General features: G+C 39.5%; 1 protein-coding gene, 6 long non-coding RNA genes and 1 pseudogene across 18 annotated transcripts; 1 reads left to right on the forward strand and 7 right to left on the reverse strand.

The window, feature by feature from the left end:
- Positions 1–150,321: 150,321 nt before the first annotated feature.
- Positions 150,322–157,585, reverse strand: LOC144291229 (uncharacterized). The gene is made up of 3 exons (XR_013358551.1): positions 157,241–157,585; positions 155,188–155,295; positions 150,322–150,494 (listed from the first exon to the last, which is right to left on the reverse strand). It is a non-coding gene; the product is annotated as an uncharacterized LOC144291229 (long non-coding RNA).
- A 173,181-nt stretch (positions 157,586–330,766) lies between these two features.
- Positions 330,767–790,374, forward strand: CADPS (calcium dependent secretion activator). Of its 10 annotated transcripts, XM_077858232.1 has the most exons (31): positions 330,768–331,613; positions 433,131–433,244; positions 444,967–445,299; positions 533,072–533,152; positions 551,711–551,944; positions 556,131–556,252; positions 604,618–604,729; positions 611,018–611,157; positions 620,787–620,853; positions 630,704–630,812; positions 637,123–637,335; positions 650,444–650,580; positions 654,309–654,496; positions 670,870–670,971; positions 672,877–672,940; positions 673,356–673,479; positions 675,832–675,900; positions 676,772–676,789; positions 688,207–688,313; positions 693,560–693,580; positions 694,767–694,923; positions 695,725–695,866; positions 703,916–704,062; positions 707,436–707,591; positions 711,522–711,669; positions 719,506–719,580; positions 720,466–720,549; positions 744,152–744,184; positions 751,111–751,218; positions 785,640–785,744; positions 789,147–790,374. In XM_077858232.1, exons 1-31 carry the CDS (start codon positions 331,164–331,166, stop codon positions 789,324–789,326), a joined length of 4,140 nt encoding a protein of 1,379 aa, XP_077714358.1. In that variant the 5' UTR covers positions 330,768–331,163; the 3' UTR covers positions 789,327–790,374. The 10 variants fall into 10 exon arrangements, with proteins under 10 accessions (XP_077714364.1, XP_077714365.1, XP_077714366.1 ...); XM_077858238.1 differs by lacking the exon at positions 703,916–704,062 and having other exon boundaries at positions 330,767–331,613; XM_077858233.1 differs by lacking the exon at positions 693,560–693,580.
- On the reverse strand, positions 509,264–515,674 carry LOC144291230 (uncharacterized). Its single transcript, XR_013358552.1, has 2 exons — positions 515,552–515,674; positions 509,264–509,794 (listed from the first exon to the last, which is right to left on the reverse strand). It is a non-coding gene; the product is annotated as an uncharacterized LOC144291230 (long non-coding RNA).
- Positions 540,575–541,558, reverse strand: LOC144291231 (small ubiquitin-related modifier 1 pseudogene; annotated as a pseudogene).
- Positions 597,294–598,291, reverse strand: LOC144291232 (uncharacterized). Of its 2 annotated transcripts, none has more exons than XR_013358553.1 (2): positions 598,225–598,291; positions 597,294–597,574 (listed from the first exon to the last, which is right to left on the reverse strand). It is a non-coding gene; the product is annotated as an uncharacterized LOC144291232 (long non-coding RNA). The 2 variants fall into 2 exon arrangements; XR_013358554.1 differs by having other exon boundaries at positions 597,294–597,577.
- On the reverse strand, positions 619,896–626,127 carry LOC144289809 (uncharacterized). Its single transcript, XR_013357783.1, has 3 exons — positions 626,030–626,127; positions 621,737–621,914; positions 619,896–620,813 (listed from the first exon to the last, which is right to left on the reverse strand). It is a non-coding gene; the product is annotated as an uncharacterized LOC144289809 (long non-coding RNA).
- Positions 638,579–640,334, reverse strand: LOC144291233 (uncharacterized). Its single transcript, XR_013358555.1, has 3 exons — positions 640,087–640,334; positions 639,349–639,421; positions 638,579–638,883 (listed from the first exon to the last, which is right to left on the reverse strand). It is a non-coding gene; the product is annotated as an uncharacterized LOC144291233 (long non-coding RNA).
- LOC144289810 (uncharacterized) lies at positions 682,433–692,361 on the reverse strand. 2 transcript variants are annotated; one of them, XR_013357784.1, is made up of 3 exons: positions 692,068–692,361; positions 688,633–688,790; positions 682,433–683,083 (listed from the first exon to the last, which is right to left on the reverse strand). It is a non-coding gene; the product is annotated as an uncharacterized LOC144289810 (long non-coding RNA). The 2 variants fall into 2 exon arrangements; XR_013357785.1 differs by lacking the exon at positions 692,068–692,361 and adding an exon at positions 689,695–689,779.
- Positions 790,375–808,469: the final 18,095 nt, after the last annotated feature.

An 808,469-nucleotide genomic window follows, 5' to 3' on the forward strand; every position in this document is an offset into this window, starting at 1 on the left:
CACAGCTCCTTAGAAGCAGCACACTTCCTCTTTATCTTGATAGTTGCTACTATGTCCTGAAGCCATACTATGTGCCAGGCAACTATGCTGGCTAATTATCATCACCCCCATTTTCCAGAGCTTGACACTCAGGTTGAAGAACTTGCCCAGAGTCAAAATCTAGTAAGTTGCAGACTCAGCATTAACAGGTTCTGGGGTCTGATAAATTCTGCAAGGAAAAAAGGAAGGAGATTTTTAACAGGAGCAGTGGCATTTCTTGAAATAGACTTTGCTGGAACTGCTACTTAATAGCTAGCAATGCCAAGACCTGTACATTGCTTTGCCTCTGGGCAGCTAGCTGTCCCTTCAATACTTTGACCAGTTCTGTTTAATCTTTTTTAAAGACTACAAGGATGAATAAGGCAGCCTGGGTTACATGACCCTCCAACAATTTTTCAAACATGGACAAAGAGGCCTTATGAAGAATAGACTAGATTCTTGATTCCCCATCCCATCTTTTGGCCACATTTTCCCCCATGGAAATGGTCCTAGGAGGACTCCTTCCTCTACTTGCTGTTCCTTTAGTTACCCCCACCCCTCCCACACACAGTCTTCTGCTGCCTTCATCTCATCAAATTTAGCTGACTTACTGTGTTTGGAAAGGGGCTTTCCCTCAAGAGGCAGAAAGAAATGGAATGGGATTTGGGAAGAAGGGTTGGAAGGAGAATTACTCTTATGGATGAAGCTCAGTAGTAGTCAAGTTGTTGCAGTTAGATCTGGATGATGGAACCCTTTGAAAATACCACAAGAACACAGGTGTTTAAGGAAAGCAATGCTCTGCAGATAACTGTAAATTGGACAACTTTTTGGAATAGCACCTTGGCTGGATTGTCACACTCCATAGCCAGAGACCTCAGCCATTGAACCCCACACCTCAGAATTCAGTCCAAAGCAAACCTGATAGTCTAGTCTCTCCTTACCCTTATCAGAAGTAGCTTACCATTTTATTTGGGGGTTTAAAACAGGAAGAGTTGTTCTCCTACTACCTGGAGACTAGGCTGCAATGACTGATTTAATGCAGTATCCTCATTTCAAAACCTAAGGTTCATTACAGTTAAGCAACTTGTCCAGGACAACACAGAAAAAGAAACATTTCTGTTCACCTTATGATCTTTGACTAGTATTTAAAAGAGCATTCCAGGGATGCCTGGGTGGCTCAGTGGTTGGGCGCCTGCCTTCCGCTCAGGTCGTCATCCCGGGATCTGCGATCGAGTTCGCATCGGGCTCCCTGCGAGGAGCCTGCTTTTCCCTCTGCCTATGTCTCTGCCTCTCTCTCTCTGTCTGTCTCTCATGAATAAATAAATAAATCTTTTTTTTTAAAAAAAGAAGAGTATTCCAGTTCAATACACGTGATCTATTTAGTATGTAAGCGTTGCAGAAAATTTAAGTGTTCCTGAGAAGCATTTTTCCCTTAAATAGCTAACATTTATTGCACTTAAGCACAATGCCAAGTACAGTGTTAAATTCTGTCTGTAATATGTCACTTAATTTTTACAGTAGCCCTGGGAAGAAGGAGATTGTAGAAATCCCCATTTTATAGAAGAGAAAATAAAAGCTGAGATTTTAAGTAATTTATCAATTGTTAATATATAGTATCTTATCCAAGGTTTTGAATTCCAAAGCTCAAGCAGGCTCTTAACTTCTGTTACATGCCAAGTTACTCCACAGCATTGGAAGTATTTAAAAGGAACCCAGGACCAGACCTCAGAGGGCTTACACTTGCTGCTCCTACCTGTAATGCTGTTTCTCTGATATCCACAAGGTTTAAACATGCACTTACTTCATGTCTCCGCTCAAATGTCACCTTATCAATAGCACATTTCTGACCACTTTGTATAAAATACCCCCCATATACTGATACTTCTTATTCCATTTACTGTCTTATTTTCCTACATAAAATGTATTATCATGTGACATACATGATATTTTGCATTGTATCTATCTTCACTCAGAAATGTAGTCTCAATGAAGTCAGGAGCTTGGTCTTTTCCCTGTAGTCCAGGACCTAGAAGAGTGCTTAGCAGTAAATATTCACAGTAAATATTACAGTAAATATTCACTAAATATTTGTGGAATGAATGAGTGAGTGAATGAATGAATGAATCAAGCAAGCAAGTACATCACATTTTCATCATCATCCCAATATGATATTGTTCACAAAAGCATCTGGGGAACTCCAGGCAGTGTGATTTAAAAGGTATCTGATTTTTTTTTTAAAAATCCAGTTGAATAAAAGAATATTAAATTATCTCAGTGGCTGATATTTAAAGCATACAAGAACATCAACTTTTTCTTCAAGCACTGACAGCTGGCAGAAGAATGCATAAGTCTGCTCTCCTTGTCTGTCCTTGTGCTCCTTCCTCCTTGCATAGCTCTGTATATTTAAGAGTCATTGGGGACACTCAATCTGAGAAATGTAGAAGCAGCATTTCTTTTCCTTTTCATAAGCCAAACACTTATTCCCAGTGGGTAACATTTAGCAATGAAGTGTTTTTTGACTCTAGCACTTATCAGTGTTTCAGAAATATATGGTATAATTAAATTACTCAGAGGTTGTGCTTTAATCAAGAGCAAATTTAATGAATATTCAAGCTGTTCATTGTTAGGAAATGGGAAGAGACTGACGGAATATTTTCATTACAGCCTCAAAAGTCATCCAGAAGAGGGTGCTAATGTTCTTTGTGAAATATGCCATACACACACACACACACACACACACACACACACACATACACACTCTCACACACACACACTCAATAAAGCTTTCTTATGTAATTGATCAGGTAATACTAACTATATGCACTAAATGCTAAGAAGAAAATGTGTAGGAGCACCTGCGTGGCTCAGTTGGTTAAATGTCTGCCTTCAGCTGAGGTCGTGATCCCAGGGTCCTGGAATCAAGCCCTGTGTCGAGCTCCCTGCTCAGCAGAGCATCTGCTTCTCCCTCTCCCTCCCACTGTGCTGTCTCGCTCTCTCTCAAATAAACAAATAAAATCTTAAAAAAAAGAAAATGTGTAAACACAGGCAGTTCAAAAGTCAAAATCATTGCCTACTTATAGCACAAAAGTTTTTAAGATTTAGGATGGTTTATAAAATCTAACTTAGTCCTGCACCTGTTAGTTAACAATTGACAATACCACCACCAAAAAACAGTGTATTTTCTATCACCAGAAATTGCCCAACAGAGTTAATACTGTGATATTTCAGTAAACCGTGAACCTTTATCAAACTAAGAGATGAACAAAAAATATTTTGGCTAAAATTTAATATTATAGGCAATTATATATTTAAAATGAAAATTAACACTTTTCATTTGCTTAGTAGCATATTCTTTAAATGTGTTTCTTTTTCTTTTTTTTTTTTAAAGATTTTATTTATTATTCATGATAGACATAGAGAGAGGGAGGCAGAGACACAGGCAGAGGGAGAAGCAGGCTCCATGCTGGGAGCCCAACCCAGGACTCAATCCCAGGACTCCAGGATCATGCTCTGGACCAAAGGCAGGCGCTAAACCACTGAGCCACCCAGGGATCCCCAAATGCTTTTCTTTTGATGGTAGATAAAGATGGATAGTAGTTATTGCTTAACTATAATTCAAGAAAAATCGTATTCTAGTTTCTGGTTATCTACCCCAGATGAAAACAGAGATTTGACATTAACATCTTTTCTGATTCACTTGGGTCAAAAATAAAATTTCAAAAAGGAGGCAGTTTCTATGAACTAAGTAGTTCTCAAAATTCTTTTCTACTTGTGCTTTAGTGATAGAAGTTGAAGATAGCCAGGGCAAAATCACCTTTCATTTATGTTTAAAATGTGCCCTAATTTTTCTTCCTTATCCTAGGTTTTCTGAGCTACTATCTTTATAATTCAAGCAATGTGTATTTTGATTATTTCTTTGAAGTGGGACAGTCATGTGAACTGTAAATTTTCTGTGGGCAAAATAAATGCAAATAAGAAGAGCTTTCTGTGTCTGCCTAAATGAGTTACTTATAATACAAATAAGAAAAGTCATGCTGAAAGCCAACTAAAGCTATTTTTACATTCCACTAGGCAGAGTAGCTTTGAGAAGACATAGGTATTGCAAAAAGCTCAATAGATGGATGGTCTTAAGTGAAGTTTGCATTTGTAGAGCTTGTCGAGCAGCACTCTATGGAAAGAAGCAATGCCTTTGCATGAAAGAGGAGTCAGTATAGGCATTCCTGTGTAAAGTGCACAAGCCACTTTCACTCCTACGTGGGCTAGCAAGCTGAAGTGGAAGACTCAGACAGATGGAGGAGTTCAAGAACAGAGCAGACACTGAGCAGGCCTCTGATACTTAAAATGTCTGCCCTCATGCTAGAAGGCTTTGCACTGGCTCTCCTGAACTCATCAGCTGGGGGTGAGTTGATCTCTTGCATATTCATTCTCAGATCCATACTTTGCCCTTCTCTGCCTCATCAGCTATATTGAAAGACTCTACATATCCTGTGCTCCCTGGTCTTCTGCTTCTAGATAGCTTTAGCAAATGGGAGGCTCTGGTTGAAGTGTGGAGCGCTAAGGAAGGATAAAAGCCCGGATATCCCCCACTGTTCCTGGCTGTGTTTCAGATGGCAACTTCTGGAGTTGCTGCAATAGTGGGTGGCTCCAGTGCCTAGAGGTTGTCCCTCCCTTCCATGATCTCAGTTCAGACTAGATAGGCCCATCAGGTGACCTTGACTCCTGAACTCTGGTACAGCCATCTCCTGCTTTTCTAACTCCAGCCCTGGGTGGGGGAAGCTGCCTTGCTCTTTCTAAACTCAGGTTTGTTCATAGTGCTCTTTGGTCCATTAGCTGTTCCATCCTTAAGTAAGCAATTCCCTGTATTGGATTTTTGGCTTTGGTTTGAAATACAGAACGGGCTCTTATTTTACTGAAATAAAAGACTATCTTTTGTGCTATAGGAATATTTGGAAAGTAATCACTGTTCCGGTTTAACCTGCATATTTTATTCTGCAGCTTCTTTAAATTAATATGGTTGGGCAGTGAAAAACAAGATTCAGTTAAAAACTATCTTCTCCACCAGTTTCTACCCTACTTGCCACACACAAAATGACCAAATACATAACTCTGAGGAACCTATGAAAATGTGACACATCTGGTGTGGCTATATTTAACACATATTCTGTATTATTCAACTCTTTAAAATGTCTATGGCTTATTAAATGCATCCATCAGAAAAGAAATAAACAACCCCCCAGCTTCACTCTTAATTAAGAGAGCTATGGACAGAATTATGCCTTACCATTTTGAATATATTATTCCATTGTCTTTTGCCCAAAATCTATCTGAAATGGGGATAGCAACAGTGTCTCCCCTGTCAGGTTGCTGTGAACATTAAGAGATACTTGAAACAATGTCGAACCCACATGTGTCACTGAGCAAATATCAGCTATTCTGCTGACTACAAGTCTTTGTCAATCTAGTTGTCCCTCCTTTATGGACTATGTATTTTAATCTGTAGTAGGATTTAGGAATTTTGCTTCTCTTTAATATTCTGCAGTTTTACAACAATGATTCTTTTAGATACAAATTTGTCTTTAGCTCCTTCTTAAATCTTAGGATAGATGACTTTTTTTTTTTTTAATTCTGGGAAATTCTCAGCCATTTTCTTTTATGACATTAGGTCTCTCATATTCATTTAATTTTATCCTAAGAACTTCTATCAGACATATTTTAGACCCTGTCTTCCTATCTTCCCCGTCTCAACTTCTCTTATTATTTCTCTTTTATATATTCTACTAGGTCATTTCCTTAGATCTATATTCCAATATATACATTATTTTTTTCCTGTGTATTTATCTTTTCTGTTTCCTCTTTACCTATCTATACATTTAAAAAATAACCATTTTAAAGTCTCCTTTAGATCATTTTCTATTTCTCATTCTTAATGTATAAATTCTTTTTTTTTGTACCCTCTCATACTGCATCCCAGTAATTCACTTCCTCCCATGGCTTAAATCTTCCACTGGCAGCTCATCTGCAGTAGAGACTTATTTCCATGGCGTCCTGGGTTTGCTGAAATATAGTAATGGCCCTTGGGGTATGTTGGCTTTGCCTCTTCTGAGAGTCTGTGGTTTCATTATTTTGGGGTCAATTTTTATGTTGATTTCTCAATTAGGAGTTTTTGCCCCATACTGCTGGTGTGAATTTGGACCTTCTTATTCACATGATGGTGGGTTTGCATGTTAGGACATTACTTTTTTCTAATCTCAACCCTGGATATGCAACAAGCTTCCTTGATGCTTTCCACAGCTAGCAGGACCCGTGGCTTGCTGTAGGTATTTCAGGTCTACTTCCCTGAATGAATGGGGCTTGTGTCCTAGACTACCTCACTTCTCCTCACTGGTGTCCAAACCTCCAAACCCAGCTGAATATACACCTTGAAATTATGCCTAGAACCTATATCTGCTTCTCACAATACTCTTAACACATTTTAACCTAAGCTCCTTCTCACCTTTTGATCTGAGTTTGCTATAAGCTTCTGGAAATGAGTATATTCTGCTTTGGTTTTAAATTTGCGTATATATTCACATATCTTTTATTTTATTATATAATATTTTATAAATTCAGTTTCTAATTATGGGTGTCCTTTCCTCAGTTTTATTCCCCATATTAACCATGTTGAAGGGAAAGATGCTTAATAATTGTAGAAAGATTCTTGCAAAGAGTATAGTCTATGCAATCTCAGAAACACCTGGAAAGGGGTATAAGTATAATCCATTACCAGAAAGAAAATAATGTGATGCTTAGCTGATCATGAATCCACAGGAGCTCATGGAATGATGCAAAATATTTCTTTTTCCATCAGATTATTTATTCATTTGACATACTTTCTGGCTCGAGGTAACGGAAAACTCAACTATAATTGGCTTAAACAATAGGAAAGATTTATTTTCTTACCTATCCAAAAGCTAAAAGTAGGGCCGTTTCAGGGTTGGCTGAGTGGCTAAATTTCATTTTTTGCTCCTGTTCAAATTTTCAAATCTCTTAGCCTCTCCTAATGGTTATGAAATTACTCTGGCAATTCTAGGCATGTCAACCTTAATATATATCAAGATGTAGGAAAGGGGGAAATAAAATTTATTTCTTCCTTAGGCCTCTCTTTCCGACAGCCAGGAAGAATTTCCAAAAGTCCTAATGGTGTAACCCTCATATATTATTGATTAGAAATGTACCATATGCCCACTCTCAAACCAATCACTGGCAAGGGAAATGGAATTACCAAAAACGGAAAAGATCAAATTAGACTCACTCTGAGATTGGTAATTAGTTCACACTTCCTTGAAATGCAAGGTTACCCAATGACTGAACAGTATGAGTAATCTGTTACCTTGGAAAGCAGGAAAATAGCTGTGTGGCAAAGTCAGGTCACTCAGAGACGGCATTAGGAAAAAATCTGGAGGTCCATTTTCTGGGCTCCTTTACTCTTCTGATTTCCATCCCTCTTTCCTCTTCCACCCGTAGCCCCTGCTAAGGCACAAGTAATCTTGGAGGCTACCATTATTTCTATTTCTCTTTAGTGAGAGTGAAGGTGGATCCTGATAGTTGAGGACCTCCTTGCAGCCTGTGTAAAACCTAGATTTTCAAAAACATCTTCAGACTGAACCATCTCTGGGATAGATAGGGGCTGTATTCATCACTGTCCTGTTTTTAGAAACGTGGTCTTTCAGAAGTCCCATGACATTGTCAAGAGGTGCATGCATAGGCCTCATTGGGTGAGTACAGTATAAAATGTCATGGCATAGTGGAATATTACCACTGCAGGGCAGTTAGTTGGTGATGTGTTGGTATGAATTGAATAGAGTTTCTTCCTGGTACAGATTGGAGTCCCAACTGGCACAGGCTGCATGGTTTGCATTATGAGTAATGAAAATTTTTCATTCACACAAAGGCTGTGTGGGTGATTGACAATGACTCCAAGACACTGTGGGTCATGGACCTTTTAACAATGTTCTTTGCAATGTTCTTTCTCTTGTTTCACGCACTGGGCATATCATGGGTATGGGACATTGCCTTCTTGGAAAAGTGTCCCAGGGTAGGTTATTGGTATTTATCAGTCATGTCCCTTATTTCCCCACCTCCAGACACACCTCTGTGCTCTCTTTATATCCTCCATATAAAAGATTTGTCTCTTCTTTTATTTCCTTCTAGACTGCAGAGGACCATCCAGAGCACAAATCATAAGCCACAAGAAAAGCTATTTCTCTTTTCATGAGTGCAGGGAAAACTGCCTTTAACATTTTCTAGATGTGAGGGAGAACATTTGCTTTTCTTACCAGACTGTAGACTATGGGGGTGACTGCCCTGGTAAAATGGGATGAATGGCAGCCCGGGTGGCTCAGTGGTTTAGTACTGCCTTCAGCCCAGGGTGTGATCCTGGAGACCCCGGATCGAGTCCCGCATCGGGCTCCCTGCATGGAGCCTGCTTCTCCCTCTGCCTGTGTCTCTGCCTGTCTCTGTGTGTGTCTCTGATGAATAAATAAATAAAATCTTTAAAAATAATAAATAATAAATAAATAAAATGGGATGAATGCTTCTGATGCAGGAAAAAAGTGAAGACAAAGAGCTAAGTTTTTTAGATTAAAGTAGATTAAACATTTTTACCTGCTAAATAGATAATTTTTTCTCTTGGGGCAACCAGGTGGCTCAGTCAGTTAAGCAACTGTCTTCGGCTCAAGTCATAATCCCAGGGTCCTGAGATCCAGCCCATGTCAGGCTCTCTACTAGGCTCAGTCTGCTTCTCCCTCTCCCTCTGCTCCTCCCCCTGCTTATGCTCTCGCTCTCTCTCTCTCAAATAAATAAATAAAAATCTTTTTAAAAAATTCTTCTCTTGCCAGTATTGATTGCTTTGTCTGTTGTGAATGTAATATGTCCTATATTTTTTTTAAAAAACTCAAAAAAGGGCAGCCCCGGTGGCCCAGTCGTTTAGCGCCGCCTTCAGCCCAGGGCATGATCCTGGAGTTCAGGGATCGAGTCCCATGTCAGGCTCCCTGAATGGAGCCTGCTTGTCCCTCTGCCTGTGTCTCTGCCTCTCTTTCTCTCTCTCATGAATAAATAAATAAAATTTATTTAAGTTTATTTATTTTATTTGAGTTTAAAAAAAACTCAAAAAAAAAAGAAAATCATGAGAAGTGAGGAGATGAAATATAAAGGGATAAAAGGTATGCAGTAGATCAGAACTTGCCCTATCTCACATATAGCACCAGCCTAATTAAATTGAACTTCCTTAGTCCAATAGGGATATAAAGAAATAAATAAGATTATCAAGGGTCTAAGTCCATTTCATAACCTTTTTCTATCTCCTATAAGACTTTTAAACATTAAACAGCTGCTTGATAATGGTAGAACAGTGTAGGACATCTGTCACACTTCCTCTGTCAAGGAGGAGTAAAAGGATTTTGCTGGAATTTTGAAGGAATAGTGTCAGAGTGTTAAATATGAATGTCAACAAAGACACATTTTGAGTCCACATCTATAAAGAGAGCTGGAAAATAGAGCCACAATTCATACTCAGTGGACCAGAGCCTGCAACTTAACAGCCTAATTACCAGTCATCCCCAAAGGAAGAAGGAATTTGTGGCATATTATTCTTTAGAACAGTACTGCTCAATTTTGGTTTTGATCAAGCCTAAAAATCTTGATGATTCTTTAATTTTTTAAGTTCAAAACAAATGCAATGTCATGATTAAAAACATAACAAAGTAGTGACAATTTTAGAATCTGTTCTTTAAAAATAATACTTTCTCTGAAATATGAATGAACTGAATTACCCTCTACCACACTTCAAAACTCACTGCTATGAAATAGCATCCTCACTTACTAGCTATCTGAAATTATACCTTTAGGGCTCTAATTTGTTTCACTTTAACCTGTATTGAATACAAACAACCTCTAAGAATGTTGAAACATATAAGCTCCATCAGTCATTAAAATTAATTGAATTAAAGTCAAATCTCTTCTTATTTTAAGTCACAGAATTAATTTAATAGCTCTACAAAACCACTGAGGCTTACACCTCTGTTTTACAGCTCCCTTTGTGTTTAACTTAACGCAAAGTCTATCCCGTTTCGTGTTTCTGCATTCCCTGCCACTAGGTTTTCATTCATTTAAAGATCACTCCAAAATTATCCCTCAGTAGATGAAAGGGGATGAGGGGGATGAAGAGACTGGAGGCTGAAGAGAGAAAAAACAAGACTGCTGAGGGGAAAAGCAGGCCCACCCAAACCAGTAAGGCCAATGTTGCCTCTTCTCTATGGCAGGTAGAAACTGACTCAAAGAAAAAAAAAGTTTTTCTTTCTTTCTTTTTTTTTTTTAAATTAGTTGTTTAGACCGAGTTTCTTCTTTAAATCAAAAGAGACTGACTTCTGTCAGGACAAGGTGGCATAGATGAGTTCCTCCTTGCTCCTTCTCACTAGGGGTGAATATAAACCCCAGAAATGATGCAGGGGATAACAGAGGAGAATGCTAAAAGGGTGTAAGAGGTTATTGAAATGGTTTCCTCACAACATAGTGGCAGGTTGTCATCCAATAGGGGAAGATGTCTAGGACCTATCATTTCCCAAATCCTGACCTAACAAAAAAAAGTAGCCAGGAGGCGCATTCTTCCTGCAGATGGAAAAGGAGTCCTGCTGGCAACATGAGGCAAATCCAAGTGCACTGGTAAGGAGGGTCCACTGAGAATCCCATCAAAAATAAGCAGCCTTTTTCTGCGGAGTCTGAGACTTTCCAGCCTTCATGGAGCCACCTGAGACCTGAGGAAATCCTTTCTGTGACCTCAAGCAGCACCAGCAGGAACAAGTGGGAGTTTGAGGAGTACCAAGTAAACCAAGCAGACCAAAAATAACAGCACAGGGCTTTGAAAATGAAATTTCCATAAAACCACAGCCCACAAAAGTAGACTCAGACCTAATTAAACCTGAACAAGTGATTGCCTATTAAAATGAAAGATTTAAATAGGACTTAGAGTCTCCTAACATTATAAACAAAATGTTCACAATCCAATGTGAAATCATGTATCTGTACAAAAAACAAGAAAATCACAACTTGAATGAGAGAAGGCAGTCAACAGATGCCATCATCCACCAACATAAATCAGATACTAGGATTATCTGATAAGGATTTTAAAGCAGCCATCATAAAAATGCTTCAACAATCAGTTATAAATTCACTTGAAACAAATTAAAAAATAGAAAATTTTAGCAGTGTAATAAAATTGATTTTTTTAAAAAATGGAAATTATAGACTTCAAAAATAAAGCACTAATAAATCATTCAATGGATGGGCTCAAAAATAGAATGGGGGTGACAGACAATAGAACTGGTGAACTTGTGGACACAACAATAGAATTCACCCAATCTAAATAAGAAAAAGTAGACTGGAAAACATGAACAGAACATCAGGAACTTGTGAGATAGTAGCAGGGGGGAGAACACCAAACACATATGATGTCACCATATCAACAAGTTAAAGAAATCATGTGATCATATCAACTGATACAGAAAAAGCATTTGGCAAAATCCAACAGCCATTCATGATGAACACTCTCAGCATTTAGGAGTAGAACGGAATTAACTTGATAAAGAACATCTACAAAAAAAAAAATTCCACAGATAACATCGAGTTTAATAATGAAATACTGAATGCTTACCCCCTAATATCAGGAATAAGGCAAGAATATTCACCCTCACTACTCTTACTGAACGTAGTATTAGAAGTCCTAGCCACCAAAGTAAGGCAAGGTAAAGAAATAGAATGTATAAAGGTCAGGAAAGGAAGAAATAAAATGACCTCTATTTGCATATGACAGGATTGTTTAAATAAATAGAAACTATACAAAATCTACAAAAATACTTCTAGAATTCATAAGTGAGTTTAGCAAGCTTTCAGGATATAAGATCATGAACAAATCAACCACATTTTATATACTAACAATTAACATAGATAAATTAAAATTTAAAACAATAGTGCTATTACAGTCACTCCAAATAAAATTAAGTACTTCAAATATGCATTTAACACAACCATGTATGGAATCTATATGCTGAAAATTACAAAATGCTAATGAAAGAAATCAAAGAAGAATTAATGAAATGGAAAGACATACCCTATTCAGGGATTGGGAGACTGAACATAATAAATATGTCAATTTTTTCCATATTGATCTACAGGCATAATGCAATTCCTATCAAAATCCCAGCAAGGTTTTTTGTAGACACAGACAAGTTTACTTAATATTAATATAGAAAGGCATGGTGCCAAGAATAGCTAAAACAATCTTAACCAAAAATAGAGAGAGAGAGAGAGAGAGAGAGAGAGAGAGAGAGATTGGAGACATTACTCTTCCAGTATTAAGAATTACTGTAGAGCTGCAGTAATCAGAACAGTGTTACATTGGCAGAGGGATAGAGGCATAGATCAATGGAACAGAGTGGAGAGTTCAAGTACAAACTCATGCACAAACACCCAACTAATTATTGTCAAAGATCAAAAAGCAATTCAATGAAAGAAAGACGGCCTTTTCAACAAATGGCACCACCAGAACAATTGGATATCTGTAGGCTAAAACATTTTTTAAAAAGAGTACCTCAGATTAATGGGCCTTATAAAAAAATTAACTTAAAATGGAACATGGACTTAATATAGAACGTAAAACTATAACACTTTTTAAAAATATGAAAATCTTCAGTATCTAGGGCTGAACAAAGACTTTACAGTCTTTAACACCAAAAAGCATGATCAATAAAGGGAGAAATCAATGTATTGGACCTCATGAAAAGCTTGTGCTCCATGAAAAAGCCCATGTGAAGAGGATGAAAAGACAAGCTGCACATTGGGAGAAAATATTTGCAGAACACATATCCAACAAAAGACTAGTAGTTAGAATATAATGATCTCTCAATACAAAATGTTAGCAATGGGGATCTCTGGGTGGCTCAATGGTTTAGCGCCTGCCTTTGGCCCAGGGTGTGATCCTGGAGTCCCGGGATCGAGCCCCACATCAGGCTCCCTGCATGGAGCCTGCTTCTCCCTCTGCCTGTGTCTCTGCCTCTCTCTCTCTCATGAATAAATAAATAAAATCTTTAAAAAAATGTCAGAAATGGAGGAGCCCTTACTGGTTGACAAGGTTGAGGAGCAGAGGGGGCATCTAAGGGGAAGACAGAGAGAGGTGGGTATGATTATAAAAGGAAAACATGAAGGATATTTGTGATGTTGGAACTGTTTAGTGTCTTGACTAGTAAACACAGATGAGTTTACTTTGATGAGTATCTACACAGGTGGTAAATTATAAAGAACTTGGTACACACATGTACACATTTGGATATACAAATGATCACAAATAAAACTGAAAAAACCTGAATTAGATCAGTGGATAGTATCAATGTCAATATCCTGGCTCTGATTTTTTTTAAATTTTTATTTATTTATGATAGTCACACAGAGAGAGAGAGAGAGAGAGGCAGAGACATAGGCAGAGGGAGAAGCAGGCTCCATGCACCGGGAGCCTGACGTGGGAATCGATCCCGGGTCTCCAGGATCACGCCCTGGGCCAACGGCAGGCGCCAAACCACTGCGCCACCAGGGATCCCTGATATTTTTTATAGTTCTGCAAACTTCCTCCTTTGAGGGTAACTAAGCAAAGCATACAAGATTGCTCTGTATTATTTCTTACAATTACATGTGAATCTATAATTATTTCAATAAAATTGCATTAAGGAAATAACATCTCAGTATCACATTAATAATTGAAGTTTTTACTACTGCGTTTACTTATCTCCTGTAACATGTACAAAACAGCATCTTTACTAGAAACAACCAGCTTGGCAAGGACAACTGGCTCAGAGCAGAACATACTGTACTCCGTTACCAAGAACTCTGACTACAGGCAAGTCATCATTTGAATAGAGAATGAAAAATACATTTTAGAGTGTAGAAAGTCTACTCCTTTCATCTAATAATTCCACAGAGGGGCAACTCCAGAGTATCCTAGCTGTGTTTTTTAGAGGCAACACTGTTCATTTTCTAAACTAGGGAGAGCCTATCTATACCAGAACGTGATTCATTTTCTTATAACTTGACCCCAAAACATCACAGGCTGGAAGTTCTTGATTTAGTGTGCCTGTTCTGTAGTCTTAAACCTTTCCTTCAGTGGTACCCAAAGATCTAGCTATACAGTCTTTAAGCTTTTGTCAGAAATAAAGTTGACAGTTTGATGGATCTTTGTTTATATTTGTTCTGGGTCTCTTTATCAAGTGTTCCTAAACTTAAAGAAGAAAGGGCCTTTAGGTCAGCCATATGATTGGAAGGGGGAATGGCCATTGGCAACATTTCTGTAGGCTGCTTCTGCATAGCAAAAAACCCAAACATACTTGGAAAAAGTGGTATATGGAGATGGATAGCCTAAATACAGCCTGCAGGACAACTCTTGATGTTCCTGCCATTGATGCCAACTTCAAGGAGCATTATCGTTCAGTTTTATTCATGATAACTAAAAATAAGATGATATGATTATTAAATTTAAGTTGGGAGAAGGTATATTCTATGCAGAGTGAATAGCATGTTTGAAAATGTAGAATCAGGGCTGCCTGGGTGGCTCAGTGATTTAGCACCGACTTCAGCCCAGGGTGTGATCCTGAAGACTGAGGATCCTGCATCGGGCTCCCTGCGTGGAGCCTGCTTCTCCCTCTGCCTGTGTCTCTGCCTCTCTGTCGCTGTCTCTCTCTGTTTCTCATGAATAAATAAATAAAATCTTAAAAAAAGAAAAAAATGTAGAATCAACAGTATATTAGAGATTCAAAGAGTTCCAAATGGAATTTAGTGGTAGCAGTGTTGTCAATATGAGGCAGAGACAAAGAGACTAATGGAAATACCATTGCCCAGGGTTGGGAATGTGGGGTCTGGACCATGATGGGCTTTGTGTGCTGTGCTAAGGATCATGATCCTTATTCTTAAACTGACAGGAAACTGATAGATTATTTACTTTCTATTTGTTTTAAACTTGGGATGATAAAAAGAGAATTTCAATTCAGTTTATATCTCTCCTCCATGCATCTGCGCTCACTGGTGTTTTCTGCCTGAAATGGTTTTGCTTTCCATGCCCACCTGGCGAGCTCCTACTATTCTTTACATCTCGGTTCAAGAGTTCTGTTCCTTAAGCTTTCCTTGGGTTTTCCAGGCAAAGTTAGGGATTCTCTTCTTTACTGTCTCACGATACTGTCCTACCTATGGTCTATTTTTAATATCCTTACGCTTTCCTTTTATATTTTCTATGGTTTCCTCCTTCTGATTTTCTAATTTACCATTTCATTTTTCTTCAAATTTATCTTGCCATTTATCTCATTATTTACTTCAGTTATATTTTTTATACTTAGATTTCCAGTTGGTATCTCTTATTGGTTTCTTGTTCTTGCTTCATGTTCCTACTATGTCGTCCCATGTCTCCTGGAGGGTCTTTGGCATGGTTATTTCAGATTTTTGGATCATTTGTTTCAATAAATCTGCTTTCAGTGTTAAAAAAAATTGCATCCTGGCTAGACACTAGATTAACGATAATGCCTACACTCCTACCACACCTCTCAGGGAGCTAGAACACCTGTTTTCAAATTCCAGTGGGCTTAAAAATTAGCTGGGTTCTCTGTTAAACCATGCAGATTCCTGGGCTCCACTCTCAAGGAGCCTGGTTTAGTTGGTCCTGAATGGGTTCTGGAAAGCTGTGTGTGTTTAACCACTTAATTCTGATACCCCAGGCCATTGGATTATACTTTGAGAAGGACTGTAAGTGATTGCAATGTAAACAAAATTCTTTTTACTCCTGTCTTGTGACAGAAGATCTGAATGCACTTTCAGATGGAATTAACAATGTAGGTTCTAGTCTCCACTAGAGGGTAGTGTATAAAAACTTTGAGTTTTGAACAAAATTTGTGTAAATTGTGTGATTTTTTAAAAAAAGAATCAGAGGATTTAAAACATTTTTAATATGGATTTTTTTCACATGAAATGTTAAAAGATATTATTTGGAAAAGTGATTTATTCTTTCTTTGTTTTTCTCTGGTTTAATCAGACGACTTGCTCAGATTAAAATATTTCCTCATTGCTAACATACTGTTATTCTGTGTGTCATTATAGGACATTAGCAATAAGGGAGCCCACCTTCTGTATTTTACAATTGAAGGACAGAATGCCCAGGAGGAAACCAGTTCTAGATCTCTATACTTAGTAGCAGAGTTGAGACTAGATCCCAGGTGGCCTATCAATTCAACACCATTTCCTATAAACCATCTTACAAAAAAAAAAAAAAAAGATAATTTGGGAGGTGCTGAGAGTGGAAAAGGAATACTACATTATCACATTTTAGTTCCTTTATAGTTCCAATAAAAAACAAAATCAGAAATACTCATTTGAAACATCTTTGAGAGCTGTGAAGTAAACCCTGTTTTTTTTTCATTTGTTTTTATTAAGTTCCATTTGCCAGCATATAGTATAACACCAGTGCTCATCCTATCAAGTGCCCTCCTCAGTGCCCGTCACCTAGTTACACCCCCACCTCCCTTCTGCAACCCTTTGTTTGTTTCCCAGGGTTTGGAATCTCACATGAATAAATCCTATTTAATGACTAGAAATCTGATATATCTGCTGTTAGATGAAGTTCCTCATTTCACTTTTCCTTTTTTTCCACTGTCTTAGACTAGTTCTGAGTTATAACTCTTTGATTACTGCCTTGTCATCTTGTACGTATGATTTTATTGTTGTTTTATTTTTTTATTTATTTTATTTTATTTTATTTATTTATTTTTTATTGTTGTTTTAAATGGTAGAACTATAGCTTCCCAAGTAAGGACAACATGAATCAGGATTAAAAAGAACAACAGCAGGGTAAGCTTCCTTTGTTCATCTTGTTAAAATAAGAGGAACAGGTGTAAATGCTCCAGTTAATCAGGCAGTTTTTATGTTTTAAGTGGTCTTGGCTTTGAAAATGAAATCTGTGCAAAAGGGTTGAGCTTTCTCCTCCTCGTCGTCCTCTTCTTCTCCTTCTTTTTATTTCTTTTTTTTTTTTTCTTTCCTGACATGTGGCATTTGCTTTACTGAATGGCTTAACGTCTGGTGGAGTCATGTGCTTTTTTGGCATGGTTCTCTGCCCCAGGAGCTGCTAAAAGAAAAAACGGCCTTTTCTTAGAAGGCTGTGGACCACTTTTGATCTAGGGCCTAGTGTTTGGCAGGCCCAACAGTAGTATTATCCCTGTGAGGAAATAGCAATAGTATTATTTCCTTATTGTGATGGAGATGATTTCCTGAAATGAAAGACTTAGGAATTTAATTGGGGTATAAGGAAATCACTAGGCAGTAATTTGTATTTTCACCTTTTTAATGGGAATCCACCAGTCATTTCATGCCCTTTAAAGTGGCATCTCCTAAGCATCCTACCAATGTGTAACGTGGGTTATAAAACTCCAAATTCCCAAAGGTATATTATAATAGTTAAGTTCATAACTATTATAATACAAACTGAATTTGCCAAGCTCCTGGCAAGTGTTAAGCATTGGGCTAAGTTGTTTATCCATAAAATCTTATTTATCTTGCATAACAACCTTATTGTTATGCATTATCATCACCATTTTTACAAATGATGAAATTGAGACTCAGGTGGGGTAAGGAGCTAATATAAAAAGCTAGAGGTGGATGAGCTAGGCAAAGTATGAGTGCCTGCTCTTAACCATCCTGTATCCCATGCTTAATTTATATACAGCCCTTAGCAAGACAACACAGAGAGAAATGTATCCAGTGAATGTGCATGTGAATGACCATTTTAAGTTTTAAAATATGATGTGTATCAATATTCTCTTTAAGGTTAAGGTGTTCTCAGAAAGGGAAAAGGATTAATTATGAGCCCTACCTTAGCCAGTAAGAATAAACTTGCAGGAGCTGAGATAGGGTTAATGTCTCAGATAAAATTCAAGCCAGACCTGATTTTCATGCTCTATTTACTGTAGCAGACCAGATTCCTTCCTTCACAATCTCTGGAAATAGAATAAATAGCAAATGTATTTAAAGAACCAAAATCTAGATATGCTGTACACATTCACATTAGAGACAGGTGTTATTTCAGATATATATTAAATTACATTTCTGGGGCATCAAGGCAGGTGCCTCAATTCATAATAGTTTAAAGCTCCATCTTTAATGATTATTCTGAGCCCTCACTGAAACATGCAAGAGGGAAAAGAAAACCATTGGAAAGAAAGAAACATGGAAATTTCTAGGCTAGGGAGGCAGTAAGGCTTTGGGCTGGGTAGTAGGTGATCCAGTGTCACTGGTGGTATCTGAGATGATTCCAGATGTTACATAAATACATTTTTTAAAAGATTTTATTTATTTATTCATAGAGACAAGGCAGAGGGAAAAGCAGGCTCCATGCAGGGAGCCCGATGTGGAACTCAATCCAGGGTCTCCAGGATCACACCCTGGGCTGCAGGTGGCACTAAACTGCTGCACCACTGGGGCTGCCCTATAAATACATTTTTGCAAAGAAATGTTGGGGTACCTGGGTGACTCAGTGGTTGAGCATCTGCCTTTGGCTCAGGTCATGACCCCAGGGTCATGGGATAGAGTCCAGCATCGGGGCCCCCCGCATGGAGTCTGCTTCTCCTTCTGCCTATGTCTCTGCCTCTCTCTGTATGTCTCTCATAAATAAATTAAAAAATCTTTTTAAAAATGTTGTCAACAGTTGCATATTAATTTAGCAGAGATGGTGGTTGGTGGGAAATCTAGCACCTAAAACCAGTAGTTTTGTGGATACTATTTCTTTGGACAAGGCCAAGTTTTGAGCAATGAGAAAATTTAAATTTGATTTTAACAAAAATATTAATTGAGTAATATTAATAGTGATAAACAGATATGGAAAAAATTTTGGAGATGCTATACAAGAGGGATTGGAGTTTGGGAAACTTTAATATGGCACAATCAGTATATGACAAAAAGGCTCCTGTACTTGGGTCTAATTTCTGGTTGTGAAATGGACTAGCTACATGAACATGGGTAAGCCATTTTCACATCTCTAATCCAGAGTCATTTTGACCATAAAATGATTTGTTCTACCTCTCAAAGGATTTGAGAACACATACATTTGATAAATACTGACTGAGGACTGAATTAATAATACCTCTTACTAGTAAACATATGACTAGTTGACTAAAGTACATAAATACTGTCATGATTAATGATGAACTGAGTTAATTTGAATTAACTCCAGTGAAAGCTCTACTAAATGCATCAGTACTTAAACTAAAAGAAAACAGTTTGTAAGGGTAAATTACAATCGATATTTTTTATTTTTAAAGATTTTATTTATTTATTCATGAGAGACGCAGAGAGAGGCAGAGACACAGGCAGAGGGAGAAGCAGGCCCCATGCAAGGAGCTCAACGTGGGACTCGATCCCAGGTCTCCAGGATCACACCCCTGGCTGCAGGAGGCACCAAACCGCTGCGCCGCTGGGGCTGCCCAGTTGATATATTTTTTTTCCAGTTGATATTTTTTATATCAGCAAACATCAATGCAGATTTTCATTATTAACACTGAAAAAATTGCAACTGTGCACATTACCAGACTGGTCGAAAGATCACGAATAGAAGCTAGTTGGTTTCTCTTACATGGTAGTGCTGAGAAGGAAATTACCCTAATTTGATTTTTTTAAAGATTTTATTTATTTATTCATGAGAGATGCAGAGAGGTAGAGACATTGGCAGAGAGAGAAGCAGGCTCCCTGCAGGAACCTGATATGGGACTCGATCCCTGGACCCCAGGATCATGAACTGAGCCAAAGGCAGATGCTCAACCCCTGAGCCACCCAGGTGCCCCTGCATTTGATTTTTTACCTGACATAGAATATCTGCACATAGAAGAGCCACATTCATCTGAATGACCTTATATACCCAGGCCAACATAGAAAAAGTAGATTTGTAAACAACTGTTTTTGGTGAAAATTATATTAATGATAACAGTGATAATAATGATGTGGATTGCTCTCATTTATTTAGCACACAATGTGTGTGTATGTATGTACATGTGTGTATACATCAGATGATATGCTCAGTACTTTATCTCTAATTTTTCAATGTCTCTGAAAATTAAATACGAATGCCCCTAATTTTAGTTGATGAAGGTCAGGAAGGTTGAGTTTTTGCCCAAGGCCACAAATTCATCAAATGGCAGTACCAGGATTCAAATCCAGAACAATTTTGGCTCCAATATGCCAACTGTTTCCATTGTGCTACCCTGCTTTCTGATATAATAAAAGTGGGGAATTCTAAACAGATACAGACGTAAGAGAAAGAATTTTAAGTGTGAATTTAGCAGAATTTTCTTTAATGAGGATAGGGACTCTCAGGTTAAAAGAAATGTTGATGCAGTACTCATTGGTGGCCACTGTTAGGATTAGCCCAGGATTGAAAGTAAGTAATAAATTTTCACAGCTAAGGTCTCATCCCTGTTATCTCCTTCCAATTACTAGAAAGGTTTTCTCAAAAGTTAAGCTACTGAGATAATAACAGGGTTCTGAGTAGCTGCTCCCATACTTTTAGAACTTTTCAAACTCATATTTTCTGCAGCATCAATTAACATCATCCAACAACATGACAATCTGACAGACTAGCCTGATATAGAAAGACTATGGGTGATTACTTGAATCAAACATAATTGTAGTATTTCCATAGTTCTTCTTGTCAAGGAATTGCCTATGAGACAAGTCCAATGGGAAAGGAGTTAAATAGTATTCTGGGTACATGATCGTCTGAATGGTTCTCAGATGTGTAGTGGCACCATTTAAATAGAATGGCTTGAGACATGGTTTGTCCTTATTCCACCTACTATGAATGGAGAAAGAAACTTACTCATACATTCACTCAAAATACATTTGGTGAGTTCCTATCTCACCAAATTAGTAATCACTGGAGAACTCCAGTAGGTGATACAAGAATCAAAGTCAGAGGAGTCCTCAATGGTAATTTAGACTTCACCTACCATCATCATAAAGACTGACTTTACGCTTGAAAGTGCACAATTTCTTCTTGTTGCTGTTGTCTGTGTATAATAGTGACTTTATTATACCATAGATGTCAGAACACTAGAGAAAGAGTCAGGAGGAAGTGATTAATCCCAATTTCTGTGCTTCCAAGCTGTAGGACCTGAGATAAGTGACGGAAACTATCTGGGATTCAGTATGTATGAGAATAAAATACAGCAAATCAGAGATCTAAATCCTGTTCCTCATCATATAAATTATATATATGTAATATATATATATAATATATCAATATATATAAATATAAATGCTGCTTAGTCTCCTGTATGCATGAGAGGATCCCAGGGTTCAGGAGGCTGAAGTTAAAACATCGTTCCAAGATGGCAATCAAATTATTATCTGCTTCCCTACCAATCTCAGGTAGGCAGGAAGCCAAACCGAGTTTTACTCATTTCCCTATGCAGTTTCTCTAGTAGTCACTTGGGGGCGCCAGATGGTCTATTTTTGTTTATGTGAAGGCAAAAAATGCCCAGAAAAATTCTTTCTCTGTAGGACTATCAGAGAGTTCTCTCCTTTTTTGCTGTTTGTAAATATTTTCAGACTGCATTTAACCCATAAAAAGGTTTTTGGAAGAACGGTCTGGAAATCTTGAAAATGCATTCACCTGGGGAGAAACTAAAGGAGAAATGAAACTAAGGAGAAAGGCTGAGACTGTGGATAGAGGAAGGAAACAAATGTGATACCCAGAAAAGTTTCATAAATGCCAGATTCGGAAACAAAGTCAATTAAGTCCCTTTAATGATAAGTTAAAGAACTGGTAGAGTCACTTGCATTTTCAACTGTTTTATCTACAAAATGAAGATGATGATTCTTTACCTGCCTGAGGAGTAAGGATGATGTGAATCACTTAGGCTAGCCTCTCCTTCCAACACCACAGATTCTGTTAAAGCCGCTAATCATATGGATACTATATTTACATATCAGGATCCTCTCTTCCCACTTGGTGAAGGATTCTGAGCTGAATGGATATATTTAGCCAAGATGGCAGGTACATGTTGAAGTTTGGAGAGTCTTCATGAACCACCGCCCTCGCTCCCTTGCACTGCTGCCCCCTTTTCTCAGCCATCCCATCTCTCTCTTGACTTGCTATAACAGCGTCCAAACTGGCTATCTTTCTTCCTCTCTTGCTCTCTCTACCTCATCTTGCATCCAACTGCCTGAGTACATCAAATCACATCACTCTCGCCTTTCAAACCCTTAAATGGCCATCCATTACATTTAGGATAAAATCTAAATTCTTTCCTTTAGATGTGTACAAAGTCCTATGTGATCTGGTGTCCACCTGCCTCTGGCGGACACTGCTGGTTAACCATCAAATATCATGTCAATTTTCCCTTGTTTCTTAAGAACACTCCAATTTTGTGTGTGACAGCATGAGCTCAGTTACAAACTCTCAACTCTCTAGACTTGTTTGGAGTTAGGAGTGCTTACATGGCCCACTTCTATCTAGTGAAATATAGGTTGAAGACTTTTGGAAGGGTCCTTCTGAAAAAACTACTTTTTTCCCCATCATTTTAGCAAAGGAAAGTCTCAGCTTGCATGGGTCTTCTACCCTTCACCTGTCTTCTTCCTGCTTTGAATAGGAATGTAGTAAGTACAGGTACAGCAGCTATTCCATGATCGTGAGGTTGAAGCCTGCATGCTAATATGGCAAAGCAAAGGATAAAAGATCTCCAGGTCCTGACAGCATAAAACGTAACACCTGCTAAGAGTGTCTACCTCTAGATTTTTGCTAATGTGATAATAATACAGCTATATTTGGTTAAGTGACTGTTGTTTGGTTTTTGTTTCAAGTTGCTAAAACTAATTTTATGTAATATACTATCTGTCTGGTTTTATCTTTAATTTGCCCCTTAATCATCCCGCATGCTGTAGGTATGGTGTTCTCTGCATCCCAGATCCTCCCTTTGGAGCAGAAAGACATTTTCCCAGCTTTTGAGATGACTGTTAACTGATAGCTTTCTGCTCTTACACTTCTCGGAAGATGCCCTTACTTCAAGGGAGCCATACTTCCCAAAGTAACAACTTATTGATACTGTGTCAACAACATATAGAGTATATGGGTCCCCTGCTTCCATCATTCCCAGTGACACCCTTGAGGGAAATTATGCTTCACTTCCTCCCAACCCTGGCCTTTGCTGGTTTAAAGATCTGCTTCCAAAAAGGTGGAACTCCTCTGTCAAGAGATGTAGTGAGACTTTCATTTAAGCAAAAGTCATAGCTACAGTCAAAGAGAGATATGTTGTGGTCACCACATGCTATGAGACGCCACAGCTGGTATCATGTCCTCTTCACCTGGGGGCCTATCAGATGAAAAACTCTCAAACATGGGAAAGAGTTCAAGAGGCCAGCAATCAAAATGTCACCAATACGAGGGCACAGCAGAGTAACTTTAAAAGAAATGTTTAATAAATCAATAAATGAATAGGGTCTGGGAACTGGAAACTGGTATCTGAAATCACCTCAGCGTTTCTAGCAGACATCACCAGGGCTTGCTTATGTTATTGTGCTCCTTGCCTTCTTGGGCTACAGAAGAGCACATTTCCTAACCGCTGGGGGTTAGGCAGAGTGATGTGACCGATACTGACCAATGAAATGGAGGAGAGGAACCTGTGTCCCTTCCAGACTCAAGCAGTAAAACCTCCCTGTGCAGTTCTTGAGTCTGTCTCTTCCCTTCCAGGAGGGGTATGGAGGCCAGGTGTTGAATGATGGGGACGCAAGATTGCTGACTCACTGCACAGGCTCCAGCAGCCTGGGATAATGTCTGATCCACAGCAGGTTTTGACTGATCCAGAAATACAGTTTTACATATTAAACCACTGAGATTTGGGAGTTGCTATCACCGTGCTGAAAGCTAGCCTAGCCTGATTAATAGAGGATTCTCACCACACGAACATAAAACATCTTCCTGGCACTTATTTGAAATGCTTTTTTGCTCAACAAGATACAAATAATATGACTGATCTCTTTTAAGCCATCTGTAGACTCCTCATTGCATATTTAGTTAAAACTCACAGAAGTCAGGAGGCATTTTGTAAATGATGAGAATCATCTTAAATTTTGAGATAGACCCGTATATCAAACACAAAGCATCACACCAATTCTTCCCTCTTCTGGATCAGTCTTTCTAAATTTTCGTGATATTATTCTGTTCTTAGGTCCTGTCATTTATCACCTTCCTTTAGAGTCTGGCTGAGCCACAAATCATCTGGAGACTTTGTAGTAGACTGTATCTTGAGTTGACCTCTTTCATTTGGACGCCAAAGTCATTTTCACAGCTGTTCATTGCTATTCTCTTTGTCAGGAAGAATGTTTTGCTTAAAGGGTCTTTAAAATGGCAGAAGCTTGACACACGCCTGCCAATAAACTAGAAACTTATATTAAGAAGCCATTCTGCACAGCACTTACAGAGCCATATAGGATACTCCTCCACTATTACCTTGATAACTGCCTCAACTACCATCATCTACCACTTATTGATCATCAACAATGTGCTTGGCCCTATGCTAATGAAGCCTTTAGAAATATTCTCTAGTTATCCGTAAAGCATTTTCTGGCATAAATTATTCTACCTATTTTACAAGCAAGGAAACTGAGGCTCAGAAAAGGTAAACTTTCCTAAACTTTTACAGCTAAATAGTATTAATGTCAGGGTTCAATCCTGATTTTACTGACTAAAGAGTCCATGCATTTAATCACAGAATTCTACTGACTTCCAGTTGGGAAAATAGAGTCACAAATGCAGTGCTGAGATATTCTTCCCCTCAGCCTATCTGTGTGTGTCCTACCTGCTTAGTGCTTTGCTTAGGTCATAGAAGGTCCAACACAGCAGATGCTTTTTTAGTTTGGAAGGTTCATTTTAAATTAAAAAAAGTAACTCGACAGTCTTTTCTTTCAGGAAGAAAAAGGAATGTTAAAGCTAGTATATTACTATTAAGTTTTCCCCTTGATTTCAACGTTGAATGGCTCTTGCAACAACTTCCTGAAAGGTTTTTTTCTCCCCCATCAGCCAGGTTTTAGTTGAAAGTTTACATTTCTGCCTGAAAAGATACCAGGCTAACCCCCTTCACATCAGCAATTCGTTGGGCCTTTGGCGTGTTGGGAGGGATGAGGGTGCAGCCAGCCAGCACATCCACAAGAGACTAAGGAAGAGAGTTATAGAGGTGATCTGTGTGGCTCTCCAGCTCGCTGAACTGCCTCAAGATCCTGACGACACCCTTTTACATTGTAGAAGAATCTCCTCTTTCTGTAAAACACTCTCCATTAGGGACTGGTGTTCATTTATATCTCTCTTAAATTGCCAGTAAAGCTGCAGAGAAGACTTGAGACCTGTACGACTGGACCTGGGTGGACTCGAGTGGTGGTAACATCTGCTGTATTTCACAGTCAGCAGATCAGCTCTCCCAGCTGATAGCAGAATGTCTTCACACATTGCACCAGGGGTTCTTTCCCCTGCTCTCCTTTCCTGGGGGGAGGGAGGGGTTGCCCTTCAGTATCTAGATCTGAGAATGCCAGTCTGTCCAACACAGCCTTAAGTGAGGGGTCCAGAGGAGACCCCCAGGGCTTGGGCGCTCACCAGACGACCTTCTCTGCAGAGTCCCTTGTGTGGACAAAGGAGGACAGGATTAGAACAATTTTTCCCAAAATATATTCAATTCTTTCCCATAACAATTGTTGATTCGTAATAAATATAAGCCTAGTGAATAGCTATTCAATCTTAGGTACTCTTTTTCTTCTCTGTCTAGGTACAATCTTTTAATCCCTTCACATTCTGTCCCTAGGTAAAATCATCCAGCCCTGTGGCTTTAAATACTGACTAAATTCTTGAATTCCCAAATTATATTTCAAGTGTAAACTTCTCCTTGGAAGAGGCACCTGGGGGGCTCAGTCAGTTAGGCCTCTGACTCTTGATTTTGGCATGGGTCATGATCCCGGGGTCCTGGGATAGACCCCACAGTGGGCCCCGTGCTCAGTTGAGAGTCTGCCTCTCTCCCTCTATCCCTCCCCCCACTGTGTGCATACACACACACACTCTCTCTCTCAAATAAATAGATCTTTAAAAAACCAAAAAATACAAAAACTTCTCCTTGGAGTACTAAACTTACTTACCCAAGTGTCTGCTTGGCATCTCCACTTAACGATTATCACAGGCATCTCAAGCTTAAGATATTCAAATCCAGTTTTTTTTTAATTTTTTAAAGGATTTTATTTATTTATTAGTGAGAGACACACACACACAGAGATAGGCAGAGATAACAGGCAGAGGGAGAAGCAGGTTCCATGCAGGGAGCCCGATGCGGGACTCAAACCCGCCTCTCCAGGATCAGGCCTTGGGCTGAAGGTGGCGCTAAACCACTGACCATCCGGGCTGCTCCAAATCCTTTTTTTTTTTTTTTTTTTCATTTCTTCACTCTGCCCTTGATTCATGTATCTTCCAGGCTTTACCATGCTCCTATCTATCAAATCAGAACCCTAGTGCATTGATCAGGGTCCAGTTGGGAGAGGGAAACCACACCAGTCATTTGAACAGAGAATTGATCAAATATAAAGAATTAGATATAAAGTTGCTGGCTAGGTAACTGAAAAGACTAAAGAACACTAAATTGTTAGTAAGTAGCAGTGCAAGGAATAGCCACCAGCTCTAGGCCCGGAGAACAAAGAGAAAAATCAGAGTTCATTAAGAAGAGATTCTGGAAAGGTAGGCTCCTGCAGAGATAAGGCTGAGACACCTGAGAGAGAGCAGGAGTGAGGCTGTGAGTGTTGGAAACTGCAAACTAGTCTTGGCCTCTGCTGCAGGAAGGAGGAGGAGCTTCTGCTGCGGTGAAGAACAGGAGGCTGGAGGTGACTTTCCTGGTAGCAGAAAGCCCACAGAAAGTCATCAGGAGGGACCAAGACCCTTGTTCTTCCTGCTGTGCAGTCTATGGCACCCCCTAATGGTAGCGGCGTACTGGAAGCAGTGGGAACACAGGAACTTGGTTTGTGGTCCCAGCTCCAGCATCACACAGCAGAGTGTGGAAGGTGGACTTGCAGAGAGATGATACCCTGATAATCAATCCGTTAGTTATTAAGGACTTAGTAACTGAATTATCCTTTATTCTCTCTGCCTAATTCCATTACCAAATCCACCAGAAAGTTTTAATACTGCTCTGTCTAAAGTAGTTCTCAATCTTAATTTTGTTGACTTACCCTCCTCTTTCCCATGAATTTGATCCAAGGCTCTGTCATCTTTACCCTGGATTATGGTAGTATCTATCTACTGGATTTCTTAATTTCACTCTTGCTTCCCTCTAAATTACATATTCATTCAACAAATGTTTATTGAGCACTTACTGTGTCCCAGGGGCACTTAGACTACACCAGTAAACAAAACAGATGAAGTCCTATCCTTTGGAGCTTCAATTTTAGCCACTCACATCAACACAAAGTAGCAAGATGGCTCTTATTAAAGTATACTTTAAATTGTGTACCTGCTTAAACCCTTTAAAGACTTTCCTATTCCAAATAGAAAAATGCCAAACTCTCTATGAAGAATAAAGCTAGGTTTGACCCGACAACTTTCAACTTCTCCAGATTTGGTAGTATCCTTTTCCTTCTCCCCTGTTCTCTGACAAACTAGCCAACTTTCAGTTTCTTGGACATGCCAAAATCTTTTCCTGCTAAGGATCTTCCTGCATTCATTTCTTTTTGGCTAAAAAGATCTTTAACTCACTCTCTGCATGTCTTTATCACACTATTCAAGTATCCACTAAACTATCACTTCCCATTTCTGAAACATATATATATTTTTATAAATATATATTTATATTAGTTTACTAATTAGTCTACTTCATTTGTTTCTATTATTTTTTCCTCTTCAGTTACTTCATAGAATTTGCCATAATTTACAATTTTAACTAAATATCTTATTTGATTGTTTGCTTGTTAAACATGTCTTTTCCACTAGACTGTAAGTTTCATAAGAGCAGGGGTAAGATCATGTCTATATTCCAGCATAAAGCACAGTGTCAGGTGCTCCATAAATGTTTATAGAATGAATTAGTCAATTAAAAGTTGTAAGAATTCAGTTCAATATTGTTTAACCCAGCAATAACTAAACTTATTTGACCACAGACCATTCTTTTTTTTTAAACTTATTTTATTTAAATTCAATTAGTTAACATATGTCATTATTTTCAGAGTTAGAGTTCAGTAATTTATCAGTTGCACTTAATACCCAGTGCCAGAAATTTTGTTCTGCAGTTTTGTTCAATTTATAATTTGAATCTACTATTACCAACTTGAAGCACATTATTTTGTTTTATTTAAATTCAATTAATTAACATATAATGTATTATTGGTTTCAGAGGTACAGTTCAGTGATTCATCAGTCTTATATAACCCACAGTTCTCATTACATTATGTGTTTTCCTTAATGCCCATCACCCAATTATCCCATCCCCCCATCCACCTCGCCTCCGTGACCCTCAGTTTGTTTCCTAGAGTTAAGAGTCTCTTATGGTTTGTCTCCTTCTCTGATTTCATCTTATTTTCTTTTCCCTCCCTTCCCTTCTGATCCTCTGTTTGTTTCTTGAATTCCACATGAGTGAAATCATATAATTATCTTTCTCTGATTGACCTGTTTCACTCAGCATAATAACCCCCACGTTGATGTAAATGGTAAGGTATCATCCTTTTTGATGGCTGAGTAATATTCCATTATGAAAAAAACACCACATTCTTTATCTATTCATCTGTCATCTGTTACCTGTCAATAGGCATCTGGGCTCTTTCCGTAGTTGGGCAATGGCCACAGGTCATTCTTTGAACCTCCTAAAAAAAAAAACTCATGTTCTTTTAAGAGATATTGGGTTATAGAGGCTTTCATTTGGGATCCTCCCTGGCCCTTGTTTTACTTGTGGAAAAACAACTTTGGAGCAAAAGATACATTGGGTTAAATTTTACTCTCAGGGAAAAGAGCAAAGGATTTATGGTTATTTTTTATGAGACCCCAGGAGGCACCCAAAGTTCAGTGACAAAGTTATGGTCTAATCCCTAACTAGACTAAATTCCAATGCTAACTCTCATCTGTAAAATCAAGGTTACAATTCTGATATTTCAGGATTGTTGGGAGGAAATAATAACACATTCAAGATAATTGATACAATATGCAGCACACAATAGGTTCTCAATATAAATGTTAGCTCCCACATTTTCACTTATTCCCTTTGTCCATCTATTGGAGAAATAAATTGTCAACAGTCTGCAGAGAATAATGGAACAATATTGACAGCACAACTCTGGCATAGATTATATTAACCACTAGTGGACAGTGTTATTAACCAATGAAATATTTATATTTTTTCATCTCTTCATCTCTATATCTCTCATCTACTTGGCCTGCCAGTAAATATTAGATCTGGTCCTGCCCTTAAGAATACTAAAATTAGTTGTGGAAAAACAGTCAACTCAAATGAAATAACTAGAGAGAAATAAGATGCTAATAGGCAATAAGAGATGTAAGAAAGGAGGCATAAGCATTGAAGTATGTGAGGTTTCTCTTATAAAGGAGAGTGGGGGCATGGATATGCAGTTTCTTTTAAACAGCCTCTCATAATCGAGCAGTTTAAGAAATGTTTTTGGATGGAGTTTGGGAAGTCTACCCCAAATAAAATGAAATTCTGATTTAGCAATGTGCCCTTCCAAGACCACAGCACATTTTAAGGAATCTATCCTCATAAATTTCAAACGAAAGAAAAGATCCAAGCCACTTTCATAAAGCCTGACTTCTCAGCAGAGTGCTTCATTACAGACCCTGGGAGGCTTAAATGGCAGGCTAATTTTTCTTCTTCCCCAAAATTGAAAACAGCTTGAGCTCTTGAAAGTCCTTGTCATCTACCAAAGCAGATGGAAACTAAGGAAGAGAACAACTTTACAACAAAATAACATCAGGATTAACCTATGGAGACAGTGAATTCAACAGAATACTGTTTCTGTGCAAGACTGTAACCTTGGGTCTCCTTGCTCTTGTGGAGAGCACTATGGCACCATTCTAAAGAATGATGAAAAACTTGAGGTAAAGGAAGGCATTGTGGTACCTTTCCCAGAAGCCTAATTTATGAAAATAAATCCAGTTAGATTTGCAAAGTCTAGGAAAGAGTTCAAGCAGTGGCAGCAAGAAGTTATCTGTTACCATTGGATTTGAAGTTATCAGTGAGGCACACAGAAAGATATCAAATACAAAGTTAGATAACCAAAAGTGTTAGTCATCTACAATTAGTGTAAAATTAAATGAGTGATGCTTTGATTGGTCTCTGTTGAATATATACTTCATCTAGGGGGACAAGGGAGAAGGAGAATGGGCAGGTCATGTGTCCTGCACCCTCAGTCAGCCCAAGCAGCTCCAATCTGTCATTTGAATATTTTAATTTTGTGTCTGAAAAATGGGTTCCACTGCTTTAAAAAGAGTGAAAATCACAGTTCTAGGTGATTTATGGCAGTGTCTCCAGATTCTAAGTGTGACTCTTTGGAATTGGGAGAGTTTCCAATACAAAACAAACCATGTCTAAGATTCCTCTAAAGACAGTTACCATCTGGAATTAGGACTTATTTTTTTTTCCTCTGAGGTGATATTCTTCCCCATTATGTTTGTTAACTTACCCATAACCTAGTTACTTGATTATAGCTTTCTGTATTAGAAAAGCAGAGGTTTTGGTGTTATTTATTTATTTATTTATTTATTTATTTATTTATTTTTAGGTTTTAATATTTAAAAAGATAATGCTAATAGAGAACTTTTTACATGCGATTTGGCAGATGAAATATAAATGAAATCCTAAATTAGCTAATGATGCATCTTTAATATTCTGCTTTTAGTAGGAACATGTCTTGGGCATATAGGTACTTGAGAATCCATAAAGCAATATTCACATTGTTGGTAAGAGGCATCTGCTAAACACAACGTCTGATATGTGCTAGGAAGATCAAAAGGAAGGACTTATGGGAAGATGGAAAGAAAGAGAAACAGAGGAAAAGAAAAAAGAGGAAGGAAAGGAGGAAGGAAGGAAGAAGAACAAGAAGGAAGAAGAAAGGGAAGAAGGGAGAAAAGGAGAAAAGGAAGGAACGAAGACAGGAAGGAAGAGAGGGAGGGACGAAAGGAAGGAAGGAGGAAATAAGAGAGAAGAGTGAAAGAAACAGCTTATATAAAATTAATATGGATGACTTTTTTTTAAAGTAACAGCTACTATGTGGTTTTACCCTCTCACATCACACCAGTCTTTTGTTTCTCAGTTCTCTGAACAGGGACATCAAAAGGCATTAACTATGAGAAAGGGAAGGAAAGAGAAAGGAAAATAAGTAGAATTTGTAGGAAACCAGACCAACCAAATCTACTTTGCTTGTAGTGAACATGATTTAGAGCAATTTTGCAAACTCTGAAGATCCTGAGATAAAGAGAAAAAAAGGGATTAAGGAAAAGACCTTGTATAAAAACCACTTTGTCGACAATATATTTCACTTCAATTTAATGAAATTTCACTATACCTAAATCAGCCCTAATTTCTGTGAGGACTCTTCCATTTCAGCTAGATTACCTATTCCTTGAGGAAGGGGACCGCTAACATTATTAGCCTTTTCATTATTCTCAGTAGCCGGCGCATACTGGGCCTTGCAGTTGAATTTAAATACAAGTATTAAATAACTAATGCTGGCCAGAGATATGTAAGTCAAGAAAAGAGTAATTTCATTGGTGAATAAGAAGTACAAGTGAAGTGAATCTGTTTTGGTGGTACAAACCTAACACTCATAATTCACTTAAATATTCAAATGGTTTCTACAGTTATGTTTGACTGTTATTTTAGTAAGAATAATGCCCTGTTAAAAAAAAGAAAGGTGTTTGCTAATATGTGCTCTGTGAAGTTTTCTAAATCCTAGTTAGTTGTAAAATAAAGTCTGAATTAATCCAACAAGTATTTATTGAGCACTCAAGCATGTGATTTTAGGTAGCCCTGAGCCAAGAACCACATTGTCCATGTCTCATGGAGCATCCAGTTTGTAGATAAGATGGATATTAAGCAACTCATTACCTAATTATCTGATTAAAACTATTATAGAATGCTACAATGGAGAAGGGTAGGAGGTGATGAAGTTACAGTCTCAGAATTCTTTCCTGAAAAACATTATACTTGTACCCATATATGAAAGTTAAGAAAAGAACAACTAAGTGAATAAGGAGAAAGAGAATGGTATATAAGTAGTTTGTCTGAAGACACCAAAGTGAGGAGTAGAACATGCTTGTGGAACCAAAGTAGGGCAGTGTGGCCAAACCCCACAGCGAGGGAGAAGTAGCACAAAATAGAGTTGGAGAGGATGACAGAAGCCTATAAGATTATGAGCAGCTTTCCATGGCTCTATTTTGTTTTTAAGTTAAATGCCCAAATTACTGAGACATGTCTGTGTTTGACTATACATGAAAATTGTCATTCTTGTATGTGTGATGAAGCTGATCCATTTTAAATTCTTTCTCCCATTGTTTCTTTTTTCCTAACCTTTGGCAGGTGAGATCATGTGTAGATGTATTGTTTTAAATAATGACTGGGTTATACATTTTAAAAATTCTTTAATCAAGGGATAGGTAAATCTTAGAAGAGAACAGAAGGACAACAATGGAGGCCACCATCTGCCAAATTGTGGTCTGTGGATGTAATATGATGTCACCTTAAAAACAGAAGAATTCTGTGGTTAAACGTTTGGGGGAAATAGTAGGTTAAAGAAAGGTAAATAGGTTTCTTTATTAATGGATTCCTCGGAGTCTTTACTATTCCATCTAATCAATGTTTTCAACTAACATTCCAATCTTTACTGAACACAGGGATATAGCATGACTAGGTAAGCAATGATCTCATGGGGTTTACAGACTAAGCATCATGGACTATGATCCTCCAAGAGGTAAACAGAGTTTCCAGGAGCACGAACATCGGATTGGCTTTGCCCAAATAACTGAAGATAATGGGCCTTTGGCTGGAGTAGAGTAGTGAAAAAGGCCTTTTAGGTTCCATATTATTTTAGGCTCATTAAATTTCATCCTGCTTGTTGATGGCATTTGAATAAAGACTTTTCTTTCATGTTTTTTTTTTTTTTCTAAAATGCTGCATACAGTACTTAGATTTCCTGATACGGGATTAAGAAGAGAGTCCAGAAGATGACTTTCTAGCAGTTCTGGCATCTCAGAGTTTTCCTTTCCAATGAACTTCCCCACCTTCCCCCCAAGAGCTCTACTTCATGTAGATCCTCATGATTCATACTACAGAGTTATGGGTATTGTTTTGTCATTTTATTTAGAAGGATACAAAAGATGACTTATTTCAGATAAATCTGTTTAATGAAGATGTCTTGGCACACAAAGCACACTCAAAAATGTTTATTAAATTGTTTAATCTTGTTAGTGACAAATGTTTCCTATGAATCCTTTTCTCTTTGGTGACAATGCCATAAACTTGTGAAGTCAATAGTTATATCCACTTGCTCTGATTCCTGACGGAAAATCCACTTTTAAGAGAATTAGCCTTGTCAGATAATATGACAAGAGAAACCAGACTAGAACACAATATAGAAGCAACTATTGAGTCAGAACATTTAAATATGTGTTAGGCTGACAGTATCCTAGAATACACCATTGAGTAAAAATACTCAATGAAAAGTGATGATCCCCCATCCTCCCTACTTCATTCATCACTGAGTAAATTCCGCTTTTATTAACAATAACCTTAGTTACAAGGATGACAAGAGCACAAAAATTATATGTCATTTCTTTACCAGAAAATACTGCACATTGTCAATAGGAGCTCGTCCCCAGGACTGGATGACTAGGAGACAAATTTCCTCCATTATTCTCCCTGAAAGCCTAGTACTTCCCTTCATGCATGCATGTCAACTTCATTCTGCCTTTCTTCTGCTGATGTTTTCCCTACTTCTCTTGCCATTAGAGCAAGATGATAGCCATAACTGCATCACCGGCCACAGCCCTAGATCTGCATAACCTCCTAATTCCTGATCTTGGCTTGAATTTCAATTTTGTAAAATTGAAAAAGCACAGGTCATGTGCTTCTGGTGCTATCAGCTGTGGCCAAGACCAATGGCCCATCTGCTCTGTTGTTCACATAAGGAGAGGCATGGTACACAAAATGATTGCCATTATATTTTTTATGCCTTTTCGAAACTAAATGTAAATACATCTCAATGTCACATCAAGAAAGTTTTAGCTGAGACAACACAATATTTGAATGATTAAAATAAATCACATAAAACCTAAATACTATGTGATTTTCTATTGGGATGTATTTATGAATGTTCATTAGAGAAATCTTACCATAGCTTGTCATTCTAAGCAAGGAGGTGCTTAAATGGTAGCACATAGAATCCCCCATAGATTTTGTTGAAAATAAGAATTCCTCTGCCCTACCTTGGAAAGTCTAAGTAAGTCTGAAAGATTTGTTCATGCTCTCTCTAGGTGATTCTTCTGTAAATGGGACACAGTTTGAAAAATATGGGTCTTGATTAAATAAAAGGGAAAAAAAGAACAGGACTAATAATGTGAGAAAAGGGCCTTCAACAAAGGGGAGGACAGAAGAGAACTAGTTATTGTTTCTGGGGTATCCTTTCCTTGCTATAAACTTTCTCAACCACCAGGAGAACCGTCAAAGTGCTTATTCCTGAATCAAACATTCTCAGAGGATTTTTCCACTGTAACATACTCTTCGGATTTGTGTCCAGCAGTGTCCAGTTATTTTCATGAAAAGATGTGCAGCACCCCACTTCGGATGACAATTTCTCATCAAGGAAGACAACATATTATGCGCTCCTGCCAGAGGATAATAGAGACAGCTATTGCTCATTCAGGTTATGAATGCAAAGCCAGCTTTGCAGTCAGGCAGAGCTCAGTTCTCCTCTGAGATCAGCTGAATGAAAATGATACAGATTCTCTTTTCAAGCACCTGTCAAGGGAAGAACATACACACTCCACAAAGGGGCTACATAAGTGATCTTGCACTCAGAGACAGCATTGTGACGATCATTACATTGTTTTTGCAAAAGTCAACTTTAACAATGACAGGAGTTTCACAGCAACTGCAAAATTTCAGAGGCACAACCCGCCATAAGTGAGGAGGAACATGCCACACAGGAAGCTTTTGTTCCTCTCCCGTTCAGCCCTAGGCTAGGTGTCTTTTGGTGTTACATGAAAAAAATGTCAGAGACCTCTTTTTTAAACATTTGTTCACAAAGGCTCTAATTTCATTGATCTAGTGATTAATTTGTCTATTTTTAAACAAAATTGTTGTAAAATATTAAGGCATAGTTTTCATTAAGCTGGACCAAGAACTATGCTATGTGCTAGGGATATGCCTGGATGCAAAACTGGCATAGCCTCAGGGGCACCTGGGTACCTCAGTCTATTGAGCATCTGATTGTTGATTTCAGCCCAGGTCATGATCTCAGGGTCGGGAGATCAAGCCCGCATCAGGCTCCATGCTCGGTGTGAGGTCTGCTTGAGATTCTCTCTCCCTCTCTCTTTCCCTCCCCCTCTGCCCCTCCCCTGCTTGCACTTGGCTTGCTCTCTCTCTCTCTCTCAAAATAAATAAAATCTTTTTTAAAAAACTGGCATAGCCCCTGTCTATGAAAAGGGGAAATGAGGAAGACAGATATGAAGACACTAGTCACAGACATAATACAAAATTATGTGAGCTAAGTGCTCTGGAACACTGTGATGGTAGAAAATGGAGAAATTACTGCATCAGGAAGGTTAGAGGTGGTGAAACAGAGTGGTAGGGTAACAGCTGGAATAACTAGTTGAGGAATAGCCAGAAGGAGGAATAGCAAATAAAAGAACCTATTTGCAAAGGTCTTGGTATGGGGGTGTTGGGGAGAGATCTAGGCGGTTCAAGAAATTGATGAAGGAGAGAGTGAGGGTGTTGTTCTAGGTCGAATTGCATCCTTCAAAAAAAAATATGTGGAGTCCTAACTCCCAGTCCCTCAAAATGTGACCTTATTTGGAAATAGGGTCATCGCAGAGAGAATAATGTAGAGTGATTCCTTAATCCACTATGACTGGTTGTCCCTGGTGGTCACATTGGTGTAGAGTGGTTCCTTGATCCACCGTGACTGGTTGTCTTTCTAAGAGGAGGAAATAGGCACATGGGAAGAAGATGGAAGAGGCGAGGAAGTGTCCTCACCAAGGGCTTTGAGGGAGTGTGGCCTTGCCAACACTGTGTGGTAATTTGTTGTGCAGCCCCAGGAAGCATGTGCCCAGTATGACTGGTATTAAACCAAGCTGAAGTGCAGAGTGGCCAGACCACACAGGGCCTTGAAGATCTTGTTGAAGATCTTACTCTTAAGAATAATGAGGTGTCAGAACAATGTTTTGACACAATATGGCAATAATGGCTAAGTCCTGTGTGAGAGAATAAGCTTACTTTTTGGTCACTTGAATTTCTCAGTAAATGAATTGGAAGGAGGCAAGAATTACAGTTAACCAAGATTCCAAATCACTGATATTTCAAAAGGCCACCTAATGAGATCAGTTTTCTTTCCCACTAACCCAGATTTATAGGAATCAAGCTTTCTCTACTGGCTAATATGGGACAGCTGAATTTGAAATATTTCAAAAAAAAAAAAAAAAAAAAGAAAGAAAGAAATATTTCCAAACTGTGCTCCAGGGAACTAGTTCTAAGAAAAATATTTCAGGAAATAGTCTAGGTTTCTTTGGGTGTTTCTTCCTGCTTGCAGAATCACAATGTGCATTAACATTTTGTAGTCTCTTGGAAGTTCTGTAGGACTTGAACCACAGCTCCCAAATATGTTTGACCATGAAATACCCTTGAGCCAAACCAAAACCGGAAGAAATAGGTAAAAAGTACCCATTAACTTTTCAAGGAATTCACTTTTGGAAATGCAGAGAGGTTTTTAAAAATAGCATTTTTGTGCCCTTCCTCCTTTTCAGAACCGGGAAATGCTGCCCAATACTTAGTTGCAATCTTGCCCTACAATTTTTCTCTTCCCTGTGTGCATGGCCTGCTGGGGGAATAGCTGCTTACAATCTGTGAAGCTCAAATCTTCCTTTCCCTTCTCTTTTCCCAACTGAATTTCATTTGAGAGATCTGCCTTCAAGCAATTCTACAAGTAGAGTGTGGAAAAAATATTTCTGAGCAAATAAGAAATTGTAATGCGTTTTCAGATGGCATGTTTAAATGTGATTTGAAATAGATTTGAAGCCCAGACTTCAAAATGTTGGCCATCCCAACCAAGAAACACAGTGCTATACCTGGAAAGGATTCTAAGGGTCATTTGGTACAAAATGCTTATTTTGTTTATAAATAAGTGAAGGCCTAGATTGCCGAGAAAGTACCAAGCCACACAGCTGATGGTATGGCACAGCAGGAGGGACATCTGAGGTCTTTACTCTCAGCCCTACCTCCTCTTGGAAAATGTCTTTTAGGGCCTTTAAAAAACTTATATAAACTCCTGAAAGTATTCTAATCCAGACCATTAATCTCAAATATAAGGAAGGTCACCAAAAATGGAATCAATTAATTCAGGAATCTCAGTAGCATATACCTTCTTTGTGAGTGAAACTAACCAATTCAATAAACCAATTCAGTACTATAAGGAGGGAAAATGTATAAATAGTAATACCCTGTAAAGTTGTATGTTTTAATTGTCCATGTAACACATAAATTATTTACTTTAAGTTACCACAAATAATCCCTTTTAACACATTCATATATTTATTATAAGTTCTCTATTCTTGGTGGAGGAATTTTTTTTTCCCCTCTAGACAATAAAATGTTTAGAAAATGACTCTGAAAAGTATCTGCATTGGCTCTTTTTAATTCTCTCTTCTTTCCTTCTGCAATCTTCGGTCACAGGTTAAAAAAAAATCATCTGATCCATACCACTCAGTTAAGAGAGAAGAGTCATATTTTGCTATTGCTGCCCTTTTTACCATCCAGGCTGCAAAAAAAAAAATCCTTATTAATGCATTTATGGAAATAAGTCTTAGCTTGTTCTGCTGTTGCTGCCCCACACAGATACATGTTTTGCATACCTGATTCTGTACCTAAGCACCAGCCTTTCAGACAAGATGATGGGCACAGCAGAAGGGAAGATGGCATCAATGCATATGGCTCAGCCCCATCATGAACTTAGGCTGGAAGATATGCAAATGGTGTATTGCCCTTGGTGTGCATATCTTACAGACACTTCAAAAGAAGTGGTGGTTATGCAACACGACACATTACCCCAAACCAGCTATCACCCTGTGCTCCATTGAAGAAACAGCAATCTGCTCTAATATTGAAGCATAATCAGCCTAGGAAACCCTTGTGACTTTTAGTCCCCATTTCTCCTTACTCAGGAATTTTTAAGGATAATTTTGTGTCTATGCAATTTTTTCTTACTAGATAGTTTTAGAACCTAATCCACATATAAAACATACTTCCAGATATAATTTCGTCAACATTAAATAGGAGTGATACTGCCTGAACACATCTAGGTTTACTCATTTCCACCCACCTCCTACTGGCCCATTTTGCTTCTTCTGTTGAGACAGAACATTGATGTCATCCCATTTGGGCCAAAGTAAAAGCACATCCAGTTCCCAATGTTCTCTTATCTTAGAAAGCAGATAAATCTTTCAGAATGCTTAAGGAACTGCCTTCACACTCCCACCACCACACTGGCAGTAAACAGCACAAAGAAATTAGGGTCTGTATCCTTTCTCCAATTGAGGAAGGATGAAAGGAAAGACGGAAAATTTTTAAAAAGAAATAAAAGTCGAAATCAGGCCCCCTCTACTTGCTTGCTGAGGGACGTTGGACAGGTCTCTTCATCCTTCTGAGCTATAGTTTCCTTATCTGTAAAATAAGTCATAATATTTATTCAAATATTGATTAGGAAGCAGAAGCAACTGAGGTTTTACAAAGTATCATTATGGTTACTGGCACATCAAAACTTTCAGCCTGAACACTTCACCTTCCTTTTTCTGGCTCCTTTGAACTTCAGTATTCAACCCAAGGTAGCTTCAGAAATCGAATGCCACTTGTGTATCCAAAAGAAAGTTATTTGTGAACGTTTAACCTTAAAAAACCTGTCATCCAGAATCTAACATCTAGAGTTAAATAAAATATCATTAAAATAATACAGTGGGGAAAAATACAGAATAGATAACAAATAGACTCCACAGAAGGGGTAATGGGGGCTATATCCATGAATAAGAGCTTCAGAAAATCAAAATATTCAGGCTAGCAGATAGGCCATTATCAATTCCACTATTATCAACAGATAAAGGAGTCAAGAGGATATTGGACAGACCCAGGAGGCAATTAAATGTTAGTGGTTAACATGCATAAGTTTGGAGTCAAATACAACCATATTCCAATCCCAGCTCTACCACATACTAGCTGTGCCATCATAAGCCATTTAACCTCTGTAAGCTTTAGTGTTTTCATCTGAAAAAGGGGGTAAGATAAAAGTATTTAATTTATGGGGTTATTTTTGTGACTAATAAATATTATAATGAACACGTAGAGTTCTGCACAGTATCAACCAAATAGCAAATATTCAATAAATGACATCAATTATTATTGCTGTCTTTTTCTCTTTTTTTCTGGACACTTAAGGTCAAATCTGATTCACTCATAATCACAGAGCTTCGGTCTTTTGATGCTCCAAAATGCATACCCCAGTGGTTGGGTATAGAAACAAACAAAAGAAGAACAAAATACTCTTCTCTGATGAATCTTCTTCCTTCCTTAAATAGTCAGGAAACAATATGGTCAGCATCAGATCAGTGAGGCCATCAAGAAACTGAGTAACTTGGAGTCCATGCTCCACAGCTGTCATATATAAGTGTGAATTTTATAAAGCATGCTCATTTTAGCTCATCTACCAGCTTGTGTTCTAGAGTAGAACTAAGATATTTACCCATGCAACCAATGGGGGAGCTTTAATTTTTGTCCTACTCAATTGGCTGGCATGGTAGTTGAAATCATAGCACTTGTCAAGGCCATTCTTTTTAAAGATTTAGCTATTTATTAGAGAGAGAGTGTGTGTGCACAGGGAGAGGGGCAGAGGAAGATGCAGAGAAAATCCCAAGCTGACTTCACACTGAGTGCAGAGCCCTACACGTGGCTTGATCCCAGGACCCTGAGATCACCCCCTGAGCCAAAACCAAAAGTTGGATGCTTAACTGACTGTGCCGCTTGGGTGCCCAAAGGTCATTGTTTTTAGATATCTAAAAGAGATGGGAAATCTAGATCTCTGGGTTAAATGGCAGTTATTCAAAGTGAATTCCACTAGTACCAATAGTTTCCTGGGTAAAAACAAAATAACTTTTTCAGATGGATCCCATTTTTCTTTATTTCATGGGAACACTGATAGGCAGTTGTAAATCATCATATTGTTAAAGACTGAATATCTCAGACCCAGTCTATGCAGTGTGGAGGGTTAGCAAATAAGATCAGTGTGATGTGGAACAAAACCAAAGGGAAATTTTTATTATGTTATTTCTTTGTGTGAATACCAGTCAGGAAAAGAACATGTGGGGAGAAAATACAATAAACAAACTCAAAATCTCAAATGCATAGCTCTTGCTGATCCTGAACTGGATGTTCCAAGAGTCAAGGGCTGAAAATGTTTCACTAGTTTTACATTATTTTTTTTAAAGATCCTATTTATTTATTCATAGAGACAGAGAGAGAGAGAGAGAGAGAGAGGCAGAGACACAGGCAGAGGAAGGAGCAGGCACCATACAGAGAGCCTGATGTGGGACTCGATCCAGGGTCTCCAGGATCATGCCCTGAGCTACAGGCGGCACTAAACCACTGTGCCACCGGGGCTGCCCAGTTTTACATTATTTTTAAGTAGCAAGTATATGTGGCTATTCATGTTACTTATATATAATTTAACATCTTGGGGAGGCCAACATAGCATTTGACTGAAATACTGTGAAATTATTTATAAAATTTCTAAAATTCAAATGAGAATGCCTCTAAGGTTTTATATACAATTGTTTATAACAGTTTTAGGGGCGCCTGGGTAACTCAGTGGGTTAAGCGTCCAACTCTTGATTTCTGCTCAGCTCTTGATCTCTGGGTCATGAGATCCAGCCCTGAGTCAGGCTCTGAGCTCAGCAGGCAGTCTGCTTCTCTCTCCGTCTCTCTCCATCCCTACCCCTGCTTAGCTCTCTCTCTAAAATAAATAAATTTTTACAACAAACAAAACCACAAATGTTTATAACAGTTTTGTTTGTAGTCAGCAGAGCTAGAACAATCCAAATATCATTCAGCTGATAAATGAATAAAAAATGGGTATCATATCCATACTGTGGAATACTACACAGTAAGAAGGAATGAATTAATGACACACACTACAACAATGAATCTCAGAAGTATTATGCTGAGTCAAAGAGGTCAGAATCAAAAGACTGTGTACTCTATAAATACGTTTATATGAATTTCTAGAATAGGCAACGAATTGAAGTGATGCCAAAAGCCAATGGGGTGGTGTTAGAGATTATCTGCAAAGGGGCATGAGAATTTGGGGGAGGATATATTTTGTATCTTGATTGGAGTGGTGGTTATGAAAACTCATAGAACCACACACTGAAAAGGATGAATTTTACTGTATGTAAATGATATCTTGATAGAAATAAATTTTAAGAAATACCTGTGGAGTTTAACAAAATTCCATGAAGGAGTCCAGCATCTCAGGCATAGCTATAAGCAGCTGTGGCTCCTTCCCAAGGCAGCCTACCTGAGCGAGCCAGGCTTTATTGAGTTTTCATTACCTGCAGACTAACCAGGCCTTTGACCATGTCCACTTGGCCTTGGTGCATGGCCAAGACCAATAGGTGGGACAGTAATATTATATCTCAGTTTATTAGTCTGTGCTTTGTGTTTATTTTCTTCCCCTTCTGGAATACCAAGGCCAGTGTCTTTCCTCTCCTAGCCCATACAGAAACAAAAGCAAAGACCAAAAAATGCCACCAGCCTAAGCATGAGGCAGAACTATTTGTTTGGTTTTATTAAGATATAATTGACCTATAAGGTTATATTAGTTTCAAGTGTACAATATAATGATTTGATGTTTGCATATATTGAGAAATGATCACCACCGTAAGTCTAGTAAACATTCATCCCCATTTTTCTTCTTATAAGATCTACTCTCCTTGCAGCTTTGAAATATGCAATACAGTATTATTAGCTCTAGCCACCATGCTGTACGTAATATCTCCAGAGTCTATTAGTTTTATAACTGAAAATTGTACCTTTTGACTCCCTTTACTCATTTTGTCCACTCTACCACTGTCTCTGGCAACAACAATCTGTTCTCTGTATCTATGAGTTCTTATTCTTTAAGATCCTACATTTAAGTGAGATCACTCAGTGTCTTTCCCTAACTTATTGCACTTGGCAACTTCCCTAACTTAACTTCCCTAACTTAATGCCCTCAGGGTTCATCCAGGTTGTGACAAAGGACAAGATTTCCATATTGTTTATGGTTGAATAATGTTCTGTTGAATACATATATACGGATCTTCTTTATCCATTCATCCACCAATGGACACTTGGCGTGCTTCTATATCCTAGCTATTGTAAATAATGCTGCAATAAACACAGAGGTGCTCATATTTTTCAAATTAGTATTTTTGGTTTGTTTGAGTAAGTATCCAGTAATAGAATTACTGGATCATATGGTAGTTCTATTTTTTTTTAATTTTTTAAAATTTATTTATGATAGTCACACCCAGAGAGAGAGAGAGAGAGGCAGAGACATAGGCAGAGGGAAAGCAGGCTCCATGCACCGGAAGCTCGACGTGGGATTTGATCCCGGGTCTCTAGGATCGCGCCCTGGGCCAAAGGCAGGCGCTAAACCACTGCGCCACCCAGGGATCCCGGTAGTTCTATTTTTAATTTTTTGAGGAACCTCCATACCATTTTTGTAGCGGCTACACCAATTTGCATTCCTACCAACAGTGTACAAGGGTTCTCTTTTTCTACATCCTCATCAATACTTTTTATCTCTTGTCTTCTAGATAATAGCCATTCTAACAGGTACGAGGTCTTATCTCATTGTGATTTTGGTCTTCATTTCTCTGACAATTAGTGATGATGTGGCACAATATTTAAATGAAGTTTTTATTGGCTAGTCCAAATTGAGGTGTACTGTCAGTGAAAAATACACACTGCATATTTTGAGAATTTGGTACAAGAAATGTAAAATAACTCAGCAAATTTTATATTGATTTTCAAGTTGAAATAGTAATCTTTTAGATATGTTGAATTAAAAAATATATATATGTATTTTTAATAATAAATTTATTTTTATTGGTGTTCAATTTACCAACATAGAGAATAACACCCAGTGCTCATCCCGTCAAGTGCCCCCCTCAGTGCCCATCACCCATTCACCCCCACCCCCCGCCCTCCTCCCCTTCCATCACCCCTAGTTCGTTTCCCAGAGTTAGCAGTCTTTATGTTCTGTCTCCCTTTCTGATATTTCCCACACATTTCTTCTCCCTTCCCTTATATTCCCTTTCACTATTATTTATATTCCCCAAATGAATGAGAACATACAATGTTTGTCCTTCTCCGATTGACTTACTTCACTCAGCATAATACCTTCCAGTTCCATCCACGTTGAAGCAAATGGTGGGTATTCGTCGTTTCTAATGGCTGAGGAATATTCCATTGTATACATAAACCACATCTTCTTTATCCATTCATCTTTCGATGGACACCGAGGCTCCTTCCACAGTTTGGCTATTGTGGCCATTGCTGCTAGAAACATCAGGGTGCAGGTGTCCCGGTGTTTCATTGCATCTGAATCTTTGGGGTAAATCCCCAACAGTGCAATTGCTGGGTCGTAGGGCAGATCTATTTTTAACTCTTTGAGGAACCTCCACACAATTTTCCAGAGTGGCTGCACCAGTTCACATTCCCACCAACAGTGTAAGAGGGTTCCCTTTTCTCTGCATCCTCTCCAACATTTGTGGTTTCCTGCCTTGTTAATTTGCCCCATTCTCACTGGTGTGAGGTGGTATCTCATTGTGGTTTTGATTTGTATTTCCCTGATGGCCAGTGATGCAGAGCATTTTCTCATGTGCATGTTGGCCATGTCTATGTCTTCCTCTGTGAGATTTCTCTTCATGTCTTTTGCCCATTTCATGATTGGATTGTTTGTTTCTTTGGTGTTGAGTTTAAGAAGTTCTTTATAGATCTTGGAAACTAGCCCTTTATCTGATAGGTCATTTGCAAATATCTTCTCCCATTCTGTAGGTTGTCTTTTAGTTTTGTTGACTGTATCCTTGCTGTGCAAAAGCTTCTTATCTTGATGAAGTCCCAATAGTTCATTTTTGCTTTTGTTTCTTTTGCCGTCGTGGATGTATCTTGCAAGAAGTTACTGTGGCTGAGTTCAAAAAGGGTGTTGCCTGTGTTCTCCTCTAGGATTTTGATGGACTCTTGTCTCACATTTAGATCTTTAAAATATATTTTAAAAATTAATTTCTCTTTACATGTTTTAGTAGGCTTTAGAATATTTTAAATTAACTATTAAATTTAATATTTGAAATTTAAAACTTCACATTATATATGAAATTTTGTGACTCACACTATATTTTTATTTGATAGCACAGCTCTATAACCTTGGTTAAATGACTGAATTTCAGTTTCCCTGTATGTAAATTGTTGTAAGGAAGCTTAAGAAATTAGCATAGTGTCTGGATCTTAGGGGACTTTCAAAAATGGTTGCTATAATTAACACAAAGCTATAAATTTAAGTAATTATTTACATACTGTACGTGCATTGAAGAAATGACAAATTATTAAATGACCATAATATAAAGAAATAAGTTTAGGTAGAGTACAGCCAGATTATAGAGTTTAGTTAGTGTAGAAGCTGCTTTTAGGCAATAGGCTTGAGCAATAGAAACTTAAGCAAGGCAAAAGGGCCCATGGTGACCACCACACTGAGTGCAAACAGGTTCATTAAGCTATAGCCCCTAACCAACTAATGGGCTACTTACAATTGGGCACAGTTACCAGAAAAGGGGAAATTCCATATGCCCCTATGCTCTTTCACTCTACCATATAACAGTCTCATGGCAGACATTCTCTCCTTTGCTGTCCTGCCCCCTGTTCCTTTTCAGTGTCAGTAAATTTCTATCATTTTTTGTTGTGCCTTGGGTGAATTCTTTTACTTTGGGTACTGCTGGTCCCTACTGGATCAGGAAACTTCACAACTGCATGCTTTTATAGTTCATTCAAAGGCAGATTCTGGGGCACCTGGGTGGGTCAGTCAATTGAGCAGCTGACTCTTGATTTTGGCTCAGGTCATGATTTCAGAGTCGTGGGATGAGCCCATGTTGGACTCCATACTCAGCATGGAGTCTGCTTTTCCCTATCCTTCTGCCTCTCCCCCTGCTCTCTCAAATAAATAAATAAATCTTTAAAAAAAAGTTATTGTGGGTAAGTTTGAATTGTCACCCCAAAGGTAGTGGTGGTGGTGAGGGGGTTATATGAAGGGGCTTTGAGGAAGAAAGTCAGTTCTCTAGAGATGGGGAGAATTGAAGCATTGAGTGTTTGTAGGAATGGTAGAATGACCCTGGGAAACACCCACAGGTCACAGACCCCTGAAAGAGCAAAGCAGCATAGACTGAAGCCCAGGGAGCTGGGCTGGACCATGGAGCTTAGAGTCCCTGGGAACCTCAAGTGCAAACTTGGCACAGAAAGTGCAAAGATCAAGCTGAGAGTACAAGGAGAGGGACTTTGGGGGACTGAGGACCAGGGACCCTTCCCCATATTTCTGGACTAAATACATTCAAACATTTGAGTGTATCTTCAAGGTAAGAAAGGAAAGTGTCCTTCCACCTACACACACATGGATGCATGCATGCACACACACAACATCAAAATGCCTGAGTAGATGTACCAATTCTGGCAAGTGACTGGATTGATTTAGAAAAATAAAGGAATGTTACAGTTCCTGCATCTCAAGTTCTGTCTCACATAATCATGGTGGATCCCCATATACAATTTTGTGTACTCATAGGAAAATATTTTGGTATTGTTAAAAAAAAACAAATTCTGGGTAAATTGAAATATCTAATTGGCTTTATTCGATGATTCATGAATTCATCCTTTCTAGCAAGTAGAAAGGAGTTCTGAGGAGTTGTACAAAATGCAAGATTTTTATAGGAAGGAGAGTAGGGAGAGACATTATTTGCAAAAGAAAAGAAAGGATTTTTTAGGGAAGATCACCTTCCCTTAGAAGAAGGATAAGGAGTCTTGTCATGCAGATTACCTCACTAGTGCTGATCAGGAAATTCCAGACAGATTTGCTTAAAATTCCACTCCTGATGTTGAAATTTTATAGTTAGTAAGTTTTGGTGAGGTTTGACATAAGTGACTCCATTTTGGGTCTATTTCTTTGTAAGAGTATGATCTGTTTTCATGTGTTATCATTAGTTGTTTCTTGGCACGGGGTAGAAACTAGAAGAGTTTCGATGACTATTGTGTTACTTTTCCACAGGGTTTGGGGACAGTGAAAAATATGCATTGCTTTAATAATATTAATAGTAATGTATTACCATTTCACAGAAAAAGACCTCTCTATTGGAGTTGTCAGTAATGTTTCTAGGACCTTCCCAGCCGTCTGTAAGGGCTTATTTGTTATTCTTTTGAGGGTTCTAGGAGTATGTCATTAGATATTTGGTTTGTGACTGCAAATTACAGAGGACACCTCTATCTCTGGCCTTGATCTTTGTGGCCTCACTGATCAGGATGTGGCCACTTGGAATGGGAGGGGGTGGGCTATATGCTTTAGAAGTTCCTCCTTGAGGAACAGAATATAGTTAAGCCCATCATTGGCTTTCAGTCAGTTGTCCAAGTAGCTCAGGCATCAATTTTTGATTCAAGAACTCTGCAAGAGTGAGTTCCATGTTTCTGCCATGTATCCTGCTCCTCTAGACATACTGCTTCAGGGCTGGATGCCTAACTCAAACAAGAGGATTCTGATTCTCTGTCTCCAGGTAATTTGTGACTGAGACAAAGAGAGTGTTGGTCCCAGAGAGTTCCAGGAGTCCCAGACATGCATACTTAGAACTCAGAGGCAGCAGAAGAAACTAGAAAGCAGATGGGCAGATGGGAGCTGAGTGAGAAATGGCAGAGAGTAGAATGTCCGTCCCGGTGGCTCAGCTGTGCCGTGTTCCAGTGTCTGTCCAAGACACTGTGGTCTTTGGATTCTGTGAGACATTCTTATATCTTGGGTCAGGGAGCAAAAATTCCTGCCCCACCTCCAAGTTTCTACTAGCTGGACTAAGAATCAAATTGACATGAGACAGACTTACAGGAAAAACAATAAAATTCAATAGTGTACATATGGAGAATCCACATAGAAATGGAAATGCCAAGGGCAGGCAGAATGAGGTATATATGTCATTCTGAACTAAGGAGAAGAGGTAGGAGTCTGCGACTTCAGAGGGAAGGAATATAATTCATAGGAAGATGAAAAAGTAAATATTTGGTAAACAAATGTTTGCCCTGCCATATAGATGGGTTACTCAGATAAAATTTATCTCTGATAACAACCCCTATTCTGAAAAGACCTTCTAATTTACATTCTTCTATGTAGTTAAGGGCTGGTCAAACATTTCTCTTGAGCCCATGAGTCTGTTACCTTGAGGTCAAAATAATGGACGTGCCAAAATGGCCCATCTTGGGGCAGCCTGCCCTTAAATCCTATACTTGTAATAATTTCCCTCCTTTTGCTCAAATTAAATTCCATTGGTTTCAGTTACTTACAAAGGGTCCTAAGAAAGGAAAATATTCACATACTTACATCCTAAACAATCAAGAAATAATCCTCACTTGCGAGGGTCTATAAGTAGTAGGAAAAATTTCTCCTCCTCTTCTCACCTGTAATAAGGGATCATAATATCTCATTTATCTGCGAACATTATGAATTTATAGAAAAGACCAAAGAAATTTACTAGAGATTTTTTACAAGCAGTGTTATTATTATGATACTCTGAGACCCCTACTTAGACTGTCCAGCCCCCTCTCTGCATCCTTTGGCTTCACTTCTAGCTAAAGTTGAGGCTACCACTACCCTACTTTCATGCCTATCTTACACAGAATAATTGCACTCGATTTTTCAGCCTAAAACAGAGTAATAATCTGCAGTACCACTGTTAGGAAACAGAAGAGGGCGCCCTAAGAATATTTAAGAAGTGACAAAGAGCCTCTCTTAACACCTTTAAATACTACAATGAATGCTTTCTCTCAAGCATAGGAAAGCAAAGCTTGGTCAGCTTTGCAACTAACAGTATCGTGTGGAGCCACATGACCAAGGGATAAAGAGCAATCCCTCAGAAAAAGGCAAGGCCTAAAAAAAATAACTTAATATCTGTCAAATATGTTTATATTCCTAAATAATAATCAAATTTGATTGTCATGTGGCTTAGTAAAAAAAGGTGGTCAGAGATTATTTTTGTTTTAATGGATATGGAGAGGAAATAATAAAACTAGCATTAAAAAAAAACTAACATTCAGAGAAATTTCCATATGCCAAACACGTTTATGAACGTTATTTTATTTGTTATTCTACAAAAACTCCTAGAGCTAAGTTCTCAACACCTCCCACCCCCCACACACACACCCAAAACCTCTAGCAAACTGAGGGATTATTTTAACTTGTACCTCTTTCACTTGCTCCAAATAGTCTCCATAACAATAGGTTTGAAATAAACAGGTAGTTTATTTAAGAAATCTTTTTCGAATTAAGCAGATAGAAGGAAGAAGGAGAGAAATGAAGATAAAGAAGGAAGGATAGGATCAGGAGGAAGGGTCTGGGGGAGAAGATGGGGGAAGAAGGAGAGGGAGGGAGGAGACAAAACAGAGCCACAAAGGAGAGGGAGGTGGATCAGGGAAAAACTTTTCCTGAGCCTTCAAAAGACCTTCATGGATCCTAATGACCAGCCTACACTTTATTTTCATGCACCCTAACAGCCTCACTATACTTATTTCTGAGGCCCCTAATGGGTATCAGATAATGTCAACATAGGCTACAATGCCCAGGCCCAGTACTGAATGTTTAGAAGAAAGCCAAATGTTAGAAGAAAGCTACAGGAAGGTTGAACAATCAAGGGAGGGGTATTGATTTAGCGAGCTCTAAAAGCAGCCTTCACAGAAAGGCTTTACCAGCCTCCAGCTGTTCATTAGTTAATGAATATGAAATATTGACTCAAGGATGGCCCCACAGGTGTTCAGGAAAACAATCTCATTTCAAACTGCACAAAGCCCAGAGAGTGGATGGGTGGGGGAAGGGAGAGTCCTTTACCTCTCCCTTCCCAGAACCTCAGGCTAAGGTGGGTCTCTGGGTCCAGATTCTCAGCCAGCCCCCTACCCTGTGGGGCAGATCCTGAAATAAAGAAAGACAATGGGGCACACCTGTTCATCTCCTCTTTCAAACACTTTAGGACAGGGGCATACTGAATCCCAAAGTTTGATCCTGTGATAGGTAAAATACTTAAAAAAAATTAACTCATGAATATATTTTCAAGTGTATTTGGAGAAAAATAAACTTCCACATAAAGCCCTCAAATTTGTAAATATTAGAGTAAAGCCAAATGAGACATTTGTACTTTTTAAAGTAAAGTAGATATTTTAAAAAATTATCATGGAGTGGCACCAGGCTAGCTCAGTTGGTAGAACATGAGACTCTTGATCTTAGAGTTGTGAGTTCAAGACCCATGTTGGGTATACAGATTACTTTAAAATAAAGTCTTTAAAAAATTAGAATAAATAATGTGCAAATATGACTATAGATACTGAGGCCAGACTGTTAAGGGCTGGAGTTTGAGAAACATAGGTTTAGGGTAGATGAACCAGGAGGATTAGAAGAATGGCTGATGGATGTGTCTAATTGAGTCAAGAGTGCTGGATGAATGGATGAGTCCATGGATGGATGGTTGGCTAACTGGATGGTTGGATGTGTGATAAATCAGGAGTGCCCACTTAAGATGTTCCTTTAGCTTCATTATTTGCTAGTGCAAAGTAGATGTCATTGGATTGAAGGGAAATGGAAGTTGAAATGAGTCCATCTGGTTCTCAAACCAGTGTGCCTCAACAGATAGATTTGGGCCAATCTCTTCACAAGTAAACTGGTAACCAATGTTAAATTGTTTATTTTCCTTATGATTCAGGATCTCATCAAAATTGTTTAAGAGTGTGGGCTCTGCAATCAGATTTTTTATGTTAAGTTGTAGCCTTTACTTACTGTTGACCTTGGGAAAGTTGCCTTACCAATCAGGGCTGAAGTCCCCCCAGTTGAAGGATGAGGCCAATTGGAGCACCTACTCGGAAGGGTTGCTGTAAAGTTTACAAATAATAAAGGCAAGGCAAAACAATCAACCCATAAAATCCAAATTGGCATTAATTAATGAATGATTTTGTTTTCCTGGAATTAAATGATGTTGAATATAATAAAACAAATATATTTGCATGTTTTAAGTTTCACTTGTCAGTTTGAATCTTTCAATTTCAGTCTAGCATTATCAGTTCTGTTTTTTTTCTTCCATTTTAACAATGAAGTTATTTTTAATCTCTAATCATTAGTTTGATGAGGTATTCAATTTAATCATGTACCCCAAAATACAATATTGAATTTTTAAATAGCTGTCTAATGAAAAATTTATTTTGACTTATATACTACATTAAAAATAACCTTTTTTGTAGGCAGCCTCCAAAATAGTTCCCAATTATCCCTCCTTGTACCCATGCCTTTTGTATTTTCTTCCCCTTGGGTGTGGGCTGGACTGAGTGACTCAGCTCTAATAAATAGATTGTGGTAAAAGTGATGCGGTATCACTTCCATGATTAGGTTCCAGAAGACTCTGCTTTCCATCTTGTTTGCTTTATGATTCTCTCTTTCTCTCCCCATCTCTCTCTCTCTCTCTTTCTCTCTCATCCTTACTCTGAGGGAAGTGAACCACCATGTTGTGAATTGCCCCATGGAGAGGTTCACATGGCAGGAACTGATATCTCTGGCCAATAGGCCAAGAGGGCCTGAGAGCTGCCAACTGCCAAGTGAGCGATGGTAGAAGTGGATCCTCCTCTGGTCAGGCCTTAAGACACCTACATCCCTGCTGATCTGTTGATTACAATCTGATGAGAGACTGAGTCAGAGGCTCATAGAAGCCATGAGATAATGTTTGTTGTTATAAGCTGCTAAATTTGGGGATAATTTGTCATGTAGCAATGGGGAACTAATATATCATCAAAATGGAAGAACTGTTTTAGAACCTTTGAGAAACATGGTACTAAGACACCAAAGTTCCTCTATCTTTTATGCATTTGAGCTTTGGCAATAAACTCATGTAACCTTTCTGACTTCCATTTCCTAGTCTGTAATATGGGAATAATAAACCCCACAACTCCATAAAATTGTTTATTTACTTAACCTTTTCTGTAAAACTTGTAAGACAGTTTCTTACTCAACCAAGTGGTTCATGAAAGGACAAGTTCCCTATTTGCTCCATTTCATGTGTGTGGAAATGAAGCACCCTTGTGAGGCTGTGAAAGGTAAATACCAGATTTTGAAATGTAGAATTTGTTTTGGGAATACTAAGCTTAGATCAATGTGCTCAACCTGACTTTGAGTTTAAATAAGAATTCAGGTACAAAAGCGCCTGGGTGACCCAGTGGGTAGAGCATCTGACTCTCAATTTAGGTTCAGAACATGATCTCAGGCTCCTGGGATTGCCTGGAGTTAGGTTTCATGCTCAGTGGGGAGTCTGCTTGAGGAGTCCCTCTCTCCCTCGCTCTCCCCCAACATGCTTGCTCTCTCTGTCAGAAATAAATAAATAAACCTTTATGAATAAAGAAAGAAAGAAAGAAGAATTCAAGTCCAAATATGTGTAAGTCCTATTCAACTTTAACTCCCCAGGAAGGTCTTCCCTGATAATCTTGGGTGAAGCCATTCCCCCTACTCTCCAACAAATATTCCTGCTCCTATCTTTTCACTGTACTAAGCAGTAATGGAATTTATTGCATTCATTTGTTTCTTTTCTGCTCCTCCCTGAAGAAAGTTAATGTTTTGAGAGCAGTGACCTCTTTGCCTTATTCATTGCTAGAGCATTACCAGCATGAAGTAGGAGCTCAATATATGTACTGCCTACCAGACGGGTAGGAAATGTGTTTGCTGCCTTCATTATCTTGCCAAGAATTAGTTTCCAAGCTTTTCAGGTAAAATACTTGATTGAAAGTAAAGAAATCATCATTAAGTTCAATTAAGAATTTTTCTGGTTTTCATAGCATTCAGGATTGGTTAGAGTAGTGGCTCTGGACAGAATGAAGAGTTACAAAAATCATTGCATGATCCTTTGCTCCAGAAGCTTTAGAAAATGAGAGATGGACCAACAGCCTTGAGGCCTTTCTACCTGCTAGCAACACCCTTTGAAACATTTCAAAACATTTATTATTTCAAGGGGGGCACTTACCTATTCTCCCTTTTTTGGTCATTGTTACCATTTGTTTAGGAAATAGACCCATTACTGGTTTATTGTGGCTAAGTGCAGATTTTCAGAGCCTTCAACTGAGAGAATGAAAGCCTAACTTCCAAAATTCATATTTGGATGGGTTAATTTTCTTCTACTGAACCTCCATTTATCCTCCTCCTACTAGAACACATCCTTTGTTTAGTGAATGTGTGTGTGTGTGTATGTGTGTGTGTGAGGGAGGTGGTTAGGGAGCTGTGAAAAGGAAGAATGAAAGGAAGTGTGGATATATTCAGGGTTTTTTTAAGTACTGTACTTAAAAAGTATTTTCATGCAACATTCTGGAAAAAGTACATGACTTATGTCACTTCGTTTGAGGCTCCAAAAGGATAGCATATATAGTTGTATTAAATAAATTGCTTTAGAAAGATGGCTTAAAAAATAACCTCAACTCCTTTTAATCTGAGGGACTTCCCTAAGCCTTTAGCCTAAAAAAAAAAGGTCCAATCTTTTCATTTATTTCACTTCGAAAGTAAACATCACAAGATGAAAAATTAATTTCACGTTTTCATAGAAGTGGGAAGGGAGGGGGCTGTTTTCCTTCTTACTTAACCCTTCTTCCCTCAGGCGTGATTCTGGAGCTGAATAAAGACAATATGTTCCAAATTGCCAATCACATTAGTCTCTGTGTGGGCTGCTTAAAACATGCAAATGGCTCTGAAAAATGTCTCTCATCCTACAAAGATAAATGAAGGTGTGCATCACCATCAATTGCAACGGAAGGCAAAAGAGGACAGAAGGGATTGATAAACGAGGCGTCTTTGCTTTTCCCCATAGACAAACATTCTGTAAGGAAACACGAATGTTGATGGATGACATCAGCCTCCTGACTGTACACATACCTGTAGCCTTCCCTGCAGCCTATCCTCCCCAGCACTGCCAGACACTTCCTAAAGGATAGTTTTGTTTACATCATTCCTGTGCTCAGACACTTCCAGTGGCTCCCTAATGTCCCTTAAGTTAATAAAGAAAGCCCCCACTTTTTCATACCAGTGTTCAAGGCCTTATTAACCTTGTCATCCTTATTACCTACAGTTTCTCAACGTAGATCTTATATTCTAGCCAAAGTCAACTATCAGAGATCCTTATTATATGAGTATATTTCAGTCTCCATAGTAATGATATTCCAAAAGGAAGTCAAAGGTATAAGAAGAGGAAAAATACTTACCAAGGAAAAAAAACATATATAAATTTAGTACCTCCTCTAACATCTCTGCTCTTTGAGTTAAACTCTTGGTTTCTTATTGATTATCAGACACTGTCAGTGTCCTTCAGTATAAGATAAATATATGGGAACTGATTGCCAATGGAACTGTGAATATTACAAAAACAATGAAACATTTTATGAGGTTTGTAAAAATGATGTAGGAGAAATTAATTGAGCTCTCACATATTTTTGCAAGTATGACCTCTTCATGGCCAATCTGTGAAACTCAAGTATAAAGTGAAAGAGATCACTTCATGTCACCATAAAATTGTGTCAAAAATATTACACACACACACACCTTGATTCATTGTTTAAAATTTAGCATATCACTGTGATTATAATTGACAAATCATAATATATAAATGTATTATTGAAACCTAAACTTATTTTTTATGTTTTTGTTTTGTTTTTAAGATACATTTTCAATAAAATTTCCCTGCATTATTTATGGAATTTTGGTTCCCACTTCAAGGGGGCTCCCTTTAATGATATAGCAATTTTCCTTGGTCCTTGCTCATATCGCAAAAACATTCTACACTTTTCTATGCCTGCTGATTTGCACATATTCCTGTTGTGATTCTCCTTATCCTTCTGGGTACAGCTCAGATACCACTTCCTCTAAAAATCTATGCCAAACTCCCATAATAAGAAGAAAACTACCTCTTCCAAACACACATTTGTAGCTACTTTGGGGCATTTCAGATGCTGCCTCAAAGAATGGAGATTTGAGTGTATGAGCTAGAGGGTAGGTTCTATATAGTTTTCATTCATTCATTCATTCATTCATTCATTCATTCAACTAATACTTGTTGAACTCCTTAATGTATGAATTAATGCTCTGGGGCCAATGGGAAGATAATGTTGTCTTGGTAAACCTCTCTTTATTGAATCTATATACTGAACAAAGGGTCAACAAGAAAGTAGGGATATACATTTCCTTTCTTTCTGTTTCCCTCCCTCCCTCCCTCCCTCCCTCCCTCCCTCCCTCCCTCCCTCCCTTTCTTTTTAAGTAGGCTCTATGCCAGTGAGGAGCCCAATGCGAGGCTTGAACTCACAAGCCTGAGATCAAGACCTGAGCTGAAATGGAGTCTGACCCTCAACCCACTGAGCCACCCAGGTACTCCTGTATATTTCCTTACTGTGGGCTTTCCAAAAGTGAAATAACTACAAACTTTCCTGTCCCTGAAATGAAGGGAGAGTTATTACTTTTCACTATGGACCTCTATTCAAAAGGAAAAGATTTCATGTGGGAGTAAACGCACACTCCTTGCAGGGTTCCAGCACACTGTCTAGCTCCCCTCTATTTTAGCCCTAAAATAGTGGTGATCTGCCACTCAGCCTCTGTGTGGCCAAAAGCAGAACTTGGCAGCTGGTACTCTGATGGAGTGGTGTCAGATGGAGCTGCAGGCCTTGTCCCTAGTGAATTCTACAATTTGTTTGGGTTCATTTCTGCAGAGCTGGAAATCTGTTTCTTAGAGCAGCACTGACCAGTGATTTGCAAATTGATCCAAGCTTGCGTCTGACTGAGATCCTTCAAGGAGAAGATAGAGAAGACAGTTTTTGGCTGGAATTTTTATAACACTGATTAGTGTTACATGTTAATTTTCGTGGAGAATGCAGAATTTAAAAAACCAAAGAATAGAAAGTTTAGTGGTCATGAATCAAACACTGAATGACTGTAGAGACCAATGATGTGACACAGATGGTTCAGGTGGCCTTGGCATAATAGGAAGGATCCTAGTGGGATGAGCTGGAGATTGCACACCCCCTTTAAAGAGATTCAAATTCAAATATTTGGTACATGTGTGTGCTTAATGCAATACAATTCAGCATTTGATGTAGCCTAGAGATGCCAGTTTGCAAATCCCAATTTTAAAAGATTTTACTTATTTATTCATGAGAAACAGAGAGAGAGAGGGCTCCATGCAGGGAGACCAATGCGGGACTCAATTCCGGGTCCCCAGGATTAGGCCCTGGGCTGAAGGCCATGCTAAACTGCTGAGCCACCCGGGCTGCTCTGCAAATCCCAATTTAGGAGAACCATGAATCTCTATTTTAAAATTATTTTTATATTAATTCTTTCATTCATTTTGCTTCTGAGGAATCTTTCAAATATCTCTTTGTACTGATACTAGGGCCATCTTTCCTTATGACAAACAACCAGTTCTTAAACCAAAACAAAGGGCAAAGTAGATATATTTTCCTGGAGTTTTAAATGTTGAATTCCAAGCTTGTGTGTGTACTTGGAACCAGCCTTAGGACTACAAACTGATTCTTGTATATCTCCTAAAATTATAGGAAATTTATCAACTACTGATCAATGCTGCTGAAACTCAATGGCAGGCTGAATGGCTAGGGTGTGTCTCCAGTTGTCTTTGGGAGAAGACATGTATGGACCATCATTCAATCCCCTGTGAGGACAAGGAGCTTCTAGAGGGGAAGGCCACAGGAAACCTCCACTCTTATCTTTTTTTATATATTTTATTTATTTATTCATGAGAGACAGAGAGAGAGAGAGAGAGAGAGAGAGAGAGAGAGAGAGGCAGAGACACAGGCAGAGGGAGAAGCAGGCTCCATGCAGGGAGCCTGATGTGGGACTCCCTCCTAGGTCTCCAGGATCACACACTGGACTGAAGGTGGTGCTAAATCGCTGAGCCACCCAGGCTGCCCCCACTTTTATCTTTTCTGGAAAAAAATTTGATGGAAGTTTAAGCAATTTTTCACTGACTGGTTCAGGTGACTGTTTCAAAGCTCTACTGAGAGGACAGGAGGGTGGAGAGAGAAAAGAAATATTAGGTGCTGTGACTTAGCCACTCTCCTTTGTACTGTATAAGGGATAAGCCTCCAGTGTTAACTATTTTCAATTAGATTTTTAAATGGGCTGCACATGGCATCAACTAGGGAGCTTAAAAAAAAAAAAAGGCATATAGATGCCTGGGTCCTAACGACCAGAGATTTTGATTCTATGGGCTGATTCTGATAGAGCCCAAGCATCAGGATTTTTGAGATGATTCGGATGTGAAGCCAAGATGGAGAAATGCTAGCCTAGATCTTCAAATGTGTGTGTGTGTGTGTGTGTGTGTGTGTGTGTGTAGGGATGGGGGTGGAGGGTTGTCTCTGAGCGCTCAATCCACTGTGTTCTCTTTAACTGTTTTGCATTTTCTCTCTAGTTCATGTCTCCCCTTCCTATATAAATAAAAAAATCCAGCCTCCTTTTTAGACATCTTATGTCTAGCAGCTTGGCAGCCTTAGACATCCCTGTGTGTTAGAGCTTTTGCCTCAGCATTAGATTGTGCAACATTTTCTCCCTTGCCACTAAATATGTTACAAATGCAATTATAATGGCTGCATAATATGTTGTCAGGTATGTACATGATCATTTATTAAAATAGTCCCCTACAGTTAAGCATTTTGGTTATTTTCCACTTTGCCATATCATAAATGCAATCACCTATTTTTTATTTGTCCACTTCTCTGATTATTCCCTTAGGGGACCTTCTTAGCAGTTAAAATTACTGGTGCAAAGATAATGAACATTTTTAACACTTTTGGTATATATGGCCAAACCACTTTTCAAAGGTGCTGTACTGATTTATGAAGCCAACCAAGATGATGTTCTGTAATTAATTCTACCTTTGTTGCTGAGATGGGTGCATTTCAATTGCCTGGCATAATTTAAACAAAATTCGATTAAAGCCAGTGTTGTAGGCTGTACCATTCAATAACAAGTATTAAACGTGCTGTAATATTAATAAATATTTATTATACATTCCAAGGAGAGCTGCATTTTATTTGTTCACTTGCAAAACTTCCTTAGTTCATCATACCCTTCAAATTAGCAAAAGCCTTAATTTATTTTCTTCTTAATTTCCTTTATCATTGTAACAAAATAGAATATACTCACGAATTATAAACTGGGTCTTTGGGCATACTGCAGGAGTATCATCAAGAGAGTTTTTGAGCAATGTAGGTCCCTGGATTCCTTCCACAGGAGACTCACATTTATTGGATTTGATCTAGAGTCTGAGAATCTGTATTTGTAGAGGCTGCCCAGGTGAGGCCATCCATGTTCAGGCTTGGGTACCATTGCACTGTGTTATTATGAGTCTCTCCTATCCTTATATCACTACCCTTCTTAAACTTCTCACCTCTTATTCATAGCCAATAATTCAAGAATTATTTGGCCATACTTCTTTTAAATTTGTAATGGATTGATGGAGTATAAAGTTCTAAGAATTAAAAATAATAATGAAGTTAGATAAGATGTTCTTGTAGGTGAAGTAATTGTGGCAAGAAATTATTGACATTTGATTATTCTGCTTAATATACATGCAAATTAAATAATATCACAAATATATTAAAGTCATAAGTTTTATGATATATAACGGAGGCCAATGATCATCAATAGGATAATCTACCCCTCCAGGGTGAGCTGGTAAATGTCTCAAGCATCATTTTACAGATTACTATCCTCCATTGATGAATTGATTTTAGCCTCTCATGCTGGTTTTGTTCCTGGGAGTGGCACACTGTTTCCCAAGTCAGTTGCCTCTTTATTGTGATATACATATGTGTGTGTGTGTGTACACATGCACACATACACTTATACATATTCAAGAAACTTCAGGAGAAAGAAATCAATGCTGCTATCTTTCTATAGGAAAATCTACTACAGGGCAGCCCGAGTGGCTCAGCAGTTTAGTGCCTCCTTCAGCCCAGGGCCTGATCCTGGAGACCCAGGATCAAGTCCCACGTCGGGCTCCCTGCATGGAGCCTGCTTCTCCCTCTGCCTGTGTCTCTGCCTCTCTCTCTCTCTCTCTCTCTCTCATGAATAAATAAATAAAATTTAAAAAAAGAAAAAGAAAAATCTACTACAGAGTGCACTACTACAGAAAAATGCCATTTGGGAAAAGCTGACTGTCTTAATTAGGGCATATAATGTTGTAAGGGGAAATACAGTCTAACTCATGCAACACAGAGGTTTAAGGAAAGAATGTAGGAAACATCTCACACAAATAAAGTACACAAATGACAGTGAGGCTTCAGCAGATCTGACCATTACATTACTCTCCCTTGTGTATGATGATTTCTAATCTGCCTTCCATGAAATCCAGCTATTTGCTCAGTTCCCATCTCTTTCAACAAGTCATGTCCAAAGGACATGTACTATTCCAAGGACAGTACTGCCTGCTACACATCACAAGTGGCACATTGTAGGTGCTTGCTAAGTTTTGGTAGTTGAGACAGTGAGTGCATCTGTCTGTAGACACTGGGAAATCAAAATGTTAAGCTGCCTGAGGTCTCAGATTTACAATCTCTCTCATAGGTGAGAAGTGACCAAATGAACTCTGAGATTGTGAATAGAAAGAGCTCTAATATATTAGGCTGGCAAATAGGAACAGCATGTGGAAGATTATAAAACAGAACCAAGACAGTGACATAATTAAAGCGGTAAAACAGTGATTTGTATGTGATCTTTGAATGCAGACACACACACACACACACACACACACACACACACAGCCTCCTAACAGTGCACGTTGTTTTTCTTTAGATCTACAGTTCAAATCCCAAGTGGAAAGGAAGGATGTCTTCAGTAGAAATACCTACTGATGAATAATTCAGATGTGATAAAATATTTTACAACACTGATGTTGTTCTCCCTAAAGGACATAACTTAATTTTATTCTGGTAATATATAATTACTCTAAAAAATGCCAATATCTAATGAAAATTTCTTGTGTCCCAAATCTACCTCTTTTTTTAATAGTTCAATGTATGTATATACATGCCTTTTGTATACACATACATTTTGTATTGATGGAATAATATTATATAAATATTCTACAGTCTGCTTTTTTTACTTAATAGAGTGTTGACATCATTCATATCAATAGATAGATATGATTGCAGAATTTTTCATCATATAGATGAATCATGATTTCCTTCAGCACCAGTCTTTTCATAGACATTGATTTCCCTTCTAAATTTTTGCTGTTCTAAATGTCTACACAACAAATTATAGTGCATATATATTTATTGTCTCATCTCATTAATTTCTTGGATAATTCCTAAAAGCAGGATTTCTGGCTTGATCTCCAATTAGTTTGTGCCAACATCCATGTGGAAGGCATATTAATGCACCCCTCCCCTTAAAGACATTTGTGTCCTAATTCCCAGAACCTGTGAAAATGTTCGGATATATGGCAAAAGTGAATTAACATTGCAGATGGAATTAAGTTTGTTAATCAGATAAATTTAAAATAGAAGGATTATCCTGGATCATCTAGATAGGCCTATGTAATCATGAAGGTCTTTAAAAGAAGAATAGGGAGGCAAAAGAGAATCAGAGGATGGTCTGACTACAGAAGAAAGGCACGAAGAGTTGTAATGTTGCTGGCTGTGTGTCACCTTGCAGGTCATGATAGATGGCAGGTTTTTTTTGTTTGTTTGTTTTTGTTTTTTGTTTTTTTTCTTTTACTATAAAAAAAGAGTAAAAGACAAATCTTTACTGAAATAAGTTAGTCTAGTGGCTAGATCTAAGAAAGCACAAATCAGGTAGCCAGGGCATCAAAGAGACTCTACCATGTTACCACTGTGTTTCCTCAAGCTTGTTCTTTTGCTCATGAGATCTCAATCTCTATCATTATCATCTCGATCTTCCTTCTTGATGATGACTTTTGCCCATTCCTTCTTCTGCTCCTGTTTGGCTTTCTGCTCCAGGACCATCTGTCTCTAATCATAGCCATGGTCATTTCCAGATTGGAACTCGATCTTCTCTGGCCAATGAATCGAGTCTGCCAGCACTTTTTTCTTTCTTTCTTTTTTACCTTTACTGAAGACATGAAGGATGAATCTTCATTATCTAACTTCCAATAATTAGGGATAGACCACGAGAAGGTCAGAGATCCTGGCCCTGATATCACTGAGTCTCTAAACCAAAGTCAGATTTGATTTCTTAATAGGGAAGAAACATAAACTTCTACTTGCATAAGCTACTGTTAATTATTCATTCTATAATTTGCATTATAGAATAGAAGCTATTCTGATATTCTATACTTTTAGAAATAGACAATGCATTTCTAACAGATAGTATCCTCTTTCTATCCTTACTCATACCTTACCCTTTTCTTTTGTTCTAGTATAATCCTATCCATCCTTAGTCTACTTCCTTTAAAATCTTCCTCTGCTATTATGGCTCATGGGACTCTCCTCTTCCTCAACCTCTATCACTATCCAAGTCAGTTGGTTGGTATTTTATGTTGTAGTTTCCTCTGACTGCTTCTTAGAGCAGCACTGTCCAATGGAAATTTCTGCCATGAGGGAAATATTTATATCTATGCAGTCCAATATTGTAGCCAATAGCTTCATGTGGCCATTGGGCACTTGAAATATGACTAGTGCAACTGAAGACCTGCAATTTTACTTTACTTTTATTTTATTATTTGTTTTTATTTTATTTTATTTCATTTTAAGTAGCTCCATGTGGCAAGTTGCTACCATGTTGTTCACCCAGCACTAGCATGGCAGTTCCTTAAAGAAAACAATGATTTAAAAATTTCATTGCTTCTAGTAGAGAGGTAGACATTAGATACATAAGAAGTCATTTTTAGATGACCTTTAATTAATCCACACTGCCTACAGCAGTGGTTGTCAATCTATAAGCCTATAGCAAATATGCAGGTAAGGTAAAAGAAAGAAGTTTCCTTGGCAGCCTGGGTGGCTCAGCGGTTTAGCACCGCCTTTGGCCCAGGGCCTGATCCTGGAGACCAGGGATGGAGTCCCATGTCAGGTTGCCTGGATGGAGCCTGCTTCTCTGCCTGTGTCTCTGCCTCTCTCTGTGTGTCTCTCAGAAAGAAAGAAAGAAAGAAAGAAAGAAAGAAAGAAAGAAAGAAAGTTTCCTGAGCAACAACAGGGAAAAATGAGCTGCCGAAAGGGGGTAGTGACTTTTTAGCCTTACATGATATTGTTATATTGAAGGGAGAATCAACATAGCCAAATATCCCAATTTCCAGATTTTCTGGAAGATTGGGAATATTTGGCTGAAAGCATCAGATTTTAAAATGTTGATAGTTAATTCAAATTTAAAAGAAAATAGCTGAGGGTAGCGCACATAAAAGACATGTTGAGTAGATGTGGCCAGTGGGCTATCAGTTTGAGATCTATACAGTAAATTTCAGAGTCTTCTCAACCTGGAAGACCTGCTGACATCCCAGTCTGGTCTCCTGCTGTTCATCCCCAGTGTAATCTGCTCTGCAACCTTGAACCACTTACAACCTCTAAACACATCTTGCATTCTTATGCCTTTATGCCCTTGCTTCTGCCTTTTCTCATTGCTTCTACAACACATAGAAGCAATATGTGTTGCTCTCTCCCTGCACATACCTCAACCCTCTTGTCTTCACAGGAGATCCTATTTAGTCTTTGGGGTCAGCTCAGCTTTCTTTCCTTCTATCATCTTCTCCGAATCTGCACAAAATCAAAAAATCTAAGACAGCTACTATTTTATTTCTTATATGATATTAGAATAAGTTACTTACTAACCAGCTTTAGTAATAATTACTGCCAGTTTCCAAGCACTGTGCTAAGTATATAACTGTGTTAAGGGATTTATATAATTTACTATCTGTTCTTCCCAGGGTTAAATAAGTCTCTGCTGCTATCCCCTTCTCTGTAAAGGGTAGGTAATGATAGTAACCATCTCTTTGGTGGTGAAAAATGAAAGAGATTGTGCATGTCAAGTGCTTAGTACAATGTCTGGAGCACAGTAAACACTCAGTGAGTGGTTTCCCTCATTGTCATTTCTTACCCTGGAATATGCCACATACATATGCCTTTGTAGTCACACGGTCACTTGGATTTTTAAGTCAGACTGTTCAACTAACATAGATCCAAATCTGGTGGAAAAATCCCTGGAACTATTTTAACCTAAAGTAGCAAGTAGATAAAAACAATTTTGTTTGTAGAATTTTCCTTTATAAAAAATGCTGTGAATGTGTATTATGTGTATGTGTATTATGAATTTTACCTTGCAGATGAAAAAAACTGAAACACAAACAGGCAACATTGTCCAAAGTCACATGAGCGTTGGAACAAGGATTTAAACTCCGGTCCTTTTAAAATCAAAGTCCAATGATGCTAAAGCCCTAAAGATGGGCTGATTACCTATTTCTCAGGCTAGGAAAGTGACTAAAACCGGGATTGACTACATAAAGTGGTGAGGGTTATACCGCCAGGGCAGGGATCCAAATCTAGGTCTCTTGGCTCCAGAGGCTTCTTCTAGTCTAGCTGGATGCCTCTCTCTGCCTAAAGTAGCAGTTTGCATTCAGCACCACTCTAAAGTACGGATGGAGCTTCTGAATGGCCTTTGCATTTCCGTAAGTCATAGTATTTTGAAATATTAGCCTGGAGCAGACCCTTGGGAGTCCTGCCCAGCACTCAGAATCTAAAGATGCCACAGGGAATGACTGCCCTCCACGACAGCCAGGCCAAAGGGGAAGGATCACTGGCCTGTTTTCAAAGACTACCAGCAAGCCTCTTGGGAAACTTAGCCTAGTTCTTTGTTTCTTCCTTGTCCTTTGAAAAACCTAGAATATCTAGAAGGATCTGTTTCATGTCAAAGATAACAGACTCTGTGCTTCCCAGAAGAATACTTTCATTTTTTGAAAGAATACGGTTCATAATGTTGTGAGGCTTTTGGCTTCTGAGATTTTTAAGAGTGGTAGGAAGTCACAATAAATCCTTTTTTTATTTTCTTGGAGGAAAATGGATTTATTTTACTTTTTATTTTTTTTTACTATGGTAAGAACACTTACCACAAGATTTACTCTCAACAAATTTCAAGTTGCACCACACGGTATTGTTAACTCTAGGCACAATGTTGTAATACAACAGATTTCTAGAACATATTTATTTTGGATGACTGAAAATTTATACCCATGGAAAAGCAACTCCCCAGTTTCTCTCTGCAGCCCTTGGCATTCATCATTCTCTCTCTGTTTCTATGGCTTTCACTATTTTAGATACTTCATGTAAATGGAATAATTCAAGATGTATTCTGTGACTGGCTAATTTCACCTAGCTAGACAATGTCTTCTAGGTTCATCCATATTATCATGTATGGCAGGACCTTCTTTTTTAAGGCTAAATAATATTCCATTGTATGTACATACCTTATTTTCTTGACTCACTCATCTGTTGATGGAAATTTAGGTTGTTTCCACATCTTGGCTATTGTAAATAATCCTGCAACAAACACTGGAATGATCATATCTCTTTAAGATCTTAATTTCAGTTCTTTCGACTATAAACCAGAGCATGAGATTGCTATTGTACAATTTTTAAATTTTCTGTGGAACTCAGATCACTATTTTCCATAGTGAGCAAATAATTTTACATTTCCTCCAACAGTGTACAAGAATTCTAATTTCTCTACATCCTCATGAACACTTGTTATCTTTTGTGTTTAGATGATTGCCATCCTAACTGGTATGAAATGATACTTCATTGTGGTTTTGATGTGCATCTCCTTGATAATTAGTGATGTTGAACATTTTCTCACATACTTGTGTATTTCTTTGCTTCTTTGGAGAAATGTCTATTCAAGTCTTTTCTCCATTTTTAAAATGAGTTATTTGTTTTTATGCTGTTGAGTTATAGGATTTTCTTATATTTTTTTGGATACTAACCCCCTATCAGTTATGTTGTTAGCAAGTATGCTTGCCCTTTCCATAGGTGCATTTTCACTCCACTGACTGTTTTGCTGTGCAGAAGCTTTTTAGTTTGATATAGTCCCACTTGCCTATTTTTGCTTTTGTTGCCTGTGCTTTTGGTATCCTGTCAAAGAAGTCACTGCCCAGACTATTAACATGAAGGTTTTCACTCACATTTCCCTCTAAGAATTTTATCAAAAACAAAAACACAACATATAAAAATTTGTGGGATACAGCAAAAACAGCACTAAGAGATAAGTTTATATTGATAAATGCCTACATTAAAATGAAAGATTTCAAATAAACAACTTAATTTTGTACCCCTAGAAACCAGAAAAAGAACAAACTAAGTCTACAGTTAGAAGGCAGGAAATAATGAAAGTTAGGACAGAAATAAATGAAACACAGAATAGAAAAACAATAGAGAAAAATCCCTATAAGTTGGTTTTTTGAAAGCAAACAAATTGATAAATGCTTAGTTAGGTTACATTAGAAGAAGTGAACACTCAAAATAAAAATTGATGGTCACCTGTGTGACTCAGTGGTTGAGCATTTGCCTTTGGCTCAGGTCATGATCCCAGGGTCCTGGGAACGAGTCCTACATTGAGCTCCCCACAGGGAGTCTGCTTCTTCCTATGCCTATGTCTCTGGCTGCCTCTGTTTCTCATGAATAAATAAATAAAAACCTTTTAAAAAATAAATAAACAAAAATTGAATGAGACATTTCATTGAATAAGACATTTCAACTGATGACACAGAAATAAAAAGGATCATAAGAGACTGTTATAAACAGTTATATCAACAAATACTTAACCTACAAGATATGGATGAATTCTTAGAAACATACCCCCCAACTGAGACTGAATCGTGAAGAAATAAAAAATATGAACAGACCAATGATGGGTAAGGAGATTGAATCAATAATCAAAAGCCTCCCAACAGAGAGAAACCCAGGACCAGATGACTTCCCTTGTGAATTCTATCAAACACTTAAAGGAGAACTAACAACAGTCCTTCTCAAACTTTTTCAAAAAACTTGAGGAGAAGGGACTTTGGGAACCTCCAAATTCATTCTATGATGCCAACATTATCCTGACATGAAAGCCAGATAAAAATACTGCATGTAAGGAAAATTAAGGTCAGTATCCCTGATGAAGACAGATGAAGACATCCTCAACAGAATACTAGCAAATCAAATTTAACAGTACATTTAATAGGATTATAGTCCATGACCAAGTGGGATTTATCTCTAGAATGCAAGGACGGTTCAACTATAGAAACCAATTAACATGGTATACCACATTAACAAAATGAAAGATCAAAATTGCATGATCATTTCAATAGATGTAGAAAAAACATTTGAGAAACTTCAACAACCTTTCATGCGAAAAACTCTCAAGAAATTAGTACAGAACAACTTTATTTCAAAAGTATATACATCTACACAGAAAAGAAAACGTGGAGAAATAAACATAACAACATAACAGACATTACCTCTGAAACATGGATGTATTGAACATTTGTCTTTTTTTTTTTTTTTGGCTGCACAGTCCGAAAACCTATTCTTGTGTCTGGGGAAATCACCTCCCTGTGGCAAAGTCTTTTCTGAAAGGTATCTGAAAACACCAGATCCTGAATTTCCTAGCCTTTCTTGTAGTTGGGACATAGGCACTACTTAAACTCCACCAATCCAATGGGCTTCCCAGACTCAAAATTGAAAATACTGATACTAAAAAGTGTAACTGATCTAATTCCTTCCCAGGAAAGTGTTGCAGATATGGGGGCTATTGCCACTTTCAGGAGGCCTCAGTTGTAGAGGAAATGTACACTGGTACAAGCTCTGTGCTGTCCATAGGACAAGATGTAGTGTGTGTGCTCAGTACCTTCATGGCCTGATTTTGAGCATTGTTTCTGAGTGCTAACATCCAAGCTTGATTTTCTTAGTGATTATCTGAGTTTTGCAATATTATTTAATAAATTTTAATCCTACTTAGATTAGCTAGAATCACTTTATATTACTTAGATGGGGAACCCTGGCAGATACAATGAGATTGGGGTGGTATATTTTTATGTATCTGCAGTGTTTACATCTTAACATTAATTTATGAAAATAACTAGACAAATGCTCAAGCATTTGGTGATCAAGAGAAAGAAAATATGGAGTATAATATTGTGATGAATGGTTCTACCCCATATCCATTTGCTCTCTCAGACATACCTTACAGTTTGCTTATGCTAGTTCCTACACATGGAATGACTTCCATACTTTCCAACCATGAAAATCCTAACTCCAGAAATGCTCATCAGATTTATTTTAAAACCACTACCCTTACCCTCTCGTAAAGATCTCATTTAGACTCCATGAGCAGACATATGGAAATAAATAGTCAAGGAGGGAGATCGAGAGAGAACATAGATAATTCTGCCCACAGTCTCAGACTGATGTTATTATGTTGACTGGCCTGTCTAACCTTTCTGGGGGATGAACCATGTGTCTACATTCCTACCTCCTCAGCATCTAGCAGAGTGCTACATGAACATATAAAAACTAGAACACACAAGGTACTCAATGAGTGTTTGTTGAATGTATGAAGAGAGAGAGGATCAAGGATTAAAGATGTCTTCTCACACAGCATTTCCATTCATTTTCCCATCTTTATTTTTACACTCTCCACCAAATGCCCAGATGAATCAGAGTATGATCACATCCCACTCAAACAATTTGGTCATTTCAGGTAAAGCCATTTATACCCAATCTTAGCATCATTGCATTGGACTTTGTCCATAGCTCTAGGGTTCTCATGCTGACAGATCCTACAAGAGAGAGCTGAATGCTTTGGTGCAGCATCTCCATTGTTAACAGCTGGGAAAGGGGACCCAGGAGTTTCTGCTCAGAGGTCCAAGTGCTGTCCAGAGTTCTGCCTTGAGAAATGAAAAAAAATAACCACAGTCCCTGGGAGAGCTGAAAGTCTTTGGCTCAAAGTCTGAAAAATCTCTGTTGAGAAGCAGACATCTGACAGGAGCTGCAAAGTCGGCAAATCTAATTTCAGACTACCTAGAAAATAAAAATAGGATCCCAAGTTCAGCTGTAATGGCTTTGAGAAGGATTCAGAGGGCTTGGCAAGCACAAATGTTTATGTGAGCTGTGATTAGGCAGGCAGCTCCATCCCAAAGCAGTCCAGACCTTGAGGGGCCTCTTTAATATCCAATGGAGTCACAGCATATCCAAACTAAAGGAAACACAAATCATCACATCTAACCTCCTCATTTCACAGATGAGTAAGCTGAGGGCAGGAAAGAAATTACTTTGCAAAGAAAACAGCAAAGATACATTGTTAGGCATAAACATCTGCCTATCAGCTAAAGGGTACGTTTGTTCCCCTGACAACATTGCGTTGCATGATTCTTCTTCTCTGGCCTTTGGTGATGTCAAAAGGCAGTTGACCCTTTTTTTTTTTTTAATGTTCAATGAACAAATTTAATTTTCTCTCAAGCAGCAGGATAAGGTGGACCCAAGGAATTCTCATACACCGTAAACAGTGAGGAAGCAATACTTTGAGAGAATTATCTTCAGGTGAGGTTTATTTATTTTTTTATTTTTTTAAAGATTTTATTTATTCATTCATGAAAGACAGAGAGAGAGAGAGAGAGAGAGGCAGAGACACAGGCAGAGGGAGAAGCAGGCTCCATGCAGGGAGCCCAATGTGGGACTCGATCCCGGGTCTCCAGGTTCACGCCCTAGGCCAAAGGCAGATGCTCAACCGCTGAGCCACCCAGGCATCCCTTTAGGTGAGGTTTAAATCATCACAATAAGAAATACTATACAGAAGCATACACATGAAAAACCTAAAAAAAAAATCAAGCTGTGAGGAGACCCACTATTGAAACAAATATACTTTGAGAATAGCTAAAAAGCATCTGCTTTCTGCAATCTCTACAAATAAAATAGCTTTAGGAGCAGAGATTCTGCACTGGACCAGAAGACCCAAACTTTCATTAACAGTCTTTTGTGTAACGGGGCTGATTCCCTGGCATATTAATTTTTTGGCTGAACTCTAGGAAGCTGAATTCTGCAAATCTACAAAATGCCCCAACGTTTGAAAGTTTGATCAATCTTCCCAAGAAGAATCCACACGAAGTACTGATTTTCGTTATATATATCTCATCAAGCTTTTTTTGATCAACTCACATTAATTTAAAAAGAATATCAATTAATGCATCAGTATACATCCAAACTCTGTGCTTGGAAGGTGCAGATCCTTTTTAGCTTATATGTCTAACTCACAGAGGTACTCTTTGAGAAATATTCTTCTCTATACCCCACGGGACTGCCATACCCCATAGGACTGCTGTACCCTCACTCTAGACATACACTATGTGAATGTTTCCCTGCTCACAGTTAATTGGTCTAGGGATGATACCTCGCTCCAGCTGGATCAGTCAGATCCCCTTCCTATGGATTGTGAAATCTGAGCGATTTAGGGGATTAGCCAATCGTCTGGGCTGGTCTCTTAAATGGAGGCAGTATATCTGGAGAATTGTGGAGAAGGATTTGCTATGAATATGGAAAAGTATAAAAAGTTTGTTGGAGGGAAAATAATGAGAGGACAGAACAATAAAGACAGTGAGAGTTAGAGAGGTCAGTGAAGGGAGAAACTGTAAGCAGGGAACGAGGAACAGGAGACAGAGTCAGAGGCAAAGGTAAGAAAGGGCTAGGATGAGGTAGAGAGACAGAGACAAAGCAAGAGATTAAGAGATTAAAAACTGCCTGAGTTTCAAATTTCTTTTTCAAGTCATTTGAGAGGCCCAGCTGCTTTGGGGTTCCATGGATAATACAGTGTTCTCTCAGTAATTTCCCCTTTTATTATTTGAGCTTTGTTATTCTCTGCTAATTGTGACTAAGAGTTTTAACTCTAAACAGCCTGGCACTCATTCAAAAAGCAGTGCTAGTGAAAAAGAAAAAAAAAGTATAAGCCAAAAAGTGACACATTATGGATTTTGACACATTTGGAGAATACTTATGCTTCTTCATATCCATTCAAGTACTGCCTAATTATCTGAAGTCAGTAAAACCTTCACCATCAAAAGCAATTTGATTCAGCTCTGCAACTGGGAAAGTCAACTAAAAATTGTACTGATATAATTGTACGATGGTAAAGTAAGTAAATGTACCCTAGTTTGAAGGAAATAGAATGGAGATTGCCAAAAGGAACTACATGCTTGGTTTACATACTAGAGCCCAGCCAAAGGTGCTGAAGGCTACCTTTGGAAACCAAAGTGGTGGGAGTAGGGGAAGTTGGTGGCGTCCAACCAAACAGGAGCAGCTAAATGGGGAATAACACATTGTATCATCACTGTATATCTTATGTGGCCTCACCTGACCATGCTATGTATTTTTTACAGTCACTCCCCTGGACTGTTTTTATAATTAAACAGTACAGCCTAAACACATCATGACTTTAATGCATCTATCCATCCTTTCTACCTTCCCTTTTACCTTGCAGTACTCCTACCTTACTTCCCCACAGATAAACCCTTGTGACCTTCCAACATCCTGCATGAAACATTGACCACACTGGTGCCTTCCCCAGGCCACCCTGGACAAATCTGATTACCTCTTCTTCTGTTGTCTCTATTGCACTTGGCACTGATATTTATTATATGCCAGGAACTGTTCTAGATGTTGGAACCAGAGTAATAAGCAAAACCCTTGATTCACTGGTGCTTTGGGAGACAGACTGTAGACAAATAAACAAATAAATATATAATTTTCCATACACTAATTAATACTATGAAAAAAAAAAAAGCCAAGTGATTGATGGGGAAGGGAATGGGATCTTATTCTAGAAGTTTTCATATGTTAGATCTAGTTGTTCCTGTGTCTGTTCAGCCAACTACGAACTCTGAGGAGGACCTTTGCCTGGCACATAGTAAATGTTCAATACATTTGTAAAATAAATAAGACATATCAGGACCACAAATTCAGTGTTTCACAGTCAACAGAATGTTCTTCCAGGTTTTATAGAAAGCAGGTAAGTTAGAGAGTTAATCAATTTCCCAATGAATGACAGAAAATTATTTTGTTCACTGAAAAATATAAGTATCATATTTTTCTGACTTTACCCAGAAATGTAATTAACCAGAAAGCTCTCAGTACTGGTACCAAACATCAATATTCCATTTCTCAGTTTCATAAATAGCTATGTAGACTTGGCCCCACATTCTACTTTCACTGGCTTCAATTATTTAATGCCATGCTTTCTCGTCCAAAATCTGCTGTTTATTATCTGTGTGTCTCGCGTTATTTTTTCAGCCACCAACCGAGCTAGGTTGTAATTTTCAATCCAGTACACTGGGGTTTGTTGTCTGACTTCCATTCCAAATACTGGTTAATTTGGCTATGGGGAATCCTGAAGGGCTGAACTACTTGGCTGGAATACAATGTATTTTGTTGAGTAAGAATATCTGACTCATTTCTGATTATAGGCATAGGATGCAGGTATAAAAAAAATACTCGGTAAGTTAAAGCATAGCAATAAAAAAGCCAGGGTCTTGGATTTGGAGGGTGATAAAAGGCATAGGCTTCGGGATCAGCTAGGGCTTGGTTTGTATTTCTATTTTGCAACTGATTATTATGGTATTTTTGGACAAATCAATCCAGCTTCTTTCTCTGAAAATGAGGACTATAATAACTACTTTGCAGTGTTGCTGCAACAATCAAATGTAGTGTCTGCAAACTACCTAGCCGAGTATCTCCTACACTGTGGTACTTACAAAATAAAATCATTAATAGACCTCGATCAAAGTGGGCAATATCATTAGAAGGAAATCTATATTTAATAGACTCTGCCCTCTAAATCATATCTCAAAACTAACTGTATCCAGCCAAAATCATGCTCTTGGAATTAAAGTAGAGATTTGTATTTAAGAACACAATGCAGGACCACATAGCCTAGATTTAAACCTCTTCAAGTCGTATGACCTTGGGCAAATTACTTATCCTTGCAGTGCCTGTCTCATCTGTAAAAAGGAAGTAGTCATGGTACCTATTTCACAAGATGATTGTGAAGTTGAGTTAATACATTCAAGTTACTAAGAATAGGAATCAGGAACACCAGCTTCTGGTCCCATTGGCAGCACTAATCAGAAGTAGGACCTAACAGAGTTAGCTTCCTTGTACCTTACTGTTTTCTGTGGGAAATGAAGGAACTGGCCTCTAAGATTCTTTTTATCTGTGGAATGCAAGCATTCGGATGCTGCTTGAAATGAAGCTACTCTTATTGTATCTTTCTGTTTAGCATCATTAGAAAACTTTGCACAACCCATTCATTGTTTGTTGAATTGATCTGACTACTTTGTACAATTCAGAAATTTCCTGGGTGAGTAAGGTCCTCATCTCAGCTAGATGACACTTATTTAAGCGCTGAGATGGTGCTCATTTTGTATTTGTGCTAGTCCCAGACTGTAAAAAGACTTGATGATTTTATCTACTTCATCTAAATAGGATGTCCAACAATATCCAACAATGTTTACTTTTCTGTTAGAAGAGTGAGAGACAGAAAGAAGAGGAACTGTTGACAGAAGTGAAATCTTATCACTCTGGGGGAATATGCTCTGAGACCCTTGCATAACGCTAGGTTCACAATATGAAAATGTTTGTACATACAGACTTGGGATCTTCCCTCATGGAAAGCTTAAGATTCCTCGGATTAATCTATACCACCGGCAAACCTCATTTTAATATTTAAAAAATTTTTACAAAGAGAGGATCCCTGGATGGCTCAGGGGTTTAGTGCCTGCCTTTAGCCTAGGGCATGGTCCTGGAGTCCCAGGATAGAGTCCCACATCGGGGTCCCTGAGTGGAGCCTGCTTCTCTCTCTGCCTATGTCTCTGGCTCTCTCTCTCTCTGTGTCTGTCATGAATAAATAAATAAAATCTTTAAAATAATTTTTTTAAAAAGAATTGTCTCAACAGTTTAAATCTTTCTCTTGATCGGGGTGCCTAGGTGGGTGAGTGGGTTAAGCTGACTCCTGATTTCGGCTTGGGTCATGATCTCAGTGTGGGATTGAGCCCCAGGTGGTTTCTACACTGACTGTGGAGCCTGCTTAAGGTTCTTTCTCCCCCTCAGCACCTCCTCATCTCATTTTCCCTCTCAAAAAGATAGATAGATAGATAGATAGATAGATAGATAGATAGATAGATAGATAGATAGATAAAAATCTTTTTCTTCATCATTTAAGAAAAATCTCGTTGGAACACTTATTAAAACAATGTTATCAACCTACATTTCTTTTTTCATTATAAAAGGCTAATTTAAGTCCTAGAATTGAACCACTGATAACTCAGCACTCTATTTTTTAATTTGTCCTAAATATCTGACTCGGCACTATCTCCTTTTTTGTAGATTCTTCACTTCTTTGTTTATATCATCAGACCTAGCCATTTTTCACTAAGACCCTCTTCTATCAATTGCTTCTCAATTGTTATTCCATACACGAGTGGAGGCATAAAGAAAGAGAAAGCCCCAGTGGTATGTGGATTTTGGGCAGGAAACTAGATTCACTCATCAGCCAAGAGAGTCACTGTACATCAGTAGAGTTCTTTGGTGGCAAGCAACATACATTAACTCAACTGACATTAAATAGAAAATGGAATTTATTTAGAAGGAGGAGTGGGGAGATCACAGAATAAAAAGGAAAAGTTGTGAGTCAAGTGGTTGAAACAGAGACCAAATGGCCCACAATTCCTAAAATACTTCTTAGCTGGTCTTTTACAGAAAAAGCTTGGCAATCTCCACGCAAAATAATGGGAATGAATGGGCAGTGTTTTCAGGGTATCATGGTGGGGCTGGATCCTCTGCAGTCACTTTCAATTCTTGTATCTCTTGTTTCAAAGATTCAAATTCCTTGAAGACAGAGTCTGATGGACTAAACTTGGACCACATACCTGGACCTTTTCTGGGGTTGGACTGGGTTCCTCAGCTAGCATTCCTACTAAGGGAGTATCCAACAGGTGAGGCACAGACCCCAAAGTAAACCGAAGGAGCTGTTGCTAAAGAATGGAGAATACATGCCAGGCAGGCAAAAATAACAGATGTCCAGTACACATACTCCCACACAGCAGCCTTGCAGCAATTCAGATTCGTGCTTCAGCAAAATTAAAATACACATACCACACATAGACACACACACACACTCACACACTGCAAGTCAGGAGCTTCAGGTTGCTCACAAATAGTCAAAATCAGAAACAATACTGAATTTCAAGGGTATGCTATGTTTCATTTCTCCTAGTCCCAAGAGCCTTGCAAATAGCACTGAAGAGAAAATCAAAATAACAAACCTGATGTTGTTGAGAAAATCATGTCATCTACTCCATATTCAGTTCCCTCAATCTTCCCTGCCTACCTAACAGGGCTGTGGTGAGATTCAGGCCCAGGTATGGAATAGGTGCTTCAAGCCAAGTGTTCAGTAGAACTTAGCCTAGCCCTGTACAACTAGTCATTATTTTTACCACTTCTTAACACAGTGTCTTTGGGTTCGGGGGGGGGGGGGGGGGGCGGGGAGGAAGGAAGAAGTTTCACCAATTGCTTTCTCCAAAGCAGGGCAATACAATATCTGAAAACTATGTCATACTCTAAGAGTGAATGATGTATGGATAAAACTGGTGACTTGAATAGGGATGGATATGCAAGAGAAAGTGAGAAAAGCTTGATCCTGGCCTGAAAAGAAAACAACTTGTTCAGTCAGTCATAGGCACAGCATGACTAAGCTTGTCAGCAGAGCAATGGTCTAAGTTAATGACTTTTCCCCCAGTCTGCACCAGAGGGCATTTGGAAGCATGAATCTGTACTCTCATGATTTATACATTTCTCTAGCCCATATCTTGGTTCTCCAGACTCCTTGCTAGTTACATGCGAATGTCCATTTCATCCTGCCACAGAGGTATATTTTTATTTCCCTGACAAGCTTATTCCAGCTTCTCCATTTCTGTAAGCAGCAGAACTATCCTTCTAATTGCTCAAGACCGAAATCTTGGAGTCTCCTTTTACTCTTTCAGATTATAATTATTCTATCAACAAATCCTGTCAGTTTTACCTCCAAAATATATCTTGAATTAATCAAATCCCTACTATTTCTACTGCTAGTGCTTGCCTAAGCCATCATCTTCAGTCTCCTGGCTCTGCAGCAGTTTCCTCTTTCTATTCTTGACCTTTATATCCCAGCAGCAAAAGTGACCTTTGTAAAGCACCAGTACTGGATCCCATCACTCTCTTAAAAACTGTCAGTCGCTTCCCATGGCTTTTAGAATCAAAAGCAAACCCCTTCATGGCTTACATGTTTCTTCCCTCCTGTGCCTGTCTCCCTCTCTTCCTCAGGATCCTCGAGGCATACTTGCCTTTCTTCAGTTGCTTTTTGCCTTGCATCTGCCTGCATATCCCTTAACTGTTGGTCTGATCTCATACCACCCACCAGGCTTAATCTCCCATAGCAGGAAAGTTTACTAAGTCAGCTCTCCCTGTTTCTTTCTCTTACAGGGTCCCGTTCCCTCCTCTGTAGCACATATTTCATACAGATGAGCTGTTTGCTTACTTGTTGAATACACATCTTACCTGTCAGGCTGCAAGCTCCACAGAGATGGGGGCAGGGGTAGACCTCACTCAGCTTATTCATTATTAATCTCCAGCCCTGAACACAATGCCTAGCACATACTAGACACTCAATGAAAACTAAATTAAAAAATAATGAATGCCCAAATTGGCCTTTGATTCTTTGTGGTTTCCACTATCTCATTTATTGTTAGTTAAATCAATTTCTTTCTGCTTAGAGATTTGTAGTTTGTTAAGCCCTTTCTTTGTCTTTCTCTCATCTGTGAAGAAAGCAGAGAAGCTGAGCTCATTCTTTTCATACACTTGAAGAAAACAAAAAACAGGTTAAGGAACTTGCCTAAGGCTTAATGGCAGCTCCTGTGTGGCAAAACCAAACCCAGAACCCAAGATTTCAGAAAGCTTCATTCAATGCCTTGACTCTTCTGTCCTAAGTGGTCAATTGTTATCAACAAATATCAAGAATTAAAAATACAGTGAAATACAAAAAAAGGACAGTCACATAGAGATAGAAAAAGGCGTACGTTCTATTTAGTATTATTTTCATTGTTTGTCTTTTCGGGTTAACAAGCAAATAAGATTCAGTTTTGCATTCTGCTCCAAGCAAAGCCAGACAGAAAAGCCTGTCTCTGGAATTTTATAATTGGAAACTCTTTTCAGGTTTTATGAAGATTTATTATAAGTGAGGCATTATAGTGGGTAATAAAGCTAGCTTCATTGACTGTAGCAATGATGGAAAGTAATTAAAAACCTGTGGTCATACTAGATTTTAATTAGTGTAATGGACATGTCTAAAATGCAGGTATATCCATTCATTATTCTGTTAGAATTCCATATTCTCTAAAACATTAATATGTGAAAGTATGTCTCAAGAAAGAATGACTACATATAATGGATTATTTTAAACATGGACATTATTTTAAATATTGGTTGAGGACAGTTAATATTTTCAGAAATACTGTCTAGGTGATTTTTCATGAGAAGTTTCTGCTATCATAGAGCCACATTAGCCCCTTCTTTCTCCATTAGCATTCTACAAAAGCAACTTATCCCTTTACAGTTTGTAGAAAAGTTCATCAGCACTGTCTGAGCATGGCTATTCAAATATCATGATTAATTAATCTATTTGTTTTTATCTTCAAAATTAAAATAACTTATGCAAAACAATATGCCTCCTTCCAGTTACACTTCTTGATTGCCCAAGGATAAAATAATGCACAAAAAATATTTTGGTTTAAATAGGTAAGAATAATATTATCTGGTTTAGCTACCCATAGCAATTAATTATCAAATGTAGATTATCTGTAAAGATGGACGCCAACACCTTCCCTCATCCTAGCAAGCATATGTCCCTACTCCCACCAAGAAGTGGAACCTATTCTCCCTCCCTTGAAGCTGAGGTGGGCCTGCCATTTGATTTGACTCCTGGAATGTAACAAAAGTGGCACTGTGAATTCCAAACAATGAGCCATTAAAACTATTAGCAGCTTTTGGTCGTACCCTCTTAGGATCTAGTTCCTTTGTAAAGGATCTCAGGTGCTACTACTAAATGATGAGAGACCTCATGGAGAGAGACCCAGCCAGTCCTAGCCATTGCTGCCACCCACAATGAGGCACTAGACACATGAATAAATCTTAGATGTTCTAGCTCTTGCTTGAAGGCATATGACTCAGCCCGTGCCACATAAAGTAGTGATAAGTTATATCCACTTATCATACTCAAACTTCAAAACTATAAGAAAATAAGTGGCTACTGTCTTAAGTCATTATATTTAGGGGAGATCTTTTTTGCAGCAGTAGATAATTAAAATACCAAGATAATCACACTTGTCTTCCTCCATGTCGACAAAAGCTAAGTTGTTCAGTTCAATACACATTTATTGAGCAACTACTGTGAGTGCTGGTTATGATTAATACACAGTTATAGCCTTTAGTTAGCTTCTTGTCTAAAGGAAGATACAGAAGTAGAAACACAGAATTACAAATTATATAATAATAACTTTTGGCAAGGAAGGCACTGAGGCAGTTGACAGAATTAGAAGATCTGGAGAAGATTAGGACTCAAGGAACAGAACCAGAACCTGAAATCATCAGAAACACTCAACTCCCCATGACACATTGCTATTATCTCTTAATCTCGCAGGGGCAACAACTACTATAATAAGCCCATTGGCTGATTCTTCTGTTATTTCCCTGTATTTCTAAAAGCTAAGCCTAATCTACTTTTTTCTTGAAATCCCAAATTTAGACATTGTCCACTCACTTCCTCTTTAGATAGATGAAGATTTTAGTTCTATCACATTCCATTTCCCTTGCCTCTACCCCTTTCAATATAATTATATCACAAGTGTTGATTAACTATACATCAGTGCTTTTATCATTATGACTATGTAAATATTTCTTACTGCTCAGTGAAGTGGTGTACCATCATTACATTTAATTTCTTATATTACTTTTTTCTTACCTGAAGTTAAAATTGACTCCTTTTTATTGCTCAGTTTTATGTAAATCAATGAACTCTTGCCACACATTCTAATAACTCTTCAAAACACTTTCAACACATTTTTTCCCAATGTCACACTTATAATCTCTTGGTTTTAATATTTTCTTGAAGACACTTCTCCATTGTTCTGTTCCCAGCTGGACTACCATGTTTCTGGTATAGCTTGAATCCTGAGTTTTCTCTTAGCCACCATTGTGAGAATTCCTTTAACCTGGGTTGCAGATCATCCTTTCTGGATCCCATTTCTCTTAGTCCATTTTTATATTTTACCATAGTAAAGCCAAAAGAGTGCATTGAGGTTAATTATTTTGAAATATGATCTGAAAAATATTTTTCACCCATCCTTGGACTTGAGTGGTAGTTTGGAAGGTACAAAATCCTAGCTTGAAAATAATTTCCCCAAAACAAAACAAAACAAAACAAAACAAAAAGAAAATAATTTCCCCCCAGAATATGAAGCTATTCTTTCATCATCTGTTAGTTCTCAGTCATGTTATTAACAGCCTTGATGACATTCAGATTTCTGATATTTTGTGTGAAGTGTACCCCCACTCTCTCTGGGGAATTTTATGTTTTCTCTTTATCCATGGTCCTATGTCATGATTCTTCAGCATAGATCTGTTTACCTCCATTGAGATGTGTATTTAATGGGGTCTTTGAACCTGGACACTCATGTTTTTAAGTCTTTAAAAATTTCATATTCTTTCTTTCTTTTTTTTTCCTCCCAAAACTTCAGGCAGTGAAATCTACACTTCAGTTGGTCACTTTATTGCTTATTGTTTTGTGCCACTCTTGAATTGCTTCATGTGTGTTACCACAATGGAAGCTTCCTCATTCTAAGCACTGTATTAGAATATCTTATGTGGCTCTCAACAACGGTCTGGCGTATTCTATAGTGAAGATTCTTAATGGAATGACACTGAGTTACTTTAAAATCTGGATAGAACAATCAAAGTTGCCCAATCATTTCACCTGACTTGAAATTCTCTCGCCTTTTTTATGGAGATTAAAATCTAGATCTGTTTTGTTCCAAAGCATATAGTATTCTATCATTTTTGTAGCAGAGGCTAGTTCCCTGTCCATATCCCCTCAACATTTGCCTCCATGCAACAGGTTGCTGTAGTAGGTCAAATAGTGTCCCCTCAAAATTCATGTCCACCTGGAAACTCAGAATGTGATATTGTTTGGAAACAAGGTCTTTGCACATGTAAGTAGCTAAAGATTGGGATGAGATTATATTGAGTTAGGGTGGTCTCTAAAACCAGTGACCCCTGTCTTTATAGACAGAGGAGAGGACACACAAAGACATGGGCACAAAGAGATGGTGATGTTGACAATGGGGCAGAGTTCAAGTGATATGTCTACGTGCCAAGGAACAGCTAAGATTGCTAACAACTGCTAACATCAAGGAAAGAAGCATGTGGAATGGTTTTTTTTTCCTCAGAGACTTCAGAGAGAACCAATCTTGCTCACACCTTGACTTTTTACCTCTGGTATTCTGAGAAAGTAAACTTCTGTTGCTTTAAGCCACCTTGTTTGTGTTGATTTGTTACAGCAGTCCTGAGAAACTAATACAACTACTTACTATGAACCTCTATGATGAAGGATTGTTTTTCTCATCATGGGAGCACCCTTGGCTTGCATATGGACAAACCAAATATGCCTGGAAGCCACTCTCATGGCTTACATGGTATAAAAGGGGTGGTGGGTTAATATCCTAGCTTACTCACATTTGTTTTGATTACTTGATTACTCTCAAGTGTATTCTATACTGCCTTCCAGACTCTCCCAAATGGACTGAGTTCTGGTTGCCTATCATAGTAATTAGCTTAATAACCCATACAGATCTTCCTCGACTTATAATGGGGTTACGTCTTGATAAGCACATCATAGTTAAAAATATCATAAGTCATATGTATTAAACACCTCACTTACCAAACATCATAGCATAGCTTTATCAACCTTACCACTCTACCTTAACACACTCAGATTAGCCTACAGTTGGGCAAAATCATTTAACACAAAGCCTAGTTTATAATAAGGTGTTGAACAACTCATGTAATGCATTAAGTACTGTACTGAAGGTGGAAAACAGAATGGTTGTTATGAGTCAAGAATGGTTGTAAGTGTGTTGGTTTGTGACCCTTGTGAGCATAGGGCCGACTGAGACCTGCCACGCTGCTGCTGCCCAGCATCACAAAAGAACATTGTGCCACATATTGCCAGACCAAGAAAAGATCCAAATTCAATATTTGAGGTTTGATTCCTACTGAATGTGTATTGCTTTAATACCACCATAAAATCGAAAAATCTTAAATTAAAAGTTGGGGACCATCTGTACTTTAACAGCTTTCTTTCCTTCTCTGCTTCCCCATCCCACAATCCTACTGCTGTTCTGAGATCACCTCCCAAATTAACAACTTCAGCTCTAATCCACATCTGAATTGGCTTCCGAGAGATCGCAAACCAAGCCATTTCCTCTGTTCTCAGTTCTTTTTTTCCAGAATTCAAAGTAATCAACTAATGAGTTTACCTAATAGAGCTAATTTTCATATTGTTTACCTCCAACTATCCACCCCTTTGTAGTTTGTTACCATTGCACTGCGTTACTTTTTGGAGGAAGAGATTTCCTGGTATACATCTTCTATTTTTTTCCCACGTCATACTTTTTATTTCCAATAAGCATTCTTTTTTTTTTATAGGCATTTGTTTCATGAGAACACTGTCTTCACTCATCTATTTGAAGATATTTTAAAAATTTATTTTAAGTTTTCTTCCTCTCTTTGCATTGTCTCTGCTTATTCTAGCATCTGTTACTTTATTTTCCCTTCCTCTTATAAGTTAATGGCTTCTGTCAAATATCTGCTTCATTTCCTGAGTTAGGTACCAAAAAGATTAATAGAAAATTTATTTATATGATTGGGGCTTGTTACCTGGTGGGTTCACTTTAAATTTCATGGCCAGCTGGATATTTTATTTGTGATTTTATTTGAGATCCCCAAGCAGATCTTTTGTGGGGGGCAGTTCAGTTTCTCCAGAGAAGGATCCCTCAATTTTATGCTTGGGGCTAAGGCTATGCTTGTAGTAGAAAAGCCTGCTTGTTAGAACTTTGGATGGGATAGAGGTATGGGGCTATTGATCTTATTGCAGTAAATAGACTTTCACTTAGGTCTTTACTTTTTATTTGTATCTCTCTCCTACCCTCATCTGTGCTTTGGCTCCCAAGGCTGAAGCCTCTTTGGTTCACTACCATCAAGGGACTATTCTTTCTGTTTTGTGAAGGGTTATAGAAGTAGAGGTCTAGGGACCTGCAGATATAATTGCTGCTTATACTGACTCTCAAAACCACTTCCCTGTTTTCACTCTGATTGCCACCATCTGAAAAACCAGGTGCCCTCAATTCCTGAGCTTTTATGAAGTTCTTCAGTACAATCTGATACCATTCTTACAACTGCCTTCTGTCTTCATATACTATGGTTTGGGAGTTATATATTTAATTTAATCAAAGATGATTTAATACAAGATGGAGTTTGTATCTCTGTATTCCTTAATGTTCTGGGGGGTGATTTTCAGAAGGAAGAAGTTAACTTTACATTATTATATTATTATCTTAAAACTGGGAGTCCAGGAAATAGATTTTAAGTGGCCGAAGCAACTGATTTACAAGCAGGTGGTTTTTACATTAATTAGATACATATCAAAACTAAAATTAGGAGTATTTAGAAAAATGCTATTCCTGTCTTATTGCTTTTTTCATGTAAACTTATAGTCATAAAGCTTTTGAAGGCAAGAAACCCACACAATTCTATTATTTTCTACACTACCCCTAGCTGTTTGACAGATATATAAAGTCAATTGAGAATGGATAAAAGAAACCATGCATGCCTGTAATTTGCCTCCAGGTTTAAACACTCCCAGATCATCATTCACATTCACAACCTTTGCAAGCCCATTTTTCCCATTTATTTCCTACCCACGACCACTTCTACAATTTGCACAATGGAAAGCCCACTTCATCTCCTTGTTTCAGACCTAAGCTCTGCATCTCCTCAGGAAACAGACAGTTACTGTCTCATATGTTAAGTCCAACTATCAGTGACTCAGTTCTCTATAAAAAGCAATTCACACTTCCCTCTACCCCTCTCAGAGTCCATAAACATGAAGAGTTTCTGAGAAAGGGAAAGAAATGTGGCTTTTCAAGGTGAACAGATAGGGAACAGTATGAGAGCAATGCATGAGCTCTGCTTCCCCGGGGAGAACAGGCAAGCTGGCCATCAAAGAAGGGCAGAATTTCCCAGAAAGATCTCCATTAGAGATCGCAACCCATGTCAAATACATTTAGGTCATCACTGAATAGGTGTTCTCTTCTTAGAGAACCACAGTCCAGTAAAGTCTCTGAGAAGTCCTGTAGTAAGTAGAACAGCTAAACTTGGTTTAATTAAAGAGTTTAAAAACACACTTGAGAGAATAGTTTATTTTTCTTATATTAATAATTAACTGTTCCAAGACTTGGTTTCTTCTTCTATAAAATAAAGATAATAGTATCTAGTTCAAAGGAATATTTTAAGTGTTAATAAGATAATCCATTTAAAGCATTTAAGTGGTGCCTGGCTTATAATAAGCTCTGTAAATTTGAATTGTAGTTGTTTGTTTAATTGTAGTTTAATTGTGGTAGTTATGGTTTTCGTTCATGTTAATAATAATAATATTTTATGGGATCTACCTTGGGAAATGCTATGTAAGTACATCAATATTTGTACACCACAATCAATGAAACTTGCTAAGTGAGCAATTCTGAGACTATTGCAAGGCTCCCACTGGATCAGAAGTTCCAATATATTCCCAAAAGTTCTCTGCCTTAATGATGTAAACATGCTATTAGATCCTGTAGGTATCCAGGCTAACCTCAGTCTCAGAAGAGCCACAGAATCATCAAGCTGGACTTCAGGAATACAATGTAGCTGTGTGGAAAGAGCTTTGATTTTGGACCTGGAACACATCTGGACCCAGTCTTAGGTCTATTCTTTGCTGTTTGTGTGATCCTGGATAGTTTACTTAACCTCTCTGGGCCTCAATTTTCTCTGCTAGAAACAAGGGAATTTCTAGTTTTCAAAGTGGTTGGAAAAATTAACTGGGATTGCCTATGGAAAGTGAGTGGCTTAGTGCCTGGAACATACGAGGTTAATCCCTGCTGAGTTCCCTGTAGTGTATGTAGGCTTTTATATTACTTACGTGGATGGCCACTGTACTACTGCTGAAATCCAAAAACGTAGTTTTGCTTTTTACACAGGAAGATGTCAGTTGTCTGCTGATTGCATTCTTCCCTCTTACTCCTCCATCACCTCCTTACCTTGTGTCCACTGACCTCCACCCACGGGACATTATCCATGAGGTCCAAAGTGCTAAAATTTTATTACCTTAACACAACTTAGTGGTGGAAGGGCCATCCACTGAGGCAGGCCAACAGGGAAGAAAATGAGGTTACTAGAGCCATTTTGTACAACCAGAAAAATTTATATTCTAATGAACTCCTAATAGAAGACTTTCATATATAAGCTTTGTCTCATTTGGTGTGCCTAACCGCTATATAAAGTAGATGCTTCTCTTTTTATTATCCTCTGTGCAGAAGGAGGAACAACCTCAGAATTCATTTAGGATTTCTCCAAGGTCATATTATGTAAAGAAGCTAATACTAGAATCAAGCCTTCTGGGCCCAAATAATACATATCAATAATGCATAACTACTATGACAAGGTCCAGCTTGGGCTATTCAAGCCCTTTACCTGCATTTCACATTTAATCTAGAAAATATCTTTGAAGGAAAGAAACATTCTTTCCTTTCCATAGGTAAAAAAAATAGGGGCAGCTGGAAAGTGGCAGAGCCACTTGAAATGAGGTCTTTGTGACTCTAAGGCCCTTGCTCTGCCCACTAAATTACCTGGACTCCCATAGAACTGTTGGATCCCCTTAACAACATAAAGGCCTTCAGTAAGATGTGTTCCAGTCAGCGAGCACCTAGGGCTGCAAATGACTTTTAATGAATACTTACTGCACACAAACACCTAGTTGGCTGTTCTTTAAACACAGGTTTCAAGATATCTGGAAAGACTGGCAGAGTGAACAAGGCTTTCATCAGAACTGAGTTTAGCCTCATTGCAAAGATCTGCCAACAGCTGAGCCAGTATTTGCCTAGCCCCCTTAGTTTCCTGAGTTCCACTCTGCCTCTGATTATCCTGCTTTGATTCTTTCCTTCATTTATTTCAAAAAAGAAATGGGCAATGCAAAACAGTTAACATTTCTGGAGAATTTGTCATTAGGCGGGGAACCGTGCAAAACCCTTCACCTCCATTACTTTGTTTGATATTCCGAGGCCTTCAGAGAGCTATTCTTATCAGCCCACTTTTGTCAATGAGAAAAGGCTTGGGGATGCTGTTTAACTTGCATAAGGTCACAGTGGACATAAGTGGTAGGGGTACAATTTAAACCTTGTCAGTTTAACTGCAAATCACAGCCCTTGTGCCACTTTCCTAGGCTGCCTCTTCTTTAGAGAGAATTTAAAAAATACCACATTGAAACCAATTCACAAGAAACACCAGCTGCCTTGTCATTTATCCTGAAACACTGATTCCAGTAAGCCTAAGCACAGGGCCAAGAGCAGCAGTTTGGATGACTTTGAGAGCACACTCTAAAAGTGAAATTGTGATGATGTTTTTACCAACTTTTACTTCTAAAGACTCCACCTTCCTGTCTTCTTGTGGTTTAGAGTGGCCCAGGGCAATGACGGAAATGCCTTCATCAAATGCCATGCCTTAGAATCTTAACAGGCTCACTCTCAGGCTGTCCAGAGAAACATGAGTAAATGTTCTACTTCCCAGTGAGTAATTGATCCTCTTCCTGTGATAATTCTATGTATTTTCCTTGCTAAATTGGTTTATAGAATGTATTCATTTTCTGTTGCTGCTAAAAAATTATCATAAACCTGATGGCTTAAAACAACACAATTATCTTATGGTTCTGGAGGTCATATGTCTTAAATGGGTCTCACTGTCACCAGAGCTACACTGCTTTCTGAAGGCTTTAAGGGGGAATCCATTTCCTTTTCCAACTTCTAGAGACTTTCTCCTCATTCCTTGGTTTTAGCCCCTTCCTCTGTCTTCAAAATCATCAATGGCCAGTCATCCATTTCTCATGCTGCATCACTCTGACACTAACTCCGCTGCCTCCCTCTTCCACATTTAAGGACCCCTTGTTAATGTCTGCTGATTGCCAACTTTATTCCATCTGCAAATCAAATTCACCTTTGTCATGTAACATAAAATAATGACAAGTTCTAGAGATTAGGACACGTACATCTTTGGGGGGCATTCTTCTGCTTACCACACAGAGCAATTTATAAGTTCTTAGTTTTTGGATGGAATCCTTCAAAAGTGTGCACAGTTAGAAACAGAAAAGAGAACCTAAACTAGAAAGATATTGATTTCAAAATGTGATAAAAAATAATCAGTAGCAGCATCAATTATATTCAGGAACAGTTCAGCATACAAAGCACTGTTGCGTGTTAATGCGATCCACACTGCAGAACTCTAGAGTGGTTGCTACCCAGTGTATCTTATGGATTAAGGAAACCAAGGCCCAGGGGTAACATAAGAGTTGAGGCCAAGTTGGGTGCACATGTAAGACTTCTTACTTAATGACCTGCTCCCTGTCTACTATCCACAGTTACTCCAAAGAAAGGTTCCCACCTTGCAAGGTGCATTTATTGGCAAAGGCCACAGCCTGCTGGGACTGAAGGTGCTGATGAGGTAAGTATGTCTTATAGGCTCAGGGCATCTCCAACACTGGAACATCATGGGTTCAGCCTTCCAAGCTCATCCCATGGATGAGCTGCTAGGGCTAGCCAGGCTTTTCCTGCTTTCTTAGATTTTCCCAGACCCTGAGATGAGATCTGTTCTCTCTGGGGATTAGATAGCAAGAAGTCCCAGCTCTAATTCCCTTTTCATTCTGTGAGCCAAGGACAAACAGCCTAGTCTTACCATTTGTCACTGCCTATGGAAGGTAGGGAGTCCAGCCAACCTCTCAATTTAAAAGATGGGAAGTCCTGGGGAAACCGAGATGTATTGGTCACCCTAAGAGAAGGAGGGAAAATATTTTTTTAATCCTGAATTGGACCTTGGTGTTCTTTCTAAATTACCCATAGATTCTATTAATTGTTCACTGGAACTTCACTGGAATTAAAGTAAATATGTGTGGATTCTCATCAATTTTATCTTGGTCAAAATCCAGTTCTACTATGTACTAGCTATTGGGAGAAGTTATTGAAAATCAGTGACTGCTGATTAACCACTAAGCCATGCCCAGGTGATCAGAGGTTCCTCATCCCCTCCCCTGTCCTTGGAATGGGGGTTTCACTTGCCTTTCCCCCTCCCAGAGGCTGCCTCAAGGACATAGCCTTGAGATAATGATACAGTGTTGAAAACCGCAGTGTATGTAACTGAATCCAGTTAAGATTGCTTTATAAACTTAAAAGATTTGTTGGGCAGCAACAAGGCACCAACCAACCTGGAGTGGCCTGCCTCTTTCTTAGGTCTCTCCCTACCTTATGAGTATAGGGGCTCATTTTAGATTTCATCCTGGAAGCTCCTGAGAGAGTTGCAAACCAACACTAGCTGTGTAACTTTGGATAAATTGCCTAACTATTCTGGACCTCACCTTCCTCATCTGTGAAATAAACATGATGGTATTTCCATCCTAAAGTCAATAGGAAGATTGAATGAGACAATACATATGAGTTTAATATGGTGCCAAACTCTGAATAGTTGGTAGTAATTACTACTCCTACGTAATTAATTGGCTCAGTAAATTAAAAAAATTATCCAGTAATATTGGAGAGGGCAGCACAATGCCAGGAGTATGGCTACCCAGTTACTCAAGTCTTAGTTCAAATCCAAACTTCTCTATTCCATAGGAGGATGGCCTGTGATACATTTCTCACTCTTACTGTCCCTTATCTGTAAAAAAACTAATAATGTCTCCCTAAAAAATTTTATTAGTTTAAGAAATAAATGAGAGGATATTAAGGTCCTAGCACATGCCCTAGCATATAATAAAGATTCAATAAGACATGGATATTATTACTTGAAATGCTATATTAGGACTTTCTGATTGCAAATAAAATAACCAAAGTAGAGACTTTATTGGCTTGCGGCTTGAAAAAATCCAAGGATAGAACCTAGCCTGAATCATATTGGATTTTCTTGATGCAAACGATAATATTACCAAGAATCTCTCTCTCTCTCATCTCTCCATGTCTTGATGCCATTTCTCCTCTGTCCTGACTTCATCCTCAAACAAATTCTTCCCACATGATGGAAGGAATCTAGCAAACCCTGCAGAAAGAACACTGCTCCCCATTAATTCCAACAAAATTTGGGTATTGACCAGCATTGAACCCATTTGATTTCTATCCCAGATAAATTACTGTTGCCAGGAAGCTGGTTGGCCTGGGTCACATGACCATCTCTGGAACTGAAGGAAGAGGCTTCAAATCTTTAGTTCCACTCTGACTAGGAGAGGTGAATGGAGGTTCCCAAGGTAAAATTAGAAGAATGAGAAATGGATTCTGGACAAGCAAAAACCTGTTCGGGATGCCTGGGTGGCTCAACAGTTGAGCATCTGCCTTTGGCTCAGGATGTGATTCCGGAGTTCTGGGATCGAGTCCCACATTGGGCTCCTGCATGGAGCCTGCTTCTCCTTCCTCTGCCTGTGTCTCTGCCTCTCTGTGTGTCTCTCATGAATAAATAAATAAAATCTTAAAAAAACTAGATGTTCTCCTTTGTTGCATTATTAGTATAGTAGTTTCTGAATATGGTTTTTTAGAAGCCAACCCTGGCCAAGGAACAAAGGACTATCAAACTACTATCTAATGTGACACCTGAAAAACTTCCATGCAATAAAATTTTGGCACCCTGGTTCATTCTGCTGTGTTGAATTTCCTGGGGAAAACAATACTGCCACCATTAATAGGGAATTTTTAATCCACCCAAAGAACAGGACTGTGATAGTTTTAACATCTATCTATAAATTCTTTGACACTCATCCTTTCAAATCTGGAGCTGAATTTCACACCTCTTACATAAGGGTTGGACTTAATGAATCATTGCAAATAAATAGAATGTGGCAGGAATGGTTGTATATGACTTCTAAGCTAATTCATAAAAGGCACTACAGCTTCCTCCTTGCTCTCCTTCTTGAAATGCTCATTTTGAGAGAAGTCACCTGCCATGCAGTGAGGACACTCATGCAGTCTTATGGAAAGGACCATTTGGTGAAGAATTGAGGCTTCCTGGAAAACTTCCAGACTCATTCTATGAGGCCAGCATTACATTGATCCCAAAACCAGACAGAGACCCCACTAAAAGGGAGAATTACAGACCAATATCCCTGGTGAACATGGATATAAAAATTCTCACCAAGATACTAACTAAAAAGGTCCAACATTAAAAAGATTATTCACCACGACCAAGTGTGATTTATCCTGGGTTGCAAGAGTGGTTCAATATCCACAAATCAATGTGATACACCACATTAATAAAAGAAAGAATAAGAATCATATGATCTTCTCAATAGATGCAGAAAAAGCATTTGACAAAATACATCATCCTTTTTTGATGAAAACCCTCCACCATGTGGGGATAGAGTGAACATACCTCAACATCATAAAAGCCATATATGAAAGATCCATACCAAATATCATCCTCAGTTTGGGAAAAAATGATAGGGGAAAAGCTCTTCCCCTAAGATCAGGAACACAACAGAGATGTCTATTCTCACTACTGTTGTTCAACATAGTACTAGAAGTCCTAGCCTTAGCAATTGAACAATAAAAAGAAAGAAAATGCATCCAAATCAGCAAAGAAGAAGCCGAATTTTCACTCTTCACTGATGACATGATACTCTATGTAGAAAATCTAAGACTGCACCAAAAAATTGATAGAACTGATACAAGAATTCAGCAAAGTCACATGATATAATAAGGTAAATGCACAGAAGTCAGTTGCATTTCTATACACTAATAATAAAGCAGCAGAAAGAGAAATTGAGGAATTGATCCCATTTACAGTTGCACCAAAAACTATAAAATATCTAGGAATAAACCGGACAAAAGACATAAAAGATCTGTACTCTGAAAACTGAAGAACACTTATGAAAGATATTGAGGAAGACACAAACAAATGGAAAAACAATCGATACTCATGGATTGGAAGAACAAATATTGTTAAAATGTCTATGCTACCCAAAGAAACCCAGGCATTCAGTGTAATCCCTATCAAAATACCACGAGCATTTTTCACAGAGCTGGAAAAAACAATCCTAAAATTTATGTGGAACCAGGTAAGACCCCAAATAGCCAAAGTAATGTTGAAAAGAAAACTGAAGCTGGAGGCATCACAATTCCAGACTTCAAGCTGTATTACAAAACGATAATCATCAAGACAGTGTGGTACTGCCACAAAAACAGACACATAGATCAATGGAACAGAATAGAGACCCAAAATCTACGTTCAACTAATTTTCAAAAAAGCTGGAAAGAATGTCCAATGGAAAAAAGAGTCTCTTTAATGAATGGTATTGGGAAAATTGGACAGCCACATGCAAAAGAATGAGATTGGATCACTCTCTTACACCATACACAAAAACAAACTCAAAATGGATGAAAGACATAAATGTGAGACAGGAACCCTTCAAAATCCTAGAGGAGAACACAGGTAGAAACCTATTTGACCTCAGCCATAGCAATTTCTTACTAAATGTGTCTCCAAAGGTAAGGGAAACAAAAGCAAAAATGAACTACTAGGACTTCAAGATAAAAAGCTTTTGCACAGCAAAGGAAATGGTTGACAAAACTAAAAGGCAACCTACAGAGTGGGAGAAGATATTTGCAAATGACATATCAGATAAAGGGCTAGATCTAAAATCTATAAAGAACAACAACAACAACAACAACAACAACAAAAACAATAAAGCAAGCCAAGAAATTAGCAGAAGACATGCACAGACATTTCTCCAAAGAAAACATACAAATGGACAACAGACACATGAAAAAAATGCTCAATATCACTTGGCATCAAGAATATCCAAATCAGAACCATAGGGATACCCTTCACACTGGTCAGAATGGCTAAAATTAAAAATTCAGGAAACGGTAGATGTTGGCAAGGATGTGGAGGAAAGGGAACCCTCTTACATTGTTGGTGGGAATGCAAACTGGTGCAGCCATTCTGGAAAACCATAATGGGGGTTCTTCAAAAAGTTAAAAGTGGAACTACCCTACAACCCAGCAATTGCAGTACTAGGTATTTATCCAAATGATACAAACAGTGATTTAAAGGGGCACATGCACTCCAATGTTTATAGCAGCAATGTCCACAATATCCATACTGTGGAAAGAGCCCAGATGTCTACCAACAGATGAATGGATAAAGCAGATGTGGTGTGTATATCATATATATATGATAAAACAGAGAGGGAGGCAAACCATAAGAGGTTTGCTGGGGGTGGGGGTGGAGGGATGGGGTAACTGAGTGATGGACATTAGGAGGGAACATGATGTAATGAGCACTGGATATTATATGCAATGATGAATCACTAAATTCTACCCCTGAAACTAAATAATACACTATATACCAACTAAATCGAATTTTTAAAAAAATTTTTAAAAAGAATTGAGGATTTTTTTCTGCAGTCAGAGAAAAATGAAGGCCTCTAGTCAAAAGCCAAAAGAGTACACCATCCTGGCACTCAAGCCTTCGTGAATAGAGTCCCAGTTGACATCCCAACTGCAACTTTATGAGAGACTAAGCCAGAACCACCTAGCTAAACTTCTCCCTGACTTTCAGAAATTGTGGGAAATTATCAGTGTTTGTTACTATAAGCCACTAAGTGTTAACACAATTTGTTGTACAGAGAAAATTACTATAATAGTATGGAATAAGTATTAGAAGTATCAGGAAACCTGAGTTTGTGCTCTGGATCTAAAATAAGCAGTAACATCTTTGCACTAATAAATTATTTTCTCCAATTCTGAGTTTCTCCAAGTGTAAACTGGGAAAACAGTATATCCCTGCATATTTCACAAGGTACTAGACATAATCCAAGTATATGTATAGGCATGTAGCTTACAGTAGTAAAGGTAGTAAAACTGACCTTGCAATTACCTTATTAGTTGCATATAATCTTATCACAATTACCATGGGAAAATACTTTTAAAATTTTAATTACATAAAGAATTGAGGATTTTAGAATTTTGAAGGATTTCAATGTTTAGTTCATTTCCTTGCATTGTTGACATTTAAGTGTCTTTCAGCCACAAGATCCAAGAAAGTTAAATGACTAGCTCAAGGTCATATAGATGCAAGATGGATCCTAAAATGTATCCTCTCCCACCTCAGTTTACTTATCTATAGAGTATTATCTATAATAATACACAATGCTGAAGCCATGACCCACACACCCCAGATTAAGAGCAGTGTCATGGCCCAAGAACACACCTGTCTGAAAATTGAAAAATAATTTCAAAACAAGGCATTTACTTGTATTTTAAGCCACTATAGAAATATGAAGGGGGAGAAGACATCCTCATCCTTTACAATCTTCAGCTATCCTCCATTCACCTAGCACCAGCATGCAACACCCCAAATCCTCTCATCCCTCTTTCTTCTCAACAGCTTCTTCCTCCTACATATTTATGGAATTCTTTTCAGGAGAGGAACTGAGTGGGCAGATCCAGAATCCTTTTTGGTGTGCACAGGGCAAGTCACACATCAATCATTTTTATCTGCCATTGCTGTCACAGGTTGGATTCTCCTTGAAGTAGACTATGAGGTAGAGTTTAACATATAAGATTTTTTTTAAAAGAAGGTTAGTTGGGACAAATGTCTAATGAAGGAAGAGGATGGAAGCAGGATCTGGTAGAGGAAAAGTCAAGCTGCTATGCTGGTCCAGTGACAGCTTTGGCTGACTCAGAGGGAGCTCTGGAGTCAAAATGGCCCATCAGAACTGTCTTAATGGTCCAGCCTTTATAGATTCACCTTCATCAGTCATGGTTGTGAGTCACTGGAGGAAGGCAGCTCTCTGCAGCTGGAGCAAGTCACAGAGGGCTGCTAAGAGGAGGCTTCCTGCCAGCAGTACTTCCAGCAGCTGCAGCAACAGCTTGAAGGGGATCTGGGTGGCTCATCACTGTGTTTGCCACAATCACACATGATATATGTGTCTGGCACCTCACAGACAATTAATAAATAATAACCATTAGCTGACTCTGGCTCCAGGGCTCTTTCTATAGCATTCCTGTGATCTCTCTTACTGGAATCATGATAGAGTTTACTATCTGCATCCTCAAACTGCAGAGAACCCAGACTGAAACTAGAGGACACAGATTGAACCTCAGGAAACCCAGACAATCAAGGGAGACCCTGTCCTTTTAATTTAATTTACTATTATTTACTGGGTGGAGAGTCTTGTTCTTAATAGGCCATTTCTAGGAGCTCTAGATCTTGCAGAGATTTTGCTGGAATACATGGAATCTGGTCCAGGGCACTAGAGGGAGGATGTGCTGCCAGGCACTCTGCTTCCTTACTCAGCTTTTCTTCTTTGCTGTTCACAGTTAGCACAGAGCTCTCTACTGGCTGCATTGGACAATGCCCATGATGGTGCGGTACTCTATACCCTGAGCCAATAAAGTGGGTGAGTGTTTATGCTGGAGATAGGAATCCCATAGGCAAAGTCTCAGTTGGCTCCTCAAAAGCAGGCAAGGGCATGCCTGCTAATCATCAGTTGTAACACTGTACAGGAGAAATCAGGTCAAATGAATATCACAGGCAGCCTTGAAGAAAAAGAGAAATGACCAGAGCTGAGCCTCAGGGAGACATGAAGGGAGAGAGGACAGCTGACTTTCCTTCCCTGGGAATGAGGGTTTATTAGCTTATTTTATGTTGGAGCTCATTACTTCTTTTTCTCTGCCTCTCTCAGGCATTGCCAGGGATTTATGGACAGAATTAAAGAAATAACCATTTGCAACAACTGGGGAGCAACCTTGGGCAGACCACCATAGGAGGAGCTTTCGTTTATTCGTTCATTTAACAAATATTTATTGCAGTGCCAGTTGCTATTCTAAGGCCTGGAGTACAGCAGTAAACAAACAAGAGCCCATATGCTTAGCCACCAGACTATAATATAGGTCATCCATCTAGCAACTGGAATTTCAACTCCACATTAAGAGCATTAACCTCAAGTCCATAATCTTCACCACCACACCATCTACACCTCTATACTCCCCCAACCATACATCTCTTCCCTTCTTGCCATTTTATTTCTTTTTTATTGTTAATGACATCTAAAGAACTGAAGTTTGTTGTATTTAAAATTTTCTGTAGATAGATTGGCAACCTTGGAATTTCTAAAAAAATTAGCCATATTTGATATCTGTCAGAATAATGGAATTATAGACGTTCAACACTGGAAGAGTTCAAATCTATCATGTGACCCAGTCCATTCTCCCTCCTTCCACCCTGTCTCACACTTCATTTCTTTAACCAGTGTTGTCTCTGAGAATCACCAAGATTCTTCTGACATGTTTTTGTTCATCAAAAGCCCAGTCCATTTCTGGACAGATCTGTGTGATAAAATTGTATTGTTTATACTCCGCTAAAACCGATTTGCTTTATCATGGCCTGCCTTCGTGGTCTGGTTCTACTCTTTCCTTGCTACATAAGCTATAGGATTCCATTAAGCTCCTTGAAAGTACCAAGTTCTTTCCACTTTTTCAGTTGCTTCTGCTTGGGATGCTTGTTCCTGGTGTTCATCTAGCTGTGATGAAGTTCTCCTTCGGGTGTTAATTTAAGTGGCATTTCTTTAGGAAAACTTTTAATGAATCCTACAATTAGATCAAAATACTGATTTTCAAGAGTCTTTACTTTCTTTCAAAGAGTTTGTTGGATGGATGAGAGGATGGAATGGCTAGTGACTTCTACTCATGGCTTTTGATTCCACATTTCAGGCTTCACCAAACAGGCTTAGTTCTGCTGCTTCATGAGATCTCTTTCATTGTTTGCACAATGAGTTGACACCCTGTCTGGCTATTTTGTAGTTTTCATGGCTTCAATTCCTTCTGTGTTCCATTGCAGATCAAAGCATGGGCACGGCCTCTGTATTCTCCATAAGGCACTTCTCATGGTGATATTTGATTCAAGCTGATTCTGAATGGAATGGAATTTAATGCACGGGAGGAAAAGAATCCTTGACAGAAGCCAGCTGTGAATGAAAGGAGCAATGAATGGAAACAGTGACAGGAAATCAGTAGTGATACTGCCAGGAAGAGCTAAGTATAGAAGAGATTCACACTTATGTTGTTTATACCATTCCTGCAAATACCTATAGACATTTTACCAACCAGCCCTTTCCCCAAAAGGTCCAGAGTTTCCCCGATATGGAGATGAGTCTATCTATAAGACTAGCTTACTCTAGATAATACGGTTATAACCATTTCCCACTTCTTTACTTCTAGTTTTTGTAAAAGTGTTAAATTGTTCTACCCAGTACACTTCCTGGCCCTACCCTTCTTAAATCTAGAATCGTGCTTGAAAGAATCCTGTACTTCTTTGAGAGTCAATTTTATCATCTGTTAAAAAAGAAGATGATAGCACCCTGTATTAGATGTCCTAAAAGATCAAACTATATAAAGCAGAAGTGCTTCACAAGGCTGCAAAGCATTATACTGATATAGGGTATGTTTAGAGAGGTGGCTTATTTTACTTAGGGAATAATATGGAACATGTTTTAAATGAACCACAAATATATCTCTGGGAAAGATTTAATGTAAATGCTAGGTCACATTTCATAAGTGGAATATTGAGGGACATCTCTAGGGATGTTGAGGTTCATCTACTTATGAAACAGGAATTTGTGGTTTGGTTTCAGAAGGCAGCCAATGTGTGGTAAGATCAGCAAGAGAAATCTTCAGATGGTGAATTCCAGTTTATAGAGACAAACACCTCACATCCACAAGTGTGGCTTTTCCTATAGCATACAGACTGGATTTAGGCAGAGGAATTTTTTTTTAAGATTTTATTTATTTATTCATGAGACACAGAGAGAGAGAGAGGCAGGCAGATTGAGAAGCAGGCTCCATGCAGGGAGCCCGACATGGGACTCGATACCGGGTCTCCAGGATCAGGCCCTGGGCTGAAGGCGGCGCTAAACCGCTGAGCCACTGGGGCCCCCCGGGCAGAGAAATTTTTAAAAAACTTATGCTATTCCCATGTTGACATAAAAAAACTCTTTCCTATGCTTCAAGGGAAAAAAGGATGCCAAAGGATCTTTAGGCAATATACTTATTAGTTCAAAACAAGCTTTTAAAATCAAGTAGACAAGGGTTCCCGTCCTGGTTCTGTACCATGTAAGTGATATGATCTTGGATGTGTCCTCAGTTGTTCAAGGCTGATTTTCCTTACTTCAATGTTTGTCTATGTCTGTATCTGTATCTATACCTATCTATCTTCATACAGTGCCTTGCATATAGTAGGAGCTCAGTAAATTATAGTGTTTCTTTTTGTTTTCCATACAGAATTAAGAAAATACCACAATTACAAATACCGAATTGTACAGTGTTATTTACTACAAATATCTAACTTAAGTTATACTGTAAAAGAATCAATATCAAAAAATAAGTTTAAAACATAATAATGGGAAGCATTTTTAATCTGTAATATGAACTCACAGATGTTATTTATTAAAGTTGCCCTTAAATGCACTCTGGAATGGATGTCTTATTATATTTTAAACCTAGCTGCTGTTCTCAAAGGTACTGAGATACTCTTTAGAAAAATTATATTGGAAGAATTTAATGTGCTCCCACCCCCTCTGGGCCATCTACCCAACACCAGATCTCAAGATTCAGTCTGTTAACTGGTTCCACTACCTCCCCTCTCTCTCCTTTATCCATTCCCACAAACCAAATGAACCCCCTTAAAAGTAATATCATGTTACCTCTACTCCCACTGCTGTATTGCCTAAAATCCTGCCATGACTTTTTCTTGCACTTCAATTACAATTCAAACTTCTTGCCACAGCCCATGAGCTATGCAGGACTCTCTTACCTCTTCAAAATCACTCTCTGCCAGGGTGCCCATTGGTCAGTATGCTCTAGTCACACCAGGTTTAGAACAACACTTAGAATAAACCAAGATTTCCTCTCTGTCAGGAACACTCTCCCTTCCTCCTCGCTGTCCTATCCTATCCTATCCTATCCTATCCTATCCTATCTGAGTTCAAGCTTCTATTTAAATGTCCCCTACTTCAGTGAGGCTTTCTCTAACAAGCCTATCTAAGATATCTTTGCATCCCATTACTGTCTGTCAAAGCACTTTGTATCCCTTTTAACACTTTTGTTATAAGCTATAATCATTTTATTTGTTTATACATTCATTGACTTTTGGTCCATCTTTCATACTCAGTTACAAGCTTCATGAGAACGGGAACCAGATTTTGTATCCTGAACACCCGGCATCGCATAGTGTTTGACATATAGAAAAGCACTTAGGGAAAATCATTGTGTGACTAACTGAATGAATAAATCCAAGTTTCACCTGTTTTCCTAAATGGCAGGTCCCTGAAGACAACAGGCTGACAGATTGATCACCACCTTGGTGGTGTTTAGTCACTCAATGTTTATTCGCTCAAGAGAAAACACTTGCACATCACAGCTAAGCTTTCTCAGTGAATTTTTTGAAAAAAAAAATAAAAGAAAGAAAGAAGAAAAAAGGTTGTGCATGCAGCCCATGAATTGTTACTAGAAATTCTCAGAGTTAACCATGGTACTGTGAGATCAATTCTCTCCTTCTTGAACTAACAATCCAGAGGAAGGGGAGGATCTAGCTCTGGGGATGTGAAGCCTCTATAGGTGAGGGGTGTGGTGGCCATGGAGGTGTGCCACTCAGATTTCCCTTCAGGGAAAACTGCTGCAGGGATCATAGTGGGCTGACAGCATCTTAGATCTGCTGTGACATCCGAGGCCTGGCTATTCCAGCTAGTGACTGAACACAAGAGACATGCCAAAGCCATACTGTTCCTGCTCCATGCCACACTCGTCTAGTAAGTAACCTTGTTTCAGGACAGCCCATTGGCCAAGACTTGTCTGCCTTCTGAGGCTCTTCCTCCCCAGCACTGATTCCCCTGCCTTCTTTCCCTTCACAAGGGGGAGACCTGCACTGAGATGTGAAGGCTCTGCCCACCCACTCCCACCCACTCCCTCCCCCTTCATCCTTCTATTAGTGAGCATTTTGCACATCTCTTGGTGTCTGCTTCTCAGAGGACCCCAACCAAGACAAGGGGCCTTTGTTGAGAAAAATAAAGAAAAATCATGAATGCAAATTTAAATATGCATCCTTGTCAGCAGTCTGTGAAGAAATGAAGACCTCATAGGCTTAAGCTTCATTTGAACCACAGCAAATCCACCTCTGGCAGAGGTTCCCTCTGCAAGAGTTTCTTGCCTTGGCTGAACGTTGGAATTGTCTGGACAGCTTTTAAAAATACTGATGCTGCTTCCCGCCTGATTTTGGAGTGTGGCTTGGCATTGGGGTTTTTAAGAGCTCTCAGAGTGAGGGCGCCTGGGTAGCTCAGTCATTTAAGCAACTGCCTTCAGCTGGGGTCATGATCCCAGAGTCCTGGGCTCTCTGCTCAAGAGGGAGTCTATTTCTCCTTCTCCCTTTGCCCCTTCCCCTACTCCTCGTACTCTCTCTCTCTCTCACTGTCTCTCTCTCTCAAACAAATAAAAACAAAATCTTTAAAAAATTTTTTTAATTAAAAAAAAAAGAGAGAGCTCTCTGGGTGACATTAGCCCGTGTTGAGAACCACAGATTTTCAAGGGTACCTGCAGGAGCAACTGACCATAAGAATTTCTGATTCCTTTCCTTACATGCTTTGAAGATATGGCAAAATTCTGATGCAGTGTTTCTGCCCCTAACTTGGCTTTATGATGCTAAGCAAGACCCATACTGCCTCTGAGGTTTTCTATCCAGATCTGAAAAATAAGTTTCATTACCTATTACACAGATCACATAAAACAATGAATATTAAAATACTTTGAAATTACTTTTGGGTTATTAGTGATGGTTATGCAATGCTGGCCTTACCAGATATGAGTCTTTATAAACATGGCGTGGGAATAAGGATCTTGGCTAGAGACAAAAACATCCTGATCACTTAACTCATTGAGAAAATAAATTCTTAAATGCAGGGACCACCTTGTCTGTGTTTCATATATCAGTCAGTAACGGATAAAGACAACACATTACAGGAAGGCAGTTAGTTTTTGCCAGAACAAGCTAGATTAGTATTTCTCAGTTTCTCTTGGGTATGTCACCTGCATCAGATTCTCTTGAGGATGCTGGTTAAAAGTGCAACTGTCTGGGCCCAACGAAGGCATACAAAAATAAAGATGAAGGAAGGGGAGGGGAGGGAGAAGAGTCTGCATTTTTAATAATCTCTTGAGGTGATTCTTATGCAAAGTAAGGTGCCACCTCAATTCTGGTGTGCTTAGAGCCAGAATTTATCTCTAGTTAAAATGACAACACCCTCCATTTCCCTGTGAAGAATTCATTCCATCACAAACCTATTTTAGCACCAAATCTGGCCCACTTGAAACAACGATTTGATTGCAAATTATCAAGAGGAGATTTTGTACATTAAAATGAAAACAATTTTATAATGGGCTTTAAGAATGCGATGGATTAAAAAAAATAACAGCACATATTGTGCAATTTAAGAATATAAATCTAAAATTCTTTATTATTTTGTATTGTTAAGTCCAGACAGAATCAGGAAAGCAAAGGAATAGCTCTTCTTCCTTCTCCCTAACACTGCATATCCAGATTGGCACAGCATATCTAATTCCTATCTTCATCATTTCTTACATGGATCTTGAAATATCTTCCTAATTGTTCTCTTGTGTAAATCTTCCTCACCTCCTGTGTCTAATATGACCATTCCAGTACAGCAGGGTGATCTTTCTGGAATACTATATTATTCCCTGCTTCATAGCCTTTAGTGTCCCATTGCTTAAATCCTTGTTACTCTAAGTTTGGTCTGTGCACTAGCAACAGTGACATGGCCACAGAGCTTGTTAAAAGGTGCAAATGCTCAAGTCTCACCCTTGGTGTACTGAATCAGAATCTACATTCTCGCAAGACCTCAGATGATTGGTATCTTATTACGATGTAAGAAGCCTTAGTCTACAGCATAGTTCCAACTCCCAAGCCTGGTAGGCTCCTTGTGGATTGGTGCCCACTCCTCTCTCTAGCTCTGCCCCATACTTTACTCTCTTTCTACCTACAGAACTGCAAACAATCCAGAGTTCTGTAAACATATGCTATTCCATGTATTCACACTTAGACCTGCTATCCTCACTGCTGGAACTTGCCTGGGCATTAATTCCTCCTCTATGAAGCCTTCCCTGATCCTCCCTGAGGCAGTTAGTGACTTTTCCCTGTGAAATTCTTCTGTATTATCTATATCACATTATGTTATAACTGCTTTTCATTGGTCTGCTTTCCTAGATTATGACCCTGTGGGCCCATGTTTATTTTTATATTTTTAAAGATTTTATTTATTTATTCATGATAGACATATATATATATATAGAGAGAGAGAGGCAGAGACACAGGCAGAGGGAGAAGCAGGCTCCATGCCGGAAGCCTGACACGGGACTCCATCCCGGGACTCCAGGATCACACCCTGGGCCAAAGGCAGGCGCTAAACCACTGAGCCACCCAGGGATTCCCCCATTTTTATTTTTAATCTTTGTATTCTATATCTAGTGTAATCTCCGGCATAGAAAAAGTGCTCAATCAATATTTGATATATTGCGTTGAACACAGGAAATGTATTATTCAAAGTCTCAATGACCTTGAAGGTCAGTGTCTCTGTATATGGTTATATACTGCAAACTACGATGTGACTAGCACCTCTTAATGTTGTGCAATATATTAAGTGTATGGGGCAGCTCTAGTAAAGATTAAGTTTGGTCTCTGAATTAAGTGTCAGTGATGACAAGTGACAGAAACCAACTGAAGCTAGCTTATGCCCGGAAATGGGAATTTATTTTAAGAAAAGGGAATGACCTGGGAATTTAAACCAGAATTTAGAAAATCAGATTGGAATCAGAAATTCAAACACTTTCATGACTTTCTGTCCATTTCTCCTGGCTACTTCCCTTCATACCAGTATTATTTGTCTTCTAGATGCAGACAGATTTTCTTTACTCACATGCAGATGTATGGCCACTCCATAGCCCCCAAGTCTAGGTATTATTGGTTCTGCCACTTAGGAGGATAGGGTATACAAAAAAATCCCAGAGAAAATAATCTGATTGGCTCAGCTTAGGTTATTGTTGATCCATTGATTAACTAAATATGGCTTGGGATAGGGCTATCCAGTTCAAATATGACTGCTAGGGGCATATTTTCTGCATGGCAGTGTCCCCTGCAGGACGGGGTTGATCAGATGGTGATTGGAACCATATTCCAAAGGAAATGGTGTCCATTTAGTGTAATCATGTAATGGACTGGGTTTGCTTACTTAATAGTATGATTGAGGCAGGGGCCTTGGGTTTCATTTTCATATGAGTCAGGGAGATTTACTTGGTTCTTTGCCAAATATCACATTGAGTCCTGAATTGTTATCTCAGTAATGCGTTAGGTGAATCTCCCTTCTTTCTTATTTATATTTTTTATAAAGATTTTATTTATTTATTAGAGAGACAGCGTGCACAAGCGGGGGTGAGGGGAAGGAGCAAAGAGATAAGTTGACTCTCTGCTGAGCAGGGAGCTCAACAAGGGGCTCAATCCCAGGATTCTGGGATTATGACATGAGCCAAAGGCAGTCACTTTACCAACTGACACTTCCCCCTACCCCCGCAGCTGCCTCTAGGTAAATCTCCTTTCATTCCCTCCCTGGTCTAGCTTCTACAGAGATGGCATAGGAAATGGGAAGTACAGACTCCAAGATGATAAAGATTAAAATCCCCTGATAGACTCTTACTTCACTGAGGGCAAAAAATGTTTCTTATTCATCTCTGTCTGCCTCTCCCTCCCCAGAAACTAAAATGCTTTATGGGCCATATGAATCTTCTAACGGATTGAATTAAGATGGACTGGACTGTTTTTTATTTTAGACACTGAGGCTGATGAGAACAGTAGGGAAAGCAGCATATAAACAGAATGTCATAAGTTGCTGAATATGGAACAGTTACATTAGAAACTTTGACTTGGTGGCTTCCAAGTGAATAAGACCTTACTTTATTATGAACGTTACAGTGGTTTTGGAGTCAGGTACACTAGGTTTTATATCGGCTTTGCCATGTATTAGCTATATGTTCTAAGTAAATCCAAACCCCATTTTTGTCTTCTATAAAATAGAGATGGTGATAATACCTACCTTGCAAGATACTTGTGAGGATCAAATGGGAAAATGTATATTTTATGTACTTGGCACAGTGCTCAGCATATAGTACACATTCAATAATTGTTAACTATTGATATTATTTATGCATTTATTTCCAACATTGGGTAGCTAGAGTAAACATTGCCAAGACTCTAGGCACCCACATGAGGGGGTTAATATTTCTGGGTTACATCATAATCCCAAAGCATCCATGATGGCTTGGATGCAATAATAACTCTTCAAAACTAGCTAATTTGCCACTAGGGAGCTTAGAAAGATAACACTTAATGAGAAAATGTACAACTAATCTGCATGTGTTCTTTCTGGAGCCTGCCCAATTCCCAAGGGACAAAAAGTCCAACTCAATTAAAGTGTTTTTGGAAGCTAAAAACATTGCAGAGTAAAAGCTAATGGCAGAATAACCAATTTTCTCTCCAGTATGCCCCAAGCATCCACCTCTCTCTCTCTAATCTTTAAATCACCTTGACTAAAACCTTGCCCCTGTTTGAATCAGTAGGAAATAAATACCATCTCATAATTAGAAACTCTGGCATTCCAGAAATCTTGACCAAACTATCTTGGCTTCTTTTTCAGCATCTATCAGCCAAAAGGTCCTCAGTGTATTCTTTAGTCTTTTCAATTATGTCTCCAAACTAGATCCTCCAATTGCCAATGGGCATGTCTAAAACTAGAAAGCTGTAGTCTGAATGATTTTCTTAATAAAGAATGAGGAGGCAGAGAGAAAACTCATTGAACTGAAAAAAAAAAAAAAGGTGATTACTGGCTGTCCAATATTCCATAACCAAGTTCTGTGCAAAGATCCAAAGTAAATTGGCTTGAATCAATTTACTGAAGGTATACAAAATATTAACCAGTCAACCACAACATAAACTGAAGCACTTCTTTCATTCACCCATTTATATTCATTCACTTGTTTGTGTTTTGTCTATTTCTTCCACCAGACCTCAAGCTCCGTGGAGCAGAAACCACAGATGTATCATTTTACTACTATAACTCCACTACCTAGCATAGTGTCTGACACCAAATAGGCACTCAAGAAAATGTTGAATAAATATAGGTTATTTTATGTTAATGGGAACATAAGCCTGTTGCCAGTTGTGTTCTCTGGAAGCAGATGCTGAGTCAGAGTTTAACATGCAAGATTTTTATGAGGGATCCATACCTTTGAAGGGAAGGAAATGGACCAGGTTGGGCAGAGGAAAAAAAATCAAACAGTGATGAAAGCCTAACAAGCCTTGGCCAACCTGTCAGGGAAATTTTGGGGCAAATTTTGTCCATGAGAATGTCTTGAATCACCTGTGCTGAATCAATCCATGAAGGCTTCCCTAGGAAGGGCATGATCTCAGGTAGGGAGGCTTTCTGCAACTGAGGACAAGCTTGTCTTCTGACCTTTTTCTCTCACAGCTGGACAGCAATGCACCTTCCTTGATGAGCTAATGGGGCAATACATCTCTGTGTATGCCACAGTCTGGATTACTTTCTCTCTGGAGAACAAGGCTGTCTGTTAACTGAGTATATCAATGAATCCCTGGAAGTGCAAGAGAGATTCCAAACTGAATTTAGAGGTTAACCTACAGAGAGATGAACTACTCTTTATAATAAAGTAGGAGGAGGCTTTTTTTTTTTTTTTTAATTCGCTAGAGGTCAGTGAGTAAATGGATAAAAACAGAGAGGGTCAAGAAATTGGGCTAAAAACTAATGCCTGGTATCTAAATTAACAAAAATGGCTAAAGGACTTTTGAAGATCTAAAATGTAGATATTTATTTTTGAATTATCTGCATACAATCCTGCAGCCTCACTTCCTACTCTAGTGACTTATTCTGTTCCTTTATTTAAAAAATATGCTTTCTGTCTACATATATCTGTTTAGTCCATTAGAGAACATTCAAAAGGTCAAGCTCAACACATTTTAGCTTAAGAAAACACAGAATATACCTTATGCTCTTCTTCATCCAACTCTTTGAAAATACAAAGAGTTCTTGGATCATAGTCTGTGTAAAAAGAGACCCCTGGCTAGCATGGGCTCTGGGGCTGTCGTATTGATCCTGAGCTTCTCCTGTTTTTCTAATTCTGTTGTTTATGTGAATAATTTGGTGGTTACTATGGCAAAAGATTAACTATAAGATATAAAGTAACTCTATATGATAGGAGAGCTGAGGGTGAATACCCAAAAAGGGACAAACTTGGGTTCCCATTTCAAGGCTGGAATTCAGACCTCACTGGAGAAAGTATAGATGGTAGAAAAATTCCCTTGTTTGTTGGGCCAGAGCTGGTCTATTTGCCCAGTTGCTGGGCAAATAGGAAGCAACCCTTGGAGCAAGGTGGGGTGCAATTGGACATCCAAACTTACACAGAAAGTTGAGGAGATATGGGCAGAAAATCCAGGTGTCAGTGTCCTATTGAAGGGACCATAGAAAGGTGAATCTAACTGGGGCTTATAACTCACTGAGAACCCATATTCTGGGCTCACCATGGAGGCAAAGTTCCACTGGATGTCCTTCCATCCATACAATGACTGTCAAGGCAGCCTTTGCAATCAACAGTAGATCCCTTTTCCTCCAGTGCCCTGTTTTGAGAAAGCTTAGCATTGTGCTCATTGTAAAGGAGAAATGCTTAAAGATATTCTCTCCATTATTGCAGAGCAGGTGGGTATTGAAGTATGACTTCATGCTAATTTGGAGTTGAGAAGCAGTTAGTTGATAACTGTCTCATGTATAATTTTTCATAATCTCCAGGGCACCTGAGTGGCTCAGTCAGTTAAGCGTCCAACTCTTGGTTTCAGCTCAGGTCATGATCTCAGGGTTATGAGATCAAGCCCCACATTGGGCTCTGTGCTCATTGAGAAGTCTGCTTGAGATTCTCTCCCTCTCTGCCTCTCTCCCTGCTCTCTCTTTTATAAATAAATAAAATCTAAAAAGAAAAAAAAGAACTTTTCATAATCCTCATAATAACCCAGGAAGGAAGGAATACAAATTTCTTGCATATTATAGACAAAGAAGCTGGTCCTTGGACAGGTAAAATTTACCCAGAGTCACACACATAGTGACTGGAAGGTTCAAATCCAGGGAGATTGATTCCAGGGCCCGTGTTCTTACTAGTATCCTATACTACTGCTCATATATACATGCACACATTGTTTCATTGTTTTGTCTGCATGCATGTGTGTGTGTCTGTATACCAAATACATATCATTGGTTAATTCATTGTCCTTGAAGAGTTTTTAGGGGAGGAGAGTGTCACCATGGAGCCTGAAAAAATTGCCTTCAAAATGTAGCAAAGTAGTATGCACTTGCCAGCCAGCTTAGCACTGGCCTCTCTTCCCCACTGATTCCTCTTTATTCCTTGTGTGTTTGATGTTGCCATGGCTGGTGACACTTTAGGAAATATTTAGAGACCAGAATGGAAGGTCACACCGCCATTCTTTTTTTCCTCTTTGACTCTCAAGAAACTTTTACTGTTCTTTTAGTTAAACACGTTGAAATTCTTAACATAAAAAGTATAACCTCTGAAAAACTTCACCCTTCTAGAGCTTCAAGGGGAAATGATGAAAGAAAGCTTTAAAATTCTGGCCACAGACACATCTATATTTTTATTCAATTTTATCACTGTCACAAATACTAAAAGTACTAGGAAGCACGAGATGGGTTTCCTGGAGTTTTTAAGCATTTCTGAGCTTTGGTCTAAAATGTCATTTATCACTCTGTTTATCACTTGGTCCTTGGACACTCATATCCTGTTTTTGCAAACCTCATGAAATGATCATTTCCTCACTTGCTAAGTGCCTTTCCCTCATGAATCTTGCTTTACAAATACCAATAGAAGCTGAAGGTGGCCTTTGGGAAATAATCATTTATGAAGGGGATAAAGTGAATGTCAAGGTCCCTCAATTCCCATGGCCACTTTATTGTTTTGACGTTTGTATTAGATAGGCATTTGTAGACGACCTAGAATTTCTTTTTCTGATTTTGTTAAGACTGGTCCTTACTTGCTTCTACCTTAATAAATTGATCTCTTTTTAAAATAAAAGCTTCTAAATAAAAACTTCATAGGTTAAAACATCTTTGTAAATATAATACATGCATATTGTAGAAAATTTAAACAATGCAGAAAGGTATAAAAAATAAAGTCAGCCACATTTTCACTACCCAGAGGCAGGCATGGTTAACATTTTGAGGTGTTTCCTTTTAAGCTTATTCTTTCTAAGTGTGAAAGTTTGGCACATTTGTGATCAAGTTCTCAATGTAGTTTTACATTCTGCTTGTCCACACCTGAGGATTTTTTTCTTTTTTACCTCTTCTGAATCTTTCTTTTTTCCTCTTCTGAATCTTTATATTGGAATATACATGTAGAAAAGTGCTCTGTTCATTAATGTAATGAGCTAATCAATTTTCACAAACCGAACATGCCCATGTGACCCACATCCAAATCAAGAAACAGGTTATTCCCACCCCCATCCTCCGACTCCACCTCATGCCCTTCAATTGCTATCCTATCTCAAGAGCAACCACTGCCCTGGTTTCTTTTGTGTGTGTTTTTTTTTTTTAAGATTTATTTATTTATTTATTTATTTATTTATTTATTTATTTATTTAAGAGAGAGTGTGCATGATCAGGGAGGGGTGGGGAGGAACAGAGGGAGAGGGAGAGGGACAAACAGATTCCACAATGAGTTCAGAGCCTGTTTTGAGGCTTTGATCTCTTGACCCTGAGATCATGACCTGAGCTAAAATCAAGAGTTGGATGCTTAACCAACTGAGCCACCCAGGCACCGCTATCCTGACTTCTATCTCCATAGAGGAGTTTGGCATATTTTAGAACTTTATATAAATGGAGCCATGAAGTATGTAATTCATCATGTTTGGCTTTTTTTGTTCAATATTGTATGTGTGAGATTCATCCATGATATTGCATATCGTAGCAGTTAGTTTATTTTCATTAGTGCGTATGGACAACTTTTAAAAAATATATGGCGTGGGCAGTCCTGGTGGCTCAGTGGTTTAGCACTACCTTCAGCCGAAGGTGAGATCCTGGAGACCCGGGATGGAGTCCCACTTTGGGCTCCCTGCATGGAGCCTGCTTCTCCCTCTGCCCGTGTCTCTGCCTCTATCTCTCTGTGTCTCTCATGCATAAATAAATAAATAAAATCTTTAAAAAATATATATGGGGTGAGAAGAGTGAAGTTCATGTATGTCCTAGTTCAGGAAGCGGATCTCTGCCATCTTCCTGTGAGGCAATGCTATTCAAAATTATTTCTCTGATGAGCATCAGAGTGTTGTTTTTTTTTTTCATTTGAGTGGTGGATTGAGGAGGGGGAAAGTATGGAAGGTAACCTGACCTCCAAAGATTATGCATTCTGTATATCTCCAGGACTCCCAAGAGTTTCTCATGATATAGGTATCCTATACCAAAGAGGGTTTCCTTTCTTAGAAAGTTATGTTAAAAGCAGAATATATAAAACATTGATATTAGAGAAAGCAAGTAAGTGAACTCACAAGGACTTCTTTTGTTCTACTTATTTTGGAGATTTGCATAAAATTCAGAGAGGTTTGTTAATTCATAAGATTGACTTCTTGAGTGATTAACAAAGTGGTACTACTAGACATAGGACCCTCACATGGTAGCATCCTTTTCATAGTGGAGCTTGTTAGAAATGCAAGTTACTAGACCTACAGAATCAGAATATCTGGGTATAGGACCCAGAAATCTGGATTTTAATGACCCCTCCAGTTGATTCTGATGCTAATTGAAATTTGAGAAATCCTGGTCTAGAGCAGGAGAGGGTAGTGGTAAAGAGTATGGGTTTTGAAGTTGAAGGGGGCTGGGTTTAAATGCCACTTCTGCTGTTAACAAATATATGATCTTGGACTAATTATTTAACCTGCTTTGTTATGTGTAAAATGAGATCATAATTCCTACCTAGTAGGGTTTCTGTGAATTTCAGACAAAGACATACACATGAAGAGCTCATGACAATGCTCAGTGAAGGGTTCTTAATATGAGGCCTGAGTGTTTTAGGGGTCCCTTATTTGGGCTTTGGGGTTTCCAATAGTTGATTGGATGCTAGATGGATAAAATAGGTCATACAGCTGATCAGACACTCTTTCCTGGGAATTCAAAGTCAAAGATACAAGAGTTTCAGTCTTTACTCAGGCTCAACATGTGAATGCCAAGGGCAGGTGAATGCTGGAGGATGGAGGAGAGAGAAGGCAGGGGACAGACATCTTTTACCAGAGAGATGCAGACAGAGATAAAACAGGAATGTTGAAAAGAGAAAAATGAAATGAGAGACCATATGGTCTCAGAGACAGAGAGTAGATGTTTGATTTCTCAACCCAGTCTCTTTGGAGGTCAGACTGTAATTAACACCCCTGTGTCCCATTATATGCTCATGCATCCTTTTCCTATAACCCCCTTCATGTTTCAGCTAATTTGAGGAGGCATGTGTTAATTGTAACAGCAAATAAACCTTGACTAAGACAAAGTACAACTTCAACCTTGTCTCTAATCCAGCACCTGGTGGTGGGGACATTACCTGGTGCAGTGCTTCTGATGATCCTATCTTCTTACATCAGCATCTTGAAAATAAAGCATCTCAGGCCAGCTGCACTAATAATCACAGCAGGGGGAATATTTACATGTTCAACGCAACTGCCTGGAAGAATGTAGATGGAGATAAGGTTGTTTCTGGTTCACAGAGAAATCCTCCATAATTCTCTCTTATTATAATGAGAGACATTTACTCCTTGGAGTCTAACAATATCAAAGTGGCAGATAAGTCTGATCATTAGGCTTTTGGTGAATTTATTTTGCTGGTACCTGGGAAGAAAACACCTTTTCCTAAAGTTGCAGATTATTTCGAGATGTAACATACTGACAATGAGGCTGTCTCCTCTATCTGCTTCATCTTCTTTTGAACCTGACAGCTGGCAAAACAGGGCACTGGACTCCTAGCTGGGCTTGCTTATGCACAAGGTGGTTTTAAGCCAGCCTCACAGGTAGGTATTGATTACACCTATAGATTATGCATTGAATGGATAATGGAAAGGTGCTTCTCTCCCTACTCCACCATCTGTGGGCTCCTTGAGAGGAAAGATTCAGACTCTATATTTAGAGTCCAGCTGAGTGCCTGGATTTTTCAAGGAGACTCTCCACAGAGCTCCTGACATCTGATGTGGTTAATTTTCTCTTTCCCTTGCAGGGGATAATATTAATAAAATATGACCATTAAACTCTATGGGCCCCACCAAAGAAGTTAAATTAGTCATAAAAAAGGAAATAAAATGTGTAATATCTGCAAGATCCCTCTAAAAAATTCTCTTTCTTCAGAAACTGTGCTTACTTGCTGTTTAATGTTTCCATTAGGAGAAGTTGCCCAGGTGCCTCAAATGAAATCAGAGGTGTGATTGAATACCAATATTGCCTAACATTTCTGTTCTTGATAAAATAATGAAAATGGGGTTATGAGGTTAGGTGGTCTGCTAACCATCTGTGTTCACCAGACTGTCCAAGAAACTTACAGCTCAGGGAAGAAGGAATGAGGAGAAGGGACATTTAGGATTACTCAGGCATTCAAAACAATCACATCTTCATCACAGACAGTAGTGTCCATAGGCTCTCAGTGGGGATTTTAATTTTTCTTGGAGACAAAACAAAAATGTAATTTAAGTAATGAAGAAAATATTTGATTAGTGTCTATCTTGTCTATCTTTATTCATCCTGAAATTGTGTTTAAAAAAAATCAAAGTAAGGCTCACCCATGGAATAGAGTTAGTTTTATTAAGTATTAAAACATTTATTCATTTTCACATTCAGTTGTCTACTATTTCTTTAGAAAGTCTCTAGTTCAGCATCCTCATTACATAGATTTAAAAACAAAATCTAAAAACTCTGAGGTCAAGGAAGGTAAAGGTGCCTTGTCCAAACTAGCAAATATCAGAGACAGGACCCAAAACCACTCTTCCATATTCCCAGGCAGTGGTGCTTTCTCCTTGGGTCATAGTTCTGCTTCAGGCTGAACTTTGCTCTGTTCAAGATATGATTCATACAGCTTTTTATAAATCCTGCAAAGAAGATTTTCCAAAAGATTTAAATGCTCATTGAGAGCAAAGGTATATACTGGGAACCTTCTACATCATATCTGTGTCATTTTCTAGATGTAGGTTAAGCCCTAGAACAGCAAGTTTCCAAAACTAGGGCCAGCTCCCAACAAGAAAAGCTGGAGGTAGCCCTAAGGGCCTTGATCATCATCTGTCAGATTGATGCTACACTAAAGAAACCATTTTATATGAAGAAGGTACCTATTTCTGAACTTTCTACAAAGTTAAGAATTATAGATTTTAAAGTTGTTTTGTTTTTGGAAAATGATTTGCCTTATTTTAAACATGGAATATATACTTATACATTTTTCTTTCTATTTTCTCAGTATCCTTTGAGGATTTGACCCCTAATTATGACCTCATGTGATTCTAGTGGGGTGTCAGTCATGGGGTCCAGAGTCCCTGATGACAAGAATTGAGTTGGTGACAAATGAAGTCTCTCTCTGCAGGAATTTGAATCTTGAACAGCCACATCCATGGTTGGTGGCTGAGGCTGAATGATCTGATGGTAGGATTCTGGAGAGATTACTAATGAGTTCCTACCACCAAGACCACTGAGTATGCTTGTTCATAGCTCTCTCAATGCCTAGGTTTTTAGCTCTTCTTCTAATTTATGAGTTGCTTAGTTCTCACCTGTCTGTCTATTTTATTTTAATTTTTATTTATTTATGATAGTCACAGAGAGAGAGAGAGAGAGAGAGAGAGAGAGGCAGAGACACAGGCAGAGGGAGAAGCAGGCTCCATGCGCCGGGAGCCCGACGTGGGATTTGATCCCAGGTCTCCAGGATTACGCCCTGGGCCAAAGGCAGGCGCTAAACCGCTGCACCACCCAGGGATTCCCTCACCTGTCTGTCTATTGCTTAAGTTAGTACATTGGATAGCTATTGCTTGCAAAAAAACTCTTGTTTTATCCAACTACTGAGTAGGGAAGTGATCCTGAGCCAGTTCCTTCTCCTCTCTTGGCCTTAATGTTTTTATGTGTATAATGGGCATGGTGAAAGGATTAGAAGTTTCTCTACATGAACAAGAAAGAGAGTATATGCATAAGATGGTGACCAAATTAAAAAAGAAAATCACTATTTTAAGGTTTGCACTAAGCCCAGAGGAGTACAATGATAAATAAGATACGCATGAGTTTTAACACTTCACTGTGTTGTCCTGGGCATCTAACTTATTGTGTAACCAGCATGGTAGAGCCAATATTTCCTAATTTTCCTGAATGAAACAAATAATTTTACTGTACAGAAATGATGGGGAGCCATAAAAGGCATCACAGAGTGAAATACCTGGAGTATGGATATTTGTTACAAGCAGGCCCAGATTTCCTACTAGCTCTCCTGGCATTCCTGGTAGAAGGATGGGCATACTAATGCTGGCTTGATGCCTCTATCACCACTGATTTTCTTACCTGAGAGCAGTTCCCACCACACGTCTCAAAGCCTTGAGCCTTCACTGATCAATGCTTTGCCCAGCAGGGGCAGCTGTCAGTGTTTGGCACTGTTTTATTCCTGGCATTGACATTGACATTGATGACGTCTTCAGGGTTTGAAGCCTCACACACAGCTGTGTACTCAATCCGAATTCAGGAAAGAAAGCCACTTTATTTATCCTTTGCTTCCAAATTGGTCTTTTTTTACATCTTTTCAGCAGACTCCCAGTGAAAGCCACTGTGGGTATACAGCTGAAAGTAGTAAAATGGATAGATCCTCCATTGAAAATGAGGTTTATGGCTGCCAATAACCCCAATCCCTGTCTGGGCCTTCATGTATCTTCAGCCTTGAGAAGGAGAATGTATAAGCTTAAGCTTTCTTTTCTGAATTAATAGGATGAGTCAAGATTTATGGAACATTGTGTTTTACATATCTCCTTTAAATTCACAAGAACCCAGTGAGGTAAGCATTGTTACCTTGTTTTTTCATTTGGGGAATCTGAGACTTAGCAACTACAGTGAGGCAAAGACAGCATCCAAATCCAGTGTCTGACTGCAACCTCTTGTCTTATCTTAACCACTATACTGCTCCACCTTTTGTTTCTCTCTCTCATAATGGGAAAGAGGTAAGGAAATATTTCAATAGCCGGAGTTGAGATTAATAACTGTACTTCCATGCTCTGTTTGGCATCATCATGTAAGATCCATTACTAACAAATTCTGGCAACATTCTTATCTGGGAATAGGCATAAATATTATGACTTGGTAGCTGAGATCCTGGTGTGACTATCCCAAGAAATAACAGACACTTGCCTTAGTCTCCCATTTTCTGCACCTTGTGACATTTAGCTCTCAGTAATCTACATTAACATTGTGAGTTCCACATGGTTTTACCATGACACACAGAGAAATTTGGAGCTAAATTCTTTCATCCTCCTTTCCACTAGGATACAAATTCTATTAATTTTGAACTGTGAAGAAACTAAATAGAACAGCAAACAATACACTCCTACTAATTCCTACCATGCATTACAAAGTTGAACAAAAAGATTTTGAGCGACAAATTCTCTGCTAGTCAGTTGTACTGGTAGAAAAAAATATCCAATCTGACCCCCGTGCTAGAATAACACAGGTATACAAATATAATTGAAGAAAGCCCTTAAGTGTTATTACCATACTAGTGATTGGGTTTTCTTGCAGCTTTCTATCATGGATCTAATTTCCAGATGTTATAGTTATTACCACTTAGTAAGCACCAACTGTGTGCCAGGCAGTGTACAAAATTTTATAAAAAAGAATAACTGTTTTTAAAAGAATAGCAGGTAGGTAATAGATGCCTCTAATACCCTGGGGAGACTGGGGCATAGATAGTTACCAAAATAAATGGTACAATCAGGAATCAAACCCAGGGAAGTCTGACTTTTAAGCTTATATGCCTAAGCACTGTGCTAGATGACTTTCACTCTTCGAAGAAAGGAAGCATTGCTAGTTCTATAAATCATTCCACCTATGGGTTCAATGTCATGCACTTTACAAATATTCAGAGAAATTCCACCTCCCTCACTCCTACTTATCAAGCAACAGTGGAAACGTATAAAAATATCCAGCCACATTTGTCAAACATGATATGTTTTTCATGAATGCGGTAAAGACTCAGTAGATTTCCACTGATATCAGCTGAGGAAATAATCAATTCTGCTGCAAACTCACCTTGCACTTAATGTCATTCATTTGCCCTTGTAGATGATTTAATAGACTTTCTGGGGACCTAAATGTTCATACTATGCAAGGCCAATATTGAGACACATGAAAATGTGCAAGGAAGCTTAGACTTTTTGTAAGTAAGTAGAATCTCTTTATGCCTGTGTGAACTGGGTGACTTAATTAAAGGCCATAATCTTAGGGATTTCATTTGGAGTAGGATACAGAGAGGTTTGAACTCTTGAGCGAGCAAGAGGCAGAGCTTCACTAAAGGCAGCGATCCCAGGCAAGACTTTGTCCTTCACTTTTTTGGGGGATACAAAGTGTTTTCTCTCTTTCTTCCCAATGCATCAATGTCGCAGCAGATCCAAAATAACTAGACCCCTAGTGAAAAAAAACCAGCAGGGACACCAACTCCATTTATGACCTGACTGCTTGATATTTGGTCAATTACCTCCTCTCCACAGAATGTAGCTTAGATTTTCCTCCTATGCATTTGCTGAAAGCAAACATAACTACCTCGACATCTGTCATATCAGGAAGACTTTTTCGTACTCAAACAGAACAGCTCTTATTATAGGAAACAACAATGGTAACAAATATGAAGCAGCAAAACCTGATGTGCTTCAACAGTGTTGAGTACCAGCATGAGACTGCCTTAAGTGACCATCAGTGTGCCATCTTACATCATCCTTTTATTGCCTTTGGCTGCTGTGCTGTTAATTGACTCTATTATTCAACTATCAAAAAGTAGTCAAAATGGGAGTTATGAGACAGGTTCTGATTATACAAACATATAATTCCCATCTTGTCTCCAACAGTTTATTCCTATTTCCAGTGTCTTCAGAATTTGAAAGCTATCATTAAAATGACCCTAAGGGGACTTCTTGGATAAGCTACAGAGAGCCAAGGGTACAAGGAAACCTAATGAACTAAATTCCAGAAAAGTGATAAGGGAGAAGAGAACAGTTATTTCATCTCTGGTAGAACTGTGGGAAGGAGAGAAATCTGTTAAAACATGGATTAAGATAACAAACTATTAATGGCTAGCATGAGAAATTAGAATTCCAAGAAGCTTCAACTACAGAAAGATTCTTTATGCATGCATCAACTCTTTCTCATGGGCTTCCACTGAGTGCTTGAAGAATGGGAGCAGGGCAAGAGAGCTGAAGAGCATTTCTTTCAAGGGACTTTCTACGAATTGCACTTCAGTGGTCCTCCAAAGGCTCAGGGTGGAGCAGGAGGCTGACAGAAATTACCCAAGGTGCACAGTATTGGAGAGCAAAGAAAACTTCCCGGAGAGTATTCCAAATACTTGGAGAGGCTATCAAACAGAAATCCCAGATGTCTTAGCAGTGTTCAGATCTCAAATTCTGAAGGAAAAATCCTTCAGGTGAATTGAATCTAACTAAACGCTGCACCAAAACTAAATATAGTTTGGGGTGATTCAGCTCCCAACATATTGGTCTTACAGAATAAGGAGACATATAATGTTTACTTAAATCTCTGCTGACCTTTTATACACAGTATGTAGAACACAATAAAAACCTGTGAGACTTGGGGCACCTGGATGGCACAGTTGGTTAAGTGTCCCACTCTTGGTTTTGGCTTAGGTCATGATCTCAGGGTCATGAGTTTGAGCCCTATATCAGGCTCTGCAACTCTTCATGGAGTCTGCTTGGGCATCTCTCCCTCCTTCTCTCTCTATCCCTATCCTTGTTCATGTGCTCTCTATTTCTCTAAAATAAAATAAATCTTAAAAAAAAAAACAAAACTGTGAGACTTTTGAAGAAGCAAGACCATGTGACGTGGTCAAGTAAGAAATAATGAATAGAGGAAGACTTGGTGACAACCCAAATATTACTAGTATAAGACAGGGAATTTAGTTTTTTTTTTAAAGATTTTATTTATTTATTCATGACAGAGTGAGAGAGAGAGAGGCAGAGACACAGGCAGAAGGAGTAGCAGGCTCCATGCAGGGAGCCCGACATGGGACTTGATTCTGGGGCTCTAGGATCACACCCTGAGCTGCAGGTAGTGCTAAAACCTCTGGGCCATCGGGGCTGCCCAAGCCAGGGAATTTAAAATAATGATAAAAATAGATGGAAAATCTAGAAGAAATGGTGGACGATGTGTGTGAACAGATGAGGAATTTCATCAGAAAGTATAAAAAAAGAACCAAACTGAAATGCTAGAAATAAAAATAAATAATAAAAGTGGGAAAAAAATCACTGGATGGGTTTAATAGCAGATTGAATACAATAGATGAGGATATCCGTTGCCTTGAATAGAGTCCAAGAGAAATTCTCTAAACTAAAACCCCAAGAAAGAAAGAATGCAAAACACATAACAAAGCAGCAGTCTGTGAGTCACTATCAGATATTGTCCACTGTATATGTAACAGCAGTCCCAGAAAAAGCAGAGAGAATAGAATGGAAGAAATATTTGAAGATGGATGAACAACACCAACCCACAGATTTCATCAGTAGGGTCAGTCAAAAGGGAACCATTATTAGACACAGAGAGGTCAAACTGTTAAAAAGTGAAAATGAAGAAAAAAATTTTTTAAGAAAAAAATTTGAGAAGAAGCCAAACGATGAAAAAGAAATATTACATATTAGGGAGCAATAATGAGAATTACAGGTGGCTTCCTACAAAAAAAATAGAGGCCGAAGACAATAAAACATCATCTTTAAAGTAAAATAACAGTCAAGCTAGAGTACTATATCCTTCAAAATAAAGGTAAAATAAAGACATTTTCAGGCGTATAAAAGTAGAAATTTATTTTCAGGGCAGCCTGGATGGCTCAGTGGTTTAGTGCCACCTTTAGTCCAGGGCGTGATCCTGGAGACCCGGGATAGAGTGCCATGTCGGGCTCCCTGCATGGAGCCTGCTTCTCCCTCTGCCTGTGTTTCTGCTTCTCTCTCTCTCTCTCTCTGTCTCTCATGAATAAATAAATGAAATCTTTAAAAAAAATTGTAAAAAAAAATTCATTTCAGCATACCTACACTATAGAATGCTAAAAGAAATTCTTCAGGCTGAAAGAAAATGATATCAAATGGAAAGCCTGCATCTTCATGAAGGAGTGAAGGGAACCAAAAGGATAAATATGTAGGTAAATGTAAGAATCTTTTTACTATTTATCCATGTATCTACATTTGTTTTTAAAAATTCAACACAATAACACATTTCTTTAAACAATGTTTAAAAGCAGAAAGAATAACAATAATTAATGGGCTTTATAAAACATATAGAAATAAAATATGACAGCAAGCATACAAAGGATAGGAGTGAGAAATGAAGCATATTATTGTAAGATACTATTTCATGATGTAGTGGTAGTATTTGAAGGTTGACAGCACTAACTTAAAAATGAACTTTGTGACCTCCAGAGCTTTCACCGAAAAAATACATGAACATATAAAACTAAAAATTTTTAATGAGAAAAATTCTAAAACCATATTTATTTATCCAAAGAAGGTGAGAAGGAGAAACACACACACACACACAACACACACACACAGATGGGTCAAATAGAAGACAAGTACCAAGATGGTAGTACCAACTATATCAATAATTACATAAAATGTGAACAGATTCTATTCTTCAATTAAAAGTAAGAGATTATGAGACAATTTTAAAATGATGTTTAGCAGAAGCACCACAATATGATGACACAGACGGATTGAAAATACAAGGCTGGAAAAAGATATGTTATGCAAACACTCAGCATAAGAAAACTGCAGAGACTACAATAATTTCAGACAAAGTAGGCTTTAAGAAAAAGAGGCCAAATTAAAAAGGGGAGAGGCAAATTATCTAATTAAAAAGGGACAACTCATCAAAAAGACATAAGCATTAAACATCTTAAATTTGTATGGTTTCAATTTCAAGCTTTAAAATATACAAAGCAAAATCTGACAAAACTAAAGAAGTAGAAGCAATTTCTGTTTCATGAATTAATAGAAACATGAATTAATAGCGTGGGTGGCTCAGTGGTTGAGCATCTGCCTTCAGCCCAGGGCATGATCCCAGAGTCCTGGGATCGAGTCCCACATTGGGTTCCCTGCATGGAGCCTGTTTCTCCTCCCTCTGCCTGTGTCTTTGCCTTGTGTGTTTGTTGTGAATAAATAAATAAAATCTAAAAAAAAAAAAAAGAACACATAGACAAAAATGAAGTCCTTTAAGCATAGAGAAAATTTGAACAATTCTATCAGCAAACTTTACCTAATAAACATTTACAAAACATTATACCCAACAACTACAGAATATGTATGCTTTTCAAATGCACATGGCATAGTCACTTCGATAGTTATATGCTGGGTCATATATCAAATCTCAGTATATTTAATAGTATTGAAATTCTTCAACCACAAGAGTGTTGTTAGAAATTATTAACAATAAGATGTCTAGGAAATACTGGGATGTTTGGAAATTAAATAATATCCTTATAAATAATCCATGGATCAAAGAGAAAATCTCAAAGAAAATTAAAATATATTTTGAGGTGAAGTAAATAAAACCAGAGAAATAAAAATTGTGGGATGCAGCAGAAGTAGTGCTTAAGTGGAATATATAGTTCTGAACGCATATATTTGTAAATACAAAAGTTCTAAAACATGCATGGTTTTACATCTTAAGCAGTTAGTAGAAAAAACACAAATTAAACTCAAAACAGTAGGAGAAAGGATCAACTAATTAAATTCTATCAACTTTCAGATGAAGTAACTAATGCCCAAAGTTATTAAGCAATTCCCTTGAGATTACATAATTAATCGGGAATGCAACCTAAACTTTTAAAAACCCATTTCCTCTAGATGATCTGCCTTCTCATACTTTAGCCTCCTGTTTTTCCATGTGTACTTTCCATGAGGTTCTTTCTTCTGAGGACCCATCACCCTCCTAAGTTCTGAAATGGAGGTCTTGCTACAGGCCTTAAACCAGGGTCCATATAGAGGTTTATTTCTCCTGATTTCATTCATGATAAGGCTACTAATAAGCTAGAATGAACATTTCCTTCCCTTTCAGGCTCAAAACCCAGCATAGCATCCTAAACTGTAATTAGAAAATCCATGGGCAGGGCACTCATTCACTTTTCTCCTGAGGGAAGCCCCTGATTTTCCTTTAAATTATCCCCAAGATCCACCTAGAGTCCACAATACTTAGATGGCATTAATTTTTACTCATCTCTAGCAGGTTACTCAGTCTGACCTATTTGAACATTAGTTTGCTTCCACACTCGCAACTACTGCCACTGGATCAGGAATGGGCACATAATCCATAATATGAGCCATTAAGATGCAATCTGGGTTCTTTTTGCTAGGATTTACTGTTTTGTGGAAAGATAGAGGCGTAGTTCCTCTTCTTTGCTAAACTTAGAAATGTGAAAATGTAAGCTTTCAGCTTCCATGGGCTATATGTGGAAGGATTTTACTTGAGAGTGACAATGACAAGAAAAATGAGCCAAGAGAAAAAAAGAGAGACACTGGCACTTGATAATATTGCTAATACTCTGAATAAGCATATGTATTTGCTTTTATTTTAAAATGTTTTTTTAAATTTGATTTAAATGTGATTTTTTTTTAAAATCACATTCAAGTATAAGTGTCCCAGCTGATAAGGACCCCAAAAAGGATGCCGTCTTAGAGACATGTAAATTTCTAAACAACACCATGAATCAGCTATATTCCAAGACTTGTGTTCAACCTGCCCAAACCCTAGCAGAGTGAGGCTACCAGATGTGAAGGCAGCCAATGAGCTGGATTAGCTGGATTTTTGCTCTCACAAATTTGAATTAAAAATCTCAAAAAGAAATGAGATGGTGGTATTACTGACTGAATGTTTGTGTACCCTCAAAATTTGTAAAATTTGACTTTATCCAACAATGTGATGGTATTAGGAGGTGGGGCTTTTCAGAGGTAATTAGGGTTAGATGAGATCATGAAGGTAGAGCTCCCGGAATGGGGTAGAGCCCTTGCAAGAATCACCAGAGAGCTTGCTTCACTTCTCTTTCCACGATGTGAGGATATAATAATAAGTCATCCATAGCTGTCTGCAAACCAGAAGAAGTTTGTCACCAGAACTCGACCCTGTGGCCCTCTAATCTTGGACTTCCAGCCTCCTGAACTGGGAGAAATAAATTTATGTTGTTTTTAAGCTACTCAATCTATGGTGCTTTTTAATTAATTAATTAATTAATTAATTTATTTTTTATGATAGTCACACAGAGAGAGAGAGAGAGGCAGAGACATAGGCAGAGGGAGAAGCAGGCTCCATGCACCGGGAGTCCGACGTGGGATTCGATCCCAGGTCTCCAGGATCGCGCCCTGGGCCAAAGGCAGGCGCCAAACCACTGTGCCACCCAGGGATCCCTATTTTTTTTTAAATATAATAGCCCAAACTAAGATTATTGGCAGTAGGAACTGGAAGCTTAAGGTATTAAAATTTGTTTTTTGTTTTTTGGGTTTTTTTTTTTTTTTTTTTGGTAAAGATGAGGGTATTAGTTAGATTGAGTCCTCTGAGGTAGAATTAGGATGCAAGTCATCATAACTAAGTTATGAAGCAGCAGAGTCCATAGGAAGCAGAAGTCATGAAATACACAAAACATATTCAGAGAATAGGAAGGAATAGGACAGGTCACGATTGAGAGATGAGCTGAAAATGAGCAAAAAATAATAGAAAACACGTGGTACAGAAGAGAGAGAGTAAGAGAGAGAGAAAAGCTCTGAGATAACATTAAGCGTCTTTCAAATTTCATTTCTCACCGAATAGCTTGTCTCCAGCAGTTTTTGTTGGGATTCTGGTAGCAGCTTTCTGTAGTTCTATATTACCACATCAGTTCCTGTGCCTACTAGCTTTGTAACTTTGAGCTAGTTATTTAGTTAACTAATAGGCCATTTCCTTGCCTGTAAAATGGGATAATGATGGTACTAGCTTCAGTGGACTGTAAAGATAAAAGAAAATCCATGTGAGGGTTTTAGCATAGTAACTGACACAGTGTTAGTACTCAATAAATGGTAGCTGTTTTCATTCATACTATTATTTTTTAATTATTCATTCAAATATGGGGCACCTGGATGGCTCAGTCAGTTGAGCCTCAGGCTCTTGGTTTTGGCTTTGCTCGTGATCTTGGAGTTGTGGGACTGAGCCCAGCATCTGTGAGCCCACAGAGTCTGCTTGGGACTTTTCCCTCTTTTCTCTACCCCCTTGCCACCACCTCCTCCCACACCTTGCAGGAGCTCACATACTAGGTGTGTGTGTGTGCATGAGTGCACTCTCTCTCTCTCAAATAAATAAAAAACTAAAACACCTTTAAAAATTAATTCATCCAAATATATGTTGAGATTCTAATATTGGCAGTCTTCTACACCCTGGGGATGCAGTAGTGAATAAAAACAAAACCCTGTTCCACGGAAGATAAACCAAAGCAAAGCATATAACCCATGAAGGTTACATGTTATCTTTCCTGTCTTATTTATTATCCCCCCAAATGGTCTTATGACAGTTCACTACTCACGTTATTTGGATTGTTTTAGTTTCCCAAAAATATATAACCCAAAATATATAACCCAACCTAGCAGCCTAGAAGAGTTAGTTGAGAGGATAGGAATCTAGGGACAAATCTAGGGACATGCCTTTGGGTCTAAAATATCTTCTTTTGAAAATTTCCTCAAATTCTCCATATCCTAATTTGCTCACATGGGAAATAAGCAAAGTACATGAAAAATAAAATAGGTCATGGAGGCTTTTTACCTCATTAGAAGGAAAATACTAGATAGAATCAAGAAATTATAGTTATTTGTCCTTAACACTATCTGTGTTCAATCATACATAATTGAAAACTCCAAAGCATACAAATTTAAGAAAACTTGTGTAGTATAATAATGGGAGCTCAGAGTCCCAAAATATAATTTTTCTTAATAACCTTGATGAAGAAGTCAGATACCCTAGGGTTGACATAAGAGGAGAAAACAGCCCAAGTGAGGCATGTAGACAGAAAAATCTGATCTTTTTTTTTTTTTTTAAGATTTTATTTATTTACTCTTGAGAAAGAGAGACAGAGAGAGACAAAGACACAGGCAGAGGGAGAAGCAGGCTCCATGCAGGGAGCCTGATGAAGGACCAGATCCCAGGTCTCCAGGATCACGCCCTGGGCTGAAGGCAGCGCTAAACCGTCGAGGCCCCCGGGCTGCCCGAAATCTGATCTTCTTGTACTCAAAATTTGCTTTCTTCCTGTCCTGATTTTTGATGAGCTGATCAAAATCCAAAGTTGTGTTTCTGCCAGATAAGTCATTGAAAAATTGTGACTCAGAGATTTCAAGATCCAAAATTTGTGCTTATTGTGACCTTTATTTAGTCTTATATTCCATTTCATTAACTTATGTCTGAAAAGAATTAGTGGGAAATCAACAGCAAAGTCTAGACTTAGTTCCAGCATCAGTCATAATTGTGGGAAATAATGTGCCTGACTGCTCTTGTATCAGAATGATGCATTGTCAAAGCTCAAGAATGGGCATGGTGGTCCAGTAGATAGAAGAGAGTTGCTGGAACTTTGAGGGAGCAGACAATACCCCATACTCAATAAATTATTGAGTGCCTTTTCTCAGTGGAGACGAGCTCAGACCTGGGACCAGAAGAATTCGGTTTGATTCTTGATGCTGTCATTTGCTATTTTTGGTTGTGGACAAGTCACATTACCTGTTAAGTCTCAATTCCTCCTTTGCAGGTTGAGGGATGATTGTGGGGTTCAGCATCAAAATGAGAATGTAAACATGTCTGGAAAATAGTAATTATGTAGTGAGTATATGTTGAATGAAGTTAGTTATAAATGGATTCCAAAACACTATAAAAAGAGGAGATATTTGAGACAGCTGAGTAATTTCCATAAGAGACTTCAAAAATAGTACTTAAATAAGCTATATTACAGCCATGATATTAATTTCCTGTTAGGCTTTATTCACATTCCTTAACCACTGTCTCAATTTCCCATGTGAGCAATAGATAAAAATTACAGACCCCAGTCTCAACATATATGTGTACAGATACACACACACATACACACATTATAACCATATGAGTACTAAATATCATGTAAAATTCTTATATTCAGGGATGCCTGAGTGGCTCAGCGATTGAGCATCTGCCTTTGGCTCAGGGCATGATCCCAGATTCCCAGGATGGAGTCCAGCATCAGGCTCCTTGCGTGGAGCCTGATTATCCTCCCTCTGCCTGTGTCTCTGCCTCTCTTTCTGTGTCTCTCATGAATAAATAAATAAAATCTTAAAAAAATAAAACTCTTATATTCAATCATTCACTTAACCATTCAACAAATATTTACTTATTAGACTTCTACTACCTGCCCAGCACTGTGCTAGACACAAAAGACAAAGCAAACAAAACCCAATGTTTCCCCTTTTGACATTTACACTGTAGTGTATTTGAATAACCATGTGTATTTGAAGACCATATGATGGTTCATGACAAGGGAAGTGCATGGATTGTGTGCAATCACATTGAGAGCCCTTGCCCTACTACATATATTACTAACAGTCATGAGCCCAAACCTTTCAGTGCTCTGGCTTTTCTAGGTAAGAGTTAAAACCATCATCAAAAACTAGCAGTCTCCTTGAGCTCAGCTGTCTGCTGTGAATGAGAGTCAGAAGTGACATCTGTCACTGCAGATGACACTGGCTGTCAGAAACAATTGCATCTTTAAGAAAGGATGAAGAAAATTCCCCCTCATGCTCCCAAGCGAGTTTGCCAGGTGTAATTGTTATGCAAGAGGGAACTTTTCAAATCAGCAGCTAGAGCTGAGCTCAGAACAGCCTGGAAAGCAGCAGTTCCATCCATCAGGTGGCTAGCAATCTTCTCTTCTGGAAGAATGTATATTCTTCCCCAGTGAGGGAATACACCTTATTTGTACCCAGTAGTGCACAGATTTTTCTAAAGAAAAAGATGTATATGTAGAATTTTGTTGTTTAGCCTAACTACAATTTATCAACCCCCATCACTAATAAAAGTACTCCAAATGTCTTTAGGAAATCACTCTACCCTATGTTGTGTGACATGGTATGTGGGGATGCAGGGCACAGACCTAACTCCTGTAGCACCCTATTCTCTTAACCAAAGTGATTGATTGATAAATGGAGACATATTACAGGCTAAGCCAATATGTTAAATCAAAACTAACCCTAGCACTTTCCTTTGAAAAGATAAGAAATAAGGCATTCCAGGTCTGAATTTGAAACTGACTGTAAGATTGAACCCACTTGTAGCTTTCTTGTCACCCCATTAGAAGAATGTATCTAAGGAAGGAACCTACAGAGAACAAAGACTAACCAAGAGAAGTATATAGATAACCTGGTCCCAGTGAAATAATTTTCAGATGCCCAAATCAGAATCAATCTTTTTTTTTGATGAATTTGAACTATATTTTTTGTTACTTGTATATAAGAAAACTATGATGGGTACAGATGGCACATATGTAATCACTACTAGGGCAAGTAAGTACTTTGGGTTACAGGATGGTTTGAACTGTTTTATCCATCCTCTTTCTTCACCAATCACCAATAATGAGAAAGTTGAATTTGTACCCAGAGTTGTAATATTCCACAGCCCAGATACATATCTATTCTGTTAGACTTGACTTCCCATCAATTAACATTATGAATCATCCCACCCCAGGACATTTGAATTTTAGAAGATGACACTTGATTAAGAATTACATATCCCAAAGGGATGCATTCTTTTAACAATATTTGTCAGATGATTGAAATGTCTTTCCTTTCTCTCTCCTTATCATTTATTGTTAAATCAAGTATATCTGAAAAAAACTATAAGAAGAGAACATTATAAAATAGTTTTCCAAGTTGTGCTATAGTCAGAATGTCCACCTTCTTATGTCTAGCCATATATTTACAAAAAGCCTGGGTTTCTGGCACATGGTTTAGGAATCCTATTAAGTGACCATTAGCTTCTAGTTTAATGTGGATAAGTCCTATGAAGATGAGTAGTGCTGAAATATGAGGGGCTTGGAGAAACTCTAACTGTACTTGGACATGGTTGGAACCCTCTATCTTTATGCTATAGTCAAGATATCAATCAATCATAGTCTTCTGATTGCCCATAATGGGTGTAGAAGTCCAAATTGCTTAAACACATAGGCTTTGAAGTTAGACAGTCCTCATCTCAACTACCAGCTCAGAAAACTAATAGTAGTGGAAGTTTGGACAAGTTAATTAACACTCCAAAACCTCAATGCCCACATTAGTGAAATGGGCATAATCATAGTGCCTATCTCATAGGGCCGTTGGGGAGATTAAATGACATAAGTAAAGAGCTCAGGAACATATATGACTAAACTTTAGACCTTTCATGACTGTAAAACCTAGGTATAACAACTCCCTCCCACTCCCAAAGTTCACTTCTTTTTCCCAAGCCATCCTAGGTCCTTCTTACCAGAAATGACATTTATATGTAAAGGAAAAATATTGTGAATCACTAATCAATCATTTATTAACCAACTATATAAAGCCATACATCATATATTTTCTTTCCTTTTAAAAATGTTATGCAAAATTTAAGGTACAGCACAGGTTATAAAATATAATATGAGGAAAACCGTGTACTCATTTCTCTGAGTAAGAAACAAAATATTATTAATATACTCAAAGGCTTCTTTCATTACATTTTCTTAACACAAGTCTACTCTAATTGTATAGAAACAGAAGGCATATTATGGTGGCATTTTGTTCAGGCCCTCATAATTACATAATCCATTGAGAAAACATCTTAATATGAAGGTAACAAAGGTTTTGTCTACCACTCTGAGGACAGAAGTCTTCCTGGCTCTGCAAATTACACCCTTCTTCTTCAGACCTCCCTCTCTTCCTGGGGTTTAATAAACACCCTGAGCCTCCTTCCACCCACAGTATAGAATTGCAGCCTAAAACGATGCAGTGTGAAGTATTGATCCAAAGGCAATCTCTCAAACCAAGGCAGATCCTAGTGAGACCTGGTTGGAAAATGGCAAATCATCAAACAATAGGACTGAACTAGAATTCAGGTGCCATCCTGATCTGAGCTTTCTCTGTAAATCCCCTAAGCCCCATTCTGACTTTTCAATAAGCTCAGTATACAAGCTACTACTACAAAAACAACTTTGGCCTGAGAGATTAACTGCCCAAAAAGCATATTTTAGGGCTGGATTAGCCATGATCCCCATCTCTGGCTTTCAGGAATGAATATAAGTCATTAGGTATTGAAGTTGCCTGACAGCTCCTTAGTCACACTCATGCTTTTGTCTCAGCTAGAGGATGAAAAAGGAGTACAAACTTAGAATTTAGGGTAAGTGTTTAAATTAGGATAAATGTAATGATGTTTAGGATACCACTGGGTTCTGTGTGGTCTTTAGGTCCTGATGGGACGTCAATCATTTTTACTGAGAACCCATGAAGCACACTTTGCTTAATGCCATCTGATGTGTCAAAAGAAATGGAAAACTTTGTTAATTTATTTTTTAACCACAAAATTTTTACCCTATTCAGTTGGCATTTGAAAGTGTGCAATGCCAGTGAAATCACTTTATAAACTCAACATCTCCACGACAATGTAAGGGATTTTTATTGTTATCAGAACAGTTTTTATTGATTTCTATGTGGCAAACTAGTTGTGATCATTCAATGCAAATGTCCTGTGAACAACAAAGAAGAGCACAGTGGTCAGATTTGGGAGCCTTGGGGAAGCTGGTGCAATGTAAATCTATCTTTTGGGATATAAATTTCCATAAAGACAACCTCAAATACAATTATTAAGTGTGCCTGTGCCTTGTTGAAAGTCCCTAAAGGCAACACACTTGGTTAAGAGGGATTGTAAATCTCCTGTGAGGATTTGCCTACTAATTAGTTTCTTTTTAGTAAACAACTGGTTCTTTGTAAAGGTCCTTAAGATGATCATACCTCATTAGTGTGAGATATGAGGTATTAGCATTAGCATGAGGTGGTAGGTCCTTCAGTTTGGCATTTGCTTTTTAATATGTGCTATGTCCCTATCTGAGTGCTAGGCACCACAGGGGATGCAGCTATAAAAAAAGACACATTCCTCAAAGTCAAATAAGTTACATTTTAATTGTTACATCCCAAATCAAGAATGCAAATGAGTATGAATCAGAAAGAAATATCCTGAATGCTATTAGAAATTCAAAAAATGAAGAGATAGATCCCACAGTTGAAGGCTTCGGTAAAACAAAAACCAACAGAAACAAACAAACAAGTTTGCCTGCATGACGTAGACCTTGCAGGATGGATAGGATATTGACAGGTGAGAATAAAAGGAAAAGACATTATAATTAGAATGAACAACATGAGCAAGATACAGAGATTTAAAGTGTGGGATACTTGTAGGATAAAAGCAAGTGCAAGTACTCCATTTTAATTATGTCACAAGATATCCTTTGGGAAAAAATGGAAAATGACAGCATTAAGGAAATAACCGTAATAGAATAATATTGACAGTGACCACAATAGCTAATATTTATTTAGCTGGCCACCATCTTCAATTCTTTCTTTTTTAATAATCATAGAATATGTAAGGAAATACATGTGTTTATATATCATTAAGATGCAATCCTTTCTTGATGTCAACTTGTTATTAGGAATCAGTAGACTAAAAAAAAAAAAACATACATTTAGACCCACCTGTTCCACATAAAGAAATTTATTCTAAGTAATGGTCATATAGGTTCAAAGAGATGGGTGTGCAAGAATGCTTACTATAGCATTGGTTTATAAAAATCACAGATTTGGAATCATAATTGCATACCTGTAGGCAATGAGTAAATATCTATGGGGATGTTATCTATGCACTAAAAATTATAAAGACTATGTATGCATTGAGGGACGATATCTGGGTGACTCAGCAGTTGAGCATCTACCTTTGGCTCAGGACTTGATCCTGGATCCGGGGATCCAGTCCCACATGAGGCTCCCTGCGAGGAGCCTCCTTCCCCCTCTGTCTATGTCTTTGCCTCTCTGTGTCTCTCATGAATAAATAAATAAAATCTTTTTTAAAAAAAGAATATGCATTGAACATCAAAGAATTTTTAAAATATATGGTAGAATGAAATAGAAGATCTGTGATCCGTTTACATGGGATAATCCTAACTTGTAAAACACTCATATTTTTAATTTGTATATTAAACAGAAAAAAAGTCTGGAGGAATATAAGCAAAATCTCTAAAACAATTATATATGGAGATTTTGTATAAATTTGCTAATTTGTTCATTTTTGTTTTTTTCTCTTTCTACTATGATAATGCATTTTTATAAGTATGATATAAAATAATATTTAAAGTATAATAAATACAATAATAGTACAAAAGAACAAACTTTGCTTTTTTCTTTTTAAAGATTTTATTTATTTATCCATGAGAGACAGAGAGAGGGGCAGAGACACAGGCAGAGGGAGAAGCAGGCTCCATGTAGGGAGCCTGACATGGGACTTGATCCTGGGTCTCCAGGAGCAGGCCCTGGGCTGAAGGCTGCAGTGGTAAACCACTGAGCCACTCCTGCTGCCCCAAACTTTGCTTTTAAATAGATAGATCCCACTCCATATGTTTCTCTGGAATTGTTGATAGCTTACCTAAATGATCTCGGCTTCAGTGGTGTCAAAGGAGACCTTTATCTTAACAGCAGGGAATCTCAATCCATAGATTGGGTCAATTACATCCTTTTACATTCTTGAAATTCTGTGAGTTCTATAGCAGGTGAGGTAAATTTAGATGAGGGGGAAATAGAGTCAACAAAAATTTTTGTCAAAATCTGAGAACTGGGAAGGATTTTGAAGGATGATAGAAAAGCCAAAAGACTTTCAGAATGGGGAGAACACTGAAAACCACAGATAAAATATGGAAGGACCTGAAGATGATCTTTAAATGGATCATTTTTCTTTCATTCTTATCACAACTGAATGAAATAGAAACTGTTATACCAATCTTATAGATAAGAAAACTGAAGCCCGGATTCTGTAACTTTCTAAAGATTGCCCAGTAGGAAGCGGTGGAACTTGCACACAAGACAAGAAGGTAGAAATTATAGAGATAAAGATTTCAGTGCAGCACAGGGAAGAACAAGTATGAAATACTTGTATGTAGTGAGTTCCACGCATTGGGAGGCAAGCAGGTACAGCTTAGATACCTATTAAGCAATGATTCAGAGGAGACACTACCACTGCTCTTGGTTATAAAGTTTCAACATAAAGTACCTTACAACCAACCTTGAGAATTCTGAGCCTTCTTGCCAAGAATAAAATTAGGTCTCCTCCTAACATTCATGAGAAAAGGGTTCAGAAACTCCCTTAGGGGCCTGAGATTCTAAGAATTGACAAAAGAACATTTTCTACATGTTTCTCCTTTATTCCAGCTACTATAATGTTTTCTCTTTTTTTTTTTTTTCCTTTTTACTCTTCCTATTGTCCCTCCTCCAGATCACCTTCCTCCAGTTCTGTTGCTCTTCCTTCCCTCCCACTGTTTTGTCCGATGCTCTATAGGAGACACATCCTAGGATGACTCCATTTTCCCTTTTCAGTACCCTTTTTAGATACTTTCAATCAATACGTAGCAGCAAGGATGCAGGAAAGAGCATACAATGGGAGAGATAATGTCATAAAATACTGTTAGAAGAGCATTCAGAGCTCATTTGTTCACAGAACTCAAAGCCACATTCTGTTATTTTTCTCTCAGCCAGTGTCCTGAAAGTCATTCTGCATTAGAGCAGGAATAGTGATCAAGGCCTGCTGTGATCTTAAACAGTGAAAAAAAGACAAAAGATAACTGGGAGCAATAAGAAAGCACAGTGACACACAACCATCTCTCAGATCTTCTTATGGAAATATGAGTTCAGGGTGGTTCTTGCTCCATTCACCCATTCAGTCATGTATTCATCGTGTCTCACCTGACCATCTATCATTCAGGTAACAGATTTCAAGTAAGAGGTGGAAGAACAAAGCTGAACAGAGAGGTTGTAGAAGTAAAATGGCTCCTAACAATAAATTATTAGATAAATGAATCTCACAAGAAAAACTGACATTTGTGACCATACTCATAACACAAATTAACTCAATCCTTCTATCTCTGCAAGGAAAGTCTTATGAATCCCCATTTACAGAGGAATTAAATGAGATTCAAAGAAGCTAAAAAAAAATGCCCACAAGGTCACACAGCCCAGAAGTGGAAGGGCCTGGATTGAGATGAAATGAAAGAGAATGTATCTCTACATTTTAGGGAAATTAATTTTCTTCACCACTTCCAAGAGATAAATTCCACCAATATTTTCCCATGTTGGATGCCTTTAGAAAGCAGAAAAGCAAGATGAGAAATAAGGACAGAATGGAGAGTCAAATAAAAAAAAAAGAAGGACATGAATCATTCCTGGTTTTCCTTTTTTGCACCCTCTCTAACACGTGCAGGTCCATGTTTATAGCTGGCATACATCATACTCATGACCTCTCTCATTTATGGCATCTTTTTTTCCTCATCCTGGAATATCTTTCCTGATATTTCTATGTCCTGTCCATGGAGGCAAATCTGAATTGAAGCTCTGCTTTTACTTAAATCCATACTTAGACTATTCCTGACTGTTTTAGTCCATAGTGATGCAATTTTTCTGAACCAATAGTCTAATAGATTCTATTAAATCCTGCCAATGCCAATGACCTTAAAGTTATTACACACAAATCCAGTTTGTCTCAACAACTCAATCTCAATCTTGGTTTCCATGTCTTCAGTTATTTCCTGTTTAATAGCATTCTTACTCAGAAAAAAAATGTTAAAAGTCTTCACTAAAAGAAATATATGACTAATAAATAGATAATAAACACAATAAGAATTGATAGTGGAATGTGAGTGGAATCCATGTGGCAGCTCAATAGAATTGGCCAAGACATAACATTCTTATGGGATAGTTTCAGGCTTTTTCCATCAAAGTCATCTCCAGGAGGCTCTTGAGACAATGGGTACAGCCTCCAGTCTGGAGGAAGTTTGATGGTCTGCAGGAATGGGAAAATTCAAGCAACTGTTGGTATCGTCATTGAGCTCTGTCCGATACAGCCCAGTAAGCTATAATGGGGACTGCAGCCTTAGCCAAAGGAGGTATAGCCAAGCAAAGTGGAGAAGAGGCCACTTTACAGCTGATAGCATTTCTCACCAGGTGTTTGTTTTTGTTTTTGTCTTTATTTTTTTTTCTTTTTCTTTTTTTTTTTATTTATTTATTTTTTTTTTTATTGGTGTTCAATTTACTAACATACAGAATAACACCCAGTGCCCGTCACCCATTCACTCCCACCCCCCGCCCTCCTCCCCTTCTACCACCCCTAGTTCGTTTCCCAGAGTTAGCAGTCTTTACGTTCTGTCTCCCTTTCTGATATTTCCCACACATTTCTTCTCCCTTCCCTTATTTTCCCTTTCACTATTATTTATATTCCCCAAATGAATGAGAACATATAATGTTTGTCCTTCTCCGACTGACTTACTTCACTCAGCATAATACCCTCCAGTTCCATCCACGTTGAAGCAAATGGTGGGTATTTGTCATTTCTAATAGCTGAGTAATATTCCATTGTATACATAAACCACATCTTCTTTATCCATTCATCTTTCGTTGGACACCAAGGCTCCTTCCACAGTTTGGCTATCGTGGCCATTGCTGCTAGAAACATCGGGGTGCAGGTGTCCCGGCGTTTCATTGCATTTGTATCTTTGGGGTAAATCCCCAACAGTGCAATTGCTGGGTCGTAGGGCAGGTCTATTTTTAACTGTTTGAGGAACCTCCACACAGTTTTCCAGAGTGGCTGCACCAGTTCACAGTCCCACCAACAGTGTAAGAGGGTTCCCTTTTCTCCGCATCCTCTCCAACATTTGTTGTTTCCTGCCTTGTTAATTTTCCCCATTCTCACTGGTGTGAGGTGGTATCTCATTGTAGTTTTCATTTGTATTTCCCTGATGGCAAGTGATGCAGAGCATTTTCTCATATGCATGTTGGCCATGTCTATGTCTTCCTCTGTGAGATTTCTCTTCATGTCTTTTGCCCATTTCATGATTGGATTGTTTGTTTCTTTGGTGTTGAGTTTAATAAGTTCTTTATAGATCTTGGAAACTAGCCCTTTATCTGATATGTCATTTGCAAGTATCTTCTCCCATTCTGTAGGTTGTCTTTGAGTTTTGTTGACTGTATCCTTTGCTGTGCAAAAGCTTCTTATCTTGATGAAGTCCCAATAGTTCATTTTTGCTTTTGTTTCTTTTGCCTTCGTGGATGTATCTTGCAAGAAGTTACTGTGGCCGAGTTCAAAAAGGGTGTTGCCTGTGTTCTTCTCTAGGATTTTGATGGAATCTTGTCTCACATTTAGATCTTTCATCCATTTTGAGTTTATCTTTGTGTATGGTGAAAGAGAGTGGTCTAGTTTCATTCTTCTGCATGTGGATGTCCAATTTTCCCAGCACCATTTATTGAAGAGACTGTCTTTCTTCCAATGGATAGTCTTTCCTCCTTTATCGAATATTAGTTGCCCATAAAGTTCAGGGTCCACTTCTGGATTCTCTATTCTGTTCCACTGATCTATGTGTCTGTTTTTGTGCCAGTACCACACTGTCTTGATGACCACAGCTTTGTAGTACAACCTGAAATCTGGCATTGTGATGCCCCCAGATATGGTTTTCTTTTTTTAAAATTCCCCTGGCTATTCGGGGTCTTTTCTGGTTCCACACAAATCTTAAAATAATTTGTTCTAACTCTCTGAAGAAAGTCCATGGTATTTTGATAGGGATTGCATTAAACGTGTATATTGCCCTGGGTAACATTGACATTTTCACAATATTAATTCTGCCAATCCATGAGCATGGAATATTTTTCCATCTCTTTGTGTCTTCCTCAATTTCTTTCAGAAGTGTTCTATAGTTTTGAGGGTATAGATCCTTTACATCTTTGGTGAGGTTTATTCCTAGGTATCTTATGCTTTTGGGTGCAATTATAAATGGGATTGACTCCTTAATTTCTCTTTCTTCAGTCTCATTGTTAGTGTATAGAAATGCCACTGACTTCTGGGCATTGATTTTGTATCCTGCCACGCTACCGAATTGCTGTATGAGTTCTAGCAATCTTGGGGTGGAGACTTTTGGGTTTTCTATGTAGAGTATCATGTCATCGGCGAAGAGGGAGAGTTTGACTTCTTCTTTGCCAATTTGAATGCCTTTAATGTCTTTTTGTTGTCTGATTGCTGAGGCTAGGACTTCCAGTACTATGTTGAACAGCAGTGGTGAGAGTGGACATCCCTGTCTTGTTCCTGATCTTAGGGGAAAGGCTCCCAGTGCTTCCCCATTGAGAATGATATTTGCTGTGGGCTTTTCATAGATGGCTTTTAAGATGTCGAGGAATGTTCCCTCTATCCCTACACTCTGAAGAGTTTTGATCAGGAATGGATGCTGTATTTTGTTAAATGCTTTCTCTGCATCCAATGAGAGGATCATATGGTTCTTGGTTTTTCTCTTGCTGATATGATGAATCACATTGATTGTTTTACGGGTGTTGAACCAGCCTTGTGTCCCAGGGATAAATCCTACTTGGTCATGGTGAATAATTTTCTTAATGTATTGTTGGATCCTATTGGCCAGTATCTTGTTGAGAATTTTTGCATCCATGTTCATCAGGGATATTGGTCTGTAATTCTCCTTTTTGGCGGGGTCTTTGTCTGGCTTTGGAATTAAGGTGATGCTGGCTTCATAGAACGAATTTGGAAGTACTCCATCTCTTTCTATCTTTCCAAACAGCTTTAGGAGAATAGGTATGGTTTCTTCTTTAAACGTTTGATAAAATTCCCCTGGGAAGCCATCTGGCCCTGGACTCTTGTGTCTTGGGAGGTTTTTGATGACTGCTTCAATTTCCTCCCTGGTTATTGGTCTGTTCAGGTTTTCTATTTTTTCCTGTTCCAGTTTTGGTAGTTTGTGGCTTTCCAGGAATGCGTCCATTTCTTCCAGATTGCCTAATTTATTGGCGTATAGCTGTTCATAATATGTTTTTAAAATCGTTTGTATTTCCTTGGTGTTGGTAGTGATCTCTCCTTTCTCATTCATGATTTTATTAATTTGAGTCTTCTCTCTCTTCTTTTTAATAAGGCTGGCTAATGGTTTATCTATCTTGTTAATTCTTTCAAAGAACCAACTCCTGGTTTTGTTGATCTGTTCCACAGTTCTTCTGGTCTCGATTTCGTTGAGTTCTGCTCGAATCTTTATTAACTCCCTTCTTCTCTTGGGTGTAGGATCTATTTGCTGTTTTTTCTCTAGCTCCTTTATGTGTAAGGTGAGCTTTTGTATTTGAGTTCTTTCCTGTTTTTGAATGGATGCTTGTATTGCGATGTATTTCCCCCTTAGGACTGCTTTTGCTGCATCCCAAAGATTTTGAACGGTTGTATCTTCATTCTCATTAGTTTCCATGAATCTTTTTAATTCTTCCTTAATTTCCTGGTTGACCCTTTTATCTTTTAGCAGGATGGTCCTTAACCTCCACGTGTTTGAGGTCCTTCCAAACTTCTTGTTGTGATTTAGTTCTAATTTCAAGGCATTATGGTCTGAGAATATGCAGGGGACAATCCCAATCTTTTGGTATCGGTTCAGACCCGATTTGTGACCCAATATGTGGTCTATTCTGGAGAAAGTTCCATGTGCGCTTGAGAAGAATGTGTATTCAGTTGAGTTTGGATGTAAAGTTCTGTAGATATCTGTGAAATCCATCTGGTCCAGTGTATCATTTAAAGCTCTCGTTTCTTTGGAGATGTTTTGCTTAGAAGACCTATCGAGTATAGAAAGAGCTAGATTGAAGTCACCAAGTATAAGTGTATTATTATCTAAGTATTTCTTCACTTTGGTTAATAATTGATTTATATATTTGGCAGCTCCCACGTTCGGGGCATATATATTGAGGATTGTTAAGTCCTCTTGTTGAATAGATCCTTTAAGTATGATATAGTGTCCCTCTTCATCTCTCACTACAGTCTTTGGGGTAAATTTTAGTTTATCTGATATAAGGATGGCTACCCCTGCTTTCTTTTGAGGACCATTCGAATGGTAAATGGTTCTCCAACCTTTTATTTTCAGGCTGTAGGTGTCCTTCTGTCTAAAATGAGTCTCTTGTAGACAGCAAATAGATGGGTCCTGCTTTTTTATCCAGTCTGAAACCCTGCGCCTTTTGATGGGGTCATTAAGCCCGTTCACATTCAGAGTTACTATTGAGAGATATGAGTTTAGTGTCATCATGATATCTATTCAGTCTTTGTTTTTGTGGACTATTTCACTGAACTTCTTCTTAAAGGGGAATTTTAAGAGGCCCCCTTAAAATTTCTTGCAGAGCTGGTTTGGAGGTCACATATTCTTTTAGTTGCTGCCTGTCTTGGAAGCTCTTTATCTCTCCTTCCATTTTGAATGAGAGCCTTGCTGGATAAAGTATTCTTGGTTGCATGTTCTTCTCCTTTAGGACCCTGAATATATCCTGCCAGCCCTTTCTGGCCTGCCAGGTCTCTGTGGAGAGGTCTGCTGTTACCCTAATACTCCTCCCCATAAAAGTCAGGGATTTCTTGTCTCTTGCTGCTTTAAGGATCTTCTCCTTATCTTTGGAATTTGCAAGCTTCACAATTAAATGTCGAGGTGTTGAACGGTTTTTATTGATTTTAGGGGGGGATCTCTCTATTTCCTGGATCTGAATGCCTGTTTCCCTTCCCAGATTAGGAAAGTTTTCAGCTAGAATTTGTTCAAATACATATTCTGGCCCTCTGTCCCTTTCGGCGCCCTCGGGAACCCCAATTAAACGTAGGTTTTTCTTCCTCAGGCTGTCGTTTATTTCCCTTAATCTATCCTCATGGTCTTTTAATTGTTTGTCTCTTTTTTCCTCAGTTTCCCTCTTTGCTATCAACTTGTCTTCTATGTCACTCACTCGTTCTTCCACCTCGTTAACCCTCGTCGTTAGGACTTCTAGTTTGGATTGCATCTCATTCAATTGATTTTTAATTTCTGCCTGATTAGCTCTAAATTCTGCAGTCATGAAGTCTCTTGAGTCCTTTATACTTTTTTCTAGAGCCACCAGTAGCTGTATAATAGTGCTTCTGAATTGGCTTTCTGACATTGAATTGTAATCCAGATTTTGTAACTCTGTGGGAGAGAGGACTGTTTCTGATTCTTTCTTTTGAGGTGAGGTTTTCCTTCTAGTCATTTTGCTCAGTGCAGAGTGGCCAAAAGCAAATTGTATTGGGAAAGAGAGAAAAAGAGAGGAGAGAAAGAAGGAAAGAAAAGAGAAAGAGAAGAAAAAAAAAAAGGGAAGAAAAAGAGAAAAAAAAACGGAAAAAAAAAAGAAGAAAAAGAGAAAAAGAAAGGAGAAAAAAAAGGGGGTGGGGGAAGGAAACAAATCAAAAAGCAAAACAAAACAAAAACAAAACAAAACAAAACAAAACAAAACAAAACAAAAAAAAGAACCACCGGGGAGTATCTTCTGATTCTGTGTTCTTTAAGACCCTTGGCTTCTCCTGGAAGTTGTCAGTCTAGCTGGTGTTCTGGGGGAGGGGCCTGTTGTGCTGATTTTCAGGTGTTAGCAGTTGGGGGAGCTGCTGTGCCCCTGCCTGGTGCAGGGCTCAGTGGGGGTTGTTTACCCCGTGAGGCCGCAGGAGGAACAGCCCCAGTGGCGGGGCAGCTCTGGAAACCTGGATTCAGCTCCGGCAGGAACTCCGTCTGCAGGGCCTGGAGGCTCCGGGCGGGGCCGCTGATGTGCTCAGCTGGGGCAGGAGCGTCCTCGCTGTCCTGGGCCCTCCCGGCCTCTGCCTGTCCCGGGGGAGGCGGGATCCTGGGCTGTGTCCCGGCGCCCTGTGCTCCGGAGCCTGCGCTGGTGGATTCGCGCTCCCGGGCCGCAGCCCCCTCCGCGGAGCCGCCGCCCGAGCCCCTCCGAGCTGCTCCTGGAACCGCGCAGCCCCCTCCGCACGGAGCCTCTTCCTCTGCCCGAGCCCCTCCGAGCTGCTCCCGGGCCCCGCAGCCCCCTCCGCGGAGCCGCCCCCGAGCCCCCCGAGCTGCTCCGGGTCCCGCCGCGCGCTGCAGCCCTTAGGGAGCTCGGCGCACTCTCCCGGGGCGCAGGTGTCTGTCAGTGTCCCCGGGAGCCCGAGGGCATCCCCGCCCTCCTGGGTCCTGCTCCACCTCCCTGGAGCCCCTTTCCGCCCGGGAAGGTCGGTGCAGCTCCTGCTCCTCCGGGACGGGGCTCTCCTGTCCTGGGGACACTCGCCCTGGCCTCAGCCCGGCTCCTCGCGGGCCCCTCCCCCTTGGAGGCCTTTGTTTCTTTACTTCTTTTTCCCCGTCTTCCTACCTTGATAGAAGCGCGAACTCTTCTCACTGTAGCATTCCAGCTGGTCTCTCTTTAAATCTCAGGCCGAATTCATAGATTTTCAGGATAATTTGAAGGTTTTCTAGGTAGTTTGGTGGAGACAGGTGATTTGGGGACCCTACTCTTCCGCCATCTTGCTCCTCCCCCCTTGTTTTTGTCTTTAAATAACTCAGAGTAATTCCAAATTTGGAGGAGTTTGTATTTAAGAGTGTGAAAGAAAATATTGATGGCCTGGGCCATAGAAAATATGGAATTGGTTTTAAATTTAAATGGTATTTAATGGTATTCTTTTTTTAAATACCAAAAGAATCTTTTCTCAATTTTTGGTCATCATCACAATATAATAGCTACTGATAAGACATACTATTAAGCTTAATTTGCATCATTAATATTTTCTCTATAACTTTCTTAAATTTAGACAGTCCACAAAACAATAAATCAAGCCTTGATTTTTGGTATTTGGCAATCCTATGGTGTACATACTCCCACCATGACCTGTTTCAAATTACATCCCTGGTGGTAGAGTTTGGAAAAGATACACTGTAACCCACAGAGACAATAGACAATGAAGTCAAGTAATTAGGAAACTAAGTTTTGAGTACTTATTACCTTTGTGTTCAATACAATTTATTTAATTATAAGTTTGTATGATTTATATTTTAATAAGGGCTGTGTTCAACAACCAGCTTGAAAATTCCTGAAAATTAAACAATTAGCTCTTGCAAGCTAAGACAAGCCAACTTCCGCACACCTATCCCCTCTTGCACTAGTTACTTTCTATCTCATTATGTTGAGATCATTTTCATGTAGTACTTATGAAAATCTAATATTAGAGTATCTACTGTGTGTTTTTTGTCTATTTCCCACACCTCTATAAAAGAGACATTCATGGGCAGCCTGGGTGGCTCAGCGGTTTAGCGCCACCTTCGGCCCAGGGCATGATCCTGGAGACCTGGGATTGAGTTCCATGTCGTGCTCCCTGCATGGAGCCTGCTTCTCCCTCTGTCTGTGTCTCCCCCCACCCCCCTCTCTCTCTCTCTATCTCTCAGGAATAAATAAATAAAATCTTCAAAAAAAAAAAAAGAACAGACACTCATGAGAATAGCAACCTTGCTGTTTTTCATTGTATTATATACCCACAGCAACTAGAACATCCCTGGCACCCTGGTACAAGCTCAATATCTATCTACCAGAAGCTGAATAAATTCAGGATATAAAACACCTGCCAATTAAAAGATAAATCAACTAATAGAACCTGGTCTAAGGCAATGGCAGGCATTTCAGATGAAGACATTCATAACACCAATACACATAGAAGATAATCAACTTCAGTTGAAAGTAAGCAGATGTCTTTGTTACAATTACTATTCACTCTCCTCCTACCCTGCCCACAGCTGGGAACTAGTTCTTACCATACCTCCCCATTTGAAGATTAAGCTAAATTTGAAAACATCATCCTCAAATGTAGGTGTCCATGAGAGTCTGACTCAGAAGGCCTGTGATTGTATTTTTTACTAAGTACCATAGATGGCTCTGATACTGGCAATTCAAGGGTTTCTCTTTGAGAAGTGTAGTGGTGACGAATACAGTGTTCTTAGCCTTGGCTGAACATAAGCATTAACTGGGTCAGGGCCAGGGAAAAGGGGCCTGGGAGGGTATTAACAATAAGACATTTGACCGTCATTGCTTCTCCTTATGTACAGTAATTGAAGATTTTTTCCTGAGCTTTTTAAGAATTTTTTTTATGTGATTCTTTGATGCCCAGTGAAACCTGAGGTCTAACATATGTAAGAAAATAAGCCTAGTTAACAACACTTTATCTCCATATGTATAAATTACTTATCTGAAGATTAAATTTACTGAGCTTGAAAATTATAAAACTTTGTGTCTTAAAAATCTATTTCAGGGACTCTTGGCTGACTCAGTTGGTAGAGCATGTAACTCTTGATCTCAGCGTAATGAGTTCAAGCTACATGTTGGGCATAGAGCCTACTTCACACATATATAATCTGATCTTTTCCATGGTCTCTTTTGAAAGATGTCTACACATTTAATATGCAGATATGTATGTCTTTAGCTTCGTACAGACAGTTGACTGGTTATATAAGTGTGGACTGCTAGCTGTCCCCAGCCAGCTGTGTGAGCTTGAATGGATTCCCTAACCCCACATCCCTCAGCTTTCCCACAGGGTTGTTGTGAGGATTATGTGACTCTATACATGTGTAGTCCTTAGAACAACCTAGAAGTTCATGAGTCCTCTTTTAGTATGTTCTTATGTTATTAACCATTAGGATAGCTGCAGCTCCAGAAATGTATATCCTTATAGGAGAGGAAAAAGCCAATACTGAAAGAGAAAAACCAACTGATGATTTTTAAAAATTGCACCAATCCATATCAACATCCTGTACTAGTTAGCCATTGCTAGCTTGATAATAACTGCAGTTTAGCCTTTGCATAAATTACCTGATGTGTTGCACTTGTTCTCAGCAACTCTGCAAAATAATAAAACTCCTCAAGACTTCCAATAAGATGAGCATCAGGTTATTTCATATTATTCTGGAACCAGTAAAGAAAATTTCAAGTGGCAGCCAGCACCATCTTTCAAATGACTTTTCAGAAATGGAGGAAATTATACCATTTTCACTTCAAATCATTCACCAGGGAAGTGAAGCAGATTCTCACAGGGAACCAGGTCACCAAGAGAAAAATTCTAAAGGCCATTTATATGGCATTGCTGTGATGATCCTGGAGACAATTGACCAAATTGTCCCATATTCCCCCCAAAGCAGTCAGGTTTTTTGATAATTCAATTTATGAAGTAGAATAGTAATATGGCTTATTCTAAATATTATTGCTTGGCTTCACATAGGTTTTGTACTTTATAAAAATGATATCATATTGGATATATTTCTGCAAATAGATGGTTTTTGCCCAAAATTATGTTTTTGAGATTCATCCTTGTTAATTCATAGATCTGTACTTTATTTCATTCATGTCTATTTTGCCTTGGTGTGAATTGGCTGAAACTTATTGGATATTTTGTTCTTAGTGGACATTTGGGGTTTAATTCTTTGTTATTACAAGTAATAGTGGCATAATCTTTCTTTTATATACACATGTATTAAAATTGTAAAGAAAGTAAGAGAATGATAAACAGAAGATTCAGGATAGTGGTTCCTCTCAGAGGTGAGGAAGGGAAATGAGCATCAGAGAGAGTGTTGCAGGATCATCAAAGGTATGATAATATTCTACTTAAGGTAGGCATGTAAATAGTATGTATGTGTATATACATGCATGCATACATACATGCATCAATATATAGAGATCCATACATTTTATTATATATATGAATTTATAAATATATACACAGGCTTAAAAGTTTTTTTTAATTTGAGATAATTTTGAAATAATTCACACAGTGTTTTAAGAAATAATAGAGATCCTTTTAAATTTTTTTTCAAGATTTTATTTATTCATGAGAGACATAGAGAGGGAGAAGCAGACTCCCTGTGGGGAGCCTGATGCAAAACTCCATCTCAGGACCCCTGAGCCAAAGGCAGATGCTCATCTACTGAGCCACCCAGGTGCCCAACAGAGACCCTTATATCCTTCCCCAAGCTTCCCTGAGTGGTAACAACTTATGTAACTGTAGTATAATATCACACTATGTAATTGGCATTGGTACAATCTATAGACCTGATTCATATTTCACCAGTTTTGTGTACAGTCATTTATGTGTGTTTTCTATTTAGTTTTATGCAATTCTATCACAGTGAGATTCATGGAACTATGACCACAGTTAAGACACAGAACTGTTCCATCATAAAGGTCCCTCATGTGATACTTTTATAGCCATAACCACTTCCTTTCCTTCCCCTTTTCTGAACCCATGGAAGCCACTAATATGTTCTCTATCTCTACAATTTTGTCATTTCAGGAATGAAATAAATATGAATAAAAAAGTATGTAACCTTTTGAGATTGGCTTTTTAGACTCAGCAAGTTTAAAGATGCATCCAAGTTGTGTGTATCAATAGTAATTCCTTTATATTGCTGAGTAGTAGTCCATACACATACTGTTAAATTGTGCCATTATAAAAAAAGAAAACATAATGGTTTCATTAGATGGTAGATTTAAAAGAGTTTGTGATAAAAAATGAAAGATTTTCAACACACCCTTGCTTTTTAAATGAAACATTTTGAAGCAAGAAAAGAAATGTATAATTGGCTATTTGGGAATACGTAGACTAGGAGAAACTATATGTGACCTCAGGAACCCAACTTTGAGATTTTGATTTCTGTTAATACACGATGTAGTCAGTTTTCCATTACTGGAATCAAAGGAAAACATAGATTCCCAAAGGATGCTAATTGTTGATTTGTCTGAGTTCACTGCATGGGACATAACCAAGGAGGGTAGGCTGGTAAAATATGTGGGCTAGTAATTCTAACACAATTTGCACATCTTGATGTTTAAACCAAAAAGAAAGCAAGTTCTACTAGGCTTCTATCCTCCCATCATTTTTAGTCATTCTTTCATGTAAGAATTTACCCATTCATTCATTTAACAAACGTGTTTAAGTGCCAACTGTATACCAGCACTAGGATCTAGTTCCTGCTACAAAAAAATCAAACAGCCTAAAAAAAGAAGAAAGACCAAAAGAATTGGAATTCCCTCTCATCTAGTCATATACTCTTTTACCAACCCTGATATTTCACTCTAGTTCATAGAGAAAATAGAGGCAGAAAGAAAGGAAGCAATTTATATAAGGTCACATAGATGGAAATCATGGACCATTGAAAATATCAGTGTGAGGCACCTGAGTGGCATAATTGGTTACGCACCTGACTCTTGATTTCAGCTTAGGTCACAATCTCAGGATTGTGGGATCGAGCACTGCAAGGTTTTTGCACTTGGGCATGGAGCCTCTTGATATTCTCTCTCTCACTCTCACTCTAACTCCACCTAAATAAACAAACAAATAAATAATAAAATAAACTATCGATGCAATGTACTCACCATACAGGAGTAATTCTGGAGATGGGGTCTTCAGGCCCAGGCATCATACCTTTAGGCACTTTTTTCTTTTTTATCAACTTCAGAAAGTTTACTGATGAGTCTGACATTTTTTTCTTAAATATATTGTTATAGCTTGTGTTAATTATTATGATTAAAATTGCACTGAACTATTCATTGTTAACTATGAATAAATTTTTAAAACTATTATTTTGTAGGCACTTCTGAAAACTGAATTCCTGAGAAAGGCTGAGCCTTCCATATTTAGCTTCCCAGAAGATTCTCATGAACATAAGTCTGGGCACCATTCTAGAGAATTTCTATTAACTATTCCATTATTGGAAATTAATTTCCTTCCACAGTGTGTAGGGAAATTAGCTCAGGTTATTCTTTTATCCGAAGGAAGAAATGAGCAAGCCAGTGTGAACCCCCACAGGCCTTCCTTTCCTCCCTTTTCTTCTGTTTTCTTTCTCTATTCTCTCTCAAGAATACAAGGAAAATGGCTTCCTTTATTCCTTTGTTTTGGCATTGCATCAGTACAGCCCATTTCTCGCTCCCTGAGCATCCTGAGAAAAAACAGAGGGCAGCAGACCAATGATAAAAAGAAGAAACCTTAACCAGGTTGCTTAGGGAAAGGGTCTTCTGAGCAAGGCATGAAATCTCTGCCAACTGCTTCCTTCTCAGATTCCTTTAAAACCCTTTATCCAGAGTTCCAGCTGTTGCCCTGCCTGGAACATCCTGGTTGGTCAAGAACACTCTAAGTCTAGCCAGACTGCCCACAGAAGAGGTTTTTGGTTTTGGTTTTGTTTTATTTTGTTTCATCACCTCTGAGCTTCATGGGTGGCACAGCTCCAACTGTAAAGGTGTCCACATCAAGCCCATGCAGGCAGATAAATGGACCCAGTTGCCTGCTTCGTAATTCAGTTGTAGGAGACAAGCCATAGAACAAGGAGGCTTACCTTACTTGAACTTACTTGGTCAGAATTCTCTCTCTTCAAGTCATACACTCTTTTATCAACACCACTATTTCTGTCTGGTTTCTAGATGAAAAAGTTAAGTCATAAAAAGGGTACAAAATTTATCCAGGGTCATTACAGATAGAAGTGATAGATCATTTAAAATACCAACCAGGGCAGTCCAGATGGCTCAGCGGTTTAGTGCCGCCTTCAGCAGAGGGCGTGATCCTGGAGACCCAGGATCGAGTGCCACGTCAGGTCCCCTGCATGGGGCCTGCTTCTCCCTCTGCCTGTGTCTCTGCCTCTCTGTCTCTCTCTTTCAATCTCTGTCTCAAATCAATCAATCAATCAATCAATCAATCAATCAATAAATAATAAATCTTTAAAGAAATAAATAAAATACCAACCAGTGGGATGCCTGGGTGCCTCAGTCAGTTAAGCATCTGCCTTCAGCTCAGGTTATGATCCCAAGATCCTGGGATCAAGACCTGGGACTGGCTCCCTGTTCAATGGAGAGCTTGCTTCTCCCTCTCCTGCCCCTTCTCCTCATGCTCTCTATCACTCTCCCCTCACTCACTCTTGCTCTCTATCTCAAGTAAATAAATAAAATCTTAAAAAAAAAAAACCCACACACAGTGAATTAACACAGGTATGTATGTATGTATGTATTTAATTTAGCTTCATGCCTAGCATAGAGTCCAATACAGGGCTTGACCCCGAGATCAAGACTTAAACTGAAATCAAATCAAGAGTGAGATGCTTAACCAACGGAGCCTCCCACCCCCCCACCCCCCACCCCCCCAGTCTGAACAGCCATCACTTAGGCCACTGCCTTTCAATTCTGGTAGGGTTTGGGGGTGGAACTTAAAATCCAAACAATCAAAAACAGGTTGGGGTTCTCAACCTAAGGAGGGGTTCTCAGGATCCAGTACTAGGGATAGGATTCTGATCAGCTGATGTGAAACAGGGTCTGGGGCTCTGTGTTGTTGTTGTTTTAAGATTTTTTTATTTATTAATTTATTTTGTAGAGAGAGGGTTCCAGTAGAGGTCTAACTCTGACATTGCTTTGCTTGTTTGTGGTCAGAAAGCAACATCTGCCATGTAGGTCCCTAGAATTTCTCAGATGTTTGGCAGACATTTATCTGGGGTTGGTTGGCTTCACTGTGAGTAAACATGTGCTCTGGCTTCTTTTGTGCTGAATAATAGTTTCATAGGATCTAATTTCACAGATAAAATGCAGTATTGATCATTCTATTTTAGGATTTGGTACACAGATATTGGAGCAAGAAGTGGTGAAATGCAACCCCAGGGAGAAATAATTCAGTTTCCCATGGAAATATTCTGCTTCTAAATTTGCTCCTGAAGACAATGTAGGGAAATCAAATGTGTGAGTCAGGCAAGATTGTAACACCATTAGCTCTAAACCATTTAAATGACAAATAAGGTTATAAAGACAGGGTTAAATCTGGGACACTCACTCTTTAAGGGAGACTTTAGATGTGTGCTCTGACTTGCGACTTACAACAAAGCCAGGCAGATGGTAATTAATAGCATTTTCCCAGAAGGTGGAATAAAATGAAAAAGATTTGTAAGTGCTTACCTCTTTACCCATGGAGAAGTGGTAAATAAAAATACCCTTTATCCAATATCTCCAAGAGATAAAAATAAGTGTATTTTTGGATAGCAAAAAATGTCAAAATTTTACTTTAATCATTCTTTTTGAAAATTATTTAAAATATATTATCCATTTTCCCTACCAAAGCACACAGCACTTTTATGCTTATTTGGGACTTAAATGATGACAATTAGTTACAGGACCGTGTATAACAAAATAATACTCTCCAGCATTACTGATTTGTTCTTTCGCCTAAACTGAAACTAAATGGCCCCTGTCTGCTGTTCTTTGAGTTCACCTATCTTTGCTCTTTCTCACAGTCACTTCCCCTATGTCTATGTCTATTTCTGGTGGTCTTGGCTTCTATTCTTCTTGCTTCTTCCCTCTCTTGAAGTCTGGGAATACAGGTGACTAAGCTTGTTAGAACTATTTTCAACATAAGAATAAACAGGTTCTGAACAAAATAGTGGAGAGTTCCCCTATGACTAAGGGAAAAAAATTACATTGTCTTGATGACTTGTATTTTCACTCTCGAGAGTTCTTAGGCTCCAGGATAATGCAATCAAATCAATGTTAGATTAGTGTGGTTTTACTGTATTTTGTAAGTAAAATTAATCTCATCATCTACCCTGAAAATAATAAAATATCTAGGTCAAATTAGTTATGCTTCTGAGTTTTACATTTGGCACCAAATTTTAACCACAGAATACTCCTGACTTGGTGAGGCAGATATTCCACATTTTCAAATAATGAAATGATTATTCAAATGGTTTACTGATTTTCCAAGAGCAAGCAAGGAGTTAGACTCAAACTTGGCTGTATAGATCACAGAAACTGAGGCCTCATTCTAGACAAATTATATCAGAACCTCTAAACAGTGCAGCCTAAGCATCAGCATTTTTTAGAAAGCTGCACAGTTACCATTTTCAAGAGCATCAACATGTACCAAATAGCAAAGAATTAAATCTAACAAAAGATATACAGGACTATTTACTATTGAAAACTAAAAATGCTATATAAGAAAACTTTGGTAAATATATCATGTACATGAATAGGAAGAAGACAATATTACAAAGTTGTCATTTCTCCAAAACTGATCAATATATTCAATGCAGTCTCAATCAGAAATCCAGGAGGTTGATTTTGGTAGAAATTGACACATTGATGCTAATTAAAATGAAATGCAAAAAGCCATTTGTATTCAAGAGTATCTAGAAGAAGAACAAATCTGTAGGACTTACATTTAGATAAGAAGAACTATTGTGAACCTGTAATAGTTAAGCCAATGTAGTATTGGTGCAAGGATATAAAAATAGAAAGATGGAACAAAAAAGAGTCCAGAAACAGATGCAGACATACATAGTCACCTGGTTTACAACAATAAAAGGCTGTCATGAGTTGAGAAAGGTGAATGAAGCTGGGTCAACTGGACTTTCAAATAGGAAAAAAATGTACCTTGACTCCTACCTCACTATATGCAGATGCTAATCCCAAGTGGATTTCATATCTAAATGAAGAAAACAGAATAGAAAACTTCCAGGAGAAAAAAACAAGAAATATTTATGAACATAGAGCAGGTCAACATTTCATAAATTGACACTAAAAATACTAGCTATAAAGAACAACCTGATAAATCAGGTTATATTCAAGTTACGAATTTATGTCTATCAAAACACAGAGTTAACAAAGTTTAAAAGAAATCCCTAGATTAGAGGAAGATATTTACAATATACAAATCCAACAGAGATTCATATCCAGAAGGTATTAACAATTCCTGCAAGTCAAGAAGAAAAAGACAGAAATCAAATAGGAAATTGGGCATAAAACTAGGGCAATAACTTTAAAACAGAGGTTATATAAATGATCAGTAAGTATAGGAAAAAGCACTCAATTTCATTAATTATCAGGGAAATGCACCTTAAAACTGCTAAGAAATATGACTACATACCTACCAAAATGGTGAAAATGACAGACACTCAATACCAAGTATAGAGGAGGATATGGAGCAACTAGAACTCTTACACACTATAGGTGGGCATGCACAAAAACATGACTGCTTGGCAGTATCTTCTAAAGCTGAACATACAAATGTCCTGTGACCTAGAAATTCTACTCCCAACAGAAATATGTCCCAACAGAAATTTCCCTATGTATACCAAAAGACACGTCCAGAAATGTTCACAATAGCACTATTGAACATAGCTTAAAGCAGAACAGGAACCAATTATCCATCAAGAATGGAGTGGATAAATTTTTATATTCACACAATGAATAGTGGGGAAATCTCACACACAAGACACCTGGGTGGCTCAGTAGTTAAGCACACATTGCCTTTGGCTCAGGGCGTGATCCCAGGATCTTGAGATGGAGTCCCTGCATCAGGCTCCCCTCCCCGCAAGGAGCCTGCTTCTCTCTCTGCCTATGTCTCTGCCTCTCTCTCTCTCTGTCTCTTGTGAATAAATAAATAAAATCTTGAAAAAAAAAATCTCACACACAATGTTGAGTAAAAGAAGTCAGATGCCAAAGACTATATTCTGATTGTTCCAATTATAGAAATGTCAAAAATAGCCTAAAGTCATCTATTGTGTTTTTGTTTGTTCGTTTTGTTTTTTGCATATAAAGGATTTATTTTATCTATTTATTTTTAAAGATTTTATTTATTTATTCATGAGACACACAGAGAGAGAGAGAGAGAGAGAGAGAGAAAGAGAGAGAGGCAGAGGGAAAAGCAGACTCCATGCAGGGAGCCTGACGTGGGACTCGATTCCAGGACTCCAGGATCACCACCCGGGCCAAAGGCAGGCGCTAAACCGCTGAGCCACCCAGGGATCCTCTAAAGGATTTATTTTAAATGTTTCATCTATAATGTTAGAAGTCTGGAAAGTGTTTACCCTGGGTCAGGGTAATGAATGCAATGGGATATAGAGGGGTTTTCTGAGATGCTAATAATGTTCTGTTTCTTGATCAAATTAAGTGTGTACATCAGGCTGTACACTAATGATGAGGACAAGTCTTTTTGCATGAAATATTCAGTAAAAATTAGAACAAATAGAAATCCCTTGGGCACCCCCGGTGGCGCAGCGGTTTAGCGCCGCCTGCAGCCCGGGGTCTGATCCTGGAGACCCAGGATTGAGTCCCGCGTCGGGCTCCCTCCATGGAGCCCGCTTCTCCCTCTGCCCGCTTCTCCCTCTGCCTGTGTCTCTGCCTCTCAGTCTCTCTCTCTCTCTCTCTGAATAAATAAATTAAAAAAAAAAAAAAGAAAAGAAATCCCTCTGGGTGATCCTACTATGCAGCTGGAGTAGAAATCCACCTGTCTAGAGATCATATCAGGTTTCTTCCATCCCTCTCTTTCTTCCCTTCCCAGACCCACCTACCTAAGCCTTCCTCTCCCTAATTCTAGCTCCAGAGTGTCAAGGACTGTCTGGTACAAAAGATACAGATGGGAAGAAGCCATCATCTTGCCTTCAAGAAGCTAAATGTTTTCTCATCTATTAGCTTCAGCCTGCCAACTGACAATAAGATTAACCTGTCACACTGCAGTTGCTACAAGGTAAAGTTGTTACTAATTACAGCTGCCACAGATATCCTCATGACCTTCTTGAATCATTATAATACTAGTACACAAGACATGACCATACCATGGGCAGACTCAACTGCAACAGGTATTAATTACACAGGATTTTATTGGGCATCATTTGACTCAAGTATAACAGAGTATGTGTAATAATGAACTGAGTTACTGGCACCCACATGATGTTTCCAGTGTATCTGGCATAAGGATCATTCCACACCCAGTGGGATGATCCTATTCCCCATCAACACTACTTGCTTTCCTGATCATAGATAGTGATATTACTCATTTTATTGTTCTGTTTTTCACAAGCAGTGTGTGAAAATTAGACTCTCAACTGTACTATTGATTATTTCTTCTACCTCTCTTGACATACACTTTGAAATAAACAAAAATAAGCATGTTTCTGCAGAATCTTGACTTCACATTTTCAGAACACTTCTCCATGCTCAATCTCTGTCCTCAGGTGCTTCCAATAACCAAGGCACCAAATGACATAGAAAGTCAAAGCCAATCATCTTTATCTTGCACAGCACACTCTGTCTTTTCAGAACATGGTCATTGATTATCTGACCATGGTCATTATGCCAAGGTTTGCTTTTGCAAACAAACAAAAGATGACATACCCTTGGCCTGAATCCTGCCTTTAGTTTACATTCTCTCTGACTGCTATAACCAGAAAATCTAAATAGTCAGGTGGAAAAGGGCCCTGAGAAATTACCAGCTACTTCACTCTTAGGCACAAATTCCTTTCTGCCTATACCTTCCCTCTAACCTAGATAAACCATCTTGATAATAACACTTATAATGTTTCCAAGAAAGGGGTATTCATTAGTTCACTGGTTGCTACTTACCCACATTCAGGTTCCAGACTATATGTTACTTTCCAGAGCAGCCTTCTCTTGCCCTTCCAGAAGAGTTTAGGTCCCCATATTATTAACTTTCACATAATCATATAATTTTCTTTATAGCACTTAGTCCAGTTTCAACTAATTCATTTTTGTACTTATTTGTCTTATTCACCAATATATCTTCAGCAGTTTGCACAATACCTGGCTCATAGTTATATGCTCAGTAAATATTATTAAATCAATGAGTGAATGAATGAATGAATGAATGAATGAATGAATGAATAAGAGCTTCCTATGGTGTTTTTTTGGAGTTGGAAGGGTTTTTTTCTTTTCTTCCCTAAGATTATTTTCTCTTGCTCTAGATAAAGCACATCATCTCTTGTTCTGTCCTCAGTAGAGATGAATGGCAAACAGGTGGCCAACAGCTCCCATGTCAGAACCCTTCGCATAATCATAAATCATGACAAAGATACTTATTCTAAAGTTTTTATGTCTTAGCAATTTTCTCTGAAGGAGAGCTAGGTCATGATATCCAACTCAAAAAAAAAAAAAAGGAATAAGGAATAAAGTCATCTAGATACTCTTGATTGACATTAGTACTTGGGACCTTGATGTATCTGAGATTTTTCTTGAGATCTTGACTTAATCCTTCTGACTTTCTAATTTTGGGTGTCTTCACAAATTATGAAACTGAATGGGAACAAACTAAGGGTATCCTGCATATATGTATCTTTTACCTCTATTCATTCATCCATTTGTCAAATATTTTTAAGAAAATAGAATGTGTTTAGTCCTGTGCTAAGCACTAGAGATCTAGTAGGGATGGAGAGAAACAGGGTCCTGTCTTCAAGATCCAGTCAAGACTGGGGAGAAGGGGTAGTTAGGGAAGTCTTTCTGGTATAGGAGTTGCCTAGATCAGTGATTTAGCACCTATCCTAGTCGACTACAGGGCTTATTAAACACAGATTACTGGACCACACCCCCATTTTCTGATTGTCTAGGGGATCCTGAGGTTCTGTATTTTTTTTTTTTTTACAATTTCCCAGGTGATGCTAATGCTACTGATCTGGGGACCACACTTTTAGGGCCACTGACTTGGATGAAATGGAATATTAAATTAGAACATAGAAAAAAATAAATTAGAACATAGTTAGATTTAATAAGTATTTGCTGGATGGATAAATGAATGGATGCATCAATCAGCCAATCAGTTGAAATCCATCACTACATCAATAGCATAAAACCCCAGTAAAAGGAGGCCACAGAGATGGATTTTAAAGTAGCTTATTTACTACAAAGTAATGAAAGACTCTACCCCTTCTCTCCCTGTGGTCCCTAACATGACTCATCACTAGCAAATGGTATGGCTGGAATTAATCAGGCTGCTTTTCCTATTTATGTCTTGTTCTATCTGGAGTTGCAATGGGCATTGCCTCCTCCGGAGTGTAATTTGGGCTGACTCATTTCCCAAGTTGCTGATAGAAAGGTCAGCATGCCTCCAGTTTACAGCTGATGGCATATAAGGAGCTATCAATCATAAGTTGCACATCAGAGAGATTAGCCACCTTCATATGTGTTCCTTCTTGGTCACCTTGCCAAGAATCCAGCAGATCATTTGAACTAAAGGTTAAAAACTCACATTGGCATATGTCTGTGAATGGAATACACAGCTAGCAGCATAGAAATTATACTAGTGTGGGGGCACCTGGGTGATGCAGTCAGTTAAGCATCTGACTCTTGATTTCAGCTTGGGTAATCATGCTGGGGTTGTAAGATGGAGTCCTGAGTGGGGCTCGTGTTGAGTACAGAGTCTGCTTGGATTTCTCTCTCCCCCTCTGTCTCCCTCTACCCCTTCTGCCTGTTCTCTCTCTCTTTAAAAATACATAAATAAATCTTTTTAAAAAGGAAATCACATTAGTCTCATAGAAAATATTTAAGTGCCTGAGCTTTGTTCTCATTCAGACAGAGGTGTGTGTAAGTCCTGATTCTGCCTCCTAAAAATTAGATGATCAACATCCCTAATCTTCAATTACTTCAACTCTAAAACAGGCATAATGGTAATAATGAACTCATGAGACTGCTGCACATGATGTGCATAACATGTTTAGCACAATACTAACCTCATATTAACCATTCAACATATTTTAGTTAGCACTGTTGCTCTTTAGTTTCTCAAACTGTTTTCCTCTATTAATGCTTTTGTACATTATCTTTTGTAAATAATAAACTTAGATTTGGCATATACCCTTCTTTTTTTAAAAGATTTTATTTATTTATTCATGAGAGACACAGAGATAGAGGCACAGACACAGGCAGAGGGAGAAGCAGGTTCCATGCAGAGAGCCCGATGTGGGACCCGATCCTGGATCTTGGAACTCCCCCACCCCCACCCCCCACCCCCACCCCCACCCCGCGCCAAAGGCAGATGCCCAACCCCTGAGCCACCGAGGCGTCCCGGCATATACCCTTCAATTGCCTTTAGACTGGGTCAAGAGGAAGAATTTCACTGCTTGGATTTTCAGTTCTGAGCCAGAAAATGGAGTGATTCATATTCAGCTAATTTCTTTTTTCCACATAGTATAAAGATTACTACTCTGGGCCAAGATTCATTCCCTGTTAAAGATACCAAGAAAAAAGCTATAGAAGAAAATAACTGTCTTCCTTATAATCAGCTTTAAAAGGTAAGGACACAATACTTCCAGTTTCCCTCCCCTACCCCCAAATCTTTTCTGAATCTAGCAGTATTACCTAGGATAAAAGCAACTGAATGAATATGGTTCCATATCAGCCTGGGGGTCAGACACCCCTGGTTTCCAGTCCTGGCTCTGTCACTACAAGCTGTGTGATCTTGGAAAAGTTACTTATACTCTCTATGTTGTTTTCACTATTCTTAAAGTAATAATATTACTAATAATTATTGTGAGGATTAAATTAATCTATTTTCCAGTACTTGAAAAGTACTAAGTTCACATAAATGTCAGTTAGGTGAACTCAGCATCTTACCCTGTTATGTGACCCTCATTTTAATATTTCTGGATTTGTTGAAGGAGTCCATGCCCTTCAGATTGGAATGGTTTCAATTATAACCTCTTTCAACCTCCTCTTTTTAATATAAAAACCCTAATCCTTTTAAAGAGCCCACACCTCTTTCATCCCTTTTAATGTTATAGTCGCCTGGCAATTTCTCCTACAGCTGCTTCTTCAGTCTTTCTGGCAACACTAAATAAGACCTTTCTAAGGTAGGCCTTTCATCTACCCTGCCAAATGCAGGGCCTTGTCCATAATAGGCACTGGATATATATTTGTTGAATAGATGAATGAATAAATGCAGCCAAGACATTCAAAAGTAATCGTGGCATTAAGCTAAAAATAAGGCAGCTTTGTTTCTCTGTAGACATGCAATGGGGCTAAATTACCACATCCCCTTCAAAGAATTGTTCCAAATCAGTCACTCATAGGGAACTGTACAAAGCCCTATTAATCATAATGCTATTATAAAACACAAGGGTGGGAGAAGGGACTGTCTCCTCTGCGTTAGGCACCTTTTAGTTATTACTCTGGCCAAAGATCCAATCACCTAGACAGAACCAAGATCAAAAAGAAAATGCCTCAGCTCTCATCTCCAGGTGCCCTTGTTCACTGAAAATTGGCAAAAACCCAACTTGTCTGGAATCCCATGGACTGCTAGTGAGCTTTTGAAAAGGTGTATTAGATCATTTTACTCTCCTGTTCAAAACTATCCAGTGACATTCTGTGATACCTGAAACCCAGACTGCTCAAGGGTCCTGCTGATCTTTTTGCTCAATCATCGTCTCAGACAGCCATCACTTCACCCCATCCCCAATCTATCCCTAAGACAGAGCCCTGCAAACTTGTTCTGTGAAGAGCCAGAGAGTGAATATGTCAAACTTTGGGGAACATACCATCTCTGTTCCAACTACTCAACTTTGTCATTGTTACAGGAAAGTAGCCATAGTAAATGTATAAATTCACAACTATGGCTGAACTGTGGCTGTGTTCCAATAAAATGTTTTTTACAAAAGCAGGTGGCTTCCTGGATTTGGCCCATGGGCCATAGTCTCCCAACCTCTTCCCTAAAATAAGACCCCTTCCATAACCCCCTATCCTTATATCCTTGCATTTAGTTATTCACATTTGTTTGTTACTTCTCTGGTTCAGTCACTAGAATATGACCTTCAGAGGGACAGGACCTTTGTTTTGTTGACTGCAATGTTTCCAGCCCTAGGACATTTCCTAGCATATAGTGTGTGTTCAGTTGAATGAATGATCTCATCTCCTGTTACTTTTGCTGTCATTCACTGCTCTGATTTTCCTTCAGTTCTCAGGACATTCCAAATTCATTCTTGCTTTCTGGTCTTTGCACTTGCCTTTGCCTTCAGCCTGAAGCATCCTTCCTCCTTGCTTTTCATGTCCTCCTCTTCCATTCATTTAGTTCTTAGATCTTTGAAGTTGCCTTTCCTGATTATACTAAACAAAGTTTCTCAGAAGCTTCACCAACTCTTACTTTCCCCACAACATTTATTAAGAAGTGGAATTATCTTTTATTTGATTTCTGTTCATTGTCTCCCATGACTCCAGCAAGTTGATCCACCTCCTTAAAGCTTAGAAAAGTGTATGACACATAGGAGTTTTTCAATAAAAATGTGTCTAGAACAACAGTGCTTTTCAAACTTCAGTGTTTATATGAATCACCTTTGCATCTTGTTAAAATGCAAATTCTAAGTCTGTGGGTCTGGGGCAGGGCCTTGAAATTCTGTGGGTCTGACAAGCTACCAGGAGATATTGATGCTGCTGGTCTATGGACCACATTTTGAGCAGGGAGAGTCTAGTGAATATTTTTGACTGCCTCACCTTTAGGGCAGGAAGTGGACTGTAGGCTGAGGATCTTTCAAAAAACATCTGACATGTTTGCCAGCCAGAGCCAAAGATCAAAGCGGGAGACCAATTCCATCCGTAAAAGCCATATCCAAAGCAAAATGGTAAGGACAGATTTTCCTGAGTCACTTAAGTGGTTTTGGCCTCAGGCACCAGGTCTTCAATGAACAGGAATTGGCAACATTTCCTATAATAAATTCACCTTGAAAATGCTGAATCATCCATGGGGAACCAAAATGAATCTGTCTTCATTCTGTGTTCAGTTATGTCTCCATTTATTTCAACCACTCTACTGCATACATTAGGGGAGTTACTTGCTCTACACCTCAATGTGGTAACCCTGAGAGACCTCATATTTTTGCAGAGCCACAGATCATACTGCTAGTGTAAATGGTGAGGACTTGACCTAAAAGAGAACTTCCTACCTCAAAACTGGAAGGGAATGTATCCACAGGGAAATATGATATGGTGGAGTGATTAAGAGCTGTCCTCTGGAGTCTGATTACCATTTAAACTCTGCATGACCTGGAGCACAGTACCTACACTCTTATCTTTTATTTATTTATTTATTTATTTATTTATTTATTTTTAAAATTTTTGCTCAAACAGGGTGCTAGACTCTTTTTTCTTTTTTCTTTTTTTTAAAGATTTTATTTATTTATTCATGAGAGACACAGAATGAGAGAAAGAGGCAGAGACACAGGCAGAGGGAGAAGCAGGCTCCATGCAGGGAGCCCGATGTGGGACTTGATCCCGGGTCTCCAGGATCACGCCCTGGGCCGAAGGCGGCGCTGAACTGCTGAGCCACCCGGGCTGCCCAGTACCTACACTTTAAATGCCTCAGTTTTTTCCTCTTAAATGGAAAATAATGGCACCTGATGCTTAGCCTTGTTGTGATAATTAAGGGACAGAATTCTTTGTAAAGAACTTGGCATAGTATATGATACATGTGAGTATTAATTAATAATAGCTATAGTTTTTATTCTGCTTTACCATAGAATATTGTTATTATATTTATTTTTTTTGTTATTATACTTATTGAAAGTTATCTCATGTTTTAGAATTTGAAGAGTAGCTTTGCACATAATATTTAACACAATTATTTTAATATACCAGTTAAGATATAGAATTCTTACTATATACCAGGCATATATTAAGAGCTATGTTATCTCATTTAATCCTGAAAATAAATCTGTGAAGTGGATATTGGTGTCTCCATTCTGTAGATAGGGAAGCTGAGGCTTCAGATGGTGACATGGTTTGTTAAAGTTTACTCAACTGGTAGGATTGGAGCAAAGATTTGAGCCAGGTTTAGCTGACTTCAGGGTCAGCTAGCTATCCTTTACCTTCTAGCTATCCTTTACCACCTTGCTGGGGAGGTCATACATGTAATATAGATTTTGATGTCTTGGTTCTTGAACAAGAGATCTTTCTATTACAACACCAACTCTTAGGGTGCTTTTCTCTTCTGTGAGAGAATCCGTATGACAATCATCAAACATACTTTCAGGTCTAGCAATTAAGCTTCTGAGCTCTATTCTGATGGACTTTGCCAGCTTGTTTTCCATTTGTTTGTTTGTTTGTTTAATTTTTGTTACTGTAGACATCCTGTTTGATAGAGCTTTGGCCCAATAAATACTGTAACTTCAACCCTCAAGAAGGCCGCTCAATGACCATACTATCCCTTTGTTCTAGTTATCTATTGCTGATAATTAGCAACCATACCAAAATTTAGTAGTATAAAACAACAACAGATTCTGTGTCAGAAATTTGGAAAGGGCATAGGAAGGGCAGCTCTTCTTTGCTTACAATTTCTAGGGTCCCAGTTAAGAATACTTGGGGTTTAGGGAAGATTCTATTGTCTAGAGGCTGGAATCATCTAGCAGCGTCTTCACTCATATGCCTGACACTTGGGCTGGAATGAATCAAAGACTGGGCTCAGCTGGCACCATGGACCAGAGTACCTACCTGTGGACTCTGCATGTACCCTGGGCTTCTCACAGCATGGCAGCTCAGTACTCAAAGTACTCCCAAATGAGAGAATCTGCAGAACAAATGTTCTTTCAAGTCATCAGACTCATATTTAAGAGTCACATGGTATGATGTTTGTGTTCATTTGTGTTCTATGGTTCAATGAATCACTAAGAAATGCCCAGTTTCAAGGGTAAGGGAATTAGATTCTACCTCCTGTTGGGGGAAACAAAGCCACAATGCTAAAGAACATGTGTAATGGGAAATGTTGTTATATCAATCTTTGGAAAATACAATCTGCTGCAATCTTCAATTCTATACTTTCCCTATTTTGTCATATTGAACATTACTTTGCAAGAGGCCAAAAGCTTCTCTACTGAAATGATCTGGAAATGAGGAAAAAAAGAATCCTCTTGAATACCCAATCTTGAATACTTACAGAAAAAAATTACCCTTCCATATGTAGCATGTCTTCAATTCATGAGCAATAATATTTTAGGCTTTTGGAGTTATCAAGATGTCTTTGTTAGGTACAACCAAAAGATTCCTAAGGTGAGAAAAAATATATGAAAAAAACTTTAATGAATAACTGTACCATTTATTTGCAACTTTAAGGCTGCAACATGCATATAATCCTCACAACCCAATGAGTTAAACAATATTCTAAGTTCTCTATAATAAGAAGAATGTTGAGGATTATAACCACTGAGTAACGGTTCAAGTTTCACTGAAATAGGAAGTAGTAGAGCAAGGAAGTGTTCAAGCCCAACTCTTTAAAGATTCATAGCCATTCAATGGTAATCTAGTGATCCTCCTTGGAGCATTTAGTTTCAAGCTCTCTTTTTAAATCAGGAATCTTCTTGTTTCAGGTGATAAAAATAAAACTAAAGCTAGCTCACATAAGTGGTAATCATGCCAGTTATAGGAGCTTCAGGCATAGCTGGATCCAGGAGCTCCAGCAATGTTCTTGGAGTCTGTCCCTCTCCATATCTTGGTTTTGCCTCCTCTTTTTTAATATTTTATTTATTAATTCATGAAAGACACAGAGACATAGGCAGAGGGAGAAGCAGGCTCCCTGCAGGGAACCCAATGCGGGACTCCATCCCAGAACCCTGGAATCATGACCTGAGCCAAAGGCAGACATTCCACCACTGAGCCACCTAGGTTCCCCCTTGCTTCCTCTTCTGATTTCAGTCTTAAGTAGCCTCTCCCTATGTGGCGATAAAGATGACTACCACCAACTACAGACTGTACACTCTCACTTGAGCATAGCCAACAGGTGTTTAGCTTCTCTTCTCTATCAATTTGAGAAAGTGTCTGTTTTATTTCTTATCTGGATTAAATTCTAATTGAGCTCAGTTGGATCACAAATCTATTCATAAATCAATCACCCTTGAGCAGGGAGTTGAAATAAGATGGTTGGCCAGGTCTAGGTCAGACCTTCACAAGCAATATGGACTATGTATGGGGGAGGAGTGGTTTCCTAAAGGGATATCAACATGAGTATACAATGGCAAAATAATGGACATGGGGCAGCAAAAACATCAGGTGCTGACTACATTCTCATTTTACAGTTGGATAATCTTGTAGTTGGCAAGACTGATCCTTATTCCATTTTTATCAATTCTTTCCCTCTGGCTCCCAGTGTTCTATTATTGCATCTGTTCCTCCTTCCTTAGAGGAAAAGAGTTGACAAATTTATTCACACTAAGGTGTGAGTCACTCAATCACCAAAAATCCTTGCATTCTAGTTTCTATAATGAGCATTCACTCATTTGACTAATATCTATTGAGCATTCACTATGTGACAGCCCTGTGCTAGGTAAGCACTGTGGAGATAAAGGTGAAATAAGACAAGCAGGTCTTACATAGACTCAAGTATGTATTAACATTGTAATGGGAAAAGTAAGATATATTTTCATTTTTAAAATATTAAGGTCATCAGGGAAAGGCCAATTACTCACACATTTCCAAATTTGAGGAGGTCATAAATATTGCCTAGAACAGCTTTCTGACCTCCAACAGCTTCCAGAGCTCTGATTCAGCAAGTCTGGAGTAAGACCCAGGAATCTGAATTTTTATAAACACTCCCAGGTAATTTTGACGAAGATGCTTAAGGGACTTTACTTTGCTTTCCCATTAGTTTAACACAAAGGAATTATTCTCTAATGACTATATTTCTGAAATATAGAAATCCCTGAATCTCTCCTGAAAAAGAGAAATGTTGGAGCAAGGATGTCTTTCCTTTCAAAACATACTGCATAAGCAGCATCTAATCTGGTCTTTTCATAGAGCAGCCACCCCCACTTCCTGTATGTTGAGATCTGCAAAGTGGATAAAAGATGCTGTCGATGCCCGGCCCATAGTATCCGTCTCTTCACATTAAGAGCTGCTTCCTGTGAACATCTGAGCCTCTGTCTGAGGGTGTTTTTGTCTGGCTGTGGTTGCACACTTAGCCCATGCATGTCTAGGTAAGACTAGAGAATGAGTACCTTTAAGACAGCTGTCAGTCAACATTGGTTAGGGAGTTGGTGGATGCACACCCCTGCTTCCTTCTCATCCTTTGGGGTAGCTGAATCATATTCTGTCTCGCAGACTTCCCCCAAAGCTTTCATTGGCTTTCTTCCTGATCCTGTCTTCTTGGAATGTTCCCTGTGATCACTTCCTGTATAAATGAGCAGTCTTCTAATCCTTGGCTCACAGTCATCTTCTTGGGAAACAAAGCAAACACCCATGTATGTCTAATTGTAAAAAGCCATGTGCTGTGCTTGCATTTTTTTTAGAAATATTAAGTGCTGACAGTTGTCTTCAGGTTACATCAAAGAAGTTCCAATGAAGTATCTAAAAGAATCGAATGAGGGCTTAAATTAGAATGGATTCCTCAATATCTGACACACAAACTAATACACATGTCTTCAGTTATCAAGCACAAGGTGGAGACCTTCTTACTATTATTATTATTATTATTACTATTATTTTTACCATTCACTCTGAAAAGACTCAGCCCAAATGCTAAATAGTTGTTCTAAAGAAGGATTTGGAAAAGGAACAGACTGATGTTAAAATGTTATTGTACTAAAATAGTCATAGAAAGTGCAAAGAGTGTGTTTATTATGCAGAATGCATCCAAGCATGATTAGATGTTTGGCAGAAGAAAAACTAGGAAAGAGTGGAAAAAGCCGAGCAAAAACCAGCCAGACCCAAAGAATTACTCGAAAAGTGAATGAATAGAAAACTTCTTGGGATTTGAATGTTGATGAATAACTGGCATCTCCCTTCTTCATCTACTTGCAAATGGTAACGAATCATTCTGATGATAATTGCAGAATATATCTATTTATGACAAGCTGATGGACATGGAGATCATTCTATTTTATGTTCTATTGATTACCCCTCAAACTAATTCATGGGTTCTCAGAAGAACCCAAGACTAAAAGAGCAACACCAGCGCTTTGTTCCCTAACCCAAAAAAGAGAAAGAAAAGAAAACTATTAGTTGAATGAACACATAAGGAAGAAGACAATTATTCAGAGAAGAAGGCTGGAGGCTAAGTTAAATACAGCTATTTCACTGCTTTGTGAAAGTTCATGTTAAGCCCTTTACTTTTACAAAAGACCTACATTAGTACCTGTTTTCATTAACCCCAAGATATCTGAAGAGGACTTTCACTTTAATAAAAAAGGTCAAAAGCAAAAATAGCATTCAGCTTGTGTTTTATTACAGTGAGTGCTTATAGAGACCGGGGTCAAAAAACAAAAACAAAACAAAAAAAAGAGACCGGGGTCACCCCACATACAGAGACTGGTTCCAGTGAGCTCCTTCCCATGGAACTACTCTCAGCACCTCAGCATCAGGCCACTGTAGCTTTGACCTGTGTCTGTGAGCATCTGTGCTTCATCTCCATTTATCTTGTACATCCACTAGAAAGATGTGTCCTAAGGTATCAGAAAAGCCTAAGGGAAGGTATTTTGAGGGTCTGAGAATGCTCAATAGTTTTTCCATGTAAATAAATGGCAATAACTGCTTTGTTTTATACCATCTCAGCTTAGGAAAGTTTTCATAGATATGCTCTACTTTTGGATAGTGGAAGAAACTTGTGGGTGGGAGGAAGGGCTAGGACAGCCCTTTCTGACAAACATTCAGAATTTCTGTTCTCTGTTCTTGTGATAGCTACTAGGGAGAGATCAATTTAGAAATTTGCTTTCAGTTCTACAATTTAGACCTCTATTGAGTTGTAGAGGAAATCACACAGTTGAAAAGCTCCTGAAAACAATTTTGCTGTATTTTTTTCATCAGAATTTTACATAATGCTGCTCTTCTGAAACCACATCTTAGATACTTTCAGAAATTTTATCTTTAAAGTTTTTCTTCTACATCTAATTGTAACAAAACAACTATTTCAGTGGGATTCTTAGTTTTTCAAGCAACAGGAATTGATTAGGCCCATTTAACTAAAGCACAAAGTAATTCATTGGAAGTGCTAGGGAGAACTTTGAGATTTGAGACAAAGGCTGAAGAAATAGAAAAAAGGCTACCAGGAACCAGTGGTGCCCTGGGCATCCTGGGAATAAGAATAAATTGGCCAAATCATTAGCCACCACAGCTGGGACGAACCAGCTCCAACTGTTTTTACTGCCTTCATGTTACTCCATTAATCAGAATACTGGGAAATAAAGTAAAATTTTTAGCTTGGGTTCCAGGCCCACATTTTGGCAAGGGGAGAACAGTGTACTGAGAATGGCAGTTCTACCAAGATGGCATACAGGGGGAGAAATTACTCCCCCCAAAGAAAATTAGGTACTGGAACCAGAACAAGGGGAGTATAGAACCTAAAGGTCAGGCTAGAGATATAGATTAGTGCTTCCTGAGATAATAATCTTGTAAAAAGATACCAACCTTAGAGTAACTTGTCTCACCACTTCATTGTATTAGTATTTTGCTACCTTGTCCGAAATATTTTCTTAATAGCCCTCAATGACTGTCATACCACTATTAGAATTTTTTTTTGAAATACATCACTTTTGAAGGATGATGCCTCCTTCTTGCCATTAATTGGCTTTGGTCTCTGGCCCTGAAGCTCACTGTCCTTTCTCATCTATCCTTCCAGACTCTACATACAGAGTAGCCCTGCCAATCTGCTCTACCTTTACTGCTGTATATGGTACCTTAACAACTTAAGTTTGAGGGACAAATTGTGACTCTCTGAGTTCCAATACATGAACATGTGCTAGGAATTTGACATCATATTCCTGGTGTTGAGTATTCTACATCTATACCCCCCTCTGTGCAGGTAGATCCTATATTATAAAACAAGAAATAATGATGGTAATACAGCAGCCCTTGAGAGCACAGTGGCTTGTATTCCAAGGCCTTTGAAAACCACCAAGTTCTCAGATATATCTCCTCAAATAATATTTTCCCCCACAAAATGCAGTAAAGCATAACTGAGAAACTATAAATAATCCCCTCAGTCTTTAATGATTCTATAAATACGGGACTAAAGTCATTTACAAAGCCATTAAAATAAATACTGGTTGGAGCACTCACTGAAACAATTTAACAAATCATTTTTTTTTCTTGTTTTCCTAATAGAACATGTAGAGATCTGACTCACTGCTGAGTATGACATTTTCTTCTTTGATGTTTCCAACACATACAACTTCCAGATAAGAACTCCCAATTTTGTAAACCTCTTCATGCCCACCATCAATGCTGGAAGAGGATGGTAGATAAGGGGTGGGGCTCAGGAGTATAACTTACCAGGTTAAAATCCTGGCTCCACCAGTTAGTATTGTGTGAATCTGACAAGAACTCTTTTCAGTAAACCTTGTTTTCCTCATCTGCAAAATGGTGTAATGACACTAATTGACATGACAATTCATTTTAAGCATCAGTGTCTGATACTTCATAAATGCTCAATATACATTAACTTTTAAAAAACATCTTTAAATAATGACATCATGAAAGCAATTGCTTCTGCAAAGATGAGTAGAGAACAGCAAAGCAACCCAAAAGCATAAGATACTAGAAATAAACCTAACCAAAGAGGTAAAGGATTTATACCCTAAAAACTACAGAATACTGCTGAAAGAAATTGAGGAGGACACAAGAGATGGAAAAATATTCCATGCTCATGGATAGGAAGAATTAATATTGTGAAAATGTCAATGCTACTCAGGGCAATTTACACACTTAATGCAATCCCTGGAACGTCTGGGTGGCTCAGCGGTTGAGCATCCGCCTTTGGCTCAGGGCATGATTCCTGGGTCCGGGGATCGAGTCCCACATTGGGCTCCCTGCATGGAGCCTGCTTCTCTCCCTGCCTGTTTGTCTCTGCCTCTCTCTCTGTGTGTCTCTCATAAATAAATAAATAAATAAAATCTTAAAAACAAAAGAAAATGTATTATTAAAAAAATAATAATGCAATCCCTATCAAAATACCATGGATTTTCTTCAGAGAGTTGGAACAAATCATCTTAAGATTTGTGTGGAATCAGAAAAGACCCTGAATAGCCAGGGGAATATTGAAAAAGAAAACCAGAGCCGGGGGCATCACAATGCCAGATTTCAGGTTGTACTGCAAATCTGTGATCATCAAGACAGTGTGGTCCTGGCACAAAAACAGACACATAGATCAATGGAACAGAATAGAGAATCCAGAAATGGCCCTTCAACTCTATGGTCAACTAATATTCAACAAAGCAGGAAAGACCATTCACTGGAAAAAAGACGGTCTTAAATAAATGGTGCTGAGAATATTGGACATCCACATGCAGAAGAATGAAACTAGACCACTCTCTTTCACCATACAAAAAGATAAACTCAAAATGGATGAAAGATCTAAATGTGAGACAAGAATCTATCAAAATCCTAGAGGAGAACAAGGCAACACCCTTTTTGAACTTGGCCACAGCAACTTCTTGCAAGATACATCTATGAAGGCAAGAGAAACAAAAGCAAAACTGAATTATTGGGACTTCATCAAGATAAAAAGCTTCTGCACAGCAAAAGAAACAGTCAACAAAACTAAAAGACAACCTACAGAATGGGAGAAGATATTTGCAAATGACCTATCAGATAAAGGTCTAGTATCCAAGATCTATAAAGAACTTATTAAACTCAACAGCAAAGAAACAAACAATCCAATCATGAAATGGGCAAAAGACATGAACAGAGATGTCACAGAGGAAGACATAGATGTGGCCAACAAGCACATGAGAAAATGCTCCACATCACTGGCCATCAGGGAAATACACATCAAAACCACAATGAGATACCACCTCACACCTGTGAGAATGGGGAAAATTAACAAGACAGGAAACCACAAATGTTGGAGAGGATGTGGAGAAAGGGGAACCCTCTTGCACTATTGGTGGGAATGTGAACTGGTGCAGCCACTCTGGAAAACTGTGTGGAGGTTCCTCAAAGAATTAAAAATAGAGCTACCCTATGACCCAGCAATTGCACTGCTGGGGATTTACCCCAAAGATACGGATGCAGTGAAACGTCGGGACACCTACACCCCAATGTTTATAGCAGCAATGTCCACAATAGTCAAACTGTGGAAGGAGCCTCGGTGTCCATCGAAAGATGAATGGATAAAGAAGATGTGGTCTATGTATACAATGGAATATTACTCAGCCATTAGAAACGACGAATACTCACCATTTACTTCCACATTGATGGAACTGGAGGGTATTGTGATGAGTGAAATAAGTCAACCGGAGAAGGACAAACATTATATGGTCTCATTCATTTGGGGAATATAAAAAATAGTCAAAGGGAATAAAGGGGAAAGGAGAGAAAATGAGTGAAAATATCAGTGATGGTGACAGAACATGAGAGACCCCTAACTCTGGGAAATGAACAAGGGGTAGTGGAAAGGGAGGTGGGCGGGGGGTTGGGGTGACTGGGTGACAGACACTAAGGGGGACACTTGAAGGGATGAGCACTGGGTGATATGCTATATGTTGGCAAATTGAACTCCAATTTAAAAAAAGAGAGAGAGAGAACAGCAAAGCACCTTAAACTATATATGCTAGGGGCTAAGCGAGGTTCATTCACTAGCTAGATGACTCATTCCCTACACAATTCATATTTGTATCTTAGAAAAATTAAAAATCCTTGATAGGATCAACCTCCAGAGTCACTTACAAATAATGGAAATACTAAATCCACATGCACTGAGGATCTAATGCAGCATTGACAAATAATTGGGGAGTGCAGTGGTAAATGTTCAGAAGGAACATCTCTGAAATGTCATCTGGCTTTGTGAGACAAACAGAAGCATATTAAAGTAATTCCAAACATAACTGAGCTACAGAATGCTGTACATAAAATTGTGTAATCCTTTGAGTGACTTATTAGAACTTTGGGGTTAATACAAGACCAATTAGATAGTTTAGCTCACTAATGCAATCATCCCATAATGATACCAATGAGTTTCCCAGGAAACATGTCGGTGTTGCCAAAGTGGAGGCAGAGCATGAAAAATAAATCAAAGTCCCATGATTTTTGGTCCTGTGAGAGAGTTGGCTTCAAAATATCATGGGAAACATATTATTACTATTGCCATGGTATGACTTAATTCAAAGCAACCAAGTTCAATGAACACATGGGGAAAAGGCACAGACTATACATGTATGGTGTAGAAATGGTGGTGGTGCCCCTGCAAAGCAAAAGGTATGCAGTTGAAAGTTAGATGAATACTTTGAATGGAACACTTCCCTGCCCCACTGACTGGTGGCATGGCCATGTGACTCACTTCACTCATAGAATATGGACATGAAGTAAACCGAGGCCCCTCTTACGTTAGCAGGCACTGGCACTCCTGCCATTCATCACAAGAGGGACATCCCTAGGTAGGTAGGCATTGAACCAAGCAGGATTAGCAGAACTAAATCCAACTCATAGCCTCAAGGGAACTAAACCCAGTCAACCCACAGCACAACAAGAGCCATTCCAGCTGATCCTCAGGCCCATGGGCATGAAAAATAAATTATTGTTGTGAGCCATTGAGTTGCAGGGTGATTTTTTATGCAGCATTGCTGAACAATAGTTGACAGATGAATAACAAGAGCTAATACCAATTGGGTCCTCACTTTGTGCAAGGCACTGAACTCAGGACTTAACATTCATGATTGTTCTAATTCTTAGACAACCTGGAGAGGTGGAAATTATTCTCCTTTTTAAAAAGTTAAGTTATTGACCTGAAGACACATGATTAATAAATGGCAGAATCAAGATTCAAATCCAGGGCAGTCTGGTTCTTGTGCCGAGTTATTTTTCACTGCATTACACCACCCCTCTTAGGTGTTCATTTATGTCAGGGTTGAAGGATAAAGACCACATTCTTCTACAGGTCTTGAATTCATTTGTCTGGCCTTCATAGCAATTGATTGTGTACTTATTGTATACTATATACTGAGTCTGGCATACAGTAAGCACTCACTGCTTAGTGGAAGTTAGCTCTTATGGGTTTTACCATGTGAATATGTAAAAAAAAATTTAAACAATGAGATCTTAAAGCAATACAAGGAGAAAAATAATGTATGAATAATATATTTGATATAATTAAAGAAACTACTTCCAGTTGTTCATGTTAAATGATTTATTGCCACCAAGTAAGATCTCATAGATTTAATTTTATTATAAGAGCAAATAAATTTATTTGAAACCTAAATTTTTAAAAAATTTATATTATATCACCTTTCTCACTGACAGCTTTTATGTTCTAAAATATCTCTTGGACCCTAAGTTTATTTTGAGAACAAACAAAAAAAATCTTCCAAAACGATATATAATTCTATCTCCTATGCTTCTAACATGGGGAGGAGGTATTATATGTAGGCCAAAATATTTCTAGATAGAAAAAATAATGCCTCTACACTCAAAGTCATGATGCTACGGTATATGATGAGGACATTATCTTTTCACATATTCAAAACTTTCAACAGTTAGAAGAGGCAAAGTACATTTTGAAGAACCACTAGATACCAGGTACTAATATAAGTTCTGGGAATTTTAAAACTGTTTAATAAAGCACCCCCATTTTACGTGTAAGGAAATGTCAGAAAGTATCCACAACGTCTCTGGCCGTACAGCTGGTTGCGTGCAATTGCAACTTGGAATCAAGTTTCTTCTAATTTAATGAATCAGGCATCTTGTTTTGCCAGAATCAGATCAGAACTGGAAAAATGGCAATGGTTGCTCTCTACCTGGAGGCACAAATGCAAACAACTACAAAGGCCATTCTTGTACAGGAGTGAAGGTGGCAGGGGTAATACTGCAGTAAGTGAAGGCAGCTGTGGTGAGAGGGAGAGCACAACCCCTGGGGCAGTCCCTGGTGATTGCGCACCACAGTCACTCCTGACATTCTTTCTTCTTGTCAACAGAACCCTGACCTTGTTCGGGTCATAGCATTCTCAACCCTGAGTGATGAATCAGGATTGGTGCAAATTGTGGAAATCTCAATATCCTTTGCTAGTAGGTAGGTGTGGCTGTGTGACCTAGCTCTGGCTAAAGAGGTCCAGGGAAAGAAAGACATCTAGGTGACTTCTGGGCAATTTCCCCCTTTCTTAAAATAAAAGAGCTAAATGGGCAAGGACCACTCCCTTGAATGACTTCTTTCCCCTCCTACTGCTATGATAAGGAAGAAGAAAAAATGCCACTGCATTGAGGATGGCATCAAAAAAGAAAGATACTGTTGTTAAGTTCTTGAATGAAGTCTAAACAAGCCTTCCCCCAGACTCCTTGTTGAGCATGCAATAGATGCTCCTTTGGTTTAAACCTTTACAATGTGCGGCAAAATTCATTCCTGACTTCAACTGTGTCCCCACTAAAGAGGCAGAGGCTGTTCAACTCCCATCAACTACTGAATGTTGCAATGTGGGCTCTTGTTGCCACCTCTTCCAATAAGATAGAAAACAGTATTTTTTAAAACAGTAAAACCACCTGTTTTTAAAAATAAAGGAAATGAAATCAAATTATTAAAATATGGTGCACACCGAACAAAACATACCTTCAGGCCAATACTGAGGGCTATAATTTGGCAGTTCTTGACAGTTGTATCAAGTTAGTAAACTCTGTCCTAAATTAACTACCCGTTTTGCTGGCTGGTCTTATAGAAAATTCACAAAAGAGCCATCAAAAAGTAATTATTATGTGAGCGCTGAATCCCGCAGATATAATAAACCAGATTTGCCTTCCCAGACTGAAGAAGAAAAGGAATGGCTTCTCCATACAACTGGCCTTGGATTTAAAGAGAAAGTTGAATTGTTAGGTCAGAGAGAGGATTGAATCTGTTCAGACATTTCCATGGGTCTCCTTTCCAAATTGATTTGTCATTCCTTTGATAAGATCTCAGAAACTGATTGCAGAGCTACTTGGAGCTCAGGTTTCATGCAATTCTCATTATAAAAGGAAGAAAATAAGACCCTTTCTATGTCAATGATCAAACCAGGGACCTGCTGCTAATCTCAGGTTTATTGTATGGCTGTGGATACTGCCCAGGCTGGATAAAAATAGCAGCAGTACTAGTAACAACAACAATAAGAGTATGTGGCCTGCATCCAAACTAAACACTGAAATATTTGCTTATTATTTTTATGTTGGGAAATTGCCCTCCTCTGCTCCTCCATATGGTACCAACAGAACTGTATGTCACAGGGCGCTTGCCTATATTAAAAACCTGCAAGGAGATGCACTGGACCCAGACCTAGCTGACCATCTTCCTGTGTGATTGGTTGCAGAGATGGCATGTGATACAAACAGGGAAAATCAGAGTTCTTTTATGAGAATTGATATATAGACAGAGAAATAGAGCCTGTTTTCTCCTCCATCATCCTAAACTATAAAGAAGAAAGCTATGTGATACCAGACAGCATGTAATCATCAGAGGTACGACACCTGTCTGAAAAAAGAAGCCAAGTGATTTGTGTGCAGCTGAGAGCTGAGGAGAGAGAGAGTCCTTGACACTTGTATTTAAATTTCTGAATCCATCTGTTCCTGAAAAAAGTTCATCCCTTGGACATTCCAATTAAGTAAACCAGTGAATTCCTGGAGAAATATTGCTAAAAAGTCAGAACAAAACGTATTGGTTTGCTGAGAATATGGAAGAACAAGATGTAAACTATAATCAACTGCCCAGAATGGGTGCAAGGACAATTTAATCCATAGGCTGGTCAGAAATTCCCAGTGGAAGGACAAGGTGTGTTTATAGCAACCAAAACAAAAAGAAGTTTTACAGAATGTAGAGATGACATTTGGTAATAAAAAAAAAAAAACTGCTCTCTACTCTTAATAAGTGACCCTATTTTGAATTGTTGTCTTCTGTTAACTTCTTTTTTTTCTCTACTGCCTCCAAATGAGGTGTATATTTTGCAGTCACAAAGGGCACGGACTCCAGTGGATGATGCTTTGCAGACAGGCACCTTATATATAGGCCAGGAAAAACCTGTGTTTTTCTTCAACTTTGTTCCTTGTCCATTGTTAACAAATTATATTATTTTACTGACAAGGACAAATACACATCTTATTCATTCTGAACATAGGTGTGAGTCAGGTAGATTGCGTTTGGAGCCTCAGCTCTGCCCATGACTATGTATGATACTTACATAAGTTACTTAAACTCCTGGAGTGTCAGTTTTCTCAGGAAGAATAGAGATTTAGGTGAGCATTACACAAGCTATTGTATGTAAAAGTGCCCAGACTATTGCCTTGCACTTTTTACAAACTCAAATCAAGAGGTGTTTGACACTTAGTCCTTTTGTTCTCCATTATCTCTTTTTGCCCTCAGATGCTCAACCTATTGGGTTTTTTTTCCCTGTTATTTCTGTTCATCAGTATTTTCTTCAACCACGTATGTTTTGTTTCCCTCCCAAAGTACAGTATAATGGAGAACACAAGTGATGTTCACTAAATCCCCTACCCCAACTTATGCCTTGAATTCCCACACTGTATCTTTAACTGCTTCCTTAACATTTCCACTTAGATATCCAATATGTAAGCATCTCAAATTTAACACAGCCAAAATAGACGGCTTGATTTCTTCCATATCCTGTCTTCCCCACCTGAAAAAATGGCACCACCATCTACTCAATGCTCGAATGAGTTTGCTCTTCTATTTCATCTGCCATATCCAAATAATCAATCAGCAAGTCCTACTGGTCCTACCTTATACATATATAAGGTCCTACCTTATATATATATATCTCACATGCTCTGTATTTGTCCCTGACTGCCAATGCTTTATCACCCTAGTTTAAGCCACCATCTCCTCTTGTCTAGTCTCCTAGACTAGTCAACTAGTCTATTATTGAGTTCAGAGTTGGCCTAAATGGATTACCACGGGACATTCTGGATAAAGACAGAACTGATCTCCAACATCATTACTATTTTTCTCTTGGAAATCTTTAAGATCATACTCAATCAAGGAGAATTCATTGCAAGCTAGAAAAGTCAAAGAACTGTGTCATGAATTTTCCTAGTGCTGGGCAAAATTTGGGAATCTTCAAGAATCAGGAACGTGAGTATTATACTAGAGGAGCATGAGCTGACATCTCTTGGCAGCAGGTCACAAGCTTAGCCACTCTCTCTAGAGTTATTTTCCTACCCTGTGACAGGGTAGGAGGGAAACCTGGCTTCTTAAGGTCTAGAAATTCATGGGAACCTGGTGAATTAATTAGACTCCTGTGAAGTTCAATCAATCACAGCCCAAAGTCCTGAGGAAAACAAGATAGCAATTAACCTCAGGTTTCTACTTCTCAAACAAAATAAGAGCATCTAGGCTACTGAGTTACTAGGCACAGAATCTTGAAGACAATGATAGGTGTCCTTTAGGAACATTAATATTCAGTTGAACCATATGAAATTGCTGTTTTTGTAGGTCAAAATGGTTGAATAATAGCAATTTCTATTATTTAACTTAATAATAATAGCTAATCTTTATTTCTTAGTATGTGTTAGGAACCATATGAAATGCTTTATGTGTGTTAATAATGCATCATTCAATCCCACAATAATTCTACCAAGTATTATCCCATTTTACAGAATAGGAAACAGAATGAGAGAGGCAGAGTAACTTGCCCAATTCCAAACTATCAAAATCTACTAAATGCTAGAGTCAGAAATAAAAAATAAGTATAAAAGACTCTCAGGTTCTAAATGCTATGAGTTACTGCTTTATTGAGTGCCTCCCATGTATTGGGCACTTAGAATACACTGTTGCTAATTAAAGGTAAAGATCATCCGTATTTTTAAGAGAAAGTAACTGGGCCTCCAAGATTTTAAGTAGCCTAAGTAAGCCTAAGCCTTAAGCCTAAGATCCACATGGCCTGGTTGTATTTCTAATCCAAATATGTTAGACTCCCTACAATAATTGGCCATCACTCTTCTTTAAGAGTACATGGCATACCTGTCATTTAAACCCAGAATTCTTAGATTCCATAGCACTTACTTATTTTAGTATGCCAAACTGCATTTCACATATGAAAGAAACTGTTTTGGGGGAAGGGATATACACACATGTGTATGTGTGTGTGCATGTATGTAATTTGTTAAGACCAATCAACTGGATTTTTAACAAAAGAAATCCATTTGCTTCACCTTCTGAAGACCATATAATTTGAATCCTTGTCCCAAGAGCACAATAACCATGCTAATGAATAATGAGCTCAGGAATAATAGCTACAACCCTAAACCCCAAATTTGTTCTGGATAAAAGCTGATGGCCTCCTGTCCCCTGGTGAACTTCCAAGCTTGGAAAATTTCCTGCCTCTTTCCACCTCCCCTCAGGGAACCAATACCGGCAATGTGTGTGTAGAACGGCTCACTGAAACGTTGTAAAAATGAACAGATCTTTCCAAGGCTGCCAGCCAACACTGAGAAATTTGGTACAGACCGTCAACCAAATGGAACTCAATTCATCTATATTAGGATGACGGGAATGAGTCAACTCTCAGGAGCCTCGAACCTTTCATTTTAATTAGTCCAAATAATGTAAAGCAAATGCTTTTAAACCACTAAAATTCAACAAGCTGCCCACATCTTCTCATAAATACTCCACCTCCACTCCCTCCCTTCTTTCCCTTTTCACACACACAAGAAATTGATAAAGTCCAAGGACAGCTTTTGACTGGAATCGTTTCTCCCTCCTCCTATGTTGGCTGGAGTCTATAGCTGCCAGCATTCTAATTCTGTTAGCTACAGTCCCTTCCATAAGACCACCCTAAATGAAGAACCCAGAAGATTGGAACTGCTTCTAGAATAGAAAAGGATGTAGTTTAGAGTAATTCTCTACATCCTGGATAAACATACAGAATGGCAAAAGTTTATTATCCATTATGTGAAGACATTTGCTCCCTTTTCTTAATCATAATGTTTTATTAAATATAAAGAGCATGACTTTGAAATCAGACAGATCCGGGTTCAAATTCTGCCTCTAGCACTTACTCGCTGTGTAGAAACAGACGGTTTACTTTAAAACCTCTCACTTCAAAAAATAATAATAATAAAAATAAAATAAAATAAAACCTCTCTCTTCAAGGGCACTTGGGTGGCTCAGTCAATTAAGCATCCGACTCTTGGTTTTGGCTCAGGTCATGATCTTAGTGTCATGAAATACACTAAGCCCTTAGATTGAGCCCTGCCTCGGGCTCCATGCTCATTGTGGAGTCTGCTTGAGATTCTTTCCCCCTCCTGCTCCCTCCTCCTCTCCTCCTTCCCTTGCCCTCACTCTTTCTCTCAAATAAATAAATAAATAAAATCTTTAAAAACAAATAAAAATTTCACTTCATTTTTCTCACCTATAAAATAGAACTAATATTAGTTCCTAGTTCATAGGATTTTTGTAAAGGCTAAATGAAATATAAAGCTTGTAAGGACTTTGAACAAGGTCTAGCTCATATTAAGTGCTCAACAAATGTTATATGGTATCATTATCATCTGGGTATTAGATAATATTTTTTTTGTTTTAAGCAAGAGAAACCCAACCTAAATAGGCTTAAGCAAAACATAAAATACAACAAACATAAAAATAAAATAGCAATTTGTAGACTCATTGACTTATAAGTCTAGGAATGATCTGGTTCAGATAAAGGTGAATCCAGAAGCTCAACTTACATCATCAAGAATCTGAGTCCTCATTAGCAGCTGACACTTTACCCCTGGGAAGAGTATCCTTTTCCAATAGTTTCACTGAAAGTTATAATCCTGGAGCACACTGAGCTAAAACTCTTACTTAACCATCTCCCACCTAGTTGCTGCTTGTATTGACCAGCTCTTCCTTATGTCTCGTAGCCCAGAGGCAGTGTAATGGAGCAAATCCCACTGAAACTCTATCGTCTGAGACCAGGGGGAAAATGAGTCCCCAAAATAAAACCAAATGCCATTACCGGGAAGGAGGAATGCGTCCAGAGAGGTAAAAACAGCAGATGATCACTCGAGTCTGGAGGAATTAAAACTAGCTTGAGAGGTAGAGTCCAAGTCAGCCAAGTGTCTTGGGGATTCATTGTGGAGAAATTGGAAGGCTTCGAAGGTGACATGAAGAGTCTCCTCTTTCTAAAAGCCACTCTCCATTCAGAATCCATTCTTAATACACTGGGTTAAGTAAATAGTCTTTAGACTAATTTAAATTCTTCTCAAGGCTGCTATGACACAACTGGTCACAAACAGGATGGCATTTCCCAGTTCAGTTAAAATCACTTCTAAATATATAAAAGCCTGAAGAACAGCTTCCCTAGCAGAAGGAAAGGTTATAGCCTGGCATCTCTACTTACGTTCTTTGGTTAATTCTCAACCCTGAGAAGGAGGTGTCATTATTACCATTTTACAGGTAAGGAAACTGACACTCAGCAAATTTAAGTGACTTGCTAAAGCCATGCAGGTATGAACATGGCCTGGTTGTATTTCTAATCCAAATATGTTAGACTCCCTACAATAATTGGCCATCACTCTTCTCAGCAACAGCCATGAATAGGTCCTTCCCTTTTTGGCTCCTTATTCTATATTTGAAGTGCTTTGTAAAGGAGAGCAGATCATCCTACATAAATCTGAGGATCTCTACACACAAGCGACCGTTTTATACTGACACCAAGTACAGGTGAGGAAGCAACAACTCTATCATAACTGCAGCTTTGCCACTTCCTACAAACAGCCACCTTCTTCAAATTGGAATGTCTCACTCTTCATCTCAGCTCAAGGGCAGGTGCTTTTAAAACACCTTGAGGAAAATCCTTTCAGGTATTTTGAGTGGAGCAAGTGTGAGTCAGCAGACATTTTCCATTCTGCAAAGAACCTGTCCAGTGTTTCTTGTATTTGTGGCACTTAGAAATCCCAAATCTCACAACAGCTAGCTTGACATAGGCAGAGATTTTGCTGAAGGGAAATATACCATGCTGTTAGAATTGTTTTGTAATTATTGTGGAGAGGTTTTATATTTATATTCTTTTGAAATTACAAACATGGTAGTTATGGGCACCTCTTGAACTGATCAACAGGGCTGGGATATTTGGGGGAAATTTTCCAAATAAGAGGAATTCCCTATTCAGAAGACTATCAGAAATGGCTGTTTATCTCAGACAACTGCTTTCCCTGAAATGTAGGTCAAAGTGTGCTATGTTACCTGAGACTATTCCCACCACATAATTTCTCATTGACATCCTCAATGGAGATGTAGGAAGCTTTTTTTTTTTAAAGATTTTATTTATTTATTCATGAGAGACACAGAGAGGCAGAGACACAGGCAGAAGGAGAAGCAGCCTTCATGCAGGAAACCCAATGTGGGACAGATCCTGAGACTCCAGGATCATGCCCTGAGCCAAAGGCAGATGTCCAACTGCTGAGCCATCCAGGCATCCCTTAGGAAGCTTTAATGCTGAATTTCCTGACTTTAGAAGAACTGAAGAACATTCTAGAATGCATTACCAATCCTGTTAGGCAGAGGCCATGGACTGACCATCCATCCATTCTTTTATTCACTTGATTCCTAGAGTTCCCAGCTGCATGACTGTCCATGACCAATTCTCCATGGCAACAGATTTGGCAGAAAGGCTGCTGGGCATGGAGACCCTAATGGTTACCTAGACTGCTTCTTTCTAACAACTTTTCAGAGGTGGACTGGATTAGGTCCTGAGCAGCATGCGCATGGAAGCTGATATTATCAAATAACTGTTCAAAAAAAAAATGACATGGATTTCTTTCAAAATGTGTGTCAAGTGATGCAAAGATACACACACACACACACACACACCCCAGATACATAGACAGTCCATAAAGTTAGAATAATGAATAAATAGAAAAACATTATCAGCCTGTAGATTTCTCCCCCAAGCCTGCAATTCTCACGAGAATAAAGAACAAATAAGGTGTTCTAGTTCTTATTTCAAAGCAGCCTGTAAAGTGAAAAATAGGACTTTAAAAAATTTGGGGTGCCCAGGATGTCAGCAGTATGGATGCGTGTGGCAGTTGCTCAATAAGTAATTGTTAGGTGAAAGAAAGAACCACTTACACAGCTGTGTAATTCCTTGGCACTTGGCAGTTTCTTCTGCTGTTGCTTCAGTGTGTAAGAGATGTTTAACGTCTGCAGTTTTCTTAGTTCCCTCAGAAGCAGTCCCTGAGACAAGGACTGGAGCTAACTACCTTGACAGGTGATTCCAGGAGGCGCCAATGAAGGAGAAGGTGAAATAGGGCCAGCTGGGAAGACAGCTAACAAAGGATGCTTCCACAAACAGGATACCACTGCTGGAAGGACAGCTCAGTGCCCTCCGGGACACTGGGGAAGCTGTGTGGCCTGAGGGGTCTGAGATATTTTATTCAACTGCTCCCTCCCACCCTTTCCCAATTGAGGCTTATTCCTGGAGGTCTTAGCTCCCCAGCACTCTGGTCTATCCCACCTGTGAGCCACACTGCCCCCATGGCCAAAGAGGTATGGCCATGGTAGCATGGCCTCCCATACCAGATGCTGGTGTGCCATGTATACCAGCAATATGTGCTGCAGTGGACAGACTCCAAAATGACCCCCAGTACTGTCCCCCACCACAGTGTTCATACTCTCATGTAATACCCTTGAGTGTGGGCTGGACCTAATGGTTTGATTTTAAGGAATAGAATACGGCAAAAGTGATAGATTGTTACCTCTGATATTAGATCACAGCAACAACCAAAAATGTCTTGTTCATCCTTGTTCTCTCTCTCCTAGGAAAAGCTGGCAGCCTTATTGTGGGCTGCCCTATGGAAAGGTCCATGAGATATGGCGAGGGATGGAGGCTCTGAGACCAACAGCCCACAAGGGACTGAAGCTTGCCAACAACCATGAGTGAGCTCGAAAGTGGATCCAGTTTTGAGAAGACGCAGCTCATCTCACAGCCCGATTGCAACTTATGAGGACCTCTGAACCAAAGATGCACAGTTAAGTCATACCCAGATTCCTGACCTACAGAATCTGTGAGATAATAAATATTTGTTGGTTTAAGTTGCTGAGTTTGGGGATAATCTGTTACACAGAATTATATAATTAATACAGCTGCACCATAAAGACCAAAAAATGTTCTATAACTTTCTTAATGGCAAAGCAAGAGTTTCAGAAAAAGTACTAATTCATTTTTACTACCAGGGTGCACTGCCCATAGCTTTCAAGAGACTGTCAGAGAAGGAATTCAAACAGGTCGGTGGAGTGCCCAGCTTTTTATATTTTTAAAATTTATTTAACTGGGCCTAACTTACCATCTAGAATAATGACTCATTTATTAGACACAGTAACTGAAGTTATAATCTGAACAGACATATTTGAACAAAAATGTGTTATAGCCAAACGAGAATCAATTAACTTTGCACAATTGATTCCTGACTCTTACATTTATTATGTGTTTGTCAAAGCTATCAAGTGAAACCCTGCACCTCTTTTTTTTTGAAATATCTAAAGCTAGGAAAGTAGTCATTTGATGGCATAAAGTCTGGGTGTATACAATATTGAAATATGCTTTGGGAAGTCATAAATTTGAGACCATAGGAATTTATCTCTTAACTTGGGACAGAGCCATCATATAACACTTCATCTTCATTTCAAACTTAAACATTTGTCCTTGTCCTAAAAGGTAGTTAGTAAGACAAGTTATTTCACTATGGAATGCACCTGTTTTGATCACCTCCTCTTCACTCTGCTGGTGAAGGGATCCCCACAGTCAGGCTATGGGGATGACTAAACACATGACACCCAACACCAGACAGATGAAGCTGACAGCAGTTTATTAGTCACATATACTCAAAATCTGGACAGGAGGACACCACAGGCCACACAGGGCCACATGGGGATTGTACTTGGGAATGAAGTGAATAATCAGGGATTATGGGAGAAAGGCTTTATATTACTAAGACACCAAGGTAACCCCCAGTTCCAGTAGGAGGGTGTAGTTGGTTTATTTGAGTAATTCTATGGGCCAGCAGGGAACTGAATCTCACCACTTGGATATTCAGGAACTGTATTTGGTCCATTTGATATCAAGCTTAGGAGACCTTTCCACAGAACAAAGTGGGGAAAGGGATGTATAGTTAGGTCATTTGAGATTCCTCCTGATTTTACTGGATGTCAAGGGAGCACGTGACGTTCAAGTCTCACACTATAATACCCTTGGGACATTTCCCCACAAAGGACCCAGCAGTCTGTTCACAATTCCTCTTGAGATGTCAATAAGTTGATTGTATAAGCTGTTAGATTTCAGCAAGACATAATAAAATTTACATGTACTTTTTACCTAAAAATAGGCCAAATTATATATAAAATGATGCACTTGTTCCTTTTACAAATTCCCTGATCTAATCCCTTTTAGGTTTGGAAAACTTGCTTGTTTGATCTCTATGATTTAAAAAAAAAAAAGTTCAAAGTCACAAAGTCATCCCTCAAGGTCACAGATGATATTACAGACTGGAGTTTATGAAGCTCAGGCCACAATTTCTGTCCTGAAGGGAACCAGAAAGAAGTGAGGATACCTCCTCTGCATTTTCTTGGTCATATTTATAGTCATAGCAGCAGAGTTGCAGGCAACCCTCTGTGGTCTGCCTCCAACAGTGAGACAGTTTGGCCCATCCTGGTGCCTGAGACCAATTGGGAAAGTGAGATGTTCAGAAGAAGCAATTCTGAGAAATCGCTAGATATTGCTGAGCACTGGACTTGACAGGCAATAAAGGTAGAGTAAGTCCCTTTTAGCAAATCTCAGTCCCTTCACAGTCCTCTTCCCTATGGTAACACACTATCAGGTATAACCTTGCTCGAATGGAGGGGTCCTTAACTGGGGTAAAACACATCTTGATTATGTAACCAAAGAAACAAAGACCCAGAAGGGTAACAGTTGCTTAAAGATCTCACCGCTGGTTAATGGCTTTTAAAAAGCTCTATTCTTGGGGCACCTGGGTGGCACATCAGTTAAGCATTCAACTCTTGGTTTCAGCTCAGGTTGCGATCTCAAGGTCATGAGATCAAGCCCTACATTGGGCTCTGAGCTCAGTGCGGAGTCTGCTTGAGAATCTCTCTCTCCCTCTCTCTCTTTCCCTCTGCCCCTCCTACTTGCTCTCTCTCTCTCTCAAATAAGTAAGTCTTTAAAAAAATAAAATTAAAAATGTCTATTCTCTAAGACACTTGATAGTGTGTTAGGAAAAACAAGATGTGAGTGTTGGAGTGAATTTAATCTGGGTTTGAATCCCAGCTTTCTTGTTCACCAAGAGCGCCATACTAAGCACATAATTTCATGTTTCTGAGCCTCTGTTTCCTCTTCAGTATGAAAGGACTGACTAAATACATTGCCTGACACATAGAATGTGTATATATTCCCACATCTACTTATATATTTTTTTCATTGATGGAAAATTACAAAAAGTAAAATACCTAAGATCAGCACAATTGAGGCAGAATTTGATGCCTAGTATGATTCCTGGTATGATTCTTTCACTGTGCATACAGTTTCTAATTTAAGGGCAACCATGCCACAAATACAGCCTCTTAGAATTTTTTCACAGCTACCATGTCACAGAGATAGCATCACATGCTGAGAATGTATCGGGACCTGGTAATTAATACTTTTTTTCACCAGCAGAACTGATACTCTTTTTATGTCTCTTTGAGGAACACTCACAAGGTGGTTAAGTGAATATTTATTTTCATTGTAAATATATCTAGAGCTAGAAAGCAAAATTAGACAATAAGTTGATGGATAGGTAGACAAGTTGTAGTAGAACTGTAATCATCAAGAGTTCAGTAGTCTTTTACACTCTAAAAGCACTTTACCTTCCACAGGGCCTCTTCATAGAATTATAAAAATTTATTCAGTGAATAATTATTGCATGTCTACTATGCCTGCATGTACTGCAGTGTACTGATACTGCTCTAGGTGCCAAGAATGTAGCAGTAAGCAAAATAGGACAAAACACCACACCTCATTTAGCTTAATTCCCAGTGGACAAATAGAGAGGCCATAAAAAATGAGGAAATGAATTTCTTTATCTAACACATGACGGATAATAAATGCTATGATGAACACTGAACAAAGGAAAGAAGGTAAAGGGTTCTGAGGGTAAGAGTTATAATTTGAAATACAGGGATCTGAGAAGGCTGCTTAGTGTCCTTTAACAAAGACCGGAAAGAGTTAAGAGTTCAGGGTATTTCAGTTGAAGGCAACAGCAAGTATAAAGGTCCTGGGGCAGAATCAAAGCTACAGTGTTGTATTCCAGGAAGAGCAAGCAGGTCAACGATGCTGAGGGAGTGAGTGGAGGAGAATAATAGAAGAGGCTGGAAATATAAGGCAGGGGCAAATTGTGAGGGATTTACAGACTACAGAGAAAACAGTGGCTTCTACTTCAAGTGAGATGAGAAGGTCGGGACACAGAAGAGGCATGGTCTGATGCATGTTTAAAGGATTATTCTAGTTGCTGGGTTGAGAATAGGAAATGTAGGAGAGACAGATGGAGAACCAGACAGAGGGCTACTACAGATCCAAGTGAGAGATAATGCTGGTTTAGATAATTGGTGGTAACAGTGAAACTAGTAAGAAGTGTGAAAATTAGTAAAGGGCTTACTAAAATGGAGCTGGGAGGCAGGCAGGAGGAGTTCTCAAACCCTATCACTCCCTGTCAATTGCAAGTCAATGGGAAAAGATGGAGCTTGCTTTGGATACTACTTTAAGATTTATTTATTTGAGAGAGAGTGTGTGTGAAAGTGGGTGGACAGGCAGAGAGAGCAAGAATCCCCAAACCAACTCCCTGCAGAGTGGGGCTCCTTCCCAGGACCCTGAGATCATGACCTCAGCTGAAATCAAGAGCCAGCTGCTTAAACTACTGAGCTACCCAGGCCTCCCTGGATACTACTTTAGCTACTTACTTTACTACCCCAGTAGGAGGAAGGAAAGCTTTCCTCCTCCCCCAGCAATAGCCCAGCCAATGAAGACAGTGACAACGCAGCCAATGAGGAGCCATGTACTTCCAACACCCAGTTTACTCCAATGGACATTTTATTTACAAAAGCTTCCCTACATTTCTTTTTCCTCCATAAAAGAGCTGGTTTTCTCTTTTATTCAAGACTTCTCTGTGGTTTTGCAGCAGCTTGTCTGCTGTGGATTGCAGTTCTAATATTCTCTGATAAGCTCATCTTCTGCTGGTAAAATAACTGGTATGTATGTATGTATGTATGTATGTATGTATGTATGTATGTATTTATAAGTAGGCTCTGTTCCCAGCATGGAGCCTAATACAGGGCTCCAACTCAAGACCCTATGATCAAAAGTCTATTGCTTAACCAACTGAGCCACCCAAGTACACCTGACAGTTTTATTCTTTAAAAAAACTTTTTAAAGGTTTTACTTGTTTATATGAGAGAGAGAACATGAGTGGGGAGAGAGGGAGAGGGAGAAGCAGACTCCTCCTCACTGAGCAGGGAGCCCGACACAGGACTCAATCCCAGGACCCTGGGATCATGACTTGAGCTGAAGGCAGACACTTCACTGACTGAGCCACCCAGGCACCTTTTGGCAGTTTTATTTTTTAAGGTTAACAGAAGCTATGTGACCTTGGAAATATTTTATTTATTTATTTATTTATTTATTTATTTATTTATTTATTTATCTATCTATCTATCTATCTATCTATCTATCTATCTATTTTTGATCCTGGAAATTTATTTATTTATTTATTTATTTATTTATTTATTTATTTATCTATCTATCTATTTATTTATTTATTTATTTATTTATTTTAATTTATTTTTTTATGATAGTCACACACAGAGAGAGAGAGAGGCAGAGACATAGGCAGAGGGCGAAGCAGGCTCCATGCACCGGGAGCCCGACGTTGGATTCGATCCTGGGTCTCCAGGATCGCGCCCTGGGCCAAAGGCAGGCGCCAAACCACTGCGCCACCCAGGGATCCCTGTTTATTTATTTTTGATCCTGGAAATATTTTAAAGATAAAGTCAACAGAACATACTGATTGAGAGAAATAAAGTGAACAGCTGAGGGTGACTCCCAAGTTTCTGGCTGGAGGCCCTAAGAGGAAGCCACATTTATAAGATCAAGGAGAGGAAATTTGCATGAAGCGTGGATGGGGAATTAGGAATTTGTGGAGAAATGTGTTAAGTTTGAAATGCATACTAGCCAATCAAGTGGGGGTTTCAAGACGACAGTTGTGTAGGATTCCAGATTGAGGGGAGAGATTTCATTTTTTTTTTTAAAGATTTATTTATTTATTTATCATAGACAGAGAGAGAGGCAGAGACACAGGAGGAGGGAGAAGCAGGCTCCATGCCGGGAGCCTGATGTGGGACTCGATCCCGGGACTCCAGGATCGCGCCCCGGGCCAAAGGCAGGCGCTAAACCGCTGAGCCACCCAGGGATCCCCGAGGGGAGAGATTTCAATTTGAAGTAAGAGATTTCAATTTGAAGACCAGCTTTGGAATGCTGAGGCTTCTAATGTTTACAAGGGAGAGGTAAAGGAACTAGTGCTTCTTCCCTATGGACCATCTGAGCTTATATTTCACCAAAATGTGTTCTTCCCTGAGCCACATTTCCCAGCATTGGTGAGGAGAGGCCTGGGTGGAAAGCCTGGCTGTTGAAGAATGGTTCTTAGACCAACTAGCAGGTGCCTGTGTTAGTTTTCTGTGGCCTGTGTCTAAGCTGCCACTTGACTTAGCTCCTCTTAACTTCAGGCATAGCTGAGGGAAAGGGACTTGCTTATTTGGGACTTGGGCACAAGAAGGAAGTTGTACAAGCCCCCGCTCTCCCACCCCTGTGCTCAGGACTGCTGCTTGGAAGCACCGGGTATTTTTCCACTGGAGAAGTACTTGGTGGATGTGGTGATAAAAACTCCTCCTTGAAAATGACTCAGCTGCTCTGGTCTTCTGCCAAAGTCTTGTTCAAGACAGGGTTGAAGGAGGCTTCAGACAGGAAGGATGGAACACCTGCTGTAGGAATCTTCTGTGGGGAGGACTTCTACCTTTTACACTTCCTTCCCCCCAGGTAACCTGTGTAATAATGGCTCATGTTTCTCCAGGCATATTGGGTGCCAGATACATAAAACACCATCTTAGAGATGAGAAAAGAAGGCTTAGAGGAGTTAGCTCACACACCCAAGGCCGTTCTGAGCCTGTGCTCTTGATCACCACTTTTCCCCTTTCCTGGCAGAACCAGCTTCCTCCTGATGTTACCCTCAGGGGTCTTTATATCAGAAACTAGGAGCTCACTCTCTCTTTTGCCTTCCTTCCTCCTTAAACCCTATTAGAGAACAACAGAAGCACCTTATTAATGGCTAAACTGTTAACTCTTTTGTAATAAGACAAGTACCAGGGAAGAAAAGGCAAAACATACTTCTGGGTACGTTATTTCACATATACAAAGCTACCTTTGATTACAATACACTAGAGCCCCAAACTTGCTTGTATTTTGAACTCAAAACATTGTTAGCATGACTTTGCTTCTTTTCCTGGAAGAGAAAAACCAGTGTATTACCTGTAAAATCCCTCTGGTTTGATACATAGTTCACCATTTTATCTCAGCTCCCCAGTGTATATAATTGCTGCCAGAAATATAGACATTTTCTCAGGTAAGAGCATCTGCTGTTGGAAATTGCAGGGAACGAGGAGGCCTCTTGGCTATGACTCCCCACCATCTCTGCCAGCATCAGGGCCCTGAGCTATACTGTTCCCACATCCAGAGTAAAGAATGATTTTCACCCCAAATGGGAACAATGTTTCTGTATTTATAAATCTGAGAAATTCAGACACATCTGCTCATATTTACACCAATTCTGTTGCGGCTGTAAAATTGCATATGCTATTTTGATGAAACTTTATCTTAATTTCATTACCAGCCTGAGTAATCATGTGATAATTGCCGGATTTCCAAGTAACTGGGCAAAAATGATATTTAGAGGTTTTTTGTTTTTTTTTTTTAGTTTTTCCTTTTAGACTCATGACTTTAATAAAATATTCTGCTATTTTATTTTCCTAAATGGAAGCCAAAGTAATAATATATTTTCAAGCTAGTCATTTGTTCATACTTAGAAGGAAAAATGGCTACTATACCTTAGAGACAGGGTCATTGATGGCCTTGGTCATTGTCCAGTCCAGGCACAGAGCTTCTACATTAAAGTCTATTTGAGGTGAGGAAAGATTCTGTAGAAGAAAGAGCTTAGAATTTGGCTTTAAACCTGGGTTAGCAGTCAACTGCCTTCACTAACTAGATAGTTGTGTTACCTTTGGCAAATAAATGACATAATGTCTCTGAGCCATATTTTCTCATCTAGAGAATGGGTTTTTAAAAAATAACTACATTCTGTGAATCTTTGTAATTAGATAGTTAGGATGACATCTAACACATAGTAGGTTATGAAAAATGATAGCTCTTAGGATTTTTATTACTACCTTCCAAAATATATCTTTTATTCAAACTGCTTAAAGTATTGTCATGAGAGATTTCACTGTTTGTCTAACTAGGACAATACTTTGTTTTGGGGATACTTTTGTCCCTTGTTGAGATAGGAAACCAGGGCCACAGTGTTGCACAATCCTACTCCAGGGCATGAGATTCACATTTTGGTCCACATGAATGACTTCCCTTAGAGTTACACATTAGAAAACCGGGGGGAGTGGGAGGTTCTCACCCAAGAAATCAACAACCTATATAGCTCTCCAAAACCCCCCTCTTGCCTTCCAGGCTGAACCAGTCCTGATGGCAGGTTATGGGACCACCCAGAATCATGAGGGTATCACTCTATGAACCGCAAGCAGCTACTATTTAGGAATCTCCAGTTGCTCAGCCCTCTTACAAGCTAGGTCTCCCTGGATATGACCTCAGTTGAAATAAACCTAAGTCTGTTATAACCCATTGGACATCTTCCTTCAGGCTATCTGTGGTGATGGCAAGTTCTGCATCCTATAGCCTAATGGGCCATCTCTAATTCCAGTGCTTCCAAACCTGTCCTACCTTTGAGGTCCAAATATGTAGCAGAGGCTATATATGCATAATATTTCTTTTGATTTCAATTTAGGCAAAAACTTTAAACTGGGAAATTGACACCTTGAGTTTTTTTTTTAATTTTTATTTATTTATGATAGTCACACAGAGAGAGAGAGAGAGAGAGAGAGGCAGAGACACAGGCAGACGGAGAAGCAGGCTCCATGTACCGGGAGCCCGACGTGGGACTTGATCCCGGGTCTCCAGGATCGCGCCCTGGGCGAAAGGCAGGCGCTAAACCGCTGAGCCACCCAGGGATCCCGGCACCTTGAGTTCTAATCCCAGCTCTTGTACAAATCAAATGTATGATTTTAGGCAAGTGTTGTAGATTGCAAAATGATCACAAACCATTTTCATGTCTGTGTGCATACTAATTTGCAGTATGACTTTGTATTCCATCAACAGGTGCTATCTAATTCTCAACTCCTTGAAGCCATGTTTGGCTAGGTGACATGCTCAGTCAATGAAACACTAGCAAATACAACACAAGCAGTGCCTTTAAAAGTGTTTGCACATTGGGCCTTGCTCTCTCTGGCTGCTGAGATCCATGTTGCCATATGTGAGCAAGTTCAGACTAGCCAGCTGGATGATACTTCAGTTAAGCCTATAGCCAGACTGTGAATGATGTCCTACTAGATTAACTGATCTTCCAACTGCAAGAAATGTGAATGAGATTATTCTAAATTATTCAGCCTCAGTTAAGACAAGAAATTAAGCCAGACCAGAAAACCCACTCTGTTAACCCACAAAATCATGAGCAAATATGGGATTGTTGTGTTAAGCCATTGATTTGCGGGAGAGTTTGCAAATAGCTAAAGCCAACTGATACCATAATTCAGTTTATTTCTCTGATTTTCTTTCCACATCTTGAAAATGAAGCTATTGAATCAAATCAGCACATCTTCCTAACCCAAGGCCACAAGAAACATTGTTAATTGATCACGGCACACATTCTCATCAGACCCAGAAGTAACAATGCAATGCTTCTTATTCCAGTCCTCCAGTGCCCACCAATCCAAGATGTGGGCAATGGGATCATGCCCATTTGTTTGCTTTGTTTCACACCAGTAATTCTCAACCCTGGCCAATCACTACCACTCCCTGACCTGTCCCCCAGGGAGAGATACAGATGTCGGATTGTCTGCTTCTACTTTTTTGAAATAACATTTGGTAGGTTTGAGTCAGCCTGGAAATCTAAAGGTTTCCAGGTGATTTTTTTTTCCAGGTGATTTTAATAATGAGACAGGTTTGGGAATAGTAGACTGAATGATTTCTTAGGTGTTTCCCAGCCCAATCTTTTGGTTATTTTAAGTGAAGCATTGTCCTTAAATGTATATTTGACTGGATAATAACAATACTTTCTATCCCTAAGTAATCCCATTGCAAATATACACATGAGTCCTCAAATGAATCACCTGCACTGCTTTGAGTAACCTAGGGTACTCCTCTAATATCATTCTCCAGTATGCAATAAACCAGAAGGAGACAACCCTTTTAGGCATTCAGAAGAAGGAGAGAGAAAGAGAGACTCCCAGATTCAAGAAAAGGTGATTTAACTGGTTAATTCTCTAGAGTCATAAACCATGGATCCTGCTCTGAAAGAGGGAGTTCACAGTATCCTTAAGAAGACCATGAATCCATACTTGTACTTCCAAACAATGAGCTAGCCTGTGACATTCATACAGTTACTTGCAAACCAAGTCCTCTACATTAGAATATTGAAAGACTTGTTTTCTTTTTTAATTTATTTTTTATTGGTGTTCAATTTACTAACATACAGAATAACACCCAGTGCCCATCACCCATTCACTCCCACCCCCCGCCCTCCTCCCCTTCTACCACCCCTAGTTCGTTTCCCAGAGTTAGCAGTCTTTACGTTCTGTCTCCCTTTCTGATATTTCCCACACATTTCTTCTCCCTTCCCTTATATTCCCTTTCACTATTATTTATATTCCCCAAATGAATGAGAACATATAATGTTTGTCCTTCTCCGACTGACTTACTTCACACAGCATAATACCCTCCAGTTCCATCCACGTTGAAGCAAATGGTGGGTATTTGTCATTTCTAATAGCTGAGTAATATTCCATTGTATACATAAACCACATCTTTATCCATTCATCTTTCGTTGGACACCGAGGCTCCTTCCACAGTTTGGCTATCGTGGCTTGTTACTTCATCTCACTGGCTCCTCTGAATAACTCCATTAAGTAGGTACTTTTATTATTCCCATTTAATGGATTCCTGAGGTGGGGTCACATAGCCAGAAGGTGGCAGAGCCAAGCAGTACACATAGATCTGATTATAAACCCCCCACTCCACACTAGTGTGCCACACAGCCTCTTGATGATACTCTCATTAATACACAGAAACATGAGCAAATTCCCAAAAGACAGTCTTCTAAAACACACCAACTATGACAGAATGTTAAATCAAATTAAAACCATGAAAGAAAATGAAGCATTGGTTCCTTCTCCTTACATTTTCTCATCAAAACTCGCAATTCCATTATGTTTATTGCTCCCTTTGTTCCAGTTTCTTCTTAAAAAGAAGTTTTGATTGACGACTCCTTGGACGTCACTATAATTTAATCTACTTACCTTCTCTTTAATCATTTTATTTTGTTTCCTCTCTACTGTTTCTATACAAAGGCAGAAAGATACTGCTATTCTTTTGCTTCTTCTGTATTATTCTATTTGGAAAATCTTAGAGGGCATTCTGTGTTGTTCTTTACTTTTCCAAATTCTGCCATTTCCGGGAGGCAAGTCATATATTCAAGAGGATGAAAAGCAGGAGAGCTCGGCTCCAGTTATTTGTTTTCCAAATGAGAATGGAGGCATCACTACAGATGACAGGATAGTCCCATTCATTCATGAAACAGACACATATGTAATTGAGTACAAAAGGTGTAGCTCTTTGATAGGTTTATTGGAACATTCCATTTGCTGGAGGAGAGAGTCATAAGTCAGATAATCATATTGATAAATGTGCAGTTATATTGAGGATGCTGGAGGAGACCTATAGGGCCCAAGAAAAGCTTGTAACAGGGGACTTGGCCTCATCAGGAAGGCCAGGGAAGCTTTTTTGAGGAAGAGATGCAGGAGCTAAGTGAACTAGAAGTAGAAGAGAGGCTGGGGCAAGAATGTACTGAGCAGAGAGAACAGCCCATGCAAGTGCACCATGGGAATATGGATTCGAAGGACCCCCATAGTGAGAGCAGAAAATGAGGAAGTGTATTATGGCTGAAGAAGGAGGCAGGGAGACCACAGTGCTGAACACACATCAGAATGTGGGTTTTGGATTTTATTTCCAGAGCAATGAACACATTGAAGGATAATGGTCAGAAGTGTATTATGGCTAAAGAAGGAGGCAGGGAGACCACAATGCTGAACACACATCAGAATGTGGGTTTTGGATTTTATTTCCAGAGCAATGAACACATTGAAGGATAATGGTCAAGGGAATGGTTCATTCAGATCTGGATTATGAAAAGATCACTCTAGCTGTAGTGATTTGTAAAATACTTTCCCGTAGTAAGACCTTGTTCTTCATTGACTTTTGGCACAAAATAAACAAGTCTTTGATAATTTTCCTTTCAGTAGACAGAGGGCATGACATACATGAAATGATCTCAGGAAACTTAGTTTTCAAAATCCTTGTTATTGGTTGAGCAGTGAAGTAATCTCCCCAAATGTTATGTCATTAACAAAGAAGATAGAGCATCCTAAACTCCCAAGAGCTAAGAAGACTTTAGCCTGGGTTCATTTCTTAATTCCATGCTATGATCAAGGCCCTTTGGGAATTATTGTCAGCAGCAACAGCAGTATCTCTCCATTTAAATAGCTCTTCTAGAGTTTATAAAACACTTCTACAAACATTACTGGAAATTAATAATAATAATCAACACTTGTGAGAGCTAATCAAAGGCTCCAAACTGTTCTAATTTACTTCTCTCCATTAGTTGTAGGTAGGTGGGGAACAATTATGCTCATTTTAGAGATGAAGCTGCAGTGCAGAGAGATGCACTCAATGATTGAACTCACAAGTTCAACTTGCAAGTGATGAAGGTGGGGCTTGACCCCAGGTCGGCTGACTTCTAGTCAGAAACCTCACAACTATACATTGTAGAAGTTTCCAGATTGCCTGGACTGTTTACTCACCATGTGAGCATGGGTACGTTTTTAACTTTCCTGAGGTTCGGTTTCCTGATCTATAAATGTGGAAAATAATAGAACAACTTGGAAGAGTTATAAAAAAAATAAGTTAATACATACAATATACTTTAAACTATCTAATACATAGTAAAGTCTCAATCAGTGTTAGGTATTATTATTACTTTTATAATTGTGTATGTTCCACCATACTATGCTGTTGTGGGTAGGACAGAGAATCCCTAAAAGTATAAAAATTATTTTTTTAAAACAGCTAAAATTTATGAGGCAGGTATTCTTAATTTTTAGTGTTTTTACAATGAGGTAGGCATGACTATTCTTTTTTACTGATGAAGAAATTAAAACATAGAGATTAAAAGTAATTTATTCAGGGCACCTGGGTGTCTCAGTGGTTGAGCATCTGCTTTGGCTCAGAGCATGATCCCGGGGTCCCAGGATGGAGTCCCACATCAGGCTCCCTGCAGCGAGCCTGCTTCTCCCTCTGCCTATCTCTGCCTCTCTCAATAAAAAATAAATAAAATCTTTTTTAAAAAGTAGTTTATTCAGAGTCCCTAAGCTGAACTGTGGCAGGGCCAATATTTAGAGATAGGTAATTCTGACCTCTAAGGCAACAGGCCTGGAATCCCTGACTGATCTGACTGAAAACACTGGGATTTATTGAGAGGCCACTGAAATGAGAAGCCACAGGTGGCAACGATAGCCAGAGGGCACTAGGAACAGATGGTTGAGGTAAAAAGAAGCTTGTTGGAAAAGGATTTTCCTTCTAACCAGTTGAGTCACCTGGCAGTTTTTAAAGGCTGAGAACTTTAAGAACATACACATCTGTGGGAGAAAAAGAGGATGTTAATGAAAGCATAAAATGTCTTTGTCAATGACAGGTTAGCATTTTTAGATGAAATTACTACAAGGTAAAGCTTAGAAACTAAAGACTATAAGGCTTCCTAGTCAAGAAAAAACAAAATAGATTTTCAATTAAAGGGAGTATCTAATGATTTAATATGGAATTGATTTTGTCCATTTTCAATGCATATTTTTCTTTTTTTTTCAATGCATATTTTTCATGTCTTATAACCCTTTCTTACTATCCATTCTGGTTTACTACATGCCCCAGGATGGAGGGTTTAATTGCTATTATTTATTCAGTAAAAGAGCTTTTGTTCCCAAGTGTAAGGTGTTCATCAAAGCTGGTCCTAATCTTTTAAATGGGTAGGTAATGTAAAATCTGTTAGAAGAGCAAATAGCACATTGATTTGACTCAAGAATGAATATTTGATCTCCCAGACAGGCTTACCTGCCCTCTTGGCAATCTGAAGCTGAGCTGGTCTTGTGGATTTCTATCCACCCCCTCTTTATTTTAGGCTTATTTCAGTTTTGCTCAGGATGATGCCACCAAATTTAGGATTTTGTTACAGACGTGTGAACCTCTCTTTGTGTTAGGAAATGATCATTGTCTATCCTAAGTAAAATCAAAAGGAGAACAACTGGCCCCTGTTGAAAAAGTCTATGAATTTTTAATGCCGTTTGCCCATGTGGTCAAGGTTAATTTATTTAAAAAATATGATGGGTCTGGAATACAAATAAATATTGTGTGTTTTCCCATTTAGAGCCTTCATAAAGACCATTTGCTGGGAGTATTATTGGGGCCTGCACATTTCATTTATTTGATGTTCATAATCATTTCATTGCCTTTATATGTTAGCTTACCTTACTGTGAAGTATAAATAAGGAGCATATGAAATGAGGCATTTCATAAAATACCCTAAATTAATTCTAAATTTTGCTGTTAATATAGCAGGATATACTTGGCTCTTTCAGAGAGATGTTATTATGCATGCCCATATCTAAAAACATTTACCATCTATTCTATAATAGGTAGAATATGAGACCATCTCAGGTTCACCTAAAATACATGATAAGTTTTTATATAAAGATAAAATAAAGACCCATTAATATAATCAAACATGTGCATAGAGTTTTCTCTCACTAGTAATTATAGGTCACAAAAATATTTTAAAATTGTTTAAGTACTTTAATCCTTCTAAAAAGGACTTGAAATGCCATGACAAAGGTCATGGATTTCAAGGTGGTGAATTGAGGTTAAGAAGGAAGTGAATGGGCATCCAGACTCAGTCTTTTTCCATGTGAACCTGTCAACCAAAGTGTCAAGTTCAAGGTTTGACCTCATTAGAACTTATTAGCTGAGAAATATAATTCTATAGACAAGACCCTACTTGCAATCTAAGAAAAACCCTGGATATCTCTTATCTTACCCAGTAATTACCAGTTGCTAAGCTTGGTTGTATGTATGTAAAAATAAAAAAAGAATGAATTTAAGTGAGGCTAAATATAGAAGCCAAGATCCAGATTCTATTGTATTAGGCTTCTGCATGACTCAACTAATTCCCATAGGTTGACAACCAGTCTAATTTTAAGTCTAGAGACTTTATAGCCATAAGAAGTATTTCCTAATTAGGTAAGGAATTTGCCTGTCATTCTCCACTCTTGGTAGTTATCATAAGACAGTCATTTACATTTTGAACTCGTCATTCAAATGGAAACTCAGAGATTTCCAATTTTGTTCCAAGTCCCATTTGACTTCCAAGAAATGTGCCTAATTGTTTTAGATGTAGTGCAATCACTAAACCATTGTGGGACCTGAGCTGGAATTTCACTAAGCAGAGGCTTAGCTATAATGATAAGACTTAACTGTCACTCATACTGACCAAACCAAAGACATATTAAATGATAGAACCTCACTTGATTATCATTTGTTCTTTCATGACAGTAAAAATTATCATAAATTATGCAGATAAGTATTTAATCATGGAGAATATGCAAAAAATCTAGGTCTGTGATATTAAATAATGTTGACTAAAGGCTTTGTGAAAATTTAAAAAATTATAGACCGGGAGGAAAAACTTTGTTCTCATGCTTAGTTACAAATGAAGTCTTGTTTGAATATCTCTAGTCTTACCTACTCTTCAATCATAGTACAATTGTGCATTGCAAAGAGATACTAAACATTTCACAAAAATTTACTTCAAATCAATTGATTAGGTGTTTATTTAGTGCCTACTATGCACAGGCCTTGTAGTAAGCTCTAGTTCACTGGGCCTTTTTGGACTCACTGGAATTCAAACTTGTGCTGTGAGTCCATTTCTTAGAGCGCTAAGAATGGTAAACAATAGTTCTTGCCTTATCCCAACAAAATTTATCCCAAATTCTTTCCAAATTCAGAAGGATTTGTTTAAAAAATTATTTTACCTTGTCAAAAACTGAAGCTGCAGCTTGTATGTTAGTGAGAATGAGATGTTTGACTCCATGTTCAGTGATTTTCCCCTTACATAAGATAGCCTCTTCTAAAGTTGTACAAACGGAACTGGTAATAAAGGCCAGCACTGTGACTAGGCTAGACAGGTGGCAAAAGTGAGTTTTGATAAGGGGTGCCAATATCATGAGAGGGAGAGAAGCCTAAGTGAAGCCTTCTGTACTTACCATGGGAGCCCTGGAAGTCTGAAGAGCTGGCATTCTTCTCCCAAGAAGGTACCACCCCCTCCCCCCGAAAATAAAAGCATTATTACTATTACTACCAGCATTTTGGAATACCTAACATCCCAGGAATTGAACTAAGCACTTTACATATGTTATCTTACTAAATCCTCATAATAACAGCCATTCTCAACCCCTTGTTTTTTCGTTAAGAAAACTGAGTCATAGAGAGGTTGATAAATTTACCCAGGGACACACACAGCTGAGAAATAGCAGAGCCAAGATTCAACACTAGGTCTGCCTCCAGGTTCAAATTCTTCATCACTACATTCTAGTTCCTTACAAATATAAATTTCACAAATCTAAGAGCTGACAATGCTTGGATCATGACAGCACAGAGGTGTGGAGTTAGTCCACTTAGTAAACAGCATCTCAGCTGGCCCAAATCAAAATCATAGGAATAATCCATAGATAACCCTATTCCATCCTTTACCCTCAACCTCCAGTCCATCTTGCCATGTCTACCTCAACAGTGATTCCCAAATCTGGCCACCATTCAATAGCTCCATTGCATTGTCCTAGACCTCAGAAGTTGTCGTCTTTTACCTAGACTACTACAATGGCCTGTAAATGGTCTTCTTGCTTCTCCTGTTAATTCTTTACTCATTTTGCACTTCTCAGCCAGAGTAATTTTTGAAAGTAAATTGGATTATGATAGTACCCTGTTTCGAATTTTCTTATGGATTCCCATTACTTATAGAATAAAATCCAAAATCCTTTCCATAGTTTACAAGGCCCTTCATCATCTCTTCTGTCTCTATTCACTTCCAATAACCCTTACCCCATTACACTTTGATCTAGTTATATTTATCTTTCTGTTCTTTGAATGTGTCAGGATAGTTTCCATACTTAGGCCATTACTCCTCCCTCTGCTGGGAGTGCTTTTCCTCCACATATGCTCCAGATAGACTTTTTCATCATCTGGGTTCTAGTTAAAGCATCATTTCCTTCATGAATCCTTGGAACCCCCTGTTTCATTGCCTCCATCCTCCTAGACATCCTATATTTGTTTCTTCATAGCACTTTACACTACCTGATAGCATGTCATTTGTTATGTGCCTGTTATATGCCCCTCTCAATCTCAAATAGAATTTCTATGGGAGTGGGATCCTAGTCTGTATTTTTCCCTTCATTTTCCAGCACTAAGAACTGGACCTGGAACATATTAGTGTTTACAAAATACCGAAGATTGCATGACTGAATGAATAAAGGAACTCAGAAAGCAAGGCTCAGAGAAATTTTTTTAAGGTTTTTTATTTATTTATTCATGATAGTCACACACACAGAGAGAGAGAGAGAGAGAGGCAGAGACACAGGCAGAGGAAGAAGCAGGCTCCATGCAGGGAGCCCAACGTGGGATTCGATCCAGGGTCTCCAGGATCGCACCCTGGGCCAAAGGCAGGCGCCAAACCACTGCGCCACCCAGGGATCCCAAGGCTCAGAGAAATTAAATGAGACTTAATCATGGTTCCTTGGCTAGTACAAGGTAAAGTCAGGACCGGCAAGCTAAGACCCAGAAGGTGCTGACATCTCTAAATCTAGAGAACTCAGAGCTCAAAGGGTCAGAGGAGAGTCAGTATATGAGTTAAGTTTTAAAGAGAGTAGGATTTTATGAGTAAGTTTTAAAGATAGTAGGATAGACATCGAGGATAGGCAATTCAAGCAGGGGATACAGCGTGGGCTAAAGCAGAGAGGTGGAGAGGTTCAGGGCAAGCATGTTCCCCTACAAGAACAAAATATCACATCGCCTGAGATAAGCAAAGAAGAGAAAAGGGTTGACGTATCAGCCTCCCACTCTGAAGCCTTCAAGCTTGTAGAAGAGTTTTTGCAACTGACACTACAGTTAAGAGATTCTTAATTGTACCTTTTCAGCTTTTAGCTCATCTAAGGCAATGCCTAGCCTACTTCTATGCTGCCTCCGTTATGATGCTCTCACACAGCTCAAATGTAATTACCACAAAGTTGCTTAGACTCTGACAACACAGTGCCAGTAAAACTTGGTGGTAGGTGGGAAGGAGTGGGAGTCCAGAGATAGGGGTTTTTAATTCTCCTTAGGACTTCAGGCAGGTGTTTTCACCTCTTTATATCTCAGTTTACTCTCCTGGTAAGATCTAGCTCTCCAGTAAACTTCTAAAAGTCTCTGGTTTGGTGTAGAGAATTCGTTACCACTCATTGAGTCCTCAAATCATTCACTTAATATGTTCATCGATGCATGTTTATTGTCTTTTAATATGCATCGATGCATATTAGTTTCTTGGGGCTGCCATAACACTCATAAACTGGGTGGCTTAAAACCCTAAGAATTTATTCTTTCAAATTTCTGGAGGCCTGAAGTCCTAAATCAAGTGTTGATAGGGCCATACCCCCTCCAGTGTGTCTAAAGGAGAATCATTCCTTGCTTTTCCAGCTTCTGATGACCCTGGGGCCTTGCTTGGCTTATCATAGTTGAACTCCTGTCTCTGCCTCCACATCCAGATGGCTCCCCACTCTGCATGCTTCTCTGTGTTGTTCCTTGGCTCAAAACCTGTTTTCACCACTTCTTCCATGTGTGATCTTGAACATGGTACTACATGTAATCTCCTAGGAATGTCCAGATGATTCAATGAAAGTATATAAATATGTTGCACTTTGGCATATGACTGGCACACAGCCAGTGTTCAATAAATACCTCCTTGGAAATGTTATCTCTTTAGTGAAGCATGTCCAATGGATGGGGTTGTCTGTCCACTCAGAAAACAAATTTGTGTCAATACCAAACCACCACAAAGGGGAATGAAGTTACTTAATTTGGAAATTAAAATCTCCAACATCTGGCCATAGAAAGCATGGGCCTGAAGTACCTAGACTGACTTTCTGCATTGACTGTGTTATACAGATAAATGTTCAGTTGCCACCTCAGTGACATCCAAATAGACAAAAGACTGGATTTAAGGTTCATTCAATACCTTTTTCCTTTCTAATAGGCAATTTCAGATATACCCAACATTCTTGGCAAGATGTAGTTAATACTGTAGATTTCTTGGTATAGGAAGACTATTATGCTTAAAACAAAAACAATAATTTTTATTCCTTGAAATCATGACAGTAGGGACAAAAATCCAGTTTGTAGAGATTTTTGCCCTTAAACTTCCATGGCTTATATACTTCAAAGAAGGCATCCCTGACTGTAGTAGTATGAGGCTTCTGGCTGTTTGTGTTGGAGCAACTGCACGGTCCTCCAAAGATAACCTGGCCTCTGCTTGCTTCTCTAGCTTTACCATCCATACATAAATTCAGTAGATATCCTGGAGTAACAGGGATCCTCTGCTATGCACCGTGCACTCTTTTAGACACAGAGAATAAATAGCGCAGCCTGGGTGGCTCAGAAGTTTAGCGCTGCCTTCAGCCCAGGGCCTGATCCTGAAGACCTGGGATCGAGTCCCACGTCGGGCTCCCTGCATGGAGCCTGCTTCTCCCTCTACCTCTCTCTCTCTCTCTCTCTCTATCTCATGAATAAATAAATAAAATCTTAAAAAAAAAAGACACAGAGAACACCTCCAGTAACTCATCAGGTTTATTAGATACAGATTTTTCTAGGGTATTTGAGTTCTGACACAGGATCCAAGGAATCTGACTGTGACCTCCTTAGCATATTATAGGACAAGTTGTAATCTCTCATGTTACAGGGCCAATCTGACAAAAATGGTCTGTGTCTTCTGGAAAATCCCATATTTACAATATTGCATTGAGAGGAGGGAGAGTGGGATAGGATTGCTGCCAGTGGGCTGGAGAAAGTTGTCATTTGGGACTTATCAATTCTTTTCCCCACTATTTCAAGTTTAGTCTGTGTCCCTCTGCATGTTGTATACCCAAACATCCTGCCATCTGAGCAAATGCCTTAATTTATATTACTGCATGAATCTGGAGACCAAGGTTAGAACAAGGTTCTGGTGCCAGTCCATCTCCTTTATTTGATTTAACCCCCCATAATAATGGCAGCAACTATGTCTGTCTTGTTTATCATTATGCCTGTGTCCTGGGATACAGTAAGTGTTCAGTAAATATTTGTGAAGAGAAGAGGAGAGGGAGGATGGGAGGAGGGAGGGAGGGAGGGAAGGAAGGAGAGAAGGAAGAAGCAAATACTTGTGACTGAGCTATATTCCCTATTCAACTGTGACTTCTAACTTTTTGCTCTGTTGATATGATACTATCTTTATCTTACCCCTGGCACTATCTCGTGGTTGGTGATCCCTCCTAGCTACAGCCTAACATGTTCTAACCCTGTTAAGGGCCTGTCTATTCAACTTTGCAGACTTGACTCCTGCTGTTTACCTCCTTTTCTCCCTGTCCGCAGTTCCAAACTCCAAAAGAAAGTCACAGGAGCTCATTTTATGTTTTCTGTTGCTGAACTCTGCTACTTCACAGGTCATTAGTTGTTAATGGCTTGACTAACTTTATGCTAGATGTTAAACATATTAGACAATTTTCAGGATATTTACTTTATAAGTATTTTCCAGAGAAAAATGCAAATCTTCCAAGATGAGCACATTTAATGGCATACCAGTTGTTTGTTTGTTTTTAGCAGCAGTAGCTCATTACCATATTGGCCAGTGTATTAAACAAAGACAGATACATCTGAAACCAAAATCATCTTATTAAAATGACAAGGAAGCCAATAAAATGCATCATCCATATAGCTTAGGAGACTAAGCCTGACTTATTCCAAGAAAACTGTCCCAATGGGAGTGCTTATAAAATCCTTCTCTGTTCCTCCACTTTCTACTCCACATGATCTCCATATCAGTGAATTATTTTCACACAATAAAAGCACTCATATAGGAAATATTTACAAATGTAAATATGCTCACTCCCATTTGAAGCAACCCTTATTTGCTTCATTATTTCAGAGTGCAATCTACACCATTTCCCTGTTGCTCCAGCCATTAACACAAGTGGAGAGAAGCAGGCATGAAATAAATTGTACTTGCAAAGATATCACTGTCCTTTGCTTGAATAACAAAAAGACCTAATGTGTTGGGACAAAATTGAAAAAAGAGAGTTTTTTTTTTTTTCCAATTTTTAGATGTTGAGATGTGTGATTAAGTGGAGAATTTGTGACAAGGGATCAACAAAGCTGAAACAGCAATGTTTATGGCCCTTGTATAATGATACCAGAGTCTGTGTTTAGCACAGCACTGCATCCAACTCTCCAAGCCTCCCACAACCTTACAAATAATCTTTCATTTATTTTAAATCAATCAAGTGTCCCTAGAGGCCTTTACCAGAAACCCAAATATAATTACATAAACACACAGTCTTCCTAACTATACATATGCTATACCAACAGAAAAATATATGTGCAATACAGCAAGAGTGAAGGTTCATAAAATGCATTTTAATGTCTTATGAATAAGAGTTGGATACATACATATACCTTAGCTTAAAAAGAAAAAGGAGGAATAAGCACAGAAGATGTGATTAGACCGTTACTGTGTTTGGAATTACCCCAAAGTAGCCTCCCCTCATTTAAATGAAGTTTACTCTGTTTCATGGTCTCCATTACAGTAACATACTTATTCAAATCCTAGGAAATTGCTAACTTCATCAGCAATTGGCAATGCAAGAGCCTGAGGATATAGCAGGTCTTTTATTTATTCATTAGATCTATATAACATCTCTTTTCCAAAGAGCTCCAGGCCCTGTAGAGAATGTTTAACTGATGTTACACCAAAGTTTCATGGAAATGAGAACAGAGCTGTGTCTAAGGAGAAATGGCAGCAGAGGAGGGACAACAAAAAAGTATAAGACAAAGTGGGAGATATTTATGGTAGAGAAGAAACACAAGAAGTCTTTAAAATGCCAAAGTCAAAATGTGACATCCCAATGCTGCCTCTCTCTAGTTAGTCCAGACAACAAGATGATGACAGATGTTCCATTTCTGTGAAGGAAAACTTTTGAATCTCTTCCTTAGAATTACACATGCTAGGAATCTCATTTTCAGCAGAAATGTTAAATTCACAAGCTATATGCTGATAAAATTTAATTTTCAAATCCAATGATATTTATGTTAACACATTTTGGTATGTCTAATAAAGATCCCTCCCACTTCTCCTGGGTCTGATGTGACCAAGTTTTTCATAGTGTATGCTATTTGGAAAATATTGAAAATCAGTAAGAAGAATGGGTGGAAGGTGGCAGCATTGATATTTATTAGATTATAACAGTGTGTAGTTCTTTGGAAACTCTGCTGTGACATGCTCCCCACACTCCCATGGCCACAGAGAGGTAGGAGGTTCCTGGGGTGAGTTCCTGGCACATAACTGTTGTTGGACTCCTTCTATGACACTTAATCTCTATACAACTTATTGAATTGTGCATCCAGCTAGGTTCATACCGATTTCAACTCTTAGCAGTAAACAGAAAGTAAGGGAGTGGGGTATGATGAGATCATGGGAAATATGTGCCTTTAAATTTTTTCATTTTGTGAGAAAAACAGGAAGCTAAATAGTTCACATTTTTTTGCACCCCTGTTGGTGTTAAACGTTATTTATTAAGGTACTGATAACTGCTTGCTTTAAAAATTAAACGCTAACATTCCAAAAAGTTACATGTAAATAATTAAGTCTTGTGCTGATGAAGAATCAGAAGGGATAGATCCTAGAATTTTCACTTTAACACTGAGAGACCAAGTGGTGGAAGATAAACAGGTGGGAAATACTTACTCTCAGACAATGACTTCTTTCAGAACCCATTGGGGACTTATGAGACACAAATGCTTTTTTCCAGGACCAGCATTTTGGATGAAATTGACTCAGAACAATTCAGTATTTGTTGCACAGCTATGTTGTGCTTGGAACAGAGGCCCCCAGCTCACCTTGTGTGGAATCTCATTAGTGGTGCCTCATTATAATAAAGTGTTCTCATTTTCTCTATACATTTTGTATCTTCAAACCAGCGCTTTCATACAAACATTATAAGAAACCAGTGAAATAAGAATCTTTGCTCTCCATGAGCATTTTTAAAAAATGCTTGAAAAAATTGTGTGACAATTTTTTTAAGATTTTACTTATTTATTTTGAAAGAGAGAGAGAGAGAAAGTGAGAAAGAGAGCAGGAGCTGAGGAAGAGGGGCAAAGGGAGAAGCAGATTCCCCACTGAGTAGGGAGCCCCAGTGATGCCATGATGCCATGCTGGGTCCCAGGACTCAGGGATCATGACCGAGCCAAATAAAGGCAGACACCAAACCTACTGAGCCACCCGGGTACTCTGAGTGACAGATTTCATTCCCATTCTTTTAGAAAACAATTTATGTTTATGGGCTCTCTGAAGAAAATTCATATTTTATTTCAAATAGCAAAAAATAAATTCCAAATCAAGAGGATTAATTGGTAATGGCTTATTTGTTTTCCTTTAATAAATGTATTTCCACTTTATTATCCACAAACTTATTAACCCAAAATAAATATTTAAGAATATTGATGGCAAATGGAACATAGGTAACTAAAATGAAAGTAGGAAAATTTAGCTTTTGCTTATTCTTTAAAAGAGAACTTAGTACACAGTCCTTATAACTCAGAGTTCAATTAGAAGGCTGGTTAGGCTGGAAGCGGCAGTCCTATTAATTAAACTCAGACATTCAGGCTCTCTGTCCCAGGTTTTTCAATTTTGAGTAAAGGGCAGAAAAGCAGAGGAAGACTGGTGGAACTCACTCCAGCAAAGGCCCTGTGATACATAGCCTCTTCCTGAGTATCATGTTTCTGGGGTCATTGCTCTTTGGAGTTGCCTTAGAGCCTCCCTGTGCCCCACATCATGCCTCTGCAAACTTCCATAGGTTCCATGAACCCCTGATGGCTCTCCAGTACATTTTCTCTTGCTTAAGATGTCCAGATTCCTTTCTGTTGCTTAAAACTGAGAAAACCATGATCAAAAACTTGTGAATGGTTGCCTGACTTTTTGTTGATTTCCAAATAATAAGATGTCTGAAAGAGGGGATAATTTTATTTTGTGGGCTTCCCTACCATGCTTTTTGGGCACATATTTTACTTGGGGTTGTGTGAGTCAGAAGACAAGTGGAGCTTGTTTATTTACTGACAAGTGTTCCTCTGGAGAATGGTCACTGAAGGGGATAAGAACACTTTTGGGGGGTGTGTGCCTGGGTGGCTCAGTTGGTTAAGCATCTGACTCTTGATCTCAGCTCAGGCCTTGATCTTACAGTCATGAGGTCAGCCCCACATTGGGCTCTATGTTGGGTGAGGAGCCTACTTATAAAACAAACAAACAAACAATTTGGGGGTTCCTTCATCTTACCAGCCATCTCCCTTTGTGATGATCCAGGGATCATCAAGCTTGCCACTTTCCGTCCAGACTACTGTCAGGCAACTGAAGCAAATGATCAAGAATTGAAGAGATCCAAACTTGCTTCTCAAAGGCATTTACCCAGAAATGTCCAAATCCAGGTTATAAAGGATAGATTAAAAACTAAGGAATGCAACTTTCTGCTGCTCATCAAATTTGTAAAAGGAAAGAGAGAAGTGACAAAATGGCAGGACTTAAATATAAATGTGATGCTTCTGTATTTCTTGACAGTTAAAATGGTATCACTTTACACTCTTGTAATGTGTTGGGGGGAAAAACATAATGTCAAATTATATAAGAAATATTTAAGTTCTAGTAAAACGATTGATGTATCTCTGGGGGATTTAAAAACATTTTACAAACTTGTTTTAAAAAAGCAATCCTGAGAGTATTTTTCAGATCTTGCCGTGATGCAAGTGTTTCAACAGGTAATGGATTCTATTTTTAATTTTGAAAGCTTTTATTGTTCCCTGTGGTTTATTTTTTAATTTGCTGGTGGATACTTTTTTCTTACCTAGATTTCCTCCTGGACTTTCCTGTCTTTTTGAGCTGAGTCAAATTCAAAGGTGAATGCTATTTTCATATTCCTGGGTTGTTCTTCCTTGCCTCTTACCTGTAGTTGATCTCAATAGAGGTTTAATTAGCCATTTAGAAGTTAACATGCTAAGATTTCTAATTAATGATGGCTTGCCTATCAAGTTAATGTCCTTGCAAATTATCTCCTTCTAGAGATTATTACAATTTGCAAATGCAAATTCATTAATTATTATATAGGGGGCTTAGCAGACACAGATTTTAAACATACTGCAGAGATGTCTCTTACCACAAGAGGGTAAGTTTCCAAAGTCAGAATGTAAGATGAAAGATGTGTGTAGTCAAAATTACCATCTTGACAAGCCCTTAAATGGCATGGTGTTAGAGATCAACATGCTGCTGCCCATCAGTCCTGCACACCCAGTAAGATCACTCTTTCTTTTTGAGCATCAAGTCCTTGGCATTTAGGGGACATGTAGAATAAGAAAATAATTACTTTTAAGCCCAGCATCACATTGGGCATGGCAAGGTGCCTGTGCTTTTGAGGTAAGCCTGGAAATAGATTGTGGTCAGATCCCAAGCTCACCCCCAAGGTAGACACTGATGGAATATGGCTTACATTTCCCTACATTATTTAAATTGTCCCCATTTTCTCTCTCACCTCCCTTCTACCCATTCAACCTTTCTTTCTCTTTGTCAAGCCTATACAAATGGATTTAAGAAAGTTATCTAGGCATAGGGTATGATACCACGGTAATAGCCTTTTAAGCAACAATAGTATGGATAGTTTCATGGCTCCATTTCCCCCCCTCAGATGTTTCTACTTTTTATATTTGTATTATTTCTTTTAAAAAAATATTTAATTTATTTATTCATGAGATAGAGAGAGAGAGAGAGAGAGAGAGAGAAATGCAGAGACACAGGCAGAGGGAAAAGCAGGCTCCATGCAGGGAGCCTGATGTGGAACTCGATCCCGGGTCTCCAGGATCACACCCTGGGCTGCAGACGGCACTAAACCGCAGCACCAGTGGGGCTGCCCTGTATTATTTCTTTTGTTATCAAAACCCATACCTGAAATTCAGATTCCCTGGCAAGAGCCTCTATGTCAAAGTTTCAAAAGAACACAAGTTTACCTGGAGTCCGTTGGAATGACACCTAGTAGATTGTCCAAGATCTGAGGTCTGATGAGTATTGCCTCCTGAGAGCCTCACAGTTACTCTAGAAAATGATTTTCAAGATGGGTAAGTCTTCTCTTCTGCATCTGGAACTGTTTCCTTCATCTTTTCTTTTTTTATCCCAAACATCGATAAGACACTGACATTCCTGTATGTACTCAGAAAACATTTGTGGGATGAAGAAGGTGAGGAAGACTGAGAGGGAAAGAAATGATAAAGGAAGAAGAAAGGAGAGGGAGTGAAGGAGAGAGGAAGGAGAAAGGGGAAGACGTGGGGGGGTAGAAGGAAGGGAAGGATGGAAACGAGTTAAAAGACGGTGAGAGCGTGAATCTAAGGGCTGGCACCCCACCTTTGGAACTCTGTGACTTAGGCAAATTGCATTTCCTCTTCCATCGATTCCCAGTGTCCTCAGCTCAGTATATAAACAGTAGTAAAATGTCTAGCACACAGAGATTCAGTAAATATAAGGTGTACCTGCTGAGCATTTATCACTGGGCCATAGTTTTGAAACATCACATACCTGCTGTATTCATGAAAAGTAAATAGAAAAATGCTTCTATCTGGAGACTAAATTGCTGGCCAGTAAATAGTTGCATTGTTCTAGACAGTCTGCTCACAAAGACCATCACAAAGCATACAGACTTCTGAAGGACCTTCCAACGACTCTGCTCTCATAGGCAAAAAGCACATGATCAGGAAAAGAGTGACATAACAAGAACTGGAGCCCTGCTAAGTCATTACTAGTAGAGCTGCCCCTTCCAGATAATGTGCCATGCATTTAGTGCATAGTCTCACATCACTTGGTTATGTTCCTATAACAATTTTCTTATTTGACAAATGAGAATTCAAATAAGGAAATGGAATTCAGAGTTGAGTAACTTCCCTAAGCTCACACAGGTCCTTAAGTGCCTGGGCCCAGGTTCGATCTCACTTCTGACTGTACCACACCTAGGCCTTTTTCTACCACACCACATCATGCTTGTTATTGTAAATTGGCAGATTAACTTGACAGAAAATGTCCAGCGTCATGAGAAAGAAACTGTTGGAGTAGGAATACTAGCAAAAAAGATGTTGTAGATTTTTAAATGGAAATCATTATAATAAAAAGTATATTCACTGACCAGATGTCTTTGGGTACAGGGTGGTGGCAGGATTGGGCATGGGGATTCCTGTTTTAAACAGTTCTGATAGGGACGCCTGGGTGGCACAGTGGTTGAGCACCTGCCTTCGGCTTAGGGCATGATCTCAGTCCCGGGATCAAGTCCCACATCAGGCTCCCTGCATGGAGCCTGCTTCTCTCTCTGCCTGTGTCTCTGCTTCTCTCTGTGTGTCTCTCATGAATAAATAAATAAAATCTTTAAAAAAAAAAACAACAGTCCTGATAGGTAATAGTAAAGGATCCTGCATAAGTGGGTTCTTGAATATGTATCATGTGCCAGGCATTGTTGTAAGAACTCTTACAGACAGAAACTCCTTTCATTCATATGTATACTAACTCTTTTAGGGCAGATACTGAAGATTGGAGGAGTTAATATAATCTATGAGTAAGAGACGGAGTTGGCATCAGGACAAACTCAATCTGGGTCCAATGGTTTTGTTCTAAATGGTTTTTTGGGTTGGCCTGATGTTTGTTTATCCCATGCTAGGTTTGCCTTGAAGGAGTGATGGGGAGATAGGAGAGCACAACGTAGGCAGGACAGCTCAGAACATGAACAACAAATTACTGAGAATGTTAATCTGGGAATCAGAAAAATCTGAAACGGGACATCTTTCCTTCTCTAAACCTAAATTACTTCATTGGTAGAGTTTGACTGATAATGTTCAAACATACTTCAGTGAGGATGATCATGCATATAAAAATCCGGTAAGAACACAATCTAATGGTAAAAGCACAAGTGCCCAAATCAGATTAAGTTTGAATCCTGGCTCTGCAATTTAATAGCCATGTGACCTTGCAAAAGTTACTTAACTTCTCTCTGCAAAATGGTGGTAATAATAGTAGTTACATAAGAGGGTTGTTGGTAGCATTATACACTTAGTGACTGGGAATAGGAAGCACACAACAATATGGGTTATCATTGTGTACTGTGATGGTTTTATATATTTAGAAATGGAACACCATCATTATTTCATATATAAGTCAAATTTAAATCCATAATGTAAGGCAGTCCCTATTGTTATCTGAAGCCATGTTGCTCTTTCTAAAAGCTCTTGAATTTGAGAGAACTGAGAGAAGTAGGATGAGGAAGCATATAGTAGGTGAAAGTCTTGCAAAGGGTGTGTCTTTCATTTGCTCTGTGCCTTCTTGCCTGAAAGCAAACACTTTTAGATACGTACTCTGCTAGTTACTATCTACTGATCTGAAAGCCAGGCTTACATCTTGTCCAGCTTATATGTTTGCAGTGTTCCTCTTGGTATAATGGAGTGATGGCAGCCTCTGGGCTCCCTAAATGCACTGAGCTATTAGGAAGTCTTTGTGTAAGAGCAGTAGGATATTATGAGGAAAGAGGAAGGCGAGGTAGGATGGAGAAGAAGGCTATATAACGATTCCCTCTTTATTTAGAAACAGCACCCCAAATTTCATCAATAAATTATCCCTTTCCCACTCATATCGGTATGGTTTGAGTGGAGTCATTGTGATTTACCATTTCCTCCTTGGCCAAAGGGCAGGACTGACCCAGGGGTGGCTAATAAATATATTCTTTCCCCCCTGGTAAGAGATTAGTTCAGGGATAGGCCCTTGAGCCAACTAAGTTAGGTCTTTGAGAATCAGCTCTGGGACATTTGTTGATAGAATTGGCATAGAGAGGCTCTTATTTCTGCTGGGATCACTAGCGGGATGAAATAGAAAGTTGGAAAGATTGGCAGCCATCACACCAACCTGAATCATTGTGGGAACAAATAAGGAAATGGACAACTTCATCAGAAGTGGAGCCGAGCAAGAAGGAAGTGGATAAAGACAGAGAAAGTGAGATGGCATCATTTGAACCCCTACATCAAAACATACCTGAGCCAGACATACCTCCAGACTTCTCAGTTACAATATCAGTAAATTCTTTACTCCCCACCATCCCCTTTCTCTCTCTCGCTTTCTCCCTCCCATCCTACCTATATTTCTCTCCCCCTCTCTCAGTTATGGTTGACACTCTTGTCATAGTGATGTGTATTCTCAATTACACTTCATGTTTGGCTCCAGCTTTCCCCAAATTACAAAAAGGTTGCATGTCTCTGTGGGCTCCGCAGCTCTATTCACAAACTATAAGCATAGGACTGCAGAACGATTGAAAGACTAGCTGACAGCTCAAGCAGAATCCATTCTCCTGGGGGAATCCATTCTCCAAATTAATGAAAATATCCATGTCTACATTGTGGAACACATACTCACTTTCCCAGGTTTATAAATCTCCAGATAGATACCTGACTCTATTAAAATGCTGATGGCTTTTATGAAGCTATGCTGAAAAGGAGAAAAACAGATGCCTCCTTACGTAATAAGTTCATGTGGCTCTGGGGTCCCATTTATCATCTTGGAGGTAACACAAGGAACATTCGGGGTGTCAGAGAAATAAGGGGAACTCTGAGGGGTCCTTTCCAAATCAGTTCAGTGTTCAAACAGAAATAGAAAAACAATAAGCCAAGTCTTCATTGTGTCCATTTCACCTTTCAGATAGAGGATACAAACCAAATTAGATTTGAAAAATGGTATAATTATCCCACCTTCATTGAGAGGAAAGGAAACTACACATAGCTTCCCAGGAGTCAGTGTCCCGTTGAGTATTCCTAATAAATTAGCCATACCTTGTGAGTCATATGCCTTATTGCAACTGGACTTTTATGCAAGTCCAGTGCTATTACTATATAGATTACTTTTAAAGTTCAGAGGTGATTGGCACAAATTAAAAACTAAAAGGGATGTCCGAGGGGCTCAGTTGATTAAGTGTCCAACACTTGATGTCAGCTCAGATCATGATCTCAGAGCCCTGGGATTGAATTCCATGTAAGGCTCTGTGCTCAGTGGGAAATTTTCTTGAGGATTCTCTCTCTCCCTCTCCCTCTGCTACTCCCCTCACTCCTGCACACACACACACACACACACACACTCTCTCTCTCTCTCTCTTTCTCTAAAATAAATAAATCTTTTTTTAAAAAAAACTAAAAAAGGAAAGGAGAAAGGTTTTACTTGGAAAATCATGGAATTTAGGGTTCCCTCTTTGGCTTCCTATCAGACACTAATTTCATTTGCTTATTCAATATATATTTATCGAGCATGTATTATTGGCCATTCAGTTCCAGATGCTGGAACATAGCAGAGGCCAGTGAAGTCAAGACCACCATCCCCATGGAATTCACTTTCCAGTTGACTACATATCTGACACAGGTGAGCCCATATATAGTCACAGAAGGAAGTGCTAGGTGACTTAATAAATACAGTGTAAATACAGCCTGACTGGTGGGGATGGCATCTTTAGACAGATAATTTAGTGAGGCCTTACTAGGAAGCGAGAGAGAAGGGGGCCAGGCCAAGTAATAGCAAGTGTCAGTTTCCAGATTTAGCAAATAAAAATACAGGACACCCAATTACATTTGAATTTCAGATAAACGAAAAATGAGTTTTTTATCCCCCTGGTAATCAAAGGGCTTTTTAAATCTAGCAACCCTAAAAACACAAATGCTCAGAAGTAGGACCAAGCTCGATGTAATTGAGGATGGGAGTTTGGCGGTGGGAGCAAAGTGAGATGATGGGAGGCTTAAAATGGAGGCCATCAAGGTAGGATGCTGGGGTTTTGGGTCTTCATGTAATGGAAAGCCACTGAAGGGTTTTATGTGGTAAATGGCCTAAACTGACTTGCAGTGTTTAAGTGATGGCCCGGTAGGCTGCAGGGAGAAGGTCATGGTATGTGGTGACACAGAAGGCAGGAGACTGTTGCCTGGTCCAGTTGTGAGATGATGGGTTCTCACTCCAGGGGCAGAGCAATGAAGATAAGAGGAATGACCTGCCTTAGCCAAGGGTTGTAGTTGCAAACACTAGGAACTGACTGCCTATGTTTAGCACAAAGAGAGTTGGGATGGGGTGGGAGTGGGGAGACATATATGTGAAGGCAGATGCCCAAGGAACAAAGAAACATAGGCAGCAGGAACCAGCCCAGGCCACCCCATGAAAATAGGACAGGAGCTAGCACCTTGTCTAGCCGTCAGCAGTCAAATCTGCATCCTCTGCATGGCCACCTCTCTATGAATACGTCTGCCCTGTTCCTGCATCTCCACATCATTCCCTTAAGAATCTCAGGCTCTGGCAGGATCATCTGAATGGCCAGCCCCGGTCAAAGGCTTATGCCTTGGTTGCCAGGGACAGGGAGAGGGACTCTGGCTCCTCTGGGCCCATATCCACTACCTGGATGTTCAAGATCAAGAAAGTGATCAAAATGTCATAATTCTTGGAACTACGTATAATTTATTAAAGAATAAAGATCAAAATAATTTAGATGGATATTCTGAACAAAGCTAAATGTCAGCACATATATCCAAAAGTTCCTCCTGTGTCAGTAGAGAAGGGAGAAAAGACTTCTTAGCAGCATGGGAAAAAAAAAAAAAAAAAAAAGGACGGGAGATTTCAATGGCTGGTAAGAATAATCTGAGTCAACAGTGAGCTGTGGCTGACAAAACAACATAAATCTCCATGGAAATAAAACCAAAGGGGATTAGGAACCTAGGATAGAAAACATACTTAAGGCTCTCTGCTTGATTCATGGTAAATCCAGGTATTTTTCCAGTTTATTTTTATGGCTGAAATGAATGATCTTAATGTTATGACCATACCAAGTCTCTACTCTCTCTGGAACTGTGAGGCTAAAGAATGAGGTTGAAACCTTGAATGGAAGTTAACATTTGAGGCAGAAAGACATGAATTGAGCAAGTGCTTTAACTCAAGTGTTAGGTTAAAAGAAGTTGACAGTAGACTCAGACTGATATAGTTATTGTAAGATTCATGTGAGAGATAATGCATGGAAGTTAGTGCTTAGTGCCCAACATGTGGACATGTTCAATAAATGTCAGTTATTGTTTTCCCAAGGAATGTTTTGTAGCTTCTCAGAGTAGCCAATGTGTCTTAGAATTGGACACACATAAGCCAATTAATAGATATTCATGAATTGAAGTATCTGCTTATAGTTGCCTAGAAGAAAAGGATACTTGAAAACAAACACAAACACAAGGGAAAACACCTGAATGACCCAATGCACTGCATTTCTCATCTCACTAGAAGGATCTGTTTGCACTGACTCAAAATCCCTGTTTTCTGCAATTTTAACCACAATTGGCAGAAACTCCACATGCATTCAGACTGGGTGTAGCCATAGTGTGACTGTTCTGCAGTGGCATTGACCATGGCTCTGGGTCACACCTCATGGATATCCACCCAGGCATTCATACCTGATCTTTTTAGCCAGATACCTATAAATCTATAACCAAATAATCCATAAATAAATTTCACAATTCCCCCTTATGTGTTCTACTAACACCCCATTTTATGGGAGTAGTTAAGATACAAAGTAGAAAAATGATAGTTAAAATTTTATGCAACAAGATATATTTTATAGAGGGGAGCTGCACCCTTTTACATCAAAACTAGAATGTTGATGGTATAATTCATCGTGTTCATTTACTGTCATGTGCATTGTTTATATATTCTGCTTGATACTTTATAAAAATACTTCAAATAAATCCTTAACTTTATAAGAGTTGAACAATGCTTGTCTTACTCATTTTGCATTTCAATTTTTCATAAAAGAGAAAAATTAATCAGTAGACTAACTGGAGAGGAAGGCAGGAGACAAGCTTTTGAGCTTGGAAGCAGCAGGAATTCACAGGGGATATAAAAACAATGTGCATTAAATTCTAGGCCAGAGCTCCATAAAGTATATACATCTTTCTGCAAAAAATTGGTTTTAATAAGCCACAAGCAAGGGCATGCTTGACTTGACTATATTTTCTGTGGACTATCATGTAAACCATCTTTAATATCAAGTTTCTTTTTATCTCCTACATTCAGCCAGGGCATATACTCTTCTCTGCAGGGCACTTTGATAGAGTCAATAAATTGAATTTCCGGCATTAGTAAAAAGCAATCAGAAATCACATCCAGGAAAGACTATATTCCTATTCAACTCTAAGTCAGAAATTCATCAGGAAGGATGGATTTCTGTTGTGTTTGTTTTAATATTCTTTCCAGTGGAACAATAAGGCATTTTACTTGAGTTCAGTTTATCCCTGAACTACAGATTTCTTCTGTTGTTTCAGTCATTGGCTTCTTAATGACCTTTTTGTCCTGACAACATTGATTCTCAATATATTCATTTACTCATTCATCCATTCAATAGAGATATGAGGGTAAGATTGTGATAGAGACTATGCTGTATGGTGGATAGGTATGCAATACCTCTGCCCTCTAACAGTTCTTAAATTGTGAATTTTCTTAATTAAAAATTAGAGTCATGATTTCATCCCCCCTTGACCTAAATATTCTCATTGCTTTAGTCATTGAGTGGCTCCAGGGACTGGGATTCTGAAGCTAAATTTCTAATATCAACTCTCACATTACTTTCCCCTAGGATCTTAGATAAATCAAATAGTCTATCAAGACTTGAATATCTTCATTTTTAAAATAAGTAAGTGGGATGAAGTGGTCTCCAAATTCTCTTACCCCCTAAAATGTCAAATGAGTTTCTATTTGTGATGCAAATCCCTTATTTTATAGGACTTGTCCAAGACCTCCCAGCAAGAGAGTGAAAAGGACATTAACATCTATGCCTCCTCATAGGGTAAAGAAGGAAAAACTGAATGGGAAGTCATCAGAGAGGGAGAAAAACCATGAGAGACTCTTAACTATGGGGAAAAAGACTGAGGATTGCTGGAGTGGGGAGGGGATGGGGTAATTGGGTGATGGACATTAGAAGGGCATGTGATGCGATGAGCACTGGCTGTTATACACAACTGATAAATTATTGAGCACTACATCTGAAACTAAGTATGTACTATATGTTGGCTAATTGAATTTAAATTAAAAAAAAAAAAACTAAGCCTTCTAACATTCTCTGCCAAGCCAGAAGCAACATCCTAATAGGGAACTGACTAAATTCAACCTACAGATATAAGTGTTTAGTGAGGAAGGTACTCTGTCCCATTGTTCATTTATTGAGTTGACCTAATTGACACTATAAATACTGGGAGATTTCACAAAACATATGGATTCATGGCTTCACTTGCAAAATAAGATCTAGCAGTACTGACTTATATTCTTATGTGTCAATAATTGGCTGGAGATAATTAAGAGGTATCCTCTCCATGATTGGTTTAATCAAGTTTGCTACAGTCTTCACTATTATTGTCTTTTTTTTTCTATTATTGTCTTATACAGAACTTTTTCCTTTGTGTTTTTGCCTTGTCTCTAAGGTAATGTGTTTGCAAACCCTATAATATACCCTAAATGGATATGTGAGTTTGTGTGTGGTGTGAATGTGAGAGTGAAGAGGAAAGGACTATACAGTCATATAGGATTTATAACCATATCTAAAATAAGAAAAAAACTAGGCAAGAATCACTGATAGGCTTAATCCCGAACTCAAAAGTAATTAGAGTTTTGGACTTAGTATCTACTTACATCATTGGATCAGCAGAACAGAAATGGAAATCCCATTCAGAAGTTAGTTATCATTTAAATTACTCACCAACATTGGCTTTGTAGATATTTTTCCTTTGTTTTGTTCAATCCAATAACCACATTATGTGTAAAGATACCTTCAGATACTTTTTGATCATGAGAATTGATAGACTTCTCATTGTTAGAGATTGTTTTCTTTAATGCCCACTTGTATAAAAGGATCACAAAGCTAAGGTGGATCATTTTCAATCTCTTTAAATACTTTGAACTCAGATTATGTTGCTACTAGCTCAGTTGATTAATTAAAGAAGGAAATAAGGGAAATATTCTCATCTCATTTTAGTCAATAATCCTTCCTTTTTAAAGTGTAAAGCGTTTTCTTTATAGTTTAACTTAGTATTTAATTCTGGTTGATTTCAGGATAATTTAGTATTTGTTCTTTTTCAGTTTTCTGTGTTTTTCAATGGCTGATAAAGTAGTTAATTAAATATTTATATTAAAGATAGAGAATGTGTATAAGAGATTGTTATTTCTCATTTGATAAGAAATCAAATATGTCCCTTTGGACATATTTCTTCATTTTTCAAATTAAAAAGTAATCATGAATTACACCTCATTTTTCTTACATTTTTCGGCTTCTTTCAAGAAAAAAAGTATATTTCTTACTTCATTCCCTACCACTACTCCTAATATCACAATAATGTTTAAACTTACATCCTTGAGTTGACTAAAAGAATTAAGATAAAAAGATTACCATATTATCAGTTAACAGACTTTTTAAAATCAATTAACAGTCTTGTAACAATCTGAAACAAAGAACCTCGGAAAGACATAAATTGAACAGATCACTTTTCTATCCAAGAAAATGTTTCTTTTAAGGCAGAAATACCCCTCTATCTATGTGAAGATCAGTCATTTGAATTCAGTGCAACCTTTCTCAAGATTATGATGTCTACTCTGGTGCTGAGAATTTCTACAAATGTTATGCAAGGTCTTAAAATATCCTTGGTCTTTCCTCTGACAGCTTGTTGTTCTGCATCATTTACTGCTTTCAAACAATGTTTTTTAAAGAGATGGCAGTTTTTCTGAGGAAAAGTGACAGTACATATAAGACGTTTCCCCCCCTTATCCATAGATAAGAAAGGTATCATTTTGAGATTGAGTTTCTTTCCACTAGCATCTGAAAGATGAGTTGCTCACAATATGCAATTACGTGGCTCAAGACAAATAATTTCACAGATAGAGCAGTTAAAGCTGACTGGAGAAAAGTCATTGGTGACATTTCACGAAAAGATGCATAATGCAAAATGCAAGCAATATAAGGACATTGGAAAAAAATTTAGTAAGTACAACTATTTCTTTTCAACCTTTGTGAACTAATTCTTTCCTATATATCAATTTGTTCTCCCTTTCATCATCATAAAGAAGAATTTTTTTCCGGAGCAGATCAAGATCTGCTGGTACTGGGAAAAACAAAAACAACAATGTGTTCTCAGACTTTGGGTTTGTATAGATTCCTGTCCATTTTGGTCTTTAAATTCAAGGGTTACTTCTTTTCAAGAGAGAAGTAAAAAGAAAAAGAAGTAAATTATCAAAACAACAAAGTTCATGAAGATAATGGATGTAAGTACAAGGCATAAGAAAAATAAAGGAAATCAATGTGATTTCCAGCATACTATATCTAGAGTTTTATTTAATTCTGACTATCCCTATTGATTCTGTTTCCAAAACCATCAAATGTTTATCATTTTTTTTTGTAATGGCAATGCCGATATTTATGGCAAGGTCAGTATGACTTCAAAATATATTTTCTTAACTATTTACTTTTTTTAAAGATTGAATTTATTTATTCATGAGAGACACAGAGAGAGAGACAGTGACATAGGCAGGGGGAGAAGTAGGCTCCCGATGTGGAGCCCGATGTGGACTTCATCCCTGGACCTGGAATCACGCCCTGAGCTGAAGGCAGACACTCAACTGCTGAACCACCCAGGTGTCCCAAACGTTTACTTTTTTTGATTCTCAATCTAGTTGTCTTTTTTTTTTTTTCATTAAAAATAAATTCAGCTTTATTGAAGTACAGCTGACATATAAAGTTGTAAGATACTTAGTGCACATTGTGGTGACTTGGTATGCATTTATATTTTGTTAAGATTCCCCCTATCTAGTTAATTAACATACCTATTGCCTCATATATTTATTTATTTTAATTCATAAGAACATTTAAGTTCTTCTCCCATAGCTGATGTCAGTTATATAATACAGGGTTTCCAATGAGTCACCATGTTTTACATCAGGTGCTCAGATCCTATTCATCTTAGAGCTGAAAGTTTATACCTTTGACTGACCTCTCCCTCTCTCTACTCCTACTCCCTAGCTTTTCTACACTCTGTTCCTGTAGTTTTATTTTCTTTTCAGATTCCACTTATAACTGATAGCATGCAGTCTTTGTCTGGCATATTTCACTAAGCATAATGCCCTCAAAATCCATGCATATTGTCACAAATGGCAAAATCTTTCTTATGGGTGAATAATATTCCATTGTATATATAACCATTTCTTGGTGCCTTCTTAGCGCAGCAGGTAGTGCATCAGTCTCATATTCAGTCTCATATAACCATTTCTTCTTTATCCATTCATCTGCAAACATTTATGATTTTAATGGGTGCATATTTTATTTAGTTTTTTTATTTGGTCCAAAAAAGAATAATTGGAAACAATCTTCAGAATTTGATTGACAAAGACCATCAACACATATGGCTAAGAACAGATTCTATTCTGGCTACCTGTGTATAAATCAGATACACTGACTAAGGGACAAACCTCTAGCTCCTTTAGTACCAACTTTTCTGATTCGTCTGAGTTTCTCTAATATGTCTTCTTGCCTTCCTTCTTTTCCTCCTTCCTTCCTTCCTTTTAACCAAAGGAAGAGCACCTATTTCAGGCCAGGATGTGAATAAAATAAAGTCTTCACATCCTTGGAGCTCACAGTCCAATAGAGAGGGAGATATAAAATGAATAAGTATTTTTTTGATGACAGGTAATAAATGTGATTTTTTTTTAAAGTGGAGCTCAGCGATAAAGAATGATAGGGGTTGATAGTCAAATAACTTACAGAAGACTTCATCTTGTTCATGAAAACAAGCAAAAGGAAAATAGACATTGGTAGCAGGATATTTAAAAATATCTTTCACATAACATTATGTAAATTTATTATGTAAACTATTGATTGTTATATATAAATTGTATATTATATAAATTATAATTATGTGTTATATAAACTACATAAAATTATATAAAATGTCAAGATGAAGGAGAACATATTGTAAACATTATAGAAAACTGCCTCAAAACATCTTTTTCATGAACATCAATCCAGGCAAATTATAAGTGGTATATGTTCAACAATTCATCTACCAAACATAATTGAGAACCTATTTTGCATCAGGCAGTGTTCAAGGCCCTGAAATACAGCAGTGAACTAAACCAAGTCCTTTGCTTTGAAGAAGGGTTACTACATGCAGCTGCTCAAGTTGTGTACTGCACAGCTCTCAGAGACACATTCATAGAGACAATGAAGTACACCACCTGGGGTTGTATATCATAGCAGGTGTACTCTAATTGTAGCATACATTCTAGTAAGGGGAAGACAAAGCCTAAACAAACAAGTATATCACATGTAAGTGCTTTGAGGAAAAAAATAAAATAAGGGGAAAGAAAATATTGAGGAAACCTATTTGAGATTTTGTGGTCAGAGCTAGCATTCCTGATAAAGTAATAGTCAAGAGGGAGCAATTAGGATATTTGAGGGTAGAGGCAGGCACTCCAAGGAGAGGGTGCAGATATTCTCAGGGGGAAGGTATGTTCAAGGAATGTCCAAGAGTCCAGTGTGGCTCAGCTCGAGTGAGTGAGGAGAAATAAGGCAGGAGACAAAGGTAGAGGGAGACATACCAGGAAGCTGGATCATTCAAGCCTTTGAGGCCAATGTAATAACTGGTTTTTACTTTGAGAGGTATTAGTCTTTGAACAGAAGAGTGATTTGATTGGACTCACTGTCTATCTGACTCATTCTGGCTTCTGTTTTAACAAAAACTACAGAGGGGCAAAGAGCAGAAACCAGGAGATGATGGCAAAAGGAAACTTATGACAGATGATCATAGCTTAGGCCATGTGACCGCAGAAGGGATGGTAAGTGGGTAGACTCATAATTTGAAAGTACAGTAGGATTTGCTAGTGGATTTGAGGTGGAACATTTAAAAAAAGGAGGACTAAAAAGTGACTAAGATTTTTGTCCTGAGCAACAGAAAGAATGGAAATCATGAGTTCTGATTTAAATGTATTCTATTTGAGATGCCTGTTAGAAATCCAAATGGAAATGTCAAAGCAACAGTTGGACGTGTGAATATGGAATTCAGGGGAGATGTTGGAATTGGAGCGTAGCTCTTCCTACACCCTGGCTATATAGCTATGACCACCTGGGGAGTTTTCAGAAAATGCTGAAGACTGAGCCCTAACCTAGACTAATTAAATCAAAACCTCTGGAATGACAACGAGTCATCAATATTTTTAAAAAGCTTTCCAAGTGATTCTTGGGGTTGAGAACCATTGACCTAAAAAGTCAATGAAGAGATAAAGAGATGTTTAATAACTACTCCCTGGAAGACTCTAGGGCTTATAAATCAGGAAGATGAGGAGGAAGCAGCTAAAAAAGCAGTGAATGAGGTAAGTGGGATATAGAGCAGAAAACTGTAAAGGGGGATCCCCGGGTGGCTCTGTGGGTTTAGCGCCTGCCTTCAGCCCAGGGCATGATCCTGGAGTCCTGGGACCGAGTCCTGCATCGGGCTCCCTGCATGGAGCGTGATTCTCCCTCTGCCTCTCTCTCTCATGAATAAATAAAAATCTGAAAGAAAGAAAGAAAGAAAGAAAGAAAGAAAGAAAGAAAGAAAGAAAGAAAGAAAAAAGAAAATGTGACTTCCCACACAAGGAAAAAAAATTCACAAAGGCAATTCTTTGGAAAACCCATACTATTGCTTTCACTGGGCTAGCGGCAAAACCATAATGATAATTGTGGCAATTTAGTTTTATAGGACCTCTAACTCAAACACTTCAAAGAGTAGCCCTACTGTATCCAGGTCCCCCTTTTTGCAACTAAAAATCTCTGGACTTAACATAATAAACAGTACAGGAAGACTCTGAAAAATAGAAAGAAGAGGGTAGACTGCCCAAGGACCTTGGCAATTGAAGAATGACACATAATGTACCTTGGGAATTGAAGAATGACACATGCTTGAGTTCCCTGGACTACCTTATTGCCTACCCTATATCCACACAGGGTACCCCAGAAGTCTTCAGCTCTGAACCACCAACTAGTACAGAGAAAACACTCCAAAAAAAGCCTATTCTCTTAGCCAAAGGACCAGAAAAAGAGCAGACTAGCAATAGAAAATCTTTTTGTGATGACCACCTACCCTAACCAAACACCAACAGCAAATGCACCCTCTCTAAACCTCCTTTTAGAGTTTAAAGTCAAGTCAAACAGGGAGCTAATCTCCCATCTAAGCAAGAAATCAGCACTCTGATTCACTGGGCCCAAGTGGTGTCAGTAGGGCTAAGCAGGAAACCCACTTTCCATCCCTCAACTTGTCTGGTGGAAGCAGGTAGCTCTCAAATTTGCCTATCAGGGGATACCATCACCCCATGCAGGGATCTTAGTTCTCCCTCCTAGTAGTTTTGCCTGGTTTTGAGCTTCATATAAATGGAACCAGACGGTTCCTTGTGTATGGCTTCTTTTATGTAACAAAACATTTATTTATTTGTTTGTTTGTTTATTTTTGTAACAAAACATTTTAAAGACTTAATCAAGTAGCTGTATGTATCAGTAGTTAGCTCTTTCTTATTAATGAGTATTATTCTGTTGTATGGGTAGACACAATTTGCTTATTCAGTGTCCTGTTCATGGACATCTGCATTGTTTCCTGTTTGGAGTTATATTAAAAGCTACTATGAACATTCTTGTACAATCTTTGTATGGACATAACTGATTTTGATTTGATCATATAGATGACATTCCAGAGAAGTATGAATCTCATGGAGGCTTTTGTCTACCAGATAATTGTTAAATTTTAACTCACTTCATGCTGTTTAAAATCAACTTCAGTAGGGAGAAAAAGAAGGGGAATTAAGTGGTATGAACACAGTGTGATCAGAAGACATTTCAGTTCAGACTGTATAAAATAGAGATTTATATTTCATTTATTCATCCCACTTATTGAATCTAATTAAGTAGCAACTCTTAAGATGCATTAAGTGCTATCCTTGTACTCATAGCCAAGTTATTTGATAGCATAAAAGTTAAACCATTTAATTTGAAGGAGTTTTGGGATTGGGGGGACATCTTACTGAACTCTCAGTCTTCAAATACTATTTTTATGAAATTTTTCTAAAATTGGAAGTGATGAAATTTCATACTGAGCAAGGAAATTGGTAAGTTTTTAAGATCAACAAACCAAAAGGATTGATAAGAATTTAAGTGGTCTCCATTGTTTTGTTTTGTTTTTAAGTGGTTTCCATTCTTGAGAAAGCTCAAGGCAATGTTATGTGGTGGGTAGAATGTGAATTCATCATTTATGGGCAACTCCTAAGGTATTTTATTCTCTCCTCCATGAAATAAAGAGAAAGAGAGTGATAGGCAAATAATTTTCAAAACAGACAAAATGACATAAAGAATCCATTTTTCCTAACAATTTGGAAACCTACTGTCCCTTACTATCATTTAACCAATGATACCCATTGCAATTTGATGAAAAAATGGAAAGGTTTTGAACTGTAAATGCCAGCTAATACTTGCAAAAATATGTTTTGAAATAGAAATTGGAATGCCTAGAACTTGTGATCCAAGAGGGAGGAAAAAGCTCTTAAGTAACATAAAGGGAAGTGAATCTCATTAAGAGCATCATCCCAATTTCTATATTCATCCATAATTTTTAGTTTCATCCCTGCACCCCACCCCTTCCCTAAGGACCCATTAAGATTCAGTACGGCTAATGCACTAAATTCAGAATTACCTGGCATTTCTCTGAAAGGCTTGCTAAACATATTCATCTATAATAGTGATGAAGGTCCTGCAAAAGAGACAAAGGGCCTCCCGTTAGATGATGCTAAGTGCTCAGCATTATTATTAAGAGAGCCATGGTTCAGCTGTAAGAGTCCTGTAAGGAAGGAGCCTAAGCACCAGGGGCAGCATTTCTAAAGCCTTTACCCTGATTAGGTTGATTGTCAAGGGAACACTAGAGGAACTTGAATTATCTTGTTTCTGAGAAACTCTGTGGACTCAAGTCCTCGACTACTTTATTCTGACCTTCACAATATGTTTTTTTTTTTCAATTTTTTTTTTATTTATTCATTCGAGAGAGAGAGAGAGAGAGAGAGGCAGAGGGAGAAGCAGAGGGAGAAGCAGGCTCCATGCACCGGGAGCCGGACGTGGGATTCGATCCCGGGTCTCCAGGATCGCGCCCTGGGCTGGAGGCAGCGCTAAACCGCTGAGCCACCCGGGCTGCCCCACAATATGTTTTTCTATTGATATTATGAATCTCCATGTGTAAGCTCACTTGAAGTCCAATAAAGTCTTGATCAACTAAATTAAAAATTGAGGTTGCTTCTCTCTCCTGCATTCTGCAAATTGCCTTTTGCCCATTAGCCAGTAATGGTTTCCCTTTCAATTTGCATGCCTTTGCAGTTTTCAGGCTCTCTCTGAGCCCTTTATCCATGTTCTGCTTCCAGACTGTCACCTTCACATTGGCATTTGCTTATATGTTTGGTAGAAAGAAAATTCTCCAGTTGTCAAGTAGAGAAGGTATCCCATATCAGACAGGCATATGGATGCCATTTCTTCGTGCATAAAACCCTTAGGTACCACTGTGCCACAATATCTTAGAACCATGGCAATCATTTGAAATCATACAGTCAATCATTTTTAATCCCCCAATTGAGGAAAGACATGGTGGTGAGTTCCCTGGTCTCCCATGTTGGTCATAGATGCATGCTATCACTGAATCTTGAATTCTCATGTACCAGTGATGTTTCCAGTTACAGGTAGGACACCTGTAAACCTCTCTTCTAAGCTAAATGTAGTTTTTTTTAATTTATTTTTTTTAAAGATTTTATTTATTCATGAAAGATACAGAGACAGAGAGAGGCAGAGACACAGGCAGAGGGAGAAGCAGGCTCCATGCAGAGAGCCTGATGTGGGACTTGATCCCAGGACTCCAGGATCACGCTCTGGGCTGAAGGCAGGCGCTAAACCACTGAGCCACCCAGGGTTCCCCTAAATGTAGTTTAAAGGCCACTAGTCTGACCTTTATCTCCAAGTGTCAAAGCCCGTGCAGCCATTCCAGCCTGAAGGAATCTCCTTCTTCTTCTTAGTTATAACCTCTAACAATGGATAGGCTGGTGCAAACTGACCATACAATTCACAAAACCCCAGATTTTACTGTCCTTTTCCACATAAAGTTAAGCTTGAGACTAGAACCTGCATGGCACCTGAAAATTAACTTGTGACCATGTGCTAGATTCCAGATTTCCTGACCAGGCCTGAATGGGAGTGGTCCTGTTTTACCTATCAATTCCCCAATACAGAAATTGTATTTCTACTGTGTATCAATTATTATTGAGGAATTTATAAAATAAACATGATACCTGCCCCCCCTTACATTACGGCGAAAGGAAAAGATGATAAAGAGAAAAATAATAAATTGATAATAGACTACTGTATAGTGATAGGTACTAAGAAGAAAAGAAACAGGATGACCTGATGGAAAGATAATGGCAAGGACCCTACTGTAGCTATAGTCAAAGAAGATCATGGGTTGTTTCAAGAATAAGTACAAGGGAACTGTACAGATAGACATTTCATTGTTATTTTATTGACGTCATCTGATCTTGGGGCATACACCAAACACAGTTATTAGGAGACAGATGACACACTTAAGTAAGGGTGCTGAAGAGAGTTTAATGAGGGATTACAAAATTGTGGGTAGGATTAAGGGAAATTGAAAAGGATTAGTGATGGTCCCTCTAACACATCTAGGCATGAAGGCACAGGAGAGGGAGGAGTTTTTAGAAGTTAGAATGGTTTGTTTTAGTTGTAAGCGTGATGTTCAACAAAAGCTGTAGCACTTAAAAAAAAAAAACAACAGCTGGATCATGTCTGGGCAGAAATAAAGACCCCCAAATTGCTCTCTTCCTGTTCTTTCCGCCTCTCCCATTGCCCCATAATTAGTGGGATCCAACCAGAAGTGAAAGGGCAGGGAATCCTGGATATTGTAGTACACAGAGACCAGCCTCCCAGGGTGCAAATCCAGTGGAGAAGGATGGAAATAAGTATGGAGGGCCAAAAAAAGTAACTATCACGAGATAGAATGGGTTAGTGTTGCTGCTAATGATCTGCTATTGCTGAAACATCAATTAAGGGAAATATTCATATAAAGGATGAAGGAAATCAATACACGACTAATGTTCCACCATAAAACTGTCCTGGGCAGGTGGGAGTTTCATGATGGAGGACCACCAAGACTGTCTGCCTTACAGGAAGATACAGTAGCCTTTGTTACTCAGTAACTAGTCTTTTCCATGAAGTGTCATTCTATAGCAAATCCTGTTACAGTGATATGGTACTCTGCAATATTTCAGAGAAATCAAGGCATCTTGACAATTATAACAACAAATGTGCTAAACAAGAGGGCACCAACTATTTCAATGACTGTTTGAGACATTCAAGATGACAAGTTTTGGTAGCTTAAGCTCTAGTTTATCCTGGATAAAATGAAAATTGCCTTCTGGCTGGTCTTGCATAAATTTGGATTTCAGGTAATAAGTGACAAGATGAATTTTCCATTCCAATCAAGTCACTTGTCACCCTTCAGTCCACCTTCAATTACTTGTGCTATCTTTAGCCTTCAAGACATATTTCTATTTATATACCAAATTATGGAAAACTATATAAGGGATAGAAAAGAATTTTCTTTTCCTGGTGTTTTTGTATCCACTCAGTTTCAAAGTCATACATTTCTGGTTTATTTCAATTCTAACCAACTCCACACATTAGCAAACATTTATTGAATGCCTATTCTGTTTAGACAAAAAATGCATATGCTAAAATTACCTATGAACAGCTCCAGACTCACCCAATATGTATCACACTGTATTGTGACTTTTATGTATATAGCCCTGTATCAGTATATATTCTTTTTATTCAACAATTCATGACTTGGCTAACAGTTAATACTTGATTTTTTTTTTCCTTGAGGATATTACATCACCACCTATCTGCCTGGCCTGGCCACTCCATCAAGGTGTTTCACCTCTTGGTGACCAGGTGGATTACCTTAGAGTCATCCATACATTTTTTTCCTATAGGTTTTGCCAGTATGTATTTACATCCACTGATTGTTTAAAATAACAAATGTAATGGTGGCATTGCACACTAGCCTGTGAGTTGGATTTGCCTGTGTTATGACTCCATTGTGCTGCACCAGGCACCACAGAGGCATAAAGAAGAGCCTTGTGTAGTTTCCAAATTCAAGGATATCCTTGAATGTGGGAGGAAGCTTTATGTGGGAGGAAGATGTTACAGGATAACTAGAGCACAAGGAAAGAAGTTAATGAGTGTCTTAAGCAGAACAGAGGAAGGGGTTAAATCTGAGGCTTTCAAAGGGCTAATGGGAGGAGATGGCAACTGAGCAGAACCTAAGGAGATAGAATTTCAAGGGAACTAAGTGAAGGGAAAGATGAGTCCAGACAGAGCAAATGAGCAAATGCTAGGGAAAAGGCAGGAGTATCCAGGGAAATTGAAGAAGCTGGAAGTTGCTATGGCAGAGAGAGAAAACTAGAGCATGTTGCAGTGGTAAGATAAGGCCAATAGGATAAAGCAAATATGGATGTGAATCCCTACTCTGCCTCTTCTGTGATCTTGGGCATTTTACTCAACCTTGCTGACATTCCATGGCCTTATTTTTTTTAACAGGAAAATAACACTGTCTCATAGGATGGTTGTGAGGATTGAATGAGCTGAGGTGTTCATTGAATACTAACACCCTTCCTCCAGACCTCATTTTTGTTCTGCAGTCACCTCCAAAGGAATCAAAAGAATTTGAAAACTGATTTTCAAAATATCGTTACTGTTTATTGAGTGTTTAATATATTTCAGAGTTAAGCATCTTGTATACATCCTCTCCATGAGTTGAATTCTATTAGCGTGCTCATTTTGCAGGTGGGGTGACAGGAACTTAGAGAGGGGATGTGCAGGTTCTCCCTACTGCAGCCACCCAGGCAAAATGAAGATAGTGTCAATGGCAAAAGCAGTGGTGGAAATGACAGGTGGTCACATTCTGGACATGAAGGTGGAGCCAATAGGGTTTGTTGAGGAATTAAATGTTGAGAGAAAAATGGAGGCTACAACAAACTCAAGTCTTTGTTAACTTCCATAACCAGATGACTGTATGGCACTCTGATCGTCAAGCTTTCTCTCCCATTAACCAGCTCACTACACCAGGGAAAGGAGACTACTCTTCTAGGTCTCTCACATGTAGGGTAATGACCTGGTGACTATGAAAATAAGGCTCAAAGGAATACAGATGTGCCTGTGAAGTTGGGGATCTTTGCTGCCATTGGCCCAAATAGAACAACAGATTCCTTTTCCAAACTCCCTAGCATGCACAAAACTGTTCAGTCTGAGAGGGAAGTGGCAGTCCCTGGTAGAACGTGGAATATCTATCTTGGGAGTTCTGCTACCTATTTTGCTTTAATTACTCTACACTTTTTTTAAGCTGCAGAAAATATAAAGGCTTACCATCTCAGCCCAAATTCCCTCTGTGCCTGGGAAAAAGCTATTTCCTTGCTCTTAATTTCTCCCACTCACTCTCTACCTGAATTCATGTGTTTTGTCCTAGTAGAGAATCCTGGGGTTTTTAATACGTGCATGAACAGGTGACCACACACCCAAGCAGATCCTTAGCACCCACCACAAATCAAACGAGTGTTGCACTTTTGGACCTGCTGCTTTAATAGAGATCATCAACAGAGAGCATATATATATATATATATGTATGTAGGTAAACTTGAAAAGTTGTATGTAGATTCACATTGTTGTAAATTGATCCCATTTCGAGATGTATATGCATATACCTACAGACTGGCCCTCTCACTTACCTGCCGTGTGACCTAAGCCAACTTCAAGAGGAGCTGGGAAAGCTCCTTTCTTTACCTGTGTTACGGACACATTGATAACACCAACTTCTTAGGCTTTTTACAAAGAGTAAAATAAAGCATGTAAATCTCTAACTCAGGGACTGCCACATAGAAAGTCCTCAGTAAATACTGTCTGCTATTTTATTAGAAGTATGACTATATTTGTAATTTACTCTATTAATAAGCTTAATTAAGCACCTGGAATAAATAGATGCCCAATAAATGTTAATCCATGCCCCTTGTCTCTCAATAAAATTGGGTTCCAAATCTTCCAATGCTGGAGATTCTAATGATACCTAGAGGGACCAAACATCTTGAAAAGTTTCAGGCAATGAAGATCACTGGGCCCAGTGAGTAGCAGTGAGGAGGATGATCTGTGGATGCATTAGGGAGAGTTTCAGGATATACAATGAGCATTGCCTAGTGATTGATCAGAAAGGAAAGGTGAGTATGCACAGCCTCTATTGTTTTTACCAAAGAGCAAAGCATTTCTGCACATTGCAGTAGCTTATTGCCATAATAATGCTACAGAGCAAACAGCCATAAAACCTTGATGGAATACAATAAAAATTAAGTTTTGCTTGTGACTGTACTCATCAATCAGGTTGCACTGCTGAACTGGACCAGGCTGAGAGAATCTTGGCTAGGCTTACTCATGCATATCCAGGCAGGGTCTTCTAGGGCCTGGCTACTCACTGATGGCTGGATGCTGACTGGAGCAACAGCATGCTAGAGTCCCTATCTCATCATACTGTGGACTCACTGGGCTTGTTCAGGCAGGAGTTGTGGGGTTCCCAAGAGACAAAGCAGAAGCACACAGGCCTCTTGAGGCCTAGTCTTGGAGCTGGCCCACTTCTCTTCTACTACATTCTATTTATTAGAGTTAGTTATTGACAAATATTGGCCTTGCAATAGACATGGATATAGGGGAGAAGAGGTTTGAAGAACATTTTTGCCTTCACTTTACCACCTACATCAACTTATGTAAGTATCTATGTGGAGAGGAGAGGGTGTCAGAACCCCTTTTACACCCAGCTAGATCACCCCACTACAAATTTATGGCAGATTGACTATTGATCCAAAGCTATTTGTATCCTTTCTAATGATTGAAAAATTGAGTTTTCAAAAAAGAAAGAAAGAAAGAAAGAAAGAAAGAAAGAAAGAAAGAAAGAAAGAAAGAAAAGAAAATTTGAGTTTTCAGGTACTTAAATACAGGGCATCTGTCTAACTTCTACTGTCATCTCAGAGAACTGAAAGGTAAACTTGTATGTAGATTCACATTGTTGTAAATTGATCCCATTTCCCTAGAGACCTGCTATTTTTGCTTTTATCACTGCTGATTGATCTTGGCAGGATCTGTGAGTCTTGGCTATCTTATAACTCTCAGCTCCCAGATTTCTCTGGTCCTAGCCTCTCTGACAAGTTGATTTACAATGATTTGCAAACACTTCTGTTTATTGGAGGTGTTTATTTGTAAAGCAACTCAGTGTCAATCCTTGCTGAAGACATTTGTCTGCCTTGAAAAGTAAGATTAAAAAAAAAAAAGGAAGCATCCCTGGATATACTCATAGGTAGATTCAGAATTCAGAGTTTGAGCAATGCTTCCACTGAGGTTTCACCTAGAATCACAAATGTCATTCTTAAACCTACAAACTACACTTGGTGATTAAATGATTGAACAGTCCCTTAAGTGAGTATGTAGAAATCACTCTCCAAGTAGACCAGCTAGCTTACTCCTTACAAGCTGTAATTTTAGGGCTGTGGAAAAGCCATCCAACCATCCATCCACTCAGTGAGAGCACAAACTGATATCACATAAAGGCTCTGATTACATAAGGCTTAAATCACAAATATCTCTATTGGGTCTAACACAGGGACTTGCACTCATACTAATGATACAATATAATTAGGAAAAATGATAGATTGATATTTATCTATTTATTTATTTATGAATTCATCAACTATATCCTGAGCACATACTGTGCGGTCAGTCTCCTTTTCCCTCTACATTTTTTCTTTATAAAAATTTTCATTTCTTCCTGTTGCCTTTCTTCCTTCCTTTTTTCTTTTTTATTTTTTTTTCTTTTTCAGTCCAAAGTGTCATTATGATGTTAGCTCCAGAGCTCAGTGTTGAACTCTTATTAGAAAACACCAAGCAAAGGTGTCATTCTGTGAACTAATCAGGTCTAATGTACTAAAGAGTTTTTATTCTGTTGCTTTGATATCATGGGGCCTTGCTAACTTGGAAGAGACTGTTGTTCCCAGAGTTGGCTATTTCCTTCAGAAAGCGAACAACTCCCTCAGGAGTGTACCTTCCATGTGCAAACCAATCAATCCAGAACCCCTATTCACCCCTCACTTCCTTTTATCTAGATTACACTCTAGGCCAGTATCCACTAGCCCTATTTACCCCAGGGCCAGATCCCCAAGGACTAAGTCAGAAACTGTAGTGCAGAATCCACTGAGATTATTCCAACTAGCCAATTCTAAAGCTGTTTACCTGCCTCAGAAGTTCCTTCCTGCAGAAACTACAATAAGGGCTCTTGCCATATTTCCCCCCTTGCTCCCTGCACCTCCTGACTGACATTGGGGCTTTCCCATATAGCCCTTCATGGAGTGATATGCTTCCTATTTCTAGGTATTTTTGAGTACCAAAAATTCTTCCTTCATGACCATCATTTCTGTGTTTGTGTGTGTTACCATATCTGATTAAAACAAATCCCATGGGGTTCCTGGGTGACTCAGTGAGTTAAGCGTCTGCCTTCAGCTCAGGTCATGAGCTTGGAGTCCTGGGAACTAGCCATGTATCAGGCTCCCTACTCAGCAGGGAGCCTGCTTCTCCTTCTGCCCCTCCCCCTGTTTGTGCTCTCATTGGTGATCTCTCTTTCAAATAAACAAATAAATAAAAATCTTTTTAAAAATACCAAATGTATTTTTAAAACACCTAAATACTTGGAATCAAATGGTTGATGAGAAATGTTCATTTGTCTATTTCCCAGATCTCTTTCCCAGGTCCACAAGTTAGTGAGATCTGACCACTACTCTATGAAAAATGTGAATCCAAAGGATATCTACCAGTGACAAGAAAAGTAGCCAACATTTTTTCCCCAAGGAATACATACAGATGACCAACAGACACATGAAAAGATGCTCAACATCACTCATCATCAAGGAAATGCAAATCAAAACTGCAATGAGAGATCACCTCACACCTGTTAGAATGGTTAAAATTGAAAAGACAAGAAACAATTAAATGTTGGAGAGGGTATGAAGAGAAAGGAATCCTTGTGCACTATTGGTGGGAATGCAAACCAATGCAGCTACTGTGGAAAACAGTATAGAGTCTTCTCTAAACATTTAAAATAGAACTATCATATGATCCAGTAATTCCACTATTAGGTATTTACCCAGAGAAAAAAGAAAATACTAACTCAAAGAGATACATGCACCTCTATGTTTATTGCAGCATTATTGACAATAGCCAAGGCATGGAAGCAGCCCACATGTCCATCAATAGACAAATGAATAAAGAAGATGGTGGTGAGGGGGAGGGATATTATGGAATATTACAAAGCCATAATAAAGGATGAGATGGTGCCATTTGGGACAACATGGATGGATCTTGAGGGTATTATGCAAAGTGAAATAAGTCAGACTGAGAAAGAAAAATACCATATGATTCCATTCATAAGTAGAATCTAAAAATTGAATAAGCAAACAAAAAAAAAGAATCGGATCTGTAAGTAAGGAGAACAAACAGCTGGTTGCCACAGGAGAGGAGGATGGGAGATTGGGCAAAAGAGTGAAAAGGAGGAGATACAGACTTCCACTTATAGAATGAGTAAGTCACAGGAATAAAAGACACAGCATAAGGAGTACAGCCAATGATATTGTAATGGCAGTGTAACAGGACAGATGGGAGCTCTGCTTGTGGTGAGCATAGCATAATGTATAAACTTGTCAGATTACTAAATTGTACACCTGAAAAAAGAGAAAGAGAGAAAGATCTTTAGTGCCCAGCCCTTGAGCTGCCTAAGCTTCCTGACACATGAGAGGAAGGAAGAGCATACACTTCCATATCAGACACTAAGTCACCATGAGCTCAATGTCAGTTCACATTGTCTCTTCAGTAAAATGTTTGGAGATAGAAAGCTGAACAAGACATGTCCCTGTCCTGAATAGGATGCCCTGAACACTCTGATGGTGACAGGGAGGGATAGTACACGGAATAACCACTGTAAACTTATAAAAGCTCTATGCAGCTGTCAGGGAAGCTTTTGCGACAGGCGGAATTTGCACTAGGTCTAGAAAGGTGAGCAGAAGTTTACTTGAAGGAGATCAGGTTGGGGATCTTAAATAGAAGAACTTTATTTATTTGCAAAAATAAAACATGTGAGAAAGGGTACGTAGAGTTTGTTTTCAGAAACCTGATGGTGTTTCTGTGGTCTTGCATTTTTCCTTAGTTTGTATTTTCTCCATCAGCCACTCTACCTAGTGAGCAAATCCCAGTAGTAGCAGAGTCACAGGGCTTCAGCCTGTCACTCTCAGGAGAGAAAGCATCTCTGAGGATTGTGAGTTCACAGGCACAGGGGCAGGTCCTCTCTCCTCTTCAGAGCTCAGCTCCTGTCTCCAGAGGCTGCTGGTGGGGGTGGGTAAACTAGAGGGAGAAGGCAATGTAGCTTGCATGGGTCTGGCCCTTTAGGAGCCACTTGAAATAATACCAAGGAGCAAAAAATGAGCCGGTGAGTTGAATTTTTAGCTGATTTATACTCTATCATTACTGCCCTTTATTTCTCAGCAAACGATTATGTGCCCAATCCAGAACATTGGGAAGAGAGGGTGGAAGCCAGAGGGTAGCACTCCCAAGGTGCCTGCTCTTAAGCACAGTGATCGTATTTTTGCAGGGGCCCAGATCTTTGACACTCACTGATGCCCACCAGTTCCCAAACTCCAAAGGTTTGCAAAATGTAGCCCTCTAAAAAAACTGAAGGCACTCCATTACTTTCAAATTGCTTTACTTTGTCCAGACCCAAACTGTATTCATTTCCAATGGAAATGACTCTTGAGAATCCAAACAGCCTCAATTACTCTAAATCACTCTGCAAGACAAGCACAAAATTAATCAGAATTCCTGTGTTTGGCGTCAGTCAGGCATGCAGCAGAGAATGCCATAAATAAAAACACCAAGTTCGACTGTTGGCCAAAACCTCAGGGAGGTCTGTTTTCAATAGGGTAAAATAAACATTCTACTATTCAACACATTCTACTCTGTGAGAGGAAAAACTGGAAAATATCTCAAGTATGTAAGTAAATAAAGCCCCAATTAGCAAGAAGTTGCTCCTTCACTATTAACCCATTGGCAAAGATATTTATTTTCTTGAAATGTTAAAATAATTATTCTTATTTCCTGGTACTGGGTCAGCAGTATTTCCAGCTAGACAATATTCAAGGTTCAGGCCTTTTCATATGCATGACCGCCATAGGGGTCCTTCTATCCTGCGGTTTGCTAGTCTTTGTTTCCTTGTTTGACGTTTGAGAATCTGAGGTTGGTCAAAATACAAGAAATCTCGGAGATCTCCTTTGCAGAGGAGAAACACACACACATCAAAAACTGTTCTTAAGATAACATCCTGAGTGCTTGTACTTGCGAAATACTCAAATAAGAGCTTTATATGGCAACTCTTAAATTCTCACACCACCCCTAGGAGAGAAGGCTTTTTTTGTCCCGATTTTATATATGAGAAACCTAGAGATGTTAAGTAAGCTGTCCTGGATGACACCATTGAGAAGGGGAGGAGCAGGGACTCAGGCCAAATTCCACTGGCCGGCTGGACCAGAGGAGGTGGAAGGACTGGGCTGCGATGAGTGGTGGGGCCAGAGGAGGACCCAGCCCGTCCAACTCCCTTTAGTTTCCCTTATTCAGAAAGTTGGCTAATAACAGGACAAGAATGTAAGTCCTTTACAGATTATGAGCTTCTTGGAGAAGGCATTATATTCCTTCCAATTGTATACGCAGTACCTACTATAATCAGACCTTAGGTTATTGATCAATTAGTGTTTGTCAAATAATGGAATGAATGAACTTAACCAAAAGTCATGTTCTCTTTGACAGTTTTCAAATTTCAGGCAAATAACACGATGCAACTGATTTCTAGGGATAAAAGTTGCAGATACAATCTGACTACGAGAAACATCCATGCATTCACTTAAAAAGAAGTCATTCCAAGCTATGGTCCACCCAATCCTCACATGTGTATTAATTAGACAGCAAGTGGACAAAGGAGCCCAGGGTAATTATAGGGCTGTCCTGGACAAGATACTTGAATGTAAATGAGATTCAACTCCACTAGTGACATATCCCTGGCCTTTGTCTTGGATGTAATTCACTTGAGGGATAGAGAGGAGAGCTGCAGCTGAAAATATTAAAACAACAAGAAAATATATTAAAAGAAGTTTCTTATTTCCCAAGCAAAACTACATGTAAAAAAGACTTAGATGTAGGGGCACCCAGGTGGCTCAGCAGTGGAGCGTGTGCCTTCAGCTCAGGGCATGATCCCAGGGTCTGGGGATCAAATCCTCCATCGGGCTCCCTGTGAGGAGCCTGCTTCTCCCTCTGCCTATGTCTCTGCCTCTCTCTCCATGTCTCATGAATAAATAAATAAAATTTTTTAATAAAATATTTTTTAAAAAGACTTAGATATAAAATCGATCATTCAATATATGGCTTTCAAAAATTGTTCCACGGCATGTAGGAGTTCTTTGTAATTCATACACCTTCCATTTTGTTTCTTTTCAAAATCCTTCACCCCATCCTCAAACACATATTTTACCAGACTAATTAGGTGTCATTTCCCTTACTCAGGTTTATAGGATATTTATATGGGGCTATTTTCTGGGAGAAAGTGATCGGGACAGGGTAATTAAGAACAGGGCGACTGAAATCAGATTGCCCAAGTTCAAGTCATTGCCCTGCCACCTACCAACCAACCAAGGAAGCTGGACAAATTATTTAATACCTTTGTGTCTCATTTTCCTTATTTGTAAATAGAGCAATAATAAGAGTACCAAAGACCCCATCCCACAGGGATGCTCTAAGGGTTAAATGAAATGATACATGGAAAGCTTATAGAACTGCACCTGATTCATGGTAAATATGTAAGAAAAGTTAAATATCATTATTGATTTTTGTTTTCTGTTATTATTAGTTTACCTTATTTTGTTATATCTCATTTGGAATAATGTGAATTGAGAAGAGGTATACCATTCACAGTTAGTTTTGATAATAAAGCTGTCACCTTATCTGCCAGTTTGATTTCTTACAGATCTAAATTCCATTTCCACTTCCCAGGAAAATGTGCTGTCACCCTGTGCTCTACATAACATGTTCCTGAGTCGTTTGGGATTAAATTGAAGACAACAAACAAAAATTATCTTTCCTACATATAGAAATAACAGAAGTGATCAGTTATCTAGAACTTCATATAATTTCTAATCTCCACCACCATAAAGGCAGACATTGCTATTGTTTATAAAAGTAAATCCTGAGTCTCTGAGAGGTTACATAATCTGTACAGCCACAAAGTAACTGAGATGAGTTTTAAATTCTATGTTTTCTGGCCAAAGCCCACATTATATTAGATATACATCCCTTTCTCAGACAGCAGTTTTTAGCCCTGAGAGCACATTAGAATCACCTGGGGAGCCTTTAAAACTGGCACCCAGGACCCATCCAAAATAATTCAGTCACAACCTCAGGGGGTGGGGAGAAACCCCAGGCACCTGCAATTTATAAAGCTTTTCAGGTTGTTCCATGTGCATTCAGGACTGAGAACCATTGATCTAAACTCTGCTATTTTCAGAAATGTATAAAATAAAGATTAACTTAAAGGAGCAGAGCACCTTCAAATTATTTATTTCATCAATTAGCTGAAATGAAGAGTTATTTTTGCATCATTTACTTGATGAATTGACTTCCCTTCTCAGAAAGTCATCCATCCAAATTTTCATGAATAATCCTACGTCATGTTCTTTGTTTCTAGATTATGAGCTATTCAATCCATTCTGGTAATTTTTTCATACAAAAAGTATTTTTGAAAATCCCCTTGTGTCCTTATTATTAGTTATGAGGAACATAAAGAAAAATGAGCCAGTGTTCTTCTCAAGGAGCTTGTAATCATTATTGCAACAAATACCTATTGAACATCTTATTGATACTGAGCATTGTAAAAGCCATTGGGCATATAGTAGCAAACAATGAACATGTAATTCCTGTCCTTTTGGAACATATAGTCTAGAACAGAGACAGGAGATCAACATGTAAATCAGTAAATAAATATATAATTACAAATTATGGCTGATGTCATGGATAAATAGAGAGGGTCTTCTTTAGATAGGGTGGTCAAGGATAGTTTCCATAAAACAGCTTCAAAATTATGAGACTCTTTGATAGTTGTCTGATGTATTCATAATAGTTAATGAGTACACCCAGTATACTTTTTAGTGTCTGACTTTTTTCTCTTGCATAATGATTTTGAGTACATCCATATTGCAGAGCATATTAATAGCTCATTTCTTAAAATCATTAAGTAGAATTTGAATGAATATAACCCTTGGTGTTTTCTTATGCTCATGAAATTTTAGGTATCACTGAATTAGAGTGTTAGTTCTTCAAGGGCAGGACAATGACTACTATATTTATTATACTTTACAAAACTTAACCAATGATATTGGAGTTAGAAGGTAATCAATACCCATTAACTGATTGAATGAATTATGTTCACAGATAATACCCATTGTTCTCTCTCCAATGTCTCTGCCCGCAATGTACATATGACTCTTTTTTTTTTTTCAATTTAAAGTAGATGTTAATTTTAGCTAATAAAAGACAGGAGCAACTGAGTATTTCCACACAACCAAATGATTCACGTGGGGTGAAGGCAAGGAATCCCATCAATAGCACTATACCTGTTAATTCTCAAGATTCTTTAAAATCAAGTGTGTCTAGCAGTGTCTGTGTGGTGCAGTCGGTTAAGGGTCTGACTCTTGCTTTTGGCTCAAGTCATAATCTCAGCGTCCTGAGATCAAGCCCTACATCGGGCTCCGTGCTGAGTGCAGAGTCTTCTTAATACTCTCTCTCCCTCGACCCTACCCCCACACTCACATGTTCTCTCTCTCAAATAAATAAATCTTTAAAATCAAATGTGGGGATCTCTGGGTGGCTCAGTGGTTTAGTGCCTGCCTTCAACCCAGGGCCTGATCCTGGAGTCCCAGGATCGAGTTCCACATCCGGCTCCCTGCATGGAGCCTGCTTCTCTCTCTGCCTGTGTCTCTGCCTATCTCTCTGTGTCTCTCATGAATAAATAAATAAAATCTTTAAAAAATAAAATAAAATGTGTCTAATGCAGGAAGATATTGCCCCATTTATAAACATGTTCATGGTTGATTCTTACACTTGAACAGTAATGTTAATTAACTACACAAAATTCAGATACATGAGATGTGAAGATATTACTCTAAGACCCTAGGAAAACCTTGTTTACCTTTATTTATGTCTGCCTCCACTATAGCCCAAATCACAGCATCAACAATCTAGTAGGTGCTCAAGAAATGCTTCTGCAATTGAAATGAATGTAGACAAATGGCTTCAATATCTAATACGAATATTTACAATGTGCTTATCCATAATGAGTAGTTTGGGAAATGTTTAAAAAAAAAAAACAACCCTTACCCAGCCTGCATGTGTTTTCCAGTCTGCATTTTAATGCAGGGCACATTTCTAAGCTGAGATTGATGTTGTCCTTAATGTCTCCCATGAAAGCAGACTAACATTTAAAACAGTTAGTATGCCAGAAGCGGTCTCGGAAATGTCAGTGTGGTCTGCGATTACGAACTGGTTGAAAGAAGAAAACAAGCTCCCTTTAATGAACTGAGCTTTACTCAGGCTGCAGGAACCTATTAAAATGAAGGGAAATTGACTTGACCAAACTAAAAGGCTTAGACATATTATCACCTATTAAAAGTCATTCATTAACCATGGAATAAAGCCATCAAGAGGAACTCCATTTTGATAGAAGGCAGTGAAGATGTTGAACGTTGAGGCTCTGGAGTCAGAACTGTATCTCCTACCTGAGACCTGATGTCTCTGACCTTTGGTTTCCTGAATTACAAAAAGAAGCTGACACTAGCAATCTCACTGGACTGTGCTCTGATTGGATTCTGTAATGCGTTGTATAATTCCTTGCTAGGCCAGTTGTGGATAGAAGTCCAGCATATCAGCATCCTTGGAGTGCTCATTAGAAATGCAGAATCTTAAGCCCTATCACAGACCTACCAAATCAGGAACTGCATTTTAGCAAGATCCCCAGGTGATGTGCACCACATTAGAGTTTGAAAAACGTAGATCTTAAGCGTATTACGCATGCCAGGCACACAGTAAATGCTCAATAAATATCCACTACTATTATTCTGTGGAAAATTTTAGAAATATAAGTAAAAATAGAGTTCCATCCTCTCCCAAGCGATGGATGCATTTCTTTACTCTGTTGTGTACATCTTCCATCTTCTTAGAATTCCTTCATCATTGCAAAGATTAACAGTTTTTTACTACACAGCAGGCCGTGTACATACTGGCTTTCTTAGTTTTGATGATCATCTGCAAAAACCAGAATTGTAGACATTTATCAACAGGCCAGATTTCTTTGTGGACTATGACCTTACAACTTTATCTAAATTGGCAGGCTGACGTTAAAATGAAATTATTGATGGGCTTTTTTTCTCCCCATAGCCATGAGCAGAGATATATTGGTTTTCAATGGACTCTTCACATTCTGGCAGTTTGGTCACCACTTTCATACACATAATTGATAGAAAAAATGAAACAAAAGGAAACAAAGGATAAAAATGTAAAAGGTGATCATTTCTAGTCTCCTGGAGCCTAAGATTGGAAAGTGTGTATTGGGTGAGGGACAAAAACAATTTCTTTGTAGATTTTTTTCTGCTTTGCATCAGTACCTGTGTGTGCTGTCTGAAAACCTCTAAGGGAAATACGCAGTTCAGCATTTGGCTTTGAGAATTCTCTATCTCCCCTGAGAAGGAGCTGGGAGCACGGCAAAGGCAATATATTCCTTATGAGCTTTCAAATGGAAAGTGCCAACCATAGAAATTTTTCAGAGTAGTGTGCTGGCCCCAAAGCAAATGGACTAAAGATGGTGTCAGGCTGTAAAAAGTTAATTTACTAGAGTGTCTTCTAAGAACAGCCAAGTCATTTCAAATTCTAATGCAACATAGCTGTGCCTTTTCCACAGCTGTAGCTGAACAGAAACAGAAGAAATGGGAAGCATTTACAATGGGAGCTTAAAAAGGCAGGATCAGTGTGTCCTGCTTGCAAGCTGACCTGAGTCGTTATTCCTCTCTGCCTTCATTGAAAATGCTGTCTGGTGTCCTAAGAATTGTAGCAGCCTGCTGCTTGGATGTCAGGACTCCCTGCACATCCCTGAACATGTTTGCATACTGTTATCTGATCACCATATTGAGAAAGTGCAATTTGTCTTCAGCAATCACTTCCTACATGCACGCACACACACACACACACACACACACACACATGCTCTCCCTTTTTGGGTCCCTTTGCCCCACATTTAACAAATTTACCCTCAGGGGTTCCTCATCTTATTCCAAGCCCCTCTTATCACAGAGATGATGAATCTAATAAGTTAATTTAACATGGCAATATCTGTGTCTGATAACATCTCTATTTTTAAAAACGTATTAGAAATGTTTAAGGCATATACAAAAGGCACAAAGAATAGGGCTTTTCTATGAAACATACTCCAGAGGCTTCCTATCTCATAAAGAATAAAATGCGTTTTCCCCACACTGGCTTTCCAGCCCTCCGTGAGAGCCTGCCCCTGCCTGTCAACCATCCTCCCCCTCTCCGCCTGTCCCCCACCACTCCTGTTTCCCTGTATTGGCTCAAGGAGCATTAGCACTCTGAGCTTTCTCTGCCTTCAATACTCTTCTCCTAAATATCTATTTGACTCCCTTCCCTGGTTCTTCATGTCTGTCCTTAATAGAGATGGCTTTCCTCACAACCTGACATGAGACAGCCGTGATTCCCTCACTCCAATCTCAGAATTCCATAGCTGAATATCCTGCTTTGTTTTTCTCCATAGCGCTGATCACATAAAGTATGTATTTAGTTGCATGTTAATTTGTTACCTGGTTGCCCTAACTAAAATGTTAGTTCCATGAAGCCAAGGATTTTGTCTGGGTTTGCTTTGGTTTTGGTTTTCCTGCAGATCCTAGAGAACAACCTGGGACAAGGTAAGAGCTCAATAAGTAACTCTAATGAATAATTGATTTCAACTTTATCTGCACCCACCTTCCAGCTTAAGAAAACTGTAAATGCATATAATATAAATAAAATAAATATTATGTACATGTGTAGGCTGAGGTCACCCATGTATCCTTCTGGGTTTCAGCCTCCTTCCTCTCTCCTGGGAGTATCACTATCTTGAATATAGGGCTTATCATTTTTTTAGGGCTTATCATTTTTATGCATTTCATTATCTTACATCTATGTGTATTTTTAGGCAATACATAACATTAGGTAAGTGTGTGTGTACTATACACACTATGCTGGGTACTATACTGTAGCATAGTGCAGCATAGCACGGCATGGCATAGTATAGTATTGTATTAAAGTATAACATAATCTCATATAGTTGATCCTTGAACAACATGGGTTTGAACTGCTTGAACTGCTTGGGTCCACTTATGCTGGCAATTTTTTTTTTTTTTTTTTTTTTGCGAAAAGCTTTATTGTTTCCATTTGGTTCATAGCTAGAGAGAGGGCTCCAGGGTGGTTAAAAAGCTGCCTAGTGGCTACAGGGAGAGACTCAGACAGCAGCCCTGACACCAGGGGAATGCCAGAGAGCCCCCTCCCCAGGGCTGCTGAGCTCCTGGGGCTCCTAATCACGCTTAAAGATGAGCCTTTCCAAGAGCTACTTGCTCAGCCCAGCTTGGAGCCCAGCTTACAAAGGCAAATCAGTTGGTCACCATCACCTTGATGAGTTTCACCTCCTTATCCCGGAAGTGGCTCTCCGGGAAGTCACAGAGTTGAGGTCCTCACTAGCAGAACCCAAGGCATGCGGATCCAAAAGCTCTGCTTCAGGTTCTTCTCCAGGATCATAGCAACTTTCATGACTTTGGGTTTTTATCCTACTCATCTTGAAACGGCTTCTGCAAGTCCTGAAAGAGAGCACTGGTTTGTATCTTTAAGCTTCTCCCTGGCCAACTCCTGGAAGAAGTAGCCCATGCCTTCCTGAGCCATACCCTCAAGGCCAAAATAGAAGCCCAGAGAGAGGTAAGGAGGATGGCAGATGCAGATTGACCAGGTGGTTGACAGCAGCTTCCAACTCAGTTGAATAATCCTGAAAAATCCGGGAGCTCATGGTTGATCAGTAGTAAGGAGATAAGCTCAAAAGATGGTCTTGGCTAGGGGTGCCTGGGTGGCTCAGTTGATTAAGCATCTGCCTTCTCCTCAGGTCATGATCCCAGAGGCCTGGGGGCCAGCCCTGAATCTTGCTCTCTGCTCACCAGGGAGCCTGCTTCTCCCTCTCCCTCTGCCTGCTGCTCCTCCTGCTTGTGCTCTCTCTTTCTCTTTTTCTGTCTAATGAATAAATAAAATATTTTTTAAAAATGGTATGGCTGGTCCTCAAGGCAGGGGATGGCTGAGGAGATGATTCCAAAGGTTCCCACTGGAAAAAAGATTGGAGAATGGTAGGAGACTGGAAGAAGGGGCATTCCTGAGTGTTCTATGCATACCTTCTTTTTTTTTTTTTTTTCTATGCATACCTTCTTGAAGCGAGAGAAGATCCAATGACCACTGGGCACACTGCCTATATGTGGATTTTTTTTTTTTTTGTAGAGTTGCAGTAATGTAAATGTATTTTCTCTTCGTTACGATATTCTTAACACATTTTCTTATCTCTGGTTTGCTTTATTGTAAGAATACAGTATGTAATACATACAATGTACAAAATATGCTTTAATTGACTCATATCAATAAAGCTTCTGTCAACAGTAGTAGGCTACTAGTTAAGTTTTTGGGAAGTCAAAGTTATAAGTGTAGTTTCAACCAGTTGGTGCTCAGCACCCCAATCCCTATATAGTTCATGGGGCAACAATATAGTCATATAGAAAAGAATAGCAATTCCCAAACTTTGATTCATATCAGAATTACCAGGGCAGCTTTAAAAGATCCTAATGCCCAGACCCCACATGAATTTCATCTGGACATCCCTGGCCCCTGGCATTGTTTCTTTAAAGCTCCCAGGTACTTGGAATTGCAGCCAAGTTGGAAGACCAGTGACATTGCCTACAGTAGAGTGCAGTAGTCAGGAGTCAGGCTCAGAAGGCGGCCTGTTGGGTTTGGAACATTGCCTCCAAGTCCCTCCAGAGTTTCTAAAGTTTCCTGGACACCACAGTTAGCCACCTGAGAGAGGAAGAGCACACAGCATCCTTTCTTAAAGATATTGGCCAGAATCTAATGCTGTTCCTTCCACTAACCCCTCTTGGGCCTTTTTCTGAAATATTTAACTACCAGTCATTTTAATATGGCCTTCCATCTAAGTCATCAGAAATCTCCAAAAAATGGTGGATTCCTTGCTTCAAAACACTCATTTTGTGTCTGAATTTTTATAACTTTATTGAAGTACAACATATATCAGGAAGAGTGCACACATCATAACTGTACAGCTGGATGACTTTTCACAAACTGAACATACCCACATGATGAACACCCTGATCAAAACACCTGCCAAAGTCTGCTCTCCCAAAGGTCACTACTCACCTCACATCTCATAGTAGATTAATTTTGCCTGTTTGACCTTCACATGCGTAAAATTATAAAATATATATTCTTTCCTCTGATTCTTTCATTTTGCATATTGCAAAACACATTACCTCTTAATCTCTTTGAGATTAAAAGAGAGTTATAAAAGGGAAAACCAGGCAGGAATAAAAAACCAAACTAATTATAAATAATATATTTGATTCACTACCTAGAAAAATCAAAGAATCAATGTAAAGGGTTTTATAATTTATTTTTTAGAAGACAGTTACTCATTTTTCTTCAAAGAATAATGAAATTTTTAGTTGTCTCTTTTACCAATTCATTCATAGACCTGCCACTGTGCTTTTGCATAATGTATATTACTTAGAAAACAATGGGAATATAGATTATTTTTAAAGGCTTTGCTAGAAAGGCAGGCAAGGCCAAGTTTGTGTGTCCTATTGGCAGATTACAATGATCTGTAATCCTAAATTTATTTTTATTTCATGTGAGTGGTATGCTTTACGGGATAAATGTGCACTCATAGTGATAATTTTAAGCTAATAACAATATCAGTCTGAAAAGAATTCATTTATTTGATTCATTTATTTTACAAATTTTGAGTGCTAGAAATATAATGTTGAACAAAAGAAACTTGGTGCCTGCCATGATGGATCTTACAGTCTTGTGAGAATCAGATATTCATCAAAGAATCATGCAAGTAACCTGAAACTTAACATTATGGGTTGATTGGGAGATTCAGTCAGAAACCGTTTCCCTGCCGATATGATGGTGGAGCTGATGTTAAAAGCACAATAACACAAGAATGATGCTGGAACTTAAAACAGCCTTGAAATTTTACAAACTGTCTATTCAGACACTGAGTGCAACACCTCAGGGCCATTTGCCCAGAATACTCTCCATCACTCTTGCTAGTAGCCACCACACACACACATACACGCTGCTGCTTAGCTCTTATGCAACTGAGCTCAGGTGTCAGCTGAAATTTCCCTTTCTTAAGGAAGAAGTCCCTGTATGTTCTTCATGCACCTAAAATAGGTCAGGGTCCCTGGTTTTATACTGTTACATTATTCCTCAAATCTTTCTAGCATTCATGATAGAGTTCCTCCCTTTTTTGGTAAAAAAAAAAATGAGATGATCTATAACATGCTTCACATAATGCCTTGTATCTCATAAGTAGGCAACAAACAGTAGCTCTTTGTGCATTTAATATGTATCATCTCTGCAAAAACACTCTAACCTCTATGAAGGCAGGGACCATATGTCACATGTTGCCCCATACCCCTAACAGCTGATGTGGTGCTTTGCACAAGGAGTCCAATGTGCAGCATGAAGGCACTGGAGTCAGACTGCCTGGGTTTGAATTCTGTGCCAGCAGTGTGACCTTGGGCAGTTTGTTTAAGTTCTTTTGCCTGCATGACTCAGCAGGAGCTAGCCCCTATCCTAAAATTTACCTCAGAGGGTTGTGTGTGTTTATAAATTGAAAGAAACACTGCCTGGCCCATAGTGGGGGATTTATGCATTAACTATTAGTATTATTAGGTAAACTACTACCTTTCCACTCTGCCTTCTTTAATGCAACACAAATATACTCAGAATCTAGGAAAATGAGAACTGAAACCTACAACACAGTTCACTTAGGGCCACTTCCTGCATCTTGGGCCCTCCTTAGCTGAGTTAACTGAGCCTTGGAACTTATTTGGAAAAGACCTAAATTAAGAACCCCATTGAAGGAACTTATATTTTTAAACACTTTGCTCTTCTTTCTCTCTTCTCACTTTACCAGTTGAGTTCCTTTCCAACCTATATATGGCTTCATGCTCTTCAATTTCCAAGGAATTCCAGGATTTTATATCTGAAAAGGAGTGGAGAGTTCATCTACTCAAGCATCAGTGACTTTTATAAGAAGAAATGAGACCAGACAAGGTGGAAGTGGAACAAGGTGACACAGTGAGACCACAGAAGATCAAGGATGAACAGGCACACACCTTGACTTCAAAAACACTGTTTTCTCTAACATACCACACAATTTCTTAATTGCTTTGGTCAATATTGTTAATATTTTTAGAACAGAGAAACATGGCAATGGAAAAATAGGGTAATAGCTTCTTGATCTTTTCCTAAATGAAAATTGTAGCATGGATAATAAATATGCAAAGCAATAATAATTTATACACATTAAATACATTAAGGTTAATAGTTATGGCATACTACTAGTTGTCATAGTGTGAAGCACAAAATATGTATTAAGTCATGTTATCCTTAAAAATATAGGGAGCAAAAGATGAACATTACTATTAAAGTCTCACTCAGGGCAGCCCTGGTGGCTCAGGGGTTTAGTGCCAGCTTTAATCTAGGGCCTAATCCTGGAGACGCAAGATTGAGTCCCATGTCAGGCTCCCTGCATGGAGCCTGCTTCTCCCTCTGCCTTGTCTCTGCCTCTCTCTCTCTGTGTGTCTCACATGAATAAATAAATAAAATCTTTTTTAAGAAATTAAAAAAAAATAAAGTCTCACTCAGCCAAGAGGTTAAATGACTCACCCAAGGTTACACAGCTTATAAGAACTAAGATTTGAACAAGATGAGTTTACTGTAGAGCAGTGCTGTCCAATAGAAACATCATGCAAACCATATAATTTTCAATTTTCTGGTAACTGTATTTAAAAAATAAGGGAAAACAGATGAATTCTAACAGTATTTTCTGTTTAGCTCAATATATCCAAAATATTATCATTTCAATATATAATCAATGCAATGTCTATAAATGAGATATTTAACATTCTTTTTAATCATATTAGGTTTTGAAATCTAGTGTGATTTTACACTTAGAGCACATCTCCATTTGAATGCTAAATTTTCAGCTGAAATACTTAATCGGTATTTAGATTTCATAAAATTTATAGTTGAAAAAGAAGATTCACATCCCCTAATTGTTCTAAACATACTCAAAAGTTTCCATAACTTAATGGGTTATCTATATTTTAAGTTAAATTTAGTATAATATTAAGTAAAGTTAAAAAATGTAGTTCTGCAATCCTGCTAGCCAGATTTCAAGTAGTCAGCCACTGTGTGTGACCTACCCCTAGAGTACCGGTCAGTGCAGCTCCTGAGCCGAAGCCCTAACCACTACTCCACTCTGTGTACTTTATCATGACACTAACATCATCATAATGCTGCAAGGCCAGATCTATAGAAGCCAAGAGAATGAGAACGGGGTTGTACGCTATGGTTCACCCAGGTCACTCTGTGTGCATTGGACCCTCATTTGAGTTCACTGAGGCTTGAGATAGGCCCATAAATTTCATCAGGGCTCATTGGAAAAGGGCTCAAAATAGGAATTCAGTGAAATCGTTAAGAGTAGAGTCTCAGCAAATACTACATGATCTCACTCATATGTGGAATTTAAGAAACAAGACAAATGAACACAGAAAAAGGAGAAAAAACAAAAGTCATACTCTAAAGTATAGTAAACAAACTGATGATTACCAGAAAGGAGGTCAGTGGGGGGTTGGGTGACTGGGTAAAGGAGATTAAGAGTACACTTATCTTGCTGAGTACTGAGTAATACATAGAATTGTGAAATCACTGTATTGTACACCTGAAACCAATATAACACTGTATGTAACTATACTGGAATTAAAAGAAAAAAAGAATGGAGTCTCAGTAGAAGCAAAGAATATGTTCTATTAGAATGAATAATTCTTTTTTTTTTTTTTTAAAGATTTATCTATGATAGACAGAGAGAGAGAGAGAGGCAGAGAGAAGCAGGCTCCATGCCGGGAGTCTGAGGTGGGACTTGATCCAGGACTCCAGGATCGCGCCTTGGGCCAAAGGCAGGTGCTAAACCGCTGAGCCATCCAGGGATCCCCTAGAATGAATAATTCTATAAAGACCCTAATACCTTGGACTTCTGAAGCAAAGAGTAAAACTTATTAGATAAAAGAGAAACAATGATTCCTTCTAAAAGTAAGAGAGCCAATAGGCTACCCCTCCCTTTTCAATTTAAAAGCATGTTTAATTAATTAGAAATTACATGTTTTGGGGATCCCTGGGTGGCTCAGGGTTTAGTGCCTGACTTCGGCCCAGGACATGATCCTGGAGTCCCGGGATCAAGTCCTGCATCAGGCTCCCTGCATTGGAGCCTGCTTCTCCCTCTGCCAGTGTCTCTGCCTCTCTCTCTCTGTCTCTCATGAATAAATAAATAAAATCTTAAAAAAAAAAAAGAAATTATGTTTTGATTGTTCCAGTGTAAAAATTCCAACATGGTGGGGAGAAGGTCTAGAAGTGTACATATTCCTCAAAAGCACTTAATTTATCACATGGATCATCCAGGACTTCAGAGAATTGCTTCCTTAATTAATATTTTTCAGTCACTTTTTGCATTTAATAAACATTTATTGAGAAGGTATCGTGCATTAACACACTCATTATTACCTCATGGGAACCATTACACCAAATGGTAGGGAACACACTGCCCTTATTCCCAACTTACAGATAATGGAAATAAGGCACTCTTTCTCTTTTGGAGTCATGCTATAATGATGTATGCAGAGTGCATAGGTCTAAAAAAAATAAAGCACAGTGTTTTGGATGAATCCAAAGAAACTGGGTGCTCCCAGAAGGAAGATGTCAATGTAAGAAGGGTCAGATCTTGTGCTAAGCTCACAGGTTTGAATTTATCTTGAAGAAAATGAACACCTGGAGAACTTTTAAACAGGAGACTGACTGATGTTATCAGTGTTTTATATAGCATATCAGTTAGTCTTTTTGTTGAAAACAAAAGAAAACCCAGTCCAAACTGGAACTATGAAGGAACGTTTATTGGTTTATGTCATTGAAAAGTCCAGCAGGCTTCAGGTAAACTTTGGTCCAGGTGCCTAAAATATGTTACCAGAACTTAGCTTCTCTGTCCATTTTTGAAATCCAATTTCTCCTTGTCAGAAACCATTTTTGGCAGTCTCACTCCCTGTGCTCCCAACATAAACATCACCACTTTTCAGAATATATAATCTCTCATTTGTGTCCAGTGAGGGGACAGAGTGCCTGCTTTTCTCAGAGCTTACAAAAAATGCCTCTACTTGAATCTCTGATTGGCCTGATTTGGTGGTGTGCTCATTTATGAACTAATTCTTCAGTGGACATAGGCCTGGGTGGTAAGATCTACACCCGGATCTGGGGTGGAGTCAACTTCATTCAATAGCCCTTGGCTGAGATTGGAGGAGGAGTCCCAGAAGGTCAATGTCCCAGCCTAATGAACCATTTCTGCTCTCAGGGAAATCTAAAGAGGCTGGCCACTCTATGCCCCCTGACAACACCAGGCTTTGCTGCTAGATGCCTAATGCATGGTCAGATTTCAATGTGACTTAAAATAATTTTTTTCTCTTATGAGAACATTTACATTCTGAAATAAGATAAATACAAGGTGATAAATGTGTTTATTATCTAGATGGGGGAAATCCTTTTATATATATATATATATATATATATATATATATATATATATATATATCAAACAACCTGATGTACACTTCATACATCTTAAAATTTTATAGGTCAATTATACCTCAATAAAGCTTTTTTTTTTTTTTAAAAAAAAAAGAATTTTCAGAAGTAGTAAATGTCCTACATAAGACTGTGGTTAATGAGTCAATGATCCAATAAAGGGCAAAAGGAGGGCACAAGTGATACAAAGCAAAGGAAGAATAAGCTAGATGGTTTGTTATTCACAGTAGTCAGAAGAAGAAATTCATCAATCTTCCCTCAAAATTATATCTGTGGCCAAAGAAGACATTGTATCATTTTCCATCATCATAATTGTTTGGCCCTTTTCTATAGTGACGGTAATAATCTCCACAGTGGGAACCACGGCAAAACGTAACTACCATTCTCAGCTCTCATAAGGAGCAATAAATTTCAATAGGGGAAAAAAAAAAGATTATTTCTGTAAAATGAAACCAGCAAACATCTCCAAATAGGGAAGTTAGCTTTAAAAGAAAAACAGAAATTGAAGTTTGAGTTTCAGGCTGTGAATTACATGGTTTTTAAAAAATATTTTGTTTATTCATGATAGACATAGAGAGAGAGAGGCAGAGACACAGGCAGAGGGAGAAGCAGGCTCCACCCCAGGAGCCCGACACAGGACTCGATCCCGGGACCCCAGGATCGCACCCTGGGTCAAAGGCAGGTGCTAAACCGCTGAGCCACCCAGGGATCCCTGAATTACATGTTTTATTTTCTATGATTGATTTTTACTTGTTAATTAGAATGATTCCTTATTATATCAAACACTTCTCCCAAAGGATGCTGTAAATCTTTACTATACCTTTTTATCTTTCTTGACAAATTATATTTTTTGGGATATCATTTCTACTTTTACACCCTAACACTTTTCCTAACAAATATTTAAAGAAACCATAATTAATAAACCATTAACATGAAATCGTGAAAGAATAGTTTCCAGTAGGTTCCAAGTTCCCTTGGATTGAGACATTTTTTAAAAATGAAGCTTAAATTGAATTTTTCCATGGTTCCAACATTATATTTCAGTTTCTGGTCTCGTGGGACATAAAATGGAAGACACAAGGGCAAAAATAACAGATTGCAACAAATTTTATTGCACCTTAATGTTAAGAGCATCTGCTTGATGAGGCTATAAAATTTATATTTAAATCCCACTATACTAGAACATTAGCTTGATGAGGACAGGAATAATTCTGCGTATTTTCACTGTATCAATGTCTTGCCCATCAGAGGTTGAAGAAATTTGTTGAGCAAATTTAAGATGAGGAAACTGATGCTCTAGGGTCAATTGAGTATGTCTCAGAGCTACGAGAAGATCAAAATTACAACATAGTTCTCTTATCGAAAGTCACTGTTCTATTATCTGTGTAGAATGGTAGTAATAAAATACAATACCCCTGAATATATTTTTGTATCCCCAGTGTCATTTTCCCTTCTGCTTTCCCATCAACTCCCAATTTTCATTGGAAATTCAAAGGGAAAATTAACAAGGCAGGAAACAACAAATGTTGGAGAGGATGCGGAGAAAAGGGAACCCTCATACACTGTTGGTGGGAATGTGAACTGGTGCAGCCACTCTGGAAAACTGTGTGGAGGTTCCTCAAACAGTTAAAAATAGACCTGCCCTACGACCCAGCAATTGCACTGTTGGGGATTTACCCCAAAGATACAAATGCAATGAAACGCCGGGACACCTGCACCCCGATGTTTCTAGCAGCAATGGCCACGATAGCCAAACTGTGGAAGGAGCCTCGGTGTCCAACGAAAGATGAATGGATAAAGAAGATGTGGTTTATGTATACAATGGAATATTACTCAGCTATTAGAAATGACAAATACCCACCATTTGCTTCAACGTGGATGGAACTGGAGGGTATTATGCTGAGTGAAGTAAGCCAGTCGGAGAAGGACAAACATTATATGTTCTCATTCATTTGGGGAATATAAATAATAGTGAAAGGGAATATAAGGGGAGGGGGAAGAAATGTGTGGGAAATATCAGAAAGGGAGACAGAACGTAAAGACTGCTAACTCTGGGAAACGAACTAGGGGTGGTGAAAGGGGAGGAGGGCGGGGGGTGGGAGTGAATGGGTGACGGGCACTGGGGGTTATTCTGTATGTTAGTAAATTGAACACCAATAAAAAATAAATTAAAAAAAAATTTGACTCCATTCCCAACTCCAGGAGCACATGACCTAAATTGAGCCACCTTCTGGCTGCAATGATTTGTTCAGGGTAGCTTGTGACCCAAGCCAATCCAATCAGACTGATTCAGAACTTCAACAAGAAATATTCTTGCTTATATTTTCTTTCTCTGGATAGAATGGAATATCCATGTGAGGCCTGGAACACGATGGAAATGTGCAGAATAAGCCCCATGGCAGACACTACCACCTTTGTCATTATGTGGGAAGCCAGTAGGGTGAAAATGCAGATGCACCAGGATATAACTAAGAGAATTAAGGGAATGAGAGTCAGAGTCCATTGTAAATCTCTAGATCAAACCACACCTGAAAGTTGAACTTACCATAGAACGATCTGCTATGTGAAATAACTGAGTTCATTTTGTTGTCTCAATTGAGTTTTTCCAGGGAAAAGGAGTTATGATCAACCCAATGAAGTTTATAGAGCCCCTAACATGTGTAGATATGGTGATAACCACTTAACACACAATATTTTATTTAATATTTCCAACATCTATGTGAGGTAGTAATTGTACTATCGCATTTTACAAATGAAGAAACTGAGGCTCGCAAAGGTTAAATGATGTGCCCAAGATCACAGAGCTCTGAAGTGGTAACATATGGCGCCAGAACCCACCCAATTAATCACTGTACTGTAATGCCTAAAACCACATTTCTTCTTTTCAAACACTCACACAATAGGCCCTTTCCCACTCCGGGAAATTTGTGTTTCCCTCTGCTTAAGAAGTTTGTTCTGTCATCTATGTCTCAGGTGAACTAGCCCCTCTGAAGTAGCCTCCCCTGGCCACCTTTTCTAAAAAAGAACCTTCCCAGTGTCGACCAAGAACAAATGCACAGAAAATTTAAGCCAACAGGCATCTATTTGGGCAATTAGAATTTCAGTTTGAGAGACACAGATTTAGGGAGGAACCTAAATTGTATTCCAAGAAAGACAAAGAGGGAACAGGGTTTTATATAAGCAAATAGCCACAAATGTAATTCTTATTTGGGTCCTCTGTGAAAGACAGGGATTGAAACCAGGTTAACTGGAATTGATTGAGTTAATATGCAAATAAGGGCTTGAAGCTTGTTAAATCACATTGACTCCTTTTGACGTAATAAGTGCAAATAATTCAGGTGTCATTGTGAGGAGGAAGTTAAGTGCAGACTGAGGGCTTCCTTCTAGCTGGGAGGTTTTTTAAAAGTTTATAACATCTGCAATGAGGATGTGCATAAATTCATCCTGTCATGCGGGCTCCCAACTCAATTTTAAAGAGACCCTATTTTTTAAAAAGTGAGGTTTGCTTGCTCCGTATTGAAATCTTCTTGTGCATTTCCTCCTTTTGATTGACATCTTTTTTGACAAGATCAGTCCTTTCTGTTTGGTTCCATTGTGTTGCCAGAGTGGTTAGTACTTGTTCTGGGTCCACCACGTCCCTCAGAATGGTGAATCTCATACTCTTATAATAAATCTTTAAGCCTGTTGTGTGAGAGTCTTAAAACCATATTTGAGTAACAAAGAGACCTTTTAGGGAGAGGGAATTTAGGCTAAATCAAGTAAGTTTCATTTCCTGTTGTCAAGGGGGAGGTCTAATGAATGCTTTCAAGTCTCTGAATAACCTTTATTTGGACATTCTGAGTAGCAGAACAACATCAGGAAATACACATCACAAACGGCTTAAACATAACAATTAAGATACAGGTTAGCATAATGACTAATAGTATAACTTGCAAACCTGAATGCAAAAAAGCCCCAATTCTAAAGAGAACCAACCAAAAGCATCAGAAAATTTAAAGTTACACCATCCAGGGGAAAAACTTGAAGGTCCCTTCAGAGACTCTTCAATTTAAGCAGTTTAGTAGTTTCTAACTCTACCCGTTGTGAAGTATTTATCCAAACACAGCAAGAGGTATTAGCTATTGCACAGACTCCTCCTTGCTCAGCTAAAAGATTATCAGGGGCTATTTTATTACCAAGAACAACTTTGGCCAGAAAGTCTAAGGATCTTTGTTGCTCTGCTATTGCTTTAGCAGTGGATTCTGCAACAATTTCAAGAATGAAGAAGTTCTTGATCATATAGCCTCATTTATTTTTATCCCTAACCAGGAAAGTAGGAATCTGCCAAAAAGAGTGAATCCTGAATCATGAAAGGAAAACAAATCTGGAGATATCACAATTCCAGATTTCAAGATATACTACAAAGCTATGGTACTGGCACAAAACGGTATGGTATTGGCACAAAAATAGACAAATAGATCAATAGAACAGAATAGAAAGCCCAGAAATAAACCCATAATTATAAACTCAGTTAATCTATGACAAAGAAGGCAAGAATGTATAATGGGGGAAAAACAGTCTTTTTGGTAAATGGTACTGGGAAAAACTGGACAGTCACATGTAAAAGAATGAAACTGGACCACTTTTTAATACTATACATAAAAACAAATTTAAATGTGTTAAAGACCTGGATGTAAGACCTGAAACCTTAAAAATTGTAGAAGAGAACATAGGCAGTAATTTCTCTGATTTTGACCAAACAACATTTTTCTAAATATGTCTCCTGAGGCCTGGAAACAAAAGCAAAAATAAACTGTTAGAACTACGTAAAAATAAGAAGCTTTTGTACAGCAAAAGAAACCATCAACAAAACAAAAAGGCAACCTACTGAATGGGACAAGATATTTGCAAATTCTATATCTGATAAGGGGTTAATATCCAAAAGATACAAAGAACTTATAAAACTCAATACCAAAAAAACCATCTGATTTAAAATGGGTAGAGGACCTGAATAGGCATTTCTCCAGAAAAGACATCCAGATAGCCAACAGACACATGAAAAAATGCTTAACATCACGGATCATCAGGGAAATACAAATCAAAAGTACAAAGAGATATCACCTCACACCTCTCACAATGACTAAAGTCAAAGACAAGAAATAACAAATGTTGGCAAGGATGTAGAGAAAAAGGCATCCCAAAAACATTAATTTGAAAAGATATATACACTCCTATGTTTGTTTATTTATCTAAAGATTTTATTTATTTATTTGAGAGAAAGAGAGAGAGAGAGACAAAGATAGCAACAGAGAGCATGAGCAAGGAGGAAAGGGAGAAGCAGGCTCCCAGCTGAGCAAGAAGCCCAATGCAGGACTCAGTCTCAGGACCCTGAGATCATGACCTGAGCTGAAGACAGACACTTAAGTGACCAAACCACACAGGCACTCCATTCCTATGTTTATTATAATGTTATTTACAATAGCCAAGATATGAAGCAACCTAAGTGTCCACTGACAGATGAATGGATAAGGAAGATGTGGGGGATATATATATATATATAAAATGTAATATATAGTGTACATTGATAGATGAATGGATATAGAAGATGTGGGGGATATATATTATATATATGTGTGTCATATATATATATATAATGTAATATATAAAATGGAATATTTTGCTGCCATAAAAAAGATGAGATTGTGTCACTTGAGACAACATGAATGGACCTAAAGGGTCTTATGCTAAGTGAAATAAGTCAAACTGAGAAAAATAAACACCATAGGATTCCACTCATATGTGAAGTCTTAAAAAAAGAAAAAAAAAGAATAAACAAACAAAAAGCAGAATCAGACCTACAAATACAGAGAACAAACTGATGATTGCCAGAGGGGAGGAAGGTAGAGGGTTGGGCAAAATGGGTGAAGGGAAGTGGAAGATATAATCTTTTAGTAATGGAATGAATAAGTCCTGGGAATAAAAGCCACAAGAAGGAATATAGTCAAGGATATTGTAACAGCAGTGTAACAGGACAGATGGTAGCTATACTTGTGGTCAACATAGCATAATGGACAAACTTGTTGAATCACTATGTCTTACACCTGGAAATAATGGGACATTATGTGTCAATGATACTCAAAAGAGGGGGTTGTTCTAAATTCCAAAGTTTACCCCTTTTAGCAGTGGTTTGAGAGATACAGATGAAGATGTTGTCTTTCCAGGTCAATTGCAGAATAAATGAAAGGAAAAATAAGGAGAAAGATTTTATGTTTAAAGTCTTGATCTGGGATCCCTGGGTGGTGCAGCGGTTTGGCGCCTGCCTTTGGCCCAGGGTGCGATCCTGGAGACCCGGGATCGAATCCCACGTCGGGCTCCCGGTGCATGGAGCCTGCTTCTCCCTCTGCCTGTGTCTCTGCCTCTCTCTCTCTCTGTGACTATCATAAATAAATAAAAATTAAAAAAAAATAAATAAAGTCTTGATCTGTCATCTTGGGTAGAAGCAGTATACTTCAATGTCCACTACCTCTCTTCTGTGATAGTTTGATTTGGAATTCTCCAGGATCTGTGCAGGACTAGGAGTCTCTTGGAACCTTCTTTAGCTGTGTGATGAATATCCACAGCTTCTAGTTTTGCATCACTGTCAGTATCAGGAATACTTAGCAAGGCCCTTTCCAATGGGCCTCAAGGACTGCCATCTCTGATGACATTTCCAGAATGCCCAATCAGCAAGCACTAAACCATGACCAATTGGATCCTTTCAATTGGGATGCAGGAAGCATCCCTGACCCTTTTAACCTGTTGATGACAAGCTTGATTATAAGACACTGGAGATGTAGAGTGGTTGGTCATACTCACATGAAACAAGAGATCATCAGAAGGTTGTATATCAGGCAGCCCAGGTGGCTCAGCGGTATAGCGCCTGCCTTCAGCCCAGGGCATGATCCTGAAGACCCATAATCAAGCCCCACATCAGGGTCCCTGCATGGGGCCTGCTTCTTCCTCTGCCTGTGTCTCTGCCTCTCTCTCTCTCTCTCTCTCTGTCTCTCATGAATAAATAAATAAAATCTTAAAAAAAAAAGAAAAAAGAAGGTTGTATATCAATAGAATTCCAAGAAGTTTGCAAAATTTATGTTAGGGCTCATATGATTTGGTCATACTCATATGGTGGGATGCCTTGATCACTGGGGATCATGGAAGGTATACCCCAAGTGGGAAACATGTTTTCTCAGGTTCATTGCTACTGTCAGGGCATCAGCCTTGCAGGAGCTGAAGGCTTCAACCTGTGTAAAAAACATATATACAGTAATAAGAACATCCTCATGACCTATACTAAGTGGCCATTAAATAAAGTCTAACTGCAGGTGTTTAAATGGCTCAGAGGAAGGAGGTGTCAGGACTTTGGGAACAAAAAAAGTTTTCCTGGGAATATGGACCTGCTGCTGGTAGACTTGCCATATTGTAGAAGTATCTCTACCAATGTCTATTCATAATTTGAGTCATCTTACATGTCCCATGGTGGATAAAGGCATGCAAAAAACAAAAAATGGGAATGCCTGGGTAGCTCAGCGGTTGAGCGTCTGTCTGCCTGTGGCTCAGGGCATGATCCTGGTCTGGGGACTCCCTGTGAGAAGCCTGCTTCTCCATCTGTGTTTCTGCTTCTCTCTGTGTCTCTCAGGAATAAATAAGTAAGATCTTAAAAAAAAGATTTGCCAGGGAGCCAGGAGGAACCAAGTGGCTGTCTTGACTTCCCATGATCCAACTACTGGTTTAATTTACAGCCATTGTTCACTTACATTAATTTCTTTGATTCAGAATCAGATTGTTGCCATGTTACAAGGATATTAGGATGGGAAAAGTTGGCAATGAGGGGCCTTGGTAGAAGCAGAAATGGACTTACTTTATTTATTTATTTATTTATTTATTTATTTATTTATTTATTTAAAGATTTTATTTATTTATTCATGATAGTCACACAGAGAGAGAGAGAGAGGCAGAGACATAGGCAGAGGGAGAAGCAGGATCCATGCAGGGAGCCCGATGTGGGATTCGATCCCGGGTCTCCAGGATCGCGCCCTGGGCCAAAGGCAGGCGCCAAACCGCTGCGCCACCCAGGGATCCCAGAAATGGACTTTATCTACACATGCCACAATCTTTACAGATTCTTTTGCTGCTGCCTTTGCATGATCACATATGGAAGTTTCCTTCCAAAGATTCGTTTTCCACAGTCTTTCTACAACTTTATTTTTTATACATTCTAAGTTTTCCCTCTTTAAATAATAGGCCTCACTTTGGAACAAAATTACCTCCTTTCCCTGCAGCAAAAATGTATTTCCACTCCTCCTATTTTCTTATCAAGAACACACATCCCACCTTCCTAGCAGAAGAAGATAATTCCTTTATTATTTTTAGTCACTTAAGTTACATATATTAATTAGAAGTTTTAACCCTCAAAAATCTTAACTAAATAAAACTAGATAGTAAGCAATTGTGAACTGTTATACCAGCATTCTTTAGATTGGCAAATTTATGAATACATTTCATAATTTCTAGAAACATGTGCTTTTTAAATAATACGATCTTTCAATATTGCACAGAATATGTTTACTAACAGATGCAGTTCCTCTGTAATAAGGAAGTTAATATTAGATAAACCAATGTTCAATAATTACTGTTTCAGTATTTTATCTTATTTGGAAATGATCTGGATATTTAATGAATTAACTCAATACTTAAACCAACTCAGCAAAACTTCACAGTTTTAGGTTACCAAAAAGATTTGGGGGACTATTTAAAAATTTGACTAAGAATTTTGTTTTATTTACATCTGTTCAATTTACTTGTTTTTTTTTAACAATTATGCTTAGATTACTCATAAACGCTTCATGAAATACCAAAGTCACTTATTCTTCCAAGATATTTCTTGAAAACATTTTGTGACACATATCATCAACTTATTTGACTGTAAGTAAATATAGGCAAAATACAGGTTTTAAGTTTATTTTAATTAAACTAGTAACTGAATATTTTTCCAGATCACATGAACTTGAAACTTATTTGAGTTAGTATTTATTATACTTTTGATAATTTTTGTGAATATCAAATCTATTTGAGTGCTTAATTGATTTATTTAACACACAGAGAGAGAGTGAGTACATGTAGGGGGAGCTGCAGGAAGAGGGAGAGGGATAAACAGGCTCCCCACTGAGCAGACAGTGGTGTTGGGCTCAATCCCAGGCCCCTCCGATCACAACCTGAGCCACCCAAGCACCCCTAAGTGCTTAATTTTTTAAGCTAATTAAACAGAGCTCTTTTGGGGCACCTGGGTGGCTCAGTCAGTTAAGCATCTGCCTTCGGTTCAGGTCATGATCTGGGGTCCTGGGATGGAGTCCCACATCGGGCTCCCTGTTCAGTGGGGAGTCTGCTTCAACCTCTGCCCTTTCCCCCTGCTTGTGATCTCTCTCTCTCTCTCTCGAAAATAAATAAATAAAATCTTTTAAAAAATAATAAATGGAGCTCTTTTACAAATTAATTTTGACAATATCATTCAGAAGTAGAAAATACCACATACAGCACATTTGAACATACAGACAGGCACAAACAGAATCTTACAGGTGTTGTTATAAAATTTTTAGCCACAAGACAGGTATGATAATATAGAATTCACTAGTTTATAAAAGGACAGCTGGAGGCAGACTTTTTATCTATCTATCTTTCTATCTATATATACATTTTATATATTCTGGGTAGAATAGTTAAGTTTGCTTGCTTAGATGGCTTAAGACTTTTCTACTGATATTTGTGGAGAAAACACTTAAGATTTGCATTTGTCTTTGACAAATAACCTTATGGAAACTGTGGACTAGATTTGGGGCCAGGGTAATTTTTTTTTATTTTTAAAAAGATTTTGTTTATTTATCTGAGAGAGAGAAAGTACAAGAGAGAGAATGTGGGTAGGGGGTGGAAAGGGAGAAGGAGGCTCCCCAAGGAGCAGGGAGCCTGATGAGGATCTCAATCCTGGGATCCCAGGATCATGACTTGAGCTGAAGGCAGATGCTTAATTGACTGAGCCACCCAGGCACTTCTATGGGAGGGTACTTCTAAACCCATTTATATTTTTTAAAAGTCTTTTTTTTTTTTAAAGTCTTGGGAATTGAAGATGATCTAGATAAGAATTCCCAGAGAGGTTATAACCTTATAAGAACTTACAAGCCTTCTGAGATCAAACAGATAGGGGAGGTTCGGGGATTGGTGAAAAGGATAGGCTGAAGGATTCAATTGTTTCTGGGGCCTTATTTCTAGTTTTGCAAAAATTTATGAGACAAGGATAACACTCTCAGTTCCTCAAAGAATTGAGTTATAACTGAAATGATATCATAGGTTGATTCACCTACCCAACTACATTATCCTTAATTTGATTCTTTCCCTCCAGGTACATAGTTCTAATCTTAATTGAGGGAAGAAGGCCTCAAAAAATTCCTGTCAGGCTCTGAATATCAGCTTCCACGTGATCACCTTTTAACTACAGACCTACTTAAAAAATTCTTGTCAGGTTTTACCCAAGACAAAGAGTAAATATTTCTGTCAGTATTAAATAACCACCCCTTGAATGTAAGACAGGCCTCCAAAGAAGATCCAAGGAATATTATCTTCCTGCAATCCGGAGCCACTCCCAAATATAACTAAAGGAAAGAACTGACAATTATCTGTCGCAAGCAGGCAAACAAAACCAGATGAGCAGGAGGGCACTGGCTATTTCTTTTGATCCCACAGCGACACAATTGCCTTCAGCGCAAAGTAGTTCACATGCCAAAGTGGCACATTTGGGGGAAGCTTGCCCTGATTCCCTTCTGTAGTTTCTTAGAAACTTTGAAGAAGTTGCACAATCCAGAAGCTAAGCTGATTTATTATTATTATTATTATTATTATTCATGAGACACACACATAGAGAGAGAGAAAGAGAGAGAGAGAGTCAGAGGCACAGGCAGAGGCAGAAGCAGGCTCCATGCAGGGAGCCTGATGCAGGACTCAATCCCTGCATCCCGGGATCACGCCCTGAGCCAAAGGTAGATACTCAGCCGCTGAGCCACCCAGACGTCCCATAAGCTGAGGGTTTTTGTTGTTGTTGTTGTTTATGTGCTATTTTTATGTGCTATTTTTTATGTGCTGCCATTTTCAAATATATATATATATATATATCGTTTTTTTTGAGAGAGAGAACGAAAGGGGGAAGAGAGGTTGGTGGGACTTAAAACTGACACCGTTGCTCCCATGTGATGGATGAAGCCCCAGAGCCTTCTTCATTAGGTATCACTTTAAAAGGAGACTGGATGGCTGGAGGATTTAGAGGAACCTCCGGGCTGTCATTATAAATTGGAGGCTTAGCTACACCAGGATAAAGAAGTAGAGAACAGGAAAAAGAGGCTGGAGAAGAAGGTGGTGGGGAAAGAGCAGAAGCAGTGGGGTGGTGGCAAAGAAAGAACAGGAAGAGGTTGGGAGATGTCCCCTGATTTTTTTTTTTTTTTTAATTTGAGTCTCTTAGAAAGGTCTTTAGCTTCTGAAACTTTAGAGCTAACTGCCTGAGGGGAAACAACCTTTAGAGTTTTTCTTTGGAAGATCTCCAAATGCCAATTAAAATAAATTTCTCCACCTGTTTTGTTTGGTTTTATAACCCTTTTCTGATTGTGAACACACGTATACTAGTTCTGGGAGATTAAAAGGGCCCCATTTTGGCCAATGTGGTTTTATTTTATTTTTAAAAATTTTTTAAGATTTTATTTATCTATTCATGAGAGACACGCAGAGAGAAAGAGGCAGAGACACAGGCAGAGGGAGAAGCAGGCTCCATGCAGGGAGCCCGATGTGGGACTCGATCTTGGGTCTCCAAGATCACACCCCGGGCTGAAGGCCACACGAAACCTCTGAGCCACCCGGGCTGCCTGCCAATGTGGTTTTAAATCAGCCCAGGTAAAGTGAGTCTAATAGGGTAGAAAATTACAGAAAGAAGGGCCATAGTCTTTAAACATAAGTCCCACTAAGTTTTCTGAAGGAGACTGATGATTTATTGCCAATCTAGGAGTATTCCCATGATTGTTTTCTTTTTCTTTTTTTTTTTAAAGATTTTATTTATTTATTCATGAGAGACAGACAGAGAGAGAGAGAGAGAAAGAGAGAGAGAAAGAGAAAGAGAAAGAGAAAGAGAAAGAGAAAGAGAAAGAGAAAGAAAGAGAAAGAGAAAGAGAAAGAGAGGCAGAGACACAGGCAGAGGGAGAAGCAGGCTCCATGCATGGAGCCCAAAGTGGGACTTGATCCTGGGTCTCCAGATCAGGCCCTGGACTGAAGGCAGTGCTGAACCGCTGAGCCACCCGGGCTGCCCCCATGATTGTTTTCAAATGACCGAAGCTACAGGATGAATGTTTTGGGCCAGGTGCATGCTGCCTACAAGGACCACTTTCCAAAATGTTACCAATGGGTCATTGGTCTCTTGTATGTGTCTTGGAGATTCCTAAACACTGAGTGGTAATAAGTTGCTCAAGGCACTGGGATTACTGGTCCCTTAACTGTACCTTCACGATGAGCTATGGAGTTTCTTCTATGAAGAGTATGTCCTGTTGGGAGGCCCTATGAGCCTGCTGCACATCATGGACAGAGTGCCAATACTTCTGCTAGGTTTCTAGTTGCCTAAACATCCAAAAGGATCTCAAGGACCAATGTCCTTTATCTTTAGAGTCAGAAGACCCTCATTTAAAAAGTAAAAGAACTAAGGGTTTTGTGTTGATTAAAGAGAACAATCTAGTTCTAAATTGGAAGACCATGTAGCCACTTGAAAATAAGTTGAGGTCTGTTCAGTAAATATCCTGAAACTTGAATCCTCTGATGGTTAAGGTAATGATGACATCCTCTTCTCCAAAGAAGTGAAGGCAGAAACTATTATTTTGTCCAAATAAAGCCTGATCAGAACCTCAACTAAAAAAATAGGAGGTTTGGATCCAGAAGAACTCAATGCCACAACTACAAGGTCTGCCAGTGGAAATGCTAGAGAACAATAGTCTTTGGAAGTATATCTTTCACGTGTCCACAGCAGTACTGGAGATTTGGAGTCAGTTGTTCTGGTTATATTAAAAGGTGGCAACCAAAAAAGAATTTACCAAAATTTTAAGCAGATAGGCATTTTGGGGAGCAAATAGAATTGTAATGTAAGTAGAAACCTAAACTGTGTGCTACAGAAGACAAAGAGGGGGCAGAGTTATATGGGCAAAAAGCTACAAGTATAGTTCTCATTCAAGTCTTCTATGCAAAACAGTAATTAAAACTAGATTAACTGAGATTGGTTGAGTTAATATGCAAATGAGGGACTGACACTTGTTAAATTGCTTTGGCTCACTTGGAAGTGAAGAAAGCAGATGATTCAGCTGTTATGGTGAGGAGAAAGTTAAGTGCAGGCTGAGGTTCTTGCAGCTGGCTGAAGGTTTTTAAAAAGTTGATTTCTCCAGTGAGGATGTGCATAAATTTCTCTTCCCATATGACCTCCTCACCCTATTTTTTTTTAGGAAAAAGTCTCTCTTAGTTAGTTGTTTGCTCCATTTTGAAATCTCCTTTTGTACATCAAGAACTTTGTCTCCCATAACTTTATTTCTTTCATCATATTCTTCTTTTTTAATATTTTATTTATTTATTCATGAAAGACACACACACACACAGAGAGAGAGAGAGAGAGAGAGAGAGAGAGAGGCAGAGACACAGGCAGAGGAAGAAGCAGGCTCCATGCAGAGAGCCTGACTTGGGACTCGATCCCGGGTCTCCAGGATCATGCCCTGGGTTGAAGGTGGTGCTAAACCACTGAGGCACCTGGGCTGCCCACATCATACTTTTCTTATTCCATATTTATTCTCCAGTAGAAAGTAAACTCCATGAAGGCAGAAATCTTAAGTCTTGCTCTCTCTTGTAGTCTAGAGCTTGACATGAGGCAGATACTAAATAAGCATTTGATATTTTTTTGCATGAATAAATATGTCAATTAATTAGAAATGGTTGTAATTATTCAGATTTTAATCTCACTCCCATTAATGTATGTTAATGAAATAAAAAGAGATGGAGAGAAATAGAGAGAGATACTTTAGAATCCTTGGAGACCATGCTTACTGGTAGATTTGTTTTGCTCTGGCACCTAAGCAGTTTGATGAATCAGCATGTCTGCATTCATCTTTGAATAGCCAAATTATCATTTTAAATGTCTTCTGTATCCAGTTATATGCATGGCTACCCAGATGGCCTTTTATGGGAAGAGGGGAAGGCGTTGATTCCAAGTTCTGTATGATTCATGGGCACATAGAGAGCAAGTGGAAAGAAAATGGAATGAAAATGAATGCTAAATAAGATCAGTTCTTGGACAGGTCAGTGTAAATTCAGAGAGCCTCCTCAGCATGCCCTTTCCCTAAACCCACATCTGCTGAAGCACTCTTGGCAAAACTCTTCAGCCTAGAGCCATGCCCTGTAGCACATTCCTTGAGCCCACCCAACTTCAGAACCACCGTGATGGACAGTTCCGCGTGCGTTCCCTACTTGAAGAGCATAAGTGGAGTCTATTCACTTTTCTGCCTCAGAAAGTGAACAGGCTCTAAAATGTGGGGTAATGAGTGTCATGGGGACAATCATCAGCCAATGGAGGACAGAAGTCAGTGAATAAGTGCCCCAGTCTTTCATTCGTTGATTGACAATTACTCCAAATTTTCCCCAGAGGGACCTCAGTGGGATTGAGCTCTAGTTACCCACAGTGCGAACCAGTTTAATAATGCAAACTTTATTGACTTTTTCTCTTGTCTCACTTTCTTCTTTTTCACTGTGCCTACTGGTATCCCCTTCCAAATAAACTATCTGCACCCAAGTCCTTGTCTTGGGATTTGCTTTTAAGGGAGACTTTGAGCAAATGATACAAAGATTCTCCCAGTATGAGTGAAATAGGAGCCCTTTCTGATAGAACATTTATAAAACAGAAAAATATGCTTCTTATAGATGCCTCTCAACATGTATGATTTGTATTTCAGGCCACTCCCCACTTCCCCAGGCCAGGTGATTTTGTATAGCACCAAAGTACACAACTATACATTGTCTTCCTACCCTACTCTCCTTCTACATTTCTTCATTTGTAGCAAAAACATTTCTAAAAAAACAAAAAACAAAAACATTTCTAAGGTTTACTAATCTCACAATCTATCAAATACCAAAGTGACCTTGTCTCCAAAACTTCATTTTACTCCATAGTAGATCTATTATATGTGAGTATATACATTTACAACTCTTATAGATAATAACAATGATTATTGTAAAGATTGCATGTATTTAGGTTTTGTTGCCAAATTACCATATCATATATTACCTCACAAGTTCCACATATGTGGATATTATTCCCATTGTACATATGAAAAAATTGAGACTTGGGAAAATTAACTTGCTCAAAGTAAAACTAGCTAGTTTTGGTTATTGAGCTCTTAGTTCTGATTTGGCTAGCTATTATTAATCCAATATTTAAACACAGGTGTCCTGATTCCAAATCTTAAAACCTTTCCATCAACCCAGGCAGCCTCAGTAAGAAGTCTATAAGATAATTAGATATTTTTGGAACCTGAATATTCTTTCTCTTATTTTTCTCAGTTCTATAAATTTTCTACTGATTTGTGCAGTAACTTAGAGGGGCAGATATCTGGCATGTATAATTCAATATATATACTTTTTTACTGAATGGATGAATGGCTAAAAGGAGTAAGGAGGAAATAGAATTGCTTCCTTACTGATTCCCTAATATTGTAAGTTAAAACCCAAATGATTAGTTTATGACAACATCTACCACTATCCAAAAAGACTCAAATACATAAAGAAATGGTGAGTTTGAAGTTAGGCCAGGGCTGGAACCTTGACACTTACTAACTGTGAGATTTGAGCAACTTACCTCACAGGATTATTTAGAGGATTGAATGAGATAATATTGCTCCCAGTGCCATGAACGATTTCAGGAACACAGTAGGCTTTCAATAATTAGATGTTTCAATTAATATATATATTATATACATATATATGCAAAAATATAAAATATATTTATATATATATCATGCCTGCCCTATGCCAGCCACTGTGCAAGCCATAGCAGGAAGCCAGTAAAAGATAATTCCTGTCCTCAGTGAACCTACAGCCTTTGGGGAACTAAGCTTATAAATTAGAAGGTAGATTTGAAGTATTGATGAGTTCTGAATGTCTGCTGGCCATCTGTTACAGTAAATGGGCCCCTCATTGTCTCATCACTCTGTAAGGAGTTCCAGGAAAATCACTCAGCCACTGCTTTGTTTAGGGATGTGTGTGAATCATGGTCTGTGCTGGATTTCTGCATTCCTTTTTCATTTTGGATCAGTCTGTATTTATCAAAGCCAACTGATGCTGGAAAGTACTGGAGCACAGAATCAAATAGCTAGAGAACTCCCCACACTTCTAAGCTGTAGACTCTCATAAGAGAGGTGTGTGCTAAGTGGACAGAAGTCCTGAGCTTTAATTAGTTCCTAAGTATGACTCTCAGTTCATGAGTTTAGTTGTGCAAAACAAACAAACAAACAAACAACAACAAAACAAAAGCAGCCAAACCAAAATTTAAAAAGCCTTCTGTTTCTTTATCTTCTTTAAAACCCCTTGGTTCCAATTCAGAGTCCACATCCCCTGGCTGACTGGGCAGGGGGAGGGGGGGGGTGCTATTAGAGTCTCCTTCCTGAAGATGACAGACATCCTGAAGGCTATATAGCATCACAACCTCAGGAGACCTCCTCTGATCATCAACTTTAACCTGTTCTGGTTACCACTGAGAGTCGGCAGTGCCTCCAGCCCACACTATCCCTCAGTTTGGGTGGGACTATTGCTTCAGGGCCCTGCTTGGAGCCTGGGATGTTTGGGAAGGCTGTAACTTCTCTATCTCCAGGAATTGAAAGCATTTAGTCCCCTTGGCAGTCTGTATATTTCCCCAAGGGCACTTCAAGGGATAGCCACAATCTCTACTGCTTAGGGTGCATGCACACACACACATACAAACACACACACTCTTCTATCTCCCTAAGTCTCTTTTCTTCCCTTTTTACTCTTGTTCCCCATAGAGGACCTTTCTGTCTCTTAGTCCTTCCAAAAGGCTAGCATCATCTAGTCAATGGACTCAAACTGTTGAGATCAAAAGCCCAAAAGGAATCTATCCCTTCTTCTTTTATGTTGCCTGCTAACTTTCCTTGAGGCAAGAGAGCAAGTCTTGCTATCTGCTTGAGTGAGGGAAGGGGAAAGAAAAAATACATGGGAAAAACATGCAAATTAACATGTCTGTAAATGATTCTACCACAGGTCTATACTACTTGAGTTTTTTTAAAAAATATTTTATTTATTTATTCATGAGAGAGACACACACACATAGAGAGAGAGGCAGAGACATAGGCAGAGGGGGAAGTAGGCTCCATGCAGGGAGCCCAATATGGGACTTGATCCCTGGACTCAGGGACCATGCCCTGAGTTGAAGGCAGACGCTCAACCACTGAGCCACCCAGGCATCCTTATAGTATTTGAGTTTTAATGCAGTAAGCAGTAGGGTTTTGACTAGCTAAATATCTGAGATCATATATCATAGGATGAGAACCATCTCATAAAAGCATGTGTTTATAGATAATTAGAAGTTAGACATAAAAGGAAATTGCTGCTATAATGTTTGTATTTGAGCAGAACTGATTATGATGAGATGTAAGAAAGACCTCAGACTTCAGGAAAGTATTGCAGCCATACAATGCTTTCTCCTAGAGAACCTGAATTGGCATCCAACAGCACAGGAGAGGAAAAGATACAGTTGCAGTAGCCATGGTTCACTGGGCATTTACTCTGTGCCAGTAACTATAATATTATCATATTTAAACTTTACAGTAAGACAAAATGTGGGCTCCATGAAGGAAAGTTGTTTTATTTCTTTCACTGCTGCTTCCCCCCCAGCACCCCTAACACAAATAGTGCCTGGCATATGATAGGTGTTCCACATGTATTTGTTAAAAGAATGAACAGATTAAATTATCTCTATCATATAGATTTAAAAACCAAGGTTCAGAGAGGAGAATCATATAGTGAAAGAGAGAGAACTTGGACCTAGATGAGTTTAGAGCCAAACATCCTTCTCTTTTAAATCTAAATCCTGGGAATTGATCAAGAAAATAAAAAGTTCAAATTATGAAAATCAAAAATGAAAAAGGGGACATCATTATCCATCTTACAGATATAAAAAAGATTGTAAAGATCGGTTATGAAAAACCAACTATTGGCCAACAAATCTGCTAACTTAGATGAATAGACAAATTCTGATACAAACTGCTGAAACTGACTCTATAATAAACGGAAAATTTGAATAGACCTATAATAAGTAAAAAGATTGAGTTAGTAATTTTAAAACTTCTCTGAAAAAGAGGCCCACATGGAGATGACTTTACTGGTGAATTCTCCTAAACATTTAAAGGAGAATTAATAACAATTCTTTACAAACTCTCCAAAGAATAGAAGAGTAAGAAACACTCTCCAACTCATTCTCTGAGACCAGTACAGCTCTGATACTAAATCCAGACAAAGACATCACAAGAAAAGAAAATTACAGACCAATATCTCTCTCTTATGAATACAGACACAAAAATTGTCAACAAGACACTAGCAGACTGAATCCCAGAACATAAAAAAAAATGATGATTCACCATGATAAAGTGAGACTTATCTCAGAAATGTAAGGTTGTTTTACCATCCAAAAATCAATGTGAAAACTCCATATCAAAAAAATAAAAAACAGAAGCCACATGATGATCTCAGCAGCTATAGAAAAAGCATTTTAGAAATCTTTCGTAATACAAATGTACAACAAACTTGGAGTGGAAGGAAGCTTCCTCAACCTGATAAAACCCACATTATACTTAATGGTGAAAGACTAAATGCTTCCCTCTCAGATAAAGAATGAGACAAAAATATCCCATTTCACTACTTCTACTCAACATTGTACTAGAGATTCCAGCCAGGCCAATTAGGTAAGAAAATGAAATAAGTCATTTACATTACAAAAGAACAAGTAAAACTTTCTCCATAGGCCAACAGTATTATCTTGTTTAGAGATAGTTCTAAGAAACCCATTACAAATTATTTAAAAAAATAAGCTCATCAAGTTTGCAGTGTATACGATTAATATGCACAATTCAATTGTATTTCTATACACTAACATTGGGGACTGAATGTTTGTGCTCCCCCAAAATTCATATGTTGAACCCCAAACCCTCAATGTGATTATATTTGGAGGTAGGATGTTGGGAGGTAATTAGGTTTAGATAAGGTCAAGAGGCTGAGGTCTTGGGGCACCTAGATGGCTCAAATGGTTAGTGTCTGCCCTTGGCTCAGGTCATGATTTCAGGGATAGAGCCTTACATTGGGTTCCCTAATCCATGAGGTCTGCTTCTCCCTCTCCCACTGCCTTTCCCCTCCACTCATACTCTCTCTCTCTCGAATAAATAAATAAAAATCTTAAAAGAGGCTGAGGTCTTTGTGGTGAGATTAGTGCCCTTCTAAGAAGAAACCAGAGAGTGCCTCCCTCTCTCTTTCCTCCCTAATTTCTCAACCCTCTCTCACTCCCTATCTCCCCCTATCTCCCCAGTCTTTCTCTCTCCCTCTCCCTCTTCTTCCCCCATGTGAGGATATAGCAAGAAGGCAGCCATCTGCAAGCTAGGAAGGATCCTCATCAGTACCTGACCACAATCATGCTAGCACCCTAATCTTCAACTTCCCAGCTTCCAGAACTCTGAGAAATAAATACCTATTACTTAAGTCACCCAGTCTGTGGCATTTTGCTACAGCAACCGAAGCTGAGACAACTAGCAATGAATAATAAAAAAATAAAATTAAGAAAACAATTTTTATTTAAAAAATATCCAAATGAATAAAGTACCTAGCAATACCTTTAACAAAGGCAGGGCAAAATATAGTCTCTGAAAACTATGAAATATTGTTGAAAGAAATTATAGGAGACCCAAATAAATGGAAAAACATCTCATGTTCATGAATCAGGAAACAATATTGTTTAAAGGACAGTACTTTCCAAATTCCACACAGTTCATATCAAAATCTCAGCTGTTTTCTTTGCATAAATTGACAAGCTGATTCTAAAATTTATATGAACATTTAAGGAACCCAGAATGAGCAAAACAATCTTAAAAAAGAACAAAGTTGGAAGACTCACACTTCCCAATTTCAAAACTAAGTACAAAGCTACAGTAATAAGATAGTGTGGTACTGGCATAGGATAGACATACAGATGGAATAGAATTGAGAATCCAGAAATAAACCCTTACATTTATAGTCAATTGGTTTTTGACAAGGATGCTGAGACAATTCAATGGCAGATAAGAGCTGTCTTTTCAAGAAATTATGCTGGGACAAGTGGATATCCACATGCAAAAGAATAAAATTGGATCCTATTCTCATGCCATTCATAATACTTACCCAAAATGGGTCACGGACCAAAATGTATGAGATAAAACCATTCAACTCTTACAAGAAAATATAGAAATACATCTTTGTTACCTTTGTTTTGGCAAAGACTTCTTGGATGGAACAATAAATATCGAGGACTCTCCATGATTATAAGTGGTGAAACAAGACTATGCAAATATTTCCTCCCTACATGCATGGCCCATATTGATGTTTCTCAGCCTCTGTTGTATATGGTGCTGCTCAAAGTTTAGCCCCAGCTTTACTGGGACTCTTGTCTTCCCTGTGCTAGGCAAGGAATCCTGCCTGCCCCCCAACACACACACACACACACACACACACACACACACAGGTCATTGTTGTATGCTGTAAGCCTAATTCCATAGAACCCAAAATAGTTAAGACCGCCTCCTACTTCAAGTTCCAGGAAAATGAAAACTGAGGTAAGATTTTACGCTCTGGATGGCAGAGGATGTGGTGTTTAAACATGGACCACTATGCAGACACCTCCTGGCAGTCTAAAAGAATGCAACTAAGACTGTGGAAATTGGAATATCAAGACTTGGATGACAAGCATGACAGGTGTTAGGGGCCTATCTGCTCCACGTCACAGGTGGTCTACTGTGATACATAATAAATTGAGCCTCCAACAGATCAATAATATAGTCCCCTAGCACCAAATAATGGTGAAGTCAGAGCAAGGTTCCAGAAGAACTAAAGGGTTGTGAAACATGGAAATCATATCAAATTTAAGTCATATAACCCTGATGATCCAAAATAGAAAATCTTCAAAGCCCATGCTGGGGGCAGAGTACTGAGAGAGAGAGAGGAAGCTGGGAATTCAGTGTGGGGGGCACTGATGTATCACCAGCTCTCTGGCCAGTGATAGACTCATTCTCAGCTGCTAGGAGTGCTGGCAGCAGACTGCCTTTAGCTGTCAGCAACCTCCAGGATGGCCATGGCCCAGTATGAAAGAGATGGCTACAAGTATAATCACCTTGGGATTATACTTGTAGCCAATAATATTGTATTACAATAATCAGTAAGGCCTTTCTAGCCCCAGAGCTCCTTGGATAGTTGGCAGACGCTGTGTCTGGGCCCGTATCACTACTTCATTTCTTTCTCTGCTCAGTCCCAATTCTTTCTCTTCCCTTCCACAAGTGTTGGTCCCAAGGATACTCCTTGGATAAAACTTCTCGCGTGGTAAACTGTCTGAGCAACTATGTCCTGATAACCCTAGGTTTGATGCTCATTCAAAATTCTTGTCCCTGAAACATGACCCGTGATCACTTCAGTATCACTTTTTATACTGCCTATTGACTGTCATCTGTAATGTCTAAGATTACCCTAGATGTTTCATTTTACCTAGGAAAAATATGTGCTTGACTTGGCAAAGTGTAAGAATTAGAACTTCAGTTTATTTGTTTCCTTAGCTTGTCAGCTTCTCCCTCTTGTACCTAGAACATTGTAAAGGAGGAAAAAGTTTTCCTCGACCCTCTAGGGGTCCGTTGCTGGGTCTGACAAAGAGTTTGACAAGAGAATAGCATACACATTTATTTCAGGTAACTTTTATGAGACGCAAGAGACTTCAAAAGGACGTGAAGGCCTGAAGAAAAAGTTAAACCTGAATATTTTTATGCTAGCTTTGATGAAGACCAGGAAGTTGTGGAGAAATGTGATAGGTCAGAGACTATAAAATAAATGAAGAAAAAAAAAAGAAAAGAAATGAAGTAAACTGAGGAAAACTTAGCAAGGACTTTTAGTTCCGAGTCTTCTTGGCATCCCTTCATCTTCATGCATAAGTATGCTCTTTTCCTCTGGGTATAGGGAAGGCACCCCTAACACAAATGTTTTATGACCTACCTCAGGAGGGAAGGGAAATGGCCTTCCTGCTTCTGCTATTTTCTCAAACTCTTTCAGCTTAAAATATTCAATACGCCAAGGTGCTGTATTTGAGTGCAATGTCTCCTGAACTCCATCAGCACCAAGCAACTTTGTTATTTCTCTTCAAAATCACTAAAGAATGAAGTGTTCAAAAAAAAAAAAAGAAGAACAAAGTGTTCTCTGGCATTCCCTTGCCCACAAATGATCAAATTCACTTCAACAGTCTCAACTCTTAGTTTGTATGCAGATGTCTGGACAGTTTGGTTTTATGTCTAGGCTCATCCAGAATATGACAATGCACATTTAGTAAGTACCTTGTTTGTGCAAACTTTAGTCCTGGGAAGCAGAAATAGCTAAGCCGTCCAGAGATTTTTAGTGCCCTGTGTACTCCATCCAGCCTTACCCTCAGTGCCCTCTGGCTGCTTCCAATGGACAGTGGCTGCCTCCCTTTGGTCAGAAATGCTAGAAAATTAATACACACCTCTCTAGGAGCTCTTCACCAGTGATTGAGGGATGGGAATCTGTGTAGAATATCTCTAGCACCAGCAGCTCTCTGTGGGATCATTCTGAGGCATGTTTTTTCACCGTTTCCTGGAGTTCCACAGTAGGATGATACTCCAGGAGCACTACAGGGGCAGCTATATGCTACCCTCCCTGCCCGCGAGCAGCAACACATTCAGAGTTCACTGTCTTCTCTTCACCATCTTGTTTTTACACTGCCTTACTGGTTTCCCCACCCCGCAAATAAACTACTTACACTCAGGTCTTTACTTCAGAGATCTGCTCTTTAGGAAGCAAAATCATGATTTATACCATTTCTGACCTTGATGAATTTATAATCTAGTAAAGACTCTGTATAGAACCAAAATAAGATAAACATGCATGCAGGTTTCCAATGACCCAAAGAGAATTTTTTTGGTTCTCTTTTGGTTCTCTTTTCTAGCCTTCCTTTGAAATTGAATAAATAATGAATTAAAAATTCACCTCCGCTGTTTCTAGCATAATGGCTGTCTGTGGTTACCACAGGGAGTTGTTAGTTAATCCCATCAAAGGCTGTCCCTCTTGCTGAGAGAGTAAGGCCCTTCTCGGTCCTCTCCACCCTTCCCCACCAGGGGCCATGTCAACATTGGCACCTCACTGATGACAGATTAAGCAACTAGAGAAACACAGAAAGGCTTGTGTTAGGAACCAAGAATACCGTTCCTGCTTTGGTCTCAGTATCAAAGAATGGTTTCAATCACAAAAACTATGATTGAATTGTTAAATCTTTCTTTTAAAGTTTAAGGAAAAGTCACTTTCAGCTCCAGTTCTTTCTGAACAGCCAGGAAGGAAACACACACACACACACACACACACACACACACCCCAGATATAAGGAATGCACTTATTGTCCAGAAATCTGGAGAGTAAAATAATAATAAAAATAATGTAATAACAACCAACCTTTTTTGGAGTATTTATCATATGCTTATCGCTCTCCTCTCAACAACTTTAATTAAGCATTAAGTATTTTCATTTCATTCTCATTTTACAGGTGAGAAAACTGTCTTAGAATATAAAGTAACTTGCTCAAATATTGAAGGAGAAAACAAACATTAGCTTCATGAAAATAGGGATTATATCTTGTTTATAAGTGTATCCTTTTAGCACAATGTCTAGTGCAAAATTAACATTAAATAAAGATTTGTTGGATGTTGGATGAATGTTGAAAACCTGTCCTGAGGACCAAATATTTAATATCAAAGGAACCATCTAAGGCACAGGGAGCAAGCTCCTTGTAAAGGGCCAGAGAACAAAAATTTTATTTTGTAGTCCATAGAGTCTTTGTCACAACTACTTGGCTCTGCCATTGCAGTGGGATAGACATAGACAATACATAAGCAAATGGACAATGGGCTGTGTTCCAATAAAACTTTATTTATAAAACTGGTAGAGGGCCAGATTTGGCCCATTGCTGTAGTTTGTTGACTTCTGATTCAAAGTGGAGTCTAGGGACCAGAACAGAAGTATCACCAGGGCCAGAGATGTAGAATCTGAGCCCCATCTCAGACCTTCTAAATTAGAATCTAAATTATAAAATTAATAAGCACCCCAGGGTTTCATATGCACAGTGACATTTGTGAAGTACTGTGTGAGGAGATTTGGATAGTACTGTCAACCAGAATAATTTTATGGGTTTTAAAATAAACTTTTATTTCCATTTAACATTGCTTGAATGTGGTGATAGCAGAAATTTGCTTCATTTTGGTAACCAGGTCTACAGTGGTCAATCTTCCTTATTGGTGGAGTGAAGAATGTGAAAAGCTGAGGAGGATCAGTTTAAAGGCTACAAAATTGGAACTGACCCCCAAACCTGGATGGTCTAACTTAGTACAATGCACAAGTGATCACAGCACTCCATAGAACCAAGAAGCCCCCATGCCTTCTTTTTCTCCCACAAAGTGGATACAGCTTTTACTGAACTGGACCAGTCAGCCCTGAATCTGATTGCTCAGACATGTGTACAAATAATTCAGGTGTCTGCCATCACAAGTCATTAAATGCCTACCAAATGCACAGCTGTTCCCAGAAATATCAGTTTCAGAGACTTGGGGGGGGGAAAAAGCCCTTCTCCAAGGGTTGAAATGCATGCTTATTAAACTTATGAATTGTTGTATGTTCTATCAAAGATAAATCCATAGTGGGAAGGACAGAGGAGAGTGAGCATGGGTTTCAGAGTACTGCCCCAGTCAAAAAATAGTTGACAACCTCTGCTCCCTACAAACCTCATGAACCGGAGCAAGATATTTAAATCTTCAGAACCATGGTGTTCTTGTCTGGAAAAAGGAAGCTCCTAGTTTCTCAGTACCTGTAAACATTTTAGTGGCTCATAACCTTTCACCCAGCAATGATACTTGGCAGAAATATGCTTTATAAAATTTTCATGTAAGTGTGCAAGTTTTTGCTGACATGTATTCATCAGTGCTATTTTCCTTCCATGTTTAAGTTAATTTATTAGAATTTCTTAAGCTATTCTGAGTACTATTTTGTTTAACATAGCTAACAACCTGCTGCATAGTTTGTCATTTCCAGAGAGGTAAAACACATAATTGTACATTGAAGCAGCTTTCATTGTCAGACATGTTGACAATAATTACTTTTTAAAAAATTTAAATTCAATTAGCTAACACATACTGTATTATTGGTTTCAGAGGTAGAGGTAATGATTCATCAGTCATATATAACACCTAGTGCTCATTACATTGTATACCCTCCTTAATGTCCATCACCCAGTTACCCATGTTTTTACCCCCTCCCCTCCAGCAACCTTCAGTTTGTTTCCTATGATTAAGAGTCTCTCATGGTTTGTCTCACTCTCTGATTTTGTGTTATTTTATTTTTTCCTCTCTTCCCCATGATGCTCTGTTTGTTTCTTACATCTTCTTTATCCATTCACTGGGCAACGGGCATCTAGGCTCTTTCCATAGTTTCACTATTGTGAAATTACTGCTATAAACACTGGACTGCAGGTGCCCCTTTGGATCACTACATTTGTATCTTTGGGGCCATCCAGGACTATTTTAATAGTAAGTTTGGAAGGAACTTAAACGTTCAACAGGATGAAAATGGCTAAATTGTGGGACCGCTAATAGTGCTATAGCACACAGTAGTTTTTTTTTTATAAAGATAGATCCATTTGCACTGAAGTAAAAATATATCTTTATGCTGTTAAATGCAAAAAAGAAGATGCAAAGTAATGCCATATTTCATTGATTCCAAGATGTGCATTTTTTCCCATTTTCACATTGTTATAAAAAGAGTCTTACAATTGATGGTGTCTTACAATTGCTATCGACCAGGCAACAGTCTTATTGGTATACATAAAATAATGACAGCTACTATGCTCAGTGGCATCTTACATTTAATGCAGCATGCAAAAAGAATCACATGCGTATGTGAATGGATGTGTTCATAGGTTTCTTTTACACCATGTATATCTATACTTATAAACATATCTAGATATATAGTTCAAAGCATTGAAAATGATCTAGAAGTATGCATATCAAATGCACAGTAATCAGTTTTTAAGGAGAAGAATTAAATAAATAGGGCTGGGGAGTGAGATGAGAGAGGTAGTTTTGCTTTCCAGGTGTTTATTCTTTTTATACTTTTTGTATAGCGACAACACTCATGTTTTACTTTTTTATTTATTTTTTATTTATTTTTAAGATTTTTATTTATTTATTCATGAGAGACAGGGAGAGAGAGAGAGAGAGAGAGAGGCAGAGACGCAGGCAGAGGGAGAAACAGGCTCCATGCAGGGAGCCGGATGTAGGACTCAATCCCGGAACCCCAGGATCACGCCCTGGACCAAAGACAGGAGCGAAACCACTGAGCCACCCAGGGATCCCCAATATTTTACTTTTTTAAATTGAAAAATAGTCTGATAGTAATGACTTTATTCTTGTCTCATGAGACTGGAGTGAAAGATGCTATCATACAAAAGTAATTGCTGTCAAGTGCATGGTGGTTCTATTCCCTTTTCTCAGCTACAGAGGCTCGACAGAAGAGAAAGAAATTGGAGACATTTAGGGCTGCCGTCTTTTTGATTTTGCTTCGAGTACGACATTTATTCTGGGAGTAAATGAGATGGGATGGCCCATGGCAACAGGAGAAGCCAATCTTTGGCTCATTGGGCTATCACTTCCGATCACGAATGTGTCATGAGGCGTTCATTCAAGAGGCAAATCAGCAAGGAAATGTCAAAACATCAGCAAATTGTGAGTAAATAGACTCAGAAGCTTTGGTGCAAACTTGCTAAGAATAGAGGCTGTGGTTTCCATATGCCCCTACAGACTCTTCTGGTGGAAGCCCTCATGAATATTAACCACTTATACATTTCAGGGTGAATAATGGTGGCACAACAAAGCACACCAGCTCTGCTCTTGAAGGAGGGCCTGGTCCTTGGGTGGGAAGGACTGAGGGGAGAACAGTCCAGTTTGGCACCACAAAGGCTTCTCTGGGAGCCAGAGAAACAATACCCGGACCAAAGCAGAGCAGCTTTTACACAGAGGAATGTTCCATCACATAGGATGAACCATAGGAGGGTGCTTTGCAAACTATATAGCCTCCTGTTCTTTCTTACTTTATAGGTAGATATGTACTTTTCATGACAGTGTCTGTATGTTTAGCTCAGCTCCTGGAACTCAGTACCTTCCCTTCAGCCTGTGCTTCACTGTAACCAGGGCTCAGCCCATGACAGTAGGCAGGAGGCACGTTTTCTTTCTTAGGCAAAATTGACAGAGCAAACTTACCTTTTTGAAAGTACAGGACTATTTCAGGTTAATCCCTGAGGATCTGCAGGGTGAGTTATTCTCAAGTGCTCCACACACAGAGAAGTTCACGTGGAAAATGAGTCAAAGGACGTGAGCAGAAGTGGGTGGAGTTGATGAAACAAGCCTGACACGCATCAGTAGTCGTTGAAGTGGGTGATGGTGGCATACAGGCTCAGGATGCTTTTCACTCTCCTTTTGCCTAAGTTTGAATTTTCCATCATCAGGGGTTAACTCCTGAAGAGGAGTGCTGAATTGTTGTATCACAGGGAGGGACTACTATGCCAGTAATATTTCTGTTACTATGTTCTTAATTTCCTTACCTAAACAACTGAGATAAAGCAACTCACTGAGTTGTGATAATTAAAGGAACAGATGACTGTAAAATTCCCAGTGTGGCCCCTCAAAGTATGTTACTATTACTAAAATAGAAGAAGATAAAATGCATTTAAAATACAAGTATATTGACAATGATTATATTTTAATGGTGGAAATATTTTTGCTTGCTTGCTTTTAACTTTATTTTCCCCATTTGCTATATTGAACATTACAATTAGGAACAAATAGAATAATCTTTATTTGAATTGACCTTTATTGGATTCCCCTCTACCTGTGTATTGAAGGGGTTTGAAAAACTTGGACTATAAAACATTCAGACAGTCTTACTATTGTAACTTCAATTTCTCCCTGTCGAGTTGGAAGGCTTTTTGACACAAAAACTTTGGTTTGAATTTCCTTAAAGAATAGTAAAGATAAAAGCTGAATTATAACATACCCATCTCTTCTACCTGTTGGTTCCAAAAAGTTTTAAATTAGCTGCTGGCTATTCCTGTGTAAAGTTAGTTTGTGATTTTACTTGACAAGTGATGGGTTACAGTCATTCACCCTGCAGTTCCCCCAGGGATAAACATGAAATATTCTACTGTCAAAGAAGCTAGAATCCTATTGGGTTTTTTTTGTTGCTGTTGGTTTTTTTGGTTTTGTGTTGTTTTGTTTTGTTTTGCTGAAAAAAGCATGTATTGTGTGCCTGTTGCTTCTGCTTTTATTTGGAGCATAAAATAAATAGAAGATACTAACTGCCAGGAGTTTTTTTATGTTGATCGTGCTATGAAATGGCCTTATATACTTTATCAGTTATCAGTTGTCACAGTGATATTGCATAACTAGGCAAAATTGACATAGCAGTATCACTTTCTTGGGAGTCGAGTATGTCATGTCTTTCCCTGGGGTAATTGCAGGATCAGTTACTGTAACCCTCAACTATTCCTAAGCAGAGGAAATTCAGATAGAAAACTCAGCAGCCTGTAATAATAAGCACCGATTGAGCTCCTGAGTGTGCAGGGTGCAGTTGTTCAGGCTGGGAGGGGCTCATCTGAGCTGGACTCACTTGGATTCTCAGGGCTCAGCTGGCACTGCCCTGCTGCAAGTGGCTTCATGGGAAACAAAGCCACCAGGGGTTCTGCTCCACATTTCATCCTGTGGCACACTATCCTGGACGTATTCTCCTAATGGGAGAGCAAACATAAGGAAAAATGCCTAAGTGCTTTACTGTTTCCTCATAAAATTGTGCTTAAAATAGTCTTAAATCTGCTCCCTCTTTTGTCCCAAGTTTTTTTTTTTCAAGTCCCTTTTGTGTCATGTCTGCTAATAACCCCACAGCTAAAGACAGCCCAGATTCAAAAACGAGGAAGTAGATTCTGCCTTTTTAGTCAAAGCAATTGTGGTCACCTAGTAAAAGTTAGGGCTACAGGAGAGGGTTAAGAATACAGATCATCAGTGTAATCAATGTGCCATATAAAGTTATGTAACAAGAATTAGCATTTCTCTGTGATGTTGCATACTTTGTGATGCATTGTTACACATCTTCATATATATGATTTTATCCCTAAGGATGGAAAAGGGTTAATTCTTTTAATAAGGCGGCCATGAGTTGTTTCAATGCTGAAATTTATTTTTACTTCTAGCATCTTTTAACCTAATTTGTACGTATATGCTATGATAATTTGAAGTTAGATTTCAGAGATCAGTGAATAAAATTAGTTCCTTCCTTTTTGCACATGCAGTTTGTGGTTGCCTGACATACCCTTGTGTTTGCCAGATAAACACCTATTCATCTTTCCAAACCCATCTATTATAGCACCTTCTCCAGGAAGCCTCTCTGGTCTCTCCAGATAAAATTAACCATGTCCTCTTCTGATCTATCCTATGCCTTGGCTTATTTGTTTAAGCTGTATTCCGCCTCTCTGGTGTCTGACTTCATTAGGAACAGTAAGAAGCATAGGTTCTAGCATCAGGCTACCAGAGCTCACCTCACAGGTCTACCACTTCTTACATGTGGGGCCTTGGATAAACTATTCAGCTTGGGCTCTATGTATCTGCTTCTTTTCATCTGTAGAGTGGGAGTAATAATTGCATTTGCTTAAGAGGGATATTAAGAGAATTAAGTGAACATTAAACATCTGGCAAAAGACCTGACAGAGTACTAAATAAAATTAGCTGTTAGTAATTAAAATCTTATTATCCATAATGCTGGTTAGATGACTTTATACCACCTTGGAGTCAATTTCTAACACTAGAGTGCCCAAGTACCCCTAGATCCTTGAGTCCTGACAGGGTCCTTTCATTTCCATTGTTCAGATCAAAAGCATGAATGACATTGCAATCAGGATCTGAAGGAGAAGGAGGTAGAAAAGTAATAACTGAGCAGTGGATCAAGCCTCCAAAGATCCCCTCATTTTGACCCTGACATGTAATTCCATGAAGATAAAGAAAATACAAGAGGATCAAAATGTACCCAATTAATATGCATCTTTACAGATCTCATTTCTAGGTATTGTCTGTCTGTTCCTCTGAGCAGAAGGTTCACTTAAGTCATTTCAGTAAGCTCTGTTCTCCAAAATCCAAACAGTAAGATGATGTAGGGACAATGGGAAATAAAATGAAATGGCACAACCCATCCCTGAGGCCAGAAGAGGCAATGAAATGGCATTACATAAGCTGCCCCTAAGTCCTCAATTTGAATGATGCATTTACTTTGAGACATCTCATCTTCAAAATAGGGGAGCTGAGGATTAGAGGAATTGAACAGATGGCATCTTGATAAATTAAATTAATACTCTGAGAATGAGGGAGGAGACACATTGTCTACAACATTCTGAAAGTATTTCTATTAAAGTATATGCTATATTTCGATGTATCTGAAGATTAATTTAGATGTCTACATCGTCATCATTATTTAGCACATTTTGGGGAAAAAAGAATCTTAATAATTAAAAAGGTGTACTTTAGCATTTATTCTTTGTGTTACAGTGTTACCAGCAAGCAAATTCAAAAGGTAAACATGGTATAAATAGTAAACATGCTATTGCTTGCAAGAGAAATTGTCTTTTACTAAGTGAAATAAGTCAGACAGAAAAAGACAAATACCATATGATTTCACTTATAGGTGGAACTAAAAAAAAATAAATAAATAAAATAAGATAAAAACAAAACAAATGAAACAAAAATAAACATATAAATATAGAGAGCAAACCAGTAATTGCCAGAGGGGAGAGGTGTGGGGGGAATGGGTAAAAAGATAAAGAGGTACAAACTTCAAGTTATAAAATAAATAAGTCATGAGGATGAAAAATGCAGCATAGGGAATAAAATCAATAATACCATAACAACATTCTATGGTGACAGATGGTGAGCATTTTGTAATGTGCATAATTGTCGCATCACTATGTTGCACACCTGAAACCGATATAATATTGTATCTCAACTATACTACAATTTTAAAAAAGGAACAAACTGTCTTTGTAAAATCATGTAATTGGGGTTTTGATAGGTAAAATGTCTACATAATAATAATAAAAGACAAATAGTACAAAGGGTATACAGCGAACTCTCTCTCTCCCAGCTCTAATTCTCCATTCCTTAAAGGAAACACCATTATCAGTTTCTTATATATACTTTCTTTTTTTTGTAGATGCATATACATTCTAATAATTTTATTACAGCTTGAGAGAATGAAAGATCTTTATTCCCAGGGGTGCCTGAAAATGGCTTAGTCAGTTGAGCGTCAGACTCTTGATTTCAGCTCAGGTCATGATGATTTCAGGGTCCTAGGATGAAGCCCCGCATTGGGCTCTGTGTTGGGTGTGGGGCCTGCTTGAGAGTCTCTCTCTTTCTCCCTCTAACCCTCCCACTAATCCTACTCTGTCTCTCAGTCTCTCTTTCAAAAAAAAAAAATCTTTGTTTCCAGTTTATACTCTTATTTGGATACATTTATACATTAAAAAAAAAACTGAAATGAAAGCATTGCAGCTTGGAGAATTTTACATGATTTGGGCAAAGTTGTTCAGTGAATCAGTTAGGATTAGTTTGGTTTCAAGTGACCAAAAGAAAGATGGTTTAAGAAAAAAAGAATCACCTCATGGGAACATATCTAGGAGTAGATCTGACAGCTTTAAACACAGCTTGAGGTCTTGGCCATTCATATTCTCTCACTCACTCTCTCTCTCTCTCTATCCCCCCCCCCACTTCCATCTCCCTCCCTCCCTCCCTCCCTCTCACACTTGCTTTTCTACTCATTTCTCCAGTTTCCCTCCAGTTTTAGAGTCTGTGGAACAACAAAATAGTAGTCAGCAACTCTAGCTCCACATTCTACCTGGCTTAAAATCTAGTAAAATGAAAAAGAGCTCTTCTATTCTCCAACTATTCAAGGGAAGTCTGAAACTTAATTCTTACTAGTCCAAATTGTCTCATACCCATCACTGAAGCAATCACTGTGCCCAGAGTAATATCCTTTTGCACCCAGAGCACATGCCTCCCTCTCCTTCACCCTTCCCACAAAGCACAACATGTGATCTAAGAGTGAGGGAAACTGTTTTGCTCAGAGGAAAACTAGGGTACCATTACCAGAAGAATGATTTGATGGCAGGTAGATGAAAAATCACAGAAGTTCATAGCACTTACCCAATTAAGAGAAAGAAGGGAATAGTTAACACTTGCTTTATAGTAGAAACTAGTCATATCAAAGATTGGGGAAACTATATTGTTTATTCTCAAATCATTTCTTACTACAGGATAAACCTCAGTTGAACAAGTTCCAGAAAAAAGTTACCTGTCTAAAGGCCAGTCCAATGTTCCTACTTCCATACTACTGACTTGAATTCAATAGTACAATAATTCAGGCTTTGTTCATTTTCCAACTATTTTCAGAATCATTCCCAGCAAACACAGGTTGATAGCTTTATGTATTTCTTTCTTTCAGGAGATCCATTACTGGAATGCTTCTTAACCTTTAAAATTAGCAGTTTATTTTTTTGTCACCCAAATGATATGAGCATACATATACACTAAAGCCTATCTAAAATAAAATAGTAAAGAGTATTGACGACTTCTTTCAAATTAGGGAAATAACAGGTAAGACTCAAATAGAAGTAAACCAATAGGTAAATGAGGCAAAATATCTCTTTTTTAAATGCACAGTTCAAGTGATTTAAAAAACACTACTCACTAACACTGAAAATACATTGCTTTTAACCTCAAGACTACACTAAAGGGGCCCCTGGGTGGCTCAGTTGGTTAAGTGTCCAACTCTTGGTTTTGGCTCAGGTCATCATCTCAGGTGGTGAGATTTAGCCCCATGTGAGATTCTCTTTTTCCCTGTCCTTCTGCTCCTTCCCCCCATCTCAAATAAATAATAAATATTTAAGAAAAAAAAAGGATTACAATACATTTGGGCAGAATAGAAATCACCTAGTCCAGTGATGTGGCTATGTGATAGGGCTGACCAGTAGAAAGAGAATTAACTCAGGTGATGGCTTCAAATGCAAATTGGCATGGCCTAGGTCTAATTAGTGAATGATCTGTAGGTAGGATCTGAGGACTGTATATTAATTAGCTCAATAGGAGATGCTTATATTGTCTGAACTTGAAAAAAAATGTGGATGGTCTAACCCCCTCATTTTTTTTAAAGATTTTATTTATTGGGGCAGCCCAGGTGGCTCAGCAGTTTAGTGCCACCTTCAGCCCAGAGCCTGATCCTGGAGACCCGGGATCTAGTCCCATGTCAGGCTCCCTGCATGGAGCCTGCCTTTCCCTCTGCCTGTGTCTCTGCTTCTCTCTCTCTCTCTCTCTCTCTCTGTGTGTCTCTCATGAATAAAAAAAATCTCTTTTTAAAGATTTCATTTATTTATTTATGAAAGACACACACACACAGAGGCAGAGACTTAGGGAGAGAGAAAAGCAGGCTCCCTGCGAGGAGCCCAATGCAGGACTCAATTCCAGGACCCTGGGATCACACCCTGAGCCAAAGGCAGATGCTCAGCCACTGAGCCACCCAGGTGCCCTAACCCCTTTATTTTATTAACAGGGCTATTGAAGTGCAGAAAAGGGAAATGATTTGCCAGTTAATGGCAGAGCTGGGGCTAAACCCATGTGTCCTGAGTGCCATACTCTTACCTCTTTTTTTTCTACCTTTCTGTGCATACATTTCCTTAAGGTCACTGAGAATGAATTTGGTTGACTAGATTGTCCAAGCTGGTGCGAAATTCTATTAGGAAGATGTCTGGTGGGAGAAATTACCATATCAATGGGCTTTAACTGTTCCTTACAGGATTCATTTTCCTGACTGTACAAAGCATCTGTCTGGTTTAATGCTCAGTTGTTTCTTCTTTTTTTTTTTAAGATTTTATTTATTTATTCATAAGAGACACAGAGAGAGAGAGAGAGAGAGCGGCAGAGACATAAGCAGAGGGAGAAGCAGGCTCCCTGCGAGGAGCCAATGCAGGACTCAATCCCAGGACCCCCGGGATCACACCCTTAGCCAAAGGCAGCTGCTCAGCCACTGAGCCACCCAGGGGCCCCTGCTCAGTTGGTTCTTAAACAGAAGTGCTCCAAATGAGGAATAACGTTTTCCTTGGTCAAAGAACCATATATTCAGAAGATCCAAATCAACAGATAGGACTCATTCAAGGTACCTGAAATTTTACCTGAAATGAGTCCACAGCACAGCACAGTGGATTCCTTTTGTGTTCTCTACAATAAAAGTGAAGAGAGACTGACAAAGTTATTACTCTGAAATCTTTTAGATTACATTTTTCCTGGCTACCTTAAGTCTTACTTTACCATCCATAAAATTATAGATATATAATGTTATTTGAAGTGATATTTCAAATTGGAATTAAGAGGCCTCCACAATCTTTCAATTTCCAGTGGTTGAGATTTTCTCTTCTGTATTTTTACTGTAACTGATTAAACTTTGTATTTTCTGTATCCAATACAGTGCATAGGTCATAATATTATACATCATATAGAAGTTATATGCCACAGTAGCTTAGACAAAGGGCCACTAGTTTAATAATTGGCTCTCCAGGAAAAAAAGTCCTGATTTGTAGCATCTTTTTTTTTTTTTTTTTATTGCCATGGTGTAAATAGTTCACCACGGCCAGTTTCAAGCTGCTAACATGACTGAATGCAGAGTTCTGAAAAATACACCACAGCACATTATTATGTAATATTTCTACCATAGAGTTTCAAGATAGAAATAACTTTAAGAGCGAAGATAAAGTAGGATGTCGTAATATAATTAGAAACCCATGAATTGGGCAGCCAGGGTGGCTCAGCGGTTTAGCACTGCCTTCAGCCCAGGGCCTGATCCTGGAGACCCAGGATCAAGACCCACGTCAGGCTCCCAGCATGGAGCCTGCTTTTCCCTCTGCCTGTGTCTCTGCCTCTCTCTCTCTCTCTCTATCTGTCTCTGCCTCTCTCTTTCTCTCTCTCTGTCTCTCATGAATAAATAAATAAAATATTTTAAAAAAGAAAAAAGAAAACCACGAGTTGAGTGTTTATTACCTTTGTTTTAATATAATTTTTTGATCAAAAGTTTATATAATTTCATCTTTAATAATGTCTGTATTTAACAACCAGTGCTCAAAAATCCTAAGCATGGAACGATTGGCTTTTGTGAGCCTATATGATCTGACTTCAGTTGCCATTGGAAAGGGCACTTGAATCAAAAAATTCTGGGCTGAGTCATAACTTCTCCAACTACCTCTGAGACTCTGAGCAAACCTACTTCACCATCTTGTGCCTCACTGTTCTTATCATTATAATGGAATAATAGTGGTAGGTATCTCACAGGCTCTGCAAGGAATAAACATGAAAGCACATGTGGAATTAGTGAAATGTTGTAAGAGCTCAACAAGTGTTGTCTCTTAGTGATAATGATGGTAGTAAGTATTGATGCTGTGACAGATGGTGGATACAAGGATGAATGTGTGGATGAACAGATACTTATAAAGTGAGGGAGGGAAAACTTTTTTAATGTAAAAAATAAAAAAAGAGCTATTTTCATCCGTAAAATGTCTCTGAGGAGGCAATGAAATCCCCTACTTTGAAACCCAGGGTGATTTATTCAACTCTTCTTTCTGTGGTCCTGCCTTCTGCAATAAGAAACACAACATGACTTGCTATTAGTAATATCAGCAGCCACTGAAACAGCAGGAAAAGAAGTTCCTTTTATTCACTTTTTCCTCCCCCCTACAGCACAAGTGTTAAATCTCCTTTCTGACATCATTTCTGGGTGTCCATGGCCTCTTGTCTTCAGAAAAGAGCTGAGTCTGTCTTTTTCTGAGTCACACCTCATGCCAATGTCAAGTGGCACTGTTTTCCCTCTGGCTACTGCCTTCTTTCTTATGACCACCTAAGGAACATCTCCTTCCTGCTCACCATGGATTGATCTCCGCACACTTAACAGGACCCTATGGGACTCTCTTACTCACATGGAGAGTCTGACATATTGGAAGCAGCAGCATTTCTTCTCGGACTGAGTGAAGCCTTTCTCCTTTGAAGTTGTTTCTTCCTCCTCTGATTCACCTCTGCAGGCCCAGAGAGAGAAGAGTCAGCTGAGAACTGTGAATCTTGCATCTTCTGTGTAATAATGTCTCAGAGAAAAGTTAGAAGCAGAAGTCCAGTTACCATCAAACTTGGCTTTCTGAATCATTTAAACAAATCCCCAACTGGTGGCGAACCAGGTTACCTGCAGACAGGCCTTTGACAAAAGTCTGCATCTGTGAGTCAGGGTGAGAACATTGATCCCCTAACTCGAAGCCTAGAACCTTTCTTCATTGAATCATGCTGCCTTTTGGGAGGTCTGGCAGGGAGTTCTTGACATACAAATAACATCCTTATTTTTGCTTCTTTCAAAAGATAAACACCGATGTGCTTGACTGAAGGACACATCTATGTAGTTCTTCTATCCTAAATACTTTAAAATGAAGAGAAGATATGTTTAAGTGTCTATAATGGGACTGGTAAATAAAGGAAAAGTTCCATCAAAGGACAATAATAGATAACGGATGGAGACTTGGAATAAAGAAATGTAGTTAGGGACACCTGGATGGCTCAGTGGTTAAGCATCTGCCTTTGGCTCAGGTCGTGATTCTGGGGTTCCTGGGATTAAGTCCCACATTGGACTCCTGGCAGGAAGCCTGCTTCTCCCTCTGCCTATGTCTCTGCTGGTCTCTCATGAGTAAATAAAAAGGAGATAAAAAAATGTCTTTAGCCTGGTAAAGGTTACCTACCAAAAGCCTAGAGCAAACCTCATCCTTAATGGTGATATGTTCCTCTCAAAATCAAAGAAAACCCCAGGATATTCATTTTAACTTCTATTGTCCTGGCAGTTTCAGTGATTGCAGTAAGACAGGAAAAAGAAATCAAGCCTATAAGGATTAGAAAGGAAGAAATGAAACTGTGAGTGACAAAAACTCAAAAAACTCAAAACAGTCTTCAAATTATTGGAATTAATGAGACAGTTTAAGAAAGGTGGTTGGATCTAAAATCAATATGCAAAAATAAATTTATACATCAGCATCAGATGTGCAGAAAATTCATTTAAAGAATCTACATTTAAAAAAAAGAATCTATATTTATAACATTTTTATAACACTAAGGAGTAAAACTAAAAGAATTGCTACTATGTTCACGGGAAGGAAGAAGATTAGACATCATAAAGTGGTCAGTTTTCTCCAAAATTATGAGTTAAGTACTATTCGAATCTAAATTCCTGTAGGTTTTTTTATTTTTTAACAAAAACTGGGGGCACCCAGGTGGCTCAATTGGTTAAGCCTCTGACTCTTCATTTTGGCTCAGGTCATGAGATTGATCCTCTAGGCTCCATGCTCAGTGGGGAGTCACTTGAGATTCTCTTTCTCTCCTTCCCTCTGTTCCTCGCCTGCTCACCCCCCCAAATAAATAAATAAATCTAAAAAATTATTGTTTAAAAACAAAATCTTTATCAGGAACCTGGAACAGAAATGCTTATGAGGGCAGTGAAATAGTTTAGGAGGATGAGTCAATACAAATCTGCTGTATGTCCTGGAGCCAGCAGGACATTAAATTACTTAAATTCTCTGTGTCTCTGTCTTGTTCACAAATTAGGGGGAATAGTAACTACTTACAGACTTGGGGGTAGGGGAATCAGAATGAAATCATGAATATAAAACTCTAGCCTGGTGCTTTGTAATAAGCACTTATAAATAATAGCTGTTATGGTATTAATATGTTAGTATTATCAACAGGAATTGACTCCTATGCTGCACTAATCATTCTATGCACATAATTTTGTTTAGTTCTCCCAACAACCATGCAAGTGCATGTTGTGTACCTGGTGAAGCACTTTTTATGATGTGCACACATTCAAATTTGGGGAAACATTAACAAAGATATTTACAAAAGTAAAGGAAGGAAAGCCTGAGGTTGCCAGGGGAAGGAGTGGGTTGCCAGAACCTGGAAATCACTGTATGAGGAGAGTCAACTGAGAAGGCTGTGGTCTTCCTTAGAGGCTACCCAGAAGGGAGGGAACTGGAGAAATTCATTTCCTGACCTCATGCTCCTCTGCCCTCAGGTAGCCTGCTGATGTTTCCACTATCAAGCAGAACTCAGAGGCTGAGGGAGTCCACTGATGTAGTCTGGTCAGTCTTCCAGGTACACAACTAAGTAGAAAAGGGTGAAAAGAGGATTTAAAAGGAAGTGATTTTGTTTTGCACACATGACTGATTATTTGCAAAAGCCCTGAGGGATCTGTAGTACCATTATCCCATGTTCACATGAACAGACTGGGACTTAAGTCCGAAGTCCTAAAACATGCTGAGAGCTAGCATGTAGTAGATTTGGGGCCTAAGCCTAGATAGTTCTAATCATAAGCCAGGTAGCTCACAGCTAAAGTGAAGTTCCCAGCCCCCTCATAGGTAAAGAGACTGGTAAAGGTAAAGTCTTAGATCAGGTGAAAATCTGGGCCGGTGTCAAAAGGAAGGGCTGGCATTTCCCAGTTGTCTGGCTCCAAATGCCATCTTCCACCATGACACCACAGGAACACCCATGATGTAGCGGTTCACAAGAGGCAAACACTGGGGGTTTTCTCCGTAATTACAAAGTGGAGAAATGACAACACCAATGCTATTGAAGTATTCTACTGGCTTTCACCTCAGGTGAGGGAGTAGCCATCCTTAGAAATTAAGTCTTCACAATGACATGGGAAAAAGTAAGGAGCAGTCCAATATTTTCTGAACTGTATTTTGCACACCCCCAAGTGTCACTAGAGTTATCCTGAGGGTTTACATTGTTGGAGATGTTGGGGTATCTGCATTCATTTTAATTTTTAAGGTAATAAAATAATGGGGTAAAATTCTTTTCTGTTAAAACAGAATAGTCGGAGGACTTGCAGCTCTTATCATGGGCACTTTTAAAGTATGTAATCACTTTCACTCAGCTAACTGCTATTGACCCAAACAGGGACTTTACATTACATAGTTTGTTTGGTTTTGATTTCTGTTGTTTATTCACATATTAAATCAGTTAACTTTATACTCTTGTTAGGATAAATTTAGGAAGTATGAGGAAAAAAATTAATGATCATGAAAATGATAATCTCCAATTTCCTCCCAAATTGATACCTTATAGATTCATACATTGACCTATCTGATCAGAACATGTAAACCACACACATCAGATTGTCTATAGTGCTTCAACTTCCATTGTTCAATAGAAGAACTTCAGTGGTACTTATAATTAATTTGGCTTTTGATTTCTTAGAGATAATAATAACTATCCATATGATGGGTTATTTGCAGAGAAATGCTGCAAATAGAAACCCTGAATTTTTTTTATTAACTTGTTATTTGGAAACAAAACAGAAAAACATTAAAAATAAACCAGTTTAAATGAAAAATCGAAGCATTAAAAACAATCGAGTCATGAAGGCATTTTTAAGAATCTATTTTTGATGCTGTAACACCTGTTAAATCACAGTCTCTGTTTATATAACCATTCAGTCTTAAAACTAAATTCATTATAATGTCCTTTAAAGTGTATTTTTGTTCCAGAATTATTTCCAAGTAGATTAACTAGTGTCTATCATTTTTTAAAAGAGAAAGGTTGGAATTTCTTTTTACATATAAAGTGACAACAGTTGATCATTTTAAATTTGATCTTCTTATACAACATAAACCTAAATATTTTTTTAAATAAAATCATATGCTATACCATGAAAGATACAATGAAATTACATATTAAGCTAACAAGGAGATTCACAAGGCATTGCTATACATGGTAGACATTTGTTGCTTTTGTCCATTCAATAGGATATCTCTTTTTCTAGAAACATTGCCGAGAGACTCCTTTGGGAACTTTGCCTTCCCAGCCACAGTCCCATATGGGTTAGGTGAAGCTGACTTGCCTTATTGATGGGCACCTTGACTCAGATCAAGAAAATCAGAATGTGGAATGCTCCAGTCAGTGGTTAATTCAGAACTAGACTATGACCCAAACTCAATTAATAACTTTTACTGGAACCAGTAGAATAAAGAAGCTATCTTTTGGATGGAGCCACTGAGAGAGAAGGACCAAAGATTGGCATATTCTTAGCATTGCATGAGAAGACCATATGCTTGAGAAGAAAACAGAGCCAAGTGATCCACAGAGACATGTTCCCAATGACATATTTGAGCTCCTGGATCCAGCTACTACAGAACTCAGCTGGATTTCACTTTTGGGCTTCTCAGTTACATTAAGCAATAATCTGATAGACAATCCTGAGTAATTCATTTTATTTCTCTGGACTTCAGTGTCCTTATCTATAAAATAATGACATTAGACCAGATGACTGCCTAAGATCTCTTTCAGATTTTTAAAAATATTTTATTAATTTATTCATGAGATACACACACACACACACACACACAGAGGCAGAGAGACACAGGCAGAGGGAGAAGCAGACCCCATGCAGGAAGCCCTATGTGGGACTCGATCCCGGGACTCCAGGACCGTGCCCTGGGCCAAAGGCAGGCGCCAAGCCACTGAGCTACCCAGGGATCCCCCTCTTTCAGATTTTACAGATTTTTAATCTTGTGATTGACTATGCATCATGATTCCATAAACTCTTAAGGGGACCTAAATTCAATTGACAAAATAAATGGTGCTGGCCTCTTTATAGATTAAAAAAACCCAAACAGATGAATTGTACAGTACTTACAATCATAGAGGCCTCGAGAGGTCATCTAATCCTTCTTTAGAGTCTCCCCTCTAAATTGAAAATATACAAAGACGGTTTTATACAGGGTATCCTCATTTTGATGGAGCTCAAGGGCAAATGTCAGAGTTAACTTAATCAAAGATGCCATTTGGAACCTGTGTTATGATCCTAAGTATCCCTGCCCCCATTTTGATGAGGAATGCTGGAAGTTACCCATTGTAGCTTCACATGATGAAATTCTTCTTGTACAATTGAGCAAATGCAAAGAAAATCCCCTTTTATATAATTCCTTATAGTTTAATAATTCTTTGATAGACAGCATCCATATCCCCTGCTAATTATTTCTCCATAAGGGAGGGTATTGTATTTCCCAGAAGACATTTTACAGGTAGGAAAGCTTTTGAAAATATATAATATTTTGACCTTTGAGATAAGAGATTTGTTGTGAAACTAGTCCTTTTTATTACTAGGTGTCGTTCAAAATAAAATAATACGTTTAGACATGTTGTAGCAATTTACTTGCTATTACTCAAATCTTACCCTCTAATTAGAAGGAGAAATATAAAGCCTCATCAGTGCATAATTTAACAAACTCAATGTCATAAAATTACCATATTTTATTCTTGCCTAGTACCAAAATTTGTAGGCATGGAGGAAAATGTACACTTCTAAAGTGCAAGATATGACTTAAAACAAAAGAATGCTTCAGAGCTGATACTACGGGTTCAGGCTAATCAAAGCCTTTGGACAAGTTCCAAAAGGCAAATTTAAAATATGAGTCAATCTCCAAATCCCATCTGCTTTGGGATGCAGTTGAAAAAGAAATGAAAGTCATTTAGGGAGAAAGAAAATTATGGAAATCAGGACTTTTTAAGGCACTGATGGGAATGATAATGGAGCAGTGGGATTGCTAGGAGAAATTCTCGAAGGAATTAGAGTTTTGCCTCCAGGTGGAAAAGCACACACCCATGAAAGTGGCAGAGGTCTCCCTCCTATATTGGGATCCAGGTTCACTTTGTCCCATCACCTATCTACCCACCATCTACTTTTATACCCATATTAGGGCTTTACCCAATAACCTTAATATTATAGTAGTATAAAAAAATCAAGGCTATTTCTTAATCACTTCATAGTCCTGGGGTGTTCCTATTCAGGAACACTGGGCCATTCCATCTTATGGTTCTATGTTCCTCTAGGCCCTCAGGTCCTCTTTACTCAGCCATCAGTTGGAAAGAGGACAGAAGGAAAGCACATTCACATATTAATTTCTTTGGCTTAGAAATGAAAAGAAAAATCATTTCTCTTCACATTCCATTGACCAGAACTCAGTCACATGTCTATTTCCAAGTACAAAGGAGGCAGGGAAACATAGGCTGACAATGTGCCAGGAGGGAAAAAGAAAAGATTTTAGTGAACATATAGCCTCTACTACATTTTTTTCTCTTTCCCTCCTCTACTCTCTCATCTTTGCAAAAGCAATTATTTTCAAAATAGTTAAGAATGCAGAGTTAAGTATGCTTTAGAGTCAGCCTATCAGGATTCAAATGCAAGTTCTGCTTTTAGCTATGTAATCTTGGAGAACTATGTTAGCTTTCTGTGCTTATTTTTCTTTAAAAAAGGAATAATAACAGTAACTGACTCATAGCATCAATGTGAATATCAAATAAACTAATGCCTATAAAGAACTTAAAATATGCCTGGGACTCCATTATTTCTCATTATCTGTATCAATCAGACTTCTAGGTTACAATTGAAATAATCTTGGTGACTTAAACAAAAGAAAATTTATGAGGGGATCAGGAAGGCTGCAAAAACAGGCTTAGAAAACAAGCCCTAAACAAGCAACCTCTGTAGGGCTAGGCATCAGGAACCAGAACAGTTCTTCTGATGGGAACAGATCCATTCTTGGATCTCTAGGACACTTCTGCTGCTGAGATGATGATTTCCTTCAAATGCCACTACACCTTGCAGCACTTACTCAAATTCCAAGTGCTATAGGAGACTGTTCAATTCACTAAGATGAGGTCAAATGCCTGCCTCTGAACTTACCAGAATGACAAGAAAGAGAATTTGGACCAACTTGCTTTCTAGTTCCCAAGAACGCACACAATGGCACATTTCTAAAAGGATAAAAAAATTTAATAGTCATGGCACCTTGCCATGATTGAATAATAGCCATTGTATGATACATTGTATGTACATGTAATAGCCAGGTACTACCCATCCATCCACTCATCTACTCATCCATCTATCCATCCACATACCCACCTATCCATCTACCCACCCATCCCAGCTTTCATCCACCCAGCCACCCACACATCCACTTACCCGTTCATCCATCCATCCAGCTACCAACCCATTCAGTCAGTCCTCTAAGTACCCATGCAAAGATACATACATATTTGACAAATGCACATCACCACATTTCAGTCACATTTTTTATATCCAAATGCCCATAAAAAAAATGAGTCTTTCAGGGGAAGCTTTTATGGACTTAATTCTCCCCAAGGCTTATGTCTTCCTGAGCGGTAGATGAAAAATATTGCAGCCTGAAAAGAGTTGACTTGAAAGAATTAGAGTCCCTGCCTAAACGCCTAACATAGTATAAAAGAGTGACTCCAGCCCCAGGGTGAATGGAAGCTTATGTTTCATCAGGCAAGATATTTATTATGATGACAGGACAAAATGGCCTTGGTCAAATCTTAAATCCAGGATGCATCTAAAGCAAGAATGTCACTTTCAAATTCAAATCCAAAATATACATTGAAGGCAAAGAGTGTGTATGAATTCTGTTTAAAATTTCTTTACAGAACTGGATTAGGGTTGCCGTTGATATCAAACTTCTATTCTACTTGAGATATATTCATGCTTTGAGTAGAGTTTAAGGCTTTCTTCTGGAGCTAATAACCTTATTTAATCTGTAATTCTTATGTTAGAACTGACACACTCATAATAAAAGAAAAAATTACATTATTTTCTTCAATGAAATTCTAAATTAGCCCTTGGGATTTCTAACTATGAAAACCTCCACAAAAGATTCTGTATTTTAATTGAGTTAATAGTCTTGGCATTTTAATGCATGTTTTTGAGGAATTAAAATTAAATCACCAAAATGTGCTATAATGCAATTATAATAGACACCTTCTTGTGTATGCCTCCCACTCCTTAATGGTTGGGTGCAAGGCACCATGTTAAGATATTTACATAGATCAGCTCATTTAATCCTCCCAACAACCTGTGATATTTTAATCCTCCCAACAACCTGTGATATAAGCTTTATTTTTTCCATTTTGTATGTGGGGAAATTGAGACTTGCAACATTAAAGAGCTTTCTCAACTTCATATACTTAAAATGATGAAACTAGAAATCAGATTCTGGAGTCCGAATCTAGAACCCATGTTCAACCACCTTATAGCTCTGAAGGTCCCTTTACCTGTCTTTCTCCTTCAGGTTGGCTCATTGGCAGCCATGTTTGGCATTGGTGACTCTATCATCTTGATTTCTATTATTAGGGTGAGATACCTCATCCAAGAAGGACTAACTGAGGTGACTCTGAAAATATGGAATTGAGATTTTAGAGACTGTTGTTTACTCTATGTTAGCTTAAAAAATGGATGAAAAATAATCTGAGAAGTATTGGGTGGACATATTCTCCATTTGATGTGGGACTGAGCAGTAGGAAAAGATTGATGGCAAAGGGCACAAGAATTAAGAGGACAAGCCAAGTGAAGTTCTGCATATTTTTTAAATCATTTTTGAATGTGTTTAAACAGCATTTGGTGACACAGGGATTTAATGACAACCTCAATAGCAACAGCAGTGTTGGAGACAAACATTCCCTCCTACTTTTTTATAAATACAATTATTTTAGTACTTAAAAAAACCTGTAGAATCTGATAAATAACACAATAATACTGGAATATACACCTGTTATTTGCTTCACTACTATGCTTATAGTTGCCATTTTTTTAGCACTTTACTTAACTCATGTTAGCAATCCCGAGGGTATCTTATTTGCAGGTAATTATTCTGAATAAAGCTTCGGTATGTAACATTGTTTATTCTTAGGGCCCCCTTTTAAAATAAAGTGCCTTTTCATTATTATAGAACTCTGTAAATGCCCTCCTAATCTTTATAAATTATGTTTAAGTATTATAAAGACACACATAGGGGCGTCTGGGTGGCTCAGTCAATTGGGCATATGCTTTGGACTCAGGTCATGATCCTGGGGTCCTGGGATTGAGCCCTGGGTGGCTCCCTTCTCAGTGGAGAGTTTGTTTCTCCCTATCCCTCTGATTGTACCCCCAATCATGATCTCTTTCTAGCTCTCTCAAATAAATAATTTTTTAAAGATATGTATAAATACATATCATTATATGATTCATTATTAATTAAGCAAATATTATTTATTAATTTATTATTATAAATATTATGTCAACCAAATGCTACCAATGTTCTTTTTGGCTTTCCAGTCGTTCAAATCCCTGATAAGCCCAACGGCATCTCTTCCTTTAAGCTCAGGGATTTGCTTCTGTATCTACACCATGTATTTCCCAGTGTATTGAAGATGGCTGGAGGGCAGCCCAGGTGGCTAAACGGTTTAGTGCCGCCTTCAGCCCAGGGCCTGATCCTGGAGACCCAGGATCGAGTCCCACATCGGGCTCCCTGCATGGAGCCTGATTCTCCTTCTGCCTGTGCCTGTGCCTCTCTCTCTCTCTCTCTGTGTCTCTCATGAATAAATAAATAAAATCTTTAAAAAAAAAAAAAAAAGAAGATGGCTGGAATTGTTTTCTGTTGCTTGCCACCCAAAGTATTCTAATCCTGTGAGAAATGAGGGAGGGACCCAGTATTCATGAAATGTTTACTACCTGCTAAAATATTTACATAAATTTACTCAGTTAATTCTCATGAGATCCCTTGGAGTATCAGGTTTAAAGTATTTAAATGATTTGAAGTAGTTAAGATTTCACCTCCGGTTTCCTGCATTCCAAAGCCCAAGCTGTCTTCTATATCATGCTGTAACTTACCTCAGAGTTAAGAGAAAAGAAAGAAAAAAAAAAATCAGAAATATGTCTCAAAAGCTGAACTTCGACTTCTGTGAATTTAGAGGATCCGAATACAATGTGATGACAGCGGCTGCCTTCTAAAATATAGCACAGCTCCTCTGTAGTTTGAATCACAAGTGCCTATTTCTTTCTGATCCTGTGTACCCAGGGATCATAAAAGCCGACACGGTTGCCGTCATAACTTGCACAAAGCAGAACAAAGAACAAGGCCCATCCTTTGAAAAATGTAGGCAACGAGCAAGCAATGAACAAAGAATGGGGAGAGAAGATGGCACATGTGAAACTCCTGTGTAGACACAGTTGCTCAGATATATTGGTGTTTGCTTTACTTGATCCCTTTGATCACAAGGAAGCGACCCGGACCATATTAAGAAGGGACAGGGAGACAGAGATCTCAAAATAGAAACTCAAGTGTGATTGAGCCTGAGAGAAGAAGCAAGGAAGCCAAAGCACCTCAATCAAGATCTCAGCAGCAGACTTTTGCAGATGTTCCCACCCGTTTGCCACCAGAAGGTGACATCACGACTCTTTGTCCCATCTTGGTGTCTTTTCGCTTCTCCTCTCACAGCCAAGCTTCCCTCACAGCATGTTTCTCGTGGCTTCTGCTTTCTTGTGCCTTCCACATACTTGCTTATGGCTTCTCCTACATACTTGAGTTCATCATGACCCCACCTCCCCTACACAGGCTCTTTCAGCTTCACCTGGGGCTCCATGCTTCCCAATCCAAAGTCCTGGAGCTAGAATTTGTTTGATGCCTGAGCTCATCTTTACTTGGACAGAAGTTTGTTTGCTTGTGGGTTCTTTTGCTAACCCCCCTCACATAGAGCTTTCCAGAGGTTCATTCCTAGTCCAAACTAGGTTGTATGTGTGTGTGTGTGGGGGGGAGGGTTGAGGAGAGTGGTAAAGGACACGCTATAGAAATCACCATGGCCTAGAGGCCTCCTTCTCATCAGCAGCAGTGGTGGGAAAAGCTGTGGCAGGGACCAGGATGGATGCACTTAGTCCGGGTTTGGCCTGAAGTCTCTGTGTATTAATAAAATAATAACTAATATGTACCAGCCTCTACTATTGACTTGCACTATCCTAAATGCTTTATGTACACAATCTCATGTACTGCAAATAATAACCTTATGAAGTAGGCCCCCATTTTGAAGCCTTCTACCCATTTTAGAAATGAAGAAGTTGAGGCACAGCTCTTAGCAGCTCTGAGGTGCCATTCAGCAAGTGGAACAGGGCAAAATTACTGCCTGTCTTTGGTATTTCTGATCCCCAATAAGATAATTTTTTAAGCCCCTAAAAGAACCAAAAAGCTGAGAATAGAGGATGTTCTACAGTGAAATTGATATGGCAGTGCCCTAAACACAATATTCAAGATCCAAATAAAGTTCCTGACCCTAAAGATAGTCTGGAGAAGGGTCTTCTTTCTGAAAGGAGGTTGGAATAAACGGGCTCAGCAAAGTAACGGACACTAAGTTCTCTTTCTTCCAACCTGGATCCTCAATTATAAAAGAGAAAAAAGAAAGGCCAGTTCCAATTTCACCTAAAAATGTGATGAATTCTCAGATTATTGCTGTCCTGCCTTCGAACTATCACTTTCCTTATTTTGTGGCTAACGCTAGAATATTCTCTGCAAAATAGGAACAAAAGAAATCATGGTGAGTCCAATGTCTGGGCCACTTTGTGCCCAGCAGGGGCCAGCGCAGCTGCCTGAAACATTAGCATTAGCAATGCGAGCAGGTGGCGGTGGCCAAGGCCAAGAGCTGATGTGCATCTAGGACTTTGCCGAGTCCCTGAGGTGGTGGCTGATGTGTTCTCTTCCTTCAGGAACTCCAGTCTCTCTTTTGTCTTTGGAGGGCCTGCTCCTGCTCTCTGAGGAGGCCACAGATCTCTGCAGCCTGCTCTGAGATCATTATGTCTGGGTGAGTCCACTGAGCCATCCAAGGGAAGGGAGGACAAATGCAGCCGGGAAACAAGCTGCCAAATGAATGGAAACAAAACGACATGGCATAAGGAGACCGCCGCTGTCACCGTGCATCTGACTAGCTCTTCCTAATACAAACTGAAGAGTCAAGGAGATGGCCTCCCTCTCACGCCTCAGCAAACGCCTCCTGTGGCGAATGGTACAGGCTCCCATCCTCTAGAACACAGTCTGGTGAGGGCTTTCAGACTACACCCAGGCCACCTTGATAAAGGAAATGTAATTATTGTCCAAATCTATCCTCCCCTCCTCCTGTGTTAACCTCCCAGCAAATAGTTACCATTCTGTTGCTATCAGCTGCAATTCTTCTATCAGAGAAATCCCCACGAGGCTTTTTTTTTTTCTTTCTCTCAAACTTCAGAGTATTTTTTTTTTTTTTGTAATGTATTTGTGTGTATATGGTTTCAAGGAACAAATTCCCTGCAGAAGCAGGGTCACACACCTTATCACATCTACACTGAGTACCTATCAGTTATAGAATCAGAAAATGTAAAGACTTAAATTTTGAGCCACGGTGTGGGTGTGGGCTTTATTAAGACCAAATTCTCTTCCTGAGCCATAGAATGTCTCTTTTAGAAAGAAACCATTGTGATCCAGTAAATTTTGTGTTTTGGTTTTGGTTTATTTGGGTTGTTTTTAAAGATTTTATTATTTATTTAGAGAAAGCGAGAGCATGACGTGGGGGAGGGACAGTAGAAGAGGGAGAGAGAATCCTAAACCTTAGAATGGAGGCCATTGCGGGTCTCAATCCCATGACCCTGAGATCATGACTTGAGCCAAAATTAAGAGTCGGTCACCCAACCAACTGAACCATCCCAGGTGCCCCATGTTTTTTTTTTTTTTTTTTTTTTTTTTTTTTTTTAATGGCACAGGGCTATTCTCTTAGGAGGAAAAAATTTTAAGTTTAAAAAAAATAGGTACCTACAAATCTTTTCTTCCCTTAGTTTGAGGGTTCTCAGCCTCAGCACATTGACATTTTGGGCTGGATGACTCTTTGTTGCGAGGGAGTATCCTGTGTACTGTAGGATATTTAACAGCATCGAAACTCTATCTCCTAGATGTTGGTTCATCTTCTCTCCCTGCTGCCCCTGTAACCCTGAGACCATCAAAAAATATCTCCAGACATTGCCAAATGTTCCTGAGGAGGCAAAAGCACCCCTGGTTGATGACCACTGATCTAAAATAAAGGCACAGGGCTTTTATGTAGTCGGCACTCAGTGTGTGGATTTAATTGTGAATAAAAGAGGATTTCTCACTGCTCTTGAGGAAAAGGCATAGTAGCTGAACTTGACCTTTTTGGCTACCATGGTTTGGCCTAGCTCACCTGTCAGTTCAGATCTCCAATCCAGCATCCTCTGCTCTGCTTGCTCCAGACACACTCCCTTCTGCCATGGATTTAACACAAGCTGATGCCTCTGTGTTGAATGACCTCCCATTACCTTCTGTGCACAAGTCCTGTTTATCCTTCAGAGCTCACTCAAGTGGCACTTCCTCAGAAAAATGGCAGTAAGATCCTCCCTTAATGGATTTCACCCTTTATTACATCCACTCTCCCTACTTTGTGTCCCTCTTTAGCCCTTGTCTTGTATGGAAGTTGACATTTGCCTGCAGATTTTTGATCAATGTCTCTGCCCCATGAGGCCATAAGCTCCATGAGGATTGGGACCAGGACCAGGAGTTTTTTGCTCTTTGATTCTCATTTTTACTCCACTATTACCGGCATCCAGCACAGTTCCTGAATCGCCTTGAGGTACGAAGTATAGAACTGTATCCTAAAAGACCCACTATCTCAAACATCCTACTTCCTTGCTCCTGATTTTAAGAGATTTGAATCCAAATACATGGTAATGAGATTTGAATTCAAATAGATGCTGATATCAAAAAGATGTCCTTTTATTTTAAAATCTTAGCTGAGGTTAGTACATTCCATTGATTCCTCAAAGATGTAGAAAATAATGAGAATTTGCACAATGATAATTTGGATCGGAAGGAACTAAATCAGAGGGCACTGGAGCAATGGCTCTGAAACTTCAGTGCATCAGCATCACCTGAGGGCTTGTGGAACCAGGCCAAACTGCTAAGCCCCACTTTAAGAGTTTCTATCCACAGAGCTGGGGTGGTGCCTGAGAATGTGCATTGCTAACAAGATCTCAGGTGATCATGATAGTGTGGGTGGTGTACTGCATTTTCGAAACCACTATCCTAGAAAAAGCATATCCATGGGAAACCTGTGGGAGTCTGGGTTTCGTTTAGTGGTGACTTTTCTAAACAAAACAAAACAGAACAAAATAAAACAAAACCAAAAAACTATTCTGATGATCACTTTACTGGACATTGAAGTTCAGAAAGGTGAGTTGATTGTCCAGGATCACACCGTTAGCTAGAAGCATTGGAGTCGAGAAACAGATCCATTTCTGATTGCAAAAACCTATGCTTTTTACTCCCATGCCCACGTGTCTCAAAGTTGCCTAATGGTAGAAATTGCTCAGGGCAATTCAGCAGGTGATTCTCCTGATAAAGCAGGTTTCGGAAACACTGCACTGGCTTTATTTCCTGCCTCCCACTCAGAGACAAAGCTCTGTGCCTGGGACTTCCTCAGCCCATCTTCTTCCGGAGCCACCCCCAGGCTGTTCCATCTCCCAACTGTGTCACAATCCAACCGACTTGGTACTTCTTCAGCTGGGATCGCTCCAGAGATAAGCAACAGTGTGCGGGAGTTATGCAAAGTTGCAAGGTAAAAAGAGCCTTTAAAATTTTTTTAGCATCAATTTGTATTCCTTGGTGAGCAATTTAAGACATTAAAAACAGAGCTGTTATATACTTGTAAGAGTAATTGTGTATATGTGTGTGTGTGCATATGTGTGTGTGTGTGTGTACACTTGAGGGGAACTCATTATTCCCTATTATACAATCCTTCTTTTCTGCTGTTGGGGTAATTTGGTGACAAATTTGAAATGCTTTCTGGCTCAGTTCATAAGAAGATTCTAAGAAGTATCCAAGGGAACAGTGAGGACACCTAAGGAGAATTCATTCTTTATCAGGGGTTTGAGGGCCACTTTCATTCCTGAAAGGCAGATAAAAAGGTTAGCCAGACATAGTACCTAATTTCAAAAAGTTATAATCCAGTGGGGCTTGAGTTGTCAGATAGGATACAGGACATTCAGTAAAGTTTGAATGTCAGAATAGTATATTCCATGTAAGACTTAGATACAGTGTCACTAAAAGGATTCTTTATTGTTTATCTGAAATTCAAATTTAAGTAGACATTCTACTTCCTCCAACCCCTAAATCTTGCCATCCTACGTAGGGCAAGAAAGCAAGTACCCATGAAATTATAATACAGTTTCAATACTTGTTGGGCAATGAGCATTATTTCAATGGAACTATAGCAGAAATGGTTTCAGAGGAAACAGACCACATCTGGTTGAGAAACTGAGGAGATGAGGTAGGAGGTGAGACTGCGGTTGAGCCTTGAAGGAGAAGCAAGGTTTTGAAGAAGCCAGACATGGAAGGATACTCCAAGCAGGAGGAACAGGTGAGGAGACAGGATACTATACAACACATTTAGTTCCCAGAGTATGGGGTTTGTGTCAAGGACATAAGGCTGCAAAGGGATGATGGAGCCATAGTGCAGAAGCTGCAGTCAGCTGAGGCATGTAGGATTGATTCATTCCATAGCTACCAGGAAAACTCTCATGATTTCCTAGGATCTGGGCTTCAGAGAAGGTTAATCTAACAGAAGTCTATAGAATGGACTAGAAAGGGAAGATCAGAAGACTATTCCAATGGTCCATGTCAGTTTTGTTTTGTTTTTATTTCTGTGGGTCACAGCTCTTAAGCAGGTTGCAAAATCAATTTAAGTGGTCATGACCAGGCGGGGAAAAAAAAAACAAAACATTAAGAAGTATCAGCATATATTAGCAATCATCACACTGAAGTGTCGCTTTAATAAACATTTGTTTGGTGGAGGGTGTATCTGGTAGGTCATGATGTAAAGTGTGCTTCTTACAAAGTCACAGTCGAAAATGTCTGAAGGTCATTGTTCTATAGGTCATTGTCCAATGTAGATGGATCAGTTAGTTTCTTTGCCTTGTGCACACTGCCTTCTCAGGAATCCCTTTTCTCCCAGTGAGAAAAGGCAGGGGCAGTTCAATGTGTAGTAGGATCCCTAGCTCAGTCCGCTGTGAACATCTGACCCAAGAAGAACCAGCTTCTTGGACTGGAGCTAAGCCAATCATCCCAGCCTCAGGACAGGTATTAAGAAACAGAGTCTGCATTTGCTGGGAATTGTGGGTTGCAGCCATAAGGGCATGTCATTCGGTAGCAGTGGCCATGTTGGGCCATTTGTTAATGAATCAACAAGTCAAGAGGGAGAGAAGTGAGTGTGAAAGGTACCACCCAGTCCCTAAGGAGAGAGATAGACCCCACTGAAGTCACTGATGGACAAAGCAAGTAATTTTGAGTTCCAGGTTTCCACTTCTAGTCCCTATGAGGCCAGACTGTTATTTCTGAACCTTGGAGGTCTGTGAGATTGCCTGTTGTATCTATATATTTTTATTTGCAGTAAATTTTCCTTTTTTCTCAAGCAAGTTGGAGCAGGTCCAGTTCCTTGTTACCAACTGAACTCTCAAACTATTTGGACAGTGATGATGTTGATATGTAAATATTTAGTGTGAAAGTAGGGAAAGAGGTGTTCAAAATTATCAAGAGGACCTGACTACTGAGGAGTAGTAGTAATTATAATTATTATTACCAGATATAATAATATATTTATTTATATATTTATATATTATAAAAAGGTGTTTATTATAATATATAAAACTAATGATTAATCATTATAATACGTAATATATAAACATATAATATAATTAATAATTTATTATTATTATAATAAATATTTATTAGTGCCTCTGTGTGCCCAGAAGCAGTAGTATCAATAATCTACTGATTGTGCCACCATAAATGTGAATCCTCACCAGCACTCTACAATTTCTGTACTTTTTACAAATGTAGACATTGAATCTCTAAGAGATTGGGTCACCTTACTAGTAAGTGAAACCAGGGTTTTGTCCAGACTCATCATCCTCTACTCTCTCATGCTTTTATCCCTTGATGAGGCCAGTGGAAGAAAAAGCTCAGATGATTAGGGCCCCAGCTTCAGTGACTATGAAAGTAGTCCAAACTCTAGCTGTGTGGGTTTTTCATTTCCGCCTTGAACTTAAATTTTGACAACAATCAATCTTGCAGTAAGAGATTGTATCCATACAAATCCCAATGAAGTGTAAATGACTATTATATAGGTAATTGAATCAACAGGCCACAAAATTCAGATTTAAAAATAAAAAAATCTTCCTTAGAAGTGATTTGTGTTCTCTGATCGCTGGTTTTATTTCTACACTGATGCCATGTTGAAGATTAACAGGGCCTTGGTACATAATGGCTCCACCCTTCTAACTTCAAGTATTCTCTTGGGGGACACTTGGGTGGCTCAGTGGTTGAGCATCTGCCTTCAGCTCAGTGCGTGATCCCGGGGTGCTGGGATCGAGTCCCACATCAGTCTCCCTGCATGGAGCCTGCTTCTCCCTCTGCCTATGTCTCTGCCTTTTCTCTGTGTCTCTCATGAATAAATAAGTAAAATCTTTAAAAAAAATTAAAAGTATTCTCTTGGTAGGGTTAGAATTGGACCCATCCCCCACCCCTCCCCCTTCTGATGCCAATTAAGAGAGGACCCAGGGCTGCTGCCTACGATCTTCCTGCTCCAAAGCTTTAACAGCTCTATTTCCTTCAAGATATAATCCACATCCCTGCTATGATAGGTCCCTCCAGAGCTAAAAACTGACCTGCATTGTAAAACCTCCAAGCTTACATGCCTCAGCTTATTCATACATTCATGTGTGTGTATATATGTAAGTATTTGTGCAGAGACCAGTTTTGTTCCTACCATGTACCATCCCTGTTCTAGCCATTAGGCACTCAAAAACTAATAATAATGAGGGCACCTGGGTGGCTCAGTGGTTGAACATCTGCCTTTGGCTCAGGTCATGATCCTAGGGTCCTGGGATCGAGTCCTGCATCAGGCTTCCTGCAGGAAGCCTGTTTCTCCCTCTGCCTATGTCTCTGACTCTCTCGTCTCTCATGAAGAAATAAATAAAATCTTTAAAAAACTAATAATAATGAAAATAACTAACATTTATTAACGGCTTCACACAGCCTAACCACAGGCTAAGCAATTTATTTGCACTTATCAATTTTATGTTTATCATAATTATAGGAGGTGGGTACTACTATCATGGGTACTTTGGTGGGTACTTTACAACTGAGGAAACCAAAACTTCAAAGGGATGTTGACCTTCCTAGGCGCTATACAGCTAATAAGTGGTAGAGTCAAGATTCAAGCCCAGATCTTTCTAACTCCAGAATCTAAGTATTAAGCTAGTGTTTCCCACGGCATCTCCAGAATGAGATCTACAGTTTCTGTCCACAGGCATCTCACGCTCTAGAAGGAGAAATAGATGTGTAATTATAATTTAATGCAAATGGGGAGTATCATGATGGAAGCATGGAAAAAATGGGGCCAATCCCCTCAAATAGGTTTATTGGTTCCTCCCTGAGGACCAGCAGCAAACTTCACCTCTACCTTTGCTCACTGAATTTCCCCTGGCTAGAATCCCCACCATCTTCTCTCAATTTGTCAAATCACACTGTTAGTTTAAGGCATATGTGCTTTTTCGAATCTTCTCTCCCCTGTGGCAAATGCTGCTAACCAAACATGAAGCTTGTTCTTGCCCAACCCGGATTTACCTGAGAATTCTTCTCAGTATAGCCTTCAGAACATCTGTTTTTAATTGATTAGAGATGGTTCGTAAGATAAATATATTTTGTGTCTCAAAGCTAATGTACTTCGATTCATTTTATCAATGAGGCAGTTAAAACTTGATGAGCTGGAATAACTGGCCTGAGGTCATGTGGTGAGTCAGAGATGGACGTGGGTCTAGAAGCCAGGAGACCTCCATCCCAATCCAAGACTCTTCCCCCATTCTTAGCTGACCTGTGTGGTCTCTTGCCAATCATGAGAAACTACAATAAATAAAGTTCAAGTATACAGAGAGGGAGAAGGAACGTAAAATGCCAATTACTCAGTCCCGACAGACTGGGTGCCTACTTGCAAGCTACATCAGGCTACACCTACAGGAAATGTCTTTAATTAGAGATGGATTCTGATGAAAGGTTGGCAGTATCTCTGAAGCTCTTGTTTGTGTTTAAGTGCACAGAACACTATGCATTTATAGCATTTCCATGCCATATTTGAATTGAGGAATATTCAATATTTATTCTTTGTCGGTTACTGAGTAACATGCTGCTCAACTTTTCTATTTAGTAACACCATTTATTTGTTTAATTCATTGCTGCATTTCCAGTTGGATGTTTGAAATATAACTTTTTATATTTAACAAAAATAAATGGTATTTAACAAAAATTTAAACTTACAAACAAAGGCATAGGAGTTATGTATCTATAAGATAAGGCCTACTCATGGACATTTAATTCCATGATATAGTAGAAAGGACCTTTAGAACCAAGAAGATTAGAGTTTGCACCAAAATTCTGTTCTTGTTACCGGTGTGACCCTGTGGTCAGTTAATTAACCTCTCTGATCCTGGTTCCTCATCTCCCTTCTGAGATGCAAGATTGATGCAAGATGAGAAAGGCCATATTGTATCTGACATTTTTTGTCTTCTGGCTAAAAGTAGCATCTTTTTATCTACTTATGTTAAGGTAATGATAGCCAATAGTTAGTAAGCATTTACTATGTTCCAGGCCATATGGGCTTCTTCATGTGGTCACTGTTCATGTGCTAGTTTAGGCTTCCTCACTGTGCAAGTGCCTATGTCCCAAAGGCAAGCATCCTGTGACCTGGCTTGGGCATCACATAGTATCACTTTGCCAGACTCTGTTGGTTGGAGCAATCACAAACCCATTCAGGTACAGAGAGAGAGAAATAGCCTCCATATTGGATAGACAGTGACAAAGTTCTGGAAAAACATCTGGGACTAGAAATATTGCTGGGACCATTTTGGGAAAAATATAATCTTCTCACAGAATATATATGCCATGAGGACAAGAAATCATGCATGTTTTGTTCCCTATTTGGTTCCCTTGCCTTAGGGAGAACTGATTTACATAAGTTCCCAGTGATTTTTTGTTGAATGAATGAATGAATGAATGCTGGTTTGTAAGAACTGTGAAGTTGTCTAATACCTTATTTCATGGAAGATGAAGCTGAGACCCACTGAAGAGCACAGATCTGTGCAAAAGCAAAGCTGGGACAGGACCTGAGATTCCTGTTTCCAGCCTCATGTTCTCTCCACACCCAAAAATCTGCCTCTCTTGGATGAAGTTTCTGGGAAAATCAGAGTAAAAACCACATCATGATTCAGTGTCTAGCAATAATGACCAATTTTGGAGCTCCTGGAGAGTTCCTGGAAGTAACAACCATTCTCCCAACAAAATATCAGTACTATAAATTGCTACTTGTTAAGAAACTTGTGGGAGTGCACCATATTCATAGAAATAGCTGGAAACTGAGAGAACAATTATCACAGAATTGATCGCCCATGGCTCAATCCAATGAAATTCAGATTGTCTTATGTTGTGAGGTGCCAGTGAACCAAATACTGTGATATTTTAGAAAGACCACTGATTGCCTTCTGAATAAGATTTCAAGCAATTTGAGCCAAAAAGCAATCTTGCATGGGGCTCCTAATGGAATTTTATGCAGTTCCTGTGCAATGTATGTTCAGAAAGTAACTGCTAGGCTGATTGCAAGATTTTTGTGTCCTGATTTCAGAAGACTTCACAGTGTTTATGTCATGCAATTAAACCAGTTTATTAGCAGGTTAATATTAGGTGATATTGTTAAATATCATCTAGAGCAGAAAGAGAATAAATCAAAAGCCAGAGTAAAGCATGCAACAGTTCCCACTTAGTTCCCATATTGATAAGATGAAAGGTAAACAAGACATAAACTTGTAAGCAATTGTAGAACAGTGGGTAAACACTTCAACTTTGCCCCTGAGTTCCTGGCTCACATGGTCCCCTCCATTATTAACTGTATGACCTTACACTCCCTATCCTACATTTTCTGTGGAGATAATCATAGCATAGCTTCATAACACCATTTTAATATCATGAAAATTAACAAGTATGAAACATTTGGGACAGTGCTTGGAACCTAACAATTGCTACAATAAAGGTTGGTTGTGATTATTATTATTATTATGCATGAGATTCATCCATCTAAACATTTGATCATCTCCCAACAAAGAATTGTTGGCATTACCAGCCACTGATTAGCAGGTGGTAGAGCTAAGATATAAACTGCAAAGTCCTGCACCCAACCTTGATACCCTGAAATCCTTCACTAAGATTATTTTCCCTTCCTGAAAGCTGCATTTGCAGTTAACATTCATTTAAAAAACTATCTATAATCGGGTCTGATTGATCATTTTCCTATAGACGCTGGCAGATGTTGAGGAGCAAAAGGTGAGCTTCCAGGATCCAGTGTCTAAGGTTCACTGAGCTGAAAAATTTCTCTGAAATGAGGCTGTGGGGAACAGGATGAAATGAAGCAGCTCAATGGATACTCAACCCTGGAAGAACTAAAGCTTGGTGGGAAGCATGGGCCATCTGCCTCTCCTTTAAAAAATACAACTCTTATTACTACTGTTTCCCTGCCTTGTAGTAGCTGGGTTAATGATCTCTTCTCTATTTGCCTCATTATCTCAATTTAGATGGACAGAGGGCATACTTGTCCTGACTTCTTTGCTTAGTCCTTTCTTCATATAGGGTTGCTGTTGAGAGTCTAAATGTAACTTCTTGCCTCTTCCTACAGAACCAATTCCAGAGTAAGGGGATAGGGACATTAGATTGACATTGAGCAGAAATCTGAGGTGTCCGATCCATATTCCTTAATACAAAATTTTATTCACCTCTCTTACCTGCTAAGTATTCCATTATATTCTCATAACAACCTTACGAAGTAGGTACTATTACTACACCCATTTCACAGATGAGAAAACAATGGCTTCAAAAAGTTAAGTAACTTGCCTAAAGTAGCACTGGAGGAACAAAACTGAGATTCAGACTGAGGTCTGCCCATCTTTAAAGCTCATGTTATTAAGATCTGGGTGAAACTGTGTCCATAATTCAGAATTCTAATTGTGCCCTGCAGTGCCGTGGATGCTCTGGCCCCCATGTGCCTTTGTGACTTCTTCTCCTTCCCTCATGCTATCCCAGCACACTGGCTTCCTCATTATTCCACGAAGATACACCATTTCTCTAGCTGTTCTCCCAGTTTGGAACATTTGTCCCCCAAGAACTCAATCTAACACTTCATCTCAAGTTTTTATTACATTTCATCTTTTCAGTAAGAGATATTTTGACCTGTTCAAAACTACAAACTACCTCCCCATCCTCCACCCACCCTGAGCTCCTTAGCCAACTCAACTTTTTTCTCTTTTCCAAACACTTATAACATTCTTACTTACTATATTATTTACTTATTTTCAGGTTTAATATTTCCCCTTTTCTCCCACTAAAATATAAGCCCCGTGGAGTGTGGGGCTCCTTATTTAGCTCACTGATGTATCCCAACTGGCAGTAACAGGCATATAGTAGGTGCTCAATGAATACTTGCCAGATGGTAATGAATAGCCCTTCCATAGATGCATATTTGCCTTTCTTCACTCTTTCTCACTTCTCTCTTCTCATCCTTAGAAGTTTTCACATACCTGAATAATGTCCCACAAAAATCTTGCTAATATCTCTCAGTATTTATTTGGAACTTTCCACTTACATTTGTATGCAGAGTTTTCCTTCCTGGTCTCTCCAATTTTCTTTTTTCCTTCCTTCTTTCTTTCCTTTCTTTATTCATTTGTTCTAAGTTTTTGTGGGCCACCTGCCGTATGCCTGGCACTCTATCACTTCCTGGGAATGAGAGGATGAAAACTATAATCTTTGACCTCTAGGAGATCACTTGCTGACTTAGGTCAGACTCACCAGAAGGAGACTCCAAAAGTGGGACTCCTTGCAAGTAATTTATTCTGTGCTCTTAGGAGAAATTAGTGAAGGACTAGGGAGATCAGAAGAGGGGATGGGGTAAAAGTCAATCACAGGTGCCAATGCAGGCAAAATCTCAGCCTCAGACTGGTCCTGTTAGTCTGAACTCTAAATTATTTCTCATCATTTGCCCTACTGGAGGCAGGAGAGCTAGGTTTTCATGCCCCATACCAGGCAATACTAGGCAAAAAGGGTCCCCCAAGTACTTCCATCTCTCTACCTAAAGCAGCTGTGTGGGTTCCAGGCCAAAGAGAGCTGGGGGGTGCTGGTTCACACAGCAGACAGGGGAGGAGAACATGCGGGAAAAGGGGATTCTAGGGGACCTGGGGGAGACAGTGTCCATTCCACTTAGTAATCTTTAACATCCAGTTTGGTACTCAATTGCATTCTATTTGGTTCTTTATTCTATCTTCCCCATCATACTCCACACCCACCTCTGTCTTTCATTTCTTCCTTTCTCCCTATAGATACATTTATTGAGTACTATAATGTACCAAGCTCTGTGTCAGGGACTGAACATCAGCCCTGAACATATGGAGCCCATATCCTGCTGCTGTTTATTTTTTTTATTTTTATTTTTTTAAAGATTTTATTTATTTATTTATTCATGAGAGACCGAGAGAGAGAGAGACAGAGACAGAAGCAGAGGGAGAAGCAGGCTCCATGAACGGAGCCCGATGTGGGACTCGATCCCAGGACTCTAGGATCATGCCCTGAGCCAAAGGTAGATGCTCAACCACTGACCACCCAGGCGTCCCCCTGCTGCTGTTTATTAAACCACGCTATGTATCATTATCACATGAATGTCTGTAGTCAAAATTACCTCCCCTCAACATCTATTCTATTGGATACTTCAGCCAATTAAAGAATGTTCCACAATCTTTCCCTAAAATATATTTTATTTCATCTTCTTAGGTGGCCAGCATCTATTAGATTGCTTAGAATTCCCTCTGGTTTTGTGTCACCTATGGATTTGTACAAGTCATTGACAAAAATGTCAATAGAATCATAAAAGACGTGTATCTACACGTGGACTTGTTGGCATAGATGCAATTAAACAGCACTTGGGGAACCATGTGCTTAATCTACTCCACTTCTCTGTATAGTGCTCTGTCCATTATTTCCTTTCCTTTTTTTCTGAATTTCATGACAAATCTTGTCAATTCGTTTGATACGTTCCAGACATGCTTTATCTGTAATAGTCTCCTGACTCCAGACTGGTGGTTTTTGTAAAATTTCTTGGGGTTTTCCCCCCTTTTAATCTAAACTGCAAGTCAACTCCAAATGAAATTTCTTGAAATTTAATCTTCTATTAATTTATTTCTTAACACCACCAATCATTTCTTTCTCTTTCCTATCTCTTCAATTCAGTTAGATGATAATGATACTGTATTTAAAAATAATATTTCCATTTCAATGAAAGTAGGCAACTGTTACGATTTTTTTTTTGCCAAAACATCTTGAAAATGTACTGTTCGACAAGAAAGACAAATATCTCTCACAAGCTGTATATTTACCCTTTCATTCTCTTTTTATTATAAGCTATTTAAACAATTAGGAGGATAGCAGTGATCCTAGGAGCAAATAACATCATCCAGCAGGTTGAGATTCTTCTATGCCATGTGGTGGGAAAATAGGTAGGTGCAGATGTTTTGAAGGTAGAACATTTGGACTAAGATAACCGACTCTCAGGGAAAACTAAACAACCCTCTTAGATAATATTCAGACCTTACAAAATAACTAATAATGATTTCCCAGAGCATATTTATAATAGTAACACCTATATTAAGTGAATACTTATTTGTAAGTCAGTCACTATGCTAGAGGTTCTACATCTGTTCATTTACTTAGTCTTCACCTCTCTGATGTAGTTACTGTTGTATTCTCCATTTCAGAGATGAGAAATCTGAACCTGAGACCTGTTGAGAAATGCACAGGGTGACCCAATCAGCAAGGAACAGGATGAGATTCAAAATGAAGCTGTCTGATACTGCTGCCTGCTGTCTGAATGCCTGGCTATACTGACCCTATATATTTTTCCTAAATGGCAGAGGGTTGGAAAGATAAATTAATTATTAATTTCCTAGACCACTCCCACTTTTAAAGAAAAGGGGAAAAAACAGAATTTTGCATCTTTATTCATAAAGAACTATATTATTTCAGCTATCTAGTGCCCACAATAATGCAGAGTAACAACCTCAAAACTTCATTGGTATGTGATAATTAACATTTATTTGCACTCATAAGTCTATGGGTTAGCTAGGTGGATCTGCTGATCTGGGCTGAGCCCAGCTGTTCTAAACTGGGTTAACTCCTGCCTGTAGTCTGCTGGTGAGTTAGCTAGGGGTTGCCTGGAGTAGAATGGCCTCTCCTCCGTGTGATCCCTCCTCCTCTGGCCAGCTAGACTGATCTCTTTGTCAAGGTCAGTTAGGAGTCCAAAAAGGCAGTGGAAACTGCCTTGAGCCGTTCCACTTGACAGCAAACTGTCTTGAGAAGGCCAAACTCAGAAACTTGCTTAGTCTTCCATATACTATTGGCCAAAGCAAGCTACACAACCACCTATATTCCCTCACAATTCTGAGAAAGCCAAAGGGTTTGAAAAGAATGCCATCTTTAACCTCTAGCACCCTCAGGATGTCTATAAACAAGAGGTTGTCAAATCCCAAATCACTTAAATAATACAAGACATGAATATGGGCCTGAAACCAAGACAGCCTTGAGATTAAGGTGAGGGAGCTAAACATGACTCCCTCTCTTGGTAAGACATGCTATAAAGTCACATTGCAAAGGCAATAGGTAAAAGGAGGCTATGAATGTAGGTCAAAAATACAATCAACCCTCCATAAATACTTTATTTTTTTTTTCCATAAATGTCCTCTTCCTGGCATTCAAGGCCTTCAAGACTGTTTTCACCATGCTAATCTGATATTATTTATGCTTTATGTTCCAACATGAGTCTTCTGCCCTGGCTAGCTCAGGGTCTGGCCTTTGCCTCTGTAACTCCCAATGTCAGCTCCCAGGAGCAGTGCTGTTCTCTTCCTTCTCACCCATTCTACACACACCCCCCTTCCTTCCAGTCTTGTCTCAATTCTTACTCCCCTGCAGCTATCCCAGACTTCTGCTGAGCTCTCTGTACCCTGAATACTTACCAACACTGGATGATACTAAAAATCATTCAAGTTGAATATGCTTCTGAATCTAGGAGTTAAATAAATGTTAGGCGCTATCTGGAAAATTGTTTAAAGTACACTTTAAACATGCCTAGAAGATTACAGAGAAGGAAGACCACAGAAGGAAGCAATACATAATACTTTGGCAAAGTCTCACAGTCAGAACAACTTGGGTTTAAATCCCTGATCACCTATTTATGGGCTGTATGACTTTGGAAAAGCTACTCAAACTCTCTGAACCTAAAATGTGTGATCTGTTAAATAAAATACTATATCTTAGAGTTTTCTAGTACTCAGCATAGTGCCTGGTATATAGTATTCAGTAAATGTCGGCTACAGCTATAGCTACCACAACTAATTATCCCCTTATATCAGTACTTTATTCATTTTCTACTTTTCCTCTAAAATCTTTTGGCTGGAGGAGGTAAGTCAAATTCACCAAGCCATTCATTAAGCCTCTTTATTTTGACTATCCTGGTGAGTTATACTAGAAAGAACCTTTGCTTGTATGATTAAACTGTTATTCAAAATGTCAGATTTACTAGTTGGAAATGGGGGAAATCAAATCAGTTTTTGTGGTATTATATTTAGTCATATTGCCTTGTTTAATCACATTTAATTGGGTTCTAAATGACAGTTTAACCTTAACTATTTGGCAGTATTAATCATGGTGATTGATCACCTCCAGAGACTTAAATCTTCCACGAGCTCCTAATATGAGCAACATCTTTTTGGGATAATCTATATCTTTCCAAAAGATTGTCACCTACAGATAATTGGAAGCACATCGGTGTTCTGAACCAAAAGAGTTTATTAAAAACTTTACAGTGTGCAACATGTTTAGCTTAAACCCAGGAAAGAACAAAATAGTGCACAGAATTTCTCATCAGCTAGAACAGGATTGTATGCTCAGCAGGGCCAAAGGCTATGATATTATCAACAAATATATATGCCCAACAACAGCATAGTACCTGGCATGCAATAGACCATAAATCAATAGGTGTGGGATAATTAAATGAATGAATGAACTAGAGTATAATAAAACCCAAAGTTTCTAATGAGAACAATATTTCAGGTTTTAAGCCACTCTGAATCCATTAAGGATCAAGGCAGGATATTAATTAATTTACTAAAATCCCCGGTTTATAGTCTAGTGTCTCACTCAAGAAAAGAAAATCAGATTAGATTATAAATAATTACCTTAACAATCTTCCTCTAGGGATTTCCCCCTCTTTTAATCTATACTACACATTGTCTCCAAATTAATCTTCCTGAAATTTAATCTTTTATTAATTTATTTCTAATACCACCAATCATTTCTTTCTCTTCCCTACTTCTCCAACTCATACATCAAGTATTTCAATTAGACAATTAGACAATAATACCTTCTATGTAAGGGTAATATTTCCATTTCAGTGGAAGCAGGTAACTATTGTGATTCCTATACCCACTGTAGAAATGTCTAAAATGTACTGTTTGACAAGAAAGATAAATGTTCCTCACAAACTCCATATTTACCCTTTCATTCTCTTTTTATTGCAAGCTATTCAAACACTGAGGATAATGGTGATCCCAGGAGTAATAAGTATCATTCAGCAGATTGAGATTCTCCTGTGCCATGTGGTGGGAAAATAAGTAGGTGCAGCTGTTTTGAAAATAAAACATTCAGACTAAGATAATGGACTGTCATGGAAAGCTAGACTTTTACACACCCCTCTTAGAGTAGCTTATTCTAATAAGACCTTATGAAGGGGTGCCTGAGTGGCTCATTCGGTTAAGCAGCCAACTCTTGATTTTGGCTCAGGTCATGATCTTAGGGTCCTGGGATTGAGCTCCATGTTGGGCTCTACACTCAGTGGGGAGTCTGCTTAAGGATTCTCTCTCTCCCTCTGCTCCTCCCCCAGCTGTCTCCCTGCCTCTCTCTCTCTCATTAAAATAAATAAAAATCTTAAAAGAGAAAGATCCTAAGAAATAACTAGTAACCATTTCCCGAAGCATAATATTTATAATAATGGTGATAGTAACACCTACTATTTAGTGTATGTCAGTCACTAGGCCAAAGGTCCCACATCTATCCTTTTTTAAGTCTTCTCCTCTCTATGAAGTAGTTACTGTTGTAATCTCTGTTTCAAAGATGAGGATCCTGAAACTCAGAAATGTTGAGTAATTTTCCAAGCTGACCCACATAGTAAACAGCAGAGTGGGCTTCAAAAAGTAGCTGTGTGACACTATTTTCTGCATTCTTAATCCTTGGCTCCATTGACCTCATATATTTTCTCTAAATAGAAGAGGGTTAGAAAGAGATACATCATGAATATTTCAACATTCCTTCTTTTATTTATTCTCTACGTATGGAAACCCTCTGCACTAGACATCATTGATCACTCTAATCATAGATTGAGGAGTGTTGACAAAGGAGAAAAGGAGTAAATGCAAAAAATTTAAGCACTAAACATGTATCATGTACATGCTAAGTGCTTTCCATAGTTATTTCTTTAACACACCAGCACTACCCTTAATATGTACCTGCCACAGAATAATTACCACTGAATATATGTTGAATAAAATAGCCAAACTAATGCTTCAGAGTAGGAAGCATCAGGTGACAGACCTGAAGGAGGGGAGGTAGCAAAGGAATCTCTCTTTGATCCTTTCCACAAAATTTGTAGTGAGTTGATCTACTAATCAGTAAAGCTGTGAAAATACTCTTCATGAACATGGATTGTTAGATGGGAAAACAATAATGTAAAAATGTGAATTTAGTTTTTAGACTGTAGCTTATGTTTGTGTCTATAAATCACTAGAAATAATGTCCAAAATTATGTTAGTTAAAATATGAAATGTGAGTGGGATCTGTGGCAAGACACAGAGAAAAATGTTATGAGCATTTGACAAGTCAGGGGTTCCAGAGTGCAAAGAAGGTGGCTGGAGTGGTCTCATGGACATGAGGTGATGATGGGAGCCCTATTCAAGGGAGAGAATCCAAACACAGGGACCGCATCTTACCCAATGTCAATAGATATAAACTTGAAGCAAGCTTCTAGAGAATACAGCAGATCTAATGAGTGTTTTGCCCCAAATCCACCACAACATGCTGCTTCTCTCTGTCTCCCAGGGTAGCAGCCACAATCCCTTTGCATATGTCCATATGAAGCCATCCAATGCAAAAATGCAAACACTTGGCCCACAGTCATGCATTCCTTTTATCTCTACTCCTTTCTTTTTATTCTCTGGTAATATAAGGGTATTGAAGGAAAAAGGAAAGGAAAAATAGCTGTCTCTAGTTTAGATGGTTTCATTCCTAACTAAACTTGGGTTGATAGCAAATAGCTACAAAAGGAACAACTCAGAAAATAGGAAGGACTTTGCAAGTCAGATCCAGGAAAGAAGCCATCTTCCCATTTTACAGATGAAGAAATGGAGGCTCGGAGAGGGTAAGTACCTTGGTGGAGATCACACAGGTGAGTGGAAGAGTTTGAGTTTGAGTTCAAATATCTTTGCCTCCAGAGTATATGCTCTTATTTAATATAAAGAGAACATAACAGAAAGCTTTCTAAAATAAATGTTCAATTTAGAATTCAAGGCAGGCCTTATGGAGAGGTGGCAACCAAAGTCAAGCACCAAGAGGGATTATGGACATTCTCCTTTGGCAAGGACTTTAGCACTTAAACAGTGAGAGCTAATGCAACAGATTGAAATGTGGAGCTTGCTTGTGGGATAGCACCAAACGGATGGTTTAAAGAATGCTGTTAAAGGAAACCACTATCTATTTGTAGATCACTGAAGGTGGTGGGGGAAACTGTTTCATATAATATGTCATGGTGGAGTAAAACTATTTGAATATTTTGAAATTGGAGGCTTAAATTAGTTGTAAAACTAACTAAAACAGAATTAAGATAATATGCCTAGCAGAACAAAGATATTACCAGCCAAAAACATCCTTTTTTTGGTATCATGTCCTCCTCCAGTCAAAGGATTACTACAAAGAGGACAAAAACTGAAACATTATTTGCCAGGTCGTGAGAGTCCTAGGAAATATTTTGTCCTCATAAGAACCACAAAAAACCACAAAGCACAAAAGAAGGAAACAATGTGATAACTCAGGTCCACTTCAAAGAAATAAACTTTGATAAAATTCTAGGTTGACTAAAATCTTTTTTAAAATAAATAGAGACTAGGAAATTATCACAAGATGCAGGAAATTTGGGACCATACCTAGAGATGTGAGAGGCATAATGACTAAATGCAATGTCTATCCTTAAATTGGATTCTGGAACATTAAAAAGAAAAATGAGTGCAAAAACAGGTGAAACCCAAATGAAATCTGTAGTTTAGTTAATAGTAATATGCCAATGTGGGTTTCCTAGTTGGGACAAATGTACGGTGATAATACCCAGGGAGGAAACTGAGTGAGGGGTGTACAGGAACTCCCTGTAACTGTTGCAACTTTTTGTAAATCTAAAATTATTACAAAAAATAAAAAGTTAGTTTCAAATACACTTGATAGCTCACTGCAATGTTTTTATAATGATCTTTCAATGTTCTCTTCCCCTACCACCATAGCAACTTGCTTCTGGTGGCAAATGTTGGGGTCACAAGAGAAGAGGAAAAACAAGCAAATGTGACCTTGGTTCTCAATCAAGGGGCTTCACCTCTAGAATGCACTTTCACCAGTTTGTCTTTCATTGTCAGCACTTGATATCTTGGGATCTATAACATGTACTCATGAACATGGAACTATTCCAGTTTGTACTCCTGATTGTCTTGACATTTAAGGGTATTGATCAGTCCATAAGTGTTGTGCCTGGTTTCAAGAATCCATGATCATAAAAGCATTTATATTACATAAATGTATACATCCCATAGAGAGGAAGGCCAAAGCTTTCTAAGAAAAAGGCAATGTGGGCAAGGCCCCACCCAGATTTATGGATATCTGTAAAGTTAGAAAAACTGCTATGGTATCAAATTTAGAGGTCAAAGTGGGAAGAAAATTATTGGTCAAGTTCAAGCTCACTTCAAAAGAGTGGAGGAAAGACACAAAAAGTTTTCACATCTGAGCAAAATCTAAAATACATTTAGGATGTTGGATGATGTTTTCTGAAAATTCTATTATTTAATATCAGCTAGTTACCAGGTCTCCACTACGTGCTAATGGCACTCATGTATATATATATGTATGTATTATGCACAAATATGTATGATTTCTTTTCCTTAAAGAGTAATTAACACTTTTTAGAAAAAACGTCTATAATAAACTGCCTAACAGAGGCAACCAATTTGCTGAAATGTATGTGATACCCCAAAATGTGAGATTAAAAAAACTATAGTGAAGCAGAATTCAGCATGAGCAGACGGAAGTGTGTGAGTTCTAACATGTGATAGACATCCAAATGGACTTCTGTTTTTAAATGTAATGTGATAGACAATTTTCCATGTTTTCTTTTGTAATGTATGTGGGATTAAATAGGGCACATACTCTTCATCATTATGTATATATGACTCTAACTCTCACTACAAATCAATGAAAAATATAAAGACTAAATTGCCCAAGCCAAAGAATTGAATCAATATAATATTACCTGAAAGCCAAAGAATTGAGTCAATGTCATATTATCCCACTTTGAAATATTAAATGAAGTATTTAAAAAAAAAGAAAGAAGAAAAGAAAACAAGGGGAGGTGAAGAAACATAGAAAGATGGAGAGAAGGAAGGGAGTAGGGAAAGGAAAGAAGACCAAATCTGCTAACAACCAATACTTCTAAGGGCTTGATTTAATATAACAGCATTTCTTCTCCCGTTCAAAATGGTTATAGCAGTGTTCCTTTTCTGGGGGAAAACACTAGCTATATGACGTTTTCTAAGATGGAAGAAAATAGAATAGATTTGTCTATGTCATCTTTGTTAAATAGTAACCATTCAACTGATTTCATTGAAAATGCCATCATGAAGGAAAACTAGCAGACAACAGCCCATTCCCTCCCTCTTCTTGGGATTTGTTTCAGTCATGTTAGTTCTGAAGGTTAGAAGGACATTAGCAGTACCTATGCTAGCATCCCAGATAACTCTGGCATGAAGCAACATGCAGGCATCATCTTTGCCTTAAAGCACTCCTTCCCCTTTATTATTGAACTTATTTTATTCGATTTTTAAAAAAGCATAACATGCATTTATCATAACAAGTCAAACAAAAGTTTTTAATATGCCCTTCCTCCAAGCATCCCTTTCCTTATCCTCCAGGTAACACATCCAATGTAAATAGGTTAGTAGATATCATTCACATGACATCTGTACTCATTCAAACATATAAAAACATAAGTGCTCATAAATAGCTTTTGGACACAATATTTTACAAAAATGGGATCATATCTCTCATTCTACTCTAAAATTTGTTTTTTTTTTTTTAAAGTTCTATCACATTGGGGTGCCTGGGTGTCTCAGTTGGTAAAGTGTCCAACTCTTAATCTTGGCTCAGGTGTTGATTTCAAAATTGTGAGTTCAAGCTCAGCATGGAGCCTACTTAAGAAAAAAAAATCTATCACAAGCATCTTTCCAGGCCAATACATACAGATCTAATTTATTCTTTTTTATAGTTATGTAGCACTTCATGGTATAAATATGTCATCATTTAATCAACCAGTTAACCATCCCTCTATTAGCAGACATTGTTTCCAGGTTTGTTTTCTACTACGATGTTATGGTAAACATCTATATCTATGTATTTGGTATCTACATTTTTATATAAGTAGATATACATAGATGCTTTATTTCTTTAAGAGAGATGCCCAAAAATGAGATTACTGGCTCAAGGAAGCAACCCACTTTACAATCCAGATGTAAACGCAATTATAATTGCAGATATCCATTTCTCTCTTAATATTTGGGACGCTTTTAGAGTCATATAGTAACACAGAAAGAGAACAATCAACAGAATCCAAAATAAAGTTAAAAACTCTCCATATCATAGGACCAAGCAAAGTCCCCAGATGATCTTGGTAGAAAGAGCTTTTCCAGAAATTTTGTAAATGAAGATATGAAGGTAACTTCACTAGGTTCTTCCCCATCATGCCCCTTTTTCACCATATGACAACTTCTTGGTATGGAGAATAAGGAAAAGAGGTCTCTAATAGTACTTAGCCAGGGTACTTGCCTTCTCCTTGGAATGCTGAGATTATTCCTATTTTGAAGAACCAGAGTACCTAAATGTCTAAAACAAACAAAACAAAACAAAAGGAGAGAAAAGAAAAAGTAAGACTGGACACTTCTTTTGTTGGGGAAGTGTCAGGGGCCTTTGGAAATAGCAGCTGTTTTCTAAATAATTAGTTAGGGTAATACAAATAACAAAAGGAAAGCCATTATTTATCTGTTGGATATTGTAGCACACTTAGACCTCAAGAAAGCTTACTAGGGAAAGGGGAAAAGGTCATTTTCTTAAATTGGAGCCCGATCAAGATATTAGATTCCTTATGACAAATATCAATTCCTTTATGATTATTGATGGTATACCTCCACAGAAACCTGTGAAGAGTGATTAGCCTCTGTGACCTTTCCAAATGCAGGATGGAAAATAATTTATATTACAAAAACTGTAGCTGGAACTTAGCCACTTCTGTTCAATGTAACAGAAACAAGTTGGGCTAGAACTCAAGAGATCTAGGTAACTTTGAATAAGTCATGTAAACTCTCTGAGTTTCCATTTCCTTTCAGCAAAATGGAGCTAATACTGCCTCTGATCTCTTTACCTCACTGCATTCAATAAAATAACATATGTGGAAGAACACTGAAGCCAGTATGAGACAAAAAGTTGATGGGGCACCTAGGTGTCCCAGTCAGTTGAGTGTTGGTCTCTTGATTTCAGCTCAGATCATGATCTCAGGGTTGTAAGATCAAGCCCCAAGTGGTGCGCCATGCTGGGCGTGGAGCCTGCTTTAAGATTCTCTCTAGCCCTAGATTATATATATATATAACAGCATTTATATATATATATATAATCTACCCATTTATTTTAGAGAAAGAGTACCTGCATGCATGTGAATGGGTAGGGAGGCAGTGGGAGAGAAGATGACTCCCTACTGAGTATGAAGCCCAATGAGGGCATGATGTCGCAACCCTGAGATCATAACTTGAGCATAAATCAAGAGTCAGACACTTAACTGAGCCACCCAGGCACCTCTCTATACCATAAACAAAAGAAGAAGTTGAAAACATGGACTCAGGAGTCAACCAACTTCTAACCAAGCCTCTAATCAGGCTTTCCTGATTACTTTTGGGTCATCTTGATTGTATTACTCGCCTTCTGAGCTTCAGCTTCCAAAAAGAGGATACCATACCTACTTTTATTACTTTATGAGAATGAGATGGGATCCTACCTTCCAAAGTGTAAGCATAGTGCTGGTGCCTCATGAGCTCTCAATAAATGAAAGCTGTTACTTGCTTGGAAAATACCACTTAATGTGGTAATTCCATAGAAAGCTCTCGCTCTCTTTGAAATCAGTTAAGCACTTTCTTCCATTCAGTAGCTGCTTGCTTTCCTCTCCTGAGCCCTCTGTTCTTGTTATGGCCCATTTGCCCTGACTCTGAGAGACAAGTAGGGGCCTTGGTACTGGAATCAAGGCTGCAGGAAAGGGGGTTGAGAACAGGAGATCCAGCCTGTGGCTTAATTGGAAGCCAAAGCTCAGGAGCCCCAGGCACCTACACAGGCCACAGCATGAACACCACATTAACTCCTGATTGCTCTGCAGCCCAAAGCAAACTAAGAGATCAAAGAGCAGCAAATAGGACTGGATATAAGTAGAGAAATTTCCTTCAACTTACTTTGAAATGAACTATGTGGGTTTGGGGGAGTTAAGGAGTCAGCAGATGTATTCCCTTGTCTTGGCCTTTTACTAGCTGCCATGTCTTCTTGTTTTCTACCTATTGTCCTCAAGATTAGGAAGTAGAAATTATTTGTCTGAATCAGCCTTCCCAGGACAAATATGGATGTCAGTTTGTATTAGGCTGGGCTGTAACAGGATCATTCTATCTAGCTCTGGGGTAAAGGACAGCTCTGGCTTTAAGCCTTGGGTAGCAAGGTCATTCATGGTCAGAATAATTCTCCTATGAAGGAGGTTGGATGGCTCTTGTAACATGATGATAGATCAGGGGGTTGGGAGACCCCTCTGGAGGCATGCAATCTACAGACACTAAAAATAGTAATAATTATTATTCAATATTAAATTTTCATTTTTTGCTTTGTAATTCCCTTCCTTAATCTGTTAAATACTACAACCTAGTTGTTATTGTGTTTTGAAGGGCCAAAAGAAGGGCCTGTGGTCATGCTTGGAACGAATGAAACAAAGAAACACATTACAAGATGATACAATTAACCAATGTTGCTCTGAAGATGTAGTGCACGGCAAAGAAGGATTTAAGAGGTGTCATAAAGTCTCCAAAACTGATTTCAGCATGTCCCAGAAATTACCTGAGGAGATCATGATCTTTGGAGAATTGACTCAGAGTATTGTCTTGTTGGTTTTAAGCAGAAGGGTGACCCTGAAGAATGGAAAACTATGGGTCACCTGAGTTATGTAATTATTGTAATAGTGACCTCAGTAGCTGCCAGTTCTTGGCTGTGCTATGTCAAAGACATCAGTACTAATATGAGGTAAGTGGCATTAACTCAATTTTATAGGTAAGGATCAAAGTGCCATGCCACTTATCTGAGGTCCTCTTAGATATGTGGTGATCTGGGATTCAGACCCAGGTCTGTACATCTCCAAAGACTGGGCTTTTCACCACACAAGCAGTATCCTATAGGATATCAAACCCAGACTTTCATGGCCAGCCCCACCTTTGTCAGGGTTTCCTGCCAACAGTGCAGCCAGATTCCTTGCTTTAAAATTTCCAGCAGAACTTGAAGAAAGGGTGACAGTTATGAGCTATAGAGTCCTGCCTTGTATGACTGTAGAGATGCCCAGAGCAGACAGTGTGTAAAGGGAGTGGGCATGGAAGAGAATGGCTCACTGTGAGGAGGGAATGGACTGCAAATGGGGAAAAGAGGCCAGTAGGGATCCTCTAACAAAACCAGTCAGTTCCTATTCTCCATATCAAGATTGAAAATACCACTTAGAATTCATCTACTACTGTCACCCGATAGAATTTTCTCTTAAGAATGGAATTGTTCTGGGGATCCCTGGGTGGCTTAGCGGTTTAGAGCCTGCCTTTGGCCCAGGGCCTGATCCTGGAGACCAGGGATGGAGTCCCACATCGAGCTTCCTGCATGGAGCCTGTTTCTCCCTCTGCCTGTGTCTCTGCCTCTCTCTCTCTCTCTCTCTCTCTCTCTGTCTCTCAGGAATAAATAAATAAAATCTTAAAAAAAAAAAAAAGAATGGAATTGTTCTTTATCTGTACTAGCTGCATGTGGCTATTGAGCACTTGAGATGTGACTAAGGAACTGAGGAACTGAATTTTAATTTAATTTCAAGTAGGTTTATTTTATTTTTTTTTTAAATCTTTTTTTTTTTTTTTAAAGATTTTATTTATTTATTCATGATAGTCACAGAGAGAGAGAGAGAGAGAGGCAGAGACACAGGCAGAGGGAGAAGCGGGCTCCATGCACCGGGAGCCCGACGTGGGATTTGATCCCGGGTCTCCAGGATCGCGCCCTGGGCCAAAGGCAGGCGCCAAACCGCTGCGCCACCCAGGGATCCCTTCAAGTAGGTTTAATTTAAATAGCCACATGTGGCCAATAACATATTGAGAGTATAGGTATAGAGCATCTCTCTGCTGTAGGGTTTTGTCAAAATTGTGAGTCAAGGAGCTAGATCCCTATTTCCATGTTTAGATTAACAAAAATTAGTATACTTTTGGGGCACCTGGGCCCACAGTCAGTTAAGCATCTGACTCTTGTTTTTTGTTTTTTGTTTTTAAGATTTTATTTATTCATGAGCGACAGAGAGAGAGAGAGAGAGGGAGAGAGAGAGAGAGGCAGAGACAAAAGCAGAGGGAGTAGCAAGCTCCATGCAGGAAGCCAGATGTGGAACTCAATCCCGGGTCTCCAGGATCATGCCCTGGGCTGAAGACGGCGCTAAACCACTGAGCCACCCGGGCTGCCCTGACTCTTGGTTTTGACCCAGGTCATGATCTTAGGGTCATGAGATCGAGCCCTGCATAGAGGCCAGAGTCAGGCTTTGCACTCAGAGCCGAAATCTGCTTGTTTCCTTCTCCCTCTCCCTCTGCCTCTCCCCCACCCCTCCCCACCCCTCAAATAAATAAATCAATCTTTCTTTTTTTAAAGATTTTATTTATTTATTCATGAGAGGCACAGATAGAGAGCCAGAGACACAGGCATAGAGAGAAGTAGGCTCCATGCAGGAAGCCCGATGTGGGACTCGATCCCGGGTCTCCAGGAGCATGCCCTGGGCTGCAGGCAGGCACCAAACCCCTGAGCCATCCAGAGATCTCCTAAATAAATCTTTAAAAAATGATGAGTACACTTTTTAGGAGAAGCTGTGAAGTCTGACTGCCTTGGCTTGAATCTTAGCTCTTTCTTTTTCTTTTTTCTTTTTTTTTTTAATTTTTATTTATTTATGATAGTCTCACAGAGAGAGAGAGAGGCAGAGACACAGGCAGAGGGAGAAGCAGGCTCCATGCACCGGGAGCCCGACGTGGGATTCGATCCCGGGTCTCCAGGATCGCACCCTGGGCCAAAGGCAGGCGCCAAACCGCTGCGCCACCCAGGGATCCCCTTAGCTCTTTCATTTACTGTGTAACCTCTCTGTGTCTGTCTTGTTATCTGTAAAACAGAGATTAAAAACTGTAACCACTTCATAAGGCTGTTGTAAGGATTAAATGAATGTAGTGCCCAGAATATAGTGAAATAATAAGGATATAGAAGTGAACAAGATATATTTCCTACCCTCAAGAAGTTTTTTTACTACTGCTGTGCCTTCGGAACCCCTATCCAATGAGTCTAAATAATACACACAGACCAGTTGTATGACTCTAAATGGTATGTATAAATCAGCAATATTTGCTGTGTGTATGTGTGTGTGTGCATATGCCCCATGTGCATGTGTGTGTGTGTGTGCGTGTAACACCTAGCACAGCACTTGGTATATGTTAGACACTAAAAAATAGCAATTTTTTTCTTGTTGAATGGCATCATGTGATATGTAGAGCTAGAATGTACCAAATTTTTGCTGTAATCTTGGCCTTCTTCACTGAACTCTCTGGCAGGACAGACAAATGGTTCCATGCATGATAAGGTTTTGTTTGCTTGTTTTTTGTTTTTTTTTGCTTTGCTTCTCTTGGCCATATTTCAGCAGCTACATGAGATTTGGTAATGTGACCATTCTGGGGGTAGTGGGTGTTTCCCCAAATCCAGAAGTCCATCAGGGGACTCATAATATCATTTGTTTTGCCTAATCAAGTTGCATCTAGTAGGGTTGTTTTTTCTTTCTCCCCAACCTCCATTGATTTTCTTCTGAGCCAAACATTTGTTTCCCTTGGAGAACCACACCTTCCCATCACAATTTATGTCTTTCAGTGGGTGATTCTGACTCTAAAAGTGGACAAGTGATTTTGGATTACCTAATCAGAGCACTGCATGCCCTTGGCCATGGGAATTGGGCATACATGATATTTGGCCCAAATCAATGCAATAAAGTTCAAGTCAAAACTTTTGGGAAACTCTTGGGGAAAAAAACAATACAGTAAGAACATGGTCTGGAATTGCCAGAGAACATTATATAGAGGCCTGACCTGAAGTAAAGTCAATGCAAAGCAAAGCAGAAGTGAAAGAAAAAGGGACTGAGTCTTGATGACTTCCTTTTCTTGAGCTCTGGAGCAATTGTGCCTAAATCTCTATTGCTGGATTAGCTTGGTGAGCCCAAACATCCCTTTCCTTGCTTAAACCAGATTGAGTTGAATTTCTGTTTCTTGTAACCAATGTTCTCTCTGCCATTTCCTCAGTGCTAAGAGTGTTGTTCCCAGCAACTCTGTTGAGTAGAGGCCAAATGACCTGCACCCACCTTCTCATGGTAGCAGCCTCTGGAGTCCTAATCATAAAAGACCAAATGGCAAAAGTCATTCACATGCTCATGGCAGAAATTTTAATGATGTCCTATGTGGGGCTGACCCTAAGAAGGGATTCTAAAAAGGGCCTTGCTTATGTAATTTAAATTCTTAAAATAACTGCAGATTGAGTCTGAGAATCCCGCTGGGGCTCCTGACTGCCTAACCTGGGATGAAGAGGTCAGAGTGTCTCAGTGAATGAAAAATAGGCTGACAGCAAAATAGGCTAAGAACAAAATCATCTCTTATCCTCGGCAGAGCATAAGAGTGGGTCAGGACTCCAAGTGGCAAATTAGTGACTTTGCATTTATTTAGCGACTTCTCAAAAATACCGTTAGCAGCACAGGAGGAGAGCTGACCCATTTCTGGGTCTGGAATCAATAGACTAATAAAAGTAATCCTTAAAAATAGCTTTCCCTTCTTAAAATACAGTTTCCATTGAGTAGCACCCAGAAGAAAATTTTTATCTGAGCCCTGACTCTTTTTTCCATGGTTGAAACAGAGTAAGACAGAAGCTTTAGTGTCCTGGGAGGTGATTTGCCTGGATACTGTGCACAGTGGTTTCTGTTCTTGAGTGGAGACTCCAGCCCAGGTTTCCTAATTCTCTTTGGTGAGGCAGCTCCTCCTGCTCCTTCAGGTTGGGAAGGGGGCAAGGCCATAGAGGCTCTGATTGATTTTGCCAAGAGGGATACATCTGGTGTTCACATCCTATTTCCATCAAATTGAAACCTGGAACCCAGAGACGGAGAAGTAAGGTCTGGAGTGCCAAGAATGACTTGGAACAGAGCAGGGAAGTCTTCTGGGAGTGGCTGTTTAGATTATCCTGGGGCTGAATGGAGAGGAGAGAAAGGAAACCAATCTTCAGAAAATCCAAATCTTTCAGGACTGGTTGTGATTTGTGGACAATGTAATTTTCTTGGGCTTGGGTATTTCCTCATTCTAACTCTCCTCTTGTGTCCAAGGGAAGCCCCCCATGAAGGTGTGATATTCAAATTTGACTAAAGGGGGGAAGTAAGAAAGGACATAAATCATGTAATTCTCTATTTTTCTTCCCACCTCATTGTCAGAGTAATAGGTCCTGTTTCTCCCTAGTTCATGGGGAAATTACCTAAGCAATTCTAGAAGCTCCAACTTTCTTTCCAAATTCAACTCAAAGTCACTTTCATGAAATTTGTAGTTACTACTGTTTGTGGACTTTAAAGGCTTGGCTGTCCCTCATGCCACCCCTGATAGTAGCGTGCTGTGAGAAATATTTTATTATAGACTGTAACCTGCATTTTTGGTAATGGGGACGGTAGTTATTTTACAGTCATATCTTTTGAGCTCTGAGGCTAATTAATGCCCATGGGAGGGACAAAGGAAAAACGAAAAACAGTTTCAAGTTTTCTTAACTAGAATTTAGAAATGATGGGAAATAGATACTAGAAATTATTAATGGGATATGGAGTACAAAATTATTAACAGATGTAAATTGAACCAAAGGGTCTTTTTAAGGAAAAGACAGGGTAAGGCAAGAGTTGTCCATAACGGTATTTGAATGGTGTCTCCTGGAAGCAGTAGAAAAGTGACAAAATGACCCCACAAGATCAAATATCTTTATTTGGGAGCCCTCCCTTAAAGTAAGGAAATTATGAATCAAAAGGAGAATCTTTTTTTTTTTAAAGATTTTATTTATTTATTCATGATAGTCACACAGAGAGAGACAGAGAGGCAGAGACACAGGCAGAGGGAGAAGCAGGCTCCATGCACCGGGAGCCCGACGTGGGATTCGATCCCGGGTCTCCAGGATCGCGCCCTGGGCCAAAGGCAGGCGACAAACCGCTGCACCACCCAGGGATCCCTCAAAAGGAGAATCTTGACCTATGCTCTTGTTGATAGTTGCTGTATTTATCAGGGTCATGGAAGAAAAAAAGTGCATGATGATTACAATGACATCTAGTAGATACATTTCTTAACCCTTACTTCTTAGCCCTTAGAATGATCCTATGAGGAAAATACCATAACAAAGGAAGCTTGTGACCTGAAACATTAAGTGACTTGCCTAAGACACATGGATTTACCAGCTGTTGTGGCTAGATCTGCATCCAGGTACTGTGCTAGTGAGCCTTTCTAATAACTAGAATCGAAACTATGAGCAAAAAGCAATCCTAGGAGCTCATCTATCCTATAGTGTACTAAGGTGTCTAACAGCACAAATTCAAATCAAGACCATTAGGCACTTGTTAGTAAAAAAAAAATAATGAGAGGAAACACATGCCTGCCCAGATTAAGCAGGTACCCCTTGAATGAACATCGTGTTCATCATCATTATCATCAACATTTATCATTGTGATCATTACTATTATTCCCCAAATAGGGCAAATTTTAAGGTTAATCTTAGAATTCTCTAAAGCTAACAATGAATGTTTGAGTTAAAAATAGAATAGAATAACAAGGCAGACTATAAGTAGCTTCAACTGCTCTAGGAAATTTCTGTATGGATTATCTTAGTATTAGAGAATGACAGAGTAGGGATTTGAAGCCAGGCCAGATTCCAGTATCTGAGCAGACCCCTCCATATACAATTCTGCTCTTTGCCCTTGAGCCTCTCCTCACATAGTTCTCCCTGCCCAGGACTCCACTTGTGTTCCCCCTCTCCTTTTATAAAGGTATCACCTTAGAACCTTTCCAGCACTATCATAGAGACATATTTCTTTTTTTTAAAGATTTTATTTATTTATTTAGTCAAGAGACACACATAGAGAGAAAGAGAGACAGAGACAGAGAGACACAGGCAGAGGGAGAAGTAGGCTCCATGCAGGTAGCAGGATGTGGGACTCGATCCTGGGTCTCCAGGATCACACCTTGGGAGGAAGGCAGCGCTAAGCCGCTGAGCCAACCGGGCTGCCCAAGACATATTTCAAAATAGAGATTCTCCTCAGTTCACCCTTTCTGGTATATTTTTCATCTCTCTGACATTATAGACCATAGCCTATTGTCAATTCCACTTTTCTAAGTCCTTATCTAGTTTTTACAGCCCAACCTTAGTGGTCCTCCTAGCTGATAATACTCAAGGCTGTTAGCTCTATCCTTGAACCTTCCAGAGAATATTATTTTTTTTTCTGTTGCCTATATTCCCAGATAGACTGTGAGTCCCTTGGAAGCAGAACACTTGGCTCAAGATATAACACAGAAGCTGGTACATAATAGGGGCTCAATGTGGCTTCAATAAATCAATGAAAAAATGATTGAACTCTAAAGTCAAGAGTTACTTAACAAGTGTTATTAGAAGTCCCCATATACCTGCCATAAATGGTAAGGATTACCAAAACCTCAAGTCACAACATCTAACGTAAATGACAACTGATGCTGGTCTCAGTGGTTAAAAACATATCCACATTTTAATGAACAGAATTGAAATGCCTTTGAGGTTCTGGAACACACTTTTAGGGTGCATCCACCAGAACTCTTGGCTTATTGTAAGGTTTCACATGTAATTCTTGTCACTTAGCATCCCCAGGCTTAAAAATTGGCTCATGCTGAAAGGAATCTCTGGGGTAAGAGAAAATCCTGATTCCCTGATATGTTCCAACAGGGACAGAAGGATTGCAGTCTCATTTCCTGCCAACTTTTAAATTATGAATATTTTGGTATGATGATAAGTAAGTGAAACAAATCTAACAGGGAATCAAATAATTGAGGAACATGAAAACATAGATTATTGTTTCCCTTTTCTTTTTCTCTCAAGTTTATTTGTTTTGCCTTTGCAAAAGAAAATAAGGTCAGGTGGAAAAAATATTACTTTAGGACATTTAAGTCTACAAAATTGTAATAAAAGGAAATTTATTTTCTCTTACTCGGTCACACTATCCAAATGCATAACTCTGCTCTGGTTTCTATGGAATTATGGACAAATTATTTGATTAAGAATCTTTTATGCTAAAAAAGTCACCCTGCTTGACCCCCCAAATACCTTTTCAGATTAGGTAAACTCTTCAAGGGAACCATCTCTTTGAAATATTATTAGTAAAATACAAATGGGTTTAAAAAATCCTAATTCAGAACAATAATGAAGGTGAGAACAGACTTCCTTTTATGTTTCTGGAGTGAAATAAAAAAGCTTAGATTTTATGGCATTTTAGTAATCTAAAACACGGTTTTTGTTATGTTAATGAAACACACATTACTATTTGAGCACTCACTATATTTTCCTTTCATACAAAAGCACTTTCAGAATCCAGACAGATTAGGTTAGTGCAGACTACCTTTCCCATCACCATTTTATAAGCAAATCTTCCAACATCTAGCATATGTTAGTTGAATTAATGAGAGCAATAAACAAAGAAACCAAGATTAGCAGTGAATGCACTCAATGGAAAACTTCATCTTACTCTAAAATCTTCTCTCCTTTTTTGTCATTTGAATGTTATTGCTAAATATAAGATAAGAATGCTTTCTTGTATACTTCCCTTTATGTTCCACAGACTTTATGTTCACAGACTTTCTGACTCACCCCTATTCATGATCAAACACAGATTTCACAAAAGATTTAATTGCATCTAGACTTTAATAAATATTCTATTTGGGATCTGCAAATAAGACTATAGGAAGGTGGGGGAATCTTTTTGTTATGCAAATACAAGCTAGTGGAAGCTCTTTCTGAAAGCTATTTAGCTGAGCCCTCAAAAAGCAATGTTTGAATGGCCTTTTCTTTCTTTTTTTTTTTTCATCCAGGAATGTCAACCTCATTACAAGTCTGGTTATAACATCCTTATTTTGTGGCCACTTGGCAAATAAGTTCTTTTGCGATGAATTTTGACAAAATATATAATAATAACTCCATGTATTTGCATAAGCTTTTCCAAGTGAAGTACTTTATTCCAGAGAAGGTAAAGTTCTTGAAAACAAAGTGGAATTTTTGTAGAAATTTCTCCAACAGGACCTCTCCTCTCTGCAAAAGGCAATTGCTAGATATATCTTTTCTTTCGGTCTACCCATTCAGTGGGACACAAATTCATCTATAATGTTGATCATTGCTTTCATTTCATGAATATATGCCAGATACTGCTCTAAGTATTTTAGATGAATGAACTTGATTCACCTTCATAAAAATCCCCTGCATTATTGGTGCTTTCATTGCGAATTTAAAGTTGAAGAAATGACAGTCAAAGAAATCACTGTCTTTTTTCCAGGCCACATGGCTGGTAGAACCAGAATTTGAATCCAAGTTTATTTTTTTTTTATTTTTATTTTTTTATTATTTATGATAGTCACACACAGATAGAGAGAGAGAAGCAGAGACACAGGCAGAGGGAGAAGCAGGCTCCATGCACCGGGAGCCCGACGTGGGATTCGATCCCGGGTCTCCAGGATCGCGCCCTGGGCCAAAGGCAGGCACCAAACCGCTGCGCCACCCAGGGATCCCTGAATCCAAGTTTAAATGCAAAATTTCATGTTTTGGATTCTTGGTTTGAGTATCTTCTTTCTTTTTAGAAACAACTCAGTTAATAAAACAGGAGGTTCCTAGACATGTTTTACCCAGTGGATCATGTATATAAGAACTAAAAAAAAAAAAAAAAAAAAAAAGCAAAAATAATAAACAAACCATGGCAATAACAAAGGTAATTATGAGGCAAAAAAAAAAAAAAAAAAAAACCACCAAACACCAAATATTTGACCCTGGGACTATATCAATAACTATGGAATATAAATTTGATATGGAGATATAAGAAGTTTACCTTTATCACCTAGATGCCAGTTAACCTGGGCAAACTTACATAAAAACACAAACCCTTATCAGGCTGCTGTTTTTCCTATTTTTTTAATATTTGCTTCTTTGAGAGATTAATTTTAAAGTCATATATTTTATGTCATGAATATGGGCATAATTTGAACATTTCTCAGTTTTCATCCCCCAACTAGTAAGATGTCAGCAAGGAACTGAAGACTCACTTGCCCTGAATATATGATTGAGCCCCATGACGAAGTTATTCCATGAAGTCATTCCCACTGGCTATCAGGTGACTAGAGGTTATGCACATGTATGGGTGGGAAAACAAATGATTACTCAGTTTTATGTGATTACTCAACCTATTGCCTGAAGGCATCATCACACATGTGTTGTTTTCCTTTCCCACACATTTTCTGAAGTAATCAAATGGGTTATGGCCACTGCAGGGTAAATGTGCTGTTTTAACGTTTTAATGGCTGACAGTACAAAAAAGTACTGATGACTCATAGGAGTCTCATTTTGTTGTAGAGTATAAATAATAATGCAAAGAAAGATAAGGCTTTATGATTTAGGTCTAACTTTTTGCAGTATCTCCACTGTGAGTTGACGTTGAGTGCAAGAATATTCTTTAAACATTTATTGCATTTCTTATGATGATTTGATTGAAATGCAGATTGACTTTCACTAATTTGGGGAAACTCTGTATATAGTCATTTTATGGCATGAAGTAATAATGCTCTGCAAAGAAATGAAGAAGAGTATCTCCATGGCAGTTCATGTGTCTGTTCAAACACACTCCAAAGGCTCTCTTTAAAATTCTTGCCAACTCTTCAAGCTTTGCTACTTTGCTCCATCTTTCACTTAACTCTCCTTCTTATGTATACTTTCTAATAATGTAAAAGCAGAACCAAAATATCAGCATGGGTAGAACATGGATGGGGTATTAAATCTACACTAAAGAACACAAGACCCACTCCCTCCAAGACCTCTGTTGTCCCTCTGATGTTGACTCTCATAGATTGTCAAAACTTTCCAAGGTGAAGTTGCCTTTCTTTTGAGGAGCAAGAGGTTTTTTTCACTAGCCTTAGTAAACCATTTCCCCTTCTCTCCTTCCAAAAAAAAGGGCCTTGTTATTTGGAATAAAATTTTGTAATAGTTATCAACAGCACTGCCATCTCTGCTGGCATCTATCGAAAGCTTACTATGGGCTAGACTTTGTTCTAAGTACATACGTGCATTAGCTCATTATCTCCTTCAAGACATTGCCAAGAAAAGTGCCAGAATTCCAAATAAATATACCTGATAGAGACCCACTCTTAAAAAACAAATACAGAGGGTGCTGGGGTGGCTCAGCAGTTGAGAGTCTGTCTTTGGCTCAGGTCATGGTCCCAGGGTCCAAGGATCGAGTCCCACATCAGGGTCCCCTTAGGGAGCCTGCTTCTCCCTCTGCCTATGTCTCTGCCTCTCTCTGTGTGTCTCTCATGAATAAATAAATAAAACCTTTTTAAAAAAAACTAGTACAGAGATTCATCTAGATTCTTGGTTGCAGGCTAATCAGGGAGCTGAAAGCCTGAGCCACTTGGTGAAAGGTGGTAGCTTGGATTATGATCTTGCAGGGGAAAAGGCAACCTTCTGGCTCTCTGCCAGTGTGTTTTCCTACTTCCTGTCTCCTCTTCAAGAAGAGAGCATGTTAATTAGATTTATTATGATATATGCCAGTTGAGGCATGTTTATGAGTGGGCAGTTCACTGTGCACTGAAGAGCTATGGCACCCATGTATATATCTTCATTTTCTTTTTCCGTGTGACTGGAGTGACTGGATTCAAGGCCAGTAATCTTGGGGCATGCCTAGCTCTCTCTTGTTTCAAGCATGCCTAATGGTACCAGTTGTTATTTCATATTCCTATATCTTGAAACTTTCCAGAAAGTGATAAAACATCAAAATATGAATTCTGGATTATAAAAGTGGAGATTCTACTTAAATATAAAGCCTAAAATATATGTTTCACTTGAGCATTATCAGAGTTCTGTGCAGGGAGAGTATTAAGCCCTGGCCTAGTAATCATCACAGTGACATTGTGATTTGTATACTCACAAGTACATGGTTGGAGTATACCAAACCCTGTTACAGGTGAAACTTAAGTTCTTATAGAAGTCCATTGCTCCTCATGGTAAATCATTAGGTATGACTTGTAAGTGAAAAATAACAACATGTCAACATCTCCCTAAACATTTTTTTGGAAACACACCAGGCAGGAAATCCCTATTGATGAAAGAAACAAGAGAAGAGTATGGAGCTCTTACAAACAGACAATGGGGTAGAATGGGCCCACTCTACTATGGAAACAGAGTCAGCATCACCCTGAGAAGAAGAGAAAGAAGAAGAGCATTCTTATAAGCAGAGCCAGGCCTTTATGTATGAATTTTCCTTTGCTAGTTTGGTTTGCCACATAGGAGACCAGATCTAATTTAGAACATTTCCTCCAGTGTTTATCTTTATAGACCCCTAACCTAGGTGGTAGTATCAAGACCCCCTTGATCAGGACCCATTACATTTCATTTACTTTCCCTTCATTCACCAACCCTTTCTTAACCTTTTTTCCCTACTCACTTTCCTCCTCCAAAAGATGAGGTATCCAAAAGACTCATATGTTTTAGGGTAGCCAAAATTGAAGGAACTTGCTGTTTTCAATTATTTAAAACTGAAAACAAGCTTGTTAATATATAAACACCCTGATTTCAGTCATTCCTACTTATAATCCTCAGAAAACTTCCCAATCTAAAGATAGTGTGTTTTGTGAAAACAATTAAATATAACCCAGATAATCAGCCCAGAAAATCTTTTCAGTAAGGTGAAGACATAATGGTAGCTGCATTTACCAAGGTAAACCAAATTGGAGAATTTGGCAAATCAGGCAAATTATGTACCTAATATATTATATAGCAAAAAATATGTGGGTCCTTTTTTCTCTTTCATTTGCTGGCATGTCGCCATATCCGTGTCAATGCAAAAGACTCAGTTCTCCACTTAGTCCATGTAAACACCAGCATAAACTGCATTTCAATCTATACCACATTTAGTTTCCACTTCTGTTAAAAGAAACAGTATATGTAAGAAATGTGATTACCCTTGTGAATAGTTGGTTTCCAGAATTCACGTCAAATATTTATTGTAAAATATATTGTTCTGTTTTTCTTTTTTATGTTAACTAATAAGGTGGTTTTCTAAAACCAATTCCTGTAAGTAGTATTATTTATCATTCTTAAACATGTTTTATTGCCTGGAGTGAAAGAAGATGTTTTTGTGTGGCTTGATTTTATTATTTTTAATCTTGTGATTGTCCTTTAATTCCATCCTAACTCACTTCATTTCACTTTAGTAAGAATTATCATATGATAAAGAGTAATGATGAAGAGTAGGTTTATCAAAGAAAATAAACCATTTTCTAAGTCCCTGAAAATACTATCCAAAACAAGACAGGGATCAATGAGATAAATGGGCAAATATTCTATTATTTAAGGATCTATTCTTGGATTATTTGGTGTTTTTAATGTTGTTTTTCCTTTTGATTATTTGTGCCCAAGTTCTAGTCATCTCATGTATTTTAAGTCTTTCTGCTATCAGTTGAAAAAAAGCTTAAACCTAAAATCTATTGAAAAATACTTAAAATTTTAACTCCAGTATAGTTAACATACACTCGTATTAGTTTCAGATGTACAATAAATCATTAACAGTTCTAAACATTACTCACTGCTCATAATGATAAGTATTCTCTTAATCCCCTTCACCTATTCCACCCATCCTCCGACCTCCCTCCCCTCTGGTAACCATCAGTTTGTTCTCTATAGTTAAAAGTCTGTTTTTTGTTTTATTGGTTTGTTTCTTTTTTTGTTTGTTTTGTCTCTTATTCCACATATAAGTAAAATCAAATAGTATTGGTCTTTCTCTGATTGACTTATTTTACTTAGCATTATACTTTCTGGCTCCAGCCATGTCATTGCAAATGGCAAGATTGCATTCTTTCTTAAGGATAATATATAATATATATATATATATATGTGTGTGTACATATATATCTAATATATAAATATATACATATATATGTCTCACATTTGTTTTAACCATTCATCTATTGATGGACACTTGAGCTGCTTCCATAATTTGACTATTATAAGTAATGCTGCAGTAAACATGGGGGGGGCATATATTTTTTCAAATTAAGATTTTCATGTTTTTGTTTTTTTTTTAAGATTTATTTATTCATTCATCCAGAGAGAGCGAAGAGAGAGGCAGAGACACAGGCGGAGAGAGAAGCAGGCTCCATGCAGGGAGCCCGATGTGGGACTCGATCCCGGGTCTCCAGGATCACACCCCAGGCTGCAGGCAGCGCTAAACCACTGCGCCATCGGGGCTGCCCAAGATTTTCATATTCTTTTGGTAAACAGTAGTGGAATTACTGGATCATATGGTAATTCTATTTTTAATTTGCTGAAAAATACTTTTAATATAATGTCTAACTTAATGTTCTTGTCATTTGAAGGGAAAGGAGTACAACTGTCCTTCATTTTACAGAGGAGGAAACTGAGTCTGAGTCATTAGGTAATTTTTCCAGAGGAACTCTGCTCTTAAGTGGCAGAGGCAGAACTGCCTAGGTTGAGAGTCCAAGCATTTAACTTGACAAAGGCATTCCATAAGGTTTATATTTCTTCTTTTTGGTGCTTGTGAGCTATTTCTAAAATTTTAAAAATAAAAGAAATATTGATTGGAGAGGATTATGAGATGATTACATCTAGATAATATGAAATTTGGTAGGAGATTTAAAAAAATAATTACCGAACTATCTTCTAATAAAAAACACACAAAAACATTAATATGGCCATTAAACTCAGTGTTATTTGATTGTTATATGAGTGACATACAAGAGTGGTTGCTTTTTGCCAAAGCATCTATCAGTTGCCAATGACTCCGATATTTCCTCATATGTGTCGCCTTTTACATGATCACAGCAAACACTTGAGAGGAGAATGGTCTAGATGAGAAAACCTTGGGTTAATGTTTCAGTTGTTTCTGTTTCCTCTGGACTTTACTTTTAGTGGGTGGGATTTTAAAAAATTGATGTCATAACTTCTGCTTTCATGATATGGTCTCCAGATGACTGACTAAATTGTATTCCATCACCCTGAGGTTATTCAAGTTTCCTACAAAGCAGAACTGGAGGTAGGAGCAAACATGCAAGCATCTAAAATAACTTATTTGAGAATAATATATATACTTGTCTGTATCAGAATCTATGGTAGAGTATCTTTAAAAATAAGAACATGGGTGTTAACAAAAGGTAGATAAATATTAAGATCCTTTGGATGTGTTCTGGGATTACTTTCATTCTTGTTCATCAAAATTTGTATCTAGGAAAGCCACGAGTCTTCGTTTAAATGTCTAAGGACTTCTGGTTGTCATATCTTATCTTCAGCCGTAGCAAAGAGCTATAATATTCCCAAGGACTTTGAATTAACTTTTAGCGAAGAAAAAAGATATCTTTGATACATGCACACTTCAAAAGACAGGAATGCACACCATTTGAAAAAAAAAAGTAAAAGTATTTCTCATAAAATCTGTTTAAGTCTCTCTGATTAAAAATTCATGGGGAGAAAAAAAATTCATGGGGTGGGGGGACAGATTGAAAAGATTCTTAGCTTTAGCTAAGCAATGTTACATTTAATACCCAAATCATAGGCTTATATGACTAACAAAACATAGACAGTGAGTTTTGTTTTTTAATGAGTATAATTGGGAAAAATAGCCCACATAATGCCAAAGGAGTTTGTAAAAATACAACATAAACATAACTTTTTTATAGCAATTGAGAAGTTCCAAATGGTTCTGAAGACAGAATTCACAGTCACTCTTTTCCCAGTGTCTAATGTGATAACACTTAAATGCCTAAGGTTACTTAAGGAAGAAATATTTAACTGGTAAATGGCCTTTGTTTTGGCCTTCAAGATCACGCCCTCCTCAAATCACCATATTTTCTCTAGATAATGTAATTGACTTTTGTGCCCTAAACATGATCCCTCCACTTGACCAAATGCATTATTATTTCAGCTTCTTCTATTCTCTCCGCTTCTCCCTCATCTACCCATACCCTACACTTTGTACCTTATTTGGTCCCTTGTTTTATCTCTATGGCTTTGCAAAGTACGTTTTCCACTTGTAATATCTTCTTTGTCCACCATTCATTCATATGGTTCCTTCCTTTAAAATTTAACTCTCTCCTTTGAGAAACATGGGATTCTTTTCCATTCCCAGTTATTTCATTCATGCAAGCTTTTTAGCAGTTTACTAACTTGGATTTGTTGATCTGTTGCCTTGAAATAAGTGCTGCCAATCTTTTTCACATGTTTATATTGTATCTCCCAAAGGAGATTATAGACTCTTTAAAAGAATGTTTTTTAAAAAATTCCATCTACCCCAAGCAGCTAGAACAATGTTCAGTTTGTAAAAAGGTGCTGAATAAAGATTGTTGATTGATTGGCCTGCTATGTATTCTGTTCCAGGGAAACCAATAGCACATGATTTGAACATCCTTTACTTCTTTAGAATAATTGAAAAGTGAGAACTGTACAACTGTAATAATTTCCACGTTGCTGGATTATTTGTTTTAAATTGATACAGAATGTGTGATGACCACAGTAGTTATGTCCTTGAGGTGGGTATGGTGGTGAAGTCAAACATAAGCTTTACATATATAACTTAATTCAAAACCTCAAACAGAACTGTTAGAGGGACGTCTGGGTCGCTCAGCGGTTAAGTGGCTGCCTTTGGCTCAGGGCATGATCCAGGAGTCCCGGGATAGAGTCCCACATTGGGTTTCCTGCATGGAGCCTGCTTCTCCCTCTCTCTCTGTGTGTCTCTCATGAATAAATAAATGAATGAATAATCTTTAAAAAAAAGAGCTGTTAGAGTTAATCTGAAGAACAATGTTGTTTTTAGTCCCTTTTTAGCCCTCAAATTAATGAGAAAGCTTCGAGTATCAAAGCCTGCAGTAAACCTCATGGTAAATTTGAAAATACATAAAGACAGCTGTGATGTAAACTTTAAATTCACGCTACACTTTTATAATAACTCCCACGAGTATCTAGGAATAATTCGAGCATTAGAAAATGCATAAATATGGGGGTGGGGGTGGGGGTGGGGGTGGGAGGAGGTGGAGAAAGGTCTCTAGATAGCCTAAAATCCAAGGGTGGCGGGTGTTGGTTTGCTTTCAATCCATCTGCGGGTTGCTGATTAGATTCAGCACGCTGGCCAGCTCCCTTGTCCGCCGGGTTTATTGGCCTAAGTGAAAGGAGCAGGAGGGGAAGGAAGGCACCATCTGCTGCTTTAAATTAATAGATAACCGAGAAGCAGGGATGAAGACTGTAAGAATCAACATATCGGATGTTGATGCCCGCTGAGTTCTTGGGGGAGTCTTTGTCTGATTTCAGGGTCCCCATTCCTCCACCCAGATCCCCCGGCAGCCAGAAAAGAGAAAGGGCTGAGCAACCAGAAACCCTATTTCTCCGGTATGCTTACCTCAGCAGAAAGTGTTACCAGTTCTTGCAACTGAAGTCTATTCATCATAGCTTTTGCGGGGTAGACAAGGGCGGGGCTTCTACCTAAATAGTTTAGCTACAAGGTCCATACACCAATTCAAGATTTGATTCACTTTTATTTTAATGAGTGGGTGTATGTCAATCGCTGGAATCAAAGTTTATACAGGTGGGACAAACCTGCTGCCAAGCCCCACAGCCCACAAGCCCCAGGTGTGAAGAAGCCTGGAAAAAGGAGACAAACTCTTTCTACGTATGGGATCTCACTGACTTCCTCTCCTCATCTGATTTTAGCGTCTCCAAACAGACCGCCCACTCTTGGCTAACAAGAAGTCATTACTGGTGTGTCTCTCTCTTCCAATTCTCCAGGAACTTTTTTTGTCCGGGGGAGGTGAGAGAGGTCGAGGCAATGAGAACGGGGTATCAGGAAGGCAATTATTCACCAAGGGGAGGAGGGGAGGAGTGTGGGAAAGCGTTAGGGTCGGTTCTGAAGCTCTGAGACTTTGGGCCGCCCCCCCGCCCCCCACCCACCCACCCACCCCACGCTCTCCGGGCTCCAGCCTTCTGCAGCCACCCTTTACGCAGCGGACACGGGAGAGTTAAGCCAATAAACACGTAAGCGCCGCTCCCTCCCCAATCGGCAAGATGCCTCTTAGGCTCTTGGCTGCATCGACAGCTTGCAACACTCGGCATCTTTTCTGGAGGCGCCTCCTTCAGCGGCTGCAGATGGTATCCGGCTGCGAGCTCGAGGCTCGCAATTGATTCTCCCCCTTGCCCACCTCGGGTCCACGGACGCACCTCTCCCTTCCCCTCCTCCCCTCGCGCTCCTGGGTCTGAGCCCAGCTCCCGATCGCCGGGCAGAGGCAGCAGTCGCGGCGGCGGAGGCTGAGCAGCAGCGCCCGCTCCCCGATTTGGGGAGAAGCGCGCATCCGGGGGAGCCGACCCCCCAGCTGCCTCCAGCGCCCCCCACTCTTTTGCAACCCCTAGCCCAGGGCTCCGAGGACCACCCCCCTCCCCAGGCGCCACCATGCTGGACCCTTCGTCCAGCGAAGAGGAATCGGATGAGATCGTGGAGGAGGAGAGCGGCAAGGAGGTTCTGGGCTCGGCCGCGTCCGGCGCGCGCCTGTCCCCCAGCCGCACCAGCGAGGGCTCGGGCGGCGGCGGCGGCGCCGGGCTCGGGGGTGGCGGCGGGGCCGGCGCCGGAGCCGGGGTGGGCGCCGGCGGCGGTGGGGGCAGCGGCGCGAGCAGCGGCGGCGGGGCCGGGGGGCTGCAGCCCAGCAGCCGCGCCGGGGGCGGCCGGCCCTCCAGCCCCAGCCCGTCGGTGGTGAGCGAGAAGGAGAAGGAGGAGTTGGAGCGGCTGCAGAAGGAGGAGGAAGAGAGGAAGAAGAGGCTGCAGCTCTACGTGTTCGTGATGCGCTGCATCGCCTACCCCTTCAACGCCAAGCAGCCCACCGACATGGCTCGCCGGCAGCAGAAGGTAGGTGCGCCCGGGAGGCCCGGGAGCTGCGCCGGGACGTCGGCAGGCGGGCGGGGCGAACAATGGGAGCTGGCGGCGCAGCTGGCGAGGAGGAGCAGGAGCTGGAGCAGGAGCAGGAGCAGGAGGAGGAGGAGGAGGAGGAGACCGCGCCCTGGGGAAGGGGCTACCAGGCCCCCTCTCCGCGCCCCGAGCGCGCCTAGACCTGCAGGGGACCAGCGGTGGGCCTGGACCTCGGCGCCGTGCGAGCCCACCTGGGAGCGCTGGGGCCACAGGCGGGCAGGTGCCGCGCTACGGCCCGGGAGGCGCGGGGAGTGACTTGCAGCCCGCGGCGCCCAGAGAGGCCTTGCTCGGCTGCCGGGCTCCCGGCACTCTCCAGCGGCGAGCGGCTGCGCTCAGCTCCGGGCCCGCCTTCCTGGGCGTGCGCTCGGCGGGCGGGGGCACCCGGCAGGTGGGGGCACCCTCGGCCCGCGCAGCCGAGAGAGCCGCAGGGGCAGGCGGGAGAAAGCCAGCCGGGAAGGCGAAGCTTCCAGGCTCGCTGCGAAGGGCGCCCTCCTCCCCTCGTCGGGGTCAGCTGATCCCCACTAGGGTCGTCTAAGGGTCCCCGGGCGCCGCTCCCCGCTCGGGCTGATGCGCCCCTCCCCCCCGCACCCCATTCCTCATCCCCTTCCTCCTTGACCCCGGAGCCAGGGCACTCCCTCCGCTCCCTCGGCCGGGGTCAGCTGCTCCGCCTTCCTCCCTCTGACCCTCTTCCCTTCCCAAGGTGACTTCGCCGCCACCTTCTGGCTCTCCGAGGCCCTCCAAGCCCAGCCGCTTTGGGCTTGATAAAGTGCAGCTGCAAAAAGCTTCGCAATTACACGCATCAAAAGCTTTTTGTGTCTGAGGCTGGGGCAAGGCTGAGGACTGCCTTTGATGTGGGGGAAAAAAAAAAAAAAAAAACCTGCCTATTTCTAAGAGCTGTTCTCCAGCCAGAGGAAGGAGGGGGAAGGTTCCTGCAGGATAGGGCAGTGGCGGGATCCTAAGAGGAGGTCAAGTCCCCGGTTGGAGTGAGTTAGTGAAGAAAGTCAGCATTCCGTGGCCTCTTTTAAGTGAATTTGCCAATTCTGTTTTGAAAGAATAGCCAGTGAAGCCCCCAGAGGGACAGTTTCTTAAAACAGTGAATTTCTTGGTTGCTATCACTGAAGACCGAATTCCATGTTGCTGTAGTAGTGTTAGGCTTTCCTGTATTCATCCACCCTTATCTTAAGTGAGCACAGCTTTCTCTGTTTGTTTTGCTTATACGTGTACACACACCACCCTGCACTGATGATTTATTTCAGCTATTGCAAGCTTGGTTACCAGTTTTATTAAAAATACAACTCATTTCCTGGTTAGGGAATAGCAGGTGGGCTACACCACTTTTTGCCCCTCCTCAGTGGCCCCTTGCTCTTTCAGCCTCTGTTGACTACAGTAGACAAAAGTATCCTCAGATCATTAAAAGTTTTTGGATTTTCTAGTAAGGTTGGGTGTTGGGTTTGTGTACAGGGCCTGATATTTCAAGATTCGGCTTAGAATTATGGTGATTGTGTCTTCAAAATCTATTAATAACAGCACCAAACAGAGATGTCCTATTCCTTTGGCAATGAAAACTGTCGTGCTTTAAAGGGAAAATATAAAACAAACTTTATCAGCCATAAGGCTCTAGAGCTCTGTCCTTTAAATAGAGGCTAAAATTCAGCACTGGAATAGGGAGAGAAATCCGTTCTCACAGTGGCCCATTTCTCCCTAAACAGAAACTTCAGTCACCTGAAAAGATCATCATGAGACTAAGTTTTTCTGGTCTGATGGCATGTTTTACCTGAATCGATTCAAAACTGTGGTTTTGAGGGGCAAGTGGGCTCAGTTTTTACACATGACCTTAACATCAAAGAGACTACAGGACGATTGATAACACTGGCATTTGGTCAAACTATTTTTAGTTATTGCAGCAAACTAGTGCTAAATGCATAGTGGAGCAAAGCTGCCTCAGGGCTGTTGGCTATACTGCGAAGCTGAATATCTCTCTCCTTATTACGAAAGAAAACAACCTTTCCCTTTCTGTACCTTTAAGTTTTTAATGTCTTTCTGGAAAAGAATGTTCTACTATCTTTCTCCCAAGTTGAAAGCTTGGAACTTTGATGTATTTTTTTTTTTCAATGGGCAAGCACTGAAAGTGACAGAAATGTTTGCATAAACATTGTGGTTAAATTTAAGTCTAACCAATAAGATTGATAGACCAAAATTAGTCTTGAAGAAATATAAACTGGCTGTAAACTATACACAAATTTATAGTACAATAGAAATGAATTAATTAGAAACAGCTAGAGGAAAAATGATGTATATGAAGGAATAGAGTGACATGGAGGGAGTCAGAAGACTGCCTGTGAAAAAGTCACTGCATTGGGAAAGAGAAGAGTACGTATTGTCAAATCATCATGCTGTTCACCTTAAACTTACACAATCTTGTATGCCCATTATACCCCAACAAACCTGAAGAAAATATAATATTGTGCCGAGTATAATACACTTTATGAAACTAAATGGTTATGCCATAACACTAGCTGCAGTTTTTCAAGAACCTGCTATGTGCAAGGCTCTTCATGTAGAACATTTTTTAAAAATAAGCTTTATTTTTTAGAAGAGTTTTAGATTTACTGAAAAATTGAGAAAATAGTACAGGGAGTTCCCATATGCTCCTGTCCAGTTTCCCCTATTAATATCTTCTAATAGTATGGTACATTATTAAAGAGCTAATATTGATATATAGTTAACCAAAATAGGTAGTTTATTGAAATTTCCTTAGTTATTACAGTTGTTGTTTTTTTGTTCTTTGATCATTTTAAATTCTCCTAGCTCTAACAATGTAGGAATTACCATCTTAATTTTCAGAAGAGAAAACAGACTCAGAAGGTTTTATAATTTGCCTAAAGCACTACTTAGGAGAACAATTGGAAACTGAGACATGGGATATTCTGATTTCAAATTCTGTCTTCTTTTTAATATGTGACACTGGCCAGAAATATTCTAGAGAGAAAAATAGAGTCCCAGCATCCTGACAGCATGTCAGGTATAATCCGCCCCCCTCCACCCCCACCCCCCCAACACACACACAGGGTTTCTTCTCTTTGAGTTGAGAGAGCTCTGCATCTTTCCTTTCAGTACCTATCAAAAAATCAACACAGGTAAAATGGACGTTTAGGTATTAACCTCATAAAAAGCATGAAGGAAAGAGATGGGCTATTAGCTGGTAAATCACAACACCAGACTTGTCAGGCTTTCTGTGTGATTGAAGCTGAAGCTTGAAAAATAATAAATAAATAAATAAATAAATAAATAAAAAGTATTTTAACCAAGAAGAACAATTAGAAAGGATTGGAGGGAGGAGGTACCATTACTGGATCATTTTGTTAGTTAATTTTTTTGATTCCACCTTTCCTGGGGAAAAGAACATCTGGTCATTCATTAATCTTCCATTTAAAAGAAGGGACTTCAGACTGTGTGAAAACATATATTATCATTTACAGGTATACCTTTCTTGTATTGCAGTGAATCTAAATATAAAATGCTAGTAGTGATAATGAATAGGCAAAACAAATATCTAGCCTTCAGACTATCACAGTATATGTTTCAGCTGCTCATAAACGACAATTTGAAAAACGATCTGTGCTTTTAGTTTTCCTCTTTTGTCATAATGGTAAAGTGAATTACCTAGAAGTTGGCATGGCAAAGCTGTGCCATATGTTTCTCAATTATGTAGTAACGGCGATGAGTGGCTACCTCAAGTGAACTAGCTACTTATAGATGTTACGGAGGGAATGTGAAAGTAGACACTATAAACAATACTGTGTAATATTTAGATTGACGTGACCAATCTTTTAATTGGTTAGGAATTACAATGTCTGGATTATAAATGAATATGCGTGCATATATACTTTTGTGTAGCTCTATGTCTGTGTGTATGTATATGATGAGGGACAGGGGTAATCCTGAAATCATGTTTCTTTTATATGAACTCCTATTTCATTCAAGAGGACTGTATGTGTAGACCAAATGTGTTGTAAATTCAAGCTACTCATTTCTCTGTGATTCACCTTATGTCTTGCCACGAAATTATGGCTAATGTTGAGTCACTGTTGAGCCATAGAAATTTTGCCTTTATTCATTCACTTATTTGACTCTGTGAATTGTGGTCATAGTTCAAAAGCCTATACCTTTCCTAAAATTTAAGACCTGGTCCTAGTTAACCATAGATGTGCATGAGTGTAGATATATATTTTAAATCCATAATAGTGGTTCATCCATTCAGATATGCTTTGAGATATTTGGGTTAGCTCTACTATTCAGAATTCTTAAGAGCTGCCTTGTCAATGTAACATATGATTTGGATTTTTGAAAATAAGTGTTCTAACCTTTTGAGAGAATGAAATAGTTATTAAGCCAGGATTCCTTCAAAGAGAAATTGTTGCTCTCTCTTCATCAGAAAAAGAATTGAAATCTTTATATATGCTTTTTGGCATTTTCCTCCCAATCTCCTTGGTGCAATGGGCAGGAACTGTTTTGAACTACTACCAGCAGAGAAATCCTGAAGATGAAGAATACCAATATATATATATATATATATATATATATATATATATATATATATATATATATGAAGGCTCTTGCCTTATTACATTCTTGGAATATAGTCACGCTTCCCTAAAACTGGACTGAAGAACAAAGGAAATTAAATCCTTCATTCCTGAAGAATTGTACTGTGTATAGTGGTAAAAGTCAAATGATCTTTCCCCTACAAAAGCAAATTTAATATCCAATCATCGGCTATTGCATTAAAATATAATCAATGTTTGTGATTTGGGGCCAAGTTTCTAAACAGCTTAGGCTGTGTAGAATGATTAAGAGAGTTCTACTAACTTACAACTAAGTTTTAAAAAGATGACTAGTTACTCCTTGCACCAAGCACTCTCTCTCCCAGGCTTGGTTGCAGAACCAGAAGATACCTGTGAGATATGTCCCTGATTTGGGGAGCATATGTTCTAGTTTAGAAGTTAACATATACACCTGTCAAATAAGTTGAGAATAACAAAGTGTTTAATTGTAAGATGCTGGTTACAAATATTAAAGTATAGGGAAAGAGAGAGTGTGCATGCGTACACACAGGATTGGGTATAATAGTAGGGAAAATCTTCATGGAGGAAGTAGACTAGGGTTAGGTCTTAAAGGATTTGTATGATTTGTATCAGCCTAAGGAAAGACAGGTATCCCAGTCTAGAGAAGAGCATATGGTAGCAGTAATGTGGAAAGGAGCCATTTTTTGTGTGACAGTGGTAGTCCAATTCTTTTGGTTCCAAGTTACAAAAACCCAACTCAAGTTGACTAAATCAAAATGAAAACAAAGGGGATAGGAAAGATTTATTGGTGTACATAATAGAAAAATATCCAGTGCCAGGTGACTATAAGCATGGCTGGATCTAGAAGGTTCAAATAATTTCCTTGACAGGATGAAGAAAACTGGATGATGAAGAGAATGTGTGTGTGTGTGTGTGTGTATTGATATTTTTATTTATTTTATTTTTTTATTTTTAATTTTTTTAAACATTTTTATTTATTTATGACAGTCACAGAGAGAGAGGCAGGGACATAGACAGAGGGAGAAGCAAGCTCCATGCACCGAGAGCCCGACGTGGGATTCGATCCCGGGTCTCCAGGACCGCGCCCTGGGCCAAAGGCAGGCGCCAAACCACTGCGCCACCCAGGGATCCCGTATTGATATTTTTACATTCAAGATAAGGTAGTGTCTTCGAAGAATCTGAGACAAATCAAGTTAGAGTTCCTTTTGTCCAACTAAATTTTCAGATGAGGCGGTTAGATCTTAAAAGTTTATATGACTGCAAACTACATGAGAGCTTGTAAATTGTGACCTGTGAGCTAAAAGTGAACCACAGGTATATTCTGTTTTGTCTACAATACCGTTTCAGTTTTCAGTTGTCAACATTTAAAACTATGAACTTATTTCATCAAAAAATGTGTATTTCTGGCTTCTTTTATAACTGGAATATGTGTAAGTAGAGGTTGAGGCTGAGTTTTTATGGGCTTGCAAAAAGCAGTAGAAATAAGACTACCAAGCCATCACTTAAATAATGAAGTGTTGAACACTTTTAACTAAAATTATGCTTGTTCTAAGATGGATACCATATACATCTGGATGGTAGGACACTGATTCTTGCCAACACCATCTATTCTTGCCATTGTTGCACAGATATTGATGGTCTGACCCTGGCCCCTGTAACACATCCAACGAAGGATCTGGGATTTGGAACTCTGTGTTCCTTGTCTCTGGCAACAGTTTCCTTGTTAGGATCAGATTTAGTTTCTGCAGAATTGGAGAGCTGATGATCAGAATTACCTTGCTATTTTTTCATTTGTCAGTCCAAGAATGTGATAGAATTCCCTGGTATTAGCCGTAAAGAAGGGAGGATGAAGTCTGTAAATGGTTTGAAGTCTTGTCGTTGCACTTGACATATGATGGACAGTGAAGAACATTAGTTAGGAACATAGACTCAGAAACTTGAACCCCTGGGTTTGTTCCCTGGCTGTACCCTAAACAACTGCCTCTGTGATTTTGGGCAACTTATTTAACCTCTGTCTGACTCAATTTACTCATCAATAAAATGGAGATAGTAGTGGTACCTTCATCATTGGTTCTTATGAAAATCAAGTGAGATGATACACTAAAGCTTTTAGAACAGTGCCTGGCATGTGGTAAGTGCCGTTTAAGTGTTCTTATTATTGTTAAGTTGATAGGTGTTATTTTTATCTGTAAAAGGACTGAGAAAGTTAATATATGCAAAGTACTGACCATAGCAAGCCTTAGATTCATTATTGCTGTCATCATTGTGATCATGATCATTATTGACATGATAAGCAGACCTGGATAGCAGTGGTTACCATCGTAGCATCGTCTACAGAATAGATGGGGTTCAGGGTACAATATATCCCTATTTCTCTTTTACTGAAATACTTCACTAACTCTACAGGTCCCCAGTCTCCGATTCAAGACCCTGGTCAATTTTATAACCTGGTGACTATGTGACCTTGGGTACATTATCCAGTCTCTTTAAGTCTTAATGTCCTCACCAATTAAGTGGAGGAAAATAATATAGAGGATTGCAAGGGAAAAAAAAGTTAATTGCTTAACAAGTCCTTAATGTGGAGTAAATATTGAGCAAATGTTATCAGTAATAGTAATTCCTGCATTTTTGTCCACCAAATGTCACCATACTATTTCATACTACAATATCTTTGCTCATGCTATTCTTTATTATAGAATGTCTTACCTTTCTTCACCTGATTTGCTCTTGTTCATCCTTTAATTAAGTCAGGTGTTCTCTCTTTTGGGAAACTTTACCCAAATCTAAATCGTTTCTCAACTCCCTAGTCTATTTCTACATTACTCCCTGTATATTATATTTAAATTACTTTTTATTTGTATGCCTCTCTCCCACTAGACTGTAAGAACTCCAAAGACAGGCACCACATTTACTGTTCTTTGATCCCCCATTTTCTGAAAACAGTGGTTGGCACAATGTAGGTACTTGTAAACATTTAGACGTGAAATTGCACACTGATGTTTTCTTTCCTAGGGAGCTTCTAAAGAGAGGAAGTTAAAGAGTCTTGAATATAATTCACCTCTCTTTTAGGCACAACTTGTTTACTTTTATAAAAGTTTCCCCTGAAAAACATGAAAAGCATACCAATTGCTAAATGGTTTCAAAATAATTTATGTAGCAGAAACATACTATTGATTACTTCCTGGTTTAGCTTGTTTATACCAACAATGGATACATTTTGATATATTATGAAGAAGTGTCTTCTTTTAAAGACCATAAGTAATTATGAATTTCCTGAAATGACTGAATCACAATTGAATTTGAATCACTGTAGGACCTATTTAAGTAGCCAACCATTAAGTCAGAAAGAGCCAAAATGAGACCTGAATCTCCCTATTGGGTATATGTTCTTTTGTAGTTTTATTTGATTTAACCCTTTCTGAAGAAAAAAAAAAAAAAAAAGAATGGGCAGTCAACCACATGTTAGTAAAAGTTAGGCTTTTAAAATATTATCAGTCTCCATGTTGCCAAAGTTATATAATAGAATCTATAAGTTGCACATGTTTAAATACAAATATGCATCTCTCTACTTTTATTCTATCATGGAATTTGGGGACTATTTTCACTCTTATTGTAAGTTATCTAAAGTCTTTTCTGAGTGTATTAGAATATAAATAAATAATAACCATGGTGTTGTATACTGGATGCGATAATAATAGGATGAGTGTGAAGTATCTTTAAAAAGGTAAAACTGCTTAGGTATGGATTTTTCTGATGCTTTTCACTAGTCAAGGGGAAAATTATCTTTGCTAAGCCATTTGTTTCATTTTAAGAAGCAGGGAAAACGTTGAGAGTTTTGAAAAATAAATTGAATCATCAAACCTCCAAGTGTTCTAAGCTCCTGACCACTCTTCTAAAATTGAGAGAAATGGGGATGCCTGGATGGCTCAGAGGTTGAGCCCCGAGTCACTGGATCAAGTACCTGGATTGAGTTCTGCATCAGGCTCCCTGCAGGGAGCCTACTTCTCTCTCTGTCTCTGCCCCTCTCTCTCTATGTCTCTCATGAATAAATAAATAACATCTTAAAAAGAAATAAAATAGAGAGAAATGGAGTAATCCGATAATGTATTGGTGTTCTTTCAGCAGCCCATGTGGTGTTTCTCATGATCACTTCCATGCAGCAGGAAAATTATAAAATCCTTTGGAGTTAACGTGTTTTGTTTTGTTTTGTTTTTTTAAGATTTTATTTATTCATTCATGAGAGAGACAGAGAGAGAGAGATAGAGGCAGAGACAGACAGAGAAGCAGGCTCCCCGCAGCGAGTCCAATGTGGAACTGGATCCTGGGATTCCAGGATCACACCCTGGGCCAAAGGCAGGCACTCAACTGCTGAGCCACCCAGGTGCCCCTGGGGTTAACATTAAAAAAAAAAAATCCCTAAATGTTCCAAGAGCATAGACCCTCCAGGGGCTGTAGTGCTTTGAAAAAGACAATAGTATTTTGGCAAACATGCAGAGTGGTACCGGGAATCTACTATGCCACTAAAGAAAGCAAAGAAAAAAACATTGAAAATTCTTGCAAATAATTGTGCCTTCTGTTGCCCATGCAGAAAAACAGCCTTTTGGTGTGGATGGTAGGCATAGAGTTGTTTAAGCAAATGAGTTAAAATTTATCTTGAACATCGACTTTGGTGATTTTTCTGACAAGTACAGCAACTGTTGTCTATAAGGCAGCGTGTCATAACATACTGTGTTCAAAACATTTCTTGAGGGCTCTTCCATATTCAATTTTTGTTTGTTATACATCATCAAACAACATTGTTTTGAGCTACTTCTACATACAAGAAAATCACTAAAATCCTGGAGGCAAAATATGCAAAGACATTTTAGGCAGCCTTTCTGATCTCTAAGAACCTATCAACCTGATTGAGAAGTTGAGATGTACCAATCTAGAATGTTAACTTATAGTGTAAGGCAGGATGTAGTAAGTGTCTCAATCTTAAATATTGGTGTGTCTCTATCCTTGGCCTTTATTACGGGTTGATTGTGTCCCCCACCCCACCTCCCAAAATTTGTGTCAAAATCCTAATCCTCAGAATACGACCTTAGATCCTAGAAATAGGATCTTTGAGGATGATAATAGTTAGATGAGGTCCTTCAAGGTCCTAATCCATTATGACTATGTCCTTATTGAAACGGAAAATTTCAACATAGGGACACACAGACAGAGGGAAAACACTATGTGAAGGGGAAGGCAGAGATTAAAGTAATGCTTCTACAAGCAAGGAACAATAAAGATTGCCGGAAAATCACCAGCAGCTAGGAGAGAGTCATGGAATATATTTTTGGTAGTCTCAGAAGGAGCCAGCCCTGCTCTTTGATCTTGAATTTCTAGCCTCCAGAGCTGTGAGACAATAAATTTCTGTTTAAGCTAACTACTTTGCAGTACTTTTTATGGCAGCCCTACCAATCTACTATAGCGCGCTTCTCTATATCATCTCTCTGGGTCACTTCACCATTTATGATGGCTTTAGCTGCTAACATCCATATACTTCCCATTCTTAGATCTTTGGCTCAAATGTGGATCCCTGGATGGCTCCGCGGTTTAGCACCTGCCTGCAGCCCAGGGCGTGGTCCTGGGGTCCCGGGATCCAGTCCCACATCGGGACCCCTGCGTGGAGCCTGCTTCTCCCTCTGTCTGTGTCTCTGCCTCTCTCTGTCTCCCATGAATAAATAAATAAAATGTTAAAAAAAAAAAACATACATCAGGGCTGCTGAGTGTGGGCTCAGCCTGGTTCGAATCAGTGAATGCTTCATCAAGGGTCTACAATGAAATAAGGAACTTGCATTAGAATGTAAGTTAACTCCCTGCTCTCTTCAAAAAAGTGTTGCTATGAAAAAAAAAATTGTCAGCTGAATTGAACAGCTTAGTAATGAGATTGATGTAATTTCTGGTACTAATATTTTATCTTGGTTAAGGACCAATAACTAGGAGTTCATGGATGGCACAGGTCTACAGACTACACTTGGAAGAACATTAACTTTCATGCTATCTCCCATGGGATGTCTTTAGATCACTCAACAGAATTTCTCACCAAGTCTCTTTCCCCTTTACTTTCTAATTTAGTGAATATCGTAGTGGTGCTACTATATAACCAAGCTGTTCAAGACAGTAGTGCACAACTCAGCTTCAAATCTTCACTGTTGCTCATTCTCACCACCAAAGGCCTCACAAATCCGTTGATAATTTTCTTTTATTTTTATTTATTTATTTATTTATTTATTTATTTATTTATTTATTTATTGATAATTTTCTTTAGCAAGTTTTTTATCTCTTTCTCCTCCTCTTCATCTTCATTACTGGTACCCTGCTTTGGGTCCTCATGATTGCTTGTGTGGACTTTCGTAATGACCTTCTAACTCTTCTCTCTGCCTCCTTTCTTGCCCATATCCATTCAAATACCAGGGTGATCATTCTGCAGTACAGACCAAACAGGACCTTTCTTTACTCAGAATTCTTTGCTGCTTTCTGTTTCTTGCTACTTGGACAGGATAACTCTAAACTCTTTTGCATGGCCTCAATGGATTCTCTCTCCCTAGCCAGGCTGTACTCCTATAATCCTGTACACATCATTGGCTTTAGGCTATTAAACCACTTAGCATCCCTGCACTGTTTCATGCTCTTTTGTGCCACAGTGTCTTTACACATGCTGTTCCTCCTGCTTGCAAAGCCCTCCCCTCCTTGCCTGTTATCACTCTCCTAGGTGGATGATGGTAGCCAGTCATTATAAAGACCAGGAATAAATAATGACTATGGGAGGTTTATTCTCTATTGTCACTGCTATGTCAATTTATAAGCCTCATCTCCTTTATTTTTTTTTTAAGATTTTATTTATTAATTCATGAGAGACACACAGAGAGAGGCAGAGACACAGGCAGAGGGAGGAGAAGCAGGCTCCATGCAGGTGCCTGATGGTGGGACTCGATCCTGGAATTCTGGGATCATGCCCTGAGCCAAAGGCAAATGCTCAACCACTGAACCACCCAGGTGTCCCAAGCCTCATCTCCTTTAATCTTTATGGTAACTCTGTAAGATAAGTATTAATCATATTGATCCTACAGATTAGAATACAAAGAGGAAGGAGTTAGGGATGCCTGGGTGGCTCAGCGGTTGAGCATCTGCCTTTGGCTCAGGACATGATCCCAGAATTCCAGGATCGAGTCCCACATCAGGCTCCTGCATGGAGCCTGCTTCTCCTCCCTCTGCCTGTGTCTCTGCCTCTCTCTCTCTCTCTGTGTGTGTGTGTCTCTCATGAATTAATAAATAAAATCTTTTTTAAAAAGGCAAAGGAGTTAAGATACTTGTTTTAGGTCACACATTTAGTAAGTGGTAGAGAGGGGTTAGGGTCCACGTGGTCTGACTCTAACCTGCTGTCTTAACCATATGCTGTATTAACTATATTGGACCATTGAGCACATCTTACTTCAATGTATATTTGTTTTTTGCTCCTGACACTGCAGACCTAATTTCATTTAGTATCCTCTGGTGTCTGGTAGATAGTGTATACACCTGTAGGTACTTAATAGATTGTTGATACAGAGCTCATGATTATTGAATTCATGATTATTTAGGGAACAGTAATAAATATTCCTTACCATTTATAGCATGTTCACTGAAATTATCTCATTTCTTCTTTAAAATGTTCTTGAACAGTGAGGAAGGTATTCTAGGTGCCTGTTTTGTGGCGAGCAAAGTGAAATATGAGGAGGTCCCATTGGCTAGACAAAACTATAGGATAGCACCCTTGGCCCCTTGAATGCATCTAGGGCTCTCACCACTGTGCTGTCAGTCTTGGGTTCACACTAATTATGGTGGAGGCCATTGCAGATTTGAAAGGTCCACCCCACTTCAGAGCAAACTTATTAAAATGTACCTCACATCCATTTATTTTTGTACTGTTAAAAAAAAGGAAGGATTTTTTTTTCAATCTTACTTTTAAAACCATTGGTCTATATAACTTGGTTAATAAATGACTATGATTTCTTAGGAATCATGGTGCATTTACAGAAATCCTTGCAAACTGAAAAACCAACCATACCAATTGTTTTCAAATGTAGTGATATGAGAACTATATTTGACAATTAATGAAGTTGGCATGTTTGGAAGTCATTTACCTGAACATTTTTTTCATTTTGATTTTTCAGCTTATTTTTACATACTGGAGACAATACATTTTATATAAGGTTTCAGACATTTCTTCATATTCCTGGGGAGTTTCAAGACCCTGGTAGCCATGCTTTTGTTGCTTCACAAATAAATAGCCTTGTCCAGGCTTAATGGAGGAAGTGGCATTTGAATTAAGCCTCCAGCTGACTGAGAAGATCAAAGGACAGTGATGTGATATATTTTGGAGGGAAGGAAAGATACTTCCAAGTATTCAGAGGTGAGGTAATGCAAAACAAGTTTGAAGACCTCTGATCAAATATGATTGAATAAGGCCCCAATGTTGGTGATAAAATAAATAAAAATAAAGCTTTGGTCATGATTATGGATGTCCTTCAACACCAGCATACAGACATTGAGGGAACAGGGGGGCTGCATTCATTCATTCATTCCTCTCTCTCTGCTACATTTGTCATCTTCTTGACTTATTTATTTTATAACTGAAGTTTATACCTTTTAATCTCCTTCACCTATTTTGTTCATCCACATATCCCTTCCCCCTGGCAACCACCAGTTTATTCTCTGTATTTATGAGTATATTTGTGTTCTCTGGTTTTTTTTTTTTTTTAAGATTCTACCATAAGTGAAATCACATGGTATTTGTCTTTCTCTGCCTCGACTTATTTCACTTAGCATGATACAATGTAGGTCTATCTATGGTCTTGCAACTGGCGAAGTCTCATTATTTTTTAAGGCTGAGTAATATCCCAATATATGTATGTATGTATGTATATATTTATATATGTACCTCACATAAATATATATATCTGACATATATAGGTATATATATATATATATATATATATATATATATATATATATAAAACATCTTTTAATTTATGAGTGGACACTTAGGTTGTTTTCATATCTTGACTATTGTAAATAATGCTGCAATGAATATGGAATGCATACACCTTTTCAAATTAGTGTTTTCAGATTCTTTGGATAAATAGTAGTAGAATTACTAGATTATATAGTAGTTCTATTTTTAGTTTTTTGAGGAACCTCCATTCTGTTTTCCACATGGTTGCATCTATTTACATTCCTACCCACAGTGCATCAGTGTTCTCTCTCCTCCACATCTTGCCAACACTTATTATTTCTTCTCTTTTTGATACTAGGCATTTTGCCTGGTGTGAGGTGATATCTCATTTGTGGTTTTGATTTGCATTTCCCTGATGATTAGTGATGCTGAACATCTTTCTGTGTATCTGTTGGCCATCTGTGTGTATTCCTTGGAAAAATGTCTATTCAGGTCCTCTGCCCATTTTTTTTTTATTGGAGTATTTGCTTTTTTGGTTTTGAGTTGCATAAATTCTTTATATATTAACCTTTATATATTAACCTTGTATCAGTATATCATTTGCAAATATCTTCTCCCATTCAGTAGGTTGCCTTTTTATTTTGTGGATGGTTTTCTTTGTCACACAGATGGGTGATTCTATAGGCAGCGAAGAACCGCTGAAGAATTCTAAGCAGAGCTGAAACATGATCATTGTAATATTTTAAGAAGACTAGTTTAAGCAAAGTGTGGAAAGCATGGATAAGGGAGAAAGGAGGAGTGTAAATGTCTTCACACTGTGAGAGAAGGTCACAAATAAGGCTTGAACATTTAATCCAGCACAGATCATTTTTATTTTTTTTAATTTTAATTTTTTAAAGATTTTATTTATTTATTCATGAGAGACACAAAGAGAATCAGAGACAAAGGCAGAGGGAAAAGCAGGCTCCATGCAAGAAGCCCGACGCGGGACTCAATCCTGGGTCTCCAGGATGACACCCTGGGCTGAAGGTGGCGCTAAACTGCTGAGCCACCCGGGCTGCCCCACAGATCATTTTTAGTGTTCTGGGGAAGTTTGTAGAAAATCTCAGAAAATTAATGCCTATATGTGGAAGTGTCTTGAATCATTAGTTCAGAAGCACTTCATTAAAACAACTGTTGATTACTGCCTTCTTTTTATTAATTTTTACGTATTTGTCATAAATGTTCATTTCTCTTCCCATATATCTTAAATATGTGAAACAAATTGCCTGCCCTTTAACTTATATTTAATTTTATGACCAATATTCTTATGCCTTCCTATGGAGGTGCAAAAGCACTTTTGCATAACATTATGAAGAACATAAAGACTCTTGGACAAAGATCATAGTAAACCTGGTGTAATTTCAGAAAACATACACATGATTCCATTTCCGGTTCCACCTGACCTTGAGGGTTCAAATGGAGCTTAAGCTGGCCCCAAGAGGGCATGAGCCCCACAGTAAGCTCAGGTTCAGATCAAGCCCACAGAAGGACAGAGGAGGAGGCCTGGCTTGTGGCTTTTCTGGAGAGAAATTTCAAAAGAGTACCCAAACAGACTAGAAGAGAATCTTGAATTTGTCCTTCCTACCATATAATTCTATCCTAAAACCTGACCTAGATTTTCATAGGCAATCAGGGGATAAGAAATATTCATACTCTCTGTCCTTCATCACGCCTCAAGTGGGAAGATTCTGATCTAAGTGGTAATGTTTGAGAGAAGTTATTGGGCTATGTTTATTAATGGTCTGAGTCTCTCACATTGAAAGGGAAGTAGGCAGTTTCCAATAGTCCCTCTTTTTGCACATTCTTAGGTGCCATCATCTTTTCTTTTATCTGTTCATAGAGATGATAAGATTTGCATGTGGACACAGGCAGTAGAGAAAGGTAACATGCTGCGGTTTTGTCTTCTAAGGTTCTAACAATAAGGAGAGAACTTATTTTTTATTTGACATTGTTATCCACGTGTATAGTTCTCTGAGAAGATAGGTGATTTTGGTCTAAGATAAGATTCAGGTATTCTTGGGTGTCAAGGTCATTATATCATCTCAAATTCTTCAAAACACCACATCAATTGTCAGAGGGTCACAGCTGGTGTCCTGGAGGAAGGCTGCACTGTGGCTGAGGAACAGATAGAATCTGTACATGAGGAGGCAGGAGAGTAGGTATTCTAGTATAAGCAAAGTCACAGAAGCCACACAAAGCCAGATCAAAGTGCACTCACAAGGCATAAGATTGGAAAGTTAGCTTGGGACCAGGTACTGGTAAATATTGAATGCTATTGAATTTTGTCTAATGCCCTGTATTTCGTAGGTAGTCGGGAGCCTCTGAAAATGATTGGTACTCCAGTAGCTCCAATGGAAATAGCACTGAACTGAGGCATAGGACCCATCAAAGATAATGCAGACATCTGGCTGATTGCCAGATAGGGAGTGAATGGCCTTGACCTTGTCTTCAAGTGATGTGTTTTCCTGTAAGGCATTTTGAGGCTTCAAAGTTTCCAAAGAATATTGTCAACACAAGCAGAATGTCTTATTTGCAAAGGACATGATTTGCTCTAGCATTTTTCTATGGCCAAGTTAGAAATAACTTCCTATGAGCTTTGACAACGACTCCACATCATTTGCCACCTTTTCTTGTTTGCCTGGCTAGGGAGAAAAGAAAAGAATTTCTGTCTACTATCTACTTTTCTCAGGCAGCCTATATGCTGCTGTGTATTATGATTCAGCATTATAGACCTTCAAAGTGAACACACATAGGTTAAGATTTGTAGTTGTTTTAATTAATCAGAAATACATTTCCCACCCACCTATCTCCCTGAAGCAGCAGTTCTAAACAATTGTGGATCTGCTATTTAGTCCAATGAGCTTTTCACATTTTTCCTTTAATTTCTGTGTACTGAGAGCTCAAAGCTATCTTTTAGTCAATATTCAATTAGGATTTGAGTCAGAAGGCTGTGTTGAGCTCTTACAGAGGAACATAAGTTAGTCATTTGCTCTCACCACTTTTCACTAAAGAAATATAGGTTTGCTGTAGCATGAATTAAATATTATACCCAATTAAATATGTTTTCTTCCTTATGAACTAGCAATAAATGACATTGTTGGAAATTTAACATTATGCATATTGTAAACACCAAAATATAGGGAGATTTATGATCTACCACATTTCCTTCTCCACTCATAGTTAGAACTCTGCATTTCTGTTGGGTACTTATCCAAATGCTTTCATATAAGGCTTTCTCTAATCATTATCCTTTGGCATATTCTTTTGTTTCCAGCACAATATATTACTTAATACTATTTTTCTCATTGAGCTGCATTATCAGAACAAAAATAATTCACTCATAGGATTAAAAAATCCAAAGGAAAAGGGCAGCCCAGGAGGTTCAGCCTTTTAGCGCCGCCTTCAGCCCAGGACCTGATCCTGGAGACCCAGGGTCGAGTCCCATGTCAGGCACCCTGCATGGAGCCTGCTTCTCCCTCTGCCTCTCTCTCTCTCTGTCTCTCATGAATAAATAAATAAATAATTAAAAAAAAAATCCAAAGGTTTTCTACAGATAAAATAGCAACAAAGATATTTATAGAATGCAGTATTTATTTATTTTTAAAAACTTTATTTATTCATAAGAGACACAGAGAGACAGAGATATAGGCAGAGGGAAGAGAGGCAGGCTCCATGCAGAGAGCCTGAAGTGGGACTCGATCCTGGGATTCTGGGATCAAGCCCTGAGCCAAAGGCAGACGCGCAACCTCTGAGCCACTCGGGCGTCTCCTATTTGTTTATTTACACCAAGTTTATCTGTCTACTTTGAAATGCCTTTGGGATCTTTGGAGACAACAGCAATATGAGACATATATGCTAAGTTGAATGAAAATTTTCACTTGTTCCATGACCCCAAAGTCATGTAAGCAACAGATATTACTAAAGTAATGTGGATAATCTACAGGATTATCTATTGAATTTAATGCATAAAGCCAGCCAATTGAGAGGATTCAAATGAAACTTTCAATTGTACCTTATAAATATTAAAAAATCTGCTTATCCTATGCAGTGGACTCTTGGTTATTTACCTGTTATTCATTCCCCATTTTCAAATAGAATTACAGTTTTGGGGGTTTTTTGTTTGTTTTGTTTTCAGATAATTTTTTCCTCACCCCAGCTTCAGAAATAGATGCAGATTAGTGCAAGCCCATCAGAAATGACACTGTACTGGAAATACCACTAGCTCATGGGTGACCATGTGACCTAAATTGATCCAATCAGACTGAAGGGAAGGACTTAAATTTTATGTTTGGGGGAAAAGTTTTACCTCTCGTCTCCTGATGGACATACCAAGAAAGCACATGCTGTCATGGTTATTAGCAGCCATCCTAGAACCATTAGGAGATACAATTTTGAAGCCAGGACTGAAGATAATGCGATAGTTGAGATATGGAAATGACTTGAGTTTGTGGTGGCAATATTGGGCCACAACATTCAGGCAGAATTAGAGTCCACCTTTCATACTGATTTTTAAGAATGTAGTAAATCCCTCCCTTGTGTAAGTCAATTTCGAATTGTAATTTTCCTTACTTTTACTCCAAACTAAAAAAGTAAGGTAAATTCAATGAAATAATTCCTCCTCACTCTGACTTAAATAGGATATTTTACATATTTTTCTGTAAATAAAAATAAAACATTGCAAAAAATCAAATAATATGGAAATATAAGTAAAATTTAAAGTAATCCACTAATCCCACCATCCAGAGATATACATCTTACACATAAAACATATTTATATTATCTACCTAGGTATATACTTTTGCATAAAAGTAATAATCTTGTACATATTGTTTTATAAGCTGCTTTTTTGCACAGCAGTATATAATGGAAATATTTTCATGTCAGTAAATATAAAAATGTCTCCTCCTAAATAGCTTGTAGCAATCTAACATATGGATGAACCATAATTTATTCAACCCGTTATATATTGATTTCTGTTTCTTACTACCATTTGCATTCCACAGTGAGCATCTTTGTGTAGATATATTTCTACAATTTTTCCAAATTTCCACATTCATCAAGTGTGTATGCCCTTGATATAAAAAGTATCTTTATTTAAAATTTTGTTACCAGTTCCCAAAGCAAATGTAAATATTTATATTCCCACTAGTGGGGCATGAGTATGTCTCGTTCCTCATGTTAAAACTGGACATCTTTAGGACATCTTGGTGGCTCAGTCCATTGATTTCTTGATTTTGGCTCAGGTCTTGGTCTCAGGGTTGTGAGATTGAGCCCTGAGTTAGGCTTTGCTCTAAGCATCAAGTCTGCCTGAGACTCTCTCTCCTTCTCCCTCTGCTTCTACCCCGTGCTTATGCGTATGTGTGTCTGTGCTCTCTCTCTCTTTCTCATAAATAGATGATAGATAGATAGATAGATAGATAGATAGATAGATAGATAGATAGAACTGGATATCTTTTTTTTCTTCAGCTTTGGCAACCTGATGAGTAATTTTTTGAATTCTCTATTTTTATTTCCTTTTGATGTGTTTATTGCCTCTTTATATTTTGTCTTTACAAATTCCCTGCTACCTTCTATCCATTTTTCTGTTAATTTTTTGTTTTTAAGAGCTCATTCTATTTTCTGCTATTAACATTTTGTAATAAGTTTGAAATTTACGTTTTGTCCTGTTGGATCTTTTTTATGTTTGTTACATTAGCAGCCTATTTCACTTTAGCTGAACAGATTTCTTAATATAGTGAAATCTAGCCATTTTCCTTCTTTATGGTTTCTGAGTTTCATGTAATGACATATCTTTTTCACCCAAGGATTATGAAACTGTTCATACACATTTTCTTCTACTTAATGGCTTCATTTTTGACTCATAAGAAATTTTTTATGGTGCAATGAATGAAGTATTTGAAACCAACTTTTCTTTTCAAGCAACTGGTCAGTTGCCTCAACATCATAGATGAAATAATCCATTTGCTCTCCCATTAAGTCCCTCCTTATCAAATACACTAGATTCTTATTAATATATGGGGCTTTTTAAAAATTTATTTATTTATTTTTAGTTCTGGGTAGAAAGCCATTAACCTACTTTTCCTTTCTGTGCCATAACCACTATGATTTCATTACTGTAGCTTTATGATAGATTTTAGGATATATTAATAAAAAAACTTTATTACATTACTGCAAAATATCCTTGATCCTTCTTGAATTTTTTATCCTTTGGGAAAATATTTGTTAATGATTCTGTCACTTTGAAAATAAAAAGTCACTTGGATTTTGATTGAAATTCTATCACATCTATAGATTAATGTAGGGAAAGCTAATACATGTATGATATTGAGTAATTGTAAGAACTAAGAATATCTTGGCATTAGTTCAAATATTTTTGATGTGTTTCAATTTGTTTTTGTAGTTTTAAACATATATATCCTAAACATTTATTGTTAAAGTTAAGTTAACAATAACATTGTTAACTATAACATTTATTAGGTGAGTACCCTTACCTGACTCCCTGCATTAACCAAAACTCTCCATTCCCTCTGCAAAGCATCAGTGCTCAGGACCAATGGGTTACTACTCCCTAATATACCTGGCTATTTCTGCACCTCCTCAGCTGTGATATCTGCTCAACAAAAGTAACTGTGTTTCCCAAACCTGTTCAAAGTAGTTTCTGTAGTTATTGTAATTTCATAATTCTAATTAAATATTAAATAACACTGGATATGATTATGAAAACATGGGATAGTCTTTGTTTATATTGACCAAATTGATTGCCTTGGGACAATCCAATATTTTTTAAATATCACTAAGTTGTTTATGGGCAAAACTACCGTAACATTTTGGTTACAGGAAAAGTCATAAAAGTCTAAAGGTTTTTTGGTCAGATTTCCTCATAAGTTCTTTAATCTTTTTACTCCTTTATAAAGAAAGAAAACAGGCAATCATAGATCACATATAATGGGTATTAATGAGGATGTGGAACTTCAGTTAGTGAACCTATACCTAAAAGTCAAGGTTGTAATCAACACCAAAAAATTAGCAAACAAATAATTATAAATTTTAAGTAAAATTAGATGTTTGTTACTTTATATGTTATGACATTCTACTTCAACTATATTTTTAAATTAGTTCAACAAATACTATCCTGACTGCACTGGATAAGAAGACCTCGACAGTATTTTGCCTTTTTGTTGGCATGTACAAAAAATAAAATTTTTATATATATTTATTACTTGTTATTATTAGTTTTAAGCTATTTTTTGGTATTTTTTGGGAGTGAATTAAATCAAATTAAGGTAATAGTTTCGCTTTTTTTCCCCCATATGTTTATCTTTTCTCCTAATTTCATTGGTTAACATTGATTTCTCTGTTACTACCCATGGCAAGATAACATGGTGCTTACTCTTTTAGGTACATAAACTTTGAAAATTTTTAAATCAGGACAATTAATTTTATTATAGTTTTCTTTGAAAATAATTGAAACTTATATCTAGTGCAATTAAGTATCCTCCAAGAGAGGGGAGTCCAATTTTCATGCCGAGATGTATATTTATTTTGAAGAGGGCTCATTCTAAATAGCTTAGTCTAGACTAAAAGGTTTAAAGTATATTTAATAAATACTTCCACTTTTGAACCTTTAAAATAAAAATGTATAAAATATAAGAAGCAGTCAACTTTTTAAAAATCAAGAAATAAGCACCCCATCTTCATTTCAACTTCACTATTATTCATCTTTTTTAATGAAGAATTTGTCATGTACAAAGAGAAAAGGTTTTCAGGCTCAGGGTAGGAGCTTTATAGTGAAGAAGATAAGGAAAACGAAACACCATTTCAATAATGACTACACAGTCTCAGTCAACCAAAAGATACATGCAATCTTTTGCAAGCTAATCATTTCCTAACCTGGTGGTATTTCTCACTCACATTCATGTAGGAAAGCCTACATATAAAACCCCTAAGATAGCAAATAAAGTCTTCTTATTCTTCATATTCCTTGACAAGAAAGAATAGCCAATCCTATAGACATTTCCCAGAATGCCCTTTGTCATTAATGTGAGTCTTCCCTCAGAAATGTGTAATTTGAAGCTTAAGATTATACTTTTTATATTAGAAACTAGAATAAAATTCACTGCACCAAAAAAGATGAATGTTCCTGCCACTAGATACACTGATTGCTTGCTGTGACCTTCACAGGGCAAAGCTATGAAAGGAATGTACAGAGAGAAACTTATTGTTTTAAAAGGAATATTAGTGATTTTATTCTATCTGTACCAACTACAAAGATTCTATTTGTCAATTTGCATAATTTAAGAAGTGTGGAATTATAGGTTGGAGTAGTTGAAAAGCAAGTCATTTGAAAAACTTTATGAGGTGAGACTTTTGCAATTTAATTCACTTCAAAGCCCCCCCTGCCCCCTTTTAAAAAATAAACGACCTTCAATATCCTGAGATGCATGCCAATGGAGCATCTGCAGGTTGAGTATAAAATGATATTAAGAAAGAATTCAATCTTTCTTATCCTATATCTTATCCTATATATTTTAGATAGTTTCTCACAACATGTCACTCTTTTCATGACTCTGGGCCATAAATACTGGTAACAGTGTGATTGAATATGATGGAATCCATTTTGACTTGACCTGGTGTAATTATATTTTATTTTCTGAAGGTTTCTTTTTTAAAAAATTCTGCCTACAGAAAGAGGTGATAAAAGTGGCAGTGATGAGAGTGATGTTTTCTTGTTTGTTCTGTTCATTTAGGAATTCATTCCCTTTGTGCAAGATTAATACATCAAGTGCAAGATAAACCATTTGAACCATTGCTTAGGTAGGCTTCCTAGGGCTTGCAGTACTTTTATATATCACTGGAAAATTGGGGAAAAGATGCCAGAAGATATTATCAGTCCAATATTTTTTAAACATCATGTTAAATAAAGGAATAATTGAATATTGAAAAAATCAGTAATCCAGCTCTGATTTGACTTATTTTAAGTTTGTCATTATTTACTCATTTACTCAATGCTATGTAGACATATGAATAAGTAACCAAGATATGAAATGAGGAGTGGAAAAATGCCAGAAGGAAGAAACAAAGAAAGATAGTTCATGGCTTATGAAAGCTCCCAGAAAGAGGTTGTTTCTTTCATTCTTTCTTTTTATTTTATTTATCAATTCATGAGAGAGGGAGAGAGAGAGAGAGAGAGAGAGGGAGAGAGAGGGAGAGAGAGAGAGAGGCAGAGACACAGGCAGAGGGAGAAGCAGGCTCCATGCAGGAAGCCGGACGTGGGACTCGATCCTAGGTCCCCAGGATCACGCCCTGGACTGAAGGTGGCGCTAAAGCGCTGGGCCACCCGCGCTGCCAGAAAGAGGTTGTTTCTAACCTGAGTCCTAAAATATTACTGATATTTCAAAATTACTGATATTTCCAAAAAGTGGAAAATTATAAATCAGCTTATGAAGTTATGAAGGTACAGAAGTGCAGGACATTTTTAAAGAATTGGGGTAATATAGTTTGCTAGACTGTGGGAAATGCTTCAGGAAATTCAAAGTTAAAGGAGGTTGGCTAGGGCCAGATCATAACAAACTTAACAAATCAGGTCAGTGGATTTGGGATTATCTTATATATATAAGAAGGAACAAGTTAGTACAGATTTTAAATAAGGTGAAACTATGCTTATAGGAATTTTTTTGGATAAGTCACTGAGGTATGGGTGAAGAAAGATTAGAGGAAGGGAATAAATTCAAAAGAAAATTTTAACAGTCTCATGATGGAGCCATTCATCCATTATGAATTGAATGTGACTCCTGGCAGAGGCAAAAGAAAGAGATGGATGCAAAAGTCAATTCAAAGGCAATGCTGATGGGGTTTTGTAACCGGAAGGTGTAGGGCAGGAATATTTTGTCATATCAAAAAACAAAGGAGATATCAGTAAAGTTATTGAAGATGACTAAATCGTGTCAAAGAGACCCAGGAACCTATTAGAAACGGCTCTGACTGGCCAAAGAGGGACCAATTGAGCGTTAGTGCGTATAAAAACTGAAATGGTTTGAAGCTGATCAAATTTATTCAAATCTATAAGTTTATAGTAATACTAAGGAAAAAAACATTCATTGGTAACTTTTGGAGGATGCTAGAAAACCAAAATATTTTGAAAACTGATAAAGGGAAAGATAAGCATTTTTCCCATTTTACTTGTAACTGTACTTTAGGTCAACCAGATAAGGGGAAGTTTTTCCTTGCAGATCATTTCAAATAACTTATGAAGAAGGAATAATAGAATTGCATCCCCTAATGAATTAATGGGTCTAGGCAGTGATCATAAGTACTGACAAAAATAGAGAAATAATGAGACTTATGTACCTCCTGATAGAAGCACAACACACTGCCTACCGAGTATTCTTGCTAGAAAATTGAACTGGAATCTGGTCAATCATCTAAATATCACTACAAAATTACAGGAAATATAAGAGAGGAACATGGGGCAGCCTGGGTGGCTCAGCGGTTTAGCGCCTGCCTTTGGCCCAGGGTGTGATCCTGGAGACCTGGGATCGAGTCCCATGTCGGGCTCCCTGCATGGAGCCTGCTTCTCCCTCTGCCTGTGTCTCTGCCTCTCTCTCTCTCTCTCTCTCTCTGTGTCTCTCATGAATAAATAAAACTAAAACCTTAAAAAAAAAAGAGAGGAACATGCCCCATGCCCAATGGAGATGAATTCAGAAAAATTCAGGCTGTCAGAAACTCTTCAGAGTAAAAACACCAGGTCTCTTCAACAATAACAATAAAATCACAGAAAGAGAAAGATAGAAAAAGAGGAGGAGATAGGGAAAGAAGAGAAAAAGTTGGCAGATTAAGAGAAATTTAAGAGACTATTGACCAATTACATCAAATACTTCAGGGCAGTAGGGATTAAATGGAATTTGGAATTTAAATTCTCAAAATCCACTCCTGATAATTATGATGATAAGAGTAAAAGCTATGAAAATCACTCTCCTATTAACATTGACGAGATCAAGCATTTTTCCTGTCTTTCCTCACAACTGCATGTTAGGCCAATATATTGAAGGCTTACTAAGGGCCTTATCATTTATAATCCCATTTGATCTTCATAATGACCCTATAAGATATTCATTAACTACCTTTTCATCAGAGGTAATGGAACTGAGACTCAGAGTTAAAGAAACTTGCTGAAGATCATACATCTGGTAAATGGCAGATTCTATGCAAGGTGCTATATTTTTGATTTCCCAAGATCTAGACACTTCTATTAAAGGGAAATTGTAAAGATGTGAGTCTTGGGATATGGGGCTCAATTTTCTATGACAGAAGCTCAAGACGTTATCCTACAGGGTCTGAAAATCTGACCTAAGATTGACCCAGAGGATGGGCATTTCCTTTTGACAGGAAAAGTGTAAAACAGGCAAAGCAAAGGGATAGGACTCATTTAGAATTTATTCCATGAGCAATGATAGCATCCTGTGTCCAGTGGGAATAGAGGAAAAGAGAGTTAGAAGTCTTACTCTGTGATGGTGTCTATGCCTGTTTTCAAGAATGAGTTGGCTCTTTCTCAGCAGCCTGGCTTTGGTTCTTATTTTCCAAACCAATTCTGCCTTCCTGAAGACTCTGGGGCCTACCCAGTATTTTTTCAATAAATTGTACTTTTTTTTTTTTTTGTAAAAGACAATGAATTGTACAATACAATAAAATTGTAAGTTAACCAGAATTAGTTTCTCTTGTTTGCAGCCAGAAATTTTGATTGACCTAGCCAGAATGTGACCACAAGTTTGTCTGAAACTGTGCCTGTCACTTTGCCACATAATTAAATAAGACCAACAGTCAAAGAGTAGTTACCTTTTTCTCTAGTTTACATATTATACAAAGAATCCACTTTCTCATCTGCATTATTAGCGTGATGAATACCACATCTTTAGGATCCATCCATCTACTGATGAGCATTTAGGTTTCTTCCATATCTTAGGTATCATAAATAATGCTGGGGTAGGGTGCATGTGTCTTTTCCAATTAGTGTTTTGTTTTGTTTGGATAAATAGCTAGAGGTGGATTTCTGGATCATATGGTAGTTATATTTTTTAATATTTTGAGGAAATTTCATACTGTTTTCAATAGTGGCTGCATTTATTTACCTTCCCACCAGTAGTGTATTTTCTCCATATTCTCACCAACACTTGTTATTTCTTGTCTTTGGGAATATCAATTCTGATAGGTGTAACGTATTACCTCATTGTGGTTTTGATTTCCATCTCCCTGGTGATTAGTGACGTTGAGCATCTTATCATGTATCTATTGTCCATCTGTATATCTTCTTTGGAAAAATATCTTTGCAGATCTTCTGCCCAATTTTAAATCAGATTTTTTTGACATTGAGTTTTATGAGCTCTTTACATATTTTGGATGTTAACATTTTATCAGGTACATTATTTGCAAGTATCTTCTCCCATTCATAGGTTGCTTTTTCATTTGTTAATAGTTTCCTTCACTGTTTAAAAGTTTTTTAGTTTGGAATCGTCCCATTTATTTATTTTTGCTTTTGTTGTCCTTATCTGAGGAAACAGATGCAAAAAAAAATTTGCTAGGACCAAAAAGCTGACTGCCTATGTTTTTTTCCAGGACTTTTATGGCTTTAGGTTTTATAGTTAAATCTTAAATCCATTTTGAGATTACTTTTGTATGTGGTGTAAGAAAGTGGTCTAGTTTTATTCTTTTTCATGTAGCTGTCCTGTTTTCCCAGCACCATTTATTAAAGAAACTATCTTTTTTCCATTGTATATTCTTGCCTCCTTTGTTGTAGACTAATTGGTCATATAAGCATGGATTATTTCTGGACTCTCTATTCTGTTCCAATGATTTGCGTATCTGTTTTAGCCAGTACCATAGTATTTGGATTTTTATAGTTTAGTAGTATAATTTGAAATTCTGGAGGGTGATATGCACCCTTGTTTTTTTCTTAAGATTGCTTTGGCTCTTTAGGATCTTTTACGGTCCCATACAAATTTTAGGATTGTTTGTTGTAGTTCTGTGAAAACTGCCATTGCCATTTTGATAGGAAATGCATTGAATCTATATATTGATTTAGATAGTATGGGCATTTTAACAATATTAATTATTCTAATCCATAGCATGGTATATCTTTCCATTTATTTTTGTCATCTTCATATTCTTTCTTATAGATTTCAGAGTATAGGTCTTTCACCTCCATGGTTAAATATATTTCTAGGTATTTCATTCTTTTTGATGCAATTATAAATGGGATTTTTTTCTTTATTTGTCTTTCTGATGGTTTATTATTAGTGTATATAAATGAAAGCAATTTCTGCATTTTGGTTTTATATCTTGCAACTTTACTGAATTCATTCATTAGTTCTAATAGTTTTTGGGTGGAGGTTTTGGGGTTTCTATATATATAGTGTTATGTCATTTGGGAATGGTGACAGTTTTACTTTTTTTCCAAGCTGGATGTCTTTTATTTCTTTTTCTTATCTCACTGCTATGGCTAGAACTTCCCATGATATGTTGAATAAAAGTGGTGACAGTGGGCATCTTTGTTTCTGATCTTAGGAAAAAGCTTTCAACGTTTCTCCATTGAGTATGATATTAGCTGTAGGTTTGCCATATATGGCCTTTACTGCGTTGAGGTCTATTCCCTCTGCACAGGCAATGTTTTATTGCATTTTGTTGTATTGTGCTTCATAGATATTGTGGGGTTTTTTTTGTTTTTATTTTACAAATTGAGGGTTTGTGGAAATAGCAACAGAATTGGAATTAGAAGTAGAGTCTGAAAATATGAATGAATTGCTGCAATCTCATGATAAAACTTTAACAGATGAGGAGTTGCTTCTTAGGGGTAGCAAAGATAAGCATTTTCTTGAAATGGAAACTACTGGTGGTGAAGATGCTGTGAAGATTGTTGAAATGACAACAAAGGATTTAGAGTATTATATAAACTTAGTTGATAAAGTGGCAGCAAAGACTGAGAAGATTGATTCCAATTTTGAGTGTAGTTCTGTTGGGGGGAAATGGTATCAAACAGCATCATATGACACAGAGGAATTGTTTCTGAAAGGAAGAGTCAATTCTTATTTTAAGAAATTGCCACAGCCACCACAACTTTCAGCAAGTACCATCCTGATCAGTCAGCAGCCATCAACATCATGGCAAGATCCTCCACCAGCAAAAAGATTGCAACTGGCAAAAAGCTCAGATGATGGTTAGCATTTTTAAACAATATTTTCAAATTAAGGCATGCAAGTTGTTTTTTTGCTTATTTGTTTTAGGCATAAGGCTACTGCACACTTAATAGACTAAAGTATAGTATAAGCATAACTTTAGATGCATGGGAAAACTTAAAAATTAGTTTGGCTTGCCTTATTATGATTTATTGTGGTAGTATCTCTAAGGTATGCCTGCAGATGAGTCTTGGTGTTTGTTTTCTCCATTCATCCATCCTGTGTCTCTTAATTGGAGCACTTAACCATTTACATTTGAAGTAATTATTGACAGGTAGCTATTTATTGCCATTTTGTTAATTGTTTTCTAATTGTTTTCCTTCTCTGTTCTTTTTTTTTTTCTATTTCTCCCATGATTTGATGACTTTCTTTAATCTTATGTTTGGATTCCTTTCTCTTTATTTTTTGCCTTATATATTAGGTTTTCGGTTTGTGGTCACCATGAGGTTTATATATAACAACCTACATATATAGCAACCTGTTTTAAGTTGGTTGTTAAATTCAAATGCATTCTAAAAGCACTACATTTTACTCTTCCCCCCTGAGGTTTTATGTTTTTTTGTCATGTTTTACATCTTTTTTATTTTGCACATCCCTTAACTAATTATTGTAGAGTTAGTTGGTTTTCCTGCTTTTGTCTTTTAACCTTTATGCTAGCTCTGTAAGTGGTTGATACAGTACCTTTTTTTCTGTATGTTTGCCTTTACTAGTGAAATACTTTTCTTTCATGTATTTTCTAATTTCAAGTTATGGCTTTTTCTTTTCTGCTTAAACAAGTACCCTTAATATTTGTTGTAAAGTCATTTTAGTGACAATGAACTCTTTTAGCTTCTGCTTGTCTGAGAAAGGCTTTATTTCCCCATCAATTTTTTATTAAAGATTTTATTTATTTATTTATTTATTTATTTATTTATTTATTTATTTTTTCATGAGAGACAGAGAGAGAGAGAGGCAGAGACACAGGCAGAGTGAGAAGCAGGCTCCCCACAAGGAGCCCAATGTGGGACTCGATCCTTGATCCTGGGATCATACCCTGAGCCAAAGGCAGGCACTCAACTGCTGAGCCACCCACATGTCCCCCCCATCAATTTTGAACGATAACTTTGTAGGGTAAAGTATTCTTTGTTGTAAATTTTTCTCTTTCAGCTCTTTGAATATATCACACCACTTTCTTCTGGCCTGTTAAATTTCTGCTTTAAAATCAGCTGATAGCCTTATGGGGGTTCCTTTATACAAAATAATTGTTTTTCTCCTTTTAGATATTTAGATTCTGCTTTTAAGATTCTTTATCTTTAAATTTTGACATTTTAATTACAGTGTATCTTGGTGTATATCTCTTTGGGTTTATCTTGTGTGGAACTCTCTTTTATTCTTGAACTTGAGGTCTGTTTCCTTCTCCAGGTTAGGAAAGTTTTTAGCTATGACTTCTTCAGATAATGTTTTTGCCTGTTTATCTCTCTCCCTTCCTTCTGGATTACCTATGATGTGGATTTTAATAAGGTTGATGTCACAGAGATCCCTTAAACTATTCTCACTTTAAAAAAAGTTTTTTTTCTGTTCAGTTTGGGTGATTTCCACTACTCTGTGTTCTGGACCACTGTTCTGGCTTTCTGTACTTTCTAATCTGCTGTTTATTCATTCTCTCTAGTGTACTTTTCATTTCTCTTATTGTATTTTTCTGATTGGTACTTTCTTATATTTTCTATGCTATGTCCAATGGGACACAGAAGCACAGTCCCTCCTGGCAACCAGAGCTGGGTGCTCCAGAGGTGTTCTTTATGTGGGCTGCATGCACCTTCTTGTTTTGGTGGGATAATAACTGCTCCAGGTGGGTGGAGCTGGCCCTAGGGCCTTGCTGGCTGGGAGATCAGGCCATGACTACAGTAAGCTTGTTGGTGTTAGCTCAGTGTTTTAAACCTGATGAACTAAAATTTATGCTAATGGATGGCATTTATGCTTGTTTTTTTGTTTTTTGTTTTTTGTTTTGGTTTTTTGGTTTTTTGCATTTATGCTTGTTAACTTTATTGGAAGAGGTCTAATCTTAACAATGTTGTTTGGCTCTGTGCTTTCTCCTCTCCTTTCCTAGACAATAGGGGGAAAGACTGAATGAAAGACATCTTGAAAGAGCATGACACTAACATTCACTCCTATGTGTAAAATGTCTACATTTAGCTCTAGATTATGCAATGTGAATTAAGCTTTTAGATGTCAGATGGTTCCCTGGGACCTATATTTTGGGGGTAAGAATACCAACAAAGCTGAAGAATATTGTCTTATTTTAAAGGAAAAGAGTATTGATCTTTTTACATTCTTGAGCTCTAGTAAAGGCTTCTACTTTTCTTCTGATATTTATTCTCTTCTCCCTAATAATAGGGACTTTTTTTTAAGCTGGAGACAAAATAAACACTTTCAAACTCCCCTCTTGCAGTTAGATATTGCATTGAATTAAATTGTGCTCGATGAGATGTAAGCACAAGTGTCCAAGTGAATTCCAAGAAGTGTTCTTTAGAGGTCTCTCTTTCTTCCTCCTTGCTGTCTAGAAAGCATGATATGGCTGGAGCCTGAGCAGCTACCTTGGACCATGAAGCAGAAGTTTGTTTTTAAAATGGTAGAGCAACAATATGGAAGTAACTGGATTTCTTCCCAACCCAGATGAGGTTGATTCCACCTCTGTACTCCTTTCTTTCAGCATTAGTTTGCATGTGCATGTATGTCAGTACACACACACACACACCAACTACTATTTATTTATATCATATTATAAATATATATCAAATATTATATTATTTAGGGATATTTTATAACTCAATTGTATCTCTGTTCCAAATATAAACGAGTTGCTGTCTTTAGCATAAATATCTCACATCTTTCTGTTGCATGGCCATGCATGTTTATAATTTATTAACTTCACTAATAATGGAAAATACATGTAGTTTTAGTCAAAAACAGAGTAAGGAAATAATGTGGAATTGCTTTCTGTTGAATAGTGATTATTAACAATCACTGAAATGATTAAGCATTACCCTATGATACTCAGAAGATTAATTTACTTAAACTTTAAAGTGCAACATTTGTTTCATGGGAAAGATCACTCTTGATAGAATTTACCTGTTAATCTTTTTGTAATTCAGGAAAAAAAAGGAAATTAGTTATCTAATAAAAAACAGATGAAAAAACATTTCATTATACCAGAGCCTGACAGAGGCACTAAAGTTAATGATTAATTGTCAGTTTTCTTTTAAGCATATTTGTCATGTGCTTTATAAAATACCATGCCTTCCAGTGGCTAGAAAGAACCTAAATTCATTCAGACTCATTAGATGTAGGTCTAAGAACCTTCAAAGTGAGCAGTGGCTAAGCAGTACCAATATGTGTGCACTGTACAGATATGTCTGGCTAATCCTGAGCATCATGAAGATGAGTGTAGAACTTAAATTATCATAATTCTGAGCAAAAAGTGAGCTAGATGTATACAATAGTGAGATAGATGATACAATAATGTATCATTATTGAAGTCCATGGGACATAAAGTCTAGATTTCTGTCTCTACCTTTTTGTTTCTGACCTTGAGAAAGGTATTTAACTTCTTTAAGCATCAATTTCCTTATTTGTGAAATAAGGCTAGAATCTTTATAAGAAATCAATTAAACAAGATATTCTAGGCAATGCACCTATTATTGTGCTAAGCACATCTTTGACCTGCAATAAAAAGCACTTATAATTATTGTTATTGTTAAAAAAACAAAAAAAACAACAAAAAAAAATAATTATTGTTATTGTTAATATGATGATGATGATGATAATTGCATGGATAATTAGAACAATCCTGTAGAAAATCAAACACACAGTCTTGCTATGGAATTAAAAACAAGATGATTTTTGATTGACTGTATAATGGACACATTTACTGAAGAAAACCCTTACTTCATAGCAGTTAATAATACAGTTAGGAACCAGACTACCTGGGTCCTAATCCCATCCCTACCACTCACCAGCTATGTGACTTTGGATAAGTTACTTGACTTCACTGCACCTCAGTTTCCTCACCTGAAAAACAGGTATTATAGTGTTTACCTCATTTAGTTCTTGTGAAAATTAAATGAGATAATATATTTAAAGCTCTTAGAGGAATCCCTAGGCATTGGTAAGGGCTATATTATTGTCAACTCTCATTGCCATGTAGATATGTGAACACTCTGCCCTTTTGACCAATGATGAACAAGGTCTGTGTCGATTTTGTCTTCTGTATAAACCATCCCAGGTATCTTGGTTTATTTCTAATAGAATTATCTGCTTTGTGGATGTGGTTTAAATAATTTCCTCATGTTTGGTTTTAATATAAGGATACTGGTTGTTTAAATCTACACTTATTGCTGAAGTCCACGAATAAGAGAACTGTTACAGAAACCTTGGTAGTAAGTGAACAATGACATTCACTTAGGAGAAATAAATCATTTTTCCCAATCCTCACTTGTAGGGGGAAAGAACTACAAAGCAGAGGGACATAATACATTGACATATTTAGGAGAGAACATTATAGATGGCAGACATAATTTCAAAGTGTCTTCTTAGGGAAGTCCCAATATTATAAGGAGATGTTAGGTGACCATAGGATTTCCCATCTTACTCCCTTTTGATATGAATTATTTTATGTCTTGTAGACCCAAGTGCCAATCATGAGTACTTAGGAAATAAGGGTTTCTCTTATCTCCTATAAGGAAATAAGGGTAGCCCTCTCTGAGAAGTAGCTATGAAACAAGCTCATATGGTATGCCACAAGTCCTCTGAGCTAGTGACCTTCCTTTTGTTTGTTTTGAGCTGAAAGGTTTTCCTTCTCTTACTCATACTAGTCAATACATTTTCCTCTCAACATTTCACATGCTCTTTGGTATCTAACAATGGATTTAGATGAGACTCAGAGGAGATATTTGCCAACAATATGGGCTGTTAAAGAATAGAAAGTGTTACAGGGAGAAATTTAGGAATCTCATTTACTGCCTGGAGATGGGAAATGGAGTAAATGAGGTCCCTTTGCTCAAAAGTGAATGGACTTTTAGATGAATGAATATGAAGATTGTCTGATTCTTGGAGATACCAAGATTATTAGACTACAAAAAAGAATTTTGACTGATTCTATTGTGGTTTTCTGACTTTGTCAGTGTATTGCAAAGACTTGGTAGTAATACAGAAAATCAGACATGCAAATAAGAATACACATCATTTGGGACCCAAATTTCTCCAAATACCTTGGATAATTGCTTGTCCTTAATTTTTACCACTGATTATTCCTTATGAGCCAGTTCTGCTGATCAGGATATTAAGAGTTTATATTAAAGTGTGAAATTTTTGTATAAAAAGTATTCCTTCCTCAGCTTTGATTTACCAACCAACTGCCAGGATCCAGGCTGCTAATTATATTAATTGTTTATTTCCAATCAGTAAATGTAAGAGGTAACACACTTCCAGGCACACTTGAATATATACCCCCTCACACAAAACATACAAATACAAAAATATAGTATTTTGTTTTCCGGGAAAGAATCCTCTAAAATAGACATATGACTGCTAGGAAAACTAAATTTTCACTTGTATAATTAAAAATGTCACGGCAATGTAAAAATGCATGTGTTAAACCATGCATTTCAGAGCTATAATTTTCTTCTTATTAAATATCATGGAAATCATTGTTGTACCCTGCCTCATCTCTTTGAATTTAATACCACTTATTATTATGTTGGATTTATGTGTCTTTCCCACAAAGAACCTAATGTTTAATAGACAATTTTATTTTATACCCAAATATCTTATGAGTTAGAGATGATGGACAGTTATTACTCCATTGATGTAGATGGAAAATTTAAGAATGACAGAGGTTAAATAAGAATTCGTGAGGCTCATCCTGTAAGCTAATGGCAATAATAATGAGGATAATTAGATTTTTGTAGTTCACAAAGCAATCCATGTGTGTTATCTAATTTAAACTGTATTAGAGACCTCATCTGGATTCACTCAATATGTTCTACTCAATTTGCTGCAACTCAGTATGTCCCAGATTGAGCTCATGACCTCCTGTACATCCCCCTAAACATATGCTCACTCTCCTAGTCTCAGATATCAGAATCACCATGCATCTCTCACCTAAGATAGATATATTCTGGACTCTAGTACCACGAATTCACCATGGGCCTTCACAAGTACAGTGGTTATTCTCATCTGGGCCTTTACTAATGCTCTCTACTTAAAAGGCTCAGACCATTCCCTGCCCCCTGAAACACCACCTCTTTAAGCAAAGCTTTCCTGGATAGGTGTTGAAGGTCATTTGTCCACTCAACTGAATTACCATCTCTCATCTGTGTCCCCATAATCCTCTGATTATATCTCTGTTATTGAACTTGCCAGTTAATTATAGTTGCCCTCTGAACAACATAGGTCTGAACAGCCTGGGTCCATTCATATGCAGATTTGTTTCAATAAATGCAGTACAGACAGAGAGAGAGAGCAAGCCAGAGGAGGAGCAGAAGGAGAGAGAATCTCAAGCAGATTCCGCACTCAGCATGAAGCACAATGTGAGGCTTAATCGCAGTGACCCTGAAATCATGACTGGAGCCTAAATCAAGAGTCGGACACTTAACTGATGGAGCTACCCAGGCACCCCTTTCTTATAATTTTCTTAATAACATTTTCTTTTCTCTAGCTTGATTTATTGTAAGAATATAGCATATAATACATACATCATAGAAAATATGTGCAAATCAACTTTGTTATTGGTAAGTCTTCTGGCCAACAGTAGGCTATTAGGAGTCAATTGGTTTGTTTTTGTTTGTTTGTTGTTCATTTGTTTATTTTGCTTCCTTTGTAAATTTAAGTTGATGATAATTCATGTATTCTTTATTCTCTGGTGCCACTTTCACCTGATCAAATGCTTCTTGTTTTTTTAATAATATTTTTAAAGATTTTTACTTATTTATTTATTTATTTATTCATGAGAGACACACACACAGAGAGAGAGAGAGAGAGACAGAGACACAGGCAAAGGGAGATGGGACTCAATCCCGGGACTCCAGGATCACGCCCGGGGCTGAAGGCAGCACCAAACCGCAGAGCTACCCGGGCTGCCATAATGCTTCCTGTTTTTTTTTTCTGACTTCACAGGAGTTACACAGACTTTCTCTAGTCCATAGATGGGAGGATCTTAGCAAGGAGATGTTGTTGGTACACATTTCCCTTCTGTTTCTGTTTCTGGATTTTATAGCCATTTATCATGTGATCGAACTCTTAATCATGTTATTAAAAGCATTCAGTTCCATTAGGAAGGTGTATTTCCCTCGGCTACTTGCCCAGCTGTGCTATTCAGTCATTTTCAGGTTATTTTCCCACTGCTTTCCTCTGCTCGCTTTGGTCCTTCTTCATCCATGCCATGTCATTTCCCATGTGCCATCTTCCACTTGGGTCCATTGTGCATCTAAATTTGGATCAAGTTTTGGAGCAGCTGAGGCAACTCCCCAATAAGAGGTCATTGACAGAGTGAAGGATTCCTGTTGCAGAACCTGTGGCAGATGCAGCTGAGCGGGCAGTCATAGGTCTTGTCTGGGTGTTTCTGGGGCTCTGGGAATTAAGTTTTGGGAGAGTCAAAGTTATGCATAGATTTCTGTGGGGAGGGTTGGTACACTTAACTCTCACATTGTTCAAGGATCAACTGTATCTGTGTTTATTTTATACTTATATGCCCATCCCAAACAATAAGTTCCCAAGGGAAGAGGTATTATCTTATTTTTGTATTTAAAGGGCCTACCCAGTGCCTGGAACAAAGCAGGTGTTCAAAGTATTAGAGTTCAGAGGCATTCCATTTGACATATTAGACACCTGATGTACAGATTTCTCAAGTGGCTTATTCACTAATTTTAGGGCAAGGCTTATCCAGGACCCAGAAATCTAGGATTTAAGCAGCTCCTTGTGTATCCAAGATGAGTATTATTAATGAGAACTGACTATAGCCCAGGTACTTTTCTAGGTGTGTGATAAATATTAGCTCATTTAATTATCACAGCAACAGTATAAGTTTTATTATTATTTCCAGAAAGGTTAAGCAATTTTTATAACAATTGCACAGCTAGAAATGAGCAGAGTCAGGATTTGAACATAGAATCTGTGCCCATAACCCTTTTGAAAACCTGAAGAATGTAGACCTTCTGGCCCCAAAACATGAACCTATACACTGTTTTGCAAATGGTTTCAGGTGTTTTATAAATTCCCTAAGAACCATAGAAGAATCCCATTTGAGAACCCTAGCCAAACAACCCTAATGTGGGGTTTTCCTGCCTCTGTAGTTGCCCAAAACCCTTTGATCTTTTAAGTATTGCATGGTTTATAACTCATTCCCTCCTGCCTCTTGACCTTGAGTTTTTAATTTGCTTTCTACAAACCATAACACTTTGTATTGTGTTGCCTGCCTTTGTCAAACCAGACCTATACATTTGGGAGACATCTCCAAGCCTCATTTTTTCACTATCCATTTTTTACTGAGAATACTAATATATACAGTGAGTGAAAGCCTCCCCCTGCCCAGTCTCTGGAGTGCCTCATGAGTAGCCATGTCTTTTCAAGATTGCACAGATGCTGTATGTTCATCACTCACTGTTCAGTGACATATTTAGGGAGCATGTGGATTTCTCACCCATATCAGAAAGTGACATCTATTTACCTAAAAGCTAGTCCATGCATGTAAAGCTAATCCTCTTCTGTCAGCTTTACCATGGCCATTTTGGAGGCTGTTTCACTAATGCTTAATTAATCCATCTTTACTCACATCTGAAGGAGGAAACTCTACATTTGTTGAGGGCTCACTATGTGGCTGGACTATGACCATCTTGCATTATGTCTGGTTGTCACAATTCCTGTGCATTCTGCAGATGAAGAAACTAAGATATAGAAAAGATAAGTATTTTTCTCCAAGCCATCTTGGAGCAAAAGTGGTGCAGCAGAGATTTAAATCTGTATTTGATGAAGTCCATATTCTTTGTGATAGCTTGCTTTGTAGTCTTCCTTAATAAATATCTATTAACTCTATCTATGAGGCTACATCCTCATATCCTGGCACTGAGTCACTGAGTCACTGAGTAATTCATTGTAAAACATGATGTAGGGCAGCTCCCAAGATCAAAAGGAAACAAATGTATAAAGAGCTTGGAACATTGAGTAACCCAAGCTATGAATCAGGGGCTGTTCCACATTACTTCTGGAAGATCTATCCAGCACATTAAGCTACTCTGGAAATAAGCTCTGGTTGGTCCTTGTGCCTGGACTCCAATTAATATTCATGATTCTCTGTTGGTATAACCGGAAGGAACTGGCTATGCTTTCTACATATTTATTTTAAAGCTGATATTCATAGGGCTGCTGTATGTGTCCAGGCAGATAGTTCATGCTGTAGTTCTCTCAACTTACCTTCTTTGTGAGCCCAGGGAGAGTAGAAAGTGTTCTATATGTGGGTTGGGGAAATGTAAAACATTTAAGACAAAAGAGCCCTAACTTTGCAGTCAGATGTGAGTTTGTAGCCCAGCTAAGTCATGTACAAGCTGTATGAATTGGGCATATTACTTAACTTCACTGAGCTTCAGTTTCATCATGTGTAAAATGAGATGAATAATATCACCAAAAAAATAATATCACCTAAGAGAAGTTACTATAAGGATGAAATGTGGGCATCTGGGTGGCTCAGTTGTTTAAGCATCTGCGTGTGGCTCAGGTCATGATCCTAGAGTCCTAGGATCAAGCCCCACTAGGATCTAGACCCACATCAGGCTCTCTGCTTGGTGGGGAGCCTGCTTCTCCCTCTCCACCTGCTGCTTCCTCTGCTTGTATGTGCTCTCTCTCTCTGTTAAATACATAAATAAAAATATTATTTTTTAAAAAAGGATGAAATGTGTATAAGTTCCCTGGTACACAAAATGTGATAGAAGTTATCAATATTAATATTACTGTGTTGATGTACTCCCTGGAAAATGAGCTTCAGGGTTTTTCGGATACCAAGACATGGTGTGAGGTTTCCTCCTTCATCATAAATAGTCATCTACAAAAATATTTAATAAATTCAAGCTGAGCAGCAAGGTGTCCACACTGGCATAAAGATGCACTGAGAAATTGTTTACTGTAAATATCCTAGGATGAACAAATGTGTCCCTGATTCCTTCTTTTAGCAAAAGAAGTTTCTAGGATTTACCTTAAAAACTACTCCTTACTAGTTTTAAGTTCTTCAGAAGCTTATCCGTGGCCTTCAGAATGAAGCTCTAACTTCTGAGCATGCCATATGATACTTCTTGATAATCTGAATCTAGTTTTTTCAGTCTTACTTGTAATTTTTACTTCAGCTCCATTGATAAACTTCATGGCTCCAAAGATATATGGTACTTTCTCATCTTTCTGCTTTTGCATGTGCAGTTCTGTCTTACTAGAATACCCTTGCTTTTATATATTCATACATATGCACGCACACACACACACACACACACACACATATACTTTTTTTTCCACACACATTGTATCTATAGTGGGCTAATTTCAACACAAGCTCAAAAATTCTGGTCGCATTTTACCTCCTTAAAAAAGGTTTGCCCTTAAACCTACATCTTGGCTGGCCAAAGGACCTTCTTTTGGGGGTCCCTTTGACTCCACTGCTTACCTTTTCCCCATCTTATTGTGTATTCTGTCTCCTACCAGACCATACACTCTTGGGGTACAGAGCACTGATTCTGTTGCCTTGGTTTCTGTTACATATCAGATACTCAATACATATTTGCATAAAAGGAAGGAAGAAAGGAGAAAGTGGGTCTAGGAATATTTTCACTCAGTTTTTTGTTCCTTTATTTGGGTCTGAATTTGCCTGATAATTAGTGAGTTTCTAGGGAGGAGGGAAATGCCTGACTTCTCTCAGTCCTGTGTGTGTAGACCAGTTATTCTCAAACTTGGGTGCACACTGCATTCACCCCAGGCCTTTCAGGTCTTTCAGGTCTCTGAAAGATCCAGAGACCTAGCCATCAGTACATTTTTACAATCTCCCAGGTGACTCAATGTGCATCCAGAAGTTAAGGAACACTGGATTAGCCAGAAGATGATCAATAAGTGTGTAGTGATTGAATCATTCAATCAGCAAGTCTCTTCTAGGCAGGGTGTCTAAATAGACTCAGTTCTTGGTAAAGGAAGGCAGAAGAGTAGAGAGGAAGGGAAGAGAAAAGGACACTATTAGCTTTTGATTGAATCCATGTAAGGAGTTGTATCATCCCCAGGGATTCAAAATGTTTTTCAAAAACACTTTAATGTAAACAGTTTCAGCTTCTTTCTCTTTCATTTCTGATTCCACTGGGCATTGCCAAGTCTAGGTCCAGGATAGGGAAGCTGAGTTTCCCTGAAATGTGAATATATGTTGGTAAACATCTCAGTAAATAGGAGACTAACGGTTCCTCCTGTCAAGATTACAAGGCTCAGTTTTGTCCCTTCTCTGACTTCCCATGTTTGCTTTTTGAGGTCCATGCAGCTGCTCTCTCTTGTAATAAGAGAGTCAATATTGGCCTGCATAATTCATGATTACAAGGTGTATAAGCATGATGGTGAAGGAAACTGATGTTTAATTTACATGGCCCCCTATTTCCTCATAAAGAGCTAAGCATAAACACATCACAGACTCAAAAATGAAAAGTAACAGGGAGGATGTATTTGGATGTCACTGAACAGACATAATGCAAGAAAATTGAATTTGGAGATTTTCTGAATACCTGGATCAAAATAAACTTTTTGAAAATTCAGCGGAAATATGGCATCTTACTTAGAATTTTCTGAATTTGACGCCAATTTCAATTTGCAGCAATTATTTTACTTTGCTGCAAGATAGCCCATAATATCACTTTCTGATTTTACTTTAAGTACTTAATGGGAGAAAGGTAAACTCTACTATTTTCTATATCTTCATTTATTCCCATGAAACTATAAAAATGTGCTCTAACTTCCTTCTTCCAGTGCTACCTGTAGTATTGTTTCTCCTAAAATGGATTTGTATTTTGCAGAATTTAGAAACTTTCAGATTAAATTATATAAAGATCTCTGTTTCATCATACTTTATAGTTTATATTCCAGTGAACCTCGCTCCTCTAAATGTTTGCCTCTCTTATAAGCAAATGGAAAATGCGAGTTTAAAATTCCCTGTTTGAATTCTGATGATAGCCTAGATTATGAGACTACTCACTGTTACCCGGGGAAATTTGTGTAAGAGAGTTATAATTGGGAGAATATCATTGTCTCTTGCATTCGTTTTCCCAAATGCCAAGGAAGCTACTTACCTATACTGTTAGCTCATCCCCTATAATATAGCTGGACTTAAAATCGAATACAATTTTGATGCTTTCAGAAAAAGCAGATAGGGCGAGCAAAGGAAATGTGATAATAATACTTAGGATACTAATATATATTTGGTGAGCTCAGTCTAGATCTGGCCCTGTGTTAACTGACAGACATGAGGTTACTGAATCTAAGCCTTGCTGGAACCTTGTACAGCAATGTTATGGCCCTGATGTTTCAGATAAGAAAGCTGAAAATAGATTAGCCTGGGAACAGCTGATTAAGTGTGGTGCTAAGGCCCTGACAGATGCCTGATCCCACAGTTGGTCCCCTGAACTATTGTGCTTTTGCCTCAGTTTGTCATTGAATGAGCACAAACTACACCCAGTTGATTTAGAATAACTCAGAACTGAGATGACTTGTATTGTGCATCTTAGCAATCACTTCATCTATAAAATTAGGGCATCTGTCCAAGTGTGTTAGGCTCTTCTTTTAGTCTGAGTTGCCTGCTACTAGATGTCCATCTCTATCCAATTGGAAATGGTGATTATCATAGGGACGATGGGTGGAGCCAATGGAAAGACAACAACATGCCCCATTCTGGATGTGTAAGTTGTAGAGGTACCCCAAAGCAGGTGCTTGCATACCAGCAGCTGGGCACTATCCTCAACTGACAAGCCTAGAAGAGCACCTCTTCACATTATACTGACTTCACACTGCCAAAGAGTCCTTAGAGGTCTAAATTCACTGAAAACATGACTTTTTCTTTTCCCTACATTCCTGATTATTTTTCCTTTTATAAAAACCCATGACAGAGAACCTAGAAAATGAAAATAAGCAAAACAGTGAAAATATGACTCATTACTGATCATATCCATAAGAGATGATAATTTGGTGTGCATATTTCTTGTACCTTTATCCTATGCATAATAATTCTATGCATAATTTTTTTACTTTTTTTTGTAAAAAGGAGATTATACACATGGTCAATGATCTGATTTTTTTAATCTTATGCAGAATTTTTTAACAACCTTATGCAAAACCCAAACAGATAAACAGATAAAAATGGAGATGCTGTCTTTTAGGGGAAGGGGTGCAGAGGTAGAGGAGTAAGCCCACATCCACTTCTGGCTTCTCTCTATCTCCCTTATCCCCCAAGGGGGATCCTGAAGCAATATAGTGCTCTGCAGAGCCCACTTTGAAAATCTTTGTTCTTTTGATATTAATTATGATCTCATTTTATATTAAAGCAGTGCAAGGCCCAGAACTTAGATAATGAATATCTCCTCCAGGATAAAAATAGTATTAAAAGGTACTGGTAGCCATAATTGTTCAAACTATCATTTGTTAAAAGTATAAGAATAATAGAAAAGTCTGCTATCTTTTCCTACTGTAGAAAAATAGTCTAGATTCTTCCTAAGATAAGACCATTGAAGAACTGGGGACAAAAAGAAGGTAACTTTGTGGCTTTCCTAATTTTCCTGATTTTAAACATACATACATATTTAAAACACTCCCTACCTAGAAGGAGCAATTCCTCCAAAAATGAACAAGAAATTGTTGGTTGTTGTTGTTGTTTTAAAGAAGTGGAGGGGCTCTTCATTCCATCCAAGCAGAAATGAATCCGTAGCCAGGAAGAAGCAGATGGCCCCTCTTCTCTGCCCTTTAGTTTTATGACTGTAAGTCTGGGAGATTTTTCAGCAGTTGCAATAGTTGGCTTCATCTATCATGCTAGGCAATGCCTCAGCCACAGCAGCTTGTCTTTTTACATTCAAGTTCCATAGATACGGACTAAGCAAAGCCCCGTGTTTTCACATCAGAAGCTGATGATGAGCGATGTGAGGAGAGACAGAGTTAAACAGATTCTTCCCCACTCTCCATTTCTTAGCCCTACTGTTAACAAGTGTGCTTCGTGTTAGAATTTATGATGCTAGGTGAAAACTTTGTTCCAAAGGTGGAATTTATCCTCTAACGTCCTCTGGTGGAATGAAATCACCTTCCCAGTTACATTTTATGTTGTCTAACATAGCATAGCATCTTTGTCTCAAAATGTTCTCAAAGATCCAGGGTCCGGGGTTCCTGGATTCTGCTTTAACTTTGACATGTTATACAACATGGTCTTGGGCAAATAATTTAAGTTCTCTATGCCTCTGAAATTATAATGACACTTCTCTCAGCCCCTGATGCTTACCATAAAGCATTTCTTTAAGAAATTTGCATGGACTGATGGCTCTCAACCTAGTTGAACATTAGGATCACCTGAGGTATTTTTTAAACTACCAATACCAAGCTCCAATGGTTCTAAAGTAGAGCCAGGATTGAACTTAGAAACACTAACCCTGACAATCCCATTCAGAATTATTCTCATTCTGCTATGTTTGTTTTATTTTGCTTTTGATAACTTACCCAACAGGTCTCAATTTTTTCTTTCTGCATGAGGCTTACCTCCAACAATGAGATGTAAGCTCCTTAAGAAAAGAAACAGATGCATAACTCATCTTTGTATTCCCACCCTATCTTGTCCAGAGGGAACTGGGTTCAACAATGATCTCTAACACCTATTTACCATGTAATCTTGGGCAAAACACATGGCTCTTCTGCATCTGTTTCCTTACTTGCTCCTTATGGATAGGAATTCGATGCTATTTTGTGTAGTGATTTTTCCATTTAACACTTCCTACTATGTGATTCTAGGTGTGTGGGAGGGTATGTTCATGATATTAACATAGATCCTATCTATGTTAATTTTTACAAAAACTTGTGTTTTCTTATGCCCAAATCAAACAAAAACCCTGAAGGTTAAGAGAAATTAAGTAATTTCTATATTGATGAAGACATGCTTGCAATCCAGGTTTTAAGAATTGTACCCAAAGCTCATCCCAAAGGACAAAGCCACCATCTTGATTCTCTAACCAGTGACTATAAAAATGGAACTACTGTCGCAGAAGTAGCCTCATACAGGGGATAAGATTGTGGACTGCCCAGGTGTAAAAGTGACTTTGTCACATATTAGCTGAGTGACTTTGGAAAAGTTATTTTACCTCTCTGAGTTTTGGTTTTCTCAGCTGGAAAATGAAGATAATCATATTTACTTCAAAGAGTTTTTGTGAGGGTTAATTATATGGAAAGTTATGCCCAGTACCTGCCTCATAAGCACACAATAGATGTTAGCTATTATGATGCTTGTTATTATATCTGTGGTTAAAAGTGAGTAGTCTCTATCCAAAAGCTGCCCAGGACTCTAGGGAAGCTCCATGCTCTGCTGCCCTTAAAATGGTGGGGGTTATTATCAAGCGAATATGCTGGTTATACTCTTTAAAATGTACATACTTGTCTTTAATTGTATGTCTAGGAAATACAACGGTTCTGACATTTGTGCATATGAAGGAATAAATCCTCCCCAGCAAATTGGAATTGATCCATAGCTAACAGTTGGTAAAATGCACAATTTGCATGAGGATATGTGAGGATGTTATACATCTATTTATAAAAAGACCGACTGGATAATAGGATTATCCTATGGCATCTATAGCCTGAGCTTGGACAAGATGATCTCTTGTGTATGTTTTTTTTTTTTTCCTAATGTTAAGAATAATCAAGTTGACTCTCCACAAAACATGTAGAATCTTCTCTTTGGAGAGAAATGTCTAGGTCCAGCACACTCCATCACTCAGTGTAATAACTTTAACATTATTGAAAAGGCCATGTATTGAAAGATTTCTTAAATCATGTCTGTGCAGCTATAGAATGAATTTTCTGTAGGGAGACTTTTGTTTATGACTGAGTAGTGTTATGGAGTTTCTAATAAGCTCCTAGCACTAAGCATAGCCATTATTCTTTCTCCATGTATTTACTCTTTTAGGGAAAAATGAGGAGGGGGCTACAAAAACAATAGTACAAGCATTTCTAGCATTTCCCTTACTTAATGTACATATTTGGCTGATAAGCATGTCCAAGGGGGAAAAGATGACTGTCAAATGATTGTGATTCAAACGGACTAGGAGAAAACTTTGAACTCAGATGGAAACAAATGTTCTCTTTTATGTTGAAGATGATCCATGATTGGTAAAAACGTCAGAACCAAGGGAAGCGGTTTTGGTGACTTGCTGTGGGCTAGAGAAGAGAGAGAGAATGGTTTTCAAAGATAAGCACTATTGAATCTTTCAATAGGTCTCAGAGGTGAGGACCTACTAGGTGCCAGACCTCCACCCAAGAACAAATGTGTAAAGATGCTTATGGTCTTCTGTAATGGAATGATTTCAATATACTGTGATAGGTGCCTTCATAGATCAAAGTAGAGAATGTTTCAGGAGCAAAGAGAGGAGAAACCTACATACTTGGCAGCAGAAGACAGGATAGAGGGACATACTTTCAGTGGAGGGGATGCCACCACTTATTGACAGCAGGTGGAACCTTGGGAAGGGGTAACTGTTGTAATCAAGTGGATAGCTGAAATAGCATCTCCTCTAACTTCTTTTTGCATCTTGCATTTTTCTTAAAATGAATCATTTTCTTGGCCCTTTCAAAGATATGACTGTCAAAAATGAGTGGAGTACTCATTAACATTAAATATAAAGCCCAAAAAGTTAAACTACCTCCATGAAGCCTTGACTTGTTCATTATTCTTGGATTAGAACCCAAGAACCAGGAGTATTTGGTAAATTGTAGGCCCTAGATAAATAGTCTATGGGTATATACAGGTTGAACTGTAAGCTTTATTAGTGTTTTCTCATTTAACCATTCAGTCAGTCTTTATAATTACATGTGACATGGGTGAACTTCTAATACTAGTCTTATTTTTTATGCTAGGAAACCAAGTTTTCAGAACACTTTTAAGCCATGAGACTCAGGCCCCTAAAATCTGGTTATGCCATCATTTTCACTAATCCTTAACTTTTCTTCTTGTATAATTAGCCCTAGACTGTGCACTTCTATGTGGCCATCAAATTCAGTTGCTTACAGGGTCCCAACATATAAAAAAAATTAAATGGAATACAGTTGGGAGTGGTAGAGACTGTGATGAAATGGAGCAGGTGTAGATCAATTAAAGGAAATTAAAATCAATTTCTTAATAAAAAAACACAGGCCAAAGCAGATATTCCCATTTAATGGTAGGATTGAGTTCATAAGCAGTTTATTTGTATCCTCTACAAAGGAATTGAAACATAAAAATATGTTCTAAGCAGAATACTAAGTAGAAAAGCTAATTTATAAAGTTCAGTTGGTATATATTTATGTGTTATTAAAAGCATACTTAAATAAAGATCCAATCTGGCTTTCCAACTGTAAATATATCATTAAATTAAATGGAATATTAAAAGATTACTGATTTGCAAGATAAATCTAGACCTGCCCCTTGTGTTATATAAGGCTCTTCTGTATCCATTTGCCCTTTGATGCAGATTCCAAGAACTTATGTGAAAAAAAGAAAGATGGAAGGCACCTGGGTGGCTCAGTCGGTCTGACTCTTGATTTTGGCTCAGGTCATGGTCTCAGATTTGTGGACTATCAAGCCCCCCATCAGGCTCCACACTCAGCATGGAGCATGCTTAAGAATTCTTTCTCTCTTCCTCTACCCCTCCCCACCCTCTCTTTCTCTCTCAAGAGAGAGAAGTGAATAAATAAAATCTTTTAAAAAATGCTTATTGTCAAAGGCAGGATTATCTCAATGACCCATTTGTTATTTGCTCAGTTCCTTGGTGATAATTCTATCTTTTTACCAATTCTATCTTTTTATAATATTATCTCTGATGATTTACACAATGATAACTATTTTATGGAGATCACTCAACCCTGGTTAGGCTACTATACATTTTATGGCTTAAAATAGCAATATGGTAGAAAGAGTGCTGTAATTTCTATTTGGAAACCAGATTTGAGCCTACTCTATGCTTTATAAAAGTGGGACCCCACCCTGACCCCACCCATATATCAATGACTCTCCATAAGGTTGAGGGTGGGGTGGTCAACCCCCCTAGAGTACATTTGAAAATGTCGTTAGATTGTGGGTTGGTTATGACGATGCCTTGTCAGATCTCTTGGCATTTAATAGGTGGGAGCCTAGGATTACTACACATGATGCAATGCAAATAGAATAGCCCCATACAATGAAGCATTGTCCAGGACAAAACTCAGAAATCCCCATTTTGAGAAAGTGCTGTAGACACTGTATTTACCCTGTGGAAACCTCATTGTCCTCATTTATGAAATGTCCTACTGAGCTTACAGGATTATTATAAAGATCAAATCAGATAATATATATGAAAGTGCTTTGTAAGCCCTAAAACATCATATGCATGGGAGGCATTATAACCATTATGCTAAGTGGCAAAGAAAGGCAAAGCTCTTTACAACAAATTGTGAACTGTACGGATCTATAATCTCTCTCTCTTGTTTTTTGTGGGTTTGTTTATTTGTTAACACTGCTTAAGCTGGATCATCTGGGCTGAGATGGTTATTTTGAGCCATTAATGTTTTTTGGTTCTTTCTACTTTTAGGAAAATCCCAAGATGTATTTATTTTTGAAAGTGTCAACTGTAGTGGTCATTTGCCAGTCTCTAATTTAATATCAAAGCTACTCAGAAGAATACTTACCTGATTATTCATAAAGTCTTAGGAAAATCTAGGATGAGAAAAGTCTATATAGCATACACAATGTGACTGCTATGAGTGTGAATTTTGAGTCCAAAGGTGTCCAGTTTGAGGCCTGACCCTACCCCATTCATGTTGGCTATGGGACCTTGGGTAAATTAATTCACTTTTCTAATCAATTATCTATAAAATGATTAAAAATACTTACATAATCACTGTTGTGAGGGTTAAATGATATATCTTTGACATTATGAATGTTTCCAATAGAAATATACCTTCATCTTGTCTAGGTCCCCAACATTTGCTTGGTTTCACATCTCACTACCAATCCCCTTTGCAGACTTCCTGGAAAGATGTGATTAGGGATTATATCATGAAGTAGAGAGATTCCTTCATAGGACTGGGGCAAAAATCAAGAAATTGCCTCCATATTGACCCACACTACATTGTCTGATATTGTCTGCAATCAAATTATCTCTTGAAATGCCAAGACGTCATATCAAGCCTCCCATCAAAACTATTAACAGGCAGTCAGTTGATGTGACATTCTTGGCTCCCAACAGCAGCTTAGGTATATTTTTAAATATTCCGTCTGGCAGCTCAAGAAGAAAAAAAAAAGAACTGAATAGGCAGCAACCAACAGTTTTTTTTCCAACAAAGATCCTTCCCCACAACCTGTCCACCCCTTCTGAGGAAGGAATAGGTTGAGATATGCTGTACCAAAATAGCAGAGTGGCCATGTTACCTAGCAACCACTCCTAAGGATGGGTGCTAGACATGCCCTCTAATTACCAGATCAAGGAGATGCTCCCTGAGTGTGGCTTCAAGAGTGAGCAAAAGCATCTGGTTTCAGTGACTCCTGTGAACGGGTGAGATGAGTTTTCGTTTCAGCTGCTTGGGAGCTACAGGGACTCGAAGGACCAGGAAGCCATTACATTTAGGGATCTGAAACCTTGTGGCTCCAGGTTATTTTCCTCAGACCACTTCTTGCCACATCATTTTTCCCCAGCTTTCTTGAGATATGATTGGCAAATAAAAATTGTATATATTTAAGTTGTATGCATAATTTTTAAGGTGTTTTGATGTGATGATTTTACACACACATACACACACACACACACACTGTGAAATGGTCACCAAAATGAAGTTATTTAACCACACCCACTGTCTCACACAGTTACTTTTTGTGTGTGTGTGTGTGGTGAAAACACTTAAGATCTACTCTTTGAGCAAGTTTCAATTATACAACAGTATTATTAACTATAGTCACCAAGCTATATATTATATCCCCAAAGCTTACTCATCTTATAACTAAAAGTTTATACCCTGCAACCAACATTTCCTCATTTACTCCATCCAAGCCATGACACCAATTTTTTAAACTTTCTGTTTTGTGATAGCTGTAAATTCACATGCAGTTATAAGAAATAATAGAGAAGGGTTTCCTTTAGTGGAGATGGATATACCTTTACCCATTTTTTCAATGATAACCTCATATCTATAATGAAATATTATAACGAGGAAATTAATATGGTCCATCAACCTCATTCAGATCTCACCAGTTATACACGCACTCTAACACCAATTTTAAGGAAAATATAAACCTACTGGAACAAACTCCCCTTTTGAAAAATCTTTCATGATAACTCTGATTAGTTGAAAACATACCCAAACAAAAAGTTCTTGGGAATGTCAATAGGACACAAGAACCTTTCTGACTTTCACTTATATCTGTACTATCTCTTTTATCAGCTGATGCAGGATTTGGGGGATAAAGAACTATGTCTCAGGGTCACATTAGGATGTAAGATCAAGCAGAGCAGTCCTGTTTCAGTTACTTATTGAGCCCATGGCCTGTGTATAATCAGGAGGCTAACTTCTGAATTCTTTGAGATAAAGTTGAAGAGCTGGTTGTCACCCTGAGCTGTTCTGTTGCTTTAACTGCTGCTAAAACCTCCCCCCTCAAGCATGCGATTCTGTGTCTGTCGAGTTGAAGGGTGAGGATAAAAGAAGAGTTTTGACTGCAGGTGTACACATAGGAAGGACCATTGCATCTCTGTGTCTGGGAAGCTGCTTCATTTCTGGGCAAGGCCAAGCAGAGTTGTTTTCAAAATCTGAAGCTATTTTCTATAGCCGACGGTGACTATATTGACATCAGACATCATGGAAATGGTTTATGGTTAGAAGCCTGAACTACTGAAGTTTAATTCCTAGCCTCATTATCAACCAGCTATGCAACAGATGACCTCACCTCTCCATTTATGAGAAATTAGAGATGATGATAACTCATACCTCATAAGGGAGTTATAAGATTTCAGTGACATAAGGAACTGCTTCCCAATCTTGAGCATTCATTGGAATCACCTGGAGACCTTATCCCAACAGATTGCTGGACCTTACCCCAGGGTTTCAGATTCTGCAGGCCTTGGGTAAGGTTGGATAACGTGCATTTCTATAGGTTCCCTGGTGCTACTGCTGCCTGTTTGGGAACCACACTTTGGGAACTGCTGTGATCCCTTCATGATCACACTTTGGGAACCTTGAATATAAGTGCCTAGCAACAAATCTGTTGATATTCATCCAGAGGAAGCTAGTTCCCCTCCAAGCAAAAAAGGGATGCAGTACCCACCTTCCCAAAAAAAAAACGAGTTCTCAGATGTTCCAGAAACTGACCCTCTGATTAACTTCTAAGCAATCCATGTAGAACAAAAGGCTGTGACATCATCAACATATCTGACAATGGTACACGGCCAACTTTGATGTATCCCCATTTATAGGTGACTTTCCCCTAGAAACAAATTTAGAGTGAGGGGTTTCATGCTGGTTGTATGTACAAATGTATGTGCTTGCATACATGTAAGTAAACATACTCCTTGGCTTTTTATTTGCCAGCTCAACCCCCAACACATAATATTTTCACCAAGCGGGTGTACCTTCTGTGCTATTTTTTGGCATGTGTATGTGGGAGAAAATGTGGAAAAAGGAAGCTTAGGCAAACAAGTGTTCTTAGAAGAACTTCAGAGAACCTTTCATTAGAGAGGCAAATTAAAATATTTCAGTCCCTGGCCTATTCTTTTTAAATATGCCAAATTACATCAGCTTTTGATAGAATAAACAGACTATAGAATCACCTTTAAAAAAAAAGCACTGATATATTTTGCTGGTGCTCTAAGTGATACAAGGAAAGTCACTTTAAATGTTATTTTCTTGGCCCCCATGAATGTTTTCTGTAAGAGACGAAACCCCTCGTGTGAACCTGAGAGATTATTTTAATAATCTTCAGTGCCCTGGCTTTCCGGACATTGCATGCAACCCTCAATTTCTTTTTTTCAGAGTCCTTACAAGGTTTGGCTTCCAACACTGAACAGAACACTCTCAGAGCCTAGGATAGAGCCCTGATTTATTGCGCTAGCTTTATATTTGACTTCCAGATTCCAGGTGGTCTTGAAGCCATTGATATAACTCACAGTTGACACCATTTTAAACACCATTAAAAAAAAACACCATTTTAAACAGGGTAACTTTTGAATATCCATGTATTATACAAGCATCAGTAGCTTTAGCTTTCTGTCAAAAAACTGGCTGGGATTTGAACTGTATTTTGAAGTTTTTGTTTGTTAATTTTGGGTTTTTTTTGTGTGTGTGTGGTTTTGTCTGTTTGTTTGTTTTTGAGGTTACAGCAACAGGTATCAAAAACACAGGCCAAAAAGTGTTTCAGAGTTGGGAGACTTGACTGGCACTGGCAATGTCAGCCTTGGATGTCAGTTTGTATTTGGTTCTTTGTCCGAGTCCTCCTAAACTGAGATTATTTAGAGCCATTTCCCCCTTGTGCATTATGTAATGTCTGCAAAGAGAAGTCAGATGGAGAATAACAGCAGGAGCCATGGCAGAAAAACATGGGCAGTGTTGCCTTAGGCTGTCAGGCATCTTGTAAACGTACAGCCCCCTAGGGTCCAGCAAAGATGGAACTGACAAGACTGCTGAACCCCAGTCACTTCATTCCTAGGAAAGGCAACCAGCAGGAATGGAAATCATAATTGCTTTCCTTTATTCAAAGAAATCATGGATGAAACGATTAAACAGATTAAGGCTTACCTCCTTCAGTGCCCCAGAACAAATGCAGTCTGGTTTTCTGATAGAACTGTAACTGTCAGTCAAGAGATTAGGCCTTTAGGGGGTGGAGAGAGGAGGTGGCCTTAAAATATATTCATATTTGCAAACTACAACTGTAGTTTAATCTTGGAGTTACACATTGATCTTGCCCCCTCTTTGAAGTCTGCTGTTCTATTAGCTGCAGGCTTTCTGCCCTCAACTACTGTTCTTCCATATTTTTAAAAAATATATTTTAAAAACTCAATTAAAAATACTACTGCATTGAATCACCCAAGGGGGGAATATAATTAAAGGTAACCGTTTGTATTACCTTCCGTGAGGACAGACTTTGGACATGTGATTAACTTTGAAATACACGAGTCTGATTATTTCTTTACGAATGCAGCATTCTCTATCTAAAACAATTTCTTCTCTAATTCATTCGGGATTTTGTACTTACAGGGAGATTGTTTACCCATTTAGTGATTCAGCTCTGGGCTGAGTATAGGTTTTCAGTCTTACCCACACAGTATGCCCGGTGGTTTTAGTCGTATCAGCTGAGTTAGTGCAACTGCAAAATGCACATTGTTTTCTCATTAGCTGTCATACAATTGTCTGCACCTATTAATTTTTTTCAAAAGATAATAGATATTCCTGGAGAAACCAAGAGAAAGTGGCAGAATAAATGGCAGGCCATTTCTCATGTGGTGCCAGAACTTAGGCATTTGTAAGTTTCTGACTGTCATTAGTCAAGGTTCTGGGTTCATTATCTCAATCTTGACATCTGGGTTCTTAATCTCCAAATCCAATTTCTTTCCACCATTTTCCTGAAAACAAAAGCCCCATCAGCCCAGACTGTTTCCTAATGTTTCTATATCCAATAAACTAGCTAATGGGTCACCTACTATGTTGAGCCAGAAGAAATCCATCCATCTTTCCTTTTGCCTACTTAACCATCCATCCATCCATCCATCCATTTATTGATTCACTCATTCAACAAGGATCTTCTCAGTCTCCTGCTTGGGTGCTCAAGACATCAGCTGTGAATAACAAACATTTATTCCCTACTCTCTTATAGCTTACAATCTTACATGGAAGACAAATTCTGAATAAGTGAATAGATATTTGAGGAAAGCTGCAAAGGAGACTGGCAAGGAAGATTTGGTAGGTAGAATTATAACAGTGACCCTCAGTAACCCTAATCTTTGTATATTTCCCTCTGCTTTGTGAGTGTGTGGAACTTGTGAATATAGTAAGATATCACTCTTTTGATTATGTTAAATTATATGACAAAAGGGAAATTATGCCAGTGGGCCTGATCTAATATGAGCCCTTTAAAAGCAGAGCATTTTCTCCAGCTGGTGGGCAGAAGACGAGGTCATATTCCAAAGAAGGGTTCAATGCACTATTACTGGCTTGAAAATAGAGGTGGCTTCTAGAAGCTGAGAGCTGAATCGTGGCTGGCAGCCAACAAGAAGATAGAGACCTTAGTCTTACATCTGCAAGGCAATGAGTTCTGCCAACAAGCTGAGTTCACTTGAAAGTGAATTCTTCCCCACAGCCTCCAGAGAAGAGTCGAGCCCCGCTGACACCTTGAGTTCAGCCTAGTGAGACTGCTATGAGTTGAACTTTGTCCACCACAGAAAAGATATATTGACATCCTAGCCCCCAGTACCTGTGAATGGGACTTTATTTATAGGAAGGGTCTTTGCAGATTCCATCAAATTAAGGTAGGGTCACAAAGGGGAGCCTTCATCCAGGATGACTGGTATCCTTACAAGAAGAGGGATATTTGGACACAGACCCACCTGAAGAATGCCATGTGAGGACACAGACACAGAGAGGAATGGCCAAGTGAAGATGAAAGTAGTCATTGGAATAATGCTGCCACAAGCTGAGGAATGCCTGGGGCTACCCAAGTTTGGGAGAGACAAAGAAGGCCCTACAGGAGAGTCTGCAGAAGGAACATGTCCCCAACATCCTGACTTTGCACTTTTAGCTTCCAGGACTATAGAAAATAAATTTCTGTTTTGTTTTGTTTTGTTTTTTGTTTTTTGTTTTTTGCCACCCAGTTTTTGGTACTTGGTTACTGTAGCCTTAGGAAACGAATACAGCAAGGCTAGAGAGCCCAGTTGAGCCTGCCCAGACCTTTGAATGACAATCTTAGGACATAAATGGGTGTTGTTTGAAGCTCCTACGTTTGAGGTAATTATGTAGCAATAGACAATGAGTACCGAAGAGTATGGAATGAGTATCTCATCTACATAATCCGAGGGCGGCTGTCTGAGGAGGATGTGTAAGATGAGGAAAAAGAATAAGAATTATTGAGCAGAGAGGAGAGAAGAAGGTTGTTCTAAATAGAAAGAATAGCACATGCAAAGGCCTTGAGACAGACAAGAACCAGCTGCACTCAAGGAACTAGTCTATTCAGGCTTTCTCCCTTCAGATAGTGTTGCTGTCAATGCCAGCCCTAACCTAGGTGCTGGAGTTAAGATAAGGACCTACAGACATCATCCTTGTTTTTACAGAGCTCAGATTTTTAGTAAGAAAGATTAAAAACATATAAACAGACTACAAAATAATGATTATAGTTTAAAAGGTGGACTATGAAGGGAAAAAGACATGGGATTGAGACAGAAAGCCAGAGTATTGGATAGAATGTTGACAAGGGAGGGAGAATGATATACTGAGTCTGGGGAGGTAGGCAAGACCAGATCGAGGAGGGTGCTAGGACTGTCTGCTTTTCTCCTTGTGGAATATTTCAGGAAATCATGGTCTCCCTTATTACAGGGCTCAGTAGTATGCTGTTGTAATAACCTTAGCACCCTCTAGTAGCCACCTGCACCTTCTGAGATACAGGCCAGCAGAAAAAAGTCTAGACCGTTCCCCTAATTGAACACAGGATTATAGCTCTGGAGTCGTAAAGTATAGCCTGTCCTGGAGCACTGGGCTTTTATTTAACCAGATATACAACCAAAATATAAATAACCAAAACTTTCTGCTCCGAGTGGCACTACAGACTTGCATTATTTCTTGAATTTCAAGTTACTGGCATTGCATGCATATGTGTATATCTGTGTCTGTGTCTCTCTGGGTTCCCCCACGATGACCCTCAGTTTCAATGATTCACTAGAAGAACTCACAGAAATCAGAAAAGCTGTTACATTCATGCTTACAGTTATTACAGCAAAAGGATACATATTAAAATCACCAAAAGAAAAAGATGCATAGAGTAGAATCCAAAAAAGCAAAAAAGACGGGGTGCCAGCTTACAGTTGTGGTCTCCTACAGGAGTCATACAACAATGTGTGACAACAGCCAGCAAATCTCATTTGAGCTTTGACATCCAAGCATTTCTCATGGAGGTCAGTCATGTAGGCCTGGAGTGTCCACATGGCTGATTTGTCACTCAGCTCCCACCCCCTCCAGTGGTCAAACTGTTATACCATAGCTCAAGGCCCCAGCATTAATCACATTGTTAGTATAAACTATCTGGCCTGGTCCAAGGCCCCAGGTGAATAAGAACACTCTTACCAGGCAGGATATTTCAAGGGTTTAGAGATTATCTCCCAGAAGCTGGAAAAGGGTGGGAGGCATATCTTTCCTCGGAATGTATAGGATTTGAATATCCCAGATCTGTGGAATGAACCCTTTACTATAAAACATACTCCCTCTCCCTTCCCCTCTCCCTCTCCTTCTCTGTCATTACTCCAACTCGTATTTCCACAAAATGTCGAGAGCGTTATCACCAAATTCTTAGCAAAACATGGAAATCCTTTGCAGTGCTTTTCTATCTCTTGTTATAGTAGTTTATTTATTTTTTTAAAGATTTATTTATTTATTTATTCATGAGAGAGAGAGAGAGAGAGGCAGAGACACAGGAGGAGGGAGAAGCAAGCTCCATGGCGGGAGCCTGACATGGGACTCGATCCTGGGACTCGATCCTGGGACTCCAGAATCATACCCTGGGCCAAAGGCAGGCGCCAAACCGCTGAGCCACCCAGGGATCCCAGTAGTTTATTTTCTTAGTAGTAGTTTATAGACATAGATTCACAATATAAATATGTTTGGGAACCTTTCCTTTCCATTTAATTTTACATCACTGGGAGTTAATTTACATCCAGACAGATGCACAGAAGTGGTCAGATCACAGAGTTTTGACAAATGTGTGTACCTATGTAACCCATAGTTTCATTAAATAGAGAACATTTCTGTCACCTTCTGTCTCTGATGCCCGTTCACAGCCAATCCCTGCCCACGTGTTCTTCTACCTGCACTCCCATCCCCTGGAGCCAGTTACTGTTCTTATCTGTCACCCAAAATTAGCTTTTTTCTATCTTAAAGCTTCATATAAATGGACATACACAATGAGTGGTCTTTTTACATCTGTCTCTTCCCCACACTCAGGGCAATGCTCTTGAGGTTCAGCTATGTTAGTGTGCATTAGTCATGTATTCCTGTTAACTGCTGAGATGTCTTCCATTGCATGCGTATAACAATTTATATATCCATTCTCCTTTTATGAACATTTGGATTCTCTCCAATTTTTATCTATAATGAAAACAGTTGCTGTGTACTTTCCTATACAAGTTTTTCTGGGCCATAAGTTCTCATTTCTTTTGGGTAAATAGCTAGGAGTGGGGTTGCTGGCTTGTAAGGTAGGTATGTGTTGATCCTATCTGTCAAATCATCATGTAGAGTGGTTGTATGATTTTGCACACCTACTGGCAATGTATGAGAGCTATGGATATTTTATATCCCCTCCAACATTAGATGGTTATCTTTTTAACTTTAGCTCTTCAGATAGGTGTATAGTGTCTCATTGTAGTTTTATTTGCATTTTCCTAATGATTAATGATGTCAAGCACTTCTTCATGTGCTTATTAGCCACTCACATATCTTCATCTGTGAAACATCTGTTCGAGTCTTTGCTTATCTTTCTTTTTTTTTATAGATTTTATTTATTTATCTGAGAGAGAGAAAGAATATGAGTGATAGAAGGGGCCAGAGAAGGGGTAGAGGGAGCAGCAGCATCCCCAATGATGGGGACCCTAGGGCTCCATCCCAGGACCTTGAGATCATGACCCAAGCTAAAGTCAGACACCCAAACTGTTCTGGGTAGGCATAACTTGACATTTTCCCATCCAAAGGCTGGCCTGGTGATTATTTTAGATTGTGCAAGAAAACATTTGAAAAATGACTCCCAGTGTGTTGTATTCTTCTCACTCTGGACTAGACACTGAATTTTCACATGAAACTTGACCTAGATAATTTCCAGGTTGGATGCAGTCAATTAAACCATAGGTGGTTGCATAGAAGGTATCACTATAGCTATTAAAGGGCGTTTGAAAAAATAAAAAAATAATAAAAAAAATAAAGGGCGTTTGAGTCCATTTGTAGGAGCAACTTAACCACATTTTGTTTTTCTTCCCTCAAAGGGAAATGTGATCATGTAGACATTTGAACTTGAAAGGCTATACAAAATTTGCATTTTTTTTCTCGGTAAAATCATTTTGGAAACAACTTGAACCTTGTGTTAACATTCATAACATACTAATTTGTCTAGGAGACAACTTTCGAGATCCAAAATGTTAGGCTCCTTATTCTATAACTCCTTGAAACTTCATACTGATTCACTGATCAAATTGAACCAGCTGTCTGTTAAGGACTCCTACTTAACCTCCCAAGAAAAGATTAAACAAATAATTCCACTCAATTGTTTGATAAACCCTAGACATTTTCTCTTTAAAGGAAAGTCCAAATTTGAAAGTTGTTTTGACCCTAAATTCAGGGGGTTGAAGTGCTAACGAATCATTGTATTCAAAGAATCAAAGTTTCTACAAATTTAGTCATCTGAAAATGTGCCAGTAGATTATTTCTGTTTTCCAAGGAGCTCTACTACCTTAATAAGCTAATACAAAACTGGCAGGTAGGATAAATCTCATTTGAAAATGCTGACTAATGTGGATTCCTGAGGATCATGCAGAGACTCTTCCCTGTTCTTAAGAAGGTAGGATGCACTTGATTTGTGATGCCCACCATTCCTGAGCAAGGAAGTACCTTTTACAATACTGTGTACCTGACCTTTCAAGATATGAGGTTCTAAAGTTAGCCAGAGAGCATAAGCAAACAAATTATGCAGTGCTATCAAATATTCTATTATCCCAATGTTTAGAAAGGCTCATCGGTCAACTTTTCACTCTCCATGTAAGTTAGGGGAGATATTTTAAATCCTAGAGAAGGAAGCTATTCAAATCCTGAGTCTCCAAGTGATCTTTGCTCCAGGGACCTAATCTGCCTTTGTTTTTATTTCCTTGTATTTCCCACTAGGTCAAGGTTGAGAAAGGTGAGAAAGGCCAAGAAAAGTTCAACCCAGATCCTTCACTTCATTTGCAAGTCTCGCTGAAACTTTTGATAAGGAGAGGGTAGAGGGAAATCTGGGCTCCAACCTGCACAGCTCCCGAGTTGCTAGTAGATTTCCATTATCCTTATCACTACAGACTGTGGAGATTTGAGAGCTGGGGGGATTCACACAAGATGCTGAAACGTGAAAGGAGTGATGACTATATGTCAGCCCCGTTTGATTTACTCCAGGGGAAACTGCATTTTAAAAACTCTCCTGTGAAAAATGTGAGGCTTTCTGAAAGCACAGGCTCATACAATTCTGCACTAAGGCAGCTTTCTGCAGATAGCAGGGCTGTCTTATCCAGCAGTGCCAGCAAGGTTTCATTCAACTATGCCTGATTTTTGTTTTATTTTTATTTTTTTAACTTGCCATCAAGGAGAAATTTCTTCCTTTTCCTTGCCCTGGAGTAATGCTCTAAATGGCTGTCCTAAACTGCAAACAGATATTTTTTCAAAGTTCTCTGCTGTAATTTCCATATGATAGTTTGAAATAGGTCATTTTAATACAAGTTACTTCAGTGGGAGGCACAGATGAATACCCATCTTTGCAAACAAATTTATTTGAGGATATGTGGGAGTGGGGAACAGGGGACATCCTCTAAGCTCAGAATGTAGTCACTTCCTTGAGGACTGTATCCAAAGCCTGCAGCTAGATTACCCTTTTCCTAAAGAGGCACTGATCCAGGCACTGTTGAAATGGGAAAGGAGTGTTTTCTCACCATGAAAAGATTAGCATGAAGTTTTCAGAGACAAGCCCCAGCTGTTCTGATCCAATCAGAAAAGTTTAGTTATTACCAATGTCTTTTTCAGTAAATTTGCTGACCTCAAGAAAGGCAGCATCAAGAGAGGAGAAAGAGAGACAGAAAACAAAAGACATATACACACAGAGGGAAAAAATGCCTTTTTCCTAAAAGCTGTATTAGTTGTTATATCTCAGCTAATTTAGCAATTCAAAAAGGTGGAAGCATGAAGCAACATAAGGTGACCAGTCTTTAAAATAGAAGCACACGAGGCAGGAGTATGCAACACCAAGCTTCTAACTTTCTTATGTGTCCAGTTATTTGTATGCAAATGATATTGAAGTATAATGGACATGCAGCTCCACATGTGGACACCCATAAATCTGCACCCAGATTCAGAAACAGGATGTTTCCTGCAACCCCTGCAGCCCCTCAAAGTCACTGCTCCCACCAAGAGTCACCATTCTTTGATTTCTAACACCACGGATTTGCTTTGCCTATTTTTGAACTTTGTAAAAATGGAATCCTACAATACGATGTCCCTTGTACCCAGCTCCTTTCTCTTACTAACATGTTTGTGAGGCTCATTATGTTGTGGTAAGTAGTGGTAATTGGTTCATTTTCATTCCATGGATATTCCAATTGGTTTTACCTCAGGTTTTCACTCATTCTAATCATGATGGATCATTCAGGGCTTTTGTTTTTGTTTTTGTGGGTTTTTTTTTTTTTCAATTTGGGACTATTATAGTTCATGTCGCCATGAACAACCTCATACATATGTTTTGGTGAATGTATATATACCTACTTTGTCTCCATGTATCTGAAGAAATGTAGCCTTGTAGAAATCTAAGAAACAAATTGAAGTTTTTTTCAAAAACTGTGCATCTTCAAGGACAGAACAATTTCGAAAGAACCCGTTGACTAGCTCTGTGAGGGGAAAGACCAAAAAGAAGACAGAAGTAAAGAAAATCTGTTTTGTGAAGTTTGTGTCTCTGCTGGGCGCTCAAGATTGAGTTTGCTTTTAAAATGTTAAAATTTGTTTAGTGATTCATATCTGCGACTAATTGCTTTGATCTTTAAAGTAATGAAAACAGTTGAAAGAGGAAGAGAGTGGGTACTCCCTGTGCTCGACAATTAAGTTTCATGGAGATAATCCCTAATGACTTGCAGAGCATACAGAGCATCCTCCAGCCCCACTGGAAACGTGTTCCTGCAATAACAAACTCACGTTGGCATTTTCACAATATAGCTTGCCAGTTTCAGAGGAATCGTAAATTTGATAATAACCGTAGCTTAGGTTCACTGGTACTATAACTTCTCTCTGGGATTTGATTACCTTGGCAAGCTGTAAACCTGTGCTGTACATGTAAAATACACACAGATTTAGAAGAATCATGAAAAAGAATATCACAGGAATAACTCTTGATACCAATTACATTTTAAGTGATATATACATTGTATAGACATTGGGTTAAATAAATTACTAAAGTTAATTTTATCTGGGGATCCCTGGGTGGCTCAGCGGTTTGGTGCCTGCCTTTGGCTCAGGGTGTGATCCTGGAGACCCGGGATCAAGTCCCATATCGGGCTCCCTGCATGGAGCCTGCTTCTCCCACTGCCTGTGTCTCTGCCTCTCTCTCTCATGAATAAATAAATAAAATCTTTTAAAAAAATAAAGTTAATTTTATCTATTTCTTTTTACTTTATTAAGGGAGTTACTAGAAAATTTAAATAGGTGGCTCACATTAAATTTCTGTTATGCTTTTAGACCTTGATATCACCTTCCTAAGACTGGTGGTCCAGCCCAGAAAACAATGACTTTGACAGGATTGGAAAAATAAGATTTTCAGATGTGCTTATTTTCTGACTACTTATTTTTCACATTTACACAGATTCCATGGCATATATAGGCTTAATTTGGTTGCAATTATCTTTTTCTTTGTTACTTCATCATTTTTATCATAACATTAATAGACATTTAGTAAGTACCAAGTGTGTGCACAGATAATGAAAACATGTTAAAAAGCCATGCCTTGGGCAGCCCAGTTGGCTCAGTGGTTTAGCACTGCCTTCAGCCCAGGGCCTGATCCTGGAGACCCAGGATAGAGTCCTACACCAGGCTCCCTGCATGGAGCCTGCTTCTCCCTCTGCCTGTGTCTTTGCCTCTCTCTCTGTGTCTCTCATGAATAAGTAAATAAAAATCTTTAAAAAAAGAAAAAAAAAAAAAAAAAGAAAAAGCCATGCCTTGGTTGGAGATAAAAGCCCCACGTGTTTCATTCATTCATTTATTCAGCAAACATTTACTGAGTTTTTTTGTGGTGGCAACTAGGCAAAGAATGGGGGATTTATTGATAAATAAAGGAGCTTAGAGTCAGATGGAAGAGAGAGATAAGAATAGAGTGAACATATGGAAAGTAGACTGAGGGGAGAGAGGTGCAACATGACCTACTTTAGATACTTTGACCAGTGCCCTTGTACTCCCATGCTTTTGTCCTCAGAACTAAGTCCATTTAATTTGTATCAGGAAGTCAGAGGATCAGGAGAGTCATCACCCAAGAGTATTCTAGGAAGATCTTACATGTACATATAGAAATCACTTGCCTGCAGAACCACACCTTTGGGCTGGTGATTTGGGATGCTGTCTCAAATGGAAAATCCACTTAATCTTTTAAAATTCAGAAAGGGGTCCAACATAGATTTTCTAAAAGAGCATGGATGTGTTTTTTCAGATTATGAGGAAGGTACATTTTGAACTAATTAATTGCTCCTGTGAGTGACTTGCATAATGCCTATGGAACCCTTCAGATAGCATGTGTGGCCAGAGACAGCATGTGCTACTTGTTATTTTCTGCTGCCTTTAAAATGAAATTGCATGAATATCTGAAACTGGAAGACTTGTATTATTTCATGTTTACACTGATTCAGAATAAAAGATGGCATTTTGTTAACTCCTTTTCCAGCAAGAAGGAATCATTTTTGAAGTCTGAGTTCACTCTTCAGCTCTCATACTCACTAGCTGATTAACCTTGGGCATATTAGCTAGATTGTCTGGGCATTAGCCCACAGGTGAAGGTCAGCTTATGTATAAGGGCAAAAGGGCTTTTAAAAAGTGGCATTTATCAGATTATAACAATAAAATTATTTTTTTAGATTTATTTATTTATTTATTCATGAGAAACACAGAATGAGAGAGAGAGAGAGGCAGAGACACAGGCAGAGGGAGAAGCAGGCTCCACGCAGGGAGCCCCACATGGGACTCAATCCCAGGTCCCAGGATCATGCCCTGAGCTGAAGACGGCACTAAACCACTACCACCCGGGCTGCCCCTACAACAGTGAAATTACTTATTGTATTAAATGTACGCATGCAGAAAAGTATATAAAAATAAGTTTAAAACCACCTGTATTCCCACCACCAGAGAGGAATATGTTCACATTTTTGTACATTTCCATCCAATTGTTTTTGGATATTATTCTTCAAGGTTGAGGTTATATGACATTCATATAATTATGTATCCTGTCTTTTTCATTTGACATTATTGTGTAAATATTTTGCAGAATAGAATTATTGAATAAATATTGTGTAAAAATGTTTTCAGAAAGAAAAAACTTTAATGACATCATTTCCATTTCATACATAATTTGTCATAGGATGAACATAATATTTAATTTTTTTGGAGGGCATTTAGGTAGATAAGAGTTATTTAATCCATGGGAAGACAAGTAAACAAAAGACAATTTAAAATTTCAAAGCTGAATAAATATATAATATTTTTAAAGTTTAACTCAACACAATGTGCCTTTTGACTTGTTAAAAAAACAAAATGCAACTGAATAAATTTAACAATCTTTTTGGCCTTATTCAATGATTCATGAATCAGACAGCATTCCATCTAGCAGGTAGAAGGGTACTCTCAGGAGCTGTAACAAAATGGAAAACTGTTATTGGCAGAAGGAAGCAGGGCAAGGAAGTTTTTCTAGCAGAGAGTGGATTGTTTCAGGCAAGGCCATTTTCTTTTGGAGGAAGGCAGGGGTCTATCAGACAGATTACCTCATTCATGTTGACCAGGTCATTCTAGACAGACTGGTTAAAGGTTACATTTCTTCAGAGAGGCTGAAAGGGCAATTAGGTTAGGAATTAAATTTTTGGTTTGCTGATGTGGGGCTTAGCACAAGTGAGTTCATTTTCAGTCTGTTTTCTCTTTTTTAATAGCTTGTGAGTTAATTTGCTTTAACTACAACACTCAGAAATAATCAATGCCCTCATTGTAGAGACAAAGACTTTGTAACAAAAATCAACTGATAAGCTTGTCATAAACACGAATCCTTGTTCTATATGATGTAATTGTGAATTGCCAATTACAATCTGACACAATTGTTCATTTCCTTGGGCAAAAGTATTAGGTGGCATACTTGTGAGAGAAGGAAGAGAGGTGGTCATAGGAAGGTTTCAGGAAGAGTATGAAGAGGCTTCAAAGCTGGGCTTTGAAAGATGCAACAGGATTGATATAAGTCTCCATAATGCAGGGATTTTGGCAATCACTGGCATATCCCTTCATCTATGAATATTGGTTTTGTGATTATTTTAATACAACAGATATAAATCCATACTGCCAAATGCATGCATTTTCTGGAAGCTTGCAATGGACCCTGTGTACTTCTGAGAAAGGAAAATGCCAAGTCCTACAAGCTAAGTCTAGTAGTGATTATGTAATGCACAGCACTGAAGTAATACAGGGAAGCATTGCTTTACAGATTTTTTTTGTAAGATTGGCTGGTAGGAGGAGTGGGTGGAAACTATAGAGAAGAGAGCAATTAGGTAAAAATGTTAGGCCACTCTTTTTGTGGCTAACATACTAGCAATGTTAGAGAGTTTGACTTGAATCATTCAAGTGTGATTTATGTCCAATTCTTCATTGCAACTTACAACTCTGACTCTTAGCTTTTGTTGGGTCATCAGCCTCCTTGAACGTTTGATGAAAGCTAAGGCTCTGCTCCCCACTCTGACTCCCGGCAGAAGAAGAAAGAAGTTGTATAGAATTATATCTCAACATCCACCTTTTAAACTTACTATGTCATGGATGCCAGGTACAAAAGGTCTGATTTATTAACAGAATATAGTTACATAAGTATTATTCTCCAATTATTAGTTTGGTTTCCCCTTCCAATTCCTTTGGTTTTGGAATCTCCATCATTAGAAGTAGAAAGAAAGAAGAGAGCTTGCTTAACTGTGTCTCTGCCCAGCACTAGGCTTGGTATCTCACACTTAAGGGAGCCCTTAGTCGTCAGGATAGCCCTGAGTGAGTTAAGGACTAGGAGTGGAATGGAGAATTATTTTTATTTAATTTAAAAATATTCAGATGGATAAAGCTGAGGATACCTAAAACTGCAAATGATAAAATCTGATATCACTTCTAAAATGATGGGGAATAATATCTGTTTGACAAAATTTAGATTTTGCAATAGTTGACCCAGGAAAATGAGGCTTTGATAGAAATGACAGCCACTGGCAAAAAATCTTTTGCAAAAGATTCACTAAGGCAAAAAATCTTTGAGGTTATTATGGATAAAGTCTGATAGCAGAAGTAAATGTTTATTAGGTTTTTTGAAAAGAAATGAATTCACCCCAATGAAAATAATTTTGATAACATAAAAATGAAAATGGAAAAATTAGAGATGATTGACTTGTGTTGGATAGAAATTTGATTAAGAAATTAAATTGGCCTAATGACATTTACCTGAGAAACTATTGCCTTGATGAAGATACTCCAGTGCTGATTCAAATCTGATTAGTGTTTGCATGTTTGTAATCAAAACATATGCGGCTGTGAAATGGCAGGGTCAAAGTGTCTTTTTTCCCCTTATAGGCCTATTTTAGGAAAAAAATATATCATGAATACGGTCACCAAAGTGCAAGAGTTAACTGCTGTTCCAGAAGTTAAAGACCCATTTAAGTGATTCTGAACTTCAAAGCCCTTGATTTGAAAAAAGGATCACTTTTGGATAGCAGCCTTTATGTCTCGATTAAGACTCCAAACATCAGAGAAGAAATAATTACTCCAGCTTCTCATTCCAGAAGATTTGCAGATTCCTTGCCTGAGTAAGGACAATTTCTGAATTAGTGTCATCTGCATTAGTGCCTTTCAACTGGAAACATTCTCTCTAAAATTCTTGCTTGTTCTTAGGATTGCTTTTTTTTTTTTTTTTAAATATGTATATATATTTGGTTGCAAATGAGGTTAATGTTAGTCAAATCTGACTCTCTTTTGGTCCCTAAATTCAATAACAGGCTCTGCCTATATGGCCTTAAAAAAATTTCTTAATCTTTTTAATCTTGTTTCCTCAACCATCAATGGAGCAATAACATTCACACTACAAGATTATCAAAAGGATTAAGTGAAAAGACTTTAAATACCCAGGCTTAAAGTAGATGTTCAATAAACTGTAGTCTTACTAAGGCCACTATTATTAATATATTGCACATTTTCTGTGCTTACAACATAATTACTCTAGATGTTTAGTTTGAATGATTTGTCCCTCCATTAAGATGCAAATTTTCCAAGACAAGAGTTAGGCCCTGTATCAGTATCTGTATCAGTCATCTGAAACCTATCAGAAAACAGACTGGGTAGCTGAGGGATTATTTACAGAAAAGTGGGCAGAGTAAGGGAAACCCATAAGGGATGAAGAAGCACCCAGGGCTAGCAACAGCAGGGAGCCTTTAGCATCCATAGCTTAAGAGGCAGAGAAGGAAGGTCACCAACAAGAGCCATGGCTTTAGATAGAGAAGTACCAAACTACTATGGACAGCAAGGGAGTCAGTAGAAGAAATACTTCAACCTCTCTCTCATCCTGCCTTCTAAACTCCTGCTGGTTCCTCTCATTGAATGAGCCCAAGAGAAAGCCAGAAGACAACAAAGCTAAGACAGTCTGTAGAAATCAACACCTCTAAACCTAAACCAGGGAGGAGAAAGGGAGAATGGATCTGAGAAGTAACCTGAGAGTGAGCAGCAGAGCCTCCCCTGGCTCAGTTGATTAGTACAGCCGCTTTATGTATAGCAGGCGCTAAGAAATATTTGTGGGAGGAAAGGAATTGAAACTGATTGAAGACGGTTCATACCATGTTGACAATTCATGTTTAAATGTAGACTGAGAAGAAGTCGTCATAATAACATAGTAGTTTGGAGGTAAGTTTTGGGATCAGACCTGTCCCAGTTTGAATTAGCCTTCACTCCTTCCTAACTGTATGATGAAGGGCAGTTACTAAATGACCTGACCTTAGTTTCTCCTTAAAGAATAGGACATGAGATTAATAGCTACTTTAATCTGCTGTAGCATAACTGAGATGATGTGTGTGGTATGCCTGTCACAGAAAGAAATCCTGAAGAAATGTGAGCAAGTGAATTCCTAGTATCAGTGGTTCTCAACTGGCGGCAATTTTGCCCTTCAAGGAACACTCTGCAATATCAAGAGATATTTTTGGTTGTAACAGATAAAGAGGTTCTATTGGCATCTAGTGGATAAAAGCCAGGGATCCAACTAAACGATCTACTATGCCCAGGATAGCCCTCCATAACACAGAACTATCTGGCCCCAAATGGCAGTGGTGCCAAGGTTGAGAAACCCTGGCCTAGAGTGTTTTCATCTCTGCATCTCCATCCTTGGCCCTGCGTATTATTTGACATTGGCTCTTAATATCCCAGATTATTACTCCCTTTTTCACTCAGTAAGTTTGAGATTCCTGTCTTCCCTCTTCCATAAAAAGATGAGGTGATATTATGTATATAACACTTCAACATTCTGTGACTTTGTCTTTCCACTACGTTAACTAAATAATTACAAAAAAAAAAAAAGAAGGAAATCACTGTGATAGGTTGTAACCCGAACTACAACTACCCAATATTAAAGCACTTATGTCAAATATGTGTTATAGATTTATAAGGTAACAACTGTAGGGAACTATTTCTAGGGGCATTTCAAAATCACCAGGGAGCAATGTCTGAAACACGTTATTTCTGCAGCTGTGATCTCTAGTGAGGTTCTTTCCTATAGGAAACAAAAGCCACAAACTCATAAAACTAATGACTGAAATAGGTCAGTGGAATTAAACATTAATTTAATTAAAGACTGCCCTTAAATACAGTTTGATTATGCTTTTTCCTCTTTTTATCACTTTTTCCTATCCTTCAACTCAGTTACATTCTACCCAGAGTTGTTGCCCCTGGCAACAGCCGATGTTCCTCTTGAGAAAGTTAAGGTTATTAAAGCAAAATGCCCTTCCACCTCAAGCGGCTCTGGGTCTTCATTATTTGTTTCATTTCCTCCAACCTCAAAGGAAGGGCGATCCTTCCAGCTCTCCAATTCATTCATTCATTATTGAGTTTTTACTCCAGTCCTTGGCTAAGGTAGAACAAGCATAATGTCCCTATTCTCACAGAGCATACTGTCTATGGGGCGATTGGGATATTAATCAAGTAAGCAAACCAATGACTAGGGCTATAAAAGAAGTGGGGACCATGTTGGAAATTAAAACCAGAGTCCTTCTTAGGTTAATGAAGAACTTGAAAGTATTCTTTTTTTTTTTTTTTAAGATTTTATTTATTTGAGAGAGAGAGAGAGAGAGAGAGAAAATGAGTGGGAGGGAGGGATAGAAGGAGAGGGAGAAGCAGACTCCCTGCCCAGCAGGAAGCCCTGACTCTGGGCTTGATTCCAGGATCCCAAGACTGTCACCTGAGCTAAAGGCAAATGGTCTACCCACTGCCTAGCCTCCTAGGCACCCAAGAGCTTGGCGTTATTCTGAAAGCAGTGGGAAAATGCACGCATTTTAAGTGGGGGCAGCGACTTAATGTTTGTTGACATTAATGTACATTTTCAGTGGACTGAGAGCATTTTACAGATGGTGACTTATTTAATACACCCACCTTGTGAAATAAGAACAATAATTATACCCATGTTTATAATTGGGAAAATAGAGGCACAGGGAGCTTAGGAAACCCAAGGTCACATAGCTATATGAGGATTTTTTTTCAACTTCATCACAATTGAACTGGGGCAGGGTTGGGGAGAGAGAGGCTAAAGTATTGACGGTAGGATGTTTGGCAGCTATTCTGCCCTCTACCCACCAGATGCCAGTAACAACCTCCTCTCTCTCACCATTTGTGACAACCAAAAACAGGTCCAGACTTTGTCAGACATTCCTCGGGAGGGAGGGAGCAAAATCTTCCCTGGCTTAAAACCCCTGCTTTATAGAAAAAATTAAAAATAAAACACCTCAAATCCCATCACTCAGTAATGACTGTGCTGATAACTTCCAGACTCCTTTCTCAGCTCTCTCTGCCTTTGCTTCAAAACTTGGTTCTTGTGAAGATCAACCACCTCAGAGGGTTCCCTCTTTCCCTAGTTAGTGGATACTTGAATTCCATGGGTCTATCCACTCATAAATCACTCAGCAAGAGCAGTGATGGGGAGTTGTGTGGCTCAGCTTTCCTGAGCATTAAAATAGGTCTTGCAGGCGGGAGAGTGGAAATGTGGGAGTCAAAGCAGGTCATGGAGGAGCCCAGTGTTCTCTGCCTACTAATCTTCTCCATCATTGAGGGGTACCCTAACTCAGAGCTAGTGCCTCTTAGCAGTGCAGAACTGTGGATAGTGATGACCAAGTTTGGGGACACAGAAGAAGTACATTCTTTCTCTGGGCAGCACTCTGGACTAGAGAATGGTGGGTAAGGGAAGGATGGCTCTGCTTTAGTTTTGGAAATAATGATATACCATAGTGAGCTAGCTTCAGATTCTTGCTTTGAAAAGTGTGAGGATACCTAACATGAATGTCACTTAATAAGTGGCCATGAATCTTGGGTTTTTAAATTTATTTTTATTATTTTTTAAAGATTTTCTTTATTTACTCATGAGAGACACAGAGAAAGAGAGAGGCAGAGACACAGGCAGAGGAGAAGCAGGCTCCATGCAGGGAACTCAATCCCAGGACCCCAGGATCATGCCCTGGGCTGAAGGCAGGTGCTAAACCACTGAGCCACCCAGGGATCCCCGGTTTGTTTTATTTGATGCATTCAACATCTAACATACCAAGGAGGTGTTCTGAGTCCTTTAAATTTCACCCAAGGTCTCTAACTGTGCCACCATCAAAGAATAGCAGCCAAAGATTTACTGATTCATTCAGTGAAAATGTACTGGGTGTTTGTCATGGGCTAGGCTCCACATTCTCTATCCTCATGGAGTTTAAGGTATTGAAAGGAGAAAGAAGCCATCAAGGAATCACATGATGTGACATGTGGTCACATCATGTGACAATTCTGACCACCACTTTGAAGGGGAAAGTGCTTGGAACCTCTTAGCAGGATTGGGGAAGTTTGACCTAGTCTTAGAGTGAGGGGAGTAGGAAACTGCTCAGTGGTTATGAAGACTCTTCAAGGATATGAAGAATGAATAGACATGAATTAGTTGAAGAAGGTCAAGACAAATAAAGTCCTCCAGGCAGAGAAGAGAACATGTTCAAATCCCAGCAGGGAGGCTGACTTTATCTCAAGAAGCCCAGGGTTGTGTGTTTTGCAGGTGTCTAGGTTAAGACACATGTATGCACATGTAATTTGGCATCACTGGCCACTGTCCACACTGCATAATACTAGGTTATATTCAAAATGTATGTGTACTATAGTTGGATCATGTGTAATTTCCATTAATACATGTTATTTACTTATACAGAATAGGCTTCTGCTGTTTAGCTCAGCTTTGGAGGATAAATTTGGAGGTTCACTGGATAGAAGATCATGTGTTAATACAAGCAAAGTGTGATGGAAGAATGATACCTTACAGGATTGTATCTGCCAAAACAAATAACAATAAGGAGGAAAAAATCAGGATCCAAGACACTCTAGACAGGGTAGATGATCAAAATTGGAAGTAGTATGACATTGTGGAAAGAACATAAATTTTGAGGTCCGAACCACCCAAATGCAAATCTTAGCTTCACTTCCCTTATAATCCTAAACAAATTTCTTCATTTGACTAAGCCTACTTTCTTACCTGAAAAATGAAGTAATGAAATATACTTAATAGGATCAATTTGAAGAGAAAAGATGATTTATGAAAAACTCCTGGCACATTATCAGTGCTAAATAAATGGTGACTAGCATTATCATGGTTAATATGATAAAGTTGGTGCTCCCGAATTTTAAGCATGAGCCACAGATTTCATTTAGAGCTTCATTTAGGAGTCCATAGCAAAACAGGAATATTATATGACTGATTGTGTAAATGAAGTAAAAGCATAGAAATTCCTTGGACAAGGCAAGTTATCTAGGAAGTTAGGCATGAGAGAAATGTTTAACTCAGGTCTTCATTGAGTCCTCACTGGACAATATAGAAGACAATATCTTTAAACTCATCCCCATGGCAAATGAATATAAATTCTATGCATTTAATTCTTCTTTAATCTTTCAGAGTAAGCAAAAGTCATAAAGTCGAAAAGCATCTGTTGGCAGTGATTATTTTTATTTCAGCCGTACATCTGCCAAAAAATTTTTGCATCCGTTGTGTGTATTAAGTAGATCATTTATATTCTTTCCTTTTTAATTTTTTTTATAGGCACACAAGTAGTGTTCATGTTCTCAGTTAAACATCTAAATAGGTCTTTGAGGTATGTGTTATAATGCCTCTTTTACAGATGAGATCCTCAAGTCCAGGGTTAGTAACAGAGATGGATTGAGGATATGAACTAAGGGCCATTTAACTCATTTGATTCCATCCTTATCCTCTATCCTACCACCTTAACAAATATAACTAGGCTATGTGTTCCCTTGATGGGAAAAGAGAGGGCCTTACATAGGAATAGAAGGGAAATTAAATTGGGGGCTCTAGGTCTAACGTTGTTTTATTATAAGCCATAAAGGAAGAATGTTTTGTAAATGAGTTTTCTGGGAGTGATGTTTTAATCTTTTTGTTGTTCTCATTTATTCCAAATCATTTAACTAAAATGACATAGATAAAAAGGATATTAAGAAACACATTCAACTAGGTCATGGCAGAGCAATATATATACCAAATTGCACGGATGGCTTAGTGTTGAACTCTGTGCCTTCAAAACAAGGAGAAATAAATGGACCTGTTTATATTAACGAGGAAAACACAAATCTGCAATTTGTAACTTAAATGTAATTCTATATAATCAGGTTAACTCCTATCCAGTAAACACACTCAAAGTTAACTGACATTAAAATATCTTCCCAGTAAGAGGCGCCTGGATTTATGTCGTTTATGTGTCCAACTCTTGATTTTGGCTAAGGTCATGATCCCAGGATCCTGAGGTCTACCCCTGAGTCAGGCTCTGCACTGGGCATAGAGCCTGCTTAAGATTCTCTCTCTCTCTCCCTCTCCCTTTCCTCCTCCTTCTCCCCAACCCTGCCATGTGCTCTCTATAAATAAATAAATAATCTTTCCAGTTCATTTAATTTTCATTTTTTAAATGATTCTGAGTATAATAAATTAATCATAGTCCATATTTTATAGTAAGTGATTAGTGCCTTCATAGGGGGTGGTACCCCTGAATCATACCCCTGAAATTTGCTTTCAAATTTCAAATGATGATGATGATGATGATTGTCAAAAACCGTGAGGAGTTTGAGATTTTACTGTACTTGCAAGCTAACAAGTTAACTTGCCAAAGATTCATAGATGCTGGCAAATGACACATAGTTCCTATCTCAGTGGCTAAAGACTTTCCTACTTACGGCACAGCAGGGGATATTTGCTTCCTGTTTACAATGGCTCGACATGTTTTCCAAGTCTTTTTTTTTTTTTTTTCCAAGTCTAATAAGGGTGACATGGAGTAGCCAGGTCCATACTTCAGTGGGTCTGTTACAACTGAGGAGCCCCAAACTTAGAAAACCCCAATCTTATAAGGTGTTGCCAGCAAAATAACCCACTCCCTGACTTGGAGGAAGCTGGGATCTTTATTCTTCTGATCAGGAAACAAATCTTCCCTCCACCCATGCAGTGAAACACTCTCTCTCTCTTCCAAAACAGAAACATCCTCAAAAGGGTAATCAAGAACAAAAGTGATCACAAGAATTGTAGAAACATCTTGGAGAATCACTTCCCAACAATGGTGATGATAGTGGTGGCTGTAGTGGTGACTAACATTTATTGAGCTCCGATTTTCAAATGGGCTGACCCCTTAATATACATAATCTCATTCCATCCTCATAACAACCCTAGAAGTAGACAGCATTATCCACATTTATACATAAGCATAATAAAGACTCAGACAGTTTAGCAACTTTCCCAAGGTCATATGTATAGAAAATGGCAGAACCAACACTTGAATATACTTCTATTTGATTCCAGAATCTGTGCCTTTAACCCTAGCATGATCTTGCTGCTTTACAAAATATACTTACACCTGAATATTTGCCATGGAAGAAACAAGTTGCTATGTAAAAACAGAATTTAGATCAGGTCTTTAAAGGTATAATCTTTTATTTTTTACCAAGATGTCAATGGAGAGGGTTTCACAAGTGAATTTACTGGGAGACTAGGTGATAGAGTACAGATTTGAAGCTAGGAAGTCTGTCTCGAGAGTTGAAGCACTTCACCACTAGGGTATATGGCCAACATATGGACAGATGAATCCTCAGTTACAAAAGCCAGAGTCCTGAATTAACTGTCGGTAACTACCCCACTTATTTGGCACTTTAACCGTTTAAGAAATGCATGGTATCTCACAGCACAAGGGTGAAGTGTTGTCAGCAATGGTGTGAAGTGCTGCTCTTCAGAGAGAGAACATGGGCAATTTAGAAATACATGACCCATATGTGCTGTCCAGAGATGGACCACTGCAACAGGATGCTGGAAATGACAAGCCACTAACTTAGATGAGCAATTCTATACGGTGACACCAGTAGTGATTCATGAGGTTAATGCCAAAATATCTTCTGATATCTAGAAAGACTCATGGCAGTGGGTTCTCCGACAGCACCTCGGAGATTATGATACTTTAAGAGCCAGGGCAGATCATTTAGCAAGTTCTTAAGGAATAGCTACTATATCTGAGATTTTTGTCCCTATTCTGGTGTAAATACTGACAAGCCAGCCTGTTATTAGAATACAAAGTGATTAAAATACAATGGGAAAATATAGGGAAAAGCTGAATGGAAAGAATGAAATGAAAGAATATAGGGAAATGTAACTAGGACATTGTGGGGAGCATCACATGGGTGGCACTTGGACTGAGACTTAAAAAATGAGTGGAAATTTGATATCCCTGTTTAGGTCATTCATTTCACTTATCCAGATGAGGAATGTTTAATTTATTTAACACCTACTTACATATTGTCTACCTCCCATGTATTTACAGTCTCAAGAATAGTGCCAAAAACACAGTAGGTACTCAGTATGAAATTTTGCTTATATTCTTCATGATGGTGTTTAAAAAAACACATATGCACATTTTGCAGTCCCAAAAGAGTCTTTTGTCATAAATAACTTGCAGGAAACCTTTTAAATTTGCCTTTATGGTAATATCTTTCTTATATACAAGACAGGAAAGAAGTGAAATGGGAATTGATTGACCGATACATTCATTATTGAATGTTTTTTGAGCATCTACTACACGCAAAGATGCTGGATGTTGAGTGGTCATGTAGAAGCCACAACTTGATAGCTATGAGAAAATCAAACATAGCTATAAGATGCAGTTTGCAGGCATGCCATATAAGAACAAACTGGAGGGGATCCCTGGGCGGCGCAGTGGTTTGGCGCCTGCCTTTGGCCCAGGGCGCGATCCTGGAGACCCGGGATCGAATCCCACATCGGGCTCCCGGTGCATGGAGCCTGCTTCTTCCTCTGCCTGTGTCTCTGCCTCTCTCTCTCTCTGTGACTATCATAAATAAATAAAAATTAAAAAAAAAAAAGAACAAACTGGAAAATAAAACTGAAAAATTTAAAAATACAGAGTTTTTAAAAGGCTATTTTTTGGACATTCTCTGCAGAAAAACCCACCAACTCAAATTTTGGTTTTCTGGGAGGAAAACTTTTGGGTTGAATAATGCAGATTCACTCTGTACATAATTGATTTCCCTAGACTGTTTTCACCCTCATCTTACTTATATTTTTCTCTTAGAATAAAGGAAAAATTATGCCATTGGTGAAATTGTAAATATAAGCAGGCTTATAGTTTCAAGAAAAATGATGAGTTAAACTTAGAAATATGCCAAGATTTATTTAATTGGTAGGTGATTCCTAAATACTAAATGAATGGGAACTAGTGTTGCCATAGCAATGGTTTGTTTATTCAGAGAATTTTTGTCACACATCTTTTTGATTCCAACATTCTCTTCATTTATTCAAATCTTATTTTTTTTTTCTCTGCAGCACTGAGGCATACAAGTTTATTAAGTAGTCTAGCTTATTTTCAAAGTATGCTGATCCTGAGTGGTTATAAAATATTTATGCAGGTCATTTAAGTTGAATCAGAAATGGTTTCCAATCAGAGTGAAATCATCTTTTAGTTTAAGCAAATGATGCCAGTATAAAAAAAGAGTTGCAATTATGCTCATGCCTAGACTCTGTCTGCTATACGCCTGCTGCAGAACAAATTTTAATGTCTTTTTAACACGGCATTTGTCTTCTTATGTAACTCTTTCTTGGACTTCATTGCTTCTTCTCTCGATTTGACCAAGTGCAAGTTGCTGCTCTTTAGGAGTTCAAAGAAAGGAAGCTTTAAGGGTTCTTAAAAACCCAAAGAACTTAGTATCTTTCCTGGAGATTTATTCTCCTGAATAAAACCTTCAGTAGTTCCACATTGCTTAAAGGATCATGTTCAAGCACATGATTCATGACCATCCATGATTGGGCCCATACCATCCCTTCCCAGACTTAACCATCTAATACTGAGCCACTTAGAATTTCTCTGCCACCGTGATTTCTGTACCCTTATTGATGCTGTTCCTTCTACCTGGAATAGCTGTCCCAAATTTCTTTAATTGACTCTCATTTGTCCTGCAGAAATCGGCTTCTCTTTCATGTCCTGCAAGAAGTGTGTCCCCCAGCCCCCACCCACTGCATAGGTTTGGCTAAATGTCCTCTGCATTCTTTAATACCAGTGGTAGACAGAACCTTCTGTTGAAATATCTACCTCTCTCAGTAGACTAAAACTTCCACAAAGGCCAGAATGTATTTTATTCATCTTTGGGCCCCAGTGTCTGGTACTTTGTAGGCACTCAATAAACATTTATTGAATGAATAAGTCAATGCATGAGGGGCCATGAGGAAGAACATGAAATGGGAAGCTAATGAGGCAGGAAAGACCTTAAAAATACAATTCTAAGGAGGCAAGAAGATAGATCTGAGGGATACAGTTAATGCAAAGAAGGGCGCCTTTATGTATTTGTTGAATCAATGTTTATTGAACATCCATGTACTAATATAAAAAGTGCAGTGATGAACAAGATAAAGAAGACCCTATTTCATGGAGTTTACTAATAGAATGAATACCTAGATTATTAAAATAAAAAAGTAAGTGCTATGAAGAAATAAAGTGAAGGTAATGAAAGGGCAAGGGGTGATGGAGGAGAGGTTGAGATTGGATGGGCAGAGTCCGTCTGTTCAAAGTTTTGGAGATGGCACCTGAAGGGTAAGAAGGGGAGCTCACTGCCAAGAGCTGGTGAGAGGGTGTTCTAACATATGCAAAGGCCCTGAAGTGGGGTAAAGTTCAAGATTTTGAGGAAAAGATGTCCCATCATTATATGTAAGTCAGGTTGGGGAATTGGAGGGCCTGAGTTCAGAAGGAAAATGATCTGTAAAAATAAAGGTGGCTTGTCAGTAACTCTGAGACAGAGGACACAAAAGCTCCTGAAGAATCCCTGCCAGCCCATGAGGCTCTTGGCAGGGAAACAAACATTTGAAGGAGAGCCCCCCTCCCCCCAACCACAGGCCAATTACCAGCATCCATATTTTATAAACTGATGTGCAAAAGAGGAAGAGAGAAATTAGATTTTGGAAAATTCTTCATCTAAACTATAGAGACCAGAACAGAACATTCATTAGGAAGGGCTCTTGCATGCTTTACCACTTTGCCTTACCTTGTAAACATGAACCACAGACTTTCTAAGCCACAAAAATATCAGCGGGGACCTCCATTCCTGAGGAAGTGGCAGGTAATGGCATAAGGGGCATTAGCAATGGTTTCTTCTCAATTTTTCGTTACTGTCCAGCATAAACTCAATAACAAAAGCGAATAGCATTGATTCCTTATGCCACTGACTGTGCCGACTAACTCGTAGGACAATGGTTAACACATGGCCTCTGGAGTTAGACTCCCTGAGTTCAAATACTACCTCTTGCATTTATTAGCTCTGAGGCTTTTGGCAAGTTACCAAGTATGTGTGACTTCATCTCCTCATCTCTAACATGGGAGGAGGAGGGGCATATAGTGCTGTCCAGGGGGCCATTGTGAGGAGTAATTAGGTACTATATGAAAAGAGCTTAGAACAGCTGTTCTACACTTACTGATGTAAATGCAAGCTTCTATCACTTACTTATCACAACCACCTATCAAGTGGGTAAGATTGTTATCCCCATTCTATATATGAGCAAGTGTTAGAGGCTTATGTGACCTGCTAAGGTTTCATAGTTAGTTGGTGGGAGAGCTGGCATTTGAACCCAAACTGATTTCAGAGCACAAGGTCTTAATCCTTGCTCTATCATACTTTTTTAAAAAAGATTTTGTTTATTTGGCAGAGAGAGAGAGCAAGCACAAGCACAAGCACTGGGGAACAATAGGCAGAGGGAGATGGAGAAGCAGACTCCCTGCTGAGCAGGAAACCTGATGCAGGGCTTGACCAGGAAGAACCATGGGGTCCTGACCTGAGCCAAAGGCAGACACTTAACCAACTGAGCCACCCAGGTGCCCCACTATCGTACTTTTTACTTACACTAGACTTATCATCTGGATTGCCAACTAGCCCGTTTATTCATAGATTCATTTTGGCAGATTTTGATTTTAAGTTTCGTATGTTTGTGAGGCTTTAAGTAAAAGGGGGGATAAATGTACCAAACATCCAAAGTTCCTGTGTTGCACTCAGACTTCTGGTCTCTGGGGCAGCCCAGAGTGCTCCACAGGCCCATTCAACAAATTAGGTGTTAACTGGAGCTTCTGCTTTCCAAAGGTTTTTCCACGGTGTTAGCTGTTTATAATAGTTCTGAGAAAATTATCAAATGCACATGCGCATACACACACACACACACACACACAAACACACCCCCACATGCTCAGGGTGATTTCAGTTTTTTTTCTTTAATTTCTTCTGAAGGAATGCCTGGGTGGCTCAGCGGTTAAATGCAACTACCTTCAGCTCAGGGCGTGATCCTGCGGTCCTAGGATCGAGTCCCACATCCGGCTCCCTGCATGGAGCCTGCTTCTCCCTCTGCCTACGTCTCTGCCTCTGTCTGTGTGTCTCTCATGAATAAATAAATTGAATCTTTTTAAAAAATTTCCTCTGAAAATGGAAAATCCATACACATATCTGTTGAAATTCTCCACAAACAAGATTAACTAGCCTCAGAAAATAACGCCACCCCTGATCAATATGAGATAACCAAGTTTTCTGTAGCCAGGGTCAGGATGAGTCAAGGAAAGGGTACCCTGTTATTCAGAGCAGGTATTCTCTGGCAGTGGTGTGTGTCGAAAGGTCTGTGTTCTGGGTTCACAGTATTCCTGTAAAATGGAAAAAAGATGCTTAATGGGATGGTCTGCTGCATATAGTAGTTTAAATGCAGAATTTTGTTCTCCAATCTCTTCCGTAATTTTTACTTTGGCTCATGGATAAGTATGGTTAGCTGAAACTGATTCTGTGGAGCACCTGGCTGGCTCAGTTGGAAGAGCACGCGACTCTTTGATCTTAGGGTCATGAGTTCAAGCCCCATGTCAGGTATAGAGATTACTTAAATAAATAGATAAAAATAAACTTAAAAAATCCTAATTCTGTGTTGGATGTCTTGCTTTCCAAGAAGATCCAGTTACAGAGAGTATAGAAAGACCCTTCTGCATAAGGGTAACCATTTCTTCATCCTTAACACCAGTATTGACTCCCAAAGAAACAATGGAGGAAAACTACTAATTAATATACTTGTCATAAGAAATCAGTTAATCAGTGATGACATATTCTACACCATATTCAATTTTGTGTGTTATTTTCACTAGCATTGTAGGTGCTTGTTGTCATGGCATTCACAAGTTCTTGCAACATTCGTTTTAAAAACTGAGGAAAGTAGGGGCAGAACTAGTTTGTAAAGAAAAAGACATTCAAACACTTCCTGAACAGATGAGCTTTAGGCAGGTTTTTTTTTTTTTTTTTTTTTTTTAAGTTATTTGGCAGACTTGTTTTTTAAGGTAGGTATACGTTTTATTTTATTCATCTCTAATGTCTTTTCTGGCTTATATTTACTGAGCTGCCCAGTACTTGACACCCTACTGAGTACTTTAAATGTATCAATTCATTTCATTTTTACACAGCCCTGTGAGGTTGTTGTTGCTATTATTCCCATTTTACAGATAATGAGAAGAAGGCACGGAAAAAATTTGCTAGTAGGAAGTAGAGCTGGGTTTCCAATCCAGGGAGTCAGGATCCAGAATCCATGCTCTAAATCTCTAGGCATACTGCCTCCCAAAGTTATCAGTAAATATTTGTTAAATAGATGAGTCACCATGTGAGCTTTAATAGGTCATGTGGCACAGGACATGATCTTTAAAAAATGAATAATACACTTATTATTCGCATAAATGGATTACCTTATATTTTACTTAATGAAAAATGTATCTGTGCACAGAGGGTCTATTTCTTTGTACATGCTGAATTTGGTAAGAATGTTATTCCCTGAGAATGAAGCCACATGAGAAGCCAAAGTGTCTTTTCAGCATGGCCTATAGTTTACACTGTCATCTACTAGAAGGCTTCATTTAAATAACTGGTGGAAGAATGTGAATTTCTTGTAGCTGCATCTTGATGCAGCTTGATCAAGGGCCTTGATGATTAAAATAAGAACAAAAATAACCATTTATGGGGCATTTGCAATGTGCTAGATATGTGCTAATAAGCATTCAATGTGCTTTATATTAATCTTACAAACTATTTCTGTTAGAGGATGGAAAAATATCTCAGAAAAGTGAATTAAGTTGCTCATTTAGAAAGGGATATTGCTAGAACAGTCTGATCCCATGCTCATGCTCCTCTCTGCCCTGCCCTACCACCTAGTACCTATTCCATTCCCTTCTCAAGTGTCCCAGCTAGGCCTAGTCCAACGCTGGACAGATACCGGTACCTGCTGACTGAAAGATCAGTGGGTACTTGATTGATGGCTGGAATGAAATGGAAATTTGAACAGTTTTCTCTAGAGTGGTGCTTCTTATAAGTAAATTTGCATATGAATCACAGGGGCGGGCCGGATCTTGTTAAAATGCAGATTCTGGTCCAGTAGGCTTCAGGTAGGGAATGAGGCTCTCCCTTCCTTCCTTCCTTCCTTCCTTCCTTCCTTCCTTCCTTCCTTCCTTCCTTCCTTCCTTCCCTTTTCTTTTCTTTCCTTTTCTTTTCTTTCTTAATATTTTATTTATTTGAGAGAGAGAAAGTGAGCACAAGCAGAGAAGGAGAGAGAGAAGCAGACTCCCTGCTGAGTGCAGTGCCCACGGACTTGATGTGGAACTCATCCCAGAACCCTGAGATCATAACCTGAGCTGAAGGCAGTCGTGTAACCAACTGAGCCACCCGGGCACCCTAAGGGTTCTCCATTTCTAGTAAGGTCCCAGGAAATGTTGATGCTTCTGGCCTGTAGAACACAGTTAGCACTGCAACACGCCAACCTGCGCTGTCCAATGTAGTAGCCACAAGCCACATGTAGCTATTTCATTAAAACAATTAAATTTAAAATCCAGGTTCTCAATCATACTAGTCACATTTCAAGCGCTCAAAAGCCACATGTGGTTATAGTCTACTATGTTAGATGGGCAAATATAGATCACTTACATCATCACAAAAAGTCCCATTAGACCACATTGCTATAGAATATCCAGTTAATATAGAAAAATAATCCACTTTAAGAGTCCCAAATACATTCATTCACATGTCATTTCACTGGCCTAAAAAATGTCTTTTCTCATCATTTCATAGGTTATCCTCTCCATATGTTAGATACTCAAATCTTTGATGGGAAATGGCAAAACTGCACAAATAATACTGATAGACATATTTACTTATTTATTCACTTACTTACTGAGGTTCCAACACCTGTGCTTGAGAAAAAAGAAAAGGGCACTTTTTGGTATTTGTTCTAAAAGAACAAGCCACAGGATTGTCACAACTCCAAAAGCACCAAAACTTTGTTGAAATTGTCCTAAAGACACTCAGAAAACATATGAGGGTGTATCTGCAAACCTAGCACTCTCTAGTGTAATTAACCTGTAAATTTTTAAGAGCCTACTATGTGTTAGGTACTATTCTAGGTTCTATAGATGGAACTATGAATAAAGTAGCTACAGTCCATATCCTCAGGGAGTTTATCTTTATGTTTTCTCTTACACACAAGTGTAAGCCTTCTGGAGGACAATTTGGAAATTTCTATCAGAAAGCCTAAAGTCTTTTAAAATGTTTGACTAAGCAGTTCCACTCTTAGAAATTTATCCTCGAAAGTTATGTTAGTTTTTTCTATAATGAAGTTCATTACAGGGTTGTTTATAATAAATAAGAAAGTAACAACATAAATGTTGATCAATTGTGATTCACATGAATAAATTTTGATATTACCACACAATGGTAATATTACTTTAGTCACTAGAAATGATTTAGAACCTTATATAATCATTTGGGAAAATGTGCATGATATTGCAAAAGAGTATGTGAGATATGTATATCTATATATATATATGCATGTAAATATATATATTTGTGATGTATATTTTTATAAATCACACACAGAAAAATAAGGCTACATAATTACCAAATTTATAGTAGTGTCTCTGAGTAACTGAGCCTAGGGGTAATCTAAACAAATTTCATTCTTTTTTCCTTATTTGTATTTTCTAAATTTCTGTAATGAATAGGTACCACTGATACAGAAAAGAAATTGCCTTATAAATCTTGTAGCCCTATTTGTTTCCATTCCAGGTAATTTATTTCTGATATCTAATGTCTCCATGTATATCTTTGACAGGATGCAAAGAAATTTAAGTAAAATGTTCTATTTTGGTTATCATTATATCATTCAGTCATAGATAATCTAGTAGGGAAAAACTAGAATTATAGCAGTTCAGTAAATACCACTGTGTATTTAACACCAGCTCCAACCAGCACCTACTACAAATTACATCACCTCTTTGAGCCTTCATTTACCCATCTGCAAAATGGGAGGATTGGACAAAATGATTTTTGTGTTCAAAGAATGCAACCCGGGTGCCCAGGTGGTTAAGCATCTGCCTTAACTTCAGGTCTTGATCCCAAGGTCCTAATCGAGTCCTGCATTGGGCTCCCTGCTCCTTGGGGAGCCTGCTCCTCCCTCTATCTCTGCCTCCTCCTCTGTTTCTGTCTCTCATGAACAAATAAATAAAATCTTAAAAAAAAAAAGAATGCAACCCACTAGGGCAAGTAAGTCTGAGCAAAATACTTCTGAATTTATTAAAAACAAAGAAAATGTTAACAGGTGTGCCATCTCCAGTGTAAGTTCTTTTTAGTGTGTCTGCCAGTTGGACTCACACATTCTTTCTCTCTTCAGAGAAATATAATGGGGTTATCACAAAGGTCGGCTTTGGGTTAGAACTTGGCATTTGGTATCCCTGGCTCTGTAACTTTGGGCATATTACTCAGTCTCTCCAAGTCTTGATTTCCTCATTTGTAACAGTAATGTCCAGTTCTCAGGTTTGGCAAGAAGAACCCCCGAGACAGTGCACATAAAGCTCTTAGCACCAAATCTAGCTTCAAAAGAATACCCAGTAAATGGTGGCCATTGATACCAGAACTTCATGAACACCAGTGATTGAGAACTGATTGTATACAGTTTTATGTTCCCGTGGTTCTATTTTATGGACGTGACATTTGCTTCCAAATTCTAAGAGATTAGCACATTAGATTTTGCTGAGCTTACCACTTGGGGAAAGCTTTCGCAGATTTTATTGAGCCACTTTCCAGTTGGAGAAAATAAAACACTAAGTTGCATAGCAAATGCTTCTGGCATGCCAGAGATCCAGAAAAATGTTGGAACTAGAACTATAACCAAAGCATCTCTATATTCACTTCAAAGTGTCAGACTACTTCATGATAATCAGGTAAATAGTGCTGGTGATGATAATGATCATCATGGTGCTGATAAAAGTTTGCATAAAGTGAGTATTTTTGGTCAGGAAGTCTGCATTTTATATATACTATCCTATTTAATCCTCACAATAACTACAAAGGCAGGTGATAATAATCCACAGAAGCTGAGAGATTTTATTAATTTGTCCAGGGTAACATAGTGGGAACTGTAAAGCTGCTCTGTCTGGAGCCGAGACCTGTGCTTCAAACCGTCACAGTCTGCCCCATAAAACCAACCATTCAGAAGCAAGTCCCTTTCTCAGCAGAAGTCAGTGAGAGCATATTTTCTGATCATTGAAGTGACTGCCAAATCACCAGGATTGACTATGTAGCCAGATCAATATTACAACCTAAACTTGTTTCCTCTTTGTAGTCCTATTGAAGATAAGTAAAAAATACCCGAAGCCACTAGCCTTTCAAATTGGAAGTTGAGTGAAATTTATTTTTAAAGTCTTCTTGGAAAAATATCTGAATGAAATCCTGCTTTCCTTTGTAAGAGGAGATTTATTTTGCCTGTATTCATTAGCTCTCTGGTTGAGCACACAGAGAGGAACAAGAGAGCAGATTATTCAAATAAACAAGTCATCTGATTGAAAGCACACTAATAACCTTGTTATTTAGGAGAGGCCCTGTCTGTAGGAAAGTCTCTTTAGCAACAAGTCATGTCATTGAATCAGGAGCTAGAACAGGGACTACGGTACACATGCGATGTCTTGGCAGAATTTTTAAATGTAGCCCTGTGGGTATTCCAGGTCATTCTCATAGGTCTTTAAAACTCATGAATTGAGGGCATGAACCTTATTCAAGTGGACGTTGAGAAATGAGTCATTTGCCATAAGTCACAACTGCCTTAGGTATTCCCACCATAAAGTGAATGAATACCTCAACACCCTCTTGGTTCAGTTAGTGCTCAAAGAAGGAAATCTGGGGAGACAGAAACTGTGTGACACAGCTGTGTAAGCAGACCCTGAGCAGAAGCTGGGGAAAGAATATGTATGGTGACAAGTGCAGTGAGTGCCCCATCTGATTTCTTCCAAGGGCCTCTTATTTTTCATTCATACGCTTTGTAAACAAATTAAGGGAGCTAACTAGTGAGGAAAGGTATCACATGCTCTGCCCTTCCATTATCTCAGAGTCAACTGTGTGTGGAACACCCCATGTCATTCAAGTAAGCCTTGAGGGACACCTGACCTAGTTGAGCAGCCGTGCCTTTAATAAAACTGCCAAAATAAGTTATGGAATTTCTTATACAACTGTGAGATTCGCTCAAAGACACACTGAAGGTTACTGGAGTTTTATTATTTAGAGCATAACTTGGATGGTAGTGACAGCTGGGTTACTTTGTGGTGATGATCATGATGACCATGATTATGAGAGCATCTAGCATTTGGATATACCTTCCGTGTGCCAAGGAAAGAACTACAACTTTGTACAGTTTCTCATTTAGTATTTACAACAATCCTGATGGAGATACTATTAATATACCTGTTTTAAAGACAAACAAAGTGAAGCTTCGAGAAGCCGGGTTTTTGTCTAAAGGCTATATACCTAGTGAGCAATGATCCAGAATTCAAACCCAAACTGTCCGATTCCAAAATGAAGAGCCTTCATCACTATATCCATATATCTATCGTCTTCAAACATTTTTTAAACACATGCCCATCATCAGCAAAACATGTTGAGGACACTCCCTCTTTGTATTTATTTCTTAAAGACCAATTCTATACTAGTATAGTATGTACATAATAAAAATTATATGTATAAGGAATAAATTAATAAGGATGAAACAGATGAAATGATGGTTGATGTATTTATTAATGAAACAAAGAATTTGGGATTACATGGAAAGATAATTATAATTAATGTCTTGGTGAAAGTAAGATGCTTAAATATGTTTCAGTATTTTTGAAAATTTATGTTTAATGTGTTTGGATTGGTAACACAAAGGCCCAGTTCTGAGTATTCTTCATTACTTAGTCATATCTAGCAAAGATTCTTCAAAAAGATCCTTAGGACCAAGTGGGAAAATGAACATCATTGGCTGCACATTTGATTTCAAGATATCCATGTTTTAGTTATGTCCACCAATTATGCAGAGATTTTTGTTGAAATCCAGTTTGAAATTGCTATCTTTCCCAATGCCAGTCTTTTGCTCTTCAACAAATGTTGTATCTTCATATTTTAAGAAGTTTGTTTGAAACTTACAGAAACTGTTATTTCAAAACCTCTGACAACTGATTAATCAACTTTCTAAAATTGTTTCTAATATTTTAAAGAGATTTTCATAGGTATACCAAGTATATATATGGATGCATCCTGACATCACACAATAGAAGATTCATTTCTAAAACAGTTTCTGCTTTCAAATTGCTCTCTTCATAACATCAGTTTCTTTTTTCTTTTTTTTTAGTTTTTGTCTTTATGTTCTAAATGCTTGGTTTTTATCATGTCTTGCTAATTGTGATGGCTTCAAATCATTAGCTGATGACTCAAGACAGTATACATAGAGCATGGTTCAGTGTTGATCATGATTATCCATATATCAAATATTTCTCCTCATAATTTTACATTAGGGAAGGCTGATGGCTTGATAAATTTGAGGAGCTGATCTTTGTTTTAACCTTATAATTTGGCTGATGAGGAGTAAGAGTGGAAGTATTGATCCTGCCATTTTTCTATCCCAATGCCAATCCTTTTATCATCAACTTAACCACTCCAGACATGGATGGGATGTGGGAAGCTGGCATCACATTTCTTTTTTTTTTTTTTTAAGATTTTATTTATTCATTCATGAGACACACACACACACACACACACACACACACACACAGAGGCGGGGACACAGGCAGAGAGAGAAGCGGGCTCCATGCAGGGAGCCTGATGCAGGACTTGACCCTGGGACTCCAGGATCATGCCCTGGGCCGAAGGCAGGAGCTAAACTGCTGAGCCACCCAGGGATCCCCTGGCATCACATTTCATTCTCTCTATGGGTTCTGTCAGTTTGGGGACAGAGATTTTACTACTAAGAACTAGGTGAGCTGTATTATGAACTGTAGTTCTACAGGAAAGCTACTTTGGTATCAACCAAAGAAATTGCTGGGTGACAAAAGCCAGGCTTAAGGCATGTGACATTCAAACTCCACTTTTAAAAAATTTTCAAAGTACAGTATAATAAAATGAAACTCATGGTGTTAGGTTGAGACTCAGCAGTATCATGATAGGGAAGTTAAATTTCTACAAATAGCCCTGGTCAGGGACATTCCCTGCCCTTGCCCCAACCACCACTACCGCCAGAGTGAGATCACTCACTAACTTGTGTCTCTCATGATTACATAAAATTAAAAAAAAAAAACCCTCATGTACTCATCAGCCAGCTATTAATTGTCATTTCATGTTAATCTATAGTCCTTATGCCTCCCTACTGAATTATTTTGAAGCAAATCCCAGATATAACATCATTGCATTCATAAATATTTTAGTATGAATTTCCAAAATATAAAGACCTGGTGTTTTGTTTGTTTTAACTGATAAAATGCATTGGTAAGTTTAATTAACTATGACTATAAAAAGTTCTTTTTTTTTTTTTTTATTGTAAAATAACATCTCTCAGGGCAGCTCGGGTGGCTCAGCGGTTTAGCGCCTCCTTCAGCCCAGGGCCTAATCCTGGAGACCCGGGATCGAGTCCCGTGTTGGGCTCCCTGCATGGAGCCTGTTTCTCCCTCTGCCTCTGTGTGTGTGTGTGTGTGTGTGTGTGTGTGTGTGTGTGTCTGTCTCCTGAATGAATAAATAAAATCTTAAAAAAAAGAAGAGACATTCGATTTAAAAGAGTTGAAATGCGGTGGGGAGAGGGAAGCAAGTTCTGGAATTAACAAAATGATACAAATTATCTAGGAATTAATCTAACAGAAGATATATAAAACCTTTATGAAAAAATCCACAAAACATTTCAGGACATAAAATACGAACTGAATAAGCAGGGACATACTGAGTTCTAAGTGAAAAGGCTACATATTTTGTTATTATTATGGTGAATTGTTTTGATTCATTTTCAAATGCTAAACCAACCCTTCATTACTGGGAAAAAACCTACTTGGTCCTGATGTATTATCCTCCTATATATATTACTTGAATTGATTTATTAAAATACTCCAAATGGTTTTTGTGTCAATAGTCATGAGGGATACTGGTCTTCTTTTTCTTTTGTTATTTTTGTCCCATATTTGTATTAGGGTAAATGCTGGCTTCATAAAATGAATTGGGAGGTATTTCCTCTTCCGTTTCCCAGGTTTGTTTACCACTTGTGTTTTTTCTTAAATGTTCAGTAAAATTAACCAGTAAAACTGTATGGGCCTGGAATTTTCATTGTGGGAAGGTTTTAAATTAGGAACTAAATTTCTTTATTAGGTACGCAGCTATTTAGGAAATCTAATTCTTTTTCACTGACCTTTAGTGTTTTAGTAGTCTTTGAAGAAATTTATTCATTTAATATAAATTGCCAAATTTATTGACTGATCCTCAAGTTTTTTCCTTCCTGCAGATTTGCTGCTCTTAATATATTTGGCAGCAGCCCACTCAGTGGAGAGGGGCTGGTGGTTTTCTATGCTGTGAGGCTTCAGGGCAGTAAACATACGCTGCAGAGACTGAGAAGTCAGTCCTGGATGTGGTTCCTCGTTTTCAGTTTTGTGAATAGAGTAGCGTATGTCCAATCACCTCCAGGAAAGCATATCTTCTGCATCCCAAATTTGCTTGTCTCCGGTAGGTCTCATTCACATTAGCAGCCAGAATCATATCTCACAAAGCAGATTGGACCCTGATAAGCAACAGCCCAACTTTTTGTTTTGTTTTTTTTATACATATAGAAACTGAGTTCTGGAGACAAAGATTGGGACTAACATTTAACTGCCAAGTTCTAAGATAAGTCCTTATAAATTGTCAAAGTATAGTTTTCCAGAACTTAAGAACATGACTTACATATAAATACATAATGAATATTTATCAAAGATTTCTTTAACTCTTTATCGAAAGTACCAGCAAGGTAGAAAGCCTGGTTCAAAGAGCATTAGAGGACGAGAGATTTATTCAGTCAGCCAGTAAGGGAGCCTTAAAATAAGTTTAAGAAGTTTTTCAAAATTGATTAGTGTCCTATAGGTCAATAAAGCTGTGTAACTTTGAAGGTTATCTTTTTCGACCAGACAGAAATCATTTGCAGCTTACCATATTCTACAAATTAATCTCTAGCTGCAGAGTCTAGGCCCTAATGAATAGAAACAAGTAAATCAAACAAACTTGGAGTTCTTCTGGAAATGAGATGACCTCTGGGTAGATTTGGTAGACAGTGCCCTGCATGACCAAAAAAAAAAAAAAAGGTGATACAGTTATCTTTTTGCCTTTCTTTCCAAGTTTTAGATAATTTTTCTTAGTAAATATCTAGTTTAATCTCTGAGAACCCAAGATATAAGTATCAGTACTCCACTTGAAGACCAGCAAACTTCGAGAAATTAGAGGTAAAAATCACAGAGCTCAAATCTTGTGGAGTAGTGAAGAGCCCACAGTCATTACCTACCTAGACTTAAAAAATATATATCCAGCTATATTTTATGTTATGTTCACTTATTTAACAAATACTGAATAAATAGCTTCTATGTATCAGGCACTCTGCTAGTGCAGAAAATTCAGTCGTGAGTGGGAAAGACTCATTTCCAGGGGATCCCTGGGTGGCGCAGCGGTTTAGCGCCTGCCTTTGGCCCAGAGCGCGATCCTGGAGACCCGGTATCCAATCCCACGTCGGGCTCCCGGTGCATGGAGCCTGCTTCTCCCTCTGCCTATGTCTCTGCCTCTCTTTCTCTCTCTCTCTCTGTGACTATCATAAATAAATAAAAATTAAAAAAAAAGACTCATTTCCAGCCCTTAGGGGCACATCATAGTAGGGAAGATGCACATTCAACAAATAAATACAAGGATGGTGAGAACTGTAATTTTAAGGAGCCACAGATGTACAGAGCTTTCCCTTGCTGTTCAGGGACAGTTTCCTGAAGGAGATGACCTTTTACTTGAGTTTAATATTAAAATTGGAGTGGGAGCTGGGAGGTAAAACATTGCAGATAAGTACTAAAGTTCTGCGTTTAGACTGTTTGTCCCTGAATGAGTATTTCCCAGTTGCTTAATTCAAATAAGAACTCTGGATTTTAAAGAAGTGAAATGAATTTTCATGGAGTTTCAACTTAAATTCTTCCCAGTTGTAAATTATATAGTGATAAAAGATAAAGAGGGATGGGAGAAATGAGGAGAAACATGGAAGTGGGAAAAGAGGACAACTTTGCAGTCATGTGCTTGAACTAGTTTTCAAGACCAAATGTTACAATTTTGGAAAGTTTTGAGCCAGGTCATGTCATATTGTGGCCTAAGATCCATCACGGTAGAAATATTTACATCATGGAAACCATCAAATGCTACAAATCAGGGTTCTTCTCCCTGCCCCACAGAGACCTGGTTGTTAGAGCTTTACTAGCACATCACTGGCAGCTTTCCTGAGAGGAAATTTAAAGCCAGAGGTTTACTTATCATTACAATTAACTGCTTCCCATCTCTGCCGATTATACATTTTTTAAGATTGGAAAATGTCTCTGTAGAATAAAGTACTATAAACTCTGTGTGCAAGGGGTTGTGGTAGCCACATACTCCAACTCTTAGTTCAACAACGAATCCCTTCTAAACAGCCAAATGCTCTCAATGACAAGAATCTCTGCATCAAAGGGCAACCGAATCCATTCTCCAAAAGTTCCAAATAATAGAAAGTCTGTCCTTCTGTTGCCCCTACATCAGCTTTCCTGTACTTTCTATCTCATGCTAGCTTAGTCTTCTGGAACTGTATAGAAAAATCTACTCTCTATTTCCCATACAGTTGAGGACTATTCAATCCATGTGCAAGAGAGTAGGAAAATGCCTTTTATCCTGTATAAAAATGCACCATACTTCATTCAGGAAGTAGTATTTCTTGCAAGGGCTCTCAACTTCAGCTGTGCCTCAGAGGTGTTCTGAAGTTTCTAAACTTGTGTGTGCTTGAGTCTCCACTCCCAGACATTCTGAGTGAGTGGATTAGTGGGGCTGCTGGCATCAAGAGTTTCTACAAGCTTCATGGGCATTACTGAGACAAAGGCTGAGCCCCCAAATTTATTGACTCTCTTGGCTGCTATAGACCCAAGGTCCAGTGATTTATAAAAAAGAAGGTTCTGGGGTGCCCGATGGTTCAGTTGGTTAAGTGTCTGACTCTTGATCTCAGCTCAGGTCTTGATCTCAGAGTCATGAGTTGGAGCACTGCATTGTAGAGCCTACTTAAAAAAAGAAGAAGAAGAATGTTCCTCTCTTTAGAAGTCTGGTGAGAAGAACAGACATAAGACTCCACGCTTTACATTAATATTTATAATAAATGCCAAGAGGCAGGGGATGAAGGAATTCTGAGAAGAGGGTGTCTAGCTCGGAGACTGGGGGAAGCCATCAGAAGGAGAGGGCCTTATGCAGCATTTTGATAGACAAGTAAGTAAGGTTTAGCCAAGTAAAGAAGGTAAAAAGGAAAGCCCTTTAAGTAACATTCATAGCCCCCAAAGATCAAGGCATAAGTGGAATTATGAAGACTTACAGAAAAATGAAAATTGAATTATTATTAACCAATTACAGGGGCATTATTCTACATATAACAAAAACATGTTGTTCTCTGATTGCAGACGAATATTATAGGACATCAAAAAAGGGATTTTCTTCAAAGATACTTCAGTAATATTCCATGGAGTCTACCTACGTGCTTACCAAGGCATGAAATAAACACTGCTTGTTTTTTGATAGTCTGATTCAACTTGAGGTTCACGCTCTTGGCTGTTTCCAAAAGGAACTGAAACTATGTCTCTGTCAAATGCAATTGGGGTAATGAAATCACTAATGCCTTTAAAATATCAGTAACACGAAATCTCACAGGAGGGAATTGAGTCAATGATAAGTGTCATTTTAATAAGCCAGAACTCATTTATGGGTGCGTAAAGGTCCCTGAAACCTCTGCATTACCCAGCTGGTTTATATTACCATGAGGTGCTAGAACTCAAAAACACTGACGGCTTTTTATTCTTTTCTGCTTCTGAATTTCAGGACAAGCGTTAGTAGCAGGATTTTCTCTTCTTCCTTGTGCAGGCTTAGGTCTGTGTTTTGTGTGTGCTGCTGTATTTGAGTTCCTTTATAGAAAATCTGACTCTCTCTGTATATGTGTGTGTGTGTGTGTATGTGTTGAATTAGTATATTTTTTGAAGCAGTTTTAGGTTTACAGAAAAATTGAGTGGAAAGCACACAGTTCCCACATACTCAGCACTCCCTCCCCACAACAGTCTCCCCTGTTACCCGCATCTTGCATGACTGTGGTACATTTGTCCCAAGTGATGAGCCTCTGCTGGTACATTTTTATTAATTAAAGTCTATCATTTACATTACATAGGATTTACACTGGTGTTTTTAGTATTTCCCAGTTGCAGAGCACCTTCTGACTTTGTCCCATTTTTTCTCTCTGCAATTCTGCATCATGAATGGAGATTGTCAGGAGCAGTTAAGGTCTCCACATCCTTCCAAACATTCCAGCAGCCTGAAGAGTGAACTGCCGATCAATCATACCTCGCCTGGCTATTCCTGATGGACAGAGCAAGGCTCTTCTCTAAACCAGCTTCGGCAAAGCTCCCAGTTTCAGTTCGGGAGGTGTTACATTAGAAAATCTTCCATAACCTATTCATAGACCTCATTCAGATTCTTTTTTTTCTGGAAATAGTTGCTACTGATAAGCTCACTATTAAACCTCATAAGACTCTGAATGGTATTTAGTGATTTCGTGATTTCATATGCCGTGCTGGTCTTTTTAATCTGAGCTCCAGTCAAATGGAACTATCTGCTGTTTCATTTGCAATAGGTAGTGGTGACTTTATTTTTGGACAGCTCTGTTGTGCGTGCTCAGTGCTTATACTGAGAGAAGCCTCTAATCTTCTTTCTTCTTCTTGTTCGTCTTCTTTTTATTTTGTCAACAGAATCTAAATTATAAATGGACAAAAAAGAATTCTTCCTATGTTCTCTCAACGAGGCCCCACACTTTCTCGTCTCTCATCTTTCCTTATTTTGTACTCCCATCCTAGATTGCCCTTCTCATCTCTTCTCTCACTTGCCTTGCCACTCCCTCTTGTTCTGACAATTCTCTCTCTGCCAATTGAGATTCTAGACATTATTCAAAACCCTCTTCTTTTCAGATGCCGCAGCTTGCATGAAACATTATCCTGATTCTGCAGTGAACCTGAGAACTCATTACTGTTCCCTGATCCTGCACGCTTTCGAATCATGTCACTCCCTTGCATAAAATACTTCCATGGTTTCCCATCCAGCTTTGAATTAAACCCGGGTTCCATACTTTGGTGTGCACAAAGTCCTGCACCTTCCTCTAGAGGGTCAGACTATACCACTCTCCTCCTGGCCAACGACCTTGCAGCATTTATAGCTGGTCAGCTTCACTGGTTCACTGATTCATACTGGTTCTCAGAGTGTGTTGCATAAACCTGTAGGGTGATATTCTTAATAATACTAAGATGTTATTTCCTTTTCCCCAACTGTATTGACATTTGCACTAATGATACAAAAGTAGTGGTGAGTATAACTTCTGGTGTCTTGGCACAAACCAAGGTAGTGGTGCCAGACCACACTAGTCATTGTCTTCCTCATAGCAATGAGCTCACTGAAAACTATCACTGAATATTCTTCATAATAAAGCTGTAGAAATTATTAACTGTGTTAAATTTTGACGCAAGGTACACATTCTTTTAATATTTTGTAGAAGGAAATGGTAAATAAACATCAAGCACTTTTGTGTAACAAAGGGCAGGCAGGGGTTGTCTTGTGGAAAGGGACTTGCATTATTGAGTTGCCAAACCGAACTACTCATTTTTTTTAAATGGAACATCAATTTTACTTGAAAGAACAACTGACAGACAAACGAAGGTTATTCAAACTTAGGCATTTCCCAGATGTTTTCTGGAAAATGAAGGAAGGGAGCCCGTTACTTCAAGAAAAACAGCTGACAGTATTTTTTGCCAATGATAAAATTTGAGCTTTCAATCCATCACTATAAGCAGGACAGTTTTCCAACACTCAAGGACTTTTTTTGTCATATCAGTGGTGATTTTAAGTAATATGATATTTTACATATTATGTAATATAATGTAATATAATGTGTCAATATTTGAAATATTTGCATAACTCAATGAACTAGTGTTTTCCATATGACCAAGGTATGGTATTTAAACCAACATGCATGAGTAAAAGATTCTTTCAAAAAATAGTGAATTTTAATGTAATAGAGTACAACAAATTCATTACTATGGTTTTCAATTTCACACTGCAACTAACCTTTAAAAAAACACCACTGGTTGAGCATTGGGATAATATCAAAGAAGACTCCCCATATCTATCTGAACATTTATTAAAATATTTTTCCTTTCCAGCAACGTATCTGTGGGAGCCCAGATTCTTTTCACATATTTCACCAAAACAGCATATCACAACAGATTGAATGCAAAAACAGGAGATTCCAGTGGCCTTCTATTAATCTCTGAAGGAGATTTGCAATACTATGAAATGGTACCTTTCATTTCACGAATATTTGTTTTGGAAAATATAGTTATTTTCATAGAAATTGGTTATTTCGATTAACATGTAATGAATTTATTGTTATTTTTAATGAATAATACATACTTTAAACTTCCTAGTTTTGATATCTATTACAGTACATATCAATAGATGTAACTTGCATAAACAGAAGCTGTTTGTAGTCTTCAATAAATTTAAGAGTGTAAAGAGACATGAAACCAAAATATTTGAGAACTGTGCCCGCTAGAACACCCCTTAATGAGGACGTTAGGCCTAAACCTCCAAATTTGACCACCTGTCAGAAGAATCTAGGTGAATATTGCCTGAGTGCCTCCAAACTGGAAGAGTATATTCATATTAAAAAAAAAAAAAAACTACATGTATTTTGTTCAGGGTAGGACATGTGATCCAACTTTTCAGATGCTCCGTGGTGTGTGTGTAGGGATCTCTTGCTCCTGTTCTTTTCCCACCTCTATCCTTTCTCTCCTCTCATCTCGTCTCCCATCCAACTGATAGCCTGATTCAGCTTCTAGATTGTTTTCTTAATTTTTCCTTCTGCTAAGTAATTGTTTTCTGAAAGAATCCAAGCTTAACCAATGTTTAATGTTGTCTGCAAGGTCACTTTCATTTAGGTCATAGAATCCTCTGCCTGTTTTTTCTTTTGAAATTGGTCTTCAGGAGTAACATGGCTAGTTGTTCTCTCTATTACTTAATGATTTAAAAATTTGAGTTAGTTTTTAAAAAGTAGTAAGTAACTTAAAGATATTCAGTGACTACTCGTCTAAAAATATTTTTTAAATGAGCAAGAACTTTTATAGTAGATTTTAAATTCTTTTCTAAAAAAGCACTTCCTAAAATGTGGTAGATGTATGCAAAGTGATAGTACCTATCAATTTTAACTATAGCTAGCCCATAAAGCCTATGATTTCACAGATATTATTCCTTAGAATAAGTTTCAATTTTTAAAAAAATGAAGTGACTTGCAATATAGTCAAGGCAAAATTTAAAGTAAATTATAGTACAGTTGATATATGAAAACAGTATTATTTGAATGGCTGAAGCTGGTGAAATCATGTTGCAAAGAGAATTCCCAGGTTACGGCTTATTATACCTCTCCCACATTTGCCCCTTCAACTTCCACTTCAGAATTATTCAGTGATAGTTTCCCATGATGAAGGCTTTCAGATGGATTTTTCATTTTTTGCTCAACCCAGATAAGTGAAACTTTCATGAAACACCTTTTCCAGAATGCATTATGCAAATGTCCATAATACAGAAGGTGAGAAGAATTTTATGTAAATAAGTAAATATTTGGTTAGGATGATACAATTTCTAGATTTCTTAAAATCAAGACTTCATTTAGGGCAGACAGTATTTTAATCTGGTTGGAGGAAGAGGCTATCTTATTTTTTAATGAAGTTAATGGACCAATAAAAACTTTTGGTAACCTTCAAAGAAAAGGAAATTAAATAAACATTCCCCTCACCTCTCTAGGCTAACTTATGGTTTCTAAAGTGCTTGTTGAGTTGATGTTCCTATCAGCTTTCTATAATGAAGTAGAATTTTAAAAACTACTTTTTCCCCAAATAATGAATTTTTTCTTAAGAAGAAAAAGCACACAGAGAAAGACAAATACCATATGATTTCACTTACATGTGGAATCAGAAAAAAAATGAACAAATAAAAAAGGCAGAACAGACCTATAAATAGAACAGATTAGACTGATGGTTGCCAGGAGGGAGGGGGTTGAGGTTATGGGCAAAATTGGTGAAAGATACAGGGTTCCAGTTATGGAATAAGTCAGGGGAATAAAAGATACAACATAGGGAGTATAGTCAATGGTATTTTAATAGTGTTGTATGGTGACAGATGGTAGCTACACTTGAGATGAGCACAGCATCAGATACTGACTTGTTGAATCACTATGTTATACACTTGAAACTAAAATAACACTGTGTGTCAACTCTACTTCAAGTTTTTAAGAAAGGAAAAGCATAGCTCATGCTATTAGATTGTAATATACAAAGCTGACCTTTTACATTAGAAATGACTTTAGTTATGGGTGTAACTAGAACATCTTCTTACACCCCAAAACAATTTTCTACTACCTGTTGCCTATGCTTAGGATGCTACCATTTTAGATTCATATTTTTAGGGTAAATATTGCTTCTCCCTCTTTTATAATATAGTTGCCGTTATGATAGGAGCCACTCTAAGTGATACACAAGTTAGTAAGAATGCTTACTTTTATGCCTAGAGAAAGCCTAAGGTAGCTTATTGGGAGAGCCTTTGGCGGCAAATAAAAGGAAACACTATGATTTGAACAAAAAAAAAATGACATATTTTCTTGCATCATAAGAAAGGCAGAAATAGGTGTTTACAAACATATGCTTAACTCCTCAAAGGTATAAGGGCCAACATCTCTATGATGCTTTTGGCCCAAGGAAAGGGTTATATCGGTAGCAGTTTCCTTTTTATAAGGATTTTATTCAAAAACAGGGTTTCCAGAAGACCCCGAGTAGCTGTCTGCCCCTGTTGCATGTCTGCATACAGCTGGAAGGGAGATGGGAGAAGAGTATTTGGCTTTTCAGCCTCTAAAATGGTAGGAACAAGAAGAGGGGATGAAGAATACCACATCAGAGAAACTTCAAAAGACTGAATAAACAAAGGGGAATACGGTGTTGAAGAAGATAAAAGATGAATGAAAGGAAAAAGGCAAAACTAAATCATAATATCATAATAATACTTATCATTTTTATTAACCAAATCTATACTCTATGCCAGGTACTATGCTATCTGCCTTCCATACATGATCTCACCCAGTCCTCACAAAATTTTGTAGATCTCCTATTTGCAGAGAAGAAAACAAAAGTTAACTACTTGGCCAAAGACTTGTGTTAAAGCCAAGATCTGGCCTGTGCTTGCTCTGACTTTGGCATTGACTCTCCAGAGACCAGCCCTTAAAACATACGAGTTCCTCTTCCTGATACATCCCATATAGTGCTTCTCCAGAATGTGCACTGCATTACGAACTGCCTGAAATGTAGTGGGAATTTTCAGGCCTTGCTTAATGAGGTGGACCCAACCAAGAATGCTGGAATAGTGCCAGCAGAGCCTGCTGCAGCTCTTTCCTCTGCAATAATTACCTTTCTTCTTTTCAAGTTTTCTGCTCTTGGAACTCATTACTTCAATTCTGAGTCTGATCTGATGCACAAGTGGCTTCTATACATATTGAATGCTTTGAGATGGACTTCTATTTTAGGAGAGTTCTGTTTATAAGTGGCCCATAGAAGGCTGTTTGTCTATTTAGAGTTGTCCTGTCAGCTTCTCTGGGTCAATTATTTCAGTGTGTTCCTGCAAGGTCACCTGCAGTGGCCTATCTAGGTCAGTTAACTTTAAACCAGAGATAAATCCACAGATTGGTTGTGAGACTGGCTATTTATGTGAACTCCTAAGAGAGATATTCATTCAGACATATCGTCACCCAAAGGATGTTAAGGAATCAAAGATAAAGATGTGATCCCTGACTACCGTGTAAGAAAACTGAAAGCTAAGATTGTGTCTTGGTCATTTCATATCTCCAGAGCCTAACATGGTGCCTGGTATACATTAAACACTTGATAAAGTTTGTGCTTTCATTCAACAAATATTTGATTAGAGCCCGTTGTGTGCCAAGCAGTAGAAGCACAGCAATAAATAACATAGATGCAGCTCTTGTACACATGAAACATGTGTTCTTAGGGGGAGATAGGGAATGAAAAGCTAGCATGATCTTAAAATAAAGAAGGTCCAAATGTCCATCAACAGGAAAATCAATAAATAGTAGTAGAGTCAGCCAATGGAATCCTACCCAGCAATGTGGATGAGCAAGTTGTTGATACCCCAGCCACATGGCAGGATCTCATAACGCATGACTGCACTGACATCAAGTTCAAAACCAGGGAAAACTCATCTATGATGGTAGAAGTCAGGCTAGTGGTCACTTTTGGAGAGGGGCAATGAAATGAGGGATGGGCAGGGGCTTCTAAAGGTCCAGATAATGTTCTTTATCTTGATGGGAGAATTGCTTCACAAAGTGAAGATTTCTCAGGCTCTCTGCTTATGACATCTATTTTTCCATATGCATGTTATAATTCAATTAAATAAACTTATCTTCAAGAAGTTAAATACTGACTGTGATAATGGCTATAAGGGCATTTCATGAGGTCCAAGGCAGCATGATAGACATTAGCTTTGGCGATCACTACTGTAGATAGAGTGGTCAGGGAAGACTTTCCTATGAGATGCTAGGCATGCTGAGCCCTAAGGGTGAGTAGGTGGCAACCAGGGGAAGAGCATCCCAGGCAGGGGGAATGGCATGTGCAAAGGCTCTCAGGGAAGAAGCATTGGGGCACACTTAAGAGAACAGAGGCCAATGTGGCTGGAGCGGAGTAAGTGGAGAGCAGAGTCAGACAAAACAAAGATAGTAGCAGATAGAGGTTACATCATGCAGGGCCTCAAGGCCATTTAGTTTATGGTCTGCCCTGTACCATCTGACTCTTCTTTTGCTCCCGGCAGCCTGCTAAGATCCCTAGCATGTTCATCTTCCCATCTTTTTTTTTTTTATCTTTCCAGCAACCTTGGGAGTAGGCCATAAAATCTCTATTTTATAAGTGAAGAACCAAGGCTTGGGGAAGTTAGTTTGCCCAAGGTTACCCTTGGAAATGAGTATTATCATCAGGATTTGAACCCACGTCTCTTTGACCCCAAGGCTATGTTCTCAATTCCTGACTCCTGACCCTGCCTCTGAGCACTGGCATCTAAATAAACTTCTACTTGGCAGTATGACACATGTACCCTTAGGACTGTGAACAAAATACTGAGGAAATAGCCAACTCAACCCAAAGTCTGGGAAGGAGCATGTGAGCTAGATTTTGAAGACACATCTGGAATTTTCTTGCAGGCATGCTTTCTCAAGGGAACAGTAATGTGTAAAGCCTCAAAGCTGAGGATTAATCATCACAGCAGCTACTGTTTACAATCATTCACATTGTGCCAGGTTCTGCAGTGAATATTTCACTTGTCTCCAGTTAATTTTCACAACAATCCTATGAGGTCAGCATTGGCCCTGTTTTACAAATGAAAAACTGAAGTGTAGAGAGTTTAGTCATTTGCCCAGTGAGACACAGTGAGTGAGGTAACTAAATAAATGTTTTGTTTGTTTAGTTAGGGGTGAGAAAAATAGTGAACAAGGACTGGTAGGCATCAAAATCCGGACATAAGCATAGCTCTGCCTCTGGAATCTGTGCCCCTGACTCTCCTACTGGGAGCTTGAGGTATCCAGGGAAATGGAAAGAGGGACTGTGGGGTTTCATGATCCTTGTTCTCCAAATTTAACTGACATTAATGTTTCTGAAGGCCTTCTCTCTCTCTTTTTTAAAGATTTTATTTATTTATCCATGGCAGACACAGAGAGATGCAGAGAGAGGCAGAGACACAGGCAGAGGGAGAAGCAGGCTCCATGGCAGGGAGCCCAGCTTAGGACTCGATCCTGGGTCTCCAGGATCACGCCCTGGGCTGAAGGCGGTGCTAAACCGCTGAGCCATCCAGGCCTTCTCCTTTTAAGCATTTTATAAGAATGTGTTTTTTTCCTTTTCATCTAGACTACAAGGCCCCTGAGGACAATCCCTTATTTTTCTGGACTTCCCGTTGCCTTCCCCTGGCCTTGAGATCAGAGGCTGAGTTGTTTTGTTGACCACTGAAACCTCAGGGTGGTGGGTAGGGCTAGGCAGGTAGCAGATGCTCTGTAAATGTTTCCTGAAGAACTGAGCACTCTGCTTATTTAACAAAGGTTAGAGTGATAATAGATTTGGCTTGGGTCAACAATCAATTCTCAACATTCACATGGTGTGTACTTACTTTTATTTCAATTACTTGAGATTTAAAGCAAAAGCAAGGTGTGTTGGTGGCCACTTCCTCTCCTGCTCCATTACCTCACCCCATCCCACTCCCATAGTCATGCAGAGCTGGTATTGACCCAATGTTGGAAGGAATTCTGAATATAAATTCTGTGAGGTTCCTTGGTTGGTGCTATCTTGTGAGGATTTGTGACTTAGGCAGTTAAGGCTGGCCTGCTTAAAAGAAATTTATGTTATGGTGTCATTTTTATGAGAAAAACAACTGGTACCTTATAACTCAGTTGAAACGTTTTCAAATGCACACAAATAACTATGATTTTTCTGTACAGGTCCAACAATACTAGTACCACTGGATCAGACCAGGAAAGCCTACATGGCTTAGTAATAAGTTCATTCCAATCTCTAGGCCTGGCTGTCCAATGCAGTATCCACCAGCCACATGTGGCTTTTGGACACTGTCAGTGTGGTGATTCTGAATTGAGATATACTGTGGGTGTAAAATAACATCAGACTTCAAAAATATAGTACAAAGAAAGAATGTAAAATATCTCATTAATCATTTATATAATTATCTGTTGAAATAATATTTTTGACATATTGGCTTCAACAAAGTACATTAATATTTATTTCACCTGTTTCTTTTTGCTTTTTAAAATGTGACTTCCAGAAAATGTGAAATTATACATGTGGCTAACCTTGAACAGTGGTGCTCTAGAATGTGACAAATATCAATCTGGTAAAAATCTGCCTCTTTTATATCTGCCCCTGACTTCAGTAGTCCTGCTTTTCCCAGAGTTACACAGTTAGCTAAAGCACCCACTTCCCATCTCTGTACATTCTCAAAACCCTACTTCATTTCCCAATGAAGTCAAAATTCAAGCCAGCCTTCAGTCTGGTATAGGTCTAACCATTATTTTCTCCTGGCAAGACTTGTATTGATTCTAATGATGAAAGGACTTTAAATGTATATAGAAACTCATAATTTTTAAAAAGAACTCATATTATGTTATCAAATAGCTATGAGTATGCCAAGGCAGAAATTAGAATTATCACCATTTTCCAAGTGAGAAGCCTAAGGATGATACCACATTTATTTATTTAAACCCAGCCCTATTCCAGAAGGGTTTTTAAAACTCTGGCCAATTCAGAGAATGTAAGTGGCTTTTCCAAGATGACACAATGGTTGATAGAACTGAGACTGGAATTATCTTCTTACTCTTTCTTCTACAATAGTGGTTCTGAGACACAGCATCCCATGATCAGTTGATAAAATATATCTTTTTAAAAATAATAATAAAAACAGCAAAGTTCTTAGCTGACTTTCTTTTTATATAAATTAGAACTGATTAAAAGATATTCAAAAATAATTTCTCTTTCATACACTGCATTCATTTTTTTTAAACAAGCACTTGTGGAGTGCCTGTCTCATGCAAAGCACTAACTTGGCTCTGGGGAAACATCCATGAACAAATAACAAGAGAGACATATCATCTAACAAATTTAATCATAAGTAACAAGTAATAAGCATAAAGGGCTGTGGAATCTACTCTCTTAATAACTTTCAAGTGTATTATTATACAGTACTGTTAATTATAGTCACCATGCCATATACTAGATCCTCATGACTTACACCTTAGAGTTGGAGGTTGTATGGTTTGGTCAACATCACCCCATTTCCCCCATCCCTTAGGCCTTTCTTGGCAACTACCATTCTACTCTCTATTTCTGCAAATTCAACATTTTCTAGAATCCACATACAAGTGAGAACATAGAGTATTTGTCTTTTTCTAACTTACTTCATTTAGCATAATACCTTTTAGGTCCATCCATGTTGTTACAAATGGCAAGATTTCTTTTTTTTTTTTAATGGCTGAATAATCATTGTGTATGTGTGTGTATGTGTGTGTTTGTGACATTTTCTTTATCCACTCATTCATTGATGATCTCTTAGGTTGTTTCCATGTCTCAGCTCTTGGGAATAATGCTGCACTGAATGTAGGGGTGTTGCTATTTCTTTCATGTAGCCTCTCCCTTTCCCTGAGATATATACCCCAAAGTGGAATTGCTGGATCATATAGTACTTCCATTTTTAATGTTTTGAGGAAACTCCATACATTTTTCCAGAGTGGCTACATCAATTTACATTCTCACCAAGAGTATGGAACAAGGGTTCCATTTTTCCTATAGCCTCGCTAGCATTTGTTATCTCTTATTTGTTTTTTATGATAACCATCAAACAAGTATGAATTGAGGGATTCCTGGGTGCCTCAGTGGTTGAGCATCTGCCTGGTCAGGATCAGGTCAGGATCCCAGGGTCCTGGGATCAAGTCCCACATCAGGCTCCCCACACGGAGCTTCTGCTTCTGCCTCTGCCTGTGTCTCTGTGTCTCTCATGAATAAATAAGTAAAATCTTAAAAAAATAACAGATATGAGGTGATATCTCATTGTGGATTTGATTTGCATTTCCCTGATAAATGATGTTGAGTATCCTTTCATTTTACCTATTGGCAATCTGTATAACTTCTTTGGAAAAATGTCTAATCAAGTCCTCTTCTCTTTTTTCATTGGATATTTTTTTGGTATTAAATGAATTCCTTATATATTTTGTATATTAACCCCTTACCCATAAATGGTTGACAAGTACTTTCTCCCATTCCATAAATTGCTTGTTGTTTCTTTTGCTGTGCAGTAGATTATTAGCTTGATGCACTCCCACTTCTTGATTTTTACTGTTGTTGCTTAAGCTTTTGATGTCATACCCAAAAATTCATTGCCAAGACCCATGCCAAGGAGTTTTCCCCCTATGTTTTCCTCTAACAGTTTTACAGTTTGAGGTCTTATATTTAAGTCTTTAATGCACTTAAGTGAATTTTTGTGAGTGGTATAAGATAGAGTCCAATTTCATTCCCTTGTATGTGAATATCCAGTTTTTCTAATATCATGTATTGAGTATTCTGTCCTTTTCCCATTGAGTATCTTGGTGCCCTTGTCAATTTTCATTGCCTATATATCACAGGTTTGGTTTTAGGTGTCTGTTTTTATGCTGATACTGTTTTGATGACTAGAGCTTTGTAAAGCAGGATATTTCAGGCCACCTGAAGGGCCTGTAATGGTGTGTTAAACAACCATGTCTCACAGAATAAAAACAAAAACAAACAAAAACACTTGACTTGTAGCATGTGCCAATTTCCATGGTATAAATATTTCTAGCCTGGCTTCCAATAGGCTGTCACCAAATGTGGAGTTGGAAAGAGGTATATGGTAGCACCCATTATATATCGCTTCCTACCATACAAATACAATAGATGCTAGTAACTTCAAAAGCACAGGTAATGTTAAAATAATCGGGAAGCAATGAATTTTGAGGATGTGTTACTTTTGTTTTCAATATAATTTATTTAACTATAAATTATACTCTCTTTTAATAAATAACCACCTCACAAAATTCCAGCAAATTTAACAGTCAGCTCCGAAGCGCCTGTACAAGATAGCTCTAGCACACCAACAGTTCTGGCATCTTCCACACAATCACAATCCTTGTTGAACAAGTCCTCACTGTTCCCTCTTCCTCTGTTCCTTACAGATCAGCAAACAACAGCTGCAGACAGTCAAGGACCGGTTTCAGGCTTTCCTCAATGGGGAAACCCAGATCGTGGCTGATGAAGCCTTCATGAATGCTGTCCAGAGTTACTATGAGGTAAGACTCACCATGGAGAAGAATGTCAAGACTGCTCAAGTCTGAAGCCCAGAACTTCCAGACTACTGTTCAGTGGGAACAGTAGCCTTGACCTCTTACAGGACCATTCCCCCCAGGGCAAAAGTGTTGATGACTGGTTATAATTTTAAGAAATAACAGCATTATGTTTAGGGAAAAAAAAAAAAAAACAAATCAAAGCCACTTGCTAACCAACTAAACAAGAAATTATATGCAAAGCACTTAGCGCATTGCCTGCTTTATGTATAATTTCTTGTTTCATCTGTGTAATAGTCTCATGAGTTAGGAGCTGATATTATTCTCATTTATGAGTAAAGCAACTGAGGGTCAGAGAAGTTAGGCCCATTCCTCAAAGTCACACAGCTGTTAAAATGCTACAAACTAAGACTTGAACTGAATTGGGAGATCTTCCCTACCAACTACACCCTTTGTAAGGATGTTAACATCTCCTAAGATGGTACCTTCACTAGCTTCCTTTTTCTTTCTGTTAAAATATCCTGAATATACATCACAAGTGAATTTTTACCTCTAGACCTCAGGGGTTTATTTATCAGTTAAGTGATTTTGGAATTCTGATAGTATATTTAAATTTTATACTTATTCTTCCATAATGTGCACATTAGGTATTGTTTATACATTATTAATGAGGCAGATGTGCCATACGTTCCTTTGGGCCATGTTTACATGATGTGCATATTTTTTTTAAAGTTACTATATGTCATTAAAAGATATTTTACTATGCACTAATCTTTTTTCATGTGAAACAGATATTCTCTTTATTTGGAATCCTGTGCTCCAAATGACATCCATTGTCAAAGCTAGATTAAATCCACTAGAAACCAATCCCTCTGTGTTGAAAAACTCATGGCATCCTGCCATATGCAACTCAAAGTGATAACAATAAACTAAAATAAGTGTAAGGGAATCCAACAAACTGATTTTTTTCCCCATAGGATAACTTTATTGATTTTCTTCCTTCTTTCCTTTCTGTTTTTAATTATTGGGTAGCAAATTATTTCCAAACAAAAAGATTGGTGTTCCTGCTTCACTGAGACTCCAAACACATGCATCCTTCCACGTATTGGGCACTCTAGTCCTCGATAGATGCTTAAAAAATGTTAGTTGATTGATTCAGTAAAATTCTCCTTCCCAATCTCTGAAGCACTTGGCTTGTTTCACAGAGCGTAGAGGAAGACTGCAATTAGATCTTGTGCAAATGCTATTGATTGGTTTCCTAATTAGTGTTTAATAGTAAACAGTCTTTGTTTCTGTGGTGTTTGCTGGGTCCTGCTGCAGACTCATTTTACACATTTCCTCAATGAAGTTTCTGTTTGGATTTGTTTTAGAAGTTTGGTTCATTTTTATGTTTGTCAAATTTATGCTTTTTTCCCGTTTTACAAATAGCATTAATTATTGTCAATAAGTATCAAACTTCTTTATCAGATGTGATGCAATATTTTATTTGAATTTAACAGAATGTGGAAATGAGATTCAGAACCATGATGATGGTATGGCAGTGAATAACCTGAATATGTTTAACAGAAGATTTTGTTGAGAAACTGCCAGGGAATGAAATTAATTCTCCTCCCTTTTTCAAGTTTAGAAATCCAGTTCAGACAGGCAGACCCTCACCAATAATTCTCCATGTTTAGAGTTATTCACCAGTTTGTAAATTCGTAGATTGCAAATCTTAATTAGAAAGCTCATTTGACTAATGACATAAATTAGAAGAAAGTGCCATTTCTATCTATTAATTAACTTTGAAAATTAATAGTCATCAATGTGCTAATGAGTCTCTGGAAATTACCGTTATATCTATAGTGGTCCTGATATATTTTTTTTCTGTAGCGGCTAGTTTATTTGAAAGAGCTTCTTTTTAGTTTGGTAAAAATACAGGCATTGTGAAATGGAGTAGGTAATATTAACACATGAGTAACAGGAAATAATGTGGGGTATTGATTATTTACTGTATTCATTAGTAAACTTTAGAGAGTCTTGGGATGCCTTTTCTGGGAAATCTAATCTTCTAAAGCAAAGGTCCCCAATTAAGGGATCAAGATTAACAGTTTCCTTGAGAGAGCTCCAAGTTCATTACTCCTCCCTTTTTCCCTCTCCCTTCACTTTTGGGCAGTAGAGGAGGTAGGGTTTCTTTCTTCACCCTATTCCAGGATCTAGTGGCTTCCTTGTCAGTATCTATCTTGGTCAAGATTCTTTGGATTACAAGTGACAGACACCTAGGTCAAACTGGCTTAAGCCAAAAATGAGATTTATTCACTCAAGCAACTTAAAAGGCCAGGAATAGACCTGGTTTCAACTGTGGCTGGATGCAGAGACTCCAAAGATGCCAGCAGGATGGATATCTTTCTCCCCACACTTTGGCTTTGTTCTTCCCTGTGTTGGCTTTATTCTTGGGCTGGTTCTCCGCATGTGGAGGATCCTGGCAGTTTCAGGTCATGCACTATCAGCTTAGCAATCACAGGAGGAAGAAGAATACCTCTTTCCTTAGAGTCCCAACAAAAGGCCCTAGGTGACTTGGGCTGACATGGGTCATATGTCCTTTCTGGAGCCACTCACAATGGATGGAGGGTGAACTAGACCCGGGGATGAGTACTATGACAGATACCACCTCTGGAGGCTGTGAACAGGCTCAACCACACAGGAACCATCTATAGTGAAAGTGCAGTGATTTCTTGTTGAGAAATGAGGGTGCTTTTTACTAGAAGGGGGAATGTATGCTTGACAGGCAAAACCAATAGATATCCTTCTAAATATGTGTTCAATCTCTGTCTGCCTGTCTCTCTCACATACACACACATATGCATTCTGTCCCACTATACCACACTTTCCCATCTCATTTTGCCAATGGTAATGATATTTTTTTAAAAAACCAACCTTTCCTCAAAAAGTTCTGAGATGACTATACTAGAAAAAGTTGTTGCAGGCATTAGCCTTGTTTTGCCAAAGCAGTAATGGTTTTTCAATACATTAGAATAGTAAAGAAAAAAATTTTAGATAAAAAGAATGGGTAGACTGTTCTTTATCCATCTGTGCCCATTCAGTCCAGTCTGAACCCCATTGGCCAGCATGAGCATCAAGCATCTTGGGCCTGGGACCTAACTTGGACCAGGATAACAGGAGACCAGTGTTCTCTCTGGCTTTTGAGATCGTGAAAGTTTATTTTATCCTTTCCTAGTGGCCTCAATTGTCAAAGCCGATCAAGCAGAGCAACAGATTAATCCTTTAATCTCTTCCATCCTGGCTTTGAGGGCTGGGCACTGAAGTGGGTACTCTGAGATCTGGGAGATCTGACCTGGTGACTCCTGGTCCTGCAGCTGTGGTCCTGAAACATCAGCGAGTTCACCCATTTCTCCATGGCCCCTACATCTTCCCTAACTCTCAGTGTTTTTAAGACAAATGTTTAAAACATAAGCCTTCCCATCCTACATTCTCACCCTCACTCCCTATGTCCCTGCTTCATTTTGGTTCCTTTGGGTGCTGGTCCTGGCATCGGAGAAAAGAGGTAAGATAGAAAAGTTACAAATTACAAATCCTCTCTTACTCAGAACCTATCTTGAAGGAAACATGGGGATTTAGTGGGAAATGGGGATGTGGAACAAGGCAGAAGATATACACATACCATTTTAGAATCCCTCTCTGGGCTTTAGTCAGTGAAACTACTCTGATTGAATTTGTTTTGTTTTATTTTGTTCTTAGCCAATCTCTAACAAAGGCCTGCTTGGTTTCTTTCAAACTAACTTTGCTGTGTAAGACAGAATTTTATAGTTGCTAGCTACAAAAACTGATTGACTGGCTAAACTAAGCCCCAATAATAATAATAATAATAATAATTATTATTATTATTATAAAATAATAACAGCACAACAATAGCAATAAAAGTTATCAGAGGAAATAACCAAGCTACAGAAAAGAAAGAAACCCAGCAGCTTAACGCCAGGAGACCAGGAGGCAGGATATAATGAACACCCCATCATTGGTATGACTTTCCTCCAACCCCTTCCATTCTTGCACCATCCAACTCTGAATCTGATCCCCACAGAGTGAAGTCTGACTGGCCAACCTCAGGTTACAACCTACCACATGGCTAAGAAAGGACATACTCCCATGACTGACAGGCCCACTGAGACTGGGTAGAGTGGCAAAGACATGCTGGGGCTGAGGCACTGCTATCGGTAAGGGAAGGACCACTGGTAGGCATAAACTGCAGGTGTCCTCTACACTGGATGACAAACAGTATTCAGTGATTCTGATTGACCTTTTAAAAAAATCTAAGAAAAGTAGAAGTTAGTTCATATCTGGGTACTTTTCTGAAATGAAGCTAAATATTTTCCAATAGACAAAACCACCGTAAGTCTTCAGTGGCCTTAAGACAGATGTATCCCTAGAAGAGTCACTACCCATTTTAAAGTTATTTGTTCTCATAGGGAAGGTAGAGCAAGGAAGGAGGTAGAAGAGGTAAGACTGATTAGGAGGATGTTTTGTGTCTGAAAGACATGGGATTGAATTCTAGTTCTACTGCACATTGACTGTGGGACCTCAGCCGAGGCTAAGCCTCAATTACTCTATCTGTAGTAGGACCTTACTGCGTAATTGTTGTCGGGATAAATTCACATACACACTCCCCACACACACCACCTCTCCCTAAATCTGGCACCTGGAAAGTGCCATCAGAAATATACTAAGTTTAGGGCAGCCCTGGTGGCTTAGAGGTTTAGCCCCAGGATGTAATCCTGGAGACCTGGGATCGAGTCCCACATCGGGCTCCCTGCATGGAGCCTGCTTCTCCCTCTGCCTGTGTCTCTGCCTCTGTGTGTGTGTCTCATGAATGAATAAGTAAAATCCTTATTTTTTTTTAAGTAAAATCTTTAAAAAAAAAAGAAATATACTAAGTTTGGGTGGGGGAATGGTGATTACTACACATTTGCTGCATAGAAATAGTAGGAGAAAGTTGATAAAATTGATCCACTTCCTAGTTTCTGGGCCTGGACATGGGGTAGTGGATGTACAAGGCTGAGGCTGAGGCTCAGGGTATAGGAAGAGGAAATAAGGTGCTAACCTACCACCAGCTACCCCAAGTCCCAGTCCCAGATCTGCTTCTGAAGTTTACCCTGGGATCTTTTATTTTTGGTGAAAGGTATCTTTCAGATCCAAAGGTGCATTTTATTTTAGAAAATAACATGCTCTTTGCCTCAGTGAAAGTAAAATTTGTAATTTTTTCACGTAGGGAGAGGTGTTTTAAGTGATTATAAAGTAAAACATAATATAAAAATTATAAATACATAATATAGAAGTTATAAAAATAGATGATACCAAAAAAAATCAAAAGCACATGATTAGAAAACCACCTGTAATCCCATCATCCTAGACAACCACTCTTAAATAGTGGTATGTATCTTTTCAGGTATCTTTAATGTGTCTCTACACATAAAAATAGCTATTTGATTTCCAAATTAAGACTATCAGGAAGATAACTACCAAATATTAGTAACCCACTTGTTTCATTTAGAACAGTGGGTTTCACATTCTTTCCTACCTCTGTGAAAGTCACACTTATTACATATTCTCATCAGTTTTATTACCCATACTGTTCTCAATCCATGCTCCTATCCCCCAAGTTGACCTTACCTCTACCATTGAAATCATCTGCTTTGACAGTGTATTAGGACACCTTTTGATGCTAATGAAAAAATATCTTTTTTCATGGCTGCATGATATTCTATTTTAAAATAACAGCTAATTTTTATTACATTATATAGTGAATATAACAGGCACCATTACAGACACCATGCTCACCAACTGATATGCATTATTTCAGTGACTCCTCATCCAAATCCTACATGAGAGAGTAATTAAGATTCCCATTTGAAATATGGGCAGCGAAAGCCCAGAAAGATTAAGTAACTTGTTCAGGTGACAAAGGAAGCAACTGGTAGTCGGGATGTGAACCCTAAATCATCTGATACCATGGTCTACTCTTCTCAGTACCTGAGTCCATTTATTAGTACCAACCAAGTTGCTGTGGTGTTTTTAAACCTTATTTACTCTAACATCTAGGTATATTTCTTATTTATGTTGGAATAACATGCTTTTGTAGAGCAGGAAAGGATTTGAAAGTGGGAGCTGGGCCAATTATACCCCATACCTTGTACAGTCATTAAGTACTGATGTGCGTGTGTGTTCCTGAGACAACCTTGAAATTGCCTGGTTCTGGCAATGGAGGGAAAGACTGATGGATGAGGTCGAGTCACTGAATTGACTGCCCTTCACCATTCTGTATTTATTTGTTTATCTTCCATCTCCCATTATGACCTGTCTGGGAAGTTGGCAGAGGAGCAGGAAGGATTTATGGATGTGCCGCATAGAACTGTGCCTGGGGTTGAAATCTCTTGCAATAGCCACCAAAAAACAAAACAGGAAACAGAAACACCAGCTATAGCTCCCCACTACAAATCAGTTTCAAGGGTGGTTTTAGAGATACCCAAGCACATCAGCACTCAGGGGCAGTATTCACTACAGAGCGAGGCTAGCCTAGATCCTTCTGACTCTTCCCTTCTGACAGACTGAAAAGCCAAGACAGATGATGTGCCTGGAAAATTAGTTTTCTGCTGCCACTTTCTCTCCCCATGGCTGCCTTGCCTCCTGTTTGGCACTTCATCTTTGTTGTCTCCTCAGTCTCTGGCCTCCTTCCTCATGCTCTTGACATTCCGCTCATCTCCTTTCATTCTGGGACCTGGCAGTCATAACTTATCTCTGGACAGATGAAGCTCTCTGCTTTTCAAAGGACTTTCAGTTTGATCCTTGTCAAAGAAGGCTGGCTGAATTAACCTCATGTGACAGCAAAGGAGAGTGAGGTTTCTTGAAGTGAAGTGACTTGTCTAAGGTCATTCACTAGTGGTTGAATAAATATTGAGTAGCTACTTTAGACAAAAGAAGGGACTATGTGAAGCAGATGATGTGTGCAGGATCCAGAGGTCACCCAGTCAGTTATGGATGCCAGCTGGGAGCAATGTGCCAGCATCCTCATTTCTTATCCCTGTTGTCATGTCCCTTGGAAAATCCAGCCTCAGTCCATTGTTTTAAGAGACTGATATATTGTGCTTGCTTATTTTTACATTCACCTTCTTATTCCCATTCAGGTATAATCTTAATAGGGTCTCTACTTTGAGACATCTACATTGTTCATGTTGTTTATTCACTCCTTCAACACAGCACCAACTATTTTCCAGGCACTGTCTTAGGCACTCAGAAAAAAGGAATGGGGAAAAAACAGCTGCAACTTCTGCCTTCCTGGGACTTCTAGTCTAGCTGGAGCTCAGATATTAACCAGTCACAGAGACAAATAGCGACAGAGGGGTTTTGGGGGAAAAGAAGATGGGGCTAAGAGCTTATAATGGAGGCCTGTTCCAGGTTTGTGGGACATTGGTATGGACAGATGTGATGAGAGTATGGCTGCTTTGTTGATCAAATGCTCTAAGTCATTGATGTTCATTAGAACTGACAACAAAGAATTAATCCCTTTGTATCCCCACTGCCACCATCACACATCTGTGCTCCTGAAAGTGCCCCCCACCTGGCCTCCTGTCTATTCTCCTAGTCCCCTTCAGGTTGGTTTTCCACATTAAAGCCAGAGAATCTAAACTTGATCATGCCATGTCCCTGCTTAAAACCTTCAGTTGTTTCCCACTGCCCTTCAAACGAAGGCCAATATCCTTAATGTGGCCTCCTATACCTTCCACTACCTGGCTCCTTCCTGCCATTGGTCTTCCTGCCGTTACCCGACCCCTCACTGCCACAGCTACAATGGCTCTCTATTTCCTCGACACTCTGGGTCTTTACACATATTGTTCCTTCTCTCTGAAATACTCTTTCACTCTCTTTTTTACCTACCCATAATTTACCCATCCTAAAGGAGTTTTCCTCCAAGAAGTCTATCCTTACTCCATACTGGAATAAATTCCTGGCTATAGACACTGATGGTCCCATCTATTTCCCCTTGAAAGCACTTATCCTAAAATATAATATTTCTTTTTTTTTCCTATGGGATTATTAAAGTGATGTCATGGAGGCATGAAGGCTGAATTTGGATCTGTTTTGCCCACCCCTGTATTGCTGGCACCTAGCACAGTACCTTTCACCTAGTGAGTGCCCAAAGAAAGGATGAATGTGATCATGAAGAAGAGTATAAACATTACATGGAAAGGGCAACCTCAAATTTTTTTAGTTCAATTCTCTTCATGTACAAATATGAAACTGGAGAACCAGAGAGGAGAGGTGATTTACTCAAGGTCACACAGCAAGTTAGTAGTAGAACTGGCCTGGGACCATGGTTTATAGCTTCTGCCTCAATGATATACCCCAGAAATGCTATACTCTGTTTGCCTCAATACTTTGATGTTCTTTGAGACCCAGACCTATAACTGAGATGCAATGTATTAGGTAAATGGAGAAACTATCTGCATTAAACATTACAGATTTTCAGGTAAATCCTTTATTTCATTAAATCTCATAAGGCTTGAGGTTTTAGTTGAAGTTCTTTTTCTACAATTGATTTTTAAATGAACTCTGAGGTCTCAACTGAGTACAGGTTAGTTCCCAGGCACAGAAGAACAGGCCATGGCCCTTGCCTGTGAAGAAAACCCTCAGCGCCCCTTCATTCTACATGAGTTCATTAATTTGGGAGTAGATAGAGACTACCTTTCTAAAATCTCTCCTCCCCAAGGAAGGCTTTGCAGTGAAGCAGGAGGCAATGAGAGTCCCCCAAGCAATGCTGTCTCCTGGCTAACAAGGGTATTTCCTGAAATCTGACAGGGGAGCGAACATTTGTTCTGCCTCTGGAAGGATATTTATGCACCTTCTGAAGTGTGACCAGGACACAGCTCAAAAGCGTCAGATGTTTCCTCTTCATGAATATGAAGCAGTAGTTTCACCACTTGTATTACACCCTAGAACAATGTAGCTTATGTATACTTCCCAACGGTGGGCACTGGAGCGAAAGTAAATTGTTCTTAATGGATGGCTTGGTCCCATGACCCTAGGCAGCATCAACAAATCAACCAGGGGTTCTTTATCAGACAGAAGAGGCTCTCCACCAGGCAGGTGAGACGCTTAGGGAAGGAAGGAACCAAGGTGAAGACAAAAACAAAAACAACCACAAAACCTTTGTAATCAGACAGTTTGAGTTATCAAGAACAAGTCTCTATCCCTCTCTGGAGTCTTGGTTTTCAGTCTATAAAATGGACTGAATATAATGCCTACCTTCTTTATTCATTCACTCTTAAAGTGCCAGGCTCTATACTAGAGGTGGATGACATTGTATGGAACAGGGAGGACACAGTCATAATAGAGTTCACATTTCAGGAAGAGAGAGATTAAATACATATTTACCCAACTCTTGTTCAATTTTCAAGTGTGGTGAGCATCACTGAGAGGATAAAATCAAATATAAATGATGGTTAACATGTAAGTGTCAGACCTCATGCCAGGTACTTTGCACGTAGTAACAATACTATGTGGGGTTCTGGTCCGAGATTGCAACGTGGAAAGACCCTGAACTCACCTTCTCCACTGGGACAAACCAAATCTACACCTACTTATGGAGCAATTCCTCCTGAAGAAGTGAGAGCTGACTGAATAGCTTCTGCATGATAAAAACTGAAGAGACCACAAGGAGACCAGTAAGAGACAGGGACAGGGTAACCAAAGGGACTCCACACCCCCAAGCCTGCTAAATGCAATAGGGAGGGACAGTGCTGAGGTACCTGGAGGGCACAGAAAAAAGCCACAGTATAAAAGTGCAATGACAATACAAAGGGACCAGAACATGGCCAGCTGGCAGAGGAGCTGCTGGAACTCTGGGTCGGAGAGACCAGTAATCAGCATGGTTTACACCCCCTCCACACAACAGGAGCACCGGTCTGGACACCATAGCCCTCTGGAGGCTTCAGCAAGCCCAGGGCCTCTAGACAACGCCAGCCCCACCCATCCTCCAAGGTGCCCCCAGCCCTGTGCATACCCAGACACCTCTGGTCATGGCTCACTACAGCTCTAGCTGATAGGACAAGATGACACAGATACAGAGCACCCCAGAACACTGTAGGCCCACACCACTTTGGCTTAAGGCAGTTTGCCAGAGCACCCTGGTGCATGCACAGTGCTCCAGGACCTTGTGGCCCATGCCTGCTTTGGCCCCAGGATCCTCCAACCCCCACGAGGGCATCCCCTGTGCATAATACCCCAGGAACTGCAGTACATGCCCTCCTTGGTTCCAGCCACCCAAGGACCTTAGTTCCAGGTCATGCATGCCTTCCACGGAGTTCCTCAGCCCAGACCTCACCTCAGCTGCAGTCATAGTGCTAGGACACCTTTGCAGTGAGCACTTGGAGACACCCTGGCTTAGAAGAGTTGCGAGGATATGGAGAAAAAGGAATGCTCATGCATTATTGGTGAGAATGTAAATTGATGCAGCCACTATGGAAAACAGTGTGGAGGTTCCTCAAAAAATTAAAAATAGAAATACAATATGATCCTGTAATTCCACTACTGTGTATTTAGCCAAAGAAAACAAAAACACTAATTTGAAAAGGTATATGCACCCCTATGTTCAGCACAGCAGTATAGAAGCCAAGGTACAGATGCAACTTAAGTGTCCACAATAGATGACACACACACACCACTTCTTTATTATGTGTACACACACATGCACATGTGCACACATAAGAATATTACTTAGGCATAAGAAAAGAATGAGATCTTGCCATTTGCTATAACATGGATGGACCTGGAGTATTATTCTAAGTGAAATAAGTCTGATAGAAAAAGACAAATACACCTACATGTGAAGTCTAAAAAACAAAACAAATGAATAAATAAATAAAAAGCAGAAATAGACTCATAAATACAGAAAACAAATTGATGGTTGCCAGAAGGGAGGAAGTAGGGCATGGGCAACATGAGTGAAGGGGAGTGGGAGATAATAGGCTTCCAGTTATGGAGTGAAAAGGTCACAGGGATAAGAGGCAGACCATAGGGAATATAGTCCATGGTACTGTAGTAGCGCTGTATGCTGACATATGGTAGCTACACTGTGGTGAGCGTGGCATAACATATGAACTTGTTGAATCACTATGTTATATGCCCGAAATTAATGTTAACACCGTATATTGACTGTACTTCAATTTAAAAAGTAAAAAAAAAATAATAATAACCATAAAAATAACCCAAATGTCATTACTATGGGCCACTTTTTAAAGTCGTTATCTTGTATGGATCCATTTAAGCTTCATTTAAAAATACTTATGATGTAGAAACTACCATTATCCCATTTTATAGATGAAAAAACGGAGATACAAGGAGCTTAGCTTGACAAAAGAAACACAGCCAATAAGTGGCAGAGAAAGAGCCCACCTAGTTTGAGCAGAGTCTATGTAGTATACATTGCCTTTCATGATATTACTGTCCCATTTAATCCTTTTAACTACCTGGTAAGTACTATTATTATTTTCATTTTCCAGATGTGGACACAAAAGCAAAACATGTAAGTGATGTCTCTGAGTTCACACAGCTAGGAGGTAGTGGGACAGGATGCTGGTCCCTTCCATAATGCTAATCAGCCCAGCCATCAGTCCTAAGAAACTGGTATTTCCAGGGCTGAGTCCCTAATATCTTTCCTGTCCTTATTCTTTCTCAGGTGTTCCTGAAGAGTGATCGTGTGGCCCGTATGGTGCAGAGTGGGGGCTGCTCCGCCAATGACTCCAGGGAAGTCTTCAAGAAGCATATTGAGAAAAGAGTGCGCAGCCTGCCCGAGATTGACGGCCTCAGCAAGGAGACTGTCCTTAGCTCCTGGATGGCCAAGTTTGATGCCATCTACCGTGGAGAAGAGGACCCCAGGAAGCAGCAGGCCCGGATGACAGCCAGTGCAGCCTCTGAGCTGATTCTGAGCAAGGAGCAGCTCTATGAGATGTTCCAGAACATTCTTGGGATCAAGAAGTTCGAACATCAGCTTCTATACAATGCATGCCAGGTAATGTGTCTATCACCAGGGCCCCAACCTGTGACTGAGTAGAGTCACATTATCACTCCTGTGTGCCCTAGGCACTGTTTTCTTTATGGGCCATTTCTTCTTTTTTTAAATTTATTAAGATTGATTGATTGATTTGAGAGAGAGAAAGAGAGCATGTGCATGAGTGAGGGGAGAAGTAGAGGGAGAAGCAGACTCTCTGCTGAGCAAGGAGCCCAATGTGGGGTTTGATCCCAAGACCCTGAGATCATGACCTGAGCCAAAGACAGATGCTTAAATGACTGAACCACCCAGGTGCCCTCATGGGCCACTTCTTAACTGAAAAAAAAATAAAATAAAATTATATTTTAAAGCCACACTGGTAAAAATTTAATATAATTCAGTCCAGAATATGTTCACATTTATCCTCTGGTTTTAAAAGAAATGAAAACATTTTTGTACATACCTAAAAGTCTTGTGGGCCCTACACACTGTGTATATCCTGACTAATAGGTAAGTTGGTTTTATGAGTATGGTCTGACTCTCATGTGTTGAAAATGCTGAAAGATCAAAACATTTTTTAAAAAAAGATGGTTTTGCCTTTAAAATAGATGTTTACCAGTTGAGTGGCTTGTACTTCCTCAGCTGAGGTAACAAATGGACTTAGTACCTCATCATTAAGAATAATTATTTAAAATAGAAGGCTTCCAGAAGGTCTGAGTAGTACATCATAGCAGTATATTAGTCACATCACGAATTTCCAGGTGGATTTGAGGGAGCTAGCTGACACTGTGCTTAGACCCACTCAAAATGGGCCTATGTTTTCTCTGGATCGAAGAAGGGTTGTGGGAATGAGGTGCTCTAGATCTTCATTTCCTTTTTTTTCTTTTAAGATTTTATTTATTTATTCATGAGACACACACACACACAGAGGCAGAGACACAAGCAGAGGATAAAGCAGACTCCATGCAGGGAGTCCAATGTAGGACCGAATCCCCAGACTCTGGAATCACGCCCTGAGCCGAAGACAGATGTTCAACCACTGAGCCACGGAGGCATCCCTAGTTCATTTCCTACCTAACCTTTCCGTTATTCATTCAACGAGTATTTGTTGTGTCTTCTTTGCAGGCTTTGCAAATTTCAGGGCGTGTCACATGGGAGCATTTTTAAAATTCACATTCTCAGGCCCCAAACCTAGAGCTTCTGATCCTGCATTCTCAGGGCAGACCCCAGGAATCTGAGTTTTAGGCAAGGGCTTCCCTTCTGGTAGTTTTACTGCCATTCTCCTTTTAAGAACCATTAAAACCATTAAAGAATCTCAGTTTTGCTCTGATTTCCCTGGGCTACTTCTGTCCCTAAGGTAGGTTAAATTAAGACACTATAGTATATTGGTCGAGTTGTTCTTTGCTAAGAACCAGACAGACCAAGGTAAAACTTAATAGGACCTTCACTAGCTTTGTGGCCTAGAGGAGTTAGTTAACCTCCTCACACATGAGCTTGGCATGGAATTGTTATAAGGATTCAATGTATATAAAACCCAGGGCAACATGATAAATGGTAGCTGTTAAAATATATTATATTCCACCAGAAGAGGCAAAAAGTCCACAGACAGTATCAGAACCGTGCCATAAATACTTAACATAAGAACTACAAAATTTTGAGGCTTACTTGTTTCTGCCTTCATGTCTACCCTCCGGTTCAAGGCATCAGCCCCTCTTACCCTGGATGGCCACTATATCTAGTTAACTGGTGACCCTGCCTGCCCTCTTGCCCTACAATAACATGCCCACCACACACCAACTAGTACAAGCTTTTTATAATATAAATTGGATCATGTCATTCTTCTGTTTGAGACATTCCAGTGGCACCCCAATATCTTTAGAGTGACATCCTAACTCCTCACTAAGGCTTAAGGCAGTGCATGAAGGAACCACTCTTGCTGATACTGTTTTCCCCGCACGCTCATTCACTGGACTTCTTTCTTTTCCCCCAACACACCAAATTGGTTCTGAGCCTTTGTCTTTGCTCAATGCTCTTTGCCAAGACCTTTGCATGGCTGTCACAGCTTAAATGTCAATTTCTCTAAGAGGTCTCCCAAGACCACCCCATCGAAAGTTCTTTCTTGCCTTACATCTCACAGTCCCTTTCTATCCCATCCCTTGTTCTATATTTTTTTAAGATTTTTATTTATTTATTCATGAGAAATACAGAGAGAGAGAGAGAGAGAGAGAGAGAGGCAGAGGCACAGGCAGAGAGAGAAGCAGGCTTCATGCAGGGAGCCCAATGTGGGACTCGATCCCAGGACTCCAGGATCACTCCCTGGACCAAAGGCAGGCGCCAAACCACTGAGCCACCCAGGCATCCCCCATCCCTTGTTCTATTTTTATCACAGTTTTTACCACTATTTTCCATTTGTTGTTCATCTATTTTTATCTGTTTATTACCCACCTCATGCTCTGTTCCCATCCTTCACCAGAATGTTAGCTTTGTGAAGATGATGACTCGTCTTTTGCTTTATTCACTAATATTTCCATGAAACAATTCTTGGCACATAGTGGGTGCTCAGGAATTGCCTATTGAGTTAATAAATGGGTAATGGTAGTTTATTTTAATTGGTAGATAAGACTCTATCCTGGTATCAACCATTGTAGCTCACCCAGAACTTTCTGGATATTTTAGTAAGTAGAAATCTGTTTCTCATTTCATAATATAATATATATATTACAGTCAAAGATATTCCTCATATCCTATTTTCTTTTCAGCCAATTTCAATTCAGAATACTGATTGTCAACCCAAAGGTAGATATTTTCTTTGATAGGTCAAGGAATATTTTGAAGTGACCAAATAAATCTCAACATGAAATTAAATTCAATTTTTCTTTTTATTTAAAATATTACTTTATCCCACGTGGCACTTTTAGAATGGGGTGAGCTGGTGGTATTTCTACCTCTCACCAGCACCACCTTTTCTGCTATAAGAATATGGGTTGTGGCAAATAGGGTTAAGGGTTAAGTGGCAGGATTATGTTTTCCCCTAACATGTTTTCCATGAGTTAGAAAAAACATACAGCAAGTATTACTATTGACCTAAATAAAGAGGTAAATAAATTGAGGCAAGCTCAAACTAATAAAAAAGATGAGTTTATTCAGGAATAGCAGAGGAATTGTAATTCCAAACATGCAAAGTATAGTAAGCTATAGGTAAGTCTGTTGAAGGATTGGGGTGGGCTCTATTTAAATCAGTCACGCTGATTTAAGTTTTGTTTTCCTAAGGACACATACATTAGATTTTCCATTTTATGTGTTCTAGTTCCATTTTAGATTGAAATTCTTTCACATTTCCCCCTTTGGATCAAGATATTTTCCAAAAAACACCTCTGATAATTATGTCATTCAGATGATTTTTGTTATTTTTTTAAGTGTAATTGGAGTGCAGGTAGATTGTATTCTATGTCCCATGGAGCTTAGGAAGGTAGTCCTCAGATGTCTTTTCCATGGAGGAGGGAAATTATATAGAGTTTCACTTGCCTTGTTTGAACAACAAGAAGATTGAAAAATGAAGAATCTCAGCTATGTCTCTCTGAAGTAGACAGTTTAATTTCCACTATTAGTTGGATTCCAGGAAAAGCCTTGGAAAGGAAAATAATTTTATTTTGTATATACACTGGGGAATAAGCATTTGTTTACTAATACCAAACAGTAGAAATTTAATTAAAAAGATTAAACTGAAGATCAAAAGCCCAATGATAACTATTGATTGAAATATACTTCTCAACCAGCTTCTCCACTTGCCTAGATTTAGTAGATCAAAAATGCCCCAAGTTTCAGGAGCTTGGCCAAATTCTGCTAACAAATTGATATTGTCCTTCATTATTTTTAGTTCTTTTATTATTTTCCCTGACTTACTGACATAAAAACAAAGTTCTCCAACTAGGCACAGGTTCCCCTCTGCTGAGCAGTGAGAAGGTTAAGGGCTCTGAAGTTTTTGTAGGACTACTTCAGCAAGACTGTCTATCTGGATTTGTTGGTATTCAAAAGCTCAGATAGAAGCATTGAAAGTGATAGACATAACTACAGAAAGACTGTGAATTGCTTTTTCAAAGTCTGCTACTCCAACTCAAGCTAAAAAGGCTCTGACAAAAGCCTATCTCATACCCTATCTACCGTAGGGTTATATACAGGCATCCATCCAGTGGATTCCCAGTTCTGACACACCCTTTTAAGTTGATAGAAGACCCCAGATTACGTATACAAGCAGTGGAAGGAAGAGCTTTTCTATTTTTTCTGATTTCAGTGAGGCCAGTGATCCCAAAACATCCCTTCCAATTAAGGGGAAGTGTAGATTATGTTTCTTCCACATAAAAAGAAATACCCAGTGTCTTCTAAGGCACAGTTGGGTCTCTTTGCCCAGATATTTTTCCCTGAAATAAAACAGAGGATCTCATGATCAGAAGTATAATCATTATAATCATCATCTGATTTATTAGAATTGTGGGAATTATTATGTGATTACCTTAAATTTCTGTAGCTCTGAAGTAACAAGAGAGCTGATCTAGTATAAGTATGATTTTGGTGGAGTTGTAGAAGATTTCTGGGGAAAAATAAGTTGAATTAAGTTTCTGCCATTTTCCAGATATTTTGTTAATTCTCAATGAAGTAGTATTGAGGCAGAGCACATTAGCTTCCAGTTTTCCAGTGTTCTTAGTTTCCATTGTCCCACCATAAATACACATTAATGGAGAAGGCAATATAGCCTTCTGGATTCCAACAGGGTATGAATTCATGTTCACCTATGTTATATAAAATGGTATAGTTACAAGCATTTTATGGGAGCTATCCTAGAGTTTTGTTGCCATTCCCATCGTTATGTTTTTTAAACATAACAAAGATTTTGACTAAGAGTCCAGACCTGATTGAAGAGTATCCCACTATGGGTAAGGAGTATCCAAAGGAAAGCCATTATATTTGGTGCCAGTCTTTTGAAAGGGAAGACATGTGTGATTTCAGAGGTATCAAAGGAAAATCCTACATCCTTACCAGATAGGTTTTTGCCATCCTAAAGATAGTGGTCAGGCCAACAATTCAGGTTCATTGTAAGTATTATTTGCTCTAGCACAAATCCAACAATCAGTAAGTTCAGCAGATCCAGAGAGTTGATTTTTTTTAAGGTAGGAATAGCAGCATATATTAAAGAATGATAGAAAACTAGGAGAAGAATAATTGAAAGCATGAATGACATGATTTAACTAAATATAGAGTGAGAAGAGAGAGGAAAAAGAAGGAAATTTATACAGACCTCATCTAGATATCTTGGGTAAATTGTCTACTTTAGATGTCAGGTAAGTTAGTCCCTAGAAATTTTCAGTTTCAGATCACCATTTGGTATACCAGTCCATTCAGGTTTTGGGACTTTGTTTAGATGTGGCACCTGATTCCAGGTGTCTATTCCTTGAATTTGGCTGCACAGGAGTTAGATAAGGACACCTGGGAGGAGCCTTTCCAGCAAGGTTGAAGAAGGTCTTTTTTGGAAATGTATTTTCCAATAGATGAGCTCTTTAGGCTGTAAGGTGTGATGTTTGATGTCTTCATCTCCTGGAAGTGCATAGGGAAAGATTGTTCTATCAAGAGTATGATTATTTCTTATTGGCTTGATCAGGCCTTTGCAAGCTTGAAGTATATTCCCCATCATTAGTTGTGGTGTGAAAAGTGAGGCCTGAGTGTACCAGCCATCCTGTAATTATTTCAAAAGGCAAAAAAGTTTATGTATCCCAATGGTAGTAGATATAAAATTTGGAAGAAGAAGAACCAATGGTAATGCTTTTTGCCAGAGTACTTGGAGGGTTGCAAATAAGTTAGCTAAGTCTTAATAAATCCATTTGTATATTTGACCAATCCTAAATATAAATATAAATATAAATATAAATATAAATATAAATTAGGATTGGTTTGCAATCCTAAAGACTGAGGATGCTAAGCACAATGAAAGTGCTACAGAATTAACCAAACAGAATATGTTGTAAAGTATTTGACCAATAAAGTGGATTCCCCAGTCACTATGAAGTTTAAGGGGTGTTCCCTAAGTGGGAATAGTCTTTTTTACTAGGACTTCAGCTACAGAAGAGGTAGTCACTTGTCTACATGGGAAAGCTTCAGTGAAATGTGAAAACTTACAAACCATTACCAGAATGTACTTATATCCAGTAGATGGGGGTAATTGTATGAAATCTATTTGCCAAACATCAAATAGTTCATTAGGTAAATTAAAATCTTGGGGCAGTATGGATAGGCTTCCCTAGTTAAATTTAGAATAGGAGCAATCGAGAAACATACTTTTTGTGGCCTTGCCAATGTTTCCCCTCCAATATTGATTCATTAATGTTATTTTATCAGTTGGCCAATAATTTAATTCATATATGGCAGTTAATAATGGAAATTTTAGATTTTCTGGTAGCAGAAATTTTATATTTTCTGGGTCTGAACCAGAGTTTCTTTTCTTCATGATACCAACAGCCTTTAGATCTCCAATTTTGTTTTTCCTATCCAGGGGCCAATTGTTGTATTTTCTGCTTAATTCTCTTAAGGACCATCACCCTTAAGTCATCACCAGGGGAAGCAGTTTTCTGGACCATGACAGGTTTAGTCTATGAATTCCAAAAAGCAGCATTTTATTTTTGTGGTGATATCAGTGAGATGGTTTCCTTAGGCTTTTTGGAAGTCAGACTAAGAATGCCTAGAGATTTTAATAGTAGCTAGAGCTGCTGGTAAGAGCATAACATATAATAAATTTTGGACATAAGGACCATTTTAAGGAAAACTGGAAGTAAGGAAACCTCATTTCAATATTCCAAAATCATGGGCTACTCCAAAGTTGTATTTACTATCAATATAGATGTTTGTGGTTTTATCTTTAGCAAGAATATATGCTTGAGTAAGAGCTTATAATTTGACTTGTCAGGATAAAGTGGCCAAAAGGAAGGGTGCGATGTCAATGACTTCAAAAGGAATTGATATCATATATCCAGCACAATATTTACCATTTTCATTTTTCAAATAAGAGCCACCAGTAAATCATGAAAAATCAACATTTGTCAAGGGAGGTTCTTATAAGTCATCACGAGGGGTTAATATATGATCCATCAAAGTCAAACAGTCATGGGAGCAGTTCTTTCATGGAGGAATGAAGAAGGGTAACAATTAATGAAATTACCACAATGAATGAAAGTGTTTTGAGGGGTATTTACCAAGAGAATTTCATAAGAAATAAGATGGCTTGGTAAAAGGTGTTGGTTGTGGTATGAGTTTAAGAGAGCTTCAACAACATAAGGTACAAAGATGGTCAAAGAAGATCCCTTGACTATTTCTTCAGTGGCCTTTACTAGAAATGCAGTGGCAGGGACAGCCCCAAGGCATTGGGGGTAAGTAACCTTAGGCCATGGGGTCTAATTGTTGACTGTAGTAACCCAAATGTTGGTAGCGGCCCACATGTTTTGGGCTAAGTATTCTGAGGGCATTTCCTTCCTTTTTACACACAAAAAGAAAAAAAAATGTAGCTGATAGTTTACATTTTCCAGGGTAGGTAGATTTATTAAGTTTTCCTTCAAAGTTTTAAAGGCCACATCAACTTGGTTTTCCCAGGTAATGGGGTCATGTTTAGTGGTTTTTAATAAGACATATGGGGTAGGCCATTATGGACAGGTTTAGAATCCCATTCCAAACAATAACCACCTATCCAAAAAAACCCTGTAATTGACATTTGGTTTTAGGTTCTGGGAAGCTCAAGATGCCATGAAGCCTGTCCGATTCTATGTGCAACCCTTGTTCTGAGATTAAATGTCCTAAATATCAGACTTGAATTTGAACAAATTGCAGCTTTTCCTTTGAGACTTTGTGTCCCTTAATTACTAAGAATTTTAACAGGTGAATACTGTCTTTTTGTGGGGATATTTAAGAGGGTGAACAGAGAAGTAAGTCATCTACATATTGTAGGAAGGTGAAGCATCTAGAGAATTTTATATCAAGGAGGTCTGCTTTTAAAATATTTGGGAAGTAAGGATTTTCAGTAAAATCTTGAGGAGTTACTATCCAGATATATTGTTGTCCTTTCCAGATAAGGCAAAAGATATTTGTTAGCTTTATCAACTGGAATACTAAAGAATGCACTATATAAGTTGATTACAAGTAAAAACTTTGCTTACAATAAGGAGAGATGGAAGTAACTCTGGGGATTAGGAACAGCAGAATAGTGAGGAATAACAATGTTATTTATTGCTTGGAGATGTTGGAAAAATTTCCATCCTTTAACCATTAGGTTTTCTTACAGGTAAAATAGGGATATTAGGATTGGTGCAAGGGGACAATAAGTCCCACTTTTTAATCTTCTGTGATAGATCTTATGCCCTATAGCACTTCTTTTTTCATGGTGGTATTGACTGATTCTGGGGAGAGGTTTCAATGGATCACTTTGGATCTTTACTTTGGGCACTATGAATTCAGCATATGTCTTTGGAGGGTTTTGCCCATAGAGCAGGAGATACTAAACCTAATAATGGGGATAAGTCTAAAGTTTGATCTTCCCTGTTTTGTAGAGTACTTGTGAAAGAAAAAGGATTTGGATTTTCTTGGAGATGAAATTCAAGGGATTTAAGTTCAGGGGATTCTAACTCAAGAGTTTTGTTCTCCCTTTCAAGAGAAGGAAATGGCAATACAGTACTTTTCCAGGAAACCTCGTCCTAATAAGTGGATGGGAGCTGATTCACTGAGGAGAAATGGAAGTTTATCTTGCAAATGTCCCAAGCAAAAGTATACACATTTAGAAATAGGAACATATTGTGGTTTATTTGAGGCCCCTATTAATTGAATAAATATATTACTCCAAGTAGGGGGACTGTTTAATTGTAATGGGGTTGGATTAGCTCTTGTGTCAGTTAATATTATAAGAGGTTCATCTCCAATCTGGAGAGTGGTTTCCTCCAGCCTCTTTAACGGTAGAATGAGAAACAGTTCCTGTGTTTCCTTAGAGCCCCATCACTGGGAGAGTCTGATCCTTGGTTCTTGGAAAGCTGTCATCCTCTGAATCTTTTTAATTTGTAGCAGTCCTTTATCTGATGGCTGGATTTTCTACGATAGAGTCCAGCAAGGAGAGTCTGCTTGAGAGATTTCATCTGTTGAAGTTGGAGATTTAAATTTTAGTTACCCTTTCTTTTAGCATCATCTTCTAGGGTGTGGGTTAACTGGTTAGCTAGATTGACAAGACCAACATTGGGATGGGCATTGTTTCTTATTCTATGTGGGTTCTCTGGACTAACAGAGATAGGTATCTGTTTAAATCACTTATAAACATTGAATTTAAGGCTACCCTGGTGGATTGAATGTCTATAGGGAGTCCGGAATTTTCTTTAAAAACAGTTTGGAGGGGATCCCTGGCTGGCTCAGCGGTTTAGTGCCTGCCTTTGGCCCAGGGCACGGTCCTGGAGTCCCGGTACCGAGTCCCATGTCCAGCTCCCTGCATGGAGCCTGCTTCTCCCTCTGCCGTGTCTCTGCCTCTCTCTCTCTCTCTCTCTCTCTCTCTGTGTCTCTTATGAATGAATAAATAAAATCTTAAAAAAAAAAAAACCAACAGTTTGGAGGGCCAGGTGGCTTGGGTGTTTAGTGCCACCTTCAGCCCAGGGCGTGATCTTGGAGACCCAGAATCGAGTCCCACAACAAGCTCTCTGCATGGAGCCTGCTTCTCCCTCTGCCTCTGTCTCTGCCTTTCTCTCTCTCTTTGTGTCTCTCATGAATAAATAAATAAAATCTTTTAAAAAATAAAAAAATAAAAATAGTTTGGAGCTTGCTGTAGTAATCATGAACAGATTCCTCAGACTTTTGGATGCACGCCTGAATTCGTTGCAATTTACTGGTTTATGGAGAGCCCTCAGAATGGCCAGATGCAGCCTTTTGGCTATGGCACCAGCTTGGTCATATAAAAGAGCTAGTGGTTAGCTTACTTGGAATTCTAAAGATTTCTTAGGGCCTTCTCAATTAGCAGCTTTCATCCTGCGCTGGGCTTGACCTTCTCCAGCAAACATATAGATTAATTGATAAAGATTAGAGAAGCCAGGTTGATAATTTTGAGTGACAGTATTTAATTCTTCAGCAAATCTATGAGGATCCTCAGTTACCTTGGGAAAATCTTTTACTGTAGCTCTAAGTTCAGCTTCAGTCCAAGCAACATAAGAAATTAATTATTTAGCAGGATCATCAGAGAGTTTTAACAGTTCAGTTGACAAGCTTTCAGCATTAGAAAAGAGGGGGAGTTGGGATCAAGGGAGGGGTTATAAGAGGGCAAAGGTGGGTCTAGCAGAGCTGGAGCAATGGGGTTAGAGGAGACCTCACTGGTGCTGCAAGGAAAAGACTTTAGATGCTTCTTTATCTCCTCTCATTGCTTATTTGTTTCAGTTCACTTAAAAGTAGTATTTTGTAAAGAGGCAGTTTTAGAATCCTGAATACTTTAGAAACCTCTAGGTACCAATTAAAATTGCTATCCCATTCAGATTGTTTGTTCTATTGCCATGGACTTCTAATTCAGTCCAGAGAAAAACAAGCCTAGTGAGACTGAAGGTTCCCCATAATGGCCATTGAAGTTCTAAATTATCATTAGTAAGGTGATCTATTTAGTCAAAAATATACAGCAGAAGAAACCATAGTTTTATAATATAAAACCAGCTGGGGGCTGGGAGGGAGGGCCCCCCCTTAGAACATTTATATGATTGGTATTCCACATCTTAGAGGTTTTCCTGAGAGTTGAAGAAAAATTACTAAACATCCTGATGGGCGTGCTTTCAGGGTTGGAAGTTGTATTTTATTTTACAATGTGCCTTTCATGAAATATTTTTCCTGGCTTTGCTCTAGTTTTCCAACCAGCGATCAGGTGTCCCTTGTTGCATGGAAATTATCTTGCAGTTGACAGATAATCTAATGTCAGTCTGGCCCTCTGAGGCCAACTTATCCTGTAGAGGGAGGCTCTTGCTTTGGGGACTGGTCTTTCCTAAGGAGGCAGTGAGTATTCCTGTAGCATTTATTTGCTCTACCCATGCCTACCAATATTACTCAATTATTTTTCCTCTCAAAACTTTTAACAGAATTAAACCAAAATTCTAATATGCTTCCAATAAGAAAGCAAACAAGTAGTCATCAAAAAGGACAATGCCTTTAAACAGAGCTTGAATAAAAAAGCTCAACTAAAGGGAGAAAGTTCAGAATCCAAAAGGAGACACACCAAACTGAAAGTAGACAGTGTCTCATGTAAGCAGTGAGCTCAGGGGGCTCAGGGTAAAGCTTTGTTTGATTCTGAGGGTGGTCATCCTTCAGGGGTCATCTCCTTCCGATGCCACTTTTAACATCAAGGAATGTCAACCTAAATAAAGAGGTAAACTAGAGGCAAGCTCAAAATTGTCAGAAGTTTATTCGGAAACAGGTGAGGAATTGCAATCAGCATGTGCAAAATATAGCAAGCTATAGCCAAGTCCACTGAGAGTTTGAGGTAGGCTGTATTTATGGGCAGGGAGTGTAAAGAAGGGAGTGTGTCTAGTTAGAGATTGTTAAAATTAAAAGCAAAAGGAGACAAGCTTTGAACATTTCCCAAGCAGACCAGTTCAGCTTATTTTGTGAGACCAACCTGACCTGGGTCATTTCTTTTCATGCCTCTGGAAACTGTAAGCAAAACTTCCAAGGTTGATATGGTACAACCCCTGACCAACTCCCTATCATTTAAGAAAATTCCAAGACTATCAGTTTTCTCTAAATTGGACATTTATAAGAAATAATTCTCCTAGTCCTTGAGTTTCATCAAGTTTCATCATATCAACTTGAGACTTTCCATTTTATATCCTCTAGTTCCATTTTAGATTAAAATTATTTTACATTATAAAAAATAATATCTTCTCACCAAAGAATAATAATTATCCCCCTAGCTAAAAGAGAATTATTGGAAATGTGAAGAAAGTACTTCTATGGGCAGGAAATCTTAAGACATGTAGTATTATGTTCTATATTCCTATTCAGAAACTAAGCTTGCCTATTGCTTCATGAGTCACGTCAGTAGAATTTAGGACAAAGAGCATAGGCAGGTAATTCATAAAAGAAGAAATACAAATTAATTCTAAACACATGATAATTTTTAAGTTCCATGTCTTCAGTAATCTGAGTTATGTAAGTGTGTTGGTAAACAATAAAACCATTTTTAAAGTTAACATTGGTAATAATAATACATTGCTGGATATTATAGGAATGGGTAATCTCATAATGTATGTTGGAATAATTTGTTATTGTAACTTTTCTGTAATCTGTTGTAGTACAACTTTATAATAGGCAAACCTTTTCACCTAGCAGCTCTACCTCTAGCAGTTTGTCATGAGTAAATATCCAGAGATGTGTATAAGAGTATGAAGCCCAAAGATGTTCACTGCAGCATTCCATACGACAGTGGAAGAATAGAAACAACTTTAATTCCCCATAGTAAGAAATTCATTCATTAGATTTTATTTTAACCATATGAGAGAATACTTTTCAGCCAATAAAATAGTTGTTGAAGGAGAAATCTTACCACATGGGAGAATGTACACGAAATACTGCTCAGTGGAAAATGAAGCAATGAAGCAATATGAAGGCATACTCTCATTTTGCTTGATGGGCAAAAAAGCAAAATCTTAACCATGTTTATCTTTAGAGATGGCATTATGGTTGATTTTAAGGTTTTCATTTATTCTCTTCTATGTTTCCAAATTTTCTGCCCTAAGTATATAGGTGTTTTGTCAATAGAAACAATGAGCAAAATCTCAATAAAGAAACTATTAAAATCATAGGATAGGGAGAAAATTCTCATCTGCACTGTTTTCTAGACTTCAGCCATTTAAATACTGCCTTCATGATTTTTGTCATTTCCAAGTCTACCTGTATGATTACCTAATATTTCTAATTAAACCAATTCTTAACTCCTTTTTTAACCTATCCTTATCTTTAGAAGTAATATATTCAAAATCGCAGCTTTTATGTTCTAGTTTTTTTTAAATAATATGCATTAAAGTGAAACATAATCCTTAAAATAGAAACTCCTCATCAGTTGGCCCTCTTATGTCATTTCACACCACGGATGATGTGGGAGGCATGGCTGGGGCGACCAATGCCCTGATATGCTAAGGCTGGAGGCATGGAGTTTTCTGACGTTATCCCTGAAAATAGTCTCAGACTGACCAGAACAGCTTTCACATGAAGTGTCCACTTCCCACGCCTTGCAATCAGCTTTCAGAAATTATAGATTCACTCACTCACTTTCTTACAGATTATGCTCAGCTCTGCTGAACTCTATCAATTCACAGGAGCAAAGATACAAAAGTGAAAATGATAAGGCTTGCTTTCTCACCACGCTCTATTTAAATTATTTCTTGTTTTGTTTTGTATTTTCTAGACCTTCTTCTCCTTATGAAACAAAGCAATTCTTAGATGCTTCCAAAATCAGAAATGTGCACAGTGTTTTCTTCTTATGCATATCACATCCTTGTGGAAGCTGTAATCTGATTTCTGGTAGTGCTTTCTGAAGGTTCCCGTGATCTCTTTTTATGAGGCTCTGCCAGTAAGTGCAGTTTTCATCTCAAATGAGAAATGGCATTTATCAAATAGTGATTGTATCAGTTACATAACAGTTGTCTGTTGTAACATGAACCATGTCTATCAAAACACTAAACATACACACGTGAAGAGGTTTAACAAATGTTTCTATATTTGTACATGAATTTTTTAAGCCTATTTTATTTATTTGAGAATACCTGGCTATATCTCATGGAAGAGTTTGCTCATACTCAACATAATAATCAATGTAAAATAATTAGAAACTTGTATTATGAAATGATTGTTTTTATTATCCTAGGCTTTTAAGAGGAAACAGTCAACTAGGTAGCTATTTGAGCATTTGAGTTGAATTCTAAAGCCAACTCTTAAAAAGTAGAGTAACGTCTTTGAGAATGGGCTGCATCATATGAGAAATGAGACTAAGATCTGCTTTCTATCTTCATAAAATGCAAAGATGGCAGTGGTGGTAGTGGTGGTGGCGGTGGTGATGTGGTATTTTAAAAGTTTTAAAAATGTAAAGCACCAGTTCTCCCCCTTTCTCTTTAGTTGCCTCCAAATCTGGAGTTGATTTGATGCCCAGTTGTACCAGGTGTCTGCTACTTCCTACCCACCCCTCTGCTTAACTGTATGAGTTATCCTTAATTGCTTCATTCTAAAACATGTGAGCATTTTCCCTTGAAAAACACCCCTGAAGTGTGTTTTAGAAGGAGGGAGGTCTATTTGTTCATGTATTTTTAAATGCAAATAAACACTTCTTGAGAAACCCAGCTAATTCTTAAGGGGCTTGGGGAGTATGAGTTAAGGAAGCCAATTGTTTCCCCATGTGTGAATTCTGATTTTGCAGAAAGGTATTTCTGGTAGTGCTGTCACTGATGACACCCATAGGTCCTGGAAATATCAGCAGTATGACTATAGCATCCCCTTAGCCATAACTTGTGCCTCATGGCCAGCAGGGGCCAACACGTGGCCTCCAACTAACAGAAAATGACAGTGCTCTCTTCATTTATCTTCTCTGAATTTCTGGAGAATTTTTTCACATATTCTGAAAGAGTTGATTGGAAACACATGGAAAATAACTTCCCAATCTATAAATACCTTTGCATTTTCAATATTGAATTCCCATCATTGCTAAACTACGGATTTTCTTAACATTTCATTTTCTTTTCTCCAAACCATCATCAATATGTCCTTTGATGATGTGGTTATCTTATTATAGAGTCATTTCCCTTAGACTTGATTAGTACTTGGCAGCTTTTCAGATAGTTTATTAGACACTGAAGAGAAACCTCAAATTATCAAGCTTTCAGCTATGACCTGGATTCCTGGGTTTTATCCATATCTCATTATGGAGTCTTTAATCTGTATATAAGTACATAGCTTTTTCCTAATCCGGAAATTTTCAGTATATCTGTTAGCTGAATATTTGCTTCCTGGGCTAGGCTCTATTTCTTAATCTGTTTCTTGGCTTTCTAACACCAGTACAGTTTTTTGTACATAATGGTCTTTCAGTAAATATCTATTGATGAAATGCTTTGAAATCTGAGGGGTGGGGGTGGAAATAGCAGTCTAGTATTTAACACTGTTACTTAGTGACATACTTTCATCATTCATTCATTCATTCATTCATTCAACAGATGTTTGAAGCATCTACTGTGCACTAGATATGGCATGTCAAATGCTGGGGATAAATCATAAACTTTCCTACTTTGTCATAGAATGGGTCCTATCTTCCTCCTCATTTATGAAACACACCTCCCAATGACTTTATAGGTGTTCCTACTTAGAATATTGCATTTGCTTCCATTGCATTGCTGCATAACAAATTACCACAAATGTAGTGGCCAAAGAGGATGCCCATTTATTATCTCACAGGTTTTGTAGGTCAGAAGTCCAGGCACAACATAGGTGAGTTCTTTGCTATAAATTCAGAGGCTTGAATTATGGTTCTGACTGGGCTATGTTCTCATTCATAGGCTCTACAGGTAAGGAAGGATCTGCTACTAGCTCCCTCATGTTGTCAGCACAACTCATATTCTTGCAACTTAGGATTCCTCAAAGTCAGCAACACAAAGACAGAAAGTCCCTGGTGCCTCAAGTCTCAGATTTTAGATTCTCTTTTAAAAGGATTATCTAGAAGGATACTTGACTGGCTCAGTCAGTGCAGCAGCATACGACTCTTGATCTCAGGGTCATGAGTTGGGTGTAGAGATTACTTTAAATAAATTAATTAAATAAAAAATCCTATAAAAAATGAAAGGATCATCTGATTAAGTCAGATCCACCCAGGATAATCACTCTTTTCTTTTAAAGTCAATTGATTAACAACTTTAATTACATGTGCAAAATCTCTTCACTCTTGTTATGTGCTATTGATTAGAAGAAATCAAAATTCTACCCACAAATTCTGCCCACACTCAAAGGAAAGAGACTATGACAGGATTTGACTCACTGGGGTGTCATCCTAGGGTTTCTGCCACAAGTGTTCTTCCCTCATCCCAGGGTTCTTCATAGGAGACTCCCTCAAGTATCGATTTACATGGAACCTTTTCTAGAGAGACTTTACCTCATTGTTCTGCCTAAAACAGGCTTTTCCTTGCTTTATTTTTTTGTTACAGTGCCTTATTTATTACCATCATAGAACTTCATACAATCTGAAATTACCTTGCATACTTATTCATTCTTTTATTGACTATCAGACTGTTTCTTTAAGAGCAAGGACTATGTCCATCCTGTTCTCCACTATAAGGCCAACATTTGTCACAATGCTTGACAGAAAATAGATGTTCAACTAAGTATTGACTAAATAACTTATTGCAAAGGCCAAGGCATATATGGCTTTCTGGGGCTTAAATGCTCACATTCCATAAAGATATGAGCTTGGTCTTTTTTTTTTTTTTTTTTTTTTTTCTGGTTAGGCCAAGTACAGTGATGGAATAGGCATTACAATCTGAGATCTGCATCCACTAATACTAATCCACTAATACTCCTATTTCATAGTGGGGATTTCATCTGAGCTTTACAGTACATCTCCAGCCATGAACTTGCACTCTGGTCACACTTAACCTGTCTGTCCCATCACAGGGTTGAAGGAAGAGGTACATAAATTAAATCTTGTCTTTCCAGAGTCACACACTGCCTCTAACCATTAATAGCTATTTGATAGGCTGCTAGTTTTCAATGGATTTGCTTGTAATTATACTTTATTTTCAGGATTCTTGAGATGTAGAAAGTGGTCAAGATGTGTATACACATGAACATGTTCTAGTCTGTTAGTAGGGGCAAAATAAGAGGGCATTAAAGTTGTAAGGGGCACAGAGACAGATAGCAATATTTTATTTCCCAGAGCCACAATTTTCCCAGACCAATGATTTCCCAGAATCATCAGAAAATTCTTACTTCTCTGTCAGTTCTTCCTAGAACTCCTGGCAGATATTTCTATCTGCCTGCACCTGCTGTTATTGATAGACTAACTGCAAAGGAAAGTTGAAATTGAGACTGGCTATCTTGCATCTGAAGAACAGGGAAGTAGGTGTGAAGGCAGCCTTCAAAACTGCTCTAGACATTTCAGCAGTCTTTTCCCTTAGTTTCCAAAATGGAATCATAAATATGCTCTTTTATTCAAACTCTTCTCATAAAAGCATTGAATCACAAAATTGTAATCAGAGGTGCTAAATAGATGTACTCTCAGTAAAAGACATACAGAGATAGTATTTTCTGGGCACCTGGGTGGCTCAGTCAGCTGAGGGTCCGACTCTTGGTTTCAGCTCAGATCACAATCTTAGGGTCATGGGATGAAGCCCTGCATTGGGCTTCATGCTCTGCATGGAGTCTGCTTAGGATTCGTTTCCTCTCCCTCTGCCTGTCTCCTGCTCTCTCTCTCTCAAAAAAAAAAAAAAATACATCTTTAAAAAAAAAATAGTACTAACTTTTGCCACTTTTCACTAAATGGTGGAAGCTGTTATAAACCATCTAACACAGCCTTGCAAATAAAGATATTTTCCAAGCCTTCTAACATGTTTTACCAGCCCAGACTCCCCATAGTAATGATCTGAATTTAACTTCTTCCAACATGTAGCCTTTGCTTCTTCAGTGATTCAGACCTACAGTTAGCAGAAACATGGGTAATAGAGTATAGGGTCTGGATGAAAGCTTGTTAACCCTTTTGGTTTTAATTCTTTCTGAAAATGTGCATAAAATACCTTAGTTCTTTTTCCTGCCCAGCTAGCAAATGATTCTGTGTCAGGGAATGATCTATTTTTCTGACCTCCAGTTTGAGCAGTATTAATGCCTACCAATATGAAGCATTTACTATGCACCAGGCACTAAGCCTAGTACTTTACATATATTATCACATTTAATCCTCATAATAAGACTGTAAACTCGATATTTTTACCCACTTTTTAATAAGGAGCCTAAAAAGAGAGAAAGAGAAGTTAAACGAATTTTCCAAGGTCAAACAGGCAGTCAGCAGCAAAATCTGGATTTGAACTCAAGGTTGTATGATTCCAAAATAAACTTTTTAACTCAACTGCTGAAAATAGTTGTGATTTTCCATTGATATAGAAGATTCTGGAGAATTAGTAGAAGTTTATGATCCTTTCCACACTCTAGAAAGATAGGTATGCATGTATTTTATTAAATCCTTCAGGAATGTCTTTTTGTATAGCCTTCTCCTTTCTTTTCCCCCCTAAAATTTGTTAGAGGAAAAGAAAGGTCAGCTGAGGACTTGATTCTGTATATTGCTAGTTATAATTTCAGTGAGTGTGTCTTTATTCAATGGAGATAGATTAGGTTTATGTTTGGTTTGCTTATTTAGGTTCCATCATATCAATACAAGTGTTTCCTGATTTAATTTTTGAAGACATATTTAAAGCCCCACAGTGTGCAGAGGATGGTTAAGAACAGGAAATGCTTATTTTTTCTCATCCTGCCCCTGCTAGTGTGCAATGGAGCCAATTGAATGACTTGAAAATAATGACTGCCTTGTGCTACATAGCATGAGCACCTTCCAAGCAGGACCCAGGGACCCTAGAATGAAAACAGAGTTGCTCTTTGGAGAAACAACACCCACAAAAGCATTCATGAGCATTCAAATGACAAAGGTTTTAAACAAATAATTAAAGCAGGGCTTGGTAAATATTTTAGGCTGTGTGGGCCCCGCAGCCTATACAGCAATTACTTAATTCTGTCACTGTAGCAAAAGCAACCATAGAAATATGTAAAGGAACGGGATCATTGTTTGTGTTCCAATAAAACTTTATTTGCAAAAGCGGGCAGCTGGCAGATTTGATGCAAAGGCTGCAGTTTGTCAACCCCTGAGGAAAAATAATATATCACATCATAACAGAAAGAATTCTTTACTTTCCAAAAAGTTGTCCTATGGATATGTTACCTTTTCAACCCAGAAAGTTTTGGCATAAAACTTAGTCCATCCATTCTGTGGAAAGTGGGGAGTGGTGGTCGTTTACAATGTTGGGACTGAAGACAATCATTATGTAACACACAAGGCAAACGTGGGCTATCAGACTCTTAACCTACTAGATTCATTACAGTCTTTATTTTTTCCATTTTGATTGGTTGATTTGATCAGTTAAAGTTACATTTTAATAAAAAAAAATTAGAATGGAATTTACCTTACCACTCAAAATCTTGGACAAGTCACATAGCTTCCCTAAAATGTGCTTGTCTGTAAAATAAGAATAATAACAGAATATATTTTACTGTATTTATTATGAGGCTGTGGTAAGATAATGATTAAATCACTTAGCACCATGCTTGATATATATACATTTTTTTTAAACATTTAAACTTACCATTATCATTTATTATTATTGCCACTAGTGCCAAGACTTGGTCCATGATTAGGGATTTACTAATGGTTGATCTTTATAGAATTTTATAACCAAAACCTTCAGCATAGTTATAACTTAACTCCAGTATTGTGCAGAAATTAAACATTGAGCACTAGTGACTGAAAAATAGGACTCTGAAACCACAGAGATTTGCATTCTGGCTCTGCTACTTATTTTGTATTCATGAGCCAGTCAGTTAACTTCTCTGAGCCTCACTTTTATGATATATATGATATGTGTGTGTGTATATATATATATATATATATATGAAAAGTCATATATATATATATGAAAAGTCATGTATATATATATATGAAATGAGAATAATAATACCTACCTAATACAGTTTATGCTAGTTATTATCAGCTACCATTAATTAATCCAATTCCTGTGCTTGGGAAAGCTCCATTCTGATGAATAATGATGTTTAAGATTGGGCTGGTTCTCTGGAATCAGTTCTTGAAATCAAACAATGGAATCATGCTGAGGGAAAACCTGAAAAAGTGTAACACAAAGTCCTTGCCTTCAAGAAATATACAATGTAATTTGAAGGAACAAAGCTAATATGTAAGCAAAGTCCATCCACAGCAGGAAGTCAATATGTGACAAAGTAGTCTTAGTATAGGGACAGCATGATATGGTAGAGATATTATGTTTACAGGCACATGTAGGTATCAATCCGGGCTCAGTTACTTATTATCTATATAACCTTTCACAAGTTCATTAACTCCCCCTGTAAAACAGAGATCCTAATAGCTATCAGATAGAATAAGAGCCTGACACATGCTAGAGATTTAGTAGACAGTGGCCTGAGTTGGTCACAATAGCTAATGATGATGGTGATAGAGGCAATGGGGTGGTGGCACAGGAGTATAAACAGCAACATCTAGAGAACCTTGGTGATCTCAGATAAAAATGGAATTTAATTGGTTGTAGCTACGTCATAGAGGAAGTACTGATTGGTCTGGGTTTGAATGATAAGGAGACAATTAAGGCTAAATGAAAAGAGATTATCTGAGATGTCTACTATTCCTTTTGTGCCTCACAAGAGACCAGAGTAGAGAAGAAATTGTATCATAAAAATAATGTGAATGGGATCCTGGAGTCCCAAGATCGAGTCCCATATCAGGCTCCCTGCATGAAGCCTGCTTCTTCCTCTGTCTGTGTCTCTGCCTCTCTCCCTGTCTCTCATGAATAAATGAATAAATCTTTAAAATAAAATAAATAATAAAATAAAATAAAATAATGTGAATGATTAAGTCATTAGTTCCAATTCTTCACTCACCTGTATTAAAATTAAACATCCTACCGTGGTTTATGAGTCTTAAGTAAACTTATCTACATCATGACTTCAGGCCTAGCCATCACATTCACTTTGTCAGTAGGCAGTTAGCAGACTTGAAAAGTAGAGGACTTGATATGTGCTTGTATGTGGGGTTTTGATGTCTTGTAATTTGGTGATCTTCCAAGAGAAGAACAGGCCTCATAGAGTTGTTAACCCCTCCAGGGTGGGCCTCACTCGAATATATATGGAATATACTGGGTAGGTATTGGGTATTTATTGGCCTAAAGGTACTCAAATGCTAGAAGTGTGCTATGTCTGTATTATCCCAAATGGTAGCCAATAGCCTCATTAAATAAACTTATAATTCAATTCATTGGTTGCACAAGCCACACTTGAATTGCATTTCATTGCATTCATTTCATTGCAACTATTGACAGCCACATCTGATATGGCTTGCAGCTGTCCCAATGGACATACAGACAGAATTTCCATCAACACACAATTCCCTTTAGATAACATTGTTCTATATTTTGAGTTGGGTGGTATTTATATGGTGCACGTATGTAAAATTAATTGAGCTATGCCCTAAAAATTTGCACTTTAAAATATGTATGCCTCATAAAATATGCTTCAAAATAAATGTTATGCCTCATAAAATAAGACAAAAGAGAGCAAAAAATAAAAAAGAGAAAGAAAAAACAAAAAATCTTGTGAATAAGGGCTTTTCAGGTTTGGATTTTGAATGTAATATATGATATGAACTCAGGAGAAAAGAGCTCTGTAAAAAATAACAAATTAATAAGACTTTTTAAATGGAGATTATTTCTCATTAACTTTAATTAGGCTCTTTCTAGGTTTGCAGGTTTAGCAAATTATCAAACCAAAAATAAAAACCTTAGGCTTATCTTTCAGGCAAGTTTTCTGAAATTCCAAAGAGTCTGTGGATGCTCTTCTGGCATCATTGCCTTTGTTACATTTCTATGTAACTAATCTATGTTGCTAATTAAATTCCATCATGAAGCATGGTTTCAATAATTTTCTGTCCAACACCAGCATCTTTGTTTGTGTAGAGATGCGTGACCCCCAACTATGTGCAAATGCATGCAGAGTAATGAGTTAGATTAAAGTGGTCTGATTTTTGTTTTATGAAAGTTAATTGGAAGTGTAACATTAATCTTTGTCACCAAACCTGATTAACCCATTGCCTATCTTGCATTTGCAATAAAGAATTCATTTCCCCATATATTTGGTTTTGATTATCAAGAGACATAAGAGAAAAGCATTCTGAGAATTGTGGGCTAAAATAGTATTAAACACATGTCCTCCATCATGTGTGAACAGAGCAGAATGAATCAGATGAGCTGTGTGATCTTGGGTAATTTCTTACCTTTCCTGGGACTCAGTTTCCTCACTTCCTACCCTCTCTGACTCTGCCAAAGAAGAATTGTTATCTCCTTTCTCCCTTTTGTATGACTTCTACAAGATATTGTGACCCTGCAACCACATGGAGTACAGTTGTCCTATTCTTTGCCCTGCAGGATATCTCAAAAGAGAATGAGTGAATGCTGGTTATCTATTACTACACAACACACTACTCCAAAACTGTGGCTTGAAACAACATACATGTAGTATGTCTTAGTTCCTGAAGGTCAGGAAACATCATAGCTTAGCTGGCTCCTCTGTTCCAGGGTCTCTCAAAGGCTGCAGTCAAGATTTTGGCTGCAGCCACCATCCTCCCAACTGGAACTAGATCTGCTTCCGGACTCTCTCAGTGGTTGTTGGAAGGATTCAGTTCCTTGTGGGCTGTTGGACTGAGCCTTCAGTTTCTTGCCATGTGTTCTTTCCAACATGGCAGCTTGCACCAGCAAGAGAGAGAGAGAGAGTCTGCTAAGAAGACAGGAGTCATAATCTTTTATCATTTAATCATGGAAGTGCAATAACATAGCTCTGCTGTATTTGATTTGTTAGGATCAAGGTACTAGGTCCAGACCTGATTGAAGAGGGACAGATTTCAGAAGGGTAGGAATACCAAAGTAGGGACCACTGAGGGCCATGTCAGGAGCTACCTACCACCAATGTCTACTTCACAAGGCTACGTGGAAGTCCAAAATGAGGCAATGTCTAGGAAAGATATGATATGCTTGCTGTTTACTCTTCCTAGATTGTTCTTTCCCCTAGAATGCACTTTCTCCATATCCTTCTTATCCTCATGTTTCAGCTTAAATGTCACCTCCATGGGGCCTTCACTGAACATTATAGCATGATCCCTATGCCATTCTTTTTTTTTCTTTTTACTGTTTCCTTTTTTTTTAATAAATTTATTTTTTATTGGTGTTCAATTTACCAACATACAGAATAACACCCAGTGCTCATCCCACCAAGTGCCCCCCTCAGTGCCCGTCACCCATTCACCCCCACCCCCGTCCTTCTCCCCTTCCACCACCCCCAGTTCGTTTCCCAGAGTTAGGAGTCTTTATGTTCTGTCTCCCTTTCTGATATTTCCCACACATTTCTTCTCCCTTCCCTTATATTCCCTTTCACTATTATTTATATTCCCCAAATGAATGAGAACATACAATGTTTGTCCTTCTCCGATTGACTTACTTCACTCAGCATAATACCCTCCAGTTCCATCCACGTTGAAGCAAATGGTGGGTATTTGTCGTTTCTAATGGCTGAGTAATATTCCATTGTATACATAAACCACATCTTCTTTATCCATTCATCTTTCAATGGACACCGAGGCTCCTTCCACAGTTTGGCTATTGTGGACATTGCTGCTAGAAACATCGGGGTGCAGGTGTCCCGGCGTTTTATTGCATCTGAATCTTTGGGGTAAATCCCCAACATTGCAATTGCTGGGTCGTAGGGCAGGTCTATTTTTAACTCTTTGAGGAACCTCCACACAGTTTTCCAGAGTGGCTGCACCAGTTCACATTCCCACCAACAGTTGAAGAGGGTTCCCTTTTCTCCGCATCCTCTCCAACATTTGTGGTTTCCTGCCTTGTTAATTTTCCCCATTCTCACTGGTGTGAGGTGGTATCTCATTGTAGTTTTTATTTGTATTTCCCTGATCTTATGCCATTCTTTTAACCCAGCACCTTATTTGTTTCATTTTAAGCACAAATTACCATCCACCATTATTTTATTTGCTTGTTTTCAGTCTCCTCCATTAGAAAGCAGACTCCATGAGGGAAGGCACCCAGCCTGTCCTGTTCTCTTCGCTCTTAGCAGTGCCTCACATATGGTAGGATTCAGTAAATATGCATTGAAGAAACTTACTGCTACATCCTATTTTAATTCCTTTGTGTTGTAAAATTAGTGCCAGTTGGAGTCATCATGCTAGTAATAGCTTTCAGAGGCTTAGAATCAGAACAGGGCTGGTCTCAGGGTAGGGGGTTCTTTGTTGTGCTGAGATCTGAGAACAAAGCAAATTATCTTTGGTGTACAAATTATTAATAAACTGCAATGATGAGGCTGGATTACTAAATGTGGGAGGTAAGATGATATTGGGCTAGTGTCATACAAATGATAGTGATATTTATGCTTGGTTTTTGTCACCTCCCTTCCCTGCTCTATTCCCTGCCTCAGCATTAGGGGCTGAATTTTTCAGTGCTGTAACAGCCACTATTTATTAAGTAATAACTAAATGCCAGGCTTTGTACTAAAAGTTTTACATATGTTTTTCCCAATTCTCATCACAACTTTTATACAGGAGACTGGAGTGCAAATAAGTTAAAAATACAAACTCAGAGCAGCCAGACTTTGAAGGCCACGCTAATTCCACCGTGAGTGTATTCACTACCATTCGTCAAGGCCTCTTCCTGCCTGCCTCCCAACATACATAAAAAAGACTAAAGATTTGGAAATGAGCAGGAGGTCTGGGTTCTGGTCTCGATTATTCCCCTAATCATGTTACCTTGGATACGTTATTTTTAAACTTCTATCAAATATGGTAATCAATCTTTTTGAATGAGGCTTGTTAGAACTTCAACTCAGGCCTTCCCCAAGATATCAGATTGTCAAAAGCCTGAATCCAGATGGATAGCCCATACTTATGTCAAAGACCCCTTCATTTCCAAGTTCTTAAACTGATAGGTTTAATAAACTAGTGTATGAATTTTTGTATAATTTTGCCAGAAGATATCAGTAAAGTTATAACTCAGTGGCAGCTTGCAATGGAAGAACAGAAAGAGGGCTTTTCAAGAAAAAGATGGCTTGTTTTCCCTGTAGTCTGGACTTTAGGTTTGTACTCCAGAGTACCCTTTGAAGAGGTAGGCTAAAGAATACTCATAGCAGAGTGTTTATTGGTATTAATGTAGCTCAGTGTCTCAGGTAACCAAGCAAAGTGAGAAATGAGCATGATCCCTCTGGTGTGTGCAGGCATTATGGACACATTTTCTGATAGTAGGGAGTGGGATCTGGTGTGGAGGGGGGTTAAGAGAATGAGAAGTCTGAGGGGCTGAGGAAGCTCAGTATTGGACTCAAGTTCTATTAACATTTTTGGCTAGGTAATTTGTTCTTGTGTGGGTTTCCTTGTACATTGTAGGATATTTAGAAGTATCCCTGGCCTTTACTTACTAAATACCAATAGCACACACACCCTTCCGTCTGTGACAACCCAAATGTCCCCAGATATTTCCAAGTGACCCAAGGGAATGGGGCACAAAAATCACAACCAGCTGAAAACCACTGGACCATCGATAGGGATGTGATACGGTCAGGATTGGCTACATAGGATATAGGAATAACCCTTATATCTCAGTGGCTAAAATAAGAATTTGTTCTCACACATGCTATATGATTATTGTGGGGTGACAGAAGGATTCTAGACTTCAGTTACTCAGTGATTCAGGCTGATGGAACAACCAACATTTCATGAATTGCCATGTGAGAGGGAATAGAGTACTCTGGTGAGTCTTGAACCAGCAATTAAATGCTTTGTCCCAGAAACTTCACATCACTTTCTCTCACAATGCATTGGTCAGAACTAGATTCACCTAACCATGGGGTGATCAGAAATGTAGCCTTACCATGGACCCAGCAGAAGGGAGAACACAAAATATTTGGTTAGCATTAAGGACCGTGACAGGTGCAAAAGAGATCTCCCCTGTTGACCCAGAATTAAAAAGTGTTAAGGCAGGATATACAAGTTTGCCCACTACTTTTGGGAAAAAAAAAAACAAAAACAAGATCAGCAACAAGAATAACACCATTGTAATAATAACTACAATTTCCACTGTGCTTATTATGTGTCAGATCATTTAATTCTCACACAGCAACCCAATGAGCAAAGTACTTCTTTTCATTTTTACAGACTATGAAACTGAGACAGGGAATGGTTAAATGGCTTGTCTAGAATCACACAGCTAGTGAGTTGCAGAACTGAGATTTGACCCAAGGTCTCTCTGAATTAAAGACTAAGCACCTTACTTTATAAATCAATCTAACTGGTGTGCAAAGCATTTCCTCTCACTATTGGCATGAACGAGCGAGTTGTTTCTCCTATAGCCTGCTCTGCACCACTGGGGTTTAAGTTCCCTGACAAGTTTACTTCATAAATCCCACCATTCCTAGAGCATTTGGAAGAGTGCCTTCAGTCACTCCATCATGGGGTAGTCATGCTCAGTGAAATAAATAGAACATTTCCAGCCTTTCAGAGAAAGCACAGAGCTCTACACCATTGGTTACTAAAAAAAAAAAAAACAAGGTCCTGTACTAAAATCAGGTGAATACTTCAGGATGCTTTGACCTCTCCACTTGAAGAAAGCCTGGATATATCTAGTGCTTCTGGATTCCAGGTGCTAAGACCAGGAAGTTAATTACAAAAGCAAGCAATAATACAAATGACTAACATTTATTTTGGGGATTGTTATAAGTATGTATTCTCTCATGTAGATGAATACTTTTAATATCACCATTTTAGGGTTGAGAAATGAAACTGAGGAAAGCTAACTAGCCAAGGTCATCAAGCAGGTCTTTGGAAGGATTCCAGATTTGACTCCAAATTTCAAGCATATTACCACTGGAGTGGGTGCATGAAGTTGCTTAACATTTTAAACATATATACACATCTCTTTCTAATGCCTTCCCTGCCTCCAAGGCAAATATATAATATTTAATTTCCAAGAGAAGGAGGAACACAAGGCAGATTTTTATTTCCCTTTCTTTTTCCCTTGGTCGAAGAAGTTACCTGAGAATTATTGAGAGTGTCATGTCTCAATACAGTCAGGCTCGCCCAACCAGCCTTCAGAATGAGCTAAGTCATTTGCTTAAGTTATCACTGAGAGAATTTGGATATGAAATGACACTGGGTTGACCATCTCCTTCAGCTCAAACCATAGTTTTTAAAGCCATAGTGAAGGGGGCTATTGAAGATCTTTGCTATTAATTACTGTTAAAGGAATGAGGATACAGCAGGAAAAGAGAAAGCTGAGATGTGGCTCTTAGTAAATCTCCCAAAGAATTTAAATGAATTTATTTAAGGAAAAAGTGAGATGAGTGTTAGATTTTAGAAAGACTTCCTAATTAAGTTCAAAACAGATTGTTAAAGGAGCATCTAACATCTCTCTCCCTGCACAAGTCTGAGAAGAGGCCAATCCATGCCTGATGGAAATAGGCAGTACGATGAAAAAAAAAAAAAACCCATGCTGCACACAGACACTTCTGGATTTGAATTCCAACCACAATCAATTGTATGACCTTGAACAGTGACTTTACCTTGCTAAGCCTCAGTTTTTCCACTTGCAAAATAAAAACAGTAAAATGTGCTCTGTTGGTCTTATGGGGTTATCTACAGAATCAAAGGACACGGTGTATAGATGGCCATTTATAGGTGATAAGAGCTATACAAGCATGAGCTGAACAAAAATTGAATTTATGCTATTTCTTAAAACCTCCCCCTGTTCCTAAAGTTGCAGAAAAAATAACAAGACCAGCAGTCAATACTTTCTCATTTTAGTTTCACTAAAGCAAACTCAGTATTTGGGGGGAAGCTTTGCAGGATTTCCATTTTCTGTATCCAGTTTCTACCAGACAAATCACAGCCTCCCAGGACTGAAATAACAATGTTCACTTCCAAATGAGAATTAGTCCTGTCCTTCAAGACAATGGTTAGAAAAGGCCTCCATGGTGTTCTCATTCAAAAGTGTGTTAATATTATCATTTACAGAACCTTTCTCTAATGGGAAAAAGTGTAGGAAACCGCACGTCTCAGCAGGTGCCACTTTTCACAAGGCATTGGCCACTTTCCCAGGCAGCTGTTGAGAATGACAATGTCTCTCTTGTTGAAGAGGCTACCTGTTTTAGAGTCTGTGACTATTGCTATGGAGACAACTGTGAAATCAGAGGAAAACTAGGTATTGGCCTCTTAAAATCAACATCAACATTGCCCATCAACTGAAACTGTTCTTGCAGATTAGTTTTGCCTGTTTTGAACTTCCTATAAATTACAAAATATATATGTGTGTGTATATATACTGTCTTGTGTCTGCCCTTTTATCCTCAAATTCACTTCTATGAGATGTGTTTTTATTGTTGCAGATAACAGTTCATTCTCATTCATTGCTATGCAGTAGCCAGTGTGTAAATAAGCCAAAATTTACCCATTCTACTGCTGATGAACATTTGGATTGTTTCCAGTTTGGAGCTACTATGAATCAAACTGTTCCAAACATTCTTATTATATACGCTATTTGATGGGTGTTGGCACTCATTTCTTTTAGTAGATACCCAGGAGTGGAATCCTGGATCCTGTGACAGATATAGATATATAGATATTTATCTTTAGTAGATACTGCCAAACGGTTTTTCCAAAGTGGTTTTATCAATAAATGCTGCTACCAGCAATGTAAGCAAATTTGGGTGATTCACATTTTTATCCACAAATATGTCTTACTTATGTTATCCTTAAGCAATAACTTTTTTTACATCAAGTTTTTATTTAAACTCTAGTTCGTTAACATATAGGGTAAAATGGGTTCAGGGGTAGAATTTAGTGATTCATCACTTACATATAACACCCAGTGCTCATCACAAGTGCCCTCTTGAATGCCCATCACCCATTTAGCCCACTCCCCTCCCACCTCCCTCCATCACCCGTTAGTTTGGTCTTTATAGTTAAGAGTCTCTTTTGGTTTACTTTCCTCTCTTCTTTTCCCCTTTTCCCTATGTTCATCTGTTATGTTTCTTAAATTCCACATATGAGTGAAATCATATGGTATTTTTTTTTCTCTGACTGACTTATTTCACTTAATACACTCTAGCTCCATCCACATCATTGCAAATGGCAAGATTTCATTCATTTTAATGGCTAAGTAATATTTATTTATATATATGAAGATGATATATGGAGATATAGATATAGATATAGATATAGATATCCATTCATCAGTCAGTGGCTTCTTGGGCTCCATCCATACTTTGGCTATTGTTGATAATACTGCTATAAACATTGGGGTACATGTGTCCCTTCAAAACATTGATTTTTCAAATTCAGTTGCCTATAAACACCTGTATTATTTTCTCATAACTCACCTACATGACTACCACATACCAGATAACTCACATAACTCACCTACATGACTACCAATACCAGATAGAGCTATGAATAGAGCAGGAACTAACTCCCTTATGAATGGTTTTTCTGATCTTACTGTGCCATTAAGAAATAAAAAGAGGGGTGCCTGGGTGGCTCAGCTGGTTAAGCACCTGCCTTTCATTCAGGTCATGATCCCAGGGTCCTTGGATCAAGCCCCAAGTTGGGTATCCTTCTCAGCGGGAGCTTGTTTCCTCCTCTTCCACTGCTCATGCTCTCTTTCTCTCTCTTTCTCTCCCCCCCACCCCCACCTCACTGAAATAAATAAATAAAATATTAAAAAAAAAAAAAGAAAAGAAGAAAAAGAATTTTTGTTTGAGAGCTTACTTGCCCATCAGTAGGAAAAACATAAAGGAAGCAAAGGGTTAATTACTTGGGGCTAAATATTGTTACTTTCTTTTGTCAGAATCCTGTATTATTTATCATTATCCATTGATCAATACACTTAATGGGTCACTGGAAGATATTGCACACTCCCTGCATAACTAGAAATGAAGCAATCTTGGATCCCTGCAATTAAAAGTAAAGCAAATTAGCTTTCCCATAGAATATATTTCATGGCATAAGATAATTCTATGTCTCTTCCTGTGAGGGCTGGACTGAAGTTTCCTTCCAGCAGTAGGCAATACTCTGTTGCCTAATATTTGTGGCTAAGGCCTGGTCTACTGAGATCCTCAGGATCATTTTTGTTTAATCTGAGGGGTATGACTCTTTCATTTCATCTGAAACCAGAGTTTTATTTCAAATATGAATATAGGAAAGTCAGGAGTTTCAGTTTGGGGAAAGAGGTATAAAATGCATTAGTCATGCTGTAAAGCACTATGAAGGAAATTGGGGTAATTACTCTTCCAACCAAATGAATTCAAAAGCTCTTGCATGAAGCCAGAGTGGGCATTTCTTTCACTCTTCCCCCTGCCAGGGTGGATCTATGCCAAGCCAGAGTAACCAACAATAGCTGCAGACGGTCAATTGTCCAGTAGCTTCCCGCTCCTCCATCCTTCAATTATCCAAGGACGGAGCTTAAAAATATCCCCATAGCTCTACCCTCAGCCTGTTTTTGTCCTCTGTCCATTTCTTCTCTGACTTTTGCCAGAGTAACGTGGTTTTTTTTTTTTTCTTTTAAGATTTGATTTATTTATTCATGAGAAACACACAGAGAGAGGCAGAGACATAGGCAGAGGGAGAAGCAGACTCCCCACAGGGAGAGGACCAAGGACCCTGGGCTCATGACCTGAGCCAAAGGCAGACGTTAACCCCCTGAGCCACCCAGGGGCCCCAGAGTAACATCCTTCATAAGAGATGTTACCCTCTCTTTGAAATGGGAAGGGGTGACCACATGTCCTGGGAGGGCAGTGAGTGTGAAGTGAGATCCTGTAGCATGCCTCTGCCTGCTGAGGTTCCAATGGCCTTTATGACAGTGACACCTCCAAAGCATGGATTTAGGAACAGGGCCAATGTCTTGTCTTTAGCAGCCAGTCTAAACTTAATTATGGGGCCTCACATAAAGTCATATTAATGCCAAACATGCCAGTGCTTCCTGTATGCCAGGCATATATGCCAGTGAAGAGCCAGCTGTGTGATTGAGAGAAGTCATTTTGCTTCTCTTTTCCTCAAGGGTTTTTCACCTAATCCTAAGGGTAGGGTAATGAAGGGGCTGTTAGAGGGTTTTCAGCATAGTAAGATTCACTTGTTAGGAAGATGTCTTTGGACACTTCATAGAGAGGACTGGTAAGAGAGAAATCAGAGTCAGGGAAATAAGGGTGGTGGTGCCCACATGTGGGCCCTTGGACTGGTGGCACTTCATGGCAAGGTTTTCACAGAGCCACTGAGAAACAAGGAAGGTAAAACCTGTGTGTGTGTGTGTGTGTGTGTGTGTGTGCATTCTACACGTGACCATGTCTATGAGAATTCCAAATTTCCAATTCCACTTTCTTGAGAATGTCTTGTTATTCAGAGACTACTGCCTTTCTACATTTTGGTGTCAAAATGCCTTCTGTTTATCGCAGTTAATGTAGTACCATAGTTAGATGGTAGGGATTTTTATGTTTCCTTACCAGACAAAATAAAAACATGCCTCAATTTGTTTTAAAATTCTTATTTCATAGAGCATGAAGTCCCCAAATCTGGAAACTGCTTAGACACCCTTGCAGTGGTGCCTAGGTGACAGCTGATGAGTTAGAGAAAGGAGGAGGCAGGTGTCAATGTGAATGAGATGAGCCAGCAGACATGTGGATGGGGAAAAATCAAGGAGGACACAGTAAAGGAAAGAGTGGTCTCCAAGGTCTCTGTGGTTTCTCCCTGCTTATGGATGAAGCAGAGTAGTGAGGATTGATCTCAAGTCCTGCTGCAGTGGCTTCACTTCTGTTCCATGTCGTTCCATGGCAGCTCCTGAGCATCCACCACGAGCACACACACATGACAGTTCAGTGCATGCAGGGACACGGTTGGCTGCCATCTCGGGGCACCAGGAGGCACAGCTCTCTCGGACACAGCAGAACTCACATGAGGCCACCTGACCCATGACATCCTCTACCCCATGCCCTCACTCTCCCCTGTCCCAGACACCTGGCCCCCAGAAGTCTCTCCAAAGCCCCTTGGTGAGTTTGCACCTCTCGGACATGACGGCTACCACAGAGCCTCTCAGACAGAGCCTGCAGAGGCAGGAAAGGGCACCGCCAGGCCCAGAGAGCTGCCAGGCTCCAAGCAGCAGGCTTCTCGAATTTTAAGCAGCATATGCAAATTAAATTAGCAAGGGTTCCACTTCATCTCCCGAGCAGCTCAGCCACGCTCCCCAATAATTCCCAAGCCAAACTGACCCAGTTTGAAATTAAAATCAGGTTTATTTTTAGAGGGATATATTTTTCCCTTGCCTCAGTCTCAGTGGATGCTTTATCTGTTTGGCCTGATAAACATCCAAGTACATTATCCCCAGACCCGCTGAGTCCTTCTGACAGCCACTTGATAGATAAAAGGCATGGTGGGCCTAGCTCATGTATATTCAGATGACAGAGGCCAGCCCCACACTCGGTGCCCGTGTTGCCAAAGGAGGCAGTGTATACTTTGGACCTTTCCCTCCACCTGTCTGTCAGTCTTAAAGCTGGCAGTAGAGTCTTTTGAACTGGAAAAACTTTATAGAGTTTAAGGTGATTTAGAGCCTGGTCACACTCGAGTTCAGCAGAATCTCCTGGCATTATTGAAGACCTATAACATCTTCTCTTGATAAAAATCTAGTCAATATGAATTGCCTCTTTGCAGCCAGGTCCAAGAACATCTTTCATCTCAGCTGAAGGCTCTGTATTTTCCTTTGTAGAGTTTTCCACAAGGAATTATTCACAGGATTGTGTGATTAACGTTTGGCTCTTTTCTGAAAGCTGTAAGCTCCCTCAAGGGCCCAGCCACCTCTGATTTTCCATCCCCATCTCTAGAGCCTCGTACTATGTAAAGTCCTCAGCAAATGAGTGAAATCAGCTGTCATACCAGTGGTTCTCAGCTGGGGGCAATTTTGACACCTGTCCTGGAGACAGTTTTGGTTCAACCAGGGTGGAGGTACTATCCCAGTGTGGTAGTAGCTAAGGCCTTGATGCCGCTAAATATCCCACAGGGCACAGGACGGCTCCCGCAACAGAGTTACTCAGCCCTAAATGTCATTAGTGCGGAGGCCGAGAAACCTGTGTTGGATTAATCCATTCGTGTGTCGGTATGCCTGAGCTGGGCAGGTCTGAGCACACTTGTGCATGCGTGTGGGTGCGCACTCGCTCTCTCACTCTCTCTCTCCATTAACATCTTGTGGGTTTTGGAGTAAGGCAAAATGAGGCACCACCTCTCACAAACAAGCTGACTTTGCACAAATTACTTGAACTCCCTGAGCTTAATTTCTGCATCAGTAAACTGGGAATAAAACTATTACCTCTCTTATATCACTTCTGTGAGATTGACCACAATCCTATAAAGTTTACAGAACTATATCTGACACATGGTTACTTTTCACTAAACTTTTATCCTTGTTGTTGTCATTATTTTCTATTGTTACCTTTTAAGCAAGGAAGTTTGAATTCAGCTCTTTCATCAGTTGGGATAAGCTACATTGTGCTGTAGTAAGGAACAGCTCCAGATCTCCAGGGCTTATTTCTCTTTTATATTATGTATCCACCATGAGAGCTCTGTTGGTAATAATTACTCAGTGACCCAGCCGATGGTGCAGCCGCAATCTCAAATGATGTTCTCACTCTGCCAGGGTAAAAGAACGTTCTAGGGGATCTTGTACCAGCAAATAAAGGCTCTAGTCTGGAAGGGACACAGCACCTGTGCTCACAATTCATTGGCCAGAACTAGTCACATAACCCCACACGATACCAGAAGCTAGAGGAGGTTGGCTCCTACCATATTAGCTTAGGAAGGCATCTGGAAATTCTTTGCTAACAGAACAAATGACCACCCCAGTCAGACCTTTGGCACAATGGTAGGATGAACTTTTTCTTTTGGCAATGGCCACATTTTTCAGCATGTGTGTATTCTGGGAACATATCACCCTTATTTACAGATTATCTAATTATTTATATTTATGGATATAATAATAAGCAAAAACAGATAAAATTCCTGAGCAGTACACCTTACCTGTGTACTTTTAGGGGAGACCAAAATTAATTTAAATATCTTGCTAGTGAATTTATACTTGTAAACTGAGATAAAAACTCTGAAGGAAAGAAATAGAGCTCTGCAGGGGAATCTGATATAGATTAATGGGCCAGAGACAGCTTTTCTTAATGGATGTTTAAGTTTGATACATAAACGATGTGTAGATATTCAACAGGTCAAGTAGGGAGGGAGTGAGGAAAATTTAGGATGGAGGGTATATGAGGTACATGCAAAGGCCCTGGGCCAGGAGAGAGCTAAAATCATGAGGGGCTGAAAGCAGGTGTGTGTGGTTTAGAGCTGGGCAAAGGAGAGGCATAGTGACCAATAGAGCTGGGAAGATAGGCAGGTAACAGGCTGTGCAGATCCCAGGAGAGGTCTGATCAGTATCCGGTTCTTTATCCCCACTATAAGATGAAGACTTTGGAGGGCTTAATGCATAGGACTGGCATCTGAGCATAGATGGCATGGCCGTGAACTTACAAAGGAGTCCTTGTGTTTGGAAGTTTCCTGATTCCTTTCCCTCACCAGAAATGTTCTGAAATCACAGGTCCATACCTTTACCTGCAGCATTTAAAAGCAAATACTCTTAGACTCTTTCCAAACCAGAACCCCACAGCCATCTTCCATACAAAAAATGTGTCCCTTTCTGTTTGCACATCTCATGCTCAAGGAGGCTTCCCACAGACTCTGAGAAGGAAATGACATACCCACACATAGCAGTGCAATTGCCTGCAAGAAGCAAAACATTTCTGATGTGACTGGCAATATGCTGTTCCCTCCTGGATATGTGGGCTGTATTCAGTCCTTCGGATTTGTAGGATTAGAATGTTTCACCCCCTTAACCTTGAGGATTGGAGTTTCCAGATCTCTCACCAAAACTGATTTGACTCACTGAGCCCACCTAGTCTCATGTCTATGTCTTTAGATGGTTGAGAAGAAGTGAGCAAAAAAAAAAAAAGAAGAAGTGAGCAGCAGTTACTGAAATGGGAAGCATTCAAGATTCCCAAACTAGTATTTCACCTAATATGCTTATCTTAGAGGAGAAAAATAGCCTGGGTGTTACCCTTTAGATTTGGACAGAAAAATAGCCAACCCTCTGGTCACTTCCCTTTGGGTTGAAAGATAGTTTCAGGAAACTCAGTAAGAGTGGAAAGTGTTTAGCCTTTGCACCCTCAGAAAAAAGTTTCTGGTTTATAGTGGGCCCTCAAACATCTTAAATGCATGGATTTTTAGAAATGCATCAATTCATTTATTCATATAGCTATCATTTACTAAGCACCTATAATGAGCCACAGACTATACTAGGTACTGGAAATGTGCAGATGCAAACAGGGCAGATGTGTTCTCAGTTCTGTGGAGCTTTGATTCCGGTGAGAGAAAACAGACAATCAGCAAGTCAATACATAAGATAATTGCAGATGGTAGTAAGTATTATGAGTAAAATAAGAGTGGAATAGAGTATCAAGAAAGGACGAACAATTTCTTTAGCTAAAGTGGCCAGGAGAAAAATCACTTTAAGAAGGGACATTTGATACAAGAAATAGATAATGAAAAGGAAGCAACCATGAGCTATATGGATCCAAGTTTCTGGACAGAGGAAATAGCAAGAAGAAAATTAATATGGGATGTTGTAAGAGCATGGAGGACAGGGAGAAAGATGGTAAGAAATGAGGTCAAAGAGGTGGGCAATGTCCAGATGTTATAGGGCCAAGAAGTCCATGACAATAAGTTTGCATTGTGTCCTACCTGCAACAGGATGTCATTGGTAAATTTTAAGCATGGTAGTAAGAAGAATTCATTTATGCCTTGAGAAGATCACTCTGACTTTTTGTGGAAACTGAGCTGGAGAGTGAGGTAAGCAAGTATGGATAGTAGGGAGACCAGGTAGGAATCTGAGCAGTGGTCAAGTGAGCGATGATGGTGTCTGGAGATACTAAAAAGCTGTTGGATTCAACAGAGAATACAGATATTGAATCCATAAGAATTACTGCTGGACTGAATACAGACTATGAGGGAAAAGAGGAAATATGGAAGATCACCCTCTCGTATGAGCAATGAGATGGACGTAATTTTCAAACATGAGAAAAGAGCAGATTTGAGGGTAGATGGAACCAAGATTTTTTTCTTTTGGGCAAGTTAACTTTGATACTTCCATTAGATATCTCAGTAGTCATATTTAAGAGGCATATAAATATGTATGGAGCATAAGGCTGGAGTTAGAATTGGGGTATTCAGTTGTATAATAAATGCTTAATACCACAGGACTAATTTGCATTATTACCATAACATTTGACATTTCTTTGTTCTCTCATTTAACAAATACTGTGTTTGCTACAACATGTGAGATTCTGCGCTGAACTCTATAAGAGATCCAATCTCATCTTGGTTTGTGATGAGCAAGCAATACAACTCTTCACTGATTGTTTTACCTGTCTAGTCTTCAGTGTGATAGGCCCATTGAAGAGAGGTGAGTGAATTGGAGATATTGGCATACAGGTGAAGAAAAACACAAAACCAATCAGTTCCAGTATACAGAATTGCTATAGCTGTTGCTACAAGAGTAAATTGCCTTGCCACTGAGAAGTTTTAAAACAATCTGAAGTTGAAGAGCTGGCTTGGATGTCTACACCGTGGATGTCACTGGTTTCTTAATTATCTCTGCCTGCCTAGGGTTGGTATTATGAACTACTGACATTTCTAGGATCGATATTTGTAACAGCAGAAGATTAGAAAAAAAGAATCATTGGTGGGTGGGCACCTGGGTGGCTTAGTTGGTTAAGCATCCAACGCTTGATTTCAGCTCAGGTCATGGTCTCAGGGGCTCAGACTGAGCCCCATGTCAGTCTCCATGCTCAGTGGGAAATTTACTTGAGATTCTCTCTTTCTCTTCCCCTCTGCCCCTCCCCCCAAACTCTCCTTCTCTCTCAAATAAATAAATAAATATTTAAAAATCATTTGGGATGTGAACACTAGATTTTCAAGACTGTGTGATGCTTTGACTCTCTCCAAAATATCCACAAATTCAGCCAAAAACTCAATCAAGCTACATAATAGAGGTTAGATAGTCAATGCAAGCAGAAGACGAGGGACCAATATACTCTTCAGCTAACTGCTCTAATAACCTATAAGTTTGATGTGAAAGATAAAGATCATGTCATCTCTCTGCCCCAATTCTGTCACTTTTAAAAGGTTTGCTTTTGATATAGATAAGTAATAGAAAATAGCAGAAAAGCCTTTGCATTTGGGTGACAGTATCTAATGTAATGCCACCTGCAAAAAATGGCAAAGTGCTTTGATCTATCAGACTATACAGCACGCAGATAATACAAAATGTCCTGAATTTGCATAAAGGCCTGAGGTCACATTTTAAAAAACTATCATTTAGAAACCTGGACCCTAAGATTTCTGAATATTTCCAGGAATTATCCTATATCATTCTCTACTGTATCTAGAGTTATGATAGTAACTTTGAAATATTGTACCACATATTGCAACCTATTGTTTTCTTATCTATAAATAAGAGCTAATGTGAATTTGCATAGTCTAATAGTATGCTAAATGCTACGTTGAATTTTAAATAACTAAGCAGAATATCTTAATATTTCATTTTATAAGGCCTTATATATCTTCATGTAGCATTTGTGATATTTAATGTGTATATGTTACTATGTGGCAATGATTCCTAGGGTTTAGCTAAAAGGTCTTTTACTGTAGTACAATGTGGGTATGGTGTCTTTTGTTACTGAAGTGAATGTAATATAATGCTTATTTCCTGTATTTATTAAATCCCTTCTGCTTATAGTAATCTACAGAGAAAAAATAAGCCCCCAAACATATCAAAAACATAATAGGCAGTCAGTGAATGTTGAATGAACAAATACCTCAAAATTTTTGTTATAAAATATTAATAATTGTAATGGTAATACTTAACCCTTGCCAAGTTTTTGTACTATTGCAGGCACTAGGCTAACTACTTTATTGGGATTATCAAAGTAATATTCATGAAATCCTATAAAGTGTGCTTTTTCATTATCTTGAGTTTAAAGATGAAAAAACTGAGATATAGAGATTGAAGTAACTTGTCCAAGGCCTAATAACTGAATAGAAATGAGACTCATGTGAAGGACATTCAAAGCCTACTAAATATTGCAGACATTGGCTAAATTTTAAAAGATTAATTTCTTAAACCTGAATCTACTGTATATTCAAGCAGTATATGTACTGTATATGGAGAGTTTAAGGAATAGTAATAACTAAATGCCTATACCTAACTTAAGAAATACATTTCACCCCTTCAATTTAAACTTTTACTATGGAAAATCTTTCTCACATGCCAAAGTGAAAGGATAGGAAAATGAGCCCATGTGTAGCTATTATTCAGCTTTTATCTCCTATCACCTAATGACTTGTGGTTATTCTTGTTCCATCTTCATCCCTGCCCACACCCTTGACCTCAGATTATTTTGAAGCAAGTCTCAAACAAGTTATGATCTCTCTTTATTTCAGTATGTATCTTTAAAAGATAGGAGCTCTTTATTTTTTTATTTTCCAAAAAAATTTATTTATTTATTCATGAGAGTCATGGAGAGAGAGGCAGAGACATAGTCAGAGGGAGAAACAGGCTCCTCTCATGGAGCCTGATGTGGGACTCAATCCCAGGACTCCAGAATCATGACCAGAGCCAAAGATAGACGTTCAACCATTGAGCCACCCAGGTGCCCCAAGATAGGAGCTCTTTAAAAAATAATTACTATAGTCAGAAAACCATTATCACACCTTAAACAGATTTATAGATTTTTCTTAACATGTAATATCAAATGTGGTTACATCTCCCTGTTTGTGTGTGTGTATATGTATATATATAAAATATATATATATATAAAAATTTATTTTATGGTTTGTTCAAATTGCTATGCGAATGAGGTCCATATATTGTGATTGGGTACTATACTTCTACAGCCTCCTCCTTATCCTGTAAATAGACTCTACTGTTTTATTTTATTTATTTTATTTATTTTTTGACTGTACTGTTTTAAATGAAAGTTTTGCTGACCCCAGGAAAAGTGAGTGTCCTACATGGTAGGAAATTTTGCATCAGCAAAAACTTAAAACAGCAAGAATATTGTGCTCTTGGGCATCTTCTCTTTAGGATTTTAGCCTAATCATATCTTATTTATATCTGTAAATTTTGCCAAATACTGTGTTTATTTATTTATTTATTTTTTACCCATCTAATTGGTTTCTTTGAACCACTTAATATTTTGCAGGCAGGCTTCTCCTTTATGTCTTAGAACTCTCTTGCTTTGCACCGAGCAATCCTTTCCACCACTATCCCCAACCTCTCTACCCTGGTTTTCTCCCCTTTGCCATTGGGACCACAGCCCTGAAGTGGCTGGCTTTCCCTTGTGGCTTCCATTCACCACAGTTAAACTTCAGTTTCAAAGCTGTAACAGGGAGAACAAAGCTTCCCTTATCAGGACTCCAAAATTGCCTAATGGGGATTCTAGTTCCCTGAATCCCCAAAATTAGGAATTTGTGCAGGATTAGGTAGCAAAAATGAGCAAGATGAGCAATTAACTAACCATGATATAAAGCTATTTAAGTTATATATACAATTCTTTCACCACAACTACTTTGTAACAGAGATATTAAAAGAAACTTCCAAAGTGTATTTGTTTGCTTGCTTGCTTTTCCTTTGTACCAACTGTGACCTTGGTTACATATCAGTGTTTAAGAGCTTTTTGGTATAAGTAAACAACAATGCAGATTCAAAAGGGCACCTGTACCCCAAAGGATACCTGCTGCTATAAGCACCCCTATAATGCTTATAGCAGAATTATCAACAACAGCCAAACTATGGAAAGATCCCAAGCGCCCATCAACTGATAAATGGATACAGAAGATGTGGTGTGTGTATGTGTGTGTGTGTGTGTGTGTGTGTATACACAATGGAATAATAGGCATCAAAAAATGAAATCTTGTCATTTGCAACAATGTGGATGGAGCTAGAGTGCATTATGCTAAGCAAAATAAGTCAGAGGAAGACAAATACCACACGATTTTACTCATGCAGAATTTAGGAAACAAAACAGATGAACATATGGGGGGGGAGAGAGAGAAACAAACCATAAGAAATTCTTAATGGTAAAGAAAGTAAGGGTTGTTGAGGGAGAAACAGGGGGATAGGTTAAATGGATAATGGGTATTAAGGAGGGCGCTTGTTATGACAAGCACTGGGTTTTATATGTAATGATGAATCACCTAATTCTACTCCTGAAAACAATATTACACAACTAGAATTTAAATAAAAATGTGGAAGAAGAAAAGAGCTTTTTGTTATAGAAAATGATTTTTGGTAGTTCTCAGCTCCTTAACTTACTAGTTGGATAAACCTCAATTACTTTATCCATAAAATGGGAATAAAACTATGTAAATAATCTGATTGGTTTACTAAAGATGAAAATATTGGAAGGATATGGAGAATTCAGAGAATAAAAAAAAAAAAAAAAAAAGCTGGAAACTAGGTTCAGAAAAAGGGGAAAGCCCAGTGGCTATAGGGATCTAAGTAGCAGTAACTAATGAAATCCCACTGCTACCCCCTCCAGGTCACAACCCCTGAGATGGATCCTCTCTACCAAGAAAGATTCCAAGTTCCTGGAGAGTAAAAACAGCCATGGTTGGGTCACAATCTCTCTCCTCGTTAATTGGCAGGTCCCACCATAACTAAACACGGTGAGGAAGAGGTCATCCCCCAAGGAAACTAGTCCTTTACCAGGAGAAGAAGGATTGGTCTGGACAACAGAAGCACAACAAAGCAACTGAACAACTGCCTGTCATGTATCTCAGAGTTTTAATAAGGATTAAAAAATAACACATATAAAATTCCCAGAATCTGGCATTTGAAAGCTCAATAAATGGTAGCCAATATTATTATTATTATAGTATAAAAGAGAAAATGAGCAACAGTTGAGTCCTGATGTAAGGCTATACAGTCATTAGCAAGTCCTTCACCATAAGAAGTCCTGACATGATAACTCTGCGTGATCAGAACTGGCCAAGTTTGATGTTAGCTCATTTGCATCCATTAACTTTATGACCCTGAGTCTTAACCTTTCTGGTCCATTCCTCCTTGTACAAAATGGTGGTGATAGTACTGAGTTATGTCAGAGAACTGCTGCTGAGCACAATTTCTGATCAATTGTCAAGGACTCGGGGAAATGGAGAAGGGCAAACACCTCCAGTGGAATCAGACAGAGGAACTGAGGCATGTTGTGCACGACGTAGTGTGCATGTCTTTTTTTGAGTGTCTTTTATTTATAATCCTCCCTCATTCTGAAAGGATTTTGGCTGTTCCTATTTTATATCAACAGCAATGACCAATAAGTTAAGGGTGCAAGCTGGTGAAATGAAATTCAGCGGTGAGCAACAAGGCTTCATTTTAAATTCATCATCTAAGAAACCTGTCTGTAACCCAAACAGGAAAGCGAGTCAAGGACATAAACGCTGAATAAATACAAATATACAATAAGCATATGAAAAAAGTCTCAGTAATCAAAGAAATAAGTGCATATTTGATTAGCAGTGTCAGACTTTTCAGCTATCATACTGATAACAATGAAACATAAAGTCTACCAATAGCTAGTGTTGACAAGGGTGCAAGGGCCTGACACCCTCACACCTTGCTGTTAAGAATATAAATTGGCACAAGCTTTCTGGAAGACAAATAAGATCATACCTGTCAAAATTAAATCATAAAATACCATTTGATCCAATAATTCCCTTTCTAGTAATTACCTTACAGAATATTCCTATATGAGATCAAATAACTATGTACATGAATATGCATTGTTTTTAGTAGCTAAAATTAGAAGCCATCAAAACGCCATGATTTGAGTAATTATTTCAAGTTTCAATATAACCATAAAATCTAAATTTTTTGCAGTCATTAAAGAATAAAGTGTATCTGTCTTCTGAAATGAAAGGATGTTCAAAATACATTCCAAAGTGTAGATACTAGGTCTCAGAAAATGGATAGATTCATTTTGTAAATATGTGCTTTTAGATATTTTAAAGAATTGAAAAGCTACTGCTCAGGAATATGTTGGTCTTTTAAGCTGCTGTTGAGCAGCCACTTTGGGGCTAGTGAGGCCACAAAAGAAAAGACTGAATTCCCTGGCCTCAGGCTTGAAGTCATAATAGGAGAGAAATAACAGACATGCATGTAGCTATTAGAATACAAAGCAACACTATGAATACATACTAAAATGAATAGTGAATCCTGGACCAACCTGATGCAAAGCAAGAGAATGATCAGGTCATTCCAAACTGTGAGGAGTGTTGGCATCAGGGGACAGCTGGAATTCAAACCTACTGACCAACTGGGTGACCCAGACAGCCCTCCACATCTCAGCTTTGTTGCAGGTGACCTTACTGAGATGGCCAAGCTAATCACCCTGAGGAGCTAATGGCTTCTGATCCAGAAAGTTCCACTAAGACAGGATTTGAAACTGTCACACAGGGGATTTTGGGAGACTTTAGGGGAAGTCTATAAATTACATTTGGGAGGTCCAGGAACTAAACTGGGGAAAATTGTATCTTTATTTTTATAAGCCTTTACCTGAAATTTATCTTCATTCACTTAAGAATGTAGGCAAAAGACCTATGATAATATTGACAGATACTTTCATATTGTTTCCATGGCTGCTACAGATACCTTAAAATAGTGTTTACACTCATCACTACACCAAAATTACCACAGATACTAGATTTGTTACTAGATCTTGTTATTTAATCAATTATTAAATAAGCACACTTATATAAAGTGATGCCTAAAATTGTTTTGATATCTGTGTATCAACATAATTGGTTGTTTTTGTAATCCTACATCTTTTTTCCTCTTTTAATTTTAATTCCAGTATTATTAACATACAGTGTTATATTATTTCAGCTAATATAGTGACTCAAGTCTATACATTACTCAGTGCTTATCAGGATAATATACTGTTAATCCCCTTCACCTATTTCACCCATCCCCCACCCACCCACCCACCTCCCCTGTACTAACCATCTGTTTGTTCTCTATAGGTAGGAGTCTGTTTTTTGGTTTGTCTCTTTATTTTTCCTTTGTTCATTTACTTTGTTTTTTAAATTCCACATATGAGTGAAATAATATGGTATTTGTCTCTGGCCGACTTATTTTGCTTAGCATTATACTCTCTAGATCCATCCATGCTATTGCAAATGGCAAGATTTCATTCTTTTTATGGCTGGGTAATATTCCATTGTATATAGATACCACATTTTCTTTATCCATTCTTCTATCGATGGACATGTGGGCTGCTTCCATAATGTGGTTACTGAAAATAATGCTGTTATAAACAGAAGGGTGCATATATCCTTTTGAATTAGTGTTTTTGTATTCTTTGGATACTCAATAGTGAGATTACTGGATCATATGGTAATTTTATTTTTAATTTTTTGAGTCGCCTCCATGCTGTTCTCCACAGTGGCTGTACCAGTTTGCATTCTCACCAACAGTGCACAAGGGTTCCTTTTTCTTCACATCCTCACCAACATTTGTTGTTTCTTGTGTTTTTGATTTTAGCCATTCTGACAGGTGTGAGGTAATATCTTACTGTGGTTTTGATTTGCTTTTCCCTGATGATGAGTGATGTTGAACATCTTTTCATGTGTCTGTTAGCCAGCTGTGTGTCTTCTTTGATAATCCTACATATCTTATTGTATGCATTTAAAAACATGATGAAGTCTATAGGCTTCATCACTTTGCTACCAAGGAGTGCTTGGCACAAGAGAAATATAAGAACTTCTATCTTGTTTCTTTTTTGCTCTCCTGCTGCATCAAAAATGTGTGACTTACTTTCTAAGAAGAGGCACAGATTTTAAAAAGGTAGCATTTTACAAAGGGATCCTGACAGCATGAAAGAATAGACACAGAGATCATAAATCAGGGATTAGGGGATCCCTGGGTGGCTCAGCAGTTTGGCGCCTCCCCTCGGCCCAGGGCGTGATCCTGGGGTCCTGGGATCGAGTCCCGCATCTGGCTCCTTGAGTGGAGCCTGCTTCTCCCTCTGCCTGTGTCTCTGCCTCTCTCTCTGTGTGTGTCTCTCATGAATAAATAAATAAAATCTTAAAAAAAATAAATCAGGGATTAAAAGAAGTGATAAGCATAAGTAGGCAGTGATAATAAGCTTGGTTTAAACTGAGGGAGTTTTGTTTCCTGTCTGCCTTAATAATTAAGGTTCACCCCATTATTTTCTATTTTCTATAATCTCATGAAGAAATTGCCCAAAGTCAACTTCACAAATGTGGTGGGGGGGGGGGGCGGGGGCAGAAATGGGAAGTCCAATGTTCTAGAATCTAAATCAGTGATTCTCAAACCTAGTGGTGCATTTGAATCACTTGGGAGCCTTTAAAAAATATCGGTGGAGAGGGATAGGGGTCATATGTGCTACTGACTGGAAGAGGACTGAGAGAGCCTTCTTAGGCAAAAATATTTCATGTCTTAAGTTAGATGGTGGTTTAATGGACATATCCATTCGGAAAAATGCATTGCACTACATATTTAACATTTGTGCACTTATACCTCAATTAAAAATAATAATAATAATTCCAAGCCTACCACTGAAAAGTCTAAGTTGGTCTGGAGTAGGGCCCAGGAATCAGTATATTTTAAGAAGCTGCCCCCCTCCCAGCCTTACTCCTGCCTCTGCTCAGTTGATTGTAATGTGCAGTCAAGATTGAGAATCACCTAGAAGCATCACAGGATGGAATCATGCATTCAGTCATTAAATCCGGAAATACTTGTGTGCTAATGAGTAATGGGGATAGAGAGAAGGATTGTTTCTGTTCAGGGGCTTTTTATTAAGTGAAATAAAATAATAATTATCACTACTGAGGTGTTAGCAATGTAATCTAGGGGTCCTCTAGCTTCAGAGTCCATCCTCAGAATCACCTGGAAAGCATGTTGAAAATAAGGCTTCAAGGCAGCACCCCAGAGAGTCTGACTCAGTAGGTCTGGACTGAATAATCTGCTTAAGGAAAATAGCACAAGGTCTGGCACAGAGTAGGACAGCAATACATAGCTATTGTATGTATGAGTTACTGGACTGAGTGCTTCATATAAAGTATCTAATTTAATCATAAGCAATGGCTATCTGATGGTATGCATTAAATAAAACCCAGTTCTACACAAAAGGAAACTGCAGTTGGAGACCTCTCACAATGACCTCCAATTTGACCAGCCATGAAAAAATGTAGCTTTGTTTTGTTTCTCCCCTTGCAGGTGGGGGAGAAGGAGTAACAGTATTAGAGGAAGAGTAGAGGAAAGAATGACCTGATTGATCAGATTATTGCTTTGACACACCCTTCTCTTTGAGTGGGAGCTGGAGATGCCCTAATTAAAGCCAATATTAACTGTAAGAAGGCTGGAATACAGGATCTGGAAGCTTTGAGCTGGCTCTTGCAAGTACCTTCAAATGCCTTTGCAATGAAAAGGAAGGTGTTCTGGTGTTGGATCTCATTTCCTCACATCCTAAAAGGGCTTTCTTCTGGGGCGGAGCCCTGGCAAAGAGAGAGGCTGTTAGCTAATTGTTCTGTCTGCATTTGCTTTCTGCTCCACTTCCAGTCCCTGGAGCTTCCCTGAAAGTAGAAATGTGCTTACTAAGCCTCTGCCCCTTTCTTTATCCCATGCAGCTCCTGCAGATGCCACAGCTGCTCAGCTTTCTACTTTATCATTGATCCAACAGTGGAGGCAATTATAGCAGCATCACAAGTGACTCAACTGGGTTTCTTCGTTATGTCTGATTAGGCTCAGTCCTAATAAAGACTGGGACAGAGGTAGAATTTCCCTATAGGGTTCTACACACCAGACTCAGGTTTTGGCTCCTCCCAGTGCTTTTGACTTCTCCAAATAAATAGCTCTCTCATGAAAAGGAAGCAGTATATAAGGGACTAGGCTTTGGGGACAGAATGGCTGGGCTTAAATCCCCGTTTATAATAAGGGCAGGTTACCTGACCTCTAGGTACTTCACTTTCCTCACTTGTGAAATGGAAGTAATAATAATAATAATACAGCCCACACCAAACTGTGATGATTAAATGAGATTTTTGCATACAGAGTACTTAGCACAATGATGGATGCATAAGAATATATATACACACACACAAAGGACATATATAAGCGTATCAGTATGCACATAAATATAATTATTATTTCCTGGCCACGTTTTCCTTTCTCTCCCCACTTTAACACTTTCTCTATGCTCCAAGCTCTCTTTATACCAGTGCTATCCAATAACAAATATAATGCAAACTATATACATTATTTTAAATTTCTAGGGGCCACATTAAAGAAAGTAAAAATAAGCAGGTAAAATTAATCTCCATAATATATTTAATTTTACCCAATACAGCCAAAACATTATTGCAACATATAATAAATATAAAATGTGTTAAGAAGATATTTTACTTTTTTTGAACTAAGTCTTTGAAATCTGGAATGTGTTTTTGCAGTCATAACACAGCTCAGTTTGGACTAGCCATATTCAAGTGGTCAACAGCCACATGGGGCTAATGTTACTGACAGCAAAGCCCTGGCCTATCATCCTCCCTTACTGAAAATTTAGCAATGCAAGATTTCTGCTTTGGGGCCCCTTATCAACCTCAGATTCTTTCATTCATTCAGGAAGTGGTTATTAAATGTCTGCTATGTGTCAGGCACTGTGCTGAGTGTTACAGATACAAAATTACATAGTTCTTGTTATGGGGTGTATTGTATCTCCCCGCCCCACCAGAACTCATATGTGGAAGTCCTAACCCCCTAAGGTGAATACAACCTTATTTGGAGACAGGGGTTTTACAGAGATAATCAAGTCTAAATGAGCTCAGTAGGGTGACTCCTAATGAGCGTGACTGCTGTCCTTATAAAAGGATGCAATTTGAACAGACATGCAGAGAGAGTGCCATGGGGAGACAGACATTCTCTTGAGAGCAGAATGGATTGAGAGGGAGTCAGGAAGTCCCCTCTTAGGCCTCTCGGGTGGGAAATTAGGAGCAACCAAGTAAAGAAGAGTGAGCAGGGAGGATGTGTATTTGTGGGCAATGGACAAGAATTCCTCAGTGTGTGTCTTATGGCAGCAGCCTGGAAGGATAAGGGTCTGCCTTGGATGGGAGAGAGGAGCCCAAATGACTTCATCCCACCTGCTGTTACCTTTCCAGAATTAGAGTATGTGACACTAATGGTGAAGGAGTTCTGCAAAGTCTATCATCAAGTTAAGGAAGACAACACAGCAAAGGAAGACAGTTTTACTAATGTTCTCCCAAAGCAATGCTTCCATCTCACATGCATATTACTTTTGTCTTAAACTATTTTAAACACCAATCTGGAATCCCAAACAGCATCCAAGTGCAGGTATGCTGCACTTGATTAACTTATGTGGGGATTTTTTTTTTCTTTCTTTCTTTATTTTCTGTGCTCTTTATCCTTCTACTTTGCTGACTCCATTAGGAGTATTTCCCCACATCGGGCTTTCCAGAAGTGATGCAATGAAAAGAGGGAAAGAGTCTTTCTGTGCTCTGGTTTGTAAATTGATTGAAAGGCTGTCGGTTTACAGAACACCCACAAATTCTGTAAAAACAGCATCGAGTGCTTGATAGCAGATCTTTCTATGCCTGTTAAAATTTTGTAGCACCTTTTTAGAAGTTCAAGAGTGCCATGTCTGTCTGCTATTAGCTTTGAACAAGAGGAAGAAATCATCCTCAGTTAATCGCCAGTGCTTGTCAATGACGGTAACTTTAATTTTCGTGTAGCAAATCCATCATCATTAGGACTAAGTCCAATTCAGAGTGAGCAGATGAAAGAAAGCCTACCAGATTAAAGACCAAATTAGGGACCTTAGAGAGAGGCAAAAACTGAAGAAAACAGTTATTTGAATAAATAGAATTCCAAAGGATACCAGCAAATTTCCTTGGATATCATTAAATCATATATGCATCAAATGGAAGTCCAATGTGTACTCATGTGAGTATAACACAGACAGGCATCTCCCAGCTACAATTAGCCAGTGGTGATTGATAGAACAGATTCAGAGAGCAAGGGAGCAATGTTTTCTGAGAGTTAAGAATGCAGTTACCTTTCTTACTGAGGTCAAGATAAATGTCCCTGGACAATTAGACTGTGGTCTCATAGCATCCTATTTTATTTTCTCCAGCTCAGGTATAATGATTTGAAATTGTCTTCTTTGTTTAACTTTCTTGTTTATTGCCTTTTCCCCACTGGTATGTTAGCCCCAAATAAGCAGAGACTTCATTTGATTTACTCAGTGCTCTATCCCCAGTACCTAATATCTTGCCTGACCTGAAGTAGGTATTCTATAAATGGGTAGAAGAAATGAATGAATTTAAGAGTTAAATCCTGGGGCACCTGGGTGTGGCTCAGTGGTTAACCATCTGACTCTTGGTTTCCACTCAGTTCATGATCTCAGAGTCATGAGATTGAGCCCTGCATCAGGCTCTGAATTCAGTGCTTGAGATTCTCTCTCTCTCTCTGCCCCTCCTCCTGCTCACACTCTCTCCCTCTCTCAAGTAAATAAATAAATCTTAAAAAAAAAAAAAAGTTAAATCCTACAGCATGGTGACTTGGTGTTGCTTGACTAAACATTCTCTATGTTGTTAGGAATTCATTTGTGGACACTTAATTCTAGATGAGGGGACTTGAGGGATCCCTGGGTGGCGCAGCGGTTTGGCGCCTGCCTTTGGCCCAGGGCGTGATCCTGGAGACCCGGGATCGAATCCCATATCAGGCTCCCGATGCATGGAGCCTGCTTCTCCCTCTGCCTGTGTCTCTGCCTCTCTCTCTCTCTCTCTCTGACTATCATAAGTAAATAAATAAAAATTAAAAAAAAAAATAGATGAGGGGACTTGCAAAGAGAGGAACTTTGCTATTACAATGGGTCAATTGGATTGAACATTGTGTTAAATATACTGACTGGCTTGTGAGTCTTTACTCACCTTTTAAAATTGCACCTTTTGTGACTAAGAAAAAAATGTGATCTCTCATTTCATCTCAGTATGATTTGCCTGCTTTTTGTCTTAGAGTAACACATTACATGACCTTTGTTGGTGTCCTGTAGCTGTACCACATTAGCCTAGGAGTCACTAGTTCAAATCTATCTCAGAGCTCTGTAATTTATTCTTACTCCCTAGAGTATGCCACTCTAAGATTTCTCTCTTCAATTTGCCATTAATCCCATTGGGGGGAAAAAATAACTGGCGTCAGAATTCAATTCCAGCTTCCTAGTGGGACAGGCCAAATGTCAGCAATCTTGGAGGACTATAGATAGATGTTCCCAGGAGCTTTCTCAGATCCACACAACAGCATTTCCAGCTGTGAGCCCTAATGCCAATTCTCTACACTAGAAGAAAAAAAAATGCCCACTGATTTCTCTTAGATTAACTACAGAACCCTTCTCCATCCCCACTGAGAGGTTCCTCCCTGGATTAAGTGACTTCTGGTAGAAAAGGGTCTGGAGTCCCTTAAGCAACTTAATACATTTTCCAAATTCATTAAGTAGTCACGCAGTTGGAGTATGAACCATCTGAACAAACTCCTATAGATTTACCAAAAACTTGAATCAGGATGTTCACATCTGAATTCACTTAAAGAGCAAGCTGCCTTAGGGATCCCTGGGTGGCGCAGCGGTTTGGCGCCTGCCTTTGGCCCAGGGCGCGATCCTGGAGACCCGGGATCGAATCCCACATCAGGCTCCCGGTGCATGGAGCCTGCTTCTCCCTCTGCCTGTGTCTCTGCGCGCCTTTCTCTCTGTGACTATCATAAATAAATAAAAATTTTAAAAAAAGAGCAAGCTGCCTTAATACCTTGTAAATAAGTACTACTGTAAAAATCTCACAAGATTTTAACATGTTTATTACAGAATAGGGCTTATCTCTAGAAAAAGATTATGCGAACAGAATGCTGACGTAATGTTGGAGTGCTTAAGGACATGGGATCTGGGGCCAAGATGTCTCAGCTCAGATTCCACCTCCTGGCTGTGCCATCCTGGTCAAGTGTCACCTCTCTGTGCCTCGGTTTCTTCATCCATGAAATGGGGCTAAATGTATTGCACTAGCCACCTTCCAAGTGTTCAACAGTTATGTGTGACTAGTAGCTACCATTCTGAACAATGCAGATAAAACATTTCCATCATCAGAGAAAGTTCTTTTGGACAGAGATCACCAGAAGCAAACTTAAAATCATCTTAGTAACTGGCATTTCCTTTGCTCCCACCCAGTCACCAGGTCCTCTCGAGTTTATATTTTTCATGTGTGTACCCTTCTCTCTGTTCTCATCATCCATGTATTCCTTGATGACACAGCTCAGATGATCTCCTGATACTCTCTTCCTCAGTGCTATCCTCCAGAGCTTTCCAGACTGAGCCCTCCCTATAGCACTTGCTTCATTCCACCTCTCTCCACTCAGCCCACAGCACTGGGACTGGTCATGATCCTTCATGGTCCTCAAAGGCAAAGACTACATTTATTTATTTTTCTGTCTCCCATACTCCTGCTCATGTAGCAAGAATCTAGATGTTCACACAACTGAATGAATTGATGAATAAATGAATGAATCTTCTGCCGCGGAATGGGCTATATCTAGTTCCCAGTCATTCTGCAAGCCATCCTTCTCTGAACTACTTCTGTGCCCCAAGGCAGTGCCTACAGGTATGAGCCTGTGGGTACCTGCTGTGAAATCAGATGACAAGCAGGGCATCTCTTCCAAGCATCGCTTTGCCCTGGGTCTTCATAGTCTCCTGGCAGAGGCCAGAAGCTCTGCTCCGGTCCACGTTCTATTCATACCTGTGCCTTTAGGTAGTGTAGGTCTGAGCCCCTATGCTAGGATCTTTTAGCCCTGGATCCTCATTCCCCACAACCACAACACTAATAATAACTTTTCCCCAAAATAGCTTTTCTCTCTTGTCCTAGAAGAATAATATGAATGAAACTGCAGTTTCTGGGATGCAACTAAGGGTCGCCATGCTGCCTCTACCACTGACTAGCAGTGTAGCCTTGGGGACATTGCTTAAAAAGTCTGTGTGGCATCTTCTCAACCATAAACTATGGATAATAATGATCCAGTCCTTATAGAGTTACTCTGAGAATTAAGAAAGACAAAGCATATGAAGTACAGGCACATTGCCTGAAGCATGGTAAGAACTAAATAGAGATTATATTGTTAGTCTTAGAATTCCTACTTGAATGACACCAATGAGTCCTAGGATTAGCTCCCCACTTCCTTTCTTTAAAATGCAAGAATCATCCCTAAAAAAAAGTGAGCCACTATCAGGGATTGAGTTGTGATAATTATAATAATGAGAACTATGATGTTTGAAGGAGCACTTATGCAGCAGACAGTCATCCAAATGCCTGACCTGCATTATCTTATTTAATCCCTGGGGGAATCCAAGAGAGACAGCAACCAAGATGAAAATCACAATGGCTTTTTATGACCTAGTCTCCAAAGTCACAAACCATTACTTGTGCTGAATTCTGTTTCTTAGAAATGGTTCATTAAGTCCAGCCCACACTCAAGAGGAGGAGAATTAAGCTCCTCCTCTAGAAGGAAAGACTTTGTAGATGCATTTTTAAAACCACCAAGGGATATGAAATATATTTCTTACTTTCAATTGTGGTCTAAAAAGTTTGAAAGTCACTTCTCTGGGTTGACTATATTATCTCATTTATTATATAGAAATCATGGATCCATAGAATGGTAGAGATAGAAGACCCATAGAAGTCATACATCCCTTTTTTTAAAAGATTTTATTTATTTATTCATGAGAGACACAGAGAGAGGCAGAGACATAGGCAGAGGGAGAAGCAGGCCCCTTGTAGGGAGCCCAATGTGGGACTGGATCCCAGGACTCCGGGATCATTCTCTGAGCTTAAGGCAGGTGCTCAACTGCTGAGCCACCCAGGCATCCCCATACAGACCTTTAAAATAAGCGGTTTGCAAACTTTATCTAGAAAAGGTCAGTTAATAAACATTCTCAGCTATATGGGCCATATGGTCTCTATTGCAAATCAACCCTGCTGTAATACTGCAAATGCACCATAGATAATATTTAAAATTGCATATGCAACCATAGAAATATGTAAAAAACAAATGTGTCTGTGTTCCAATAGAACTTTATTTATAAAAACAGACTGTTGACCAGATTTGTTGACTCCTTATCAACTCTGACTTCATAGTAGACTTGAGGATTTTTTTCTTAATGACCAAAGTCTAGGCCATTGGTCTCTGACCAATGACGTCACTGACGTCCAATTAAATCAGACTCTCTGGGGGGTGAACTCAGATATCAGTATTTTTTAAAGCTTCCTAGGTGATGCCAACATGGTAAGAGTTAAGAAGAACTACTGATATAAGCGATAACCACCCTAACTTGAGGAAACTGAGGCCCAGCAGGGTAAAAAGATGAGCCATGAATCACTCCCACTCTGAATTAGTGCTAGGATTCTCTGATATATATTAGAAAAAGGGGTCCCCTTGCTGCATTTGACATACCAGAAACTATGTATGAATGTTGCTGCACAGAACATACCTGGGTGGGCCAAGGGCCAGGGCCCCTTGCAAAGTGGCTTCCAGAAGAATCGTTCAGCTGATAAAAAGTGCGAAGGAACTTGAATCTAAGACAAGTGTGAGGCCTAGATTCACCACTCAGTGACTTTGGTGGGTAAATTCACCTTTCAACAACTCCCTCTTTTCTCATCCATGATGTAAGAGTGAGCATTTTGAAAATTTATTGTATAAGTCAATATGCTAGGGTGTCCATTTTTGAGGAAAAGGAAACTAAGAGTAAAAACATTTAAGTAACTTGCCCAAGATCTCATAACCGGGAAGTGACTGAGCCAAGATTCCCATCTAAGTTTTTGTATCTCTAAAGCCCAGGTGCTTGACTGCCTTGCTGTATCTCATAAAGTTTTTGTAAGGATCAAGTCAGGTAATCCGTAAAAATGGGTTATAGGCTCTAAAGCAGTATACATATGTTAGGCATTATTATAGAAGGTCGGTTTTCACATTTAAGGATATCAGTGAAAGCTTCTCTGAGAATGTAATCCAATCAGAACACCCTCTCATGCACAGAGTGCTGTTCTAGTCAGACAGCCCGATGCCCCATGATAGATGGGGATACCTCTCTGCACCCCTGCACAGAAACAGAGGTGCAGGCCCTATCTTCACAGCACAATGCTAATGAATATGGGCCACTCTGTAGGTGGCTGTGTCTCTGTCTTCTCTCTCCATCCACAGAACACCTTCACTGTCATTAATAGGGTTTTCACCCCCATCTCCACATTGTTTCGGGTTGTCTGTTCAATAAGGAACTTGGCGCCCTTTGCCAAGAGGCCCTCCTCTTTCTGTCACCTGCCAGGCTGAGACCTGCCCTATTGGGTTGGGGCAGCACCCACTGCTATCCATCTGTCTCCCTGTGTTAGGGCCAGTCAGGAGACAGAAGCCTCACCAGAGGAGGCTTACAGAGAGGACCTAATAGAAAAGATTACTAGCTATTTATAAAGTTGTTAAATAAGTAACTGCAAAAGTAAAAAGAACTTTATAAGGGGCACCTGGTTGGCTCAGTGGGGTACGTGTCTGACTGTGGCTCAGGCCGTGGTCTCTGGGTCCTGGGATCTACCCTGGAGTCAGCTCCATGCTCAGTGGGGAATCCGCCTCTTCATCTCCCTCTGCTCATTCTCACTCTTTCTCTTAAACAAATAAATACAATCTTTTTTTATAAAAAAGTAAAAAGAACTTTAAGATATCAGGACCCTTAAACTGCAGGACCCTTAGAGTCTCAAGAGCAGAGAAAAAAGGTTGGAATTATGCAAAGTTAGAAGTTTAAGGGAAAGGGCTACACAGAGCTGCAACTCACAGGGTCCTGGGCACTGAGGCTGGAACTCAGAGGCACCCAGACCTCTGAGGAGATGCTGGTTTCCCTGAGAGAGATACAGGGAGGAGATGGATTTCTGTGCTGAAAACGTTGCACACTGGATTCCGCAGCTGCTGACAGAAGGCACTGTTGCTGCCAGGAGGTAAAGACTAAACTGTAAAGTTAACCTCCAACGAGCTCATATAAAAATGATGAGGGGAATGAAAAAGCCAAGAGTTGGAAACCTGAGGAGAACTGAAAGTTCCAGGACAGGAAGAAACAGACTGTGGGGGAGTAACAGTGAGAAGAGACAGTCCCATTGTCACCCTTGATTCCCACACCCATGAGTTCTGGTGCTGAAGGAGACCATACCGTATCACTCTCTGATTTAAAGCATCTATTCTCTAAGACAGAACCCCATTCTTTGCAGGTGCCTACTGCTAACTGGCAATGTGACTGAGTCTGCAATAAACCATGCCAAATTTAAGTTAGGCCAGTTCCTTCCAGATGAGGAATAAGGATGATATGGTAAGATGTGTTAATTCCACGGGCAGGAATCCACTGCTCCACTCCCTCTGCTGTGAAATGAGTTCCTCCACCAGATATAGTGCTGTGCAGAACATCCTGATGGTGGATCAGGCATTCTAGGAGTCGGCGGATGGTGGTGCTAAGAGGATCACATGGGCAAAGAAGGAAAATTCATATTCATGATATGTGTACATAGAATAAGGACAATTTTCTGTTTCCTTTTTGATGGAAGGGGTCTAATGCAGTCAATCTGCTACTAGGGGGCTGGCTGGTCCTCCCGAGACATGATATAATAATAAGGACCCAGTGCTGATCTCTGCTGTTGGCAGATTAGCCACTCAGCAGTAACATTAGCACTGCTAATGTTATTGAGCCATATGTAGCATCTATTCCTGCCACCTTGGCTATATTGCACGGGGGTGGCCAGGTCAGAAGAAGCTGATTGACTTAGACAGAACATGTCCTTTTGTCCACGTTGTCAATGATAGCCTCCTCCTGTGGTGGTCTTTTGATGGATCATCACATGAAACATGAATGAATTGTGGATGCATTTCATGCATTTCATGTTAAAGATGATAAACATAAATTTAGCAGATGTGATTATAAAATGGCAAAAGAAGAAATTCAGGTATTCTGTTGGTAACTTATCTTGGTAGAAGATAGAGGTAGAAATGGAGTGAAATGGAATTTTGAATGTTTTTTCCCATTCATTTATTCATCAACTCTCTATTGAAAATCTGCTCTGTGCCCAGTGTGATGCTAAGTATGGAGTTACAACTGATGAGAAGAACAGGTCTGTCCCTGTCCTTAGAATGTATAGCTTACAACCTAGGGTGAGAAACAGAGAGTAAAAAATTAAAACAAGTGAATACATAAAATAATCCTGGCTAATCAGAATGACCAGAAGGGAAAGGAAAGAACTAATGGGATGAAGAGGAGTGGAAGTCATTAGAAAAAGTGATCAAGAGGACCTCTCTAAGGACATGAATTTAAACTGGGACCTGAACAATACAGAGGAACCAGGATGAAAACCGAACGGGGCTCAGTGTCCCTGACAGAAAGAAGAGAAAGTGTAGGGCTCTGGGATGGGGAAACACTTGATGTTCCAGAAATGGGGGAAAAAACCCAAAAAGTTCAGCCAGGGGAGGGAGTGACTCAAGATGCTATTAGAGAAGTTAGTAGAGATCAGGCCATCTATGGAGAGACCATGATTATTCTAGAAACAAGTGAGAAGAGACATTAATGTGTTCAAGACTGAGCATGATACTCACCTTTACATTATACAGATGTCAGCTCTCCCTAAATTAACAAATTCAATATACTCCTAATAAACATACCAACAGATTTTGTCATTTAAAAGGAAAGCAAGCTTCCCTGAAGCCGTATGTGGAGACTGTAATCCAGGGGCCAAGACTCAAACCTGGGAAACCAGGTAGAATGTTAACAGACTGTCCTGGTGAGCAGTCACGGTGGCTCAGAACCCGATGGCTGCCATGGAAATTGAAAAGCATTCATCTTATAAATGGAAGTTGGTGCCCTTTTACCAGCTTCTCCCTATTTCCCCACCTCCCTACCCCCAGTAATGATCCAGTGTACCACATGGTGACTATACCTGATAATATTGCATCATTTAGTTGAAATTTGCTAAGAGAGTAGAACTTTAATAGTCTCATTGAAAAAAAAAAAACAAGCAAAACAAATGTAAATATGTAAGGTGATGGATGTGGTAATTAACACTATGGTAGGAATCCTATCACACTGTACGTATATATCAAACCATCACATTGTACACTTTAAATATATTACAATTTTGTCAATTATACTTCAATTAAAAAAAGAAAAAGAGGGGCAGCCCGGGTGGCTCACGGGTTTAGTGCTGCCCCAGGATCGAGTCCCATGTTGGGCTCCCTGCACAGAGCCTGCTCTCCCTCTGCCTGTGTCTCTGCACCTCTCTCTCTCTCTCTTTCTCTCTCTCTCTCTCTCTCTCTCTGTGTGTGTGTGTGTGTCTCATAAATAAATGAATAAAATCTTAAAAAAAAAAAAAAGAAAAGAAAAGGAAAAGAAAAGAATGACGTCCTTCAAGAATATGGTTCCAAGACCAGGTTCATGTTTGCAATAGGCCAACAGGAAGTGGACTTATTGGTTCCAACCCATTTTCAGGAGATTAAAACAAAATATGGGTTTTATCTCCTGAGCCAAGAAATAGGCTTATCTTCTGAGCCAAACTCTGATAATATGGTAGCTGCAGTAAGCAATTTTGAGGCTCAATGGTAAAGAGTACAGAGATGAATTAATGGTGGCTGCTATGATGCAGAATGAAAATGTGGTAGTAAGTGTGCCAGGTATTTGTCTCCTCTGGATCCAATGTTTCTTTTCTACCTAGTGGTTCCTATACTTTCTTGAGCATAAGAATTTTCTTGGAAGTAGAGCAAAAAGGCAGGAAGTAGAAGCCCCATCCCCTAGAAGCTGTGATCCAAAGGTTTGGCATGAGTTTTGAGTATCGATCTTTCTTTTCAAACTCTCAGGTACTTCTGATACATATCAGAGTTTGACAATCTAGTCTAAAATGCCATCATCCATATTCTATGAGGTATAGTATTGGCAGGTTTTATACTGGGGTTAAGAATTTCAGATGTTGGATGCTACATGACAATGTTGTTTTTTAAAAATCCATGTGCATCTGGATCTATATATACTTTCAAAAAAGAAGTCCACATTGTTGAAATAAGCATGCTTTCTATTCATTTGCTATCTTAACCCAAGGACTTCCAGTCGAGGAAATGGCATTATGGGCTGCCATTGAAGAATCATTTTTGAGGTGTGTTTTACTTTGTGTGCAGGTGGCTATACATTTAAGAAATTCTATAACAAGGCTGGCGGGATTCTCTCACTCTCGTTCTTCCTTCCTCTCTGACTCATGCAGTAGTCCTACCTACATACATACAGATTTAGATTCCTAACCTACAGCCCTAAGGTCCAGTTCCCAGAGAGGTTGGTAAGTACTGAGCAGAATTTGGTGGGTAGGAGTTGGCTCACAACAATGCTGCAGTGAAGAGAGAGACAACTCAGGTGCTTCTTTTTAATTTATACAGAGAAGATGAGAATGGCTTCTGGAGCTGCTGCATTTTATTGCCAAGTCAGGCATTGATGTCCCCTATGGCCTTGGAAAGTTATTTAGTGACTCAGTTTCAGTCTCCTAGTCCATAAAGAAAGGAGACTGCTGTTCACCTTGGAGGAGTATGATGAGGAAAAAAATGTGAAGTTCTGTATGGCTGCTATGATGGCAGTGTAGGTCTACTGTTGTATGTCACTCATCCATTGCACGAGCACCTACTGTGTGCCATAGACTGAATGTTTGTGCCCCACCCCCTCCAAAATTCACACACTGGAGCCCAGTCCTCACAGTGATGACATTTGGAGTCAGGCCTCTTGGGATTAGGTCAGAAGAGTGGAACCCTTATGAATAAGATTAGCATTCTTATAAAAGAGACCCCAGAGAGCTCACTTGTCCTTTCTCACATGTGATGACACAAGAAGATAGTCATATGTGAACTAGGCAGCAGACCCTCTGCAGACACAAAATCTGCCAGAGCTCTTGGGTTTCTCAATCTCTTTAACTATGAGAAATAAATTTCCATTATATAAGCCTCCCAACTTATGGTATCTTTTTGTAACAGCCGAGATGAACTAAGATACTCCTAAATGTAGCTCTTGCTGTGGCTTTTCCATGGACCTCTCTCTCTCTCTTTCTCTCTCTCTCTCTCATCTCTCAGCCTTAGAGACCTTCCTTCCAATGATATCAGCTGCCTTCCTAGTCTGGTGATTCCCAATTCCCTGCCCTTTGTTTCAGTCACTCCATTATGCATTAATCTCCTATTTCTCACTAATCTGCCCCATATCCTTAACTCAACATATCCAAGATGAATTTATCACTCACCTCAACACACCAGCTCCTCCTTCCAAATTTCTATAATTTCTGAAGTCATATATTTAGGAAGCTAAAAGAAGAACTGCAAAATGTCATCCATTTCAACCCTGCCCAAGCTGCTGCTTCCATTCGTAGCCTGGTTCAGACCCTGGTGATCTGGAGCTTCTAGTACTATAGTTGACTGCTAGTTCCATTCTTGTCTTTGAGTGCTCTTTCTTCTTTTTCATCTGCTGTGGTTTCTCATGCCCAAACTAAGATATACTTTTGATCACATCACTCCCCATCCCAAAAATCTTTTAAAATTTTCCCCTATTTAAAGCCAGGGTCATCATCTCAAGTGTGGACAGTCAATGGAAATGAATGAAGTAAGTTTGGTGTAAGAAAATCCAACTTTAGGGATGCCTGGGTGGCTCAGCAGTTGAGCATTGAGAGTCTGCCTTCAGCTCAGGGTGTGATCCTGGTATCCGGGATCGAGTCCCGCATTGGATTCCTCGCAGGGAGCCTGCTTCTCCCTCTGCCTATGTCTCTGCCTCTCTCTCTCTCTCTCTCTCTCTCTCTCTCTCTGTCTGTCTCTCTTGAATAAATAAATAAAATCTTTAAAGAAAAAGAAAAGAAAATTCAACTTTATTGTTTATGACCCTCAGTATAAGAACAAATACAACCTAATATAAGAGCAATACAAGCTTACATCTTATTGGAGATTATGATTCTCTACCACAAGAAAAAAAAGCAACAATACATTACAACTTCCTTTTTCCTTCAGTGTGTTGTAAACTCAAATAGGGAATGGTAGGGACTGTGGCCAATTGGGGAATGAACACCTCCCTAATGAGGATAGCTGCAAATTGTCTCCAGCTCCAGCTCCAGCAGGATCACAGGCCCATTGTTGGCAGATCTTCCAGACTTTGGGGAGAAGCTAAAACTCTGTATTAAAAAATATATGGCATAGGACATCTTCACTCTAAACCTAGCAAATGAAGTACCTGTTTGGGGCTCTAGTCTAAAGAAGAATCAATACTCTTTCCAGCTAAAATATTTGATATTTTCTCTACTGGTTTTGCCCTATCATCAAACCAAACTATTTGTCATCCTTCTAAATTTGCTGTGAGCTTTCCTATTACCATGCTTTGCTTATGCTGTTTCCTCCATGTAGAATGGTGTCTCGCTTCATGTCCCATTGCCACTCTTTGAAATCATACCCATCCTGCCCACCTTAGGAGATACTTCTTCCTAGAAGCTTTTCCAGTTATTAAAAGGAAAATTATCTCCTGGGAAAGGTGACCCGAGAATCTATTAGCACATTTGCATGAATTGATTCACTAACCAGAAGCCAAACCTAAGGTTTTGAAAGATTAGAATAAGGATCTGATAAATTTTGGTGATTTGGCAGAAAGAAATTCTATACTGTCAAGTATGCTCGTGTCCAAAGGATTATACAAATACATCATCCAAATACAAATTAATATGTTGTGTTTTGTTTTATGCCCTACAACTCTTCTCCTGAGAATGATGGGAAATTGACTATGTTTTACAAAGCAGTGATTCAGTTATCACTCAGGGAGTCCTAAGGCACTGACATTGAAGTGAAGGTCTTGGCTAATAGCCAATCTGTATTTCTGGGCATCGGTTTTCTTCTCCTTCCATGCTTTTAACGGCAGTTGGAGGTCATTATCTCAAGATGACATTCTATTCTCTTGGCATTATCTCTTAATTATGTTTACAGTATGGTTTTAAAGTTCGTTGTATACAGTCTCTTTAGATTCGATTCACGTTTCTTATTATAGAGAAAGTGTTTATAAGTCACCTAAGGTAAAACGGAAAAAAATGAAATGGAAGAATGCATTTTTTTTTTTTTTTTGCAGTTCAAGTGCAACATGGAAAAATTAATTAATGTTTTGCTTGGAGAAAATACTGTTCAGACAAAATCAAACATCAGCCATTCCTTATTCAAGAAGTATTCATTGTTAGAACTAGGAAATTTTTCTACAAATAAATATCAAAACTCTTGAAAGCTGTCAAATCACAGCCTAGTAACAAAGGAAACAAAAAAAAATTGTTACACTGCCTTTCACATTCTGGAATAAGAATTATATTCTGGGGCCCATTTAGAGAAAATTGCTGACAATGTCAACTCCATTTCTCTTCTTCCTCTCTTTACCACCTCTCGCTGCTACCATGGACACTTGGGGAACAGTCAGTTACAGTATCCCCAATTCCTTCTAATGATAAACATCAGGGACTGATGGACTTTGTTGGGTTAATCATGAGAAAGAGAACAAGATGACATGGAACCTCTGAGCATGGCAAGTTCTAAAAGGTCAGCCTGAGAAAAGTCTTTCCAAATCTGAAAGCTTCCTTACAACTTAGGTGACACGAGATTGTAACAGACTAGAACAAGATGTTTACAGATGGTGAGACCAAGAACAAAATGAAACTTGGCTAGGTGGGAGACTTAGAAGAGTTGCCAGCCAGTGGAGAAAACAGAGCACGAATGGAGGCAAAGCCTAGAAGTTAGGCCCGAAAATGCCTCCTTCTTCCTGTTTGCGGGGCACATAGTAAACACAATATAAATATTAGATGATCTGGAGGCTCCTGGGTGGTGCCTCAATTGGTTAAGCATCTGCCTTCGGCTCAGGTTGTAATCTCAGGGTCCTGGGATCGAGCCCTGCATTGGGTTCCCTGCTCAGTGGGGGGTTTATTTCTCTCTCTGCCTCTGCCCTTCCTCATCCCTCCCCTGTTCATACTCTCTCTCCCCGCTAAATAAATAAATATCTTTTAAAAATATTAGAAAATCTGAATAAGAATAATAATATAGGACCATCTCCCACTTTTGGATCACTTGTGGTCAATTCATTAACCATAGCAGTGCTATTAGGTAGTCATTAATGTATGTACCCATTTTATACATGAACTGAAAGCCACAAAATACAGTTCTCATTGGTTCTCTGTTCTGCTCCCAGGGGACATTTGCCAATGTCTAGAGACATTTTTGGTTATTACAATGAGGGAAAGGGTAACAATGACCTCTATTGAATAGACCCAGGTATGCTACTAAACATCCTACTATTAATAAGTCAGGCCCTACAAAAAGAACTATCCATTCCAAAATGTTAGTGGTGCTATGATTGAGAAACCCTGATAAACCAATGAAAATTTTTATTAAATCCTGATCTCTGCTTCCAAATGTATTCTAACCATAGTCCTTTAGCAACTAATGTCATGACACAGCTAGCATAGCATGTGCTCACTAGTTGTTGAATGCATGACAGGATTAGATGAGTGCTTTGCTCTGGGTGGTTTGTTTTTTCTTGGGGGGGGTTGTTTGTTTTTTTTGTTTTGTTTTTTGTTTTTTTTTGCCTTTCTAGACCTCAATTTCCTCAGCTGTAAGACAGGTATGACTTATTTCAATACCACCTACTTCACAGCAATATTGCACAGCAGTTGTGCTGTTCAGGTGAGACAATGTCCTTGAAAATTCTTTGTAAACTGTAAAAAAAAAAAAAAAAAAAAAGTACTAATACGGGATTTTACCACAGACTTGTTAAGGTGAAAGCAAAAAAAAAAAAAAAGAGTGAAAGGTAACCAGGAAGCAGCAATAACAACTCTTCATGCACATGTTGAAATTGAAGGACAAGGAATGGCTGGGTGGCTCAGCAGTTGAGCATCTGCCTTTGGCTCAGGGCATGATCCCAGAGTCCCAGGATCGAGTCCGCATCGGGCTCCCTGCATGGAGCCTGCTTCTCCTTCTTCTGTCTATGTCTCTGCCTCTCTCTCTGTGTCTCTCATGAATAAATAAATAAAATCTTAAAAAAAAAAAAGAAATTGAAGGACAAGATTTGAAAATGTACAATAGATAACAGTAGCAGAAAGATAAAGTAGTCCTGGTGCTCACCACTGAAAATTGCAAATGTTCAAACCAACCCATCCTGGCCCTAAATTCCTGGTACCTCTGGGGTCTCACAGTCCGCCTTGTCTGATTATTTACCTTCTTGTCATTTAATTAAAACCAAGAAGAAGTTCCTTGAGTTGGCAGCAGTTAAGTGCTATTCCTTAGAATTTATTAACAGTCTCCCAATAAAATGCCCCTGGCTGTTAATAGAAATGATTTCTACTTGAATCAGATGGCACTTTGCAGTATCTCCTGCTACATTTGGGACTTTCTCACTGATTCCCTGAGGAGGTCAGTGTGAATTTAGCAACCTATAAACTGATATTGAGGGCAGTGAGTGGGGAATTTTAGCCATTTTAACTTGTTCAGTGACATCAGCCCTTTAGAAAAACAAGAACAGATGGGAGAGATTCCTGCCCCCATTTTAGTCCCCCCGAACCCTAATCTACACAAACAAGACTGTTGATCCCTCTTCTCTGCCATAAACAAAGCTCCTCGTGCTGTTTTGAGCTCCAAGCCTTTGGCCGTAAAGGAAGAAAACAATTCCTGATGGCCGTTCCCAGGCTGTGGTGACAGCTGCTGCAGCTTTGCTGCTTGGTGGCAGCCCACAGCCATCACCATTATCACAGTTACGTCACTAAGAACTAACATGAGGCCAGCATCTTCTGGGCATCACTGTATGGGGAGGAGCATGAGACCAAAGGGTATGTGTAGTGATGGCAAACTTTCTGGTCCCTGACAACTTAAAATATATTCCAGCCTAGTTCCACAGTCCACCCTAGGACACTCCCCAAGTGAAAGATACCAAATTGCATAATATCAAATAAATGGTTATTTTGAGATGCATACTAAAATACTCAGTTGGACTTCACTTACTATGAATCACCAATACTAGGCAGGCAAGATGCCTTCACGAAATATACTCCACAAGCAGGACATTCAAAAAGGCAAACATGAAAGGAATGGAAATGGTAAATCTTCAAGCATGTGCCATCATGAAACATGGGGATTTAAATTACCACCCTTTGTTTGCAGACTAATCACTTTTTTCTTTACATTATGACTTGTGATGCCATTTGCATAAAAATTGCAATTGCAAAAAACTCCAATTGCAAACAAACAAAAAACACTTCAGAAACTCAAGAGAAATATCTGTCAGGTTCACAGTTAACACATACAGGTATTTATGTTGTTTGGAACCAAAGATACCTTCCAGCCCAGTGATGTCAGCTGATCTGCTGACTCCCTCTCCTGCCTGACTTTCTGAAATAACTAGGAATAAATGGGTTTCTTGGGTATTGTTTTGGCACTATAAGAAAGCACAGGTATATGATGCTTCTGAAATATACAGAAAAGTAAAACTCTTCTGTTTGCCAGAAATACATAGGGCTTTTTTTTCATTCATTCATTGGAATACAGTTAATTTATTCTCTGAGCACCATTGTTCATTTGTACTTTTCTCCTGACTGACGAGTAAATGGGTCATTTCATATACGAACCCCTCAACTGAACTGTGGGAGTCAGAATATTTTAAGCTCCCCTCTCTTCTAAACATTAGCATCATTATCACCACTTCTTTGATTTACATGGTATGTTTATACTCCACTAAACACTTTCATAGAAAGTCTGTTAATTGTTTCTTTGATTATACATTTCTGGATCACTTGTGTCGGGTGTGTGTGTACGTGTGTGTGCACGCGTATGTATTGACAGGTCAACTTTAATACCTGTGAGTATTGGTTAGCTTTATTCTGCTCCATGACCACATCATGCCTTGGTGGCCAGTGACCACACTGTTAATTATAAAAACTGGACAAAGGAAGTAATCATAAAAGCAAAAGATGTCATTTCTCTACTGACACACTTTTATAGCTCATTTTTAAACAAGGAAGGGGATTAAATCACATGTCTATTGCAAAAGAATATTTTAAAGAATCTGAAAACTACTTAGAAGAAAACAAACACTCCCTGTTTCAGCTATCTGTGAGTACATAACAAACTAACCCCAAAACTTTGGCTTAAAGGACAACCATTTTGTCATCTGTCATGATTTCGTGGGTTGGCAGGGATTAAGTGGGTGCTTCTTCTGCTCTGCACAGTATCAGCTGGGCTTGCAGTTGTCTGCAGCATCCACTGAGCTGGAACACAGAAGGCCGCTTATAGCTGATGCTCATGGTCTCAGCTGACTGCCTCAGTCCTCCTCCCCACAGCTGCTCCATGTGTGTTGGGCTTCACCTTACATTGCAGCTGGGCACTGAGAGCTAGAAAATAGAAGTTTCCAGTCCACACAAGGCTTGCACTCAGAAGCGCCAGAGCATAATTGAGCCACACATCCTGTCATCCATGGCGAGTCACAGAGCCAGCCCAAATTCCAAGAGAGAGAAAATAGATTGCCCATCCGAAATCAGGAGGGGCACGAGAAGACAGGGAGGAGGGGCTGGCTAGGGAACATATTTGGAGACTTTTTTACTACAGTTAACGTTATGACATCTGTATGCCCACTACTTCTCTGTCCTTGAACATGTACGGGGATATATTTCAGTGTCAAAAATAGGTTTCTGTTACTGCCATGCAGTTGTTTTAGTAGCAGGATCCTTTTTTCAAATGAAATGTTTCAGGGATTAAAGTCTAAAGCTGCTCTGCTGGAAGCAAGGGTGGAAAATCTGGAGCCCCACCATTGGCCTCTATGCAGCCCTCCCCCAGGACCTACAGGGAACCCCAGGACTCAGTAGAACACAGTTTGAAAACCAATAACTAAAGAATGGTGGCCAAAACATGAATAATGAGAATTACAACCTAGGTCTCTGACTCCACGGTCAGAATTCTCAACTGTGATTTAGTGAACTCAAAGCCGATTTTCATTTCCATGCTATCTGCGATGAATCTCCAGTTAAAAATGAAACCAAGACAACTGATAGTTGATGGCAGAAGCCAAGGGGCATGTTAACTATTTTATTCCTTGAGATTCTTTGTCCTCCCATCTTAAATCAGTTCCCTAAAACTCTACCCATGGGTAGTACACTCTGGGTTGGGTTGGGTTTCTTTGGAAGGCTTCACAGAACTATCCTTTAAACCCTTGGCTTTTATTGAGAACAGACATAAGAAATGACCTTAGGAGGAATCCTCCTGCATCGTGAAACCACTCCCTCTGATGCCAACCTTTATGGAGTTCAGTGTCTCCTTTGCAGATTGTCTGTGACAGGTTCCCTTCAGGACTCAAAACTAGCAGTTTTGAAATTTGATTATGCAAGCAAAGTAATTCATCAAGTTCTTTGTTTTGCTTTCGTGATTAGTAATTCTGAGTCCTGTTTTTGCTCTGTTCTACTATGTTTCCTTAGCCTGGGTTGTTTTTTTGTTTGTTTGTTTGTTTGTTTGTTTTTTACTAGCCTGGGTTTTTTGAATGAAGTGGCCACTTCCAGTTTTCAGCTGATTCTTGTCCTTTTTAACTTTGTTTATAGAGGTTTGTTGCATCCATGCCTTGTTGGAAGCCACCTAATTCTTTTCTAGAAGCAAAGTAAGCATATTATAAATTATAAGTAAATGAATGGGTGAATCACCTTCCATCTTTAATTGGTAGCAGAATCTTCAACTGTATATGATCTTGTGCTCTACTACGGTTATAAATTACTGAGTTCAACAAAGTCTCAACCTTCTGTTTCTCTCACAGTGGGTCTCTTATCATCTTATCCTGCCATAGGTTCTTTTTACAGTTCCACTTACATCCAGCAGGAAAAGACAATTTCCCCCAGCATCTTTCTCAGAAAGGTGAGAGCATCTCTTACCCAGAAACCCTCTAGAGAATGTCATCTTGCATCTGATTGGTGCATATACTTTATACAGAGGTCTCACATCCATGATTTGAGCCCTGTGGGGACCTGCTGAATGACTTAAGCCAGGGAGGACCCTTACTGGAGCTGGGGATAGGATCAGCTTTCCTCAAAGTATATGAGCCAATGAGGGAAATGGTGGGTATGGAATGAAATTTACAGTGTTCTTACAAAGGAGAATGGAGGAAAGGTAGCTGATTGAATCTTTTGCTATGTCTTTTACTGGGCACTTAAGACTTACTGTCTTTTACTTAAGTCATTTAGCCTTTCTAATCATTTGTATTCTCATCTAAATTGAGGATAAAAATCCCAAGCAGCCCTGGTGGCTCAGCGGTTTAGTGCCACCTTCGGCCCAAGGCATGATCCTGGAGACCCGGGATGGAGTCCCACGTCGGGCTCCCTGCATGGAGCCTGCTTCTCCCTCTGCCTGTGTCTCTGCCTCTCTCTCTCTCTCTCTCTCTGTCTGTCTGTCTCTCATGAATAAATAAATAAAATCTTAAAAAAAAAATCCTTCTTTCCCCAGCAGCAATGAGCACATCTAATGCCATTCTCCCATTAAAGTAGCCAGGACTCCTTGGAAAAATGACTAATTCTAGGGGTGTGGTAGACCATATACAAGAGGAACCTGGAGCATTATTTAGTGCCAAAAAGGAAAATCACACACACACACACACACACACACACACTCCACAAAATAATGGGCATATGTTAAAAAGACACAGAAGCCAACAGAAGAACTCCCAAAGGTCTAATTGATAACAATTAGAGCAACGCTTTAAATAACACATAGGGCTACTATAATGTAAAGTAAAAAATAAATATCCTTAAGTCCATATTGTAATAAGTAAATGACTGAATAAATAAAGGAAACAGATTTCCCATACAGAATTCCAAATAATTTATGTTGATACGACTCACGGACTAGTACCAAAACATTTGGCTAAACTTAGTGACTCGGTTCCAAAGAAAGCAGTATGAAGAGAGGAGCTGGAGAGGAAGTAGATTTATAGTGGAGAAAGCTGGAAAACATTATCTTAGCCAGGCGGTAAAGGTGAATATCAGTGATAACTTATGTTGATAGTTTGTACCCTCAATTTGGTATGTTGACAATGGCTGTTCACTTCTGTAGTCTTCATCCTCAAAACCCATAAACCTAGTCTATCCATGAGAAATACCAGTATTTACCAAACTGAGGGACATTCTAGAAAATACCTGGCTACTACTCTTTGATACTGTCAAGGTTATCAAAAACAAGGAAAGTCTGAAAGACTCACAAAACCCAAAGGAGTCTGAGACATAAAGGCAGAATAGAATATAGCATTCTTGATGGGATCCTGGAAACGGAAAAAATACCTTAGGGGAAAAACTAAGAAAGGCCATGCAAATTATGGAGTTTAATTAATCATAATGTATCAATATTGGTTCATTAGTTTTGACAAATATACCATGGTAATGAAAGATAGTAACAACAGAGGGACCTATTAAAGGTCTTATTAGAGGGTGTGGGGTAATAAAGGAACTCTTTGTACTATCTTTGCTACTTTCCTATAAGTCTAAAACTATTCTAAAATAAAAAGGTTTTTTTTTTAACATAAAAAGCCCTTCTTTATGGGGTTGTAGTAACAATCAAAGAAGTTTATGACACTATAAAGCACCTAGCCCAATGTAGGCACTTGGTATATTTAGAAGACTTGGCTACCAAAACCACCATTCACTCTTAATCCTTCTGATCATTTCTCCATATAAGCTATATGAAATGCTTATATGCTTATATTTCAATTTCTCATCCCTCCTCTGATATTTCCGCCCTGCCTGCCAACTTTAAAACTTCTAGTGCTTGGGACACCTAGGTGGCACAGCCAGTTAAGTGCCCAACTCTTGGTTTCAGCTCGGGTCATGATCTCAGGATTGTGAGATCAAGCCCTGTGTTGGGCTCCACACTTAGCCCAGAGTCTGCTTGGGATTCTCTCTCCATTTCCCTCTGGTCCTCTCACTTGTGCTTGCTCACTCTCTCTCTCTCAAATAAATAAATATTAAAAAAAATAAAAAACCAACTTCTAGCACTTTTCTATTGCATCTAGGATAAAGAAAAATAATCTTCCATGATCTAAAAGAGCCTATGCAAAGTGTTTCCGTGACCCTATGCATGGCTTGACCTCTGTATATCACCCCAGCCTTATTTCATACACTTTGCCTCCTTGCCTTGTACTCCAGCCATATGCTTCCAAATGCCCTCCTGTCACAGGCCCTTTGCACATACTATGCCTGTCTGCAATGCGCTTTTCAACTCTTTGCCTAGTCAATCTCTATGTTACCTTTTGTTCTCAATTCAAGAGCTACTAGATCAGATGTCTGCCACATAATCTTGTTCTCATTCTTTGCAGCAATAATCAATTTGTAAGTTTATATTAATGTGCATAATTAATGTCTTCATCCTACATTAGGTAATACATTTCATGAAAGATGACCCAGTTAGTTTACTTATGCTTCTCATTATATTCCTAGCCCCTACCACATTACCTGCTATAATCTATGTTTCATAAATACTGATCGAAAGAAGGGAAAGAAGAAAGAAGGAAAGAATGAACTGCCTCTATTATGATCCTTTTTAGAAACTGTTTTTTTCCCAGAGGTCCAGATTTCTTAAATAAGAATTTTAAATTATCAAGCTAGTGTCCTGACCTCTCAGCTTCTAATTCTGTTGAATAGCAAAGTGAAGGAGGGTATTAAAATGGACTAGTTTGAAAATCCTATGACTCACTGAACACTACCAGTTTTCAGGGTGATTTCTGAAGCACTAACATTCAGAGTGGGGAAATTGTGCTTGTAGAGGAGTACATAAGGCAGTCATAAGGAACTAGCATCCCCAGTGCTTGGGGCTTCCTTGTAAGGATTCCCGTGTAAGCTTCTTTAGGAGTTAAGTGTCTCACATAACTGAGACTGAGTGGGTCTGTTCTGGCATTTTCTGGTTATTTAGTGATTCACCAGTTTCCTGGGGGTATTGGTTTCCTATGCTAAAGTAGAATAAAAGTGAGAAAAATAGCTCCTGTACTTATCTTTAACGTCAAAAATAAAAAGCTGAATTCTTTCCTTGATTCCAGAAATACTTTTATTGTGGTATCAAGGCACAGCCACAAAATCTGTGGACTGTGAAATAGGATTTCAATTATTGAAGAAGGAAGCCACTACCTTTCCGAATTGCCTTCATCCCTTGTGCTGCCAGATTTAGCTCACTACTGTTTCTTCTGATTATTTTCTTACTGCCTTTGAATCTGTTAGTTAATAAGGCCACCCTGAAATAAATACTTTTTAATTCCTCTATAGGTACAGACATGGTATATGATTCAATATGATTTTTTGCCAACTAAGTTCCCTCTGGAGAACAAAAGGCCTAACGTGTCATTCTTCCCTCTTTTCATCTACACGCAGCACCCTTTATGCCTTCCTGCCTATTATGTAAGGCAGTCTGGAACAGAATCGAGAATAAAGCAGAGGAATTTTGGAGACCATGTAGACATATTGAAGTCATTGATTCAGTGATTGAAGAATCAGAGTTCTTCAAAACAAGATTTTATATTAGGAAGTCTGAGGGTCAACTTTAAAGGATGAGAATCCAGTCTAGGTTTTTGTTCATATGGATTTGTCAAAGAACAAAGATCATGCTCATCATTTCTTTCTTTAAGGTTTTATGGGAGATTCAGAGAGAAAGCAGATAAAGTTCCTGCCCTTAGAAATTTCTAGTTTTATAGAAGCATCAGATATGTGTGATGATGATAATAATAATAATAATAATAATAATAATACCAAGTTCCACAGTGGTAAATGCTGTGAGAAGGCACTATCAGGAATGCTATATACAGAAAGCTCATTTCCTTCTTTCTTTCCAAAAGAATTTAAGCACCTCACAAACCAGGCTCTATGCTTTTCTCTAAGATTATCATGTGGAGCTAAAACCATGGAACTTACAATCTAATGGGGAAACAGGCATTAATCAGCAATCATAATAATGGATGTACAACTGCACACTAACCTGAATTCTGTGATGGCAAGTGCATGGTTTTATAAGAGTCTTTGAGAAAGGAGTCTGGAAGACAGGATGTGGTAGGAAACCTGACCTTACAGAAGAAAGATGGCAAGGGGTGACTTTGAACAGAGTGGGGTGTGAGCATTCTAAACAGGGCAACAGCACACCTGAAATGGGCTCTGAAGCTCAGGAGATCCTAGTCCTGCAGAGATGTCTTCTCATGAGAGAGACTTTCTTCAGCCTCTCATCTTCCACTCACACATCAGCTCTCATCCTCAGTACTCCATTCTAGAACCTCCTATTGTGAGAGTTCCCTGGACCAGCATCTACCCATGAGGATGAAGTTCCTACAGGATGGCTCTAGCTCAGCTCCCTTTCTCAGCGTGCACTTGGTGCATGAAAAGCCATGCATCTTTGCCATACCAAATTGTGGTAGTAAAAACAGGCCACTGGTGCTCCCCTATTGTACCATCTTCCTCTAGTTCTCTTTGTGTCTCAGATCTGCTCAACTAAAACAGTCAATCAGCTGGCTGCAAAGGAATCATCCCACAGGAAAAATGGGATGCCTACTGTCCTGCAGGCATCCCAGTCTTTCTGTTACTTTCTTGGAGGAGGAGCAACAGGTAGCCCTACAGGGAGAATAAAGGAAAGCCATGGCGATCGCCACTTGCTCATGCTTTAGGAACACTGATAGTTCTCTTTCTTTCTATCAGTTCTTCTCCTCTCCATTCCTGGTCTTTTTGCTTCTATACCCATGGGGCAAGGCTGGTGGGGAGGGTCAGTGCGATGAGGATTAGGACCAGCAGGTCAAGCTGGAGGTTCTCAATAAACTCTAGGGGGTGTGAATGTCCACCTACCATCTGTGTCTCCAAGTCCTGAACAGCACAAAGAATCCCATTCGACAACCTATTGGAGACATTTCTTTGGCTCAGTGTGTTTCTCCACTGCAGCTTTGTTCATGCAGAAATCATATGGAAAATATACATCCATTTATGCTTAAAAATGTTTTTAGCAAGAGCACGATGATAGAAACCTGAGCCTCAGAAATCTCAACATCATGCTCACTGTGCAGATTATTAGGGAAGAGAAACTGGCTTAAGATGGGTAAAACCATTCATTGCAAACTCTTTCTTTTTCTACAAGATTAGTGTGGTTTCTCGTTACAGTGACAGAGTCCCCAAAAATATATCTGTTAGCACCAAGCATTATTTTTTTTTCTTTATGAAATAATGATGTTGGGAAACCTAAAAAGATTAGTGTAAATGGAATTTAGTGAGGACAGAGGCCAAAGTCTTTTTCCTGATTGGAAATGAGCAGAGTTTTTCTACTTTCATCTTAAGGTGAATTAGATGAAGGAATCAAAGGATCACCTACCTAAACACCCGCCTCCTTACCCTACTTCTCTCCCACCCCCTAGGTTTTCTACCTCTTGTGTTCTGATTTGGTCCTGGGAAGCACCTCTGGATTTTAAATCAAGGATTGGTGGTTGTACGTTTGCATCACCCTGACCCTCTGAGAAAAAGGCTGGGGACCTGGTTTGTGAATATGGTTTGGCCAGAATACACCTGGCAGAATGTTAGAGAAAATGTGTGCTTCCAGGGACGCTGCTGCAGCTTCCTGCTGGAACACAGTAGCTTGTAGCTGGAGCACGCACCACACCCGGGTGGAGCTGAGACACTCAGAATGCTGCCGGCAAGCTTCCAGCCGTCCTCTGTGCTTTACATGTCTCCGTGAAATAACCTCTAAAGCAGGGTTCCACAAATACCTGTCCAGACTATTGTCTTGTGAACCTGGCACCTTCTCGAACAAATTTCTTAACCACAGCATGAACGGCTACAATTCCCATTCTTCTTTCTTTCCTCAAATTATTTCAGATCTCAGCCCAGCTGGTAATATTGGGAAATGTTTAACAGCTAGAGGATTAACACGATCAAGCTAAGCCTCTATGTCAGTTTGGCAGCATCTCTTTGCCTCCATAATCAAATGTTGTCAGGGCAAATATGTTTCTTGCCTGAGGTCAAACGTCTACAGCAGGATTTCTCAACCTCAGCACTATTGACATTTAGGGCTGCATAACTCCTTGTTGTGGGGTCTGTCCTAAGCATCATAGGATGTTTATCAGGGTCCCTGGCTTCTTAGCCACTAGGTGCTATTAACACTCTCTCCTTCAATGATGACAACCAAAACTGTCTCTAGACTTCACCAAATGCTCCCGGGGCAGGGAAAGGGTGGGAGTGAGGGGCAACAGTACTCCCACCTCACCATCTGGCTAAGAATCACTGGCCTATAGAGATGCTAGAGTTTGTCAGAAAAATCCCAATCTGGATCTCTGTGGAACCTTAACCTTTTCCTAGAACACCTGTTTATGGGTAGAACTGATGCCTTCACCCTATAAATTATGCCGGCTAATATCCCAGTTTATGTTGAAGACCGTCTCCTGAATTTCTGCAGCTCTGCTTTCCTGATAAGAAACCAAAGGTTGAAAAAAAAAGAAACCAAAGGTTGAGATGAAATGAATCATTTCAGGGGGTGTTTGCAGGACAAGGTATAGCTCCAATGTTTGGCTATTCTCCAGTGCTGGCCAGTATAAATTGCCAGTGCTTGTTGACTTAGAGATTAATTATGAATGATAGGGAAGCTTATGAATTTTTCAGAATTTTTTTCCTTGCTGGGTGCAGCAGTCTGACTTCCTATCAGGAGTGTAAGATCCGCTCCAACTGTCCTACATCAAAGCCACAGGCTGTCACCCGGGGCGTTATCTTGTTCCATGCAGGCTGGCTGCATATGTTGACTCCAAATTTTTTAATCAGCCATTTCCAACCCAACTTCACATGTCAAATTGTAGAGACAGACTCAATTAAACACTGTCTGAAACCTGTGGGGACCTTGTGGCATCATGATTTGATATCTCTGTGGCAGAATTTTACAATAAGAAATTAGAGGAGTACACATTTTGCTGAAATGTCAGCAGAATGCTACAAGACTTACAAGGGAGGTAAAACATCATGAACAACAACAATAATCTCAGTACAGTCCTTTCAACTACTCAAAGGTATTCATATCTATTTAGGTATCTCGTTTTCTCCAAACTGTACAGTTTTAGATTGTTCCCTTATTTTTGTCAAATATAATGAATAGGTAGCTGATCTAGTCATTTCTTAGTCAATAGAGTTGCTAGTGATGACCATAATTATGATAAAAAACATAGAAGATAATTTTCTAATTAAAAAAAGCACATAGATTAACTTAGAATATTGAGAGTTAGCTGTTACATAGAGGACTCAATAAATATATTTTGAACACCCATTTTATGTCAGGCACAAGCTGAGCAATTAACCTAAAAATCATTTGAGTTTTACTTCATGTTAAAAGCCATTTCTCAAAAATGTATTTTTCCACTCTCTTGCTTTAGAATATAACAAACATCTTGTTGAGAAGCACCATTTTGCAAATCAATTCTGTGTCTAGGAATTCTAACATAAAAAGAGCAGGTTATTGACCTGATACATATATTTGATATTGCTTTTTTAAAAACACAGTCCCTGTTATGAATTGGGAAAGTTAATTTTTGAAGGTGATAAATTGAGGTTCTTGGCTAAATTTTGTTTCCTTAGAGATTTTAAGATAGTTTATGAGGTGGGATAAAGTTTACTACAATTGCTACAAAGTTATTTCTCTAAAGGCCCTATAAAGCATTCCCTTTGCTGGGAAATCCAACTCAGGTGCTTTTGCAAATAAGGGGCAACATCAGTAGATGAACTATCTAATCTTAAAAACAGTTTCACAGAGAATTAGTCTTATGTCTGAATTGCAAATAAAATTTCAAGAGACAAGAAATCATCTGTCTTGATGGTGGTCTATCCCTCAAAGTGTTTCTTAGCCTGGACAATTATAAGTACATCAGAAATAAATTAGCTTATGAGGCCCTAGGGGCGTCTTGAGTTGCACTTCTCTAGTGCCAGAATTGTGTATTTCAGCCAATATTCTTTTAATTTATACTGCCTAAAATAATCTTTATTTGCAGATTTTTCTCTCAGAGGAGAGTACTTTTTTTTTAATTTCCGCCCTCAGCCACAGCCATATTTTCCTTTTACAATGAAAATTTAATTATGTTACACCATGTTCACTTGTGTTAATTTGAATTGATATAGAATTGTCCAGACAAGTCAGGTAAACTATAATATTGAGCAATTTCCATATACTCAAAATAGAATTTCTGTTATAATATTTCCTATTTTTTATCCAGAATCCCTAGTTGTTTTCTCTGACAGAGACAAAATATTCTCTACGTTCCCTTGTATTTTCTTGCTTCCCTTGCAATAGTTAGGGCCATATGACAAATTCCAGCAAACAGGCCATGAGTTCTATTCTCTGTATTCTCCTGTCACATGAGCCTGGAAGCCACATGTTGAGATGGCACAGTCACAAAATGGTGGTACTTCCATCTCCCTGGGTCCCTGAGTGACTACATGGAACAGAGTCCCCCTCCTCCCCCCCGCCACATTCCACACTGAACATTAGAATAAGCAAGAAATAAACCACTGTTCTTAAGCCTCTGAGATTTCAGGGTTAATGTTATCAAGGAATAAATTAGGCTATCTGGATGAATTTGTTCCTCCTTTTGAATTTACTTTTTCAATATCATATTTTCAGTATAACACGATTATCCTTGCTATGATTGACATGGAATTATCAACCTCAACTTCATCAAAAATACAAAGTCTTCTACTTCCAAATCCCCCCAACAATTTCCAACCTGTAGAATATGGCAAGAGTAGGTGTTCATATATTCCCATAAATAAATTAAGAACTGTCACATGTATCAGAATAGATATTCTAATGCCTTTGCTCATCTGTAGCACATGATATAGTATATTGCAAGCAGAAAGCATTTAATAAATGCTGACAATGTAATTTAGTGTTTTAAATCATTTCTTTTCTCCTATCTATTGGAAAATTTGGGACCTCACTCCTTTTTTAAAGACTACTTCCTCCTCTTGCCCACCAATAGTTCTTAAATAACTAATAGAAAATATATCTACTTGATTATGACTTTGACACCACGAACTAACTGTTTCTTTGACAGGTCTTAATCAAGGTGAAACACACCTTTTTATAAATATTTTTGGCTTTAAACAATGGTATCACCAGGATAGACACACTCTTCAGGGCAGGAAAAATGAGATAATGATATATGTGGGTAGACTTATGAAAAGACCCAATTTCTACCAGGTACTTGTGTAATGATCCACCTGGGGCTAGAAATTAAGCACGACTTGCATTTGTGACGTGCCACTCAAAGGAAACATAGGTGTGTGTGACAGTTCTCATGTGCCCTGTAAATTATACTATTTTGCCTCAATTTTAATCGACATGAACAGCTCTCTGACTTACAGCTCTAAATGTTTTCTATTGCTCAAGATCTCTGTTATACACATATACATTCACCTGTGTGAACATACATACACATTCACTAAAGCTGGAAAACTCTATTTCATTTTGTCCCTGTGAGTAACTTTTATACTGCCCTGTCAATACTTGGAAACAAAATTCACTTCCTCTTAAAATAAAGAGTGGGCATTTTTAGCAAAAGCATTCAATTTTATTAGTGTTTAGAGGTATTTTAGACATCACTGGATGTTTTCTGGATTTCTTGTTGAGCACATTATTTTTGCCTGTTATAAATTGCTTTTCATCATGACTCAGTGGTGTGATAGAAAAATTATTTAACAGTACAAAAAAGCATTTTATTTCCTATAATATTTATGTCAAAATCTCCTGGGGCTCATTTTGAAAGAGTGACCATTTTCCATCAAATTGGCTGCCTCAATAGGATTTCAGAAATCAGTAAAAACTAAATTCAAGGCTAATGACCATGAAAATAATAATTTACATTTGTGCAATACTTCACCAATTTTGGAAAATAACCCGCCTTTTTTGAAAGTTATCCCCACCAAACATTACAGCAGTGAACTGTTAAAAACCTTACACTCTGGATTCAGACAGAACTGGATTTACATCCCAGCTCTGTGCTTTCTCTGAGATGTTACTGTAATGTCTCTGAGCCTCAGCTTCCTCATCTGTAAAGCAGCATTGATTGGAACAGTAATATTTATCTCAGGATTACACAGGACATGAATGAGACACTTGCTTTGGTGCCAGGCCACCATAAGCACTCGTGATTCAATATATGTTAGCTTTCCTGTGGGCCCAAACTCCTGTGGGCCCAATATATGTTAGCTTTCCTGTGGGCCCAAACACAGGGCAGGTCTGTGTCTGTCCCACTCTCACAGCTCAAACCACAATGCCTGTTACAAAACAAGTGTTTAATGAATATGCTTTAAATGATATTGATGAGTATTAATATTCCCAGTTTTAAGATGAGGAAACTAAGGCTTCAAGACTTTAATTGATTCACGCCTCAGTTATTCACAGCATTTTAGTCAGTCATTCTCTACCACTTCTGCACTTAAATACTCAATGTTAGTCATACATTCAACAAGGGTTTAATAAGTCTAAACCATTTGCACTCAGATTTCTCTTTAGGTCATGATTTGAGCACCTATTAGGCATCAGAAACCATACTAAGTGCCTGGACAAACTTATAAACTCATAAAAACAAGCCCAGTAGATAATATTAGCTCCGTCTCAAATTTAGTTCTGCAAACATTCCTTGCTCACCTACCATGCATCAGTCACTGCAGATCCTATAGCAAATAAGACAGACAAGGTCCCTGCCCTGGAGGCTTTTATACTCTTACAGAGAACACATAAGGGAGCAAATAATGCAAATGTGATCGAAGCAATAAAAGAAGAAGTTCAGGATGCTGTGGCAGCCTAGAGGAAATGACTTTGCCTGGGGCCCAGAAGGCTCCCAAGGAAGCAATGTGAAGGCTCAAAGCTGGGTTAGCAAGAAAGCGTTCCCCAGAGGAAGATGGTGGAGGAGGGAAAGCATGTGCACCAGCCTGGGGCCATGAAAAAATATGTCATGTTTGAGAATCTAGAAACAGCAGCACAGAATGACTTGAGCCTGGATAAGATAAGGCTGGAATGCTGTGCAGGAACCAGATGGTAACAGCTCCCTAGGCTTCGAGAAGATCCTTGGACTCCTAGTGCAAGGAAAATGAAGCATTACTGACAGGTCTCAAGCAGGAGCAGGATATAGAAGCTGAGCATGGATTCAGTCCTTTGTTCTCAAAGTGTGATTTGCAGCCTCAGCATCACCCAGGAACTTGTTAGAAGGGCGCTTTTTTGGGTCTTACCCCAGACCCACTAAATCCAAATTTTCTGAGGATGAGCCCCATGACTCTGTGTTTTCACAGGTTCTGTGGTTGGTTCTCAGGTGCACCATAGTTTCAGAACCCCTGGCTTTTGGTAGAAGTTCTCAATTTTTGCTACACATTGGAATCACATGGAGATTTTTTAAAATGCTGATGCCCAGGCCTAACCCAAATGTCTGATTTAGCTGGTCCAGTTTCAGCCTGGATATTGAAATTTCCTTCCATCTTCCCCAGGTGATCTCAACGTGCAGCCAGGATTGAGAATTGTCATGTCAGAGAGGTTGCAGGTGAACAGGTCAGCGGTCCAGAACTGAGCCAATGGCAACCTGGCCTGGGGAAGTGGATAAACAGAATAGGTGGATTCCAGAGATATTTAGAAGGTGACTGCACAATGATGAAGGGATAAGTCAATCTAATTCCTAGCATCCTCTCTTCACAAAACCACCTGCTCCAGAAAATACCCCTGAGCTTCGGCTGCCACACACCCACCCGGAAAGATAATGCCCACTCTTCTTTGAATGGCTCAGTTTCCCTGGGTCCTCGGGATAGTGCGGGTGAATTGGACCATCTCCCAACCCCAGCTGTGAAGATTATTAAGATGATCCATTAAAAAAAAAAAAACCACACAGCTGTGTCCCTCATCGTGGATAAAAACCAGTTTCTGGCCTCAGGAGTACTAAATTATAGCCTTGAACTTGTAGACCTGCATCCTCTCCAGGGTATCATGCTAAATGCTTTACAAGTACCATTTTTCATTCTCATTACAAGCCTCTGCTGTTGGCATTGTTACTATTAGGACTCCCACTTTGGAGAAGAGGCAAAGACAGAGTTCCACATATCATGCAGTGTCACAGAGCTGGTAAGTGGCAGAGCAAAGATTTTAGCCCAGATCTGACTGTTTCCAGTTCCTGGGTGTCTGACCACTGTGCCCCTATAGATATTCTGGTGGGGAAAGGAAATCTGAGATGTGTGACACGATAGAAGGTTTAGGTTCTGGCCTGGCTGGCAGTGCCTATAGAGCCAGGTTGATGCATGGCTCAGGTAGTCAAGGAGGGCTTCCCTGAAGAAAGAGGGCCTGAAACGAGATCCTGAACGACATGTCACATTTGAAATGGGAAGGAGAGAGGAGGTCATTCCAGGACCGGGTGAGAATGGGAAAAGACTGGATGAGTACTGCAAGATCATAAAGGAATAGATTGGTTTTCTGTCTGGGGTATTTTTATGTATTTATTTGCTGTTTGCTCAGAGAATCACTGCATTTGGAGCCCTTGTGTTATACTTACTGCATTGCCAGAAGCCAACAAAGACATAAAACTGGTGACTCAAATGCAGAGGATGTTCTTATTGGCTGGCAAACTCTGGGAACTAAACCCTGCATTTTGTAATCAAGAAGAAGTACCTCCCTAGATGGGAACTTTGACCTACTCAAGGTCTTCTCTTAGAGAGGAAATAAGACATGGCAAAGAAAGACACTAATGATCTTATTGTAACTCTTCAACAGATGAGGTACTATCTCCTTGGGTGATTTTTATAAAAACAGAATATAATTGAATATGCACGGAACACCAAATTCCACGTTTTCTCTAGAAATAACCCTGGAACAGAGCCCTAGCAAAGACAGATCACAGGCAAGCCTGCAGACTGCACGAGATCCACCCCCAGTAATAAAAATAGAATAATAAACCTGCACTGTGTTGAACCCCTACAGTGTGAAAATGTCTATTATGATCATCATTACAATAGTCCTCTGAGGGTATTACTTTAACACTACAGGTACAGACACTTAGAGAGTTTGAGTGCCCTGGCCCTGGTCACATAGTTGAGTACGTGACAGAGGCTGCGTTTGATCTTAAGGTTTTCTGATTCTAAAATCCATGCTCTACTTTCTAAGGCCTGTCTCTTCTGCGAAGGGCCAATTATCTTGGAAACTACTTGGCAAACTACTTAATCTTTTGAAACTTGGTTTCTTTCCTCAAAGCAGGGGAAACCTGGTCTGCCACCTTTAAGTGTTATTAGAATCCGAATTTGCATCAGGATGAGCTATGCAGCCTGCAGAATGTCAAGTACTAATAGCCACTGAGATTTTCTGAAAATGATGGCATGCTAGGCATCCTGCTAAGGGTCATACACATACCATCTCATTTAACCTCGCATCAATCCATGTGGTATGTATTATCATTATTTTTGCCATCTTAGAGTTAAGGGAGTTGAAAAAAATTAATGGTTCAGGCTCAGAGAGGTCTCATAATTGCTCAGTGCTGCTCGGCCTCAACGTAGAAAGGCAAGGATTTGAATCTGCATAGTGGAGGGGGAGTGCTTATAGACCACATTCTACAGCGTCATCAGAGGTGGACGGAGGGGAGACAGGTCAGCAGAAAAGGAGTTTGGAGGTGGCAGCCAGGTGCTGAATGCAGTGAAGTAGCCACGGTCCAAACCTCAGTACATTCTTGAGACAGAAGCTTGGGCACATCCCCTGGAGGGGGATGACGCTGTCCTGGCTGTAACTTTCCAGACTGCAGTGTGCCAGGAGGGCAGCATTTGCTGGAGCAGTTTGTCTGTGAAGGAGGAGAAAAAAACACAAGGCTGCGGAGAAAAGGAGGACTGTGCCAGCTGATCGGAGTGCTTTATAGGGAAGTGCCTCTGCCCTCCTCTGCAGTAGCTTTTGGAAGCCTCCCTCTCAGACACTAATCCCTGGGAACCAAAGGGCCAGGCAAGGAAGTGGAGAAAAACAGGGAAAAAAAGGTCCACTGAACCTAGGTCAGCAGGTGGCTTGCACCGCTGCCCCAGACAGGCCCACCTGCCTCAAGCCCCCAAAGCCCAGGATTAAGAAGCTGTATCAGGAATATAACTGGTGTCAGGCCTGCAAAGGTCAGTCTTTCCCAATTTCTGCAGAGAATGGCACTTCCCAGGACATAGTTACTAAACAGCAAAACACAGCAAGCTAGAAGTTGGCAGGTTGGGAAATGGGTCGCAGCTCTCTCACTGATAATTGTGTGACTGTGGGCAGGTCACTTTCCCTCGTTGGGTCACCCAGTCCTTTAGTCAGTTGGCAATTGTCAGAGCCCACGATGTGTTCAGCTCCATGGTAGGGGCTGGGAACGCGGGGAGAAGCAAAAAATCACCCACATCCCGTCCCTCATGGACCTTACCATGTAGTAGGTAAACATCAACCAATCACAGGAGTGCTTGTAAAATTATAATTGTGAAAAATGCCAATAGAAGTTGAGGTGCAGGGCAGCCCGGGTGGCTCAGGGGTTTAGCACCTGCCTGTGGCCCAGGGCCTGGTCCTGGAGACCCCGGATCGAGTCCTGTGTCGGGCTCCCTGCATGGAGCCTGCTTCTCCCTCTGCCTGTGTGTGTGTGTGTGATGAATAAATAAACAAAATCTTTAAAAAAAAGTTGAGGTGCATGGTGCTGGGAGAGCTTGACAGGAGAAACTCACCAAGTCTGGAGGGTCAGAGAAGAGTTTGCTGCCAAGCTGAAGGATGAAGAATAAGAAGTGGTTATGAGTCAAGGAGGAGAAAAGGGAGAATGTTCCGGGAATGGGAAACAGCATATATGCCAACACCTGGCAGCAAGAGAAAACAAACCCTTCCAAAGGCCTCAGCGAGGAGCCCAGTGCCATTACTGAGGGGGGATGTGGAGTCCGACAGGCCACGGACCTCCGCAGGGCCGACACCCGGCTCGAGCTTACTACACCGTCTCCAGTGCTCCTCATAGCCATACTTCTGGATCATTTTCATTGTAGTCCTCAGGCTGAAGTTGCTCCATTCGTTCTGAGCCTGAGTACCACAGATTTTTCCAGAAAGTAGAGCAATTATTCAAATAATGCATAAAGTAATCTGCCTGTTTCTCTTTAAATTTTCTGCATGTTTGAATCATGTCTTCTTCTTGCTTGACTAGAGACTGCCTTGCGGCAATAATAATGATGAGTTTGGAAGAGTCCAGAGTTGGGACTTGCCCCCATATCATCGTAAGGTGCCAGCCCAAAGAATTCAGGCATCCATAGGGAAAGTTGATGCTCAGGGATGTCTCCTGTCAAGGCTGATCCTCCAGGGCCTCTCGGGCTAATGAGGCGATTCCAAACCCGGGCTCAGTGATGATTTCTCTCATCACCCTAGAAGTCAGACAGAGTGTTCCCACCTGGCTCCCTCTTAAACAGACATAGAGATCCATTTACATAGTGGGGTTGCTTCCTCCCTGTCTCCTCCTTCCAAAAAAACTGGATGTGTCCATGGACATGAGAAAAATGATGCACACAGGAGAATTGCCTAGGTGAGCACATCCCACAGTGTGCTGTTGGATATTCAAACATATCACACACAGGGTCAGATAAGTATGGGAAATGCAGGGCTGCACTAGGTTACCATCTCACCGATGGGTCCTGTTGCCCTCCAGGAAGGGGAGAGAGGGAGCCAGCTCTAAGGGGCCACACACCCCTTTCTCTGCAGGGCTGGTGTCCCCAGAATATACCTTTGAGAAATGCTTGTCTAGACTTTGCAGGGACTCCTGGGACATAATAGTGAGGTTTGTCATTTCTCAGGTGAAGGGACTCAAGACAGAGAAGTCATGACTTTGGCCCCAGGTTCCCCAGCTACGGGCAAATTAAGGACCAGAACAGGACTCCTCTTGTCCGCACCAGAGCTCCCCGGCCCTGTGTCTTGCTTCTGTCATAAATCTCATGAAGGGCAGGGAGAGGAGTTAACATCTGATGAATGAATGTCCACCCTAGAATCGGGATAATTCTAGAAACTATTTTCTAAACTATAGGACCTACTATGTGCCAGCCCCATGCTAGATGCTTTGCATGCATATCATCTCACCCAGTCCCAAGAACACACTGAGGCAGATCTCTTCTGTTATCCCGGACCACCAAAGCTTGGGTCCCTTGTTCAATCCCTTTGAGGAAGGAAATTGCAAAGCCAGGATCTGGATCCAGGTGGGCCTCCTTTCCCTTGAAACAATGCCACATATTATCTCATTTAGCCTTTTCAATAGCCTTGCAAGAGAAAAGGAAGGCCCACATAGCAGCTGAGGAACCTGAGGCTCTGAGGTTGAGAAACCTGACAAGGTCATGGAACCAGGGAGTAGGATAGCTGGGCCCAGACTCCCCTCCACCCTGTTCTCAGGCCTGTGTCTTCTGCTGTGTGGTGTTCCTACAGGTGTAAACCAGGCCAACAGCAATGCTGGTCTGCGTCCTTGCCTCTGCATGGACTAAAGGGGCACAGCCATGAGCTGGAAAGAAGCCCAAGCCTCTAGATAGGTGATACTTGTCAGCACTTAGGTAGTGCTGCACTCAGCTCCCCATCACTTTAAAAGAAAAGTGCGGGGAAATAGTCCCTTTGCTTAGCAGGGAAATCATGACAACCGCCATGCTGCCTCTGCTTGACCTCTGCTAGTAGGAAGATTATTTGTCTAATTAGGTAAAGAGCCTTCATGCACATGTACATATTTTAACCCTAATGAGCTGTCAACGGAAAGGTTTGCCCTTGGCCTGGTTTGCCAGCTGATCTTTCCTTTCCTTGGTGGAAAAGGCCAGTGCAGTAAACAGAACCTCGTTTCCATGGAAGCTCACTCTCTGGCTTTTCTTTCCAGCACTTGAAAAGGTAATTACTTGATTCCTCTTTATATTTTTGGATTTCATACAGTGGGGCTGTCAAGCTCCTCAATCGAGGATGGCCTTCTCTATCATGCCAGGCTGTTTGAGGGAGCTTTGGCTGCATTTCCTTTTTCATCCTCCCTTCAGATCATTAGCTGTCAGGCAGCAGTGTCTGCCTTCCGGTCACTCCTGCTAATTAAAGCCTAACAGGGCAAAGGGACTTGACCCTGGAGAATGTTAACCATACTGGGAAGCAGGGAAATTTTTCCAAAGTTGGGAGCCCCTGATCCCTTCCTTTCTAGGGCAAGGACTATAGAACAGGACCCCCACAGCCACACCACAGAGGGACAAGGTCCCAACTGGCACATTCTCCTCTGAATCTTTGACACCCCACTGTGGCCCATGTCAGAAGTACAGCCACCGTGGGCTTGTTTAACACCATTTCCTGAGGGCTTGTTCAGGAAACTGTATGCCCAGCACTGGGCTGAGCACTTTATACCTGGTGTCTCAGTGAATTCTCATGGTAGCTTTATGTAGATTTTTTTAAATTTTTTTTAATATTTTATTTAAATTCAAGTTGCCAACATACAGTATTTTGGTAGATTTATTACACTGATTATTCAGATGAAGAGACCTGGAGCACAGAGAGGTTAGGTAACTTGCTTAAGGTCACACAGCTACTGGGGGCAGAGCCAAGATAAGGACAGACTAATTGCTCTCATTTCTTGGGAAGGGCTCTGGCACTGCTATCGCTTTCCAGAAGCAATCAGCCAGTCATGCCAGGTGAGGAAGAGTAGCTATTTTTCTGTCCCCTGGTGGTGGCTCTATGTGTTACACTGTTCCATGTATAGAAGGAACAGAGTGAAGAGCCCTGAGTTAGTTCATTGTCAGGACTGATTAGGAAACCAAACAAGGCACTTAAGAAAGAAGCCAGCATAATGCAGAGCAAAAGAGCTTCAGTTTGAGGCAGGACAGACTCCATTTCCAATGGGTCGTACCACTTGCCCAGCTGTGTGAACTGCAGCAAGTTCCTGAACCTTACTGGGACTCCTTTTCTTCACCTATAAAATGGGGGTAATAATGGTACCTACTGCATAAAGTAATTTCACATGTGAAACTTCCCAGCCTGCCCTGTGGAATGTTCTTCAGTGAAATAATTGTGTGAAAATTAAATTAAATGCAGTTCAATAGGCTTATTTAAAAAAAAAAAAAAAAAAAAAAAAAATAGGCTTATTTATTCTAGAATTGCTCAGACACTTAATCATGCTCATATGTATTGTAAGTTTTCAGGAAGGAGAAGCATTTCCTGACCCCAGAGTCCTTTTCATAAGAATGCACATTAATACCTATTTCTTAAAACCTTTTAGAAAAGGGATCACTGGGTGGTGCAGCGGTTTGGCGCCTGCCTTTGGCCCAGGGCGCAATCCTGGAGACCCGGGATTGAATCCCACATCGGGCTCCCGGTGCAGGGGCCTGCTTCTCCCTCTGCCTATGTCTCTGCCTCTCTCTCTCTCTCTCTCTGTGTGTGTGACTATCATAAAAAAAAATTTTAAAAAACCTTTTAGAAAAGACTGAAATATAGGCCATAGGATGCCTGGACTTGACATACACATCAATAAATGTTAGTCTCCTCTCTTGTGCCCTAGATGTTCAAATAATCTTATCTGTTCTTGCTAAGCTCCATGGAGGCAGTGACTAAGTCTATCTTACTCTTTCTGTATTCCAGTATCTTGGCATATCAAGACATTCCAGAAAAGTCTGATAAATGAATGAGTAAATGAGAGAACACATGAACTAATGAATGAAGGATAGTGTAGATCTAGCGTGCTCATCTTCATTGCTGGCATTGTCTGCTGTCTCTATTTCCATTTGATGAGGCCAGATGCCTATGTAAAATTTAGTAACAGGGATGGTTCTATTGGGCGGTGTTTTCTTGTTTCACTTTTTATTTATTTATTTATTTACTTATTTATTTACTTACTTATTTATGATAGACATAGAGAGAGAGAGGCAAAAAAAAAAAAAAAGAGAGAGAGAGGCAAAGACACAGGAGGAGGGAGAAGCAGGCTCCATGCTGGGAGCCCGATGTGGGACTTGATCCTGGGACCCCAGGATCGCGCCCTGGGCCAAAGGCAGGCGCTAAACCGCTGAGCCACCCAAGGATCGTCCTTGTTTCACTTTTAACCTCTTGAACACCATATCTTCTGACAGAATTGCCAACTTTAGCCCCTAGCCAAATCATTTTGTTGCTTCTCAGTGAAGAAGTCATACATTTCGTTTGCATATGTATTTTCAACAACACATTTCTGAGTGTTCCCAGTGGGTTGGCACCTGGAGCTAAAGAAGCCTTGGACTTCCAAGGGAATTGAATGAAGACAGTTCATTGGCACTTAAAAACAACACGGAGGCTACCATGTTTCCCATGAGCGCCTGTTGGGAAGTTATGATGGATGACCCCCTGGGCAGCAGCGTAACTGCTTTTAGTTGGTTCTCTTTATATGCATGTAGAAAAGTATTTCCAACTAGTTCTCTGGGTATTGTATGGTGCAAAAAATAAAAATTTAAATTTAAATCGTAGAATAACTAAGTTGACCAAAGTCTAGCAGACTTCTTTACCACAGAACTTCTCAGAGACTGTGTATTTTGATACAGCATTTCCAGAACTCAACTGACCATGCTTCTGGAACCCTTTCTACTAGAGTATTTAATAAGATTGTTGTTTAGCAGAACATTTTTGGGAAGTGCTACCTTAGAATATATGGCCAAAAGTTGCAATCTAGTCTTTGTGATATAGAACATAGTCCTGCCCCTCAAAACTATGGAAAGGAGAAGATAAGGCAACTCCTGAATTGAAGAGGATGATAAAAATGCATGGCACAAAGCTAGACAGTTTTTTACGTGTTTTATAAAACAAACCAAGGGGCACCTGAGTGACTTATTGGTTAAGCCTCTGACTCATGGTTGCAGTTCAGGTCATGATCTCATCTCATGAGATGGCCCAGCAACTGGCTCTGAGCTTGGGGAGGAGTCTGCTTGAGAGTCCCTCCCTCTCTCTATGCCTTTGCCACCTGCCCCTGCTCATGTTTTGGTCTCTCTCTCATACATACATACATACATACATACATCATTTTAAAAAGACTATTGACGCTTCAAAAGTATGACCATAAATTTTTTGGTGTTCTTATTTACATCATATTAAAAATAACTTATTTGCTATATCATTTTGTACCAGATGAGATTCTTGGTTTTTTAAGCATGGATCTGGGGAGGGGGTTGTTTTGTTTTTATCTTATTTTTTTTTTTATTTTAGAGAGGGTTGAGGGACAGGGGAGAAGCAGAGGGGGAGAGAGACTCTTAGCAGACTCCCTGCTGAGCACACAGCCTGTCACAGGGCTCAATCCTACAACCCTGAAATCATGACCTGAGCCAAAATCAAGAGTTGAATGCTTAACTGACTGACCCCAGGTGCCTCTAGATATGGGTTTTTATTATCAAATTTCTAAATAAAAATGGCTTTTAAAGGACAAGGGCTTAGAAAACTCAGATATTTTTAAGCTACTTTTTGTTGTAAGTTAATATGTACTATAAAGAGGAATAAACCCATTCTATTTGAATGCCACTTTCCCTATTTATTAAGCTTTTCATGAATAAAACTACTCATAAATTACTGAACAGAACAAACTCAATTACAGTTTAAAGTATAACATAGGCTTGCTTGGAAATAAAGAGAAAATAGAGCAGGGATCAGCAACTATGGCCTACCACATGTTGTTGCACATAAAGTTTTATTAGAACACAGGAATGCTCATTCATTTATGTATTGTCTATGTCTGTTTTCATATTTTATTGGAAGAATTGGGTCATTGCAACAGAGACCTTACAACCCTCAAAGACTAAAGTATTAATGATATGGCCCTTTACAGAAATGTTTGCCAGTCTCTTTTATTTTTTTATTTTTATTTTTCAAAACATCTTATTTATTTATTCATGAGAGACACAGAGACAGAGACACAGGCAGAGGGAGAAGCAGGCTCCATGCAGGGAGCCCAACGCGGGACTCAATCCTGGGTCTCCAGGATCAGGCCCTGAGCTGAAGGCAGACACTAAACCGCTGAGCCACCCAGGGATCCCGCCAGTCTCTTTTAAAGATATGATAAGGATAGAGATTATGTAACCAACCCCTTCATTTTATACATGGGAAAATCAGAGAAGTTAGGGAGTTGTCCAGGTTTATTTATGTTTAGGTGTGCTGATTCTTATACCCTAATAGCTCTAACTATAGAGAAGACAAGGCTAGATTTCAATTAGATACCAACACCAAGTCAGTGGTAGTGGCCATGTGGAGTAATAGCTGAGAAAGTCTTAGGGTTCAGTGAGAAGGAATGCAATGATTGATTAGTTTCTCATGGTCTAGAGGTGGGACAGCCATAGAATATATGCCATGTAGGCACTATAGATAAGCACTATGTCTGCTCCACACATTTCTCATAGTTATATTACTGTCTCCTTCCTTGTATTTCTGTCATGTAAACACTTTCTTCATTGGGTCCTCATTAGAAGTACTGCTACCTAGTAGTTCCAAAGTGATTCTTGTGCAAGTTCATTCAAATGTTTTTCCTAGCAAATGCCTACCACGTGGTAGGGTTTATCTTATCATTTCCTTCAAATTGGGTTTGTCTGTTACAAGATTCTTAACTTTTAGTGAAATATGTCAATGGGCAGTGGGTGGGGCATGTAAAATGCAAAGTCATGAGTTCATTGGTTTTTGTGATCCAAACTGAAATTCTCTGTATTTGTGTTTTTGTGCAGCTGGACAATCCAGATGAGCAAGCAGCCCAGATCAGACGAGAGCTGGATGGACGTCTCCAAATGGCAGACCAAATAGCCAGGGTAAAGAAGCTTTGGGGACATTTGCTGGGGGACCAGGACAAAATCCTACACAGGAAGCACACTGATTATTAAGGGCCATGGAAAGATAAAATAGGGAAGCAGAGCGGAAGAAAGATGAGAACAATCACATGATTGGGTTTTCAACTCTCCTTTTCATAGCGGCTCTCCCAGAGATAGCATATACATTTACCATACTCCAATCAGCAAAAAAAGTCCAGCCTCCCCTTTCTCCCAAATCCCTGCCTTGGATTTCTGTCTATTGAGCATGTCCTCTTGGATATTCCCCTGCATTTCAAGTTAAATGTGTTCAAAATCTAGCTCCTTATCTTCTCCTTCCCACCATACACAACTACCTATATTGGTTCCTCTTTACGTGCTCTCTGTCATTTTCTATGGATGGGACCTCCTAGGCATTCTCAGTTTCTCCTTCCTCCCCACAACACTGCATGCTCAGCCACCCAGATCATTGATTCTGCCTCTGAAATGTGGGTCAGGTCTCTTGACTGCTTTCCAGCACCACTGCTGGTGCTTTGATTCAGTCCCGCATCCTCATCGCCTGATCTCACAATAGCTTCCTAGTAGATATTCTTGTCTGCATACCTGCCACTCAACTATCTATCCTTCACACAGTTGCCTTTCTAAAACTCATGCATGAACATCTCAAAATGTTTTAACAAAATGTTTTAACAAAAATGTTAAAGCCTCAAAATGCTTTAGTATTTTGCTCTATTGTCTCCTGAACAAAATCTAACCTCTTCAGAATGATATTCTAGGCTCCTAATCCACAGACTAGATCCTTTCTTACTAGGCTCACCTCCCATAACTCTCCTACTAGAACTTCCCATTCTTGCTACAGAGAATGTCTCTCTCTGAATAGTCCAACAGGCCCTTTCCAGCCTCAGTGACATTGTACCCACTGGAGTGATCTTTTTTTTTCTTCTCCATTGAGCAAACCCTCTTGCTCAGCCTTTGGTATGCAACTTAAAACGCCTTCTCTAAGAGCTTAGCTAGTTCTTCTAACTCTTACACTTTCTTCATACCACATATAAACCTTTATTATAACAGTTCATTGAATGGTGACTATATTTTTACATGTCTGAGTGTTCCAGTAGAAAGGATTTCTCTAGAGTTGGGATTACGTCTTACTATTGAGGGCTAAACCTAAGTGTTCATACTATTAATGCTTTTGCTGTCATTTGCGTTATTATTGACAGTAGTGATTCTAGTCATATTGAGTGTTGATTTCATTTCATGCATACTAAATGCTTTACATGTACCATCTCATTTAATCCCTAAAACAGCTCTATAAGAATATTTCAGTTATCATTTTTGTTTTAGAAGTGGGGAAATCAAGACTGAGCATGATAGGTACTAGTTAAGGTGCTACGCTAGACTCTTAACTATATCTAAATATGAGGGCTGAGACAAGAGTGAGGCATTCACTTTAGGTGCAAAATTTAATAGCAGGAGGCCAAAAATGCAGTAAGCAAGATAAATAACATTTTAATGAAATATTTTTAACAATAATTAATGTAAAATCCATGAAGAACAAAATAATAACATTTTAAATAATAAGGTCTTATTAGTTCCTGTGGTAACCACAGAACACATGTGCCTGTGAGGGTAGGGGGCTATGGGAGATGGTAGGGAGGATGGGCAATTAGCAGAGCTTGGCATTCCACCTTTCTCTCCATGGAAAGAAGTGTCTTAGGATGTGGACACACAGGAAGCATTTCCACTAGAAGAGAAACCAAAAAGCTAGAAAATCTGTTTGTGTTTAAGAAGCTTTGTTGAAATATTTTGCATCTTGTTTTTGGACATCTTCAAAGTTTATGGTAGAGTCAGTCTGTTGGCTAAAAATTATATGCAGCTATGGATTTACTGAATGGTAGCCTAAAAGACTCTTAGGTTTGAAAATCCTGCTTGATGAGGGAGAAAACATCAATAAGACTTCAGAATTTACTTCTGTAAACTCAGTGTCTCCTCAGCAGATAATCCAGAAAACAGAGATCATTTGATCCATTCTCTACCTTTAAGCAACTATTACATCCCCAAATAGTAAGTATTCATCCTATTTGAAGAAAATCACACACACATGCACACACACCCCACACACACTTCAAAAACAAGTTCATGGCACCTTTATTTTAGTTGTTTACTTTGAGGCTTCACATCATCATTAAGAAACTAGTATAGACTAATTTCAATTTTTAAAAGACCATGAATGAACAACTGTTACATAGTGAGCCAAATTGCTCATCTCTGGACAGCAGTAGATCAAAGAACTCTCTCCAGCCCATATACTAGACACTAGATATTCTGATACCAAGTAGGATATTATTGACAACTTTGAACTAAACTTTCTTAGACAATGAAATAGCCAATTAAAGTGAATTGGGGTCATTTTTCATGGAGAATCACTTCAAAGTATATGGAGTATCCTCCAAAACCTTAGAATATTGAGCATTTCTTTTTCTTTTTAAAGATTTTATTTATTCATTCATGATAGACATAGAGACACACAGAGAGGGAGAGAGAGAGAGAGGCAGAGACACAGGCAGAGGGAGAAGCAGGCTCCATGCAGGGAGCCCGACGCGGGACTCGATCCTGGGTCTCCAGGATCATGCCCTGGGCTGAAGGCAGGCGCTAAACCGCTGAGCCACCCAGGAATCCCTGAGTATTGAGCATTTCTATGAGAGAGTCTGCCCACCACTATCTTCTGTTCTCATAGAAATGGACTATCTTCTTCTTCATTGTTTATTCATGCCAGTGGTTTCCTTGCCACAGCTAGTTAGTCCTAGAAGTGCTCTTTACCCATATGGAACCAATCATAGTTCCCAGCCTGCCCTGACCACAAGTGATTGGTCCAGAAATGGATGCCTGATGCAACTAAACCAATGAATTACTTCCCTGGGACCTGTAGGCCAAGAGGGTTGCATTTCCTCATACTAGAAAGATGTCTACAGTTGTGTTTAATTCTTCCATGTAGGGTAAAGAAGATAAAAGAATGAAGTCAACATACAAATGGAATATACTGAGACCCTCAGTATAGGTTGCACCTATTCTTGAGCCTTAGCTATGTAAACTGCTTTTCCCTCAGTTTAGTTGGATTCTGAGAAAAATAAATTCTCTTTGCCTAAACCAGCCTGGTGAATACTGAGGAAAATTAAGAAATATCTGCTAAAAATTCAACAAAATACCAATATTTTAGATATTGGCTAGTTCATGAAGGGATATTGAAACAAAGCACCTCTGCTTATCTTCTTTTAGAATACCCTGATTTTTCTATTTATGGTATCACAGTGAATTCAGTGAGAGTGTGCAGTTCAACCCATATGGCTGAACATCAGCTCCTGTAAATATCATAACCAGAAATTCCTGGATAGGAGACAGGCAAGATGGTGGCGTAGGAAGATCCTAAGCTCACCTCCTCCCACAGACACAACAAATCTACAACCGCATGTGGAACTGTCCCCTCTGAAAGGGGCCTAGAAACTGGGTGAGCAGAGCCTCCACAACAGGGGACAGCACTGACACAGGTAAAAGTGGCAGAGACACAGTCTCACTAAGAAAGAAACCACACCCAGATGCAGCATCCCATTCCAATCAGAAGGATCTCAGAAATATAGAAATTATTGCTGAGAAGCAAGAGATTTGAGCTCCACATCAAAAACTTCAACCCTTAGATCCCACACAGATAAATTCCCAAAACACCAGGCTTTGAAAACCAACAGGGAATGCACTCAGGAAAACTATAGAACTGTAGAAAAAGTAAAATTGCTATCATAAGGCTTAAGCACAGACTCACCCCAAAAACTGGTACAAAAACACAGGATTGCAAAGAACATAAACTATAGGTGAAGGAGATCCACTTACTAATCTTGGGATGTCAACCAGTAAGGCAGGAGACTGCCAAGCCTCTCCCTGAGGACTGAGACACTGGCTACAGCCAATTTTCCTATTTCATTCTGCTGTGCTGTTCTTGGTGCTGGCAGGCACTATTGTGGAATCCTCCATTTAGACTGCTATGTCAGATGTGACCCTTGCAGCCAAAAGGACAATAACACCACCCACCAGCATACCTGTAGTACTCACTGCCAGGCCTTACAACCAGATGGGATGAGGCCAGCCCGGCACAACTGTGAGTGGTCACCCAGCCACAATAGGAGAGTGTACATGGCCCACAGCAGGGACACCCGAGGGCACCTTGCTCAGATGACTAGGGGAGTTTGCATTACTGAGCCCCACATGACACATTCTGCATAAAGTCACTCTTTCAAGACTGGAAGACTGATCTATCTAATAGATAGAAATAAACAGAAAATTGGGCATAATGAGGAGACAGAGGAACATGTTCTAAGTGAAAGAACAGGACAAAACCTCAGAAAAAGAACTAAATGAAATAGAGATAAGCAATCTACCAGATAAGGAGTTCAAAGTAATGGTCATAAAGATGCTCACTGAACTTAGGAGAAGAATGGATGAATACATTGAGAACTTCAACAAAGGGATAAGCAATATAAAAAAAGAACCAATCAGAGCTGAAGAACATAATAACTGAAATGAGAAATACACCAAAGAGACTCAACAGCAGATTAGATGATGCAGAAGGATGGATCAATGACCTGGAAGATAGTATAGTGCAAATCTCCCAAACAGAATAACAAAAAGGAAAAAGAACTTTAAAAATGAGAATAATTTCAGGGACCTCCAAGATGACATCAAGTGCACTAGCATTCATGTTATGGAGGAGCCTCAGAAGGAAAAGAGAGAAAGAAAGGGACGTGAAACCTATGTGAAGAAATAATGTCTGAAAACTTGCCTAACCTGACAAATGAAACAGGCATCCAGGTCCAGAAATCACAGAAAGTCCCAAATAAGATGAACCCAAAGAGACCAAGACACATTATAGTCAAAGTCAACAGTTAAAGATAAAGTAAGAATCTTAAAATCATCGAGAGAAAAACAACTAGTTACATACAAGGGAACCTCTATAAGACTATATCTGATTTTTTAGCAGAAATTTTACAGACCAAGAGGGAAATGACATGATATATTTAAAGTGCTAAAAGGAAGAAAATTATAACCAAGAATACTCTCCCCAGTATGACTATTACTCAGAATTGAAGATGAGGTAAGGAATTTCCCAGACACGCAAAAGCTGAAGGAGTTCATCAATACCAAATCAGCTTTACAACAAGTGTTAAAAAGATTTCTTTAAATGGAAAAGAAAGTTCATAACTAGAATTAAGGAAATTATGAAAGAAAAAATCTCATTGGCAAAGATAAACATATAGTAAAGGTAGTGGATGAACCACCTATATAGCTAGTATGAAGATTAAAAGTTAAAGGAAAAAAATCATCCATATCTACAACAATTAATCAAAGTATACACGAAATAGTAAGATGTGAAATATGATGTCAAAAACAAAACAGGGGAGGAGGGAGATGCTATACTTTTAAAATATGCTTGATCTTAAGCAACTATCAACTTAAAATAGAGTGCCATATACATAGGATGTTATACATAAACCTCATAGTAACCACAAACCAAATACCTATAATAGACACACAAAAAATAAAGAGAAAAGAATGCAAGCATAACAATAAGGAAAGTCAACAAATCACAAGTGAAGAGAACAAGAGAAGAAGACAGGAAGAGAGAGGAGTTACAAAAACAACCAGAAAACAATCAACAAAATGGCAATAAGGACATATCTATCAGTAATTACTTTAAATATAAATGGACTAAATGTTCTAGTCAAAAGAAATATAGTAGCTGAATAGATTAAAAAACAAACAAACAAACAAAACCAAGACCCATCTGTATGCTGCCTACCAAAGGCTCACTTCAGATTTAAATACAAATGCAGACTGAAAGTGAAGGGATGGAAAAAGATATTTCATATAAAAGAAAAGTTGTGTAGCAATAATTACATCAGAAAAAAATGGACTTTAAAACAAAGACTGTAAGAGAAAAGAAGGATATTACATGAAAATAAAGGGATAAATACATCAAAAGAATATAACACTTACAAATATATGCACCCAACATAGAGGCACATAAGTACATAAATCAAACATTAACAGACATAGAGGGAGAAATAGTAATACAATAATAGTAGGAGAATTTAACACCTCACTTACCTCAATGGAGAGATCATCCAGACAGAAAACTAGAAAGGAAATATTGGCCTTAAAAAATTCGTTAGATCAGACGGACTTGATAGATATAGACAAAGCATTTCATTTAAAACAGCAGAATATACATTCTTCTCAAGGGTACATGGAACATTTTCCAGGAGAGATAGTATGTTAGGCCACAAAACACATCTCAATAAATTTAACATTGAAATCATCTCAAGTATCTTTTCTGACCACAATGGCATGAAATTAAAATCAACTACAAGAAAACTATAGAAAACACAAGCACGTGGAGGCTAAACAACATGCTACTAAACAACCAATGGGTCAATGAGGAAATTTGAAAAAAAAAAAAACCTTGAAGCAGGGGATCCCTGGGTGGCTCAGCAGTTTAGCACCTGCCTTTGGCCCAGGGTGTGATCCTGGAGACCTGGGATCAAGCCCCACATCAGGCTCCCTGCATGGAGCCTGCTTCGCCCTCTGCCTATGTCTCTGCCTCTTTCGCTCTGTGTGTCTCTCTGAATAAATAAATAAAATCTTTAAAAAAAATACCTTGAAGCAAATAAAAATGTAAACACAACAGTCCAACATCTATAGAACACAGCAAAAGCAGCTCTAAGTTTATAGTGATGCAGACAGACCTATCTCAAGAAAAAAGAAAAAATTCAAATAAACAATCCAACCTTACACCTCAAGGAACTAGACAAAGAACAAAACCCAAAGTCAGGATGGCTCAGCTGTTGAGCATCTACCTTTGGCTCAGGGCATGATCCCGGGCCAGAGATCGAGTCCCACCTCAGGCACCCTGCGGGGAGCCTGATTCTCCCTTTGCCTATATCTTTTCCTCTCTCTGTGTGTCTCTCATGCATTTAAAAAAAAAAAAAGTTAATAGAAGAAAAGAAATAATAAAAATCAGATCAGAAATACATGAAGTAAAGACTAAAAACGACACAAAAGATCAGTGAAACTAAGAGCTAGTTCTTTGAAGGGATAAGAAAAAATTGATACAGATTTAGTATGTCCTTTTTATTGTTGGATTTGCTTAAACATTTGGGGTGATAGACATCGGGTACTAGATTTTTTTTAACAAATATTTTGTTTATTTTAATGAAGCTGGTACAGACAATGTCCATTTAAAATAAAAAAAGAATTCATATCCCAGGCCAAAAAGTACAAATAAAATAAAAAAGAGCAGTGTTCTGTTGAATACACTTCTGCATGAATAACTTTATTAACTGCTAATGAAAATTAGAACTTTCTGGGATCTTCTGACAAGACTTTTATCTTAAAATGCTTTCTCTTCAGTGAAGCCATCTTTGGAGTTAGTCATTTACCCTCATCATCTCTGTCTTCTCGACTCCAGCCTGATATTTCTCTTCTTTTGGTCCAGACCCTCAAATTTTAAAAGAAGCTTCAAGTTAAGGAAAGGTCATTTTTCCACAGTTCAGTTCTCTGAAAAACTCCCATCTCCCACTGAAAGTCATAGTCCAGGAGTGAAGCAATCACATGCTAGAACTTCAGGGCCAATTGGAAAGTCATCATGAACACTTGTATTGGTCGATCTTATTTATCACAAGCCTGAAAATGCACAGTCCTGGAAAAGGTGGCCTCTCTGTGCACACATGTAATTTTTAAAAAGGAAAGGGCAATATGAAGGGGGCTGAGGTTTGATCACCAAAAATCAGCACAATGAAAACAAGTGATAATGAGTAATGGGCACTAGAATTCAAATTACCAGATGTTTTAAAGAGATGGGGTGCCAGTTTTCAATTCCGTTTTGAACACCACATTACAAAAGAACTATTTTTAAAAATAAAAAAGAATTGAGGGTAAAGAAAAAAAATAAAAAGAATATCTAAATCATTGAATGACCCCCTGTTTTTTCCTGATAAACTTCAATCACATCTTCTTCCTCCATTCCCAGTTCTTTTGGAGTGTGATTATCAGCAATTCTCTGACCTTCAAAGAGAAACCCGAGTGAATTCATTGGAACTCCCTGTCTTTGACAGTATGATTCTTTGAGTTTCTTGAGATGTGTTGCCATTTTCACTTTGAAGTGAATCTCACTGCTAACCTGTCCAATGACTTTGAGTTTAATGTATTCTCCTTACTTCTTATCCCCCAAGTCCTCAGTTGAAGGTTTTGCCTCCTGATCAGACATGGTGATGGTGGCTTCACCCAGAGTCTCCGCACCGCAGTGGCCTCGGGTAGGCAGAACCTTGCTCTGGAGTTTACAAATCTGTCTCTCTTCCCCACAGCACAACAGCGCAGCTTGGGTACTTGATAGAAGCACGAACTCTTCTCACTGTAGCATTCCAGCTGTTCTCTCTTTAATTCTCAGGCCGAATTCATAGATTTTCAGGATAATTTGAAGGTTTTCTAGGTAATTTGGTGGAGACAGGTGATTTGGAGACCCTACTCTTCCGCCATCTTAGACTTGTTTTGATAAACCTTTAGCCAGATTCATCAAGAAAAGAGAGTTCAAATAAATAGAATCAGAAATGAGAGAGAAGCTCCAACTGATACCACAGAAATGCTAAGGATAATAAGAAACTACTACAAATAATTATATACCAACAAATGGGACAACCTAGAAGAAATGGATAAATTCCTACAAACAATCTTCCAAGACTGAATCAAGAAGAAATAGAAAACTTGATTATACTGATAGTTATTTATGAAATTGAATCAGTAATCAAATAACTCCAACAAACAAAACTCTAGGACCAGATGGCTTCACAGATGGATTCTATTAAACACTTAAAGAAGAGTTAATACCATTCCTCCTCAAACTATTCTAAAAACTAAAGAGGAGAGAATGCTTCCAAATTCATTCTGTGAGACATTAACATTACCCTGATATCAAAACCAGACCATACCACAAAAACGAAATTACAGGCCAATATCCCTGATAAACATAGATACAAAAATCCTCGACAAAATATGAGAACCCTGAATTTAACAGTACAGTCGAAGGATAATATAGCATGATCAAATGGGATTTATTCCAGGGATGCAAGGATGATTCAGTATCTGCAAATCAATGTGATCTTTCACATTAACAAAAAGAAGGGGAAAACTATACAATCATTTCAATATATGCAGAAAAGGCATTCTCTGAAATTCAACATCCAATTGTGATTAAAACTCAAAAAAGTGGGTACAAAGGGAATGTATCTCAATATGATAAAGGCCATCTATAACAAATCTACAACTAACATCATATTCAATGGTGAAAAGTTGAAAAATTTTCCTCTAAAATCAGGAATAAGACAAGGATACCCACTCTCACTATTTTTATTCAACATAGTATTAGAAGTCTTAGCCACAGAAATTTGACAAGAAAAAGAAATAAAAGACATCCAGATTGGAAAAGAAGTAAAAATGTCACTATTCACAGATGACATAATAGTATGTATAGGAAACCCTTAAAATTCTACCAAAAGACTATTAGAATTAATCAATTAATTGAGTAAAGTTATAGGATACAAAAATAATATACGTAAACTTGTGGCATTTATGTACACAAATAACAAAGTATCCAAAAGAGAAATTAAGGAAACAATCCCATTTACAATTGCATCAAAAGGAATAAAACACTTAGGAATAAATTTAACAAAGAGGTAGAAAAAAATCTGTTGCTCTGAAAACTGAGGAATTGTTGAAAGACACAAGTAAATGGAAAGGTATACTTTGCTCATGGAATGGAATAATTCATTTTAAGATTTCCATACTGCCAAAGCAGTCCTCACATTCAATGCAATCCCTATCAAGATACCAATAGTATTTTTCACAAAATAGAACAAATAATCCTAAAATTTGTATGGAACCACAAAGACCTCAAATAGCTAAAGCAATCTTAAAAAAAGAAGAGCATAGATGGAGGTATCACACTCCCTGATTTCAAACTGTACAACAAAGCTATAGAAATCAAAACACTATGGCACAAAAACACACACAATGAATCAATGGAGCAGTATTAAGAGTCCAGGAATAACCCCACATTTATATGATCAATTAATTTTCAACAATAGTGGCAAGAATATACAATGGGGAAAAGGTAGTCTCTTCAATAAAAGATTTTGGGAAAACTGAACAGTTACATACGAAAGAATGAAACTGGGCCAATTTCTTACACTATATACAACATTAAATTCAAAATGTAAAACCAGAAACTATAAAACTCCCAGAAGAAAGGATGTAAGTCTTGGACATGAGTCTAAGCAATATTTTTTTGGATCTGTCTCTTCAAGCAAGGGCAACAAAAGCAAAATTAACAAATGGACTATATCAAACTAAAAAACTTTTGCATAGTGAAGGAAACCATCAATAAACAAAAAGACAACCTACTGAATGGGAGAAGATGTTTGTAAATGATATAAATGATAAGGGATCAATATCCAAGATCTATTTTCAAACCCCACACAGCTCAATATCATAAAACAAACAGTCTTAACTAAAAATATGGACAGAGGACCTGAATAGTTACTTCTCCAAAGAAGACAGACAGATGGCCAACAGATACATGAAAAGATTCTCAACATCACTAAGCATCAGGGAAATACAAATCAAAATCACAATGGGATATCACCTCACATCTATTGACTATCTCCAAAAAGACAAAAAATAACCAGTGTTGGTGTGGATGTGGGGAAAAGAGTACCCTTCTGTCCTGTAGGTGGATGTGCAAAATGGTACAGCCACTATGGAAAATAGTATGGAGGTTACTCAAAAAAATAAAAATATAGAACTATCATGCAATGCTGCAGTTCCACTTCTGGGTATTTACCTGATGAAAACAAAAACACTAATTTGAAAAAAATATATGTACCTCTAACTTTACTGAAGCATTATTTACATTGCCAAAATAAGGAAGCAACCCATGTGTCCATTATTAGATGAATGGATAAAGAAGATATGATGTATACATACAATGTAATATTATTCAACCCTAAAAAAGGAATGAGATCTTTCCATTTGTGGCAATATGGATGGACCTAGAGGGTATTATACTAAGTGAAATATGTCAGACAGAGAAAGACAAATACCATATGACACCACATATAGGTGGAATCTGAAAAACAAAATAGAAACAGACTCATGGATACAAAGAACAATCCTGTGGCTGTTGGGAGGGGAAGGGGAAGTCTGGCCAAAATAAGGGAAGGGAATTTAAGGGCATAAACTTCCAGTCATAAAATAAATAAGACACAAGGGTACATGAACAGCATAGGGAATATACTTAATAATATTGTAATAACCTTTTTTGGTGATAGATGGTAGCTAGATTTATATGGTGATCACTTTGTAATGTTAATAAATGTTGAATCACTATATTGTATACCCAAAAATAATATAATATTGTATGTCAACTATACTTCAATTAAAAAAATGCCTTAACAAATACAGGTTCTCATTTTTCCATCACCCCAATCCAAAGATCCAAGATGCCTTTCAACCAGGCCTGCACCTTACCCCTTCCTAGCCTCTTTCTCTCTCTGTTCATCTGGCCTTTATCAATTATTTTGCATTCTGGCTGTATAATTTCATGTAAACTCTCATTTGGACCTGTGTTAAACAATCCAGGGAGTTATAATAATTCTCCCCAGTTTAGGCATATCAAAAAGTTTAAGAGATTGTACCCAAGTTCACTTAGCCAGTAAGTAGAAAGCTGAGTGCTTTGATTCCAACTGTCATGCTCTGTTTTTCTTTTTTTTTTTTTTTTTTTTTTTGAGTAGTCAGATAACAGGCAGGAAATTACACAGGACAGGACTGCCCTCTCTCACTGATGGTTGCCCCTCCAGAAAGTTACTTTCTCTCTTCCACTAAAAGTTACTGTACATTTCCTTCAGTTTATCCAGAAGGCCAAATAAAGCAATGGCATCAGGCAAAAGTGGCTCCTGGAATTTTGCATCATTTCTGCTTTGACTTCCTTGCGATCTGGAAAAGAAGTTGTTCTGCTGGCAGCATTGTCATCATCACACGATTATAAAAGGCATACGTTTATCCGTTTTTCCTAGAGAGAAGGGAGGCAGGGCAGCTTTCCTCCATCGCAACCCTGTGCTGCAATCTGCCAATTCATTCACACCTATGTCCCACAAATCATCAGACAGAGATGGCTGTGTGAGTCTTCACTGTGAACATCAAACATACTGCCTTAAAAGTTCCATGAGTAGGAGCACCTAGGGGCTCAGTCAGTTAAGCGTTTGACTCTTGATTTTGGCTCAGGTCATGATCTCAGAGTTGTGAGATCAAGTCCCACATTGGGCTCCACACTGGATGTGGAACCTGCTTAAGATTCTCTCCCTCTGCCCTTTGCCCCCTAAATGTTTTTTAAAAAAAGAAAAAGTTCCATGAAGAGATCTGAATGCCTTTTTTTTAATGTGGTAGAAAAGACTTCTTAATCCTTGTTCAAACATTTTCCCAAATCCTCTCATATTGATATTAAAATGTCCCCAAATTTCACCTAGGAATTAAGTCTACGTTATTTAAATTGTGTGATCAGAAGTTGACATTGGAGCTTAAATAGACAGATAGTGGCATTAGTGGGACTGTGATATTTGCCAATTCTTTTGGCCACATTTTGAGGTAGAATTCTAAAATTCAGGAGCTAATTATATCAGACGAATAATACAACTTCTGTAGGATTCATGGCAGAGATCTGGGAGTGGAATGCCATTGGTTTGGCATATTATCAGTTAAATGTGGAATTGCCATGTAAACTCCTATTCTCTGCAGAGACAAATTATCATCTCATGGTCCTGTTGCAAGCATTGATGAGATGCCCCCAGGAAAGAAATAATGTCCAAATATCTCCCTGATGGAAAAGTTCTGTTCCATGCATTGCCAAAAATCAGATAAAAATGGAATCTTCTCCAATCAGAGAAAGATACTACCCCCCCCCCCCCGCACCAGCTTCATTAAGTGAAAGGAAGTCCATTCAATTCATAAAAGCTAAGGAAGTAACACCAAACCACTGAAAGATGAGTTTGAGTAAAGAAGCCAAGATGAGTTTGAGTAAACAAGCCAATAGGAAGCTATCATACCTGTACCCAAAATACATTCTAACATTTGTGATGCTGACTTTTACAAATTATTTACCAAGACCTTCTTTCTCTCATTGAACATTATTACCTTTCTCCCATCACTCCCTGCAGCTGACCTCATGCCCACCATTACACAATGCCATGTTGACTGGTGACAGTGGAACACTCATTGCTGTGGAGAGTTTGGTTTTCCCCAGTCCTCCACCGAACACTGAGATGAAGTGAGGCAGAGCGTGTGCCATGCTGAGGGGCCCTATAGGGTTTACCTTGATTCTTTGCCATTTGGGACCGCATATTTCTGTCCTATTATATGGTAGCTTAAAATGGGCCCTAGATTTCAAACTCAGTTCTAGTAAGTATTGATTTAACTTCGATGTATCATTTTCCTCTGAAACATGGGATTAAGGAACAGCACTAGCCTCAGTTGCTGGAAGAATTAAATGAGGGAAATTATGTAAAGTGCTTAGCTAATGCCCAGAACACAATTAACCATTGTAAATGTCTACTAGCATCATGGTCTTCATGATAGTCACTATCATTATTATTGTTATTTTTATTACTAGCTATTTTTATTGTAGCATGGTGCCTGATATACATGGATATGGATATGTGTGTATGTATGTGTGTATATATGTATATATACATGTGTGTATATATACATATATGTAGTATACATATGCTAATTTTTATATATTATCAAAAAGTATTGATATTTGTTATTATCTTTCTTCTTCACAATAACTCTCTAAGTTTTATTATCCCCACTTCAAATGGAAACTAAAATTCAGATAGGTGAATAAACCTGTCTAAAGTCACACAACAAGTAGGAAGTAGATTCAGGATTCAACGTCAAGTTGATTTCACTCATGTGGACTGGATAAGATTCCTTGGTGCCTTTTCTACTCTGCACATGCCTCTGTTACTTCGTGTGTCACATGGTGTCTATCATTGCTGGCATTCCCCATCACCCCATACTGTTGGCTCTTGGCTGACTCTTTCATCCCCAGCAACATCCACACCATCTGACATATGATAGGAGCCCAGGAATTGTTTGAGAGATTGTTTTGAATAAGTGCAACACTGTTAATGAGCTCTGTGTCTAAAATGAGTCTGTGTGCCCCATCTTCCTTCTGATCATCTATCAGTTTGTCATTTGAGCCTTTGGAGTCTAAAGATCCTTTATCTGAGTGGGGGTATCTTTGTCAGCCTTTACATGTACCCACTTCATTCTCTATGGGTAAAAATGCAAAGACAGAAAAGTAGATGGCTGACAGAGCTGTTAGCACTTTCAAATGCTATTTTTCAAGATGTTCCAAAAAAATCGCTCAGTGTGGCTGAGCATAAATAACCGTGTTATGAATTGTCCTTGGGAGGCCATCCCCATTGAGGAATGTTGTCAGTCCAAAACAAAATAGATGGACAGCAGAGATTTTCTTTGGAAGACTTTGTCCATCTATATGCTATGTCTTTCATAAAGCAATATGAATAAACAATGCTTTTGTCAAGGCTAATTTGCTTTTATGCTTGGGAAAGTAGCAATCAAGATGGACGACTACATTTTCCTTATTTTGGCATAACTTCAGCTTTGAAATGTGTTTGTAATGGGTCTGCTGCTGAAAACTCCCCTCAAGAACCTCAGCCTAGATTGACAGAATGCATTTCTTCTCAAGGCTTTAGTACTTAGGGCAGAAAAATGTCCTTGTTTTCCCTTGCAGACTTCAGTTTTATGAGCCTCTTTTTATGATGTCATTAGGAACTGTCTAAGTTCTGGGAGGAGTGATCATTCTTTGGATTTTTCCAATATTCTGCTGCATAAAGTTTGTTGGACTCTAACTCTAGGCTAAAGAGGTATTGTCTATAACCACTGGGTCTTCTTGCAAAACCTCAAGACTACGGAGTTAAGAGGCATTGAGTGAGTCCTAAAGGTGATTGTGATAAAAGGGACTGCACTTGATGGTAAGGTCTCTCAGTGCTGATTAGCAGGAAAGAATCTACTACACAGACATGATGGTTTCTCTCTCCATCTCCATGGCAACTGCAAGGCCAGCAGCTGCCAGTAAAAAATGAGAGATATCACTTATCCAGTTTCCCAAGAATCCCATGTAGTTATGAGGTTGGAGCCCCAACATGAGGCAGAAAGAGGTCAGTGTAACAGACCTCAGAGTGCTGATATGTAACCTTTGCTGCTTGGTATCTTCTAACATGGCCTTGAGGACCACTCTTCAGCTATGAATTAACTTCCCTCACTCTTTCTTTTGCTCTCAATAAGGGCCGTGTTCAAATGGAGATGAGAATATATTTTGTGGCCATGTACAGTTATACAGATCTTCTTGGATTCATGGTTGCTTGTTTCTTTTCCATGGAAAGGAGAAAAGAACAATGATCCTGTCCCAGCAAACTCAACCTGATGGCAAACTGCCTCATCCATCAGACTCTCAGCCTAAGGATCACCTTCTCTGGAAAGCCAATCCTGATTCTCTCAGCAAGTGTTCATGTCTCATACACTGCTGTTACAGCATCTGCCTTGATGTTTCCTCAATAGATCTTTCTCCCCAGTGGTTGTAAGCTTCAGGGAAATAGTCCACATCCTTTCATCATGATCCTCTCAGTGCCTAACACTAAACCAGGCACAGTGTTGGTGGTAGTAAATATTTTCTAAGTTATGGTGGACCAGCAGCCAAGTTCTCACATCTCCATGGCCTTTTCATAAAGTCTACCCAAATCCTATGGCTCATAGTTATCCCTGATTGAGTCCAAGAATGATAAGAAGCAAAAGGAAGCCCCCTGTGCAACAGCTTTGAAGAAGTAAGATTCTTTCCTTGATCATTACCAGCTCTTATTGAGCTCATCAACCTATCGTGTTATTTCAGAGGCTTCCATCCTGCTTCTCCTCCTACTTCCACCCACAGTGTGTTTAGAAAGCACCTCATGGTGGACTGAACCCAGCCAAAAACCAGGAAATCATTATACTAAGAGGCTCCAGAAGGAACCAGTACTCAAAGGTTGCTGGGTAGATTTCCACAACCTGTGCTCATTTACATGGAAAAATAGAATCTCACTGTTCTTCCAGAACTATTTCATCACCTGTCCACTGCCACCTCATGACTGAGTTTTAGCTGCATTGATACTTAATATGGACATTTTGACAGGCCATCCATTATTCACTCAACTCACATATATTAAGTATTTACTATGTGCCAAAAATTATTCTAGACGATAATAATTCACTAAGGGTATTAAGACAGACCTCATAGCCCAGCAGGAAAGATAAACAACAAACAAATAAATTTCACTATTTCCATTAATTGTAATAAATATCACCATGAAGTTTAGCTAGGTATTATAAAAAAGTAGAATAAGGGGATTCAACCTAGGGAAATAAAATTTTGAGGCTGAAATATAGAAGATGACAAGATGGCTGAGAAATACTTAGGGAGCAAGGGGGTAAGGGGAACACTTATGATAGCCCCTAGATAGGAAGAAGACTGACATAACACAAAGGCATCTCCAAACTCTATTCAGAGAATTTACTATATGGTAGCAAGAAAGAAATATCCTTCTAGCTAACTAGTATGTGTGTGTGGAGGGGGGCAGTTATTGAAAGGAAAACAAAAGAATCTCAAAGTAGCCAATAGGAGGAATAGGTGGTCTCTATGAGAATTGGAAAACCAATAAAAGAGTTTCTTTCTGTGACTCTAAATAACTTCTTTTCTCTTCTTCCCTTCATCCTGCCTTCCCATTTTTTCTTCCTCCCTCTGCTAGTCTCTACCTCTATCCTTTCTCTACCTCTATCCTTTCTCTACCTCTTTCTCTTCTTTGTCAAATGTCTTATTCTTTCACCTATTCCAATATGGCAGCTACCCATGAGTCTACATGATCTTGCTATTTCACTCCACTGCTAATTGCAATCTCAATACCTCTCCGTTCATTTGCCTGAAAGAGTAAATCTGGTTGATCATTGGCCACTGAATTGAATTAGTTGGTTGACTGGGGTCAGATGTCCATGTACTACACATCTTTTTTTTTTTTTTTTTTTTTTTTTGCCACCCAGAATTGGCAAACCAACTCATGTCCCATGTGATCCAGGTGGAATTCTACCCTTACCCACTTGGATGAAGGATATAACTCATACCTAAGCAACTCAACATAACATGTCACCAGCCATAAAAGGTGGCTCAGGTTATGTACATAAGTCAGACTTTGGGTGAGAACTTTGAGATAAAAGACATTACAAGAGGAGATATTCACCGTCCTTTAGATAACATGATGTCATATGATAAGGTAGAGATCTCTAGCAACCTTTTTGTGACATTAAGGGGAGCCAGAGTGAGCATGGGGCTAGCCCAAAGGAACCCAAACCAAGATTTGGAGGAAAAATTCAGTTGTGGTGGTATCATCTGAGTCCTGATTCCAGCCTCGCTGGAAACTGGTCCACCCCAGGACATTTCAAACCAATAAATTCCCTTCATTGTTTAAATCAGTTCCAAGTTAGATTTTTCTATCACTTACAAAAAAAAAAAAAAAAGCCAAACTGATATGGCTTGCCCCTCACCTGATCAGTACGGGCCAAGGCTAAGGAGGGCAAGTTCATGTTTCAAGTGAGAAATGATTCTTGAAAAGGTGATCAATTCAGAGCCTATTCAAGGCAGTCAGGCAACTTAGAGGTTTAAAGAAGCAAATAGCATGACTAAAGCATGTTACTATTACAACCGAACTCATAAGCAAGGAAGGAAAAAATAGAGGTCAGTTCTGAATTGCTTTATCTTCTTTTCTAAAGAATTTTAATCATGTTTTTCATCACTTCATTAATTTTTTTCAATTTTTCTTGAAAACAGTAACTATTCTTTCTACTATTCCTTTTATAAATAGCTACAGGCTATGTTTGAAACATCTCAAATGAGCTCCTCTTGAATTATTCATGTGAGAAAATCTCTACGTATCCAGAAATAGGGTGTCTTTCTGTCTCCAAACTTAAAAACAACTGATTGCATTTTGCTAAAAAGAAAAACCATTTCAACTGAAACCAGATTTTAAAAAAATATCACCCCATTTTTCTTTCCACAAATCAAATTTGCTGGAGAAAATGGGGGGGGGGGGGCGGTGATTGCACTACAATAAAACATTTGACTCTTTCTTACTATATGTTTATGTATTTATCTCTTACCTGTCAGAGATTGTAAATAACCAGAAGGCAGTCAGCCATCTACTCAACTAAATTGAACATTTTTCTAGCACAATGCCACAATATCTGAGCCAAATTTCACTAATGGTAGATATTATTATAACTCTGGGCTGTAAGGTGAAAACCTTCTGTATAAATCAGGTCTCTATTTACTCCTCTGTTCATACTTTTCTTTTTCTTGATAAGGAGCGCAAATTTCCCAAGTTTGTATCCAAAGAAATGGAAAACATGTACATTGAGGAGCTGAAGTCATCAGTCAACCTTCTCATGGCCAATTTGGAGAGCATGCCAGTGTCCAAAGGCGGCGAGTTCAAGCTTCAGAAACTCAAACGCAGCCACAACGCTTCTATCATCGACATGGGCGAGGAGAGTGAGAACCAGCTCTCCAAGTCAGACGTCGTGCTGTCTTTCTCCCTGGAGGTAAAAAGCCCTAAACCCTTGAAAGTTTCCTGCCACAGCCCACAGGATTTGGGTGATTAGATCAGCTTGCTTTCCTCCTTGCACCCCAGGAGCAGTTATTAAAATAACAGCTTGCTAAGCATAGGTCAACTAATCAGCAAGTGATTCCCCATCTCCCATGCTTTCCTTAAGGAAATGCAGTCTTAAGAATCACCTCCTAAATTTAATCTTGCATTATTTTCCATCTTAAAGTAGCGCTCAAGGATATTGTGAAGACCTTATACAATTTAGAAAGTTTAAAATTTTGGCATCCTGTGTCACAGTTATGAGGGGAAATATCTAGCATCATTTGGTGCATTGTAGATTTTCTTTCTTGTCATCTCTCCTGTTGGCTACATGATAGAGGTCCTCTTGTTGCAGTGGAGGCTTTTCAGTTGACTTCATCACTCAAAGAAAGAACCGGTTCAGACTGGACTGTGGCAGAATGCTCCACATGTCAATAAATTTCTTTATAACTTCTATTCACACGTTTGCCTTTCATACATATAATTTAGGGAGTGGATCTGATCTGGCTATGTTGGAATTGCCCGGGAAGCTGGTTCAGTGTGCAGATTCCTGACATCACCCAGACCTATTGATTCAAATCTTAACGGGGGTGGGGGAGTACAACATGGTCCAGTCACTTTGGAGAAGAGTTTGTTAGTTTCTCAAAAAGTTAAACATAAAATTACCAGGTGTAGAGTACAACTTTACTCTTAGATATCTACCCAAGAGAAATGAAAACACATTTGCCCATAAAATCTTGCTCCCAAAATGTTTATAGCAGCATTATTCTTACTAGCCAAAAATAGAAACAACCTAAATATGTATCCAAGGGTAAATAGACAAAATGCAGTACATCCATACAAGGGGTTACTACTTAGCAATTGATAGAAACAAACTACAGATGTATGCTTTGATTTAGATAAGTCAAAAACATTCTGCTTAGTGAAAGAAGCCAGACACAAGAGACACATGTTGTTTGATTCCATTGATATAAAATATCTAGAAGAGGCGAGTCTTCAGAAACAGAAGTTAGATTAGTGTTGCCTGGGGCAGAAGGTAGAAACGGACATTAGGGACATTACTGGGGGAGATAAAAAATGTTCTAAAACTAATTTATAATGATAGTCATTCAACTTAGTAAAGTTACTAAAATCATTGCATTGTACACTTGAAATGGGTTAATTATAAGATATGTAAAATATGCTTCAATGAGGTAAAAAAAAAAAAAAAAAAAAAAGAACCTCTGGGTGGAGTTTACCATGAAATTACCATTACCATTACCATTTTAATGAGCCACCCAGGTGCTTCTTATGCCCTCCAAAGTTGAGAACCATTCACAACTTATTAAAGCTCAGAAGCCCACAAGGATTTTATGATAGACCTAGATTTGGGGAGACCAAGAGAATAGATCAAATTTCTGTAGATTTAATTAGGATTTGTAAAGACTAAATTAATTTTCTAGAACATCATTAAGGCTTGCTGTGAATTAACTGCAGATAATTTGTTTTACTGTGCTTAGTTCGGATCAAGATAGTCATAGTGTTTTCAACATGTATTTTGCAATTGGAAGTGGCAGTATTCAGTTAAATATAGAGCACTTGGTGTGTGAAAAAATCATCAGTGTAATTTCACAGAAACTTCCTTTCTTTCTTTTTTAATACCGCCACCTGAGGTACTGAGTGCTTTTTTCTTAGGTGTCTTTGAATTTGATTATTGCCAATTAGAGGTGGCAATTTATTCCCTATTGCCTCTTGTCTTTCTACAGAAAGTGGGAAAAAAGTGGTTTATTGATTTTCATGAAGTTTTTAAATCTATAATTTCCTAATTCTTTATCACTACTCAATATTATACAGCTGATTATCTGAAATATAGATGTGAGTGAGTCCCCAACCATACTCCCATGTGTACATGATTCAAACAGGCTTTAACTTGCAAGCATAAGCACAGAATGAAATGCCCTCGGGTTCCCAAATACTCTTTACTTGGAACACTAAATTGCACATATACTAAAACTGTCAGCAAACTCATTGTGCATCTGTATGTTGGGTGCGACAGTGAGGGTGGCAAGAAGAGGGAGATAGAGGACCATCATCTCATCAGGGCAGACCGGGTTTGAATTTGCAGGTTAGTACAAGACAGGTTTCATGTACTTACAGAATTGCATGGCTACAAAGGTCATGATAGAGCAGTTAACTGCAGCAAGAGAACTGAGGTCCAGGCTGCCCAGTGGCCCGGCCTTGGCCAGGGGAGTACGCTGATGAAATATAATGGGCACGTGTAGAGCACCATTATGCCTGCTTTGCATCATTAACTCCGTGAATCGTCACAACAATCTTTTGAGCCATTTGCAGATGTGGAAACAGCCTCAGAAAGGTTAAGAAACTTGCAAATGATTAGGCAGCTGTTGAAGATGCAAACGCAGGATTCACACTTCGATCTTTTAAATCACACACACAAAAAAAATCTGTTTTTCTACAATGCCTCCCATTTCTTTTCATGTGTATGTTCTTCCCACTGTGAAAACTTTCAATTACATACATCATCTTATTTGTTCCTCACACAACAGCCACAGAGAGATACAGGACATATATTATTCACATTTTAAAGAGGAAGAGACTGAGACTGAAAGAAAAGTGGAGTGACTTCAAGGTCAAGTCATTTGCACAATGTCACATGAGTAATACAGTGGTTCTCAAAGTATGGCTTCTGGATCATCAGCATCAACATTAGCAGCACCAGGGAAAATATTAGAAATAAAAAGTCTTGCTCTGTTCAGAAAAGCTCCACTTATTAGACACTCTGAGGGTGGAGCTCAACAGTTTCTGGATTTAATAAGCCCTCCAGATATTTCTGATTTGCACTAAGTTTGATAACCACTGGGCTAGTAAGCAGCAAAACTGACTTGATTCAAGGCCAGCTCTATTGTACTTCCTTGGATCAAGCCACTGAAGCAGTGTACACACTGGGTGTTGTATGTAAGTGATGAATCACTTACATACGACTCCTGAAGCCAATATTGTACTGTATGTTAACTAACTAGAATTTAAATAAAATTTTTAAAAAAGAAAGAAGTATACATTTTTTGCACAACCATATCCTTCTCTATGTGTCACGCCATTACCTCTTTTGGAGTACAATTGAGTGATATTTTTATGTACCTTGCTTACTATAGATCCCTGATACAGGTCATTTGTTTCAGATTTTTGAATCAGTATACCTGTCCCAACCTCCCCTCCTGCCCTCTCCCTTCTGACACATTATAGGACATACCACTAAATATGAGAATAGCGGGTGACTGAATGGACTCTAAGGGTAATGGTGGGAGGTGCCAGGAATTGTAAATGATATATCTTGGTCCAGCAAAACACTAGCTTTTTCCCTCAGTCTAGAACAGAGAGTGTGCAGCTGCAGGCATGTTTTTGTTTTGATTCAGCAATGTTGGCCTGCACAGAGTTTGTGTATTTTATTCCTCCCTTTTTGGATTACTGTCAAAATTTCAAAATCAGATTACTGACTTTGATTCTGATTCAGATTTCCATTTTCTGGTAGGAAAAATTGCAGTATCTGGCAACTCCAGACTAAGGAAAGACAAGGCAACAATAGGCTGAAACTGGCTATGGACTGTTCCATTTAGATGGAGCATATGCTCTCTTATTTTGCCCCTGACCCCACTACTCCCTGCTGCCTCTCTGACTCTAATGCTGAATGGTGTTTGCCCTTTATCTTAGCATTTGTCTTATGACTTATCTCATTGTAAAGAGAAAAGTGAATCTCTGGGCCTTCATCTCTATCAGGTTCTGAATTCAAAGCTAGACTATTTTTTTAAAGAAAATAAAAGAGAACCTATTTCTTTGTAGAAATTAAAAATGATCCTATGCATTCAACCCAGGAAAAAAAGCAGACTATTTCACATTACCTGTCTGGCCCCTGTGAGCATCTGAGGTAGTGAGGGTTGTCTTTCCAGCTGAGAGGCAATAAGTTATACTGTGAAGAATTGCATCTTCATGTAAGACTGGTACCAGCCTAGCTGAAAGAAAACTGATAGAAGCTACTAGATACCTTTTGGGTTTCTGTAACTTCTTCCCATCTATATATTTTCTTCTGGGTGATGCTACCCAGGGGCTTTGGTAATAACCTCCACCATGTGTGATTCTTCTTCTAGGTGGTGATCATGGAAGTCCAAGGCCTCAAGTCCTTGGCTCCAAACCGCATTGTATATTGCACAATGGAGGTGGAAGGAGGAGAGAAACTCCAGACTGACCAGGCCGAGGCTTCCAAACCAACGTAAGTTCAGCTTCTCCACAGTTCATGTTCCAGAAGGCTGTTCTCATTGGCACCATTTTGTCTAGCTCCAAGTTAAAGGTCTGGTTTCCCCAGAAGGTTCTGGAAGGCATTTTCCAAATGAGATGACTCAATTAGATTGTTTTTAAAGATTGTATTTATTTATTTGAGAGAGAGAGAGAGCATGAGCAGGCGCAAGCAGGGTGGGGAGAACCTTGGGAGAGGGTTCTGAGCAGGGAGCCTAGTGCTGGACTGGATCCCAGGACTCTGGGATCAAGACCTAGACCAAAAGCAGACACTTAACCAACTGAGCCACTCAGGCACCCCAATACAATTATATTCTTATTTGGCAGCCATAATAAAGATTCCAGTTCCTTCAGAGCAGAGAACAAAAGGAAATTAAAGAAACAATCTCCATTCTGGAAGCTTTATGTATTCACCTTAGAGAATGTACTCACAGCTTCAATCCTTTGATACAATATACAGGAGTTTGATATAAATTTGTTTTATTAGATTTACTAAATAATATTTGATTTGTGGTATAAGCAATTTTTTCAAAATCTTTCTCTATGTGCCACAGTTATGACTATGTCAGTAAAGCAGTGAGTTGTATTAGATACACTACATTAATTCGTTCGGTCAACACATATTTGTCAGATGCTCACTGTGCGTGTACAAGGTGGTGTTGCCCAGTGGAAAGGACGGTAGTCACTGCTGTAGCCCTACAGAGATTACCGTTGAATAGAAAGATCAGAAATATAATCATGTAAATATATAATTACAAACAGTTATAAATGCTGAAAAGGAAAGAGTGCTTCAAAAGGAGGTAGCAGGGGACCTAAATCACTTTGTGGGGACAGAGTCAGAGCAGGCCTTCTTTAGAAGTTATAAGATATTTGGGCTAATAGTGTAAAAGTTGAGCGAGGTGAGATGGGAGTAGAAAGATCATTCCAGGCAGAGTCAGCTTGAGTAAAGGCCCTGTAGTCAGCATATGCCCTGTGGGAAAGCAGAATTTAAAGGCCACTGCTGGAGCTAGAGTTCAGAGAACAAGATGTGCCATAGGTTGCCAGTAAGGCAAGAAGGGAATCACACTATTAAAGGCCTTGCTAGACCATGAAAAAGAAAGTATAGGGATAGGTGATTAGATGTGTATTTTAAAAAGATCACTGTGGCTGCAGTGGAGTGAGCCAAAGCTGATGCGGGAGACCAGCTAGGATTCTATGGCAGTGGTTCATAAGAGTGATGATGACCAATTCATTTGGGTCAGTAGACTCTCAGGCCTCAACAATTCTGGAGAAGTCATTGCTTTTTTCCCCTCCCTATCCACTGCTTCTTTCCCTTCCTTTTCTATCTCAACTAAGCCAGCCTAGACTAATGAGCATGTTTTTTTTTTATTATTGTTAATTCATAAAAGTCATAAAAAGGGTAACCCCTGATACCAATGTATTACTACCTCCCCACTCCCAGAGCATTATGAGCTGTTGAGCAGAACATGTTCAAACAAAATAGTTCAAAGAAAGCACTGAATGTTTCTCAGACTAGAGAATATCTGAGGGCATTGTATGCCTTCAAGTGGTTCTTTGCATGAATAGGCAAAGACCTCAGATGCTTGGAAGCTGGGCAAAATTAACGAATGTAAGCAAGAAGCAATGGAAACCAATACAACTTGTCACACACTCCCCCTCCCTTTTTTAAAACTTAGTTTTAGACTGAAGATGATGCCATTTCTTTTTTACTGCCTGCCTTTGATAGAAATCCTAATTTTTCCTGCACCTCTCACCATGACCTGATCATTATCAATGCTATTATGTTATGCTGCATTATTTATACATGCTTTTAAAAATGTGTCATGGAGCGGGGAGAGGGGGGAGAAAAACCTATTTGGTGTTACTGCAAACTTTTTAGGTGTTGGGCCCAATATGGTGTCATATGATAGAGAAGAAAGGAGAAAGCTCTGATTATCGTAATAGGCTGTTGTTTCATATGAACTATTTTAACTTAAAAAATAATTCATATCATTTTATTGGGTTTAAAGGTTTCAGCTGCCAGGGTAAATGATGAGCTGATTTTCATGTGCTTATGAATGTTTAAAACAGTTTCAGATTACAAATAAATATAGAACACTTCGGTCTACCTACTTGAAATACTCATTTCACATATATATTTACTCATACCCACACATGTGCATTATTATGTCCATATTAATAAACATTTCACACTGAAACATTTTGCTTTTCTTTTTTTTTTTTTTTACATTTTTTTAATTTTTTTTACATTTTGCTTTTCTAGACAAAAGTATATGTTTTTTTCTCTTCCATCAGTGAGCAGGTATTACTAAAACCTCACAGAGGATTTACTTGTTTGCTTGTTTGCTTTTAAATATAATAGGAATGTAAATTTCGTGTCTAAGTTCAAGTCAGATCAGTCGAGTGCTGTGTGAAGAAGGGTTCTGAGGCCAAATCAATATTCAGAGGAAAATAGAACATGATGAACCTGTAATGTCTGCCATAGGAGAGGAAGAGGTATTAAGTGCCCTGTATTTGCCATTTCTATAGTATCCCAAAGTGATATACCCAGAGTTTAAAATCTAGCAATGCTTGTGTTTCTTGCTGTCTCTTCTTTTAGCCTTTCTATATCAATTCTCTTTAAACCTCTACTCATCTTCCTTCTAAATCCACAATTCTTTCCCCAATTCTCTTCTTTACCTTTTTCTTTGTCATAGTTCAGTTCTGGAAGTTTTTCTCTGCTTCTGGCTTTATCTGGTAGTATGAATGACTGCTACTTGATTTTGATTACCCCAAAAAGTATCCTTTTGAGGGTTATCTTTCATCTATAATGAAAAAATCCACTTCATCATCTGACAAGGTTAGCCCTTTTCCTGCCTTACTCATCTTCTGAGTCTTGTCTTTGACTATTCTTATAGCCTGCTGATGCCCCTAGTTTATTTATATATTCTAAAATCAAAATTCAATTCAAGCCAGTTTTGTTACTCATTAATTCTATTGTTGCTACTACTAAGTATTTTATCCAATAACTGGAAACCAACATCTTATCCCTTCATGTGTCTACTAGGAACTCAACTTTTGTTTTGTTTAGTTTTTACCACATACAGTTACAAATCCAGAAGTACATTGCATAACCCAGTTTGTCCAGGTGTGGCTTTTTTTTTTTTTTTTTAACTCTAATGTAGAGACAATTCTGATAAAAACAAGGGCAAGGAGAACAGTACCATGATTAAGCTTGGGAAATGCAAGACATTGTATCTTTTTCTGAGCTATTCAATGTTCATAGGCATTTAAAAACCTTTGATGATTTCCAACAGTACATAAACCTATTTAGCTTTGTTTACTCATGAGTTTCCCAAACTTATTCCAACTAATACCTATTAGCATCCACTGGAAATGCTAGTTTATATTGTTCAAACCTAGTAGTGGAGGCTCCAAGCTCTCTCTCACCTCCTTAGCCAACATTCTCTCTTCACTTACAACCAGGGCTCTGCCCACCATGATCATTTTGGATGAAGTACATAATATACGAATTCTGTGTTCATGAGTTAAATATACTTTGTGATTGGAAAACTTGGTGTATGTGTGAGCATGCACATGTGCATGTCCTCTGTTCATCCTTCATTTTATCAATCTGTGAGCTTACATGTGGGATGTTTTCAAGCAGATTATATATCCTCTCAATTCAGTTGTCCTCCTCTCCTGTGTTTTAACGTGGAAAAATAGGAAAATATGCTATCACAAGTTTTCAAGCAATATATTTATTTCAAAGAATATTGCCTCCATTTGTATCATATTGTTTCTGCTTCTGTGGGGAAAAGCAATGGAGCTGCTGAGGCAGAAGTAATTGAAATCATGTTTTTAGGCAGGCAATCTCAGGAAGACACGAAATGGGTGAAGAGAAATACTTTGTGGATTCAAGAACTCAGATGTATTTGTCCACCTCCTATGAAACAGAGCAGAAGACTTTTCTTCCCATGCCAGGTGTTTTTCAAAAGACAGCACTCTTAGCTCTGCTGATAACAGAGATTATGTTAGATTTTATCAAGACATGGCTTTGAGTAAAATCAAATCATGTGATAAGGAAGTAACCACTTTTCCATTTGTTTATCAGTTCTTCTGATCAGGACAAGGAGAACATTTTTATTTGGTTCTAATAGATCTTTAACACCTGCTCTGGGGCTACAGCCATGCGTGACATCAATCAAACTTTGGCCTCATGGAGTGTACATTCTGGTAAAGGGCATAAGCAGTAAATACATGAACAAATAAATGTGTAAAGTAATAACAGTTTCTAATTTGTGTTACCTTCTACTCATGGCTGATGGTACTGCTTTGTCTTCTGCGTCAGTGACATAAGTGTTCTTTTTTAAAGAAATATATTAACATTTAAAAGTGAATTAATTTAAATAAAATATATTAAGTAAATTAATAGCCCAGGTGGTACCTGGGTATAACAAAAAAAAAAAAAATGATCATGGAAGTATCCTGTGTTGATATGTGGGAATAGAAAAGGTGGGGAAGATGGTATGCAAATTACTTTAGTTTGGGAAAATTAATGTAAGGAAACCGAACATATTCCATGAGTGGAAGATATACTCCAAAGTGACTTACTCAGTGGATGTGTACAGTATTAGTTACCTTCTAAAGGAAGCAATCCCAGAGGGTTAAATACCAGAGAAATTTAAGTGATCGGGCTAAAAACAAAGGTACTTTCAGTGAGCAGTCCAATATTGTGCTAAAATATCCAAAATTATATTCTTCTGAATGGAAACCAAGGATGCTACTTGACATTTGGTTATTTAACTAGTTTATTATTCCCTGACAAGCCATGGGCTGTGTGACATATGGATTTCATTATTGTCAGGAATTAGAAAACACAACCAAACTGTTTCCTGCCTCTTTCCAAGGGAAGAAGAAAATAAGATGCCCTTGCTGGTAAATCTTGTCATAGCCCTAGTGTTTTTCAGTGGTACCTTATCTACTGAGATCACATTAAAGCAAAAAACAAAAACAAAATGCAATGACTTCCTGTAACATTTTTCTTCTGTGAAATATATTATTTGTCCTAATGGCAACTCAAAATGGGCCAGGCTTATTACGCTCAAATTACTCATACAAATGGAGCTGCATTAAAGTGCCCCCACAGTAAGTCAGTTACAAAGTCAGAAAAGGAAGTTGTACCGGCCAATTCTTTGCCTCGTGTATCATCTTAATGGTACTTCCTGTCTCAGTATAACCAAAGATGTTTTCAGTGTACTGGACCTTGGAATGATTTAAATGGAAAAATAATATTTTTCCTGAAATGCTTCTTTAAATTTTAGATGCAAGAGAATGATATAAAGGATAGGCACTTGCATTCCCTTAACAAGTGTACATGGGTTTCTTTCATTGTATCCACCTTGTGCTGAGGCTATAGCCATGAATGACATAGATCAAACTTTGGTCTTGTAGCATGTACATCCTAGTAAAGGACTTAGGCAATAAACAAATGAACAAATAAATATATAAGATAATAGCAGATTGCAATTTGGTTCTAAAAGAAATGAACAGGCTGCTGCAGTGAAAGGTGATGAGGAGGTAGGGTACTGCCATGCCCCAAAAACCCTGCTCAGAATAGGTAATGTGCCAATTAATACCTGAAGTATATGAAGAAACATTTAATCCAGTAATTCCACTCCTGGGTATTCATCCAAAGAAAATGAAAACACTAATTCAAAAAGATATATGCACCCCTGTGTTTACTGCAGCATTATTTACAATAGCTGAGATAGGGAAGTGACCTGAGTGTCCACCCATAGATGAATGGATAAAAAAGATGTGGAATGTGTGTGTGTGCATGCGTGTGTGTGTGTGTGTGAATATTACTCAGACATAAAAAAAGAATGAGATCTTGCCATTTGTTTTTTGTTTGTTTGCTTGTTTTTATTCATGAAAGACACAGAGAGAGAAAGAGACACAGGCAGAGGGAGAAGTAGGCTCCATGCAGGGAGCTGGACATGGGACTCCATCCTGGGTCTCCAGGATCACGCCCTGGGCTGAAGGTGGCGGTAAACCACTGAGCCACTAGGGCTGCCCAGATCTTGCCATTTGTAAGGCAACATGGATGAACTTAGAAGGTGTAAGTGAAATAAGTCCATCAGGGGAAGATGAATACTATATGATTCCACTCATATGTGAAATGAACAAAGAAAAAAAAAAAAGACAAACAGAAAACCAAACTCTTAAATACAGAGAACAGGGATCCCCAGGTGGCGCAGCGGTTTGGCGCCTGCCTTTGGCCCAGGGCGCGATCCTGGAGACCCGGGATCGAATCCCACGTGGGGCTCCCGGTGCATGGAGTCTGCTTCTCCCTCTGCCTATGTCTCTGCCTCTCTCTCTCTCTCTCTGTGTGACTATCATAAATAAAAAAAATAAAAATTTTAAAAAAAAAAAATTTAAATACAGAGAACAAATGGGTGGTTTCTAGAGGGGAGATAGGTGAAACAGATAAAGGGAATCAAGAGTATGAGCACTGAGTAACGTATAGAGTTGCACAATTATGTTGTGCACCTAAAACTAATATAATGATGTGTGTTAATTACACTTCAATTTTAAAAAATGATAAAAAAGAAGAAGTACCAAGGAAAATATGCCAGGCACAGGGAATAGCAAGTACAAAGGCTTTAGATTGGGAAGGAGCTCCATGTATTCTGGGACCAGAAAGAAGAGCAATGTAGATTAGTCAATGATGGGGAACATGCTACCAGAAGAGACTAAAGAGCAAAGCAGGGCCAGACAACTCAGGGCCTCACAAGGCACATGGAGGGTTCAAACTTTATTCTAAGAACATGTGTTACAGGATTGCAGGGTCCTTGTCTCACGGAAAGGATGAATCTTGTGGACACAAAAGCATAAAGTGAAGTGAAAGTTTATTAAATGAAAGTGAGACCAGAAAGGAAAGAAAAAGCTCTCTAAAGTGAGAGGGGTTCCAAGTGGGTAAATGGGTTGCCACTAAGGACTTCTTGGGGCTGGTCTTTTATTGAAAACTTGACTAGGGAGCTTGTAGCCTTAAGATTCTTGTGCCATCTTGGTTTGAGCAAGGGCTACTGATAACACCCTTAATGACTTACTTCATTGAGGTTTGGTCATTTTCTGTAATTACACTGTAGCCACCAAAGAAAAACACTCCATGACATCCAGGGCCAGATAGTCTGGTCTATTCTTTAGTCTCTTATTCACTCTGTCTTAGTACTTCTGCCTGCCAGGAAGAGTTTCAGAACCTGGTCTGGGGCCCCCTATCTCTCCTTGCCTAGACCTTAACCCTTTCCTTACTCACATGGAGAAGCTGTCAGAGGGTTTTAAGCCAGGGAGAATATGATTGGATTTCTGTCTTGAAAGCTAAAGTGTCTTTAAGGATCAGAGTTAATTTGGAATGAAGGATATATTGGTCAACAAATATGGAGCATGTACTATTTCCCAGTACTATTAGGGTTGGGGAAATAATAAACAACTGACCCTTGAGATAGAGCCACAGAGCAAAGCTGGTGGGAAAAATCCAAGTGCCCCAGGCACAGAGTGATATATTTTTCAGGAGTCACTATAGCTTTCAGAACTGCAAAGGCCACCCCATGGCAAAGGAGTGAGGCCTCCTGAGAATCACCTCCTTTCATGTTTACTCTCTTGAAACTCCATGTTCAAGATCACAGTCCAGGAGACATTTATGTTATACTGAGTGGGCACTTGGCTACCATTTCTCTTGTTTTTCCTTTCTGAGAAAGAGGCTTAGCTTCTTTCAGAGTTAATTAAATCATAAATGGTAAAGGCCAACACTGACCCAGAAATTCAATTTTGCTAGGCTCCCAGAAGATGTGTGGGTTGGGAAGAAGCAAAATTATAATTACAGTTTTGGATGCTCAGAGGCTGCCCGGCCTCCCAACCCAGAAAGCTTGGTCTAGAAGCCACAACTTTTATTGAAAACCAGTTTGTGTTTGCTTGTGAGCTGGAGAGCAAAAGTAGGCTGGCTGATAAAATAAGAAACAGTAGGGTAGATGATGGAAAGGAATGGGGTGCTATAGAGACCAGGCTTCAGAGATGGAGCTCCTAATGCTACTCTGTCATAAATTTGCTACCCCATCTTATACAGCTTACCAAGCTTTCCAGCTTCACCATGTTCTGATGAGTGGTATCCAAGACCACTTCTCGCCCAGCAATTCTATAGGTTATTTATCCAGCTGACCCAGGTAAGAGCTATAACGACAGATCTTGTGGCAGAATTTTCAAGAATTCCAAGTAACATGGAGGTGATGACATTTCTAAAGTTGGTAGGAGTTCAGAACTGGATGATTGAGTAGTGGCCAAAGTTTGACATTATACAGTGATGCTCTATCTTAATGTGAGAAATTCATGGAAGTTCTGATTTCATAGGTAGTAGGTATAAAAACAAGATGTATTTTTTTCCCCTAACCCTTTAAGGACTAAGTGACACAAAGTTTATTTACTTTCTGGTTCAACTCCTTGAATACCTTGCCTGAACTTACCTGTCACTTGTACCTAATGCTGGAGTAATCTAAGATCTGGACTGATCACCCATTACTGTGGAAATCCCAATACATTTATCCCAAATGTGAAAAACCACTATACTTGTTACCCAGTGATCAGCGAAAATGTAGGAAGAAATGGCATATTGTTTCTTGTATGTAATAATGGCATGCAACCCAGGAACTCAATTTATCCTCACTAATAAGAAAATAAGAGAGGCTTGGTCTAAATTCATCAATGCATAGAAGCAATATGGCATCTTGGACGAGAGCATAGAATTAGGAGCCAGAGTGCTGGGTCCATATCTCAGCTGCATGATCTTGGACCTGTTACTTAACTCTTGTGCCTCAGTTTCCACATTCTTGTGAAAATTAAATTAATTAGCAAATACAAAATATTTAAAACACATGCCTTTATCATGGCTTCATTCTTGTTTGGAAGGAGGAGAGAGAGATGGGGAAAAAATAGCCTGAGTCTAAAATAGCAATTAACATTGATGCAGCACCTTCTAAGCGCCACGTGCTGTGCTAAGTATTTCATAGTCAATGTCTTGTTTAATGCTCTACTGACACACCTATGAGGTACTATTGTAATTGCCTAAATTTTACTGATGGAAATATTGAGATTCAGAAAGGTTAAGTAACTTGGTCAAAGTTGCACAAATAATAAATAGCTGAGCCAGGAGCCAAACCCAAAATATGTACTTTTAACTCATTCTGCCCTTCTGAAAGATATTATGCCACTAAAAAGTATTTTTTAATTAGCATTGACTACTCAGCAAAACTATCCAATAAGACTCATTTCTTTTCCATAAACACAGTTATTTCACGGGTTAAATCACTGCCCCAATTTAAATGTTGATGAATGTGCCGTCACACATTAGCACTAACACAGGTGTTCCACCTCACAGCAGACACTCAGCTCAGCAGGCATCCCTCAACCCATATGCAGCAGCACTATTAGATGCTACATACATGAGTCTACAAAGATAAACCAGGGGTGGCCCTGGCCCCGACCTTCAAGGTGCTTTCAAAACCCCAGAAGAGCCACTGATAATAATAATCATCATCCCTCTTCATGGGAATCATTATCAATAACAATGCCCATACCATTCATTGAAATCTGCTAGGTGCCAGGCAATGCACTAACTATTATATATTTGAGTCAGACAGTCCTGGGTTTAAATCCCAGCTCCACCACTCACAGACTGGGTGACCTTGGGCAATAGATTCTTTTTTCTGAGATTCCATTTCTTCAAATTTGAGACAGAGACAATAATACAACCTGGCCTATAGGCTTGGTCCTGAAAATATGCTCCATATTAGCAGCTGAGTTCAATGCACAGCACATTATAGCCTCTCAAGAAATAATTGCCAAACATGGACTATAATCTCACTAAATCCTACCTGGTACTGTAACAAATAGATCCCCTCTATGCCTCATTACACATAAGGAAGAGGAGGCTCTTCCTCAAGGAAATTAGGAAGCCTGCCCTAAAATCCTACAACTCCTTAAATCCAGGCTGTATGACTCCAAACACATGGAAAGCAAAGAGTCAAAACTGCCTAAGGAGAGAGGGCACAATGTCCAAACTTCTTTCCAGAGCCAGAGTGCAGAATCCTCAGGGAAGGCTGACATCAATTTGATGATATAAGAGCTGGTTCCCAAAGGCAAGAGGAATGCAAAAAGGCAGTGGTCTTTGCCCATTCCTCACCCAGAGTCATGCCAAATCATTCAGTCCCCTAAGCCTGGGTTCCTACAAGCCCATTCTTCCAGCTTCTTTCTGGATCAAAGCCTTTGTTCAAGAGAGGCTAGAATGCTACCAAGATCATCTTTCTCTGTGTATATCTGTTTTTACAAAAAAGCCTTCTGTGCTGTGATATAGAGCTCACCTCACTTCAGGAATGCAGATGAGTGTGGCTTCTGGAGAATGCAGATGCTCTTCTTATCATAATGCCAATCATCATGGTATTTGGAAACTTCTGGGACTCCTGTGCTTAAACTCTAGTCCCAAAATTCCCTGGGCTCCTTCATAAGGATTTATAGGTTTCACCCTACCCCATAGCTTCTGGTTCAGAGAGTTTGGGGTGAAGCAGCTATTTTGGGGAGCCTTTCATAGCTGGAATCTGGTTGGAAACATTTTGGTGAAAATATGGAAAATAAAGGTTCAACATAAGCATAAGAGCAAATCCTTTGGGGTGAGACAATCCCTAGATTGGATTGTGCCAATGACTTCGTTACAATGGATGAATGACTAACTCTTTCTAAACCTATATGTCTTCAACTATAAAATGAGGCTAATGATACTTGTATTATACTTGTTGATAAGGATTTGAATTTGATAATATATCAAAGCACTTGGCACAAATGTAAGAATTATTATTCTTATATTTATAATTTATTATTGTCTTCATTGGAGACAGAATAAAAGGGAAACAGGTAACAAAGGCCATCAGTTGGGTGCCTTTTTTCAGTTTAGATGCACTTTTATAGTTTCCCTTGAAATGTGTTCATTTACATGTAGATGACTTACTTGTACTTGGAAAAATCTGTGTATCAGGCTGGTTTTCTTATAATACCTTACCTGTAACCAATTATCATTAAGTGTTGATCAACTCAAATATATCTTAATGGCAAATGGCTCTGGAAGAAGCTGAGAAGAAGGTCCCTGTGATGGACTTGAAAACTTCTGTAGAATACTAACGGTCATAAAGCAAATCTCTCTAAATTGGGGTGTATCGTGTCATGTAGCAAATAGAATATCATGCAATCTAATGAAGGTAGAGTTTTGTTGTTTGGGATTTTCTTATCTTCTATAAATTTACTAGAGAGACAAAAGGAATAAAAAGAGAGCTCTTGTCTACCATTACTTTAAGTATCAAGTAGTACAATAGAGTTGCAATATCAGTAATTGAAGGCTATTAAGAAAGAGGAATTGGAAGAGGAATTTTAGATTTGAAATCCCAGTTCTGCTCTGCCATGTGTCATCACCTTGTTTTTCTCCCTGCTGCATCAAATTACACAAACTATCTCCTCCAAAGCAGAACAAAGTGATTGTCTGCTGAGCCAAGTGTATCAAAATTTGGGGCCTGGAACATGCTTCTCTCTTTCTGACTTTTCTACTTTAGAGAGACCCAAACAAAATAAATCTCAAACCCAAGCTGGCCTCTAGAAATGGCAGCCTTTAGGACTCATTTTGCTCTTTGGGTCACCTGTGACCAGAATTCATACCATGGGCCTGTTACCTACTGATCCACAGATACTTGTAAGTCAAGGGAAGCATCAAATTGCAAAGAGAAAAGCACAAGTATGAGTACCTATTGTATGCTAAGCACTATGCATCACTGCGCATGGTGCTGAGGATAGAGCAGGGAACAAAAGAAGCAAAAATCCTGCCATTGTGGCACCTACAGTCTAATAGAACAGACAATTATTAAGACAAGACCACTTTAAATTATTGGGTAGAGATGCATCAAAGTTTGGGTTTGGCCTTATTATTTAGTGAAAATCTAGTAACTTTGCTTCAATTTTGTCTTTGGAAGACCTGATAAATGTTATTTCAAAGTCATTTCTGTCATCACTGCACTTGTGTGTGCTCAGTGATCATGTAATCACATAAATAACTACCATAGCCAATCATGTGATAATACCTACAATATAGACAAAGTATATCATTCTAGCTTATTGTTAATATTTGAATATTCATTTTGAAATTTAAGTGAATATTCCAAATGCACATGAGAGTCAAAATCTTAATATAAGCTTTATTTTTTTTTAAAGAATTGATTTATTTATTCATGAGAGACACAAAGAGATAGCCAGAGACACAGGCAGAGGCAGAAGCAAGCTCCCTATGGGAAGTTTGATTGGAGACTCGATCCCAGGACCCCAGGATCACGACCAGAGCCAAAGGCAGACACTCAACCACTGAGCCACCCAGGTGCCCCCTTAATATATATGCTTTATATGTTGAATTTGGTCAGTGTTTCTGTACACACACTAACATACATATTTGTTATCAAATTATCGACATATGTAATAACTTACAATTATAAAACTGTTTTATATGAAAAACCAATTAAGATTTTCAAACAGTTAAGTAAGTAGGTGAATATTAAAATGACACATTAGCTTGATATCTTGAGGAGCACTAAATCATCTTGAGCCAAGAAATCTTTATAAAATTTAAATCATAGCACAAGGCAGAAAAATCAAGGTGAGGCTATATCATAATTCTAATCTTTGTAGACCCATTTGTGTATCAGCATTCATCACATAAAACAAAATATGATAGCTTACCTTAATTTGTTTCTACACAGGAAAAAGAAAAACTTAATAAGTCATTGTCACCAGTGTCAGTTCCATACCCTGACAGAGCAGGCCTCCCAAACATTTTACTTTTCCACCAACCTCAAAGCGAAGTAATTATCTATTTGGCATCCATCCTAAATGTACCATATAGAGGCACCGAAGGGAAGATTTTAACTGAGAGTGCTAAGAAATTCTTATTCCTACAGCATAATAACAGAAGTTTACATTTTAACTATTAAAATTTGAATAATAAAATTATTATAATGACTGAATTGTTAATAACTTTATTGGATTCTTGTATTCCCAGAAGGTTATTTTGTGATGTCAATATTCAGCCTTTTCTAAATATTTATTGTAACCTCGGTCCATGTAATATTCAGCTAATGTGTGGGGTCAGGCCCCTCCAGCTTTGCTGGGAAACAAAGATGTAGGGTGATTCCGTGGAGATTAGCCAAGTTGGGAAGAAGCTGTTTTAATTAGCTTGATCAGAAAGTCTTCCCAAGAAGTGACAATTGAGCTTAAAAGTAAAAAATGAAGGAGCCGGTTCAGAAAAGAGCATGCTGGACAGAGACAATAGAGATTTCAGAGACCTTGTAAGGAGGAACCTGGCATGTTTGTGGGGCAGATAAAAGGCCACATGAACTGGAGCAGAGTGAGAGGGAAGGGAGTTAGAAGTGAGTCAGTGAGTCTGGCTGAAACTAGATTTCACAGGGTTGGAGATCAAGGTTCAAAGTCTGGATTTTAAGCCTGAAAGTAACCTGATGGTGTTTACATATCTAAAAGAGCCTGTGGCTGCTATATGGAGAATGACTACATGGGAATGGGCAGTAATGGAAGCAGGGACACCAGTTGGGAGGCTGTCACAGTCATGTGGGAGATGATGGTACTCGGTGGTAGCAGAGAGAGGGGAATGAAAGGGCAGGTTCAAGAAACATGGGGACATAGAGCCCAGACTCTCCTTTCGTTTGTTACTCTTCCCAAGGGAAGTGCTATACACTCTGGAGGTTACATTCGAACCCAATACAACCCTTGGCTCTTCCCTTATGAGTATATAGTTCTTTATTACCACCCAACCTTGCTTTGCACACACGGCTGCCAATTTGTAAGTTGTACTTCTGTGTCTTGGTGAATGACCTTGTGCAAGTTGAAGCCAGCCTGGCATCTCATACAACCTTGTGGGTAATGGATGTACACCTAGGAACTGGGGCAGTTGATTCTCCAGCTGGGTCTTTTATTCCCTGCAAAAATTACTCTACAGCTGTACCAAATTTGTTCTTTCTCCATGTTAGCCAAGACGTGTCTTTTACAGAATGTTACATGCTGACATTAGGGTGACATTGACACCAAACTAAAAAAGAAAATTAATGAATTCACTTTCCCCTCAAGGTTTCATTTTGTGCTTGGTTTAAAAGTCGGATTGCACTGTGCTTGTGGTAATACTTGCTGCTGGTAGGGAGGTATTAATGTGAAAGGATTTGAAGAAAGAACCTACGATGGGTCCAATCTCACATAGCAAGGGAGCAATTTTCTATAGATAATGTGAGTGTTGGGTACTTGAAGTCTTTCATGAAGACAATGTTTAATTACATTTAAATAAATCAGGCTTGAGTCCAACTTCACAATGCAATTGTAGAGTCAGGACTCTGCTAACAGATGCAGCTGCTGAAAAATCTGGGCAGAAAATACATATTTTATACATACACTTCAAATAATATTTTTTAGCATCTATTTTGTATGAGGCACTATGGTGAGCCTTATTATTGGCTTAGTTTTTAAAAGTAGATATGGTGGCAGTCCCAGTGGCTCAGCAGTTTAGCACCACCTTCAGCCCAGGGCATGATCCTGGAGACCTAAGATCGAACCCACATCAGGCTCCCTGTGTGGAGCCTGCTTCTCCCTCTGCCTGTGTCTCTGCCTCTCTGTGTCTCTCATGAATGAATAGATTAAAAATCTTAAATAAATAAATAAATAAATAAAGATAGATATGGTGTTTTCTGGTCAAAAAATTAATATGTCTGTTGCCGAAAATTGAGGGAGAGTGTTAGGAAAAATTTTAAAATTACTCATGATCCCAATACCAGCAATAATGATTGTAAACATTATGGTGTTGTTTCCAGTTTGCTTTTTTGTGTCTGTGAGTGTACATACACATCCACAGATATATGCACATGATAGATAACCTTGTAGGGAAATCTTTATACTCATCTATGATTTTCTTCAGGAGAAATTCCTAGGAATGGTATTAGTTCACAGCTGGTTAGTTCCTACATACTGTTGAGTAAGGTGACCAGTGCATCCTGGTTTGCCCAGAACTTTCCTGTCTCAGCGCTGAAAGTCCTGTGCCTGGGGCAAAACGGAGCAGTTGATCATCCTCTGTGAGTGAACACTTCTATTCAACCTCTGTCATCCTGTGTCCTGGGGGAAAGTGTGTGACTGATAATGACTTGCTGAATTTATTTGTTGGGGGACCTCGGTCTCTTCAGCTTCCACCATCAGGATACCATCTTTGTCTCTGGCAGCCTTAGAGCATTCACTGGAGCTTTCAAACCTGAGCCTGGAATGAAGATACGGTTCAGCTGTTTGTATACAAACAGCAAACAAGTCACTGTGTTCAAATGAAGGTCACGCTCTGGCCTCACTGAGCAATCTCAATTTGCTCCATTTGTCTGAATACATAAAAAGCTTCACAATTAGAATTATTATGTAAACAGCAGAGTAAAACTTCATGCAAGCAGATTACATTGTAGTGTTTGTACATTGAAGTGAGAACAAGTAACATCTTAGTTATATTTGTGTAGGATATCCTATAATCATTGCACCAGGAGAAAACAAAGTCACAGATTAAACCGGATGGGGAACAATGCAATACAAAGAAGTCATTATAGGAGTTGTCCAGATCTTTTACAATAACCACTAACAACATAAATCCTTTATTAAATGGAGTATTTTTGTTAGTTCCTTCCTAATTTTTTTTTTAACCTAGCAGGGATCAGGACACCACACCCATATTGTAGGTGTAAAATTCAGGTGTCGGCCAAGCAAGTCTTAGGACTAAGGTTAATACCACTGGCTTTAATTAAAGCAACCTTAAATCAGCTACCAACTTCATTGCCTAATAGCTAAATTTTGCTATCGTCTAAGAAAAAGTATTATATATAGAAAAAAATGGATGTGTAAATATAAAATCAAATATAAATATAATTTAAGGGAATTTTTATATGTATATATTTTTGAGGAAAGTATTCTTTCTTCTTTTCGCTTTTATTATCTCTTTTTAATAAGTAAATTAATAAAAAGTTTTGACCTATGTTTGAAATATAAAACACCAAGGCACTTAAGAAGTAAGAAACTATGGGACCCCAGTGGCTCAGTGGTTGAGCATCTGCCTTCGGCTCAGGGCACGATCCTGGAGTCCCGGGATCGAGTCCCACGTCGGGCTCCCTGTATGGAGCCTGCTTTTCCCTCTGCCTGTGTCTCTGCCTCTCTCTCTCTGTGTCTCATTAATAAATAAATAAATAATCTTTTTTTAAAAAAGGAAGAAGAAACCTATATAACCTTGAGGATGTTCTAAATAGAGAGGCAGTTAGTAGGGCTTAATTCTAAACCTTCGATGCCAGGATGACTAACACCATGTGAGTCTCTTGAAACTGATGTCAGATATCTTGTTTAAAGTGGGAGTAAATCACACAAAACTCCAAACCAGCAGTATTTGCCCTGATTTTTTAGACCCAAGACTGAACAGAAGTACCTACTCTCTCCACATGAGGTTAAACCTAATCAAGGGACAAGTAATTAAAATTTCTTCAGAGGAATACTTATTTTAAAAAGAAAATGGGAGAGCACAGATCCAAAAATATTGTCAGTGCAGCCAAACCGAAGACTGTGGTTTCATTCAGCTCTACTGTCTTGTCTGGTTGTTTTAGATCTCCAAGTTCATCTTGCATCCTGATTTATTCTATTAATTCTGCATCCTTTTTCATTCCTGTCTCCTTATTCCTTCATAAATATTCACATAAAACTATGAATTAGACATCACTCTAAGCATAAGGGATACAGCAAAGAACAAGAAAGGCATAGTGCCTGCCCCAGAGGAGCCTATATTCTAGTGAGAGGAGACATAAAATAAGTATGTAAGCAAACAAGAGCATTTATGAGAGCAGTGAGTACTATGAAAAAATTTGAACAGGGCACTATGATTGGGAATGACCAGGTAGGAGGAAATGCCCTTTAGATTGGCTGATCAGGAGCCCTCCCTGAGGATGCATTATTGGAATTGAGACTCCCATGTCAGGAATCACTTTGTCAGCTGGAGATCAAGCAGAAGAACATTTAAGGAAGAGGAAAAGGCAGATTTAAAATCCTCAAAGTGGAAATACGTTGTGATATTCAAGGAACAGAAAGAAAAACATTATATCTGGAGTAGGTCAGCAAAGGGAAAATAATAAGAGAGATAGGCAAGTCTCATATTGGGTAGAGCCTTGTGGACCATGAGAGCACTTTGAATTTAGTTTAACTGTGACAGAAGCCGTCAGAAAGTTGTGAGTGAAGGACAGTCATGATGCCAGTTACTAAATGAGCAATGGATTGGGAGGAGAAGCAGAGCACTAAAGTAGCTTTGTAATATTCTAGTCTGAAGTTGAGTGATGGCTTCCTGGGTGTTTATTTAATTACTATGCTTCAAAAATTACACATGCTTCAGGGTAGACTATTTGGCAATAAAAAAGAATGAAGTACTGATGAATGTCACAACACTGATGAGCCTCAAAAACATTATGATAAGTAAAAGAGACTAATATGAAAGATTCCACATTATATGATTCCACTTATATAATATGTGCAGAAAAGGCAAATCTATGGAGACAAAAAAGTAGACCAGTGGTTGCCTGGGATTGTGGATGGGAGTGTGATCAGCTGTAAGACAGATACAAAGGATCTTTTTAGGGTGATGGTTGTATTCCAAAACTGGATCATAGTTATGGTTACACAATGTTGTAAATTTACTAAAGGTCATTGAACTATACACTGAAAGGGGACAGGTTTCATGGTCTGCAAATTATACTTCAATGAAGTTTTATTTTAAAAATTATTAGGAGAAAAAAATTTTCTGTATGTTCTAGAAGAAGAAGAAGAAGAAGAAGAAGAAGAAGAAGACGACAACATAGGGAAACTAGTAGAGAGCTGTCCAAGCAAGAGGTGATGATGGCTTAGACTGGATTGAAGAACAATAGATATGTTTTGGAGAGGGACGCCTGGGTGGCACAGTGGTTGAGCATCTCCCTTCGGCTCAGGGTGTGATCCTGGGGTCCCAGGATCCAGTCCCACATTGGGCTCCCTGAGGGGAGCCTGCTTCCTCCCTCTGCCTATGTCTCTGCCTCTCTTTCTGTCTCTCATGAATAAATAAATAAAATCTTATTTTTAAAAAAGATATGTTTTGAAGAATGATCCAGAAAGAAAGGCTCATAGTTGAGTTAAATATGTGTATGTGGAAGTAGGTAAGGCAAAAGAGGAAGCCAGGAGAGTATCTAGGTCTGTGGTCGGAGTCACCAGACAGTTGTGGTGCCATTTCCTGAGTAGCAGAAGAGCAGGTTATTCATTTTCACCACATCTGGTAAGTCACCATCAATAGGAAGCACGTTGCTAATAATTAGTTACTAAATGTTGCATGTGCACACACACACACAACAATGTCAAATATATAAGATTTATAGGAGCTGTCCCTATATTAATAGCTCTCTGATTCTCTTGTGCTTTTACATACTTTTTTTTTAGTCTGTAAGAAAACAATTACCTAATGGCTAAAATGTACAGGGAATTGTATCTAATCCACATCCTGCTTCTTTGGTGTCATGGCCCTGGGTGAGTGAACCCAGCTCAGATGGTGTTTATTGTTGCAGCAGTACAAACTGGTTTAGTGCCTTACTCCTCTGCCTATGTCAGGAAGCATTTCTTTCCAAACCAGTTATGCCCATGGGAGAAAGTCACAGAGCAGAACACCTTCCAAATTTGTTTCTTCCTAATTTGAGAATCTGAACAGAGAAGGAGGAACACTTTACTTCACCTGTAATAGAAAAGCCCTAAACATTTAGACATTATTAGCACGAAAGATTGTACCTGCAAAAACTTCCTCAAGGCAAGGGATAGCTTAAGTGATTTATGAATACCCTGTTTACTCTGAGGCTTCTCAATTAGAATTTCATATGACAGTTTGAGGCTGAATATATTTGCGACCTCAAATAATTATGGCTTTTTAAGAATCCAGTTTCTTCCCATCGGTTTTTTTTAAAGTGGTGGTAGTGAAACAATTCTGACAGGGAAGGGAAGAGAATAAATGTATACTCGAATGATCTCCAGTCGCCGAACTAATTTACAAAAATCCTCGCAGGTTAGAGTCTTTTGCTGCTGCTATAGCTTGCTTAAACAATTGTTTAGATGATAAGCATATGTAGTGTGCATATATATTTTTTAAAATTCCTTATCACCATGTAATTTAAAAGGAAAGCATCAAATAATGGTTCGTTTTAAAGATTCTCAGATTACCCTAAGAGCATTACTCTATTGAGCAATTTCTATAGTTTATGGCATCAATATAGTTGATGTCTTTTAAATCCCTTAATTTGAAAATTTCAGCTTAGTAAACAGGCCATAAAGTAGGTCTTATTTGCTTTCTAACAAATAAAGCAGAACAGCTTGTCCATGGGGATTTAAATCATAATTTACATTTAGGTTTATTTTTATATGTAGGCCATAAGTACAATTTGCAAAGCTGGGTGAAACTAAGGCACTAGAAAATTAAAAAGAGAGATTTATTTTTTCCCCCTTAACATTGGGCTCAGTTGTAATTTAAAACTGCTTTAATTATACAGAATAATTGGATTAGGCAGAGGTTTGCACAGTTTGTCAGGAGCAGAATATGACAGTTAATGTTTGCCGTTCTGTTCTGTTGAAAGCAGGATACACACATACAAACTGGAAAGAAAGTGAAATGTAATATGGAAGTGATTCAGAGGAATTAAGGACTTAACATTATGTAAAAATAAATCCTCATATATACATATTAATGATGAGATTTCATAGAAAAAATCTCTTCCAAATGTGGCTTCGAGAAGAATTAGGACAGATATCTCCTTGTAAGTCACCCTCCCTTAATCAAATCTGACATATTTTTAACATTCACACAGTTAAACATGCAGTGTACAGCACATCTTTCTAAAACTTCACTCTTCACCACCCTCACATCACACCTGCACACCACTGGTGCAATTATTTGCTTTGTATTTTTCTTCAAATCTACTCTTATTTTTTTAAGATTTTATTTATTTATTTATTTTAAGATTTTATTTATTTATTAGAGAGAGAGAGAGCACACGCACAAACGGGGAGGGGCAAAGAGAGAGGGAGAAGCAGACTTCTCACTGAGCAGGGAGCCCGATGTGGGGGCTCAATCCTGGTTCACAACCTGAGCAGAAGGCAGATGCTTAACCCATTGAACCACCTAGGTACCCCTACTCTCATTTTTAAAGTTAGGTTTTGAAGGGAATCTTTTTCTATCTGCTTGTAAACAAGAGTAGCCATAAAAATAACTTCAATGACCATAAAACGATGTTAGTGAATTCTAGATTGATATTGTTCCATGAAGAAAGAGGCTCCAAATATCAACAAAACTACCCTCTCTTTAAAACAGAAGGGAATGAGGTAATTTAAGACATTCTTCTGCCACATTGAGACTTTCTTCCTGAGATAATCAGAAGGAATGGAAAAACATGACTATCTCACAAGGCCATTTGGTGCCCACCTTTGTGCCACCTTAAATCATGTCTAGGATACAGGACTTTTGAAGATCACAGTATTCAATCTCTGTTGAATGGTTTAACTATACTCTAAATTTCTCTGGTTTACGTTTATCATCCTGGGTGGTTTTTCTAGAACATTCCATTGTTTCTTTCCTGCTTAGTAAATCTTTCCATGTCAGCTTGTAAAGTACAGTGAATGGGAAACACTTAATTAATGAAATTGTTGAATGTGGACAGTCATGACCAAAGAGGGAAAACATTTTTCTCCCCAGGTGGCTTTATCTCTTGAATTATCTTACTAAAATATCAAATGAAAGTGTTAATTCTTGAGGGGAAACCCAAAGAAAGCTCCACAGAGAAGAAAATATTTGAAACAGGCCCTTACTTTTCTCTGAATTTTATCTTAATATACATTAGCATGGTATTACAGCCTTGAAAAAGAAGAGATAACTCGTATTAAAGAAGTTCCCAAAAAAAAAAAAAAAAAAAAAAGAAGTTCCCAGGCCACAAATAAATAAAATGAGTAATTCATTAATTTGATAAATTTTAATGGAATATCTACCATGTGTAAGATACTAGATACCAAAGATGAAAAAATGAAAAACTAAGACCTGGCCCTTGGGAGGCATGCGCACTCACAGGAAAATAAGTGGTACATATTAATAATGAATATAAAACAGAAAAGATTCTATTCTGAGGCAAACAGCAGATTCCTCCTTTTGGAGAAAACCAGACAGTCCTGGAGGAGATAGCTTTTGAAGTGGCCTTTGAATTTGGCTATGAAGTGTTTGCAAGTGCAGGCTGGGTGGGAAAAGCATTCCAGCTAACGGAAGCAGCGTCCATCAAACGCCCACAGTATGGAGGTGCAGGACAGTGTGGGGAGTGTAGGTTCTAAAAAGGTATAAGAAGAGGAAGGGAAGAGAACAAAATCTACAAATATCAGCTAAGTCAGGGCAGGAAAAAAAAAAGAGTCTTGAAAATTAAACTTAAAGAAATAAGTAAATTTAGAAGACATAATATGAAGCCTGGAGAAAGAATGTTCAGCAGCTGACTTCCAAAAGACCCAGCTCCAGCAGTTGCCTGTTTGTGGGCCTCCTCAATCCACTGTTAAACTCTGGAGTGAGGGAATCTGATTGGCTCAGCCTGGGTCAGGAGCTCCTCTCTGGATCAGTCAGGTGTGGCTCTGAGGGCAAGATCACATACCACAAACTACCGGAAGCCAAACTAGGGTGTGGAGGTGGGACCAGAGAGAGAGAAAAGGTCATCCTGAGCTGGACCCTAGCATACGGCCACCTCAGAACAATTCTGTGAAAGGAGTGTTGTCATTCCCATTTTATAGATAAAAACTGAGACTTGGTACCCTTGAATGATTTGCCCTAAGGAATGGGAGGAAACTTGAAAATACAGAGGAAAGAAGTTAAATCAATTTCTCAGATTTCCCAATATTTCATGTAAGCAGGAAACAAGTTCATTGAAAAGAGATGGGCAACTTTCTCTCAACAAGAGATTTTTTTTAAAGATTTTATTTATTTATTCATGAGAGAGAGAGAGAGAGAGAGAGAGAGAGGCAGAGACCTAGGCAGAGGGAGAAGAAGCATCCCTAGGGGGAGCCTGCTGTGGGACTTGATCCCACGACTCTGGGATCATGAGCTGAGCCAAAGGCAGATGCTCAATCATTGAGCCATCCAGGTGCCCCAAGAGATTTTTTTTTAAGGGACTCTTTAAGAGGCTGGAAAAGGTTTGGAATAGTTCCCTTTAAAAAAAAAAAAAAATTAACCAGCCCTAGTTTAAATGGCTCTTTGCACAGCTGTGTACTTAGCAGAGAACAAGTCATTTGCATTTCTGGATTATTTTTTCTTGGAGACGGATGGTCTCCTGAAATTCACAAACAGCTGGATCTGGGAAGGGAGTGCAATGGGATGGAGATGAAGAGAAAAGGCAGGGAGAACAGAGATTCGAGGATCAAACACTGGATCTGACCCAAACAGCCAGAGACATCCCCATCCACCCTCTTCCTATCTAAAATTTTTAGTAATTCTTACCTAAAATTTTGTACCACTGGATGAAGGTGAGAGGTTTGAGCCAAGGTTTCTGAACTTCAGCACTACAGACATTTGTCAGTTCATGGTTGCAGAGATTTCCCCTGTGCATTGTAGGATGTTAAATGGCATCTCTGGATGCCAAAAGTTCTAAAGAGTTCTTTAAAACTATAAAAAAGAAGAGAAGAGAATGAAGTCTGTAAGCATAAGCTAAGTAGATGCCAGTAGCACCCCTACCCCTGGTTGTGACAACCAAAAAGTGTTGAGACATTGCCAAATGCCCCTTGGACAGGAAGGGTAAAATCAATCACCCTCGCTGAGAACCATTGACTTAGCTAATAATTCTTTTTATCTGTGCTATCAAACCATTTTAATTTATTTCCACTGACTGAAACAAGGGTTTAAGGAAAGGATAGTTCAGCTCTAGGGAGTTAGTTTATATTCATTGGCCTCGTGGGCAGTATCATTAGTTAAGGACTGCATCATAGACTCTGATTGCCTGGTGACTAAGTCAGAAAAAAATGGTCAGTGCAGGATCGAACACTCCTCTTATTAAGGCCAAATCATGACCAAGGTACAGATTGTGAGCAAGATGGCTAGACCTTTAGTGTAAATCAATTTATGGCTTTATTCTCAGTCATATTATCTTCTAACACACCAAAAATAAATAGAAATCCATTTCAGTCTAGTCCATTTCCTGATGGTGTCCACGGATGGAACTGGATTCAGATGATTCAATCAGAGTAAATGGAGAGATGTATTTCAGTATTAATTAAATGCTAAGGAGTTATCAGCCACCAATAAAGAATAATTTAATGGCACTTTTCATTCAAAAATTCAACTCCCACCTCTCTGTCTCCCTGATCTAGGTATTAGAGTCTCCAAAGTATGAGACCAGGAATGGCTCGGTTTGGACCTTGGTCTCCCATGGGCTCAGTCAGCTCTAGACAAGGGGCAAAGCCACATGGTGTAGACACAACCACTAGAACCCCATCTCCACCCCACATATGGGGGTCTACTCCCAGAGAAGAGAGATAGAATTTTCTTGAGATACACTTACCTTCCATACCACTATTATATGTTTTCAAATAAAATAGATTCTAATTCCGTTGTTTTAATTAATCCAGGTATTTTTAAATTACATTTAAATGTTAACCCCTAGCTACAGATCCTCTTTATTAATCAATTAACTTTCCTTGGTTGAATCAACAAGATAGTTAAGAATGCAGAGGACTCAGTGTGTTCTTGACCATTTCCAAATCAACTGAAATATTTCCGCAGCAAAGGGAAATGTGCTTGGGAACGCAGGATAAAAATGTCCCATGGCTGAATTTTAGCAACGCTCTTTCAGAAGTCCAATAATCACAAAATTGGGGAAGCATTTACAGCCTGGGATTGCCATCTAGTGGCTAAATCCTATCATAACTACCCTTTTACAGGATTGGGGGGGGGTGCTTCAAGAATCTCTTCCATGTCTCAAAGTGTCTTATCAGTGAACAAATGATTAAATAGGCCAGTGTATCCTCACAGCCCAGCCCACGGACAAACTAAAAAATTACATAAGAAGAAGGAAATAGGATCCTTAAAAATACCAATAGCTAATGTTTGGCTCTTTCCATTTCAAGACATTTTCATATTTCTTACTTAATCAAAGCTGACTCCCTACCTTTAAAATCCTGGCTTAAAGAGGAAAGCCTACAATTATCATGCTCTGGAAAACAAATCAGATGTGCTTGATGCATCTAAGCCTGATTGTTTTGCTTTTGGACATAGTTTAATGGTGCAGAAACTAGAACAAAGGTCGGAACACAAGTAACCACATTGTGTTTGTCTTGTATTCTGTTGAATATCCATCACACCAAGAATGCAAACTGGCATGCTGTGGAAATGCAAAAAAAAAAAATTGTTTTTGGAGTGGGAGTATGCAGAAGTCCGGTACACTGAACTCCATTTCATCTCCAATTTATGCCCCAGGCCCTCTGAGATGGGGGAAGGGCATGTTCAGTACAGTCCTGACCCAACTTCCCAGGAGATACTTGAGCTCCAACCTAAAACAACACAAGGGAACCAATTAAAGAAACTATACATGATGGAGATAACTGCAGATGGAGGGAGAGGTGAGTGAGAACTAGAATTATCTGTAAGGGTACACAGAGGAGATGAGACTTCTGTGAGGGAGATAAGTAGGGTTTGTGTAAGAGGAATGAGAAGCCATTATTAATGAAGAAAGCAGCCTTAGGAAAGGTTCAAAAGTGAGTAGGACCATGGGCTTGGGGAGAATGAAGTCACCATTAAGAGTGAGGAAAAGGGAGTTTGGGTCATTGGGATTTTGCCATCCCAGCAAGCATTTCTATGCTTGACTTCCTTCCTGTAGGACACTCCTCACACCAGCCACCTCTTTATGCTCCTCTGCCACCTGCCTTCCCTCCCTCCATTCAGGTCAAGGTCCTCTGGACACAGGGATGGCCCCAAGGAGGTTTCCAGAATGAGACATTCTGTCCACTTTCTGGAAGACTCTGTGGCTCCCCCACATCCAGAGATTGGTCCATACTTTGTATTCACACAGGATCCACAGGAAAATCTATAATACCTTTGCCAGAGATGAAATGACACAAAGAGACTAGACTCAGAAGGGAGTGTTGAGTTCCTCTTGCTCAGCCCCCTCACTTTATAGGTGAGGCCACCAACCAGAGAGAACACAGGGCTTGCGTAGGGTTGCACAGGACTGGAGCAGGGGCTGGAACCTGGGGCTCTGAACTCACAGCCCAGTGCTCCTTCCAATTCCCCACCTGCCTGCTGAGAGAGCACAGGGAGGAGGAGTTCTTCTTCTATTCTGGAATTCCTGCTCAATTAGGAAGGTGGGCTTTCTGGCAGAGGTACCAGTCCAGGGGTCCAGCACTAATAGAAGAGCCACAGGGGCATTGTTTTCAGGGCATGCTGCCTTTGTCAGATCCCAGCTCCACTTCTAACCTGTAGGGGCATGGGCATTAGTACAGGGTTTTTAATTTTTACTATTATTTTTTTAAGGTTGTATTAACTTACTTGACAGAGAGCACAAGCAGGGGGAACTGCAGGCAGAGAGAGAGGGAGAAGCAGGCTCCCCGCTGAGCAGGGAGTCCGATGGGGGCTCCATCCCAGGACCCCGGGATCATGACCTGAGCTGAAGGCAGATGCCCAACTGACTGAGCCACCCACGTGCCCCAGTACAGGTTAAAAAAAAAAAGATTCTAAAGGCCACCTGTATAGGCTTGAGTCTCAGCTTCACTCCTTACTAGTCTGGTGATCTGCAGCAGACCCTAACATCTTTGAGCCTCAGTTTCCCACTCTGTAATATGGCATTAATGAGAATGCCTGCTCTGTAGGGATTCTGTGACAATGAAACAAGATACTATGTGTGAAGCTTTTAGCACAGGGCCTGGCATATCGAGTGTTCCATAAATGTTCACTTTTATTATTTATGTACTTACTGCCTTCATTCCTCAGTTGAGTGATCTTGATCACATTGCTTAAAGGCTATAAATGTCAATGTCTGTAAAATGGGAGTGAAAGCCTCACCTTACAGTGATTGCAGTACTGATGTAGTGAGATCCTTCAGAGTCCATAACACTGGACATTTAGGAGGCCCTGAATCAGTGTCTTTCATGAGTTACCCTTTAGTGGTCACAGCCCCTCAGCCCCACCTACCATCCGTGCCCTGCCAAGAGGAAGGGGCTGAGTTGATATGGCTAAGTGAGTCATTCTAATAGGTTTAAATAACAGCTAATACTATGAACAGATCCCGGTTCTCCAAGAACTTTTTAAAAAAATCAATAGCACCCAATAAATAATGAATGCCTTTTTGTATCAATAACAAATGCAATGTTCCAGTCACACAGAATAATCTTTCTGCAACCAAACATTCCAAACAAATAAATAAAGGCAACAAAAGAATCCATACGCATAACCTCAAACCAGGAGATGCATACTTAAAGCAGCCTCTATCCACAAATAATACATTGATGAGCTCCAACAAAGCATCTCTAAGAGAGGTCACTAGAGGGAAGGGCACAAAGCATAGCACAATGAATAATATCTCAGTGTCTCCTCTCAGTAGGAAAACTGAAATGCTTCAAAAAAAAAAAAACCTAAAAATATGGTACACCGAAAACTTTTTTTCATATGCTTGTCAATTCCCAGTATTCCAAAGAGGCACAAGGGGCAGATGCTGAGATCAAATATGAGCTACATGCCCTGCCTTTCCTGATTGCTGTCATTTTTGACTGGGGAAAGGAGGACTGTCAGGCTAGAGAAAACCCGCTCTCCTCTAAACTATGACTTGAAAAGTCCCACATTAAAGATTTATTACTTTAAAGGCAGACCATGCTTTTCAACCTGGAACATTCATGGAATCCAAAGTCCTAGAGTTCAACATCTTCTTGTCCTATCAATGTATTGCTAAAATCTGAAACATTATTTTTATATGGAACAAACAACCATGTTATGGGGCAGAATGTAAAATGTGTAAGGTTTTTAATGTCAGAATGCTTTGGATAAATGTGAGGCTTACAGAGTAGCATTTCAGACAGTGCTACCAGGCCCTTGAGTGTTCAAGCATACCCTTTGTGTACATCCACCATTAAAAAGAACTGAATTGAAACACCAGATCCCTTGGGGTCCCATTTATGCTGCACATTCCTTTGTGAGGAAACATAGGTTAGACCATGGGTTGGCAAACTTTTTTGTAAAGGGCCATAGAGCAAATAATTTAGCTTTGCAAGCCATGCAGTCTTTGTCACAACTATTTAACTCCGCTATTCTGGTGTGAAGGCAGCCATCCGTGCTGCGTCGATGAATGAGCATGGATGTGCCCCAATACAACTGTATTTACAAAACCCGGCAGCAGGCTAGCTTTGGTCAACAGGACATAGTTTGGCCATCTCTGGGTCATCCATCCATATTTGTCAATCCCTATGTAAGCTTAGATTATTGTAACTAATCTAGAATGTTAGCTAAGAGCAGGGACGTTTACTACCTAATACTCAAAGTATCTAGTACAGCACCTGAATACTAGGTGCCAGTAAGTGAGCTGAATGAATAGATAAAGGTTTTCAGACTAGTCAGTATTCTATTAAGAACCTGAAGGAATAAAAGTCAAGGCAAGTAAAATTTGATTAAGAAGAGTTTTCAAATGTCCAAATAATGGAGTAGTGCCAAGACAATTGGAAGAGTAATATGTCAGGCTCTGAGCATGAGACAGCAGGCATTTGAGAGGAAGAGATACATAGAATAAAGGAAGAAGTAAAATGGGAAATGAGGAGGTGGGTGAAAAATACAGGTAGATGGGGCTTTGCTTTACTAAAGCCTTCTTCTGTGGCAATTAACAGAACCCTAATTCTAACTAGCTTAGACTGAAAAGAGATTGCATTATTCCCTATAACGGAAGAGTCTGGGGCTACAGGCATGGCTGGATCTAGATGCTCAAAAGATATCAACAAAAGTTTCTTCCTATTTCAGCTCTTTTTCTTTGGGTTGTCTTCATTATCAAGTAGCCTCTTTCCTTATGGGAGGGGGCTTCTAATACTTTATAGTGGCCGTTTGCTGCCAAGGGCTCATGGATTACATTCAGTGAGTATAGTAAATTCAGCAGAAAATGTTTCTCCTTCCCTGTGGTTTTAGCCAAAGTCTTATGGCTGACTCTTATTGAATCCACTGAGTCAGGTATCCACCCATGAACCAGTCATCATAGCCTAGGAAATACAGCACCAAGAATGACAACCTCTCAATTCAGGATTGGGGTCAGCTTCACTCAAACCATATGAACAAGGTCCGGGAGAGATGGTGCCCATGGAAGGATGGGAATGTTATACCTACAAGCAGGGGCAAGAATGTTGAACAGGAAAAAATAACACATGCCTGTGAGCTGCACCAATTTTCCTGGGACCAACTCTCCCTGCCCTGTGATAGCTCATTTATCATACCAAATCTACAAGTTTCTTTATCCAGCAGCCTGAGTCAGCCATCCTCCATAACTCCCAACACCTCTCTGAAAGTGAAGAACTAACTCTATGTGTGTCAGATGCTATTATTGTTACTAAGCAGCCTTCCCCTCTCTAATCCCTATATTAAATACTCTTCCACATTACATGATCCTTCAGTCCCTCTGCCTTCCCCTTCATAAATATCATCACACATGTCCTCATTTCATTTTGGGCTTCTCCATTAGCCTAGGGCTCATAAAAGCAGGGATCATGTCTGCAATGATTCCAAGCACAGTAGGTGCTTGATAACTACTTATTAATTGAAGAAATGAACACAGAATTTGAAATTTATCCTGAGAGCAAAGGGCAGTACTGAAAGATTTTGAGCAACAATTGTTTTCAACTTCCCCTCCCCAATACACTCCCTCTGCCTGTCCAGATTTTATCCATTTTTAAGATCTATTCTAGTTGCCCCTCCACACACACACACTGTGATGGATTCCCAAATCCCTGCCACCACATCAGTTTCATTCTCTCCTGAACCACAGTCTTCATTACCTCTATTATTCATTTATTAGCTCACTGTATTCTGCCTTAGGACATTTCTTAAACTATATTAAACTATTTAGTTCCTCTTTGCAGTTCCTTAATTGTACAGGTAATTATTCAGTCCTTCAAATGAACTAGGGCAGAAAATGGGAGCTAGACATCTTCTTAGCACCTCAAAACTTAACATTGTAGTATACTGAGAGAAGATCATCAATTAATGTCTATTGAGAAATGGATCATACATCTTTTCCCAGGGTGCCGGAGTACCATAAAACCATAAAATTTAAGATGTCTACCCTTTTCTGCATGATTTTTCTTACAGGGTTTAAGGGATATGTGCATAAAAATTTATCTGTAATTAAAACATGGCTAAGTTTGCTCAAACAATTTTTTTAAAGATTTTATTTATTTATTCATGAGATACACACACAGAGAGAGAGAGAGAGAGAGGCAGAGACACAGGCAGAGGGAGAAGCAGGCTCCATGCAGGGAGCCCAATGTGGGACTCGATCCCTGGACTCCAGGATCACTCCCCAGGCCAAAGGCAGGCACTAAACCACTGAGCCACCCAGGAATCCCCTTGCTCAAACAATTTTAATAAAATTTGGACATAATACAATATATAGATAGAACATATATCTATGATGAGTTGTCTTTGGTATTAAACATTCAAAAACTGCCCTCAGCCTTGCTGAGTCTCTGGGACACTTTACTTGTAAAAAAGAAGTAGGCGTACCTACGTCACTGGTTTGTTGCAAGGATGTACTTGCATCACTGGTTTGTTGCAAGCAGATGATGGCTGTACAGGGCTGAGCATCCTGTCGAGGATATAGTAAAATATAGTAAGCATAAATGTTGTGGACAATATACAAAGAATTATAGACAAGATGTAGAACTAAAGACAAGATGTGCTGTAACACGATCCATTATTACAAATAAAGCATTGGCCAAGCCATTGTCCCTAGACATGACCATCAGGCGTAATGTAACTCTTTATGGTAAGGTACGAATATATGCCAAACATTTAAATTGCCCTACAAATACCACCCCTGAAGAAAGGGCTAAACTATATATCAGTCACTCATTTGTATCATTTATCTAATTTTTTTGGCATTTTCTCTCACTCTGCCCTAGAACATAGCTTTGTTTTTGCCACCTTCTATGAAGAAGAAGAGAAAGTTTTAACACCCTAAACATCACCAATAATCGTGCCTGACATAAAACAGAAGGAGAAGAAAAACAAGAGTCTGTCTAATCCAAGCAGCTCTACATTTTCATGTTAGGCACATGTTGAATTTTTAATGATGCAAATAATTCATAAAAATTTACAAGCAATCATAATGGATAATGAAATTATCATTCCCCACTTAAAGCGATGAAATTAATGACCACAGTTCTATGAATTTTCTTGGATGATTGATGGAGGGAATAAACCTGATTTTATTGTGTTTATAATGAACTACCAGAGCCCAAGCTCCTGGTAGTCTGGTTGGAGGGAGGGAAGGCATTTGTAGGCAGAGAAAAAAGACACATATACTTCCTTGGGGCAACGTAGACTAGAGCTTAATTGAAAAGCAGTGTAGTATTGATTCTGCTCTTCTCCATCATGGGAAAGGAGGTGAAACTATGTGGCAGTACTCAGAAGGTCGTGAAGTTATTTTATTTATGTAAATCTGAAAGCAATGGGAGGGGTGGTTAAAATACTAATGGTTACTGAATTCTGATTCTCAACAAATTTACTTATCACAACATCTTCCTCAAAAACAAATGCTTTTCTCCTTCTCCTCCTCCTCCTCCTTCCCACTCCTCCTTTTTTCTCTTTTCTTTTTCTCCTTTCTTCTTCTTTTTCTTCTCCTTCTGCTTCTCTCCCTCACCTTCCCTCTGGGATTGACCTTATATCTGTTAGTTGCTTGATAGTCCCACAATATTGTGAGATAGTCACATTAAAGCAGACCATTCTTTCTTCATCTACATCTGCTTTCTAGGAATAGAGTGCAAATTGGTGTCTTAGACTCCAGTGCTTTATCAAGTCTTCTTGAGTTTGGCTGACCTCGTCCAACTGAGACATGTAATAGTCAACATTCATTCAACTCAAATTCAATTCTTTTTTACTAAATGAGATAGCCCGTGTAAAAGCACCTAGAACAATGACTCATAGTAAGCACTCCGCCACGGCTTTGTTATTACCATTATTTTCTAGAGAGTGGGAGAATCATGCTATAACTTCCTACTACTAACAGTCAGTATTACAACTCTTACAGAGTCATCATTCCAAGAGCCACTGTTCCAACATGCCCATTAGCCACTGACAAACTAGAAAAGACAAATTACCTGTGGTCAGCATCTCAAGGAAACTGAGTAATTCACCCTTTCTTTCTTTAAAGGGCCACCCAATATTGAGGCAAAATCTATGACTGGGAGACCAAAGCCTGTTCAGTTGTTCATATTCATGAAACTTGAAGCATTTTTGTAGGCCTGTTTGCTCTTTGCCCAGACTCTGTTGTAGACTATGTACAGTAATTCACAAACATAACCAAGCATCAAAATCACCAAGGAGAATAATTAAAAACAAACACTCTTGGACAGGCTATTCTCTATCAATTCTTATGTAGTATGTATGGGATAGAGCCTAGAAATCTCTGTTTCAGTACCTTATCCATCCTCCCTGCAACGTATGATTTTGACTCCCTTCTCTTGTCCCATCAAAACTCTTTTTTGCTCCCTGGCCTCTCCTTAGTCTGCTCTTTCTGTACATTCTTAACCAGTTATCATCCTCAGTTACAAGCCAACTAACATTTATTGAGGACTTCCATTGGTACCAGACACAGTGCTGAACCCTTAACATTTATTGTCTCATCTAATCTTTGCAACATCCAAAAGAGGTAGACGTTCTTATTTCCCATTTACAAATGAGAAATTTGGGGCTCAGAGAGGTTAGAAGACTTACTCAAGATCACATAGCTAGATAGCAATCTGCCATATCTCTATCTGTACCAATATCTGATACACAGAACCCAGGTATGCCTGATTTCAGAGCTCCAGATCATAGATGCTACATAATAATAAATATTACATCATTATGTATAGATTATGTACATACATATACAATAATCATTGCATAACTGCCCTGCCAAAGACTCCCTATTCCTTGCAGCAGGGATCATAAATGGAAATGCTTACAAGGGTCAGGCAACAAATGCTGTTTCCAGAAGATGATAGGATAAGGGGTAGGAGCTAAGCTTCATGCCTATCCAGGTATTGAGCCTTTTCAAACGATTGCCAAGTCTCTGGCTCTTTACCTTTGGGAAATCATCATCAACATGATCGAGGATCATTCATTAAAGTTCTCATCTTTACTGTTCTTTTTTAGATATTCACTTCTTAATTATTAGAATTTCTATATCATAACTCAGGCACTGACTTTGCAAACAGGAGTCAAAAGCTTACCTTTGGAGAAGGCTCACAAAACTCAGCTCAGCTTGGTTCTCTGACCACTGCCTGCATATTTACCCACATGTTTGGAGCCCTTGAGGGTCTAATGACCCTACCTGAGATCCTGGATCAATTCATTAGAGTAAAATGACTGAGAATAGGACTCAAACATCAGGAAGGGAAAGTCACATTTACCACTTAGCAAACATGTGACCTTTCTTAAGTTACTTAATATTTCTAAATTTTAGTTTCCTCATCTGTGAAACAGGGCTAACAACTCTCACCACCCCACAGCTTCACTGTAAGGATTCAATGAGACAGTGTAGAGGCAAGCATGCAGAACAGTGCCTGGCTCATAGTAAGTGCTCAGTAAGTGGTAGCTATTGGAATGAACTGATGACCATGGTGGTGGTTAATAGTTAAAATGGATGCATTACACAGACTAGAATGTAACAATTTAAGATTTCCCCCCAAGCCTTCTGCCTGCAGCAGATAGGGAGTTAGGATGCAGGAAAGGGATATTCTTTCAAGGTCATGCTGAATGGTGGTAACTCAGGAAGGACAGAGAGGAGTAGGGAGAAAAAGATGTATATAGGGGTCCCTCCCTTTTTCCACATCCCCCAGATCTTTTCCACCAACTGTGCCACCCACAGCAGATTGAACAGCCTTCCTTGTATCCTTCTAGCTGAGCCTTTTAAGTGGTTTGATTACTTTCTTTTACACAGTGATAATTAATTTTACTGATTATACCAGGATACTAGTATTGGGATAAGAGGAGGACGCCCTGCCCCAACATTCTTTAGAGATGACATTGGTTATCCAGAACCAAATTATTAGCTAACAAGAATTTCCTTGTTGCATTGGTCAGTTTCATTCAAAGTTTCTCAGAGTATGACCCACTACACCCTAGCCATTCATGAACCTCTTTGGGAAAAAGTTTCTATAGTTACATAAGTTTGGGAAATGTATGCTATGGTCCCTCTTGAAGATTTAGAATGTATATTAGCATAATAGAAATTCTGAGAAATCCTACAGAAAGTCACCAGTTTTGGGTTAAGATAGTATTTCCTGAACAAATTTCATCATGAGACCCTTCTTTCTTATATCTGCTAATTAAACTCCTGCTTGGTTTACGTTGGAGCTCTGAAAACTGAGAAAGAGCACTGAAGAGACAAGGAGACAGAGAAACGGAGACACAGGGAAAGAGGAAGGGAGAGAGGATAACAAACTAGACTCATTCATTTGCTCAGTGGGTATTTTCAGGATGCTGGGGTACCAGAGATAAAGTACAGACCAAGAATTTAGGTCCCCCCCCTTCTGGTGGGTTTGAAGCTGTGATTCCATCACTTCATTCTCCCTTTATTTCACTAACAGAGAGAATAGAGGAGGATGGAGACCCCTCTTTTCTGGTATCAGCTCAAGCATCACATCCTGGGACAGGATATCCCCTGACCACCCACCTAATGTAGCTCTGCCCCAGCCACTCTCTGTTCCATGAAGCCCTTCTCCTATCTTCATAGGTCCTATTATTTTCAGAAATCACCATGCTTATTTTATTTGGTTATCTTCATGAGTACAAGGAACCTCTTTGTCTTATTCATTCAGTCTTGCCCTGAACTTAGAACAGTGCCTGACACATACGGTGCTCAACATAGATTGGACAGGTGGGTGAATTTGTAACTGAACAAACAGTTGAAAAACAACAACCAAAAGCAACGACAACAAATGAGCTCTTTTGCAGCTAAATTGATAAACCTGCTCTCATTCACTGGGAAATGCAAAAAGATCAGTAAGGGAAGCTGTCCAATCAATTCTTTATTGTCCCTAATTCTGTATTATTGCTCCTGCTTCTCTCATCTTGCAAGTACAGGACAAAAGTCGTTTGCCTGGCACCCAGTGACTCATCTCCATTATAAATATAATACTGCCCTTCAGTACTTAAGGCCATTATCTATTGAAATGAATTGGATTAAAATAAGTGAAATCAGAGGGCTCAGAAGCCTGGGGGACCCCAGACCTGGCCTAGAATTCTAGCTGTGGATAGATAAGAAAGAGGCAGGTGGGGACACTCAGGGAGAGTCTTTGAATTTGGAGGTTAAAAAGTGAATTCTTGGTGGGTTCCTGTACAGACTAGAAAAAAAAAATCCCCGTGTACAGCCCCATTATTATCACTTCACCTGTTACTAGTTTCTCAGTGTTCTGTATGTCATGGGCATGATACCAAATACTTTATATGCTTTATTTCATTTAACCTCATAACAACTTAGAAATTGAAACTCTGATGAGTTTTCAGATGAGGCACCTGAGGCCCAAAGAATTTAAGTTGCTTCCTATGGCTATACAACATATAAGTGGCAAAGAACTGATTCCTGGTCTAGTGCATTTGGAATAGCCTGTTTATAATGAATGAAAATTATTCTGACATTAAAATTCATAAATAACACTATTTCAAAATTGATTATTGGTTAAACAAGTATTTATGAAATCCCTGCAGTGTGTCAGGCATTAGTCTAGATCTAGATATGCAGGGAAAAAAGCAGACGAAAGCCTCTGCCCTTCACAGAGCTTGGCTTCTAGTGGGAAGAGACAGGCAATAAAGACAAGAACAAGAGAAAATAAAATATATGTTGGATGGCAGCAAGTGCTCAGGGGAAAAATAGAGAATGAGGAGTACTAGGGGTACTGTTTTATTCAGGACAACCAGGCGAGAGTTCACTGATAGAGTGACTGGGCAGAGCCTGGAGGAAGCTGGAGACTGACTCATGCAGAATACTGGGGCAGGAGGATTTCAAAAGATAGGAAACCTCAGCTCCAAAGGCCCTGAGGTGGAAGTGTGTTAAGAATTTTTAAAGAACAAAAAAAAAAAAAAAAAAAAAAAAAAGAATTTTTAAAGAACAACAAAGAGCTGTGGCTGGAGCTGAGTAAAGAACAGTGAAAGTGAAGGTCAGAGGCAGTGAAGGTCCAACTTACGTAGGGCCTTTGAGGCGATAGTGAAGATTTTGTCATTTATTTTGACTGAGATGGGCAAACACTAGGAGGATTTTGAGCAGAGGAGTGATCATAACTGATTTCCATTTTAAAGGATTATTCTGGCTTCTGAGGGTTTGCAGGACACAAGGAAAATGCAGAAAAACACATTAGAAGGCTATAGTAATAAGTCAACGGAGAGAGACGATGGTGACTTGAACCAGAGTGGGGTCGGTGGAGCAGTCAGAAGTGACTATGCCTGTACTTTGAAGATATAACCAACAGATTTGCTGGAGCTACAGATTTTTCTAGAACAATTGAAAGGATGGAGTTGCAAATTGCTGACATGAGGAAGACTTTAGGAGCAACCAGTTTGGATTTTGGGTAGAAAAGATTAAAAGTTGAGGGTTAAACATATTAAGTTGGAGTGCCTATTAAACATCACTGGTGTGATCAATGTAGACCAGGATTTCTCAACCTCAGCATTACTGACATTTTGACCTGGATCATTCTTCATTGCTGAAGATTGTCCTGTTGATTGTAGGAAGTTTAGCAGCATCCATGGCCTTTATTCAAAGATGTCAGTCATGACCCCCAACCACAGTCATGACTACCAAAAGTGTCTCTAGGCATTGCCAAATGTATCCAGGGGATGAGAGAGGAAGCAAGATAGCCCCCATTGAGAACCACTGCTGTAGATAGAGAAAAGGAGAGGTTTGCAGACTGAGGCCTGGGTGTGATAAAATTTAGAGACAAGAGGAAGAAAAGCAGCAAAGGGGACTGAGGAGGCATGGCCAGTGAGGTAGTAGGAGGACTGGAAGAAGGAATCTGCGCTTCACTTGCTGTTTGAATAATTCTAAGTAGATATCTTGATCATAAACGTCTGGAAACAAGTCTATCAAAATACATAGAATTTAATGGTAAATAGATTATGGTTGGTCCTAACCACCCAGCTCTGCAAAAAAAAAAAAAAAAAAAGTGGTGTTGTTGTTGTTGTTTATAAGATTAGTTATGACTAAATTTGTGCTAGCCTACAAATTCAACCGCTTGGCTTCCTAAAATTCCTTTTAAATGACTGTTACTTCCAGGAGCTTATTCATAACAGCAGCTCACATGTATTTGGCCAAGCCCTATCATGTGTTTGCCTTTCCAGTGCTTTGCCTGAATTATATAATTTATTTTTTTGTAATAAGCCCATGTGGCAGGTGTTTTGCTTCTCTCCAAACTACAGATGAGGAGACTAAGGCTCAGAGAGGTTATGTCTCTTGCTCACAGTCACACAGCCCCTCAGACAAAGAACCAAGATTCACACCAGTCCATATGACTGTAAAGCCCAAATTTCTAACCACAGCATCTTCAGATTTTCTCAGAAGCTGCACCTGGCTTTGTTTTTGCCACTTGACTTTCCAAGCACTAGGCCTAAATGAGGTGGAAACCATTAAAAGCAAAGCTGAGAGGCACTGTGAATCTGAGGAGTTCCACATGGATTTCATTGTATGCCTTGCACAACATCTCTAAACAAGGAAGGGAAGATGCAGGAAGGAAGGAATCAGGCATCCTTATGGGACCAAAAAAACAAACAAACAAACAAAAAGTCTCCACTGTGAAAAGATAACTAACACTTGTAAGAACTTTAGAAGCACTAAAAGGTTTTTACAACCATTACCCACTCAGGGAGTTAAAGAAGGCAACTTTAATACTGTCCAATCCATAGCAAACAAGAAAACTTAGTCTCGAACTGAATGAATGATGGGCCCTCACATTGGGCATTGCAGGTACGCTTGGTTGAGCACTCTCCTGTAAGTTTATGTCTCCCTAGTACTGAGACAAGGAAAGTACACAGACCTTCCAGGTAGAAGTGTGTGATAGGAATGTCTGTCCGCTTACTTTACCTGGGCAAAGGACATAAAACTGATTTTTATTAGGAATGTGTACAGGTTGAATTGAAGCAAATTATAGTTAATTCTGGCTCTTATCAATTGCTGAGCCCTCAAATTTATTATTTCAGAGTGAAACCAGAGCCAGATGTAACATTTTAGTTACATCTGGGTGCAAGACACTTGGCCTTGCAGTTATCTTATTCACTACACTTTATTTTTTAAGATTTTATATATTTATTCATGAGAGACACACAGAGAGAGGCAGAGACACAGGCAGAAGGATAAGCAGGCTCCCCATGGGGACCCCAATCAGGGAATTGATCCTGAGCCAAAGGCAGTTGCTCAACCACTGAGCCACCCAAGCATGCCTTATTCTCTAGACTTAAGTAGGTACAGTGCCTTGGCCCATGTAGTTTTCAAGAGCCTAGGAAACTATCAAAATCTCAAAAGGAAATGGAGTAACCCTTAAATAAAGATAACAGCAAAATCAAAAATAATATCAAATTAAATGTCTTTTAAATTTAACCTATATCCACTAGTCGAATGCAATTCAACTTTTATCCACTTTTTTATACATTTTTTTTACAAGATGATTTGGAGTACTTTTAGCATGTTTAACATTGTGTGATTGGGAATCTCAGAGTAAAAGTAGCTAGGCCCTGTGGAGGACTGTGGTGGCCAGTGCAAGGGGAGCCAGATTTGGCTAGGCATATGGGTGGTATTTTCACTCTACTGAGATGGTGTCAGTATACCGTGATCTGCTTGAGCAGTGGTGATAGTTCTCTACAACTCAGATTTGTCATTTTTGAAGGACAGTTCTCTGGCTCTACATTGGGCCAATGCCATACCTGTGGCTTCAAGAGCAATTGCCCCAGTGCTTTCAGACTCAGTTCAGAATGGACGTTTGGCCAGCTGGCCCATTCACCATTTCCCTTTGAGACTCCTGGCATTCATGACCACTCCCAGTAGTTTCTCATAAATGTTAAACAGAGGGGAAAATAAAGAACAAATCTACAAGCCAGTCCCAGGGGAAGAGACAAGCATGGCTCGCAACAGTGTCCTCAGGGATCCTTCTCTGTGGGATGATGGGAACCTAGCCCATGAAAGCAAAACCAACAACAATTCCCATAATCCCCTCTGTCAAAGGCAACTGGGAGGTCTCACAGGATGGGGCTGGCTGCATGGAGGGCAGCCAAACCTCTGAATGGCTATGCCTGAACCCTTCAAGTACTGCCTCTGAGTGCCCAGCGCAGCTTGGGTGCCTACTCAGTCAGAGCCACAAATGCTAGGATCACTTGAATGCTGCTGAGGTTGGCTTCATGGTCATTGCTTTCCATGTGGGAGGCTTGATCGGGGCACCTTTGATGTGGTAAGGGCTTCCCCTGGGAGCACTTGACCGCAAGTGGGTTGAGAGACCTTGGCTGCCTGCCTTGGTCTTGGGAGGTGTTGACACTCTTGCTCATTAGGGGACCCAGACCGTGCTTTTGGCAGCCTTAGCCGGCACAATCAGGCCGCAATCCAGTTCTCATACTGTGGAGAGACTGGCAAACAGGGAGGCTGTTTTCTGAGGACATATGAGCTGGAAACTATTTTTCTAAGGCAGCAAGGTCAATAGGCAGGTGTTTATTGAGTGATTGCAATAGACTTTTTATTTATTTATTTATTTATTAAAGATTTTATTTATTTATTCATGAGACACACACATACACACAGAGAGAGGCAGAGACACAGGCAGAGGGAGAAGCAGGCTCCATGCAGGGAGCCTGATGTGGGATTCGATCCTGGGACTCCAGGATCATGCCCTGGGCTGAAGGCAGGTGCTAAACCGCTGAGCTACTCAGGGATCCCCCTGCAATAGACTTTTTTAAGAGTATGAAGGGACTATAACATATGTCTGGGTTCTCCAGGATGTACCATTCTACCTGACGACTCCAGACCAAACTATTGAACATTCAGTAGAACCACAATGACGAGTGCCAAACAAAGGCACTATATCAGTTGGCTATTGCTATGTAACAAACCGTCTAAAACTCAATGGTTTAAAACTATAGTCATTTATTTCCTTCATTCATCTGCAAATTGGTAGGGGTTGGCTGATTCATGCCAGGCTCATCTGGGTGGCTCTGCTTCAATATGTGGGTCTGGTTGGTCTTGGCTCCTCACTGTGTGTTGGCCTCAGGCCTGTTCCTGCATCTTAGATGCAGGTTGGAGCGATAACAGCTACCTGAAAGAAGCTCTGCTTCTGAGGATGACAGAGGCACCAGAGGGTAAGCCCAGCCACACAAGCACATTCTAAGCCTCTGTTTCCATCACATCTGCTAATACCCCATTGGCCCACCCTCTTCCTGGTACTTTCAACCTCCCTTTTCTGATTTATTTTCCTCTATAGCAATGTGTGATAAATGTAGGAGGTATGAAAGACCTGATGATGAAGTGGACGAGGGAGGAAGAGGAGAAAACAAGAGTGAAGTCTGGGTGGCTGGCAGTTCCTGTGGCAAAGCTGGAGAAGCCTTAGAGGAACAGATGTGAGGGGAGAAAGCTAAAGCTGAGGTTTGGATACATTTGATTTCAGATTCCTGGAGAGGAGACATTCCAGTGGAAATGTCAAGAAGGCGAACCAGAGCCTTCATCTCTCTGCCTCACAGACAACCCAATTTCTACAAAGCAAATGCCTCATTTATGTAGATAAGAGGTAGTTTAGCTTTTCTGGTACATTAAAGGCCCCGAATCACATCCTATCAATTAGTTTGCATGAGACACACTGCGATGGCACAATTGATTCGCTTGGCATAGAATATCATGCAGTCTGCCTGAAAAGCAGGCCAGAAGATTTTAATGCAGTTGTCTCCAGGCAATTATTAACTTTCCCTCTTAGCAACGGGACCAAGGCACTTTCATTCCCTGAAATGACAATTCTCCCTTGTTAAAGCTCACAGTTAATTTTAAGAACCACACCAATTTAACACCCAGCTCACACGAGCCATATACCTTGAATAAATGCAAATCCTGTCTCTGTGGCATGAATTATGGCCTTATGCTGAGCATTGCCATGGCAACTAATGACATCATCCCCCAAGACCAACCTGCACAAAATCCAATTCTCCAAGGGTCCTTATTTGCCTAAAGTGTATGTGTTGTCTTGGCTTATTCACATATGCATTTGTAAATATCACTCTGTTGTCAAAGGTTTGCAGTGGATGTTTACTGTCATTTTGGGAGGTATATTCCCTTTGTGGCAAATGTTTTTTTGTTCATGGAGGGTGGGGGTGGGTGGAGGAAATTCTAATGAAAATTACTGTGTGTATTTGATTAGCAACATTTGTTGATAACATATGGTCTGAGGAGGCTTCCGCAAATAAGAAGCTTTAAATAGTAAACAGAGATGTGACTGCGATGAAGCAGATGCTCTCCAAACACACAGTAGAAGGTTGCTTTGCGGTGGATTTCTCCTTCCCTCCACCCAAGCATATTCCTCTCCCTTATTTTTTCCCCCTGATCAAAGTGCTCACTTTCAAAGCAGTGGCACTATGGAATAGGTTTGGAGAAATAATGTGCTGTGACTTTAAAAATCATCTCAACCCCCAAAAATATGAATTATCTGCTACTCATGTTTATTATTTGATATTAATAATGATGTAGTGTGACTAAGTGAGTCAGCCAGCTCAAGTGGATCTGGAAGCAGCATTTGGGCACCACGTGTCTGAAATGCTATGATACACAATCCCCAATTTTCCAATACACCGAGAGTGCTGCAGAGAGCTCCATGAAGAATTTAGAGCAGCAAATCAAATCACCATGGGCTGAGCTGTCCTTGTAAGTTCATGTTTACAGTTTATCTTCATGGATATGCTCCAGTGAGCATACTTCCTTCTGATCTGCTAATGAAAATGAAAGTATTCCCATTAGATTGAACCAGCAGTTCCACTGTGTCTATCAGGGGTCAGCATGCTTTCTCTATAACGGACCAGAAAGTAAATAATTTAGGCTTGTTGGCCAGATGGTCTCTTGTCATAACTACTCAACTCTGCCTTTGAAGTACAAGAGCAGCATAGTCAGTATGCAAAGGGGTGAACATTAGCTGTGTCCTAATAAAACTTTATTGATGGGCATTAAAATTTGAATTTTACGTAATTTTCATCTGTCACAAAATATCCTTCTTTTGATTATTTTCAGTCATTTAAAAAAGTAAAAGCCATTCTTAGCTCATCAGCTGTACGTAAGCACAATATTTGGCCAGACTTGGCCCATGGGACACAGTTTACCAACCCCTGGTCTATAATCCTAAAATGAAAGACATATTTTGTTGGTGTTTTCCATGTGCTGAGTATTGAATTGAACAGTGTGTATACAATAACATATCTCCTACTTATTCTTCCATTAATCCTCTAGGGTCAGTATTATTCTTATCCTCAATTAAAGATGTGAAAATCAAGGCTCAAACTCACTCTAATAAGTGTTATCATTTCTGCATATGATATCTCTGCTGGTAAAATACAATATTCCTAAGTACTGTTATCTCAGTCACCTTTGGATCTTCGGCAGCTCCTAACACAAATGGCTTGCACATGGTAGACATTCAGGAAGTACTTTCTAATGAAGAAAGAAATGAAGGGCTGATTAGAGATCTGATCCCTAACGCAGTAGAAAGCTGATCTTCACCCAGTGCCACCTAGGGCATTGTAGGTTAGTCAGTTGGACTGTTCCTATATTCATTTCCCACCCTCTAGTAAACATACTTGGTTTGGAATGGACTCTCGTTTCTCAGTATATGTTCCTTTATATTTGGAGGTGCCACTCTGAGTGATTGCATGTTTGTCTGTTGTCTATGTTTGTATCCTGATGGCTGAAAAGACCAGAAGTGATAATAGTAATTCATTTTATAACTTGGCAGCATTTTCCAGCATTATACCATTGGCATTCACATTGCTTTCAGACCTTGGCCTCATAAGTTAACCATCCATGACCTTGAAGGACCTATGCCTTGCTCCTCGGGGTGCTGTCCTACCTACTACGTATGCTGGGTCTCCACTGCATGCTGCCAGCCTCATAGTGCACTGCAGAGAATTGATGTGCTCCTAAAAATCACCCCATGTCCAAGGAGCTAAAGGTCTCAGTTTTGCTTAAAGGAGGTGATCATACCCTTGGTGGTCTCAAATGTCACATCTCTCCATAATCCCCTGAATTTAGTGACATGATTATTCTGAATTTGCCACTTATTCCTAGTCATTAAATAACTATTTGTTGTATGCCAGGCCCCGTATGTGGTGCAGGAGATTGAAAAAGAAGTTATGCTGTGCTCCCTGCCCCCAAGGTGTTCATCATCTAGAGAAAGAGCCAGATACACACACAGATAATTTTTGGACTACACTATGATACTCTGTTAAGAGTTATTGAGAGGCAGTGAAGCTCCATGATTTCATGCATGGGTTCTGGGGTCAGAAATTCTGAGTTTAAAGTATGGCTCTGTGGTAGCCTAAAGCCTTGGTCCAGCAACTTAACCTCCCAAGTCCTAGTTTTTCCATTTATAAAGTGCGGATAGTAACAGAATATACTTCATAGAGCAGTCAGAAGGATTAAGTGAGATAATCCATGAAAAGCACTCAGCCTGAGTCCTGGCAAACTTTAGGCACTTGCTAATTGGTGGCTATTTTTAGCTTTTCTGAGAGCTAGCTATACAGTGTGCTTATAGTGACAGATAGGATGGGGTCACCAAAGAGGGAGACCTCACCTACTACTTTATCTACCTATGTTCAGAGAAAAGTTAGGTAACCTCAACTGCTGCTTGTGATAAATATCAACCTCTCGTCTTTTCAAACCAAACTGCAGTTGTATTTCAGTTCTGGAAAACTTTTAAGAAGAGGTATTCATCTTAATAACCATAGTCAATGCACAGCAAAGCAAAAGAAATGAGCAGAGAAGAATGCAACATTGAGAAATAGATTCATATAATGATGTGTGGCCCCACCAAAAGACCAAGGCTTTTGATGGTTCCACCACTGGCTAATTTGTCTATAGGGTAGGTAGCCCTCTGTGAAGTATATTGAACATGTGAAATAAATCTAAACTGAGAAGCTCTAGTGGCCCAGGGTCCCATCAATCCTGAGACAGAAATCTCCCTTTGAGTTTACAAGGGTAACTGATTTAACTGGATCAAGACACAGAGCAGTGAGTTGATGGAACGTGAAAGGGAGGCAATATGGTGCCATGGTTGAGTTTAGGTTGTGGAGTCAGACAGCCATTTGCTTCCTGTGTGTGATCCTGGACACATTATAGCCTGTGTGAATCTGAGTTTCCTGTTTGTAACTGTGAGAGTATTCATTATAAGCATTTCACGTGATGGCCAAGAAGACTTAAAAAAATAGAATGCATGTATGTCTGAGTAACACTTTTAAGAGAGGAATTTGTGCCTAGCACATAGTAATCTGAATAAATATTAGCTATTTGTTGTAAAGATAGCCAGGTCTCTCTGTGGCTGGAAAAAGATGAAGAGTGAACGTTTCTATGAGGAAGTTTTCAAAGGGGAAAAGGACAAGAAATGGTGCTTATAATTAAATCTCCCTAGGTCTTCTACTAATAGGAAGCATCTACAAAAAGAAGTTGGGAGCGGTTTTTCACAAAGTTCAAGGACTAGGGCACCCTGGGTGGCTTAACGGTTTAGCGCTCCCTTCAGCCCAGGGCATGATCCTGGAGACCGGGGATCGAGTTCCATTTCGGGCTTCCTGCATGGAGCCTGCTTCTCCCTCTGCCTGTGTGTTTGCCTCCTCTCTGTGTGTCTCTCATGAATAAATAAATAAAATCTTAAAAAAAAAAAAAGTCCAAGGACTATAGTGAAGGGTGAAGGTTCATATCAACACCAGTGACAGCCAATTTCTACTGCATGGCCTATCTTCAGTCCCAGCTAAACAGACTGGGTGTCATTGAACTCAGAACCTTATTCATGGCCTTATGACTCATGCAACCACACAGGCGCACACTCAGACCTATGTTTGGTTTAATGCTCTGCATTGCCATGTTGGAATTCTTAATTATTTTAACTTCAAAACTGTTTGTTAGGTAAAGTTCGATAGAACAATGGAGCATGCATTTGAACAGAAGAACCACTCTGAGAAAGGGAAAGACTTTACATGTTAGTACTTTTAGTGACACTTTCTCCTGCTCTTTGAAGAAGGAGCCCCACATTTTCATTTTGCACAATCCTTTAAAATGACATAGCCCATCCTGATTAGACTGGAGCCTTTTTTCTTTTTGCCTGCTTCACCGGGCCAGGCTGCCATTTTGGAATCTGATGGATAAATTGGGATTCAGCAGTGACCTAAAAACTTGAGGTGAGCCAAGGGTCATGGTGGGAAGCCAAAAGCACAGCTGCAGGTCTGGGGGAAAGGAAAAACCATTGAGTGTCCAAATAAACTGGGTTGTCAGGACAGCTTCCAGCGGCTTGAATTCCATCCAGCTGACAGGGTAGAGGCCTCACTCTGCCCCACAGTCTGAGTCATTTTGAATGCGATAAGCTGAGCATCCTTGGTAGCAGCAGGGGTCCAAGCAGACTGTATTAGTGCCTGGTGAGCAGGCCAGAAAAACTCTACAAACCAGTCCCAACAACAGTATCTATAGGGATACAGTATGGGTGACCCCTTGGGCACTGAGAACAAGGCTTTTTTGTGGCTTGGTGTTAATGAATCTCATTCCAGAGCTCTTCTGATTTCCAGAAGGAATCTTCCTCATCTCCATGACTAATCATGATAAATGCCCAAAGAGATTATTAGCATAATTAGTCACAAAGAATCAATCAATGATCTTTTTTTTTTGCCAGTATTGCTAATTATTAATAATGCTGTTATCGACAATCATGACAGTATTAGCAGGGAGAGCCGTAATGTGGGATATTAAAGGATTTGGGTTCTAGTCAGTTTGGTCAAAATTTACTGGAATAAAATGGGCAAGATCTTGAGTTTCTTCTCAGTTTTCTCATCTGTGAAATGGGAATGATAAGAACTATTTTACTACTTACACTGTATAGTAGAAGAGACAATGTAGTAGATTCCTAATATGTGTTGAATGGAACGCAAAACAGAAGAGACCATCACTATTACGAGAATATATCTTACATGTCTTGGACAGCCCTGGTGGCTCAGTGGTTTAGCGCCGCCTACCACCGGGGACGTGATCCTGGAGGCCCAGGATCGAGTCCCATATCAGACTCCCTGCATGGAGCCTGCTTCTCCCTCTGTCTCTCTCCTCTCTCTGTGTATTCTCATGAATAAATAAATAAAATCTAAAAAAAAAAAAACCCCAAAAAAATATATCTTACATATCTTTGTTTCGGGGAGGGAAGGTAGCCAAAATTCGATGGGTTCTCATGATCTTTCAATGCCGCTGCTATTTACTTTTTATGTTTTTATCCTTACTTTTATTTTTATCTATTTTATTATTTAACTACTCTAAAACAAGGCCATTTAATAGTTGAGTACACAGAGGTACAGGGACATTAATTACTTGCCCCAAATCCTACACTTCATAAGTGACTAACCAGAATTTGAACTAATTTGAATTAGAATTTGAATCAGTGTCTGATTCAAAACCTTATATCTTGTCATGTTGCCTTTTTTTTTAAATATTCTGTTTATTCATGAGAGACAGAGAGAGAGAGAGAGAGAGAGGCAGAGACACAGGTAGAGGGAGAAGCAGGCTCCATGCAGGTAGCCTGACGTGGGACTCGATCCCAGGTCTCCAGGATCACGCCCTGGGCTGAAGGCAGCCTAAACTGCTGAGCCACCCAGGCTGCCCCATCATGTTGCCTTTGCTAGTAAATTGATTCCCTGTCTTAGGAGCTTTCTGTAGGAGCTGATGACCAAAATGAGGAACTTCTGTTTGTACATCTGTACCATCTGTACATCGAACATTGTGCTGTTGTGTTTGGAACCTGTTGCTTCTTGTTCTGTGTCCTGTCCTCTTGCATGTCTTCTCCCTTTCTTGGCCATGACTATTGTGTTTCCTCAATGACTTTTATCCCTTGGCTCCCAATCCAGGCTCCTCCTTTCCTCCATCTTTCTGGTGCCATCTTGTCAACTTTCTCTAGATACTCCATGTCTTTGAGTTTAGTCAATAGGATTTATTTGAGTGCAACATGGAGATGAGAAGTCATTTCTATCATTCACAAAAGAAGAAATACAACCAATAAACACAGAGTGACATATCCAAACATGCTATTAGGCAAAGAAATGCCCACAAAAACACCAAAAACAAAGTAAGCCAGATGAAAAAATGAATAGTGGCACCCATGGAGGCAAGAAACACTGGGGTTTGCAGTCATTCCCAAATGATGGGAGAATGGTTGCCCCCTTTGGGGAAAGCATTTTTGGGAATCGGTATCTCAGAACTTGAAAGTGTTCATTGATAAGCACAATTCCTACAGCATTGTAAGAGCAGCATGATGTTTATTGATGTTTTCCAAGGAAATGATCAAAAATGAAAATTAAAAAGTCATCTCCAGCCCAATCTCAAGAGTATAACAATGGCGAAAGAAATTATGATGTACCTATCAGGTATTATTATATTACAGAGTCATTGAAAATAATACTTTAAACAAATATTTTACAGTATGGACACTGGCCATCATATAAGGCAAAATGAAAAAAATAACCTCTATACAAAATTATTTCTATTCCTGTTTCCTAGTTCTGTAAAAGTATATATATTTAACATCACTTATTTATTCACCAAATATTTCTCTTTTTTTTTCACCAAATATTTCTTAAGTGTCTTCTGTGTGCTAAGTACTATGCTAAGTATGCAACATAAGCAAAAAACACCCAGTTCAGAGGATTCAGCTATTGAACAATCACACAGAAATAAATAATAACAAATCCAGTGATTGCTAGGGCAGAAAATTAAACTGTATGTTCCAGAGGGTTTAACACTGGACCACATTTGGACAGGGAGACCGAAGGATGGGAAAGTGTTATTGAAGCTGAGCTCTGAAGAGGTAGCCAGGTGGGGTGAGGCATTGCCAACAGAGGAAAGTATACACGCAAAGGCCATGAGGTGGAACAGTCAGGCCCATGACACTGGAGCAAGCAAGTGGGAGACTACACCCAGGGGGTCTGGATTGCACCCTGAGTGCAATGGAATGGGTGCCAGGAAGGGTTTAGGGCAAGGGCTCAGTGCAATCCAGTGGACACTTTTGGAGGATCACACTGATTGCAGGTATGAAACACATGGTAGGGCTCTGTGATAACACATCTGAGGGACACATCAGCAGCTCATGTCAGCCCCAACCTGGCACCCCACCCAGATGCTAGATAAGCCACGATCTGCTCCGAGGAGATCTAAGGCTCAGATTCCCACAGACCAGCGAGGAAGGGCATTTCCCACTTCTCCTCCTTCTACCTTCCACTCCTCTTTGCGCTCCATCCATTCCTCTGTTCAACTCCTCTTTGAATGCTGAAGGAAATGGGGCCACTCACCTCCCCACTACTACTGACATCGCATTTTAAAGTCAGGTATTGGCTCTGACCAAATGAAGCCCTGTCTCAAAATCTAGATTGCAGTTTCCAAGAACTAGGGATTCAAAGGAGATCAGGAAACATTAGTGGTGACCCTGAAATAGTTTATAAGTATAACAAACGCAGGGGGAAAAGTTCTCGCCAACTCGATTTCATGCTAATTCTGAGTGATTCCTTGTAGTGCTCTGTGAAGACCCGTGGCAACTTTCTGAGCATCTGTCTTGCATTTGCCTAACAAGTTAATTAACACTTTTTGTCACTCTGGCAGCTTTGGAGGGGAGGCGACGGGAGGGGGATGTGACAGCCAGTGCCGCCTCGGGTTAACCCTGCATTCCCCCTGCTTGGGAAGAAGGCAGTTGAGTTAGGCGTCGGCAAGACAGAGGGCTCCACGCTGACCTTTCTGGTTCTGTCCACAGCTGGGGCACCCAGGGTGACTTCTCGACCACCCACGCACTGCCTGCTGTGAAGGTGAAGCTGTTCACAGAGAGCACAGGAGTCCTGGCCTTGGAAGACAAGGAGCTCGGTCGGGTAAGCGCTCCCGGGCACAGGGAGCTCCAGAGAGCCGAGTCCCCGGGTCCCCAGGGCAGCACTGCCCAGTCCTGAAAGGTCCAGTTCTGAAAGGTCCACTTCGGGTTTGAGTCCTGGGCTCCACTCCCGCATTGACTGTGTGACCTTGGGCAAGTCCCTCAACCTCTCCAAGCCTCAGTTTCTCCTCTTTAAATGTGGGCTACTGATAGCACATGCTGCAGAAAATAGAGCAGGGATTCTCCACGGCTCAGACCCAGACACACTTTCGAGCAAAGACTGGCAATGCCCCCTCCTATCCTGAAATGAAATTCTTGGATAATTAACACACTGACCCACCTACAATTTAAAAATCAATGCAATGATATAGTGTGAAGGAGAAATAAAAGGGAATTGATTAATAACAAAATAATTTCAGAGGGGCCGCCTGGGTGGCTCAGCAGTTTAGCGCCTGCCTTCCGCCCAGGGTGTGATCCTGGAGACCCGGGATCGAGTCCTACGTCGGGCTCCCTGCATGGAGCCTGCTTCTCTCTCAGCCTGTGCCTCTGCCTTTCTCTCTGTGTCTCTCATGAATAAATAAAATCTGTAAAAATAATAATAATAATAATTTCAGAATGTAAAGATGCAGGCACAACCACTCTAGAAGACCTACAGAAGGAATGTTTTCCTTGCTCCCGTGTAGGGAACCACTCTGATGGTCCCAGCTGCTATAAAACCTGCTATAAAATTCTACCCATTAAGACTGCATTTCTGGGGGAAGTTGCAACTGCAGTTAGATTATGTACTGACCACCGGTTTGGGCACAAGTGACACCATTTTGTGCCTGTGGTTTTCCTTCTAACAATATGTAAAAAAAAAAGGATTTAAGATCTAGACTCAGTTAATTAGAAAGCCACTTTTCCACCTCCATTCATACCCTGTGGGAATATCCAGAAGTTAGATGAGATGTACTATGATTCCTCACTGGGGAGGAATATCTCATTCGTTTCACAACATGTAGTATGCCTGGGTCCCAGCTGTTCAATACCAACAGAGCCCAGCACCATTATCTTGTCAACCCAATTTCTAAAACATCCCAAAGGCTGGTACCAATCCCTGTGAGTACCACTGAGATAATAAAGACATTTCTTCTCACTTCTCAACTATTGACTCTGCACCAAACAGCCAGGATTTTCAGAACTTAAGTTATATGTGCTGCCTTCCAATGCTTCCAGTACCCGAGACTGCTTATAATAAAATTGGAACTCTGTAGCACAGCCTACAGAGATTCATGTGACCTGGCTTCTGCCCACCTCCTCGGTTTCTTATGTTGCAACCTTTCCCCTCATCCACTATGCCCCAGCATCACTGGCCAATTTCAGTCCACCAAATAGACCCCTCTTTCCTGCATCACAGGGCTTTCTCCCTGCCTGGAGCACTCCCCATCACCCAACCCCTTAAAAGACTATCTCCTTCCTTCCATATATGCCATGGCCTCCTCAGAGAGCTCCTTCCTGATAGCCCATCTTCCTTTAATCAGTACCTCAGCCTCCTATCCACTAAACTTGATCACCGAGAGAGAAAGAGGATTTACAGAAATTTTGGCTTCTGTGTCCCGCACTGGACTATGAAAACTCCAGGATCATAGAAACCTAAACTATTTCATTCCCTACCCTATACCCAGAGCCCAGTACAGAGACTGCCAATACATTCCATTCCATACTGGTGTATTGTGTAATCCCTTCTGAAAGCTGTGTGACCTCAGCCAAAAGTTCAACCTCTCTAAGCCCCTGGTATGTTATCAAAGGAATAATGTGAGAACACCTGGAGACAAGCACACAGCCACAGACTCCTAACAAGGCCAGCAAGAACACAATAAGCATGCTTTCTTTTTTCTTCCCTTTGTGCCCACTTACTGAATCTGGCTTTCATCTGTAGAGCTGGCCTGGAATCCTGTTACTAGGATGGGGACCAAGATATTAGTGTTAAAATAGACAAGTCCAGGAATGCTCAGCTTGAGTCCCCAGAAGGTTCCATGGAATCCAGGAACCCCTTGAAATTGCTTGCAAATGTCAAAATGGAGAGGGGAGTATATGTGCATGTTTCTGGACTCACTAATCCAAAGCAGTCACCAACTTCTCAAAGCTGTTTCCACTCAGAAAAGTTAAACCCACTGGGCTAGTCAAACCCTTTTATTTTATAGATGAGAAAACAGATTCCCACAGAAGGCAGGAAGTTTCCCCAGAGCCACCCAGTTAGGTGGTACTCATTCACTGTACATTTGCTATTGGCCAGGGCACTGCCCTGAGGACTCTGTGCAGCCCCCTCACTGATGCTCCATGATAACCCTAATGAGTTACTACTCATCCTGCACAGATGAGTACACTGGGGCCCAGAAGAGGTAAGTAACTTGCCAGGAATGATGTTGACTCATCTCCAGGACCATATCCACTGTACCAGTTAGTCCCTATGCAGAAATAAAACCCTTGGCTCTGCTGCTGTGGTGAAGTCCACGAGCTTGCGTCAGCCTCATACAGTTATCATTTCTTTAATAACTCATTCTCTCCTCTGGCCCCATTATATATTCCCCCAGATATGAATTTACTCTTCCTACCAAAGAAACTTTCCACCGGTTGCAGTGGAACTAGCCTGCCTGGTCCTTGTCCCAGCTGGGGCACCCTCTGCTGGCAGTACCTCCACAGGGCGCTGCTGGTGATGACTCCCTTTTTTTTCAAGTGAAGCAATTTCTGGTACCCCTGAGGGAGTGCTTCTATGCTCTAATTGTTCCCAAGCTTAGCAGGACACAGCCATATTTAAAATCCCAGTGTTAACATCCATTCATTCAACAATATCTAGTTTGTTTCATATTCATTATGTTGCATTTAATCAACCTTTTTAATTGAAAAAATAATTTAAGCATTGTAAAAAAAAGTTTTTTAATGGATATTAGTGAAAATGAATGATACCTCCCACCTTGCCCTAGTATCTTTTCCAGAAAAAAAAACCTTTTTTTCAATTTACTGTGTATTATTTACCCAGTATTTTATGCATGTACAAGCATAGCATATACAAGCATATGTATACATCAAGAAAGAAAGAAAGAAAGAAAGAAAGAAAGAAAGAAAGAAAGAAAGAAAGAAAAGCTGGAAGTTACTATATACAAACTGCTTTGCACTTTGCTTGAAATATCAGTATATTTGGAGATTAGTCCATGTCAGCCCATACTGACATGCTCCCTATTTTCATGGCTGTGTAATATTCCATGCATAAGTGTATCATAATATATTTAGATTGTTTTCAGTCTTTGGCTATATAACCAACGCTTCGGTGAATAGTCTTGAATTTATTTCTTTGCACATATGTGTGTGTATATGTGTAGGATAATTCTCAAAAAAATACTTTGCTGAATGAAATCTGAATCTTGACAGACACAACCGAATTGTCCCTTAAAGAGTATACACCAATTGATACTCCCACAAAAGGCATAAGTGACTGTTTCTCTACACCCTTGCCGATACTATAATATTAGCAAACTTCTATTCATTGGATATGATTGTGAGCCCACGGTGTCCCATCATTTGTGGCATGCACAGAGCAAACAGAAATGATGGCAGGCAAAAATCTCGAACTTCAAAAAATTAAGGGATATATACATAAAAACTAGAAATTACGGTGCAATGTGGTAAGTGCTCTCTAGAGAAAGAAAACCTGGGAGCACATAGCAAGGGGACGTAATCCAGTCAGAGGGTCAGGGATGCCTTCCCACGGCCAGGGGTAGATGCAGCGGTAGGGAAGGGTATAGAGGCTAAGGCTTGGAGAGGATCAGTCAAGTAAAGGCTCAGGGTACAACAGCCCCCCAAAGGACCTGCCTGTGTGCCCGGGTACCTACGAGGAGCTGGGGCTGGCTGGCACGCAGCTTCCTGCACAGAGTGGGTGTGTTCCCACATCCGCAGTACCACATCAAAGCACAGCACACACGGGCCGCGGCTGAGATGACAAAGTGCTTGATTAGCAGCCTGGAATGTCCAGATGAGGTGTCTGGACCGCTCAGGGCTCATGTGCACCCAGGAGGACCCCAATAATTCAGCAGGCCTGACACATACAAAGGAGTCGTCGACCCGACAGGCGCATGGCAGGGTGGAGATGAAGATGCAGGAGAACTGCAGTGACCTCATCTCTCCATCCACCCCGGAGAGGAAGTCTCCCTGGGGAGCCATCACGTGAAAGGAGAAGTCTTTGTGGAGCGGCCAGGAATGAGCTGTGGTCATTTGTGGCGGCGAATGGACACCATATTGCCAGTGGGAAACACGCCCAGAATCCATATGGTGGAAGGCCTGTTAACGAGCTCCGGGTGCCCAGAGCGCTGCTCCTGCTTTGATTTTGCCAAATGGGCAGGAGCAGAAGGAGGCTCTGGGCCTTGCCTGCTGCTGTTCTGGCCCTGGCTGGGCTTTCTCTTACCAGCCCCTCCCCCTCCTTGCTTCCAGAACATCACCCCTCCCCCCCATCACCTCTCAGGCCAAACTAGCTCAGAAGAGAGGGTCAGCTTCCCTGGGATTAGCAGCTGGGATCAGCTTCCCTGGGATCCCCCTCCTCATCTCCCGAAGGCTGAGGTCTCGGGAAGTAGAACATGACATACAGTGATGTTTAGGGACAGGCGTTCTCTTGAGAGGAGGGAGAGGCCTCTGCTGCCCAGGGGCACCCTGGCTCGCTTGCCTCGAGCTTCCGACAACAGAATACACTTGCTGGCCCCAGTTATGTGAATGTATACATTTTATGATAGAATTGTGACTAAAATGACCCTCACAAAATGGATAAATGTCCTGAAAAGATTACTACCAAAGTGCGATGATCTTAAGATGATACAAGTACTGCAAGCCTGGCAAACGACACGAAAATGGGGAAGCTGACACCCGTCCTGCTAAGCAGGATTTCTGTCATCCACATCATGAGATAAAATCATTGCCAAAGTAGTCAGATAGGATCAGACGTCAGTCAAGATATCCTGAAATTATTTACAAGACCACTTGAGCTACAGATTTACATCCAGTATCATTAACAGTGAGCCTCGCCCTAAATATGTGGGATGCCTTAAACTGTCGCAAGTAACAGCACAAAGCCACCACAATTAGCAAGGTATTTAAAAATAAAACTTTCTATCTTTAGCTCATCTTTCAGACTTTGATATTTGTGCATATTTTATGATATATGGAACAATGGAATATATTAATACAAAGTGAATGTATATAATGTGAAGATATAAAATATAAGTATATATTATGTAACTTAGATATAATATAAAAATACTGATATTTTATATATTTACATATTGATGGCGGTATGTTTTTATATTGATACCAATATACTTACAGATATTGGGCTATTTGCTCAACGTTGTTTTACTGGCGCAGGGAATGATCAAAAAAACTTTGGCAGGCCCTGGTCTGAGAAAAATCAGGCCTTGTATTTCAATCATGTCATAAGACATTGAGAAGACTCATATTTTGTGTTTAGCAAAAATGGGTACATTTTTCTTTCGTCTGAGAGAAGGAATGTAAGGGGGGGAGGGGGAGAAAAGGATCAGGCTTGAAATGAGAAGGAGAGAAAACTTAGCACAAGCAAGGCCCGTCAGAGTGGCCGATTCTGTGTTTCCGCCCTGCTCTCCTACTCTTCTGAGCTTCTGTGGCTCTGCCTCATGGGAAGCCATGGGCTCCCAGCCGGGCTTGCAGGAGGGCAGTGACTGTCAGCAAGACGCTCCCCTTCCCTAGGTCTCACATCTCTCATCCCTCATATAAAGTCCCTTCCATTTTTCCCCTGAGGCCTTTGAGGGATGTCTCCTCCTGGACAGGAGAAGGAATCCTGAGAGATGGAAAAATGAGTGGATGAGAGGTGCTTTCATGTGTAAGGCTGTTTCTTCCTTTCACACATCCATCTTCTTATATAGAGAGAATCGTGTGTGAACATTGTCTGTTCTGGGTTGCTTTAGGACTTCTGAATTTTAGGAAAATGCAAAAACAGAACCACAGAAATCATGATCCTTACTTTTACTGAATTAACCAATGGGAGAGAGAAAAGAGCAAGAGAACACCGTTTCTGTGCTCAGGCTGGTCTGCTTGGCACAAAGCAGCCACGGTTGGTAGATGGAGTTGGGTGGGAGTCCGACGGCCAGGCTTCTGCTCTATTTAAATGCCTGCCAGCTGTGGGAGCTGGACAAGACACTCAGCTTCTCAGTAGCAAAGTTTCTCGCTGATTAAAAACATGCCCATGAGAGGGTTTCCATTTTCTGGCTAAGATGATTGTCCTTTTTCCTTACAGGTTATTCTCCATCCCACCCCAAACAGCCCCAAACAGTCAGAGTGGCACAAAATGACAGTCTCCAAAAACTGCCCTGATCAAGACCTCAAAATCAAACTTGCTGTCCGCATGGATAAGCCTCAAAACATGAAGCATTCTGGGTAAGTGTTTCTTCTCCAAGTGGAAGTTTTGGAGAGATCTCCATCCATTTCCTAAAATATTTTCTAAAAAGAAAAACTGATCTCCAGAGAAGTATATGGAAGGAAATGTAAAGGATTTACGAGAGATTCTTAAAACACTTCATTTTGATATTTACTGTAAGCTTCCTCAATTCTTATGATTACCGGATGTGGCATTTGTGTTATCAAGATAGCACAAATAATTTCCTTCTTTTCTAATAGGATTTCCAGGACAATTCAAAACATTCCTAGAAGCATGGTGTGTGATTCTGGCTTAGGAGGTTTTATCGGCTTCGTGTACCTTTTCAGTAGCATCTAGATCTTTCAGATTCTATGAATCATCCACTTTCATGTTCACTAACAACCACATCCAGGAGACATGAGCAGGTGCCGTAGGCAACATTTAAGATTCAATTCACATTGAATCGGTGTTAGTGTTTACTCTAGTCTTTATTTATTTTTTTTTTAAAGATTTTATTTATTTATTCATGATAGTCACAGAGAGAGAGAGAGGCAGAGACACAGGCAGAGGGAGAAGCAGGCTCCATGCACCGGGAGCCCGATGTGGGATTCGATCCCGGGTCTCCAGGATCGCGCCCTGGGCCAAAGGCAGGCGCCAAACCGCTGCGCCACCCAGGGATCCCTACTCTAGTCTTTAAATAAAAGACCAAAACATAGAAAATTTACGCTCACCTTCAATTGCTTAAGGTTGAGAGGCACAACCAATTAAGTGATTTCCAGTAGCATAAAAAGAATAAGTGAAAAAAGTTTCATTGCACAGATCAACAATTTATACAGTAAATGTTTGCTAACAACTGGGTATAGGCCATGGCCTATTCGATTAAACTGCTTGGACCCCACTATCTCAGTAAATGTGATCACTTAGAGAGAAGTTGGGCCATAGAACTCTGAATAGGGGGATGTCTAACCAATGGAAGGGAATGTGTTGTTTTTCAAGGATTCTGCAGGTACCAACTGCCAACTGGCTATCACTCTGCTTAGGCCCTCTGGTCAATAGAAACATCTTAATTTTCTTTGGGGGCGTGTGCAGTTACAGGATATTTTAAAATGATAAAATTAACATGGAAACTGAGAATTGGTTACGTGATAGAGGTTTGGGGAATGCAAAAACCCAATACCAGGGACTAGCCGCTGATTCAGACAGATTTAAATGGAAAACGTTAAACAGGTCCAGGAGGGAGCAATCAGGACAGCAACATGTGGTCGGGGAATAAAGAACAGCATTCTAGCTTTGGCGCCTTGGTGTTCTAGGGAACAGAGAAAGCTCAAGCATCCAGAGAAAGATAGATAGCTCCCATTCAGGGCACTGGAGAGGATCAGGCTTGTGGAACTCCAGAGAAAGAAAAGGTCTCTCAACAACTTGTAGGTAGGCCCAGTACTGAACCTGAGCTCTGGCATGGATTCAGAGAATTTGCATGGCATTATCTTGCAACCAAACTGTTCCCAGAGCCTGAGAAACTGAAACCAAAACTCTTATGCCTGTGGCCATGGGAAGGCCGCGGGAGAGTGAACCAGACCCTTACTCTTACTGTACATGTGCTCTTTTTTCAACCATCCATGATGAAGTGCAGCTAGCTTCTCCTCAATTAAGTCAGCATCTCCTGAAGATGTCTCATGAAGTGTTTGTGAAGTCAGCTTTTCCTCCTTCTTATCATCCTGTTGGCATATATTCCAAAAATGTTAAGTGGAATTTCTTCCCCCTCGATGTAAATATTCCAGTTTCAAGACAAAGGGTGTGATAATTCTGTTAGGTCTCTATAGCACAAAGGAAGAAATTCTGCATCTTTAGCAAAATACCCAATAACTACTTGCTAAAGGAACCAGAGCAGGAGTGAGCAGGATGGAAAGAGGCAAGAAAGAAAGAAATGAAGAAGGTGCAACAGACCAAGGAGAGAGACAGAACAAAAACATGACTGAATGTATCTGTCCTCAAAAGTTCAGTGTTTTTAGATTTCCTCAACACACCTTCTCAGCCCCTTTGTAGCCCCAAATTAGGGGTTTTCCAAGTACTCCCTTGTTTAATCCCCATAGCACACTTTACACCGACATTAATTTCTCCATGGGACGCATTTCCATTTCCCACATTCTCTTCATTTACTCTGTTGGAAACCAAACTGATAGGAATTCACTCATTTTTCTGTTGATTCATTTATAAAATTATTGAGGCTACCTTCACCCTACAGAGTCAGACTACCTTGATCCTACAGATGACAGAAAGAATATGTAACTCACTTCTGAGAGCATAGCTATTTCATATTAATACTGTCAGACCTAATGAGGCCTAAATCAGGCACGCACAACATTAGTTGCACAAGGGATGACTCAAGGAAAGTAAAAATGTTTATTATGGACTACAGGGATTTTTTTCATTTAAAGTTAAAAGAGTTTTATTGAGCCCCATTGTGTAGAAGAAGGAGAGAAATACCAGAATAGTGTTACAGCTTAAAGGATAGTAGAGAGAAAGGAATTTTTTAATTCTTTTAATTTTTAAAAAGATTTTATTTATTTATTCGTGAGAGACAGAGAGAGAGAGGCAGAGACATAGGCAGAGGGAGAAGTAGGCTCCTCGAGGGAGCCTGATGCGAGACTCGATCCCTGGACCAGGGATCACGCCCTGAACCAAAGGCAGATGCTCAACTGCTGAACCACCCAGGCGTCCTGAGAAGGAATTTTTTTTTTTAAGCATGGCTGAGGTTATAAATGGTATCTACTGTCATGTTTATTAAAACATGAAAGGAAAATCAGAGTTACTGTGAATGAGTCCTTGTTGGTGGACTGTGGTTTCCTCGAGTGAACCACTGGGCCATTCAAGAATAACTTTCCTTATTGAACAGAAAAATGTTAGTGAGAAATTCAACATTACCTTTTGGCCTTAAGACACTAGCGTCTGGGCCTATTTGACAATGAGCAATGCCTTGGAGAGAAATTTTTCATATTTTACATCTGTATGGTGTTTTCAAGCTCAGCAAGGGTACTCACAGGCACTTTCTCATTTTATCTCTGAAATAGCCTCACAGGGACTAGGTATAATTATCCTCCCATCTTAATAAATGGCCTGTCCCTTAACCCAGTTGCTCAGACCAAGAATCTTGGGGTCATCTTAAACATTTCTCATTCACTTTGACCCCTCATCTCATCCATCAGCAAATTTTATTCACTGCACCTTCAAGATAAATCTGGAGTTCAGCCTCTCCTCACCACCACTATATCACCATTTGGATCCAAGCCTCCATCCCTCTTCCCCTTCACTTGTTCCTTTACTCTGTAGGCGGTCCTTCTACTGCTGTCCTTCTTCCCTGTAGTCTGTTTCCTACCATGAAGCAAGACTAATTTTTTTAACACACAGGTCAGATCCTGCCACTCCAATGCTGGAAACCTCCAATGATTGCCCATCACATAGTAAAACCCATTGTTTTTTCCATGGCTATGAAGACTCCACTACCTATCTGACCTTGATCACTCCTCCAGCCACATTGGCCTCCTTACTTTTCCCCAAAAAACTCCAGGTACACACCTCTGGGTCCTGGTCTCCACTTTTCCCTCTGCCTTGGATGCCTCTTCTCCCCTACTCAGCTTTCTACATGGCTCAGCCCAATTTCTGCATATCTCTGTACCATCTCAGAATACCTTTCTTTCCTGGCCCACTTGTGTCCTCTCTCTTTCTCTTACTCTGCTTTATTTTCAGGAGAGCACTTATCATCATCTCACACATCACATATTTACTTGTTTATTGGTTTGTTGTCTCTCTTCCCCCATTAAACTGTGAGTTCCTTGTCACAAGAGACATTTGCCTCCCTTGTTCAGAGTAGCCATTATAGGGGCTGCCACCTAGTAAAAGTCAAATAAATTAACCTAATCATTATGTAAATGAATAAGTGAATGAATGAATCCCAATTTACACACTGGGAAACAGATGTGGAGTGGTGAACAGACTTGCTCAAATGAGATTCAACATTGGAGTTGGGTCTAGAATCATGTTATTCCTTCCAGTTCAGCCTTAACAAAAGACCCCAAACTTGAATGAAATACAGAGCTCCCATGATTCCATTTCGGATTCATTCAGTGAACCACAGTACACCAACCTAGAGTAATTTGCAGCAAATCTGATTTTCCTATTATGCTTCAACAAAACTTGAAGGGGATACGGTTTATAAGTCTCAGCCACACTCCTTAAAAATCCTCTTTCTTCCACTCTCTTAGCCGCGCCACTGCTCTTAGACCTCTTATTCTTCACAACTATCACACTTCTCTCTCCCCTGTGAGTCTCCAAAACACCACTCAAATTGGCACAGACTCTCAAGACTACTACAACTGACCTAACTGTTTTATTAGGAATCCATTTGATCTCCCTTGTTGGCTTATTTTCTATAAATGTCAGTTAGATTAAGACAGTTAATAGTGTTGTTGAAATCGTCCAGATACTTACTGATTTTCTGTCAATTGTTGAGAAAGAAGTATTGCAATCTCTGACTATAATTATGAATTTGTTTCTTCTGTCCATGTTTGTCTCAGTTGTCCTGAAAGCTCTATTCTTAGATGCATAAACATTTAAGGTTATTATGTCTTCTTGATGACCTGACCCCTTTATTACTATGAAATGTTCTTCTTTATCCTTCAAAATATTCTTTGCCCTGAAATTTACTTTGTATGACAGTAATACAGCCACTCTAGCTTTTTAAAAGACTAATGTTATTATGGTAAATCCCTTCTATCCTACTATTTTTAACTTAGGCCTTTAGAGTTAAAGTGCATTTCTTGTAGGCAGTGTGGAGCTAATTCTAGCCTTTTAAATCCAATCTGAAGATCTCTGCCTTTGAATTGGGATATTTAGTCTATTTGTATTTAATGCGATTATTGCTATAGTTAGGTTTAAATTAAATTACTATTTGCCATCTTGTGTTTTTGTTTTCCATTTGTTCCATCTGATCTTTGTTCCCTTTTCCTCTTTCTTTTTGCCTTCTTTTAGACTAGTTGAATATTTTTATGATTCTATTCTATCTTCCTTATTGTATTATTCTCTATAAATGCTAATTAGGTCAATCATCTAGGATGTAATCCTTGGCACTAACCACTTACAGATGTAGGCAAGTTGCTTAACCTCTGTGGACCTTGTTTTGCTCAGCATAAAATGGAAGTCATGATAGGTTTCTCACATAGGGTTTTTGTGAGAATTGAATGAGTTAATACATGTAAAGTACTTAGAACAGGGGCTGATACATGATAAGGGCTACAGCTATGGAAGGGTTGATGGTGGAGGCTATTGTCACCATTGTTTGCTTTCTCATTTATTGCACTTCTCCCCAGCCCATGCTTCTTCTTGCTGGGCTGCTGCAAGTAGACCAAGGCATCTGGGGTCTTAGTGCCTTCCATGCTCTCGTTCACTCTCCAAGGGTAGGGGAGAGATGCCTCCCAGTAGGAATCTTGGTTGTATCTCAATGTGACTGCTCTTCTTAGAAGAAATTCACATGAAAGAATTTCTAGCAGGAGAAAAAAAAAAATGTCCCCACCTCATTACCACTTGTGATGGGCTAGGTGCCATGGCAGCACAGGGACCAGAGGAGAACAAGGGCAGACCTCTCATCCCTTAGAGCTGAGCCCCATCTCCACCTAGACCAGAACAGCACCAACTCCTCATTTTCTAGGCTCTTCCATGACTTCTGGCTCCATGGACCTCCAAGTTGAAACTTCAACCTAACCCTGGTTTCCATGTCCCTGTCAGACATCTTTACCCCTTTGTACGGTGTACAAGAGCAAGTGATTCTGGCAGATGTCCTGAGGGGAACACGCACTCTTCTTCTTGCACTGGGTGCTCATCCCCAGGCATCCTGGGAGAAGACATACGATTAAAAAAAACTTCCCCTGAATAGCCATGGAGCACCCACCATGTGTATACCTAGTGCTAAGCACAGACGATACTTAATAAATAGAGCTGAGTTACTAATTCATTAACATTCACAAACATCAGATGAAGGAAGACCATCCCATTTTTTTGTTATACAAATGACAAGTTACATGCATCGCCATGGGTGTTGCCCTGCCAAGGAGTCCCAGGGCAGAGGGATGCTGAAGCCAGCTTCCCTGGAAAGGATGGGATGCTGAAAAGAGGGATGCTGGCTTCAGCATCCCTGGAAAACCCAAGAGCATCTTTCTCTTCTCTGCTTAGTCCTTCATAGTTCACACTGGCCACTTATATAACTCATATGCCCCCAGCAAATGGCAGGGATTTCAGTGACCCACTGGCAAGGATACATTAGAATCACAAGGCAAAATATGACCAGACCCAGACACATGTACCTTGCTTTATTTCCCAATAGATGTACACCCCAAAGCCAAACATAAGTTCAAATGAAGAATCCAAAGATGAATCCTTTGCAAAGTTGGTAGGTAAATGTTCCTTGTACTAGAACTACTATTTCTATCACTGCTACTGCTACTACCAAGGATAATGACAAGCAACAATATTGCCTAATATAACCAAGCACTTACTATGTGCCAGTCTGTGCTAAACACTTGTCATGTGTGCTCTCCATCAGTCCTCACCACAACTTCACACACTATCCCCATTTTACAGCTGAGGAAACTGAGGCACAAGACAGCTAAGCCAAAGGACAGTTGATGGCAGGGCCACAATTCCCACCTAGGTTTTTCCACCTTGAGTCTGAGATATAACCACTAGGCTAAACTTCTGCTCACAGCACTAGAAATGCTGATTTATCTATTTGTAAATCCACATTTCCACAATCCTGGTGGCCTGAAGAGAGAGTTGAAGGCCACTCATGCCCGCCAGCGCAGATAGATCTGCCTGTACTGTGAGGAGGTAGAGGGGAAAGCCACCTGTATATCTGCAGGGACAGAACTCCCATCTGCTCCAGGTACTTCTCATCCTGTCTCTCAAGCACATTTCAACCTCAGAGAACAGAGCCGGAGCTGACTAGACAGAAATGATACAGTGCAGCCCTCAGTTTTTTCTCGGTTTTTGACACCTTCTGGTATGTGCCAAATTAGCAATAAATTCTGAGGAAAACCTCTGAGGGAAAGCCCCTCCTTCACACAAACCAACTGATACTTTGCAAAGGAGGATTGTTGATTTTTCTCTGATCCCACTCAGCTTTCGCATTCAGAAGCCTCGCACCAGGGAAGTTCAACTGGAATAGCAATTCACGTTCTCATTGCAGTGAAGACACCGACGTTCATCATCATGTAAAATGGGAAGAAGAATAGCACCACGGGAGGGGTACCGTGGAACCCAGCGGTTCTGAGTTTCCATTCTGGTAGCGTCATTTCCCAGCTGTGGAGCACCAAGCATGTTCCTGCAACGTCAGCTTCCTCGATTGTAAAATAGGAGCAGGAATGTAACACAGTACAAACCTAATGAGGGTTTACTTTGTGCCACAGGTTGTTCTGAGCACTGTAGAGTCCATCAACTCTTTATCCTCACAACAATCCTTGAAGTAGCTGTTATCATCCCCACTGCATAGATGAAAGGCTGAGGTAGAGATCCTTCTAGTAACTTACTGGAGGTTGCGCACACCGCAAGGTTCTGTGTCTCCAGATTCAAGGCATTGACCCCTTCAGCGAGGTACACTAAATTCAAGAAAGTGCCCAACACGGCACAGCAAACTAGTAAAACGTGGCCAACCAGTAGCTAGGATTTTTATTATGAAGGGACAGTTAATGCTTCGGTATGAGTTACATTCTGTGGGTTTTCATGTACTCCTTTTCCTGCTTTCATTCCCAGCAATTAAAACTATAAACTTCAGATGTACTGTCGATGTTCACTGTTCTGAATCTCTCTACATGGGCTCAAATTAAAGGGAAAGAGAAAATGCCAGATATAACTCCAGAAAGCACAAGACTGTTGCAACCTTGCCAGTCGTTACTACAAATACAGAAATGTTCGCCCACTCTCTTCATTTGATTTTTGTTTCATCTATTTTCCTCTGTCCACGTGTCCTGGAAGATTTCTTTTCACATATTTAGCTATTATTTACTACTAGTGATGATCTGCTTTCCTCCATACCCAGAGATAGTTTATAATCAGGCTGACATTTCTTGTGCATCTACTTTCTGCCATTCTCCGTACTTATACCCCACAAGAATCACTCATGTAATCCCCACAATGACCCTGTGCAAGAGGAACCATTCCTGGCCCTGCCCTGTTTTCTAGGACACCAGAGGGTTAATTAAGTATCTTGCCCAGCATCTCAGAGTAACCATTGGAAATAGAACAGGACTGTTAACAATTATAGACTAATGAACCCTCTCTATCTGTAGCCTTGGCCATGCTTCCCATTTATGTCAATTTTTGTCATGGATATGTTAATATATTATTTCAAGAAGGTGGAGAGCACTGCCCAGGACAGTAAATAACAGCTGGATCATCCACACAGCAGGGGAGCTGACCAGGTTGGCCTCGGGGCTGAGGCCCTTACCAGCCATTCAACTACTGCCATGGCCTCTGTCCCAGTCCAAGCAACATCCTCTCCCTCCCTGACCTGCACCATGGCAACCGTGTCCTCGCCGATCTCCCTGCTTTCTCTCTTGCCCCTTTCATGCACAGTGTCCTATCCACCCATCAGCCACGGGGACCATCTTCAATAGAAATATAATTGTGTCTCTACTCTCCTAAAAACACTTCCCCAATTTCCCATCCTGACTTAGAATGAATGTATTAATGATCCGATTTACCCATTTAAAAGGTCACTCTGTGTGCTGTGTAGTGAGTGCAATAGGGACAAGAGTGAAGCAAGGAAGCCAGGTGAAGTAAGTATTTGGAAGTTGTCCAGTTGGTTTCTATAGCAGGTAAAGCCAGCTTTGGAACTTGAGTATTTGAATGTTTTTGAGTATGACCAGATCTCTCCTCACTTAGTCAGTCCACTGGAGCCTGAAAACCTCACTTCCTTGATCAGTGCCAGTTGAGCACGCAGCAATCCATAAGGCCAAGGCAGTAATTCACGAATGAATTAGTAACACTGCTCATAAAATCTCCAGATAGCTTGGAGTTGTGCCTCTATGGTTCTCTCCTTTTATTTCATTTGTCTGTTATCAAGATTAATTTCCATCAACAGAAGAGCATTTGGGAAAGGAGGAGAGGTATAGAGAGGACTTTCTATGTTGACTTCAAACTTCTTCCATGTAATATCCCTGCATTTGATAGAATCGCAGCAAAGAAAGTTGGGAGGCAGAGTGTTTCCCAACTGAGACTTGACAGGAGGCGAAGGAGCTGTAGTTGTAGGATTTAGCGGTTTTTTTTCCCCTTTCTTGTGCAGCACCTGGCAGGAGTTTCTCTACCTAATAGACTTTTAGCACATACAAGAATTAAGTCACAATGGAACATTTTCCAAGGGGCTTTCTGGAATCAATCAACGAATCTAAGTGAAATGTGATAAGGGGCCACAATTCTTTCTGTAAGTGGAAGTGAAACTTGCCTGCTGTTCCTTTTCCTCAATCACACAGCTCCAAAATCTGCTTTCTGTTTCTGAGCTGCGTGCATTTCCTTGTTTATGACTACCAACCTTCATGGTCAAGTGAATTAAGCAGTGCAGTCACTCAAGCATTAATGCAACTCTGGTCTTTTTCTTTTTCCTTAGGTATTTATGGGCCATCGGTAAGAATGTCTGGAAGAGATGGAAGAAAAGGTTTTTTGTACTGGTCCAGGTAACTTTTCAATCTGTCCATCTTAAGAGCCATCAGGATTAAAGATTTGATAGGATTAATTAATGTTTTTTATTTGAGGTATAATTTACCTAAAGCACACAATGCTCAAGCATGTAGCTCAGTGAATTTTTACACATAAGCATGTAAACCCCATTTGAGAGGGATGTAGACATTTCTCATACCCACAGCACTCCCTTGTAATCCTTTTCCCTATTCTTGTATCATTTTAAATTTTAAAAAATTAAAGGATCATTATTTTTAAATTCTAAGAATACAGGAGTACATCAGAGAAGTAGGAGGAGTGAACGGCCATGCTGCCAGTGATGGAGGACTCCAGGGAAGTAGCAAGCATGTGCTAGTTAGGGTACTAGGAGCACCGACATTGTTTTAGAAGAAGTTGCTGTTCTTAAAAATACTAAGATATTCATTATGAGAAAAGTCAAAATTTACTTGGACTTTTGACACCTGTTTTACTCTAGTATGTTTGATACTGAATTCCCTGTGGGGGAGCACTCCACTCTTCTTGATATGTTGGGCTTCCAAAACTCTTAAGTGACCTCCTATAACTGTGTTTAACAGTCTGGAATGTATCTTTCCAGATAGGCGCTATATATATATATATATATCAAGCTGCAAACTCTGTGTTGTTCTGCAGCTCACTTTTGGTTGTTTTAATCATAAATCATGGTAGACATTTTGCCATGTTTGCATATATATAGCTCAAGCTCAAATACATGTAGAATTTTACTTTTTGAAGGACTTGTGGCCTTCCCCAGTTGGGACTATTATTAACCATGCAGCAAGGAACATCTATCTATATAAAGATATAGATGTAGATGCAGATATTGGTATTAATAATACATAAGTAATATATAAGTAGTACCTTTGCTCTCTTGTCTATTTAAGAAAAAAAATCCAGAATAGTGATATTTTTGTCCTTGAGAATCTCCGCTGCCTTTTTAAATTTTGGTTCATTTGCTTCTTGCATCAGGATTTTTCAGTTTACAAGGAAATTTGTCATTGCCTCTTTTTAATTTCCAGGCTCCACCAAAGCATATAAACTGTAAGTTAGTTTACAAAAAAATTAACACATGCTGTATTCTGGAAGATGCCACAAAGTGAGTCAACTTATAGTTTAGGGACTAACATTGTTCATTGGGTTACTGTGTTAGTTTTAAGCATTGACTAGTATTTAGAGCAATTCCAATTCTAAAACTTCATTATAAAGCAGCTGCCTTTTAGGTCTAATGGCCTTGAGAGTTCTTCCAACCATGAACTTCTAAGACTAGACTTTCTATAGATCTAGTCAAGTTTCTGCTATGCCACTAAGGCAAAATACATCTCTCTGGCTAAAAGAAAGAGGTTATCTTTGCTTTCATGATTGCTGCAGGGTACAACAAAACCTTAGAATAAATGAGCCCAAGGAAAACTTTGGAATTGTGCCCAGCCTGCCAAATAATCCACGGGTGGCAACAAAGGACATTTCATCTGGCGATACATTTCCTCAAACTATCCCCTGACCAATATTTATTGAGTACCTACTTTGTGTAGGACACATTGGTAGGTCATAGAGAACTATGAGGCCTGGTCTCTCACTTCCAGAAGAGTATCCGTTAGAGTGCTTTGTATATACAAGTAGCAGAAACAGACCCAAGCAAACTAAGGTATTAATGATAATATATTAGAAGGCTCTCGAGTAGTTTGTAGGATTGTTGCAAAAGCTGAATGACCTGTCCTTACTACAGTACTCAGAGTAGGTTCCAGAAATCCAGGTGGAGCGAACCATGGCCAGTGTCACTGATGTGGTCATAAGACAAAGTTGGCTCTGACTACCTTCTATCCTTGCATCTCCACTTGAGGGCCAAATACGAGGGAGAGATCAGTTCATCTTGGGTCACACACCTAACTATTAGCAGGGGCAGACCATGGCACTTTGATTAGCAGTCCCACTGTCTCCAGTGCAAAATCAAGATGCCATCACCAGAAAAAGAAATGGATGCTGGGAAGGTGAAAACAGCTGATGTCCCCTCTAAAGAGAGTGTATTATAATAAACAGAGAGACAAAATGCATCAAAAGAGGTAGTGCTGGATTATGCATGTTTCTCCTCCTTCAGTGCTTCTCACTGGGCATAGCCGCCTTTCTTGGAATCTGTTATGAATTGACCTGGCCTCTCCCAGTAGGCTATGTGCAGTTGCAAGGCCAGTTAGGTTTCTAATTCATCTTTGTGTCCTTCCCTCTTTTGCCCACCACACACATACACATCCTCTAGCTCGGTACCTGGCACAGGCATCCAGGCAATGTTTGGTGGGAGGAAGAAAGAAAAAGAAGAGAGAGAGGAAGGGCCCAGACTGGGCTTCAAGTGGTTCTGAGAAAGGAAAGATCATATAGCCTGGAGAGTGGCTGGTGACAGCTTCCCAGAGGAAGTGGGACAAGTAGCCCTCTCACCTTGGCATGGAGTCTCCCTCCCAGTCTGAGGTACCCAGCTATTACTCCACTGGACACAGGACTTTGCTCTGAAAATCTTTGAAATAACAAAGTACTTAGGATAAATAGTTGACCTCCTACTTTGTAAGCAATTTCAGGGAGAAAATAAAAAACTCTTCAGGAAAAAAGCAGGAGGAAATGTGCCAAAAATATTAGCGAAGCCATGTCTGTATGATATGTACTGAACTGAAAAGGAGAGAATGATTGTTTTAGGCAGCACAACCAGAATACCGACATTTCAGGGCCTTTGCACTGGACATTCTACCTCAAGAAGGTATGAATTGCACAGCTGCTAAAAAGCAAGTTCTGTGCTCACTTGTGAAAATCAGCAAAAGGCACCTGTAGCCTATCTAAAACTCAGCACCTGTCCTTGAGGGCAGGAGAGAACAATTTCAGGATTTCAATATGTGTCATTTACATGAGATTCTCAGAACTTGCAACAGCCATGAGGTGTGTTGGGGACATTGATCCTCCAAATTTAACCTTCTGTTTCAACTTAAATCAGATTCCTCCCTTAATAATCTCTGTGGCCTTCAGAGGTGTCAGGACAGCCCACTGTCACAAGTCCCTGCTCACCACAACAATGTCTAAAAGCAGTTTGGTCGTTCCTAGAAAATACTGCATTATTTTTGGATTCTTCCCACTTTTTCTTCTCCATTGTTTAAATGATCACCTTTACAGGTGCTTTATCATGATGACAACAAAAACCTCACCCCCTTTGAAACAACCCCAGTGCCATCATAGTGAAGTGCAAGAGTGAAGGTGAAGGTCACCAATTCTGGCCCAGCTCAGGGGAAGCAAGACCTGTCAGGCTGCTTGAAGAGAAGGATGCCAGAATGAGCTGTTACAATCAACGCCTAACAGATGCCCAGTGTTGATTCTGGTCAGATGTACAAACAAGCGCCAGTTTCTTTTTAGCCACCAAGCCCTTCCAGTGAAACTCAAAATGCAAAAGTGATACCAGGAGAAGCACTTTGGCCAAATGCAGGGAAGGGTGAAGGAGCTGGGCAGGGAAGCAGGTCCCCTCAGCGTACCTCCCACTCCCCAGGCAGCCTTGGAGAAAGCTCTGCAGAGGCCAGTGCACAAACCACACATAAGAAGCATCTCTACCCAAGTGACTTCCTGAATGTTTATTCCTTTCTCCTCAGATGTTAGGTCTTGGAAAGCGTTTTTATAGAGAGTTTGCAACACAAAATTTCCAACACAATTATGAATCTCATTAGATTTAATACAATGAAAATAGATTGAAAAACCTAAGAGGAAGAGAACACAGCCAACACCAGTCTCCTCAGAATCATCTCTCCTCCCACTCCCCAGTTCTCCCTGCACACACAGACAAGCACACAGAATCTACATTTTTGTCTGGAATGCAGAGCTATTAAAATTCTCCCTAAGTGAGATTTCCTTTTAGTGCTACTACCTTGGGGGAACCAACAGATAGATTGTAAATGGACTTCCTACTAGTCAGGGACAAAGGACATCCTCAGTGGGGTTTAGAACCAAAGCAGCGATACCCATTTTTAAGGACTGGGGCTAAAATCATTATGGATGTGGCTGGAGGCTACCCCTTTCCCCCGCCCCCATCCTCGCCACCAAGTTGGAAGGAATGAGGCAGTTACAGGGTATTTCTGTGCCAGATACTTAAGTGTTCCTAGTATAGGCCTGAACCACCTGTACTGGGTGCTATTTAAAATCCACATCCCCCGCAATAAATAAATAAATAAATAAATAAATAAATAAATAAAATCCACATCCCAAGGCACCATCTAGAAGATTCTGTTGCAATAGGTCTGGCATGAGGCCGAGGAATCTATATGTTTTACAAGCACACCGGGAGATACTGACACAGGTTTTCCAGACACTATCTTTAGAGAGACACTGCCTCAGTGGTCATTGTCCTTTTTAAGGTAAAGGTTCCATTCCTCTTTAGACCATACCTTCTCAGAGTTTATGCCTTCCCCTCCCTTGGGGAAGCTGAGCGACAGAGTAGCTATACAGATGATTATATGCAAGTAACATGATAAAGCTTCCTCAGCCATGTTCCTTTAAATTCCAGTAAATCCCCTCAAAACATGGTTGCAGACTCTAACCCAGGGATTAAGGGGAAATGGGTCCTCAGCACCCCAAATCAAGAAATTGCTGATAAATTCATTCTAAACCTTACATACCATGGGAAGGACCAAACGCACTGATTATCATCGTTAGGAACTCTGACCAAACCAATGCTAATGATGAAGTGCCGATTCCATGGAGCTCTACTTAGAGCTCCCCAACTTGGGTGTGTAAGAGGAAGAATGGAAGCAGCAACTCATCATCCAGACCAAGCTAGAAAGTCTCATTACTATGATCTTTTTATCTTTAAATATCTTTACTCAATAAATTTAATTTTGTTTCATTTAAAAAAAATTTTTTTTTACTCTATGCCCAAAAGACTTCTGGTTAAAATCAGCTTTTGATGGTCTTCAGCCAAAGTATTTCTGAGCCATTTTTTCCCTTTTAGCACCATACAAGCCATAATATTCTGTGGCTCTTCTAATAATCATAATAATTGCTTGCATTTATACAGTCTCTTAGACTTTATAAAGTGTTCATCAAGTTGGTCTTTACAACCTTTCTGCACTACAGTGAGGACAAGTCTCATCCTATTTCATATTTGAAGAAAGCGAGGCTCTGAGTGGTTAAGTGACTTGCCCATGTTCAACAGCTAATAGGCAGCCAATGTGAAATCTAACGTAGGTCTTCTGACTCCAAAGGCTTTCCATGATTCTAAACACTCAGGCAGGACCAGTCCCCAAGGAGATTTATGCATATACAATGTTCTAGAATTCAATTACCTTGCATTAGATAGAACCAATATGGTTCCTAAATCCATATCCTACTCTCCACAGATAATGTAAAGACTCTGACTGCTCCAGCTTTCAGAAAAGTCACTAAATCTGAATAAAATATTGTCAGATAATGTAAAATGCCTTGGAATATAGCAGTTGTCACCCGGGAAACCATATTAAAATAACTTAAACACACCCCCCCAAATGAATTGTAAAACATGTAAGTAGTTGAGTGATTTATAACTCTCTGAATGAATGTCTATTTTTCCCATCCAAATTTACAACTGCCTTAAAGGGCATTTCTATTCATATTCTGGTTGCAAATGACAACAATCAACCGAAACTAGCATAAGTTTTAAAAGGGAACGAACTGTGTTGGTTAGTTAATTAAATTAGCAGTTGAATAAAGAGTTGTCTGGCATGGGTAAGTCCAGATAGCCATCAAGATATTGACTTTCTACCAATACATCTCTTGACTGTACTCTCCAATAGTTGGCATCACCCTCAAGCAGCATCTCTCCATGCTGCGGAAGGTCAAGATTTGACCCAACAGGGCAGGTCAAGGTTTACAACAGTTTACCAGCCCTGGAAGAAAGAAAGCTTGTCATTCTCAGTAGTTCAAGCATATTCCCTGATTGAGGTTTCATAGGTCTTAGGTGGTCATGTGCCCATTCCTGTACCAATCACTGCAGCCAAGGAGATGTCATGTTGATTGGTTAGGCCTGGGCCACATGTCCCACCCACCCTGGCTCCAGCACAAGGCTCAGTTAGCCCTACAGAAATTATAGAATGGGCTGAAAGTGGGGAAAGCTAGTGACTGAGGTTCAGAAGCAAGGTTCACTTCATAAGGAGTGATGGTAAAGGCAAAGAGAGGGAATTTAGAAAAATACATTCTATCATTATTGTATGTACAAGTACTTCAGTCTTCCAGGGGTGGTGGGAGGAAGGAGAAGGGAGAGTCAGGGGACCAGACCCTTTTATTTTTTGATCCAGGCCATAGTTGTTAAATATAATTGAAAGTCAGGGACAGGGATCCCTGGGTGGCGCAGCGGTTTAGCGCCTGCCTTTGGCCCAGGTCGCGATCCTGGAGACCCGGGATTGAATCCCACGTCGGGCTCCCGGTGCATGGATCCTGCTTCTCCCTCTGCCTATGTCTCTGCCTCTCTCTCTCTCTCTCTCTCTCTCTGTGACTATCATAAATAAATAAAAATTAAAAAAAAAGAAAAAAAAGAAAGTCAGGGACAGCCTGTAAGTTTCTGGACAGTTCCTATATGTTAAAACAATGGCTCCCAAGCTTTAGTGTGTTTTAAGAAATATTTAGAGCAATTATAAAAAAAAAAATACCAGTCCTTGAGACTTCACCCTGACCTGAGATTTTGTTGTTCAGATTTACAGAATTTGCACGTTTATAACCTTTCCCCCATCCTCTCATACATATTACATACAATCTAATGAAAATGGCCTCAGTCCACTCTTTAAGAAACGCTATTAATGAACCTTTTCCTAGTTTAAATAGTGTCTGAAAATAAGCTGAGGATGCCTTGTGTATGGGAGGTCCAGTCACATTGAAGCCTATACCTTCAGAAGTCTCAACAGCCCATCCGATCCCATGATTCCATATGAAGGTACTGCCAGCTGAACACCCCAAATATGTAAACACTGCAGTCCTTTCACCCTTCTCCCCAAAGGGCACTTTCAGATGTCTGCTGGTCATTTGAGATCACAAGATCTGTGTTCTCTGTTGCTCTAGGCCAGCCTCCCTGGCAGCAGCGGCCAACTCTCTGACTTCTGACATGTATTCTAGGTTCTTCTCTGTCATCATTACAGTAGTGCTCACCATATCATGAACTTATTATCCAAATACAGTTTCAAGAAATTTTACTGTGGCAGAGAAACTTTCATTTCATTCACTTAGTAATGTCTTGTAGAAGCTTAAAAAAAAAAAAAAAATCAAAAAAGTTCCCAAACCTTTTGCTATTCCCGCACCCTTCAAGCACTCCAGAAAGACTGAGGTTCCCCCCTGAAATTTTCAATAGTTAGAATATCTTCTCCCTGCCTTCATTTCCTAAAGAAAGTCACCAAATCCCCAATTAAAATGCTTCTCATGAGCTAGTTTTTGCTCCCCACTTTGTCAGGACAACTTCCACCATATTACCAGGAGAGGGCAGCAGAGTACAGCGCTCCAGGAAGCAAGCACCTGAACTAGAAAGAAAAACCAAAAAGCCCAAAGCATGTAGCAATAGTAAATGCATGAATTTTGAAATAACACCCTTCTATTGTGATATTTTTCCGACCTCAAGTTAGTTTCTGCAACTCTCTGGCTAATCATCCCATTAACAAACTACATCATCACTCGTGTTGCCAGAGACAGGTAAAAATCACCACAGAAACATTCCAGCAATATGTATTATCACTTTCATACACCTGGGAGACCAGTCATTCAGACCAGTAATGAGTTGGAAAGGCCTGGTGCTGTGCTTGGAATAACATACGTGAATTTCGAAGGAAAAAAAAACCCTCTTTATTAGATTATAACATACTTGACTTTCCAGAACCAATCAGACTCAATTAGCAAATGCCCTTTATATGGTAGATTTTGCTTATAAGGAGGGAAATAGAACCAAGATGTATGACTCCCTAGGCTTACCTCCAAAGGACTTGAAATCCAGTAGGCAAATATACCCACCCAACTACTTATATTAGAATGCTAGTGCTAAATGCAAGGAAGCTGCTTATTTAAATGCGTATGTTGAGCATTTGCTATGGGATTGTCGCACATAGTGCATAAAGCCCTTTATTGCTCAGTTAATTGCCCAGCAAGAGTAAGATGCAAGTAAAATACAGACTAGGACACTGAGACTTAGGTGGGAGCTTATCTGAGCTGAGACCTCTGGCCAATGTGACCTCCATACTTGCACTTCTAACCCTCCTTTTTAGAAGAAGAGGATGCTATTGGTTATTCTGCTTATTACAAAGAATAGCACATGCCCACTTATGGCAATGCTCTTTGTGATGGGGCCTTACATTTCCCCTGAAGTCCCTCAAGGCTTTGCACTATAAGGAGTGGGTTCTGCAGATTATGCATTATGAAGAAAGTTGTCACCAGGAACCAACAGAGGGCAGCAGTAGATACACCATTCTCCTTTATCTGCCATTAGGACCTGCTGGCCCCAGGCCACCCGGCAGGAGATGGGTGTAGGGCTTGAGAGCACCAATTTCTCATTGCCATAAAAATAAAAAAATAAATAAATAAATAAATAAATAAATAAATAAATAAATAAATAAATAAATAAACAGATCTCACCATGAAGGAGGCTAAAAATGTCCCCAGCAGGGATCAAAGTTCACTTGGAAATGTCTCTCTTAATAAAGGGAACTAAAAGATAAGGGATGTGGCACTCCTTCTCCAAGACATTTGACATTGTAGATGGTAAATATGCCCACAAGCTTTTAGCCCAGACCCTGAAGGATGCTCACTCTCCTACAGACTCCTTGTAGATGAGCCAGATGTAGAAATGCTAAGTATCCATGCCGGGTCTGCATGCACTGTGGCGACAGGGTCCCCAAGGCCGGCCTGCAGCTGTGGAGCACCCGCCCAACACTGGCATGGATGCCAGTGTTGGTAGTGAAGACGGGACAGTTACAACAGCCATGCCATCAGGAGCTGAGGATGGCTCTACAGTGACTGGCACCTAGCGATCGAGCACTCATTGCTTGTGACAGCATGTCACCCCTGCACTTGTCTGAGATGCAAGACTTTTCAAAGCAACCAAAAGCACTCCTTCCATAGGAGAAGGGAGAGGGGAAACAAGAATTGGCATGCAAAAACTAAAATGGTAACAAAAAATAGTCGGGACATTTATAAATGAGTGTCTGGTCCCTAATTGTTTTCCAAAAGGCCTGTGTGAACATGGCCATCTCAGCCAGGGCCATGGTAATGTTAGATAAAACCTATAATCAAACTGCCACAATTTAACCCTTTTTAAAAAGATTTTTTATTTATTTATTCATGAGAGACATACAGAGAGAGGCAGATATAGGCAGAGGAAGAAGCAGGCTCCTGGCAGGGAGCCTGATGTGGGACTTGATCCCAGGACCTCGGGATCACGTCCTGAGCTGAAGGCAGATACTCACTGCTGAGCCAACCAGGCATCTCAATTTAACCCATTTTGACCTACAAAAATGGCAATCTCCTATGACTTAGCCAATTAAAATAGCAAACAGCAATATAATGGCCACTAACTTTTACCAAGCACTTAACTTATGCCTGGAACAAATTCCAAGTGCATTCCACGTGTGAACTCATTCAGCTCATAAGCCAGTGAGGAGGTAGGCTCTCAGTCCACATACAAGGTAACAAAGGACCAGAGAGGCTAAGTAACATGCACTAAGTCTCACAGCCAGGAAGTAGCAAAACTCACTTGGAACCCAGCTACCAAGTTCTGGGCCTCAGGGACCAGAACATGATTGACCGGGAAGGGTTTCTTCAGGGAAGATGGGCCCAGGGACCTTACAATCTGTGTCTTTCCTTCCCTAGGTCAGTCAATACACATTTGCCATGTGTAGTTATCGGGAGAAAAAAGCGGAGCCTCAGGAACTTCTCCAACTGGATGGCTACACTGTGGACTACACCGACCCCCAGCCAGGTACCCACCCACCCTCTAGGCTATGAACCCCAGAACTCTCCCTGGACCTGAACCATGGGTCAACTAATATTTCCTGGGCACTTCCTCCATGCTAGGCACTCAAGCCACATTCCCAGGCTTCGCGGGTGACCGGGACGGCCACAGTCCCTGAGCTGACGGAGTTTCCATCCTGGTTGAGTGAATGCCATGCCATTCAAGGGCTTTGATTTTACTCAAGGGATCTTTATAAATCCAGAAAGGAAACATAATACATTTTTCTTTCACATAACCCTGCCCACATCACATATGTACTCCACCTAAAATGCTAAAAAAGAAATTACTGCTGGGGGAGTCTTACATGTACACTAAGGACTGCATGTACGTGTGTATGTTAGTGTGTGTGCTTTTCACCTGTGATGTGTGGGCTTGGCGGGTGTTGTGTCTCCATGTCTAAGTGAGCCTGTCCTGTATCTGCTAACTACAATCTAAGGTTAGCTGATGGCACTTGAAAAGAAAACTCTCCCTAAATTCTTCTTTCCTAAGTAGACACCAATCCACAAGCATAGACATCCAAGCTCCTCAGCCTTATGTAACTAAAAGAACCACACAAATGGTAGTATTTCTCATAAGTTCTACATCCTGCCCCCTCACACCTCTTCCCCCCACCCATTTTATCTTTTTCCCGGGAAAAAAAAAATGAATAAAAATCAGCCTCAAAGAACCTTCAAAATGGGGAGGGGGGGTGCGAAATCTTTTCAGCATATTAATGAACAACAAGCACCAACAGCCCTCTCCCAGAGAAGTTTATTTTTATGCCAAATCTGCACAAGGGAAGCATTTCCAACCATACTGCATTATTTGGCCCAAAACCTTTTTTCTACTCCCATATTGCTCTTCCACATGCAACAAAATACACATAAAAGAAAAACAGAGTTTGAGAAAAGATGGAATGTTAACCTGAAAAGGTGTGGCAGGGAAGGCCTGAGGCCCAGTCCGCTTAGGAAAATTAGCCCCTTCAGAGTCCCAGCCCTGAGTGGTGTGGACTCGTCCCCACACCTCCCCCTGGGTAATCTGTCTGCCTCCAGCCCAAGCACGATACAGAGCTGACCACAGAAGGCGAGAATTAAAGGCTCCGCCTGGAAATCCTTCATAATAAGTAGAGCCTACAAGTTTGAAACAATTTCACGCAACATCTCATTGAAAGGATGTGGCTTCTGCATTAAGAAACCGGCCCTCACAGGTTTCTGCAATAGTTTGCATTCTTTTCAGACCATTGAGTTCCTTTCAGAAAAATAGATTCCAACTTTCCAAAGACCAGCATTTTAAAGCGGGGTGGGGGGTGGGGGGGAAAGGCCCCAGGTGCGTAGGATATCCATAGCATCTTCTGGTGGTAATTCCTTCTAAGCCAGTTCCCAGGCCCCTTGCCCCCACATGATTGCATTTGGACCTTACCACAATCCCACCAAAGAGACCAGGATCCTCTTCCCATTTTAAAAAGAAAGAAAAGGAGCTGGAACCCGGGGTCTAGCCCACGTCATTCTTTGGCACTTGCAGTAAACCATAGCTACGTGTACTGCTACTGCAAAGCTAGAATTGTTATTTTATCGTAGGAAAACAGAACTCTCTTCCCACAACGGGGAGGGCAGGAGCCGAGAGAAAGCTGTTCTATATACATACAAAAGTTAATTGTGCACATATATTATCAAAGCTTCTTTTTTTTTCTACATTGGTCCCATGGGATATAATTTATAAATTCCTTTACCAAGGATGCACATGGAAAGTAAGTTGTTTATGTTCTGGAGAATGATAAGCAACTTCTTTTCCGTTCTTCCATGTGCCAAGTCCTATTTATCTCCAAATGTTTGATTGAAAATGGAGATTGCAATACTCCCAATTGTCCTAAGAAGTCTAACTCAGAATTTCTTAAAGAGTCCTTGAACTCCCGGGCCCCGCTCCTAACCCATGAACCAGAGGGGAGGAGGCCAGAATTCTTATATTTAAATAAGCACTGTCGAGGATTCCTGTGCACAGTCAAGTTTGCCAGCTGGAGATGGAAGTCATGCACAATTTAGCCACTGTCCTCAGAGATTCGAAAATCTCCTCAAGCTCTCCCTGACAGGTGAGTGTGCGAACGGGGATGGACTTCTGAGTCCCTCCGGTTCCCGCTGCGCTGGGCTTGGCGCAGATGTCTGTGGAGCCCCCAGGTGGAGATTGTTTATGGGGAGGCAGCCTTGTAGGCGTGTGTGTTCTTGTCTTTGTGGCGGCCTCGGATCTAGATGGGCACCCAGACACCAGCCTGTGCGCCAAATCAACTCTACCTGTTTAGGATCTTTGAAATATTACTTCGACGAATTGGTAAATAATTGTATGTGAATTTTACATACAGGCTATGCATCCTGAGCTTAAAATGAGAATGCTTCACCTTGCATTTCCCTGGGGGCGGTTTGGAGAGTATACAGGGATCTCTCAAGTCCTATTAGATTAAGTAATTCAGTCCAAATAAAAGGATATTCAGAATAATTCAACGGCACAGTTTACGCAACTACACTTAGCCCTGGACAACGATACCCTTGTAAATAGACTGTGGCCGTCCAAGCAGCTTTGCTGGAACAGCCGTCCCCTGCCCCCGCCACGTCACCCCCCCAGGGAGCTGGCCAACCTTCCCTGCCTGGTCCTTTCCCAGACGCGTCCTCTTGTTCTTGACAGGTCAGTACCTGTGGGGCTGTTTCCCCGGTTCCCCGTGAAGAGCCCCTGCACACTGTCACACGTCATGTCCCACAGACGCAGTCCCCAGGAATCGCTGCCTTGTCTAAAGCTCTGCTGCCTCGGAGCATGTGTTGTTCACTTTGCTTTCTCCTCCCTTGGGTTGCTTTCAGCGGGATTGTTCTGGTCCCCCCTTGCTTTCACTGGTGTGCCTTCGGTCTCCAATGCCTTCTGAAAAAGCTCTGTGGCTCTCCGCTGCTGTCACTGCCACGGCTTCTGCTGCTTTACATAGTTCTCCTTGTGCTCCACTCGCTCCACAATTAGGCTTCATTCTGTGGTTAACAACTAGTTCTCAGAGAGCTTTTGCTGTGCGTCGGGCCATGCTATTGGGCTTTGGGCCGTACAGCACGAGGGGTGCACTAGTCAGCCGGACAGGGGGGCTAGAAGCCCAGCTCCAATGCCTACAGCCCTATTCTGTGTCCATCGACTAGTTACAGCCTTCTCGGTGATTGTTTCCTCATTTATAAAATGGGAATGATAGTACTTACTTTGTAGGGCCATTGAGAGGATCAAATAAAAATCTGAAAACTTCTTAGTTTCTTTCTACCTTTACCTCTCCACTTTCCAAAGCAACCCTGTGAACTGACCTTCCGAGAGTAGCTCCAAGAACATAGCCTCCCCATCCCCTGGGTGCAGGTCCTGGAGGGTAGGGAGTGGGGCAGGGGGAATCACCCTCCAGTGATACTGAGCCTGGCATTCACTGGACAAGCATCACAGTAGCTAATCCCAAAAGTTACCATGAGGGCTAGGCTGCAGAAGGTCTGTTGACTCACTGTTTTAGCTCCTTCATGTTCACTTTTCAGGGCTTAAAGCATTCCTCAAAGCTCTTCTTCCTTTTCCTTCCAGATTTGCCTTCTTATCATGCTATCCATTCATCTCATCAGATTTTCCTTGCTTGCTAACTGGATATCATCCTATCCAAACCACACATTTAAAAACCCTCCATAAGAAATTAGATAAAATACTCTCTCCTAATCATAACTACCAAAAAGCTTTTGTTAAAAATGCTATAGCACTATGCCCTCCGCGCGAAGAAGTAGCTGTTGATTGTTCAAGAGCCCCTGGCAATTCTAAGTGCAGAATTTCCAACACACATGCACTCTATGGGATAGACACGCCTGAATTAACATTAACAGCACAAAGGAGAAGTCTTAGCATCACCAGAAATCTCTTCCCGATGCCAACTACCAAGCCACCTGGTGACTGGGCCTTTTTGGAGATTTGGGGGTGCTATTCACTCTGCGCATTCTCCTCTCTGTATTAAACTGATAATTGGGAGGGTGATGATGAGCAACCTGATGGAGAAAGGAACTTTATTTCCAGCCAGAAGTGTACCTAAAATTATAATATTTTGGAATAGATTGACAGACACAATGTAGCTGTAGCCTGAGCCCAAAGAAGTTTCCACCTACCTGTCCCTAAATTTTAACCTTGAGAGTCATCTGTGGATAAACAATGGTCTGTAGAGCATTCATTCACTCAACAAGTATTTGCTAAATACCTACTATAAGCTATGCACTATTCCAGGCATGAGGGATACAGCAGTGAACAAAATGGACAGACATTCCTTGTCCTTATGAAGTTAAGTAAATTCTTGTCAGAAGGTGTTAAGCAAGATAAAAAAAGGATGGCAACTGAGGGGTAAAGGTCAGGGAGGGACTCAATAAGAATGAGATGTTGGAGCAATGATATGAAGGAGATGATGATGTGAATCATGCAGACATCTGGAGGAAGTGTATTCTAGGCACAGGAAACAACAAGTGCAAAAGTCTCAAGGTGGGAACATGCTTGGAGTGTTCGAGGAACAGCAAGAGATGAGTGTGGCTACCGGGAAGTACGTGCATGTATGCACAAAGCAGGGAGTGGGAGGAGACAAGGGTAGAAGTAGCAGTGGGTAAATCTGTGGAGCCTTGCAGGCCTTGTCAGAACCTAGACCTTTCCTCTGAGTGAAATGAGGATCGACTGGTTTTGAGCAGAGGAGTGCTCTTGCTAAACTGATTTGACTCTTGCTAAACTGATTACTTTGGCTGCCATTGGGAGTCAACTATAGAGAGTGAGGATGAAGCAGAATCTTACAGATAAGATAGGAGACCATTAAAATAGTCCATGTGAGAGGTGACCATGACTAGAATGCAAGCACTGGAGGTGGAAGAAGGGGTCAAATTCTGGTATAATGCTCTGTAGATATAACCATCAGAATTCCATTGGAAGTGGGCAGTAAGAGGAAGTGAGAAGTCAAAAAGAACCCCAGGTCTGAGGGCTTGAACATTTAGAGGGACAAGCTCAGCTCTACTGAGGAAGGGAGGAGTTTGGAAGAAAGACCAGGAGTTCAGTGTTAGACATGATGAGCTTGGGGTGTCTAGCAAATATCCATGCAAAGTCAAGACAACCATTAGATGTTCAGGTCTGCAGTTCACAGGAGAGGCCCAGTGTGGAGATAGAAATGTAGAGACTATTATAAGCAGATTCATGGTGTTTAAGACTGGATGGCATCACTGGGGAAGAGAAGAGGTTCAAGGACACACCAGGATGCTACGGCACTCAACAGTCAGGAGAAGGAAGAGAAGCCAGCAAGCAAGACTGACAAGTAGCAGCCAGGGAGAGAGAAGGAAATTGGGTGACCTGGAACCAAGTGAAGAAAGTGTTTCAAAGAAAATCAAATGTCAGCCCATGGATTGAATAAAATGTAGATTCTGAACTGACCTTTGGATTCAGCAATGTGGAAGTCATTGATGACCTTGACGAGTTCCCATGGGACAGCAGCCTGATTGGAGAAGCTTTAGGGCAGAATAGGGGGAGAAAGACTGTTGTTACTAAAAGTGTGGTCCTGGGGTATCTGGGTGGCTAAGTGATTGAGCATCTGTCTTTGGCTCAGGTCGTGATCTCAGGTCTGGGGATCAAGTCCTGCATTGGGCTCCCTGCAGGGAGCCTGCTTCTCCCTCTGCCGATGTCACTGCCTCTCTTTCTGTGTCTCTCATGAATAAATAAAATCTTTAAAAAAAAAAAGGAAAGGAAAGAAAGTGTGGTCCTTAGACCAGCACCATCTGCATCCTCTGGGAGCTTGTTAGAAATGCAGGTTCTCAGGCTTCTAACCCCGACTTACCAAATCTGCATTCCAACAAGATGCCCCTGGGATTCACAAGGGCACTAAAATTTTAAGAAGCGCTGGTAGAGATTCCTCTTATACTGTAAAGCAAACAATAATAGGACAATAGCTGAAGGGAGATGTGGGGTCGAGATGTTCTTGTGGTGGTGGTGGTGGTTTGTTTTTAAAAGTGAAAAAAATAATAGTATGCTTAAAAGCAGATATCTACCCCACCATTACACAGCCTGTTTGACAATTCTGTCCCCAGCAAGACAAAGACAATGACAAGAGCCAATCTCAGAATGTCTGTTTTTAAATTACGACTTCACTCTGTGGCCAAGTGGGTATCAGAGTTCCCATTCTAGAGTCAGATTCTCCCTTCCCTGGCCCAAAGAAAAGCAGCAGAAATGGCCTTTCTCGGGGCTTTGTTCTGCTGAGAACATAGCAGCTCAGCTTAATAGTGTTTATTCCCTTTTATTCCAGGTTTAGAGGGTGGCCGAGCCTTCTTCAATGCAGTCAAAGAAGGAGACACCGTGATATTTGCAAGTGATGACGAGCAAGATCGCATCTTATGGGTCCAAGCCATGTATCGGGCTACTGGGCAGTCACACAAGCCTGTGCCCCCGACCCAAGTCCAAAAGCTCAATGCTAAGGGAGGGACTGTGCCTCAGCTGGATGCCCCCATCTCCCAATTTTGTAAGTAAATATGCCATTTGTTTACAATAGCTCTGTAGAGGAAAGTAAATTTTCCAAAGTTGAAGTAGAAAATCTAGTTGCTTTTGTGTTAAGGATTCATAAAATATGTTTGCTGGGGGAAAAAAAATATGAATTTGGAGGGGTGGTGGGGAGTGGGGACCAAAATGTTAGATGAAAGTAATTTTAAAGTGCAATACTTGACATTCCCTCCTGCCCCCCACCCAAGGACTAAACAGAGGAGAATGTATTTTAGGTGGATTTTTATCTCTTTGTTTTGGTGAGAGTTTGGAATTCACAGCCAGACTTGTATTTGTTTGAGTCCTTCAAATATAGTAGGTTATGTATGTCTTTGACTCATTTCTTCCTATTAAAAGTAATTTTAAAATAGGGCTCGATTTGAAGTAAATTTAAATCTGCAACTTAGAACCATTTAAAAATAAATGATGACATTATCACATGCAGTGGAAAAAAACAAAAAACAACAAAAAAAATGGTACCTAAAATCCCATTCTGAGCAAATATACCAGGACTCAAAATTGAAGCCGTCTGTTTAAACAGCCCCAGTTCAGTTTCCAGTTTTTTCTTTTACCTCTACATCCATTTCCATTTCTTGCCCCTTTGCCATGACTTTTTCTACCTTGGGGAGTTTTTCTTTTTTTTTTCTCACAACATTTCTGATACATGAGGGCAAGGTGAAATCTACCATACACCTGGAGGGAGTTATTAAATCAAAGAAAATGGAAACACAGGAAACCTATAGCACCAAATAAAGTGATTCATTTTAGTTACAAACATTAATCCTAACCAGAGACGTCCACCTTACCCTATCAAGTCATTTGCGGATCACTCAGGTACAAGTCATTTTTAGTGATAGTTATGATTACTCCTTACTTTAGCCTGGACCCCACTCAATCGAGTTCACAGAGACAACTGTCTAGGTGATGAGACACAAAAACGAGGAAGATAGATGAGGTCCCTGTGCTCAGGATATCTCTGTTCCAGTAGGAGAATCTAGCCAGCACACAAGTCAAGAAACAAGTTAAGACAGTTGTAGACGTTAGAAACTATGAAGAATCTAATGCAGTGGTGACTGGGTAGAGAAAGATGATCTGAACTTTAGCCCAAATGATAGGAATTCAGCTCCACAGTACCTTAGAAAAGAGAACTGCACCAGCTGGGAAGGCAAGTACAAAAACCCACAGCAGAAACTTGACCTTCACCCTGATGCTTCTACATGGTCTCTCCCCCTGTCGCTCTTAAACAAAATATGCATTTGATTCAAATGATTTTGCAGCAACAACAAAATAGAGGTTAATTCTCTCTCCAGTGTATACTGTCATGTCCATTTCTGCCTAACAAGACTGTATGTTCTTAAACCTGTAACTCCCTTGCTTATGGGAAAGAAATTCTTTTTGGAGGAGAAATACTCTTCATCAGGGCCTCCCAATAATTCCTGTCTGGTACCTATAGTTTCTTAAAGGAAGGTGCATTCTCCATGGAACATCGTGGACAATCATACAATCACCATGGGTTTCCATGCAGAAAAACCTGAAAGAAGGAGGCAAAGGTTGAGGAAGGACTTTGGAGTAAGGGCAGCCCTCCCGACCATAACCACCACCAACTTCCCCATGCTCTTCTTGCTTTCTCTAATATTTAGGACACTTGGATTCATTTGAGAGCAATAAAGAGACAGGGCAACACCTCTTTCTATTGGTTTAGTCATGAGTTGAGATAAAACATACCCCAAAATTTATTTAATTTGTTTTAAAAACAACTCTGTGATGGAATCCATCCTTTCACCTTGCCTAAGAGGCTCCATTTTAATAAATTTAGAAATAACACATCCTATCATATTCCTCTGAAATGGAATTATCTGTACATCAGGGAGGAAAATTCCTAATTATAATCATCATCCAAATCAACCTCATAGAACATGGATCTCAGGTGGTATTTGGAAAATACTGGTTTTATTTCCAAAGAATCTCAATTTCTTCTAAAGTCATTTCACCTTACCTTCAGTGTTCTTGTTCATCATCCACCCAGATCAAGAGATTACTGCTTCATTTGTGATTAGCCTCACTTTTTCCTTGTTAGGATAGGAAAGAGGAAGAAATTCAGGAGTAAAAGTAAATGGAAACCAGACACTGATTAAAAAAAGAAATCCGCTGATGGAGGCTGTAAGGAAGGGATAGTTGTCTCCTTGTGGAAATACATAGGGGCTCTTGATTAAATTCATTAGATTAGGATTCATTCAGCAATGAAATTAGAATGCTAGTCATTAGGCATCAGCAGGAAGATTTAATTGAGTGCACATCAACTTGATGTATGTCACCACCCTAGTTGACATAGGAAACTTGCATTAAATGGGACACCCAAAGCAAGATTCTAAGGGTTAGAATTTGGAGAGTGGATAATATCATCCCTAGAGAGCATGGGAGGTAGATTGAAGGGATGAGAGAAGGCAAGATAATTCATGCCTCTGAAATTTATCAGTAGCTGGTGGTGGAACCCCCCCCCCCTCTCTTGTCTCCTTAATCACTGCTCAGGAACAAGGTTCTCTAAAGAGTGTGAGGCCCTACCACACCTGCCAGGTTTTATAAGAAAAAAGGTACCACTTTCATCCATGCAGACTGCGCGCTTCATTAGTCATTTTTCACCCAGACAAAACTGTGAATGGTGCCTATTGAGTTGCGCAGTGCCCAATCTGCACAACTGTACACCATTGACCCTGTAATAAATGATAATCCTTACCTAGAGCTTCAATCCAATAATGTTGAACCCAGTAATCCCATAGTTACTGTACTACTCCTGGAACAGAGGCTCAATACCACTCCAGATTCTTTCTATTGTTAGTTTAGGCACTTAATAAAAACTGCAACCAGAGTAACAGTAAATGAGCCTTCTGTTCCCATAATTTAGCAGAGGAATCCAGTCAGAATTTTAACCAACCCAGCCTTCTGCACCTGATTGTTTGGAGTTAGGTCTACTTAAAACCAATGATAAAGATCAAAAAAGGAACAAGAAGCTCTACATTCCGTGGAGTTACTGAGTAGTGATGCATAACAACCAAAAACTGGCTAGGGGTTTGACAGTATATCATAATTTTCAGTGGAATCTGCTACAGAATGGTGGTTATGTCACAATCACTTTACAGCTGCATTTAATTTGTTAAACTCAAACCATCACTATTAAACAGATCAGGCCTCATTTGTGGGTAGCAGTCAAACTCACAGTGTTGATTTATTTTGAGAGTTACCACCTTATCCAGATTTGCCCGCGACTTCCCTGGTTTTCTCACTAAAAGTTTTGTCTCCAGAAACGGCCTCGGTTCTGGACAAACTGGGACTGGTTGGTCACTTGGCATGACAAAGCAAGGTTCTAGAAAAATGCAAAAAAGTTACAACATAGTAATAAACAGCAATCTTTGATCCTTTCGCTGATAGTTGGTTCTCGGCCCATATTGACACATCACAAACATTCAGTCGTGGGTTCTGTAACAAAAAGAGTAAACACAATCAAGTATTGCATTTTAAAAAGGTTTCCTTGACTTCCAAAAGGTAAGGGTCATTCTCAAGTACCTAGTCCTGTACACAGTTCATCAAATCTTGGTTTTAAATACGTGTTCGAAGTATTTGCCTTTCTTGCAAGTGAATAATTTTTAAGAACAACGTTTCAGTGAGTTAACTTTGTAATCACTTTACTAGTATTAGTTGGCATAGGGAAGCTACAGAAAAATGGGAGAGGTTTTTAGGGTAGAGAAAAATAAACACTCCAGTCTTGTCATGTCGCTGTCTGCTAAAGGGGGAACTTGAGAATGGAACATTTTACAGTTTGGGAAGCTCAGGAGTAATTATGAGTTTATTTGGGTCTTTCTAAATTCAGTTTGACAGACTTCTGGGTGCAGTTTTTATTTTTTGCAATTTCAAAATGAAAAGACACGTCTAAGAAAGAGTGGAGTGGAGTATTTATATGGCATTGTAAAAACCGAAAAAAAAAATAGATCCTGCTATTCATTAGTTTGTATGTGACTCTACAATGATTTTGGGAGGGTTCCGCCAAACTTTAAAACCTTTTTGTTCTTTTGTGGTTTTTTTGGTGTGTGTTCTTGTTGATTTCCTTTTTCCCCCTTTTATTTTGGTTGAAACGTGAAAAAATTAAGTCAGTGGCCAGCTGTACGTTTTTAAACAAGTATTTATGATTTTCCAGTTTTTAAGGCCAATGTTGCTCACCTTGGAAACTATGTTCAAGTCTGTTGTCGAGGGTTGCCACAATTTATTACGCCAAGTGGCCTCTCATTGAGACACCTGATTCCTGTCCAATCTGTGTTAGAGGAACAGTAAAAACCAGTACCTCCGTTCTCATTCGGAGTGGGGGGAGGGGGTATTTTAAACTTTGCTCGTTGGTCAATGATTACTTGATATATCACTTGCAATGAGTCTCATTTTAATGTCTGTTTCTCAACTAATAACTGTTAATCACATCATACATCCCTAAAGTTGGATGTTTTGAGAATTGTTCTATTTTTGCTACCCCCCAAACAGACTTCAAAGTTAGTGGGGTCTTGGTTACTGTTGGTTTGGGAGGGGGGGTTGATTTTGGTTTTTGTTTTATTTTGTTTCATTTAAGTTTCCTTGTTCAATCTTTGCTCAAACCCGAGAACTTTAGCTGCTAGGTTAGAACTCCTGTCTGCTTTCCTGAGCCTTGTTGCTAGTCTTTATGTTATTCTGGTTTGTTCCTTCTTACCCTGCTAACTTCTAGCTGGACTGAAGGGTAAGTGTTCCCCTATAGCTAGCACAGCTCAGATAATCAGACTAGATTATCTGACACCTGCAATGTGCTTCCTCCCTCTCCTCTTAAATCTCCCTCATGTCTAGACTTTGTAGTAAAACTTTTCATGTTATTTTCCTGACCTTAGGTTTGAAATGTAAGCTTCCATACGGAAACTAGGATGCATGTGATGTGTGCATAATTGCCTCCTCTCCTTGGCTTTCATATTGGCATCAAATGATCCTCTGAGTAAAGCCAACCATTAACATCTCCTAATTTTTTTCATTCCGAGAATATTAATTAGCATCATAACAAAATGGCAAATGATGCCTTTGTTTCATGGAATTCACAGCTACCTGACTGCTTAATGCCTGAAAACAGATCATTTTGCACTCTGATAATGTGTTATTGTTTTTCCTCTCCAATTCCAAAGATAAGAATGGTCAGCTGTACCTGTGGGGTGGTAACCATGGATACCTTAACAAATAGAAAAGTGGGGTAGGACACCCAAAGACGTTAACTGAATAAGATTTCAAGAAACTGCTGAATACAATGAATAAAGTAAATGCATTATTTGAACACTAAAGAGTTCATTCTACCTGACTTGAGGGTGTGCTCTAAGTAAGATCCAAAGGAGGATTAATTTTGAAAGGAGAGCTATAATACATGGGATCACACACACAAAAACAGGAAATTAAGGACACGATTGAGCCCATGTAGCTTTTTCACAGAAACTTCAGATTCACAATCTCACAATACCGTAGAGGGTTTGGACCTCTGGTCTAGAATGTCTCACTGCTACTCCCCCAATGACAAGGATAACAATAGCTTTTTCGATGTCATTTGTATTGGTACTAATTTTTCTAAAAATACACCTGTAAGAGAGAAAAGAAACTTTAAAACTTAGACAAACCTTTCTCTTCGCTATTTGAGTTACTAATGAAAGAGAATCTACAATTCCTTTATTCATACAGAGAAAAGCTGCCCACCCAATGTATTGAGGGTAGACTTGACCTTAGAAGGAAATAGAAAAACCAGTCAAGAGAGCAGGCAAATATGTACTTGAGTATTCTGAATGCTGATTTAGAAACTGTAGGTCATATCATTCCTCCGCCCATTTAATAATAGTACTTTCTTCTAATTCTTTGTTTCTTTAATTTGCTTTCTTTACCCCTTTCTTTCTTTTTTCTTTTGTTTTGCATAAATGTACCCCTGGCTAGCAGACAGATTTTTTTTCACCACTCCAAGCAGATACTTAATTTAACTTAACTTTACTTTGAATGTCTGATGAGGCATTTTAAAAGCTTACCATAGAATGTGAATATAGTGGGAATTTAGGGTTTTGCTATACTTTTTTTTTTTAAGAATGAAAGGATGGGTGAATAGATGTCTGAATGAAATCTGTTTTGAGCGAATTTACATATATTTGCACAACAACGCATTGCTATCCTAGTAGATTTCCAAATAGTCGTTTGCCTTTACTCCTTTCTATAGTTTTATCTCATGAAGAGTTTTGCTGTATCTTCTTGTATTGTCAACTTGCAGTTGCTACGTTGCAGGAATGCAATATCAAAGCATTAATTCAATATCAAATTAATTTGCATGACCCCAAGCCACATTGTAAATCATTTTCCTTCTCGTTGCAAAAGTAAATGACCTTTTAAAAAGAACAGACTCCCAAAACCAGGTCGAAAATTTTCCAAATGATATGATCTACATAGTCCATGTTAAATGAAGGTTCATTTCTTTGTTAACTACTTTAGGCACATTTTAAATGTATTATTCACTCATCAGTCGAGCACACTCATGTCATGTAGTGATTTACAGTAAGATACATTATTAATTAGCCAACTACAGAAAGTTTATTTTTGCTCCTGTCACAGGGAATGTAAAGACATCATCAAGTACTCCGTAAATTAATTGAAAATATAATAAATACAGCAGGGAAAATTACAAATCATTTACTTATTCATTTTGAGATCGTTGACAAAATCTCTCATGATTTTTACTCTGTCTTATGACAAATTATAAAAATTAACTTGAAGTAAACATCACATGTTTATCCCTTTGGGTGTACTTCCATAATAGTTTTAAATTCAAGATTTTTGCAAAATGAAACATGGCCCTTCATAGCTTCTGAGAAGCCATTCTCTCTTGGCCATGCAAGTTAGCTTGACTGAGTCAAGGGGACCATGAAGAAATGAAGTTGTTTCTCAAGGGCAGCAGGCATGGGAGGACCAATCTTTTGCTTGCTATGCAGAGCTGAGGCAGAGCACAACATCCCCTGGTTACTTGATCATGGCACAAAAAACTCTTCTAGAAAAATCTGTAAACAGCCAGCTGCCATCAATCATTGTCATTTCTTTATTTCATGTCTTCTGATGAGGTTGACTACTGTCATTGTTCGTTATTGTCCAAACCATACATTCACTCTTGTACTGTCAAGCAGATATGACAAGCACACATTTTCCATATAAGAAAGATACAAAGTCACCTTTTAATTTGCAGTTTGGGTTCACAATGACTTTAGAGTCACATTAGCTATTCTCTTGCCTCTAGCATCCATCAGGAGTAGCAACAGCCATAGCTGTGCTCTACATTTCAGTGATAAAGTGGCACCTCTAGCTTATTATAAAAGGGACTCATTAGAGAAAGGAGCCTCTCTGAGACAATTTATTAACAGTACAATCATAATTATTTTCAACAGCAGAATTTCTTTTTTCCTAGCCTACAAAAAGTTCTAAAATGTAATGCTACAAAATAAAAAGAGAGATTTGACCTTTTGTCCTCATTTCCTCAGCTCTTAGAATAATGGGAAAATCTCAATAAAATGAAAATTTGAAAGCTGTATTAATACTCCCAAGAAAAGTACATGTATTTGGTAGACCTTATTGCGAACTTGTCTAAAAAGTTTTGTATCTGAACCAGATCACATAAATAGGCTTGTTATTAAGACAAGAGATCATGAAAAATCTTATATGTTTCCCATGGCAAGGAAGAAAAAGGAAATGAATATTACACATGAAATAAACCCAAACATCTGATCAATTAAAGAACAACATAAGTAACTGGGTCATCAATTAGTGACATCACTTGAATTTTACTGAAGTAGATAAAATGAGAGTATAAAATCCATTTTTTTTAAAGTATAATCATATCACTTTAGGAACCTGTATTTTCCCAACTTTCCTTAAATGCCAAACCAAAATTGTTTTTGAGTAAACTTGGGGTAAAGTTCTGATGAATTTCCACTCAAAAGTATACCTACCTTCCATAAGTCTTTGTGTCCATCAGCCTGCTTCTGTGTCATGGATACCATTAGTAAGATTTTAAGTTTCTTAATGTTGTTTAGGTACCTCTGTCAACTTTATTCATCTAAGGTTAGTCTGAAGTCATGTCTGTGCCTATGCTATACAGGACTTCAGAATTTTTATGCAATTAAACCCCAGAAGTAAAACAAGTAGCATTGTTTGGAAGATGTGTTGAATTATGCCCTACCTGCAGAGCCTGTAAAATTACACAGCCAATTTTTAGAGCATTTGGAGCCCTCACGGACCAAGGAAGGCTTAGAAACTTCTCAGCCAGGTCCAGAAAAAGTAAAGGTTTAAGTCAATTCTTAAATTGCAGTCAATCCTTGATTTCTAAAAGAGAGAGGGAAAAAAGGAAGAAGAAAGAAAGAAAGAAAGAAAGAAAGAAAGAAAGAAAGAAAGAAAGAAAGAAAGAAAAGAAAAGAACATGTATTAATGAAAAAGAGCATTGGTATACATTTCCCAAAGCCAGAGATAATCCAAACATCATTGGAGATTTTAGCAGCCACATTACCCTCCTAATTCTGTTTTGCTCACCCTAGTGTTCAAATTCATTTTCATTCTCTTGACACACAAGCCAAACATTGGCAAAGGAAGCGATCCCAAGGTGTCCTGAATTCAGGAAGTAACTTTCTCATATTTTGCTTTGGGCTGTTTTCGCCTTGCTAATGTCAGCACTGGAGTTTTCTTTTTCTTCCATCAACCAGTTCCAATTGTTTGTACAGGGGAAAATGGAGTTGCAAGGAGCATCTATTTTGTAATGTTCCGCACAGTAGAAGAACAGACTGGGCCAGTGCAAGAATGACTATATGGTGTTGCTTGGGAAGCACCCACAAGTTCTTTGAAACAGAATTTGGAACAGCTGGACCACTGCAGTGTTTTATTTTAAAATAGACAACATATGTAATGCATATGGTCCTAGACATGTATGGAGACACAGGCAGACAATCTGAATGGTATCCAAAGACACCTGCACCTAGAATTCTGTTTCCTTCTATAAGATTTTTTTTTCCCCGAAGAGCACATGTTCCCACTTTTGGATTTGCAAGATGCCATCTGAATCCCCATGTGTGTGACTCCTTAATAAAGTCAATGGGAAGTTTCCTGGGATGGAAGTGTCAGAATAAGTCAGTTAATAAACACCTCCTAGGGACCTGGCTCCTCTGGGAGCTGGCAGGGGAAAGAACAGATCAGAAACTTGCCCTCAAGGAACATATTATCTATCAAGGGATTCAACTGTGTGTGGGTGTTCTGACCACAGAGAAATGGGAACATAAACCAGCTAGAACACAGAAACAGGACGTGGGAATTAGTTGTACAGGGGCAGAGGAGAAGCACAAAGCAGAGAGACTGGGAAGGCTCCCAGCTTCTTAGAAGCAATATGGTTTAAGAAGCAACCTGTAACTAACATTAGCTATAAATGCAGAGACATCCTCGGCTCGCTGAAAACATTAAACAAACTGGCTTCAGGAGCACTAAAAAGCCTGCCCACTCCCTCACAGCTAAGGTTTATTGAGCACTTACTATGTGCTGGGTACCCAGGTGCTTTACAGGCACTTCTCAGCAGAACGTCCCAGCAACCTTCCTAGGGTAGACTCAAACACTATTCTCAACTTACATATGAGGAGAAGAACACTCAGAAACACTAATCAACTTGCCTCACGTCACACCCCTGGTCATGGCAGGGCTGGCCTCACCTTCAGTCTTTGTGACCCCTTCAGCCCACCTGCTTTACTCCCTGCTATCCTAGCTCAAATACCCTGTCCCTATTGAATTTAGTATATCAACATTTCATAAAAATAAAAAAATAGAATATATTTGTTGAAGTAGTGAATTTATTTATTTTGATGAGATAAATTCACTATTTTAACACATATGTCTTGAGTACCTGCTACGTACCACGTACTGACATACTGTTCCCAGTGCTCGGAATACAGCAGAGAGTAAAAGTACCAAAATCCCTCCTGGGATGGAGCTTAAAAATCAGATCCCTTTTCCTGACACCTTAAAATAGCGTCCCCCCCCCCCACGCCCTTCCCCCACACCCCTCACTCTGCTCCTCTTTCTTTTTTTGAATATAATAAGCTCAGTGAAACTCTCAAAGATTTCATGGAACCCAACCACCCTTTTAAGCACTCTTGAGTTGTTGGAACCATTAAGATAATGAGCCTAAATCTGAGTAAATGATGATTTTGTGTAAGCAAAATCCAGGGGCTGCTCGTTTTACCTGCTGGAAATTCCCATTGCATTCAGCTCCATCTTATACATGTGGGAGTTGTGCAAGAGACCTTAAGGATGGTTAAGTGACAGTGACCTCACCGAGGGACGTGGAAATTCAGCTCATCTTACACCCAAGGAAACTGAGTCTCATAGAGAGCAACAAGCCGCCATCCCACAGCTTATTTAAAAATAGAGCTCAAACTAGAGTCCAGATCTCCTAAAGCAGTCCCAGTCTCATCTACATGTGGACCGAGAGAGAGAGGGAGGGAGGAGAGGAAGAAGGAAAAAGGAATTTTTATGTTGATAGGGTTGCTTTCGGAAAGGAAAACAGGCTGATTTTAAGCATATTTTTCTGTAAGCCTGCTTTAAAACGTTAGTAAAAGAGAAATTGTTCTTTAGATGTACTCTAAGCCAGGAATTAGCCCGGTGAAGCTGTATTGTGATGCATCGGGGAGGCGGGGAGTGGGTCTGTATCCAGGTTCCTGCAGAGGAGCCAAGTTGTCTTTTCAGATCCGTTTCCTGAGTGGGCAGGCAGCAAGGCGAAATAGTTCATCGCAAACTTTTCAAGAGGTTCAACAAATAAAGAAAAAAAGACTTGAAACGTGTGTCATATTTTTAACAGCTACAAAAGACCCCCCTTCTCTCTGAGCTAAATGACCGGTTGCACCATCATAATTGAAGAGCAATAAAATAGTGAGCCAAACTGGCAAAGTAAGGCCCGGGCCGATTTGTCAGCTTGCAAGCGTCTTCTGAGAAATTTGAGAGCAAGAAGCTGGTGCTAGCCAAAATGCCTCCTCTATCTGTTAAAATTGGGAGGCACGAGGTGGGTGAGGCTTTTTATGAGGATGAAATAGGATAAGCAATTTGTGTACCCCACTGTTATTTTTCCTGAACTAAACTGACCTGGGACTGACCGGATGGAGGCAGGAGGGCATAATCCGTCCTACGGGACAGAAAGTGCCACCTGGACTGCAGGAGTGTCCTCCTGCCGGCAGAGATCTAAAGTTGGAGAAGGTTTAAGACGCCTGCCTTGGGCCAGAGGAGTCTCACACAGACACACTCTAGAAGCAGCTAGCTTTTTCCCCGGCGTCAACTTCCTGGACAACTCTCTTATTAACCATCCTGAGTCAAAGGAGAAATATAGTTTGGAGCCCAAACAACCAACAAAAGAAATCCTCATAGATAAAGCACCTAACCAGAAATTGAAAGCACTTTCTTGAAGACAAACCCGAGGCAATTAACACAGCAAAGAGAATTCTTTCTAGTATGATTCCCATCCAAGTGATTTCCCTTCCAAAACCGTGTGTTTTACATTTCTAATGGAGCAATTTGGCTATTAAAATACACATTCTTCAACTTGTCTTCTGGAAACTCTTGCTTCTGTGTGTCTGGGGCATAAACAACACATCCCGTTCAAACACTGACCACTTGCTGCTTCTATGAAAAATGACTAGGGATTTTAAAAATCTAACAGGAAGAGGGCAAAAACTCTGACATACCACGGATTTAGGTCTGAGTGATATACGAAATCCATGATATGATGAGAAACCATCATCTTAGAGTCACCCTGCTACCCTGCTTAGAGTCAAGCGTTCAGTCATGCCCCAAGCATGGAAGGGGCGGGGGGGACCTGCCTGGGATGAAGGCCATGTATGAAAATACACCCAGACACCCTCTCAAGTCAGAAATTGATTTTCCTCATGTCCAGACAGCATTGCTGGTCCCTAGCAGTCCCCATATTCCAGCAGAATACTGCACACAAGGGGATGAATAAACTCTTGCTTAATTTGATATGAAATTCTTTTTCTTTGCAGTCTGCATATCAGGAGACTGAGTAAATATGAGGTGGAGTGAGCCGATTCTTTTAATGCCAGATCGCCATTCCTCCCTCTTCGGGATTTACTTGGTCTCAGTTGAGTTGAATTCTGAGCTATTTTGCCGACTGAGTAGAGAGTATTTTAGTTACACATCTTGAGATTAATTAGTTAGCCCTTAGGAGGTTTTGCTTGCAGCCTTCACCCTGTAAGAAAAAGTGTGAATACATTGAGACTATTAATTCACAATAAATGGCAGATCATAGCCCTTGCTGAGTAGATCTGTTTGTCTCTTTCATAAGCTTTGCTAACTGTAAGCACCCTTTAAGGCAATGACCTTGGCTATCACAAACTAAATTCCCATTTAACTTATTCTCCAGGTTTCCCTGAAAATCTTTTGTTATTATTATTATTTTTTTTAATTTTGGAGGGCGGGGACTCAAATCTCTTGTGAAACCAAATTGGCACCGGGGATGTGGAAGGGGAGGATACTAATATTGTCACTTTGCTGAAAATCAGCATACCCCTTTTTCCAGCTAATCCCAATACTTGTAGAGAAATTGCTCTAGACATAACCACTGGAATGGCAGTATCTATTAAAAACAAACAAACAAAAAATACTAAAAAGAAAAAAAAAAAAAAGCTAAATAGGGCTTTTATAAGCAAAGACCCGATCTGCTTTCAGTGTTCGGTGAAATGCAGGCGAAGTTACGGTCGTGTGCTTAGTTTTTAAAGAACAACATAAATGCACTGGAGTTGTGATCATTTGATACACACGTTGATGCCAATATATTTTTGCCTAAATGCAATAAACTCACCAGTAAGTGATGCAAGTTGACAATGGGAGGTAAAAAGAGTATCTTGCGGATGTTGGTGGGAGGCAACGGGGGAAGAGCTAGCGTTCATAATGCCTAGTGAATTCCTGTGTATTTGAAATGTCAAAGAAAATGTGATGTGTTTCTCTGAATTGTGTCTCTCTCTACATGTATAAATGAACAGACGCAGATAGAGCTCAAAAACATGGCATGGATGAATTTATCTCTTCCAACCCCTGTAACTTTGACCACGCTTCCCTCTTTGAGATGGTGCAGCGCCTTACTTTGGATCACAGACTTAATGATTCCTATTCTTGCCTGGCAAGTATATTCTTTGGTCTACAGCAATTTAAGCCTGATAACGTGTTTTCTTTTTAATGGAAATATTTCTCTACCTTTATATCAGAAGCTCTTTTTGTCTGTTACAGAGCCCTTTTTAACAATTAGAAATATGTTCTTGATTTCCTGGGTGGAGATAGTTTTACTTACCAAAGAAAGAAGACAGAGAAGGAGGAAGTTATCAGTAGAGACGGATCCAATTCCCCAGCCTCCCTAGCTAAGCTTCCCCCTTTTCAGCTGCTACTTGAGAAATATTCCCAAGAGGGTAATCGAGTTTGGCACCTGCTTGTGGAGAACTTGTAAAAATTGCCTCGGTTTCTTAGATTTTCAGACTCCCCCTCCCTCCCCTTCTCAGATGATAAGACCCTGTACTTCTGTCTCAGAAACGAATGTGTTCTTTTTGTTTATTTTTCAAAAATTAAAATGATTTGTAAATAGACTTCACTTCGCTTTTCATAAGCTAAACTGGTTGGGGTTTGTTTGTTTGGATGGCTTCTCGTTTTTTTCCATAGTATTCAAAGCCTTTTTCACCCTTTGGGGGAATTTTTTTTATGGTGCTTTAGACATTTGGAAGTCCAGCTCTCCAGCAAGAGCATCAGCATTCCTTGAAATCCTGTTCTAAGCCTAGATTTAAATAATTTAAATGCAGGGGACAACTATTATATTTTTCTCAAAATTCTGTCTTTATTGGATTCCTGAAGATACATTTTGGACTTTATACTAATCAAATTCAGAAGCCTAAAAAAGACCCCGTTTGTTTCCTTCTACAAACCATAAATTGTTGACTTCATTTCTTAAAGGTAAATTATATTAATCCCACTTTATAGATGGGAAAGGTGAGGGGAAATAATGAAATGACGACAGAGAGGAAAAACCTCACCCCTGACTCTACACATTAAGATTAATGTATCTATATATTGCCAATATTATATAATTTACTAAGGTTAACATATTTTTGATATTTATGTAAATATAATGAAAATCTGTTTCCTTTCTAAGTGACATGGCTATTTCCTACATCTATTCTTACTACTTTTTATTTTAAATTCTGTTTTTTTTTTCCTGTAACCAGAAGCCAAACTATTAAAAATAGTAGATAAAATAGTCTTAAAAACAGAAACGGGATTATATGGAATAATTTATTAATCTGCGTCTCATAAAAGATTCATTGATGATCTCGGGTTTAGAATCACTTCATCAGACGAATCTGAACTTTGCCAAATTGGAAAGGAACACTTCACTTTGACTTAAAAAAAAAAAAAAAAAAAAAAAAGGCTTACCTTGCATTGCAAGGCAATTTTTCTCAAATGTGTTTCCTATGATTATGTGATTATTCATGTAATTATAAATTGCATTCATGAAAGTTGTAAGACTATGCCGCTGAGCTTAATTCCTATTCTCTTGAGGAATTTTTTTAAGGTGTTTTATTTTCACGACTTTTTTCACATCATCATTTTTTAAAATAATTTTCTTTTTCACTAAGAGATTCGGTCACTAAGGAGAATTAGCAAATGCCCTCTAAAAAATTAAACCAGAAGTGAAATTTTGAAGCTTGCTCCCTATTAATCATGTATATACTTCAAAATATGCTCCAAAATCCAAAATTAATTATGAATATCATAAAACAGTTTTCTTCTGCATTTCTATACCTGTATCTATTAATCATTATCCCCAAATTTCAGAAAATAACAGCAATTAAAAGGACCTTATCTCCTGCCTCTATATATTTCATTTTCTCATTATTACAATCTTTTTTTTTTTTTCAGTTAGTTTTGGAGACCGACCAGCAGGGATACATAAATTTTTCTGTGTCTTCGACTGAGTTCCTAATTGATATTTCTTCAACTCTTTTCAAAGCAGCTATTTTGGCATCTACAAAAGACTTGGTGTCATCTGAGTCGTAGAAAATATATTTTAATCTTTCACAGCAGTGTTGTTTCTAAGATTTAGCATTTGGGGTAGCAGATGGAGTGGCAAAGAAGTTGCCTATAGGGGCAGCCCACTGCCTCGACTACTCTCCCGCCCTCTGCAGTAACTTATAATTTGAAATAGGAAAGATGCCGTCTTTCGTTGGATGCATTGCTGAGCTGCATGTTGTCAATCGAAGAGTCCTCAGATCACTAATACAAGATCAGAGTACTGCAGAGGCCTCTCTCGCTGCGCTTCTGTGGCCTGTACCTGCCCCCCACACACACACCACCATCACTTTCTACTTTTGCCTTTTCTCTCCTAAGATGGAGCAATATTCAAAAGACTCAGAGAGGACCCTCAAAGTAAAATTAAATTTATATTTAAAACAACTCCAAATTCCCAGCTTACAAAGTACCAACCTAAATTGGCTTACAGGCCTTCCTCCACTATCCAAAAGTTCACTCTATGCCACTTCACTTTTACAAAAAGATCTGTATCAGTACTTGTTTTCAATAACCAAAAGAAATCCGAAGAGGATTTCACTTTACGAAATGGTGATTGCTTCTTCACTTTACACCATTTTGGCTTATGAAAGGTTTCATAGGAACCCTCCATTTTCTGACAGTGAGGGATACCTGTATTTTTTTTTAACTAATTTATTTTTTGTTGTTTCAGAAAGGTACTAAAACCAAAAGAAATGATTTGATTTCAGGTGTGGCTGATAGGTGACCTTGAGTGGAAAGCCACTCAGCATTTCTGATAATCTTTTTTTTTCTTTAAGTACATCACAGAGGCAGGGATTTCTATGCCATCATGCTTCTTAATCTGCTCTGAATCAGAGATTCCATCCAGGTTCTCTTTTAAAGAAGTGTTTCATCTGGTCATACAGCAAGCAAACAAATAATAAGAAAACAAATAATTGCCAGGGGGGAAAAATGAAACAAAATGCTAAGCCAGGGCACAAGAAGCACCTCTAAGTTTAATTGAATCCTGTCTAATTCACAACTTGAAAACTTAGTCATGTTGCTCTCTTTGCAAAGTTGCATCATTATCCTCATTTCAAAATTTAAGGAAGATTTGCCTTCCAAGTGAAAGAATTCATAAAGTCCTGGCATGTATGCAGACCAATCCTAATATTTCTTAATGCTTCAGAGTAGGAAAAACGGAAGACTTTAAGGAAGCCAGAGCTGCTTCTGTTTTGTATTATTTGTGAGTCACTTAACAGCCCTGATTTCGGTTTCCTTATCTATGAGATGGAGATAAACCTGCCCTGCCTACCTCACAAGATTGCTATGGGGGCTTGAGTGAAAGTTCTTTGTGTAAAACATGATACCAATTTAAGACATCGTGTTATTATTTCCTCTTATCAGTAACCAAGATTTCACCCTGTCCCCACTCCACTGCTCTTGGGAGGGTATGGTTCAGTGTTAGAGCAGCAGGTGAGATATTGTTTCTAGAATCATGCTGTCTGCTAATCCAGACTCCAGCAGGACTAGTCCTGGGACACTAGGGAAATTCCATGACCTCCCTCAACTCAATTTTCCCACTCATCCAACAGGGGTAACAGGACCAACCTCACAGTACTGCTTCAGGGGTTTAAGCAGCCACACAAGGGGGTTAGCATGGTGGCTGGCACCTAGAAGAAATCAAAAAGTGTTGTCTCTGGCAATTTTTGAGCCTCCTTCTCCAGTCACCCCCAACTGTAGTAACTCTCAAAAACAAACAAACAAACAAAAAAACCACCACCAACAACAAAAACCTGTATTTAAAAGAAAGTCTCTCCTTTATTCCCCAAACAGGGCTGGTTCAGTCCTGGCCAGGTGTTTGTCCTAGATGAGTATTGCGCCCGAAACGGAGTCCGAGGGTGTCACCGACATCTCTGCTACCTCAGAGACTTGCTTGAACGGGCAGAAAATGGCGCCATGATTGACCCCACCCTCCTCCACTACAGCTTTGCCTTCTGTGCATCCCATGTCCATGGGAACAGGTAAGCACTGTCCAGAGCTATTCCTCCAAACAACAACAACAAAAAAAAACCACTTTTTTTTAATGCACTATCGATGGTTTATGACTGGTTCTGTTTTTAAATTATTCTTATTTTTTAAAAAGATTTTATTTAGTCATGAGAGAACAGAGAGAGAGAGAGAGAGAGAGAGGCAGAGACACAGGCAGAGGGAGAAGGAGGCTCCATGCAGGGAGCCCGATGTGGGACTTGATCTCGGGACTCTAGGACCACTCAAGGCAGACACTCAACCACTCAACCACTGAGCCACCCAGGCCTCCCTTAAAATTATCTTTAAATCTGTGTTTATTCCCATTCCTTCTGTAGTACACACACGCACACACACACGCACACATGCGTGCACGCACACATACAAACACAATGGTCTTAGTATCTTTTCCTTCCAAGGAACTTAAAAGAAATGGCAAACAGAACTTCTAAAGTGGTCTCTGGAGGTAGAACAATCTAGGTTTAAATCATGGCTCCTCCATTTACTAGCAAAGATGCTGGATGGTAATGAAACCCTCCATGCCACAGTTTTGTCATCTGTAAAACAGGGATGGTAATGTCCTCATGGGGTTGTTGAGAGGATGCAGGTGGGCTCAGCACAATGCCTGGAACATGGCAAGAGCTTCATAAATGTTTACCTTTGTTGTTCTTATCATTCATTCATTATCATTCATTCCATAAGTATTTAATGATTACTTACAGAATGCCAGGCATTCTGGTACACATTCTCCTACACAGTGAGCTAACAAGACACCAAATAAGGACAGAGTTGCATAGAGATTGGTGCTGTGACGACAAGGAATAATATTCCATACTAGCATTTAATAAAGGAAGACAGCTCAGACGGGGTGTTAGGATGGCAGGGAGGGTGTCCCTGAGGAAGAGACGCTTGGGCTGAGAACTGAAGCATGTGTAGGAGCTGAGTGCTTCCAGGCAAAAGGAGCAGCATGTACAAATGCCCTGCAGAAAGAGGAAGCCAAGCACACTTCAAGAGCTGAAATAAGCTAGGTGAAGCTGGAAGGCAGAGATAATCATAACACTTACAGTTTAACCATAGAGCTGGGAAGAACTTCAGAGATCACAGTGTAACCAACCCCCTCATTTTATAGGTTTTATAGACAAGACCAGAACATCAGTTCTCCTAACTCCATACTAAGTACTCTCTTTCTTTAGACGTTGCCCAGCTCCTGGAGAAAAAGATCCATATTCTGAATAATGCAAAGCAGCAAATAATTTAGGAACATTACCATTTGGCTCCGAAGACATGGAATAAATTTCCACATTGCCACAGCCAGTTTACTATCCCAATGTATGTAGCCTCACGTTACTATGAAGACAAGCCTGCATTACCTCAAGCACCTCAACCAATAGCCAGAAAAGGCACAGCCAGGAAAAACTGGGTGGCTTCAGAAACCCCAAAAGAGTTGGTGCTGTGGGGAAAGTCACATGTGGGAGATTCCCGGACTGACTGCATTTATTTTAAATCAGACCGTCAGTTATCTTCATCTTTGCAAGCTAGATGACTCTGAAATATCTGTGGGATTTGTCCTGTGCTTTTCTCCTCTCTAGTGCTGGTAGGTTTTATGAGATGCAACTTCAACATTTAGAACTAGGTAACAATAGCATTGTAGGTTTGAATATTTAACAGGCAACGAGGTTTTCATCACCTCCCATTGTTCTAAGGTTTGCTAGCCCAGCACATGACCTTTTATTTACATAAAAAATATTTATGAAAACTCTGATACCTGGGGAGTATCTGTGCATAACTCTGCTTTTTATAAATATGTACACTTTGATGACTATCTGTTACAGCCTCTTGGACTGAATTCTTTAAAGAGAGAGAGAAGTTGCATTATATTCTCTGGGTTGTCACACTGTATTCTACATATGTTACTGAATAAGAAAGTGTTATAAAATAATGAAGTGTTTTTGTAAACTCCCTGGTAAACATCATCATGAATTATGATACACATTGTCTGGATTTCATATTGTAAGACTGCCACTTGATTCACAGTTAGGTTTATACATCTTGTCATGGAAACAGTTTTGGATTTCTTATTTTCTTTTCAGTTCCGATTTTCCTTATGCAAGTTTGCATCTTTTTTTTTTTTTTTGCTTATTATTTTAGTTTGAATGCATTTGCTATGCTGTTTGATGCATCCTTCTTTTTCTTTCTTTTGTTTGTGCATGTATGTGTGCTCTTGATTCTCCTGTGGCTGGCCACACTCTGTGCATGCCCCATGCGACCACCCCCTCTCCAAAGTCAACAAATGCATGCGTACCTTAGTGGGCTGCTACCACATACAGACCCTGAAGGGAGCAAAACTCCCTCCCCATCTGAACCAGAGGCTAAAAAAGATACCAAAAAGGAATCCAAAAAAAGAAAAGATTACAAAACCCAGGCAAATCCAGAGCCCAAAAGGTAAGAAGTTACGTGTGCATTGGCTTGTGTTTTGCAATGTCTATGACATTCCCCCCAATCATGCCATGACTTCCACCTTAACAGACAGCAATCTTTGTGTATTTCTAAAGTCTCTGTTCCTTTAAGGTATTTCAAAGGTCACTTTAAAAGAAAATCTTAGCAATGGGCAAAATACTAAGCATTAGGACTGAATTTGAATCAGGTGTTTAGTGACTCTTAAAATATATTCATATTGAAAAAACTGAGCAATATGTAAACAGAATCATGAATCAGATTGCTTTTTTAGTGGCATCTAGTTAAGGGCCTGGTACCTTACCAAGTCATTCATAATAAGCAACCCGTGCTTTATAATTTTGAAATTATGTTTAAGGAGCAAATAAATGGGTTGTCATAAGATGGATCTATACATTTATAGTAGCTCCATCATTTTTAGCAAACCCTTCTCAGTTCCACATTGATCTCATGAAACAAAGCTATCTTTAGATAATGATTTATAATAAAAACACAAAACCTGTCACTAAATGAATTGCTCTTAGTAGAATCACTTATATAATGAGGTCACCTTGAAGCTACTTTCAAGTTCTAAAATTGTATTTATCCTCTTCTGTTTTCTTTGTCCGTTAGGGCTGGTATTATTGTGAATTGACAAAATGTCAAATTGGTGGCTTTTTCCCCTTTTAAAGTAGATTAGAAATTATTTCCAGTATTATCCTTATGTCTTTCTTCACCTTCCCTACCCTCACCACAAATTAACATTGACATTTTAAATTGTTGTGGTGGTGGTTTTGAAACTGATATTCTGACCCTGACATTGCCAAGCAACACACAGTTCACAAGCAGGTATGTTTTATGCTACAGTATGAATTTGCTCACTGGGATATATCTAGGTCCTGAAATATATACAGTTCATTTGTAGGCAGACTGAATGAAAATACCAGCTTTCATTTCCTAGAGGATGTGGCAGGCTGTCAATCGACATGTTCAGGTCTGCTAGTGAATGTCAAAGAAAGCCCTGATTCCATGTGGACCTCTATTTTTCAAGTTTGCATCATGTAAGGGTGGAAGTGAAGTGAAGTTTCTGTTTGTGTTTCCCAAGAGACTCAGACTGCAAGGCAACGGTAGCTCGCAGCCGAGAAGAAAGCACATAGAGAATGTTATAGGTACCTGAAAGGAGCCTCTCTGGATGCTGTCCAAGGTGCTGCTTTTGGAGTAATCAGCATTGAAACAGAAAGTAAACCGCCACACTTGATGGAGGCTACCCCGTGCCCTGAAAAACTATCCAAAAGGATCTTATGTGTGTTCTTATGTGTGTTCCAGGGTCTATGTGTGTATTGCATTGTTTAATGCAGGTGGAATCATAATATTAAGTATCCATCGTGTAGCCCTCCGAAGTTTATACTTCCATACATTCCATCTGATTTGCTGTAACATTTTTCAGGTCAGCTATTTTTTAACATCCATTTTGCAGAGGATGAAGCTGAATGTCTACAAATATAAGTGGCAAACTTAGATATTCTGAGTCCAAAGCTCTTCCTCTTTGCACTACACCAGCATTGTGAATAGATTCTAAAGATCTGAGTATTAGAGTCTGTTTTTCACAAATCTAGAATTATAGTATCTTATTTCTATGACTCAGTTTTCTCATCTGCAGAATGAACACAAAGAATCATAGCATCTGTGATCCTCTACCTCTAAAATTATCTTCTATGGATTATGATAACAAATGAAATAAGCCATTGTCATATTCCTTAAATAAAGTTTAATTCAAGTAAGGATAATTGCTGCCACTTAATAAGTGCTTGCTATATGCTGGGAGCTGTGTGAAGTGCTGTTTAGATTCATCATCTCATTTTATCCTTATTACGTCCCCATGAAGTAGTATTATTAGCTTCATCTAATATCTGAGGAGTTTGAGGCTCAGAGAAGTTCTGTCACTTACTCTGTAGAAAACAAGTACGTGATCCTAATTCAAACACAGATAGTCTGACTTTGGAGCTTACATTTGTGGATGGTGTAAGATGCCAAATTCAGCCATTTGATGAGTTTCAACATTTCAAGGCTGGATACTATAGCAGTCATCTGAATTAATTAAAGAGTTTTCCATTTTTGTCCTAAAGATGTCCAAAATCAATATGGCTCACCTGGTAATTTTCGCCTTGTGAAGAGAACCAGAGTGTTTTAGATCACATAAGGACAGAGTCTCCTTTGAATAGTAATTAACAACATTTGGTAAAGGGAAACCATTTTCCTAACCTCTTTCACCAGGATGGACACTATTTGCAAGTGGAGATATTATCTATTCTTTGGCCCAGATTAAGAAGGCAGTCATGACTCATGAAAACAAATTGCCCTTTAATTGAATTTAACTGAACAATAGAACTCATTCCCACTGTCACCTCACAACCAGCTTCAGGTTAGATAAAATGTAGCTTTTTACATAATTATTAACTTCTTCCCTATTAATAACTAGCAGACCCAAAGGTGGAGGCAGAGCCCTGCCCTGTTGCAGCTGGAAATCATGAAGCCTGCACCATATCTCTGTATGCCTGTGTGAATCCACAACATCTAATCAAAAGTAGACACATCTGGTCAACCAGGAAGATGATTGCTATTTGTAATTCCGGGCACTGGAAGATATGGAACTATTCATACGTTTGGCATCTTTTAGAACAGTGATTCTTGACTGGGGCGGGGGGGTGGCGGGAAGATCTTTTCCCCCAGGAGACTTTTGACAATGTCTGGAGACATTTTTGATTATCACCCTGAGGAGGGGAGGACAATAGTTGTACTAATGTCAGCTAGTGGAGAGAGGCCAAGGATGTTTTTAAACGTCTTTTGCAAGGCACAGGACAGCCCTCTGCAAACAAAGTCCAAAAATCCAAACTCCCGCATGAGGGACTGAAATTTCTCCTTTTTACTTGAATTTTTTTTTGTTTCTTTTACACAGACTTATCCTATGTCTAAAGGCATAAGAGTTGCCACCACTGATTTTCATCTTGTGCAGCAGTTCTCACACTGTAGTGTACATATAAATCACACAGGGAGCTTGTTAAAATGGAGAGTACTAGATCCTATCCTCAGATAATTTGATTCAGCAAGCCTTAGATGGAGCCAGGCATGTGTACTTTTAATCAGTTCCTCCCCAGGTAATTATAAAGCATTTGGTCTTCAGATCTCACTTAGTTAAAGTCTTGGTTGTCAAACTTGGCTACACATTGGAATCACTTGGAGACCTAGGAAATGCTGACACCCTAGCCTCACCTGCAGAGATTCTGATTTAATTAATCTGGGATATGGCCTAAGCACCACGTTCTAAAAATCTCACCTAGTGATCCTAATATGTAACAATGTTTAAGAACCATCGATTAAGGGGGTGCTTGAGTGGCTCAGACAGTTGGTCACCCAGCTCTTAATTTTGGCTCAAGTCATAATCTTGGAATGGAGCCCCATATTGGGCTTTGCCTCAGCAGGGAGTCTGCTTGAAGATTCTCTCCCTTCCTTCCTCTCTGCCCCCCCCCTCTCTCTCATTCTCCCTGTTCCTCAAATAAATAAACAAATCTTTACAAAAAGAAAAAAAGAACCACTGATTGAGGGAACATTAGTTTGGGCCAGCTTTTTAAAACCGAACCTATTTTCTCAAAGAGAGAAGGAAAGAAAAGGAAAATGTGACTATGTTCAGCTGGTTGCACTTGGCGATCATAAAACCCACAGATGTAAATCGCTATATCTTCTAATTTTTAAATCAGCTCCTAAGGTTGCAGTACTTAATTTTCACCATAATATTTTTAGTATTCTTTCTAGATGACATTTAGATTAGCATCACTTTGGTCACTGTCCCGCAGTGACAAGGCAATCAAACAGCTCTGATGATTGCAAGTTGCGTCAATGTTCCTTGGATCCCTTTATTATTGGGATTGGAAATTTTTCTCATTTACATTATTATTTAACATTTCTTGAATGCCAGTGCTGCTCTTCACATATGGCCTGTGTAGAAAGTACATTGTATCAGCAATTAACAAATCCATAATGCCAACCGCCCCAATCCAAAGTAAGCTGCATAGATTAATGAGTCTGCAAGCAGATGTAAGAGAGCATGGGTTCTAGAAATCTTTGAAAACGTGTCCCAGGATTCTTTTGGGAGATGTATCTGGAGCCAAGGTGCTGCTTCTGTGCAGAGACTATTTGATCTCTGTGTGTTAGATCTGAGTTACTGAGTAATCTGATGGAACTCATTTTCCTCCTCTGTGAGTCCACCAGTTCCCCTAAATTAGTGAGTAATTTCATCCACCTGGTTTCCCAAGGCAGAACCATGGGCGTTGTCCTAGACTCCTACTTCTCCCTCAGCACATCACAAGGATTCAGTTGCTCCTCGATACCCTTCAGTATCTCTCAAGCCTGTCCAATCCTTCTCTTCAGTGCCACTAACAGAGTTAAGGTGTCTATCTTCTCTTCCCTGGACTATGGCATTTGCTTTGTTGACCATGTCCTTGCCTCTGTGCTGGTCCCTCAATCCCAATCCATGATTTCTTTCATTTCCTTTTCATGAGTGCCTTCCTGGAAGTAAATCAGTCATTTTTGCACATGTAAATGTTTCTCTTTCACTCCAGTCTCACCTTTCTCCTCATTCTCTCTCTCTCTCCTTTCTCTTCCTTCCTTCCTTTCACCTCTGTCACATATGCACACTCCTTAAGATATGATATCTAGAGCTTTTTAACTCTCCATCCCCAAAAGATAGAGAGACAGGACTGTGTAGCAAGGATAGTTTGGTTTGACCGATCTCTGAATATAGTACTTGAGTGGCAGGCAAGCATGGATGGGGGATGACAGTGGCCCCCACATTCTTGGCATAATGTTACACACTCACATTAGACATTAGTGTACTTGGAGACATGTGGCTGGTTGGCCTCTCAGCTTCAAGCAGGTGCTTGGCCTTGCATGTATAACTGAGTCATACTCCTTAAATTCTAAAAAAGCAGCTTCACCTAATAGGAAGTACTTGTAAGAGGGGGGTGGAGGAGGGGAATCAAGCACATTTCAAGTAAAAGTCTGTATCCCAAGGAGGAATTCTCTTTAGATCTTATATTCAAACTTTTAACCCATGTGAGTCCATTCCTAAAGGAAATTTGCCCCGTAAAAACAGTAGCTTTTCCAACTCAGACATATAATAAATGTGCTGAATTATCCCATCAAAGCAACCTTTCTGGCCCATAGCAAATCATCAAGTAACATACATTTCCTTTCTAAGATTTCAACATGTGTCATCCATTGAATTCACTGGGGTAAAAACATGTTTTCCAGGGTGGGTGTGATACCAAAAAGCCACACATTTTACTGGCCTAACCACTCAGAAGTCTATATCTAAGGAGTTAAGGGTAGAATCTAAAGCCTAATTGTCTATGTTTGTCTAGAAACAAACAAAAAAACCCCATCTCTTCTCTTATTCCTCAAAGAGAAAAATCTATGTAGTACCAATTTTGGAAAGTAGTCCTTCTGTGGGAAAAGAAATACATGCTTTCCAGCCGTGCATGCATTTTATATGATTTCTGTAATCACCTCTTGGGTTCTCCATTCAGCACCTGGACCGAGCCTGAACCACTTTGACTAGTGTCCCTTTTATTGATTGCATCCATATTCTTTGAGATTTGTTCAGTAGGGAGACACTTCAATCACTCCCATCTTTGTAGGGAGCAAAGATACCTTCTAATATTGTTGAGTTTTGTTACATGAAAAACAGAAAACAAGTCAAAGAAGACCTCACTGATATATTTGTGCCCTCTCCAAGCCTCTTTATCAAATTAATAATAGCCAACCTCAAGAAGCTTCAATGCCCATTTGTAAGGTTGTAGAAATTGCTTGTTGTTGCTTCCTATCTTAGTCTTTGTGAAACAAACACTTTGATATATTTGTTTTAGCAGCGTGCCTGAGCCCCGGGGCATTAGGGCATAATTAGAAAAGGGGTTTGGGCTGGAGGGAGAGGAGAGGAAAGGGAAAGGCTGGGCTTTCATAATGAAGCAGTGACTATTGGATGTGAAAGTCCTAATTACACTGTATAATTAAGCTACAGATTATACAAGTCATCCAGATGAGCAAGCAGGGTTGTCTCCTTTTGAGACAATAATGCTTTGGTGTTATCTTGAATTTATAGTTATTAGCCACTTGAAAGAGACAAAGGAAAATATTCCACTCTAGGATTAAATTCAAAGGTATCACTCTAAAAGTTGTAAGGATAAAGAATTGCTAGGAGAAGTCCGTTTTAAAAAGAGAGAGAGGTTAAGAGAGTGTGTTTGGCCTAAATGTTCTATTTAGGGAGCATTGCTAGAACATCTACTAAGATAGTCTGTCCCACTCTGGCCCTTTAAGCTCTCGTGTTTCTGGGCTGGAACAATTTAGTAGCAAGTAGGATTCAGTTATCATGCTTGTTTAAGGACATTTTCAGGGATCCATAATGCGGTCTGCAGGCATGCATCCATTTGGAGAGAGAGAATATATCATGTTTACGGTGCCTGCACCAGCATATGTGGACATTTGCATTTGGAGAGAAAGTATATTCCCACTTCAGCTGGAGTTTTACCCCTTGTTGGTAGTGATTGGAGCTTAAAGCTGGCTGTATGCAGAGAAGTGGACCAGACACACTTCCCTCTTTTGAATCCATACATTTTTCTCTCACACCTGGGTTCTACACTTGATCACTAAATAGATGCAGTATCAGAACACATCCATCACTGTGAGCTTTGAATTAATTTAGTAACCGGACTTCTTTGACAAGATACCTAACCTTCCAAACAAGGGCTCCGTGTCCCGGCTTTCAACATAGTGTGGAGAACTGTGCTAGCAGGGTAACAAAACGTCAGGAATCTGTGCCCACCTGGGTGTGTAAGGACAATTTAATGACCTGAGGAGATAATTTCACTTTCACAAAGCACACTGCTGCTTGGTTTCTTTGACTAGATTATTCACACTTAATTTCAAATATCAAAATAAAAATCTTTCACATTAAAAGCACAGTACTTAATTACATTAGATCATTCCTATAATAGACATTAATTAATAAGCTGTAGCTCACAAGCATTTGAGGAATGGGAGAACAATCTGTGTAACTAGTAACTTAAAGGATGGGCAGCTGGGTTATGGTAGTTTCAGTCTGACAAAAAAAAAAAAAGGAAAGACACAACTCTAGATAAATTATTATTTGTGACATGGCTCAAGATGGGAGAGTGTGAGGAGAGTGAAGGTGACAGAACTGGTGCTGACCACGGTGACAAGGACTTGAAGAGCAGCCGACGTGACATCTTTCCTATCGTGCTGCCGAAAATGTCAACTTTGTGAAGGATAGTGAGAAAATGGTTTGCCGAAAACTTGAAAGGTGGATTCGGGAGATGCCTGCTGTGTCAGATGTGATATAGTCTGTTGTGGCTGGAGAGACCCACTTCTGGTGGCAGTGGTGGCCTGCAGGTGGGAGAGCTTCCAGTCTCTGATGGGGCTCCAAAAATGACTGCACTTGACCTGCATATTGTCTCAAATTTGCAGGATCATGATATACAAGAAGTGAATTGTTAGCCAGTGTGCAGTTAGTGGAACCAGAGACCCAGGACCACATCTCCGTGGTGTGTGCATGTGTGTGTGATTCTAAAGCTAGGTTCATAGGCATCAAACGCATATCCCCTCCTTCTCCTAAAAAGGAGGAGATATGTGCTTTATGAACTCACATCAGTTTAGTATAAGTAACAAAAACAAAGTCTGGATCATCTAAGTTTTGGGGGGGTGGTGTTGGGAGCATCAAAGAAAGGAAGAGGAAAGCTGGAGCTACAGAAAAGTAGGAAACAGGATGAAAGCAATAGTTCTCAACCCTTAATAACACATTACAATAACCTGGGGAGCTTTAAAAGCCACAATGTCTAGGCCCCACTGCAGAACAAATTGAATTGAGAGCTTGAGGATGAGACCTCTCAAGCTCTCACATGGTTCTAAAGTACCACCAAAGATTAAGAACTACTGACCTGTGAAGACAGTCTGTTTGGTCAGGACACAGCTCCTAGAGAGAGCAAATTCTACCAGTTTCTTCTATCTTTGCATTATTTACTCAACATAAAGATTCCAGAAAAGTGTGTCAAGTTGTCTAAGCTTAGGTCATAGTCCAGCTTAGATGCACAGTGGCCATAAAAGGCAGGAAGTGGCTTATAGGAAGGCTGTCAGTATAAAAAGCAGGAAAACAGGATCCAAATTTACCCTTCCCCCTGAGTACCCACAGTGCAGCCAAAGTCATTCCTCCAAAGGACGTTCGGGTTTTGTTAAGGAGTGACAGAGGATGCTAAAAAGCCAAAAAACAAGAGGGCAGAAAATGCACCATTCAGGACACAGGAGGATAGGGAGGTGGTCAGGGCTCCTAAACATGTGTTCTAAATAAAGACACATCTCAGCCTGGGATTTACTAGCTAAGAATTTAAAATCCAACTTTATCCCTCTTCTCTCATTTTTCTCTCTTCTCTCATCAAACATACCCTTTTGGCAACTAAAAGAGCCACCCACCAAATATTTTCTTGCTCTAAAGCAGAGGTTCTCAAAGTGTGGTCCCCGAAACGGCAGCATCAGAGAACTTGTTAGAAATGCAAATTCTCAGGGCACCTGGGTGGTTCAGTCGGTTGCACAGCAGGCTCTTGATTTTGGCTTGAGTTGTGACCTCATGGTCATGGTCGTGGTATCCGGCCCTGGGTTGGGCTCTGCGATCGGCAAGGAGTCTGCTTAGATTGTCTTCTCTCTCTCTCTCTCTCTCTCTCTCTCTCTCTCTCTCTCTCTCCCCCCCCCCCCTCTGCCCCTCCTCCCCCTGGGCCCTTGTGCTCTCTCTCTTTCTAAAATAAATAAATAAATCTTTTTTAAAAATACAAATTCTCAGCCCCATCCTTCAGGTAATTCTGAAGCATGCTTGGGGTTGAGGTCTATCTCTCCAGGAAAATAATTTTATTGCTTCTTTGAGAACAGTGTTCCCCAAAATATTGAGCCAAGATTTTTAGTTAGTAGCTCCATAGGAATCTAAGCCTGTATAATTAACATTAACAAATTATAGGGGTCAACAGAAAAGAAATTTATATTTGACAGAATTCTCAAAAATAATTGAAACTAAACCAAAGAAAAAAGGATATTTTAACCTTTCAACTGATACAGTTACAACCTGTGATCTTTGATAAATTGTATAATTCCTGCATGTCTCCTCCTCAGTTTGTAAAATAACATTCTCTATGCCTTGTATCATTTCAGAGCAATTTTGGCTGCTGCAAACAAATTTGCATTCAATGTCAAAATCATGACTTTTTGATCACCTATTTTTTTAAGATTTTATTTATTCATTCATGAGAGATACAGAGAGAGGCAGAGACATAGGCTGAAGGAGAAGCAGACTCCCCACAGGGAGCCCAATGTGGGACTCGATCCCAGGATGCCAGGATCCTGGGATCACGCCCTGAGCCAAAGGCAGAGGCTCAACCATGAGTACCCCGGTGCCCCTGGTCACCTATTTCTGTTGATGAATTCTGTGCTGCTTACCTTCCAGACATAAAGTTAGTTTCATTTATTTTAAGAGAAAACCATTCACACTGACATAGGAGATTAAGAAGCAAACTTAAGAAAAGATTAAAATAATTTTTAGTCGTTCACATTTTTTGAATAGTGAAATTAGTAGTGTTCAGAAGGGAGTTGAAGGAAAGATTGTCAGGGAAATGGAAGTGGCTCATATCTCAAGTAACTACAAATGTGAATCATCAGAAGAAAAGGTAAAGAAATGTAACCAAATTTCATGTTTGTCATCATACCCATTGTAGAGGGGATTAACTGAGAAGACCAGGTACACACTAAATGATTGGTTCTTATCATCTCAAACACAAATCTAAAAGTTACTTTCTTTTTTTTTTTAAGTTACCTTCTAATTATCTAATAATTGCCTTAGGAGGCTTGTTGAGTGAAGAATGGATAATTTTCATCAGGGAGGTTTATCTCTTAGTAATAGCCACACATGTCTCTGGGCTGCCCATGTGAAATGGTTTCCATGATTTTTCCTCTCATCTGTAAACCCCTCTGATTTGTAAATTATCTATTTTTAAAGATTTTTCATTAAATATTTATTGTTTATTTATTTATTTATTTTGAGAGACAAAGAGAAGGAGTGCATGTGTGCAAGCAATGGGAAAGGCAGAGGAAGAGAAGAATCTGAAGCAGACTCTGCTGAGCGTGAGCCTGACATGGGGCTCAATCCCAGGACCCTGAGGCCATGACCCAAGTTAAGACCAAGAGTCGGTCACTCAACTGAGCCACTCAAGCGCCCTTGATTTGTAAATTACATTTTATAGCATTTTTCTCTGGGCTAGTTCTCCAATGAGAAGCAAAATGCTTAAAATGGCTTCCATTTTCCCAAACCGAGTACGTGCCAATTGTATAAATGTGTTCAGTGCATTAGTGAGCTGTGTTTTGTGTAAACAAAGTCTAAATCTAGAAACCACACCTAAAGAAAGTTGTAGATTATGATAAAAACATGAGAAGTTTACCACAAAAAAAGGTCACATGTATTTTGTGGAGGCCAATGAATTCATCCTGAGACTTAAATACAGATTCATTGTCATTTCATGGTAAAAAACTGTTTTTAAATAAACTTTGTGAATTAACATTTAGGATTTTTCCAGAAAATATGAAAATAAAGGCATATTTGTGGATTCTAACAGCTTACCTGATATTTACCACTTGGTCTTCTTTCTTCCTTTGAGTTCAGGGGAGTGTGAAGAAATGGATTTTATAGAATTTTACTGCTTAGGGGTATTTTTTATAATGTGGGGGAGGGGAAGTTTTCTTGTTCCCTCCCCCCTCCCCCCAAGTAGGGCATTTTTAGTATCTAAAAAGAAGGGAAGCTGACCAATTAACCCCTAACAGGAGGTGCATTGCTATCATTTGCCAAGTCTTTTGTGCAGTCAGACTGGTCTAGTATACAGGATTTTCCCAACTTATGCTGGATCCTTGAGAAGGCCTATAAATAAGACCATTTGTTTGGTCTCAAGATGACTTGCATTTGCAAACTGAAGAATGTTCCAATAGAAGTTTCATGGTGACACACCAATCTGCAAACTGGCTCAGCCAGTAGTCAAAACAAGTCACTACAGGATCTGGGAAGCTGAAGTCTTTGAATGGGTCAGATTATCCTACGTCTAATTTGGCACAGATAAATTTGGGCTATAAATATGCAGCTTCCCTTTGTATTTTCAACTTGAATGGTCCAAAGCAAATAGGAAAAATGCGTGTGAACCTAATGATGATTTAGAAATATGAGAATACTGTGATTAAACTGAAATTCATTTGCTTTTGCTAAGGTCCTTCTTTTTATTAAAATAATCAACAGTTTATTAGCATTGAAAGCATCATATGTGGTTTGTTCTCTTTTTTTCCCAGCTTTATTGAGGCATTAACATATACTATGTATCAGTTTAAGGTATACCATGTGATGATTTGATACACATATATACTGTGAAATGATTATTATGACAAGGTTAATTAACACCTACCTCTCCTCACAAAATTACCATTTTTTTTGTGTGGGTGATAACATTTAAAATCTGCTCTCTTAACAACTTTGAAGTATATAAATACAGTAATGTTCATTGTAGTCACCACGCTGTGCATTACTCATCTTATAGCTGAGAGTTTGTACCCTTTAGTCAGAAACTCCCTATTTCCCCCACCCCTCAGGCTTGGAAACTACCATTCTACCCTCTATTCTTATGGCAACAACTTTTTTAGATTCGACCTGTAAGTGAGAACATAGACTATTTGTCTTTCTCTGTCTGACTTATTTCACTTAGCATAATGCCCTCAAGTTCCATATATATATATGTATATATATGTGTATATATATGTTTGTGTGTTTGTATATATATATATACACACACATATATATGGATCCTTGTATATGTATATAAACATACATATATATGTATATATGTGTGTGTGTACATATATACGTATATCCATATATATCCATATATATATATATATACTCACATTCATTTTGTTTATCCATTCCTCTGTCAATGGACACTTAGGTTGTTTCCACATCTTGGCTGTTGTAAATAATGTTGCAATGAACATAGGGGTGCAGATATATCTTCAAAACAGTGATTTCCTTTCCTTCCTTCCTATATACTCAGATGTGGAATTACTAGATCATGTGATAGTTCTATTTTTGACTGAGGAGCCTTCATACTATTCTCCACAGTGCCTGCACCAGTTTGCATTCCCACCAACAGTGCGCAAAGGTTTCCCTTCTCTCCACATCCTCACCAATGTTTGTTGCCTTTTTGATACTAGCCATTCTGACAGGTGTGAGGTGGTATCTCATAGTGGTTTTGATTTGTATTTTCCTGATGCTTAGTGATGTTTTTACATCTCTTTTGGCCATCTATAGGTCTTCTTCAGAAAAATGTCTATTCAAATCCTCTGCCCATTTTTTAATGGTTTGGCTATGGAGTTTTATGACTTCTATTTTTCTGTTATCTATTTTTAGATAGATGGTTTGCAAACATATTCTCCCATTCTATAGGTTGCCTTTTCATTTTGCTGTGCAGAAGCTTTTTAGTTTGATGTAGTCCCATGTGTCTCTTTTTGCTTTTGTTGCTTGTACTTTTAGTGTTATATCAAAAAAAAAAGTCATTGCCAAAGCCAATGTCAAAGAGCTTTTCCCCTGTATTTTCTTCTAGGATTTTTACAGTTTCAGGGCTTATCTTTAATCCATTTTGAGCTCATTTTTAAATAAGAGTCCAATTTCATTCTTTTGCATGTGAATATCCAGTTTTCCCCAACACCATTTATTGAAGAGGCTATTCTTCCCCTTTGTGTATCTTTGGCTCCCCTGTCAAAAAAATTAGTTGACCATATATGCAAGGGTTTATTTCTGGGTTGTCAGTTCTGTTCTCTTTGCCTCTGTGTCTGTTTTCATGCCAGTACCATATAACTTTGATTACTATAGCTTTGTAATGAAGTTTAAAATCAGTAATTGTGATGTGTCCAACTTCATTCTTTCTCAGGATTACTTTGACTATTTGGGTCTTCGGTGGTTCCATATAAATTTTAGGTTTGTTTTTTCTTTTCTATTTCTGTAAAAATTGCCATTGAAAATTTGATGGGGATAACATTGAATCTCTAGGTAACTTGTGGTAGTCTGGACATTTTAAAGATATTAATTCTTCCAATCCATGAATACAGGGTATCTTTCCACTGATTTGTGTTTTCTTTAATTTCTTGCATCAATGTCTTCTCCTTTAACAATGTTTTGTAATTTGTTTCCTCAGTTAATACACAAATGCTTAAGTTAATAAGAACATCTATAATTGTAAGCTGGAAATTGAGTCACGTAAGAACATTTAGCACTGAGAAAGACAGACATTTACAAGGCACCTGGTTTTCATAGAAGTTTGTGTGCATTATTCAGGAGCTCCAAACCTAAGTGCTTACAAGAGAGATAGGTACCGCAAATTAGAGATGTGGACAGGTGAGTGCCTGCCCCACCAGAGGAAGAAGCTGTTACTTGGCACTCACCAATTAATGCCAGTTGTTCCAAATTTTTAAAAGAATTGTGTTATAAAACTCTCCTAACTTTGAAAATGCTGGTAAATAGTTCAAAATCTTAAATTGTGAGCCAAACAAAAGGTCTAGAAACTGGGCCTTATAGCCACCAGTTTGTACATTTTTACCATTTCACAATAAATGAGCCAAACAGTAACCCCCAACATACCCCATCCCCCCTTAGTAGTCAGCACTGAAAAGCAGGACTTCTCCTAAGGTCACATTGATCATGGTAGTTGTTCTTCTAAAATGGACAGTTTCCTCCTGCTAGAGATTTGATTTGATGGTGTCAGCATATGAGGTTCCCGTCACTTCATGACATGTCTTCTTTTAGGCCTGATGGAATTGGAACTGTGACTGTTGAAGAGAAGGAACGTTTTGAAGAAATCAAAGAGAGACTCCGAGTTCTGCTGGAAAATCAGATTACACATTTTAGGTAAGGATCTGGGGCTGAGAGGTTTATTAGGATGGTGACACTGAGAAGCAGCAAATAAAGAGCTTGATTTTCTAAAACTGTGAACCTATTAGAGACACACTGGAGATTAAGAAATAACTAAATGGAAATGGAAACCAGTAGGACAGGGTTCCACAGCAGCCAGGAGACTTTGCAATCTTAAGTGCATTTTATTTCCACTGAAAGGACAGAGCCCTTCTTGTGCAAGCTGACCCTGGTCAGCAGTCTATTCTTTTTTTTTTTTTTTTAAGATTTTATTTATTTATTTGACAGAGAGAGAGCATGAGCAAGGAGAGCTGCCAAAGGAAAAGGTGAAGCAGGCTCCACATGAGCAGGGAGCACAATGCCAGACTCAATCCCAGGACCCTAAGATCAGGATCTGAGCCAAAGGCAGATGCTTCACCGACTGAGCCACCCAAGTGTCCCATCAGTCTATTATTTTAAAATCTATTACAGGGTGCCTGGGTGGCTCAGTCAGTGAAGCATCTGCCTTTGGCTCAGATCCTGATCTCAGGGTCCTGGGATCAAGTCTGGCATCGGGCTCCCTGCTCTGTGTGGAGCCTGCTTCTCCCTCTACCCCTCCCCTTGCTTGTGCTCTCTCTCACTCACTCTGTCTTTCTCTCTCTCAAATAAATAAAATCTTAAAAAAAAAATCTATTACAAAGTTGAAGGTGAAGTTTCTTCAAGGTCCCTAAATCAGTGAAAAATCCTAGGAATCAGATCACATGGACAGAGAAGGAAGGCAATGGTACCCACACGAGAATCCCCACTTTCTCCCTTACTTCAGGAAAGGATTAGCTGTCTATGAAGGGAAAGAAAGAAGCTTAGATCAGCCTTGGCAGACTGACTCTTCCCCATACACATGCAAGACAGCAAGCAAGTCCAAGGCTTCATCCTTGAGCACATAGCCCACTGCTCCCTTGCAGCAAATCAGGCATTTGTAATGCAGCACTGGTGGTTCTGAATTAAAGGTCCTGAGATAGTAATTCAAAAATAGTAAGAACATTTACAATAATGTAATAAATAATTCATTTTTATTAAACATTTCCTATGGGTCAAGATATAGGACCAGAGGCTAGTTAGGCATTAACTCATTTTTTTGTGCCCAGAACAACTTAGCAAGGTAGTTATTATAACTCTCATTAAATAAAAAGTAAGCCAAGGCTGAGAGAGGGAAGGACTTGCACCAGACCACCCAGCCCAACACCTGCATAGGTCATAGTCTGAGTTTAGGTAGCTTCTGCTGGTCTCTTTGTACCATGAGAACAGTGTCTCGAAGGGTCCGTGACAGCCTGAAATAGTCAACGGAACTCTTAGGAGTCCACAACATAGTTCCATCTGTACCTTCAAAATCCTCCTAAACAAATTTTTATTGATTGCACACCATATACAAGAGATATTGCCAATAACAATTAAAAACCACAGTCAAGGAAGGATACTTAGCAAAAGCATGAATTTGCTCGAAATACAGTCTTTCGTTTCCTGTAGTGGTCCTTTGGAGACTTGAGTGTGTTTGGATTTCACCCTGTTTCAACTAATATTTTTTTTTATTGCTGGTCCCTAAAATCATATAGAAGGTCACATGTGAGCTAACAAATGGTTTTCCTTCACAATAGAAATCTAAACAGAGCCTTATGTCATCACTCTAAATATTCTTTTCTGCTGCAGACATTTGCAGAGTCTCTCTTTAGTCATTATTCACACATACACATATATACATTATATACACACATATATGGTGTGAATTCAGATTAACATAACACAACGTGACAAAATAAAAAGCATTTTCTGTTCCTCAGAAAGAGTTGCTATAGGAATCAAATTGCAGCATATTTCATGCTAAAATGTAATATATTTGGGCAACCTGAAGAATTTTCTCTTTTTTAGGTATTGCTTTCCATTTGGTCGACCTGAAGGTGCTTTAAAAGCTACTTTATCACTCTTGGAAAGGGTAAGAATGAAAGTAAAAGGCAGATTACATATATACAGACATGAATATGATCGTAAAGAAATATTGTGGTTGAATGACCTAGTTTGTCATTTTTCAAGGCTTCGTTTACCATTCATCAAATACCAGAATAAATGTGAGGAAACTGCCAAAATTCTAGATATTTTATCTCCAGACTCCCAAATAGTTAGCATATATTGAAGATATGTTCCTGGCCCTTCCTCGATTCATAGATGGGCTTTGCCATCCTAACTGTGCTTTACAGTTCTGTGTTTTCTTTTTAACGATGGCTCTCAATCAATACTAAGTCAAAAAGGAGGCATTCACAACTCATTTTAAACTCAAGCTCTTTAAGAAATAAAATGAGTAACACATTTGTTTGAACCATCATAATAATCTTTTTTTTTTCCACCTTAAGGTTTTGATGAAAGATATTGTGACCCCCGTACCACAAGAGGAGGTAAAAACAGTCATCCGGAAATGTCTAGAGCAGGCTGCTTTAGTCAACTATTCCCGGCTATCAGAATATGCTAAAATCGAAGGTAAGGCTCCCTTCTGCCCCCAGTTTTTTATTTAAATTTTGGTATGGCTCCCTGGGGAAGAGTCTGTCTTTTCTAACGGGCACCAGAAAACAGTGGTCCATCTGAGTATGTTAAATTGAAACTTGAAAGCACTTGAAATGTGAAAGCTTCCTTGGCTGTGGCCAAATAAATGAATTAAGAACAGGGGCTCCAGGGAACAGTCTTTGTAGGGGAAGAATACTGAATATAGGATGTTATCAGATAACTAAGGTCCTTCTGAGAGTCTGTGTTGGCATTAAGTTTGCTCTGTGACTAATGTTTTCCTATGAAAGAGTTCTGTAGGATTGTTACCTTCTCTAAATAGAGGAAAACAAAGCACTTTGTTGTCCACTGTTGATAGCTTTGGAGGTAGAACAAGCATGGAATGAAACAACATCAAGATTTTGCTTAACTCTTTCTTGCCCCTTGAAAGTATCTTGTCTTTTGGTAACATTTCAACCTCGATGGCAGGTTAGTGTCCAGCTATCTCTGATGGCTCCTGGTTTGCTTTAGATCTCATTCATTCTTGTTGCTCCAGACCTAGGATGGTTGTTACCACTGCCCTCTCAAGTTTTAGGGAAGCAGGCACTGATGACCAAGTAATCACCCAAAAGGCACTTTGAGTAAACTCTACTTGAGAAGATATGGTTCTTTGGGACCTATTCATTTGCAAAGGTATTAATCACTTTTCATTGTTACCCTGTTGGCTGCTATAGGGTGATTTGAAAACCACACCCAACTTGACCAGTGGTGTAAGTGTATAAATGTGGAAGTTCTGTGTGCAAAACTCAATGTGTCCGCATTCTGGAATCTGATGTTCTCTCACATGTGAAACACCTGACTAAAACCAGCAAATGCCCATTGTCTGCCTTCAGGACTTGACTGGGGGGAAAAAAAAAGGCTTAACCAACCACCAAAACCCTATCACTTACCCTGCCGAAGTCCTTGTTTCCTTAGAGAATTAGGTTAAGATCATGTCAAATCGCAGTGTTCTGTACATTACATGTCCTCCCTCTCTCAATTTTGTCTGTCTGACAATGCAAATTGTGTACCAGTGGTAATGAATTCATTGCTATGCACCCAGGGAGAAACACTTAAGAATTGGGCACTAAAAGGATGTTTATCAACTCTTGACTTGGTAATGAGTGACAAAAATAGAGGAACAAGAAGATCATTAAAGGGCTGTTAGCAAATAATTGTTCTAGCATTTACCTTCCCAGGACATAATGATTGGTTGTATTTGGTAAAGTCAACCAGGTACCTACCTAATAATTCTAGGCAAGGCCAGAGATGGGATGGGATCAAGAAACGTTCGGTTGCCATGGCTGCTGCCTCGTAGGCCTTGGTCTAGCTATTACTAGTCTTTTGGTAAGATCTGCTCTCTTCTTTCAGATAAATATATCCAAAAACAAACTTTAAGATCTGTAAGTAAAAATGCATTCATTTCCAAAGTAGATCAGCTGATCTGTAATTTCCTTTTGTGCCTCAATTCTTCTTGGTTGTGTTAATTATCTTTTGCACTGTGACTTTTAGGTCTGGGGATTCTTTGAAGAAACCAATCTTTTTTTTTCCAACTCTCTTTTCAGAGAAGTACCTCATTCCACACTACCTGCTCTCTTCCGCTTCTCTCCTTCCTTGTCCGTGATTGGCTCAGCCACTTTTTGACGTTACCTCTGCAAAAGTGGCTGTGACACCAATTTCAAAGCATGCTGGGATTGTTAATTCAGACAACCCAACATCCTCTGGCTGCATGTATCAGGTTTTCTTTCATGAACATAGTCCACCGTAGGCTGAGACAGTGCAGCTTTGAAGATATTACTACCAAACAACTTTCTTTTACAAGGTTCCGATCCTATGCTCAGAAAAGAAATCTTACATTTTCACATTTGAGCCCCTCTGTGAGCACTAACAGCTTAGTCCCCTGAGAATTTTGGAAAGAAGTTGTAGTGATATTGCTGGAGACTATGTTTATGAAGAAATACCTCAAGAGCCTTAGATACTAAAGTCTGAAATCCTTAGTATCTTGGAGCCTTAAATCAATGAAATTCTGTTTCCCTCTACTCATGATGTTTTTGGTCATTGTACTCTTGCAAACAATTCTAAAGAGACGTGTAAAATCATGGTCACAATCTCTCTCGTGACTCACGGCATGCTGAATGGTTAATCCAGTAGATCTCCAATTTTGAAACTCCTTTTTCTTTTATCCTGTGTTTATCCCAAAATACTCTGTGGCTATTTTCCTTTGAGCTAATGTAACGTATTCCTCTAACCTATGACCTTTAACCTCTTTACCTCTGACCTAAGCCTCTTGCATGCCCAAATCCTCTTTTATAGGGAAAAAGAGAGAAATGTATGAGCATCCTGTCTTCTGCTTGGCCTCCCAAGTGATGGATTTAACCATTCGTGAGTACCTACCACCTCCTCGCCATGCTGTCTTCACTCTTTCTGTTTTCATTATTTCAAGAAAATCCAGATCCAAACCAACTCACTCTCCTTGCTTCAAGTTTTTTAGCATTGGCTTGTCTGTTGATTCTGTCTGTGAAACCCAGTGTGAGAAGTCCAGTCACTTTTTATCAGCCTAAAACAGGTTAGACAATTAAGCCATTTGTTTGTGATAAACTCAGATTTGTCCGTAAGTTTTTCAGTTCTTCTCTGTCTGTGACCTGAATGCATTTTTACTTTGCTTGTGTGTAACCCCAATTTGTAAAGTGCTTGTCACTGGTACACAATCAAAAGGTAGCCGCTAGGCCGGGAGCAATGCGTTAGGTGTCAGATAAAGGACAGTGGGGGCAAAATCATGCCTTCTTTTCCATGTTTAAGATGTCAAATTATTTTGGGTGTATGATCACACAAGGTGGTCCATTCTCTATAAAAACTAGATCTTATATGCCTCCTGTCTGTTCTCTTTCAAGCTGGGAAGCTTTTCCTTGTTCTCTCTGGAGATTTTGACTTGTCCTTGTCCTATAAGCTCTGGCTAGAACATATGACTTAATTGTCACTTGGAGAGTTCGTGTATGTTTCATAGCTTGATTTCACATTAAACTTAATTTTACTAATTTTCTATTTGTGCAGCATTTTCCACCTCTGTGAAGGAGCCTTTTTTTGCTGGCCCCCACACTTCGGGGCGGTGGGAACCCAAGGGCAACCTTTTCCTTCCAATATCATGTATCACACATAAGTGGGGGGCATTTTGGTCCATTTGCTCATTAATCCTGCATATGTGTTCTTGTTTCTCTCTCTCTTCTCTCCTTGTTGTGCTCTCTCTTTCAAATAGAGAATCAAAAGGACGCAGGTGAACCAACTGTATTATGCATTATAAACTATCAGGACTGTTGAGTTATATTGAGTTTCTGTTTTTGTTTTTGTTTTTTAAGAGCTCCTTAACGTATGGACTCCCAAAGACTGATGTGGAGTTGCAATGATACTTAAGGAGTTAATTTGTGCTGTCTAACTATATCTCTTGCCCATTAGATGTTGACCTCGATAGAGCAGAATTTCTATAAAGGCATAAGCTTTGAAGGAACAGAATTCTGGTTAGCTGCGGGGCTTCATTTCATCTTTGGTTTCAGTATTCGGTGATTTGGCCTCATGTGCTTAAAAAAAAAGAAAGTTACTGAACCAAACTACTCTTTCTCTTTGTTTTTCATTCCTTTTTTCTGTTTTCTGCCTACTGAGAAGTTTGTGTTCTTTGATGAATGTTTATCAGCCAAGACAGAGAGAAGTTGTGTCCATGTTGTTCTTGTATGTATCGTGTGATGAGACAGGATGCACGCAAAGGATGGCTAAGCAGGGGCTGTTGCTGGAAGTTTCATGAGAGGAAAGATCTTAGAGAATTCTCTGGCTTTGGAAATTTTCTTCTTGTTTGGTCCCCAAACTTCTGAGCATATTTTGAGGAAAGCTTTAATGTGAAACTTTAATAAGTACATACTATTGATCATTGTTTTTTTAAGTCAAAAAAATCCTCAAAAGATAATTATCATTTTATCAAAGTTAAACATATTTCATTTAATCAAAGTTAAATGCATTTCAGATCAATTCAGAAAGCAGTTTTGTGCACATGCCGAGCATCAAGCTAGCAATTGGTATTGGAAGACTCACAAACCTATGTTCAAAACACGTGAGCCTTTCTCCCCCTGAAAGAGAAGGTATGCATTCATCCATCCATCCATCCATCCATCCATTCATCCATTCATTCATTTATTCATTCACTCATTAGACAAGTGCTTAGTGGGAGCCTACCATATGCCAGGTACAGTTGTGAAAGTCAAGGACTAGTAAACAAGAAGGAAATAGCTGTTAACCTAATGGAGCATCTATACAAATGGGTGTATGAGTGTAAATTCCAAATTCAGTACCTAGCAACACCAATTCATAGAGTGATGTGTAAGAGTGCATTATCAGAAAACTATGGAAGTTTTCACTAGGGCAGTGAGCTAGAATGCATCTTGAAAGATAAATCAGAATCAATGAAAGGGAGCTGGGATTGGAAAGTGGAAGGGCATCCAAGATAGAATAATATGTGCAAATGCATAAAACTGTATAGCTAATAAAAATAGGTAATTCTTTTAAAAAAAAAAAAAAGTCAATTCATATTCAATGTGTATTATGTGCCCGGTATGACTATAAGGGCTTTTTATGTATTAATTCATTTAATTCTCAAAAACTCTTATGAGATAGATACTACTATTATTCCCATTTTAGAGATGAGCAATCCGAAGCACAGGCTAAATAACACACTCCTAGAAGATTAAGTGATAGAGCCAGAATCTGAGCCCAGACAGAGGCCACACTCTTAAGTACTCTGTAATTCAATGTGATTACAAGACAAGGTATAACAATGGCAGTAATGGGTGCTAATGTTGGCAATGTACGTAGGAGGCAAGATCTCATATATACCTTAATAACAGGGTTCAGACTGTATCTCATGGTCTAGAGGTTCTTAACCTGGAATCTATGCCAGTGTTTGCATGCATATAGATTTTTACAAGGGAAAAACTCCACAGGTCTCACTTCCAAAGGTGAAGGCTTTTTAAGTAAGGGAGCAGCTTAGTAATTTGCACTCCAGAAAAATCATACTGTCCATACTATGATAGACAGAATGGACTGGGTGGCAGGAAGAGTGTAAAACTAGACCTAAAAGGTTAAGGTCAAAGCAGAGATGGGTTTGAAGCTTGGGATGTCCAAGGCCTCTTCAAGGCAAAGCAGACCTAAACTACAATCATCATCCTAATTGCTTCTTTCCTGACTTGTAAATCTTTTTCTTACTCTTCCCTTCCCTCTTCAATTTCCTGACAGGGAACAAAACAAAAACACGCAGATGGGTATGCAAAGCCAACTGATGGAGGTGGCAGGGCACAGTTGGAGTCACCTGTGTAAATTGGGGTGGAGCTACTGAGTCCTTTAGACAAGCTGTGCTTCAAAAAACTATGGGACTCTGCACATGGCAGTTTGGTGGACTTATGCTTTCTGTCTGGTGGCATTATTAGAAATTAAATGTTCTGTTTAATTACAGTATCTTTTTTGAAAAAAGATGTAAAAGGCTGCTACTCCATGAAAGAAAAGCTGTGACTCCTGCAAATGAATTCTATCATTTTAAATACATTTCATTTAAACTGTCACACGTTCTGAACCCAGTAAGCTCTGAGAAAGTCTACACTACTATTGCTGTTTTGCTTCAATTCTTGGCTAAATACTTGCATAATTTTCTAAGCATCATAAGGATTCTACTGGAACTTGAAATAAAACAATTTTTCCTTCAAATATGCCAAGGATTTATATAATTAGATGATAGATAGATAGATAGATAGATAGATAGATAGATAGATAGATAGATAGCCAGCCCACCTATGGGCCCAAGCACTATGCTGAGGACTTTACATGGAGAATCTAATTCAATCTGTACCTTAGTCCTATAAATAAGGCTTCATTATTGCCCCTTTTACAGATTCAGAGAGGATAAGTGACTTTCTCAAGCAGGATTTGAACCTAGATCTTTCTTAATTCAAACATCATCCCTTTTTTGTTCCTTTCCACTGTGCAGCCTTTCCAACTTGGATAGTATCCATTCTTTAAGTAGCTAAGTTCAAAAGTATCTACAATTTTTGATCCAGAAAGACCACAAAAACAAACAAACAAAAAACAGAGCAGTCCTTTCTAGGACCAGATCGTTGTCAAAATCCTTTCGTTGAGAAGTCTTTCTGAGCAGCTGAGATTCTTTAAGATTGCCAAAGAACTGAGGACTTGTTTTTTTGCTACAGTTGAGAGAAACCTGCTGGAGCAAGCCAAATGCATCCAAAGGAGTGCCACGCAGATTCTGTAGTCAACCCTTTGTATCTTCTCCTATCTCCAGTCAAACTTCTTATAGGTCCAAGGTCCTGCACACATTCAGAACCCCCCTGCCCCAGCCCTAGGCTGCCTTATCTTTCAGCCACAAGATAGTGGCTCCACCCATAATCCATTAACTGGAATGAGTTTTCAATATGACAGCTGTTGGTGCCCAGTATTCACATGTTTGCATCCTTTATGTACAAATCACAGAAAACACTACTTCAGAACCAGCCTAAGCACTCAGGATTGTTACACCAAAAACTTACATCACGATTTTGGTTTCAATGAGTCTCTTAACTTCTTTAAGCCTCATTTTTATTTTCTGTAAAAGGGGCTGATAATGGTTCCTCCCCCAAAAAAGTTGCTGGAAAGATCAAAACACATATTCCAAATAAAGCTTTGAGCACACTGCCTGGCACATAGTAAATATTCATTATATAATTTAGCTGTTATTATTTATCTTATTTAAAAAGGAACTTCTAAAACCAGATGTGTAGTATATATTATTTGATTTTGGAAATAGAATATAAAACACAGCTTCTCAAACTTCCGTGTTCACACAAATCTCTGAGAATCTTATTAAAACATAGGTTCTGATTTGGTAGGTGTTGGGTGGGACTTGGAAATCTGCATTTCCAAGAGGCTCCCACATGATGCTAAAGCTACTGACCCAGTGATTGCAATTGGGATGTCAATAAAATCTAGGGGGTAGACGATTTTTCCTTTTATCATAAACTTCAAAATAAAGCATTGCAATAAAGCTCTGCATATATTTGTTAAATACCCACTAAGTTTCAGGAGCTCTGCCAGGGACCAGAGCCACAAGCGAAAGCAGTCATGATGCCTACCTGGGAGCTTATGACAGGGTAGAGAACACAAGTGTAAAACAAGTAATGACATTCTGCTGACTATGGTAAAGGGAAATGTAAGGTGCTACAGGAATGCAGCACGGGAGATTTTACCTAAGCCAGGGTCTTTGATGCATTCCCAGGACGAGATGTCTTTGACTCCTGGGAGTCAAAGACTAGTGACTCAGGAAGAACTCTTTGGGGTGTTCCTGTCCTTCCTAAAGTATTTACCTCTGTTGATCATCCTTCCAGATGTCCCAATATCCTGCCCCAGAGAGCTTGTGGTCATATACAGGAAAGCTTATTTGGGGACTGCTTGGATATTTAATAATTAAAAGCTAGATTCTTACTATAGCCAGTGACAAAACAAAAACAAAAACACAAAAAAACTTAATCAAGGAAAGGGGATCTTTGCACCATATAGCTGGGAATGCATGGATACAGGATAAAGAATTTTAGTGTGTTTTGATCTCTCCAACTGCTGACAGGCTTCTTTAATGTGACTGGGAGTCATGATAAGGGGGTTGGGAGAAACATGGGTAGAGAAGGCACCAGGCTTTTATCCTAGCAAACAATCCTAGAGGAAAAATAATTTTCCTTTCCAGGCAGTAGTGTAATATTCCAGAGTAGGGCCTCATTGGCCCAGCTTGGGTCACATGTTAATCCCTGAGCCAATCATATTTCCCCTGATGGCACAGGGTGCTGTGGTTGGCCTGGCTTGCCTCATATGACTGCCCTTGTACTTGTAGGAGTTATTGCTTGATATTCCCATCAGAACCATTTGGAGCAGAGAGGCAATTCTCCTGAGGAAGTTTACTGTACCTGCATGAATAACAGATGTCCACCCTGTATCCATCCAAAATTTAGTTCATTTTTCTTAGGTGCAATAGTTCAGTCTTAAGGGCAAAGCATGATTTGGGATACAAAGATACCAAATTGGAGAAGAAACATACTATAATGATATTATTTCTTTCTTGTTGATACAATGTAATTTAAATAAAAAGTATCTTAAATTATCTTAAATCATTTTCAATTGCATCAAGATACCCAAAGTTGTTCTCTGGTTTGGAAGTTTAAGTTATATATTTGTTAAGTAATGAGCAGCATTTAGTAACAGATAAAGTTACTATATAGTTTATATGCCTATTGCAACCACAGAATATTTGCTTTTCCATGAAAGTACTGCATTGGGTAGAATCCACTGAGGATTTCCTTCCACCAATATTTGAGGACCTGCTGGGCCAGGCACTGCTTTAGGCCCTAGAAATGCAAAATGCATTGGGCATTGGGAGAGACTGACATTGAATATAATTTGCTATTTTTAAGGGCCTTTAAGGGTGTTCAAGTAGAGATATCAACAGAGGAGGTGGACCTTTGTTAAAAAGGCACTCTCTTGTTATGGCATATGAAGGTATAACTCTTGTTATAAAGGGATCTCATAAAGGTGTATAAGTAGGAGCATGACAGGCTCAGATGTGTGCTTTACAAGGTCACTCGTATGCCTGCTGCAGAGACAATGAACTTCAGAGGAGGAAAGGGACCAAAAGTGGCTGGCAGTCTTCAGCAACAGTTGAGGTGGAGATGATGAGATGGATTGCATGTCTACCCCCTCAGCAAGAATGTGGGCACATGACCTAAAACAGTGAAAGAGAAAATCAAGAGACATTTTGGAGATAGAATAGATAGGCCATGCCACCCATGTCCTTATAGGGAAGAGACAAAGATAGGTACCATGAAAAGAGTAGAGAAAACAATCCATGATTCATCCACATCTTTATTACCATATACTTTGTGCTGTGCTAGAGATGAAATTTTCTGAAAGGCAGCGATGAAGATGCAAGGCGTCAAGTGTATATAAAGGATAACTTCACTGAAGAAGGCATGCTGAGTTGTAACCTTGCACTACATGTGTGGTCCATGGAGCCATCATTTTAGAGAGGCAGTGTACTCTGGAAAGTAGAATGTGGCTATCTGCTTAACTTTCTGTTCCCACCCCAGCTCTTGTCCCCTCCACTCCCAAATTGTAACAAATTGCTGCAGGCTGGTTCTTTCCAGTGAGAGCATAACACTAACACTGGCATCTTCAGCAACACGTCAATAGGTTGGAACTTGGTAGTAAGTGGGCTTTCCATCAACCATATCCATCTCTCATATGATATTTCAGAGACTGGCAATTCACTCGCTGGAAGCAGAGATGGTCAGGTTATTTAAGGGCTAATTGGAGTGTCTCTCGCTCCTGGATGCTTCTCTTCCTTGGCTTAGCTGAGCATGCAGAGGAATTCTCTTTTTGTTTTTCTGCAGTCACATTTAACTCTCTCTCTGGAAGCCAAGCAGATTTAATTGTGTAAACATGAGCAATGGTAATTGGGTAAATGAAGTTGGAAACCAAGGTATGATGTTTTTGTTTTGCTCTGTGAGGAGAAAAAAAGAGGGAGCTTGTTTTTCTATGGTGGCAAACCTCACTGTCAGAATTCTGGACAGGCAGTTGGCAGGAGGGAATCCCTTTACGAATTTTCATCAAGACCCACTCCGCTGAAATATGTATCTGCTGCCTCGGGGGTTATGGATTGGCCCGGGGACACTTCGTTGTTTTGTAAACCACCAGGTCAAGTGTTTCTCTACACTGGTCTAGCTATCTGGGTGAGAATGAGTAAGAAGTTGCCATGAGAATTACATGCTCAGGTAACATGCATTTGCTGAAAGAGCCATGAGAATGCATTACCAGAGATGTACCTAACTTTCAGCACAGCTAGCTGTAGGTGGAAAACCAGCTTTTAACAGAATATTAAAATATGAAGAATTTTTTTTATAAAGGATGAGTAGTTGCCTTCCTCTAAATAATGTTAATTCAACACTGATTTCTCCAAATTCTACTTATTCACAATCTTTTCCAAACAAAAGATTTAAATAAGAGGAGACTGGTAGATAATATTTTTTAGTCCTGCACTCAAAACACTGAGGTAGTCCCACAAGCAAAAGACCTCATCAACTTCTACTTTCAATCGATAGTTTTACCAGAATATTATGTTTGTCCTTAATTCTTGTATTTTTATTAATGTTGCTAGAATTCCATTTCCTATCAGCCTGCAGTAAAATTCATTTTCCCCGTTGAAAATTCAAGCAAACCCAGAAGCAAACTTGGCAATGTAGCATGTCCCCCTCACCATACAGATTGCTTTATAAATGAGGAACTATTAAAAAGGAGCAGGTCTAAGGTTAATGAGACACTCATTAGAGAGAGAGAATTGTAGAAGCTGATAGTGCTCCGTGTCTGTATTGAAGGAGAGGCTATTGTTATAGGATGTTTGCTGTGCTGATATCGTAAACCACATGACAGATGGGTCAAGTGCTGATTACAGTATTCTAACATTTGGAATAGCAAGTAACATATTTGATAAGCTGGCAAGTTTTTATATATGATTCAACCCACAATATAAAAGCCACGAGAATTCCAAATTGAAAATAATTAAATGAGCTGGAAACAATCAGATACCACACATTTTTCCCCAAAATGACAGATTTTGACATGTTGAAATTCCACAAAGGGAGCAAGAATATTCCCTAGCTCACTTGAACTAATAATGGCCCTTCATCTGCTTTTGTAAAGCAATTAATTCCTGCTTTCTCCCAGCATTGGAGACAACAGTGAACGTTTGTAGACACCCTAGGCTTTACAGAGATCTGTCCGGGCATTATTTTATTTGCTCTTAACATCAGCCCCACAAGGTATATAAAAAAAGATATTAATAGTCTCACTTCATAGCTGAGGAATCTGAAGCACAAGGAGCTTAAAAAGAAGGTAAAAAAGGTTATGTAAGAAAGTTAAGTAGCATATTGAGGGTGAGGAGCCAGATCTTCTGGCTATGAATCCATCAAGTCTAATCATTGGGAAGAGGAAGCAGCTGTTAACATAGAGGCGTTCTTCATTGAACCAAAGTGTATCTTCTTTCTGTTGATGATGCTGCCACCATCATTCATGTGTATCCATCTGGATAAAGGCATCCAGTGTTTGCATTCAGCCTCTTGAGTGTCTCGGTAGGGCGGTACTGGTGACGCTGGTAAGAGTCCCGTCCCTTGTCACACAATGTCACACCTCTGTAGTATTGCGGTAACTCCAAGAAAGCGGCAGCTCTCGGTTTGTGTCTCATCACTGTTGCTTGTTTGGTTGTTCTTTTCAGAGTTCGTCATCTTACTTGTCACCTTTGTGAAAGTCACCTTGTCTCTTTCCTTTTTTACTGTCTCTCCTCACCTACCCGAGCAGCTCCCCCGTCACCTCCTGGGCCTCCTCCACCCACCCAAAAGCAGACCAGCATGTTTTATCAGAGGCTCAAAGGCATGCCTAGGCCAAAACCAAGTACTGTAAACTTCTACGGTTACTTTATTCAGCAGCTTTCTAGCTTCGTTTGCTTTTCTGTTCATTTTTCTTCTTGAAATTTTGTTTCGGTTTGGAACACTAAGCTGAGGCTCAGGCTCTCAAGTTTGACACTGTAGGTTTTGAGACAGTCGAAAGAGAGCATTTATTTCCAAATGTCCACATTTTTTTGTCCAGCTATGTCTGACATATGCAACATTTTCAAATCTCAATGTCAGCACAAAATAACATTGTTGTTGCATAACATTTTGCATGACTATTTTTTTATATGTTATGAGCTTCAATTCTGTGTATGAAATGTTTACTAAGTATATTGTAGCTTTTGTTCCCCTCTTCTTCAGTGCTCCAGCTAGTATGAGATTGGGTGATAGGAATGTTGCAATCCATTTCAAGACAGCGGAAGTGACAAAAAAAATCAAGTCTAAGCACAAATTTCTCCTTGACCTCTGATGGGGGGGAGGACATGCTAGAGGATTTTGCACAATATTTTCTTTAAAGACAACATCTTAGAAAAGTTGTTTTTAGTATGGTTTTTGCCATTTAGCTAGTCAGTTAGATATGCAAATGAAGAAGAAAATAGTGTCATGTCTCAATAAAGTGGCTTGATCTACAGATAATGGAATTGCAGCTAATTAATAGTAAATGAAAGTCTGCTACATGGGTTAATTGGAAGATCAAGCATCCTAGATTAAAGGGTCTTTAACCTGCTTATTTTAATAGTTTCATGTTAAAGTAAAATTACAAAAGGTTTTATTAAACATACTGTTTGTATATATACATCAGGCATACACATATCTGTGTACATGTGCACACACTTATAGAATGGCTGTGTGCACATATACACTTTATGTGTATCTATCAATATATATTGTAGTCAATCTAAGAGTACTGCATATTAAAACAAATCTTCAGGTGGTCCCAGCTTAAACATCTTGGATTTCTCCAAACATAAATATCATTCACAGCTTTTAAATGCAAGTAAATAAAAATATTGGTGGGAATTACTTCCTGTCTATATCATATGTCATATGCAGTTAGAATTCCCCTAGATTTGGTGAGTATTCCATGCAAAGGACAATGTTCTTTATTCTTAAAGCTAGAGATTTCAAAGATGTGCCCCAAGTGGGATTTCCTGCAGATTTGTATTAATGTGCAGGCTTGTCTGGTTACTAGAAAATGTATGTAAGTGTGTGATGTGTGTATGTGGGTGTATGTGTCGAATGGGTAATAAGCATAGGATGAGGAATTTGCAAATTGATGTGTAAATGTGAATACCAACTAATAAAAAATAGTAGCTTATGCATATTTACTATCAAAATGCAAATACCTCATTCTACACATATTACTCAAACATATATACACAGTATGTTTGTAGAAATGCCTGAAAGTCTCCTGATGAAATTATGATAGCCCATTTATGAAATTATACATAAGCCAGGTGCCCCAAAAGTGCAGAAGTCAATCTTGTCGCTCATTCTCTCTCTACATATTTATTGCTCTGGACCAGGCAATGAGCTATTGACCCTAAACTCTGCATATTTCCTTCCTCTGAGCATTGGACATTCCCTGCCTCATCTGTATATTTATGTTCCCCAGCACTCCCACCTTCATGCCCTAACCATATCCAGCCACATTTCCACCTGTGCATGGTAGAGACAATATAGCGTTCCATTGGCCTGAATCCAGAAAACCCACTTTCACACCAGTCATCAGACCTTGTTGGACTGAAACTTGGAGTACCTTGACAACCCCATCTTACCATTCTTAGCTTCCATTGGCTACAACTCTCTTTGCATAGTGTTTCACTGAATTTGTCTTTCATTATTAAATCCCAAATTACTAATCATCTGACATGTTCATCGCCTGTGTAACAAATGTACAAAGGAACATTATATGGCTCTCTTAAGTTTCTTTTGTAAATTAACAGTCACTCATAACTTTGTTTAAACCCTTCCCACTCCAAAACAACAACACAAACAACAACAAAATCTTCCTGTGAAGTATTGAATAATTTCCTTTAGCTAGAAAAACCCTGAAGCCAAAATACATCTGCTTTAGATGAGGAGATAAAAATACGTTCTGGCACTCTTTTTTGTGCACACATATACCTGCCTGTGGAATCACACTAACGGATCCGTATTGCCATTATACTCTGTGTGTTCCAAAGGACTCTGAGGCTTCAAGGTTTGAAAGTTTCAACATGAAATGGAAGATCTCCTATGAGTGCAGACTGATTAAATTCAAGCGATTTGATTGGCTAGGGAAACCTTTGTATTTTAAATATTACTGCTTACCCTCCGGGAAAAAAATGTTTAATTTTTGGTAACATAGTGACCTTAGCAAACCATGAATTCACCTCTACAAAAGACTCAAAATCAACCAGGGTTCTATTTATTCTTGAGTCAGATAAAAACACAAATGCTTTCAACACAATAAAAACAAAGACTTTTTTTTTTCAAAGAAATATTTTTGAGTCCATTGTTGCCACCCCCCTGATAAAATTTCAATTGTACCAACAGGTGGCACAAACTTCCACCAGTTCATCCAGTAATCTACTCCCAACATCCTTTTACTGATTCTATCCCACCTTCTACCTAATGGCCCAGGAATGTCCCTTAACTTTCAATCTCCTCCCTGGACAACTTAAAACAGCCAGACCTTTGATTCTGCTTGTTCAAAATGAACATTCCCATACCTGTTAAACATGCAGACCTGTAATGAAAAACAATGCTATAGTATCAAATATCCAGGGACAAATCCAGGAAACAAATGTCACAGCAATCAAGAGTAAGCTTCCCACTTCAGGTAGCACGAACACGGTCTAGAGAGTGATATAAGATAGTACATTTATGCTGTCTTTAAAGAACGTGTGTACAAAATGTCACTAAATTTGAAATGGGCTGTCATAAACTTAATGAAGCTTAATATGCAAATTTGAAGCTGGAGCACTGCTTTTTCTTAATATGTATTCTAATGACGATGGTGATAATAACAAAATGGCTTTATGGTTTGCTCACTACTAATTATGTGGCACTTAACATTTGCATGAAACTTAAAAAAAAAAATTGGTAACTATTTGACATTTCTTATCCACTAGTTCTAATGGCCACAAACCTAGCCTGAGGCTTTCGCTGAATTTTAACACAAATTCTTGTACCACAGAAAATGTAGGCCGCTTAATCACTCCTGCCAAAAAGCTCGAGGACACAATCCGCCTTGCTGAACTAGTCATTGAGGTTCTCCAACAGAATGAGGAGCACCACGCAGAGGTGAGCAGGCATGGCGGGAAAATAAATGTCTCTTTGGGTGTCCCTTAGCTGGAAAGTGCAGAACTGATCCTACCAGCGACATGAACAAGATGCCTTAACACCCATTTTCTTTTAACTGGCCTTGCAAAGAGAAGGAAAGTGGAAGTGTTGCAAAGAGAAGCCTTGGGAAGGTTGTTAAAAGCAAGCAAAAAGTGGTAGCATGTTCTCCATTTCAGCTTAACTTTTCAGATGTTTCTAGCAACCAGCAAAAGAGGTGAGTATATTTTAAAGATAATTTACTCAAGCAGCATATGGTTATCATCCAGAATACACAAAATACCTTTTGGTCTTCTGTGGTTGTCATTGTTGCTGCCACTGTTGTTTTTATTTCTTTTATTTGGTGTGTGGATCACAGGCCATGTTTTTGAATTTATCTCTGTAACTTACTCTCTGCTTGCACCAAAGTCTTCATCTGTTAATCTCGGATGACCTAGGTTGCTAAACGTAGTAACAGAAGTGAATTATTCTGTGTTGTTCAACCTGTCGATTCGCCAACATACATCTAAATAGATACAGCTTACTTTTTCCTTTTTTTTCTTATGAGCCACTGTCAAAATGATCATTTTGATAATTATTGTAAACTAAGGGATTGCAAGGCTAATCAAATCCCAAACCTATAAGGACCTAAACAACCCAACCCTTCCAAAAAAAGAAAAAAAAAAAAAGATCCTAAGACTCCATTATGGTCAAAATATTTTTATCACTTCTTGTTTCAAAACTAAGATTTAAAATCATTGCTCTTAAAAATAACCTTTCGGAAAATTGCACTAATTTTCACTCTTCCTCTCCATTCCATTCTACAGCAAAAGGGGAAACAAGGCATTCCATAAAAGCAATTTCTCAAGCACTTAAAATGATCATTCCCATGATAAATGAGAATTGACAGTATAGTTAAATAATATATAATACACCATAAATCCAATCGTCCCGACTAATGCCTGATTGCATATTTAAATTTCCTCCCTGTTTTTCTACTGTTCCACTCAATCATGGCTGATCGTGGCAGGGAAAAGAGGTATGTGACTAAACCGAATGAGCCAGCCACCTGCTGTCATAGTCTGTGCATGCCCTTTCAGTACCATGTCTTCTACTGGGACTTTTCCTGGGTGCTCCTGCTTTCTAACACTGACCCAAGGAATGTAACAGCAACCTCCAGTGGACTGCTTGTGAAATGGTGGCCCTCCACGGCAGGGTAAATGTGGGGGTTCTCTTGTGCGTGCATGAAGCAATTGATTGATATACCTACCTAACAACAACTGCAGTTACATCCCGACACGCGCCTCCCACCTGCCTGGATTCTGTCCTTAGCCTGTCTTAGTTTCCTATGTCCGTCTGTACTTACCTTTCTCACAGCAGATGAGTACCCAACCGTCGTAACCAGTAGCTGGCCAGAGTGATACTAATCTTCTTCTACAACTGTCTGTATGTGAATCATATATACAGTATTTATATATAGAGAGAGTGCCAAAGAATCATGATTTCCCTTCAAAACCCTCTGAGGATGGGGTGAAGACCCCTTGAGGTGAGCGTAACTGACTCCTACAGCACCCAGCAGTGCACACCAGGAATGACAAGAGGGGCCAGATCAACACCCTCCAAATATGGAAACTAGGACATACCTCCAGACATAAAATTAAGTTGGGCTAGAATTTTTTTTCAACTGCATCCTGTAGGATGTCCCTTTCAGATGTGGGGGGGGCCTTTGAGGTTTAAGTGACGGTAAGTATGTTCTTTCCGGGTGTCCACCCAAACATCTCCAGAGGCCCTCCCCTGACTTGGATGTTGAGGCTTTTCCCATGATGCTGAACCAAATCTACATGTTTCTGAAGACATGGATATGAAGAAGATATTTTCCTAAGTCACAGCTGGGCTGCTGTGCTTTTAAGTAAAAGAAGAAAAATGACAGGCATGCTTGGTTTGTAACCACGTTATTCTCTGAGGCTGCTACAGGCTAAGAAAGGATGGATATTTTCCCAAATTACTCAAAAGAGGTACCAAAGAGAAGTTGATATTCCAAAGAAGACTTCTATTTTTTTTACTTTTCAACAACAAAGCCCTTTTTTCACTGAGTGCTAATCATCCTCTTAAATTACCCTAATAACCATCATCGTGAAAATATTTTAGTCTTACCCATCCAAAACCCATCCAGGGTAAATAAATAGAGTAGAAATAAATTCAATTTTACTTTCCTTTACTGACTTTGAGAGCTAAAACTGAAAATTTCAGCATACTTTGAATTTGGAGGCTCAATTTGGTTTTTGATAAATGTGCAAGATTATTTCCTGAATTAGTAATTTCACCCAGTCACAAAAATTTCATTAATCAAAAGCCACCTATCTACTGAGCACTGAGGCTACTACCTCAGTGCTTTTGGGAAGGCCAAGGAGACATAAAGTAGTCTTGGGCTTCAAACAATATGGTGCAGAGTGGCCAGGAGCTCGGGTTCTGTGCCAGAGAAGCTTGAGTTTGAATTCCCAGCTTTACCTCCTCATTGCTTTCTGATCTCAACCTGGTTACTTAACCTGTCCCATCCTGTAAGTGGGAGATAACAATAGAATCTACCTCAGATGGTCATTGTTGGGATGGAAGGCCACATTGAGTAAAGCATCGTCTGTTATGCCTGGCATATAGTAAGTTCTCAACAAATTTTGGCTGCTAAGGAACAAAATATATGAATATGTGATCATGAAAAGGACAAAACCTATGTGAAAAGTACCAAATGGGTGGTACAGACAGAACGTGTTGAAAGAAGACGGGGTTCATTTCAAGATGGAGTGGTCCAGAAAGGTACCACCCTTTGTTCTCAGCATTCACTTACAGATTGCAATCACCTGGAAAGCTCTCAAAAATTGCTGGTGCCAGGGCCTTACCCCAGCTCAATTAATCAGAATCTCATGGGAGGAGCCGCCTATTAGTAATTTTTAAAAGCTGCTCAGCTGATTTCAAGGTATAGTTAGGTCAAGAGCTCCTGGGCTACAGCTAGAGAAGTAGAATTTGCCCTGGTACATTTAAGATGAGGTTTTGCTGCCCAAAGAATGAAGTACGAAGATTTTTTTTCTACTAACCAGTACTCACTGTATATTTTGAGTGCTTAATAAACTCTCAAAAATCACTAAATCCTAAGCATGGGTCTTGGCTGTAGAGCCGTGCTGTTTGGTGGCACCACACAAATGAAAATGACAAGTAGACTTGCTTCCCCCACCAAAAAAATAATGATCCTTGGTACCATTTTAAATTCCAATACAAAGTAATTAAATGCCCCAAGAGAAAACGTTCTCATCAGCTAGAAATGCATCGCACATATACTCATGCATGATACAGTAACAGTTGTCCTATTTATCTCTAATTTCAGCTTAATTCTGCTCTGAGAGCCTACATTATTCACACACACATGTGCACACACGAATTATGCCTTCATGTATCATCGCTCCACCTTTCCAATCTCTCTCTCTATGTATACGTATGTATATGTATATATGTATTGTGGTATACAAAGGGGTACATATATACATGTAGTTTGTGTACAGAATATACAATGTGTTCAGTGTGGTGGACTGTATTCCTAAAGTATACATCTTTGCCTTTAAATAATGAAACGCTACGGGTAAGTATTTAGAAGCCAAAGTACACCTCCCTATTGTCTTTGGAAAAGATTTCCAAAGACTTTAGATGCCCACAAACCCTGAGTTAACTCATGTACAAAAATAGCATTCACCTGTATGAGCAAGCATTAAATAAATATAGTTGTTGGGTTTGGGTGGGGTTTTTTATTTTGTTTTGTTATAATTTTAAAGCTTGCCTTGCTCAACCCAGTCACACAGATTCTTTTCATCTGATTGAAATTATGATAATGGTTTTTTGGTTGTTATTGTCCTTGCCAGAATCTTTTTCTCCTTCTCAGAGAGTCAGGCTTGATGATGAAGTTCTGGAGGAATGACCTTGGGCGTTCAGAAATAGATTTGGTCTTCATTTCTCCTACAACTTCTATATTTAAATTGTCTTCGTTCTAGAATCCTAAGCTTCTCTGCCAGACTTCTAAAGTGATAATTCACATCACAGTAGTCATTGTTCTTTGTAAGGCTGCCTATCTACATGACTATTAATGCAACAACTATAGACAATTGCTCAATTTTATTAAATTCTAAAGAAGGACTAAGTTCTCTGTAGCTAGTACAAGTGGGTGCTTCTTAGGGCCTCTGGTTTGCAACTTGTAAATAAACCTGGTAATAACCAGGTATAAGGTTGGGCAAAGATATTTTTAATTTCAGACATTTAGGATTGGTTTTTTTGTTCTGTGTTTTGTTTTGTTTTGTTTTCTGTCATCCTAGAGCAAAATCATGTCTGGGAAGGCAACTCAGTCTCCCCAGTAACTGTTTACTTGGACTCACCCTGAAGATGTAAAGTTAATCAAATAACAAAAGAATAAGTACCAGCAACCAACATTTGGTGTGCTTTTGTGAATTTTGCAAATATCCTGCATCAGGATGGATGAGAGTCATCACTCCTATATATAGGGTTGGGGGTGGGAGTGGGACTCCAGTAAGTCCCAATATTTAGAAGGTCTCTGCCTAGAAGACAGGTGGCTGGGAGAGCTCTGGGTGTGAGGTGGAGGATTTCTTCCTCTGCCAGATATAGCCAAATGGTCAGTGGAGCCAGCCCCAAACCCCAGGGCTCTCATGCCAGTGTAGTAAAACTACAATAAAACCTCATCAATTCAGACTTAAATGCTTGTGACAATTCAACTGCAGATGTGGCTCTTATAGTGTTTCTTAAGTAGGACATTTGACATGATCTCAACTTTCTTTGGAAATTCTAAAGCCTTTCTCACAGATTTCATCCCAGGCCCACTGAAGTTAAAGCTTCTATCTCTTTGACTTCATTTTATAGATCAATTTGTCTACAATTATTAGAAGTTTCTCTAAAAAGCTTCTACATTTGTGATATATTTGTGTGGTAATCAGGAAATACCATTTACTTTGGTGCCCAATTACAGACTGCATTTGAAAACAATAAAATGCTACCTCTTTTTAGAAAACCCCATAACTTAGGTTTTTTGCTGACAAATGAACATCCCTCTTCTCTCACTACTCTGAATCAGTGAGGTTTTACTGTAAATTAAAATGGAAAAAGCAGGTGTCTATTTCCAGCCAAGCTGACCTTGCAGAATGGTCCATGACTTGATTTTTTCCATTTAATTTGCAAACCAGCCACATGTTGATAAAGGAGAAGTAAGTAAAATGAAAGATCATGAAAGAAGAGAGGTGGACCCCTGATCCTGCCTCCTAGTGGCTGTTAGAATATCCCCCCAAATAACGAATAAATCACAGAAGAGCTTGGCCATTGAACAAACTCTTTCATTTATGGAATTATTTCCATAATCATCTTTCATGTTTCCAATCGCCTTCCCATCTTTTTTTTTGGTGAATGCTCCGGAAAGTGTTTCCAATGTAAATACTTTACGGCATCGGGTGGGGGGGATGGGGGACACAAAGGGGCTGGCAATTTGTTTTTGTTTCTCTGCTCTCTTTGAAATCAGAAAAAAAAGGGGGGGGGGCCTGTTGACACCGCCACTCATTCTGCATGCTCCCTGCCAGAAATGATTAGTCAACATGCATGCGTGCCTTTGAATGGCATTCACATCTGGCCCAGTCCGATGTGAATGTTGCCCCTGAGACCCTGCACAATGATTTCTAAGGACCCACGTGCATGAAAATGAGTTACTTCACTGATATTTTTTGGTTTTCAATGTACATATGTGTCCAACCCCCAGAAAAGTAAGTCCCAATCTTACTGAGTGTTTTCTAGCTTACACCTGACCTTTCCTACAAACAGAATGCAAAACCAGAGGCTCCCTGCTTAAAGAGATTTTGACTCAAAAGTTTGGTGACATGGTGAGAAATAGGAGTAACATGACCAATGTGTAGAGGTATATGAGTTGCTGAGCTTGTATGAGACTATAGACCATTAAGCCCAGATATGTAGATATAAGTGAACCACAATTGCAAATTTTCAAGTTAGACCAGCAGAAAACCCATAAACACAGTGAAGAAACTCCCAAATTCTTATACCTTAGAGCAAGAGCCAGCCAACAACGGTAATAAAGAGCATGACTCAAAACATACTGGATTATTGTAAATTGAACAGAAGTTCCACGTCTGTCATTTCTGCAGCTGCATCCTCGACCAGCAGGTCAGAATCAAGACTTTCTGAGGCAGGCCTGGAACGATGAAAAGCATGGCCTTAGGACACTGAGAGGCCCAATTGTATCAAAAATGCTGTTCTTTTTACAATAAAATTACCAAACCCTGCTGATGCACAGTTAATCTTGACCGGTGAGGGCTTGACTTCACATCTTAGGTCAGAGGGAGAAGCTTATTACCTCTTTGTCTGTTGTTTTTCTGCCACATTTCAAAGGCCTTTGCGTGGTGGTCAGACTTGATGGTGGAGCATGCCGAGACGTTCCTGTCGCTTTTTGCAGTGGATATGGATGCAGCATTAGAGGTGCAGCCTCCAGACACATGGGACAGTTTTCCACTGTTTCAGCTGCTGAATGATTTTCTCCGTACCGACTGTATGTATTATCTTTGACTTAGTGGGCTTTCCTAAGTAGTGTGCAGATAAACAGATCGCTAAAATGATTTTGTCCCAGGCAGACTACAGGCTAGTGAAACCTCCTCATAGTTTCCTTGTTGCTTTAAAAAAAAAAAAAAACTTATAGCTGATGGCCATTCTCTTTCTTCCAACACACGTCCTGTTGCACCGAAGCCCTCTCTTAACTAAGCAGAAGAACCCACAAGCAGTGTGATAAGCGGTACTCCTGCCTGTGTGTTTTATTTGCTTTTGAACAAGCTAATTAACGTAACCTCTTCACATTTTGAAATTTTTATTGAAAGATGTTTTCTAGATGAAAAACAATTTCTAGCTAAATAACACCCCAAGTGCTTCAGTATCTTACAGCAACACATACCCATAAAATAGGCCTTCCTTCCAAGAAGAGTGATGAAGGAGGGGAGGGGTACAGAATGTTCTTTCTATCTGCTAATGTCATGGGAGGAAGGGGAGTGGATTTACAAGGAAAACCTAAAAAGGAGTTGTCAATTATTGTTTTTACTGTTTTTTTTAAAGGAGCATTGATTAATTTTCCTTTTTAGAAGAATGAAACAAATGGGTGAAATATTTTTGAATTCCACTTTCCTTCCAGACAGATCTAATTGTGAGCTTCAATGCTGTTCATGTACTTTTAGACTCCCCCTTTTTTTACATCCTCCATAAGAAGTATAATTTAATATAGAAGACAGTCCTTTCTATATGTATAGTGGATGCTGATAAAGCAAGTGTGGGTTCTTACCAAGCTTTTGCTTATCTGTTCTAGATAATTTGTGCAATGGAAAATTTCACAAACACCTGCAAGACCTGTTTGCCCCACTTGTGGTTAGATATGTGGATTTGATGGAGTCCTCAATCGCACAATCCATTCACAGGGGCTTTGAGCGGGAGTCATGGGAACCAGTCAAGTAAGGAAACCTTTTTTGATACCATCGGAGTTTGGGTGCAAATGGCTGGCAAGTCATACAGAGATGGAATAACGGTGTCTTACAGTTTTTATTGTTAGCATGGACAGGGAGCAAACACTACCTGTTTCCAACTGTGATGCTCGTACCGTCCTTGTCCAAAGCAGGGGAGGCGGGTGGAGGTTGAGAAATGTTTTATGAAATGAAATCTTTGTTTTATTGCACAAGGTAAACAAGAAATAAGGGATATAAACCTGGCTGTGATGTTTGCACTGTGTATCTTACTCTAGTGGTGATATCCCTAGGAATTAATGTTTCTCACAGCGTGTTCCATAGCGGTCTATGCAAGGGGTCAGCACACTTTTTCTATAAAAGGTCAGATAGTGAATATTAAGGTCTTTCAAGCTGCACCATCTCTATCACAACTACTCAGCTCTACTGTTGTAGTGAAAAATCAAAAACAGACAAAAGGCAAATGAACAAGCGTGGCTGTGTTGCATAAAACTTTATTTTCAAAAACAGGAGACTGTCCTGTGGGCTATAGTTGCCATTTTCTGGCCTAGGCTTTTGAGACACACCTCAAGAAAAGGACTACTGTATGGCCAGATTTGTTTAGAAAATTCTGTATCCCCCACTCATCCACCCCACACTCATATCTCCTAGAGAACCACAAAGCACAACAACAGATTTGAAAACTCTGAGAACATAGTAATATAGACCCTCATTTAACTCTGCTTCACCTGGAGCTTCCTAAATGTATTTAACTACTTTTTTTTTTTCCAGTGGGATATCTATCCTGTAGGACCAATGACAGGAAATCCTGTAGGGTGTGAATCTGGCAATTTCCACAATTGCTTAGCAAATCTTAGATCCTATTTGAAAATGTCTGGCAGATTCAGTACCACCTCCGTTCCCCAGCAAGGGGGAGGGCTGTGACTCAGGGCTGCCAGAGGGTCAGTCTCAGGTTTGCCTTTCTAGAGACATAGAAGGCTCCTAGGTGGAGAGAATTTTCTAGTATGGTTTGAAAAGCTCCAATAAAACCTGGTATCACTAGCTTTGCCCTGTTAGATTCTTTTTTTCCCTTTTATGTAAGAAAAGCATTTTGTTCTTTCAAATCCTTTCCATCTTTGGGAAAAAGCAACCAGTATGAAGCAAAATGGGGGTATATACAGCACACTTGGAGACACTCCAGAACAGATATTCAAAACCCTTTTCCTTGATTTATTTGACTTGACCTGTACCCTATCTCTAAGAAGTTTTCTGGATTGAGATTCTTTCTCTAATATTATACTGCATGATTCTAACTGATAAAGAAATCAGTGCAAATACAGCTCTTTTAGTCACCACCCCCTACGCCACGTCCAAGCCATGGAAGAAGTTTCTTCACTTACCTACCGAGAGCAGGTTAACAGGCAGTTGCTCTTCATTTGCAAGCACCAAGAAATCTAAACTTTAGCTTGTTATTTTCAGGCTTATACCATCTCTTCCTATGGCCCTGCTGACTTTTAACTCATGAAAATGAAACTGGGTCCCTTAATCACAAAGCATGAATAAGCGAGTGTATTTTTTTTAATGCTCATTATAATTAAGACGGTGGTGCTGTAGAAAATATCTGAGAAAAGGAATAAGTTTCAAATGAGTAATATTCACATTTTAAAAATAGAAATGATCTTGAAATAGCTTTTACTTACTTGCATTTAAACGCAGATACTGCTACTACCAGCCACGTGGCAGGAAATGATGGGTATCTATCACTGTTTCTTAAAGGGCTCTACAGTTAGGGCCTTGCCCTCCACTCACCGGCCAGAAGGCAAGACTTTGAAACTCTGTGAACTCTTTTTTCATCTGTAAAACTAATTTTTTAAAGTGTCCTTACTCGATATCTGAGAAGTGTCATGAAGCTCTGTGATAACATTACTAATGTCATTTTATAATCTGTTAAATTCTTCAAGCAAGTAACTGCTATCCCTCTTGAAGTATTAAATATTCTTAATACCATCAGACATGGAGGTAGAATCAAAATTATTTTACAATTGGAAGTGTTAGTCAAGGAAGGTTTTGTTGGGGACTCCTTCTAATGATTAAAAATATAAAATTTGAACTCTTGGATTGCAGTCATTTAAAGATCTGAAAATTAGTGAAGGATTAATAGTTGTAAATAATAACCTGGGAATGTTTTATGTAGATATTTTTTCTCAAGTAGCCTTTTGCTCTCCCAGACTGTGCTATTGGTTAGTGACTGTGATTGTGATCTATTCAATTCATGGTAAACATTACATGCCTTTTAGAGCATGTGGAGGTATTTGTAAGTGCCAACTAAAACAAACTAAATTACGATTCTTTGAAACCACATGTTTTATTAGCTGATATGTAAACAGAATGTGGATGCTCTGACAGATTCACAGAATGACCAGCACAAAATGAAGGGTAAAAAGAGCTTGGGGACGTGCTTTTATGTGCCAAGAAGAATGAGTCTCCCTATACTTCCTACTGGTGAAGACAAAGTACAAGATTTTATCTGAGTACTAGTGAAGAAGCAGAGATTCATTTTCCTTTTGGGATTTTTTTCCAACTAAAGAATGATCTTTTTGTAATGTTTTTATTAAACTTACTCAAAAACAAGAAAGTGACCTAGATAAATAGATTTCACTTGCTCGACTTTCTCTACTCTTACCATGTGTTGCTGCAGGACACACACACATGCACGCATACACACTGGTGCACACACTGCCTTTCCCTCAAATAATTGTTATATTTAAATAGTTCTGTTTCTTCCAGTTTTCAAAAGTTATGACCACAGGCACTTGATTACAGGTAAAATGACAGAAATGCATTGCAGAGCTTATTCAAAAGAAACTAGCATTCAAAATACTAAAGAAAAATAGCACTCAGACAAGAAAATGTTACTAATATATTGAGCTTGCTAAATGTAGATCAAAATTATTTTTCATTCTTCCGATTTTTTTTTAAAGATTTTATTTGTTTTCTCGTGAGAGACACAGAGAGAAAGAGAGAGGCAGAGACACAGGCAGAGGGAGAAGCAGGCTCCACGCAGGGAGCCTGACTTGGGACTCCAGCCCATGTCTCCAGGGTCACGCCCTGGACTGAAGGTGGCGCTAAACCGCTGAGCCACCTGGACTGCCCAGATTTTCTTATTTCAAAATATCCACCTATAAAATAAAACAGAGATACAATCCTTTGGGCTCGATACAACTGAAGCTACCTGACAGAAAGGGTAAAATGACCAGGTCCTATTTAGAAGGATGGCCATCCGCCTACACAGATAGAAAAGGCAGCTGCATCTCTGTTTCCATTAAGCCAGAAATAGTCATGATGAGAGTCTCAATATATTTGTGGAAAATATCATTGTGCAGCTTCGACCATACTTGAAGATGGTCAGTCTGTCAAGAACAGGCTCAAGCTAGAGCCCATAACCCCTTCACGGATGTCCATCAAGACACGTCATGGGACCATTGCTGGGCAGGTTGTTCACAACTCTCTCTACAGCCCTAAATAAGAGTTTTTGGTCCTAACAGTGGGAAAACATTTCTACCAGCTTTTTAGAGTTGGCTCCTTGTTAGTCAAGTCATTACAGCCTTCGGTGTGGAAGCAAACTTAGAAAGCATGCAGTCCAAAGCTTCCCAGGACTAGTACCAAGGACCCATTCCACACTATCCTTTCCTTGACAGATCATGGTTCAATCTCCACTCCAGGCACGGGGAATCCGTGCTTCATGGTTGCCCATTTTGGGTAAGGATGGCTCTGAATGATTGCACTAAACACTGTGCAGAAACACAGTATATGTTTTTGATATACTCACACTGAAAAACCTGGGTTTCTCATTTCTCAAAATGCACCTTATCTCTTTCTGCCCGAGATACACGTAAGAAACATACTTTTTAAATAACTTGCATTTTCCAGATTGTCAAGAATATCAATGTCTTAATAATAATAACCATCAGACCAAGGACACCTTAGCAACATGTAGGTGACCTGGTAATGAAATACAAGAGTACTAGACTCAGGAGTATGAACTCCTGATTCTCCTATTAACTTGCTGCGTGGGAGTTATCTGACTTGGGCAAGTAATCTGACTAAAGTATCCTCCTTTGTAAAACAAGGATTTTGAAGACCCAAGGCCTTTTCATCACTAGCATTCTAGAAAATGTCATCTTCCATATTCATCCCATGACATTTGGTCACCACTTGCCTCCCTAGCACCTGGAACAGGGACACAGCAGGTACTCAATAAATATTTATTGACTAACATTTATTAAGGAATCATACAGCCTGAAACTTATAAGGATACCCTAGGAAAACTATAAGGAGAAGAGGAGAAGATACAATCCCCTGGTCAGGGATTTCAATCTGGCTGGGTCTGAGCAACATACACACAAGAAAAAATGACTTTAAATATTTACCAGTGTACAAAAAAATAACAAAGAATGATGAGAGCATAGAGTAGAAGTCAATGAATCTCCACTGAGGAGTCATGAAGGAAATAACTTGGAGAATAAGACCTTCAAAGGAGACGGGTGCTGGGAAAGAGCATGAGCAAATGTAAAAACGTGAGGGAAAGGAAGGCATGTGATGGAAACAAGGAATGCTTGATTTTGGCCAGCACAGGTGAGGAGGGAGGTAAGCCATAGGTTGGTAAGTTGATTGGAGGGGAGTCTACAACCCCATGAAGTTTAGAACTTTATTCTCTAGGTCATACTTTTCAAACAAGGGTTTGACAGTTCCCAGGCTGATAAGAATTGGTCTTTGGCAAGGAAGAGGGGCAAAAAATTTTTTTACTCTTGCCATGTATATGTATGTATAAAGCACAGGTCTACATAGAGTACATAAACAGATCTACAGTATATTGATGGTATTAAATTCTCATGGGGAAGATAGTTGGGGGCCTGGTGGTGATAATGAATAAAAGGCTGGAAAACACCACTCTACATTATAGAAAGATATCAGAGAGTGCCCACCTCCCTAAGCTAGGGATTAGACCGAAGCATAAGCATTGAGAAAGGCTTTAGGGTCCAGAGCACCAAAAGAAGACAAGATGTACTATGTACATTCATGCAACAAATGGCTTACAAAGGGGGAGGCATTCTGAATCTCAAATCTATCCCCATCCTGAAGTCTTTGAGAGAAGACTTTACCATATCCTCTCTGCATGAAGACACAATCTTGTTTAGAACTTATTCCTGAAGGAAGGGATGTCTCTACGTCTAGTCATTTCATCCATAGAATTGAGGCATGCACATTTGTGACATTCATCCATGTGTGTGAGAGAGAAAGAGAGAGAGAGAGAGAGAAGCTGAGAATTTTTTAATCAAGTGCTCCAGGGTCAGGCCCTTTGACCTGAATAGGAGCTGGATAGCAGAGTCCCCACAATGAATGAGGCTAACTTTTTATTTTTTAGTAATCTCTACACCCAACATAGGGCTCAAACCCACAATCCCGAGATCGAGTCGCACGCTCCTCCAACTGAGCCAGGCAGGTGCCCCAGAATGAGTCTAATTTTTAACATGTATCAGTTGTTAGGATTGCAATTCACACTTCTTATGCTATCCAGAGATATCCCATTATGATTCTCACAGAGAAGCATGTGATGGACTTGTTTTTTAGGCAGTTGCTAAAGGGCCCTCTAAAATAATAATTTGTTATATCCATCAGCAGCTCCTAGAGCCTGATCTGACCTGAGTGCTACTAGAAAATTCTTCCCTTTCACATGTATATAATGCTTGGAATTGCCTCTTTGACTATTAACATAAGCTATTAATATCCAAATGAAATATTAGTAACATTAATAGTACACTATATTGTTTTGCTAAACAGAAATATCAAGCATGTTCCAGTCTTTTCAACATAGAGCATTATAGTATGTCACATGAAGGAAATGTTTCTACGTGAGTCCAGCACAGCAGTCCAGCCAAAATGTCATATTTTACAAATACAATATGTTTTGATTAATATAAGTATTTTTCAAATTTGCATATGCAAAACAAAGCTCATTTCTAATTTGTGTAGCCACCATCCGCTAATATGTTTAAATTAAGTTGCTTTTGCATACATCTGTATGTTATTCATTCCTAGCTACTTTTAATTTGCTTGGAATTGACATTTTAACTTGCCAGGCTGCCATCTCTAAAGATCTCCTAATTCCTTGATCATTATTCAGTGTGTGTGTCATCTAATGATCACATTTGCTTATGTAGGCTTACACATGTCTTAATGGAAATCGCCAACGGTTTTGTTACATGGCCGTGTTTAAGTCTGAGAGCCACCAGGGACTGACTTCAGAGGCAGTTAAACAGAGAAACATCGAAGACAAAGTTCCATTGTCCCATCTACTTACTAGTCATATTTGGCTAATCTCTTGACCATTCCCAGAAGAGCACCCTCTCATCCCAAGTAGAGAAGCATAATTGGCTTTCCCAAAACGTGAAGTGTAAAGGACAAACCTGTGTGACACCTGTTTCCCGTAAGGAAAAGAATGCTAGGTTTGGCAATTTTGCATTCTAGGTTTTGCCATCCATATTGCCATTGTGAAAGAGTAGCTTGTTTCCAGAGGGAGGCAGGTGTCCAGCCTCTCCATAGGGTCCAGGATTTCTGACTTATCAGGAGGCTTGCCCCGCTAAGCAAGCCCAGAGGCAGCTCCAGCCCTTGCAAGAGCTCTGTTAGTCAAACACAGCTTGCCCGGGGCAGAGCTGCTTTGGCAAAACTTGCTCTTCTGCAAGATCCAAAAAGAAACCCTCAACTCCTCTGCCAAAGTTCTGTCAACTCCACTTAAACAGGAAGGCTCCTCTCAGATGCAGAGTTAGGCTGGGCTGTACCGTGCCAGTGACTTTGGCTGGATGGAACACCCTTAAAATGCCACTACAGAGACACACGGTGCCAGCTTGCAGAGCAGTAAATGCCACAGTCCCTCCACAGAGATACAGTTGATTCGAGTTGGGGGTTTTGTTTTGTTTTATTTTCTCTCTTTATTCATAAAGCTATCCATCTCTGCATCACATCAGTGGATCAATCTTCGTTCAAAAACAAAAGGCTGTTGCAGGTCACATTTTGTAACTTTTTATTAATTTTAACATTTTACCGAAAAAATGCGCCGCTTGGTTAACTTTCACAAACTGAGCACACCCCCCGTAACGATCACCCAGATAAAGAAACGGAGCATCCCCAGCACTCCAATAGCCTCGCCTTCTTTCTTCCAGTCTCCATCTCATTTCTGGGGCTGGCTAACACAAGGCCACATTTTAAATCCACGTGTGGTCCAAGAATTTAAAATTAAAGAGGAGTTTGGGATTCTTTTCTTTCCCTAGTGTCCCTTTTGTGTGGGTAAATATTTCTCGGTGTTAATTGGGCTTTGTTTGGGAGAGGACGTTTCTTTAAGTGTCTTATACAGTTATTCCAAGCTAATTCTTCTTCTCGATACAATCCCTTCATCTTTGCCATCATCTCTGACGCCCTGTTGCACATACAGCCGTCCTCAGAAGTAACCGTTGGCAAGTGTGCGTTCAAGTGGGTGAACTTCCCATTGTGTCTTGTATCTGATATCTGACTTGAGAAATGTGCCTCCATCAAAAATAATCTATGAATTAAAAAATAAGAAAAATGAAAGTGCGCCACCAGTGCCACCAATCCCAGCTGCTTCTCCAGCAGCCCCAACTCCACCAATGCCAAGACTTCCATGAACTTCAAGTTCTTACCATCAGACAAGTTCTAGACTCTCATGGCAGTGGATTTGGAAACTGAAAGCCCCTCGCAAAGGCTTTTAACTAATGTGATCATTGCACATCGGTGTCTTTGAGTTTCCCACACTTTTAAGTCACTCTGTGGTTAATTTTTCTCCATTAACTTCCGCCATTTCTCTCTGAATACTGAACTGCACCACAGCTCCTCATCCGTAAGCTGTCTTCTGAAGTGTGTTGCTTGAGTTTTCACTGTTGTCTTGCTGTGGACTTAGCCAATTTATTTACAACTGTCATGTGCTTCTGCTACATCTGCATTGTCACTGTGATGGTATTTTTTTCTTTCTGTCTGTTTCTTCCACAGGAGTTTAACCAGTAACCTACCCAATGTGAACCTACCCAATGTGAACCTTCCCAAAGTACCAAATCTACCAGTTAACATCCCTCTAGGCATCCCACAAATGCCTACTTTTTCGGCACCGTCATGGATGGCTGCTATATATGATGCTGAGTGTGTATTCAGTTCACATTAGATCTAATTTAAATTTAAGTGATCTTGGCATGGATATGTATTGTTTATTTCTATACATCCTATGTAACAGAGATGGAGATGGATAATTAGACATATTTTGCTGATCATACAGAGACAATATTGTTTATTTCTGGCATGCAGCGTGTTTGTAAGACGTTTGCTATATATACAGCACTAACAATTTGTCTTACGCCCACTGAACGCTTGAGGACTATGTTTCACTTCCTGAATTCTTTTGCAAAAGGAGTCTGCCCATGTTTTGTTTTTTTGTTGTTGCTTTCCTCTTCTTTCTTTCTTTCTTTCTTTCTTTTTTAATTCAGGTGCCATGACTCTAGGAGTTATTCATTCAAAAATAGTTCAAGAAACCTCTTGGATGGGCTGGCCAGTCATCTCTGGCCTGATCCAAATCTAAGAAGGAAGCACACTTACCTAGAAGCTGGGGTTTGCTTTAAATAAAAAATTCCTAGAGACTGTTTAAACCATAAAGCATATTTCTGGTGTCAGCAAATGGCAGGATATAGTAACAGTATGTTCAAGGCTAAATGAAAACTTCTGAATGGATCAAGCCTTAGTAATGTCTATGTTATGTAAAGATACTTTCCAAGGTCATAATGCAATATGGAGCATTGGGATCTAGGTAGCAAGAAGATATCTAAATTTGAGAATGTAAGAGTCAAACAACAAATAAATAAATTTTGCAGCAGCCGTATCATCTGTGGTCTGAGGATAGGGCCATTCTTTACATTCATCGATGCAAATGCCAGGAATGCATGGGTTTGTCTTTTGGGGAGGCCTGGCTGCCCCTTTAAAGCAGCAAGCAGCTCAGGGGTTGAGGTTGAGCAGCTGAACCCGCTTTTTTTTTCCCTTGGCAAGAAGAAGATCCAGCACCCCTAAATTCTACCTCAGGGAAATTAAATTAAAACCATGTGCATGATTTAATAAGTGAAATAGGGTTTAGTGATTCTATACCCTCCTTTGATCCTTTTCTTAGACCACAGCTAATTATAGTCCAGATAAGCTTTTTCTTGAAAGAATAAATTGGCACATTTTCAAAGGGAAGTGTTATTATCAAAGGAATAAAAAATGATCTGAAACTGGCAGTGATGTTTTGAAATCTTGAAATCGCATTCATCAAGATGGCCCGCAACATTTTTATTTTTGCAGCGATCCAGGTAGAAACAGGACATTAAATGACTGCTCTACTTGGCTGCTTCAAAGTTGCCTAACATTTTTAAAAACCTATATTCGTTCACAAGTCACAGTGAAATCATATGGTCAATGTGTCTGATTCTCTTTTAAAGACAAACTAAAACCTCCAAAAAATTTATAACTGAGAAAAAAAATTCTTCTAAAAAAAGTAAATCATATTCATGCTAAGATGACTATATCAAAAGTTAGATTAGGTAGTATCTGTTAAAAATTAAAATATAAATACCTGAAAGCTTTTCTTACCTTCTTCTCTGCATGCTCCGTGGCATTGTTTTTGAAAAGATATGAATCAAGACATTGTAATAAAGCAGATAATGGTCTCCATTCAATTAATTAAGGCATGAGTGGGAACACATTTTGGTAACTGCTCAGCAATCAAAATAATCTTGGTGCTATTGCCTTAACATTAACAGTTTATCTTAAAAATAAAAAGAAAATATTCTTTTCCTCATGTCAAAACTTAATAATAAGCTCTTCAAAGAAAAAAAAAACCCTAGAAGAATTTTTTGAAACTCTGAAACCAGATGGGTGTCAAAATGTTGTTGTAATAAATACCAATTATTGCATTCATATGTACTTAATGATTTAAAACATACAACTATGCAGTTCCAAAACGGGGTTTAGACTAGACAAAGTTGGGGTTTCTTTTTCCCAAGCCTAGGTTGGGGTAGGGGGAAGGCTGAACTTTCATGAAGAAACAATGCATTCCCCCACTTTTAAACGGTGCTTATGGCAGGATCTGAATAGAAGGCATAGATCCTCAATCACCCACCAGGAAATGCCTGATTCTATATCTTTTCATAATTCTAGTTTCCTCCTTTGCCACCTTTCATTTTAAGGACGTGTTTCCATGTTACCTTCTTCTGCGTGTCAGATACATCTACATACTGACCTCAGACTGGTCTGTCCTTGGAAACATTACCCTGTTGGTCCAGGCCGTAGGCTCCCTCTCGGCATGTTGGGAGTTTGCCCCCACCCCACCCCACAGTAGCTGTGTATGCGTTTATGCACTAGCTATATTTCTCTCTGAAGCATTAATTCAATGCAGCTGGCATCTGTCACAATAGAAACACCCACTCTCATCTGTTTCTATAGACGATGTCAGAACAAGTGGTAATGCATGGTGTGTTGGACATTTTATAAATTACCGTGTTAGCATTAGTGGTATGCGAGGAAGGGGGGGTGGGTGGCCACCCCTCAGAGCTCCAAATGGGACTGTTACCAAAGAGAAAGCCAGCCAGAGAAGGACAAGAGGGTGAGAGGCGGAGCATTTCTCATATACAGGCTTTCCGTGGATGCCCCAGGTAAAAGTTTCTGAGACGTCATTGTACAGAAAAGAATCAAGACCAATTTCTCCATCTGTACAGGGGACTGGGTAAGGTGGTGCAATGGTAAAAGAGCTCGGGTTTTGAGCCCTAAGACTTTGCAAATATCCCTTGTTGGCTTATCAGTCCCCCCCCCCCCAACTGCAACTCACCTCGTCCTGGGTCTGCCTCTGCAACAGGCTGGTCTATGATAATTGGAGTGCGAACCAAACTGAACACGAATATTGGACTCGAGGTATCCAGGTGTACTCGTCTTGATTTGAGTCACCCCAGTTTCTTTCCAGCTCTTCAAGAGAGAAAGCAGGTCCTCGCTCACCACTTTGTTAGCACTGTCCTTTTAAAACTGAAAGTCTTGTGCAATCTCCAAGAGGCCTCTGCTCTGGAGGGGAGCTGGGGAAGTGCATGAAACCCTGAATTTTAATAACTGCATGTTGCCATGTAGTTATTATCCGTTGAAACTTACTTCTCCCTCTGGTTTGTGGCCTTCATCTGAATCATCACATGTGTTAATGTGGTTATTAAAAGAAGGCTGATTTTTACCATACACCGTCTCCGAGTCATGGTGGGGCAACACCTTTCCTCAGACTTCTCACTGGTCTGGAATAATTGGCCGAACAAAGCAGACTAAGTCATGTATGGTAAAACTCAAAATCTGCCGGTGGAGACTTCCCCCCACCTCCACCGCCAACATGCGTCGTTTTGTATGTTGAAGCCACTGTTTGCCTTGAGCCTTCTAGCTCCTAGTTGTCTTTGTGTCAGCTTTTCCAGAACCCAAGGCCCCCTGGGTGACTCTTGTTTTCTAACTTTTATCCTGCCAGTAATGGATCAGGCACCTCAGAAGACCTGTTCTGGAAACTCGACGCCCTTCAGACCTTCATTCGGGACTTGCACTGGCCCGAAGAAGAGTTTGGAAAGCACTTAGAACAACGGCTAAAGCTGATGGCGAGTGACATGATTGAATCTTGTGTCAAAAGGTAAGCCTGGCGGCTGGACAGGCCCCACACGCCTTCCCTGCCATGCTCTGACTCAGGGAATGGTAGCTGGCACCTCTTTTGATTGGCTGTAATTTGGATTTTTTTTTTGAGAAGGTGATTGCTTGGCCCAGTCAGCTGGTGGCCCCCCAAGTCTAGCTCCTGTTCACCTGCCCCACACCTGTCCCAAAACCAACACAGTATGGTAGCCAGTGTTTTCGCTCAGTTCCATGAGGAAAGGACGCATGTGTGTTCCTGTTCCTCTTTGTATCCCTGGTATCTAGCAGCATCTGACAGAAAATATTTACTTAGAAAATATTCGTTAAAGGTGTAAGTGTCTGCATGAGGAGAAGGCCATGGAAAAAGAAGTACATGTGGTTCTGGAGCCAGTCTATCCAGTACAGGCAGCAGAAAATGAAGGCCTTTTCAGGGATGTGAGCAGTATCTCAGCAGCATCATTCATCCCATACACATGAACTGAGCGCATATTATGTGCCAACTCCTAGTTGTCCTACCCCAAGTTGAACTAGATATCGGTAAGGGAGCATGAGACCTTAAATGTCCATTTTGATTTCCTACGAGTTCCTGCCCCCTATATTGCCATGGCATATAGGATTGGGGTGGGAATGCTGGGCTTCAAGTTCCCAGGTAGACTGTGAAAAGGTGAAGAGAAGAAAATGAGAACAATATGCATCCATTCAACAAAGATTGTTTAGCTCCTCCTACCTGCCAAGCACAGGGCTACATTCTTGGCATGCCGTGAAGAATGAAAGACCACATCCCTTCCCTCCTGGACTATCTATATGTGTGTATCAGACACAGAGATGGAATTCTTCTGGTTTAACATCATTATCATCACCCTATCCCCAGACACACATCCAAGTTCCTTTTCCAGTTCATAATTCCATTACTTTTCCCTCATTCAAAATGAAATAGAAGAAAGAAAGAAAGAAAGAAAGAAAGAAAGAAAGAAAGAAAGGAAGGAAGGAAGGAAGGAAGGAAGGAAGGAAGGAAGGAAGGAAGGAAGGAAGGAAGGAAGGAAGAAAGAAAGAAAGAGAAAGGCCACAAACAGCACAGGCCACTCCAGACCTCCAGATGTTGGATAGATTCGTTGATGGATCAGTTGTGGGTGATGGGGGCTGCGTTTGTCTAGGAGTGCTCTGAATTTTATATCCTGGAAGAAGAAAAGAGAAGTAATTGCATCAGAACTGGAAACCAAAAGGGCAAAAGAACAACACGGGCCCAGGCAGGTGAACGTCTCAGCAGGAACTGGGGAAATAGCTACGTGCTGTGCAGAGTCTGGGCAGGTGTTTGACGGCACTTCTGAAAGCTCAAAGTCCTGGTGATCCAAATTTTGCATTTTGTTCTTTTCTTCCTACTCTTCGAACCAAGGGCAGGACTATTGTTCAAACTCAAGGTCAAAATATTCCCTTAGAATTTTGAATTCTACCATTTTCTACATAGTTTCCATCAGTTATAGGAAAAGCAGCTCTTTTCTTGTAGCCAAGCCATTCCACCAAAAACCTCTCACGGGGCAGTTCCCCTGTGGTCCCAATCGGTACCCAGGGCTGTAGCACATTAGAATGAACACTGTTTTCTGATCTGTGCACACAATTGTACCAAAAGACATATATGCCCTTCTGAGAAGCTAGTTTTGGGAATAGGGAGTTGGAAGTGGGGAGTTGAGGTGAAAAAATGGGAAGACGTGTAAATGTGAAAGATAGACAGTGATTCCATCTTATCCCTTACCACAGATCTCTGTGGCCAGCCACCTTAAAGTGTGAACTACTCAGCAGCAGGGAGTCTATCTTATTTGTTTTGAGCTCCGGGCCTTCCCCAAATCCCAGCAGCATGCTTGGGACATAGTAGCTGTTAAGTAACCTTTTTTGAATTAAAGTTGGTCAACATTCCCACTTGCTTGACACTGGATGCTTAAATCTCTTGATGTCCCTTCCAATTACGGCCCCAGATGAAAGCAGACAACTGCAAATGTAAGTGTAAATATCATCCTCTGACCTCCAGATGCAGAGAGTAAAACATGAAAAAGTCCTTGGATGCTTTAAGATATAGAATCTATATGAGCAGTATGAGCAGAGCCTAGAACCATCACTTTCCTCTTTGAGACTGAATAAACGGCTGTCATTCTAGAAGGACGTCACCGTAAGGACATTATTTCATAGATGTAAATATGCAACATCCAAAAGTCATTCATCCGATGAACGTGACAAAGCCTCCAGTCTAGTCTATATCAGATACTGTGTTCCACCGAAATGCAGCACCCTCAGCCCTATTCTGGAGGACCGTCAGCTGAATTCAGTGACTTTTCCATCCCTGGCATTTTGCTCCATGGAGCCCTCCCAGTCATATTAATTTTGCATTTGGTTTCCCCTCTTCACAGCCACACCCTCCAAGGGCAATTCACAGTTCCCCTGTGAAAACAGAAGACATTTACTTCATTGTAAGGGAAAGATGTAGCACTTCCCTTTCTTCAGTTGGGCCAGAGTTGGCATGCCGGCCTCAGAAGATAAGCCCAGGGGTCCGTCCAACTCTGTCCCCATCAGACCGCCTTTTCACAAAACCAGAAAAGGATGTATTTTCAGTGTAGCTTAAAATGATCATCATGATTAGAAAGCTACTTCAATGCACCGAGTCTTTAGAAGCCAAGATACATTTATCTTTAACATGATCATATAATATATAGGAGTGCTTTAAGGGTTTTTTTTTTTTTAAGTTTTTTTTTTTTTCTTAAGAACTAGGCTTCCAACCTTAGAAATTATACTTGGCTTCCCTGCATGCACTCAGGGTGTGTTAGCAAGCTGGCATCCTTTCCTGAGCTAACTAGCTGTGTGGTCCTCTTCTGCACTGTTAGAAAACTGCTACTAATACCTCTTGAAGCAATGCTTTCCTGGTGGCTGCATGATCTCCAGAACCTGACAGCGAACAATACTGAAAAGATGCATTGGGCGAAAGGAGCTTTAATAAAACCACTTACCAACCAGGTGCTGTTCTTTCAAGGCATGTGATGATGTGACCCACTTCTCTAAAACCTTTTAAAATATAACTGGTCCCCTTTACAATGCTGATACCAAGGATTAAATCTCACACCTGTATTACCAGCTGGCCATGTCAGACTAGGTTTTTTCCTGTGAGCAGTTAGCACATTGCCGGGATCATAATTTGACCTATATCAGAATTAGGTCCCATTAAGTTTTCCCCATTACATAGTTCTTGAGTTGGTAAGTATATTATGGCATTTTCACTTATAAAAAATATAAACTCTTAAAAAACATATAGATATACATACTCTTATTGCAGAAAAATAGACATTGCCAACAAACACAGTGGAAGTCCCCTGACACCACTCCTCCTAATTTAACTTTCCTCCCCAAAGGTACCTATCTTATTTTTTTAGTCTTTAAAGCCATATAATAACTGGATTTTTTTTTTACTCCAGTCTTTCAAAACCAAAAGAAAAAAAACAATAAATGTCATTTAAGATTTTTTCCCCCCACCATGAGATTTTGGAGATTAGAAGCCGCTTTTTTGTTTTTTGTTTTTTTAATGAAGCGATTCAAGGTAGGCAGTTGCCAATGTGAGAGAACTTACATATGCTATAATGCTATAATTGGGTTTTTGTTAATTCATTCATTCTCCTGCAATTAGGGATCTCCATAGCATGTAAACTATAGACAGAAATACGCTGAGCTACAGGTGTTCTGTGTACTGCCGAGAAAGGAAGGGTTTACATGGCTGTCTCTGTGAATAGGCCTTCCTTAGTTGGGAAAGTCATTTTTAAAAGAACACATGTGAAGTCATTGTCGATTGAAACTGATTACAGCCTTCAATTTTCTTTTTCACTGACCTCTCAGAAAATGTCTCCTCCACCTGCTTCCATGAATGCTGAATTGGTCTTTTCCTACTTTGTTTTAATAGAACCAGGATTGCATTTGAAGTTAAGCTGCAAAAAACCAGTCGATCAACAGATTTTCGAGTCCCACAGTCAATATGCACCATGTTTAATGTTATGGTTGATGCCAAAGCTCAATCAACAAAACTTTGCAGCATGGAAATGGGCCAAGAGGTAAAAAAAAAAAAAAAAAAAAAAAAAATACAGATTTTTTTTTCCCCCTTCCATTGATCATGTAAAAGAAAACTTCACAAATTCCTTCCATCTACACTAGTCTGCTAGTTTCAGAAATATCCTCTAACATTTGTGGATTAAGCTACAGATGAATGTTTGGTATCTGTTTGTTAAGAAAATTTCTAAGGCATGTGCTAATGAGAATGCCAGTCACTTGGAAGTGATTCTTGGTTAGAGTTGGGGTGGCCATAAAGTTCCTTAAGTCAAATAATGTGTGATGACCTTATTTATTAGGCTGGTATCTCCAACAGATCTGTTTGCCAGAGTGCAAGTCATTTTCACATTTGAAGTGCATTTTATCACTTTGAACATCTGGATCGCAGGAGAGCTCTCTTTCTTGCATCAAGCAACCTCCACGATATATAATGTTGTATCATCCTGCTACCCCCGTCCCCAGCCAGCAGGTTCTGAATTCTTAAGAAATCACAGACTTTCCAGTCTCCTTAGATTGAGTTGATTGTGCATCTTCCCTGACCAAAAGGTTAGTCCTTTGCTAAGTTTCCAATTCCAAAGTGGTATTTAAAATGTAAAGGAGAAAGAAGCAGCAACTCGGGCTTGATTAAAGACTATCATGATCATTTTTCTCCGATGGCCTCAAGCCAGCTAGATATTCATATACCAATTTAGAATTAATTCAGAAACATTTCTGGCAACTCTCATGTTGTTGCCAATTGGCATAAATTGCTCCTAAATCAGATCTTTCGATACCAGCCTTACATGCTCAGAATTCTTACTAAATTATATTTGCTCCTTATTCGTTATTTATTTTCTCTTATCGGCACCTTCCATTTTTAAATGTGGGTTGGTGGTATTCTCTTCCTGGCAACATCATCTCCAACCTTCTTTCCCCACTGATCAGCTTCCTCAGCCACCCCTGTTAGTTTTTGCTCCTGGGCAACTTTCTTTTGAGGGACATTTCCTCGGGGGTCATGTTCTAGGCTGTAGGGGCAAATGCAGGAGGCCCTCAGTTCTCTTTTTGCGGCAACTTGTGCTGCATGTGAATGGCCTGGAGCAGTGGTTCTCAACATTAAGTAGGCATCAAACTCATCTGGAGAGCTTCTCAAAACCCAGATTGTTGGGTCTGACCCCAAGAGTTGCCATAGGTCTGGGTGTGGTCCCAGAATTTGCATTTCTAACCAAGTCCCTCTGTTATGCTGCTGCTGCTGCTGGCTGGTCCGGAGCCCACAGTTTGAGAATCACTGGTCCAGAGACTCAGTATCCAAAAATGATAGGGCTCATGCATGAAGGACAGCCCCCTGAGACAGGCTCAGGGTGGGTGTTCAGCCACCAGGGTTCTGACCCTGGCTGTGCAGCAAATGAGCTGGGTCTTAGTTTTCTCATCTTTAAAATGATGGCACTATTCTAATTCAATTCAGGCTATTTTGAGCTGCGGAATCAGTTCTTCAAACCTTACCAAAGAAGGCTAGCATGTGAAATAAATAAAATGAGAGCTGCTGTGGATAAAGTGGAGGGGGGTGGTCAGGGAAGAGGGGCCCAGTGCACAAGCTACCATGTTCCTTTCCACCTCTGCATTTCTTTGCTGCGCACCTGAAGTCTCTTAGGCTTCACAGAGCCTGCTTGGAAAACCCTGCTTTGGGTGATCTGTAATGTTCACTAAGATCCCTTTAAATTCAAACGTTCCCAAATTCTATCCCTCCCAAATTTTTCTCCCATAGATTATCCTTTTTAAAAATTGAGATGTAATTCATGTGCCATAAAATCCACCCTTTTGAAATATACAATTCAATAGTGTTTAGTATATTCACAAAGCTGGGCAACCGTCACTACAATCAGCTGTAAGAGTCTTCCATCACCCTAAAAAGAAACCTGACCTATGAATACTAATTCCCCAACCCTCCCTCCCCAGCCTTGGGTAACTACCCCCCTACTTTCTGTGCCTAAGGACTTGCTTATTCTGTGCATTTCATATAAATGGAATCTCATGTGGCCTTTTGTGACTGGCTTCTTTCACGTGACACCGTGTTTTCAAGACTCGTGTTGTCACATGTGTCAGCGCTTTATTTCTTTTTATACTGAATAGAATTTTATTATATGGTGATACCACATCTTATTTTTCAGTTCATCAGTTGATTGACATTGGAGTTGTTTCCACTTTTTAGCGGCTACAAGTAATACTGCCGTAAACATTCATGTACGAGTTTTCATGTGGACCTATGTTTTTAACTCTCCCGGATATATACCTCAGATTGAACTTGCTGGGCCATATGGTCACTCTACGTTTAACTTTTTGAGGAGCTGCCAAGTTGTTTCCCAAAGTGGCTGCACCATTTTATATTCCCTAACCACCCTTGTGTGTGTGCAGTGGTATCTTACTATGGTTTTGATTTGCAGGGATGTTGGTCATCTTTTTATGTGTCTATTGACCATTTGCAAATCTTCTTTGAAGAGAAGTCTATTCACATCCTTTGCCCATAAAAAAAAAATTAAACTGTCTTTTAATTGTTTAGTGGTAAGACTTCTTTATATATTCTGGATACTAGACCTTTATCATAGATATGATTTGCAACTATTTTGTCCCATTCGGCCAGTTGTCTTTTTCACTTTCTTGGTAGTATCCCTTAAAAGACAGTCTTTTTTTAAGTTTGATGGAGTCCAGTTCATCTCTTTCCCCTTGGAGCTTCCCAAGATGTCCTTTTCAACTGAGTTTCACAAAGCTGACCTCATTCAAGGAATGAAGAAGGGTTGTTGCAATAGGACTGGCCTCTTTTCCACTCAGCAGCTCTTACAGGCCCTCCTCAGATTGACTCAACAATGGCCACATTTAAAGAACTCCCACATGCCTAGTCAGATGCTAGCAATCTTTCCAGACAAGCCAAGTCACTCTGATCTTCTTTCTTTTTCAACTGGGATTTGGGGAGACTAGTGGGTGTTGGGTGGCAAGGGTTATTGTCACAGGCTGCACTGAAAATGTGGTGAAATTTAGGGAACCAATATCCAGGAAAAAAAAAAATACTTTCCCACAGTTTTGCATTTCGGGGGTGGGGGGTGGCTATGGACCCATTTAGACCAAACTGTTAGCCCCTAGTTGGAGATATATGATGAAAAAATAGCAAGTTGATTTTGTCACAAGGGGACCCTGCTCTTATCTTTACCACTAATTATTTCTATGCTACAGTAGAATGATTTTCCCTTAACCTTGGAGTCTTGGTTTTCTAGAAAAACAAGTTGTCTAGTGATTTAATAAGTACATTTTATGGAGCCCTATACCTTAGTTGCCAAACTCTGTGACCTTGAGCAAGTCCTTTACTCTTACAACCTTACCGTCATCATTTGTCATGTGAGAGAGCATGTAACACACAACCTTTGAGATATATGGAGCTTATGAAAACTGAGGATATACCTCCCTCATTTCTGGATGGAAGATTAGAACATTGTCTCAGATATGCCCAAATAGTAACATTTTTGAGGCTAAGAACCAATGCCTACTTCTTTCTGGACATTGTTTTATTTGATAAAGTAGAAAACACTTTATGTATCCCAAATAATTCATCATTCTTCTTCTTTTTAAATTAAAACAATAACTAAGGCTGGTGAACATTTCCCATTTTTCCAGAGCCCCTCACCCCTCTCTCTAAACCAAATGGTCTTTATTAAGGACTTATCCAATACTGTATTCTAGTCTTTGGCTCTTATCCTAAGCCTGCCAGTTTCCCAAGCCGTGCTAGGGAGACCTGCTATGCCATTTCTCCTTAGCATAATTGAATCAGAGACACCTATGTGACCAGCTCATGGAAATATGAGGCCTCAGTTAGAATACCAAGTGACTGAGAATAGTCAGAAGGAAGCCAGACATCATTTTCTGTAAATATATAATTCCTTTGAAGGACCTTGCTGGTTATGACCTTGAGGAGAACTTCAATGGGAAGTCTCATGCAAATGGTGTCTCTTTAATTTTTTTCATTTTGCAGAATGGGGATAGTCATCTCCAATGTCAACTGAATTGTAAAAATGATATTGGCCAAGGATGACTGGAAAGTAAGAGACTAGATATAAGTTCAATGTTTTCATGTAGTTTTCACTTTGTGAGTATTGGATGTTAAACTCACATGCAGATCTAGTTATAGATACCTGCTTCTACCTGGATTTCAACTCCCACAATGTGTTTTAGCCTAGTGACTGGAGAGGTGATACAATAGTTTCCTATCTTAAGATCACTTCCTGAGTTTCATCACCAGGGTAAAGTCTCATCTAAAGGCAGCTGTTGAAGCATTTGTTAACCATACTTTTCCTTCTTAAATATTTATTTTTTTCATTAAAATTTACGAAGTACCAATAGAGAGAAAATTGTGTATTAAATAGTTTCTCACTTGGTCTAGTGTGTTTTCGTCTCATTTCCAAGGTCAGATGGTCTTAACAGAAAGACAACATACACACAATCTGTTCCATGACAAGGCAAAATGTGCAGTACAGGAAGTCAAGTGGAATGATTTTTACAAAGTGATTGTGAATTTGCAGCAGCTTAGCTCAACAGAAGCAGCAGTGAACGCCCCAAACTTTCCATACCATTTAAGATTAGCAGTTCCCTTGCTATTATCATGATCTAGTGCCCCAGAATGTAATTTATGGGTATTGTTGTTGTTATTACTACTACTACTATTACTACTACTACTACTACTACTACTACTACTACTACTACTACTAGGGTCAAGCCAATCCAATGACACCCAGAGAGGGAACTGGAAAATGCAAAAATAGGAAGGATCCCTCTTTGTACCCATATTGGGATGCAGATGGAACTGGATAATCCGTCTGACTGCAAGAGACTTTGTGACAAGATTATCTTATTCCGGGGGATGGTACTTAAAAGATGCCCTCATAGTGTTTATACCTCTCATGGAGCTTCAAGTATGCATGGAACAAATAATCTCCCCAGAAAGAGCAGAATGAAGACGGAGTGCTCACTATTGCCCCAGAAAAGCAAGTCAATCAAATGAGTCTCAGGAGAATCTGGTAAAAGAAATTCGTGCATTTTGTACTTACTTGTATAGGAATGGGGACTGCTTTGATGTATACCACTTCAGTGCATGATAAGCAGAGTAGATGTTACCCTGCTGTCCTATCTTTCCCAAAGCAGGTTTTATTTAATTCAGATTATAATTTACATACCATAGAATATATATAGGTTTTAGGTGAATGTTAGAGAAATGTAAATATACAGATAACCATAATGCTAATCAGTTAATGATAGTAATATTGCTACATAGTGCTTCTAAGTTTCTAAACCATATTTCCATACATTGCTTCACTACTGTGTTAGGTGAATATGATTCCTATATACACAGAGGTCATCCTAGCCCCATTGAGGAGATAAGAAATAGACCAATAGAGATTGGCATGTTCAAATTTCCTCTGGAAGTAGGAAGCAGAATAATTATATCAAAACAACTTTTTCATAGCAGGAAGAAAGAAACGCGAACAGGAGTGGAGATAATCACATTTGTACAGCGTGAAAGGGAGAGACAGTGGGACTCTCTGTGGGGAGGTCAGGACCAAGTTTAGCATGGAGAAATTGAAGGCCGGAAGAGGTTCCCATAAACCCACCACATCTCCATATACGTTAGTTTGGACTCCTTCCAGAATGAAAAGGTTTGAGGTTCACTTACTTGTGAAGAGAAAGCCTATTTGATTTTCAAGAAAGAATGGCATTACTAACACCTCAGACCAAAAGCCTGTGTCTTTCTTGGTGCGTGGAAAACGACTGCTCTTGGCTCTGCTTGCCATTTCAGCCAAGTTTTTCAGGAGAATGTTTCTATTCTCAGTAATTTCTTTGCTTGGTTAGAATCCCCCATTTAATATATCAGATTGTATTATTTTGCCTCCAACTTGCTTTTCTGAGTTAGTTGAATCTCATAATTAATTTAATAAATGTGAATCATTTATAGTAATCCAAAGAAAATCAAGCAGAGCGAGGCAGTCACATGAGGAAGAAAGTAAGCCTGTGATACTGGATCTTATCTCAAGACCTAAAAATGAATTTGGAGCCCTGTCAATATTCCTGAATTCTTTTGCTCTGACATCTTTCTTTGTGTTTCTAGCACAGAATTCTGCAGATAGTTTTTGCATTTAACTTCAGGTTTATGCCACTTACTAGTAAATCCCTTCGTGAAGCTAGCAGGAGAGCCAACGTGGGTTCTGAATCACTGGGACTACACAACACGGACCATTTGGTTTATTGTTTTTCCTCTAATCAACTGAAAGAGAACTAAAATGAGAGAGCTGAGCAATAAGACTGTATCTCCTTATCCTTAGATTCTGCTTTATGAGCTTGAATGTATAATATTTGAATTGCTATTATAGTTAACAAGATGTTTTCACATCCAATTCTCACTTGATTTTCACAACAAATCTATGAGTCTGAGAGCAGGACTGCCAGGAAATGATTTTTAAATAATATTAATAATAATAAGTGAGAATAATAATAGAAGAACAGACCTGCTAAATATCTTTAAACAGGGTTTGCTTTCTTCTCTTTCCAAAATCAGTGTATGTACTAGTTTCCCTTTCTACCACACCCATTGGTCCTGAGTGGTTAGGAGTATTATCTGTTTTCTTACAGATGAGGAAACTGAACTATATTTTCTTAGGCAACATAACTTCCCAATTTTGCACTGGGGCTTTATCTAGGTCTTCCAATTACATACGAAATTCCCTTGTGACTTTTATGAATTAACTTAATTCACATCCCTCCACTCACTTTCATTAATTCTGGTTGCCAGTTATCAGAATATCAAACCACATTCCCATTGCTTATTATTTCTGTATGTTTTCATAGCTTTTTGAATGGTTTGTTTAATTTTCATTTTCTCATGTGTCTTTTTGTCCTAATTTTTATTTGCACTGTTCCTTTTTTTTCTATTCCTAATTAATCATCCTTCTGAAAGTTTGCTAAAGAGTGGGTAAGTGCATTTTCCTTTCCAAATAGCAATGTTTTGCATTGTTATTTTTTATAAAGGAATATGGAATAATTCAAATGGATACTAAAGTGATCTAATAAATGTCAAGGAACTGGCATACAGTATTTTCTGTTGAAATTGCTTTTCCTTTTTTCCTGGCATTTATAGCAGATTTTTGTTTGTGTGGGGGTTTGTTTTCGCATTACTATTTAAATTTAATCGACAGCGGCCGTTAGAGAAATTGAAAAACTTCACAGGAGACTTAGTGAAGGCTCCAAACCTGGGTCTGCTTAGCCATGAATAGAGAAAACAAGTGGCTGCCACAGGGTCAAGAAAATAACACTTTGCCTCGGCACTTAGTCAACATCTAGAGATAGAACTAGCAGGCTCTGAGGCACTAACCCAAAGTACCAGAGGGTTTCAGAACGGTTTTTGCAAAATCGATCACAGCATCTTGGTCAAATTCTGAGCCACATCTCCCAGCAGTTTTCCAAAAAGAACTTTTCATCCCCTGTATTAAACTACTGTGATATCTTGTTTTGTAAGTTCCAGATTCACACACTGCTAGGCCATGAAGCCTTCCATGCATGCTCTTTGTAACCGTGTGTATACATCTACACGTATCAAAGCCATCAAAAGCCTTGGGTGAGGAACCATGTGTCTGGTAATTTTCTTAAGAGCTTCAGATCTCTCTTCATCAAAGACCTGGAGTCAGAATCTTACAGCTGCTTCTGGGACTATGGAAATAAACTGGGTCTGCAGGCCAGGCTTTATTTATAAATTGTGTTGTCTAAAAATTACTGATGGATGCAATGCCATCACCTCCCCAACATGCTAATATTTGTCTTTCTGTGTTCTTTAGCATCAATACCATTCAAAAATAGATGAACTAATTGAAGAAACTGTTAAAGAAATGATAACACTCTTGGTTGCAAAGGTAACCTTCAGCTTCAGGTGAAATGTTTCATTGTGAACATCGCTTTGTTATATCTGCATTTCCATTAAAATGTGACACGTTAAAAAGTTGAGCTGGATACTTGTATCTCTCAGGAAACAAGCTCGGACGTCACCCAGGCTCAGCTCGGAATGATTTTTTCTGATGATTGCGAGCCGTGTGAAGATGAATTGATGAAGTGGCATGTGTTAACTTAATAAGAAATTGTCCCCAGACGTTGCACTAGGTCATGTGGAAAATGTTTGTTTTGTTTTCCAGCACTGACAAAGTTAGATTTTAAAAACAGAAAGTTAAACGGTAATAAGGAATCCTGCCATCCTGAAAACCCCTTCCCCCCTCGTTTCACATGCAGTGAGAGTCATAATAAAACATAAAAGTCAGATAAAGCTATTTCAGTCACCCTCATGAATTATAGAATTTTAACTAAGTAATGCTGAATGGGAAGACATTTATATTTGCCAGTGCTAAACTTCTGTTTCCCCCAAATTACTGATAAAATACAAATAAAAATAGATTGGATTAAATGTAGTGCTAATATGTAACGTAAAAACTGCTTTGCGCAGTTTTGGATTTTGAAAAGTGCATTTAATATTATCGCAGGCTGTATGCGACTCAATAATATTTTGTCACTTTGTACTTCTGTAACACTCTATATTTGCAATCACATAATAATGAAGAGAAAGCCGGATAAGTCAAATATTGCTATGGGAAAGCAATCTCTTCCTTTCCCCCAAAGCGGGAGTCAAATAATAGAATGCCAAACGGAGCAAGGTCATCGCTAGTCTCTGTGTGGTTGGGAAATGTTGCTCCTTACTGTGAACAAGTAGAGTTTGAAATAATAATTCTTCTTTTTTGCTGTTTTACTAGTTCGTTACTATCTTGGAAGGAGTACTGGCAAAATTATCCAGATATGACGAAGGGACTTTGTTTTCTTCTTTTTTGTCATTTACCGTAAGTAAAGAGCTTCTTTCTTGCCTGGGTTTTGTTTTAGTTTGGGTTTGGGTTTGGGTTTGGGTTTGGGGGCCAGGTGCCAATGTGTCATTTTGGTTTGGGTTTGTAGAATTATGTTAATTAAGGTCAACTGCAAATGTATAGTAACATTAGGAGAATAAGCAGGACACTTCACGACAGCAGGTAATCCAAAATCCTTTTTATTTCACTTGTGAATATACGATATGTACGTATGTATATGTATGCACACACACACACATATCTCTATATGTATGTATCCAAAAGAGAGTTGCTGGCCTGAGCCCACGTGAGCTATCTCAGACAAATCACTTCATGTGACTGGACTACCATCTCCGCATCTGTAAATGAGGAACATTAATTTTAAAGCTTGCAAATAGAGACCTACAGGTCAAAGAGAGCTTTTCAGTGCATTTTATTTGGTCCTCACTGTGTCAGGTACAGTGTTCTTGCCTACATTTAAAAATCAGGAGAATTAACAGAGATGTCCATATTCCGGGCTCTCTTTGTAAGGGGGACATTAGCAGCTCTGGGTCTGCATACATGCGTAGCAACTATCTATCTGCTGGAGCTGAATCACGGTGGTCTCCATTGACCAGACATGTGTCTGCCAGTTTCCTTCAGTATCTTCCTGGCTGTTTCACTCATTCGTGTACCTGCCTGGGCTTGGGAACGCTGGAGTTCACAACCTCTGGAGCAGATGACTGAGTCTGTACAAATTGTGAGGGGCTCTAATTCTGTGCCAGAATTGGGCAAGGGCATAGGACGTGAGTTTGGTTGTGGGCAAAAGGTAGCCTAATTCTCTATAGGCAAATGACCAATGGAGATGGCCACTGCAAATGGGCTGCTTTGGGGGCCTGGTTCTCCCACTGTCTTGTGCTCAGGGGCCATGACAGCCACATCTTTTCCTGCCATTTCTGATAGTAGGGTTTTTGCTGCCTCTGAGACCAGCTGCTTTGACAATGCCATAGAAAAGGCAATCAATTTAAGACCTGTTATCTCTAGGTCTTTAAAACAGCCTTAATGTATGAGGAATCTCCTAAAAAGACATTGACTGCCCAGACCAGGCCCAGCACAGGGTAGGAGGTAGCACATCATCATCTTTGGAATCTCGCAGAACCAGGTTCAAATCCCATTGCCAATATTCACCAACTGTGTGATCTTCAGTAACTGTCTCAACCTCTCTGATCCTCGGCTTTGGTTTGGTTTCAGTTTTGGCTTTGGAAAGGGGGGCTGTTGTGTAAATTTGGTTTGCATTTGTGCATACGTGTGTTAATCGTGGTCAACTATCATGATGTATGGGAGTGAGGAGTGGATAACGTCTTCTATGATGAGCTGTTGTGAAGATAACGATGTAAGGGGAAGAGGGTAGCATAGTCCTCACACAAAGTAGGGCTGAATAAATGGTGGCTACCATTAATGTAAGATAACTAACATGATTACTATACAGTGCCAACATACATGCGCACAAGTTCTCCCTAAATATGCCTTACATTGGTATTTCCCATGCATTCGATTTTCTGGGAATTAAGGGAAATGTAGACAGAAAACGTTTACATCAATTCTAGATAGCATCCATGTCTCCACATATCCAGCGTTGTTTTAATTTGCAGCTCTAAACCTCCCAGATAGAAGGACTAAACTTAACCCCAGAAGCGTGATGGCCCAGCCCCTGGAATTTAGTGGTAACAGTGGGGAGGGATAGACGATGGTGACAATAGGAAATCTATCCCATATCACTCTGTAGAACCACCCACAACGTGTCACAGCTGAAAGGATACCTCTCCAGCCACTCCTTTGACAAACAAAGAAACCAAGGCCCAGAGAGGGAAGTAATTTGTCTAAGGTCACACAGCAGCGGGCAGAGTGGAGATAGGAAGCCAGGTCTTTTGCCAACTCCACACCCCCCCCCCCCCACCACCATTGAACAACTTCCTGGAGAGAGTGGGATTCAGCTGGCAGTTGCCTAGCACTGGAAGGCAGATGGGCAGATGAGTGGGGAAGATTCGTAAAGGATTCAGGGCACATGAGTGGGAAATATTAGATAATCTTTCATTCCTCAGTGAAGTCATGGAAATGGTGAAAAGAGGCAGAATTAACTGCAGCATTTCTGGAAAACATTCCCCTGACACCCACAAAAGATATCACATTCTTGGAGTCTTCATTTTGAGTGTTTTTACCGCACTGGACCTGAACCAGTACATACCAGGAAAGCCCCTCTGCTTTTTATAGAACAAAATTCAGTCCATCCAAGGGCCACACCCTAACGACTGACTTCCCCAGAGAGCTAGTGGGAAGGGGGTCCGGTGGCAGCCACGCAAGGACACCATGCGGGGAGTGGGGTTCTCACGGGAGGGGGAGAAACAAAGACCTCGCATATCCTGTGCAGGAGTTTTCAAGCTGAAATTCTCATGCTCTCATCTCTTTTCTGAGACATTTTGCAGCCTCACAACATGCCTAGTGAAGTCCCCGTAACTGCAGAACACTTCAGTGCCTATTGCTGGGCCTGTAACTTCCCTTCCTTAGTGACACTTCTCCCACACACTTGGCCATCCCACGGCCAAAAGCACCCACTTATCATTTGCAGCCTCTGTTCTCATCTCCTGCTGGTATTCCAGCGTTGGAGAACGCGAGCTGTGCTTAGAGGTGGCAGGAATATCTGCTCCGCACGTGGATTCTGAGCTCCTGCCCAAATTTCAATGGGCCTTTGAAGACTTCCTGCGCCCAGTTGTATTCATTACGCGGCAGTGGAGCGGAGGGGATGGCAGAGGGTGGAGCGGGGGGCCGCGGGCCTGTGCAAAGGGCCTGGAAATCGGTGAGGCGACAGCCAGCTGTGAGTCCCGGGACCCTGGACAAAGGCATAGAGAGGGTGCCGCCACCCTGGCAGGATTTCCTTAACTCTGCTCCCATTTCTGATTCAATTCTTCAAGTATTACTGTGCACTTACCACGTCCCCACCTCAGCAGGGCTGCCAAGTATGAGCCATGTGCTGTGCCCCCCAGAAAGCTGACAAGTATCGACAAATATGCCACCCTTTCCTCCTCTTTCTCCCGCTGAGCGCCTCCTTTCCTGGGTGGGCTTGATTTCATGGTCCAAGCCAGACATTTTGGAAAACGTCTGCAGTGGCACGGAGCAGGCAGGAATATTTATTTCTCGTCTCCATCTGCATTGCTTCCTCTCTTGGAGAGGAGCTGGGGGGGGAGGAGGGAGGAGGAGATGTGGCTTCTTCGTGCCAGCCCGAGAGGCGTCCAGGCGCGCCCCTCCTCTCCTCCCTCCCCAGCCTCAGCAGCAGGAGCAGCCTGGGATTTCTGGAGGCAGGCGCCTTTCGAACTTTGGAAAGATCAGCCCAGTTGGAAGTCTCGATTAGCAACTATCCGCCCATTTCCCCTGACTGCAAGATGTGCTTTTGTGTGGGTTGACTGCTTGGAAGGGTCCTTGTCTGGTGGGTAGCCTCATACTGTTCTTTTAGGAGGCCAGGAAGGGTGACAAGCAGGTACCTAGGTCCCTCTCCGAACAAATTAAAATCCTTTCCTTGGTCTTATCTAGGTGTTAACAAACATGCTAGTTCTGGAATTCACACATTCATTCATTCCCTCGTTCATTCATTCATCCAGCATGTACTTACCAGGCACCTATGTGTCATGTGTTGTGGTAGGAGCTGGGGACACAGCAATGAGCAAGACATGTTCTCTGTCCTTCTGGAGCTTGCATTTAGGAAAAGAGAGATAATTTTAAAAAGGAAAGAAAATTAAAGGGAGGGGAGAGTGCTCTCCAGGCCACAAACTGGGAAGAAAAGGAGAGAAAGAAAGAAGGTGGGGTAGTGCTGCTTCAGCAAGGATGGTCCCAGAAGTTCTTTGAGGAGGAGACTTGGGCTGAAACTAAGAGAGGTCAGCTGTGGCTGAAAAGAGGGGAGAGTCTTCTAGACAAGACAGCAACTGCAATGACCAGGAGGCAGGAAAGTAGGAAGCATTTTTTGCAGAATACTTGGGAACCAACATGAACAGGATTTAGAGACTGAGCACGTGTTGGGATGGAGACTCATTTGAAGGGGACAAAGAGGAAGCCCTCCCCCCACCCCCACCCCCCACCCCATGCATGCTGTGAGGCCTAGAAGAGCTCCACTGAGCTCCATGAGTCCTGAGAACCAGCGGGATATGGCAAAAAGGCAGCCCGGAGAGGAGAGACCTGGGGTGGGATCCCAGTCCTGCCCCTCACCCGGGAGCCGTGTGACCTGGAACACGAGACCACACCTCGGTTTTTCATTCCCTTTGGCGTAATATGACGATGGTTTTATTAGATGAATTCAGAAGTCTAAAATAGCGACAGGAGCAACCGCTCCTGTTCCTTAAGCACTTGCTAAGTGCCTGGCACAGAGCTAAGTGCTTTAAATATATTTTTCTCATTGAATCCTCCGAACGCTGCCATTCCAGCAGCACTCTTGTGCAGAAGATCAGACTGAGGCTCGGAGAGGTTAAACCCTCCAGCTTGACCAGGGTACTCTCCCATTAAACTCTGGAGCCTCCCAGGAGGGGTGACAATGTAGAAGGGGCCCACACCCACTCCCCTGGCAGACGGAATAATTACCTCAAATCCTCTGAAGGCCCCTAGAATTCACTCAAGATCCTCCCACCAAGCCAGTCCATTTGAGATAGTCACAATGAAAATGGAAGCCACTCAGGACAGGCAGGATAAAGCCCCATTCAGAGCTGTCAGGGGCCCAAACCCTACCGTATGTCCAATCTCTTAGGTCTCAATCACCCTCACTTACCCTTTCTTTCCACTTGCTAGCATTTTGGTTGTTTTGCCACTTAGAAATGAAACAAAGTAGACACACTTCTTCCTGCTAGAATCCAGGACCAGGGCTGGTGTTAAGTGCAGATCAACCAGCAGCATAGACTGCTTTTGTGCAGAGCTCTTGATGTCATGCCAAAGAACAAGACTGCCACTTTGGTCAAAAGCCAGAACTGAATCAAAGGAATTCACTTCTGTCCACAGAACATTGTGGTCAGAAAGCAGTTCAAATTTTAGAGAGGGGTGAGTGTTCATAATTGTTAGTGTTGTCTCTGACGATGTCCCATTTTTGTGTAGGTTGCGGGGAATGCCCAGAATGGGAGAGACGGCTTTTTATAATTTGGGCTAGTGATGGTGGTATAGCCAGAGAGGTCTGGCTCTACCGAGAGGGTAACATCAGCAGATTATCAAATGTTGAATCCGTGTGATTCAAGTCAGTTGGTTTCTACACTTCAGAGTGGAGGGGCCTACCTTGGACAGAAGCACCAACTGTGGTGGTAATAGCTGACCTTTTTGTTGTTGTTGTTGTTGTTGTTTTATTTTTGTTTTTTTTGGTAATAGCTGACCTTTACTGAACACTCACTATGTGCCAGGCGCTGTGCTAAGTGACTCACATGCATTTCCTCAGCTGATCCTCACAATCACCCCTATGCAGTAGATGTGATTATTATCCCGTCCCCATTTTACAGATGAGAGAAATTGAGTTATTTGTCCAAAGTCATATGACTACTCAGACTCTACCTTAGGTTTACGTCTTTATTATCTCCAGAATGTTATTCCCCATAGAAGCAGAGAAACTCATAAATGAAGTCAATTAGCAACTCTTCCAGGAACCATCCACTTATTGATACCATTTCTAAGGGGAGAAGTCCTCTATTTTTATCACATCTTGCCAGCAATAATATTTTATAAGTAATTTACCCACCAACTGTTTTGCAATAAAACTAAAGGAATAGACATTCAAAATCCCTCACTTATTTTGTGCTTTCCAGATAATCTCCAGTTTCATATTATTCCTTCATTCAACATGTTTGTTGAGTGCCTGCTTGATGCTAGGCATTGGGGGCATAGCAACAAATAAGACGGATAATGCCTCTTAGTATATATTCTCATGAGAGAGATATATTCTCAACAAGTAATTTACACATGTGGCAGTTTTCCAGAGAGAGGGAGAAGTAGTTGATGCAATGGGACAATAGCCTAAAGGTACCCAACCTCACCTGGGAGGCCATGAAGGAAATGACATTTGAGCTGAGATCTAATGGACCTAGCAAAGAAGAGAAGAAAGAGTGTTCCAGGGTACAAAGACACAGTGGAGAGAGGGAAGGTCTAGTGCTTTCTGGGAACCAGAAGTTCACTATGACCCAGGCAAAGGCCATACTAAAAGGAGAATGACAGGGGTGGAGTAAAGGAACAACTAGTCTAGAGCCTGATAATGAAGGAACTTGCCCATGGTCATGGGATCTAGAGCGTTATGAAGGGATATTATCCCAAACTGATTCAGCTGGAGAAGTTAAGAGAAGTCACGGAGAGACTGGCTAACTGTCATCAGAGATGTTGGGTTTGTAGTCTGATGTGGAAGCTTTGGGCCACCATCGGAAGGCAAGACTTATTTTGTCTAATGTATTTTGTTTACATAGACCAAAAAAACACTGTGCTCTGAAATGTTCAAGAACTGTAAAGCACTGATCTGCTATGCCTTCCACTGACTTCTTTCATCAGCCGTTCCCCAATGGTTCAGAACTTGACATCCACTTTGGGGTTTATGACAGATAATTTTATCACCTAGTAGGACATCAGCCCTATTTCCAGTTCATGCCTTGAAAGCACAGCTGACAATTAACATACCTGCTGTCCAAAGCAGACCTGCAGAAGCTTTTCAGAAGAAAAAAAGAAGCATCCAAAGTTAACCATTTCCCTTAATGTTTTTTAGTAGTCAGATGAACATAAGACAGACAACAGTATTTTCTTCAGACTGTGAGGTGCCGAGCAACCAGGTCCCAGAAATGTCAGCTATGAAAGAAATACCTAATGGATACATATGGGGCTTCAAACACAAAATAATTGTTCTGCAATTGCAAATTAGAAAAGCTGCCTGACCTCTGAACCACATGTAGTGGGAAGCTTGTCACCAGAAAGTTAGAGAGAGGGATGTGATTGTGAAGCCCAGACTAACAGAAATATGTACAAGTTAGTGATCACTGGCGAGCCTCAGTCTCTTCATCTGTTGAGTGGGGATGCTGGTACCTATTTTAGAGGGCCGGTGAGACCATTAGAACTGCAGTACAGAGTCACCCTGCAGGATACCTGGCACACCGTGGATGCCCAGTAAATAGCCCTTCTCAGCCTTAACCTTCAACTTAAACCTATAAGAAGGTGTAAATAATCCTAGCACTTTTAACTATTCTCTCACCTGCTCAGTCCTTAGCGTAGTAACCATTTCTCCTAAGGAACCCAAATCACCATTCATCACAGGATCAACCAAAACTCTCTTAGAACTCCATTTCAGCCCATCCTTGTACTCAAAATGCTGATTCACCAGGGATGTTTTCCATTAAGTTTAGTGTATTTTAGCATTTAGAGTTTTATTTTATTTTTATTCTTCTTGTAAGCAGGCTCCACACTCAGCGTGGAGCCCAACACAGGGCTTGAACTCACAACTCTGAGATCAAGACCCAAGCTATCAAGAGTCAGATGCTTAATCATCAGACCCACCCACCAAAGGTGCCCCTTTAGTGTTTTAGTTCTTCCAGAATTTTTCATTCATATACAGTTTCTAGAATACTTGTTAATCAAAATAGTTGGTTAACCAGGATTGAATAACCCATTCCGCATGCTTATTTTAGGTTGAATCAGGTTTATTGCAATATATACCTAGGTTACTTGTTTGTCCGGTTCTGTTCCTTACTGGAGGATAATCCTAGACAGGTTAATTAAGTTCTGACCTTAGTTTACTGACCTATACAATGGGAATAATAATAAGACCGTGATGTTGTTGAATGAAATGAGACAATGTTATATACCTGGAATGAGGTTAAGCATTTGATAGTTGTAAGCTATTGTTATTATTATGGTTATTACTGTTGGTTATGTCACCGAGTACTGAGTAGTAGAATCAATTACTTGTTCTGCTACCATGTTTTCCATGACTGCTATGTAAATAACTATGCTAGGAGTTGTACAGCTAGAAAGATTTTTTTTTTAAAGACCTTAGCTCTTATTGTCTGGAAGTTACTATCCGGAGTGCATACAACAGAAAGAACTTTTGAGGTTTTCTGGACCAGTGTTTCAGTGATGTGTTGTATCTGCTCAGTCCCCACCTGCTGGTGAGCACCAGTTCTCCACATCTCTTCCCACCTCTGCATTTAGTGTTGTCTTACTGGCAGCTTGGAATTGACCACAGTCAATTTGCACCACAGAATTGGCAAACGCTGCCAAACAGGGTGAGTCCTCCCTCCCTCTTCTTCCTCTTCCCTCCCCCCTCCTTCTTCCTTTCTACATATCCCTGAGTGTTTTCCAAGCACAGTAGATGCACCACATGGTACCTGAGATGATGTTAGATGCCACAAAAATACTACATTAAAGAACACCAATCCCACTGTGAAAGAATTATTCCCTCTTTAATTTTATTTTCGTCTATATGATACACATTTTCTTTTTTATAATTAATTATCAAAAAAGTGAGCCAATTTAGAGAAGAATATTAAGTATATAAGTAAATATAGTACAGACGGCACATGGGCCACAGCCAGTCAGGAGGGTGGTGTTGATGCCAGAAGGTTAGGAAGTGGTGCTACTTTCTCACTGCCCCCATTTTGCAATCGTGGAAACTGAGACCAGAGAAGGAAAATGACTTGAACTTCTAGACGTGTTAGACACAGAACCTAGACCTTGTACCTCATCCATTTGTTTGTTGTCCCTCCTCTTTACCTGAGAAGAGGAAAAAGAATTCTCCTTGGTGCAGCAGGTGCAGCAGATTTGGGCTGCCTCTGATGGACAAGTTGTCCCTGGCAGCAGTGATGCAAATAATCTGCTCTCTCAAGTTCAAGCTGAGGTAGTGGGGGGACCAGGGGAGGGCATGGGGCTCACAGGTGATCCCCTCGTGAAGAAACATGACTATTCAGGCATGACAGCATGGCCCTCATTTGCTTAGCACGAAGGCTGTGTAGAAGCCAGAGGGACACAAAGGCGACACAGTGCTTGCCCTCTTCCACCTCGCATTCTGTTGGGCTTTTTCTTATTGAGATGTGTTCCGAAGGCAGAGCAAAACCCCAAAAATGCCAGAGGTGGGCAGAGGCCCCCACTCATGATGGGATAAGAATAAGCCTTTGTACCTTCTTGGAGAATGTATAAAATTAAAGCTTTCTGATTTGTACTTCCAAGTTTCTCCTAAAATGAGAGTATGCCATGTAAATAGACCAATGGAAAAGCATTACAGTGTCATAAAGAGGTCAGAGCCTGGAGTCAGACACACCCATATTGACACCAGCTTTGTGCCTTTGAGGAAGCTACATGATGCTGCCCACTGTGTGTCTTTGAGGACGTTGTTAAACCTCTCTGAGCTCAGTTTCCTCATCCATCAATGATAATAATCATCATGCCCTCCATTGTGAGAGTTAATGACTCGTGAAGTGCTTAGCCTTATGCCAGGCAAATAATAAGCGTGCAACCTTTGTTAAGTCATCGTTAAAAAGGTGGGTTTGAAGGAGCCTTTGAGCCTTGCAGAAATCCTCGCTGGGAATGAAGGATTGGGACAGAAATGAGGGAAACTGGAAGGAAAAACATGTCTACTTCAATCGGGCATCTGTTCGAAAGCCCCAGGGGGGGAAGAGAGATGAGAACATACACTTCCTGGACCCAGTCTCGGAGCACAGTACCCTGAGCAACAGGAGATTCGAACAATTCTCGTTAATGAGGCTGCGGCTCCTAATCAGTACATGGAACAGAATGCTTTTGCTTAATAGAGATCATTTCCCTGCCTCTTGCCCAACTCTCCAGCAGTGCCAGCAGCTCTTTGTTTAATGAAAGGTAGGGACTTCGAGTAGTGTGGTGGGATGGGCTGTAGGAGGCATTATTACCCTCATTACTATGATAATAGTTTAATCACAATCAATATTTATGAACATGCACAGAAGCCGTGCAATCAACCAGCAGCCCTACAACTTGAGGTTTTCGTGTCCTTGCCTAAGTATGCTTTCCAGGAAAGCCTGGGCTTTCTCCCACCTTCCCCCAGCCCCGCAGAAGCTCTACAGAGGTCCTCAGAGGTCATTTCAGAATATGCATAATGGTTACACGATAGTTATACATGAGGTCTTATTTGTGGTGATAGGTGAATATCATAATATGACACTTCTTGCTTTTCAAAGTATCTCCACAGTCATCGCCTGCATTTGATCTTTAGACTTTGGTGAATTATCTTGTGAATAAGGTGGGGCAACGGAGGGGGCAGCGTAATATAGTAGCGGATCCCTGTTGTTTCTTTTTTTTTTTTTTTTAAGATTTTATTTATTTATTCCTGAGAGACACACAGAGAGAGAGAGGCAGAGACACAGGTAGAGGGAGAAGCAGGCTCCATGCAGGGAGCCTGACATGGGACTCGATCCCGGGTCTCCAGGATCACGCCCTGGGCCGAAGGCAGGTGCTAAACCGCTGAGCCACCCGGGGATCCCAATAGTGGATCCTTTAAAGTTAGACCCACTTGGGTTCAAATCCTAGCTCTACCACTTCTTAGCTCTGTTCCCTGAGGAATGCAAGTTAACTGTTCTGAGCCACAGCTCCTTTTTGTAAAATGAGAAGACAAAAGTGTTAGAAGAATCAGATAAGATAGTGTCTGTTAGGCATTTAGTCATTGGTAAATGCGTCCACAGTTTTGCATAGACTATATATATCAGGTATTTGGTATTCCTAGGCTGTCTGTGAGAAAAGTAAACGATGGTTTTTCCCAAACTCACAGAGCCAGTATTTGAGATGGTAGGAGAGTCCAGACTTAGACTCCAATATTCACATTCTATTATCTGAAAATTTTTCAAACGCTGTTTCTATTTATAAACAACTGAGAGAAACCTTATTTTTAAACATGTCAATGTTTAAGTCTTTTCTTTCAAATGTGCACCAGATTTGGAAAGCCAATGGATCATTTTTCTGAGCCATGGCCACCTGGTGAGCTACCCGTAAAATATTGTTGGTGTCACCCTTCCCACATCTGTAAAAATAGGATTTATAAGCTCCAGCTCTTTTAAAAATGAAAAGTCAGGGAAGATGGCCTCACGATCTGTGTGCCTCTGTGCAGCATTTACATGGTGCTTATGTGGGCACCGCACTTCGTAACTGGCTGGAAACACCCTTGATCTTTGGCCAGCAAAGAAGACGTGTCAGCCCCCTTGGTGACAGAGCTGGGGAATCCATCATGCTATCTCTGATTCCAGGTGTACTTCCAGGGTTGTGTTTTTCTCCGGGCCTCTGAAAGCATTGTAAGGGGCTTTCATTGTAATTGTCACTTGGCCCTAAGCAGGAGCCACTGAGGTTTGCTCAACTGCTCACCCGCACACAGAGTCCCAGTACATCCACCCACTGGTACATTCTGTCTCCCCCAGGCAGTCAATCCCTCAGTTGGCACTAACAATGTATTCGTCTTCCCAAGATGCACTTAGAGCATCCAGATTATGTATGGGGGGTGGGGGGAGTGGTTTGCTAGGTTTTGCTTTTGCCTTTGTAGAGGACGTATCTCAAAATCATGTTTCCAGTCAACCAAAAACCTTGAAGAAGTTACTCTGGAGGAGACACATTCCTCCTGCAAAATGCCTTTCTCCACCACAATGCTGAACATTTTACCACTCGTTTCGTTCTTTTTTCAGTAATTTTTTACAAAAGAAATATGTATAGGGTTAAAAATGAAATAGTGCAGACACTCTTAATAGTAATTTTTAAAGAAACAATAGGTCTCTGTCCTGTCCCTTTCCACCCTTAATCCCTGACCCCAGAAGGGACCCTTGAAACTATATTTTATCATCATAGCCCCAAGTACTATTTTTACATTGCTATTTCTTAATTTATTGATCTGAGAGATTATTTGACTCCCTACTATAAATATAGAGCTTTAGCTCACTTCACCATCTTACACTTCTCCCCCTCCCTCTTCCTGTTAGGGTTGTATCAATATTGTCATTCATCTCTCGGCATCTTGGTAAATTTAAATTATACCCATCCACCTTCAATTCTTGGTTCATCCACATGATGAGGCTGTGAACACCGATACCGTTTTCTTCTCCTGCTTCCTCCTCCAACTGATCTCTTGTTGTTGTTGTTGTTTAAGATTTTATGTATTCATTCATGAGAGAGAGAGAGAGGCAGAGACATAGAGGTAGAAGCAGCCTCCCTGCAGGAAGCCCCATGTGGGACTCAATCCCAGGACCCCAGAATCACGCACTGAGCCAAAGGCAGATGCTCAACCACTGAGCCACCAAAGGGCCCCTGATCTCTTGTTCTAACATGGGAATTGGATGGCACATCTCTTCATTCTTAACATTTTAAAATGTAAGAACCTGTATTCATGAGTGTCTCTTGAGTCTACCATCACTGTCCAATAGAACTTTCTGCAGTGGTGGAAGTATTCTGTATCCAAGCTGTTTGATACAGCAGCCGCTGGCCACATGTGGCTCATCAGTACTTGAAATGTGGCTGGTTACAACTAAAAAGTTGAATTTTTAATTGTGCTTTGTTCTAATTCACTTCACTTTAAATAGCCACATGTAGCTATAATATACAAGTGTGATTATGGAGAACCACCTGATTTTTCAACAACAACAGTAATAATAGTGGACGCATAATTCTTCTTTACTCTGCCCTGGGAACTCATCTGCCAAGTCAGTTAATCACCCAGCAACTCTATGAAGAGTGGCATTATCCCCATTTGATAGATGAAGGCTGTGAGGCATGGAAAAGTCAAGCAACTTGTCTAGTATGTGGTAGAGCTAGCATTTGGTTCTGTGCGATCCAACTTCAAAGTCTGTGCTCTGAACCACTTCTCAATCCTGCCTCTGCTCCCTTTTGGAAACTCCCACATCTTTTTTTTCAGATATTTCCAATCTGCTGATCAATAATATGGGCACTGCTTCTCCCACGTTCCTGGCCTGAATGATGCTCATCATGGGTCTCTATGCATTTAGATGTCAAGCCCGCTGATTCCATTTCTGCCACAAAAAAAAAAAAAAAAAAAAAAAAAAGAGAACAAAAACTGGAAGCTGAGGACAGACAGACATGGGCAAATGTAGGGACTCAGGGCAAGTTCACATAAGGGCTCACTCCCTGGTCACAGGAAAGTTGTTCCTTTGGCCTGCTCATTCCAGCAACAGCAATAGAGCGGCTAGCAGGGACTGTGAGGGTTTGTGGCATCTTTTTACTATGCCCCTTTATCCAAGTCCTCATCACAGCCCAAAGAGGTACATATGAAGAGGGCTGCAACTAGAGGGTGCTGGGAATATTAAATTGGATGGTTCATGAAAACCATAGAAAAGAGTGCCTGGCACAGGGTAGATACTCAGCACATGCTGCCTATTGTAATCCTTTTCTCTCTTTGCCAAGTCTACCCACGGGGCCATGCTACACTGTCTGGTACCTGTGTGAATGGTCTTTATTTATCTCAATTGCTTTTTCTTTTCCCTGTTACTGTATTTCTCCTGGAGCCTCATGTCTAGAGCTCTGGTTAATACTAAAATGTTAATAAGCCTCTTGCTTTACTACTGGGGTATTTATAACATTTTTCAAGGTGGTGGGAAGTGGTTCTATCCCACATTCTTCCTAGAACTAACCTGCTTCATACACCATCTGAGAGTCACATTTTTTTCTTTTAAATTCTAGAAGGAATCAAGAGAAAACACTCCACCTGGCACCCTATTATAATAGATAAGGACTTGAGGCTAGGCAAGTAGCTGAGATCAATCAACTAATTAATGGGCAAATTAAGATTAGACATATAGTTTATGGTTCTTTCCACACCCCCACTTTGATCTCCCCTGTAAGCATGTTCTAGCCTAGGAGGCAGAAAACTTCTGGAAAAGACCAGAGAGTAAATATTTTTTACTTTATAGGCCACATGGTCTCTCAACCTCTGCCTTTGTAGCATAAAAGCAGCTATCAACATGATATAAATGAGTGGGTGTGGCTATATTCCAATAAAACCTTGGAATATATGGTATGGAAATATCAATCTCCTATAATTTTTGGTATGGAAATATCAATCTCCTATAATTTTCACATTGCAGGAAGTATTTTTTTTTTAATTTTCTTAAAACTACTTAAAAATGAAAAAAAAAAACTACTTAAAAATGTGAAAACCACTCTTAGCTCATGGGCCATACAAAAACAACAGGCTACAGTTTGCCAACCTTTGTCTAGTCTATAAGCTATGGATAGGAACACACTTGACACAGTCAACTCCCAGCAAACCACAAGGGAATTAAACAATAGTAATAATAATAGCTAGTGATTATTGAGCTCTTAATGTGTACCAGGCATTGCACTGAGCACTTGACATGATGTTAACGTTCAACCTCAGAAGACCCCTCTGAAGATGACAGTTGTTATTCTCATTTTGCAGATCAGACTATAGAAGCTGTGGAAGGTTAAATAATTTTCCCCAAGGTCATTACATTGATAAGTGATGGAGCATAATCAAACCAAGATCTGTATGACCCAAAGCCTCTACACCTTCCACAAAGTACATTCTCCCTTTCCCAGATCTCAGGTGGTCAGTAGGTAAGAAGTGGTTTTAGAACGACCCATCTTTTTCAGCACATCCACAGCTTGATGTAGTGGAAGGACTCTACATTTTCTAAACTGACCTAGGCTTGTACTCCAGTTCCACCAGTTACTGGTTCACTTCTTGCTGAGCCTCAGCATCCTTCTGAGCCTCAGCATCCTTCTGTGAAGCAGGAAAGGTGAAACAAACCTTTCTAGGCTCTATAGCGATGACTAATTGAGCTAATTATACATAAGGTGCCTAGTATAGTGCCCCATACATATGTGCTCAATAAATATCATTGAGAATCAGGTGAATATCAGGTCAGTCATTGATGTTTTTATAGCCAGGAGACCCAGGAATACCCAAATCCTATCCTAGACCATAGGGACATCCCCACAGCATCCTCCAGGAAACTACATGCAATGGATAAAAGTAAGGAAATATGCGGTAAAGAAACACCTTACTGAGCTTTGGTTGTCTATTGCTGCATAGCAAGCTATGGCAGAGTCGGTGGCCTAAAAGAATCATTTTATTTTACTCACAATTTTGTGGGTCAGGAATCTGGGAAGAGCTCTGCTAGGAGACTCTTTGGTTCATGTGGCTTTGACTGGGGTCACTCTCTGGGCTGCACTTAGCAGCTGGCTGTGCTGGGCTGGGACTAGATGTCTGATAATTTGATGTGTCTTCATGTGGCTTCTTTCCACCGATATGGAGTCTCACCCTGATGATCTTTTCCACATGGCTTGGGCTTCTTGCAGCATGGTAGTCTCAGGATATTCACACTTACATGGCAGCTGGCTCTCAAGAGTAAGGAAGTAGAAGCTGCCAGCCCTTCTCAAGACTTGGCTCGATACCGGCATGGTGTCATCTCCATCATGTTCTGTTGGCCAGAACAGGCATAGGCCAGCCCAGACTCAAGGGGCATGGAGGAATAAACTCCACTTTTTCAATGAGGGAATGGCATGCCCATACAGGGAACAAAAATAAGTGATGACAAGCCTCTTTGGGAACAGGCTACCACATTGTGAACTGGGCTTTGGGTGCATATTCCAAGGCAGAGCACTCTACTCTGGCCCCCATGAGCAGAGTCGGAAATAGAATAAAAAAGGAAGAAATAGAATAAAAAAGAGAGTCCAGGCAAAGAAGTAAGAGAACCATACCTCTTACTGCAAGGTAGGTCACACACTGTTGCCTGAAGCAGGCAATACAGCTGGCTAGGAAACAACCCAACCAGTGCCCTGGACCCTGACCCATCAAATTAGCCCCTTGGCAGGTGGCAGGAAAAGAGAATATAAAATTCATAGTCAACGTGTATTGGACACAGACTATGTGCCAGGCCCTGTGCAAAGGTTTTTACATACATTAACTTGTTTAATCCTTAACATGCCGTAAATGAATCAATATAAATCAAATGCTTAGGGACGCCTGGGTGGCTCAGCAGTTTAGTGCCTCCCTTTGGCCCAGGGCATGATCCTGGAGACCTGGAATCGAGTCCCACATCGGGCTCCCTGCATGGAGCCTGCTTCTCCCTCTGCCTGTGTCTCTGCCTCTCTCTCTCTGTGTGTCTCTCATGAATAAATAAATAAAATCTTTGAAAAAAAAAAAAAGAAAAAATAAATCAAATGCTTAGAATAGTGCCCTGTACATGTTAAACACTTTTAAAAGCTGTCTTTTTTTTTTTAACTAATGATTCATACAACCACTCTGTGAGGAGGTATTATTGTCACTATTTTCTAACAGGGAAGCTGATGCTTAGAAAAGTTAATTCCCTGGCCCACAACTGGCTGGTGATAGAACTAGATGCCAGCCTTGGTGTCTGACTCCTGCCCACCCTCACTTCTCACCCCTGCACTGTACTGTCCGTGCTGCATGAGAGCAAGAGACCTGTTCAGCCCTTCCCATAGTGGCAACAAATACCAGTTCCTTTTGCCTACACTTTTCTTCAATGTCTCTTTAAGACAGTTGTAACTTAAAAACCAACTGCAACACTAGAAACCTCTACCCTGGGTACTAAGAGTGCCATACTCAGAACTTCATTCGTTCAACAAATTTGTACTGAGCTGCTGCCATATATCAGGGAGTGTAGGCACTGAAGAGAGAGAAAGAGAAGTTCTTACTTTTCCTAGACATGAGGATGGTAATAGGTAATAAAACTCAACATAAGAGGGCAGCCCCGGTGGTGCAGCAGTTTAGCGCCGCCTGCAGCCCGGGGTGTGATCCTGGAGACTCGGGATCGAGTCCCACGTCGGGCTCCCTGCATGGAGCCTGCTTCTCCCTCTGCCTGTCTCTGCCTCTCTCCCACTCTGTGTCTCTCATGAATAAATAGGAAAATAAAATTTAAAAAAAAAAAAAAAAAGGAAGGACTAGCATTGGTTCTTTTAAAAAAAAAACCTCAGCATAAGAGAGATGATTATTTTTTATAGATTTATTTATTTGAGAGAGAGCATGTGTATGTGCACACTCAGGCGAGTAGGAGGAGAAGTAGAGGGAGAGAATCTCAGACTCCTGACTGAGCGCAGAGTAGTGGAGCTCATCCCACGACCTATGAGATCATGACCTGAGCCAAAATCTAGAATCCAACCCTCAACCGACTGAGCCATCCAGATACCCTGAGAGATGATTATTTTATGTATAGCGGTGGCCTACATAACATTTTTACATACTGAACTGCCCCAACTTGCAAATAATAGTAATAATAATAATAATCTAGATCTCTATGATCACCTAGGTTAGAGAAATGGAGAAAGGCACAAAATAGCAATATAATCCTTGCAACAGAAATCTCAAAAGCCAAATGTTGACATAAATGTTGCTAGCCCCTTGAAGCAGTGGTGCCGTAGATAGTTTCTAGGCAAAGGCAGAGAAATCAGCTCGAAGCTCTTGTGAAGTCAGACAAGCTGGGGTGGCCTCAGCTCGTGCAGAGAATAAATCGTTTCCTTGGTTGGTGCTTTCTTTAGAGACCACGGGGAGAAAGGAGAGCTCAGGCAGTCACTAATGCAGTGGTATCTGTTCAGACTTCTTTTTTCTTCCATCTTTGAGTCTTACCCACCAGATTTCTGTTTGCAAAAAGGGCCTAATCCACTTTTTTTTTGTGCATTGATTTAATAGTATCAAACCCTGAGGTCCTCGTGGTCTGCACCTGGGTTGCTTTTTCCCCTAATGAAGCAAGAGAAGTGGTTTAAGCCCCCACCGTGCTCCCTATCAAAGCTACACAATGATTAACTCAGGTCCCCTTATTAGGACCAGGGAGAAGAAAATCCCTTAGTCATCAGCATTGTGAAAATCCCTGGATGGTGAATGTTCAATGAAAAGATTACCTTGGGCACCTGAAAAATAATGGAAAAGCTCAATAGAGAAACCATTAAGCCTGTCTACACACACTAAGTCAGGTGGAGGGTCGAGGTAATTAGCTGGGACATTCAGGCCAGAGAAAGTGTTTTGGACCTTCTGCCCTGGCTGAGTCAGGGCAGACAATTATTCAAATCCCTCGTACATTTTTCCCGGAAAAGCCATTTTAGGTTGTGTCTACACACACACACACACACACACAGTAAGACTTAAATATGACTGCTCAATAAAAGTGGTTTATATTTGTTTGTTTCTTTTTAACTGAATAATAGGCAGTTTAACGGATGGGAGATCCAAAGCTTTAACTTCTTAGTGGCATGACTTTATGCCAAGTCTCTTCATCTATTTTAGCCTCGGTTTCTTCAACTGTAAAATGGAATCATTAATAGATTGCTATGAGGATTAAATATAACAAATGCAGTATTCCTGACTCATTGCCTGGCAAGTCGTAAGCACTCAGAAATGTTACTTATAGTTACTAGTTGTTGGATGGGCATGACTCATCCTGGGTTTGGAGAGACTGTGCACTTGGGGGCCAGGAATCATGGAGCAAATGCCTCCATCTACAGCCCCTGATGTGGTGCCTTGTGCAGAGTAAGTGTTCTTTGCTTCGGGCATGTGAGAACATGAACAAGCTGTTCGCTGACAGGTTGTCTCCCTCCCATCAGCCTTGGTCTCCCTCAGGCTCTCCTACCATGTGTCTCTTTTTCCGACCTCCTTTCCCAAAACTGGGAAAGCCCATCTTTGGGGTCAGGGGCAAGGGGGCAGGTGCCCATGGGGACTGCTGGAGAAGAGGTATTCCTCGTCCCCTTGGTGGGATGGTCAGAATGCAAGGATTTCGGGAAATGACATTTGGCTGAAGTCACAGTTCTTATCTTTCCCTTGAGGGCAATTGAGTGCCTGCTTAGAGGAGGTGCCAGACCAGGTATCTGGAGCAAATCCCTTCCCCTCCCCCTTACCTCCTGTGTCCCAGAACATATGGCTTGGTCCCAGAGAGCAGTAAGCATGTGTTATTGAATATAACTGAGTGCCTTGTCCTGGGAAACTGCCCTCTTATTCACGCCTAAGCTCAGCCATCCTGAGTTAGGGAACAGATCTTTGCTGTCTCCTCAAGGCTTTGAGGGTGAGTCTCTAGTATATAAGATGTTCACTGATTTGGCAGAAAGCATACCAAACTGAGAGCTCAGATACCTGCTGATAACCTGGGGAGATTCCAGCATCCATTTTATGGGGAGAAATTGCCCATGGGCTAGAAGTGAGGAGTGAAGTTGTCACCACCATCACCAGGACAAGGAGCATGCACTTCATTTATGCCAATAAGCCAATATTTCCAGTAACCACTAAGAAAAGTTACCTTTAATAGCTTTTACCCTGTACCAGACTGTCCTACACACTTAGATGGATTATATCATTCAATCCCTGCAGTATCCCTTTGAGTAATAGTATGATCATCCCATTTGCAAAGAAGGCTCAGAGAGGCTAAGTAACATGCTCAAAGTCACCAAGCTAGAAAATGGCAAAGCCAGACTTCTAACCCCACCGATGCTGAGTTCATCCTCCTAGCCACTTCACTAGGAAGAGTTTTTTTAAAGTGAAAATGAAGAAAACGGCACACACATCCACACACACTTTTGAGAAGATGGGAAAACACACATAATGACAAAATTCTATAGAATAGGTAGTGTTTTTAAAGGAATGTATGTTTTATTCATTAAAATAACACCTACATACAACAGAAAAGTGTCTTGTGTAGATTGTAAGGCCTGTTGTTTATTTGATCTAGACACAGTGTCTGGTGAGCACTTGAATTCTCCTGACCCTTGGCAATAATTCTGAAGCCCTCATGAGTTGGAAGGATCTGGTCCTTCCTCTCAAAATACAGCTGGCAGTATCTACGGATACTGAAGCTAAATGTGATGTTTAAAGGCAGCACTGTTGACGTTAGGCAGGAATGGGTTCAGGAACCAGAGTTCTCTGATCCTGGCTTTGCCAATTTATTCACTCTGCTATATCTCAACGTTTACTATAAAAAGATAGAGCTGATGAAAGCTTCTCGTCTCTTAAGGAGACTAGAGTCAGAACAGGGAGCAGCCTCCGAGGTAACCTGTCGCCGGGGGGGGGGGGGGGGGGCGGGGAAGGCCCACATCCAGAGTACCCTACACAGCTCCTGCTTGAGCTACTTGACCGTCAAAGACAACCAGTACCTGGATGGACTGAGAGGGCTATTTGAACCTTCTCCTGGGGCTCTTCACCTTACTCATCCAGTCTGATTCCATGCTCTAGAACCACCATGAAGAAGTTCAGTCTTTCCCCATGGAAGCTCCTTAATTAAGGCTCATGAGCGCTTCCTTTTCTAGGCAAGATATCTCCGCTTTCACTTCCCTTATAGAAGGCTTCTCTGTAGCCTCATCGTCAATCTCTTTCTTAAGGTTCAGAACCCAAAGTGATACACCACATGTTTCCAAATAATTATAGGACTACAATTTACTCTGAGCTATTTTTTCCTGTTACTGTGGGATGGGAGGAAGACCCATAAGACAATGTACCAGTCAGCGGTTTTATCCGGTAACAAATTGAAGGCTGGTGCCTGTAGGAGTGTGGATGGTTTTCATTCATGACATAGAGCTTGCCTGATCTTCCCAAACTGCCATGAAAGGAATAGAACTTGACTGGTGTCATTCTCTGAATCGAAACTGCATGTTGGTGGTAAATGGAGAGTAGGCGTGTTTAAAGGTTGATCATTTCAGCTGTAGCAAAACTCTTCCCAACTGCCAAGCACTGACTCCACAGAGTAAAGGAGGCAGTTTCTAGTTGACAAGAATGATTTTGCCAGCACCTGCCCCAACCACTTGAATTCCTGATGCTTGAATTCCTTTTGTACATTTCTACCATGGGTGAGGAGGTCAGGAGTTCCAAAGGAGAAATTGGGGCTCAGGAGACCACATTTGAGGGCTCCCTTCTCTGCCTTCTGGCCTAGATCAGGAGCAAATGAATTCTTACATTCTGTGGGTTTTAGAATTCTCAGTTATAAAAAGATATGCTTCATGGCCCCCCATTTTGCAGGGTGGCTCAAAGAAGAAAGTGTACATGAATATGCTTTGCAAGGCGAAAATCATCTAGGTGTTAGATATTATTGTGAGAGAGACTCAAGAGAAAAAGGCCACCTTCTTGCCCAAACTAAATTCTGCATCCAGAATGGACAGGAAAGATTTGGTGTTGGGGATTATTTAGTAGAAATGCTAATTGTGCAAAATCTGGAAAGCTTTCCTGATCTTCCTTTAATGGCCCAAAGTGCCCCTTCTCCTTTCACCCACCAGCCTTTGCAGGAGGTCAGCTTTCATGCTGACTCACGCAGTGGCTTGTCTATCTGGCCATTCCCCTGCTCATTCCTCAACTATCCTGACGCCATCACTGGTCACTTGCTTTCTCTACTTCCTTCTGCACATTTTCCCCGATTGCCCTTTCTAAGCCAGGTACCAAGTGAGTCACTGGGGGGACAGCTGTGAGAAGACGCGACATTCTGTGAGAGACAGACATTGCACAAAATTACTGAATTACAGTTGCAGTCAGTGCTGCAAAGCAAGACGGTAGGGTTCCCAGAGAACCTCTAACAGGAGAGTCAAGGAAGAGTCTTGGGTGCTGGTGATGGTTCCAGATGTTTGGATGGAATGCCCTCTTAATAATCAACTATTTGATGTGTGTGATCAGCACTTTAAAGTTTATGAAGCACTTTGGCATATGGTTTTTTTGCTAAGTCAGACTCTCAGCCCTGCAAAGTACACAGAGTTATCACCCTATGCTAGAAACCAAGGCTGTGGGACTTGATGTGACGATCTCAGGGTCAACCAGTTCTGCCACTTGCAGAATTTTTGGCTCTTAATCCTGGGTTCCTGCCACCCAACCCTATTGGTTTACTGGCTTCTCTCCCTTGGGAGTCAGTATTGTGAAAAGTAGCTTTGAGAAAAAGAGCAATAAAGGGAAATGCTCCTCTGGATACTTTCCTGGCAGACATGTGGGTAGAAGCTGTGATTCCTTTTTTTTTTTTTTTTTAAGACTTCATTTATTTATTCATGAGAGACCAGAGGGAGAGAGAGGCAGAGACACAGGCAGAGGGAGAGCAGACTCCACGCAGGGAGCCTGACGTGGGACTTGATCCTGGGTCTCCAGGATCACGCTCTGGGCTGAAGGTGGCGCCGAACCGCTGAGCCACCTGGGGCTGCCCAAAGCTGTGATTCCTGATACTGGTCTCAGCCAAATGGCAAGAGGAAGCCTACCTGGGATGTGAAAGATGTCCTAACTGCTTTGTGTGCATCGCAGTCTTTGTAGTTTCCAATAAGACTAAAAACCCACTCTGACCCCAAACGTAGCCTGTTGGTCTTACCTGTGCCTGGAGAAACATGACCTGAGTCCAAATGAGACACACAGAATACCAGACAGACTCCCATAGGTTTTATTCCTCAAACGCAGCTATGCATTGACTTCTCTCAGCACACAGAGCCCACCCGCATTTGCTTAGGAATCGATCACCTTAGCTATCATTCGTTTCTTGCCTACTATATCCCAGAACTTTGTGTGCATTCACCTACCGATCACCCAGCTGAAGTATGTATCTATTGGTAGCTGCATTTTGCCAATGAGTAACTGAGACCCAGACATGAAGTAACTTGCCAAAGGTCACGCAGCCTGTAAGTCATAGAGCCTGGATTTGAACTCAGATCTGACTCTAGATTTCATGCTCTCACACGCACAAGCTCTCCCCTCAAAACTGCAAATAAATTTCATAGCCACTTCCTGCACTTCCCATCCAAGTTTTGTAGTATTTAAAACCAGGAGACAAGGACAGCTGGGTGGCTGTTGATTAAACATCTGATTTTGACTCAGGTCATGGTCTCAGGGTCCTGGAATTGAGCCCCACACTGCCACCATTGGACTCCCTGCTCATTAGGGAGGCTGCTTCTCCTTTTCCCCCTCCCCCTGCTTGTGCTCACTCTGTCTCTCTCAAATAAATAAATAAAATTTAAAAAAAAAAAACACAGGTGACAAAATAGCAGCCTTGGTACAGGCTTTAAAAGGTTCTGGTATCTTCTCAACCCCACCCACAGATACCTATCACCCTCTGGATTAAGGAAACCCACCCACCACATCCCTTCCTCTTGCAAACACTTTACTGAAACTCAAGGATTCCATTACAACAAATCTATAGCCAAATGACAAAAAGACCCCAGGTACAAGAAGTCATAGCAGCCTTAGTTGCTTTTCTAGACTAGCAAGCTCTCCACTAATCAGTTTCAGTTTAGCTAGAGTCACTTTTCTCCTTTTTAATGGGACAGAGAAAACGCAAAACTCCCACACTAGCCACAGGATCCCAATCAGTAAAAATTTTCTTCTTTCTTTCTTTCTTTCTTTCTTTCTTTCTTTCTTTCTTTCTTTCTTTCTTTCTCTCTTTCCCTATCTCTCTCTCTCCTTCCCTTCCTTCCTCCCTTCCTTCCCTCTCTATCCCTCTCTCTTTTCTCTCTTTCTCTTCAAAGCAGTGGCTATGGCTTGGGGAAGAAAAGAGCCATCACATTTTTTTTAGTACCCTCTGTGTTTCCCGGTCACCTCAGTGTGCCAGTGGATTGTGTTAACTGATGACGACACACAGCACCGAGCTGTGGACAATGAAACATAAACACCAGCCTCACTTCCTCCCTCTTCTTTCCTCCTTAGGTGAAGGCAGCTTCCAAATATGTGGATGTACCTGTGAGTATTCAAAAATTGTTTTTGTGGGGGTTTTTGGCTTTCATGAGAAATTTAATGCTGCTGTTTTCATTAGTTGCTGCTAAATTGCATATTCCTGACTTGAATCATCAGAAAGAGAGAAGCCAAGAATATTTCATGCTAAAACTTTTTTCAGGTGAGAAGAGAGTATGGTTTCTTTCATGAAGAAGAGAGGTCTTATTCGAGGGTAAACCCGTTTGCCTTTCATTTCATTTTTCTTGGTTTCTCTGGTACAGTTCATTCTGTTATCATCCTGCCCACCTCCCCTCTGCGTGCACACCTTGGGAGTAGCTCCTGGCTAGGAGCTAGAAATTTGCACAAGGGTACCAGTATTTTTTTTAAACAAATAAATTCTGAATTTGTTCATTTTGGGGTCAATTCTGCAATTGTTTTAAGGAAACCTTACAAAACTGTTTATAATTAGTGCAGACCTCATTAATGAAGAGAGCTCTCAAAGTTCACAGATAAAGCACTTGTGGTTGCTCAAAATTTACATTTAAATTGAGGTTAAGTACTACACATGAATGCTGGAGTGTGGGATTACCTGTGATAAGTCAGGATACATTTATAGACAGACTTTGCCCTGCCTATTAGCAAAATAAAATTGGAGAGATTTAAATATATTCCAATAAAGGGGAAAAGAAAATGATTCTGTTTCTCCATTTCTAACAAAAGAGGTGTGAGTCTATTATAAAATATTAAATTTAGAGAGCTTATCTCAACAGCCACCAAGGGTCTTGAACTGAACGTTTCTCATTCTGAACGTGGTTAAGTACCCTCCTTGTTCAAATACTTATTTGTTAAAATTTGTTTTTTTCTAAAAGGATTTATATTAACATTTAAATTCATTTCCCCAGGAAGCTAAGTGTGTAATGGTTTATTGGCTTATTTCTCAAAGGATGGCAAAATGGAAAATTGGAATGAATTTAGCATTAGCATATATTTTGTTTGTTTAATGAAAGAATGTACAATCAATAATTATGCTTTGAATTTATATAATGCTTCTCATCGAGGGACCTCAGACTCCTTCACCCAGATAGTCTTTATAATGGAGAAGAGAAAAAGCTCTCACATAACTGCACCAAGGAGAGGCGTTAAGTAATTTATTTTCCCAAGCCCCAAAGTATAAACTTTCAGTTCACAGGGAGCAAACTACTCAAATTCTCTGGGCCTGTTTCTCCATCCTTAAAATAGAGGTAATAATACCCAAGTCACGGGCTTGCTGTGTAGATTAAATGACACATATATATGGGACTCTCAGCACCATACCTGGCCCTCCCTGGATATCTCAGCAACAGGGGGCCCTCGGGCAGAGGGAAGGGGGTGCCCAGGGAGGAATGGGTGGGGAGGGATGATGAATTTGCTGATGGCAGCCCGGACCTGCACTGGTCTTCAGCAGTAAGAGGAATTGAAATTCTAGGCTCCCAACCCAACGATCTGGTGGCTGAGGTCATTTTCTATAAGCCTCCGGGTCAAAGGGAGCTATCACCAGTGAGGTTTGAACAGGTGCCCAGTAGGCAAGACCCAAATACCTGGAGAAACTGGCAATCATGACTATCAGCTGAAATTACTGGGAGGTCAACTATTCGGGGAGGCCAAAAAGGTGAAATATTGGCGATTTCATGTGAGGTTCAAACTCATTCCTACAAACCAGGTTTCGGTTTATTGTAAAGATAAGAAAAAGAAAGAAAAAGGACTCTACATCTACATGAAAGGGAACAAAAATGCATTCGCAGAGTTTACACCCTTTAGGGAGACAGAAGAAAATGATGCATGTTCCAATGTGTGATACATTTACCACTGTTGATATATGATAAAATAATTGCAGTTGCAACCAAACCCCATAAAGCATTCACTGCATGCTAGGCACTGTTCTAAGCACGTTACATTTAATCTCGACAGCAACCTCACTTTATTTTCTTAAGACTTTTTTTTTTTAAAGATTTTATTTATTTATTCATGAGATGCAGACACATAGGCAGAGGGATGAGAAGCAGGCTTTGTGCAGGGAGCCCGATGTGGGACTCAATCCCAGGAATCCAGGATCACGCCCTGAGCCAAAGGCAGATGCTCAACCATTGAGCCACACAGGCATCCCAGCAACCTCACTTTAAAGATGAGGAAACAGAGGCACCGCATTGTTAACTTGCTTAGGGTCTCCTGGTTAGTAAATGGCAGAGCTGAGAGTTAAACCAGTCCTATTAAACACGATGCCATCTGCAAGGTGATTTTAGTGCATAGACAAACATCTTTCTTAGGATAATTGACTATCTAATAACTATTAGAAAAAATGCAGTTAGCACATCAAACCCATGATTTCACCAATTATTATGGCCTAGGACAAAGGTAGACTTTAAAATTAAGTCGATTAACATGTATTTTTTTTAACCAAATAATATTATAATGAGAATATTGTGTTTTAGTAAATGAACAATTTTATAGAAAATAATAGTACATAATACATATATATCCTATGTATACATCATTTACATAAGGTAAATAATAGTAATCATTTATTTCTCAAAACAACCGTAATGGCAGGGGTAGGGGTGGATTAATACCTGCTTCACAAGTGAGGAAATTGAGGCAAGGTGGGGTTAAAAGCCTGCCCAAGATCACCTGGCTAGTAAGTCAGAGAGTGAGGATTTAAGTGCCAACAGTTTGACTCTGGAAAGCTTGCTAGCACTGCCATCCAAGAGTCAATTGTGCGCTCTTTCCAACTCTGCCTTCAGTCGGGACACATTGGTAGCTTGAACTTAGCCATGGAGGGAATATTTACACCCTGGAAATTGGCAGGTACTACAAATCAAGATTTGTTGTTTTGTTCTGTTTTGTTGTCTCTATTTTCTGTTTCGAAGAGCCAGTGTCCCAGCACACCAGCGACTCTCACTTATTAGATCAGTAGTCCTCACACCAGGACGCTCAGTGTTAATACTTTGTGATGTTTCTTGATTTGTCTTTGTTTTTGTTTTGTTTTGTTTTTAAATAGGGATTTCCAGCGCCTTGGGCCCAGAGATTGTGCTTCAGTAGTTCTGGGGTGGAGCCTGGAAATCTCTCTCTAAAGAGTTGATCTGTGGCACAAGTTTGGGAACCACTAGACTAATTCAGTGAGCCTAGACCTTGGCTACATGTTGGAAACACCTGGGGAGCTTTTACAAGTATGAATGCCAGGTTGCCTGCCAAATTAAAACAATCTCTGGAGTGTGGGGTCTCATGTTAGTATTGTTTAAACCTCCACAGATCCTTCGCATTTGCAGCCAGGTTTAACAACCATGGATAAAATCATCTCCCCAAGTTGTTTCTGGCTCAGAAGTCTATGAGTTCATCTGTGTTGCCCTGTGAGGTTTCTGGCACGCAGTTTATTGGTTTAGTTCCTTGCAGGGTACTAGTAGTTAGTTACATTAGAGATTTGTCTCTTAATTATCCACACTACTGGAAAGAAGTGCTGTTACCAGTCATTCAAAACATTGCATAATCCCAAAGCCTATCTCTTTGTCTTCCAGGTAGTATTTGACCCTTTGGTATACATAGCAGATTTGCATTTCTAATTAGGGTTTGCTTAGGTTAGTGAAAATTTAAATTTGTTTCCAACCTCAAAAGTACCTGGTAGGGGCAAGCGAGGATTAAAATGCCCTATTTGTCCTAAGCTACAGAGTGGCTTCTTCACAAATGATCTCTTCCACACGTGGATGGAGTTAAGTACACGGAGACCTTTCTTTGTTTTACATGTTTGCTAAAATCCACATCCTATTCCATCAGCCTGTCGAAGCCACATTTAAAATAAACAAGGTGAGGTAGGAAACACCATCACCTAAAGATTTTTCCCACTGTGTTCAGAGAGCAATATGGTATAAAGCCTAACGTATCTAATAACAACAGTTGTTTAGCCAAGAATATTTTCCATCTCTAACTGCAAGTTAGCTTGTTTGTCTGGGAACAGTCTGTATTTTAACCATTTTGTTTGGAAATCTACCTGGACTTCATCACACATCCTTCTCTGCCTTTGTAAATACAGAACAGACTGCACTTCAACCACTGTGACGGTGTCTTTCCCCAGTAGCCACCCAGTGACCCGCTCCCCATAGAGGTATCAGGGCAGCTTGTCTCTGCCCTCGAGAGACCCAGATTCCAGTGGTTGGGGAGTCTCTAGGGCTGGTACTGCCCTTTGCCCAGGAGGGTCAGGAAAAGTGATATCACTCTGTTGTCTGCACACCTGTTTCAAACAATGACCCTCTTCTCCCTTCCTGGCCCACCAAAATGGGAAAAGCAAACTTGTTACATTTGGATGTACAGCTGGTGAGAAAGGAAGAAGGTTGTGAGAGGAGGCCTAGGGACTTTATTATGAGAAAACCGCATACGTTGGCGTGCAGAGACTTTGTCATCTTTATTTTGATGTTGGTTCCTCTGAAGCCCCTTTTTCCTTCTTGGTTCCAAAGTAGATTCCAAAGGTAGGTAAGGCTATAAGGTGATATATTATTGGGGGCCAGGTGGGGAGGGGAATCATTGTGGCTCATGTTTGTATAGCAGTTTATGGCTTTTAAGGCATTTTGACATACGTTATTTTAACTGATGATCATAACAACCCCTGAAGGTAAGTAGGAGAGCTATTATTTTTTTTTAAAGATGTTATATTTATCCATGAGAGACTCAGAGAGAGGCAGACATAGGCAGAAGGAGGAGAAGCAGGCTCCGTGCAGGAGCCTGATGTGGGACTCGATCCCAGGACCCTGGGACCTTGTCCTAAGCCACTGAGCCACTCAGGCGTCCCAGGAGAGCTATTATTAATCCCATTTTACACATGGTGTAACTAAGACCCAGAGAAACTTAAATGATTTTCTCAAGTTCCAATTGGTGGGGGTATGACTAAAGAGCTTACAAAAAGAAATAGGAAAGGGGCTTATTCATTCATGAGTTTGTTCATTCTGCTAATATTTACTGAGCACCTACTATGTGCCAGGCATCATTCTGTGTGCTGAGGATACACTAGAAAAGAGATTAAATGGAGCCCCTATATTTGTGGAGCTATGTTCCAATGAGAGAAGACAGACAGAAAGCAAATACACAGCACAATGTCAGATATTGGTACACATGAAGAAGAAAACTAAAACGGAGTCAAATGGTAGTGAACCATAGAGGTTTTTAACTACCTAGGTGAGATGAACCATGCTGATTTTTTTAAATCAGTTTTTAAAACGTAAATGCCCCTTTGACGACAGTAAATTTTGCAGAAAGAGAAGGAGTGGTGAATATATAACCATTGTTGTAGGTTCCTAACGTTGCAGGTTACTGATAGGCCTGCCGAATTGAGCTTTGAATGTTAGCTCTAAGATGGCTGCATGTGTCCAGGAAAAGGCCATAGCTGCCTCAAGAATCACCAGGGAAGAAATGGAAACAGTACTAATAAGTTTCTCAAGTCCCCCCAGGTAGGGGTCCCCATTCCCTGCAGAGAATGCCCTTTGATGTGGGGCTGCCAAGGGAGAGGAGGCGCGAGGGGCCAGTTTAGAACTGATATCTATCACTTACATCTCATTGGAGAACCTCTATTGTTTCGTATCATAAAGCTGCAACAATTATAGGACCATCACTGGAACCTGCTCAATCCATTCGCTGAAAATTGCTTGAAAGTGTAACAGTTGACTACTGTGCCTTTGGATTGTCCTCATTGTTTTTCAAATTAATACCTTGTCATTGTTTCAGCAGGTGTTAAGAAATGTTACTAGCATCCCAGGGGCCAAGCATTGGCCCTTTCCTTGATAATTGTTTGCTTTGTATCACCAAAAAAAAAAAAAAAAAAATACAGTCCTACTGTTTCCAAACCTTCCTCATTTTCACCCTGGAAATTACACAGAAGTGTTAACTAACTTCAATTTGCAGTGCCTGACAGTCACGTCTTGTAGAGAAATGATACTTTGTGATCTAAGGTAAATCACAGTAATGAAAACTAATCTTGTTTAGTTATTAGCAAACATACATGTCTACTGTGGAAATTTAAGGGGGTTGTGGCAGCTCTCCTGATGACCCATATTACAGTGTTTTAATAGGTTTCTTTGGAGATAACTTTGATTACGACATCTCAAGCAGTGTGCATTCCGAGCCCCCCCCCCCCGCCCTTTTTTGTTATCTTCTTACAATAAATTATTTCCTAACTCTGGCTGAACCACCTGCTTACCTTTCCAGAAAATCTAATTTATTTAAAAATCAAATCCTTCGTCTTCCTTCCCACCTCCCATTTTGTAAAATTTTTGGACCATAAACCTGCACTGGGAAGCAAAGACAAATAAATGGTTAAACGTCTCCTCTGAGTAGACTGATTAGGAAATATTCACTCCATGCTCAGGTTCAAGTATTCCTCCCACTTGCCCCCACACCCACCCCCACCACCGCCCAAAATGTGGCTTCGGTAGGAGGGGGCGTACACTGAAATATAATTTCTTTACTTAGCATTTTCTCAATTTTCTAAAGAGGAAAAGAAGATCGAGGAAGGCTGTCACCTTTCCAATGTTATATTAAGGACAGACAGTGGAAGACAGAGTATGTTTGGGTATTCTTAAATGGGGATTTCAATCCAAAGAAAAGCCAGAGAATGTCTCTGGGTTATCCAGTGACGATTTATCCATTATAGTATATATGCCGGAAAAAAAATTAATAGTAGAAAAATATCTATAAAACCCTGTAATCCCAACTCTCTTCTTAGCCAGGTTTGATTCCTGGAAAGAGCAGGAGGCTCAAATACCAGTTCCTACCAGTCCAGGCTGTAGATAGCTATACAGTGAACTGCGAATAGCTTCAGATCCCAGCAAAGGCAATGTGGGGTGGGGTGGGCTGGGGTGGGGAGACTAAGCTGTATGAGTAATCAAGGAAGTCACTGTCTGAAAATTCCATTTTCATGTTTTCCTGTTTCTTTGCAGAAACCCGGGATGGACGTGGCCGACGCCTATGTGACTTTCGTCCGCCACTCTCAGGATGTCCTCCGTGATAAGGTCAATGAGGAGATGTATATAGAAAGGTTATTTGATGTAAGTAAATGCCTTCTCCTCCTTGAAGACCAAGGAGGAGACCCTCCAAAATGTGACAAAATAAGAGACAGGAGGATAAGTCACATTTTGAGAACATGGATTGGTCCTGATTCAAGCAATATCTTTTCCTTTCCCTCTGCCTTAGGCTCTTATCTGTCCTGTGTCTGTTCCGAACCCACTCTTGGTGTGGCCGTGTCTCAGTCCCAATCTGTGTGATACGTAGGACGGCACACAGCCTCTCAGCAAGCAGCCTCGTTTCTGCACGAAGCTTGTGAGGCAGCTTTCTGTAACTGGCAAAGACCTTTCTTGGTCATGGTTCTCCTCCTTGCAATCTGGCCTTGCTTTAGGGACGTGTCCTCGTCCGGGAGTGGTACCTCCCTGACCCCAGCCATGGCTTGCAGATGTGCAGGAAGTGTTGCATTGTTCTCACTTCAAAGATGATTCCGATTCTGGAAGACTGGAAATGCTTAGTTAGCCCCGGGTTTTGGCAAACACTTGTGCCAGAGTTGCTCAGTCAGTGAGTGTGGTTTTTAAACTCGGGTGCCCTCTGCCCACCCACCCACTTGAAAACTTGGGAGGCAGGTATGCAAAGAGCAGGTACATCAGGCACCCAGACCCAGACCCACACGGAACTGGAGAAAATGCAGATTTCTGAGGGTTAATCGTTATCAGGCAATCTTATTTCCACTGTGACTACATCTGCACTTCCAAAGCAAGCCACTGAGGCAAAAAGAAAAAAAAAAAAAAAAAGGAATCTGCTTTGGTCTCAAACCACCCGCCTCTTTCAGGCCAAAGCAGATGGGGCTGCCTAATTTAGCCAGATATTTTGCTTCAAGTTTCCACTGAATTTGCCAGTGTAGACCCGGCCAGAGTGCATGGAAGCTGACGTACTTGTCTCCGCGTGGCTCTAATTGTGCAGCCTACTTCTGTCTCGTGAAGCGTGAGCTCCTTCTGTCCAGGTTTTCGTATATTTTTAGTGCCAGCCCGAACATTAATGTTTTGGTCTACTATGGAATCCGTGTTTCTATATTTTTTCTGTGATTGTGTTCAGCAATTTACATTGAGTTTGTGTGTATGTGTGTGTGTGTGCGCGCGCGTGTGTTTTTGTTCCATAGCTAAGTGAGCTCATTGTTGGCAGCGCTCAGGATTCTGCAGCTTCTGACTTTTATATGCTTTGTCTTCCAGCTCATTTGCTTTCCTCGTGTGTTGAAAAGGCTCCTTTCTTTTTTTCTTTTCCAATCATCCCCTTTCTGTGCTCAATATCGCTCTTTCGTCTGCCTCACCTTTCCTCGAGAAAACCCTTCTTACTTTTTAATTCCCACCCGTCCTCTCTCTCTGAGATTAAAATGGAACTTATCTCTCATGTCAAATGTTTTATCACATTATATCAAGTGGCATGAATTAGAATCAAATAATCTTCCTGTGTACATCTTCTAGCATGACCCACATCCACTGAGAATGCCTCATACATGCATAAAGCTCACGAGCGGGTTCTCTCCTTCTCTGCATGCGTGCCTTTATGAAAGTACCGAGCCTAGAATGACCGGGGCACGATCACCCATCCGATAGGCATTGAAAACCGAGCCAGGCAGCACCCTCAGGTCTGCAGTTAGGAGTGGGGACGCTCTGCCCATCTCCACTGAATTAAATTCCAAACCACAAATTTTCAAGAAGCCTGTGGATTGTTCTTTTCAATGCCTAGGTTGCCTTTTTTTTTTTTCCCTTTGATCAGTATCTTCTGATTCTCAGTTTTGTGTGGCCCTCGCGTGCGTGTGCGTTCCTGTGTGAGCGCGTGTGCAGATAACCTCATGTTCTCTGAAACTTGAAAACCTCTCGTACTGAATTGGATGTCTCCTCTGTAGCTTAGCCTGTCACTTCATCACAGATAACCCACCCTTCCGTCTTTCTTTTTTTTTTTTTTTCAATTAAAATTACAAGGGTAAAAAAAAATTTTTTTTTAAAGGTAGCCTGGTTGAAGGCAGCGAGGCAAATTGTCCTCTTCCGTGGCTTTTTTTTTTTTTTTTTTTTTTTTTAAGGGAGAGTGCAACTGAATTGCTATTCAAAAAGTAAGGGTAGAGCCTTGGGTAGCACAGATGGTAAAACTAGACCTGTCCGATCATGGAGGCACACAGTCAAATTCAAGCCCTCTGACTTTTAGTGTGAATTAGTAATGAAAAGACCTATTCACTAAGAATCTGTTCTTTCTGAGCAATCTTTCTGTTGCTCAGAAAGCAAATTATGTTTGGGGTCGTTCAAGAACTTGCAAGTATTTCTAGCCCCTTGTTGAATTACACTGACCAGCGTAAAATGGCATCAGCAACGCTGTGAGAATCCTCACAGTTTATTCTTGCATTGTCCTAATTATGTTTCCCGAGGGAGTCTTAGGTACACTCCCTGGAGTATCTGATTTTTAAAGACTTTACCATCACTATCATTCACTAAACATCACTCCCACCCCTGTGGCAAAAAATCTTTCAGTAGTTTATTTGGAGCGAACAAATTTCTTGCCATTTACTTTCTTATTTTCCAAATAACCTGCTCCCCTAATTTACAGAATATTGGTGCTAGGCAACCTAACGGATGTAGTGCAAAAAAAGTTATTGAATCTGTCATGGATTTAAAACATTTGTCATTTGAGAAACCCAGAGCTCCTCAAAAGCTTCATTACCATGCAGTCTCGGCAATTTAATTCAGTACTTACTGTTTTTCTATAATCTAGCAGCAAAACATCAGATTACCAACATGTTTGATTATTTGCGGCTTCTGTTTCATCAAGCATGGTGTTTATTTCTTTGCATATATGCTCTGCAAGGCTCTCGTGTCCCCCGAGCTAAACAGGGGATAGGACTATCGAGGCAGAAGGGTCTGTGAGACTGTCCCCTCTCAATTTCTTGCCACCCAGTGAACTTCTTTCAACACTTTCCCCTAGTGATTGTGATCCTGAGGCCTGTCTCTAAATAATTGGCAGAAATCTCTCAAGAAAAACTTGTTGATCTGAGAGGTTTCTCTTCCAAATTGTTGCATTTTGATAAATGGCAAAAATGAATAATAGAAAATTAGCATTCTGAACGGGGGAAAAATATATATCTCCGAGATTGTTTGCTGTTTGGGGGTTGTTGATTGTGACTGTGGTGTCAGTCCCTGGTTGTGACTTCCTGCTGGCATCTGCCACTCAGAGGCTTGTTCTCAGAGTTCCTGTTGTGTTTTCAGCTGTGTTTCAAAGTGTCAGTTTTATTTACCTGATACGTCCTTTCAGTTCTTGCTATTAAGTTTTGTTTGCCCCCTCTTTTATTTTTCCCCCCTTTCAAATGTACCTTGTAGAAAAGGCTGGATGGCATCCACGAGTGTTTGTATCTGAGAACATTTGGACTAATAGCTGGTCATTTAATGAGTGTCTCATCCGTTCTCACCGGGTCCCTCTCTGACGGCTCCCTCTGATCTAGCTTTCTCTCTGCCTTGTCATTGTACTTTTGGCTGGAATCGGGTGCTTGTGGGAGATTATCGGCATAGCATTTGGGGCTCTATATTTAATGTTCTGCATTTTTATCTATTTTATTATGTAACTTAAGAGCAGCTTTCCAAATTCATCTTCACCAACGGTTTTTTTTTTTTTTTTTTTTTTTTAAACAGGCCTTCTCTAGGTTTATTAAAGCAAGACATTCAGACAGAAGGTTGCCTAACCAGGTCTTTCTGAGGCAGTGAAAGTTTCCCTGTGTATTAATCATTGATTTACACTGTCCCTCTATAAAATACTATCAAGTTTTTTAGGCACATGCCTAAGGAATAGCTAACTGGTCCAAAATTAAGGGCTGATTAAAAAAGAATCCTCCAACTGCCTCCACTAGTATTTCCAATGTACAGCTGTACATTTCATCTGCATTTTTGTAATTTTTTCCTCAAAATAGGGCCTACTGTTGTAAACTGGTTTCAGTTGCTGCAAAATGACAGTTTAAGACATTTTAAAACAAGAGATTCAGAGATTTAAAGCAAGAGAATAATCCGATGTGTATAGTAATCATGAATTTAAATGATATTAAGGATGCCGAATTTTTAAAGGAGAACTGGATTGCTGTCAGACTCAGGTGGAAGCTTGGCCTCCTGAAAAATGATTGCTGACTTTTTAAAAGAAAATACAAAACATAGACATGAAATAATCTCCATATTCCTCAAGCAGCTGCTGAGGAGGAAAGCACAAACCCAAGAAATAGCTTGAAGACAGTGATTTAAAGCTTGAGTGTCCATAAATCATGCAGATGGCTTCCCCCCTCCCTTTCTCTGGTGATTAATTCAATATCTTCCCCAAAACAAAAACATGCTTTTTGAAATTAGAGATCAGATCATCAAGAGAAGCACCTAAGATTTCAAGGTCTAAACAAAAATTAATTTATTTTCTTTCCTCCTTGTACTTCTTGAAGACACAGACTGAGAAGAAAATCGGGATTAAAAGAGATGTGCTTAGGGTGAATTCATCTGCTTAAACCTCACAGGCTCGGAGATGAGTGATTAAAAAACCATCTCGAACTTGGATGGAATCCACATTGGTGGTAATGCCCGATCCGCACTGGCGTTCCTCAGGCCCCATGTCGCTGGGAGCCAGGCCCAGGGAACATTTGACTGGAGATGATACATGGATTATATAGGTCAATTATACACTTAATCTGCCTTCTGGAGGATTAAGTATTTGCAGATTGACTCTGCCTTTGGCTTCTCCGTGGCAGTTATCAGATCAGGAAAGGGCCCCTTTACCAAACCCGCCCCATAAGCACTTAATCAAGGCAGTGCGGTCAGGTTCGGATGGGGCTGCTGCTCTGTGTTCTTTGCCTTGCACAGATTTTAATTTGCTGTTCCATTATCAAATCGGGTATTTGTCCACTTTATGTGTCAGCACAATAATTGAGCGTGAATATTTCCCATTAAAGGGGTAATTTGAAAAATGAAACCTTTGCCTACTAAAATGTATTCACTATTTTTATATATGAAACCACAGATAACCTTATTTCAATAACCTTGTTAAATTACAGAAGCACGACGCATGTGAACATATATCAATCCAACTAGGAATCCTCCCGCTGGAGGAAGTCAGTGCTGAAGAGGCTACAAGGAAGCATCATGTTGTTCTGTTCTATCTGTAAGGTGTATCGCCAACTGTCCGGGTGAGGGAGACTAGTCCCAAAAGTACAGTGTGGGGAGAGATGCATAAGACGCACCAGTCTAACAGGTTGTGGTTTGGGAGAGGGCTGATTAAAGAAAATCAAGGCAATACGGCATCTGGGCACTGAGTTAGTGAGTTCTCTCTTCTACAAGCAATAAGCAGGTGTGAGTGCCCCAGATGGGAGCGATGGTGTAGTGATCATGGGCCGTGCTTTGGAGCCTTCACACTTCACCCCTGATCCTTACAAGCTGGGTGACCTTCAACAAGGTATTTAATCTCTCAAAGCTTCAGCCGATTCATCCATGTAACAGAGATGGTAATAAGCAGAACCTCCTCGTGGAGTTGTTACGGGGGTGAAATGCTGCATACAAGCTGCAAGCATCAGGCTCCAGGCGAGCGCTTGGTAAGTGTTAGCTGCCGCCGCTGCCACCACCACCACCACCACCACCACCACCATCATTACCACCACATTGTCATCGCCATCCTCATCCCTGAAATGGACATGCTTTTCCCAGACCTCCTCTTTTCTTGTCGACCACAACTCCATATCTGTCCAAGTTGTTGTAAGAGTCTTGCTATCACTTTAAGATGCCAACCCCAAATTTCCTGAGCATTGTTGGATAGACAGCAGCCCGGTACCTTTTTACTTGCGGTAAAACATAGCTCTGAAACAGGCAAACAACGGCCAGAACTGGGGCTTTGAAGTGAGCCAGGTGCTTTGGAGAGAGCCAGATGGGAGTAGGGATCCTGGTTTTGCCATTGCTGAGCTGCTTTCAGGTGGACTATTTAGGCTCTCTGGGCCCTACTCAACCGTAAAGAAACTGACTTCTTACCATAGTTGTGAGGACTAAGTACCTTAATGTCTGGAGACCGGCATTGTCAGCCATTCAAAAGCCTTTTAGCATCCGCATTATCATCTCATAGAATTATTTGTTCCTGCAAGTGATTTGGAATTGACCTAGACCTACCCCCTAAACAAAACCATAGTGTCTTCACACATTAATCATATTTGACCTTCTAAATGTGAGGAGTATTTTAGGGGATTGGGGAATGGCTGATACCTTTTATTATTGCAGATGCAATAAGTGGTCATTGTAGACATTTAGAAAATATAGCTAAGCAGGGGCACCTGGGTGGCTCAGGTGGTTAAGCATCCAGCTCTTGATTTCAGCTCAGGTCCTGATCTCAGGGTCGTAAGATCAAGCTTCATGTTGGGCTCCCAGCTGAGCGTGGAGCCTGCTTGAGATTCTCTCTCTCTTGCTCTGCCCCTCCCCCACTCCCTTGCATGCACACTCTCTAAAAAAAAAAAAAAAGAAAGCAAAAATAAGAAAATGCTATGTCCACAGCACCCAGAGATTATTACTTGAGTGTTTATCCTTCGGGATCTTTTTCTATGTGCTTTTATACATTATGTCTTTTTTTAACAAAATAAGCAGAAATTGCTTCTTTAAGCTAATGATTTCCATTTTCCATGTCAATAGATGTTCATATAATGTGCTGTGCATATTCCGAATCCCCCACTTGTCCCCCAAATATTCTTGACATCTGGTTTGTGCAGGCCAGGGCCACATATCACATCTGGTGATGATGCTCTTTAAACTTCTTTTTACCAACACTGGCCCTTTTTTGTGATCCCGACTTGTTAAAGGGACCACCGTGCCAATTGTTCTGCAGACTGGAGGAGTTTATTACTAGCTAAACATAGAACTGATTTGAGGAGGGAAAAAAATCTAGCTGAATTCAACCAAGTAGTTCTTTTAGACATAATTAGTATCTCAGCATAATTCAACCAGGGTTTTTTTAAGCTGTTCTTTGTATGTAAGGAGAATTTTGAAGCTAGTTCTAAAAAAACAAAAACAAAGCAGCAAAATATCCATAGAGGCCAGGGTATAAGCTGGCTATGTGAAGAGCTACAGGGATTTTATATGATGTATTAATGCACAGATATGTGAAACTGGATGGGTAAATCTGGGGTTCCTGGTCCGGTACTTTTTGTGTCATTGTGCCTTCTTTGGTGAAATCTCGGACTAGTAATTGATATATATGCCTCTAGACCATTAGGAAGGTTCTTTGTTAATTCTGCTGGGATTTTCCCTGAGGTTATCAATCTGAAATTAAGCCCTCCAAATCAGTCAGATGCTAAGCTTTCAACACTCTTCAGATCAAATTTTAATTGAACTATGACCTTGTATATACTCCAGGAGAATATGACCTTGCATATACTCCAGTCTATAAGGACATCTTTTAGAATCCGTATGACTATATGTATTGGAACAGGAAAACAAATCTGAAACGTACCAGGGAAAGGAGACCCAATTGACTTTTTTCACCTAATTTTGAACTACAAAGTAAATTCGGACCATTAAGCCATGTCCTGAGCCATGCATTAGAGCTGTAGAGGAGTGTCATTTCCCAAGAAGATTGTAGAAACTAGACACAGAGTCAGAGGGAAATGAGAAGTAGAGGGGCAATCCCTCCCACCCACCTTGATTTGCATCATTATTATACTACCAGATACACACACGTGCATACATGTACACACATGATTGGGGTTTGAATTTTTAGAAATGAACCTCAGACCCAAGACCCTTCCAAGTGGGAAGTATAGAACAACAATCCAAGTTCATCTTCATGACTTTGCTCCTCCAGCACCCCCTCAAAGACCAATGTCTTCTAGATTTTCACCATGTAAATCTGCTAGAGGCAGATTTCTTCTTCTGTTAAGGTGAAGAAGACTTAGTCGAGCCCTTGTTGGGATATTTGCAGTTTTAACAAAACATTTAGCTAAAAGAATAAAGCAGTAACAATAGAAGTTTTTGATCTTTGATACGATAGAAAAGGAACTCTATAAGGTGGGGGTGGATGGACAGAAGAGTGTTTCGATGCCTTTGATGCCCTGTTGCAATGAATCTCATATTCAGATATGAATTCTCTCTTGCCCCATGGTCTTTAGAATAACAAGTGATAACCCATCATTATTTTTCTTTTGGAGTCTCAGATATAGAAACAAAGTTATATTCTACATGGACATGGGAATGCGTCTCTCCACTCCTGATTTGAGGTTTCAGCAGTCCTGCATGTAGGAAAGAGAAGGGAGCATGGATAGATTTGGATTATTTGGATTAATTGTGTCAAATGGATTATCCAAAAGTAATTGCTTCTGCTTTTGTTAGCCTTACCCTTACAGATTTATATTTCAATGGCATGTCTTTGCGTAGTTCATTTCTAACCTAGCTGCTTCCTTGAAGCCATTCATAGAAATAGGTGTTATTGACTTTTCGGCAAACCTTATATAAAACCAGTCTTGAATTTTCTCTGGAGCTTGTGTGCAAGGAAGAGTTTTGCTAAGTGTCTTTATCAGAACAGCTTTCTGTGTTCCAGGAGACATTTGGTGAATACAGTTAATTTGTTTTCTTTTCCAGAGAAGAATGTTCCAATAATCATTCTAAGAAGCCAGGCTGATTGCTCTGTTATATTAAGGTCACAATATCCTTGCTAACATGACCCACACAATACTTTTGTGTCTTAGAAACGGGGTTTTTGGGTTTTTTTTCTTATGGCAGACGATGGCATGGAGGCAGTAAGCGACAGACTCTTACACACGCCACACATGTGCGCGCATGCGGGCACACACACACACAAACACACAGAGTAGCCAAGGCACATTTTGTGGAACAAATATTATCACATTGCGTCGTAAGATACGAAATGTACTAAAGCCTTAAATACTACCCGTTAATTAACGAGCTATTTTTCTCCCTGCTGGGCTCTGTAGAGGCTATCCTCAAAAGATTTCACTGGCACTTGATACCCAAAGTCATAGTCACTTGCTCTATTTTTTTTTTTTTTTAATGAATGAATTTAAAGTGTCACCTAGGTTCTTATTCTTCAAAGTGTGGTTCATGGACCTTCAGCATCAGCCTCACCTGGGAACTTACAAGAGATGCAGAATCACAGCCCTAACCCTAGCCCAAAGAAATCTGAATCTGCATTTTAGCAAGACCCTTTGTGGATTCACATGGCATGTTAAAGTTTGAGAGGTACTGGGGAAGATCAGTGATGTTCTATCTTATTTGCCCACGACGCACAGTAAGAAACATTGCAACCCAGTATGTGTACACATACACACACACAATAGTTTATGAAATAACATTTACCCTCTGCATGATGCCATCTGACATTTTCTATTTCATCTTTCAAAATTGTTGATGGTAACCAACAAAATGATTTTATCACATACTAATAGGTTACAACCTTTAGTTTTAAAAACACGCCTAGAACCATGTTTCTCACCCTTGGCAATAGTGGCATTTTGAGGCATGTGATTCTTTGTTGTGGGTCCTAGTCTGTGTACTGAAGAACGTTGAGCAGCATCCCAGCTTCCACCCACTAGATGCCAGTAGCAACCCCCTCTCAGTTGTAATGACCAAAAATGTCTCCAGAGGTGGCCAAATGTTGCAGGGGTTGGGAGGTGGATGCAAAGAGGCTAGGGAGTAGGAGAGGGAATCGCCCCTCTCTGAGAAACAGTTATCTAGATGAACCAGAAAAGAAGTCAATATCCTATGTGTACAAGGGAGCCCTACCTCTACTGCATGTCAGATGTCCGTCTGCCACCACCACCACACACAGAATGAATATATTATAGTAACAACAATAACAAAGCATCCATTTGTCAATCTGGGAGTTTGCTTGGGGGCTGTGCCAGTCTCAGAAGCAGATTACGTTTGGGGGGCTTCCTGCAAGTACAGGAAGAGCTGTGAGCCATCCACAACTCTTCACCCCTCCTACTGTCTCCCCCAGAATAGTCCACTCAGAGCTGGCAGAGGGATCTGGAGCAGTGTGTTAGATCAGCAGTACAGATTTCCGCTTTGGCCTCCCTAATTGCTTTTCTTTTCTTTTCTTCTTATAATTCCACCCAGACCTCAGTTTAAAAAAAAAAAAAAAAAGACAGAGAGAGAGAGAGAAAGAAAGAAAAAAAAGTCATTGCTTCCACCAGGTGGCTACAAGTTATTTTTGTGTGTCCAAAAACCTGAAAAGAAAGCTCAACTTGAATACTTCATTCATTCCAAATTCCCAATTGAGAAGAGAACAGTTAATAGCCTCTTATTCTTCTGTTAAACTCCTGCCAAGTAAAAAAACAAAACAAAACAAAACAAAACAAAAAAAAAAACCAAAAACAACAAAAAAAAATAATAAACTCCTGCCAAGTGAATAAAAATCCAGTTAATAGAGTATAGTGATTCACCTCCTATATGAATATTCCTGTATCAGAAGGCTCACAGAGCTAGTGTCCCTTGCCATATTAGTTTCCCTTGACTGCCTTTGGCAAAATTTTTTACTCCAACTATCCATACATATTGGTACAGTACCCATTATACCAACAAACCTCCAGATCTTGCCCAGGATGGGAATATTACTACCAGATCTATATGCCAACCAGGATATAAAAGCCCCTCTTATTTTTTTGTGTAAAAAGAATTTAAGAACAAATAGTATGCAAAATAAGAAAAGTTAAATTCATGAGTTTTATCGTGAAATTCTTGAAGTCACTTTTTAAGAATGATAATTGTTACTCCTTTTTGTCCACAAATTCATTATTTGGTCGAGAAAACTATCCCATTAAAGAGGAAAAAAAAAAACAGTTCTTAGATGCCTCACTAGTTTTGGGAATGCTACATCAATGTTACTCATTCACAGGTGATTTTACCCCACAGAGAATATTCAGCATTTTCTGGAGACATTCTGCTCTCACAAATGGGAAGGTGCTGTTAGCATCGAGTGGGGAGAGGTGAGGGATGCTTCTAAACATCCTACAATGCACAAGACAGCCCCAGACAACACAGAATTACCCAACTCAAAATGCCAGTAGTGTGGAGGTTAAGAAGTCCTACTATAGGTGATACCTCCACCTACACAAATCCTTTGTCTTTTAATGACAGGGGCTATTTGAGTTCAAATTTCGGTATACCTCATGAGCGGTATCTGTGGGTCATTATCAAGAATGCTTGGAAGATATCTCAGAAACTAGTTTCAAAAATCCTTTTCATAAGGCACCTACTGGCTCAGTCAGATGAGCATGTAACTCTTGATCCAGGGTCGAGCCCCTGGATCAAGCCCCATATTGGGTGTAGAGATTACTAAAAATAAATAAATTCTAAAAATTCCTTTTCACAAGAATTAACCAGGGGTCTAAACAATAAAAGCTAAGGAATCCTTAGCATCTACCTTTCTCAGCTTGAACTTAACACTTACCATATATAGTTTCTAGGGCATGCCCATACTTCCATGGAAACTCCAATCTTGTCAGTTAAATGAATCGAGACAGCTTCCTTATATTGGAAGGTGTCCCTTGAAGTTTTTAAGGGACTGGCTCTTTTATATCAGGCCTTCAGAGCATAGGCTTTGCAATGAGACATCCCCAAGGTCAGGGTCTGGGTCTGGCACTTACTATCTGTGTGAGTTTGGGTAGCTTCCTTACTCTTACCAAACCTCAATTTCCTCCTCTGTAAAACTGAAGATAAACAGTACCTGGCTGTTTGGATTAAGAGGACTGAGTGAGACAATGCCTATAAAGCATAAACCACAGTCTTGGAGCATGGAAATGATTCCACAAATGTCTCTTCTTGTTCTCTCCATCCATAGTGTTGCTAATATAAAAACCAACACACACCCTTGCCTGATGCTAAGGTAGGCTTTGCAGCAGAGAAAAAAGGTAGTGATATATTACAAGCCAACAGGAATATTAAAAGCCAGGGATAAAAAGCTCAGAAAATGTGATGGCAAGTAACAAAGAACCTAGTTGTGCCACTAGATCCCTAAAGATTTTCTAAAGTAGAGCAAAATCCCAACGGGATTGGACCTCAGAGGAGGCAGCACTGAGCTGGATCTAGACATCTGGGATTTGGGAAGGAGATAGAGGATGCTATGCTCAGGCTCAAGGAAGGAGACATTACTCATCTGGGAGTGTTTCTGACTTACCCACACCACGTTTTTGTTAGTCTTAGAGCTTCTTTTTTGGAGAGGTCATTTCAGAATTTAGACAAAGCTTGGCTTCACCCAGGTTATGATGACTCCCACCAAGGCATCCAGATATTTGTTTTGTAGGGCATTAGCCACTCCATCACCTTAAGAGTTGAATTCTTTTTATATTAATATGAGTTTTTCTATTTTTTAATGTATACTAGGTTAAGACCTAGGATATGCATCAGAAGTATGTGGGTTTTTTTTTTTTAATACACTCACCCCAGCTGTATACCAAAAATTCTAAGTCCATAAATCTAAGATAGGGCTCAGACATCCAGTTTTTTGTTTTTGTTTTTGTTTTTGTTTTTGAGCCCGAGGATTTCATCTGATCAAGAACCATTAATTTAAAGCAGTGATTCTCGGGCAGCCCCGGTGGTGCAGCGGTTTAGCGCCGCCTGCAGCCCAGGGTGTGATCCTGGAGACCCGGGATCGAGTCCCACATCAGGCTCCCTGCATGGTGCCTGCTTCTCCCTCTGCCTGTGTCTCTGCCTCTCTCTCTCTAGCTGTGTCTCTATGAATAAATAAATAAAATCTTTAAAAAAAATAAAAATAAAAAATAAAGCAGTGATTCTCCACTGTGGGTGGTTCTGTCACCCAGGGTATATTCGGAAATGTCTAGAGACACTTTGGCTATCACAACCTGGGTAGAAGGTAGATGTTACTGACATCTAATAGGTAGATGGTGAACATTCTACACTGTACAGGACAGCCCCCTGCCACAAAGAATTATTTGGCCCCAAATGTCAATAGTGGTAAGGTTAATGAGTTCTGATGTAGGAGAAAAAAGATACTGAAAGACATGTTTATTTCTATTAGTTCTATCAATATCTTTTGTATTTTGTGTCCTACCAAACAACTTCACAACCTTTTTTTTTTTTAATTTTTATTTATTTATGATAGTCACACAGAGAGAGAGAGAGAGAGGCAGAGACTTAGGCAGAGGGAGAAGCAGGCTCCATGCACCCGGAGCCCAATGTGGGATTTGATCCTGGGTCTCCAGGATCGCGCCCTGGGCCAAAGGCAGGCGCTAAACCACTGCGCCACCCAGGGATCCCCACTTCACAACCTTTTAAAAAGAAATTTCTACAGCAACAGTACACAGGGATAGGACAAGCTACTATGATTTCCATTTTTATTTTTTATTTTTTAAAAAATTTTATTTATTTATTCATAGAGACACAGAGAGAGAGAGGCAGAGGAACAGGCAGAGGGAGAAGCAGGCTCCATGCAGGGAGCCCAATGCGGGACTCGATCCAGGGTCCCCAGGATCACACCCCAGGCTGCAGGCGGCGCTAAACCGCTGCACCACCGGGGCTGCCCCTATTTCCATTTTTAAAACAAGAACCCAACATCCAGAAAGGATTTACCCAGGACCTCAAGACTCCAAGGGTCCCGAAACTATTTCCATTCCCAACCTCTGAGAGCAGTGAAATTGTCTCTGTCATTGACCATGGCATCCGCAGTGTGTGGCATACGGAAGCCCTCGGTAACTCTTTATTAAACAGGTACGGGTGAGTCCTGAGTCCCCAGGTAGGATCTTGTTTACTTCATCGTTTCCAATTCTAAATCTAAAAATACTAATCAAGGCCGTTAAATATGTCACTCTGAATGTTGATACTTTTCACCTGATTTTTCTAGAAGCTTTGAATATATAATGTTCTGGTTAATTTAATGAGGAATGAGTTGTTTGGGCCCATTTGATTTTTTGGTTAATTTGGAGATTCATTGGAACGCCATTTCTGTGCCTTTTTTGACACAGTCTAATTCTCTCGGTCAAGCTCTTTCAGGGCCCTGACTTTACCCTACTTAATCCCAAGTGTCACTAGCCAGTCATGAAAATGTAGAAGAGTGAATTATCCAGACTTGCACCACTAATAACTTCCCAGACTCTAAATACAGTGCTCTTTTTGCATACCCCAGTCCTCAGGAAGATGGAACTGAAATGTTGATTAGCCCAAAGCACATCTGAAAGCTGATCTCTTGATTTAATCCCAAAGTGAATTTATACAGGGAAGAAAAAGGGCAGCTTTCTCGTAAAAGATAAATGCAAACACGGGGAACAAGTCCAATTAGTTGAGGGTTTCAATAAATAGCTGTTTAATAGCAATGATGATCAATTATTTATATATATATATCCCATCTTACAGCTATGGGGGCTAATGAGAGCCAATATATATTGGGTACTCTCTATGTGCCAGGTACCATTCTAGATACTCAAATGTAATAATTCACATGATTCTCATAACTTCCTTGGGAGGTAGGTTTATACAGATAAAGAAGTTGAGTCAGTGAAAGATAAATTGACTTCACTTAATACAGAAACCTGGGAAGTGATCCATTCTAGATCAAACTCCTATCTTTCCGATGCAGAGCAGACACCTATCCATAATGTCTTAGAGGGAAAAGAAAACCCTACAGGATTCAAGTATATGCCTTGAAAGCTCTGCTCCACTGAGTGCTCTCTTCCCCAAATTCATCCACTGAGAGAGGCTCATATAAGAGAGCCACTATTCCTGCATGAAACCAAGGCAGAAATTGCAATTTCTTGATCCCTGGTAGAAAGTGGCTTGTGAGTCATGGCTTGTCCATTAACAATGAGGGGAGTCACGAAGCTAACCAGACAGACCCCCAAACAAACATTCGCCTCTGACAGCGCAGGCACCCTCCTGAATGGGAGGGCACTGTCAGCTTGAGTTCCATGAACACCAGCAGAACCTAGCCCTGGATGTGAGAGATCCAGGAAGTGCTACTGTACCCACTTCAGGGTGAAACCCCATCCTCAGCAGAGAGGGACCACAGCACAGTGGGAAATCTTGCATACCATATGTGCTGCAAAAACCACATCTACCTAGGCCCAACTGAGGGGTGGGTTTCGGTTGTCAGTCTGTATCTCCCTCTGTGTTCTGTCTAAGATCTTTTATCCCATAAGAATAAAGTTTTGTGGTATATTTGGGGCAGAGGGAATGATGGTAACACAATACCATTACATCCCAGACAGTTGATAAATGGTTTAGGGTAGCAGCTTAAGTGCCTTAAGCAAAGCTTGACACAGTGGTATTATTAGACAACAATGGCCAAGACTTTCCAGTGAGGCCTGTTGACTCTTTTAATCTACCCACATAGCTAAGTTTTCAATGGCACTATGAGGTTTCACAGATCAACAGTGCCTTACAGGAGGGGAAAAGTAGTCCAAAATTACAGAATAACGTGGTTATACAATCTGTGCATAATACAAATGCAGTTGCAACTAAATCATTACATGGTTATTATCCAATAATGCCTCAAGTGTCAGCAATGTGAAAATTTGTGATCAGGTATTACGGAAGTCCTTCCTTGATTTATTTCCAGCCAAAGCTTACAATAAACAATGTGACAAGTGATGACAGAAGAAGGAGGGAGGGAGGGAGGGAGAGAAGGAGGGACAGAGGAAGGAAGGAAGGAAGGAAGGAAGGAAGGAAGGAAGGAAGGAAGGAAGGAAGGAAGGAAGGAAGGAAGGAAAGAAGGAGTGAGCAAGAGTTGTTTTTTCATCTTGAAGCTTTAAAGAGCTTACCAGAGAGATTGTCAGCCTTAGCCAATCCTTGAAAGTGGCAAATCCTTTGGCCAGTGGAAAGTGGTCTCTGCATTGTTTCTAAAGAGTTTGTTTATTCAAAATATGTCTGCTTTTGGCATTCAGGTTCGAAGTGAGTGGGGGCTCAGGGATATTGGCTGAGGTCAGCTCTGTGCACTGGTTAATGAAGCTGGCTCCTGCCTCTGGCTTCTGAACACCACCAAATAGTCACGACCGACCGAGGGATAGGGACGTGGACCTAAGGGAATTCTTTTAAAGGCTCCCCACTTAGCTGACAGAGAATTAAAGAAGTGGAGGCCTGTTTGCATTTGTTGGTGTACATTAGAAATGAATTTGGGCATTGAGCTTTTAAAGAACTCACTAACGGCAAGATGCACAAAGAAATGCTATTATGTATTTAGCACAGTCTTTGTAAGCTTGGCCAGGCAAGGGGGTTTATCGAAAGAAATATGTAAATAACACAACCTGCTTTACAAAAGAAAAGAGAACAAAATTAATCCAAGACATCCGTGGCATAATACTATTTTCTGCCCTCGGCTTTTCTTTTTATAACTTGAGACATGCAGCCTAACAGTTCAGCACAAACAGTAGCACACTCAAAGAAGAAAAAAAAAAACAAAAAACAAAAACAAACCCAGACCTGGGGCATCCCCTCAGTCCTTAGGAAAAAAACTCCAAATGAGTCGTCAGGCTCACGTACAATATTATTATTAAATCTAACATGATCGTAGCCAAATCGTTGGCTTGGGCACAATCCCCCAATCACCCCTCCTTTTTGGGGAAAAAGGGGGAAGTGTTGGGAGGGGTGGGGGAACCAAGCCAATCAAAGTTAAAATAAAGTCTCTTTCTAGCAAGACTACTGTCTATAACATGTTGTTCCTTATAGAAAGTGGGATATGGTGGCATTTGCTTGATTAACTTGCTCGACAAAAGTGACAGCTGCTGTGGGTGCATGCGGATAAGCTGCACGACGCAGTTCCGCCTTTGTACATCTGTCAGCAAAAAGGGAAGAAAAAAGAGTGAAAAGAGACAAATTGGTCCCAAAAGACACTCCATTCAACTTAGGAGGTTTGCCCCATTCAGGCGCTTGCTGTGCGCCTCAAGTACTGAGAGCTTATTCAATTTCATTCACTCTTTCGAATGAACCCACAAGTGTTTAATTTCTTATTCCGTCGCCTCAAAAAGGTGGGGGGGGGGTGGAGAAGGGGGAGGGCACCTTGGGGACGGGAAGCATTAATGGCAAGGCAGGGTGATCCTGGCCGCACACATTAACTCATGGCTAATTTAGGGTTTAACTCTATGTGCTCAGGCCCTAGACCCATCTGAATATTTCAGTGGGAGACCTGACGCAGACTTCTCGTGTCCTGGCTGGTAGATCCGAAACCATCTAGCTCTCAAGGGCACCCAGCAAGGTCGAGTGTGTGTCTTGCATAAGGACAGTGGCCTGAGGTTTATGCTTTTACCAGGGATGGGGGGGTGGGGGCAGGCTCCCCAGGCTAAGGTTTGGGTAAGTGATCTGGCAAATGTGGAGTTTTTTTTTTTTTTTCCCTCCCAGAAAGAGAAAAAAAAAAATTAGAGTCACACGCAGTGAGAAGTAGTAAGAGGGGAATATGGTTTCCAGAGATTAAAAATAAAGCAAGAGGAAAGGGCGCCATTGGGAGGCAGAGCCCAGCTGCACATGGGGAAAACACATGTTAACTTTTAAAAAGCAGCACTTTGTCTTTCTCTTCCTTGTCCAGGAGCCCCGGCATCAGAACCTGTTTTCTGGCCTCCTTTGCGGGGGCAGTCGCTCTGCGCACACAAACGTTTCCTCCTGGGAGTTTAAGGGGGCTTTGCCATTCCAACCTGTGCTGCCTTGCTCCTGCCATCTCCTCTCCTGCCCCCTCTGCAGGCCGGCCTGCCCCCTCTGTGAAAGCCAGCGCTCCCCCTCCAGCTCCCAGGCCGGCGTCCCGGCCCTGCCCCTGCCCTGCTCCTGAGCCTGCTTCAGTGACTGCTTTTTTAGAGACCACTCAGTGCCATCCCTGGCACATAAGAAGATCCTACCCTTTCAATATGAGAAATCACTTCCCCAAGAGCCTGGGTTCACTAAGTAGACATAGGTCTAATTTTTTAATTGTTTAGAGGACTTCGGAAAAGGGTTCTGGACCCAGTTATAATTGTTAGCGTTTGTTGTCTTGGAATCTTGGAGCTTTGGACAGTGCCTCTGGGACGCTGTCTCAGTATCCTTTTCTTTCTTATCTGCTTGGAAAGTAGCTGTGTGGTGTGACCTAGAGCATTCCATTTACCAATTTACCTGAACGTTTTCCGCGTCATAGCTTGGAAATTAGGCGAATATAAAGACATGCTCCTTTATACTGGGAGTAATGATTACAACTTCAGTCCAGGAAGACAACTCCCTAAAGTCAGTGCAAATTTTTCTGCATAAGAACTTCAACTTTGACTCACAAAACTCTCATGATTCATGACTCTAGAAAGTTTAATATGTGCAAATTATGAAATTGCCCCTAATGTGATTAACCAGCCCTGTTTTAAAATGACAAAGTTGGCACTCCACTTTATCTTTCCGTTCTGTACATGAGTTACAATCCTTATTTTAGAGTATGATTTCTATAATCATTTCTATATGGTATGCAAATTTCTTATTCGGTTGCTTACGTCAATCTGCTTGCAAATTAATGCATTTAACTCTAAATGCACTTCCCGTACCTAAGAAGCAATCAAGGAGTGGGCAGATGCTGTTCGTGAATAATCTGAATTCAGTTCATAGGATGAATCCCTCTCCTACTTCTAAAGTCCTCGTATACGTATCAGAGAATAGTTTTCAGATAAATTATTCACAATTCTCACATGGATAATGGGGGGTGGGATGTGCCACCAAAACCAGAATTTCGTTTTTGACATAATTGAGCTTTAAGGGATTGAGATGACTTTGGAAGTGTGAATTTGGATTATAACTATACATTTTCTCAAAACAGTCGGTTCCTTTGAGAGGACAGAAGCTAAAGGCATGGGGGTCCATTTTCTCAGTGCGCGGAGAGGCCCAGGAATAAATCGTCAACATATCCACAGAAAAATAGGCCCCAGAACAAGGTATTGTTAACCGTGGTCAGTTTGTTAATGCCCAAACTGCACACCTGCCCTGGGCGGCCCAGGTGGCAAACTGGTTAGGAGCCTGTTGGGGCTGAATCACATTCGGCTCATTATTGACATCTCTTAGAGAAAGAAAGAGTCCAGGTACATAAGACAGCTGTTCCTTTTCTCTTGAATATCGCAGTTTTCCAGTCCTCTTGCTCAAAGTTAGGGCATCAGACTTTGGTAGTTGCTGAAAACTTGTCTAGGAACAGAAGTCGGAAACTCGAGTTTGTCCCGGTTTGCTGTGATGCGTCCCGCTGATCAACCAGGAGGTACTGCAACAGCTGCTGCCTGGCCCATGTTCCATCTTTCATTCGGGGTTTGACCACTAGTGACATTTTTACTCAGCTACTAAGAGGACCAGCAGTTTGAGAAGTCATGTTGCATACAGGCAAGCACAGATCTAATTTTGATACTTAAATTGGATTCTCTCTTGCAGGGCAGCAGGGCTTTGGAGGCTAATCAAAAGAGGGGGAAAGGGTATATTTTGCATGAGGGTGCCTGCAGTTCAAAGGCGGGAGAATTTTGCAGGCAGGTATGCCTCACTCCTCAGCTTGCTTTATATTAAATAGGCCATGGAGCTATAGAAAATATTATTTACTTAGGGAGATGGGAGATCTCTGGAGAGTCAGAAGCAGGAGAAATATAATGAAAATTAATAGCCAAGGTATTACTTATGGCTTATTACATTTCCTTTTCTCTCTTTTTCATAGAGAATGAATTCATACAAATCCATGCTATAGAAATGTAAAATGGAATTTAAAAAGTAACTATTTCTTGAGGCTGTTAAGAGAATTAAGTGCATTTAATTCATTTTTTAAAAAGATTTTATTTATTTATTCATGAGAGACACGGGGTGGGGTGGGGAGAGAGAGAGAGAGAGAGAGAGAGAGAGAGAGGGAGAGGCAGAGACACAGGCAGAGGGAGAAGCAGGCTCCATGCAGGGAGCCTGACATGGGACTCGATCCCGGGTCTCCAGGATCACACCCTGGGCCGAAGGCAGGGTCTTAACTGCTGAGCCACCCAGGGATCCCGCAAGTGAGTTTAATTCATATAAACTACTTAGAACAGTGCCTGGCATGTACGTGCTCAGTAGACATTTCCTATTATTAATTTTTTAATAGCAATGTCATTACAGAGCATCTTTCCAAAGTGGGTTCAATAGAACATAAGTAATCTGAAAGATATTAGTAGGTGGGTGATAGAAAGTGGTTTTTTAGTCAAATATGTTTGGAAAATAGGAACCAGAGTTAATGCGTTTCTTTTCTTTACTGCAGGACTTATCTGAGCGCTTAGTTTGTTATATAACCCCGTGACTTGGAATCGCCAACAGCATTTAGACAGAGGATAGAGCATGTGTGTATGTATTCGCAGACACAGTCACAGGCCAGTGAAAAATGCAACCCTGGAAACACTTATGCCAGTATCACTTGTATTTCCTTTTGAAATTTTGCAGTTAACTCCCTCTAGATAGTCTTTTTTGTCTAGAGTTAGCTCCACTGGTTATGATAAAATGGCAAACGTTCCCCAGTGAGAGTCTCTAGTTCTCCTCCTCCCAAACTTCGGAGCTGATAGTTAGAGGCCCAAGTGGGGCACACGACTTTCTCTGCAGCTGGGAGGCCGCCGGCCTTTGGTGCACACGTGTTCTTTTCTTTTGACTGGGCATTGTTCTGTGTCTTCATAATGTTTTTGAACGCATCCCACAGCCTCAAACCCATAAACTTCAGAATCTCCTTGGATTCAGAAGGTGAAAGGCCCTTACTCAAAATTTCAAAACAAGTTCTTGTCCTGGACAAAGAGAGGAGTGGCCTCTATCTGGAGCTTTCCAGTCCAAGTATGTGTCACCGTTGAAATAAATAAAAAGATAGAGACTCTCTGGATTGGTCGAGCTGGGCTGGGAGCCCTGCGATAAGAGGTCACTGGTGTGAGTTACTATGGTAATTGAGCACGATCAGGAACACTTTTGCTCTCATGAGCATTAAAGCACATAATAATAGGCAAACAACAGTGGTTAAAGCAAGCAGGTAGGATTACTATGTTCTTTTGTCAGAAGTATATAATGTCTTGTAGTCAGTTTTAAAGACTTCTCAACCCCCAAATCCACCCCACCATCACCTGCTGAGTAATTTTGTATGCTTAATCTCCTGCCCTCAACGCGAAGATCTCTGCTAATTTGAGGCAAATGGGTATTTCTGACATTAAATAGGGCAGCAAGGAAGCTCTGACCTAGAAAACCCGCATTCTGAAGCGGCGAGAAAAATATTCTTTCAACAATTTTTGTTAAGACTCTTTTGAATGAAGGGGGGGGTTGTGTGGAAAACCGCTTTCACTGCAACGGGAGGTTGCAACCTCCCAAGGAAGGGGGTTTTTTTGGTTGTTGGGTTTTTTTTTTTTTTTTTTTCAGAACAAGAAAAAAAGAAAGAAAAAAGAAAGAAAGAGAAACTTGCAGAGCATCCCCGCTCTCAACTTCCCCCATAAAACTTGTCACTTCGCATTGCCATCCGCTACCGCAACAATAATCACTCTGTGCCTATTGCTAATTGCAAGCACAGCTGAGGCCCAGCGGGGGGCCCTTGCACAGTCTCAGGCCTTTATACGAGGCTCAATCTGTTGTATGGCACTTGTTCACACACAAAAAAACTACCAGCAAAGGCAGAAAGAGGCAGAGTCACAGGTTCCTTGTAATCCCTCCGCCTCCCCGCTGACAGCCCAGCCCTAGAAGCATTCCTGGTTTTGTCCTCCTCTTTACAAAATCTGGAGTGACCTTAAGCTACTAGCATGTCAGCTTTTGAATGTCGAGTTGCCGGCTTCTTCAGGTGCATTAAGGAGCGGGGGGGCTACATCTGGCTTCTGCGTGTCTGTTTGCAGCACCCCTGGGGCGAGCTGTGGCTTCCTGTAACATGTAAAATATGAGTGTGAACTCAGGGTTCATGGCAAGGAACAGGAGGTCATGCCTCCATTCAGTTCTAAGGAAAGAAACTGGGAGTTTGCAGATGTTTTTCTGTATGTGTAATGACACCACCCCCCTCCCCAGCCACCGAGCAACCGAGCGCCGTTTTTTGATAAAATGTGCCACAATCAGTGTGCTACTTGCAGATTTATTCATATCAATTTTTGCAATTTATATATTCAGAGACAAGATTGCTATTTCGGCAACTTTATGTTGGATGCCGTACGTTTGCGTCTAGAGAACGAGGGAGAGAAGTATGGGGCGGGGAGGGTGGGCACAGAAAGAAAAGAAATTAAGTCTGTTCCTCGGGCCACCAGCTGGGGCGTTGTCAAGGAGACAAAGCATCGGACAGGAGGGTCTGTGTCCCCCTTTTGCCCAGCGGTCACTTCCTGCCCAGGCCTGGAGGTGGGAAATCTATTGCTTCTGGCCCAGAAGAAGGCCCATGAATGTTGCTGTGAGGACAGAAGGAGAGTTGAAGCTGGCAGAGAAAATCCCCTCAGTAGACAAGGCTCAGGCCACCTGAAGAAAGGCCCTCCATCCTCCCTCCAGGTTCAAGACCAGGTAGGCCCAAGGACACCCATGGCCTGGGCCTCCATCTGGGCTTGGCAGCGGGCGTCTCGCCCCTCCGGTCCACCTTGCCACCCTCCTGTGCAGGTCCCACTTACAGAAATTTCTGTTCCCAGCCCAAAGCCTCAAACTGTATTTTCACCAATGAAAGACATTGGTGGAGCAAACCTAGAGATTAATCCTCCTTAGCCTGGGGAATAAACGCTCCTCAGTGGGGCAGGGTTAATTGCCGAGCTTGGTGCAAAGATCATTTTGAGGCATTTAAGAAATACATGATTTTTATTAGTACAACTGTTCCATGCAGGAGTTATTTCTCAGCAAAGGGCAAAAGCTTTGCCTGCCTTGCATTATTAGCCTAATTCTACTTAATTGTTTCCTAAAATAAGGGCTTCCCAAACACACATTCCAAACCTTAATAAGTCTGTTGTGCTGGGAGTGATTCTGGATGGGGCAGCTGCTGCCCTTTTGGGCAGAGGAACTCGGATCTCAGGGCTGAATGCTGCTTGATCAAACCTGTACTTGGAAAATCAGGGGTGGGGAGGTGTGTCAGGGGCGGGGGAGTCTCTGTGAAAACCTAGGAGGTGACGTGTCACGCAGTGTGAAAAATGCATCTTTTTTTGTTGTTTGGACCCAAGCCTCTCTGAGGATTCTTAGTTCTCGTCTCTGGGCTTCATTTAATTCTATTTCACAGATTTAGAAATGTTGGCCCCGTGGCATGTTTTAAATAAACCAAATAAATGACTGAGCAAATGCTACCAGATTTGTTCTTTGTTCTTCGCCGTCTCAAAACTCGGCCTTGAGAAATTGTCTCAGTCCTGGTATTAAGCGAAATGCCCATGTTCTTCTCACAAAGAATTTTTTGGCTTTTTGTCAAACATGGTTGGGTGTTCGGATTAGAATCTTTATATTGTTACAAATCTAAGCTTTCTTAAGGAAAGTTTCCTTTTCAGTATAGGAAGTGATTTTTTTTTTCATTTCCCATGTTTTTGTTTTCATTGTGGCAAAATAATCATAATATAAAATTTGCCATGTTAACCATTTCAACGTGTACAATTAAGTCACGTTAGGTACATTCACACTGTTGGTGCGGCCAGTATCCACAACTCTTTTCCCTCTTGCAAAATGGAAACTCTGTACCAATTAAACAATAACTCCCCACTTCCTTCTCCCTAGCCTCTGGCAACCAACATTCTGTTTTCTGTTTCTATGAATTTGACTATTCTAGATCTCTCATTTAAATGGAATCATACAGTATTGGTCCTTCGGCCCTTGCCTTATTTTACTTAGCATCGTGGCCTCAAGACTCCTCCATGTTGTAGCATATGACAGTATTTCCTGTTTTTTTGAGGCTGAATAATATTCCACAGTGGTTATGTATCACTTTCTGTTTATCCATTCCTCTGTCAGAGGACCCTTGTATTGCTTTCATCTTTTGTCTTAGAATTATTATGAAAAAAAAGAATTATTATGAATAATGCTAATATGAAGATGGGTGTGCAAATATCTCTTCGAGATCTTGCTTTCAACCTTTTGGTGTCTATACTAAAAAGTAGACTTGCTAGATCTTTTCATAATAGCACTTCCTAAAGGTTGTGGAACTAGTAGAATAGTGGTATGTGCAGTTGAGTTGAGCTAGTACTCACAATTGAAAATTCACATTAGTGCCTCTGCTTTCCCATCACATATATGCCTTCCTAGCATTAGGTAAATATCTGTGTGTTGATCTTTGGCTTTAGTTTTCTCATTCAGGGAGGGTAAACTATTTCCAACAATATCTTACAAGTATTAGGAAAGAAAACCGTTCAGAGACCATCACATCTGCTTGCAGGCAACCACCTGCCATACTGAGACATGGGATTGGGCAGGATTCGCAGTCCCATTCTTTCAAAAGCAACAAACTCATTTCCAGTCTGGCTTTGGCAAGCTTGGATAATTTACAGAGATTGCCAACAAGTTAATCAAACCATTTTTTAAAAAAGAATGTCTTCCAGAGGGAGACCCCTGTATAGTCCGTGTAAGCTTGTCTTTGAATTAAACTCTCCTGCTTGATTAGCTTTCAGAAAGGATCCTTCAGGACTCTAACTTTCCTTGAATTTTCTCCTCTGCAAGTAATAGTGACAGACCTGACTTGGGTAAGAAGGAGGCAATGCATTAAGTCAGGATCCAAGTATGGATTTATCATTTTGAACGTTGAAATGTCAGTGCTAAAGACACTTGTTGTCGGATATTTCTGTACATTTCAGGACTAGAGTTCAAATCTGGTCTTAATTAGATAACTGCTTATTTTATTTTAAATATTTTATTTATTTATTCATGAGAGACACACAGAGAGAGAGGCAGAGACACAGGCAGAGGGAGAAGCAGACTGCCTGCGGGGAGCCCGATGTGGGACTTGATCCATAGACTCTGGGATCATGCCCCGAGCCAAAGGCAGATGCTCAATGGCTGAGCCACCCAGGTGTCCCAATAACTGCTTATTTTAATAAAAGAAGTGTAAGTTAGACCCTTTCAGAGGAAGCTAAAATAATATTGCTCCCAAATGCTAAATTCTATCCATGTTCTTGTAGTAGAATCAACAGTCTCAAGCAGCAACAACTTAAGTTAAAAAAATCATTTCATTTATGCTATGTCTTCCTTATGGGAAGCCACTAAAAGCAAAAGAGTAGGGGAATGCTCTCAGCACCAGGTTGTAGGTGAATATGGTTGCTGGCCCCTCTTGATGTCCCCATGAGGGGACATCTGACAGCATCAGATTTTCAGGGGTGGAATCTGGAGTTTAGGACTTCGAAGAGCGATAGCACTAAGATGGCTTGGCAAAGACCTCAATAAAATGGGTGCTTTAAGCGTCTAAAGAATTGCATGGTTTAAAAAAGAAAAAAGTAAAAACAACCTCCACTACAAAGGACTTTGGAGACAACTTGGAAGTTCATTCTAATTACCTGTATCCTCTGATTTGGGCGTCTGTGTATCTCTTGGTGTCTTTGTGCTTTTAGCTGAGCGTCCTGAAGCCGTTGACTGGGAAGTACCCATTTCTAGGGACAGTTGTTTGGGGAACCAAAGCCTGAATTATAGTAACACTGGAGGAAAGCACAAGATTGCATCTTTCAACCGAGTGCCCACTTTTAAAAGCACTCAAATGATCTGCCCTTTTCAGAAAGTGTTGCTTCAGCCCTTGGGGAACTTTGACAAATCCTGAAATTTGCATGCGGCTGTTTACTGCTTTGCCCATTTGGCATAGATGGATTGAACATGCCAAGGTTTCTTTGTCAGACCCTCTCTGAATCTGGAATAGAACACTGAATACAACCAGATCCCTGGCAATCCTTAGGCCTGAAAGACCCATAGGGCTGTGGAATTGTGGCTTGGGCTAACGAAACTATGGGTACTTTGGTAGAAGTGTAAAGAAACCCTGGGTGATGCTTTTCACATGCTCTTAAATTACCCATATTGTAAGGAAGAAACATGCATTGAAAGCTTCAAATGTAAAAGATTTCATTACGGTATTTCAATACAGCAATTTAAATAGGTTGTGGGGGTCCCCCCCAACTAATAATAACCCACTTTTGTCACAAAAAGCAAACTGAAGAACTTAGTCATATGAGTGTGGTCAAAGTATTATCTTCCTCTTTGACTCCTTGCCAACAAACAAAATGCCCTGCCCTTCATTAGACACTCTAGGCAAGGTGCGGGGGCAATTTTTCTGATGCATGGCTGTGTTGTGTTGGAGAAAGGGTGCTTTCCAAAGAAACAATTACCATCCACCAGCATTCACTGTGTTTTTTAATCCAGAAGTACAGGTTGGTGACCATGAGATTATACATTGCCTGTTTGCACAGACATTTTTAGAAGAATGGAAGCTTTCTCAAAAAGCTTTGTGCAATCCTCAAAAGCTTGCACTTAGAGAGATAGGATTCCCTATCTGTGACTCAGGGCAGGATAGCATGGCTAGGGTATTAACAGCCAACATGTAGTATGTGCACTCCACACATATTAACTTGTTTAATCCTCACAACAACCCTAAGTAGTTTTTATGATCATCCCCGTTTAGCAGACTGAGGAAACTGAGGCTCAGAGAGGTTAAAGGACTTACCAAGATTCAAACATAGGAGAGACCCAGGTCACCTCCATTCTCTTAGCCAGTAGGCTGCCCTGCCTCTTGGCCTCTTCAGCTCTGCCAGACACTTTCTCTGAGTCTCAGTTTCCTCACCTGTGAAGTGAGACTACAGATGCTACCAGAGACGCAGCTCTTAAGAATTTAGCCATGAGCCACCCAGGCATTCAGTGCTGTCTCTGCCTGGCATATAGGCCTGACCATGCCGTTTTCAAAGGAAATACATATTTAGAAATGAACTAACAATAGAACTCAGATCCTTGTGGATTTCAGCTATCATTTATGCCTAGGATATATTGGACTCAGTCACAAATTTTTAATCCAAGAAAGTGTGTGAAGTTGGTGTCTGGTGGTTATTGGCCTTCAGGCCGAATGCCATACTTTCAAAAAGAGCTCATTTTCACAATATTGGGCTAAATATTACCCTCAATTATAGGCATGGGGCAGCATATATTGTTTGAGGTGTGTGTGTATGTGTAGATATAGATGTTTTGCTTAAAGTGAGACATCACAGTATGCATGTTCTACTTCAATAAAACTCTTTTTAAAGAGAGGAGCAACAGAGAATTGGGTTTTGCACTAGACTATTTTCATTGGATTTGTTACTCTACCCCTAATTGTTTCTTTTATAGTGCTTTCTGATGGCATCTTCTTTAATTTCACATGAAACCCAATTTCTCCAAGGTCCTACTATTTTACTGTCCCCATCCATGGAAAAATGTAAAGCTTATTATATACAATTTTTCAGAACTGAAATTTTCATCAGTGTTAAAACTTTTGTATCTCTAAAGCTCTCAGGAAAATTCAATCCATTGTGATAAAGGCAACTTTTCTAGTTGGATTTCTCCTTGAAAACTCAACCTGCCTCTAGTAAGAACATTCTACCAGTAGCATTTGCTGAGTTACCAACCTAAAAGCAAATAAGAAGAGATCGATCGGGTAGGACTTCTTTTTTTTTTTTTTTTTAAGATTTTATTTATGTATTCATGAGAGACACAGAGAGAGAGGCAGAGACACAGGCAGAGGAAGAAACAGTCTCCATACAGGGAGCCTGATGTGGGACTTTATCCTGGGTCTCCAGGATCATGCCCTGGGCTGAAGGCGGCGCTAAACCACTGAGCCACCAGAGCTGCCCTCAGGTAGGACTTCAAAGAAGAAAAAATACATTGATTCTAGCTAAGAAATGGCATGCCCTCATTCCCATCCAGTTTTTTCTAATCATTTCCATTAAGAGTCAGCAATGATTGTCTCCCATCCATTAGTTCTTTAAGGCTGTTGAATGGCTTTCCCACATCTACTTAGCAATTTTCTAAGCTCATAAAAAGTAGAATCTTTTCAACCCCAAGCCAAGCTCAGGTTCTGCGGGAAACAGGTTCAACAACATTATCCTACTCAACCATTTCTCCTTTGAGAAATTTAGAGCTGAATGACTTGGCCAAGGTGCCGCCTAGAACTGGAGTTGTCTCTTTGTAAACGGGCTGTTACTTTTTAAAATTATTTCATTGAATGGGACAACTCATACAGATGTAGTGGTAACCAACTTGAAGCCTCACACACCACTTACTAGTTGAATGACCCCAGGCTACTTATTTAATTTACCTATACCCTTTTTCCTCATCTACAAAATGAGGCTGTTAATAGTGTCAGCCTCCTAGGAACCCAACTCAATGATTGAATTATAAAATGCCTGCAAAATACTGTGCATAGTACTTGAAACTTATAAGGGCTAGGAGTTCAATGAGTCACTAACTATAGGTTTCCCCTGCTATCCGAAAATAGAGTGTTCTTATGAAACACTTCCTAAGCCAGATTGGTATAAAATGAAGCAGCAATTATCGTTAATTTACATGGAAAAAGTTTTGAGCTTCCCCAGACTCCCGGAATAACCTCTCTTACACTTTTCTGATACCTTAGGATACATCTGGCTAATAGATGCACAGAATAGGGATAAAGCACAGATGCTCAGAGATATAGGTCAAAGCTCTGGTAGCCTGAGGCTGAGATGCTGGGTATAGTTGCCAGGGAAGGAGTTTGGTGGGGCCACTCTCGCCGCTCAGGGTGTATACTCTCTCTCTCTAACGACTTGCTGCAGCTACACCATTCTTGCTTTTTACCTTTTTTTCTTAAAGCAAAAATCCTCTTCCAATTTCTTACAGTTAGCAAAAACGGGTACTAATGTAGGTCTTGCGCAAAAGTGAAATGGCACAAGGTGAACGTTAGAAAAGTGGGGGTACCTGTATTTTCATTAATTGTGACTGTGTGTGTTGCAAATCCGGTACCCAACAGTGCTTCGCCTGAAACCGTGGACTCTGATGCCTTATACATGGTCATATCTAACGGGGTTGCTCGAGTCAAGGACATACCATACTCTCGTGACCAGTGAGAACAGAAGCACACAAATCTTCTCTGTTCAGCCTCTATTCCTTGTTGCCACTTACTGAGTGATATGTGGTTTGCTCCAAAGACAAATGAATCATTAACCGTAAGGTCTCTTTAGGACATCAAATTAACATCAAGATAGGGAATGCCAGTTTCAAAGGAAATACATATTTAGAGATGAACTAACAATAGAACTCAGATCCTTATCCATGCAGGAATTTAGACTCGTCTAGGTGGCCCTGATGGCAGAAGACTGTAAAGGCAGCAGCAATCCTGTGGTAACCGTCTTGTTTGCTGATTAGAGATTATCCAAATCCAAGTGGAAGTCCAGTTCCTGTGAACCCTCCATTGTCCAGTAACATGCGAAGTATTCATTTTCTCTCTCAATCCTGCAGCACTCCCAGGTGATAAAGTTTCCAAGGGAACAGGGAGCCCATGGGCAGGGACTAAGGAGAAGTGAATGAGTCACTTCTCATTTGTAAAATTTAAGGGGGGGGGGGGGGAGCCAAAAAATATAGTAATCAAGTCCAATAATCTTTTAATACATCTTAAAAAGTCAAAATGAAGGCAAACAATCCAAGTTGAACAAAATATCAGAATATTAATTAAAGACAAGGTCGGATCCTGCATTTGCAAGATCCTGCCTCACTAGCTTCACCCTAATCCTGGCTATCGTGAACCCCAATATTATAGAAGAGACATACATAAGCATTTCTTTGCATGAAGTCAGTGTGTTTACAGGGCACCATGTGTTACCTGAGTATATCTGCATATTAATTGTCTAAGCTCCTACTAGAAATGAATCACGAAAATTCCTTTGTATTGTATATTGAAAGGATATCTTTATGTTTCTGAGAGTAATAATAGTAGTTGCTAAATTTTATTGATTTTTTTTTAAAAGATTTTTATTTATTTGAGAGAGAGAATGCAAGTGCACAAATACGAGCAGGGTGGGCTGAGGGAGAGGGAGAGAGACATGTAGACTCCATGCTGAGAGCCACTCAGCTTGATCTCAGGACCCTGAAATCATCACCAGAGCCTAAACTGAGAATCGGGCGCTTAACTAGCTATGCCACCGAGGGGCCCCATTGCTAAGTTTTATTGAGCGCTTAGTATGTGACAGTAACTCTGCTAGGCACTTTACATAATTATCTTTTTAATGCTCACAGTAATCCTATGAAGTAGGTACTGGTGTTAACCCCAAGAGGAGACTGAGGGTCAGAGAGTTAAGTAGCTTGTTTGAAGGTTATCTAGCTAATAAGTAGCCAACCCAAGCTGAAGCTGTAACTTAACCACACAAAGTTTGAAAAATCACTCATTATTCATCTGAATCCTTTTAATCTACTATTAAATCTAGGTCAATATAGTCTAAAATGTGCTTTATGTAACCAGGATGGTTGGGCAGCGATCTACCACAAGACGTTTTACAATGGAGTTGCTAAGAGTTCATCTGTGTCCTATAAGGCTCATGCATACCATTCCAGAGGTATTCCAACATGAGCAATTTTCTCCACCACCACATGGCTTTCTGTGGTCACTTGCTTGGCTTTCTCCCATGTTTTGTAGCATTTCTTAATGCGAGAAAGAGAGAGAGAAAAGCATAGGGAGATGGTGGTGATGGTGATGAAGATGTTAGTGGTGATGGTGGCATGGTGGTGCGGTAATGGTGGTGGTGGTAGTGGCAGCAACTAACATTTATCGAGGCCTTATTATGTGTCCAGTACGGTGCTGAGAACCTTGCTAGCAAAGCTTCCTCTCATCATCAAAAAGCCTCTGAGAAGGGCTGATTAATCCCCTTCTTCTGATCAGGAAACTGCATCTTTGAGAAGCTTAATAATTTGCCAAAGATCACAAAGCCAGGGAAAAGGCAGGTGAGGCCTGTGTTCTCAAGGACTACCCTGTAGAAAGGAAGAAAGACTAAATGGCAGAGTTCTCAGATGAGTCTTCTAACTCCTCCTCAGTAGAACTTTCAGATCTGGTTGCAACTGTTGGAGAAATCCCCAACTTTCCAAGGGACTTCCTTTGGATGGGCACCCTTTTGGGTTCCAGTTCCAAAACACTCACAGAATTATCCTCAGAGAATATTTTGAATGGGCCCCAGGTACTGGGGATTTTATTTCTCTAGTGTTTCTTTAGGATTAAAATAACCTTACTTAGTAAGTTTCTAATACGTGATCTAAGGGGAGGCTAGCGAAGGAGTCATGATTATACTTAAATACTCAGTCCATGCTGTCAGCTCACAATTTTAATCCTAGGATTTAGGGTGCATTTTACCAAAATTTTGGTGTTTCAGCGTTAGGATATCTCTGGACCAGGCATATCTGAACCTAAGACAAAACAAAATGGGGAAGCCTTAAATTGTTTTATTTCCTCTTTTGAAGAATCCTAACTAATCTGCTTTGCATCAATGTCAAATAGAGCAAATCTGAATAAAAAGCACTGAGAACAAGCAGGAACAACCCAGATATCCAGCAATGTGCTGCTAAGTGTTTAACCACTGGCTTTCTGAGAGGGAGAATGCCCTGGTTTGTGGCATTTGCCAAAGTCCATGGTGAAAATGAAACTAAGGCCTATTGCTAGCCGTCAGTGTGACCCCCTGGGTATGGAGTTGGAAAGAGGGGCACAAACTCGTCACTTCTGACCAGCACACTACTGTGTCCCCCGCCCCAGGGAGGAGTAATTCCGTGATCAGCTATTTCAGCTCAGTGCCTAATCCTGAAGAGCTGCCACTTCTGGGCTTGCTAGCTATGTGCCCTTGGGCAAGTCGCTTCACCTCACTGTTTCCTCCTCTACAAAGGATAACATGGAAGATCTTTTTCACCTCTAACATTTTAAAGTTCTAGAAGGCAGTGACTCTTGCTTCCTCCGACATCCAAATGCCTTTAAGCGCCTTTCTGGAAAACCAAGTTAGCGCTGTGCTGCATCCAAGCGCTGTGTGCCTCCAATTTCAACTACTGAGCATAAGGTTTGGAAAGGAGTGACTTACTCCCTTTTGCCTCTTTAAATGCGTAGCCAATGGGGCATCATACATTTTTTACACTTCTTTTGCTAGATGTGAGATCCAGGAGGAAAGGCATGGATGTTCCAGGGCTTTCTTGTTCTCCTGGGGTGGGAATCTGCAAGCGTGATACACTGATCCATTGCTATACGCATTTCCTACCTCCCTACCCTTTCAGCAGCAGGGAAAGAGAATTAATAATATTCTACCTTTTTATTTTTGTTTTTATTTTTTTACTCTCCGAAAGCCATTTACAAGAATGGGAATTACTTACACAAAGTGTGTGTGTGGGGGGGTCGTTATTTTTTTTTTCCCCCCTGAAAGGTGGCACGTCTCTCAGCAAAGAGAAAAAGGCATGTTGCACAAGGCTTGCTGGCAGTGATATAAGCCAGCGCCGGTTTGCCTGTTGTCACAGCCAAAGCAAAATGCCACCTCTGCCTAGAAGCCAGAGTGCCACATTCCTCTTTTGTGTCCCTGAGATGCACCCGTCATGTGGCCCTGGGTTGGTAGCTTTGGTCAGGAGGTCCCCAGGCTCTTTGATGGTCATCTTCCAACCCCAGGAGGTGGGGTAGAAGGGAGACCAATGCTTGTGACTCTCAAAATGTATTTCTTGCATGTTAGAGAAAGCCAACAAACAGAATTTGAGGGCTGGGCTGAACACAAGAAAGCCCCCAGTTGCTGAGAGAAAGGTAGGGCTGCAGTAACACCCGTGACCATTGGTATTTCTGTCCCTAGACCCCTTCTTAACAAACCCAGTTGCAGTGACAGCAAAAGCTCCAGAATCCCAAGGCAGGAGGTGCCAAAAACACTCCCCAATAATCACTCCCCCACCCCCCAAAAAAGTTTCAGTAAAATGTTCTCACTCCTAGAGGGGAAAACCTGTCCATGCCTGAAGCAGCTTGACCCGAGCAAACCCCCTCCTACATGGAGTGAACTGTGAATCTCAAGGAGAAAAATCCCCACCCCCCACCCCGCCTGCTCCCTGGGGAGGGACAGAAGGTTCCTAAAACTGACAGTTTCGCCTCCATGATCTTTAAAAGAGCAGAAGTTGGCTGTGAGGCTGCAATGCCGCCTTGATTGGGGTAGTGTGGTCTCTGTTTGCGGCTGGGCTCCAAGGAGAGCCACAATTGGCTCTGATGAGGAAGGAGCCTAGAAATGAAAGATTGCAAAGAGGGCTTCTGAACGCCATGGCTGAGACTGTGTCGTTTCTTACAAGGTGAAACTTGGCAGTTCTACCTTGCAAGTAAAAACCCAAATTAATTTTTTTTAAAGAAATTAAGTCAGAAACAAGGCTTCAGAAAAACTGTGAGTGTTAGGCATAAACTGATTTTGGATGATCTTTAGGTGAGAAAGGGTGGAGTTACCATCAGAAACATGTTTTTATTTATGCTTTTCAAATCCCCACTGGTGTGCAATGTGTGTGCGTGTGCGTGTGTGCGCGCACGTGCGTGTGTGTGTGTTGGTTAGAATGAGAGTATGCATCGTCTCAGTTCTCTAGCCACTCTTTTTTCTTACATCTTTTCTGTGCACAGTTCATATAGATGCCCTATAAATAAATATATAGGTCCATCCACACCTTTTCATTTTATTTGTAAATTGTTTGGTATAAGCGGCAATGCGTAATGAAACCTGGTGAAGTTTAAAAGATTAGATTTTTTTTCATACTGACACTTCATAACACTGTTCATATGTCTCCGAGTGAGATTTATGAATATATGAGCAGTACTGCAAAATTATACCGCACCAGAGACTTCCTGCACCACAGGGGTGGCAGTCTAAAGTGACACAGCTTCAAGCATTTTTCACAGACAAGAAGCAAAATTTAACCCCCTTAAGGGGAAGTATGATTTCAACAGCTTGAAATGAGCTCATTTGTAGATGTTTTTTTTTCTCTCATCTTCCATAATTTTTTGGTGTTAAGATTAAAACAGATTGCACAGCCAACGTAAGGGCATATAAGCTGCCCAGAGTATTATTTGGCCCTTAAAGAGAAACCTTCTTCATTGTCTCTATCCCAATGCCCCATTAGGGTAAATGAAGGTAAACTTCACCCTCAATTCAATAAGGCTCTCAGCCTGATTCCCAGAATTGTCCTAAGCCGACAGGGTCTGGATTTTTCAAAAGGTAAGTAGCAAGTGACATCAATTTGTTCAGTGGAGAAACCCCCATCTCCCTGGGCATCCGAAACAGTGGCATCAAGAAATAAACAGTGACTTGAACGAATCTCAACTGAGTAAATTAACCAACAAAAAGGAGAATCAGAAGAGCAAAAACGGTCTATATGCATTGATCGTGTATGAGATGTCGATAGCGGAAGAGTTCTGTCCTAGATTCAAAGTCCAAACCCATCTCTTTTTAGGCTGAGCTGGTGCCTTGTGATTTTGTGTCAGTTAATGTTCACGATGTCTACGCTTTCAGATTCTCTTTAACCATTTAGTTTCTCCTCAGAACAGAGCAGGTGCTCAAACATGGCCTATTCCCTCTCTACTCTGTAAATGCTTCGCGATGTGTTGGCTGGAGAACTTTTGTCTCTTTTTTCAGCAATGGTACAACAGCTCCATGAACGTGATCTGCACCTGGCTGACGGACCGGATGGACTTACAGCTTCACATTTATCAGTTGAAAACACTAATTAGGATGGTAAAGGTAAAAGAAAAAATAATTATTCTTCTTTGCAAATAGCTCACTGAAATACATTTTATTGTCAAGCTGCAGAACTTCCTTAACATAAAGAATATTGGTTTACAGAATAAAACAAGATGATTTCTAAAACAGCATCCCATGCAAGAAAAGCCTCTGAAATCACTTCGGGATGCATGGTTAATTTATTACTCAGACATCCAAGGAAAAATTAACAAAAAGGAATTTGATATTTTATCCAGGCCAGAAAAATACTTTATGTGTCTGTCATGCAAAAAATACCGCAGAGGCCATCGTGCCCTGTGCATTAGACTTTTTAAAAAGCTGGTTTGGGTTCCATTATGCTAATCACATCAATTACCAATTTCATTTATGGTTTAATTAAATAAAATTTTGCCACAATTAATGTAATAGAAATATTTACCTCCAGCTATTTCTAAATATGTCCTGTGATCATTATCAGGATGCAAATCAATATTGTTCTCATAGTTAATTGAAGTAGTTTCTCTTACAATGCGTGTATACAATCAAATGGGAAGGATCACAAAGGTGAGATAACATACCCTGAAAGTAGCTTTTTTCCCTGTTCTTGTGTGTGTGCCTTGGACTAATGATAATTATTTCAGCGTGAAATCTCAGTGGTTTACATGAAATAATAAGATCACAGAAGGGGGTAAATACGTTTTTGATCATTTCAGTTTCCATTTGATGCTTCACCATAGAGGGTTTTAAAACATTCGTGATGCAAAAATCTCATTCAAAGCAGAAAGTGTCTTTAAAAATATTTTAGTAATAAAACGTAGCTGAATTGCTATTTCTTAACAGTTTGCCAGAAGTCCTCCTCCCACCCCCCTCCTTCTCTACTCCCTATCCCCTCCGTCCCCCACCCTTGTCCCCCACCCCCACCCCATTTCTTAGTCTCTTTAGGATTAGCACCATTTCATTGAAGGTGCTCCTCTACCCCAGTGCTGACTTAAAACCAATTACCGTTCTGTTGAGTGTAATTAAAGAGAATTATTATCATCTGCATTTGATCTCACAAAGCGTCTGCCCAGGGAATGTTACAGACAGCCATGTATTGCAGCTCTTTAAAAAAGAAATGTTTGCACTCAGACCCTAGACCCAGCCAAATTTTCATATTTTTAAAATTTCAGTTCCTTAAGGCAAGCTCACTGGCCACTGCCTGACCACTTAAATTCCATTTCCTGGCAATAAATACCTCTTTGGGGGATTTTTGTTTGTTTGTTTGATTCTTACTGGGTGGACATGCAAAGAGGACATTAATTTTAATATTTTAAAATATCTTCCCATTCCTGCTATTTCTAGATCTATGTTGGGAATATTGGAATTAGTATTTCATTCAGAAAAATTTAGCAATATTTCATTAGGAAGATGACTAGAACGCAAGGGCCTGAAGTCTGAGAGGAGGTTTATTCTTAGCCTTCTGCCAAAAAAACACAGACACGAACCACAGGGAAGGGACAGAAAGGTCACTGGCCAAAGAACTCCCTTCACTTTTGCCAGAGATGGGCGCAGCATAACTAGTGTCACAACACAGAGGTATGAAAGTAGAATTCACCACCACTTCCCCAGGCACATTATCCAGAGGTCTCCTTCCCCGAGGCAAACTTCCAAAATTGGTTGGCTTTCTTTCCTGCCTCCACATCCAGTCCCTTCCTTCCTTCCTTCCTTCCTTCCTTCCTTCCTTCCTTCCTTCCTTCCTTCCTTCCTTCGTATGTATTCATTCATCCAACACTGGATAAACACTAGTTGAGCCCCTCCCTGTATGTTACAAGATGAAAATTTTTTAAATGACTAGATATATATGGTCACTGTCCACAGACATTTAGAATCAAGTTAGGGAATGCTGCTCTGGAATTTGAATAAAGGGGAGAATATTCCAATGTTTTATACCTTTCTTTTCCCCAACATATTCTGGCACCAATTATATTATCTTAATAGAAAGAGAACGACTGATTGAGAAGCCCAACAAAATTAAGTTAATCTTCTGGATATCTGGTCTACACCATGCCTAGAATTTACTTAGTCTCCTACCCTTTCTAGTCAAGATGAAGACAAGTTAGGTAGCTACCAAGCTACCTAGGAGAGCCTTGCAGTTTGATCCATTTTTAGGAGGACTGTTTAACTTAGTGCCCAAATCAGATTACTTTTACAAAGTAAAGAAGGTGCCATGATTAACCATGCTGGGACAACTGGTATAAAGTGGTAAAGGGGACACATGGTCATCCTATCCATCATCTGCTATAACTGGACTTCATTGAGCTGAACTGCGTTCACTAGTTAACTCTGTAGTCATCACAACATGTGACCCTCAAGAGGGGTTGACATTGTGATTGTTGCTACTATGATTGCATTTGGTGGACAACAAGAAATGGAAGTCCTAATGGGAATGCACTGAAGTATGTTAACATTCCTTCTTGTGCACCTTCAGCAAGTGTCCTATATCAATGGAAGAAACACACAGCAGAATCAGTAGCTGAAATGATATGCAGTGTGATGAGAAAAGTTGTTAGAGAGAGACCTTTTTCCCAAAAAATGTTAAGAAGTAGACAACAGCCAGATGCTTCTGGTCATGTTCAATTAACGCTAAGGGATTTCTAGAAAAAAAAAAAAAAAAAACAGTCCCTGGAATACCTCAGGAAATCCGAGAGAAATCGCCTGAAGGAACAAAGAAAGAATTTGTGGTACAGTAATACCAAGCCATTGTTCTTGAAAGAGAGCCAAATTTCTTCCCCGAGACCATAAAGTTGTGAAAGGAATAGATACACTTCTTTCCCAAGGAGATGAGAAATGAATTACATGCCTGTGACATATTGATGAGGCATTAGCGCTCCATCTTCCCCATAATTGTTGCTGCCCGTAAGAGGTTTCATATACTAACATACATATGTCTGTCTTGTGAATGAGACAGAGGGATATGCAATTATGAGCCTCAAAAATATTAAAGACCAGACTGCCAAGGATATCGAAAAATACCATAACTGTTGATCCATTATTTATGTGTTATGGCCCCTTACACAGTCTATCCTATTATATTATACTAACCTAAGAGAAAGAACCAGACCAAAAAAAAAAAAAAAAAAAAAAAAGGAATCAAAACAATTATGGAACATTTCCCTTTATGGAACTGAATAAACACAAGCTTATGTTCTTTGCTTTGTCTCAGCTAATACAGTTTATCCTGCCACAATTTCTCATTTTCTGTCATTCGGCGAATCTCAGTTTTCAGTACAAGTGAAATCTGAGCATGGTGGCTTCTCATTTGACAATGCATAAAGTGGGACACTTAGGTGAAGGTCAGTGTTCTCACAGCCACAGTGCCTTGTGTCCTTTCCCTCCCTTCATGGAGATGAGATCTCTCTTATCACTGATCTTTTCCCTCCTTAGAAAACCTATAGAGATTTCCGATTGCAAGGGGTCCTGGACTCCACCCTAAACAGCAAGACATACGAAACCATCCGGAACCGGCTCACTGTGGAGGAAGCCACGGCCTCAGTGAGCGAGGGTGGGGGCCTGCAGGGGATCAGCATGAAGGACAGCGATGAGGAAGACGAGGAAGACGACTAGAACTCGAAGGCCCGAGTCCTTTAGGACAAAGTCTTGTAATCAATGCATGTCCTTAGTCTGTTAGTTAACCCCATTAGGGAATTTCTGTCAACTACCATGCCCATGAGATGTTTACCAATACAGTTGCCATTTTAGCTATGTGGTACCAAGATTAGCAAATGACCTTCGACCCCACTGATTTCCTGATTCCATGTCTATATGTTTACAAGCAATATGGAGCACCATTCTTTAAATACTGTTCATGGAAAATACATAGTCCAACTGCTAGGTGTGTTCCTGTTCTCAGCAAAGTTAAATGATGCTTCATTAATGTACTGTGTATGCACTGACGGTAAATGGATGTGAGGGCGAGTATACCAAGTATTTCACTCCTTTGTTTCACATTATGTAGATGCCAGTTATTTAAATGAGTACAACGAATTAATTTACTTAAGACACATAGATCTGCTTTGTTTTTTGGAAAACAACAGGCAAGGCTCCAGCAACCAACTTTTGGTTTTTTGTGTTCCCCTGAAACTAAAAAAAATGAGCCCCTGGTTTCCTTGTTAACTCATCCTTTCATTGATCCATGTAGTTAGCCACAAAAAGGATGGCTACAGACCAATGGATTGACCCTCTCATTTGCCACGACAAGGGTGAGCCTATCATGAGTTAACACCAAGCACAGTTCGGAGCAACTGACTTCTGTCAAAGTTTATCCTATTAAACGTTATATTTTGCTTTTATGTTTCAATAACCGTGTATGTAAAAAACCTGGATATTTAAATTACAACCCTAGACTATAAATGTGTTTATAATAAGATATGGAGATTTCCTTCAGTAGATTGTAACCATAATTTAAATTATTTTGTTCCACACTGTTTTTTATATCTGTCATGTACATTGCATTTTGATCTGTAACTGCATGACCCGGGGGTCCTCTGCAGAGCTATTTCTTTCTGTGTAAAGTAGTGAATCCATCTTGCTTTTGCCTTATATAAAGCCTACAGTTATGAAAGTGTGGAAAACTGTGGCTTCTCAATAAATAACTATTCAAATGTCCTAAGAATATGCTTCCATGTCTTTTTTTCCTCTGTCTCTTTTGAAAGCCAGAACTGAAACACACACAGAGTGGGCAGAGGAGGGGCAAGAGCAGGGAAGAGGTCATTTCCTTGAAAGTGTTGGAGAGGTGTTTTTTTAGTTTTGGGGGTTTTTCTTTTAAAGATTTTGTTTATTTATTCATGAGAGACACAAAGAGAAAGGCAGAGACATAGGCAGAGGGAGAAGCAGGCTCCATGCAGGGAGCCTGATGCGAGACTCGATCCCAGGACCCCAGTGATCACAACCTGAGCCAAAGGCAGATGCTCAACCACTGAGCTACCCAGGCGTCCCAAGAGGGGTGGTTTTCAAATGTATGTCTCCCCAAGAGACAGCCGAAAGTCCTGCTAATTCAGACTCTGCTAATTCAGAACTGTGGGCATTTGGACATGTTAGGCAGATTATGCTTGCATTATAGGATAAATAAGGGTCTGCTAAGCAAGAGAGTAGTGTAAACGAGAGAAATGTTTCTCCTGTATGAAAAGAAGGCCAACAAACTGTTTTTAAGCACTACTTTAACAGCAGTGTTTGCATTCAAACAAAGCGTGTGCCAATTATATATGATTCTTATATATTTGTTAAAGCATAAGATTCTCTAAGATATGGAGTACTCTTCTTGCTCCCCAGTTCTTGTCCACAAAATAATCACCCAGGTGTGAAAGAAATCAAACACTTTGCAGCCTTATCTGTTTTACTTGCGTCTGTCAGTAAACCAAGCTGACCTTTCCTTGGGGTTGAGTGAGGTTTTAGAGAAGTGAGGAAGTCATCAGTAGGACCAGGTAGACCAGATATTCTCTACCATTCAACACCTCTGAATAGTACATCCTACTCTCTTTAATCTTTAAAGTCTGCAGGTACAAATCAACAGTACTTCCTGCCCTTAGGGATTACAAGGATAACTCCCGTTTATTGAGCAACTATTCTGTACCAGGCATTCTGTATGTAATACCTCCTCCAAATCGCACAACCACCGCAAGGGGAGAGGACTGTTATTATCCTCATTATAAACAAACACATTGAGGTCAGAAAGATTAAGGTTACTTGCTCTGTGGTTACACAACTCCATACAGAAACATTAATCCAGAGACACTAGCATAGAATTGGTAATGCAGATGGTGGGGGTATACCATTCAGGTGGGAAAGATCTTTGCCCAATGGCACCAAGCTAAGTCATTGTGACAGAGTCAGAATTTTTTTTAAATATATTTGCATCACATTTTTAGTTGCAAAGCTAAAACGTAGTTTTGCAACAATTGTAAACAATTCCAAAATGTGCAAAGTAAAGAGAGAGCAGGGACCTGGTGGATCATAGAGTTGGAAAGAGGAAGAAAATGCCCAGGAGCCCTGGAGGAGAGCTAAGGGAATGAGTTAGAGAATTACTCAAAGGGCATGATCCAAAAGACATGAGAAGCAAGTCTGAAAAGATTGTGCCTTCAAAATCAGGGGTGAAAAAAAAAAAAAAAAAGAGTCCTTCCAAAGGAGATTTCAGCACTGAGGGTCCTGTTGAACAGCATCCTCCAGCTGGCACCCTCGGAGGAAGGACTGGGCAGAAGGAAATGAAAGCAAACAAGATCAGAAAAAAAGAACTCACCGGCGTTTAAGTCTCAGGTCATCCTTGAGACAAACTCAACACTGAGAAATAAGCCATGTTATCTTTTTTTTTTTTTTTTTTGCCATTTTGATATCTTAAGTTTTCTTTTTTCTTTTTTTTTTCTTTTTTTTACTTCTTTGGGACAAAATCTAAAGTTTTTTCTTCTTGTTTTACTTTGTCTTTTGTTGTTAAGATGCAATATACAAAAAAAAAAAAAAGATGCAATATACATACAGAAGATTGCACAGGTATACAGGTCAGTGATTTGACCTGAACAAAGTGAATACACTCCTAGAGTAACTGCCAGGTCAAGAAATAAAACACAGTGAACACCTCCAGACACACCTATGCCTCTGGCCCTTCCCAATCTCTACCCCCTCCCTGACTTGACAAAGATAACCACTATCTTGATTTTTAACAGTGTCAATTGAATTTAAACCCTTAGAATGACAGTGTATACTCTTTCAAGTCTGGTTTCCTTTTGCTCTGTTATATTGTTGGTGTAGCTATATAGTTCATTTCTTTTCAATGTTCTATAGTATGAATATGCCACAATTTATCCATATTCATGTGGTATATTTAGTTTGGAGCTATTATGACTAATGCTGCCATGAATTTCTTTGTGCATATCTTTCCCTACAATTGCCAGGTCATAGGGTAGAGATATGTTCTTTTTAGTTTCTGCCTTTTTTTTTTTTTTTTTTTTTTTAAGAAATACCTCCAGTTTTCCACAGAGAGTAAACCACATACTACTCTTACCAGCAGAGTATCAAAGTCCCTTAACACACTGGGTATTGTCATTCTTTTTAATTTCCATCCTTCTGGTAAGTGGTGTAGTGGTTTATAACTATAGTTCACTGATTACAAAAATAGAGTTGATTGCCTCTAAACATGTGTATTGGCAATTTGGTTAGCCTCTCCTGTGAAGTGTGTATTTAAGTCTTTTCTCCTCTTTTTGAAAGAGGAAAATCCCAGAGTTATTTGAAGAACTGGTAGGGAAGAGGCCATAGGAAAAAGTGCCAGATGGATGGTGAGACATGGAAATGTAGAGAGAAATGTGAACCTGATGGAAAAGCACTCACTGTATTATCAATCAGCCCACAAATAGTTGAGTACATACTGGCCAGGCACGGCTAGAAACAATCAGCCTCTCTCTAGTGCATTCCCTTTCATCAGCCAGGGGATGCCTTTCTAAAAGGAAAGTGTGATTTTGTCCCTCTTCTAATTAAAAGCATCCAATGGCTGCCCTTGGTCAGAGAATGAAGCCCAAATTCTCTGAGGTGTCATGCATGGCCATGCACGGTCTGACCCTCCAGGCTCCTCTGTTAACTCTGCTCCTCTGGCTCCCTGGGTTTCAACTCCCCCTGCCAACTTTCACTTCCTCCTGTCTACCATGGTTCTGTCCCCTTGGGGGCCTCCTTTCTCTCATCCCACCCTTCAAATCCCAGCTAAATTTGACTTCCCTGGAGAAGCCCTTCCAAATCCTGCTCATAGCTCAGCATCCAATGTGCCTGGTACATATTCTCCTAACACTCTCTACTTCCCTTTCACGGTATTCATCACATGACTCATCAAGGGGTTCTTTGCATCATTACCTGTTTCATGCAACTTCTCTCTACTTCAGGAGGCTGTGGTCTGTGCCAGCTCCCCTACTCTATCCTTACTGTATTCACTAAATATATGATTAATAAATAAAGACAATACAAAAATGTAGATGATCTGGTTACTCTAAGAACGTTGAGTCTAGGCAATATGAATCTTCAAAAGCTTCATCTAGACTTCATACTATATATAGATGCAGAGGAAGGAGAAGAAAAGGAAAACTTCCTGGAGGAAGGGGGACTTGAAGAGCACATAGAGAGGATAGGAAAGGACATGTACCAAAGCAGAGGGAGGTGAGGGGGATGTGCCTCTTGGCCAAAGCTCTTTTCCTCTCTCATAAATTCCCAGCACACGTAGTAAACACTCACCAAATACATGTTGATGTAAGCTATTAATGGATCTGCTCAGTGTGTTAGGGGAGCCTGGCTTCATGGAGACACTTATGCAGGGGGTTTGGAGAGAGTAAGATGGGAAGAGTTCATTAAGGTTTCAAAAAAAGGACATTGAGTTTAGTTTAGCTTAGGTTTGTTGGGCTAAATAACAGAGAGATAAGCAGTATTTTTATTTTTTTTTCAAAATATTGAAAGAAGTTTTTTAAGTTAAAAAAAATCAAATAAAGTAGAATTCTATGAAACAAAAAGTTGAAGCCTCTTCCTTCCCCAACCCATTTCCCCAAAGTAGCCATTGCTAACAGATGGGCATATATTCTTCCAAATATGTTCAAATCATATCCAATATCCAATTGGATATATTTATATATTTTATATATTTATATATTTTTAAAATATATTTTCACAAGTGAGAGTCATCCTGAGCATACTAAGGCAAATCACATTTTTCATTTATCAATGTAGGATCATTTTTATATCTGCACATATAGATTTTCTGTATTATTTTTAATGGTTGTGCTGTATTTAAAGAGGTTGCCTGGTCAAGGAAGAATCAAGGGCAAACTTCAGTAAGATGAAAATCCAGGGTAAAATGAGGATGGACAAAACATAATGGAGGAAATGAGCCATCTGTGGAAGTGACCCAAGAGACTGTTCGAAAAAAGTGACTGAAGAATTTCTGAAACACCCCAAATCTAATCCCAGTCGAACTGAACTGTATTATAATTATCTGTTTATGTGTCTGTCTCTCCGCTAGACTGCCAACTTCCTGAAGTCAGGGACTGCATCCATTTGTGTGTGCCAGTCTGGTACCTCAGATACCAGGCATTTAGTAAATGTTGGCTGAATTGAACACCTGAGTATGATCATGACCAAGAAAGCATAAACTAAATAGATTGCAACATACTCTCTCTATAAAGAAAGAATTAATAAGGCAAAGAATCTCAATGGTTTTGGGAAAGCCATCTACCTCACCACTACCATGACCCGAACTTCTAGCACAGGCATGAAGTCATGGTGTCAAAAATTTGGGTTTCTGTAGGGATTTTAAGGAAATCAACCACCGAGAATTGTATCATTATTGTTTCTGCACAAATGTTAATACATTCAATTTCTTTAAATTTTAAAATCCAAATAAGCCTGTTCTTTGTGGCCCGTTTATATCAGTACACGATTAACCAATCTGAAGTGAAATCAAATTATGCACGATTGTGCAATTCTTGGTAAACAAATTTTTAAAAATCAGTATTCATCTTTTATTCAAGGTTGTTTTGCTTCTACATCTAAATACTAAAATTATCATCTGTTTTCCTTCTTATAAAACCATGCATTTCATCTAAAGTTGTAAATCTGCATTTGCTGTAAGTAAGCAAAACACAAGGAAAGGGCCGTGATGGCGCAATCTGCCAGCGAGCCCTCTACCCTGAGGACGGCACGCCTAAGGTCAGAGAAAAACACTGCACAACAAATTAATCCCAGCCACCAGCTAACAGAGGGATCAAGTGATCACAATTAATATACCAACCGCAAAATAACAGGAATGCAAAGGAAACAATCAGCCCAAAGTACACAAATCAATTTTTTCTTTCCTAAGAATTGCTGGTGCAATGGCACAAAGCAATTGTAAACATGGTTAAGTTGGCATATTTCCCTCTGTCCATCAGAAACGAGTTGGCTTGTTTCCTGGGTAGTGAATACAATTGCGAAGAATAAACAAGGCTTTGCTGAAATATCCAAGCAGGAAACGTAATTGAAGATAGGTACAAATTTCAGAGAAAGTGTTGGAAATTGGGGGATGTACTTAAAAGGAAATCAGAGGCAAGATGAGAAGACAAATATATGGGTGGCATTTGATGCAAAGACGACAGTTTACGTGGAAGCCATGACGAGGTTCAAATTCTACTGTCACTACGTTATAATAAACAGGACGGCTGAACTCTTACCCCACTCCCTCCCCCACCTCCCTGCGCAGAGCTATGAGCACAACAAATTCCTGCACAGTATTCCCCGGTGCTATTACTTTCATTTTGAGCACAAAGTACCCTGCAAAAAAAAAAAAAAAAAAAACATGATTATTGACTCCAAATTCCAGAGCATATGGAGAGCATTGACATCACAATGTATTTGGAAAGTTGAACTTTGCAGAGGCCACTTGAATGAAGCGACAATCTCTACTTTTGTGATATCGAAAGCTGAACTCCCTTGAAATGATTTTTGGCAGGACGAGGAGAACTCTCTCTCTCCAAAACTCAGAGAATGGTTATGATAAAATGATTCTGGGCAGATTATAGACTAGTGATTTTCCAAATCAAGGGAATGGGTTTCTTTCTGCATTGACAGCAAGTAAAACCGTCTCTGGTGCATTTCTTGCTCAACTCTTAGTCTGCAATTCTGATATCATATTTCATTGATTCTCAGATGAAATTTTTTTTCACTTTTAACATCTCTGAAATTGGATTTCATCCTTCCACTGTAGATAAACAAACTCACATCGTACCTACTCTCTCACGCAACCATCTTCCTCTGTGATGAGGCTGCTATGCACACAGTCTTGGGGTAATTTTCTCATGGAGAATGCAAGGATATGGGGGTACCTGTCCCAGAAAAGAGCCTTCCACACAGTAAACTGAGGGCAGGGGCAGAACCAGGGACTGACTCAGGAGTGTATCTATAAGAAGTACCCATTTCTCCACTGTATCTAAAAGAAAGGTAATCCTGAGATGGGGAAGTACCAAGATTCTGTTATTACAAAGGATGGGGGCTCAATGACCCTAGTTAAGTGTTGTTTTTTTTTTTTTTAAAGATTTTTTTTATTTATTCATGAGAGACACACACAGGGGCGGGGGGTGGGGCAGAGACATAGGCAGAGAGAGAAACAGGCTCCATGCAGGGAGCCCGATGTGGGACTCAACCCGGGATTCCAGGATCTCGCCCTGGGCTGAAGGCAGGCACTCAACCACTGAGCCACTCACGCGTCCCCCTAGTTAAGTGTTAAAGGTAAAAGCTGGAACCACAGAGATAGCAGGACAGAATAGAAGGTGGAACTGAAGAGCACAGGTGGAAGGTAGAACTGAAGAGCACAGAGCTCTGGTCCCTTCCACATTGAAGAGCTCTGGTCCCTTCCACATTGAAGGTATCCATCTAGGATGGCTAAGCCTGGCACCTCCCACCTCTCACACCTGGAGAAGGTGGACCATGCTGCCCAGTGTGCCCTGCACTGTACACTCTGAGGGGACCCTTTTCCCCCCATCAGCAGGAAGGTTCTTATGGGCAGACCATTCAGTGTCAGAGTGAAGGGGCCTTCCAGGAGAAGACACTGGCATGGGGCTCTGTGTAACAACGCCTACAGTCAGGGGGAAGGAGGAACAAGCAGCCCATTGGGCTTTCCAAACGATGTGCTGCAGATCTGATGCAATAGATGTAAATAACCTCAAGAGCAAGGAAATAATAAAATGCAGTCAAGTTAAAAAAACAAAAACAAAAAAACACAGGTTCTAGAGTAGAGTCAGGCCGAACTTGTTCCAGATTTCAGACACTGGTGGTAATCACTAGCTGTATGACCTTGGGCAAATTACTTAATTGCCCAAGGCCTCAATTTTCTTAACTGTCCAATTGAAATAACCAGAAGGATCCCCTAAGCATTGCCTACTGGTATAAGCTCATTGGGTATTCATTCAGATTAAATGTGTTAATACATGTAGAGAACGAGAAAACAACATGCATGCTAAGTGCTCAGTAAAAGTTAGCTAAGGTTTCATTGGTAATTTCTTAAGCTCTTCAGGGCTTGCCACATGTCTCAGGCTCTGAACCCACCCCACAGGTATGGATGGCTGGGTCATACCTTCTTTAGAAGCAGGGCTCTGAGACTCACTGTTCCTGGTGCACCGCTCCCCGACGGACCAACTTCCGACCATCTGTGGGTTGGACAGCAGTGCATCACACAAGGTACACTTACTACCACCTTTTTTTAGCATTTGCTTCTGTGCCTTGGAAAGGAAGACTCTGTCCCCCTTGTCTATATTTATTTGCATTCTCTGCTTTCCCCTGACTGTGGACCTCAGTAAATAATCATTGAAGGAATTAATTGATGAGTAAATGAATTTCTCTCCATGTCGCCCCTTCTTCATCATCGCTTCTTTAATTTGGGTTTCCCTAGAGAAACCCAAAGACAAGGATTCAAGTGCAGGCCAGGAGGACAAAGAAAACCCTGGTCATCCCAGAAAGCCCTCAGGTAAAAAAAGGCAAGAAAGGCGGTGGGCAATCATGCCTGGATGGGATGAAGTGGTAAGGACTAGGAGGAGTGGGCAGGACACCGGCACCCCAGGCTACAAGATCAGCCTTCTGCACCCCAGGGCAGAGACTGTAGTCAGTGTTGGCCTGAGGACAGCAAGACAGAAACCGCATTTTTCATGCCAAAAACACTGCCATACCAGACTAGACTTGGAAGCCTCTCAGGAGCGATGAAATAAATTCTTGCCTTTACTTACGATGGAATACAATGGAACCAGGAAAAAGAAGAAAGTAGGGTTTGTTTGCTTTTCATATAATCATCACCATCATTGTATAGGTTTATAATTTTTTTTTTTACTTGAATGTAGTTGACACACAATGTTACATTGGTTTCAGGTGTACAACATAGTGATTCAACTTCTCTGTACCTTATGCTGTGCTCGCCACAGTGTAGCTACCATCTGTCATCATACAAGGCTGTTACACTACCACTGGCTATATTCCCTATGCTGTACCTTTTATCCCTGTGACTTCCTAACTTCATAACTGGAAGCCTGTTATCTCCCACTCCATTTCACCCATTTTGCCCGTCCCCCACACCCGCCCCTCTGGCAACCAACACTTTGTTCTCTGTTCTCTGTATTTATAGGTAAAATAAAGTACGTTTATATGTGCTGATACTGCAGAATGTCCAAGATATATAGTTTGGTCTAAAACAAAACAAAACAAAACAACAAACAAACAAACAAAAACCCACCATGGGCAGACCAGTATTTAAAAGAATTTAAAAGCTAGGGTATCAGGCAGGCCGGGTGGCTCAGTGGTTTAGCACTGCCTTCAGCCCAGGATCGAGTCCCATGTCAGGCTCCCTGCATGGGGCCTGCTTCTCCCTCTGCCTGTGTCTCTACCTCTCTCACTTTCTGTGTGTCTCTCATGAATAAATAAATAAAATCTTAAAAAAAAAAAAAAAAAAAGCTAGGGTATCTGGGTACAGTCGTCAAGCTTCCAACTCTTGGTTTTGGCTCAGGTTCTGATCTCCGGGTCATGAGATCAAGCCTTGCACCTCACTCCACGCTCAGCACAGAGTCTGCTTAAGAGTCTCTCTCTCCCTCTCCTTTTATCCCTGACCCTCTGCCCCCTGCTCACTCTTTCTTTCTCTCAAATAAATAAATATATCTTAAAAAAACAAAAGAATTTATTTTTTTTAAAGAATTTAAAAGTAAGAAGCAAATCTATCCATATGTATGTGTATTTATGTATACATGTATTTTCAAGAGATTAAATGGACATTTGTCATTTTGGCCTCCCAGACTCCAAATCCAAAAATCCGTGGAAGTTGAAGGGGAAAGAATGCTCCCTCTGTGTGCCCCTGACTCCTAGTATATGGCTAATGATGCTCTAGCTCAGAACTCTGACTCTTAAGGGGGACCTGAAGGCACAGCAGCATTAGCAGACTCCTACTCTGGCTGCAGGACAGTCCAGGGCACTGATGACAGGGTCACAGAGCTCCCACAGAGCTGCAACCCACACAGAGCTGTCCCTGTGCCTCTTCTGGCTGTGCTTCACTCACTTGTCCCTTGGTTCCTCACTGAGCCTGCCTTCACAACCCTCTCTGAGCAATTCATAAACTCCTCTTCTGCCATCAGTTTCTGTTATTGGTGACCAAGAATGCTGATCGATATGAGAGGAGAGGGCTTCAGAAGAACCTGGGAATAGTGGTTACCTCTGGGGAAGGGGATAGCTGACTTTGGAAGGGCAGGAGACAAATTTTTCAGCACATAGTGTTTTATGTTGTTTGATTATTTTAACCATGTGGATTTATTGCTTTTTTTCAAATTAAAAATACTCTATTTTTTTACAAGTCATCTCTATGCCCAACATGGGGTTCAAACTCATGGTCTGAGATCAAGAGTCACATGTTCTCCTACTGAGCCAGCCAGGTACCTCTCAAATTAAAATATGTATGTATGTATGTATGTATGTATGTATGTATTTTAGAGATGGGGAGGAGGGGCTGAGGGAGAGGGAGAGAGAGAATCTTTTTTTTTTAAATATTTTATTTATTTATTCATGAGAGAGAGAGAGAGGCAGAGACACAGGCAGAGGGAGAAGCAGGCTCCACACAGGGAGCCCGACACAGGACTCGATCCCGGGTCTCCAGGATCACACCCTGGGCTGAAGGCAGCGCTAAACTGCTGAGCCACCTGGGCTGCCTGAGAGAGAGAATCTTAAGCACAGATCTCAGCGGGGGGGCTTGAGCTCACAACCCTGAGATCATCACCTGAGCCAAAATCAAGAACTGAACACTTAAGCAACTGAGCCAGTTGGTGACCTAGGAACCCCTAAAAATATTTTAAAGGAATTTTTAAAAATAAATTTACATTTTAAAGTGTCTAGAGCAGCATCTAGACAAGAAGAATTTGGATTAAAGTATAGTTCTAGTGGCAAGCACAGTATGAAAGGTTAAGTGTTACCCTCTTTCTTCTGTTCAGGTCCTCTTACCAGGGAGAGAATCTTAACCTGGAGTGTTTGTCTAGAACTCAGAAGGTCTGTGAACTTGAATGTGCAGAGTGGGAAAGGAGGTAGTGACCACAGTAGCATCTGCAGTATCTGTGACTTTTTTTACCAACAGAAATCTTAGAAGTATTCATATCACGTTATAGTCATTGCAATATCTCAAAATATCATTTATGCTAATCAGTACTTCTAATTTTCCTTAGTTATTAGATCTACTGATGATTTTATTTAATGCATTAAGAAAAAGCATATATATCACTTTTTAAAAAAGATTTTGATAACTGTATATCAGTATGAACAGTCTCCTTTAAAATTATACATATTTTTATCTTATGTATTTGAAAGCATTATTCTCAGATGAGGTTCACAAGCTAACCAGTCTGTCAAAGGGGTCTATAGCACATGTTTGCCACCATCACCCCATACACAGAAAGGTTGAGAACTTCTGTGAGAGCTCTTCATCTTTCACTCCCCCCATCCCATTCCTTGCTTTACCCATTGTCTCTCTTTTTCTTTTTCCTTTACATTTTTTATAGAAATTAAGGTCTTATTTATTTTTTTAAAGTAAACTCTACCTCCAGGGTGAAGCTGAAATTCACCACTCTGAGATCAACAGTCATATGCTCTACCAATTGAGCCAGCCAGACAACCCCCATTGTCTTTCTTCTTAATTCTCTTACCTCTAAAACGGAATCCATATCCTACCCTTGTTCATACAAGCCATGTAAGCTGTATACTTTTAATTTCTTGAAAGAAAGTCAAGCCACCAAACTGGCCCAAATAATTCAACAAATGGCGGTCTATAGTTTCCTGCTTGAGGATATTAATATGTCATATCTTTGTGTTTCTACATAAAATGAGATCATAGCTAAGGGCAAGAAATCTGGGGTCCCATTGTGGCTAGCCAGGAGTTTGGGTTCTGCTACTCAAATGATCATGTGGCCTTAGATTAATCATTGATACCCACCAAGCCTGGTTTACTTCATCTGAAGATGGAGATAACCAGTCTCACTACTTTATAGGCTCACACTGGTGATACAATAATAGCAATTGCTAATAACTGCTAGGCTCACAATGCCTGGCACATAGTAAGAAATCAGTAACCATGGTTTCCCCTGGGGAAAAAGTCTAGATTTGGCCAAAGGGAGACTTGATTTCCACTATATTATAGAAGGTGTACTATATTGTGTTGTTGCAACTCAGTAAGTGGTCACAATTATTACTATTGTATCCAAAAAGTCAATGAGTCAGGAAACACAGAAGTCAGAACTACTAATAACCCCCTAGGCAATCAATATTAGTTTATTTATTCCTTTATGTTCTTTACGTGAAAAGTTAATCTAATCTGTAAACATAAATCAAAAGATAATACTTCCCACACTGAACTATGTTAAATAAGCATATGCTCCAATTTAATTTAACAAGAGGGATAGAGATCTACTTGCTATGGCTCTTCTTTCATTCCCCAAGGAAGCTCTTATTTATAGAATGTTAAGTTTCTCCCGTACATAAATTTGTACCACCTCCACTCCCACCCCCAAGGAACCTATGGAGGTGTGGGTGGGAGAGAGAATGAGATCTAAAGGAAATCTTTATTCTGGAATTAAAATAAATATCTTCCCAATACCCAAGGAAAAGTCTGGGAAGCCTTCCTTTAGTTAAAAACTAGACATTTTTAAAAACATTAGTAAGGAGACTAAAAGTACCAGCATTCATTCCAGAACCATAGAGGATGAAAAGTCAGTCTGCCTCTTAAGTAGTCAGTAACTAAGAATCTTGATGTGTGCTGAGCATCATTACAGGACAGTAGGGAGAAAGTCTGTATTTGTAAACCAACAAACCAACTGTATTTGTAAACCAACTTATCCTGTCCTTAGACACTAACTACATGTGGGAAAGAAATACACATAGTACAAAGTGCAATGCTGCAAGCTGAGTTCAAGGGTGTACATGGCAGAGCCATAAAGAAAAGAGAGCATAATTCTTCTAGTCATTTGATTCATCCAACAAACCAAGTGTGCTTGCTGTCCCCTGGTAGCTGCAAGGCAGAGACCAAAGCTGAGCAAGAGAGGCCCCTGCCCACCAGGAGTTCACAGGCCAGGGGGTTTAAACAGCAAAAATTTACTCTCAAGAAGGAGTGGCAAATGAAGGACAGCATCTTAAGAAGTGAGTTTTTTAAATTGCCAACACCAATGCTGTCAGCAAAACTCAGGTTATGAAAACTACAGGGCAAAAAAAAAAACCAAAAACCTAATTTCTTTTTCAGGAAGTAAATTGCAATGGGAGGGAAAAAGAGAGAGAGAAATCTATAAATTAAAAGAGACTTAAAAGCTTTGATAATCATAATGTATGGACCTTGTTTGAATTATAATTTAAACAAAAAACTACTTAAAATTATGACATTTTTAAGAAAACTGGAAATCTGAACACCAGGTATTTGATGATGTTAGGAAATTACTGTTAATATTTTAGGTGATGGTAGTTAACTTATTTACAGATGACAAATTATTATGCCTAGGACTTGCTTTAGAGTAATAGGAGGAGAGTAGATAGGGATATAGAGGAATCAGGATTGGCCTTGGATTGATTTTATTGGCGTTAGGTATGTGGGTTCATTATATTGTTCTGGGCACCCACTGAAAACCCCTCATATTAAGGTTCGGTTGTTTTTTATTTAGGAGGAAAGATTCAACAGAAATCACAAAGGTAACAGAAAGCATGCAGTTCACTGGTTAGGGAGAAGCTCAAATTTGACATGAAAATCCAGCTCTTGTGACTAAATAATCCTCCACTGTGTGCCTTCTCTCCTATTTGTGTGATATGGGCTGGACCACTCTTCTCATTTTCTAGAACTTTCTTCCTCTGGAGTTTTTTATTCTTTTTCTAGGCATGGTGAGAGATATGCACCAGTCCATCTGTTCTCAGGAGTATCCTCCTCCTGGCCAGTGAGCTTGCATTTACAAACATCTGTCCAAGGCCAGGGCACAATTCTTTCGGTGACTTTTGTGAGAATTGCAGACCACTTTGGCCTCAAGCCTGAGGCCTCCACTCATGGGGAGGCTATGCCTCTGGCTACAGGTCAGCACCTACATGCAGAAAATAAGGGGCGAGCTCACCCAGGAAGGGACAGAGGGTCTATCTAGAAAACATAGAGGGGCCAGCAGCTTGCTTTCTGAAGAGCAGAGAAGTAAGGAGGCTTCTCAAGGAAATGTTCAAAACCTAAAGCAATCTGGAACCATTTGGATGCCACAAGATACATGACACTGGTCTACCCTTTCTTTGAAAGGTTCTCTCTTTGAGATATCATTTCCCATATTTCTTCATCTCTACCATCATCCAGGTCTGTACCACCATAACTTGGTACCTGAGTGTATCCTGGGCAAGAACATATGGATAAAAAAAGCAATGAGAGACCATTTGGGACCTATCAAATTTGTAAGGATTTTTTTCAGTGATAATGCCCAGTGTTAGTGAAGGTTCTGGGAAAGAGGCAATGTACCTACTTCTGAAAGGCAATTTGTCAGTTGATATTTAAGGCTTTAAAAATATGCATATCATTTGCTATAGTAATTCTGCTTTGGGAATTTGTCCTATGGGAATTAGCTATGCACAAAATTTATGTATGGGAATGTTCCTGATGGGAACTATTGCAAAAAAATATGGACAACTTAATATCCAATGACAAGGGACTATTTAACTCACGTTAAAGCCATTTAGTGGAGTACTACAGAGACATTAAAATATGTCTTAGTAGCATATGTAAAACATGGGGAAATAGTCATGCTATAATTAAATGGCAAAGCTGATTATAAAACAGTACATATCATATGATGTCAACCCTGTCAATGCATAAAAAGAATATACACTAATGCATCTGTCTTTCTCCAGAAAAAAACAAAAAACAAAAAAACAATGTTTTGATGTACAAAAACAAGAAAGTAATTTTGGCTCAGTTAGTATAACATGCAACTCTTAATCTTGGGGTTGAGTTCAAGCCCCACCTTGTGTGTAGAGACTACTTAAAAATTAAACCTTAAAAAAAAAAAAAAAATTAAACCTTGAGGGGGATCCCTGGGTGGCGCAGCGGTTTAGCGCCTGCCTTTGGCCCAGGGCGCGATCCTGGAGACCCGGGATCGAATCCCACGTCGGGCTCCCGGTGCATGGAGCCTGCTTCTGCCTGTGTCTCTCTCTCTTTCTGTGTGACTATCATAAAAAAAAAAAAAAAAAAAAAAAAAAAATTAAACCTTGAGAAAAAAAGAGAAAGTACTTTTTTTGCCCTTTTTCCTCCCCCAGTCAGGCTGAAAGATAGTGGTTATGGATACCAATAGCTATTGTAATAACAATAGCAAACACTAGAGGAGTGCTTTCCTGTGGCCAGTCCTGGGTGTTTGAGCTTGATGCATTTTCTCATTTAGTTCTCACAACCCTGTACCCAAGTAGATGGCCATCTTTTGCCAAAGCTGGGCAACTAGCCTGCCTGTGAACACACTGCTGACTGATTAGCCAGGCTTCTAACTTAATCTGATTCTAGAACCCACAGTGCCACAAAGATACTCAGCCCTACAAAACCCAGAAAGGATCGCCATATTGTGCCATAACAGCATGCTCCACGGAGACCCAAGTCCACCCAGACCAGAATCCTATGTCTAGAAAAACCTCCAGGCAGCGAGCAGCCAAAAGAGGAGTTTACCCACCCGTCATAGAAATGCCTTCCAAAACCTGTTCTTTATTAGTTCAGCCTGCCACCTCTGTTGGAATGGGGAGTTTCTTAAATTTTCTAACTTCCTTGTCAGAGAGTTCTTTGGGTATGCTTTTGTTTTTTACTTTTTCCCTCTGACTGCCCTCTTTGAGAATCTTGGACCAACCTAGCCATACCCATTAGCCATTCTCCATTTCTGGGCACAAACCCTGGCTTACAGAAGGTATTTACATATGCCCACTGGTTGAATGAAGGAATGTAAGCTCTATCAGGGCAGGGATGGCATCTATGTGGGTAAGCACAATATGCCAGGGATCTAGATGGTGCTCCATATAGAAAATCTGAAGATATAGGTGTGCTGGCTAACTAATAAATTAATCATATCACCTGGGTCTTATCTCCTCTCGCTCTTTCAGGACTAGAGATTATTTTTAGCCTATCTAAATTAGAGCACCAGTTCTTACCTCCTCACTCCTACCTTAATTGCTTTAGTTGTAGGTTCTTGGTATCTTCCTTAAAATGCTGAGATCAGATTTGCAACAAGTGCTGCTCACAGGATTCACCGGGGATTTGCACAAAGGGATTGTCAAGTATTTAGTTTGATTTCTGTATCCCAAGGCTTTTTCCTGCTAAAATAAACTTCACCATCCTCTCCCAGAGCAAAACTGCTAGTCCTGCTAACTGGGTCACTTGCCAGAGAGCCAAGATTCTGTCTTTTTCCCCCTGGTCTTGTTTAGGGCCAAGACCCAGGGAGTTGAGCTCTAAAGACTTGCCAAGGCTTTCTATTAATGCCAGTTCCTACCATCATCATGCTGTACCCCACCCTCCTGCCTTCAACCAGACCCTCAACCCCTCAAGGCAGCTTGCCAGTTTGTGACTCTGGAAAGTTTGAGGCAGTTCCTGGCCTGACATTCTTCACCTGGTGCCCTGGGCGAAGAGTACAGGTCCAAGGGCAAAGCTGCCTTCCTTTCTCTGAGGTCTTGGGTGAGAAAAATGGTTGAAATGAAATCCCCTCATTAAGCCAAGCATTCTTGAGTCCATTGCAGGTTCCCTGGGAAGTTGGATCAATGGTCCAGGCTCCAAAGACAACTGTGTGAGGAGTTTGGATGCAGCTTGTTATTAAAAGTCTATATGAGAGGCCAGTTAACTGATGGTGTTGTCTGGTCTAGAGGAAGAAATTCAAGGAGCATTATTCAAGAGGCAGGTGAGCATTGTCTCTTTGGGAATCTGGGGAAGGGAGGCAAATCAGACAACTTCATGCTGATTATTCACTTATTTAACAGATATAAAGATACTATAATAGATATATAAACATGTGACCAAATAAGTGTATTTAACAGATATATAAAAGCATAAGAAATACATAGAAAAATATTCAAATAAGTGTACATAGCTTGATGGGTATCCACAAATTAGAACCCCTACCAGGAAATAAACCCTTACTAGCACCTCAGAACTCCCCATTATGTTCCCCAATTTTGCCTATTTTTGAACTTTTAAAAACGGAATCATGCAATATGTAACCTTTTGGATCTGTTTTTGTTCAGTATTGCTTATGATACTCATTGATACTATTTAGTGTAGCAGTGGTTTGTTGATTTTTATTGATGTATATAGTATTTCATTTTGTGAACAAACCATTATTTATTTATGAGTTCCACATTTGATGGTTATTCAATTTCCAATTTAGGACTATTACTAATAGCACTGCTATGAACATTCTAGTCCACATCTTTGGGTGAATATAGGTACACACTGCTGTTGAGTATATATTTGGGAGTGGAATTGCTGGGTTCTAATGAATGCCAATATTCAACTTTAGTAGAATAATGCCAACCAGTTGTTCAATCACATTCTGCCAGCAGTTCAGGCTAGTTGTTTAGCTCTAGGTTTTTAATATTGTGGTTAGGAGTACCGGGTCTGAAAACAGACTCTTCCCAGTTATGGGACCTTGGACATGTTATCTAGCTTCCAAGAGCCTCAATTTTCCAAATCTGTGTAATGAGCATATGATTATATACTTCACAAGAAGTGAGAATTGCGTAGAGTGAGTATTAGCTCAGTCCCGTGTCTGGTATGTAATGGACCCTCAGTAATAAGCAATCACCTACTGATTGATACCCTAGCTCAATGCCCAAAGAGAGAGGGTCTGTGTGAGGGAGCAATGGAAGCAGCAAGAGGCTGATTCATTCATGAAGGAGCTCTACTCAGCATCTTTGCAGTTGCCATTTTGTCTTTACCAAAGTCCATCTACAAACTAACTGGAGTGGAGCACTCAGACCCAAATCTTGACCCAGGAGTGGAGAAGATGGGATTCAGCCAAACAGTGCAGACCTCCAGAAACCCAGGCTGGAAAGAACTTTAGCCCATACTCCTGGGAAGTGCCTATCAAAGTCAAACCAAACCATACCACCCACCAAACAAGAAAATGGGAAGTTTTGCTTCAGAAGTGATCATAGCATTTCAGGTTCTTATCCAACGGACCAGCCAATGCTGACCTACAGGGCCCGGCAAATTTCCAGAAGTTTGAACGAATCTGAAATCAGTTCCTCTCGCCCCTTTGCCCCTTCCAGTCCTTCCTTTTCCCTGCCGGCTTAACTCCAGCTCTCAGCACTTAACGCTAATACCTTTGGGCAGGCTCCACCGCGGAGTTTAACTAGCTGCCAAGTTAAATAACACGGAGGATCCTAAGCCGTCTTCCCAGGAAGTTAGAAATCCACAGCACGGGAACTAGGCAGGGCCAGTCACTCACCAAAATGCCTTTTAATTTCATATATATATATATGCAATTATATATATGTGTGAAAATTATATATACATGAAATTTATGTATATGAAATATAATAGACATATATATATACGAAAGTTATATATTACACATATATGTACGTATATGTATGTGTATATATGTCTAAGTGTGTGTAATATATATATTTATTGTTCTTCATATATGAATGTTTCCTTTGGGTTGTACACCAAAACCGCATCACAAGAGGAAAACTCATTTGCGTGAGGCGACTGCCTTCCCCACTGCATCT

The sequence above is a fragment of the Canis aureus genome, chromosome 19, assembly GCF_053574225.1.
Source record: "Canis aureus isolate CA01 chromosome 19, VMU_Caureus_v.1.0, whole genome shotgun sequence".
Lineage (NCBI taxonomy): Eukaryota > Metazoa > Chordata > Mammalia > Carnivora > Canidae > Canis > Canis aureus.

What these genes read in the sequence shown, in the direction of transcription:
- CADPS (XM_077858232.1), top strand. Translation starts at nt 331,164, where the DNA reads ATGCTGGACCCTTCGTCCAGCGAAGAGGAATCGGATGAGATCGTGGAG. An exon ending in AATCAGATTACACATTTTAG is followed by an intron (nt 670,972 to 672,876) that starts GTAAGGATCTGG and finishes TCTCTTTTTTAG; the next exon opens with GTATTGCTTTCCATTTGGTC. An exon ending in CACTAATTAGGATGGTAAAG is followed by an intron (nt 785,745 to 789,146) that starts GTAAAAGAAAAA and finishes TTCCCTCCTTAG; the next exon opens with AAAACCTATAGAGATTTCCG.